At 36.2% G+C, this 1091342-nt stretch overlaps 4 protein-coding genes, 4 long non-coding RNA genes and 1 pseudogene across 23 annotated transcripts; 4 read left to right on the top strand and 5 right to left on the bottom strand.

Moving 5' to 3' along the window:
• The first annotated feature begins 117510 nt into the window (after positions 1-117510).
• On the top strand, positions 117511-429447 carry AKT3 (AKT serine/threonine kinase 3). 3 transcript variants are annotated; one of them, XM_079106137.1, is made up of 14 exons: positions 117517-117781; positions 128619-128776; positions 249146-249271; positions 282341-282452; positions 291704-291848; positions 298953-299084; positions 319358-319423; positions 320602-320670; positions 355971-356093; positions 370336-370464; positions 381272-381486; positions 388161-388248; positions 419007-419109; positions 425736-429447. In XM_079106137.1, exons 2-14 carry the CDS (start codon positions 128731-128733, stop codon positions 425819-425821), a joined length of 1440 nt encoding a protein of 479 aa, XP_078962263.1. In that variant the 5' UTR covers positions 117517-117781; positions 128619-128730; the 3' UTR covers positions 425822-429447. The 3 variants fall into 3 exon arrangements, with proteins under 3 accessions (XP_078962264.1, XP_078962263.1, XP_078962265.1); XM_079106138.1 differs by lacking the exon at positions 249146-249271 and having other exon boundaries at positions 117511-117781; XM_079106139.1 differs by lacking the exons at positions 117517-117781; positions 128619-128776 and adding an exon at positions 189715-190120.
• Positions 167045-183529, bottom strand: LOC306641227. The gene is made up of 2 exons (XR_013758070.1): positions 180995-183529; positions 167045-174134 (listed from the first exon to the last, which is right to left on the bottom strand). It is a non-coding gene; the product is annotated as an uncharacterized lncRNA (long non-coding RNA).
• LOC306642219 lies at positions 361841-365305 on the bottom strand. The gene is made up of 3 exons (XR_013758426.1): positions 365175-365305; positions 364553-364917; positions 361841-364520 (listed from the first exon to the last, which is right to left on the bottom strand). It is a non-coding gene; the product is annotated as an uncharacterized lncRNA (long non-coding RNA).
• SDCCAG8 (SHH signaling and ciliogenesis regulator SDCCAG8) lies at positions 428343-678294 on the bottom strand. Of its 4 annotated transcripts, XM_079106102.1 has the most exons (19): positions 678083-678294; positions 667968-668120; positions 666841-666920; positions 662687-662800; positions 656246-656341; positions 649293-649433; positions 640357-640421; positions 638797-638910; positions 636925-637113; positions 628701-628839; positions 591782-591934; positions 583624-583758; positions 580561-580677; positions 551944-552086; positions 518975-519102; positions 516730-516838; positions 507407-507538; positions 441161-441287; positions 428343-431334 (listed from the first exon to the last, which is right to left on the bottom strand). In XM_079106102.1, the coding sequence occupies exons 1-19, from the start codon at positions 678147-678149 to the stop codon at positions 431305-431307; spliced, it is 2232 nt and encodes a 743-aa protein (XP_078962228.1). In that variant the 5' UTR covers positions 678150-678294; the 3' UTR covers positions 428343-431304. The 4 variants fall into 4 exon arrangements, 3 of the variants coding, with proteins under 3 accessions (XP_078962228.1, XP_078962229.1, XP_078962230.1); XM_079106103.1 differs by lacking the exon at positions 441161-441287; XM_079106104.1 differs by lacking the exon at positions 638797-638910 and having other exon boundaries at positions 678083-678292.
• A 256-nt stretch (positions 678295-678550) lies between these two features.
• On the top strand, positions 678551-806459 carry CEP170 (centrosomal protein 170). 10 transcript variants are annotated; one of them, XM_079106089.1, is made up of 20 exons: positions 678551-679274; positions 708808-708953; positions 716334-716423; positions 735844-735925; positions 742719-742774; positions 742868-743030; positions 743797-743931; positions 749351-749827; positions 753954-754597; positions 762430-762579; positions 764955-765081; positions 767824-769641; positions 775951-776185; positions 788276-788453; positions 791011-791181; positions 796091-796179; positions 801593-801686; positions 802427-802478; positions 804169-804294; positions 804764-806459. In XM_079106089.1, exons 2-20 carry the CDS (start codon positions 708849-708851, stop codon positions 804772-804774), a joined length of 4803 nt encoding a protein of 1600 aa, XP_078962215.1. In that variant the 5' UTR covers positions 678551-679274; positions 708808-708848; the 3' UTR covers positions 804775-806459. The 10 variants fall into 10 exon arrangements, with proteins under 10 accessions (XP_078962215.1, XP_078962214.1, XP_078962211.1 ...); XM_079106091.1 differs by having other exon boundaries at positions 678553-679274; positions 753954-754117; positions 754304-754597; positions 788276-788423; positions 804169-806459; XM_079106090.1 differs by having other exon boundaries at positions 678553-679274; positions 753954-754117; positions 754304-754597; positions 804169-806459.
• On the bottom strand, positions 702579-706044 carry LOC306641234. The gene is made up of 3 exons (XR_013758082.1): positions 705868-706044; positions 705477-705639; positions 702579-703063 (listed from the first exon to the last, which is right to left on the bottom strand). It is a non-coding gene; the product is annotated as an uncharacterized lncRNA (long non-coding RNA).
• Positions 777352-788267, top strand: LOC306641399 (E3 ubiquitin-protein ligase RNF114-like; annotated as a pseudogene). Its single transcript has 2 exons — positions 777352-777417; positions 779310-788267. The product of its transcript is annotated as an E3 ubiquitin-protein ligase RNF114-like (transcript).
• A 1631-nt stretch (positions 806460-808090) lies between the features above and the next one.
• LOC306641222 (cytochrome c, somatic) lies at positions 808091-809221 on the top strand. The gene has a single exon (XM_079106197.1). The coding sequence runs from the start codon at positions 808112-808114 to the stop codon at positions 808427-808429; it is 318 nt and encodes a 105-aa protein (XP_078962323.1). The 5' UTR covers positions 808091-808111; the 3' UTR covers positions 808430-809221.
• Positions 809222-917469: 108248 nt separating this feature from the next.
• On the bottom strand, positions 917470-961812 carry LOC306641237. Its single transcript, XR_013758085.1, has 3 exons — positions 961641-961812; positions 954951-954993; positions 917470-918018 (listed from the first exon to the last, which is right to left on the bottom strand). It is a non-coding gene; the product is annotated as an uncharacterized lncRNA (long non-coding RNA).
• Between the last annotated feature and the right edge of the window lie 129530 nt (positions 961813-1091342).

Genomic DNA, 1091342 nt, shown 5'->3' with positions numbered 1-1091342 from the left:
GTTTGCAGATGAAGCAGGGTGCAGAACCTCACCTTGTGCCTACCCACCTGCTGCCTCATGAGCTTGCTCAATGCCAGGAATATACCAGTCACCACATATCCTATGTGTTGAATAGAATAGACACACATTCAACCATGATCCAAGCTCTATCATGGTGCCCTGGCTTGTATCAAAGAACTCTTTCAATTACATTGATTAAGATGAAAGTACATGACCACAGAACCCAGAGCAAGGACAGACTCCAGGCCAGCTACCAGACTTTTTCAGGGTGCCAATTGTCTTCCTCTGTGTGTGTATGTGGGGGGGGGGGTGCTACTCTCCATTCTCCCTGGAGCATTTCCTTCACCCTACGAGGTGCATTTAGTAACCAAGAAGAAAGAGGAGTTGCAGCCCCCTCTATTGTAATGGCTGGTCACTACGTTCCCCTCCTGAGCCTACACCTCCACCCTGGTGATGAGTGTAGGGGACGACCAACATGACAAGGGCAGTGCACACCAAATATCATCTTTCACACATCAATTTCTTTCTTTCTCTTTTCTTTTATTCTGCAGTGCTTGGGATGGAACCCAAGACTTCCTGCATATTAGGCACTAGACCCTATACCACTAAGCCACAATCCAACCCAATTTGTTCTCAATGGACACTCATCTGCTTCTATAAAAGAACTTGTGGATTACAACAGACACTGCTCACCTCAGTTACTCTACTTCCAGTCAGATGCTCCTGCATCTTCTTGGTACCATCCCTCAACCTGGGGCTTGCTTCTTCATGGCCTCTGTGGTTGCTTCTCAGACAAGGGTCAACCATAGGTGGTAGAGACCGCTCTTCATGTGTCTATTGTCCTCCCCTTGGACCCAGCATAGTGTCCTTCCATTCATCACATCCCATGTCTTCATCATCCACTGAATCTCAACAGGATGAAGACTGGGAATTGAGTATTCAGAGACGTGTATGATACAGTGTGGTTAAGGGGAAATATAAATAAATAAGGGAGAGGGTTGTGTCTTAATAAAGGGAGACATTCAAGCTTCCTGGAGGAGGCAGATAAAACTTCACCTAGTAGGCCAAGCAGTTAGAAACCACCCACCTTCACCTTGCAGGGAGAGCAGGCAGTGAGTGCTTTTTTCAGGGAAACGTAAGTAGATAACTGGCTTGAGATGGTGATCAATGAGATATGGGCAGTGTCAGGAAAAAGAATCAATTGACTCAGATGGTTTTAGATGGCATTAACATCTAAATGTTTGTGCCATCCACTCATAAAGAAAATTCTGAGCAATTGGGTTTGTGAGAGAAGCACCTGAACTACTTATTCATCTCTTTCAAAAATATTTCTTCAGCACCTGCTGTATGCTGGGAACTGTGCTAATCTGGGACATTGATTTTGAGGTGCCTCTAGAATACCTAGAAGAAATGTTAATTTAACTCATTTTAAACATGAATCAAGTTCAAAAGATCAAGTAAGGATGGAAGTATCCATTTAGATGTCACTGGCATCCTCCTGGGATATAATCTGCTAATTAAATCTTACTTTCTGTTTTGACCATATCCTTTCTGTGGACACATTGTCTTTGTAGCTGAATTATTGTGTATTTTTTTAGCATCTTTATTCACAGTGTAGCCCATGTTTTGTGGGCCAGGGAGAAAGCTGCATTTTATTATTATAGTTGATGTTCTGAGTTCTAGAGGCATCGTACCTTCCCAGTCTATAGTCCCCAGATTCATTACAGGCTAGGAAAAAAAAGTGTGAGCACAATATTGAGACTACATACAGTATAAAGTTTAGGAATCTGATATATTAAAAAATTGAACTATACAGAGCGGCTTATTTTCTTATCACCCACTATAGGAATATTCACTCTGCTATTTTATGGCCAATATATTTGTCTGTTTTAATAATGATTAATTTTGCAGAATAAAATTAAAAAGAATAAAATGTGGTTGTCAATTAGATCTTTGACAGAACACATAGATAATCATTTCTTCCTATTTATATTTCTTTTTTCATTGCTGGGGATTGAACCCAGGGCCTTGTGCATGCTACACACATGTTCTACCACTAGGTTACACCACCAGTCCAAACATAGGTTATCATTTCAATCATGAGACCAGACACCACTAGCCATTGTGTGTATCCTATCCTAACTTCAGGGAAGGTTCTCAGTTGGGCAGGGAGGGAGACACATAAGTCTCCCTATTGGTGAAACTTGCAAACCACAAAGTACAAAACAATAAAATTATAACAAAACCTACCTCATCTTTTATAGAACTCATCCAACCAATGGTCAAACCAAGGAACATTTGTTGAAGATAAACCAGACAACCTTTGTTGTCATGACTTAATTGAACTCAAATCTTTCACTGATATCTCAGGAGGACCAAACATCTTGTAATGGAAATCCCTAAATTATTAACAATGCAGTAGCACAACTTTGTGAGTCTGATTTCCCAGTTTTGGTAATAACATTGTAATCCTCCCTGACTCGTCCCTTAGGCTGTTTCACAAAGGTCCAGTTAAGTGAGACTTCAGTTTTTGCTGTTGATACTCCTCTGGGATTCTGTGTGCCCTATAAGATAAGAAGTCATTTGTATGATCCAACTTGCCTAGTTTAAAAATACGCATAGGTAGCCATAAACTCTTTATAAGGTAAACGCTAGCTGGGTGCAGTGGTACACACCTGTAATCTCAGTGACTCAGGAGGCTGAGGCAGGAGGATCACAAGTTCAAAATCAGCCTCAGCAACTTAGCAAGGTTCTAGCAACTTAGGGAGACCCTGTCTCTAAATAAAATATAAAAAGGGCTGGGGATGTGGCTCAGTGGGTTGAGTGGCCCTGGGATCAATCCCCAGTACAAAAAAAAATGTGTGTCAGGGGGAACACTGTTAGGAGCTATCGATTTAAAGAACAAATGGAAAGAGATTCTCCAAACGTTAGCTTTTTTAGGAAGAGCAGAACAACTCGATGGGAATATAGGTGACACAGTAAAAGAAGAGTGCACACATGGAGGCTGAGGCAAGGGGAAGCTTTTAAAGGTGAAATGAGATTAGATAAGTTGTTTCAAATCAATCATCCTTGGATAAAAGGATCAATAGCAAGGGTGACATCAGTCCAAGGTTGGATAGGCCATTGCTGGACAGATACCCTTGCAGAAGTACTTTCTGTGTAAGGTTGTGGTGGCCTTTGTGCAAGGCTGTTGTGGTTCTAGAAGAATCTTTTGTGATAGTTCTTTCAATCAAACATACATGTGTGAGATCACTTTCTTCATAGACTCCCAGCTTGCTTGTTTGCTTGATTGATTTCCTAAGACTTGATACAAATAGCTCCATTTTGATTCTGACAATTTTCACAGGGACTTAATATTTACTATGCAAGTTTAAGAGAAGGAAAATGTGTTAGTTTCTTAGGGTTGCAAAGAACTACAACAAACTGAATGACTTGTTTTTTCATAATTCTGGAAGCTAGAAGTCCCATTTCAAGTATTTGCAGGGCCTTGCTCCTTCTCAGGCTCTAAGGGAGGATCATCCCTGACCTTCCTACCTTCTAGCGATTTTCAGCAATCCTTATTATTTCTTGGTTTGTAGCACTGTGTTTCTGTGTTCAATTCCTTCTTCTTATAAGGACACTAATTATTAGATTAATACCCACCCTAATCCACTATAACATCATATTAATTTTATTATATTTACAAAGATTTTTTCATTCTTTTCTTTCAGGGTTAGGGTTTTTAGGGGTGGAGTGGGCTGCTGGGGATTGAACCCAGGGTCTCACATAGGCTAAGCACACAATCTACCACCAAGCTGCATCCCCAACCCCTCTATTTCTAAATAAGTTCACATTCACAGGTAGCAGAGATTAGGAACATCTTTTTGGGGGGGGACATTTCAACCCTCAATAAAGGAAATGAAGCTTTTTTGGTTTTGTTCTTTGTAATAAAAGGAGACATAAAAAATGTGTGTGTATGTGTTTCTAATAAATCCAAGATGCTACAAATTTTCTTAAGAAAAAAATGTTTTAAAGTTACGTGAGAGAGGTATTTTATTATAATTTTAAGGTGAGTCCTAAAAAATTGAAAGTTCTAAAAATTTGACACCAGAATTATTTAATTTTATTTTGAGGTTTTGTTTTATCTTGTTTTTTGCAATGCTAGGGGTCAAATCCAGGGTTGCACACATACAAGGCAAGTGCTGCATCACTGAGCTAAAGCCTCAGTCCTATTTTTGAACTTTTAACATGTGAATCAAACATGCTAATAGGATTGATGAAGACAGAAACGCCATATGGTAGCAGTTGAGTAGATAACTGCAGACATGAAAGTGGAAGTAAAAACAATTCTTTGAGTCCCTAAAGATTAGCCATTGACAGCGCTGCTTTTAGCACCTCCATAGACCATTAGTTATTTCAACCTTTGTAGAAACATGGCACTGAGAGTCAAAACACTAAGGTTATATAGATAGTTGCAACCTCGTTAACTGTCCTAGTGTCAAGCACTGTGATCCAAATTAGCATACAGGAGGCAGAAGCAGGAGGATTACAAGCTCAAGGACAGCCTAGGTAACTAAGAGAGACCCTCCTTCAAAATAAAATTTAGAAACGGCTGGGAATGTAGCTTTAGTGGCCCTGAGTTCAATCCCTAGTACCACAAAATTAATTAATTAGCAAAGATAGCACTCCAGTCATTTGAAAAGAATTATACTTTTACACAATCATCCCTTTCAGCAAAACCAAATTTCTCAATCACCCTTCAATTCAGACCCCCAAAATAAAATGCTTTCAAAGTAACCTGCAGCATTGCATTTTAAACTACACCCTGCCTAAAAAGCCACATTTCCAGTCCTCCTTTTCTTATGGAGCTTTATGCAATCTCATACAAATGAATTTATAGACACTTTAAAATTGCAGGTATGCTCTAACACTCCAGCTTAATATTTACAAATCACTGCAAATATAGAGGGCAGCCAGATTGTCCAAAAGCAAAACTGACAATAAAAAATAAACCAGTCTGCCTTTGACTTTCTCAAAGTTAGCCTCTCTATGCATTGTTCTCCAGCAAAGTATGGTTCAAGAATAAATTGGAGGTCTGGATATGTAACTCAGTGATAGAGAATTTGCCTAGCATGTACAAGGTCCTGAGTTCAATCATTCAATTATCCGTTTGTGTTTGTGTGTGTGTGTGTGTGTGTGTGTGTGTTCCAGTACCCAGTAACACACACACACACACACACACACACACACACACACCCCTATACAAATAATTGGCAGTCACTTTTCTAACATTATTTGGGATCCTGCAAAATAGTTCCAATCGAGGTTCTACCCAATTAAGTCCATGAAACACTGCTTATTAAATGGCATCATGATAAATCACAATAATAAGATATGTCCTGACAAGCGAAAATTAACTGAAAGTTTTATATATGCTCCTAGAAAAGGCAATTAAACTAATGATTCAACACTCCTCACTTGTGTTGTAAATGTTATTTCAAGTGATCTGAAAGAGTTGATCAACTTTTACTGGGTGTTTAAGTTACTCCCAGGGAGTACTTGACATATATAAAGTACCCACTTCTTATGTTACGGTTAAAACGTCATTTCTTCTGTGCAAGATAATAGGTCTAAGTTCTCATACGAGTATTATTCTCAAAAAAAAAAAATGAAATAAAGTAAAATTAAAAATAAAAATAAACCAAAATGTAGCAAGACTTCAGAGATTATCTGATCCAGATAAGAAAACACTCAAGCCTTCTAAACCAAGCTTCCCAAGTCAATGACTGTCACCTTGATTGGTCAAGCTGCACTAGGAGACTTCCCACAGGCTGCCATGTGAAAGATATGCTACTCAGCGTGTCCTTGAGTGTATCTCCTGTCAGCTGGAACCAGCATTTGAGATTTTCTATTTTTAAGTCATTCCTTGCGTTCCTTCTCCAGGATCCTCTTTCCAAATGCCCTCATAGTGCTCTGCGCAGCACTAATCATACTATATGGATCACCAAGTGCTCCCCACCCCAACTGGGTGATGGACAGATCTCCAAGATGGGACCTTCTCTTAGTTGTCCCTTGTATTCCCAGGGCCTAATGCAGTGTCCACTGCATGGTAAATGCTCAGTAAGCTTTTGCTCAATGAAAAAGTATTCCTAAAAAGACAGTCAGTACATGAAGCCTGCCTTTCCCATCTGGGTATTGTGTTGAAGTTTATTAAAGAAGTTACTTCACAAGTCATCACAGGAATGAGATATGATTTGTGCTTCCAGAGGGTAGCAGGAAGAATGGGATTAAAGTTTAGAAATTTTCTATTTAGGAAAATTATAGGTTTGAAAGCAAATCCCAGTCAGTGTTACACTGGGGATAAGTCCCTGGCAGGGAAAGGGCAGTGGGAACCTGCAAAGGTAGGACCCTGGAAATTAGCACTCTTCCTCTTTCATAAGTGACTTAAGGCTGTTCTAACTATTGGGCTTTTTGGCAAATCAGTCTAAGTCAAGGGTGAAGGGATTTCCTTTTTATTTTAGGCCAAAGGGATTTTAACATACATTATACTTTGTGTAGGCTAAGCTATTCCTATCACATGCTAATTACCAACAGTGATAATGGTCCCTTTTTATGGATGAAGCTAACCAAAGTCACACAAACATCATTGCTGAGGCAGAAGACCTGCCACCTGTCTGACTTGATTCACTCTCTTCTTCCTTTCCCTGCCACAACCATATTCCGGTTTTGCCCTGATGGCCTCTCTGGCAATGAACTCTAGCCTATTTGATTCTTTTTTACTCCTGTCTCTCTACCCCACCCTGCCACCACAGCAAAGAGTCACCATTTGATCCCTGTTTGTTGCCTTTTTTTTTTTCTTTGTTGAGTAATGTTAGGTCACATAGCCTTACATGAGGGGTCTTGCACACAAGCAGAGGGACTGTGAAGTAAATGAGGTCACTTGCCTGGAACTCTTCTGAGGCTATGAAAGTTTCCTTAGCAATTTAAAATAATTTGTGTGTGATGTTCTTCACATGTACATATATGCACGTAGAGACATATACATATAAAAATACATTCCATAAACTTGGACTCTAACACCAGTGTCTGTCCCTGGTCTTGAATAAAAGTTCTACACAGTCAGAGCCCTAACTACACTGTCAGGCAAACTGACCTGGCCTAGAAAATTCTGTTCCCCAAATCCAGTCCCTCAGGCTTGTCCCAGCCCCATCACGGACAATAGCCTTCTATGTCCCCCCATCTGTTTATCACGGATTAAGACTCGTCTCTGATCTCTCTGAGCTTTTCTTGACCAGAATCTGGGGTTGTGCAGATAAGAGCCTGGTCTCTGCCTTGGCTTGCGTCTTTGTTTTCTCTAAGACATCCTCTTTCTAGTCATTTTTCCCCCACTGAGAATACAGCTCTCTCCTGTTTTTAAAGTCACATGTCATGATACAAAATAGAATTCCATTTGGTAGTAGAAAAAAAATCACAGCACTATTAAAAGTCTTAATGAAAACTAAGCAGTAGAATTCAAGGTCAGTCTGTTGAGACAGATTTCTGAGCATTTCTATTCTCCCTTGCAAATGACAATTTTGTAGTAAACTCCAGGTTACTGGTTAGCTTTAGTTACTCAATTAGTTCATCTTTAAATGGGCATTTCTCCTGCCATTGGGTGATGTTAGAGAGATAACTCTTCTGATCTCATCCTATAGAAAGCTATGCTCTTTCCCTTTCCAGGGCATTTGAACACTTTCCTCTCTACCCAAAGTACTCTTATCCCACTCATCCTACTAATAAGTAGACTGATTCCTTCTCATCCTTTATAACTCAGTATTATAAACAGTCTTCTCTGACTATCTAAAGGAAATCCACTGTCATTCTCTAAGCACATTCTGTTTCCTTCTCAGAATAAATAATTTTATATGTATTTGTTTATTTACTTCTTTTATCCTGTGCTTTCCTTAAAATCACAAGCTCCATGAAGGTAAGAACTATGATCATTTTTTCTATTTGTGTCTACAGCACAAGTGCCATCCATAGCCCTGTGTAAGCACTCCCCCTTGATACCTGACAGATTGTTGTTATTGCCATTTCAGGGGACCAGATCTCATAGTCCAGACAAGAGAGACATAGAATGTTTGCCCTAGGCTTGTGGTAGGGCAGCTGGGAGCAAGGGAAATTGGTTATCATTATACCTCTTTCAGAGCTCAGAAGTTTTCCTTTGTGGAGTTACAGGTGATGTATGACACTTCTAACGTTTCTACTTTCTCTCCTATCTAAACTTCCCCAAACGGACTGACTCTCCCAGGCTTGCTTACTGACTCAGAAAGGGTGGATTAAGGGCAACACACACCACATCAGACTGAACAGTCTTATCAAATTGCCTCTGCAACTCCCTTTCATTTCAGACAAGGGCATTTGCAGACACGGCTCTATTTTTACAACTCTCCCCCATAGAGGAGACAGAAAGTGAATGCTCTGCTTTAATACAAGGGATAGCTCCTCTGGACCTGAGGGAGGCAAGAAGACTTCTTCCACTCTAGTGCTAAGTAAGCTTTCTGGTTCTGGGGTTCTGTTCCCTCCTCTGACACAACTTTCTGGTTCTGGGGTTCTGTTCCCTCCTCTGACACAACTTGGAGCCACACAATAACCTCAGAGGTTCAGAGAGCCATTAAAAACTTGTATTGAGTTCACTCAGTCCCAGAATTGAGGGTATTCCCTTGGTATCCAGTATCTCAGATTTATACCTGGACACAGGATAGAAGTGGGAAATAAAGAGGATGGGGATGGAGGAAGGGGATTCTAGCTTCCATCATGAATTTGTGGTCTGGTCCAATCTGGGTTAGTCTTGGCAAAATATTAACTTGTAAGTTATATGTTCTGACTGCTTTTTCTTGTTTGTTCCTACAGAATGAGGTGTTTTTATGATGCTAACTCAAGATGTCTTAGAAACCAGAGTTTGCTTCTACAATTAATGTGAACAAAGCAGTGTTCTCATATACATCTTAAAAATCTCTAGGACCCTAGTCCTCCACTAACCTTTAAGGATATGGACATCTTTAGATTCTTGAAGTCAAAACAGGTTTGTGTGTTAGATTTTAGACATTGTGATGAAATACCTAAGAAAATTGACTTATATGGAAGACATGATTAATTTTGGCTCACAGTTTCAGAGGATTTGGCTCATGGTTGCTCAGCCCTATCACTTTGGGGCTGTGGCAGCATAGCATGTCACAGCAGGAGTACATGACTGAGGAGGCCTATTAACCTTATGCTGGACAGGAAGCAAACAGAGCAAGAGGAAGAGGCCAGGGTTCCACTATCCTCTTCAAGGGCATGTCCCCTAATAACCTAACTGCCTCCCACTAGGCTCTACCTCCCTAAGATCTCCCCACTTCCCAACAGTGCCAAAGGATGACAACAAATTCTTTTAACACAAGGGCCTTTGGGGGATACTTCCACACCTTAGCAGTTCAAAAACAGGGATCATTTTCCCCTTTAACATTAACCATGGGTCAGTCATGACAATTAGTTGTTCTGAGGTCAGTACAACATGGTAGTCAATTTGCCTGGAGATAGCTATGGAGAGAGTTCAGAAGGGATTAATTCTGACTCCCCTACCTTTTGTAGCTAGCAGGGGAAAAACTTCCAGCCAAGATTCACATTTAATGCAGAATGAACTGTTTCTTAGGAGTTTTGCCACTGCAGGCAGAGTACTGAAATCCAAGGGAGTTAGCAGATCGGCAAGAGCAGGCTAATGAAGAAAATGACTGCAAAGCAGCCTTTCTCGGACTTCAACATCATACTGTGTTGCACTTGTATTTTTGGTATCTGTTGATTGATTGAGAAGATACACAATGACAAAAAGATGTTATGAATTCAGTCATGCTTTTAAATAGATCTATGTCTAATTAGATACAGAAGCATCTACACACATTTCCAAAACATAATGAGTATATTTATATAAGACATTCTACATTCAGTCTCCAGACAAGGCTTGGAGGACATATGGATGCCTGGATTCCTTGCAACACTCCAGAACTGTCCAGGCTTCTACAGCCTTCATATTCTAACGATTGGTTTAAGATATTGTGCCAAAGGGCCTGGCCCTTCAGACAGGATGCAGACAGTCATCAATATGATTTGTTCAATGTGGTGACAAACCCAGGCAGTAGTCACACCCTCAAGATTCCAAAACCAGGCAAAGGCTGAGACCGCTGACCCAGTGGGATGAAGTACAGGGTATGGATCCACTTCAAGGAGGAAGGCTAGCAAGAGTCACATGTGGTAGAAAGAAATCTGTCCAGCAGGCTGGAGCTCAAGAAAGGACTCCATTTAATAGAGGCTGTTAGAGGTAGGGGTGCTAGAAGATGGTAAATGGTCATTGGAGAATGGAGAAAGAATCAAAGGGCTTGGTGGAATAAAGCAGCTCATGTGGCATATAGGAGAACATGGCTTACCCTTAGAGCTGGTTGGCAGCAAAGGACATTAGTGAACAAGGAAAATTAGCAAACATGGCACAACATGATATCCTGAGTCTGCAGGGGCATTTGATTTAATTCTCATGGTGGGTAACGCTGGGATTGCAGACATCTTTCTATCTTCTGGATTGATTTTAGGATCTGGGGCCAGACCGAACCAGCCCACGGAGACATCAGAACTTTCAGCTAGGGAGATGAAGACAGAAGCATCAGAGGCAACCTACTGCTACAGATAAGCCCGAGAAAATGAGAACTCCCAGCTCTTAAAACAATTTCACATAGACTCCAAACATATCAGTACACACTCCCTAAGATTCTAAGAACTCAAGTAAGTTACTCAGAAAGAGGGGGATGAGGATCTCCATGGAATTCTTTCTGAGCCTCCCCTCTTTTTGCACTCCACATGTAAAGTTGCATTCAGTGGGGGAAAACATTAATACTTGGGGCTTCACTTCCAAAAAAAGAAAATGAGAGTGAAACAGCTTTATGGGCAGAATCTTTGTGGGCTCTCTTGATTCAAATCCTTATTGTAATTCAGGAGCCAAAAGCTTTTCCACACCACCCCCACAACTCAGACTGAAGCTGCCTCTCCAGACTGGAAGAAACAGCTCCTAGAAACAACCCCCTCCCCAAGCCCTACAGAAACAGCTCCACATCTTTTGTCTATGCATCAAAAACAGGATGATTAATGTAGATGGTGGTGATGCTTAAAAAAGGATCACTGAGACCCAGGGATGTTATCTAACTGCCAGTTTCTTGAAAATGCTTTTCACAAACGTTAAAGCACTCCCTATCAAATACACCCAATGGAGCAGCATGGAAGGCCAGGACAATAAATTGAAATGAGTAGTGTTAAGAATAGTAAAAAATTCTGGGAATGGTCTAAAGACAAAACAATGTATCATAGTGGGGAGGGAATCCTGCCCTGAGACCAGCCTTCGTGGATGGTAATAAATAAATGTTCAGAAAAAAGGAAAAATACAATGTAGGAAAAGAGCAATCACAGAGTTGCTTGGAAATCTCATCATAACTCTGAGAGGTGACACATACTGCCAACCCCTTCTGAAAGGGTCAACTTTTGACAAGAAAGGATTATAGTTCATCCAAGAGAGAAATTTCAGGTGAAACTTCTAATCTTCCTTCAGTTTTGTTCTAACTCAAAAATTCCTTTCAGGCAATAAGGATGCCTGTTCAGAATGTAGTTTCTACCCAGCCCATACCCTAAGTTAGGCACCATATTCTACCCCAACCCTGACATACACAGCCCTTCTACAAATCAAATGAGAAGCTTCCTTATTTTTCTTCTCTCCTGGCCACTCTCATCATAGAATGGAGTTTCTAGAAGCAGGAGAAGGCATGGCCAGTCCCCTTTCCATTTCTTCTTCTCCCTCTATAACAATTTACCTCTACAGCATTTACTATGGGAGCTCTGTGCCACATGCTTTATGAATGAAAGTGACTGCTAATGGTTTCTGGTGTGGAGAATGCATTTGGTTGCTTACCCAACCCATCCACTCCTCCTTTCATTTTCCCTAAGGGAACTCTGAACAACCACTCCTTCATGAAACTCAAGTGACACATAGGAAATTGATCTCATCGCTATCTCCAGAGGTAGGAGCTGATGGGTCTAAATGAATCACAGAGCTTGCTGGGGATGGGTTTAGGAGCACAGGCACAAGCTTATGGCCATCCTCTAACAACTTCCTAGCAAGAGGCATGCCTGTGACCTAAGTCAGTCCGCTCAACCTGGAAAGGACAACATCCAATCCATGCTTTCTCTCTCCTCTCTCTCCATTTGGATGCAAACAAAGAAGCATATTACCCCTGTTGCTAGTGGTAGTCATCTCAGGACCATGAAGGAAGTCATCAGGAGAACAAAGCCATCACACAGAGAAAGGTCAGGTAGAGCATCATGCAGAAGTGGAACCAAAGCCCTAATCATTCTCCAACTGGTGTCTGCCCTACCTCAAGACTCCTTGGTATGTGAGATGATAAATGCCCTTATTATTTAAGCTAGTTTGAATCAAATGTTGTTACTTGCAGCCCAAAGCATCCTAACTGATATATGATACATCTTCAGTCAGTCTCTTCTCCACTTCCCCTTTTCTCCCTTTCTTTACGTGGAGGCAGTCTACCTCTACTGCTTTTCCAGTCTTGCGGCCTTAGGAAAATTCTCCTACCTCCCTGATCTTTGGAGTCCTCATATTTAATGAAAGAGCTAAACTACAATGATCTGTAAGATCCCTTCAAATTTTAATATTGATTGTAGAAAGATTGTATACTTTTTACTAAAAAGACAAATGTCATTTTAAGATTTTTTTATTGTCTGTTCTATTTAGTTATACATGTCAGCATTTTGATTCATTGTACATAAATAGAGTACAACTTTTCATTTCTCTGGTTGTACATGCTGTAGAGTCACACCATTTGTGTAATAATACATGTACAAATTATAATGATGTTTATCTCTTTCCACCATCTTTCCTTCCCCCTGCAAATGTCATATTGAGTAAGATAAGGCACTGAGATGAGTTCAAACTATTTCAAGCTGAAAGCAGAGAGTTACCAAGGCAGTAAAAAGATGGCTTGAGAAGACATGAAGCAACCTCCCATAAACAGCAGGCTTCAAGTCAATGAACACAGAAAATCAATGAGGTGAAAACCATGTACGCCTGAGAATGAATGAGGTGAAAATAAATTGACCGCAAAAATCATATATTCCTTTTCATAGTCAGTCAAATATACACTAAATTCTCAATCACTCCATTGTGCCTCCTGGCTCTGCATAGCCAAAGAATATAAGGAGAAAGGGTCCCAATGCCTAAGTCATGAGAAAAAGGACAGTAGAAAGCACCAGAATGATCAGAGAAAGAAGGAATGTTATATGGGTCAAGAGGCTCTGAGAGTTCATCTTAGAGGCTCCCCCCGCCCTTCCACATTCATGTGAATGTTTCGCTCGTTTTGAGTCTCTGGTTACTGTGTGCTGGCAATGACTTCAGACTGATTCAGTTCCTAGTAGTATTGACCCAGTAAAGAACTGTCCAATTGCCGTTCCTACATAACTACTGCCTCCAATAAGACAAGGATACAGTAAAGGAATCATTTGTTTTTCTTTTTTTAAGAGACAGGGTCTCACTGTGTCACCTAGGCTGGCCTCCAACTCAAATGATCTTTCTGCCTTAGCCTTCTGAGAAGTTGGAAATACAAGCACACAACAACCCTGCCTGGTTGCAGGGAAGGAATCATGAACATAAGTAATTGAGCACAGGGGAGTATTATCCCTGAGAACCCAGAGACAAGCAAGTCATTCTATGTCCCAGGTAGTGATGGCAGTGAGAGCTTGGGGGTTAAGCCCTTGGAATCCAAATCAGGAAGGGAAGGGGGTGCTTATTAACACAGTCTGGCATCCCCTATGGAGGTCCTCTATCCTATAGCATAGTTCGGGCATAAAAGCAAGTTCTACCCAGAGTTGCTGGATTGATGACTAAATTGGGGGGAATTATATCTAAGTGAATAAACTTCGTGGCAACAAGGAATAGGGAAATTGAACAAAGAAAGAGATGGGTGCAGCATAGCAGTCAAATATTTATACTGGTTCTCAGCTCACTTTGCCCTTGGAATCACCTGGAGAGGTTAAAAAATAACAGCCATGATGCTTGACTCTGTCCCAAGAAACTTTAATTCAGTTGATTTGCAGTGAGGCTCAAGTTTGGAACCACTGAAGGAGGGTAAAGAAGGTTAAAACCAGCCTTCCTACTGATTCTTCAAGTGCACAGTTTTAACAGGTGATAAGGTGCTTTTTACAATTGCTATGGTTTGGATAAGTGTCCCTGAAAAGAATCACAGTTTGATCCTACCAGGAGGAGGTAGAACCTTTAAGAGATGAGGACTACTGGGAGGTCTCCCTGTCATTGCAGGCTTCACTTGAAGGGGACTGTTCCTTCTTCTTTTGCATCTTGGCCATGAGGGGAATGGTTTTGTCACACACTGCCTCATGATATGCTGCTCACCACAGGCCCAAAAAGCAATGGGAACAACCAATTACAGACTGCAACCTCCAAAACTCTGAGCCAAAATATTTTTTTTCTCTATATAAGATGATTTTTCAGATATTTTGTTCCAGTAATAAAAAGTTGACTAACTCAATGATACAAGCAAGTCTCTGCTTTTCTATCTGCCACCACCACCAGAACCATCATCCCAAAGCCTTCTCCTTCGCAACCTTAATGGTTTCTCCATTACTTGCAAGTTAAAAATTCTGAAACAAGTTAAAGGTTTTCTCATGCCTCCATTCTTTCTGATTCATCAACAACAGTGTCATCTTTCACACTTAGACATGTACAAGGAAATTTCTGGCTTTCAAAAATAAAGATTAAAAAGAAGAAATAAAACTTTTTAGAACATTGATTTATAAACCAGGTTTGGTGACACACACCAAGTGACTGCAGAGGTTGAGGTAAGACGATTTCAATTGCCAGCCTCAGCAATTTAGCGAGATTCTAAGCAACTTAGCAAGACCCTATCTCATAACTAAAAATAAAAAGAGCTGGGGATGTGGCTCAGTGACTAAGCTCCCCTGGGTTCAATCCCTCATACTAAACAAACAAAAATTTGACTTATAAACATTTGTCAAAATCAAAGGTAGATTCCAGAAGCAGAAACAGATCAGTTTAAAGATTTTTCTCTTGGTAAACACATATATCAAAAAGAGGAGGAACTGAAAGAGATTTGTTCAAAAATCATTAGATTTTTGACTGATGGTCAGCTGAGCAGTGACAAGCTAATTTCCTAGACACAGACTCTTTTTAAGTTCATTAAAGTTTATTTTTAAATTGTTTCAACATTTTATCAGCAATATTAACTTCTTCCTAGAAGAAAAATGAGAAAATATGTCATATAAAAAGTTCTCCAGACCAGGTTTTGGAATTTATCCTTTAGAGTGAAAAGTCTTAAAACTCTCAGACAAAAGAGAGCTCTTTTATTTGTACATATGTGTGTATTTATTTATTTGTTTATTTATTTACAGCAGTGCTGGGAATCAAACATAGGACCTTGAGCATGCTAGGCAAGAGCTCTTCCATGGAGCTACATTCTCAGTCAGCTATTCTATTTAAAATCAAAGAAAATTATTCTGGTACCATCCTATACTCAACCTAAAACCAGTAAGTAATGTTTTCAGGCTTTCTAAGAAAAAAAAAATTAATCTGATTCAACATTTCTATACCTGACATTAAATTATTTATATGTAAGGGAAAACTAAAAATATTTTATTATGTGAGAATCCTTGCAAAAATATTCTACATTATAAAAAATTATTCTACTTTATTCTTTGAAAAACACACTAAAGGAAATACTATAGCAAAACAAAAATTAAATTGTAAAAAATGTCTAGAAAGAGGGAAATAAACTGTGTAAGAAGTAGGATGAGCAATTCATTAAGTAAATTTTAGAGCTTGGATAGGGGACAACAGTGTTATTGTAAAACATAAAAGAAGGAATGGGGGTGTAGTTCAGTGGTAGAGCTCATGCCTAGCATGTGCAAGACCATGAGTTCTATCCCCAGCACTGCAAAATAAATAAATAAATAAATAAAAATAAGATTTCTAAAGATAGCATATTCTAAGAAAAATAGCACTACTCTCTTTACTCTCTTTGACATCCATTCCTCCTCTATTGTTCTGCTATGTAGCAAGACAGAATACATATTTGAACAGCCCATGAGTCTTCTGCTTGGTGGACAATTTTTTTAACACACTGAAGTTAGCTCGTAGCAAAATACCTTTTCCCTCAAGTATCACTAAAACTTGAGATGTTCTGAACTCACTCCTATATATGGCACTACATGTGAATAATTGTAAAGAGGCATTTAATAAATAAAGCAAGAGGTTATAGTAAGGGTATAAATATGAAAATGGACAGCATCTTGGAGTTTTGCCCTCCTAATCTCAAAACACAGAGCAAAGGCCAATTCTTCCAAAATGTCCTCCACACATAAGAGAGCCAAAGGAGAAATTGCCTCAGACACAGTAGACAATTCATACATGTTTTTTTTTAAGAAATTAAATAGAAACAATTTAGCAGTTTTATAAGACTGCACATATAAGAATATAAGAATACATTTGGTAGGTAGCATAAAGCCCCAGTAAGTAATAAAGATCTTATTCATCTGATTTGTTAGAAGTCAAATCATATTTGAGGGCAATGATTATTTACAACTACAAGTATATGGGCTCTAGAAAACCATTGTGAACCCTGAGGACACTCGACTAGCCCAAGAAAGAATTTTTCTCCAATCCTATACTGTGCAGCATGGTTGGCTTTTCATTCATGAGACTATGGTTTTGAACACATTTCCTTAACACAACAAAGTAGACTGTATTTTGTTCGAACACAATTCATTTGGTAAATGCTTATTAAGCCTTTTAGGTAGTACAAGTACAATGCTGAGCATTCTGCCTCTGCATTTTCTGCATTGCTTTCACATGTGGCTTTTCATGTGATCATCATAAAATTCTGTGAAGGAAGCATGGGTTAATAGCATCAGATTTTCAAGAGCGGACTGAAGTCCAGCAAGGTTAACAATTTTGTCCAAAAGTTAACTCTGTAGAGCCAGGATTGAAAGGTGAATCTTTGACACACAATCCGATGGTGGAAGAAAAATCAAAGAACACAGAAATGTGCTTAAGTGGTCCAGTTTATTCAGCGACCCAGAAGAGTTTCCAAAGAGTCTGATATGTATGTGTACCCACTGCAGGCATACAGCCATTAGCCAAGCAGCCCTTCAGAATCTTATTCTAATTAGTAGTTCACCACGTACTATGTGCCAGGCATAAGGCCAAGGAGTTTCACGTGCAATTTTTCATTTAAGTTGATAATCCCTGTAAACCTGTGTGATTTTCCCTATTTTTCCTTGCATCTGTCAAACACTTTCATACCTTTTGCCCCTTTGTTCTCACGTTCCCTGTCAGGGACTACTCTTCCTCAGGGTCTCAACAGAGATATTACCTCCTCAGAAAGGCCACGCCTGAACACCTTATTTCAGGGTTCTCAAATATTTTGAATATTCTTTAGGACCTTTATACTGAGAGAGAGAGAGAATTTGTTTATATGGGTTATATTTCTCTGTACTAGGAATTAAAAGAGAAAACTTTTTAAAATTGTTAATTCATTTAAAATAATGATAACAAATTCATTACATGCTAATTTAAATCATATATTTTTATGGAGAAAGACTACATTTGTCTAAAACAATTTATGAGAAGAGTGACATTGATTTATACTTTTGCAATTGTCTTTAATGTCTGGCCTAAGGAGAAAATAGCTAGATTCCCATTTTTCTTTCATTCTATTGGAGTATATTGTTTTGGTTGACATATATAAAAAAATTTGGTCTTGTATGGTTATGAGGTTGGAAAAAGGAGTAATATGGTAATAACCTTTTCAGATGGTATGTATATTCTTATTTGCTATTATACCAATATTTAATATGTAGTAGTTTCTGAAAGCTTAGTGGCAATATGGAATCTGAAATTATATCAATGCATTTTTCTACCCTATCACATTAAAATTCATTGGCACACTGCACTTAAAATGAATCTTTTCCCCATCACAATTCAGTAACACTGTACATCGATCATTTAGATAATAGTAGTTCACTAAGTTATGCAGAGCTCTCAAATATTGACACATTTCACTAAACAAAGTCAAAAAATCACTATCATTAATATCAACATTGATGTCATCATAAAAGGGCTTAAGTACTGGGAATTTGTCAAGATCAAGTGGAAGATACAAGTTTTCCAAAATTTTAAATTTTACTTGAAAGCTTGAATTATTATTGGTAACAAATATGTCAGTTATTTTCCTTTAAATGACAGGCTCACTTCATTTTTTTCCTGAGAAAATGTCTACCAATTATCCAAGTGTGTATAATAATAATTTTCCTGTCAATCATATTTAAGTAAAAGTGGTATTCCATGAAAACAGCAGCTAGTTTAGCTAGCAACTCCAACAACTGCAGAAGTGCTTTTCCTCAAAATAGCTATACTATTATGGTATGTAGTACGAATACTTTATACATGGTTCCCTTATAGTTTAGATCCGGAACGTCCCCCTTTGGAGACTCATGTTTGGGTCCCCATCCTATGGCACTATTGGTAGGTGGTTGACCCTTTAAGAGGCAAGGAGTACTGGGAGGTCTTAGGTCACTGGGGTGGTGCCTTTAGAGGGGAAGGTAGAACCCCAGCCTCTTCCTCTTCCTCTTCCTCACTGTATTCCATCCTGGCCATAAGAAGAGGAGACTTGCTCTGCCATGTATTTCTCAACTCGATATGCTATCTCACCATAAGCCACAGGCCGCAAATTGGTCATAGACTTAAATCTCTGAAACTGTGAACCAAAACAAAGCTTATATCTTTATAAGTTGATTGCATCAGGTATTCACTATAGGAATGGAAATCTGACTAACTCATTTCCTGTTTACACATAAAATATTTTTAAATGTGTATTCAGTGGTTGAAATTTGATTAAAATTAATAACTTTTTTACAGCTTCATCAAGAATACTCAAGTGAAACTAGCAATTTATTTGTTTATTTTTACAATAAGTGCGTGGTGATGAAGAATACAATTATTACTACTATAGTTTGATGCCCTTACTTGATACTTGCTGAGATGCAAGCAGTTTTATCCACCATAGCTTTTACCTCATCGATGCAAAAGTCAATATAGTAGTCCCCCCTTATCCAAAGAGAATATATTTTAAGATCCCTAACAGATACCGGAAGTTGCAAATTGAACCAAACCTTATCCATACTTGATTTTTTTCTGTACATACACACTTATAATAAAGTTTGGTTTATAAATTAGGCAATAAGAGCTTAGTAGCAAGGAGAAATAAATAGAATAATTATAATAATATATTTTAACAAAATTTTGTGTATGTAGTGTATGTGTATCTCAAAATACCTTATTATACTGTACTCACCCTTCTTGGGATGATGTGAGGTGATACAATGACTCCATGATGAGATGAAATGAGGAGAATTGCATAAGTGTTATGACAGCATTAGGTTATCCTTTAAGGGTACAGAACTGGAACACTGCAGTACTGTGACAGTTGATCTTATAACTAAGATGGCTACTGAGTGACTAATGGGACAGTAGCATATATAGCATGGACATTCTGGACAAAGGAATGATTCAAATCCTCAGCAGGATAGAACAGGACAGCATGAGATTTCATCATGCTACTTAAGATGGTAGCAACTTAAAACTTGAGAAATGTTTATTTCTGGAATTTCCACTTAATATTTTTGGACCAGAGTTGGCTTCGAGTAACTGAAGCCACAGAAAGTGAAACTGTGGATAAAGGGGGATCTACTACACAGTGAAAAATGGAAAATAACGTCTTCGTGTCAATATGAAAATTGACTTGTGAACTCAGCCTCTATTCCCACTATTTACCAAGGATGTGCAGAACACATTTTGAGAACTGTTACTATTTCAAGAAGGGTCTCCTTTGCTTGCAGCTCTGTCTTATTGACCTGATCACCTCTAATATTATACTTACCATATATGCCATGCTTTTTTGTTTCTCCTTTAAATCTACCCCCACCCCACTTTGAATATAAATTCCATGTGAGCTCTAAATTTCCACTGACTAGCTTAGGAACTACTACATTGTAGGTACCCAATAATTTTTAATGGATTTTTGCATACAAAGAAGTCAAGATTAGAGGGGTTGGTGTTTGTCAAAGGTAAAAGAAAAAGGCAGGACTAAGGTTTGAAAGTTGGTTTTTTTCTGAGTCTTCTACATTAGTCATTAATAAGGGAAAGTTAATTAGAAAGAAGCTTCCACAAAATAGCATTTTATTTTCATATCTGCAAAACCTAATGAATGACTTTTTGTCTTCTGTTTGGTCCGTCTGCTTGTTTTTCAGGAAATAATACCATTGGTTACTATTGAAATAACACTGAAAATATTAAGCTAAGAACCATATTCCTCAGACACCCCCTTGTATCTCTCTCATCCACTCCCACCAGGGGCACTATCCTGCACCCACATTCTGAATGGTCAAAGGCTACCTTGACTGAGGGACAAAAGGTTCTGATGACAGGTGGGCCTGCAGTTTCAGCTTCTCAGGAGGCTGAGGCAGAAGGATCCCCTGAGCCCAGGAGTTCGGGGTCAACCTGGGCAACACAGAGACCAGAAAGAGAGAGAGAGTTGAACAGCCCTCCCCTTGTCCATTTTCTTAGGCATGACAGCAAGCCAGAGACTCAGATCATAATCCTAGTTATGCTTATTTATTTTTTCAAGCCAGTCCTCTTACCTGTAAAATGACTAATAATGTGCATACAAGGCCTAGCACCAAACGTTGCTTACATTCTCATTGAAAGATCTGCAAGACTGTACAGCCACCATCCCACCCGATCTGAATTTGCCTTTTAAGAAAATTCAAACATATACTTGGAATTGATACTGGCACATCTCGATGGACCTTTTTCAGCTACAGTCTAAACCCCAGCAGTGTGGCCTTGGCTGGCCGGTGCCCTAAGCTTTCAAAAGCAAGGAGGAAGAAACACAGCACTCCCTCTCCGGAATCACCCAAAGCCTAAGGCAGCTGAAATGGAGAGCTGCGGGGCGCTGAGGGCCCTGTGGGCTGCGGCAGGAGGCCGGGACACGTGGCTTCGAGCCCGGGCAGCGGCAGCAGGTGGAGCCTGCTTGGGGCAGCTTCGCGCCGGTCCCTTGATCGGAGTTGTTTCCCTGCACCTCTGGCTGCGCGAAAATCTTCAAAGGCACTGAGAGGAATGAGCCGGGGTTCCAGCAAGCGCAGTAGTAGGCGGCTAGCCCCTTCTCACCACCACGGCCATAATCCCCTCTTTGTGTTCTAGGCAAGCACGGAGCCATCTGTAATTCCTCTCCCTTTTCCAGGTTCAAAGACGCTCGGGAGACCAGCCTCGCTGTCGTACAAGAGGTAGCTCTGGGTCGGTGGCGAGAGCTTCCAGCGAGTTCCTCGGCCCACAGAGTTCTAGGCAGCTCTTCCCACACTCGGTAGCCTGGGGCTGGTGATGCATTCTGATGAGGGGAGGAAGTGGCCCAGCCAGGTCCTGGGGCCTGAGCGGGGGACTAACACCTCCCGCCGGAGTCCTTAAACGAAAACACATTTGGGACCATTAAAAGTGAAAGTGGCTCTGCTCACACAAACAATAACTACAAAAACCCTGAATCCATGCTAAGAGGTTCCAAGGGAAAGAATTAGCTCTCTCTTTCAGATTTACTTATTGCTCAGAATGCCAGGAATTGGTCCAAAATTCCCAGGGTAAGAGTAGAATAGCCAAGCTGGAATTGAATTTTCTACACCCCGCTCCCCAAGACTATTCTGAAACGTTCCATAGAACGTTAGAGGGTAAAATTTACAGTAAGGTCTGAAAAAGAGAAGGAGAAAGAAAGAGGAGGGTGGGGATACTCAACCCATCAGGAAAAATAATAACTTACCTTCCCTAAGAAAACCTAGGTATCAGGTCTGGTTCTAAACTGCTCAAATGTAATATAGCATTTAATCTCACACAATTTTCTGAGCATAAAATACGTGTTTATTATTCCCATTTTGCAGACGAGGACACCAAGGGCACAGAGGTATTAAACTTTCAAATGGATGAAGAAACTCCCCTGAGTACTGCTCCTTTTCGGGTCAATAAAACCAGGCTAGGTAGCTGGCCCTTGGGAATTTACCTGGTTTTAGGTAAATTCTAGCTCCACCCCTTAGACAAGAGTTTTAATCTGAGACCCAGTTTCTTTATCAGGAATGAGGGCGCTCATTGTTGACTTTTCAGGAATGCTGTGGAAATCAAATGTGTTTGTGAGTGCTTTACAAAGTAGAAAACACCAAATACAAAATAGTTTCCCTTTGTCCTACCCCATTCCTGGAGTAGAGACCTTAAATCTATCTCCTGAGAAAGGCACCCATGTGCCTTATCACTCCTCAGAGAAACTGCTACATCTGCTATTTGTTATACAGATATTGGAAAACCCCTATTCTAAGAAGGATTCCTTGTCCTTTAAAAAAATTATTTCCTTAATATATTAGATATACTACTGAATTTAGGTTGCTTCCCACAGGTATTACCTTGTAACTTAGGAACAAATTACTGAGCATTATCTTGGTTCTATGGTTAATATCCAATCTAGGAGAGAGGTAAAAGGTTATTCCTTTTTTAAGCGTGGAGAAGCCACCAGCTATCTCTGCATTCACTGCCTATGTCATGGCTGTACAATTACTGTGTTGGGATTTTCTCAGGTTGACCCCTGCTTTTGAAACCCTGTATGAGGGAGTGTCTGAGAAAATCAGTCAGGAATACCTGGTGGAGAAACTTCTGCAAAGGAAAAGGGAGCGCATCAAATGCTGCACAGAGCAGGCCTGGAAATGCAGTGTGTCCTCTGCAACACAGGTGAAAGCAAATGTTTCCCTAAAACTCTAGAACTGGCATACAAAGACCGGCTTCCATACAACAGAATGCTTCTAGGAGAAATGACTTCCACAAGGCACGCTGTCGCATAGACTCAGAGGTCAGCCTCAGTCACTTGTGGATATTACTCTTTGCACAGTAGGAAGCCTGTTCTTGTATTAGTTAAGGTTTTTGCCTTGCTATAGTTTGGATCTGTAATATCACCAAAAGGCTCATATACTAAAGGCTTAGTCACCAGACTGTTGTACTACTGGAAGGTTGTGGAACCTTTAGGACCTTCTGAAAGGAAGTTAAGTTACTGGGGACATGCCCTTGAAGGGGATTATAGGACCTTGGCCCCATTCCTCTCTTTGCCTCACTGTCACCATGTGGTAAGTAGGCCTTTTTCACCACATGTTCCAGCCATTATGTACTATGCTGCCACAGGACCAATGCAATAGAGTCAATCAACCATGGACTGCTACTTCTGAAACAATGAGCCAAAATAAACCTTTCTTCTTTACAAATTGTTTATGTCAGGTATTTTGTCACAGTGACAGAAAGTTGACTGTCTTAGTCACATTCTTGATGCTATGGCCAAAATATCTGAAGAACAACTTAAATGGGGGAAGATTTATATTGATCCATGGTTGGCCAGCTCCACTGCTTTGGACCTGAGGTGAGGTACAGAATCATGGCAGAAGTACACAGCAGAAGAAAGCTGCTCAGCTCATGGCACAGGAACCTAATTCCTCCACGTAGGTTCCACCTCCTACAGTTTCCATCACTAATACTCTGTTCTATTATCAATGGATTAATCCACTGATGAGCTCAGTGCCCTCATGATCCACTCACTTCCCAAAAGCCCCACTTCTGGATATTGCTGCACTGGGGATCAAACTTCAGCACGTGAGTCTTTGGGGACACTTCAGATCCAAACAACAGCACTGACTAATACATGTCTGATGTCTATGATGCAAATAGCCTCAACCAATGAAGATGCTAAGTTGGGCTTTGATTGGCCCAAAAATCAGGAAAAACTTGCATTCGTAGGCATTTTTCCCCCTATGAAAATGTGAATTCTTGCTAGGTATGATCGTACATGCCTATAATCCCAGCTGTTTTGGGATGCTGAGGTAGGAGGATTGCAAATTTGAGGACAGTCTGGGCAACTTATGAAATGCTGTATCAGAATAAAATAAAAGGAGTTAGGGGTGTAGCTCAGTGATAGAGTGCCTGCCTAATATGTGTGAGGCACTGGATTCAAACCACAGCACTGAAAAAAAAAATGAATTCTGAAATTGAGACAATTTCCTTTAATTTTACAATTTGCCTTTCCCATTTTGCTCTGGGAAACAGGAAACTTACATCCAAATTGATCAGTGTTGAGCAGTTTTATGACCCATGTATCTCCATGCAATGGTGGATTGTGATCTTTCAATGCTATCCATATCTTCTGTAGCACTGATTCAATAGTTACTGTTACTATATATATATATTCTACATACTGCGCCCAGTCCACTGTGGACTATATAAAGAAATAAAATAAATACATGTTTCTGAAATCCTCTAACTGGGACCCATGCCTTCACAAATAACTAAGGAAGAGCTTCCTGGTACTCTGAGTCGGCTCTTCTATTTTTTTGTAAAGACACTGACTTATAGGAATTCAATAAGAATTAACAATGTAGCTGCTCCAGAGAACTTTAAGCTACTTCAGAAGCACAGAATTTATCAATAATAGCCACAACAACCAAGGATGTTAATACTCTTCTGAAGCCATGTAATTGTCTGACTCTTGATGAATATTGTCTCCCCCTAAACCCTGCCTGCTTTGCTCCACCCACCCCAGCCCTGGGGCTCCCATTTCTTTATTCACAAGGTTGTTTCAGGTTTGTTTGATTTTTTTTTTTTTTTCAGATAACTTACAAAATTGTCCCCTGGGGTTTTAAATTCAAAATACTTAGCTGGTGAAACAAAATCCCAATGATCAGATGCAGTAAAACTTATAATCATCCTTATTCACTATTTTGCAGAGTTTGCTTTTGTTTCATAGTGGAGGACAGGAAAGTAAGTATTGCTGTCCAAATATTTTCCATTAAGGTGGCAGGAGATCAGACAGCACCAGGGCTGATGCCACCTGAAGCTAAATTATCACTTAATATACATAGTGAGCAGCTGATGTCGAGAAGTGAGCATCAAGCTTCTTGCTAACATGATGAGCAATGGCCATCTGTCCCCACAAAGCCAGGCAGCATGACCTTCAGTCCCAGGCGTTGCCAGCATCGCCCTTTCCCATGATGAAGGATGAGAGAAAGAACAGCTCTAATCATTTTGTTATTAGCAACAACAAAAAACAAAGTGCTTGTCCATATTTTTATTGCATATTTTCTCCTAAAAGAGAGAGAGAGAGAGAGAATCAACAGGAACCCAGAGAGCAAGTTAAAGCTTACTGTTGCATGATTCTATTTTCTTAGAAGGAAGATATATGCATATAATTAATATGCACTCAAAGAGCAAAGCAGAGCACATGCATTATATTAGAAATTCCTTCATGTTTTATTAATTTAAACTACATGAAAATATCTAGCTGGAACAAAAGCCACAGACCAAAACCTCAGGCCACTAAACCTCTATTGACAAACTGCAATAGTCACTCTAAACTTGGTAACTACTGTTGTTGGCATACAGAAAGTATGCAATAATAGAAGTAGGTGAGAACAAATTGCTACAAAGATATAACCTTGCCAGTCAGGGGTTTGTAATATAGATTGACTCATTAAATCTGTATGTGAATTGAATACATTTCCCCATTTGTCTCCTGCATTCTTTTCTGTGTCTGTCATACAAGGGATCGTTAGCATCATCAGAACAAAAAGGGAGAAAAGTAAGCGGCTGCTTCCCAGTGGGAATCTGTCATTGGACAGAGAGTAAGATAACCATGTCCAAGATCAACACCACTAGACATTATAAAATGTTTCTCTAAGCCTAAGTGGTTCTCACAATATCAAGCAAACATGTATGCCGTATGTTATTTTTCCAAAGAATTCTATTTTTTCATAACCTTTTACTTAGCTCTCAGGACTTTTTTTTATGTCTTTTAATGTAAGTTATTTCTGAAGAACTTGGTTTAATAGGCCATTTAAAGAAACATTCTATAGCACAGTAGGATAACTGTGGTTGACAACAATTAATGGACTATTTCAAAATATGTAGTAGAGAGGATTTTTAATGTTCCCAATACAAAGAATGATGTATGTCTGAGGTGATGGATATGTCAAATAACCTGATCTGATCATCACATATAGTACACATCTATTGAAATATCACACTGTATCCCATAAGTATATATAATTATGTATCAATTTTAAAAATAAGTATTTAAGAACACAACACATAGGAGTTGGTGTATTCCCTTAGCATGTGTTAAATCATGAGGAATAAAACAACTCATCGTGGCTTAAGTCATAAAGATTATTGAGCTGGGGGAAGGGCTCAGTGATAGAGCACTGACTTGGCAAAAAGTGCAAAGTCCTGGAATCCAGACCCAGCACCAAAAAGAAAAAGGAAAAGAAAGACAGAAAAGAAAATATTATTCACTATTGCCCTCTCACAAATCTGAAGGGAAGATGGCTTCAGGGTAGGTCAGCAGCTCACGGGTACCCCCATGGGCCCAAACTCTTCCCATTCCTCTAGTCCACCATGTTCTGGGTATTGGTTTTTCATACCAATATGTGTCAGCTCAGGTCCAAAGTTGGCTAACAAAGCTTCAGGTATCATATTCTTCCACTAGCATCCCAGTAAGCAAGAAAGAGACACAGGTAAAAGTTGTGTCCTTACTACACTTCCTTTTTATTCAGGAAGGGAAGTTCCCTTAGACATCCCTTGTATCTTATTGACAGTGCTGTTTCACATCCATCCCAAGATCAATCACTAGTGAAATTAAAACAAGTTTGGGCCAATTATGATTCACTCCTGGAATGAAATCTCTGCCCAACAGCTGCGGCAGGCGGGTGGTGGGGATTAATGGGCAAATGGTTAATGGAGAGGTGAGGAACAGTATCCCAATATCCTCCCTGTTCTCCAAAACCTCCACCATCCCATGGAATTTCCTTGAACTTTATAAAAAATGGCCTATGTAAAATAGCTGCACACCAGATGGGATATTATATTCAAAATCTGTTTCTTTTATGTCTTTCCAAGCATTTCCCTATTATTTTTCATTCTTCTAGTGTTCTATGTATGTAATTTTTCTTTTTTCTGACAGCATCTCTCTGTTACTCTTATGTTTGTCTCTGAGCCTTCTCTCCTATTACCTCCCATGTTTGAATAACTTACCAATTGTACATCTACTCATCCAATTTTATTTCACTAAAAATTTTAAAACTCAAGTGAGTCTGCTTATAGTTCCTACATTGACGGTAACAGTATTGAAGCTCTGACTTCTGTCTCTGGGATCAGAGCTGTCAACAGCAAGGCAAGCTCCCTGGACAATTTTCCCAATAACAACGGAGGTTAGGCAGAAGGCCAGAGATCAGGAGTCTCTGAGGGCTCGTGACTGGGCTGTGCAGTCTGTAAGCCCTTTGGTCACCAGTGTGCCTTCTTCCATTTATCTTACATGAGCAATTACCAGATGTATTCAGTTGGTGGGGGTGAGCAGTCTTCTTTGAAAGAAGATTTCTTATTGGAACATTCAGTCATCAACAGCTCTTTCCACCCCCACTCCCCAGCAGGTAGAGTCCAGTTCTGCATCATGTCTCAGGAACAAACTTGACCTAAGGCAGGACATGCTTAACTAGCTCTACTCCCACTCCCTAGCTCTAGCTGTTTGTCCAATCTTTACAGAATATTTATAAAGAAACTTCTAATTTCCTAAAAAGAGAGAAAAGAAAGAAAGAAATCCAGATGTACCTGGCTTGACAAGAGAGGGGAGATTCTCTCTGTAGGGAAGAGGCAACAGGATCTTGAAGCCAGAATTGTTGTTCTCTGTGAATGCTCACTGATGATCAACCTCCCCACAACCAAAGCTGACCTTGCTGGAACAGGTCAGGGGAGAGGGCTGTACTCCCTCCCCTAGGCTTAAGTGTGTCCACCTCCATCTTCCTCTTGATCTCCCAGGCTACAGCTGAGGCCAGGTTACAACACACAAACAAGATTTTTCCAAGAGACAAGAAAAAGGAAATAAACCAAAATGACTACAATTGAGCTTATCATAAATCTTCTTGGGGTCTGCTTCAGTCTGTCTTAAGCTCAACTTCTTATATCAGAAAACATCTACAACAGAATGATCAAAGAGGGCCCTCTGGAATGCCAAGGGCTGAGAGCAACTCAAGACTCTAACGCAGTTCATCTTTGTCAGGGGTGATTTTGCCCACCAGGGGACATGTGGCAATGTCTAAAGACATCTTTGGTGTCACAACTGGGAAAGGAGGTACCACTGGAATCTAGTAAGTAGAGGCTAAGGGTGATGTCAAATATATGGCAATGCACAACACAGGTCTCTCAGCAAGGAATTAATTGTCCCAAAATGTCATGGTGCTGTGGCTAAGAAACCCAACCCTAGAGGAATACACTAGCCTACCTTTGAAGGAAGAACAGCGGCTGTGGACCTGGTTCTGCCAGCATTTGTCCATCACCAACCTGAAGGCTTATAAGGAGCGGGAGAGAGACATAAAGGACTATCTATTGGAAAATCATTGGTGATCTCTGCAGTTCATGGGAGAGGGAGGAATGTTCCCCTCTACTTTAAGACTGAGTAAGAGGAGACTTCATGAAACCCACCCCATCTGCTTGAATTAAAGAAGAAACATGAACTGTGTCTGGCTCTCCAGAGGTGCAAATCTAAGCACAGGAGGTTGACGAGAGCTGGCAAAGCCAAGAGAAGGGCTGCAGAAGAAGGATGCTACACTACCAACAGCATAAAAAGGCCAGCCTGGGTTGTCATATTAAAAACAAAAAACAAAAAACAAAAAACAAAAACCTACCTATAAGGATCCTTTAGTGGAACAGACTCACTCCTGCCCAGGGATAGACTGGTGGGGATCCAGGGGTTGGGCATGGCCTACAAACAGGCACCCAGGGGAAAGGCATTGCCAGAGACAGGTTCTGAGAGGGAATTTCTGAGAAGGCCATAAAGGACTCTGTGAGAGAACATAAGTCCCACCTAGACGGAAACAATGCAGATATCCATGGTGTCTACTAGCTCTCTACATCACGCTCAGTGTCCAAACCCAGGGAACCACAGCAGCAGCCAAAGAGTGTGAGAAGAGGAGAAGTGAGGAAAAGGAGAACTAGCCAGCCATGCCCTTCACCAGTGACCTTCTAAGAAGGAGGGAGGCCCAAGCTGCATAGGACAAAGACTGTTGTGGGATAAAAATCTAACATTTTGAAATTGACACCAAACTTAACTAGAGACATGATTGTTTGACCGGACCGGGACTGTGGTTATCTAAGCATAATTATCAAGGGAGGTAAAATGGTACAGCCACCATAGAAAATGGTTACAGCAGTTTGTCAGGAATTTTAAAATAGAATAACCATATGATCCATATATGGAACTTTAACTTATGGGTATACTCAAAATAATTGAAAACAGGAACTCAAACAGGTATTTGTACACCCATGTTCATAGCAGCATTACTCACACTAGCCAAAAGGTGGAAGTAACCGAAGAGTCCATTGACAGATCAAAGGATAAACAAAATGTGGAATATACACACAATGGAATGTTATTCAGTCTTAAAAAGGGAGGAAATTCTGACACATGCTACAACATAGATGAACCTGGAGGATGTCATGCTAAGTGAAATAAGTCAAACACAAAAGGATCAATACTGTATGACTCTCATTACATAAGGTACATAGAGTAGTTAAATTTATAGAGACAGAAAGAATGGTGGTTGTCTGGTGCTGAGGGGAATGGAAAGTTACTATTTAATGGATACCGGGATTGACTTTGGGATGATGGAAAGTTCTGGAGATGGACAACAATACTGGTTGGACAAGTGAGTGAACTTAGAACTCCTAATCAATACTTAGAAATGGTTAAAATGATCACTTATATGTTAATCATTTTTTACCATACATTAAAGAAACACTGGAAGTGAACAAAAAAATATAACTATCAAGTTTATATGATCTGACCAAGATTCCTTCCAAAGGGAAAGGAGGCCAGAGTATGTTTAACCAGGGTCAATAGGAAAAAAAAAATGAAGTCGATTTCTACCTGCATCTTGAGAAGTTCCAACATACCTAATAAGCCAGCTACTCTTCTTTAACTCCCTGGCACTTGACAATACCCCATACTCTAAGTGCCACTTTGCTGCCAGCCTCCAACTTGTATATTCCTGGTCACTTGCCACTTGTAGTGTCCAACTAAGGAGGTGGGGAAAACATTCCTTTTCCTAGGGCTGAAGGCTTGCTCTCTGGACTTAGCAGGGTGACTGTGTTCTTGATAGCTTAGTAAGCTAGTAACATAGTACAGGCACCATTGTGGTGACCCAGTTTTCTCCTTAAATAACAAAAAGTAAAATTAATGTTTTGGGGGAGGAGGATGCACTGGTCTATGATTTTTAGCACATGGGACAATTTTACTTTGGAAATCACAATAACACCAGAACCCCCAATAATCGTGAGGTCAGGAAAGAAGAAGAATGTCCAACTTATAAGGAGAAAGAAGAGCCTGTACATCATTCCTACACTGTCAATTTCCAACATTTTTCCTCCAACACAGTGTCAATTTCCAACATTCTTCCTCCAACACATTCAAGTTCAAAACTCATTGCCTGCTGTGCTAGTCAGCTTTCCTTTACTATGACAAATGCCTGAGATAAACAACTTATACAGAGAAAAGGTTTATTTGGGCTCACAATTTTGGAAGTTTTAGTCTGCAATCAATTGGCTATTGCTCTGTTCTGTGGTGGCACATCATGGTGGAAGCATGTAAGTGGAAAAACCACTCACTTCATGGCTGGAAAATATGAAAATACAGAGAAAGAGGGTCCCAATATCCCCTTGAAAGCACACTCTCCACACTCCGCCAATTACCTAAAGACCTCCCACTGGACTCCACCTCTTAAAGTTTCTACCACTTCCCAGTAGCAACACACTGGGCTATTGAAGGACATTTAATATCAAAACTACAGTACTTCTTGTAATTATTACTCTCTGTTCCCACACGAATGGCCAGAACACAGATAAGGTAGGCTGTGGGTGGACAAAATTTCCTGGGAGTGGGCGAGAGCTCTACCATTTTTCCTTCACAAATTGTAAAGTGAGCACACTGGCATAAAAGTTTATTAGAGTGACTTTATGTAAGCATAGCCTTGAATCTGCATTTTTAAAAACTTTTGCTGCTTCATTATTAGTACTAAACTGCTACATAATGGGTATCAACAATTTGACCATTGAGAATAAATGCCAGTTAGTAAAAAGAACTTTGACCTGGTTTCAAATCCTGGTTCTATCACTTATTAGCAGGGCCTTGCCCTTGAAATCTCTGTGCTTCATGTTTTTCATCTGTCAAATAGGCCTACAGTGTTATGGGGATTCATGAGATAAAGCACTTAGCACGGGAATAGGTTTTCCATAAATGGCAGTTTTCTGGGCATGTAGATGTGGCCTAAAATGGAACCTATAGAATCATAACAAACAGAGCTTTTTTTCTAATTCCACCTAGGCTCTTATTATGGAAAACAATCGTGAGACTCTTTCTTTTCCTATAACCAGCCCAAAGTACAAGTCACAGTGTTTCCCAGGACTACATATATCTATTAGGATGCTTTCACTTAACAAGAACAGAAAATTCAGCTAAATGTACCTTAAACCCTACAGCATTTATTAACTCACATAACAGAACTATAGACAGAACACTGGTAACTCACAGTTTATCAGCAAGTGGACCCATATTTATGTCATCAAGGATCCAAATCTTTCTTCTTTCTACTCTCTCATTCTCAGTATAGTGACTTTTGTCTTAATGTTTGTAATCTCACAGTCACAAGATGGATGCAGTAGCTCCAAGCATTTATTTTATCCTTACACATATCCTTACACTTCATAGAGTTAGGAAAATAAGGAGTTTCTGCCATGGCTTTTTTTTTTTTTTTTTTTTTTTTTTTTTCCCACTCGCTTGTTTTGAAAAGCAATATATATATATATATATATATATATATATATATATATTTTTTTTTTTTTTTTTTTTTTTCCACAATAGGTCACTCCTTGGCAATCTTACATTCACATCTAATTGGCCAGAATTGTACCATTTTTCCATACTTAACCAATCACTGGGAATGAGACCAGCAGAAATGCCTTGGACTAATCATGATTCATCCCAGGAGGATGTCTTGCATAAGTATAACAATATCAGAGAACAGTAGACAATTGTGTCACTACACCACCCAAAATATTATCTCCAGGCTGAAACATTATTAGAGCTCCGTAAACTTCATGGGTAAATAAAATATGTAGTGTAGAGTTATAAATAGCAATAGAGTAAGAAGAAGTGGGCTTGAAGTTTCTACTAGCAAACTGACCATTAGAAAAGTTAGTTGCTTTGGTTTCTTTTGGATAGCTCTTCTCCCCATGTTTCTGTCTCATTTTGGTCAGATATGCATTTAAGTAATTAAGTGTTTTGTCAAAATGATGTATCGTATTTTTTAAATCAGTAATTTCAAAAGGAAAGAAGAAAAAAGGCAAAAAATCACTACAAATCCCCTGCCCAGAACTAAGTGATAGTAACACTTGATCAGCATCATTGAAGACCACACAGTGCATATGAAAGGGTACAGAGATGAAGCACTAGATAGAAATAAGTTAATAAGAATGATGTGATACTTATGCTCTGAATTATTTAAAGTCTTAAATTTAATTTTACTTGATTTTAATCAGGAAACATAATTTGAAGTGAAAGTGTCACCGAATTTTAAACCAATATTCCTTGATCACAGATACATTACGTCCTAAGATATCTAAGATTTTTTTTTAGAAAAAAATCTAAATGTTTAAGAAGTTTTTAGTTTCTTAAATATACATTTAATTTTAGTAAAGATTGATAGATGAGGTAATTAGTTTCCTCCCTATCCTCAAATTTCTGTTGGTGGTATTATTTGTGTTTTACCATATTTTTTGATAATTACATTATCTGCTCAGTAACCATAATTCTGAGGCCAGGTGTTTTGAACAGGCCTTGTTTGCCTTCTTCCTTTGAGCCTTTTCAAAGCAAAGTGCATGAAAGCAACAACTTCCAATGACTTTGCTTTGCTCTCCCTAAATTCTCCAAATGGACAAATGGGCAAATTCTCCAAATGGACTCAACAATGTCCAGTCACATGCTGTCATTTCTTATTCTGCACTTCTTCGGCTGGTCCTGTCTCACAGCATAACCTGGTCTTATATATTCTTCAGTGTAAATCCCACATCCTTAAAAATGTCTTTTCTGTTTACTTTTCATATCAGAATTTTTACCTTTTCTCTGAAGTCTTCCTAAATGCATTGTCTGTACCATTGATCTTTACTACTTGACCCTCTACTGTTTGTTGCATATGTCTATGTATTAGTTCTTCAAATAGATCATAAGTTTCTTGAGAGCAGAGATTAAATCTAATGTATTTTTTGCCTGACACAGGGCTGAGCACTTAATATACACTCAATAGACAAGTGCTCAGTTGAAATAACCATGCATAGAGCTATGCAAGAACAACAGTCTCTGACATAAAGGAGTTTCAAAGCACAGATATATCTCTCCTTACTAATGACTGAGAACAAATGGCTGCTAAGCTCTTCCCACTCAACCCTCTGGTATACAGCATATCTCATAAGAAGATATATAGGGGATTAATAAATATATGAAAAAGTGTTCAACATCTCTAGTAATTAGAGAAATGCAAATTAAAACAACTATGATTTTATCTTATTCCAACTAGAATGACTATTATCAAGAACACAAACAATAATAGATGTTGGCTTGGATGTGGGGGAAAAGGCACACTTCTATATTGCTGGTGGAGTTGCAAATTGATGCAGCCACTCTGGAAAGCAGTGTGGAGAATTCTCAGAAAACTTGGAATGGACCCACCTTTTGACCCAGTTATCCCACTCCTCAGTTTATATCCAAAGGACTTAAAATTAGCATACTATAGTAATGCAGCCATATTAATAATTTATAGCAGCTCAATTCACAATAGCTAAATTGTGGAACCAACCTGTATGCCCTTCAACAGATGAATGAATAAAGAAACTCTGGTATATATACACAACGGAATATTATTCAGCCATAAAGAAGAATAATATTATGGCATTTGCAGATAAATGGATGGAATTGGAGAATATCATGCTAAGTGAAATAAGCCAATCCCAAAAAACCAAAGGCCGAATGTTTTCACTGTTAAGTGGAAAATGTATATAATGGGGGTAGCAGGGTGGGAGATGAGAGAAGAATGGAGGAACTTTAGATTACGTACAGGGAAATGAGAGCAGAGGTATGAAAAATGGTGGAATGAGACAGACATCATTACCCTATGTACCCTATGTACATGTATGATTACACAAACGGTATGGATCTACATTGTACACAGCCTTAGAAACGAAAAGATATACCCCACTTGTGTACAATGAATCAAAATGCAGTCTGTAAAAATAAAAAATAATTTAAAAAATTAATTAAATAAATAAAAGCATGTCTCCTGACTTCATGGAAGGAAATGATCTAAAAAAAAGAATATAATTGGATCATTTTCTGGGCAACCATATGAAGAAATTGTACATATATACAATATGTATATGTATGTGGGGAATTGAACCTGAGGCCTTATTCATGCTCTACTTCTGAGCTACACTCCCAGTCCTAATTCAGAAATTTTAATGTCAAAAGTTATTGGTCTGTGGAAAGATGGTATTTTTGATTTATGAAAATCCATTTTGTTCACTAATTTGAAAAATATTATTGAACAATTACTATGTGCTAGCTTCTGGGGATTGCTGAACTTGATAAACTCCTGTCCTCAGGAGTTTAAGGGAGTGAAAAACACAGGCATTAAACAAATAAACAGTATCTTGGTGGGTAATTCAAGAGATAAATTGCAAGTATTAATAGGGGTAAGAATCTGAGAGAGCCTAGCTGGTTCAGGGATCAGAAAAGACTTTACTGAGGAAGGGTATATAACCCAAGAGCTGAGCAGGGAGTTGAACTGCCTTTAATTTAGTTAGAAAACAATTCAACTGGAAGGTTAGATTTAAAAAAAAATTTTTTTTTTTTAAGTGCTGGGGATCAAACCCAGGGCCTCCTGCACACTAAGCACATGCTCTTCCATTGAGCTACACCCCCAGCACAGATTTAAGGAAATCTTCACATTCAGGTGTGGAGTCAAATATCAATGCAGACCAAAAAAAAAAAAAAAAAAAAAAAAAAAAGTGACTTCTTTAAAACATTCAACAATGAATTAAAGATAAAGAAAAGAAAAATAACCAAAGGTAACATGTATTGCAGTAGTACTTGTCAGAGGACTTAAAGCCTTAATTATGAAACACAAACAAAAAAAATCAAGTTTGAATATCTACTTAGTTGAGAAAATTAATAAATATCTCCATTCTAATACTTCAAGACTCCACTCCATTGTCTGGGCTTAAATAGAAAGGGGCACAGCTCACAATTCAGACCTGCACAGTAACTTTTTCCCACAAACTAAAAGAAGGCTTTTGCTGTTACTGCTGATTATACAAAAAGTCTCATGGCTAAATCTTTTTATAATATACCTGCAAAATAATCATTTGCTTATAAAGTAAATATTCACATATTAGTCTAGATTCTTAAAGTAAGAATTAACCTTTTATCCAAGACTTTGTATGAGATATTTCACAATTCTAGAAAAACAGATAACTTCCACTATATTAACTAGACACATTCCAGCAGAGTGTGTGTGTATGTTTGTCATATGCTCAATTCAGTATGTATTATTAGGGAGTGTCCCTAAGTCAAGTACTGTGATATTGATTTTTTTTTTCAGTGATTTCTAGTACAGTAATAAAAATGTCAAGCTAAGGAACAAAAAAATTCTAGAAGTAAAGGTTTTCTACATAAGTGTTGCAGAAATACTAACTACATGCTTTTGGGACAAATGCTGCTCATCATTGGCTAAATAAGGTCTGAGTCACCTCTGCTTTATTTGCAGATGTCTGTTCCATTAGCCCCAAATCATTTCCCTCCAACCACCACCTTCATTCATGCTTTAAATGGACTGAAGACTCAGATGAGTTTCATGGAATCCCCTAAGTGGTTTTCAAATGCAGGATCTGCCCTGGGGAGTGTAGCTCAGTGGTAGCATGCACGAAGCTCTGGGTTCTATCCCCAGCTGTGGTGGAAGGAAATAGTAGTAAAATAAATAAAGGTTCTCTACCCAACCCTCAGAGATTCTAACTCAGTAGGTGGGAGTGGGGAGGGAATATGAGTTTTTGTCAGGGCCCTTACTAAGTCACCCCAAAGCATGAACTACCAAGGAACACTTGCTAACACCCTTTCCAAGTGCCACATTTTCTTGAAAGTCCTGCCTCATCCTTTCAGCTCCACTCTGTTCTCCTAACCTGCACTAAGCACTTAGCACACAGTAACCATATGTTTCCTGGCTTCTCCCTCTCCCTTCCCTCCTCTCCAAAGTCAAATGTCTATCATATTACTCTTCCTATTTCTAGTGCAACACTCAAACTCTTTTAATCATTTGTACATAGTCGTGGAATGAATCAATAAATGAACAAGTCAGGAAAAGATATGTTCACTATTTTTTTAAGATAAAAAGGTTAAGATGGGGCTGGCCCTTTGGTCCTGGTACATCTTGGAGAATACTCTGTGCTCCTCCTTCCAGGTGGACACTCATCTCCAGGAGCAGATCACTTCTTCACAGCCCTACAGGAATGGCTCTTCTATGAGCTCAGATTTCAAGCTTAGCTCTAGAATCTTTTTTTCTGTGATATTAGACTTCACCACCCACAAACATTTAATTGCACAAACACAAAATCATAGAATTGAAATTCCAGGTTCTGAAAGACATGAAATTTGAATGAAAGAGAAATGTGTAGTTTGGGGGAGAATTCTAATTACGTTTTAACAGGGTGCTACCAATAAATTTATCTCCTAGCTTCCACAAACACCATAAGAATCTTGCTTCTCTGAGAATTAACTGTTTCAATAGATGTGTCTGGACAATTTTGCACAATCTTGAGCTCCTCAAATAATAGGAGGACAAAGTGGTTGCATGAAGAATGAAGAAATAAAACAGGGAAATAAATGTGTAAACAAGAACACTATCCAGGGGCTAAATCGGGTTTTGGTGGGCAGAAAGACAGCCTTGGGTGCGCGCTTCTGCAGCAATCCCCGCAGTCTCGCTGCTGTGAAGGACTGAATAAATGGGAGGCAACAGTGCCCCTTCAAAAAAAAATAAAAAATAAAAGGAAAGAAAGAAAAAGCAAAAGCAACCAGAGGACGTAGCTGTTTAGGAATGCCTGCATTGCGATTCTTATTTACCATTGCAGAGCTTAAGCCTTGCTGCCTACGCATTCACAATATAAACAGGAAGGATTAGAGTGACCCACGTCCCAAAAGACTGAAGCAGTCCGGGAAAAGCTCTGGTTACCTTGCATCCTGAGCAGCCTGCCCCTTGATGACAAACGTCCCAGATTCGGGCATTCTTTTGTAGTTCATGGGAAAGCACGGCTAATCCGTGCAAGCCAGCGCGCACACATCCCAGCTCCATTCAGCGCTTCGGCACAATGCGCTCGCTGAGCTCCAGACCGTTGCTCCTCCGCCGGGTCCTCGCTGGGCCCCTTGCTTCACCTCCACGTGCGGGCGCCGCCTCGAGGCACTCCGTGCAGGAGGGGGTGGGAGGACTGTGTGGGAAAATCAGAAAGAAAAAAGTGCTGGCTGCAGGGAGAAAAACAAGATAGATCAGTTTGGTCCTGACCCTCCAACCAGTTCTTACTCCCTTTTCGATTCTACCCGGATTCCCCTCACCTTCTATACCTAATCATTCTTCCTTTTCCCCACTCCCTTCGCTCACTTAGCACTTTCCTTCTTTCTTTCTTTAAATGAGAGCTGGGGATTGAACCGTGGCCCCATGATTGTTATCATCAAGTCACATTCCCAGCCCTCCTTTAGCACTTTCAATGTGCCAAGCGCTAAGAACTTTTCAGGGATCGACTGAATCCTCATGACCATTCTGTAAAGTAAGTACCTAATACAGATGAGGAAACTGAGGCACAAATTAGTCCAGTGGGTTGTGGAGGTGGCATCAGGCCTCCGGGCCTCATCTTCTTCACTGCTAATTTATGGAAGTTGCTCCTGCTGTCACTAGCACAGAACCCCTCTGTAATCTGCTCTGGGAGTCGCCCTGACACAAACACATCTGTTTCCATCTCAACTGCCTCTTTTAGAGAGGCAGGTCACGAGCCAGTGGAATGGAGGACAGACAGAGACAGGTCACAGCTCATTAAAACATTTTCACCAAAATGCATAAAAAAGAAAAACATTTTCATCAGTAAAGTCTAGCTGGGATGGATGTTTTCTTGTTTCTTTAAGGGTTGCTGGTTCAACAGAGCCTCCACGTCTACCAGCTCTTTCCCTCAGTGAGAAGGTTTAAAAGCCACACGGTAGCCAATGGTGGCCTGCCCCCGTGGTCCTAGCTACTCCAGAGCCTGAGGCAGAAGAATTATTTGAGTCCAAGGGTTTAAAGCTAGCCTAGGCAACTCAGGAAGACCCCATCTCAAACAAAACAAAATAGCCAAGTTACAGAAAGCATGAACCATTGGCCTTTCGTTAGATGAAAGGAGGGTGTTCCCAATGGCCAAGAAATATATGAAAAATGGTTCAGCATCTCAAGCAATTAGAGAGATGCAAATCAAAACTAAGATTTCATCCCACTTCAGTCGGAATGGCAATTATCAAGTACATGAATAATAATAAATGCTGGCAAGGATGTGGGGGGAAAGATACACTCTTATATTGTTGGTGGGACTGCAAATTAGTAAAACCACTCTGGAAAGCAGTATAGAGATTCCTCAAAAAATTAGGAATGGAACCACCATTTGACCCAACTATCTCACTTCTCAGTATTTTTCCAAAATGATCTTAAATTAGCATATATAGTGATATAGCCACCTTAATGTTTATAGCAGCACCATCCATGATAGCCAAATTATGGATACAACCCAGATACCCTTCGATTAAGAAAATGTGGCATATATATATATATATATATATATATATATATATATATATACACACCCACACACACACACACACAGAGTGGAGTTTTTACTCAGTCATAAAGAAGAATGAAATGATGGCATTTACTTGTAAATGGGTGGAAATAGAGAAGATCATGCTAAGTGAAATAAGCCAACTCAGAAAACCAAGGATTGAATGTTTTCTCTCATATGTGGAAGCTAGAGCAAAATAAGGTAGTTATTTGGGATTGAATATCTAAAAATACAGGAAAGATCAGTGGAGCAGAAGAAGAATGAGAGTGAGAGGAAGGAAGGGAAAGGGGAAGAAGTATGGAATTAATTTAGCAAAATCACATTATATTCATATATAAAGGTACTGAAAGGAATTTCACATATATATAAAAGGAAATTTAGTAGAATAGAAGAGGGAGAATAGGGGGAGGGAGGAGGGGAGGAAAGTGGGAATAGGGAATGGGGATTGAAATAAATTTCTTTCATGTATGAGTTTGTCAAAAATGAACCCAAATACTATATATAATTATAGTGCTTCAATAAAAAATAAAATAAAAAAGGAAGATACACTGCTTAGATTACACCCCAGGACCTCATTCTCAATTACCTACGTGCAGGCAGTTTACTCACTTCCTGGGCTTGACCTTTCAAGAAGCCAGTGCTGGAATCTGAGTCACCATGTGGGGCAGCAATGAGCATGTGGAGGCAGAAGCAGGACTCCATAAACTGTTTTATCATCCCACAGCCACACCTGAGGCCTCTGTCCCCGCCTGCAGCACCACCTTAACACGCACGCACACACACACACTCTCAGGGACACCACTGTGCACACACACTACAAAAAAAAAAAAGAGGAGGAGGGAGTTCTTTCTACAGAGGTTTTTAATTGGTGACAAGAGATCTTCTTGGTGTCCTGGAAAATGCCTAAAGAAGTATACTACATGCCCAGGAATACTTTGATAATTCAGAAAACAGCAAGACAGTAAACAAAATCCTGAAAATCCAGGTAGATTTGTTAGTTTTGAAGCAAGTTAGTAAGAAAACTGTGCTGGATATGTTTGTGGGGATGGGTGGGGGTTCATCTTCATTCGTGATTGAAGAAATGAAATTTGGGGTCAGGGGCTTAGCTTCAAGGTTAAACCTGTGCTTAGCATGCAGGTACATACCACCTCACCCAGTTAAAACATTTAAAGAGAAAATACATTTGTTTATTTTATAATCATAAAATCAAAGATAGGATAGTCCTCCAAGTACATGAGAATACCCATTGGGTTTTAGGACTTTCAATGGAACGTGGGTCTTGACATGTGAGTGTCTGTTACCCAAGCATAAGAACATCCTCCAATGAACATCATAGAGTGTGTGGTCTTAGGTTCTCACAAGGGAATTTAACTGTAAATTATTGTATTGCCATCCAATGTTTGGTAAATGCCCATCCAAGAGAAGTGATACTCAAAAAAGATAGTCCGAGAGGCCTGCAGTTCTTGTAGTGAGACTTAAGAAAATATTATTGCACACAGTTAGATCATTACCTCTGCACACAGACCTCATTAGATTAGCATTCCACAGAAATGTCTTTCCTGAGTTATATTTTCATGTTTTACCCTTGGCTTCTATTTGAGCTCAAAATGAAATGGTCATTTGAGGAATAGCTTCTTTATAAGTCCTTTGCTATTTATGGTTTTTATGTTGTACATTTTATCTGTGTATTGACTCTCTTGATAAAATCCCTGCAGAGCAGTTATGTTTAAACTAGCTTGCAGGAGCTTCTGTGAGGGATGAGGAACCAAGCCCCTCTTCTAGTAGAAGACTCTACTTTTATTTTTAGTGCAGAGGTCAAATACATTGTGATTTCATTCCCCTCCAAAATGAACTATTGGAAAAGAGAAAGTCCTCTTGTATTTGAGCCCTTAACTCTCATATTATAAGAACCAGTTATTCTTAACCACAAAGCATTGTTTAGGAAAGAAATACTTTGATACCACCCTCATCCTGGTTTTGAATGCTTTCAAAGAAGGCAAAGAAATTCAACAGAGTTTTAAGTTGTCTTTCTGGAGGTGTGTACCTCACACAATTACAAGTTTCTGTATGCCACTGAAACAAGTCTTTTAAAAGTCATTTTTTAAATAATAAAATAAATGATCATGTTGTAAAGACCACAAATATATACTGCATTGTTTCCCCAGGACTGTTATTCCAAAGTGCTACAACAAGTACTGACTTAAAACAACAGAAATTTATTGTCTCATGATTCTGGAAACTAGAAATCCGATGAGGTTTCTGAAGGGCCATGCTTCCTTTAAGGCTTTAAGGGAGGATCCTCTTTACCTCTTCTAGCTTCTGCTGTTTGTTTGCACTCTGTGGCTCAAAGATGTATCATTCTTATCTCTGCCTCTGTCATCACATGGCCATCTTTTCCCCGTGTGTCTCTCTGATTTTTTTTATAAGGACTCCAGTCATATTGGGTTAAGGGCCCAATCTGCTCCAGCATGATTCATCTTAATTATATCTGTAATGACCCTATTTCTAAAAGGTCAAATTCTAACTATAATTGTGAACTATCAATTATATTTAGTTGTAGGATAATTGTTCTTATTTCTTAGGAGCCTGTTCTTATTTCCTGGGTATCTTCCCTCATTCCCCTGAAAATATTTATGTTTCTTTCTTCCAAAGTCTTTTTTGGGAGGGAGGTGTTCAGGAATGCCTCTTGTACTTCTCTGGGCATTTTTTCTTCCATTTGTAAGTTTGGTGCTTCTTTTCTATATTAGCTTCTTAGGTTATTTGTAACAAATGACCTGCAGGACTTTGGCATATCTTTTTTTTTGGGGGGGAGGAGGGGGGCCACAATTCAACCATAACATATAGCTATAGAAGTAATTGTTTAAAGCTGTGTGGTCCGTGTAAATGATATTTGTGTTGAGATAAAATTCCAATGCCTGCATCATACATAGAGTCAAAAACTGTATATCTCAAATAGATTAAATAGGAAGACAAAATTATCTTTTTAAAAATGTTGTAGATAATTCAAAAAGCAGTTCAATTGAATGATGACAGTTGTGTTAGTTCATCTTTCTGTTAAGTAAACAAATACCTGAGATAAGTCAATTTAATAAGAGAAAAGGTTTATTTTGGCTCATAGTTTCAGAGATTCCAGTCCAGGGCCAGTTAACCTGTTCTTTTTGGCCTTGTGGCAAGATAGTACATCATGACGGAAAACATGGAAGCTTCTAACCTCATGGTGGCCAGGAAGTAAAGAGAAGATGAGGAAGGGGCAAGGGCCTATATCCACTTCAAGGGCAAGCCCCCATTGACTGGAAGATCCTCACTAGGCCCCACCTCTTACTGTTTCTATTGTCTCCTAATAGGGCTATCCTGTGTCTAAGCCTTTAAAACAAAAGCGTTTGGAGGACATTCCAAAACAAAGCTATAGCAATACTTATATTAAAAACTCATTTAAAGATTTTTGATTACCATAATTTTTTTTAATAATTGAAGCTGGAAAAGCATTTATCCATATTAATATTCTACTTTATTTGCTCAAGATCCCTTAATTATAATACACATTGAGTTTCCAGGTGACAATTTCACTTTAAAAAAGAATTCAAACATTTTTTTTTAAGTGTGAGAGTAATCCTGGATTCTTGGTCTAGTATCTTAGTATGTAGATTCTTCCCATTCTACTTGATTTTCACTTTTTCATCTTTTTCAAGGGACCAAATTTATTGGGAACCTACTATGAGTACAAAAATATTATGCAAGGAGAAATAGTAGTGAATAAACAGGTTTCCTTCACTTGTGGAGTATCCTATAATTTTATTGAAAATTGCCTTTAATTCAGTTTAGAAGCAGAATAATTAGTTCAAAAGAAGCAATGAGAGAGAAACCATTAGAAGAAATTATGAAAAGCAGGGAACAATTTAATAAGGGATTACTGATGAACAATAATTAGCATCCTCAAATTGTTAATCCTTAGAAATCAATGTTTGGTTTCCTCATGTCTAACCTGAACAAAGATGGATTCAAAGAGAAAAGAGGGGAATCTTTCCTATTTGAATCCATCTTTGGATTCAAAGGAAGGGAGGAAGGAAGAAGGGAAAGGGGATGAAGAAGGAAAAGATGGAGAAGAGGAAGCACGGGAAGAGGGCATACCTCCAATAAATCCACTAAAACAAACTCCAAAGACAATTAGGAGCACAGAGGTGAGGAATCCCAGGATTGTGAGCTCATCATTTTGAATACTCATCATCCTTGCAGTCCAAGGCCTATCTGTCTGTGTAGAGCTCACTGGGCAAAGACTTTTTTCTGCATCCTCTCCATTTACTATCACAAACCTGCAGTTCCGTTATTCTCCTTGATTTAAAAAAAAAAAAAATTACACTAGATTACTTAGACAAATCAATCTTGATTCATTGCTTATCAAATTAATCTCCAAGACTTATCAGTTCTACCTGTTGAGCATCTTTTGAATTCACATGCTTATGTACATAACCATTGCTACAAGCCTAGTTTAAAAATAGATTTGTGGGCTGGGGCTGTAGTTCAGTGGTAGAGTTGCTTAGCCTGCATGATACCCTAGATTTGATCCCCAGAAACCATCCCCTACCCTCAAAATTAAAAATTAAAATTAAAGATTTGCATTTTGTGAGCATTCATTTATCTCAGGTACAATTTAAACTCTTTATTAATATTAACTTTCAATTCTGACTGCAACAATATATGGTAGACACAATTATTATTCTGATTCTCAAGATAAGACAGAGGGATATGGACATTACATAGGATTATCAAGGTCATGCAATGAATGAACGACAGAGCCTGGAATCAAACCACAAATGACTACCTTGTGAGCCATATGTCTAGTGGCAATTCTGTTCAGTTCCAGCGAGCTTATTGCACTTTCCTGAATGTTAACTTCCTTCTATCTGACCTGAGTATCATCCCCCTACCCTCTTTCTATATCCATACTCTCAGCTGGTGACCTTCCCTTCCTAGAGAAACAAGAAGTCACCAAATCTATAAACCTGTATTTGTCAGTACTTATCTTTTCCATTGCCTGGATATAGTGGGAAAAGTATCTTTCCTGGCTCTTATTAAAGCCTAGGATTTTAACCTGGGGTCCATAGACCCACAAATCATTCATGAAAAGAATTCAGGAATTTTATAAACTCAGGAAAAATATTACACCTCATTTTTCATTAATGAAACAAACCATCCATAGTAGCAAAAGTTTTATCTTTATCAGCAACAGAAATCATCAATGTTTTGATATTTCATTAGTTTTGCAGATATCTTCAAATAGCATTTATGCTTCAACCTCAAAATTATAGTAGTTATTAGACCCATACATATTGCTATATAATGGATTTCTCTCTCTCTCTACAATTTTTCCTATTGACCTCCTTGCCCAAGCTCCAGAATCAAAGAGCTAACTGCCTCCAGTCATCCTAGTTGACTATCTAATATATATCTCACAGTTACAATATTCAAAATAGAGCTTTTGATCTTTCTCCCCAAATCTATTTCTGCCTTCATCACCCACTTCTCAGTGGATGACTCCATCAACCACTAGGTATTTACACCCAAACCTAGGTGTGTGTCTTATTCCTTTGTCCCTTTCTCTGAACCCCCATTACCCAGTTCTGTAAGTTAACCTGCTGACTTCTCAGTCCACCTCCCCACCCTCCACCCCTACTCCCACCTCCAGGCATCCTGCTCTACCCTCATCCCTACACTCTGCCTTTCAGAACTTCTTTCTATCCTGAAGCACTCTAGGCTTGCTCCCCTCTCAGGGTCCTTACACTCACTGTGGCTTGCATTTGCCTCTCCAGATCCTCATGTGGCTTCCACTTCTTTTTCCTTGCAGCCTTAGCTCCAATGTCATCAAAAGCATATTTTCTAACTTGTACTTAACTCATTCATCTATATTTCTTGTTTGTTTCTTTTCTGTCTCCCCCACCAGAATATGAGTTGAGCGAGGACAAGGATCTTGTCTGTCTCATTCAATGATCACATAATAGATGAAAAACAATGCAGTGAATGAATAAATGCTTAATCAACTACGTCATATGTAGTTCTTCTAAAGATTAATTAAGATAACACAAATTTATCCATCATATTCCTTCTTCCATGTGGGGAGTGCTGGATTTCCCCACAACCAGGCATTCACTTTCTCATAACATCACTACCTGACAATGATCCAATATGTTCTCCTGAGGACTCAAGCACAAAGTGGTAACTTGATTTAAATAAATCACAGAAGAGAACACTACATGCACAAATAGAGATGAGTTTAGGGGAAATGAAAAATGCAAAGTTCATTTATTCCAATAAATGCAACCCAGAAAGAGTATGAACTTTGGAGGGAAGTTCAAGTCCCTTCCCAACATTGTGTGTTAGCAACTTACTCAGTGTCTCTGGGCTATACACAAAGCTAACAAAATCTGCCTTCAGATTATGAAAGCTGGGTGACAATATAAGACACATTGCAGGACCCTTTATATTATCATTTTTATTTGCTGCCTGAAGCAATCCCCTGCCCTCTGCCAAAAAAAAAAAAAAAAAAAAAAAAAAAAGTACTGAGAGTTTCAAGGTATTTTACAGAACTATTTTGTCTTATGGTATTTAGTGTCAGACAAAGTTGTTTCTGTTTTGTTTTGTTTTAATCCATACCTTTCACAAAATAGACTGTTGCAAACAAGGAGAATTTACAGAGTATTTTTTTCTTTCTTTTTCTTTTCTTTTTTTTTTTTTTTTTTTTTTTTTTTTTTGCGAACATTGCATTTGAATGAATTCTCTCCCCAGTGATCATGCTGACATGGATTCTTATCTTTATTCATCTTAGACTCCAACTGTTCTTTAGGGGTAATTTTCAAATCTTTATACACAAGTCAACATACAGTTCCCATTAATAAATAACAGCTTCCTGCACACTATTTTGACAAATACCATCCCAAAGAAGTTTTTGTATTTGAGAAAACTAATTTATCTAAAGAAGAGGGTATGTTCAAAGCACACTTCAAAAAAAAAGTCAAATAACAGGAATAAGGAAGAAATCAGCTTTTGAGTAAAAGAGATAGCACCTGAATCAAAGAAATCTCAAAGTAGAAAGAATAAAAAGATCAAGAGCCAATAACACAAAGGGGAAAACAGTAGTCTAAACATTTCTTAGAAATAGAAAATAAAAGTGTAACTGCATTCTCACTCAGTTGAGATCATTAAATGACATGAATGCTAATGAAACAGGAAAAGTGATATTTCAAACCAGTAACTTCATCCTTTGAAAAACTTTTTTTTTTTTTTAGAATTTCAAAATCATGAGAACCAATTGCTAGAGTTAATAGACACAGTTCCTTCAATATAGGTGAGTTTTCATTGATAATTTTAATAAAAATTATTTCTGCTTCAAATAAATCTAAATAAGAGATTAAGTTATAGTCTAACCCTAACTCTACCAAAATGTGAATCAACTAAGGCATTCTATTCAGTGAAGTACCAGATAATTTTTTGGTGCTCAAAGGTGAAAACCGAAAGCCCATATGCCCTTCATGGTGGTGCATGCCTGTGCTCCCAGCTGCTGGGGTGGCTGAGGTGGGAGCACTGCTAGAGCCCAGAAGTTTAGGCCAGTCTGAGCAATACAGTGGGAACTTGTCTGAAAAAGAAAAAAATGTAGGCCCCACCACAATTATTCCCACACAAGTTTGACCTGCAGCTTCCTTGATAATAGAATTTTGTAGGAAAAAGAAAAAAAAAAAAAAAAAAAAAAAAAAACAACAGCTAGCTGTTCACATTAGAAGGGAGTTCCTCATTAACCAAAGCCTTTGTGTCCAGTTTCTTGATTAATTAGAAACCACTTTCCCCATGAATTTATTTCTTAGCGACACTTCACTAGTTCGTATGACTTTATCCTGAGGTCTCTCTCTGTTTTGTTTTGTTTTGTTTTACAATCACCTACCATTCTACTTCTCAATGTTTGTTTGGTTCTGTTGCAAATTCTGTTCCACATTCCATCTCCCCATCCTAAAGAATAACTTATCTTTACTAGTAGAAATACCCTTATACATGCAATATAGCTAAAGTTTTTGATCCAAGCACCCTGTTCCTGCAGATGTTCAAATATTCATATTCCAGTTTTGTTTATCCATCTTAAGACTTTTATTAGTTAAGTTCTTTTGGTGTGGAGGCTAGTTACAAAAGAGATTAATTTGAATGTAGACCATTGGACACCCAGTAAGAAAGATATCCTTCGGGATGCTTCCAGACTAATAAACACTCCAGTTATTTTACCCAAAGTCATGGCTCTTACAGAATTTCCAAATATTTTAACAGAATTACTTATATTTCAAATATGATGTAAGAAGTACTTTATGTACACCCTTTCACCTGCCTGGTAACAGATAAGAAATCAGAAGCTTATAGAGAATAAGTTACTTGCCCAAGTTCACCTAGCTTTCAAGGACAGATCTGGGATTTGAGCATCTGGTGAGACAGTCAAAATTCCTAAACCTAAGATAGAAACTAACTAGCTGGCATTAGTGAAAGGAAAATATTATTAGAAAAATAATAGGTTTCTTTTGGAAGTTCTAGGAGGGCTATAGAAATAGCCATGAGAAAAATGGGCAGGTACAAAGGAAGGTTATACAGGCAGAACCCTAGACAAAATCCTGCCACTAAACCAGCCTAGTTGGTACCACTGTGAAGTCAAATCATCCTGAGTCTTGCAGCCCAGCAGTGCAATCATTTGGCAGTGGATGTTGATTGCCAGCACCATTCCTCTTGGAAATAGGGGTTTTGCAACTACTCTTGCTGCCACCAGAAAGACTTGGATTCTATCTGCTCTTTCAGATCATTAGATCCTCATTAGCAGTCAAGTTTAATTGAGTGAGCTTAGGTCATGTGCCTGGGCCCCAGCAGCAAGGAATGAGTAGTTTAGCCGTTGTAGTTTTCTATGGTGAGAAATTTCACCTTAGAAGAGAATGACCATATTCTTTTGTTCATCATGCTATCTCAAGCATTTAGCACAATACTTAGCACTAAGTAGGTGTCCAATAAATAAGTGCAGAATGAACAAATGAATGTATGATTCAGCTGTCTCTGGGAAGGGTACAGGAAAAGGAGGAAATACTATGGAGAGGTGATAACACCATGGACATGGGCAAACAAACAAACCACTCTCAAGTGAAAGTTCTAGGTAGCATATGAATTAGAAAGAAATCTCTATTCTCGAATATAAAACCAAAACTGAGATACTGGGTTTCTTCATTACTTCCAGGATACATCTTCTCTCCTGGGGTTCCAGAACCCCACCTCCCCCAGAAAGAGAGAAAATCTGAAGACCCCAAATCCTTTGTATTGGTAACTATAGCTGTTGCCAGCTAGGTCAGAAACAATTCATTTGAAAACATGGAGAAAACAGTGAGTGCCTGCTAGATGCTAAAGATTTTACAGATATCAGAACCCTGTGAAATAGCTACTGTTTTTTAAAGGGCAGCATATTTATTGGAAATAAGTACTAAGGGTCAGACAGACCTGATTTCATACCCTGACTCTCCCATCTCTTAGCTGTGTGGTCTTAGATCAGTCATTTGCCTCTCTATACATCCATTTCTTCCTCCGGGGACCTTAGTCTCCTCATTTCCAATGGAGGAAGATAATAGCCCTGAACGAACTTGGAGTATCTTACAGATTAAGGAACAGAACAACTGTGAAGTTTCTCTGTGTCCCCAAATGCAGAAGGGACACAGCATCTTAAGTTTTCAAATCATATTCTAACTCACATGGATACTTTCACACCCTTTGTGAGAAGTAGACTCTTCTGCAGGCAGCAGCTATGTCTTGTTTCTCTTCAGCTCCTCTCCTGCTGCAAGTCCTGTGTGGAGAGAAGGGAAAACCACTGGGGCACTGCCTGGGTGGAGAGATGGATGATGGGTAACTGAAAGAATAAATGAACATATGATCTAATGGAAGGGAGGGAGGAACAAAAGTAGAAGGAATGAAAGTGGAAATAGCTACTATTTGTATCTCCATTTTACAGACAAGAAGAGCTAAGGCTTAGGGAGATTGACTTGCCCATGGTTTTATTGCTAGGAATTACCTCAATCTGACTTTGAATTCATATCTTACTGACTCTCTATCCACCATCTTAAGCATTACACAACACTACACAACATAATTTATAAACCTAAATCATAAAAGTAGGTCATTGTGGAAGGCATTTGTGTTGCAGAATTCACAAACTTCACTGTCAACTTACCTCATTATTTCTTACTTCACATTTTTACAGGAGAAACCAGCCTACACTTGAGCTGGCTCCAGTAAGGAAAATGGAGGGCTGAGCTTGATGCTCTCCAAGGTTCTGAAAACCAGTGTTTGAAATTTAAAATTTAACTGCCAGAGTAAAGGTAGCATCATTTTATATTGGCTCTTCAATTTTTACACCCAGGGCAAAGCCATCTGTGAGCGGATGAAAATGAAATAATTATGAAATTTAGGCAGTTCTTAAGAAACGAAGTTTTCAACACACCCACATCCATTCACTAAAATTAAGGGATATGAACTCTGAAAACAGACTTCCTTTATACATTTTTGGCTTTCCTCCACAGTTATGAAAGTCAATCCATGCCAGTAATGTCTAAAATCACGATGGGAATTTTTTGAGAGCTGCAGTAAATATATTCTCCTAGATACACGTCGTCAGTCCTGGAACGTGGCTGAGGCCGGGGTAAGCATCTGGAAGCAGGTACCTGGTGGCATAGGAAAGAAACAGCAAGTGGGGTGAGGATCAGAGTTAGAATTGGCAGAGAGTCTGGAAGAAGAAAGGAAATCAAAAGGAAAGGAGGGGAGTAAAGATCTGAAATAAAGAGAAAAACTGAAAAGCTTGAATGGGGCCAGTGAGAAAGGAGATGAGGCTATGGCCAGTGGCAAGTCATGGCTTTCAATTCATGGGGAGAAAGGTATCATTTACTGCACTTTACTCTTAATACCAACTGCAGCGAAGCTGTTTCTTTCCAAGTCTTTCTTCATAGCTCCACGGGGGTTGACATTGGGCTGGACTGACATCTGCTGCTACTTCTTGCTGCATTCTGTGCTATTTGGAGATATTCTATTGATATCATCCTTCTTTGACCTTGCTTCACTCTTCCCCCTCCCAACTCTCCTTCCGCTGTCCTATTTGTAGCAACCGCTTTAGTCCACTAACAAGGGCTCTTTTATCTATTGGTCCTGCTCTTGCTTTTGTTTCTCTTGTCTATGTGGAGTTAGCTTCTTGATATAAAGCCAGCACGAATTCTCCCTTGTCCTTGAGAAACTGTTGAACATAGCTGACTTGCTAGAACCGGCCGGTAAAAGTATAAGCTAATTCTATATTTCATCATAGTCTGTTTAGCAGCCTTAAACTGCAGCTAAGCAAATAGCCATTATCCCTGGCAGAAATTGTCATCCTGCCCTTACAACCACAATCCCAAGCCACTGAGTTGCAGAGACCACATGCGTTCAGAATAAATAAATAAAAAGAACGGAGCTCCTGTCATATGGATTCTGGCTTCGGCTGTTTGGATCCTGCCATTGCAGCTGAAGATGGTTTGCTGCTTACAGAATACTAATTGCTATTACTATTCTGAACTGATCTTTCTTGTGAAAAAAAATATGAGAGAAAAGCTTATTTTGGGTTGGTCACTCAAAATCATAAGCTCAGTTGGGAGAAATTCTATGTACCATGTATGTATATGTGTATATACATATATGCATATGTATGTATACATATATACATGTATGTATATGCATATATACATAAATATATGTACACACACATAAATGTGTACATATGCATACACACACACACACACACACACAGAATTTTCTCTGAGATGTTTTTGGGTTGATACCAAGTAAGAAATATCACGACTTTCTGGTTATTTAAGTTTTGTGTGTTAACTTTATCACAGCAGTCTGTCCACAATATTTACTGAGTGCTCATTTGTACACAGAAGAGTAGAAGCCTGATCTTTTTGTTTGTTTGACTGTATTTAGATAGAACAAATTGACCCAGCAGTCTGTTTACCAAAGAATCACTATTGATCATGTTTTCTTTGATGTACCTTCTCTTTAGTAGACTTAATATCAAACATTAGCAAAGTTGAAGATAAGAGAAAAAGTATTAATCCTCATACCTGAATGGAGCTTTCTCTGATTTGGTGGGAAAACTGCATTTGGAGTCAGAAAACCAAATATGGAACCTCAGCTCTACTTACAAGTTACCAGAGCATAAGAAGTTCATTTACTATCTTTTGGCTTCAGTTTACCATCTATAAAAGAAAGAAAACAATCCTACCCTACCTGTGTCACAGAACTATCATGAGGATTAAATGAGATCATAATGTGAAACAGCTTTGTAAACCATAAAAGACTCTACAGTGTGAGAAATTAATAACTATGATAATAATTTAACACTGTGGCTATGAAATGATACAAGCTGTCAGGATCAGGGATGACAGTACAGAGGATGACCATTTGAAATTAATATCAACCTATTTTCCCAAGTACAAGTTAATACTATTATAATAAATTCAAAATATGCTTCAGTTTTCTCCTGCAGGATTTCAATTTATTGGATGAATTATTCAAAACTGAAAAAATCATTAGTAGAGACAGGAAGTAATCTGGTCCAAAAAGATCTTTTCATTTCAACAATATTCTTTCTAATGCATATACTGTAAAGATAATCATTAAAAATAATCTAGAATATATCTGAAAAAAATCTTCCCCCAAAAATGAAACAGTTTTGAATATTTCCTTATTACCTCCTCCCAGGTACCAAATTCACAATAGGACATGTAGAGAGATACATCCTCAATGAAGAAAGAGTATTCAAGTGTCCTAAGAGACATCAAAGAGCATTCTGAGAATGTTCCTTCCAGATGCATGCTCTCCAGGGATGGCACATACCCTGTTTTTGGCAAAGGCTAAATGAACTTAACCTAAGAACTGGGAAGGACATTCAAATGCCAGACGCTTGGAAAAGATCAGTAGTCCTCAGTTGGGGATTGCCAACTTTTTCCCAAGTTAAAAAAATCATGAACTATCATCATAATTTCATTTTTTTAAAAAAATGAAGAGAATTCTAATATCAACAAAGTGAGACTGGCTGGGGATGTAACTCAGTGGTAGAACACCTGCCTAGCACACTGGGCAACACATACACACACACTCAAAGTAGGATAGCTGGAATTCCTCATAACAAAGAAAAGTCACAATCATTTAGCTTATTTTAAAACTATGTTGTCCTTAGAGTTCTCAATTTACTGTAAATCAGATAAACTTCCTCTGAGGCCAGCACCAGTTATTGGGCAAATAATTCATGGTAATCACTAAGTCCTTTCAACCTGGAGATACTATCATTACATAAATGTATTTAAACAAAATTATTTATTATCCTTCTGGCCCAAAATAATACCTTTCAGCTGGAGTATATGAGCAGTCTATGGATAATTTCATATTTTGAGAGCCATCATTTAGTGTTTCAGAGAAAAAAATGGTTTAACACTTTTCACCACTTAATTCTGGTCCCTCTCTATCATACAGTGATTTCACTTGAACAGTTAGCAGAAAAATAGGAAAAGAAAATGAAGTAGAAAAGTGGGGGGATGGGGAAATAATGAACTAGGAAAAAAATGTGATTGCAGATTTTTCCTGTTGATAAAATTGCACAAGTTGCTCAGATATTGGAACACAGGATGTTCGACATTTTTCCCCAGGTGTAAGGAGGTGGCAGGTTCCATTTCTCAGGATGTTGCACCAGTGATTTCAGCTGCTCTTTGCCAGAGTGTGGGATTCATCTGCTGTTTTCTATTTCTATTAGCTGTGAGTTTCTCTGTACTCAAGTTCCATCTGAGAACCTGACTAAACTTAGCTCATTCCAGACAGAACAGCTCCCACTGGGAAGGTGTCACTGGATAAAGTCGCATGACCTAAGTATCTGAGAAATATAGCTCTGCAGTTTTGCTCATCATGAAGGAGAAAAAAATTATAATAACTGTCTTTGTTTTTCCTAGCTAACATCAGATATTTGCCTCCATTTTATACAGAAGTTCAAGAATCAGGATAAATGATTTCTTAACCAAAACAAAGAATTTTTTTAAAAAACAAGTGATGTATTTCCTATAAATGGAATGAACAAGATTGTGACTGTACAATAATATTTTAAAACTTTATAAATATGCTATACATAGCATTTCCATTTAGCATTTCAGGCTTTCTCTGCCCAGTAGAGTGGCTGAAATGCATAATAATCGTTTCTGTCTAAATCAGGTTTCCTTTTTTAAAGCTCCTGGAGGGACTGAGTTGATTTCTTGTCCTTATTTTCTCACTGTATCACAGACTATCCTGAACATCAGTAAATGTAGGATAACGAATTAACCCGTGCTCTACTAACATTCATCTGACCATTCACTCATTTATTCTACAAGCCTTTGCTCAATGTCTACCCCATGCAAAGCACTGTGCTTAATTCTGGGATTATCAAGATCAAAAAAGATTTTCAGTGTGATGGGATCTCAGCACATATCGACCCTGAAGTGATTGAGCCAGTGTTTCTCAAAAATCAAAACTTTTTTATTTCAATCTACAGTAACAAATAGACTATTTCCCAACCATACATATACACACACATTCATGGACATATTTGTATACAGTCATGCATCTAACACTCTACTGAAACAAAATTTTTACAAAGCAATCTAACATATAGATGTGATACACTGAATATTTTCTAGTCTATTTCATTTAAGTTTTTTTAAAAGACTGACATGACCACCTAAACTAATTTCATAATCCACCATGACTACCTAAACTGATTTCACAATGGGTCACAATTTGCAATTTGAAAAACAGTGGTCTGGGAATCTTCTGTTATAGCTCAGCATGCAGTTAAAAATATCAAGCAAGGTGTCATGAAATATCCTGGAAACAAAAACAAAATACATTATTAATGTAATAGATAATGTTAAAGCACTTACACTAATTTGTCTAAAGAAAGATATTGTGCATCAGAAAACGTGGGGCATGCTTTTACTTGGAAGTGGTAAGTTTAGAATTAATGAAGTAGCACTTTATCCAGGGTACTAAGTAAGTGGTAGTAAATTTAAGTACTTGATTGTGTGTCAAGTGGTACTAAATATGGGGGGAAATGAATAGATAAAAATTACTTAAATTTAATCTGTTCTACTTCCACACTTGCACACTCCATTTTTTACAGTCTAAAGATATGGTGAAGGTGATACAAGTATTTGATATAGTTCTCCAAATCTTGCAAGAAGCAGCAGAGAAAAATCTTAGATGTAAGTGTACTTATCATTAAATATATTCAGGGAATAACTGATAAAGTAGTTCACATATGTCTACAATAGTAGTGCTTTAACTGTATATGTTTTATAACTGCCTAGTTATTTCATCTCAGTCTCATTGGCTTGTCTACCTGGACTTGCACCCCAGGTTGCTTCTCTTTTCATTCTGTGTTCTCTTTAGGTCTTTGCATGCATTCTCTGGCTTTGAGCTTTCTGTTGAATGCAGAGGACTGTGGCACCAATCCAGATCTCCTCCAGAACTATTAGTCAACTACCTATTGGGTCAATCCTGGAGGTCCTATAGCTATGGAAAAACAAATATATCCATAAACAAACTTTCCTCTTCCATGATAAATCAGCTGCTTCTTCTTTGATGCTTCCTAATTTACTAAACACTACTAGCCTATTTCTTCTTGGGAGTCATGCTTTCTCTTGTCCTAAACCCAATTGAACATGTGGCCAAGTTCTGCAGATTTTACTTCCTTAACATGTGTTTCAATTCATCCTTTCTTCAATACATCACTGCTGTCTTTGTTCTGAACCTCACCACCTTACACTGTACAAAAAGTCTTTCAACTGCCTCTGGCCAAAGCCCCTAACCACTCAGGCTCAGGTGAGGAGATTGTTTTAGTCCATTTTCTGTTACTATAACAGAATGCCAGAGACTGTGAAATTTATAAAGAGGCTTATTTAGCTCATAGTCTTAGAAGCTGGGAAGTTCAAGATGGGAGGGAGAGGGTAGCCAATCTGGTGAGAGCCTCGTGATGCTTCATAATATGGTGGAAACAAACAGAAGGGCAAGCAGGTAAGTGTGGAAGAGGAAAACACAAAGGGCATCCTTGCTTTATCATAACCTGCTCTCAGGTAACTAATCTAGTCCTAGGACAGGGAGAACTTGCTCCCTCCTAGCAGATGGCATTAATCCAGTCATGAAAGCTCCACACCCATGGCTCAAGACCCTCCTACTAGGCCCCACCTCCCACCACAGCTGCATTAAGGAATTAAGGTTCTAATAGTGAATTTGGAGGAACACCCTCAAACCATAGCAGAGTCTTTGAGTCCTACTTTTGAGAAGCCTTGTAATGTCTACAGCTCCCTTCCTGGGAAGTATCAGGCCAAATTGCTTATGGTTACCACAAGCCCCACACCTGGTCATAACTGATGAAAGAATCTATCCCAAAGGCTGCTCCATTGCAGACCTAGGAGAAGATCCAGGGGTATTGCCTACCCAAAGAGTGGTAGAAATGGAGGTGCTCTGCACTGGATTTAAGGATCTGATTGTTGCCAATCAAATCCTCCCTCTTGGGGAGCTAAGATACAAAGGCAGGCTGCAGAAGGCAGCTGCTGTCTCTGAATGGGGAGGCCTCAGAGATTATCTAAAGCTGAATAGGCAATGAGATAGTGCAGGGGCCAGAGCTGTGTAGAACCAGGAGCAACAATTGTTCTCATTTTCATGAGGTCTGACTGCACAATGCTCAACATGGTTCCATTCCCTGTTCTTCCAGGAATATTTCCAACCATCCACCATGAATTAAGCAAGTGTATTGCTAAAAACTCTAAAGCGCCTAACACTGCTTACCCTTTCCAGTCCACTTTCTACATGGTTACAAATGCTTCTCCAAAATGCAAATCTGATGTGCATTCCTATCTCGTAAGTCTTTAAGATTTCACCTTCCATATAGGATAAAAATCTCAAGTTCTGAGCATGATATGACATTCATCCCTGCCCTCTCTCCCAGGGTCTCAGCCACTGCACTCACCAGCCCAGGTAACTATAGCCTACTCTGGGCTCTCTCACATTCCTGGTTCTATATGAGCCCTACTCTCAATCCCACCCTCCCGTACCCTTAATAAACTTCCTAATTTGTCAAGTGTCCATTCACATACTTTTCTCTCAGCAATGCCTTTCTGTCTCCTACAAACTTCCATAAAAGCATAAATTTTTACAAGTCAGTATGTAGTCTATTTCCACATTGAATGGGAAGGCAGGGCTTTACATGGTAATTCCTAGCAGTCTCCTTCCCTTATTAAGCAACAACTTACAGGATTCAACATGTATGAGTCTTTGAAGACACAACTGTAAACAAGACTGTAGCAGTCCTTGGCCTTTTAGGCTGTATGGCTTCACAGGGAAGATCACTGCTCACTATGACAATGTGCTGCCTGTTATGTCAAGGGCAGATAAGGACCACAGGAGGTGACAGTGAAGCTGGGGAAGGCCTTTGTAACCTCATGATATTCACTTGATACCTAAGTGAGGAACAGGACTCAGTAGGAGAAAATTTGGATGGAAGGAGAAAATGGGAAAGATGAAAGAAAATGGTAGTAGAAAAAGAAGGTAAAAGAAAGCTTGATAGGTTCACAGAAGAAATAATTACTGTGGAGCTTAGAGTATCCAAAGGTAATGAGGTGGGAGAGGTAGACAGTGGTTAGCTCTATTCTTTACTTTTAAAGAATAGCAGAGTTACTCACTCATGACAATGAATGAAAGGAGTAGGAAGAGGATTGTGTTTCTTGACTTCATTTATACTCACTATATTTACCTATTATAATTTGTTTTTTGAGTTGATAAACATTGTAAATATTTATGGTGTACAATATGATGTTTTGATATATGTATATACTGTGGAATGATTAAATCAAGCTAATATCCATCATTTTACAGACATCATATTTTTGTAGTGATGACATTTAAAACTTACTTTTGTAGTAATTTTAAAGTATATAATACATAATTATTAACTAGAGTCACCATGCTAAACAATAAATCTCCAGAACTTATTCTCCTAACTGGAACTTTGTGCCCTTGACTAATGTCTCCTTATTCCCCCACCTCACTCACCTGTTATCATATATGTCTGATGCCATTTTTTTAGTTGATTGTGCTCTGAATTATTTTAGATCTCAGGGCTTTAGATTATAGTGCTCCTTTTTCCAAATGACAATAGCCTAGCAACCTATCCAAAGTATTACATCTTTCAAAATGTGCTCATTATTCTAAGGGAATAATATGCACTTGGAGAGCCCGTCTTATTACAAAGATGCTCTTGAGATTCCCTTGATTATTCTAAATAAATAGATGTATGATTCACACTGGCACATACCTGGTTTCAATATCAGGATTCTAATATAAAAAGAGCCCACCCCAAAGCCCCTTTAATAAATTTTAAGAATTTAATACAATAAAAATCGGTTGCCTTAGCTTTCATAATCTTTTACAGGGTGAAAATATTATATGATCACAACATCCTCTGTAATAGATTGTTAACTCTCATTGTTCTACATGAGATAGATCAGCAGTAAGTTCTGTTTTCCAGGGAGAAAGGAATACACAGAAGTTAGGTGATATGTGGTAACATAATAAGTAACTGAGTCAAAACTAGAATTTACGACTTTTAATTCCCAGTACCCAAAGCATTTAAGTCAAAGTCTGCTCTCCCATTAATAAATCTCAACTACATTATATATCTGAATTGTAAGATGAAATCTAGAAAATTCTGTTTACTGTTTTAGCTAGAAAATTGGAAAACACAATCCAGAAGCACATGAATATTAAAACTGTAGATAATCTTTTTACAAACTGAAAACAGCTTAATTAAACCAATGGAGCAGGTAAAGCAATTCTGTTATTTAATGACGACCCTCAGCTGTTTGAAATAACCATCTCAATAATCAATACCGTGTTGAGACTTCCACCTAGCATTTATTTTAAGGGATGTCTTGTTTTGAACAATCATTTTAAACCCTAGTAAACTGAAGAATTAATTAGCAAGCACGGAGGCTCAGCAAACTAATGCTTTAGTCTGTCAAACCATCTGCTCAGGAGCACCCTTCTCAAATCTTGGCATTATTGAGGATGGGGGAGCTCAGTACTTTTGATGCTTATGCTGGTAGACAAGTTGCTCCTTGATATTTCACTCTTCCATCTTCCAAATACACAGGAAGAAACTCAGTCTCAGCAACAAGCTCAAAAAAGTTCTGGCTCCTGCTGCACATACCGTCAGAAACACGGTAAAGCCAAGCTTTCTCTGAGGGCAAGGACCACGTTAAAATGGCTTATTTACGCAAATGAATCTCTTTCAAAATGGGTGCTGTGGAGGTTCTATTCTTAATCCAGTAATTCTTCTATTCAGATCATCTTTAAAGTTCCCTTTTTGGAATTTCCTTCTGCATTGTTTTGCATATTCATTCTCAGACAGGGGAATAGAATCTTAGTCTATTTAATAGGGTTGGATGTTTCATGCAAAAATGTTATGTAACTGTAAACTAATGAGACAAATTTTGTTTTATGGTTTTTAAACTGACTCAGGAGGCAATTCAAAAAGGGAGTTCCAAAAACATGTTGAGTCAAAGACAACATGATTTGAATAATCATATAGCTTTCTGAGGGGGTTGCTCATGTTTGAGTATAAAGAACTGCTTTAAAAAAAATTAAAAATCTCCTGTCCTTAAACAAACCCAACATAGGACTGGCAATGTGACTCAGTGGTAGAGCATGCACTTAGCATGTACAAGGCCCTGGGTTCAATCCTCAGCACCACAAAGGAAAAAATAATCCAGCATATTTACCAATTGAAGTGTGAATCCATTCTTTTTTCTACTCAGCACCTATCCTTCTCTCTTCTGAGAATAGTTCACAGATTTCCTATGGGGACAGCCCTTTATCCACTCTTAGTCCATGAGTCCTGGGGAGGGTGTGCAACTTGAACTTGATCGACGAGGCACAAGTTCATTATCATGGTTACAGTAATTGATTCAGGGATAGGCCCCAGAGCCAACCCAGGCTAATGAGATTTAATTTCAGAACTCTGATGCCATAAAGAGAGAGAAATTTGGGCTGGTAGAGTGCTTGCCTTGCAAGCACAAGGCCCTGGGTTCAATCCCCAGCACCGCAAAAAAAAAAAAAAAAAAGAGAGAGAGAGGGAAATTTGCTTTCTTTGAGGATTACCAAGTTAAGAATATAAACCTGTAACTGCTAGAAACCATCAGATGGGGAATCCAATCCAATCTAGAGTAAGACAAAGCTGAAAGACAAAGAAAGAAAATTCTGATGACATCATTTGAGTAGCTAGATTCAGGTCAGCCTGAAGTCAGCTACCTGGATTTTTCAGTTATATGAGCCAGTAAATTCATTTTTTGGATTTTTATCCACTTACGTGTGTTTCCATATGTATAGAGTCAATCAACAAGAAGAAACAGCAGGAAATGTTATAGCTTATATACATACAAATACAGTGCGGTTTATATTATGCCCACTTATCTTGTCATTAAGTTTTAGTTTGCTATTTTTAATCATTTGTACATTTCAATTTCATACCTACACAAAGTGTTTTTTAAGTTTTTGGTGTCTTTTTATAGCTGGGGATTTTGTTGCAGGACGGGGAAAGAAAAGTTGATTAATCTTTAAGACTATTTTCATCAGTTACCCCTTAACTTGGGAAAGTGATTTTGGATAACATATACCGAAAGTCAGCAATGTTACCTGAAGAGACTAAGGTAACATTTTAAACTAGAAACAAACCCTGACATCTTCCATGTTCCCTGTGTGTCACAGCCTTCCAACTTTGCCATACAGGTCAGCACCCTGCAAGTCTTCTGGCTGAATATTTCCTGGGCTATCATAAAAGACATTCCTGCTACGTGATATCTCGGCACAGTAAACTCATTTCAGGCTGTTCTCAAAAGATCTGATCAATACATCTGTTTCCCCAGGGGTTGAGAAAGAACAAACAGCAAGTCCTGATAACCCTTCTCTGGCATTGCTCACTTCCTCAAATGCTATTCATGGCACGCCCTTATTACTCTAGTCCTTAGCTATTAATAAGTCCTTTTGGGGGAGAAACTAAAAGCTCTAATTCCATCCAGATGTGTGCAGTGTGCAATACTAAGCACCTCTTCCCTGATGTTAGCAAAATTGCTAAGAACACATCATGACTCATGTCTTCTAAAGCATTCCTCTCTGTCCTAAAATATGAATCCAGGAAATTTGCAGCAGGCTACCTCTTGGCAATTGACTTTTCAGCTACTGTAACTCATACCATGGCTCTGCAATGTATTTCCTCTGCTCACAGAGGAAGGCAGTTATCACTGAAGAATTCACTCGGGAGTTCAGTTTCCCCTTCTTCAAGTTCCTCAAAGGAAAATTACAATGAGGCTCACTGCAAATCCAGAGTATCATCAAAAGAAGGCTTGTAAGGCCCTTGGCTGCAAACTTCACAATACTACCACTGTACATGCAGGGTCAAAAAAGCATTCTTCAGGGCTGGGGTTATAACTCAGAGGTAGAGCACTTGCTTAGGATGTATGAGACCTTGGGTTCAATTCTCAGCACCACAGGTAAAAAAAAATAAAGGTATTGTGTTCATCTATAAATTAAAAAAAAAAAAAAAAAAAGCATTCTTCTTTCAGGCCTAATGGATAGAATGAGCATGCCCCAGACAATCTCTTACATATTGAACTGAATCCTCAGATACAATGCAATGTCATGTGTAGGATTTTTATCTCTTCCTTTTTATGCCCAAAACCCAATCTCTAGGTCACCGATTGCTCAGTGAAACTCGCCCTTCTGCCCTTTTTCCTCTGTATTCCCTTCCATAATGATATTCTGGATGGTGACTTCTTCTGAGGGGCAATAGCATTGAATAGCTCTAGTACATTGTTCAAGAAGATTATTCTGAAAATTTTGTGAATGCAAGTTAGGAAAAATATTTTGATGATTAAAACTTTCTATATGATCCAGGAACATTGGTACCTACCTGCATTCCCAGCTACTCAGAAAGCTGAGGCAGTAGGATTGCTTAAGCCCAGGAGTTTGAGGCTAGCCTTGGAAAGAGAACATCACCCCATTTAAAACAAAAAAAAAATCCATATGAAGAGTTTGATAAGACCCCACACCACCCTACCATACCTAGCTCTCAAATAAGGTTACTTGAAGGAAATATCTGTTCATAATCAAAATAAGTATATGGGAACAGCCACTTCTGTCTTGGCTGTTTAAATAGGTTTATGATCAGAAAAGAAGATAGAAACCCTTGGAAAGTTTGAAAACAGCAGAGATTTTTTTAGAACATTCTTTTCTCTATTAAGTCTACTTTAGGAAGGATATGTAAGTGGGGTATAGGTATAAGGGTTATTAAATGAGTGGATATTTATATCAAATGTTGTTAAGGAAAACACCACTTAGTCTAAAATTTTCTTGAATTTGTTTCAAATAAAGCTCTCTGTTTAAGATCTCAGAAAATAATGTCTATACATTACAGAAGTAGTTTTGTTGAGTTTTCTTTTATCATTATGTAACTTCCAACTTTGAGGAAAATACTAGTATTTATAGATAGTATTCACAAATTATGCAAATCAAAATTATGAGACCTTTAGTTGCAATGTTTGCATCACCACATAGAGTGACTAATTTTTCCAAATTAGTAAAGGAAGTTGGAACTATGAGTCAGTGAGTGGATCACCCTAATGAATGAAAATAAATTTTATGCTTCTCCCAGATGGACTGTATTTTATTTTTGAAATATTTATTAAAGCTTATTAGTTTTGTGCCTAAATTTTGCTAATAGATGATCTCCATATGTGTTTCAACTTTTCAGTATGTTATAGTGTTTATACATGCACAGTCTAATATTGAGTCATAAACATGGAATGGACTTAGATAACATAGATATACATATAGTATTCTAATTCACTCAGAACCACCACTGTCTATTGCCATACATAGGAAACATACCTACCTATCTATATATATTTACATATATATTTTTTTGTTTTGTTTTGTTTTGTTTGTTACCAGGGATTGAACCAGGGGTAGCTTAACCACCAGGCCACATCCCAAGCCCTTTCTTTATACTTTTTTAGAGACAGGGTCTTGCTGAGTTGCTTAGAGTCTCAGTAAGTTGCTGAGGCTGGGTTTGAACTCAAGAGCCTCCTGCTCAGCCTCCCAAGTGGCTGCGATTACAGGCATGTGCCACCTTGCCTAACCCATATTAATATTTAACAAGACCTTTGAGGATAGAAAATAGTTCTGCCATCTACTAAACTATAAATAGTGTTAAGACCATCTATATGGCTATTTTTTCAGACCTTTTCAAATTTCACATGTAAGTGCGTAACTGGTCTTATTCAATGTTTAGAAATAATTTTATGTATGGCAGCAAGTAGATAAATAGACTTAAATACTGTTTATTGATTCAGCTAAACTTATTGAGCACCTACAACATGTCCAACAGTTTTACATGCTATGGTGACTGAAGAAAAAGTCACAGTCTTTGCCTTCAAGGAAGTACATCCATTATATAGAGATGGCCTTGTCAACCAACACATGTGATATGGGAGCATTGTGTTAAAGATTTTCTAAAAGTATGAAAGAGCAGCCACTGAATGAATCATGCACAAACGGAAATTGTAAAGCTCAAGTTTTAAAGGACAAAAGTGTCTTTTGCCCTTCCAAGAAAGGAAGTTGGACCCAGGCACACGGTGGCACACTCCTATAATCCCAATACTCAGGAGGACGAGTCAGGAAGATTGCAAGTTCAAGGCCAGCCTCAGCAACTTAGGGAGACTGTTTTAAAAAAAAAGAAATAAAGAAAGAAAGTTGGGCCAATGATGAATGTCCTTTGAAAAAAAAAAAAAAAAACCCTCACTAAAATTCTTAGGACCAACATATGGAAATAACAGTGAGAACATAATCTTTTCTCAAAGAAAAAATTGAGGTTTGAAGGGCAAAATGCTAAAATTCTTCAGGAGAGAACATAATCTTTTCTCAAAGAAAAAATTGATGTTTGAAGGGCAAAATGCTAAAATTCTTCAGGAAATCACTTTAGTAGCAGTTGTGTAGAGACTGAGGCAGTAAGAAGTGCTATGAAGGAGTCTTGGGACTCAACCACCAAAGTTCAGAGCCATGTAGTCACCCAAGTCTGTTTAACACAAACTGAAGTCGATGGGCACAGTGGAATCAGAGAGAATAAAGAAGTCACCTTTTTAATTATTATTATTATTTTTATTCAGCTTTCAATTTTTTACAGACTGCATTTTGATTCATTGTACACAAATGGGGTACATCATTTCGTTTCTATGGTTTTACACAATGTAGATTCATACCATTCATATAATCATACATGTACATAGGGTAATGATGTCTGTCTCATTTCACCATTTTTCATACCCCCCTCCCTCTCATTTCCTTCTACATATTCTAAAGTTCCCCCATTATTCTCTCATTCCCCACCCCCCTCCCCCAGTATATATCATTCTCCACTTATCAGGGAAAACATTCTGCCTTTGGTTTTTTGGGCTTGGCTTATTTCACTTAGCATGATATTCTCCAATTCCATCCATTTATTTGCAAGTGCCATAATATTATTCTTCTTTATGGCTGAATAGTATTCCATTGTGTATATATACCAGAGTTTCTTTATCCATTCATCTGTTGAAGGGCATCTTTTAATGAGGGTAGCTAATGCTTGTAGCTCAGAAACCTTTAAACACCAATCTGGCCATAAGTTTCAGAACTCTCAGAGAAACAGTCTGACTTCAAAAGAGATTAGGATGAGTGTTATGTTCTTCCTATGGGTTGTTGCTGAATTCTAAAGGAAATTTGGGGCTGGGAAAAATAGGGATTACAAATAGATTGTAAAGGTAGTATATTTGCCTGGGTACTTAGATATCTTTAAATTTACCATAGTATGGTCTGACTATGATTACCATAAAAAGTGTACAAAGGCATTGCAATAAAGAAATAACTTTGTACAAGAATATATGTGATTGAAACTAAAAAAATTTTTAAGACACCAGGTTTCCATAAGCTGCCTGACTGACCTCAAATTGCTGGGCTCAAGCCTCAAACATCTGGGTTCAAGTGAACTCACTGCCTCAGCCTCCTAGGTAGCTGGAACTTCAGGGGCACACCATCACACCTGGTAGAAACCAATAATCTTTTAAACTCAATTAATTATGTTGATGGGATACTTGACTTCTTGGAGGCTGAAGAAGCCTAAATCAGCAACCCCTCCATGCTGTATTCCTAGAAAGGCAACTTATCTTAAATGCAGGCAAGATGAAATAACAGCAACAACTAACATCCATTGATCTTTCCTATACAGCAGGTGCTATATTAACTATTTTGCATGTTGTATTTTAATTAATTCTCTCAACTACCTTAGAATCTAAGAACCATAATCATTCTTTGTGTCATATGTATGTGTATGTGTGTGTGCATGCGCACACACTGGGAATGATCCCTGGACCTTCAGCAGGCTAGGCACATGCTCTACCATTGAGCTATACCATCTTATATTTGAAGAAACCAAGAAGAAATTTGCACAAATTTACATAGTTGACAAGTAGCAGAATCGGAATTTCCAGCCAGAAGAGATCTGACCCCAGAGTCCACTCTGTCAGACATCACACATTACAAATTTGTCTGTTTATCTTTTTAATCTATAAGTAGGTCTTTATTATGAGGGATCTGATCATGTGATTATGGAGGCCTACAAGTCTCACAATCTACCATCTGGAAGTTGGAGACAGTGGTATAGTGCCTGCCCAAGCCCAGAGGCCTGCGAAACTGAAGAGCCAATGTTTATAAGTCCCAGTCCAAGTCACAAGGCCAGAGAATCAAGAGAATCAATATCCAAGGACAGGAGAAGATGGATGTCTCCACTCAAGAAGAAATAACAATTTACCTTTCCTCTACCTTTTCGTTCTATCAGGGTCCTCAGTGAATTGGATGATGCCCACCCACACTGAAGCCAATCTTGATTTGGTCCTCCAATTCATGTGTTAATTTCATCCAGAAAACACCCTCAAGTCACACCACAGAAACAAAGTTACCAGTTATCTGAGCATTCTTTAGCCCAGTCAAGTAGATATATAAAATTAGCCATTACATTCTCTGAGCACCTAGCTCCCCTCATCTCATTCCCCATGATTGAACTCTCTTCATTTCCTTCAAAACATCCACCCAAACTCTTTATTTTCCCTTTATTTTTAACTTAAAAAATTTTTTTTTTCATTTTGTTTTGTTTTGGTGGTACTGGGGATGGACTCCAGGGCCTTGCACATGCGAGTCAAGTGCTCTACCACTAAGCTACACCCCCAGAACTCCTTTATTTTTTAATTTATTTTTTATTTTTTTAGTTTTAGATGGACAAAATGTCTTTTATTTATTTATTTATTTTTATGTGATGCTGAGGTTCAAACCCAGTGCCTCATATGTGCTAGGCAAGCTCTCTACTATTGAGTTACAACCCCAGGCACCCTCCTTTATTATTGATCCTGATATTCTCTCAGAAAGTCTGTCCTCCTCCAAAGTACATATATAGCACTAAGCAATGTCAGTATATAATCAGCAAGCAAGATGCAATTATTGAATCAATTAATTAAATACTATAATTTTAGAACTGGAGGCCAAGTTCTCAATAATGTTTTTAACCAGCCAAGAATTATTTGTTTATCACTGAAAACAGGAGATATACCACCTATAATATATTCTCAAGGGCTTAGTTGTAACAGTGTCCAATGCTTTACAAGATTACCTCCCCTCCCTTTGCTCACATCCTAAATTCAAAGGAAAATTCTCACCTAAATGATCAAGAAACTAGTTGCTAAATAACCTTTCTTTAATTTTACAGAACCGAGACCATCTGATGACCTCAAGATTGCATCAGAATTATGAAATGATGCCTAACTTGCAGAAAAGTAATGTGCTCTGTCTAAAAATTTAACAGGAACTAGCCTCAGGAGGTCAAGGTCAATTGTGATGTTCCAGACCAAAAAAGAGGCAGGCACCCAGAATGACAAAGACTTCACACAGCAATAGGACCGTTATCCCACTGCACTTCAGTTCCCTCCCTATAAAAGCCCAATCATGTACCTGAGTTCCCCAAGATGGTCTTTTCTGGGAGCCAGCCTTTGAATAAACCTGATTTCTTTCAGTTCACCAAGTCTCATCTGCTGAGTATTGACTCTCCAGTGGCAATTGGACAGACTTGGGCCCAGTAACATAGCCTTTGCCTCTCAGGTTCATAATTTGTACCTGTTTTGCAAGTTAAGACCCAGGGACCTATAGAAAGGAGGAACTATGGATGTCTTTAAGATCAAAGAGAGATTCTTTTGAATAGTGAATTCTGTGCTCCTTCAATTTTGCATTAAAATAGTTTCAGAATCACTTTCCCAGAAGAGCAGAGCTTTTGGGGGGGAATATGTAGGAAAAAGGTGATGTCAGATGGGTAAGAGAATTTTGTTTCCACCATGTAGGGCCATGTGGAAGCACATGAGGAGGCGGAAGTTATAAGGCAAGAGTGGGAGTGCTAAGCAGTTGTGATTTAAGAGAGTGGAGGTAGCAAATGTGGGAAGAGGAGGAAATGACAGCACTCAGTTGAGCAGTGGGCTTAACAATCTGGCAATAAACTGAGAACTAACAAGGCCCACCTGGAGTGGTTAGTGACAAAAAAACATTTGTAGCTCACCAAGAAGATTTAATTGAGGAGAAAATAATATGATGTTTGGCTAGCATGAGACTCATGCTGTATCTTGGATGCAACTTCTTTGGAATTTTGAAACGGGCAAGAAGTGACTGATAAGTTTGTGCTTCTGGATTGAAAACTTGTTTCTTTGATGATATTTTAGCACCCATGCCAGCATTATCATGATTTGCTCCACAGTGATTTCTCTTTGCCTTTCATGTTTCTTAATATGAGACATTTCATTGCTACTATCTTCCTTATTAAAATTGTTTTATTTTATTCTTTGATTAACTTCTTGGCACAAATGTACTTTTTGATGCTAATCATAGATTTGTGCCTTTTAACTTTTTATTTTCAATCTTTTTCATGATAGTTCAACTTCGCTTTTTTTTTCTGTATACTTATAAAACCTGTCTTCCATATTTAGTCATAAAAGATTCATTCACCTTAGAGATTTCAGTATTCTTTTTTTTAAAGCCTACAGTCCATCTGTTACCATCTCCTCTGATATTAAATTTTATTACCCTTTGTTGTTTCCTCCAACTTTTGGCAGAGGAGACTACTCTCTAATAAACCCACTTACTTCATATGGCAAGAAACACATCAAGTTTTTGTCAGATTTTTCTGTAGACAAATCATTAAACATGCCCCAAAATGCTTATATTTACTCTTTGTTTATGTCACTGATGCAGGTTGTAGGGTAGGGGACAGGTAGATTATATATATGAAGGAAAGACTTGGAAATTGGAATGTTGTATTTGTTTTCTATTGCACCACAACAAAACAACAGTGGTTTAAAATAACATATATTTATTATCCCACAGTTTTTATAGGTCAGGAGTCCAGGCATAGCTTAGTTGAGTCCTTGTCTCAGAGTCTCTTCGGATGTCTTCCTTTTTGGGGCACCATCCCCATTTTCACGTAGTAGCTAGTAGAATTCTCCTTGGAGCTGTAGGTCTGAGGTCTCCATTTTCTTGCTGGCATCATCAGGGCTGCTTTGGACACCTAGAGATCACTTACAATTCCTTGCCAGGTGACCCCACTCACAACATGACAGCTTGCCTCTCATCAAGGAGAGTCTTATTCATTCTAAGACAAGCTTTTCATATTCTGACATAATCACAAAAGTAACTGTCCCCATCACCTCCATGACACTAGCAGTCAAAGGAGACCAGCCCACTTAGTCGCAATTAGATGCTTCTCCCTCTCCCCTCTGCAGTCATATCAGAGGAGGCCTAGAGGAGACTCAGGACTTCCTGAGCATCCACTGTGCTATGAACTGGATCGTGTCCCTCTACCCCAATTTATGTGTTGAAGTCAAAATCGCCAATGTGTCTATTTTTGGAGACAGAGACAATAAGGTGGTAATTGAAGTTTAAGAAGATAATAGGGGGCGATCCAAGACGGCGGACTAGAGGGTGACTGCATCTCCAGTTGCTCCAGAACCCAGGATTCAAGAAGGGGAGGCATTGAGAGACTCAGACTAAAATAGAGCTGGGGTAAGTCTCCCCAACCAGGTGAAGCTCAGCCTGGACGGCAGGCACGGATAGGGGCAGCTTATCAGAGTAGGGCAGGGCAGCTAGAGTCTTCCCCAGGCAGCCCTGCGCACTCCGGCGGTGGGCTTCTCCCACACGGCCACCTTCTCCAGCTTCTGGGAGCAGGCCCCCAAGTGAGAGCCTTTCTGCACAGAACCAGCTCCAAGTCCCAGAGCCAGCGTGGGGAGCTCTGGCCCGCAGGAAGCTTCAGGGACCAGGACAGGGCAGCCAGGGATTTCCCCAAGCAGCCCAGCTCCCTCCGGCGGGAGGCGCCTTTCAATGTTAGCTTCTCGGAGCAGACCCCCCAGTGAGAGCCTTACTACACAGAGCCAGCCACAAGTCCCGGAGCCAACAGAGAGCTCCGACCCGCAGACAGCCTCTGGGACCAGAGCAGGGCAGCCAGAGACTTCTCCAAGCGGCCCTGCCCCCTCCAGCCACAGGCTATTTCCATGGGGTGATCCAAGATGGCAGACTAGAGGGTGACTGCATTTCCAGTCACTCCGGAACCCAGGATACAAGAAGGGGAGGCATTGAGAGACTCGGAATGAAACTGAACCACGGGGTAAGTCTCCCCCACCAGGTAAAGCTTGGCCTGGATGGCAGGCACCGATAAGGGCAGCTTATCAGAGCAGGGCAGGGCAGCTAGAGTCTTCCCCAGGTAGCCCTGCTCACTCTGGTGGTGGGCTTCTCCCACAGGGCCAGCTTCTAGGAACAGGTCCCCCAGTGAGAGCCTTTTCTGCACACAGCCAGCTCCAAGCCCTGGAACCAGTAGCGGGCTAGGGGCAGCTTTCTTCGGAAGCACTGCATTATCAAGTTCCTCCAAGACCTCAGGTTACTGAAGGCTGGGAGGTGATACACTGGAAATCTACAGGGACACTATAAGCCAATAGAGGAAATCTGCAATATCTCAGAGTCCCATTGACATCTGACCAATATGAGAAAACAAGGTAAGAAAATGTTCCAAACAAAACTAGATACTGTATCAATAAAACCCAATGAGAACACAGCAGAAGAAATGTCAGAAAGGGAGTTCAGAATGTACATAATTAAAACAATCAGGGAAGCAAACGAGGAGATGAAAGAGCAAATGCAGGCATTGAAGGAGGAGATGAAAGAGCAAATGCAGGCATTAAATGATCGCACCAACCAACAGTTAAAAGACCAAATACGGGAAGCAAGAGATCATTTCAAGAAAGAATTAGAGATACTGAAAAAAAAAAAAAAAAAACCAGAAATCCTTGAAATGAAGGAAACAATAAACCAAGTTAAAAACTCCATAGAAAGCATAACCAATAGGAAAGGACACCTGGAAGACAGAACCTCAGACATTGAAGACAAAATATTTAATCTTGAAAACAAAGTTGAACAAACAGAGAAGATGGTAAGAAATCATGAACAGAATCTACAAGAATTATGGGATATCATGAAAAGGCCAAATTTAAGAATTATTGGGATTGAGGAAGGCTTAGAGAAACAAACCAAAGGAATGAACAATCTATTCAATGTAATAATATCAGAAAATTTCCCAAATCTGAAGAATGAAATGGAAAACCAAGTACAAGAGGCTTATAGGACTCCAAATATACAAAATTACAACAGACCCACACCAAGGCACATTATTATGAAAATACCTACATTACAAAACAAAAACAGAATTTTAGAAGCTTCAAGAGAAAATAATCAAATTACATTCAGGGGAATCCAATAAGAATATCAGCAGATTTTTCAATTCAGACCCTAAAAGCTAGAAGGGCCTGGAACAGCATTTACTAAGCCCTGAAAGAAAATGGATGCCAACCAAGAATCTTATACCCAGCAAAACTTACTCTTAGATTCAACGACAAAAGAAGATCCTTCCATGATAAACAAAAGCTAAAGGAATTTACAAAAAGAAAGCCAGCATTACAGAACATTCTCAGCAAAATATTCCATGAGGAAGAGATGAAAAACAACGATGCAAATCAGCAATGTAAGGAACTAGCCTAAAGGAATAGCCAAAGAAAGGAGAAACCAAATCATGTCAAAAAACAAAAATGAGTCAAATGACTGGGAATACAAATCATATCACAATAATAACCCTGAATGTTAATGGCCTGAACTCATCAATCAAAAGACATATACTGGCAGATTGGATTAAAAAGAAAAATCCAACAATATGCTGCCTGCAAGAGACTCATCTCATAGAAAGAGGTACCCATAGACTAAAGGTGAAAGGATGGGAAAAAACATACCATGCACACGGACACAGCAAAAAAGCTGGAGTATCCATCCTCATTTCAGATAATGTGGACTTCAAGCCAAAACTATCAGAAGGGATAAAGAAGGACATTACATACTGCTTAAGGGAAGCATAAATCAGCAAGATATAACAATCATAAATATCTATGCCCCAAACATTGGCTCATCCATGTATGTCAAACAAATCCTTCTCAATTCCAGAAATCAAATAGACCACCACACAATAATACTAGGCGATTTTAACACACCTCTGTCACCACTAGATAGATCTTTCAAACAAAAATTGAATAAAGAAACCATAGATCTCAATAACACAATCAACAATTTAGACTTAACTGACATATATAGAATATACCATCCAACGAAGAACGAAGACACTTTCTTCTCAGTAGCACATGGATCCTTCTCTAAAATAGACCATATTTTATGCCACAAAGCTACTGTTAGCAAATACAAGAAGATAGAGATACTACCTTGTACTCTATCAGATCACAATGGATTGAAATTAGAAATAAATGACAGAATAAAAAACAGAAACTTCTTCAATACCTGGAGATTAAATAATACACTATTATATGATGAATGGATACCAGAAGGCATCAGGAGGGAAACAAAAAAAATTCTTAGAAATAAACAAGAACAAAGACACATCATATCAAAATCTCTGGGACACTATGAGAGCAGTACTTAGAGGAAGATTTATTTCATGGGGTGCATTCAACAAAAGAAGTAGAAATCAACAAATAAGCGACTTAACACTACAGCTCAAAGCCCTAGAAAAAGAAGAGCAGACCAACACCAAAAGTAGTAGAAGACAAGAAATAGTTAAAATCAGAGCCAAAATCAATGAAATTGAAACAAAAGAAACAATCGGAAAAATTAACAAAGTAAATAGTTGGTTCTTTGAAAAAATAAACAAAATTGATAAACCCTTAGCCACACTAAGAGAAAGAGGGAGAAAAATCAAATTACTAAAATTCAGAATGAATAAGGAAATATCACAACAGACACGAGTGAAATACAAAACATAATTAGAAGCTAATTTGAAAACCTATACTCCAACAAAACAGAAAATCTCGAAGACATCAACAAGTTTGTAGAGACTTATGAATTACCTAAACTGAACAAGGAGGATATACACGACTTAAATAAATCAATTTCAAGCAATGAAATAGAAGAGGTCATCAAAAGCCTACCAACAAAGAAAAGTCCGGGACCAGATGGGTTCTCAGCCCAGTTCTACAAAACCTTTAAAGAAGAGCTCATTCCAATACTCCTCAAAGTATTCCATGAAATAGAAGAGGAGGGAACCCTCCCAAACTCATTCTATGAAGCCAATATCACACTGATACCTAAACCAGACAGAGACACATCGAGGAAAGAAAATTTCAGACCAATATCCTTAATGAACATCGACGCAAAAATTCTCAACAAAATTTTAGCAAATCGCATGCAAAAATATATTAATAAGATAGTGCACCAGGATCAAGTGTGTTTTATCCCAGGGATGCAAGGTTGGTTCAACATCTGGAAATCAATAAATGTCATTCACCATATCAATAGACTTAAAGTTAAGAATCACATGATTATTTCAATAGATGCAGAAAAAGCATTCGATAAAATACAGCATCCCTTCATGCTCAAAACACTAGAAAAAATTGGGGTAGTGGGAACATTCCTTAACATTGTAAAGGCCATCTACACTAAGCCCATGGCCAATATCATTCTAAATGGTGAAAAACTGAAAGCATTCCCCCTAAAAACTGGAACTAGGCAGGGATGCCCTCTTTCACCACTTCTATTCAACACCGTCCTTGAGACTCTAGCCAGAGCAATTAGACAAACCAAAGAAATTAAAGGGATACGAATTGGAAAAGAGGAACTCAAACTATCCCTGTTCGCTGATGACATGATTATATATTTAGAGGAACCTGGAAATTCCACCAGAAAACTCTTAGAACTCATAAGTGAATTCAGTAAAGTAGCAGGATACAAGATCAATGCTCATAAATCCAATGCATTTTTATACACAAGTGATAAATCTTCAGAAAGAGAAATTAGGAAAACTACCCCATTCACAATAGACTCAAAAAAAATAAAATAAAATACTTGGGAATCAATCTCACAAAAGAGGTGAAAGACCTCTACAATGAGAACTACAGAACACTAAAGAAAGAAATTAAAGAAAACCTTAGAAGATGGAAAGATCTCCCATGTTCTTGGATAGGCAGAATTAATATTGTCAAAATGGCCATACTACCTAAAGTGCTATACAGATTCAATGCAATTCCACTTAAAATCCCAATGAGGTACCTTACAGAAATAGAGCAAGCAATTATGAAATTCATCTGGAAGAATAAAAAACTCAGAATAGCTAAAGCAATCCTCAGTAGAAAGAGCGAAGCAGGGGGTATCGCAATACCAGATCTTCAACTCTATTACAAAGCAATAGTTAAAAAAAACGGCATGGTATTGGTACCAAAATAGACAGGTAGATCAATGGCACAGAATAGAAGACTTGGACACAAACCCAAATAAATACGATTTTCTCATACTAGACAAAGGTGCCAAAAATATGCAATGGAGAAAAGATAGCCTCTTCAACAAATGGTGCTGGGAAAACTGGAAAACCATATGCAACAGAATGAAATTAAATCCCTATCTCTCACCCTGCACAAAACTCAAATCAAAATGGATCAAGGACCTCGGAATCAGACCAGAGACCCTGCATCTTATAGAAGAAAAAGTAGGTCCAAATCTTCAACTTGTTGGCTTAGGATCAGATTTCCTTAACAGGACTCCCATAGCACAAGAAATAAAAGCAAGCATCAACAACTGGGATAAATTCAAACTAAAAAGCTTTCTCTCAGCAAAGGAAACTATCAGCAATGTGAAGAGAGAGCCTACAGAGTGGGAGAATATCTTTGCCACTCATACTTCAGATAGAGCACTAATTTCCAGAATCTATAAAGAACTCAAAAAACTCTACACCGAGAATACAAATAATCCAATCAACAAATGGGCTAAGGAAATGAATAGACACTTCAGAGAAGAATATGTACACGCAATCAACAGATATATGAAAAAATGTTCAACATCTCTAGTAATAAGAGAAATGCAAATCAAAACTACCCTAAGATTCCATCTGACCCCTATTAGAATGGCGATTATCAAGAACACAAGCAACAATAGGTGTTGGCGAGGATGTGGGGAAAATGGTACACTCATACATGCTGGTGGGTTTGCAAATTAGTGCAGCCACTCTGGAAAGCAGTATGGAGATTCCTCAGAAAGCTTGGAATGGAACCACCATTTGACCCAGCTATCCCACTCCTTGGCCTATACCCAAAGGACTTAAAATCAGCATACTACAGAGATATAGCCACATCAAAGTTCATAGCTGCTCAATTCACTATAGCCAGATTGTGGAACCAACCTAGAGGCCCTTTAGTTGATGAATGAATAAAGAAACTGTGGCATATATATACAATGGAATATTACTCTGCCATGAAGAATGATAAAATTAAAGCATTTGCAGGCAAATGGATGAAATTGGAGAATATCACGCTAAGTGAGATAAGCCAATCTCAAAAAACTAAAGGACGCATGATCTCGCTGATAAGCGGATGAGGACATATAATGGGGGGTGGGAGGGGTTAGCGTTAGGGTTAGGGTAGGATTAGGGTTAGGGATAAGGAGGGTGATAAGAATGGAGGAAGGAAGGACTGTATAGAGGGAAAAGAGGAGTGGGAGGAGTGGGGGGGAAGGGAAAAAATAACAGTATGAATCAAACAACATTGCCCTATGTAAATTTATGATTACACAAATGGTATGCCCTGACTCCATGTACAAATAGAGAAACAACATGTATCCCATTTGTTCACAATAATAAAAAAAAAAAAAATTGAAAAAAAAAGAAGATCATAAAGGTGGGCCTCTAGTAGGAGATGATCAGTGTCCCTGTAAGACAGGATAGCAGAGAGTTTTCTCTCTCTTTCTCTTTCTCCTCACCCCTACCATCTGATGACAAAATGATAAAGTAGCCATCTACAAGCCAAAAAGAGTCCCCACCAGAAACCGAACCCTGTCAGAATTTCCATCTTGGATTTATAGCCTCCAGAACTGTAAGAAAATTAATTTTTTTTTTGTTTAAGCTGCTCAGTCTATTCTATTTTGTTATGGTATTCCAAGTTAAGATACACTAGTAACAAGGGCGACTGCCCCACCCCTGTGCTGTCAGCAGAGACCCTTTGAGGAACGTAATGAGATACCCCTATCCCACCTACCCATATGGACCAGAGGATTCCAGTAGGGAGCCAGAACTCTCACCCTCACTCATGAGTAATGAGGAGCCCATTCTTCAGTCAATGAAAAAAATTAAAAGTCTTGGCAAAGACATTAAAAATCTCAAATAAGAAATTTCAAATAGGGCTGGGGAGATAGCTCAGTCGGTAGGGTGCTTGCCTTGTAAGCACAAGGTCCTGAGTTCGATCCCAGCACCAAAAAAAACAAAAAAAAGAAATTTCGAATAGAGATTTTTTTGAACAGAAAAATATAACAACTGAAAAGAGTCAACTGATGAGTTTAATAACAAAATGGAGGGACAGAAACAAGAATTAATGAACTTGAACATGAAATCAATGAAATTAAACCATCTGGTAATGAAGATAAAATACACTGAAAAATTTTAAAACTGAACACTACCCCAGGGACATTAAAATTATAATAAGAGACATAATATTCATGCTTTTAGAGTTTAAAGAAGAGAAGAAGAGTTTTACAAAGAAATAATGCCTGAAGGACTGGGATTGTAGCTCAGTAGTAGAGCACTTGCCTAGAAGGGCTGAGGTTGTAGTTCAATGGTGGAGCACTTGCCTAGCATGTATGAGGCACTGGGTTCAATTCTCAGCACCACATATAAATAAGGGAATAAAATAAAAGTCCATCAACAACTAAAAAATATTTTTAAAAAATAATGCATAATACTACAAAGCAATAGTAACAAAAACGGCATGATATTGGCACCAAAATAGACAGGTAGATCAATGGCACAGAATAGAGGACATGGACACAAACCCAAATAAATACAATTTTCTCATACTAGAAAAAGGGGCCAAAAATATGCAATGGAGAAAAGATAGCCTCTTCAACAAATGGTGCTGGGAAAACTGGAAAACCATATGCAAAGGAATGAAACTAAACCCCTATCCTTCACCCTGCACAAAACTCAACTCAAAATGGATCAAGGACCTTGAAATCAGACCAGAGACCCTGCATCTTATAGAAGAAAATCCAAATCTTCACCTTGTTGGTCTAGGATCAGACTTCCTTAACAGGACTCCCATAGCACAAGAAATAAAAGCTAGAATCAACCACTGGGACAGATTCAAACTAAATAGCTTTCTCTCAGCAAAGGAAACTATCAGCAATGCGAAGAGAGAGTCTACGGAGTGGGAGAATATCTTTGCCACTCATACTTCAGATAGAGCGCTAATTTCCAGAATCTATAAAGAACTCAAAAAACTCTACTCCAAGAATACAAATAATCCAATCAACAAATGGGCTAAGGAAATGAACAGACACTTCACAGAAGAAGATCTACAAGCAATCAACAAACATATGAAAAAATGTTCACCATCTCTAGTAATAAGAGAAATGCAAATCAAAACTACCCTAAGATTCCATCTGACCCCAATTAGAATGGCGATCATCAAGAATACAAGCAACAATAGGTGTTGGCGAGGATGTGGAGAAAAAGGTACACTCATACATTGCTGGTGGGGCTGCAAATTAATGCAGCCACTCCGGAAAGCAGTGTCGATTCCTTAGACATCTTGGAATGGACCCACCATTTGACCCAGCTATCCCACTCCTGGGCCTATACCCAAAGGACTTAAAATCAGCATACTACAGAGATACAGCCACATCAATGTTCACAGCTGCTCAATTCACAACCCTAGATGTCCTTCAATTGATGAATGGATAAAGTAACGGTGGTATATATATACAATGGAATATTACTCAGCTATAAAGAATGATAAAATTATGGCATTTGCAGGCAAGTGGGTGAAATTTGAGAAATCATGCTAAGTGAGATAAGCCAATCTTAAAAAACCAAAGGATGAATGATCTCGATGATAAGCAGATGATGACACATAATGGGGGGTGGGAATGGGGCAAGAATGGAGGAAGGAGGGACTGTATAGAGGGAAAAGAGGGGTGGGAGTGATGGGGGGGAAGGAAAAAATAACAGAATGAATCAAACACCATTACCCTATGTAAATGTATGATTATGCAAATGGTATGCCGTTATTCCATGTACAAACAGAAACAACATGTATCCCATTTGTTTACAGTAAAAAATTTTTTTAAAAATAATGTATAAAGACTTCTGAAATTTGGCAAAAGATTCAAAAAGCTAAGCAAACCCCAAATTATGTGTGTGTGTATATATATATATATATATATATATATGTTAAAGCTATTAATTAAGGACAAAAATATTACCATATACCTATTGTATTACCCAGTCTATATATTGCTGGGATGACTTAAGTAAGTTCTTTGAACCTCTGTTTCCATAGTTGTAATATTGGAATAAGTATACTTACTCTGCCCACTAGGTTTTTCAAAGGGTCAGTTGAATAAGGAAGTATGCAAAAGTCCCAGTCCTCTTCCTGAAAAGTTAAACACTCAGTAAACATTCATTATTTTCCTTCATTTTGCTTTTCTTTCATTTTGTACTGCACTACTTGATGAATCCTTATTTCCAATTGGGTTTCAAGTGCAATTATGGCTCCATTAAATCATACTTTCCCCCTTATCTTTGATACAACATATTTCTTTGGTCAAGATACAGCCTTAATGGAGACCATTTATACCATCATGAATCTTCTTTGAGACGACTTGCTTGGATTTTCAAGGTGCAAGCCTATAATCTCAGCACTCGGGAAGCTGAGGCAGGAGGATTGCTGAGTTCAAAGGCAACTCAGCAACTGCAAGGCGCTAAGCAACTCAATGAGACCCTGTCTCTAAATAAAACACAAAATAGGGCTGGGGATGTGGCTCAGTGATTGAGTGCCCTTGAGTTCAATTCCCAGTACCAAAAGAAAAGAAAATACTTCACAGCTCAGGTAGATAAACAATGTAAAAATCCTATAAATAAAAGGAATTAAAAGTTCTTTGTAGAAACACATTCAAACTCTAGGTCAGGAATGTTTATACACCTTAGATATCTTTTGTGCCATAAAGTAAGAAAACTATCAAGAACTAATGGGATGATGTCTAAAGGAAACAAGCCTAATTGAATTACTTCCACAGGGCTAAGATACATGAATTCAGCATCAGAAAGAACGTTTGAGAAGGTGGTAGCAGAAGCAGTATAGTTTTAATCTCCCTAAGTTTACCTACAAGCATAAAGAGCAACTAGGATAGCAAAACAAAAGACCCAAGGGTGATCTCTTAGATAAATCTTAGATGATAGGTATCCCCCAAGTACACAGCACCCTCAGCAATGAGATCTGAGCACATCAGCATTTGTACTGGAGGAGAGATCAATGACAAACGATCTTCTAGTAGTCCTGAGGTTAAACACACACACTCACACACACACACACACACACACACACACACACACACACACACACACACATCACTGTGTGGTACTCAGTGCAAAACATGGGCCAATCTGAGAATAATAGCTGAAGTAGGACGTTTTAGAGGACAAAATTAATGGCTAAGGTCCAGGAATCATGTTATAATAAGGTCAAATGGAGCAGTCTGGATTTTATAAACTCTTGCTTTAGTCAGCTTTTTTGCTGCTGTGACTAAAAGGACCTGATCAGAACAATCATAGAAAGGAAAAGTTTATTTAGGGTCTCATACTTTCAGAGGTCTTAGTCCATAGAAGGCTGGCTCCATTCTTCTGGGTTTGAGGTTTGGCTGCACATCATGGCAGAAGAGTGTGGCATGGTGATCAGGAAGCAGGAAGAAGGATTCCACTTGCCAGGTACAGAATGTATATCCCACAGTCACACCTCAATTCCCACCTCTTTCGGCCACACCCTACCACTTCACTTACCACTCAGTTAATCCCTAACAGGGAATTAATTAACTGATTAGGTTAAGGCTATAACCCAATCTTTCTCCTCCAAACCTTCTTGCATTGCCTCACATGTGAGCTTTTGGGGAACACTTCATCTAAACCATAGCAACTCTCAAAATAGACAAACCAAATACCCCTTTAATACTAAGCCCCACATTGAGGATAAAATTCTAAAAGGAGAATCCAAAATGAGCAGGATACAAACAGTAAGGGCAAATAAAGACAAGGTCTAATTAAAAGTTGGGAAGGGAAGCAAGAAAATAAGACAATTTTCAGAAATTAATTTTACTAACTTTGGGAGGAAAAAAATTTTAAAATCCATACATATTTTCTAGATCGATAAAGAAAGGAAATCTGTTCTGCTCATGAAAACATAGGAAAGTTTATTTCATTAAAAAATAAACACAAGAAAAGAGATTATAGTTGAATCTCATAAAGATATAAAAGAGAATAAAATTACATCCCTATATACAATAAAATAAGCCAGAAAAACAAGATAATATGAAAACTATAACTTAATATTTTTAAAAAACTAAAAAATTTTAAAACTGATAGAAATTATGAGAAAACAACATTTATCAAAATCTTTAAAATTCAGAAACAAAAGACAAAAAAAGAACATAAGGCAAAAAAATTCATAAATAAGGTGATTGTTGAAAACATATTTTTTAAAAACAGATAAGAAAAATCAAGTATTAGAAAAATAAAATTATTTTTAGAAATAAAAACAAAACTAGAAGAAACACAGAATGAATGATGCTTTAAGAGAAGTAGAAGATAGAAAAGTGAAAGTTTACAACTGTGTTTTTAAAAAGCAATAAGGGAGTCCTTATTGTCAAGTCCAAGACAATAAGGACTTGAAAGAAAGATTAGATGATAGATAGATAGATAGATAGATAGATAGATAGATAGATAGATAGATAGATAGAAAGAAAAGGAAAAAATATCTGACATAATAGGAACCCAAAGAAGAAAATCCAAAGCAACAGAATAGGACAAATATTAAATACTATAACTCAAGAAAACTATCTTGAAATAAACCATGACTTGAAACTATATTGAAAGGGCACATTATCTGCTAGGAAAAGTAACCCCTAATGGCACTCTAAAATACAGTCTAGTAAAAATGTTAAACTTTAAAAAGAAAAAGAAAAAGAATCTTTATATATCTAGGGAAAAACTAAAACTTTTAAGGAACAATAAATTGTCATCAGACTATAGCAGGGCTTTATGCCAGAAGACAGTCAAGTTACATATTTAAGACACTTGAGAAAATGTAAATCTTGGATTTAAGATCTGGGAAAAATCAATTTCAATAGGAAGGTGACAGATAAACTGTTACAAACATGCAAGTATTCACGTAATACTGTGACCATAAAGGCTTCCAGAAAAATCTACCAGAGCTTCATAGAATCAAAAAGACTATAGAGACATCAGAACAAGGACCAGCTCTGGGCACTACAATAGTAAATATTTGCACAAAGAACTAAGACTAAACGATGAGTGTTATGACTTAGATATGAGGTGTCTCCCCAAACTTCTGTGTTAATGCAGGAATGTTCAGTAATAAAAGATTAGATTAGGAGAGCTATTACCTAATCAGTGGATTAATCCATCCAATGAATTAATAATCTGAAAGGACTTCTGTACTGGGAGATAACTGTAAGCAGGAGGGGCATGACTGGAGGAGGAGTGACACCAGGGGTGTGCCATTGGGGATTGTATCTTGTCCTCCTGGCTTGTCCCTCTCTCTTTGTTTCCTGGTTGCCAGGTACTGGGCTGCTTTCCTCTGCTATGCTCTCCCACAATGATGTTCTGCCTCACCTCAGGCCCAGAGCAATGGAGTCAGCTGACCATGGACTAAAACCTATGAAACCTTGAATCCCAAATAAACTTTTCCTCCTCTAAGTTGTTCTCGTCAGGTTTTTGTTGTTGTTGTTGTTTTGTTTTGTTTTGGTCACACTGACAAAAAGCTGACTAACACGAGAGGGTTCACAACCCTCAGATTCAGCTCAAAAGCATAAAATAAATAAGAAAACACTTTACAATTTCAAAGAATATACAACATTTATTAATATTTAAATATCCAATAAAACAGTAAGAATTTTCGTAGAGCAGAAACCACAGGATATAAAAGGACAACAAAGACAAAATACATGCAAATATTAGAATTTAACACACATCTCAACCCAAGAAGATCAAAAGGATAAAATTTTAAGGACACAGAAGAACTAAATAACAAAATCTATGAGGCAGATTCATTTTGAACCTTCAAGCCCAATACTAGAGACTATACCTACTTCTCAAGTGCTCATCAAAACCTGTGAACAGCCACATCCTAAACCATAAAGGAAATCTCAATAAATCCCAAAGAATTATCTGACAATAATGCAATTCAAGTAAAAACTAATAAAATTAAAAACCAGAAAGTGCTTTCCTCCTGAAAAATGGTAATAAATAATACTTGGTTTCAAAGGGAATTACAGAAAGAGGTTGCATAAATATTTTAAAATAGTAATGATTATCCAAAGATATCAAAATCTAGGATACAGTTAATAGAGTCCTCAGTAGAAATTTTATAGCATTAATATCTATACCAATAAAAAATTTTAAAAACATAAGTGAAAATTCAATTCAAAAAGTTATAAAAATTGTTGGGGTATAGCAGAAAGAAGGAACTAATAAAAATAGAAATAGAAATGTAAAAAAAAAAAAAACAGTAGAAAAACAAAGCCAGAAAATGATTCTGTAAATGACCTATACTACACCTAGGTCTGATCATTTTTCTACTTTATTTTCTTGTTAATGGTTTTTAGACTTTGCTATTAAGTTTCCAATATGTGTAAAAAAAAAAGAAAGAAAGAAAGAAAGAAAGAAAGAAAGAAAGAAAGAAAGAAAGAAAGAAAGAAAATGGTTCAGTAACCAAGCCAAAAAAAAAAAAAAAAAATCACAAAATAGGTGTTAGTTATCGATGGCTGTGGAACAAATTTCCCCAAAAGTTAGAAGATTAAGAAACCAACATATATTGTTTCACAGCCTGTGGGTAATTCAGGTATGACTTAACTAAGTGCCTTTAGCTCAGAAACTCTCATGGGCTACAATAAAGGCGTCAGGCTGAGTCATCTCAAGGCTTGGAAGAGTATCTGCTCCCTGGTGCCTTGGTATTCCCTTTTGTTTTAGTCAGCTTTATCGCTGCTATGACTGAGAGACCTGACCAGCACAGTTGTAGAGGAGGAAAGGTTTATTTAGGGGCTCACAGTTTCAGAAGTCCCAATTAACAGACAGCAGGCTCCATTCCTCTGGGCTGGAGTTGAGGGTGAACATCCTGACAGAGTGTGTGGTAGAGGGAAGCAGCTCACATGGCGATCAGAAAGCAGAGAGAGAGACAGAGACATCTCCAGAGAGAGAGAGACAGAGAGACCCCACTTGCCAGATATAAATACATACCCCAAATCCATGCCCCCAAGCCTCACCCCCTCCAGTCACACTGTAACACTTCAGTTACTACCCAGTTAATCCTTATCAGGGGATTAATTCACTGATTGGGTTAAGGCTCTCGCAACCCAATCATTTCTCCTCTGAACCTTCTTGCATGGTCTCAAATGTGAGCTTTATCCAAAGCATAACACGTTCCTTTGGCCCTTATGTTATAGCTGACTGCTTCACTAACTCAGATAGCTATGTTTCAACCCTGCAAACATTGAATAAATTGTCTCTCATATGCCAGTTTCCCCTTCTCTTCATTTCCTCTTGTTGGGTTGGATCTCTTTTATTTACTATCATCTTAGTGGAATTTTGAGAGGGAGAGGAGAAAAACAGGCATTTGACAAGAAGAAAACATTCACAGACAACCTTAAATTTCTAATAGTTTCTTAATCTTCTGATTATAAACTCTATTGAGGGCAAAGACTGTGTATAACTGTAGAGCTTGCATAATTGCTTGCCCCAGAGAAGGCATAAAATATTTGTTAAATGAGTGAATGAGAAGTAGTTGGAGAAGTAGCATAGGATTAAAGTGGGTATGAAAGAGGAATTAACCGGTATCAAGAGTCTGCAAATGGCTCTCACCCTTGTTTTGCAATGGGATCACCAAAAGAGCATTAAAATCTCAGTCTCCATCTCTGAATTAATGCATCTTTAGGAAAGGCAACAGTATCCTAAGTTACCTATCTCTCATTCCTGTAGCTCTTCATTCCATCTTCTGCACTGCTTCTAGATCTCCATCTCAATCTCAATCTCATGGCTCCCAAACAAAAGACTCTTTGATCCTTCTCTGCTAAGATCCTGGCACTTGTAACCCTTCAAATTTCTTAGTATGAAGAAATATGTCTTAGTATGTCTTCACTGTTTCTTGTGCCTCACCACCACTCAGCCATACCACTTAACACTAACATTTGCCTCCCTCTGTTGGCATAGTGCAATGGCGATATACAACTGCTTGTAGTTCCCCAAACATGCCAGTTTTCAATTTGGAAAATTCTTGGTCAGATCTTTACATGGAGCCCAGGAAGCCATTCTCTACTTCCCCCTGAGAGAAAACATTTCCTCTATTGTTTGATCATTCCATCCAATGTGCTTCCAGCATGTCAACTTAAAATCTGTTATACATATTTTTCCTCTATTTCTAGACCACAGGACGCTTGAAGGCAGGATTTGTATCTTATTTGTAGTTTGAGGGCACACACAAGTGTCTATTATGAAGTAAAAAGTTAATAAATCTTGGTTGAATAAATCAGGTATATTTTCATAAGATGGCTGTCCATGCCAGTTTTGCTCTTCTTTCCTGAACTGGTTAAGATGAATCTAATGAATATGTATAAAATCTATTAATAAACCCAGTGTAATGGCACAGGCCTATAATCCCAGCAAGTCATGAGGCTAGGCAGGAGGATTACAAGTTTGAGATCCTAAGCAACTTACCAAGAACCTGTCTCAAAATAAAAAATAAAAAGGGCTGGGCATGTGGCTCAGTGGTTAAGCACCCCAGGGATAAATCCCTAGTACCAAAAAAAAAAAAAAAAAAAAGTGGGGGAGGTCTCCATAAATCTGCTTAATATTAAAACTGTTAAAAAGTTCCTAAGCCCTAAAGGAGAACTCAGGCAATAGAGGGATTCTACCTGTAACAGCGATTTAGTGCAGGAGGAAAAACATTGATGATCTAATTATTACCATTATTAACTCTGGTTCCTAAACTAACATTAGTATAAGACTCTGTAACAAGTGTTCCAAATTCAATTACCTATAGGAGATGACAGGTAATATATGTACATAGAGACTGTGACAAATTGAGGAACTGTGATCCTTTTGAAGAGGACAGTCACTCATCTACAAGGGGTAGATGCCATTGACAAACAATAAAACAACAGTAGAAAAAATTAAATACTAAATTTTGTTATCTATAGAAAGGCCCCAGTATCCACCTCAAAAAAGAAAAAGAAAAAAGTTAAATACAACCATATATATAAGTACATTAAATGTAAAGTAAAAAAAAGCAATTATCAAACTTGTGGTGTTAGAATCTTTGTCCTACAAAACAAGTATTGAGGATTTCACAGATTTTTTATTCATGTGGAAAATTACATATGCAAATATGGTAATATGTATTAATTATTAAACTGCAATAAATTCTGAATACATTCATTCAATGGAAATAATATAAATAATATACTTTTTAGACAAAGAACTACATTTTCAAAACAAAAACATTTAATAAGAAGAGTACCATTGTTTTACATTTTTGTAAAGTTTTTAAATGTCTGACTTAATAGGAGAGAGCTAGATATTCCTGTCTATTTCTGCATTCAATCTGTTGCAACATGTCATTTTAGTTGAAATGTATGAAGGGAATCTGGCTCTTCACAGTTATCTAGATGGAAAAGGAAGGAGTATGTTAATAGTTTTTTCATATAATTATGGATACTCATGTTGGATACTACACTAAATTGGCAAAAATATAGCAGTAGTTTTCCTTTAAGTGACAGGATCATTACATTTATTTTTTGAGAAAATCATTGCCAAATATCCAAGTTTGAAATACCATATTTTGTGAATTGTTCTTTCAAGTAAAAAGTGGTTAGTTCAGCTTGCAACTAAAGTAATCCCAGGTGCTTTTACTCAGGATATTATATTTCCATATGTAGCAGAAGTTCTTCATGTATATTTCCAATTTAGTAAATGGAATATTTAAATGATATGAGCTTAATAAAGTTAACACATTCTACTCTTTGATAAAAGAGGTTTTTAAATGAAACTTGATATTTAAAAAAATTGTTTTGTCTTTCAACTACATATTGAATGCCAATGACTACAGTGCAGTTTCTTGTCACTGCCTTGACTCATGCTGGCTTTGGCACAATCAGTGCAAATGTCCCCACAGTGAAAAGGGGGAAGGGGAAACCCTAGTATTGTTACGAAAATAGTGTTGATATACAAACAACCCTTAAAGAACCTTGGGATACTTCTGGGATTCATGGATTATACATAAATGAATGGTCTCAGCTCTCCAACTGAAAAGCAGAGAACATTGGACTGGGTAAAAAAAAAGAATGACAAAACTATATGCTGTCTACAAGAAACACACTAAATATAAAAATATAAAATGGTTAAATGGATGAATAATAAAAATATAGCTGATTTAAGAAGCCATTATAATCCTGAATGTGTATGTGCTCAATAACAAAGCTACGGAAGATTTCAGGGAAAAAAAAGAAAGGGAGAAATGGTTGAGTCAAGGTGCACCTGGAAAATTTAACACTCTACTTTCAACAACTAATAAAATAAGTTGACATAAAATTGGTAAGGATATTGAATGAAAATAACAACAAACTTGACCTAACTGACATTTACAAAATATTTTCAAGTGCAGCAAAATGTACATTCTTTTTAAGACAATATGGAATCTTCAACAAAATAGATCATATGCTAAATCATGAAACAATAACCAATTCATTTAAAAGGACTGAAATCATACAGTTTATGATATGTACTCAAAGAGAATTTAAATTACAAATCAATAGCAAAATATTTAAATAACTAAAAGACATGCAAATTAACCAACATATTTAAATAAATCATACTCAAAAAGGAAACATAACAGAAATTAGAAAATTTTTAATTGATAATGAAAACATAACACACCAAAATGTGTTTGATGTGGTGCTTAGATGGAAATTTAAATGCTTCCTTGAGGCAAAATGAGTGTATCTAGCCAGGAACATGGTGCACATGTATTATCTCTGAGACTTGGGAGGCTGAGGCAGGAACATTGCAAGTTCAAGGACATCCTGGGCAACTTATTGAGACCTGTCTCAAATTAAAGTTTATAAGGGACTGGGGAGGAAGAGTGCCCCGAGTTTCAATCCCCAGTATCCGGGGTAGGGGTATGGTCTAAATTAATGACTTAACTTCCATCTTAACAAACTAAAACAAATTGAACTTCAAGCAATAAAAAAAAGGAAATAATAAAGAACAGAAATCAATAAAATAGAAAAGAGAAACAATGGAGAAACAGAATAAAAACAAAAGCTTATTCTTTAAAAAGATAAAGATTTTACTTTTATCTTTAAGAAGATAAAAGATTTTTATTTAAAATTAATAAACATCTAGGGTGATTGATCAAAAGTAAGACTCAAATCATCACTCTCATGAATGAAAGGAGAGCCACCATCACTATAAACATACAGAATTTAAGAGGGGAGCAGAAGAATATTATGATTAACTTTATGCCAATAAATCCAACAATTTACATCAAATGGAAAAATTCATTAAAAGACATGAAACGCCCAAAGTGACACAAGATGAAATATAAAATCTGAATATTCCCATATCATTAAAGAAATCAAGGGTTTAAAATACTTCTCACAGAAAAATCTTCAGACTCAGAGAACTTCACAAATAAATTCTATCAAACATCTAAGGTAGAAATAATACCAATTCTATATGAACTCTATCTGAAAATAAAGGTAAAGGGAGTGCTTTGAATTTGTTTTGTGAAGACAACATAACCCTGAAAACATGACCTTACAAGAAAATGATAGCACAGACCAATATCTATTATCAACAGAGATGCAAAATCCTTTTAAAGAATAACAAATTACAGGGTTTAGTAGCATGTGCCTGTAATCCCAGCAACTCCAGAGGCTGAAGCAGGAGGATCACAAGTTGGAGACAAGCCTCAGCAACTTTGCAAGGACCTAAGCAACTCAGTGAGATACTGTTTCAAAATAAAAAATGAAAAGGACTGGGGATGTAGTTCATGATAAAACATCCCTGGATGAAATCCCCAGTACCAAAAACAAACAAACAAATCAAATTCAGCAATATTATAAAAAACAAAAAAAAAGATAAAACAACATATCCAAGAGGGATTGATCCAAGGAATGCAAGGTTAGTTTAACATTCAAAAATCCCCTAACATAATTTATCATATTAACAGAACAAAGGAGTAAAGTCAAATAATTATCCCAATAGACACAGTACAAATATTTCAACAAAATTGAAAATAAACTTGTAACAAAAATATCTATCAATTTATTTATTTTCAGAGCTGAGAAGCAAATCTAGGGCTCCGTGCATATTAGGCAAGTTCTCTACCCCTGAGTTATACCCCCAGCCCATATGATAAAAATTCTTAGCAAACTAGGAATAGAAATAAAGTTTCTCAACCTCATAAAATGCAGCCTTGAAATACTACAGCTAATATTGTATTTGATAGTAAATTACTCTGTCCCACCACTTCTATCATTGTTGTACTAGAATTTTTTGTTTGTTTTTTGCTTTTTGGTACTGGGGATTGAATCCAGGGGCACTCAACCACTGAACCACATCTCAGATCTTTTTATATTTTATTTAGAGACAGGGTCTTGTTAAGTTACATAGAGCCTCACTAAGTTCCTGAAGCTGGCTTTGAACTTGCAATCCTCCTTCCTCAGTCTCCCAAGCCACTGGGATTATAGGTGTGCACCACCATGCTCAGCCTACTACAAGTTTTAACCAGTGTAATAAGGAAAAGGATACAAATAAAAATCACACAGATTTGAAAGAAAAATCAAAGTATCTTTACTGAAAGTGAGATGATCATATTCATAGGGAGTTTACATAAAAGCTACTAGAAATTAATAATTAATACAGCAAAGTCTTATGACAGAATCAATATACAAATCAGTTTATTTCTAAATGAATAAATTAAAAATACTTTCAACAACTGATTAGAAAATCACTTTTATAAAAATGTACAAAGCTTCAAAGACCATGAGACTTGAGAATAAAATTAACAAATGTATGTAAGAACCATACATTAAAAACTAAAAAGCAGGACCTGGAACGTAGCTCAGTAGTAGAGTACATGTAAAAGGCCTTCAGTTCAATCCCAGCATTGAAAAAAACAAAACTAAAAACATTGTTGAGGGTTGGGGCTGTACCTCAGTGGCAGAGTACTTGCCTAGCACGTGTGAGGCACTGGGTTTGATCCTCAGCACCACATAAAACTAAACAAATAAAATAAAGGTATTCTGTCCATCTACAAGTACAAAAAATTTTTTCATTAAAAAAAAAAAACTTGAGAAAGAGGGAGATAAGCTATCTCTCTTCATTTTGTGCTACTGTAACAAAATACTTGACTTTGGTAGTTTTATAAAGAACCAAGATTAATTTCTTAAAGTTTTAGAAGCTTGGAAGTCCAAGATCAAGAGGCCAACACCAAGGGCCTTCTTGCTGCATCATCTTATGGTAGAGGGCTGCAGGGTAAGAGAGGCTAGGGAGAGAGAGAAAAAAAAGAGGCAGAGGAGGGAAAGGGAGAGGGAGAGAGAAAAGGAGCTGAACTTGTTCTTTTATCAGAAACTATTTCAGTAATAACTAACACACGCCTATGATAATGGCATTAATCCAATCATAATGGTGGCATTAATCCGATCATAATGGTGATCTGGTCACCTCTTAAAGGTACCATCTCTCATCACTATTGTACTGGGGACTAAGTTTCTAACACATAAACTTTGCATATTTAAACTGTACCATATTGCCACGGTCATGTACTGGAAAACTCAGTATCTTTAAAATGTTAACTCTCCATGAATTGATTCAGTGTTTCTATGCAATCCCAATCAAGAGGCTAGCAAGATTTTTTTTTTCCTGTCGAGTTGACAAGTTTACTTTAAAATTTTTATGGATATGAAAATAAATTAAAATAGACAAAATAAACTTGAAGAAAAGGAACACTGTTGGAAGACTTACAGCTACCTGATTTTGAGACTTACTATAAAACTACCCATAATAAACAGAGTATGGTATTGACTTAAGAAAAGATATATAAATTAATGGAATGGAATAGAGAATCCAGAAATGGACCCATTTAGACACAGACATTTTGACAAAAGTGTGATGACAATAGTCTTTTCAATAAAATATACTGGGAAAACTTACTATCCACATGGAAATAAATGAACTTTAACCTTTGCCTCACACTATACAGAAAAATTTTTACCTCAAATGATTCATAGATAAAAATGCACTACACAAACCACAAAACATGTAGAAAAAACTCTAAGAGAAAATCTTCGTGTAAAGATTTCTTAGCTATGACCCAAAAAGCATAAAGAAAATACCAAAAAATTGAATCACATTAAAATTAAGAATTCTCCTCTTTAAAAAAAAAAAATGTAAGGATGTCCAGATGGAGAAATATAGGTGGTCACTTTCCTAGCTGCTTCATGGTGTGAAATCAAGAGAGTAGATAGGCAACTTATCAACGAGATGGGTGAAAAAAATGTGTGTGTGGGCAGGAGGGGGACTTTACTGGGAATTAATACTGGACATTCAAAGCAGATCAGGTACTCAGGAGGTTGAATATAATAAAATAAGAAAGAAATCCCCAGCACTACTGCCATCACTGTTGTCACTGCCAGGGGCACCAGCAGGAGCACTCCCCCCATGAGCAAAGTGGAGGGATAAGGACATTAAAGAAACCTGCATTTTCAGGAGGTCTGTGGCATGTCTGGGTATAGAGAGATCAGGGATCAAAGACACTGCTGGTCTAACCTGAAAGGCATGCTGCACAATATCCCTGCACAGGAAAGAAGCTGCATCTCTCCTGGCTGCCCACGGAAGACAGAGGTAAGAGACATTTTGCAGTCACAGCATGGGGACTGGCAGTAGAGGGGGTGATTCCTTGCAAACTCAAACTAGGGCTGAAATATAAGGCTGGCAAACCCACACTACACAACATAGTGTCTTAGTGACTAGTTGAAAATCAAACATGGAAAGGGTTTTACGTAGGGGGAATCAAGTCCCCCCAACTTTGAGTCCAGTGCCTTGCAGGACAGGCTAGGAGAGATGTACTGGGAATTTGAAAGGGCAGGGGCAGGCGTGAATGAGTTTGGAGAATGAACCTGAGAACTAGGAAATGTGTGGTCTGCAGATGATGGATGAGATTAAGGATGGCTTTTCTGCCACATAAATAGAACCCAGGGGAGATCCCTGGGGTGCAGTCTCCCAGTGTGGACCAGCAAATTCTGGGCTCTGGAGGTGTGCTGATTTAAAATCTTCAGACAAAACACCATTTAAGGAAGAACCTAGAGCCTACCTAAGCCTAAACACCGCCTCTGGGAGCTTCACATGTCAGAACTCCTCTCACACTCCAGCAACTGCACCCTGAAGGTGGAGCAGACATCACACTCCAACCCATTCCACCTATCTCAGCTGAGAAGAGAAGGCAAACATTTTAGACCTCCAAAGGAAATAATTCTTTAACTTTTCTATGAGTTTTTTTTTTCTTTTCTTTCCTTTTTCTTCTCTCTGTTTGATTGTGAACTGAATGGTTCATAGACACTTACTTATACATATACATATTTGTTTCTTTTTCTAATTTCTAGCATATTTTGAGAGCAGTTATTTTTTCATAGATTAGTATTTTGAAGACTAGGAAGTTTGATTAGTATATTTCAATTTTGATTTGCATTTTTTATTTTTAAAATTTTTATATATTTTTTTTCTCTCACTTATCTATTTCATTTGATTCTCTTTCTCACTTTTCTTTGGCTAACACTAAACTCTATTGTTCTCTCCTTCACTCTTCTTAATTTTTCCCTTTTATTTTCTCTCCTCCTCCCTCATAATCATCACATCCAACATCACTTCTGTTCTCTCCCTGTTCACCATTTGAAATTGTAAGCCCTTTTGTAAACTTACTGTTTTTACTGTGGCCAATAACTGATCACATAATTTGCTTATTATGACATTTAACACTGTAGATGTCATAGCAGGAACTATGGTTCAATGCTGTATATTGTTTGCATTGGTTATTGTTATTATTTGTCTCCCCCTAAACTGTGAGACATTGGAAACCTTCAGGGACATGAGAAGTCCATAGGGTAGAAATTCTACTGCTTCAGATCCACACTGTTAGATGAGTAGACAAACAACATGGAAAGCAAGGGAACAAATCACCCCAAACAAACCAAAATACTTCAATAACAATCCATAGATGACACACTGGAAGAAATGTCAGAGAAGGAGGTTAGAATGTTCATAGTTAAATTGATCTGTGAGATAAAGAATGATGTAAGGAGTGACATCAGAGAGACAATACAGGAAGTGAAAGATCACTTCAATGAAGAGATAGAGATTCTGAAAAGAAATCAAGCAGAAATCCTCAAAATGAAGGAATCAATAAACCATATTAAAAATTCATTGGAAAGCATCATCAGTAGACTAGAACACTTGGAAGATAGAGTTTCAGACAATGAAGACAAAATATAGAACCATGAAAATAAAATTGACTATGGAGAGAAGAGGTCAAGAGACCATGAATAGAATTTATGAGAAATATGGGATAAACTGAAAAGACCAAATATAAGACTTACCAGGATAGAAGAAGGTTCAGAGATACAAACTAAAGAACGCACAATGTTTTCAATGAAATTTCCCAACTCTTAAGAATTAAATAGAACATCAAATGCAGGAGGTTCACAGGATCCCAAATATACAAAATTACAACAGACCCACACCAAGGTACATTATTATCAAAATGCCTAACATACAGAATAAGGATAGAATTTTAAAGGCTGCCAGAGAAAAATAACAGGTCACATTTAGAGGGAAGCCAATCCAGATCGCAGCTGATTTCTCAAAGTAGGAGATCTTGGAATAATATATATCAAGATCTGAAAGAAAATGGATACTAGCCAAGAATACTATACCCAGAAAAATTAAGCTTAAGAACTAATAATGAAATAAAAACCTTCCATGATAAACAAAAGAGTTCACAACTAGAAAGTTTGCACTAAAAACATACTCAATAAACTATTTCATGAAGAAAAATTGAAAAATAAAAGGGAAACCAGGGAAGGGAGGAACTACACTGGAAAAATAGTCAATCAAAGAGAAACTAATTCAAGTTAAAAAACAAAAATAACTCAAAGTGATAGGGAATAAAAATCATTTCCCAATAATAACTTTGAATGTAAATGGCCTAAACTCATCAATCAAAAGACACAGACATAATGGCTGCATGACTGATGTGATTCTACAACTTGTACAATCAGAAAAATGAGAAATTATACCCCATTTATGTATGATAATATCAAAGTGCATGAATGCATCCTACTGTCAAGAATAACTAATTAAAAACAAATTTTAAAAATTAAAAAAAGACATAGACTGGCAGATTGGATTGAAAAACAAGACCCAACAATATGCTGTCTCTGAGAGATTGCCTCATAGGCAAAAATATCCACAGACTGAAGGTAAAAGGATGGTGGAAAAAAATATCATTCACATGGATCTCATAAATAAGCAGGGCTATCTATCTTCATATCAGATAAAGTGGACTTCAAGCAAAAGTTAATCAGAGGGGACGAAGAAGTTCATTTCATCCTGCTTAAGGGAATTGTACATCAACAAAATATAACAATTGTAAATATTTATGCCACAAACAATGGAGCATCTACACACATTGAACAAATTCTTCTCAACTTCAAATATCAAATAGATTACAACACATTGATACTGGGTGACTTTAACATGCTTTCTCATCATTGGATAGATCTTCCAAACAAAAAAATAAAGAAAGAAGCTATAGAACTAAAAAATGTAATTAATAATTTAGATTTAACAGACATATATAGAATATTTCATCCATCAGTGACTGAATACACTTTCTTCTCAGCAGCATATGGATCCTACTCTAATATAGACCATATCTTAAGGCCTCAAACCAACTCTTAGCAAATATAAAAAAATACAGATAATACCTCTGCATTCTATCAGCTCTCAATACAATGAAATTAGAAATCAATAAGAGACTAAAAAATAGAAGCTACTTTAACACCTAGAGACTAAATAATATGTTATTGAGTGACAAATGAATAGCAGAAGAAATCAGGGGTGAAATTAAAAAATACTTAAAGGTAAATAAAAATAGAGACACAACATATCAAAATCTCTGAGATACTAGGAAGGCAGTTCTAAGAGGAAAGTTCATTGCATTGAGATTATTCATTAAAAGAATAGAAAAATCACCCAATAAATAACCTAACATTTCTTCTCAAAGCCCTAGAAAAAGAAGCACAAATCAACACCAAAATCAAAAGACAGAAAATAATTAAAATCAAAGCCAAAATCAATGAAATTGAAAATAATAATTTTCAAAAACTCAACAAAAAGTTGGGTTTTTGAAAAAAATAAATAAAATTGATAACCCCTTAGCCAAGATAACCAAGAGAAAGAGAGAAAAATTCAAATTCCAAAATTTGTGATGAAAAAAGGAAATATCATCCAAGGACACTACCAAAATACAGGTGATAATCAGAAACTATTTTGAAAATTTATACTCCAATAAACTAGAAAATTCTAAAGACATTGGTAAATTTCTAGAGACACATGACCTGCCCAAATTGAGTCAGGAGGAAATAGAAAATTTAAACAGATCAATTTCAAGTAATGAAATTGAAGACACCATCAAAAGCCTATCAACAAAGAACCAGGACCAGATGAATTCTCAGCTGAGTCCTTCTAGACCTTCAAATAAGAGCTAACACCAATCCTTCTCAAATTATTCCTTGAAATAGAGAAGGAGGGAACACAAACTCATTCTGTGAAGCTAGTGTTGCCCTGATAGCAAAACTATACAAAGATACATCAAGGAAAGAAAACTTCAGACCAATATCCCTGATAATAAAATACTGGCAAGTCATACACAAAAACACATTAAAAAGACAGTGCACCATGATCAGGTGGGTTTCATCCCAGTAATGCAAGGTTGGTTCAACATACAGAAATCAATAAATGTAATTCACCACATAAATAGACCTAAAGACAAGAATCACATGATTATCTCATTAGATACAGAGAAAAGCATTTGACACAATACAGCATCCATTCATGTTCAAAACTCTAGAAAAACTAGAATAGTAGGAATATATCTTAATATTGTAAAAGCCATACGTGTTTATCCAAGGCCAACATCATTCTAAACAGAGAAAAATTAAAAACATTACCTCTAAAAACTGGAACAAGACACGGATGCCCTCTTTAACCACTCCTATTCAACATAGTTCCTGAAACTCTATCCAGAGCAATTAGGCAAAAGGAAGAAATTAAAGGGATATGAATAGGAAAAGAAAAATTCCAACTATCCCTATTTGCTGACATGATTCTATATTTAGAAGACCCAAAAAACTCCATCAGAAAACTTCTAGGACTCACAAACAAATTCAGCAAAGTAGCAGGATATAAATTTTACATCCATAAATCAATTGCATTCCTATACACCAATGATGAATAAGCTGAAAGAGAAGTTAGGAAAACTATCCCATTTGCAATAGCCTCAATAAAAAAACAAAAACAAAAACACAACAAATTGGGCATGATATAAAAAAAGAGGTGGAAGAGCTCTACAATGAAAACTGTGGAACACTAAAGAAAGAAATTGAAGAAGACCTTAGAAGATGTAAACAGCTCTCATGTTCTTGGATAGGCAGAATTAATATTGTGAAACTCACCATACTACCAAAAGTGCTACAATTCAAATCCTATTAAAATTCTAATGACATTTTTCATAGAAATAGAAAATGCAGACATGAAATTCATTTGGAAAACTAAGAGGCTCAGAACAGTCAAAGCAATGCTTAGTGAGAAAAGTAAAGCAAGAGGCATCACAATACCAGACCTTATATTATATTACAGGGCTATAGTAACAAAAACAGCCTGATACCGGCATCAAAACACACATGAAGATCAATGGAACAGGATAGAAAACACAGAGACAAACCCACATATACAGTTGTCTCATATTAGACAAAGGCACCAGAAACATTCATTGAAGAAAAGATAGCCTCTTCAACAAATGGTGCTGGAAAAACTGGAAATCCATATATAGCAGAATGAAATTAAACCCTTCTCTCTCAACCTGCACAAAACTCAACTCACATCAGATCAAAGATTTAGGTATTAGACCAGAGACACTGCACCTACTAGAAGAAAGATAGAGGCCCAACTCTCCATCTTGTCAGGTTAGGAACTGACTTCCTCAGCAAGACTCCTAAAGGACAAGAAGTAAAATCAAGATCAATAAATGGGACGGTATCAAACTAAAAATATTTTTCACAGCAAGGGAAACAATCAAGAGTGTGAATAGAGAACCTACAAAATGGGAGAAAATCTTTGCCACCAACACCTCAGAGAAAGCATTAATCTCCAGGATATACAAAGAACTCAAAAAACTTAACACCAAAAAAATAAATAAATAAATAACCCAATCAATAAGTGGGAAAAGGAACAGGTACTTCACAGAAGAAATATGAATGGTCAACAAATAAATGAAAAAATGTTCAACATCTCTACAATTAGAGAAATGCAAATTAAAACTACACTGAGATTCCATGTCTCTCCACTCAGGATGGCAATTACTAAGAATACAACTAACAATAATTGTTGGTTAGGATTTGGGAAAAAGGTACACTCATACATTACTGGTGGGATTGAAAATTGGTGCAACCAATCCTGAAAGCCATATGGAGATTCCTTAGAAAACTTGGAATGGAACAACCATTTGACCCAGCTCTCCCACTTCTTGATTTATACCCAAAGGACTTAAAGCATACTACAGTTACGAAGCCACATCAATGTTTATAGCAGCTCAATTTCTAATAGCTAAGCTATGGAACCAACCTAGGTGATCTTCAACAGGTAAATGGATAAAGAAAATGTGGAATATATACACAGTGAAATATTACTCAGGCATCAAAAAGAAAGACTCTATGACTTTTTTGCCAGTAAATGGATAGATCTGGAGACTATAATGCTAAGTGAAATAAGCCAGTCCTAAAAAAACAAAGACTGAATGTTGTCTCTGATATGCAGATGCTAACACACAACAAAGGTTGGGGGATAGAAGTTCAGTTGATTATACAAGAAGAATGAAGGGAAGGGAGGGAGGGAGGATGGGAATAGGAAAGACAGTAGAATGAATCAGTCATAACTTTCCTATGATCATGTATGAATATGCCACCAGTGAAATTTCACATCATGTATGACTAATACCTAACAAGAACAAATTTAAAAAGTTTTTTAAAAGGGCATTTGGGTACAGTGGCAGATGCCTGTAATCCCAGCAAATTGGGAGGATGAGGAAGGTGAATGGCAAGTTTGAGGCCATCCTGGGCAAGCTTGGGAGATCTTGACTCAAAGTAAGAAATAACTCTGGGTGCAGTGGCTCATACCTATAATTGTAGTGGTTGGGAAGGCTGAGGCAGGAGGACTGCAAATGCAATGCCAGCCTCAACAACTTAGTGAGGCCCTAAACAACTTAGTGAGACTCTTATCTTAAAATAAAAAACAAAAAGGGATGGGATGTGGTTCAGTAGTTAAGCACCCCTGGGTTCAATCCTCAGTGCAAAAATAAATAAATAAATAAAAAGAGCTAGGGATTTAGCTTAGTCGTAGAGTGTCCCTGGCTTCAATCCCTAGTACTTAAAAAGAAAGAAAGGAAAAGACAGGTGATAATGCTAACTGGAAGCAAATATTAGAATTCATATATCCAACAAACAATTTCTTTTCAGAATATATCCTTCCCCAATCCAACTTTCACAGATTAAGAATCTCCTATGATTTCTCTCATATCATACTCACAGGATTCATTCATCTCTTATTCATTTCAAAAATTTAATTTTTTTTTAGACTAAATTTGCTATTTAACTGGTATATAAAAGCATAAATATTATACATACTAATGGGTAATATGTGATGGTTTTATACACATATACCTTTTGTAATGTTTAAACCATGTTCAATATCTCCTCATTTATCATTTTTTATGTTAAAAACTTAAAAATTCTTTCCTCTAGCTTTTTGAGATATTGAGCACATTACTCTTATCACATCAGAATTTCTTACTCCTATCTAACTATAACTTACCACACATCAATCAACCTTTCACCTTACCTCCCTCCCTTACTCCTATTCTCCCCAGCCTCTGGTAATCCCTATCCTGCTCTCAACTTCTATAAGATGAATTTTTATTTTTTTTAAGATTCCACATGAGTGGAATCACTGCAATTTGTCTTTCTGTACCTGCTCATTTCATTTAATATAATGATCTCCAGTTCCATCCTTGTTGTCAGGGTTTCATGACAGAATAGTATTCCATGGTTTATATGTATCACATTTTCTTTACTCATTCATTAGTAAATGGACATTTAAGCTGCTTCTATTTCTTGGCTACTGCAAATAGTGAATTTCTTACTCTTCTATACCACATATTGTTAACAAGAGTAACTTGGCATCCAAGATTCTAACCTCCCTGATCTATCTAAGAATAAGAAACATAAAATATTATGTAATTAATTAATATCTCAGCTTTAGAATGAAACTCTGCTCCTTCATAGTACACCAATTGAGGATAAGTTACTGCAAAAGAATTTACTTGTCAAATTGCAAAATAATATTCATTAATAAGATAAATATAACAATTCATCTATAAATGTTATGCTTATAAACATACACATATGTGCTGCAGTGTCATTATATTCAAAACAAATTTTGAATTTAACAAAATTAATATTGAAGTTCTGATTATATTTCTAAGTGAGGATTATTACTCAAACTAGAAAAAGATCAAGATTCTCCTGCTATACAATACAAAGTAATAACAGAAATTCTGGTTTCCAGTAAAGGTGGATTTCTGCACAAGGAAACTTTTGGGCCCCAAAGTTGAGCATACCCATATTTTATGATCCAACATTTTCATTCTTAGGTATTTGCTCTAAACAAATGCATACTTATATATATATCAAATGGCATACCAAAGTATTCAGAGAAGCAGTACTTATAACAGTCCCAAAGTGAAAACAATCCAAATGGGTGTTCACAATAGGATGGATTTTATATTTTAAATGTGCCGAATTTATACAGAGTAATCCTATATGGCAATGGCAACAAACAAAATACTCCTATAGGCAATGTGACACACGAATTTCACAGACATAATAATGAGAGAAATAAGCCAGAGTTTAAAAAATACACAAAGTATGATTCCAGTTTCATAAACTTAAAAAACAGACAAAACTAATTTATGATATTAGTAGTCAGGAGAATGGCTATCTTTAGGGAGAAAGTAATGAATGAGAGAGGTCTGAGGGGAATCTAGGAGTGCTACCAGTTTTTATATTACCTAGATGATAATTACTTGAATAGGTTTGCTTTGTCAAATTTATTGAGCAGCTGTTATTAGTCAGCTTTCTGTCTCTGTGGTAAAATACCTGAGAAAATTAACTTGAAGGTTGATTTTAGATCAGTTTCAAAGGTTTCAGTGCATGGTTGCGTGGCCCTTTTGCTTTGGGCCTACAGAAGCACAGTACATCATGGTGGAGAGTACTTGGCAGAGGAACTGTTCACCTCATCGCAGCCAGAAAGCAGAGAGAGAGAGAGAGAGAAAGGGGCTGGGTCCCAATATTCCTTTTAAGGGCATGCTTCCAGGGACCTAAGTTCCTTCCACTAGGCCCTTCCTCCTAAAGTTTCTACCACCTCGCTATGGGTTGGAGACCAAGTCTTTAACACACAGGCCTTTGGGGGACACTACAGATCCAAATTATAGCAGCAGTACACTTATGATATGTGCATCTCTCACTATTAGTACTACTGCTATTACCACTCATAAGAAATGTTTATTTAAAAAAATGAGGGTCTGAAAATGGCATTTTCAAACACATTGAGAATACATTACTAGTAGTAGATACTCACTAAAGAAAAGTTTAACAGTGCTACTGACTTGCAGATAAATGGATGGAATTGTAGAATATCTGCTAAGTGAAATAAGTTAATCCCCAAAAACCAAAGGCCGAATGTTTTCCCTAATAAGAGGATGATGATATATAATGGGGGGGGGGGGGCGGTGAGAGAAGAATGGAGGAACTTTAGATTACGTAGAGAGAAATGAGAGGGAGGAGGGGCAGGGGTGTGAAAGATGGTGAAATGAGACAGGCATCATTACCCTATGTGCATGTATGATTACACAAATGGTGTGAATCTACATTGTGCACAAACATAGAAACGAAAAGATATACCCCATTTGTGTACAATGAATCAAAATGCAGTCTGTAAAAATTTCAAAAAATAATTAAAATTAAATAAATAAATAAAGATAAAAGGCTTATTTTGGCTCAAAAAAAAAAAAAAAAAGCAAAAAAACAAAGTGAGTACCACTGTCTAATGCCAGTTTGTGAGTTTTTGCTACCAGTCCAGAGGAGAGAGAGAGAATAAGCATTCAGGACATTTTGTAGCCATTTGACAGAGTTCTTTTATGTCTATTGAGTCCAATAATGAACATGTGGGGTTTGTATTTTGTACATAATTGGATTTTTCATTTAATTTTCCTAATAATTCATGTTGTTTTATTTTTTTAAAAAAATTAGTCTGTGATGATTAAAAGAAAAAAACAGGTCCTTTACTACAGATAGTTTAGGAAGCTCTCTATTAAAAGAGGGCTTGGAGGGACAACTGAAGATGCACAAAGAATAGAATGGAAAGAAAATGTATTTGAGTAGATAAAATAATTACTGACTTATAAACATTAATAATAATGTATTGTGGGGATTTTTAAACTTGTTCTAATTAATTATACAGGGCAGTGGAATGCATTTTGACACATCATACATAGATGGAGTATATCTTCTCATTCTTCTGGTTGCACATGATGTAGAGTTACACTGATCCTGTAATCATATATGTACATAGGTTAATAATGTCGGATTCATTCTACTGTCATTTCTACTCACATATTCCCTCCCGTCCCTTCACTCCCCTTTGTCTAATCCAAAGTACCTCTGTTCTTTCCTAGTCACTTCCCATTATTGTGAATTAGCATCTGCATATCAGAGAAAACGTTTGGCTTTTGGTTCTTTTGTATTGACTTATTTCACTTGGCATTATATTCTCCAGTTCCATCCATTCACTGGCAAATGCCATAATTTCATTCTTAAGACTGAGTAATATTCCATTGTGTATATATAACACATTTTCTTTATCCATTCATCTGTTTAAGGGTACCTAGGTTGGTTCCATGGCTTAGTTATTGTGAATTGAGCTGCTAAAATCATTGATGTAAGCCTCAATAAATTTTTAATAATACTCTTCACTATCATGTGAGAAATATTCCTGTATTTTGGAAAATTGAGACAATTCGAAGAAGAATCATAACACAAACGTTATTTTGAACTAAAACATGACCTCTCAAAATATATGATATGTCATGAAAGAAGTCATTAGAGAAAAATGTATAGCCTTACATACATACAATGGAAAAAAGGAAGGCTGGAAATGAATGTACTTGTCACTCATCTTAAGAAGTTAGAAAAAGAACAGTCAAATAAAACTAAAGAAAGAAGAAGAGAAATAGTAAGGATATCAGCAATGAACACATTAAAAAACAAGTGTTAAATATAAGCAACTAACTCCAAAGTTGTATTTTTAAAAACATTAGTAAAATTGACAAACCCCTGGTGTGAATGAACCAGGAAAGAGAAGGGAAGAAAAAACAGGCATAAATAACTAATATCAAGGATTTAAATGAACATATTACAGATTCTTAGACATTAAAAAGAAAGCAAAGAGATATTGTACCCCCCCAAAAAAACCTTTATGTCAATAAATTTGAGTTCAGATGAAATGGACCAATTCCTACAATAACCATGATATATTTGTAAAATGGAATATCATACAACAGTAAAACAAAAACTAAAACTACTATGGGTGAATCTTAAATACATAACATTGAGAACAAGGAGAAAGTCAAACAAAAATAAATTTATTTATGTGCTGATATAGTGGAGGAAACACCATAATGAAAACAAGGAAATGTTTATCCCAAAAGACAGGGCTGTGGTTACTCTTGAGGAAGGGGAACCAGCACTGGGGAAGAGCACAGTGGATTCTGGAGTGAAGCTAATGCTTTGTTTTTTTGTACCTTGGATGAAGCTGATGCTTCTTCTCTTGTGACATTTCATATATTCTGAGAGATCATACTTTCATTATCTTTTAGTTCAAAATAATGTTTGTGTTATGATTCTTTCTTAGAATTGTATGCCTGAGTTTCCCAAAATATGGCAGTTACATGGGTGTTCATTTTAAAATTATTGGTCAGTCCACATATGTTTTATATACTTTCTGCATAAATAAAATATTTTATAATTTTTTTAAAAAATGAATATGAAAAATAAATATAGGGCCATAAAAGGTCATGTGTGCATTCTTCATTTCACACATATTAGCTCACTCTCGCACAGGCAACTATAATATATTGCATATTATAATTAAATAAATCATCCTTTTCTAAGGCATTGGATCATGCAATTATGGAGACTGAGATGTCCCATAATATACACTTCGCAAGCTGGTGACAAGAAGGTCAGCAGTATAGTTTGAAGGCCTGAGAGGAGAGAGCCAATGGTGTAGATTCCAGTTCCACTATGAATTGAGAACCAGGAATGAGAGGGTAGTGTCAACTCATCAATTAGAAAGAGAGAGTGACAGAAACTTCCCTTCCTTTACCTTTTTGTTTTACTCAGATCTTCAACACACCTGATATCACTCGCATTGATGAGGACCAATCCTTTACAGTCTACTGACTCAAATGCTAATCTCTTCCAGAAGTACCTTTACAGACAATATACAGTTTGGCTAGATATCTGGGCATCCCATAATCCAGTCAAGATGACACCTAAAATTAATTACCATAGCAGTTGAGCTGATTTTGTCAGCACTCAAAATTGGAATTTTTCCATAATAAGGAAACATATGTCTTATACATATATTGATCTAAGGAAGACAGTCCTTTAAGTTAAAAATTCACAAAGACAACTGCTATAGTTTGTAGGTTCAATGTCTCCCAAAGGTCCATGTGTTAAAGGCTAGGTTCACAGGGTACTACTATGAGAGGTGGTAGAACCTTTAGGAGGTGGGGCCTACTGGAAAGTCTTCATGTCATAAGGGACATGAAGGGGATTATGAGATCCTAGCCCCTTCCTGTACTTCCTGTACTCTTTTTTGTTTTGTTTGTTTGGTTTTGTTTGTTTGTTTCCTGGCTCATTAAGTAAGCAGTTTCCTTTACCATGAAAAGTTCCTGTTCTACCTCTGAGCTACATCACTAAGCTTCTCACTTTCATACATTTGAGTCTTTATTACTATTTGTGGGACACACTCCCCATACCTGTAATTGCTCAAAGATCACTTCTTTAAAAATGTTTTCTTATAGGAAAAACAAATGTCTTCTAACTGGGAATTTAGGTGAAGAAAATGCTTTTCTACGGAATATAAATGTGGTCACCATGTCACCCTTATCATTATACATCTCCTATTTAATCTTTTTTTTAAATGTTTTTAGTTGTAGGTGAACACAATACTTTCATTTTATTCATTAATTTTTATGTGGTGTGAGAATCAAACCCAGTGCCTCACACGGGCTAGGCAAGCATCCCACCACTGAACTACAACCACAACCCCTCCTATTTAATCCTTTCATTTCCACTATACTGTAGGCTCCACCACAGCACACTTTACTGACAATTTTAGACTGATTGAACTGGAGAAAGGTACTGTGTTAATCATGAAAAATTAAAAGGGAAAACATAAGTTAATATAAAAAGAAGTCTTGAATTTCAATTATATTGCGTTTGGGGGTCTTGTTTGCTCGCTTGCTGGTTTTAGTTTAGCTTTTTTTTTTTTTTTTTTAAGTACTGGAGATTCACTCTCCAAGGTCACTTTACCACTGAACTAAATCCCAAGTCCCCTCCTTTCTTTTGAGACAGGATCACGCTAAATTGCAGTGACTGGCCTCAAACTTGAGATCTTCCTGCCACAGCCTCCCAAGTTGCTGGGATTATAGGTGTACACCATCATGCCTGACTAATTATGTTGTATTATCTAAGAGATCTGTCCTATAAGTCTGAACTAAAGAATGGTCCTCTATTTTGTGGCAAACATAATATTTTGACCTTTTTTTTCCTGAAAATCAGGGCATTAATCGTGTACTTGGTAAATGGATTTGAAAAATATACTCTGGGGTAAAGATTAAAGAAAGACTTCTGGTGAACATAGAAACAGAGAAAGACGAAGTGAGGGAAAGAAGATCCAGTCCCAGTTTTAATCTGGTGTTTTGAGAAAGAGCTGGGAAGTTAGGATGGCAATCCTCCAAATAGTGTCTGGGCAGTCAGGACTGGGGGTCTGAAGGCATGTTTTACAATTTTGGAAGCAATTCCAGAATTTTCAGTGGAATAAGGTGCTTAATGGGAAACAGACCAGCCTCCTGTTGTTTCCCACATCACAGGGATATTCATTTAAGAATAATTGGCAATAGAATATTCATTATTTAATTTATAATGACTTTGTTTTTCAGTGATTTGGGTTGATAAAAAATTGCCTCTTCCTCTTTCTGAAGTTATGCTAGTATGATTTGAAAAGACATTGATTGAATCTGAGACAGTCCTTAAACACAACCAGAGTCAATGCTCAGTAGATGGGTTGACAAATGAGGACACTGTTACAGTTTAATCCCCATATGGGCCAATTAGTTTCACATAGAGAAGAATTCTGTTCCAAAGCCACAGATTGCACCATTAACCCCAGTCAGTCGTCTCCAAATGGAGTGTCATTGATCACAAGAGGCCTTAGGTATGAGTGTCGATAGCTCAGCGCAAACCCATCATCACCTCTGTGAGCTGGGCCACCCTGTTATCTCAAACATCCTTCACCTCAGACATGCCAGAGTACATTATAGTGGAATGTAGAAGTCAAAGGCCCCTCTGTCTCCTCCCATTTCCGCACTACACCATCTTATTTTAAAAGGTGAAAAGTTACAGTTTCATAGCTTCCCTTTTGTATGAAATCTGCATGCATTAGAGGAAACCGATGATAAAATTATTGATAACCAAGCAACAAATGATAGATGAATTAATTCCATTGATTCTTAATGACACCTTAAAAATTCTGACTTTGACCCGAACAGATGAGAAAAGCCAAATATATGTTTTCTAGCTTCTGAAACCTTATTACTTCTGGTTTTAAAAAAATGAATACCAGAAGTAGAATTATGAATGTAAAATCTGTGAAAGGTAACACCTACAGCATTCGACTGGCCTAAGATGTAAATTTTTTCCCTCCTGTTTATTTTCAAAACAAACCAATTCTTATTTAGTTTCTTAATACAGAAAAATTTTGGAGCCATCCTTAAATTGGGACTAAGCCTGAAACATTTTTTCAAAGGGTAATTTGGGTATAAAATGAGGTCAAATTAAAGTAATTTTAAAATAGACATAATAAAAATAATGTCATCCTTACCGTCATTTCTGCAAACCTATAATAGATGTTTTGATATGAGGATTCATTTAGCATACTTATCTTTTGGTAATAAAATGTAATTAAGTTAATGGTAAAACTGATTTTAGCAAAACGCTGATGCAGTTCTTCTTGCAACAGAGCCAACACTTTTGGTTCTTTATGAATCTTTTGAATTAAGCCAAAAATTTGGAGAATAAAGGAACAATAATTTAAATCTAATGACTGGGAGCCTGGGTAGCTTCTGTCTGTGATTCATTCCTTTTCAGGCAGGAACTGCTTTGCATATAGGACCAAAGTTCATGGACATTTTCTAAATGTTGAAACTATCATATATTTCTTTATACACCACATCATATTTTTTACATTCCTTGATACTCTTTACTTGCCATTTCTAACCATAAAAAAAACACCCAAAATCTAAATAATGTTTTCCTACCCTTCCAAGAATACAAGAGCAAAGGTTGCAGAGGGTAAAATAAATCCCCTCTTTCTCCTGTGTGAATGTGGATCCCAGTTGAGAAATACAATACAAAAAGGGGCACTGAAGAAGAAAATGTCAGCTTTATGTTAATAATAGCTAGAACAGAGACTGTGCATGTGTGCCTGCAGATAAGTGAGTTTGTCTAGCTAACTTCATGATAGAACAGGCCACTCTCAAGGGATAGACTTCTTGGTACAAGCAGAGAATATAGGTCAACTTGTCCTTCAAATGGGAAAAAACCCAGAATGGGTAGAGTGCCCAGGTACTTCCCTATCAGGCGCCCCAATCAGATCAGGTTGTTCCACCAGAGTTGTCCATTTATTGAACTTTGGTTTCCTTTCTACAGTGTTGACTAATTTCCCAAGGAACTGGTGCTTTCCTGTGGGGTTATGTGTTTTCTCCTGTTGGATTCCCAGTGAGACACTGTGAGATGGAGCTTAGCCTACAGAAAGTTTGTGGGGAGTGTTTTCAACATAAATAGAGGAGAAAAGCAAGCAGGATTAGATGGATGGAAAAATAAGGTACATCACAACAAAGGCCTTAGCTGGCTCACTGGAGGTGGGTGGGGCAGGGTGGGGGTACATACAGACCTATAGTCTCATCCCAAACTGAGGCAGGGGGTTGGACCTTTCTCCTTAGACTGTACTGTTGTTGAGATGAGAATGCAATCTGTTGCTGTAAAGTGGCTTTCTTGGTAGAGGGTGATTCCTGGAAAAGAGACTTAATTAAGAGCTATCGGCAACCAACATTCCCAGCAGCTGGAGAAATGCCTTCTTTAGTCCTGAAAGGAGGGGATTGTAAATCTGGGCAGTGACTGCAGCATCCGCTAATATGTTGAAAGAACTCAAATGCAAGGCATATATCACTTGTGTTCAAGGAAGTAAAATGTAAGGCATTATGGGCCAGCCTTCATCCTGCATGTGTCCAACAGGCATTGTCACTGGTCCCTTCCTCCTTCAAGCCATGAAGCATGATCACTGTCAAATTTCTCCCACCGTCTACTAACTGCATTTTAACTATGCAAATCTTCATTAGCTTTTTTTTTATTTTTCCTTTTTTTTTTGTGGTGCTGGGGATGGAACCAGGCTCTAGTGCATGCTACTCAAGTGCTCTCTCAGTGTGTACATCCTCAGCTCTTACATTTACTCTTACTTTGGAGCAGTACCCACCTTCTTTTCAAAGTTTATCCCTTTGTTTATTCTTCCCCCATATTCTTACGAATCATTCCCTGATAAATGATCTGCTTTTTCCTTCATTCCATGATAAATGATGAGCTCCTTCCCTTTTCCCATTTATATTATCTAATTTCTCTCATTGCTAATAATAATAAAAAAAGTTTCATTACCTTGGATCCCTGTTGACTATCACTCCTCTTCTCTGCTAAAGTTTTTCCAAGAGCAAAATGGAAAGAACACCAGCTGCAATGGAAGGCAAACCTTGGTGGGGGTTTCTGGTTTTGTCACTTGCTAGCCTGGTTCCTTAACCTCTCTGAACTCATTTCATCATCTGTAATGTGGGAATGGTAATTCTTATTTTATGAAGTTGTAATGAGAATTAAATAGAAAAGATACAACAAGCATGAATTAATTTCCCAAATTCAGGAATGTGGGAAATGTAACATTGTTTCTAGAATTCAATTTCATTTCTATTTTTAGCATCCACTTTGCTGGGTGGTGGGAAACTTCCTTTCCTTTTAGGGTTTTAATGATGTTTTGGAGGGAAAGCAGTTGGAAGAATAGCCCACATGTTAGCAATTCATCTGGACACAGAGACTATTGGTCATGATTGTCTGGTGTTCTCTGAGATGTAAGTCATCTCAATTGCCCTTTGGATTTTAGTCCTTGAAAATTACATCTGAGCTGTCTCTCAGTCCCTTTGTCCCCATGTGGTGGTTTACTGGCATTATGATGCTGATTCTCTAATAGAGTAGAGCATGGGAATCTCAAAAGCCTGTCTACAGATGTGTGCAAACTTAGAAATCCTGGTCACACAGAAGTCTTGTGTTATAGCCCAGGTTGTGCTGGGCCTTAGGATGGGACTACATCCAAATATACTCATCACAAGTTGAAAAAATACTGTAAGTCAAAAGTGCATTGAAAAAAACCTGACTGAATGTCCTACCTTAGCAACACAGAACACTGTAGAGGGTTGGTTGTGGACCCTGTGTCAGCTGACTGGAAGCTGTGGTTCACTGCCACTGCCCCTGCCCAGCATGGCAGGAGAATGTTGTACTGCACGTCTCTTTGGCTGGGAAAAGATCAAAATTCAAAATTCCAAGTATGGTTTCTACTAAATGTGTATTGTTTTCACACCATCATAAAGTCGAGAAAAATCACAAGTCAGGGACCGTCTGTATTGTCCTCCTATGCATAAGCAAAGTGCTGGCACAGAATTTGTCTCCATGTATATTTCAATAAATATCAGTTCCTCCCCACATCTCTCCACTATCTGCTTTTCCTCATTTGCTATTTTCTCTCTCAGTTCATTGAAGGTTTCAGCTGCATTATACCATGAGATTACTTCAATATAGGAAGCCAATAATTTAACACTTATCAGTATTAATTTTTTATTTGATCTCCTTGTAGCATTCACACTGCCCTCTTTTCGAAACTCTCTCCTACCTTGACTTTCATGACTCCAGTTTTCATGACTCTCTCCTACTTTGACTTTCATGACTCCAGTTTCTCTTCTTTCCTTTTGCCCTCTAGTGTTAGTGCTTCTCAAGGCTTTGTGTGTTGCTTGGTGCCACTTACTCCACTCTAATGCCGGCTTCTCTTTTCAGACCAAGTCTTGTAGTAGACCTCCATAATTTTAATCCCGAAATGCCTCTGATGTTAAATTGGGTAATTCTGGTAGAGGTCTTAGAGTATTTGGTACAGGGTGAGCGCTTTGTCATGTCAACTATTGTGTTTATTACTGAGTTAGCCAACCTTCTGGCAATTGTGCAAACTCCTGAGATCATAAACATATAAAAATACTGATCTTGACAGTTTTAGAGATTTTAGTCTGTGATTGATTGAGTGGTTCTCTTGCTTAGGGTGAGGCAGGATATCTTGGCAGGAGACCTTGGTGGAGCAAAACCACTATCATAGTGTCCAGGAAAGGAAACATAGAAGACGGGATTGGAGGTTCCACAATCCCCTTCTAGGGCATGCCCCTAGTGACCTAAGCACCTCCCAGTAGGCCCCACCTCCTGATGGTCCACCACCTCCCATGGACATGGTTATTGGGGGATACTTAAGATTCATATTATAGTAATTACTATATCTACCTGGAAGTCTCAGTCATACTTCCATTTTAACAAAATGGCTCATTTTCTCTTTTCAGTTCATAATCTCATCTGTTAACAGTAACAGCATTAATAACATGGTCCTACACACATACACATTCTCTCTCTCTCTCTCTCTCTCTCTCTCTCTCTCTCTCTCTCTCTCTCTCCATGCATCCTCACAATGATAGCAAAGGAGTATTCTGTGTATCATCCTTCATTACTCCTTTCCTACCCCTTGGCATGTTATCTGATCACTGGATCCTATGTCATAAATTATTCTGGAAGCCCTTTTCCCTTTCTACTGACTCTATATTTATGTAGTTTCTTTTTTCCTCTTATTCTCCAATTCAAATGTCTTCAAGTCAATGAAAACTCCCCCAAACCTATTTTCTTTTCTTGGGAATCTCTAATGTTACTTATTCTTGACTTTTTTGGGGGCCTGATCAACTTCTGTCCTAATTTGAATGCTCAATTTAAATGTTATTAGTCTTTCTTTAGGTTGACCAGTTCATTCTGTGTCAACCCACTCTTAATTGTTCCCCATAGTTTGTTCTTATCCCCTCTATACATATTTCTATTGTAACCCTTGTATTGTATTAGAATTACTTATTTATGTTGGTATTCTACATAGATGGAGCATCTTGAATACACTCCATATTGTACTTGTAGCTCTCTAGACCTTTGTGTAAAGGGTGAATAAGTATTTATGGAATTAAGTTAGAGTGAATATTAACGTGTGAACCTTGTGGTCTGAGGTTTAAAAACATTTTATTAGGTCAATATGCAAGCGTTATGGTTTGGATATGAAGTGTCCCCCAGATGCTCCTGTTACTGTAGGAATGTTCAGAGGTAAAATGACTGGATTTTGAGAGCTGAAACCTAATCTATCCTAGTTTGGACTAACTAGGTGGTAACTGTAGGCAAATTGTTAGCAGTATGGCTGGAAATGGTGGGTCACTGGGGGTGTGCCCTGGCAGGGTTCATCTTCCTTCAGCTCCTTCACCTGCTGCCTCCTGGCTGCCATTAATGGAGCAGTTTTTCCACCACACCCTTCAGCCAAGATGTGCTGCCTCACTTTGCGCCCAGAGCAATGGACCCTCTGTGGACTGTGAGACCTTTGAAACCATGAGCCGCAACTAAACTTTTCCTCTAAGTTGTTTCTATACTTTTCCTCTAAGTTGTTTCTATTGGGTATTTTGGTCACAACAATGAAAAGTTGACTAACAGAGCAAGTAAGTTTTATGAAACCCTAACTGGGGATTTAAAAAAAGATATGGTAACTCGTCATCAGGGAGAAGGTACGTGATGAATAACAAAAGTGGGAGACTTTGCCCTTTTCCTCACCCTTTCTAAATTGTTCCTTGTGGATTACTGAAAGAAGCTTCTGCTCATAAATAAGCTTTCTAGATGTCATTAACTCAAGGACATTCTCAGATATTTACAAGAAGTAAACAGCTATTTACTATAGGAAAGTAACTTTTCAGAAGATGAAAAGGTGAAAAGGGACCTTATGTGAGGAAGCATGATGTAGGTTTAGTAAACTCAAGTTCTCTGGCCTTGTATAGTACATCAAGATTCACAGTAGCACTTTGGATGGAGCAAGAGAAAGTTATGGACTTTAAATTAGACATTGAAGTTCAAAGATTTTCTGATTTTTTAAGAATACCTAAATATAGAACAAAGGATGGTAACTTCTCTTTGGTAATAACAAACATTAAAAGGAGGTCAAGGTAGTCTTATACTGTTTATTTTTTTTAAAGCAACTTATGATTCATGCTTATATCTAGAGGTTTTAATGGCTCAATATAACCTTTGCCCAAGTGACCAACTCGCCTACTTTCATGGCTAAGATACAAGATGCCCTCCAAAAGCTCATGTGTGAGACAATACAAGTTTCAGAGGTGAAACTATTGGATTATGAGCGCTTTAACCTAATTAGTAGATTAATTCTCTGCTATGGATTAACTGGGTGGTAACTGTAGGCAAGTAGGATGGGCTGGAGGAAGTAGGTCACTGGGGGCATGCCTTTGGGCTTTATAGTTTGTCCCTGATGAGTGGAGCACTCTCTGCTTCCGACCATTCTCTGAGTGGCTTTCCTCAGTCATGCCCTTTCACCTTGGCATTCTGCCTCACCTTGTAGAGTTTGCTGACCATGAACCGAACCTCTGAATCTGTGGGCCAAAATAAATTTTCCTACTCTACTTTGTTCTTGCCAGGTCTTTTGGTCATAGTGATGAAAAGTCTGATTAAAACACCTAACAAGTGTATTTCTATATTTTATTCCTAATTTTGTGGCATCCATATCATAAGATCTTCAGAGATCAAATTTCATCATGTTCAACTTTAAGTCTTTTAAGACAAAAATTTCAGGAATTAACCAAGGGCAAGAATCTCCAAAAATATTTAATAATATTAACGTAGGTAATAATGTATGAAAAAAGCAATTTGTTCGCACATATTTGTCAAACAGAAATACAAACAAACATAGAAAAGATACTATTTTAATTAATTTTGTGCCTTGAACACCTGTTAACCTAAATATATTTTATTCAGTAGTAGCTGATAATTTTTTCATACATATGAGCACATACTCAAATAAGAAACAGAGAAAATAAATATGCTGCAGAGAGAATATTTTTTAAAAATATTTTTAGTTGTAGGTGGACACAATACCTTCATTTTGTTTATTTATTTTTATGTGGTGCTAAGGATCAAACCCAGTGCCTCACATGTGCTAGGCAAGCACTCTATCACTGAAGTACAAACCCACCCCCAAGAATATGCTTTTTAATAGCAATTTAAAACTTAAGTTTCAACTTAGATCTCAAGATATGAAAAAATGAAATTTCAAGTTAGATCACTATTATGAAGAAAATAGTGCAAAACCTAGTTTATGACTCAACTGGTCCATTTTAAGAATATAAAATAGTGGAGACAATTCCAGAGAGAGGAGATCCATGATGGGATTATACTGAGGAGAGTTATGTTCACCATCTCTCCATTTCCTGTGGAAAGGAGGTGGAAGATACTTCTTCAGCAAATGCTTGGGGCCCTTCACGGACTTCCACGGCATTGTGTAGAAAGCATGAAATGTGTCCACTGCAAGGATTCCACAGATTGGGATATGACTTCCATTCAGGAAATTGGGAAATAGGCTGCCCATCTGCATCCATTCAGAACCAAGAGGGAGAGAATGGATGCTGGCGTGAAGATTGATTGTTTCTTGTGGCTCTGATATAGTTCCATGGAAGAGAGAGAACCGACCTGGAACAATTTTGAATCCTGCATAGGACCTTCTGCCAGGGGTCAAAAGGACTCTGATAAGTTGAGGAAATGGAAGCTGAGGAATGATCGGGAGCAGACAGCTGAAAGAAAAGATTGATCACCAATGTCACAGGGATTATAGGTAGAGGAGCCAGGAGCAAAACTCCAATGAACCTCTGGATAACAAGCCTTAAGCACACACTAGTGGTTTTATGAATATGCAACGTAGAGGGTCCTCCTGCACTTGGTTTAATGTTTCGTTGTCATTATTTTGAAATTTTTAATTCTTCTCCAATAAGAACCTTGGCATTTTCATTTTGTACCAGGACCTGCAAATCGTGTAGCCACTCCTGCATGCCAGTTTGAGATTGCAAAGCTGGCTAGCAATGGTACCCGCTGGGTGAGAACTGTTTTGTCCTTTACCCACAGACTGACTTGTGGGGTGGAAGAGAATAAGAGAGAAAAAGAGAAACTGAGTCTATCTGCTTTCCCCTCTTAGCCTTTTAGTCTAGAGAAGAATTGAGTTCCAAACCAAATTCAGAGTTTTGGTTAAAATATTATTATTGAATTGAGACACTTTGCAATTTAAAATAGCCATAGTTCTGTCTAATAACTAAATGTCAGCAGAAAAATTCTGATACTGAATTTCTTTCTACCAAAAGAAGCAAACCAGTATTATTTAATGAGAAAGTAAAGAATCAAAAACTGAAAATCTTCTTATGGATTAAAAAAACAAACAAACAAACAAAAAAAAAAACGGACTTGAAACTTTCCAGTTGATTATTGGTAGAAGAATTTTAATGGATGGGAAACTTTCTGGAACAGGTGGGACAGGAAAGTATTTACATGAGATAACAAAGAGTTGAGTTACTGAGGTGAAGTTTGGAAAGATACTATTTCATTACTAGTTGCTGTGTTGGAAAGTTCAATCCCAACAGAGCGGACTCTGAAATAGCTAGAAATGTTGTTCCACCTCAGAAAGAAAAATATATATACCTAAATGAGGCTTTGGAATTACACCGTATATGTATTAGTTTTATTGCAAACCATGGGTCTTCTACACAACCAGGAACAATAATTATTATGCTTGTTGCTTTGGAGTTAGAACATGAACTCGAGCTCTAAGCTCCATCAACAGTTGTTTAATTGTGGTCAGTAACTTTCTGTGACCCAAGCATCTTGAAATATAAATTATAATGCCTAGGGATGGTTTAAGTTGCAAACAGACTCAGTTGTCTAAGTTAGAGAGTGAAAATATAAATGAAAAAAAATTTCATTCATATTCCAGTAGCATAGCAGAGAAAAAAACTGACTACAAATTAAAAGGGAGGTTTCCACAGGGCTTTCTTTATGTATCTGTTTCACATGACACCATGTTAGTGATATATCCTGTCCTCAGGGATGTTCATGCTCCTACAAAGCATTTGACCTATGCTTTAAGAAAAACATCTATACAAAAGAGAAGACAATTAGTACAGATAACTACTGCAATGGATTCTTCTATTATGGCTTAGTTAATGTTACTGTAACAAAAATCCTACAGACTGGTAGCTTAATCAACAGAAATTTATTTCTCATAGTGCTGGAGGATGGGAATTCTAAGATCAAGTCCCTGGCTCACCTACTGTTTGGTGAAGGGTTGCTTCCTGGTCTGTAGACAGTCATCTTTTTATTGTATTCTGTCATGGTGGAGAGTAAAGACAGAAGATGTAAGTTCTGTGTCTTTTCTTAAATGGTACTAATTCCAGTCACAAGGGCTCTATCCTGATGAGCTAGCTACCTCACAAATGCTCCATCTCCTAATATCATCACATTCATCATTAAGATTTCAATATGTAAACATTGGAAAGACACAAATATTCAGTCCATAACATATTATTCATACCTTTATTTAAGTTATGCTCTTGTGGAAATTTCTCTATTAATCCTCTAGGATATTCACTAATGACGCAACATGGTTATTTCAGAAACCAACCATGGCAGAAACTGGATGACTCTTCCTTGAATCTTTTCTTTTTCTTTCTGAGCCAGACTCCATTTTGTGGTCTGCCTTGTATTATGATGGAGTGGGAGATTTCTTACTAGTGGAATGTGGATAGAAGTGATGTACATAAAACCTTGAGCCATGTTCCATATTTCACTTTTCTATCAACTTATGTTGTGATTACCTGTTGAACACATCAGAACTCTAATGTGGAAAAAACTTGTGGCCATGAATAAATGCTCAGTGAAGACTTGCCTGTCATCCAGAACTTTACAAGTATGATGTGAATGTACTTCTACTGGTTTGTGATCATACAGATTTTTGTGTTTGTTGTAGCAGTCAGAATTACATTAATATGAATATATTCACATTTATGGTAAAGGAATTTTAGCTTGCTGACCACTTACTATGTTTTGGGCACTAATATTTCACATAAGTTGTTGAAGCAGTTGAAATTGCCATTTCTCAAATGAGGAAATTAAAGTCTTAGAAAAATTAAGCAAGTTGCTGGAAAGGACACAACATAGTATCTGAACTCAAATCTGCAAATCTCCAAAGCATATTATGAGATTTTCAATAAACTATTTTGCATCTCAAGAGGAAAATATTACACAAACTGCATATAGTGCACATATTTGTCCATTCATTAACTTATTCAATACTTATTCTGTGCTGTTTGCCACATTCTATCCTAGGACAAGATATCCCCCCCGCTTTTTTTTTTTTCCAGTACAGGGGATTGAATTAAGGGGCGTTTAACCCCTGAACCACATCCCCAGCTTTTTAATATTTTATTTAGAGACAGGGCTTTGCTGAGTTGCTTAGGGGCCTTGCTAGGTTGCTGAGGCTGGTTTTGAATTTGTGATCCTCCTGCCTCAGTCTCCCGAGCCACTGGGATTCATAGGTGTGCGCAACTGCACACAGCTATCCTTTTTAATAAAAGACAGAAAAGTAGTCATTTTTGTAATCTGATGATCTGATCTGAATATTTATACTCCTGCCACCCCAATTTATAAGTTGAGATCCTAATCCTAAGGTGATGGTTTTAGGAGGTAAGGCCTTTGGGAGGTAATTAAGTCATGATGGTGGGTCCCTCAAGGAATAAGATTAGTGACTTTGAGACTAAAGAGAGTTCTCTTATTCCTTCCAACATATGACACAGTGAGAAGTTACCATCTGTGACACAGGAAACTGAGCCCTCACAAGATAAAAGATACCAAATCTACCGGTGTCTTGATTTTGGACTTTCCAGCCTCCAGAACTGTGAGCAATAAATATCTGTTATTTTATAAGCGATCCAGGGTTTAAGGTATTTCATTATAGACTGAATTAAGAGAAACACCTGGTATCATGAAATTCTAAATGTGTTTCTAATTTAAATTATTCTCAAGAAAAGGTATAAGTACTAAAGAAATAGCTTTTGGTATATAACTTATTCATTACAACAAATAACTGCTACTGAGAAATGCAAACTCTAAGAAAATCTAGCTTAATAACAAATGAGGATTTTCTTCCCATGGATGAACATGCTGTTGCACGCCACATTATTGGGATGTGATGGCAAGGAAGAGGAGGAGAAATCTAGCATATGCTTTGTGCCAGAGCATCATCATACAAAATTGGCAGATTCTGTCAAATTCATAATGCTGAAGTGTAAGAAGAATAATGCTATAGTTCTAATTAATAATTTTATAATGAAAGTTTTTATCATAGAAATTTAGGAAATTACTATAGTACTAAAACAAAAAAACACAGCAGAAATAGAAGCCTAAGTTTTTTCAAATACATGAAGTCCAGAGCATACAATCCATTGTAGTTCATGCAATACTTAATTTTAAAGATGATTCAATCCACCCAAGATTTAACACAATCTGATAGGACCAGGAAAAATATATTGAGGAAGTCTGGCTCATAAAGCATATTTAGTTCTCTTCAACGTTGATGTTAAAATTGGAAACAAGTGAAAATCTCATTGATAAGAGGTATCTAATAATTCAGTAATTCCGAATACAACAACTCCCAGTTAAATATTTAAGAGCTTGACTCTTTCTAGTGCTTGTGTCACACGGGACCATATTCCTAAAAATAAAAAGTGGATTGGTCTACAATATAATAAAAACCAGACCCATTTGGGAAGAAAAGTGCAACCATACCACTTTGCCAAGTGTGAGTATTAGAATTGGTAATTATGGGAATAAGTCATGTTTATTTTATACATAAATTGAATAGAATTAGGACAGCCTATGTTTATTAATCAGTTCATGGTCTGCTGGGAAATATGAGAAAAGGGGAAAGGCAACAATGGAGTACTTTACTCTGATATGGATTTTCTTTTTCTCTTTCTTTTGGCAGAGATGAGAACTGGCATCGCGCATACTGGGCAAGTGCTCTACCGGAGCTACATCCCCAGTTCAAAACTTGATCTTAAAATGGCAAGTTTTGTTCTAGAATGCTCAAGCAAAGAAAGTTTCACTTATTAAAGGAGAAAACACGTTTTCTTTCTTATTAGGTTTCCTAGTTCAGTCCACAATCCCAACAGACATGCATTTCCTAAGAGAAAATTTGTGTCCTAGACGTTCGAATACAACTCACCATATAAATATCCAGGGATTTAGTATAAAAGAATGGACAGGGAGTAGAAGGAAGTTCAGAGTCGGAGTTCGACAGAAAGAAACCAAAGGCATTAACAAGAATTTTGCAGTGGGAGAAAATCATGGATACCTTAACAAGGATAGAACCAGATAATCAATTATGTGGCAGGTATTTCCGGAAAGGATGAAAAACGGTCTCAGAAAAAGTAAACTTCTTTCATAACTTTCTGGAGTATGATGTATGACCATTTTCAAAATCAGTGTCTCCACTGCACATATCCTTAGGCAATGAACTTTAAAAGAAAGAAATGGTATCTTCCTAGTAAATGTAATAGCTGCCTCGAAGTCAATGAAAACTAATATCCCTAAGAAACCCTTCCTAGTGATTTTAAGAGCGAATTAAGATTCCACTACAACCTGTACACAATGTGTGGTAAATTTTTTTTCCCGGAAAGGTATTCTTGGTAATATCTGCTAGGACAGTCATACCAGTTTAGCATTCGGGACAGATCCGGAGACCCCATTCCCAGAGTGCAGGGGGTGGGGTCCGTTCCCCCGCCTCAGGTCTCCCCCACCCCGTCGGGCCCCGCCCACCAGGGGGCTTTCAGGTTCGGCCTGGCGCCGGGCCCAACCTCCCTAAGAAGCCACAGAGACTCCTAGGCCCGGTTGCGCACGCCCTAGCCACGGCTGGTGGCCGTGGGAAGAACGCCGGCGCGAGGGGAGCCTCTGCAGCCGGTCCTCGGGTGTCGGCCGAGAGCCACGCGGGCGCGGGGAAACCCAGAACTTCCCGCTCGGGAATGACTGCCCCCGCTCGCGGCGCTGGCTGGCTGGGGGGATGATCTCGCGAGAGGAGAGGGGGCGCGCCGCGGGTTTGGGGGGCACGGGGAAGCCTGAGGACGAGGGCCCGGTAGGGAGGCGGCGGGCAGGGCCGGGGACGCGGGGAAGCCGCTCCCGCCAGTCGCCGAGAGCCAGCCCCTGACGTCAGGAGTTTTCCTCAAAGTCAACAACAAGCCCCGCGGCGGCGGCGAAAACCGATCGACTGCGGCCCCGCGAAGGAGGAAGGAGGGGGCGGGGAGGTGGCGGCAGGGTCCCTTAGGCGCGGCGCGGCCCTGCGGACGAGGCCGCAGACCCCAGCCCCGTGCGGGTCGCGCCCAGGGGCCCAGAGCCTCCGCCTGTAGCCTCCCCGCCGGCGCGACCCGGCCCCCGCCCAGCGGTGTTTTCTGGTGATGAATTGAATTTGTAGCCGATATCCGATTCCCATGTAGAGTCTCCGCCTCCTCCTCCCCCCCGCCGCCCGCCCTCCTCCCGCCTCCTCCCGCCGCCGCCGCCACCCGCTCCAGCTCCGCCGCCCGGCCGGGCCGGCTCCCTCCCTCCCTCCCCTGCAGCCCTTCGCCTGCCCTCCCGCCGGCTGCACCGGGCTCCAGGGGGCCAGAAGCTCTGCGGGGTGGGGGGAGGACAGGAGGGGTGGAGGAGGGAGGGGGGACCCCCGAGTCGCCCCCTCTCCTCCCCCCGCCCCCCCCAGCTCCATCATCCGCCACCGCCCGAACAGCTGCGGGGCCGCCGCCGCCGCCTTTGCAGGTAACAGCCACCGCCCCCCACTCTTGCCCCCCTCCACTCCCGCGGGCCCACAGGCCGGGTTCCTTCTCACTGCCGGCCACGGGCGGGGGGTGGCGGCCGGGTAGCGTGAGGCGGGGGTGTCTGGGTTGTCACCGCGCCGGGGGCGTGGGCGGGGGCTGGGTCACCCGACGCTTTGGGTGTGGGTGTGGAGGCCGGGGGATGCTCGGCGCGGATGACACCGACACCCCCTTACTTTCTGGGGAAGCTGGGGGGCGGTGGTGCGCAGGGGGCCGGGGGAGGGGTGTTCCCGGCCTAGCGGTACCGTCTGTGTCTGGGCTGCCCCGGCCCGGCGCCTCCTGTCTCTGCGCAACTCTCGCTCCTTCCCCTCGGCCCTCCCAGTCCGGGCCGCGGGGCGTGGGGAGGGGGCGCCCTCTCGGCCGGGGGCGGCGGTGAGGTTATATAACACGTAGCGCCGGGTGTCAGTGTGTTTGGGTTTGGGGGGAGGGGGCTGTCTGCCGCGTGCCCTGGCGCTGGGGCGGTCTGTGCGCAAAGGGTGGGGTGAAGGCAAGGATGCACCGGCGTCCCCCGGGGTCCCCTTCCTCTCCCACCCTACTCCGCCGCCGGCGCGAAGGAAAAGACGGCGCTGATGGTGTGTGTGTGTGTGTGTGTGTGTGGGTGTGTGGGTGGGTGGGTGGGTGGGTGGGTGTGGGTGTGGGATGTGGGTAACGTACTTGTCTGTGTTTTTAATAGTAGTGGGGTTTTGATCCGCTTGGGAGTTGTGTGCTAAGAATAGAAATGTGCGGAAGATGCTGGGTTTGGCTGATACACTGATGCTGTCGCTGCTGGCGGCGGCGGCGGCGGCGGCGGCGGCTCTGGCTGCAAGTAAACAAACCAGCCTCTTCCTCGTCCACCACCTCCTCCTGCGCATCGGTCTGCATCAGCCATGATGCTGGTGGGGCCCTTCTGAGCCCAAACTTGAAGCCTCGCTGGTTGCTGTGATAACCCTGACGCTGAGGCGGGGTCACCCCTTGTTTGGGATTTCCGGGGAATCTACGGTTAGGCTAGAGATACTGAAACTCTGGGGCTAGGTTTTTTCCAGTGCTTTTATTTACTGGTTGTTTATCCTCTGAAAGCAGAGGAAATGCTTACCCATAAGTCAAAGCTAGGATGCTCACATTTCTCCCTCAAAAAATGTATAAGAATAAAACTCATTTTGCCAGGGAGGTATTTTGGTTGAAAACCCAATGGGTTGTTATTGATAGTTTCCAAACAGAAACTCGACAATGAAACCTATGCATTTATAATAATTTCTAGCAATAATAAAATATTCACATTCTTTTTAGAAACTTTTGAAGCTACAGGATATGTTTTCATTCATAATTAATACATTGATGATTTCCTTCTAATCATCTCCTTAGACATGTGTTCTATATTAGAACCATAAATCTCCAGACAACCACCGCATTTTGAGTAGAAACTCATTATATGTATTTACTTAGGAAAAAGTTGGAAAAACTAAAGGTGGAATAGTTCAATAAAAATGATTTAAGAAATGATTCGTTTTTATAATGAGTATCATTTGAAAAATATGTATAAGTGAATATGAATATTTAGGAAGTGGTTGACTAAAGTGAATTTTTTTATTAGAAAGTGGCTACTTCATAAATTTCTAGTTTTTCCTTAACAGCTGACTGAATATACAATTATAGGGAAGACATAATGTAACTGTTTTCTTTGTCAAGATATAAGCCTGACTGCCTTTGAAGATCTTTTTATTTTTCATACTTGGGTTGACCCCAACATCTTTGGTTTGCCCCAATATCTTTGGTTTGAGTTTCAAATTTTAAAATCAGGGGAAGCATACATTATGTGAATGAAACAGCATTGGAATTTAGATGAACAGCAGGTAGTGGTTAGTTTTCAGTTGCATTGTGTATTTTCTATACTATGTTTTCCTACAATATTTTAAAATTAAAAAGTACATGCTAATTATGCAAAAAAATTTGTGACACTGCTAATTATATTCATTTTGTCTTCCATGCTTAGCCTTTCTTTACTGATTAGTGAATTGTCTTCCAACTTAAAGTTAATTTTTAGCTTAATAATCTTGACATTGATCCATAGTTGTTGTGTATGTCAGAACATTTAAAGGTCTGCTTTGGATTTTTTTGGTTATGTAATTTTACAGTTGTGAAATAGTTTAAGGTTTTATTCGTTTAACAAATTACTAGAGTGGACTGTGTACTGGGGGCTGGTTTGAGTAAAAACTTTAAATATTTACATTTCATTCAGAAGATTGCTATGGTGAGAAAGAATTTGTTTTCAGAATCATTGCAAATCTTAAAAAAGTGTTGGTTAAACTTATGGGAAAATGAAGACTGTGCAGAGGAAAAATTTAAGATTTTTTTAAACTCTAGCTTTTGATTTAAACATGAAAATTTCCAACCATTGGGGCTTCTTTAAAAAGAGGAACCTGTTTTATGAATTGTTTTTGTGGAAGTTTAGCTTTTAGACTGCATATTTTTGTGAAGATAGGTAGTTACACTTTGCTTGGTTGATATACCTGTTAGTTCAGGAATTTGTCCTTGAAATGATTAAGCAACTACTGTTTACAGTATGTTAATTGGATCTTTACCATGATTTGATAGGATCAAAGTTGGAAGCATTAAATAATTTAAAACCATTTCGATCGAGACAACAACATGCAGGAACAGGAAAACCATTTTCATTTTGTTTTGACCAAATCAGTCTTGAACTTTGGCTTCCATTTTTAAGATAATATGAAATTAGTACATGTGATTTCTGTAGATTTGTGTTAAAACATTTAAATCATTTAAAATTATTCCTTAACTCCAGATTTCAGTATGTGTATTAGTATTCTAAAAATCTTGGTTTCACACAGCATACACTTTTCTGGAAGGGTAGCCTTAATTTTCTGATGTTAACATATGTTTTGTCATGGTCTAGATTCAATTTCCATTTAATACTAGCCAGTATTTGGTGGGTATTTGTCATGTGCCAGGCACTGCTATATGTACATTTCATGGATTAATTCACTTTGTCTTCACAGCAACCCTTGTTGCATTCTTGAAAGTGATTTTCATGTGAGAAAAATACTTATTGTGGCATAAAAATCTGTTCTAATTTTCCTGATTCTGGATCACTTTTTCTTTAGCTTTTTGAGTTTACACTTACAGTGTTAAATTTGAATGATGTACAGTAAGTTTCACAGAATCAAGTTAATATAGTTTAAAAAAAAATGTGTGTTGACTGACCCATTAACATTCTTTTTCATTTCAGTTGTTTTAAATGCCAAATTGAATGCCTCTACTGCTTACATATTTTATTGTAGCCTTGTAGTCTTTCATCAAATTAGATGTAAACTCATTTCTCCTGCCAGGTAATGTACAAATAGTTTTTGGTGAATACATTTACTATATTCTTCTTGAACTATAGGTCCTTTTTTTTTTTTTTTTTAGTTCTGCTTCTTTTCAATACTTTGCTTATATTTATCACCAACCACAGATATTTCACATTTCTAAGTGAGTATATTTTGCTAATTTTCAGAGAAAATAGATTTACTGAAAGAAAACAGAATGTTCAAGTGAGATTTTTTTTTTCTCCCCTATATTAAGAAAGCCTCTGACCATATTTGTGTGGCTGGTGGATGAGAGGAAAGGAAAATAGTGTTTTGCCAATAATGGAATTTAGACCAAATTTTGTCTGAATTGCTGTTTGATGCTTTATCTTCCCAACTATTAATTCAACTTTTGAGTACAAGGACTATATATAATCATGATACTGTCACTTATGATGCATCTATATATGAAGTAGATTTTTAGCAAATTTTGAGAAATTAGATATTAGTTTTGGAAGCATTATAAAGCTACTTAGAGTTCATCTAATGCAACACTTCATTATTAAGGAAATTAAAGAATTAAAGGGACCTTATACAGCATTACTGTGGATGGGGCAGAGTTGGGAACAGGGAACCAAGTTTCTTGGCTAGTCCAGTGCTCTGTCTAATGTACCATTGTGATGGACTTTGTTATAGGATATCAGACTTCAGTGGTTAACTCTCAGTTTAACCTGGGGTAAAGTTGTAAAGATGATTCTTGGCATTTACTGGAGCATAGATTAATTGTATTAATGTGTATATATAGATTTTATTTTATGGTTAGGATGGTCTCCAAATCAGATTTTAGAATGATTTTACATGTATGTTAGAAATATATGGCCAGCTATAACTAAAGTTCTTTTAGTAGTTCTTAACCTGTATTATCAAGGTGCCGTCACACAGAGAAAAGCAACACTTTTTATATGAGAAATGGGGGGAGGATAATTTATCAAAAGCTTGTTTTTTTAATTTATTTTTTGTGGAACTGGGGATTGAACTCAGGGGCATTCTATCATTGAGCTACATCACCAGCCCTTTTTAGTTTTTTTATTTTCAGACAGGCATCTCTGAGTTGCCCAAACTGGCTTCAAGTTTGGGATTCTCCTGCCTCAGCCTCCTGAATAGCGGGTTTACAGGTGTGTGCCACAGCACCTGGCTCAGTAGCTTGTTTAGTGGTTTAGTTCATGAAGCAGAGGAATCTGATGAGCATTTTCCTAATTGTTTCAAATTAGAATATTAAATAAATCACCTAGGCACAAGCTGATGATTTTAATAATGGATGTATTGGTTAAAATGGCACTCAAATGCCCTAAAAAGGAGAAAATGCTTCATAGTTTTGTAGATGTATTTTAGAGTTTATGAAGTTATAGTCTTTAAGTGACATTTTGAAAGAACTGATAATTATGTCTGAAAGTGAGATCTCTTCACGTATTTTATCATCATAATCTGAATTTCTGGAAGACAGAGGGCTTTAAGAAAATTCCACAAAGTGTGTTATTGTACTCTGAGGAAACAAATCCAAAATATAATATATGGTTTATGTAACTCACTTTTGAATGTGATATGGTGTTTTGTTTTGTTTTGTACTAGGTATTGAACTTGGGTGCTTTATTACTGAGCTACTCCCCCAGCCCAGCCCTTAATTTATTTTTTTTAAATTTTGAGGCAGGGTCTTACTAAGCTACTTAGAACCTTACAAAATTGCTGAGACCGGCCTCAAACTCTTGTGATCCTGTTTTTCTGGGATTACAGGCATGTGCCACCAGGCATCTGGCTGAATATGATGTTTTTTTTTTTTAATAGGTAACAACTCAAAAGGAAAAAACTATCTTAGAATTAGACGTTTGATATCCTCATGTATTATGGCATATATTAGTTTCACCTTCTTCTGGAAATCAGAAAAAAAACAGAATTTATTGTGGATATCCTTGACCATCATTTGTATTTAAAAATAGCATATTTCATGGTATTTGAACATTAGTTGTCCTTATTGAGTTTGGTTACCATATATATAGTATATAGAAACTGTGATAGGAATAAGTACATTTCACACAGTATTATAGCCAAAGTTGAAGAATTATACTTTAAAGAAAGCTACTGATTTTATTCTGAAAGTTAACTTAGAAATTAACATATAGGAAATTAGTATCCTATGAAGTTTGTTCTTATTTGTATGAAAGAGAATTGCTGGGGGAACCTTTTAACTATATGTCAACTTAACTTTTAGTCTTGTGTTATCACAAATTTCATTTGTGATACTTCAGTTATTAAATTTTTCATGTAGTTTAAAATGTTTTGCTTTCTTGGATTTTTGGAAGGTGATGTGATATAAAAATTGTTCAGAACTATCTGCAGATATTATGTATGTTTGAGAGTTCATATGTTGTTAATGGGTAGAAAGTATATTAAACTGATAGGTGACCTCACTTGCAGGTAGTCACTCTCGTTACTTGTGTTACTAGCTTGTTATGATAACTGAGGGGAAATAATGTCAGCATTATTGGTCACAGTTTTCTTAGATTCAATATTGTGGATGCATTAGCTACTGCACAGATTATTTGTAGAATCAGATGAGATGATATAAGTGAAAGCTCTTTGATGACAAATTTTATTGTAGGTTTGGAAAATATTTAAATAATTACCTTAACTCAATATCATTCTTGTCACAGAGTAGAAAAATCAATATATATTTGAGTAAATGTATATTACATTTTTTTTGAGTGAATCATATTCTAAAACATGGTTGAAGTTTATTGCTTAACACTGCATGGTTGATTGCTATATGTAAACATATTCTTTAAAAATATTTTTAAATATCACTAAGCAAATATGCTGTTCTTTCCTTCCCCCCCCCCCATGATAATTTTTGGGTAGTACTGATTTCTTTTTGTTTGGAGTTGAAGCTTGATGATCAAAACAAAAATTGTCCAAAAATGTCAAGTAAAAGAGAACAGTTTTAATATGTTCTAGTCCTTGCAATTAATGGACTAGGCATAGGCTTAAATGCAATACGCTTAAAAGAAAAATTCAAAATTATCTTTTATGACTCACTGGATAGAACACATTTCTACAAAAGTTAGGATTGTAGGAGAGAAGTGAAGTTTGTTCTAACCTAGAAAACAGGTGGCAAGGTTCCAGCTCATCTTTTTTGTTTATTTTTATTTTTATTTTGTTAGAGCTTTATAGTTATTCATGGTAGTTGGGTTCATTCTGATACGAGCTCATCTTGCAGGAAACACACTTTAATGGATAGGAGAAAATATTTTAATTTGAATTATTTACATAGATGTAAATAGTGTAAATTCATACTTAAATTCCATGATGTTTGAATTCTGTTTTGTTTTTAAGATAGCATAATACCATTCTCTCTGTTGATTCACAGTATTTATTTGCTTAAACTGTGGAATTTCTTTTTTTTTTTTTTTTTTTGGTAATGGGAATTGAACCCAGAGGCACTTAACCACTGAGCCGCATCCCCAGTTCTTTTAATTTTTTATTTTGAGACATGGTCTCACTAAGTTGGTTAGGGCTTCAGTAAGTTGCTGAGGCTGGCCTTGAACTCCTGATCCTGTCTCAACCTCCTGAGTCTCTGGAATTACAGGTGTGCACCACTATGCCTAGCTAGCCTCTATTTTTAATTATTTATCTAAAACTGCCTTTTTGTTCATTCTTTCACTTATTTCATTTTTTCCATAGTTGTTGAAAATCTAAGCCCTTGGCATTGTCAAATTGCTTTACTAATTTATGTTGTAATTGAGTGAAATTAAAAATGTGAACTGTTTTGTACATTATAAAATATTCAAATATAATAATTATTATCATTCAGTTCTCCAGATAGTCCTGAATGAAGATACCTGTAATGTAAATGCTTTGTATCAATTCTATATTGAATCTGCTGTGAATTTTGTGTGAAACATTTTATAAGAATAGGAAAAATTAGATTATCCACAGTAAAATGTTTAATGCAATAGACTTGAAAGAACAATAAACCAAATTTTGTCTAACTCACTGGATAGAAAACATTTCTATAGAAATCAGGTGTGTAGGAAGGAGGTGAAGTTTGCTGTACCCTAGGAAACAGATGGCAAAGTTCCAGCTCATCTTATAGACTAGTGCTTTTAGTAACATGAAAGACAGATGACTTGTGGTGAGAGCATAGTTTATTGCTTATGAGTCAATAGCATTGTTTTTATATGTGAAAGGATTTATTTCTGACCTATTGATCATAGTAGTGGACCTATGACATCTTTTGTTATGTTCATCTTTTAAGTTATGTTTAAAGAAGGTATTATTTTAGCCAATAAATATCCAGAAGCAATTTTTAAAGCTGAATATTATGATTATGGACCAAATTTGGTTAACAGTTTAGATACAAATGGATAAAGTCATCTCTCTAATGCTTGGTGATGAAGATTGAATATTTAATGTATATTTTTAGCAGCTTAAATCTTACATAAGCACTAATAAAAAACTTTTATCTAAAAATTTAGTTTTTAGAAACTACTTCATTACAAAACAAAATTTGTCAATTTAGGTTGATCTGGGTTTTGCAGTGTATTGTTTTGAAGAAGCAGAGTCATGCCAATGGAAAAAGCGTATGTATGGTTGGTTGTCTACTTCTTTTTGTGGTACAGGGGATTGAGCTCAGGGGCACTCAGCTACTGAGCCACATCCCAGCCCTATTTTGTGTTTTATTGAGAGACAGGATATCACTGAGTTGCTTAATACCTCCCATTTCTGAGGCTGGCTTTGAACTCTGGATCCCCCTGCCTCAGCCTCCTGAGCCAATGGGATTACAGGCATTCTGCCACCATGCCTAGCTGGTTTTCTGCTCTTGGTACTCCCATATAGTGGCTGTGTGAGCTTGGGCAAATCACATTATATGTATGGTTTCCTTTTCTTTAGCTGTAAAGTACAAATCTCTCCAGCTTTAGGATTCTGATTATAAAATGTCCACTTAAAATAATTAATTTTGAAAATACTTTTTTGTTTTGTATTCTTTATAAGGATATCATAATGTAGATTATTTTAATAGGAAGTATGTTTATTGGATATACATTTTTTGTTATTACTCATTATTTCCCTGATCTCTTGTCTACTTTCACTGTCAAGAATAAGATGTAAAATTGTCTTTAACTCAGATTATACAATTTTATAGTCACAAAGAATGGTCTTAGATGTGGGACCCCTTGCTACAAGTACTGCCAAAGACAAGAGTACAACTCTTTTGGAGACATCATTTTACTGGAGTGTCCCCAGTATTTAACTTAATATTTATGTAGTATAATGAGTTAATCCTTTCAGTTACCTAGCACTGTGTTATGTAACCAGGTAGCCACATTGGGTTCTTTAGGGTGTTAAGGCAGTCAAAATAATGATTGGATTCTTTTTAAGTTTTTTTGGGGGGAGGTGCCTTTTTTAGTGGTAAAATGGGTCTTGTCTTGAAATAGGTGAACATTTTGTATAGTGGTATTCAGTTTAGGCTTTGCTGGAATAAAGAAGTTATACATATTTATTTAGAACATTTAATATGTTGCTAGTGATATTTTGAGAAGGATGTGGTTTGTAGAATTTTCCTAAACTTATTTGACCAACTTCTTTTTTATTTTCCAGAATTTCTGTAGTGTAGTATTCTATTAAACATATTTTGGGAAAATAAACCTACATTGTAATATCCTTTTTGACTCTACAGGAGCAGATATCTATGATATTTTGAGTAGTCCTTGTCTTACCTGTAGGTATTGCCTTCAGTACCATGGCACAAGAGGTTGTCTTCTGTTAAGCTGTAGAGCCTTTATCAGGCTAGTCAGGCAGTTCAGAGGATGTTTAGTCTTGAGTCTTGATTGCTAAATGATTTGGCTCAGCACTTAATTTGCAGTGGAGAAAAACCTGTAATCTAGTTCAATACTAGTTAGGGAGCTCATCTTAAACTTAACTACTGTGTTCTATTTATCAAAACCCAAGTTAGCAGAATAGTATGGTTATATAGTCTGAACATTCATTTTGCTTGTTATCTAAGATTTATACTTTTGTTCTTGAACCACTATAACATCAGTGTGCTTGAACCATTTCTTTGGAAATGTGGAAATGCTCTAACTCAGTTTTGTCCTTTAATTCCTTTTTAGGTTGAAAGAATAATAAAAGAAATAGTCCTGTAAACTCATCACTATATATAAGGATGTTTTTAAGGACTTTAATTATTTCATTGTTTGGTATCTTATGAAGACCCATGGAATGAATTTCTGATTTTTGTCCTTGGAGGCATTATATTCCTTCTAGGCAACTTTTTTTTTTTTTTTATTGTAAATATTTAAACCTATTGTATTCCCTTTGCAGTTTCCTTAAATTTGTGGCTCATCTTTCATAAACATAAAGACTTTTACTCTGATTTTTTTTTTTTTATTTTAAGGCTATGTAGTTTTCAGTTAAAAATGCAGACTCTCGACTGGGATTGTGGCTCAGTGGTAGAGTGCTTGCCTAGCATGTGTGAGGTACTGGGTTCAGTTCTCAGCACCACAAATGAATAAGTGAATAAAATAAAGGTCTAGCAACATCTAAAAATATATTTAAAAAGAATTCTAACTCTGAAGTCATTCAGCTTGGGTTCACATCTTGACTCCCATCACTTAGTAGATCTGTTGAACTCCAGAAAGCTTTTTAATCTTTGTCAACCTCAGTTTCCCCATCATGAAATGTAGTTAATAGTACCATAAGAGGGTTTTTGTGGAGATTATCGAGAATGGTAACTGTAAGCACCAGTAACAATGCTTGGTACATCTTGAATACTCATTTTTTGCTACTTTCATATCCTCTTTGTTTCACTTTCTCCATGTTCTTTAAAAAACAAATGATTTATATTATGTACTCATTGTAATCCCTCTAAATAATTCTTGGAATTAGGCAGAGTAAGAACACATATATAAATGTTGGTTTCTTGGCACATTGTATTTTCTTAAAGTACAGCAATTAAAAATATTCATGGGGCTGGGGAGATAGCTCAGTCGGTAGAGTGCTTGCCTTGCAAGCATAAGGCCCTGGGTTCGATCCCCAGCACCCAAAAAATCAAAAAACAAAACAAAACAAAAATTCATGATTGTTTCCTTAACTTTGTGGAATTAACAGATTTAAGCCACTTAACTTTCATTTTCTCCCTTTACCTCAGACACATCCTAAATTTTCTATGTTATGTGTTTGTACAGGTGTGACAGTGGTTTTCTTAAGATGTATTTTATTGTAACCTCTTAGATTTGGAAGTTTCACTATCATTTGAAATCTGTCATAAGACCAGAGAAGTGCATTCATTATAGAAATATTTAAATAAGCTTTCCAGTTTGAAGAGCTAGACTTTTATGTGAGGTCAGGCCAGTTGAAGACATTTACAAAGAATTAGTTGTTTGTTATTGCTGTGTGAGTTGCAAGAATGGAAAAAAAAGAAATTCTTTCTTCAATACTTCCTTCCAGGCTGAGTCATCACTAGAGAGTGGGAAGGGCAGCAGCAGCAGAGAATCCAAACCCTAAAGCTGATACCACGAAGTACCATTTCTCCAAGTTTGGGGCTCAGAGGGGAGCCATCATGAGCGATGTTACCATTGTGAAAGAAGGTTGGGTTCAGAAGAGGGGTAAGTGCTCAACAGAATCAAAAATGATATGGTTGGTAAGCGTGCTAAACAGTGAGTGGTGTCTTGGAAGTTGATTTTTTTTTTTCCCCTGAAACTGTTAAAGCAAACTGTGACATGCTCTGTCTAGTAAGAGAGAAATGAAATGTATGTAAGGATTTTGCTTCTTCTTTAGGGATTTCTTTTTAATTCTTGACTTTGATAATTTATAGTCTAGTTATAAAACTAGATTTAACTTTTTGGTACATTATGTGCATATATATTAGTGCTTTATTTTTCTTTGATGGCCACAGATAGCTTTAAAGTCATTTAATATGTAGGTAAGGTCTTTCTTACATTATTTAATGACATGTAAATATACAAATAAAAGTATTCATTAAACCAATTTGGAAGGTGGCACAGGAAGGGGTCACCAACAAACTCATGGGATAAACAGTCCCATAAGTTAGATTTGTAAAGTCCTGAGGTAGAAGTCCAAATGAGAGACGTTTTCTTTGAATTTTATATTTTTATTTTTCATTTTTTTTTTGTATTTACTGTTCACTCTAGGTAAAGAGTACACTACTATTTTTATTATTAAAGAACTCTTAATGTAAAGCCTAGTTTATTATCTGTGAGATTACCTGCTTATGTAATCATTGTGTACTAGAAATGTAGAGTTTAGACTGGGTGCTAGTCAACTACTGTTTACCCACATGGCTAAGTTGAGTAGGATGAGGACTGGTCCATTCTTAGGACTTTTTAGTTCTTGTATGCCTGTTTTCTGGTTAAAGGTACCTTTTAAATACTGATTTTCATATTCTTTGAATATGTTGTTAATACCTTTGCTGAAAAGCCGTTGTCAATAGTTAAATGTGATTATATATTATTGAACTTTTAAATCAGCTGTATTGAGATGATTTTCAATACAATAAAATTAAACAATTTTAAGGTACACTTTGGTAAGTTTGGCAAATGTAGTGTAACAGACATTCAAGATGTAGAACATATCTATCACCCTAAAAAGTTCCTTCATGTCCTTTTGTAGTTAATAATTCTCATTCATTCCCTCAACCCTGGCAACCACTAATCTGCTTTCTTACTATGATTTTGCTTTTCTAGAATTTTGATTAAATGGAATCATTTAGTTTTTGTGTTTTCTTTCACATGACAGACTACTTTCAAGATTTTATTGTGAATATTATTAGTTTGTTCTTTTTTACTGTTGAGTAGTATTCCAAGGTCTGGAAATATCACTCTTTATCTGTAACATGTTTAACAGTTGATGGACATTTTGGCTTTTTCTAGTTTTTGTCTGTTATGATATAGCTGCTTATGAATATTTGAATGCATGTCTTTGTATGATGTTCTCATTTGTCTTGTGCAGTAAACTAGAAATGAGAGTGCTGAGTCATATGGTAAGTAAGTGTTTGTAAGAAGTGTGTGTTTAACTTTATAAAAACTGCCAAACTGTTTTCCAAAGTAGCTGACCATTTGGTCTTTAAATTTTCTTTACTGTTATTCTCATAAATTTGGAAAGCATTTACAGATTTTCAGATTTTAGTGCTTTATGAAAGTTTTAAAATTTTTTAAAACTTGCTTATATTAATTTTCATACCTTGTTTTTAGGGGGTGGCAAATAATAAACCTTTTAAAGTTTTGCTTACCTCTAAAATTTATGTTGTGAAGATTAAATGATATAATGAATATGATGTATTTGACAATCCTAACACAAATGTAAATCTGTCACTGTGTATGTATATTTTTTAAGAGTTTAGGGTGGTTCTTGAGTCTATTTAATTAATTGCATCTTGTCTGAACTTATAGAAGATTCATATTTAGTGCTTGGGATATAGAAAAAAATGAATAAGAATTTTTGGCTGTTTTTTCTGCACTGGTCAGAGAAGTGGGATTCTGTGGTATGTGTGTCTGTTTATTTTGAGAATAGTTATATAAATATGAGATTTCGAATAGTACTGAAGGATGTAGATTGAAAAGTGAAGATCCTTCTACCTCTTTCATTTAGTTTTTCTTCTCAGAGGTAATCATTTTAAACTTTTTACAGTTCTTCTCCTGATCATTATCCTAATTGGTACATAATACATTGAATTTTATTTGTGGCTAACCATTCTTACATAATCTTGTGTATTTTCAGTCTGAAAAATGAAGAACTTTTAATACCTGTTACACCTGTTCACCCCCTTTTAAATTTTTGTTGACTGTGGTTGAATGACAAGCTGTTGGACCATTTTAGAAAATATTTAGACATTATGTCTAAATTTGCACTTTACAAGTTGTGAAAAATTAGGAACCCTTGCCATCTTTCCCTTGAATTCCTCATATTTCCTTCTCAATTCAACTATGACATATATTTTGTCAAGATTTACCATAGTTATATTTGTTGATTGTGAAAAGCAGTAAATAATACAATTATGTAAATAATACATATTGTTAAAAAAGTGGTACGATAGGATCCTAGAGAAAGAAGGAGTTTCTTATACTCTCTTGGTACTCAAAATTGTGCCTTTCTAAATTTAGTTTTGCTTCTAGTTTGAACCATAACACTTTTTTCCTTGACTTTCTAATTGCCATATTTTCCCCTTTTTGGTAGAAGAGTGCATGACTTCATCATAATAATTTGTTTAGTTCGCTTTTTAATCATACTATTCATTGAAGTTCTAATATGAATTGACTTTTCTGGATATCATGCTCAGTTAATGTCACATTATTTAATTTATTTCTCCATTAAGTTCTTTGCTTTCTTGAACCTCATGTCTTTTTGTTTTGGGTTCATTTAATTTTCTAGAGGTCCTCCTGAATTAATTTTTCAGAAGGACTGTATGTGAGTGCTTTTTAGCAAAATGAAAACATCCTTTTTGCTTTCACACCTGATACAGACCTTGATTGGGTGTGGAATTCAAGTTTAAAGTTGTTTTCCTTCAGAATTTTGAAGGTTGCATTCAATGGCCAGTTTTACTAATAAGAAGTTTTATCTCTAGGTAGTAATCTGTTTATGTTTTCTGAAGGCTTTTTGTGTTGATGCCTTTTCATCATTGGAATTGGGAAATTTAAGGAATATGTCCTTATTTTATTCATCTGTAAAAAATTTGGTGGAACCTTTGAATATGAAGTTTCTTTGTTCTGGGAAATCTTTTATATCTTTTTAAATTTCTTCCCTTGTATAGTCTCTGTATTTATTTACTTATTTATTTTCTGAGATTTGAATCATTCTATTATTTTGAAATTTTGATTTTCCATATTTTAATTTTTTTTTTTTTAAAGAAAGAAACTTTTGTTCTGGACAATTTCCTTGACTGTTTCTTCTGTCCCTATTAAATTATTGATTTCAGCTATTTATGTATCTGGGAACTCCTTGTACTTCATAGTCACCTGTGCTTAACAGCTATCATCTTTAATCTTAGGATACTCACTAGGTTTTATTTTTTATTTTTATTTATATATGTATGTATGTATGTGTTTGTTTATTTATTTATTGGTACTAGGGATTGAACCCAGGGGTGCTTAACCACTGAGCCACATCCCTAGCCATTTTTAATATTTTATTTGAAGACAAGGTCTCACTGAGTTGCTTAGAGCCTCACTGAGTTGCTGAGGCTGGCTTTAAACTTGTGATCCTCCTGTCTCAGGCTCCAAAACTGAGTCACCATGCTGGGCTCATTAAGTTTTATTTTGGAGATTTTCCTCCACTTTGAGTAACTTTCAGTTTGTTTATTGTGATACTTTTTTGGTGATGTTAGTTTTCTTCTGGTATCTGATGATATGATACTTGTTTGCCTGTATAATTCTGAGTGAGGGAGAGTGTTTACTGATAGTTAGTCCTCTATTTTTATAGCTTTCTTCTGTATTTATGACAAGTTAGACTGACTAAATTAGTATTTGTGATGGTAAGGTAATATTGAACTATACTCTTGAAAGCATTAGGTGAAGTGCTAGGGGAAATGAAATTTAACATTTTCCTTCTCTCTACCATTCTTAATTTATTCCTTTAGATATTTTTCAGTATTATTTTAATATACTTTACAGTATTTTGTGTTTTAGTCAAATAAATTTCATGGAAGAGCCTCTTGTTGTTTGGTTCAATTTTGGTTTGAAGAATTTCTTCCTAAAATAGCATTATAATATTTACTGCCTATTTACCCCAGGCAGATGATTATCACCTGCATTTTTTGAACTTATTTGAAAATAAATATAGTATCTGCCTTTCTCTACCTCACAGTATGGTTGTAAGCACTATGAGATAATTTGTGTAGGGAAGTGTTTTAAAATTATTTATTTTATTAATAAAGGAGAATGATATGGAAAAGCTATAATAAAATTTGTGACTGAGTATGTAGCTCATTGATAGAGCATATGCTTAGCATACTTGAAGCCCTGGGTTTGATTTCCAGAACCCAAAGGGGGGAAAAAAGTTATAATTGTAGTCCTTACTTTGAATATTAGTACTTTTTCTCAAGCCCTATTTTTTGGTAAATATTACATATATATGTATATATATGTATTTTAGCATATGACATTAAGATATTGTGACATGATTATAAAAGCATGGAATATTTGTTCTAATTCAGTCCCTAGTATTTCCCTTTCCTCTACTTTATTGATTTTTCTTTCTTTTTTTTTTTTTTTTTTTGGTACTGGGGATTGAACCCAGAGTGCCGAACCCAGAGTGCCTAACCCTTGAATTACACCCTTGCCTTTTTTATTTGTTATTTTTAAGATAGGTTCTCATTAAGTTGCATAGGTTGTCACTAGGTTGCTGAGCCTGGCCTTGAACTTGTGATTCTACTGTCTCAGCCTCCTGAGCTGCTGGCATTATAGATATACACCACTGCACCTGGCTTCTGTTGATCTTTTTGTTATTATAGTTTTTCTTTTTTTTTTTTTAATTAGTGTCTGGATGTAAATGATGGTGAGATTCTTTGTGGTGTATTCGTGTGTATACATAGTAAAACTAAGTCAGATTCATTCCACCAATTTTTCCTTATCCCATCCCTCCTCCCTCCCTTTCATTCCGCTTTGTTTACTCCTCTGATCTTATGATCTTACTTCTTTTTTTATCCCCCCCCACCAATTATGGATTAGCTTCTGTATATCAGAGAAAACATTTGACCTTCGATTTTTTGGGGGGGACTGACTTATTTTACTTAGTATTATAGTCCCCAGTGCCATTCATTTACCAACAAATGCCATAAAGTTGTTCTCCTTTATAGGTAATACTCCATTGTGTATATATACCACATTTTCTTTATCCATTCATCTGTTGAGGGGCATCTGGATTGGTTCCATAGCTTAATGATTGTGAATTCTGCAGCTATAAATGTTGATGTGTCTGTATCACTGTAGGATGCTGATTTTAAATCCTTTGGATATATACTGAGGAGGGGTTAGCTGGGGCATGTGGTTCTACTGCTAGTTTTCTGAGGACTTTCCATACTGCTCTCCTGAGTGGTTGTACTCATTTGCAGTCCCACTAACCATGTATGAGTGTATCCCTTCCCCACATCCTCAACATTTATTATTACTTGTATTCTGATTGGAGTCATATGAAGTTGCAGTGTGATTTTACTTTGCATTTTTCTATTTGCTAGAGATGTTGAACATTTTTTCATATATTTGTTTGGTCATATTTCGTCTCTTGAGAAGTGCCTTTTTAGTTCTTTTGCCCACTTATTAATTGGGGTTTTTTTTTGGTATTAGGTTTTTTGAGCTCTTTGTATATCTTGGATCTTAATGCCTTGAGGAGCAAGTGGCAAAGGTTTTTGAATCAGTTCTTTTTAGTTAGCTCCTTTCTAGATATAGTCTGATTTTATTTGTACTTTAAGTGAATAAGTTGCTTTTCAGTAAATACCTTCTTGGAAAAAGAAAACAAAAGTCTTAAATATTGATATTATGTAAGATAAATTCTTTCCTGATCTTGGTTATTAGTAATATGTCAATAATGAAACTTTTTTTTTCTGTATTTTTCTGGAGCAGTTGAAAAAAATGGTATTTATTGAGATAATATATGAACACAGTATTGTTGGTGATAGAAATAACAATAAAAAACATCATGTATTGTTGTACTGGGTGTGATAGTGCACACCTGTAATCCCAGTGACTTGGGAGGCTGAGTCAGGAGGATTGCAAGTTCAAAACCAGCCTCAACAACTTAGCGAGGCTGTGTCTCAAAATATAAAAATAAGAAGGGCTGAGAATTTAGCTCAGTGGTAAAGTGCCCTTGGGTTCAATCCCTGGTATGAAAAAAAAAAAAAGTATTGTCTGCATTTTCTTCCTTGGTAGACCTAGGAGAGCACCTTACAACTTGGCGGCCCATTAGCATAGGAGGCATCTGCATACACACACACACACACACACACACACACACACAAATAGCTGTCTTATTAAATTATCTACTTCAGAGATTAGCCTGTAGATCTGTAGATTTGTTCTAGATGACTATGTGAAAAGTTTTGCTTTTTCTATTTGCTTAGTTGCATTATGACCAGTGGTAGTATTTGCTGTGAAAAAAGTTCCTTAATAAAGTAGGAAAGTTAACCTTTTAAATGCTAAAGCTTTAATCATAAAGTTAAGTAAATTGCAATAATATTAATCAGACTTATTAAAATTTATAAAATTTTATTTGCTTAATAATACTGTTTCTTTAAAACCTTAGAAATAGTTTTTCAATACTATAATGAAGTACCTGGACTACTTTACAAAGAGAAAGGTTTATTTGGCTCACAAATTTTGGAGGTTCAGTGGCATAGCATCTACAAGAACTCATTTTTGGTAAAGGTCTCATGGTGGATGGCAGATGGTAATGGTGGGCCGCACAGACCATCACGTCTGGAACCAGGATCAGAGGAAGGATGGGAGAAGATGAACTTATTCCCTCTGTAACAATCCTGTTGAAAGAACTAAAGGGGTTCTATGTGAACTACCTTCCAAGGATGTTCTCCTGAGGACCCAGTTCCATAATTTCTACTACCTTGGCAAAGTGCCACCTTGGTGACCAAATCTCCACTCACAGTAGGTGAATGGGGTCATTCAGATCCCACCCAAACCATAGCATTATGTAGTCTGTTATAAATGTGGAAAGTCAATTCCTTGATAACTAATTAAAATCTAATGTATTATTTATTAATCAATTCAAGATGTGACTGATTTGAAATTGGTACAGATATAAGAGGTGGTTTTAGCTTTAAAAAGCCAAAAACAAAACACAAATTTAGGTTTTGCGACTGGGTCTCTCTGTGTTGCCCAGGCTAGTTTTGGGCTCAAGTGATCTTCTTGCCTCAGCCTCCCTAGTAGCTTCATGTTGATTGATGAAAATGCTGCATGTATGTGTTAATCATGTATACTTTTTGTTGTAATAATATAAGACAAATTGAACTATTGTGTTTTCTTTATGTAACCAATTTGTGCTTTCAAACAAATTTCTTCCTGTTTTATCTTGTTGTTGTGATTTCCAGTTCAGGGATGTCTATAAAGTTTGTCCTTTGAATGCTATTTGTCTTATCGTCTATGAAATATTTTATTTAGATGAAGCACAGTATTAGTACTTTGGTAGTTCTAAGCTAGAAGTTTTTTATGCTTATAAATTGTCTCACAAGATAACAATTCTGCCATGCAAAATATACATTAGCAACATAGATTGTGAACTGAATTATTGTAGTGTGTGATTGTTGTGGTCTAGTAAAATTTAGTAGGTAGTGGAAAATAAAACACTTTTGGGATGCTTATCTAAGTCTGAGGGCCTTTTCTTCTCCTTTTCTGTGTACATACTTGTGTTCCTTTTGTTCATGTTTTATTCTCAAAGTGATTAGAAATAAATTATAAAGTGATTAAGGGAAAAGAAAATGACAGTATGGTTTCCTGTTTACTACCCATCAGCAAGCTTTTTCCATTAAGTGTAAAGAGCTGTGGTAGTGACTGTGTAAACCACATAGTAAATTAGAGAAGCTCACTCTGACTGTTGAGGTTATAAAAGGAGGATAAACATAGGAAAATTAAATTTATTTTCTAATGGCATTGAAATTCTGAGATTTAACTAATGTATTTACAGTCATATGAAATTTATTTTTCTTTTAGTTTCCATATATTCATTGTGAAAATTTTAACCTGGAGAGCCAAATGGAGAAAACTACCAAGTGAAAAGCTTTTATATGCAGTCTGGAGTTAATTATAGAATTGTAAAGTTGCTGTTACAGACACATACTTAGCTCTTCCCATTCACTTGAGTCTTTTGTGTTGACTTAGTAACTTGCAGCTTCATTTAACTCACTTATTAATGTTAGTTACATTTTTAATTTTTGACTGTGCTGGGGTTGGTACCCAGGGCTTTTTGCATGCTAGGCCAACAGTTTACCACTGAGGTATATCCCCAGCCCTTAACGTAAGTTACTTTCAAAATTTTCTACATAGATGGTCAAGTCATCTGTGAAGATCCGTGGTTATGTTTATGCCTTTAATTTCCTTTTCTAATTTTATCCTCTGGGTAGGATCTCTGATGTAATGTTCAGTGAAAGTAGTGAGAGTGAATTTTTTTTTTCATTTGTCTTTTTTTGTATTGGGATAACATTTATTTTACCACTCAGTATCATATTAGCTATTTGTTACTTTTACATTGCTGCCATTTATTAGGTTGACAAAGTCTCTTCTATTCCTGGTTTGCTGATAGTTGTTGTTTTGGGTGGGTTGTTGTTTGTTTATCATTAATGACTTCAGTTTTTTCCCAGAAGATTTTAGTTCATCTGTTTAAATGAGCATTTGATTTTTTTTCTATGTTAATATGTTAACATGGTACATCATTGTGGTTATTTTGCTGGAATAAATCCTATCTGGTTATGTGTGCCCCCCCCCCCATCCGGTCCTGGGGGTTGACCCCAGGGCTTTGTATATGCTAGGCAAGTGCTTAACTTTTTATTTTGACACAGGGTCTTGCTAAATTGCTGAGACTGGCTTGGAACTTGAGATCCTCTTGTCTCATAATCCTGAGTTGCTGGGATTGTAGGCATGTGCCACCTTGGCGGTCGTGTATTTTTTGCTTACTTGTTAAATTTTGTTTTTTGTGGTGCTGGGGGTTGAACCTGAGGTCTTGTGCATGTTAGGGCAAGTGCTCTACAACTGAGCAACATTCTTAGCCCCTGTCATGTATTTTAAAAAACATATTGCTAGTTTGGATTTACTGATATCTTGCTAAGGATCCTGTTTTTTCCCCCCATCCATTTATGAGTATTAATCTGTAGTTTTCACATAGCCTGGAAAATATTCTTACTTCCTTTATTTTTGAAGGAATTTGCACAAGATAGATTGTATTTCTTCCTTAAATGTTTGATAAAATTTATTGGTCAATCTGACTCCATTAGAGCTTTCTTTGTGGGAGGAGTTTTTATAATAAATTTTTTTAGTAGGCATGGGAGTATTTATAAATTGTTTCATCTTGTGTTCATTCAGTAAATCTGTATTTTTCAGGGATTGTCATTTCATCCAAGTTTTTTATCTTTATTGAACATAAAGCTTTTTTTAAAAAAGATTTTCTTAATATTCCCTCATTTTTTAATGTTTACAGTGTCTATAATAATAGATCACCTTAATAAATTCTGATGTTGGCAAATTATGTAATCTTTTGATCATTTTAGTAGGAGCTTATCCATTTTATTAGTCTTTTCAAAGAGCCAACTTTTTGCTGTTAACTTTATTATTTTTTCCCTATGTCATTATTTTTGCTCTTTATCATTTTAATTTGTTTATTTATGGCTTCTTAAAATAGAAAGTTATTTATTTTAAAACTTTTTCAAAAAATATAAACACTTAAAGCTACAGATTAATTTTACTGTATTGCATAACATTTTGATATATTGTATTTTCTTTTTTTCCCCCATTCTGGAGATTAAACCCAGGGGCACTTTAACACTGAGCTATGCTCCCAGCCCTTTTTATTTTAAGACAAGGTCTCACTGAGTTGCCCAGGCTGGCCTAAAACTTGAATTCCTGCTGCTTCAGCCTCTTGGGTAACTGGGATTATAGGAGTAGACCACTGTGCCTGACTGATATATTGTATTTTCATTATTATTGAGTGCAAGAAGTTTTCTAACATACCTTTTGCTTTTTTTCTTTGACACATGGGTATTTAAATAGTGTTTTTTAATTTCAGATATGTAGGGAATTTTGGATATCTTGGTGTTACTGATTTCTGTATTTGGTTATAATTATAGAAATTACTTTGTAGGATTTCAGTCATTTGGACTCTACTCCTTGTCCAGTGGTCCACCACTGGAGATATGTCTAAATGTTCTGTTATTTTGGGTGTGGTGTTTTGTTTTTAAAAGCCTGGTCAAGATGGTTGCTAGTGGGTTATGTCTTCTATATAATTTCTGGCGGATGTATTTATTTTTCCCTCTAGTTTAATCACTTATTGAGAGAGTTCTAAATCCCCAACTATGATTCTTAGTTTATCTGTTTTTCTATTTCTGCCTTTTTGCTTTATATATTTTGAAACTGTGTTAGTAGGTGCATCTTTATTTATTAGATGTTACTGCTATATTGCTTTTTTGCTGCTTATGTCTTTCTTGATCTCTGGTAATATGCTTTGTTTTGAAATTCAATATGTCTGATATTAATATAACCACTCCAGACTTTTTGTGACAAATCTTTTTCAAATGTCTTCTTATATTCAGCCTATCATCATTTTGTGTTAAGATGTCTGTCTTATAGATGGCATGTTTGGGTCTTGCCTTTTTTTTTTTTTTTAATTTAATTTTACAGTCTTTACCTTTTAATTGGGCATTGTCAATACTATTCATATTTAATGAAATAGATAGGGTTGAATTTATATGCCATTTAGTCTTTGTTTCTTTTTTCTTGTTTTCTTGCCTCATAAATATTTAGTAAATATTTAGATTTAAATATTCCTTTTATCTCCACAATTGGCTTCTTAATTATGCTTCTTACTAAAATTTTTTTGGTATTGTAAACAAATGGGATACATGTTGTTTCTCTGTTTGTACATGGAGTCAAGGCATACCATTTGTGTAATCATAAATTTACATAGAGTAATGTTTGATTCATTCTTTTTTTCCTTCCCCCCACCCCTCCCAAGCCTCTTTTCCCTCTATACAGTCCTTCCTTCCTCCATTCTTGCCCCACTCCTTAACCCTAACCCTAAACCTAACCCTAACCCTAATGCTAACCCCTCCCACCCCCCATTATATGTCCTCATCCGCTTATCAGCAAGATCATTCCTCCTTTAGTTTTTTGAGATTGGCTTATCTCACTTAGCATGATATTCTCCAATTTCATCCATTTGCCTGCATATGCCATAATTTTATCATTCTTCATGGCGGAGTAATATTCCATTGTATATATATGCCACAGTTTCTTTATCCAAGAAGGGGAGGCACTGAGAGACTCAGACTAAAATAGAGCCACGGGGTGAGTCTCCCCCACCCAGTGAAGCTCGGCCCAGTGGCAGGCCCGGATTCAGGCGGCTTATTAGATTAGGGCAGGGCAGGTAGAGTCTCCCCAGGCAGCCCTGCGCACTCTGACGGTGTTCTCGTTTACTTCTAAGAATTTTTTTATTTCCCTTCTGATGTCTTCTGTTATCCATTCATCATATAATAGTGTATTATTTAATCTCCAGGTATTGGAGAAGTTTCTGTTTTTTATTCTGTCATTTATTTCTAATTTCAATCCATTATGATCTGATAGAATACAAGGTAGTATCTCTATCTTCTTGTATTTGCTAATAGTAGCTTTGTGGCATAAAATATGGTCTATTTTAGAGAAGGATTCATGTGCTACTGAGAAGAAAGTGTCTTTGTTCTTCGTTGGATGGTATATTCTATATATGTCGGTTAAGTCTAAATTGTTGATTGTGTTATTGAGATCTATGGTTTCTTTATTCAATTTTTGTTTGGAAGATCTATCCAGTGGTGACAGAGGTGTGTTAAAATCGCCTAGTATTATTGTGTGGTGGTCTATTTGATTTCTGGAATTGAGAAGGATTTGTTTGACATACATGGATGAGCCAATGTTTGGGGCATAGATATTTATGATTGTTATGTCTTGCTGATTTATGGTTCCCTTAAGCAGTATGTAATGTCCTTCTTCATCCCTTCTGATAGTTTTGGCTTGAAGTCCACATTATCTGAAATGAGGATGGATACTCCAGCTTTTTTGCTGTGTCCGTGTGCATGGTATGTTTTTTCCCATCCTTTCACCTTTAGTCTATGGGTACCTCTTTCTATGAGATGAGTCTCTTGCAGGCAGCATATTGTTGGATTTTTCTTTTTAATCCAATCTGCCAGTCTATGTCTTTTGATTGATGAGTTCAGGCCATTAACATTCAGGGTTATTATTGTGATATGATTTGTATTCCCAGTCATTTGACTCATTTTTGTTTTTTGACATGATTTGGTTTCTCCTTTCTTTGGCTATTCCTTTAGGCTAGTTCCTCCTGTTGCTGATTTGAATCGTTGCTTTTCATCTCTTCCTCATGTAATATTTTGCTGAGAGTGTTCTGTAATGCTGGCTTTCTTTTTGTAAATTTCTTTAGCTTTTGTTTATCATGGAAGGATCTTATTTTTGTTGTCAAATCTGAAAGTAAGTTTTGCTGGGTATAAGATTCTTGGTTGGCATCCGTTTTCTTTCAGGTCTTGGTAAATGTTGTTCCAGGCCCTTTAGCTTTTAGGGTCTGGATTGAACAATCTGCTGATATTCTTATTGGTTTCCCCCTGAATGTAATTTATTCTTTTCTCTCGCGGCCTTTAAAATTCTGTTTTTATTTCGTATGTTAGTTATTTTCATAATAATGTGCCCTGGTGTGGGTCTGTTGTAATTTTGTATATTTGGTGTCCTATAAGCCTCTTGTACTTGGTTTTGCATTTCATTCTTCAGATTTGGGAAATTTTCTGATATTATTACATTGAATAGATTGTTCATTCCTTTGGTTTGTTTCTCTAAGCCTTCCTCAATCCCAATAATTCTTAAATTTGGCCTTTTCATGATATCCAATAATTCTTGTGGATTCTGTTCATGATTTCTTACCATCTTCTCTGTTTGGTCTACTTTGTTTTCAAGATTAATTATTTTGTCTTCAATGTCTGAGGTTCTGTCTTCCAGGTGTTCTATCATATTGGTTATGCTTTCTGTGGAGTTTTTAACTTGGTTTATTGTTTCCTTCATTTCAAGGATTTCTGTTGGTTTTTTTTTTTTCAGTATCTCTAACTCTTTCTTGAAACGATCTCTTGCTTCCTGTATTTGCTCTTTTAACTGTTGATTGGTGCGATCATTTAATGCCTGCATTTGCTCTTTCATCTCCTCCTTCAATGCCTGCATTTGCTCTTTCATCTCCTCCTTCAATGCCTGCATTTGCTCTTTCATCTCCTCCTTCAATGCCTGCATTTGCTCTTTCATCTCCTCGTTTGCTTCCCTGATTGTTTTAATTATGTACATTCTGAACTCCCTTTCTGACAGTTCTTCTGCTGTGCTGTCATTGGGTTTTATTGATATAGTATCTAGATTTGTTTGGGACATTTTCTTCCCTTGTTTTCTCATATTGGTCAGATATCAGTGGGACTCTGAGATATTGCAGATTTCCCCTATTGGCTTATAGTTTCCCTGTGGATTTCTAGTATATCACCTCCTAGCCTTCAGTAGCCTGACGTCTTGGAGGAACTTGATAATGCAGTGCTTCCAATGAAAGCTGCCCCTAGCCTGTTACTGGTTCCAGGGCTTGGAGCTGGCTGTGTGCGGAAAGGCTCTCACTGGGCTGTCTGCTCCGAGAAGCTGGCCGTGGAAGGAGCCTGCTGCTGGAGGGAGCAGGGCTGCGTGGAGAATTTTCTGGCTGCCCTTCCCTGGTCCCAAAGGCTGACTGCAGGCTGGAGCTCGCCACTGGCTCTGGGAGTTGGAGCTAGCTCTGTGCAGAACGGCTCTCACTGGGCGGCCTGCTCTGAGAAGCTGGCCGTGGAAGGAGCCTGCCGCCGAAGGGAGCAGGGCTGCCTGGGGAAGACTCTAGCTGCCCTGCCCTGCTCTGAGAAGCCGCCCCTTTCCGGGCCTGCCGCCCAGGCCGAGCTTTAACCGGGGGGCGGGGGAGGGAGACTCACTCCTTGGTTCTATGTTAGTCCAAGTCTCTCAATGCCTCCCCTTCTTGAATCCTGGGTTCTGGAGCGACAGGAGATGCAGTCACCCTCTAGTCCACCATCTTGGATCGCCCTTACTAAAAATTTTATAATGTTGTTATTGATATAGTTGAAGACAGATCTTTGTTAGATTTCCACTGCTGCAACAAAATATATGAGAAAATAACTTAAAAGGAGGAAAAACCTTTTGGTTCATGGTGTCAGAGGTTTCAGGCTATGACTGGTTTACCCTGTTGCCTTTGGGCCAGGGTGAGACAGTCCATCATGGTGGGGGCTGCGTGGTGCAGGAAGCTACACAAGGAGATCTAGACAGAAGAGAGTGAGGGAGGTGGGGTAGGGTGTGAGGTTTGGGAGTGCAGGGTCCCCATATTCCCTTCAAGTGCAATCCCCAGTGATGTAACTTCCTTCTATTTGACCGCACTTCCTAAAATTTCCCCCACTTTCCAATAGCACCACAGGCTGACAACCAAGCCTTTAGTGCATGACCTTTAGGGTCATTTCAGATCCAAACCATAACTAGTCTTCTGTTGTATAATTTTTTTTTTTGTTGTTGTTCCCTTTAGGAAAAAGGGTCATAACTTTGTGCCTTCTTTTGCGTTAGTTGAAGTTGGGTTTTTTTTTAGTATTCTGTTTATGTTCCTGTGTCAGTATTTTCAGTGTCAGAATTCCCTCAAAGGCCATAATTGGTTCCTGGAGTAGGGTACAAAAGAAAACTTAGGTGGTATAATTGTTTGTGGCTCTCCAGTGGGTCATACTGTATAAATAGATCAGAGAAGGGTCACTGTGATTAGGGAAAGTCTGAAGAGGTCCTTGGGTGTGAACCAAGGAAAAAACTGAGAAATGATGTTCTGTTCTTTTAACTTGTATTTATTATTTAGTGACTATTCTAGTGTAGTGATTTTCATCCCTAGGGACATTTGACAATTCCTAGAGATATTTTTGATTGACATGATATGGAAGTGAGGTTACTACTGGCATGTAGTAGGTAGAGGTTAGAACATGCTGCTAAATATTCTATAATTCACAGGACAGTCTCTCACAACAAAAAAATTGGCAGTTGAAAAATGTTACTGTGCTGAGGTTGAGAAACCCTTCTCTTGGGATTACAATGTTACACATCCTTAATTTATCACATTCTTTACTGGATTAATATTTTACTATTTTAGGTAAAATATAAGACCCATGCAATACTGTACTCGCTTTTACCCCCACCACTGAGTACCTTGTGCTGTTGTTCTCATACATATTATATCTCCATGATATAATGTTACAATGCTTTATTTGTATGTCCTCAAGAAAAGCATGGGAAATATGACCTTTCATATTTATTTATTTGCAGTTTTAAAAATTTCTTCCTCTAGATTTTCATTTTTATCTGAGATTTTTTTTCTGCCTTAAGAACTTCTTAGTATTTCTCTTAGAGCATATTTATTGGTGACCAGCGTACTCATTTATGAAATGTCTTCATCTTTGTTTTTGAAGGTTTTTTTCATTGTATATAGAATTTTAATTTGATAGTGTTCTTTCCTCACTTTAAAGATGTCATTTCATTTTCTTTTGGCTGCCATTGTTTCTGATGAGAAGTCAGCTGTTATTTTAATATTCTTGTTTCCCTATGTCATTTTTCTCAGAATGTTTTAAATATTTTTTGACACTTTTCCTATGATATACCTAGGCACCATTTTCTTTGTTTGGACTCTTTATTGAACTCTCTTGATTAATCCATCTTGGGAAGTTGTTGCCTATTATTTCTTTGGAAACATTTTTTGCTCTGTTGTGTCTGCTTCTAGAATTCCTGTTACACCTATGTATATTACTCAATATATGTGTCACAGGTTAATAAGGTTGTGTCCATTTTTTTTTAGTCTTTTTTCCCTTGTTCTTCTTCCTGAATAATTTCTTTTAACGTGTTAAGTTATGCTATGTTTGTACTTTATATTGTGAATTTTTCCACTCGCTTCTTTATAGGTTGTTTCTGCTGTTCTCAGTTCATAATCTGCATCTCTTCATTTATCATGGCCATCATTTTTTGTTAAGTCCTTTAGTATTTTTATGATAGCTGCCTTAAAGTCTTTGTTGCTAATTACAGCAATAGGATTTTGTTGAAGTTAGTTTCTGTTACTGCTTTTATTCCTTTGCCTATGATTATATTTTCCTGTTTTCATTATGGTATTGTATAGACTTATTTTCTTCTGAAGACTTGCGGTTTTTTTCCTAGCTGTTATTTATCTCGTTTCTATTAAAACTTTACACTTCATTATGCCTGTTATGAAGAACAACTTAAATCTCTGCTTTTCACCATATTTTTCCTTCTGTTTCAGCTCACTGGAGTCTTCCCCATACATTCACAGTTCAGTGATTAGTCAAGATTTGGGCAGAGTTCCTGTGTGTACTTTAGGGGCCTGTCTCCACATGAGTGTGTTTGTTTTGGAGGGTATGTCTGTCACTTTCTTGCCATCAGGCAGCTCTAAGTGTCATCATCTGACCTCCAAGCTAGTAAGCTTGTTGCCTTCTGACTTCTAGTAGTTCTACCCTAATCCCGTGGAGTGGGAGAGCCCCTCAAATGAAAGCCATGTGAGTAAGTGCTCATTTCACTTTGTGTAGCACTCCTCTTTTAGGACCAGTTTTCTTCCAGTTTTTGTCAATTTTTTGCTGGTTTCTAGTCCTTTCAAGTAGTTGTTTTTCAGATTTTGTGCATATTTTAAAATTTCATACATAGGATTAGTCTGATATAAGTTATTACAACTGGAAATGGAACTCTGCTGAGTAAATATTTTATTATATTGTATAGATACAGAATTTAGTAAGGTCTATAATTCAGTAGTGCTATCTGTTATCTATTAATTTCAGAGTAGGAAAACAATTTATGAAATTTATGAGAGGTGTATGAGGAGTACACATTATGAGAATTTGAACCTAATTTTTTTATTTGTTCTTTTTAGATATACATGACAGTAGAGTATTTTGGCATAGATAACTTCCCATTCTTGTGGTTGTGCATGATGTGGAGTTACACTAGTCTTATGTTAATATATGAACATAGGAACATTATGTCCAATTCATTCTACACTCTGAAACTAATGATTTAAATCAGCTGAGTTCCAATCACTTATCTGGAAAAATAGTTGGAATTTCTTTTCAAGTGCATTTAGAATTTCTAGCTAGAAGAGACTGAAAGTTGCTTAATGTTAGATCCATCTATTTTACAGATTTAAAAAATTGAGGTAATTTTTCAAGATAGGGGTAGAGGCAGGAAAATACCTAAGATTTCTTTATTGTTAATCTTTAATACTTCATATTTTGTTTATTATTGACACTCAGAAATTTATTGGAATTCTTTAAAAAATACTTTTTAGTACCTGGTGGGCAGGAAAATTTTAAACCCGTTGAGAATGGTTCTGCTCTTGTGTTTTTACTTTGCTTGTATGCTTTTTTTATCTTTTCTAGTTTGTTTTTCTTTTCATGTAGCCTACCTTTTAGACACCGTTTTTGTTTTATATCTGCTTTTATGGAATCTGTTAATTTTTTTCATTCAAAATGCAAAGCATGGGTTTGATAGTAGGATTAAAGATAAGTGTCAAAAACAGAAGGGTCTTTAAATATCTAGTGGAAGATGATCAAATTATAGATTATCCCTCTCTGACTGAGATATCTTAATCTTTTGATAGTTGTTACTGAGTATTTACATGTTGTAAAGCTGCTTTTAGCAGGCTATCCATACAATTGCAGTGAAACTATTAATTGCTTATATTTCGTAATTTAAATTCTTACTACTTTGGATGCGGTAAGAAAAATAATACTAGAAATTTGATGAAAGGGGATTCTTGCGGCAGAAAGTTTAGCAGCTTTGTTACCTATAAGCAGCTTTGTTATAATAAGCTGTTGATATGCTAGCTAATTCAGAAACAACATCAACACCCGTGTAAAATTTGGAAAAACATCTTCTTAAGCCATGTAAAGGTGGAGTGGCTATGTAAAGCTATAGTGGCTCCTTTTCTCATTAAGAATGCAGTTATAAGCCAAAGGCCATCATGAGCTTTTAAGCCATGTGAACAAGGCATCTTGGAAACAGACCCAAACCCAAGTAGGGCCTTTTGATGACTATAGACCTAGCCAGTATATTGTGTGCAGTCTCTGGTCTAGAACTAACCAGCTTAGCTTTTGTTACCCCACAGAAACTGGACAATAGAAGTTCATTGTACATAAGGTGCTAACTTTGGGGAATAATCTATTACACAGCATTAGCTATTCAGTATAGAATTTGGTATCAGAATGGTTTTATTTTCCTGTAATAAAAGTGTAGGGCTGTCTTTGAAATTCAGAAGTAGGAACAGACTTTTCAGGCATTAGTGAAAGCCCAAAGAACCTTGCATGATTATTACTAAAAGTTTGGCCTTTGAGAAGGCTTTGGATGTAGTAAGAAAAATATTACTAGAAATTTGATGAAAGGGAATTCTTGTGGCAGAAAGTTCAGCAGCTTTGTTACCTATAATAACGTGGGAATTGGAAAAATGTACAGAATGAACTAAATAATGTACCTAAGGAGATTTTAAGCAGAATGTTGAAGATGCCACCTGGTTTCTCTTTGTTTATATGTAGAATGTAAAAGGAACTAGATAAGGTAAAGGGGAAAGGCCATTAAAAAGAAGCAAGGAACTATTGAGTTAGAAAATTCCCATGCTCTTCCTATGCATAATAATAAAGTTAAGAATGCTTACCGAGAAGGATCAAATCCAGGACACTTTGGGGGGAAATGTGGTCTGTAGGTGAAGCTGAGGGTTTGACTTTAAACTCCTCGAAGACCTCAGAAAGATCCAAGGTGTGGCCTCATAGAAGGGTTTTGTCAAACACATTTTTCTTCCCTTCCTCCCTATTTCCCACTCCTTCCTTTGTTCCCTCCTTCCCTCTTCAAATTAAAAGCAGTAATGTATCACTGATCTTTAAGCTTGTTGAAATAAATCATACAGCTTCAAACAAAGGAAAAGAAATGATGAGTCACAAAGCAGAGTAAAGAGCCTAGAGGACAGAATCAGGCCTTGTATTCTAATCATGAATTGCCTGTGACCTGATGGATTTCAGAAGTACTATGGCCCAATGACTGCCTTGTTGGAACAGAAATGATGATTGTAATTTTCCTATGCCTTTTGTACCACTGATCCTGAATATTTGACTAACAGGAACTATGAGATAGTAAAGGTTTATTGTTATTTTACAGTACATTTTATAGTAATCCGTTATCCAGTGGTAGATGATTAGTGTGGTGATAATTAGTTGAGTTTGGAAGGCTCAGATGACAACCCTTCAATGATGGCAGGTGGTAGAAAGTAGGGGAGAACATTTACTAGAAAGGAAAAATAAGATACCAGGTTTCAAAGGTTATAAAGTGTTAGGATCATGGAATGACTATATGTCATTGGAAAAAGGTGTAAAATCAAGAATATTCATGAATATATTTTCTGTTAAACACTGATGAAAAGAGTTATCTGACCAGTAGAGTAGTTCCCACTTGTCTGCAATTTCAGTTACCTGTGGTCAACCATAGACTGAAAATACCAAATGGAAAATTCCAGAAATAAACGGTTCATTCTGAGCAGTGTGGTAAATCACAGACCCTCATTCTGTTCTACATGGGACTGGGATTGTTCTGTTGTCTGGCACATCAACACTATGCTTCCTACCATTAGTCACTTAGTACCTCTCTTAGTTATCAGATCAACTGCAGTGCTTGTCAAGTAATCCTTATTTTACTCAATAATGGTTCCAAACCCAAGGGTAGTGATGCTGGCAATTTTATTATAGTATATTATTATAATTATTATTAGTTATTGTTTCTAGTCTTTACTGTGCCTAGAAACATGTATGTGTGTGTGTGTGTGTGTGTGTGTGTGTGTATTCCCTGCAGATAAAGGGGGACTAATATATATTTAACTAAGGCCTTGCAACAGCTATGTAAGGTTGGTACTGTACTGTTCTTGCTTTTCTGATGAAGAAACTGAGACACAGAGAGGTTCAGTAACTTGCTTAAGGTTACACACTTGGTAAGACAGGATCAAACTTGCACATCTGATCCTGGAGGATATGCTCTTTACCATTGTATTGTTTTGGGATTGATGGGATTGCTTAGTGAACATGCTTAAGAAAAGATGAGGATAGAACCTTGGTGAATACTGACATTTCAAAGCAATGAAAGGTAATAGAAACCTGGGAATAAGGCAGAGAATAGGAGCTAAAAAGAATGAACTCTAAGTTATATAAAATAGTTTGGTGATTTTGAATTTTTTTCTCTCCAGGAATTATCCTTGACCTCTTTTAATTAAAAAGAATACTTTCCTTTTTTCTGTTAAGTGTCCAAGTGCTAGTTAGATTTTAACTAAAATATTATAAGCAAGCACTGATTTAAAGCAATTTGTTTTGCCCACTTTGTTTTTAAATTTAATATTTTCTCTTTTTTTCTTGGTTTGGTTTTGTATTTTTTTTGCGGTGCTGGGAACCGAACCCAGGGCCTCGTGCTTGTCAGGCAAGCACTCTGCCAACTGAGCTATCTCCCCAGCTCTTTTTATCTTAAGCAACAAATCAAGCTTAAAAATTTTAAAAAATTTACCTAACGCATTTTTGACAATTTCTTCATAGAGTTCAAAGTTAGTCGCAGGAAAATTTTGGAGCTGTTTTACTACCCTCTCTTCAGTCTTGAGTATTATTCTTTTGTTCTTTTTATTTCCATTTCATTTGTGTTGACTCCAACTTACCATATTTTCTTTCCACCCCTTTCCCAGCTCTACTCCCTCACTAGGAAGTTGAAGAATGCTAAAGTATATTACTTCTTCATTGCCTAGTACTTTCTAAAACTTTGAATTTGCTTGTTAATAAGTCAGCAGATGTAATTGTAGTTGACAGTATGTCTCTTACAATCAGAACTTTAATGTAAAGGTACAGTTCTTAGAAATTTAAATGTAAATATTAAATGAAATTTATCAAAACAAAACCCCTTGAAAATAGGCATATATTCAGTTAGAGTCACCAAACATTAATTGAAATTCCATTGTGGTTAGCATTTCTGCTTTGTATTTTGAGATAAAAACTGAGTAGAACTACTTTCTGTATTTTCTTCCTCTCTTCTCTTCTCCTTTTCCCTTACCTCTTTGCTTTCTGCTGCAAACGGCAGAGTATATGTGCTTGGGAAGATAAAGATGATTGAGAATAGAACCTGCCCTAGTTTACTCATATCTTTGGAAGATAGACCAGTTCCTGAGTCAACTAGTTCAGAAAAATGTAATCACTGTTGAAGCTAGCTTCACACTGAGCCCTGTCTAGATCTGTGCTACCCTCTCCACTCATCCTTCAAGGATGAACAGAATTTAAGTCATGTGCAAAGAGGAGCAAAAGTTAAAGCAGGTGGGGAAGTATGAGTAAAGGAGCTCATTGGTGACTAGAGAACAATTGTTGGGGTAAAGGATTGACAGCTGTGTTAGTTATCATGGAATTGAAGATTGAGAGATTGAGTGAATGAGGAAATAGACATCCACGAAATTTGATGTGGTGAGAGGAAGTAGAGTGGATTGAAGATTGAGTATGTAAAGTAAAAGCAAGTGACTTTTTTTTTTTTTTTTTTAAAGAATAGGGAGCTGATACATCTGTTTGCTGTCTAGAAATGAGCTAGAGAATTGTCTAGGTATGGTTGAGAAAAATAGACAATTCACAATAGCCAGACTATGGAACCAAACTAGATGCCCTTCAATTGATGAATGGATAAAGAAACTGTGGTATATATATACAATGGAATATTACTCAGCTATAAAGAATAATAAAATTATGGCATTTGCAGGCAAATGGATGAAATTGGAGAATATCATGTTAAGTGAGATAAGCCAATCTCAAAAATCCAAAAGAGGAATGATCTCACTGATAAGCAGTTGATGACACTTAATGGGGGGTGGGAGTGGGACAAGAATGGAGGGAGGAGGGACTGTATAGAGGGAAAAGAGAGGTGGGAGGGGTGGGGGGGGGAGGAAAAAAATAATGGAATGAATCAAACATCACTACTCTATGTAAATTTATGAATATGCAAATGGCATGCTGTTACTCCATGTACAAACAGAAACAACATGTATCCCATTTGTTTCCAATAAAAATAAATTAAAAAAAAACACCCCCCCAAAAAAAATAGACGATAATAGAACAAAATCCTACAGGAAATTGTATAATATCGAGTACATAAGCGAAAAAAAAATTTTTTTACTACCATAATTGTTGAATTACTTAATAAAATAGATCATTAAGCATATTTATGATGTGGAAGCTCAGATAGTTGTATGTTAAATTAAAGCAACTTTATTGCCTGTCATGGGGTATTTCTTTATGAAAATATTAGAAACTCCTCTTAGCCATATCTTTTCCATTGTTCAACCCTCCAATCAAAAGCAAATAGGTCTTCAATGGTAAGAGCAGAAAATATCCATTTTAAGGGTTAGTTTTAGTTGTATCATATGGCCTAGATTAGCTATGGGGGTGAACAAGGTGTTACTGCATCATAAATAGGAAATTTTGTGTTTTTATAAAATTGTTTCTGGAAATTCCAGGATTCTCACTCAGTAGGTCTGGGTTGGACTCTAGAACCAAAGAATTCATTTATCTGCCAAATACTTATTGAGTGCCTTCCTATCATATTGTAATTTTGATTTGTGTAAGTAGTATTAGAAGGTGTTCCAGCTGCCTGCTGTTTAAATGGAGGATATTGATAATAAGCATGTCATTAAATAGAGTAATTTCATATAATGAAAAGTGCTATGAAGAAAGTAAACCATGGTATGTGCTAAAGAGTTATCCTGGCACCACCAGTAAACTTGTCTGGTGGTCAAGGAATAAACAGAAGGCCAGTATAGCTAGGATAGGGTTAAAGGGTGGGAGAAAAGGATATTAATTGGGATCAGAGGTAGGTACATATAGGCCATATCATTTCAGACTTTGAAAGAACTTGGATAGTTGGAGACTGTTTAATAGAAAGTTTTGAGCAGGAGTATGACTCAGTCTGGTTTTCATTTAACAACAAAGCAGGGCTGGGGAGATAGGTCAGGCAGTAGAGTGCTTGCTTTGCATGCACAAGGCCCTGGGTTCCAGCACCGCAAAAAACAAACAAACAAACAAACAAAGCAAAAACCACCCGGTGGATTTTGGTGCAGCTCTGTGATCATACTTTGAGAAGTATTAATTTAGTCCTTGAGATGAGTCCTATAGTCTGTATCCTGAGGTGGCTGATCTCAAAATAGCTATATCAGGATTTCTTACTAAAAATGGGAGACTGGTTACACTTTTATCTCTTCTCACTACCTAGTCCCCGCCAAAATGGAAAAAATAACAATGAATGGGGAGAGAGTACAACAGAAAACAGTAATAAAGCAAATGGACAAGTAGTGACTAACTCAGCAAAGATAATGTCATAGTACCTGTAAAGGTGTACAATAATACTCATATGATGTTAAGTTCCCGAGAGGAACAGCATTTGAAGGCAGCAGATACTAAGGAAGGTCAGAGTCAAAAGTGGCACTGAAAACTGTGGGTTTAACTGGAAAATCTGTGTACACTGGCAGGTGGAATCCTCAGGTTCCCCACCATGTACCCTCATGAATGAATATCCACTTCCACCCTAACCCCTGGGCTTCGTACCAAGGTTTCTTTTTTGTACAATTAAAGAAGCGATACCTGACCTCTGAAAACCAGGGATGTGGGTGACTGACTGGTTTAAGACTGGGAGACCAAGGGAAATATACATCTGAACTATGGAATTCTTGGCTCTCTTTCTCTGCTGTCCTAGAACTTCAGTTAAACCTGCTCTGACTACCCCTTGCAGAAGTCTGAGGATATCAGCATCTAAAGATACTGATAGCTTACCACTGAGAGCCCCTTGTGAGCTCTACAAGCTCTCAAGCCTTGTTCACCTACCACAGGTCTTGCAATAAGTTCTTTTCAGGATCTTATTCTCAAAGATGAACTAATAATCCAAGACCATTGGACATTTTGGGGAAACTACCAATGTAAAAAAGAGATTTCAAAACAAAGGTGTGGAGGAGGGAGTGCAGCATTGTACCTGCAGCATTGGAAGAAAACAGTCTACACAAAGATCAAAAGAAAACACAGCAAAAAATCCCTCTAATATCAGAGAAAACACACATTTCTCTCTCTACTGAAATGATAATGAGAACACAAAAGCATAAATCCATGAGGGTCGAGAGAACTTGATGAGAGATGACAGCAGATGAACAATGTTAACCAAGTATCCGAAACCAGGAAATGATGCATGAGTGTTAACTAATTTAGCAAAGATGAGAAAGCAACAGCTTAGTCCAATTTAGTGTAGGGTAGTTGTGCAATAAAAAATTGGTCTTTCTTTAATTAATGATTTGATTTGCTCTATTTATGTTACCAGCTTTTATATTTTGAGTAGTATATTTTGGGTTGAAATTGTTAATAGACTTTTCACTAGTGGAGAAGTCAGAATTATTAAAATGTAGTCCTTATTTTCTCATGGTTCTCCTAAGTATTTCAGACTGCTTCTTGTGAATGAGTCAGTATTTCACAGGAGTGAATAGATATTAATGCTTTTCTGGGTGACTCTGGTATTGAAAAGAATGCTGGAAATACAAACAGTATACAATTTAAGAGTATATTCTGAATTTTGTTTGTAAAGTACTTGTTTAAAACTTGATATTTCCAAAAAAATGTTCAACATCTCTAGCAATTAGAAAAATGCAAATCAAAAACTACTCTAAGATTTCATTTCACTCCAATCAGGATTTCAATTATCAAGAATACAAGCAACAATAAATGTTTGTGAGAATGTGGGGAAAAAGGTACACTCATACACTGTGTGGGAATGCAAAGTGTTGCAACCATTATGGAAAGCAGTGCAGAGATTCCTCAGAAAACTTGGAATGGAATCAGCATTTGACCCAGTTATCCCACTCCTCAGTTTATGCCTGAAGGACTTAAAATTGACATACTGCAGTGACATAGCCACATCAGTGTTTATAGCAGCTCAACTCACAATAACTATGAACTAACCTTGGTGCCCTTCAACAGATGAATGGATGAAGAAAATGTAGTGTATATATACGATGGAATATTACTCAGCTTTAAAGAAGAATGAAATTTTGGTATTTGCTGGTGAATGGATGGTGTTGGAGAATATCATGCTAAGTGAAATAAGCCAAACCCATAAAACCAAAGGCTGAATATTTTCTCTGATATGTGGATGCTAATTCATAGTAAGGGGGAGGGGCTAGGGAAGAACAGAGTTACTTTATATTAAGTAGCGGGGAGTGAAGGGAGGGGAGGGGATATGTGGGTAGAAACGATAGTAGAATGAATCTGACATTACCCTATGTACATATATGATTACACAATTGGTGTAAGTCTACATCATGTGCAACCAGAAGAATAAGATATACTCCATCTATGATGTGTCAAAATGCATTCTACTGTCATGTGTAATTAGAACAAATTTTAAAATCCCCACAATACATTATTATTATTGTTTATGTCAGCAATTATTTTATCTACCCAAATATTTACCATTTTCTTTCCTTTCTGTTCTTTATGCTTCTTCAGTTGTCCCTCCAGAAGTACTATTCTAGTAGACAGCTTCCTAAACTCTCTGAAATAAAGGACCTGTTTTTTTCTTTTAATCACCTCAAATAAATTGTTTCTGAGTCTCTGTAAAAAAGCATAATATCTAATCAGAGAGTAGTTGTGATGATTAGGTGCAATTGAGTTAAAGCACTCAACCTACCTCCTGTACCCTATGGGGTAAAAAAAAATGTTAGTTTTTTCACCTTAACCTTTCTGTGGTATGTGGTAAAATGAAAACATTTTTTTTTAGAGCCTAAGACAAGTGTAGGTCAGTGGAAAGTATATAAAATTTTTGAAATGTAATTCCTATCTTATTAAAATCTGTCTTACTTGCAACAGGTATATCATTTGATATATTTACCATTGCATTACTGATAGGAAGAGCATAGGGAGTAAACTCAGGCCACCCAGACTCTAGCTAACCTCCTATTCTGAACTAAATGTATGATGTTGGGTGTTCCACACTTTGGATCTTATTCCTGATTTTCAAACTGAAAGTATTTTATTACAAGGTGATTTTTAAGTTTGTTTCTCTTCTAACATTCTCTAATCCTGTGCTCTGTGAAACTGAAGACATCTTTTTTTGTGACCTGAGTTATATGGTGTTAAGGCTTGTGATATATTTACTATATTACAAGCTCAACTTACTGTCTGTGGAGGATTTGAGATGATTGGAGATTACTAGACTGATAGCTGATATTGGCTTTATCATTGGAAATCAGCCCTAGCTATGAAACCTATTTTTGAGTGGAGATATACAAGGAGTGGCCATTGCTTTTCTTCCTACAGAGATGAATGATTTCTTGATGTTCACATGAAGCTGTCACCTTTAAGAGTAATCTAAATTTTACCCTTGCTCTTGTTAACCCTTCTCTTCCCTTGCAGTTGTGAACATTTTTATTCCTAGAATGATAGGGAGTGTGGGTATGTGTGCACTTTAAATTATGGTTATTGTTTGTAAAGCTAATCATAGTTCCTTTGTCACTGCCAGAAGAGTCCTCTGACTCTTGGGCTACATCACAATATTCGCTTTCATGATATCTTTACCTTTTCATAGCCTGGATTATATATAGCTTTATAATTTTAGCCAGACCTAAAACTCGGTGAAGACAGTGACAACATCTCTTTTGTGGACCTTTTTTAAAAAAATCTATTATGTCTGGCACGTAATTGGTATTCAAGATATATTTTTTAAAAAATAAATGAATAGCCTGTGTGGTCGCCGCACACTTGTAATCCCAGCAGTTTGGGAGTCTGAGGCAGGAGGGTTGCAAGTCCAAAGCCATCCTCAACCAAAGCAAGGTGCTAAGCAACTCAGTGAAACCCTGTCTCTAAATAAAATATAAAGTAAGGCTGGAGATGTGGCTCAGTGACTGGTTGCCCCTGAGTTTGAGCCCCAGTTACCCATGCCCCCCCCCAAATAGATCAGCATTGTTTCCCCACAAATGATGATTGAGTAGAAATATAATGGCAAGTAAACTGCTTATTAGGATTATGATTGTAACTTTTGCTATTACCAAACCGAGTTAAAAAGGAAAGACTAATCAAGATGGTTGTATAAATGACTTTTATTATTGTTTGTGTAAGAGCAGTGAACATTCCCTAGTACAGGAAGCAACTTTTAAAAATTGCTGGCAGAACTAAGAAGTCAGATTGTCCTTGACCCTTAGAACAAATGTTTTAGAGCCAAGTTGCCTTAAATCTTCTTCTGTTGAGAATCCATATTTTGACACAATGGAAGATTATTTCATTAACTTTTGGTCTTCTAAAACAAAGAACCTAAGAAAACTTGCTAAAAAAACCAGAAACTTTCTTTTATTAGTTCTATTTTTAAAACATTGGCTTTCAAGTGCATAGTACTTTAAAATGAGCTCAGCTGTATTAGCAGATAAACATGTTGATTCATTCAGCCCACAGCTAGTGAATGAAGCCTGGAGGGGCACAATTTGTTCTGTACCCCACCCAGTGGCAGAATGTTTTTCTTCCTCTTGTACCTATTGAGGGAAGGGGACTGGAATAAGTGACTCTGCTTATTTAGGTTCACCTGAATTGTTGAATAGGAAAGGGGAAAAATTTTTCACCACTTACTTAAACCTTTTTTAAATTTAAATTTTTGTCATTAGCAAAGATTTGCCTCTCATCCTGTGCTCATACTGTAATATCCGTGTTGAATAATAACTTATTGTCATATGTTTCATAGTTTTTACAAAATAATTTACTTAATGCTTTGTTTTGAGCAGTCTGTTTTTTAAAGATTTTAAAAGACTGAAGTGTCTTCAATTGTATTGCATTTTGAGGATGAACTTAATTTGGGAAGCAAAGAGTACTCTGCTTTATCCAGTGGAGTTAGGATTATAGAAATACCTACAATGAGTTTGTGGGTAGAGATTTTATGATGTGTAGAATTGTTGTAAACCTCGGATGATCCTTGGTATTTTGGGATAGCTTTTAGATGTGATTAAGATAATATGACATCTATTGTTAACATAACTCTGCCATAAATTTGCAAAGACTAATAAGAAATTTTCTTTCTCTCAAGTATCTTATTGTCTGTGTAACATTTCCAAATTGTATATCATTAATAGGAAGGTTTCCTCAAAAATAGATTATTGTCTTCAACTAAATTTGGGAACTACTTGGACTGAAGAAAATTGAAAGGTTCTTTGGTATAGAAATCTCAAAAATGTACATTATGAAATTCCAAAAAGATTATACTTTGCAAGATTTTCCAAATTACATTGACAGTTTTTTATTTTGTTTCCTGGAACTAATGTTAGATAATTCTTATCTAACTTATAACTTCGAATGCTATTTCAAAAGTGTAGCATTTGCTGCAGAATCTCTGTGCTTTTTAATCCTTTATAGGTAAAATGAGGGCCTCAGATCATTTGATTAAATTAGTAAATTGAAAACAGATCGGTAAATAAGAGAAATGGAACCTGTTACCTCTTCCTTGGCCTGTCTCAAAGCAAAGCAGATTAATAGTTTCTCCCCCCCCCCCGCCCCAAAAAAAAGTCTCTTCCAAAGCAGTTTTGTCTTCTAGCTTTTCTAGTTAATGTAGTTAATGTTGTCTTCCCTCTTCTCTAGGCACTTGGGCTTGAAAACAGTCATTACTGACCTTTTCCTTTCTCTTACCCGATGCTATCTTCAACTCCTATAACCAACTACTGTCTAATTTTTCCTTAATAGTTCACCAGTTTTTCTCCCATTCCCTCTCCTGATCATTTAGTTTACATTCACATGAAGACGGTGATCAGTAAGTATTTTTTAAATGTTTAAATCTGTACTATGTGATATTTGCTTCAGGCTCTCCCTACCTCCCTACTCTTTGGTCTTGTACCACTGTATTTGTTTTGCACTGTATGATTTATGTACGATTTTTGCTGTTCAATTTTTGATAACTCTGTTGCTTGGGAAAGTGGTCCAAAAATGACTGGCATCTGTCTACCTTTCTAGCCTTAGACCTCACTGCTTTTTGATTTATAGCGTATACCTCCTCCAAATGATGCTATTGTACACCATATTCTTAGGAGGTTTTTACTTTTCTATCTTTTGTATGGTGACATGTCATTCTTTCTACTTTTAATGCCTTTTGGGGCCACAGAATTAATTACTAAAGTTATCCCATCAACTGAATTCACTTTCAATATTAATACCTCCACAATATCTCTGGCTAAGAGTGGTTATTTTTTTTTCTCTGAACATATAACTTTTCTCTGTAAATACAACTCTACTACTATTTTTTGGTGCTGTTCACGTGTTATGGTTATTAATCTACCTGACATTTATTATAAAATTTTTTATGTTTCCTGAGGCAATAGGGTGTTGAGATTGACTATTGTAATCTCCCAATGTCAGTGAATTAGTATAATTTGAATTTTATTTCTTGCTCAGCAAAATAAAAAACTAGTATTCCTGATTGGTAGAGGTGTTATGCCTTGTGACTGCACCATCTTCAGTAAATAGGTTCCTGCCAACATGTGCTCATCTGCATGAAGCCAGAAAAGGAACCAGCAGATCATCCGGAGGAGATATTTTAGTGTGCCAGACTTTAAAGTGGTACTTCTGGGTCACCACATTTCATCAGTTAGAACTCAGTTAAATGACCATATTTGACTGAAAAATGAAACTGGGCAAAATATGCCTATGAATCGTTTTTTGTGAACTTGTGGCAGTTTGTCAGAGTGTTTAAAAGGTTGTGCTTGAAGTCAGACAAACCTGGATTCTAATTCTGGCTGTATTACTTATCAGAGATGATCCTGGACAAGTTACTAACCTTCTCCTCGTAACATTTAAGTAATAATGAAAGCAGAATGTTTGATACTTAGTAATTCCTCAATAAGTTTTAATTGTCATTATCCACGGCAACATATCTTGTACCTTTTTTGCTTAGATGCCTGTTAAACAAATGTTAAATGTTTTCAAATATGGCTGGTTTACGGAGTTTCTTGTGTCTTAATTCCTTTTCTTTAGTTAATGTTGTTACAGTTAACTGGGCTTAGTGGCATATGCCTCTATCCCAGTGACTTGAGAGGCTGAGATGAGAGGATTGCAAGGTCAAGGGCAGCCTCTGTAACTTAGTAAAATAAAAAATTAAAAGGAATCAGGGTGTGGCTCAGTGGTAAAGAGCTCCTGGGTTCAATTCCAAATACCCAGCCCCCCACCAAAAAAAAAAAATCATGATGAAAACTATCAAGAGTTCATCTATATCAGAACTTATAAGCTATGCTATCCTTAATTCTATTATTCTTAACCAAATTGAGCACATGTCATAAATATACTTTAGAAAGAAGAATGAACAGTACTTTTGGACAGGCTAAGAGATAAAAGTAGGAAAATTTTGCAAGAGGTAAAAAGGAGATGGAAAATAGGAAGAAAACAACTAAACAGTATTTTTTTTTTATTATTTAAAAATTTTTTTTTTATTGTAAGCAAATGGGATACATGTTGTTTCTCTGTTTGTACATGGCGTAAAGGCATACCATTTGTGTAATCATAAATTTACATAGAGTAATGTTGTTTGATTCATTCTGTTATTTTTTCCCTTCCCCCCACCCCTCCCACCCCTCTTTACCCTCTATACAGTACTTTCTTCCTCCATACTTGCCCCCCTCCCTAACCCTAACTCTAACCCTAACATTAACCCTTCCCTCCCCCCCATTATGTGTCATCCTCCACTTATTAGCGATATCATTCGTCCTTTGGCTTTTTGAGATCGGCTTATCTCACTTAGCATGATATTCTCCATTTTCATCCATTTGCCTGCAAATGCCATAATTTTGTCATTCTTTATGGCTGAGTAATATTCCATTGTATATATATACCACAGTTTCTTTATCCACTCATCAATTGAAGGGCATCTAGGTTGGTTCCACAGTCTGGCTATTGTGAATTGAGCAGCTATGAACATTGATGTGGCTGTATCTCTGTAGTATGCTGATTTTAAGTTCTTTGGGTATAGGCCAAGGAGTGGGATAGCTGGGTCAAATGGAGGGTCCATTCCAAGTTTTCTAAGGAATCTCCACACTGCTTTCCAGAGTGGCTGCACTAATTTGCAGCCCCACCAGCAATGTATGAGTGTACCTTTCTCCCCACATCCTCGCCAACACCTGTTGCTTGTATTTTTGATAATCGCCATTCTAATTGGGGTGAGATGGAATCTTAGGGTGGTTTTGATTTGCATTTCTCTTATTACTAGAGATGTTGAACATTTTTTCATATGTTTATTGATTGCTTGTACATCTTCTTCTGTGAAGTGTCTGATCATTTCCTTAGCCCATTTGTCGATTGGATTATTTGTATTGTTGGTGTAGAGTTTTTTCAGTTCTTTATAGATTCTGGAGATTAGTGCTCTATCTGAAGTATGATTGGCAAAGATATTCTCCCACTCTGTAGGCTCTTTCTTCACATTATTGATAGTTTCCTTTGCTGAGAGAAAGCTTTTTAGTTTGAATCTATCCCAGTTATTGATTCTTGCTTTTATTTCTTGTGCAATGGGAGTCCTGTTGAGGAAGTCTGGTCCTCGGCCGACATGTTGAATATCGGGACCTACTTTTTCTTCTATAATCTGCAGAGTGTCTGGTCTGATTCCAAGGTCCTTAATCCATTTTGAGTTGAGTTTTGTGCAGGGTGAGAGATATGGGTTTAGTTTCATTCTGTTGCATATGGATTTCCAATTCTCCCAGCACCATTTGTTGAAGAGGCTATCTTTTCTCCATTGCATATTTTTGGCGCCTTTGTCTAGTATTAGAAAGTTGTATTTATTTGGGTTTGTGTCCGTGTCCTCTATTCTGTACCATTGATCTACCTGTCTATTTTGGTACCAGTACCATGCCGTCTTTGTTACTATTGCTTTGTAATAAAGTTGAAGTTCGGGTATTGCGATACCCCCTGCTTCACTCTTCCTGCGAAGGATTGCTTTAGCTATTCTGGGTTTCTTATTCTTCCAGATGAATTTCATGATTGCTTGCTCTATTTCTGTAAGGTACGTCATTGGGATTTTAATTGGGATTGCATTGAATCTGTATAGCACTTTTGGTAGTATGGCCATTTTGACAATATTAATTCGGCCTATCCAAGAACATGGGAGATCTTTCCATCTTCCAAGGTGTTCTTTAATTCCTTTCTTTAGTGTTCTGTAGTTCTCATTGTAGAGGTCTTTCACCTCTTTTGTGAGATTGATTCCCAAGTATTTTATTTTTTTTTGATGCTATCGTGAATGGGGTAGTTTTCATAATTTCTCTTTCTGAGGATTCCTCACTTATGTATAAAAATGCATTGGATTTATGAGCATTGATCTTGTAACCTGCCACTTTACTGAATTCACTTATGAGTTCTAACAGTTTTCTGGTGGAATTTCCTGGTTCCTCTAAGTATATAATCATATCATCCGCAAATAGGGATAGTTTCAGTTCTTCTTTTCCTATTCGTATTCCTTTAATTTCCTTGGTCTGTCTAATTGCTCTGGCTAGAGTCTCAAGAACGATATTGAATAGGAGTGGTGAAAGAGGGCATCCCTGTCTTGTTCCAGTTTTTAGGGGGAATGCTTTCAGTTTTTCATCGTTTAAAATGATATTAGCCATGGGCTTAGCATAGATGGCCTTTGCAATGTTAAGGAATGTTCCCACTATCCCTATTTTTTCTAGTGTTTTGAGCATGAAAGGGTGTTGTATTTTATCAAATGCTTTTTCTGCATCTATTGAAATAATCATGTGATTCTTGACTTTAAGTCTATTGATATGGTGAATTACATTTATTGATTTCCGGATGTTGAACCAACCTTGCATCCCTGGGATAAAACCCACTTGATCGTGGTGCACTATCTTTTAAATATATTTTTGTATGCGATTTGCTAAAATTTTGTTGAGAATTTTTGCGTCAATGTTCATTAATGATATCGGTCTGAAATTTTCTTTCCTCGATTTGTCTCTGTCTGGCTTGGGTATCAGGGTAATATTGGTTTCATAGAATGAGTTTGGGAGGGTACCCTCCTCTTCTATTTCATGGAATACTTTGAGAAGTATTGGAATGAGCTCTTCTTTAAAGGTTTTGTAGAACTGGGCTGAGAACCCATCTGGTCCCGGACTTTTCTTTGTTGGTAGGCTTTTGATGACCTCTTCTACTTCATTACTTGAAATTGTTCTATTTAAATTGTGTATGTCCTCCTCGTTCAATTTAGGCAATTCATATGTCTCTAGAAACCTGTTGATGTCTTCGAAATTTTCTATTTTGTTGGAATATAGATTTTCAAAATAGCTTCTAATTATGTTTTGTATTTCAGTCGTGTCTGTTGTGATATTTCCTTGTTCATTTTGAATTTTAGTGATTTGGGTTTTCTCTCGTCTTCTCTTTGTTAGAGTGGCTAAGGGTTTATCAATTTTGTTTATTTTTTCAAAGAACCAACTATTTATTTTGTCAATGTTTTGTATTGTTTCTTTTGTTTCAATTTTGTTGATTTCAGCTCTGAGTTTAACTATTTCCTGTCTTCTACTACTTTTGGTGTTGGTCTGTTCTTCTTTTTCTAGGGCTTTGAGCTGTAGTGTTAGGTTGTTTATTTGTTGATTTTTACTTCTTTTATTGAATGCGCTCCGTGAAATAAATTTTCCTCTAAGTACTGCTTTCATAGTGTCCCAAAGATTTTGATATGATGTTTCTTTGTTCTCATTTACCTCTAAGAATTTTTTAATTTCCTTCCTAATATCTTCTGTTATCCATTCATCATGTAATAGCATATTGTTTAATCTCCAGGTGTTGGAGTAGCTTCTGGTTTTTACTCTTTCATTTATTTCTAACTTCACTCCATTATGATCTGATAGAATACAAGGTAGTGTCTCTATCTTCTTGTATTTGCTTACATTAGCTTTGTGGCATAATATATGGTCTATTTTAGAGAAGGATCCATGTGCTGCTGAGAAGAAAGTGTATTCGCTCTTGGTTGGATGGTATATTCTATAAATGTCCGTTAAGTCTAAATTATTGATTGTGTTATTGAGATCTATGGTTTCTTTGTTCAATTTTTGTTTGGAAGATCTGTCCAGTGGTGAGAGAGGCGTGTTAAAATCACCTAGTATTATTGTGTTATGGTCTATTTGGTTTCTGAAATTGAGAAGGATTTGTTTGACATACATGGATGAGCCACTGTTTGGGGCATAGATGTTTATGATTGTTATGTCTTGCTGATTTATGGTTCCCTTAAGCAGTATGTAATGTCCTTCTTTATCCCTTCTGATAGTTTTGACTTGAAGTCCACAGTATCTGAAATGAGGATGGATATCCCAGCTTTTTTGCTGAGTCCATGTGCATGGTATGTTTTCCCCCATCCTTTCACCTTTAGTCTATGGGTATCTCTTTCTACAAGGTGAGTCTCTTGCAGGCAACATATTGTTGGATCTTTCTTTTTGATCCAATCTGCCAGTCTATGTCTTTTGATTGATGAGTTCAGGCCTTTAACATTTAGGGTTATTATTGAGATATAATTAGTATTCCCGGTCATTTGGTTCATTTTATTTATTTATTTATTTATTTTGAGACGACTTGGTTCTTCCTTTATTTGACAATTCCTTTAGGATAGTTCCTCCCATTGCTGATTTGTTTCTTTGTTTTTCATCTCTTCCTTGTGGAATATTTTGCTGAGAATGTTCTGTAATGTTGGCTTTCTTTTTGTAAATTCTTTTAGCTTTTGTTTATCATGTAAGGATTTTATTTCATCATCAAATTTGAAGGTAAGTTTTGCTGGGTATAAGATTCTTGGTTGGCATCCATTTTCTTTCAGGGCTTGAAAAATGTTGTTCCAGGCCCTTCTAGCTTTTAGGGTCTGGATTGAAAAATCTGCTGATATCCGTATTGGTTTCCCCCTGAATGTAATTTGGTTCTTTTCTCTCGCGGCCTTTAAAATTCTGTCTTTATTTTGTATGTTAGGTATTTTCATTATAATGTGCCTTGGTGTGGGTCTGTTGTAATTTTGTATATTTGGAGTCCTATAAGCCTCTTGTACTTGATCTTCCATTTCATTGTTCAGATTTGGGAAATTTTCTGATAGTATTTCATTGAATAGATTATTCATTCCTTTGGTCTGTTTCTCTCAGCCTTCCTCAATCCCAATAATTCTTAAATTTGGCCTTTTCATGATATCCCATAGTTCTTGGAGATTCTGTTCATGATTTCTTACCATCTTCTCTGTTTGTTCAACTTTGTTTTCAAGGTTAAATATTTTATCTTCAATATCTGATGTTCTGTCTTCCAGGTGTTCTATTCTATTGGTTATGCTTTCTATGGAGTTCTTAATTTGGTTTATTGTTTCCTTCATTTCAAGGATTTGTTTGGTTTTTTTTTAATATCTCTCTTCATTGAAATGATCTTTTGCTTCCTGTATTTGCTCTTTTAACTGTCGATTGGTGCGATCATTCAGTGCCTGCATTTGCTCTTGCATCTCGTCATTTGCTTCCCTGATCATTTTAATTATGTACATTCTGAACTCCCTTTCTGTCATTTCTTTTGCCATGCTGTCGTTGGTTTTCATTGATGTACCATCTAGATTTGTTTGCAGCATTTTCTTTCCTTGTTTTCTCATATTGTTCAGGTATCAGTTGACCGCTGTGAATTTGCAGATTTCCTCTATTGTCTTATAATATCCCTGAAGCTTTCTAGTATATCCCCTCTTAGCCTTCAGTAGCCTGAAGTCTTGGAGGAAGTTGATAATGCGGTGCTCCACAAGGAAGCTGGCTCCCTAGGGGAGGTGGCCTTCCGGTGGGGTATATTCCCTGCTAGTGGGCAGAGGTACCGTCACTTGCTGATGAATGGTCATCCAAAGGGGAAGTAGGATGTGGGCTGATGCAAGGCCAGTTTGGGTCTGTGTCTCTGATTTTACAGTCCTTTTGGGAGAACCTCACCCGACAGGGAGGATTCACCCGGTGGGGAGGTCTCGCTGGTCCGTTTCCCTCCCAGAGGTTCCGTTCAATTCACAACTACCGCCTGGGCTGGGCAGCCTTCTTCTGCAATGTTCCCAGGGACCCGGACCTACCTCCTGGGCCTGGAAGCCTGGCCCTTCACAGATGAATCTCCTTAGGCTGCTTCTCCTCAGAGAAGCTGCCTGCAGACCTGGAGCCTTCGCTCCATCCCTCAGTTTGTCTGTGGGGCTCTTCCACCAAGAAGCCGCCTAGGCCCTGGGACCCTGCTCTGCACTTTTCGCCTGGCTATGCGGCCCCTCCTCTGAGCAGGCCCCTGGAGCCCCTTACAATTGCTTCGAGTCCCAGTGACCCGCCACACGCCTTTTCCTCCGGCAGCCACCTGGTGTTCCCTGTGGTCGCTCTAAGTCCAAGTGACCCACCACGCACCTCCTTCTCCACCAGGCAGTCACCCAGAGATCTGGTGCGTCACGAGTCCCAGGAACTCACTGTGCACCTTCTTGTCCCGACTGCCACCCGTAGCCCTGGTGCAGTCACTTCGACACCAAGCACCCCACCGCGCTCCTCCTCCTTCTCCAGACAACCCCCCTGTGTTCAGGAGCGGATGCTCTGGGACCAAACCACTCACCACGCTGTTCCACCGGATAGCCGCCCAGAGCCCTGGCGCAGCTGCTCCAATTCCAAGTGACGTGCCGAGCCCGTATTTCTCCTTCTCCTCTGGGCAGCCCCCTGTGTTCAGGGGTGGTCACTTTCAGTCCAAACAGCTCACCAAGCACCTTCTCCTTTGGGCAGCCTCCCAGAGCCCGGGTGGGTTGCGCCGAGTCCAAGCGCTGTGCCGCGCGGCCTCCTTTTCGATGCTCCCAGTTGTCCGCGTTCACTGCTCCAGCGGGGGAAGGGGCGTCTCGCCGGCAGCTCTACTTCACAAAGTTCCCTGCATTCGGGGACTACTGCCCCATCTGGGACGTCTGCCCAATGGGAGACACTCACCCGGCTGCTTTGAGTTGGTCCCAAGTCTTTCTATATCTCCTCTTCTTGAGTCCTGAGTCCTGGAGCAACACGAAACGCAGCCACCCTCTAGTCCGCCATCTTGAATCCCCAACTAAACAGTATTAAAGGGCAAGTATAAAAGTTGCCAGTATCAGAATTATAAACTTTCAGAAAGAAATGGGAAAATTTTAATGAAATGAATCAATATTTTAGAACTGAAGAACATGTTTTTTTTTTTTTTTCCCCAGATTGAAAGGCTCCAATAAACCCTCTGCACAGTGGCTGTTGATAAAACCCACACGAAGGCACATCATTGTGAAATTTAAGAAATAGACCCACATGTAAAGGATCAGGAATCAGAATGACTTTAGACTGAGCAACAGTAGAGAAACAGTGGAGCAGGAGGATCTTCAAAATTCCAAAGAAACATGACCAGAACTAGTATAACTATTAATTATATTTGAGAATAGAATAAAGATATTTTCAGAGAGAAAAGGTCTCAGATTCATCACCCACAAATCCTTCCTCAGGAACCTGGTTAATGTAGCCCATCAAAACAAGGAAATATATCGAGGAAGAGGAGGATCTGAAAAAGAGGCAAGAGCAGTACAGACCCAGGACAGGGATAAGAAGAATACCCAGGATGATAACTGTGCACCTGGCCCATGGTCCCCAGTCCAGACAGGAATACATCAGATGACAGGGAAATATTTCTTCCAGAAGATGAAATTAATAGAAATCTGATGGGAATGATATATTCAAAGGAGATTTCTTAGACTGGAGAGTCTCAGTGAACTAGGAATAAATACATAGTAAATAAATATATGAAGATAAGAAAACTAGGTATATAAGAAACCAGTTATTAATTCCAAAAAGCCAAAATGTTAGGCAGTAAAAGGTAATTATTGTTTACTGCCTGGCTCAACTCTGATTGTAATGATATATAACCCTTAAGTATTGATTTAAAAGGTTAGGATGAAACCATATTGAGATCATGGAGTTGGGAAGTGTGGAGGTGTCAGGACTAGGAAACATCTATATCTTAAACTCCCTCTACAGGTAATTTCTGGATAAATTAAAGAATGCTTTTGGGGAATGTAAATGTTGGAGATGAAGCTGCAGACTAGTTCCCCCCTACTTTGTTTGTTTTCTTTTTATTTTAATACTGGGGATTGAACCCAGGGCCATTTAACCACTGAGCTACATCCCCAGACCTTTTTTAAATTTTAAGACAGGGTCTAGCTAAGTTGCTTAGACTGGTCTTTAACTTGTGATCCTCCTGCCCTGGCTTCCTGAGCCACTGGGGCAGATTAGTTTTTCTTAAAAAAACTTGTAGAACCAGTTGAACTTTAAAAACTGTGCATGTGTAACATTTATTTTTCTCTTCTGCAGACTTTTTCAAGATCAGAATTTTTTGTTTTAGCTCCTTAAGTGTTTTCTTATTAGGTTAAAGTTTTGGGTAGTGTGTAATCAGAATTTGAAACATGTAAATTCACATTGCCCTTGTCTTTATTGTTTTAGTTATAAAAATCTAACTCACAGTTGACATCAGATGCCTGGCAGTTCTTCACACGAACCACTGTGGAACCAGGGTTTACTAGATAACCTAATCCTAATCCTTAGTGCTTTTGTTTGTCCCGCTCTTCAATTTAGATATTCTGTGTTAGGCTCTTCGTGTGTTTTACATTATGGTGTGTTCTCAAATCAGTTTTTGTGTGGACCTGTCTTTCTTTGCATTCTTTAATTTTCTATCCTTCATGGCTTCTTTTCTTTAGCTTCTCCATAGCAGGGGCAACTATGTGTGGTGAAAAGCTGCTGGATTTCTCTTCTAATGTTTCTCCCCAAGCATAGATCCAAGGGCAGAACAGGGGACCTATGGGTGAGTTGCAGGGGCTGAGCAGTGCCATCACCCACCAGCATTTCTGTTTCAACAGCTTCTAATCATTTTTGCCATCTCCACTTTCAGTCCTTTTAGGGATTCATGATATACTAGTTTATTATCTGTTACTTCAAAGTTCTTGTTTGTAAAAACTTTGTTACTAGTTAAATTCTGCTAGTTTAAGCAGAAAGGGATTTATTGAAGATATTGAAGATCTCCCTCAACCAATGGAAAGGCTAAGCTATTGTGATTGGGGCTGTACCACTAAGACCAGTGTTTCCATTCCTAAAATAACTGTAGAATTCTACTCAGTAACTGAATACCCTGCTTTTGAAGTTTGTGGTTCTTTATTACATTATTTAGCTATTATACTCTTCAGCAGTAAACAGGTTGAGAAATTCTTGCTTTTGTCTTTAAGTAGAAGTTATTGGTGGGTAGGGATGAATGGTGGGACCACAGGATTTGTACAGTTTGGGATTTTAAACCGGAGGCAGGGAGAAAGATAAATTCCAATATTTAGGAGATGAAATTGTAAACTTTGTTGTACATTGTGATTGACACCTCTGTGTGAGTAGGATTAGAGGATAGCTTTATGTTAATGCATTTCTCAGTGTGTTCTAAATAAAACAATTCAAATCCTTTGATTAAAACACTCAACCCATGTAGAAGAAAAAATTCCAAACTTTTCTTGATCTTTATAGCTCAGAATTATCTGGATAGAGGTAAGATTTCCCATGAAGCTAATAAAGCTTAAGGCCTTTCATGTAGGACCATTCTGAAGCTGGGCCTAAACTGATTAAGAACTCTGTCATTTCTCACTTTGCTATTCCTGTCCCATCCTTTTAGATTGCATTGGAATGGACATGGGTACTAAGGAGAGGATGAGTGGGATATATTTATATGATTTGTGATTACTTTTATGTACACTTTAATTCTTGCTAGCTGACCCAGTATAAGAATATCTCCCAGGAACATTATGACTGTCTACTTTGCCAACTAGGTTGGCCTTGTCACATGAAAGTTCAGGACCAGAGTGATATGAATATTTCCTATGATACTCAGCTGATGTGAGAAGAGTGTTACCATTTGCCAATTTGTTGAACACTTTTTAATCTTATAACTCATGTTTGAAAGAGATGTGAAAAGTTTTTACAAATGCAGTAGTCTTAAACATTTACAGTGTATCACCAATAGTCAGTTGTGAAATTGAAAGAAACTTTATAAAAATTTAGATACTGTCAGAAAAAATACATTTTGTCTCATCCCAAATGAAAGTCCAAACTGTTGTTTTTTTTTTAGTGTCTAGAAAATATTACAAAGTTGTTGTCATGTGAAAAGGTAGTCAACTACTATAAAGCCACAGTACAGGTAGGAAAAAGATACTATAAAAGTATACCAGGGAATTAATTATTGAAAATACTGTGATATTTAGGATTTTTTATGTGGTTGGCAACTGTAGAAAATTGGTTATTTGATGTAGTTCCCTTTTTCATTTTAAATAAATATTGAATTTAGGATCTAATTTTGTTTTCATAATTTTGTACTCCTTTTCTTAAGAGAGACCTTCCTTTTGCATTAGATTATAGCTCCACTAAAACCTGAATTCACCCCCGAACTTCCTTTTGTCTCTCTCATTAACTTTGTCTTATATACTTACCTCATTCACTTACTCAAATGGATTATGTTTGTTCTTGTGTCAGGTCTTTTGCACTTTCTGCTTTTTGAGAGACTGTTCATTTTTCACTTCTTAGAACAGATTTCTTTTCAGACCATCTTTGAATATTCAATCCAAATTATCCTTTTCTTCTCTGGTTTGTACCACATCACCCATTTTGTTTTCATAGCATTTACCAACATCCTTTTTGTTTGCATTCTTATTGAATGCCTCAGCCTTTTGGAATAGAAGCTCAATGTATGAGAGCAATATTGTTTACTGCTGTATTCACAGATCCTAGAATAGTGCCTGGACCGTACTACGCACTCAACAGACTTGTTGAGTACGAGGGAGTTATTAATGAACTTGTTCTTGTAACTTTTGCTATGTATTTATTTACTAGTGAAATTTCTTTGTTCATTTTCTGTGATTATGATTTGTTTTCTCTGTTTGTGTAAATGCTTTTTTAGTTTTGTAGTGCTGGGTGAATCAAATCCAAGGCCTCTTACATGCCCTGCTAGTGTCTACCCCTGAGCTATAATACCCCAGCACTGTATAAATGCTTTTGATCCTTTTCTGCTGCAAATGTTGGTTGTCTATAATCTACCATTTATTTTGATTAGGAACTTTTTGTAAAAATTTTTTTTGTTGTAGAATATTCAAATAATCAGAAAACTATAGATATAAGTGCTCAAGAACCCATTCCCTAGCCCGCTTGTTTTTTACCATCAAACCTTTCTTTTCTAAATCAAGATATATTTGAAGTGTATGTATCACTCTTTAATCTTAGTCCCTTTCCTTTTTCTTTCCTTATCTGGAGGTATACCTAGTTCAGTGTTTCTCATTCTCACACACTTATATTTTAAAAATTTTCTTTTGTATAGATGGATATATAAAAACAGAACAATAGAACTGAAATGTTTTCAGACTTAATGTAAATGGTATACTGCACATATCCTCTGCAGTTCTTTTTAAAAAATGTTATGTTTTTAAGATGTGCTAATGTTGATACATGGAATTCTGATCTCTTCATTTAAACTGCTATGTGGTGTTGACCGAATAAACTTAATACCCAACTCTTATTCTGTCAAAGGCCTTTGGGTGTGGTTGCCATTTTTTCCTATTCCAGTAGTACAGTGAATCTGTACGTGGTCCATATGTGAATTTTTTTCTAGGATCAATTATTGTGAAATTTTTTCTAGAACTTAACAATTGTGAATGGAAAATTTCTAAGTACGAGGACAGGCTCATCCTTCACCTTTACTGGATTTTGTATCTTGTTTTCTAAAGGGATTAACAGTCTACTTCTACCAGTAGTTGTATAAGACTTGTAATTTCTTCATCCTCCACCTTCATTTTGTTTTTCCTACATAATTAAAAAAAATTGAATATGTGAGAAAATACTTAGTGGTTTAAATTTGCATTTCTTTCGTTTCTGTTGGTGCTTCTTCTTTTCTTATGATTATTGCCATTTAATTTCTCTCATAGATTCCCTTTTCTCTCATTTGTCCTCCAGCCTCATTCCCTTTTTATACTATGTGATTTGTCTTTCTTTTTACTGATTTTTAGGAGTCCTTTAGGTATTTTATATATTAATAATTTGTTATTTGAATGGGAATTATCTTTTAGTTTGTGGCTTTTCTTTTTTGTTACATATGTACTTAGTTTGTCTCAAAATTTTCCCTTTAACATAGACACATTTACTTGTTTTTCATGTTTTGCTTCTGATATCATACTTGAGAACCTATTCCCTACATTAAGGTTGTAATGATTATCACTTTATAAATCATCTATTGCTGTACGACAAATTACCACCAAAATGTGTTTCATGAAAATAAGCAAAATCATTTCTTATTAATTCTTAGTTTCTGTGGGTTAGAAAACAGCACCACTGACTGAGTGGTTCTGGTTCTGGTCTTTTGTGAGGTTGCAGTCAATATATCAGAGAGGGTGAAGTCAAGACATTTTAGTTTAAGTATTGTTGGAGGACTTGCTCCCTTTTGGCAGAAGGCCTCAGTTCTTATGGCCCTTTTCTAGGACTGCTTGATTGTCCTAATATGAAGGCTGGCATTTCCTAAATGAGTGATCCAAGAAAATAAGGCAGAAACTTATCTTTTATGACTGATCCTTCGAAGTCACACATTGCCACTCAGCCCTGTTCATGTGGGAGCAGACTACATTGGATCTTATTGTTTCTCCACATGGAGCATTTCTGATACCAAATAGGTGTTTATTTTTTCTCCACACCAACCTGTTCCCCCAATTCTCTGGGCACCAACTGGGTGACTTACAGTTCAATTCAGTTTTGTCACTAACTACCTACAGTTTGTGCATGCTCTACAAATTAAGGGCTAAATTCCACAAAAGTGCCCCTCTCCCACTTTTTTTCTATTGCAAATCTGATCCACATGTCCTTTGGCCTACTGATTATAAATTGAGGGTTCCTACCATTCCCTCCTCTGCCTTCTGATGAAATGTTCTGAGGAACATTTCTAGAATGGCTCACAGTACCCAGAAAGCACCTCACTTACAGTTATCAGTTTATTATAAAGGATATTTCTGAATACAGATGAATAGCCAGATGAAGACATAGGGTAAGATCCAGAAGATTTCCTGAACACAGAAACTTCTGTCCTGTAGAATTTGGATATGCCGCCCTCTTAAGCACTTGGATGTCTTCACCAACCTGGAATCTCTCTAAACATTGCAGTTTAGATGTTCATATAAACAGGTTGTTGATGATAACTCAATTTACCACCTCAGTCTCTCTTGTATTAGGAACATGGGACTAAGACTAATTATCCTAACAAAAGATACACCCTTTACTCAGGAAATTATAGAGGCTTTAGGAACTTTGTGCCAGGAACGTAGAAACTAGGAACAAAGACCAAATATGCTTTTCTTATTTTATCACAAGCTTCATTCAATACCATTGGAGACCATCCTGGAGGCTTAGCTACTAGAGTCTCATATTTTCCTAAAGTTCTTTCATATTTAGGTCTTTAATTCACTTGGAATGCTGCATGTATGCATGTTTTTATGTATGTGCTGTTAGGAAGGGAATCTAAATATTCTTCCAAAGGTATAACAATTGTCCTAGATCTCTTTATTGAATGATCTATCATTATTCCATTTGTGTGTGGGTTTGCTTCTGGAGTCTCTGCTCCTCCTCTATGGTCTGAATGTTTGTTTCTCCTTACCCCACATCATATGTTGAAACCATATTCGATTTAATAATGTAATAGTATTGAGTTAGGGCTTCGAGGAGATAATTGGATCATGAGGGCAGAACCCTCATGAATGAAATCAGTGTTATTATAAAGGAGACCCCAGGGAGCTAGCTAGCTCCTTCTGTCTTCTGAGGAACAGACCCTAACCAGACACTGATAAAATTAATGTTGGAATCTTGCTAATTTTAAGGAAAATAAAAATATGACCCTTTTTCATTAAAAAAAAGTATTAGATGCCCACTGAAGACTTGTGAAATATAAATTTTTAAAAAATATCCAGTGCTGGGGTTGTGGCTCAGTGTTAGAGCACTTTCCTATCATGAGTGAGGCACTGGATTCAATTCTCAGCACCACATATAAATAAATGAGTAAAATGAAGGTCTGTTAACATCTTAAAATATTTTTAAAAAAGTGCCCATAGTCCCACTAACCAAACATTACTATTATTGGCATTAGGAATCCTTCAAGATTTGATGTTGTAAAAATCTTTTTGTCTTTAAAGGAAAGGGAATAAAATATTTAGTTGTATTTTCTTATATTGTCATGAAGGAACTCAGGAAGGAAAAACAAGAAGGGTTGTGGTTCAGTGGTAGAGCACTTGCCTCACAGGTATGGGGCACTGGGTACAATCCTTAGACCACATAAAAATAAATAAAATAAAGGTATTGTGACCATCTACAACTAAAAATATTTAAAAAATTAAATAAGGTATGAATTGAGCAGATGCCAGACTGGTTGTGCTGAGCCTTTTTAATGTTTGATTTTTGACATGTGAATATATTACCTATTTAAATTTTTAAAATGACTTGCAGTATAACTTAAACCTAGTTTTGACTCAGTACATATTTACATTTTGTAGTTCCAGATCACTAACCTGTAACATGTTTGTTCATTTGTTTGTTTTCCCTCCAGTTATGGGAATTGAACCCAGTGCTTTTCCACTGAGCTACATCCTCAGCCCCCCCAACTTGTTTTTAAATTTAGAAACAAGTTCTTATTAAATTTCCCAAACTGTCCTCAAACTTAGGATCCTTCTGCCTCAGTTTACTGAGTAGCTGGGATTATAGCATGTACCACCATGCCTGGCTATCACCATTTTCTCAGCACAGTATGTATAGCCAGTGTCTGTCTCATTGGATCATATTTTGCCAGCCTAGCTTCATACTTTGTATTCTAGTGACTGTGAATTTCTTAGTTTTTCTCCACCTCAGCAGACTTTCATACTTGTGTATGTTTTACCTGTATCTTCTTCACATTCATCTTCAAAGAACCATTTTGTGTTATCTTCTGTCTGAACCTCTGCAAGGCTTAATTGATACTCTCATCATACTCTGTGTATTTTTCTATCATTGCTCTTTATCATATGGCATTGTAATGATTAGTTTATTTATTATATCTACACAACGTTTGCTTTAATCTATTTTGTTTGATATTTTTGCCTGTAGGGTAGATATTATATCTCAAATAGCCTATAGTCTTTATTTTTTTTTCTTCTCTCTACATTTATTTATTTATTCATTTATTTATTTTTTATTGTAAACAAATGGGATACATGTTGTTTCTCTGTTTGTACATGGCATAAAGGCATACATTTGTGTAATCATAAATTTACATAAAGTTGTTTGATTCATTCTGTTATTTTTTCCCTTCCCCCCACCCCTCCCACCCCTCTTTTCCCTCTATACAGTGCTTCCTTCCTCCATACTTGCCCCCCTCCTTAACCCTAACTCTAACCCTAACACTAACCCTTCCCTCCCCCCATTATGTATCATCATCCACTTATTAGCGATATCATTTGTCCTTTGGCTTTTTGAGATTGGCTTATCTCACTTAGCATGATATTCTCCAATTTCATCCATTTGCCTCAAATGCCATAATTTTATCATTCTTTATGGCTGAGTAATATTCCATTGTATATATATATACCACAGTTTCTTTATCGATTCATCAATTGAAGGGCATCTAGGTTGGTTCCACAGTCTGGCTATTGTGAATTGAGCAGCTATGAACATTGATGTGGCTGTATCTCTGTAGTATGCTGATTTTAAGTCCTTTGGGTATAGGCCCAGGAGTGGGATAGCTAGGTCAAATGGTGGGTCCATTCCAAGTTTTCTAAGGAATCTCCACACTGCTTTCCAGAGTGGCTGCACTAATTTGCAGCCCCACCAGCAATGTATGAGTGTACCTTTCTCCCCACATCCTCGCCAACACCTGTTGCTTGTATTTTTGATAATCGCCATTCTAATTGGGGTGAGATGGAATCTTAGGGTGGTTTTGATTTGCATTTCTCTTATTACTAGAGATGGTGAACATTTTTCCATATGTTTGTTGATTGCTTGTAGATCTTCTTCTGTGAAGTGTCTATTCATTTCCTTAGCCCATTTGTCGACTGGATTATTTGTATTCTTGGAGTAGAGGTTTTTGAGTTCTTTATAGATTCTGGAGATTAGTGCTCTATCTGAAGTATGATTGGCAAAGATATTCTCCCACTCTGTAGGCTCTTTCTTCACATTATTGATAGTTTCCTTTGCTGAGAGAAAGCTTTTTAGTTTCAATCTATCCCAGTTGTTGATTCTTGCTTTTATTTCTTGTGCTATGGGAGTCCTGTTAAGGAAGTCTGGTCCTAAGCCGACATGTTGAAGATCTGGACCTACTTTTTCTTCTATAATCTGCAGGGTCTCTGGTCTGATTCCAAGGTCCTTAATCCATTTTGAGTTTAGTTTGGTGCACGGTGAGAGATAATGGGTTTAGTTTCATTCTGTTGCATATGGATTTCCAATTCTCCCAGCACCATTTGTTGAAGAGGCTATCTTTTCTCCATTGCATATTTTTGGACTTTTGTCTAGTATGAGAAAATTGTACTTATTTGGGTTTGTGTCCGTGTCCTCTATTCTGTACCATTGATCTACCTTTCTATTTTGGTACCAATACCATGCCGTTTTTGTTACTATTGCTTTGTAGTAGAGTTGAAGATCTGGTATTGGAATACCCCCTGTTTCACTCTTCCTGCTAAGGATTGCTTTAGCTATTCTTGGTTTCTTATTCTTCCAGATGAATTTCATGATTGCTTGCTCTATTTCTGTAAGGTACATCATTGGGATTTTAATTGAAATTGCATTGAATTTGTATAGCACTTTTGGTAGTATGGCCATTTTGACAATATTAATTCTACCTATCCAAGAACATGGAAGATCTTTCCATCTTCTAAGGTGTTCTTTAATTTCTTTCTTTAGTGTTCTGTAGTTCTCATTGTAGAGGACTTTCACCTCTTTTGTGAGATTGATTCCGAAATATTTTATTTTTTTCAAGGCTATTGTGAATGGGGTAATTTTCCTAATTTCTCTTTCTGAAGATTCATCACTTATGTATAAAAATGCATTGGATTTATGGGCATTGATCTTGTAACCTGCTACTTTACTGAATTCACTTATGAGTTCTAAGAGTTTTCTGGTGGAATTTCCAGGTTCCTCTAAATATATAATCATGTCATCAGCGAACAGGGATATTTTGAGTTCTTTTTTTCCAATTCATATCCCTTTAATTTCTTTGGTTTGTCTAATTGCTCTGGCTAGAGTCTCAAGGACGATGTTGAATAGAAGTGGTGAAAGAGGGCATCCCTGCCTTGTTCCAGTTTTTAGGGGGAATGCTTTCAGTTTTTCACCATTTAGAATGATATTAGCCATGGGCTTAGCATAAATGGCCTTTACAATGTTAAGGAATGTTCCCACTGTCCCTATTTTTTCTAGTGTTTTGAGCATGAAGGAGTGCTGTATTTTATCAAATGCTTTTTCTGCATCTATTGAAATAATCATGTGATTCTTAACTTTAAGTCTATTGATATGGTGAATTACATTAATTGATTTTCTGATGTTGAACCAACCTTGCATCCCTGGGATGAAACCCACTTGATCATGGTGCAGTATCTTTTTAATATATTTTTGTATGCGATTTGCTAAAATTTTGTTGAGAATTTTTGCGTCGATGTTCATTAAGGATATTGGTCTGAAATTTTCTTTCCTTGATGAGTCTCTGTCTGCTTTAGGTATCAGTGTGATATTGGCTTCATAGAATGAGTTTGGGAGGGTTCCCTCCTCTTCTATTTCATGGAATACTTTGAGAAGTATTGGAATGAGCTCTTCTTTAAAGGTTTTGTAGAACTCGGCTGAGAACCCATCTGGTCCCAGACTTTTCTTTGTTGGTAGGCTTTTGATGACTTCTTCTATTTCAGTACTTGAAATTGGTCTATTTAAATTGTGTATGTCCTCCTCGTTCAGTTTAGACAATTCATATGTCTCTAGAAACCTGTTGATGTCTTCGAAATTTTCTATTTTGTTGGAGTATAGATTTTCAAAATAGCTTCTAATTATGTTTTGTATTTCCATCCTGTCTGTTGTGATATTTCCTTGTTCATTCCGAATTTTAGTGATTTGAGTTTTCTCTCGTCTTCTCTTTGTTAGTGTGGCTAAAGGTTTATCAATTTTGTTTATTTTTTCGAAGAACCAACTATTTATTTTGTCAATATTTTGTTTTGTTTCTTTTGTTTCAATTTCATTGATTTCAGCTCTGAGTTTAACTATTTCCTGTCTTCTACTACTTTTGGTGCTGGTCTGTTCTTCTTTTTCTAGGGCTTTGAGCTGTAGTGTTAGGTCGTTTTTTTGTTGAGTTGTACTTCTTGTATTGCATGCACTCCATGAAATAAATTTCCCTCTAAGTACTGCTTTCATAGTGTTCCAGAGATTTTGATATGTTTCTTTGTTCTCATTTACCTCTAAGAATTTTTTAATTTCCTTCCTAATATCTTCTGTTACCCATTCATCATATAATAGCATATTGTTTAATCTCCAGATGTTGGAATAGTTTCTGTGTTTTACTCTTTCATTTATTTCTAACTTCAATCCATTATGATCTGATAGAATACATGGTAGTGTCTCTATCTTCTTGTATTTGCTAACATTAGCTTTGTGGCATAATGTATGGTCTATTTTAGAGAAGGATCCATGTGCTGCTGAGAAGAAAGTGTATTCGCTCTTGGTTGGATGGTATATTCTATAAATGTCCGTTAAGTCTAAATTATTGATTGTGTTATTGAGGTCTATGGTTTCTTTTTTCAATTTTTGTCTGGAAGATCTGTCCAGTGGTGAGAGAGGCGTGTTAAAATCACCTAGTATTACTGTGTTATGGTCTATTTGGTTTCTGAAATTGAGAAGGATTTGTTTGACATACATGGATGAGCCACTGTTTGGGGCATAGATGTTTATGATTGTTATATCTTGCTGATTTATGCTCCCCTTAAGCAGTATGAAATGACCTTCTTTATCCCTTCTGACTAACTTTGTCTTGAAGTCCACAGTATCTGAAATGAGGATGGATACTCCAGCTTTTTTGCTGAGTCCATGTGCATGGTATGTTTTCCCCCATCCTTTCACCTTTAGTCTATGGGTATCTTTTTCTATGAGGTGAGTCTCTTGCAGGCAACATATTGTTGGATCTTTCTTTTTAATCCAATCTGCCAGTCTATGTCTTTTGATTAATGAATTCAGGCCATTAACATTCCGGGTTATTATTGAGATATAATTAGTATTCCCGGTCATTTGGTTCATTTATTTATTTATTTATTTATTTTGAGACGACTTGGTTCTTCCTTTATTTGACAATTCCTTTAGGATAGTTCCTCCCATTGCTGATTTGTTTCTTTGTTTTTCATCTCTTCCTTGTGGAATATTTTGCTGAGAATGTTCTGTAATGTTGGCTTTCTTTTTGTAAATTCTTTTAGCTTTTGTTTATCATGTAAGGATTTTATTTCATCATCAAATTTGAAGGTAAGTTTTGCTGGGTATAAGATTCTTGGTTGGCATCCATTTTCTTTCAGGGCTTGAAAAATGTTGTCCCAGGCCCTTCTAGCTTTTAGGGTCTGGATTGAAAAATCTGCTGATATCCGTATTGGTTTCCCCCTGAATGTAATTTGGTTCTTTTCTCTCACGGCCTTTAAAATTCTGTCTTTATTTTGTATGTTAGGCATTTTCATTATAATGTGCCTTGGTGTGGGTCTGTTGTAATTTTGTGTATTTGAAGTCCTATAAGCCTCTTGAACTTGATTTTCCATTTCATTCTTCAGATTTGGGAAATTTTCTGATATTATTTCATTGAATAGATTGGTCATTCCTTTGGTTTGTTTGTCTAAGCCTTCCTCAATCCCAATAATTCTTAAATTTGGCCTTTTCCTGATATCCCATAGTTTTTGGAGATTCTGTACATAATTTCTTACCATCTTCTCTGTTTCTTCAACTGTGTTTTCAAGGTTAAATATTTTGTCTTCAATGTCTGAGGTTCTGTCTTCCAGGTGTTCTATCCTACTGGATATACTTTCTATGGAGTTCTTAATTTGGTTTATTGTTTCCTTCATGTCAAGGATTTGTGTTTGGTTTTTTTTCAATATCTCTAACTCTTTATTGAAATGATCTTTTGCTTCCTGTATTTGCTCTTTTAACTGTCGATTGGTGCGATCATTCAGTGCCTGCATTTGCTCTTTCATCTCATCATTCGGTGCGTGCCTTTGCTCTTTCATCTCATAGTTTGCTTCCCTGATCATTTTAATTATGTACATTCTGAACTCCTTTTCTGTCATTTCTTCTGCCATGCTGTCATTGGGTTTTATTGATGTAACATCTAGATTTTTTGCAGCATTTTCTTTCCCTGTTTTCTCATATTGTTCAGGTATCAGTGGACCGCTGAGATATTGCAGATTTCCTCTATTGACTTGCAATGTCCTGAAGATTTCTATATATATCTCCTCTTAGCCTTCAGTAGGCTGAAGTCTTGGAGGATGTTGATAATGTGGTGCTCCACATGGAAGCTGCCTCTCTAGGAGTGGTGGCCTTCAGGTGGGGTATATTCCCTGCTAGTGGGCAGAGGTGCCTCCACTTGTTGACCAATGGTCATCCAAAGGGGAACTAGACTGCGGGCTGAGGCAAGGCCTGTTTGGCCCTGTGTCTCTGGTTTTACCGTCCTTGTGGGGAAACCTCACCCGGCAGGGAAGACTCACGCGGTGGGGAGGTCTCACTGGTCAGTTCCCTCCTAGAGTTTCCCCTCAATTTACAGCTACCGCCTGGCCTGGGCTGCCTTCCTCTGCAAAGTTCCCAGGGGCCCAGCCCTACCTCCTGGGCCTGGGAGCGTCACCCTTCGCTGATGAATCTCCCTAGGCTACCCGTTCTCACAGAATCTGCCCGCAGTCCTGGAACCTTTGCTCTGCCCCTAAGCGTGTCTTTGTGTGGCTCTTCCACCAAGAAGCCTCCTAGATCCTGGGACCCTGCTCTGCACCTAATCGCCTGGCTATGTGGCCCCTCCTCTGAGCAGCCACCTGGGGCCCCGTGTAATCGCTCTGAGTCCCAAAGACCCACCGCACGCCTCTTCCTCCAGACAGCCTCCCGGTGTTCCGGTGCAGTCACTAGGAGTCCAAGCAACTCACTGCGTGCCTCCTCCTCCCGCCAACCGCCCGTAGCCCTAGGCAATCATTCCGAGTCGAAGTGACCCTCCCCGTTCCTCCTCCTCCTCCAGGTAACCCCCTGGGTGTTCAGGAGCGGTCGCTGTGAGTGGCTCTGAATCCACGTGACCCGCTGCACGTGTCTTCTGGGCAGCTGCCCGGAGCTCTGGTGCGGCCACTCGAGACCAAGCGACCCACCGCGCTTCTCCTCCAGGCAGCCCCCCTGTGTTCAGGAGCGGTCACTTTAAGTCCAAACAACTCCCCACTCGCCTCCTCCTCTGGCAACCGCCTGTAGCTCTGGTATAGTCACTCCGAATCCAAGCGACCACGCTCCTCCTCCTCCTCATCCTCAGGGCAGGCCCTGGTGTTCAGAAGCATTCGTTCTGAGTCCAAACAGCTCGCCGCGGAGCTTCTCCTCTGGCAACCGCCTGTAGCTCTGGTGTAGTCACTCCGAATCCAAGCTGCGCTCCTCCTCCTCCTCCTCCTCAGGGCAGGCCCGGTGTTCTGAGTCCACACAGCTCTCCTCGCGCTCCTCCCCTGGGCAGCCACCGGAGCCCCAGTGGTTGCTCCGAGTCCCAGCGCTGTGGTGAGCGGCCTCCTCTACGACGCTCCCAGTTGTCTGAGTTCACTGCTCCAGCGGGGGGAGGGGCGTCTCGCCGGCAGCTCTACTTCACAAAGTTCCCTGCGTTCCGGGACTACCGTCCCATCCGGGACGCCTCCCCAACGGGAGAGAGTCACCCGGCTGCTTTGAGTTGGTCCCAAGTCTCTCAATATATCCTCTTTTGAATCCTGAGTCCTGGAGCAACATGAAATGCAGCTACCCTATGGTCCGCCATCTTGAAACGCCGCCTATAGTCTTTAATGGAGACAGAAATTCAGGAATGCAACTAACATATAGTATAATGAATGAGATCATAGATAGGGTTATACTTTTAGAAGTTATTGGCATGATTCTTGAAGATGGGCCCTGAGTCCAAATAGAAACATTTTATCAGAACCTGTTTTAAAGCAGCAAATTATCTGGGATAGCTTTAGCATACAGGATGTTTTCATCAGCTTTTCCACTGGTATGACTAAAAGACCTGTCAAAAACAATTTTAGAGGAGGAAAAGTTTATTTGGGGGCTCATAGTTTTAGAGGTCTAAGTCCATAGACAGCCAGCTCATTTCCTTAGTGCTGGAGGAAAGACTTAATATCATGGCACAAGGGTATGGTGGAGGGAAGGGGCTCACATGATGATCAGAAAGCAGAAAGAGATTCCACTCATCAGATACAAAATATATATTCAGAGGCTCGCCCCATTGCCCATCTCCTATAGCCATCCCCTGCCTGCCCTTAGTTACCACTCAGTTAATCCCCATCAGAAGATTCATTCCTGATTGGGTGAAGGCTTTTATGACCAAATCATTTCCCCTCTTAATGTTCTTGCATTATCTCTCATATGAGCTTTGGGGGACACCTAATAACTAAACCATAATAGAGGATTTATGACTCAGGGTGAATCATGGAGAAAAACAGGGATAGATGTAAGAGGTCTAAGGAATTTAGATACTGTAGACAGTGGGACTGTTGAATGTGTTTGAATAAGGAACTAATAAGGTCAGATCTGAGCAAGATGATTATTTTCATGTTTTGTGTAGGGTCTTTTGAAAAAGGAGATAAGAGATGGAGATGTATTAACATATATTATAAACTACAGTGTTGAATATGTAATAAAAAATGAAACAGCTGGCCATATTTTCAAATTGCATGTTTTGTGCATATAGTCCCTTCAACCTAGAATTCTCTCATTCCAACAGTGAGAGTCTGTTCACCTTTGAAAAAACATTTTATATGTTGTTTCCACTAGCAGGCCTGATAAATTCCCTTCCAAATGTAGTTGACTTACCTTATTCTGAGTGAGTTGCATTTACAATATTTTTTCCTACTCTGTTTCTTTTATGCTGGTTGCCTTAACCATCCCCACAGTTGCTCCTTCCTGAAAACCCTTGTTTTGCTTTATTTGATTATTCATAAGACACTTATCACATTGTATTATTGCTTGGTAGCTTTTTGTTTATTTCAATAAAAATTTCTTGGGTTCCATGCCCCAGAGAACTCATTCTTTGGCAGTTCATGTGTTTGTCCTTGCTATAAGATTAAATATGAGCTCCTGTGGGAAACCTTATTTTTATTTCATGTACTTTGCTAAGTTGATGATACATATTAAGCACTTAATCATGTAAAAGACATCAGTGGAACAGTGTTGGTTAAAAGTTGGGTTTAAATCCTGGTTCTACCATTATCTTCTGAATCCATTGTAGAGATGTTATTTAGCTTGTCTGAGCTATACTTTTCTCATCTAAAGATGGAGAAATAATAGTATCTGTCCATACTAGTCTGTTCAAGCTGTCATGAAAACATGATAGCCTGGGTAGCTGAAACAACAGAAATTTATTCTCTCACAATTCTGGGGGATGGATGTTTGAGGGTACCAGCATGTGGAAGTCTTTGGCTTGGTGCTGTGTTCTCACATGTTGGGGAGATTGCAAGAAAGCAAGCTCTCTTGGGACCTTCTTATAAGGATACTAATCCCATTATGAGGACCTCACCCTCATGGCCTCATCTAATCCTAATCTCCTCCCAAAGTCCCCATTTCCAGATACATTACACTGGTGATTAGAACTTTAACACAAGAACTTTTGGAGAACATAAATATTCAGTTTACAACAATATTTCATATTGCAGTTATGATAATTTATGGAAAACATTCATCATTTTGTCTCTATCAAAAAGTGATTTATTTACTATATCATCATCATCATCATCATCTTGGAATAAATTTTATATATGGGGTATTGTAGAATAACTGCTCTTCCTTGATGGAAACATAACATGAATTAAGAAAGGTAATGGTGGAAGAAGAGCAAGGTTACAGGCAGGCTGTTGAACAATGTTTTCTTCATTGTATCAGTAGCAAAGAAGCTGGGTATGAATGTCAGGTTTGTAGATGTATTTTCACTATGCAAAGAGTAGAAGAAAAGAAAAGCTTTAATGTTCTTCATACATCCATGACCTTTGAAATACAGTTTTAAAATTTATTTTTATTCAAAAAATTTTTAAAATTTCATTGCATTTTTCTGTAAGCCTTGGAAAGCAGAAATGCCATTTAGATCTCTACCTAAATTATCTTTGCTGGACTTTGAAAAGTTATGTTTCAAACATTTTGAATCCCAAACATATTTTGATATTTTAAAGTTAGAGTACATATGATCTGTTCCTATTCTTTAGGATTTAGACACTCTCCTCTCTAAGTTCAAAGTTGGGACTGATTTTTTTAGCCTTTCTGGAACTATTAAGAATCTCTATGCTTTCATTTTTCGCAATAATTGTCTCCACATTTACTTTTAGAGTCCTCTTTGGTGGAGCCCACAGGCGGAGAGGAAGCACAGGATTCGTAAGATGGCGGGCGGGTGAGTGACTGAGAATTTGGGGTAGAACTTTTGAAAAAAAAAAAAAAAAAAAAAAAGGGGTGGTTGCCCCTTAACAGGAATAAAATGTGAAGTATAAGTTTGGACATGACATTGTCTTGGTGAGGTCTATAAAAACAATATAGTGGTTTTGATATAAATTTTTAAAATAATTTATATGGCATACTATCATGCCATCTATACTATGATTTTGTCAACTTTCACAGTGACTCAGCATATAGTTGACACTTTGGGGAAATGTAGAGCAAATAGTATATACCAAAGTAGATCTTTTCTTTGGTGATAACTATGAAAGATGTATTATTAAATTGTAGTTTGGGAATTTTCTTTCTTTTAATAATAAAAATTTTAATTCTTAACCATCAATGCTATTTTAAGCAAATGTGCTTTCAGAACCATAGAAAGGAAACTTGAGAGAAAATAAGAATTACAATCTCTGGTTAATATGAACGTCAGATATAACATTTTTTATTCAGAAGAAAAATGACCCATGCCCAAGATCAACTTCATTATAGTATACATTATATAAACTCAAAGTTGTGATTTTCTTTTTTTTTAACTACAAATTGGTACTTTTTTATTTTGTTTTTAACAAAAAGACAGTAAATCACAGTCTTGAAAGGAGAGGAACCTATAAAAGTGGAACCATATATGAAAGGAGAAAAGTTTGAAGTCTGGCAGGTAGTTATGTTTCATGTTATAAAAACAAACTTAAATTGATATACTGGGTTTACTAGTGAATTTATGATTTTTTGATTAATTTATATTATGATTATTCTATTAGGGGCCTGGTTTTTGAGTATGCTACAAAATAAGTAAGAAGGCTAGGGTTGTGGCTCAGTGGTAGAGCGCTTGCCTAGCATGTGTGAGGCACTGGGTTCAATCCTCAGCACCACATATAAATAAAGGGATAAAATAAAGGTCTAACAACATCTTAAAAAATAAAATAGGTAAGAAAAGGTGGCCTCAAAACCCTTTTCCAGCCTTTTCTTTTCCTTGTTTCTTCAGTCTCCTCATGTAATAGTCACGAATCATAGGCCTTTTCCTGTTTTATCACTATCAGAAGAGATCTCCAGGCCTTGATAAGTTATCTTTAAGATGATGAGTAGACACTAAATGGATATTAAAATAATCCATGAATGGATTGTTTTACATTTAATTGGGGAACTTGCAAATCCAGATAGAATTTCCTGATGGCAAAATCTCAAACACTGTTATATGTTGCAGGGAGACATTTTTGGAGAGGAGTTTTTTGAATCTGCCCTTTATATCACAACCTGTTTCCAGGTATGAAGATAATTCATTCTTGTATATGCTGGTGTCTGGCTGTTTTAGGCCTTTACATGGTCATGTGATTCTCAGAGTGAGCTTGTGGGGTCAACATTCTTATTCACATTTTATAAAAGATGAACTAAAAAAGGTACAAAAAGATGCAGTGGTCTTCCTAGAAGAGGTCACAGTGGAAACTTACGTTAAAATCAGGATTTAAGATTACAAAGCTTTGTATTTTCCACTAAGTCATTGTTTCCTAGTCATTTTATTCCTTTGTTTTACCCATACTTTGCAAACATAACAATCTCTTTGCATACTCTCAAGAGTTTCTTTATCCCATTTGTTTACAATAAAAAAAAAAGAGTTCCTTTACATGACTGTAGAGAAATAGTTTCCCAGTTCCTTTGTGAATCACTCTACTAGACCCTGCTGCTTATAACTTGATTAGTATTGCTTGAATTTTTCTTTGTGTTTTTGGTTAGGAATATAAAATTATTAGCAGAGACGACGAAGAATTATAACATTCAGTTCTAATTATAACATTCAGTTCTAAATATATTGGGTTAATTGTTTACTTTTCTGAGCAGATTAGCTAACTCTGAATTTTATGCTCAGTGTAAGCAAAGTTTGGGGAGTTATATGTGAACTTCATTTTAGCAAGATTAACAAATTTCTTGTTGTGACACTCTTAAACAGATGTATTCAGTATTACAAACAGTTTGATAATATTCATTCAACAAAAAGTTATAAAGTACTTATCATGTGCCAGGGCTATTCTAGATTATGCACTGAATACAACATGAGAACCACATGGACTCTGTTCTCAATGAGCTGAGACAAACATGAGGTAACTGTTAGAAAACATTATAATACTCATAGCATTAGAGGTGTGTAGAAGGAAATATAGTGGAAAAGGAATACTTAACTGAGCTTGAAGGACTTGAAAAGATTCAGAGAAGAGGTTAGAGTTTAAAGCTTAAGTGTTTTCTTGACTACAAGAGAATTTATGATCTACTCGCACATATTACATATACAACATCTGTACATAATTGAATTTTCCTCACATGTACATACAAATGCAGGGTTGAACATTTAGCCTCTCTTCATTTTCCCCAATCATACATAATCATGTATATCTTCCTCCCTGCAGTACATCATAGAATGTTTTTTTCTTCTTCTGGTCTTTGGAAGTAGGCAAATTCTTCATTCTTTAGAACATGTAGTGGTGAATGATAGATAATTGTGGGAAATGTAGAAGAGGACAGGGTAATGGAACTAGGTACCTGATAATTTTCATTTTCTACCATCACAGACAGTTTTTTTTTTTTTTTTTAAATGTTGAACAATCTGAAGATTGAAAGAGAAACTAACTAGGTTCTTGAGTTGAAAATGAAGTTAGAGAAGAGTTGTCTGGAGGAAAGCATATTTTGTGGTATATTTTGGCCCATTTTGGTTGTCAAAGGCTTTTTTGTGAATTATGTACTTACAAAGGGTTCCACTTTGTTTAAGTACCTGTACACATATACCTATCTCTGTCTGCTCATATAATGAATGTTAAAGCAATTAGTTTCACTTGAAAATCAGCAGGAGCTGATATATAAGGCAAGAGACTGCAGTGGAATGAGGAAAACTAAATTCTGGTTCTGTTTTGGTCTGTAATTAATTTGTTCTTTGCCATTGAGCTCATCAATCAATCTCTCTTAGGCCCTACTTTTCTCATTTATTAAATATTGAGTAGGGCTGGGGATATAGCTCAGTTGGTAGAGTGCTTGTCTCACATGTATAAGGTCCTGGGTTCAATCCCCAGCACCACCAAAAAAAAAAAAAATTGGGAAAAATAAATTATTAAGTAGAATATTGTTCTCTAGGGTCTTTCTGAGTTAAAAAATTCTATCATTTTATTATTGACAGGGTTGGTTATTCAGCTACCAAATATTTGTTGAGTGCTTACCACTTTTCATGTCCGATACCTGTGGTCAAAAAAGAGAAATCGAAGATAGACATAAATCAACGGAATAGAATTGAAAGTCTAGAAATAAATGTATATATCTGTGATCAAAAGATTTTCAAAAAGAATGGCAAGACCAGTGGGGAAGAATAGTCTTTGCAACAAATGATGAGGGGATAACTGCATTTCCCTATGCAAAAGAATGAATTGGGACCCTCTTGTACACTGTGTACAAAAATTGACTTAAAATGGGTCATGGACATAACTATGATAGCTAAAACTATAAAACTCAGAAATAAACAATTAGGTAGATCTTTGTGAGCTTGGACTGGGCAAATGCTTTCTTTATTAGATTTGTCATTTAAAATATAAGCAATGAAAAATAAAATGTATTTTGTAAAAAATAAAAATTTTGTCAAAAGACACTATCAAGAAAGTGAAAAGAATGTCCACAACAATGGCAGAAAATACAGAACATGTAAAGTTTAATATCTAGAGTATATAAAGAATTCTTAAAATTCAACAATAAAAAGACAACCCAGTTTAGTTTAAATAATCCAAAGGATCTGAATACACATTTCCCCAGAGAAGATACATAAATGCTAAGTAATAAGTGAAAAAATGTTCAACATCATTAGCTATCAGAGAAATGCAAATAAAAATTTCATGAGATGTTACTTCATGATCATTAGGAAACCTGTAATCAAAGAGTCAGGTAAAATGCTGGTGAAGATATGAAGAAATTGGACTCTCATACAATGCTGGTGAGGTTTCAAAATTGTATGGCAGTTTGGAAAATAGTCTGGCAGTTCCTTGAAAACTGAAATATAGAATTTCATGACTCAACAATTGCACACCTAGGCATATATCCAAGATAATTGGAAATTGTGTGTTTGTATAAAGCATGTCTGAATGCTCACAGTAGCATTACTCATAATAGTCCAAAACAACGCAGATGTCCAGTCAACTATTGTGTGAAGAGGCAAAGTATAGTATATGCATAAAATGAAATATTATGCAGCCAGAAAAGGAATGAGGTACAGACACATGCTCTGACATGTAGCCTTAAAAACCTTATGCTAACTGGGAAAAATAACACACAAAAGTCCACATATTCTATGATTTATTTATATGAATTATTCAAATTAAGCAAATTCATAGAGAGAGAAAATGATTTAGTGGTTGCCAGGGTCTAAAGGGAAGAGGGAATTGGGTGTGACTGCTAATTATTTCAGGGTTTCTTTTTGAAGTAATGAAAAGTTCTGAAATTAATGGGGATAGTTGTACAGCTTTGTGCATATTTTATATATCATGGATTGTATCTGTCATAGGTGCTGTTTTTCATGGCAGTAGCCAAAACCTGGATAGCTGCCCATCAGAAAATATTTGGTTATTCCTGAGGTCGCCCTCATTCTGATTAACTTGAACATTTACTTCATCCAGAGTAATAACTTTGAAATTTACATCCAATTCCTTGCTAGATATTATTTGTATATCATCCATTATTTCATTACTTGAGATAATTGAAAGGACAATTCAGTAGTAGTGTTCTACATGGCCTAATTGAAGCCAGAACAAGGTTTGTTGTTTATGGTCTTTGGTTAACAAGGGTATCAGGAGATGTTAGTACTACTAATACTCTATGTAATTTACTTATTTGTCTTTTTTTTCTTTTTGATTTTCAATAGACGATAAGCTTTATAAGAATAGGAGTTTTATCTGATTTGTTCATTGCTCAGTAAATATCTATGGAATGAATTATTGGTAGCCTTAGAGTATTTTAAAAAAAACAGTGGAGGTGGAACCTGGTTTACATGATTGAGGGTAGCCTGAGTGATTAAGAATCAAAACAGAATCAGGCTTGGGATGAAAGTTCAGTCATCAACAGGATATTTATGAAAGAGTCTTCTTAGTCGGTTTTTTTTTTTTCTTTTCTACTGTCTTGTAAAGTTTTTAAATTGTCATGTTCTTAGATTTCTCATTTTAAATTTAAATAAGTTTTATAGTCATTGAATTAATTTGACTTGTCATATGATCTAATGATTTTTTAGATTTTTAGAGGAAGTTAAAAAAATTTTAAGTATTTTTTTCTTTAACCTAAATACTGCTGTGAAATGATGTATCAGTAAGTGGTTTTAGACCTTAGTTTTCTGTTTTAAAATTACTAAATATATGTGTAAATGAATTTACAATATTCAGACTTCTAGAATTAGACATCTGTCTAATGAATGCTGTTCTAAAATGTTGCTAAATGATTAATAGTAATTAAAAGGTTAAATACAAGCTGAAGAAAGCTTTGAATTTTGAAATGTTTGCAACAGCTAGTAATCTGACTGATGCAGACGTTTTTGTCAAAGTTGAAAAAGTTAGAGCTAATTAATTTCTTGGGAGACATATGATGAAATTGTAGGTGTGATAACATATTTGAGTAACATATGGTAGTTATGGGGCACCTTTCTAATGACTGAGCAGCCAGTTAAATATAGACTTTTTGGTTTCTTTCATTACCATTCTTTGTTACTGTGTATTTTTATACTAAAATTCATGTTTTCTAGAGGTCAGTACTCAGGATTTAACAATTTATATTTAAAATATTAACGTGAATATGTGATTCTCTTCTAAATTGGCATCAATTCTGGTGAAAGTTTTCTTAAAAATGCCCCCCATACAGTAATTGTGTATTACACAAATAAATAAATGAGGAATTATACTATTAGTTCATATCATTTTCCTTGTCCTTGAATGAGGATAAAAATGTGTTACCTTAGATATGCAGCATGGTTGTATTTTTTTTTTCTTAAGGATTTACTGCTTGCATTTTTACTATAGTAATTTCCTTCTGATTCCTTTTGTTTTATAACAATCTTAGTTTTAAAATATTGCTTGATAAGTATGACAGTTTAAAAAGGAATTGAAATTATTTTTATACCATTCTGTTGTTTTAAAAGTAGTATCTGACACCCTGTTAGAGAAAATTTTGAAGTAAGAATTTTTGCAAATAAAGTCAATTTAACATAGTGAGTTATAGTTATAGTTTATATTTTCACTTTTAAAGGATTGGGATTTTACCAGAATTTTTGTGATTGTAATATAGTATGTAAGTGTTAAATTTTCTTTCAGAGAAACACATAGTGAATGAAATAAGAGTTCAAGGTGAAATAAGAGTTGAGTTTCTGTTGTGCTGCAGAGCCAGCCACTGGAGGGTGTTACTGTTAGCTTCTCTGTCCCAATATTCTGCTGATTGGATTGAGGAAATGAAAAGTATTTGAAGACCACCCTGCATTTGTAAGTTTTTTGAAATTGAATTAAAACAAAAATAGTGTTTATGTCTAAAATTGAAATAAATGGAAATAATTTTAAACCTTAATAATTTTTTTTTTTTTTTCTTTTGGTGTTGGGGATTGAACCCAGGGCCTTGTGCTTGCAAGGCAAGCACTCTACCAACTGAGCTATATTCCCAGCCCTAAACCTTAAGAATTTTAAACTGGTTTTAATTTAATTAGTTTTAAATTGGAATAATTTTAAACCTTAAAGGAAGAAGATAGGTAGATTCTGAAATTAATAAGAATGACATTACTCTGGCTTCTGCCTTAAAACACTGGATAGAATATTTCTGTATTTTAAAATTTATTCACTTAAAAATGTCTGCACAGTTATGAGGTTCTAACAAGTCTAGAAATGTCCCACATTGATTTACTAACCATCTTGATATTATCATTGTTTTCATTTAAATTTGAGTATCCTGTGAAGAATTTTGGTGTGGACATGTGTTTTGTCAATCCTACTTTTTCTAAATCTGTTGCAAAATTTCACATATCAATCAATATGCTTTTAGCCAATTGGGATAAATACAAGTGTTCATGAGGGTCTTGTGGAATATTTTTGGCCTGAGAGGGCTGTAACTCAGGTCTTAAGGTAAATAAGGTGATGAACTTTCAAATGACAGTAAAGCATTAGCTTCTCATTTATTTGATAATAAAATTTGTAAAAGTTAATTATTACCTAATTATCTGTAAACTCTGTTTTAAAGATAGCAGAATTCTCTGAAATTTAGCTTACCAGTTTGAAAAATGACTTTTGGGATTTATTCTTTGGCTATAAATTTTAAATAACATTTACTTGGAAAGATTGTTATAATGATTAGAATCTTCAAAAGCAAAAATCTTGAATGGGCTTATTTATTTCAAAGAACTTTTAGGAGTTTCAATGGAGTAAAATGACTTAGAAATTGTTGTGAGTTTAATTATGAAAAGTAATAATATATAAACTTTAAATCGTATCATTTTTCTTTTAGAATAATGAGGAATATAATTTTGTGTGGCTAGTAGGCAGTATTTAATGAAGAATGGGAAGATGATAATTTTTCACATGGTAGGAAAACTGAATATTTGATTTGATTTCATAGTTGAGTAATTATACTTAGAAATATCTTTGCTTTCATAAGTTGTTAAAATATTTTCTGTTCTGATAAGTCTGTCTTTATGTTATAAATTAAGTAAATGACAGATACTAGATTGATAAGCCAACATTAAAAAAAATCACTTTAAAATACTTGGCCCCATTCCTGATAGCTATGGTTCATTCTAGAAATGTTTCTGGAACAGTGAGTAAATGATTTTGGAAGATTAGAAGATTTACATTTTAAGTACAGTGTCAACAATCTTTACCTTGCCATGCATAATTTACATTGCCACATGTGCCAAAGTCAATATATTAATTGTTCATAACCAAATTATTTTCTGTAACTTAGTATTAGAGAGACTTATGATTGAAAAGTGTTTGAGCAAAAGTATATTAACAGTATTACTAATAGCATAGAAAACAGTCCATTTTGTGTGGAGCATGATGCACTCTGTCACATAGAAGCAGGTTTTTGGATGCTTTCATAGCCATCTGTAGAGGGTGGATCATTGATTATACATCATTCAGATAAAAAAGATAATTTGACATTATCTTTCCTTCTTTAAATACTTTGCTTCTGTAAAATGTTATATTAGCTTGAACAAATCATTACAAAGGAATTCCAAAGGAGGCAATTAAAAACCATATTACACAGTAAATTTATTGTCTTATGATTTTATTTTAGTGTTTACTGTTGACATGAAAGATTTAAGAGCCAACAGATAATAAATGATTATTTGTTCCCTCTAGGAATTAAAGTTTAATTTTAATAAACATTTAAAATCTATTCATTTCACATAATTTAATTACTAAATACTTGACAAAATTTCCTAAAAACTCAGAATTACTATGAAGGTATTAAACTTACCACTCAAAAAATTGGGGGGTAACTTAAGATGGTTTATAGTTGCCAGGTATCCTGAAAAATGTTTGTTTGACTTTTAGAAATTGCCCAAGAATCTTTGTTTCTTATAAGACTTGGGATTTAGATTAGTGTCAGTAGTTGAGACAAGAAGATTCCAGGATAAAGGAATCAAAATTCTGTGCATTTCTGCTTCAACAACAAAGTGTTTTTTATTTCTTTCCTTTTGCAGCGTGGGCAGTGCTGGGGATCAAACCTAGAGCCTCTGCACTCTAGGCAAGTGCTCTATTATCCAGCTATATCCCCAGCCCTGTATTTCTTAAAATGTATACATACTGTATTCCTCAAAGTACATTCATGTGGTTTTTCTTTAGAAAAATCAATGTCTTTAGGTTTGTTGCTGATCTTCAAGCTAACATTCAGTCCTTACCATTCATCGGGCATAGAGCTATTGCTTTACATGCAGTTGTATTTAAATGTATGTGATCATGTAGTATTGGTCCTTTTGTGAGTGGCCTATGTCACTTAGCATGTCTTCAAAATTCACCCATGTTGTAAGATGTGTTAGAATTTCTGTTTTAAGACTGAATGATGTTATGTATATAATATACCACATTTTCCCTTATTCATACATTGATATCTTTTTGTTTTTATTGGTATGAAAATATATTTATTTTGCCTATATTTTTGAATGAGATTTTTACTGAGTAGTTAGTTCTAGATTGGGATTTATGTTATTGTATTAATTGAAGATAACATTCCTCTGTCTTTGAGCTTTTACCATAATTACCGAAATACTAGCTATTAGTGTAACTTTCGAACTTTTTGAGGTAATCTCCTTTTTTCTCTAATTACTTTTAATAATTTTTTGGTTTTTTGCCTAGCTGTGTTTTTTTTCTTTCTCTTTGATGTTGTCATCTTTTTTCATTCTTGCTGAGTATTCATTAGCTATCTTGAATATAGAGATTAATGTCTTTCATCAATTCAGGAAAATTTTTAGCTATTTACTCTCAAAATAATAATTCTGACCTGTGTGCTTTCTGGTCGTCTAGAGTATCAATTAAACCTTGTAAAATCTTCTGTATATGTACTTTATTTATCTTATCCCTTTCGGTTTTCCATTGTACTGTGCTTCATTTTAAGGAGTTTATTCTGATAGTATTGTAGTTTGCTATTTCTTTTTTTCTTTGTGTTTAATTTGATATTAAATTTGTCTGTTGGGTTCTTGTTTTTCAGGATTGTATTTTCAAGTTTCAGATATCTTTTTTGTTTCTCTCTTTTTGTATTAGCCATGTCATTTGTTACAGTTTTATACTTCACTGATGAAAATTTCAAGTTTGACTCTTATCTCCTTGAACACATAATGAGTGTAGTTGTTTTAATTATAGTGTGTGTCTGATACTTTCAAATACTTAAGTCCTGTAGGTTTGTTTCTTCAAGTTGTTTATTGGTTCTTGTTTCTGGTATCCTGGCTTACCAGATATTGTTACTTACTTACTTACTGTAGGTAAGTATTGTTGATTTTTATTATTCATAGTAGCTCTGTTGTATAAGGCATGAATATGGAACCATTGCTCTTTAGGGCAAGCACAGGTTTAGATTTCTGTAAATCTCAGGTCACATTTTCATCAATGAATCCACCCATAACCTTGTTTCATGTTTGTTTCTACTTAATGACATCCTACCTAATAAATATATTGATTTAGTAATAGTGAATTTATGACCATAAGCACTGTAACTCATGACTGAATTAAGCTTATTTAAACAATACATATTTTATCTCTGAGACACATCATAGCCTTGTGCTAAGGACAGGACTTAAGCATTACATATGGGGGCTATTTTAAACAACAAAGTCATCAACAGAAAGTACAAAAATGTGAAAAACATGGCACTAAATATACTGCACAAATGACATTGTTTATAGTGTTTCCTGGTCCCACAAATGACATGAATATACATGCAAGATCTAGTTTATTTTTTGTTGCCCTTTACCATTAGAGAATAGCTATTTGTTTTTCAAACTTAATGTGTAAGTTGTTTTTTCAGAGTTCCCTTTGCCTAACATTTTAAATTGTTCTCAGTGGAGTATCTATCTGAATTGCCTCATTTGACATTTATAGAGGTAGAACCTCCTTTTCTTTCCCCCTTCTTGTTAATTTGAATTTTTCCTGCCTTCTCATGATTTTCACATTACCATCTCCTCTCTTATTCTTTTCCTCTGGTTTTTGAAGTATTTGTTATAAGAGTGAATGTTCTCATTTAGATGCATTTCTTAGACTTACACTAAGATGTGACCTTCAGATTAATAATGTGAGAAATAAATTCACTGATTATTTTTAAAAATGAAACCTGGAAGTTGGAACAAGACCCTGAATTTTTACTGTTTTTTTTTTAATCCTTTTTAATTCATAAAGTTTATCTTTAAGCCATCATATTATTTTGGAAAGGCATAACATAAAACATGATTTCTTTATTTAGCTTCCACTTAAGTTTTTTTTTTGTTTGTGATGCAGGGGATGAAACCCAGGGCATTGTACATACTAGGTAAGCAGTCTACCTAAACTATATTTGTGACCCTTGTTTTTATTGTATTTTATAATATAGGACTGTCTATCATGAGAAGTTAAATTTGATTGTTGTTGCCCTTTTATCATTTGATTGTTGACCCCTTTATTCTATTTTCCAGTTAACAACCTTAATGATCCTATTAAAGCTTAAGTCAAACGATGTGGCTGCTGTGTTCACAAACCTCCCCTCTCGTGCTCAAAGTAAAAGCACTCGATAGAGTGGCTCTAGATAATCTCATCTGATTTCCTTCTCTGCCTTCTCTGTTCTTCATGGTTCAAACCATTTTAGTTATTTTATGTTCCTGGAACATATCAGGCATTTTCTTATCTCAAGGCCTTGCCATTCTCTGCTAAGAAAGCGTTTCCTACTATTAATCATCATGATGATTAATAACTGTAATCCCAGCGACTTGGGAGGCTGAGACAGAAGGATTCCTAGTTCAGAGCCAGCCTCAGCAAAGGCGAGGTGGTAAGCAACTCAGTGTGAGACCCTGTCTCTAAATAAAATACAAAAAAGGGCTGGGGATGTGGCTTAGTGGTCGAGTGCCTCTGAGTTCAATCCCTGGTACCAAAAAAAAAAAAAAAAAAAAAAAAAAAAAAAAAAAAAAAAAAATTAATCATTTTACCTCCCCAATGAGGCTGTGCTCAATTACTTTGTAATCTTCAACTTACTTCTTCTTCCAAAGCTTTATATTCACTCCTTTTCTGTTTTCTGTTTTCCTCCTTAGCACTTATCATACCATATACTCTATTTCTCTTCCATCAAAATATAAATTCCTGGAAGCAGTGATATTTGTCTACTTTTTTCTTACAGTATTCCCAGTGTCTGTCAAAGAAAAAGGCACTCAGTATTTGTTGCCTTGATAATGAGTGCATGAAATTTATTACCAGAACCTATTTAATCAGGAGCTCTAATTTGTTAGATAAATCTATATAAAATGGAAGTATATGGACTGGGGTCATGGCCCAGCGGCAGAGTGCTCACTTAGGTGTGAGGCCCTGCATTTGATCCTTAGCACCACATAAAATAAATAAAGATATTGTATCTGTCTGCAACTAAAAAAAATTTTTAAAAATGGAAGTGTAAAACATTTACATTTTTATTTACGAGATGAGCTGTATGGCCAGCACTACATTTTTATTTACATTCTATGTTTTGAACTAATTTCAAACCTAAGAAAAGCTGTAAGAATAATGCTTTTTTCCATGTTTCATTTGAGAATAAGATACCCCATCTCCTCTGAATATTTTAGCACATTTATATTAGTATATTAATACTCATATAAAAAGAGTAGAGTTACTGTCAATAAAGTAATGTTAATAATTAATATAGTTACTAAGTCAGTAAATTAATGTTAATACATCATTAAATTAATGTGGATACATCAGTTAATCAGTCACTACCACCTACTTATTAGAGCCCATTCTGATTTTGCCAGTTCTTTCAATAATGTCTTTCATTGCAAAATTCTAATCCAGATTGAATTTGGTTGTCAGGGCTCTGTTGTATTTCTGTTCTTTTTTTTAAGCTAGAATGATTCCACAATCTACTTTTATGACCTTGATTGCTTTTTCAAGATTACATGCCAATTATTTTGTAGAATGCCCTACAATTTAGGTTTGTCTGATATTTTTTTCCTGATTAACTGTAAGTTGTACATCTTTGGCAGTAATATCACTGAAATATACTTTATTCTTACTATGTTCTGTGATCAGTGTTCTTTTTTAATCCCATTACTATATGTTAACTTTGATTACTTAATGAAGGTATGGCTGACAGTTTTTCCACTGTAATGGTGGTCCTTTCTCCTGTTACTACTTTGTAAGAAGATAATATGAGACTGTAAATACTGTGTTCCCATCAAACTTTTGCCCGTAAATTTTAGCATTTATTGATGTTTCTTGCCTGAGGTAATCATGTAATCAAATGGTGGTTTTCTAATTTCTTAATCTTTTTCTTTTCTTTTTTGTTTTCTTATTCTTTTTCTATATTCATTAGTCAACATTCTGCTATAGGGAATTTTACTGCTAATTCATTCATTTATTTGTGTCATTATGGGCTCATGAATTCTTAATGAGTTCTAATTTTTTATTGTTACTTATTTAGATGTGCAAATTGCCTTACATTTGGCCATTGTGAGGTCCTTCAAACTTCTGTGTACTTTAGCATGTTTCCTTCTTTGAGCACCTTCTCTTCTCTGGTACAGTAAGATGTTCCAGATTCACCTTGCAAAATCCCTGCCTGGGCCCTGAAAACAGTTATTTTCCAGGGAACCCTAATATCTTTTTGTAGAAAATATTTATAACCCCAAATCTGAGCACTAGTTGTGTTCATTGTATTGAGTGCCACTGCTTTCAGGCTCTTTTAGTAAGTGGAATTAGGAGTTAATGTATATATGTGCATATTTACATGTTAATTTCTGCATCTATATATTGAAAACTGGGTTAGTATCAATATCTTCATTCCTGACTAGCCCCAAAGTGTTTATTTTAGCTTCCCCCTTTCCATATTTGTAACTTCCACTGAGATCCTGGGATCAATTATCTCAGTATATTTATGTGATATTATGTGATCAGACTCCTGCATGTAACCAAGCGCTAAATCACACTGGGTGAAGCTTTATGACCACTTTCTTGATTTGGCTTTAACCTATTTCCCCTTGCTGCTCTATGCAGTGCCTGCTGCTTCCTAAGTTCTTTGTTCATGCCTGTTAACTTAAGGGAGAAGAGAAGCACCTTCATATATATTGCATACATTGAGATTCTAAATTCTCATGTTATAATAAAGGGTACTTTTTAGTGTTTTAGTAAGAATCTATCTTTGGTAATGTTGATAGGTATTAGTCTTACTCTGGTCTGCATGAAAATAATTTGCTGTGTTCAGCACTTAATCTAATGATAAATTTAAAACAGTGCTCACAATAAAATTTATACTACATAAAAAAGTTTGGAGAATCCTGAGAATTGTTTGCATTTAATTTAAATGTTAACAGAGAACATGATTATCATGAAGCTTATTTAGCAAATAGTTTTGCCCTCTTATCAGCTACTCTGTCAGTATACTAGTAATTAAGAGTTTCAAAGATGTAGTTATGCTTTTAACCCTTAATTTCCAGTCTTTCAGTTGGATCCGTATATGTGACTAAATGCGGTAAAAGAGCAAGAAAAAGCCAGTATGAGAAAAATTAATGAATGATCTTGAATGATTTATTTATTCATTAATTTGGCAAGTATTTATTGACAGTTTCATATACATCAAACTATTCTGCTGGGAAGATTGTGAGTCTAACTAGACAGGATTCTTGCCCTTGTGGAATGGAGTTTCTTACCATTAAACTTTTGACCCAGATAATTCTTCTTTGTTTTAGGAGGCTGTTCTGTGCATTGTAAAATGTTGAGTAGCATCATCCTGCTACCCACCTGCAGAAACCAAAAGTATCTCCAAATATTGCCAAATGTCCACTGGAGGTAGGGAGCAAAATCATCACTCCTGATTGAGTACCACTGCTCACAATAAAATCAAGTGCAGATATAGACATTCAGTAACTAATCATTCATATATATAAAATCATCATCTGTGACAAATATTAATTAAGAAAAGTACAAGAGCCATGAGATTATAGCCCAGGAATTAATGACGCTATAGTGAATTTAGAGTTAAGATAGACGAAAGTTTTTATTGAGCAGTAGGTATTTGATGTGAAAACAGAAACTTGACATTGTCTTTTACTTTTAGCATAGGCTTGACTGTAATATACTATACAAACCAGTCCTTTCTGAGAGTAAAAGAACACATTATTAATAATTAAGCTGGGACAACAGGAAGAAGTGAGGCAAATCTTACATAAGGACTTCTGTAATGTACTTCTGGCTTCCCCTGTTTAGGAAGTAAGACAAATATATAAAATGGAGAGAATAATTCAAGGTAATAGGTAAATTAAGTGCTTAACTGGTTGTATTATTAGTATAAGAGGGGATTCTTTCTTACTTCTCCATCTTGACTTTATGGAGGGCTTCCTGGAGTCAGCTCTTCAGCTTAATTCTGGAGGTTCTCAGTAATACATTTCGATCTTCTGAATCAGTTACCACACTGTGTTGTTTAAACCCCTAACCTGTTGAAGAGTTTAAACTTCAGGTCGCCAACAATAGAGGATCACTGGGGAGTTTTGATTAGGTATATAATGTGATAAAATGTTTGCATATCCTGAAAGAAATCATTTCTTTTTCAACCTCTATATGAAAGAACTTTATTATGCAATTGTGAATCGTGTACATAATTAATGGAAAATTATGCTTTAAATAAAACCAAATATCTATGTCTCTTATAAAATATAGATTTCTACTTTATATGCATAAGTGGATATTATTGCCCTTGTTCTCTTAAAGTTTTAGAGTAATTATAAAGATGATAGAAGATACTGAGAATCAGCATATTTAGGAAAAAGGAAGAGAAGAAACTAGGAAAGTGAAAAACAGTGCTTTCATGTAGAGTTAGTCGGCTTATGTAGGAACTTTGAGTATAAATACCTATCTTTTTATTCCCTGTTTCTTCTTCTTTTGAAAGTCATTTTCATTTTAATTTCTTATACTACTTAAGACCCTATAAAATATAAATTTAAGAATTTTGATTTACCTTCTTAAAGGCTTGGGCATGTTCTTTCACTTCTTTGAAGCAGTTTGCATTCTTATGGCCTATTGAGATCAAATGGTGGTGGAGGGTTGATTGTACATTTTGAAATAAGGAACATTTGGGTTGATCAAAGGGAATAACAGTGAAAGAAGTATAGAGACCTTAAAACTGATGGAAGTTAAAAAGAATATGGAAGAAGAGCGTGTGTTGGGAAAGGTCCATTTTCCTATTTAAGATATCTGCTTAGGATCAATTCTGTGCCTAGGAAGAGGGATGGAAGCTTTTTTTTTTTTTTTTAAGTTTGTTTTATAGTTGTATATGGGCAGAATGCCTTTATTTTATTCATTTTTTTGTGGAACTAAGGATTGAACCCAATACCTCACATGTGCTAAGGAAATGCTCTGCCATTGAGCTATAACCCCATCCTGGAACAGAAGCTTGAATTTCATTCCTCCCCATCTTTCCATTTTAAGGACCTAGATTTTAGGGTTGAAGTAACTAATACTGACTAGTACTGTTAAATAGATCTTTGTAATAACATCCTCAAATTTAGCAATTACTTAACAGCATTATTTTCTAGAACAAAACATTCAGAGTACAGACCATTTATACACCAAGGGACTACCTGCAAAGTGGTTCTGTTATTTAAAATTTTAAAGTCTGTTTGATTTTGAAGAAATAAAAGTTGAAAATACCAAATCTGAGACATGTGTGTAATTGAAATGAAGTTGTTTTAGAAAATTAAATTTGGCAAGTGATTAATCCTTAATAAGGAGTAATTGTTTTATCTATTTTCGGGAAAAATTAATTTAACAAACCTATTATTATGTGAAATTTAGGTAATGAACATGGTCAGTACATAATTTCCGTAACATTTATAGCCTTGACCACAAAAAAAGGCTGAATTAGTGTCATCAAATACAAAGAGTGTTCATTTCAGAATCAAAGCTGTTCGGAAAGCTCTGCTCATGGCTACCATAATTAATTCAGTTTTTCTCGCATAACTGAAAATTGCTGTGCCATATCACTTTAATAGATAAACCTTTTTGGGGGCATGTAGGCTTGATTTTTAACATGTACATGTTTTTTGTACTTTTCAGAATGGAGATTTTTTTCTTAAAAAATGTGCTCTCAACCATATTATTTTTGGTTTGAACCAAAAGTAAAGAAACTTTCAGTTATATTAAAGAATAAAAGAGGTTTTCCAACAGGCTGTTTCAGACCATGTATACAGACAGCATTAACTTAGCTCAGTAGCTGGTTAGCCAGACTTTTCCCTGGAATTAGGAGAGTTTGGGATGGGTAAGATATCAATGTAAGTAGCAGATTGAGTGGTTTTAGACAGATACAGACCCCAAGCTGAGGTTCCTGGAGGCCAGCCAACCTCCTGAACCTGCCTTGATACCTAAGAACTCAACCTTAATAGCCACATGCTGCTTTTTCTGCTCCCACCCAATGGACTGGTTCCTATTTCATCTCTTCCATGAATGTCTCAGACCTGTTCCTTTAGAAGAAGGTTTATTCAGTAATAAATGTTTATGCCTTCCACATTTTGTATTTCTGGAGTATCTCCTCAAAGCACTTCTCCCTATTACAGTGGACTGTGTTTGCCAGGACTAAATAGCAAAATATCCTGACCATCTTCACTAGACTAAGGGCATAAAGAAAACAATAAAACAAAATGACTTTGTTATTTAAAAAGAATAGATGTGGGAGACTATTAGATGCAATTGCATTTCTTACAGTATTTTTACTCATTTAAACTTTCTGGATACTGAAATTCAAATCCTAATATTTGGCAAGAATGTCCCCTTTATTTTTCATTTCCTTGGGTATTAACAGTCTTCCATAATTATGTGAATGGATTTTTGCACATACTACAACTTACCTTGTGGAAAAAGTCTTCATATTAAAAAATTGTATGGGCATTTATAGATAATTTAAAATATGCTGATAATTTTCTAGAAGTCCTTCCCTTTTGTAGTCTTTTTTTTAAAGGAAGCATTAAAAATTTTTGTGTCTTGTTTGGTATAAATTGAACTTGTGACAGATCAGTTTCCATGAGTAAAACTGGGTGAGATAACTGAGAATTAGAAAATTTATATTTTTTTCAAAGCATTATCTCACTTCCTACATGTATGTATAGCCTTATAGCGTCAGTACCAACAGCTAAAACAAAAGAAAGTCAATTTTGTTTTAAAAATATTTTATTTCTTCTTTTTAATTAATTGACCAGTTAAGAATTAGTCTTAACCAATACATTTACTAAGATCTAAGTTTCAAGAGATTATGCAAAGGCATAACTAAATTTTAGAGAAAGATAACTTCAAAAATGGGACGCAAGAAAAGGAATTAATCCTTAAAAAGAAGGTGATATCTGTTTTCCTTTGACATAGGGAAAGAAGGTGTATTCTAAATAGAGTATTTCAAATGGATAGTTGGAGCATTGAGATTATTCACATTTAGTTAATTCCATGTTTCCTGAGAGGTGACGCTATTTTAATGAGAGAGATGAGGTTCAGGTAAGATAATTTTGAATAAGTAAAGAAGATGTGGTATGATTGCCTTGGGAAATTCCATGTCAACCAGAAATGAGCAAAATAATTTCCCAGGCATACATGAGTTATGATGGATTCATTTGACTTAGGTTCATGATTTAGTATAGCAATACTCGGAAGAGTTACACAGAAAATATATTATGCAATATACCTAGTGTGGAGATCAATAAAATGTGTACAGGGAGAGAAAAATGAAAAAAATATATAGATTGATTGTGGATTCCTTAGAGAATGAGACAAATGGAAGGGAACTTAGGTACTAGGAAAATAGGGAGAGAATAGAGGACTAGAAGTAGTAAAGGAAAAGAGGAAGTTCAATAGAAGTGAAGAAATTGGAATATTAGTTAAAATGCCAAAGGTAGAGTATTCATGCAACAATTTTTAAGTGCCTACCATGTGCTAGATAACTGTTCATTTGTATTTGCAAGGAATGAAACATATGATACATAACTTTTTAATAGACTTGCCACTAGATGTCACTCTGACTCATACGGTAAGGCTAGCCTTGATGCATGCTCCTTAAGGTTCAGGGTTTTTGAAGTTAGATGTATACAGCATATCCAGGTAATCTGTGGGCCTATGCAGATAGATCAATTTCTTATTATCCAGGTATCTTATTCAAATAACTACCTTTAAGAGAATTCCTCCTCTAGAACAAAAAGAAACTGTCAAGTTTGAAAAGTTGACAGGATTAATACTCTGTATAGTTGATTTTCTTTTATTATGCTAATCACCCTTTAAATAGTAGTATTCCTTCAGTAAACTTTAAAATTTTCTGAAATTGTACATTAAAGCTTTTAAAGTTACTTTTTTCCCTTAATGTTGTTTTCTTCTGTTAAATTGGTTCTAGTGTTTATAAGCGCTAATAAGGAAAGTTCTTATTTCTGAGTGATATTGGAGACTGAACCCAGGGGTGCTTTTCCATTTTTTATTTTTATTTTGAGATAGTCTGACTAAGTTCCCCAGGCTGGCCTTGAACTTATGATCCTCCTGCTTGAGTCTCCCGAGCCCTTGGGATTTACAGGCATGTTCCAACATGCTCATTTACTGCAGTATTTTCTGCAGAATTCATTGCTGACTCCTGCCTTAAACTGGGATCTGTTATGATCTTAAATCACTTTTAGTCATGTCAGCAAAACATCTATACTATGTCTACTAAGTAAATTGTTCAGAGTTTATCCCTATATTGTGTTTATGAACAAAGTCAGTTTTATTTAATGCAGTTTTCTGTGGTACCTGCCGGAGTAATACTAGTCCTTTCATTTGGAAAGGTGTTCATTTGCTAAAATCTATATAAAAACAAATATTAATCAAAAAAAACTTTTGCATCAAGAAAGATCCTGTGGCATAGACAGATAAACCGCAATGAAGGGGAAAAATGCATTATTTGGAATAACTGAAAATAGGCAGAAAATGCTATTGCAGCTTGCTTTGAGATTGTATATAAGACTCCTTTGCCTTGGAACTTAGGTTTTCATTGCGTTTTAAGATTAAATATTAGGTAATAATTTGGTCTGTATTACATCTTGTAGGGGCTATATCTTCCTTTAATCTCTTCATTCATTCTTTCTTGGAAAAAGTAATTTTTCTTTTTGGATAAATGAATATGAACATGCTACATTTTCTGATCTGTATTGGGCAGAATGCTGCAGCAAGAGAGGAGGTCAGTAAAAACTTCCAACAGTGGCATCTTAATTCTTCTTTCCTAAAGTTGTTGAAGCACTCATATTAATCACAGACTATGAAAAAGCATTAATGATGCAAAAATGCCCCATTGATGAAATTATTCTTGGAATTCTGCAATTTTCTTTTTATTCTTGAATTCACTTTGCCATGTAACTTTCAGAATGAAGCATCTTTCTGAAATTTTTTGTTTGTACAAGGGACAATGGTTCATTTTATTTCTTTGGAGTTTTACAATGAAAATATTATATATTCCTTTTTAGGGTTGTACTCTTTTCTTGTGCTAGGTACTCTAAGTTTTTTTTTTTTTTTTTTTTTTTAGATAATAGCCATCTATACCCTCTATCTCTCTAATCCCCAAAGGCCTTAACCTCCATTAGGAACAAATGTAGATTTTGTTTGCTTGAAATAGCTTCCTGGGCATGTAAAAACCCCTTTGACATCATTATTTAGGGGCTCCCATCCTCCCAATGGGATCACAGCCTAATACAAAAACTTTGCAGCTGGTGAACTCCCAAAGCCCCTTTTGATGATTGTTGTTAAACTCAGCATGGCAGCTTGCAGTTGTTCCTTTCCTGTATTGGCCCATCCCACACTCATGTTCATGTTCTTTCTGACAGTAAGAATTCTCCAGAGGTAAAATACAGGGCTGAAAATTTCTGATGCCTTCTTTGTCTTCTGTTTCTCCTAATTCATTTTCATTCTAAGAATTAAGCATATTCATAAAGTTTATAGGAGATTATCAAAGAAAAGATCTCTTCCCTTCACTGCTATAATAAGCTTCTCATTTCTTAAAACTAGCTATTGAATAGTAAGTCATTAAATGTGTAGAGATTATGGAACTCCTCATATTTTCTACATAGTATGTTAGTTTGAAATAGACCAGAAATCAGAAGTTCAAACTGCAGTTCTGCCTATGACCTAATTCCTCAAACTTGGAAGTTTCTTCATCTCTTACCGTGTTCTTTTTTGACTAAAATGAGAGTAAAATAACCCAAGCAAGTGGCAATTAATGATTTATTAACTTAATGACACATTTGTTTTTAAAGAAATTGTCTCTGAAGTTTGTGTTTTAACCGACTTTATCAAATGTTGGCCCGCATTGGTATTTAGAGGAAAAAACATTACTCAAAATAAAGCATGTTTAGCTTATGGATGTGTAAAGATGGAATACATTTGAATTTACCTATTAAATAGGATATGATTTAGATATAACAATATATAACAACCATAATTAAGAAAGATGTAAACTGATAGGTCAACTTAGATGAGTGACAAATTATATATATGAAAATTAAGGTTTGTTTATGTATGTATACACACATATACACAGAGAAAAGAAATACTTTAAAATATGAAGTATTGCCTGAATGTGAAGTTAGTAAAACAAGCCTCAGAGTAGGGCTAAATGGAAATAGAGACAAAGTGAAATTAAAAAAAAAAATAATAATAATAATTTAAAAGGTTTTTTTTTTTTCATTTTCATTTTGCTTGGGGATTTTGTGTGAAAATTATTTTCAAGGTGAATACCACTGGTACTGTAGTTGCTCACTTTATATAATAATTATGTGACAGAATTGATTAAATCCAACTTCAAAGGCAAGCTATGGGAAATTCATGCAGGCTAAAACTTCCATTCTTAGTGCCAGTGATTAATGACAGTAGGATGGTCTAGAAGAAAGAGTGATAAATTCTCATTCTGCAGAACTGAGTACTAATATCTAATACCAGATACTTTTGTGACCCTGGGCAGATCATTTTTTGTTTGTCGTTGTTGCTTGTTTGTTTGTTCTTGTTTTTGTAAAGTAAGAGAGACCTGATTTGTCTCTAAAATCCCTTCATGTTTTAGTATATGCTGCATTATTTTAAAGTCAGTTTTTTTGGTGTCATATTTTCTTATAAGTTAACATTGCCCATATTTCTATTTTAGAACTGAGGCCATCAATAAGATCACTATAATAAAATTTTAAACTTCCATTACTTGTAAACACATCTTTGAGAAATTATCAAAATTCTATTTTTAATGATTGAGGGATTCCTGAGTACTGATTACAAATGAGATTCCTACATGGTGATGAGAATAATTATTTAAAAAATGATCTCTGAATGCAGTAAGGAATATTAGAACTAATAAAACGGTGGTACAAAAATAAGGTAAACTAAGAGATTGTTTTTCTTTACCAGTAATAATTTTTTAAGGTAAACTTTTTCTTAAAATATGAGATACGTAGAGAAAAAGTAAAAGAATCCTAAGAATACAACCTTGTGAATTTTTACAAAGTGAGCACACCGTGTAACTAAAACTTGTTTAAAAGAGACAGTAAAGCAGGGCATTGTGGCGCCCACCTGTAATCCCCCACAACTCCAGAGGCTGAGACAGGAGGATACTAAATTCTAGGCCAGCCTCAGCAATTTAGCAAGAGACTTTGTCTCAAAATTAAAAAAAAAAATAAAGGCCTGGGGATGTGGTTAAGTGGTAAAGCACCATGTGAGTTCAATCCACAGTGCATAAAAAGGTGGTGGAGTTGGGGAGGAAGTGTAGGATCAGGTGCGCACTGTCAATCAGAATCACTACTCCCTTGGGCTCTGTCCTCAACACCCACTGTCTTGCACATGCGTGATGCTTGTAGCTCCTTGGCGCTCTTTAAAAAAAAAGAAGAAGAAGAAGAAGTATTACTGGTATTTTATAAGCTAGCATTTCCTACTCCTCCAGTTGCTATGCCCCACCAAGCTAACAGAATGAGTTCTACCATATATATAATTAATTTCGTCTGCATTTGAGAATGAAATCATGGCTTCCTTCTTTTCAATATTATATTTGTGAGATTTTTTTCCATATTTTGAGATTTTTCCAAGTTGTTTGTGTACTTGGTTAATTCATGCCCATTGCTGAATAATATTTCCGCCATAGGGTTAAACCACGATTTATTTATCTGTTGGGTATTTGGGTTGATTTTACTTTTGGGCTATATGTCTTCTGTTGTGCATACATATACATTTCTGTTGGGTATATCTAGAAGGGGGACCGCTGGGTCATAGAATTTACATATGTACATACGTTCAGCTTTTTAGTTTTTGCTAGATAACTTCCTGTTGTTTATTTATTTGCATTCCTACCTGCAGCTTATGTCTTTCATTTGTTCTTTATCAACACTTAAGATTTCTTTTTCGTTTTATTTATTTATTGCCTATTTAGTGTTATGTCATGGTGATTTTAATTTGCATTGCCTTACTAACTGATGAAGTTGATCACTTTTTCATATATGCTATTTATTTGGATTACTAAGATAATTTTATGACACTTGCATTTAAAAAAATCATTATCTTAAGAAGGGACGTTGTAAATTAGATATTATTGAAAACATTTAGCATAGTCACTTGGTTTATTTCTGTATTTGATAAATTGTGAAATTCTTTGAAAATCTTTTCTGATTTGAAACTACTCAGTATTTCAAACAAAATAATTTCAAGTGCTTATGTTAATTATGATTGAGACTAGTTATTTATACTATTTTTGAAAACAAAACAAAACAACAACAACAAAAAAAAAACTACCCAGATCAAATCATTTAAACACATAGTGGAAATTTTGCCCTAGTAGGAGAAAATTGCCAGACATTGTAGAGTATAATATAAAGTTGATAGGCCTAACAAATTTTAATTTTAGGTAGTCTATTACAAACTTAGCTTTTAACACAGTTTTGGATTTTCTTGAACAATATTTTAGAGCATTGTTTCTTCATAACCACTTCTCTTGTTGTGGCAAACATGTTTATGCTTTAGAGTTTATATTTTAGCTAGTATTTGTCTGTTGTAGCATTAATGGTTAGATGACTTTATATAGTTTCATTTCAGTAAATAGCGTATGCATTTTTTGTTTTTTTGAGATTTCCCTGGAGCCCTTGAAATATTTTGTGGCTTTGATTTTTGTGAGCAGAACACTTGCTGTTTTCTTCGAGACCAGGATTAGGAGAATATACTGATGAGGAGAAATAGGTTTATGATAGGAAAATAAGAAAGGACAGAAGTTTGTTGGTTGTACTACCAAATGAGGAGAAATAACAAAAACAAATGTTTAAAATTTCTGATTACTAAAGACGTATTTGTTATCTATGCAAAATCTCATAGTTTTTAAAACATTAGAAATGATTTAACTATTGAATTTGCTTTCTTAAAAATTCTTTTTCATTTTAGGAAGTATCACAGGGCAGTATATGACATTGACTATTCTGAGGCCTACTAAAAATGTTGTAGTCTGCAGGTATTTTTTTGAATACTATGAGCATAAAGTACAGCCTAATTGGAATAAAAATATTTAGCAGAGTAGAGCCATTTTCATCTTCAAGTTTCTTGCTTTTTCATTCTTTGCACAAAGTAATTTTTTTTTAAAGTTGTGATTTATTTGTTTCTTATCGGTAGCGTTCAGTGTATTTAGCATGTGTAAGGCCTTAGGTTCTGTCCCAGCTCCCAGCCTGTCTGATGGAAATATACAACATTCTCATTGACCTAATTAAATTTATAGAATCATTGTGGACAATGTTCTGTACACTTACTAATGGAAAATCTTGATCTCCTCTGTTCAACTTCTCTGTAATTATTATTAAGATTTGTGTTTTTGCATGTAAATTTTTATAAGCATATGATAGAATTTTCACTGATACAGAAGTTCTTAGTTTGAAGAACATTAGCATAAAAAGATAAATGCTCATTAAAATTTTTTTGTAATTTATTAGTGTTACAAATAGTGCCACTTTTTGTATAGTATTGGTCTAGTATGTTTTGATGGAAAGACCCAAGGAAGCATTCTAGGAAACAAATCACTAATGTCCAAAGACTAACAAAATTTCTGAAGAAAATACAGGTACATATTTTCATGAAACAAAGGACCTAATATGAAAACACAGAAGTCTTTGAAGAACTAGGCTGGAGTTTATGCCCTTAGTTTTCTTTATTGACAGCATAAGGAACATACATATTACATGCATATTGAAATCAGTTAGCATTAGTGATGTAAATTGCTCAGATGAAAGGTTAACACTTCCTTCAAAAAACTGATCTCCAGGCACTTCATAGTTTGAATAAATATTGGTTGAGATACTTCCCTTCAAATTTTAAACTTTAGAACTTAAATATGTGTGGAAAGGTTATATAGGTAGAATTTTGGGTTTCTAGAGCACATGATATAAATACTTCCTCTTTCCTATGTGTCCTTCTAATATTAGATAAATAAATAAAATATGAAGTAAAAATGTATCTACAGTAGTTACCCCCTTATTTGTAGTGGATAATGTTCCAAGATCCCCCAGAGCATACCTAAAACCAAGAATAATCCTTAACCCTAAATATACACTCTGCTTTTTTCTGTGCATACCTACCTATGTTAAAGTCTAATTTAAGAAATTAGGCATGGTAAGAGATTAATAACAATAACTAGTAATAAAATGGAACAGTTCTAACATTGTGGTTAATAGTTATGGTGAATGTGGTATCTCTCAAAATATTTTGTGATAATGGGAGATGATACAGTGTTTCAGTGATGAAATAAAAGCAGGTAAATGACCTAGAAATTGTGGCATAGCTTTAGGCTACTTGTAAGGGTTACTTGAACATAAGCATTGTGATAAAGTGACAGTAGGTCTGATAACTAAGATGGCTACTAATTGAATAGTGGGTGGATAGTTTATATAATATGGATACATTGGTCAAAGGGATGATTCAAGTCCTGGGTGGATGAAGCAGATGCCAAATTTCATCATATTACTCAGAGTAGTGCACATTTAAAAACTTACAAATTGTTTATTTCAGAAAATTTCCTTTTAATGTTGTCAGACAGCTGTTGACCATGGGCAAATGAAGTCACCATGGAAAATGAAACCAGGGTAGGGGAATCTACTATACAATTGATAAAGGTTAAATTAGAGGTCTGAGTGATTGAATTGCCAAATTAGGCAGACTTTCCTTAGCACATTTCAGGGTGTGCAAGTAAGGTAATGCTAAAGCGCAGAGGTCTCTTTCTGTGAAGGTTCAGCTAGACAGTATATGTCTTTGCAGATACGTTTTTTGCAGCTAGTCACCTCTGTGATTGTAGTGCAAAAAGAGCCATAGACAACATGTAAACTAGTGGGTCTGGCTATGTTCCAATAAAACTTTATTTAGAAATAAAGGCTTCTAGCCCTGTGTAGTTTGCTGATCCCTTGCATAGAGCAACATAGGCAAATTTGCATTTTTTGTATCCCACTGATTTTATATATATATATATATATTTTTTTTTTTTTTTTTTTTTTGTACTGGGAATGGAACCCAGGGCCTTGTGCTTGCAAGGTAAGCACTCTACCAACTGAGCTGTCTCTCCAACCTCCCACTGACTTTAAAAGAAAGAAAAGGATCTGATCTGAATTCTTTATTTCCCCAAAATTTCTTCAGCAGATCTAATACTCCATCTCAGCAGAATTAAAGACAGAAAGAAACCTGGAAGTACTAATGAAGTTCCCATATTAGACATGGGGAGAAAACTTTTCTTACCCTTCCCTTGACCCTAGAATTTACTCTGATCTTTAGGTGTGCCCTTCTAGTGGACTTACAAGAATATGAACATAAACCATTATATTAATCATTAAGTTGGAATATTGCATGTTCCAACTTTGAAAGTCTTGGTATTTCAGTACTAGTTTTGGCAGTTGCCCTTAAGGTCTCTCTGATTTTGGTTAGTGATAGTAAAGCCAAGCAATGAACTCCTAGATGGTCCCTTATCTTCTCGACTCCTGTGAACACATGAGGACATGTTTTCAACACACTTAAGGTAGCTTAGAATACTCTGTGGGTTGATTCATATTTATTGAGTGCCTACAAAGTGCCAAGTAGTTTGGTAAAAGTAGGAGGTACACTAATAAGCAAGAATAACAGTTCCTGCTGCCTCAAGACCTAGTGTGGTATGACAGAAATGTCTCTGAGAAAACGATCTCTAAATTGAAGACTGATGGATGAACTGGAGGTGGCATATTGAGAGGGAGAAGGAAGAAGAGAGTTGCAGTGCAACTAACAACACATGCCACAGGATCCAAAGGGAGCATAGTCAAGCATGTTTCAGAATCTGGAAGAAGCACTGTATGAAAAAAGGAATGTGGAGCTAGACAAGGCTGGAAAAGGAAGAGGAACCTAGTCTTAGGAGAGTGTTACCCTTTTTAAGAGGTTGGGTTTTGCCAGTAGATTATTGAGAAGTGGTGGAAGGACTTTTAAACCTTAAGATGATGTCAATGATTTGCATTTTTGAGTAGGTTGAGTTTAGGTTAGGAGATGCAAATACTGAAGATCTAGAGCTGATCGTCTGAAAAGATACCATGAGTCTCTTGAACTCGGAATGTAGCTTGTAAGACTGAAGAATGATTGTTAAATTCTAAAATTAAGGTTATTATCTTGGTAGGACTACATTTCAGTTAAGTTGTTGGAAATTTTCATCTGAATTGAGCTGTGCTCATATAAAATGCACACTGGACTTTGACTTCCTGTAAGAAAAGAGAGCAAAATGTGTGCAATTTTTCTGTTGATTACATATTGAAATGTTTATATTTTAGATCTATTTGGTGAAATAAAACATACGACTCAAATTAATTTTACCCAGTTCTTTTTACTGTTTGCAGTATGACTTTTAGAAAATTTTAAATTACACATGAATATCTCATACTGTATTCGTGAATTACTCTGGCCAGAAATCAGGAGTTTCGGCCAAGAATTGAGGTAAGAAGATCAAATAGGATCTGAGCTAGGTGGTGGCAGCAGGGTAAAGTGGATAAATTTGATAGCCACCTAGAAGACAAAACACATAGGATTTGGCATTTGATCAAATAAGAGAGATGGAGAATTAGTTATAAGAAAAAGAGAACCTCCAAATACAAAAATATAAGGAAATGTAAAATCGCTAAATAGCAAATTCATGTGTGTAAACAAACAAAAATAGTTCGTGTTATTTTTCACTAACAATTTAACTAAAATTATGTTGTTAAAACAGTATTATTCTGCTTTTACCTGTGAATTTTTAGAGTTTTTAATGTTGTTTAGTAGCTACAACCCACTAATTGGTACTTTAGAGTTCTATAATTTTATATTTCTTCAATAGTAGCCAACCATCCCATTTTACAATGTATTGATTTATTATTCATCATTATCTATTCATTTCCTCAACCAATTACTAAGTGGGAAGAGGGACCCAAGACTGTTACATTCCTTTGAGCATATAAATTCTCTAACCATTTTTAAATTTGATACTATGAAATTTATTTACATTGATTGTTTTTTGGTTTTTTTTGTGTGTGTTTAAAGAACACATACTTTGTTTATATATGAAGACTTACTAGACTCCTTAATTTAAAGTTGAAGTGCTGAATGAAGTATCAGGTGCCTATTAAACATTTAATACTTTTCCTCTTTTGTCCTCCTAAGAAATAAGATGCATTTCTAGCTTTATTTTCCAGTCTCTTAAGCTTATGAAAGTAGTCGAGACAGTTTGTTGACCCCAAAGAGACCTTTTAGTCTCTGGCTTGTTAGACAACAGGGTCTGTACTCTTCATTGGCATTCAGATCACAGGCAGCCACTGGGCTCAACGCAAAGCCAAGCACAGCTTTAGGATTTAGACAAAGCCACTCTGGCATAGGAACCCAGTTGTCAGGGTAGCTGGCTGTATTGTAAAGAACTGTTGCATAATAGGGAGACCAAGTAGAACCATTAGGATGCAAATGTGAAAAAAATGGTGGAGCTAACCTGCAAAAACAAACATTTCTTTTTTGGTGAAGAGTCCATTCATTGTTGCTTTCTTATGTTTAACTTCTATGGGCCATAGATGTAGTTGGTGCAATTTGAGTGTACTAGTTTATCTCAATCTCTAGTCATAATGCTACTTTACACTACTTTAAAATGAACTATTAATTTGCGGGAAGACACCACAGTATTCAGTGTTATGGAATCTTCATAATTTACTTCATAATCTTCATAATTGCCCTACTTTACAGATCAGTTTTATGTGTTTTATTAGGATAGGGAATCTTTTTTGCTCTTGATTTTTTTTTTTTTTGTCTGATTCATGGTAAATATTATTTTCATCACTGACATCCAATAACTTCTCCCTGCGGCCTCTCATAGTTGTCTTATATTTAGTGTAGAATTTTTGCAGGCCAAGAGGAAAAGTATTAAAATCTTTACGACAAGAGCTAAATTTTATGTTACTAATATCTGAAGGAAATTTACCCGTTTTTCTTTTTCACTCTGTCCCTATCTTGAGTATCCACTTTTCCTTTTGCTTTTTACTTCTTAGTTTCTACTTTATTTATTTTTTTTATTTTTTATTTTTTTATCTTCCTTAGCAAAATACAGTGGAATCTACACTTGGATAAATGCTATGGTATGGAAAGGATAAACATAATAAGAATATTCCTAGTAAAAGGAGTTCTTAAATTGGACTTAGGGGTCAGAAAATAGCAAAAATGTCTGTGCTTTGAGGGTAGTAGTTAATCTTGTGACCCATATACCTTAAGGTGCTTTACATGAATTCTCTCGTTTAATTCTCACTACAACATTGAGGTATAAAAAATATTATCCCCATTTTTTGCACATTGGTGTACCAAGGCAAAGAAAAATAAAGTGACTTGCCTAAGTTCATACATTTTATATATGGCATGAGCCAAGAGAGACTTTGAAGAGCTTGTGAAGTTAGTGAACTGAGACCTGAAGAAGAGTAGTACAGTGTGAACAGATGCAGGTTATGGGATGAGAAACCAACAAAAGTGTGACAGGAAGAAATCTCAAACCTTAGTGGAAGTGAAAGTAGATATGTAAGGCTAGAAGTAATGTATAAAGAAGGGACTAGAAGGAAATGATCTTGTGAAGATAATCAGTGCATACTCAGATAATATTTTACATGTACTATTTAAATGTCTTGTAGTTCATTTACTTGGCAAATACTCATATCTATGAAGTGTCAGTTACATGAGTATTAAATATTTAAAAGATGGGGAATAATAATAAAATATGAGTGGCATTTATCCTAATGGAATTTGGCTTTATCTGAAAAAAAATTTTAAAGTAGATGTATTTGAGCAGTCTTGGTTTTGTTTGTTTGTTTCAAACTGGCATATGCCCTGCCCTATCTTTTTTGCAATTAGTTTGCCATTTCTTTTTCATAGCACTTAGTACTTTCTGAAGTTTCCTAAATTATTTAAGATTGTCCTGAAGCCAGGCATGGTCACAACCAGTAATCCTAGTGACTTGGAAGGCTGAGACAGGAGGATCTTTCAAGTTCAGGGCCAGCCTCAGCGACTTAGTCCTAAGCAACTTATTGAGACACTTTCTTAAAGTAGAAAACAAAAGGGTTGGGGATGTAGCACAGTGGTAAAACACCCGGGATCAGTCCCTGGTACCAAATATAAAAGATTGCCCTATAATACTGCATGGCCCATTCTTATTTTGTTTTTCCTTTGAAATATGTGTAAGCACAAAATAGTTCTATATCTGTTGTTTTCCAGACTTCAATCTTTATCTGTCATTTTCTTCCTAATTCTTGCTTTTCATTTTTTTCCAGGATGACTTGCTTCAACCTTTTTTAGTACTTTTTTCCCTACTAATTTCCATTAAAAATGGGCAATAGGTATAGGCTTTGATGCCTTTTGTTTTTCCTTTGATCTGAGTATTTTGGAATCTGAAGACTGATTATTAAGTAAGCCAATAATGATGGTAATTCTTATTTTCAACATATAATGAATGCTCATTATATTAAGTGCTAGATAGTATCCTAATTGCTTTATAGATAGTCTATAACATAAGCCTGGATTTTTTTTTCCTTTTCATAGTTCACACTATTTTATAAATAATGTTCCAGGGTTTTGGTTCATTTGTAAGCTTTCATTTATGAACCCATTCTCTTAGTCATACATTCATTCATGAATTCTTTATTGATTAGATACACTATGTACTACAGGTAATAGTTAAGTCCAGGAGATACAGTGACACACAGGGCTGACACATTCTTGAACCTCATGGATTTGACATGTATGTATCACTGGATTGGGATTTAGGAGGATCAACTCTGCCAATTTTTTCCTATTAAGAGGTCCTGCCATATTTGTCTTTTATATCTTCTGAGCTTGGTATTAAGGTATTTGAAAATCCTGACTTTAGAATTTATGCTTGTGATTATGGTGTTATATATTTTCTATGATGGTTAGCTTTTATATCTGGGCATTCTGAAATTTATTCTACTCAACATTATATTTCTGTGCTCTGTTCATGCATTTTAGTAACAGTTATAACTATTGATAGGTCATGCCTTTTAACTGCTATATAGTATTCCATTTGAATTAGCAGCATTCTGTTTAACTTATTCTTAAAATAATTTGAGCTTTTCAGAACTTAAAAGAACTTTTGTTTCATTGATGTATGATTTAAAACAGAAGTCCTAAGTTTTGCTTTTAGGATTGTTGGTAGATTGTTTCGCAGAAGGTTTTGGTTTGCAGTACTTTAAATTGTTTTCTTCCATAGCTTGAAAGGGAATGTCCTGAATTGGTCATTTTACTTGGACTGTATAAATTGACATAACATAGTACTGAACAGGTAAAAGGAAACAAAGTGTAGGAAAGCAGCTAATTATAGTAATTACAGCTGGTTTCAAAGTAGTTCTAACAGTTTGTGCAAATGCTTACTTGAAAGCATCAAATGGGTGCTAGTTGTGAAATAGAACACCTGTTTGTTGTTGAGCATGTGTTTATGCAGATGATTGTTGTTGTCAAAGCACCTTGATGTAGAGTAGTCCTGTTTACATTTACATTCTCCCCAAAGGATTAACAGTGTTCTCTCAATAAATTTGCAGTCTATTCTCCTCTTAAAGACTGCTGTTTGGAGGGTGGTGTGAAAGAGGCAACAAGTGCTTACTAATCACTTGAATATACATAATTAGCTACAGTCTGGTGCACTGGAGTCTTTGTGGAACCATAACAGTACTGATTGGCGAATGTACATAACAGTATATTTGTCACCATATAGTTGTTGAGAGTGCTTATTTGTTCATTGATATTTATTCTGTAATTTTCTGAGCTTGTTGTTATTATCCGTATACAAACTCTATTTTTATTCTTTTTAATGAACCAGTCTCAGTTATGTAGCAACTCTTTAAAGTCACCACCACCAAGTGATCTCTCAAATTTCTAGACTAGGATCTGAGGTTATTATTTAAAAACACATTTGACATATTTAGCAATTTTCCAAGATTGAGAAATATCCAAGGCTTGTTGGCTAGCTCAGCTCAATCCACATTAGAGGATTTTCAGACTAATTAAAAATAAAAGCAGCAATAAACTCTGTAGGTTTAAGACATGGACCTATCCTGTAAGCAGAGAGACAAAATACATTATCTTTATTTCCTAATGTTTTAACTTTGCATCTGGTTGCTAAATGACCCCTTTCTAGGAATAAATTTGGAACTTTAAACTTTGTGTTTTGAAATATGGGTGCAAACAACGGTCATAGGCCTTCTAAAAAAGCTATTAGGCTATGGTAATTGTTTTCCTTTCCCACTCCCACCACTCAGATCATTCAGACTTCCATGTGATCCTAATAAAGTTGTGGACAGACGGTCACTCACTAATGTGGCATTCTGTAGGTCTAAGTGTGGTTTTCCTGCCCCTAAAAAAAATTCTGATACCACTGCCAGACCTCAGAAATTGTGATTCGGAAGTATTAATAGAGAAGATGCTTTTTGTATAGATTAGAAAAGAAGCTTATTGCCTTTATCTCCCTAGGAGGCTATGTTGTTGACTTATTTAACTGAGACTCTTACAGGTGGCTGGCCAGCAGTCTTGTGTATAACCCAGGTGCAATACAGCATTGCCCAAAGTGTAATATTTTGGATTATTTTAGATGGCACATGGGGGAACATCTTAAAAATTTTATCAGATATTTATTTTTATATAATGGAAGAATATAACTAACCTGTCAGATCTATTCTCTTCTGGTGTAGAAATCAACACAGACCACTCAGATGAGGACAAAGACTAAAATTTATTCAGAGCTTACATAACAAGGGAGTTAGCCACCATCACTTCCTTTTTGAAGAGACTCAAAGGTAAGCCGAGGAATGACAAAGAGAAGACTTAAGGTGTGCTTTGACTGTTGTCATGGTGAAGTTGGAGTTTGGCATTTTATGTGATTGGTTTGGGGAGCATCTTTAGCTTTTCTTTGGTTGGTCCTGAGATGGAAATTGGAGCAAATATTAGGGAAGCTGGTAGTCGTTGCCTAAGACTGGACTGTTCTGGGATTTTTGCTACAGAGTTTGTGGTTTGACTTCTCACACTGGTTCTGGGCTTGTTGTGGGTCAGAGTTCTGTTTTTATTTTCAGCCTCTCATTGAGAAATTGTTAAGATGAAGCTGAATTTAGGAAAAATATGTAGACCTATATAAAGAAGAATACTAAGTGAATAATAAAAGCAGCATGTGGATATAACAAATGTAAAGGTGATAGATGAATGATGTTCAGGGCAAGAATCTAAAAACTGTTCAGTTATAATTGTTTATCAGGCATTTCATTGTCTTCTAATTTTATTTCATCCTCTTAACAGCTCTACAAGAAAGATGTTATAATCCTAAAATTTAAAATGAAGATCCTGAGGAATAGGAAAGTAATTGGTTCATGGTTGTACTATGATAAACTATGGTACTAGAATTCTAACCCAGCACTGTCTGACACAAAAGATGTTCCTCTAATAAGAGGCAAGAACTCTTTGTTAACAATTGGGATAATTCCATGGTGCCTTCTTTTTTCTTTTTCTTCACAAAGCACTCTTTTTTTGCATAAAGAGGGCTCATAATCTCTCCATTGACTTTTAAATATCTGTGGCTGATAATTGCAAGACTGTGGCTATGTACTTCCTTGTTTGAAGTTGGCCTTACTGTGTGCAGAGGAAACATTAGCTCACCCTTGTGATTATTGCTCTTCTGAGATCTTCCAAAAAAAGTGACTGGAGTCTTTCTCGGTATCTCTTCTTGAGCCCTCAGTTCTTCTTGTTGTTATATGAAAGTAAGTGTTCTCTAAATTCTAACAGATTATTCTCTGTTGCCTTGTTATGGCTGATATTTTCATGCCATTTAACTTAAAAATATGGGTGGTAGAAAACATGAGTGAACTGCTGTGACAACATAATATTAAGCTACAGCAGGGCATTCCATTCTTTTGCTTTCATTTTGGCTTGTGGATAGCCTTTAATGATCCAGATACTTAAATATAAATTTTTATGCTTATACAAAGAAATAATCCAAAGGTATTTCTGAAACACATAAATATGTAATGCTGTTAGGAAGAAGTCCGTAGAGAGGTCATCATTGAAAATACAGGCAAGATGAAAGTAAATTGTATTCTGGTATTATAAATGACCATTTTCATTGGAGTAATTAAGAAAAATTACTAATATGTTGTATATCCTTCATTTCTGCATATACATATTTTTATATATTCAAAATCCAGTATATACTGAGAACCAAAGTTTGGTTTAAGGTAGACCAATACAGGAGTGTGTGTGTGCGCGCGCGCGCATAAGGATTACAATACAAGATCCTTAGGAAGTAAGAGATTCAGAGAATCTTAAAAAACATTGAAATGATGGGTTAATGGGTATTTCCAGAAGTTGCTCTAATGTACAATCAAAACATTTGCCAGGGCCAAGTCTCCTGAAATAGTAAAAAGTCATGTTACTATAGACAGTAAGTTATTTATTATCAGTCTTCAGTGATCAAGTTGCATGTGGTTTCTTTTAAGCTATTAATGTCATAGCATTACAACATTTTATTTCAAGCTGTTGGAATGGCAGTTTTCCACTTATTTTAGAGACGTATAGCTGAGTTTCATGTAGTTAAGTCAGTTTTTATAAAATGTCAACATAGCTAACCATCAAATCAGTAATGTAATTCTCTTATCTTTTTTTTTTTTTTTTTAACTACTCAGATCAGGTCAGATCCGTTACTTTTTTTTTTCAGTTTGAAGCTTCTAAAATAGTTATGATTCATTATCTTGGTTCTCTTTTTGATTGTTTTCTAGAAATACTTTGAATTGCCAAGGTGGAGGTTCTCTTTGTAGGCTCAGAGGACATGAATTTGGCTTCATGAGTTCCAAGTCCCCCTAAACTGTTGTTTCAAAAAATAGGTTTTCCCACTTTACACATTTCAACCTATGGGTTACAATTAGGAATCCTTATTCTAATAAACTTTCGGTATTGTAGACTGGTTTATGCAATCTGACCCTGGGGTTAAATGTTCTTTATCTGCCCTTTATTTTTATTCCCTTAACAGATGTCAGGTCTGCCTTGTCTTGACTTTGACTTCAGTGTTATACAGTATTATGTAGGTTTGGGCTCCTTTTAAATGTTAATATGTTCAAATTTATACTTGTGTACAGTGATCATTTTCTGTAATAACCTCAGGATATGGAAGGAATCTGTTGGAAAACTAAGGAGGCATGTTTTATCACAATGCTGACATCTCTATGTTTTGCTCAGACAGAGAGCCTTGACTAGTCTACTTATGCAGCTGCTTAAATAGACATGATTGGTAGAATCATGTCTGCTTTTCTTTTACTTTATATTGCTAGAATTTGTTGCCCTGTGTCTGGGTTCTTTTTGTTTTGTGTCCCGGTCCCTACCAAGTCCTTACCTTGTTTTTCATGAGTATGTCCCTGCCTCTCAAGGGCTGTGAGAACAAGAAAGAAGACAAATTTTACTCTTACTGGACATTCTGGTCTATTTTCAACCTCATATCCTTGGTTCATATTTCTTCCTTTGCTATTTTGACAACATCTCTGTGGTCATGGGACTGAATGCTTATTTACAGAGAAAGAACTTACTTTCTTTTCTTATACCAGGAATTGAACCCAGGGGCACTCAACCACTGAACCACAGTCCCAGCCCTTTCATTTTATTTTTTATTTTGAGACAGGGTTTCACTAAATTACTTAGGACCTTGATAAGTTGCTACTTGTGATCCTTCTGCTTTAGCCTCCTAGGTCACTGGAATTACAGAAAGAGAATGTTTATTAATAAGGTGAGCAGCCACACTCTAGTTTTTTGGGAAAATTGATATCTGCTATTTTGAGAAATTACTGTTGTAAGTTGTTATTATAGAAACTGAACTTAGATATTACCAAGACCGCATTTGCTATATTTTTAGGTTGATACCTACATAAACTGAGTTCTTTTCATCTGAGTTCATTTTATCATTTAATATTCAAATGATACTAACCTCACTTTACTTTTCACAGATTGAAAAATTTCTACCACTGAAATTTACTAAAGCATCCTCTAACACATACATAATCAGACCTGATCTGTTATTATCTATCTTTTGTAAAGAATTGAAATGAATTTGGCCATCGTATTGGAGAGTGGGTTATTCTCACATTGGAACTCCAGATTCATCAAACTGAAGATCTGTTAGAGAGTCCAAGCAACAGAACAATCAAAATAGTTTTGAAAAGACCGTGAGCACCCACATCATAATAGACACATTGATGTTGCATGTGTTCAACACAAAGCCTTCCCTGTACTGGTTGATCTAGAGACTTAGTATTTGTAAAAGTATTTAAATTTTGGAAAGTATTCCATTTACTTAAAAATAATCATATTGATTATTTGCTTTGAATTAGTTGTGATTTTGGCCACCTTATATGTGGCATATATATCTTTTTCATTAATGTAACTAAATCATATAAGCCAGATACCACTTTTACTCATTTTTCATGGCAGTAGTGTTTTGAAAGAATTAAATATATTTAAATAGTATATTTCAAAAGAAAGGTAAAGGTACCTTATCTCTTAAACATTTAATTTCTTTTTTAAAAATTATCTATTTATTTTTAAATTTTTTACAGTCTACATTTTGATTCATTATACACAAATGGAGTACATCATTTAGTTTCTATTGTTGTACATGATGTAGAGTTGTACCATTTGTGTAATCAAACATGTACATAGGGTAATGGTGTCTGTCTCATTCCACCATTTTCATACCCCTTCCCTCTCATTTCCCTTTACATAATCCAAAGTTCCTCCATTCTTCTCTCACTCCCTATACCCCCACCCCCATTATATATCATTCTCCACTTATCAGGGAAAACATTTGGCCTTTGGTTTTGGGGGATTGGCTTATTTCACTTAGCATGATATTCTCCAGTTCCAACCATTTATCTGCAAATGCCATAATATTATCATTCTTTATGGCTGAATAATATTCCATTATGTATATATACCACAGTTTCTTTATCCATTCATCTGTTGAATGGCATCTAGGTTGGTTGCACAATCTAGCTACTGTGAACTGAGCTGCTATAAACATTGATGTGGCTTCATTACTGTAGTATGCTGATTTTAAGTCCTTTGGATATAAACTGAGGATCGGGATAACTGGGTCAAAAGGTGGGTCCATTCCAAGTTTTCTGAGTATTCTCCACACTGCTTTCCAGAGTGGCTGCACCAATTTGCAACTTCACCAGCAATGTAAAAGTGTGCTTTTTCCACACATCCACGCCAACATCTATCATTGTTTGTGTTCTTGATTATAGCCATTCTAATTAGAGTAATATGAAATCATAGTTATTTTAATTTGCATTTCTCTAATTACTAGAGATGTTGAACACTTTTTCATATATTTATTAATTGCCTGAATGTCTTCTTCTGTAACATGTCTGTCCAGTTCCTTGGCCCATTTATTGATTGGGTTCTTTGTATTTTTGGTGTAGAGTTTTGTAAGTTCTTAATAAATTTTGGAGATAAGTGCTCTATCTGAAGTGTGTGTGGAAAAGATTTTCTCCCACTCTGTAGGCTCTCTCTTCACGTCTTGATTGTATCCTTTGCTGAGAAAAAGCTTTTTATTTATAGTTTGAGTCCATCCCATTTATTGATTCTCACTTTGATTTCTTATGCTTTGGGAGTCTTGTTGAGGAAGTCTGATCCTAAACCAATATGATGAAGATTCGGCCCTACTTTGTCTTCTATTAGGTGCAGGGTCTCTGGTCTAATTCCTAAGTCCTTGATCCATTTTGAGTTGAGTTTTGTGCAGGTTGAGAGAGAGAGGTTTAATTTCATTTTACTGCATATGGCTTTCCAGTTTTGCCAGTATCATTTGTTGAACAGGCTATCATTTCTCCATTGTATTAAACATTTAATTTTTTTAGTTGCCATTGAAGAGCTGGTATGTTGCCATGTCTCCACCTTCGACTCTTACATATCTCTGTGTGCAATAAGCAACATCACTGCTGGAGTACTTATGGTAGTTTTGTTACTTATGTACGTGATTTATTCTCTTTTAAAATATCTTAGGATAGTAGTTGATCTTTTTATTCTTTTTAGTTATACATGACAGTAGAGTATGTTTTGATATATTTATACAAACATGGAGTATAGCTTATTCTAATTAGGATCCCAGTCTTCTGGATGTATACAATGCTGAGATTCATATATGAATGTATATGATATAGTCATATGGTGTATTCACATATGTACATAGGAAAGTTATGTCACATTCATTCCACTATCTTTCTTATTCCTATCCCCTACCTTCCCTTCATTCACTTTTATCTACTCCACTGAACTTCTGTCCCCCCACCATGCCACTTGTTGTTTGTTAGCATGCACATATGAGAGAATATTTGACCTTTGGTTTTGGGGGATTGGGTTATTTAACTTAGCATGATAGTCTCCAGATCCATCCATTTATTGGCAAAAGGTTGGTTCCATAGCTTAACAATTGTGAATTGAGCTCACAATCGTTAAACATTGATGTGGCTGCATAACTGCAGTATGCTGATTTTAACACCTTTGGATATATACCTAGAAGTGATACAACCAGGTCAAATGGTGGTTCCATTCCTAGTTTTTTGAGCAGTCTCCATACTGCTTTCCAGAGTGGTTGCTCCAGTTGGCAGTTGTACAAGGAATATGTGAGGATACCTTTTCCCCATATCCTTCCATTAGTTGACTTTTATTTACCTGCCTCTGGTACCTTTTAAGTATTTTGTTGACCAGATGTTTGCTGAATGAAAGTATGGATTTTTAATTTAAAATTCAAGTTTTTTCTCACACAGGAAATTTAGTTCTTAAGTAAGTAAGCTATAATTCATCTAACTTAGAATGCCCTGGAATGCTTGTTAAAAGTGCAATTAAAATGTTTAGAGTTGGTATCCTGGAAGATGGGTGTATTTGCGTTAAGTACTCCTAGTAAAGTCATATTTTCACTAAAATTTAAGACCTATTCTCATGTGATTGAAATTAATGTGTTTGAGCTTAGGATGTATACATATAATTTAGTAAAAAATGTAATTAATACTAAGGTACCATCATTTTTATAGTGTAGAAAAATATTCCTCTTCTATTTGAAAAAAAAAAAATCTTGGGAAACTAACTTACTAGTTTTCTTTATCTTGATTACTGATTTGCTTACCTAGTAGTTCTCTACTATCTTTTATAAAAACTAAAAAGAAAGATACAACTAACAGAATTTGTTACTTTGTAAAGCAGAAAACAGTACATTTGCACATTCAGTAAAGGGGTAGTCTTACATTCTCTTAATTGTTCATGTAACCCCATCTTAATTTTTAAAAATTTTTTGTTTTGTCTAATATTGTCTCAGCTCTGCTCTTTCCTTTTCTTTTGTGCTAGGCGCCAAACCTAGGGCCTTGTGCATGCTAGGCAAGAACTCTCTCACTGAGCTACATCCTCAGCTTTCTCAGTTGTTTACTGGGTATGGGCTTTTGCCTTTGAGGACTTCAGAACCTAGGGCCCTGTCCACTGTTCCCATCTTGCACAGCATTGTTACATTGACTCAGAAATGGATTTCTAGGTATAGTAATTTGAGATTACTTATATGTTACAAAATGGAATATGTTATATCTGACTTGGGAAATAAGGTTTAAAAAATCCTATATTTTGTAGGATTCAATTTTAAATGAATTTTCTTGAGAGATACTATTTAATTTGAATTTTGTAATGTTTCATAAAAAGCAGCCAGTAAGAACAATTTTTATTCTCTTTTGTGCCATTTTTCATAGAGGTTGATGGCTGGATAGTACTTTGATTATAGGGATGGGATTGTTAGTAGTAATATAAGGTGAGAAGTATTATAGCTAGTGAATGAGCTATATAATTTCTAGAAAAAATTTGACTTTTATTCTCAGATCTAGAGGTGGAGGGGCAGTTGATTTGGAGCAGACTGGTGTCACAGTGATAAATTCTATATTCATATCTCAAGGACATAGAAAAGGAAAATAGCTTTGAAAGTATGACTTGGCTTTGCTTTTCTCTCTCTTTTCTCTCTCTTTCTTTCTTTCTTTCTTTCTTTCTTTCTTTCTTTCTTTCTTTCTTTCTTTCTTTCTTTCTTTCTTTCTTTCTTTTCCTTCTTTTTGAGTAGTGACAGGCATCTATGAATAGTGATGAATTCAGGAAAACTCCTAGGCTAGACATTATCTTGACAGTTGGTGGACAGATGCTCCTGATTTGAGTGTGAGACTGAGGTATTCAGAAAGCACTTCAAAACACTCTCCTATGCCAGCCGACATTATTTTCATCATATTAGAATTGAGTTTTTAGCTTCTTTTAATAATACTTCTTGATAAAGAACCTATTAAGAGCTGGGTAAATATTTATGGTTTATTTTGAACATAACATCTAGTCATTTTTATAAATTGTTTTCAAATTTTTTATTACTTGTAAACTGATGTGTTTAAAAAGGAGAGAACACATGTATATCAACAGTTTCACCATGAACATTTTAACTGAAAATAATGCTGAATGAAAAATGACTTTGATAATTTTGAAAGTGGGTGCCCAGACTTATTTCTTGAGAAAGATTACTTCCTATACAAGGTATCTATCATGATTTTGTTTTAATATTGCTCATGTATAATAAAATACACTGAGGTATAATTTGTCACATTTCATTTTCTGAGTTGATATTTTATTGAAAACCTGATTCTTTACATTATTTCTTTGCCTTTAAAAGGAAAATTTCCCTCTTTTTCTAGTGAGAGTTGGTCAGGTCATTCGAATATCCAGGGTGGTTCTGCTTGGAATTTATTCTTCTTGTTAGTCTGAAAGAATTTGTTGATTTTCAATGTGTAATGTCAGAGCCTTCTTTGACTTTACTTAGGCTCTGATCTGGTGGTGTGGTGGTCACCGAAAATGGTGAAATTATGTGATGAGAGAGAATACCTTTTGTAAAACAAATTTAGGTAATTTTTTTCTCCTTATTATCTCATGTATATGCTTTTAACTCATGAACATGTATAAGAGTATGTTTAGATACAGAATGCAAATGGATCTGCTTTAATGGAATTATTTTATATTACAAAATAAATTTTAATTGTTGCTGTTGTAATGTATTGAAATTTTTCTCTGAATTATGTAGCTCTAATAATAACCAGTTTAAATATAATCAAAATATAAAAACTTAAGCCTTCTAATACTTGTAACATTAATATAGAAGATATGTCAAAATATATAAATTGTTCTTAATGTTAAACATTTGGTTCATGAGAGTAACATAACACCTGTCTTGACCTTTTATGCTGTGTAAAACTGTATAATTAAAATGTATTCATATACAAAATGTGTTTGGAAATTATTTGGAATGTTTTATGCTTGGCTCTTTTAGAGATTTTTATTATACATTATATAGAAATTTAAGTTGGTATAAAATTGAAAATTATTATAATTTGCTTACTTTTATAAAAATTTATCTGAAAGGTAATCTTACCTCCAATTTACCTGGTCCAGGAGCAACTGAAAGCTTTATCTAATGTTATACTAATATCTGTTTCTTCTCGTACTGACATTCTTTGATTCTGTGAATAGAATGTATCAGAATGATAGGATTGTGTGATATAATACATTTCCCAGGGTTATTAACCCTCTTATCTTCACATGAGGTAAAAATTTTAAAATTTAAGCATTGTAAGGGCACTACTTATTTATATTTGGTAGTGCTATTTACTAGTGGAATGTGTTGTAGCATATACTTCAAAAGAATGGTCGTTAGGTGTTTATTTTGTGCGAGATATACTGTGAACCTTTGGAAATCGCTGGAATATTTGGGAAGATATAAAAAATAAAAGGAGAAGAGGAAGAGTTGACATTTTGATTGACCCCAAATTGCATTAAGCCTTAGTTAAGTTATTTAAAATTATCTACTTTATTATTTTAAAAGATAGTTATATTTGAGAATAACTTTTTAATTAGTTTCACTCTTGAATTAAGGCAATATTGTTACATTATCGTCTTTTTTTTTTTCTTTACATCTTTTAGACCAGGCTAAGTCAGAATGAGACCCTATTTAGGATAAAAATCACATAATTATGTAACATTGTAAAGCATATAATGATTCTACTTGTCTTTTGTGTATTTTGACACTAGCTTAACTTTGATTTAGTACTATATATATTGAAGTGTTCTTTACTATTATATTCCTATGAAGTCTTAGTAAAACTAAGATTTAGAAGCAGAGATTGCTTTCCTTCCCTCCCTTTCCCTTCTTTCCTATTTTATTAAATTTACTATTTTAACCATCTTTAGATGTATGGTTTCTTTTTTTCTTATGTGTCTCTCATAATAACAGGGCAGTTAAGTAAGAATTTATGTACGTACTTAGAATTGATGTTCAATATAGTTGTTCTCTAAATTGCACTTACCACTTCTACCCCCATTTCTGCATTAGTGCAAATCTAGACTGTATTTCCTAGCTTCCTTGAAGTTAGTTGTAGCCCTAAGACGGAGTTCTGACTAGTCAAATATGAACACAGTTGATTTATGGCACTTACAGGCTTGACTCATAAACATCTCCTATGTTCAATCCTGTTAGTCTTTTCTGATGGCAATCCTAAAACCAAGGAGATGGTAGAGCTCTAGAAGGACAAAAATTTGGGTCCCTGAATCACTATCTGGAGGAGAAACACTCAAGGAAATGGAACATTTATTTTGACTTTACATGAACTTGAAGTAAAACTTTCATGGGTTAAACCACTAAAATCTCATGATTTATCTCTTTAAGTAGTCAACGTTACCTTCATCAGCAAATTTAGTGTTGGTTAGAGTAAATAGTTCATTCAAAATTTATTATTTGTTAGAAATTGAAATTGGGAGTCAAGAAAACAGAGTTGTTCTGGGAATGAGAAATCGGGTGTGACTCCATTTGGAGGAGGAGTCAAGTGTTGAATTCAATGAAAGATGAAGAGAGGATAATGAAAATAATTTGAAATATTGTGATGAGGAAGTGATTAAAAAAAACCCTTAGAGATAGTGGATAGTTGCAGTATAAACAAATGAGAGCAATACTTGGGAGCTGGAGTAGGGGACCTTAGAGAATAAGAAAATCAGTCTCTGGAAACTGGATAGGATTTTAAACACTATTAGTTTTTGTTTGTTTTTCGTGTTTTTATACACACACACACACACACACACACACAAGGGATAGAACCCAGGGTCACTTAGCCACTGAACCACATTCCCAGCCCTTTTTATTTTCTAATTTTGGACAGGGTCTTGATAAGTTGCTGAAACTGTTCTTGAACTTGTAATCCTCCTGCCTCAGCCTCCTGGGCCACTGGGATTTTTTGCCACATTCCATATGCATTTTGCTAGTGTATTTTTTGTTTATTGCAATGATTATCTTGACATACATGATATCCAGAGGAAGGTAATAGTTTTTGAATGAACAGTGTTGCGAACTTATATGTCCTATGTGCTGGGATTTAGGTTCCTTTTACTTGAACTATTTCTCTAATGAGCCATTCTCTCTCTTTCTCTCTCTCTCTCTTTCTTTTTTTTTTTTTTTCTTTTTCTTTTTTGGTACTGGGATTGAACCCAGGGGTGCTTAACCACATCCCTATCCCCTTTTTCATATTTAGAGACAGGGTCTTACTGAGTTGCTTAGGGCCTCACTAAGTTGCTGAGACTGGCTTTGAACTCTGGATCCTCCTGCCTCAGCCTCCTGAGCTGCCGGGATTATAGACATAATTATAGCCACTACGCCCAGCTGAGCCATTCTTTTATGTACATGAAAATAGTTGTATTACTATTTTATTTACATACAAAATTCAATGTATTGTATTTTTACAACACCTAAATATAGGTGAAAATTACCTTGTTTTGGGTATGTGAAATATTGGATAGAATATTTAAAAAGGAAAACCTCATCAATTCATTTTACTAACACTTTTCATATTTGCAGTAGATAAAATTTAACCATTGAACCTCAAAATGAATTTAATCAAACAGTAAAACACATAACTAAAATGTGGCTTAAACAGTTTTTTTTTTAAAAAGCTTTAAAGTGAAGGCTCAATAGCTAGAAATTAAAAATATACTATTTGACATGTTTTAAATTTTCATCTTCCATGTAAATGATGCAAAAGGAGTATGTGCAGTCATTGACTTACTAGCACTGGCATCCCAAGTTGTATGCATGGTGGCAATGACTAGAAGATGTATGAATTTTTATACCCACTGTTGATAGCTGCTTTAGATACAGATGAAACTCTTTTTAAAACCAAGCAGTTGAGCCTTGGGTATAGAAAGGGAAGCAAATGCTACCTGTAATTGAAGGGGAAAGTTCCTCTTTTTTTTTGTATAGGGCATTGCAGTATAAAAAGATATTGGAGCTTTCTTTTTTTACCCTACATTTACTTGTGTTTCAGTAGTGTAGAGGCTCATTATTTGTTGTATGTTTAGAAGAAATAGATTCTAATTTATAGTTTATTTTAAAAATAGAAATACTAGTAAAGGTTTGAGATTCCAAAATTTTTTTACAAGTATAATGCAGAATGCATGCTTTATTATATAAATTAGTTGGAGCAACAATGGACTTGAAGTCAAAGGAACTGGTTCATAGGTGGTATGTCTCCTAACAGCTCTAAATTTAGCTCTAAATCTAAATGGTTTCCTAATACATTGTAAACCCAGAATAGCCTAGAATCTTAGTGGTCTAAATAGCAATTAAGTACAATCTGTCTCTCAAAACTGAAATTTCTTTTATACTATCTTTAACATATGTGCATCCAATAATAGGAAGCTCAATACCTCTCTTTTGTTATCAGATATTTCTAGCTTTGAAATTCTTGAGCTTAACATCTTCTCGTTGTTTGTGCGCTGTCTGCTGAAGAGAAGCCATTATTTTAACCTGTGTAGTGCTTTTACAACTAATATCTTATGAAGGAATTAACTACCTTTGGTATTAATAATTTTCTAGGATCAGCTAAACTTTCAGTCTCTGGCAAAATAAATGGTAAACCAAAGTATACAAAGTAAATAAACATTTGGAACCTTAACTGTCTTTCACATGCAGTTGCCAGCACTTAAGGTATTTTGATATTACCTAGTCTTTGAATATTTTAAAAACCTAACACACAATTTAAAAACAACTAGACAGGATTCTTAAAAATGTATATTAGTAACTAAAAGTTAATAAAATAGGTTGCAATTATATGCAAGTAAGTTGTATCCTTTTTGCCACAGAGTTACTCTTTAATGTATGAAAACTATTCAACAGTATAAAAATATCCCACATTTTATGTACTAAGAGTAAAGAGCATACTCAAATGACTCCTATCTGGATTCCTTACTGTTTCTGTCGAGTGGTCAAACAAAAATTAGTTTTTTGTTGTTTTTATTTTCTTAACATATTTGGTGATTTAGTCTTTAAAACCTTTAATTTTAGTTATTTTTCTAACTGCTAAGAGTAATTCAGTCAACAAGAAGCCTGTTTAATATCTCTCTTCTTCCATATCTGTACCCACCCCCACCAGTGATGCCAATGACTTATTGCTTCATTCATCCTTAGCCCTTTCTAAGGGAAGCTGTTCTACCCACCCCTCCTATTGTTTGAAGTACACATTCCTGCCCTTAGTCAAGCCAATTGGTATATACTTGACCCAAGAACTCCAGGAAGGAATTGGGGAGGTAAAATGCAGAAGCAGCTAAGAGAGGAAGTGAAGCTATAACATTGTCAGGGGTAGAATTCCAGTAAGAGCTAGGCAAGCTGAGCTTATGAGGGAACAACACCTGTGAGTAAGCTGAAGCGCTGGTGGGTAGAGAGTGAAAATGCAGCAGCCAGGTGATGAATCTAGGGTGAGAGGGGGAATTGGAGAGAAAGACATTAGATTTAGACCATTTAGATTTAGAGCTAAATTTAGAGCTGTTAGGAGACATACCACCTATGAACCAGTTCCTTTGACTTCAAGTCCATTGTTGCTCCAACTAATTTATATAATAAAGCATGCATTCTGCATTATACTTGTAAAAAAATTTTGGAATCTAAAGACAACAGACCTCCTAGAATGTCTGAGGAAGACAAAGCAGTGTGGATCCATCACTTTCCGGATCTTACTTGGACAGGGTGTACGTTTACAGCTCCTTTCCTTGGATGAAATATTTGTATTCTTACAATAAATAACCCACTTTATTGTAACCCATGTATTATTAGTTTCAATCGGGTTTTTCCCCCTTGGAACTGAAAGAACCCTAATAGAGCACTAAGGTTAAAGATAGGTATCGGGTTTATATCATAGACACATACTCATGTATTTGAGTACCATTCTAGTTATGATCTCTCCTCCCCATTCTTTATACATCATTCTTATAAAATATTAAGTAGTTATTCCTTTTCTAAATTCTGAACCCTCTCAATTTGAAATTCTGAGATAGGCATTCTTACTGCTTGATTTGCTTTTATTATAGAAATGAAATTTGTTGTAACCTAATGCATTACTGGAATTTCTACTAAGAAATCCTGTATGAATATGCTCGTTTTCTTGTATCTCATTTTTGGATCAGGGTTTTCCATCATTGTTTGTATATCAGTAGACTACCACATTATTTTCTGGGTGGTGTGTTACAATCTTTGAAGATTGTGCTTGGTACTTGTTAAATTTCTTTTGAGAGCTTCAGTTATTGATATTTAACAGGAAAGCATCAACTTTTACTTTTGTGACATATATGAGCTTTTAAATACATTATAGGTAAATCAAAGAGAATGCCTTCTACACTTAGTATCACTGGGTTTTATGATGCTAAGTTCTGAACATTTTCATAACCTCTCTATCCTGTCTCAGTTTAGTTCTCCCCTTAGGGAAAGGAGGTGCGAGTTATGATTACATGAAGGAGAAGTTGTTCTTAAAAATTATTTATTCTCTTGGCAAATACTTCTTATTTGAAGAAGCTTTTAAAATATTCTAAATTTATCACTATAAGCAAATAATTTTTTTGTACTTGTGTCAGTAATGTAATGCAAAATGCTTTCAAATAGTTTGGAAATTGTTAGGTTTAACTAAGAAAAACTGTTGACCAGATGCTGTAACAACTACTTTTTAGAAGTCAAGCCCGTCGATTATTCCAGTACATTTTCAGATCTGTATTCACCTTGAGTATTATAACTAAATAGAGGTTTCAGCTTACAGACATATCAAGAGTATCTTTGGTCATATTCTTCAACCTATTTTTATAAAAATGCTGTATTTTCTCATTTGTATTATAACTAAATAGAGGTTTCAGCTTACAAACCTATCAAGAGTATCTTTGGTCATATTCTTTAACCTATTTTTATAAAAATGCTGTATTTTCCTCAATTATCTAGAATAGTTATTATATGATGTTTGTACATTTCTAGAAAAGGAAAGATTTTACCCTCTGTGTAGATAGATCTCTTTTTTTTTTTTTTTTTAACACCAATGTCATGACCTTGTCAATACTGTAGTGTTCACCTGGTTTGAAGTATACAGAACCAGAATGTGTTGCTGGTCAGATGTTTTCCAAACAAAACACCCGCGTATGTCAAACCAATCCTGATCCAGCTTTATGAACTTTTAAGGCCCATTAATATTTGAAAATGTTTAGTAAACTGTCACAAAATTGAAGTATTTCTCTTTGAGGTAAATTGATTTTGTGACATAGTACTAGTAGCATTAAGGGAAGCTACTATACCCATTGTGGGTGGTGATTTCTTTTGGGGGAGGTGCAAAGTAGATATTTATTATAAAAAAATTATCAGTGTCTCGTACAGGATTCCTTGTTTTTTCTGAATGTAATTATGTTTAATTTCCTCTGTGGGGCCACGATCCTACAAAGCAGTATTGGGAAATTACTGCCGTTGTATGTATTTTAAAAACACACATTACTTCAGGCTTAATTAGGGACCCCTGAGTTCTTAGCTGAAGTAGAAATTAAAATATTTTAAATATTTTACTTTTAATGTCTAAAAAATATTAATTAGAAGGGTACTTTCACAGGTGAATTGTTGCAGTTCAGACCAATGCTTTTACTCTAACATCAAGGGGTTCCTAGTGTGTGTCAGAGTGTTTAGAACATAGTTTATATTAGGTAAACACAACATTTTTATCTAAAGGGACATAACAGCCTAGTATTAAGATGAATTTACTTCTGTTTAAACGTATTTTTTTTTCAGTTTTTATGTCAGAAAAATATTATTTTGAATATAGGACCTTGACAAATAATGCATTAATACTATTTAAGTCTTTTTTCCAAGAGTAGGCAGATTTTTATAGAATTTTGAAGTAGACAAAAAATATTGTCAGTTTGTTTATATTTACTTTATAAATATGAAAACTTTTCTATATCATATTTTACTTTCTGTGCCTAGCACAAATGTTTGGCACCTCCTACTTAATAGCTTTTTAATAAGTGACAGAATTCCTTGAAAAAAATTGACTACACTTACACGAAAATTATGTTACTTCTGGATTTACTAATTATTTATCTATCTATAGGTATATGAATCAGAGTTACATGTACTTTGGTGAAATTAAACAGATTATCTTAATGAAAGGTCATTCTCTTTCTCATGGTGACATAGTATCTTAGAAATTGGTCTGTAGAAATCTTACCAAGAACCATACTTTATTTGGTTGAATTTTCAAAATACACTTAGAAACCTTCCAATGAACCCATATTTATAAGTTTTTTTATTGCGTTAAGGAAAAATCATTTTATAAAGTGGACACATTGTTTAATTTTGTTTTGCATTTTACTAGATTGTAGTGTAAGGCCAGTAAATTAAACCTAGGCAGTTCTGTTGCTAATTACATACAACTTCTCTTGAGTATCAGATATTCAAATCCATTTTATGAATATGGTAGAGAGAATAACAACTGTAAAACAAAGCAGTGTGCATGTAAGTGACTGTTAGCGTGCATTTCAGAAAGGATAAATGCTCACCATATGGTACAATTACTGTGTCCAAGTTTTCAAATTAGCTTCTCTCATCCTCCTTATTACTGTCTTTAAAAAGAGAGGAAAAAACCCAACATGATTTATCTACTCCGCAGCAGAACTCTTGACGCAAAACAGCAGCCCAGTTCTGTCCAGTTTTTTTTTTTCTCCCTTAGCATAATAGAGGCTGTCGGACTTTTTTATACTAATTACTGTGTGAGCCTCAGATGAACCCCCTTCAATTCACAGGGCTTTGTTAAGGGAGGAGCTGTCAATGTGTCTGCCCGTTTGCAGCTGTGCTGTGGCTTTAGCTTGCTTAACATTATGCTGCTTTTTAGACTTGACAGAAGGGATTTTTTTTTTTTTTTTTTTTTTTTTTTTTTTATTAAGGCAAAGCAGCCTTGTAGCGAAATGGTTTAAGCAGCTGCATTGTAGGGAAGCACAAAGAAGTTATTATTGTGTCTGTTTAGGGGGGTAGGATGGAGGGGGAGATATTCGGCTGCTGTTGATGCCGATTGTTGACTTGCCATCTGCCAGATAGGGAGAAGAAAAAAATGACAGCTCCAGCAGGGTGTTCAAGAGGTTGTTTGGAGAGACGCATAAACATGTGCAGATGTCGAACTGAATAATGGCTAGAACTTGAGACGGTTTATGATGCTGCTGATGTTTGTGCATATACAGAATGAATGTATGTGTGGATTTGGTTAACCAAGGGTACATACTAATTATCATTGTTTTCCTGCCTCCCCCCTCCCCTTATTTTGTTAATTAGTTTAGGGGTTTAATACTTCCTCTTCCCTCCCTTATTCATGTCTAGTTTTAGAAAGCAACTTCTTTAAATGGCAATACAAACTTTCTTATTTCTCCATATAGATGGTAGCAAGCCTATTTGGTTAACTTTAGGAATGAACTGCTAACAGATAACAGGAGCTTTTGATTAAGTAATCAGTTGAATTGCTGTGCTCTTAATTCATACATTAACAGTTTAACACTAGTCAGTATTTAAACCGTTATTTAAGAATGGATTTATTTTATTGCCTGCCACTAGGGGTGAGTTAGTACCCAATTTATTTTACTAAGTATTTCCATAATGCTTTGATTTTAGATGTTCCTAATTGTGAAAGAGTTGTATAATAACCTGGCCTGTTTGGTTAATATTTTTTTCTTGGTTGTTCTTCATTCTATAAACGACAGACCTGCATTTTCATGAGGCATTAATGAGTTGATTGTATATTTCCCTCTGATTCATTTTTATCATTAGGTGTTAGAAATTTGATTTATCTGGGATGCTTCTAAATGCTGTAATAACATTTATATGTAGGTACAAATAAGTATATTTACTTAAATGTTTGTTTTATCACTTGGGCCTTAAATAATTGAGAGGAAATGGTGCTGTTAGGTTGAATTTTTCAAAGATAATTTCTAAAACTCCTCAAATTTTTGTAAAATTTCAAAACCAATCACAGTATGAATGAAACAACTAGAAAACAAAAGGAGAAGCTCTGATTTTTATTTTTTATTTCACTTTTCTGTTTCTCTTAATTTTGTTTTTTTCCCATTTGGATTTATATTAACCAAAAAGATGTGTGGATAATTAAAGATTGTTTACTCTGATTTTTGGTAAACTCTACTTTCATAATTAGAAAGCAAAAATGCCCCAAGTGTTGTGTCCAGAGTAATGTCTTCCTGAGCATATTATTTTTACTTTTCATAAGGAAATAGTCTGATCTATCTAGAAAAACTGTTTTCTTTCACTATCACTTTTTCTTCCATGACTCTAATCTGCTGAAAAGGCATACAGAATCATCCACTACACTGGACCTCTCCTTTGCCATATGTTATTTATTTTGTCCTATTTGGAAAGCCATGGATATGCCCATATTTTTGCTGTAGAATTATGTATATATATTTATAGTTTCAGAGTCAGTCCTGATATCCCTGCTAAGTTTGAGATAAGCAACATGCATCTTCCAGGTAGAGGTACTGTTAAAATGAGAGATTAGTTTGTGGTCAGAATGTTAATGAGTATCTGACAAAAGCAAGCACACTTGTCTGTCTCTACTTTAATAGTCATATTTTTCATTTCTTCAGAGCCATTTGCAAAATTTTAGTAGTGCAGGCAAGTATACATCATAAGGTCATTGAAATAGTAAAGACAGTGTCTTTGAAGTTTCATAGACCAGATTTAAATATCACTTAAACTAGATAAGCAAACTTAATGAAAGTCACTTAAAGCTATTTGTGCGTGAATTTCTTCATCTATTAAAAGAAGGAAGCAATAACTGCTGTTGAAAGATCTTAGACTAAATGAGATAGTATGTTTAGAATATCTGAAGTGAATTTGGTGGTAGCTGTTAATATTTCATTTTTGTTAGGTGTTAGTGCATATCTAGAAGTCTGTAACTATTGCATTTAGAATATTTATGTAATGCTCTGACTGTTGCAGTGTGAGCAAACAAAGTTCTAGAGGCATTTAAGGGAATGATCATAGATACAAGGTTTTTGTTTGATTGTTTTAGTTTTTGAATCTTATATTTAGGGACTTCCGATGGTTGTTCCATAAATCTGGAGGAAAGGCAATTACTTAAACAATATGGAGAAAACTGTTGAATGTGTTTGGAGGTATGAGTGGTTATTCATTGATGATAATTTAATATTTTATCTTATAAAATCAGAATTTATTTGAATTCAGTATGATATTTCTAAAGAATTGTGTTTATCCTTATCCTTTTAAATCAATATTCATCTCAAATTGTTTTGGAGCTACGTTTTCTCTGTTGTGGCCAATATTTAAGCTGTGTTTGGGATATAATTATTTTTAAAGTAAGATTGTAGAACACATTACAGTTTAGAAATGTAGTTATTATAGTGAACAAACAATAAAAAATAACATCTCATGTCCTTGTGGCATTTTAAAGCATTATTTGATTGTCAGGACTCTTTATTTTGCAGATGGAGAAACAGATCAAGTTTCCATAGGGATGAAAGTGCTGGGATAAACAGAAGTGTTTTCATGGAGGAATAAAGGCAAATGACTTTGGTTGGCCTGAGACAGTAAATTCAGTAGAGTATGATTAATTCTCTCGGAGATGTAGGTAGTGATTCTTTAAGGTCTTTCTTTTCAAATTGTTTCTATCAAGCATTCCCTCTACTAAGTATTACTCAGTAAGTTTGAATGGCAAGTCAAGGGATGTTGTACCTGGGACAACTGCCTAATTCAGTATCTAAGAATGGTTCACAGTACTGGGTGTGGTGCCTAAGAAGTTCTATTTTGGTTTTAAAGAATTAATTGCTTATACTGGGAAAATACACCTCACTTTGAATGTAGTGCTAGTTTCATTTAAGAATAATTTAATGTTTAACGCACATGTGATTGATGCCAATATTCACACAGAGATAATTGTTAAGAAACAGTCTAATTCTGAAACAGAATAATGGTATGTTTACCAAAAACAACTTAGGTAACCAAGTGGTAATATTCTATAGCTTATAGACTTGAGCCATAGATGAGGATAAAATTATTTTGAAATACTGAGGACATTTTCACAAATCAATAAAACTGTTCTTAATATATTTTCAGAAAAGCAGCACAAAAAAAGAGACCTTTAAGAACCTTTATCTTCAGTGGTATACAGATATATTTGAAATTTGCTTAGAAAAATCCTGCATGAATAGTAATTTTTAAAATATTGGCCAGTATGTTAAAAACAGAGGAGTATTTCACTGTCTGACATGTTCTTTAAGGCATCTTGCAAAGTGTTTTGGCTTAAAATTTTTAATGTGTTTTAGTTTTAAGAAATCTGATTAAAGTTATTGGTAAACTTGGTAGCACTTTTTAGAACAGACCATGATCAAGATATAAAGGTGGGAAAGGCATAAACCATGAAGTTCATGTATTTTTTTTGGCCCAGCATGTCACTTATTTGTTTAAGACTAGAACACAGCATCAAAGTTCATAATTTTATACTTTTAAGTGAAAGCGGTATAGAACAGCAGCTGGCATCTTTCTGAAGAGATATTTAGACTTAAGTGTATATATATTTATTACAGAAAAAATATAAGATGACCTTTCCCTTCTCGCATTTCCTGAATATTCATCTGGCTTTATTAAAATAGCTCATCTATATTTTATTTCAGTACAAAAGGATTTGGAATTTAATTTTAATTTTTTCCTTTGATCATACAATGATATTTTATACCTTAGGAAGTATAAAACTGGGGTTGGAGTTGTGACTCAGTAGTAGATTGCTTGCCTGGCATGTGTGAGGCACTGGGTTTGGTTCTCAGCACCGCATATAAAAAATTAAAGGTCCATTGGCAACTAAACATATATATGTGTATATATATATATATATATATATATAAATATAAATATAAAAGAAGTATAAAACTGTTTAACTAGTACTATAAATTTTAAAATCCCATTTACTCAAATTAGGCTAGATAATGACATAGAGTGGAGAATCATACCTTAAGTTACAGAAGCAAAGACTTTTCTTAAAAGTATCCAAATAAAAGTACCTTTCCACTAAATGGCCACCATGTATCAGGTGATCTGCCCTGTGAAAAGTAAATTTTTTGTTTACCTATTTTTCTCTCTCTTCAGTGGGTCAGTTTCTTTAAACTAGCTTTTTTGTTTGTTTTTGTTTGTAGGGTCAGTGGTGGGACGTTTAGTCTTGGATAATCAACACTTAATAAAACTCTGACATGAAGATTAGGACTTTTAAGTTCTTAAATTAAAGGTCTGTCAGACCACTGAATTATTCAAGGGTTATTTAGTGTTTTTGCAAAAAAGTCTTTGATAAGTGAGACTAAATTGGAGAAAACTTTTTTCCTACTTTTTGAAAATAGGTAATTTCTAAGAAAAAGGAGTGAAACGTCCAATGTGCATTGACTTAGATTCTAGAAAGTAAATTGATAATCCTTATTCCATGTAAAGATTTTTTACACTTTTCAGAATCAGTTATGAACATTTAAGTGCATTCTTTGACCCTACCTTGTCAATTTGCCCTTTGTACTTATCTTTTAGTTATAAATGAATGATTTTGTAACAAATGAACCAATTGACTTTGGGCTACTTTTGAGACGAAACTTTGGAACTAGATATAATGTCTTTGAAATTACTATATCTTTACTGAATGATTGCATATTCTGGTGTTCCATAGTCTTTAAAAAACTGTTCTATAGAGAATGTTACTGAAGAAATTTAATAAAATGTTTACACAGTGCAGAATTATTTATATAACTTTTTATTTCATAGCATTTTGAGTGACTTCAATGATACGAGACTTCAAGGGGTTTTCTTTCCTGATGTCTTGCTTTTAAGAAAATTTCCTCTTAAAGTTACTAGAAATATTTGAAAACAAGCATTATTATGCCTACAGAGATATAAATAATGATGAAGATGTAAAATTTAAGTAAAATGAGCAAATTTTAACCATTTCATTTTTAAATTTTTGTATTTTATTAGAATGGTAGGTAAAGAATATTTTTCTGAAAATTCTGGCTGTGTCTTAGGTAATACTGCCCTCAGAGGGCCAAGGTAAGTAAATTCATTTTTAACATTGAGCAACAGCTTCTCTGGTATTTATCTGATCTATTAGCTTGTTTAGAGGAAGAGAAAGGGCTTGTTTGAGTAATGGAATAGTTTTTGATTTGTGATTACATTTCTTTTGTTTTTTAAATATATCTGTATACTTCAGTTTGATGAGAAGTTTAAGCATATTTAGTTTTTTCCTGAGAGAGTGATAACAGATGACTGGTTACAAATTGTAACATTACAGAGAAAATAGGAAAATAACCTGAGAAAGTTAAGATAATTTTACTTGGTTACATTTTACTTTTAATGTGTCTTTGATAGCAGATATTTAATGTTCAGAATTATTTACAGCAGTACTTTTGAATATATAGCAGCAGTCACTGAAATGAAAGCATACATATCCTTCAGTTTTGTATACTTAAGCATAAACACACCTTTAAAATATAAATCAATCTGGATGTGGTGGGGCATGCCTGTAATCTCAGCAACATGGAAGGTTGAGGCAGGAGGATCACCAGTTCACTGTCTGCCTGGGCAGCTTAGCAAGTCTCAAAAAACAAAAAGGAATGAGGTTATGGTTCAGGGGTAAAGTATCACTGGGTTCAGTTCCATTACCAAATAACAACAGTATAAATAGAAATAATAAAATATAAATCAAGAATAATTTCTTGGTATCAAAAGTTGAAGTATATTATTGTTCCTAAACTGCTTTTAAAGCCTAAAATTAATGCGTCTTAATACATCTGAATACATTATTCAGAGTATTTGAGATGAAATGATTAAATTGTGCAATAAAAAAGGAAGAGTGGGAAAGGCCTTATGTCAAAACAATGAAATGTGTCCTTTTTCTTTTTCTGTGTAGTAAGTTTCTTATGGGATAATTTGAAAGAAACATTGAAATATTTAGTTCTAAATTCAGTGAAGTGTTTTTGAATCCCCCCAACCCTGGAGATACTTTGTATTAAATTAAGAAAGAGGATTTCTATGACGGTATTATCAGTTTTTGAGTAGAGATTTCAACGGGATAAGCATAAATGATATGTAGTTCATTGTTATCAGTAATAATGGGGGTGACAACAGGACTAAAGGAAGGTGAATACAAAAATTGAAATTTTATTCACCCAAAACCAGCACCTAATTTGCTCAACTTATGTGGTACGTGGATAATTTAGACAACTTCATTTTATTTTAAAAACTTAATTTTGTGTAGTCTCATGAATTGTATGTACATCTTAGGCTCTCACAAAATGTCTTTTGATTGCTTTTCTTCACTTTACTATAAGATGTTTTATTCAGTTAATGAATGTTATGTGATTGTTTACTATGAGCAAGATGTTACTGTATGTGCTTTATAAAACTAATTTAATTAGTATTCCCATTTTCCAGAAGAGGAAGCTGATGTGCAGAGATATTAAGTGACATTCCTTATCTCTCATTCAGTAAGTAGTGAGGTGCAGGACTGACATTTGAACCTGAGAGGTTCAACTTCAGAGTATGTGCTCTTAACCACTGTATAAAACCAGTTAATTTTGAAAGTGTGAACAGGGTGGTAGAGTAGAATTTTGTTGGTTTAAGTAGCTCTTCAATCAAGTCTCAACTCTGCCCTATGCTACGGCTTCCTGTATCTCAGCACCTCAGTGTGTCTCTGTGAAGTGAAGATACTATAGCATTCTTCTCTCAGTGTTAATGAGAAGAGAACTTTTATGGGTGAAGCCTGGGGACAGTGGTTGGCTAAGAACTTTGAAGTTTCCGTCTCTTCTTTTTCTCAACACTTTCTCCTACCATTTAACTTGCTCCGATACAAACTAAGTATATTGTCTAAGAAAAAAAAAGGAAGAAAGAGAAGAGTTATGAAAGGCATGGATTCACCCTTAGGATAATAGAATTCATGGGTTTGATGCAGTGTCATTTTAGGATCCTGTACTACTAGACATTTATTACAGGAGAGACTTACTGGCAAGAATCTATCCTGTTTCATTAATTTTTATTCCATAAGACAGTGATTTTAATATAGGGATGGGATTGGTGGGTTGAATCACTTAAGTTTTTTCACATTGCACAGGCCTTTTCCTGATAGGCAAGCACTACTGCCTTGTTGTCCAGTTCCTAGTTACTGCCATAGTGAGAGACCATTATTGTATACCATATCCATGAGGTGTGTTCTAACTTTAAAATGAATTGAACCATATAGGGTTATATTATAGTGAGATTTCTGTGTTTGGGAGAACTTTTCCTCTATAAATTTAATCCTTATTTTGATTAGAGATGAGTTTTATTTATTTATTCATTAATGGTTATTGCTAACCTGCTCTGTGGTAGGTGCTAGACATATGGTGAGTAGGTTTACCCTATGGACATTTTACTTCCATATTTGATATTCATTAAGGTTATTTACCACAGTGTATATATAATGTGGGATATTACATTGTTTTAAATATTTAAAGAGTATGGTATAATAAAATGGAAAATATTTATAGTAAGGAAGTTATAAAATTTCTGATGAAGTTATCTTCTTAAATTGATCCCTTTCTTTGCAGTAGTTTAAAATTCCATCACTGCACTTTGTTAAAATAGTTATTACTTAACTTTGTGTTCTATACAGTGTGGTGTGTACAACTGGAGACTTTTTACTATAGTGCAGAAACAGATTAAAAAGAAAGCTCTGCTTTCACAATTTACAAGGGTGTAAATGTAAGCAAAATAATAATTTAGCTTACATTTAACCCAGCAGGAAGCAGAGTACAGATTGAGTAATTCTGTACAACATATCTACTGCTATGTAAACTAATCTCACAGTTTATTCTTCATTAAATTGCTAAGATGTTATTTTCTGTTGGCTAGTGTGTGGAAATGCTTTGTGTTTCTTTCTCCCTGTAACCCTGCCACCATTCATCTTGCTTATTTACTCTCAGTAAAGTTTAATACTGAAGTTCTATTAGGATGTTCTTGTGTTTAAAAGAATAATTAAAAAGTATCATTTTTAGACTTAAAGTATAATGTTTTCTAAAATAGGGAACCAGGATTTGATTAACTAATTGATAGAATGTCATGAAACAAATACCAGAATGCTTAACGGTAGATGGAAATTTTGTAGTTGCTAGAAAACAAAAGAAAATTATAAGGCAGATAAAGAATGACAGATCAGCCATACCAGGATCTTAGAGAAGTTGGCCTTCTAACATCTTATGTTATTTGTTGCATAGGTATTTTTCTCATCATTGCTTTAGCTTCAAAGCAAAATGTGGACATCAGCCCTCTTTAGGAAGTAGATATGAAAACTGTACTTAATATAAAAATGAAAAGTTCATGTATAACGCAGTGGAAGCAGAAATTCTTGACTGTAATATACTTTTCAAAATAATTGTGAAGGAACTTTTGTGATGAAGCAGAGGAATGTGGGTACATCGTGAAAACTTTTAAGGCATTTTGAAAATACAACACAAAATCACCAAAATGTAAACAGCCTCATGTGGCCGGTTGCAGTGGTGACATTGACCAGTTGGAGAGCAGACAAACCTCTCAAAGAGGAGTGGGTGCAGTGCCTCTGCTTGGAATCACCATCGCAGCAAACCAGAGATCTTTTTATGAAATATTGAAGAGTTATGTGCTGATATCCTCCCAATGCCTTCTGCTACAGCAATGCACAGATCAGCAAATACTGAGCACCTTTTTTGGAAGACACATAGGATGCTATTTGGAAATGCCAAGGAATAAGAGATATTGCCATCACTTATGGTGACATTCTGATCATCGAAAATGAATAAAGAAGTAGGATAAATTTTCATTTGGAGTTTTTTGTTTTTTTAAAATGAGATTTTCTGTGTGTTATCCAGGTTGGCTGTGAACTCCTGGACTTGGGTGATCCTGATTCAGCTTCCTTGGTAGCTGAGGCTGTAGGCATAAGCCACCAGTTTCATGTTGAGTTAAAAATCACTTAGTCCGGCCCTTTTTCCTCTGTTCCATTCTCCCAGCTGCTTACTAGACTTAAAACTTAAAGAGAGGTGACTTCCTGTGTCATTCGTTGCTGCATTCTTAGTGCTTGTATGCATTTTGACACTTTTAAGTATTTGTGAATAAATAAATAAAGATAACCAAAACCCATTTTCCCCTAATTCTAAATAAGTGTTTTACAAGGTGTGTAATAATCTATGATGTTCATTGAGCAGCTTCTTCGAATGAGTACTCTGGGAAGGAACCTGAAATGCTTTGGGTGTGTTTCATACATATCTCCCAAATATCAGAGTTTGTTCACACTAACACAGATCCAATGCTGGTTAATATCAGTTGTTCAAAGATATTACATAGATGTCACAATAGAATTTCACATTTTTAATTTTCCCAAGAGCAAGGAAAGAACATTTGAAAGATTCAGCAAAAGAGAAAAAAAAAAAAAAAAACCCTTAAAAATTTTTAATTTCAGTTTGTTAGATGTGCAGCACACATCTAACATTCTACCATTCTTGAAATTAGTCAGGACCAGGTTCCTGAATACAACCTGGCCTCAAAATGGAAGCATATTCTATTAACTCAGTCCATTTGTGAGAACGCAAATCTGATGTTTATTTCCATTTGCATGTCTGAACAAATGTAGAAATTCTCTAGTTTTTCTAGATGAAGACTGACCATTTGCGTATTTTAATTAATCCATTTTTAGTCTGGAGACATATCCCTAACTTGTGCTTTGGCACTTTCTGTGTCTTCAGCTTTTAAAAATTCAAATTTGATTCTCAGTGAAGTGTTAATAAATAATGAAATAACATCTGCATGTGTGGACTAATTTAGGTTGAAAATTACTAAATTAAAATTTCAATATGACATTAGGTGAGAAATAAGAAATGAATCCTGTTAATTTTGGGGCAGGAGATGAGTCAAATACATATAATCCCAATAAATAATGATCCTTTTGAGTGTCATATCACAGTTTTTAGATGGTAAGTATGAATCTAAACTCGTATCCCATCTCAAGTTGTTAAAGACAAAACCTGGGAGCCAAATTAATCATATTTGTACCTTGTTTTCTATAATTAACCACTCAAAATGAAATTGTTGATTTGTTTTAATAATAATAGAAATAAATTATTAAGTAAAATGAAGTTTGTGAAGGTATAAAATCTGGAGTCATAACTAGGTAAAACTGAACCCTAAAAAGCAGCCTCTTCCAGTTCCACAATTCATAAATAGGATTCTTCACCATTTAGAGAATATGGATTTTTCATTTGAATTTAGAAGGTATTAACTGAGTCTGTATACCTATTGTGCCAGAAATTTAAAGAATCAGGGTTTTTTTTTGTTGTTGTTGCAGTAAACAAGTCCTTTGTAGCAGTGCTTAGAAACTGTATTAGTTGTGTAGGGCTTGTTTTAAGAAATTACAGCAAATCAGATGTCTTAAAACAATAGAAATTTACTGTTTGATGTTTGGGAGGCCAGAAGTTAGAAAATAAGGTATTGTGGGTATGGCCATATTCCCTTTGAAAGCTGGAGGGGAGAATGCATTCTTTGTTTCTTCTTGTTTCTGGTGGCTCCAGGAATTCCTTGGCTTGTGGTATGTCATTCCAATCTGCCTCTGTGGTTACATTGTCTCCTTTTTTTCTTATGTGTCAAAACTGTACTTAAACTAATATTTGTAGTTGGATTTAGGAATCACCCGGATAATCCAGGAAAAGCTTCTCAGAATCCTTGACTCAGTCACATTTTTTATTAAAAAAGTTTATATATATATATATATATATATATATATATATATTCTTACATATAAGGTAATATTCACATGTTCCATGGATTAGGTTGTATATGTATATTTTGAGGCTCCATCATTCAGTTCACTGTTAAAGCCAAAATACCAGGATCCTTTTTGGGAAATACAGTCATAACTGGATTTGGTGAGTGGTTCCATAAAATTATAATAGAGCTGAAAAATTCCTGTTACCTAACGAAGCCCTTGCCATAGGCCAGCACATTGTTCATGTGTTTATAATGCTGCTAGTATAAACCTAGGCTGCCAGCCACACAAAAGTATAGCACAGGGCTGAGGATATAGCTCAGTTGGTAGAGTGCTTGCCTCGCGTGCAATTCCCAGCACCACCACCACCACCAAAAAATAAATAAATAAATAAATAAATAAATAAATAAATAAATAAATAAATAAATAAATAGAATATAGCACATACACCTATTAATAGTATATGACAATAATAAATAACTACATTACTGCTTTATTTACTATACTGTACCTTTTAATCATTATTTTAGAGTTACCTCCTACTTAATTGAAATAAAGTGTCTACTGTAAAACATTATATACTCTACTATATATGGCCAGCAGCAGCCTCATGTATCTCTTGTTTACCTTATCTCTTTATTGCATTATTTTCTCTTAGGCTTGATTCAGTCTTGTGTTGCTTTGTTCATCCTGGCTGTAGGAGCAATAGGTTACACACTTAATACACACACACCCACACCCTATATCCTAGGTAGTAAGCTATATATCTAGGATTATATAAGTAAACTATGAAGTTTGCTTGATGAGAAAATGTGTTTCTCAGAATGTATTTCTGTCACTAAGCAATGCATGACTGTGTTTTGGTATTGATTAAGAATGTATTTCAAAATAGATATAACCTTCAGCAAAGAGGATGAAAAGTACCCATTAAAGTAGATAGAAAAAGTTGAGAAGAGGTTGTATTGAAAATTTTGTCCAGTTGTGACTGCAGTGCTTACTGAAGGTTAATCATGATGGTGCACACAAATTGTAGATGTACACTGGTGAGTGTCCTTAGAAAAATTTGTTCAGAATACTTGGTACCACCAGAGAGTCCGTTTTTTAAAATAAGACTTTCTATTTTAATCAAGCTATCTCAAATTGAAACCTATAAGCCATAATTATGAAAGTATAATGAAAACTTAGTTACTCCATCCAGTATGAACTGAGGTGAAAATTCAATATTTAAAAGTAAAATTGTGGCTGACTTTTAGCAGTTCATCTTAAAAGGATTGGTTGCAAGGAGGCTATCTTTGTTCTGGGCACTTAGCCTCATAAAAGTCAGAACTTTTTGTCCGTATTTTTTAGAATAGTCTGAGAACATGTTTCTTATTACAACATTGATTGTCTCAGCTACTGAGCTAGGGATGAAAATGTTTAGTTCCTTTTCCTTGACCAACTGGGCAAGATCCAATTGGGACCGCTAGCCTGCCAGAACAATTCTTCCCCCTTACTTAATCCTTACTCTACACATGTCTTGCCAGGACGTTATGAAAAGCCATAATTTTTTATACTCTTTTAGGCTAGTGATCTTGTCCTCCATGATGGGTCTAGTATATGACAAAAAAGCTTGCTTATTTTGTTTCTGTTTTAATTCCTATCTGTTGAGTCTGTGTCCCTCCGTAAGGCTCATTCCTTTGTAAGTAAAGAACCTCTTCATTCCATGTTTGGAATCAGACAATGAATATTTAACTAGAACAACATACCATACTATTATGTGAACTTTATTGCAGCATTTTATTGGGAACATATAAAAGAGATTCTTTTTTTCAGGAAATACGTAGCACCCTTCTTCAAGCATTTAGGGGGCACCTGAAATCTGGTGTAATACTGCCCCATGCAGTTAGAGACCTCGTCCCTATTTTGGCAGGGGTTGGGGTGGGGTGTGCGTCCCAAGTACCTAGAACAAATCACTAAATAAATGAATATACTCTAAGCACCTTCTCAATAAGTCCATTCATATTGTAGATGAACAATGATAAGAAAACCAAAAAACAGATATAGGAATCTTCATTGAAAGTTTGAGATCCACTTTTAACTTTGTATCATACCATAATTCAGTAGGTCAACCTAAAATCACTTAAAAAACGTAGAAGTAATGCTTATTTTTATTTTAGCAAGAAGGGAAATTATGACACTTCAATATTTCTTCTGTGTGAATGAATATCTCACTGGATATAATGTATTATGTTTAAGGGATGAATACAATATATCCAGTGAGATATTTAAAAGAATTTTTTGGCAACCAGAAGTCCTATTATAGACCACATAAAATATTTCAAATTTCTAAAATTTAATTTAACAGGTATGAAATTTATATGGTGATATTTTCCTTTCTGTCATCTGAAGGTATAAATACTTAGTGACTAAAAGGAAAGTAGACTTAGAAGTAAAAATCTGATTTTTATTTCTTTTAATGTCACGTTTCCTGATTAGGTGTATTTTATTCTTTTCAAAATAAAAAAATGATGTTACCATATTTTTTTGATGTTATGTTTTTCAAATGAATATTTCATTTAATGTGTTGTAATTATTAAACTATTGTTACTTAGCTCAATAGACTTACGTATTGTACAAATATAAAGCTACATTACTTTTTTTCTTGGTACCAGGGATTGAATTCAGGGTCACTTGAACACTGAGCCATATCTCCAATCCTATTTTGTATTTTATTTATAGACAGGTCTCACTGAGTGGCTTAGTGCTTTGCTTTTGCTGAGGCTGGCCTTGAACTCTCTATCCTCCTGCCTTAACCTTCTGAGCCACTGGGATTACAGGCGTGCACCACCGTGTCCGACTCTTCTACATTACTATCTTACAATGATATTTGAAATCTAGCTTTTGTATCATTCATTGGAGTATTGAGGCCTAGTGATTTTAAATTTTATATAGGAATATGTAAGTAAAAATGGAAAAATAAAATAACAAGGTAACTAACAGGAACTATTTCATTTTTAAATTGGGAACTGAATTAAATTATTTTGGTTTTATGAATTTAGCTTAAGTTATGAGACTGTTGACATTAGTACCGTATTTTTTCATTAAAACAGTAGAAGGATGTCAGGTTTCTTTTTTATTTTTTTTTATGCACTTACATATTTGTGAGAAGGATGTTCCTATATCCATTTATTTAATGAATTATTGCACATCAGTCAAGAGTGACACAAGGTTGAACACTTAACAGTATATCACACAAGGGAAAAAACCTGACGTCATTTGCTGCAATGATGAAAATTGAACTTTTAAACAAATAATAGAATTTTGGAAAATATATCTAACACTATGAGACTGATAGCTTACCAGCACTCACTCTTTTGGTGATGTGGTGGTATTGATAACAAATATAAATGTATGAGAATGTGTTGACATTTGGAAGTTCAGCATAAGTCAGTAAACATGTTTTCTGTAGGACCAGTGCATGACGTTCAAATAGCATGCACACTGTAAAAGATTCATTCAAAGCGTAATGTATAATGTAGATCAACATTTTTTCACAAATGTAAAGAAAGTTCATTGATAAGTTGATTGCAACTAATCTTTTAGAATCTATTCCTTGTTGAAATCTGATAGTATCAAAGAAATATAACTATATGTAATTTGTTTGAGCCAGATTTTCCCCCTGTATTTCAACCAAAACAACATAGTGCAGCAAAGTGAATGCAGTAGCAGAGAATCTATTTCTATTAAACCAGACATTAAAGAGATTTGCAGAAATGCGGAGCAGTACTCCTCTCCTTCTTTTTTTTTTTTTGAAAAGTTAATTTTTATATAATGTTACATGTAATGGGTTTATTGTTACTTTTAAAGAAAGTAATAAAAATTTTTAAGTTTTAATTTCTAACACAGTTAACACAAATATAACATGTGTATATACTGTTTGGGTTCTCAGTAATATTTAAGTGTGTAAAGAGACAAATAAGTCTGGTAATTGCTGATTCAGAGAAATGATCCACATCTGAAAAAAAGGTTGTCAAGAGATTATATTTTATGATATATGAAGTCCAGATTGACCTAGTTACTGATAGGATAAGGAGTCAGAGAAGTCAGATGCTAGATTTGAGCTTGGGTCAAGAGAAGCAGCTGATCTGTAACAAAAATTGAACTATTTTTATTTTTATTTTTGTAGTTCTGTGATTCAGCATTTGAGAGTAAATAACAAGATAGAAATATCTATAGAGAGCTGGAAAATGAGACCAGACAGCCATCTAGCTCTTGAGGTGTCATGGAGCTTATAACTAGGAAGAATCTATTTTGTGGTTAGGTAGAAGCTTATACATAAATCTACTTAAGTATACATTTATTGAGAGTTATGTAATACCAGGGTACCATATGTTCTTTACAATTGTTTGTGTATACATATGTGTGAGTTGATGTATGGTTTAAGTGCTATTAACTCATCTTTTGTTTTCTTGATTTATTTACAGCACTGTGTGAAAGGTTATTTTCCTCCGAAAAGAAAGTTATAGTCATGATTTAATAATGAAAACTTAGCTGTTTTTTTCTTTCTTTCTTTCTTTCTTTCTTTTTTTCTTTCTTTCTTTCTTTCTTTCTTTCTTTCTTTCTTTCTTTCTTTCTCTCTCTCTCTCTCTCTCTCTCTCTCTCTCTCTCTCTCTCTCTTTCTTTCTTTCTTTCTTTCTTTTACAAATTATGCCATTAGTGGCACATGGAAGAGAAATCTATTTCATATTCCTTTTATAAGTGGTTTTCATCGAAATTCATAGATACCGTGTGGCTGATTTACCAAGGCTTTTTAAACTGACTGGTAATACGCTCTAATGACCAACTGATAAAATGAAAAATTGAACAAAATGTGTACTCAGATGAATGATTCTCTGAAGGAATAATGGTGCAAATGAATTATCAAAGTGTGAAATCATGAAAAACAAAACATGTTTGGGTTGTATTTGAATGTTAATTGTAGGCTATGTATTTTCTTTTGTAAGCTAAGTTAAAAGAAAATTGTCTAACTAAATTTTTGAAGGCCAGTGTTGTAGAACATATATTGTACCATAATTTATTTTTCGTATAAAGGCTGCTGTTCATTTTTTGCAGCATTAACATGCATGCTTTCCTCATGTAGGAGAATATATAAAAAACTGGAGGCCAAGATATTTCCTTTTGAAGACAGATGGCTCATTCATAGGATATAAAGAGAAACCTCAAGATGTGGATTTACCTTATCCCCTCAACAACTTTTCAGTGGCAAGTAAGTTAATTATTGTTGATTCACCTTGTTTTTATTTATTTGTGTGATTTTAACATTTTAAGATACATAAGTTTGGGTCTGTATTAAATAGCAAAGAAAATTTCAGCTTTGATAAAAATTTCAATTCATAGTGATTAAGCATATAATATTATGCAGTGTAATATGGTTTAATATTTTTCATATTTAGAATTTGAATGTGATAAATACAATTTCCAGATATGCGCCCCAAGTTTTTCTTTAGAAGATGTTTAAGAATACCTTTGAACTTTGTTGCTAGATTGAACTTGGTTTGTAAGATGTTCCAGTACTTGAGTATGTATCTTATCAAATTTCCTGTTAATCATTTGATTGATTGCATGGTGAAAAATAAGTTATTTACATTAGAAATAATTTTCTGAGGGGATTTTATGTTCATAGTTGTTTTTCTTCCTATAAACAAAAATGTTCATGATTTATTTAGAAATTTTGTGTTTGAACATGGCACAAAATAAACTGAAAAATGACAATTATCATTGATGTGTCATGACCAGGCTCTTTAGTCTCTATACACTTGCTGATTCATCAGTGAAAGGATATTTCTGTGTTAATTCAGAAATACAACATTTTAAAGTTAAGTTGAAAATCAGCTTTCATGAGCGCTTGCTAGAATCTGAGTCATGGAAATAAAACTTTTAATTGGACAGTCTCCTTAATTTTTATTTTGGTTCTGTTAATTTCAGTCATACTTGAAAAACATGAGGAAAAATTGAAGCTAAAAAATTCAGTTAAATAACAGTTTAAAATAAATTCAAGAAAACAATAGTTCCTGAATGTTATTAATGTTCATCTTACCATTATAATAGTCTTAGTCTTCTTTATCCTTATTTATTTCATTTTTTTAAAGAAAAGATAAACCAGAGGGCTTGTGGAATCATTCTACTGATAAAGATACCAGCTTATAATAAAATCCTTCTCCATTTACGTCAGTGGATTCTTATATAGTGATTTTTCTTCTACAAAAATAAGACCACTATCACATATCTATCTATATTAGTTAAGAAAACCATTTTTCCCCACCAAAATGCTCACTAGATATTAAGTATTTGTTTCAGTAGGAAATTGTTTTAAATTCTTTTGCCACTTAATATTTTGTGTTGACTTAAGAACATATTTTCATTCTGAAGATCTTTTGAGTGAACATTTGCTTTAAAGACATAGAAATTATCTTTTAAACCATTAGCAGTATATATTACCATGTCCCATCTAAAGCAGTGTAGTTTTCTTAGTTTGTCCATTTTGCTAGTAATTATATTGGTTTGTCTGAAATAATTTGGAAAGTGCAGAATTCCTTTATCTGCTGATCAAAATGCAGCATTTTTTGACCTTATGAAATTTCACACCCCAGCAAGTTTTAAAGACATACTGTATGTCACGGTCTGCCAACATCTGCTCCAACACTTCCACTGGCAGAGGCTGAAATAAATGCTGTATTCTTGGGGAAAAATCCTATTTAGTGACTGACAGTCAACTTATCTATGAAATAAATATTAGTTGACATCTGTAATCTTTATGTGTATAACCAAGTAGTTGTTGGTATTTGACTCAAAATAATGAATTTATGAACTAGCTCCTTAGTTTTTAGGAATATTATTAACTTGGGCCTTACAATAAATGAATTATTTTGATTTGTTATTCTGACTTGCTCTAATCTTAAATTTTATAAATAATAATTACCTAAGGAAATAATTAGTGAAATGGGCACTAGTTGAGGAAATGGTTCACATTTCAACTTTGGTACAACCTATGAGTGTGACCTTGGTCATAGTGGAAACAATCTGAATTCAGTGGATTTGTAAGGGTCTTTTGATCCCTCACAGTTTATGATTCTATAAGATGGACTTCGAATAGGTCTCTGAAGATTATGGAGAAGTTAAGCAAATTCTTTATAGAAAAATATTCCAGACAGAGGTGACAAAGAATGTTTTTATGAGGCATTAAAAGAAGGCATAGTTGAAACAAGAAGTTTCTTTCACCAGTAGTCTCCTTTCGCCCTACCTTCCTTTTGCCGTAGCACCCTTTAATATATTTTTTAAAAAAGACACTCTGGAAAGCAGTATGGAGATTCTTTAGAAAACTTGGAATGGAACCACCATTTGACCCAGTTATCCCACTCCTCAGTTTATAACCAAAGGACTTAAAATCAGCATATTACAATGATGCAGCCACTTCAATGTTTATAGCAGCTGAGTTCACAATAACCCTACAACAGATGAATGGATAAAGAAAATGTAGTATATACAATGGAATATTACTCAAGTATAAAGAAGAATGAAATTATGGCATTTACTGGTAAATGGATGGAACTGGAGAATATCATGCTAAGTGAAATAACCCAGTCCCCCAAATCCAAAGGCACAACGTTCTCTCTGATAAATCATTTGTGTAATCATACATGTACATAGGGTAGTGATGTTTGTCTCATTCTATTATCTTTCCTTCCCCACTTCCCTTCCACAACAAGGGAGGGGAGGATTAGAAGTTCATTGGACCAGACAAAGGGGAATGAAGGGAAGGGGGGATGGGAATGGGAATAGAAAAGATAGTAGAATAAATTGGACATATCTTTCCTATCCTTATATATGATACAAATACAAGAATGGGATCATAATTGGAATAAGTTATACTTAGACTATGTATGTATACTATGTCAAAATACACTCTACTGTCATGTATATCTAGAAAGAACAAATTAAAAAATAGTTTTACAAGGTATTTCTAAGGTATGTTGGAAAGTGTTATGACCCTGTGATAGCTATAATTTGAGTTCCCTATTTTTCTGATATTTAAAATTCTACTTCAGATTTATGTGGGTTTTAATAGAATATTACTAAACTAAGCATTTTATCCATATGAGTAAAGTGAAGCATGAGAACTGGAAGGAATTTTAGAATTGATCTTTTTAATCTTCATTAAATTTTGAATTCCTTCCCGTCTGATTAAAATCTTGCACAAATGTAGTCTACACTCATGATTTCCACTTCTTAACCCTACAGTGTAGTTTCCTCCCTTATCTACTTGATTGAAACTACTTTTCTTTATTATTATTATTATTATTTTGATTCATTGTACCCAAATGGGGTATAACTTTCATTTCTCTGGTTATGCCTGAAGTAGAGTCACACTGTTTGTGTAATCATACATGTACGTAGGGTAGTGATGTTTGTCTCATTCTGTTATCTTTCCTTCCCCAGCCTCCTCCCCACCCCTCATTTTCCTCTACATAATCCATCTTTCTTCCATTCTTGTCTTACCACCCCCACCCCTGTTCCCATGTCATGTATCATCATCAATGAAACTACTTATCATGAATTCTCCAGTGACCACTTAATTTCTGATGTAGAGGAAAAGAGAGATTTTTTCTTTTCCCATTAGTGTAATGGCCCTCTAACGAGACAGATTAACAAGAGAAAAACATATGAGCTTAATTAACGTGGCTTTTATATGACTTGGGACCCTTTGGCTATGAAGATCCAAAGAAACGTATAAACTTGTGTATTTCTATGCTTAGGTTTGATGAGGAATTATGATTGGAAAAAGGGGGCACTCTATTAGTAATAAATAGGAGTATCTTATCAAGGCCTGTTTGTTCATATTCTTCTCTTCTCTTTGTCCCTCTGTTTTTAGAGATGAGGATATTTCTTTACTTCAGGTATAGGGAGGCTCTCTCTCCAGTGCGAATCTTAAGACAAACTCCTTCAAAGGAAAATCAGATAATTCTTCCTAGGTTTTTATGATCTGCTTCAGGGGAGAAGGGTAAGGGTGTCCTTCCTACTTCTACTGTTTTCTCAGATGCCTCAGTGTTATTTTAGGGAAGTATGTGCTGGTCCCCAGCATTAAGTCTAATAGACATTTTTTAGTTCTTATTTTTTCTGGATTTTCATCTGGCCTTCGTTTTATTCTGTTGATTACTATCTCCTTCTCGTAATGATCTCTGGCATTGTATAATGTTCTGATCTATCTCCTGATTTTTCTTTCTTTGCATAATGTATAATTTTGGTATTTAACAAAATTCTGATTAAGGACACTTTGTACCTCTTCCTTGAGTGAGGTACATTGACTCTTAAGGTTTCAGGGTTTCTATTAAAACTAGTATGCCACTTAATCTTACCCTTATATCACTTTAGGGCAGGCTGCTTTCCTGAGCATTATGTTACTTAAGTCACTTGACTTTTAGGACATCTCTACCCTAGATACTTTTTGGACATTACATGTCCTAAGCTAAACTCAAGATGATTTTGTCTACTTCTTCCCTCACATCCCATAGTTCCTCTTCTGCCTGAGCAGAAATTTGGATCCATTCCATCATTATCTTTCCCTTTACATCTTTACCCAAATCCCAGTCCCTTTCTAGTCCTGATTATTTGCTTATTTCTTTAACCTGTTATGTCTTTTTCTGTAATTACCCTAGAATGAGCCATCATCATCTCTGCTATATATTCTTTTTTTTTCCTACTATAGGGTTTTAACTAGATTCTCTGCCTCTAGTTTGTACCACTCATATTTTTCCTTCACATGGCTGTCAAAATGATCTTTCTGAAATTACACCCTAACTATGCCATTCCTCTGTGAAAGCCCTACCTTGGATCTTCATTGCCTACTGAATAACATCCAACTTTCTTAATATATCATACAAGGATGTCTTTAATCTGGCCTTTCCTTTCAATTCTTACTGCATGTCTCTTCTGTTTTGCAATTGTGTTTCAGCAATACTGAACTGTTCATAATTCCCTATTTAACATTTGCTGCTTTTCTACTCTTAGCCTTTGTTTAGGTCTTCCCTCTCGTTAAATTTTCTTCTACCCTCTATTTGCCTGTATAATTTGCTTTTATCTAAGATTTAATTCAGATTTATATTCCTCTCCTTATATATACTCTTTGTCCTTCATCAAGCTACTTTCTTTTTTTGTTATTACTTTGTTTCTTGGTTGTTTAGTTCATGTATATACCTCATCTTATAGTCCAAATTATTTTAGGGGAAACAGTGTAGTCTTATTTACCTTATATATAGCTTCCAGTGCCTACATATAATGACTTACTGACTTCTTTTTTTTTTTTTTTTTAATATTTTTTAGTCGTCAGTGGGCCTTTATTTTACTTATTTATATGTGGTGCTGAGGATCGAACCCAGTGCTTCACACATGCTAGGCAAGTGCTCTACCACTGAGCCACAACCCTAGTCCACGACTTACTGACTTCTTTTGAGTAAATATCTGAAAACATTCAAATGTCTCCTTTTTTTTTTAGATGAGAAAAATGAAGCCTTTGGAAATCAGTTATCTTTTTTTTAAGGCTGCCTTACTACGCAGTGGTAGTTAAACATCATGACTAAAACTGATATTATTCCACTATAATTTAAATTTTATTTCCCTCCCCCCATCCCCATACCATGACATTGTATTAAGTCAGCTTTCTATTACTGTAATAAATAGAGATAATCAACTTGAAAAGAGAAAAGATTTATCTTGGCTCATAGTTTTGGATGTTCCCATCCATGATTGGTTGACCCTGTTGTTTTGGGGCCTTCAGTGAGGTATCAGGGTGGGATCATGTGGCTGAGCAAAACTGCTCACATCATGGCCAGGTGGCGAAGAAAAGAAAGAACCAGGGTCCTGTAATTCCCTTCAAGAGCACAGCTTCTGTGACCTAAAGGCCTCCTACTAGGCTCCACCTACCACCTCTCAAGAGTGCCAAACTTGGAACCAGGGCTTTACTTTAACACATGGGCCTTTGGAGGACAATTCGAGATCCAAAGTATAGAAGACATTTTCTATAGATTTAAAAGTAATGAGGTATCTTTTGATACAGAATGGAAACTCTCCAAGTCCTATAGAATGTGAGTAATGAAGGGTAATTTGATCTTCATCTTTCTTTGAATGGATCAAATATGAACTACATGTGAAGGTGCCTTCTAAATATAGTACTATAGGGATGTAAATTTGAAAAAGGCATTTTTCTAAGCAAGGTACATCTCTAGCTCGACTTGTGGTGTGATGGATTTCTAATGATGGACAATTGAGATCATCTGTGCACAGGACACTCACATCATTGAATGAAGAGTAAGATACACATATTGTCACAAGGCATTGTTTGAAGGCATTTTAAGCAAAATAGCTTTTATGTTCAGTAATTATAGTCTCTAACAATTTGAGAGTTATCAACTTCTCCCTGAATTCCTAGTTTGCTCAATTCCAAAGTGGAAAGAATTCCTTTATGGAGAACTTGAATATTTGCCCATATGTCTTTGGGGCTCATCCTATTTCTGAAAGGTTTCTTTTCACTCTCCTGTGTAAGGGAGGAGTGCCAGCCCTTGTTCCAACAAGTTCCTCTAGAGTTCTGCCTATTCTGTGCTCTATGTACTGGCCTACCCTAAACATATCTTTTTCTTCTCTGTAAACTTTCCTCAATCCCTTCTATAAAAAATAGGTTAGTCTGCATTTCTTAGGCCAGTTTTAGAAATTAAATGAAATGTTTATTCTCTACCAATTTCTCTCCTTCTCCTTGAAAAAAGTAAGGACTTTATGGGGCTTAAACCTAACATAAGTATCTTTATCTCTGAATAAATTTTGAAATATGCAGAAAAATCAGTTCGTTTTCCTTAATGCTTTCATGGAAATACATGGGAAGAAGGAAAAAACTTATGAGTTGATTCTTAGTCTTACCAACACGTAATTCAACCTAGAAAAATTGAAAATTACATAAATTTTTGTGGACCATAAGATACTATATTAATTTACTTTTAAAGGTTTATTGATCTTTATATAATAATCTTATATAGCTTTTATATGCAGGAATGGATGACATTGACACAGAACATATAGCAGTGGGAGGGAAAATGGGAATAATTGCCTCAGTGAATTTTTTTTTAAATAAATGCAGAAGTTGAGAGAAGCAATATGTCAGGTAAGCAAGGATGATTTAGTAAGAATTTGTTCATGAGATAAGGTTAACATGAGTCCTGCAGGGTAGGTTTTTGGAAGAGGAATATTGCTAGCAAATTTAGCAGCATAAGCACACATAAGGAGAGAATTTTAGTTGCTTATTTTGTGAATAATATAGGCAATATCCTAGATGGATAGAGAACTCATTTTGGAGGGGAATAAAAATTAAGATTAAATAGTATGTAATCAGATAGTAAAAGATCTTGAAAAACATTTTGATACTTTTAATGAAAACCAGTTAGAAATGATAAAAAACTTTGGAGTTACTGAGTGCCCAAACCAGTATTTGACTTAAAAAAATTGGTGGGGAGGGAAGGACCTATCTAGTTACAGTATGCAGTGGAAGGGATATATCCATAGAAAAACAGGCCATGAGTCATTCATCAAGGTATTGTCTAGTACTGCTTCCTTTCCACACTTCACTACTACCTACCTAGCTTAGTTCAGCAGTTCCCTCTGAATTGTTTTAACAGCCTCCTAATTGTTTTCTTGCCTTCAAATATTCTCTTCTCTGAAATATTTAGATGTAATGCATAGTATAGATTCATCTTCTTAAAAAGTTACTTGCAAATCCCATCTTCTTGCTCAGAAAAAAAATTCAGATATTCTCCATTTTTCACAAGAGGAAACTGAATTGTAATTATTTTATATGTTATGTATCCACATGGTATATCTTATATCCACAGACCCTTGCCAAAATTCATAACTATATTCATATACCTTATGTCTTTTAAGTATTCTTTTTTCTTCTGTTACTCCTTAATGTTTGACACATGCTATTTTTGAAGCAAATTGCTGTGTTCTTTTAGGTACAATAAGATAGGGAATTTCTATATTTTCAGTGATTTATTAGACCATTTTTATGTACTTGATCATTTGACAATTTGGTGCTTTCTTATCCTTGCTTATGACCAAATTGTGAGGTAATTGGAAAGTTAAATCTAGCAATAGGTATCTCAATGTAAGGAGTAAATACTTAAATATTCATCATAAAGTATCTTATTGTAAATTTAATTAAATTTGCCCCCAGACTTCATTATCATGTTTATATGTTTGCAGAACTTAACTCATTAACTGAATTTAAAATCGAAAATGGGTAAAACCTTTATAAAAATCACTTTAAAAGGAGGTCTTTTTTTTTTTTTTCTTCTTTTAACTACAAGATAATAGTGCCAGAGTCACTTGTTTTCTTCCTTTCATTCAAATTGCTCTCCAGTTTGACAAGAAAAAGTGTAATCCTGTTTAATCAGAAATGGTTATGACAGTCTTGCATTTCATATCTAGCCTTCAGGGGTAAGAGAGAAACCTACTGCATCTCTGAAAAGTTTGTAACCATAATGTGTATGCTATTTGAGTTTCCCACTATATAGTTTCACTATTTTAATACTTCCCTAATTATAACACTGTAGGTGACCTGCTTAGATTTGTTTTATATCCAGTGTTTTCTCTTGTACCTTCTTTAATCTCTCACTTTTGGTTCCTAATAGACTCCAAAATCATCAGTAGGCTCTATCTTCTGAATCCTATTTCTTAAAATATAAAGGAATATGGAGGCTTATGTAGAATCAAAGAGAGCATTACACTTTTAGAAGGCAATGACTTGTATATACACATTTAAAACTTTTTCTATAGCATTTGTTTCAGTTTCTGGTATAGTGGAAGATCATTGGATTAGGAGTTTGAAGACTTTAACTTGATCTTTTAAAACTTCAGTAGCTTTGTGACCTTCGAAAAATCATGTAACTTTTTTGATCTTCATTCTTCTCATCCTTGAACAGCAGGGATGATAATAATGTATTTCTCATCAGCACAATGAAGAGTAAATGAAATGATATATGTGAAAACACTGAATTTTAAAGGTGCTACCAAAATAGAAGTATTAACGTGAGAAGATGCTCAGTAATATTTGCTGAATTGAGTTAAATGACAGTCATTTTTCTCCCTTTAACTAAATTTCATTGGCATGAAAAGGAAACTTTGTTGAGTTTTCTTTGAATACCATTATAGGTTGTTTTTTTTAATTAATTTGTTTGTTTGTTTATTTTTGCAGCAGGGTCTTGTTATGTTGCCCAGACTGGCCTTGAACTCCTGGACTCAGGTTTTAAGGAGAATCCTAAACAGCAATCCCTTGCAGTTAAGGCCAAGTTGCTACTGCTTGATTGAACCAATGGGGGAGGAGGTCAGGGAAGATCCAAGTTTTATTTAACGTCAGGGTCTTCGATCCTAGGTGCTAATCCTTGTTATAACTAAAAATTACTATAGCCAAAAGGGCATTATTATTGGCTCTGCCTCAGTGCTTTGGATGAGGTCTAGAGGAACTGAATGAGGACCAAATTCTTTAAACTCCAGCCTTTGGAAGACAAAGCTTTTGCAGGCTGAGGAGGACCCATAACTATTGTTATGCCTTTTAATCAAAAGTTGTTTTGTTTTTTAATAAAGGCAATAAAATCTTCAAGTCTTTTTGGCTGTTCTAAGAGGATTCCTTATCCCCATTGGGGGGTTAATTTAAGTTAATGTGGCTCTTAAGTTGCTACTTTTGTTTGAAAGGTAGAGGATGCAGTGGGGATTGTTTTTAGGGGAAGGTAGGCAAGGAATGATCAGTTTCAATAGCTTACATCAGGTGACATCAGGACATAAAAGTATAACCAGTGTTTCATCTTTTCCTCCTATATTCCTTTCCTTCCCCCTTCTTCCAATAACCCACTCCCTACCCTTCCTTTCTCCTTGCCCCTCCCCCTCTCTGTCACTTAATTTTTCTTGAGGTCGATATTGAACTATCTCTTCCATTAGCTGCTTATGTGAAGGAACACCCTATCCATAATTATTATCACTGAGCTATTTTTAAGTACTTTTATATCATACTCCTTCCTTGGTTTCCTTACCTAGTTCTTCCAGGTAACAATCTTACATACTTCTTACATACTTACTGTGGTTTGACATTTCCTACCATGTGTGTGCAGGGCTGTGTGTGTGTGTGTGTGTGTGTGTGTGTGTGTGTGTGTGTATTGGGAAGTTACTTCTGATGAATATTTTAGAAAGTTTTTATTGAGGGTCATTATGTTCTCAACATTGTACCAGGTACTGAGGGAAAAAGGAAATAAGGAAGGAAACCAACCTTTCTTTGAGAGTTACTATGTACCAAGTCCTTTTACATATTTTATCTCTTTTAATCTTCACAACACTGTGAGGTAAGTATTTTGTTCTCCATTTTAAAGACATTCAGAGAGGCTGTGATATGCTTTTTAGGTCACTTACCTGACAACTGGAAGAGCCAGAATTTAAACCCATGATTAAGATAATGTTAACTTCAAATCCTGTGTTTAGTGTTCCACTGATACATTAGTATAGCCTTTCACTTTGAAGAATTTGAAGTATAGTAGCAAAAAACTGCCCCAAACACTTGAAATTGATACTTAGACAGATTTTAAAGTTAAGTTCTAAAGTTTTACTATTAAAATATGTAGTTAGAGTTTAGGAAAGGGAAGTGTTATTAAAGATTGGTTCATCAAGAAAAGCTTCTTCAGAAATTGAAATTATTTGGAGAAATACTAAAATTTCAAAAGGCAAGGTAGATTCCAGGTAAAAAGAATAGAATTAATTTGAAAAATTGTTTCTGAGAAACTTTGGCTAAATGTCTTCTTTTTGAATTAAATGGGTATGAAATTCTTACGAGTGAGTGAAAGTTCCAGATGATATTATTTCCCTGTCCATTTATAGAATGAAAAATAACAAAGGAGAAAGAAGGATAATTGATAGAAATAAATATGAAATAGGAAGTATTTAACAGAATGCATCAATAGTACTAGACACTTTGTTTTCCCATGCCCTACGCACCAGAAGACTTTATAGTTTACCTGGTATTTTATGTACAGTTTCTAAAGTGGTATTACTGTTAATCTTTTAGTAGCATACACAATAAATTTATAGACACAGGTAAATATTCCATCTTAAAATCCTGCCTTAATGGTCAATTTTAAAAAAAAAAATTTAGCTAAAAGTTTTAAATGCTAGCTTTTAGCTTGGAAAAGTCCATATTGTTTCTCTCTGCTTATATTTTAAAACTCTCTTCTTTTCTGTTCGAGGGATAGGGTGATGTGGTGAGGAATGGATTGATGATCACAAACTGCACTCTGTGTGACAGGGTGGTTGTGGTGGATTTACTGTAGAATTTTTTTGTATTAAATTATTTATTATTAGGTCAATATATCTGATTTTCAGCTAAAAATTTTCAGGTATAAAACCCTTCAACATCAGGCAGCATTTGGTACTGAGCTAAGGATCCCTGTATTATTTTTATCTTATTACTGATCCCAGCATTTTCCTTCATGATACCCTTTCATATATGAAGAGTAAAAACAATTGTTTGCTTGCCTTTCTGACAGTACTTATTTATGACCTGGTTAAATTTATAATTTTTGGTTAAGCGTAGCTACCTACTTAACTTATTTGTTGAAGTTTATTTTTAGTGTATCATTTTTTTAACTTGATTTTTAGTTTCTATAGAGGATTGTGTGTAGTTTTGAAATTGTAATTAGAATCATGATTAAATTTAATGCTTTGATCCCATCTTAATACATAGGGAATTCAGAGGGTTTTGTGGAAGTAAGGGAAAAGAAATATTTTTTAAAGCCTATTATGTATCAGGTACTTTTTTTTTCTAATCACATTTGACATCATAAGAACAACCTGAAATAAAAATTTATTATTTTATTTTGAAAATAAATAATAAAACAGACCTAGAGATATTAAAACTCTTTCCCAGAGTCTAAAAGCAAGCAAATAGCAGAACTATGATTTGAACTGTGGTCTAGCATTGAATGCACTCAATCATCTGTGGAGTTAAGGGATGACAGCCCTCTTTTCATCACCCATTGAAGCTTACTAGTATGTCAAGTATTATACACAGTGGGTTAATAGTGGATTCTCTCTTACCATTCTCAAGGTTTATTTTGTATATAGTGAGACTACTGCCAGAGCAGAAGGACAAATATAGATAGAGGTGATGGATGATTATTTGATAGAAATTTATTATATAAATTTAAACTGATCACTTAACCATCCTGTGACTCAGAATTTTCTCATATGTAGAGTGAAGAAGTTTCACTGAAGGATCTCAGAAGTCCTTTTTTCTGAAGTCCAATTATTTTGTCTATCAGCAGTAGATAATAATTTCTTAAATCAGCTACTCCATTGAGCAGTAATAATAATAAATTACCATTTGTTGAGCATCTGTGTGCTATATTGTACACTTAAATTAATTCTTTTTAACATTCTTACAAGATAATCTTTTTTCTATTTTATACCTGGAGAAGCTTGACTCATGGAATTTCCCAGGTGTCTTAAGTGTGGAACTAGGGACTAAACCCACAGATTTCACATTTCAAGACCAATGCTTTTTCCATCTTACCACCTATCAAAGGCATCTCTGACTACCTCAGGGCCTTGGAGTGAGATATTTTTCTAGTGTAGGCAGTGCAAAAGGTATGGACTTTCCATGGCTCTAGACTAGTTTATATGTCAGTATCATGAATCAAATCTTGTCATTCTCAATTAGTATATGAAGATGTATTTCAGAACTTTTGGGTACTTTTCATTGGAGCAAATTAAGGCTTACTTCAGTGGAATCACTAGATGTGAATATTTCACCATTGCTCTTCTAATTATGTCAAAGAATTCTTGGGGTAAACAATCTTCAGAGGGAGGATGATTTAGATATTTGTGATAAATTATGTAATCATTGCTTTGTGTGTGATGTGGTGTGTGTGTGTGTGTTACTGGAGTTTGATCTCGGGAATGCTGCTCTGCCACTGAGCTATTTCCCCAGTCCTTTTCATTTTTTGTTTTTGTTTTTTTTTGTTTTGAGACAGTGTCTCCTATAAGTTGCTTAGGCTGGCCTTGAACTTCTCTTGTCTCAGCTCCCAAGTTCCTGGGATTATAGGTGTGTACCACCAGTTCCAGCTAAACATTTTAAACAAATTGTACTTTAGGGACACATGTTTTTCTTTCTCTTTCTTTTCTTTTAATCTTTCCTTTTTACTTCCTCTGAGTTGTTAATTATAAATCACTGCTTTTCTGGTCCTACCTTCTTTATGTTAATTTTAGAGCATTTATTATATTTTGAGTAAAGTTAAATGAGGCGTAAGGCCAGAGAGGAAGGAAGAACCTTTAACCTTGGAATTTAGAAAAGATATAGAGGAATTCTTTTGGATTTCAGATAATACATAATCAAGCAGATGCTAATGAAAAAATGAAATGCAGGAGAAGATAACAGAGACTAGGGTGCCTGTTTGGAAGTTTTATAGAGGAGAGTACATTGCCCCTTTATTATAATAATGTTTCTGCACTATAATAAGGTCTTTCATTGCAAGTTCAGCCTTTTTCATTCATTTGTTTTGTGTTCTGCTTCCTCTGTTACTAATTGTCAGCACAATAGTCTTCCAACTATGAAGTCTCAGTGTCCTTTTGGACCAATTTGTCATTGTCTTTCTCCCTCACCCCCCAACCCATGCACTTGGAATTTATTACTATGGTTGCAGTTTTAGACATTTTTTATGTTTTAAAATGGTAATGCTTTTGAAACATGCCAGAATAGTTCATGATAATTGAATCATCCAACCAGCAACAGTTATTGCTTCCAAAAGCACACTGAAAAAGTTTCTATTTCTATAGGGCATTCTTTTTTTTTTTAAAGTATGTATTTTTTTAATTGTAGGTGGACACAATACCTTTATTTTATTTTTTTTATGTGCTGCTGAGGATTGAACCCAGGACCTCACTTGTGCTAGGCGAGTGCTCTACCACTGAGCCACAACCACAGCCCCCAGGGCATTCTTATAAGATAATTTAAAATAAACATATACTGTTTTCTTTATAGCATTACTTTATAAGCATTGTTTCCTTTGAACTTAGTTGTATCTCTATTCTTTTCCGATCAATGACTCTTTATTCTTACAGATTTTCTTATGACTAAGGAATAAAAAAGTTGACTTAGAGTGACAAGTCTGAATAAGTTCTGAAGTTAAACTCTAGGCAACTCTCCACCACATTAATTTATGCAAGGTTTTTAAGATTTTGGCCAATTATATTTCAAATGTGCTCTCAGCCTTATTCAACTAATCTTATGACAGAAGACGTTTTCCAAATGTAATTTCTATGAAGAAATCCTAAAATAGTATTGTTTCTTGACAGTTTATCTATTACTTAGAACTTCCTATTTTATAATCATTGGTGTTTTAAAATGTCATATTCTCAATGTTGGCGGCAATTATTTTTAGTGCATGAATACTAAATAACAAGTGTGGTTGATTTTTCTCTAGGGAAAACATATATCAGTACTCTGTAGTTACCTGTTTTTAACAATTTATTTGTCCAAAACCAGCAAGATAAATATATAAAACTTATTATAAATAAATAAAACTTCACTTCTTGTCTTAAAAGCAACCAGCATGCCCAAGATAGCATGTTTATGAAAAGAAGAGCCAGAAATGTAGAACTGGAAGACCTGGATTTGAAGCACAAGTTGTACCTCTTAAATGGTTTGATGACTTTGAATAGGTGACTTAAAATCTAACAGTTTTTTTTTTTCTTTTTGATTCATGAACTGGAAATGATGAAAATACTTTAGAATTTTATTGAGAAGATTAAATGAGAAGTAATTATATAAAATTTTAATGTGGTAAAACAACTCATATATGCTAAAATAATTTTTGTGAAGGGTATAATATAAACTTTGTTTACTGGCCTAAACTGCCAAAGATTTAAGATTTCTTTCACTGTTCTAGAGATGACTGAGTGAGCTGATTCTAATGGGTCTGTTATTTAGCATGCTGTGTCTTAGTTAAATCAATTTTAAAATAGGTTTTTTTCCTCCTTCTCTTTTTTTAAAGTATAGTAAAGACCTAAACATTTCTTTATGGTTGTGACTAAAACCTTTTAAAGTAATGCTACTTTATTTAGAATTAGAATTCCTGGAATGAAAACAAAAAATACTTATACCATCTCCTTTATGTTTCAAACAGTAAGAGAGGATTTTCCTGAAAGGTCAGAATCAAGTAATGATGGGCCATCTTTATGTATTACTTCAATGAAATTATTTGGTTGAATATAATCTTCCAAAATTCATTATTTATTTTGGCAGTTCTTTATAGGGTAGGGCTTTGACTTTCTAAAAATAGAAAGGGACAAAAATTTATAAAAAAAATTCTCTGAATCTAATGTTCTACTATTTTCCCTGGGAAATATGGGTATTCTTAATGTTAGAGCTGTTGCTCTGAAACCAAGAATGTGATTAGGGCTTAAATATTTTTTAATGCTGTTGTAGGATCAAATAGCTGCTATTTTACATGCTTTTTTTTTTTTTGTTTAATGGGAAACTGATAGAAAAATGTCAACTGTCTTTACTTATCAACTCCTAATGAATATATAGGAACATGGAAGAAAAAAAAATAGAAAATTACAAGGTATCCCAGAATGTGACAAAACCATATTTTTGACAAGTTTATTTAATCCAGTGTCATAGAAAAGGCACAACTCCAAAAATATATCATGTGGAACTAAATGTCATTAACCTTTGTTCTTTGGAAGTAACAACTTCTTTAAAGCATCTTCTTGGGCTCTGGAACAATTTTAAACTATTAACATGACAAAATTTAAGTTGTTTTTTTACAATGAAAATATACATGCCTTGGTGTATACACAAGCCCCCGCCCCCCCGTTAAAATAAAGTTATCTGTTTTAAAAAATATATGTATATATTTTCAAATTATGTTTATTGAGACTTATTTAAACTTGTATACATACATAAGCTTAATGCGTGTATTTTTCTTCTAGGAGATCTATTACTAATGTTTTCAAAGGTAGTCTAAGTGGAACATTTAGGTTTTGAAGAAATAGAAAAGATTTGGGGTGAAAAGGTTATAAGGTAAATTTTGTTTCTAAAAGAATGCTGCTAACTTTAAAGTATTGATGGTATTTTGTGAGTAAAAAAACAATTAGATGTGATCAATTATGTTGTTTGAAATATTCCCTAGTTTGAAACTTTTGTTTTAGATTCAGTCTAAATATACTTAGATTGTGATGAATAAAGAAGCATTCCAAATTCCCTGAAGTGTACAAAATAGGTAAGGAGGTTCATTTGAGGTTAAAAAAAAAAGGGGGGGGGGGGTGTTTAGGGTTCAGCAAAGAGACATTTATCCACAGAAAGTACTCATGGTTTTTCGGTGATAAGGAATGAAATTTCAAACTTTTAAGAAGGATATTTAATTGTGAATAGTTTGAAAGTCAGGCTAAGGAATTTGAATTCTGTCCTGAAGATAATAGAATGGTTTTGAGGAGGAGAATGATATATGGAATAAGAATCTGAGTAAGACTAATCTGGCTAGTAGTATGTAGGACAACTTGAGAGGCAGACGGCTAGAGAAGGGGACCATCTGGGAGGCCATTTCAGTGATCCAAATTTTGGTTATAAGTTCCCGGGTTGGTTGTCAGCACTGAAATGAAGGGATGGTTGCAAGAGAAATGAAAGAACTGTTAACATGAATGTTGATAGCTTGGCCATGAGATCGAAAGAGATGAGTCAAACAGATTTTTTGGATGATTAGGAAAATGAAACAAATGAATAGAAAAACTAGTGTCAAAGTAATTTCAGCTTGGAAGATTTGAAAAGAAGCCCCCCCCTCTCCCAACACACACACACACCCTTACCCTTTCAGCTCGGTTGAGAATAAGTAGGGCCTCCAAAGAGAGACACCACTTTTGCCACATCTGGATGGAGCTTAATCAGAAGGGCTGTGAAAGCCACCAGAGACCCTTCTTATATCAAATTTAAAGTCCTTACCAACTTATTGAAGATCTTTCTATTTCTCATCTTTCCTACCCTTGGTTTACAGATCTTAGTCGGGGCTTTAAGTGTATAGCTGTGTCAGAGAGCTTGCTTAGCATATGCAAGACCCTGGATTAGATCCCAAGCACACACACATACACAAAATAAATAAATAAAAAATAAATAAAAATCTCGAGACTGGGGTTGTGGCTCAGTGGTTGAGTACTTGCCTAGCATGTATGAAGCACTGGGTTTGATTCTCAGCACCACATATAAGTAAATAAAAAATAAAGGTCCATCAACAATACAAATATATATAAGTCATTGCCCTTGTTTCTTTCATCCAGATAACTTTTCCAACAGGGATCTGCATTGGCTTTTAATTTTGTTAAAAGACATCCTGTCTAACTCTTTTTCTAAAATAGACCTACTTTCTTTTCACTCTAATTTGTTTTTGTTCATCGTACAGTAATCACAAGTACCTATTATGTTACAAATTAATTGTTGTTTATTGCCTGACCACTCATCCCCTCAATGAAATACAAGCTTTATGAAAAAGAGGGTCTTACTTTGTTCATTGCTCTATCTCCAATTCTTGGATTGTTGCCTGACAAAATACTTGCTTAATGAATTTCAAAGTTTACTAAGGGTGAAATATCCTAAAGTAAAAGCGTAACACCAAAGTCTAAGCCTAAGGGAGGAGCTCCATTTACAAGAAGAACGCCTAAGAAGGACTATTGAATGTTATTTTACTCAGCTTTTTATTTGCTGTGACCCAAACACTTGACAAGAACAATTACAGGATGAAAGGTTTATTTGGCTTATAGTTTCAGAGGTCTCAGTTCATAGATGGCCAGCTGCATAGGTTTGGGCCCAAGGTGAAACTGAACATAATGACTGAAGAGTACGGTAGAAGAAAACAAGCTCAGGACATGGCAATCATGAAACAGAGAGGGGTCTACTCAACGGGACAAAATATTACGCACCCCCAGTGACCTAACCTTCTCCAAACACACCCTACTTGTCTACAGTTACAAATTAGTTGATACATATCAGTGGGTTAATCCACTGATTATGTTAATGCTCTCATAATCAAATAGTTTCACCTCTGAGAATTCTTGTGTTGTCTAACACATACGCTTTTGAGGGAATATCTTAAATCTGAACCATAACAAATGGTCAGAATTGGTAGTATAAAACAGGCAAGTCAATGTTATTTGAGTCAAGGGAGAGTGACTCAAAGAGTAGTGATCACAGAAAATCAAATGCAGCAGAGAAATGAAACTGAGAATAAGGAAAAATACTTGATGAGAAAGAGAATGGTATAAAATGGTTTAGCTCATAGGTTAAGGAATGGGTAACAAAAAGCGTTTCTTGTAGATAACAAATTGGAGTCTTCATCTTGGTCTACTTGTATAGTTATTTACTATTTCACTCTAGTATCTTTTGATATGCATCTTTGAAAATATGTAAGTAGAAGCCCTCCCATTGATACAAATAGAAATGAGGAATTTAAGTTGTAAATTAAACTGATAAACTGGTTCTTCAGCAATAATATGAGTAAACTCCAGTGCCCAGTGCAATATTCTGGGTACTTTATAATGAGCAGCATCTCTTTTTAAGATATTAGTTTATATATTTTATTTTCAAAATATTTTTTTCTACATTCAACAATTTTTTTATTTTTTGTTATTTTTTAATTTATTTGTATTATAAACAAATGGGGTACATCTGGTTTCTCTGTGCATGAAGCAGAGGCATGCCATTTGTGTAATCATACATTTACATAGGGTAATAGATTTGATTCATTCTGTTAAATTTTCCCTCTCTCCCCCCCTCCCCCCCCCTCCCCCCTACCCCTTCCACCCCTTTTCCCTCTATACAGTCCCTCTTTCCACCATTCTTGCCCCCTTCCACCTCCCCATTATGTGTCATCATCTGCTTATCAGCGAGATCATTTGTCCTTTGGTTTTTTGAGATTGGCTTATCTCACTTAGCATGATATTCTCCAATTTCATCCATTTGCCTGCAAATGTCATAATTTTATTATTCTTTATGACTGAGTAAATTCCATTGTGTATCTATATCTATAGATATAGATATAGACATAGATCACAGTTTCTTTATCCATTCATCAATTGAAGGACATCTAGTTTGATTACACAATCTGGCTATTGTGAATTGAGCAGCTATGAACATTGTTGTGGCTGTATCTCTGTAGTATGCTGATTTTAAGTCCTTTGGGCATAGGCCAAGGAGTGGGATAACTGGGTCAAATGGTGGTTCCATTCCAAGTTTTCTAAGGAATCTCCACACTTTCCAGAGTGGCTGCACTAATTTGCAGCCACCAGCAATGTATGAGTGTACCTTTTTCCCCATATCCCGCCAGCACCTATTGTTGATAGTATTCTTGATAATCGCCATCCTAATTGGGGTGAGATGAACTACCCTAAGGGGTAGTTTTGATTTGCATTTCTCTTATTACTAAAGATGTTGAACAGTTTTTCATATATCTGTTGATTGCTTGTAGATCATCTTCTGTGAAGTGTCTGTTCATTTCCTTAGCCCATTTGTTGATTGGATTATTTGTATTCTTGGTGTAGAGTTTTTTGAGTTCTTTATAGATTCTGGAAATTAGTGCTCTATTGAAGTATGAGTGGCAAAGATATTCTCCTACTCTGTAGGCTCTCTCTTCGCATTGCTGATAGTTTCCTTTGCTGAGAGAAAGCTATTAAGTTTGAATCTATCCCAGTTATTGATTCTTGTTTTTATTTCTTGTGCTATGGGAGTCCTGTTAAGGAAGTCTGATCCTAAGCCAACATGTTGAAGATTTGGACCTACTTTTTCTATAAGATGCAGGGTCTCTGGTCTGATTTCAAGGTCCTTGATCCATTTTAAGCTGAGTTTTGTGCAGGGTGAGAGATAGGGATTTAGTTTCATTCTGTTGCATATGGATTTCCAGTTTTCCCAGCACCATTTGTTGAAAAGGCTATCTTTTCTCCATTGCATATTTTTGGCACATTTGTCTAGTATGAGAAAATTGCATTTATTTGGGTTTGTGTCTGTGTCCTCTATTCTGTACCATTGATCTATGTTGGTGCCAATACCATGCCGTTATTGTTACTATTGCTTTGTAATAGAGTTGAAGTTCTGGTATTGTGATACCCCCTGCTTCACTCTTCCTGCTAAGGATTGCTTTAGCTATTCTGGGTTTCTTAGTCTTCCGAATGAATTTTATGATCACTTGCTCTATTTCTGTAAGGTACGTCCTTGTGATTTAAATTGGAAATTGCATTGAATCTGTATAGCACTTTTGGTAGTATGGCCATTTGACAATATTTATTCTTCCTATCCAAGAACATGGGAGATCTTTCCATCTTCTAAGGTTTTTTTTAAATTTCTTTCTTTAGTGTTCTGTAGTTCTCATTGTAGAGGTCTTTCACCTCTTTTGTGAGATTGATTCCCAAGTATTTTATTTTTTTTTTTGAAGCTATTGTGAATGGGGTAGTTTTCCTAACTTCTCTTTTTAAGGATTCATCACTTATGTATAAAAATGCATTAGATTTATGAGCATTGATCTTATATCCTGCTACTTTACTGAATTCACTTACGAGTTCTAAAAGTGTTTTGGTGAAATAATCATGCCATCAGCAAATAGGGATAGTTTGAGTTCTTTTCCTATTCATATCTCTTTAATTTCCTTGATCTGTCTAATTGCTCTGGCTAGAGTTTCGAGGACAATGTTGAATAGAAGTGGTGAAAGAGGGCATCCCTGCCTTGTTCCAGTTTTTAGGGGGAATGCTTTCAGTTTTTCACCATTTAGAATGATATTGGCCATAGGCCTGTCATAGATTGCCTTTACGATGGTAAGGAATGTTCCCACTATCCCAATTTTTTCTAGTGTTTTGAGCATGAAGGGATGCTGTATTTGATCAAATGCTTTTTATGCATCTACCACAATAATCATGTGATTCTTGACTTTAAGTCTGTTGATATGGTGAATGACATTTATTGATTTCCGGATGTTGAACCAACCTTGCATCCCTGGGATAAAATCCACTTGATCATGGTGCACTATCTTTTTAATATATTTTTGTATGCAATTTGCTAAGATTTTGTTGAGAATTTTTACATCAATGTTCATTAAGGATATTGGTCTGAAATTTTCTTTCCTTGATGAGTCTCTGTCTGGTTTAGGTATCAGTGTGATATTGGCTTCATAGAATGAGTTTGGGAGGGTTCCCTCCTCTTCTATTTCAGGAAATACTTTGAGAAGTATTAGAATGAGCTCTTCTTTAAAGGTTTTGTAGAACTAGGCTGAGAATTCATCTGGTCTCGGACTTTTCTTTGTTGGTAGGCTTTTGATGACTTGTTCTATTTCATAATTGATGTATTTAAATAGTGTATGTCCTCCTCGTTCAGTTTAGGTAATTCATGTCTCTAGAAACCTGTTGATGTCTTCGAGATTTTCTGTTTGTTGGAGTATAGATTTTCAAAATAGCATCTAATTATGTTTTGAATTTTACTCGTGTCTGTTGTGATATTTCCTTGTTCATTCCTAATTTTAGTAATTTGAGTTTTTCTCTCCTTCTTTTTGTTAGTGTGGCTAAGGGTTTATCATTTTTTTTTTCAAAGAACCAACTATTTATTTTGTCAATATTTTCCATTGTTTCTTTTGTTTCAGTTTCGCTGATTTAAGCTCTGATTTTAACTATTTCCTGTCTTCTTCTACTTTTGGTGTTGCTTCGTTCTTTTTCTAGGGCTTTGAGCTGTAGTGTTAGGTCATTTATTTGTTGATTCTTTCTTCTTTTATTGAATGCACTCCATGAAATAAATTTTCCTCTGAATACTGCTTTCATAGTGTCCCAGAATTTTGATATGATGTTTCTTTGTTCTCATTTACCTCTAAGAATTTTTTAATTTCTGTTATCCATTCATCATACAGTAGCATATTATTTAATCTCCAGATGTTGGAGTAGTTTCTGATTTTTACTCTGTCATTTATTTCTAATTTCAATCCATTATGATCTGATAGAATACAAGGTATTATCTCTATCTTCGTGTATTTGCTAACAGTAGCTTTGTGGCATAATATATGGTCTGTTTTAGAGAAGGATCCATGTGCTGCTGAGAAGAAAGTGTATTCACTCTTCGTTGGATGGTATACTCTATAAATGTCTGTTAAGTCTAAATTATTGATTGTGTTATTGATATCTATGGTTTCTTTGTTCAGTTTTTGTTTGGAGGATCTGTCCAGTGGTGAGAGAGGTGTGTTAAAATCACCTAGTATTATTGTGGTCTATTTGGTTTCTGGAATTGAGAAGGATTTGTTTGATGTATATGGATGAGCCACTGTTTGGGGCATAGATATTTATGATTGTTAGGTCTTGCGGATTTAGGCTTCCCTTAAGCAGTATGATATGTCCTTCTTTATCCCTTCTGATAGTTTTGGCTTGAAGTCCACATTATCTGATATGAGGATGATACTCCGGCTTTTTTCCTGTGTCCATGTGCATGGTATGTTTTTCCCATCCTTTCACCTTTAGTCTGTGGGTATCTCTTTCTATGAGGTGAGTCTCTTGCAGACAGCAAACTGTTGGATCTTTCTTTTTAATCCAATCTGCCAGTCTATGTCTTTTGATTGATGAGTTCAGGCCTTTAACATTTAGGGTTATTATTGAGATATAATTTGTATTCCCGGTCATTTGGTTCATTTTTTTTTTTTTTTTTCTTTTGACATGACTTGGTTTCTCCTTTATTTGACTCTTCCTTTAGGGCAGTTCCTCCCTTTGCTGATTTACATCATTGTTTTTCATTTCTTCCTCATGGAATATTTTGCTGAGAATGTTCTGTAGCACCAGCTTTCTTTTTGTAAATTCTTTTAGCTTTTGTTTATCATGGAAGGAATTTATTTCATCGTCAAATCTGAAGGTAAGTTTTGCTGGGTGTAAGATTCTTGGTTGGCATCCATTTTCTTTCAGGGCTTGAAAAATGTTGTTCCAGGCCCTTCTAGCCTTTAGGGTCTGGGTTGAAAAATCTGCTGATATCTGTATGGGTTTCCCCCTGAATGTAATTTGATTTTTTTCTCTCACAGCCTTTAAAATTCTGTCTTTACCTTGTATGTTAGATATTTTCATTATAATGTGGCTTGGTGTGGGTCTGTTGTAATTTTGTGTATTTGTAGTCCTAGAAGTCTCTTTTATTTGATTTTCCATTTCATTCTTCAGATTTGGGAAATTTTCTGATATTATTTCATTGAATAGATTGTTCATTCCTTTGGTTTGTTTCTCCACGCCTTCCTCAATCCCAGTAATTTTTAAATTTGCCCTTTTCATGATATCCCATAATTCTTGATTCTGTTCATGATTTCTTACCATCCTCTCTGTTAGGTCAACTTTGTTTTCAAGGTTAAATATTTTGTCTTCAATGTCTGAGGTTCTGTCTTCTAGGTGTTCTATCCTATTGGTTATGCTCTCTATGGAGTTCTTAATTTAGTTTATTGTTTCCTTCATTTCAAGGATTTCTGTCTTTTTTTTTTTTTCCAGTATCTCTCTTTATTGAAATGATCTTTTGCTTCCTGTATTTGCTGTTTTAACTGTTGATTGGTGCGATCATTCAATGCCTGCATTTGCTCTTTCATCTCCTTGTTCGCTTCTCTGATCATTTTAATTATGTACATTCTGAACTTCCTTTTTGACATTTCTTCTGCCATGCTGTCATTAGATTTTATTGCTATAGCATCTAGGTTTGTTTGGGACATTTTCTTCCCTTGTTTTCTCATATCGCTCAGGTATCTACCCCTCTAGTAGTGAAACTCTTAAGATATTGCAGATTTCCTCTATTGACTAATATTGTCTCTGTAGATTTCCAGTAACTCACTCTTAGCCTTCTGTAGCCTGACGTCTTGGAGGAACTTGATAATGCGGTGCTCCACTAAGAAGCTGCCCCTCAATGGGTGGTGGCCTTCAGGTGGGGTATATTCCCTATCAGTTGGCAGAGGTGCCTCCACTTGTTGACTGATGGTCAGCCAAAGGGGGACTAGACTGCAGACTGGGGCACGTCTCATCTGGGCCCGTGTCTCTGTTTCCACTGGCCTGGTGGGAAAGCTTCTACCCAGCGGGGAAGACTCACCCAGCGGGGAAGTTCGCTGGGCAGCTTTTCTCTGACAAAGTTTCCTTTGGTCCAGAACTACCACCTGGACTGGGAAGCCCTCCTCTGTGACATTCCCAGGAGTCCTGACCTACCGCCTGGGCTGCGGAGCCTGGCCCTGCCAGGGACTCCCTCGCTGAGCGGCCCTCTTCTGCTACATTCCCTGGGGACAGAGGTACTGCCTGGGACTGGGTCCTTCACTCTTGGGTTGAAACCTTTCGCTGTACGGTCCTCCTCTGCAATGCTTCCAGTTGACCGGGTTCTCGGCTCCTGCAGGGTAGTCTCACTGGGCCACTACTCCACGAAGTTCCCTGTGTTTTGGGACTACTGCCCCATCCGGGAGCCTGACCAGTGGGAGAGACTCACCCAGTGGCTCTGAGTTGGTCCCGAGTCTCTCATTACCTCCTCTTCTTGACTCCTGGGTCTTGACAAAGTTCCTCTAGCCTCCTGTAGTTGTCTCAGGAAGGGAGCTGCCCTTCCATTGATGATGGCCACGCCCTCAGGAATAATTCAAAATGCCTGCACCAGCCTATAAAGAAGCCTCTGGGCTAGCTCCATGATGCAGGCAGGCTGGCTTATCCGCCAGCTTGCTAAGCGACTGCCACTGACCAGTGATGGTGCCCATCCTCGGTGCAGGGGTCAAGCAGGGTCCTACGTTCAACAATTTGAGACTTCTCTAGCCAGTTTTGGTATAAACATTGGGGAAAGAATTTAATATTTAGAAGGTTTCTGCTGACTTTTCAATAATGAAAAATTGCAAATATATAAATATAAATAAGTAGAGAAAATAGGTCATTGAATCTTATGTACTCTTGTCTAGATTTAACTGTTAACATTGTTTGCATGTTACTACCCTTGCATTATCTTTTTATTAAGATATTTAAATTATAATGTCATAACATTTTTAACCCCAGAGTTCTTGAGTGTGAATGTCTAAAATATGAGGACATTTCTTATGTAATTAACATTACCATAGTTATACCCGATAAAGCTTAGATCTCTTCAACATTAGCTAATATGAATTCAAAGTCAGGTTTCCCATTTGTTGTCCAGTGGAGTTTTTTACCACCATTAAATACAATGATGTAAATCTGTTTATTGAAATGCAAAATATCCACAACATGTAATATAGTCAATTATGGTCTCATTTTTATTTTAAAAAATACTTTGAACAGATCTGAAGTAATATACATTAAAAACATTAACAATAGTTACATTTGGTAGGATTATGGTTAATATAATAACCATATTATTATATTAATAATATAAAACAATTGTTTTATATTAAGCCTGGGCAAATTGTATAATGGAAATACATAAGGAAATGAGTTCAAAAATAAGTAGTCTACAAAAAATGAATTTATTAGTGTTATAAACATGTATTTAAAAATGGTTGAAGTGGTAAATTGTGTGTATGTATGTTACATGTATTTGTTATACACTTTATAAAAGGCCATGACAATAATATTGCAAAAAAATATAAAAAATAAGAAACCAATAGCTTAATCCCATATTTTGAGTCCACTAAATATGTGTGTGCCTCTTAAAATTCTCTCAGTGAATGCTTCATGTCATTTTTGCATTTTATTTATTGTTCCAAAGTGACTACTTGAAATTTCAGCTCTGCAGAGGGTATGCAGAGAGGAGTTATTTGAAGCCTCTTAAGATTGTGCTTGTTTCATGAGATGCAGAATTTGGTAGGTAGACCACATAGAAAAATAGTGTTTAGTTAGCTTTCAGATTACTGTGATCAAAATACATGACAAGTACAACTTAAAGGAGGAAAAGTTTATTTGAAGCTCACTGCTTCAAAGGTTTCAGTTCACAGATGCTCTGGGCCCAGAGGTGAAGCAGCACATCATGGTAGAAAGACTTGGTAAAGAGAAGTTGCTTCCCTCATGATGATGGGGGAGAGGGAAGGGCTCCAGGAAAGATGCACCCTCCAGTGACCCGCCTTCTCCAGTCTGTCTACAGTTACCACCCATTTAAGCTAGTATGGTCCATTTAGGTCACAGCTCTCATAATCTAATCATTTTACCTATGACTGTTCCTGTATTAACAGGAGCTTTTGGGGGACACACCACATCCAGACCATAACAAATAGTAATGGAGAAAATGCTGTCTCTGAAAATGTGCTTTTAGCAAATAGTGGTATCTGTGGTGACCATATTCATCAAAGAAAAATGTATTAAGTTTTATTTACATGTCATGATTTCATATTCAGTTTAAATCCACAAATAGTATCCTGTATATATACCAAAGTAGTAAGGTTTATGATAAATAAAAGTTTAGAATTTGGAATGTGGATCATACGTGAGAAACATCTTCTAGTGTAGAATATAGTATTAGAACCCTGATCCTACCCCTTATTGAATCCCTTCTGTTATAAAATGTAAGAACTTACTTGTTTTCTCTCCTTTTTCCTCATGGAAAAAGATACATTGTCTCAGTGTAATAGATTCAGACAAAGTAACTAAAAATGTAGAACTGGATTCATACAATAAGTTTTGGGAATCAGTTTTTCATCATTAGTAATCGATCATTTTTATTGGTGTTAACCTCATTGGTATTGCAGAGTATATGACCCAGCAGTGAAAGACCCCAGAGGCTCTGTAGAATTCAACAACTTGTTCCCTTCAACAACTTGTTCTTAACCAACTTTTTCTACATCCCTAACTAAAGAAGTAAGGAACACCATGGAATAGAATTTTGATAGGGGATAATCCATATCCCTGTCTATCCCTACTCAGTGGTCAGATCTAGGAGCAAGCACACTGGGGGCTCTCTTTCCCTTAAAATTGTTACCAGGCGATGATTATCTTGGATTTTCTCATTGTGGGGAAAAGATGTCAGAGAAGGGAGAACAACCACATAAAGAGATGGTATGGGGAAGAGGTAGAAGAGGGACCAGACTTTCCCATTTCACAAAAATTACTGATTTTATTTGTGTACTTATTTATTTTGGCATAATGGGGATTAAACCTGGCACTTTGTACATGCTAGGCAAGCAAGCACTCCACCTCTGAGCTACATATGCAGCCCAAGGAGTACTGATTTTTAAAGGCACTTTACCTAGCACTATATTCTTTTCAGATTTAGATTCAGATAGACCTGGGATAAATCCTTACATAATTTCTCATAAGTTGCTTTTTGGGAGCAAGTTATTTAGCAGATTTTAGTCTTATAATTTTGCTTATTTATAGAATGGAGGATAATAACACTCTCTAGGTTTATCCTTTGGTTTGCATGATCAGTGTTTAGGAACCACTTAGTGGGTGCAGTACCTTGAACATAGTGATTACTCACCTCATCTCCTGCTGGAATTACTTTCTGCCAGGGCATTTACCTTACATAAGACACCTTGTGCAGCATCTCTTTTTGTCTCTAGATAGTGAAAACGTTATAAACAGAAGAAAGAGAAAGTTTTTGTGCCCCCATTAGTGAATATTCAGTATTATTTTGATTTTTGGTCATTATAACTGACAGTGGACATTATTTCATGATGGGTTTAATGGACTATTGTTAAACATTTTTTTTTACATCGAATATTGGTAAATTTTTTTTTGAGAATAAAATTAGTATTAAAATGATTAAAGGTTGAAATAAAATCTTAAACTTTTTAATAAAATCTAAACAGTTAATCTCCATAACTTTCTTTTGGGTGTGTCTATTTTTTGATCTGCTATGTTGCAGTCCCACTAATTGGCTTTCAAATTCGCAGAGTAATTTTAGCTTTAAACAAATTTTGTCATCTTTGATTGAGAATGGTGTAAAGTAAGCAGAACATTTGAAATTCAGCTTGTTTTTCAGCTTGCTCAGGAGAGCAACTTGTGTAACTGTGTAACTAATATAACTATCAAAGTACCATTGGGACAAATAACCCAAAATATCATGTTGATACAATAAAAGTTATTTTGCATTATATGTAAAAATACCTTTTGATGTATATCAGTTGATTCCAGAATTCACAAGTATTTGATTAATAGCATTTTAGAATCTCTGCCCAAAGCTTCCAACTTCAAAGTTTTAAAGTGGTCTAGTTTGATTTGGGAATCTTTATGTAACCAAAAGGAAAATGGTCTTCTAAGTAGTATTGTCTAATCTATTTTTTAACCACCATGCCCTTTAAGAATCTGTTTAAAGAATAAGTAATACCCTTTAAGAATAGGAATATTTAGTTCAGAAATCAACATGATCTGAAAACTTAGAACTTCCATGGCATCTTTTTCTTCATTTTACAGAGCTATGTAATATTTTCATAATTCTTATGATTTACAAACAAAATGTCAACCTTTTTCTATATACTGGGTCATTTGTTTTAACATGGTAATTTAAGATTTCAACTATGTTGTATGCAGCTTTACTGATTACCCTTGTTTATGTACAGCAGCATACCCTAGGACACTGTAATAGAATATTCTCTGATATTTGTATGATCCAGTTAGCAGTTGAGTATCTTGGTAGCCACTTCTCTTTTCTGTAGTCTCAATCTCATGAGCATTATTTAGAAATTCAATTGACAGTAGATTATTTTATGCTGAGACCTATAAAATATAGGTTTTTTCTATTAACACTATTTGTAATTATGCATAATATTTTTGTTAGACTGGGGACCTTACAAGGAACTGATTAAGACCTTCATGGTATTAGTGAAATACCACTTTATTTTGACATGAATAGAATGATTAATAATAGATGGGTTAGCTCATAGTTTCTTCCTCATTTTTATATTCCCAAATTCTTATATAATGTTTGGTTCAGGAGTAGCGTTTCATATGTTGTTGAGTCTGCAAAGAAATACTTAGTAAATTTAGTTAAAACATTTTATTTGTGCATTGCTACCTCCAGTCATCATATTATTTATTTTAATATTTTTTTCAAACCACCCCATACATACATACAAATATTCTTTTCTAGAAGTGTATTTTAGTGGTCTATTGAGAATGATAATTAAAATAACTTTTATCATCAGTTTTAGCAGCTTTAAAACAATAATTGATATTCACTTGGAATCTGATAGTATTGTAAACATCTTTTACAATTCTAGTGCTGTGAAGTTTTTTAACTTATAGCACTTAAACTTCATTTAGGTATGATGTTGAAAATATACTTCCTTTGAAGTTTTGCTTTAATTCCTGAGAGTGCTTTTAAAGAGAAGAACTTAGAGATATAAAGTTCTTTGACTAGGAAAGCGCAGCTGATGGTGTATGATAAGACAAATGGTACAAAAGAGAAGACTCAGAGATAGACTCAAATAAATAGTTATCTCATACTAGACAAAGGCATCAGAAACATACATTGGAGCAAAGATAGCCTCTTCAACAAATGGTGGTTGGAAAAATGGAAATCCATATTTAGCAAAAAGAAATTAAACCCCTGCCTCTCACCCTGCACAAAACTCAGAGTGGATTGAGGACCTACGCATTAGATCAGAGACCCTGCACCTAATAGAAAAAAAAAGTAGGCCCAACTCTGCATCCTGTCAGCTTAGGAACTACCTTCCTCAACATGACTCCTAAAGCACAAGGAGTAAAATCAAGAGTCAGTAAATGGGAGGGTATCTAACTAAAAGCTTCTTCACACTTGTAATTTGAGCCACTTGGGAGACTGAGGCAGGAGAATCACAAGTTTGAGGCCAGCCTCATCAACTTAGTGAGACCGTGTCTTGAAATTTAATACAATAATAATGAAGGACTAGGAATATAACTCAGTGGTAAAGGACCCCCCAGATTTAATCCCAGTTCAAAACCAAAATTTAATAGTTCTTTACAAAGTGGGGGGATGAGAAGTAATACTGGGTTTCAAAGAGAGTAAGTCTATGGGCAGAATAAGTCATAGGAATTTTGGTGGCTCTTTATTGGTATAAACAGGGATAGTGTCCAGTATTTAAAAAATTTGATATTTCAAACACCACAAACTGGCATACTGTATTCAGTATTTTTTGAACTTTCGTAGTTCAAAAAATGTGTAACATTGTTTATTGTACAAGTTTTAATTATGATAGAGTGAATTTTTATGGTCTATTTTCATTACCTTTTCGTTAGCTTATACAGGTCAAAATTTTCCTTTCCCTCCAAACCCATCTTAAATTCCTTGGTTGATAATCATTCTCTTGCCTTGCTTCCTCCACTTTGTTCCATGTTTTTTGTTTGACAAACTTTGTTTAAAACACAGCCTGGCTTAAATTCTGTTCTCAGTGCTCCCCACCTGCACCCATACAGCTGAGTATATCTGGGAAACAATGTACAGCTATGACCTCTGGTATTACTTTAAATTCTTGATCATTAAATAAATCCAAACTGTCCCTTAATGTCCCTCATCTTTTTGCTCTTCCGTTTCCTAGAATGCTATTTCATATCTTCTTTTTTTCTCAAAGCCCCAATGCATCCTCTTTCAGTTCTGTTCTTAGTGGATGACTTTGTATTCTAATTCACTGAAAAAAATAGAAGCAATGAGAAAATAACTTTTATCAGTTCCCACTTATATCTGTACCCTCAACTACATTTGGATCCTTTTATCCTATCTTCTCTCCTGCTTCTACTAGACTGTCTATACTTCTGGCAAGAGCATCCTCTACTTGTTCAGTAAATTCCATTCCTCCCTGTCTATGTAAGACAGTTGCCCCAGAAATTCTCTCCTGTATCATCAAAATTAACTTGTTGGATTTTTTACTACGATAATTCATTCATTTGGAAAATATTTATCGAGTGTTCACTGTGTGTCAGGCATTAAGTGTATGTCAGTGGAGCTTACATTTTAGTTGAGGAGACAGACAATAAAAAAGAAATATACTAAGTCATCTTATGTTAGATGGTAATATGCTATGTAAATAAAAAGCAGATAAAAGAAATTGGGGAGTCATGTATATGGGGTGCAAATTGTAGTATTAAAAAGATGGCCAAGGTAGGCTTCAATAGAAAGATTAAAATTGATCCAAGACTTGAGGGAGGGAAAGGAGTCATCTGTGGGGATGTGTGAGGGAAAAGAATGCCAGGCAGAGGGAACAACTTAACAGAAAGCCCTCAGCAGAGAGTACAGCACATTGTTGAAAAAATGCACAGTTGAAGCCAGGGTAACTGGCAGAGTGGTATGAAAGAGTAAGAGGGAAGGAGGTTAAAATAGTGGAGCAAGTAGGAGGGCCAGACCATACAGATGTTCATTTTAAGATTTCTGGTTGTCCTGTTGAGGATGAATTGAAATGAGGAGCAAGGGAGAGCTAGTCTGAGGTTTTGATAGAGAATGATGGCTTAGTCTGAGGTAGTGCAAGTAATGACAAGTGATCAGAAACTGGATATGTTTTCCAAGTAGAGCCAGAAGAATAGCTGGAAGGAATGAATGTGATATGAGAGAAGAGAGGACTCCAAGGGGTTCTAAGATTTTTGGCTTTAGTTACCGAAAAGATGGAGATGTCATCATCTGAAATGGAGAAAGTCATCATGGAGGTTGGCAGAGAGAGCAGGGTTGGAGTGATCAGGAGTTCATTTTTGGACATGTCAGATATCTCTTAAAACACAGTTGCTATTTTTAAGTAACACATGTAGATTTTCAATATCTGAGTAGGAAGATTCTAGTTTTATGTCAGTGAGAGAGGTTTAGGCATTGGGCAGTGAGAATTTGAAGTAGAATTTCACCAGCAGGAAAACCAGGTAAAGGCAAGTATTACCACCATCAAAAAGGAAGGTCACTCCATGTTTCAGTCTAGTTGATGGAAAAATTGGTAGAGCCAGGAAAAATAGATTTAAGGGGAAAGATACTGAGTTAGGTTTCAGATGTGGTACTAGTAATTCAACAAGGTAGAAATGTTCTCAATATAGGTAGACATGTTTGTCTTTTTGGGGGTGGGGCAGGATTGAACCCAGGGGCTCAGTCAAGCTAAAAACATGATCTGCCACTAAGCTATGCCCCTAGCTTCTGACGTGTGTCTTAAAGTGGAGTTCCAATATGGAGCAAAGTTTGGATTTTGATATTGGTATACTAAAAAGTGATGGCTAGAACCATGAAGGGTTATTAGAAAAGAGAATAAAACTTAAGCAGAGAACCTTGGGTGAATGATTTTTCTTCCAGTTTAAAGTGTCAATAGAGAATTAGTTTATTGTGAGTAATGACTTGGACCTTAAAAACAAAGAATGTCTTGATAGTTGACAGTTGTTAACGGTGGAATTTACAGCAATGGAGATAAGCACTGATGAATTTGTCAACTAGGGATAGATTAATTTCTTTCAAAAGCATAGACACCCCTATCTCTGGGTGTCTATGATTATTTATCTTCTAAAGTTCAACTCAGATGTACATCCATTAATAATAGCTGGTGTTTATTGAAAGCTTTATTATACTAAGTATTACATGAATTTATTATAAGTCCCAATGTCAATTCTATGATAGAGGTACTTTTATTTTTCCCCATTTGCTGTTGAAGACCAGAGAGATTAATTAACTTATCTAAGGTTATATAGTTATTGGCAGAAAAGTAAATTGAATCAGTCACACTGGTGTTAGAATCCATACTTCGATCTAAAGCACTCTTTTTCTTTTCTTGAAAGTCTTCTTAGCTTCTTGAACTGACTGGCTCTACCCACTGGGTACCTAACAGTTGTAGGTAGTGTAGCTTATCAGAAGGCTTATAATCAATGTAGGGATACAATTAAATTGATAAAAAATGCTGTAAGACTAAGCTTAGTGAAAAATGAGGGGTATCGTAATAAATAATGAGAACATAAATGAGGAAATGGTCAGTCAAAAACCTCATGGAAGGAGTAAAATTTGATCTGGACCTTAAAGAATGGGTATTACTTTGACTATTGGTAATTACATATGAAGGGGATAAAAAATTGGAATATACTATAGACAGTAGTAACAGCTGGAGCAAAGGTATAAATATAGGAAAAAACAAATCATGTTTTGGGAAAATTGAATAATCCACTTTAGCTGATTGAATTGACCAGAATGGCAGTGGATTAAAAAGGAATACCAATGTCAGGTTGTCAATAATAACCTTGAGCAGAGATCCATGGATAGCTGTGAGTTTGTACTAGGTTTTGTTTAAAATAGAACTCTGTAGTTCTATTTACTTCATGATGTAAATATATATGTATATATTAAAGAAATATTTTATTTTCTTTCTAGAATGCCAGTTAATGAAAACAGAACGACCAAAGCCAAACACATTTATTATCAGATGTCTCCAGTGGACCACCGTTATAGAGAGAACATTTCATGTAGATACTCCAGAGGAAAGGTAAATAACTTGTTTTCTTCATTTTATGAAAAAGCAACAGTCTTAAAAGTGTGTTTGTGGCTGACATCATCATTTGTAAATATATTTATTAAATATATTTGCAAAATGCTGTAGTCTATTTAGGTTCTGGAATAATACAACTGAATAACTGGTTCACAAATTCTAAACAGAACCTCTAGGCATGCTAGAAGATGTACGACTTCAGAAAATACAGAATATTTAAAGATTAAAATACCAACTTAATATGTGTTTTTATAATCAAGCTCTGTTTTTAAAAAATTTATAGAATTAATTTTATTCGTATTTGAAATTCTGACATACAAGTGATAGTAAAAGGTTTTAAGTAGCATGTGCTTAAAGATTAATTCCAAGTAACTGCCTGGAGAACTCATTGAGAAGGTTTTTAATATCTGTTCTAAGCTCAGTGGTGCAGGTGTGGGATGGGTGTTATACTTGGATTAGTAGTATTGCTGTCATCTTTGCCAAAGCAAGGAGCAGGACACATTAGAAACTGGCTCATCAACTTCATCAGGACCATATTTCCATTGTCCTCATCTGTAGTCAAGTTTTACAACCACCTTCCTGCCTCCTAGTTTTGTCTTGATACTCGTTTATTTGGTGGCCTGATAAACAAGTAAGGTATGGCAAACACATGACAAAATTTCCTACATGTATGTTGACATATTTGATCCTAGGTAGCAACTTTGTGAAGTCAAGTATTCTTAGCCTTCTTTTCCAAAATTAAGATTTTAACAAAAACAAAACAACCTTAAAAAATCCTTATAAAAGATAAAGGAGTTTTTGTTGTTGCATTTTGTACAGTAAGTGCTGAGGATTAAACCCAGGTCCTTGCATATGCTAGACAAGCACTCTACCATTAAGCTACAAACTCAGTCCTCAAGTGTTACTTTAATAATGCTTTTTGATCAATAGAGTAAATTATGATGTATGATTTCTTTAGGAAATACTAAAAAGAAAGAAGAGTAGAGGAATAGAAATTACTCATACTTCTGTAGTTAGTATTTTAATACTGATATTTTATTTTCTACAATTCCAATATTATTCTTTGCTGATGTATTTAAGTTTTAATGTACACACAGGCGTCTTTCTTTTGTGGACTAGGTGAGTCCCCTAGCTATACACTTAAATAATCTCTTGAGACTATACCAATTACATCATGACTATAATCTTTTTTGCCTTCCTCACTAGACTGTAAGCTTCTTGACAGTAAGAATCATGAATTCTTCACTTTCTTTTGTATTTTTTTAATCTTAATTACAATGTTCAGGGTCTGACATAATATTTATTGACGGGCTGAATGAATGAAACTCTTTCATGTCAGTGTATGTTGTTTGAAAATATTCTTTTAGAAGAACATCTCATTGAAGCATGACTTATTTTCCTATTTGTGTTTACAAAGCTGGATTTAAGACAGATCTTAAGACTCTAAAATCCTTTGCCATTCATATAATATAGCACTGTTCCTCTGAAAAATATTACAATTTTCATTTGCATTTGTGACTAGAAAAAACATCTTTAGTGGAAATGAAAAACAGCATGTTTATTTTTACTGTTGGAGTATGCTTCTCTATATTCATCTAGATTCTGATGTTTGGAGTTTTCCTATAACTTTAATGTCAGGAAAGACTTTTAAAATTTATTTTTATTGTAAACAAATGGGATACATATTTCTCTGGTGGTACATGAAGTAAAGGTGTACCATTTGTGTAATCATACATTTACATAGAGTAATGGCGTTTGATTCATTCTGTTATTTTTTTCTCCCCCCAATACCCCTCTTTTCCCTCTATACAATCCCTCCTTCCACCATTCTTGCCCTACCCCCACCCCCCATTATGTGTCATCATCTGCTTATCAGGGAGATTATTTGTCCTTTGGTTTTTTGAGACCAAATATCTCACTTAGCATGATATTCTCCAATTTCATCCATTTGCCTGTGAATGCCATAATTTTATTATTCTTTATGGCTGAGTAATATTCCATTGTGTGTGTGTGTGTGTGTGTGTGTGTGTGTATAGGTAAGTGTATATATATATATATATATATATATATATACACATATATATATATACACACATATATATATACACACACACCACAGTTTTTTTTATCCATTCATCAATTGAAGGACATTTAGGTTGGTTCCACAATCTAGCTATTGTGAATTGAGCAGCTATGAACATTGATATGGCTGCATCTCTGTAGTATGCTGATTTTAAGTTCTTTGGGTATAGGCCAAGGAGTGGGATAACTGGGTCAAATGATGGTTCCATTCCAAGCTTTCTGAGGAATCTCCATACTGCTTTCCAGAGTGGCTGTACTAATTTGCAACCCCACCAGCAATGTATGAGTGTACCTTTTTCCCCACATCCTCTCCAACACCTATTGTTGCTTGTATTCTTGATAATTGCCATTCTCATTGGGGTGAGATGGAATTTTAGGGTAGTTTTGATTTGCATTTCTCTTATTACTAAAGATGTTGAACAGTTTTCATATATTTGTTGATTGCTTGTAGATCATCTTCTGTGAAGTGTCTGTTCATTTCCTTAGCCCATTTTGTTGATTGGATTATTTGTATTCTTGGAGTAGAGTTTTTTGAGTTCTTTATATATTCTGGAAATCAGTGCTCTATCTGAAGTATGAGTGGCAAAGACTTCCTCCCACTCTGTAGATTCTCTCTTCGCATTGCTGATAGTTTCCATTGCTGAGAGAAAGCTTTTTAGTTTGAATCTATCCCAGTTATTGATTCTTGCTTTTATTTCTTGTGCTATGAGGAGTCCTGTTGAGGAAGTCTGATCCTAAGCCAACATGTTGAAGATTTGGACCTACTATTTCTTCTATAAGATGCAGGGTCTCTGGTCTGATTCTGAGGTCCTTGATCCATTTTGAGTTGAGTTTTATGCAGGGTGAGAGATAGGGGTTTAGTTTCATTCTGCTGCATATGGATTTCCAGTTTTCCCAGCACCATTTGCTGAAGAGGCTATCTTTTCTCCATTGCATATTTTTGGCCTCTTTTTCTAGTATGAGAAAATTGTATTTATTTGGGTTTGTGTCTATGTCCTCTATTCTGTACCATTGATCTACCTGTCTGTTTTGGTATCAATACCATGCTGTTTTTGTTACTATTACTTTGTAGTATAGTTGCAGTTCTGGTATTGCTATACCTCCTGCTTCACTCTTCCTGCTAAGGATTGCTTCAGCTATTCTGGGTTTCTTATTCTTCCCAATGAATTTTATGATCGCTTGCTCTATTTCTGTAAGGTACATCCTTGTGATTTTAATTGGAATTGCATTGAATCTGTATGCTTCTCTATATTCATCTAGATTCTGATATAACTTTTATGTCAGTAAAGATTTATTTAGGGAGGCCTCAAAGTTAGAAAAACTGGTTTCAGTATTCTCACTAGTCTAAATATAAACTAAGTGTATGTCTCTAACCTTATTTGTGCATGATATAAGATTGTCCATGATATGAGATTGGACTTATTGTTCTAAATATTGAGCCTATTTGCTCCTAATAAGTAAGCCATTCTTTTATCTCAGATGGAAGATAGCACATAGACATAAATACTTGGGCTTTTAGATGTAATTTCTCCTTGATCTTTCTATCATTCTAGTACCAACATTGCATGACTTTAATTAGAGAAGCTTTTTAAAACTTGTAATTTCTAATAAAATAACACTTCCCATATTATTTTTAAACCAAAATGTTCTTAGCTATTCTGCATTCATTTTTTAAAAAATTGTTCTTTTTAGATATACATGACAGCAGAGTATATTTTGACATACTGTACATACATGGAGTACAACTTATTCTAATTAGGATCTCATTCTTGTGTTTGTACATGGTATGGAGTTTCGCTGGTGGTGTATTCATATATTAGCATTTGGAAAGTTCCAAATTGTCCCATTGTCTTTCCTATTCCCATTCCCCCTCCCTTTCCTTCATTTCCTTTGTCAAATCCACTGAACTTCTATTCATCCCCCCCCCCCCCCCGCCTTATTGTGTATTAGCAGCCACATATCAGAGAGAACATTCAGCCTTTGGTTTGGGGGTATTGGCTTATTTCATTTAGTATGATAGTTTCCAGGTCCGTACTTTTACTGGCGAAAGTCATAAAGTCATTCTTTTTATGGCTGAGTAATATTCCATTTGTATATATACCATATTTTCTTTATTCATTCAATGGTTGAAGGATACTTAAGTTGGTTCCATAGCTTAGCTGTTGTGATTGAGCTACTGCCATTCATTTTTTTAAAGTTTATTTTTAACTAATGCATAAAAACATAAAAATTATATGTATTAATGGGATACCATGTAATATTTTGATATGTATATAAATTGTATGATATTTAAATCAGGTTAACTTATCTATCTCCTTAAACATTTATCATTTTTTAAAGTTAAAAACTTTCAAAATGATTTCCTCCACCTTTTTGAAATGTCCAATTGATTATTGTTGTCTTTAGTTACACCACAGCTTCTTGCTTGTATCTAATCGTAACCTAGTACTTATTGATCAGCCTTTCCCTATCCTTTCCTTCCTATCCAATACTGTCCCTGTTCTCTGGTGATAACCATTCTACTTTCAATTTCTATGAGATTAATTTCTTTAGATCTCATATGCATGAGATCATGTGATACTTTCTGTGCATGGCTTAATTCACTTAACATAATGATCCCCAGTTCCAAATAATTGGATTGTCTTAAATAATGGGATTCCTTTTCTTTTTAAGACTGAAGAATATTCCATTTTATATGTATATCACATTTTCTTTATCGATTCCTCAGTTGGTAGGGGCTTAAGTTGTCACCTCTTTGTTATTGTGAATAATGCTGCGCTGAACATAGGAGAGCGTATGTCTCTTTGAGTTCCTCATTTCAGTTCTTTTGGATAAATACCCGGGATTTGCTAGATCATATGGTAGTTCTATTTTCAATTTTTAAAGAAATCTCCATATTGTTTCTACAGTGTGACTGCTGCATTATACATTCCCAAGTGCATAGGATTCCAGTTTCTCCACATCCCTACTAACACCTGTTATTATTGTTTTTATAATGACTATGTTAGCAAGTATGAGATGTTATCTCATGTCTTGCATTTCCCTGATGATAGTAATGACATATATCTTGTCATATATCTGTGGGTCACTTAAGTTGGGTTGTTTGGGTAGGTTTTTGTTTATTTTGCTATTGAATTGTGGAACACACACAAACAAACATACACACCCTTTTCAGATATATGTTTTTCAGATATTTTGCTCACATTACTTAGCTTGTTTGCTTTGCTTCACAGAAGCTGTCTGATTGATGTTATCTTCACCTGTCTGTATTTGTTTTTGTTGCCCATGCTTTTAGTGTTAAAATCAAGAGATAATCACCAACATCAAAGTCATGAAGAAGTCCTCCATATTTTCTTAGGAGTTCTGTAGTGTCAAGATAAGGCTTATTTAAGTGATTATTCCATTTTGAGTTGGTTGTTTTTGTATAGGTAAGGCTCAAATTTAATTTGTTTGCATGTTGATATCCAGTTGTCCCAGCATTTTTTTTCATTAGATTATAGTTATACATAGTAGTTGGGTTCATTTTGGCAAAACCACACATTCTTAGAATTTGATTTACTTCATTTCAGTCCCCATGTCCCCCACTCTTTCTCTCCTCTACTCCCTAGCCCTGTTCTTCCTCTACCCTACTGAGCTTCCTTTCCCACATTTATTTTTTACACAAATTTAAAAAAATATTTTTAGATGTTGATAGAACTTGATTTGGTTTATTTGTATGTGGTGCCTCACACATGCTAGGCAAGTGCTCTACCACTGAGCCACAACCCCAGCCCCTCATTTGTTTATTTTGGATTGGTGTTTTCTGCATAAGGTATATCTATATATGCATATAATATGATTTTGTTAAATTAATTCCACATTTCCTCCCCTTTCTCATCCCTCTTCTTTTCCTCTCTCCTTCTGCTCCACTGAGCTTCCCTACATTTTTATGATATTTAATCCCCACCTTCTTTTCCTTATTTTGCTGTAGCTTTCATATAAAAGAGAACTAACATTCAATCCTGATTTTCTGAGTCTGGCTTATTTAATTTAGCATGATGTCCTCCATTTCCATCCATTTACGGGCAAATGCCATAATTTCATTCTTCTTGATGACGGAGTAAAATTCCATTGTGTATATATACCACATTTTCTTAATCTGTTATCTTTTGACAGCATCTGAGCTGAGTCCATAATTTGGCTATTGTGAATTGCCCTAGCACCATTTGTTAAAGAGACTATCTATTCTGCTTTATTCAGTCATGGCATTGTTGTGGAAGATTGTTTGACTATATATGATTTTATTTCTGGACTGTCTTTTGTCCCATTGTTCTTTTTCTGTCTTTATGCCAGCACCATACTATGTTTCAATTATTATACTTTTCAAATGTGTTTTAACGTCAGGAAGTCTGAAGTCTTCAGCTTTGTTCTTTACAAGATTCTTTTGGCTATTTGGGATACATTATGGTTCCATATGAGTCTTAGGATTGCTTTTTGCTGTTTCTGCCAAAATGGCACTTTGATTTTGACAGAGATTGAGTTGAATCTATTGATCACTTTAGGTACTATTAACATTTAACAATAATAATTCTTCTAATTCATGAACATGGGATGTCTTTCCATTTATTCTTGCTTTTAACTTCTTTCAGCAATATTTTATAGTTTTCAGTGTATAAATTGTTTGCCTTCTTTGGTAAGCTTATTCCTAAGTGTTTTGCTCTTTTCAATGCTCTTGTGAATGGATTTGTTTTACTTCATTCACATAGTTATCACAATACTCTAAACTAGGTATCTTATGAATAATAGAAACAATTGTCATGGTTCTGGAGACTGGGAAGGCCAAGGTTAAGGTGCTGCCAGAGTCATTGTCTGATGATGGTCTTCTTCATGGTTCTTTGAAGATATCGTTCTCTCTGTTATTGCATAGTAGAAGGGGCAAAGGAGCCCTCTATCATCTCTTTAATAGGGGCACCAATCCCATTCATGAGTACCTTACCATCCTGACCTGACCAAAGGCCCTACCTCCCCCTAGTACTATTACCTTTAATATTATGTAGGCCTAAACAATTATTCTCTTGCAGATCTAGCATCTGTGATAATAAGAGTTTTGTTTCTTCCTTTCTGATAGTTTTATCTGTTATATCTGTTTAAAATAAGATTGAACAATTTCCATGTTAGCAAATGCACTTGTTTTTTTCTTTGCCTTCAATGAATACACTTCAAATTATTTACTGTTAAATTTTTTTAAAACATGTATTTTATTGTGTCATGTATGACCACCAACATTATGGACTGAGGTTATTTCTCCTTCTTACAGTAGTCAGTATCAGTGTTGCAATCATGACTGCTACACTTACACCTCATACAGAGCCACATCTCCCTGTGCACATGTATGCTCACCCCATGTTCCAGCTGTATTGAACTACTTCTGGTTTCCCAAGTATTGATTCTATGCCATGCTTTTACATTTCTGTAATTTATCTTTGCCCCTTTGCCCCTACTATCAGCAATACCTAATCTCCTTTGCTTGTCTGTTTCTCTGTACCAACTTATCTTGTACATCTCCATTCAAGAATTGCCTTTCTCCTGGGTTTTCATCACATATTTACATTGTCTTTATTAGAGCACTACTATATTAATGTGTATTTTATATCATTTTGTATATAAATACTATACATATTTATAATGCCAAGATTTCCTGTATTAAACTTCATAAGCCATTACTTATTTGAGCATTAATAGCACACATGTATTAGATGTTTTATTGAACATTCATTAGTAAATAAATGAGCAGCTTGTGAAATTTGCTAATTTTTGTAAGTAGTACTTTAAAAAGAATGTGCATGCTTCATAGGGGTCTCATTCTATATTTTAAATTGATTGCATTTTCCATCATTACTTCGAAGATTGCATACTCTATTTCAGTTAATGAGGTACTTTGGCCCAGTATGCTTTTGCAGACTCTCTGCCCCCAATATGGTGTAAAGTTTTCGTTTGGTTACTGTGAATTATGATTGATTAGTAATTAGGGTCAGTAGTTTAATTACAAAAGCTGGACAAAAAAAAAATTTGGTAGAGTGCTTGTCTAGCATGCACAAGGGCATAGGTTTATTCCCCCGCACCACACACACGTGCGCACACGCACGGACACCAACCCCCCCACACACACACAAAAAAAACTGTCTCAAAAAATTAGAAATTAAATATCTTTAAAAACATCTATAATAGTATAAAAGTGTACCTAGGAATAAATTCAGTTAAAAATGAACAATAACTTCACACAGAGAATTAGAAGCATTACATTGGAAAATTAAAGACCTAAGTATATGGAGAATTATACCATGTTAATAGATTCAAAACCTTAATTAATTAATTAATTAATGTAATACTTCTATCAAAATTTAGCTATGAATTTTATGCAGTTCCATTCAAAATTCTAAAATTCTAATGGACTTTAAGAAATCAGCTGATTTTAAAATTTTTGTGGGGAAAAACACTGATCCTGTAAAGCTTCATAAAGGTGAGCCTGAGACTGTTTTTTTTTTTTTCCTCAGTACTGGGAATGAAACTCAGGGCCTCCTGCATACTAGGCAAGCACTCTGCCACTGAGCTATATCCCAGCCCCTGAGACCTATTTTTTAAGAGCAAACTGCCTTTTCTTTCTTCCTCCTTCCCTCCCTCCCCCTCACTCTCTTTCCTCCCCCCCTCCCTTCCTTCCTTCCTTTCTTCCTTCCCTATTTCAAGAAACTCACATGATCTGGAAACAGTTTAAAAGTTCTGGTTTTGAAAACCTTGTGTTAAAACTGTTGAACTACTTAAAGATCTTGAGTCTGCTTGTGATGGACTTGCAGTGGCTAAACAAAACATTAACAAAAAACAGCAGCAAATTTTTGAGGGTCAGTTTACTTAATTGGTGGAATGTATAAAAACAATTAAAATTTAATTATAGTTTTAAATATTTTAAGTGGATTTTAAATTCCTTTTTTTCAATATGTCCCAAGTAATTGCTACTTTTGACATTAAGCAAACAATGAAATTACTTTTAGAAGTATTTTCACCTGGGGTGATGGTAAAAAGCAGCAGAGGGCTTATCCAGGAATATACTATATTTGTGTTGATATCATATTTTGTGAAATATTTAAAGCATCATCATCATCTTTAATGAGAACTTTTACTCATTGTTATAGGGAAGAATGGACAGAGGCTATTCAGGCTGTTGCAGACAGACTACAGAGGCAAGAAGAAGAGAGAATGAATTGTAGTCCAACTTCACAAATTGATAATATAGGAGAAGAAGAAATGGATGCTTCTACAACCCATCATAAAAGAAAGGTAGAAAATAGTATAAGGTTTTTCTCCTGTTAGCACAACATTTATTTCTTTGAAAGAAATAGTGCTGAAATTATCTTCTTTTTCATGATACTAATTCTCTTAAAGAACCTGATTAGATGTTTTTTGTTTGTTTTGTTTGGATTGAACCCAGGGGTACTTAACCACTTAGCCATATTGCCAGTGCTTTTTTCACTTTGGGGGACAGGGTCTCTCTGAGTTGCTTAGGGTCTTGCTAAGTTGCTGAGGCTAGCCTTGAACTTGCAATCCTCCTGCCTCAGCCTCCTGAGCACTGGGAGTACAGCCATGTGCCACTACACCTGGCCTTCAACAGTCCCATTCCTGAGGGTAGAGCCCTTGTTACTTTATCTCTTCCCCAAAGTTCTCACTTCCTAAGACCATCACTTTGGAAGTTAGGTTTTAATACACGAATTTGGGGTCGAGGATTCCTACATTCAGACCATAGCACATAGGATAGATGATGATGTATATTTCATAGTGCAGCTCACGTAAAACACACTATTTAGCTGGGCATTGGTGGTGCATGCCTGTAATGCCAATGACTCTGGAGGCCAGGGCAGGACAATTGCAGGTTCGATCCTCAGAAACTTTGTGAGACCCTCAGCAACTTGGAGAGACCTTATCTCAAAATAGAAACCTAAAAGGCCTAGGGATTTATCTTAATGGTAAAGTGTTCCTGGTTCCAATCCCCAGTACCACAAAAATGAATGAATGAATGAATGAATGAATGAATGAATGAAAGGGAGGGAGGGAGGGAGGGAGGGAACAATTGTGACAACACAATTGGTCATGGTTCATTTAGGTCTGAAGACAACCTAAATCCCATAAATTATATTTCCCCTTGTAACTGAAAGTAATTTGTGTGTTGTTACTTTGGCATCACATAAATGTTCAGTTCCCACCTGCTCATTTTCCTGATGGTTTTAAACTAATTAACAATCCTTGCCTGAATCAGTAATTTGTTAAGGTTTATAAAATAATGATTTTCAAATTCTACATTATTCTGTTAAGTTTCTAATCAGTGGAATCGAATTGATCATCCTAAAATAACAGTTCTTACTAGAAAGGTACAAAAAAGAAAGAAAGAATGCTGAAAACTGCCATTTGCAGGGAGATGTCAGCTAGGTTTTGTATGTATGTATATGGATTTTTTTTATCAACACAAATATGAAACATTTGTTATTTAAAACCAGTAAGTGACCAGCACTTTGGCACTGAGTACTGATAGAGCTCATGAGGGAGATGTGAATGATCTACCCTTATGTGATTTTATGAATTGCATTTTCCTGTGTTTTTAATGTTTTAGAACCTTGGAAATGAAAAGTTTTTTCTCAGGGTTTAGTCCTTTTCTATTTGGCATTTGAAGTTGTCCTGAAAGCCATAACATACATGACTCTGGGTATATTTCCTGCATGGTACCCTCATCTTCACTAAAGTCAACCGGGGAGAACAATCTTGAAAATAATAATAGCTTTTTTTTTTTTTTTTCCTAAATGGCAGCTCCTGAGCTAATGAGGAAAACAGTGTCTTCCTTTCCTTAGTGCTTCAGAATAATAGCAGTTTATATTTTTATGGGAATTGTAAATAATGTTTTTACTACTATAGACAGTTGAAATGCAGCTTCCTTATTTAAAAATGGTAGGTTAAAGCCAGATATGTTGGCACATTCCTGTAATCTCAGCAGTTCAGTAGGCTGAGGCAGGAGGGTCGCAAGTTCAAAGCCAGCCTCAGCAACTTAGCAAGCCGCTAAGCAACTTAGTAGGACTGTCTCAAATAAGAAAAGGGCTGGGATAAGTCAGTGATTAAGTGCCCCTGGGGTCAATCCCTGGGACTAATACAAAAACAAAATGGTAGGTTAAGGTGAATCTAAAGATCTAGGTATTGAAAAGAGTCTAACATGTCATTTCTCTAAATACATTTTAGAATGTTTGATATAATAGGTTATTTTTTATTTTTAGTTGTACATGGACACAATACTTTTTTTAAAAATAATTTTTATGTTTTTTTAAAATTTAATTTAATTTTTATTTTTATTAATTTTACACAAATGGGGTACAACTATTGTTTTTCTGGTTGTACACGAAGCAAACTCGCACCATTTGCATAATCATACGTGTATGTAGAAGAAGATCTACAAGCAGTCAACAGATATATGAAAATATATTTAACAATTCTAGTAATAAGAGAAATGCAAATCAAAACTACCCTAAGATTTCAACTCACCCCAATTAGAATGTCTGTTATCAACAATACAAGCAATAATAGGTGTTGGTGAGGATGTGGGGAAAAAGGTACACTCATACATTGCTGGTGGGGTTGCACATTGGTGCAGCCACTCTGGAGATTCCTCAGAAAGCTTGGAATGGAACCACCATTTGACCCAGCTATCCCACTCCTTGACCTATACCCAAAGGACTTAAAATCAGCATGTTACAGTGACACAGCTACATCAACGTTCATAGCAGCTCAATTCACAATAGCTAGATTGTGGAACCAACCTAGATGCCCTTCAGTAGATGAATTGATAAAGAAATTGTGGTATATATACACAATGGAATATTATTCAGCCATAAAGAAGGATAAAAATATGGCATTTGCAGGTAAATGAATGGAGTTGGAGAATATCATACTAAGTGAGATAAGCCAATCTCAGAAAACTAAAGGCTGAATGATTTCTCTGATAAGTGGATGATGATGCATAATGGGTGGGAGGGAGGCAAGAATGGAGGAAAGGTGTATTATATAGAGGAAAATGAGGGGTGGGGATGGGGATGGGGAGAAGGAAAAATAACAGAATGAGGAAAACACAAATATTAAAGATATTTTCCGTGAGATTTGGTTTATATGTGGGTATGTTTTTTTTGTTTTGTTTGTTATTGTTTTGACAGTTTTGTGTCTTGAACTGGACCCTTATGTATGCTAGGTAAGGGCCACCTCCACCCCAGAATTTGGTATTAGAACAGTGATTAAGAACTCTTTGGGGTTAGAGTTTATGAATTAGAATCCTCACTCTTGAGCTAGGAGAGATGGCCTACACTTATAATCCCAGGCACTCAATAGGCTGAGTTGGGAGGATGACTGAGTTGAAGACCAGCCTGGGCAATATTAGTAAGACCCTGTCTCCAGAAATTTTAAAAAAGGGATATAACTCAGTGATAGTTTGCCTAGCATGCACAAGTCTCTAGGCTCAATCCCTAGTACCACAGTAAAACAAATAACAACAACAACAACAACAGTCCTTCTCCTTCCATGTTCTAAATGTGTGAACTTGGTGAAGTTATACTGCACAACCTAGAGTTTATCCTTATGTGAAACTTCGATTTAATTAAAACAATACCCTGCACTTGATCTTAACCAAATGTCTGTGAACCTTTTCTGTCTTTTATTTCTATTTTTTGATTGAACTGAATACCTCTTTAAGTTAGTTTGGCTCACTTTTTCTTCAGTCAAAAGGAAAAACACAATCTAGGTTTATCAACTTACTCAGAGATTTTTTAAAAAAAATTTCATGTGTGTAAATGCATCTACACAGTTAGCTTGGCATTTGACTCTGCTGATAATTTAAAGTCAAGTCCCAGTTAATCTCATCTTTTAAATTATAGACTACCCCATTCAAAAACAAGATATACCAGCTATACCCAGTTTAATTCTCTGAAATACTTGAAAATCTGGTTAACATATTAATAAGATTGTTCAGAATATCTTATTAAAATATCTTATTATTATTATATATTATTATAAGATATTAAAATATCTTATTGAAAATGGAGAATTTGTAACACCCTAACTTCAAGTTCTATGTCTAGTGGATGGAATGACTTTTCACATGAATATGAAATTTTACAAGAAAAATTTCAGAGAAAAAAATTTGAAAGAGATAAAAGTGCAAAAATATGAGGATTTTATTGTGATGATGATGATGATGATGATGATGATGATGATGATGATGATGATATGGTACTAGGGATTGAACCCAGGGGTGTTTAACCACGGAGCCACATCCCCAGTCCTTTTTATTTTTTACTTTGAGACAGAGTCTCGCTGAGTTGCTTAGGGCCTTGCTAAGTTGCTGAGTCTGACTTTGAATTTGCAATCCTCCTGCCTCGTCTTTCTGCTGGGATTTATAGGCATGCAACTACCATGCCCAGCTTATTATATATATATATATTTTTTTGTTAAACCTGGCTTTAAATGACAAGAAAGGCATAATATATTTCCCCTTTTCACAATTATCAGTGTAGACAGTCATATAATTCATCCCCTTATTTGCATATATTAGCATTTATTATGTGCTTATTTTTTGGTAGGCACTAAGGGGAAAAAACAATCTACTTCAGTGTTGTAGAAGTTGAAAGAGCACCAGAGGAAGTGGGGTAGTGGGCAGAAGGGCAAACTTCATGAAAGTCCTCTGCTTTTTACTTACTTTGTTTTGCTAAAAAGAAACCGTGAGATGTACATTATGGTTAATGAGAATACTATTTTTCAGAGGTTTATTGCCATGGAACAAATTACCCCAACTTTAATGTCTTAAAAAACAACAATGTGTTATTTCTCATGATTTTGTTGTTTGGCCAGTCTTGTATAGAATTCTCAAGTGGCTACCTTCAGGTGGCACATGGACTGGGCTAGAAAATCCAAGAAAAAGTTTCTTACATGTCAGGGGGCTTGATAGTGACTTAACTTAGACATTGCTGGTTCGCCACATGATTTCTCTCTGTCGTATCTTATCTTCCAGGAACTTTTCATATGGCCTCTCTCTTTCAGTAGAATAACATGGGCTTCCTTATAGCAGTAGAGCTAGCTTTCTGAATTTTTCCAAGTGGAGGAAGCATAAGTTGCTAGACTTAGAGGCTGGGTTTGGAACTGGCAAAGTATACCTTTGATCATAGTCTGTGTTCAATTTGGCAGGATACAAGGCTCGCCCAGGGAGAGAGCTGATCTCATGTTTTCATGGAAGAAGGAAACTATCTTTCGGGATTACTTAGCACAAACTGTTTGGTGGTTATTCCCTGATTTTAAAAAAATTTATTAATGAAGTTAAATCTACCTCAGATTACCTATTATTGTTCAAGTGCACTAGCTTTGTTACTATTTTCTAGATATTTAGAGTCACATGTTTGCTTTGTAGTTGAATAAGTGTATGTTGTTGTTTTCTGCTGCTGTCTCTTTGCTGTTGATCTTTTCCTTTGTACTAGAGATATTGAATAGTTAAGACATTGTAACCTAACATTTGGGGGAAATTATCAAAATTATAGACAGCAAATTAGTTTGAAAATGAATGTAGGTGTTCAGTTTTTAATGTTTTAGAGTGTTAACATGTATGTACATGAAGGTTATTGGTCTATAGTTTTCCTAAAATATCTTTGTCTAGTTTTGGTATCAGTCTGATGTCTCAGAATGAACTGAGAAGTTTTTCTTCATTTCAGTTTTCAGGAAGAATTTGTATAGAATTGGTACCATTTTTTTTTTTTCTTTCAATGTTTCTAAAAGTCACCAGTGAAACCATCTAGACCTGGAATTTTCTTTATTGAAAAGTTTTCTGAGCACAAATTCAGTTTCCTTCATAAATATAGAGCTATTCAAATTACCTGTTTTTTCTCCATTTGGAGTTTGGTAATTTGAGACTTTCAGGGAATTTGTTCATTTTCTCTCACTGTTATGTTCTCTTGTGTTCCCTTTGATATCTGTAGAATCTGTAGTGATATTACTTCTCTCATCCCTGATATTGGTAATTTGTGTATTCTCTTTGTTTTCCTGACCAGTCTTGCTGGAGGTTATCTATTTTTATTGATCTTCTCAAAGAATGTTTTGGATTCATTGAATTTTCTCAATTATTGTTATTTTTAAAATTTAATTCATTATTGCCCTCTGATCTTTATAATTTCCTTTCTTCTTATTATTTTGGGTTTAATTTACTTTTTTCTTTGTTTCCTAAGATGGAAGCTGAAGACATTGATTTGAAACATTTCTCACATTTCCTTCCAATGGATAGTAAATAGGAAAAAAAAAAGTTACAAAAGGCACTCAAATATTCAATGACTTCTGTTTGTAGGATAGAACCCAAGTGCTTAACTTGTTATTCATAACCCTCCAAACTGAGTTTAAATTTAAGAAAGTCAATTTAGCATACCCAGTAACCTTCTCTTCCATCCAAAAGCCCATTAAAATAATAGTAATTTCTAATGGAGACAAGTACCACAAAAATGACAAGCTGAGTGAGGAAGACAAACAGTTTTTAAAAACTTGGAAGTTTGGGGCTGGGGAGATAGCTCAGTCGGTAGAGTGTTTGCCTTGCAAGCAGAAGGCCCTGGGTTCGATCCCCAGCACCCCAAAAAAAAAAAAAAAAACTTGGAAGTTTATGGAAGAATGTCAAATATAGAAGTACACATAGAGGAGAGACCATGCAGTGTAAGTAGTAGGACTGCCTGGTAAAATCTTGAAAGTCATCTGACTTAGAAATAGGAATGAGAAATGAAATTGGAAACAAGAAGATTTATCAGCACTTCTTCTAGCTCTCTGCCTTCGTGTTCTTAATTGTACCAGTTACTTTCGCAGAAGTCACAACTATTGTCTAAGATTTCTTTTCATTGAGCTCCAGGGTTGTTCTCACCATTTCTTCTAAATATTTCTTAGATTCCATCCTTATTTTGATGAAGTACATTCTCAAATAATGTATTCAAAAGTGCTGCTTCCTTAGGCATATTGGAAGTATTTGTGTAGGACATTTTCAGTTTATCCCATTGTCTGAGGGTAGCAACACTACTAAGTCCTTGAAGCCTCGAGTCCTTAAAATTAATGAAATCATCTTTCTCCCTATGCCCTTTCACTTAACTGATAATTTGATTGGCTAAGGAAGCCTAGATTCAAAATCATTTTTTTTTAATGTCAGAGAACTACTTATATTTTTTTTCAACATCCATGATTTCAGATAAGACAGCCAATGCCAATCTATCTGATCCTTTTTTATTTAGGGGTGCTTCGAAATTGGCTAAATTTGTTTTTGAGTGGATATTGCAGATATATACATTCATACTAACAAATTATTTCAAGTTTTTAATATTAGATTTTTAAATTTGTATTTTTCAGACAATGAATGATTTTGACTATTTGAAACTACTAGGAAAAGGCACTTTTGGGAAAGTTATTTTGGTTCGTGAGAAGGCAAGTGGGAAATACTATGCTATGAAGATTCTGAAGAAAGAAGTCATTATTGCAAAGGTAATTGATTAGAAGAGTTGATGACTGAATATTTTTTGCAATGAACACATAAGCCTATGCTCATTCTTAGACATGCTAAAGTGTAGAAATTCCATTGAAAAACCAAAATATTGATTGTTGGTTACTGCTACAGTAATATCGGTTAACCAAATATTTTCAGAAATTAATAATGTTAATCTAAATTCTACTGAAGGTATTTTATTTCTGTAAGGAAATGGAGGTGTTAATGATATGTTTGGGAGAGTGTTTTTACTATATATTTGTGATCTGTATTACTAATGTTAATAGTGGTGGTGTTGAATATTTCCCCCAATATTCTGAATTTCTTACTAAATGATAGATTTATTAAGCTAGTATTAATGGTTTCTACTCATAACTTAGAGATTATATAAATTGGATGGAAAAGCATTCTAAATAGATTTGAAAACACTAGAATGGTGAAACTTAAATGAACCTTTGATATTTCTTTAGAATGGCTTAATTTGGCCCTCCCAGGTTTATTCATTTTAGACCCTTACAAATAATTAACATGTTAATGATTAATTTCTCCCTCAGAGTTATACAATGAATCACAGTTCCCTCAAAAGACAAATTTGAATCATTTTATAAATTGGTCCATGATTTATGTCTTAATTCAACAAATGACATATGTAATATTATGTGCTAATACTGTATTATACTTTATAGACTACTTTCAAGTATTTGCAACTATAGACCTCATCTAGAATGTATTGTTCCCTATCCTTCATGAAACAATAACTCCCGGTTGTTGAATATTTGCTTCAAACTCTTCATAAGTCAATGTCTCCTATTACAAAGACCATTTACTTTGGAGATGAACAGACCTAGGTTTACATCCCACTTAATAACCTTTAACAACCAATTTGGAGGAGAATACTTCTCCCTAAGTAGCAGTTAGAAATGTTTGGGGTTTTTTGGGGGGGCGGGTAGGGGTCATATTTGCTTATCTCAGTTGGGAAGAAGGATATTTCTGACAGTCACCAAGTAAAAGGCTAAATATCCTTCAGCCAATTAGAGTCTTAGTTTCTTTTATTTGTAAAATTGGTAGGATAAAGCCTACTGCTTGGGACTCTTATGAGGATTGGCACATATAAAGTATTTAGTGCAGTACTTGAAACTGATATTTTCTGGGAGGTAGTATAATGTAGTAGTAGGCTCTGCCACTTACTAAGTGATTCCCAAAATACTCAACTTTTTATGCCTTCATTTCCTCATCTGCAAAATGACAAAAATAATAGTACCCACATCTTAGGATTGTTGTAAGGCATAAATTAATAAACATAATATATTCTGTCATAAATACATTTTATCAATTAAATTATATTGTATTAAAATTAAAATAGTATTAAGATAAAGATATTATTATAAATATCTGCTGTTATTATTATCACTGCCTGCTATATATCAAACAATAATCAGTATCACTTCTGTTTTGTTTTTCTTTTATGTACTGGCCATTTGTGGATTCCATTATTTAATTTCTATTTATTAGACTTGAAAATATCTTACTAGGCACTATATGTTATCACTAACCACTTGTAGTTTTCTGAGTATTTGTACAAAATTGGGTATATTTGACAAATTATAGTTAGGATATCTCGATCAACATAGTTTCTTCTTGTTTTCCCCAACAAATCCGTTTATCAATTTTTTGAAAGAAAATTCAAAAATCAGAGACTACTGAATTTTAAGTGCATTAGTTTCTTAAATTGTGTAGTAAAACAAAAAGCATTACAAGGTTACAATAATAACTTTTATAATTGCCTATGTATTTAAGTTTGCTAAAGATCTTTATTTTTTTATACAGCTTCAAGTTACTGTCTAATGTCAACCAGAAGGGCCTCTCTATCATTTCTTGCAAGCAGATCTAGTGGTAAATGAACTCCTTCACCTTCTTTTTCTCTGAGAGTGTCTTAATTTCTGTCCCTTTTCTGAAGAACAGTTTTGTGAGACATGGGATTCTTAGTTGACCATTATTTTTTCTTTAGCACTCTTGAGTATGTCATCCAACTTGCCTTCTGAGCTCCCAAGTTTCTGATGAGAAATCTGCTTATTGACAATCCCTTATATATGTGATAAGTTATTTCTCTCTTGAGGCTTTCAAGATTATCTTCCAATGATTTGATTAAAATGTGCCTCACTGGAGGTAAAGTTTATTTTGTTTGGTATTCATTGACTTGGATTTATTTTTGAACTTTTTTTTTAAGTTTATTCCAGCTAAAATGCAGGTTATTCTGACTTTAAGGTAGCATCACATGGCATACTTCTGAGTTCATTCCCGAGGTATTCTGTTGTACTTATCTCTGTCTACTTTATAGATCCATGCAATCTCTGGCACTAAAGGGTCATCTGGGTTTGGATCACATAGCAGTGAACAAATGAATAAAAGAACTTTAGAAATAGTTCAAGCAGAAGACCATTGTGATTTTAGAATATTGAGACAAATGCTGCCATTACTGTTAATATTTGGATGATAAATTACTGTTGGGGTGGGGAAGGATTGTCTTTTTCTCACACGGGCTGTGCTAGAAATAGGCACAGAGGGGCCAGGGCCTCCCTCAAGCTGCGGCCTCGGCCTCCTCCCCTTGGGTCTGCTGATGCCTCCCTGGCCCTGTGGGGCTCAAGTGCACGACAGCCACAAGATGCCTGCTCTCCTTCTTGGATATTTATATGCATGTCTTTCATCACATTTGGAAAGGTTTCAGCCATTATTTGCCCTAACTTCTTCTGTGACCTTCCACAGTGCATATGTTGGTCCACTTGATGATATTTCATAGACACCATCACTTGGGTTGTGTTTTCTTAATTGTCTTGTTGCAGGCTTGCTGATAGTTTCTGTTGCCTGATTAAATCTTTTGAATCCCTTTTAGTGAATTTTTTGTTTCAGTTATTTCAGTTATTCTATCTTTAGCTTATTGGGAATTCATTTTGTTTGTTTCTGTGCCATTTTGACATATGCTCATCCTTAACTTTAGTATATCTTGGCACCACAAGATTCTCCATGCTCCTCTTATATTTCCCACTTACCAGCCTTGGAATCAACAATTTCTCCAAGGATCCCTGGTTTGAATCCATTATGTTTACAGTATAAGAAAATGGTATAAAATTATGGACATGGAAAACAGTTGTTATAGTAGTAATATAAATTGAGTAGAGGGTATCACAGTCTGGAAAGGAAAAAAGAAAGGAAGGCGTATGAGGTGAGAGCCATTCTACTTGGTAGAGTCCCACAGAGAGTCTCAATTTTTTTTTTTTAAACTTTTGGACAAGTTCTGAAAGTAGGAGTATAAAGCATTACATGGGCTTTTAACTTACTTTGATTAGAACATCTGGGTAAATATAATCCCATTCATTTCAAGGACAATTGGATATAGTGTTTTTTTCATCAAGATAAAAATAGAACTTCCCTTATTTTTGTTGTTCAGTAGTTTATTTTGGAAATGGTAGGTTCCTAGTTGTCAGGTGATACCCTCTTTTGTTGGATGTTCCTGGACATTAGAGTGACATTCTAGTTTCCCACCTTGTACTTTTAAAATGAAATATGTGAGCATGCTTCCTAATCTGTGTAGGAGAATTGATGGTCAGTTTTCTTATTTAGCAAGGAAACCCATGTTTTGTAAGTTTACCTCATTTATCCTTCAAGAATATGAACAATTTGCTGAGGATAATCAAACAGAAAAAATTTGAAGAGCATAGAATATGCCAGAGGAACAGAAGAACAGTGATCCTAGCAGAAACAAATAAAATAGAACAGAAGATAAGTTAACAATCACTAATTATTATTTTTAAAGATATAGAAAAAATATACTACAAATAGGAAAACAAAAATAGGCTGAAAAGGCTTAATTGTAAATTTAATGTATGGTTTCTAAAATTAAAAAAAAATCAATAGAAGGGTTTGAAACAAATTTTGGAGACTAGGAATAAAGAACCAGAAATAAAGAAATGGAAAATACTGAAAGAATAATTACAACATGAAGACTCAACCAAGGGAACTCAGTAGCTACAAGAATTTAAAGGATTTTTTTTTAAATTAGAAAAAATAAAATAAAATTTGCAAGAACTGTGTAAATTTCCAGACCAAAAGGGTTCTACTGAGTACTGAGCAAATAAAAGGACCTTCTACACAGTTTTACATGTTCAGAAAATTTCTGAACATCAAAAATGCTTTCAGAATTTGAGAAATGTAATACCTCCCAACAAAGAAATAATAACCAATTTGTCTCTCCCTCCCTCCCTCCCTCCTTCCATCCCTCTTTCCCTCCTTCCCTTCTTTCCTTCCTTCCTTCTTTCTTTAGCAAAACTTAGAAGGAAATTTAAAAGACAGAAATGAAATCCATAAAATGTTAGTGCTTAGAACACAGTGCAATAATAAGAAATCCCAAGCTGGCATATGTAAATAGCTAGTCCATTCTTACTAGATTATTTAACTTAGATTGACCCTAATGATATTAAGAAAGAAGGGGAGGCAGCACTTAGAACTGCAAGAAAAACATTGCCTGGATGTGAAGCAAAGCGAAATATGGAATGATCACAACCAGCAAATGGAGTATAAAGAAAGTGTCTATTTGGCTCAAACACTTGGAGCATTGTCCTTTGAAAAGCCCTGGTTTACTGAAGTAGAGTAACCATTCCTTCATTACAGGTCTATTGTGAATGATATTTACTTATACTTTTGCAAACACCAAAATTGGTGCTCAGTTTCTAGAATCAATCAGCAGATAAAGCACACAAAGCTTATAGAACATATTGCAAATATTTGAAACCCTGTTAGTGTAAAAGAAATGGTATAGTTGATGGACTGCTGGTGAAAAACAAAAGAAAGAAGAACTTTGAGGCCAGAGGCACAGGTAGAGGTTGACTAAGGCAGAGGTTGACTAAGTCACCATAAACCTAGGCCTATGGAGCCACCGTGGGTCTAGAGGATAGGAATGCAAGTTATAGAGGGTTAGTCTCAAACCTTGAAATCTAGCAGAATTTCCCATACTCAGTTTTCAAATTTGCCTTGAATCAATGACCTTTGTATTCCCTTTAATTTCGCCCTTTCAGAATGGGAATGCCTAACCCATGCCTGTCCCACCATTGTATTTTGGAAACTGATAACTTGTTTTCTAGTTTAAGGGGTACACAGATACAGAGGAATTTCATCCTAGGACCTGGACCATATCCAGAGTCTCATTTATTTCTTATTTAGATGATGGGATTTGGGACTTTTGAGCAGATGATTGTTAAAGGATTTTTGGACTTAAGAGTTGATATTTTAAGGGTCACAACTTTAGGGGACATTGAGATGGGATAAGTACACTTTTCATGTAGGACACAAGTAAATTTTGGTACCTAGGGAATGAACTCTAGTGGGTCAAAACATTATGTCCATATCCTAATCCCTAGAGCTATATGTTGCCTTATTTGGGGAGAGGAGGAAGATGTTTGCAGATATAAGTAATTTAAGGATCTTCAGCTGCCGGGGTCCAGCCCTAACAGGGGTCAGGGGTCCTAGGTAGATGGGTGACATCGATGTGGTGGAGAAACAGCACACAGAGACACCAAGTGTTCTGAGGCTGAATCTGTCTTTATTTTTTCTGTTAGCCTTTTTATAGATATTTTTCATTAGTAATGATTATATCATTTTTGGTTAGTTTAAAACAAGAAAAATCTTCAAAAGTATAATCTATGCTTCTTCTCAAAGTACACATTCTCTCTGTATGACGGTCCAGACCAAAACAATCTTATTTCCCAGCTAGAGTAAAATAACCTTGTCTTCCAGCTAAACTGAAACAAACTTGTCTTCCAGCTAAACTGAGGGCACCATGATCTGCCAGCCTTTAACCTTCAGAACAAACATGTTACTAGATTTTCTGAGAAACCACCCCCACCATGAACTCCAGTGTTTAACAGTGAAAAGTTTTTACTATTATTAAAGGACAAAGAAATCAACTTGTAATTAATATTTAGTCTTTTCTAATTTCATATAATAGCAGACTATAATCTTATTCTGATTCTTAAAGAATTAGACTAAATCATAGGAAAAGCACAAATTATACTTATGACTAACTTAAATGTTTTTATTATGTAAGGTTATCTCTAGAATCAACTATTGAAACTAAGAAGGCAGCAAAGGCTAAACACTGCATCCAAGCTCAGAGGAATGCCTCTTTATCCATCTATTATTATACTAAAGCAATCACAGGCTCCTTTAAACTCAAACACAGCCACAATTGTTTATTTTCATATATTTTATCTATGTACTACTGCCAAATTTTTATTGTGCACTATTTTGTGTCCCAATACAGTAAACCTTCCCAATGTTTTTCCAATAAATTTCCAAATGATATATTGATTATTAATGTTAAAAAGCGACTACACATGGAGACATGCCACGCCTATGGCCCCAAAAAGGGAGGACAATCACCAGAATCGTGTCAAGTGTTGGATCCTCTACTCCAATAGACCATGTCAAGTGTCGGAGTGGCAGGAAATAGACACGGCATTCAGCTAATGAACTCTGATTGTGTCCTAAATCCACTGACAAGTGTCACTGAAGTGAGGCCAAGGAAGATTTGCCCCACATCAAGAAGGCGAAATAAAGATGGTGGCAGAGGGATAGGGAATGTAGCTCAGTGGTAGAGTGCTTGCCTAATATGTGTGAGGTCCTGGATTCCGTCACAAACACCGCGCGTGCGCGCGCGCGCGCGCGCGCACGCACACACACACACACACACACACCACATTCATACACACATACAGGCAGAGATTGGACTGATGTGGCTCCAAACCAAGAAATGCTAAGAACTGCAGGCCAAAGCTAGCAAAAAATCATGGAATAGTATACCCCTGAGCCTCTGATGGAACACAGCTCTGCTGTTCTTTATTTTGGGCTCCTGGCCTCTAGAACTATGAGGAATAAATTTTGTTTGCTTTCAATCATCAAGTTTAGTAATTTTTTTTTTTTTTTCTGTTCCCGGGGATGGAACCCAGGGTCTTATGCTTGCGAGGCAAGCACTCTACCAACTGAGCTATATCCCCAGCCCTGTAGTAATTTTTTGTATCAATCACAGGTAGCTAATGGATTCAGGTACCCAGAGTACAAACTTTTTCTATCTCTGGAAGGAATACACTGAATGAGATAAACTTGCAGCAGAATACTGGATAATTCCCCCCACCCTCATAAAAGAAAACACTAAGAAGGAAGGCAGTATCTATAAGAGTTTCAAAGTAAAATGGAAATGATTTAACAGGAATGTGCTATTGGAAGAATGCAAGGAGGTTCTCACCATATTCAGGAGCAGGTAGTCTCTCTTCTAGTTCCTTCCAGCTTTGGAGATCTTAGAAGCTGCCAGATAGTTCCCCTTCAGTCCATTCCCATTACAGGGAATGGGTTACAGACTGATTTACGTAGTTTCAAAGCTATCTTGGCCACTAGGCAAAACAGCTTACATTCTCTGTCAACCTCAGCTTTTCTAGATGGAGTGAAGGCACAGTTCATTAGTCCTTTAAGACTAATAATGGCATAATGATTTAAAAGTATAATTATAATTTCTTGCTTAGGAGTTATCCTTGAGCACCCATAATAGTCATGGCCCTGGTCCCAGGACCACTGCATGAGTTGTGAAAAAAGGAGTTGAGGTGTGTGGGGAAGAATTTAATAGTCCAAACAACATTCTCTCTCATTCCCTTTTCTATATGTTCTCAGAAAAATAGAGGGATCATTCAAACTGGACTCCCAGGAGTCCACATTCATGAAGCCATGTGTGCCAGTCCTTCATGTCTTTATGTCTTCCCATTTTAGGTAACAGGTGTTTTATTTTCCCATTCTAACTCTTTATCACTCTAAGGATGATATTTAACATGATATGTTTCTTTACTCATTTTTGAATACTGTGGCCTATAGAGCATGTTTTTCATCTAATGACATGTAACTGGGTGGTGTACAGTATCTTCTGTTCCAGTCATTCTGTAATGTTTACATTTTTGCCTCTGTTATTGGGTGTGTAAAACTTAATCCATACTTAAATGTCCATTCCTATCTAGGCCCATTTATAGCTTCCTAAGGATACTGGTAATGGTCCAGTGTAGTGTACTTGCCAACTATGTTGAGGTTGAGGGGCTTCCTCCTGAGTAATATGCCCCATAGTCATCTGTAGTCTTCTCTCTCCCTTTGGCAGATAAGACCGTGGCCATTTTGTGCATCATAGTGAAAGAGGAATATGTCAGTGATTATTCTCTGTGTTGCTGCAGCTCCCCATATGTACTCATTTCAGGAATGCTGGTGGCCACTATCTTTTAGCTCCAATTATCTTGTGATCCTGAAGGTGATTCTTCAGATAGGCATTGATGTATCCTGCTTCAGTGTGCCCTTTATATTCCCACAGTGATTTCCATGGGGCATACCTCATTAATAGTCCATCCTGTTAATAGTCTACTTTCCCATTGCCCATCAGCCTTACAGTATAGCCAAGGAAAATGAACTGCCCATTTATCGGTATAATACCCAAGTTTCAGGTCTTTTTTGTTCTTCAGTTCTCTCATCACTGCAAGGAGAACAACATGCAATTGAGCCCCCTGAGCTGATGTGTTCTTACCTTATTCAGTCAGTTTTACATCATTGAATCATTGTGCTTTGACCTTCAAATATGCTATCCACCATAAAACTGCCACATGCATAAATGAAAGTCACTTTTTGTTTGGTCACTTGAGAGCTCTTTATAGGGCATTACCTTATGAACAACAGAATGTATCAGTGGAATCTGGCAGCTGCTAAGATGACCCCAAAGTTGGAAGGAACTAGAAGAGAGACTACCTGCTTCTGGATATGGTGAGGACTTCCTTGCATTCCTTCAGAAGCAAATTCCTGTTAAACCATTTCCATTTTTTTTGGAATTCTTATGGACACTGCCTTCCTTCTTAGTGTTTTGTTTTTTTTTGGGGGGGGGGTTGGGTTTTTGGAGGGACATTATCCAAGATATCTGGGTGTTTTGAGTACATGCCTGTACTCCCAGAAACTTGGGAGGCTGTGGCAGGAGGATCACAAGTTCAAAGCCAGCCTCAGTAATGTAGTAAGGCCCAATGCAACTTGTTTGTGGTCAGTTTGACTCTGTCTCAAAATAAAAAATAAAAAGGACTGGTGACATGGCTCAGTGGTAAAGCAATTCTGGATTCAATCCCCAGTACCCCCAAAAAAAAAAAAAAAAAAAATCTGTTAGTCATAGTTAATACCCAGTAATTGTCTCTTTAATGATGTGTACTATACTTGTGTCTGGAATTTTTCTTGTCCAGTACCTTAGGCAACATTTATGAGCTTATTCCAGTCTGTGCGATTTGCAGATACTTCTAAAAATCATAGCTGAGCGTGGAGAAGGACCCAAAGGCACTGACTGATTTGCTGCAATTCATATATAGCCTGCTAGTGTTGCAGCTTCTATTTAAATATGTTCATCTTTCAAGTAGTTTTGTGAATTAAAGTTAGCACTAATTGCAGATGTGGAATTTTTATCCTCCAAAACTCAAATAACCTGAGCAGGTATGGTGCTTCTTGCTTACTTCCAGGAATAAGCAATTAGAAGAGTTTATTTTTTATTTCCTATGGAATGTCATAGATGGCTTATGCCTAGGTTATTCATAAGATTTAAAGTTTAGGTAGGCCCTTGGATATTTTGCTGGATTTATCATGTAGCTTAAGGTTTTCTTGTATGTCGCCACTATATCGTAAGTCCTAAGCTTGTTTGTAAGTTTCTGATATTATAATTTTATGAACCTGGATCTAGTTAAAACCTATTCTTAGCAGTTATGACAGCAAGATGATGAATTCTTGCAACCCTGAAGCAGTACAGTAATGTAAATTGGGATCATTCCCAATTGAAGAGATTACAGGTTTTTGTTTTGTTTTGTTTTCTGAGATTAGGATTAAAAAAAAAAGCATTATCAAGGTCAGACACTTGAGTATCAGACTCCTTTAGCTCTTTGTATTTTGGGCACTGTTCAGACCATACCAGGTACTGCCAATGTTGTAGATGACACTACTTTATTTTGGCTTTGATAATCTGTTAGTCTTCCTTAGCCATCACCTTTTTTGTGGGATATAGAGAGCTATGGTACAGAGAATTTGTTGGTAACAGTATTCCAACTTCTGAAGTGTTATTAATTCATTTAATAATCTCTTTTCATCCATCTTGATACTGTTTTGAGTTAACAATCTGTGTGGCTTAGGAAATTCTGGAGGTTATTATTTAACACATCTAATTAATACAAGGGCAAACCAGATGATTTCTATAGTACAGTAGCTGAAATGTTCCTTCAGCTGACAACATCCTTCCCAGCATGATGTTCAGGTAAAGAGGAGGCAACAACTTAATGTACTCCATTTCAAACATTTTAATTTTTGCTGAGCGTGGTAGTGCAGCGCTATAATTCCAGTGAATGAGAAGCTGAGGTAGGAGGAACACAAGTTTGAGACCAATCTCAGCAATTTAGTGAGACCCTCAGCAACTTACTGAGACCCTGTCTCAAAATAAAAAGGACAGGGAAAATAGCGCAAGTGGTAAAGCACCTCTGGTTTCAATTCTTGGTACCATCCAAATTTTTAAACTTTAATCTCATCAGTCATCTTCATATTTTCCCATTTTAATTGTAGCCCCTGTTAGGACTTCATCAACAGTTTTTGGAATCACAGTGTATTGAACTCCTATGTCAGAGAACTCCTGTAAGTTTTCTTCTTTACTCCCTATTTTCTCCATAGTTGTACATATGACTTTCATTCCCTAACCCAAGAATTGGTCCAAGAAACCTGGCTCTTCTGTCAATCCTATTCTCCTTTAATTTTCCTGAAAAGTGAAGTTCCTTGTTGTCAGCTTTACCTCTCAGTTTTTTGTGTTCTTTCAAATTAGGGTATACATATTTGTTTGGACCTCTTCAGTACTGGGGGACCAGCCAGGACTCCCACTGGTCCACACAACTTTCGATAGTGCTGCATTAAGATCTTTGTGTCAGCCTCTCAGTGTCCACTTTATTTATCCAATTCCTTAGTGACCATTTAAAACATTACTTTCCTCAAATAACTTCCTTAGCTATCCTTTTGGTCTTTTACGGTTCTGAGTTAATCACTCTGATTTTCTTAGAAGGATCTGTAAGATGCATAGGAAGAAGCTGACAACATATCTGACAGAACTTCTTGAGTATGCTAGGTAAGCGCTCTCCAAGAGCAGCCATCTCTTCAGCTTCAGAACTTCTTGAAATCTTTGATTTTGCACCAGTTTGATTATAACAGGTGTGCCCCATTACTCAGCATATTTTCCATGACTTAAGTAAGAGACATATGATTATCCTGATGATCCTAAATCCAATCCAGCATGGCCAGCATATGCAACATATCAACCACTTCATCTAGGGAGTGCCACTTGACATTTAAAGGGTGCGGCAAGACAGGTCCCGTTTGCAGGCTACACAAATTTTACAGTGGCTTTTACCCAGTCCACCAGGCTAGCTGACCCCTTGGGAACAACCTATCGTATGTTTGGATTATTTGCAACCCTCTATGATTGTTCATTGGTGCATCGTGGGTCCTGCACCAACCCATGCAGCCATCTCCTTCTGTAGGATTCAAAACCAAACATACTGTCCCTAAATTAATCACTTTCATAATCCATTTTAGTAAAAGTTTTGAGGAACCGGATGATACTAATCCACAAATTGGGAAAATTACTTTATACTACAACCCCTGGTTTTAGCACTCCACCACCTGCATGGACTACCTTATTGGTGAACAGAAACCTTAGAGATGTGATCTGATTTTTCAGTATAACTCAGATGGTCTGAAGTTTGAACTTTTTGAAAAGCACCCATATTGATGCCAACACTTTGTTTTCATTTTATTTATCAAAGTTACAAAAATTACCACTTAATTGGGCATTTTGCTTATTTCTCATTATTTTACATGTTTTGTGTATCCATGAGCCACTCACTGAGATTTGGGACTATCATTTCTAAATTCTATTTTATGTATAGTAACTTATTATAGAACAGCTGTTCTCATACCATGGGGGACTTGGTGTACCCATTTAGGCATCAAAGGTCAATAATCACTTGTCTTGCCAACCTTTCTTTTTCTCAACAGTGTTTTTGCCATGTTCAAAGGAATCACAATTGTTCTAAAAAATCCTACTTCTGGTACCACCTGTGTCAAGATTCCATAAGACCACTTTCCTCAGACTCAGTGGTTGAAGACTTCTAAGATTGAGAAATTCTCATGTACATATGATTATGGTTTATTATAATGAAATGATCCTGATTAAAGTCAGGAAAGGGAAGACTACAGGAGGAACCAAGTACAAGATTCTGGGTTTTCCAGGTAGAGTTGCATGGAAGCACTTAATTATTCCAGCAACTATATGTGAAAATACTTGTGAAGTGTTACAGGCACATAGCATTCATTATTTGTAGTTGGTCGCATAAACTGTCTAGCCAAACTGGTACCATGTGGCCCAAGATCTCTGGCATATTGGAATATATTTATCAGAAAGAATGTTATGGTTTGTTCCCCCAAAGGTTCATGAACTGGAAGCTTGGTTCCAGTGTGGCAGTGTATAGGAGGTGGAATCCTTAAAAGATAGGGCCTGCTCAAAGGTAATCAGGTCCTCATGGATGGATTAATGCTCTCTTGGAGTGAGTGAGGTCTCATAGGGCTGGGTTAATTTCCATGAGAATATATTGTTATTAAGCAAGTTTACCTTTCTTGGCTTGTTTGCTCTCGCTGCTTCTCTCTCCATGTGACATCTTTCTCACACACGTTCCTTCTGCATGCACCCACTTAACTGCCATGTTGTGATGTGATCTGGGGACTTCTTTCCAGGTCGCTGGAACCATGGTCTTAACTTTCCAGACTTCAGAATTATGAGCCGAATAAACCTCTGTAGTTTTAGATATTTTTGGTATAGCAACAAAGACTAAGGTAGAATCTTCAGGGGTCATAGCTAACTAAAGACCATTCCTGAAGATTAACCTTTTTTGGGAATGTGTAGGGTTTAAGCAGCCCAATCCTGTTGCACATACACCCATTAAAATATCAACTCAGTGCCTTGGCTTAATCACTGGCATCTCTGCCAGAACTCTTAACATCATCTACCAACCTCTTTCGTCTATTCTTCAAAATTCTTTTTAACCTCTGTATTAAACATTGTGTCAGTGATTTGGTTTATTGTGGGAAACAGATAATGGTTGGATCCACTATACCTTTTCAGTTGTTATTGTGCAATTGGGGGATACATTGATTGGGGTTCTTGAGATACGTCTTTCAGTTCTTGAAGCTTCCATCCTTTTTCAGCAACATGTACTGAGGCTACCAATCATTCTTTATTTACTAGTTCATTCACTTATTCTTCCAATAAATACATAATGAACATCTAGTTATTTGCTAGGTATTGCTCTTGGCACATAAGAATAAATTAATACAATGAACAAAAACTACCCTTTTGTAAATTACATTTGATTCAAGAGATAGACAATAAGCAGTACACATAATACATAAGTAAATCATATATTATATATACTCAATGAAGTAGGGTATGGGAATAAGAAGTAATGGTGGTAGTGATTCCTGTGGCGTTTTCAGTTTTTAATAGAATACTCATGGAGGACCTCACTGAAAAGGTGAAATTTCAACAAGCAAGCAAGCCTTTCAGATTTTGAAGAAATACTATTTTAAATGTGGGCAATGATAATTGAGGAAGCCCTGAGGAAGTAGCATACCTAGAAAGTTATTTGAATAGCTAGTAATCTGTTACAGCTAGTGTGGAGCAAGAATTGTGTAAGATTGTTTTAATACTTGCAGATATTGTAAGGTTGTTGGTTTTTACTTTAAATAAAATAGGATGATTTTTGGAAAATTTTAAATGGTGTAGTAACGTGATCTGGTTTTCATTTCAGTGGTATTTCTATAACAGCAATGTTGAGAATAGACTATGGATTAGAAAGAAGGAACTTGTTAGGAGTTAACTGCAATAATAATTGGTGACAGTGATTTGTACTATGGTAGTAGCAATGGAGGTGGTGAGGCATAGTCAGACCCTGGGTATATTTTGTTGAAGAATCAACAGAATTTTTTGTGACAGATTGAATGTAGAGTATGAGAGAAATAAAGGATGTAAAGACATGGGATGGTTTTTGGCCTGAGCAACTGAAAGGATGCTGTTTACATTCACTGTGATAGCAATAATTGTAGGAGAGAGAAACTCATTTGAGGACAAATGGGAAAATAGGTTTTGGACATGGCAGATTTGGTATTACTACTAGATACCCAAGTTTAAATCATACATTAGACTTTCATGTCAAATAGGCACTTCTTGAGTTCGGGAACAAGTTCTTGGTTTGAGGTATTTAGAGCCAAAAGTCTGAATGAATTTACTCAGAGAATAGGTATACCTGGTGAAAAGAAGTGGTCTCAGTGCCAGAGGACACTTCTCATACAAGGGTTCATAAAAAAGGAACCAGCATGAGACAAAGAAAAGGAAATCCCCAAAACAGGAAAATTAAGAGATCATGATATCCTGGAAACAAAAAGAACATGTTTTTAGGAGGAGGGAGTCATCAAATGTGTTACATGTTATTCGTGGCTTTTCTTCAGAATAAGAATTAAGATCACATTTTGAAACTGAAGGAATGAGGTTGTGATAATGAGAAACAACTTAAAGACTTCTGGACTTGAAAGGCCAAATCAAATTGGGTTCCAATTCCAGCTCAATAGCTTAACGAGGTAAGGTAACTTGCTTGGCAAAGTCAGTGTATAATATTTCAGCATACATACCAGGTATGGAAGGAGGCCTAGGAAATATTTGAAACAGCCATTTGAGGAATGGAATAGTGGCCTAATTAATGGTGTTGAAAGAAGTCTCAGGAGATTCAGCTGAGATTGGAGGGCGGCTCTATATATGGTGCTAGTCATATGTTTATGTGAGGTTTTGTTTTCAGACATGGAATACAGAGGTGAGAGAGTAGGGATTTATTTGTCTCAATACTGGGAATTGAAGGGGCAGAAGGAAAGAGCAGAACAGACCCATGGCACGCACTCCAGTTTAAGAAAGACTCAGGTCTAAGTGATTGTATCAGGATGAAAGTTAAAGGAAGTATGTCACCCTCCATCCAAGTGTTGTTTGGAACAGGAGCACCAAGAACAACTTATCAAAGTACTTGAGGAAGGTCATATAATATTTATAGATAACAGAAAAATTGTGCTTTCATTTTCTTTAGAGGTAAAAAAAATCTTTAGAATAGAAATTAAAAATGTTTAAAATAGAAATTAAGTAACAGAATATATTCTGACAAGCGGAGAGTGGAAGATGTCTTAGAAGGCAACATCTCTAGTAATAAGAGAAATGCAAATCAAAACCACCCTAAGATTCCATCTCACCCCAATTAGAATGGCGATTATCAAGAATACAAGCAACAACAGGTGTTGGCGAGGATGTGGGGAGAAAGGTACACTCATACATTGCTGGTGGGGCTGCAAATTAGTGCAGCCACTCTGGAAAGCAGTGTGGAGATTCCTTAGAAAACTTGGAATGGAACCACCATTTGACCCAGCTATCCCACTCCTCAGCCTATATCCAAAGGACTTAAAATCAGCATACTACAGAGATACAGCCACATCAATGTTCATAGCTGCTCAATTCACAATAGCCAGATTGTGGAACCAACCTAGATGTCCTTCAATTGATGAATGGATAAAGAAACTGTGGTATATATATACAATGGAATATTACTCAGCCATAAAGAATGATAAAATTATGGCATTTGCAGGCAAGTGGATGAAATTGAAGAATATCATGCTAAGTGAGATAAGCCAGTCTTAAAAAACCAAAGGACGAATGATACCGCTAATGAGTGGATGATGACACATAATGGAGGGTGGGAGAGGTTAGTGTTAGGGTTAGAGTTAGGGTTAGGGAGGGGGTCAAGAATGGAGGAAGGAAGGACTGTATAGAGGGAAAAAAGGGGTGGGAGGGGTGGGGGAAGGGAAAAAATAACAATGAATCAAACCACATTACCCTATGTAAATTTATGATTACACAAATGGTATGCCTTTACACCATGTACAAACAGAGAAACAACATGTATCCCATTTGTTTACAATAAAAAATAAATAAATAAATAAATTTAAAAAAAAGAAGGTGGCATCTCCACCAGTGCTCATGTTTTCAAGGGAGGAGAATGATATGGTTTATAAAGACAATGAGCAAGTAAATAACGATCACTGGCAGTCATTGTGGTTTAATTTAAAAAAAGCGTTTCATAGTAATGCTTCTCTACCTTCTTCCTGTCTCCCCCACTTACTCTATCACCTCCTCTAGATCTCATTTATTGCTCTGGAAAGATGAAGGAAATAAATGTATCCTGATTTTAGTTGTCTTCTCACAGTCATTATAGACTCAAATTCAAGATGGAGAAGATAATAAGAACAGAGTAAAAGACTCTCGTTTAAAGTTGATACGAAGTAAGCTATTTGAAAACAGTTGTGAAATAGAAATGACCCTTTACTTTGGACTAAGTTATGGGATTAATATTGACTTTTTCACCTGCAACTCGAGCAGTTAATCTCTGTCGGCCTCAGTTTATTCATACAAATGAGAATAGTAAAACATAACTTGATGAAAGGCAGATACACTATTGTTATCCTTGATAATGGAGTGAAGTTTTTCTCTCTTTGCATCTCCTATTCCTTGTCTCCTTCAAAAAGACAGTGAGTAGGGCAAATTAAGGGTGAGTTAGACTGTGTCCAATTGAAGGTGAGTGATAAACTGGAGAGGATTTGGGAAAATAAATAGGAGACAGGGGACTGTTCTTCTGCTCATGTCCTCAAGAAATGAAATCCTATTCCCCTAAACCTTTCTGTGAAAGAAATTAGGTTTAAAAGTTATTATTTAGTCTTTTTACCATGGTTGAATATATAGGAATCTGTATTTCAATAGTGTTTTCATGAAAGCATTATTATACATATATTGTATATCCAAGCATTTCTAGAACTCTTCATTTAAAATTATGATCAACGAATGGATTTTTAAAGAGCCTCACATTGTTTTAGTCACTAAGTTTTTATCACAGTTATTTTTAACATCTTGTTTTGACATGTTGCTTTTAGCTGTAATTAAAAATTATTGGCATCTGTGTTTACTTTTTAGCTTGTGCATACCTTCATAGCAGAAACTAATTAGTATGTGAAATACGGTACCATTAAATTTGCATTAGTGGGGAAAATTCTAAAGTAATCAGATGTAAAATATGGTAGAAAATGCATTTTAATTTATGAATTATATGTATGTTATATTAATTCTAATTCCATTCGTGTAAAAATATTGTTTTAGCTTTTTTCACCATGCATCTTTACTTGGCTCCTATCATGTAGTTTAGACAGATTATAGAATTTAGGAAAAAACGTTCTTGTCTCATGAAACCAAGTGACTTAGAAAAATAACTCTTATAAGTGATGGGCCTGTTTTACCAAAGTAAAATGAAATATTTAGAAATATTTTCTAAAGCACTACTGTATCTTAACTGGTTTCAAATGGGCTTCATACTCACTAATTTTCAGTCTTCCCCCAAATTAGTGATTCAAATTACTTAACATCCTAAACCATAACAGTAAATGTTCTCTCTTCTATGAATCTCTTTCTCATTGCTCATAAAGACATACTTCTTTTGGTTCACCCTCATATTAGAGGCAGGTATCTCAAAATATCCCTGTTTTTCCTGTTCCTATTCCCATCATAGTAGTTCAAGGCATCTTGTTTCTCTCTTGGAATACTATAATCATTTCTTAATTGATCCCTCCTGTTTTTGCTCTCTTTATCAAAGAAGCATTAGTAACCATTTTAAGACATAAATTGTGCCATTACTCCTCCCATCCCATCATCTCATCTAGCTTTCACTCTTCCACTGTTGTTGGTTCTCCTTCTCTACCCCATTTACAATAGCATGTAACCTTCATTTTCCCTTAATACCATTTGTCAGAATCACTTTACTATTTATTAAATTGGTTGTTTACTTGTCTTCTCCCTGGTCCGTGAGTTCTGTGAGCAAAGAGTTCTTATCTTTTTTTGTTTAACCACTTAATACCTGCACTGACTTGTAAACCTGCGCTGTCCTTGTTAGCACTTAATAAATGCAACTCAGGGATTTTGGTGGGGTGGTATACTGAAGATTGAACTCAGGGGCACTTTACCACTGAGCTACATCCTTAGTCCTTTTCCGCCCCCCTTGAGATAAGCTCTTGCCAAATTGCCCAGGCTGACCTGGAACTTGGAAGTCCTCCTCAACCTCTTGAATTGCTGGAATTATAGGACTATACCACTGTGCCCAGCAGGATTTTGTTTTTGTTTTTAATGAATGGGATTTGGTTCGAAATATCCACTCGCATAATGCTCAGTTATATATTTCAGACTCACTATATGATTGCTCATTAGCTGTAGTGTCCCCTCTTCTGCTTTACGTGTGTGTTATGTGTATGTGTTTTTTAATTCCTGATTACTATCTGACTAACCCGAATGAAAGCTCCATGAAAGCAGGGACTTTTGTCTCTTTTTCAGTGCTCTGTCTTTGTATAGAACAGTGCTTAGAACATAGTTTTGCACATTTGTTGAAGTACTAAGTGGATGAATGAATGACTCAATGAACAAGCTTCCATATATATGTCATCTTTGAATTTATACCTGTGGTAAGCAGTTCAGTTCAACAAACATTGAGTATGTGCTGTATGCTAATCATTATACTAGTACTGTGGCTTAAAAAAATCTGTAAGTTCTGGTGTCATTTCTGTTTCTGGTTTATATTAAAATGTTATAATTAATTTAGGAATTACAGTATGATATAACAGTAACTTTCAAATTGAGCACTTATGCCTGACTCCTATAAAATAAATAAGACTGAATGGTTTCATGCTTATGTGTAGCTTCACTGGATTTTAGATATTCTATTTTTAGTTACACTTTCTGTTCAGATTTAATTGGTTTCCTGGAATGGCTTTAGGATCTTACTAGCTTCTTTGATCATTCTGTTTCTCATTTATCTTCTAAGTCAAACTAAGGTCAAATGCTTCTGTAAAGATAATAAATGTAATTCAATGTCCTGATGTTTTTCTCTCCATGGTTTTCCTCATAATCTAATTTTGATTTACTGACATTGTTAAATTGATCGAGCAAAGATTTTGTTTAAGATATTGCCAGAAGCAAAAAACAGAGATGCTGTGTTAGTTTTTTAGCAGTTATCCACCTTGTCTTTCTTCTTTAATATAATGTTACTTTTGAAACATGAAACATTTTTCCAGTTCTCCATATGTTGAAGAAAATTTCTCCAGGTTCACTTTTGACCTCAGGATGAGATTTATGAAAAAATAGGGGAAATATATTTTTACTGTATTTTTGGCTTTAAATATACTCTCATTTTAACCTTTTTAAACTTGTCACCTACAGTAGAAGAGTTGTGATATATTTTTAAAAGAAGCACATTTAAAAACTGCAAACAGATAAACTTTTATGCTATTACTTTATATTTCTAAATTGTATAATCTAGAAAATATTATTATGTGTTCCCTTTTTCAGTGATTGATTTTTCTTTTAAATAGGAGACTTGAGCAGGGTGCAGTGGTGCACTCCTGTAATCCCACTGACTTGGGAGGCTGAGGCAGGAGGATTGCAAGTTCAAAGCCAGCCTCAGCAATTTAGTGAGGTTCTGAGAAACTTTGAGAGACCCTGTCTCTAGATTAAAAAAAAAAAAAAAAAAATTGAAGGACTAGGGATGTGACTTAGTGGGAAATCATCCCTGAATTTAATCCTGGTACCAACAAAAGTTTTAAAAAATTAAGAATAGGAGACTTGATTTCACAATCCTTATTGAAATATAACTTTTATGTCTCCCCAAATAGAGATATTAACCTGTGCTAAAATATTAGCTGATAAAGACACTCTTTTTGAGGGGAAAGGTATAATACTTTTTTCTCTGATTTTTATATCATTGTTGATTATTATCATTATTATTGTTATATCATTACTGATTATTCTGATCAAATAGGAGTTATAGCCATCCGAGTTAAATCATTAATTCAATTATTTTTTTTCTTTGGGAGGAGGGGAAACTGAGCAATAAAGGAAGCATGACAACGTGTTTTAAAGCCTTTTCTAACTCTCTTTGGATTTTGAATAAATAGTTAAGTTTCATATAATCAGTTCTTAGAATATATATTAAGTTTGCTTTTTTTTTTTTTTCTTTTGTAGGATGAAGTAGCACACACTCTAACTGAAAGCAGAGTATTAAAGAACACTAGACATCCATTTTTAACAGTAAGTATCTAGAGGATAGATGTCATGGTCATAACATTTTAAATTTAAGAGAATTTTGTTACAGAAACCAAACTATGAAAAATTGCATTTTAAATAACATTTATTTAAGTATGGCATTTTCTTTGTTGAAAAATTCTAAGTCATATTTCAAAATTATTGGAACGCATAGTAAGGTTTATAGTTCGTAGGCATTTATGATTCTTCCCATTATCTACTTATTATTTTCTGAAACCTCTTTTTCCTTCCAAGAATCTCCTTGTCATTAAAAACTCAAACTGTAGAGTCTATGGCATTTTAAGGAGTTAACTGAGAAAATGGCAGACTTTAAAATTGTTTTTTAATATTAGATGTAGAGTTTATGCTTCTTTTGCTATGGCTTCAGATAAATATTTAAATGATCAAACAGTATGGTTTTCAGATATAAAAGGCAAAAATCTCAATATTTTTCTTAGAAATTAGACTTGCTTTAGGGATAGAGTATTTTTAAGAAATATAGGAATACTGACTGCATTAAACCTAGGATACATTCTGATATATTAAGATTAAAAATAACAAATTTTCAGAAGTGGAAGCTTTTATTAAAGTTTTAGGTTTATTTAAAACTTTCCAAGGATATCATTAGATAGCCAAATTTACTTTGTTTCAGTTTTGTGTGTTTTCTTGTCCAGTAAAAAGGACAGAGCTTTTAATATCTTTTTATAACCTGTAAAATTACATGAACCATCTTTGTTGGGATCAGTCATTATACTTGTAGTATGCACAAAGTGACTTTAAAATTCTATTATAAACTTGAATATGACAACTGTAACTGTAATTCTTGAGGAAGTTCCACTAGAGTAATTTGTAGGCCATACTTTGAGATTGCACTGATGAGAACTTTAAGGACCAACATAATTTCAAATGAATGGAACGATAGAGTGAAAAATACTTATTGCAATTACTCCGTTTACTTTTACTTTTTATTTTCCCCTTAACAATACCTGTTGCTGAGCTAAACAAAATTTGTATGATATTTCATATAGTATCTAACTTGAGCACTCTTAAGAAGTAGACTCTTAAGGAACAATAACAGTTCATTTCATTAATCTTGCTTACTGATTTTAAGTGTTCTATATTGGGTACCATTGTAATAAGAATATAGTATTGTAATATAACATTCTTTTCTTTTTCATTTCAAGTCCTTGAAATATTCCTTCCAGACAAAAGACCGTTTGTGTTTTGTGATGGAATATGTTAATGGGGGAGAGGTGAGTCAAGAAGTTAATGTAGCATTTGTATGGTAGTATTTTCATGATTTAAAAAACATTACTTGAAATACAAGTTATGTAGTTCTCTACCTGATGTAGATTGCATAACTTTCTAAAATTGAGTAGAGGGCTGAATAATTTCTAATGAAATGTTAATATTTATTTGTTTTTATATAACTATGTTTATATAGCAGAAAGCATATTCTTTTTCTTTTTTTTAAAGCAGAAAGTTTTAACAGTATGATTTTTGAAATCATGTTATTAAATTTTGAAAACCAGTAATACTGGATTTATTATGTTGTACAAAGTTTTTTCTCAGCTGATCTTCGTGTAAAACATGTAAAAAAAGTTATTAAACTAAATTGAACAATAATCCACAGGCATACTGTGGCTTAGCTTTCTCTTCTGTGTAACAGAGTAACCATGATGGAATTAAGAGATCTTATACAGTTTTGAAGAGAAATACTGTTACTTTAAGTAGTACATTTCACCTATTATTTTATTTCTTATTCTTTCTCCTTTTTGAACAAAATCAATCTGAGAAAAAAAATTTTAATTTACAGGAATAATTAACTAGAAATATTTACATTGTAAGATTTCTGAAATAGATTTAATTATTAAATAGAGGTTTATTTCTCACAAACTTTAAAAGATTCTTATTTTCCTAAATCAATAAATAAATATTCTCTATAGAATATTTTCTCCTATGGAATTATTTCATATGTCGGAATTAGTTCATTGTAAAGCTTCATTTATTTGGTGAACATGTTTTTAGTACATAAGGCAGTGTGGGTTTATCTAAATGTGTTAAGACATTATCTTTGCTATGAGGGAATTTATAATTTCTCTTTTAAGTACATTATAAATTAAACTAAGACCTAAGTGTTAATAAGCTCATAAAAGAATATGCATTATGGATGATTTGGCATTTAAGGTAGACTTAATGAGACTTCAGCATAGGGACTGATTTAACATGGTATTTCAGGCAGAGAAGATGGTGTGAGCAGAGTTACTTGTGGGAGGAGTGGGTGAGCTTAGGGCAAGAACTTGAGTAGTTGGGTAATAACAGAGACATGCAGAACTGAGTGTTTGCAATCAGATATCTAAGAAAATAAGAAGATAATAGCATGGAACTGTAGGATTGGCACATCTTAACCAGTTTGTTGAATGTGGGTGGAAACAAAGAAAAACCAAGGTGATTTTTGGCTGAAATCAGGGGAAATTAAGTTATTATGAAGTTATAAAATAACATTTTTAGGCCAAGATTATAAATACGATTTGAAAATGTTTTTCCTAAAGTTCTGAAGAAAAATGCATATGGAAATGTCATAGAATAAATAAGAGTTCAGAACTGTGGATATAGATTTGGGCACCATGAAGATTATAATTTAACTTATGGAGGTGGAATTGAAATTAGTGAAACCTCATGTTGGTATCTGTCAGAATTAAAAGTGCACATTTTCTTGCACTCAGCAATTTCACTTCCAGGAATTTATCCTACAGACATAGATATATACCACCAAATGATATATGAGTAAATATATTCACTGTAACATTGTAGTATTTAAATGAGCATTAAGTAAGAAGACTGCTTAAATAAATAGTGTTATATCCATGCAGTGGAATTGCTCTACCATTAAAAAGATGAAGCTGCCCAATCTAGATTGAAAAAAGCAAGAAGCAGAATATAAAGCATGCTACCTTTGTACCAAAGGAAAATAAGACCATATACATGTGTACGTATGTTTGTGTATGCATTAAATATCTCTGTAATTATGCATTGGATATTAGAGCTTGCCATTGGGAGATAAACTGGTTACCTGGGACAGTGTAGAAGGAAGGCTTATATCAATTACGTATTCTTCTACTGTTTTTGTATTTTTATACCACATACATATGTTATATATTGAATAATGAAAAATGGATGGATGGATGACCAGGGGAGAAATATTGAGAAAATGTTAAACTGCAAAACAAAAACTTGGAGAAAAATGCTTTTAAATGTTTCTCTTACTTTTTTTATATAGTCTCCTCTATTCACATCTACTGTAATACTTATCACATTGTTTTGTAATTACCTGTTTACTTATCTATTCCCATAGTTCCTTTAGTTTCTTCAGGGATTTGTTCCCTGATATAAGTTCAGCACCTTACATACTACCTAGCACATAGTACATACTTGAAGAATATTTACTGGATTATTTGAATGAATGAATAAATAGATGAACAGATTACCTCAGGAAATAGGGAGAAGAGAAGTTAGCAAAAGAGAAAAAATAGGCCCAGTGCTATGCACATGCCTGTAATCCCAGCAACCCAGGAGACCGAGGCAGGAGAATCACAGGTTCAAGGCCAGCATGGATGACTTAGGGAGACCCTCTCTCAAAGTAAATAATAAAAAGGTCTGGTATGTTGCTCAGAGGTAGAATGCTTCTGTACTTCTAGTACTCCCTACCCCCTGCGCCTCCCCGCCCCCCCCCAAAAAAAAAGAGAGAAAGAGAAAGAAAATAAGAACTGTTAAGAATTAGGAAGAAAAAAAAAAATGGAAAGTATTGTATTATATATCATTTATTTTGGAAAAACTGAAAAATGTAAATGTAGGAGAGACTATCTGGGTATATAAAATACATATATATTGAATTTTTGTACAAGGCACACTCTGGTAGGTATTGTGGGCATGAAAATATAGATCTTCAGAGGGTATCAGAACTTGTATCAGAACACAGTTAAAGGGATATAGAACTTCCCAGTAGAAGAGACTTCTGTGTGGTGGAAAAGAAGAGCTTCTTAAAGGGAACTACCTTGTACTTGTACTTTTATTCTAAACCTAGAGTATTTATGAGACTAACTGATGATTGTTGAAAAAATTTACACACAAAAGCAGATTTGCAGACTAGCCATTTCTATCTTATTTTTCTTGTTTGGTAGTCTTTTCTTCTTCTTTTTTTTTTCCTTCTCCATGCTGGGTATTGAACCCAGGTGTGCTCTACCACTGAATTACATCCCCAGCACTTTTATTTTTCATTTTGAGACATGGTTCCAGTCACACAGGCTGACCTTGAACTTGCTATCCCTCTGCCTTAGCCTGTTTGGGTTTTAGACTATAGGTAAGGGCTAAATTATTTAATATTTGAAGCAGGTGATATGATTCTAGTACATGATACATAATTTTAAATGTACATAGGTAATAATTTTGACATTGCCCAATATGAAGAGAAAATTTTTAAATTATATTTAGCAGTTTAGTAAAAGTGGAATTTTGAGTTTGTATCTCTTTAATCGTTTCTTCTTTTAGATTATCAAATGTATTTAATGGGTGGGAGTATAGGTCAGTAGTAGATTGCATACATAGCATGCACAAGGTCCTGGGTTCAATCCTTAATGACTCCTGCAAAAAGTGATTATATCAAGTGTACTTTAGTTATTTGTTTCTTGGGGCCATGTAAGAAATCTGTGTTCAGTATATCCTTACAGTAGCATTAATTTTGGTTTTGTTTTAGGTTCATTTAGCTGATTTTTCTCAGGGATACTTCCTAGAGATGCAAAAAACTTAATTGCTATAGAAAAATAACAGATTATTACATCCCAGAAATAGGATTAAAGTAATGGAAACTATAAACATCTGTACCAGCAGTTGAGCATGCACAATGACTAACCCAATGAGAATTATATGTGTATTATCTAGGAGATGTGATCTGGAGAATACTGACCTATTGAAAAGTGAGGTCTGATTAATTAATGGTGCTTACAGAAATGGCAACATCCTCAGCTCACTTTATATTCAATTTTTGTCCTGCAGTAAGCTTTTATAATGGGTTCATTAAAGTAACTAGTCTAATCTTAATTTACCCTTGCTGTCTATAAATTTTTATTTAGCAACAGCATTCTTTTAGCCAGGTTCTAGAATGTTTATCTTGAAACATAAATAGAGCCATTGAAACATTCCTTTGCCTTATATGTTCTTTCCAAGTTTGTGGAGTATCTGCACTTCCTTCAGCCTAATAGACTGCGTAGGAGCTTAGCATGTTCATGGCTATAATGAACACTGGTATAATATTGGCTAGTAGTATTCAAGTCCTAAAAAGACTTGATGGAAGTAGATTATGAGAGAAATTCTGGCTATAAAAAATCAACCGTGGCTTCTTATATCATTGTAAAAGAATTATATCATAATAGCATATATTTTATATTCAAAGAAATCCACTCAGCAAGATACAGCTTAGAGAGGTGGGTAGGTTTGAATAATGTGGTAACCATCAATCTCCTTGATAAGTATATTTACAGAGTGACCTCACATTGCAAGATACAAATTTGCATTTCTTTTATTGCATGTGAGTTCCTATTTAGCATTCTTTTTTAAAAAAAAATTTTTAGTTGTAGATGGACACAATACCTTTATTTTGTTTATTTAGTTTTTTTAAAAATAGTTTTTAGATGTTGATAGACCTTTATTTTATTCATTTCTTTGTGGTGCTGAGACTCAAACCCAGTGCCTCACACATGCTAGGCAAGCACTCTGCCATTGAGCCACAACCCTAACCCCTACTTAGTATTTTTAAGATTTTCATGAGATACAACTTTTGGTGCTTAAAATAACATAGTTTTGTAAAATAGTGTCATTAAGTGCATTGCAACTACAGGTATTCATCTAAAAAAAACTATATTCATGTTCCAGTGATCGAAAATTGCTGGGCATAATTATTTTGAAAGGTGATAGAATGTTGGTCTCCAGATGTTTTGAGTCACTTTTTCTTTTTTGGCTAATGTGAATAGAAGACCTGACAAGAACAATTGGAGGAGGAAAAGTTTATTTGGAGGCTCGTGGTTTCAGAGGTCTCAGTCTATAGATGGCTGATTCCATTGCTCTGAGCTGTAGGTGAGGCAGCATATCATGATGGAAGGGTTGGTGAAGGGTCAGGCAGAGAAAAGCCATTTAATCATAGCACCGAGAAGCAGAGAGAGAGAGTCTCATCTGCTCAACACAGTAAACCACAAAGGCATGTCAACAGTGGTGGTCTCCTCCAGCCACATCCTACCTGCCTTCAGTTACCACCCAGTTAATCTCTCTCAGTGGATTAATGAACTGATTGGGTTAAGGCACTCCTCACCCAATTATTTTGCCTCTAAACCCTCCTGTATCACACATGAACTTTTGGGGGACATCTCATATCTAAACCATAACCCCAGGGTCATACCTTCCAGGAATTTTAATAGTGGTTTTGATAATTCACATGTTTATTTTAGAACCTATCCCATTATTGTCCATGCTTCTAATAAATCTTTTTTTCCCCAGTTCTGGGGATTGAACCCAACTCCTTATACATGCTAAGCATATGTGATACCACAGAACTACATCTCAGCCCCCCTATTAAATCTTTTATGAGAAACTTCTCTGGGCAGGACTTGAGAAAATTCACAGATAAGGAAAGTGAGTATGTTTCTTTTTTACAAAGGTGGGTATCTGACTAGGAAAAAAGAATACATGTAGACTTTATAGTGTCATTATTGCCTTGATAGTACCAGTTACTATGAGATTACAGAGAATGTACACTTGAATTAATCTAGAAGGAAGAGAGAAAAGGAAGCTAGAGGATGCCAGGGTAAGAAACAATTCTTAAAGTGGTGGCTCCATTACAACTTAAGGATAACTCTGAATTATATCAATAAGAATGAGAAGAATGACATTCTTACACAGATAGAATGTATAGAATGGCAGGAACTTGTAGGTGTCTCCCACCCCTCTCTGCCTCCAATACAGAACAGTGTAACTATGCATGAAGTTTTGCAGGGGAAAGCCAGGAGAGCCTGAACAGGAAGTCAGGGTCGCTTTGGAATAGTTCTTCTCTCCCATTTCATTTAGATTTTGTCCTGAAGGCAGTGGTGCATCATAGAAAACTGTCTAAGAGGAAATATTTAGAAAGAATACTTAATAAAAGTACAAAGATTAAATTGGAGAGGACAGAAGTGGAAGCAGGGAAAATACTTGGGAGGCTGATGCAATCAGGAGGTTTTCAGCAATGTGTTTATGAAATTAATAAGGTCACTAGTTGAGGCAGTGTGAGAATGAATCACATTATAGTGTTATCTAGCTACAAAATTGCCTGGATGTAAGTATTAAATATAGACTATTTACTGCTTGGGAAATTTTGTGGCTACTGGACTGATTATACGATAGGAAACGGGAAAAGAAATGAATTCCATTGGGAATCATCCTGTATTTGAGGTACCTAATGGAGACATCAAGGAGGTGGATGAGTTAGGTCAGAGGTACAAACAGGTGTCGTCAGCAGTGCCAAAACAAAGGAAGTAAAGAAATGTTCAGTATGGGAAAAGTATGTAGAGTTTGAGTATCAGTGGTCAAGAATGGTGCCTGGGGATATCACAATAAGACATTTTGGTGATGGCTTAAGGAAGACCGTGAGCTGGAGGAACCAGACAAGAGAGCCTTAGAAATTTAAAAGAGTGTATCAACAGTATATTCAATCCTATAAGATAACCACTGACAAATGTCCATTGGATTAGACATCTAGTTGTTCTTAAACAGAATAACATAGACTCTTTTGTTTTTGAGTTGGTCCTTTAATAACATACAGAATGTATGGAACCCAGAATCTCATACAGAATATTTGGAACCCACCAGAACAAAGTTTTGAAAATGAATTCACTGCATTGTTGATGTATAGTAAATCAGCATCTGTAGAATTAATCATATCTCTAATAATGTGACCAACTACACTGCTGCTGACGTTCAAGCCACTCTTTCAAAAGGTTAGGTATTCTAAATTTACATGAGAAGCAGAAAAATATCCTGGGCAGAAAATAGTAAACTGAAAACTGTGGTGATGGTGTTGAGTTTGGTTTAGGAAGTTTCCACTTAGGATTCTTCCCAAACATCCTTTTTCAAACTTCATCTCTTTCAGGCCTGTAAGTTGGACTTTTATGATAACTCTCACAAGGCTGGAATTTCTTGGGAGTTGCAATACAGGAAAGTAGTCACATGTTATTTATCTGACAAATTCTTCACATTCCTTTACATTCTTTATATAGATACTAATGAATCTAACAACTTAAGTTATTTACTATTCTTATCTATACCATAGCTCATTGCAAACTGTATTAATTTCTTTGATAAAATAAAATTCATATTTTTGCATATAACTTTCATTTTCATGTCATTCCTGAAATCCTCATACACATTCAGGTTTTTCATTATTTGGCTGGCATTTTGTCTTCATTGAACGAAAATCATCTCAATTTAAATGGACATAAGAGAGAAATGCCTGCAGTCAGCATTCCAGTTCCACTTACTGATTTATGGAATTGTGATTCGGGTGATTTTTAAATTAAAAGTATCATTTCATATTGATGATAATGATTTTTAAAATTTTTATTAAGCTTACAGATGCATAAATATCTTCATTGTCAGGAGTCTTAGTTACTAAATTTTATGTAGGTTACACCTATTGCTTTCACCCAACTCTTCTTTAAATTAACGATTCCCAAGCCAAAACAGATACATTATAATATCTGCATTAGCATCTAAAGTTCAAGGCAAATAAAACTGAAACTTTGTTTTATATACCATTTTTAATATATGATTTCATATTTCAAGGCCAGTTTTGTAAAATGAATCATTAAACCAAGATCTGGCTGCATTTAATGTAAACATCAGAAGACTTGACTAGCCTTAATGTCTAAGATGCTTACGTTAAAATTTAGAATCTCAGCTGAGTTGGTTGCATAACTCAGGAACTGACCAGACATCTGTCTGTTTTCATGATTTCTCTCCACGTGCTTGTGGCACAGAATGGCAGTTTCATGGAATCAGACTCTTAAAAGAAAGGTTGACTTATGCCAGAATGAGCACTTCAAGAAGGCGAACACTGAAAAAGCAACATGTATAATTGGAGACCCCAGAAGAAAAGCAGGACTGTGACACAAATAATTTTTAAATATTAAAAATTGTAGTCCAGAAACATAGTATATAGATTTGCGTTCTGTATTTTTCACTTACCTTAATACTTTTAAAATTCATCCTAATTATTGCATCTATCAGTAATTTATTTCTTTTTGTGACTTTACTGTATCTATGTACTATAATATATTACACATTCACCACTATATATACATTTGAGTTCTTTGCAGTTTTGGGCCCTTAGGTAAAGTGATCTTATGAATATTTTTGTACAAATCTTTAAGTGAACATGTATTAGATATCTTGGACAAATCCCTACCTATAAATGCAACTTCTTTGTCCTTGCTATGTTCAATTTAAGAAACTGCTACACTGTACTCTTTTGCTGTCCCAGGATTATACTTAAATATCATCCACATTTCATATATTCTAAAATTTTACTAAATCTAGTAAATATGTAGTGGTATCCTGTAGTTTTAATTTCCCACAAAACTAATAATACTAAACATCTTTTCTCTGTGGTAATTTGTGTGTCTTTTTGAAATAGCTGTTGAAATCTTTGGTGTAGTGTTTTAACTGGGCTTTCCTTTTCATACTGAATTGTCAGACTTTATAAATTTTAGATATTAGTGGTGTCTCATAATATGTCTCCCAAGTGTTTTCTCCTGTTCTGTGGATTGCCTTTTCATTTTGTAATGAAGAATTTTTTCCTGTGTATATTTTTGTTTAAATATATTTTAATCAGTGTTTTCCTTATTTTTAGTATGCAATTCAGTGAATTTTAACCAATTAAATGTACTTTCCATCACCACAGTCACAGTATAGAACATTTCTGACACCCCAACCTCAGAACCGTGTTAAATAATATGGTAACATAAGATATCTTTGCTTGTACCTGATTTTACAGTGAAAGCATCCATACTTTCACCATTAAGTGTGTTAACTGTAGTTTTTCATAGATTGCCCTTTATCAAGGTGAAGGAGTTCCTTTATATTCCTAGTTTTCTGAACTTTTTAAAAAGTCATGATGCTTCCAAAGAAAGTCATGATAGAATATTAAATTTTGTCAAAGGCTTTTTCTTTTTCTCTTTTTTTAAAAATATTTTTTAGTTGTTGATGGACCTATTTATTTATTTATTTATTTAATTTATTTATATGTGGTGCTGAGAATTGAACCCAGTGCCTCATGCGTGCACTCTACCACCGAGCCACAACCCCAGCCCCAAAGGCGCTTTCTATACCTAGCTGGTCATATGGTTTTTCATGGGTTAGTCTGCTAGTGTCTGGAATTTCACTGATTATTGAATGATAAAGTAATTTTGCATTTCTTGAATAAACCTCAAACTGGATTGTAATTTATTATCCTTGATAGATTGTTAGATTTAGTTTAAAATTTTATTAAGAATTTTAAGTCTTATGGTCATTAGGAATATCATTCTTTAGATATCTTTCCCCTGTCCTTCTACTTGGATTGAAGGTAATGCTGACTTCTTAAAATGAGTTGTAGAAGCATTACAACTTCTATTTTATGAGAAATTTTGCCATTTGGGCAGGCTTTCTGGGAATTGAACTCAGAACCTCATGTATGCTAGGCAAGCAGTCTTCCACTTAGCTACATCTTAGCCTACCATTTAAAGTTGTGTACTAAGAAGTTTTTTTTGTGGAAAGGTTTTAAACAATGTATTAATTGAGTTATGTTCTCTACCTTCTTCTGAAATTACTTTTGGTAGTTTGTATATGTCCAGGAATTTGTCTATTTCATCTACTTTCAAATTTATTTGCAGTTTTTATTGTAAATAATGTCCCCTTCTATCCTGTTAATGTCTGCATGATCTGCAGTTATCTTCTCTTTTATTACTGGTATTGACAATCACTCCATTTAAAGAGTAATCATTTTTATTGGAATTTTCAAAAGAACCAGCTATAGGTTTCACTGATTTCTTTTTCCTATGTTGATTTTGAATTGTCTGTTTCATTTATTTTTGTTCTTTTTTTTGTTTTGTTTTACTGAATAAGTATTTATTTGAATGATACCACATGTATACATACATCCCTTAATTTTCTCACAAATGAAAATAAATTTAGTTATCAAGTTAATATAAATACTCTATAGACATATTAGCTCAGTATTCAGGAGGCTGTTGCAAGAGGATCCCTTGAGCCCAGGAGTTTGAGACAGCCTGGGCAACAAAGCAAGACCCAGTCTAAAAAAAATCAAAATATGGACATATTATTTGTAAAAATCCACAAAAGAAAGATAGGGTGGGGTTGGGTAAGGGGATGCAGCTATTCCAGTATTATGTGTTCACTCTTGTACCTCAATTTGTGCTTCTGAAGCCAAACCAAAAAGAGCATCAGAATCTGACGCTTCAGCTTCTGGCTCCAGGGCTTTCTTAATCCTGCCATCCCCTGCAGAGAAAGGGCCTTGCACACATTAAACATTCCCTCATTGTTTTAGTTTGCTGAAAAAAGTTACAAAAGTTACTTTTTCTTTCTTCCATTTAAAACTCTCAAAAGTTGTACAGGACTCCCTTCTCAAAATGGACTACCCATTGTGCCTATTATTTCCTTGATGTTTTTAATGCTGAAATGACAACTGTCACTTTTTCTATAATCCAGCTAAAATTTTTCACCCTGTTAAATTTTAACCTGTCACTTGTAATGATTCTTCATAGCTCCCTAGAGTTACACAGGCAGTCAATATTTAATTACTGCACACCTGAAATTTAAAACAAACTGACTACTTTGAAAACAATCTTGTTATTAGTTATGATGAAGAGCCCAGTAAATTAAGATTCTGTGTAAGGCTCAGCATAACAACGTAATACATCCAGTAAGACCCCAGAATTATTCATTTGTTGTTACTTATATTGTATAATATACTTACATATTAACATATTTAACATATATTCTTTCTTGTCAAGATCCTGAACATCAGCTAGTACCATTAACACATGATCTTTCTTATCTCTGTCATTTCCACTTTACTTAGTTGTCATCTCTTTGCAATAACTGGTAAGCAAAGGAAGACAGAAAATCCTCATTATTCTCATTAACTTCAGATTTTTTTAGAAAATGGAAGGAGGAGTAACCAAAGATAATTACATATGAATGAGTTTTGATATTTCCCCCCAGGCAATACTTTGTAACCACTGCCAATGAGGTAAATAGATAAGTTCATTTAAGACCAAGAATAAGAAAATCATTACATCAAGGAGCTGCTTTGGGTCACTCTCGTAAAGACACTTGACTATGACAGCAACAGAGCTAAAAGACAAACCCAATATTATAATTTTCCATTACTAAAGTTTCATGGCATTTAAAATTTTCCATAAAACATAACCTTAGAGGAGAGTTATCTAAGACTTCAGACTGAGAGGACTTGACAATCATAAAATGCTTAGCATCAAGTTAAAAAAAAAAAGACTCACCCTGGTGGTTCAGAAAAGTACTAGATACATAATGACTCAATTATTTCGGTCTGTATGTGCAGCTTTCACATAATCATCTTAACCTGTAATAAACTGCTTTATTAAACTTCAAGCTCAAACAGCATTATGAGGAAAGTATTCCCCCTTCAATGTACTGCAGACTGGTTTTTATTTACTAAATTCACCTGAAGGAGAGTGTATATTTTCTGGTGGAAAGGTGTCCTGTTACAATAAAGTACCACTTTAAAGTCTGTGAGTACCCAATACTATCTTGGTGGTTTAACAAAGGAAAGCCATACACTTCATTCTCTGGAGAAAGAAAAAAATCACTCACAAACTTATCCCATTGACAGAGACACTCCTTACCACTCAATTAGGTGAAAAATTACAGTTCTTAAAAGTAAATGAAGAGTAAAAACAAAACACTGAGAGCATGTTCCCCTCTGTTTTGAAAAGTTAATTCTTAACTTTGATAGATTTGTTTTAGGGTGGATTAGAGAAAAACAACTCCTTACCAAAAACAACAGATCCTCCTTTGAACAAAGATGCTATGAAAATTGCTTTGACACATCTTGATTTTCTAACTATTAGGAATGACAACTGTTTTGCTCCAGAAATGTGGGAGAAATCACATGAAGGGATGCTTCTTTATAGGAAACAAGACATATATATTCATAAAAGTACTGGCTTCTTCCTCTGCAGGCCAAAGCATCCTTCGTAAGGGCTATCCAAACCATGCTCTGGAATGTTCATGGACACTAATTTTTTACCCCTAGTATACAAAAGCACTGGACCGAAAATGCTCTTTATTGTAAACAAATCAGTCTTGTGCATTAGTCTGTTCCTTTAAGTGCCAGAAGTGATTCCTGAGTACTTACTAGTTTAAGATGCAAAGATTTTTTTTAAAAATCACATAAATTGCTTCATGCTTAGCAATAGCTGCTGTAAAACTCAAGGTGCCACATTACAATTATTATTATTATTATCACTTTGTACCAAGTTTTACTGCTACTTTTGATGATGCTGGCCATGACGCAGGCTTCAAAACACAAAACTTGTGGTCTTCATTTGTGGTTGTTTCTTGATATAATCCTGTTCTGATAACTTGTCCCTCACATTCCAAAGATCTGGTCTACTAATCCTGGTCTCCAAAATGAGCCTTTTAGTCTCTTTCTCTTCCCAAAGAAACGAGTAGAAGTCACGCCACTGCCGTTTTTGTAGGTATATCAGGAATAAGATCATTCTTTTTACTTGAGGAATGATGCCATTACAGTATGCAAAGTAAAGGCGACATTGCTCTTTAATCTTCACTTCCTGCACATGATCCGCCATTTTGCTCCATTCATGCTCCTCTCCGGCCCCCCTCCCCCCGCCCCCCCCCCCCCCCCCCCCCCCCCCCCCCCCCCCAGCGCGCACCTCGGCCGGGCCGCTGCCGCCGCCGTCGCCGCTGCGCCTGCCTATTTTTGTTCTTTATTTCCTTCTGACTACTTTGAATTTCATTTGGTCTTCCTTTCCTGGTTTCTTAAAGTAAAAATTTACAGCATTTATTTAAACCTTTTTTCCCTTTTCATATGTATTGTTATAAACTTCCTTCTTGACACCAATTTTTATATTAAATGTTAGCATTTGTAACACTTTAAATGTTATTTATGTTTTCACATACTATTTTATGTCTCTTAAATCTTATTATTTTCCCAGATGTACTGATTCTCTTGTCATGTTTTCTTTGACCCAAGGTGTGTAGTTTAATTTCCAAATAGTTGATGATTTCCATATATCTTTCTTCTTCAATTTATAGTTAATTTACCTGTTGTTAGAGTTTATCCTATGTGCTTTACAAAATTTATTAAAATTGCTTTTTGGCCCAAATGTGTTCTATGTGGTGTATGTACTGTATGTACTGATATATAGTCTGTGTAGGGAGATGTGTTCTGTGACTACCAATTTGATCAAGTTGTTAGACAACTTAATGTCATTCAAGTGGTCTATTTCTGTACTAATTTTCTGTCTACTTAAGTAAATATTAGGAGAGTAGAGTTGAAATCCCTAACCACAGCTATGGATTTATCTATTTCTCAGTTTCATTTCTTACAGGTAGTTTGTAGTTAGGTTATACTTTCAAAATTAAATCTGATAATTTCTGCTTTTTAATTCGGAGGGCTTAGAGCATTTACCGTATGTGTACTTTGGATCAAATGTTACTATTTCTTTTATTTGACCCAGCTGTTCTTTGTTCTTTTTTAAAAATGTCTTTCTGCCCTCTTTTGTATTGACTATTTTTTTAGTCACTTATATTCACTATTAAATTACCTCTGCTTATTTGTTTTATTGGTATGGTGGTGGGTTTAGGGTTTAGAATATATGTTTTTTTTCCATAATAGTTGACTTTCAAAGCATGTAATATCACTTCACTTACTCTAAGACTTAAAAGAGCACACATCTGTTTTCTTTCCTCTATTTTACTTCTATTCTGTTTTAGCCTCTTTAGCACACTGATTTTTTTTAATGCAGTTATATTTCAAACAAACAAATTTAAATGAGAAAAAATGTTTTGTATTTATCACAAAGTCATTTCAAGTGTTCTTTGTTACTGCATATAGATGCGTACTTCCATTACATTTTCCTTCACATGAAGAACTTCCTTTAACATTTTGGTGTAGTGAGATGACAGCAATAACTTTCCTTAGCTTTTGTTTGTTTGAATCAATCTTCATTTTAACTTTACTGAAGTATAATGATAAATTACCAATAAACTTGCACATACTGAAAGTATACTACTTGATAATTTGCCCCATTAGATCATACCACAATAAAGATATTGATCCTGTGTATCATCCCCATAAGTTTTCTGCTATATAGAAGATTTTAGGTACAGAGGAACATTTGAACTAAATCTTTAAGGATAGGTACATTTTCCAAGATTAGTTTATTCATTCAGAAATACTGTTGTGTCACAGTCATAGAGTTCACTGGAGTGAATGAAACATTTGTGACTCTTAGAAGGAGGTGCATATTATAAATTAATAAAGCAAAAATGAACCAAATAAATGTGTTATTTAGCAATGAAAATAGTGCCTTGATATAAGAGAGTAGTGGAGAACCTATTATAAATTGAATTATCTTTTTGAGGAAGTAGTATTTAGTTTGAGATTTCATGGCAAGGAGTATGGGGAAGAGGGAAAAGAACTGTGTGCAGAGATGCTGCTGAGATAAACCCACTGAGAATGATCATGAGCACCCAGCTGAATCAAAGCTGTGCTCACTTTTTCCAAGGCTGGATGGAACCCAGGGTCTTGTGCATGCTAGGCAAGCACTTGACCAACTGAGCTATATCCCCAGCCCTCCCCTGAGAATTTTTGCCCTTTTATTAAAAGTATATTTTATTCTCCAAACGTATAATCTATTAATGTTTCGTGTGGTATAACTAAGCAGTGTTTTAATCTTTAACAAGATTAAGTTTTAATGAAATATCTTAATTGTAGAACTAGATCAGAAATTTAAGATCATTTTCTTTAAAGCAACTATTCTTCTGCTTATCACATTATTTAAATATTATCATTGGGTGACTTTTTCTTTTTAGAATTTTGTCTTGCATTAGATGGCTTTTTTTAATTCTTGTTAGTTACACATGACTGTAGAATGTATTTTGATACATTTATACAAGCATGGAATGTATCTTATTCTAAGTAGGATTGTAACAGTCCTGTGACTTTGTAATTCCAGAAAATTTACTTAACTTTTCTTGCTTTGCATTAGTTATTTAAAAACTGTCAGCATACACATTAGTTTTTCCATTATTAAGGACCTAGTTAATGAGCTGTAATTCTGGTTACATTTTCAAAGTTGTAGAAAGAAAAGTGGAAGGGATAAGACTTAAGGCATTTAGATTACAATTATAGTTAACACAGATACTACCATAAAACTGACCTATCAGTTCTGCTGTATCATCTCAAGAGGTTTTGTTTATGTTTTAAAGAACTTTTTATTGAACTATGTTAAGATAGAGCAATTTTATATTTATATCTCATGTATATTGCTATCCTTTCTGAAACAACCTTACATCAAATACTAAATGTATTTATCCTTGCATTATTTTTGCATTTTTTGTGTATAAAATAATGCATGTAAACTCTGAGTGCAAATTGTTAAAAAGGGAAGCATTATCTGGAAGATGATTAATAGGAATTACTTTTAAGTATTTTAATATTCCTCTTGTAGTATAAATAATACTATTAGTATTGGGTAGTATAGTGGTTTTTTAAATTCATTTCCCTGTAGGTGAGCTAGAGCCATTCTTCTCCTCTGGGGTTTTTTCAGACATCAAAGGATGTATTAATCAGCATTGCTACATAGACCACCGTTATTGCTTAATTAATTAGTTGTCTTTAGAATTCTCAGGTTCCAAGCTCAATCAATACTATGATAATGTATGTGATCATTAAAATTAATAGACCTATGTGAAGAATATTTTGTGATTCTATATAGTTAATCTTTTGTTATTACAAAGGATGACTAAAAATAATAAAAGCAGTATTAACTAGGAAAAAAGATAGTTGAATTTAAAACTTACATTGCGGCAATAATTCTCAGGATTTCTAAAATTCCTGATTTTTGTTGTTGTTGTTGGAAGGCTTGTTGCATTCAATATATAACTTTCAATAAATATTCTGGATTTGTGATGAAATACATTTATATGTTTAGTAGTTTGCATTCACCTAAATGTATTACTTTTTTCCTGTAGTTAGCTAAGCGTAGCAGAAAAAATAAATATGTAGTCTTTGACTAAAGCAGCTTAAATTTTTAAAAATATGCTTCTTGAGTACCAAAGGACTCATTTTTCTTTTTAACAAAAGCATTGTTATTCATATATATACATATTATATTTATAAAATTTGATTCTTCTAAAAAATATTCCCTTTAAAACTTTAAACCTAACTTTGCTCATAAATAACTTTTTGGAATGTATTTTTAATTTAACTTATTTTTTGCTCTACATATTTATTAAGCAGATGATATGTCATTTACTAGGCATTATGTTAAGGAGACATGATTTAGAATATTGCATAGTCCCTCTTCCCTATGCTTCTGCCAAGGGCAAAAAAGCTAATATAGCATTTAAATTTGTCATAAAGCAAAATTAGTACATATTGAAAAATACATGTATTTTGGCTGTGAAGTTTTTAAAGTTCTTTATAAACTTTGGAGATGAGTGCTCTGTCTGAAGTGTGTGTAGAAAAGATTTTCTCCCGCTCTATAGGCTCTCTTTTCACATTATTGATCATTTCCTGTGCTAAGAAAAAACTTTTAAGTTTGAATCTATCCCATTTATTGATTCTTGTTTTTATTTCTTATGCTATGGGGGTCTTGTTAAGGAAGTCTGGTCCTAAGCCAATGTGATGGAGATTCGGGCCCACTGTTTCTTCTATTTGGTGAAGGGTCTCAGATCTGATTCCTAGATCCTTTATCTATTTTGAGTTGAGTTTTGTACAGGGTGAGAGATAGGGGTTTAATTGCATTTTACTGCATATGGATTTCCAGTTTTGCCAGCACTGTTTGTTGAAGAGGCTCTCTTTTCTCCATTGTAAGTTTTTGGCACCTTTGTCTAATATTAGATAACTGTACTTATATGGGTATGTCTCCATGTCTTATATCCTGTACCATTGGTCTACCTGTCTATTTTGGTGCCCATACCATGCCGTTTTTGTTACTATTGCTCTGTAGTAGAGTTGAATGTCTGGTATTGTGATACCTCCTGCATTAGTCTTCCTGCCCAGGATTGCTTTGGCTATTCTGGGTCTTTTGTTCTTCCAGATGAATTTCATGATTGCTTTTTTTGTTTCTATGAGAAATGTTACAATTTTAATTGGAATTGTGTTAAATCTATATAACGCCTTTGGAAGCATGGCCATTTTGATAATATTAGTTCTGCCTATCCAAGAACATGGGAGATCTTTCTATCTTCACATGTATTTGAAGTAACTTTTTTATGATTATAAAGTTACCAAACCATGTTCAATGCAGAGAATTTTGAAAAACCAAAAGGTTATTTTAATTTAGTTGAAAAAATATTTTTTGAGACTTGCTTAAAGCCAGTAACTGCTACATGAACAAGATAGATTGTTTCTGCATGTAATGAGAGCATAGTCTTCTGGGGAGTGGGTATTAAATCATTATAAATAATTGTTGAGGTATAAAACAAGATAATACATTAGAGAAGTAACAGTCTCTCAATAAATGGTGTTGGAAAAACTGGATATCCATATGAAGAACTAAACTAGAACCCTCTCACTATATATAAAAATTAACAAAATGGATCAAGGACTTAAATATTAGACATGCAAATTTGACAGTGCATAGGAACAAAACATAGGGGAAACACTTCAGAAAGTTATAATAGGCAAAGACATTTTTAGTTAAAACCCCAAAAGCACAGGAAACAAAAGCAAAAATAGACAAATGGGAGAAAATATATGCATACTCTTCATTTTACAAGAGATTAATATCCCAAATATATAAAGAACTCAACAACAAAAATAATCCAATTAAATGGGCAAATGTCTATCCATAGAAATTTATGAAAAGATGATATACAGATGACTGTCAAGGATATGAAAAAATGCTCAGCATTGTGACTAATCAGAGAAATGCATATTGTATCAAAACCCAGTAAGAATGGCTATTATCAAAAAAACCAGAAATAACAAATGCTGGTGAAGATTTGGAGAAATTTAAGTAAGAGCTGTTATGCAAAACCCTTTGTAGTATACTCAGAAAACTAAAGATGCAGGCTGAGGATAAGACTGAAGACTGAGGTGAAAGATTGCTTGAGGCTACAACTTGGGCAACATAGTGAGACCTCACTTCAAAAAAGAAAATAAGAAAAGAAATTGTAGTGTAAATGCACACAATAGCATATTACTCAGACCATAAAAAAAAAAAAAAGAGAGATCCTGTCATGTACAACAACATGAAAGAATCTAGAGGATATTGTGTTAAGTGATATAATTCAAGCACAGAGGTACAATTGGTCATGTTCTCATTTATGTGTGGAAGCTAAAAAAGTTGATCTCATGGAAGTAAACACTTGAGAGTAGGACTATTTGGGGAGGGACTGGGAATAGAGAATGGTTAGTGATATAGTCTCCCTGTATGTTATTATACCTCATAGATGCAGGGGATCCCAATGATAGCAATAACCTATGCAAACAGTACATAGTAGAAGACTAGGTAATTAGTTCCTACAATAAGCAGAAATAGTAGGATCAGCAGTTTTCCATCAGTGAAAACAGTAAATAATCATAAATTATGTCTGGCATAAAATCAAACAATAGGTGTTGTCTGTGACTTCTACCACATTAATTATTGCTGTAATATTAGTGGTGGGGGCAGATGTTATATAAATCAATTAGTATTAAGAGGTGTTAAGGATAGGGTTGAGTAAGAGTGAAAAAGAAGACAGAGGAGCATAGAAAAGTTTTTGCAGTTTCAAAGGGTTAGTAGAGCAAATGAAGTGGTAACATAGGATGTGTTAGTAATGAGTAGGAAGAAAAAAATAGAAGAAAGAATTTAAGGTCTGAGGATAGAGCTCAGTTGGTAGAGTGCTTGCCTCGCATGCACAAGGCCCTGGGTTCAATCCCAGCACCACAAAAATAAGTAAATAAAAATAAATAAATAAATAAATAAATATAAGGGAAGCGTGAAAGAGAAAACAGAATTTGACGGCTAGCTATAGAAAAAAAAGAGGGGAAGACAAGGGAAATAGAGTAGTGTCAAAGACAATACAAAACAATCAAAATATGCTAACCAAAAACCCTCACCCTCACAGAACAGCATGGAAAAATAACAACCTGAATAAAAGGGCTAGAGGGCTGGAGTTGTGGTTTAGCCAGTAGAGCATTAGCACATGCGAGACATTGGGTTCAATTCTCAGCACCACAAAAAAATAAATAAAATGTGTGTTCAAGTAAAAAAAAAATTTTTTAAAGGCTAGAAATGAGGAGAAACAAATATGTATATGTAAAGATGTTCTTGAATCAGTCAGCACACATTCAAACAAAAAACAGACGCACAAAAAAGTGAAAAATCTTGGTGAAAAGTTAAGGAGTTGTTTCCATTATGGTGGACAAAATAGTGAGTATATGCGTTGATGTTCTGTGTCCAATTGATTTTCTTTTTGTTTCTTCTTGAAGTTTGAACTGAGCGAGGAGTATGCACCTTGGCCTGCAGGGTCCTTCCTTTTTATTGTGTTGCTCACTGAATTTACAGTTGGGGTTTAAGACTTCTCACCTTCCCTTTTGGGGGGATTGGTGTGGGGTGGAATGGGAAGAGCTGTCAGTTCTATTCCCGTGGGTTGGGGGAGCTTGTCTTTGGCCAGTTCTGTCTCTCTCAGATACTGCCCTTTCTGCCAGGGGTCAGTCCTGGAGCCTCCCAAGTAGTGAGCCTGGCAGTGGGACTGGCAGGCCAAACAATGGGTTCTAGGGGTGAGACCTGTCAGGACCAGCTGGAACCTGTGGGGGGTGAACATTTAGATTGTTTCCATGGTTTAAAATCAGCTACACTAAGGTATAATTTACATATGATAAAATGAACTTGATTAACACAATAGAATTAGATGTCTTGACAATTGTAAGCATGTAGCCCCCATCACAGTAATATTGAACACTCTTCCTGCCTCAAAAATTTGGCCATCCCTCTCTATAGTCAGTCTTCCCTGTTCCCTTTCTTTATCCATAAATGGCTGTAGGCAACAATTGAACTGCTTTTCTGACACTAATTGTTTTACCTTTTCTAGAATGTCATAGAAATGAAATTATACAATATATACCCTTTTTTGTTTACTACTTTTGCTTAATATATTTTTTGAGATTATCCATTTTATTGCATTTTTAGTAGCTTTTTATTGCTGAAAATCATTATTTATTATATACCTATGCCATCGTTTGTTAGTTTTTTCCGCTAGAGATGTACACTTGGATTGTTTCCAATCACTGCATGATAGGAATAAGGCTTACATGCATATTTATGTACAAGTTTTCTTTTGAATAAATATTGAGGAATATGATTGTTGTGTTTATGGCAAGCATATGCTTATATTTTAAGAAACTTCAACAAAACTATTTTCCAAAGTAACTTTATCATTTTACATTCCCAATCATCAATGTTTTGAATTATTTAGGTTTTCTTTTTAATGTGGTACTTAGAATTGAACCTAGTGCCTCACACATGCTAGACAAGTGCTCTACCACTGAGCCACAGCCCCAACCCCACCTAAATGCTTTAAATTATGATCATTCCATATCCTCACCAACACTTAGTGTGAGAAGTCTTTTTAATTATAGACAATCTAGTATGTAAAAGTGTATTGTTTTGATTTTATATTGAATTTCTCTAATGACTAATGATAATAAATTTCTTTTCAAATATAGCCATTTGCATAATTTTTGTGACATAACTTCATGTAGTTTGCCTATTTATTAATTGGGCATTTATTTTTCTTATTTAATTATAACAGTTCTTTCTATTGTAGTTACAGGTAGTTGACAAATAATTATATTATAAACAGCTTCTCCTGTACTGTAACTTGCCTTTCATTTTCTTAGTGATATCTTTTAAAAAGGTGATTTTTTTTGTGTTGAAGACCCTTTTATCACTTTTTATCACCTATTGCTTTTACTTTTTTGTGTTCTTTAAGAAGTAGTTATTTATTCTAGATCACAAATATTTTCTCCTACATTTTATTCTTGACTTTTTAGTAGTTCCTACTACATCTGGATCTGTGAACCATTTTAACTTTACGTATGCTTAAACTAAAAGTTGAGGTTTTTTTTTTTTAATTGTTCATGTATGTATTTGGTTATTCCAATACCTTTTGTTGAAAAGACTGTCCTTTGTCCCATTGAATGACCTTGCACCCTGTGGAAAAAATTTGTCCTGCTACAGGAAAATGTAGGCTCAACACTCCCAACGTATTAACACAGGCGCAAGGCTCCTAAAGTGCAAGAAATACATTATCACACTCCTTGGTTTATATCCAAAGGACTTAAAATCAGCATACTACAGTAACACAGCCACATCAATGTTTATAGTAACTCAATTCACAATAGCTAGATTGTGGGACCAACCTAGGTACCCTTCGATAGATGAATGGATAAAGAAACTGTGGTATATATGAATAATGGAATATTATTCAGCAACTTCGATGTGCTCCAACTTCTTAATGTATTGAGTGTTCATACACATGTGTGAATTTTCATCTTATTGGGATTCATTGAGATACTTAGATTTGTGCATTTTTAGCTTTTCTTTAATTTTGTAAAATTTTGGGCATTATTTTGCAAATGCCTCCCTGCCCCCTTTCAGTGCCTTCCATTACCTATTTATTAGGCTCCTTGATACTGTCCATTAGGTCACTGAGGCTTTTTTTTTTTTTTCAGTTCTGATTTACATACTTTATTTTGCTAAGATTTCATGTTCCTTTTGGTGTTTTTTTTTTTTTTTTCTTGTAGTTTCTTACCTGCTTTTAATCCCAATTAGTGAATTTTTTTATATCAGATCTTGTTTGTTTTATCTCTAAAATCTGATTTGTTACTTTCACTTTTCTTTATTCTTTCTGTATGTTCAGATCCTGGTTTAATGTTGTCTGTTAATTCATCATTTCTGTCATTTGTAGGATGTTTACAATGACTGGTTTTTTTCTCTTGGTTGTGGGTCATGTTTTCTTCCATCTTCTCATGTCTAGTAATTGTTGATTTGATTCTAGATCAGTTCTGTTTTGAGGATTTTTAAAAATTTACTTTCACCCCAGTTTATTGAGTTATAATGAACAAATAAAATTATATAGATTTAATGTATGCAGTGTGATGATTTGATACACATATAGTGAAAAGATTACTACCATCAAATTAGTTAACATATCAGTCACCTCAAAGGTGTGCATCTGTGTGTGTGAGAGAGATGAAAATACTTAAAATCTACTTTCAGCAAATTTCAAGTATACAGTACAGTGTTATTAATATGTAGTCATCATGCTGTCTGTTAGATATACTCTTCATAACAACAAGTTTGTTCTTTTTGGTCACCATTTCTCTGTTTCATCAACACTTCCAAGCCCTGATAATAACCATTTTAATCTGTTTCTGTGAGTTGACTTTTTCAGATTCCACATGTAAATAAGATCATACAGCATTTGACTTTCTCTGTCCTGACTCAATCCTTTCAGCACAGTGTTGTCATGGTTCATGCCTATTGTTCACAAATGGTATTATTTTTAATGATGGAATAATATTGCACTGTGTATGTTTGTATACATGCATTTTCCCCATTCATCTGTTGCTGGATGTTTAAGGTACTTCCACCTCTTAGATTCATTTGAATAGCTACCTTCATTTCACTGAGTAATACTACAACAAATATGGGAGTACAGATATCTCTTTGAGATACTGATTTCATTTCCTTCTGATACAAACCCAGAAGTAGAATTGCTGAATCATATGATGGTTCTATTTTTAACTTTTTTTAGGAACCTCCATATTGTTTTCCAAAATTAACAATTTACAACCAGGCACAGTGACCCATGTTTGTAATTCCAGAGACTTGTGAGGCTGACACAAAAGGATCACAAGTTCAAAGCCAGCCTAAGCAACTTAGTGAGACCCTCTCTCAAAATAAAAAAATAAAAAGAATTGGGGATGTAATTCAGTGGTAAAATACACCTGGGTGTTCAGTCCCCAGTACAAAACACACACACACACATACACACACACACACTCACAATATACATACCCACCAAAGCAGTCAAGGGTCCCCTTTCTTCACATCTTTACTGCCTCATATCCTGTTGTTAAGAGTGTGAGTTAATATCTCATTATAGTTTTATATTTATTTGCTTCCTTATTGGTGATCTGTAACACTTTCCATGTAACTATTGGCTTTTTTTTTTCTTTAGTGGAAGTGTCTGTTCAGATTCTTTGTTCATTTTTAAATCAGTTTATTTAGGATTCTTTTTTCTTGTTGAGTTCTGGGAGTTACTTAAATATTTTAGATATCACATATTTTAGATAACTTATCAGTATGTGGTTGGCAGATATTTGCCTCTATTTTGTAAGTTGCCTTTTCATCACACATGCATGGATTTATTTCTGGTTTTTTCAATTCTGTTCCGCTGGTTAGATAATTTGAATTTTGTGTGAATTTCTCAATTTCACGTCTTCCTTAAAAGAGTGTTAGACATTGGTTTAATTTCTTATTTGAAAATGTGATTGATATTTTCCAATCTGGTTTGTTTGACTTTTATTATATGGTTAGCTTTTTTATTCTCTTTCCAGATAACTGAGTGTTTGATAGTGTATGCATGTGTGTGTGTGTGTCTGTCTGTCTATCCATCTTGCTCTCTCTATGATTGCTTAGAAACTGAATATCTCTTAGCTGTGTGCATGCTCTAGGAATTATTAGATATATAGTTCCCTAGTTCTTCTCTACAGTACATTGCTTAGTATTCAGTGACCGACTTAACCATGTAGATTCTGTATAGCTTCCTGCTCACTGGTGTTCTGTCCTGCAAATGCCATCCACTTCGCCTTCCTCAGAATCTGATCTTTTTCTCTTCAGCATTGAAACCTCAGAATTATGCTTGGGATTTTCCTTCCTCAATAGTGTTCCAGAAAGTTTCCTCAGATAGAAGTAGGGCAGTTTGTACGGCACAATAGTCCTGAGAGCATTAATATATTGCACCATAGATCTTCAGTTTCTGTAATATCTTGGCTTTTTTTCCTGAAGGAATCATGTACCTTTCTTTTTTCTAACCTTTAATTCACATTCTCTTCTCAGCCCACTGAAATATGACATGTCTTCTCTGAAGGGTAACTGATGGCCTAATGCCTAAATCTAACTCTTCCTGAAACCTTCTTTTCCCTTCTTCAGATAGTGTATTCTTGCTTCCTTTGTATTTTTTTTTTTTTTTTTTTTTAGTATTCCATCTCAATATCCTATTTTTCTTCCTTTTCCTGTCCTTATATATAGCAGTAGCCTAAGATCCTGCCTTTAACTCCTTTTTCAAATTTTACTGAATTCCTGGGCTATACTCTGCTTCTTTGGTTTGACCAATTTCCTGTATATAAATTACTCCCATACGTACTTCTGCAACCTTGGGACCTATAGTTCAAAAACTTGTATCAAATGCTTCTTTGAATTTCAGCAGGTCAAAATAAAACTCATTGCTACTATTTCTATTTCCATTCTTTTCCTCTATATTGTTGACAGCAGCATCTACTCATTCAGTTATAGGAAAACTACAGTTTTTTATCTGTCTCTTAGCCCAAATAGATATAAGCTAGATCCCTCTGAAATACTTACTCTCCTTAAATCTATGTTATCACTGTAGCTAATGTCCCTCAGAAGCTCTCATCCAGCTCAATTGTAACTTCTGATGTTCCCACTCTTTTTTTTTTCTGTGTGGTACTGGGGATTGAACCCAGGGCCTTGTACTTGACAGGCAAGCATACTACCTACTGAGCTTTATCCCCAGCCCATTCCCATTCTTTAATATGTTCTCTTTTATAATAATTACTATATTTTTAGTAGAATAGTTTTTATATATGCTTGTTTTCAGCAGATTGTGATGCCTGTGTGGATTGGTACCATTTCTACTCTTTGTATTTGCAGATTTACACAACAGCTAATATTAAAAGGTGATCAATAACATTTATCGTTTTATAAATTATAAAACTGAGAATATAGTCTCTTTTGTTCTTCAGTTTCTATCACAGTTGTCGTTTTCTTTTTTTTATTAAAAATCATAAATTTACATAGGGCAATGTTGTTTGATTCATTGTTATTTTTTTTGTCCCTTTCCCCCCACCCCTCCCACCCCTCTTTTCCCTCTATACAGTCCTTCCGTCCTCCATTCTTACCACCCTCCTTATCCCTAACCCTAAACCTAACCCTAACCCTAATGCTGACCCCTCCTACACCCCATTATATGTCCTTATCCGCTTATCAGCGAGATCATTCGTCTTTTAGTTTTTTGAGATTGGCTTATCTCACTTACCATGATATTCTCCAATTTCATCCATTTGCCTGCAAATGCCATAACTTTACCATTCTTCATGGCAGAGTAATATTCCGTTGCACATATATGCCACAGTTTCTTTATCCATTAATCAACTGAAGGGCATCTAGGTTGATTCCACAATCTGGCTATGGTGAATTGAGCAGCTATGAACATTGATGTGGCTGTATCTCTGTAGTATGCTGATTTTAAGTCCTTTGGATATAGGCCAAGGAGTGGGATAGCTGGGTCAAATGGTGGTTCCACTCCAAGCTTTCTGAGGAATCTCCATACTGCTTTCTAGAGTGGCTGCACTAATTTGCAGCCCCACCAGCAATGTATGAGTGTACCTTTTTCCCCACATCCTCGCCGACACCTATTGTTGCTTGTGTTCTTGATAATCGCCATTCTAATTGGGGTGAGATGAAATCTTAGGGTAGTTTTGATTTGCATTTCTCTTATTACTAGAGATGTTGAACATTTTTTCATATATCTGTTGATTGCTTGTACATCTTCTTCTGTGAAGTGTCTGTTCATTTCCTTAGCCCATTTGTTGATTGGATTATTTGTATTCTTGGTGTAGAGTTTTTTGAGTTCTTTATAGATTCTGGAAATTAGTGCTCTATCTGAAGTATGAGTGGCAAAGATATTCTCCCACTCTGTAGGCTCTCTCTTCACATTACTGATAGTTTCCTTTGCTGAGAGAAAGCTTTTTAGTTTGAATCTATCCCAGTTGTTGATTCTTGCTTTTATTTCTTGTGCTATGGGGTCCTGTTAAGGAAGTCTGATCTTAAGCCAACAAGTTGAAAATTTGGACCTACATTTTCTTCTATAAGATGGCAGGGTCTCTGGTCTGATTCTGAGGTCCTTGATCTATTTTGAGTTGAGTTTTGTGCAGGATGAGAGATAGGGGTTTAATTTCTTTCTGTTGCATATGATTTTCCAGTTTTCCCAGCACCATTTGTTGAAGAGGCTATCTTTTCTCCATTGCATATTTTTGGCCCCTTTGTCTCGTATGAGAAAACTGTATTTATTTGGGTTTGTGTCCGTGTCCTCTATTCTGTACCATTGATCTACCTGTCTATTTTGGTACCAATACCATGCTGTTTTTGTTACTATTGCTTTGTAATAGAGTTGAAGATCTGGTATTGCGATATCCCCTGCTTCGCTCTTTCTACTGAGGATTGCTTTAGCTATTCTGGGTTTCTTATTCTTCCAGATGAATTTCATAATTGCTTGCTCTATTTCTGTAAGGTACATCATTGGGATTATAATTGGAATTGCATTGAATCTGTATAGCACTTTAGGTAGTATGGCCATTTTGACAATATTAATTCTGCCTATCCAAGAACATGGAAGATCGTTCCATCTTCTAAGGTTTTCTTTAATTCCTTTCTTTAGTGTTCTGTAGTTCTCATTGTAGAGGTCTTTCACCTCTTTTGTGAGATTGATTCCCAAGTATTTTATTTTTTTTGATGCTATTGTGAATGGGATAGTTTTCCTAATTTCTCTTTCTGAAGATTCATCACTTATGTATAAAAATGCATTGGATTTATGAGCATTGATCTTGTCACCTGCTACTTTACTGAATTCACTTATGAGTTCTAAGAGTTTTCTGGTGGAATTTCCAGGTTTCTCTAAATACATAATCATGTCATCAGCAAACAGGGATAGTTTGAGTTCTTCTTTTCCAATTTGTATCCCTTTAATTTCTTTGGTTTGTCTAATTGCTCTGGCTAGAGTCTCAAGGACGATGTTGAATAGAAGTGGTGAAAGAGGGCATCCCTGCCTTGTTCCAGCGTTTAGGGGGAATGCTTTCAGTTTTTCACCATTTAGAACGATATTGGCCATGGGCTTAGCGTAGGTGGCCTTTACCATGTTAAGGAATGTTCCCACTATCCCTATTTTTTCTAGTGTTTTGAGCATGAAGGGGTGCTGTATTTTATCAAATGCTTTTTCTGCATCTATTGAAATAATCATGTGATTCTTAACTTTAAGTCTATTGATATGGTGAATGACATTTATTGATTTCCGGATGTTGAACCAACCTTGCATCCCTGGGCTAAAGCCCACTTGATCGTGGTGCACTATCTTTTTAAAATATTTTTGTATGCAATTTGCTAAAATTTTGTTGAGAATTTTTGCATCAATGTTCATTAAGGATATTGGTCTGAAATTTTCTTTCCTCGATGTGTCTCTGTCTGGTTTAGGTATCAGGGTTATATTGGCTTCATAGAATAAATTTTGGAGGTTTCCCTTCTCTTCTATTTTATGGAATACTTTGAGAAGTATTGGAATGAGCTCTTCTTTAAAGGTTTTGTAGAACTGGGCTGAGAACCCATCTGGTCCCGGACTTTTCTTTGTTGGTAGGCTTTTGATGACCTCTTGTATTTCATTGCTTGAAATTGATTTATTTAAGTTGTGTATGTCCTCCTCGTTCAGTTTAGGTAATTCATAAGTCTCTAGAAACTTGTTGATGTCTTCGAGGTTTTCTGTTTTGTTGGAGTATAGATTTTCAAATTAGCTTCTAATTATGTTTTGTATTTCCATCCTGTCTGTTGTGATATTTCCTTGTTCATTCCGAATTTTAGTAATTTGAGTTTTCTCCCTCTTTCTCTTTGTTAGTGTGGCTAAGGGTTTATCAATTTTGTTTATTTTTTCAAAGAACCAACTATTTATTTTGTCAATTTTTCCGATTGTTTCTTTTGTTTCAATTTCGTTGATTTGGGCTCTGATTTTAACTATTTCCTGTCTTCTACTACTTTTGGTGTTGGTCTGCTCTTTTTCTAGGACTTTGAGCTGTAGTGTTAAGACGTTTATTTGTTGATTTCTACTTCTTTTGTTGAATGCGCCCTATGAAATAAATCTTCCTCTAAGTACTCCTTTCATAGTGTCTCAGAGATTTTGATATGATGTGTCTTTGTTCTCGTTTACTTCTAAGAATTTTTAAATTTCCCTCCTAATGTCTTCTGTTATCCATTCATCATATAATAGTGTATTATTTAATCTCCAAGTATTGGAGAAGTTTTTGTTTTTTATTCTGTCATTTATTTCTAATTTCAATCCATTATGATCTGATAGAGTACAAGGTAGTATCTCTGTCTTCTTGTATTTGCTAACAGTAGCTTTGTGGCATAAAACATGGTCTATTTTAGAGAAGGATCCATGTGCTGCTGAGAAGAAAGTATATTCGTTCTTTGTTGGATGGTATATTCTGTATAAGTTGGGTAAGTCTAAATTGTTGATTGTGTTATTCAGATCTATGATTTCTTTATTCAATTTTTGTTTGGACGATCTATCCAGCAGTGAGAAAGGTGTGGTAAAATCACCTAGTATAATTGTGTTGTAGTCTATTTGATTTCTGGAATTGAGAAGGATTTGTTTGATGTACATGGATGAGCCATTGTTCGGGGCATAGATATTTATGATTGTTATGTCTTGCTGATTTATGCTTCCCTTAAGCAGTGTGTAATATCCTTCTTTATCCCTTCTGACTAGTTTTGGCTTGAAGTCCACATTATCTGAAATAAGGATGAATACTCCACCTTTTCTGCTGTGTCCGTGTGCTTGGTATGTTTTTCCCATCCTTTCACCTTTAGTCTATGGGTATCTCTTTCTATGAGATGAGTCTCTTGCAGGCAGCATTTTGTTGGATTTTTCTTTTTAATCCAATCTTCCAGTCTATGTCTTTTGATTGATGAGTTCAGGCCATTAACATTCAGGTTTATTATTGTGATGTGATTTGTATTCCCAGTCATTTGACTCATTTTTGTTTTTTTGACATGATTTGGTTTCTCCTTTATTTGGCTATTCCTTTAGGCTAGTTCCTCCTGTTGCTGATTTGCATCATTGTTTTTCATCTCTTCCTCATGGAATATTTTGCTGAGAATGTTCTGTAATGCCAGCTTTCTTTTTGTAAATTCTTTTAGATTTTGTTTATCATGGAAGGATCTTATTTTATCGTCAAATCTGAAAGTAAGTTTTGCTGGGTATAAGATTCTTGGTTGGCATCCGTTTTCTTTCAGGGCTTGGTAAATGTTGTTCCAGGCCCTTCTAGCTTTTAGGGTCTGGATTGAAAACTCTGCAGATATTCTTATTGGTTTCCCCCTGAATGTAATTTGATTTTTTTCTCTCACAGCCTTTAAAATTCTGTCTTTATTTTGTATGTTAGGTATTTTCATAATAATATGCCTTGGTGTAGGTCTGTTGTAATTTTGTATATTTGGAGTCCTATAAGCCTCTTGTACTCGGTTTTCCATTTCATTCTTCACATTTGGGAAATTTTCTGATATTATTTCATTGAATAGGTTGTTCATTCCTTTGGTTTGTTTCTCTAAGCCTTCCTCAATCCCAATAATTCTTAAATTTGCCCTTTTCATGATATCCCATAATTCTTGTAGATTCTGTTCATGATTTCTTACCATCTTTCCTGTTTTATCAACTTTGTTTTCAAGATTAAATATTTTGTCTTCAGTATCTGAGGTTCTGTCTTCCAGGTGTTCCATCCTATTTGTTATGCTTTCTATGGAGTTTTTAACTTGGTTTATTGTTTCCTTCATTTCAAGGATTTCTGTTTGTTTTTTTTTTTTTTCCAGTGTCTCTAACTCTTTATTGAAATGATCTCTTGCTTCCCATATTTGCTCTTTTAACTGTTGATTGGTGCAATCATTTAATGCCTGCATTTGCTCTTTCATCTCCTCCTTCAATGCTTGCATTTGCTCTTTCATCTCCTCGTTTGCTTTCCTGATTGTTTTAATTATGTACATTCTGAACTCCTTTTCTGACATATCTTCTGCTGTGCTGTCATTGAGTTTTATTGATATAGTATCTTGGTTTGTTTGGGACATTTTCTTCCCTTGTTTTCTCCTACTGGTCAAATGTCAGTGGGACACTATGATATTGCAGATTTCCTCTATTCGCTTATAGTGTCCCTGTAGATTTCCAGTGTATCACCTCCCAGCCTTCAGTAGCCTGAAGTCTTGGAGTAACTTGATAATGCAGTGCTTCCGAAGAAAGCTGCCCCTAGCCCGCTACTGGTTCCATGGCTTGGAGCTGGCTCTGTATAGAAAGGCTCTCACTGGGGGGCCTGCTCCGAGAAGCTGGCCGTGTGGGAGGGAGCCCACCGCTGGAGTGCCCAGGGCTGCCTGGAGAAGTCTCTAGCTGCCCTGCCCTACTCTAATAAGCCGCCTGAATCCGGGCCTGCCGCCCGGGCCGAGCTTCACCACTTGGTAGAGACTCACCCTGTGGTTCTATTTTAGTCCGAGTCTCCCTTTCTTGAATCCTGGGTTCTGGAGCGACTGTAGATGCAGTCACCCTCTAGTCGGCCATCTTGGATTGCCCCGTGGAAAAAGCCTGCGGCTGGAATGGGGCAGGGCCGCCTGGAGAGGTCTCTGGCTGCCCTGCCCTGGTCCCAGAGGCTGCTTGCGGGTCGGAAATCTCCGTTGGCTTGGGGACTTGTGGCTGGCTCTGTGTAGAAAGGCTCTCACTGGGCGGTCTGCTCCGAGAAGCTAGCCTGGAAAGGCACTTTCCACCGGAGGGAGCCGGGCTGCTTGGGGAAGTCCCTGGCTGCCCTGTCCTGGTCTCTGAGGCAGCGTGTGGGCAGGCCAGAGCTTGCCGCACGCTGGATCAGGGACTTGCAGCTGGTTGTGTGCAGAAAGGCTTTCACTGGGGGGCCTGCTCCGAGAAGCTGGAGTATCTGGCCCTGTGGGAGGAGCCCACCACCCTAGTGCTCAGGGCTGCCTGGGGGAGACTTTAGCTGCCCGGCCCTACTCTAATAGCTGCCGGAATCCGGGCCTGTCACCCAGGCTGAGCTTCACCGTGTGGGGGAGACTCACCCCATGGTTCTATTTTAGTCCGAGTCTCTCAGTGCCTCCCCTTCTTGAATCCTAGGTTCTGGAGCAACTGGAGATGCAGTCACCGTCTAGTCTGCCATCTTGGATCGCCCCGTTGTAAAATCCTGGGGGCCGGAGTGGGGCAGGGCCGCTTGGAGAGATCTCTGGCTGCCCTGCTCTGGTCCCAGAGGCTGCTTGCCAGTCGGAGATCTCCGCTGGCTTGGCTCTGTGTAGAAAGGCTCTCACTGGCACAGTTGTCGTTTTCAAATGCAAATGATTTAAGTTCAAAACCTTTTGATACTTCTAATTTAAAGAATAAAATTTACACTTATTTCACAGCAGTCAAGATCCTAAATAATCTGTCTTCATCTTTTTATTGTTGAAGTTATATCTTTACCCTGAATATATATTATTCTTCAGCTCTATTTATTCCCTGCATGTATTTTGCTTCCTGCATATATATTGTTCTCTGCTTGTATACCTGACATTGGTGGGATTTTGTTCATTTTAAAATTTATAATTTTCTATAAACATTATTTACCTATTGTGTGTAAGTACCATGCTAGGGTATGTTAAAAGTACAAAGATAGATAAATCTTGAGTAGTAGCATTTTTAAGTCTTTCTTTACATTTCATTTACTTTAATCTGTGATATCTCCACAGAATTTCTCAGCATAGATTAAATACCTTGCCTCCAAAATTTTGTCAATATATTTTTTAACATATATTTTTTTGTTGTCAATGGATCTTTTATTTTTATTTATTTATATGGGGAACCCAGGGCCTCACACATGCCAGGCAAGCACTCTACCTTTAGCTGAAACTCCAGCTCCAAAGCTTTGTTAATATTTTAATCACGAAATTTATCACAACCTTCTAGTTTATATCTATGCATGCAGATCCTTCATTGGGTTCAAATTCATTAGTGGCAGGAATTTTGTGTGCTTTTTAAATTACTTTATCAAGGTATGAATCATGTACAAAAATAGTACATACTTCTTTTCTACAACTTAAATTTGGAAATTAGTATGCCCTTGGTAAGACTGTAACCACAGTCAGTGCTGAAAACATAAGAAAATGTCTTCACCATCTTTGATTCCCCTCTTCTTCCCTTCCCCTGCCTGGCACAGTGATTTAAAAATACTTGATGGTTGATAAATGAATACTGAATTTAAAAGGTGGTTCAAAGCCATAATGGAAGTTGAGAAGGATGAGCCAGACAGTAGAAGAGAAATCAGGACAATTGCATTAACCAAAGCCAGAAAACATGTTGCAAGAATGAGAAAGGACAGTAAGTGATGTCCTGTACTCCCAAAGAGCAAGACGGAGTATAGACTGTGAATAGGTCATTGGATTAGACAATTAAGCAGTTTTGGTTATCTTAAGAAGAATAAGTTCCATAAAGTAGCAAGGGTAGACATCAGATGGCAGTGGATTGAGAAATAAATAGAATTCTTCCCCTTTCATATAAGTTTTTAGCTCATATTTTTATAGAAATTGGCTGGCAGACAAATTGAAGATATATGATCCAAATAAAGATCTAGAATCCTGAATATATTACATTAATTTAGGGAGGAACTGTAGCTCTTTAGTAAAGTAGACAAATGGTTAGACTTGATATTCTTTTTAGAAAATTTAGAATTCTAATCAGTATCTTTATCCCATTAAAAAAAACTACTATAACTTTATTTAGAGATCATAGGACTTTCTTTGTCTAAGATAGTGATGTTCTGTATAAAGCATGGCAAGCATTATTTAAACTTGGAAAATATTCAGAATGGTTTTATTGATGATTCATGCTTCTTTGTACTCCCTGTTCTTGTTTGGATAGTAGTAAAGCATTAATAATATGTATCTGCCTATATGAGATAAATGAATTTTTAACAATATCCCTAAGCAATTATATAAATTGGCTTCACTTTTGGCAATCATTCAATCATTTGTAAGATACGTTTAACATTTCTGTAATCAGAAAGTAGTACATAGGGGCTGGGGGATATGCACAAGGCCCTGAGTTCAATCCCCAGTACCACAAAAAAATTTAAAAAGTACATAGTATGTCATAGTTTTGATTGATATCATTTTTTCTTCGGTATCATACAACATGATGATATAACCTCAGTTAATGTAAACATGATAAATAAAATATGACAATATAGTAGGGAGCATTCAAGTTTAGGTAATACCTGCCAAATACTTCAGTTTTTTCAAATTTTATTTACTTTTATTTTTACAGATTGCATTTTGATTCATTGTACACGCATGGGGTACAACTTTTCGTTTCTGTGGTTGTACATGATGTAGATTCATACCATTCATTTAATCATACATATACATAGGGTATGTTGCAGATACTTTAGTTTTAATATAATTAATATTGTTTCAGTCTTTGAAAAAAAATTTTGGGCAATTGATGATGTATTTTTTCTCTCCTTCTCCCTCTCTCCCTCTCTCTCTCTCTCTCTCTCTCTCTCTCTCTCTCTCTCTCTCTCTCTCTGTCTCTCTCTCTCTCTCTCTCTCTTTCTCTCTCTCTCTCTCTCTGTCTCTCTCTCTCCCCTTCCCTCCTTCCCTCACCCCCTGGGCCAGTGAGTCAGGCACAAAGTTTATCTTAAAATGGTTATAGAACCAGCCTTGGTGGCACATGCCTGTAATCCCAGCTACTCCGGAGGCTGAGGCAGGAGGATCTTAAGTTCTAGGTCAGCCTGGGCAACTTAATGAAATCATCTCAAAATGAAATTTTAAAATAAATTTAAAGGGCTAGGGGTGTAGCTCTAGTGTTAGAACTTGCGGAACATATGCAGAGCCCTCAGTTCAGTTCCCTGTATGATCCAAAACAGACAAAAACCATAATAGAATGTTTGGTCAGGTTTGGGTGAGAAAAGAGAAGGACGCTTTAGGCCAACTGGTTTTTGTTACTAGAGCTTATGATTTGCTGTCAATGGAACAAATCTTTGTTGATTGTAATTCTTACCAATATCATAGAAGAATTAGAAGTCAGTGATCATGAGAAGGCATAATTTCTGATCTTGAAGACTAGGGTACAGTGACTTCTGTATTTTTCCGTAATCACAGCCATGTGTTGACAGGATACATGTATTGACATTGCTTTGACAGGATACCTGGATATATACTCAGCACTGTAAATAATCTTTCCTTCTCCTTGGCATATTAAGAAAATTTAAAATATATAACAAAGATTGATATTCATAGTTCCTAAAACCTTCTCCTTCTTCATACATATTGTTGAACTGAGAGATGAGATTTACATTCTTAAATGAAGTGCTGTCCTAAATGGAAAGCACTGAGTGCTTATTTACAGCACCCAATAGACATTTGTTGACTGTTGAATGGTTTGTCTTTTAAATGGTTAACTAGGAAATGAATGGGCTTATAGTTTTAAGTAATCATGTTGAGAAAAGATTGGCTCATTATTGAGAATCATTGTAAACAAAAGGAATGTACATTGAGTACTGTAATAAGAATAATGAAAACTTCTCAGTCCATTTTGGGTATTATTAAAATGAATTAAAAACTTAGTGCCTTAAAGTTTCTCACCACAGAAAATATTGATTCAAACTTTGAAAGTTATTTCTAGAGATAAGATGAATCAATAGTTGGAGAACTTGTCAAGTTCGTATAAATCAGTTTTAGAAAATTGGCCCTTTTAAATCAAATATAAATAAAATAAACAAAAATACCACATCTATACTCGTGTGCATTTATTTGAATAATGTCTCAATACCTAGTCCTTAGAAGAGTGAAGAAACAGTATAGTGATGAGCAAATGCAATCTAGTGATACAAACTTTTTCCTCTGGTAACTGAAGGTTAAATGGGTAGCAAGCAGAATGCCTTAAACAAGATTGGTATATTGATTAAAACGCTGATTTAACAGCTCGCAGTTTCCCCCTTGGAAACCTGGAAAAGATAAGCCAGCTGCTGTCTAAGAGTGCTCAGTGTCCACTGAGAGTACACTATCTATCATCACAATATGGTGATGAGAGGTGTTTTATGTTTGTGTTAATTTCCCCCACTAAATCAGTAATTATTACAATCCTGTCCCTGCTGTTTACCCTGCAGCTGTTTTTCCATTTGTCGAGAGAGCGGGTGTTCTCTGAGGACCGCACACGTTTCTATGGTGCAGAAATTGTCTCTGCTTTGGACTATCTACATTCCGGGAAGATTGTGTACCGTGATCTCAAGGTAAAAAAAAAAAGTAATCAAAATTTGTTTCTCAAAGACTGTAGGGACAAACAAAGTAATTATAAAGTTACATCATTTTAGAAAAGCAAATTTAGTTGGGAAAAAAGCAATTTTTAGAAATATAATTTACTACATTTGACAGGAAATCTCAGTCACAAGTGTGTATGATATTGCTTTATGTCTGAGTGCAAAATAATTTGTGTGACTAATCAATTATGATCTATTAATAATGTTCTTATCAATGTTATAATTAGAGAAATGTTAAAAACTCAAGTCAAAGTCAAATAACTTTACAAGTGACATTGTGAATTGTTTCATTATTTATTCATGAAAAAACTTTTATAATAAGAATATTAGAAGGAAAACAGGAAAACTTTTATTATAGCTTTAGTATTGACTTTTTGGTGGGTTTAACTAACTGAAACATTTTAACCTAACCTTTTATTAGTTTGCTTAATATTTTATTTATAAAAGCACAGTATTTGTTTTGTTGGTAATAGAGCCTTGCCTTTTTAAAGTTCTTTAATGATAAGACCCTTAGAATAGCTCAAGATGGAAAACATTCTGTAAAGGCCGAACAGTAAATAACATTATCCTTTCTGCTTATAAAGTCTTTGTTGCAACTATTCAACTTTGCCATTGTAGTTTAAAATGAGTATGTTTAGCTGTGTTCCAGTAAGACTATTTGCTGAAAGAGGTAGTGGTCTAGTTTTGTTCCACATACGATAGTTTACTGATTCCCAGAGTAGGTTTTATATGGTAATAGTAATTCTCATAATACTGTTATATGTAAGGGTGGCTATATTGAAATTTGTACTATGGCATATTTTTTAAAAATTCTAAATGTTACTATCTTTTTATTTTATTTATTTATTTATATGTGGTGCTGAGCATTGAACCCAGTGTAAACTCTACCACTCTACCACTGAGCTACAACTCCAGCTCCTACTGTTTTAGAAAGTAAATCACCTGGGCTGGGGTTGTAGCTCAGTGGTTCAGTTCTCGACTAACACATGTGGGACACTGGGTTCAGTCCTCAGCACCACATAAAAATAAATAAATAAAGGTATCATGTCCATCTGCAACAAAAAATATTTTTTAAGGAAGTATATCATCTAATAATCTTGGCCTATGAAAACTTGGGACATAATTGCTTTGTTGATCAAGAACTAGTTCATTTAAGATATGATTTGATTTATAGAAATAGAAGTTAGGTGAGATTTTTTATGAAATTCTATGTGGTATAAAGGAAGTATGTGTTTAACTAAAGAAATTCAGAGTTATCTCCTTACTCCCACCTCACTTTTTAAAAAATAACCTGTGATTGTTAAGTTACCTAATTATTTGAACTGTTGTCTAAGTTATTTCAAGATAATCTAGCATGTTCATTTATGTATGGGTGACTTTAGGGAGTAACTGTCCTGTAAATTTTATAGAATGTATAGTATGTACATTTGTATAATTACTTATTAAAATTTTAAAAAGGGGTAAATGAACTATGCAACTGTTAAACATCTAGTTCAAGGATGATTATCTTTGATAAGTGCCAAAATGAACTAGAGATGAGTCAATCATATAATTGTGTTCAGTTTGTATCTTTCTTTATAACTAAGAATTGTATATATAATTATGTATATAAGTCAACAACCTTATTGGTATCTCTATAACCAAATGATTCTATAATCTTGTTTAAATGTCGAGTATAGATGCTTTCAAATAAATTAGTTATATGATATTATAAAATGTATATTTGTTTTCCAAATATATTTAGAAATAGCTCTCTCTAATTCCATTCCCTGCATTCCCACTTCATGTTTTTTGAATCCAATTTGTAGGGAGGAAGAGCAGGAGAGACCTGGATTTAGGTAAATGAGAATAGTTTTGAAATGATGGGTAACATATCCAAAATACTCAAAAGCAGAAGAAAGAATCATTAACTTAAAGAAATCTAAAGAAAAGAATGTTCATTTGATGGCTAGCATTCATTATGGAATGTTATAATTTGAACAGTCTTTATCAATAGTCTCCATTAGTCATTTCTAATCAAATAAATCAGTATATTATATTGAAATTCATTAAATGTTTTGTTACTGTATCCTTTGTGATGATGAAGTTAGACTAAATTCATTAAACTAAAACAAGAAGTACCCATTTTACCACATGTACAGATCACTGACTTTACTACACAATTAAATGATTTCTGATCTCTTAAGTTGATTGATTTTTGTAGCAATGAGAATCAAACTCAGGGCCTTATCATGCTAAGCAAGCTCTCTGTCACTGAGTTGTATCACCAGCCCAGAGTTTTCTTAAAAATCTTGCCTTAACTTAAAGATATAAGTAAATGTATAGCATAGCATAGAAACTATATGACTATATAACCAAGAAAAATACATACAGTGTAAGAAAAAAAAATATACAAGTGTTAATTGTATCCATAGTATGTAGAATTATACAAATAGATGAGATCATTCAGGTAGGCTCATAGAAAGTTAGATCTAGTTTATGTTTTATAGGTGATGTTCAAGTCTAGTGGTGAGTAACTAAAATAATGGAATAAGGTGGTGACACAATCAAGATGATTGGAACACATTTGTGTTTTGTCAGCTTTCTGTTACTATTAGGAAATACCTGAGATAATTAAAAAGAATAGGTTTATTTTGGCTCAAAGTTTGGAAAATTTCTGTCCCAAGGTTGAAAGGACCCATTGCTTTGAGTGTGGGTGCTATATAGCAATGATGGGAGTGTATGGTAGAGCACATTGTTTTAGCTGGGAAGCAAAGAGAGGAAGAAAAAGCAGACTGTATTCCATTTTGCACCTCAAGAAAATGACCTCAGCGACTCAAGGGCTTTCCTCTGGACTCCACCTCCTAAAGATTCTACCACTTACCAAAAGCACCATCCTGGGGATCGGTCCATTTACATATGGGTCTTTTGGAGATATTCAAGATCCAAACTATCATATCATGAATCCTAATTCCTACTCTAATATTCTTTTCTATACAGCATTCTTTCTAACGTTGAAGTGAAATCTGGATAGGGGAATGCATTGGATTAACTCTAGAAGATCTTCGTTAAGTTAAAATTCAAATTAACCTGCTAAAGATAAACCAATAAATGTTTCAAATATATTTATACCTGATATATTAAAAACAGTGTTATTCAAAACTGATTTAGGTACCCAGTTTATTCAGTCTCAGATTTGTCTCTGGTTTTATTTCTAAAGAGGTGATGATCTATTCGAGATGCCTATGGTAGCTGCACTTCTCTCATCAATGCCTGTTTGCTCCTTCCCAATTTAGCATTGGAAGCAAAGCTTTATTTCATGTGCAGGGTAGCTTAAGATATTTTTTTGTTTTCCATTTCCTAATAACCTGGTGTTGATAGCAGCAGGTATATTATTGAAACCTTTGCCATTCTTTAGAAGGTATGTTTGCTTGATTTATTAATACATCATGATACAAAACTGTGTTTTATCCAAGAGCTTCTTAATAAATATTGTTCCTGATGATTAGGTGGCAAAAATTGATACTGTTTCATGATAGCATAAAATTTTGTAGAAATCTCTTCTAAGACTTCTTCAGTGCTGCAAACTATATATTAAATCTTCTTTTCTGCCTACTGTTTATTTTGCAAGTAAAATCTTTATTTTCAGTGATCACTGCCATCCAAGTACAGTTGAGACTAAACAAGAAAATGATCTTGGAATGAAGAATTAATTTTTCCAAGAGTTTATAGGGGAGTGGATAATTCATAAATAGCTGGTATAGCTGATCTTATTTTCTACCTAATCAGAGAATATTTAACTATTGCCTTCATTAATATGAGAAACCACTTTTATGGTTTGCATGTGAGGTATCCCCCAAAAGCTCACATGTGAGACAATGCAGAAAGGTTTAGAGGAGAAATGATTGGGTTGTAAGAGTCTTAACCTAATCAGTGAATTAATCCCTGATGGGATTAGTTGACGTGGTAGGGTATGGCTGGAAGAGGTGGGAATTGGGGTATGGATATAAGGTATATATTTTGTATCTGGAGAGTGGAGTCTCTCTCTGCTCCCTGAAATCATGTGAGCTGCTTCCCTCTGCCACATTCTTCCATGTTCAGCCTCACCTAAAGCCCCAAGGAATGGAGCCGGCCTCCTATGGACTAAGACCTCTGAAACTGTGAGCCCTCAAATAAACTTTTCCTCCTTTAAAATTGTTCTGGTCAGATCCTTTAGTCACAGCTGCAGAATAACTGACTAAAACAACCACCAAACAAGAGTCAGATCATTTCTAAGACTTATTGGTAGAACAAGGGATGGTTTCAGAGTCTTTTACCACTGCCCCCCTAATCTTCATCTCAAATAACACACAGTCAATGAAAAAAGCATGCTTCTTTTTTTTTTTTTCTCATGAGGCAGCTTTATTATATTTTCACCTTCAGGACCCAAGAGGAAACATTATTTATTTATTTTTTTTTTATTGTAAACAAATGGGATACATGTTGTTTCTCTGTTTGTACATGGCGTAAAGGCATACCATTTGTGTAATCATAAATTTACATAGAGCAATGTTGTTTGATTCATTCTGTTATTTTTTCCCTTCCCCCCACCCCTCTTTACCCTCTATACAGTAGTTCCTTCCTCCATACTTGCCCCCCTCCCTAACCCTAACTCTAACCCTTCCCTCCCCCCCATTATGTGTCAACCTCCACTTATTAGCGATATCATTCGTCCTTTGGCTTTTTGAGATTGGCTTATCTCACTTAGCATGATATTCTCCAATTTCATCCATTTGCCTGCAAATGTCATAATTTTATCATTCTTTATGGCTGAGTAATATTCCATAGTATATATATACCACAGTTTCTTTATCCACTCATCAATTGAAGGGCATCTAGGTTGGTTCCACAGTCTGGCTATTGTGAATTGAGCAGCTATGAACATTGATGTGGCTGTATTTCTGTAGTATGCAGATTTTAAGTCCTTTGGGTATAGGCCAAGGAGTGGGATAGCTGGGTCAAATGGTGGTTCCATTCCAAGTTTTCTAAGGAATCTCCACACTGCTTTCCATAGTGGCTGCACTAATTTGCAGCCCCACCAGCAGTGTATCAGTGTACCTTTCTCCCCACATCCTCGCCAACACCTGTTGTTGCTCGTATTCTTGATAATCGCCATTCTAATTGGGGTGAGATGGAATCTTAGGGTGGTTTTGATTTGCATTTCTCTTATTACTAGAGATGTTGAACATTTTTCCATATGTTTGTTGATTGCTTGTAGATCTTCTTCTGTGAAGTGTCTATTCATTTCCTTAGCCCATTTGTTGACTGGACTATTTGAATTCTTGGAGTAGAGTTTTTTGAGTTCTTTATAGATTCTGGAGATTAGTGCTCTATCTGAAGTATGATTGGCAAAGATATTCTCCCACTCTGTAGGCTCTTTCTTCGCATTGCTGATAGTTTCCTTTGCTGAGAGAAAGCTTTTTAGTTTGAATCTATCCCAGTGGTTGATTCTAGCTTTTATTTCTTGTGCTATGGGAGTCCTGTTAAGGAAGTCTGGTCCTAGACCAACAAGGTGAAGATTTGGACCTACTTTTTCTTCTATAATCTGCAGGGTCTCTGGTCTGATTCCGAGGTCCTTAATCCATTTTGAGTTTAGTTTCGTGCATGGTGAGAGATATGGGTTTAGTTTCATTCTGTTGCATATGGATTTCCAATTCTCCCAGCACCATTTGTTGAAGAGGCTATCTTTTCTCCATAAAAGCATGCTTCTTTATATGCAAAGTCTCAAGTCACATTCCTCAATTCCCACTTGTAACGAGACTGTCACCCTATATTTTCTCTTTTCTAGAAATTTTAATCCACTGCTGTTAAGAACTGCCTCTACCTCTGAAGTCAACTTGTGCTATTGTGCTGTATCCCTTATTTGTAGCAAATTCTTAAATAACTTAGCAATTGAGAGAGGGGAGAAGGTCTCCACTATTGTATATTATTAAACTTTCTAGATTAGGAAGGTGGAAAGTGAAGAAATGTTCTTTCATTATTTCAGCATACTCAATTCCATCGTCATTCAATCCCTCCAGATCAGCTTGTGACATTTTGGCACTTGGATACCCATAAACCTAAATCTGCAATGCGCAAAGCAGGAATTCCTTACTACCTTCATGGGCCTGAGGCTTGGTGCCTAAAACAGTTTGATATATCTCTGCCAAAATCTGATTTAAGTGTAAGTCATGAGTATCGTTTACTGATATTGCTTTAACAGGTGGTGCCTGTAGGAACTATTTTTGTTCTTTTGTTTATTCACAGTGTCAGTCATTTAAATAAAATGATACCATTTATATTTTAAATTTTCTAATAGCCTGGCCTGTATAAGAACACAGCCTCCCCGTCTGTGTGCCACAAATAGATTACAAGTGTGCCCAAGCTATAGTTTCCCTCAGCTTGCACAGTTTTCAGAGGCACCTCTAGGTCATCAGTTCCAACCTCAGACAACCTGTCAACTGATCTGAGTGTGCCCCCACAAATTTTATTTTTATTGTACTGTGAAATGTAAAATATTGGGAAGCACTAAGATAGCTAAGATTTTTAGAGTTTAATTTTATTCTAGGTACCAGCAAAAGCAGGAAGAAGCTTATTACTTTGTGAGGGTTTTTTGGTCCATAAAGAACAAAGGTAAAAAAGATCTCAAAGTCTACCATTTCTTCATATACATACTGAATCAAGACCTCTGTCAAATAATGCCTTCCCAGAATGAATTTGACAAAATACTACTATGTGCATGTATAAGTATACCACAGTGCATTCCACCTTTATGTGAATCTATAAAACACCGATTAAAATATACAAATAAATGAGTGGAATGTAGACCAGTAGAGTAGAAGAAGGGGAATAGAGGGAGGAAGGAAAGGAGGTAAAGGAAGGCCATCAGGGACTGAAGTGGAGTAAATTAAATTCCGTGCATATATGATTCTATCCAAATGAATCCACCTAGTATGTACAATTATAATGCACCAATAAGAACAAAAAAAAAAAAAAAAAAAAAAAACTTAAAAAAAATGACTGCCCATTTTAAATAAGAAAAATATGTCCCTTTTTTGTTGAAATTTAGTGAGGAATTGTGTAGTCTCTTCTAAGAAGCATGAATTTTTATATTGCATATTTTTGGTATTTTTATTTAGGGTTTATTTTTTTTATTTGTGCAGTGCTGGGACTCAAACTCAACATTGTTCACATGAGGCAAAGGCTCTTATCACTTAGCTATACCCCCATCCCTCAAAGTGAACTTTTAGATGACAACCCTCCAACTTAGCTAAACCCCCAGCCCTGAAAGTGAACTTTTTGATAACCCTCCAACTTGGCTACACCCCCAGCCCTCAGAGTGAACTTTTAGATAACAACTCTCCAACTCATACAGATAGTAAGTTTTATTCAGATTTTTAATATATAATCTTTTCCTCATAACCTTCTATTTTATTTCATCCCTGCTTTTATCATTGGATGCACCCATTAATCATAAACCTACTATTCTCTTCAGTCTTTGAAACTAATACCTATATAACTTAAACTGATGTATTTAAAATTTTAGAAATAGTGTTTCAACAGTCAATTCTCTTTGCATTTTATGGCTATTGAAGGGAAGAAGGAAAGTCATGAGACATAGAAGAAAGAACCAAAAGATCATTCGTAATAGTAGAGGGGGATCCTAAAAATGTTTAACTAAGCACTTGAGTTATGTTAGTGTTAGATGCAGAGGAAGTAATTTACAGATGTTTTTGTTATATCTCAGCCATCGATCTACTTTGAAAAGATTTTTAGATGATTCTGTGCATTTCTGCAACTTGATAAATTACACCACTAATGGTTCTTGCATCTGTACTTTCCTGAAACTTTGTTCATACATCTTCTGTGAAATAATCATTTACTTTGTAACAAGAGTGGACATTCACTTGCTTTCATGGCTTACTTTTATACACAATTGCATTTGGTGATTTTTTTGGGGGGGATATTTTTTAAGGTGATGCATCTATATTGGTTCCTGCTTTTAATGACAAGTTGTTTTTGTCATTCAGCAAAATGACATTTCAGGATAGTGAGATATGGAAGAAAGTAGACATTTGTAAAAGAAATTACTTAAATTATGGAATATTTATTATTTTATTCAAAAGAAATTGCATAGTGAAAAGTTTTCAGCCTGTGAAAAGTATTTTTAATGAAGTCATTGAGATGACAAAACAATTTGGTGGAGTTGTATTCCTGAACTTTGGTCTTTCTTTTAAAATACAGTATGTTATCTAGAAGTGTCCACACTTTGACAACTTAAAAATGACTACTGAACTCTCCGTATTTAAAAAATTATTGTTTATTGAATGCTTACAATTTGTTTTCCTTTAAAAATTTCTTTGAATTCTCAGAATATTACATTGGATGGCTTTTATTGTTTGCCTCTGTTTTTTTTTTTTTTTTTTTTTTTTTGCCTCTGTTTTATAGATGAAGTTAAGGCACATAGAAATTAACATGTCCAAGATCACATATGAAGAAAGGGTAAAGCTTGAATTTAATGTAAAGCCCTTGAACTTGAAGCCATATTCTTATCTGTTTTGTTCCTACTGCCTGTCATTCACTGTGAGACTTTGCCCCATTGTCATAACCGTTACTCCATCTCTCACCATCATTCTTTGGCTTACCTTACATCTTATTGCATTATTGATTTTTTAAAAATCTGATTTCTAAAGCAAGTACGGTGACCAAGTATCTTGTTTGTCCAGGACTGTACTTTCAAGTTCTGTGTTCTGGGAAACCCTTCAGTTCTGGGCTGATCAGGGGCAATTGATAACCCTCACTCAACACTATCCTTGAGAGCTTGTTTGGAGGTTCTAGCAGGGGAGCGCAGCTACTCATATACCTTCGACCGAAGAACGGTCCTCCTCTATCGGGGAAGGTCGTCCTCTTTGACTGAGCGCGCAGCTTTGGGAGGGACGCACATGGAGCGGTGAGGGAGGAAGGGGACACCCGCCTAGCCAGCCAGATCAGCCGAATCAACCCTGGCGATCAATGGGATGACAGATGTCACAGACAGATCGCCCTTACATCCAACACTATCCTTACATCTCATTTTATTTTTTATCCCTTAACCCTTGGTGTGAGGTTCAGAGCTTGATACATATCAGGGTAGAAAGAAAATTAGGTGCAAGTCAAGATTTTTTAAATTTTGCTTAATATTAAAAAATGGTGTTTATTTCTGAAATGCAGAGAATCATTAGAAGCTATTTTGAAAATTTATACTCCAATAAACTGGAAAATCTAGAAGACATTAATAAATTTCTAAAGCCATATGACCTTCCCAAATTGAAGCAAGAAGATACAGAAAACCTAAACAGATCAAAATCAACCAGTGAAACTGAAATAGCAATTAAAAGCCTTCTAATAAAGAAAAACCCAGGACCAGATGAATTCTCAACTGAGTTCTATCAGACCTTTAAAGAAGAACAAACAAATTATTCCATGAAATTGAAAGGGAGGGAACACTACCCAAAATATTCTGTAAAGCCAGCCTAACCAGACAAAGACACATCAAGGAAAGGAAACTACAGATTAATCCCTGATGAACATAGAAGCAAAAATTCTTAATAAAGTATTAATAAACTGCATTAAAAAATACCTCAAGATAATTTACCATAATCAAGTTGGTTTCATCCTAGGGATGCAGGGTTGTTCAGCATGTACAAATCAATAAATGTATTCCACCATGTAACTAGCATTAAGGACAAGAATCCTATGATTATCTCAGTAAAAGCGAAAAGACCCATGATAAAATCCAGCACCCATTTGTGTTATAAACACTGGAGAAACTAGGATTAGAAGGAACTTACCTCAACATTATGAAGGCTGTATATGAGAGACCCAAAGCCAATATCATATTAAATGGAGAAAAACTGAAAGCATTTCCTCTAAAAACAGGAACAAGACAAGGATGTACTCTCTCACCATTTCTATTCAGTATAGCTCTCAAAACTCTAGCAAGAGCAACCAGGCAAGAGAAGGAATTTAATGGATACAAGTAGGAAAAGAAGTCATCAACTATCCCTGTTTGCTAATGGCATCCTATATCAAGAAGACCCAGAAAACTCTACCAGATGACTTCTAGATCTGATAAACAAATTCAGCAAAATAGCAGTGTAGAAGACCAATATTCATAAATGCATATCTCTCCTATAGGCAATTGTAATTTTTCAGAGAAATCAGGAAAACCATCCCATTCACAATAACCTCACAAAATTTATTGGAAATTAATCTAAGAAGGTGAAAGATATCTACAATGAAAATTCTAGAACACCAAAGAAAGAAATTGAAGAAGACCTCAGAAGTTGCACCTCCCCTACTCTTGGATAGGCAGAATTAATATTGTCAAAATGTCCATATTACCAAAATTTATATACAGATTCAATGCAATTCCCATCAAAATGCCAATACCATTCTTCACAGAACAAAGAAAAATAGTTCTAAAATTCATTTGGAAGAATAAGTGACCTAGAATAGCCAAACCAACCCTGAGCAAGAAGAGTGATGCAGGAAGCATCATAATACCTGATCTCAAATTATACTGCAGAGGTATAGTAACAAAAACAGCATGGTATTGGCATCAAAATATGTAAATGTATGACTACACAAATGGTATGCCTTTACTTCATGTACAGAGAAACAGTATGTATCCCATTCGTGTACAATAAAAATAAATTAAAAAAAATAGACATGAAGACCAAAGGAATAGAAGACAAAGAGACGAGCCCATGAAGTCATCTGATACTTGACAAAGGTGCCAAAGATATGTTTTGGAGAAAAGATAGCCTTTTGAGCAAATGGTACAGAGAAAACTGGATATCCACATACAGAAGAATGAAGCTGGATCCCTATCTACACAAACATCAAATAAAAATGGATCCAAGACTTGAAAATTAAACCAGAAATTTTTCAGCTGCTAGAAGAAAACATAGGGTCAGCACTCCAGCATATTGGTGTAGGCACTGACTTTCTTAATAAAATCCTTAAAGCTCAATAAATAAATATAAGAATCAATAAGTGGGATATCATCAAATTAAAGAGCTTTTACACACCAAAGGAAACAAGAGCATAAAGAACCTACAGAATGGGAGAAAATCTTTGCCAGCTTCTCTTCTGATAGGGGATTAATATCCATAATACATAAAGAACTCAAGATCTTACCACCAAAAATTAAATAAGCCAATTAATAAATGGGCAAAAGAATTAAACATTTATCAAAAGAAAACCACAAATGGTTAACAAATACATGAAAAAATGTTGCATCTCTAGCAATCAGGGAAATACAGATCAAAACTACACTAAGATTTCATCTCATTCCAGTCAGAATGACAGTTATCAAGAATAATAATAATAAATAATAAATGATCAAGAATAATAATATCAATAATAATAATAAATGCTAGTGAGGATATTGGGGAAAAGATAACACTCATACACTGTTGGTGGAACTGCAAAATAGTATAAACCCTATGGAAAGCAGTGTGGAAATTCCTCAAAAAACTAGGAATGAACCACCATATGATCCAGCTATCCCACTCCTTAGTATTTATCCAAAAGAGTTTAAATCAGCATTCTACAGGAGGACAGCCACCTGACTGTTTATAGCAGCACAATTTACAATAGCCAAATTATGGAATCAGCCCAGATGCCTATCAATAGATGCACACCTTAAGAAAATGTGGTACATACACCCAGTGGAGTTTTACTCAGCCATGAAGAAGAATGAAATTATGGCATTTGCCAGCAAATGAAGATGTAGAACACCATACTAAGTGAAATAAGCTATATTGAGAAAATCAAAGGTTGAATGTTTTCTCTTATGTGGAAGCTAGAGTAAAATAAGGAAAAGAAGGTGAATGTGTGTGTGTGTGGGGGGGGTAATATCATGCATATAAAGGGAAAGTGAAGAAAGGAGATAGGGAGTGAAGAGAAGTGGGAAAGAAGAGGAAAGGTGGAATAACAAAATCACATATGTGCATATATAACTATATCACAGGGAATTTCACCTATAGGTATGGATGGAAAGCACCAATCTAGGATGGATGAATGGATGAGCAAAGGGAGGATTAGTGGAGTGGGTGGAGTTGGGGAGGAACCTGCACTGAAATGGACACATTTCACATCTTGTCTAATATTATATATTATTTGAAGTTTTTTAAATAGAAATTGTATGTATTATGTTAATAAATGGAGTGATTTTTTGAAGCTCATATTGCAGCATTTTAAAATATTACTCATACATTTAGACAATCAGCATATTTTAAAAAATTAAAGAATGAGGCAAAATTTTATTCCACAAAGCAACAGAAGCTTCAGTATATACATCTGTCTATGGAAAGTTAGGGGAAGGAAGATGAAGGGTGTTGTTTGAAAGAGATGGTGAAAGGAGAGAAATCAGAGACAGGAGGAAGAAAAAGAAGATTAAATAGGAGAAAATAAAAGTAGAGAAACTCTTGATACTTTTTGAATAGATTTAGTAAGTTAGACTTGATTTCTAAGTTCTGGTTGGTAGAGAGGAATAAAACAGATGTAAGATATTTGGATTTGCATAAAATGATTTTTATTTTAAGAAAAATTCAACCGTATATTTAGGGTTTATTCAGCTTTCTGTAGACAAGAAAAGACTTGCCTTTCTAAAAAGTGTGATATACCTGAAATGTGTATTGAATATTTACTCAGTTGAGTAGCACATGACTAAAAAAGGATGTACAACTGTTCTGATCTTTGCTTCAGTGAACACAGTTTGCTTACCTATACTGTCTGCTCAATAAGACATTTGACAATATGTCATCAAGTATGATGTCTTTATGTTTTATGGTTGGTATAAATTTAATATTGACTTCAGATTTCAGGTAAACATCTTGAAATGTCAACATCTCCCTTAAAAAAACTTAATTATCATTCATCCTACTAATATATTTTTCAGATTTTGTATACTACTACTGTATGAGGTTTTATGTTCACAGTTTAAAACTCATATTTCTTTGTGTGATTGTTTTAGTCAGCTTTCTCACCATTGTGACCAAAAGGCCTGACAAGAACAATTTTGGAAGAGAAAAAGTTTATTTAGGGCTTACTGTTTTGGAGGTCTCAGTCCATAGATGGATGCCTCCATTGCTCTGAACCCAAAGTGAGGCAGAACATTATGGTGAAAGAACGTAGAGTAGGAAAGCAGCTCAGGACATGACAATCAGGAAGCAGAGAGTTCTTCTCACCACTGACAAAATATCAATCCCAAAGATATCCCCACCCCCAGTAATTTACTTCCTCCAGCCATTCCCTCCCTCCCTGTAGTTACCACACAGTTAATTGATTAGCTGATTAATTCACTGATTAGGTAAAGGCTCTCACGACCCAATAATTTCACCTCTGGACTTCCTTGCATTGTCTTGCATATGAGCCTTTGGGGGATAACTCAGATCTAAACCATAATAATGATGATAATCATAGTTTGAGTTAAAGTTGAAGGGGAAATTGATCAGTTATATTATTATTTTTAGTTGTTAGATTCGCACTCCTGCCCCCCTTGCATTTTATAATTTTCAGTTGAGGCATATAGTCTTGCTAGTTGGTTAAATCTTTCAGACCCTCTTTGGTGTTTTTGAGTTAATGGATAAAAAGAGATTCAAACTTTATATTAATGCTACATGTTTTTATTAGCTATTGAATGTTTCACTTTGACATTCTTCTTATGTTTAAAAGGATTGGTATTTCTTTATTACAAAAAAAAAAGAAAAAAAGGATATCACCTTAACTTACAAAATAAGATTTAGGTTTGATTTATAGCCACCACCAAAAAACATTTCTGTGTAAGTGAAGAGTTTGTAATAGCAATAAATTGCCAAGAGAAATTGTTGAAACCCATTTGTATGTATCCAGAAGATGCATGTCTCTTTGGGATTGTTTAAATCACCTTTTTTAAAAAAAAAAAATTAATATTTTCTTTGAAAAGTTGATTAGATCTTAAAAACTGTACCACTCTTTCCATTGGTTTAAAAATCAATACTTTTGTCATCGTGAAGTGTTTGAAAAAGTGTTTCTTTTTACTTATGAAGGAACAGTGTAAGTACTGAAAGTTCTATTAACTGCGACTGTGTTCTTTCCAAAATACTCTATTCAGTGTTCAATAATTTTTCAAGATAGTATTTCCTATTATTGAAGTCTATAAAATCATTTATGTCTATTTCTTAATACACAGTTGGAGAATTTGATGTTGGACAAAGATGGACACATAAAAATTACAGATTTCGGCCTTTGCAAAGAAGGGATCACAGATGCAGCTACTATGAAGACATTCTGTGGTACTCCAGAATATCTGGCACCAGAGGTAGGCTTAAGTTCCATTCATAGGAAAAAGTAACATTGATAGAAAGTTTCATAAAGGAAACTATGTAGTTTTTTTTTTTTTAATTCTTAAAAATTATAGTACTTCTTTTACCTGCATGTCAACCTGAATCAAATGTATTTTGCTTTATGTTTACAATGAGATATTTTAGGGCCAAGATTTTATAAAAATTAAGTTCATCAGCACAAATGCCCTAGATAAATTGGATTAAATCAGTTTTATTTCTTGGCTATGCATTTTATTACTTGATTCATTTTGGTTCATTTACCAAAATATTGAAATTGAAGGACTTTTAAGAATGTTTAACAGTTCAATCCATCTTGGATTTTACTTAAAAACAAAAAATTATAGTGATTATTGGATTTGTAGTATTTTGGATTTTCATACTTAACCACTAGAAATTACTGGGAAAGCTAGTGAAAATTACTACCTACATTGGAGTTCATGTCAATAGGAACTCCAAACTGCTGACTTCCTTGTGCTAAGGGTTCCACAATAATTTCGTCAGTTTATTCAAATATTTATTAGGTATTTTCTGGGTAATATGGTTACAGGAACAAGGCAAGAATCTTACTCTCTTACTTCTAATGGAGGGAGAAAGAATAAAAATAAATAAATAAGTTCCATAAAAAGAAAAAAAAAGGCAAGATAAGGAAAAAGATGTGGTGTAATATGGTAGCTATTGAAGATGTCCTCCAGTTGCTATTGCTGTATAACAAACTCCCCCAATACTGGTTGGTGAAAAAAGCAATTTGTGTGATCATGGATTTTTCTGAATCAGTAACACAGAGCAGGTCAGCAGGGATTTCTTCTTCACTTGTATAGGTGGCCTCAGCCTAGACTCTGGCTAGGGACTAGAATCACCTAGATGTGTATTCAGTTGTATATCTGACAGTTGCTTCTGTGTCAACTCTCACCTTTTTAGGGCTATTGATATATAGCCCCTTCATGTGGGGTCACAGTGTTTTGACTCTTGAGTTCTAACAAGAGGATATCCTAGTAACAAGTTAGGAAACTGCCTTGCTCTTCATTTATTTATTTTGTTTATACCTAACAAACCATCAGAAGTTTTAACTTTCCAAAAGTGTATTTTTGACTTATCTTTTCTGTAATTGGAATGAAATTCACATATTGTAATATTTGTTCTTTTAAAGTATGTGATTCAGTGGCCTTTTTAAAAAAACCAGTTTACATAGTTGTACAACAATTACTGCTGTCTAATTCCAGAATATTTTCATTGCCCCAAAAGAAACCTTATACTCATCAGCTCCCCATTATTCCTTTCCCTCAGGCAATCACTAATCTACTTTCTGTCACTATTGAGTCACCTATTCTGGACATTATATATAAATGAAATTGTATAGTATTGATTCTTATGTGTCTGACTTCTTTCACTTAGCAAATTGTTTTCAAGGTTCGTCCACGTTGTAGTGTGTTACTGACACTTTGTTCCTTCTTATGACTACTATTACATGACTGTAATACATATTGTGAATTATTAATTCAGCAGTTGATGGATTTTTGAGTTTTGTCTAATTTTTTACTATTAGAGTAATGTGGCTAGGAATATTCTCCTTTTTATGGCCTTGTTGTAGACCTTATACAACATCATTTCTGTTGTGCTTATTCCTTGAAGCAGTTATAGCCTGTATAGATTTCAAGTCTAGAGACATTGACACCACCTTCCATTATAAAGGATCATATGAGATGGAAGATATTGTTCCAAGCCATCTTTGGAAAATAAAATCTTCCACAGATTGGATGATCAGGGAAAATGATGTTTGCTCAGAGATCTAAATAAGGAAGAGGAAGCCTTTGCAGAGATACAGGGGAATAGCTTTGCAGAGAGAGCAGCTAGTATGAAAATACCGAGGTAAGAACAGTTCAATTTTCCCCTCAAACACCAAGTTAGTGTGGTTAGAGCCAATTACAGAGGTGTTAATCTTTGATGGGTTAGAATTTCTATTTATTGAGCATCTACTATGTGTCACATTCTGTATACTTGCATTACAACTGTCACTTAGTTTGACTAACCTTTTGTGATACATAGCAAAACTGTTTTTTTTTTTAAAGGTGAGGGAAAGAGAATCCATTTTTTTTTTTTAGTGTAACCTTTGCACAACTGGGAGGTGGTATAGGTATAATCAGGATTCTAACTAGGTTTGAACAGAAAGACCCCTTTTACTTTCTTTACTCTTTGCTTAATAACCCAAGAAAAATCACAATTTCAAGGCCACTTACAGATATAATTTTTAAAATAGATGCTTTGTAAGTTTTCGACAAGACAGGGTAAAATAGGAAGTAGAATTTTTACAGTGATGCTGGCATGATTATGTATGATATTTACATATGATATAGAGAAGATAGATATGGCAACTCATGCTGGTTTATTAAATTTACATTTCAAAAATATTGGGGAATTAAATTTACATTTAAAAAATGTTGAGCTATTGTAAATAGTGCTGACATTTAAACAATTTCCAACTATTATTTTCTTGCTAAAAGTACTGTTTTCTTTGTTACAAAGTCTGAAGTTTAAAATCATCTATTTTTGTAGTTGAATTAGGTAAAATTTCAGAAAGACTGTTCTTTGTTTATTCAAATACAAGATCATATTTTCTAGAATAGGAGTGTTTTTGTGAATGTCATGAAAAACAAATTCTTTGTTTCTGTGGCGCTCAATTACCCTTGCTATACATTTGCCATGAATGATGATACCCCATATTTAGAATACCAAAATTAGTTGTGTCACAATTAGGAGAAATTATTTCTGAAGAAGATAAATGTGTCTCATTTCAGAAGTGCATGATCTAGTAAGAAACAAAGATGCTGTTTTCTATGCAAATGTCATCAACTGAAGAACAAAACCAAGAATTTAATATAAGAAGGGTTCAATTGTTCTAAACAGAAAGTTTACAGTACATTTCTTGTGAATTGTAAGAAAACATTTCTATCTACCTTTTTGAAAATATAACAAAGGTCTGGCTTTTAAAAGTGGCTTATGTAATCATCAATGGTTGATAAATGTTGGTTTACAATTAAAATCTCGACATCTTATTTTTGTAGAAGAGTGATGATCATTATAGGTACTGTTTGTGGAGGACAAACTTCAAAACTAATTTCTCATGTAATTTTTTAAAAATATTTTTTTTAGTTGTCGATGGACCTTTGTTTTTTATTTATTTATATGCAGTGCTGAGAATCGAACCCAGTGCCTCACACATGCTGGGCAAGACTGCTACCACTGAGCTCCAATGCCAGCTCTCCTGTAATTTTAATTCTTATATGTTAAATAAATATTTTATCATATACTACATTTTTGTTAAATCAGAATAATTTGGAATGTATTTACATTCATTTGAAAAGTAAAAATTTTATTCCTTTATTCTGTTTTCTAGCATGGACCATTTCACTGAAGAACACTCAATCATTCAATAAAGAATATTTATTGAATATACATTAGTGTTGCACATTCTTAGGTGCTAGAAATACACATACAGTAAGAGAAGGTTTTATTCTCTATGGTTTCCTGTCTACTAAGGTAATAAGATATAGAAAATATCTTGCTGTGCAAGAAAGTAACTGCTCTATTAGTATTACAGTGGAGTGAAAAGGAAAGGAAGAAATGCTTAAGCCTGCTGGGAAGTTCTGGCAGTTTTAAAGGGGAAGCAGGAAGAGAAGATAGGAGGAGGATGGACACATAGTTAGGAATTGGAATGCAGAGGAGTTCAGATTAGATAATGTTGGTAAGGGAAAGTCACTTGTGAATTGTAGGAAAGGAGCTAATGTGTTGGAATTCACATGGTCAGTGTTAGGGAGGGCTTAGCAAGAGCTGAAATAAGCCTTTTTCCTCTTGTTTTTCAGATGAAGTCTCTTACTTTTTTGCACCTTGAAATTTCTAATATATACCATTATTAATCCTAGTCTTTTCTTGATAATAATGTAAGTAGTATCCATGTTTCAGATTCGGAACACATTCTTGAATCTCTTGTGAATGACTTCATGGCCAATATTTTCCCTTCTTGTTGCAACCTCTGTTACATTTAGCATTGGTATTCCTTTCTTTACCTTTTAAATTGTTTTAATCTGATAGAAATGATTTGCTGTATACAGGTAAATGAAGCTATTTCAAAGATACTTCAAAAAGAGTGTTAGAATCAGTTCCAAGCCAGTTTGTTAAATGTTTTATATGTCAAACTCAACATTGTAAATAAACTTAAGTTTTAAATCAACTCAACTTGCTTCTGTGTCAAAGACCACTAGAAAAGATAAGTCCTATGGTATAAATATGCTCTTTGTTGAAGAAAAGAGTATTTTTTAAAATGTATTTATTCTCTTAATCTTTTTCAATGAAGAATGGGGCTTATCATACAATTTTTCAACTTGGGAAGCATTGTTTTTTTTGTTGTTGTTAGAGAAAAATATTAGGAATTGTTTTGGTTATTAGTTTTTTTAAGAGGTTATAGAGATTCAGTCCTTGGAGGCATATAAACTATGCATTTAGTATGGAATATTTCTAAAAATGCATTTATATGTATAATGAGAATGTTTTTACTCTTATGTTAGAATGAAATAAATGGTTCTGTAATAAATCAGGGGTCATAAAGTATCTTCAGGAGTTTTTGTTTTTATAATCTATACTGTATTTTCACACCTAGAAATTATAAAAGAAATTGGAAATCATATATAGACTCTTACTGTTAAATTTTATTATTTGGTTTGGCTCCTCTTGAATCCAAACCATTTTATGCAGTGCTAATTATTTAGAGTCTCAGTTTTGCTCTTGAGTTAGCAGTACCTGATCAACTTTCCAACTGTAAAACAGTTTGAAAATCAAATGTAGCTTACATGCAAGACCCAACAAAATTAAAAGTGTTAAGTACGTTTTGGCAGTTCACTTTTATTATGCCCAGTCCTCAAATGTACCAGCAGATAATCATCTGAATGTTAGTTATTTTTCACATGCTTATGTGATCACACAAAAAGTACATGCTAAAAAGAAGCAGATGGTGACAGATGGGGAAGGTTGAATAAGGTGGTTTTGGAAACCTAGAGAAATGCACTTCTGTAATAGTGTAAAAATAAAAATTATTTGATAATCAAGTTAGAACTAACAAAAGATTGTGAAAATGACTAGATTATTGGGAAATATATAATATCTAGCTGTGGTTACTATTAAGAGGAAAAATACATAATTTGTCTAAGTGCAAAATGATTTTTTCCAGTGACTGAAAATACAATTTTTGATACATTCTTTTTTAGTTTTCAGAGCTCCAGTTTTAGAAGGCATTCACTTGGCCTTTATTGTATTCATTTTTCTTTTTAAACCTGTTTAATATCTCATACATAACATTGAAAATATTTGAAATATGTCAGACTATTTGGATACGAAGATTTATTTTATTGTGATAAATCATGGCACTGATGCAAATTAAATTCTATATCAAAAATTAGAAATACACATTAATTTCTTAAGAAGTTGGCAAAAGAAATAGTAAATGCTAGCATGGAATAATGCAGGTGGAGGCAGGTAGTTAAAAGCTAATTTGATTGAAGTGTACTAAGTAGAATTTTACTTATTTATTTTAAATCCAGCACAGAATAAATAGGAAAGGCGTCATTTTGTGGTCTCTTTCAGTAAGATCTTTAGGAAATCTTAGCAGAAATGAATGAAGCTAAAGTTACATAGTTTGCATGTTTCACCTGCAGGTAAAAGTAGTAGTATGCAGTTGCATTTTGATTGTTCTTGGACGATCTGTATTCCTACAGATTATAAAACTAGTCTTAGAATTTATATGCTTTTTGTGAAAAGTTATTTTACTAGCTTTTTCTAACTCACATTTTATTTAATTATTAATGATTCATGTTATACCTGTCCTCCTGAGGTACCTTTGAAAACCTTCATCTTCCATTAGTTCTGAAAAGGTATCATCATCAATATTAAGGAGAAAATTAAATTTACTTAATTTTCTATAGGAGCACAGCAATTAGTTCAAATAAGAGTTATTTGCTTTATAGTTAGGGTTCATATTTAAGAACTCAGTTATATGAGTTGGCTTAATATTTCAATATGTTGAATTTTCTTCTTTGGTGCTATTTTATACTGTTTCTGGGTAACATTAACAAAGTCTTCCCGTTTTATCCTAGAATTGAATATTGTTTAAATGTGAACTACAGTGCAATTAATGCCTCTTGTGTTTATACAGAGTGGTTGTTACTTATTTAGAGGTCAATTCTTGTAGCAATTTTTTCACATAAACTTCTTTTCAGTGTTTTATAATCTTTGGCTTTAATTAAATTAATCAATTAACATATTATTCCTTTTTATCCTGAATTAAACATATGTTTAAACAAATTAAACATTGAAATATTAAATTAAATTAAGTATTTAATTAAAGCACAAAGTTTAAATTCTCTGAAGCATGAGAACATACACAAAACTAATGTGAACTGGGAACATTAATGATGACCTATATTATTTTATTATATTTGGTTTTAGTTGAGTTACAGTGACCCAGTTTCTTGGAATTCCATAATATATACTGTTTCAGGATAAAAAGGAAGTGTAGAATTCTGTGTGAAGATACATGTAATTGTGATTTGATCACCATTACTGTATTCATTTAGCTTTTCTCTTCAAGAATTTTTGCTGTTTTATTCTGAGTCTGCTTTTTAAAGTGTTCTGTAAAAGGATTTGTGTGCACATGCTAGGAGTTGGCTGTAATACTTGCAACATTCCAATTCATAGCAATTGGCATCAGGTGATGTCTCTTAAGAATTATTAGAGCAGTTGAGAGATAGTTATTAAATATAAGTTTATGAAGAAAAGATGGAGAAACCTTGGAATTCATAGTTCTTATGAATTGAAAGGTGTACTTCTCTTGAAATTGCAATCAATTTTAAAATCTGATTTAGTCATTATTTTTTAGCAAACTCCTGTGATGTTAAGACTATATAAAGGCCTTTCATAAATGATAATGTATATGAATATATGTTGCTAGTCATAATTTTTTAGCAAATACCTGTAATATTAAGAATATATAAAGGGCTTTTATAAATGATAATATAAAGAGAGCTGTTTATATATAAGACATACACATACCAATTACCTGAGATTTTAAGGTTACCAGAAAAAAATAAATTTTTTTGAATTAGTGGTAAATTGGTTCATCCAAGTTCGCAGTTTACTTTCACAACATAGGTGTACAGACAGTCTGTTTAGATGTTTAATTTTTTCCCCCATCTGTTCTGTCAGGATTATTGATAGAGCAGTAAGCCACTCCAGGGCATATATGGTCTCCTTATAATTGGCTTGCCCTGGGTGCATTGTGTAGCTTGGCTAGTAAGCGAAAGAGGTATACCTTCAACTCCCAGTATTAGAATGAGTATTTTTTTAAATGCCTATTAGCCAAATAAATATTTACATTGTGAACTTTAAATGATGCTCTCATTTTAAAATATATAGTTTGTTATTTAAAATCTTCCTTTTTAATTAGTGATTAAGAACAATCATGGAGTATTTTTTCCCTTTACATGATTGTTTTATTAATGGATGTGTCCTCAACAAATATTACCAGAATTTTTAAGATTAATTGATACCTGCTATGCCTGTTTGATTTTTAGGTTTATTATATATGAAAGTAAAGAATCTCTTGACTCCTGGTAGAAAAAATTGAAAACTAAGCCTCATTTCCTATAGTGTGTGCTCTGTTGAATTTTGATTCAAAGTAACTTCTTATCACTTTTTAACATTTATGTTTAGTATTCTAAATTCTCATCCTTTATCTGGGCATTTGTGTTAAATATATAAAGTACAGCTGTATCTAAGTATAAAGGACAGTAGGGATAGAAGGATATACCAAATGCCCACATTCATGTTTACACTTTGAGTTTCATTTAAAAGTCAGTCACAGGGCTGGGGATGTAATTCAGTGTAAGAGTACTTACCTAGCCTATGCAAGGCTCTGGGTTCCATCCCAGCATCTCTCTCTCTCTCTCTCTCACACACACACACACACACACACACTCAGGTCAGTAATATTGATTTTATGGAAAAAATAGATATTTTAGATTAATTAGCCAAGTTTTTGCTGGATTATTTCTCTAAAACTATGTTTTGATCAATATCTATCTCCGAATTATATGATAAACTATGTTTAATGGAATTGAAATGTTACTGTAATATTAGAAAGAGAAGCGCTGTGAGTTAGGGAGAAAAAAATCTTCCAAAAATAATATGAGAGGCTATTTGAATTCAGAATAATTAATTTGACTTTGGAATTTCCAGACAGTATTTTGTTTTGAAATCATTTAGATTGAAGAAAAAGGATATAATATGAATAATGAGAACATGTTTTATATTATATATCTACATGCAGAATATTATAATCACTCATTTCTTGTGTTTTACCTTATAGCTGTTTGGCAATAGGAATTCAACAGAAATCTTCTTTTTAATTGATAGCAAAGTTTTTTAAGTAGAGAGGGTGAGTGAGTTGTCAGGGTTTTTTCCTCCTCAGCTTTGCTTAAAAGTTTGTATGTCAAGACAATATGTAATATCAGTATTATTCAATACAAAGTGTTAATGGCACATAGTTCTAATCACAGCATCATGTGTCTGCACATCAGTTAAATCATCAGTTGAAGTTCAGAAGTAAAACCACTACTTTTGAGAATCGGTATTCATTTTACAAAGCTAAATAAAATTGATTTTATCAGATTTTTTTACAATGCAGTTTTATTTTTCAGTTGCTTATTTCTCTTCAAAAATAAAAGCCCTCTCTTTTTATGCACTCACTTTCCCTTCTGGCTGCAAACCAGGTATTTAAACAAAAATAAAGGATTGCCAGTTTTGCCAGCTGGGGATGAGAACCCGGCTGGTGAAATGTGGGTTCGGGAGGCAGTTAATCCAGCTTTTATGCTTTTTATGGTTTTATGAAAAAAGAGGTTAAAAACCACATTTGGCTCCTCTTCTTGTATGCCACTGTTTTGTTGGTGTTGTCAGAATGCAGTTAAGATTACTTAGATTTAAATTTTTTTTGTTTTGTTTTAAAACCCTGTATCAATTAGATAGAGGCCCACAAACAGAACATTCTACTAATTGGCCATAAGAATAGATCCTTGAATCATCAAAAGTCACTGGTGTATTTAAGTGATATATACAGCTTTTCCTTTAACTTAAGAACATAAATAGAATTCCTTAGGTTATTTCTTATCATCAGTTTATTTTCAAATTACTCATTTTAAACAAGTAGAAATGTTTTGGCTAATGATGAAAACTATAATTTGTTCTTTCAGAAAATATTTTTCTTAGTTTGTGATTTACACAAGATTTCTGAAAAAAACAGCTGGACTTGTGTTTGAAACTAACAAAGCAGTTCCAACTAGGCTTCTTTAGTTATGAAACAACATTGATCCACTTGAATTAAAAATTTTTTCATGGTATTACAAAAATGCTTACAATTTTTTCTTTAAATTTTATCCTTCATCTTTAAGTACTCTACCAAAGAACCTTGCATACTATTTATAGGTAACTATAATATAACTGTCAAAAATATTATCCTCAGTGCTGTAAAGTTACTGGTAAATTTTACATAAAAATCAGTCATGTTCAACAATGTATTTAATTCAAGCCAAGAGAATTTGAAACAAAGTACTACTTTGTTTTTATAATTTTTCTCTTATATCATCAGTTGTTAAGGTTTTTTTTTAAATTAATGAAATTCATGTCTGTGGCTTTCTTGATCTGGTTTTTCTAAAGCTTGAGAGTCCAAGTTAAAGTAAGTTTTAAGATTATTCAAATATAGTTATTTAATAAAATGTCAGTAGTCATATGTAGATGAGGAATATTCTGTTGAATGAGAAACAAATCTGATAAAAAGGTGAAAACAAATTTTATCTGAAGCAGATGGTAGGTTTTCATGTCTGATTTGAACAGGTTGTTTGAACATAACCAAAAGAATATTTTCATATTATTTCTTACTAAATTTATTTTGCATCTAAGATATTTTGGGAAACAAATGTAAGGATATATACCAGCCAGGTATTGAGTTCATAATTTTTGTTTAACAAAAATTCTTGTCGGTTACTGAGGCTTTGTATTGTAAAGTTTATTATAACCCAAACAATAAGCTTTTATATGCAATTCATTAATTAAATATTTTCTGAAACACAGAGGGAACCCCAAGAATTTTCAAATTTATTTTAGTGGTTGCCATGTTCTGTGCTCCCCATTGTTATATTGTGCTTGTTTAAAGCTCCTAGTTTTCACTGCTTTATTTCTGTTACTTACTAAATTCTTTTTCTTTTTAACTTGGTTCTTAAAGCAGCAACAGGCAAGGCACATTTTATTGTCTATAATCAGCATAGCCCAACTTTAAGTTATTAAAGTTCACATTAGTGAATTCACGATGAAAAACTAAGTAGACCTAAGAGAAAATACGTAAAAAATGCTAGCTTATGTTTTTCATTTGATCCTTCAAATATATTCATTTACTGGTATTCTTTTTTATGACCTGCCCTGTCCCATTTTTTATACACTGACCATTTTATGGGTGTATATGTATATGTATGTATATATGTATGCATACAAATATATGGAATATTTCACATATTTGGTGTAATTTATACTTTTCATTTATGCTTCATCATTTTGAGGTCAAGAACTCAGAATAGATTACCTAGGCTTTGAAAGTTGGAATTCATTTTTATGTTAGACTCTTATATTTTATGAATAATGCTTTGAAAGTTAATGTGTAGTAATTAATCATTTCGCTGATTTCACTTTTAGGTGTTAGAAGATAATGACTACGGCCGAGCAGTAGACTGGTGGGGCCTAGGAGTTGTCATGTATGAAATGATGTGTGGAAGGTTACCTTTCTACAACCAGGATCATGAAAAACTCTTTGAACTAATACTAATGGAGGATATTAAGTTTCCTAGAACTCTTTCTTCAGATGCAAAATCATTGCTTTCAGGGCTCTTGATAAAGGATCCAAATAAACGGTAAGCCTCAAATAATGCTCTGTGAGTTACTGATGAATGTGGTTAGAGATTGTGATATGGAAATTAATTCATATAAAACTAATTCCAAGAAGCAATGTATTTGTTATATACATCTTCCCACTGAGATACTGACTTATTTTTAACTGCATAATATAGAAAACTCAAAAATTTTCATCAACTCTTTACTGACTTAGAAATTTTCTGCAGATTTCTCAAACAAGGATTTTGAGATTTCATTATCCATATTATGAGTAAATAAGTTTTTAATTTTCCTGTTGCTTGATCTTGTGGGAATAGGAAGATTCCTTTTCTTCTTCTAGTCCTTTATATTTCTGATGATTTACAATTATAGGGTGGGGGAAATCCCTGTTTTTATTCTTTCCTCCCACCCCCAACCTATGTAAAAATACCTTATTGTTATTTGAAAATATTTTTCCATGTGTGGGTGAAAGGATTGATGGCAGTGAAAAAAAATTACACTTGACATACTGTATTTCTGTTTTAATATCAAAGAGTTATAATATCAAAGAGTTCTGTAGTCCTTGCTGCTTTGCTCACAGTATTGTTTATTCACACATATGTGTTCATTCACATCTTCTATAAATCATGTGAAATGGCTATTGTTTAATGTTTCTTAATACATGCCTTTATATGCATATACATTCACCCTCACATCTAGATATGTATACTTATCAGTATTTCTCTGAAAGTCTATTAAATCTTAGGTGTCTGGAGATAGATGATTTCATATTTTGTATTGATCCATAACACTTCATGTAATGTTTTGTTCTACTGTTTTATTTAAGATCAATGATCAACATATATTTATTGACAGACTGGATTAATGAGTGAAAGAATAAATGAATCCTAAAATTTGAACTTTGTCTACTTTTTCTAGAAATGGTTTCCATTGCATGCGTCTAGCTTTTAAATTTATAAGGAATGTGGTTTTAACTTCAGCAGAAATGAGCAAACATAAGAGATACCTTTTTGTTGTTCTCTTTTGTGAGGAACCACTCAAAAAATTTGTTTGGTAATCTTAAGAACTGAGGTAACTTGTAATTGTAAAGTCATTTTGTTTTCTTTTTCAGGGTATTTTCACATCTTTGCTCTGCCCTTTTTATAGTACCCTTAGGGTAGATACTATTCACATTTCTATTTGAGTAGAAAATGAAGGTACAGGAGAGAATAAAGTGATTTACCCAGGGTCTCAAGGAAAAATTCATGCAGAACATGAGTAGAAAGCAAGTTTCTTTGTGCCTGTTTGGTGTTTCTTAGATAGATTATTTACAATGCATTCATTCCTTAATTCAGGTTTTGAAATGTATTCCTTTTAATATGGTTATTTCTCAATTACATAGCAATCAGGTATCTGGTGGTAGGTAGAGCTGTGACTCCCATTTTGTATCTTTGGTTTGGGAATCAAATATTTGGCTTGATCTTAAGAAAAATAAACATTTATCCTATGCTTTTCTGAGTGCTTCAGGCACTTTGGCCTCTCTCTCCTTTGTTGTATTTCCTGTAATTGACTGCTAGAACAAAATTGTATTTGTGGTCTTTGTGTCTATATCTCACTTGTTTGTCTATGTCAGCCACCCCTATTCCATGGATAGCATGTAGTAGGTACTTAAGAACTGTTGAATAAGCGTGAGGTCCATTTCTAGAGTGTTAGTGGTCTAATATGCAGTTTCTCTACCCAGAGATTGGTGGTATTCTCAAGAGAAGATGCAATATTATGAATCAACCTGGTATTTTCTTCAAGGCCCTCCACTACTTCATTAAAGTACTGGAAACAAAGGAGAATAAGATAAACAAGTCTCTGCTCTGGAATCTATAGAATGATAAGGGCCACAAAACATATAACAAAATTTATTCAGGCCAAACCATGTACAAATTAATATTAATTATTAGCTCTGTTTAGGGGATTGGAGAACTTGTGCTGGCTTAGGGAGGAATTAGTTTGTAGTGGAATTCAAGCAGAGAAATTTACATGTAAAGTAACTCAGCTAGACTTGCAAATGAACGTGGCAGTTGAGAAGTTTGGTGACTTGAGTATGGAACATGAGTTGGGTAATACTGGGAGACGAAGCTAATATTTTTGATAAGGACCTGATGTTTCTTAGAAAATACTTCATCTTTATTCAGAAAGGAATGAGAACCCATGGGAGTATTTAAAACAAGAGATAGCATACATGGATTTGGGTTATGAAAAGGTAATTCTGGCAGTTTTGGGGTGGATGCATTTAGAAAAGTGAGGGGCAGGAAGGCAGAGCAAGTAAGAATGCTTCTGAAATTATCTAGGTAGAAGATGAAATTCTTCCTGAAGTAGTAAAGAGTTTTGTGAATGATTAATATAAACTACAGGCTGGAGACCCTATATTCAATACCCAGCAACCCCTTCCTCCAAAAAGGGCAGTTGAAATAGTGAGGAGGTAGACATTGGGCAGATCCCAGGGATGTATTGGAGGTTTCCAGCTAGTGTGACTGGTTTAAAGAATGTGTGGTTTGACAGACAGAGAGCCCAAGCAAAGGAAGAGGCTTGCTGGGATGAATGTTGGTATTAATTTGGGGTATAACAAGCCTGAGGTTTTTATATATATTTTATTTATAGAAAATATAGATGGAAATGTCAAGTAAGCAACTGGAAATAATGAAAACAGAACTTAAAAAGAAACATAGTAACTGAGTATATGGGTTTGGGAGGCATGGAAGTAGCAAAAGGCAAGAAAATAGTGGAGAGGGCCTAGGACTGAATTCTGGGGAATGCTTTACAGGTAGAAAAAAGAGAGAAAGCCAAAAGGACCCTGAAAAGTCTTTGGAAACACATTCAGATATTATCATAGCATATCTCTTTATTTTTCCTATTCAGCTACTTAAATACTGCCTGATTTCCGCCCCTGCCCCCCGTATTCTTTACTAAACTGCCATCAGTTTGATCAAGTCAACTATCATTTTGCTATTTCTTATTTTCCATTACCTTGGGATCGTTCTTTTAGTCCACCTTTGTCATCCTATGGAGAGTTTATTAGAGAAGCATGGTCTTATGTTCCATTCAGTGTACTAAGAAAATGGGAATTCTGTGATGTTCCTAATAGTAAAGAATTCATAGGACCTAAGTATTTAACATTGTAACATTGGAGTTTAATATACTTAGGCATGGATAACTCATATCAAAGCATATTTTGAAGTGTTACATTTTGTATCAGAGAGCAATTGACCTTGACATTTTACAGTTTTACACTTTGAGTAAGTTTATGTTAAAGAATTTCAGCTTCAAAAATGACAGTCTGAGATTGTAATACACTTTTGCATAGTATTCATGACCATATATATTTTATATATATTTGATAACTGTGCTAGCTGTGTCCAAAGTCAAATTGTTGCTAAAGAACTGAGGTCTTACCTCAAAATGAATAACAGAAGCTGGATTAAAACCTACACAATTATTATGATTCTTCAGTCCAACTCCCATCTCATGTACTATCTCAGGTACACTTCAGATGCAAACAGTATCATAAACTATAAACAGTTTAACTTTGAAGAGTAAGTAAACTACACTATAACTAATATAAAAGAACACAATAGAGTTCTGATTTTTTTTCATGCAGACTACATTGATACATTAAATTCTTTTCAGAAACATGTATCTGCTTTTCTGGTTGCGTATCCAGAAAGTTAGAAGGCCTTTTGGGTAATCCAGTACTGATCTCTGCCTTCCAAGGAACTTTATGTCTCAATGGGTATTGTCATACAGAACTTGAAGTAGAATAAAATAGAATTAGGGCAGGAACCAGAATGCTAAGTATTAACTAAATACAGAATGACCAGGCTGAGGTTCCAGATGTGAACATCACTTTTCTGAGATGATTCAATCTAAAAGTCCTGTCTTGAGGTGTGATTTATTTAGAAAACGTATATAGATCTGGGAGTAGGAGGTGCACAAGCTTATTTATGGGAACCACTTTATCAAAAATACCCAGATATCAGCTGATTGCTTTATTTTCCATTCTGACAATGTGACAGAAGATCCAATTGTGTCTTATACCTCATAACCAGAATTTGTTAGATTTATATGATTATTTGATTTCTGTGACCTATTTGGTTTTCTTCCTACATAGTGTTGTGAGGGAATTCCTAAGTACCAGCTGACAAGAACCAATTGTTAACTTTTCAGGAATTGTCTGAACTAAATGTTCAAAGCATCCATTCTTTAAAATTAACATAAATTTGCAAATTAAATCAAGAATAGCAAAAGTAAAAAGTAATAAGTACTCAAAATCTGTCACTCCTTAATAATTTTATTACATTTTACTTTTCTGTATTTTTGAAGTTATGTAATATATGGAAATAATGTATAATGGTTTGCTAGTACAGTAGCTTGAAATTAGCCTTGATGGGAATATTCACACTACCAAAACTTGCCAATATTTTAAGTCAGGGTTTGATTTGTTTTGATTATGTAGACCTTAAAAATGATGGAGAGATCTAGTAATAAGAGAAATGCAAATCAAAACTACCCTAAGATTCCATCTCACCCCAATTAGAATGGTGATTATCAAGAACACAAGCAACAATAGGTGTTGGTGAGGATGTGGGGAAAAAGGTACACTCATACATTGCTGGTGGGGTTGCAAATTAGTGCAGCCACTCTGGAAAACAGTATGGAGAATCCTCAGAAAGCTTGGAGTGGAACCACCATTTGACCCAGGTATCCCACTCCTTGGTCTATACCCAAAGGACTTAAAATCAGCATACTACAGAGATACAGCTACATCAATGTTCATAGCTGCTCAGTTCACAATAGCCAGATCGTGGAACCAACCTAGATGTCCTTCAATTGATGAATGGGTAAAGAAACTGTGGTATATATATACAACGGAATATTACTCAGCCATAAAGAATGATAAAGTTATGGCGTTTGCAGGCAAATGGATGAAATTGGAGAATATCATGCTAAGTGAGATAAGCCAATCTCAAAAAACCAAAGGACGAATAATCTTACTGATAAACGGATGATGACACATAATGGGGGTGGGTGGGAGGGGTTAGGGTTAGGGTTAGGGAGGGGGGCAAGAATGGAGGAAGGAAAAGGACTATATAGGAGAAAGAGGGGTGGGGGGGTGGGGGAAGGGAAAAATAACAATGAATCAAACAACATTACCCTATGTAAAATCATGATTACACAAATGGTTTGCCTTTACTCCATGTACAGAGAAACAACATGTATCCCATTTGTTTACAATAAAAAAAATGAGAAAAAGCTAACAGTGCAGATTAAGCTTAAAAGTATGTTGTATCTGTATATATTACATTTCAGATAGCACAGAAATAGTTTAAATATTTTCCACTGTTCTAAAACTATTAACCACTCATTCAATAAAAAGTCATTCACATTACTGACAAGTTTGACAACTGAAGTTTGATGTCTTTGTAGTATCACCTTCATCTTTGATTTTAACATAAACAATAATATCAATAAATATTTGTATCAGAACTACTCAGAAATCATCCATAGTTGGCTTTTGGAGTTTGGGAGTTCAGCAAAAATTAACAAAAGTTTTTTATGAGAATCTTCTTTTGGAGAGGTACTAGGAGCACTTAACCACTGAACCACATAACCCACCCTTTTTACTTTAATTTTTTTGTTTTGAGACAGGGTCTCACTAAGTTGCTTAGGGCCTTGCTAAGTTGCTGAGATTGGCTTTGAACTAGTGAACCTTCTGCCTCAGCCTCCCAAAATGCTGGGATTATAGGCATGCACTAGCATGCCCAGTTTATGAGAATCTTCTGACTAATTTACAATAGGAACATTGTATATTTTATTATCATTTATAAATTTTGTGCTTCACATCCTTTGTACTATGTTTATAATACACTTATTTTTGTATGTATAAGTTCCCCCAAAGACTTAATTAAATTGTTACTGGTAATTGTTCTGTTTTGTTTTTTCCCTCTGTTTCTTTCCTCTCTCTCACTTTTCTCTTTTTTCTTAGTGACTCATGTATACTATATTAAACTGAGGAAGCCAGAAAACACCTGAATTTTTTATTGTGTCAGAAATTGTTTAAATGAGAATACCTACAGAAAAGGGGGTGTATGTTTTATAATTTTTAGTTCATACTGCAAGTTTTATAGCAAATTTACATTGTAATGATATTTTGTGGATTAATAATACTGTTTCTGTGGAATTCCTTTGAGATATGAAAATAGCCCATGAATTTCTGTCTATAGCATTGTTCATTTTCTAACCAGTTAATAATTTCAGAACTTTTATTAACAAGGGATACATTTTTACTTGAGTCATTCAAAAGGAACTTGGTTAGAGAATTGACAGTGATAGTAACTATGATTTATTGTGCCAGGTGCTACCTATGTTATTTCTAATCCTTATAAAACCATTGCTGCACATTGCAGAAGTGCCAGAAGTGCTTATCTCTTTCCGGTTTGTCTCCCAAACCTCTGCTCTTTTCCATTACCATATTGTTCTGAAGCTAGTAATTGTTAATAGCATATTAGGAAAATTAGATTTTATAGTGAAAGCTTTTTAATTTTATAATTGTTTATCCCAAGAACTGTTTCTCACACAGAAAATTGCTTTTTCACAAAAAGTTTTTTAATGCAGTGGGCTTATGTAAATGTTTTATATTCATTTAATTAAAATTTCTGTTCTGTAGCCTTGGTGGAGGACCAGATGATGCAAAAGAAATTATGAGACACAGCTTCTTTTCTGGAGTAAACTGGCAAGATGTGTATGATAAAAAGGTAGGATATCTTCCTGGCATAGTATATTTATACTTTGACTACTCTGCTAAAATGAATTTTATAGCATAAAAATTAAGCAAATAAAATCCAATGATGTAATATTTTCCATTTTTCTCTGACATTTAAGTGATTATTGTACTTCTTAGTATGTTTTATTTATAATTTGGACTCCCCAAATATCTCTTGAAATTTTATTCAGAGTTGACAAAAATTTATTTTTCTCTTTTTGTTTCCATTATAATTAGTTAGTTTTTTCTCTAAGAAAAAAATACACCCAATGTTATGTTTTTCCTTAGGAAAATGAAGGGAAAAATTATAACTTTAAATTTTGCTCTTACATTTTTAATTTTAAAGTAAGTTCTTCCAATTCATTTATGTAAATCTTACTTAAAAAGAAATTTAAAGATATATAGTTGTAATATTTAATGTTTAACAAGTAGACCAGGCACAGTGGCACAAGCCTATAATCCCAGCAATTTGGGAGGCTGAGGTAGGAGATTCATGGTCAGTCTCAGTCACTTAGCAAGACCCTAAACAACTTACTTAGAACCTGTCCCAAAAGAATAAATAAAAATAAGAATAAATAAGAATCCAGGGATGTAGCTCAGTAGTTAACCATCCCTGAATTCAATTCTCAAGTGCCCCCCCAAAAAAATACAAAATAATAATTATTTTCTTATTTGGAACTGTTCTGTTGTTTGAAACATAATTTTATTGCCCACAGTTATGTATCTTTATTGTAATCTGCTTACTGTATATTTTTCAATATTGCAATTTTTACTTGATTTCAGGAACAGGAAAAATCACTGTGTCTGTTTCATTTTTTATTTTTTACTACTTCATCTCCTGTTACTATAGACTTTGATTTTGATATTCAATTTTCAAATGCTTTTATAAAACTTTTATATGGAAATATTATCTAATTAATTTATATAGATTTCTTTCTTTTTTTTATTTTTTTATTGTAAACAAATGGGATATATGTTGTTTCTCTGTACATGGCGTAAAGGCATACCATTTGTGTAATCATAAATTTACATAGAGTAATGTTGTTTGATTCATTCTGTTATTTTTTCCCTTCCCCCCACCCCTCCCACCCCTCTTTACCCTCTATACAGTACTTCCTTCCTCCATACTTGCCCCCCTCGCTAACACTAACTCTAACCCTAACCCTAACACTAACCCTTCCCTCCCCCCCATTATGTGTCATCCTCCACTTATTAGCGATATCATTCGTCCTTTGGCTTTTTGAGATTGGCTTATCTCACTTACCATGATATTCTCCAATTTCATCCATTTGCCTGCAAACGCCATAATTTTATCATTCTTTATGGCTGAGTAATATTCCATTGTATATATATACCACAGTTTCTTTATCCACTCATCAATTGAAGGGCATCTAGGTTGGTTCCACAGTCTGGCTATTGTGAATTGAGCAGCTATGAACATTGATGTGGCTGTATCTCTGTAGTATGCTGATTTTAAGTCCTTTGGGTATAGGCCAAGGAGTGGGATAGCTGGGTCAAATGGAGGGTCCATTCCGAGTTTTCTAAGGAGTCTCCACACTGCTTTCCAGAGTGGCTGCACTAATTTGCAACCCCACCAGCAATGTATGAGTGTACCTTTCTCCCCACATCCTCGCCAACACCTGTTGTTGCTCGTATTCTTGATAATTGCCATTCTAATTGGGGTGAGATGGAATCTTAGGGTGGTTTTGATTTGCATTTCTCTTATTACTAGAGATGTTGAACATTTTTCCATATGTTTGTTGATTGCTTGTAGATCTTCTTCTGTGAAGTGTCTATTCATTTCCTTAGCCCATTTGTCCACTGGATTATTTGAATTCTTGGAGTAGAGTTTTTTGAGTTCTTTATAGATTCTGGAAATTAGTGCTCTATCTGAAGTATGATTGGCAAAGATATTCTCCCACTCTGTAGGCTCTTTCTTTGCATTGCTGATAGTTTCCTTTGCTGAGAGAAAGCTTTTTAGTTTGAATCTATCCCAGTGGTTGATTCTAGCTTTTATTTCTTGTGCTATGGGAGTCCTGTTAAGGAAGTCTGATCCTAGACCAACAAGGTGAAGATTTGGACCTACTTTTTCTTCTATAATCTGCAGGGTCTCTGGTCTGATTCCGAGGTCCTTAATCCATTTTGAGTTTAGTTTCGTGCATGGTGAGAGATATGGGTTTAGTTTCGTTCTGTTGCATATGGATTTCCAATTCTCCCAGCACCATTTGTTGAAGAGGCTATCTTTTCTCCATTGCATATTTTTGGCCCCTTTGTCTAGTATGAGAAAATTGTATTTATTTGGGTTTGTGTCCATGTCCTCTATTCTGCACCATTGATCTACCTTTCTATTTTGGTGTCAATACCATGCCGTTTTTGTTACTATTGCTTTGTAGTAGAGTTGAAGATCTGGTATTGCAATACCCCCTGTTTCACTCTTCCTGCTAAGGATTGCTTTAGCTATTCTGGGTTTCTTATTCTTCCAGATGAATTTCATAATTGCTTGCTCTATTTCTGTAAGGTACATCATTGGGATTTTAATTGGAATTGCATTGAATTTGTATAGCACTTTAGGTAGTATGGCCATTTTGACAATATTAATTCTTCCTATCCAAGAACATGGAAGATCTTTCCATCTTCTAAGGTGTTCTTTAATTTCTTTCTTTAGTGTTGTATAGTTCTCATTGTAGAGGTCTTTCACCTCTTTTGTGAGATTGATTCCCAAGCATTTTATTTTTTTCGAGGCTATTGTGAATGGGGTAGTTTTCCTAATTTCTCTTTCTGAAGATTCATCACTTATGTATAAAAATGCGTTGGATTTATGGGCATTGATCTTGTAACCTGCTACTTTACTGAATTCACTTATGAGTTCTAAGAGTTTTCTGCCAGGTTCCTCTAAATATATAATCATGTCATCAGCAAACAGGGATAGTTTGAGTTCTTCTTTTCCAATTCGTATCCCTTTAATTTCTTTGGTTTGTCTAATTGCTCTGGCCAGAGTCTCAAGAACGATGTTGAATAGAAGTGGTGAAAGAGGGCATCCCTGCCTTGTTCCAGTTTTTAGGGGGAATGCTTTCAGTTTTTCACCATTTAGAATGATATTAGCCATGGGCTTAGCATAAATGGCCTTTAGAATGTTAAGGAATGTTCCCACTATCCCTATTTTTTCTAGTGTTTTGAGCATGAAGGGGTGCTGTATTTTATCAAATGCTTTTGTGCATCTATTGAAATAATCATGTGATTCTTGACTTTAAGTCTATTAATATGGTGAATTATGTTTATTGATTTCCTGATGTTGAACCAACCTTGCATCCCTGGGATGAAACCCACTTGATCATGGTGCACTATCGTTTTAATATGTTTTTGTATGCGATTTGCTAAAATTTTGTTGAGAATTTTTGCGTCGATGTTCATTAAGGATATTGGTCTGAAATTTTCTTTCCTTGATGAGTCTCTGTCTGGTTTAGATATCAGTGTGATATTGACTTCATAGAATGAGTTTGGGAGGGTTCCCTCCTCTTCTATTTTATGGAATATGTTGAGAAGTATTGGAATGAGCTCTTCTTTAAAGGTTTTGTAGAACTCGGCTGAGAACCCACCTGATCCCGGACTTTTCTTTGTTGGTAGGCTTTTGATGACTTCTTCTATTTCAGTACTTGAAATTGGTCTATTTAAATTGTTTATGTCCTCCTCGTTCAGTATAGGCAATTCGTATGTCTCTAGAAACCTGTTGATGTCTTCAAAATTTTCTATTTTTTTGGAGTATAGATTTTCAAAATAGCTTCTAATTATGTTTTGTATTTCACGTGTGACTGTTGTTATATTTCCTTGTTCATTCCGAATTTTAGTGATTTGGGTTTTCTCTCATCTTCTCTTTGTTAGTGAGGCTAAAGTTTATCAATTTTGTTTATGTTTTCAAAGAACCAACTATTTATTTTGTCAATTTTTCCGATTGTTTCTTTTGTTTCAATTTCATTGATTTCAGCTCTGAGTTTAACTATTTCCTGTCTTCTACTACTTTTGGTGCTGTTCGGTTCTTCTTTTTCTAGGGCTTTGAGCTGTAGTGTTAGGTCGTTTATTTCTTGAGTTTTACTTCTTTTATTAAATGCGCTCCATGAAATAAATTTCCCTCTAAGTACTGCTTTCATAGTGTCCCAGAGATTTTGATATGATGTTTCTTTGTTCTCATTTACCTCTAAGAATTTTTTAATTTCCTTCCTAATATCTTCTGTTATCCATTCATCATATAATAGCATATTGTTTAATCTCCAGATGTTGGAATAGTTTCTGTGTTTTACTCTTTCATTTATTTCTAACTTCAATCCATTATGATCTGATAGAATACATGGTAGTGTCTCTATCTTCTTGTATTTGCTTACATTAGCTTTGTGGCATAATATATGGTCTATTTTAGAGAAGGATCCATGTGCTGCTGAGAAGAAAGTGTATTCGCTCTTGGTTGGATGGTATATTCTATAAATGTCCGTTAGGTCTAAATTATTGATTGTGTTATTGAGATCTATGGTTTCTTTGTTCAATTTTTGTCTGGAAGATCTGTCCAGTGGTGAGAGAGGCGTGTTAAAATCACCTAGTATTATTGTGTTATGGTCTATTTGGTTTCTGAAATTGAGAAGGATTTGTTTGACATACATGGATGAGCCACTGTTTGGGGCATAGATGTTTATGATTGTTAAGTCTTGCTGATTTATGTTTCCCTTAAGCAGTATGAAATGACCTTCTTTATCCCTTCTGACTAACTTTGGCTTGAAGTCCACATTATCAAAAATGAGGATGGATACTCCAGCTTTTTTGCTGAGTCCATGCGCATGGTATGTTTTTCCCCATCCTTTCACCTTTAGTCTATGGGTATCTTTTTCTATGAGGTGAGTCTCTTGCAGGCAACATATTGTTGGATCTTTCTTTTTAATCCAATCTGCCAGTCTATGTCTTTTGATTGATGAATTCAGGCCATTAACATTCAGGGTTATTATAGAGATATGATTTGGTTTCCCGGTCATTTGGTTCATTTTTAAAATTTTATTTATTTATTTGTTTGACACAACTTGTTTCCTCCTTTATTTGACAATTCCTTTAGGATAATTCCTCCCTTTGCTGATTTGCTTCTTTGTTTTTCATCTCTTCTTCATGAAATATTTTGCTGAGAATGTTCTGTAATGCTGGCTTTCTTTTTGTAAATTCTTTTAGCTTTTGTTTATCATGGAAGGATTTTATTTCATCGTCAAATTTGAAGGTAAGTTTTGCTGGGTATAAGATTCTTGGTTGGCGTCCATTTTCTTTCAGGGCTTGAAAAATGTTGTTCCAGGCCCTTCTAGTTTTAGGGTCTGGATTGAAAAGTCTGCTGATATGCGTATTGGTTTCCCCCTGAATGTAATTTGGTTCTTTTCTCTCACAGCCTTTAAAATTCTGTCTTTATTTTGTATGTTAGGTATTTTCATTATAATGTGCCTTGGTGTGGGTCTGTTGTACTTTTGTGTATTTGGAGTCCTATAAGCCTCTTGAACTTGATTTTCCATTTCATTCTTCAGATTTGGGAAATTTTCTGATATTATTTCATTGAATAAATTGTTCATTCCTTTGGCTTGTTTCTCTAGGCCTTCCTCAATCCCAATAATTCTTAAATTTGGCCTTTTCATGATATCCCATAGTTCTCGTAGATTCTGTTCATGATTTCTTACTATCTTCTCTGTTTGTTCAACTTTGTTTTCAAGATTAAATATTTTGTCTTCAATGTCTGAGGTTCTGTCTTCCAGGTGTTCTATCCTATTGGATATGCTTTCTATGGAGTTCTTAATTTGGTTTATTGTTTCCTTCATGTCAAGGATTTCTGTTTGTTTTTTTTTCAATATCTCTAACTCTTTATTGAAATGATCTTTTGCTTCCTGTATTTGCTCTTTTAACTGTCGATTGGTGCGATCATTCAATGCTTGCGTTTGCTCTTTCATCTCATCGTTTGCTTCTCTAATCATTTTAATTATGTACATTCTGAACTCCTTTTCTGTCATTTCTTCTGCCATGCTGTCATTGGGTTTTATTGATGTAACATCTAGATTTGTTTGCAGCATTTTCTTTCCTTGTTTTCTCATATTGTTCAGATATTAGTGGACCGCTGAGATATTGAAGATTTCCTCTATTGACTTACAATGTCCCTGAAGATTTCTATATATATCCCCCCTTAGCCTTCAGTAGGCTGAAGTTTTGGAGGAAGTTGATAATGCGGTGCTCCACAGGAAGCTGCCTCTCTAGGAGTGGTGGCCTTCAGGTGGGGTATAATCCCTGCTAGTGGGCAGAGGTGCCTCCACTTGTTGACCAATGGTCATCCAAAGGGGACCTAGGCTGCAGGCTGAGGCAAGGCCTGTTTGGGCCTGAGTCTCTGGTTTTACTGTCCTTGTGGGGAAACCTCACCCGGCAGGGAAGACTCACCCGGTGGGGAGGTGTTGCTGGTCAGTTCCGTCCTAGAGGTTCCCCTCAATTTACAGCTACCGCCTGGGCTGGGCTGCCTTCCTCTGCAAATTTCCCAGGGGCCCTACCTCCTGGGCCTGGGAGCCTCACCCTTTGCAGATGAATCTCCTTAGGCTGCCCCTCCTCAGAGAATCTGCCCACAGGCCTGGAACCTTCGCTCCGCCCTAATCCTGTCTCTGTGCGGCTCTTCCACCCAGAAGCCTCCTAGATCCTGGGACCCTGCTCTGCACCTAATCGCCTGGCTATGCGGCCCCTTCTCTGAGCAGCCACCTGGGGCCCCGTACAATCGCTGTGAGACCCAGAGAACCGCCACACGCCTCTTCCTCCAGACAGCCGCCCAGTATTCCGGTGCGGTCACTGGGAGTCCAAGAAACTCACTGCGTGCCTCCACCTCCCACCAACCACCCGTAGCCCTGGGCAATCAATCCTTCCGAGTCAAAGTGACCCTCCCCGTTCCTCCTCCTTCTCCAGATAACCCCCCGAGTGTTCAGGAGCGGTCGCTCTGAGTGGCTCTGAATCCACGTGACCCGCAGCACGGGTCCTCTGGGCAACTGCCTGGAGCTCTGGTGCAGCCACTCAAGACCAAGCGACCCACCACACTTCTCCTCCAGGCAGTCCCCCTGTGTTCAGGAGCTGTCACTTTAAGTCCAAACAACTCACCACTCGCCTTCTCCTCTGAGCAGCCGCCTGGAGCGCTAATGCAGTCACTGCGAGTCCAAACAACCCGCCGCGCTCCTCCTCCTCCTCCTCCTCCTCCTCCTCCAGGCAGGCCCCGGTGTTCAGAAGCGTCGTTCTGAGTCCAAACAGCTCGCCGCGCAGCTTCTCCTCTGGCAACCGCCTGTAGCTCTGGTGCAGTCACTCCGAATCCAAGCGGCCGCGTTCCTCCTCCTCCTCCTCCTCAGGGCAGGCCCTGGTGTTCTGAGTCCACACAGCTCTCCTCGCCACTCCTCTCCTGGGCAGCCACCGGAGCCCCAGTGGTTGCTCCGAGTCCCAGCGCTGTGCTGAGCGCCCTCCTTTACGGCGCTCCCAGTTGTCTGAGTTCCGTGCTCCAGCGGGGGGAGGGGCGTCTCGCCGGCAGCTCTACTTCAGAAAGTTTCCTGCGTTCCGGGACCACCATCCCATCCGGGACGCCTTCCCAACGGGTGAGAGTCACCCGGCTGCTTTGAGTTGGTCCCAAGTGTCTCAATATCTCCTCTTTTGAATCCTGAGTCCTGGAGAAACATGAAATGCAGCCACCCTCTAGGCCGCCATCTTGAAACCTCCTATATAGATTTCTTATCTGTTTTGTTTCGTCAGTCTACCCATTTCAGTTTTTTCCAACTTTCTATATTTTTTCTGGAACATTTATCAGTAAACATTTATATAGGTTTGTTTTATGCTGAGTATTCTTCTCCATTAACTCCTGAAACAAAGATGGAATGAGAAATGAGCTATGAGGAAATAATACAGTATTTCATTTCTGGAATATGTTGTTGGTAAAAGGGAGTGTGGTGATTTTTCTGCCCATTTGTTTTTAAAAATATTTTTTAGTTGTAGATGAATACAGTATCTTTATTTACTTATTTTTATGTGTTGTTGAGGATTGAACCAGTATCTCACATAGGCAAGTGCTCTTCCACTGAGCAATACCCCAGCCCCTCTCCTCATTTCTTGTAACTATAAATTTAAAATAGTTGCACCATGTTAAACACCTTTTACTCAAAGTTTCAACTCAACCAAACTCATGTATTTTGAGTTTCTATCATGTATAAAGCACTGTGGCAAATATTGGTTCCTTCACAACCCTTACATGAAGCAGATGACCATTCCTAAATGCCCTAAATGTTTATGAATCTCATATGGACAATTTTATGTCTACTTTAGATCACTGATGATGAGCCTTATGAGTTACATACATATGTAGGAAGGCTTCTATGAGATATATACTGTTTTTATCTTCTCAGCACACTACAAAGGAATCTGGAAAAGATCAAGATCTTACTGTGTCTCCCACAAGTAATATATAGTCAGAAGTTTTCTTTGGCACACAAAACTGTAAGATACAACTAAATATCATTTCTTCAGTATACCCTGTCCAGGGAGAACTCATTTGAAAAAGGAAGAAAACTTTTTTTTTTTTTTTAAGAGGCAGTGATTACAGCACCAGTGTGGCATTGCTAAGAAGGGACAAAACATGTACCTTTTCAATCTAATGAGGAGACTTAAGTGATGCTTCAATGATTTCCTTATCAGTGTTCAACTTTTCACGTTCAATTCAATTTGACCTCAGCTGGAGAATGCTCTGAGAACCAGTGAAGAAGCAAGGCTTGCCCACTGGGATAGGCCTGCCCAGAGTGAAAATATTAAGATTAGGATAACCAGGCTTGTGGGAACGGAATTAAAGGAGCCAACAAGATGGGCAGGGAAAAGGAGATGCCAAAAGAAGTTTAGATGATGTACAGAGAGAAATTAAAATGTTTTAATTGCTAAAAAAAAAAAAAAGACACAATTTGAGCAAAGATTACAGCATTTTTCACAGAAACACAACCACAAAAGTAAAGTTTCCATGATCAGATTAGTCACCTTCCAACAGGCTTACTCATGTGTCCTGCCTGTCAGATGAGGCAATTGATGTTTACTCAGATACTCTATAACTACAACATTATAACATCACCCTCAAATTTTTAGTCTCACTTTTTAAAAATTTTTTGTTCGTTTTAATTAGTTATACATGACAATAGAATACACTTTGATACATCACATATAGTGGAGTGTTATTTCTCATTCTTCTGGTTATATATGATGTAGAATCTTACCAGTCATATAGTTATATATGTATATAGGGTAATGATGTCTAATTCATTGTACTATCCTTCCATTCTCCAGACCCCCTCCCCTCCCTTCCATCCCTTCTTCCTAATCTAAAGTAACTGTATTCTTCCCTAACCGCTCCCACCCCCCCATTGTGAATCAGCATCCGCATATGAGAGAAAACATTCAGCTTTTGGTTTTTTGGGATTGTCTTATTTCCTTTATATTCTCCAGTTCCATCCATTTACCGGCAAATGCCATAATTACATTCTTCTTTAAGACTGAGTAATATTCCATCATATAAAAAAGAAGTAAAAAAAAATTGAGTCTCTTTTGTAAAAGCTATGAAAGTAATTTGTTCTATTTGGGTTTGCATCATAAAACACATAAATAGGAAATTAATTTTAAAGGAAGCAGTCTAACACTATTAGCTATTTTATGAATTCACTTAAAATTATGGCATGGGGATCTCCAAGATGAGGTGTGTTTTATTAATAAGTTTTAAGAGGTTTATTATTTTTACATATTTATTATTACATGATTATTGGCTATTTTTCTAAATATTACAGCAAATCCAGAGATGAAGACACATCTAGAGTTGCTGGTATTTTTAGGGGAAAACTAAATCTGAGCAAAACAGAAAGTCAGTTAACCTTAACCTTAATTATAAGTTGTATGATACATAATTTGATCATTTGAAAGAGTGCAGGACTGAAGTGCAGAAGAGCTGTTCGTAGTCCTGGGTTTGCTTCTCATTTCCGTTGTGGGAAATAGACAAGTTCATCTTATAGACTAACACATAAGACACAGATTATTTCAGTACCTTAAAAGCTTTAAGATTGTCTGGTAGAACATTTTCTAGTGTGAATTTCTCTAGATAAATTTCTAAATTAACTTCTAGGTAATTTCAGTGTTCAGTTTGTTGGTCTGCTAGGATTTTATGTGAGATTGTATTTAATTTCACAATTTGGGGAGAAATGTCATCTTAACAATGATTTTCAGATCCAGAAACCCAGTGTACCACTCCATTTATTACATGATCTTTAATTTCTTTCAGTAATGTTTTGTAATTTTATGTTTAGGTTTTACACATTTTGTTATATATATATATATATATATATTCATTATTTTTTAAAATTTATTTTATTGTACAGAAATGGGATACGTGTTGTTTCTGTTTGTATATGGAGTAACAGCATACCATTTGCATATTCATACATTTACAGAGTAATGATGTTTGATTCATTCCGTTATGTTATTTTTTCCTTCCCCCCACCCCTCCCACCTCTCTTTTCCCTCTATACAGTCCCTCCTTCCTCCATTCTTGCCCCCCTCCCACCCCCATTATATATATATATATTCTTAGATATAATTTTTTTTTAAATTTTTATTTTTTTTGGTGCTGGGGTTTGAACCCAGAACCTTGTGCATTTGAGGCAAACACTCAACCAGCTGAGCTTTATCATACCCAGTCCTAGATATATTCTTAAGTATTTAATGTCTTCTGATGCAAGCAGAATTTTACAATTTCATTTTCACTTTGCTACCAATATATAGAAATAGAATTGATTTTTTTCTATTGACTTTGTATTCTGTAAGCTTGTAAAAGTTGCTTCTTAGAGCTAAGATGTCTTTTTATCTTGGGATAATAACTCTTATATCATTGTCCCATAGTATAAATTATTCTTCCTCCAAATATTTCTGTTTACTCATTTTATTACCTGACTTTAACATTTTATGTTATTTCTTAATATTTAATTAAAATTTATATTAAATGTGCTAGCTCTGGGTTCAACCTCCAGCACTGTACTAAAAAAAAAAAAAAAAATCATCTCAAAAATTTTCTGACATAAGCCAGAAGGAAGATACAGTTCTTGTTGAATAGAAGTGTTAAATAAATAGATTATAATTGAGCTCGTTATTCATGATGAAATTCTCAAAAATTACAGAGAATCAATTTTGAATGGTCTTTGTTGTTGAACTGTGAAAAAGCCTTTTTCAGGACTTACATACATTCAATTAGTTTTTCAAAGAGTCTTAGTATAATGAAGGCATAATTATTCTTTTTATAAATTTTTTTTATTTTTACAGACTGCATTTTGGTTCACTGTACACCATTTGGTTCAGTGTACACTGTACACTGTACAATGGGGTATAACTGTTCATTTCTTGGTTGTGTACATTGTAGAGTCACACCATTCGTGTAATCATACATGTACATAGGGTAACGGTGTCTGTCTCATTCTGCCATCTTTCATACCCCCATCTCCTACCCCATTTCATTTCTCTCTACATAATCTAAAGTTCCTCCATTCTTCTCTTACCCCTCTCCTCCCACCCCCATTATGTATCATCATCCACTTATCAGGGAAAACATTTTGGCCTTTTTTTTTTTGGGATTGGCTTATTTCTACTAGTGTGATATTCCCCAATTCCATCCATTTACCTGCAAATGCCATAATTTTATTCTTCTTTAGGGCTGAATAATATCCCATTGCATATATATACCACAGTTTCTTTATCCATTCATCTGTTGAAGGGCATCTAGGTTGGTTGCACAATCTAGCTTTTGTGAATTGAGCTGCTATAAACATTGATGTGGCTGTATTACTGTAGTATGCTAATTTTAAGTCCTTTGGGTGTAAACCAAGGAGTGGGATAACTGGGTCAAAAGGTGGGTCCATTCCATGTTTTCTGAGGAATATCCACACTGCTTTCTAGAGTGGCTGCACCAATTTGCAATTCCACCAGCATGTACAAGTGTTTCCTTTTTCCCCACATCCACACCAACATCTATTATTGCTTGTGTTCTTAATAATAGCCATTCTAATTGGAGTGAGATGAATTTTTAGAGTTGTTTTGATTTGCATTTCTCTAATTGCTAGAGATGTTGAACATTTTTTCATATATTTGTTAATCACCTGTATATCTTTTTCTGTAAAGTCTTCAGTTCCTTGGCCCATTTATGAGGCATCATTATTCTTAAAAAAAATATTGATTTCCCCAATAATTTGTCCTGACATAACAGGGCCCAAAGCTAACCACCATGTTGCCAAATTCCAGGAGTCATTACACCCAGAAAATAAACTATAAATTTTACCATCTGAAATTGGGTAATACAGTGATATAGATGGAAGCTTTCATTTATTATTTGATCACTTCTTTAATTTTAGAAAAGTGAGGGTACGTGCATGTATAAGGGGAAACTGGGGTATGTGTGTTAGATTTGGGATTTAAAAAAATTTGTAATGGTTCCCTCCTTTTCTATTTCATGGAATAATTTGAGTAGTATCGGCGTAAGTTCTTTGAAGTTCTTGTAGAACTCAGCTGAGAAGCCATCTGGTCCTGGGCTTTTCTTTGTTGGTAGGCTTTTGACAGCATCTTCAGTTTAATTGCTTAAATTGATGTGTTCAAATTTTATATGTCATCCTGATTCAATTTGAGTAGGTCATATTTCTCTAAAAATTTGTTGATGTCTTTATGTTTTCTATTTTATTGGAATATAGATTTTCAAGGTAGTTTCTATTATTGTCTGTATTTCAGTGGTGTCCATGTTGATACTTCCTTTTTTATCACAAATTTTAGTAATTTGAGATTTTGCTCTCTTTCTCTTTGTTAGCCTGGCTAAGGGTTTGTTAATTTTATTTATTTTTTTAAAAGAACTAACTTTTTGTTTTGTCGATTCTTTTTGATTGTTAAAGATTGTATACTCCTACATTACATGTCTTAAGTCCTTCAAAGAAAAGATGAATTAAAATTTCTCCCCTCCCACCACGACCCGTCCCCCACTACCAGTAAACCATTGAGCTAACATTTTTAAAGTTGACTTTCACTACTACTGTGTTTGAAGTGGAATTTTTTTTTCTTGAGGAAGTTTGTACAAATTATAAATAATTAAAATGGAGCTCAGTTAAAAAAAATCACTTCTTAGGTGTAGTAGCTTTCGTTGTAAATCACTTAAGATTCTCCACATACATGATCATATCCTTTGTAAATAAAAATAGCTTTTAAACAGCTTTGTAAATAAAAACAGCTTCATTTCTAATTTGGATGCATTTTATTTATATCTTCTTTTGCCTTATTGTATTGATTAGATTCTCCACTACAATATTGAATAGAAGTGGTGAAAGTGGACATCCTGCCTTTGTTTCTGATCTTAGGGAGAAGAAGAACAGCTTTTATGATTAAATATGATGTTAATGAGAACATCTAGCAGCCACATGTAGATTTCTAAATATCATTTGCCAATAAAAGAAACCAAGGTTCCTTGGAGAAGCAGTTGGTTTCGGGGCTGGTAGGGGGAAAATAAAAAACGAACCTGGAGTATTTTGTGATCCCAGAAATTACATAGGTACTTTAAAAAGACAGAAAGGAGCTAATCCTGAATATTTCCCTGTGGCAAAAGCTGGAATAATTTCAGTTAACAAAATAAATACAGTATTAGATAATGACCCAGAGAATAAAATACACATTCATGAGACTGAATGTGTATTACATAAATGAATGATTAAATAAATTAAGTGCTGAGAAAGGGCATGTTTTCCTTATAACTAATTCTAATTAATAAATGTAGAAGGAGTGATAGAAATATAAAATCACTTCTAGAACACCAGAGTATAAATTGCACACGTAAAACCCACCAATTAATGCTAAAATTAGTGGACCAAGATTTAAGAGAAATTTACATATTCTCAAATTATCTCCGCCACTCAATTATTTATAAAGGTTAAAAAATGATTTTATAATAGACTTGGCAGACAATGTCTTAATCAAATGATAAGATTTGATATAACCCATCAGTAATGCTCTGAGAAGAATATAACGTTTTTATAGGAGTCCTCCCCCAAATTCATAATCTCAGTATAAACATGAGAAAATCTGAGGAAACCATATGGAGGGATATTCCTCAAAACACCTGGCCAGATAACTTCAAAAGTATCAACTTTATATAATAGGCAAAGAACAGTGGTAGAATTCTCACAGATTGGGGGGAAATAGTGTGGCATGATGACTAAATGCAATGTGGATCTTGGATTAAATCTTGTAACAGAAAAGTAACCTTCATTTAAAAAGGGGGTGGAATCTAAATAAAGTGGGTAATATAGCTAATAGTATTGTATTGATGTTTGTTTTGATATGGCCATGTAAGATGTTAACAGTAGAGGAAGGTGAGTAATATATGGTAACTATGCAATTTTTAGAAGTGTTCTCTAAGCTTAAAATTATTTCAGTGTAATATTTCAAAATATGATGTTAGTGTAAGTTTTCTTTATTCCTCCTGGATTAGGTTGAAGAAGTTCTTTTATTTCTAGTTTACTAAGTGCTTCTACCATGAGTGGGTGTTGAATTTTATTAAACATTTTTCTTCATGTATTGCAATGATCATATGACTTTTCTCCTTCCTTTTCTATTAAGATGGTGAATTAACATTGTTTAATTGATTTTCCCAGTGTTGAGTGAGCCATGCGTTCCTGGGCAAAAATCCATATGTTCATGATGTTACCTGATTATATACTGCTAGATTTGGTACAGTGCATTTTATAATTATTTGCATCTCTGAATCATGAATAATATTGATGTGTCAACTTTTTCCAAAATATTTTAGTGTGGTTTTCATTTCAGGAGCATGTTTGCTTTAAAAGCAAGGTGGACTCTAATTTTAAAAAAAATGAAAGAAAGAAGAAAAAAAAAAAAGATTGGAAGTTTCCCTTCTTTTCCATTTTATGGAATTGTGTGTGTAGAATCTGTATTATTTATTAATTAATTATTTGGTAGAATTTACCAGTGAAGCTAATTAGGCCTGGAGTTTTGATTTTGTTGGAAAGTTTTTAGCTATAAGTTGTAATTTCTTTAATAGTTGTGGGGCTCTCATGGTTATCTGATTTTTCTGGAGCAAGTTTTGATATTTTGTGGCTTTTAAGAAATCTTTCCTCTAAGTTTTTTATTGTATCAGCTTGAAAAATGTCTGTTCTCTTACTATTTTTTTAATGTTTGCAGTAGCTATAATGATGGTCTCTCTGTTATTCCTGATAACTGGTAATTAGTGTCTTTATCAGTCTGGTTAGAGGTTTATCAGCGTTACTGAGTTTTTCTTTTTCTTTTCTTTCTTCCGCCCCGCCCCAGGGAACCAACTTTTGGTCTTACTGATTTTCTCTACTTTTCTAAACTGAATTCATTGATTTTCCTTTTATTTTGTCTTTATACTGCTGCTTTTGAGATTACTTTGCTCTGTATACCCTCAAAGAGAATCTAGCTTCTGCTCTGTAACATGTTTTGAACAAGATGGTTCTGTCAAGACTGAACACATATGCTGTCAGGATGGCTGATAATGCTGTTCCTGTCTTCCATACACTTTCTGAGTTTCTGTCTACTCATGTTGTTGGTTGCTGACAAAGGATTCTTGTACTCTTCTACTATAATAGTGGGTTTGTGGGCTGGGGATACAGCTCGATTGGTACAATGCCCTGAGTTCAATCCTCAGTACCGCAAAATAGTGGGTTTGTTCAGTTTTGCTGCTTCTTATTTTCAATATTGGGAATTAAATCCAGGGCCCTCCACATGCTAGGGAAACACTCTACCACTGAGCTGTACATCCCTACCCCATTTCATATATTTTAAAGCTTCATTGACAGCTGCATATACATTTAGATTTAGGATTATTATATGTTTTTGTTAAATCTACCTTTTTGTCATTATGTATTCCACTCTATCCATGATATTTTTTTCTGAAACCTAGTTTGTCTGCTATTAAGTACTAAGCTTTCTTTTGATTTTGTGTAATTGTATCTTTTCCATCATTTTACATTTAACCTATCTATACCAGTTATATTTAAGTGGGATTTCTGTTAGATAGTATGTAGTTTATCCTTATTTTTTTCTTATCTATTAGACAATATATGACTTAGTGAAGTGTTTTATATAGCTCATTTTCATTTAATACATTTATTGACATAGTTGAATTCAAATACACTATCTTGCTATTTTTTTTTTGTTTCACTACTTTTTTGTGACTGCTTATTTTTATGACATTTTAACTCTGCTGTCATCTTACTAACTATATGTCTTTGTTTTACTGTTGAGTTATTTCTTGAGTTTGCAGTATACATGTTTAATTTATCACAGTCTACCTTCAGTTATAATCATATCATATGTAGTAGCATACTTTCGTTTCCCCCTTCCATTCTTCATGCTGTCATTTTCTTAACACATGTTAATAAATATCATAATACATGGTAATTATATTTTACTTTAAATAATTATATTTTAAAGTGGCTAAAAATGCTACATATTTACCATTCCTTTAATATGGGCCCATACCTTTATCTGGGTTTGGAAAGATTCATGGAAAAGAAATGCATTTGAGGGAAATACAGGATTGGAAATAATGGAAATATGACTTCTAAGAAATGGAGAATAACGTGAGAAGTAGTGATGAATGAAGTACATGGAGTTATACTGAGTGGAAGAATCAGGAATCTAAGGTAAATGGAAACTAAATGCAAAACAAACAAAAAATACCAGAGAGGTGCCCTGCTAATGTAGTACATCTCTGGTGTTTATTTGGTTTCCTTAGCAGAATTATAATTCTTGAAGTAAGGAAATGGCATAAAGTAATTGGATCTTTTTGAATTTTGTTGATAATAGACTTTTGAGAAAAGAACCTGGAGAAAAAAGAATCTCATTAAGAAACTACTGCAATGATATGAGTATTAAGTGATAGAGACTTCACTGAAGTAGAATAAAGAAAACAAGGAAAGAAAATGTGAATTCTACAGATACTACAAAAAAATGGGAACTGGTATTTTAATATCTGACAATACTGGGAGAAGTCCTGGAAGAAAGTTTGAAGTGGAAGATTATAGCTGGCTTTAGTAATCCATAATTCCAAATGAATTTTTCCATAAGGCCTAGAAATATGGCCCTAAAATTTGAGAGTGAGAAAAAGAATGAATGTGAATATCTGGGAATTCAGAGTTTAACTGAATTTGTGGAAATGGATTACGTCTATAAGGAGAGGGATGAGAAAATGGATGGAAGAGAGGGAAGATAGAGTTTGGGGGGGAGTATAAGAACACAGAAGGCTGGAATCAGTATTGGAAAATACCCATAATCAGAAATGGTAGTTGATTGGAGGATCCATTTTTGTAAAATGTATCAGTCTTTTGTGAAATGTCACAGTAGAACTTTGTTGATTCAAGTCTCACTACTTTTCTGGTTACATATTTTGGCCTTAAGAGTGTAGCTGCTGACAAATGGCAGTTATGCAGATGGTAGTGATTATTATTGTTTTCATATAACAGGAACACTAACAGAGAGACGAAGGCTAAAAATATTTGCTAGGTAGCTTCTCACTGAGGTTTTTCTTATCACACTCATATGATGGCTTATTTTTAAACTTGAGTCAAACATCTAGACAGTCTGATGTTAACATTATAGCTGCTGTTTTCTTTGGGTCATGAGACATTGTACTGAGGTTATAAAATATATGGCTGTCAAAATGAATATTAGTTGTAACATGAGATATAAATACTTAAAGCTTTAAGAGCCCTCAAATTAGATTAAGTACAAAATATACCTAGATTATTCCCTGTAAGAATCTCACCTAAACAAAATTACACTGAAAATCAGAGAAAATAATGAACAGAAATTTAATGGTCAAACTTCATTTTTTTGAAAAAGCAGACAATAATAATTTGGGTCTAAATAGAGTTCAGTACAAAAATACTGAATGTGTTAGTGGATTGTTTTGGTATAAATGACACTAATGTAATCATCAATGAAAAACTAAATCCTTGTACCAAATAACAGCATCTACATACAAAAAGCAATACTTGAAAATTCAAAGTTTTGGTATAGTTTACATCTAGATATTCATCACTTTTATTGAACTTGCAAAGATTCAGCTCCTGGTTTTTGTTTTAAGGTTTTTTTCTTTTATTCTTGAATGTATGAATACACTGCTGTAAATTTTTCTGTAAGCACTGCTTTCATTGCATCACATAAATTTTAACAAGTTGTATTTTCATGTTCGCTTAAAATATTCTTTAAATTTTCTTGAGACTTCTTTAACTCATATGTTATTTAGAAAATTGTTTAATCTGTATGTATTTAGAGTTTTCCAGCTTTCTCTTACCTATTTGCAGTTTAATTCCATTGTGGTGTGAGAACCTACATTTATATGATTCCATTCTTTAATGCATTAAGGTGTGTTTAATGGTCCACAACATAGTCTGCATTGGTGAGTGTTCTATGTGGGCTTGAGGATTATGCATTTTGCTGTTGTTGGATTAAATATTCTATATAACTTGATTATATCTGATTGATGCTGCTGTTCAGTTTAGTTATATTCTTAACCGATTTTTCATCCTGCTTGATCTGTTACTGATTTCCAAATACAATAGTCAGTTTCTCCCTGCAATTCTATTATTTTTTGCCTCAGTTGTTTTGACTCTGCAGTTACACATATTGTATTTGGGATTATTATGCCTTCTTGGAGAATTGACTCTTTTATCATTATATAATGTTCCTCTTTGTTAAGAATTTTTCCTTGCTCTCAAGTCTGCTTAGGCTTAAAATTCATCTTAAATTAATGATTAATGTAGCCATCCCAGGTTTTTTGTTTCCCTTTCCTTTTTGTTTGTTTGTTTGTTTGTTTGTTTGCTTATTTTTGACAGTGCTAGTGATTGAGCTCACGACCTCATCGTGTACATGCTAGGCAAGTGTTCTAAACTGAGCTGGTCCTAAACTTTCTTATAATTACTGTGAGCATGTCATATCTTTTTTCCACTCTTTAGCTTTTAATCTTGGTCTTAAGAGTAGTTGGGTCTTCTTTTTTATTCACCCTGATGTCTCTTAAAAGCTGATATATATAGCCCATTAACATTTAAAGTAAATATCCATACAGTTGTATTAATATCTCCCATATTTATAACTCTTCTCTTTTCATTGTCCTTGTTCTGTTTCTTTATGTGTCTGTTCCAGTCTTTTTCTACCTTCTCAGGTTTGAATTAAGCATTTTTTATAAGACAGCATTTCCCCCCTCATAAAAAATATCAATGAATTACTTGTACTTCTTTTTTAACTTTATTTTCACATCTTGCCCTTGAGTTTAAAGTATACATTCCAAATCCGTTTTTAGTTAGCACTATACCACTTTACAAATAGTACCAGTACTATGTAACAATGTTCCAGTTCCTTCCTCCTATCCCTTTTAATATTATTGTCATTAGTTTTAGTTATCCATAAGCTATGGTCACTGAATACATTATTGCTGCTGTTATTATGAATTAACTGATCTGTTAGATTGATTAAGTATATGAAAAAATAGCATTATTTTACTGTATTCTTTTTTAGGGGTGATGGAAGTATTCTGAATCTTTTTATTTTTCATATTTACAGGATACAGTGTGATAATTCAATTGATACAATGTAATGACAAATCAGAGTAATCAGCATTTCTGTCTCCATACATTTATCATTTCTTTGTGTTTGAAGTGTTTGAATTACTGGTTGTTATAAATGAAAGTTACCCTATTGGACCTTAGAACACTAGAACTTATTCCTCCTAGCTCACTATATTTTGGTACCCATTCTCCAACTTCCCTCTTCCCTTCTCCTGTCTGCTCTAGTCATCACTATTCTACTCTAGTGTTTGAGGTGAACTTTAGTTCCCATATACAATTGAGAGCTTGTGGTATTTGTTTTTCTGTGCCTGACTTATTTCTCTTAATATTATAATGTCCTCAATTTCCATCCATTTTGTTGCAAATGGCAAGGATTTCATTCTTCTTTGTGGTTGAATAATATTTCATTATGTACATATATCACATTTTCTTTATGCCTTCATTCATCTACTGGTAGACACTTTGATTGATTCCATATCATGGCTATTGCGAATAGTGCATGCAGGTAATTGCTTGGACAACTTGATTCATTTCCTTTGGATATATATTCACAAGTGGGATATAGCTGGATCATATGGTAGTTCTATTTTTAATTTCTTGAGGAACTTCAGTACTGCTTTCTTAATGACTGTACTAATTTACATTGCCAGCAAAGTGTCTGAAGTTTCCTCTTTCTCTGCATCCTTGCCATCATTTGTAATATTTTTTATTTTTTGACATCAGCCAATATTGATGATATCGTGTTATGGTTTTTATTTGATTACCCTAATGGCTAGTGACGTTGAACACTTCTTCATACACTTTTTGACCATTTGTATATTTTATTTTGAAAAATGTCTATTCAGGTTATTTGCCTACTTCTTAAAAATTAAGTTACATGTTTTATTGTTGCTCTTGTTGAGTTTTTTAAGTTTCTTCTATATTCTGGATATTAATCCTATGTCAGATGAATAGTTTGTCAACATTTCCTCTCATTCTGTAAGTGACTCTTCCAGTTTTCACTATATTAATTTTGTCTTTCAGTTATTTTTATTATCTGTGATCCTATTTGAACATTAATCTTCATCTATGTCCCAGAGTCTGTTAGAACTTTTATTATTTATTCTTTTCTATATATTTACCATTTCCAGTGCTCTTGATTTTTAAAAATTAACCTTTTACTTTATTGAGATATAATTCACTTTTAAAGTATATACACATATATCATACAATAGTGTTCAGGTTATTCATAGGCTTTTGCAACCACCACCACTAATTTCAGAACACTTTTGTTTCTTTATTCTTTCTTGAAGATTCAAGTATTTTTCTGGTATCATTTCCTTTCAACCTAAAGAATTTCCTTAATCATTTCTTACAGTGCAGCTGGCAAAAAAAAAAAAAAAAAAAAAAAAAAAAAGTTTGCTTTTATCAAATTATGTCTTTATTTTGCCTTCATTCTTGAAGGATATTTTCACTGAATATAAAATTGTGAGTTGATAGTTTAGTGAGTATGTATTTAAATATTTATTCCCTTGGAAGTTTTATGTTAACATTTCACTAGCAGTTTTCAAGATATTTTTGTTTGTACGATGGCTTTTGTAATATGTAATTTGACTAGACTGAGACACATTTCCCAGAATCGGAATATTTGCTTTGTGAGATTCTCTTAGGAGATTTGGAGGGTAAAAGCAGCAGCTGCTTTGTAGCTCCTTCATATTATTATCCATCAGTGCATCACAATGGCATATAGCAGTCGTCAGTAGTGTGTGTATGTTTTTTTCCCTTAGTTTACATACTAATTCAACTTTTGCTCATGTTCTTGAACATTTCTAATCAGAAACAATGATTAGTGGCTGCTGCATTGCTGATGCTGGACAGTGCCTATGAAATCAGCTGGAGTAGGGAGAGATATTTCACTAGGTGTTATTAAGTCCTGAAGTTAAAATACATGCACCTTGTCCGTAAACACTGCCATCAAAATAGTAGTAGACTCTATCACCTGCCTTTAAAAATGGCTCCCTTTGCTTTATTCATGAGAGCCCTTTTTAATAAGTGAATCTTCTCCAAACATAACTGAAGTCTTCAGATAATTTAATGTACCTTTCAGTGTTTATCTAGTACTTACCCATCCATAGACCTGTGGATGAGTGCTTATGAAGTTCTTTGTAGAAGTGAAAATTTATCAGAAAAGGAAAATACGAGTTTAAAATTCTGGGGATTACTTTTAAAGTAGTGCAAATCACCATGTTGTGTATTAACAAGTCCTTCAAAATTTCCATAGGAAAAGCAAATCTTAATATTAATATTTAGTATTTAATATAGCTATAATACTCCTTTTGATGGTTTAATTTATGACACAGTATATTTGTATATAAATGTGTATACCTTGAACCCTTTGATATATCTTTTTGTAGAATTAATATCAGCACTATGAACTTCAATTACAATTATGTAGTTTTGCAAAAATGAAATATTGGCATTTGAGTTCATACTTTTACATTCAGGATTCATTGGTGTGGCAAAGCTTAGTGTATAACGTAATTAAATAATATATGTTGTAGGTATATTGTTTTTTTTTTTAACATAAATTCTCTTTCCATATTCTTTTATGCATACATATAAAAACACACAGAGAAGGAAGCCAGTTTTTCAGGAGCAATGGAGATTAAATAAAGCAGAACACCCCCACTCCCGGCAAAGCTTAGCTGCTCTCTCAAAAAGCAGTACCAGGTTGCTATCTGTGGAACAGTCAAAGCATTCAATAGTGTTGGCATTCTTTACTGAAAATATCTATGTTCCAAGTATTTTGATCCATGTATGCCAACACTGAATTTTGGGTATAGCCACAGTTCCTAAGGCACTTAAAGGTACCATGATTGCTGTCTATATCAGCTTTCCCAGAAAATTTTAAGTTCTACTCTATATTTCTTAAGCACCTAAAACTGAAAGTACAAGAAAGACTATACATACCTAGTAGTAGCAAGTGATTTCTTCTTAAGAAAGGTCTGGGAAGATATGTTCAAAGACTTCGGTATTCATACACCCATGTTGGCATTCCAGTCATAACAGAAATATCAAAAGTGAGTTTTTGTGACAAGTTTTAAGAAAAAGCTTTCTATTCTTTCACTAACACTGCAAAGAAACACAAATATTTACTTCTAGAAATACAGTAAATGGTAGAATAATTTGGTAGCATTTAAAATTTATTAGAGGATCAGTGTGAAAAGGATTTTGGAAGCCACATCTAAAAGAACTTAAGATTGTACAAGTAAACCAACTCTAAATATGCCTTTTCAGTAAATGAAAATTGATATCTTGAGCCCAGAACCTTGATTGTATTGTTTAAATCATTAAAAACTACATTTTCTGAAAACTATCTTTTAAAGAAAGATCTGTTCCAAATTTAATGCATTTGTCAGGAAAATAGGTCAAGTTTGCAGTTAATGATATCATAGCTACTTGTTGAGTTAGTATATAAAAGCTGATTTACAGTTAAATACTTCTGAATTTATCAATACTGTACTACTTCTAAGTGAAAGTTTATATTGTATCATTTGATAAAAGTATTTTGAGACTGGTGTCCAAAGGAAAACAAAAAAGAAGTGAAAATATTGGTTGAAAGCCAAAATAGGAAATTAATGTATTCATGTGCTAGGACTGCATAAAAAAAGTATCAGAGCATATGTAGTTTAAACAAGGGAATTCATTTTCTCACATTTCTGGTGGCTGGAAGATTAGGTACCAGAAGGAGTGATTTCTTCTGAGATTTCTGTCCTTGGTTTAGGAATGGCCATCTCTTCTTATAGCTTTATATGGTCTTCAGTTCATATGTACCCTGGTATCCCCTTGTGTGTCCAGATTCCCTCTTCTTATAAGAATGTCAGTCAGGTTAGATTGGGGACCACTCTGACACCTTATTTTAATGCCTCACCTCTTTAAAGGCCTTGTCTCCAAATTCAGTTTCACTCTGAGGTTTGGGGGTTATGACTTTGACACATGAATCTGGGGAGGATACAACTTGGTTCAATCTGCTTCTCTTTATGGTGAGGGATGAGAGGGCTTATGTCCCAACATGGGTATCTTGACTTTAATGTCTAAAGAAATATTCAAAAGCAAAAGCAGTTTTCATCTAATGTCTTCCTTCTGTATAACAAGAGATATAGAAGAAAACCCTTGAGATCAAGAGATGAGGTTTTTGTTGCTTTAGTTGTTATTTGCCAGCGTCTACATTAATTTTCTTATCTCTAAAATGGCAGACTATATGCTCTCTAACATTCTACTCAGCTCCAAGATTGAATTATTTATTCATTTACTCAGCAAATATTGTTAATGCTACTTTGCGGCAACCTATTTTTTAGGAATTTGGGGATTAGCATTAGTGCAAAACAGATGAGACAAATGGAATACACATAGGAAGATGATAGATGTAATCCCAGTCATATCAGTGATCACATTAAATATAAATAAACTAAATAACATAATTAAAAGATAACTGATTACCAGACTAGGTAAAAAGCAAGAACAATCTATATTAAATGTAAGATACAAGTAAATGAAAGGAAAGAAAAATTACGTCGTGCTTATATTAATCCAAAGAAAACTGGAGTGGCTACGTTAATATTACATGAAGTGAATTTCAAAGCAAGTAGTGTTATTGGAGAAAAGGAAGATCATTTAATAATAAAAAAGGGATCATTTTATCATATCTGGGCACAGTGGCACTTGTCTATAATACCAACAATTCAGGAGAGTGAAGCAGGAGGATCACAAGTTTAAGGCCAACCTCAGCAATTTAGTGAGACTTTCAGCACATAGTGAGATTCTGTCATAAAATAAAAAAGGTCTAGATATATGACTCAGTGGTAAAGTGCCCCTGGGTTCAATTTCCAGTACAAAAAAAAAAAAAAAAAGACAATTTTAATGTTAGACATCTAATAACAAAATTATAAAATTTCAAAAACCAATAGAACTGTAAGGAAAAATAGACAAACTCACAATTAAAGCCAGAAATTTCAATACCCACCTTCAGCTAATTGCTAGAACAAGTAAAGGGAATTTGAACAGTACTCTCAACCAACGTGATCTAATTAATATTTATAGAATATTCTGCCTAATAACAAGGTAACACTCATTCTTTTCAAGGTCCTACAGAATATTTACTGCAATATACCATGTTTGAAAGATAACGACTCTATAAGTATAAAGGATTCAAATAATTTAATTATTGAATTAAATGAAATTAAATTAGAAAGATACATGGAAAATTTCCAAATATTTGGAAATGAAACATAATTTTAAACAATGTATGAGTCAATACTTCAGGGAAATTTATAGTACTGGATGCGTTCAATAATCTTAGCTTCTATATTAAGAAACTAGAAAAGAAAGCAACAAATTCAGTGTAGAAAAAGGAAATAATAAGAATTTGAATAGCTATCAAAGAAATAGAAAACTGAAAATAATGGAAAAAAGTTAATGAAAAGCAAAACTGGTTCTTTGATAAGATCATTATAATTGATACTTTTCTAACCTGATAGAACAGAGAAGTGAGACAACAAATTTTCAATATCTTGAATCAGAGAAGCAACTTTGCTCCAATGTATTTCTAAACAGAAATATTATGTATCACTTTATGGCATTAAATTCAGCAGTAGGGTTGGGGTTGTGACTCAGTGGTAGAGCACTTACCTCACATGCATGGGGCACTGGGTTCCATCCTCAGCACCACATAAATAAATAAAATAAAGGTATTGTGCCCATCTACAACTAAAAAAAAATTTTTAAATAAATAAATTCAACAATCCCTGAAATGAGTAAATTCCTTGAAAGACACAAATTACCAAGAAGAAATGGATGACAGAGGAGTTGTAAGTCAGTTACGTTTATAGTTGAACTTCTGCTCACAAAGAAGACTTCAGACCTATTTGACTTCACCAATGAATTATACCAAACATTTAAGGAATAGCATCAATCATGTGTGAATTATTACAGAAAATCGAGATGAAGGGATATTTTCTACTTCATTCTGTGAGATCAGCATTAGCCTGATTCCAAAAGCAAAGTTTTTTTTTTTTTTCCTCGTACTGTGCCCAGCTTTTTTCTTTTTTCTTTTTGGTAGAACAATTTTCTTAATGAAAATATATGCAGTCATTTTTACATGCAAAAATTCTTAATATAATTTTAACAAATCAAATTCAGTAATATATACAAAGATTAGCATCATCACTAAGTGGGTTTTTTCCTAGCTTTATTTTTTGTTGTCCTTTTTAGTTATACATGACAATAGAGTCTATTTTGACATGTTTTTACAAATATGGAGTATGTTTTATTCTAATTAGGATCCCGGTCTTGTGGTTGTACAGGATGTTGAGATTCACTGTGGTGTATTTGTATATGTACATAGGAAAGTTATGTTAGATTTAGGAATATAAGGTTGATTTCACATTCAAAAGTCAGTCACTCTACTAAGCATATCAACAAACTAAGAAATTATTGTTTTACTAGATGAAAAAAAAAAGCACTCAATGAAGTCCAACATCCACTTCTGATTTTAAAACAAAACAAAATTAAATATTCTCAGTAATTTAGGAACAGGAATATTCTACAACTTGATTAGTTGCTATCTAAGAAAAATTCGCAGCTGATGGGGAAAGGCTGAATGCTCTTTTAAGGAAAAATTTTTCACTGCTGTTTAACATTGTGCTGGAAATTTAAGTCAGTACAATAAATCAAGAGAAAGAAAATATGTACACATCAAAAAGAAAGTAGTAAACCTGTCTTTATTCATAGACAATAAGATTATGTGAAAAATCTGATAGAATCTATGAAAAGCTACTGAAGTTTAATCTAGGGTTTCTTGATACAAATAAGTATACATTAGTTTTCAGGATACAAAAACAAATGGGATTTCATACAGTAGCAGTAGACAATCGAGGAAAATTCATATAAATATCATTTTCAGTAGCAAAAGAAATATAAGGTAATTAATACTTTTGACAAAAGATATGAAAAACCTTCATAGTGAAAACTGACATACTGTTGAGAGAAATTAAAAATGATTTAAATGGAAAGCTATATTGTCAATGTTCATGGATTAGAAGAATCAGTGTATTTAAGATGTTAGTTATCTCTAAATTTATACATAAATTCAACAATCCTAATCCAGGCCTATTTTGTAGAAATTAACAGATTAATTCTAAAATCAAAGGTCTGAGAATAGACAAAACAACTTTGACATCTATTATAAAGTTGGAGCACCAATACTTCCTGACTTCAACACTCCACATTAAGTCACAGTAATCAAAGCAGTTTATTATCGGCATAAAGGTGGGCAAAGAGATCAAGGCAAAAGAATAGAGAATCTGGAAATACACCTATGCCTATATGGTCAACTGACTATCAATGAAAGTAAAAGGACAATTCAGTTCAATTAATTAAGCATTGATATTTTAAAAAATTGCACCAAATATAAAATTAACTGAAAATGGATCATAGCCCTAATGTAAAATCTCTGCAGGAAAACACAGGAGAAACTCTTTGAATAATTGTGATATACAGAGTTTATAGGGGCTGGGTTGTGGCTCAGTGGTAGAGCACTTGCCTGACATGTGTGAGGCACTGGGTTCCATCCTCAGCACCACATAGAAATAAATAAATTAAATAAAGGTTCATAAGTCCATCTACAACTAAGACAATTTTTAAAAAGGTATAAATCAGACTTCATTAAAATTAAGAACTTAATTTTCCTCAAAATACTATAAATAGAATGAAAGGAAAAAACACAAACAGGAAGAATAGTTGTAAATTAAAAATGTCATAAAAGGACATGCATGTGGGTACGTAAAGAACTCTGGAGATTTGATGATAGGAAGGTCTAAATAGTAGAACAGACACTTACCCAAAGAAGAAATAAAATTACCAAAAAAAAAAAAAAATGCTAGTCATCATTATTCAGTTGGGAAATGTGAATTTGAAACCACAATGAAGCCTGTAATCCTAGCAACTCAGGAGGCTGAGGCAGGAGGATTGCAGTTTCAAGGCCAGCCTCAGCAACTTGTTGAGACCCTGTCTCAAAATAAAAAATTTTAAAAAGAACTGGGGATGTGGCTTAGTTTCTAAGTGCACCTGGGTTCAATCCCTGGTGCCAAACACACACACACACAGTGAAGTACCACCACATATTAAAATGTTTAATATTTGAAAAGTTTTTACTAAATCAGTGTTGGTAAGAACACGAAGCAACTGGAACTCTCATACACTGTTGGTATCAATGTAAAATCATACAACCACCTGGGGAAACAGACAGTTTCTTTAAAAAGTCAAATGTACACACCTACTGTTAGACCCAGCCATTCTACCCCTTGATATTTGTCCAAAATTTATTTGAATGCCCATACAAAGTCTTGGACATAAAATCTCCATAGCAGTTTTATTTGTAATAACCCCAAACTGGAAGATGTTCATCAACAGGTGAATGGTAAATTGCGTTATGTCTATACAATGGAATATTACCCAGCAATAATATGGGTGAACCCTTGATATGTGTGGTAATATGGATGGATGTCAAAGTACCATGTTGAATGACAAGAATGCAAGGAGTACATTCTATGTGATTCTGTTTATAAAAATTCTAGACAATACAAATCTATCATGATAAAACTGATCAGTCATTGCCTGAAGAGGGATTGAAAAGAGGACACAATTGCACAGGGGACAAAAAGACATTTGCAAGTGATTGACATGTTCACTATCTTGATTATGGTGACGGTTTCATGGGTATTTAGTTATGTCAATATAAATTGTGTGCTCTTCATATGTGCCAATTACCCTGTGTTAATTATGCCTAAGAACCTTTTTTTAAAAATTTAAGTCCCAGCTATTATAGAACTTATATTTTATTGGGAGTGTGATGTGATGATGAAGGTAAACAAATACATGTATGTTCTGTGTGTGTGTGTGTGTGTGTGTGTGTGTGTACACGCATGTGCATCAGATGTTGAAATGACTTTTGAAGAAAATTAGAGCAGTGTGAAGATAGAAAGTAATGGAGAAAGTATTTGATATATGTGGTTAGTAAAGTCCTTGCTAGTAACTTAACATTTGAACAGACTGTGAAGCTCCTCTGTACTCTTGGAAACTGTGCTTCAGCTTTTTAAAACTATTTTTAGTTGTGGATGGATACAGTACCTTTACTTTATTTATTTTTTATGTGGTGCTGGGGATCGAACCCAGTGCCTCACGAATGTTAGGCTAGTGCTCTACCACTGAGCCACAACCCCAGGCCATGTTTCAGCTTTTTAAAGGTAGAGGTAATCATTCTCTCATCTAAAAGGGCAGCAGTTTTCCTCCAACTTGAAGGCAGATTTTGGTTTTTTACTTCAGAAGGATGGAGATATTAAACGTGAATCAGAAGTGTGTAAAACCTGGTTCCACTGCCCTAGAGAAGCCCATTTCTGCCAAAAGAATGTTCTGTGGTTATCTTTAGAATGGAAGATCTCTTTGGTGCACATTCATGGTGAGTTAGAAGGACTCATTCTCACAATCAGAAGCCTGGTCTCCCAGTTTCCTGCCAGGTAGGGGCAATTACCCCTCAGTTTTCTATGACGAAAACCAGAACTTCTCAAGTATGTATCATCTGTGGTGTTCTTGTGTGCATATGTTTGCTGGTGAAGAGAATACACTGATTGATGAATGGAAAAAGTAAAGTTTTTATCAATGGAGTGGCCGAATTTCTAATGTCCAGTCTCCTTAACAGAGCAGGTGGAAGGAAATGTGTTCTGGGGGGTTAAAGGGTGCTGAAAAGAAAATCATATTGTTCTTAGTAGTCCTTAGTAGCTAATGTATAGAATCTGAATTCGGTTCCATCCCCAAATGAGTGATTGCTAAAAATGAGACCTTAGAATTCCTGTGTACTGGGAGCAAACAGAAAGAATGATATGCTTTGTAACATGTGCTGTAAACTGAAATATGGTTCTCTATTTTGAAAACATGCTTTCAACTTTGCTCATCCCCCAAAACTTTAAAAATGTAATCTGTCTAGAGAATAATTTAAAGGTTTTTGCCTTATGATTTAATACAAATTTGGTGACAGTGAGAGTGGGAAAATGTATTGCTCTAAAATCAATTGTGTATTTGTTTCTATAAAATATTTTTAAAGTATACTAATGTCTCTCATTCTTGTTTGCCATTTTCCATTGCTGTGAGAATTGTGTTCTGTTCTGAATGATGGTGAATGAATGATACAGTCTGACTCCAGACCGAGAAACTAGGCATCCTGTGTTTCAAAACAAAAACAACCCTTAGGCCTTCCCTGTCCCCTGAAGTCAGAGCCCTGATAATTAGGAACCCTGTGATAACCCAGCTACCTCCTGGCCAGTTTCACATGGATCTGGCTTTTATAACCTTTAACAGCCTGGATTTTTTTCCCCACCCCTATGTCTGCTGCAGGACCCACTAAGCCCAGCTCTGTCAGTTCTAGAGAAGTTACTCTGAATCTCTTTTTCTGGCACTTACCCCTTTGAGTATCCAGTAAAAACTATGAACAGAATTTAACATTCAATTTTAGGGATTGCATAAGTCCCTAGTCCAGGGCAGGGACAGGCATGAATGCCTCTCTCAAATAATCTGAGTTCTTTGTGAAGTTCAGCACAGTTCCTATGACATAGTGAATAGCTCTACTGCCATATTTCTAATACTGACCTCTTCAGCCAAGCAGGGGGAGAGGAGGAGAAAACCACAAGGTTGTCCTTTTGCTGCACTAGGAAGAGCCGCATTTTGTCACAGAAGTCAACATGAATATGACTTTGCACATACATTTGTTAACAAAAACACAATTAGGATAATTTTTTCAATATGTTCCTCCCACCCTATTTTATAGGTCCCCGTTGTTCTGTTTCACATAATATCTCAAATTTTATACAGAACAGCCAAGAACTCACCGTTCTGTCTTCAGACTGTTGATAGGGAAGCCACACATGCCGTCTGTGACTCAGTCTTTTGTACTGTTCCTTTCACTCTTTGCTCTCTAATTTTATCCTTGAAATGAATTTTCCTAAATTGAAATTGGTTAACAGTACTCTGTTTCTTCCTTTTCTTCTTTCAGCTTGTACCTCCTTTTAAGCCTCAAGTAACATCTGAGACAGATACCAGATATTTTGATGAAGAATTCACAGCTCAGACTATTACAATAACACCACCTGAAAAATGTAAGTAAATTTAGAAAGTAACTGATAACAGTCTAAAATAATTGAAGAAAATAGCCCTTTTTTTAAAAAGATCATTTGGTTTGTTGTTGATGTTTTGGCTGGCAATTGAACCAGGGATTCTTTACCACTGAGCTATGCCCCTAGATACCCCTAGTCTCGTAGTCTTTTTTATTTTTTAATTCTGAGATAGGGTCTTGTTAAGTTGCTGAGGCTAACCTCAAATTTAAAATCCTCCTGCCTCAACTTCCCTAATTACTGGGATTATAGACTTGCACCACCATGCCTGCCTCATTTAATAATTTTAAGATCAAATTCCATTGTGACTTTTATTCTATTCCATTTAAGATTATGGGTTTCCTTTTGTGGAAATACCAAAGGTGACTGCAAGAAAAGCTTTTCTGGGAAAGAAAAATGACATGAATAATTATTGTAAATGAAATTACAGACTAATTAGCCCTTCCCCACTATTCTCCAGTAGATTCTTTTGATGCCACCTAGAAGAATCCTAAAAAAAAGAGATGCCCTCCATTTCCTAGACCTTGCTCATACACATGCTACATTCAAATGTGACAGTTCTCATCTGACCATTATTTACTGGTCAGACACTCCTTTTCAATTAGCATTCTCTTAAGCAGTAATATCTGTGAAGACATAATTTAGTTTGCTATTAATTTTCATACATACAAATTATATTTCGTAAGCTATATGTCCATGTATCACCTCAAATCATTTCACATACATTAGGGTATGCTCCACACTTAGAGAAATACCATAAATAAGTGAACTTTAATGAAAGGAAAGGTTATCAGGTATAACTTGCAAAACTTTTCATGCTGACAAAGGTCTGTCTATCATCAATTTCAGAATGAGGGTAGGATTGATTGTTGGGGTGATACTTGGATAGCTAAAAAAAATTCTTCAAGGAACACATATGAGGCTCACACAGTGACATCATGTTAGTGTTTCTCTCCTTGTCTTCTGTTTCCCACATTTCTCCTCTTCCATTAGTTGGTAGTGCTCATGTACACTGAATGCCCATTAGAGGGAAAGACTGAAGTGAAATGCTTTCTAGCAGTGGCTATAGTCAACTGATTTTAATGTTGAAAGACAAACTAGGAGTCATTTGGTCCAAAACTTCTTAATCCGGAGTTCACGGCCTGGCAACAAGGAGATTGTGAGGACCCTAAAATGAAAGATATAATTATGTGTGCATATGTGCACTTCTCTTTTTCTTTCAATTTTCAAGAAGTTAAGAACCTCTTAACCTTGAATTTAAAAGTGAAGAAGTTGGAATGCAAGGAGAAGTTGATCTGCTTAAGGCCCCATTGTGTCAGTCGCAGCCACAGCATAGCTCACCAACTCATCTGATGCCCAGGTTAAGTTGTAAAATATTAGTGTGTGAAAGTGGACTCTATGTGCCATTACTAGAATTTTAATATCATTAAGAGCCAAAGACAATGTTAGAAAGAAGCCTATGGAATCATGGTCAAGTAACTTAAGGGCTGTCTAAATAGGAATAACGGGACAATGCTGGGCAACATCAATGAGTGTTTGGAGCAACCCATGGACAATTACCACCATAGAGCATTTGCTGAGTCTCATCATTTGGATATAGCCCTAGTTGTAAATCAGACAATTGTTCCTTAACATAATCCTTCCAATGGTTCCCATTGCACTGTATATCCAAATTAGTCATCCTGGCACACACAGTCCTGTCAGATCTGGGCCTTCTACCTCTTGGGCCTCTTCTAGTTCCATCTTCTTCCTCGATCCCCATGATCCAGCCATAACTGGAATGTGCCACGGTTCACTATGCCTTTGGGACTTTGGTCCTTATTGTTCTTTCTGCCTAGGATTCTCTGTGTCCCAGATATTTGCATGAATGGCTCCCTCTTGTTCTTCAGATCATAATCTGAGAACACTTATATCAGAAAGCTACCTTTAACCTCCCAGCACAAGGAACAGGCTGCCTGACCCCACCCCCTCATACTCTTATTCTCTACATTGGCACCTTCACTTGCTGGTATTTTTCTGATAGATTTTTTTGTTTGTTTGTTTCTGTTTATGCCACTGGGACACAATAGCTCTGAGAGGAAGGATCTAGTGTCTCTTAATCATTCCTTGCCCCAGCTCTCGGCTAGATGCCTGGCTCTAGTGTAGGTACTCAATGAATACTTAAGAGAGGTGTGAATTCACAGACTGTGGCAAGTTCCTGGGGGTGGCCTTAGGGCTTGGAGCTGTTAGCCATGGGTGCTTGGCTTGTCTCCCTACTCCATATCCACAGTGGGCATTGGGAAAGGAAGGTTTTGACATGTCCTTGGCCTTAGCCTCTTTGAGACTGGTTCCATTCTTAAACAGAACTGTTGGCATTTGTGGACACTTTTTCAGGACAGTTAAATATATTATTTTGGAAGTCATAGAAATAAGTAGGCTTTATAAATGCAAAATCATGAGTAGATATTTTATTTCCGAAATTTAAAAGTGAAAGTTTGGGAAGACAAGTAAAGATGAAAACACCCTGGGCTCAGATCTGAGGAATCATCTTATGTTCTGTCTTTACTAGCTCTAGGATGTGACAGGTCATTTTGTCTTTTGGGAAAGGTAAGTAGAGGAATGAAGAATCTCTAGGAGCCCTGTGTTTGCTCTGCTATGTGCCTGAGAAGCCATCTCTTTAGAAAAAACACTTCTCCAAGTGTGAATAACCCTAATTTTGGTGTTACTCAACCACTAGATTAACCACTCCATAATGTTACTTTTTCTTCTACCTGAAAAGTGACAATAGGCCCAATACAATAAACAGGTAGCTAAAAGGGGTAGGCATGAATGGAGGACTGTGGGGAAGACTGATGTTAGGGAATGTAAGGCTACAAAGACCACCAGAAAAGTTTAAAAGTCTGCTTGGTTACAAATAAGTCAAATAAAAACTGTTATCAGTATCTCCAACTAATCAGTTGTTATTTCATGATTGCCTTGAGTTTTAAAGCCCCAGCTGTCAAAGAACGGAAAATCTGAATTGTTCGTCTTATCTACTTTATCCCCAACTCCAAGCACTTGTGGCAGTTGTCCTGAAGAGAATTTGTCACTTGTATGCATTTTATTGCTGTTTCTAGAACTTCTGAAATGAGATTAAAATATTAGAATGTACCTTAAGGCCCTCAGCATGGTTTCTAGAACATAATATGAACCTAGTTCCTCAGCTTCATTAAATGGTGATGCAATATAAAAGCCATCAAGAATGTTTTTCCTGATTTGTCACGTTTTATCACTCAGCAGCTCTTTTCTGAAAGGAATGAATATATGTCATTTTGGATGTGGGTCATGCTAAATAAGCCTCAGTGTCTTTAAGGGATTTTTTATTTGTTTCTACATGGAGACAGGGAGAGACAGGAAGCTCATACATTATACTGACTTCCATGGTGGGTATCAGCACTCTGCAAGTAGGCCTATGGAAGCCTGTCTCTTTGGACATCAGAAGTAGGGTGAGGTTCTGGTCAATGTAGAAACAGGAGCCCAGCAGTGTCCCCTGAACCTGAAGGGCACCACAGTCCAGGAAGGGAGAGCAACAGTAGACTTGTGGACTCACTCTCCTATTGAGAATCTCTATTGGCAGATGAAGGTGCTCTGTGGAGTACACCTCTGCACAGCGGATACCTCTCCTGTTGCCCAAGGCTGGCTAGTCATGCCTCCCCTGCAACCCCAAGTCCCAGTAGGGCTAGAATAATGTTTTTAGTTTGATAGTCCTGTGGATTATTCCCTTAAGGGACAGATAAAGGGAGAATTAGTGAAACCCTAACTGGGATCACACTTGAACATAATCTTTTCTTTGAGCAACTCTCAATAGTGCTAAGTAAGGAATTCTAGCAACCCTAAAAGCTAGCACACTGAGGTTTTGTTCACAAAAGTCCACAGCAGTGCCATTCGACAGCAACTGTCTTTCCACTTGCCATTTTGCTTCCATTAAACAGAATGAAGTTATTTTTTAGAACAAATCAGCAGTTAGGAAAGGCAAAATGTTCCATTTTCTACAAACAGCTGCAGTAACATGCCAGATTGTCCTTACTAGTGTTAATTAATTGAACAGATTTTAGAATGTGTCGTCTTTCGTTACATCCATTAATGGTCCTCTGCCTTCCTTTTACAGAAAAAGAAATTCTTTGAGATTTGGTCACTTTTACTGCTATATAATTACATTTGTTAAATGCTCTAAAAAAAAATTAGAGACCTGATGCTCCTTGGATCCAAGGATCCAGACATAGTTCAGAGTTGATCATTCTGTTTTCTTTTTCCAGGTGTGTGTTTGTTTATATAGTTCATGTTCCTAGTCATCGTTGTACCTGTGGAGGTCCTTTTGTAGCAGTAAAGTATTCATGTCAGATGACTTAGTGTCCCTTCCCCCACCTCCCTCCCACTACAGCCCCACCTGCCCCAGCAGCACTGAGGGCCCAGGGGATGTCCCTGCCTTCCTTCCCAAGCTGATGCCCAGTTGGGCCATGATCAGATCCTCAACCTTCACTGTTACCAAGCCTGAGAAAACAGAAGGGAGCAGGAGTGATCAAGTGATGTGTGGCTTTAAAGAATATCAAGGTGTAGGACCCTCAAAGGTAATCTGTGAAATTTAGATTTCTTCATATTCAGAAATGTGGCAAACTTGTTACTGAAGCAACAAAGCAAAAACTGTTAATTCTCAGCTTACGTCCAGCAAAAATTCATCCTCAAAAGGAAATGCAGTACTTGTCCATGCGAAGTAACTGGCTCACCCAGTGCTGAACCCTGCCAGCCTAAGATGAGGCCTGGTCATAGCCCAGGGAGCCAGCAAAGCCTCTGCCCCTCAGTGGCTGAGTGGTATAAGCTCTAAACTTCCCCACACATGCTGTCCGGGGCTCACTGCACATTTGCTGAGTGCAGAAACACTCAGCAAAACAAAGCTGTTAGTGGGAAAAAACTGTTCTTTGAAATGTGATTGTCACATGTCAGCATCTGAATACTTAAGATGTCAGCTGCTTTTTCTTAGAGAGTTTTTATATTGTGCAACTCAGTAGTACATATGTCATGGTCCCCTAGATCCTCCTGGCTTTCATGCAGGAGAAAATACTGCTTAAGGTATTTGATCTGAAAGATGCACATCATTTGATTGGTACTGAACCAGAATTTTTATAAAGAGGTAGAGATTTTCCTAAGCTGCAGCACTATCTGGAAATGCTGGCTATACTCTGTTTGCATAGTGAGGCCCTCAGAGTTCCTTGCCCCACATGGAGCAGGGATCCACAGATACTGACTGATATTTCAGTTCCCCAGTTGATTATGCAGTAATATTTTTATGGTACATTGGAAGTTGCAAATTTTGGTTACTACCAGCTTGGTTCCATTTCTGAGAACCTTCTGCATTAAGAACAGACTACAGAAAACAAGACCAGTAAGAAAAGAAAAAACAGAGATGTTTGTTCTTCAGATGAAGGCAAAGTACCCTTGGTGGGGTGACAGGATTAGTGTGCATTACAGTGAGTCTGGCCTCTTTTCTTGCTCTCCTTACAAAGTTGGTTAGTACTCCCTGGAGAGGCTGAAAAGTGAAAGGAATTTGTAATGTACCTTTGATATGGATTTGAAGAAATAGAGTTATTTTGCTTGAAGAAAAAAGGTTTTTATTTTGGTTGGTTATAAGACAGCATTCAATTAAATGAGCTTAGAATAGAGCAGGAGAGACTTTAAATGGAGCACTTTCCCCAGTGGATGGTGAGCTCAGGGACCACAAGAACTTTGTTCTGAGCTCCGTTGATGGAGTCTGCATGGCACTCAGCCCCAAACAGTTGCACAGGGAACACATGTTGACAAGAGTAACCAAGTGAATGGCCACATCCAAGGAAGAGCTTCCTGCTAGTGCAGGGTTGTAATCACACAACAGTCATGAGAAGAGGAGGTGTGATCATTCGTGATCTTGTAAATACAGGAGAACAGAAGGAGCATCTTAGCATAAGCAGCCTTTTTTGGTGACTTTTAAATCTTTTCTCCTGATCAGTTTCCTGATGAATTAGGTCTTGGATGCTGCCATCTTTTCCTTTTTTTCTTTGTCTTAGTCTTTTGTTCTAGTTTAAAATTTTAGTGTAGGAAAATTGAGAACAGTGAGTTAAGGCAGATGTTAGATGTTGAATAAAACTGCATAGGAAGCTTTATTTTGCAATCACACTTAAGCACCAGAAAGAAAAAAATGTGAGCACTTGAAGTCGTGATAATGGATCCTTTATAGATCATTTTGGGTGCTGTATAATTCATTGGCTTCTGTAATTTGGACATACATAGTTTTATGAAATAAAAGATTATTAAAGATTATTCCTTTAAAAATTTAGTTTTCTTCAGTGGTAGTTTTTTTTTTTTTCCCCCTCAGTTTCATTGAGTCATGAGATTTTGATGCCTTGGAGATGATTTTATAGTATTATTTCTGCACAGACCATGGGTTTATGAAAATTGGGTAATTTTAAAAGTATAATTACTATGTGTTTTAGTGATAACACAAGTTTATGGGAGCTCTTGTCTCTGTTAATCCTTCTTATGTTAGAAGATAAAAAACATAGACCAGAAATAATGTTGCAAAAAATAAATGTGAAATTAAGACAGCTGTTTCCTGCCCACAGATGACGAGGATGGTATGGACTGCATGGACAATGAGCGGCGGCCGCATTTCCCTCAGTTCTCCTACTCTGCAAGTGGACGAGAATAAGTCTTTCATTCTGCTACTTCACTATCATCTTAGATTTATTCCTGAAAATGATTCCTGGGCATCATCACCAGTCCTAGCTCTTAAAGATAGCAGGGGCTCCTCCGACATCCCAGACCAGCCACGGGTCTTCACCCCTCGCCACCTTTCACTCACATGAAAACACATATATACACAGACACACTCCAGTTTTTGTTTTTGCATGAAATTGTATCTCAGTCTAAGGTCTCATGCTGTTGCTGCTACTGTCTTACTATTATAGCAACTTTAAGAAGTAATTTTACAATCTTTGGAAGTCATGAGCCTACCATTGTTCATTTGTGCACCAGTTGTCATCTTTTGGTCTTTCAGTTTTTGTTTTTCCCTAACAGCGAAGGCTGAATGAGATACACTGATTCTAGGTACATTTTTTAACTTTCTAGAAGATAAATCAAAAACTAATTAGACTAAGAAGATTTAGTCTACACTTCAGAACAAGCAATTGTGGAAGGATGGTGATGTGCATATGCACAGATTTAGTTAAGGATGTCCAATCAGTGCATAAAGTAAGTCTGTATCACTAAGGTTTGGCTGGAATTTATTAGGAAGCACTTGAGAGAGAACTGAGTATTACACACACACACACACCACACACACGTCTGTGTATGTGTGTATATATACACACACACACACACATACATAAATATATATATATATATACATGTGTATAAATATAAATATACACACACATATATATATACATGTATATAAATATAAATATACGTGTGTGTGTGTGTATTTTTTTTTAATTCTTACTGGATACTGCAGAGGAAGCCCGGTACCACACGTGGACATCCAGACTTCACGGGCAATCATGGGCAAATGGACATTGTTCTACCAAGAAATGAAGGCATATGCACAGAATCAAAGTCACTTAAAGGGTCTCATGATACACTTTGTGCCAGAGGGCATTTTCCCCTGTGCTTGGCAACCCTTTTCCCTTCTTGATATTTATCACCTCTGATGGCTGAAGAATGTAGACAGGTATAATGATCCTGCTTTCACCAAAATTTGTACACCAAGGTAAACAGGTGTTTGCCTTATTAGTTTTCATTTTTTACTTTCAGTTCTAGGTGAATTAGCTTTTTCTCAGATGTTACAACTTTGAATGTCCTTTTATGGTTTTGTTTATATTGCAGTAGTATTTATTTTTAGTGATGAGAAGTATATGTCATGTTAGCAAATGCAGCTCCAACTTACATGAAATAGACTTACTGCAGTTTCTTTTGACCCATGTGCAAGAAATATACATGCCGATGAGAACCATGCACTTTTTCTCCTATGTAAAAAAATTTGATAAGGTTCTGAAATTGTACAGATTGATTAGAATTTAGCTTTTGGAGAAGAGATGCTATCATTTAACCCCTTGGTGCTGAAAATGAGAAAATCCTCAACTGTTTGTGCCAAGGGGTTAATGAAACAGATATTGATGTTTGCTCACTTGAGAACTGAAATATTAGGATGGCCTGGCAGCATAACATAAGGAAGAAAATTGAGACCCAAATGATGATAAGAAATGACATTTACTCAGAAAAATGAACATATCTCAAGTATTTATGAGGTAGGCAGTAAAGGATAAGAATCTGGTGTGTTTATTCTGATCAAGGTACATTTATCACTGAATTAAGCCATCAGGGAAAACAAAACAAAACAAAAAAGAACACCTCTAGCTTTTCTTTTTCTGTACATACTCATGTCTCCAAATCCCAACATTTTTCACTGAGAGGGGACATGTATGCAAACCTCATCTTTCTCCTTCATTAATGATGACCTTCAGATTAAACCCTTTGGTGCTAGGAGCTGACATTTTCCAAAGCAGCCTATGAAGTCCAGGGGCAGGGTCCCTTCTTGCAGCAAGCATGAGGGCATCCCATCCCGTGGAGTGATCATGGAAATGTGTACTAGATAAACTGACAGCTCCCAAATGGAAGACTACAGAATGATGTAGTATTATGCTTGCATTGTATGAAAGAGCAAGTGACTTTCTAAGTAGGATGAATCATGTTCATGTGCAGATGTCTTAGCCTCTTGGCTCTGGAAGCGTGGATTATAGCTCTTAAGCCACTGCTGGCGGTGGGCGGGCCACTGGGACTGATGGGGGTTAAAGGGCATTTTACTAAGGCAGCTAAGACATATTCAGACATAGACTTTATCCTAATTTTTCATATTTCTACTTGAGTGAAGTTCATTCTTAGTATTAAGTAGGAAATTACAGTAAATGGTAGTTTATTCTTATTTACATCTATAGCTTTTTTTTTTTTTTTTTTTTCATTTGGAATTACATTGAATGTTCCACATTGACAAGAAAGTAGACTAGAAGGTTTGTCCTTTAAGTTGTCTTGCATCCAATATATAAGAAAGAAACTGGTGAGAGGAAGACAAGGAAGCTGAGACTGTCTGATGTTCAGAGCATTTGGTCCTTCAGAGGGAAAGTATGACACTGTACACTAAGCACATAGCTTTTGTTTTGGTTTTTGCCCCCAAATCTTAAGGTGATTTCCATGACATTGGCCAAGGATACTTCCTAAAGATCAATGACAGGCGTTGATAATGCCCCAGGCTGGCCACTGCTCTCACAGCTGGCCCTCAGTCCCCACCATGTGCAGTGCTCAGTCTCCCCTTCATGGCCTCGTCAGTGTCAAACGAGGTGTGTTCTTGGCTTTGATTTCTAGGATCCTTTCCTTTTACTCCCAGATCTCAAGTCATCTGGCATGGAGGCATGATGGAACACAGAAAGGTGTGCAGAGGGAGATTATGAAACATCCCTGTGTTGCCCATAGCTGTAGTTTTGTATTCTGGCAGGTAGAACAGCCTGACACCTAGAATCAACCTGTTGGAATACAGTTCCAACTTTGTGAACTCCAGCTCATACTAACTGTCATGAAGTGTGACCTCTTGTCATAATGCAGCCATCTTGGAGGAAATTGGCCACTTCTGCCTGGATTGTTGGCAGGGTTGCTCACAGCTTTGCTTTCTATACTAATTACACAGCATTATTCCAGTATTGTTTTCCATTCCCATACCTGATTTCCGGCTTCTTAAAGCTGACTGTTCTTGCAGGGGCCACTTGCTTCTCCTAGAGTACAAAAGTAAGGGCCTTCCTTACTAACTGCAGGGTCTATATACTACACCTCAATGTACACACTTTGCTGCTACCGTTTGTACTGTCTACAGTAGAATTTCCTTATCTTGCTCCTGGTAGTGCATTACAGGCAAGCATGAAATGTAAAGTATTTATTTAAATAAAAAGAAAACCTCTAAATTGGTAATTGAATTACCTCCCTGTAGCTTTATAGTTTGTGACATTTCTTGACCTTGCTAGTTCTTTCATTAGATCCGCGCAAGATCTAGTCATCTGGTTAAGGATTTTAAGCAGACGCAACTATGAACCCAAGAAACTGTATTACTATTACTGTTGGTCATACTAAAACTGTTTATTTCCTTAAGTATATGACCCACAAGGATGTGAAATAACAAGAAACTGTTTTTGTACACTGTACATCCTTAGTATTTTTACACGTATATGATAGGGATGCACATTATTTTCCTTCGTACAGACAGCTTAAATAAAGCACTATGTCAATCTGCTACTTCTCTGTTTGTTGTTGTTGGATGTGGTTCTGTAATCTCAGAAAATTAATATTCTTTTCTGAAAGAAAAAATATAATAGCCCCACCTGGTATTAACCTACTCTTTATAAGATGTGACAGGAAACTATGTAAATTCCTCCTAGCTCTAAACACAACACAGGGAATTATATTTATGTCAGTAAAATGGCAATAGTGTGGTTGTACAAACTTTGATGAAGGGCTATTTCCAAAGGGGAGATGCTGGCCTCTCAGCACTGGGTTTAAGACCTGTGAAGCCAGGGCTGGAAGAGGGCCAGAACGTGAAGACTTATTCAGACCTTGGTAATCTTCACAACCAATGATTTGGACCCAGAATTTTAGGGAGTGTAGTTGATCAGTAATGTCTTCCTGATTATGTACTGCTCTACATACTACTTTCTTAAGAGTGTGATTTTAATATTTCATGGCAATTAATGAACTTGGACATGGGTCATATTTGGTAGGAGGGCTGGACTACAATCTGATTTACATTGAATCATTTTGGATGGGGCCTTTTTCTGATTTTACCTCATAAAGCTACTATTGTAGAACTTGGCTTTGCTCCTGTGACTCAGCCAGAGAGAGGAAAAGCTTAGGGACCAGAGTCAGGCATGTATGTATGTCACACAGCCAAATTTGGGGACATTCTTACATGTGCTCTTCTCTCAGAATCACTGAGGTTGATGGATCCAGGAGGCTGAAATAAAGTGACCTCTAACATTCTTTAAAGGTGCTATTTTTAGAATATTGTATAATTTATTCATGGTATACCTAAAACAGAATCAAGGACAGTTAAAATATCTTGTGACAGCCTTTATGTCTAGCACATTCGATGAAATCAAACACTTCTGACTCTGAATAGAAGTGCCGCTGTTTCAGGCTTCAGCCTTTGACATGCTCCAGAGGCTAGAGCGGTCTCTGTGTGGATCATGCCACCACCTCAAAGTCTAATCCATGAAATTGTGAGTGGCAAGGCTGAGCATCTAGTGCCATCAGATCTGTGATGATGCTGATGACGGGTTGCTGGCCAGGGAGAACAGCGCGCGGTCAGGGGCTCGTCCCAGCTGAAGCCTCAGTGTCCACTTTTATTCCTTTCAAACATTTGAGGGCTTGACTGTGTATAGTAGAAATGCTATTTTAGGCCAAAAATAATGATCTGTGTACAGATATTTGATATACTCTAAGAAATTTTCTAATAGGCTCAAGTACTGCTGTTGAAGAATAAAATCTGACACCACCGAGCCAAAGATGCTTTTCTTTTTGTCAGTTTTTGTTGTTTACAGAATGGAAAGAGTAATAATACACAGTGCTTCCTGGTGTCTCCTGAATGTGCACATATTAATAGGACGACAAATAATGGATGTTGATTAAAAGCAAAGAAAGACAAAGGACGATACAGATCAGGAAAAGGGAAAGAATAATGGCAGCAAAAGTCTGGTCCTTTAATACATCTGGCCTAGTTAAAATATGTGCCTTTTTGGTGTGTTGTGTTCATTACTGCAAGGTAAAAAGGAAACGTTACAATTTAAGTCTTTAAAAAAGGTCATTTATTGAAATTCCTATGTATAACCTAGCATATTTAAAATGAGCATATTTAAAAACAGTAACTTCAAGCCATTTCTGAGAACTCACGCCGGGAGTCTCCTCATCCAGGTTCAGACTTCAATTCTAGCCGGTTCCTAGTGCAGGGACAAAGTACTTGGCATGAGGACCAGCCCCATAGCAGTCCAAGGTGGTGTTACCCTGGGAAGGTGCGGTGTGTTGTGGCATATTAAGTACAAATCAGATGAATGTAAATATCTCTTTGTAAACCATTTATTTCACTCTGTTTCATCCAGGTCAGCAATCAGATTGTGGCATGCTGGGTAACTGGAAAAAATGATAATAAAAAGTAAGTTTAAATAGATCATGTTCCTCAATGTGATTTGTCTTCTCATTTGCTGGTTTAGTCACCCTTTATTACTAAATTTCTAGAGACAAAAAATTCTCTTGGTAAAAATGAGAAAATTATATATAACCAGTTGATGAAACCTTTGCGTCTCATACTGACCACAGATCAAATCCCTTGTTGCATGTAAATGTAAGCTTAACAATTTCATTTTAGTGCTTTCAAATCCGAAGGCCACCTTTACTACAGAACATTGTTTCTCCAAATACAGATATCTGATGTTAGGACATGTCCAGAAAGCCACCTCTCCCCCTCTCCAGGGAAGGAGACACTAATATGTGCTAAAATGGATCTGACATTACAGTGGGTAAAGAAGGATGAAAAACATGGTGTGAGCCGAGAGTCCCTAAAAAATTCCTGGTGAAACAATACAAACTGAACACTCCCATTTTTAGCTGCAGACAGTTTATTGCAATGTACAGAGGCACTTTTGCATGGAAACCTCCCACGTGCTAGGAGAGGGAATCTGGGGTGTTGGGGTCTCCTGGTTTTAAACAAAAGCAGTAAACATTTTGAAACCACTTTATGTAAATTGGGTTGAAGGGAGAACCACATAGTACTGAGTACTGTTATCTGCCTCTACTGATATGGCTGTTCATATAAGTTTAAAATGTAGCAGGAAATAGCATCAGAAAGCACTAGAGTGGTAACCTTTCACAAAACAATCTTTGAGTCCCAACTGTGCCCTAAGGGGTATAGGATGAGTAACAACACAGTCCTGCCTCCAGGAGTGTGAAGTCCAGGTGTTTTCCAAATTCCAGTTTACACTTCAAAAGGTGCATGGTAATGCGCTGAAGGACCAGGGGCCCAGCCTGGTCTGTGTAACTGTGAACATCAAGCAACAGTGGTGGACCAGCACTGCTAGAATTCCAGGGACAGCTCGGTCAGGACATGCAAGTACTGCACATCAGGACTCCCTCTGCCCACCAGAGTGAGCTGACATCATGACACACTTCAAGTTAGGGAGATGGATGGTGGGTGGGCCCTCTTAGGCTTCCTGGGCCCTTCCTGAGGGGGCCACCAGGAGTCTACCATGCCCCAGAACCCTGCCAATTGCAGAGGGGCTCCCTTCTCTCCTGGGCAGCACAAAGCCTGCCACCGACTCCAGCTGACCACAGCCAGTGCCTTCACCTAGAGCTGATTAGTGGGGTCTGAACAACCCTGCTTTGTGGGTTGGCCAAGGATGGCAGTGCCTGGTGGCCTGGATACCTCCACACAGTGGCTTATTTCCTGACCTTACAAATTCTAGAGTGACTTTGTAACTAGGATAAGCATAACCCACTGGCATATTTCAAAAAGAAAAATGTGAATTCGCTGGGTAGAAAGCACACTTCACCCCATACACACAATACAGAACATGGTAAAGACCTGAAGTAGAAGTAAAATGTGTTGTAGAATTGTTTTTTCAACTAAACCCCAGGAAACTGGCATCACGTCTCATAACAAGCCTTTGTAATGCCCATGGGCTCTGGGGCCACCTAGTAATTCATCATCGGCTGATCTGTCCCTCGCTGCCACTCAGACTGCTCTGCTGAAACTGGTGGCTGCCTGCTGCCATGGCTGCAAAAGGCGACAGATGTGAGGTCCTCAACAGGAGCACGTGGACATCGACCTGAGTTCCCCCTGGAGCAAACCGGCTGTCCCTGTCATTGTGTTTTACATTGCATCTGGTTTTGGTGGGAAGCCCCATATGCAGCCTCACTTTCACATCACAGCACTTCCGGTTCACAGAAGTGCCTATAGCAGGCTGGACCCCTAAGAAGCCTCCAGTGTGCATTTACCTGAGTGAATAATTTTTGTCACCTCACTGTTTTATCTGCTGAAGGCAGCACTCTCTCACTCTGCTGAATCCTTAGTGAGGCTTCTCAGTATTCCCCTCATCCTGCACTTGTCTGGAGCCACTAAGACCGGAGTCCCTAACAGAACCAGCTTCCCCATCACCCCTTCCGAGGGCACCAGTAATATGTGTTCCCAAAGCTGGTTCCTCTGTCCACACCCTGTGAACCCGGTCTCACTGCCCTGGAGGAATGTGTGTGTGCCTGTAGGGAGTGAGCCAGTCGGAACTGTGGCTCAAGCCACCCAACCACCAAGGTCCTCCTGCCTTTCAGCTTGTCATCAAGGCTCCTGCTATGCCCCTCCAGGGTGTGAGGCCACATCTGCAGAGGGTCTGTGGCTGCCTCTGGATCAGAGGAGAGCACCAGGGCATTGGCAGCTGCTCCTGAAGTACTGCCTTCAGGCAACAGAAATGCCCCCGTCTGCTAGCCCGCCATTGCTAGCCCATTCACTTCTCACTTTGAATCCTCAGAGCTTTCTCTCCACACAACACCCTGACTTTCTATTTCTTAGTTTGACTTTAGAGTTCAAGAAATGGGCTACTCTGGATGATCTGAATTGTTCCTCAGGCAACCATGCTGTGGACTGACCCCCACACCCCAGCTTTTTCTGTTGCTTTATTTCCAAGCTGGCCTGAAAGGGCAGTGGTGGCAGCCTGGGGAGGTGCTTAAGGAAGCTGTTCCACACTGCAGCCTCAGCCTGCCCCTGCTGCCGTTTGGTCTCTTCTCTGGGCTTCTCTGCCTAGCCTTTTAGCAGCCCTTCCAAAGGTAATTTCCCTGCAGCCCACATCTTGCTCTCTACTCTGCACTCTATTGTTTGTACATTCTGTATGTGGCCAGGTCAAAATATGGGTCTGTTCCCTACACCTCTGGAAATTAGGCATCTGTTTTATTTTTATTTTTTGAATTCTGGTTGTAGATGGACACAATACCTTTATTTTATGTGGTGCTGACGATTGAATCTAGTGCCTCACATGTGCTAGGCAAGTGCTCTACCACAGAGCTACAACCCCAGCCCCTAGGGGTCTGTTTTTACTAGAGAGGGCAGACCCCCACCTCCTTCTGGGCATTTCTAAGCTGGCCCTGAGTTGACAGCCCCGGGGCAGTCCCAGGTCCTGCCTCTGTGTGGCCAAGGGCTGGATCCTGGTGCTGCTCTGGGCTCTAGCCCTCCCCTGCTTACCCAGCAGGATACACAACTCCTGCCATTCATTCTGTGGCCCAGGTCACTGGAGAAGTTCAGAAGTTCCTTTCCTTATCCTTTCATTTCCCAGTCCCATTCACTCCATCTCTGTGGGCTTTATTCTTCTATCTGTACAAAAAGGATATTAAAATGATTTGTCTCAAAAGGCCCCTTCAAGCATACTAACCTGTTAATGTCATGGTCATCTTTTCTAAGCTCTGGGTAACATGCAAATCTGCAAATCTCCCTCTAAAAGGGAAGCTGGGTTTTTTGTTTTTTTTTTTTGTTTGTTTTTTGTTTTTTTGTTTGTTTTGTTTTTGCCAGAAATCAAGTGATATGGAAGCTAAACAGTTTGTTTTCCTGAAGGGGTGCAGACCTAAGCTTTGGACCCAGAAGTATGCCCTCCAAGTCCAGACTCTACTGCTGGGCTCTCCCACCTGCCCATGCAGATTAGTGCAGGGACACCAGAACAACCACCCTGCTGTTAGTGGAATTAAGAAGGGCCAACGTGGAGGGCCACGTGGAATCAACCAGCCACGTGAGCATTCAGTGCCATCCATCTGTTGGAAGGAAAAGCATCCTCATCCGCGCTCTGTAGAACGTAGTGGAAGTGTGGCTTTAGAGCAGGATGGTTCACCTGTTTGAAGGTGGCGCTGCTCCACCATGTCAGTGGCACTGGGCTTCCAGGTCTCCGCAGTCCAGCTTCCCTAGCACAAGTAACCAGAGCTCCTACGGAGAGGGCTCACCCCCACCGGATGGGCTCTGCAGAGCCTTTCTGGGAATCCAGCTGTTGCCAGCTGCAAAGCAGGCCAGCGGTTCACAGCAAGGTCAGCACAGGCCAGCATCCACCCTTCCCTCACAGCAGTGTGGCAGCAATCAGAGCTCAGGGCCCATTTTCCCTTGATGGTCGGTCTCCAAGAAAGGCACCAAACTGTAGGTGCCACAGCAAGGAAAAAGCAGATGCAGGAAAGATTGTCTTGCAGACAGATGACACTTCCTGTAAAACAGTGTCTGGGCTGGACTTGGGACTCGTGTCACGGTGGGGAGGCAGCCCCACACAGGCCAGGGATGCCTGTGCATTCACATAAGGGGTCAGTGTCAGGGCCCAGCGTCCACTGTGTCACCCTCTCCCAGAGCACACTTCCACAGCGGGTGGGTCTGAGTTTGTCATCTTCTGGCTCTTGAGTCCTTTAAGTCAGGAGCACTTTTTGTGAGCACAGGCAGGTGTTTGTGTTTTATGTGAACCATGTTTCCATGGTGAATAGATTTTAAGAATTCCCAAAGGACAGACAGTGTCACCAACAGCAGAGAGTAGAGCCTCTGGCTGCCTCATGTTTGAAAGCGTTAAAAATGAAGACAACATTGACATTTGGGGTTGTAATGTGACGGAATTACAGTCTTTTAAAGGCAAGAACCACTTATCTACACTACATGTAATATTCAGTGTTTTGTTCACTTGTCTAATTGGATTAAAATATTTAGCTCCCTTTAAAATCTTGATTGTGAATTTATATTGCAAAATGTAATGTCTGACTCAGGAAGCAATAAGTGGAGCAAATGCATCCGAAGCAACATAAAATTTAACTTATTTTTTTTCCATGATTCTTATTCTGAAAGTATTCACTCTTGGACAAAGTGAACTGTTAACAGAAGAGCAAGCCGGGCTTAAATGAAACCCTGTGCGCTTTTCAGTGTTATGCCCAGAGTGCTCAGTGGAAAAGACAAAGTCACTCTTTGAATCACTTGAGGAAGTTTCTCTGAGGGTCACAAAGACCCTCATGTTAGAAACACAGCACCCGGGGTCTTATGTCACTCTTTAAAAACACTCAGGCAGCAGGGAGTTAATGACATTTTAGCTGCATATGTTCAAGTTTATTTAAAAAAATATGCAAGTCACTTTGGTTGACAGTGTCTTGTACACAGTTTTGAAAGAATCAGGGCAAACTTTAACAGAGTCAGTTTTTATTTGAAAAATATTTTCTGGGAATGTATCAGTGTTTATTTTTGAGACTGACAATTCGGGTGAAAATCAGGATAAAAACAAAAAAACAATTTGGTTGAAATCAAATTGTTTGTTTTCATCTATTTAGAATTCTTTCCAAAAAAATCTTGGTTCAGGAGAAGGCTTTGTAATTTATTTTATTCAGTGTATTTGCTGTTTTATTCAAGCACCATCTGTCCGGCAGGTAGCTAACTATGTGGGAGCCTTAAGTCAGCTGGGCAAAGCCCTTGGACTCCAGGAAGGACCAGACTAGGTGGCCACTTCCAGGTCCCACTTAGGACACATACACTGCCCAGCTCTTGCATGTGTCCTTCCTCAACCAGACCCAAACCTTGCTCACCCTCACCCAGGCTGCCCCATCTCCAAAGTTCTTCTTCCCCTTGCTTCTGGTCACAAATAGGCCTCTCCTCCCCTCCTCAGGTCTGTGTCTGCTTGTCCTGCTTGTGTTCCAGCTCTACCCTGTGAGTCCTTTGGTGTAATGAGAGGTTGTCGATGATCTTGAATATAATCACATATGGCTGCTGGATCCATGCACAAGTTTAAATCAAATTAGAAAGTAAATTCACTGCCAAGAATGCTTAAAAGTCATAGGGCCAACTGATTAACCACAGACAAGTCAGTTTCCTACGCTGTTTTCTAAACTGTAAGTGATTCATACCAAGGGACTGAAAGGGAATCCCCTCCCCAGACTGAACACTGAGGACCAAACCAAACAGCCTGTCCAGGGCAACAGCTACCGAACACACCAGGCAGCTGAAAGAGACATTACCAAATAAATACATAAACACATAAACTCATCTCCATGTTTAAGATAATCCTCTTAGTGGACAGATAATTTGTTCTTCGACGTTCTTCCCTAAACAGACTTATGTCCTCACCAGCTGGCTTCACCCTTCCTGGACAGATGTTAAAACTCCCAGGCTCTGGGCTGCAGACCCCTGACCCAGCTCCAAGCTGTCGGGCCTTGTCCAGCACCCCTGGGACCCACATCCCTCAACCCAGATGCCATCCCCATGCCACCACTACAGAGGTTTCAGGCTCCCCCAGCCAGGGCCTCCCAAGACGAGAAGTGCTCCTGCCCAGCCTGGCCCTCAATCAAAGGACAGTCAGGGTATCTACCCAGAGACTCGAGGCTGTGCTGTAACCAAGTAAAAGGGGAATCACAGTCGGGTGACATTAGGTTAGTGCTTTGATGTCTTTTTCTCCATGAATAAAACTATTTCATGGTTTGTTTTTGGTGCTGGGGATTGAACCCAGGGGTGCTCTGCCACTGAGTTACATCCTTAAGCCTTTTAATTTTTCATTTTGAGACAGGGTCTCACTAAGTTGCCCAGGCTGGCCCCGAACTTTCAATCCTCCTGCCTCTCAGCCTCTCAAATTTCTGAGATTACAGGTGCGTGCCACCTCGCCTGGCCATTTCATGATCTTTTAAAAGCCGTTTTATAAAAGTTCTTTCCCTCATTGTGAAGCAGAAGATTAATAAAGCCATTGGTTTTAGTCAGTCCTGAACTAAGAACATAAAGCCATAAAACGGGCCTCAGGCTTGGTCTGAGCCCTGAGCTCTCTACAGTGTACACTGCACCAAGGAAAGCTGGGGCCCAAAGTGTCACTGTGACACAGTTACTACCAGAGCAAGCTCCCTCTGCCAGACATGTAGTTTTACATGTTTCAGAATTTAAGCAGAAGCCATTTAGAATAATCAAGTCTTCTAAACAAGCTAGACATTTCCTGTCGGAGGCCACAGGCCAAGCCTGAGTCCCACCAATGGTCTCTGCTCAGGGCAGCAGGCTCAGGACGTGGGAGCTAATGGGGGGACATGACTCAGCTTTAGAGCAGCTGCCCAGGCCAGAAAATATCCATTCTCTTTTGGGTATTGACTGAACAGAGATTTTTAGAGTTTGACATGCAAAATTAAGCTATTATGCTTAATTCATGCAGTGTGTGAAAATGGAAGCCTTTAGCTAAACTATCCCCAAACCGGAGATGAAGGCAGCTGTGGACATCAGATGCCCAAGCACTGTGCCCAGAGGACTCTCTCCAGGAAAACTGTGCTGATTGCTCCAGACCCAAGAAGGCAGCTTCCTCTGAAATACCTGGACAGAGTCAAAGAGCAGCCCTATCTTCTCAAAGGGCTCATTTGGAACTTAACTCACAATTCATGTTTTTTCTATGGAAAAAACAAAACACAGTGGCAAGGGCCACTGACAGCCGCTGTTTAGAGGCCACTGCAACACCTGGATGTAAAGAGCAGGTTCCAGTTTAGAAACTCAGCAGAGAGCTTGCAAAACTGGACCTCCCCCTCCTCTTTGACCACTACTAGGTATTCGCTACTGAAAATCACAATTTCCACTATCAAGACTCTTTTGTCACATTCGTCTTAAAATAACTCCAAGTGGATTCTTGCACCTGAAAGGCCCTTTTGGAGATGAGCCAAATGGGCCAGCATTAGGCAGACTGGACAGGCAAATCATTGCTACTGCTTTAAGCATGGGAAGAAAGACCTGCTAATTTTTCTGCTTTTTTTTTTTTTTTTTTTTTCAGTTTTGGGTTTGTGTTTTTTTAAAGCATTTTGTGCAAATTTTGCAATTTATTTACTATTTACCAGTTTTCAAAAGCCCTGGAAGGGTCTTCTAAACATTGATGGTCCACACTAAGACCTAAGTGTGTTATAAATCAGGCAAAGGGGAGTAAAAAGGTGGAGCCCACGTTGTAGTGATGAGCTGAATCCAGAGGAAAGTACTTGTACTCTGAGTTTCCCTAAAAGCCTTCCCATGATCTGAGTTCTGAAATAGTTCTTGCCTCTTAGAGGCCAAAAGACTCACTCATGCCATGAGTCATGGTCCCTCCATCACGGATGACAGGAACCTAGAAATCCAGCAGCTCCAGCGTCCTTGATTGCCAGGCCCAAAGCTGGCACTGCCAGGGACTCCCTCAGGACCTGCCCAGTGAGTCGGGTTTTGACTTGATGAAGGATGAGGGACTTGGCACTGAGCACACATGAGAAATAGGGCAGAGAAGAGGACGCTGGTCCTGTTGCTACTGGTTCCACAGGGTTTCTGCCTTCCCTGTGCTTCTGTCTCCTCAGTCATCTCCCAGGACCTTCTCAAGATGCAGGGAAACAAGAGAAAAACCCTACTGGGTTGGGTAGTGCGTATCTGTAAACTCAGCTACTAGGGAGGCTGAGGCAGGAGGCTGGCAAGTTTGAGGCCAGCTTGGGCAACTTAGTGAGACCCCATCTCAAAGAAAAAAGAAAAAAAAAAAGCCCTGACATTTCTCCAGCCTACTAAGTACCTAAGGTCCCCTTGAGCACCCTGCAGTGACACTCACTTAATACTCCAGTATCTTTTTTTCCAGTTCCCACAGTACAGATGGGGAAACGGAGGTTCATTGTGGAGATTTTCAGACTTTAGTGACCCTCAGAATCACCCCAACAGCTTATCAAAATGCAGGTTCCTGGGTCCCACTCCCTGCCCAGGTGTGTCACTGCAGCCCTGGAGTGAATGTGTTTCTTTTATTTGTTTGCAAGCATCCCAAACAACTGGTGGTGTAGCATGTGGCTCAGACTCCGTGCAGCTTCTTCTTCCCTGTGAGTGACCTCAGCATCCTGGAGGACAGTGGAGGTGAGTTGCTACCTGCAGCCTTGGCTTGGTGACTGGCTTTGTGGGAGATCTGGTGGGTTAAGTGGGAAATCTGTCTTTACGGGTTCCTTATAACCCTTCAGCACATGGGCATTTTGAAAGGGGAATGAGAAACAATTCCTCATCATTTATCATTTCCAGATGCTTTTTTCCCATTAATCATTCTAAGCACTTGCTTCACGAAGTCCCCCGGGCATTCACAGAGCACCTGGGTGCAGTCTAATTAAAGGCAGAGGCCACTGCCAGCCCGCAGACCAACTCCTTATCCTAACAAATCGCTTGATGGGGCAAAAAGCAAAGCCTTTCTGACAGGAAAAGCTATTTAGAAGAAAAGAGATCTCATTCCATACTCCAAACTCACCTGGACTCTTGCCTCCATTACCTAACCTGAAGGGCAAAGCCTGGGTGTGAAGTCAGGCTGAGGTTCCATTTGCCGTATCCCTACTTGCTAGCTGTATACACTGTTTCAGCCTCAATTTCCATATCTACAAAATGGAGACTAATAATGTCAATCTTCCTGGCTTGTTCAAGGGTAAAGAGAGAGAGCGCATGTTCAGGGTGTAAGACTCCCAGGTGCTCTTAAGCACTCAAGATCCTAGCCCCAATTATCCTCTGCTAATTTAGAACTAGATACCTTCTGCATATGCTCATGAGACTTCCTAATTGGGAACACGTCTTTCCTCAACCAGATCAAGTGGTTTAGTCCTTCAGGGGCAGACCAAGGCCACCCTTGTCCAAGATGCCTGCTCTACCAGTGCAGCCTCCCTCCCTCCCTCCCCTTACACCCTGGCAGTGCTGTCGGCTTGGTGGGATTCAGCACTCTGTCGCTGGGGGATCCATGGACCTGGGTCTGCTTGAGGACAGGCCTCAGCTCAACTCCTCTGTGCTCCGCTATGCCTGGCACAGTCTTCAGGATCTCCCTCCCAGCTTATGAGCTGACCAAGGAGACCAGTGGGAATTTGGGCCTATGAAGGTGAAGCCCTGTAAAAAGAAACAAGAGACCCAGGTGCACGTTCTCCCTATCACACCCCTGTATGCTCTGTGGTGGGTGGGCTGCCCCAGGGCTCCCACCCTGTGCTGGGGTCTGCCTAATACCTGGGATCTCAACCGGTCCACCTCTTCTGACAGGCTCTGTCTCTCTAGGAGAAGCTGGTTCTGCTTGTTGAGCAGCTGCACCAGCTGCTGGGCTGTGGCCTGGCTGTGCTTATCCAGCTGCCCGAGCCTGGAAAAGAAGCCACCACAGAATTAGAGATGGGTTCGAAGAAGAGGGCACTTGGGAGATCAGAAGGGACAATGGTACATGCTTCAGGGTTCCCTTACTCTGTGTTTTAGTCAGCTTTCTGTTGCTGTGACAAAATACCTGAAATAATCAACTTATAAGGAGGAAATGATTTAATTCTGCTCACTTTCAGAATTTTTAGTTGATGGTTGCAGCACAATATGGTGGAAGTGTGTAGCAGAAGGAGCCCTTACTTCATGGAGGCCAGAAGGTGAGAGAAGAGAAGCTAGGGTCCCAGTATTCCCTTTATGGGCACACCCCCCCATGTCCTAACTTATTCCAACTACACCCCACTTCCTAAGAGAGCTATGGGCTAGGGACCAAGCCTTCAACACTCGAGGCTCTGGAGGACATCCAAGATCTGAGGGACGCTCCTGATAGTGAACTAGGAACTAGAAGTCAAGGGCAACCCTGAGGTTGAGGCTCTGGCCAGCAGCAGGCCCTTGGTGAGCACTTGTTGAATGGTGTGGCAGCAAATGTGCAAGGGGACTTGTCAGTATGTTGTCAGTTAGAATCACAGAGATAAGATGGGTAAGTAGAAGAAAAACCAAAAGCCTTAAATTCACAAGCAGAGGTCAAAGGTGAGGAGCCGAAATGCTCCACTGTTCAGCTGGAACCCTCTCTGGCAAGCTAAGCATACTGCTGGCCCTCACTGGGGAAGAGGGTGAGGGACGATGGAAACACTGAACTAAGGGTTTTCCATTATTAATCATTCAGTCAATCACAAGTTCCAGCATTGCTGACCAGATGTCTTTAAAGATCCTAAATTTGTCATTCTGCTGATGGGCTCTCCTCTCCCAACTTGCTAATTCACTCAAACCATTATCCTCATCTGTCCACAGACAGCTTCCTACAGCCGAGGGTACACTCACCCATGACAATGTAGGCTTTGGATTAAATTTAGAGCTGAAGCATTACCCAGAACTGTTCTGGAAAGTAGTGTGCCATTCCTGGGCTCTACTAATCAAAAGCTCCCACAGGGCAATTAAATTGTATTTTCACAAGCAAAGGATAGCTCCTGATACATTTCAAACTCCAGGTTACCAAGTCAAAGACCTGCTCGACAGAGACTGGCCTGGGGCAGTCCTCAGCGCAAGATCTCCTGGGTCAGTGTTTCTGGTAGGCTCTGAGCACAACTAAACATTTACAAAGACAGAGATTTGGGCCTTAGGATTGGGGTAAGTCCATATCTACCAATGACGGGTAAAATACATTCTGGCAAAGGTGGCACAGGTCTAGCTTACTCACTCTTTCCCTGGACTCTTCCACACAGCACAGTACAACCCTCTCCAGGTCCCCTGCCGACGCCCGCTATTCTCAGCCTCAAATGGATTTGGCAAGTCTTTGCGCAAGGGGCCGCCTTGCCCCCACTCCCCCACCCGCGAACACTCGGTGGGCTCCTCGTTCTGTTCTCAATCACACCACCTTCTGGAAACTGCTCACTAGGGGAGAGGGATGGGGCGGTGGGTCAGAGACCACACTGTGCATGCTCGCAGGTCCACATGGAGGCATAGGGTCAGGAGGCCCAGGAGTTGCCAGGCTCCTGAGCTTCCTGAGTCTGGAGGAGGCGGACTTGGCTTAGCTCTGGTTCCAGGTGCTCTGTCAGCCCTGGGCAAAGATCTTCTGTCCAAGGACGAGCGTCTGCCTGCAACTGCGCCCTATCCTTCCTCTGATCTTGGAGAAGAAAACCTAAGTTTCCCTCTGGTGAAGCCAGGGCATCTCCGCTTGGGGAAGCTCATCCGACCCCACCCCATCATGTAGTTAGTGGGGTGGGGGCAGATCGTCCTGAGAGATGGTCTCAAAGCCACCCCACGGGGGCAGACCAGACAGCAGCTTTCCTGCACTGCCTGGGGTCCTGGCAGGGAGCAGCCGCGAGGACCTGCGCAGGCCACCTTTTACTAGAGCCCCTGCTTGCTGTGGAGTCCTGGCTCGGTTGCAGTCGCAGAGAGGCTAACTGCCATCGTCCTTAAGGAGCAGAAAATGTACTACTTTCACATTAAAATCAGGTGAAAAACATCTTTAACAATTGAGCTCCCTAACCCCTAATGTGGCTTTTCTCCTCCAAGTATGTTCTGGGTGTGGAGAGAGCCTCAGGCTAGAGCTACTGAGGTAGTAGCCCTTTGGCTTCCTGCTTGCTCCAAAAGGAATGGAACAGAAGCTTGTGATAAACAAATGGCACCATTATGGTTCAACTGCAAGAATGCGCCAGGAGTGGCCATTCTCCATGTGGTCCCTTGCCCTGTGCTTGGATCCAATGGGAAAATGGTCCTGTGGACTGATGGGTTCAGTATGTAGTTTTGGGCTCCTGAAAAGGGATGGCTGCCCCATCCAGTGTTATAGGCAGAGCCAAAGCCTGCTCTCCCAGCACAAAAAAGCTGGCCATGGGCAAGCCACGCTGGCTCTGTCACGGGAGAAGGGGCCAGGTCCGGCCTAGACCTTTCTCCTGTGGAGCCTTCAGAACTTAGACAAGGCTCAGATGGAGAGTATTTTGCGAACTGTGGCCTGGGACAGCCTAGCAGTTACAGGGTGGGAGTGTGGGGAACCCGGCCCAGACCAGCTGAATCACGTGGTTGGGTATGAGCCGCAGCTGCTGAGATTTCCTGCCAGGCAGGGCTGCATGAGGGGTCAGATTCTGAGAAAACAACCCTCCTCCAGGAGGTCCACCCTCACTAAAGCCCAAGAGCTAAGGGCAGAAACAAACTGGGTTTTTGTTGTTTCTTTATGGAGATGGTGTTTCATTATGTTGCCCAAGCTGGCTTGGAACTCACGGACTCAAGTGATCCTCCTGCCTCAGTCTCCAGGGTAGCTGAGACTGCAGGCCCATGCCCGCCACCCAGCTTGACTTATTTTTAAAACCAACTTGAACAACTCCAGTTCACCTCAGGAGCACCCCGCACCCTGCCCCACTCTTTATTCTGTGCCTTCCCTTTGAGGGCAGCCTCTATTCCCTCATTCCACATACAGCAGTGAAGTCAATCACAAACTCAGAAAAGGTGAAAACACCACCAAACCCACATTTGTTAAAATGTTTTTTGATAAAAGGGAGTTTGTTAAGGAAACACTTCTGTGGCAGCTTTCTGAAGGCCCAATAAAACACTGGGGACAGTTTTTTTTAATTAAAAAGTTATTTTTGGAAAAACCCCCAATATTGCCCAACCCGGCCTATACTCTGGTAATGGATGTTTCACTATCATCATTTAGAAAAGATTTCTGGAGTCTATACTGTAGACTAACAAGCTGTCCTTTATTTTTCACAGTGATTACTCTCAGTTTTCATGTCCTAAGTCCACAGCATATGTCAGTCATAGCTGCAATTCCCACTACTGGCACAATTAACATTTGATGAGCTCCTGGGCTTACTGCTCCACCTTGATTATTCAATTTCAAGTTCATTACAGTTCTCTGAGGACTCTGGGGGTAGTATTACCATCCCCATTTTACAGATGAGGAAACTGAAGCTGACAGGTTAACTTGCACAAAGTCACACAGGTTATTGGTAGAGCCTGGAGTCAAATACAGGCAGTGCCCAGTTGATTAAGTCCCTGAGGTAATTCACTATAAACCAACCAACCCTTGGTAAACACTCCTTTTATAGGTTAAGTACCATGTTGGCTGACAAATACCTGAGATAAACAACTTAAAAGAAGGAAAGGTTTATTTTGGCTCACAGTTTCAGAGGCTTCAATCCATGATTGCTTGGTCCTCTTGCTTTTGGGCTTGGAGCAAGGCAGCAATCATGGTGGGAGAGCATGGCAGAGGAAACTGCCCACCATGGCAGCTGGGATGCAAGGACAGAAACACAGGAAGGGGCCAAGGGTCCCACTCTCCTCTTCAAGGACTCACCCCCGATTATCTAACTTCCTGCAACTAGCTCCACCTCTTAAAGGATTTATCATGTTCCAATGGTGCTAAAGACAGAAGACCAAGCCTTCATCACACGGCCTACGGGGGACATTTGGGAACCAACAATAACAAGTACTAATGTAGACACTGGGAGTATGCAAAGAATTACAAATGGTCCTTGCCCTCAAGGGATTCTCAGCCATTTGAGAAGAAAATAACAGGTGCTGACATAGATGCTGACTTCAAACAGAACATACAGCAAAGGAGAGGTATGAGGAAGGCTCTTGCCTGCTGAGGAGAGAACTTATCATCACACACTGAACAGTCCCTATGTGTAGGGCAGTATGTTAAGTGCTTACAAACTTTTTAAGCCTTAGTGTTTACAAGAATTCTGTGAGGGAGCAGCTAATTATTATTATCCCTACTTTAAGGATAAGGAAACTAAGGTACAGAAAGGATATGTGTCTAGTCCAAAGTCACTAGGCTGGCAAGTGGGATGTGAGAAAATGAGTGGATGCTGTCTTCCAGGGCCAGGCACAGGGCCTTCCCATATGGGGAGGCACTGTAAAGGCTATGGAGTGTCTGAAAAGTTCAAACTGTTCCATGCGAGTGGACCAGAGGTTGTGGGCTGCTCAGAGGAAGGTAATACTGGGCTTAGTGGAGGGTGGTAGCAAATATGAATGCCATCTTGCAGGCAATGGTGGTGCCATTTACCAGTAGAGGGTGGGAGGAGGGACAAGCCTCGGGTAGAAGAGAAGATCGGAGGCCAGAGCAAGTCTTAGATACCTGTGGGACACAGTTATGCAGCTTAAGGCCCAGGAATGGACCAGCCAAAGCTCTGGCTGTGCAAACCCAACCTCTTGGGAAGTGAGACCATGATTGTGGGGCAAGATATGCCTGGGGAAGACTGGCAGAGCCTGGAGCAGTTTGTTAAAAATACAGGGCTAAAAGCCCCCATGACCTCCTGGCTGAGAACACAGGACAGCCGAGGACTGGCAAAATCTAAGAAGCTGGCAAGACAAAGAGATAGATGACCCAGGAAGTATGAGAAAACCAGTAGAGAAGCGGATCCTGGAGGTCCAGGGAGGAGAAGCTGTTGGGGAGGAGAGGCTGGTTTGTGTAAAATGCCACCCAATGGCAGAGCACCATGTGCAGTTGTCTGACTGGGGAGAGAAGGGAGATATTCTAGTGAGCTGGGCTGAGGGGAAGGTAGTAAGAACAGGAGCAGAGAATGGAAGCGACCTGAATGAGTGGGGATGGTTCTCTGGAGAAGAGAGGGGAAATCCTCAAAGCAGAAGATGACAGGCCTCCCAGGGAAGAAGGTGCCTCCACCTGGAGACTGGCACCCTCTTTCCTGAGGCAAGAAGGAAGACAGGAAGGGGAGAGCTGTAGCCAGAGCTCATGTTCAGCAGCTTCCAGGTCAAGGGCAGGGCTGTTCGCTAAGAAAGGAAAGGCAGGGTTAGGCAGCTGGGGAGCTGCTACAGAGGAAAAGGGCACTGGCCAGGGGCAGGGATATATCTGTTAGGCTGAGAAAGTGTCTTGGAAAGTTACAGGTGTCCTGACTTAGCCTTTGGATATCAGCCCTTCTCCTACCCTAACCTTCCGGTCCTCCCAAGTGTCACTCCTCTTGGTCTTCATAGGACTGGAAACTTCTTTTCAATGGTTGGATCTTAGCGTAATTGTCATTTTGGGAGATTACATACTTTCTTTTGTTCTGTTTGGGTCTCTTGTTTTTAGCCACTTCCTCTATAAAGCATAAGACAGTGGACAGAGCAAGTTGGGCTGCCATCTTAGGGCCTGCAGTAATATGGGCAAGGAGCCCCCGACAGCCTGCAAACCACAACCAGTCTCCATGTGGTAGGAAAGAGAATCATAGACTTCAGTGTTCAACTTCTAATTTAGGCCTCCCCCGGCCCCGTTCCCCAGGCTTGTATCTCATCTCTACAACAGACAGGGAATCCATCCTGTCCTAAGCTCCTCCCTACCAAGGATGTGCGTGGATCTGCACTACCCTCTCAAGGCACCCAGAGCAGCTGTGGCTACTTCTTCTGTCCCTGACCCAGGACTCATCCCCTCCTCCATCAAGCACCTGTCCTCTTCCACCCTCACAGGGCATGGTGGAGTCAGCTGGTCCATGAGGAATAAAGGACACTTCAGGCAGCTACGCACCCAGGCTGGGTTGCTGACCTAATCTAGGGCATAGGGTCATGCTTTCAGGACCTGTAGGTATACAAATGCGAACCCTGGGCAAGAAGTGGGGGGCTCTTGGGAGAGAAGAGCAGCTGCTCAGGCTGGGGTAGACTTGTCAGTATAGGCTCCCCTTCTGTGCCAAGCCACCTCTAAGAATTTAAGGCACTAAGGGGAGGAGGGCACTTACTATGGAGGTAAAAAGGCCCAGGTTTCTAAAGGTACAAATGCAGATAAAATCACAGGAGACACATGTGCTGGGCTGGGGCAGATATCTATTGGTCCAACAGTGATCCTGTCAGCCGCACCCCACACACATTATCAGAACCAGCATTTAAAAAAAATATATGCAAGACTTCAAGATAAGATGGAGCAAGTGGTGAAATACAAAACAACTTTATAGAGCTGAGTGGGCTGGGGAAAATATCTTATGCAAAACAGAAGCAGTGCAAGCTGCCAGCTCTGGTCTTAGGCTTCAGACATTCATTTGCTATGAATACTGTGAAAGCAAGTGAATACATATATTTAAATTTTTTATGTTGTATGTCATACATACAAAATATATGCAGTGTATAAGTAAGTTATGAGATATAATAACCAAATGAACACTTGGGACCCTAGGACAGAGTCACAGGGCCACTACCCAGGCCTTCTCCAGGCCAGCCCTCCATTCGTACCCCTGGGTGACAAATATCCTCAGGCATGACTGTTTTTTAAAGGTGGTGTTAGTTGCATGCACCAGTTTTACCTGGGAGCTTCCTACAGACTACTTACTGTGGGGTTTTTGTTTGGGGATTTTTTTGGTTGTGGTAATGTCTGTTGTTCTAAAGACCAGAGCCTCTGCCCCTTCACTCTGACAATAGCAAAGATTTTCCTTCCTCTTCTTAGATACTGTTCTCAAAGTGCTCAGATCCACAATTTGCCTGGGAGAGGGGACTTCCTTGTGGAAATGAAGGACATTTCCAAACAACATATGAATTTAAAAGGTACAAATATTTTACCTGTAAAATATGCACTTAGTTTTCCACTATTCCCAGTAGCACACTGTAGTCTTTACTGAGCATTTCCTAAAAGCCCAGGATTGTAAGACTTTTGCATTCATTACCTAATTTAATTTTCATGACAACACTGCACAGTGGGTATTATCATCATCTACATTTTGTGCATGAGAAAAGCGGATCATCTGCTCAGGCTTACAGAACTAAAGGGGTAGATGCACAATTGCTAAAGCCACCAAGGACACCAGTCTGTAGGGGAGCTAGTCTCTCTTTCCTCCTTGGACTCTCTCCTGTTCCCACTGCTCTATCCCTTTGACATTCCCTCCTCCTCCATCATACCTGCAAGTGCTGTTGGAGGGATGGGCCCAGCTACATCCTCACTGGAAACATTCTGCCTGCCTGATATAGTGTTTTTTTAAGTCTACACTTACGGTCCCACGTGGAGAGGATGAGGGTCCTCAGTACCTGATGCTCACCTGAGCTGGCTCCCAGCCTGAAATTCAACCCACCACAAACTCATCACATGATACGCTGTCCTCACCTGTCTGTGGTCCTCCTCGAGTCCCTCTCATATGGGTGGGGCAGTCCCACAGCAGCCTCCTTCTCCCTCACTGCCACGTTACTCAGTTGCCCACTTTGGTAGATGAGCCCTCTGAACCTTATATACCTCTCCCTGGCCTGTGCCAACCCATGCATCCCACCTTCACTCCTGAAGTTGGACTGCCCATCAGTCTCCTTCATCCAGATCCCTGTCACGCTTTCTTCTACTTGGCCTCTCAAATCCATAGTACCCATAACAGCTAAACTAGAAGGATCTTTCTGAAACAAAACTTTTATTATGTCACATTGTTGTTGGCTGTCTGTAGCTCTAAGTGTAAGGACTGAGTCCTTTGCAATGGTGACCAAGCCCTTTATTACCTGACCCCAGCCACAATCTCCTCTCCTCCTACACAGGTATCCCAGTCACTCTTAACCATTTTGCAGAAAAGGCCATTTGCTTCCTGCCATCATGATCATGCTGTGTCCTCTGCTTAGAATGCCTTCTGTCCTAGTCCTTGTGACTAATTCCTCATGCTCCTGGTCCTTTAAAATATTCTTACAAAGTTTCCCCAGGCCATCCTCTTTACTTCCATGTGACTTTACACATCTTTCCATTAGAAAACACTTCCACCCTTGATACAGTTATTGCCTGTCTGTCTCTCCCACTGAACTATGAATTTCTTAAGGACAGGAACAGGATCTTGTTGTTCAGCTGTCCCTCTCCAGTAGTTAGAAAAGGTAGCTGACATTTAAGCTGCTAGAATAAGCAAGAGATTTTCCAATGCATTATATTTATACCAAATAAAAGACCTGTGACTTCATCTATAGTACAAGTATGCTCTAATATGCAACAATTTTGTTCCAGAAAAAGTCTAACAAATAAGTGATTTTAATACACTAGTGGAATTTACCATTTTTTTCTTTATACATTTTTATTGGTACATTACAGTTGCGTATAATGATGAGATTTGTTGTTTCATATTCATATGTGCACACAGTATGGAATTTGTCACTTAATCAAAAGATTAGGTAAATGAGTGTGGGACTTGGAAACAAGGGAAATGAATTCAAAATTCTATCACAAACTAGCTATTTTACCTTAGTCCAGAGACTTGAACTCTCTCAATTTCAGGTTCTCCATTTGTAAAACTGAGGTCATAACATCCCCTGGCCACCTGAATCAGAAATGCTGGGGAGGGCCCAGCCGCATACATTTCTGTAAGCCTCCTAGGGTGACAGGTGAATTCTCGATACGAGAACCACTGGGACGTCATAATTTGCGTTATTAATCACACATACAAAATGAGTTATCTGGAAAATAGTATTTGTGTGGCTTCAGTTTTTGATCAAAACAACTATCGAATGAAAACTATCTTAGTCTGTTCCTAAAATGTTTTGGCATCACACATGAGAAGCTAACAACTCCTGGGATCAGTTTGAATCTCAGGACCCTCACATGAAACAAGGGGATAAGCTCTTACTGAGATTCAGCAAACTTCAGGCCACAGACCAAATCCAACCTGGCCCACTCTCTATTTTTGTATCATCTGCCTGTTGAGAATGTTTTATATTTTCAAATGTTTGGGAAAAACAATCAAAAAGAGACTAATATGTGACCATTGTATGAAATTCAAGAGACAGTGGCCCTAACATAAACTTTTATTAAAATGCAGCAGTGCTCATTCATTCATTTATTATCTAGGTCTGCTTTTGCTCTAAAACCATATGCAACAGAGACTGTGTGGCCACAGAGCCTAAAATATTTATTACCTGATCTCTTAGAGAAAAAGTTTGCCAACCTAAGGGCTAGAAGATAACCAAATTCTCTTCCAGCTCCACATTTCTACAATATTATGACTTTACAGAATTTTGCTACATTCCCATCTTCAACTATCACCAGCTATACAGTCATGACAATACACCAAGTTGAAGTTTCGAAAATCCAATTACCCTAATTACCACTCTAGGTAATTAATTTTGGCGACTCAACCATGCTAATTTCAAGTTGTATACTTTATTTCAATACTTAAAAATTGCTGCTGCATTTTACATAATTTCACCTCATTAATGTGATCATAGAGAAGCAGTGTGCTAAGTAGTGTTCTTAGGAAACTGGAACTCATTCTAAGCCTTTATCCTCACTCAGAAAGTTAAGGTCCTTTCAATGGCCACTTTACTGTTTCAATTGCCTTTGCCCAAATCCACCCTGTTCAACAATGATTTCAACAGAGTAATTCGTCCCGAGGATCATGCAATTCTGGGGAGTGTTTACACCTTCAATAAAGAGAATTTATGTTCCTGTACTTCCCTTTTAATTTTTCATTCTTGTAAATTCCCAATTAGCCTTACTGCCCACAGGTGCTGCTTGGGAGCAATGCAGTGGGGATAGACCCCTGCTTTCCTCTCCAAATTAATCATGTCATGTTAGAGCTGAGAGGCACCTAGAGATCATTCAGTTCAGCCCACTATGATGACACCAAGGCCCAGAAAGTACAAGTGACTTGCACAGCAGCTTATCTGTGGGAAATCTAGGACTGGAACTCCAATTCCAGTCATCAATCCAGCCTTTCAGAAATGAATTTTTAGTGATGGGGATGTGGCTCAGTACCTATAACACATGAAGCCCTAGGTTCCATTCCCAGTGCCACATCACACACACACACACAAACACACACACATACATGTAAAAGGACTCACTAAGTCTTCTATTCCATTTCTATTCCATACAAAGACATAAGGATTTGAGGGAAGGACCCTGAGGAAGGTAACACGCTGGACTACTTTCTGGGAATTGACTGATCTAGGCTTATTTTTTGAGGCCTGGGGGCATAAAAAAAGAGGAAGAAATCCCTAGACCTTCTACAACAAGTTCAGTGAAGAGAACCAGTTTTGGTTTATATTTTGTTCTTTTTAAATTTCTAATCAGTTGTAGTTTGATGGCTTTGTGTACTATAATAAAAATAAAGTAGCATTTTCTAATTGCTATAAAAGTTATTAAACACTCTGAATTTTAGTTCTTATCTTTTCACAGACTGATAAGTTTGAGGACAGGTCTTGGCCTGGAAAGCATATTTTGGGTAGCACGGACTGAGTCCATAGAGTGGCATTAACATGAAAACACAAATACAGGAGGCCACAGGCTCAGAAGCCACACTGACCATGCAGTGAGTGGACAAATGGATAAGGTGAGATATTGAGCAATTCTGGCTATATCACCACTGCCTCCAGCAGGTCCCTGAAGCCTCTGACAGTCACTGGGGCTTTTTCAGAGACCAACTGCTTAAAATCGTGCTTCTACCAGAAACAAGGAAGAGCTTGACCTCAAGGCAGTTAGGAACATGTGCTACATTTCTCTCTTGTCACTTTCTTAAAGTATAAGTGATATCTGACCCAGACTGAGCTTGTAATGCCCAGGGAGGACTGGGTGAGAATGCACAATCCTGACACCATGACAAAACAGGGAAAGGAGATGACATGTCAAGAATTTTGGACTCTGGAGCTGAGGATATAGCTCAATGGTAGAGTGTTGTGTTTGCATAGCAAGCATGAAGCCCTGGGTTTGATTCTCATACTGCCAAAATAATAATAATAGTAATAATAATAATAATAATTTAATTTAAAGAAAAAAAGAGGTCAGTTATTTCAAGCATTAATTCTTTGAACCAAAAGCAGAATGACAGGGAGAACAGCCCCACTGTACAAAGAAAACAGGGAAGAAAAATGAGAACCACTGAAAATCAGAATTTGTACACAGTAGAATCCAGGCTTCATCAGGCTCAATTAAAGACAAAGCTATTCTCTTATAGAATCATAGTATATCATCAACTACAATAAATTTAACATTGATATAAAACATTACCTAATCTCCTGAATTCCAATTTTGTCAACTGACCTAACACTGTCTCTTTTGTCCTCTCCAGAAAAGAGCCTTTGCACTTAGTTGCACTTTAATCTGGAACACTTAAAAAAATTACCCTGGAACTGGGGTTGTGGCTCAGTGGTAGAGCTCTTGCCTGGCATGTGTGAGGCCCTAGGTTCGATCCTCAGCACTACATGTAAATAAATAAAATAAAGGTCCACTGACAACTTAAAAAAAAAACCAAACATATATATATATATATATATATATATATATATATATATATGTATGTATGAAGATCTTAAAATTCTAAAAAAAACCTAGCTTTATTTTGATGAATGTTTTTTGCAATTAAAGCAAGGACAGTCTCAAAGGAAGAAATGGAACTATCAGACATCTGAGGGTCCTGCTTAGTTGCCATCTCAGGTTTTAGGGGCTCAGTACTGTGTTTTCAGGAAGATTTAGCTCTAATGAGGTCTTCCTGCTGCTCCCAGAGACTACAGCCCTCCTGGAGTATATCAAGTGAGTCCTCCTCAATTTCCTTCATATTTGACCATCCTTGGGGTGCCCAAATTGGTCACAGAATTGTGAGAGAGTAAGAGTGAGCCCTCAGCAGCTAAGTAACCAGATTCAGTCACTACAGTGCACTTACTGGCACACATCTTAATTAGGTTTTAATGCAAGTAATTTGATAACAACTCCTGGCCATCCACTACAGAACTGTCAATGCCGAAAGCTTTTTATTTAGTTTCTCTTCCCTCTATACTGAGGCAGCCTCCCCGCTGACCCTTGTCAAAGAACCCCATCTGCTGGTTGCCACGGTAACTGAAGGCGACCAATTGAGCTGAACAGAGTGACTCAGAAATAAAATCTGCAGCCAAAGGAATTCTGCTAAGAGTAATAAATCATTTAGTAAAAGGGGGTCCTCCACACGGTGATGAGTGTTGGGATAATATGATGGCATAACTCTTCCAGCTAGAAGGTCCATGACAGATCAGAGTGATTAGGCCTGCTGGAGGGCTCATTTGGTTTCTAGTGGGCTCCAGCAGCAGAAGAGCCAGATCCTGCCCAGTTAAGTGCCACGGTGGGGGAGAAGGAACTAGCTAAGTCTAATTTTTTAATAATCAGCCTGTAAATTTTTTGGATTTTTTAGGGAGTGGCAAGAAAGTCCACCTAGGCTTCTGCCTTTTGTTTTTGTTTTAACATGGCACAAGTTAACAAGTTAACACAATGCTTAGGTAGCCCAGAAAACCACTGCAGACTTGAGGAAAGTAGCAAAGAAAAATATTAAGACTGCTGTGGAATATGCCACATTAGCACCATCTCTTTGTCATCAATTGACTTATACATGTCCCAACCAGGTGCCATGTGTACACAGGCTGTGCAGTCCTTGAGGTAGTAAGGAGACCTGGAATTCAACTGATAGGGGGCCAGGAGTATCAGGCAACAAGGCCTGAGAGAGAAGCAGGGGCTTTCTCTTGCAACATGCCTTGGTCAGTGTTCCTTAAAGAGCAAAATATGCATCTTTCCTAAGAGGTCCTGAAAAGGGGGCAGAAGCACCTTCCTTGGGGCCTGCTCTGGGTGACAGCAGCACACAGAAGCCACCCCTGGAGCCCAGCCCCTAACACATCAGCCCAGACTGTGCCCAGTCACGGCCCCTACTCCTGCTATGTACACCAGGAAAACCCTAAAGACAACAATGCCTGAATTTTAAAAATAAAAGCCCCTGACAAGCCAAATCATCCATACAGTATATAATCCCTATCTGCCAGTTCCTTGGTGGTTGTGTTGGGCAAGGCCTGATAGCAAATTACAACAGGAAAGGGCTACAGGACAGAGACATGAGGACCTGTGGTTGGTCTTTCCATCAGCTCCTCTCCTCAGACTAAGTGCCACCATTTTCGGAGGTGCGTGGGCAGGATTCTGATATTCTCCCAATCCCTGACCCACAAGGCAAGGAGAGTACCCTATTCACAAAGTCATCCCTAGAGATAATTTTCTGCTTCACAAAAGAGCAACTGCCAAACAGAAGGTAGATTCCCTCCCCCCACCCCTATTCTAAATGCTGCCAGTAAAACGTTTCAGTCTTAGAGTTTGATGGAGTTGGGGTGCAACTGGCGGTGCAAGAGCCTCCCTCAGTACTCTGCTAGTCGGTGGAAAGCACAGTGCCGCTCTGCATCCAGGAATGTCAAGCAAGGGGAACACCACCCCATGCTGGGCAGTTGTGCTTCTGCAGACAGAACAGTCTACTGGGTTCCATGAGTGCCTCCCGCACAACCAGCACCTGCTCTTGGGCTACAACGGAGCGCTCTCCAGTAGGAGAGACGGAGGTGCCCCTTTTCCTGGGTGGCAGGGTGGCCTAAGGCTCCAGCTCTGGGCGCCCGCATCCTCCTGGTCTTCAGCCCACCCGACCCCAGTTTGCTTCGCCTCTGGATGCCGGTGCCGCTCCGCAGAGCATCCCTTGCCCAAGGGAGGGGCCGGAGCTGCGCCCCACACCTGGAGAGCAGGGGGCTGGGGCGCAGGCGGGCTGGGTGTGGAGCGTCTGGCTCCTGTGTCTCCGCAGGGGCTCACTGGGCCTCTGGACTCTGGCAGAAGGAGAGGATTAAAGCGAGATGGCAATTTGAGGAAAGGCGATGGGTGAAAGCTTCATTAACTCGGAGCTCACGCCCCGATTTCTTTCCCCTGAGAAGCAATGAGAAAAATATGTTGATTTCCCTGTGACGGGTGATTTTATTTGTTTTTCTTACTTTCTAATTCCTTACTTGTAAACAAATAAATGAATCATTGTTTGTTGATGATCATAAAAGACCCAAATTTTAATTACACAGGGAAAAAATCTTGGCTAATAGGTCAAAGAAATATTACAACCCGTTTAAATTTCTATATGGTGATTAAGCTTCTCAAGTGACTTAATTGAAATTGGCAAGTATCATAAGAACTCAAAGAAGTGAAATTAAAAGGTGCTGGATATGCTCCCCTCCCCACGTGCTATCCAATAACTATACTGATTTTTAAGATCAGTCTTATCATGTGTCATGGAAAACAGGACTTCTGATACCATAAAAGTATTTTCAGTGAGTAGTGCTTTATGACACAATTGTTCATTCTTGATTTCCCTCCCTCTCTTTACAAAGTTACCATTATTTTCACTTCTAAGCCCTACTTCCAATTCTTTGTCTCTGCTCACTCTCCCGAATTCTCCTCCATATTTCAATTCCCAGACACTTGAACTTTTGCACACGCTGCCAGTTTGAGCCTGCACAGAATAATCAGTATATTAATTCCACTCAGAGACAGTGAGATTTCTCTAACACAATCTGCCCAACCTGAACTCTTTCCTTCAGAAACACTTTGCCTTTAAAAAGAAACTCCCAGCATGAACCTCATAAGAAGCGACATGTAACAGACAGTGCATGTGGCGCTGGGCATGCAGCTCAGAATTAAAAGAGAATTTTTTACTTTGTTTCTTCAGTGCCATGTGCATAATGTACATGTGGACGAAACTGACATCAGACATTTAAAGCAAAAAGGAGTGGGGGGAGGGAGATGTGAGGGTGGCGGGAAAGAGAGAAAATATGTTGATAAAAACAGTAACTTCTGTTAATCTACATTTTTCAGTCACTGTCTTAATTAAGAATGTTAGGAAATATGTTGCAGTTTAATTGCATTGTTTCAAGAAACTCCAAGGCTGACAAATTTGGGACCATGTACATTTGGAAGGTAAAAGGGATTAAAGCCGTAATTTCTTCCAGTTGATAGGTAAAAATAAAAATCACACTTTCCACAGAAACACAGTCCCCTTCACAGATCCTAAACTCAGAAGACAAAGTAATAATAGCCTTAATACCTAACATGTTCAGCAAGCAATGAGCTCTGAACAAAAAAGTGTTGTAAACCTATATATGTAAGAATACAATTTTAAATACAAAATATTCACAAAAATGAAATAGTACACTATCTGAAATTTCCGAGTAACATTTTATCCTTGTAGAACATAGTTGTTTGGCTGAGCCACAAGTACATAAAAATCATCTGAAGGTTTGAAGATACCTTCAGGTTTCTAGACTGTGTCCTCTTCTCCAAGTGGAGCCCAGTCACATATTCCTTAGGTTTTATTTATTTATTTATTTTATTTTAGTTGTAGATGGACACAATACCTTTGTTTTATTTATTCATTTTATGTGGTGCTGAGGATGGAACCCAGTGCCTCACATGTGCAAGGCAAGTACTCTACCACTGAGCCACAATCCCAGCCCTCATTTATTTTTTTGAGGAAGGCTTTACAGCTTTGTCACATAGTAAATAAGTAAGAATGTATTTTCGTTGCTCCAAGTTGTAACAGATACCATTTCTTCCTATTTCCTACAGCGAATCACAGATTATTCATTTTTAACCTGGATGCTTTACTTCCTACTTGATCTCATTTTGAGGCACCTGTGCAGTTGGGGTCACTACCTGTGAAAAAGGAGGTGGTGACTCAGAAATAACAGGAGATGTCAAGATTCAGTGCACTCTGCTCCTTGGTGTATAGCATAAGCCAGGCAATGACCCAAGTGGGCCACTTAATGCAAACTTGTTTGATGCTTTAGTCAGATAAATTGACTTTTTAATAAACCAGCGATTTTACCTTCCATCAGTCAGATTCATGATACACCTGTAGCATCAGAGTATAGTTATTCATGACAGTGAGGAAGTGGACCTGACTTTTCCAGTAGCTTAAGCCAGAGCATTGAAAGTGCAATGACCCTGAAGCTACAACAAAATAAATCTGTTTGCCCTGAAATGTCCAAAGAACACACTCTCTAGAACACACCAGATCTGCTCTAGCTAGAGGGTCTTGGGCTTCTCGTGCCTCTGGCTTCCCAGAGGAAACAATGGTCTGAGAACTTGAACGTAATTGAAATACTGCTATGTGTTACCAGGATCAAAGTGTCTCACTTCTTAAACCTCTATTTAAAAGCTTTGTATCAGGTTCAAACTGCTGAGTAAATAGCACCTGGGATCTAACAGTTCAACGAGTTCACTATTATGGAATTAATTTAATGTTTTTTTAAATGCCACACAAGGACCAAAACTGCAAAGGGACACATCTTTCAGCACCTTGGACCACATAAAACTCTTTGATTATCCATTTCCTAGGGTTTCTGGGAATGCTGGTGGGAGGACACATCCCTCCCTACCCTGATAGCTAGATAAGCTCCTGGAAAAGGTAATTGCCAGGAGGGACTGAAAACTAGTGCTTCAAGCCTGTGTACCCCACTGTGGAGGGCCAAGGGGAGAGGACACCAGGATGACAGCAGCATTATGAATCACCAAATTAGGGTGAGACAGGAGAGTTCTGGCAGAACCTAGAGGCTGGGAGAATGCATGTAATTATAAGTTGAAAAGTTCTCCTCAATTCTCAGAGTTCGAAGAATGTTAAAAGAAGAATACATAATACTGGGGGAAAAAAGAGAAGCAGTACCCGCCTGAGGGCCAATTGCCTCTCCAGCAGCGGCAAGGCTGTTCCTGGGCTCGCAGGACCATTTGTTCCATTACACAATCTCCTGAAGCCATTTAGAGAGAGCTCAAACAACTGCCTGTACCAACACGACACATGGCTTCCCATCCCGACTCTTTGCTAATCCAGACGCTCCAACCATCTTTCTTTAAGATGCCATATGGTTGGCAGAAGCCTGTAGATCTAGCAGCACATCTGCTTGTACGTTTCTTCTTCCCTCCATCCCCCAACAAAAGAGGGATAGAGAGACAGCCCGAGAGGAGGGCATGCTGGTATACCCCTGCCTAGACGGACAGTTCTTTTTAAGCACTCTTAAAAAAACAAAACTACTAAAGAGATGACCAGGAATTATTCTAGGCTCAATCGGTTTTAAATAGACAACATGTCAATTTTTGTTTTGCTTGTTGATTTGAAACAGGATTAGAAAAACAAAGGATGGATGGTCACATTTCTTCAAAGAATGCTTACTTAAAACCACTTCAAAGCACTTTCTCTGAGAATCCTTGTGATACTTTCTTCTATTAGAGGAGGACAGCATGCTCGCCTCAGCTATTCTCTTCTTTTTTGGTCAAGGAAGACAGACAAGCTGAGAAACTAGCAGATACCGAGCCTGCTTTGTTAGCAAGCACAGCACGGCTGTATGCTAATGAGTCGGCACCGACACAGGGTTTTTTTGGTATGATGAGCAAAGATTGTTGACACTGTTGAAATCCTGGCTCTCCTGGCCTGTGAGTGCATGGGCTGTCTCCTTGGAATCTGGCCCCCGTGAGACAGGCTGCAAAAAATAATACATTCTACTCTCCTGATGACTGAAATCTGGCCATTTGTAACTTGAACAGTTGGGGGCGGGGGAGCACTAGTAAAATATTCCTTTAGGCTCAGGGTCAAAAAGACACAGGTGAAAATTATGGGTTTCTTCCGAACTAAAAGTTAAACCTGGTATACACCTGCGAGTATTGAAGGCCAGACTTGAGGGCCCAAAACCTGAAAAGTGGGAGTGAGGAAGCTTATTATTGCCTCAGCCACATCAGGGTGCCTGGAATACCGCATATGCCTCTGGGTGAATGGCACTGTGCAGTAGGGACAGTCCCCACAGGTGCTATCATCTCTCATGGGTGAAAAGCTAAGTGTCTGATCTCCTTGTAGATTTGTTTGGATCTTGTGTTGGTTAACCAGACATAGTTTTTCATGCCTGTGGAACTATGATACAGTCAGAATGCAAATAGTTCACTGTTGCATAAGTAGACCTATTTTTCTTTAAAAAAAAAAAAAAAAAGACCAAGGTGACCAGGGAAGTTGCATATTTTGAGTGCTGTGCACATTATCTGCGATCTCTTTTATGCCCAGAAACTCTGAGATAGTCATTATTATTCCAACTTAACAGATGAGTAGACTGAGGGTTAGAAGGTTAAAAACAACTTTAGCAAAGCTATGCAGTCACTAAGGGACCAGACTCAAAAGTCACTGTCTATAGTATACTAGTTTCCAGGTAGTAGGGATACTTGCACACAGACATATCACTTCACAGCTATGCCTGGGGCCAGCATGTCAATCTGAGCAGATCACTTGTTATCTGGTGAGCAATAAGCTAACAATCATTAGTATGCAGGCAGGGGCATCAAATTGTAAATTCAGTTTACTTGTAATCTAAAATGTGAATGAAAATTCATGTAACTGAAATGTAAAAACATGAGAAATGACTTAAAAAGCATCAAACATTATAATCAAAATCAGAATTTATTCATATAAAAAATATGCCCTTCAGAATATTCACCTTGAGGATAGCACATGTATTTCAAATGCAATGCCCCTGGCCTAGGATTTTGGTGACATGTTCTTTTTTTGGTGCTGCCTTCACAGCCTAGGGCTTAGCAGTGCAAATATCTGCCTTTTACGGGTGAATACATATACAAGTTTGTGAATAGAATGTATTAAGTAGATTTTATCAAAATTATATATTTTAACATAAATGCATGCAGTGGATGCCATACTCCTCAAGCATCAGCCCAGATTACATAGTAAGCACCAAATTCTATCATCAACACGAACAACCATTACTAACAATTCCCAGGATTATTATCATTGAGCTATGGCTATGCAGAATGACAAGTTTGAATTTAAAATAAAACAGATCTGGGTTGAAATCTGAGCATGATCCTAGATAAATTTTTATAAGCCTGTTTCTTCATATGCAATATAAAACAATATTACCTATCACATAGGATTGCTGAATTAGAGATAACATATTCAGTAACTTGCACTTAGTAGAATTTCAACAGAAAATTATCATTATCATTATTTTCATAGTGCTTCACAGATCATACGATGTTCTTTTCATATACATTAGCTCTTTCAATTCTGGAAACAACTCTGTAATGTAAGAGATGTTTCTTCTATCTAATGAATGAGGTAATTGAGATTAAAAATAACTAAAGCAATAAATAATAGAATTAAGCCCTTTCTACCCCAGCCATTTTAAATCTTAACATCAACTCTTTGAAGAAGGTATTGATATTATTATAATCCTCATATTATGGGTAAGGAAACTGAGGTTGAGTGATGTTACCAATATCTTACCTAAGTTAATTATGTAGCCAGTGGCAAAGCTGGAACACAACCTTAGGTCTGTTTCCTAAAGCTGTGACCCTAACAGTAGCTATAAATTAGTGAAGACAGGAAGAAGAGGCAGATTTCTGTTTAAAATCCTGTATGCCCTTTTGTCTATACCACATTGTCCTTGGGTTGAACTTACATAAAGCTACTGGGTATTTTTTTGACAAGAAAGTTTCATAACACAAAAATCCTTGTCCTTAACAAATTTCCGTGTATGCTCCCAAATTCTAGTAAGTTCTTGGGTCAGGCATCCTATGTATGTTTGTACATACTCATCTATAGGCCAAATGCTGAGTGCTAGTTAAAAATTAAGATGGTGTTCTTTAAAAGACAGCAGGACATGACATATGCATTTGAATGCATCACACACATAAACACATACCAACAAAGCTGTTTGTCATTATATTGTCAGAAATTTCTTATTGAGAGAATAATCTTTCAATAAAAGTTAAGTATCAATAGAAGGCTTCCAAATCAAAATTATTTGCAAGGGATGCTATAACATTTGGAGGTTGCTGATCAGATGCTGACATGAAGAAATGTGAGCGGGTGTAACTGAAATCTGGATTTATGGTGCACATATGTGCTTAACCAGACAGCTCTCTCCAAATAAAACCACTGAGTTTCTCTCTTGAAGTCTTCTTTTGTTTCTAGTGGATGGAAACAAAGATACTGTAATCTCAGGTAGGTTTTTCTCTATCACTCTGTCCTCTCCCTCCCTGCATCTCTTTTTAGCTGATCGGGGCTGGACTGATTTCTGTCAACTGAGTCCCTCTCACTAATTCTCTCCTTTAGGACCATAGCTTCCAGACTCCTAATTTCACTGCTGTCTTCAATTCAGTTCAAAATGAAATAGGATTTCAAACAAATGAAAACCTCTGCTATCTTTCCAATGCTTCCAAATTCATAAATCTTTGATCCCATTATCAGATCACCAACAGCAACTTCCAGGAGCATCTGAGCACAAAAGATTGTGAATGGAGATGTGTTACTTGAACTTTACTGCTCTTTAAGCACAAGGTACCTCATACCTTTTCAAACTTAAGTCTTTTATAGAGTATTATGGAACATGTCATGAAAGGGTACTCCCCTCTATCAAGATTGGAGACCTTCATATTGCCTGTCTCCCTGAGAGTCACACCGTTTTCCAGAGGAAGTTTAAATTATTCATCTTTCATTAATTTCATAGGCTGGGATGTTCCAGGAGTTCTAAAGAACTGTTTCATTCTAACTTTGCTAATGGTATGGGTAGAATGGACTTCTCCATTAGACTTGAGTATACTTTCCTCAGCCAGCTTGTCCACTCTGAAGAGGACCTGAATTAACATTTTACATTCACCTCCTGGAACATAATACAAACCCAAATTTCCTATTACACACTGTTTCCTGTGCTGAGCAGTTGAGCAACTCACAGTTAATGTTTGTTGAGAATTTACCATATGCCAGACACTGTTCTGAACACTATTCTGTTTTATGACTTATTCTTAGGAATCCTGGGAGGTAGATAACACAATTTTTTAAAATTTACAGATAAGGAAGTTTAGGCCTGCATTGAGTAGCTTGCCCCAAGTGACACAGCACAGAAGTGATAAATTCAGGATTTGAACCCAAGTTGTCTGGTCGCAGACCCGACACTCTTAACTACTTTTCCTTATGATAAATCTTGGAGGCATTAAGTAATAAAAGGTACAAGGCCAGCCTATTAGTCATGGGAATTTGTGACATTTAGCCTCTCTGAGCCTGAATTTCTTCAAAGTATAATGAATTTTAATAAATATTTCTCCCACCAATCTTACAAGGTTGATAAGAAATCATAAATATCAAATATTAATGCATGCCAAATGTCAGTAAACACCAACTTCATCATAACCTCATAAATTGTCATTATTTGGGTGCTAATTAGAGCCCCCTAAATGAAAATCCAAGGATCCTCAGCTTGGTCAGTTAAAGACAGGGTAAAGACTTGTTCATACTGTATTTGTCATATAACTTTCTTTACCAAAGTAGCCTCTGATGAACTGAAAAGACTGTGAAATTAGTCAGCCCCACAGAGATAGCAAGAGTTGGCCTGGCCTCCTGGCCAGGGCCAAACAATTGGCATCTTTTCTTCTTGGAAGTGCCTAAAAGTCAGGTTAGGTATCTATGTGTGGTGCACAGGGATTTTAAAAATAAATACCACAGCAACAGACTGAATACAACTAACAGGATGAGATGTGGGATGGAATTATATATAAAAAAGAAATGCTGCCTATCTTCTAGAGACAGAGAAAATTGTTAATACAAATGAACAGCTGTTTGAGAAGAAAACATTATTTCCAAAACCTAGACGAAGCTCTATTTATTACACTTCAGAGACGTTTAAATTATAGTGTCTGAAAACTATCCTACCCTAGATATCTGTGACACTTAAATTATCTGAAAATTTGAGAGGTTAAGCCAAAATAGGGACTTTATTGTGAGCAAGGCTTACAGAGAGAAAGTCCTTTTTTCCCCTCAAGAAAACAGGTGAATAAATCTGATGGGTAGGATAACTGAATGGTTCCAAGACCAAACTTTTTGGAAATCCATTAGAATAATAAATTCAAAATCTATTGAAATGTTATTAAATGGTACTTTAAAAATTGAAAAGCAAAATCCACTACTTCCATTGGTCTGCTGATCTCTTTGTGTTCACACTAGTTTTTGTTTTGTTTTGTTTTTGTGGTGCTAGGGAATGAACCCAGGGCCTTGTGCACACAAGGCAAGCACTCTACCAACTGGGCTATAACCCCAGCCCTTTACACTAAATCTTTTGGCCTTTACTGCATCAAGCTCCGGGCCTGTTTGGGTGTTCCCCAGAAATTCTGTTAAGATTTCTGTGCTCACTATGCTGGTAAAGGCCTGTCATGCAAGGTGCTGGGCATGGCAGGCACTGATGCAGGCCTGAACTCGGATTTGTTCCCATTAGCCCTGTCCTTCCCAGAAGACACCAGGGCTCACCTTTCCCATTGACTGGCATGTGCCTGACTATCTCTAGTCATTTCCAGAAAATACACAGTTAGGCTTTTGTAAAAAAAAAATTCTGGCTAAGAGAAAGAAAGGAAAGACAGAAACTGCATTTAGTTGATTCTAGGGAAAGTTAAACAATGGATTAAAATGATCAGATTAGGAGTCACTGTTACAGTCCAGTGCAGATTTAATTCTGAACTTTGTTTAGTTCATTCAATGAAAAGTAAAATATAGACTTTAGATTAGACAAACATCCAGAAGCATATTAAAGTCTATAGTCATCGGAACATTTACAGATTTTCTCATTCTGTTTCCTTGCTATAAGGTGACCTGAATTTGAATGCCACAGGGCTACCCAGTCTTGCTCAACCCTCTGCAAGCGTGTTTGTCATTCTCCTTTTCAATTTCTTATTTATTGTTCTACCTTACTTCCTACACACCTCACAGGGTGCTGCACAGTTTAGTTAGTTAGTGAAGGCTTGAGATTTTTCTAATGAAAGGTGTTATGGTGTTATGTAAATACACAGTATTATTTTGTCTTTATTCCAGCATTACTGGTTTGAAATAGTTTGGTGTGTGTAAATATGTTTAATAATGTGTATTAATTTGATTTTTTTTAGTAACTCCTTGGTATCCCAGTTGACTAAGTGGTACAGCCTATTTGCATAATGAAATATTAAGTATAAGCTCAGATAGCTACTCACTAGTCTTTGTCCCTTTCAAATCAAACTCTTGCTAGATAAGTCCACTAAGCACTTGTGATAATTTGCTTGAATAGTAGACAGAATCACTAAATTATGACCTTGCATGAATAGTAATAGAGGCAGATGGGAAAGTTAAAGTTTATGACATAGCAACTGGCCCATCCCAGAGAATGGGATGGAGTGTGTAAACTTCCATAAACAATTAGCAGAACTGAAAAGCCTAAGTGAACAGCATTTTAAAAAATTAAAAAGCACTACCAATACCACTATACACTTTAAATTGGGATTTATAAAAATAAATATTACTCTGAGGATCAAGTGTCACTCAGGACCACGAGTGCTCAAAAGCTACCTTTGTTCCCCTCCAGGAAAACAATCTTGTCCAATCATGTTAACAATTTTGGTTCAAGAGGACTGACTGTACAACTCAATTTTCTATACAAGACTATGAATAAACGAGTGTTTTTGTCCTCTGTCTAGCCAGTAGGCACCTATACCTGCTGACTCTCATAAGAACACAGAATTCACATCAATTACTTGGACAGGTATTTCCAGGAGAATCATTATTTAAATAGCCTGTGTAGGCATGTGCCCATATGATGGAAAGGTCTCATTATCCTTCCTATCAGAGATGGCAAGAGAATACTTTCCATGCAAATCAAGTCAAAGGCATAAGCTCTACTTTTTTAAAAGATGGGGAGAAGATGACAATGGATTACTGGAAAAACAAACAAATAAAAAACCCCACTAATCACGTGGTGAGTTCAAGGAGTGAACATTACCACAGATACCATTGCCTGTCATGTATATTACTTGCCCACTAATCACGTGGTGAGTTCAAGGAGTGAACATTACCACAGATACCATTGCCTGTCATGTATATTACTTGTTCCCTCCCAACATAAAAACCTGCCTATGGACCCACACTGTGATTGGATTGTGCCATATAGGCATTATAAGAAGTGGATGAGTCAGGATGGTTTTAGAGCTGGACAGCCACAGGCACACACCAGGCTGGCTGGCTAGGCAGTCAGGAGATCCAACAAAGTACAGATGAATGTCATGATATTGGGGATACAAGGGCAACTGGCCAGAATTCATGCTTATTCTCATCTTAGTTTTAAACCTAAAATGACTTCCTAAAGTGTGAAGTTCACAGAAAGTACCCTATTCTACATCTCTGCATTTCCTTAGGCACCAAGTGTGACTACTCTTCTTTCCTCCATGTTCTACATCATGGATCTTATCATAGGGCACCATGATGGCCTATATCCTGCACTAAGGTGTTATCTCCTTGAATCTTTTAGGGCAGGAGACCGCACTAAATTTGGTACTCACAGTGCCTGACACATATGGGTATTGCATGAAAGAATGAATTTGAATGACAGCATCACAGTCGACTTAACTATGCTTTTTTAAAAAATATTTTTAGTTATAGATGGACACAGTACCTTTATTTTATTTATTTATAGGTGGTGCTGAGGATTGAACCCAGTGCCTCACATGTGCTAGGCAAGTGCTCTCCCACTGAGCCACAACCCCATCTCACTTAACTGCTTCTAAAGCACCTGCTGGCCCTGGACCAGAGGGTACCATGAAGTAAATGTACAAATTTATTGTTTTTATGTAGATGACTTTCAAAGAACCATTGGTGAAAACTACCATTTCCACCTTCCATTGAAGTAGAGTCACTGGCATTTGTGACAGTCATGTTACTTTTGCCTTCCAAAAAACCCGGGCTTTTTTTTTTTTTTTTTTTCCTTTTCCTCTAAAAGAAAACTAGATGAAAGAGGTAATGTCTTGGTGCAAAAAAAGATCCTGGGAATTTTCCAGGAAAACAATTTCATTGGCAGAACTGGGGACACAGCAGCACTATGATTTTGTTAACGCTGTGCAAATGCAATATACAATACAGATGATGGTGTTTTATAACTGACCAAAAGGCATGAACTTTAAGACAAATTTGAAGAAAATACAATATTAATGTGTTGTAATTTTCACTTATTCATTTGTTCAGCAAATGTTTCCAAGCACCTACAATGTCTTCTCTACTGGCTATTAGAATATAATGTAGCACAAGACAAGATTTCACGCCAAGGAGGTTGTATAGTTGTTAACAGGATCCACATTTGTGAGAACTCTGCAAAGATATATCTGTGAAAGTCCTCACCTTCAGAGGCTGTATGGCTCATACAGCCCTTTTCCTAAAAAGATATTGCTCCCTGTCACATCTCTATATGCCTGAGTCGCCTTTTGCTATCATTTGTGTATTGAGGGTTATTTTTGGAGGCAGGGGTGGTGGGGTAGAGAATGCTAGAGCTCACTCCAATGCAGGTCTGACTTCTTCTAGATTATGTCCCAGCTCCTTGCAATTGGGTGGAGGTACAAGACTGAATTCTGGCAAATGGAGTAAGGGCCAACAAGGGGTGCCCCACCCAGTGACCTGGCCTCCATCCTCTTCATTTCCTCTCTGTTACACTGTTGTAGATTTGAAAAGTGGTTGTAAGGAGGTAAGCTAATCTAAACCTCAGGCAAAGTAATCACTTAATGGGAGGAGACCTCAACCAGAAGATGTATGTGTCACATATGTTTAAACAGAAGTGCAAATACATTTTATGAGCTTTGGCCATAGTGGCAACAGAAATATATTAAATATTGGTCTTTCCCTTCAAAAGAAGTCACAACCCATTTGGGCCTAGAAAAGACTTTTGCCCAAAAGGAAATATGTGTGTGAGGGGGAGCAGTCTTAGTGGGAGTGAAGGGTCTTAGAGTTCACAAGAGGAATTCACCTAAGTATAAATTCACATTTACAATGACTCCAAAGCATTGTTTGTTTCACACCTTAAAAAATACACACAATAGTATACTTACATACACCAATAACTCAGAAATAAGCAATGGGATGGGAATTAAATAGACTGTCTCATTGGTAACAAACATGTCGATACAATAAATTTCAAAATTGAATGGTAATGGAGCTCAAATCTGCTGGGCTGTGCCAAGAATGAGAAAATGTTTCTCTCTAATGTAAATGATTTTGGAGACTATGAAAGTGGACTTCTAGGGACTCTTAAAGTCTCTGCAAATCATACCACAGACAGAAAGAAATAGTAACTCTAGAAAACCAGTTTTTAGGATTAAAGCAGACTTCTGATTCTGCATGCCCCAGCCAGATTTCATGGGGACCCTGAGGTCAGGAATACTTTTCAGAGTATACACTGGAATAGTCAGACTGACCTGATGTACTTTTCCTTTAATCAACCTTATATTTGACTGTATTTTAGTAAATTATCCATGTAGTTGTATTTTGACAGCTCTCTTTACAGCAGTAAAACAAAATGTGTGCATCGCAAATGGCAAAGATTCAAATTTCAGCTATGTTTATCCAAAATAGCACTGAACTGCTTCTGTACTTATGCTATACTGCCTACAGCTTTACGGAAGGGAAGACAGATGGGATGAATTTAGCAGGGAAACAGCTGTGGCTTGAAGAAGAGACAAGCAAAAGTTTTGCTATCAGGCTTCATTATGTATCAAGGTACCAGTAAAATGTGTATCCGTAAGGCAGCCAAAAAAGTGTTTTTCATTTGACTAGTGATAATTACCTTTTCTCAACAGCTGACAATGTTCTAAGTAGCATTAAATAGGTATAATAATTAAGCAATAAGGCACAACAGGCATGCCTTGCTGAGAATGGTGGCTCCCTTTCAGGTGTGCTGGGAGGCACAGGCGAAGGGGCCACAGGCTTCACCCACCTGAGAAATAGTACAAGCCCCACGCACTGTTGGTGGGGGTGGCACCGGTAGGAAAAAGGAGAAATACCTATGGGGAAGTTGGAAGTTGGGGATTTATCTGGGTGACCTTGACATTTCTGAAAAAGAGTTAAGAAAGCTCCCACCTGCAGTATTTGCGCCTCTTTCTTCACAATGTACAGGCATCATTCACACTTTACCTCAAAGTAATACCTTAGCTTACAAAATTGGGAAATGGGACGTGCTAGCCTGAGTCATCGCCATCCATGATTGACCATGTTCTTCAAGACTGACCTGTTTCAACTTTCTGAGTACTGGAAATGTCTAGTTCCTATAGTGTTGAGGTGATCATTTGCGTTGTGAGTGGAGCACATTCTGAGTGACCATTCCTGACAGGCTCTGGGTCCATTATCACAGGTTGTCAGGAAAAACTGACAAGTGCACTGCTGCACATCCTCCCACACATCCTCCTAGATGAAGCAATATTCACTACACATATTTTATGTTGAAAAGGAGACACCATCCATTCTATAGGAAAAAAAATTGTGCTTCTTTATTACCTACTTTAACTAGAGTCCTATTTACCTACTTTTACTAGAGTCCTGTGTTATCAAAAATAAAAATAACAATAATAAAATGTATGCATAACACCAACACCTGATAAATTGATCTTCTAAAAAGATTCTTTATAAATCTAATTTTTGCCACACTGGAGAATAAAATCACATTTAACATTTATTAATCTACATCATTAATATTGCCATGGTGACAGAAAGGAGAAAGACTTAAAAAAGAACAAACAGGGCTGGGGTAGTGGCTCAGTGTTAGAGTGCTTGCCTTGCACATGTGAGGCACTGGGTTCGATCTTCAGTACCACATAATAATAAATAAATAAAACGAAGTTATTTTTTAAAAAAAGAACAAACAAAATAAGATATACATGTGGTAGACTCTAGTGAGGTAGTGATGTGTGTTAGCACAAAGTTTTCCTAAAAAGTTCTGAATCACCACATTACCATGGACCATGTAATAAATGAAAAACAATACTCAAAGGTACATGCAAACTGACTAGAAAATTATTAGCTTCTTAAATATTTTACGATCACCTGCCATTCCCACTCTTTCAAAAGATAGCATAATTTATTTCGTTTTATGTGCAATTCTTATCTCCCCTTAGCCTTTCTGTAATTCTCCTTTAATTCTTCAGTGACTTTTGTTCCTGGCAGCACCTGCTGGGCCTCAGGTCTCCATCTGAATGCATCTGGACAAGCCACAACACAGCCACTGATTTTACAGGTCCAGTTGGACCATCTTCTTTTTAGAAACAGAAAGCTAGTATTGTTTTGGAATGAAGCACAAGTTTTGAAGTCAGGCAAGCCTGTATAGTACTCTACCTTTGCCTCTGTAGATTGTACAACTGTGGTCATCTTCCTTCCTCTGAGCCTCAGGTTCCTTGATTATAAATTGAAGTAAACTTGGACAACTACTGTAAAACGCAGTAATGCAAATGTTAAAGCAAATGGCCAATAACTAAGAATTTCTTCTTTTATTATTCCTGCCATTTTTTATGACAAATGAAGGCTTCCCTTCTTTTAGTTCTTGCTATTCAAAAATCTGCCTCAAATTTAAAGTAATATGAAACACATTTGAAATGTTAATATTTTATCACATTTTATTCCATCTATCACAACATAAGAATTTCATACATAGTGCTGGGGACATAGATCAGTGGTAGAGGAGTTGCCTAGCATGCACAAGACCCTAGGTTGTATTCTGGCACTGAAAAGAAGAAAAAAAGAAGAGGAAGGAGAAGGAGAAGAAGAGGGAGAGGGAGGGGGGCACAGCGGGAGAGGGAGAGAAGAAAAATAATTCACAGAGGATACTCATGCTTAAGGTAGCAGCCTAAGGCATGTATGTTGGGATGCAATTCCAAAACTGATCGGATGCTGTTTTGTTGGACAATGGTAGCAGTTTAATGGCAGGAAAACTGTTCAAAGGGGACAGAGGATGGGAACATAAAACAATGTGGCATCTGATTAGAACAATGGGAAAAACTATGGAAAAATTTGCTATTATGGGAACAAAAATATTCCTGAGATTCTTCATGTCAGCACTTCTTCTTCATAGAGTGAGGAACAACACTACCTGGTTCAAATTTGGTTTCTGTCGTGTAGTAGCTGTGTGACCTTGAGTCACTATTTCTTTGTGCCTCAGTTTCCTCATTAGTAAAATGTGAATAATGGTAGTACTTGCCTCATAGGGTTGTTATAAGAATTAAATGGGTTTATAGAAGTAGATGCTTAGAATAGTGGCTGATACACAGTAAGCACTATCTGAAGTTACCTTTTGTTATAATAATTATAGTGATAATTATAATTTTACTATTTTATATAATTATACATTATATAATTGTTATTATAAGAGTCTCAGGAAAACGTTTAAGGTATACAAGAGGTTTAAGCAATGTCCTGTGCTACCAAATTATGGAAATTGGGGAATTAAAAAGAGATTCGGGAACCAAGAAGCCTTGAAGCACAAAATGAGAGAGGAGTCATGGTCCTGCACTAGGGAAGTTAAAGGCATGGCTGAGCTTCTCTTATAGCACATATCTTAAGATTATGTGTGCCGAAGAGCCAGATGTCTTCATAAGATTGTTCCTACAACTAGTAATTTCCTCTGACCCCCACACAATCAAGCTGAGCTAGAACTTTGTCTTACACTTCTTGGGTCTTCATTTCAGGATGGCTTCCAAAGGTTTCTAGAGGGAGCTCTCTAACCATACCAAGATACTTGATGATTATAGTTCTGACAGATACACCCTGGGCAATGCAACTAAATTTTGTTATCTACCTAGAAAAGAAAACAACAGACTAACAGCAATGCTGCCTTACAGTGTAAGTCAATAAAATCTCTTTCCTGGTTTCCTTCTATTGTGAACAGTAATAGCCACCCTTGGTAATAACTATTTAATAGAGCGGTCAAAGGGTGCCAACTGAAATTTATAAACAAACTTGAAGTTGAATTATGGAAATACAGAGATGATTTCTCTTTTAAGAATCAATTCTGCTGGTGGGGTGGCGCACACCTACAATCCCAGCAGCTAGGAGGCTGAGGCATGAGGATTGTGAGTTCAATGCCAGCCTCAGCAACACAGTGAGGCCCTAAGCAATTCAGTGAGACCATGTCTGTAAATAAAAATATAAAAAAGGGCTGGGAATGTGGCTCAATGGTTAAGAACCCCTGGGTTCAATCCCTGGCACACACACACACAAAAAGAATAAATTCTGAGTGACTTAAATCAATGTATTAAGGATAAAGGCTTTATAAAATGAAAAAGTAGACTTAGCATTACAAACGTCATGTTTGCAGAAGGATTGCTACCAGCAGTTAAGTTCAGAAATAGATAAGGTACTTGAAAAACTATTTCTTAAGGCATGATGCCAGTCAATAATGGGAAGCCACTGCAAAATATGGAAACTGACAGGCCAAGCAAAGCAAATACATTTTTACTTAAAGAATGGATTCTTTCTGTATATTTTCTACAGGGCCCCTGTATCATTTTAAATGATCAGCTCTGAAGGATGGATTTAAAAAGAAAGAACTGGTCAGGCACCCGTGGCTCACACTTGTAATCCTAGCAGTTTGGGAGACTGAGGCAGGAGGATTGCACGCTCAAAGCTAGCCTTAGCAAAAGTGAGGTGCTGAGCCACTCAGTGAGACCCTGTTTCTAAATAAAACACAAAATAGGGTTCAATGTGGCTCAGTGGTTGAGCACCCCTGAGTTCAATCCCCAGTATACCCCTCCCCCCCAAAAAAGAAGGAACTGTGCTTTGGATCTAAATCCAATTATTAAACAATGGAGACACTTAAATGAATTATTTTTTGTTTTATGATAATTTTCACTGTTGAAATGACACTGCCGGTGAAACTTATGTCTTCATGATCGACAGAAAAGACATGCTTAATCTAAATATTTATAATATTTTTCCATAGAGAAAAATTATAAGACAATCAATAAACTCATTGTCACAAAGTAGGCTATATCTGACCAAAATAAAAAAGAAGGTCCACTTATTACAAAGTATTAATTTTCCTAACATGTGTGATAAGTACCTAAAGCTTTCCTCATCCATTTTCTTTTTTGGAAGATCACCACTGTATATTCTGTGACAATCTGCTCCTCTAGAATTTGGAATTTGAATAAAACAGATTTGGTTGCTTTTTTCTCCCCAGATGAATGCACAAAGAGCCTCAAAAACAAATGTACTTTAACAAGACAGTGTGATGAGGATATTTAACATTTACTTAAAATATAGCATTTACCTGAAGACCTTCAGGCAGAACTCTGGCTATTCCAGCCTAATTCGCCAATAGAAAGTTAATCATGATTAACACAAGGTCCAGGAAAAGCACAAGAAAGAACAAATCAAGATTGCCTCAAGTAAAGAATAAAATAACCCATTCCCACCAACAAAACCAAGTAAGCACACTACTGCTCCCGACCTCCTCAAATGCTGGAGTGATCTATTTTGAACTAAGCATATAAAAATTAAAACTAAAGACTAGTTTTCTTTATGTATTTACATGATAATAATTATGGGGAGAGCAAAGAATTCATTCTAATTTCCCCTATCACATTTCCCATACTAGTTTATCAAATGGTTTAGATTAGTATGATTGGAGGCTCCATTATTTAAGAATACTATTTACTCTGACATGGTATCCCCAGATTTATCATCTGACTTTACTTCAGCAGGTTCCTTAAAGTAATCCACTGAAGTGTCCCACATCTTCTAGCTTCCAATAACCTAACCAGCCCAGTGACCTAGGGTCACCTACATGATCCAGGATAGACACAGAGCTAATTATGCTAATTTCCCCACTGTCCAGAGCAGGATTAAGGATGAAAACAGAACCTGATGACTCTTCTCAGACCTAATCATGTCAGGCTTTCCTTATTAGTGAAACAAACCAAGGAGAGAAGGCTGAGGAGAAGGGCTTTCTAACATGATAAACTTGGCACACTCCTGGTTCAACCAATGGATAAGCAGTTGGAAGACTTAAAAAGAAAAATAGGATGATAAATGCAAAAGAAGGGTGCCTGAGCTCTGAGTTCATCTACCTTCCTGGCACACAGATCACCTGGGTGCCTTGAGTGCAGAGATCATTCTGACCCATTTATTTACTTCCCAGGAAGTACTGCACAAATGAGAAACTGCTGGCTTGTTGGGTAACATTATTAAATGTACTTTGCACTTGAAATGTGACAAATACAGAGGGTCGTGATAAACTGACTCACATTTATAAGCATTAAAAGGGAAACTTACTACAATGTATTATGGTATGAAGTGAAGAATGACCACTTAACTCATCCATTTTGTAAGTTTGGATTTAATATATTGGGTTTGCTTAAAGTGTGATGTAGTGGCAACAGCTTGGCTTTCTATCAAGTTGAATTTGGAGTCAGACACTTTGAATTAGGGTCATCTATTAAATTTCAAAGCCTCTAGTCTCGTAGAGCAATTGAGTGTGATCAAAATGACAGAACCAAAGCAACTAAAGTGTTTAGCAACTGGCCCATTTTTTCGTAGTAGAGTAAAATAAAATCTCAAAATTCCCTAGAAATTTTTGTTAAAGCTTTGAAAGTTTTCATTCCTCCATTCTGAGAGAGAAAATTTTCTTTCTTTTAAAATTGTTATACTTCTCTTTAAAAATGTGCCCTAGATTTTTGTCTTATGAATTGTGGCATTTTTGCCCTAAGTAGTATAGATAACTTTAAAATTAATACTTATTTTGGTTATTAAAACCAAAATGAACACTGTTATGATATTATGTGATGGTGGATTCTGTTTACTTTATTAAACATTTCATTTCTACCTCATCTAAGAAGTTTTCTCTGACTACCCAGATACCAAGCACTGTGGATGGCACATTTACTATGTGTATTGAAATTCTGACTAGGTGAATGGTCCATACATTGTGAAGTGGAAGATGTAGGGACAAATAAAATAATTCTCTCTGGAATCAAGTGAGGAACATAAGTGTGCAACCAGAAAGTGGGTATGGGTTACCCAAAGATCATGGCGTTTAGGTATCTTGGTTGTTAAATGATTTAATTTCTCCAAATCTCAGTTTGTTCTTTTGGAGGATAAGATTATTATTATTAATAATAATAATAAATGAGATAACATATGGCACTTAGCTGGAGCCAAATTCATATTAGCCACTCAAAAAAATGCCATCTCTTTTCTTGTTCATACTTGTTCTAATACAATAAGGGTTAATCAGCTTTTAGTCATATCTGAGATAATCAACTAGGAAAGGTTTATTTTGGCTCACAGTTTTAGAGGTTGTAGTCCATGATCCATTGGTTCTGTTGCTTTGGACCTGTGATGAATCAGCACATCATGGCAGAAAGCACATGGTGAAGCAAAACCCTTCCTAGTGACTGGGAAGCAAAGTAAGGAAGGCGGGGAGCTGGGATCCCACAGTCCCCTTTAAGGGTATGCCTCTAAATGACCTACATTAGTCCTAAAGGCCTCACCTCCTAAAGGTTCCACCACCTTCCAATAGTTCCACAGTCTGGGGACTAAGCCTTTAATACATGGCCTTTGGGGGACAATTATCCAAATCAAGCTCCCTCACCCTGCAATGGGTACAGTAACACAGATTGTGCACTACTGTGACCTTGTGCTATGGGTGGACATATCATCTCCCACAGCTCCAGGATTACCAAACACAAAAGAGGCCTCTCTGCCCAGCTGTCTAGGTATGAGGCTCATGAAAGGAGATTGAAATTCAGTACTGTGAGAATTAGTTCCCAGATGCTCTGCTTGGCCTCTGTGTCTCAGAATCACAGTTTCAAAAGCAAGACAATACTAATAATCCATCTTGCATAGAATATATGAAAAGAGGTATCTATTTCATGTTTTAAAGGTCATTGAATATATAACAGCTAGATAGTTGAAGCAAAATACCATATTCATCAGTGAAATAGCAAAGTTTAGCAGCATTCATCTGTCCTCATTTTAAATTTACCACAGTATGTAAATTGGAGGATTTAAAAAAGGATCAGGCAAAAATCTGAGCTAGGTGCGAATGAAAAGCACAATCAGAAGCAAATTTGTGACTGCTTGAAGTGTAAGAGTTTGCCAAATGGGATGGTACTTAGATTTTACTACTAATCTGAGTTTATGTAAAGCCAATAGAAAGATCCCAATTATTGTTAAATACCCAGAGTAGGAATTTGCTGCTAAACTGCTGTATAGTATCGGTTTCAGGTTGGCTTTTGTAAACTTCTTTCTTTATGTACTGAAATAATCACGGGAATACCCCACACAAAGTTGAACTTTAAACACACAATCCCAGTCATATACATATATAAATATATATACATATATATTTATATATATGTATATGTATAGTCTGAGGAAAATAAACCAAGTATAATTTGGAGTAGAGGCTGAAATACCTGGTTTTAAAAATATACTGCTATAGTTGAGAGAAGCTATTTAGCCAGAAACAGCAGTTATTCTACCAACTTAACATTTCAAAATACGTTGATGGCAAAATGAGATAACCTGATCATTCCTAACAGAATTTTCTTACATCCAGAACATTCACACTATATCAGAAATGTACAGAGGCGGGTTTGTGATTCACACTCTTGTAGATCTCAGTGGGCCAATATGTTACATTGAGACATCAGCCTACTATTTAAACAACACCCTGTCTGGTTTCTATGGAACAAACTACCTTCAAAAACAAAATGAACCACATTAAACGAAGCTGAAGGAAAAATCACACTTAGGAGTGCTGCCATATTTTATAATCCAAGAATCATTAAACCTGAGGTTTTATGCTGAACTGACCCTGCACACTTGAGCTAAAACCTTGAACCAACTACGAACAGTGTAATTTGGAGTCTGAAAGGGCCTGGGTGACCACACAGTACAGACTATGGGACAAGGCTATAGGTCACTCAGGTGTCAAATCAAACCCTGCTCCAAGACCAATTTTGTGATTCCCCCAGAATCTTAGAATGCTTTTGATTACTCCCTGCTTCCTCAAGGAACATAATGGTATTTAATCAACTCTGAAAAATGAGAATAATTACCAGGCATGATGTTGTGAAAAATGAGAATAATAGCCAGGCCCTGTGGTGCACACCTAAAATATCAGTGACTTAGGAGCCTGAAGCAGGAGGATCACAAGTTTGAGGCCAACCAAGGCAACTCAGTAAGACCCTTTTTCAAATTAAAAGGGCTGGTGATGTTGCTCAGTGTTGCCCCTGGCTTCAGTCATCAGTACCAGAAGTAGAGAAAGAGATAAAATAAATACCTTTTCTGTCTCATTGTGTCCAAATATTCAAAACACTACACTTTTAGTGCCTAGTATATTTCAGATTCTGTTTTATGCAGTTGGAAATCAGTGATGAGCAAGATAGACAAGGTCCTTGCCTTGTGGCACTAACACTTGTAGAAAATGGGGTGAATTTAGAAAACAGTGGTTCAGGAGTTCTTAAGCGCTTATTTTTTTTTTTTTTTTTTTTTTTCAGGGGAGTACCGGGGATTGAGCTCAGGGGTACTCAACCACTGAGCCACATCCCCAGCCCTATTTTGTATTTAATTTAGAGACAGGGTCTCATTGAATTGCTTAGTGCCTCATCATTGCTGAGGCTGGCTTCGAACTCGTGATGCTTCTGCCTAAGCCTCCTAAGACCCTGGAATCACAGGTGTGTACCAATATACCTGGCTAAAGTTCTTAAATGTTTTGAGAGACTGTGAAGGGTCAGACCTCAATACTTGCCTTTTACAATGGAGCTATTCAACAATAACTGGATCTACTTCCAAGGGAAGAAATGAATAAACACGAAACTCTGAATACATTTTCTAAAGGTTCAGAGCCCATATACAAATTTCAACTTAAGAATCCCATTGCAGAGCTGAATACAGAGGTGCAAACCTATAATCCCAGTCACATGGGAGCCTGAGGCAGGAATATCATAGCCTTGGCAACTTAGAGGCTCTGTCTCAAAGCAAAATTTTTAAAAAGTGCTCAAGATGTAGATTAGTGGTAGAATGTTTGCCCAGCACGCATGCTGCCTTGGGTTCAATTCCCAGCACCCCTGCCTCCTCACTCCCACAAAGAACCAGTAAGAAAGTATAATAAAAAAAGATCATCAAAAAGCAACAATATAATTTGAGGGCTAGAGAGAAATTGAAAGGGCAATGGAAAAACCATCACCCTCTCCTGTTTGAGGGAATAGTCAGGGAAGGACTCCTAGAAGACAAAACATGAAACAAGCCTGTTTTTACTGTTACAATTTCTTTCACAAAAGTAACACGTGCTCAGTGCAGAAAACATAGCAATTACTGGAAAGTGCAATGGAAGGAAATATGCCAATAATTCCACTGCCTAGACATTCTAATGTGTGGCCTATTGTGTGTGTGTGTGTGTGTGTGTGTGTGTGTGTGTGTGTGTGTGCCCACACACACATGCACACTCAGGTATAATGAGATAGAGAACATTTTATTCACCAGCTGTTTGGAAGAAATAATTTGATAATCTGAAAAGTAAGATTCTAAAGGGGTATACCAAAGGTTATCAGATTGCCTTCTATGGCAGTTTCTCAAACTCCGGGCCATGATCCATCAAGAGTAGGCCACAAAATTAATTTAGCAGGCCACAATCAACCTTTTTAAAAAATATAAGAGAAAAGCTAGAAAATATGTATTTTACAGTCCATGGTACAGGTTTAAATACTGCTTTATGAAACTTTCTTTTACTATATATGTGTTTGTGTATTTATACGTGTGTGTATGTGCACACGTGTACAAGGTTCTAATATTAAATTTACTTTTTATTTGAGCCCCAGGAAAGTTTATATGTCTCAATAAATACCTTTGAGGCAAGACCTGGGATACAGTTGAATTATTCTTCATCATAGAGGGGTAAAGATTTGTGAGTCCCAGGAAAATGAAAAGGCAAAGAATTAATAAGTTAAAGTAGGGAAAAGGTGAGCAGGAGAAAAAAAAAAAGTTCCAGGGTGGGAATTCAGCTTGGAAAGGACTATGGAATAGAGAACTCAGTATTAATGCATGTTGCTACATTGTTTCTAAGAAATTTTCAGTGTAAATGTTCTCCATCTTCTTACTGTACTTTCAGAAAAATCCATGTTGATCACCAGTGCTTTTATGCATATGAAGTCTGAAGAACTCAAAGAGATGCTGAGTTTTATGTATAAACTGGCACAGGGTCAAATTTAAATCCCCACATATGAGGTATGAAAGCTAGATTATGAAGCTATGACATTCTAGATATATATTGTATCCACCTATCTACATTTGTGTGTGCAAAAATGGAATTCTACACACACACACACACACACACACACACACACACACACATACACATATTACTTTTAATCCTATTTCCCCTTCAAGATATATTTTGAACATTTTGACATATCAATAAACACTTTTTTGTTCAACAAGTGATTTTCTTGCATTTTAGAATTCCATTGTAGGGAATTCATATAACCTGTTTATGTAACTCATCTCTTGATGTTAGACATTTTTAATATTTGTTTTAATACATTGATTTGAATATTTTCAATGTTCTAACCTTAGAAATAACACTATGGCTTAGAGTCATAATTAATAGAACTGGCTAAAAAATATTGTTATACTGTCTACTAAATATTGTTATCTTTTTAGGTGTCTGTCCTGTAAAGTAGAACTCTTTTACATAGTACCAAGGACCATGCTAAGTATATTGTAAGTGTACTGTATAATGAAATGCACAGATAAAAATACCATCACAGTGTAGGGAGGAGAAATCAGTCTGCCTGGGTGGTGAGAGAAGGTCATATTTGGCTAATGTTTAGAGTTAGAGATAGAATTTCCAGTAAATCAGATGCCATCTCTCTTCTGATACAATTCTTGACACTTATTTCTTGGAATTTAAAATTCTTCTTGTAAAAAGCATAAATTGAGTTTGGTTACAGACATAAGAGATATGTAAGTTTAAATGTAAAAACGAAGCCTTGCTTCAGAAAAATTTGCATTAAATAACCCATGATCAACAAATATCATTTTTAAATCATTAACTTTTAAAGTATTCTGCAGCTTTGTTGCCAGGATTATAAAAAATATCACTGGAAATTAGACCAAAGATATAGAGGCTGATAGTAACAGCAAATATGTCACCTGATTCCTTTCTTTTTCTCACCTCTCACATCCCATCAATTTTAGAGAGACAATTTCACTTCCTAAAATTTCTCCAGTTCCCTTCTCTTCATCCTTTTATCAGGCAGTCATCATGTCCTATCTAGTTTCCCTGTCTGGCTCCCTCAAATCTGGCTCCCTAAATCTTCATGCTGATGCCAGACCGTGGTATTCAAAATATAAATCTGTTATTATGTCTCACTTAAAATCCTTTATCGGCTCCCCAGAATTTGCAGGAGAAAAAGCAGATCCCCACTATTGAATGCCAGTGCCTTCCTGCCTTCCCTGTACCAGCTGACCTGTTTATTGTTCCTCCCCTATGTGATGTCAGTTCTCTCCCTCAAGCTTTTCTCCAGTTTTCCTCTCTGCCTGGCACACCTCATTCATATCCTCTAGGGTCAAATTCTGGCAACCCCTCCTCCAAGAAGATTCCCCCCAACTTCTCCCAGGTTGGGTTTGTACCTATGCTATACACATATCTCTACTAAAGTAGGTACCAACAGAGCTAGAGCGAAGGCTTTACACCTCTTTTTCTCCTATTAGAACAAGAATCTCTGGAAGTCAATGATTTAAGATCTTCAGAGTTCCTACCAAACAACAGGTTTGTTTTGGCTCATTTTTTGTTTTGAAAGGACCAAATTATATTGTAATTTAAAATGAGTGGAAAACAACTAATGAAGCTAAGTGAATTCAAATCCTAAGGCATGATGGAAGGAATAGAGGACAAGTGTGAATCAGACTATATCAGTCCTAACCATTATCTGACAATTTTTTAAATCAAAACAACTTCAGTTCTTAGAGAATTCTTCATTAATTCAAAATAGTGCTATATATTGGGACTTCAGAGAGTCATAACACATGGTTCATATTAAACACCTCACAATCGCTGAGTACGGTGGTGCAGGTCGGTAATCACAGATGCTCCAGAGAGGCTGAGGTCCGAGGATCACAAATTCAAGGTCAGCCTCAGAAACCCTGTCTCAAAAATAACATTAAAAAGGCTGGTGATGTAGATCAGTGGTAGAATACCCCTGGGTTCAGTTCCCAGAACTCCTCCAAAAGACCTTACAACCAGCTGAAGAAAGGACAAAAGAAGCCATGAATACAGTATTAGAAAATGGAAACATTTACTATAGAAGCAAGAGGGAGCAGCAATCTGCCTAGAGTTAGGGAATGATGGCTTCCAGTGAGAGCTCAAGGTTTATTAACCCTATCCCCACCTAACCTCAAAAACCTCACCCTAATAAAGTAGTTGTCTTGTGAAATATCTGGAGATCTGATTCAAACACATTTTTAAGCCTTTTCTAGAAGTCATTTACTCTCTGAATCACAGCGGACAGATCTAGAATTCCAAGATGGGCACATGGAAAAGGGTCAAAGGCAACTGCCTGGGAAATCCCCCTTTAGTCACGTAGGTTTGCCCTTTTTGGGAAAAAGCTAGAAAGTCTGCAGGGCTCCATGATCCTGCAGGAGACATCCCTGCCCAAGAACACAGTAGCATAATCAAATGCAAACTACGAAATGCAAGACTAACACTATGTGTTAAGGGTCACATGGAAAAAAATGGAGTACTTCCAGACATAGGTCACAAAAATAATTATTTTAAAATAGAAGAGATACAGAATTTAGGTGTATTTGGTTTGAATAGGAAATGATAAACTCTTTCCAAGGATCGTCTTCCAAGAGCTGTTCTGCTTGGTCATGTGAAAGAAGAACTGCTTCCAAGCCTCAGTTCTATATTATCTCCTTCATCTATGATACAGAAATCACTAGCATTATATAAAAAGCCAAATTTAGCTGATTTGAAAAAAAAAAAAAAAACCCTCAAAATTTGCAACTTAACAATCATGTTTTAATATATCAGGCCACTTGGGAAAGTAAAAACTTGGAAAACATATAACTCATTCCAAATGACTGTCATAAAATTTGTAAAGTCAAAGACATTTATGTAATTGCTAACAATCCCCATGACCTACAGATCTTCAAAAATAAGGACCAACCAATAACACAATGACTTGTTACATGGCCTAAATAGACAGAGGGAGTCATTCTTGTTTTAATGAGTTCAAAGCATATTTAATAGTTGTGATTAATATGTATTGAATCAGTTGGTAGACTGCTTGCCTTGCATTCATAAGGCCCTGGGTTCAATCCCCAGCACTGAAAAAAAAAAAAGAAAGAAAAAATTCTGTGTGTATGTTGTTTTTCAAGTATCTTTATATTCTCAGTTGGTTTAAGAAAACCAAAATTGGGGGATGGGGATATAGCTCAGTTGGCAGAGTGCTTGATTTTTAAGCATGAGGTCCTGGGTTCAATCCCCAGCACTGCCCAAAAAAACAAAAAAAAATTGGGTATAACAAAAGATGTAATGTGGGTATACAAGAAAACAGTGTGGCACTCTAAATCAGGTGATCCATAAACAAAGAAAAGAGTTTGTCATGATTTCCTGACATCCAACTTCTGACCTCAAGTTTACTGCATTAGACAGCTTCTGTTAAAGTTTCATGGCCATTCAGTATTTTCCTTTTGATTATTAGTATTAGCCCACCTTCTTACTCCTGGGAACATTGAAATTATTGAGTGGGTACAGTAGAAAACACTAGACCAGTATTCAGAAAACAAAAATTATAGTCATTACCTGGATTATGTTTTGGAGGTCACCTTGTTTCTTTGACCCTCTGTTTTCTCATCTATAAAGTGTATGTTTTGGGAATGAGATAGAGAGTGGGTGTAGATGACTAGAGAAGTTGGATGAGATAATCTTTTTGTTATTTTCTGATTCTTAAAAATGCCATCCTGTGCAATTTGGCTCATATATGATACGCAAGATGCCTTAAAACATCTATTAGGGATATAATAGATAAAAGTATTTTGAAAAGAATATATAAATTCACTCTTAATGTCAAGAATACATACATTTACTTGAGAAAAATAAAATCTTTTGAAAATTTTAAAAAGAAAAATCAGAATGAATCACATTTATATAAATGATTAAAATAAGATTTAAGTTACCAACATAAAGTTAATACTGATATCCTTATAAGTTGGTAATAAGAAAATATCCATATTATATCTTAAATGCCCATCTTTCTAAAATAATAATAATAAATTTTTGGAAAAAAATATTCTTCTAAATTATAGTTCCAAAGCAGATTACAAAAAAAGTTGCAGTTCTTTACAGAAACAAGTGCCACCTTCTTTAAAATCTTTAGTCTTGCAATAGAACTAAAATAAAGTTAAATCTAAGATTTGATTTAAGTCACATCTGAATTGCATTACCAGCAATGTGGTCTGTCAAAAATAGATAAAAAGGAAATTAGATAAAAAGAATTATTAGAGCACACTGAATAACATTATTTTGATATTTCTTCCTTTTAATTATTAAAGGAATAATAACCTTATTACCTGAATTACCTTAGGTGCCATAAAAATTATACAAACTAGATTCACGTACAAAGACAAGAGATCTAAATCAAAGTACACATCAACTTCTAAAATAACCATGTGCCATTTGTGAGTAGGAAAAGTAACACAAGTGTAATATTCAGTTTATAAGCTGCTTTGGAGTCTATATCAATTTCAAGTTTTCTTTTATGATTCAGCTATTCTAAGAGTTCCAAGAATCTGAAAATATTTCATTAAAAATTAATGTGTTATCCACACAAATGGCAAATATTGAAAACTAGGAATATAAATATAAAATAATAAAAATAGTAAGTCTACTAATACTGAAGAGGAAGGATGACAGGAGGGGAGGAGAGCATGTGAAAGGGAGAGCGATTTTAAACATCCGGTTTCTATTCTGGACCGTTTATGGAAACAGACAGACACAGCAAGCGGAAGCCAAATATATTCTCAGGCTCTGACAGGATTTGTTTTCTATCTTGTCATTATTTTTACTGTATTCTTCCTAATAATATTTCTCCAATGTTCCAAATTTCCTGACCAACAATACCAGTCTCATTAAGAGCCTACAACAGATAAATGGGGAGGATTCGGCACATTCATAGAACCAGGCTGCCTTGCAAGGCTTCTCACTAGGGATCTGAAGCTTTCCCAGCAACTTTCCAGCACAAAGGCACACAACAAGAGCAACTTCATCCCCATCCTATGCATCCTTCCCAAACCCCTCTCAATGGTTTTCTTAGGATCCAATATGCAGTCCCTGGCAGAGCAAAAGGTACACAGAATATTACAGAAAGGTGAAGATGAAAGAATGATGTCTGTTTCTAAGATTTGATTTAAGTTTATTGCACAAAAGCAATAAACTTGACAACACACATCTGCTTTGCTTGCCCTTCTTGTAAGAAGTATTCCACCTTAAGTAGAAAACAGGTCCTACCTTATCTACTTGGACTCATTCAATTTAAATGCCTCTAAGAGAAAGTCACATTGCTTATCAAACATGCAGTTGGGATACACCCTTGATTATATATCAAGATAGGATCTATACCAAAGATGCTCTACAACCAAAGTTAATGAGGGAATTATTTTGAAAATATGAAAGATTTGTTTAATGCAGACTATAAAAACATCCCCTTGCATCGAAGCAAGTGTCCCTCTTATCTAACACTGATTATTTTCTATAGAATTTAAATTGTACATAAAATTATAATTGCGCCTTGTTGAATGTAAATTGATTGTCTAAATTATTGGGAAAGGATTTGAATTCTAATGGACTATCTTGCTGGAGAAATGCCAAATAAATCAGCAAAAACTCTAAGGGCTGTAACTGGAGGTAACAGCCAAACATTTATATAAATGAGGAAGATGCTGTAGTCTCAAGAATTGATCCTGCAATGGTCTGAAAAGGTTAGTAAACTTTTTTTCAAATAGAGGAAATCAACTTTAACTTTCCATATTAAAATATTATTTGACTTGTTTTTCTCTGGAAAAAAAAAAGGCAAGATTCCCATGTTATCAGAAAGGACTTTGGTGGTTCCACTTTTTTTTTTTTTTTTTAATATTCTTTCTTTTTACAAATTAGATTGTCTATAGAAATCTGGGCTTTACCCTAAAAAAAGAACAAACATAAAATCTAGTGGCACTGTGACACACTTGAATGCTACACTTAATGTCTAAGGGAAGGCCACCCCAGGAAGCTGGCTGCAGACACATCCCAGCCACATGCCACATAGTTACTGCTTGACATATCTCCTTTGTATAAATCCAGTGTGTATGAAGTCAAACAGATCCCCTCCATATTTGTAATCACAGGCACAGGCTGGCCTCAGTTGCTGTGCTATGCAGATGGTTGCAACATTTTTATAGTTAAATTACAGCCAAAGATGCCAGAGGTAGAGGTACACATCTGCCCCAGATTGCCAGCCTTCTAAGATCTTTTTCACAAACCCTTAGCATCAAGAAACACTGTTCATATGGGTGTAAAAATCATCTCTGGGTATAAAGTGATAAACAATTTACTATACAGCCACATTTATACCTCAGCTATTAACCATAGTGGATTTAATTGCTGTCAATCTGGGATATTTGAAGAATTGAAGGGACAAGGTTTTAATGATTTCTGTCTTTCAAGACCTCTTTTTATCATAAAAAACTTGAAATATTAATATAGCCATACATATAGATGGTAAATACAGAGTATACCTTAAGATTTGGGCCACTGAGTAAGATTTATTATGTGACTGTTAAACTTTTTTGATTGAATTTTTAAAGAATAAACTGAATATAAGGCATTTCTTTCCATACCAAGATTTAGAAAGTCTAAAGGGGGCCATAGGTTATTATCAATGACAAAATCTGACCACAGATTTCATTCTAGAAATGGAATGGGTATTCTAGAAACCAAAAGCCAAAGCAACTGAACCATGAAAAGAAGGAAGGAAAATCATACGAGGGAAGTATCAGACAAAGAAAGGGAAGGGGAAAAAATAGCAGATAAGTAGCACTGGTCGGTCAGGAAATAATTCAGCATGAGCAGCATGTTTGGCATCTTAATACTCACCCACCCCTATTCCCCCATTTACAGCAGACCGGACGAGCTTCACTTACCAGTGAGTCAGCAACACATCAGCTAGATGGATGCCTACTTTCTTTTAATGACACATTTGCCTAGCATATAAATATTAAAATTTACATTTAGTGGAAAATAGTAAGGCAAAAGCTACTTTAATGATGCTTTGGATATTTATATAGAATGTCTTTAAGTTACCTGCTTTTTAAATGCTATATATTTTCTGTGGATGATGAGGAGAAAATGTCTCTGTCTCTTTTTATAAAATAAAAAAAATTATTTTATAGATAATAGTTATTTAAAGTCAATTAATTATAGAAAACAAAAGCCCAGAAAATATCACTGTATATCATTTAGATATTATCACACAACCAAACATTTTCTTTGTTATACTTCCATCACCAGCAGACTGTATGTTATACATGGGCAAAGTAATACATGAAAATGCCTTTCCCCCTAAACATATTCATTTAACTAAACAAAGGGAAAACATTTTTTATAAGCACTAGTTTTGTTCTTGTGTAATCCTCTCCAAAGTTATTTTGTTCAAAATTACCAAAGAAATGTCATAAAAACTTGGTATCCCACAAAGCAGTTAATTCATTATGTTATTGAGAGTCTAGATTTCAATCTTTTATGCAAATCAAAGAGCTAAAAGAACACAGTGGGGCACTACTGCATAATGGGCAGCACTCATAGTGTTAAGTCCAAGTCAATGGCCTTCTAGCTGCCTGTGGGATCCCAATAGTTCTTTCACAGGCTCACGGATAGGCACACAGTACTGCCCTTTCCAGGTCAGGCAAAAATGATCATTCTTGGAACAAAATGCCACAAAAATGGCTTAAAATTGAATATTTCCTAAGAAAAGTGAGGGTTTTGAATTCTATTAGGGAAGCTTGGTTTCAAAGGAAGACTTGTTATATTTAACTTTGGCTTTTCTTAAATTCAATAATGATATGATACTAAGTTGGAACTGCAAAATAAAACCTAAGAATTTATTATTTTATTTAACCAAAGCACATTGTATGTGCCAGACAGACTCTTGAGTTCGTTTCAGCCTTATAACAACCCTACATGGTGGGGACTACTCTTTCCCCTTCATACAGACCAGGTGGCTGACTCTGTGAGGTGAAGTAACTTGCCCAAGGGCAACAACAGATTCAGTGGCAGGGCTGGGATCAGAACCCAGGCAGAAAGTCTCCAGAAATTGCATATTTTCAACCACTAGACACTATATGCTTTATTAGTAATTAAAAAGTCATTTTAAAAGCTCATTTAATCTTGGTGGAACCTGGGGAGATCTCTAAGACATATTAGCCTGAAGAGCCCCTAGCAGAGAATCTAACTTAGAGGTAACATAGTCACTAGCAAGTCGGAATGGGAAATCTGCCAGGCAGCTTTGTGGACTGAAACTCTGGGGACCTGGAGTCTAAGCCCATGTCAGATGCTGGCTTGCTTGGGAAACTGGAACACGCACTGAAGTACTGGGTTTAAAAGTGTGAGTTCTGACTTCATTTGACCCTGCATTCCTAAACTTGCAATAACCAGTATTAGCTATGTGACTTTGGGTAAGTTATGAAACCTCTTGGAGTTTCAGTTTTCCCCTCTGAAAACAAGACAATAATACTGCCCCAAAATAATTATTATAATCACCTTCTCCTGGGTGGGGCACAAGCACAGAATCCTATCCATTTAGACTCTAATATATAAACCAAAAGCCTCATACTTCTAGAGGAGAGGCAGGAAACAGTCCTAGGAAAAGGTGAGAAGCAAAATAATATCTTCCTCTGGGGGAAGGGGGAAATCTCTTGCCTCTGGTCCTAGTCATTGAAAGTGGGGTGAAAGCAAAATCAATCAGTGGTATGATGGTAAATGTTTAAAAACTAGCTCACTGGGGAAAAAGAAGTCCTGATTCAGAGTGTTTGCTGATGTCTGGGATGTAAATACTTCTACCATGGCTAATTTTAAACTGTCAATGTGATGTCAAATGGTTCTCATGTTTCTAAAAATTTAATAATCAGTTCCAGCAAACCACTGCATCTAACACTGAGAAAGCAGCAGAAAACCCCACTCCCATTCCCATCACCATCCCCATCTTCATCCCATCATAAGCCATAGTGAGAGTCCACAGAAAATCCTAGAAATAAAAATCAAAAACCACAACACTAGCAATAAAGAACTCCTCATATGGGTCTACCTGCAGAATGAATTCAGACAGGCCCTGGCATGCAGGGGGTGGGGGGATCACTAAATTTGAAGATTGGTCAACAGAAATTATTCAAACTGAAATAAAAACGGGACTTGGGTGGGGGTGGATAAGAGCATAGGGCAGTATATACTGAGGAGAAGAGGGGCTGGACAATAGCAAAGGACCTAACCAATGTGTGTCTGAAGTCCTAGAAGAGAAAGAGAATGGAGCTCTTGCCTACTGCCTCTGTTTCATCTACTGCCAATTTCCCTTTATAGATTAAGACCAATATCAGTTCTTGAAAAATCACACTCTACTTCACCTCCTGCAAATCTAGAGTCCTTTCTCTCTGTTAAGAGTACTTTTAGCCGGGTGTGTGGTGCATAACTATAATTCCAGTGGCTTGGGAGGCTGACACTGGAGGATCACAGGTTTGAAGTCAGTCAGAATCAGGCTGTAGGCATCCTAGTGAGACCCTGTCTCAAAATAAAAACAAAAAGGGCTCAGGAAATTAAAGGGATACAAATAGGAAAAGAAGAACTCAAACTATCCCTATTTGCTGATGACATGATTATATATTTAGAGGAACCTGGAAATTCCACCAGAAAACTCTTAGAACTCATAAGTGAATTCAGTAAAGTAGCAGGTGACAAGATCAATGCTCATAAATCCAATGCATTTTTATACATAAGTGATGAATCTTCAGAAAGAGAAATTAGGAAAACTACCCCATTCACAATAGCCTCGAAAAAAAATAAAATACTTGGGAATTGATCTCACAAAAGAGGTGAAAGACCTCTACAATGAGAACTACAGAACACTAAAGAAAGAAATTAAAGAAAACCTTAGAAGATGGAAAGATCTCCCATGTTCTTGGATAGGCAGAATTAATATTGTCAAAATGGCCATACTACCAAAAGTGTTATACAGATTCAATGTAATTCCAATTAAAATCCCAATGATGTACCTTACAGAAATAGAGCAAGCAATCATGAAATTCATCTGGAAGAATAAAAAACCCATAATAGCTAAAGCAATCCTCAGTAGAAAGAACGAAGCAGGGGGTATCACAATACCAGGTCTTCAACTATACTACAAAGCAATAGTAACAAAAATGGTATGGTATTGGCACCAAAATAGACAGGTAGATCAATGGTACAGAATAGAGGACATGGACACAAACCCAAATAAATGCAATTTTCTCATACTAGACAAAGGGGCCAAAAATATGCAATAGAGAAAAGATAGCCTCTTCAACAAATGGTGCTGGGAAAACTGGAAATCCATATGCAGCAGAATGAAACTAACCCCCTATCTCTCACCCTGCACAAAACTCAACTCAAAGGCCCTCAGGATCAGACAGAGACCCTTCATCTTATAGAAGAAAAAGTAGGTACAAATCTTCAACATATTGGCCCAGGATCAGACTTCCTTAACAGAACTCCCATAGCACAAGAAATAAAAGCAAGAATTAACAACTGGGAGAGATTCAAACTAAAAAGCTTTCTCTCAGCAAAGGAAACTATCAGCAATGTGAAGAGAAAGCCTACAAAGTAGGAGAAAATCTTTTCACTCATACTTCAGATAGACCACTAATCTCTAGAATCTATAAAGAATGCAAAAAACTCTACACCAAGAATACAAATAATCCAATCAACAAATGGGCTAAGGAAATGAACACACACTTCACAGAAGAAGATCTACAAGCAATCAACAGACACATGAAAAATGTTCAACTTCTCACAAAAGAAACAATTGGAAAAATTAACAAAATAAATAGTTGGTTCTTGAAAAAAATAAACAAAAATGATAAACCCTTAGCCACACTAACAAAGAGAAAGAGGGAGAAAACTCAAATTACTAAAATTCGGAATGAACAAGAAAATATCACAACAGACACGAGTGAAATACAAAACATAATTAGAAGCTATTTTGAAAATCTATACTCCAACAAAACACAAAACCACGAACACATCAACAAATTTCTAGAGACATATGAATTACCTAAACTGAACAAGGAGGACATACACAACTTAAATAAATCAATTTCAAGCAATGAAATACAAGAGGTCATCAAAAGCCTACCAACAAAGAACAGTCTGGGACCAGATGGGTTCTCAGCCCAGTTCTATAAAACCTTTAAAGAAGAGCTCTTTCCAATACTCCTCAAAGTATTCCATGGAATAGAAGAGGAGGGAACCCTCCCAAACTCATTCTATGAAGCCAATATCACCGTGATACCTAATCCAGACAGAGACACATTGAGGAAAGTAAATTTCAGACCAATATCCTTAATGAACATCGACACAAAAATTCTCAACAAAATCTTAGCAAATTCCATCCAAAAATATATTAAAAAGATAGTGCACCATGATCAAGTGGGTTTTATCCCAGGGATGCAAGTTTGGTTCAACATTCGGAAATCAATAAATGTCATTCACCATATCAACAGACTTAAAGTTAAGAATCACATGATTACTTCAATAGATGCAGAAAAAACATTCGATAAAATACAGCACCCCTTCATGCTCAAAACACTAGAAAAAATAGGGATAGTGGGAACATTCGTTAACATGGTAAAGGCCATCTACACTAAGCCCATGGCCAATATCATTCTAAATGGTGAAAAACTGAAAGCATTCCCCCTAAAAACTGGAACAAGGCAGAGATGCCCTCTTTCACCACTTCTATTCAACATCGTCCTTGAGACTCTAGCCAGAGCAATTAGACAGACCAAAGAAATTAAAGGGATACGAATTGGAAAAGAAGAACTCAAACTATCCCTGTTCACTGAATACATGATTATATATTTAGAGGAACCTGGAAATTCCACCAGAAAACTCTTAGAACTCATAAGTGAATTCAGTAAAGTAGCAGGTGACAAGATCAATGCTCATAAATCTAATGCATTTTTATACATAAGTGATGAATCTTTGGAAAGAGAAATTAGGAAAACTATCCCATTCACAATAGCCTCGAAAAAAATAAAATAAAATACTTGGGAATGGAAAATAAAATAAAATACTTGGGAATTGATCTCACAAAAGAGGTGAAAGATCTCTACAATGAGAACTACAGAACACTAAAGAAAGAAATTAAAGAAAACCTTAGAAGATGGAAAGATCTCCCATGTTCTTGGATAGGCAGAATTAATATTGTCAAAATGGCCATACTACCAAAAGTGTTATACAGATTCAATGCAATTCCAATTAAAATCCCAATGATGTACCTTACAGAAATAGAGCAAGCAATCATGAAATTCATCTGGAAGAATAAAAAACCCATAATAGCTAAAGCAATCCTCAGTAGAAAGAACGAAGCAGGGGGTATCGCAATACCAGATCTTCAACTCTATTACAAAGCAATAGTAACAAAAACGGCATGGTATTGGTACCAAAATAGACAGGTAGGTCAATGGTACAGAATAGAGGACATGGACACAAACCCAAATAAATGCAATTTTCTCATACTAGACAAAGGGGCCAAAAATATGCAATAGAGAAAAGATAGCCTCTTCAACAAATGGTGCTGGGAAAACTGGAAATCCATATGCAGCAGAATGAAACTAACCCCCTATCTCTCACCCTGCACAAAACTCAACTCAAAATGGATCAAGGACCTCGGAATCAGACCAGAGACCCTGCATCTTATAGAAGAAAAAGTAGATCCAAACCTTCAACTTGTTGGCTTAGGATCAGACTTCCTTAACAGGACTCCCATAGCACAAGAAATAAAAGCAAGAATCAATAACTGGGATAGATTCAAACTAAAAAGCTTTCTCTCAGCAAAGGAAACTATCAGTAATGTGAGGAGAGAGCCTACAGAGTGGGAGAATATCTTTGCCACTCATACTTCATAGAGCACTAATTTCCAGAATCTATAAAGAACTCAAAAAACTCTACACCAAGAATACAAATAATCCAATCAACAAATGGGCTAAGGAAATGAACAGGTACTTCACAGAAGATGTACAAGCAATCAACAGATATATGAAAAAATGTTCAACATCTCTAGTAATAAGAGAAATGCAAATCCAAACTACCCTAAGATTTCATCTCACCCCAATTAGAATGGTGATTATCAAGAACACAAGCAACAATAGGTGTTGGCGAGGATGTGGGGAATAAGGTACACTCATACATTGCTGGTGGGTTTGCAAATTAGTGCAGCCACTCTGGAAAGCAGTATGGAGATTCCTCAGAAAGCTTGGAATGGAACCACCATTTGACCCAGCTATCCCACTCCTTGGCCTATACCCAAAGGACTTAAAAATCAGCATACTACAGAAATACAGCCACATCAATGTTCATAGCTGCAATTGGCAGCCACAATATGGCAATTCACCATAGCCAGATTGTGGAACCAACCTAGATGCCCTTCAGTTGATGAATGGATAAAAAAACTGTGGCATATATATACAATGAAATATTAGTCCACCATGAAGAATGATAAAATTATGGCATTTGCAGGCAAATGGATGAAATTGGAGAATATCATGCTAAGTGAGATAAGCCAATTTCAAAAAACTAAAGGACGAATGATTTCACTGATAAGCAGATGAGGACATATAATGGGGGGTAGGAGGGGTTAGCATTAGGGTTAGGGTTAGGTTTAGGGTTAGGGTTAAGGAGGGTGGTAAAAATGGAGGAAGGAAGGACTGTATGGAGGGAAAAGAGGGGTGGTATGGGTGGGGGGTAAAGGGACAAAAAAATAACAAAATGAATCAAACAACATTGCCCTATGTAAATTTATGATTACACAAATGGTACACCTTTACTCCATGTACAAATAGAGAAACAACACGTATCCCACTTGTTTAAATAATAAAAAAATCAGTATTCTGATCTATATCCTAAAATTTAAAGAACTAAATTTTTGAGAGAGATGACATATAAGAAAATATACATTATGATTTATTCAGATAATATCCATGGTTATCCTATATTAAACATTTGTTATTTTAAACAAATATCTATTAATTTTCTGTGTGTATTTTATTAAGCATTTACTGTGTGCCACATTGCTGCTATGTGTATTTCTTCCATTGCCTCGGTTAAGTTATATTATCTTCTTTTAGGCATGCTAAAATGTTAATTGCTCAATACATTTTTAAAGAGTTTATTTTCTTAAGTAGAATTCTTGAATTGGGAAGCTTCAAACCAAATGTGAAACTCCAACAAGAGAAAGGAAGTGGGAGGTTTTTATGGAATGAACAAGGAACTAAAGCAAAGAAAATATTTTATTTAGCAGACCTTACTGCAAACCTGTTTGTTTTACCGAAAATATTTTATTTATACAATTTGCCTTATTTTGTCTATCCTTTTGGACAAATCACTAGTTCTATAATTATAAATTAATTTTTTCAAATTGTTTAAGTTTTGTTTTTCTTTAATAAAGTCCCTGGCAAAATCTGGCTCAGGTTGTTTTGATTATGTTTGCAAATGAAACAAGTTTAAGGTCAGTTTGAGGTCTAACCAGTTTTGTGTGCTCAGGGCTTCTTCAGACCTGGTCTCCAGTTTATTGTACTTTATTAGACATTCCTTTTCCTTTAAGGGAAGAGGGTCTTCTTTTTCGGTGCTGGGGATCAAACACAGGGCTCTGTGCTTGTAAGGCAAGCACTTTACCAACTGAGCTATCTCCCCAGCCCCAGGAAAAGGAACCCAGGAGAGAGGTTCAAAAAAAAAAAAAAAAAAGAAAGAAAAAAAAAAAAAGAAAAATGTTCAACTTCTCTAGTAATAAGAGAAATGCAAATCCAAACTACCCTAAGATTTCATCTCATCCCAATTAGAATGGAGATCATCAAGAATATAAGCAACAATAGGTGTTGGCGAGGATGTGGGGAAAAAGGTACACTCATATATTGCTAGTGGGGTTGCAAATTAGTGCAGCCAATCTCGAAAGCAGTGTGGAGATTCCTCAGAAAGCCTGGAATGGAACCACTGTTTGACACAGCTATCCCACTCCTCAGCCTATACCCAAAGGACTTAAAATCAGTATACTACAAAGATGCGGGCACATCAATGTTCATAGCTGCTCAATTTACAATAGCCAGATTGTGGAACCAACCTAGATGTCCTTCAATTGATGAATAGACAAAGAAACTGTGGTATATTTATACAATGGAATATTACTCAGCCATAAAGAATAATAAAATTATGGTATTTGCAGGTAAGTGGATGAAACTGGAGAATATCATGCTAAGTGAGATAAGCCAATCTCAAAAAACCAAAGGAAGAATGATCTCGCTGATAAGCGGATGATAACACATAATGGGGGGGGACAAGAATAGAGGAAGGAGGGACTGTATAGAGGGAAAAGAGGGGTGGGGGTGGGGGGGAAGGGAAAAAATAACAGAATGAATTAAACAACATTACCGTATGTAAATGTATGATTACACAAATGGTATGCCTTTACTCCATGTACAAACAGAGAAACAACATGTATCCCATTTGTTTACAATAAAAATATACTTTAAAAAAAAAAAGGGGGGCTCAGGGTGTGGCTCAGTGGTGAAGTGCCCTTGGGTTCAATCCCTGGTACCAAAAAAAAGAGTACTTTAACTTCTTTTTAGGATAAGGTTAGGTGTCCTTTCTCTAATGAACTGTATCCTTTTCCTCTAAACCTGGGCAAATTGCCAGTCTATGCCCCCAGAGCACTCTGGTTTTACTGTTATCATAGTGTTAGGTAGGAGTCCAGGGACACCTAAATGGCAAAGGCAAAGGTGTTTTAAATGGCAAAGGTATTTTAAAAATGACCAAGGTGGGTAAATAGGGCAGTATACTAATTAGGTTTTTCTAAAGTAATCAATGGTTGAAATTGGACAACATTCTAATCCAGTATCATAAGGTAACCAATGACAGCAATGTGGCAAGGTCTTTAATCTGGTTGGAGAAAGAATGCCTCACAGCTCAGCATGTAAAACACTAAATTTCCGGACAGTGGGACCTTGAGCCTACCTCTCTCACAGGGCCACTCTACCTTACAGAGTGCTACTTCCTCCTTCACCTTTAAGAAATCTGTACTTTGCCTGTTACTTGTGTGTGTCTTGCTCAATTCTTTGTTCAAGACACCAGTGACCTGGACCTACACTGGATACCTTGATGATAACAATAGCATATTGTACCCTTATGATTTGTCTGTGCCTCCCACTCGATTGGAAGCTTCTAAACAGTAGATACCATGTACTTTTGCTTTTGTGCCCAGTGCTTAATAAATATAGGGGCATATTTATAAACTAGAAGATGCAAAAAGAGAGTATACACCAGGTCGTCAGCTTTAAGTTTTGACATTTAATATTTAATTTTTAAAATTATAGAGGGTTTTAGGCAAAGCAATAAACATGACTAGAGAAATTAAAAACAAACCCTATTTATATTGAAAAGTGCTAACTTAAATTTTAAATCTTTTCTTTTTTTAAATTTTTATACTAAGAGCACTATCTCTGAGCTAAATTCTCCAACTCTTTTTATTTATCTTTTTTATTTTGAGACAGGCTAAATTGCCCAGGCTGACCTCAAACTTCCCATCCTCCTGCCTCAGACTCCCCAGTTACCAGGATTACGGGACTGTGCTACTGCACCCCGCTCAAATTTAAATATTAAGGGTTGAGACAATAAAAATTCTAATCAGAAGTTCTCAATCTACCTAAAAGATAAAAGAAAGAGATAAATGCTGCCTTAAAGGGTTAACTGACTGGAAGACGTTTATATTGGCTATATGGGAGAAGTTTGACTTTCAACTAAAAGATCTGTCTACAGATACATATTTAATGCTCATAGCCTCTTGTGATTCTTTATACAATTCTAACATGTGTTTAACAGTTATTATTAATTGAACATTGTTTATTATCCAGATAATTTTTTAAAAAGCAAAAATCACAGACATCACAAAACTTTTTAAATTGGTTGATTATAGATGGTTTGTCAGCATTTTTGTCTCCAACCAGGCATTAATAATTTCTTAGTATTTTGCATTCTCACAGTTTTTTTTTTTATTTTAAGTGTTATTATACTTTCCCTTTCAGGGATGGAAGTTAAACTGTTAGTCTTTTTTTCTTTTTCCCCTGTTTTGAAAGAAAATAATCTAATGAATGAAGTTACAATTGAGGATGTCAGAAGAATGCTCCTTCCAGATAAAGATAGTCAACTGATTTATCAAACAGATAAGGTAAATGGACCAAGGAAAGTCTTGAACAAATATTGCTAGAACAACTGACCATCCACATGTCAAAAAAATAACTAATGTGAATCTAGATACAGACTTCACACCCTTCATATTAACTGAAAATGTATCATAGACTCAAATGTAAAACAGAAAGCTGCAGAATTCCTAAGCACAATATTTGAGAAAACCTACATGACCCTGGGTAAGGCAATGATATTGTAACTATGACACCCTATAACACCAAAGGATGATGGTCCATGATAGAAACAATTGCTGAGCTGAATTTCATTAAAATTAAAAATTTATGTACTGCAAAAGACACTGTCAAGACAATGGGAAAACTGGGAAGAAATATTTGCAAATATTTATAGGTTTTTGTGGGGGATAGTGGTAGGGATTGGACTCAGGGCCTCATGCTCGTCTACTGATCTATACAATTAGTCTCAGGACACATCTAATAAAGGACTGTTATCTAAACTACCCAAGAACTCTTAAAAGTCAACAGTAAGAAAACAAATTCATTTTAAAAAGGTCAAAAACCTTCAAAGACAACTCAGAACATATACAGATGGCAAAAAAATCACATGAAAATATATTCCATATCATATGCCATCAGGGAAATGCAAATTAAAACAACAATAAAATACCAGTACACACCTATTGTAACAGCTAAAATCCACAATAATGACGACATCAAGTGCTAATGTGGAGCATCGAAATTCTCATTAATTGTTAGTGGGAGAGAAAAAAGGTACAATCACATTGGAAGTCAGTTTGTATAATAAGAAAAATATTTTCTTATTATACAATTTAGCAATCATACTCTGGTATTTATGTGAAGGAATTAAAAATGTATATCCACATCAAATCTTACACATGGAGATTTATAGCAGTTTTATTCATAATTACTAAAACTTGGAAGCAATTAAGATGTCCTTGAATAGGTAAATCTCTAAATAAGCAGTAGTATATCCAAACAATGGAATTTTATTCAGTGCTGAAAAGAAACATGGTATCAAGTCATGAAAAGGACACTGAAATGCATATTACTAAGAGAAAGCAACCAATCTAAAAAGGCTATAAGACTGTATGATTCCAACCATATGACATTCTTTAAAAGGCAAAACTATGGAGGCAGTAGAAAGATCAGTGTTTGACAGGGGATGAAAAGGCTGTGCACAGAGAATTTACAGAACAGTGAAAATATTTTGGATGATACTACAATGGTAGATTATGTCATTGTACATTTGTCTAAACCCAGAGAATAAAAAACAAAAAAACAAAAAACAAAAAAAACAAACCAAGGGTGAAACCTAAAGTGATTGGACTTTAGGTGACTTGGGGTGATTATGATGTGCCATGTAGTTTTGCCAATTGCAATAGTTGTATAATTGGGGAACACTGACCGTGGGAAAGGTTATGCATGTGTGAGGACTGGAGGTATATGGGAAACCTTTGTACCTTTTCAACAATTTTGCTGTGAACACAAAACTGCTCTAAAAAAAATAAAGGTCTTTAAAAAATGCTCTTAATTCCCTACTATGCTAAAAATATGATTAAAAAAAACAACTAGGTATATCATCCCCTTGAAATTTTATTTGGGGCTTATACAGAGAACTGAACACAGAATACAAACAGAATACACATAGACGCATACACACAATCTCACTAAGAACATCACAGGCATATCCCAAGTTATGGTCCAAAATGTTGTTCCATAAATCAGCTGTTAAAAATTCAGAAGGCATTTTCCCTTAGAAATAACATTATGTAAACATGGTATTTTGGTTCACAAATTCATGAGAGCCAATTTAACCCATAATGTAAATAAACAACTTTCTAGAACGCAAGCCTCCGAAGCCTACCACATCCCTAGAATGGAGAACAGAGCCCAGCGCGTATTAAGGGCCTGATAACTATTGAATGAAGGATACTGAATGAATCGCATAAAACACTGGATGAGCACTAACACTGTGCCAATAACAGTTAAAGACTTTTATGGGTTATTTTAGGCAATTTTCACAACCTTACAAGGTAGCATTTCACAGAAAAAAAAGAGTGAGGAAATGAAATTTAAGATGAAGAAATCTGCTCATGATCAGATGGCTAGAAAGTAGTAAAGAGAGGAAAACCCACAGACTCCCGGTTCTAGGGTGCATGCTCTTAACAGTGATACATACTCTATTTTGCATTTTAGGTCTTAAAAGCAGAGGACTCTTCCAGAGGTTGAGGCAGGAGGTTTGCATGTTCATAACCAACAAGTGGTTATGAACATGCAACAGTGAGGCACTAAACAACTCAGTGAGACCCTGTCTCTAAATAAAATACAAAAAACGGTTAGGAATGTGACTCAGTGGGTGAATGTCCCTGAGTTCAATCCCTGGTACCATAAAAAGAAAAGAAAAGAAAAAAAAAAGCAAAGGACTCAAACCTGAAGGTAGCTTGAAGAATGTGAGGGGAGGGATTTTTGCTTGATCATGGATGTATCACAGGCACATCAGTGGCATATAATAATGCCATAGTTTGTGAAGGGAACAAGGCTGCAGTCATTTCTCCCCTGATTAGGCACCCCACACACCATTGTACAATCTAGATTGTTAACTTCCTCATCAGTCATTGATCCGATTAGCCCTCAAACTTCCACTTAGGAGTCCCTCTGCCATTTGCTCTCTCCATGCCCTCTCTTTTTCCCTCTTCTGCCCCCTCTCTCCCCGCTTCTCTCTTCTCTCTCTTTCTCTTTCTCTCTCACCCTTAAGGGCAGACATTCTGTTCGTCTGCTTAATAAAATCTCTTGTGCCGGTTCCTGCATCTGGAGTGGTTTTCTGGGTGCTTTCGGATTGGATCTTGAAGGACCCCAAAGGCCCATGTGTTGAAGGCTTGGACCCCAGGGTGGCACTACTGGAAGATGATGGAACCTTTAGGAGGTACAGCCTATTGGGAGGTTATTGGGGGTACCTGTGAAGGGAACTATGGAATCCTGGGACACTCTTCTCTTTTGCTTCCTGGCCATGCACAAAGTGGTTCTGCTCCACCACGTGCTTCTCTCATAACTGCTGCCTTGCCAGAGACCCAGAGCAATGGGTCCAATTAATTATGGACTGGAACTTCCAAAAATGTGAGCCAAAATAAACTTTTTTCTCTTTATAAGTTAATTATTTCAGGTATTTCATTATAGAGGCAGAGAGTTGAATAACACAAATAAGTGCTCGAGAAATATTTGATAAAAGTGAAAGGCAGTCTTTTTCTTTTTCCTGAGTATTGGTCTATCGTGGGCAAAAGCATAAATTACATAAATAAGTTTTTGACATTTTCCTAAGTTTCTTTTATTGGGTCAATTTTCCATTTAATATTTTCTCAGGTGACAGTTATTACAGCATCTGCCTTGTTCTATCTATGGTAACTGCATAGGCTGTTTTAAAGAACTCACTATCTACTTCCAGACCAAAATTCTAACTCCTAAAGGGTGGAAACCTTCTGCGTTATTTGGAGGGCAGCAATCTGACTTCAGGTTTTCCCAATAAAATAAAATAAAATGTGGCTTCAAGTCCTCTTGGGGATTTATCAATAATGTATAGAACAATGGACTTTACAATAGTAACAAAAACGGCATGGTATTGGTACCAAAATAGACAGGTAGGTCAATGGTACAGAATAGAGGACATGGACACAAACCCAAATAAATACAATTTTCTCATACTAGACAAAGGGGCCAAAAATATGCAATAGAGAAAAGATAGCCTCTTCAACAAATGGTGCTGGGAAAACTGGAAAACCATATGCAACAGAATGAAATTAAACCCCTATCTCTCACCCTGCACAAAACTCAACTCAAAATGGATCAAGGACCTCGGAATCAGACCAGAGACCCTGCATCTTATAGAAGAAAAAGTAGATCCAAACCTTCAACTTGTTGGCTTAGGATCAGACTTCCTTAACAGGACTCCCATAGCACAAGAAATAAAAGCAAGAATCAATAACTGGGATAGATTCAAACTAAAAAGCTTTCTCTCAGCAAAGGAAACTATCAGTAATGTGAAGAGAGAGCCTACAGAGTGGGAGAATATCTTTGCCACTCATACTTCATAGAGCACTAATTTCCAGAATCTATAAAGAACTCAAAAAACTCTACACCAAGAATACAAATAATCCAATCAACAAATGGGCTAAGGAAATGAACAGACACTTCACAGAAGAAGATGTACAAGCAATCAACAGATATATGAAAAAATGTTCAACATCTCTAGTAATAAGAGAAATGCAAATCCAAACTACCCTAAGATTCCATCTCACCCCAATCAGAATGCTGATTATCAAGAACACAAGCAACAATAGGTGTTGGCGAGGATGTGGGGAAAAAGGTACACTCATACATTGCTGGTGGGGTTGCAAATTAGTGCAGCCACTCTGGAAAGCAGTATGGAGCTTGGAATGGAACCACCATTTGACCCAGCTATCCCACTCCTTGGCCTATACCCAAAGGACATAAAAATCAGCATACTACAGAGATACAGCCACATCAATGTTCATTGCTGCTCAATTCACCATAGCCAGATTGTGGAACCAACCTAGATGTCCTTCAACTGATGAATGGATAAAAAAACTATGGCATATATATACAATGGAATATTACTCTGCCATGAAGAATGATAAAATTATGGCATTTGCAGGCAAATGGATGAAATTGGAGAATATCATACTAAGTGAGATAAGCCAATCTCAAAAAACTAAAGGACGAATGATCTCGCTGATAAGCGGTTGATGACATGTAATGGGGGGTGGGAGGGGTTAGCGTTAGGGTTAGGGTTAGGTTTAGGGTTAGGGTTAAGGAGGGTGGTGAGATGGAGGAAGGAAGGACTGTATAGAGGGAAAAAAGGGGTGGGACGGGTGGGGAGAAGGAAAAAAAAACAGAATGAATCAAACAACATTACCCTATGTAAATTTATGATTACACAAATGGTATGCCTTGACTCCATGTACAAATAGAGAAACAACATGTATCCCATTTGTTTACAATTAAAAAAAAGAAAAAAAAAAAAAGAACAATGGACTTTAAAGGGAATACTTGTTAACCCCAACTAGTTTATAATGTTGGTATACTTTGGGTGAACAGGTGAAAGTTTGCTAAGCTGTTGCTGGTTTTAATAGCTTTCTTCTTTCCTCTGCATAATATTCACCTGTTGTTAGACCCTATAGGTGATGCAGCCTACCTAATCCACACATTTCCAAGGTCAGTGAAACAAACTCCACTGATAACAAATAATATTTTCAAAATAAACAAATTATAAGAAGCTCCTTTTCTAGCTATATATGAATCATTACCATTTTGTTAATAAAAAAATAACAATTTTATATTATAAATAATGGCACATAAATCTAAAATTATCCAGGAATTTCGTTAATTTACTTTGAATAGTATGTCATTTATTAAACAACAAAAACAAAACACACATTTGCAAATAGCAACAAAGGAGGACCAAAGGAGTCCCTTTCTACAGAAAATCGGTGATGATGTGGGAGATAGGAGGTGAGGATTATACAGTCATCTGCTTTAGCAAAAGAGATACAGAAAATTTACTTCTGAATTACAATTCATAGAGTACTTGAAATGGAGTTTGTGGGAAAGCATTACAATGCTGATGCAAGTATGGAACACTGCACTGGAGGGGGTTAACAAAACAGCCCCACACTAAATTATTATGTTGAAGCTAAATCAACAATTTATAATTAAAAGCAAGAATAGTACCATTTGAAAATCAAAATTTGACCTCAGTACAACAGTGATAACATAGTAATAAGTAAATGCCCTTTCCCTCAGATTACTGGAAGTCAAACTATCAGAGCTTGTGCTATATCCCAGGAGCTTTACAAGGAAAGGAGGCAGTCAGCAGAATAATGTATTAGCATTCTCAGTAAGTTGTTTTGATTCACAAAAACTAAATTTCATTACTTAATAATCAATTAATAGACTTTTAAGCTGTCCATAAGAATTGATGACAAGACCTGTAATTTTGGGTATTTCATTGGGTTGTCACTGCCCAGGAAGCTTTGATGGCTCTTCTAAATGAGAAATGTCCAACTCAATAAAATTCCCCAAGGATGGGGCAAGTTTTGAAACCTTATATCCAAATCTAGGATAAGCAATAATTTTGGTTTATATAAACTGGAAAGAACAGAGAAAAAAGATCCAGGACAACCAATTCTTGCCCAAGCTACTAAGGGAGAGTGGTCCCTAAGGACACTCTTTCTCCTTGCCTCTGGGGTTTCTGGAGGCATGGGAACAGCCCAGAGTGACTTCCCAGAAGACAGCAGGTAGTGTCACAGCTACTCTGCATTACCAACTTACAATTCCTTGACCATCTGCTATGGTTTGGCTAAGTGTCTCCCAGAGGTACATGTGCTAAAGGCTTGGTCCATCAGCTTGGGGGTGGTGGAACTTTAAAAGGTGGGGCCTGGTGAGAGGTTTTTCAGGTCACTGGGATGTATCTATGAAGGGGAAATTAGGTCCCCAGTCTCTTTCTCTTCCCCTCTCTTTCTTCATTTTCCAGCCATAAGATGAACAGTTTTGCTCTGATATGCATTCTCTCCTTTGATGAGTCACCACAGGCCCAAAGCAATAGGGTCAATCTATCATGGACTGAAACCTCTTAAAACTAGGAGCCCAAATAAATCCTTTCTCTTTGTGAGCCAATTAACAGAGGTATTTGTTATAGTGACAGAAAGTTAACACACCAGCCCAGATAGAGAGGCTATCTGTAACCATGGTAGTGAGGCAGAGTAGAATCTTTTCATTTTTGAATCACCAAACAGATGCCTGCTAAACACAGAATAAGCTACCTTTAATTTCTGCTCACATTATAAGCACCATAGACCCAGATGTGCATTTATAAACTCATATTCTCTTTTTTGCCTGCTGCAGTATAAGAGATGTCCCTCCCCCATTCCAAGATTAATCCCTGCTCAATGCTTGTTGTTCCAACCCATCTCTGTTTTCAGGAAGGGATGGTAGGGGCGGGTAGATGAACTTTAGATTGGGCAGAGGGGAGTGAGAGGAGAGAAGTGGGCAGAGGAGTGGGAAATATGGTGAAATGAGATTGACATCATTAACCTAGGTACTTGTATGATCATGTGAATGATATGGATTCTACATGTACAAACAGAGAAATGAATATTTGTGCTCCATTCATGTACAATGAATTGAAACTCATTCTGCTATCATGTATAACTAATTAGAATACATACAAATAAAAATTTAAAGAAAAGATTTCAAGCTTTGGGCTGGGGCTGGGGCTCAGTGGCAGAACACGTGCTTACCATGTGTCAGGCACTGGGTTTGATCCTCAGCACCACATACAAAAATAAGCAAATAAAATCAAGGCATACTGTCCATTTAAATCAACTTAAAAATATTTTTTCTAAATTTTCAGGCTTCTATTTTCAAGTATTTCTTTTGAAACTAAGTGAAGTCCTAATCTCAAAATTAAAATGTCAAATTATAAAAAATGAATATGTATTTTGTATTTTAATACTGGTTTTTGAAGAATAAATTATTAGGGCTGAGGTTGTAGTTCAGTGGTAGAGCGCTTGCCTAGCATGTGTGAGTCACTGGATTTGATTCTCAGCACCACATATAAATAAATATAAGGTTCATTGACAGCTAAAAAATATATTTTTAAAAAAGAATAAAAAATCCATTAGAAAAATAGAATGTGTAGATTTGGTAAAGAGTATTTTGAGGCTAGTTTACAGGAGAATTTTCAAATTTAAATTCATTACTAGTTTGCTACATTTCAATCAGAAGCTTTAAGTCTTTAGATAATGGTTTATATATATATCATTTAAAGAATACATTACTACGTGAAAGGAAAAGAACTATGTAGAACATATAACTGACAGAACACAGAATTGCTGGGTGTTGGTGACACAGTACAGAGCAGATGAGACAACACTAGTGTTCAATGGAGTGTACTGACCTGGGGCCTTGTTTACTAATAGACTGAGGGGCTCTCATTGGGTTCTATTTTCCAGGGAGAAATATGTGAATCAATAATTATTTTAAAACAGAAATGGGAGGGTAAGTCATCTTTATCATGAGTTCCCTAGACTGCCTATTTGGACACAAGAGGTTCCTTATCACCTGCTGGAAAATTTAATCTTCTTGATCTTTACAACTTTAGTGATCTTTACAATCAGACTTTAATGCATTTACATTTACTCCAACTTAAAACCAAAAAAATTCCCTGTTTTAAAATGACCCTTCCAAAATATCCCCCACTAATAGTTGGTCCCTCTTTTTCTCTTGCTTTCTGTCTTCCTTTGCAGCTAAACCTCATGAAAAAGTGGTTTAAATTTGCTATTTCCGATTTTCAACTCACACTATCAGATTTTCAACTCCAACTAATTGGTTTCTAATCTACCTACTCTTTAACTAAAACTGCTTTGGTTAACATAACCAGTGATGTGCTTGTCACCAAAGCCAATAGATACTTTTCAGTCTTATTTAATCTTACTGAGCAGCATCTGGTTGATCACTTCCTCTTCCCTTAGGCATTTCCATACTTTCATATGTGTGATAACAAGTTCTTTTAGTTTTTAATTATTTTTCAGGTTGCTTTGTCTCAATCTTCTGCTAATGTTTACCTTTACCTTTAAAAGTGTTGGTATTTCTTAGGATCGGTAAATTCTTCTTTCTTCCTATTATGTTTCTTTCTGGTGACCTTATTTATTACCAAAGTTTGAAATATCCTTCAGAGATTAAAGGAGCTTTCTATCTCCAGCCCAGGCCTATATCCTTAGTTTTCCCCTTGTGTTCACCTGCTTATTCAACATACCCATTTGAACAATGCATTCGAACATTAAATTCAACATAGTGAAAACTTACCGCTTGGTCTCATTCCAAACCTAGGCAATCTCAGCCAAAAACCTAGTTCTTTGAAGTGTTCTCTAGTTCTCAGTAAGTAACATCACTAGACCCCCCCCGCCTTGCTCATGCCAGAAACATGGGTTCTTGACATGCTCCCCTTCTCTATCCAAAACCAAGAGCCAATCAATTAAGTACTGTGGATTCTATCTCCTATGTAATTACCCAATCTATTTGCTTCTCTTTATCCCCATTATTATCAAGCCCAAGCCACCACCACCACCATCATCACTTGACAACTCCAATAACTCTCTAATTGCTTTTGGATAAATACTATGGTTCTACTCTAATCCATTATCTGCTCTGGGCTATTATCTGATTACATCATTCCCCTCTATTTAAAAAAAAAAATTTTTTTTTAAAATTTCTTCCTATTAGTAATAGGATAAAATAAAAGGTCTACAACAAAAACTCAAAGCCAACCTATCCAACCTCATGACATGTTACCCTTTCCATGCTTCTTTATAATAATACTCAAAATTCTTTCTCAAAAGTACCATGTTTTCCTATGTCAGAATCATCAGAATCTTCAGTTTTATAGTTGTCTTTAATTGGCAAGTTTTCTTAGGAGAGGACCAGATAACTAAATATATTAGGTTTTGTGGGCCAAGAAGACTCATTGACTGAACTACTTTAACCCTGAGCCATATGTTCCTGAGCCATAAAAATGGGCTATGGGCTGGGGCAAAGTTTGTCAATTCCTCTTTAGAAGACTAATACTCCCTACCCCATCCTTTATACATGTAAATGTTATTTTCTCACTGAAAATTTGCCTAATCAGGAAAAGGCCCCTTATTAAATGTTCTTGTACCACACAGCATATTGCTCTGTTATGAAACTGATCATTGTTATAGTTAATTAGATATTCATAAAATTCTTCTGTCAATATTCTCCTTCCCTGTAAAGATGTAAGCTCCACCAGAATAGGATTCATATCTACTTTGCTATTTCAGTGCAGGCACATGATAGAGAACATGACACATAGCAATCAATAAATATTTGTTGAAAGAATGAGTCATTAATTTGCTCTCTGACCTTTACTTGCAAATTTATCTTTCTGAACATTAGTTCTCCATCTGGAAATTGAGATGATAAAAACAGCTCCTTTCCAGGTTTGCCTCAAGGTACTTAAGAAAGTATACATTAGTACATTTTGTGAACTCTAAAGCAAGATACCAATTTTAAAAAGAAATACTAGAAAAATGCCTTAGTTGCCTCGTACAGGAGCAAAACTAAGGCCCACAGGTCCATTGTCTGGCTTGTTCTATTGGCCCTCTAGCTAAGAATAGTCTTTACCTTTTAAAGGCTCCTAAAAAACAAAACAAAGAACACTATTATTACAGAAACCTCATGTGATCTACAAATCCTAAAATATTTACTCTCTCTACCTTTACAGGAAGTTTGCTGACTCCTGGCCTCGAACAGGGGCTAGGCTTCAGTGATTATTTTAACAAGTAAAAGAATGAATGATTATTTGCAGATATACTTGTACTTTAATATTTTAGTGATTGAAAGTAGTACTATTTTCTGACTGCTTTTCATTTATTCAATAACAATTAAAGTTACAAAATTATTCTACCCCTACATGCTATGTTTACTTTAAATTAAAAAATAAAAGGAGTTTATGAACATTTTAATTTTTTCTCAATTACATCAACAACTATTTTTGAAAAGGCATGGGGTGGCTGGGGGATGGGGTAGGGATGGGGAACTAGAAACCTAGAAAATGATCTCTACTGGAAGGCTATTCGTTATTATTTGATTGTTGTATAAAAGCCCAAATCTGCAGAAACCAACTCATTGTTGGCTATGGAATACTCAGAATTTTATTCTTGAGAATTCAAGTATCACAAAGAAATTAGAAATGGCATCATAAAAAATAATAAGGATCTGTGTTTGCTACCAAAAACAAAAGAAAACAAACAAAACTCCAATACTGCACAAAAAAAAAAAAAAAAAAAAGAAAGAAAAAGAAAAAGAAATTTGGAGTCAAAAGATCAAGATTCAAGTTTGAGGTCTACCACTTATTCCTTCTGTGACTTTGAGTAAATCCATTAATTGCTCTGAGCTGGTTTTTTTTTTTTTCACCCAGAAAAAGAAAACAATTGCTGATGACATTTACTTGTGGCTATTATGAGTAAGGTACTTTTACTTGAACTTTTTATCAAAGTGAGCATTATTAGCACCAATATAGGGGTGAAAAAAAAAAAAAAGAAGCAAAGGGTTTAGAGTCAAATCCTGATTCTAGTACTATCAACACAACCTCTGATAAAATATTTAATGTCTTTAGGGCTACTAAATGCTTTGTCTTAAAGCAAATAAAACTTACTTTTTAAAAGAAAAGTTTTGGATTTTCTCTAAATTACAATATTACCAACTTAGACCTTAAAGGTAGATGGTTTTTCTCCACTATTCTATATTAAATCTAATTCTATGTATTTAGAGAATAATAAGGGACTGTTTCCTCTTCTCTATAAGAGGAACTTATATTAAGGGAGCATAAATACACAGAAGTATTAGATTTTGAGCCATATTCCAAAAGTCCCCTCTGTTGTGAATCAAACACATTCGAAATACAGCACATTAGTTATTATTAAACTTTGATTACCTCTGCTTCATTGTCTCATGTACTATCCCATGCTGGACACACTGTTCCTCCAATTCATTATTTCTTCTCTGTAACTTTTCTAGTTTGTCGTATGTATACCTCTTTTCTTGACTGAGTTGAGCTATTTCAGATCTAAAGAGGTGAAAACACAGAAATAATAGATGTTATTATTATTTAAAGGTTAAAGTTTATTACTAAGGCATATTTTTATTGCATAACCTTAATATCTTAAAATTCATACTTAAATGTAACAATGTAATTAAAATTATTTGATGCAAAATAAATATTTCAGAAATTTCAAAATGCTAGTAGAGGGATACTAGATGTACAGACTCAAGTCTCTACAGAGATAATTCAACTTACTCCAATAAAATAGCTTCTCTAAGGAACAAGGGAAAAGTGATGATAATCAACTCTCTTTATAAAAAGACTAGAATTCAGGGCTGGGGTTGTAGCTCTGTGGTAGAGTGCTTGCTTAGCACCTGTGAGCACTGGGTTTGATCCTCAGCACCACATAAAAATAAAATAAAGGCATTGTATCCATTTACAATTAAAAATACTTTTTGAAAAAATACTAGACTTCATTGAACAAATATTTATTGAGTGCTTTCTATAGGCCAGCCACCAAGCTCTTCCAGAAGTAATCCCATACCTCATTTCTATAAAAGTTTCTTATAGTTAACACAGTCAATTTAATGGTATATGGTTAAAAATCAACTAGTTCTGTAATGACTCATTTTATGTATGAACTAGGCTGTGCCACAGTACCCAGATATATGGCCAAACATTATTCTGGATATTCTGTGAAGGTATTTTGTGGATAAGATTAACATTTAAATCAGTGGGTTTTGAATAAAGCAGATTATTCTTCATAATGTGGAAAGGACTTCTCTAAAGAGTGACCTTCCATGAGCAAGAGGGAATTTGGCCAGCACATGGCCTCTAGACCTGAACCACATCTCTTCCTGGGCTGTCCAGCCTGCCTGCCTACCCTGAAAATTGCAATCTTACCTAGCCTCCACTATTGCAGTAAAAGTTCCTTAAATCAATCAATCTTTCTGTTTTTTCTTTCTTTTTTTCTGATCTTAGACTGACCTAGATTAAGATTGATCTATTGATTGGAAGATCAGTAGGTATCTTGTGGGTTCTGTTTCTGAAGAACCATGATTAATACAAGTTCTAAATGGTCTAATAATGATAAACAGTAGTCTTCTGCCCTGAAACCTCCCAATCAAGCTAAGCAGTGATGAATAGTGTTAATCTTTTAAAAACTGTTTTTTTCTGGTATTTATATTTTTAGGTGTGTTCATACCACTATCTCTTTTTTCATCAGTAAAGAAAAAGTCTAGTGACCTATGGCAAATGAAGATTATACTCTTTACATGCCTCCTTCCTCTTCTTCCATTCCTAGCTTCCAATGTAATTACCAGTATTTCTGTTAAAGTTTAATATCAGTATCAACATTATAAATACTACTTAAATATTGGTCTTTGCTATTCAAGTAGTAAATTACAATTACATATACACTTGTGCACATTTGTTTTCTTCAATAGAGAGTACTTTCAGTATAGGCTGATTGAGTGTCAAGCCATCAGTTAATATGTCATTCTTTTCACTATGGCCATTTGTTTCTCAAGAGAAGGAACTTCCAGTTTCCTGCTCTTGTGTACAACCCTGAGGGTCTGTGGCCTGGGAACTGAGTGAAAACTGGGGTGAAGATCTCCTCTTTCAGAATGCAAACCTTCTCTCAATCTCTCTATTCTAACTTCAGTGCCCTATTGTAACCAGAGCTTTTGAGCTTAATCTTTTCAAAGAGGAAACCCCTGGTCTTCTGTGTGGAGGAGGGGCAGTCACCTGGTTGCACAGAGAGAAGGTGGAATTGTCAATTTTGGTTTCAGACCATGTCTTCCAAGTTTTCCTGAAATTGGGAGCAGATCCATTTGTTTTGTACATATGGATCACCCTCTGTAAAGACTTAAGATTCACCTTTCTCCACCCTGCTAAGTCAGGTGCCATTATCCTAATTTCCTTTCTGGGTTTAAGAATTTCATTTGGGATCACAGATACCTCATCTGGTGATGGCTGATGTACTTCTGGAAATAGGCTGTTTTTAGCATCTTAGATGACAATCTCATGTCTCAAAATTTGAAGATCAGAAAGATATATATTCAAGGAGAATTATATCCTTGTCTTTCTTTTATTAAACTCTAAGTCACTACTCACAGCCACCATCTTCTCACACCTACTACCTCATCAGTTAGAACTGAAATTTCAAAATTCTTCTATATTATGAGTAGTTTCCAGGTTAACACTTAGTTTGTTTCCTGAAATTTACAGACTTTTGATGCAAAATTAATTTCTTCTAAAGGAAGGATTCCTCCTTTAGGTAAAATAGGCTTTTCTTTCTGGTCAGGAAAGGATTTGGATTCGATAAGGGAAATCTTACCTTAAATTGTTCATCTCACATGTATAAAGCAATCTCTCTTATAATTCTCCTCATTCTCACTTTGCTTTCATCCTGGTTCAAATGTCATCCCAAAGGAAATTTGCCCAGATTAATACCTTCCAGTTCTCAATATGTCAGCATATTTTTTGAAACCACCTCGAGCCTTTACGCATACATTAGCTTGCAATTTATGCTTTTGAATTGTGCTCTATGCCTCATCTTTCTTACTGGATTACAGGTGAGACCATAGATTATCTCGTCTTCAAGCTCAGATCAAGTACTCAATCTACATTTGCTTTTTCAAATAAGAAATTACTCAGATTTAAAATAGTCTACATGAGTTAATAATGACATTTTTCTCCTTCAAAATCACATATTATATAAAATAATTTAGAAGGCAGTTGTAAGGTTTTAATTTAGTACTCCTTCCAAAATTAGTATCTCTTATCACTTCAAAAAATAAATTCCAAAAGGAAAAAAAGATCTTTAAACAGATAAGAAAAAGTTACCTATTCTCAGATGCTTTCCAAGTATTTTTTAAAAGAACAAAAAAAAAATAGATTTTATAATATAAAATCTAAAATCTTTACAAATAAAAATCATACATTTGAAAAAATATATGTTGGTGTGAGAATATTTATAGTAGCATTGTTTCTAGAAAAAAATCTTGCTCTGCAACCCAATATCTGGAAACTTATCAATAATATCTGAAAATCTATTAATAGAAGATTGATTACATTACTTATATAAAAGGAAATCAAGATACTGTTCTGAGGCTGTGGTTATTTATCAGTGTTATTTACAGACCTCAAAATATGACATTATGGTAAGAAAGGAAAAATATTGAGAAATTAGTATTTATAAGATGATTTCATTTTATAATTAAAAAACATTTTGACATGTATACCAAATATTAATATCAATTATTTCTGGGTGATAGGATTAGGAATAAATGCCCTTTCTAAAAATCTATCTCATTCCATATTTTATGACTTTTTATAATAATGTCTTTTTTAAAGTTATTTTGATTTTGAAAAAAAAATTTAAAAAATACAAAAACGTAAAAATTCCATAGTGGGGAAGGTTGTGTATTGGGAGGTGGACAGGGCATATCTGAGAATTTTCTGTACTTTCTGCTCAACTTTGCTGTGAACCTAAAACTGCTCTATGAACTAAAATCTATTAATTTAAAAATGTATAAAGAATATTTACAAAAAACAAGACAAATGAAGATGAAGCATAATTAGATAAGGTGCTAATGTCACTCCAACAAAATTACAATTTAGGAAAGTACAAGGAATATGAAAAATATTTACAGAAGAAAAAAATGGTCAATAAATATTTATAAAATATTCACTTTCACTTTTATTCAAAGAAATTCATAATAAAAGCCAGATACTACTATAAAATATTAATTATATGATTATTCTATACCAGATAGTGAAATCCATTCTTTACTTTAAAGATCTTAATTAACCTACAAGGTAAATGTTGGTTTCTGGTTCTCCATGAGGTAAATATGAAATTTAATGATTTGCCTAAGTTTACCCAAAAGGCGACTAGCCAGACTAATAATCTATCCAACTCTAAAGGGGTAGGTAGTTCTACCCACTGTGCTCTATTGCCTCTCTGTCTTCTTTTTTTTTTAATCTCTCACTTTTTAATGTCACATACTCAAATGGGTATATATATATATATGTATACTGAGCAGAATTCAGTGTAATATTTAAGCCAAGTAACACACATTGAAGGATTCATACATAATCTTTGGACCAGCAATCCCTTTTAGGCATCTCTACTAAGGGAATCATCAAAAATCCAGATTTATGTACAAAGTTATTGTCATATTATTATTCAGAATTGCTAAAAATTGGAAACATCTTAAATGTCTAATGAATTATTATGCATACAAATGACTCAATTAAAATTTTGTTTCCAGAGTATTTACTGATGTAGGAAAATGTTCATTAATGAGATAATATTAAGTAAAAAGCAGATGTAGCATAATCTCAATCACAATATAAATGTACATGCACATAACACATTTACATACACATGGAAAATGATTAAAAGGAATATGTCAAAAGGATATAATAGTTATTTCTGGATGCTAATGGCACAGGAATTTTTCCCCTTAATTCTTCTTTGTATTTTCCAAATTCCCTACATTGAAAGTGTGTTATGTAATCATAAAAATAAAAAATGTTAATTTGCCTACCAACTTCTATTGTTCAATAAAAATTCGGTATATGTGCATGTGTGTGTATCCTTTACCTATTTAGTGATCATGATATAGCCATATAACTACTAATCTGCAAAGTTCAAAGAATAAACATACAAATTTCTATTTTAATTTAGAGATACATTTGTGGTGTGATTATCCTAGTCTCATATCAAAGTTTAATTGACTCAATCCATTTTCATAGAAAACTTAGGTAATTTTTAGCTTTACAGAAGCACAAACTTTCCCCTGCATTTTTACATACCATTTATATTATGTAAGTGCATTGCATGAAATATAAGATATTTTACTACTATAATGCCGATTATAAGGACAATTGCTTTTAAAGGGAAAATATGACACCTTCATTTTTTATTTTTTCAGACTGTTTTGACTTTTGGTAATAATCAGCAGAAGGCCACTATCAGTCTCCTCCTGTAGAACATAATTTTTGTAGTATCCCAACCTAACATCATCTGAACATGCAAGAGGGAAAAAACAGTTCAATCGGGTGTGTGTTCTTCACTTCAATTAAACTCACACAGTTGGATACCTACTGTTGCCAAAACAGTAATATAATTTATACATTATAGTCCACACAGTAAAACTACACTAAAAGTCATTTAACAATATTTATAACACCATAAAATATAGTGTTAAAATATATGAACTGCAATATGTACCAAAATTATAAAATTTGTTTCTCATCATCAGTGATTAAAACCAGGATCATTGCTCTAGCCTCAATACTCACAACCCTGGTGACAGATTAGAATTCAAATCTTAATGATCAATTTACAATTAACAAGATAGAAGTGAAACAAATTAAACCAACCATTATATATAACGAGACCCCATGGACTCCCATTGTTCCTCTTAATTACAAAACGCAAATCACAAATACACAATGGGCAGTGTTAGACATCAATCCACAAGCTTAGCAACCCAGAAAGTGACAATGACGGAAAAGAAAGAAGAGAGGCAAAACCGCATAGATGCCGGTTCTGTGCCCTATTTAGTCCTTCTCAGCGTGAAAGTGGAGAAAGGCTGAGCCCTAAGCACACAGCTGACCTCCAGCACATATCATATGCACTACAAGGCTGGCAGAGGCTCACTCCCAGCCAGTGTCCACCTTTCTGAGCTCTTCCCTGGCCAGGTTTTAAATCGCAATGCAAATCACACTGTTAACATTTTACTGCTGATTCATCTAAGTGCCTGCCTGGGGAGAAGGAACACTCCCTTCACTTTGATAAAGAAAGATCACAGTTTTACCAAAGATATTTAAATATCTCCCTTTACCTCCTTCAAAAACAACCTCATAACTGTAAGAAGCTCTCGCAGTACTGGGGAATACAGACGGAAGGAGTAGCTAAAGTTTATGTAGAGCTTCAACTAAAATCAGCCAGAATGTCTGGCTGGTGCCAATTAAAAGCAAAGTGGAATTAATCCTCTTGCCTGATGGTCAAAAACAAGCTATAAAAAATGCACAGAATCAGCATTTCATTTTTAGTTTTAAAATGGGATGTGCCATTCACAAACCCTGGGTTGCAGACACCACTACGTGCACAGAGTGGAATATACACAGTGCAGAAAGTACTGTGCAAATCGCTATGGAGGCTTCCAGAGAACAGAAGCAAATCGTCACTGTCACAATGCGACTTTTGGTCTACTTGGGGAGAAACCACATACAACAGACACACACACACGAAGGTACCATTTCAAAACATTTTCACAGAGCAGCTCAGCATAAGGCTGGGCAGAGAGTAAGAGTTTACCGGCACAAGGAGCCCAGACTGTCAGCTTTTCTAGCGATTCTGCATGGGCTCTGGTTAAATGATGAGATCTCTGAGTAAAAAAAGCTTATTTAAATGGTAGAAATCCATTTATTTAGTATGGCATTTTGAATAACATAAACCTCTTAGAAAAATGTTGCTGTAAGGAAAGGAGGGTTAAAAAAAGATGTGTTTTAAATTACTGATCAATACAAAATAAATATATCTACTTTTAGAAAAAAGTTTACTGTGGTACTCTGAGGAAAACTGGGATCAAAATTACCACAGGGGCTGGATATTTATTTTGAAGACTAAGTCTCCACAATGACCAAACTTCAGATATTCCAGGCTTTTCCTCAACTCAAAGTACAGTGAAAATTATTTATCCCAAAAGTTTGGGACAGGGTGTATAAACATTCATTGAGGGCTTCTTCAGTGCTTACTACACTTATAATTTTTATTTAAAAAGAAATACTCTGAGCCTTCAAGTTCTGCAGAAGGTTTTAAAGCAGAAGGTAACACCAAAATGGAATGTTAAATTTGGCAAGAACGAATCCTTGAAAATGTCATAGTAGGAATCCAGGAAGAAATGAGACTGGATTGATAAGAACTTAAGAGCAAACAAACAAATAAACCTCAAATCACAATTTATCCTACACACTACTTTCTTGTGAAACACACAAAATGTACCTTTTGTAACTTTAGGCGCCGTTAAAAATTTAAATAAGACTACATAGCAATTTATCAAGTGTTTCCTAACTTCCAGACCTTAATTTTTTAATTAACTTGTGAAGTTACAAATAGGTGCCTATTTTAATTCAACAATTTTAGCAAACCAGATGCTAGAGCATGACCTGCACACAATCAGATTCACTTTTTACTAATGCTGCTTGGCCCTTAAAAAGGGTTTCACTGTGATTCTGAAATTATGTCTGTCAGAAAAGGTACTCAGATCTTCTCTGGCAAGGATAAGAGCTAGTGACATGTTACTGAATTTACCAGTCAAGACCCTTAAAACAATGTCGCCAGTGACAACAATAGCAGATAGTGTGTATTGCCATGTGCCAAGCCCTCCTTATCTGAGGGTTCTACATCCACAAATTCTACCAGCTACAGGTCAAAATGTTGGGTCTGTACTGAAGACACAATTTTTCTTGTCATTATTTTCTAGACAATAGAGTGTAATGATTATTTACATAGCATTACATTTATATATTATGTATTATGTATTGCAAATATTATACAGCTAATTCAAAGTATATTGGAGAGGGCCACACCCTCTCTCTCTCTCCTGTATACTTTGAATCAGCTTTATAATACTTGCAATAATATCTCAGAGATGAGTGTTTGCCTTGCATGTGTGAGGCTCTGGGTTTGATCCCCAACACTGAAAAATTAAAAAAAAAAAAAAAAAAAAAAAAAAGAATGAAGTACATGGGAGAATGCTATGTGGGTTGTATGCAAATACTATGTCTTTTTATATAAGGGACTTGAGCATCTGCAGATTTTGGTATCCACAGGGGTCCTGGAACCAATCCCCCTTGGATACTGAGGGATGACAGTATATGTATATATGCATGTATGTTTGCTTTTCTATATATATTGTCTGAATTCCCACAACAATCCTGCAACATGATTTTTGGAAATGTTTTTACAGATGGAGAAACTGAGCTTTGGGGAGATTTGGCAACATATCCAAGGTTGCACAGCTAAGTGACAAACCAAGACTCAAACCTGGTTCTTTCTGAATTCCAAATTGTTCTTTCCTACACCCTGCTTGCCATCCACAAAGGAATAGGTTGACATCAGAAATCATATCAGGGTGTGGGGGATAACAACACACCTATTTGTTTAATTCATTCATTCATTTGTTCATTCATTCATATGTATTGGGTGCCATCTATGTGTCAGATACAGAGGAACACACTTCAGGTCAGGAGCTGGAAGAAGCAAGAGGAGTAAAGTGCCAAGGTTTAAATTCACTAGACTTGTAGAGAGTAAATTAATCTAGAGGAGGAAAAATAGGGCCCACAGGCACTGAATACAGGTTAAACTTGGCTGGGAAGGTAGCAATTCTCCAAGGGTATTTAAAGGTCATCTCTTCCTTTCTAATCTTCCCCATCACCACTGTGGTCTAATTTTCTTTCTTCTCTTTTTTTCTAAGAAACAGGGCCTTGCTATGTTGTCCAGGCTGGTCTCAAAGTAATCCTCCTGTGTCTTGGCCTCTGGAATAGCTATGACTATAGGGGAGAACCACCACACCCACTGGTTCCGAGGTGTCTTAAGTAGCAGATGTCAAATATTGTAATTATTGCAATAAAGACTTTAGAACCAGAAAGACCTAGGTTAGAACTTTATCTCTCCCATTTACCAGTTATTTAAACAGTTTTGGTTTCCTTATCCATAAAAGAAGATAATAATTCCTGTCTCAAGCTGTTGTGAGGATTAAAGAATGTACATCAAGCACTTTTGTCTTTTCAATTTCCCTAATTATTTGACCTAAAGATAGTTTTTGTGCATGCATGCAGAATCACAGTAATAGATTAAAATTCATTAGTTATATCAACATAAGATTTTTAAACTGCTTGATTTATCTGCATTCTTTATTAGAATAATTACTATCCTGAGCTTTGTTTTCTGAAATTTCATAATTTTCATTCTAAACCTTAAAAAAGTCAAATAATAATATGTATATACAATAATGAAAAAACATTAAAGTGTTTTACATGAACAAATAAGAAAACACATACAAAAATATTTTCACAGAAAATATATCAATACATAACTAATTTTAATATTAGATTATAACAATAGAAATGCTATTTTATAGGAAAAATTACAGTAATCAAACAGTGCTCTGAAAATACTGTATAACATTACCTACCTGCTTTTTTGAGAGATTTGTTCCAGTTTCTTGGCTAATGTACAGCACTCTTCCTTTAACTTTGTCAAAAATGTATTCTGGGAGGTCAGCAATGAATACTGTTCATTTTCTAGAAATAACAATAAATCCCCACCAACATAAGATGTTTATGGTTGTAGCTCTGCAGGGCTTTCCATATGTAGAGTGGTAAAAATGCTTTAGCTCACTACATATTTCCTAGAAGTCACTAGAATATTTTCAATGTCCTAAATTAAAGGACCTGTCATCTGGTAAGACACTGAATCTTGTGAGACATTTATTTTCATAATAAAATTATACATCAGTAACATTTTTGATCATATCAGCTTAGTGGTAACATTTTAGCATGTTCATAAATTGTCAAATACCTCAAGTGGAGTCATAGATGCTTATATCTTTGTAATATGCAAGATATTATATTTTTATTTTGACAATGCTACCACAAACAGTGTCAAAATTCTCGAAACCAGATAATTCAAAACTAAAATCATCGAGGAATTCTCTTTTACACTGAAACTCGTGCTTTATGTTTCATATTTATGCACATAGTTTACTACTCCCACCCTCCCCCCCTGAATCTTGGATATACTTCTCTAATTATGAAGGTAAACTGTGTGATTTTCGTTAGAATGTTGATTTTCTTCTCAACAGTATGTGCTCCAATGAAGATTTGGTCAAAGAAACTGAGTGTGCAAAATAAATGGGCGTGTTCTTAAGGTGGTTTTAACAGTTAAAAACTCTTTATTTATCTCAGTTTCTGCCCAAGACTCTTTAATCACTAGGAGTCTGCTAGCAGTGGGGGCCAACAATAAGTTATCCTATAATTTCCTCTGTGTTTTCAGTAACAAGATGTACTGAATCTGGTGAATTTTCATTTCTTCTGGCCAAATGTGGTAAGAAGAAAATCTCTACTGAAAGTACTGGAGGGAATTTTGTGAGTCAATATGAAATTCACCTCTTTATAAGTAAATAAAATTAATAAGTTAATAAGCTTAATAAAGTTAATGAAGTTAATAAATTTCATGATAGTGGTTTTCCACCTGAGACAGGAATTTTCTACCATGTCATCAAATACGATATATATTACCCTATGAAAATTACCTCTAAGTGTAAGTTTTAATAGGCTTTTTATTCCTTTTTAATTTTAGCTAATGATTGGCAAAAAGCATATAGCATAGAAAGCAAAATAAATGAAGGCACTAAAATTAAGCAACATTTTTTGGAAGAGACAGGATCAATTAAACTTTTGTTTTAATAGTACAATCAGCATGGAGTATGTGGTGTGGAATTATAATGACTGACACTGTCTTGTTTTGACTAACACTGTCTGTGAACACACAACTCAAAAGTGAAAGGAACTACATAATGCTCCAACTGAACAAATCAAACTGCCTATTTTCAAAGTGCATTTTACTTTCAAATTAAAGGTAAAGAGTTACTGGCCAACTCAGTTTGCAGAATAGTGCCAATGTGATGAAAGATGGCAATTTTTAGCCAAGCTGCCAGCTGTGGTCAATGCCTTGTATTAGTGAATTTTAACAGCAGTTGTGAGAACTTGAAGAATGCAAAGGATTAAACATCACTCTAGATTGGATTGGGGGAGGTGGGGAAATCATACAAATGCTAAAAATGTTCGAAGCTGCAAAGATTAAATAAAGGAACATATCAATTTGGAGCCACTGAATTACATCCAGCTGCGACAGTGAATTAAGAACCGATTAATGGCTAAAGCTTTTCTCCAGTTTGGATGCTGAAGCAAACTCATTAGGCTTTTAGAGTAGCTATAATGTGTGTACTGTGGGAACTGTTCAATGCTATTCAGGAGACTCTAACTGTAAGCTCAGAGCATTTCCCGCAGAGCTTCTGATGCTATTTTCTTTATATAACATGTGTGCCTGAAAACCCAGCCAAAAACAAGCCCTTTGTTTTTCTACTTTGTTGTGGTCTCTCTCAGCTTTACGTTTCTTGAACACAGGTAAATAAACTCATAATCCAGATGGTGCAACAGATGTGAGAGCAGCACTCTGAAATCAACAGACAGTGGGCAATACTTTCCATTTTCTCTTTTAAACGCTAACTAATATGTAATTCGGAATCTCCGGTGTAGTTAGCATCTGCTCCCTTCGGCCAGCCAAAGGTTACAGGTGTTCCTGATGTCATTTCACAGTAAGGCGTGGGCCTGGCTTGTGAGCGAGTGCCCAGGCTCTAATCTTTCCCTACCACCTACCAGTTTTGTCATGCTGGGCCTCCATTTGCTGTATCTTCTGTGTCAGCTCCTGCTCTCTTTGCTGGGCCTGAAGGGCTTGGGCCTTTGCTTCGTTGCTAAAGCTCTGCTGAATGCTATCTTTTTCCAGTCTGCAAAACAGAGAGGAGACATAGAAATGTAATCTGCAGATCAATGGACTTCCATCACTTCCCTATGGACCACAGAGAGCCCATAGGCAGTAAATTGTGAAGCACAAGAGGACAATGATCTTTCCACAGAACCCCGACCCCAAAAGGGGGGCAATTCAAAGGACCTATCATACAATATGAATATATGCCATAAGTTCTTGTGCACAAAAGGACACATGACAAATGAATAAAGATATTCTGTCACTTTAAAGTACACATACCTTTTTTCTTTTTTTCTGTAACAATCTCACTGTTTTGCACTGTCAATTTTTAATCCTCTGAATGGTCAGTATTTCCTAAAGATCTTGGAATTCTAGCAACAGTAATGACTTAAGTTTTAGTTTAAACAAAACTTAAATTCCTTCTTTTAAATATTGCATTACGGGGGATTGAACTCAGGGGTGCTTTACCAGTAAGCCACATCCCCAGTCTTTTTTATTTATTTTGAGACAGTGTCTTGCACCAAATTGCCCAGGCTAGCCTTGAATTTGTAATCCTCCTGCCTTAGCCGCCCAAATTGCTGGGATGACAGGCAAGTGCCACCATGCTTGACAATCAAAATCTAAATTCTTAAAACTAAGATTTGTTGGCCACTTCTTGTTTTCCTCCAAAACTTAAAATGGAATCTCAAATATAATGCAGGAGACTAGAGGCCAGTAAATGATTCTGTAGCACCGCATGTATGTTTTCGTTAAATATTTTCACACATTGGGCTGTATAATGTGAATATAAATATGAATATAAAAATGAATAACTTTCCTCAGTACTTCATAATAAAATTTCTTTTGAGTCGTACTCAATGAAACTGCAGGATGAAAAGTTTCTGTAGTCAAAAACAATATCCCATCTCACTGTGAAAAGATATTGACCTATCCTATTGGGTCAACATCCAATCTCATTGGCTCCTACATAAACAAACTTCCTGAACAATTAGAACCTAAGCAGTGCAAAGAACCTCATTATTGCAACACTGCTGAGACTGACACTGTGCATATATATGTACCATGCATGTGTGTCCACACACACACATATACACGCATTATACTACATTGGTTCTTCAAACTCTAAATATGAGTGTTATGAGGGTTTCCTTCAATTAAGTGACTTAGTTATTTCTATCTCCTGATCTCCTTGTGGGCATTTCTCATCCATGCTGCTTTAGTTTACTAATTGAGATATTTACTGCCTAGCCTTTGCCAAACTAAAAATAAACAATTCCATAAAGCTATCACTACCAGTCTATGTACCGCTGTGGAACTTCAATTCACTGGCTTCTAATTATAAAGTAACATAAGGAAAGCCTGTATTGAAATTGGTCAATGCATGTGGTAATGTTGTAGTGTAAAATTCCAGAATGAAAATACACCCACACCTCACTCAAATGGAATCATCAGGGGTCCATGCTAAATGTGAAATAAGGTCCCGTCTGGTACTTCTAACAACAACACCCCCCTGGATGTGGTCCAAGGTCTTGTCTCACACTCAGTTCCAAAGTAGTATATTGCAACAAATGGATAGTCAGACAAGGCTACTTTCTGCCTTCTCCATCACACCACGCATTTTCTGGCTATGGATTATTGCACATGTTTCCTCCTCTTCCTGGAATGTCCCCCGCCCACTCATTCAATCCCCCTGCATGATGCCTACTATTCCTTTAGGGCCTAGTTCAAAATTCTTCCCTCCTCTTCCCTCTCTTTCTCCTAAATAAACCATTCTTCCGTCCATGACCTCAATATATGTTGTATACATCCTGGCACTCATCACCCTTTAATTACTGGTTTATATGTCTGTCTCCTTTTGTCATGCTGTACCCTGAGCCCAGCTTAGTGCTTGGCACATAGGAAGTGGGCAGTGAATGTTTAAAAATTGGATGTTTTTATACCCTTGCCATGGGGAGAGAAGGAAGAATGCAATCTTTAAATGAAACTGAAGAATCTGTCTAAATCTCAGATGAGGAGGCACTTTTCAGAGATGTTAGAAAAGAGTGACCGGATGAGAATGGCTTTGCCAAATGGAGATGGTCCTGCTAAAAGAATCAGTTTTAAAAGTACCCTGTTGGGGCTGGGGTTGTAGCTCAGTGGTAGAGTGCTTGTGTGAGGCACTGGGTTCCATTCTTGGCACCACATTAAAATAAAAAAACAAAATAAAGATATTGTGTTCATCTATAATTTAAAAAGAATTTTTTTAAAAGTACCCCCTTGGCCATGCCCAAGTCAAATCCCAGCTAAAGCAGGGGCTATAGGTAGGGAGACCTGAGGCTCTTAAATCCCTAATAATTAGGTGACCTTAAAATGTACTGTTCAAAATCAATACACATTTAAGAGTGAAAAGGAGCATTATTAAAAGAATTGTCATAAGTGTAAGTTCTCTTTATAAAATAAAACAATGTAAAAGACCCCTCTACCAACAAATGTTTTTACACCTTGTGTTTCTTTTTTTTTTTTTTAGTTGTAGACGGACACATGTCTTTGTTTATTTAGTTTTATGTGATGCTGAAAATCGAACCCAGTGCCTCACACGTGCTAGGCAAGTGCTCTACCACTGAGCAACAGTCCCAGCCCCACAACTTGTGTTTCTTGAATCCTTACCCAACTTTCACACTAGTTGATACACTACACAGTTATTTTTCATGAGATACAAACATGATATATTTTTAATTTTTTACCTCCTTCCTTCTACCCCTTCCCTCCTATGTTGCCCTCTCACCTTGCAGGTTCTTTCTGCTTGGTAAGCTTTAAATAAAACTTCAGAACACTAGAGATGAAAGGAATTTCAAATTTGTTTCATCAAATCCTCTCACTCAGTAGCTCAAAAACAACCACCACCATCATAAATGACCCAGGGTAAAACCCCTGAGGGCCACAAAGAATTTGAAATCCACTGATGGGTTACACAGTGAACGCAAAGGTAGAATTGAAACAGGGAAACCTGTTTTATAACACCTTAGAGATAATGCAATAATGAACTGAAAGAATTAATAAAAACCACTTGAGTATCCAAGGAAAGGACTAAAGATGTATTCAAATCAATCCAATAAATAGTTATCATGACTATTATGTAAAACACACTCTGAAGGACATTGGGTCAAATAAAGATAAATAAGACCACAAGACCTAGTTCTTGTCTTTAATAGGGAGTTCAAAATGAAGACACACACACACACACACACACACACACACACGATATTAAATAGCAGATGGTGAAATAGTCACTAAGAAATGTAGAACAAGAGGAAAAAAAACTATCAGATCATAGAAAAATGGGAGATCAATTTTAGCTGAGCATGGGAGCCTTGGGAAGGACAGCTAATCCAGTCACCCCCAACTTGTTTTCTTTCAGTTCTGACTTAAAACATTGATGATTTTGTGGTACTAGGGAATGAACCCAGGGGTACTCTACTACTGAGGGACATCTTCAATCCTTTTTATTTTTGATTTTAAGCCACAGTCTTGCTAAATTGCCTAGGCTGGCCTTGTATTTGGGATGGTCCTGCCTCAGCCTCCTCAATAGTTGGGATTACAGGTATGTACCACCATGCACTGTGATGACTTCGTTTAACCAAGCTTGTGGTTAGCCATATTTTACCAATCAAAATAAAAGCAATGGCAGTAAAGACGACTTTCTTGGTAGTTATTACAATGGGCTAAAGGATTTATTCATAATGTCTGAAAACGAGAAACAATCTAAATGTCTATCCCTTGATAGATGGATAAATAGACTATGGTACAGCCTTATAGGAGCATACTAGGAATACTAGTAATAAAAGAAACAAGTTGCTCTTCCATACAACACTGAAATGAGCCTCAAAAGCAGTATGCTTAAAGGAGTCAGGCTCCAAAGATGTATTTTATGATTTCATTTGCATAACACTCTAGAAAAGTACTGGAGTAACAGAAAGAAGATCAGTATTGCCAGGTCCTGGAGGAAGGGGAGGGGCACACAGAGACTTTTTGAATTAATAGAAATGTTCTGCATCATGATTATGATGGTTCCATGACTATATCACTTGTCAAAACACATTTAACTGCACACTTAAAATTTGTGGTTTCTATTGTATTTAAATTTACCTCCACAAAGCTGATTTTAAAAAGGAATAAATGTTCTAGCATAGAAACATCCACCTCTCTTATTCAAGTTATTCATATTACCTTGATGTACTAGTAGTACATGCATGTACTAGTCATGACAATGTTGTATTGGCAAAAGTTCAGAATTAAAAGGAATGAACAAGCACTGGTCAGGCCTCAAACATATACTAAGTGCACAATTACTTAGTCTTTTTTTCTATTTATAGTTTTGACTAACTGTATTTTCTAAAAATAGCTACAATATTTACCATCCCATTTCCACATAATTTATTGTTTTAAATTTTTCCATTTAAAAATGTACATCAAAGAGCAAACATGACTTGTTAGATAGATTGTGAAAAATGCAGTTTGAATTTAACAGTTAAGACTGAAGGACCAAGATTTTCTGATGATCTCAAAATTCAATAATAAGGGCTGAGGAGATAGCTCAGTTGGTAGAGTGCTCGTCTCACAAGCACAAGGCCCTGGGTTCGATCCCCAGCACTGCAAAAAAAAAAAAAAAAAAAAAAAAAAAAAAAAAAAATTAAATAATAAGCCCAGGTCAGGAACAATGACAGCATCAAGTCTGAGAACCAAGACCTTACAGTGGCAGTGACTAGGACACCCCTCCCATCTGCTGTCTCTATTCACCTTTTTACTGAAGTCTGAAGTCCTAGTATCAGACATACAACACTTTGGGCTACAAGGCATTTCCTTTTTAAAGAACAATACTGGGTACTTTGTGACAGTAGCCTATCTGCATGACAAAACTTGTGAGAGGGGAATGGGGGTGTAGCTCAGTGGTACAGTGCTTGTCTAATGCATGTGAGGCCCTATGTTTGATTACCAGCACCACACACTTTAAAAAACATAACAAAACAAAATTACCAAAAACATTTGGAGAAGATTTATAACATGCTCATGAACTAAAAATTATACTTGAAGGAATAGAGAGAAACAACAGGGAGGATCTCCCAGCTGTTCACTTTTCCCAACACTGGTTAGCTTTGATCACTTGTTTTACACCATCAATATGCTGAAAAGTATTTAATAACTAGTCTCAGGAGTGGGCAGAGAAATCCCTCATTTGTCATATTCATCAGGTTTCAGCATAGAGATTTCCCACCACAGCCTGTTTCAAACTACCAAAGTGAACATCAAATTGGGAAGACATCCTCACAATCAGCTCTTGTGAGCTAGAAGAAGCCAGTCCCAATACACCACTGGTTAGTTGAACTTTCCCAGACTTCTCCACTGTAGAGTTACTGCTTTCCCTTTTGTAATTAATAAGTACTTAGTTGGAGGATGCTGAAACTATAGAAATATCTTATTCCTCAATAAACTCTCACTTAGTAGTTTTACATCCAAGAGTAGTAGTTTTTCTACTCTTGTTTTCTATTTATATTAGTTAACATTGCCCTGTAAGGAAAAGCTTTCCTTTAATTTATTAATTTACTGATATTGGCATGGAGTTATGAATTCTTCTTTTATTTAGTGGGTTATAAAATTCATTATGATCATTATTTAAGTTCAACTTATCCTGATTTGATCAGTGGGGTACCCTTCAAGCTGGTCCTGATGTGATACATCTCAATTTTTTTGTGCACTTTGTAGATTTCCATCCTCACAAGATGGTTTGTAGGCTTATTGTGTACCGTCCCTGATTCCAAGATGCAGCTTGTCCAAGAAGCTCTTTTTGTACATTTTCATGGAGAATGGTATTTAGAAACCAAGATCCATCACCAGGTGGTGCTCATTGCTACTATGATGCTTCTAGGTCACCTTAGTAGTAGACAAAATTAGGCTATGAATATACATATAAGTGTATGGGCATGAATATAAGTATATATATTTGTACATGTGTATTTATATGAATATATATACACATTCATACTGATATTTCCAACTATAATACATCAGAGATAGAACCTAGTCTCCCTTATTTCCATAGTTGTGATTTTCCTCTTCCTCAATAGTAAAAAATTTGGCTCCTATTATCTTCAACATATTTACTCATTTGTTCAAATTCAGAATATACAGAAAGTATTTTTAAAATTGCTAGTCTATGGAAGAAAATCTACTAGTAATTAAATCTAGTAATCTAAATTAAATATTTGCGTACAGTTTTGTTTTTCTTCATTCTTTTTAAAAAAGTACATATAAGATTTACAGTTGGTTCTGTTTGTGTTCGAGAAAAATTATTACTGAGAGACAGTGAAGAACTGTAAAAGGCTCATAGAGCTAGAGGGTTCGAGCAAGGAAACTACATCCTTATTATCTATGTGACCACAGACAAGTAACTTTATACCTTTAATACTGGGCTTCTTCATTCAAACAAGGAAAAAAAAAATCCTCTTACAGAATTAATCATTTTAGTAAACTACTATTAATTAAGGTTTACCATAAACTAAGTTCTTCTCATGTATTCTTTTATTTAATCCTTCCACAAACTCTACAAGGTAGATTCCCTTACTATTTTCACTTTACACATGCCTAGAGAAACTATAAAATTTGTGTTGAATTCCCAAGTTATTGTAGGGTGTAGCTGAAATCCAGGGCTATCTGATTCTAAAGCCCAGAATGAATTACTGTGCTTCGATCTCTAACTTATCAGAGATGCAGAGAAATAAAAGAATGTAAAAAATATAATAAAACTCTTATTTCAATTATCCATATGTGTATCATCTAATACTCACAGTATCCAGTGAAATCCCAAGCTAGTTCTTATATTTTCCTTTCCCATTTGTCCTGTATGCTAATAGATCACTTCTTTCTACAAAGGCACCATCAACTAGCTGTATCCTTCTCAAAGATATTAACCTTTATAAAAACATGAAAGCTACCACAAACACATCTGCCTCAAGCTGGTCATAGACTCCTAGGAAAAATATGGGCATCTATATGGAATGTAAACACATGGAGAACTGGGACCTTTCTTCTGCTTACTAATGTATCCCAAGAGTCTGATATACAGTTGTATGGTCAAAACTATATACAATGAATGAAACTACAGAGGATTTGAGTTTTGTAATCCCTACCTCCTCAAGTAGGCAAAATGTAATAGCATCATTCATATTTCCTAGAGCAAATTACTTCTATTTCCTTCAATGCAAAGTATGTCAGAACTTTAAATGCAATGTGGTAACATAAGTTATCAAATCAGAACATGAGTCACTTCTAGGAAAGAAAACAGAAACTGAAAAGAGGTCAATTGCTTTCAAATGAATACATAAAAAGGAAAAGAAACATTTAACAGAAACATCTGTAAAAATAATTTTCCCTTCAAAAGTTCTTATGTATCTCTAAAATAACTGGAACACTTACCTTCAAGGCAAAGGAAGAGACACTTGATTAGATTTTGCCCACTTCCATTATTCTTGTTCAACATACATTTATTTACAACTTTTTTTATTTTTTATTTTTTTGTGGTACTAGAAATTGAACCCAGGGCTAGGCAAGCACTCTACCACTGAGTTACATCCCTGGTTCTTGCTTAAAACAAAACCACAGTCTCATATTATTGCCTCTTCCTCACATGTCTGTGATTTCTGTTTTACAAGGCATTCAAATGCATTGACCTCTTTTCTTCCTAACAATTCTTGGAGGCAGGAAGATGGAGCAGATATCCCTGTTTAACAGAGAAAACATTTTAAGCTCAGGGAATTAAGAGATTTGCTCAAAGTCACACAGCTACCCAGTGTCAGAGCTGGAACCGGAACCTGTCTTCTCACTCTCAGTCCAGTGTTCTTTCCATTCCATGGCACAGCATCATACGAGGGGTCTGTTTAATCTAACAGTGTGATGCTCATTCATTCAACAAATACTTAAGCAACTACTTTGTGCCAAACACAAAAGTAAAGGGGTCTATGTAAATGCAAGACACAGAGCATGCCCCCAAAAGGTTTATGATCAGGTGAATACAATGAACAAGTTTTTTTAAAAAGGACAGCTATAAGAGTATGATAAATATTAAAAAATGGCCAAATTCCTGCAGTCACACAGGTAGGCAGCAAAGGATTAAAGGAGTAGCTAAGAACAGTGAGGGAGGAATTCAGGGAGCATAAACATTTCAAGGATTAAACTATGAGAAGTAATCTGCCAAACAAAGAATGTGAAAAAAAAAAATTGTGACAAGTGAAGTGGACAGCATGTGCAAAGACCCAGAGAGGAGAGATAGCTAGGTGCCTTTGGAAAACTGCAACAGTTCTGCCATGATTGGAGACTGGAGTATATATGTTGTAGGGCAGCAGTGAGCAGTTGGTGGAGGGGAGATTATTGAAGAAAAATGAGACTGGAGATGGAGGCAGGAGCCAGAACTTGAAGCTATTTTTAAGGCCCTTATCCCGAGGGAAATAGGGAGCCAATGTAAGGTTTTAAGCAGGGGAATGTTGTGATCACACTCATGCTTGAGAAAGATCACTCTGGCGGCAGTGTGGGGAACAGATGGGGAAGGGACAACATTAGAAGCAGGGAAAGCACTTATTACTACAGCAATAGTAAGAGCAATTTCTATAATGGTTTCTTTAGATATGGTAGATACCACAGGTAGATACTGAGACTGAACAGCCATCAAACGCACATTTCACTAATTTTCACCCTCAATTTTTTTTCAATAGCTCAGGGGTGCCTGAGGCAATCATTAAGTGATTGTAGGAGGCAAAATTTCTGTGAGCTCGTAAAGCACTCCTATATTCTGTTTTACAGTACCATGTGCCCAATTCTACAGACTAAAGAATAAGAATGAATATGCTATTACATAAAATAAATTAGATCACAACTCTGCCTTTGCACCTTCCTACTGCCCAAAGTTTAAATTTTCCATTTCTGGTTTGTTTGTGTAAATGAATGACTTTGATCCATTCTTGCCTTTCTTCTCTGAAAACTATCAGTTTATCTACATATTCATAGTCATAATGAGGAGTAATGTCAAATCAGATCCTCTGCTATCAGTCAAATCAGATCAGTAGATACGATATGTATCATAATGGCATTTCTATTACCTGTCGATAGATATGCAACCTAATCAAATTGTACAGATGATTGAAGAGCTTCTATTCTATTATTTAAAAGTCTTAGAAATTAACTTATAGGGTCTGTTACTGTAGGATTGGATTTATAGGATCTGAATAGACTGATTCTTTTGTGGGTTATCAAATTTCTTGAGAAATATACTGTGGGAATTATGATTATCATGTATATTTTTATAATATCTTATTTCTCAAGTATGACAGAGTAATGTTTTATTTATTTGGAATGCTAGGAGTGAGGTGTTCTAAATGAGAGAATTTTTCAGGTATTAGATCCATAGAATTCTGACCATTTGCAGTAGAAATATAACTAAAATACATTAACTATGTCTTTGCTTTCTTATGAAAACTACACCAAATACACCAAACTCTTTTTGGTACTGAAGGCTTCCAATTTAAAATAAGATGGTCCCTCTTCCACTGCTATTTCCTCTGCTAGCAAGTTCTTAGTTTTTTAGTTCACTGTGTATTTAAGTTCCTAACATAGTAACTAGAAATAGAAAGCACCTGATAACATTCATTGCAAGAAAGGTCTCAGATACTTTTCTAAAGAACCAAAAAAAAAAAAAAAAACAAAAAACATAAAGCAGCATAATGATCTGCTTATAATTTTCTATTGGTTGTTTTGTTATGATTTTTTGTGTCACCTTTTGTTTTGTTTTTTAATATTAAAAAGTAATGCCTTGGAGTAGTACCATTGATCCTGCACAGAAAAGCTGATGGACTTAGTGATAGTTATTTGTTTCTTTAAAGGGCATTTTAATTTATATCTCAATTTATAGCTATGTTTCAAATGACTAAATTAGACAGAAGTCTAAGTTTGACTATGTGAAGACTTGTAACAAAGCAGAATTTTCATTATTTCTGAGATAAAATGCTTTGGTCAAACTATCAACCATTTTGCATATAGGAATTGTGTTTTCTATAGATTGATAACAATAACAGTAGCTCATTTTTAAAACTTGATTGACATCTCTGTAACCTCTTCATCTTTGCACACAACTCTGGAACTTTTACAGTACTATGTTTACAGGTGAGAAAACCGAGCAAAGTCCATTTTCAGATTCCTACTTCAGTATTCTTACCCTTCTAAATAAGAAAACTATTATTTCTGCCATGGTAGTTAGGTCACATTCTTTATTAACGCATTTTTACCTTTAGTCTTTTATGATTTAACATTATTTCTATTTGGCTTTGGAACACTTGCTTGTAACAATTCTTAATTATTTCCTTTGCTTCAGTGACATGAATTTGTTGAATTTTCTTCTTCATCTAGCCATTTCTTAGTCTTTGTCCTCACCATTCCTACAGAGATGACCTTTCATTTCCTTATGAACTGCCTTTTCCTTCTTCTAAATCTATCTTCAAACTCACTTCTACAAGGTACCTGCCCTGAGCTTACCCAAATCACAGGAAGTCATGCTTTAAGAGAAGGAATATAAACTGGAATCCCAAAATACCTCTAAAATTGGTGGCATACTTTTAGCCATTATCCCTTTATCCCACTACTGTCAGTAGGACTAGGTCACTTATTTTGACACGAGGAGGAAGAAATTGAGAGAACAGGCACTGGTGTCTACCAGTTTGGCATGGAAGCCCCAACTCTTCCAATCACTAGCTGTATTCCTTAAGTGAGTCAAATACCCTATGACCCAGTTTTCTTGAAAGAAAAATAGGGTCAATATGATATCTCTCCTTATAGGACTATGAGGATATTGTATATAAAGTTTTCTTAGTGTGACACTGGCACATAGTAAGTTCAAAAATAGTACCTTATTAAATTTATCATTAATATTTCCTAGAAGATGAGAATCCAAAGAGAAATAATCAATATTGTAATCTCAAAGATGAACAGCCTTGAGGAAAGAAGAAAATTTTTCTTCAGTTTACTGGTAAAAGCTACATGGGGTTGGGGAGGAGATGGTATTGCACACTGGACGAGTGTGGGCTTTGCATACACACAGGGCCAGGCTTCAGCTCTGACTTCACCACGTACTAGCTATGTGATGTCAAAGCAGAACTTTATCTCAGTCACAGCCTCAATTTTCACATTCATTAAATATTATCAGAATTATGTGAAATGTTCCATATAAAGTAATCTGCAATGTCTAGTCTAGATCACCATTTGAAAAGTGTCTAAATTCAATTAATAAATTGACACCTAACTATTTATGTGTCAATTTTATTTTCAACAACTCTTAAAATGTCAAGGATGGGGTGGTAAGATATAAAATTTCTTATACTATAATGCCATTTTAGTTAATTGTTCATCTGTTCTTCAAGTAATGGCCAGAATGACAGCTTTCTCTATCTTCCTCTTTTTCCTCCTCAAAGTGGTAGGTTCATCAGAAAAGGACTAATCAAAGTGAGTTCTGGCTATTGCCTCTAACATTAAAGAAAAAGCTGACATGCTTCTCTTGTCTTATTAAATTATTCCCATCGTTATAACACTAGAATTCAGGATTTAAATTCATGAGAATTTGACCGCATCTACATTGGGTATGGTAGGAAAACTGAGTAACAAAAGTCTACGGCTGTGATAGCTAGCACAGCAGGCATTGGCCGCATGTGGTTATTGAGCACTTGAAATTGGCTAGATTGAATTGAGATGAGCTGTAAATGTGAAATGCATTCTAAAGTGTGAAGACTTATGGAAAAAAAGAGTAAAAAATATCTCTAATAAGTTGTTCCATTGATTACATGTTGAAATAGTACTATATTCTACATATTGGGTTAAATACATTATGTTATTAAAATTAATTTTATCTGTTTCCTCTTACTTTTAAAAATATGGCTATTTGAAAATTTTAAATTCCATATGTGGTTTGTATTTTGTGGTTTACATTATATTTCTCTTAGTACTAACTTAAGCACAACTCCTTTGCCTACTTCCCTATAGTAAAGTATCATTTTTAATCCTGATGTTTCACAAATACAAACAGCCATATTGTCCCAAACTGCAAAATTTAAATGCTTCATGAAGAAATCAAAGCACAAAATTTTTAGGAAGAGCACAAACTAGTAAAATGACATTTTTAAACCTTGGTAAGTTTCTCATTTAAGTCAGCCAGATCTCATTATTTGAAAGGAGAAACAAAGGAGAACAATTCTGATAGAATACTGAGAATAGATAACATTGAAGTAGTTGCCATATTATACAAAAGTAAATAATACCACTGGAGGTATAGCTCAGTGCCAGAGTGTCAGAATGTTTACCTAGGATTTGTGATACCCTGGGTTATCTCTCTCTCTCTCTTTCACACACACACACGTATGCACACATGTACACATACACACAAAGTAAATGCTACCCCCCACCCAATCTTGCTTGAAACAACTCTCAAAATGCATATTCATATTAATTAAATTATTAAATTTAATTTAATAAAATTAAATTATAAAACATGGAAAAGTTATTCCATATAGTCAAGTTGGTAAATTATAGAAAATTATCCAGCTGTGTACATGGATTATAGACTACTAAAAAGTGAATATAAACATAGTTGGAAAACCTTTTACCTTTTGTTAGCCTATAATTTTTAACTGGGAAATAACAGATTCTCTGAGAGATTATTCCCCATGGATTTCTTTCCTCCACCTCTAGTGTAATCATCCTCCTATCATTCATTATTTATTTTTGGTAAGAAACTAACACTTTCAAACTTTATCTATATGACCAGGTAGTCAATATTGGTCAATCAACCTACCAGCTGGTTTAGTAAACTATCCCACTAACTGGTGAGTTAATGTGCTGCCTTTGTACTTTTCACTTCTTGCTAAACATTATCTGCACCTGAAAGAATACAAATAAGCCAGTGAATGGTTTCAAACTCCTATAAAAATTGCTGGAGTTCACTTGTCAGAAGAAATATAATTTGAGGAAGGACGGTGAGTGGAAAAGCCAGGGCCATAGACAGTAAGTCCTCTTAAGAATCCCAATTCCAGTCATCATTATCATTACAAGATGGTTATTTATAGAACTCACTGGTAGAAGCTGTTTGAAATGGTTATAAATTATAGGCACCTCCAAGTGTATTTGCAGAAAAATTAACACATTAGAGCGCTAAACTTCTCAACTTGAAGAGCTCACTGCCCATGAGTTGCTCCATTTCTTCAAAGTATGGGAAAGAATCCACAGAAGGGAGGAAGATTGGCATGCTGAGGGTTGAAGGAAAGTAAAATCTATTACAAAGTCTGATTTAGGGGCCCATACTTTAAATTTGTGCCAATAATTCCTGGCAGAAGATTATCTAAAAGGGTTTATATATACAAGTTTCTATACTAAAATCTTACTCCATGAAATCTTATTCAAAGAATCATACTTGGAAAGGTGTCTAAATTCAGTTAATAGACTGGCCTCTAATTATTTAAATGTCAAATTTATTTTCAAGTACTATTAGCACATGAAAGCTAAGTTGGGACCAATATGGAAAAAATTTATTGTAAGGCGACTCTGGGAACTATCAGCTACCCTTTAGGTCAAAGATGTTTCCCCACCCTACAGCCTCATTTTAGGGTGCAGATTAACTCTAAATGGAATGTTACCTTCCTCCTTGTTATTCCTATAAACCACATGTGGTATAAAGTGGGGAGAGGGAAACAGGGGATTTCTCCATGACAATTTTCTGGTCCTACCACATTTAGTGTAGATCAGTTTTTCTGAAACTTTATTCTCAAAAACCTGGCTCCTCAGAGATGTGCAGAAATTTAATGGAAAAATTATTATACATGATATAAATATGGGAAACACTGCAAACGAAATTCCTTTTTGAGAGATTGTAAATGTGCATAACATGTTAAAGCCTCTGAAGCTACTACAGTGAAGAATTGATTAGCTTGTAAAAAAAAACTTTCCAAAAGGAATTGACCACAGAAACTATTTTCTACAATATCCACCCTAAGAGGAAATAAAAAAATGATGGATGTAGTCTGGAGCCTAACAGCCTAGGTTTGAATCCCAACTCCACAACTTAGTAGTGCTGTGAGGTCAAGGTATTAATATCAGTATACCTCAATTTCCTTATCTGTAAAATAGGATTGTGGCAGAACTTATTTGGTAGAATTTGAGTTAATGAGAGTAATATGTTTGTCAATGAGTAAACAGTGTGCTTGGCGGGGGGGGGGGGGGGGGGGGGGGGGGGCTGTCTTCATTACCACTCTTGGAAGGAGTGTTTCAAGGAATGCATTTTGGTAATTGCTATTTGTGAGCTAAAGTTTCTGTTTTTTATTTTTTGTTATTGTTGGTGTTTTTTGGTTGGTTTGTTTCAAGAACTAATGCCAAAGTTGAAAAAGAAAATAATTTTCCTTGCTGCAACAGGTTGTGAAAGACTTATACTGAGGATTTCAATGGGTTCATTCAGACAAGCCATGTTATCGAGTCCAAAGGAATATTATGCGGAATATAGGAAGAGCACTAGACTTAGAACAAGGAGATCAAGATTCTTTCTCTTGCTGCCCACTAAACAACTGTTGGTCTAGGACAAGTCACTTAGCTTCTCTGCCTCTCATCTCTTACATATTACAACCAGTTTTGGATTGTATGAACAATCTCATTAATTCATTTGTGGAATCTTGAGTCAAGGTAAACTTAAAAATCTATATGCTGTTTTGTAGATATTATAGATACTCATGCATGTATGTGTGTGAAATATAAACTTTACCTGTTAGGTTGTAAGATACCTGTAACTAAGGATCATGTCCTCTTCATTTAAAAAATGTAAACAGTGCCTAGTGCAGCTGGAACAGAACATGTGCTCAATAAATGTTAAATTAATACCTATTCAATAGTAACCAAATGGTTGTGCCTTCATTCAAAAAACACTCAAGACTTCAAAAATATAAAACACTATGCTGGGTAAATAAACTTTACATACTTGGGGGAGGCTATTAATTCTACCTATAAAGAGCCTGCAATTTAATCTGTGGTATGAATATCAAATGACACTAATTATTGAGCTTTTAAAAAACTATCTTTCAATTTGAATTCTAAGTTCAGGTGAATTTTGTTCTTATCTTACACAGCAGCATCATGCTAGTAACATTATTATATAGAGCTATTCAATAACTATGACAGAATCAATGACAAAATCAATTCATTACAACTGAAGTAAGTATACTCCAATCAATTTGAAGTAAAATTTTAGATGAATAAGAATAGTTATTGGATGAAAACTTCTAAGCAAATGAGAAAGAGGTATATTTTGAAGACCGTATGTGGCTTACTAAGTTCCTTTCTTTAGAAGAAATAATTTACTATTTTTCCTCCAGAATATAGCTGCATATAATCCTACTCAAACAAACAATAAAGAAACAAACAAAAATGACTAAAAGTGTTTATCTCCATCAATAAGAGGCAGGAATAAACACCATATATTCCATTAACCAAATTCCAATTCTTAATATTCACTGACAAAAGCATGCCATACATCATAGATTTTTCTCTTTAAACTTGAAATGTCCCAAAACATCCAGCTTTGACTGAAAGTAATTTATTTCATTCAGGCTGCTCTGAAATGGAGAATGTGAGTACAGTACTAATTCAATTTATTCCGTGTATTTAATAATTGTAAAAATGTGAAGAAACTTTTGTGGATAAGTTAATAGATATTTAAAATCTCAGGACAATTATTTGTTTTCTCAGTGATTACCTCCTAACATCTCCTCCTCCAATAGCATCTCCTTGTTGGTAATGCAGGAAACTTTTCAAGGAAAGTGTGGAAGACAAAGGTCCACATAAGTGGCACACATGATGTGCCCAGACAGAGTATTAGCAAGGATGTCTTCTGTTTGCAGAGCAGAAAGATTCTTTTGTTGGCAGGGTGGGTACTGAGGACTGAACTCAGGGGCACTCTGGTCACTGAGCTCCATCCCCAGTCCTATTTTGTATTTTATTTAGAGACAGGGTCTCACTGAGTTTCTTAGCATCTCACTATTGCTGAGGCTGGCTTCGAACTTTGGATCCTCCTGCCTCAGCTTTCTGAGTTGTGGGACTACAGGCGTATGCTAAGGTGCCCAGTGAAAGTTTCATTTTAATGGGTCTAAGAAAATGAGAAAGTCCTCTTTTCTTGCCCTACTGTACACTGTTCCTATTGCAAATTGTACTTCAGTTTGCAGGTGTCTGCCTTAGGGCAGGTCACTGAAAGTCAGTGAAAATCAGGCCAACCTCAGCAGCAGAAATTAATCTGCAAGATCATGGCAGGCAGACATATATTTTAAAGAGCATTCTTTCCACTGAAATAACCACACCGGACTTCACAAAATGAACAGAGACTGAAAACAACAAAAGCAACTAACAGCATCTATTCTAACACTGCAAATTTCTTAGATATTACAGATGTCACCCAACAGTGCATGCATTTGCTTCCCATATGTGAACAAAACTGAGGCATCACAAGATAAATTTGAATGGAATGTTAACCTTCACTTTAAATTTTTTTCTTTCCCTAGTTGATGACACAATTTTAGTATTATCACAACGGAGCTTCTGGCTGGAAAGAAATTAAATTAATGGATGGATAAAAAAGAGCTTAGAAACTTAAAAAAATAAACAACTTTCAAATATCTATACTTGATGGTGTCAAGAGCCAAGATGAATGTATTTCAATTGCAACTTCCAAACTAAACTCACAAATTACTACCATTATGCTAAGTGTTAGCTACCCCACTGTGCAGTTTTGCTTTGTGAATTTTTACCTTCCTCTATGAACACTTTTAGCCACTGATCGCACAGCCTTTCAATGTTTTCTGCCTTTTCCTTTAAATAAACTGGCTCTGGCTCCTTCCATCTGGTTCCCCTTCCGTCAGCAACCCTGCACCTGTTCACACCTCCTCTCCTGTTGGATTCCACTGAACATTTCCTCCTCTGCCAGGGCTATTCTGGCACTCGCAACCTTTCTGTCATTCAATCCATCTGTCAGAAGTGAACTTTGTTTACCGCAAGCTTCTGCTTTCTTCTTCAAGAAGCAAAGCCCCTCAAGGTCATTGTCAAATGAACTGTCGGCATGGATTTAAATCCTCTACTGCTAACCAGCAGAAGATGAAGTTCTGTTGTGTAATGTACTTGTGAAAATTACTTTTGGGTTCGGGAAGACAATAATTTGGAGTCAAAGTAGTAAGACATGGTGTTTTAATGATCATTTGTAAAACCAGACAGCTGATATGTATTTTCTTCATGTGTGTCTGCACTTCTTATTATATTGAGCATGAACTATATGCATAAGCAGCAAAATAAAAGTTTTAAAGTGAAATCAAAATATCACAAACAAGTTTACACTATGTAAAAATTGCTTCATACTATACAGCATTAAGTTGAGGAATAAATATTTTCACTAATGAATTAGCCAAGGGAGAGAGTATTCCAATTAAGAAATTTTACACTGAAAGGCTTAAAATGTACAAATATGTACCATTTCAATTATAAGCTATAGATTAACACACAGCTCCATTACTGCTTTGAAAGACTCAAACCATAATATACAAATCAATTCATGTATATTTTAAATTCCAACATTTAAAAAATAAAGTTCTGCTTAAATAATGTTCAAATATATCCTGCCAAGCAAACATATAATCCATCTAAAGAAATGTAAGTTATATTAATAGATAAATTCTGTGAAAAAAATCAACATATAGAAATAAGGTGAAAATGTTATTCTCAATTGATCATATTTTCTGTCATGTATAGCAATCAAGTACTCATTTTTCCTTTCATAAATCAGAGATGAAATCATTTTAAGTTGAATTATTTACCAATAGTTTAGAAAATCATAATCATTAGGAGAAGGAAAAATCAATGGCTCAATTATAATTCTTATAAAAAAGGGAACGATTATTTTGTAGGAAAAAAATGTGTCAAAATTTTAATCAAATGCACTGCCATAAATGTGAACCTAAATGTGAACATAAGTGGGATTTCATTCATAAGGCTGCTTTTATATTTTGTAGACATATCCTAAGATTTAATCTTACTAAATGTTTATGTTAAATAAAATTAAAAGTCTAAATTTTACTAAAATTTTTTTAGATAAAATAAAAATTAAAGCTTTTGTTGACATAAAATTGAGACAGATTTTATTAATAAAAGCAGTCTAGAAAACATGGAATTTAAAATTTGAACTTAAAGTTCAATTTTGTTGACAGTTATAATTTATTAAAAAAATTCTATGAAGGCAGCTTTTGGACATGTTAAAGAAAATTATTGTGAGCTAAATATAAAAACAAAATGAAAAATGACAGCTTAAAATTCAAGTACAGAAACACTCTTTAGGCTGTAATTTCCTTCTTTTTTTATTTTTTACTAACCTTCAAAATACTGCATATCATCAATCCTTCTTATGTAATGCATACTATAATTTAATCTATGGATTTTGAACTTAAAATATGCATATTCTTTTCATCTTTCTAAAATATAATTTCTAAGTAATTTCTCTTCATGTGTAGAAAATTCCAAAAATGTCAGCTAATTTACCCAGGAAGTTTGCTACTATTTTTCTGGATTTTTTTTTTCCTGTAATGTAATCTGTGCTTGATAGTTTAGTTACCTGGATCCCTGCTTCTCAATGTCATTGAGAGTGTGCTGGTAATTTGATCACTTCCAAGGTCTGATTTGCTATTATGAAAAAAAGGAGCATTAGCAAAAATGCTAGTTTAATAGAGGTTGCTCAAATCACCACGAAGGAATTCTCCGTTATTAGTAAAATAAAGAAGAAACATTTCCAAAATGCACCGGTAGTCTTATTTTGGAAAATTGGTATGATAAGGACATAAACAAATGAAAAACACTCAGTTTTAACATCACTTATAGTCACACACGGATGCATGAACACACACACACACACACACACACACACACACACACACACACACATTTTCCTTTCCATAAATACGTAAGAAAAAGAAAAGGGAAACAGTATCATGACTACTTTTACAGATGAAATAATTTAGAAATTTATAGAATACAAATATTTACTTAATGCATAACATGCTTATTTTATCTTTTAAATAGAAAAATGTATAGTTTGACAAAAACACCTGAAACACAAATTTTATGGGAGGTGGGGAAGACATTGAAGTAATGTTGCCAGGTTACCCCACAGAGGAGCAAAGTCGTCTCTAAGGGCACTGCTAGGTAAAGACAAGAGCTGATGTCGTTCACGTTCTTTGATACCAGTTTTCCTAAAACAGCATATGGATGTAGGATGGAAGGTAAAACATCTAAACTCCTTAATAAAGAACTAACATTAATTTTTCTACATTCTGAACGAGACTAGCAGTTCGCTTTTTTAAGAACTGAAAATGATGAAAATACTATTATTTTTCTCTGGTTTATTGGTTTTGGTCTGCAGAAAAATTTATGATGTCTTTTAACAAAAGAGGATATTCATTTTTCCACCCCCTTCCTCAGTTACCTTAAGATAAGACCTTCTTTCAGATGTGGAAATATTTGCAGGACTGCAGGACAAAGAACTGAGACATTTTCACAGGGTTGATCAAGGGGGAAATGGATTTGCGAGATTCTGTTAAGAGTAAGAAGAGACTAAATGACAACTTTAAATCTGCCACAATCATTTACTAATGTGCTGCTATATCAAATAAGTCTAATTTTTTGACAGCACCAAATTAGATTTATTGCAGAAACTGCTGCATAAATAGCATATGGCTATGTTATACCACCTATTTCAAATCCTGGTAATGTTTCCCCCTCCCCCTCCAAAATGAATAAATTGAGCCAAGCTATAAACCTTCTGCAGAAAAAGAGAAATACACAAGTTCAAAAACAGATGTAGGAGATCTGGATTTCTTTGTTAAAGTCACAGTTTTAATTAGAATATCCCAACTCCATAGGTAAAAAGTGACAACTCCTTAATTTAACAGGTCAATTTTTCATTTCTCATGGAATGATTTAATTTACTTTTTGTTTTAAGAATTTTTTTGAGCTTTAAATTGTGCTTATATTTTGATGTTCCATCCATAGTTAAAGTGGGGATAAAAAGGGCAAATGGCTCTGAATCAAACATAGCTTAAATTAGGTTATAAAGATTATTAAGTAGAAATGCATGTATCATATGGTTGCTTTTAGCTTTCATTTGTGGAGGACATATGTGGTAGAAATCATATCAAAAAGTCTTTTCTAATTTTAACTATAGCCTTCATACTGCAAACTCCTTGATGCATAAAATATATAAAGTGATCATTCCATGTGCCACACTACATACAAGAACAGCAAAGCCATATAAACAGCAAAAATCAAAGTTCAAAGCTGGGATTGAACTCATGCAACAAATTTGAGATGGACAACTGTTCCTTTTTGGATATCCCCGCTGACTCCCAATGTCAACTCCCCCAAGTTTGACACAATTTAACTCAATTTTCCTTTCTGAACAAAAGTTTCAGTTCTTCTGTAGATTGGAAAGGCATTGCAAGGTCTTATCTCAGACCAATGGGCACACCACTGCAAACATCATGGCACTCGGCTACCCCGCAGACTCCCTCTCTGTGGTCAGTCTTCCCAGCTGCCCTATCTGTTACTGTCTGATTAGTTCTGCTAAGGAGCCCCTCCCCTGCCAGCTTTCGGTGCCATCTGTTCTACACAAGATGGCTGCTGCCCAGCAACCTCACACTGCCCTCCTACCTGGCACCCGGCTACCATCCTTACCCCAAAGTGCTAACACAGGTTCTCACTGCTGGCAGAGTCAGGATTTCATTACTACTACTTTGACAAGTGCAGGGTTGTTTGTAATTTCTCTTTTATCCTGATTTTGATTGTACAACCACCTCCCACTGATTCAGTTTGCTTCAGTTTTGTTGCTCACAGATTTTACTCTCCACATTAATCTCCCTCTGGCATGTTACTGCATCTGTTCCCTTTTTTATTATTAATTTTCAAATTCCCACCATTTTTGACAAAAAGGAGGTAATCTACACTCTGTTTCTGCCCATTTCATTTTCTTTAATTTGGAAGATAAGTATGAAAGCATGCCAAAGAAGTTAATTCTCCGTTAACAGTTTATTTTCTGGCATCCCTAAGCCTTTGTATATGAAAAACAGATAGGAATAAATGTTGACTGAATCACAACAACATAGTCACAACCATTCCTGAATTTAATGAAAAGCAAACATATGAAACAGCATCTAAAAAGTTTATTAGTTACACAAGTTGTCTCATGCTGTCATTCTTCCTTCTACTTTTAACAGATAATTCTTTGTGCAAATTGCTCTGGGTGCAGTATCTGAATTTGGACTCCTCTACAGTTCTGACATGGGTTCTCTTTTCACTGTAGATGAATTTTATTATTCCATAATATAATTATCATCTTTCTTCAGCCCAAACATTGTTGACTAATTCAATAGTGAATGATTCTGAATAAATGCCTGGTTTCAGAAATAGGTTAAGAATAGAGAATTGCCATCAGTGCAACAAAGCAGAACTTAAAGAGCCCCTAGGTTGCAAGAACTACTTCCATTAGATATTGTTTTGACAGAGTTAATATCAGGAATGACAAGATGGTTTTCCCTCTCAGATAAAGAAGACCACTTAAGATTTAGAAAATAGGAAGTAATTTATTTAACAATATACTCCATGTCCCTAATTTGTCAAAACCATAACTTTCCCAAAAAGGGCTGAAATAATTTGATCATGCTTTCAATTGCCCTGAAGTTTTCTAGATTAATCAACACACTGTGACTCTATAGAACACTTAGTGTGTTGAAATGATTTTACATACTTATTATAAATCCTCAAAAACACAGTTAAAATTTGTAGGAAATAAAGTATGGTAGGGAGTTTTCCCCAAGGTGACAGAAGATAATCAGAAACAGAATGAGGACAAGTATGAAGATCAAGAAATGCCCAGCTTGATGAAACACACTTCAGATCAGTTACTAGAAAATGGGAAGGTAACGAAACCCACATTTAATGGCCCATCTTGGACATCCTCACCTCCACCCCTATGCATATTCTAATGGTGACTTGTTACTTTATTTTGTATATTTCTTTTGTTGGTAGAGCTATATATATAATAATTATTCTTCTGAGTATACTCTTGCTAAATATTCTGGTCAGAAACAGGTTTCTTTAAGGTAAAGGGGTTCAATAAAGGGGTCAGAGGGACACAGTGCTTCTTTATTGAAGCTTTCTCTGGAGATAGAATCTCTCTGAGACCTGAGCAGCCTGTGTGGCTCCCCTCTCCATCCCTAGGCTTGTTCAAGGTGGGAGCTGCTCAATGCTCTTCCAGGTGACCTCTGGCCTGCTAGGGAGAGGTCACAAAGAGCCAAGGTGGAGAAGAGATTTCCTCTTAGTTTGATGTAGGCTTTCCAGGCTGTTTCCAAACATTTCCTACCCTATTTAGTGCCTCCAATTTCCTAGTTTGACTGTATTCCTGCTTATTTTACCCAACAGAATAGTAGCATTAAGAAAATCACATTTACTTGAACTCTGCCCCAGTTCCCATGAGACCTGCCATCAGATGGATCACTGAGGAGATGTAATATTCTCCAAGTCTCTTACTTTCTCGAGATCCTTAATGAACTTTGATTTATCAAGCAGTGAGTGATTCACTGTATAACATACTTGGGGGTACCAGGGAAACACTGAATAACAAATGAGGAATGCCTAATAACTGACCTAGTGATCACATCCAATTAGGAGGCAGTGTTTAAGAAGAAATTAACCATCATTAAAACTGATGAGTTTTTCTCTATACTCCTTTTACTTTAAAATTAGATTGGAGACCAGGACTTCCTTTCAGGAAAATACTAGGACTTAGGGTTACTATGTAACAATTCTAGATTTTAGCCTTATTTTTTTTTTCCTTCTAGTTTCTTTGAACTTGATGCTCATTGTTGTTGAGTCAGGAAGTGGTGTGGTCAATACTTTCCTCTGGGCTTCTTCAGAAAATGAGTTGGCTGCCACTGTCACCATGCTCCAGGCTGTGGGCCTGTGTGGCAGGGGAGAAGAGCGCATCCCCAGCGTAGATTTTCATTGCACACACATTTGGGCTTTGCAGAACTGAGAGGAATGAGCCAGAGAACGTTAAGCAGAACCTGCAGACACACATTTCCTGGCAGCCTCTGATTCTAACCTCTCCTGCCCCAGGCCTCACTGAGACCAGGGTGCCTAGCCTGTCAAACAGGTGGAGCAGAGCCGGCTCAGGCAGTGTGGTGTCCACCAGAGCAAAATGAAATGCTTTTTCTTTCCTGGCTGTCTGACAGTCTGTTTTCTCTGATACTGGGTGGGGGAAGGAAAAGAGGATGCAATTTATAACAGCACCAAGGCCATCTATTTTGAGCCTTGAAGATGTTGGTTGCACATATATCCATTTAAAATTATTTTTGACACATTTTCTGCTTAATTTATTCATGAAAGGAGTACAAGAAAAAATAAGCTTAACTTTTAAATGGAAACTTTAGGCTAAAAATTCTTGAATAAAACTCGGGGGAAAAAAGATAAAGTTCACTGTGGAAGAGCAAGAATACATGCCAATGTTATTCTATCCTCTTCAAATGAACAGAGTGAAAGTTTGCATTTTGACCTAAACTAATTGATGAGTGCAGATCCTTCTTAATTTTCCCCAACAATGAAGAGCAGAGGCCAATTTATTCCACATTTACTGAGAACCTGCTAAATGCCTGATACCATACTTGGTGCTGGGGACACAGAGATTAAAAAGGCCTGCTTCCTGACCTATAAACTAAGATTTTACAAACCCAGAAGTCTTTCCATGTAGCTTTGAAATATGTTTTTACACTTCTTTGTGACTGTGGCATCTGATAATCCAGTTCCAGCCCAGCCTTCTCTCCTCCCTCCCTGCTGCGTGGTTTCAAGCTTCACCTTGTAACACTCAAATTCCTCAGCCATAAAGGGCTCCATGTTAGGACTGAGAAGGAGAGCATCTCAAACTTCTTGTAGTCAAAGGTCAGTTTGTTCATTTGTTTTAATTTTGAATCCTCTGCAAAGCATCAGTTTCGTAAAATACAAATGAATTATATACTAGAAAAATCTAAAAAGGTACTCCTCAAGAAAGGTTCACTGATAAAGCTTAGAACTTGCTGTGATCTAAAATTGATATAGGAGCTAGGGGTTTTGCTCAGTGGTAAAATGTGTGATTACGATGATCATGGCCCTGGGTTCAATCTCCAACACCAAAAAGAAAAAAAATATTCAAAAAATAAAATTGATATAAAAGTGTCCAAACAGTTTCAACTTTTGTATGTATCTTGTCACAGATTAAACTATCATGAACCATATTTCATATAGCACTGCTGAAGGGAACTAGGCACAGTGTGTAGCATGTGCTCAATATTTATCTATACATCCTTTACCTCCCACTTTTTATATTCAGAGAGTTTTTAAAAAATGCCCCTGAGAAGAATCAACTATACCTCCTTGGACTTCAAACATGTTGGTAATGGGGAATGCAGGCTGAAATAACATGAACTGAGACTTTTTATTTTTTTAAATTTATTTATTTATTTATTTATTTTTTGTGGTACTAGGGATTGAACCCGGGGGCACTTGGCTACTGAGCTGTATCCCCAGCCCTTTTTAGTTTTTACTTTGAGACAGGGTATTGCTAAGTTGCCCAGGCTGGTCTTGAGCTTGGTGATCGTTCTCCCTCAGCCTCCTGAATTGCTGGTATTACAAGCATGTGCCACCACAGTCAGCCAGGGATTTGTATTTTTAAAAACAACAGAGGTAAAAGAGCAGACACATGACATCTGACACCCTTTCCCTAGTAAGAGCAACTCCCCTGCCTTAGTGTGATTGTCCCCTTGCTCACTGAAGTTCACTCAGGCTGCTGGCCCCAGCAACCAAAAGGCCATTGTGTGTATGTGGCTCAAATTGCTTCCAAGGGGTGATCCTGGAACTGATGGTTTTGAAATTAGAAGAGCAGGACCTAGGAAGTCACATTTTAGTTTGAAATCAAAGGCATCTCCTCTATCTTCAATTTCAGACTGGATAGTGTGGAAGAATCTGAAGGAATGGGCCAACATTCAGACAGAAGTAGTTTTGCTAAGGAAAATTAGAATTTGACAGCATACTTGAGTCTCTGGAACAAGAAATCCTAAGGTCTGGTGTACCTGATCTGTATAGAGTCTAATTATTAAAAAATAATCAATTCCCAGTTTTGCAGGAAGTTTCTGACACCTCAGCCAAAAAGTTCTGACTCATACTGGTAGTCAGAAACATCAAACAATTAAATTCAAGAGAGCTTTTACAGGGCTGGGAGCATAGCTCAGTGGTAGAGCTCTTGCCTAGCATGTATAAGGTCCTTGGTTCCATCCCCTGAACCACAAAAGAAAGAAAGGAGGGGCAGATGAGAAAGAGGGGAGGGAGGGAGGGAGAAACAGAATGAAAGAATTTACTATAATTACCACGTGAAAGCTAAATGTGCTGAAAGTTTTGGAAAGGAAGCTTTATTGACCTCTCCCCAGTTAATCTGCCCATAACAGGATAGCCTGTGACTCCTCTGCTATACTCTTTTCTCCCTTTCAAAAAGATATAAATACTTATTTCCTAGTTTTGTAGGTCAGAGGTCAGATCTTCCTATTAGGATCACAAAAGTAGGTCACAGAATAATATTCATTTTGTGGTTTTTCACTTATATTCCTGCCCTGAGAAATTCTTTGAAGTATATTCTCATCCAAAACATATAAAAGAAGAAATAAGAATGTTAAAGGTAGTCATTCTGATAGAAGAGAAAGCCTGCAGGTTAATGGCAGTTCTAGTCTCTCTTTTGCAAGTAGGGCAATTAGAGTTAAATCCTCTTACAATTAAACAAAAGACAATTTCCTACAGAAGTTCCTGCCAGATCAGATACAATAAAAAGATGCAGGATTTGAAAAAACGTTTTTCAATACAGATATAATAGATACTTGGAAGAATATCTGCCTCCATAAGCAGTTAATACCAGTCACGCAGACTTTCAGAAATGGTTGCTTATGCAGGTTATATCATAAATTAACCTGCCCACATGTATGCAAATTGATGTCTTGAGAAATTCAAATCCTGCAGTCCCAAAGATGTTGGGATATGTTAAAAAGAAAACCATGAAGAAATTTTCACTTTTTTATAATGGACTTTTTCCTCTTGGTAAAAATTAAGAAGTAAAGGAGAATGACAGTTGTATTATAATACATTAAATGATTAAGGCAAATAATGGGCCAAAGCAATCTGTTTCTTAGGAAAAGCCCAAGTCAACACTAAAATTCACTGACATGTACTTATACTAGTGTATAAAGGAACAGCTAACACATTTCTATTACAAATTTATGTTTCTGATTTTTCAGTTGTCTTTCTGGAGACAATCACATTAATCCATTTTCCTGGTAATTTACATAGAATTATAGACTAATGGATAAGGGATATGCTTTGCAGGCAAATTACTGGTGTTTAAAACCTAGTTCTATAACATATCAGCTGTGTGACCTTAGATGACTCATTTTACTTTTCTGTGCCTTAGTTGCCTCAGCTGTAAAATAGAAAAAAGAAGAGTGTGCATCTAATGGAACTATTAGAAAGACTAAATGAAAAGCACTTAGCTCAGTTCCTGGAACCCAACACTGAGGCTCTGTAAATGTCAGTCACTGCTGTTAGCTACTACTTTTATTATTTTTCAAGAGCTACTATGTGTAGCACTGTATCAGGGAGATACTAAGATGAATACATTAATCTCAGAGACTTCCCTCAAAGTGGGCTGAAGGATTCAGAGGCATCAGTGTTTCCTTCCAGCAAGAGTTATCAGAGGGGGCTTTGGTAGAAAAATTAGGATTTCAGGAAGCTCTTAGAAAAACAAAGGTAAGATTAGAATAGTTCCAGAGAAGGACAAAAGGGGATTCCAAGTATACAGAACAGAAAAAGAAAAGTCTAAAACTACAAGAGGAGCTACATGTGCTGACATTTGGCTAAAATTCAGCACATGAGAGGACTGACTGGCAGGGATGAAATAAGGCAGGAAGGTTGGAGTCTATAGGATGACCTAAAATGCTATGCTCAGTGATTTGGACCTTCTGGTATATTGTGGCACCATGAAAGGTTTTGAGAGTAGGGCCTACAGTCAAGACAAATGGTATAGGAATATTCACTGGGCAGTGGTTAGTGAAAGAGGCTGAAAGGGTATGAGGAGGCTACTCTCAGAGTTCTTGTGAGAAATCAGCAGAGGCTAAGTGACACACGAGTTGTAGATATGAATGACATTTCTTGAAATCTTGCTGAAGTTCAAACTAAGGAAACACCTACAAAGGATAGTCCAAGCAATCTAAATGCTTCATGATAATAGGGACTTACGAATGGGTTGTTTTACTACCCTAAGATTTCATCTCACTCCAATTAGAATGGCGATTATCAAGAACACAAGCAACAACAGGCGTTGGCGAGGATGTGGGGAAAAAGGTACACTCATACATTGCTGGTGGGGTTGCAAATTAGTGTAGGCACTCTGGAAAGCAGTATGGAGATTCCTCAGAAAGCTTGGAATGGAACCACCATTTGACCCAGCTATCCCACTCCTTGGTCTATACCCAAAGGACTTAAAATCAGCATACTACAGAGATACAGCCACATCAATGTTCATAGCTGCTCAATTCACCATAGCCAGGTTGTGAAACCAACCTAGATGCCCTTCAGTTGATGAATGGATAAAGAAACTGTGGCATATATATACAATGGAATATTACTCCACCATGAAGAATGATAAAATTATAGCATTTGCAGGCAAATGGATGAAATTGGAGAATATCATGCGAAGTGAGATAAGCCAATCTCAAATAACTAAAGGACAAATGATCTCGCTGATAAGCGGATGAGGACATATAATGCGGGGTAGGAGGGGTTAGCGTTAGGGTTAGGGTTAGGGATAAGGAGGGTGGTAAGAATGGAGGAAGAAAGGACTGTATAGAGGGAAAAGAGGTGTGGGACGGGTGGAGGGGGAAGGGAAAAAATAACAGAATGAATCAAACAACATTGCCCTATGTAAATTTATGATTACACAAATGGTATGCCTTGACTCCATGTACAAATAGAGAAACAACATGTATCCCATTTGTTTAAATAAAAAAAAAAAAAAAAACAGGAAAAAAAGTTATGTGAGATAAAAATCTTTATAATTAAAAATATTTTGAAAAGAGAGAAAAAAAAAGAGAATGGGTTGTTTTAAATCATTGTTAGAATCTTTGACTTTGAATCTTTGACCCTCTTGATTTCTTACTTAAACTAAACAGCCTCATAACTGAGGGATGGGTTAAATTTCTCTATAAATGACCGAACAGTAAATATTTTGGGTTTTGGGGACCAGGCTCAGGGTTAAAAAGAAATTTAGAAATCATCTATTCTCACTTCATTTTACAGGTTAGTAAGCAGGTCTAAAGAGCTAAGTAATCTATAAAAAAGATGCAAAGATGCTGAATGCCTAGGTAGGACACTACAATGCAGGTTTCCTAAATCTTAGGCTGCCTGGGGACCAAACCTAAATAGCATATGGTTTTAACAGTATTTGATTACTTCAGCAAAACATCCTTTGAATCATTTTTCTTTATTCTTTTTTTATATATCCGAAGGCCCCATTTCAATCTCCTCAGCTGCAGGCTCTTTTTTCAGTGAATTTAAAAAACATGGTTCTCGAGCTAGGGATGTATTTCAGTGGTAGTTTGCCTAGCACATATGAAGTCCTGGGTTCCATCCCCACCACCACCACCACACACACACAAAAAAAAAAAAAAAAAAAAAAAAAAAAAACAAAAGCAAAATCAAACAGAAAGGGTTCTCTCTATGTGCTTTCATCTGCTCCCTTGGCTACAACTCATACTTCTAAGTAAAAGCATCCAGATCTAAGACTCTAGTCATGACCTTTCTTCCCACACCAAACCTACATTGGACATTTCCACCCAAGTTCCCAAATAAAATGTTTATTATTCTCTACTACCTCTTTCAAGTTCCCTAGTTGGATTAAAGAATCATCTACTCAACTTAGGTCAGAAACAATAGTTTCCTTTAATTCCGTCCTCTCCTACTTGCTACTCTAGATGCCTCCTGAAATGATTTCCTTTCCTTTTGAATGGACTATTGTGGTTTTATTCTATTTGGGTCCCTGTTAAACATCTTTTCCTCAACCAGTGTAGTTTCACAGTGCCTTTCAATTACCTTCTAAAACTACATATTTGGACCTGTCAGGCTCTCTTGATTTCTTACTTAAACTAAACAGCCTCCTAACTGAGGGATTGGTTAAATTTCTCTATAAATGACCGAACAGTAAATATTTTAGGCTTTGGGGACCAGGCTCAATTCTGCTGTGGTAGTGTCACACATCAAACATAATGAATAATTATAGCTGTGTCCCAATAAAACTTCATATATAGGATGCATTATTTTTAATGTGTTAGAAAATACTATTTTGTTTTGCTTTTTTCTTTTGACATGGAGTCTCACTAAGTTACCCAGCTGGCCTTAAACTCCTATACTCAAGTGATTCTCTTGCCTCAGCTTCCCAAATAGCTGCTGGGACTAGAGAAGAATGCCACTGCATTCAGAACAAAACATTATTTTCATTTTTTCCCCAACTATTAAAAAACATAAAAACAATCCTTAGCCCATGGGTCATAGAAAAACAGACAATGGTCCAGATTTGGTCTAAAGGCTATAGCTGCTGACCATCTCTCGTTTCCTATATCAACTCTCCAAAGTCACCCTCCACACTACTGTCTAAGTGAGGATCTCAACACAAAAAGTTTATCATATTCACAGTCTGCTTAGAATGCATCAAGAGCAACCAATTACTTACTGTCAGAATGGCCAAATCTTCAGAGTATGACCTACAAGACCTCTTGTCACTGGCTCTCTTTTCAGTCTTTTCTCTTACCAAACACCTAAGCTGATTATAGAGTTTATGTTCTTTTCCACTTTTATGTCTCTACATCCTCTATGGTGACATCCACCTCACTTTTTTCCATTTTGAGAACTTCTACCAATGAACACATTTATCAAGATTGTTACCAAACATCTCCCCCTTCCTATCACCTCTCATTATCAGCTTTCCCTGACTGTCACCTTTGCTTCCAATGCAGAAAAAGTAATTCTCCTTCCTATATGTTCATGGGGTAATCCTTACTTCTAGAATTTCACTATTGTCACATTCTGTTATAACTGTATTATGATCTGCCTCCTTTTGTTGAATGAGAACAACGTAAGGGTAGAAACTGAGTCTTCTTATTCTCTTTAGGCCAAGGGTCAGAGTACTTAAAAGATCATAGGTGCTTAATAAATATTCATTATTTAAGTGAAAGTTATACGAAACTGGGTCCTGCAATAAATGCTGAATTTCTATTTTCCCTTATTAAATCCAATTTACGTTCACAAAAGGAGAAACATTGAAAAAGTATATTGTTTTTTCTTTTAGATTGATGTAGAAATTTCCACTACAGTTTAAAATTTTTCTTTACCCCTAAAGATTTGGATCCTTATTTCATCATTACTTTATAATATGGTTTTCATATTCAATTTTAAACTTTGTTTAGAATATGCTATTTAAAATGTTTGAAATTGACTGGCAAGGTACTATTTGTGTGGGTGTTATATATTTCACCTGGTCTACACTGAAGAAAAAAGATGTAATATTTCTCATTTACACACCTGGGTATGCTGAATCAATAAAGAATGGTGAGGGCTAGCAAACCAATAAAAAAGCATTTCAGAAATATTTAACCCAACAATCAAGTCCCATTTTCAGTTCTAAGGATAGATATATACAATTCCTTACATTTTAAATTGTCTTCTTTAAATTTCTGAATGTGGATTTTACAAACCATAAACATTAAATATAACATGCTTACAAAAAGGAGTATTGCACTTAGAAAATTGGTAATTGTGTTTTATTTCCTATAAAACTGTGTAAATTTTAGTAGAAATGGTATAAATAAAGCACAACAGAAAAGAGCTTTCTACAGAACCAAAGCAAAACAGTTTTTCTTAAGAACAAAGGAATTAGTTACCACTCGTCCATTTTCAGCAGTTGCTGCATCTCAATATGCTCTACTTGGAAGAAATTTATCTTGTCAAACAGTACAAATTGATACTGCTCAGAAAAACTCTCTACGGACTTTGACTTCAGAAATTAACTCTCTGAATAAGACAGAATGACAAAAGGGGCAAAACCAGCATTAATATTTATTTACTGAAGCTCAGCCTCACTGAGACATTAAAAGCTGTCCTATTTCTGTGGGTCAATAGTGCTTAGCACACAAATGATTGGTTCTCAGTTGAAGTCTGACAGAAAAGAAAAGCCATCAACATTACCATGATGAAGCTAAATTCTGAAACTTCTAAGATTAAATAACCACAGGAACTATGTTAATATTATGTTTTCAGTTTCACACTAATAATACTTTAAGTAGGCATTAAAAGAATCTATTCTGTAGTATTAAGCAATGTTTACTCAGAAAAGTGTTTTATCTATTGGATTTTTTCCCCAGATATCATACTTGTATAATGATTTTTTATCTCTCTCTTTCTCCCTTTCATCTCTTTTTCTTTTCACTGTTTAAATAGGAAAGTGTCAAACATTTGGATTATTATCATAACAAAATGTTTTTAACAAAGTTTGATTTTAACAGAACTAGAGGCATCTTAACACTAACCCAAAACTTTGGGAGGTTCACCAACCTCTAGAATATTTTTTCTCCAAATGCAGGCTGTTCAAGTGGTGCTTTTCTCCATCTGTTATCATACCGTGCTCAGAATTACATTGTCATATTTAATGTAAAAGGGATCAGTCCCCTTTCATAGTTTAAATTCAACACAGTACTATAATTGGAAGACCAGTGTTTTTCTATTTTATAAACTAAATCAAATATCACAAACTTACAAGTGTATTTAGACAAAATTCTCTCTGCAAACTGAAAAACTCTAAGAATTGAATAAACCCAAAGGCTTGATCTGAAAACTGAAAAACTGTACTAAAACTCAAAGTGAGAAGAAACCACTTATATGGTAAAGTGATAGATCGACAAGATTTGAATTTTTCCCTTTGTGTATTTATTTTTGTATATGCGATTGTGTGCTTCCAATACAGGAAACTCCCAAAGCTTGCAATCTTATTTTAATTTAGGGCTGAGCTATATGTTTACTAAAGTTTATGACAATGATGATCACATTGCAATTCTTGTGGTGGAAACAATGCAATTTGAAACCTTGATGGTGTAAATATGATTGCAATAATGATTTGAACATGAACAGTGCCAATCAATTCTATCTATAAATTTTATACCTCCTTAGGATGCAGATCCTTATTTTTATCAGTTCCATTTCAATTTGCATCTTAGGATTTCTTTTACTGTGTCTCTTTCACTGCTGACAGTCTCTCATTATTTTCCTAAATATATTCCTCAGATCCTTCATTTCAAAATTTTTATTAGACACAGGATTATCAGGAGAGGAGCGGTGGTGGTAGAAAAAATGTCATTTTGCTTATATTGATAGAGAATCACCTAAATATTTGAGCATGGTAAATGAAAGGTTTTGTAATCTATCAGTAATTCCCTGCCACACTTATCATTCACATGTCTGGGTGTTTTGCTTACCACATCTCCACTTTTCTTAATATGCTTGAAAGCTGTGTGTGAATTGAATGACTAAGACTAACTCTAACAACTGTTTGGAAGCCTGTGGCAAAAATCAGTGGAATGAAATCAGTGCTGGGGTGCATAATGGGATTAGGGAGTACCTGGTGAGGTGCAGTTGGTGCTCGGATTCGCCCAGCAGTTCTGTTAGTTTCAGGCACTCCTCTCTGGCCCGGGCTGCCTTCTGCTGCTCCTGTTCCATGTGCTGCTTGCTTTCACTCAGTTCTAGTCTCAATTTCTCCATTTCCTTAGGTAAAGAGAAAGGGTTGGGGAAAGCATCCATATCAAATATATGCACTTGAATTCAAAATTAGATCATTTTTATTTTTACCATGAATTTTAATGTGATAAAAAAATTATTAGAAAATGTAGGCTAGCTTCTGTTTTATGACAAAGGGAATTTACACATCCAAAAATTCACGTTAGTGAGGTTTTTTTTTTGATTGTAAGATTATGAATGATTTTTAAGATAAAATGTTTAAACAAGAGTAGTCAAAATGGATAATCATCATTTTCCTTTTAAAGCTTGTTCCCTTTAAAAAGTCATTGGAACTTAAAAAGCCACTATCTTTAAAAAGCAACATTTTTGCCTAAGAGATTTGATCAGATACATATCATGGTTTACATCGGATAAATGCTTTTCACTCTGAAAGATAGATTTATGGTTTCATTTAGATGTTATAAAAAACAAATTAAATGTTAAAATATTCTAGGTATATTTTAGGAAAACATGAGGTATAAAAGAAGGCATCATGATACTCAATATTATTTGGAAGAAATAATTCAGCATAAGAATCTTTAGCTTATAAGAATACGATATTTCAGAGTTAAAATATTATAATAAAATTTGCATTTAAAAGGCAACAAAACACTCTAAAGACTAATAAATGACATAAGTATATGAAAATTTATGATAGCTTATTATTTGGTTTCATGAAGAATTTACCTTATCCTACTAAAACTAATATATTTCAAATACAACATAGTTTTAATTTATATATTTAAGCAGAAATATTTATCACAGAACATGTATAAAATTAAGGAAAAGAAAATAGAGTTGAGCATTTAAAAATATTTAGACTGTATAACAAGAAAACCAAAAAAAAAAAAAAAAAAAAGGAGCAGAAACATTTTCGAGTTCAGCAAAAAGCAAGGAGCAATTTTGATACACATAAGAAATGTCCTTTTGGAAAACAAAATTATGCTTAAGCAAAGTATTTTAAACAGTGTTCAAATACATTTTTTTAAAAAATCTGTTATTGCTCATTATTCTGAATGATCTCCCAATATAATACATTATGTAAGATAAACTAAACAATTCATTTGTATTTTTCCTTACATTTGTAATACTATATTCAGTTTATCCCCATCATAACTATATATTACCAACAATTGCTTATTACATGTTCTCAAATATTGTTTTATTTTTAAAAATCTATGTAGTAAGGAATATGTCACTTTCATTCAGAGTAGATTTCCTATATCTTTCAAACCAGAATGCCAAATGAAACTGATTTATTTCTTTAAAATATTTTAAATTATTAAAGTTAATACTAATACATTTCTAATCTCATAATTAAATATAATTAAAGATATGAAAACAGAAAAGTCCACTAAGTTTTACTTGCCTAACATGAAATTAAAAAAGCAAAGAAGTGTAAAATCTGAATCACATGTTGACTTTAAAACTTCAAAAGTCCACCATTAATTTTTTTTACACAGTTCAATATAAAAGAAACTGCTAAATACTATGATGAACTCAGTTCCAATCTTTATACTCAGGATTTAACATTTCACATGGATAAATGGGATCTATATACACAAAAGACTATCAAAATACAGGTCATAGAGAAAACAACAAATGAATTATAAAGATAATTCATGCTAAATGAGGGATAAATTTGCATGGGCAGGAAAAGTGAACAAGTAAGGGCACCAGAACTCATGGAATGAAAGGTCTTGAATAAGAGATTAATAGAGTTATAGTTTTCTAACAAATAATAGAAATAATGCTGGGTGTGGTGGCACACACCCATAATCCCAGTGACTCAGGAGGCTGAGGCAGGAATGTTGCAAGTACAAGGACAGACTCAGCAACTTAAGGAATCATTGCCTCAAAATAAGAAATTAAAAAGGACCTAGGGGTAAGTTCAGTGGTAAGGTGACCCTGGGTTCAATCCCCCGTACAATATACATATATTGAGCTGAGCTTACAAATTGGATCAATATATATGATTAGTTTAAGGTGGGTCAAATAATGGTAGTTATAGTTCTAATATTCCAGATAGAAGGAGAGAGACTTTAAACAGAAATTTAAAGAGACTATGGTGATTTTATGAAAACAAAATGTAAAAGAGACCAAAGATGACTTTAGAATTTTGAATGGAGAGGATACAAAAGAATGATAGAAATAGAAAACATAAAATCTTGAGATTTCTTAAAAAGAATAAATACAATAAGTTTTGAAACCATTGTGCAATAATAATAACATATATGCCTTACAGTGGTAATTAGGTTTTAAGTATAAATCAGCTGCTTTCTTATTCTCATGTAATAAAAAGTCAGAGACTACACTGAAATACAAACAGAAATAAAGAATATAGGTCCAAGAACCAACACAAATCAGGGTTCAGACAGCTCCTACACTTTTTAGTTCTGTGACCTTAGACAAGTCACTCAACTATCATACATTCCTCAGCAGAAAATGAAACTGAGAACTGTAGCAAGCTCCAAAGATGTTGTGAAGACTGAATGGGATGATGAGTACTTAGCAGAGTGCTGAGTACATAAGAGATGAGTAAAAGACAGCTAGTATCATTATTATCACTGATTTCTCTCCCTATTTAAAATATCTTTCAAGGCCACCAAAGGGACAAGTAGAAAAAAATGACTTAACAGTGTCCAACAATCTCTAATAAGTCACTGATTTAATTCAATAAAATTTCCCCTTTGTTTCCTCTACAAAGTAGTATTTTGGTAAAAAAATGAAGAAAACTTTAATTATTTTAAAATGCAAAAAACATTTTTGTTAGGAAGATGGAAAATTACTACCTGCTTCTGATTATCAATGCCAGCAAAGCAGCTTATTGGTGCAGATAATCAAAACCAACAAATAATCTAACCAGCTGGACCAGGTCTCAACACTTACTCCCTGTGTCAGGAAAATCTGCCATGGCATCAACTCCAACAGTTAGAAGAGAAATCTCTTGCCAGAAATGGCATGCTCCCACTGGCAGGATAACCCTTTGCCTCACCCAACTAGGTCAGGGCTGCTTCCTTGGCTGTATATGGAATGAAAAACCAACAACAGTCATAGGCCAATTGTATATGACTCTCAAAGTACACTATTAACCTGCATGTCTACACTGCAGTTTGATGTCATTATCTTTTTGCCAACTGGGCAAGAGAGGTCCAGATAGCTCTATATCTTACCAAAAGGTATTCTTCAAATCATGAATATAGAGGGACTGAAGACATAGCTTATTGGTAAAGTTCTTGCCTAGCATGTCCAAGGATGTGGGTTCAATCCCCAGTACCTCATATAAAAAAAAAAAAAAAAATGCATGACCATAACCACCAGAATAGCTTAAAGTAGGAACTATAAAAATTGGTTAGGAGAAGAGCACTAGGAATGGGACATGAAGAAATGGAGACTCATTGCTGTTTATATTTCTCCACACTATGGGAAGTTTTTTCTCAATCATGGACATATGCAGCTTTATTTTTTATTACTGATTAAATTTTCTTATCAAATAATATACCTAACATGAGCTGAATAGTACTCAATTGCTCATAGCAAAGAAGAGTAGTGTCTATATTTTACCTTTGGTCTATCTCCAAACCTAATCTCCAGTGGCACATTATCAACTCTTCTGTTATATATCTTTATATTTTTAAATGACATCTATTGCTATTTTTTGATTTTGTGATATTACACATTATTCATCAATTTCCTATGTTAAAGAGGACGCAGTTAACTTCAGTATGTGCTTGTAGTCCCAGCTACTCTGGAGGCTGAGGCAGGAAAACACCTTAAGTCTAGGAAGAATTTGAGGTCAGTCTGGGCAACATAATGAGACCCTACCTTAAAAAAAAAAAAAAAAAAAAAAAAGGAGGAGGAAACATTTAGGTCCCTTATACCAGCTACATATCCAAATTATACTCCCATATAGTAATTTTGGTTAATCATTAGTCAGTAGTTCATTTACATTACGATTATGGACAATTTGCTCACTATTGAGATGAGCATTACTTTATTTTTCCTATATGTTATTTTATTATTTCTGAAATTAACTGCCTACATTTTTGTTTTATTTTGAGAAGGGGTCTTGCTATGCTGCCAATGCTGTCCTTGAAATCCTGGTCTCAACTGCTTCTCCTCCCGCGGTCTCCCAGGTAGCTGGGACAACAAGTATGTGTCACCACATCTGACTGCCTAGATTTTTAATAGTTTACTTTTTTAGGTAACTGATATTTCCCCCTAAGTATTCAAAAAGTATTGCCAAATATGCATCAATATTTTTCAAATGATCAAATATCACATAACTGTAAGTTCCTTTAAATCCATCCCCCATGTATCTTTGGTGCTTTATGTCTAGTCTTTTTGATCTCTGGCTTGTGTCAAGTATTATGTGTGTGTTTTTTGTTTGTCTGTGTGTGTGTGTGTGTGTGTGTGTGTGTGCATGTATGATAGAAAGACAGATTGAACTACATTCTCGAGATAGCTTTCATAAGAAAGGGTATATAATAATACATTTTTTGGTATATGTGTATGCTTCAAAATGCTCTTATTGTATGCATACATGCAATAATTTGGCTGAGTATAAAGTTCTATTTGAAATTAATGTTCACTAAGGATTTTTAAGAAATATTCCACTGTCTTCAATATTACAATTTAAAAGCACCATCTCATTCTGATCCTTAATAGTTGGTCTATGATTTGCTTCTTTTCTTCCTAAAAACTTTCATAATTATCTCTTTTCCCATCATTCAAAATTTTTACTATGTTAGACCCTGGAATAGGCTCTTTTTCATTCTTCATGTGTTATTTTCAATGGGTCCTTGTCAATCTGGAGGCTTATTTCCTTATTATGAAGACACTATCTTGTATTACTATTTTAAAGTTAAATTTTGATACCATAAACTTTAATATTTCCTCTTCTATAACTCCTAAATATTAGTCATTGGCCTTATTGGACTGATTATCTAACTTAGTTACATTTTCTAACTCTTTGGATTCTAACTTTTGGAAGACTTCATTTACTTCACCTTTCCAACTTACTATTAAATTTAAGAAAAAAAATACCATATTTTTCATTACCATTAATGTTTATTTTTTTCACTGATCCTTTTACATAGCACACTATTTTATGATATAGATAGAATATCTTACTTCCCTATTAGAATATACAGCATTTAAAATGTTTTCTATTCATTACATGTTGCCTTTGTTTCTTCCAGGTTTATCTTAGTTCATTTTCTGTTGCTAAAATACCAAAACTAAGTAATACCAAAAACTAAGTAATTTATAAAGGTAAGGGGATTATTATAGCTCTTGGTTCTGGATGGAAATCCAAGATTGGACAGTGGCATCTGGTCAGGGCCTATGTGCCGTGTCAACTCATGGTGAGACGTGGAAAAGGAAGCAGGGGCATACAAGAAGGGAGAGAACACGGGGGGGCAACTTTTCTTTTTATCAACCCATGCTTATAATTAGTCCAGTCCCATGAAAGTGAGAATTCATGTGAAGAAAGCATTTGTCTTTTCATGGGGGAAGAGTTCCTACCCAAACACCTCCCACTAACTCCATATCCCCATACTGCTGCATCAAGGAATCAAGGTTCCAAAACATAAACTTTTGGAGGACACACTCGAAACACAGAAAGATGCCTTTAATTTCTTCCCTCTGTGTCTACTTTAGGCACTCTATTATGTTGTAGACTTTCCTCAAATACATGATGATTCCTCAACTACTTGATGATTCTTGACTGTACTTTCATATTTGAAAAGCAAGCAGTGAACAAAAGAGTGGATGTAGTCAGTTTGGGGTAATATGATAGTTTGGATTATTGTTCATTAAATATTCATTTTTATCACCCTTCCACTGAAGACAGAATACAATATCTTTCACCCAATGACTTTGGGCTTAGACTTATGATTTTACTTGTCCAATGGAATTTTCAAGGCTATAATGTAAACAGAAGTCAGAGATGTGATGTGGTTTGACTTGGTTTTACTATTCTGGTAATTATCTATGAGAGGAACATGCCTTGTAGTTGCTGCCTCTTCAGCTTGGATCACAGAGAGAATAGATGTGGAAAGAAACCAACTCAAACCATAGTCTAGATAACCCATGACCCAAGACCTAAAGCAGGTAAACACAGCCTAGATAGGCCAAATCTCAGTTGTCCTGTAGGCTCATACTAGACCTTTGGTCAATGTGGGGACAGGGAAGGATATTGTAAGTAGTAGTCATCTTAGAAATCACCAAAAGTGATTGTCCTCTGTAACTGTAGCAGATGGAGAAGGATGCAGATAACCATTTTAGAAATCCTGCTCATAGCTATCATTGTTGGTGGTATGCAACACTAATTTAATATGTTTTTATTGTGGACCTAGAAGAAACAATGATACCAGCTATCATTTTTTAGTACTTACTATATTCCAGGCACTGTCTTGAATTCTGTATTTTAAAATCTCATTTTGTGTTCATGACAACCTTGTAAAAATAAGTATCCTATTTCTGTTTTACAGATGAGAAAACTGAAGCTCACAGATGTTAAGTAACTTACATAAGATGATACAATGTCAGAGCTGGGATTCAAAACTGGGTTAGGCTGATTTCAAGTCCCATTATCTTTCCACTACCATATTCTCTCCCTAAACAAACCTAGATATAATAGAAAATAAAGAGGAAATATATGCAGTCTGCTTTCTAAAATATTGTGTCAACAATTTGCCATAGAAGAAGACACAAATAACATAGAGATACAGGGAAACAATATACTTCAGATGATCTGGATCAAATATTATGCTACTTAACACAAGGATTTCAACTTGTAAAGCACTGGTCATAGTTCACTTTGAAGAAGCACTTTTCCATGACACTTTAGGGTTAGTGGTTTGAAGAAATTCTGGAGGTCAGCCTCAGGTCTCACAGTCAACATCTTTTATATCATGACTCTAAACCAGCATGAGTCAATATGGGACTTGACCTAAGTCTTCCCAAATATGTAACATTTTGTGAAAATTTGCAGTTTTCCAATTGCTTCCAGTGGAATTACTGAATCAACCCATACTCTAAGCAAACATCTTTTGAAGAATTTAAAAAAAACAGGTTTTTACTTTGCATAATATTAAAAGAAGGAGTATTAACTGAGCATTTAAAATACTTAAAATCAAAAGCATTTCCTCAGAGTTAAAGTATCTCTCAGTCAAAACATGTGTTCAAAACAGATGAGATGGGACTTGTTGAAGGAAAGAAATGCCTTTCTAAAACTGTGTCTAAAGAAGAGAATAATTGAAGATATTTAATATGAAATCAACTGATTACATTGTTACAATCCAACACACCTGCCTGCTACCCAGGTTGAATCCTTTGTTCTCTACTTTAAAGGTCTCTATTCTGCTCTAGAGTTTGATGCCAATGATCTTCAGTGGATACAACCTCACTATCACCCTGGTATGTGGTACATTTCATCCTTATCTTCATTCATTCTTCTTCTAGATTGAGACGGTTCCTATTTAATGTTACTGCCATAAGAATATTGGAGTAACGATGAGTAATGGTAAAAGGGAAATGGCAGAATGTAGGTGAACCATTCAACTTAGTAAGTGGGTTTTAACTGTGAGAAGTGAATCTACTGAGCAGCAGGTCAGTCTCATAGGAGGAGCATTCTGCCAGACCATATGTAATTTCATCTAAGAAGCAGGTATACCTTTTTATATCAAAGGATCCCCAAATATAAGTCAACTTGTTTGTATGATTAGTCTAAATAAACAGCAATATATACCAACAATAGAAGTAAAGCTATGTGAACTAAAAAATTTGAGACAGTATGAATACTCCAATGGGGCAGAAATTCATGGCACCAAACACAAAAAAATCAACTGTCACAAATCCGTTGAGACGATCAAATTATGAGCAATGTACGAGATTTTTGATAGTTAATTTTGATCATAAGGACTATTTACTTTTCAAGCTGAATTTAAAAGATAACCTCTTCCTGAGCTGACACTTCACTATAATGAAATACATTTGTTTATTTTAGTTAGTAGGAATTATTTCAACAGCCTCACCAATAATTTTTGTTCTATGTTTATAAACATTATAGAGGTTGAGGGGGTCAGTTATACTTCACTGCATTTAATGGGAAAAATTAATTGTTTTGTTAACATTTGTGAAGATCTTGGGATTTATCTCTACAAATATCAAGAGTCTGCTGAAATGGCAAAGATAACAGCTTCCTAACACCCCCAAACCCCAGCTGCAAGTTTACTGCATTGGTGATATCTGACTACTGGAGGACTACTACAAGTAAATATAAACATTCTACAAATAAATATATTCTGGGCATGTTGCTCAGTCACTTACAAATCCACCTAATTGAACTATTATCCAAGAGAACATTTTTACATTTTGTTCATAGCTGTGTCAAAAGAACCAAGTTAATGGAGTCAATGAACTCAAAGCACTTTGGTTCTTTGGCAGTTCCTTGTTTTACAATGCTGGTAATCCTATGACATCTACTTTGTCATCTACTTTGTGCTACTTTGCACGCCATAAAATACTATATTGAGACATTTAAATATAGTAATTTTATGTCTGCGGAGAAAATAAAACTAAGATTAATATAAGTCTATGTTTGTTTGCTTGGTATACATATAAAGGAACTCTCCATGTTACATCTTTTAAAAGAAAGTCTCAAAACAAATAACGATTTTGGTTCCCACTTTCTAGTAGGAAATTTATGTTGGAAATGTACTCAACATTCCAATTTAATAAAAGGAGATACCGTTTTCACCTTAAAATGCCAATATATAAAATTAATTTTACATTCATACATTTACATTTAACATCTAAAATGTACGGATTTTAAAATATATATTATACATAACATCATATGTGCACTGATGAACTATATGTAATATATTTAAATTAACTTGTGTTATATAATTGTAACCTTTGTAACATTAGTTTAAAAAAAAGGAGGCAAGGAGAAAAATGTGACTCCTCCCACTCTTCCTTAAGAAGGGCCATCCATAATCCTTTGGCAGAGAGGCAGCAGGGGGCGGCTAGTAACAACCTCACTGTTTGCAATGTGAAAGTCATTGATGCAAAAGTGTCTTTGACCTGTGTTTGTTAATGCACTAACACATTTTTTTTTAAAAATAGCAACTTTAATTTACTTCCTGTTTAAAAACAACAACAACAACAACAACAAAAGGTACTTTGCTACAATAACTACACGAAAAAGAAAAATAATGCTGGAGTTGTTTCTCTTAAAATGAACTATAATAAAAATAGGAAATTTTCTTTTCTGATGGGACATTCCCATATAAAAAGAATGGTGTTTTCAAAGTTCAAGACATTATTTTACATTCTCTTTTCTCTCCTAAAAGGAACAATCTATTAAGTACAAAAGCTAGTAGATAAAAGTTACTAAAGAAAAGCTATCTATAGTTACCCCCAAATCAGAAAACATATCAGAGCCATAAAGGGAATGTCCACTTCAGTTGTTGAAACTAGTTTTATCATCAATTGATAAAATCATCTAAAGCAAATATAAAACGATTCAATTTAGGAAAGCAAACTATTAATTTATTCCCTTAAAAATTCCTTATCTTAAGGAAAAAATTTCCTTCCCAAGCCCTCAGTTAAATACAAAAAATGTATTTGCATAAATACTATAATATGCCCACTATGTGCATTTTATAGATACACATATAAATTCCAGATAATCAATATATACATACATATATACACACATATACATATCTATATACATGCACACACATTTACATGCACATATATGTACAATATTCAAACTGTCTCACCCTTCTCACTATGCTACATTATTAAAATACAAGCCAATTCCCTATTATTTTGATATAAAAGCAGATCCAATATATCATATCAATCCCCCCTCAATCTTACAATCATCTAGACTCAATAAATAACAGAAATTGTTGCAATACTCTAGTTCTTATAAAAATTTATAGTGGAAATTGTCTTCTAAGACAATTAATATTAAGCCTCTAGAATTCATGTTAAATTAAGCCTAACCATCATTTTTGCATGATATTACTATATTTTGGAATTTATTCATTTTATATCTTTATATTAAAGCTCTTAGTACTTTTCAATAGAATAATTTAATTGAAAATATTAATGCTTTACAATAGAAAAATTCAATTGCAAATACAATAAAATAAAAAATTGTTCACATTGTACTACTAACCAGTGTTGCTACTGCAGCATTCCCATGTGTAGAAATAAGACTAAATGTGAAAAACAAGACTCAATATAAAACCACGTTAAAACAATTAAATAAACAAGAGAAAAAAGACATCTCAAATAAGATACTTTATCCACAAAATTAAAATAAATAAGCTACAAATATTGCTCTTCCTGAACTCATATCTGATTTTGCCACAGGAAAATTTTACAAGTAAATTTAAACATATAAAGTTTATTACTTCTTTCCAGTTCATAAAAATCTTTTTTATTATTGATTGTATTAATTGTTTCTCATTAAGAGATGAAAAATCTTTAAAGATAATAAGACTAGTCTTCATAATTCTAAATCAAATAGTTTTTGGAAAAAATTGTTCAAAATTGATACTATTACCTCAAATGAATAGCAGCCTAAAGTTTACTGCAATGTGGAATTTCAACCCTTTACTATATTTTTCATGTATGCATCAAACGTAATATTTTCATAGATACTATAATTATAGTTATATCAATATAATATATAGGAATGCTCTCAAAGTAAAAAAAAATTAGTGTACTTATAAAAATACTGACAACTACAAAAATCACAATTTGTAAAGAAAGCTAAAAAGAATGTCATTCCAATAGTAACTATAATTTTTCAGTTATGGTATCAGCTATTAAAATTTATTATTAAAAAACAGCCAATTTACTCTTAAGCAGAAAATCAGGCTATTCTGGCAAAACTATATTATCTCTTAGAAAACACATAAACTTTTATTGCTTTTCTATTACTACAGATTAGAACTCAGAAGTGTTAATCTTTAATAACTCAGTGTAACTTTCATAGGAATCATCTGGAAAATATTATTTAAATATTCTGATTCCTAAAGGGAATATATTAGGAAACATTGGGGTTGTATAGTACCTAACTTTTAAGACTTTAATATTTATTTTTTAATATGACAAATATACCTCTTCCTTAAATATTGTGTGGTTTATATTTTTTTCTAAAGTGTATTCCTACTAAAAGGGCTCTAAAATATTTGGGAATAAACTCCCCTATTTACATCAAGAGTTTGTTTGTTAAATAAAAACCATACATTGCCTAGTATGCATATGGCCTTGGGTTTGATCCCTGGCACCACAAACAGAAAGAAAAAAAAGAGAAGAAAAGGGAAGGGAAGAAAAGGGAAGGGAAGGGAAGGGGAAAGGGGAAAGGAGAGGAAAGGTAAGAAATAAATCACACTTAGGGACAGATGATTCCTCAGTCATCATCTTAATGTATTCTCTTACTTACAGATGAGAACTCTGGGGTTTAAGGAAATTAAACTACCTACTAAAGTCCACTCAACTGAACTAGAACCCAAGCTCCAAACTCTTTGCTTATATTCATTTTCCTTCAGATGTGGATTAAAGTCATATCACAATGCTCAATTAGAAGCATAAACAAGTTTCTATTGGCAATAATTAATTTTAAAATGCAATAAAGAAAACACATCATCTGTTTCTCTCCTGACAAGTGTTATTCAACAAGAACTTTTTCTTTTTGCTCTGTGTATTCTCTTGGTTAAATTCTGTCAATCACTTCCAATCTGATTTAAGAGTCAAATTTAAGATTCAGCCTCCTTTTGTTTTTAAAATAAGTTTCATAATGCGCATTATTTCTTAATCAAAACTTTTTTCTTGGGTTTAATTTTTATAATATTACTGCTTGGTGCCAGTGCTGGGGCAAAATAAAATATTTCTCTTCTCCCAAAACAAGAAATCTTCAACATTTTATCCGTTGACGATCTCTCAGTCTTTCACTTTAAATGGAATGATTTTATTTTATAGGAAATCACATTTTAAGTTTTCATGAAATCAACTTCACACAGCTGAGTAAAGGAAACCCCTTTTATGTAGTCTAGGTCACTTGACAGTACTGACAATGGAATGCAACACCTCTTCTTCCCTATACAGATATACTGTACCTGAATACACCTCCCTTTCTCCCTAGCAAGTTTCTTTTACTCCTTGGTGTAACTGATTATAGACAGCATCAAAATCAATGCTCTGACTCAAAAACCCTAAATAGAGTAGAAGAGGCAGAGTATTACTGAATGCATATCTAAACCACCCAAGTTGACAGGCGCTAATCTGAACACTGTTTCTTAGAAGCATAATATTCTGACCATTAACAGCATGTCTGTGTTCAACTTACCTCTTAGCTGTTGGTCTGCTTGCTGGTGACATAAATGGATCCTCTTCCACTGGAAAACTGGACAATTTAACCTTATGTTGTTAGAAGGTTTTCGCTAAAATTAATGAGATGTTCTTATGTGAAGAGGAAATAGCAACTTTTAACAACAAAACTGGGTTTATTTATAGAGACATAACTGATTGAAAAAAAAATCCTTCTGTACTGAAACATGGTGTATGTGATCTCACCTTATGGGGAGTTTTTAGAATATTCACGTTAGCTGTGGGTTATATAAATATTTCTGTAAAATTCTATTTGAGGAACTTAAGAATTTATTGTACTTGGTCTTAACTCAAAAATAATCTATATTTTCTAGCTAAATTTAGCAAGTGGCTCCCAAATATGAAGTAGATGCTTTAGTTAATAAATATTTTGAGCATAGTTATTTTAAATTAATTGCCTCCACAAAGGATAAATTCATTCATTCAACTTATTGACAATGTATTCAATCATAATACTCCAATATATGATAACAACTTTTCATAGTTTAGAAAATACTTTCATATATATTACTGAACTTATATGTCGTGATAATTAGAAAAATAATTCTTTTACTCATTTTCACAAAGATAAACAAAATAGGCATCGAATAAGTAGATTTAAGCCTAGTGGACAAAATACTTTTAACAGGAGAGTAGGTCAAAACAATGAATAGGAAAAATCTCAAAAACCAATTTTACAGATTCTAATTCCTCTAATTTCCCATTTAGCTCATTTATTCAGGTTATTTAGATAAATTACTAGAATTTTAGGTAGGCCAATTCCTATTTTTTCTTTCCCCTGAGAATTTCCCAGCACATTTGAATCCTACCATGCTCCAAAATGCTTTATATTTACAAAGGCACTTTGATTTTATAGTCATCCACACCTAATTTCTGCATTGTCCACCATCGATGTAATCTATCATGTGCCTCAATAGTACCTAAGCACAATAATTAGACACACTAGGTTAAAAAAAGTTTTTTTATTTGACTAATATCATTTTGAAGAAAGCAAATAATCTGGTTCTTAAACAGGAGTGCAAATAGAGGTTGGTTCTTAAATATCAGTTAAAACAAATCATATGTAGAACAGATTAGAATATATTAAGCTATATGGCATCTTTACTATAGGTCACAGGACTCTGCCCTGTTCTTCATGCTATATATTGCTTAAACCTCTGACTATAACAAGGACACCACGGATATGCTGATCAAATTTGCCTATGATATAAACCTGTGAGGAATAATTTTACTATGATGATATGTCTAAAACAGGATCCAAAAGAGTTTTGTTAACAGACCTAATTAAAATGAGCAAGTTTTAGAAAAGAAATATAGATGACTGTACTTATTGCCCAATAGCAGGGCAGCAGATATGTGATATTAGGGGTTTTAATTGAATTTAAGTTCAGTAAGAGTTCACAGTGAGAACTCTTATGTGTTAACATATAACAATGATAAACACACAATCCAGGCGATATCTGGTCCTGAAGGGAGATTAATGAGAGTTTAGATGATAGCTGCACTTCCATGCACTGATCAAGCCATACCAAAAGTATCATATTCAGTTATCATTGTGACTTGAGAAAGGAACTAGATAAAATGGAACATAGCAAGGCTAGAGAGATGAAGACAGAGACTATAAATAAGAATCCTATAACACCAGTAAAATAGCAATTACTAATATTTTTTGAGAAATTATTATACACAATGCATAGTGCTATAAGGCTAACATATATTACTTATTAAATTTTACAAAATCCTATAAACAGGAATTATATTTATCTTCATTTTATAGATAAGAAAACAGACATATTAAGTAACTTGTCCACGCTCATCAAATAGTAGGTAAAATGAGAATTTTACTTCAGGCAGTCTACTTTGGGGCCCTGAACTCTTGGCCACTTATCTGCCTCTCTATCCATACAATTACCTTAGCCCTAATTGCAATGCTAGGCACTGAAGTAAGGAATATACATGTGAAGAACAGGTAAGATTTTCTGCCATCAATTTATATTCCAGTGGAAGAGATGAGATTTTTTAAAAGTAAACAAATAATTAGATACAAATTATAATGTGTTCAATAAAGGAAGGAAACAGAGTACTATGAGAGAATAACAGAGATGAAATATATATCAGTAGTACAGAAGTACAGACTTCTAAATGGGACTCAAAGAGAAAGAGCTTGGAAGAGTTGGAGAACATACAAAGTAGATGTTTGCCCAAAGGCTTGAGCAGGTCTGAGAAGCTAAAGGAAAACCACTCAGGTGCCACTGAATGGAGAGAGGAAGAGTGGAGAAGAGGGTAGAAGGACAGCAATGGTCAGATTATGTCAGAACGTATAAGCTATGATAAAGAGTTTGAATTTATGTTTCTAAATGTAAATGAGAAGCTACTGCAAGTTGTTTAAAGGAAGAACAATATGATTCAATTCACATTTTGCTTTTGTTAAGATGTCAAGAATGGACCTTCATGAAGTTAATATTGTTATGGGGTAAGACAGATGATAAGCCAAGTAAATGAGTTAGGGAGGAATTTGAAACATGAAGAGGAGAGGTTCTAGACTCACAGAAATTACGCTTGAGTTACAACTTGAAGGCATTAGTCTAGTGATCTGTGAAGATTTTTTGAGGAACAATATTGGCCTTCTTTTTGCTGAGTACTACAGATAGTGAATAATAAGTACTTTACAGTCACTTCTGGCAAGTAATTTTAATTTTCTGGGGCTCCATCTTTTCATCCTCATCTGCTGTCCCTCCTTTTTCTAAACGCTCACTGTTGGAGAAACAACAGTGCCTTTTCCTACTCTCTCTTTTGCTCAAGTGGCCTTCCCTTTCCACTGTCTCTGCTCCTCCATACTAGGCTAATACGTGACTTTTATCATACAACATTTTTTCTAAGACAATATTTTTTCTAAAATAGCAGCTTTATTGATATAATTCAAATACCATAGAATTTATTCATCAAAAGTAGAGTTGAATGGTTTTTTTATACACAAAGTTGGGCAAACATTACAACTATCAATTTTGGAACATTTTATTACCCCAAAGGAAATATTGTCCCATTAGCAGTCACTCTAATTTGACCCTAATCCCCTCAGTTTTCATTTCTCTTGGGTATATACCTAGTAGTGGAATTGCTGAGTCATAGCATAACTCTGTGTAGAACGTTTCTGACAGACTGTTTTCCAAAGCACCTGCCCTACTTTACCATCCTACCAGCAATGCTTGAGAGTTCTAATTTCTCTACATACTTTTCAACAATTATTCTCTTTTTGATTATAGTCATCCCATTTTGGTTTTGGTGTATATTTTCTCTGATAATGATATTGAGCATCTTTTCATGTGTTTATTCACCATCTATATGTCTCCTCTGAAGAAATGTGAATATTGATTCTTTGCCTGTTTTAAAATTGGATTTTTATTACTAAATCGTAAACTTATTTTATATATCCTTGATACAAGTTCCTTATCAGATATATGATTTATAAAAATTTTTCTCCCATCCTGTGGGTTGTCTTTTCTTTGTCTTGACAGTGTCCTTTAAAACTTAGAATTTTGGAGATAATGTTCAATTTATTTTTTTCTTTTGGGCATTGGGTTTTTGGTGTTATATCTAAGAAACTATTGCTAATCAAAGGTCACAAAGAGTAATATCTATGTTTTTTTAATGAGTCTTTTAACACTTATATTCTTTCATTAATTTTGAATTAAATTTGTATATAATATAAGGTGGGGATCCAACATCCAACTTCATCTTTTCTCCTTTTTTGTGCTGGGGATTGAATCAAGGGTTGAGCATGTACTCTGCCAATAAGTCATATCCCCAGGTCCCCAAACTTCATTTTTTAGTGGGTATCTAGTATTCCCAGTGTCATTTATTGAAAAGAATATACATTCCTTATTGAGTTTTCTTATTATCATTGTTGAAAAATCAGTTGACTAGAAATGTTTAGAATCTTTTTGAACCCTCTCCTATTAGAGTAGGTCACCCTCTCCACTTAGCCTTCACTGCATTTAACCTCCTCACCAGTTTATAAAAATTGTGAGAAAAATAAATATATTTTATTTCTCATTTGCAATCCTTGTACCTATTTGTATGTGACACAGAAGATTATCAATGCCTATTAGTTAAATAAATGAATGCAGGGCTGGGGTTGTAGTTCAGTGGTTGAGCACTTGCCTAGCATGTGGGAGGCCCTGGGCTTGATCCTCAGCACCACATAAAAATAAATAAAATAAAGGCATTGTGCTCATTTACAACCAAAAATATTTAAAACAAACAAACAAGTTAATAAATGCATAGAAATAAGGTAATTACCCTCAGCTTACCCACAGTTGAATCATCTTTAAAATGAGGAGGTGAACTAAGTGGTTGGTATTTTGGGCTCTTATACACCAAGCCATTGCTCTTTATTCTCTGAGACTGTCTCTTCAATCCTTTACATATGGCCATCAAAATAGGATTCAGTGCTGGAATTGAACCCAGGGCCTCTCCCATTTTAGACAAGTGGTCTACCACTGAGATACATCTCTAACCCACCTCATAGATTTTATTGCTGTGGTTAAAAAGCAGCCCCTGAAAAATGCCAAGCTACATGAAGTTACTCTTAACAACCATCAATGACTGTGGGACAGAAGGGGTTATACCTAAATCATAGTTTTAAGAAGTCCATTGTTGGGCTGGTGTTGTAGCTCAGTGGTAGAGTGCTTGCCTTGCATGGATGAGGCACTGGGTTCAATCCTCAGCATCACACACAAAAAAATAAATTAATTAAACTATTGTGTCCATTTACAATGAAAAAAATTTAAAATAAATAATTTTTTAAAAAGAAGTCTATTGTTGAGCTTCCCTTCTGAAAATACTGATGGATTATACTGATGGATCTGGGGTCATGGTTGCCTCTTCTGAGTTACAGCTGATTGTGAAGAAGCATATGTAGAAGCATAGGTCTAATTCTTTTTAGTGTAAATATCTTTAGGATACCTTCTTCTAAAATCTTTCACATTTTCTCCTCCCTGCTATTTTCCTTTTCCTCTACTATTCTCTTCTTGATTTTATAACTTGGCAATCATAGGGTCCTTCTTGCTCTCTTGACTGTTGAGTAAGTCTAAGGTATTTCAAATTCAGCATTTAGATACTGCAAACTTTAGTCTCTGCCCAAGAACCCAGAACAATCATAAGTCAGTCATACTTTTTGGTTACAGATTAGTAGAATGTGTATATTCACATGTATGTTGTAAAGTATAGATATAGATATTTAATCTATCCATTAGTCTGTCTTGATGCTGTGATTTGTATCTTAAGTATCCCCCAAAGGCCCATGTGTTAAAGGCTTAGTCTCCATCGTGGTGCTAGTGAGAGGTGGTGGAACTTTTAAGATGCAAGGCTTGGTGAGATGTCTTTTGGTCATTAGGGGTGTGTCCTTGAAGGGGATACTAGAACCCCATCCTCTCCCTTTTTCTCTTCCTGACATGAGGTGAGTGATTTTTTTTTCCTGCTATGTGCTCCCATTATAATGTGCTGCCTTGCTACAGGCCTAAAGCAGTGGGACCAACCAATCATGGGTGGAAACCTCTAAAATCGATTCACAATCTTTTCTCTGTATAAGCTCATTATCTCAGGTATATATTATAGTAAAGGAAAGCTGATGAAACACTTGACTCCTTTTTTAGGCTAACACATGTCTGGTTCTTGTTAAATAAACACTTGTATGGCTTAAATTGGTATGCACATCTGACAGATCTTATTCTATATAAATTTAGGTGGAAAGATAAGTTGAAAAAGACACTCTAAAGTTTCTACTAATACAAACAAAGAAATGACAACTGCCTCTCAATATGAGAAAAATCTGGATTTCTATGCAGAAAATTGTGACAAGCTAAAGAAGAGTCCAATAGAAAAGGTAGTATTTGCAATGAAGGGACAATCTTCTCAAGTGGGACAAATCTTTCTCCTCCATCTTCTTCCAGTTTCCCTAAAAGTTTATTTCTACTTTCCTCTTTCCCTTGGCTGCTACTCTCTTTAAAAAGATATGAGTATTTCTTGGTACTTTGACAGGAACTTCCAATTACACCTTGACTTGTGAAGATGGCTAATTCTACTACTTGCATTACTTATTATCATGGAGGGAGAGAGAGATCATAGAAATTCAGTTGTAAGTGGACAGATACCACACAAAGAAGAATTTTCCACTCTTCATAGGGAACTCCAGAAAGTTTTAGGGATGGAAGAAGGCAGGCTAAAAATAAGAACTTGCAGCTTTCCTGTCTTTTCTCTAAACACTAGTATAACTTCTCTAATTAAGTAGAGATGCTAATACCAAAAAGGGTTACACAACTTGACCATCTGTTAATAAGAGTACTATGAAAATCTAAACACATTGCAATTTATTAATAATCATGAGCATCCTAGAGATGTATCTAGAATCTCTGTCTAAGGCAGTGTGTCTCACGTTGGACTCCTGTGAGGGTCAGGGAAATGTGCTGAGAATGTGACAAATCTGTAAGGGAATTAAAATCTGTTTTTTCCTTCTGATTATTAAAAAAAAAAAACTTAATGTGATCATATTCTGGCTTATTTATGTCTAGAACTGCCACAGCATTTCATTCCATGGTTGTATTTATGAGGGTACAAAGTGAGAACAGAAAGTGAAAGCAATACCTATTAATGATGCATTTTAAAAATAGAAGTCCACTGATATATTCCCTATAACCATGAGTTCACACACATAAGAAACTCTGAGCAAGGATAATTAATTTCGTAAGTTTTGCAAAAACTGCCTACTCCCCCCAAATTCTACCATTGGTAGCTTGCTGGTGCTTATCTTTCCAGTAGAATTGAATCATTAATTTAGAGTGGGGCTTCAATTCCTATTGAAAATTAAATGATGTTTGTCTTGTAATTAAATTCGATTGTTTCAAATTTGTTAGACATTTTATTGTTTCATTAATAATAATGAAAATATGTAATTGCTGACAACAGTAAAAATGCATTTTTATAATCTTAACAGAAGACTTACTTTTATAAAATGAGAGTGAAGAACTGGAACACATGGAATGACACTTGAGACTCCATGTAATTTTATTGATTTTATTAATAATTCATAATTAAGAGGGGCAGAGAAATAGTTCCTATATTTCTAGAAATATAAGAATTCAGAACTAGGAAAAAACCTTAGCCATCACTTGTCCAAGCTTCTTAGATCACTGGGAAAGAAACTGAGGCTCTGTGAGTTATGTTCAGGTAGTTGAGAAGCCAAAGGAGGAAGTCAAGTCTTTGGGTTGAGGGTGTAGCTCAATGATAGAATATGTGTTTGGCATGTGCTGGTCCTGCATTTGATCACTAGCACCAAAAAGGAAAGAAAAGTCAAGTCTTTGGACCCATGATCCATAGGTAATGAAGTACCCAGTAAAATCTGTGTTTCATCTTCTATCATGAGTCATGGGATAGTTAGTCCTCCATGAATCAAGGTAATTGTCAATTCTCTACATGTAGGAAACTAATCCTACTTGACTCTAACACTGCTAATAAAATGATATTTTACTCAAAGTTATCTAGAATTTTAAAATTTTAAAATTTTTCACCAGATGTGTGGTGTGCACTTATAGTCCTAGCTATTTGGGAGGTTAAAGCAGGAAAGTCACTTAAGCACAAGAGTTAGAGATTAGTTTGGACAACATAGGTTAGATCTCTCAAGAAAAGGGGAGGGGGTATTTTCTGAGAGTATAGCTCAGTGGCACAGTGCTTGCCCAGCACACATGAGGCCCTGGGAATAAAAACAAACAAACAACAACAACAAAACAACTCTTTTCCCCCAGAAAATAATATAAAGAAAATGAAAAATAAATGCAAACATTCCCAAAAAGTAATATGACTTCTGTGCCTAACTGCAAAGCATAGAATGTGTTATAAATAGGCAATGATACTGAGATTCTGAGCATTGTAGAAACACATTTTCTATGGAAAATCTATTATAACAGAGATGTGACACTTGAGATATTAAAGTCAGTTATAAAAGAACACTAAAGAACTGAAACGTACAAATGTTCTTTGAAAGCATCCTCCTTCATCATTGTTCCCTCTTCCTTTGCTTAAACTCCCATGTTGGACCTTCTAAACAAATGTCTTCCTCTCCCATCTAGGCTGGACTACGTCATAATCACCTGCAAGGACATCATCTTTCCCTCTTCTAAATCCCCAGATCCTTTTGTAGTTTGCTGACAGTTACTATTTTCTCTTTGATATATATTTAGTTGCATATCTCTGTTGTATACTCCCTTCTGACAGAAATTCAGTATAAGCCTCACAATGCACACAATATGTTGTTGTTGAATTAAAGCAACAAGTGAAGTTTAGGGCAAAAGGTTTCAAATTTTATAATGTTTGTTTTCTTCAAAATCTCACCTATTATAATTTTCCTTCAAATGTGCATGTAAATGACCATATTAAAATGATCACTATGAAGAATAAGAAGCAACACAGAAAAATGCTTAAGATAATATTATAAGGAAAAAAGCCAAAAGCCAAAATTACACCTAGGCTATATTTACTACTTACAAATATTACATATGCATATGGACAAAAAGTGGAAGGTAATAGAGAAAGATGAAAACAATTTGCTCTATTGCATGATAAAATTATTGGCTTCCGTTATGTGCTTATGTTTGCATACTAAACATTGTTTAAAAATGTGTACACATGTAATAATTAGAATATTCATACTGAATATTGGTACTACTATTTCTGGGCTATATGAAAAGCATATGTAGCTGTCCTATGTCTAGTGCCTTTCAGTGCCCTGAGTTTCATGTTCACCTTCAAAGAACTTGTGCCACCTGCTAGTTATCAGAATTGGAGACTTGGTACTTATAAGACTGAAGGTTAGCCTGATAAGTCAAAATAAGCATGTAATATTTTTTCAAAAGACTGAAAATTTTATCATTTTATCATTCACTGAAATTGAAAGCATAGCAAAAAATATATTTCTTTAGGGCTAGCAATAGAAACTTATGTTCCTTAAAATACAAAACTTTTCTGTGAGTTCACAGTTTCATATTTCTATCCAAAGGCAAACATTTCCAAAAGTTTATTCCATAAGCATATTATTTATAAATGGGCATATTTTGTTTCCTATTTGTGTCTTTATCCTGTAAATAGATGTAAATTGATATTTTAAGATATATTGTTTCTGCTTATCCACTTCATTTTAAAAAATATATTATTATGGTGAATAGAATTATCATCTTTCCTTGAAAATCAAATTACAAGTAAAAATCAGCAGTCTCTTTTTTGAACATATGAACTTATATGTTTCTATGAATACATATATACACTCTCACCAAAACCAGCTGATCAAATCATTAACAACTTACTAAATGCTAGATGCCCTAATGATCCAATTTGATATCATTCACTGGGTTGATTTGGAACTATCCCCTTACACTAAAAAAAAAATTAAACTCACTTTTTTATTGCTAAATTTTGTGACTTTACCAACATAATAATGATTTAAAATGAAGAAACTAATTTGGCATGGTGTTTAAGAAAAATTACAAGTTTGATAATTTAAGACTTTTGTTAAGTGGAGATATTAAAAATTATTTTCATAATCCAATAAATTCTATTTTGTCACTCAACCATCGCCCAAGACAGGAACAAAAGAAGCTGATTTATTAGACATACGCCAAGCTGAAGAAATTTCTTAGAATTCTTGGTTAGGCTGTGATAAGAACACAAATTTATCTAAGTATGCTGAACAATGCTTCAGGGCATACTTAGAGAAGATGCTAAAAAAAAAAAAAAGCTTTATTGCATCACACACATGGAACCAGATTCTCCCTCTCATGGGCTGTATCCAGCATGAAGTTCACACTACATTAATTTGCACTTGTCGATATGCTGTTTTACAAGTATTCTTAAGACATGTTCAAATGTGTATTCTGACTCTTCAAGTAGAATATAAACTCCCTAAGGACAGGACCTGGTCTTCTTGTTATCACCCTCCATCCCTGTCCCAGTGTCTAGAATGTTGGTCTGAGAAAGCCAGGCCCTTGGGAACTGCTGTAATCTGAGTGAGGAGCAGGGACAGGAATATGCTAACCCTACAGCATTGAAAGAGGGTGTGAAGAACACTGGAGAGCAGCTCTGTCATCACCAGGACCGAGTGATTACATGTGCCAAAGGCATGCCCAAGTGCCCCCCTCCCCCAGTCATTTTATAGAGAGAGAAGTAAAACTGCAGGTGGTAGCTGGATAAGTCTCTGAAGTCTAGCTCTTGAGAATCCATGCATTATCTCAGCCTTCTGAAGAGAGGATATAGCTTTACAGACACAAAGCAGACAAGAAAACTGAATAAGATTTTACTCTAATCTGTAGGTGCTAGTTACAAGTAGAAAAGACTAACACTGCTATTATCCAAGTTTAATAGGATGATCTATTGCCAGAATATTTCTAGAATCAAATAGAAGACAATGGACATTAGAAACCCATTAGCTGGGTCTTAGGTAAATCATACTGTTGCTAATATTTAAAACTAAAAATTTCAGGGAAGAAAGTCCCATGGCCTGTTGCAGCAATTTATTTCAATCTTCTCACTGTCAGAAAAGGTTTATTTCAGACTATAGTGGTTTCCAGTTGCTGTGATTAAATTGCTTTGTTCTTGTTCTTTCCATATTGAAGATCAAGATCAGGTATTTTTCTCCTTGAAAGAATCTGTCATATCCTTGAAAGACAGTGAAGCAGTGTTTCAGTCTTTTCTAAGTAAAAGGGTACAATTCTTCAACTTTATTCATTTTATTTCTCTGACCTAAACAAGACTAACATTTAGAACCTGCAGGGTTTCCTCTCATCTTTACAAAAAACCATACAAAATAGATGTACTTCTTCCAAAAGTCCAATTAAGTCAAATGAATTCAGGCAATAATTCCTGTGTTGATACATAACATACTTGAAGTCAGTATTAGAATGCTGCATCATACTGATACAGATATGAAGCAACTCTCAAATCCTTTTAGGTCCGAATTTTTCCAGGAAAATTTTTCTGATCTCTTTCTATTGTATATGTGCTCAACTCTTAAATATTTTCTCTGACTACTCTATGAAGATAATGTTGAACTTAAATGCATCCTACTCAATGATTGCTGCATCTCCAGGTTATAACATATATGACACTAGTAAGAAAAGCTATATCAGTCTCCTTATCTCTGAAAAATAAAGTTGATAACCTAAAAATGAAATTGTAAATCAAAAATAATAATGTACTTTATAACTTTTTCTAAACCATGTACACATTAACCATGTGTCACTAATAAAATAATGACATGACAGTCAGTGATACACTGATTTGGTAATGCCATAAGATAATTAAGAGTTCAGGGATGTGGCACATTTGTTGTACTACAACACATTCTAAAACCATCAAGTTATAATTTAAGACTGATGGGTATTCAAACTCAAAGCTTGGCATTCTAGTAAGGCAGAGAAAACTTTAAAAATACTTGTATTTCTATATCTAGAGAAGGGGTTAGCAAAGAATTTTTGTAAATGATTGGATAATAAATGTTTCAGGCTTTGTGGGCTGTATGGTCTCTGCCATACCTCCTTAACTCTGCTGTTCTATCAGGAAAGCAGCAATAGGCACTATGTAAACAATGTAACTGTTCTAATAAAACCTGTTTGTAAAAACAGGCAGCAAGCCAGATGTGGCCTGTGGGCTATAGTTAACTCACCCTCCTTTAGGATGCATGGACATGTTAAATAGATATAGATGTCTAAATATGTAAATGGGAGTATAACTAAGAGCATTACTATACCAAATCTGCCTCTCCCTGTAGTTATGACAGCTTCCTGGGCACATGATTGATGCCATCATACTGGCACTGTTTAGAAGGGCTCTATACTTGTAGCTTAAGTCTCTGTGGTCAATGTCTTGAAATTATTGTGATTTTATCTTGGAATTTGTGTTTTATCAGCATAGTCTGATGGGAAAATGAAACCTCAGCTCACATGTGTGTTCTCTTTCCTCTGCCTCACTGTAGCCCAGGGCAGACCTTAGAAATGTGTTCCCTCCAGTTTTCTTTTCTTTCCTGCCTCTGCCTTGATACTGATGCTGCCCTCCATCCAGGGTGGGACTGGGTCATGTCAGTGAGTGAGGCATATGTTCTGTTGTTGCCCCTGGCAGCAGTCTGGATTTGAACCTCCCACTGCTGCAGGGTGACGGTTTGAGTGTGTACACACTGGCACACTATCCCTGTCCCAGCCTGGCAGCACCACACACAATTAGTGGACTCAGTGCAGAACCTTTTGCCTATCCTTGATCCAGGAACTACATGTGTTCCAGTGTGGAGGTCTGTTGGGGGTTGCCTGTCTGATCTCCCTGTAATAGGGAGATTGACTTCTCCCACTCTACATTAGGGTATGATGTGTAGGTCCCATGGCTACAGCAAAGCAGAACCCAGAAACTTATTGCCCACATGCATGTCTCCTAGTTACAGGGCATGTGCAAGAGTCTGCACTCCCCTATGTGTATGTGTATACTGGAGAAAGCCTGAAATTAAATACCACATAAAAAACTAAAAGGTTGGGGAGGATGAAGAAGAAAGAAAAAAGTTTTATATTTTAGTGACTTCATCACTTTTTCCTGCTTTCTGAACAGAGTGTGTTGTATTTTCACTTTTCATTAGTCCTGATAAAAGATTTGGGGCTATAAAAGATCATCTTTGAGATTCATCTACCTAAATGGAAACTTCCACATCCCTCATTTCAGATCAGTCAACCCCTACGATACCTTGGCTTCCTGCAACATTCCTAAATCTTAACTATGAAGACTTTGAAATTATGTTCTTTGGGTTTTAGACTCCAAGGAGCTCCTTTTGGGACATGATCATGAATGCTGCATGGTAGCCATTTCCTCAAATTGCTAGTGGATTAAGAATTCCTTAAGAATAATAAGAAGTCATTTTGTAAATATAAAGCAAAATCAAATGTTACATATGAAGTATAATAAACAACAAAGAAAGTTTAAAGTTTTACTCACAACTTCCTTTAATTCCCTTTAAAGAGGATAGTACTGTGGCATTCATATACAGAAAAACATGCCTGTTTTCCTGATTTGAATAAAACCAACCATAAAACCTTTTTGAAGCAAATAAATTTAAATATGGACTAGACATTATTTGATATGAAGGGATTTTTGTTACTTTGCTATAATAATGCCAGTGTTTATATAAAAAAATCTTTAATGCACACTAAAGTATTTATGGGTGAAATAAGAAATCCAATATCTGAGATCCACTTTAAATATTTCTGCAAGAAGGAGAGAAGGGGTGCAAAAAGAAGACAGGGAAGAAGAGGAAGAGAAGATGGAAAGAAAATGATGATGATAAAAGATGAAGGTGGCAACAATAAACACAAAGGAATTAAGAGAAAAAAATCTGAAAAGATGGAATGGGGTTGTAAATGATATACACAGGAGATGGAAATCCAGGGATTCATTCTAATATTTCCTTTGCCCTCATTGGTTTTAAAATTCTCACGAAGGTGTATGTATGTATACCTATTGCCGATAAAAAGTTCTGATAAAAACCAAATCACAGATTTCTCATTTTCCTCCATACCAACATACCAAATGTTTTCTTATTGGTGTTGAGGGTGTATTTTGTGTGTGTGTGTGTGTGTGTGTGTTTGGTTTTTGGTGTAAGAAACATCATCTGAGTCTGACAGTTCTCTAAGCTGCAGAGATACAAAGGAGATGATAAGAAGGATAATCTGCCCATGGTTTGTGAAACAATATAGAAAAGAAAAGAAAGTGAGTGGAAGAAACTGTCATTGTTACTCTCCTAACCTTTCCTTCTAATTATGCCAGAGTCAAGACTCAGGTCATGAGGAAAATTATTTTGGTAGTCAACCATTTGTCCTATTTTGTAGACATCAAAAAAAAAGTTCTTGTTCTCACTACTTTCAATCTCATAGTCTCCCACCTACTTTAAAAACCTATCAAGTGGTCAGATTAACTAAAATATGAATAAAATGACTAAATTATGAAGACACCTGTTAGCAAAAGATGGTCTTCTTATTATGCTGAATTATATAATATTTTAAAGTTAAATATATTTTGTATTATTCTCCATATTTCAAGAAAATCCTCAACATGTCCAGCTTTTAAAAGTTAAATGTAAATTTCTCTCTTGAGTGCAGATGGTGGCCAAACAAAATAGCTCTTTGGTCTTACAGACAGAAGGTCAGGTCATGGCTGAAAGACCAAAGAACAATTGCTGCTTTGCTACTCCAAATCATCCATGGAATGAGACACCACTACTCTCTTTTCTGAAACTGTCTGTTCAATACAAAATAGTTACAAAGAGTACCTATAAAATTTCCTCACATTCTGTCCCAGAAAAAGTGTAACAAGTGCATCACATCACAAATATAACTGTTCACAGGTTTTATTCCTAACTCAAAGACCTTCTAAAAAGGCATATCTCCATCTAAAAATGTATCACTAAAAATCATTATGAAAACTTAATTGTTCACTATTATCAGAAAATATCTAAAAATGAAAACTCCTATAAAATTCTACAACTTTAGCCTTTACAGTATTACTGGTTAATTAGAATGAGATATAGTGCGAAAAGATCAATATTACAAATACTTTTGCATAGGTTATTCATGTACAGGTGATATTTAGCTTGAATTACTCCTTTTTTTCCCCTCTAAAACATTATAATACAATTTTAAATAGCTCAGACTTTGTGCCTTTATTTTCCCAGGTAGCTCAAAATGTTACACTGGCAGAATGTTCTATAATATAAAAGGTATTTCATAATGCCACAGAGTATGTTAATATAACTTAAAAATTATAGTATATTAGGAAAGAAAGTTCTCTCTGACTCAGTAACCCAAGGCTTTCAGTACCTAATAGAAAGTATTTTCCATTCCATTATCAGGCACGCCCCCAACTGGATGAAATAAAATAGTTGCTTTATTTGTACATGTTAATAATGAAAAATCTTCTGGACATGTAAAACTTGTTTTAACACTTTGAATATAGTGGTAAAAAAGAAGAATTTGATTTTGGTTGTTTGCACTTTAATGTATTACTAAGAATTTCAGTCATGACTTGAAAAACTTTTGTACTAAATTTCATTATCACTTTCATTTTCAATGCTCAATTGTCTTTCTGTCATTTGTCATAAATAGTTAATTGGGCTGAAAGGGTATTATAAAAGCCTTGAGTTAAAAATATATTTGAAAAAAACTTACTTGGAGTTACATACTTCTAAATTTTAGTGATTTAAGATATTGACAGCAAGAACTCAGACTTATTTTTAATAGAATAAATTAAGCCTGCTTTCATTGGATATAAGGAATAAAAGTCTTCAATGCCCTATACTATAAAATAAAAATAGAAAATCAAAAGCCAGTTTATTAGAACTGTCTCTCTAAAAGCTGTATCCACATTGTCAATTAAAATTGGAGTCTCTGTATGATCTTAACAAAGTTATAACATAAAACATCTGTTCAAATTGAAATTGAAGTAAGTGGCACCCCCGCCCAACATTTCTAATTTCACCGTATTTAGGTTTCCTGAGCAAACGTATTCATGGTTATCTTAGTTAAAACTGGATCTGCTCTGCCAACAATCAATTTGATTGACATATTTACATATCAACTCATCTCATCTTACAAATTTTAAACTTTTTCATTTAAAATTGGATGCAAGTTGGCATCTTTCAAGAACTTTATGTACGTATATTTTAGGTTCAAACTGTGCATTAGAACATTTTCTTAACTTTTGTAAGTAATAGATACACATATCCAAATGTATATTTATGACCTGTCAGATTGGAATTTTATATGCATGTAGTTGTATTCTCACCACTTCATGTGAAAGGTGATAATTTTAGGCAACTATAAATGAAATTCTTTTAATAGTATAAACTGAATCATTGCATTAGTTAGAAACAATATAACAGAAATAAATAATTTAGGGATAACACCCATCAACTTCAGAAAGAATGTTAGTTTTATCTTTAATTGCTGCTTATGCTTGTGTCATCTCTTACCTGATCTTTAATTTCAAGATCCCTTTTAGTTTTTGCTCTGTACTCTCTGTGCTCCTTTTCTGCCTCATCTTTCTCCATTTTGGTTTTATTCAACTGAAAACGCATTTCTCCACACACCTGTTAGATTGTAAAACCTAGATCAATAGCTGTTGGGATCTTCCAGGCAATGCCTGCAATTAGATCTTTTGGTGCCCCCTAGAGGCCAAAAAGATAAAATGCAGGAGAATTTTTCTAAAAATGACATTTTCTATTAGAATATCCAGTATATCCTGTTAAGATTTAGAGACAATATCAGGCATTATTCAGTTTGACAGTTTAAAATTAAAGAAATATAAGCATATAAATAATAAATTTAAATAATGTGCTCAAGATTATTTTAGATAAAATAACAGTTTTAATGGAATATTATAAATTAAAGTACACTATCATCTAACTTTTAATTAGGTAAAATAAGTAATTAAAACATTGAGCTATATTATTTACTCAAAAATTTCTGGTTAAATATTTCTTTATATTATAAAATTTTCCTTTAAAGTTTTCATCAAGCTTTTATTTAAGGACATGTATAAAGGATTTTTTTCTCTCTGATGATAAGACTATATTATTTTTAGGTGTAAAATACCCAGTACTTAAACTTTTTATATAATTCAATCTCAGTGTAGTAATTGCACAATGCTACTTAAGGAATATTTTCTGTCAAAAATCAGACTGTACATTTAAACGAAGTAACTTTAATATATTGACAAATAATGAACATGCAGAGTATCTTAAAGGTGTTGTGTATCGTTCTTTATATAATTTCTATTTTTCCCTAATTCAGGGTCTCTACATAGAAATATATTTAGAAAATGAAATTAGTAGATAAATCTAAAGAAATTATACGCCTTTTGAGATAACTGAGAACCTGTAGTTAGTGTACATTAAATCACAAATCTGAGTCTAATATACAAATACAGGTTTTTAATGATCATATATTATCTAATAGAAATCCTTGCCTGAAACTTCCATTTTGGAATTTCTCCAAAAATAATGATTTTGGAAACTTCAGAAATTAATTTCATCACTATTGAGTTATTAGAATGTATTAAAGTATAAAATACGTGTTTCCTGTATTCAAATTTAAAATATTTCAGGGCTGAGGTTGTGGCTCAGTGGTAGTGCGCTTGCCTAGCACACATGAGGCCCTGGGTTTGATCCTCAGCACCACTTAAAAAAATAAAATAAATGTATTGTGTCCACCTACAACTAAAAAATATATTTAAAATTTTCAAAAATAAACTGATATAAGTTCAAATTTATACTAATAAGACAAAAAAAAAAGTCAATAAGCTTTTCCCCTGTGGCACTCAGAAAAATACAATAGAAAGGAAATTACTAAAAAAAAAAAAAAAAACCAACAACCTACTAGAAATTCAGCTGCTCTTCAATATGTGAGTTACCTCTTTCTACTTCAAAAATTTATAAATTTACAAAAAGCTTTTAACTATAAAACTAAATAAAATTTAAAAATTAATGGCAAGTGACAGGAAAAAATTACAGAGGTGCTAATTTATTTTCTCTTTAAATTCTTCACTATTCCAATCTATTTGGTTTATGTCTATGAATGAAATGGGAAAATCTCAAACTGATAATATCAGAAAATAATAATTATACAACCATAGTGTTTAAAATCCAACACCAATATAGCTTAATATGTAATAAGTGTTTAAGCATCAGGTCCTATTTAAAATTATTTTATTCCTTAATGTTTCTTTTAAAAGTTCCCTTATTACTTTCAGTTTAGCATTTGCTATGTTTATCCATAACACTTAAATTTCATCTAAATAAATCAACAAATTAAACTGAACCAGTTGTATGACCTCAGTGTTCAAAGCAATCTCAAGTCCCTTTATTCTAATCACTTCTTAGGTTTATCCTTTTGGATAGCTCTAGAGCCAAGAACTAATTCTTTACATTACCATATTTTTATAGAAAGTTCTTTCCTTATAAGGAACTGAAAACAATCACCATAGATTTCACACATAAATCTAATTTATAAATTAAGTTTTTTCATTATTTCTATGCCTCTGCATCAATTGCTTTACCTCCACTCCTATCTCCATACAAACACATGGGGTATACTGGCAAATATGAGCTCCTTAAATTTCTATATAAGCTAGTTTGAATTCTAGAAAGCAAATGGAGAATTACAGAAATTAAAGAAAAAAGGGGAAAATGGCTCTCTTTTAAATATATAAATTACAATAAATTCTAATTAGTGAATTATAAAGCAACGATGACATAACAATGTACCAACAACTAAGGAAAATATAGAAAGGTTATGCATTTTAAATAATTTATCTGTGTATTTTGTTAACAATAAGTTGATTTATTATATTATGCATGTCCATATGTAGTTTCTTAGTTTGAAAGAAACTGACTTGAAATCTATATGAACTGCAAGGGGTTCTTAAAATAGGGATCTTGCTAACCTTAGCTAGTTAAGACCACTATGCATTTTAGTACTGGGTTCATAAGTTTATGATGCCCATAGCACAGATGCTGTGAAATATGAATGTATAAACTTAAACATCAATATAATAAGAACTTGTGATTCAGAACCTTAATTTTGGAGGCCAGGGAATAGAAGTTTTATGTTAAGTACACTTTTCAGGTTATAAATGGATATCTTTGAAAATTATTGTGAAAATAAACTTTATGGTCTCTAGACAAAAAACAAACACTTTTAATTAATACAAGTTTTATGAAATATTTAATAATTAAAGTAACATAACTCTTATTTATATTTAATAAAGTAATATAACTTTATTTACTCCTAACTCTGAAGCTCTTTGAGGATATTAGTTATATCTAACTCATCTTGGTATTTGCAGTACCAGCAAAGGAGTTAACATAGTAAATAAATGTTCGCCAAATGACCATTAAGTAGACTTTTAATATTCTCGAAATAACAAAATTTCAAGACTTCTTCCTAAGAACACAAAGAACTTTGCACATTAGGAAAAAAAATTTCAAAGAAAATATTTACTTCTGTAATCATTAAACTAAAATCTCTTTTTGTACCTTAGTGATATCCATTTCCTGAGAAGCAAACTGGGTTTGAATTTCTTCTAGCTGATTAATAGCTGAAATCTTCTCCCTTGTAACCTTTTCCAGCTGGGCCTCAAGTTGGGCAATATTCTGAGACAGGATCAACATCTGTAAGAAGAAATGAAAATTCTTATAATAAAATCACTTGATAAAATAATATTTTATTAATAGAATCTCAGCATAGCCACAGAGCTCTCTGTTTAAGTTATTTCCCTATGGATAGGGTACATCCACTTCCCTACCTCTTCAGCTTATTCTGCATTTCCTTCCTATTCATGTCTCTGACCTCTAATCTTATTTTGTAAGATGTGAAAGATGATAAAAACAATTTTGGTTAAAATCCCAAGATGACAGATATCAGACACACAAGTAAGTTATGGAACAGACTTCCATAAACAGATTCAGAGGTGGTATGGAGAAATCAGGCAATTCTTAGTCCTTCTACCACATGGAGGGCATAAAAGGATTGACCCGGAGAGTTAAAGAGAAAGATAACTTCAGAGAGAAGATGACTTCCACTTCTCTCTCCCAAAACCAACAAAGAAAAGGCTTTTTGCAGTTTCTTTTGTTGGTAAAACTCTACCTGCCCTCCCATTTTCTAGCACTCCCCTAACCTTTCCAAAGCATTCAGTTCACCCATTATCTCCATGCCTTCTGGAAGTCTTCCTTGACCTCCAGTTCCCAGCACAAAACAAGCAATCCTTCACATGCTTAGGGCTGATGTGTAGTCAATGTGCACTGGGATGCTCATGCCTCTTGTTTTTGACCTCAGTGACTACTGCCTGTGCTGCACTTGTGTAATATTTTGAAAGTCATTCTGGTATGTACTCCTACAATAATCTCATAATCTCAGTATATGCACCTTCATCACCCCAACCTCTGTATACATCTATCTCAATATTTAATTACATTGTTTTTAGTCATCTTCTTGTTTCCTCAGTAGAGTAGAAGTTCCTCAAGGGCATGTTCATTAAAAAGAACCAAATATTAGATGAAAGGGTAAGAAATTAATGAGAATAAATGCCTCTTGCAAGAGACTCTGTGAACATTGGTCTTAGATTTTATTCTTAGGATTAAAAAATGCTTTCTAGAGTTTAAACTTTAAATTACAGATATTTGTTTATAATTATGTTTTATTCTGCTCCAGTGAGTCAAACTTCTCTAGGTCTTAGTTGAATTAACAGTTTTAAAATGAAGAAATGCTACCTTGACTCCAGCAAAATATATGGGGAACCTATGAGTTTAATGTGGTAAAAACAAAAACTGGTAATGAATTAGAAATAATGATACTTGGAATTTAACATTGTACACTGATGTGTGAATTCAGTTATAAAAATGAAATCAATAAGCAAAATCTTAAAATTAAAACTAAACATTGAGGGGCTGGAGTTGTAGCTCAGTGCTAGAGTGGTTCCTGGCACGCATAAAGCACTGGGTTCTATCCTTATTACTACATAAAAATAAATAAATAACTAAAATAAAGGTATTGCGTCCATCTACAACTAAAAAAATTTAAAAAAAAATCAATGTTGAACTAGAGTTTTGATACAGACCTTTACTGCAATAAAAACTAAGACAGGTGTCTGCCTTTGCATTATTATAATAAATAGCTAAAGTTGACCCTTATGAAAATAATGAACCCTGGTAGTTATTATCTAATTTAGGTAGATGAATTAATTAACTTTTCTGAAGACTGTGGAGAATTATATATTTGATTTATGATTGTTTACATGTCTTTATCATCAAAAGATAATCTACAAATCTAACTTACACTAAAATTAGCTTCACTAATAGCAAACTACAAAGTATATTGAACATATTATAATCCGAACCTAAAATGAAAGGTCAAAAGCAGATAAATAGAACAAAAGTATCAATTTAATTTCTTTAATTTAAGAATTCAAGTTCATGACTATCTATATCATGAAATATGTAATGACAGGTTTTCTGGGACCATGTAACAGCAACAAATTTCAATGACCCACTATTTAAAAACACATATTATATATTTATGTGGAGATAAATCTGATGGTAAACACATTAACATTGTATAGTTTTAAAGCAAATATGTAGACATTTATTTTTGCCAACTATAAATTCTCAGTCAGTTTCTTTTATAAAGCATGTTAACAAATCTCTCCCCTTCCTTAGGACTCATCTCCCTCTGCCACCCATCACTTCTTTCTTCTGCCCACTACCTGTCTTCTGCCTCCTGTCACCCACTTCCTGAGGTTTCCCCTCCTGTTGTCACACCTTCTTTTTCCCCATGCCCACCATCTGGAAGTCAGCATTACACTGCAGGAGCTTCTCCATCCACATCTGTTGCAGAGCCAGAAGTAACACAGACACAGCTGCAACACTGCTGGATGTCCAAGGCATTGACATCAGGTAAGTCCTTTAAACTTTGACAGGGGCAAGGAAGAGACAAGGACACCCAGGTCTGGGAGAACTCAACAAAAATTTCTGCAAAGCAGTCCCCCATGTATTGAATAAGGTACGAAGTAGAAATTCCCATACACGAGATACAAGAATTAAGAATTCTGGCAATGGGATATAATCAAGGGAACCAATTGAGAAAATGTGTGGACCATGGGGTTTGCTCAAGTAAATACATGATGATTGAATGAACTAACAAACCTGAGAGGCTCAGTGCAACCAAGGACTGTTACTGAAGGTAACAAACACTCACAGAAAGTAATGTTCATGGGAGAATGATTTAAATCTGTCTACACAGAAGACACCTGCTCTGCTAGAGCTTCCAACACAATGGAATTTAAAAAATAAAGAGAAAAGAAAAAAAAAATATAAAGAAAGAAAGCCTCTGAAAGTCTCAAGTATTCATACTGTTAGGAAAGCAGGGAGGGCTGCTATAGTACTAACTTTACCCAGCACTTACAATGTTATGTTTAGTTGTCCTACTACATTATGTTCCTCTGCTAAGCACTGTCATACACTGTTCTCTTTCCTTTAAATTCCTTTAGAGAAGAAATCATTATTTTCTTATTTTTTTTTTATTTTTAGAGAAGACATTTTATTGTTTTTTTAGTTCAGCCAAAATGAGATTAAAAAGTAAGTAACTTATCAAAGTTCATTCAAGAGAAGAAGGTAAACCTGGATGCTTTTTATTTAAAAAAATTTTTTTTTTTTTTGTACTGGGAATTGACCCTAGGGTTGCTTTACAATGAACTACATCCCCAACCTTTTCATTTTTTATTTTGAGACAGGTATTGCTAAGTTGCTGAGGGTCTCACTAAATTGCTGAAGCTGGCCTTGAACTTGGGATCCTCCTGCCTCAGGCTCCTGAGTCACAGAGATTACCAGTGTGCACCACCACGCCTGGCTAGTAAAGATAAACTTTAAATCAAGTATATCTACTTTTACTAACATGAAGGTCCAAGAAAGCTATTCAATAAGTCTACTTCTCTCTCTAAAGTAAGTATAATAGCCATAAACTAAACTTTATTCAATTCCTACCATAAATAGGTTATTATGATTTTTTCAAAATCTCATCTCATTTAATCCTGTCAAGTGTTTAAGGAAAGCAATATCAACCTTATTCTTTACTCCTGAAATGTAGAAAGGTTAAAAAATTGTCAAGGTCAGAAAAAGGTAAAATTGGATTCAAGTCACAGAAAGGTCAAATTGAATTTAACCCTAAATCCTTTTTTCTCCAAAGCTACTTTCCCTGCTAAGAGTACCTAATGTCAGTGCTAGGATCAATGTTGGCTCTTTAGTCATACATCTTTCTTTAGGATAGGATTTTTTTTTTTTCTTTTTCTTTTTTTTATTTTTACAGAGTGCATTTTGATTCATTGTACACAAATGGGATACAACTTTTCATTTCTATGGTTGTACACAATGTAGATTCACACTATTCATGTAATCATACATGTCCATAGAATAATAATGTCTGTCTCAGACCACTATCTTAGGATAGGATCTTGATATCAAAGGTTGGCAAAAGTTTATTGGGGGGAAAATAAGCTTAAATGGCTCAGGTTCCAAAATGCACTGTATTTCTTTCACCATTTCTATTCATGAAATAATTGTTAGTCTTAGTGAAAAGTTCTCTTACATATGAACACAGCTGGCATACTGCCAGACACATTTCAGCTTTCCTTCTTCCTTTCTTATCAGAAATTATTATCAAATCAACATATTTTTTTGTATAGTAAGTAGAACTACTTAACAAGGCAAATGTTTTCCAGTAAACAATCCTCCAAATAAAAATCGCCTAGTATGAACACTAGCTGTTTTTTGCTAGTGTTCGACACAATGGTCAATTCACAACTTTACCTTCCTCCACACCTTGTGATAGACTAGCATTTTTTTTTTGGTGGGGGGGGGGGGGACTGGGGATTGAACCCAGGGCCTTGTGCTTACAAGGCAAGCACTCTACCAACTGAGCTATCTCCCCAGCCCCCTAGCATTTTAATTCTATCTTTCCAATTGCATGGAACCCCACCCCTGTTACATGCCATTCATTTAACAAATATATATTTAATCACATTTTAATGTGACAGGAATATATCAAACAACGAGTATCATACATGAACAGGACTCAGTAAATTAGGGATGGCAAAAAATTCAAATAAAATTTGTAATAAATTGAGTTATGGGAACCCATGTAGAAGATGACAATAAAGCTTTGGGAGGCTCTGAAAGGAGGTAGTGTCAAGAACTCTGAAGGATCAAAGAGGGCAAAAGAAGATTCCTGAAGGCAAGGGACAAAATACATGCAAAATTCTTAAACAACAAACATTATGACAGCTTGGCATGCATTCATGTTGGGGAAGTGCTAGGAGGTCAGAATGGTGGGGATGCAAAGAAGAAAATTGAAGGGAGATGAGACTGGAGAGAAAACTTAAAGTTTTTATGTTATGCTTAAGGGAACCTAAATTTTATCCAGGCTTGCAGGGAGACATAAAGATTTTAAAGCAAAAGACCGTCATATTGAGAAGTTCATTTTAGAAAGATCATTCTAGCTGTGATATAGAGAACAGATGGGAAGGAGGTGAGACTGGAGGCAGAGAAACAAGAGGCTGTAGAACAATCCAAGGGTGAGATACCAGTAAGGATGGGATAGAGAAACATGGCAATTTAAAATGCTTAGGACCCTGAATCTCTAGAACTTGGTGATGAGATGGATAGTGTAAGGGTGAGGGCAGAGACAAGGATGAAAATAAGATTTCTGTGGTGTGCAACTATATGAATAGTGGTTCCACTGAAACAAGGAAGATGGGAAATAAGTCTGATTTGGGAGCTCAGTAGAAAATTAAAGATTTAGAAATCAATACCACAAGTGGAATTAAAGCCACAATAGTGCCAAAGATTCCTCAATCCATACCTCTTTACTAAACCCTAGAACCTTCTATTAAGCAGCTTTCTGAATGTGTCTTCTTCACTCTCTCAAAAGTGAAGACATCATTTTCCCAAATAAAACATGGATTCAAAGAAATCCAGGAAAGAGTATCTTTTAAATATATGAACAAAACATGTTCAGTAAATATAGTACAGAGAAGTCTTCAATAAGCATAGCAAGAGTAATCTCACTGGCTGTGGGTACAGAAGCTGAATTAGAGAGGGCTAAAGAGTAAATGGAAAGTAAGAAAATAAAGATGTGTTTGGACAATCTTTCAAGGAATTGGTTTGATATATTTTGGGCAATGAGATTTTTAGAATTTTTAGTGTAGTAAAGATTGAGAACAGATTTTTTTTTTCCAACAGGTGAGAGAAATTTAAGAGTATTTTCCTATTGTTAAGAAAGAATGTAGGGAAGAAATTTTGAAGACTCAGAAGAGAGAGGGTAACAAATGAGATAAACTTTTTGAGGTGGGAAAGGGGCTGGGATCTAGATGAACAGATGAGTGATAGGATTAAAGGCTTGCCCATCCTAACATGATTGGGCTGTAGGTGAAAATTTTTTTAATGGCAGAGGTGAGGGGATAAGTAGTTGTGATGGATATTACCTAATGGTTTCAATTTTCTTTATTATTTTCTTTATCATTCTTTATTAAGGCTCCCTGCTGAGAATGAAGGACAAAGTGGTATGGCAGAGAATTTGAGGAGAACAAAAGTGATGTGGAATGATCATGGAAAAATGGGTCCAAGTTATCATCGTTTCCCACCTGGACTACTATATTTACCTTCCACCTGATCTCTCCATATCTTTTCTGGTTCTCTTTCCAATCTATTGACAAAATGATTTATCTCAAATATAAATGGCATCACAACACTGTCCAATTTAAAGCTATTCAGTGGTTTTACATTACTTTTTGGATAAAATTTAAAATCTTTCACAAGGAATTTAAGGTCATTCAGAATTTGGCCCCTGCACACTTCTCCAAACTCCACTCACTATTCCACTATTCTGTCCCTCACTCCTTATATTCTAGCCATCTGGGCATTCCTTAAATTCCTAAAAAGTCCAGTGCATTTTAGCTTCACAGTCTGGGTATATTATTTTCCTGGACCTGAAACTCTTCCCATCAACTCTTTACTCGACCATTCCTTCTTAATCTTTTCAGGTCTCATTTAAAAATCTCTTTCTTATGAAAAGTCTTATGACTGCATAGACTAGGTCAGATTCTCCTGTTGTACATTCCCACAGTACTCTATATTGAGCCTTTAATGCTTTATAACAATCATAATTAAAAAATAATTTATGAAAATGTTTGTTTAATGCTTACTTCTCCTAAGAGTCTGCTAGCTTCATGAGGGAATTTCATTGGTCCTGAGACTACCACATCCCCAGTCTCTCTAATATCTGTTGATTGCTGAAAGAATGGGAGAGAAAGGAATGCATAGGAGGACTGTTAGACCCCAAATGTACGAAGGTGCCTTCTACAGTAGGATTTTCACCAGCTGAGATCACCAATCCAAGGCAGACAGGTAGTCAGTCAGACTGACCTACAGTAAGGTTTTAACAGACACATTTTTTTTCTTTCAAAAAGGATAAGAAGAGAATGGAGTTTATAGTAAATGTTTCAGTTTACACAGAAGACTTAAAACTCACTGGGCAGAAGTTGTGACTTTTTTCTTTTTATATGCAGAAAGTTGCACATTGCCTTGCACATAGCAGATACACAGTATGTATTTGCTATATGAGTTAAATGTCACACTGGAGTATTACAGTATTTGGAGCACAAACTTTGAGTCCACTTTAAAAAAATAAACATGTAAAACAGTTGTTTCAGTTACTTCTTGCTCAATTTTATTATTGTAGCAACTTTAAAGTTAGGTTCCACTCAACTCTGTATTCCAATTTGTTACTGTTTTTCAAATACTGCACATTTCATGTTATTTGTTTCTTTATTTTTGTTTTCTATATAGTTTTTAGTTGTAGATGGACACAATACCTTTATTTTATTTATTTATGTGTGGTGCTGAGGATTGAACCCAGTGCCTCACACATGCTAAGAAAGTGCTCTATCACTGAGCTACAACTCCAGCCCTATTTGTTCCTTTGCCTATCATTTCTCCCTTCCAGTTATTCATCTGGTTATGGTCATTACTGGTCATGTAGTTTGTCAAAACTGATTTCACACAATGTGTATAATCACTTTATCTTGGTTACTCTGTTTCTTACGAATGTTTTATCTTATGCATTTTTAATTTGGAGTAGGAGATAAATGAGGGAGTCATTTGTCTTTAATTTAGGCAAAGTTGAAATAAAATCTGGAATTTGCAGAGCACTTGATCTCTTTTTAAAAACATGAAAGAGATAGAGAAGAAGGAGGATGAGGAGGAGGAGGAGGAGGGAGGAGGAGGGAGGAAGAGGGAGGAAGAGGGAGGAAGAGAGAGGAGGAGAGAGGAGGAGGGAGGAGGAGGGAGGAGGAGGGAGGAGGAGGGAGGAGGAGGGAGGAGGAAGGAGAATATCAAACTGAATGGCAGGATCAAAGTAAATTCCTAATTTGAGAATATGGAAGTAAATTGATTATTTTATTCAAAAAGGTCAGAGAAAAAACTTCATTGAGAAATATAAAAAAAACATTTTAATGAACTCTTAAATTATAAGAAATTTACTCATAAAGATTTTAAAATTTAAAGTCCATTCAAGAACGGCAGCTCATAGGTACATCAACACAAACATTTCTTCAGCAGTGAGCATACAACTTAAGTCCTTAAGTACCTTTGATTCCATGTCCTCCCTTTCTTTTGTCATTTCTTTTTTCATCATCTCTTTCTCAAAAGCCCTTTTCTCTTGCTGAGATGCAAGTTCTTTTTCAAGTCTTTCTGTCTGCCTCTCCAGTTCATTCTTCAACTGTTCACACTGGATTAGAGCCTGCCAGAATGAGAGTAATATGGAAGGTTAGCATTTAGGAAAAAAATACAGAAAAAATGAGTCAATTAAGCTTTACTTTTACTTATAGTAGTTAAAATTCACTAGAAAGTCCACTAGAATAATTTTTTGTTTATTGATACCACTTATTGATCTAAAATAGTATGGAAATGTTACATGTACTCACATATTTTAATATTCACAATTAAGGCTAATCAACTAGAAAATTCAGGTAATAGACCTTGATAAGGGCCACAGATAGTCAGAATTTGAAAACATGGATCAGAAAAACAAAGTGTTTTAGTATTTAAAATTACATATCATGTTAATACTATATGATTATATAAATTTTACTAATTTCTCATTTTTTTGTTAAAATTTTGAATATTTTAAATGACAAATGGATACATAATTTTAAATGAGATGTTAAATACTGTATTGACACACATCTACTATTTAACACTATATTAATGAAGTTTCCTTAACTATAACTAAAATTTAGTTGATTACCCTTAAACATACAACTAGTGTAAACATTAGGTAATAATCAAAAGTTAAAATAGGGAAAAAATCAAAACGGAATTCACTGCCTCATTTTATCATGATTGTCATCATAACTGTCCTTTACTCTAAATTTCTCATTCTGTATTTCCAGAAATAGTTTCTAATTTCCTTTCCCCTGGAATTTGTAAAAAGAAACCCAAGTCTTTTATGATTACTGGGTGATTAGAAATTTAATAGTCAACATTTGTTGGTAATGGAAATAGAAATAGTTGTAGCATAATAGTTTATGCTATTATACTTCCCTCTGGTAAAAGCTATCTATAATAAATACTAACAATAAATATCTAGGACCTGGAGGCAGTGGCTCACACTGGTAATCCCAGTTACTCAGGAGGTGAGGCAGGAGGATTTCAAGTTTCAGGCTAGCCTGGGCAATATAGTAAGAACCTATCTCAAAATAAATTTTTTTTAAAAGAGTTGGGGCAATAATAGCTCAGTGGTAGAATGTCCCAGGGTTCTGTACCCACAACTGCTAAATAAATAAATAAATATCTAGGATATGTGAATTTTTCTTTCTTCATCCAGAAAGCATTAAGCACTTTTTTGGGGGAGGAAGGGGTCTTTTATTGGACATTTCTGTACTAGTAGGTATAAAGTATGAGAGCAATTCAATAGTGTCTGATTAACCCAAAAAAGAAAAAGAAAAAAACAAAACAAAACAAAACAAAAAAAACCAATGATTAAAAAACGATTCTCCTAGAGAGTTAGTCCCAAGCTAAATTCTAGATAAGAATGCCTTGGAAAGGAAATTTGAAAAGAAATGAAAAAACATAATTTTTCCATAACTGAGGCACTTGGAGCTTGAAATATGAATCAGTGAATTTTGTGCTTCGAAATGCAATTGTGTTTATAAAAATATTTTATTTGAATGAAATAAAAATGTCTATAACTTGTATTGATATAATGAATATTACTGGTATGAGTTAATAATTATTGAATATATAAGTATATCCAATTGAGGTAGGATGGAAGAGACAAAAAAAAAAAAAAGAGAGAGAGAGACAAAAGGGAAGGAAAAAGAGACCTTAGCTGCAAATCTAAAAGCAACATGATTAGACTCACTCCCCAGATCTGTTTTTCCGCTAAGCTGGTCACTCCCAAATTCCTAAGAAATCTACAAATCTTAGTGTCACTATAAATTTACTAATCTATGAATATTGCTTTATTTTGATTTAAGCTTATGTGTACTGTAAGCCTACACAACATGTTTTAAGATTAGATAAAACAAAGAGAGATATATTTTAAGAACCTATAAAATATATTTTAGGAACCTATAAAATAGGCACATTCCAAATGTTATTTGTTAACCAGATAGAGGACACAATGCCAACCTGAAGATCCCAGAGAGAAGGACCAGACCACCGTAAACTTCTTGTGATCTGTGATCAAAGAACTGAGTTCACTAGGCTGGTGTCATTCCTCCATGTCATCCCATGCCCACCTCTCACACAGTTTGCTTTAAAAGAAGAGCCCTAAACCCCCAAAATGCATCTCACTTTGAACACCTACACCCTTTCTTCCTTGCTTTCTTTCACTAAATAAATCTGTCAGGTGCCTTCCTATCTGACAAATCCTGAGATTCTTTTCTGTGAAAAACATGAAGAACCTAAGTGAGCCAAGTTGAGATCTCCCTTTCCTCTTTGGAAGGGGCCGCATCAGACCCCCTCTGGTGACACAATCAGAAGGTTTTCAATTGAATAAAAACTAAATACAAGAATAGTAGAGTAGATTGCTGAAAATCTAAAACCCAGGGTAACCTGAAGATCAACTAAAGAAAGAATTCAATAAGTTCAGGAACTAGGAAGAACAAATGATCCTTATAGGACAAGAGGTCAAATGCCAAGACTGGGTGATTTAGCAAAAAGTACAATGTTGTAAATCAAATAAATAAAACCATTGCCGAAGTCTTGTTTGGGAATGGACTCTTTTAAGCATGAGCCAACACTAATCATGATGGGTCATGATGAGTAAGAATGAAAGGAACAATGAAATATTGAATAAAAAGGTTGAAAACTGGTTATTGATCTTTATTGGTGTCTAACCCGTGATTCACATTATAAAACGGCTTTTAATTTTATTTCCTTTGATTTTAAAATTTATGCCTGGTCACAATGAAGAAAATATTAAGAGTTAGTAACACTTGGAAGTAATCTTTCTTAAAATATCTTTCTAATAATGTACCTCATCAAAAGACTTGGTCTTCTAAACAAATATTTATAGATGTTTTCACTGAAGTTCTCTTTTAATTCTGGGGGTCCCTCACTTATTTTCCAGAACCCTAGTGTACTTTGTACCTCCTGATTACACTCATCTAACAATTCAATAAAGACATAAGAAGTAATTTCTCAAAGGATAGGTCAGTAAACGGACAATTAAAGTTAAATGACAGATCTTCACAGATGACCAAGTTCATGTGGGGCCTGCACTGCCATTTCTTCCAGGAATCCTTAAGAGAGTGGCTTCTCCCTTTCTGGTCCTTGATGGAAATGATTCAGGACTTAAGGGGGGAATTATACTTTCCTCCTACCAGCAGATTCAATCCTCAAGGGCCCTTTTCTTTTCTGGGAAATGTCCTTATTTGTGGTTGTACTATGATGTCCCTGTCAACACTTGTTTCAAAACATAATTTATTAGGATTGATATTTCTAGTCTAATTTTATTAAACCAAAGTATATGCATTACTATCTTAGAGTCAAAATATTTTTTCCACAGTGAAATTTGTATCTGCTTAACTGATTTTGAAAGTAAGAAAGTTATTTTAGGGTATAATAAGTCCTTCCTAACTGCTAGGGTTGGTTTCCTAGAAATTCTAGTGATAGAACAATTCATGACTAAAGAACTAACCTGTTAAACGAAATGTACAGTTATATGAACAAATTTTAGAACTTATTAATGTGTTTTTATTTTTATGAAATAAAGCCCTAGCTGGGCATGGTGGTGCAATCCTGTAATCTCAGCGACTGGGGAGTCTAAGGTAGGAGGATTGCAAGTTTGAGAGTACCTCAACAATTTAGCAAAGGCCTAAGCAACTTAGCAAGACTCTGCCTCAAAATAAAAAATAAAAAGGGCTGGGGATGTAACAGTGGTTAATTTCAGTGGTTATTCACCCTTGGGTTCAATCCCCAGTACCAAAAACACAAAACAAAACAAAACAACAACAAAAAACCCACAAAAAAAAAAAAAAAAAAAAAAAAAAGAAAGAAAGCCCATAAAATAAAAGTGATTTTCAACACATTTCAAGCATATAACTTGTAAATAATGCAAACTATTGATTTTAATGTAGAAACACTTATTTATCAGAAACATATTAATCAGTCCCTATCTTCAGTCTTCAAGATAGAGTAGCATAGTTTCATGACTAGGACACCTTCTGAAAAATGCATCATTTGGCAATTTCATCATGAAAACATCATAAAGTGTACTTACATAAACCTAGATGTTATAGGTCAATCATGTGACATAGCTCTTGATGCAATCAAAAGACACATAAAACATGAGATGTATGAGGCTGCTGTTAGCATAATAGGACACACTGTTTTACAGTAAATGTTTTTTATAAGTAGAAGGAATATACTCTAAAATAATGATAAATAATATGGTAGAGTTAATAGATAAGTAAATAACACTCATTTATTATCATTATCAAGTATTATGTATACAACATAATTATGATGTGATACACCTTTATATGACCAGCAGCATAGTAAGCTTACACTTGTATCACCACAAACACATGAGTAACTTGTTATACTATGTCTGAAGGAGTTAAAATTTAAGTGCCCATAATTAAATCACAGAATCTGTAGTCTAGCAAATGAACTTAGGAAAAGAAACAAAGAGGGACAGGCCTGAGGCCTGAACATACCTAAACAAGCCTAAAATAAGACTGCCAAAACATCAAAATCTAACTGGCCATGGAGGATAAACAATCTCCACAAGGCCGTGGACCATCTGGTGTCACCCACTTTCCCCCTTCTTCCCTTTTCTTTAAGGTTAACTTGACCCCTGCTAACCAAAATAAACTGCCCTACCACATTGCTGGAATGTCAATTTGCACGTACTACTTGCTGATGTAATCAATGTAGTCATGTGCCCGCTTATGTTTGAATCAGCCAATTATGTGTACCCGCGCCAAACTCCCTAACTTTTCCTATATAAACCCCTGACTTCTGAGCCTCGTGGTCAACTCCTCTATCTCCTGCGTGAGATACGTGTTGGCCCGGAGCTCCGTTATTAAAGTGCCTCCTGCTTTTGCATCAAGCCGGTCTCTCGTGCTTCCTGGAGCGCGCCATCCTGAGACTCAAGTAAGGGTCTTCCTTTTGGGGGGTCCTACATTTGGGGGCTCGTCCGGGATGAGTGCGCGACCCCAGGAGCTCGAAGACCCCTTGGAGGTACGTTGGTGTGAGTCTTGAATGTTTGTGTGTGTCCCCGCAGTGTGTATGTGAGCTTTGGTTTCAGTCTGAAACAAGGGAGAGGACGTGGAATCCCTCTCCATGCAGCCGCCTCTGTGGTCCGTGAGGACCCTCTGGCCGCGGAAGGGGGGACGCCCCGGTCCCGCAAGCTGCAGCCCTGGAAGACGTTCCATGGGTGGAGGGCAGTCAGGAGGACCTGACTGTGGTTTTTCGGAACGAAGGAGACGGAGTGCTCCTTCTATCCAGGCGGGAGTGGACGCAGGGTCCTACCCCGTCAGAGGTCGCGTTCGGCTGCCTATTCAAGTCTAGGCGCGGACGAGTGTGCTTGGACGTGTTAGTGTCTGTTGTCTTTATATTGTTTTGGTGTTTGGTGTTTTTTGTCGGAGGATGGGCTCCCTTTGTCCTCCCTCAGGTCCCCTATTCTTAGGCTTAGGGATACTCATTGCAGGGTACTTTACAGTCCTTCTCCTTGTTCCTAAGAGATTTGTTTACTCCAGTCCCCCTAGGCGGAGAGCTCAGCAGCTCCATTCCCCAAAAGTGGTGGGAAATAATGTTTTGTGATTTTCTGCATTCAAACCTAACCGGATTTCTCAACCAGGAAAAAAAGGGTTAAAAAGTCCTGGGCAATCCCTCCCTCCCCCTTGCCTGGCCTTGCTGAAGTCTGTATTAGAATGTGAAGTGTAGCAGTTTCAGTGGGAGAGGCAGAACTAACCTGAGAGAAAAAAAAAAAAAAAAAAGGGGTGCATTTTAAACTCCTGGGCTAAGTGGTCAAACTAATGAAATGTTGATGTTAAATAATGTCTAATATCAGTTGTTTCTAGGACTTTTCTTCAACAGGAAAGAGACAGCAAATACTGTTCAGGACACTTGTCTGATATCTTGGTTTTTACAGAATAAGTGAATTAGAGTTAACATGTACGGGATTACTCTAATGTGTTTGTAAAGACATCTGATTAATTTACAAAGTTAAAATGCTAATTGTTAAATAACATTAAGTACTCTTAAGTCCTTAAATTCCGTGGGGTATCATACTTAAACAATATTGGTGTTTTCATAGGTTGGTAAATTAAAAATTGTTTAGAATTGCTTTATGTCATTACTAAAAACAGGGTTATTAAGAGTTATGTCCTAACAGGTAAAACCCCAACCCGGAGGATAAGCGTTCCATCTGCTTCCTTATCACTCCCCCTGCTCCCCCTCCAGGTCTGCAAAGCTCCAAGGAGCTCTTAGGTTTGAAATTAGAGTTACCATCTCTCCTCTTACTGTGTTTCAGTTAGAGTACTATAAACGACAAAGTATTTTATCTTGCTAAAATGGAGTAATTTATCTAAATTCAGAAATTTCATGAGAGTTGTCTCAGAATGTGAACAAAAAGGTGTCGACAGAAAGTTAGTGTAAATGAAGAGAAAATAAAAGGTTCTAGGTATGGAAATATATTTAGTAAAAGGAAAAAGGAAATGTTTTGGGGTAAGAAAGTGATTGTGTGATGACATGAGGGTCTAAGTAAGTGCTAAGAAAGTCTGTGTAAGTGAAGAGAAAGTTTGAGCAAGTTTGTGTGTAACTAATTTGGTTACAAGTATGTGAGACAATCAGTTAAAACTATTTCAGGTTTTTCCTAAGGTAAAATACTAATGTTCTGATATAAATCAAAGTCTAATCTATATGGTAAATTGACATGGTAAAATAACAAGGATTTATTTGAAACACTAAGTTACTCTTAACTTTGTGTCTATTAAGTTTTATTCTTTAAAACAATTAGTCTTAAAGATTGGGGTGTATACAATTGTGGTTGAACAACTGTTGTAGAGTGTTGTGCTGTGTTGCAGAGTCTACATTTTTCTTTAAAAGCTAAATTTGATAAGATAAAAGTGTCAAGGTAATTGTAAAATGGTCACTAGTTGCATATTAAATGTGTTCATATTTTCCAGGTATACAAGTTTTTAAAGCAGGGAATTTATCAAGCGCTGCTATTCTCCAGAATAAACTTGTCTGTAATGGTAATCTTAAACTTAAGGGGTACATTTTATTGGGGATTTATTTTTATCACTTAATATTCTATTATGGGACCTATTATCAATAAGATATAAATAAAATTGGTTACTTATTTCACTGAGATAAAAATTTAAATGTAAATGTATTTCTAAGAGGTAGTAACAGCCTGATTTGTTTAAAGGTTCATATAATAGAAGGTGAAAGCATTTTGCCACACAAAAGGAAAGTTAAAAGCTCTCTCAGCCTTTCTTTGATTCATGTTTTAGATATAATGTTAAATTGTGTTAATTATAAAGTTTATATAGACTCAGGAAACAGTATATGTAAACTATTTAATGATATTTAAGGAAGAAGCAAAGATCAACATCAGAATTAAAACACTTAAGATCTGTAAAGAGCCACGCCTTACCTGATATAAGGCTGTGCCTTCCACCTTACTGCATGTTAGAGTGACTGCAAAATAAGTCAGACTTCAGCTTATTTAAAGTTATAGTCAAAAGATTGGTTTTTGTTGTAAAAGTAGTATGATCTCAAATTGGGGATATAATATGGTTCTCAGTCCAAATTCAAGATAGTTACTATACAAGCTGAATATGTTTTTACTCTTGCTAATTTCATTTTGTAAAACTGTTGCTTGTTACTGTTTTGCAGAAGTAGCTGCTTCCAGAACATACAACCTAGGTAACTTGTGATAATAAGCCATCACCTATAGAACAGATAGTGGTAACTTCCAGTACTAATACAGACTCCAGTTAGATAAAAGGGTAAATAACTGTAAAGCTATGGACATTAAAGTTAAAGCCCAGTACTGTTACTTTATGACTGGTGAGACTGGCTTGCTGGATGATTAAGATCAAACTTAGAAATTGGAATTAAATACAGAGGTCAAGAAAATTCCATGTTTGGGTCTTGCCCTCAACGTCAGCCTGAACCCAGGGAATAAGAGGACTTCTCTAAGGAGCGTTGCAACTCTGGGTCACACAACCTCCTGATCAAGGAGATTGTTGAAACTAGAGGATGAAAAATCACTCAGTGCATCTGCTGCAGAGGAAAGTCATGGAAAAAGGGAGACATCCCTGACGCTTTCAAGGAAAGCCATGTCATCAGGAGACCCTGCCTAATCAAAGTCACTGGTGGAGCTAAGGAGCCGCTCTTAAGTTCTCTATGAGTAACCCCTGTGGGAACTCAGCTGACTCTTTAACAAGATAGGAACCAGGTCAATTTGACCAGCTTGATCTTAGATACCCAGCAAAACAGTTAAAACCCAAAATATAGCCATTCTTGGGCATTTAAAGGAAATAACAGTTAAATGTAACTTAAGATGTACACTTGTATTAGCCCACTAGAATAAAGACTGAAAGCTACAAATGAAAGAAAGATTCTTCAGCAAGTGTGCCTGATAACTATTAAGAGAAACTGCCAGAGTCAGAAGTTTTTAGTCAGTTTAAGGCCTGAAGACCTTCTTAAGCTACACAGGTAGACTTAATCTATGTTTGCTAGTATGATTACCTAGCCCTAAGTAACAGAAGTATAGAGATCTCTACTAAACACAGGTTATATCAATAAAGGGATATTTTACAAAAATCAGATAACATTAAGTAGCTTAACTATATTTTCTGGGAACATCTATGACATTAAGAGTTAAATGTTGTGTTTAGATTCCTGGTAACCTGGACAATGTTAAAGTCCCCAAATGAAGGCCTTGTCCTCTCCAGCCTTTGTTAGGCCTAGTTATGGGAACAATTTCTCAGTTCTTCCACCTCCTGGTGAAAGATTGACTTCTGTCATTTTCATGATACTCAGTGGCATGTTTCAGATGCTGCAACATTTACTTTGTACTAATCTCCTTTCAGTACTCATGTCTTTTTGTTCTTCTCTCATAGAAGCACCCACCCCCAGATGACTTTACAACATGCTCTTCCCCAACCAGACTTCTACCTTGGACCCCTCGATTGACCCGATTTTTAATAAAAGGAACTCCAAGCTGCTTGCCCCACGCCACCCACTTCCAGCTTGAAGAAGCCAGAGCGGTCATCGACCTTCTTCCCCAGCAGAATGGAGTTCCTAAGATTAGAGGGGGGAATGAAGCCAGAATTAAGAACAGGTAGTTAGTGTAGAAATAGGGGATCGGGTCAAATTGAGAAAATAAAGGCCATGAAATCGCCTAGTTACCTTCATCAGGGAAAGAGTAAATGCTGTACAGGTATTAATGCTCAGGCAACAATATCAGTCCCTCCGCCAAGAAAATAACTTGGGAGAAGAGTTTATAGAAACAGAAGTTCCATAAGATACTGATTTATAAAATTCTAAGATTAGAATTAGTTAAAAGAAGAAGAGGGGAATGAAGGAGTTAAAATTTAAGTGCCCATAATTAAATCACAGAATCTGTAGTCTAGCAAATGAACTTAGGAAAAGAAACAAAGAGGGACAGGCCTGAGGCCTGAACATACCTAAACAAGCCTAAAATAAGACTGCCAAAACATCAAAATCTAACTGGCCATGGAGGATAAACAATCTCCACAAGGCCGTGGACCATCTGGTGTCACCCACTTTCCCCCTTCTTCCCTTTTCTTTAAGGTTAACTTGACCCCTGCTAACCAAAATAAACTGCCCTACCACATTGCTGGAATGTCAATTTGCACGTACTACTTGCTGATGTAATCAATGTAGTCATGTGCCCGCTTATGTTTGAATCAGCCAATTATGTGTACCCGCGCCAAACTCCCTAACTTTTCCTATATAAACCCCTGACTTCTGAGCCTCGTGGTCAACTCCTCTATCTCCTGCGTGAGATACGTGTTGGCCCGGAGCTCCGTTATTAAAGTGCCTCCTGCTTTTGCATCAAGCCGGTCTCTCGTGCTTCCTGGAGCGCGCCATCCTGAGACTCAAGTAAGGGTCTTCCTTTTGGGGGGTCCTACATGTCTTTTACAATGACAATGACACTGGCCACAGGGAATTTTTCAGTTCCACTATAAATCCTATAAGGTCAATGTCATATATCAGGGCCATCCCTGACTGAAATGTCATTATGCAGCATATGACTATAATTTGTTTTTGTTATGCAGCAGAAAATATGCATATCAAGAAGTGTTATTTTCTATGCCTGTGACTTCAATCAAATGCTCAATGCTTTTCTAATTTTTGTTTTATTCAGGTTTCTAATTCTTGCCTTTCTGATTCTACTCTAATCCAAGAAGCAGAATGATTTGGACATTTGAAAAGGGAAAAACAAAGTTTGTAGACACATTTATTCAAGCAACTGGGATGGTATTTAAAAAAGAATCTTTTTTTATTTTTTCATTTTTTCATTTTTTATAGAGTTATCTTGGCCCAGCACGGTGGTACATGCCTATAATCCCAGGGACTTGAGAGGCTGAGGCAGGAGGATCACAAATTCAAGGCCAGCCTCAGCAATTTAGTGAGGCCCTAAGCAACTTTGTAAACCTCTCTCTCAAAATAAATAAGTAACATAAACTAAACAGGGCTGGGGAAAAAAGGTGGGGGAACCTCATTTCAGATATGCTTGAGGCAATTTCATTCCAAAGCTTTCAGGCCCTCCAATACACACATTTTAACAATTCCCCTTCTAAGACAAGCAGGCAGATCTAAGACCTGTTAATCTTTGTATCTGCTTCTTGTAGCTTTTCAGACAAGCTTTACATTGTGAGAGCCTCTATTCTTGCACCCTTGTTTATTCCCAGGCAAATTTTTTTTTTCTGTTTTAAAATTATCCCTAGTTGTAATAATTTGCAATTTTCAAATAAAAATATTCAGAAAGCACTTACTATTTGCCAGATACTTTACTAAATTGCTTATATGGATTCTTATTACTCAGTTGAAGAAACTGGGGTTTTCAAACATTGAATAACTTCCCCTAATCACAGACTTAGCAAAAGATAAGGGATTTGATTCAAGGTTATTAGGATTGTAATCTCCTCATGTTATACGTTTATTTTCTTTCCTCAGGATTTTCAGTGCCATTCTAAGTGTAAATAAACAGTATGATATGTAAAATAACTCCTTCTACATACTTAGCACGAAATACACAAATAGTACACTAGATGGCAACAAAGGTCAAGAAACTAAAGAACAAAATCCTTAATAAAAGTAGTTGGTTTTAAAATTAAAATGTCTATGGCCTCTGACTTTTTAATATTCTCAGAAAGCTAAATTAATATGTTCTAATATACCATTTAGGCAAAGAACTCCTAGACCCACATTACATTTTAGCAATTACTTAGTAATCCATCTGTATTCATTATTACTAATTCAGTGAAAATGCTGGATTCATAACATACACACCTTCTTAACTGTTAAATTTTATAAAAAAACACTAATTATAAAACTTCACATTAATATTTAAGACTACTGACTTCAACAAATGTAAATTGTGCAAATAATATGAGAAATACAAGTAAGGAATACAATGATAAACATTACAGGCTTGAGTTTCATGGTCTTTTGGTGAAGCAAGAATGCAAACATTCACCATACAACATTAATGGGAAAATAGACAAGGAAGGGATTAATCCAAATAAGAGGCTAGAGAAAACTTCTGGGAAAGCTGCCACCTGAGTTGAACCTCATCTGTTGAATAGATATTTCACAGATGAACACGGGGTAGAAAAGTATTAACATAAGCAAATTTGTGAAAATGTTCATTCATAGTTTGTGTTCTGGAAAAAGCATAGCTTATATGAAAGACTGTAGTGAAAAATAAGCCTAGAAAAGTTAAAGCAGGCCAAGACCATGAAAAATCTAGAGGGTCATGCTAAAGAATGATCTTTAATTCTATGGCAACAGGGGAGCTAGCTGAACAGGGAGATTTACAAGTCAGGAAGCCTAAGACAGTCATCTGAAAGACATACTGAAACTAGAAGAAACCTGAGAAAAACCAACTATTCAACAGTCTGTAAATAGGGGACTCAAGAGTGATATAAAGCTTGGCAAATGACTGGATGTAAAGAATAAGTGACTATGCTGGCAACAGTGATGCATGACTATAATCCCAGCAACTCAGGAGACTGAGACTCACAAGTTTGAGGACAGCCTCAACAACTTCCAAGGCCTTGTCTAAAAATAAAAAATAAAAAAGGGCTTGGGGATGTAGCTCAGTAGTGGAACATCACTGGACTCAAACCCTAGTTACCATAAAAAAACAACAAAAAGAGTAAATATGAGGAAGAATGAAATATTTTAAAGAATCTAACACAGAGCTATTGGTAGGATAATAATATGATTATTTGAAAAAAAATACAGAAAATCATAGAAGGAAAAGAAGTAGTAGATGGGAAGGTGGAAAGAATTAATAACGGTTTTGTAGTAGATGCCAGTGGAATATCATCCATATAAAAAGGTCGAGTAGAAGCAAGAAATGTAGGTATGGGGCTCACGAGAGCAGGTAGAGCTAAAAACACAAAGTGGAAGTAGTTCAAACCAAGATAAATTTTGACCATGAGAGGAGATATGAAACCCAGGAAATCAGGGCAACATGGGAGGAGAGCTAGGAACTAGTTCTGAATAATGTGTACATTTAGCTGTTCTGCAGTTTTGCTCACTGACCATGCCAGAACCAGCAAAGTCTTCTTCCAGCTCAAAGAAGGGCTCCAGGAAAGAGGTAACTAAGGTGCAGAACTCAAAGAAGGGCTCCAGGAAGGAGGTAACTAATCTCCAGAATCTATAAAGAACTCAAAAAACTCTACTCCAAGAATTCAAATAATCCAGTCGACAAATGGGCTAAGGAAATGAATAGATACTTCACAGAAGAAGATCTACAAGCAATCAACAAACATATGGAAAAATGTTCAACATCTCTAGTAATAAGAGAAATGCAAATCAAAACCACCCTAAGATTCCATCTCACCACAATTAGAATGGCGATTATCAAGAACACGAGCAACAACAGGTGTTGGCGAGCATGTGGGGAGAAAGGTACACTCATACATTGCTGGTGGGGCTGCAAATTAGTGCAGCCACTCTGGAAAGCAGTGTGGAGATTCCTTAGAAAACTTGGAATGGACCCTCCATTTGACCCAGCTATCCCACTCCTTGGCCTATACCCAAAGGACTTAAAATCAGCATACTACAGACATACAGCCACATCAATGTTCATAGCTGCTCAATTCACAATAGCCAGACTGTGGAACCAACCTAGATGCCCTTCAATTGATGAGTGGATATAGAAACTGTGGTATATATATACAATGGAATATTACTCAGCCATAAAGAATGATAAAATTATGGCATTTGCAGGCAAATGGATGAAATTGGAGAATATCATGCTAAGTGAGATAAGCCAATCTCAAAAAGCCAAAGGACGAATGATATCGCTAATAAGTGGAGGATGACACATAATGGGGGGAGGGAAGGGTTAGTGTTAGGGTTAGAGTTAGGGTTAGGGAGGGGGGCAAGTATGGAGGAAGGAAGTACTGTATAGAGGGTAAAGAGGGGTGGGAGGGGTGGGGGGAAGGGAAAAAATAACAATGAATCAAACAACATTAGTCTATGTAAATTTATGATTACACAAATGGTATGCCTTTACGCCATGTACAAATAGAGAAACAACATGTATCCCATTTGTTTACAATAAAAAAAAATAAAATAAAATAAAATAAAAGAAAGGTATTGTGTCTGTCTACAACTTAAAAAAAAAAAAAAAAAAACTGAGATGGCTCTTGAACATTGACCTTAATCTCTATAAAGTGAAAAGGTCATCAGTCAAGAGTGAGGTGCTAGGAGGAGGTAGGAAAGGGGACCTCCAGTGTAGAATTCATAACACAGTCAATGGCAGAGACAAGAAAGGTTGACGAGTACTTATAATCACTGATGGTAACCAGTGTTACTCTACAGTTCATTTTTTTTGTTACTGTGACCAAAATACCTGATAAGAACAAATTAAAGTAGGAAAAGTTTATTTATTTATTTTTGGCTCACAGTTTCAGTCCATGTTTGGTCAAATCCACTGCTCTGGGTCAAAAGCATGGCAGAAGGGCATGGTGGTGGAAGAAAACTGATCAGTTCATGGCAACCAGGAAGGAAAGGGAGGGGGGAAAGAGACAGACAGAAGGAGGAACCAGGGCAACAAGATATAACTCCACAGGCATGTTCCCAGAGATTTAATTCCTCTAGCCATGACCCACCTGCCTAGAGTTACTACCTAATACAGTAGCTCCTTCAAATTATTAATCCATCAAGTGGATTAATCCACTGATTAGGTTATAGTTTTCATAATCTAATTGTTTCACCTTTGAATATTAACACAGGGACATTTGGAGGATACCTTGGAGGTTTGGCTCAGTGGCTGAGTGCTTGCGTAGCATGCAGAAAACCCCAGGTTTGAATCTCAGCACTGCCAATAAATAAATAAATAAATGAATAAATAAATAAATAAATAAATAAGCAAAAAAAGTCAAACAAAACAAAAAACAGAAAAAGCTGAAGAACTTGAGGCAGGAATGAGTGAGACCATGAAGCAAATTTAACTGGGATAGGAAGGGAAGAAAAGTTTTTGATTAGAAAGAGTGGTTTCTTAGGGACACTTCAGTTTATGAGTTATAGCAGCCTAGTGGGGAAAGTACTAGAGTTGAGGAGGATGAAAGGGATTGGTGTTATACATGTTAACAACATAAATGTTGAAAGCTGTAAGGGTGATGAAAAGAGATAGGATGGAAGAGGAAAGGGTCAGGTGCTAAAGATTTTAAAAAGTGTCAGAGTGTCTTCTAGATTGAGTTTCTATTGATTACAGTAAGGGAGAAGAGAGACAATATGACAACACTAATTTTTATTTTTTATATTTTATTTTATACTATTTTATTTTATATTTTTTAATTTAATTTTATTTTATGAGATGGGGTCTTGCTATGCTGCTGACCTCAAGCTCCCAATACTCCTGCCTCAGCCTCCAAGTTGCAGGGATTACAGGCCTGCATCACTGTGTTCAGCAATAATGCTGATTTCAAAGAGGAATAGCAACCTAAGCAGACATCAAAACAAAAGCCTGTACATGGCAGTAAGAAATGATGAAAATAAATGCTGACTAGTCCATCAGAGCCACATGAGATGAAATGAATGACAAAAGGACCTCCAGGAGAAGAGAAGATGGCAGAATAGAGGGAAGCTACATTTCTCCTCACTCCATAACCCAGGATTCAAGCAGAGGAACTACTGTTTCTCTGTGAGGCAGTCATGGCTGCCCACCAATCCCTGGCTCTTTACCTGTGATCACCAGCCATCTGCCAGCATACCACCTGCCTTTTGAGTGTGGATTACTCACTGACTACTGACTATTATCCACCATTTGCCCATTTGCCTGCCTCTTACCTGACCATCACCCACCTTTCAGCTACCCATCGCCCACTGCCCGATGTTCACATGTTGGTTGTCTGCTGTTAGCCTGCAGATCGTCTACAGACCTCGAGTGGATCGCCTACTGCCTGCTGTTGCCTCAAAGTCCACTGTCACAGTACACGCAGATTTTGTTATACCTGGTTGCCGTTATTTTGGGACAACAGCCAGGGCCTGATGGTTTGCCACCATGGCTGCAACCATCTTGGGGCATGGCCACCTCGGTCTGGGGACTCAGGCCATGGCCTGGAGATATACTGGGGTACCTGCAGGTCTGGTTGCATGTGAGGTTTTTCTGCTCAGTATGGTAGTGGCTGCTTTCTGGCTGCCTCTTTGCAGGGTCGCTCCTTTGTGTGAGTGCATCCCTGGTGGGCTCTGTGCAAGTTGGATAGCCATTGAGATCTTGGGACTGCATTAGAACAGGGCCCGGAGAAGCTGAAGCCCAGGTCCATCAGCTTGCAGCTGGGTTTATGTAGGCCAGTCTGGGTCTGGCGAGCCTGTGGAAAGCCAGAGTCTAGGGGGCAGTTCCCTGGGGGTGAACAGAGTTTGAAGAAACTGGAGAAAACTCGGCTCTCTCCAGTTCAGTGAGTCCTGAAGTGTGCAGGGAGGAATGGGGTAAGTTATAATGGTGGGAAGACTGTAAGAGGGTGTGAAGGCATCTTGCTATCAGCTTGCCCACCTAACTGGTCTGGCACCTACTGGACTAGAGCTAACATTAAACTTTAGACAACCCCACCTATCAGTGGAGAAGGGAAGCTGAAAAAATTTTTGAATGCCAATGGAAGCAATCATTCAATTTTCCATTGAGACTTTCCTCCTTTTTTTTTCTTCACCCTGTCACACCTCTACCATCTTTGAATCCAAATATTTTTCATGCATCTATTTATTGAGGAATAGGATATTGAAATAGTATATGATAGTTTTGTTGTGTATTCTTATATTTTTATTTTTTTAAAAAATCTGTACATAATTTTTTTCTCTCACCTGTCTCCCTGGATTCTCTTTCTCACTTCTCTCATACTATGAATTTTTACCTCTATCTTCTCTCCCTCTCCATCATAAGTATCACATCTTACACTGCTTCTGTTCCCTCATGGTCCATCGTTTGAAATGGTAAAGCCTTTTAGCAAACTTACTGTTTATACTGTGGACAATAATTGAACACTTCATTTCTGTATATTGTGGCCAAATTGTAAACACCTTAATAGGAGTCATTTGGTTTAAGGCGGTATACCATTTGCATTGGGTGCTGTTAATATTGGTCTCCCCTCTTAAAGTCAAGGTACCGGCAGCCTTCAGGGACACTAGAAGACTACAGGGTAGAATCTGTACTGCCTCAACTCAATACTGCTAGATAAGAAGACAAACAAACATGAAAAAAAGGGAAACAAAGTGCCAAAGACAAACCAAGATGTTCCAACAATAGAATCCTAGACAATACAGTAGAAGAAATATCAAAGAGGAGTTTAGAAAATAGAAAGTTAGACTGGTCTTTGAAATAAATGAGGTTATTGGATAGAAAATTAAGGAGGTGAAAGATCACTTCAATAAAGAGACAGAGATTATAAATAGGAATCAAGCAGAAATCCTCAAAATTAAGGAAAAAATAAACCAAATTAAAAATCCAATGAAAAGTCTTACCAACAGACCAGACCACTTGGAAGATAGAACCTCAGACAATAAAGAGAAAATATATACTCTTGAAAATAAAGTTGAACACACAGGGAAGATGGTAAGAAACCATGAACAGAACTTCTAAGAAATATGGGATAACATGAAAAGACCAAATTTAAAATTTATCAGAATAGACGAAGGCATGGAGATTCAAACCAAAGGAATGTACAATCTTTTCAATGACATAATATCAGAAAACTTCCCAAATCTAAAGAATGAAATGGCAAATCAACTACAAGAGGCTTATAGGACCCCAAATGTACAAAATTACAGCAGACCCACACCAAGGCATATTATAATGAGAATGACTAAATACAGAACAAGGACAGAATTTTAAAGGCTGCAAGAGGGAAAAAAAATCAAATTACATATAGGGGGAAACCAATTTGAATCTCAGCTGATTTCTCAACCCAGACCCTCAATGCCAGAATGTCCTGAAATAACATATATCAAGCTCTGAAAGAAAATGGATGCAAACTGAGAATTTTATATCCATAAAAATTAAACTTCAGACTTGAAGATGAAATAAAAACTTCCATGAAAGAAAAGTTGAAAGAATTCACAACTAGAAAACCTGCACTACAGAACACTCTCAGCAAAATAGTCCATGAAGAGGAAATGAAAAAAAAGAAAAAAGAAAAGCAGCAAAAGGAGGAACTACTAAGGTCAATCAAAGCAGAAACTAAGTCAAGTTAAAAACCAAAAATAAACCAAAATAACCAGAAATACAGATCATATCTCAAAAATAACCCTGAATATTAATGGTTAAAACTCTTCAATCAAAAGACGTAGACTGAAAGATTAGATTAAAAACAAAGACCCCCCAAAATATGCTGTCTATAAGAGACTCACTGCCTAGGAAAAGATATCGACAGACTGAAGGTGAAAGGTTGGAAAAAAACATCACCACACGAACTGCATAAACGAGCAGGGATTTCCATCCTCATATCAGACAAAGTAGACTTCAAACCAAAGTTAGTCAGAAGAGATAAATAAGACATTTCATACTGCTTAAGGGAATCATACACCAACGAGACATATCAATCATAAATATATATGCCCCAAACCATGGAATATCTACATACATCAAACAAACTCCTCTCAATTTCAAGAATCAAATAGACCACAACACAATAATACTGGGTGACTTTAACACACCTTTCTCACCACTGGATAGAGCTTCCAAACAAAAACTAAACAAAAAAAAAAAAACTATAGAATCAAATAATACAATGATTTAGATTTCACAGACATATACAGAATATTTCATCCATCATCGAGCTATTACACTTTCTTCTCAGCAGCACATGGATCCTTCTCTAAAACAGACCATATTTTATGCCACAAAACAACTCTCAGAAAATGCAAAAAAATAGAAATACTACCCTGCATTCTATCAGATTATGATGGAATGAAACTGGAAATCAACAATAAAATAAAAATAAAAGCTACTCCAACACCTGGAAACTAAACAATAGACTATTGAATAACGAATGGATAGCAGAAGAAATCAGGGATGAAACAAAAAAAATACTTAGAGGTAAATGAGAACACCGATACAACGTATCAAAATCTCTGGATGCTATGAAGGCAGTGCTAAGAGGAAAGTTCACTGCATTAAAAGAATAAAAAGTCAAAAAATAAATGGCCAAACATTACATCTCACAGCCCTAGAAAAAGGAGAACAAATCAACACCAAAAGCAGCAGAAGACAGGAAATACTTAAAATCACAGCTGAAATCAATGAAACTGAAACAAAAGAAACAATTCAAATAATTGGCAAAACAGAAAGTTGTTTCTTTGAAAAAATAAATAAAATTGATAAACCCTTAGCCACACTAACAAAGAGAGAAAACTTAAATTACTAAAATTCATGATGAAAAAAGAAATATCATGACAGACACTATTGAAATACAAAACATAATTAGAAGCTAATTTGAAAATATATACTTTGACAAAATAGAAAATATTGAAGTCATTGACAAATTTCTAGAGACATACGATCTACCAAAACCGAATCAGGATCAATTAAAATAGATCAATATCAAGCAATGAAATAGAAGAAGCCATCAAAAGCGTACCAACCAAGAAAAGCCCAGGACCAGATGAATTCTCAGCCAAATTCTATAAGACCTTCAAAGAAGAATTAACACCAATATTTCTCAAAGTATTCCATGAAATAGAAAGGGAGAGAACACTTCCAAACTCATTCTATGAAGCTCTTATCACCCTGATACTAAACAGACAAAGACACAGCAAGGAAAGAAAACTTCAGACCAATATCCCTCATGAACATACATGCAAAAATTCTTAACAAAATCCTGGCAAATTGCATACAAAAACATATTAAAAAGATAGTGCACTAGGGCTGGGGATATAGCTCAGTTGGTAGAGTGCTTGCCTTGTAAGCACAAGGACCTGAGTTCAAATCTCCAGCACTAAAAAAAAAAAAAAAAAAAAGATAGTGCAGTGTGATCAAGTGGGGTTTATCCCAGGAATGCAAGGTTGGTTCAACATATGGAAATCAATAAACATAAAACATCACATCAATAAACTTAAAGAGAAGAATCATGATTATCTCAACAGATGAAGAGAAAGCATTTGACAAAATACAGCACCTCTTCATGTTCAAAACGCTAGAAAAACTAGGGACAGTAGGAACAATACTTCAACATTGTAAAAGCTATCTGTGCCAAACCCATGGCTAACATCATTCTAAATGGAGAAAAATTGAAAGCGTTTTCTCTAAGAACTGGAACAACACAGGGAAGCCTCTTTTACCACTTCTATTCAACATCATCCAGGAAACACTAGCCAGAGCAGTCAGACAGATGAAAGAAATTAAAGGAATATGAATAGAAAAAGAACTCAAACTATCACTATTTGCTGACAACATGATTCTATATTTAGAAGATCTGAAAAATTCTACCATAAAACTTCTAGAACTCATTAACGAATTCAGTAAAGTAGCAGAATATAAAATCAACATCCATAAATCAAATGCATTACTATACATTAGAGATGAATCTCCCAGGCTCTTGGATAGGCAGAATTAATATTGTCAAAATGACCATACTACCAAAAGTGTTACACAGATTCAATGCAATTCCTATTAAAATTCCAATGACTTTCTTCATAGAAACAGAAAAAGCAATCATGAAATTCATTTGGAAAAATAAGAGACCCAGAATAGCTAAGGCAATCCTTAGTAATGAAACAGGGGGCATCACACTATGAGACCTTAAACTATACTACAAAGCAATAGTAATTAAACCAGCATGGTATTGGCACCAAAATAGACAGGTAGACCAATGGTACAAAATAGAAGACACAGAGACAAACCCACATAAATACAGTTATCTCATACTAGACAAAGGTGCAAAAAATACACATTGGAGAAAAGAAAACGTATTCAACAAACAGTGCTGGGAAAACTGGAAATCTATATGTAACAAAATGAAATTAAACCTCCATCTCTCACTCTGCACAAAAATAAACTCAAAGTGGATAAAAGACTTAGGCACTAGAATAGACACCCTGTGCCTAATAGAAAAAAAAGTAGGCCCAAATCTTTATCATGTCAGCTTATGACTTGACTTGTTAACAAGACTCATAAAGCACAAGAAGTAAAATTAAGAATCAATAAATGGGATGGATTCAAACTAAAAAGTTTTTTCTCAGCAAAGGAAACAACCAATAATGTGAAGAGAGAGACTACAGAATGGGAAAAAAATATTCACCACATGTACTGGCACTAATCTCCAGGATATATAAAGAACTCAAAAAACTGAACACCAAAAAAACAACCCAATCAATAAATGGGCTAAGAACTGAGCAGACACTTCACAGAAGATATACAATCAATCAACAAACATATGAAAAAATGTTCATCATTTCATACAATAAGAGAAATGCAAATCAAAAACTGCTCTAAGATTTTATCTCACTCCAGTCAGAAAGGCTGTATGAAGAATACAAGCCACAATAAGTATCAATGAGGATGTGGAAAAAAGGTACACTCATATGTGGTTGGTAGGACTGCAGATTGGTGCAACGACTTTGGAAAGCAGTACGGAAATTCCTAAGAAAACTTCGAATGGAACCACCATGTAACCCAGCTATCCCCTTCTCGGTTTATATCTAAAGGACTTCAAATCAACCTACTACAGTGATGCAGCCCTATCAATGTTTATAGCAGCTCAATTCAAAACAGTCAAGCTAAGGAACCAACCTAGATGCTCTTCAACAGATGAATGGATAAAGAAACTGTGGTATGTATACACAATGGTGTATCATTCAGCCATAAAGAAGAATAATATGGTATTTGCAGATAAATGGATGGAATTGGAGAATATGATGCTAAGTGAAATAAGCCAATCCCAAAAAACCAAAGACCAAATGTTTTCCCTGATAAGTGGATGATGCTATATAATGGGGGTCAGGGGGGTGAGAGGAGAATGGAGGAACTTTAGATTACATAAAGGGAAATGAGAAGGAGGGCGGTATGAAAAATAGTGGAATGAGACAAACATCATTACCCTATGTACATGTATGATTATATGAATGGTATGAATCTACATCGTGTACAACCAAGAAATGAAAAGTTGTATCCCATTTGTGTATAGTAAATCAAAATGCAGTCTGGGGCGATCCAAGATGGCGGACTAGAGGGTGACTGCATCTCCACTCGCCCCAGAACTCAGAATTCAAGAAGGGGAGGCATTGAGAGACTCGGACTAAGATAGAACCACGGGGTGAGTCTCCCCCACCCAGCGAAGCTCAGCTGGGTGGCAGGCCCGGATTCCAGTGGCTTAGTAGAGTGGGACAGGGCAGATAGCGTCTCCCCCAGGCAGCTCGGTGCAGTCTGGCAATGGACTCCGCCCAAAGGGACAGATCCTCCAGCCTCTCGGAACAGGCCCCCCAGTGAGAGCCCTTCTGCACAGAAGCAGCGCGGCCAGCTCCGGCCCGCCCTGCTGCCAGCTCTGGCCCACCCGCAGGTTGCTTCAGTGACCAGCACAGGGCGCCAGGGACGCCCCCAAGCAGCCCAGCCCCCTCCGGCGGGAAGCGCCTATCTAGGCTAGCTTCCCGGGGCAGACCACCCAGTGAGAGCCTCTCCACGCAGAGCCAACCACAAGTCCCCAAGCCAGTGGAGATATTCGACACGCAAGCAGCTTCTGGGACCGGGGCTGGGCAGCCAGAGACCTCTCCAGGCAGCATTGTCCCCCTCCAGCTGCAGGCTTTTTCCACGGGGCGATCCAAGATGGCGGACTAGAGGGTGACTGCATCTCCAGTCGCGCCAGAACGCAGGATTCAAGAAGGGGAGGCATTGAGAGTCTCGGACTAAGACAGAACCACGGGGTGAGTCTCCCCGACCCAGCGAAGCTCAGCTGGGCGGCAGGCCCGGATTCCAGTGGCTTAGTAGAGTGGGACAGGGCAGATAGCGTCTCCCCCAGGCAGCTCGGTGCAGTCTGGTGGTGGGCTCCGCCCACAGGGACAGATCCTCCAGCCTCTCGGATCAGGCCCCCCAGTGAGAGCCCTTCTGCACAGAAGCAGCGCAGCCAGCTCCGGCCTGCCCCAGCCAGCTCCAGCCTGCCCCACTGCCAGCTACAGCCTGCCCACAGGTTGCTTCAGTGACCAGCACAGGGCGCCAGGGACTTCCCCAAGCAGCCCAGCCCCCCTCCAGTGGGAAGCACCTCTCTAGGCTAGCTTCTCGGGGCAAATCACCCAGTGAGAGCCTGTCTACACAGAGCCAGCCACAAGTCCCCAAGCCAGTGGAGACCTCCAACCTCCAACCAGCCTCTGGAACCAGGGCTGTGCAACAAGAAACCTCTCCAGGTCTCTCTCCCTGGAACCGGTAGCGGGCTAGGGGCAGCGTTCTTCAGAAGCACTGCATTATCAAATTAATCCAAGATTTCTGGCTACTGAAGGCTGGTAGGTGATACACTGGAAATCTACAGGGTCACTATAAGCCAATAGAGGAAATCTACAATATCACAGAGTCCCATTGACATCTGACCAATATGAGAAAACAAGGGAAGAAAATGTCCGAAACAAACCTAGATACTATATCAATAAAACCCAATGACAGCACAGCAGAAGAAATGTCCGAAAGGGAGTTCAGAATGTACATAATTAAAACAATCAGGGAAGCAAACGAGGAGATGAAAGAACAAATGCAGGCATTAAATGAATGCACTAATCAACAGTTAAAAGAGCAAATAACAGAAGCAAAAGAGCATTTCAATAATGAGTTAGAGATACTGAAAAAAAAACCAAACGGAAATCCTTGAAATGAAGGAAACAATAAACCAAGTTAAAAACGTCATAGAAAGCATAAACAATAGGATAGATCACCTGGAAGACAGAACTTCAGACATTGAAGACAAAATATTTAATCTTGAAAACAAGGTTGACCAAACAGAGAAGATGGTAAGAAATCATGAACAGAATCTACAAGAATTATGGGATATCATGAAGAGGCCAAATTGAAGAATAATTGGGATTGAGGAAGGCTTAGAGAAACAAACCAAAGGAATGAACAATCTATTCAATGAAATAATATCAGAAAATTTACCAAATCTGAAGAATGAAATGGAAAACCAAGTACAAGAGGCTTATGAGACTCCAAATATGCAAAATTACAACAGGCCTACACCAAGGCACATTATTATGAAAATACCTAACATTCAAAATAAAGACAGAATTTTAAAGGCCGCGAGAGAAAAGAATCAGATTACATTCAGGGGAAAACCAATAAGAATATCAGCAGATTTTTCAGTCCACACCCTAAAAGCTAGAAGGGCCTGGAACAACATTTACCAAGCCCTGAAAGAAAATGGATGCCAACCAAGAATTTTATACCCAGCAAAACTTACTTTCAGATTTGATGATGAGATAAAATCCTTCCACGATAAACAAAAGCTAAAGGAATTTACTAAAAGAAAGCCGGCATTACAGAACATTCTCAGCAAAATATTCCATGAGTAAGAGATGAAAAACAACGATGAAAATCAGCAACAGGAGGAACTAGCCTAAAGGAATAGCCAAATAAAGGAGAAACCAAATCATGTCAAAAAACAAAAATGAGTCCAATGAATAGGAATACAAATCATATCACAATAATAACTGTGAATGTTAATGGCCTGAACTCATCAATCAAAAGACATAGACTGGCAGATTGGATTAAAAAGAAAAATCCAACAATATGCTGCCTGCAAGAGACCCATCTCATAGAAAGAGATACCCATAGACTGAAGGTGAAAGGATGGGAAAAAACATACCATGCACACGGACACAGCAAAAAAGCTGGAGTATCCATCCTCATTTCAGATAATGTGGACTTCAAGCCAAAACTAGTCAGAAGGGATAAAGAAGGACATTACATACTGCTTAAGGGAAGCATAAATCAGCAAGACATAACAATCATAACTATCTATGCCCCGAACATTGGCTCATCCATGTACGTCAAACAAATCCTTCTCAAATCCAGAAATCAAATAGACCACAACACAATAATACTAGGCGATTTTAACACACCTCTCTCACCGCTGGATAGATCGTCCAAACAAAAATTGAATAAAGAAACCATAGATCTCAATAACACAATCAACAATTTAGACTTAACCGACTTATATAGAATATACCATCCAACAAAGAACGAATACACTTTCTTCTCAGCAGCACATGGATCCTTCTCTAAAATAGACCATGTTTTATGCCACAAAGCTACTGTTAGCAAATACAAGAAGATAGAGATACTACCTTGTACTCTATCAGATCATAATGGACTGAAATTAGAAATAAATGACACAATAAAAACCAGAAACTTCTCCAATACTTGGAGATTAAATAATACACTATTATACGATGAATGGATAACAGAAGACATCAGGAGGGAAATTAAAAAATTCTTAGAAGTAAATGAGAACAAAGACACATCATATCAAAATCTCTGGGACACTATGAAAGCAGTACTGAGAAGAAGATTTATTTCATGGGGTGCATTCAACCAAAGAAGCAGAAATCAACAAATAAACGACTTAACACTACAGCTCAAAGCCCTAGAAAAAGAAGAGCAGACCAACACCAAAAGTAGTAGAAGACAGGAAATAGTGAAAATCAGAGCTGAAATCAACGAAATTGAAACAAAAGAAACAATGGGAAAAATTAACAAAATAAATAGTTGGTTCTTTGAAAAAATAAACAAAATTGATAAACCCTTAGCCACGCTAACAAAGAGAAAAAGGGAGAAAACTCAAATTACTAAAATTCGGAATGAACAAGGAAATATCACAACAGACACGAGTGAAATACAAAACATAATTAGAAGCTATTTTGAAAATCTATACTCCAACAAAACAGAAAACCTCGAAGACATCAACAAGTTTCTAGAGACATATGAATTGCCTAAACTGAACGAGGAAGATATACACAACTTAAATAAATCAATTTCAAGCAATGAAATACAAGAGGTCATCAAAAGCCTACCAACAGAGAAAAGTCCGGGACCAGATGGGTTCTCAGCCCAGTTCTACAAAACCTTTAAAGAAGAGCTCATTCCAATACTTCTCAAAGTATTCCATAAAATAGAAGAGGAGGGAACCCTCCCAAACTCATTCTATGAAGCCAATATCACCCTGATACCTAAACCAGACAGAGATACATCGAGGAAAGAAAATTTCAGACCAATATCCTTAATGAATATCGACGCAAAAATTCTCAACAAAATTTTAGCAAATCGCATACAAAAATATTTCAAAAAGATACTGCGCATCACGATCAAGTGGGTTTTATCCCAGGGATGCAAGTTTGGTTCAACATCCGGAAATCAATAAATGTCATTCACCATATCAACAGACTAAAAGTTAAGAATCACATGATTATTTCAATAGATGCAGAAAAAGCATTCGATAAAATACAGCATCCCTTCATGCTCAAAACACTAGAAAAAATTGGGGTAGTGGGATAATTCCTTAACATTGTGAAGGCCATTTATGCTAAGCCCATGGCCAATATCATTCTAAATGGTGAAAAACTGAAAGCATTCCCCCTAAAAACTGGAACAAGGCAGGGATGCCCTCTTTCACCACTTCTATTCAACATTGTTCTTGAGACTCTAGCCAGAGCAATTAGACAGACCAAAGAAATTAAAGGGATACGAATTGGAAAAGAGGAACTCAAACTATCCCTGTTTGCTGATGACATGATTATATATTTAGAGGAACCTGGAAATTCCACCAGAAAACTCTTAGAACTCATAAGTGAATTCAGTAAAGTAGCAGGTTACAAGATCAATGTTCATAAATCCAATGCATTTTTATACATAAGTGATGAATCTTCAGAAAGAGAAATTAGGAAAACTACCCCATTCACAATAGCATCAAAAAAAATAAAATACTTGGGAATCAATCTCACAAAAGAGGTGAAAGACCTCTACAATGAGAACTACAGAACACTAAAGAAAGAAATTAAAGAAAACCTTAGAAGATGGAAAGATCTCCCATGTTCATGGATAGGAAGAATTAATATTGTCAAAATGGCCATACTACCTAAAGTGCTATACAAATTCAATGCAATTCCAATTAAAATCCCAATGATGTACCTTACAGAAATAGAGCAAGCAATTATGAAATTCATCTGGAAGAATAAGAAACCCATAATAGCTAAAGCAATCCTCAGTAGAAAGAGCGAGGCAGGTGGTATCGCAATACCAGATCTTCAACTCTATTACAAAGCAATAGTAACAAAAACGGCATGGTATTGGTACCAAAATAGACAGGTAGATCAATGGTACAGAATAGAGGACACGGACACAAACCCAAATAAATACAATTTTCTCACACTAGACAAAGATTCCAACAATATGCAATGGAGAAAAATAGCCTCTTCAACAAATGGTCCTGGGAATACTGGAAAACCATATGCAACAGAATGAAATTAAACCCTTATCTCTCACCCTGCACAAAACTCAACTCACAATGGATCAAGGAACTCGGAATCAGACCAGAGACCCTGCATCTTATAGAAGAAAAAGTAGGCCCAAACCTTCAACTTGTTGGCTTAGGAGCAGACTTCCTCAATAGGACTCCCATAGCCCAAGAAATAAAAGCAAGAATCAACAACTGGAATAGATTCAAACTAAAAAGCTTTCGCTCAGCAAAGGAAACAATCAGTAATGTGAAGAGAGAGCCTACAGAGTGGGAGAATATCTTTGCCAATCATACTTCAGATAGAGCACTAATATCCCGAACCTATAAAGAACTCAAAAAACTCTACACCAAGAATACACATAATCCAATCAACAAATGGGCTAAGGAAATGAACAGACACTTCACAGAAGAAGATGTACAAGCAATGAACAGATATATGAAAAAATGTTCAACATCTCTAGTAATAAGAGAAATGCAAATCAAAACTACCCTAAGATTTCATCTCACCCCAATTAGAATGGCGATTATGAAGAACATAAGCAACAATAGGTGTTGGCGAGGATGTGGGGAAAAAGGTACACTCATACATTGCTGGTGGGGTTGCAAACTAGTGCAGCCACTCTGGAAAGCAGTATGGAGATTCCTCAGAAAGCTTGGAATGGACCCACCATTTGACCCAGCTATCCCACTCCTTGGCCTATACCCAAAGGACTTAAAATCAGCATACTACAGAGATACAGCCACATCAATGTTCATAGCTGCTCAATTCACTATAGCCAGATTGTGGAACCAACCCAGATGCCCTTCAGTTGATGAATGGATAAAGAAACTGTGGCATATATATATAATGGAATATTACTCCGCCATGAGGAATGACAAAATTATGGCATTTGCAGGCAAATGGATGAAATTGGAGGGTATCATGCTAAGTGAGATAAGCCAATCTCAAAAAACTAAAGGACGAATGATCTCGCTGATAAGCGGATGAGGACATACGGGGGTGGGGGGTAGGAGGGGTTAGTGTTAGGGTTAGGGTTAGGTTTAGGGTTAGGGATAAGGATGGTGGTAAGAATGAGGAAGAAAGGAATGTATAGAGGGAAAAGAGGGGTGGGAGGGGAGGGGGGAAGGGGAAAAAATAACAAAATGAATCAAACAACATTGCCCTATGTAAATTTATGATTTTTTATTAAAATTAAAAATTAAAAAAAATTAAAAAAAATAAATCAAATGGAAACCAAAAAAAAAAAAATGCAGTCTGTAAAAATAAAAAAAAATTTAAATATTTATCACTGTCATAAAAAAGATAATGAAAAAAATTTCAGTACCACATATTACTTTACTAAGATTACTCTGAAATATTCACATTTTTTCTGTTCCTAAATGAAACTGATACATACTAAGAATAAAAAAAATAAAAGAACCTTCATTAGAGATTTTAAGGGTCATGACGGAGCACAGAGCAGATGAAGAAATAAGAGTGTCTGAGGAAACAAAATATGTGAGGGATTTTATCAAAACTGAACCTGAGTTACAAAGCAGAGGAGAAGCACTGGTAATGAAATCAGCAATGAATGTGGGTCAATTGAACAGGTGTGTGTGTGAGTGTGTATGTGTGTGTGTGTATGTGCGTGTGCGCACACGCGTGTATTTTTGTGGGGGGTATTAGGAATTGCCTCACACATACAAGGCAAATACTCTACCATTGAACTTCACTCCCAACCCTTTTTATTTTATATTGAGACAGGGTCTCACTAAATTGCCCAGGCTAGTCTCAAAATTGTGGTTCTCCTGCCTCAAACTCCCAAGTAACTAGGATTGCAAATGTTAGCTCTGGTACTTTAATAAAACAAGGATATTACTACTTGTTGAGAATCCCATATTCAAAATACCTGGCCAGAAGAGTTTCAGACTCTGGGTGAATACATGAATCCAGAAATCTCAAATCAAAAACATTTCAAAATTGAACACTTTTTGAGCAACATGTTAAGTACTTTAAAAAAATCAGATTTCAGAGAATTTCAGGTTAGGGATGTTCAATCTGTTCATGGTTTAGACTAATGCTATCCAGTGCAACTTTTTCTCCCTCCCTGGTGCTGGGGATAGAATCCAGGGCCTCACACATGCTAGGAAGCACTCTGTCCCTCTAGACTCCTAATACAACTTTTGGTGATGATGGAAATGTTCTGTATCTGCACTGTCCAATGCAGGTAATCAATGACTACACATGGCTATTAAGCACTTGAAAGCACTTGAAAGGACTTGTGTATATAAAGAAAATACATAGTAACTTTGATAGAGTAAGGTGTGGCCCCCAAATACAACAAAGAAACTACAGTAACTTCCTATATTCAAAGCTTCTAGATATGACTATTATCTGGTCACTAAGTATTTACTGCTGCCATTATTATCATGATTAAATATGCTTGTTTTGCTTACAATGGATCCTAACTCATGGCTAAAGATGCTACAAAACATTATTATCTTTGGCCTATTCACATTATAATTCCAAGTCTAGAAGAATATATGTGAACATATACAAATGAGTGACCATAGGTGTTAAGATTTTCCACACCATTGAAAACTATCAGCAAATAAAAAATTAAACAGGTTTTCAAGATGGCGGCCTAGAGGGTGGGTGCATTACGTGTTGCTCCAGAACTCAGGATTCAAGAGAGGAGATATTGAGACGCTTGGGACCAACTCAAAGTAGCCGGGTGACTCTCACCCCCTGGGGGGGCATCCCGGATGGGACGGGGGTCCCGGAACGCAGGAAACTTTGTGAAGTAGAACTGCCGGCGAGACGCCCCTCCCCCCGCTGGAGCGCCATAGAGGAGGCAGCTCGGCACAGCGCTGGGACTCGGAGCTGCCACTGGGGCTCCGGCGGCTGCCCGGGGGAGGAGTGGCGGGGAGAACTGTGTGGACTCAGGACACCAGGGCCTGCCCTGAGGAGGAGGAGAGGAGCGTGGCCACTTGGATTCAGAGAGACTGCGCCAGAGCTGCAGGCGGTTGCCAGAGGAGAAGCCGCACGGCGAGCTGTTTGGAATCAGAACGACGCTTCTGAACCCCGGGGCCTGCCCTGAGGACAAGGAGGAAGAGGAGCAGCCGCTTGGATTCGGGTGACTATACGGGAACTACAGGCGGTTGCCAGAGAAGGGGCTGCGTGGCGAGCTGTTTGGACCCTGACCACTACTGAACCCCGGGGCCTGCCCGGAGGAGTAGGAGAAGGAGGAGAAGGAGCGCGGCGGGTCCTTTGGACTCGCAGTGACTGCATTAGCGCTCCAGGCGGCTGCTCAGAGGAGAAGGCGAGTGGTGAGTTGTTTGGTCTTAAAGTGACAGCTCCTGAACACAGGGGGGCTGCCTGGAGGAGAAGCGTGGTGGGACGCTTGGTCTTGAGGGGCCACACCAGAGCTCCGGGCGGTTGCCCAGAGGACCCGTGCAGCGGGTCACGTGGATTCAGAGCCACTCAGAGGGACTGCTCCTGAACACCCGGGGGGTTATCTGGAGAAGGAGGAGGAACGGGCAGGGTCACTTCGACTCGGAGTGATTGATTGCCCCGGGCTACGGGTGGTTGGTGGGAGGAGGAGGCACGAAGTGAGTTTCTTGGACTCCTAGTGACCGCACCGGCATACTGGGCGGCTGTCTGGAGGAAGAGGCCTGTGGCGGGTCTCTGGGACTCAGAGCGATTGTTCGGGGCCACAGGTGGCTGCTCAGAGGAGGGGCCACGCAGCCAGGCGATTAGGTGCAGAACAGGGTCCCAGGATCTAGGAGGCTTCTGGGTGGAAGAGCCGCACAGAGACAGGCTTAGGGCGGAGCGAAGGTTCCAGGCCTATGGGCAAATTCTCTGAAGAGGGGCAGCCTAAGGAGATTCATCTGCGAAGGGTGAGGCTCCCAGGCCCAGGAGGTAGGGCCGGGCCCCTGGAAACTTTGCAGAGGAAGGCAGCCCAGCCCAGGCAGTAGCTGTAAATTGAGGGGAACCTCTAGGAGGAAACTGACCAGCGAGACCTCCCCACCGGGTGAGTCTTCCCTGCTGGGTGAGGTTTCCCACAAGGACGGTAAAACCAGAGGCTCAGGCCCAAACAGGCCTTGCCTCAGCCCACAGCCTAGGTCCCCTTTGGATGACCATTGGTCAACAAGTGGAGGCACCTCTGCCCACTAGCAGGGAATATACCCCACCTGAAGGCCACCACTCCTAGAGAGGCAGCTTCCTTGTGGAGCACCGCATTATCAACCTCCTCCAAGACTTCAGCCTACTGAAGGCTAAGAGGGGATATATATAGAAATCTTCAGGGTCATTGTAAATCAACAGAGGAAATCTGCAATATCTCAGCGGTCCACTGATATCTGAACAACATGAGAAAACAAGGAAAGAAAATGCTGCAAACAAATCTAGATGTTACATCAATAAAAGCCAATGACAGCATGGCAGAAGAAATGACAGAAAAGGAGTTCAGAATGTACATAATTAAAATGATCAGAGAAGCAAACGAGGAGATGAAAGAGCAAATGCAAGCATTGAATGATGAGATGAAAGAGCAAATGCAAGCATTGATTGATCGAACCAATCGACAGTTAAAAGAGCAAATACAGGAAGCAAAAGATCATTTCAATAAAGAGTTAGAGATATTGAAAAAAAACCAAACAGAAATCCTTGACATGAAGGAAACAATAAACCAAATTAAGAACTCCATAGAAAGCATATCCAATAGGATAGAACACCTGGAAGACAGAACCTCAGACATTGAAGACAAAATATTTAACCTTGAAAACAAAGCTGAACAAACAGAGAAGATGGTAAGAAATCATGAACAGAATCTACAAGAACTATGGGATATCATGAAAAGGCCAAATTTAAGAATTATTGGGATTGAGGAAGGCCTAGAGAAACAAGCCAAAGGAATGAACAACCTATTCAATGAAATACTATCAGAAAATTTCCCAAATCTGAAGAATGAAATGGAAAATCAAGTTCAAGAGGCTTACAGGACTCCAAATACACAAAATTACAACAGACCCACACCAAGGCACATTATAATGAAAATACCTAACATACAAAATAAAGACAGAATTTTAAAGGCTGTGAGAGAAAAGAACCAAATTACATTCAGGGGGAAACCAATACGCATATCAGCAGATTTTTCAATCCAGACCCTAAAAGCTAGAAGGTCCTGGAACAACATTTTTCAAGCCCTGAAAGAAAATGGATGCCAACCAAGAATCCTATACCCAGCAAAACTTACCTTCAAATTTGACGATGAAATAAAATCCTTCCATGATAAACAAAAGCTAAAAGAATTTACAAAAAGAAAGCCAGCATTACAGAACATTCTCAACAAAATATTCCATGAGGAAGTGATGAAAAACAAAGAAGCAAATCAGCAAAGGGAGGAATTATGTTAAAGGAATTGTCAAATAAAGGAGGAAACAAGTTGTGTCAAACAAATAAATAAACAAAATTTTAAAAATGAACCAAATGACCGGGAAACCAAATCATTTCTCTATAATAACCCTGAACGTTAATGGCCTGAATTCATCAATCAAAAGACATAGACTGGCAGACTGGATTAAAAAGAAAGATCCAACAATATGTTGCCTGCAAGAGACTCACCTCATAGAAAAAGATACCCATAGATTAAAGGTGAAAGGATGGGGAAAAACATACCATGCACATGGACTCAGCAAAAAAGCTGGAGTATCCATCCTCATTTCCGATAATGTGGACTTCAAGCCAAAGTTAGTCAGAAGGGATAAAGAAGGTCATTTCATACTGCTTAAGGGAAGCATAAATCAGCAAGATATAACAATCATAAACATCTATGCCCCAAACAGTGGCTCATCTATGTATGTCAAACAAATCCTTCTCAATTTCAGAAACCAAATAGACCACAACACAATAATACTAGGTGATTTTAACACGCCGCTCTCACCACTGGACAGATCTTCCAGACAAAAATTGAGCAAAGAAACCATAGATCTCAACAACACAATCAATAATTTAGACTTAACGGACATTTATAGAATATTCCATCCAACCAAGAGTGAATACACTTTCTTCTCAGCAGCACATGGATCCTTCTCTAAAATAGACCATATATTATGCCACAAAGCTAATGTTAGCAAATACAAGAAGATAGAGACACTAGCATGTATTCTATCAGATCATAATGGATTGAAGTTAGAAATAAATGAAAGAGTAAAACACAGAAACTATTCCAACATCTGGAGATTAAACAATATGCTATTATATGACGAATGGATAACAGAAGATATTAGGAAGGAAATTAAAAAATTCTTAGAGGTAAATGAGAACAAAGAAACATCATATCAAAACCTCTGGGACACTATGAAAGCAGTACTTAGAGGGAAATTTATTTCATGGAGCGCATTTAATAAAAGAAGTAAAACTCAACAAATAAACAACCTAACACTACAGCTCAAAGCCTTAGAAAAAGAAGAACAGAACAGCACCAAAAGTAGTAGAAGACAGGAAATAGTTAAACTCAGAGCTGAAATCAATGAAATTGAAACAAAAGAAACAATACAAAAAATTGACAAAATAAATAGTTGGTTCTTCGAAAAAATAAACAAAATTGATAAACCTTTAGCCACACTAACAAAGAGAAGACGAGAGAAAACCCAAATCACTAAAATTCGGAATGAACAAGGAAATATCACTACAGACAGGATGGAAATACAAAACATAATTAGAAGCTATTTTGAAAATCTATACTCCAACAAAATAGAAAATTTCGAAGACATCAACAGGTTTCTAGAGACATATGAAATGCCTAAACTGAATGAGGAGGACATAAACAATTTAAATAGACCAATTTCAAGTACTGAAATAGAAGAAGTCATCAAAAGCCTACCAACAAAGAAAAGTCCGGGACCAGATGGGTTCTCAGCCGAGTTCTACAAAACCTTTAAGGAAGAGCTCATTCCAATACTTCTCAAAGTATTCCATAAAATAGAAGAGGAGGGAACCCTCCCAAACTCATTCTATGAAGCCAATATCACACTGATACCTAAACCAGACAGAGACTCATCAAGGAAAGAAAATTTCAGACCAATATCCTTAATGAATATCGACGCAAAAATTCTCAACAAAATTTTAGCAAATCGCATACAAAAACATATTAAAAAGATAGTGCACCATGATCAAGTGGGTTTCATCCCAGGGATGCAAGGTTGGTTCAACATCAGGAAATCAATAAACGTAATTCACCATATTAATAGACTTAAAGTCAAGAATCACATGATTATTTCAATAGATGCAGAAAAAGCATTTGATAAAATACAGCACCCCTTCATGCTCAAAACACTAGAAAAAATAGGGGTAGTGGGAACATTCCTTAATATTGTAAAGGCCATTTATGCTAAGCCCATGGCTAATATCATTCTAAATGGTGAAAAACTGAAAGCATTCCCCCTAAAAACTGGAACAAGGCAGGGATGCCCTCTTTCACCACTTCTATTCAACATCGTTCTTGAGACTCTGGCCAGAGCAATTAGACAAACCAAAGAAATTAAAGGGATACGAATTGGAAAAGAAGAACTCAAACTATCCCTGTTCGCTGATGACATGATTATATATTTAGAGGAACCTGGAAATTCCACCAGAAAACTCTTAGAACTCATAAGTGATTTCAGTAAAGTAGCAGGTTACAAGATCAATGCCCATAAATCCAACCCATTTTTATACATAAGTGATGAATCTTCAGAAGGAGAAATTAGGAAAACTACCCCATTCACAATAGCCTCGAAAAAAATAAAATACTTGGGAATCCATCTCACAAAAGAGGTGAAAGACCTCTACAATGAGAACTATACAACACTAAAGAAAGAAATTAAAGAACACCTTAGAAGATGGAAAGATCTTCCATGTTCTTGGATAGGAAGAATTAATATTGTCAAAATGGCCATACTACCTAAAGTGCTATACAAATTCAATGCAATTCCAATTAAAATCCCAATGACGTACCTTACAGAAATAGAGCAGGCAATTATGAGATTCATCTGGAAGAATAAGAAACCCAGAATAGCTAAAGCAATCCTTAGCAGGAAGAGTGAAACAGGGGGTATTGCAATACCAGATCTTCAACTCTACTACAAAGCAATAGTAACAAAAACGGCATGGTATTGGTACCAAAATAGAAAGGTAGATCAATGGTACAGAATAGAGGACACGGACACAAACCCAAATAAATACAATTTTCTCATACTAGACAAAGGGGCCAAAAATATGCAATGGAGAAAAGATAGCCTCTTCAACAAATGGTGCTGGGAGAATTGGAAATCCATATGCAACAGAATGAAACTAAACCCATATCTCTCACCATGCACGAAACTAAACTCAAAATGGATTAAGGACCTCGGAATCAGACCAGAGACCCTGCAGATTATAGAAGAAAAAGTAGGTCCAAATCTTCACCTTGTTGGTCTAGGACCAGACTTCCTTAACAGGACTCCCATAGCACAAGAAATAAAAGCTAGAATCAACCACTGGGATAGATTCAAACTAAAAAGCTTTCTCTCAGCAAAGGAAACTATCAGCAATGCGAAGAAAGAGCCTACAGAGTGGGAGAATATCTTTGCCAATCATACTTCAGATAGAGCACTAATCTCCAGAATCTATAAAGAACTCAAAAAACTCTACTCCAAGAATTCAAACAGTCCAGTCAACAAATGGGCTAAGGAAATGAATAGACACTTCACAGAAGAAGATCTACAAGCAATCAACAAACATATGGAAAAATGTTCAACATCTCTAGTAATAAGAGAAATGCAAATCAAAACCACCCTAAGGTTCCATCTCACCCCAATTAGAATGGCGATTATCAAGAATACGAGCAACAACAGGTGTTGGCGAGGATGTGGGGAGAAAGGTACACTCATACACTGCTGGTGGGGCTGCAAATTAGTGCAGCCGCTATGGAAAGCAGTGTGGAGATTCCTTAGAAAACTTGGAATGGAACCACCATTTGACCCAGCTATCCCACTCCTTGGCCTATACCCAAAGGACTTAAAATCTGCATACTACAGAAATACAGCCACATCAATGTTCATAGCTGCTCAATTCACAATAGCCAGACTGTGGAACCAACCTAGATGCCCTTCAATTGATGAGTGGATAAAGAAACTGTGGTATATATATACTATGGAATATTACTCAGCCATAAAGAATGATAAAATTATGACATTTGCAGGCAAATGGATGAAATTGGAGAATATCATGCTAAGTGAGATAAGCCAATCTCAAAAAGCCAAAGGACGAATGATATCGCTAATAAGTGGAGGTTGACACATAATGGGGGGGAGGGAAGGGTTAGAGTTAGGGTTAGGGAGGGGGGCAAGTATGGAGGAAGGAACTACTGTATAGAGGGTAAAGAGGGGTGGGAGGGGTGGGGGGAAGGGAAAAAAATAACAGAATGAATCAAACAACAATGCTCTATGTAAATTTATGATTACACAAATGGTATGCCTTTACTCCATGTACAATCAGAGAAACAACATGTATCCCATTTGTTTACAATAAAAAAAAAAAAAAATGAACTGCACTATAATGGACTAATAAAAGCATTTATAAAAATAAAAAAAAAAAATTAAACAAACAAGTCTCTCAAAGTACTTAATCATATTGCATTACAATCTCTGAATAGTGATACAACAAGATGATTTGCAAAGGGAAAATGAATCCTTCAAATAGCAAATCAGTTTAATTTAGAAAAGTCAACATTAACAGATTCATTTTGTGTTTGGAAAGAGTTTACTTATGAAAGAGTAACCAAAGAAATAGGAAAAAAAAAAAAAAACAGGAGCAATTCTGCATCACTTTTATTTTCATCTTATCAGACTTGCCTTGGTCTTTTCAAAATTGGCTTCCTCAGTCATATGCACAGCTTGTTTCACCTGTTCATAGGCACTTGCTTCTTTTTGCTGCACATCTCCCAAGCTGTTCCTTACAGAAACCAGTGCAGACATTAAGTCATCTCTTTCTCTGTTAACCCAAAAAGAACAAACAAAACAAGAAATGATCAAATAAGCTTGTATTCCCAAGTCAAGAGGAAAAACAGCATTAGTATGTATTAGACGAAGAACCAGGGAAGGCCAGCTCAGTACATACTGAAGCACTCCCCAGAGAACTTCTTGCCCTTTGTCCTCACTTGGCAAGTGGCAGGCAGAGCAACCAGAGGAGCTGAGAGCATTCCTGGCAGGACTGCATCTGCGTAGGACAATAACCTATTGTGGAAAGGGCTGGCACACTAAGGACTGCCCCCAAAAGAGCAAATTAGTTAGGGAAAGGTAGCACAGCTGAAAAGGAAAAGACTTATGCCATATGGTTTCTTAAAAAAACAAATAAAAAAGGAAAAAAACAAAAAGGAAAAAAACTAAGCCTGTTTGTATCACTGAGTCTTCTCATTCACTTGAACAAACCGGTTTTCCTTTTTATCTTCCTCCTCATCTTCCTTTTCACCCTTTCTTCAATACAATTCATTAACCTATCTACAAATACATTGTTTCAATGGGTAGTACTGTGGAAACTCTCAACCCTCCTGATCACACACATTACACGATTTAACAAAACTATCTCACTGGGTCTGATCATGGCCACACCTACCTCTTCCTCAGCAATTCTCAGAAGTGTCCTTTTATTGGGGATAGAAGCCATTTATTGGGGATAGAAGTGAACAGAATGCCAAATGCTTTGGCATAGAAAATAGAAAGTTCCAATCTCACTGGTTAAATAAATCCCATATCAAATATCCAGGATATTTGGAACTTACAGAATGAATTAAAATGCCCAGTAAGACAAAAGGCAAAGAAAAAGTGAAGTGGGAAACTTTCTATACACAAAAAGAAAAAAAAAAGAGTATGTTGGACTGTTAGACTGTTACATATATGTGATTTTATGCTTTCTAAAGAGGTCAGGTTTTAAGCTGTGGTTTCAAGTTCAGTTGAAATGTTTGCAGTTTCCTTTTTATTGCCAAGTTCTGAGCTATCAGAACTGTGATTTTTTTCTTATATAGCAAACATTAAAAGAGTCATGGAAGATTGTAAATGCTGAGTTTGAATTGCTTCTGAATTAACCAATGGCTCTGTGTTAAAAAATTTCTTGAAGATAAAATAATTTTAACTATTTGTTGTATTTAGAAAGAAGACATGTTTTTAAAGCATTTTATTGAATAAAGAATTATTAACAGTTTCATATAGGTTCTTTTTATTAAAAAATAATAAATTGCTATAAATACCATAACATTCATGGGAACATTGTGATCTTCACTTTAGAATTTCTTGATTTATTTGCTTGAAAGTGATAAAAGTCATTTTAAATTTTTATTCTAAAGGAAATTTAAAAAGGAGTAATTGTTTTGATTGAATATAATCAAGCACAATAACTACATGAAAAAGTGAAAGAATTAAAGAGATTTAAATTTTCCATTATAAGCAAAAAAATTCAATATAAGCAAAATTTAATTTGTTATTTGCATTTCAAAAAAATCCATGTAACATAAAATGGGATTAGGTTCTTTGTAGATATATAATCTAATAGGATTTATGATTCTAGAAGAATATAAAAATTCATTCTTTAAAGATAGCAAGTCAATATAAGAGTCAGATAATCATCTGTCTTAAATTTTAAGAAAAGCAAAATTTTACTGAAAAGCAAAAGTTACTCTTTAATGATTTATATGTTCATGATAACAGGCCATCATCAAAGAAAAAGTTCCATATAATAAGAGTGGGTTAAAAAAAAAACTCAGTGTTTACATGCGTGTTAATAGATCACAACAGGTCAAAATCTAACAGATTTGCTTTTTATGGGAGACTTACATTTAATCTACTTAATTTATTTCTAGGATAACTTTTTGTTTTGAATACTGTTTATCACACAATGGATGCTCAAAAAAATAAATGACAAAATAATAAATGAATGAATAAATGCTGCAGAATGGCATCAAAACAGGTGAAGTAAAGTTCCTTCCCAGTTCTATTATTTCATGTAAACTGAAAAAGTCATCTGACTATTTACATTTGGAAAGTAAATAATTTAGTTGCTCTGATTCAAAAACATTTCAGAATAAAAACTCACCATCTTTAGACTACTGAACCACAGAAAATTGTTACAAATAAATCCCAAAATACAGATGTCTTGTTTATCATGCAACAGACCACAAAATGATTATGACTGACACTCAAATTTTTCTGTAAAACAAATGCACCATGAGCTTCAAGGTGGCCCTCAGATCATCTGGGAAGCTTGCGGGGAGCTGCTTTGGCAATTTAATATTGTCAACTCAGTTGCTACATTTTGGCTTTGGTTTTAATTAAGTCAGCCTATATACCAAATAGCAAGCACTCAAAAAACAAACAAACAAACAAACAAAAGCAAAGCTTTGGGCTGGCTGTGACCTCTCATCAATACTAGGCCTTGTTTCCTGCTCCATTTCTATGTTCATCTGACTATAGCCTTCCTGATTGATCTACCATTTTTCAGCCCCACATTCATCTCTCGGATCTAACAGTGCTACTGGTTATCTTACTCTTTGGAGACTATATCCATCAGTTGCAGTCCTGCTCCAGAACTGTAAGTCTGCAGGGTCAGCCTGGGGCCAGGCATGAGAGAAGCTTTCACAATGGGAAGTAGTATAGATACATGTGATACATCCACGTGAGTGTGAGAGGGAAGAAACTTCAAATTACCATTCTCCCAGGCAAAAGTTCAGTGACTGCTTAAAAACATCATGTGAATGTTTTGATTTAAGTGATTAAGGAGTATCTCAAAGCAAAGCAAGCAACATAGCATTAACTTTGCAACATTCCATGACCCTGATGAAAGGTAGCTAAGGCAGAAAGAGCATGAGTGTCAGTTCAGGGGTTGAAAAGTATATAGTTGCACGCACTAACTAGCATGTAAATTTTAAGGCTCTTAGTGCAAAAATCAGAGCAGAGTAACTGAGAAAATCTCTTAATAATCTCAGCCAAGTTTTTAAAATAAGCAAAGAGTTGATCTGATGTATATATATGAGTTTCATCTTGAAGCAGGAAGTGCCTAACAAATGCCTTATAATTCTTAAACTATTGCACAGTTATCAATTTTAAGCATTATTACTAGTATTTTTAAAAAGAAAGTCTAGAAGGCTGACTATGACATATTTTTGTTCCTCATTTCTAAGAAGTTCCTGCTGCAGTCTCTCAAAGTCAACTATTCAGAACACTGCCAATGATCTGCCCCAAAATCACAAGCTAGACTAAAGTCCTAGGATACTACTATGGTAATCATTTCTCTTTTTCTAAAAAAAAAAAAAGCACACTGAACCTTCTTCCAGGGCTTTTGAGCTAAAGAAAGGAATTTAATATAAAGCAGTTCCATCTTTATTACCATTGAAGGTATTTTATTCTTCAGCAACAAACAAAAACAAAACAAAACAAAAAATGAAAAACAAAAAACAAAACAAACAAGCAAACAAAAAAACAAGCTGGGTACAGTGGCTCATTCCTGTAATCCCAGTGACTTGGGAGGCTTAAGACAAGATTCCAAGTTCAAGGCCAGCCTCAGCAAGTAGTGAGGCCCTCAGCAACTTAGTGAGACCATGTCTCAAAAAAAAAAAAAAAAAAAGGGCTAGGGATATAGCTCAGTAGTAAAGCTCACCTGGGTTCAATTCCTGATACCAAAAGCTAAAAATAAAAAAATAGACAAAGAAGTTACTATTACTTTTATCTGCCTTATATCATAAAGAAGCCTGAGGAAAAGGTAGTCCAGAAACATTACAAAGATTTCAAATCAACTTCAAAAATGTTTGCAATGTTAACAATTGTTTAGCATACTCTCCAAAAAAATTCCTGAGGTCCTAACAAAATAACACAAATATATAAATGGTCTGATTTCCAAATTGTGCCTGATACCCTCCTTGATAACTGCATAAATCTTTTTTTTTTTTTTTTTTTTTTGGTCAGTACTGGGAACTGAACCCAGGGCCTAGTGCATGTTAAGTGTATATTTTACCAATGAGCAACACCTCCAGCTCACAAGTCATTGTGTCATATATTTAAGAAAGTACATGCTCAACAATGAAATAAGGTGGTGTAAACATGGTGTCACAATGCCACCAAAAGAGATCAGCAAACTTTTTCAGTTTATCATATTTAAGTAATAATTTTTAAAAATCCCATGTGAAAACCATACAGGAAATACTACTATATCAGATTATTGAGAGGTCAGACTTTTAACCACTTAAAACTAAAAATCCAAACTTTAAAAGTCTTGACCTTGCTACAAAATCAGCATATAGTAAACATTCTGCATTAATAAGTTTGAAGAAGTTGAATGCCAGTTTTAGGGAATCATCTAGGTCAAATTTTTCATTGACAGTAAAAGCAGAAACCTTTCACTCTATTCTATTATTAAAACATAACATGAGATGATAATATGCTGACAAAACAGAAGAGTGAAATAAGTAGGTTAATGTTTACTTGAAGAGGCTGAGATCAAATTTAGGATAGAGACAAAGGAACACATAACTGAGCAAGGATCTAATTTCTAAATGACTACTAGGTTTAGAATCAATGTAAACATCGCAGCTTCCTTTTTAAAGTATTTTTCACAAAAGGATAATATGAAAGGCAGTATAATAAGGGGGAAACCCCTATATTTTATTTGTTGGTTTTGCTAGATTGGTTTTAACTTTTGCTTCTTTCTATCTGTATAACATAGAACACACTTTCTCCTGTTTATTTTTTGGGTACTGGGGGTTGATACTCAACTACTGAGCCAAATACCCAACCCTATTTTGTATTTTATTAGAGACAGGTTCTCACTGAGTTGCTTAGCACCTTGCTGTTGCTGGGGCTGGCTTTGAACTCAAGATCCTCTGCAGCCTCCCGAATCACTGGAATTAAAGGCATGTGCCACTGTGCCAAGCTGCTTTTTCGTTTTAAAAAAGTTTTTTTTTTTTTCAGTACATTCTCCTTGCTAAATTAGTTACCATATGGTAAAAACCTATGTGACACAAGTTTTCAATACCATTTCCTTTTTCCACAACTATAGAAGCAATCATTGTTAAATATTTGGTGTTTATTCTTTCAAATCTTTTATTATGAATAGTATGAAGCTAGAGAAAATATGTATAATGGTTGTACACAGACCTACAAAATACAAATGATTTCATACTGGTTTTATCTTCAGTTATTTTGTTTTGTTTTAATAAATATATGTTGGAATTAGACCCACATTAGTACACATAGATCTACTTTAATTCATTTTTTGTTTTGTCCATAAAATATTAGTTCATCCAAATCATAGTTTAATTAGTCTCTCTCTCTCTCTCTCTCTCTCTCTCTCTCTCTCTCTCTTTCTCTCTCTCTTTCTGGTAATTAGTGTCTTTCGAAGATACTTAGGTTGTTCACTCTATTATAAACAGTGCTGTAAAACACACTAAGTGCTGAAAGTGCACATTATGCATGTGCATGAGCTTTTTCTCTAAGGTTGATTTTAAAAAGTGTCAAGCATAATTTAAATATTAATGGACAGTGCTAAACTGCCCTCCGAAGTAGTTGTACCAACTTATAGTTCCATCAGCAAGATAGAAAAATACTTATGAACCTTACCACCTCTTGGAATGATCAATCTTCTTTAATTTTTGCCTGATGGGTTAGTTATTTCCTTAGATTCAATTTCCTTGAATAAAAACAAAATGAATATCTTCTCATGTACTGACATCTTCCTCTTTTGTTGCTTGCTAATTCCTTTACTCACTGTGCAACTGGGCAGTTTGTTGTTTTTGTTTGTTTCAAAGCAAATTCTTCTATTGTACCACTCTTTTGTTAAAAATGGCAAACATTTTCCCAGTCTTTTGACTAATTTTAAATACTTTATCATAAGAGAAATTATTCTTTAATTAAGACAAATGTATCTTTTTTTAATGACTTCTACTTTTCATGTTATACATAGCACTACAACAAGTCTAAGACCATTAAAATATTTTTCCATATTTACTTTTAATACATTTATAGTTTGAATTCTATCTGTTTTTTTAACTATCCTGAATTTTGGAAGGTAGTATTCTACTCTTTTTTTTTTTTTTTTTTCAAATATAACAGACAAAATTTTATCTTCTTTGAGTTTCAGTTTCTGTTGCTATAAAGCAGGGGAAATTTAACTATCTCACAAAATGTCATATTAAGATTAGAAGAGGGTTGGGGTAGCACAGTGGTAGAGCACTTGCCTAGCACATGTGAGGCACTGGGTTTGAGTCTTAGCACCACATCAAAGAAAAATTTTAAAAAAAGATATTGTGTTCATCTATGACTAAAAATATTTAAAAAAAATGAGAAAAGATTATGTTTTAAAATTGCCTGGTACAGCCCTTGCAGGTAATAAATGTTTACCACTTGTTAAGTGGATGTGTAGATTTAATATCTGTAAAACTTACATTGAATATATATGAATAATTTAATAACATGTTTGCTAATATAGTATTTAACAACAACAACAAAAAAAACAGAACCATCAGGTAGATTACAAAATCTATCAGTCAGTCCATGTTGGAGACTCAGTTTTTATATAACAATTACTAGGTTAGTCGTGTGTAGAAACCACAGCTTCCAGGTATGTTGAATGTCCTTGAAGTCTGGAAGGTACAAAATGATTTCAATATTTACTAAGCATTTACTGTAGGTCGGGAAATGTTTTAAACACTATACAGTTAACTAACTCTCAATTACCCCACAAGATGCCCTATATGTTAGGTACATTTATCACCATTTTTTAAATGAGGGAACTGAGACACAAAGAGGTTGAGTAACTTTAGTGAAAGTATATAGTAATTTAGTGATAGAACTAGCATATGAACCCAAGCAGTATGCTTCAAAAGTCAATACTACTGGTCACAAGGTTAAGCTGACTCAGTAAAATACCAAGAGGTATTATATCTTCAAGCAGCAAAAGGATCCAGATTCAGAGAACTAGTTTGTCTAAAGGTCAAGACATACAGCAAGATCAATCTGACTTTAATGATCATAATCATTCCACTCTTCCACACCATTTGCAACTGCAGGAAATGTGATAGCTAAACAGTAAATGCCTTGTCACATGAACAGCAAACATTTAAGTGTCTACTTAGGCCCAGGTATCAGAATACTTTATTGATCTACAGTAAATGCTCAAAAAATACTGAAGTCCCTCTGTACCTTCCAGATTCTAAGAACATTCAATACATCTGGTAGCTGATGTCTCACCTGCTGACTGCTACCTCTAGGTATATGCAATATACTATAAAATCACAGAAGAAAGGAATTTAAGACAGCTGAGGATGAAAATGGGACAGGACTAGTGAAAGAATACTTCTAAAAGGAAGTGAAGGCTTGGGCTACCAAAATGAGCAGAGCAGAGAGGTATCTTTGAAATGAGAAAAAGAAGGGAGTGTGAGAAAACACATTCTTCAAACCAACACTGAATTCTATGATAAATAATAATTTTCAGCTTCCAATGAATAATATTTTCACAGGAAAGGGCTTCCTCTGAAAGAGTGAATATAGGATTAAAGAGATACACACAGGGAATTACAGAATTTTGGCCTCGATACAAACTTTGACAACATTAAGCTCATTTGTAATTTGTTCTTAGTCAACTCTCAAATATTAATACTATATTTCCATTATGCTCATAATATTCTTCACAACAGGAACATGAGGAACATGTGGTAATAATTCATTCTACCTAAACTATACTTGGATAATCCAAGTTGTGGCAAAAACAAAGGAATTCCTATCATACTTGGTTTCGTTAAGAATAGTGCTAGGCTTTTTAATTATAGAGTCACAGACTTGGACAGCATTGTAAAGATTATCTAGTTCCTTCAAGATGAGACTGAAATCAAAAGATCAAATTATTTCTTCAAAGTGATATGGTTACTCATAGTTGGCAGAACTTCCCATTCTTAAATTTTAAGGAAGCTACAATGAAGGAATCTTTTAAAAGCCACTGTATTTGAGGCTTAACACTGATCATGTGTGATTTAGCATGGGGATAAAAACACACATAATTTTCTGTTGCCAAAGACTTTGCACATAGAAGCATACTTACTTAGTCAGTCTTTCGATGGTTTGGATATGTACATTATTATGGGTTTGGGAAAGAACAGCTTCATGCTGAGCACACTTCAAACAAAGACCACCAACATGGTGGGAAATATTAGCAGCAAGAAGAGACTCTTTATGCTTTAGTTGCTCTTTAACATCTTCATAGTTTTTCCGATATTCAGCTAAGTTTTTCCTAAAAAAAAGGGAAAAAAAATTCTAGGAAATGGCCTGGAAAAAGTACACTTCTTTCAAATCAGTCATCATTATGAATTATTATGATCATTTATGGGTGTTTACCTTACAAGGTGCTTTTCATGTTCTTACCACAACCCTGAAATGTAGGTATGATTATTCTGATGCAGTGATAATTATTAGATTTGAATATATTAATTAGCTCAAGTTCTTGTGAGATTTTAGTACAGATTAGAATATACCCTCAGATTAGAATTTCACTTCCATTAACAAAACAAAATAAACAAAACACAAATAAAACTCTAAATATAAACCCTAGTTTCTTTTAATAAAGGTTGGGTGACATAACACAACATCCTTGAAGTAAGGAAAATACCTTATTTCAGGTGTTAGGTTCATAAAATTTACAGAGAATATCTCAAAAGTTCAATAAAAAACATGGATTTTATCCATGACTAATTTATCTTGTCTATTCTCTTTAAGAGGAAAACATAAAAAGATTATCTAACCAGAAAGTTTGTCAAAGAGTTGTTTCAAAAGAAAGTGGGTCACAGAAAAAATTACAGAGAAATTGCCAGTCAAGAATATTAAAGTAGCAACTATTAGCTGGAAATATGCAGCTTGCTAAAGAAAGAGCTAGGGAATTTTGTGTATGTGTTGGGGGAAGATTTTTGTTTGCTTTTACTTTATGGGCTCACTCCTGGATGAGGTTTTTCTCTAAGTTGGCATTTTAAGAATTAAGTGACTAGTATTTGAATAACATATTCCCAATTTCATCCCTATTTTGAGTAAAGCTTTGTTAAAGTCAACTGAGCAACTGAACTTCATTGTCCAGATGTCCTTTTCCTGCTGTAAGTATGTATATGTATACACACACACACACACACACACACACACACACACAAACACATGGATCTCGTTGTATCACTCAGGCTAGTCTCAAATTTGAAATCCTCCTGCCTTAGCCTCCCAAGTGACTGAATATAGGCTTATGCCATCCTATCATATGTATTTTTAAAGTCAACTCCCAAACTTAGAAAGGAGACAATGCCATAAGTTCTTGGACTACTGAAGGTATGCACTCAGTCTGCTACTATCTCCTGCTCAGTACTGGACTACCAAAAGTATATACTCAGTCTACTGCTGTCTCCTGATCAGCCTACTCCCTGTTGTTGGCGTTTCTATGCTTGGGGACGATAATTATCCTCACTTGCTCAATGTATGGTTTCGATCTCGAATGTCTCCCAAAGGATGTGTTAAAGACTTGGTCCCCAGTGCAGCAGCTGTGGGGTTCTTGGGAAGTGATTGGGTCATGAGGGATTGACCTTATCAATGGATTAATCCATTGATCGGTTCATAGCTAATGGCATTATTGGGAAGGGGTGGAAACTGTAGGAGGTGAAGTCCAGTTGATGGAAGCAGGTCACTGAGGGCATGGTTCTGTGCTTCCTCTCTCTGTGTATCTCTTTCCCTTTTTCTCTCTGAGTCCCTACTGCCATGAGGTGAGGAGCTTTGCTACACCCTTCCACCATGATATTCTGCTTGGCCTTAGGCCTACAGCATTGGAGCCAGCAGACCTTCAACTGAATTGTAAAACTGTAAGCCAAAATAAATCTTTCTGGCTTTTAAGTTGTTCATATCGGGTGGTTTATCATTGCAATGAGAAGCTGACTAATAAACTCACTGTTGCAGAGGAAACGCCAACAACCATTCCACCCGGCTGAAATATACTTCTTCAACTCTTGAGATTTGGGGACTCTCAAGCAGCCCAAAGGAGGTGGAGAAATTTATAGAATGTCTAAGGATTAAAAAAAAAGTTAATCTAATGGTAGTCTAAAATTGGGAGGGAAGAAAAGGAGCTGTTTATGCCCTCTCTCCAAGATAGCATCTCTAATATAATGTTTCATTTTTAGTATCACATAGAGAAAGTTTGAATTTCAATGGCTTTATAAAAAGAATTTTGGAAGCATATTCTAAAGTCAAAGGGTTCCATTACTAACTTCTGTAAGGTTCAGGCTCAGGCTCAAAATACTCAAGTAGATTTGGTTACTGGAAATGGCAAAAGAGAAAATTTAAAAGGAATTTCTGAAAAGTAATTTTATTTGTTTCAGAAAAATCCCTCCTTAAATAATTTAAAATTAGGCTAAAAGAAAATTAAGAAACAGAAGAATGCAGAAAACAAAGTCTAATTCATTTCAAGTTGATATTTTAATGTAATTCAAGATGGCATAATTGAATTCTGAGTGAGACTAAATAAGTCACATTCCCATAAGTATAATACCTAGAAATATATTACTTAAAAAAATGAAGAATCAAATCATGATAGAAATCAAACTACAACAAAATAAGATTAAAAAGCAGGAAATCAGATATTAAGAGTATTTTTTAAATGTTAGGGCTCTTTGTGAAAACGTAAAAATCTCTATAAAAATCCTAAAACTCACCCAGATAAGCTATGAAAAGCCTAAGAGTAAATTAAAAATAAGCAAGTACAGTGAAAACCATGAGTTCTGGTACTTAGTATTGTTCTAGTTACAACTGGTTGGTACATGAGCTAGAAGATTTTCCAATTTATTTCAAGTTGGACTTAGTAAAATAAAATTATAAAAATGTTTTAAAATTCATTCAATTTGAAAACACTTATTACTACTATTTCAAGTAATCTTTTATCAAAAGTTAATTCCTGATGATGTCTTTTTCTACTTATACATAAATCAGTAATGGTTAATCTATAAGTCATAGAGTTTTAATAGGATCTATAACATACAGACTTTATAAAAAGTACATGAGCACTCATCAAATATACTGAAATTCATCATGCATACAAATATTCACATTATTATATTATGGTTACAACTTTAAAAATTAGATGAGTATGATCTACAGAGAAAAAATTGCTTGCTTATAATTTCAAAACTTGTGTTTATTTTCACTATTTATAAAAGCATAATTTATAAGAACACCTAGGAATCCTTATTTCTATAAGAAAACACAAATATGTTACAAATGAAGGGGAAAAATTCATAATTTAGCTCACAGAAAAGGAGTTTGGAAAAGGACTCACAATTTTATGCCTTTTCACCTTTAATAATATGAGGAAAAAATTGCACATAAATCATATTGTATATAAAATGTTATCAAGTAATTCTGATATTGAGTAAAACATGTAGTTCATCAAACACTCAAATATATTTTAAGATTGTTATTCTTTAGCTGTTACTATAAATGGACTATTTCACTTTACCTCACAAATGTCAAATCAGATTCCAGCATTTCACTCTTTGCCTCATATGTAAGTTTTAACCTCTCCTACAGAAAAAGAAAAAGAACATTTTTCCATGTCTTGTGTTTTACAAGTACATTTAAAATATTAATATTAAACAATATTTTCTTTCTTTACAAACACAAATAACTGTTTCCTCTTAGAAAACATTTTCTTTAGCTCACCCAATTTTTAAATTTTTGGTGGATAAATGCCTCCAAAAAACTACTGAGTCAAAAATGGCTAATACTGACACTTTTATTTTCTTTCAATACTGCACACATCAGATCACACCCTTCTAAATGTGACTCTGAGAAAAATAAATTGTAAAATTATTAGAGCCATGAGGACAAAGTTCAATTCTTATTGGAAAAATCCTTATTCTGACTCAAGCATAATTGACATACAATAAAAGTGTGTTGGATGAAGGATAAAAAGTAATGTTAGAAATCACATGATGATTGGCCAAATGGTACACTGTCTATAAGCTTTGGTTGGTATCCAATTGTTCTTTCATCTAATGAGTATTTATTGGAAGTCTAAGAAGAAGGTGCCTCAAACCTCAAGGACCTTATGCTCTAGGAAGTAATAGATCATCAATCTGAATTGTATATAATTGTTTTAGTGAGGTACACAGAAGGTAAAATGGAAGACGCAAGACCTTCTAATTTAACCAAAAATAAAGACGTTTTCACAAAGGAGGTGTTAAGCTAGAAATATAATTTCCAGTAAAGCAAAAGCCACAGAGGCTAAAGAAAACACACTTCAACTTTAGATGATGTACAGAACATTTATGACCAGAATGTAAAATGCCAGGTGGAGGACTGGTTGAAGAAGGGCTAAATAGGTAAGTTGGACCATGAGAAGAATAAAAATACAATTTACACAATTTGTGTAGTCAAGGCACTGGATAGTTTTATGAAAACTTTTTATTACATTGAATCTTAAGTCAGAAGTATGGAGAAAGAGAGAGCAGTAAGGAAGTCATTGTGAATCCACAGGTGAGAGATTAGCACATGAACAAAAGCAATCAAGCTGTAAGGATCAAAAAGAAAGGATTGAGCTGGTTGCAGTGACACATACACCTGTGTTTCCAGGGATTTGGGAGGTTGAGGCAGGAAGATCATGAGTTCAAAGCCAGCCTCAGCAAAAGAGAGGTGCTAAGCAACTCGGTGAGACCGTCTCTAAATAAAATGCAAAATAGGACTGGAGATGTGGGTCAGTGGTCGAGTGTGTGTGCTGAGTTCAATCCCTGGATCGCTGCTCTCCCTCCTGAAAAAAGAAAGGATTTAAGCCCGCCACTGCCTCAGGAATGCAGCCACCTCCATCTGGGGACACTGGCCAGGGCCTGGAAGCCCAATATCAAGGTGCCTGCAGGTATGCCACTGCTGCTGCCACCTCAATCTAGCAAAACTGGTCCAGAGCGTGGAAGGTGCCTAAAAATTCAGTGACACATGAGGCCACACTGCTGGGTGTGCTAATAGCCACCATCTTGTTGTAGAGGCAGGAGAGAGCTGGGTTCTCTCCAGCAATGTGAGTCCTGAACCATATTGGGACACAGGGCTGACTACAGCAGGTTGGAAGGTTGGAACTGGGTGTGAGGACATCTTGCTCTAGGTTCACCAAGAGCCCGATGGATTTCTGGGTCCAATGTGGGCCAGCACTCGCTGGGCCCTGGCACCAGCCCCCTACATGACTCCCTCCCAAGTCTAGCATCCACAGATTTCCTGGTTCTGCCAGATTGAGAATCAGTCTGGCACAAAACAGGGCCTCCAACTCGCAGCCCTTCTCAAGCCACCAACCTGGTGCAGCACTCACAGCAATATGGCTGACCACTGCTCTCAGTGCCTAGTCCTGACCTACCCAATATAGAGCAGATCTCCATGACAGGCACTCAAATCCCAGCATTCAGCCCCCAGGATCTGCTGGGAAAGAAATGCCTGATGTCTTAATAAGAGCTATTTGGTTTAAGGCTGTATATTGATTGCATTGGGTGCTGTGAATATTGATCTCTCCTTTAAACACGAGGTACTGGAAACCTTCAGGACACTATAAATTCACAGGGCAGAAACTGTATGACCTCAGATCAACATTGCTAGATGGAAAGACACATGTACAATATGAAAAAACAAGGGAACAAAGAACCCCAAACAACCAAGATGCTCTAATAATAGAATCCATTGACAACACAGTAGAAGAGATGTCAGAGGAGTTCAGAATGCATGTAGTTAAACTGATTCATGACATAAAGGATGATGTAAGAAGTGAAATCAGACATAAATTTCAGGAGGAGAAAGATCACTTCAATAAAGAGAGACTATGAAAAGAAATCAAGCAAAAATCCTTCAACTGAAGAAATCAATAAATCAAGTTAAAAATGCAATGGAAAGTATCACCAATAGACTAGATCACTTGGAAGACAGAACTTTGCAGACAAAATATGTAATCTTGAAAATAATGCTGACCACACAGAGATGGTAAGAAACCACAAACAGAACTTCCAAGAATTATGGGATAACATGAAAAGACCAAATTTAAGATTTACTGGGAAAGAGGAAGGTGTGGAGACACAAACCAAAGGAATGCACAATCTTTTCAATGAAATAATATCAGAAAATTTCTTAAACATGAAGAATGAAATGGAAAATCAAATACAAGAAGCTGAGGGGATCTCAAATGTACAAAATTACAATATACCCCCACCGAGGCACATTATAATGAAAATGCCTAGCATACTGAATGAAGATAGAATTTGAAAGGCTGCAAGAAAAAAAGTATCCGATTACATATAAGGGGAACCAATTCAGATCTCAGCTGATTTCTCAACTCATATCCTCAAAGCACTATTTTGGCACTATTATGAAAACACAAATAACTGGGACAGAAGCAGACCTCAAAAAGATTAGCAAGTTTTTCTTTATTCCGCAGTGGAGTCAATCATTTAGGCACTGGAATCGGCAGGGGTGGAGGAGCTCATTTTCTGGGTAGGAAAATGGCTGCCAGTTAGAGGGGCTAAGAGTTTTATAGCGTACAATGAAGGTGGTTTAATTATTGGAGACAAAGCAGGACATGTTGATTTGGACAGTCAGAAAAGAAGCTGTAAAAAGTCCCAAACTCAGGGTCACTGGGAAAGCTCAGAACTCAGTGTTCACTGCTTATCTTCTTCCTCTGGGATCCATTGTAACCCAGAACTTCACTATTTGCTCTTCTCCTTCAAGGACTCATCAGCAATGGGAAAAGGTAAAAATCCAGGGCCCAGCATTTCACTACCTGCCTCCTCCCTTCAAGACCTATTGTGGTTGGGAAGGGATGAATGTTCGCTTTTGGTGAAGATGCTGGGGATGAACCTGGGAAGGGATGAAAGTGTGTTTTTTTCCCCTTGAGTCCACTGTTATTGGAAAGCATTTACTGGGAGAGGATTAATGATTGCCTTCCTCCTCTGTTTCCTCCAGTCAGACAGTTTTGGGGATTGTCATTTCTCTGTCCTGGGAGTTGTCTTTTTCCAAATCATTCAAGGAGGCCTTGGAACAACATATACCAACCTCTGGAAGAAAATGGATGTGAACCAAAAATTTTATATCCAGCAAAATTAAGATACAGATTTGAAGATGAAATAAAAACCTTCCATGATAAACAAAAGTTAAAAGAATTCACAACTAGGAAGCCTGCACTACAGAACATTCTCAGCAAAATATCCATGAGGAGGCAACGAAAAAAAAAAAAGTGAAACCAGTAAAGAAAGGAGCTACACTAAAGGAAAAGACAATCAAAGGAGAAACTAAGTCAAATTAAAAACCAAAATGAATGGGAATATAAATCATATCTCAATAATAACTCTGAATGTTAATGGCCTAAACTCATCAATCAAAAAACACAGACTGGCAGAATGAACTTTTAAAAAAAGACCCAACAATATGCTGTCTTCAAGAGCTTACCTCATAGGCAAAGATTTCCACAGACTGAAGGTGAAGGGATGGGAGAAAATGTATTACTCACATGGATTGTGTAAACAAGCAGGGGTTTCTATCCTCATATCAGATAAAGTGGACTTCAAACCAAAGTTAGTCAAAAGGGGCAAAGAATGACATTTCAGACTACTTAAGGGAATAATACAATAACAATTGTAAATATTTATGCCCCAAACAATGGAGCATCTACATACATCAAACCCTTTTCAATTTCAAGAATCAAATAGACCACACCAAAATAGTACTGGTTGACTTTAATACACCTCTCACACTACTGAGTAGATCTTCCAAGCAAAAACTAAACAAATTATTGAACTAAATAATACAATCAATGATTTGGACTAGAAAATTTCATCCAACAATGAGTGAATACACTTTCTTCTCAGCAACACATGGATCCTTCTCTAAAACAGACCATATCTTATGCCACAAAGCAACTCTTAGCGAATACAAAAAACAGAGATACCACCCTGCATTCTATCAGATGATAATGGAATTAAATTAGAAATCAGTGATAAAAAATAGAAGCTACTTCAACACCTGGAGACTAAATAATAAACTATTGAATGATGAATGGATGGCAGAAGAAATCAGGGATGAAATAAAAAAATACTTGGAGGTAAATGAGCACACCAGTACAATATATCAAAATATCTGGGACAGTATGAAGGCAGTACTAAGAGGAAAGTTCATTGCACTGAGCTCATTCATTAAAAGAATAGAAAGTCAACAAATAAAGTTAACAGATGAATGGATAAAGAAAATGTGGCATATATACACATTGGAATATTACTCAGCCTTAAAGAAGAATGAAATTATGGCACTTGCAGGTAAATGGACGGAGCTGGAGAATATCATGCACAGTGAAATAAGCCAATCCCCCCAAATTAAAGACCAAATGTTTTCCCTGAGGCAAATGCTAACTCATATTAACATGTGTGGGGCTAGGGAATAATAGAGGTAGTTTGGATTAGGCAGGAAGGAGTGAAGGAAGGGGAAGAGGGTATGGGGGAAGGAAGGAGAGTAGAATGAATCAGACATTATTTGTATCTGATATATATGATTATATAACAGGTGTGATTCTACATCATGTACAACCAGACGGAGAAGTTATATTTAATTTATGTATGATATGTCAAAATGCATACTGTCATGTATAACCAATTAGAACAAATTAAAAAAAAGAAAAAAAAAGAAAGATTTGTATGAGGTATTTAAGATTTAAATTGACATATTTGACATGGGAGTGAAAGAGACACTTAAAATAATCTCAGGTTTCTGAATTCAGAAACCAAGTGAATGCTGGTGCTAAAGAGTATCAGATCAATTAAAGAAGATAAAGGGATATCATACAAATAATTAACTCAAAAGAAGGGAAAAGCTTAACTCAAAAAAAGTCAAATAGCAAGCTGATTACATTTAGTTAAACTATATAATCACATTAAATGTCAATCATGTAGACGCAATTTAAAATGCAAATATTTTCAGAATAGATGAAAAAGCAAAACTCAACATGTGTTTTTGAAAAGAAATCCACTTCAAATATAAAGGTACAATCAGGTTAAAAGTAAAAGAATAGAAAAAAATAAATAAATCATGTTAATTCTAGTTAAAAGAAGTGGGGTTTAGTCAAAATACAAAAATCATATGTTCTTCTCTATACCAGTAATGAGTTAGAAAATTAAAATTCAAAAAACATGTCATTCATGATAGCATTAAAAATAACAAGCTAGGAATAGTTCTAAAGAATGATATACAAGAAGTTGGGCATGGTGGTGCATGCCTGTAATCCCAGTGACTCAGAAGGCTGAGGCAGGAGGATTGCAAGCCTTAGCAACATGGCAAGAGTCTTAACAATGTAGTAAAACCCTGTCTCAAAAATAAAAATGCAGGCTGGAGTTGTAGCTCAGTGGTAGAGTGCTTGACTAACATGTGTGAGGCACTGGTTCAATCCTTGGCACAACATAAAAATAAATAAGTAAATAGTATCATGTCCATCTATAATCAAAAAAATAAAAAAGTAAAAATGACTGGGGATGTAGCTTGGTGGTAAAGCAATCCTAGGTTCGATCCCAGCCTCCCGTCCCCCCAACCCTAAAAAAGGAACGAAGCATTATTTTAACATTTTTACTCAGAAAACTACAAAAGATTATTGACATTAGGATGACTTAAAGTGTGATATCCAGTTTACATGGATTAAATGATAGAATATCATAAAGATCTTAATTCTTGAATGATCTATAATTTAAATGCTATTTAAAATCAAAATCCCACAATGACATTTTGTAATTTAGTAATTTCAAAATGTATTAGGGAAATGCAAAAGACCAAGAAGAGTCAAGACATTCTTAAGGACAAAGTATGATGTTCTAGAAGTAATGGTCTAGTAGAACAATCAAGATGGTACTGTATGAGTACAATTAAAGAAAACAGATTCAGAAACAGACCCACAACTAATTTATGACAAAGGCAGAGGGTTATCTTTCCAACAAATGGCACTTGGATATATATAGATAAACATAGGAAAAAAGAACAAAATCTGACCCTTATACCTCAAATCATATACAAAAATTGATTCTAGGTAGACGGTAAATCTAAATATAAAAAGCAAAACTACATTTCTTGGAAGATAATTTAGAACATCATCATGATTTTGGGATAGGAAAACACATTTTAAATAGGACACAAAAATGCTACACAATCAAGGAATTGTAACTGAAATTCTAGTAATGAAACCAAGGAAGCAAGTAAACTATCATGAGAATTATAAGACAAGTCACTGAGTGGCACTATATACTTATAACATAAATATAAATATATTTGTATATGTATTGTATTATATGTCCTGATAAAGAACTTGTACCCAGAATATATAAAGAACCCCCAAAATCAACATGTCAGATACCTAAATAAAAATGAACAGAATATTTGAACAGGCATTCACAAAAGAGGATATCAAATGCCCAAGAAACATATGAAAAGATATTCAAACACATTAGGAATCAGGAAAAATGCAAACAAAAATCACATGATAGCACTACAAATCCATTAGAAAAATAGACAAAACTACATGTTGCAAGGACATGGGGCAACAGTATCGATCATATGCTCTGGCAGGAATGTAAACTGATAAAAACTACCTTGAAAAGTTGTCATTACCTATTTAAGGACATATTCTAAGATCAAGCATTCCATTCCACCAAAGAATATACACAATACAAATGTATGCAATACACACCAGTAGACATAAAAAAGAATGTTCACTGCATCAATGTTCACATTGGCTCCAAACTTGAAATAACACAAACATAAACAGTGGATGAATAAATAAGCTATGGTATGCATACAGAAAACCCATCAATGAAAATGCATAAACTTCTACCACAAGCAATAACCAATGAATGTAACAAATACAAGTGAATAAAAGAATGTAGACACACAAAATACATACTATTATATGATTCCACTTATATTTTAAAGACATAATTCAAAAAGAATGTTTAGGATACATGCCTGCAAAGTTTTCATAAAAATCAGGATAGTTATTAGCTTTAAGGGAATGAAAGAACAGTGATTGGGAAGGGATACAAAGACTATGGAACATGATAATGTTATACATTTTAGTCTAGAGAAAAAACACATGCATGTTCTTTTAGAGATACATCTAATCTTTGTTTTGTGCACTTTACTGAATATGTCAACATGAACAAGAGGGCCTTATCCACTAATGTACATATTATAGAAAGCTGCTGTATGATAGGTCATTGACAAACTTAAGAAGAGCAGACTGAGCTAGATGTGGTGTGACACTGTAATCCCAGCAGCTCAGGAGGCTGAAGATCTCAAATTCAAGACCAGCCTTAGTAAGACCCTGTCTCAAAAAATGCTGCTTAGTGGTAAGCAACTCTGGGTTCAATCCCCAGAACTGGGGGGGAAAAAAGACGAGACTGAAAGGACAATCAGGAACTGAAGTTCAATTGAAGCATGTTGAAACAAGAAGGAAAATATGGAATAGAGATATGAATACAGACAACTGTTTGGAGAAATTTGGTTGTGAAGGAGAGCAAAGATGTAGGGTGATAGTTAGAAGGGAATGTAAGGTTATGAACAAGATAAACTGACAAAACTATGCTTAAGAAACCATAGATAGCAGACTTGCCAGGTAAAGGCTTTAAAATGTTTTAAGTACACTCAAAGAGAAAAGAGAAAAACATGGACAAAACTAAAGGAAATCAGGAAAACGAAATATAATAAGAAATCACATGGAAACTCTGGAGCAGAAAAAGTACAATAACTGACTTGAAAAAATCATTAGAGGGGTTCAGGAGCAGATGTGAGCAAGCAAAAAAAATTCTTTAATTTGAAGACAGGACAATATCAAATTATCGTCTGAAAAACAGAATGAAAAAGAATTATTGTATGATCCAAAAAGCTCATTTTGGGTATATACTCACAAGAATTAAAAGTAGGGACTTGAAAAGATGTTTATACATCACTGTTCATAACAAAATTATTCACAATAGCCAAAAGGTGGAAGCAAAACAAAGTGTGGTACACACATATAATGAAATAGGCAAACTTAAAAAGAAGTGAAATTCTGATACATGTTACAATATTAACGAACCTTGAAAAAATTATGCTAAATGAAATAAGCCAAACACAAAAAATAAATGTTGTTTGATTTCACAAATGTGAGATACACAGAATAGGCAAATTCATAAAGACAGAAGACTATAGGGAGGAAGAGGGAAATGGGGCACAGAGTTTTTGTTTGAGATGATGAAAAAGTTCTGGAAATGGATAGTACTCATGGTTGTGCAACATTGTGAATGTATTTAATGCAGAAAATGGTATTAAAAAGTGTTTAAATGACAAATTTAAATTTTTTTCAAAAGTACAAAAAGGAAAAACAAAAGCAAATAAATAAGAGAAAAGCACCTAAATACTCACCAGTTCTAGCCTCCATTTTTCAGCCTCTCCAACAGTTGCAGCTTTGCCAATATCTGCATCACCATGGGAAAACGGTCTCTTGGCAGCTTCATTCACCCTGGAATCATCACCTGTTGCAACCCAAGAATTCTGCATGTTTCCCTAAAATAAAATGTGTCAATAATTGCAATTGGCATTCAACTTTAAGTAAGCATATATACTTTATAAATATTGATACATATTCATGATGAAAAGGGGAAAACATGCTTTTAAACTACAAGTCAAGAATCGTCTAACCTCTTCAAGCTATTAGGTTCATATTCCACAAAAGGTGTTACAAAGTCAAAATCCTATAGGTATTGGCAATAATCTAAATGTGAGCAAAGAGACCAAGATGTCAGTATATTTAGCAAATGGAATTATCCCTCACTTATCAGAAGACATATACTCTTGAAACATATAGACCTCTCTGGGTTTGTTAATTTTCCATACTTCACAGATGCATGGCTAATAACAATAATTATTGCAAACCCATGTGGTGTTCACTACATGTCAGACACAATTTTATGGGTTTCATATGACTTGTTAATGGTCACTGAGATAGAAAACAGCTAATAAGTGGCAAACCAGGATCTGAACCTTGGCAAGCTAGCTCCAGAGTCTATGCCTGTCATAGTAAGAAATATATATTTGATCTGACCTGGTTCTTGACACAGAATTCTGAAAATTCTCATAATTGTCTGAGTGATGGAGTGGTAGGAGCATCTTTTGATATATTTGGTTTTAGGCTCTGGTTGCTGAATAAAAGCATCTAAGACCTTTAGTATCCCCCAAATAGTAAAAGTATTTGTATGCTAATGAGATGATTGGTGGCTGGGGTCCCTAGATAGTTTTAGGATGGGGGCTGGTCACCTGAAAGACCAAGACGGGATTAGAGGGCTGGAACTTTTAGCCCCAACCCAGATCTATGAGGAGAGTAAGACTGATTTAATCACCAATGGTCAATGATGTGATCAATCATACCTATATAATAAGCTTCCATAAAATCCTACATATGGGATTCAGAGAATTTCTAGGTTGATTAATACATGTGTGCCAAGAGGGTGGCACACCCCAACTCCATGGGGACAGACATTCCTGCACTTGGGGCCATTCTGGACCTTGTCTTACATACTTCTTCATCTGGTTGTTCATTTGAATCTTTTGTTATATCCTATATAATAAACTAGTAATAACAAGTAAAGTGTTCATTAAGATATTTAAGCTATTATAATGAATATCAAACATGAGGAAGAGGGCAGAGAGAATTATAGATAATCTAGAGATCCACTACTTGTGATTGGCTTCTGAAATATGGGTACTCTTGTGGGATAGAGCCCTTAACCTATGGGTATGAAAATACCTATGGGTATGATAAGACCTCTTGGGAGCTAGGGTCAGAATTTAATTGAGGTACTGGACACCTAGTTGGTAACCACAAAAATGGAGAATGATCTGGTGTAGAGAAAAAAATCCCAAACATTTAGTGTCAAATATGTTACAAGGAGAAAAACTAAAATATATATATATTTTCATTTTGTACCCCAAGCCATTATGCTCATATCTCTTTAAAAAAAAATCCTCAAAAGAAAAAGAATGCACATGTGGTTATAAACAAAAGTGATATGCAGTCTGCGTGTCAGGGATTCAAAAAGGAGTGGTAGGGATGATGATAAATCATCGAAATGTGTCCCATGCAAAGAACACAGCCATTACAAGTCCCACTCAACCTCTGCCATATGGGAATCAAAATTCATATTACCAGAAAATCTTCAGATTTTCTTTTAAAAGATTAGCCAGATTCTGGTTCTTCATTTGAAACATTGTTAAATATAAACTCAAAGTTTACCAAACTCATGAAACATATTTGTGGATTATATCTAGCATACCATCAAAAGTTTAAAACGTCTGCCCCTCTCTAACATTTAATTAAATTAGCAACACAGAGATCTGAGAAATTTATCTGAGAATACCATTCAAGTTTTTAAAAGCTATCTCCAGAAGAAAAAAGTATTCTTAAGACCAGCACTTATTTCCGAAGAATGATGGTATTTTATAACATGAGCAAGCAATCTGTGGTCCACATGCTTCCTCCCATTTCTCCATAGGGAATAAGTGCTGCTCTCCTTCCTTCCTTCATTGATCTCAAAAACAACTTTGAATGCAGTCAAATCTTCAGAGAGTTGGCCTTATCTACAGAATCGAGTATAAGCTCAATAGCATGACATGCTATACTATGCACAAGACCCTTATTTGATTTTCTAACTTCATCTTCTGTTCATGCATCACCTTTTACCTTTACCATTAGTACTTGTGAATTTCCTATGAACTCCTCTGCACGCACCAGGCTTCTTCCCACATCTGTAACTTTTCTCATGAGGTTCCCTCTTCCATTCTATGCCTTTCTCATTTAGATATCACACTATGGCTAAACTTTTGCAGAAAACCTTTAAATTTATGTTTTCCTCTTAATATCCTTCCTCTGTTTTGGCATAGTTCCCCAAGCACGCCTCTAGCTTAGTACTCACCTTATTAAATTGAAATTATCTGTTTGGTGTTTGTATCCCTCATTAGGCTATAAATTCCTCAGAGCTAAAATTTAGTTGTGTCCATTTTTTGTCTTCCAAGCCCTTAGGACAGTGTCTGAACATAGTAGGTGCTATGCAAATGTCTACACTAAAATGAACTTCCAGAGGAATATGGAATAGAATCTTAGAATGTTACTCTGTAAGAATGCAGTTTACCACATTCTGGCATGATATAGCATTGCAATATATGAGTACCAAATCCTTTGGCCCTTAGCAAGAATTCAATAATCATTTGTCGAATTAAACTAACATAAATATTTTAAAAACTTGAATGATATTTAACCAAGATTTAAAAACATCTCCATATATTAAATCCCTGAACATCATTTAAAACCTTTTATTTCTTAATTGAGGGGAGTGTTGATATTGGAGGAGATAACAAACATAGAAAAAAATGTCTCAGAAAATTTCCATTAAAAAAACTGCTAGATCTTTGAGTACAGATGCCAAAATTTCTAATAAATAACATATTTTAATATCATTATAATTTTGGAACTCTAGAGAAAGTTTTCCAGGAAGAGAAAGTTTATGAGAGTAAAAAATGAAGGAAAACAAAAGTAGAAATAAAATACTTTAAATAGTTTTAGTATTATTTACTAGATATTACTTCTTCAGCATCTAGGTCATAAACTAGGTCAAAAGCTAAGTCTTGGCTACCACTCAAGTCTAAAGACAAAAAGTAAGAGACCCTGAAAAGGAGAAACTTCTAGTTTCTACAAACAAAAATGGTTTGGTTCAAAATTATATAGAAAAGTAGCACAATTGGGTGTTAACTAAATGAATTTTAGAAATTAGAAAGTCCTGGGTTTAAATCCTTGCTTTTCTATTTCATAACTCTAACATTAGATCAGCTACTTACTTAACCACTGCATACTTTAATCTTATCCTCTGAAAATAAAATAGCACCTGCCTTGTGTGACTGTTGTGAAAATAAAATCACATAAAGTGCTTGATACAATGGCCAGCACATTATAATAATGTAGTGATCATTAGATATTAGTTATTAATATGTAACTGAATTATTTTTCAAAAGAAGGCAGTATCAAACACTGAAAATCAATAGCCAAATCAGCCAATTGTGTTGGAAAAACCTAGCATCAACATTTTAATTCACTTATTAATAAAGTTTTCCTCCCTGCCAAAGAAGATAATATTTCTTGATCTGTTTACATTTAAGCAATTCTAAAAAGTATTATTAATATTAAAACTCCCAGGGCAATACCACACATACATTGCTGAAATACCTCAATTCATCCACACAAGTGAAAAGTAGTGTAACAATTTTATAACAATAAATAGCACAAAAGTATGGTATTAAAATAGATATGGAGGTTACTACATACATCTGTAATAATCATTTTAATATTTGCTTTACATATTGGTTTGTGAGAATGTTTAAAGACGACGACAAAATTCCTTTATAACCTTGCCTGTTCTGTAATTATGACTCTAGTTTTCTTTAGCAAATCGTCTTTGCTTACACTGAAAGGCATGTGTTCTTTCACCATCATTTCCTTCCCCTTTTGCATTACTCACTTCTCTTGTCTTCTGATTCACTGGTCTGCCTAATTTCCTTTCTCAGTACACTTCCCTTTCTTTGCCATTATATAAATATTGAAGACTATGAATAATTGACTCATTGCCTGGTAAGTGACTACATATTTAGAAGGAAAGCAAAAGAATACATTTATATTTTATATGAGCTACTTCTAAGTTCTTTTTGTGTGGTGATATCTTTTTCAAATTGATATTAAAATAGTAAGCAACTAAGATGGAATATTTTAACACTAATATTAGCAATTTTATAAATCTTCAGAAGAGTTAAGTAGTGAGGGAAAAATAACTGTTCACACACTTAAATATAATTGCAGAAACAATACTAATATGAACTGACTATTTAATATTATTATTAATGATACTGAGTTGAAAAGATAGCCTCTTCAACAAATGGTGCTGGGAAAATTGGAAATCCAAATGCAGTAAATGAAATTGAACCCTTATCTCTTATCCTGCACAAAACTCAACTCAAAATGAATCAAAGACCTAGGAATTAGACCAGAGACCCTGAACAAAACAGAAGAAAAAGTAGGCCCAAATCTTCATCATATTGGCTTAGGATCAGAATTCTTAAGACTCCCAAAGGACAAGAAATAAAATCAAGAATTAATAAATGGAATGGATTCAAACTAAAAAGTATTCTTAGCAAAGGAAACAATAATGTGAAGAGAGAGCCTACAGAGAGGGAGAAAATCTTTACCACACATACTTCAGATAGAGCACTAATCTCCACAATTGATAAAGAGCTCAAAAAACTTAACACCAAAAATACAAATAACCCAATCAATAAGTGGGCTAAGGAACTGAGCAGACACTTCATAGAAGATATACAATTGATCAACAAATATATGAAAAAATGTTCAAAATCTCTAGTAATTATGAAATGTAAATAAAAACTAAGATTTCATCTCACTCAAATTAGAATGGCAATTAGGAAGAATACAAGCAACATAAGTGTTGGCGAGGATGTGGGGAAAAAGGCACACTCCTATATTGCTGGTGGGATTGCAAATTGGTGCAACCACTCTGGGAAACAGTATGGAGATTCCTTAGAAAACTCGGAATGGAACCACCATTTGACCCAGCTATCCCACTCCTTGGTTTATACCCAAAGGACTTCAAATCTGCATACTATAGTGACACAGTCACATCAATGTTTACAGCAGCTCAATTCACAATAACTAAATTGTGTAAACAACTTAGATGCCCTTCCAGAGATGAATGGATAAAGAAACTATGATATATACACAATGGAATACTACTCAGCCTTAAAGAAGAATAAAATTATGGCATTTCAGGTAAATGGATGGAGTTGGAGAATAATATCATGCTAAGTGAGAAAAGACAATCCCAAAAAATCAAAGGTCAAATGTTTTCTCTGATAAGGAGATGCTGATACATAACAGGGGGGTGGGTAAGGATAGAATGGAAGAACTTTGGATTGTACAGATGGAAATGAGAGAAGAGGAGGAGGCAGTGAGTGAGAAAGATGGTGAAAACAGACATCATTACCCTGTACATGTATGATTGCACGAATGGTATGACTAGACATCATGTGCAACCAGAGAAATAAAAAGTTGTGCTCCATTTGTGTACAATAAATTGAAATGCATTCTGTCATGTATAACTAAACAGAACAAATTTAAAAAGTACTAACTAAAATAGTAAGCAGTCTACTTCATTTTTCAGAATTAACATAATCAGATATTTCTCCAGAGCAAATTCTAACATATACATCTGAAGGATTAGAAATGAAATACCAAAAAACAAAATAAAATTTCAAAAACAAAAGAATACGTAGGTAAAACATCAAGCCTCTCATTTTTTCTCTTAACAGAACTGATTTACAAATGACAACTAAGTCAAAACCATCAAAGCTGAAACAGGCAAGCATTAAAACTCCCCCATGAAAAGTTGAAATTGTCTCAAAAACCAGAACAAGCAGTGACTATGTTCTAAAACAAAAGAGTGAAAAACATTTTTAGTGCAAATGTACCTCTAAGTCATAAGGAGATATTAATTTTTAAACATTAAATATCATAAGACTTTTGTCACAGAAGTATAGAAATCATCTGATCCATTGTTCTTTAAACTGTGGGTCATTGATATTAGAATCATTTAGGTAACTTGATAAAAATTCATATTCCTAAGACCCAACAGGACCAACTATCAGAATCTCAGGGGATAGAACCCAGAAAACTGAATTCTCAACTCTTAATAAAGGTAAATTTTCTCAAATTATCAATAAAGGAAATACCCATGAAGTTAAGTTAGGCAAAGTCCTATAAAACTACTTGCTAAATATGTGGTTCCTAAGTGATGATGGAAAGAATAATTTTGATTCTTGGACCCTTAATTAATAATACCATATTGTTAAGTAGATTTCTTAGATTTTAGAGCTCAAGAAAAATTCACGGTAATCCAATAAAGATCTAAGGTCAGATTATGAACAGTTTCTAGATTTAACAAAGTCCTTCCTATATAACATACTTTCTGCTTTTAGATCCACTCTTTCCATATGGAAAAAGCATAAATGGTATGCTCAAAGAAGAACTAGAGTAAATATTAGGCACTGCTACATTTTTTCATTTGAGGATACCTTCCATCTCAGTAAATTCTAATTTTTGAGACATCAAGCAAATACCAGTATAGAACTTTGGCCAAACTTCAAGGAAAGAATCTAAGCAGGGAAGAAGGCTAAGGTGGAGGGTAGAAGAGAACATTCTAAAATAAAATTTATGATTTTTTAAAAATTCTCACAGATGCATCCAGAAGTGTTTGTTCCCTCACTGTCTCCTCTTGTCTTTGAAATTTCAGCTCTTGCTGGAGTCTTTCATTTTCAAGTACAACTACTTGTACCCTATTTTTCATTCCAGAGAGTTCCTCCTATAAACAGAAACCAAAAAGATTGAGCATTTTTAAACAAATGATAATATTTATTGATTACTAAAGGATCTAGAATGATATAAAATATAGAAGATTTATGTTCTCTTAATTTCCTGAAACACTACAATTATATTTAGACAATAACGGTAACCCAAACATTAGCTAACAAAGAGAAGACTGGGAATGTATAGCTGAAGGCCTGTTGATGGCCATATCACAAATGTGTAGTTTCTGATAATATTTTTCTCCCAAGGTATCCAGGCTTATAGGCCTTAATTAAAATAGTTATCAAAGAAATTTTTAATAATGACATACACTGCTGAAAATAAGGTAAGATATTATTAATAATAAAATGTCAATAACTTGTGCAGACTAAATGGGGGAGACTTGGAGATAAAGGGATAGAAAGATGCAATGATTATGAACTGGTAGCCATATGGAAGTGAATTGTGAGTAAAGCAGTGTGATAGGGTTTCCTTGGTCTTGCAGGGTATAATATAAGGAATTACAGATAAATGAAAATAGTATAGCTCTTGAATAGCACCTTATTCTCTGAAAAAATATGTCAAAATCATTTCCATATCAGTGGGGTAATACTTATCCTAATAATATTCATAACTAGTATAATCAAAAACTAATATATAAAATGTGAATTCCTTTCAATTATTTTATTCAGAAAAAGCAAAGGTGTAATTAAAATAACATTTTTAGACTTCCAATTTTCATTCTTACAGGCAATGAATTTAGAAGACATCAATCCCATCTTTAAAAAAAAATGTTGAACACCCTAAAAATGTGAACTTTTCTTAAACCTATCTGAGAATTGAAGTCACAGGGAAAACTGATGTCCCATTGGAGAAACAGGCAAAAACTAAGCAGAAACCTACGAGAAGAAACAAATGCTTGGGTAGGAAAAACCAAGCTAAAATTAATGAAATGTTCAAAGCTAGATGTACACAAGTTTAAGGGTTAACCATTCCAGAGAGAACCAGTCTCAGGAGGACCCTCCCCCCCACACACACAGACATACACACACTATACACACTTTTATGAATTTTATCTCTAGGACTCTACCAGGTTCTCACTTAAAGACAAGAGGGGGAAAAAAATCCTTTTATGCTAAGGAAGGGAAAAGTAGCCATTTTGAAATATGCCTAGATTCTGATCTGTAACAAGGCATCTTAAGGAAAACCATTTTACCAAAGTCTAATGAACGATGGTTTTATTACAACTTAAATGATGTGAGAAATAAGAAATGCCTAATTCCAGTCCCCTGCCACCCTTCCCTCTAACTTAAAGGGAAGTAGGAAACTGAGAAGCACTTGTGAAAGTCTCCGCGCTTGTGGAGGGGCACAGGCTTTCTAAAGAACTGAGGCCTAATCTTGTAAGACTATAGCCGAGGAATTCAGCTGAAAGAACTGCATATCTTAGACTGTGTTTAAGAAGAATTCTCTAAGGAAACTCAAAGACTACAAGGAAACAAAAACCAGGACACTGGAAGAAATCTTAACCTCTGACATGTATAGCAAAACACAGTCAAAAGAGCCTAACTTCTGGACATACAAATATGAAACTTCACATTAAAGTTGTACTTAACTCAGTTCCTGTTACCTAGTACATCATGTCTGATATTCAAATAAAAGTTTCAAGGCATCCTAAGGGACTTAAAACACAGTTTGAAGAAACTGAATAAGCATCAGAAATAGTCCAGTCTTAAATATGGCAGAGATGCTAGAATTACCAGGTCAGAATTTTAAAATAATTAAGATTAATATGCTAAGATCCTTTTTCTTTCTTTCTTTTTTATACTGGGGATTGAACCCTGGGGCACTGAGCTACATCCCCAATCCTTTTTTCTTTTTCTTTTTCTTTTGAGATGGAGTCTCATGACATTGCTGAGGGTCTTGCTAAGTTACTGAGGCTAGCCTCAGACTTGTGATCCTCCTGCCTCAGCCTCCTAAGTCACTGAGACTACAGGTATGTGCCACCATACCTGGCTGCTAAGGTCTTTAATGGGAAAAGTTGACTACATGCAAGAATAGATGGGTGATGTTAGTGTGATGATGGAAACTTTAAGAATTATAAGTAAATGTTAGAAATTAAAAACACTAACAGACATGAAGAATGGTTTTGACTGCCAATCAATGGACTAGACATGGCCAAGGAAGACAATTACTAACCTGGTAGAACTGGCAACAGAAAATTCCCAAACAAAAATGAAGAGAGAAAGAGAGAAAAATTAAAAACAAAAACTCCCAAAAGACAGAAAAGAATATCCAAAAACTGCAGTGCAATTATAAAAGGTATAATATATATATAATGGGAATACAAAAGAGAAGAAAGAGAAAAATGGATGGAAGAAATATTTGTATCAACAATGACTGAGAATTTTCCCAAATTAATGATAGGCACCATACCATAGATCCAGGAAGCTCGGAGAACATCAAGTAGGATAAACACCAGAAATATCTACATCTAGGAATATCATATTCAAACTGTAGAAAATCAAAGGCAAAGAGAGATCTTAGAAGAAACTAAAGTAAAAATGCAAAACAAACACCACCACCACCACTACTGGCAACAATAAACCTTTACCTATAGAGAAGGAGGAATAAGAATTATATAGGATTTCTTACTTCTTTTCCAAAACTATGCAAACACAAGAAGAGAGCAGAATGAAATTTTCAAAGTGTTAAAAGAAAAAAAAGCCCTCTAACTTAGAATTTGTATTCAACAAAATGAACCTTCAAAAGGGAAGGAAAAATAGACTTTCTCAGACAACTGTGAGGGAGTTTGTTAATAATACACCTGCCTTCCATGAAATGTTAAAAGACATTCTTCAGAAAAATGATATACGTCAGAAACCTATCATCTATATATAGAGAAAGAGCATTAGAGAAGAAATAAGTAGAGATGATGTAAATATTTTAGTTAAATATGTAAATTTTTCAGATGAAAGTGTTCAGCATCAGGAGGCAATAGTGCATGTGGTAATCATACCTTATGTAAAACTGAAATTAATGAAAGCAATGTTATAAAGGACAGGAGGGAGAAATTGGGACTATTTAGTTACCAGGGACTTACACTACCTATGAGGTAAATATGGATTATTTGCAAGTACATATTTCAAACTCTATGGCAACCACTAAAAAAAATAAAAAGGAAAAAAAAATGTATAATTGATAGATTTACAAAGACAAGATTTAAAAAGGCAATCATATTAAATAAGCAATTACAAACAACGAAGACATGAAAAGGGTTGAAAAAAGAAACAAAGAAGGGCATTTAAGAGAGCAGCAACAAATGTTAGATATGAACCTAACTATATCAATAATTATTTTAAACCTCAATGGTCTAGATATAACAATCTAAAGATATATATATCAGAAGATATTTTTTAAACAGTCCTTAACTACATATTGCCTTCAAGAAGTCCAATGTAAATACAAAGACAAGGACTGGTAGATGGCAGAATAGAGGTGCCCAGCAGAGGTACCTCTGCTCCTCCATAGGATAGAACTGTCGCAACAGGTGTGTAACTGCATGTGGAGGTGGGTGGCCATGGGTAAGCACTGGAACTTGACAGCAAAAAAATCCCAAACCTGCTGAAATCCAGAGACTGGGGAAAACAACAAAACGAGAGAAACAATATCCCAGGACTTGGTGTCCAGTAGCTCCGTCAGGGGCAGGGTACTCTTCAAGGGGGTTCAGGTGAAAGAGGAAGAGTCATAATCACAGGGTGGAGCCTTCTGCAGAAGGCTATACTCTGCAGACAAACACATTAAATATATAAGTGACCTAAAGTCTGCACAGCAAGGTGGCTTTAGGGAAGAAATGCACTGTATCTTGCAGCAAATTCTCAGAATCCTATAGCCAGGAGCCAGAGGGCATAATCACATCTCTGGGTCTTTGTGGACATTCAGCCCCAATGAATGAACAGGCAGCAGCCACCTGAGACAATCTTGGCTAGTGGGAGCATCTCTTGACACAAACCCCATGATGAGAATTTTATGCTGCAGCGAGCATGGGCTGCAAAGAGGAAAGAAGTAGAGAGCACAGCCCTCTGGAATCAGTGGCTCAGGGAGCCCACACTCTTGTCACTTAAGAGTGACACCAGTGGAATGTGGTCATGTAGGGACCAGGTTTGGAAGGTGTCATGATTCAAGGTAGTAGATCACGGGGTTCCTGCAAAACCTCCTCCAGCAAGAACTCAGTGGTCCAATTCCTCCCTCCTCCCTGCAGGAGACATCAGCGGATCCCCTTAGGCATTCCTGTCCCTCACAGACTAAAAACCTCTGAGTGAGGAGGGAAGGAGGAATGAACAGGTGAAGCACAAGGAATGCAAACTACTACGTATAGCACTGTAATGGTGGATCTGTGTCATTATACATTTCTTAAAACTCATAGAATATAAAATATAATGCTTGAATTTTAATGTAAACTAGAAAATTCAGTTAATAATAATATAACTATTGGTTCATCAGTTGTAACAAATGTACTACACTGAGACAAGATGTTAATAACCAGGAAAACTGTGGGGTAGAGTGTTGATTGAGAGAAGTATATGGAAACTCTGTATTTTCTTCAATTTTTCTACAAATCTAAACTGATCTTTAAAAAAAGACCCAAAGTCTTAACAACTCCTTTTTAAACCTTTAAATGTTATTTTCATTTTGTTCCTCCTTTGTTAAAATATTCTTTGTCTGACTTTCAAGTCTTCTGCAATCTTCCATATTAACAGTTCAGCATTATTTTGATTATTTCTATGAGACACACTCCATGGTAGGAAGACAGAAGAGCTATCTCATGGGGCCTACAAACAAACCACATTAATCCCAAATATATAATTGTTATTGTTCTTTACAAAACTTTTTCCTTTCCCTTCTGCTGATCTACATGGTTTCCTTTAATGAATGATTCAAGATCTACCTCTACCATGAAAAACATTCCCAAAGACATGAGCTTTTGGCAACATTCTATACCATGAAGTAAAGGACTATATATATTCTCTATTATGCAGCTATGGTGCTCATAAGCAATAGTTTGTCTTCTCAACTAGAAGGTAAATTTATTATTCTTTATATATTTTAAATTTCATCCATAGCATTTTTAGGGATCAAGAGATTTTTGCTAATGGAATAATTATTATGATATTATTTTGGTTTTACTGATAATCCAAGAGTACCTGAATTTTAATGATTGTGTCCTCCAAGAGAAAACTAAATGTTAAGATCAGGAACTCCTTTGTAAAATCAAGATCATGAAACATCTAAAGCCTCCTTAAGTTACATACTGGTCTTACAGGGCATGATGGTATATGCCTGTAATCCCAGCTAGGTGGGAGGCTGAGGCAGGAGGAATGCCAAATTCAAGGCCAACCTCAGTAACTTAGATCCTCAGCAACTTAGTGAGACTCAAAATGAAAAATAAAAGGGCTGGGATGTAGCTTAGTGGTAAAGCAGCCCTGGGTTCAATTCCCAGTTCAAAAAATATATAAAATAAATAATAAAAAGTTACATATTATTCTTATATCAAAATGTTAAAAATATAATACATGATATAAAAAATATCAGTAATTCCCATAAAATGTCACATAATTCAATCCCTAGCACTGAAACAGGCAAAATCCAAAAAAGTATTGTATATATTCAATAGATATTTTACATACATATAAAAATCATCATCTGATGCACAAATAATACAAAAATTGAAAAGTAAAAAAGAATGAAAACAAAAAACTAAAACACTAACATACTTTGAGAAAGTAGAAGGGTTCTAATTTCATTAATAACCTTAGCAAATTGCATATAGTCAGCTATATAACCTTTCAGAGTCACAAGCTATGGGGTAATGCATTCAATTTCTTAATCATTATTCAGTATTCCCTGAGTCACTCTTTTTCAAATTCAAGGTAAGAGTCTTTAGACTGACAGTGGAACAGATTTAGTCTCCCAGCTTAGAATCCACAATTATTGTACCACAGCTTCAATAACTTGACAAGTGTGGGAGAATGATTGGTATTAGTATTCCAAAGCATTTGCCATCTGGTAGGCTAAAGTAAATGGAGTGGAAAGAAAGAATTCTGAAACATGAGGGCATATTGTGAAATCATTAGACAAAGTAATGGACTACTGGGAAATTAAGCAATCAGAAATGGCATGGTGAAGAATATCATCCCCAAGTCTGTCAAGTTCCTGTACCACATCAGTCTTTCAATAATATAAGAACAACAATTGTCAAAGAACTGCTACAAACATGAAAACGAATGATAGCAATTTCTTATTTACGGAATAATTTACATAAACTTTAAGTTATGTAAGATTGAATTCCTAATGAGAAACTTACTTTGCAGAACTTGACTTCAGCCTCTAAATGATGAATGTATTGAGACTGGTCATAAATAATAGGAACAAGGTTGTGTACAGTAGGCATATTAGTTTCCTCATGTTCTGATGCCCTCTAAAACAAAAAAAAAGTTAAATTAAACATGTTTGGATTTTGCAAAAAATCTGTTTTCCAGATTCAATTCAGCACTGATATGATATAAATATAGATCAAAGTGTAACTAATAGTATTTATTTCTCTATCCTATAAATTAAATAAATATACAAGACTTGGAGATATGAATATCATTTTTTACAGACAGAAAGTAAAGATTGTTATAAAAAGCAATGGAAAATGGAAAGATGCTGGGGTAGAAGTGAACTGTCTTGGAATGAACTGCCTATATGAACTGACAGCTCAACATCCCCTTCAGTAATGCTGTGATATAAGGGACAACTCTCTCCAAGAAACTTCCATGAAAGAGAATTGCTAGTTGAAACTGTGGATTAGCTCACTGAAGAAAGAGAATCTTCAGATAAGTTTTTGATGTCAAATGTGTGTCAATAAAATGAAATTCTATTTCAAAAAGGGTAATTCAGTAGAACATTTTGTTTTTAAAAATTTTTCACTCTGTACTCAGGCAATTCTAAGCTGTGCTTTTTTGGAATACAAAACCACCAAGACTAGAACCCTAAAGTAGAGACACAAAGAGGTGACAAACTGCACTGAGGAGTCCAGTGAAGAGATCCTGAAAAAGTTCTAATATCATTTTAGCTCTGCAGCATCCCAGACACTGATTTTTAATATATATCTTAGCTTATTTTAAAGTGACTATTAGATAGTTTATAAAATAATATAATTTTTAAAAGAAGAAACCGGGGGGGGGGGGGGGGGGGATTAAGTTTAACCAGTTAAACCAGAGGAACGTTTGAGATGAAACAGTCTGTATCTCAATCATACTGTTTTTCAGTCCAACAAAAATTATAAATAATGAAATACCAGTTCTCAAGGCAGACAGTTAAAAGAGATTTACTTTTGGGTACATTTAAGAAATTTAAAAACCAAAGTAACTTTATTTATGCATGTATGTATGCATGTGCCTACATATGTATTGTGGTTCCACAGACTGAACACAGGGTCTCACAAATGCTAAGTATGAGCTCTGCCATTGAGCTATACCTCCTGCCCCAAAGTAACTTTTTCTTTCTTTTCTTCCTTCCTTCTATCCTTCCTCTCCCCTCCTCTCTTTCCCTCTCCCTCTCCCTCTCCTCCTTCCCTCTCCCTCTTTCTTTCTTTCTTCCTCCCTTTCTTCCCTCCCTCCCTCCCTCCCTCCCTCCCTCCCTCCCTCCCTCCCTTCCTTCCTTCCTTCCTTCCTTCCTTCCTTCCTTCCTTCCTTCCTTCCTTCCTTCCTTCCTTCTTTTTCTTCCTTCCTTCCTTCCTTCCTTCCTTTTTCCTCCCCTCCCCTTCCCTCCCCTTCCCTTCCTTCCTTCCTTCTAGCATTGGGGATTGAACCAAGGGGTGTTCTACCACTGAGCTACATCCCCAGTTCGTTTCACTATATTATGAGACAGGGTCTCACAGCCAGCTCAGGCTGGCTTCAACCTGTGAGCCTCCTGACTTAACTTCCTGAGTCACTGGAATTGGTGTGTACCATCATGCCCAGCCAAAGTAACATTAATTAAATGAACTATCTGTGATGAGTAGAAAGTTAAATAATGAAAACATTATACTTACATTCGTCATATATATACATTCATATAATCATTTTATATTAATAGACACAGGTTCAGAATGTAGGCAAATATGAATTAAGTACAGTTAGTCCTCCATGTTTATGGGTTCCACACCCATGGAGTATTCAACTGATTGCATATCAAAAATATTTGAAAAAATACTTAGTCTGTACTGAAGATGTGCAGAGCTTTTTTCTTGTCATTATTCCCTAAACAATTTAGCATAAAAGTTATTTACATAGCATTACATTATTTCAGTTATTATAGGCAATTCAAAGTATATGGGTAGATGTGCATATGTTATATGAAAATATTATTCCATTTTATATAAGTACTTGGGCAACCATGGATTTTGATATCCAAAGAGGGGTCCTGGATCTAATCCCCAAGGATATTGAGGGACAACTGCATCCTTAAGTGTACATAGGAGAAAGTCAGTGTGAAAATTTTTTTTAAAAACTCAAGCTAATACTTGTATGGAAAATGTTCACAATTTGTACGTCCTTTAAGGGCTTATTAGTTTGGATGTCCATGTATTAAAATAATAAGTAATAATAATAATAGATATACTTTCCATCTCAACAATGGCTCAGTTTTACTCTCAATACACCCATATATTTCTGATACACTGTACTGGCTATGAAATTGCATTCTGAAGCTATAATCTTAAAAATTATATTATTATTATTAGTATTACTATTATGGCTTATCATCATTACATGTAGACTGAATACAGTTAGAGTCCAAGTTTCATTCTTTTATATATCTTCATATATAGAGACAGGTATATTTGTAAACAGTTTGTGTACTAAATGGATTCTCTTGGTTAAAGTTTCTGCCTATACTGATTCAATAAACTCCATAATATCACCGTTCAACTTTATCTTTAAAAAGGGAATAAACATGTCTGAACATTCAACAGATACAGCAAATTCATCTAATAGATTTAAAAGCATCCTACCCACTTGTGCTTAAGAACATTCTACAAACCAGATGTCAACAGTAATAAATTCAATGAATGAAAAAATGTTTTATTAAAATTATAATCTCTACCTATAAATTATGCTGAATATGTATATGAAATACATTTCTCTAAAGTAGGAATTAAGCATAAAAGTATGTATCAGGTGAAATAAGTGCTAACATGGGGTACTATTATGACATTTTCAGCTGCAAATAACATGTCTCTACAGTTTTCAGTATGTAGGCTTTGTATTCAAATGTTATGCAAATTGAAAATTCAAGTTGGGCCAGGAGTGGTGGCATATAGCTGTAACCCCAGCTATTTGGGAGGATGAGGCATTGAAAGTTCACAACCAGCTCTGACAACTTCCTAAGCTGGTACTACAGCTTGGTGGTGGAATGCCCCAGTACCATCGGGCAGTTGGGGGCGGTGGGAAGCAAGGTGGTTATTACTGCATTTATGTTATATTTCATACTTCAACATTTCTAAAGAATTCTAACTACATAATCTTGTTATTATTTCAAAAATCTTTGAAATAGGTACAATATCCTTATAGAGTATGTGATAGGCCCTATTTAGATCTAAGGCCTAGACACTATTTTGGTCTAATCTTCATCCTTCCCTCACACCTATCTCATTCTTTAGCATATAAAATATTTCCATCAGGATTAATACACTGTATCAAAAAAAAATAAGAATCAATTTCAGAATAGAGCATGACTTCTCATATCATACTCTTATAACCATATATTTTAACACGTAGGCTAACATATTTTACTTTTGACATTAAAAGTGAAAGTATCACAAAAGGGGATTGAGATCAGAATTAAGTAACATCTTAAATGATCAAATACAGACATGATTCTCTAAAGAAGAAATAACTAAAACATTACACATATTTTTCATATGTAGACACATTTATATATTCATGTATATATATATATATATATATGCTAACTGTTGCAAAATACATTTTTCTAAACTGTTCTCTTGCTCACATCCTTTCTTTCCCTCTCTACCTCTTCCTCCTCCTCCTCCTCCTCCTCCTCCTCTTCCTCCTCCTCCTCCTTCTTCTTCTTCTCATTTTTCTTCTTGGGATTGAACCCAGAGGCATTTGCACTGAGCTATATACTCACATTTTTTAATTTTTAATTTTGAGACAGGGTCTTGTTAAGTTGCCCAGGATAGCTCCAAACTTGTGATCCTCCTGCCTCAGCCTAAGTTTCTGGGATTACAGGGATGCACCAATGCACTTGGGTGTTCACATTTTTTAAGCAATAATAAATTAAAAATCTTAAGTTTCCCTCTGATATGTAAGTCTCTTTTCTTTAGTCAAAATAGTCAGATGGGAAATAATTTATTCAAATGCTATACACTTTAAGCATGATCAAAACTGCTTATAGCATATGCTACAAAAATGACACTGAAATAAAATCAATTTAGAAAACTATTGTCAGGTTGCAAAAGTTGATACTTACCAAAAGGGTAAGTCTTCTTGATGGCGATATCTCACTTTCCTTCCTTGCTTGCTGATGCAACAAAGCTTTGAGCTGGTTAACTACAGAGCAAAAGCAAATGGATTTATTGACTTTGTTTGAGATCTATGTTTTATGCTACAGTTTAGATCTTATACGTCCCCCAAAGTCCCATGTGTTAAAAGCATAGTCCTGAGCTCAGTGCTACTGGAAGTAGTGGAACCTTTAAGAGGTGGGGCTTAGTAGGAAGTCTTCCTATCACTGAAGGCCTACCCTTGAAGAGGATAGTGTGATTCAAACTCCTTTCTCTCTTTTTCACTTCCCTGCCATGAGGCAAGCAGGTTTTGCTCCTCCATAGACTTCCACCTCAATGTCCTGTTCTGTCACAGGCCCAAAACTATGGCTGAAACTTACAAAACTGTGAGCCACAATAAACCTATTCACTTTATAAGTTGGTTTATCTTAGGTATTTGTCATAGTAATGGAAAGTTAACAGTTTATTATCACCCATCCATCCTTTCATTCATCTAACAAATATTGCTTAAACTTCGATTATGCATCAAAAACTGGGCTATTGACTGGGAATACAAAGACAAACATACCCATTCAGTGAGTAAAAGAAAAACACTAATAGACATAAAACAATAAAACAAGTGTGGATATAGACTTAGAGCTATGCATAGTGTTACAAGAAAAGGAAACACATAATTGTGCCTGTTTTCACAGAGAAGCTAACACTGCCCAGATGAACAGGAGTTCACCAAGCAAGAAATGGGGAGAAAAGTTTCAGTTAGGAAGTATTACATGTGTAAAAAGATAGAGGCATAACCAGGAGGTTGGTATGCCTGGAATATGGTTTATGAGAAGGATGGTTAGGATGGGAGGATAAAAAAATGAGACTGGAAATGTAGGTTGCAGCTCTATAAGCAAAATATTGTTATATCATCTTAAGAAATTTGAATTTTAACTTCTGGGCATTAGGAAGTCAAAAGAAAAAAAATTAGTGAAAGATTTATGTTTCAGGAATAACATCCTAGCAGCAGAGTGGAGGATGGTATGGAGTCAGTATTCTATGAAGTTTAAAGTACTTACTATGTGTCATTTAGGCTAGGACTGATGTTCTTACTTACCAGCATGGCTATGTTGCAGTTCATGCCAGGCTACCTCAGTGCTCTCATTTCCTACATTGATGCTAAAGGAAGGATCCAGTGCTGCTTCTTCAATGGTGATATCACCTTCTTTCAGGGCAAATTTCAGTTGGTGAATGCTTCTGCTGGCCCGTTCTGCAAACAAAAATCTGATGAAAGTCAAGGCCAATAAAATGTGAGCAGTCACATGGACACTTGTTCAAGATGGCAGTCTTGAAAGGAGAATCAATTATTTCTGGTACCTAATGGAAAGAGAAGAGTTTTGTTTCTAGCTTGCTGAAGATTGTGCCAGAGGAGAAAAGAGAAGATTAAGTTCATGGGTTAGAGATTAGATTTAATGGTACCTGTCACTGCAATTGTTGATCTCCGTTTTTATTTTATTTTTTTAAATTTTTTTGGTTCTGTGGATTGAACCCAGGGTCTCATGCATGTTTGGCAAGTGCTCTATCAGTGAGCTTCCAGCACCCCCTGATATGCACTATATATAACACCCCCAGCAAGGAGGGTCAAATGGCAAAAACTTCCCCCACTCTCAAACAATAACCAACCTTGGTTCTGGAGATGTCATTTTCCTTCCTCTCTGCTTAAGACTCCCCTACCCTAGCTGGAGATAGAAGGGTGAGTGGGCAGAACTAGCCAGAAGGACTCAGTAACGCCAAGTTCTAACCTAGGAAAGCCCCACTATCCCTGAGGACCTGATACCATTGTCTCTCTAAGAGACATTAAACTATCTGGGCATGGTGGCACACACCTATATTCTAAGCTACTTGAGAGGCCAAGGAAGGAAGATCACATGTTTCAAGGCCAACTTGGGCAACTTAGTGAGACCCTGCCTCAAAATAAAAATTTAAAAGGGCTGGGGATGTAACTCTATGATAGAGTGACCCTGGGTTTAATCCCTAATCCCATCACCAAAAAATAAATAAATAAATAAATAAAGACATTGAATTGCTTATCCCAGTTTCCCAATTTAAATCAAGATTTGAACAGCTGAAGTGATTATGGTGGCAGTTCATACTGTGTAGTGTTTCTTATGTACTGCTGGCTGACTGCACCTCATGTAGGCTTGGTTAGTGCAACTAATCAACCCTCGAATTGAAGCTTAAACATAGTAGCACAGGGATAACATAAATTATGTAATATGAAGTACTGTAAGGTTTATTTATGTGGTAATTCATCTCCCTCAAGGACTCAGCCTCACTTCCTGTGCCCTTATAGTCTGAAAATGAGTAGGCCTATAACTGTATTAACCAGCACAAGTTATGCCATGGAAGCCCCAGGCCCCATTTTTTAAAAGGACAAACAGCTGCTGTCTCCTCTATCTTGAAATGTTTAATTTTAGGAGCTGTTCATCTTGCTAAAGAGACCTGAGATGAGACCACATGGAGAGAAAAGCCTCTGAGACTACATGGAGGAGAGCTGCCCTTTACCACCATCACCCTACTCATCTCTTCCATCACAACAGCCCAGTGTAACTGCTGCAGGACCATTTAAGTAAAATGGCAGGAAAAAAGAACTAATTTGTGTATGAATGCACATTTATAAATATAGCTCTTACAGGACCTTGAAAAACAAATTTCATTTTCTCCAAGCTCATTCATTTCCAAGTTTAAAATGGAAAACCATAACCATACTACTTAATGGAGAAGTAATAGAGTTTCTTGACTTACAGCAAGTCATTTTCTACCTTGATTAAACTAAAGAGAACAGGTGTTTCAGGTCTAGGTTAAACCATGAAATTCTATTTATTGATTACACGAGAGACCCAGTGAATTTATCATTACATTTTTCTTCACATGAATCCTATTTACATAAAGATATTTCTTTAACACGAACTTGGTGCTGATTACTAACCAGACCTTGTTCTCCTCTTGCTTATTCTGAATTTAAAGAAGTCCAGATAAGAAGTATTCCTGGTTTTGGCAATATAAGAAACAGCAATAGCTTTCCAGTACCTCAGAATTTTCTAAGGAGACTTGTCAATGGAAAAGGAAAACTGAAGTGCTAACAATGAAAAGCAATATATTTCGTGGGGCTTTCAATTCATGCCCTTAAATCTTGTTTTTATTGCATCCATTAGAAAGGAAACAGAGGGTGTGATGAACATTAAAAGTATGTTCCATGGAGCCATCAAATGACTTCACTTCTAAAACAAAGGATAATTATTTATTTATAGTTCTAACTAAAAGCTAATAAACTATATTAGGAAAAAGAAAGAAAATCAGAAATAAAAATAACAATTAAAAATCCCTATAGGTAGATCTCTTTCATCAAATTACAATGATGGCATTGTTTTAAGGCCCCTTTAAAATCTCTTTTCTATTTTGAAATTCATAATATTCAAAGATAACATCCCATATTTTACTATGAAAATAATATTATGTAAAATAATGAGATATGGAATTCAACAGCTATCCCAAAGAAAAGTGATACACATAGCTTTGGGGTTTTTTGCAACTATTGACTCAGTTATGAGGGTCAGAGAAGAAACAGAACATGCAAAGAACCACATCCTAAAACTAAGATGTAAATGACACTTTTAAATTATTTAAATACAACATTTTAAAACGTATATATTTTAGTACATTTTTCAAACATATACAGAGCAACATCAACATAATTATAAAGTATGACACATAGTTAATTCTGAAGAACTGTAACTCTCAGATGATTCAAAATGGATGAAATTCCACTGCTTGTCGACAGGAACCATTTTGTCTGAAGCCCTCATAATCCTTATTATGAACACTATTCCCAGATGCAGCTATCTGCTGCTTAGACTTTAGGAAATCAGATTAGACAGGAGGTTCCAGTTATAATTTCCTATCCCACTGCTAATGGGGCACAGCTTTATCTAACCGAGATAGAAAGAACATTGACTTCCTCTTCTCTCCTGAGAGGACAGTAGGGTATTTCCAAATGCATCCTGATTTCTTCTCTCCAGCACCAACCACAGGTTGAATGTAAACTTAATTATAAATACAAATACAAACAAACCTCTGAGTCTTACAAGTCACATGAACATAAATGCAAATAGTATTTCTGCTAGTCCATTATCCAAACATGAATCAGAACAATGAAAAGGTTCTTGAACTAATGATTGCAAATTTAATGTCTTACCTTTCTTACTCCAATTTCCCTATTCCTATGTTCTATCCCACAGATCACCATTGAGCTTCTCTTCATCAAGATGTTTTCATACAAAATACAAATATGTCTCAGCCTGAGAAGGATCACCAACTACATACATAATATGAATTATTAATTTTTGCATTCTCCATCTGTCTTGGAAGATATGTAAGAGAATTACCCTAGTGTCAGGGAGGGGAAACCACCCCTGTGAAATGCCCAGCTGTCTCTGAGGAAACACAAAATGAACCATTCCCTACGCTGAGATATAAGATACAGAGCAGTTCCCGGCATAAGCTTAGACAAGGGCAGACAGCAGAAAAGTGAAACCACAGCTAGAAAAGAGAAACATGTGTCTGTCCACACTTGACTGGGCCACAGCCTAGTTCAGAAGGTAGCCATTATAGTTTTCTAAGGGATCGACAGCAAAACCAAGGTAAAAACAGCACAATTCAAAGTTACACATGTCAGCTCTGTAAACAGCAATAGTGAAAGAGAATAAAAGTACTGAAAAGAAATGAAAAAAAAAAAAAAACTCAAAGAAAAGACTACCATAAGACTTTAATAGATGAAAATGTGCTTCAAGTGGCTGGCACCAGGAGTAAAAGATAATCTGAAGAAGAATATAAAATCTTTAAAAAGTAGTGTCTAGAAGATCATTAATGATGTAGGGGAGTTGGCTAATCCAAGATTGCCAGATTGGCACCTGGCATTTCTTTGGCACCAACTGAGAAAACTTATGCACCTGTTATTTCCATTGATAAAGAATTCTAGGAAGACTGGCAGAAGAATGTGGATAATATCACTAGCCAAGGATACAATTAAGGATACTTAATTGTAATTACTCCCAACTATAACTCTTTGAAGAGCAACAGCTATGAGCAAAGCCTTACTACTTCTACATCATGGTTTCTCAATCTCAGTCCTATTGACATTTTGATAATTCTTGTAAGTGACTGGGTTATGCATGTTTAGCGGTATCCATGGCTGTTATTCACTGGATGCCAGTAGCACTGACCTCTACCAGCAATAGTAACCAAAACCAAACTAAAACAAAGCAAAACAACAAAACAAAACAAAAACAGTGATGTTTCTGGAAATTACTAAATGTCTGCTTGGCAGAAAAATTGACCCTTGCTGAGATTTATTGGTTGAAATCAATAAAACAGGATAGCTAGTGTTCAGACTTGAGAAGATAATTTCATTACAGTCACTACATTGTTATATTGTAACTGTAGCTGCCTCTTCTTGAAAAAACAGGCACAGTAATGAGTTATTCCACCATAGTAGCGGTGGTGGGAAGGACACAATCCAGACCACCATTGTTATGAAGAGATACTTCTTACATAGGTGTCAGGGCTAGAAGTTATATATGCCATAATCAATAGCTCAGAATTCATATTAATTTTGTTTGAAGGTCTAAAACATGATGCAATATTTGCTCTGTGACCATTGCTTTAAATATTCCTGTGGGCCTTAATGAAGTTCCATAATTATCAAGGTTGCTTTGACACATGCATATGTGCATTTTGAGTTACCTTCTTTACCTTTGGACTCCAAAAAGATTCATCACGAAGCGAAAAGGTGAAACCCTTAGCACAAATTGGGGATGTATTTGAAGCACAAGTCTTTACACATTCCAAGGGAGAATATAATTATTCTCAGTATCTCAAAAGCTTGTGCATATTTATATCCAAAAACATGTGAAAATGTCTTTATAATATCATAACACTTTGCCACAATTTTGGTTCTAGATTATTCCAGAAAGGAATGCTTACGTGTAAAACACTCTTTTCTGGCTGATAAATCCTGTCTTTTGGCTATTTTACCTCATTAGTAGTGGAAAAAGAAAATTGGGATTCTTTTATTTTTGTTCTAGTAAAATAAAAATTTTGATAATTCTTGTAAGTGACTGGGTTATACATGTTTAGCGGTATCCATAATAAATAAAATAAAATAAAAATTAAACTACCAAAAAAGTCACATAAATACATGAATAAAAAGAATATGCCAATTTAAGCTTTATAAACAAAAAATTCTGATGTTTATATATACATGTGTATATACTTATGTGGCAAGGAATGTAAAGAATACTCAAAATATCTGATAAAATATAAATATTGAGAAAAGAGAAATATAAGTTCTATGCATAAATGTCAGAAAAAGTACTTTTACTTAAATTAGACCTGTGTAAGTCTGCTAAAAGTCCAGATGATATTACTGCAGGTTAATACACTAGTCAAATTCTTGGCTAGTAAGATTAACACAATCTTTCTACAAGATATAAGTCCTTCTCTGGCAGGAGGAAAACACTTTGCAGGATCTGGAGATATGTGCCAATCAGATACAGGTAAAACAAAGAATACCAACATTTCTCCAGTTTTCTTGAACTAGAGCAAATTACAAAGAAAAGGACACTCCCCAAGATTATGCATTTTCTTCCCATTATTCACCCCCTTTCAATATACCTCCTTATTCTCATCTTCATAAGAGAGAAATAGTCCAACCCAGGGTTGATGGAAGGGACATAAGTGATGCAGGGGTCAGAGTAGTCCCTGGAGGGGAAAACAGGCTCTTAGGTGTGTTTTGCTTGAATATCTTCTTGAGAAAAGGGAGGGAGCAAGGGAGAAGAATAAGGGAAGAAAGCAAAAAAGAAATTGGAATGTTTTTAGAAAAAGCATAAACTGTCCAGTTTGGCCATAAGCCTCACTTTTCCCTAGTGTCTTCCGCTGATTCCATCACATGCTTTGTCACCTGCTTGGTTCCTAAAGGCAATAATTCTTACATCTAGTTTAAACTTTTCATTTTACAGATGAGGAAACAGGAATTGAAGAACAGTTTATTATTTTGTTTAACCCATTAAGTTCCAAGTTTTCCATTGGGTGAACATAATAATTACTTCAAAATTCCCATAAGTGGTATATTTGTTGCTTGATGTAAGTTTTTATATGGTATTCCACATTTGGGATGATGGGATCAAATAGATTAAGGTCATACAGATGGTTATCAGCAAACTAACAGTAAGTTAAGTGACTTGATTTCTTGCTGCAGTCTCTTCTCAGAATCCATCATACTTTTTGCCACAAATTCATCTAGAGGCAGAAACCTCAAAGTGTTGAAAGATAAGGGAAGAACTAGTATACAGAATGTATATAAAAACTATGTGTTCCTGTTACACTACAAATTTGTTTCATTTTAATTTATGCCTACCTAACCAATCACATGTGGCTAGGTACTACCTGAACAGGTGAGTCATTAATGTAGGTGTTGTTGATAAAACTATATTCACTACCCAACACTGCAGCAATAGATAAGACATGATTCTATTATTAAGGCTAGAATACTGCATTTCTAGGAATTTCTATTATTTCTAATATCAGTTTCCTATGCTCAAATGTACAGAACTTAAATCAGAATGTGGGTTGTCTTTTATTCTGGTTTTTCCTCACCTTTCCTTGACTATAAACTAGTATATTTTATACTGAATGACTTTATACAATGATGCTTTGAATTTAAATTGGAAGAAGGACATTTGTTATCCTCCCTAGTTACAAATATATTTCTTAAGTTGTTCTGTGGGTCTTGAATTATGGCTACCTAGAGAGTAAATGAACACATAACCATACTGCCTGCCAGAAGACATCCCAAATTACTTCTAGTTTTGGATTAAACTCTGTGGCTGCTAGAATGCCAGGAATATGTGCACTTTTGTACCACATTGGACCACAACTAAAATGAATGTGTGGGAGTAATAATACCCATCTGCCAGGAAATGAAGCTTTCCAGTTTTTCTACCAGAAAAAGAGTCAACTTCTTTTCTCTAATTTCTTGCACAGAGGTCATAGGCAAACCAAAGCAAGAGAGATCTGGGAACACAATCTATTTTATGGAATGGAGTGTTGCCTGATTTTAGAATTAAAAGTCAATTAAGATCTTTAAACAAACAAACAAACAAACAACAACAACAACAACAAAAGCAAAAAAAGAGAGATCTTTGGAAAGATCAAACAGTGAAAGCATCTGAAAAGTGTAAGGAAAGGGATGAAAGGTAAAAGTGGAGTCTGCACACGGGCTTCCTATTTCCTTGATTGCTTCAGCATCACTGGAGTCAAGGAAAGGTAAGAATCCCACTATCGTTTAAAAGTCAGAAAGTCAATTTTGTCTCTGCTTTTTCACATCAGTACTTCAAACACTTAATATACAATAATAGTGCCAAAATTATATTTAAAGTAAAGAAATGAGGACAAGGTATAAGAAAATGGAGGTAGTATCATGGAAAATTGTAAAAGCCTGTTGCATTTTTATGTACTTCCTGGCTGAATAAAAATGAAGATATACTAGTAATGATTATATATAGTTATTTCAAAATCATAGGAATAAGCAGTAAGAAAAGTCCAACATTCTATTATTAGCCTTCCATTAAGATGAACTAGACAAGACATTTTGGGAACACAATTTTTAAATTATTGGGCACACTCAACATAATGAAGTTCCATATGCTGAATGTACCATACTCTGATTATTCAGAAACATAAATTTTTATTTTAAAGAGAATTATTCTGTTTAAAAATGGTAATTTATATTTCTAAAGAATTTTTGATTGTGCTTAAATTCAGGTCCAACTGTCAAAGATAATACATATTTAAATACATTTAAATTTTAATAACACAACTGTAATCTTAGTCACTAGGAAGGCTGAGACAGGAGGAACCCAAGTTTGATGCTGTCCTCAGCAACTTATCGAGAGATTTTCTCAAAAGTAAAAAAAGGTTATATTCCATGCATGTATAATATGTTAAAATACATTCTACTTCATGTATGTCTAAAAAGAACAAATAGAAAATAAACAAGAAAGGTAAAACAAAAAAATAAAATAAAATTGGGATAGTAATAGTAAAATAGCAAAGTGCCCCTGGATTAAATCCCCAACACACACACACACACACACACACACACACACACACACACACACACAAGTATTATCTTTGAATGAAAACTCTTCATTGTATAATTATTTAAAGACATACCAGTGGTAATATAAATATTATTATAAAATTAACTTGAAATTAACCTCTTTACTGCATCAAAATGTCTTATATTAAATAATCCCCTGTGGTTGCATAAAGGTTTAAAATAAGGTCAAAGTAGAAGAATCATTAAAAGAAACATAAGGGGAAACAGAAAATGTTTACTAATCTAAAAATATTAAATAAAATCACTCATATTGTGCACAAAATTTTTCTTGCTTCCAATTGAAATACTATTTCTATATCTAACACCTCTTCAAACTACTAATAGGCTGAGGAAAATTTCTATTAAGACCAATTTCTTTACTCCTCAGTTTGATTACTGAGAATGTTGACAGTTTGTTGCACTACTGACAGATGTGGACAATAACCCTATAAAGCTTAGACTCATGAGATTTCTAATCTTGAAAAATCTTCATTTTACTGCAAGTATCAAGTATAAATAGCAGCTAAGATGCCAAACACTGATCCTTAAAGTATTTTCAATTATAACAACTGAAATATATATAATATGTATAACTTCAATTGTAATAATCTATAATTATTTTCTTTCCCACTAATTCAGAGACTTCATAGAGATAGTTCCTTGATCTTCTTCTTAATATGCCTAACAAATAGTGGGGCACTGGATTAATATTTGCAGAGTAAATTAGGTCCTAAATGCCTTAAATACCTTTGTAAATGTTAGTCATGACCTAGGAGGTTATGGAAATTCAATAGAATAGAAAATAGAGTGTATTACATCTAATAGAATAAAAATCCTTTAGTAAAATTGTTCTTTTCATTTACATGTATGACCCACGTAATTGTGTGTGTGTGTGTGTGTGTGTGTGTGTGCTGGGGATGGAACAAAAGGCCTCATGCATACCAGGTGAGCACTCCACCACCAAACGACATGCCCAACCCTGAAAATGTATTTCTTGCTATGGGCAACAATTTTTTGAAAAGGTTGAGAATTGGGCTGGGGTTACAGCTCAGTTGGTAGAGTGCTTGCCTTGCAAGCATAAGGCCCTGGGTTCAAATCCCCAACACCGCAAAAAAAAAAAAAAAAAAAAAAAAAAAAGGCTGAAAATCACTGCTTTATATGGATTATTTCATTCGCTTCTCATAATAACCTTGCAGATAATATTATAACTTCCAAATAACGGAACTGAGATTTCCAAAGGTTGCAGACATCGTGCAAGATCCAGACTGCAAATAAGGACAACACTTCACAGGTAATTGCTCATAAGGTACTCTACTAAGAAAATGCACATTAGCTAAATATGGTTTCAATAACAGTAATTATGACTTGATTAATAAAGAAAAATATAAGCCTTGTAAGCAGACAGGTCTAAATTTAATACGTGGCTCTGCCACTAACCATCTGTGTGGGCTTTGGACTATAATTTAAACTTTTTGAGTTCTGATTTCCCTATGTGTAAAATAAGGATACACAGATAAGATTATTTTAAGTTTTAAACGATACTGTATGCAAGTGTGCTAGACCAAAAAATAGAAGCTACTGTGATTAAAATAACGTTCGGTGTTTTCTCCTTGGTCCCATAAGTAATAGTCAACCCACTACATCATTATTTGAATGTGTAAAAAGTGTGAATCAGGAATATATTGGATTAACCACCGAAATATGGAAACTGGGCAAAAATGGCACTAAGCCGTTCAAGAGGTTTTGCAGGCACTGATTGAGAAAGACACCCAAGTCAAGATCAGTCCACCTTGTTTGTTCAGGTAACTACAGGAATCAAAAGAAACAAGGTTGCTTAGCCGTAAAAACAATGTCAAACTATTTCATTCTCCACAAAGATCAGAGCAACATCCGTCTTTTTCCTCTGCCGCCTGGCTGGAGCCCATAGGAGGTGTTAGGAAAGGCACCTGGTCTGCTCCCGCCCACTCAGGACCTGGGTACCTAGGGGCTAGGCACAGAGGTTCGGAGCAACTCACCCCTGAGACTCCGTTGATATTGCCCCAGAATTTCCTCCAGGGTAGAGTTCCCTGGGGAGTTCTCCATGCACAGACTCTGGGCCCAGAGATAGGAGTTACGCAGGGAAATATCCAGCACACTCCCCTCCGAGAACAGGCCTAGCGCCTGCTGAACGGCCGCCTGCTTCCTGCCGCTGCTGTCACTGGGGAGTCTTAGAACCCCCGGACGGAGCTCGAGGGGGCTCTTCCTACCCACTGGCCCTCATAGCGAACGTCGGGAATTGTAGTTCCCAGGCTCAGGGCCTCCCGCCTTAAGAACCCAAAGAGCCTTCCAACTACACTACAACTCCCAGAGGGCACTGCTCTATGGGCGCCGGGCTCAGTGGTTTGGCTGCCCGAGTTGGTTGCCAAGAAACCGACTTGGAGGTTCCGCCCCTTTCTTCTTGCCCTGCCTTGTTTAGGCCCTCCTCCTTCCCATCCTTCTGAGGTCCGGAACATCCAACGGATTGAAAAGGCCCTCTGAGGCCTTGACACCTCAACATGCGCTGTCATGCAGTCGATTCCTCAGCCTTCTCAAGGACGCAAATAACAAGCTCTGGGCACCGTTCATTTGCTATATTGTCGAAAAATCAAACACATCCTCAGGAAAGAGAACCTCAAAAATCTTCCAGCCTATTCTCTGTTCGGGCAGCCAACACTACATCTCCTAGCATGCCTAGCAGCCCGACCGCCACTTGGATTTGGCGCACCGCCGGCTGGGAACTGTAGTCCTTGTAGGTTGCAGCTCTGGCTATTGCCAGGGTCCTCTTCATTGTTCCAGCTGGTCTTGGGGGCACGCCTGCGCACTGGGCAGTCAGGGAAGCATGTGGGTGAGACCCTCTGCACAACCCTTTTTCATTGTCTGGGCTTGGCGCCTGCGCAGTAAAAAATCGTTGGGACCCGGCTGGAGGGGATAGGGCTTGGCTCCTCGCCCTTTCCCGAGGCGCCTGCGCATTAAGCGCCCGCTCTTGCCGTTACCGCTATGTGTGGGGCGTGTGTAGAATAACGTTATTGCCCAGCGGAGCTGAGGGGCCTTGAGCTCGGCCGCTGCAGCAGCGACGACGACGACAGCGGCGGCGACGACGACGGGGTGGGGGGAGGACGGCGTGCTAGCGACTCACGGGACGCGACGCGCCCCGCCTCCCCCGTCCGGTCCCTCTCTCCACGGTGAGGGGTAAGTGATGCGTCGGGCTACTGGGTGTCGGCGCCGCCAAAGCCGCCACAGCGGCTTTTCCTCCTGCCGCTCCTCGTGTACGCCACAGGGGCTCGGGGCGCGGCCCGCGGCTGAGCCGGGTGGGGGACCGCTGGCCAAGAGGGTGCTTCCCGGATGCGCCGCGCAGCACCACCGCCCCCGACCTGGGGCTCCCATCCCCCATCCCGCCGACGCCCCCGGCCCCCATTCTGCGGCCCGGGGCCTTCCCTGGCTCGTCGCCACAGTCTCCGCTTCCCCTGAGTGTATCCAATCATTTTCAGGTCCCTCCCGGCTTTGTGCAGCCCTCCCCTCCGTCGTAGCAGTTTGTGAAGGGTGTGGGGGGAGCACTGTAGGCAATGGCTGCGCTGCCGCTGGAGAAGGGATTTTTCCTGTGTGCCCATCCCTTTTGTATGGTTGGTTTCGGAGGTCGTACGAGGAGCCTTTTGGACGCGTCGAGAGGGCGTGGAAGACGTGGTGTCACGCACCCAGCCAGGCGACTGCACCTCGCGTAGGCTGAGGCTCTGTAGTAAACCCGGGGAAGGAGAAAGTAGCTTCCCGTCGACTTCATTGTCCTAAGATTAAATTGCAGGATTTTGGTGTGGTTCCCTTACATTTTCTACAAGGGGGTGGGAGGATATTAGCAGCTGCCAAACACAGGGCGGGAAAATATGGAATTTATATATCACACATATATGTATCACATAATCTGTTTTCTGGCGTTCAATAGGATTTTGCTTATCCCCCACTCCCCGAATATAAAGACAGACTATATCCGCTGGAGTCCAAGTGTGTCAAAATGATCAATATAAAATTACTAGGTAACGATGAAGGTTGGGCTAGGAAGGGCCTGACAAGGAAGCTGTTGTGTAGCAGGGAAATGAACCAGCAGAATTGTTTTTTCATTGGGTGGGTAATGCATTCATGTTCCTAAGGGAATAGATTAGGATAATCTTTCCGTTTTATTTATTTTTTTAACAATTAAAACAAAAGGCTTAGTATGTTGTTTCTGAAATTGTTTATCTCTTATTCTGTTAAATGAAAATTCAGCTATTTGAAAGGAATTTGTTGAAGCAGACGATACATTTGGATGAAAATGCATCTTTTTAAATGATTTGAATCTTAAGCTTAAACAGAAGACAGGATGAAGCAGGATGGGGAGGAGCATGTGAAGTAATAGGTACCTTATGAATTACAGTATCTAGATCTTCGCTGATATTACCCTACCTTATGCTTCAAAGACTTAGAACCCATCTCTGGGAATAGTGCATTGATGAATAGCAAGTTACATATCATTTTTTTTTTTTTTGCCATTATTTAAAAATAAAAAAATCAGGGCTGCTTTTAGTTTTTCCTGACTTTGTAGGTACTGTAGAATTTTGGTGGTATAAAACAGAAGAGTCTGAGTACACTTGACAGAGACGGGAAGACACAAATTCAAAGAGGTAACTGACTTGTCTGTCCAAACTAGTGGAAAACAGAGCCAAATAAAACCAAGATCTTTTTTCTGCAGTGTGGTTTCTCTGGTACCCCCTAGGCCTCCCACCCTGTCTGTACAAACTTATGAAAATCTTCTCTACATGCTCTTTGAATGAATTTGATTTTCACAGTTATGTTAATTTAATCTTCTCTTTATGATGTAAAAATAATAATTCTACTGAAATGTAACTTGAGTTTCATAAAGTAACTTACTGTGTAAAGATGCCCTAACGTGCTTTTCATAAAAGTGTTGGAAGGTTTTTCTCATTCTTTATTATAACATATTTTAATATTATCTCTTGAACTTCAGTAGGATTTTCTAATAGCATGATCAAGTCAATAAACTGTAAAAATAAAATTTCAGAAATTTACAAAGTTTATTTTTCTTTGATTAGTCAATTATAATTATTTCAACTTAAACTAGAATTTACCTTTTAAGAAACATTAGCTTTGGGTTTTTTTGGGGGGGGGGTTAATTTTTATTGCACATTGCTTTTTGGTTGCTTTTCAATTTTAATTGTTTAATTCTACACTGTATTTAGTAGGCATTTTTTGGAATTTATTTCCCACAAACTTAATCACACTTTAGAAGATAATCCATAATTAAACTCAGTATGTGGCATTATATTCAATCAAACTTTAAATGTATTTTATTGGTAACTTGTGGTGTTCTAAAATTATTTTACATGGAAATAAGTAATTTGCATGTTTCCTATGTTAGCATTAGAATAATTAAATTTACAATGTAAACATTGGCATCATTGATATTGGCACATATCAGTTAATGCAGATATCAAGATGCTTTTTAAAATTCTATGTTTAGTGATTTGTTTGTTCCTTGTGTGTTTCTTATTCTACTGGAAAAATGTTTTATTTTGCATCTGATAGCAATCAGATGAATGCCCACATAGTACTAAGTACTGTATATGTTTAAGCTTCTCATCAAAATGTTTTTTACTCAGCAAAATTCTTTTCCAGGAAATTTTTTTTTTGGCTGTTATAATTAATGTATAATTATCTTTTCTTTAATTTTAATTCTTATGTATTTATTTTTTGTTGGTACTTAGTTCTTTTTGTTTTTTTTGAGAAAGGGTCTTGCTAAATTGCCAAGACTGTCCTGGAACTTGCAATTTTCCAGCCTTAGCCTTCTGAGTATGTGGGATTACAGGCATGTGCTATCACATCCAGCTCTTTATTTTAAACACTGGGTTGTTAAGCATTGCTAGTAAGTATCTAACAGGATGATACTTAATTGGAAACTCAAGTGTGTATATAGTTGCAAATTATTCTGGAAGTATAACAAAAGATCAGTTACATACTATCCGAAAATGCTTGGTGAGTAGATAGTATGTATGAATCTGAGAATTAAGTATAAGAAATAGGTTTCATTTTAATGGGGGGAAATCTCAGATCATCTTTTTTCATTAATCTTTTGTTAATAATGAAGATTTCTAATAATAGCTACCCATGCTGAAATGGGTTTTGATTTATTTACTCAATTATTTCATGAGGAATGTGTTTAACGATGAGTTAGCCACTTTGGAATATAAAGAGGATAAGAAAGCATCTGTGATTGATTAAACTGAGTATATTGTCCAGTTAGTTGAAATGATTGTGCAACAGTATAATTTTTTTTTTTTTTAGCCAGAGTGAATAACATAGCCTGTATTTATAAAGCTACTTTTATGTAAGCAAAGGTAGAAATGAAACCAACAAAAGGTTTAAAAAAAACCTCATAAAAATTAAAAGCAAATAGGGATTGTAGAGAAGTGGAAAAGAATCCCAAGAATGCATTGCTTAGATTTGAATAGCATACGATACATAGCAAAGAACAAATTATTATTTAAGTGTATCAATAATTAATAAGTTGCATAGAAAATATTGTTCTTTGGGACATAAAATTTATTACATGAATAATATCTGTCATGTATGGACCACCTGCTAAATGCCAGGCTGCGTGCATGCTTATGTGTGAATTTGCATTTAATTTATGCAACAGTCTTACTAAAGGTATTATAAAATACTCTTAATTCCACATTTAAAGTGAAGGAGATTCGAGGGACAGAATTATCGAATGACCGTTTTAGTGTTACAAATTACTAAGGGGTAGAGCCTACAAATGAACTTTTGGCTTTTGTTTCTGCCCATCTTTTTGAACTGGAGCTTTACCAGTCATCCATACAATGTGCCACCCACTACTAATATTCCTTAGATGCTAATGAATCTAACCCTCCATGAATACTTCCCTGAACAAAGAAGAGAGCCAATTTAACCTTCAGAAGATATAATGGAAAGATTTTACAAAAATTGAGCCAATATCTTCTTTGTTATCTAACTTCTTCCCATTTGTTACAGTTTATCTTGTGGAGTAAGATACTGTAATTTTTTTCTCAAATTTATTAGCTCTCTGCTCAATTTTCTTTTATTCTGAATTACATGTTCCACAACTTACAACTTCATATTATGTAGTTTCACTTTTCACCTCTGTCAACTGAATTCTGTTAGTGCTATTCTTTTTCTCCGGATTTAGTTTCCATATTTAATTCTGCAGTTATGGTCTGAATGCAGATTGTAGTAAAACTATGCTTTTCCTTATTTCAAGCCATACACTTGTGTTTACAGTCTAAAGTGTTGTCAACTCTTTGACAACATTAATTTCCCTCCAGTTCTAAGCAAAACACATGGAGAAAAATGTTATATAGCTTTTCAAATTATATTTATGTAACTCAAGGGATTATTTTTAGAAATTCTGTACTTCTGCCTTTCTAAAATGAAATGATAAATAACATCTTTTATGAAATTATATTTTTAGTAGGTAAGATAGGTGCTTTTGCTATTTGTTGTAGATTTTTGTTTTCTTTTAGTATTCTTAAATAACCAATAAAATATTATCAGCCTTATGTTGGTTCTCTATATATTTATTTACATTTTAGAAAAAATTTGGAAATCACTGACATAGTCAACATAAACCAACATCTTTACATTTAGCTAGATCTCTGTCTTTCTGTATACACACATGATGAAAGCCCTGTTTTACTTTTCCCCATATTAAATTTCATCTACTTGAGTGTAGCCATAGTTAAAACTTGTTGAGATCTCCTTGAATCATGTTATCCAAGGGATTAGTTTCCCTTCCTGACTTTTTGACATTTATAAACTTAAGCCAGATCTCTAATATCTTCATCCTGGTCATGTACTGGATGTAGCCAAGGACAAAGCCATGCAGATTTATAAATAGAATAAATGTTACATAAACAAAATATACTGGGGGGAAAAGGTGTCAAAGGCAATGAAATCCACCTGGATATTATTATTATTATTATTACTGAGAAAATGGTTATATCCACCAGTAGTAAAGGAATTGGGTGAATCTAAGAATTGGGATAATTTTATAATAAAATGATATAAAGTTAGGATAGTGCTATGAGAAAAATCAGGGTAAACAGTGAATCATGGAAGACTGGTACTTTTTTTTTTAATTTTCAAGGAATCGGTAATTCACATCATTCAAAAAATCAAATCATGGACTGGGGATATAGCTCAGTTGGTAGAGTGCTTGCCTAGCTTGCAGAAGGCCCTGGGTTCAATCCCTAGCACCACCCCCCCCCAAAAAAAAAATCAAATAATATTATTATTGGAGTCCTAAGCCAGAAGCCTGACTCTGGAGGTACCAGCAGGCCAGATTTGGCCACCTGCTGCCTCAAGAGTTCAATCAGAGCACCAAATGATGGGGAACTCAGAATGGGATTTATTTTTCAGTATGGCCCTGATGGGAAGAATGGGAGTATGAGGGTGTAGACCAGTGTCTTAAGCCCTATCTTTACTGACAAGAGCTTTAGGTTTTTACAGGGGAAGGACAAAAACCAGGGGGCAAGAAGTATGCCTAGGCAAGCAACCTTGATCAAACTGTGGTCTGGTTGATCATTATCTCATCTGGTTCTGGGAGGTTCTGGCTGATGCCAGGCAAATCACTATTGCCTGAGGAGTGGGAGTTATGTTCCTGTTATGAGATGACACCTATTGCTTGTTGGGGTCAGCTTGTCATGAAATGATTGCTATTGCATGAGACTGGGGCAGGGGCAGCCTCAGTTCCTATCGTAGGTTGTATACCTGTAGTGCTGACTGTTCATGGAATTTGGACTAAATTGAAGGTGTCAGGGGACAAGTTATAAGGACAAAAACGAAGTTAGGACGACAACTTGGCCTCTTCTAGTATTTGAAAAAGAACATATGAAAATTCCTTTTACCCATGTTCTTTGTGTGCTCAGTTGCCACTTCCCCAGTCCAGTAAATAAGTTCTTCCTTATCCTTCAATTCAAGCAAATACAAATATGTGTTCATAGCCCTGCTTCCCTTTCCAACACAAAAGATAGCCTCTTTACACAGTGCTGTACATCATGAGGGCAGCTATTTTTGAGTGGATGGGGAATTCTTACTCTCTCTTTCTCTGAGAAGGTAACCTTTAACTGACTTGCATTAGTTCAAGAAGCAAGCCATGTAGGTATTTGGGTAGAGGATATTCTATTCCAGTGCAGTGATTCTGAGGAAGAAATGGGGTGAGTGAATTCAAAGAACAAAGAGGCCACTGGCACTAGAGTTGAATGAGCAAAGGGAAAAGTAGGAGGAATTGAGATTGGATAGAGGTTTTATTGGTTTGTTTTATTTAGGTGTTAAGGGAGTACATTGGAGGATTTTGAGTAGGAAAATGACCCAAAAAATTGTATTTTAGTTTTAAAGGATGGCTTTGGCTATTTTATAACTAATAGGCTAAAGGGAAACAAGTATGGGAACAGCAAGATGAACTAGGAAATATAATTGGTATAATCTAGACCGAGATGTTATTTAGATTTGAGAGTGTTGGTGTTAGTGAAAGTGAATCAGTTTATGGTTTAAGAAGTTAAGAATTTTGGACTTGTAAAGTTAGGAATAATAAGTAGACAAGGGGATATTTAGATCAGGAGTTCAGAGGAGAGATTTGGATTATGAATATCTAAATATTTAAATTTTAACCATCATCAGTAGACTGGAAGAGATGACTTAAAGAGTTAGTTAAACAGATTGAGAAGAGGCCCAAAACTGAGTCCTGAACATTGAAGCTTAGTAAAAGAGAAGGAGCCATCAGGAAAGATTAAAAGATGTGACCAGGTATGAGTAAACTAGTGGAGTATGTTGCTCCAGAAGCCAAAGAGTATTTTAGAGATAAGGAATGATCCATCACCTATATCACCCTTAGTTCCTGACTACTTCTTAAGAAATCAAATAGTGTCCTCTTGTCAACAGTCTCTGAGAAAACAGTTTCAGTAGCACTTTCTTCTTTCTGGTTTGTCAACAGGAATGCAGAAATGTTCATAATTATTCTCCCCTGGAAACTACTAAATCTGAAGCCCTGAAAAAAGTTTTATTCATAGGTAGGTCATTGCTGCAGTTGAGGTTTCAACAGGAGATGCAGTAAGAACTTTTCAGGAATTGCCTCAGTGTCACTAATGTGAGATAAGAAGTTTGTCACTCAATATCAGAAACTCAGTTTCTTCATCTCTAAAATAAAGCTAGTTATAGACCAACTCAAACCTCATAGGTTTATTGTGATGACCAAATAAATTAGATGTAAAATCAGATGAAAGATAAAACCATAGGTAGGGATCTTCTTTCCTTATTATCCCAAATGTGGTAAGAAAGGAAATGTATTAGCTGGGGTGACAGGTGACAAAAATACTTTTCATTTTAACTCTGTAGGAATAGCTTTTTAAAAGAAAAAAAAAAAAAAACTTATTGGATTCTATCACCTTAGGCAACTTGCACATAATTTTACAGTATTACTGGGGAAATAGAGAAAAGGTCATGATGTTAGGAAAAGAACAATGAGGCTTTGAGATATATCTTTTGGGTGCTTATTTCATTTTAAGCTAAAGATAAGTATAGAAAGAACAGTAAAACCTCCTAAAAATTTATAATACTTTTTCTCCAATGAACTTTTTTGATTTATCATTTTTGGGTTTAATATTTTTAATTCATTAATTTGTTTAAAAAAATCTCTAATATTTTACTATTTGATGACTAGTAAGTTTATTTTTTCAGTTTGGTAGAGAAAGTCTGTAAGGCTATAAAATTTTTTTCTCAGTGTAGCTTTGTGCACATCCCTTAGATTTTAGTGTTCTTAGCATTTTTACTTTTTAAATTATTTGTTGTTTCATTCTCTCTTTTCAGTGACGTTAATTTGGGAAATAAGATATTGAATTTTTTTTTATACAGGGGCGGTGATTTTTACATGTTCTAGATTTTTAAAATGAAATTCTCAAACATGTAGGAAAATTGAAAAACTTTCATAGTGACTATTTATATGCCCACTGTCTTGATTCCATCATAAAGATTTATCACCTGTTTAGTTATTTATCCATATCATTTTAGTTTTCAGTCTCTTTTGTTTTACGTATTTGGAGGTAAATTGTAGATACCAGTATTTGCTCTTATTTGAGATTGTGTTTCAAGTTGCAAGTTTTTTTCAACAGCAGTGTTGTTGAAATATTTTCCAAGCAACCCGTTTCATAAAACAAATGACAGTTAAAAAAATGAATTTTTCTGTTTTCTATTTCAGTAGTAATGCTGCATTCAGTGTTTCTATAAATAGCTTGCCAACAAAGTTGACACTGATGACACTGAGTTTTCCCTTCTTTGGGACAGGTGTGTGTGTGTGACTCTTTGTGTCTAATTTTAAAGAAAAAATGGAAAATTAATTTTTTCAAAAAATATTTTAAGCTGAAGAACTATTTAAGGAAACATACTGTTTCTCTAATCAAGAAGTTCTGTTATTTCCCTTAGTAGCAAATCCAGGAATGAGCTATTTATTTTAAATTTTACATTTCATTACCTTCTGCTTTCACTATTCCCTGTCCTTTATCTATGAATTCCAAATTGGGCTTGATTCAATAAAAATAACAGTCTGTGGTTGAGGTGAGAGAACATGATTTTTCCCTGTGATTTTAAGGGGTGAATAACAATTCCAGAATGATCAGGATCTACTGTTATAAATTAAGGATTCAAAATTTATAAATAGAGGAAGAACTAGAGTGTAGTTAAGCAAAGGGTAAATAAAATTAAATTTAGAACTTTGGGGAGTGTGGCCTGGGACCAGAGATGGGAAAGACTGTTTGGTGGCCCCAGAAGCAGGTCTAGTAATGATTGTGAATAATATTCAGAATGTAATTCATTAAGGAGTCTGACTTTTTTTTGCTAATGGATAGTAGGTTAATTCTGAGTTAACATCTTCTACCCCTCAAATATATAATGTGAGGGATAGAACTATTTCATCAAAGAATACTATCTTGGACAACCATTTCTTTACTTCTCTAGGGTCAGTTTTTATAAATAGAATTTTTTTCACATTTTTTAAATTGTTTCTTTATAGTTGTACTTAATGGTAGGTTTTGTTACATATTTGTTCATGTACACAATATAACAAAATAATTTGGTCAATATCATTCCCAAGTATTTCTCTCCCTTGCCCCTCCTCCCTCTCTCTGGTTCCTTTTGTGATTAGAATTTCTGATATCTGACATGTCCTTTCCTTTCTTCTTGAGCCCAATTTGTAATCCAGTCAAATATCTACATTCTAAATCATTCTAAATTCTCTGGGTCTTATGCCTGTTTTTCTTGTGGTCTGATATCTGTTCTAGTTTGAATCTTTAATCTTCAAAGTTGGAGCCCACTCTCCTTGTCCCTATATACTATCATGTTGTCAACCCATTCAATCTAAGCTAAGCTGAAGGCATCCAGGTGAGGGATTAGAAAATACATATATATTTTCATGATAAAGCTAAAATAATCTTCTTGTACCTCATATAAGTGAAATCATATAGTACTTACCTTTTTGTGACTGGCTAATTTTACTTCACTTAATGTTCTTGAGATTGATCCATGTTATAGGGTGGGTCAGAATTTCCTTCCTTTTAAGAATGAATAATATTTTCTGTTCATACTATATTGTGCTTATCCATTCATCTGTCCATGGACACTTGGAATGCTTCTTTCTATTAGCAGTTAACACCAATCATCTTTTATTTATTTTAGCTGCTTTTTTTAAATCTCAAAACTGCAGAAGCTCTTCTTCAAATGAAATAATGTCAAAATTCTTTAGGCTGACTGTGCCTGGAGAGTTCCTCTCTTAACAAAATTTTTGTATTAATTTGCTCAGAGATTATCGCAGTACAAAATATCTCTGGTGAACTATTTGTTACCTCATGGTATCCTGGTAATGATGAACATAATTACTTTAAGCATGGTTAACCTAAAGAAGTATAATATATGAAAGAATAGACTTAAAGATTCAGTGACAGTCAAAATGTTTATTGAAAGCTTTTAACCAAGACATTACTAATTTATTTGAAAATTATAATGCTCCCTTTGTAAATGAAAATATAAAGCTCTTTGTGCTTATTTGATAAGATTGCATTTTTTCTTTCCAACATAAATTATTTTATCAGCTTATTTTCCAGGTTTATATGCCTTCCTTAATATAGATACTCATGAGATTTGTTTGTAGAACTGGAGTAGCAAAAGTAGCTACATGGCATGTGTGAATATTAGAATGAAAATTAAAGTTAAATAAAATAAAAATTAATATTCTCAGTTTGCATTAGTTATATTGAAGTACCCAATTTGCCTAGTGAACTAGACATTTTAGATGTTGAATATTTCCACTGTCACAGTATTGTTACACAGTGCTGCTTATATTTACAAGCATGATAATTTTTTGTGAGGGTAAAAAAGAAAAATTGCATAATTTAGACTAGTGATTAGTATGGTATTATTATAAAATGAATTTTTGACAGTCATAAAGTACATTCTTGCTTAAAACATACTCTTTAGACTTTAGTTTTTCTACACTTTGAAGTTTCATTTCAGTTTTCTTCTGTATCATTGATACTCTAATGAAAATTATTTATACTGACCTCCCAAACAGTTGATGTATAGTGCATGAGAAAATGTATCAAAAATAAACAGACATTTTTAAAGGGCAGGTGAGATGGGATATGCTAAAATCAGTTGTAGAAATCTGGCAGAAATAAAAATTGTTGTCATATAGAGCTAAGAAGGGTAAATCAAAAACATTTGACTTTCAGAACTCATACTGCTTTCTTCACATTGTCACTCCTTCCTGTAGTTTGTTTCCTATTCTTTTGAGATAGCTTAGTGCACTTTTTCTTGCTTCTAGTGCTTTGTGACCTGACAAGGTTGTTCAGGTTCATCATTGTTCAGTGAACCTAGAAATAGTTTATAAATTTTTCAGATCTGATGTTTCTAATTCTTGCTGTACCCTAACTTAGCAAATTTGCCTTATTCTTCTAAATTAGCTGATTTTGGGTCTGTGGTTTTAATTACTGATTAAAATTCTGTGGATTTGTCAGAGAATCTTGGGGCTTGCTGGTGTCCAATCAGGAGGCTAAGAGGTACATTGAAAGACTGAATTTTGCATGAAATTGTCAGCATTTATTGCTCAAAAAAGAGCATTGGAAAATGTTGTTAGGTAAAAATATATTGCTTTTCAGTCATTCTCAAACTCGTCAGCCAAATATGAGGCTTAGGAATTATTATCATCCATATCATTTTAAAGTATAATTAGGAAAGAGATAAAGGATATAATGGTTGTGGAAAAAGCCTAATTCTCAGTAGCTAGAGTCCCAGGTTTGAATATAGGTTGTTCTTATTTACTACTACTAGATTCATGATTAAAGATTTTTACTTTGGATTTCATAAGGGAAAAATTTCTTACATGCTTGTTTTAATATTAATAATTAAACAGAAGAATGAAAATGTAAGAACCTAGTAAAGTGTGCAGAGAAGGTACCTGTTTGAATTTAAGTCTTAATTGGTTTGTTGAGTAAAACAACAAAATTATGTTTTAATAAGTTGTACAATATTGGTTTTATGTTTGTTTGTTTGTTTTCCAGTACCTGGGGATTGAATCCAGAGACGCTTTGCCACTGACCCACATCCCCAGCCCTTTTTATTTTTATTTTGTATTTTGAGACAGGGTCTCACTAAATTGCTTGTTAGGACCTTGCCAAACTGCTAAACTGCTCCAACTTGTGATCCTCCTGCCTTAGCCTCCTAAATCTCTGGGATTATAGGCATGTGCCACTGTGCCCAACAAGAGTTATACAGTTTGATAAAGGAAAGCAAGTCTTACTTTACATTTTTTATAAACTTGCTGAGAAAACATGGCAAGAGCATTTAATACCTAAATAATCTATGTAAAAGTATAACTTGTTTTCTCTTATTTTCTTTGAGCATGTTATAAAATGATTTTTATGAAGGAATGTCTTATTAAATTGTTGCTTTTCTCATCAAATTCATATCTTTTGTGAAAATATATAGTAAAATCGGATACAGAATACATGGCTCAGTATTTGGAATGTCATCTTTACTTGTTTTTATGAAAAGTGTGTTTTTGTATTGTTAATGCTATATCAGGTTAGAGTTGTAAATTATATTTGTTATTGATACATATTTAACTACTTTTAAAAAAGAATTCATAATGAATGTAGCAGACAGTAAAGGTGAAATTTGGAGCACTCATTCCAAAATAATCATGAGTATATGAGAGCAAAAATTTTCTCAATATTTAGTTTGTTCCATGAGCATGGAATAAGTATTTTGGTAGGAATCCAAGAAAAGCACAGCTGTGGATTTATTATTTTGTAGTAACAGTACAAATGAGGGTGGAGATTTAAAACACATAAATTTTTTTTCTGAGTATATTTCATTATTTGTTCCAGATCAAGTTAATTATACAGCAGGGTTGAATTTTTGAATATGTTTTAAGCATATGTCACCTTCTGAGATATTTCCCCTTACCACCCATCCTAAAGAACCCACCCTAAAACTGTTCCATAAAGCTTTTCTTTTTGTTTTTTCATCTCATTGTCAGTGAAGTTGTCTTATTTGTTTTTGCTTCTTTGAGATTAGGAACTTTTTGTCTTTATTCCCGCTTTCTCATATATGCAGTGCATAGTTACACATGAAGGAATTAAAAAATGGACTAAGTCATTTTATAATCTATAAAATGGAAATCTTCTATAATTGGGGCCATAATGTTTATGTCTCTTTCCTAGAACTCACAAAATTTTATTTATTTATTTATTTATTTATTTATTTATTTATTTATTTAGTGGTACTGGGGATCGAACTCAGGGCCTTGTGCCTGCAAGACAAGCACTCTTCCAGCTGAGCTATCTCCCCAGCCTGAACTTACAAAATTTTTGTGGTTGAAAACAATTTATGTATGTGTATGTGAATTCTATTCATATATATGAAGTTCTTAAAATAGTGTCTAATATATAGTACGTGGTCAATAAATGCTTTCTGTTATAAATAAAAGACTACAGTAAAGAGATAGAGTTCTTAGCTGAAATGCAACCTTAATTTTTTTTTTTTTTTTAATTTTCAGAAATACATGGTGTCTAAATGTTACCAATTGACTGAGAGGTAGATTGCTAAATTCAGATAGAACTCATAGTAAGTGAACTACAGCTCCTTTGAGTGTTAGTAACTCAGAGCCTTAAATACTAGCAGCTCTTAGTTTTCTGGAGCTCTTCCAGGAGCCACAGCTAACAGCTCTCCATTGCTCTTTGTCTCTCTCTGTTGTTTGAATGTTAACAACCTTTGGTACTGCTAGCCCAGGCCACTTTCATAGTGTTGCCTGCTCTCTGCTCTTAGTGTAACCAGTTCAGACATCTGTACTTGATGTAGACATCTTGAATAGGCAAAATATGACCATCCCAGAGATGCTTCATTGCAGCATGAGGGGAAACAGTACTTGACCTGTTCTAGCAAGTGTATGGGAAACCTGCTTATACAGACCAGAAGGTAGACTCAGACCCAATATATGCACAGTGTTTTGCCAGCTAATTGCAGACTTTTTACTTAGTCATGGATTGGGGAGGGGCTTCTTACAGAATAGATTGAGGATAGATGGTGGGCTGCAGAACGGTAGACTCATCCACAGAGCCTGTGATGGTGGAGTCTTGTGGGATGAACCTGCTACTGAGGCTGATGCTGCCACAGCAAAAATCTTCTAGCAGCCACAGGAGTTGGGGGCCATATGTGGCTGACAGAGATGAGAGAAAAAAAGAAAAGAAAATGGACTGCTCAGGAGTAATGGGCCCTTCTATTCTGTTTCATAAAGAGAGGTTTTTAGAAATATTTCCTATTAGGCACTTAGGGAAAAATATGAATAGGAATCTTGAATTTATACATTTGTTTTAAAATTCTCTTTTATCATTTTAGGTTGTTGGTGTGATCTAAAAAGTCTTGGTACAAATTACAAAAACCTATTGCTCTTACATGCAGTGGCTTAGTGAGTTCATTTTAGTTTACAATCTTACTACTGGTTCAGATGACAGTTTCAAAAGGTGAAGTTTATCACTTTATTTCCTGTTGTGGTTTCGATATGCAATATTTCCCAGTAAGCTCATGGGATAGATAATGCAGGAATATTTAGAGGTGAGATTATGAGAGTATAAGAGCTATTACTTCATCAGTGGATTAATCCATTTGATGGATTAATAACTCAAAAGGACTTCTGTACTGGATGGTAACTGTAGGCGGGGCGGGGGGGGGCATAGCTGGAGGAAGTAGGTCACTGGGGATGTGCCCTTGGGAATTATATCTTGTACTCTTAGTTCTTCCCTCTCTCTTTCTGCTTTCTGGCTGCCATAAGGTGAGCAGCTTTCTTTTGCCATGCCTCTCTGCCATGATGTTCTCCTCATCTCGGGCCCAGAGTGATGGAGTTGCCTGACTGTGGACTAAACTTCTGAAACCATGAACTTTAAATAAACTTTTAGTTTTGTTTTGTTTTGTTTTGTTTTGTTTTTAATTCTTTGGTACTAGGGATTGAACCCATTGGTGCTTTACCACTGAGCTTTATATATCCTAGCCCTTATTGTTTGAGATTGGGTCTTGCTAAGCTGCTGAGGTTAGTTTCCAACTACTTCAGTCTTTTGAGTCACTTGAATTACAGGTGTGTGCCACCACACCCATCTCTCTAAATTGTTCTTGTCAGGTAGTTTAGTTACAGCAATGAAAAACTGACTAACACATTTGCCTTTTTAAAAATTTTTATTTTTTTAATCACAAAGAAATTACATCCTTCAGAAAACAGCTGTGTAGTAGGCCAAGCCCATGGAGATCATTATCATTCTTAAATTCCTCGTAGTAACAAAAGAAAAGTGTCATATGGATGCAGAGGTAGATAATGTTTTATTAAAATAAGAAATGTACAGGTTAGTGGAAGGCATTTTCCACTGTGTGGATTGGTAGTCCTTTTGTGAGAACAGTTAGTTTTTTGCAGAATAGGAGTTGTGGGGTAAAAGGAGATTTATTCTCTGTAAAACCTTCTGCTTTTGAATCAGCCAGCTAATTCCAGAGCATATGGGTGCACATGTGTTTTATCTCAAGTAAATACATATACTGATTATATAATAGTTTTTCCCCCACAAACATGATAATCTGTTTTTTTTTTGTTTTTGTTTTTTTTTTTGTTACTATATATCAAGTTCACTCAATCTCACAACCTTAGTATTAAAGTAATTAAAATCACTCAGACCCCTCTTGCCATCATTCTTCCTTTATAATGACCAGAACTAATGTTTTTAAACATAAACAAAAGGAGTAAAACATACATGGTATGAAGAACTAGATCTTAGTAAAGCTCTGAGCTCTGCTTAACTGAGGGTTTCATTTGTTTGTTTCTTTTGGTTGTATATATTTTTGTTTTTGTTTAAGAAAGAGATGTCTGAAGGAGAGTCTTGACTAGGATTTAATTGCTAGCAAAATTTAGATGATTAATTTCTTACCTCCTGCCCCTGAAGATTTCTGGGGTTTTCTTTTTTTATTGTTTGTTCATTTCAGTTATATATGACAGCAGAATGCACTTTTATTCATTGTACACAAATGGAGTACAACTTTTCATTTCTCTGGTGGTACACAATGTAGAGTCACACCAGTTGTGTAATCATACATGTACACAGGGTAATGATGTTTGTCTCATTCCATCATCTTTCCTCTCACCCGACCCCTCCCCTCCTCTCTTCACAGTTCAATGTTTCTTCATACTTTCCTTACTAACTCTCCCCGTTATGTATCAGCATTCATGAGAAAACATTTGGCCTTTGCTTTTTTGGAATTGACTTATTTCACTTAGCGTGATATTCTCCAGCTCCATGCATTTACATACAAATGCCATAATTTTATTCTTATTAATGGCTAAGTAATATTCCATTATGTATATATACCATATTTTCTTTATCCATTTATCTGTTGAAGGGCATCTAGGTTGGTTCCACAGTTTAGTTATTATGAATTGAGCTGCTGTAAACATTGATGTGACTGCGTCACTACGGTATTCTGATTTGAAGTCCTTTGGGTATAAACCAAGGAGTGGGATAGCTGGGTCAAATGGTGGTTCCATTCCAAGTTTTCTGAGGTATCTCCATACTGCTTTCCAGAGTGGTAGCACCAATTTTCAGTCCCACCAGCAATGTATCAGTATAACTTTTCCCCACACCCTCGCCAATACCTATTGTTGCTAATATTCTTGATAATTGCCATTCTAATTGGAGTGAGATGAAGTCTTAGGGTAGTTTTGGTTTGCATTTCTCTAATTACTAGAGATGTTGAAGCTTTTTTCATATATTTGTTGACCAGTTGTATATCTTCTGTGAAGTGTCTGCTCAGTTCCTTAGCCCACTTATTCATTAGGTTATTTGTATTTTTGCTGTTAAGTTTTTTGAGCTCTTTATCAATTGTGGAGATTAGTGCTCTATCTGAAGTATGTGTGGTAAAGATATTCTCCCTCTCTGTAGGCTCCCTCTTCACATTATTGATTGTTTCCTTTGCTGAGAAAAATTTTTTAGTTTGAATCCATCCCATTTATTGATTCTTGATTTTATTTCTTGTGCTTTAGGTGTCCTGTTAAGGAATTCTGGTCTTAAACTGATATGGTGAAAATTTGGACCTGCTTTTTCTCTTATTTGATGAAGGGTCTCAGGTCTAATTCCTATGTCCTTGATGCATTTTGAGTTAAGTGTTATGCAGAATGAGAGATAGGGGTATAATTTCATTTTGGTGCATATGGATTTCCAATTTTCTTAGGGTCATTTGTTGAAGAAGGCTATCTTTTCTCCATTGTATGTTTTTGGCACCTTTGTCTAGTATAAGATAACTGTACTTATGTGGGTTTTTCTCTGTGTCTTCTATTCTGTACCATTGGTCTACATGTCAATTTTGGTGCCAAAACCATGCTGTTGTTGTTCCTGTTGCTCTGTAGTATAATTTAAGGTCTGGTATTGTGATACCTCCCCCTTCACTTTTCCTGCTAAGGATTGCTTTGGCTATTCTGGGCCTCTTATTTTTCCAAATGAATTTCATGATTCTTTCTCTTTTTCTATGAAGTACATCATTGGGATCTTAATTGTAATTGCATGAATCTATATAGCGCTTTTGGTAGTATGGCCATTTTGACAATATTAATTCTGTCTATCCAAGAACATGGGAGACTTTCCATCTTCTAAGGTTTTCTTTAATGTCTTTCTTTAGTGCTCTCTAGTTTTCATTGTAGAGGTCTTTCACCTCTTTTGTTAGATTGATTTCCAAGTTATTTTCTTTTTTGAGGCTAATTTTCTCTTTCAGAGGAGTCATGACCTATGAATAGAAATGCATTAGATTTATAAGTGTTGACTTTATATCCTGCTACTTTGATGAATTCATTTAATAGTTCTAGAAGTTTTCTGGTGGAATTTTTTGGATCCTCTAAATATAGAATCCTGTTGTTGGCAAATAGTGATAGTTTGAGTTCTTTTCCTATTCATATCCCTTTAATTTCTTTCGTCTGTCTAATTGCTCTGGCTAGAGTTTCAAGGATGATGTTGAATAGAAGTGGTAAAAGAGAGCTTCCCTGCCTTGTTTCAGTTTTTAGAGGGAATGCTTTCAGTTTTTCTCCATTGAGAGTGGTATTGGTCTCGGGCTTAGCATGGATAGTCTGTATGATGTTGCGGTATGTTCGTACTATCCCTAGTTTTTCTAGTGTTTTCAGTGTGAAGGGGTTCTGTATTTTGTCAAATGCTTTTTCTATATCTAACAAGATAATCATATGATTCTTGTCTTTAAATCTATTGATGCGATGTATTACATTTATTGATTTCTGTATGTTGAACCAAGCTTACATCCCTGGAATGAACCCCACTTGATCATGGTGCTGTGTATTTTTAATGTTTTTGTATGCAATTTACCAGAATTTTGTTAAGAATTTTTGCATCTACATTCATGAGGGATATTGTTCTGAAGTTTTCATTCCTTGATGTGTCTTTGTCTGCTTCTGGTATCAGGGTGATACTAACTTGATAGAATGAGTTTGGAAGGGTCCCCTCCTTTTCTATTTCATGGAACAATTTGAAAAGTATTGGTATTAGTTCTTCATTGAAGGTCTTGTAGAACTTGGCTGTCTGGTCCCAGGCTTTTCTTGGTTGTTATGCTTTTGTTGCCTTCTTCTACTTCACTGCTTGAAATTGATTTGTTTAAATTGTGTAGGTCCTCCTGCATCAGTTTGGATAGATCATGTGTCTCTAGAAATTTGTCAGTGTCTTCAACATTTTCTATTTTGTTGGAGTATATGTTTTCAAAATAGTTTCTAATTATCTTCTGTATTTCAGTAGTATCTGTTGTGATATTTCCTTTTCATCATGAATTTTAGTAATTTGTGTTTTCTCTCTTTGTTAATGTGGCTAAGGGTTTATCAATTTTTTTTTCAAAGAAACAACTTTTTGTTTTGTCAATTTTTTGAATTGTTTCTTTTGTTTCAATTTTATTGATTTCAGCTCTGTCTTTAAGTCTGTTGATGTGATGTATTACATTTATTGATTTCTGTATGTTGAACCAAGCTTACATCCCTGGAATGAACCCCACTTGATCATGGTGCTGTATATTTTTAACGTTTTTGTATGCAATTACCAGAATCATTTTCCTGTGTTCTGCTGCTTTTGGTGTTGATTTGTTCTTCTTTTTCTAGGGCTTTGAGATGACCTAGGGCTTTAGGTCATTTATTTTTTGACTTTTTGTTCTTTTAATGCAGTGAATTTTCCTCTTAGCACTGCCTTCATAGCTGCACAGAGATTTTGATATATTATATTGCTGTTCTCATTTATCTTTATTTTTTTTTATATCCTCCTTGATCTTCATTTCTTCTTTTATCCATTCATCATTCAATAGCATGCTACTTAGTCTCCAGGTGTTGGAGTAGCTTCTATTTTTTATTTTATTGTTGATTTCTAGTTTCATTCTGTTATGGTCTGATAAAATGCGGGGCAGTATTTCTGTTCCTTTGTATTTTCTGAGAGTTGTTTTGTGGCTTAAAATACGGTCTATTTTAGGGAAGGATTCATGTGCTGCTGAGAAGAAAGTGTATTCGCTTGATGATGAATGAGATACTCTATATATGTCCTTGAAGTCTAAATCATTGATTATATTATTTAATTCTGTAATTTCTCCGCCTACGGAAAGCCGCTTCTCGTGCTTTCGGCCTGACCAGCAGTACAAAAGACACGTACTCTTTAGAAGTTCATGAAGCAGCTTCCCGTTCATTCCAATAACACCCTCAATATATAAGCAGTCTCATGCATAAGCAGTTGCAACCAGATATGTCCATCCAATCCTGTTAAAGGTCAAGCAGTCACTCTCTCGAGCATACATACAAAGTATATCTGTCCACGTGCTAGGCAGCTGAACTGATTATCATACAGCCAATTGTAAACCCGTTCTGCCTTTCTCCATGCATATTCAGAACGCTGTTTGCTCTCTGCCAGTCGCCATCTTTGGATGCATGTGGCATAACCCTGGGCCCCGGGTTCTGCCAGCCACACTGAGGATCAAACCCAGTGCCTCACACATGCTAGGCAAGCCCTCTATCACTGAGCTACAGCCCCAGCCCCTATTTATCTATTTTATGTGGTGCTGAGCATCGAACCCAGTGCCTCACACGTGCCAGGCAAGCTCTTTTTCACTGAGCCATAACTACAGCCCAAATTTTTATTTTATTTTTTCCTCATTTTTTACTGGTGCATTATAGTTGGACATACGGTAGAATTTGTTGTTACATATATCTGTACATGCACATAATATAACATTGTAATTTGGTCAATATCATTCCCTAGCATTTTCCTCTCCCTCCCCACTTCTCACACCTTGAACACCTTGGTCCCTTTCCTCTACCGATGTTCCCTTGATTTCCATGAGATCCACTCCTATCTTCCCCACCCCATGTGCGAGAAAACATATGACCCTCGATCTTCTGAGTTTGACTTATTTCACTGAACATAATGGTGTCTAGTTCTGTTCATTTTCCTGCAAACAACATAATTTCATTTCTCGTTATGGCTGAAAACTCATTGTATGTATACGCCACATTTTCTTTATCCATTTATCCATTGATGGACAGCTAGAATGATTTCATAGTTTGGCGCTTATGAATTAGGCTACTATAAACCTGAGTATGCTTGTATCACTGTGGCATGATGACTTTAATTCTTTAGGATAAATACCAAGGAGTGGTATAGCTGGGTCATATGGTGGTTCTATGCCCAGACTTTTTGAGGAACCTCCATTCTGATTTCCATAATGGTTGTATTAATTTACAATACCTCTAACAGTGTAAACGTGGTCATTTTTTTTCCCATGTGCTCTCTAGCATTTGTTATTATTTGTATTCTGGATGACAGCCATTCTGACTGGTGTGAGATAAAATTTCAGTGTCATTTTCATTTGTATTTCCCTAATTGCTAATGATGTTGAACATTTTTTTCATTTATTTATTAGCCATTTGTATTCTTTTGAGAAGTGTCTATTTAATTCACTTTCCTGTTTATTAATTGGGTTATTTGGTTTTTGGTGTTAAGTTTTTTGAGTTCTTTATAAATTCTCAATATCAATCCTCTGTTAGAAGAGTAGCTAGCAAAGATTTTCTCCTACTTATTCTTGGGATATTTTTTGCACTTTAGGAATCCTATTGAGAAAGTTATTTCCTGTGCCTATATGTTGGAGTGTTGACCTTATGTTTTATTCTAGGTGATGTATCGTTTCTAGGCTAATTCCTATGTCTTTTATCCATTTTGAGTTGATTTTTGTACAAGGTTCTAGTTTTATTTTTCTACATATGTATTTCCAATTTTCCCAGCACCATTTGTTAAAAAGACTGTCTTCTCCAGTATATATTTTAGCACCTTGATACAGTACCTTTTTGATGATATAGGATATATAACTTGTATTCATGGGGCAAGTTAGGCAGTGGGCTAGATGGAGGGGAGGATACAAGATTTCATCATACTATGAAGAACTGTTCCCTATTAAAACATGAATTACTGGAATTTTCTGCAGTCAAACTGCAGGTAAACAAAACCTTTGTAAAGTGAAACCTTAGAAAGGGTAAACTACTGAATACTTTACCATGAAATTTATCAAAACTATATGACAGTAATTTCAAGTACGTTCACATTGTGAAACCAACACCCCTATTTCTAGAATTTTTCATCTTCCCAAACAGAAACACTCTACTCTTTAAACAATAACTGTCTATCCCCTTCCTGCTGTATTCAATTGTAACCTTTATTATACTTGCTCTCTCAGTGAATTTCCCTACTTTTGGTGCCTCATGTAAGTGGAATTATGTAATATTTGTCTTTTTATACCTGGCTTTTTTCACTTAGCACAATGTTTGTTTTCAGTGTTATCCAAGTTTAGCCTGTATCAGAGTTTCATTTCCTTTTATGATCAAATAATATCCCATTACACATATATGCCATATTTTGTTTATAGTTATGAACATTGGTGTAACAACATCTGTTTGCCTCTGTGCTTTTAGTTCTTTTGTGTATAGAACTAGAAGTGGAATTGCAGGATCACATATAAATTGTGTTTTCAATTTTTGAGAAACCACAGTGACTGCACCATTTTGCATCTTCACCATTAATTAACAAGAGTTCTTTTTCCATATTCTTGCCAATACTTGTCATTTCCCCCACCTTTCCCCCGCCCCATACTGGGAATTGAACCTAGGAGCCTTAGGCATACTAAGCAAGCACTCTACCACTGAGCTACATCCCCAGCCCTGTTTTATTTTTTTCAGAGCAGCCATCTTAATACTTATTAAGATGGTCTTTCACTGTGGTTTTGTTTTGCATTTCTCTAATGATTAATATTCTAGATATTAATTCCTTGTCAAATAAATTATTTGCAAATATTTTATCACCTGAGAGTTGTCTTTTGATTGTCTTGATAGTGTCTGTTGTTTCATAAAAGTTTTTAATTTTTGTAGAGTCCTATTTATCTTTATTTTCTTTTGTTGCCTGTGCTTTGGTGTCATCTTTAAGAAACCATTGCCAGGACTGGGACTATAGCTCAGTGACAGAGTGCTTACCTTGCGTGTGTGAGGCACTTGGTTCAATCCTCAGCACCATACAAAAATAAATAAATAAATAAAGATATTGTGTTCATCTACAACTTAAATTTTTTTTTAAAAAAGAAACCATTGCCAAATACAAGCTCATGCAGATTTTCTCTGATTTTTTTTAAAAATTGTGAGTTTTATTATTTAGCTTTAGCTTTATGTTTAGTTCTTTGATCCTTTTTGACTTTTGAAGGTAAAGGGTGTACCTTCAGTCTTTAGCATGACTATAGCTACTTTTCTTAACACTTTGTTTAAATGACCAGCCTTTGCCCTTTTAAGTGGTGTTTGTACCTTTGTTGAAAATCAGTCAGTGAGGGTTTATTTCTGGGCTTTTTATTACTTTGTTTTATGTCTGTTCTTAAAATAGTCTGCACTATTGTAGGTTTGTTTTGTTTTTGTTTTGTAGAAATGTTTAGGGAACCAGGAAAAGTAAGTTTTCAACTATTTCTTTTCAAGACTGTTTTGATTATTAAGGATTCCTTGAGATTCTATTTGAATTTTTGGATTAATTTTTCTAGGTCTGAAGACAGTACTGTTGATATTTTGGTAGGGATTGCATTCAATCTATAGATTTCTTTGAGTAGATTTTTCATTTATTAGTTCATTTGTGCTATTATAACAGCACTTACGTTTATTAGCTCTAAATAATTTTTTCCTATAGAATCTTTAGGATTTTCTACATATAAGATCATATCATCTGTGAATAGAATTATTTATTTCTTCCTATCCAAATTGGATTTATTTTCCTTTATTGACTAATTGCTAAGACTAGGACCTTTATTTCTGTGTTAAGTAAAAGTGCTTAAAACAGGCCTGCTTGTCTTATTCCTGGTGTGAGTGATAAATTTTCAGTCTTTCATAATTGAGTATTATGTTAGCTGTGGGCTTTCCATACATGCCCTGAATCATGTTGGGGAAGTTCCCTTTTGTATATTGTTTATTGATTGTTTTTTAACATTAAGGCTTTGAATATTATCAAATGCTTCTTCTGCATCCATTGAGATCATCATGTTTTATGTATTATATTTTTATTGATTTTCTTTTTTTATTCTTTTTAGATATACATGACAGTAGAGTGTATTCTGACATATTATAAATACATGGAATATAACTTCCCATTCTTATGGTTATACGTGATGTGTCATCACACTGGTCATCTATTCATATATGAAAGTTGTGTCCAATTCATTCTACTGTCTTTCCTATTCCCATCCCTGCTCCCTTCCCTTCAGTCCCCTTTGTCTAATCCAGTGAACTTCTGTTCTTCCTTTCTTGCTGCTTATTGTGTATTAATATCTGCATATGAGAGAGAACATTTGGCCTTTTTTTTGGCTTATTTCGCTTAGCATAATGGTCTCCATTTCCATCCATTTACCAGCAAATGCCATAAATTTCGTTGTTCTTATGGATGAGTCATATTCCATTGTGTTTATATGCCGTATTTTCTTTATCTGTTCTTCTGTTGAAGGGCACCTAGGTTAGTTCTGTTGTTTAATTTTGAATTGAGCTGCTATAAACATTGACGTGGCTGCATCACTGTAGTGTGTTGATTTTAAGACCTTTGGGTATACGCTGAGGAGTGATATAACCGGGTCATATGGTGGTTCCATTCCAGGTTTTCTGAGGAATCTCCATACTGCTTTCCAGAGTGATATCATCAATTTGCAGTCCCACTTACAAAGTATGAGTGTACCTTTTTCCCCACATCCTCACTAACATTTATTATTGCTTGTTTTCTTGATAATTGCCATTCCTTCTGGAATGAGATGGAATCTCAGTATAGTTTTTATTTGCATTTCTTTAATTGCTAGAGATGTTGAACATTTTTTCATATATTTGTTGACTGATCATATTTCTTCTTCTGGGAAGTGTCTGTTCAATTCCTTTGCCTGGGTTATTTGCATTTTTATTGTTAAGTTTTCCGAGTTCTTTATATTTCCAAGAGATTAATGCTCTATATGAGGTACAGTTGGCAAAGATCTTTTCCCATTCTTTAGGCTCTCTCTTCACCTTCTCAATTGCTTCCTTTGCTGTGAAGTTTTGTAGTTTGATAGCATCCCATTTATTGATTCTTGATTCTTACTTCTTATGCTTTAGGAGTCTTATTGAGGAATTTTGCTCCTAAACTGACATCATGGAGAATTGGGCCTATTTCTAGTAGGCACAGGATCTCTGGTCTAATGTCTACGTCCTTGATCCACTTTGAGTTGAATTTTTGTGCAGGGTGAGAGATAGGGGTTCAATTTCATTCTACTTCATATGGATTTCCAGTTTTCCCAGCACCATTTGTTGAAGAAACTATCTTTCCTCCAATGTATGTTTTATCTTTCCTCCAATGTATGTTTTTGGTGCCTTTGTCTAGTATGAAGTAACTACTTTTTTCAATTTAAATTTATTTTTTAAATTATACATAACAACATAATAATCATCCATATGTATGGCTACTATGTGTTATTTTACTACATGACTATATTGTATAATGTTGAAATTATGTTAAATATTTATTATCTTTTTTGGTGAAAATCTCCAAAATCCTTTCTTCTAGCTTTTATGATGTATAGTAAATTATCATATCTATCGTCATCTTATGCAGTAGCACACCAGAACTTCTGACTCCTAACTGTACCATAATACCCATTGTACAATCATTCTTCAACCATCCCTTTCCTACCACTCTACCCAGCCTCTGGTATCCATTTTTCTACTCTCAACTTCTATGAAATTAACTTTTTCACATTTTACATGAAAACTTGTGGTACTTGTCTTTCTCTGCCTGACTTATTTCACTTCACATGATGATCTCTAGTTACATTCATATTGTGAATAACAGGATTTCATTCTTTTATGTTTGAATAGTATTCCATGTTGTATATATACTGTGTTTATCCATTCATCAGTTAATGGATACTTAAGTTGTTTTCATTTCTTGGCTAGCTGTTGTGCTAAGTGCTGCAGTAATGGTAGGTATGCAGATGTCTTTGACTTACTGATTTCATTTCCTTTGTATGTGTGTGTGTATATATATATATATATATATATATATAGAGAGAGAGAGAGAGAGAGAGTGAGATTTCTGGATCATATGGTAGTTTTAATTTGTTTTAAAGAAACTTTCACATTGTTTTCCATAATAGATCTCCTAATTTACATTCCTACTAACAGCATACACTTGTTACTTTTGTCTTTTTGATAATAACCATTCTTAAGAGGTGGTACTTCATTGTCGTATTGATTTGCATTTCCCTGATGAGTATTGAAACTGAGCATTTTTTTGGCCACTGGTGGTTGGGGATCAAACCCAGGTCCTTGCATATGCTAGGCAAGTATTCTACCACTGAGCTACATCCCCAGCCCATTTTAAAGTTGGCTTATTTATTCTTTTGCTGTAGAGATTTGGGAATTCTTTATATATTCTGGATATTAACCCCATGTGAGAAATAGAGTTTGTGGATATTTTTCCCATTTAGTAGGTTGCCTCTTCATTCCGTTTATTTCCTTTGCTGAGCAGAATCTTTTTAGTTTAATGTAATCCTATCTTTTTGATCTTGTTTCCCGTGCTTGTGGTCTTATTCAAAAAACTTTATCCATTCCAGTGTCCTGAAGTGTTTCCCTGTGTTTTCTTCTAGTAATTTCATATTTTCAGGTCTCACATTTAATTTTTTAATTCATTTAGAGCTGGTTTTTGTAACTAAAGAGAGGGTTCTAATTTCATTTTTCTACATGTGCTATCCAATTTTCCCAGCACCACTTATTGAAAAGACTGTTTTCCACTGTCTGCTCGTGATATCTTTGTCAAAAATCACTTGGTTATAAATGTGTCGATTTACTTCTAGGCTTTCTCTTCTGTTCCATTGATCTCTGTGACTGACTGTTTGCAAATACCATGCTGTTTTGATGACTACAACTTTGTAGTATGTTTTGAAATTGGGTAGTTTAGTGTCTCCAGATTTTTATTCTCTTTATTTAAGATGGTTCTTACTATTTGCAGGTTTTTGATGGTTCCCTACACGTTTTTGGAGTTTTTAATATAGTCTTAAGAAGAAATGTCATTGGTATTCTGATAAGGATTGCATTGAATCTTGTACATTTTTTTCGGTAATATGGACATTTACATTAGAAATTCTTCAGTTCATGAATACAGTATGTCTTTTTTTGTATTCTCTTCACAGTGTTTTCTCTTTCATCACTGTTTTATAATTTTCTTTGTAGCAACTTTTCACTTTTTTGGCTACATTTATTAGGTATTTTTGTAGCTATTTTTTATAAGTGAGTTTACATTCTTGATTTCTAGTTCAGACCATTTACTATATTAAAATGCCACTGATATGTGTTTGTCAGTTTTGTAATACATTCATGAGTTCTGTTAGGTTTTTTTGGTGGTGTCTTTGGGGTTTTCTTCTCCAGCGGGGGGAGGGGCGTCTCGCCGGCAGCTCTACTTCACAAAGTTCCCTGCGTTCGGGGACTACCGCCCCATCCGGGACGCCTCCCCAATGGGAGAGACTCACCCGGCTGCTTTGAGTTGGTCCCAAGTCTCTCAATATTTCCTCTTTTGAATCCTGAGTCCTGGAGCAACATGAAATGCAGCCACCCTCTAGGCCGCCATCTTGAAACCTCTGGGGTTTTCTTTATAGAAGATAATGTGACCTGCAAACAGTGAATGTGGGAATTCTTGACATGATCCAAATCTGAGAAAGAGATTTGTTTAAATTTTTTTTCATCAAGGTATCCTGAATTTTATCAAATGTCTCTTCTGCATCTTCTGTTTTAATGTATGATTTATGGCTATAAGTTTCCCTGCAAACAGTGACAGCTTAACTTCCTCTTTTCCAAAATGGATGCCCTTAATTTCTTTCTCTTGTTTAATTTCCAGGCTAGGGCTTCCAGTTGAATAAAAGTGGTGAATGTGGGAATCCTTGACATGATCAAAATCTGAGAAAGAGATTTGTTTAAATTTTTTTTCATCATGGTATCCTGAATTTTATCAAATGTCTCTTCTGCATCTTCTGTTTTAATGTATGATTTATGGCTATAAGTTTTCCTGTTACCACTGCTATTCCTGCATCTTGTAAGTTTGAAAGCCCCTTAGGGGAAGGAAAGGGGGAGTACTGAGAACTGAATTAAAGTTTATATTCCATACTTTTATAATTATGTCAAATGAATCTTAATGTTATGTATAATTAGAAAGAACCAATAAAAAGAGAAAAAAGCTATACTACAATGAAATATTCTTCAATAAGAAATATACCTATACACTAAAGGAAAATCCTGTATAGAGCTATTCTACACATAGACAAAACAGATTTTGCCAAAACATGCCAGTAATTTTGAATAAAGCTAAAACAATCAAATCTTACTTCCTTTTCAGTTTACATAATTGATACGATCAATTTATGTAGAATAATTTTGTGGGGAGAGGGATACCAGAAACTGAACTCAGGGGCACTCGGCCACTGAGCCACATCCCCAGCCCTATTTTGTGTTTTATTAAAGACAGTGTCTCACTGAGTTGCTTAGCACCTCCCCATTGTCGAGGCTGACTTTGAACTCATGATCTTTTTGCCTTAGCCTCCTGAGCTGCTGGGATTATAGTTGCTGGGATTATTGGCTGCTCTGCACCCAACTGTATGTGGAATTATTAAGTCTCCCATTTACCCAAGTCCCGAATGCAAATGTTAACCTTCTGTGTACTTTCTGTCAGAATAGTTTTTAGCATTCCATTCCCTATTTCAGAATATATTCTCTCCAAATCTATCAAATTATGCTATGTGTAAGGATGAATACAACACAATGATAATGCACAATTGTTATGGTTTGGATATGAGGTGTCCCCCCAAAACTCACATGTGAGACAATGCAAGAAAGTTTGGAGGAGAAACAATTGGGTTGTACCCTTAACTGAATCAGTGAATTAATCCCTGATGGGATTAACTGAGTGGTTACTGGAGGCAGGTGGGTTGTGACTGGAGGAAGTGGTTCATTGGGGGTGTGGCTATGGGATATATATAGTTTGTATCTGTCCAGTGGAGAGCTCGCTCTGCTTTTTGATCATCATGTGAGCTGCTTCCCTTCTGCCACACTCTTGCACCATGATGTCCTGCCTCACCTTGAAACCCAAGGAATGGAGCCTGCTGTTTGTGGAATGAGAACTCTGAAACTGTGTGAGCCCCCAAATAAACATTTCCTACCCTGAAATTGTCAGATCCAGTCAGATCTTTTAGTCACAGTACCAAAATGCTGACTAACAACAATTTAAAATAATAATAATAATAATAATAATAATAATAATAATAATAATAGAAGATTAATAGAGCAGAGCAAGTCAGGAGTAAGAGGGGAGGGAAAGGAATGAAAGGTACTGATTAACTTATGTGCAGATATAAATATGGCATAATGAATCCCACTATTATGTACATTTATATAAACTAACAGAAAAACATTAAAAAGAACATACTCTCCCTGGATCAATAGAGAATAAAAATTGTACCAGAGAAAAATTACTGATCTTCTGCATATAGTATATAACTTGCATACTGCATTTTCAAGGAAGAACAGTTTAAAACTGCTACATAAATGAGGCCAATAGTTATGTACTCATTCTAGGGTACTAAAAAAGAAAAAAACAGACATGTTAAAAGGAACCATTCATAGGTAATACCTTTATTTGTACAGTATTGCTGATTTCTGATGTTGGCATTATACTAAGATTAATATTTATATGAGGGTTATAGACCTTCATAAACTATTCTAAAAGCCTTTCAGGAGAGTTATGGTTTAGATATGAGGTTCCCCAAAAGCTTATGTCTGAGACAATGATAGAAGATTTAGAGGTAAAATGATTGAGTCATGAGAACCTTACACCAATCAGCGAATTATTCCCCAAGTAGTGGCAACTGAAGGCTGGTGAAGTGTGGCTAGAGGAGGTAGGTCATTGGGATTATGCCTTTAGGGTATACATATTGTATCTGGCAAATGGAGTTTCTCTCTGCTTCCTGGAACCATGTCCCCAGCTGTTTTCCTCTGTCACTCTTCTAATATGAGGTTTTGCCTTGCCTTGCCTTGAGCCCTGAGGAATGGAGTCTACTGAGACCTCTGAAACTGTGAGCACCAAAATAAAGTTTTCCTCACAATTGTTCTTGTCAAGCCTTTTGGTTGCAGCAATGAAAAAGCTGACTAAAACAAGTTTAAATGTTTATTAGTTGACCACCTACTTAATGGCCCTTCTCTCTACCCCTCACCCTCCAACTGCTGCCCTCTTTAAGAGACAATGATCTGACTGTGTTTGCCAGGTTGGTTTTGAACTCTTGGGCTCAAGCAATCTTCCTGTCTTAATCTCCTGACCATCTGAGACTACATACTTGTCCCTCCAGGCCTGGCTTAATTTCTGTTTTTAATTCAACTCTTCGTGGAGTTTGTGGGCTTACTTCACTGATGAAAATTTGGTATGTATTATTTATGAATGCAGTTCTATTCTTAGGCTTATATATAGGCTTTGGTGAATAGATACTAAAGCTAAAAATATCTAAATGTGTGTTTTTCTTCATGTCTCTGCAGGATGACGTAGCTTTGCCAAAGACTCAGAAGCTAAGCAGAAAATGAGCTTAACATCCTGGTTTTTGGTGAGCAGTGGAGGCACTCGCCACAGGCTGCCACGAGAAATGATTTTTGTTGGAAGAGATGACTGTGAGCTTATGTTGCAGGTAATTGTGTCAGCCTTTACTATATGTGTCTACTCAGAACTTGAAATTAGCATAAAATATTTTCCTACTCTATTTTAGAGAACAATAGTATTTAGATTTGAACTTTCTCGCTCTCTCAACTCTAGCTATCAGTACAATTATTTTTTCACCATCGAATTATCTAAAAATAAGTTCTAAATCTTGAGGATTTTATTTTGAAAACTGAGCTCAAAATAGTTTATTTCTAAGTAGAAGGTTTCATATTATACACTTTAAAAATAAGACTTGTAAATAATTTGTAAAATTAACCTACCTAACCTAGTAAATCTGAATTTTAATCATGCATATTTCTGTGATACTAGTTTTACTGCTTCTTTTAAAGATGCTTATTATGATACCCACTAATAATTTTACAGATTGTTGACTTTTTAAATGTTATTTTTATATATAATTTTAACTGTTGATGAACCTTTATTTTATTCATTTATTTATGTGCAGTGCTGAGACTCAAACCCAGTGCCTCACACATGCTAGGCAAGCATTCCACCACTGAGCCACAACCCCAGCCCATGAGATTGTTGATATTTTTTAAAAATTAAGTTCTATTATGTATATTTGTTTTAAAACATGATGTGGGATACATACAGATAGTAATTAATATATCCATTCTCTCATATAGTCATAGTTCTGTTTTTATAAGGGCAACTAAAATCTACTCATTTTTTATGAATTCCATATACAGTACAGTTTAATTACCAGTAGTTCTCATATTGTGCATTAGGTCTCTAGACTTGTTTTACATGTGTACTATTTTGTATTCTCTGACCTGTCTCTTCCCATCATTTAACCCCTTTCCTCAGCCCTTGGTAACCACTGTGTTTTTTGTTTGGTGTGTGTGTGTGTGTGTGATTCCATATATGAGTAAAAGTCATGTAATATTCTTTCTGTATCTGCCTTATTTCACTTAGAATAGTATCCTCCAGACTCATCATCTGTGTTGGGACAAATGTCAAGAGCTCATTCTTTTTTATTATGTATATGTACATGAGCATGCAGATATTTTTGCAAAGTGGTGATTTCATTTCTTTTGGGCGTAAGCCCAGAAGAATTGCTGGGTCATATGGTAGTTCTAGTTTTAATTTCTTTGAATCCTCCATACTGTTTTCCATGTGGCTATAGCAGTCTACATTTCTACCAACAACATTTAGATTGCTTTTCCACATCCTTGGTAGCATCCTAAAGAATATGAGATGGTGGTCTTGGTGGTTTTGATTTACATTTCTGTAATGATTAATGATGTTGAACACCTTTTCATATATCTGTTGGCCATTTTTATGTCTTTTTTGGAAAAATGTGTATTCCAGTCTTTAGCCTGTTTTTTTTGTTTGTTTGTTTATTTTTGGTGCTGGGGATTGAACCCAGGGCCTTGTGCATGCCAAGCAAGCACTCTATCAAATAGCTATTTCCCCAGCTCGTTTTTTAATTGGGTTCTATTTCTACTTTGGGTTATATGAGTTCTTTATAAAGTTTGGACATGAACCCCTTGACAGATACATGATTTGCAAATATTTCCTAATCCGTAGGTTTCCATCTCATTTTGTTGATTGTTTACTTTGCTGTGCAGAAGACTTTTAGTTTATTGTGGTTCCATTGATTTATTTTTACTTTTGTGACCTGAGTTTTTGTTAGGATATTCAAAAAAATTATTGCCAAAGTGAATGTCCAGGAGCATCTTCCCTATATTCTCTTCTAAGAATTTTACAGTTTCTTGACTTACATTTAAGTCTGTTTGATTTTTGCATATGATGTACAGTAGGGTGTAGTTCATTCTTTTGTGTGTAGAAATCCCCTTTCCCAGCACCATTTGTTGAAGTCACTATCCTTTCCCAATTGTGTCCTATTGGTACCATTCTTAAAAACTAGTTGACCATATATGTTTAGATTTATTCCGGGCTCTCCATTCTGTTCCACTAGTCAACATATCTGTATACTATTTCCTCAGTTTTTCTTGAGCACTCACTAGCTTTTTAATATAATTGAACCCTTATATTACAAAAAAGTAAAGCGTTACTTAGGATAAGTCACGATCTGGAAGCCACAATATTAAACTGGAGTACTTTAGACTCTCCCTTCCCTTTTTTTTAAAGAGGATGTGGGATTTGGGAGAAGGTATCATTCATGTTAAAAGAATGTAGTGGAATTACTCTTCTCAGAGGGAAAGCCAAATTTGAGTTAAAAGAAGGAAGTGGGAGATAAATCATCTATGAAGAACTTTGGAACGAAGAGTAGTTTCAAGTAAGGCATACTCTGCAGAGTACAGTGCACAGCCTTGGGAAGAAGGTCTTCATAAGAAGTAAAAATCAAGAGGAAGGAGGTCTAGACTCTTGTAGAGAAGAGTATGGCAAGTGGACAGTGAATGTATAGCCTTACATTCTTAATAGAAGCTTAAGGTGACAGGAATAAAAGCCCTGTCAAAAGACTGTCTTTGTGATTTAAGATTGGATCAGCTAAGGTTTTTCCATTACTTGATGAAGTAAGCAGTTTTTGTTAAAATTTAAATTATGTTTCTGATTATTATTAAATATTTATTGAGATATCTAAATGGCCTGTGAAAATTGTAATGTACCTTCTCTCAATTTAAAGAGGAATTGTGAACATGATCATCCAGAAATAAAAATGGTTTTATTGCTTATGTGGTTAGATATCCTACATTCTCAGTTTTTCTTGACTACTTACTAGACTAGAATGTTATACAATCTTGCTTTTTGCCCTAATTCCTATTGTGGATACTGAACCACACTGATAATTTGAATAAATTTGATAACTGAAAAGATTTTGACTTTCTTTAAATTGGCTATTATTTTTTAAGAGTTACACGGGTGAATTCAGAAGACTATTCTTGAAAAATTGCCACTTTATTTGTTCAGTAAAGAAGTCTTTTTTTTCCTGATCCTCCATCACATCTCCCTCACTTCATAACATCCAGAGTTGGAAAGCTATCTTGACTCGGTGGCCTCTGTTGTTCTCTTATGTGTTAAGTGTTTTCTATTGTGTAGGTGTTCGTTTATTTACTATCATAGTAAGAAATGGTAGAACAGAGTGCAGAGTTCCAGGTTTCAAGCTAGTTTTGAGCTTTGTGAAGAAAGTATTCCTAACTGATTTCCTCTCAACCATTTTTTCCTCAAAAAGTTATTTTTATCTCGATCCATGTTTGACCACTCCCTGCTGTCATCCCCTGGCTCTGTGAGTAGCTTCTTAGATCCTTTATTCCCACATCTAACAATAGCTTTAAACTTTCCCTGGGAATTTTCCTTTTGTCAACTATAATTAAAATTTCTTGGGCTGGGGATATAGCTCAGTTGTCTATATCCCTGCCTCACAAGCACAAGGCCCTGGGTTCAATCCCTAGCACTGCAAAAAAAAAAAATAAAAAAATTTCTTCCCTTGAATTTCAATATAGCATTCTAAGAACTTCTACTGTTTCTGTGTACTCTCTTCTTCAGAGAGAGATTCTTTGTGATGATTTGGTCTATTTATTTACATCCTAGCCTATATTTATTAGTCCTTTCTCTGTACCTATAATAAAATATAAATAAAATAAAATATCTGAAATTGGGTAATGAATAGAGAAAAGAAACTTATTTAGCTCACAGTTTTGGAGGTTCAAGAGCATGATCCTGATACTTACTTGGCTCTGGTGAGGGCCATTAACAGAGGAGTACACAAGAGAGAAGGAGAGATCACATGGTGAAAAAGGAAGCCAGAGAACAAGGAGAAGCCACTCTTGCTCTTTTATAACACCCTACTCTCATGGCGAAGTAACTGAGATCCCACAAGAACTACTTAATCTCATTTGATGGTGATGTTCTAATGACCCAGTCAGTCTCCCAGTATAGGAAGCCTTGGGGAACACACTCAAGCCATACCCAAACCATTGCACTGCATATACTTAAACTCTCACTCCTCTTAAAACGTTTATAGGGTTAAAACGTAGGCTAGATCAAGTTCTTCAATCTAGTAAGGTGAAATTATTTTGTTGGATGGTACTTCATTGCTTCTTATCACCGTAAGAACTGAATTTAGCACTTTATTAGTTTACATAGAGCAAAATTTTAAAATACAACAATGAAAACTAAATTGAGGTTTGGATGGTTTTTAGATTTAAGTTGTTTTACTCTGGTTATCTATAAATAGGAACATTTTATAGTTAATTGTAGTTTGCCATAATATGTGTTTTTTTAACTAAACTGTAGGGAAGTAGCAGTAAGACCACTATTCATAGAATTTCTTTTAATTCTAAAATTACATATTTGTTCTAGAGCATTGGGATTTTAGAGAAAACCTAACCAAGCCAAAATGTACCTTTAAAGCTTTCAAGAACAAGCATGTATGATGAATATGTACATTTTCCTGACAGGTTGTTTTAGATAACATTCTTAAAGATAATTTAATACAGAGTTTTATATTCTAAAAAGAAAGACTAAAACTGGTTCAATATCGAGTGGTAAGCCAACTGAGGAAGGGACTTTTTAAATTTTATTACAAAATGGTTATAAAAGGGTATCATTTTCAATTAAGATTTACCTTTGATTGTTATTTTAATCAACTTCTGACTTCATTTTTTAAAATCTTGGCTAGAAGTTAGACTATTGTTTGCTGTAGTTGAGGTAGTAGAGGCTAACATTTTCTGTAATGTTTAGTTTTTGCCTCCCTTGTTGTCTTTGAGTTTTCAGACACTTCTTGTTAGAATCTGAACTTTGCAGTTGTTTTGTTGTAATCCTTTTTTCTTTTCCATTTGTAAACAAATGGTGTACAACTTGTTACTCTGGTTGTACATGAAGTAGAGGTGTACTATTTGTATAATCATACATTTATAGAAGTTAATGATGTTTGATTCATTCTGTTATTTTTCCTTTCCCCCACCCCTCTCACCCCACTTTTCCCTCTATAAACTCCCTCCTTCCTCCATTTTTGCCTCCCTCCCCCCCCCCCATTATGTATCATCATCCGCTTATCAGAGGAAATCATTCATTCTTTGGTTTTTTGGAATTGGCTTATCTCACTTAGCATGATATTCTCCAACTTCATCCATTTGCCTGCAAATGCCATAATTTTATCCTTCTTTATGGCAGAGTAATATTCCATTGTATATATATATACCACAGTTTCTTTATCCATTCATCAATTGAAGGGCATCTAGGTTGGTTCCACAATCCGGCTGTTGTGCATTGAGCAGCTATGAACATTGATGTGGCTGCATGTCTGTAGTATGCTGATTTTAAGTCCTTTGGGTATAGGCCAAGGAGTGGGATAGCTGGGTCAGATGGTGGTTCCATTCTAAGTTTTCTAAGGAATCTCCACACTGCTTTCCAGAGTGACTGCACTAATTTGCAATACTTCTTAATTTTTATAAGTGTGTTTTTGAATCCCTGTTGAAGTGATGCCAAGGTTTGGAGGGAGGGGAAGGGGAGGCATTCTATAATGCTATGATTAGCTTTTAGTCTTTGAGTGAGGTTGTGATCTTTTCTCTGCATCCTAATGTGAAATAGAAAAGATAGAGGGAATTTGGAGTTGGGTATTTCCATCCTCCTATGCTGATTAGACTCTGATAAAATAGTTCTTTCCTTGAGCATAGGGTTTTGATTAGAACAGAATGCTTTGGAGGTATTCCAGATGGGTTGTTTTGTTTGTCACCCTGTTGGAAGCATAAGATGTTTTTACTATCTTTACCTCTCCTATGGGACTTTGGGAAGTGTATGATTCAGGTAAGTGATGACTTCACTAAGGCCGTGATCCCAGAAATTTTTGTATCTCAAGCTGTTCCACATTCATCCTGAACATTTAATTCCTTAACCTTTTAAGTTTTCTTAGTAGTTATTGACTCCAACTGTGAGTTCTCCTCCTGGCAAGCTATTTTTCTCTGCATTTGCTTGTCTGTCTACTGGCAGTTTGCCCTCTGATGAAACTAAAGTGATTTTTGTTTTGTTTTATTTAGTTGTTTGTTTGAGATGAGGATCTTACTGTGTTACACAAACTGGTCTTGAACTCATGAACTCAAGTTATCCTTCTACCTCAGCCCCCTCAGTAGCTGGGACTACTTACTGTGTGCCACTACTCCAGCTTCTAAGAATTTTTTTTTTTTTTTTTGGGTACCAGGAATTGAACCCAGGGTGCTTAACTACCTAGCCATATCCCCAACCATTTTTTAAAACTTTTATTTTTACTTATTTATTTATTTATTTTGGGGGGACAGGTTCTCACTAAATTGCTTAGGGTCTAAGTTGCTAAGGCTGACTTTGAACTGTGGTCCTCTTGCCTCAGCCTCCTGAGTCACTGGGATTTCAGGTATGTGACTCTGTGCCTGGTTTAGGATTAATTTTGATTTTTACTTTGTTCATTTTTCTTTCGTGAGAGTTGAAGATATGGCTTCCGAGTTCTTTACATATCAGACTAGAAACTGGAAGTCACATTTCCACATTTTTGATACTGCCTTTGCTTTTATATGCAAAGGTTCACACAGTTGCTCAATAATGGTTATTGAGTTCAGATTCATTGGTTCTCTGACTCTTCCTGTGAGGATACTGATAACTTCTTTCAGTTACAGTTTTCACAGGCTTGTAGTACATTGTTTAGATACTTCCATCTGTAGACAACTCACCAAGCTTTGGAGTATATGTGTGTGTGTATACTTTAAAAGACACTTCAAAGCAACTTTCAAAAAGCATAGTTTGTCATTGCAATTCGCCTCTTTTTCAGTTTGTTTTGCTCTTAGAGCTCACTCATGAATCAGTTTTAGAACCCTCATTTTAAGTGAAAATTATTTTATTCAGAAAATTACCCTTTATGTTCCTTTTTCTTTCAATTCCTTATATAATTTATAATTTTTAGTAATGAATGTAAAAAATTTTAAAGAGTAAACCTTTTAGCAGTAAGATACATAAAAAACAATACTACACATGATTTCCATATAGTATTTTCAAATTATAAAAAGAGGGGCTAGGGTTGTGGCTCAGTGATAGAGTGCTTGCCTAGCATGTGTGAGGCCCTGGGTTTGATTCTGAGCACCACATACAAATAAATGAATTTAAAAAAAATCCATCAATATCTAAAAATTTTTTTAAAAATTATAAAAAGATTATAATTTGATATATCCAACAAAGTCAGCTGATTTAATTTTTTTCTGACTTAAAATGTGAATGTAGTAGAAAGAATATTTTAAAACTTTGGCCATTCAGGGAGTGATGTCAAATTTGTGTTATATAGTAACACCTAAGCCACTTTTATTCAGTGTTTTCCTGTTTTACCTACTGTCCTATTAACATTAAATACTAGCCAAATATCTTTTGTTTGGTATTTATGCCAGTATTTTATGTATTTATTAACTTAAAAATTTTCTTTCAGTCTCGCAGTGTGGATAAGCAACATGCTGTAATCAATTATGATGCCTCTACAGATGAGCATTTGGTGAAAGATTTAGGCAGCCTAAATGGGGTAAGTTAACAGGTTTATATTTGTCTTGTGTGAATATTTGTTTAATATTATAAGAAGACAGTTGAATTTCATTTCCTATTTTTATTAAATTTTCTTATTCTTTAGTTTGAATTTAATGTTTAAGTTCTTGCTGGACACATCACATTTGGGGGGCCATGTAACAGAATATGAAATTAGAACATGTTCCTAAGAAATTAAACCATACATATAGGAATTAAGAAAGTAGGCACTGAAGCAGCGCGGCCAGCTCCGGCCTGCCCCGCTGCCAGCTCCGGCCCACCCGCAGGTTGCTTCAGAGACCAGCACAGGGCGCCAGGGACTCCCCCAAGCAGCCCAGCCCCCTCCGGTGGGAAGTGCCTCTCTAGGCTAGCTTCCCGGGGCCGACCGCCCAGTGAGAGCCTCCGGACGCAGAGCCAACCACGGGTCCCCAAGCCAGCGGAGACATCCGATACACAAGCGGCTTCTGGGACCAGGGCTGGGCAGCCAGAGACCTCTCTAGGCAGCATCATCCCCCTCCAGCTGCAGGCTTTTTCCACGGGGTGATCCAAGATGGCGGACTAGAGGGTGACTGCATCTCCAGTTGCCCCAGAACCCAGGATCCAAGAAGGGGAGGCATTGAGAGTCTCGGACTAAAATAGAAACACGGGGTGAGTCTCCCCCACCCAGCGAAGCTCAGCTGGGCGACAGGCCCGGATTCGAGTGGCTTATTAGAGTGGGACAGGGCAGATAGCGTCTCCCCCAGGCAGCTTGGTGCAGTCTGGCAGTGGACTCCGCCCACAGGGACAGATCCTCCAGCCTCTCGGAACAGGCCCCCCAGTGAGAGCCCTTCTGCACAGAAGAAGCGCGGCCAGCTCCGGCCTGCCACAGCCAGCTACAGCCCGCCCCACTGCCAGCTACAGCCCACCCGCAGGTTGCTTCAGTGACCACCACAGGGCGCCAGGGACTTCCCCAAGCAGCCCAGCCCCCCTCCAGTGGGAAGCACCTCTCTAGGCTAGCTTCTCGGGGCAAATCACCCAGTGAGAGCCTGTCTACATAGAGCCAGCTATAAGTCCCCAAGCCAGTGGAGACCTCCAACCTACAACCAGCCTCTGGACCAGGGCTGTGCAACAAGAGACCTCTCCAGGTCTCTCTCCCTGGAACCAGTAGCGGGCTAGGGGCAGCGTTCTTCAGAAGCACTGCATTATCAAATTAATCCAAGACTTCTGGCTACTGAAGGCTGGTAGGTGATACACTGGAAATCTACAGGGTCACTATAAGCCAATAGAGGAAATCTACATTATCACAGAGTCCCATAGACATCTGACCGATATGAGAAAACAAGGGAAGAAAATGTCCCAAACAAACCTAGATACTATATCAATAAAACCCAGTGACAGCACAGCAGAAGAAATGTCCGAAAGGGAGTTCAGAATGTACATAATTAAAACAATCAGGGAAGCAAACGAGGAGATGAAAGAACAAATGCAGGCATTAAATGAATGCACTAATCAACAGTTAAAAGAGCAAATAACAGAAGCAAAAGAGCATTTCAATAATGAGTTAGAGATACTGAAAAAAAAACCAAACGGAAATCCTTGAAATGAAGGAAACAATAAACCAAGTTAAAAACGTCATAGAAAGCATAAACAATAGGATAGATCACCTGGAAGACAGAACTTCAGACATTGAAGACAAAATATTTAATCTTGAAAACAAGGTTGACCAAACAGAGAAGATGGTAAGAAATCATGAACAGAATCTACAAGAATTATGGGATATCATGAAGAGGCCAAATTGAAGAATAATTGGGATTGAGGAAGGCTTAGAGAAACAAACCAAAGGAATGAACAATCTATTCAATGAAATAATATCAGAAAATTTCCCAAATCTGAAGAATGAAATGGAAAACCAAGTACAAGAGGCTTATGAGACTCCAAATATGCAAAATTACAACAGACCTACACCAAGGCACATTATTATGAAAATACCTAACATTCAAAATAAAGACAGAATTTTAAAGGCCGCGAGAGAAAAGAATCAGATTACATTCAGGGGGTAACCAATAAGAATATCAGCAGATTTTTCAATCCAGACCCTAAAAGCTAGAAGGGCCTGGAACAACATTTACCAAGCCCTGAAAGAAAATGGATGCCAACCAAGAATTTTATACCCAGCAAAACTTACTTTCAGATTTGACGATGAGATAAAATCCTTCCACGATAAACAAAAGCTAAAGGAATTTACTAAAAGAAAGCCGGCATTACAGAACATTCTCAGCAAAATATTCCATGAGTAAGAGATGAAAAGCAAAGATGAAAATCAGCAACAGGGGGAACTAGCCTAAAGGAATAGCCACATAAAGGAGAAACCAAATCATGTCAAAAAACAAAAATGAGTCCAATGACTAGGAATACAAATCATATCACAATAATAACTGTGAATGTTAATGGCCTGAACTCATCAATCAAAAGACATAGACTGGCAGATTGGATTAAAAAGAAAAATCCAACAATATGCTGCCTGCAAGAGACCTATCTCATAGAAAGAGATACCCATAGACTGAAGGTGAAAGGATAGGAAAAAAACATACCATGCACACGGACACAGCAAAAAAGCTGGAGTATCCATCCTCATTTCAGATAATGTGGACTTTAAGCCAAAACTAGTCAGAAGGGATAAAGAAGGACATTACATACTGCTTAAGGGAAGCATAAATCAGCGAGACATAACAATCATAAATATCTACGCCCCGAACATTGGCTCATCCATGTACATCAAACAAATCCTTCTCAATTCCAGAAATCAAATAGACCACAACACAATAATACTAGGCGATTTTAACACACCTCTCTCACCGCTGGATAGATCGTCCAAACAAAAATTGAATAAAGAAACCATAGATCTCAATAACACAATCAACAATTTAGACTTAACCGACTTATATAGAATATACCATCCAACAAAGAACGAATACACTTTCTTCTCAGCAGCACATGGATCCTTCTCTAAAATAGACCATGTTTTATGCCACAAAGCTACTGTTAGCAAATACAAGAAGATAGAGATACTACCTTGTACTCTATCAGATCATAATGGATTGAAATTAGAAATAAATGACACAATAAAAACCAGAAACTTCTCCAATACTTGGAGATTAAATAATACACTATTATACGATGAATGGATAACAGAAGACATCAGGAGGGAAATTAAAAAATTCTTAGAAGTAAATGAGAACAAAGACACATCATATCAAAATCTCTGGGACACTATGAAAGCAGTACTGAGAGGAAGATTTATTTCATGGGGCGCATTATTTATTTCATGGGGCGCATTCAACCAAAGAAGTAGAAATCAACAAATAAACGACTTAATACTACAGCTCAAAGCCCTAGAAAAAGAAGAGCAGACCAACACCAAAAGTAGTAGAAGACAGGAAATAGTGAAAATCAGAGCTGAAATCAACGAAATTGAAACAAAAGAAACAATGGGAAAAATTAACAAAATAAATAGTTGGTTCTTTGAAAAAATAAACAAAATTGATGAACCATTAGCCACGCTAACAAAGAGAAAAAGGGAGAAAACTGAAATTACTAAAATTGGGAATGAACAAGGAAATATCACAACAGACACGAGTGAAATACAAAACATAATTAGAAGCTATTTTGAAAATCTATACTCCAACAAAACAGAAAACCTCGAAGACATCAACAAGTTTCTAGAGACATATGAATTACCTAAACTGAACGAGGAAGACATGCACAACTTAAATAAATCAATTTCAAGCAATGAAATAGAAGAAGTCATCAAAAGCCTACCAACAGAGAAAAGTCCGGGACCCAATGGGTTCTCAGCCGAGTTCTACAAAACCTTTAAAGAAGAGCTCATTCCAATACTTCTCAAAGTATTCCATAAAATAGAAGAGGAGGGAACCCTCCCAAACTCATTCTATGAAGCCAATATCACCCTGATACCTAAACCAGACAGAGATACATCGAGGAAAGAAAATTTCAGACCAATATCCTTAATGAACATCGACGCAAAAATTTTCAACAAAATTTTAGCAAATCGCATACAAAAACATATTAAAAAGATAGTGCACCATGATCAAGTGGGTTTTATCCCAGGGATGCAAGGTTGGTTCAACATCCGGAAATCAATAAATGTCATTCACCATATCAACAGACTTAAAGTTAAGAATCACATGATTGGTTTTCAAGATGGCGGCCTAGAGGGTGGCTGCATTACGTGTTGCTCCAGAACTCAGGATTCAAGAGAGGAGATATTGAGACGCTTGGGACCAACTCAAAGTAGCCGGGTGACTCTCACCCCCTGGGGGGGCATCCCGGATGGGACGGGGGTCCCGGAACGCAGGAAACTTTGTGAAGTAGAACTGCCGGCGAGACGCCCCTCCCCCCGCTGGAGCGCCGTAGAGGAGGCCGCTCGGCACAGCGCTGGGACTCGGAGCAGCCACTGGGGCTCCGGCGGCTGCCCGGGGGAGGAGTGGCGGGGAGAACTGTGTGGACTCAGGACACCGGGGCCTGCCCTGAGGAGGAGGAGAGGAGCGTGGCCTCTTGGATTCGGAGAGACTGCACCAGAGCTGCAGGCGGTTGCCAGAGGAGAAGCCACGCGGCGAGCTGTTTGGAATCACAACGACGCTTCTGAACACCGGGGCCTGCCCTGAGGACAAGGAGGAAGAGGAGCGGCCGCTTGGATTCGGGTGACTACACGGGAACTACAGGCGGTTGCCAGAGAAGGGGCTGCGTGGCGAGCTGTTTGGACTCTGACCACTTCTGAACCCCGGGGCCTGCCCGGAGGAGTAGGAGAAGGAGGAGAAGGAGCGCGGCGGGTCCTTTGGACTCGCAGTGACTGCATTAGCGCTCCAGGCGGCTGCTCAGAGGAGAAGGCGAGTGGTGAGTTGTTTGGTCTTAAAGTGACAGCTCCTGAACACAGGGGGGCTGCCTGGAGGAGAAGCGTGGTGGGACGCTTGGTCTTGAGGGGCCACACCAGAGCTCCGGGCGGTGCCCAGAGGACCCGTGCAGCGGGTCACGTGGATTCAGAGCCACTCAGAGGGACTGCTCCTGAACACCCGGGGGGTTATCTGGAGAAGGAGGAGGAACGGGGAGGGTCACTTCGACTCGGAGTGATTGATTGCCCCGGGCTACGGGTGGTTGGTGGGAGGAGGAGGCACGAAGTGAGTTTCTTGGACTCCTAGTGACCGCACCGGCATACTGGGCGGCTATCTGGAGGAAGAGGCCTGTGGCGGGTCTCTGGAACTCAGAGCGATTGTTCGGGGCCACAGGTGGCTGCTCAGAGGAGGGGCCACGCAGCCAGGCGATTAGGTGCAGAACAGGGTCCCAGGATCTAGGAGTCTTCTGGGTGGAAGAGCCGCACAGAGACAGGCTTAGGGCGGAGCGAAGGTTCCAGGCCTATGGGCAAATTCTCTGAGTAGGGGTAGCCTAAGGAGATTCATCTGCGAAGGGTGAGGCTCCCAGGCCCAGGAGGTAGGGCCGGGCCCCTGGGAACTTTGCAGAGGAAGGCAGCCCAGCCCAGGCAGTAGCTGTAAATTGAGGGGAACCTCTAGGAGGAAACTGACCAGCGAGACCTCCCCACTGGTTGAGTCTTCCCTGCCTGGTGAGGTTTCCCCACAAGGACGGTAAAACCAGAGACACAGGCCCAAACAGGCCTTGCCTCAGCCCACAGCCTAGGTCCCCTTTGGATGACCATTGATCAACAAGTGGAGGCACCTCTGCCCACTAGCAGGGAATATACCCCACCTGAAGGCCACCACTTCTAGAGAGGCAGCTTCCTTGTGGAGCACCGCATTATCAACCTCCTCCAAGACTTCAGCCTACTGAAGGCTAAGAGGGGATATATATAGAAATCTTCAGGGTCATTGTAAATCAACAGAGGAAATCTGCAATATCTCAGCGTCCACTGATATCTGAACAACATGAGAAAACAAGGAAAGAAAATGCTGCAAACAAATCCAGATGTTACATCAATAAAAGCCAATGACAGCATGGCAGAAGAAATGACAGAAAAGGAGTTCAGAATGTACATAATTAAAATGATCAGAGAAGCAAACGAGGAGATGAAAGAGCAAATGCAAGCATTGAATGATGAGATGAAAGAGCAAATGCAAGCATTGATTGATCGCACCAATCGACAGTTAAAAGAGCAAATACAGGAAGCAAAAGATCATTTCAATAAAGAGTTAGAGATATTGAAAAAAAACAAACAGAAATCCTTGACATGAAGGAAACAATAAACCAAATTAAGAACTCCATAGAAAGCATATCCAATAGGATAGAACACCTGGAAGACAGAACCTCAGACATTGAAGACAAAATATTTAACCTTGAAAACAAAGCTGAACAAACAGAGAAGATGGTAAGAAATCATGAACAGAATCTACAAGAACTATGGAATATCATGAAAAGGCCAAATTTAAGAACTATTGGGATTGAGGAAGGCCTAGAGAAACAAGCCAAAGGAATGAACAACCTATTCAATGAAATAATATCAGAAAATTTCCCAAATCTGAAGAATGAAATGGAAAATCAAGTTCAAGAGGCTTACAGGACTCCAAATACACAAAATTACAACAGACCCACACCAAGGCACATTATAATGAAAATACCTAACATACAAAATAAAGACAGAATTTTAAAGGCTGTGAGAGAAAAGAACCAAATTACATTCAGGGGGAAACCAATACGCATATCAGCAGATTTTTCAATCCAGACCCTAAAAGCTAGAAGGTCCTGGAACAACATTTTTCAAGCCCTGAAAGAAAATGGATGCCAACCAAGAATCTTATACCCAGCAAAACTTACCTTCAAATTTGACGATGAAATAAAATCCTTCCATGATAAACAAAAGCTAAAAGAATTTACAAAAAGAAAGCCAGCATTACAGAACATTCTCAACAAAATATTCCATGAGGAAGAGATGAAAAACAAAGAAGCAAATCAGCAAAGGGAGGAATTATCCTAAAGGAATTGTCAAATAAAGGAGGAAACAAGTTGTGTCAAACAAATAAATAAACAAAATTTTAAAAATGAACCAAATGACCGGGAAACCAAATCATTTCTCTATAATAACCCTGAATGTTAATGGCCTGAATTCATCAATCAAAAGACATAGACTGGCAGACTGGATTAAAAAGAAAGATCCAACAATATGTTGCCTGCAAGAGACTCACCTCATAGAAAAAGATACCCATAGATTAAAGGTGAAAGGACGGGGAAAAACATACCATGCACATGGACTCAGCAAAAAAGCTGGAGTATCCATCCTCATTTCCGATAATGTGGACTTCAAGCCAAAGTTAGTCAGAAGGGATAAAGAAGGTCATTTCATACTGCTTAAGGGAAGCATAAATCAGCAAGATATAACAATCATAAACATCTATGCCCCAAACAGTGGCTCATCTATGTATGTCAAACAAATCCTTCTCAATTTCAGAAACCAAATAGACCACAACACAATAATACTAGGTGATTTTAACACGCCGCTCTCACCACTGGACAGATCTTCCAGACAAAAATTGAGCAAAGAAACCATAGATCTCAACAACACAATCAATAATTTAGACTTAACGGACATTTATAGAATATTCCATCCAACCAAGAGTGAATACACTTTCTTCTCAGCAGCACATGGATCCTTCTCTAATATAGACCATATATTATGCCACAAAGCTAATGTTAGCAAATACAAGAAGATAGAGACACTACCATGTATTCTATCAGATCATAATGGATTGAAGTTAGAAATAAATGAAAGAGTAAAACACAGAAACTATTCCAACATCTGGAGATTAAACAATATGCTATTATATGAGGAATGGATAACAGAAGATATTAGGAAGGAAATTAAAAAATTCTTAGAGGTAAATGAGAACAAAGAAACATCATATCAAAATCTCTGGGACACTATGAAAGCAGTACTTAGAGGGAAATTTATTTCATGGAGCGCATTTAATAAAAGAAGTAAAACTCAACAAATAAACAACCTAACACTACAGCTCAAAGCCTTAGAAAAAGAAGAACAGAACAGCACCAAAAGTAGTAGAAGACAGGAAATAGTTAAACTCGGAGCTGAAATCAATGAAATTGAAACAAAAGAAACAATACAAAAAATTGACAAAATAAATAGTTGGTTCTTCGAAAAAATAAACAAAATTGATAAACCTTTAGCCACACTAACAAATAGAAGACGAGAGAAAACCCAAATCACTAAAATTCGGAATGAACAAGGAAATATCACAACAGACAGGATGGAAATACAAAACATAATTAGAAGCTATTTTGAAAATCTATACTCCAACAAAATAGAAAATTTTGAAGGCATCAACAGGTTTCTAGAGACATATGAATTGCCTAAACTGAATGAGGAGGACATAAACAATTTAAATAGACCAATTTCAAGTACTGAAATAGAAGAAGTCATCAAAAGCCTACCAACAAAGAAAAGTCCGGGACCAGATGGGTTCTCAGCCGAGTTCTACAAAACCTTTAAGGAAGAGCTCATTCCAATACTTCTCAAAGTATTCCATAAAATAGAAGAGGAGGGAACCCTCCCAAACTCATTCTATGAAGCCAATATCACACTGATACCTAAACCAGACAGAGACTCATCAAGGAAAGAAAATTTCAGACCAATATCCTTAATGAACATCGACGCAAAAATTTTCAACAAAATTTTAGCAAATCGCATACAAAAACATATTAAAAAGATAGTGCACCATGATCAAGTGGGTTTCATCCCAGGGATGCAAGGTTGGTTCAACATCAGGAAATCAATAAACGTAATTCACTATATTAATAGACTTAAAGTCAAGAATCACATGATTATTTCAATAGATGCAGAAAAAGTATTTGATAAAATACAGCACCCCTTCATGCTCAAAACACTAGAAAAAATAGGGATAGTGGGAACATTCCTTAATATTGTAAAGGCCATTTATGCTAAGCCCATGGCTAATATCATTCTAAATGGTGAAAAACTGAAAGCATTCCCCCTAAAAACTGGAACAAGGCAGGGATGCCCTCTTTCACCACTTCTATTCAACATCGTTCTTGACACTCTGGCCAGAGCAATTAGACAAACCAAAGAAATTAAAGGGATACGAATAGGAAAAGAAGAACTCAAACTATCCCTGTTCGCTGATGACATGATTATATATTTAGAGGAACCTGGAAATTCCACCAGAAAACTCTTAGAACTCATAAGTGATTTCAGTAAAGTAGCAGGTTACAAGATCAATGCCCATAAATCCAACGCATTTTTATACATAAGTGATGAATCTTCAGAAAGAGAAATTAGGAAAACTACCCCATTCACAATAGCCTCGAAAAAAATAAAATACTTGGAAATCAATCTCACAAAAGAGGTGAAAGACCTCTACAATGAGAACTATACAACACTAAAGAAAGAAATTAAAGAACACCTTAGAAGATGGAAAGATCTTCCATGTTCTTGGATAGGAAGAATTAATATTGTCAAAATGGCCATACTACCTAAAGTGCTATACAAATTCAATGCAATTCCAATTAAAATCCCAATGATGTACCTTACAGAAATAGAGCAGGCAATTATGAAATTCATCTGGAAGAATAAGAAACCCAGAATAGCTAAAGCAATCCTTAGCAGGAAGAGTGAAACAGGAGGTATTGCAATACCAGATCTTCAACTCTACTACAAAGCAATAGTAACAAAAACGGCATGGTATTGGTACCAAAATAGAAAGGTAGATCAATGGTACAGAATAGAGGACACGGACACAAACCCAAATAAATACAATTTTCTCATACTAGACAAAGGGGCCAAAAATATGCAATGGAGAAAAGATAGCCTCTTCAACAAATGGTGCTGGGAGAATTGGAAATCCATATGCAACAGAATGAAACTAAACCCATATCTCTCACCATGCACGAAACTAAACTCAAAATGGATTAAGGACCTCGGAATCAGACCAGAGACCCTGCAGATTATAGAAGAAAAAGTAGGTCCAAATCTTCACCTTGTTGGTCTAGGACCAGACTTCCTTAACAGGACTCCCATAGCACAAGAAATAAAAGCTAGAATCAACCACTGGGATAGATTCAAACTAAAAAGCTTTCTCTCAGCAAAGGAAACTATCAGCAATGCGAAGAAAGAGCCTACAGAGTGGGAGAATATCTTTGCCAATCATACTTCAGATAGAGCGCTAATCTCCAGAATCTATAAAGAACTCAAAAAACTCTACTCCAAGAATTCAAACAGTCCAGTCAACAAATGGGCTAAGGAAATGAATAGACACTTCACAGAAGAAGATCTACAAGCAATCAACAAACATATGGAAAAATGTTCAACATCTCTAGTAATAAGAGAAATGCAAATCAAAACCACCCTAAGATTCCATCTCACCCCAATTAGAATGGCGATTATCAAGAATACGAGCAACAACAGGTGTTGGCGAGGATGTGGGGAGAAAGGTACACTCATACACTGCTGGTGGGGCTGCAAATTAGTGCAGCCACTCTGGAAAGCAGTGTGGAGATTCCTTAGAAAACTTGGAATGGAACCACCATTTGACCCAGCTATCCCACTCCTTGGCCTATACCCAAAGGACTTAAAATCTGCATACTACAGAAATACAGCCACATCAATGTTCATAGCTGCTCAATTCACAATAGCCAGACTGTGGAACCAACCTAGATGCCCTTCAATTGATGAGTGGATAAAGAAACTGTGGTATATATATACTATGGAATATTACTCAGCCATAAAGAATGATAAAATTATGACATTTGCAGGCAAATGGATGAAATTGGAGAATATCATGCTAAGTGAGATAAGCCAATCTCAAAAAGCCAAAGGACGAATGATATCGCTAATAAGTGGAGGTTGACACATAATGGGGGGGAGGGAAGGGTTAGAGTTAGGGTTAGGGAGGGGGGCAAGTATGGCGGAAGGAAGTACTGTATAGAGGGTAAAGAGGGGTGGGAGGGGTGGGGGAAGGGAAAAAAATAACAGAATGAATCAAACAACATTGCTCTATGTAAATTTATGATTACACAAATGGTATGCCTTTACGCCATGTACAAACAGAGAAACAACATGTATCCCATTTGTTTACAATAAAAAAAAAAAAAAAAAGAATCACATGAATACTTCAATAGATGCAGAAAAAGCATTCGATACAATTCAGCACCCCTTCATGCTCAAAACACTAGAAAAAATAGGGATAGTGGGAACATTCGTTAACATGGTAAAGGCCATCTACGCTAAGCCCGTGGCCAATATCATTCTAAATGGTGAAAAACTGAAAGCATTCACCCTAAAAACTGGAACAAGGCAGAGATGCCCTCTTTCACCACTTCTATTCAACATCGTCCTTGAGACTCTAGCCAACGCAATTAGACAGACCAAAGAAATTAAAGGGATACGAATTGGAAAAGAAGAACTCAAACTATCCCTGTTCGCTGATCACGTGATGATATATTTAGAGGAACCTGGAAATTCCACCAGAAAACTCTTAGAACTCATAAGTGAATTCAGTAAAGTAGCAGGTGACAAGATCAATGCTCATAAATCCAGTGCATTTTTATACATAAGTGATGAATCTTTGGAAAGAGAAATTAGGAAAACTACCCCATTCACAATAGCCTCGAAAAAAATAAAATACTTGGGAATCAATCTCACAAAAGAGGTGAAAGACCTCTACAATGAGAACTACAGAACACTAAAGAAAGAAATTAAAGAAAACCTTAGAAGATGGAAAGATCTCCCATGTTCTTGGATAGGAAGAATTAATATTGTCAAAATGGCCATACTACCTAAAGTGCTATACAGATTCAATGCAATTCCAATTAGAATCCCAATGATGTACCTCACAGAAATAGAGCAAGCAATTATGAAATTCTTCTGGAAGAATAAGAAACCCAGAATAGCTAAAGCAATCCTCAGTAGAAAGAGTGAAGCAGGTGGTATCGCAATACCAGATTTTCAACTCTATTACAAAGCAATAGTAACAAAAACGGCATGGTATTGGTACCAAAATAGACAGGTAGATCAATGGTACAGAATAGAGGACAAGGACACAAACCCAAATAAATACAATTTTCTCATACTAGACAAAGGGGCCAAAAATATGCAATGGAGAAAAGATAGCCTCTTCAACAAATGGTGCTGGGAAAACTGGAAAACCATATGCAACAGAATGAAATTAAACCCTTATCTCTCACCTGCACAAAACTCAACTCACAATGGATCAAGGAACTTGGAATCAGACCAGAGACGCTGCATCTTATAGAAGAAAAAGTAGGCCCAAACCTTCAACTTGTTGGCTTAGGAGCAGAGTTCCTCAATAGGACTCCCATAGCCCAAGAAATAAAAGCAAGAATCAACAACTGGAATAGATTCAAACTAAAAAGCTTTCGCTCAGCAAAGGAAACAATCAGTAATGTGTAGAGAGAGCCTACAGAGTGGGAGAATATCTTTGCCAATCATACTTCAGATAGAGCGCTAATATCCCGAACCTATAAAGAACTCAAAAAACTCTACACCAAGAATACACATAATGCAATCAACAAATGGGCTAAGGAAATGAACAGACACTTCACAGAAGAAGATGTACAAGCAATCAACAGATATATGAAAAAATGTTCAACATCTCTAGTAATAAGAGAAATGCAAATCAAAACTACCCTAAGATTTCATCTCACCCCAATTAGAATGGCGATTATGAAGAACATAAGCAACAATAGGTGTTGGCGAGGATATGGGGAAAAAGGTACACTCATACATTGCTGGTGGGGTTGCAAACTAGTGCAGCCACTCTGGAAAGCAGTATGGAGATTCCTCAGAAAGCTTGGAATGGACCCACCATTTGACCCAGCTATCCCACTCCTTGGCCTATACCCAAAGGACTTAAAATCAGCATACTACAGAGATACAGCCACATCAATGTTCATCGCTGCTGAATTCACTATAGCCAGATTGTGGAACCAACCCAGATGCCCTTCAGTTGATGAATGGATAAAGAAACTGTGGCATATATATACAATGGAATATTACTCCGCCATGAGGAATGACAAAATTATGGCATTTGCAGGCAAATGGATGAAATTGGAGGGTATCATGCTAAGTGAGATAAGCCAATCTCAAAAAACTAAAGGACGAATGATCTCGCTGATAAGCGGATGAGGACATACGGGGGTGGGGGGTAGGAGGGGTTATTGTTAGGGTTAGGGTTAGGGTTAGGGATAAGGAGGGTGGTAAGAATGAGGAAGAAAGGAATGTATAGAGGGAAAAGAGGGGTGGGAGGGGAGGGCGGAAGGGAAAAAAATAACAAAATGAATCAAACAACATTGCCCTATGTAAATTTATGATTTTTAATTAAAATTAAATTTTAAAAAAAAAGAAAGTGGTTAATTATCCTATCTATAATTATTAAAGATTTCATTAAGAAAATGGGAACTAAGCTTTACCTTACTATATGGCTGCAGTTTATGTGGGAAAACATTATAAAGTCATGACAGTAAAGATGCAGGAAACATTATATGGGTTCACTTTTTAGAAAATAAAAATGGAAGGGTGGTATGGTGACAGATTGTATAGAACCTTCTATACTAGGGTTAAAAACAAAGTGAAACACACCCATTTATCTTAACAAATGTAGAATATTATCTTAGTACCAGCTTCTTTGGCTTTATACTTTTAAGAAAGATACTTTTGTGTTACTGCAATTAATTTTTTCTCATTTCTTCATTTGATCTTTCTTCATTTGGCAGAATGTAAATAACCACAGAATATAAGTAAATGCTGAAGTATTGAATTATTTTAATTTCTTAATTTTTTATGCATTTGCTAACATAAGCAAATATAATATTGTTCATATCTGTGTTTTTGAAATTATTTTTTTGTATTTGTGGTGCTGGGGATTGAACCCAGCGTTTCAGGCATGCTGGGCAAGTACTCTGCCACTAAACTGCATCCCAGCCCCTTGAAATTCTTAAAATAAATTTAACAGAAACTAAATCTCAACTACTTCAAACTGCTACTACTTTTCAAAATATGCATTAAACATTATATGAGTAAACATATGCAAACATTTGGCAAATGAGGTAAAACATATTTTTCCTGGTCTTAAATTGGTTTGCTATTAAAGGAGTTTTCTATTTTTTCTTTGAGACACATTTTTTTTATAAGCACGTTCTGTTGGTTTATTCAAACCTTTGTTAACTTCATCATAGCATATAGAATTAAGTCAGCATTCCTCAACTCTGCACTGAAATTGCTCACATTTGGCATTAGTCATTGTTTCACATTTGTGGTTCCATACTTTCCCTTGTCATCCTCCAAAACCGTAGGTTTTTTCGTTTGTTTGTTTTACTATAACTCTTTCATTCTTCAAATAGATTTCCAAATGGATTGTTACATTTTCTTTAGCCAAGTAGTTTTCCTGTCTTGCCCATTTATAAAAGTTTTACTTATTTTTAGAAGAAAAGCTCAAATTCTACTTCTTCCTGAAAGGATCAAAGCGGGGCTCTTATATTTATGAATATTAACTTCTGATGTTGCTGACATGCTTAAATATTAAAATAGGGATGGACAAATGTAGACACTGTTAAAATATGAGGCATGTATGTTACCAAGTTTGATTCCCAACTGCTATTTGTTAAAATCTCTTTTTTCCTTCTGTATATCCATAAACTTTTGTTTTAATCTCTTATTCTGAGTGTCTCATCAGCTTGGTGTTAAATCTGCTTTTATATCTCTGTTTCTGTGTTGAATTATAAACTCCTGAATAGTTCATGGGCCTTTTGCTTCTGTAATTACAAACACAGTGCCTTACATAGGGCTTCCATGACATGCAAACATAGTGTTTTATCAATGAAATTGAATTAATTTTGTATCCAAAGGACTTTAGAGAGAAGAAATTTAATCTACTTTTGGGCTGAGAATGTAACTCAATGGTAGAGTATTTGCCTCACATGTGTGAGGACCTGGGTTTGAAACCCTAGCATCAGGGGGAAAAAAAAAAAAAGGCACAAAATTTTAATCTACTTCTATAAGTGGAATATTTAAATATTTTATCAGTGTTATAAATTCTTTCTCTATATATATTTAGTTGTAGATGGGCACAATACATTTATTTATTTTTATGTGGTGCTGATGCTGAGGATTGAACTCAGTGCTTTACATGTTAGTCAAGCGCTCTTACCACTGAGCCACAAACCTAGCCCCTAATGTTATAACTTCTGTCTTTAAGGCTAAAAAGTTTCATCTTGACTACAAGGCTGTTCTTATGTGTCTTTATATTATTATTTTGTGAAATAAAATAGGAGAATTATATCAATAGTCTTTTGTCTTTAAAAAATATTATGATCAAATATGAAAATTATTTAGTGTTGGTTGTTTAAAAATCAGATGAAATATGAGCTTCTAGACTGACATTTCTATAATTTGATTATACTCAATTTTATGAAAGAATCACTCATAGAGAGCAACTTTTGTATTTTAAACTTGGAATTAGAAAGGACTTGGATTTGAATCTCAGGTGTGTAGTTATCAGTTGTATCACTTGGAACAAAGGAGCTAATGTCTTCAAAATTTCCTCATGTAAATTGGTATTGTATCCTAAAGTGTGTAAAATGTAGAGTTCAAATTTATGAAAAGTGAAGATGTAATATAAAATTTATCTTTTTTCAGTTCTAAAATAGTGAAATGATAATTCCTGCTCTGTAGTATTGTCGAGGATTAAATGTGATAGTACATGTGTGTGCTTATTATAGAATCTTAAAGCATTATACAAATGATAAATTTATTCTTACCTAATTGACAGCCAAGAAACATGCCAGAAAGGACTTTGGTAGACAATGTCAGAGTTCTATCAACTACTAGCTATCATTCATTTTATTCATAAAACATGTATACTACCATTTATAGCCTGTTTACTCTTAATATTTGTTTAATTCTAGAATTTTGAGCATCAGGTTAGAAAAAGTTATTCAGAAGTGTATGTGGGGGTGCATGGTAAGTGGTTATGAGCCCAGTATTAATTTTTACTAGTGATGTAACCTTAGACAAACTAATTTCTCTGTTCCTCAGTTATAAAAAATAGAAGCAATAAAATGGTACCTCAGACTTTGTTGTAAAGATGTAAGTAAGTTCGTTTTAAATACTTAGAACAGTACATAGAAAACATTTAATATGTAAAAGTTATTGCTATTGTTTTAGAAAGCAACTAAGACAGATTTGACATATAGCCTATATATTTTTTATTGAACACAGTTATATTTTAAAGAAAAGCACTTACCAATTATCTCAACTTAAAACTGTTCACTTCCACTCCTACACCCTTTTATGCTATCCCCCATCCTACTCCCAAGGGACCTAAAATTATAATTTGTTATTGCCACATTTCATCAAAAATGTAGTTATTAATAAGTGAGAGGAAGCTGAAACTGGTTCTTTTGCTAATGTTTTAGTGGATCATTTTTCTGCAATTCTGATAAAGCCTCTCTTTCTGTCGGAACTCTTGTTTGCATTCAGTTTTTCCTACCTTCTTCCTCTGGACCATTCACCTCTTTGCTAGATGTCATGGTTTCTACCCTATCCTTCCTGTGCATTCCAGCCCTGCCCTTTGTTACTCTTGTCCCTCACTTCCCTAAATGTTCCAGATCTTGCTATGTCCCCTTTTTACACTGGAGTTTCTGCCCAACATTAGACCAATGTGATATAGAGTAGAGAATGGTTTGCACTAGAATGTGTAGGAGGCTCAGCAAAGTGACTAAGGTGTGGATTGTGCTTCTGGCCACTACATTCAGTTTCCCAGAATATTGATATAGTACATGGTGATGTGATCAAATGATGTTGACACGAAACAAAACTTATTTTTTCCATATGAAATTTATTACTATGCTTCATACCTCATATACTAAAATGATTTTCCCTGTTGTCTTTGAAAATTTTTCTTTTGTAATGTTAGACCTTCAGGAGACTATTTTCTCCCAGATGTTTTCACTTGCACTTTTGGGAAATGAAACTTGTGTCTGGCTTCTTTCCTAAGTTTTTTTAGACCTTAAGGAATATTTCTATCATAAATAACTGCATGTTAAAATTGTGTTTCATGATCTCTGAAAATTGTTCAATACCTATGTTAAACACATTATAGGTGCTTTATATTTAAGAGAATTGAGCAGTCTTAAACTTTAAAAGGGTTTGATAGGGCATCTTATGCCTTTTGAGTAAATATGGTGTTTTATGTTATTAGAGGCAGTGATCAATAAAATTGGCTCATTAATTTGCATTCTTTTACAAAATGTACCCACTTATTTCCTACATACCAAATATCAGTAAATTAATATTTTCATTTATTAATATTTTCTTTTATTTTCCTTCATTTCCCACAGCTTTTCTAGTTTATAATTATATCTTATTTTGGTAAACTCAAAATGTGAGTTTTAAAACACTCTGAAATGTTTATTTTGGAAATGAGCCTAAAATTAGAATTTATAAATCCCCAAAACCTTTTAATTTTCTTTCTGTTACCATTTTAACCTTTCTGTCTGTAGTATTGGGAGCTTCTGATTTGAGATTATTTGTAAATCATGCTAATGTGTGATCTAGTTTTTGTGGTATTCACTTGTTTCCATATATCTGTGATTGGAATTTAAATTGCTACCTTTTCTAATTTTTTGATAGAAATAAAAAAATTATTTTATGATGTTACAAAGAGCTAGTTATGCATAGAAATTTGAAAATATGACCATAATAACATAACATAATCCTTTTATGTACTTGTCTATGTATATCACTCAGGGCCCTTCTAGGCTTATTCACTATGGAGGGAACCTTCCAAAAAAGCTAGATGGCCATCTCAAATAAATTAGAATGGGGGAAAAAAATAGAATTAAAAAGGAAAGAACACGGTAACTTTAAGTTTTAGTTTACTAAAGAACCTTGTTGAGTAATTATATGATGTCTACATTCTAGGCCATTGAGTATTACATTTGTTCTGTGCTCTATAATTTTAACAAATTCTAGGTCTTCAACTCCTAGGATGCCAGGAAAAGTAACCTTCACTGTTTAGCATCTATGTCCAGTGGACCCTTTATTTTATGTATATTTTTTCAAGTCTTTTAACAAATAATTTACAAGTATAAGTAAAGGATAATAAAAACAACTTGAAATTCCAATAAATAATTAGGCACAACAAACTCAAACTTACATTCCTTATTTTCCTGGGTTTTAAAGGTACATACCAGACAAAATGGGTAATGTTCTTAGAATGCAGCTAACTGCTCATCACTTGTCATATATTCACCTGGAATATATATCTCTTTTTAAAATGTTGAATTCAGATGTCAAGTCCATTTCTGGTTGATTCTAGCTTTTTATTCTGGTTCTTTTTGCTTTTGCATGATCAAAGGGTATTTTTAAGAGTATAATACCTTATAATTTTGAGAGGATGCCCATCTTCTTCTGTAATAGCAAAACATTGATTAGTAGGTCAATCCACCAATTTTATTTCAGTATCATCTTTTTCCTTCTAGTCAACTTTGTGTAGAGACTTGTCTTGAGTATATGTCCATTTACAAACTGTACCAAATGAGCATTGGAACCGAAACATTTAAAAAAAAAAGAATAACAACAAAGTATGTGGTTAAAATTTCTTGTAAAATGCAAATTGGTTCAGGTTGTTGCTGGAAAATAGTACATGATTCTTCTAATTGAATGATTAACTGTATAAGAAATGTCTTATTTTCTTTTTTGTCCTTAGAGTGATTATTTTCTGTTACTCTTCTGTCTTATTATTTTGGTCATTTTTATCATTGTTAGAAATAAGAGAAAACAAAATAATTACCATAGTGATGAAATGTCAATATTTCAGTGTATGGGAAAGATTGTTCACTAAGATCCCAGAATATATCTTAGGTTCATAAAAGAATCAAAGGACCCTTGTGACAATTGTAAAATAGGAGTTTTATACAGTTATTTTTAGAAGAGTAAATTTTCTTTTTGTTTTTTGGAATAATTCTAAGAATAAAAGTAATGAAATGTCAGACCTCACAAATTCATTTTCAAAACAGCCAAAGTAGGATACATAAACCCCGATGATATATTAAATATTTCACCCTTTACATTTTGCCAGCTAAAGATTCAGAACCTTTCTTGGCATCGTCATTAGGAATGATTCTAAGTGCCTAAATTCATCTTGGCAGCACCATGTTCTTTGTATGGTTATCTGAAATAGTGAAAAAGAGCTTAGTATGAAATAATTTTATCATGCTGTGGGATGCATGGCATATCTTAATGATACATAAGCTATGTCAGACACCATAGAATATGTACTTTTTCAGTGTCAGGTTTGAGAGTTTGATTTTCTGGAATATGAGAAATAATACTTCAGATGTAACCTAACATCTTTCTCTTTTCCTTGCAGACTTTTGTGAATGATGTAAGGATTCCAGAACAGACTTATATTACCCTGAAACTTGAAGATAAGCTGAGATTTGGATATGATATCCTTATATGATTTTATGCATTTATTAAATTTATTTAACAATATTTACTCTGGTATAAATTAACATTTCTTGAGACATAGAAATTCACAGTATAGATATGCTAGAAATCTATTTATTCAGTAACTTTCCATACTAAATAAAGTATTAGATGTTTAAAAAATATATATTTTTGCTTATTATTTTTGTTCCTAAAAATAATCCTGGAATAGTTAATGAACCCATCTTCAATAGTTTCACCATTGCACATGTAATTTGGATATCAAAGAATGTAACTGGAGAGAACAGGATGGGGGAATGTTTAATTTTTGTACAGCCAAGGAATTCTTTTCAGGTGGATCATGATGGCATAAATCAACTTCCAGGGAGGAAGATGAATAGAATTTAAAATTTTTTTGTTTAAAAAATTAGAGTCTAATAAATAAACAGGGACAGGACTCTATTATACTAGATAGGATAACATAAAGAATCCCTAAAGAAGAGAAGGAACATGATTGAAGAAGAAAAAGATTTCTGTTCACATAAGGCAAAAACTTTGTATAAAGGACTTACTTATATTTAATTAAAATTATATGTCAAATGTTTTTCTTGAGTTTTAGTGTTTTGAATTATTACTTTTATCTGATCTTCAATAATAAAGAAATATTAAACATTGGCAATCTGGATGGACTTTTATCACTTTAGCAAAGAAATTGTAGTCTCAACTAGAGTAGATGCTTAAAGAAAATGCACTAACACTATAAAATGGTGTACTATCATTTAAAATTTATGAAATTAAAATATAAAAATGTTTTATAGCTTGTCTTAACAATGTTTACACTTGAAGAGCCAAAGAACCACATAAAAGGTCAAACCATTAAATATGAATACTTATTTATTGTATATTTTAAATCTTTATTACATAAAATGATTAAGTATTAGCATTAAAACCTTGGTGAATGGGTCATTTTCCATCAGTTTTCAAAAAAACATATGCAAGTATAGTTTTTATTTAAGTATCTCTAATTCCTTTGATATCAGTTGTTTCAAAACTTGAGAAAATACTAAGAGGTTTGGGTTTTAATAAAATGCTATGAAGTTAACTTTGAATTTTATGTCAAGAATAAACTGTTAAGCTAGGCATGATGTCACATACCTGTGGTATAAACTATTAAGAAATAACTCAGACTTTACTGATTATACAGTATTAACAGCAAACTAACATTTTTTTTTCTTTGAAAGGAGATTTGAACCTGGGTAGTAGATATGAAGGTAGTGAGAAAATGGTAGTATTTTGTGTGTATTTTAAAGAGGGAGTCAGTAAGATTTCCTGATTAGGTTGGATGTAATGTGAGGAAGAATTGAGGGTGAATCCAAGATTTTGGCCTAAGTGGTTGGAAAAATGAATTTAATATTAAGTGATGGAATTCTGTGAGTCTGTGAGTAGAACAGATTTTATGGAAAAAAATGGGAAGAATCAGAATTGTCTCAAGAAACCAGTTTTAGATTTAATTGAGTTTATTATTTTTCTGTTTTTCTCTTTGTAATTCTGCTAACTCTATTGTTTCCTTTTTCTGGGTGGAAGCTAAGGTCATTTGAGACCTTTTTTCTTTTCTTATAGTATCACTTAGTGCTATAAAATTTCCACTAAGTACTTCTTTAATATTCTGAATACTTTCTAATTTCCCTTTCGATTTCTTGAGACTGGTTATCTGTATGTTATTTCATTTCCAAATATTTGGGGAGTTTCCCAGAATTCTTTCTATTATTGATTCCTAATTTAATTCTGTTGTGAATAGTGAACATACTTGATGTGCCTCAAATCCTTTTGAATTTATTCAGACTTGTTCTGTGGCCTAGATTTGGGCTATATTGGTAAATGTTCCATAGGTACTTGAAAAGAATGTGCATTCTGCTCTTTTGGGAGTGGATGCTCTATAAATGTTCATTAGACCAACTTGACTCAGTAGTGTTGTTAAGGTTTTCTATATTTTAATATGTTCGTTTTCTATAAATTATAGAGGAAAAGCTGTTGAAATCTCAGACTTGGTCAGGTATGGTGGTGCATGCCTATAATCCCAGTAGCTCAGGAGGCTGAGGCTGGAGAATTGCAAATTTAAAGCCAGCCTCAGCAATTTAGTGAGGTCCTAAGCAACTTAGTGAGACTGTGTCTCAAAATAATTTTTACAAAGAAGTGGTGGGTGCTGAGGATGTAGCTCCATGGTTATGTGCCCCTAGGTTCAATCCCTGGTACTGAAAAGAAGAAAAAGAAAGGAGAGAGAAGAGAAGGAGAGAGGGAAGGAGGAAAGAAGGAAGAAATTAATTTCAGGATCTGTGGATTGTCTTTTCTTCCTTGCACAAGTTTTGCTTTGGGTAATTTGAAGCTCTGTTTTTAGGTATATAGACATTTAGGATTACTGTTTCCTCTTGATAAATTCATCTCTTTTGTCATTATAAAATGACCTGCTTTATTCATGATAATATTTTTTGTTCTGAAATCTGGTTTGCCTTTAATTTTGGTATAGTTGCTCCAGCTTTCTTTTGATTGGTGTAATATATGTTTTTCTATTCTTCTACTACTAACCTGTTTATCTCTTTACATTTGTAGTAGGTAACATACAGTTGTTTGTTTATTTATTTATTTATTTATTTATGTAAGTTCTTTCTTGGCAATCTAGATCATTAACTTTTTGGGGGGGTGTATACTGGGAATTGAACTCAGGGGCACTCGACCACTGAGCCACATCCCCAGCCCTATTTTGTATTTTATTTAGAGACAGGGTCTCATTGAGTTTCTTAGTGCCTTGCTGTTTCTGAGCCTGGCTTTGAACTCGTGATCCTTCTGCCTCAACCTCCTGGGCCACTGGGATTACAGGCATGCTCCACTGTACACAGTATAGATCATTCACATTTAATGTGGTAATTGATATGGTTAGATTTAAATCTATCATTTTGACATTCATGGTCTATTCTGTAATTTCTTTTAGATTTTTTTTTATTCAATTTTACTTCTTTAATAGCTTATTGACTCTTAATCACCCCTTTAAGGATATTTTAGTGGTAGCTTTAGATTTATATCTTTATTTTGAAGTTATATCTTCAGTTTACATACCATTTCATATATTGTATAAGAAAATTACAGTATTATAGATTTTTGTATCTTTTGTCCTGACTTTCAGTTATAAATCTTATTTATGTCACAAAACTCACACTATATTTTTATTATTAAAAAGTCAATTGTCTTTTAAAGAGATTTAAATAATTTGAAAATTACCTATTTTTAAACTTCTACCTCATATCTTACACTTGTGAAGCTGCCATTTCTTGTTCTTTATTATTATTTTTGTGTATCTTCATGTTTTCATTTGGTTTCATTCTCTTTCAGCATCTTTCTGCTGATGATGTGTTCTTTTACTTTTTATATGTCTGCATAAGCATTTCACCTTAGTCACTGAAAGTTATTATTGCTGGATATAGAATTTTAGGTTAACATTTCTTTTAGTACATTTAAGATTTTGCTTCACTTATTCTTGCTCTCATTGTTTCCCTTCATTCCTGGTTTTGAGCCATTTGATATTGATGTACCATGGTTTTCTTTATGTTTTTTGTGTGTGGGGTTTGTTGAGATCCTTGGATCTTTGAGATTATAATTTTAATGAAATTTAGAAACTTTTTCTCCATTATTTCTTCAGATACCTTATCTCAAGGTCTCCAGTTAAATGTATGTTTAACCACTTGAAGTCTTCCACGAGCTCCCTAATATTTATTTTTTAAAGCTATATTTTTCCTCTGTGTTTTGATGTGGATTATTATTGCTGGATCTTTAACTTTGGATCTTCTTTTAAGATTTGTTGGGCTTCTAAGATTAGTCTGGGCCGTTTATTCCCCAATACTGCATTAAGACCTTTCTGTATAGTTTATGTACTGTAGAAGTCAACTGTTGACCAAAATCTGGTCCTGAACCTGTTTTATTGGAACACAGCCATGTCCCCTAATTTACATATTTGTATAGTTGCAGAGTTGAATAGTTATAACAGAGATTAGATGGCCTGAAAAACCGAAACTGCTTTTTATCTGACCCCTTACAGAAAAAGTTTGCTGACCTCTGTGCTACACAGAGGCTCATTAGTCATGAGGTTTTTCAGCCTTGCTGTTGAATAGTACCTGGAGCTAGTATTTCCATTCCTGTGTGAGCACTTGGCATTATTACCACTAATATTTTCTTGCCCTAGCCCTAGGTAGATTTCCTATAAGCTGATCAGTATTCAGCTGAGAACTTGAGTGAAATTCTCTGAAGGTCTATGGAATTCTCTCTCTATGCAGCTTCTTTTAAGTATTCAACCCCTCAGCTTCATTTCCTCTACCACTTAGGAGATCTGCCCCTCTCTCATCCTGGCTTACTACTTCTTGCAGTGTGACCTAGAAATTCTCAGGATGTTTTGTTAATGCAGTTAATGGGCAATCCACTTTGATTTGTTACCCTTCATTCATGGATCATTGTCTTGTAATTTGATGTCAGTTTCTAGTAAACCATATATTTTGCCAATTTTTGGTACTTTCAGGCAGAAGAGTAAATCTGGTTCCTTTTACTTCGTTTTCTCTAAAAGTCTTAAGAGGTTGATTTTGGACATGTTGGCTATACCAGTTGAATCCAGGAGAAGTGCTCGCTAACAAAAATTTGGAAATTTTTATTTTATGAATAATATTTAAAACCTTTAGACCAAATGAGATCATTGAGAGTAAATATAAATTGGTAAGAGGTCCAAGGACTTAAACCTGATACATCCAATGTTAAGAGGTAGATGAGATGAGGAACCAAAACCAAACCAAAACAAACAAAAAAACTTAAGAAGGAACTACTATGGAGTAAGGAGGAAAATCAAAGTATGGTATGGTTTTCACATTTAGTGGAAATTATTTAGACATTGGTTAAAAATGTTAAATTGCAAGATCCTTCCCTATCATTATCCTCATTCTGTGTCATTAAAATTTCTTTTAAATTGGGAATCATATCTTTTCCCAAAGAAGTTGTCCATTGCTTCATAATAGCCCACAAAATGATTAGGTTAATCACGCTAGAAGCATGGTAAAAATAGAAACAAAACATTGTTAAAGCATTACATGTAGCACTGTTGAACAATTCAGGTAATAGCTGCTAAAATTATCAAATTAAATATTAAAGCATTTTCATTCAAAGATATTAAAAGTTTTCCTGATTGATATGGTCGACATCCACAACAGATTATGAACACACTTTACAAATTTCAAAAATAAACATTTCTCAAAGGTTAAAATAACAGAATTTAATAAATTAATTGAGATGAGGTATTGAATAAAAGAATAAAGTGGTAGAAGAAAAGTTAAAATTAAGTCTTTGAAAACTATGTTCCTGTAGAACAGGGTCTTCTAAAGTTGGAAATGTGTACATGTGCAAAAATTAAAAGACTTTTTTTCTGAAAGATGGTCCCCCAAGTTCTCCCTGACCAAAAATGTGTCTAGGCCTAAGGTATACCCCAGAGAAGCCCTGTAGGAAAACTTTCAAGCATTCATAGGACCTAAAATACCTGAAAGTCCTGATAACAAGCTAAATCTTTTGAATAAATAGAAATGACTGTCAAACTTTTTAAAATGCTATCATTCCATTGAAAAAGTAGGAGTGCTATGAATATTCTATAGCTGCTCATGGATTTCCTGAGGTTAAAACAAAGTTACTCAACATTTTTTATTGAAAATACTTAGTTATAAGATATATATTTGCATATGCTTCAGCTTAGGTACATGATAGAAAAGGAATTTAAAAAAAAAAATTCAAACCTCTAGGAAGAAATATAAAATGAAAGTTCTGGACTAGATTCTTATTTTAGGTTCTGTCTCCAGTTCTTTATCTACAGAATGAGAAGAAGGATCAATAAATTAAGCAGGATATTTTCCAAACTCTTCACAATTATAAAAATTTGAGAGTTTTCACTTTATAGATTATGTATTAAAAAGTTTACAGCTTCCATTATGCTTAGGAAGTCTTTTCCCCCAAGTAGTCAATGGTAATTACAGTTTTCTACCGTTGGAGTGATTGCTTTGAATTGGTTAAAAAAAAAAAAAAAAAAAAAAAGAATAGAATTTAGTACACGGTATAAAGGTTCTTTCATTACAGGGTTAAGTAATGTTGGGAAATGTGACCTCTACACTCTAGTGAATAGATCTTTTTAATATACAGAAGCATTGTTCTTTTGGCATCATAATGAAAGCATTCATTTTTTTCTAGCACTTGTGTCTCATTTGTATACAATCAGTTGTTTGATAATATAATATGATCCTGATGTAATACATGGGGAAAAGAGGTGGTTGTGGTTGCTCTATGATCTGTCATTATAGCATTTCTTTTGCACTTGCAAAGTGAACTTCACTTTTATCATGCTTATAAAAGAGTAATCAAATTACTTTAGGATTTGCTGTTGGGTAACCACTCATGAGACACTTATATTTTTGTGACTTGCTATCAATATAATTTGATCCAGCTGTTTTTTTCTTCATTGTAATCGTATCATATTATTAGTGAAAATTAAAAACGTCTTTGTGCTCTGATTAATAATTACCCAGTTATTGTTTTCTTGAAGGCCAGTACTGCCTAATGTAAGAAGTATTTACTGAATTTTAAGATTTTTAGCATTTAAAAATGAAAATTTTATAAGTATATTTTACCATTTAATATTAAAGAGAATTCTGTAATTACTCCTTAAAATAGGACACATTTGGTGGCCATTTTAAACTTGAATACAGGAATTTTGAAATTCTTTTCTTCCTTAGCCCCGTTTACATACAAATCTTTTTACTGTTGTTCGAGGAGAAATGAGGGTCCCTGAAGAAGCCCTTAAGGTAAAAGTTTTTCCTTCTTTTGTCAATCTTCCATTCACTAGTGTTGATTTCATTCATGAATGTTTCAATTCCATTTTTAAATGTATTTTGTAGCATGAGAAGTTTACCATTCAGCTTCAGTTGTCCCAGAAATCTTCAGAATCAGAATTATCAAAATCTGCAAGTGCTAAAAGCATAGATTCAAAGGTAGCAGAAGTACCTACAGAAGTACAGCACAAGCCTACAGAAGCACTGAAAACTGAGGAGAAAGCCACAGGTAAGCTAACCTCTTTGGAAGGCTCTTGATTTTGAAGAAATTATGTTTTGTTCTCAAAAGCTTGGCCATATGTTTATCAAAGTGATTTATAAAAATGATACTTTTGGAGTTCCTCTTAATGCAGCCAGTGCTGCATTTAATTGTAGTTTATAATAATATTTTTATTATTTAATGTTTGCAATTTTTCTAAATTATATCAATTGAAAGAGAAGGAAAATTTTAATCTAGTGATGCTCCATCATTATAATATCTATAATTTACAGATCTAAAACTATAAAACTGCTTTGTATAAATAATTCCAATTAAACAATTATTGAAATTGATAGACATTATATTTGCCCAAATTAAAAAATATATTTCATTAAAAACTAAATGTAATTACTGTGCTATTCCCATTAGGCTTTAAAAAAATAGAAAATGGCTACTCATGACAGAATTTACTCTAGTTTCATCTTTTGTATTTAGCATCTGTGACATTTCTGATGAGGCTGGTTTTATTGTACCCTAGTTGGTTTTTGCATAGTTTCAACAAATTTCTTATTCTGGAACCATTTCTTGTCTAAATGTTCAAGTCAAAGGCCATTTGTTTTAAGTGGTTCATTCATATACCAAAGAATTCAACACTTGAACAAAAAGCTGTTGAGATCAAGATATGTAGATTATAGCTACAGATAGAGACACATAGCATATTGTGTTGCTTAGATACATATCAGCCAGTGCAAATTTTCATTTCTACTTGAGACAGATTTTTCTTACTTCTTTCCAGATATTTCTACTATGCCCCGTGGTACTCCATTATATGGACAGCCATCATGGTGGGGGGATGATGAGGTGGATGAAAAAAGAGATCTCAAATCAAATGGCAAGACTGAAGAAAAAAATCATGAAACTGGAACATCAGGTAAAAATCTCTCAATGATTATGACATTACATGGATATTTTTGGAATCATCTGTAGTCTAAGCAAAAATCTGTCTACTCTGGAAAGACGTGATCTGCTATTCTAAAGCTCGATTTAAAAAATAAAAGTTGATGACTTTTATGTCTTTATTATTTTAATATAAATTTCTTTATTATGTATGATTCTCACATAAAGTATTAACATCAATCTTTGTAAAAGTAGTTTTATTTAAAGTATTTTTTCAGTTTATGACATTGTTAAAACTGGTGACGGATTCATAGCTGGACATTTTACATATTTTAAAGTAATTATTAAAATGAATTTTAACCAAGGTAGTAGGTACAGATGGATTTTATCTTTTCATTAGATTCACAAGCATATAATCATATTTTGAAGTAAATAATTTCTACTGTGTTCAGAAAAGTGATATGAAATTATAACTTCTTTAAAGCTTTACTAGTCTCAGTTTGTTGGGATTATAGTTGCAACACAGTTACTATGTTCAGCAGCCAGAATGAAGAAATAGTTCTGGGTCAGATTTTCAGAATAGTAACCAAGGAACATATTCTTTTGTTGATGGTTCAGTGGTGAACTAAGTGTTCATAAACTAGATCAAGATTTCCAGGAAACAAATGGCGGTATCATTTGGACATTGACAAGAACAGAAGGATGGAACAGCCAATTTCTGTGATAACAGCAGATTAAGATCCAGAACTGACACCAGAGATCAGTATGGAAGACTTAGTCTGACAGAGACAAGGATAAATTTCATCAGAACCTTTCTCAGTGCTTCACTTTTGACCATAGTTCTACGAGATAAGTAAGACAGTTTTCTTAGCTGGAAAATTAAGAATGCTGTTTCTTTAGCTATGCTCTTTTTAGGCCAGGACATGAAAGTCTTAAGAAAGCTGGCATTATCAACTCAATCTTACCATGCCCCAAACCAAATTTGTCAGCTTTGCAAGTAAATATCCATCATAGCTTCCTTGTTTCTTTCACCAACACAGTTTACTTCATGCCCAACCATGAAGTATTATTATTTAGTATTTAACATGTCTTCAGATGTGAATAGCAGAACTGTGTCCTGATACTAAACAAGAAGGACTTACTAGCTCATATGACTGAATCCTGCCAGGGTTAGTCAATGCAGCATCTCAACATTTTTATCCTCTAGCTAGTTTCTCCATCTCTCAGTCTTAACAGTCCACAGTGGTTGCATACTGAGGGAGCTTTCCCTCATACTCATAGGTTGCCTGCCAGCAACAGTCGAAGGTACATGCTACCTTACTTTGATCATATCCAGCAGAAAAGAACAAATGAAGATCTCCCAGAATGTGGAAGAAGAACATTCCCAAAAGTTCTCAATACATCTGTCTTCTCATTGGCCTGTCATAGGTTCAAAAGTAGGTCACCTGCTTATTAATGAACCTGTCCCTGGGGAAATATAGGAGATTATCTGTATACCACTCTTGCTGAGTGTTGGAGTTCGTTTTCCCTAAGGCACATGAGCTGTGTCAGGGAACAGTGGATACCAGAGAATGCTGGAGTTCTTTTAGAAAGCAGGAACAGGAAAAAGATACTGGAAGACCATCAAGGATGTTTATTTTATTTGAAAAATTTTTGTCTTCCCTTTCCTTCCCTTTTCGATCTAATATATTACCTACTTCTCTTGCCTTTTTGTCACCACCAAGTCATAACTGAACTTCAGTTTTGACCCTCTTTCATTCTGTTTTGCATAAAAATTTAAATTAGTCTTTATTTCATTTTTTTTCAAAAAACTATACTGACTCCCATTTGCTTACCAAATAGGTTTTAATGTTTTTAAGTCTTACATGTCAGGACTTTCTAATTTTGTCCTACTTTCTCTAGTGGGCCTTATTTCCCATTATCAGTTGTTACAGTGTTCTCTTCCAATTTGGGAGAGAATAAATTATGCTAATTACTGCCTGTTCTTTTCTTCTTCAGGGATCTACACACACAGACATTGAATGATATAAAATTCTAAATGATGCATTTGTATAAATATATTGCTAACATTTGACACTGTTTCATTCACTATTTTTGAGTAAGCCTTCTCTCTACAACTAATCTCAAAATTCCTTACTTCTCAAGTATCACACATATTATGCTATCATTGTGCAGTACAGCGACCTGGTAGAGAGAGGGGAATTTTTTTTTTTTTTAATATCTTATGCTTTATCAGATTCTGCTAATTAATAGTTTAGTGAGAGTCTTACTTTGTCATTTTAGTATGAGGATATTACCATTTCGTATGTCATTTGCAGTTTATTAAAAGATAGAATGAGGGGAAAAGTTTACTTACCTGGAATAATCTATGAATCCATCAGAAATTATAAAATCAGAAAAGAAATGTATATCAAATATTACTAAATTTGATCATTTTGAAGTTAAAGTATTTTTAAGAATTTAAATATTTTAAAATGTTTCAAATTATAAAAATATAAATAATCAGCTTAATAATTTATGCTCCAAGTATACTCTTTCAGTAAAAAAAAAAGTGGTTTCTTTTTTTGTTACCAATTTTTAGAATTTAAAAACTTGGTACTTACTATAGAAGGTGAATATTCCAGAAAGGATTAAAACCTGTGTGTTACTAATCATTTTTTATGTCCCCCTCTGTGGGTCCACGTGTCTAGAATCTCCTAACAAGTTGGCATATAACCTAAAAAAAAAAAAAAAAATTAGAAGCAAATAGTACATTAGAACAATCCAGTTCTCTTGAAATTCTATGAATATTTTCAATCTTAATAAGGAAAATTTGTCTTCAATTTAGTTATAGCTGTGTTCTTCAACCTGTTAATTTGTTTTCAACATTAATTTACAACTAAGGCTCTTAAAATATTGTGTGCATTTTGAAAAGGCATGTAAGCTGTATGTAGTAGATTCTTGACTCTTTTTTCATTGATTTTTTTAACCTGGTCAAACTAAATTCAGAAGGTTTTAAGTTGTAATTCATTTTTAGCAAAAGGAGTTTCACAGAAATCATAATTTTAAATGCTTCACTAAGCTAGATTGGAGGGATGTCTAAGACAGAATGAGCTATGATAATTATAGTATGTAATTTTAAATTAGTTGAATATTTAGGACAGAATAAGTTATAAGTATCCCTGATAGATGACACAGTCATAAAATACCCTCAGAACATAAGGAGGTTATAGCACCAGTTGTTCTTCTGATTTAGATATACAGGATTAATTTTAGCATAGTCATTTATTAAATAATTTTTAAAAATCTAGTAGCTGAGGTTAATGCTAAAATATTAATATAAATAAATATTTAGTATATTATGTAGTTTAATTTGGTGTAACAAAAATGACTTTTGAAGATAAATGAATGCTAAATTCATAAGTTTCAGAATATGTTTCTCAGTGTTCCAAGAGAAGAAAGATGTTTTATTTTTCTATCTTAATTTGAAAGCCCTATTAATTTTTCTAGTAGGCACTTCTAATAGGGCCACACTTTATCTGTTTTTATCATCTTCAGGGAAATGAATCTGCCTTCATATAATGAATTTTCCAGATGATCAAACTTCTCTTTTACAGCTGATGGTTTTTAATAAGCTTAACCATTTCCTAAATTTCTGTTAAATGCATCACTTAAGCAGAGAAGTCTGAGTACAGTGTGATTTTTTTTTTCTTTCAACTTAGAATCATCATTATTTATATCAATTGTTGAATTATGGTATCTTACAATGATGTCTTCAGAAGTGTTTGAAATATGTAAGACTGCCCAATATATACTGAGTGGTACTGGAATACTATGTTTTTAAGGCCATTTGTCTGCTCTTGACTGTTTTTATCTTATTTTTGTCACTTGCTCTGATAATGTAGGGTTTTCCCCAATATCATCCTTTCATTTTTCAGTAGTAACCAAAATTGAGTAGTTTTTGGAAAAAAATAATTTTACACTGAAAATTATTATTCTTAGATATTTCTTTTACCTTCTGTTTAAATTTTTTTTGACAATTTACTACTATTATATTGGAATCAGAGCTTTATGTTTTTCTATCCCACACATTTGCACATGAAGATGTTAATGTCCCATTCTTCTTTAACCTAAAAGCATATGTTTTTATGATTATTTCTTATTCAGAGTATTGTTAAGAAGTCAATTATAACATTTGATGAATTATACTGGGTTTTAAAATTTTTAAATGCATTTCAAAAGACCAATCAGTTCACTTAAGGATTGGAAACAACATAATTTCCTTGGATTGCCCTTCCTTCCTAATACATTTTCTGTACATACATAACTTTTCTATCAATCTGTTTAAAAACAATGGATTTTTAAGCAGTAGAGAAAGATTTTCATTTGAGCTTTCTTGGTAATAGACCATTTCAACAACGGGGCAGTTTAATCTTTTAAATTTTTTTCTTTTGCATTTGCTTTATCTAATAAATACTTAAAATACATACTTAAAATAAGCATTTTAGTTGTCATTTTCTTTTATATATCTTTATGGATCTTATTTATAAAGCATCTCTTTTCATATTAGTTTCTGAGGCAATAGAAGAATAATGAGTGTTCCAGAACTGGTTGTTCCTTTTGCCTGCCATCTTGTTAATAGTTTGAGGTTTACAATTCAGCTTTCCTTCAAATATTTTTGACACTTATACATACTTAGCTAGATAGAAGTTTAAACTAATTTTCCTCTAGAGTTACTAGCAGGCAGCTGAATTTCTATTTTTCCTTTTTTTCTTGTATATTGCTGCTTGGATTGCTATGCTGCATGCAAACCACTTGTTTTATCTTTAACTACTCTTTTAGTCTTTATGTGTCTATATTCTTCCAGGAATCTCACATCAGTAATATTTTTGTCATTCTAAAAGTCATGTCTCTAAAAGTAATTGTAAAGAATGGTAAGTGGAGTCATTATTTTGAGAACATGACTTACATATTTACTTTGTATCCTCATTTGAGTAACTGTTTTCCATTGGAGCTCTACATTCATTTAAAAAGATGTTTCAGACCTCTCATCCTGCTAACTTGATAAGGAAATTCATGCCTTTTATACATATTTTTTTTGCCTTCTTTTTTTCTTTAGAACCTGCATCTCTAGCTCCTTTTGATTTCACTTCTTTTGGACCTTGATAATTTCTAGATCCAAGTTGGAAAAGCTTGGACCTAGCCCTGAAAGGTCCATCTCTTAACTGCTTCACTCTCCTTTGCTGTTACTGCTGCTTGTCTTGCATCTCCTGTTAGTAGTTGAATGGCATGCTTATAATCAAGTTCTTTCTTCTCTGTTACTTTTTTCCCTATGGATAGAAATGCCATTGTTTTTCATCCAGACTATGATCTGCCTTCTGATCCTTACAAAATAATGCACTGGTCATTACCAGTCTTCCTCAAATGCTGAAAACCCCCAAATATTTTGAATTCTCTCTTATTTTTCTCATTAGGGTGCAGCATAGATGCCAAGCAAGTTGAGGAACAGTCTGCAGCTGCAAATGAAGATGTACTTTTTCCTTTCTGTAGGGAACCAAGTTATTTTGAAATCCCTACAAAAGAATTCCAGCAACCATCACAAATAACAGAGAGCACTATTCATGAAATCCCAACAAAAGACACACCAAGTTCCCACACAACAGGTGCAGGGCATGCTTCATTTACCATTGAATTTGATGACAGTACCCCAGGGAAGGTGACTATTAGAGACCATGTGACAAAATTTACTTCTGATCAGCGCCACAAGTCAAAGAAGTCTTCTCCTGGAACTCAAGACTTGCCAGGAATTCAAACAGGAATGATGGCTCCAGAAAACAAAGTAGCTGACTGGCTGGCACAAAACAATCCTCCTCAAATGGTATGGGAAAGAACAGAAGAGGATTCCAAAAGTATAAAAAGCGATGTTCCAGTGTACTTGAAAAGGTTGAAAGGTAAAGTGAATGATCATTTCGGAACTTCCTATTGTATAATTAAGAAAACTCAGTTTTCACAGTTAGCAAACTACTGTTAAGTAATTATGTGGTAGAATACATCTGCTTTTTCAAGGTTATATTTAACTTTGAAGCTCAAAAGCAAATTATAGTGCTCATATCTAACTTATTCACAATAGTCTTTATTTCTTCCCAAAACCATATTGTGAATTTTTAAATATGCCATTAAATGTTTTCCCCCTGTGAAAACTTAAAATTTATTTAGTACATCAGTTGAATTTCATAAAAGACAATTTCCATCTTATTTTTTTGGTTTAAGGAAAAGATATATACAGTTATATTTTTTTATTATGCTTCTAGTAATATGTCAATATCTAGATTTTGAATGAAATTTTAAGCCATTAGGTATGGGATAAGAGTTCTACTTAGATAATATGATCACATTGTTGATGGAGTACTTCAAATTGTTCTTAGTGGTTACTTATAAAAGAAACACTTTGAAGTTTAGAAACATTTATTAGATATTTATTAATCTAATTTAAAATTTTTTCAGTATTTAAACATTATGAGACTCACAGTTGAATGTTCATTTGTGAAACAGGTATTATATATGCTTTATTAGTATACTTGGTCAAAATTATTAAAATCTTTATACCTGAACATTGATGGAATCAGCTGATCAGTTTTCCCTATTGATTTTGCCAGTTCATTTTCTCAGCGATTAATTGAATACAGATTTGTATTACTTTCACATATTTATTTATATAAGGTATATATAAAGGAATGATTTTGAATAAATTGTGATTGTATGCTAATGTTCATTCTTTTGTATATTAGAAGTTAATAAGTTTTAAAAATGGCTCTTTGAGGCCAGAGACCATGTATTTCTTACTTGTATCATTAACATTTTATATGGGACTTGAGCATATGATAGGTACTGAGTAATTCAAATAAACAGTGAATGAATTCACTCTCAGTGAGAAGACTAACCCTGGCTTAATCCATACTTTATGCCCTGAGATTGTGATCAAGTAATGAAGAAATCATACTCTTACCCTTATTTTGAATTTGCTTCTAAGACTTTTCAGGACAGTAAGATGATGTGATTAATTTTTCATTGGTGCCTATTACAGCACTGTAGTCATTATCAATTACCTGGCATATGTACTTTTGAGATGTGATTGTATGTAACCTTTTACTTCTACTAGACTTTATTATACATAAATGAGACCTGTGTATGCATATATAGGTTAAATCTTATAAATAAGAGCCACACATTTGTAAGCTGACCATTTATATGAATGAAACAATACTGATATTCTACTATAAAATGTAGTTCAAGCCTTGAAAATTTAGTTTTTTAAAAAAGTTATTCTAACTAAATATACAAAATGATCTAAATTGATAAAGGGTACCATTTAAAAATATCTGTTAAATCCTTTTGTAACTTTTTAAAGTCATTATAACTTTTCTGTTAGCTCTTTTTTAATGGGTACATTATAGTTATAAATAATAGATTTGTTGTTACATATTTGAACATGCACATGACAAAATTTGGTCAGTCTCATTCCTCAATACCTTTCTTTTCCCTCCTCCTTCCATCTCCCTTTTCCTCTTCCCCTACCCTATTGTACGTCCAGTTTTTTAAGCTATTATTTAAAGATATTCTCTGCTTTTGAACAAGATCCTTTTGTGAGCCTGATTCCAGAGTCATTAAGGACCATATTATCTGTATCACTACATTAATCATTAGATATTTTTAAACTTTACTAGAAATTAGACAATTAAATAGGTAGACATATATTTCAGTATGATGCTGTTGCTGGGAAACCTTTTGAATTTGCCTTTAGGCTATTTTATAAGTCATCACAGAACATGCTTTTTGCAAGTCTTAACTCATTTTTGATTCAAGATAGACCCATTTTATTTCTCTAGACTTAATTTAAAAATGACATTTGACTTTCTTCAAAAGTCTTAGCTGCTTCATTAGGTAACAGTTCTGTACAGTTCAGGATATCAGGATGATATACTGAGACTCTAAATGCAAATATACAGCAGTGAGTTACAATTGTACAAAAATTAGTCTTTCAACAACTGCTTAAATCAGTCCAAAAATTCAAAGTAGGCAAAACAAAACAAAAACACCTTGCTCCTACAAGAGTAAAGTGCACGCGCTTTGGGACAGTGAGGAAAATAATGTTCACAAAGCCCATACACTTTCACCCTTTAGGAGAGTTGCACCTTCTTTGGCTATAGAGATGAGGTACAGCTGACTTACCCTAAGAAGTATTTTAAAATTTCAGTGTCTTTAGGCATTGTTAATGACAGGCAGAAAGGGGGCGGGGGGGGGGGGAAGCTGGTGAGGAGAGTTTCCTAGTGACTTTTTGTTAAGTAAGAAAAAGAAGATTGGAGCTCGGATTAAATATCTTACCTTGCATAACACTAAATACAAGAATGAATAATAATTTTCAGAAAAAAGAAAATGGTTAATCTTAAGCTATAAGAGAAAGATATTTGAAAGGGCCTCATACCACTGGGTTCCAAATTTTATATATTGAAATAAAAATTAAAGTCTGTAAAGATGATATTCTCATTAAAATATTTTCATGTACATTTGTTAAGGGTTATTTGGTCTTATACAAGAAATATTGAAGTTTTATTATTTCCAGCTCTTACAAACTGAATTCCTTTTCAGTGAAATAGGTTTGAAATGTATATAATGTTTTTAATGAATTTTGTATTTCTGAGGCAGGGATTCCATTGATTAAGTTTTTTTTTTTTTTTTTCTTCTTTTCAGGTTTCATTTTAAATAGTTAATAATTTGATGAAAGAGTTTCAGATTTGTTTGTCACATCTTATTTTTAATATTCATTTAGTGGGAATACTCCTCAAACCCCCAAATCCCCACTTTTTAAAAAACCTTATTCATCTCCTTTGTTTCTCTTGGCTATTACTTTTCCAAAACATTGCCCTTTTCTGTGTATACTGCCATTCTCTCTTCTCAGTTTTCTCATTCCTTTTTATATACTCCATTTTTATAACAAGTCCTCTTATGTTAAATTATTACTACTAATTGGTAACATCTAAATTTATTCATGTGCATTGATACTCCACCTTTTCCCTAACCATGTCTTTTGCTCCTCCCATCCCTCCAGTCTTTCATTTCTCATCATTATTTTGTTAAGTACCACATTATTCAGCTTGTATTCACATTAAAATTTGTAACCCAGGTAAATTTAAAAATCAGATTTCGTCCTGGAAGTATTGGAATATACCAATGTGCATTCCATTGTACTGGATTCATTTATAGCTTTCAAAGAAGTTTTCATGTAAGCCCTGATTTATAAAATATGTATAGAATAGCTCTTGACTTCCTAATAATTTCATGCTATTATAATATAGTTATTATCCCTTGAGTATTTGCCCAATATGAGCTTAGATTTGTTTAAGGACTTGATCAACTATTCTGTTCTTTGCTAGCATCTTTTATTTAACTTGGTAAGCCACCTGAGTTTAGAGCACAAATGCAGTTTTCAAATATTCTCATAATTAGAACAACATTTGCAAAAATTATGGGAAAAATTTGTGGGAATTATAAATTTGAATCGTTATTAAAAAGGAAAGACATATTGAAAGTATGGAAAGTATTGATCATCACATCAGATTTTTATGGTATTTATGTTCTCTTTTCTTTATAATCATAAGTATTTTGGTGGTGTCATCTTTTTCCTTTCTACCTCTCTAATACAAAATTCAAATTTTTAATTTTTAAAAAGTTTTAAGATCTGAAGGCAGAATTAGTGTTTATTGACATGAGTACAAACTATGACAGATGATAGTATTACTTATCTACGAAGGCATTAATTAATCATTATAAAGTTGAGATTTAGAGAAAGAAAAGCAATCCTATTCAGTTGTTTATAAAGGCCCTCATTGTTTGTTGATAAAATTTGAATATAACCATTGCAATTGAGGGAAGTTTGCAGAGCCTGTTACTGAAAAGAACATATGACTTTGGACGAAAGGGGGGAAGGGGTCAAAACAAATAGCACTTTTGTATACGCTTCTAACTTTCTACATGGGATTATTTTCTTCTCTATTATGTGATTTCTCTTTTTCTGTGTAGGAAACAAACATGATGATGGTACACAAAGTGACTCAGAGAATGCTGGGGTTCACAGGCGCTGTAGCAAACGTGCAACTCTTGAGGAACACATAAGGCGCCACCATTCAGAACAGAAAAAGCTACAGAAGGTGCAGGCTCCTGAAAAGCATCAAGACCAGGCTGTTGTAAGTGAAACTGCTTTTATGATTGCGTTCTTTAATGAAGACCATTCCAGAAAAATAGGGTCATATTCTTTTACTCAAAGTACAGGAATCTTGTGTCAGGAAACTACTTACTCAACACTACATACAAAACTTGAAAAAGCAAAATCTCCAACAGCAGATGCCAAAGTGGTTTCTTTGTCTTTACAGACTAGCTCTGCGCATCACAGAGGGGGGCATGGTGTTCCACATGGGAAATTGTTAAAACAGAAATCAGAGGAGCCATCGGTGTCAATACCCTTCCTACAAACTGCATTATTAAGAAGTTCAGGGAGTCTTGGGCACAGACCAAGCCAGGAGATGGATAAAATGTTAAAAAATCAAGCTACTTCTGCTACTTCTGAAAAGGATAATGATGATGACCAAAGTGACAAGGGTACTTATACCATTGAGTTAGAGAATCCCAACAGTGAGGAAGTGGAAGCAAGAAAAATGATTGACAAGGTAAATAACTGAATTGAGTATAATGTTAGTTGTGTGGTGTATTTTGACTGTTGGAAATTAATGGAGAGTCAACACTGAAATGTTCTCATGCAGTCAGTGTTACTGGAACTTCAGGGTTTTGTTAGGGAGATGCAAGACTAATAAGACCAAAATGCTTTCTTAATTAATTTTTCCTACTTACATTCTGAATTTGCCTGAGCTTCATATATAAGGTCCTATATATTTAAACTGTTTGGACCTTTTAAGGCTACATAAATTTAAAATAGACTTTAAAAATAGTACACTTTAGACATTCTCACTTTGCATTTATTTGTGTCACAACTAAACATACAGATTGCTAGATCTGTTAACATAAATGTGTTAACCACAGGTTTCCTGCCTACTAAGTTCATGTTGAAAGCAGATGAAAATACATACGTTTTAATTAATATGTCCTGTTTTCTTTATTTCTATTCACTGCTATCTTTGGTGATAGAAAAGCAATGTATGAAAACAAAATCAAGGTTTTTTTTATATTATGTTCATTTTAGCAGTTTATGCCTAATCATGATGATTATCTATATTTCAGATATATTCTTTGGTGATTCTGATTCATGTGTATAATGATTATTGTTTGCCTTAAAAGATAGTTTTTCTTAATTATGCCTATGGTAATAGAAAATCAGCTTTCAAATCAGCTGTTTGTTTTAACTCCTGGAAAGTAGCAGCATAAGTTTGGCTAAACATTAATTTCTTTTTTAAATTCTTGTTCCTCAAAAGTTGAATGCTTCTTAAATAAGCAATATTAATATCACTTAGGAGACCCACACAGTTCCAGTTTTGACAAGAAATTATATATATGGTCAAAGTACAGAGAGAGAAATCTATAATTGTAAAACAGTTCATTTAATAGAGTAGTGGTATTATGTGACTGAATAAATAATTCACTTATTCTTGAAAAGAGCTGAGACTCTACTACAGGAAAACAAGGATCACTGCATTATCTTGTGACTACCAAAGTAATAAAAGAGCTCACATTCCATTAGCTATGGTCAAAGCTAAAAGCCAAATTCAGGCTAATTAAAGTCAGGCTCCGGGAAAACGAAAGCAGGGAATCAGGAATCAAATGTCTGAAAAAGTTGAAGTAACCTGTGGGTGTTGAGAAAACAAAGGCCAAGAATAGCAAACCTAACAAACGATGTAAGAATCACTTTGGGATGATGGGAGTAGATATAGGTATCATATCAGATTGCTTGGATGAACTGTCATCTATTTTCTCCCTTTCAAAATTTTGGTGTGTGGAACAGGAGTTGGGGCCATCAGCTGCTGTCCATATGAATCTGAATGGTTCTGAAAACTTTCAAGTGGTCTCTCCTATTTCATTCTATTATTTGGGAATTATTTATTTCATTGATAATGTGCCAGGTTTTGTGTTAGAGGACAGTGATTCAGATAGAAAAGACTGAGTTCTTTCCCTCAAGAAATGAATGCTTAGTGGGCTAGATAAATGAATTAAAGCCAGGTGTGGAGGCATATGCCTGTCATCCCAGGTACTCAAGAGGCTGAAGCAGGAGGATGGCAAGTTAAAGGGGTAGTGAGACCTAGTCTCAATAAAAAATAAAAGGGACTGGAGCTGTGGCTCAGTGGTTAAGCACCCCTGGGTTTAATTCTCAGTTCAGAAAGAAAGAAAGGAGGATTAAAAGTTGAAAAGGCAGTTTAAAAGTTGCTGTCATGTCCAGCAGTCAGTTATAACTGTCGAGATCCTAAAAATACATATTTGAGAATATCGAGAATACAGGAGATTTGAATGTAGAATTTAAGAGATGAAATTAACCAGAGAAGCTATATAGAGTAAGGGGACAAAGTGTGAAATTCTTGTCAGTACTAACATTGGTGGACACAGTATTAAGAGTGAACAAAAGAAACTGAAGAGGATCAGACAGGAATTAAGAGAAAATAGCATCTGGGAATCAAAAGCAGAGTGATAAAGAAGTAAGCAGTACTGTAACAAGATACACTGATGTTAAGTATCGTAAGCACTGACATGCCTTTTCAGTTCTTCCAGAAATACATTGTCTACCTGGGACTAAAGATGAGCAGAAAAATTATGTGCATCTTACCTTAGAAGAAGAAATTGTATATAATTAAAATAGGATCTCTTTAAAGAAATGACTGGACCAAAATGCCCTATCCTTGTTTTTCTGTTTTGGTGGTGGTTAAAAGACACTGAGAGAGAACCTTTTTCCCAACCCCCAAATTAAGCAGTTTGGTTGGTATTCTGGGGCTGTGTCTGTTAATGATGTCCTTATTTTTATGCATGTCCCGAAGTTCACTGTTTATGAGGGTGACACATGCCTCATATTTATAAAGACCTCTTAAATTTTTCATCTAACCTTACAGGAAAATGCACTATAATAAGAAAGTGCTATTGACTGCCTGAATTAAAAATGGGTTCCAGAGAACCCATCACAGTGCCAGTTTCTTCTTCCTTCTCCTACATTCAAACAGATACTACTAAGGGAAAAGGAAGAGAAAAATCTTGTCAGGCTACTAGGCTACAACTTTTTTTTTTTTTTTTTTTTTTTTTTAATACTGGGAATTAAACCCAGGGGTGCTTAACCACCGAACTATATCCCCAACCCTACCTTTTTTTAACTTTTTAATTTAAGACAGGGTCTTGCTAAATTGCTTAGGGCCTTACTAAGTTGCTGAGGCTGGCCTTGAACTTGTGATTTTCCTACCTCACGCTCCCAATCCTCTGGGATCACAAGCATGCACCACTATGCTGGCCAGGACAACTATTTTTAAGCTAAAGGAGAAAAACCTAAAAGTTAGAACAGAAAACTAAACATTGATCAAGAAAAAATATCAGGCATTATAGGCAGTTTGAGGCTCTGTGCTTTTGAAGTATTTCTCCTCCTCTTAAATTTTATACCATAATCAACTCAGTCAAATGCTTTTCCTGACCTGACTTTTATAAACTGTTCATTGTATCAATGTATCTCCTCCTAAAAGGCTATTGATAGCATGCTTTCTCTTTCCTCGTGGAACCTGTTCAGTGCGGGTTCTGTAGCAACAGGTTGTAGGACAGAATCCAGAACTAGAAGAACTATAACAAGATCAGAAATACAATATGAAGAATGTCTAGGGAGTGAGCCAAGAAAGTCAGTGCTGAGAATCTGGATGCTGGCATAATAAATTAGATTAGACCCAAGTCGGAACCAGGGGAACCATAATAAACATCTCTCCTAACCCCTTACTGAGCTCTTCTAACATTTCTTTCTGAATTTTAAATTTAAAAGTTGATAACAAATATAAAATCAGTGCCAAACATTCAAAATAATTTATTCCATATAATTTAAGGGATTTTTTCTCTTTAAAAGTGAAATTAGATTTTTATCAAAGTTACAAATTTTTAAAAGTTCTCTCTTAAATCATCTTGATTGAATTCCTTGACACCAGAAGTGAGAATTCTTTGTTCTTCTGAAGGATGTGGGAACCTTTATATTGATTTGAACTAATAGAGACCTTGTTTTCTTACCTAGGAGGTCCTTGTTCCTTGAGGTGATAGATGTTCTGGTCATCTCAGTTAAAACCTAATTAAATTTTTATTTTGACTCCTCACTTACTATATCAAAATAAAACTAAAAAAAAACTTGGCACGTCACTTACCATTATCCTTTTCATTTCTATGGGAAGGTTTTCTGAATTCTAACTGATATTTGAGTTTTTTACTCTAATACATGGTACTATGTATTAAATTACTATTAATATTATGGTACTATGGCTATTAAATTATCATTTTGGTCTATATTATATTACCATATTTATATGCATAAATCTTTCCCCTTTCCATGGTCTCCTTACTTCCTGTCACAATAAGCAAGCTGCCTATATCTGAGGTTATTGAATATAACAACATGAATGAGTGTTTAATCTATGAAAGATTTGATATGCCACATTTCCTCTCCCCACTGTTCTAATTTTAGAATTGGAAAGTTTGGACTTTTTCTGTATAGCTTTAACTTTTCAAGGACAATGGCAATGATGATAATATAGTAGTGAAAAAAATCGAGCTGAAACTTTCTCATAGGCTTGGTTTGTATTGTACATGCTTTTATCATCTGCAGAATGTTTACTTTCTTTAAATTTAAAACTAAATCTAAAATATAGTCTTTTTTTACAAAAAGATAGGTTTAAATATAGTTTTTAAGAATGCTGCATGGTTCTTTAATGTGAATTTTCCTGTTTATTCATAAGCTTGTTCATTAGACATATCTTTAAGAGTAAGGACTAAAATGCTGGGCATAGTGGGGCATGCCTGTAATCCCAGTGACTTGGGAGGTTGAGGCAGGAGAATTGCAAATCCAAAGCCACCATCAGCAACTTAGTGAGGCCCTGAGAAACTTAGCAAGACCCTGTCTCAAAATTAAACAAAAAATGGACTGGGGATGTGGCTCAGTGGTTAAGTGTCTGTGGGTTCAATTGCTGGTATCAAAAGAAAACAAAACAAACAAGCAAAAAAAGAGTAAGGACTAAGTCATACAGATAACTAAATCCCCTATAGCAGTTAGCCCAGTAGCCTATAGTTAGTAAATACCATACCACAGTTGCTTAACATATGTATAGCTGTCTCTAATGCTTTAAGAATCCCATTTGTTTAGGATAGCCACTAATATATAAATATAAAATCCCAAACTGAGACTATATATAATATGCATACGTTCAGAGGTAAAGATTGAGAATATGCTCTGTGATCTAGGATAGGATGGGGAGGGAGGTGCTATGGAGGACATTAAAGCCATTCCTCACCTCCAAAATAAATGTTATTTTTAATTCTCTTTTACAGTGCTGGGGATCAAACCCAGGGCACTGTATATGCTAGGCAAATGTTCTATCACTGAGCTATAACCCTAGTTCTTAAAGAAGTTTTTTATTCTTGTACCCTACTCCTCATTCCTTCTGTTCCTACCCTAAAAGAATTAGAAACTGAGTGGTAACATGGGATGCAAGATTCCAGTAGAGAGGAAGCATAAAAATTAGGTATCTAGATTCATCCTTTCCCCTACTATAGAACTCTAGCCTGAGAAGTCCCTGACTGGATAAAGAGACCCAGATTTTATACTAAATAAGTTTGGGATTTTGATTGAAAAGGGAAGAGACTCATGAGCCTTGGGCTAACATATAGCATTTGAAATACCTTGAACCACTTAGGAGGGAAGATGACAGGTAAGCAGCAGTCTAGAAAGTTGGTAAATGAAGTGAAACATTAGAACTTACCTAGGGACAGAATCTAGAATAAAAGATGAAGAAACCTGGCAAACTTGGCCTTGCTCCAAGGAGTTCTGAGTTGTACCCTATTGTTAGATATGGGTCAGATTGTGTGTGCTTTTTTAAATGTGTAAAGTACGTTAGCTTTAAAGTACATAGACAATATAAACTCTTTATTTCCTCTTTGTTTTCACATGAAACTTGTCACAAGTGGATGTTTGTGTACCTGAAGTACACAAGTGTACAGAAGTGAATAGATACATATTTCAAGATGGATTGTTCAGCCATTACTATCATAAATTTTTCAAAATGCTACAAAATATGTGTGAAATCTGAAGACTTCTTTCCCTACATAGTAGTAGTTCCTGCCCTACCATTTGTTTTGAAAATAAATAATTGTTACTTTCTTTATATATATATATATATATATATATAGCTGTCTATAAAGCTTTAAAAGGAGTTTGTACAAAGTCATCGGAGTACTCTGTCCAACTTGGAGAACTCCCATTCTTCAAAGCATTAGTTCTTTGTGTGTCTTGTGTTGTATTTCAAAATAGTGTCAAAAGTGATTATATATTATTTGAAAATACTGGTGCTTAGGAGTTTAAAGAAATCAAGTTTTGAGTATGGATTAAAACTAAATTTCACCAAATCAGAAAATCACTGAGTGTTTCTAAATTAACATGCCAAAGAGATACAAAAATGTTAAGTACTCTTATGTGATTAATTTTACTTTCTATTTCCAAACTTGTCAGCTTTTTTCTAGTAATTATAAAAATTCAAAAAATTTTTAAAATTTATAAAAATTCAGTAAATTTTAAGTTCAGAGATTTTTGTGATGTGATTTTTAATGTTTTAAAATACATAAATCACTTGAATAGCTTAAATTTGCTTTCTTTGCAAATGGTCTAAAGGCAACCCAAATATACTCAAGTACACTCAAGTATACTCAGATTTTTTTTACTGCTGTTTTTAAACTTAATTAATTTTAATGTTTAGCAGAATGAAGAATTTTTTTCCTTTGTTCACTGTGCTTCCATGTATTATTGAAATTCATATTGATTTAAAGTTAATAATTTACCATTTGCTCAAAGATAATTTAAATAGAGTAGTTCAACAGAATATTAAATAATTCTTGAACAGAACAACATGGTTATACTTAAATATTAAGTAATAAGGCCATCTAGTGGTAAAATTTCTAAGTTTTAGTGAATCTGAAATCTGGTACCTACTTACAATATGAACTTTAGAATTTTTATCAAATAGCTATACTTTATGACTTAATTTTTTCTAGAAAATATTTTAGTGTAAGGTATTTTCACCTTCTTTTAGATAACAAAGGCTATCTTTGGTTATGTTCAAAATGTCCTTTCTACAAATTGCTGATTCAGATGCATAATTTTGGGGGTGCTGATTCAACTGCATAATTTTTGGAACCTGGGACTTTATACGTGCTATACAAAATTCTAACACTGAGGTTCACACCCAGCCCTATTTGTCTTTATTGTAATAATCAGAGCCACAAATAATAACTGCAAAGAATAAGCATTGGGAACAAAGTGGGTACTTAATAAAATGAAATGTTAAAAGTTTATATGACCAAAACTGTTTCCAGTTTGGCAATATCCATGACCTTTCATGTGCCAGGAAATAAGTAAAACTCATTCGCACCAATAAAAAGCACATGAATATTTGTTTCTACATTTAGAACTTTTCAAAGGTGTTGACCATTGACAACCGATTATTGAAAAGGCTGATCTCTGTGAATAGGCCTAGGGATCTGCATTTCACACAAAGGTCTTAAGTAATTGTTAGGCGAATAAAGTTTGAGAATAATGCTAAACTCTGTGCCACGATCATACAATAAAATCTGTTACTGGCATCAGAGAAAATAATATGTGTACATTTAACCCATATGTAAATAGTAAACACTTAATAAGGAAGGAAAAGACAAAAAGAATCATGTTTATAGTTTTTCTGAATGCTTCTTGAAAAAAATAGACCAGCTGGGCATGGTGGCACACACTTACAATCCCAGAGGCCTGGGAGGCTGGGGCAGGAGGAACATGAGTTCAAAGCCAGCCTCAGCAGAAGCAAGGCACTAAGCAATTCAGTGAGACTGTCTCTAAGTAAAATACAAAATAGGGCTGGGGATGTGGCTCAGTGGTCGAGTGCCCCTGAGTTGAGTCCCTGGTACCAAAAAAAAAAAAAAAAAAGAGCAAAGAAACAAGTTGAAGAGGTACTCTTTCCTAACTCTGCATTATTGCAATGTTTAACAAAATTATTCAGGTATTTTAACAACAAATATAAGATCCTGAATGTTTCTGATTTTTATCAACCAGAACATTTACTAAATATTAAGAAAGTATAGTCACAATAACATAAACTGCAATGGCCTCTTTTCTTCTTCAGCTACACTCCAGTGGATGTTATTATTACAAAAAGTTTTCCTTGTTATTAAAATTGAAGTCAAAGTTCATTTAGAATATGTTTTATTTGCCTCTGCAGTTAATATAAAATTCACTTGTTAATATATTGCTCAGACTTTCATTTTCACTTACATAATTATTTTTTCCTTCTAGGTGTTTGGAGTAGATGACAATCAGGATTATAATAGACCTATTATCAATGAAAAGCATAAAGATCTGATAAAAGAGTGGGCTCTTAGTTCTGCTTCAGTAGTAATGGAAGAACGAAAACCACTGAGTACATCTGTATTTCACAACTCAGAGGTATGCATCTCTCTTGTGTACTTAGTTCTTTATATACATAAAGTATAAACTCTTATCATTTATATATTTTAAGTAATTTATTTATTTGCCTTGTGAAACTTACAAAAACTAAAATTTCACACATTTTTCATTTATAATGAAAACCTTAATACCATAGCTTAGTGTTTATTATGTTATTTTAAATTAGTATTTTTTTAAGGGAAGAAAATATTTTAGTAAGCTGTTAACAAGCTATATGCTCTCTGTTCTAATTGGCATTCTGAGACAAAATATGAAATGTACACCTTATACTTTCTAGGAAGTTTGTGTTTGTAATTGAAAGACTCACCATGTCAGAAAATGTGAAAGGTACTATCTGATAAATACATCTTATAGAGCTTAGTAAGTGCAGTATAGCCTTGGTTGTAGTTAGACTGTGAGATTAATTAAGTATGATTTGGTATCAAAATTGCATTACAATTTGGTATTTCAAAAAGAAAGGTAAAACATCTATATAAATCTAAAGTATTATTTATTATTATACAGATAATAAGAGCCTAACATTCAGCAGAGCCTGCAATTTGCCATTTTACGAATGAGGAAATTGAAGTAACAAAGAAATTTACTTAGCCAGGGTCTTATGACTAATAGTTTTTGGAGCTAGAGTTTGAACCTTAAACAACTTTGTTTTCTTCATTCATTCTTTTATGTATTATGCTGTATTATTTCTTAGGACAAGAGCTAATTTATGATATATGAATAGTAAAGAAATATAAAGAATAAATAAAAGGAAAGTATAAGGCATAACATTTTATTTATATTTGCATGAAATGTAAGTAAAATGTTTTAGAGACAGGTAAATAAACTTGCATGTTTGCTTATCAGTGTTAAAATTATCTGTGTGATTATTATTTCCTGAAAACTGTCAAAACAATTACTGCATTTTAGTATTCTTTATTTCCCTTTGAAAGAATTTTTATTTTGGTTTCTTATTTATAAGGTTTAGTTTATTTATTAAAAGCAGGTGATAGTTATTTAAGGCAATATGCTGATATTTTGATTAATCCAGGAAGGGTTTTCGTGAATATAAATTTAAATAGACTCCTTACTCTCTTCTCTGTCCCCTCTATGCATGCCAAATAAAATTTATATAGCCCCAGTATGTTTCTGCCTTTGTAGGAGTCACCTATTTGGCCATTAGAATTCTTCCCAGAATGGTTCTGCATAAGTGTATTCTCCTCCCCTGTTGTGGACATTCTTAGCTTGGTGCACTTAACTTGGTACTGCCTTTGGTACTCATAAATGTGGGTATGCACCACAAAAACGTAGAAGGAAATTCGAAGTTTCATCAGGCTTTGGTATCCTTAGGTTACACTACATGTATGTTATTGTCTATACAACTATTTTAACCTACTTTCTTAAGATCAATCATATAATGTATGAAATTTTTAATTTATCTTATTCATCATTAAACATATAGTAAATCTGATACTTTGAATAAAATATTTATTTCAAATAGTTCAAAATAAACTTTTTGTCATGGCATTCCATTCCCTAGTTGTCATGTAATTTCAACATGAAGCCCTGGCTTGGATTTTTTTTTAGCAAAAAGTGTTATATTTAGGATTTATATATTTTTTACATATGTCCCCTAGATCTTCCAAATTGTCCAAATTACCCTGTTCCTAAGAATTAACAACATACATCCATTAGTCTATGGAACCATATAATGAATTAAGTTCTGTTTCACACTAAAGTTTTCAAAAATCACTTAAGAAAAGATCTAAACAGGCAGGTCTGGTTCAGAGTGGTATAAAATAATTAGTAAAGACTGAAGTTTCTAGCTTTTTTTGGTAATCTTAAAGTTTTGTATAGAGAAGTCTAAAGGTTTAGGTTTTGAAATCACTGAGGACATGACCTAATAGTTTTAATACTTCCTGAGACCTAGAGCCAATCTGAATTTTAGAGATATTTGGAGGGCAAGATAAGAAGTTGGGAACAGGTCTTTAGACTCCCTGTTCTCTCTAATGGATTCAGGACTAATCACATATCTGTCCATAAAGCTATGATATATATCAATGCTGATCTAGCAACCCAAGTAAATTTCAAGCTCCAAAAATTATTTTCATGCTGTTGCTAGTATTTCAGAAGTAACGAAAATTATACTCCATTTGCACTAAATAATAAAATATTGTAGTTAAAAGAGATACCTAGAGAATATTCTATATATGAGAAAATTTAATAAATGATAATATAATAAGATGAGGTTTATGACTTTGTATGGCTATAAAAAATGTTCCTGTGACTAAATAAAACACTTTCATGAGAATCAGATTTGACCAGACTGTATTATTTCATTGCCTTGTTTTTTGTTTTTTGTTTTTTTCTCTTTTCAGGAAGGCATATCTTCATCTGGAAGCAAACGTTGGGTTTCACAGTGGGCTAGTTTGGCTGCTAATCATACAAGACATGATCAAGAAGAGAGAATAATGGAGTTATCTGCACCTGTTCCTTTAGAAAATGGTATTTTCCTTTCTTCCTCCTCTTCCTCCCCTTTGTTTTCTTTTTTCTTGCCTCTTTCTATTTTTGTGGGTCATATATCAGTTTTTTAAAAAGAGCTAAATTTATATAGGAAGAAATAAATCTAAATAAGCATTCACATAATCTACGCTTGTATTGCAAATATGATTTCTCTAACAAGTAAAAAACTGATTTTTATTAGACACCTTGTATTTTAAGGGGTTTGAAGCAGTGGAAAATTTCCAAATAGTAATAATGATGGGGATAGAATGCAGAGCCTCACACATGCTACGGTAGGCAAGCACTCAACCACTGAGTTACAACCCCAGCCCCAGAAGTATTTATTTTAAACATTTTGTGTCCTTCATAAGTTAAAACTTCTAAAGACAGATAGAGACTAGTTAGAATTTAATAGTTTATTCTGAGGAAATTTTTTTAGTTATAAATTTCTGCTATTAAATTATGGTTTTAAAAGTTTGTGTTTTTACTTTTAAGTAAAAGTTCTTCCTACCCTTCTAGATAAGCTAATATTTTAGGGATAATATAATTTTATTTTGATTAATGATACAGATATCATTAAAGTATTAACCTAAATGAAGATAATAATTCACAGATGAAGCATTACATGTACGAACTTATCTATATTACATATACACATTTTTAAATGATGATTTAATTGTTTCACATTTTATTTATAAATTATAATATCACTTATGCCTTAAGTATGCACAATTATAAACTGTCATTTTACAATTTAAACAATTAAAATTTTTGAAAATTATCCAAGGTGAAGACACACTTAGTGTTAAAAAAGAAACCTTTTAAGAAATTACACTCAAGGAAAACTAATATGTGGCTTTTTTTTAGTCTGTATTTATAAATTTGTTCTTCTTGGAAATGCAATTTTTCCCCCCTCTGGCTTGTGGCATCCCAGAAACCTATTTTAAGAATTTTTTAAACATTGTTTAGTTCAGTATTAGAAAAAGCTACATGACAGTGTACTAGAAAAACTAACATTTATCATAGAAACTAGAAGTAATTGGTAGTATTACCAAAATTCTTTGAAGAGAGCAGAGTCATCTGCAAATTGATTCACATAAACTAGTCACCATTTGGTGGGAGAAAAGAAGGACTAGATAAATTTACCAAGGAACCTATAGTAAAATTATTGCACATTAGCTGTGAAAAGCAAAATTCTATCCTTATAAAAAATAACAGAGCACTTAGCTTTCATGATCTTATTTCTATTTTATCATGTTTTAAGTGAATTTCTTTAGATAAGGTGATAAATTCACTTAAATCCTAAAATATTCCTCATAAGCCTATACTGAGTGTGTTTTAGGAGCAGGATAGTGTGGTAAATATTAGAGAAAATACAAAAATATAAAATTGTCATTGCGTTTTAGGTTCGGTAGTTAGCACAAAGGAGGTGAGACATGTAAACATGCAAGAATAAACAAAATAAGATATAGTATGATTAATTATAGCATGATTAAAGTTAAATTGGTCAGTTTGACAAGTAGTTTTCTACATCATAACCACTGTATTGCTATGAAATTTAAATGCTGCCCTTTTAGGGTTATAAAGAAGAAAAAAGACCCACAGAAGCTTTTTGATTTTCACCCCATTTATTCCTAAAAAATTAGAATGCTTTATATGTTGATTTATATTTCTCAGAAAAACCTGCCTTTTTTGTCAGAGATACATTCTATTTTTAACCTTAACATTTTCTTTAAGTATTCTCAAATTCTCCCAAATATCCAAGAATGTATTTATCATTAACTTCTGGTTATTTGAATAAAACAAAGCAGTTGTGTATTTCTATGAGTGGTCTTAATCTACCAGAAAACTATGATTTAAAAATCCCTCAGTTTGTAAAATTGTGACATCCTGTCCTTTTCTCATACTTACCATTTTAAAAATTATTTTAATTAGCTTTGATTAAAAAAAAAACAAATGTTGTTAAGGTTAGTATTTTTCATTTACTTAGAAAATCTAAGCTTTCATTTCAAGTAGATAATAATGTACATTAAAAGGTAGGTATATTTTTTTTGCTATGTAATTGAATGTATAGCAAATAAACAATATTATCAGGCATTCTCTGTTTAAATTCTGTAACATAACAGATTCTGGGTTTTTTTTTTTTAATCATACTTAAGGATGGAAAGTCACAAAAGAAAGAATGACCATAGTGAACTTCCTACAGATACAGGGATGATTCTTGCACACCATGGTCCTGGTTAATGAAAATGTATTATATACTAGAAAATTGCTAAGAAAGTAGACTCTAAATAATCTTACCACACAAAAAAGAATAAGTTTAATGAGAGGTAATGGATATGTAAATCAGCTTGATTTAACCATTTAGATGGCATACATTGTAATGCATGCATATACTCAGAACATCATGTTGTATACCATAAATAAATATATATATATATATATATATATATACAGTTTTTGACAATTAAAAAATATATTGGAAGGAGAAAAAGAACCTGATGGTTCTGATTTTCATTTTATACATTTGCTTTCCTGAATCTTCTGTACATAGGCAGATTATTAGTCTGTGCAGCTTGGAATTATACTTCTTTTAAAACTATTTAGTCACATGGTTCTAAAATAGATGGTTCATCTATTTTATACTTGTCATTTTTAAACTTACAGTTCAAAATCAAATGTAATATGATAACACTTTGATTTTTATTTTTCACTCATTTCTTCATTGGGATTTTTATTTTACAGAGACAGATATTGGTGAATCTGGCATTTCACTGAAAAGAACTGGATCTGTAGCTTCCTTGGCTGGGCAGGGAGAAAGAAGGAGACGAACTCTTCCCCAACTTCCAAATGAAGACAAGTCTCTTGACAGCTCTAGAGCAAAGATTATAGCACAGAGGTCAGAAATAGGAGAAAAGCAAGACACAGAACTGCAGGAGAAAGAAACACCAACAACGGTACACCAGAAAGATAAACAAGATGCTGACAGAGCTCTGAATAAAGTGAATAGGACAGTAAATGGTGGAGATAATAAAGTCCTGCCTCACATAGGCAGCTCTTCTCCTGGGAAGGAGAGGAGTGAAACTGATAAGGAAGCTTCTTTAGTAAAGCAGACATTAGCAAAAATTCAGCAGCAACAAGAACAGAAAGAGCAGGCCCAGTGGACACCTGCTAAATTACCTTCAAAAAATGTTTCAGGTCAGATAGATAAATGCAGGGAAGAAACTTGTAAACAAGAGTCCCAACCTCCAGACAAAATTCCAGGACATTCTACAAGCAAAGGAGAAAGGGCGATACAAAATGAGAGCAAGAGAAGAAAAGCTGAAGAAATTCTGAAAAGTCAGACTTCAAAGGGAGGAGACAAGAAAGAATCCTCCAAGTCATTAGTGCGACAAGGGAGCTTCACTATAGAAAAACCTAGCCCAAATATTCCTATAGAACTTATTCCTCATATAAATAAACAGACTTCATCTACTCCCCCTTCTTTAGCATTAACATCTGTAAATAGACTACGAGAAAGAAGTGACTCTTTGGATACTGATTCTAGTATGGACACAACCCTTATTTTAAAAGACACAGAAGCAGTAATGGCTTTTCTAGAAGCTAAATTGCGTGAAGATAATAAAACTGATGAAGGCCCAGATACTCCCAGTTATAATAGAGACAATTCTATTTCACCAGAATCTGATGTGGATACAGCTAGTACAATCAGTCTGGTTACTGGAGAGACTGAAAGAAAGTCAACCCAAAAGCGAAAGAGTTTCACTAGCCTCTATAAAGATAGATGTTCCACAAATTCTCCTTCCAAAGATGTAACTAAATCATCATCTTCGGGTGCTAGGGAGAAAATAGAAAAGAAAACAAAAAGTCGTTCCTCAGATGTAGGTTCAAGATCAGATGGTCGTAAATTTGTACAGTCCAGTGGAAGAATAAGGCAGCCTTCAGTAGACTTAACAGATGATGACCAAACCTCCAGCGTACCTCATTCTGCTATCTCTGATATTATGTCATCTGATCAAGAAACTTATTCCTGTAAATCTCATGGAAGGACTCCACTTACCTCAACTGATGAGCATGTACATTCCAAACTGGAAGGAGGTAAAGGAACAAAATCTAAGACTTCTCCTGTAGCTTCTGGTTCATCCAGTAAGTCAACTACTCTTCCAAGGCCACGACCTACCAGGACTTCCCTCTTGCGCAGAGCACGACTTGGTGAAGCTTCAGACAGTGAACTTGCTGATGCCGACAAAGCATCTGTTGCTTCTGAAGTATCCACAACAAGTTCTACATCTAAGCCACCCACAGGAAGGCGCAATATTTCTAGGATTGATTTATTGGCTCAGCCTCGTAGAACACGGCTTGGCTCATTATCAGCTCGTAGTGACTCTGAAGCAACAATATCTAGAAGTAGTGCCTCTTCACGTACTGCAGAAGCCATCATTAGAAGTGGAGCCAGATTAGTACCATCAGATAAATTTTCTCCTAGAATTAGAGCTAACAGTATCTCTCGACTATCGGACTCCAAGGTCAAAAGTATGACCTCAACTCATGGCTCTCCTTCAGGTAAATTGAGTCCAGATTTTTAATAACATTAGCATGTTCTGTTTGGGAGCTCATTTTTTAAGAACTGGATTACTAGTTGTAGCCTTTCCAAAATATTCAAGAGACAGGTTTTGTTTTCCTATAAAAATAATTGTATTTAGTTTAATAAATGGAAAGTTCAAAAGTTAATATACTTCCAATTAAAGTCCTGGGGGAAAATAATGATTTAAAACTTATACATGGGAATGATTTAGGCATTTTAATTTTTCAGTTGGTGACAGTTGGATTCATATATCAGGAGGATTACGTAGGGAATTACTGTCTGGCTTAAATAATAGGAATTAGTATTGTACTTTTAAAAGCATGTGTTTAACTTTTAAATATCCTCACTTACTCCGAAGTCCTTATGAACCTGAAGAAAAATAGTATGCCATTTATTAGTTCTTTTAGAGCTAAATGAAATAATCAGTATTTTTTTCCTCCTTTTTTTGTCCACTTTGAAATGTCTCACGTACTTGCACATTTTGAAGTTACATTTGTTTGTGGTTGAAACCAGTGAAAACTAACTCTTAATTTATTTCAGTAGAAGAGGATGGATTCACGGGGCAATCATGTTGGTCAAAGTAGGCTGTAGAAATTTAGCTAATTGTGAGCATTATTTCATAAAGTGCTATTATGGCATTTAGCTATAGTAATTATCTATAATTGAATGTAGTAACTACAAAATTTCTTATTCCTCACCAGAATTTAACTGCTTTGGGCACTTTTATCTTTTTATGCATATCATATTCAGAGCTGAAGCCACTGAGAATACATGGTGACTAGAGTTATGTGTATATCTTGTAAGCATGGTCTTATTACTTCATAATGAGCCTCATATATGGGTGTGGCTGAAAAGGCCAGCTGGGGAGACTAGCTATTAAAAGACTAGAAGATTTATGATTATTGTTAGTCAACAAGCATCTAAGTGAGCCCTAAGTTTTGAGTTGAGAGTGGAAGAAAAGTTGGTGTGCAGTTTTATCTTTTTAATTGTTTGCTTTACATCTACCACAATATCTCCTACAAGACCCCAAGTTAACGGTACTTTATATATATATATATATAAATATATATAAATTTAAATATATACATTTTTCACTTCTAATCGTCCCCTTTGCTGCTTTCCTCCATCTATTTACCATTAAATCTCTGCTGGTCAGGGGGTTTGATAATGACAGTCATAGTCTCTGGTAGGAATGGATATAGGCTGAAGCTAGAGAACATACAGTTATTGTTCCAAAAAGAATAGATGGCATTTTTCTTCTTACTCAAGACCTTATTTCCACACTTCAAGCATTGGTTGGTTGTTTATGAATTTATTGTCAAGTATTTGAAAACTAACTACTATCTTTTGTTTGTGTTTATCCAGTATTATTTGTTCTGTTCTTATGGCTCTACCTCTTCAATTAATATCTCCTTTGTACTGCCTTTTATGATGTGTACCTGATAAAATTTCTTCTGCTACACTGCTTGCTTTATCACCTGATCTCCCTTAAGTACATCAAAATATTTAAGTATACTTCCATCCTAATATAAGCTAACATAAGTTCTATGTTATCAAAAAGCATAAACATAGAGCATGCATGGCTTAGGTTAATTCTTCCTCCAAGTTAAAAGCTAAAACGGAGCATTATCAGATTCCCCCCCAAACTTTGTTATATAGTCATAAATATACATGCAAAACATGTTTGTGATTTAGTATATCTTTAAAATATTCTGATATAGTATGAAGAAGCAATGTGTGGTTTCTGCCCCCCAGCCCCGCCTTTGTTACTCAGGATTGAACCCAAGGGGGCACTCTACCACTGAGCAGCATCTCCAACCCCTTTTAATTTTTTTATTTTGATACAGGGTCTTGCTAAGTTGCTGAGGCTGTCCTCTAACTTACTATCCTTCTGTCTCAACCTCCCAAATTGCTATGATTACAGGAATTCTCCATCACATTTGGCTATATTTTCTGAAGTGTATTTGCTAAATCTGTAATTGTAATATGTTTTAGGGTAAACAAAGTTTAGATACATTAAAAGAAATCAGCATTCACAGATATATGATACTAATAACACTCTTTTCCTTTTTAAATCTCTAAACATCATGGATGGTAGTATGTTTTCATAGTGAATATAGTAGTTTATTACTTCCACAAAAAGGGAGTTTTACACATTGTAGAAGTAAAATAAATTTCATAATAAATATTGTAACTAAAATAAGTTTAAAGTGAGTTTCAAAATTAAGACCTTCTTGAATTTTCTCTCATTTCAATATCTGTTCACTAACCAATAAACCTCTTAGACATTGACATTTCAGTACAAATATTCAGTTTAATGATCTATCATTAAGTGTTTTAGTAATACAGAGCTATCAGATAAGCCTAATCATATAAAATTAAATTTATTTCCATAAATTGGTAACTTAAGCTGAATCAAATTCATGATGTAAAATTTTTCTTCAACATAAGTAGATATCAGAAAAGCTTTCATTCCATGAGAAGTTGAAAATGTACTTTTTAAAAGTTAGTTTTATTAGAAATGAAAAAAAAAAAAGACTCTTCTAACATTTAATTTGAAGATAGTTGGAATAGCAAAGAGTGAGTTTTGAACTCTAGGAGTTGGTAGACTGCCCTGCACTTTGACATAAGCAATGCAAGACCTCTCTGGACCCATTATTTTTAATCTATAAAGTAAATTTAGACTGTATAATATGTGAGGTCATTTAGTTCTAAAATTTTATGAAATAAGGTTTAGGGGAAAGTTCAAAATATTATAACTCGAAGTTTCTTCTGTATTCATTAAGTTGTGAGAAATTTTCTTCAGGTAAAATGGATAGCTGCTAATAGTTTGGAAGCAAAGATTAAGGAAAGCAGAAAGTTTTGAAAGTTAATTGAAAAATAACAGGTTAGAGGTTCTGGCATCGAACTCCCTTTCCCAGTCCCTTTCCCAATAGTTTCCATCTCACTCAGTCTGTTCTCTTTGTTATTATACAAAGTGGTATGCAGAGGTAATTTGAGCTTTTCTTTGTAGTATACCCTGTATGATACATTTTCCATTTATAAAGATAATCTCTAATTACTTGAAGATTTATTAATCATGTTTTCATTTTTCTGTTTTACCGTACTCATTTATTCTCCCATTTTGCCTTTAATTTTAGTAGAACAAACCTAAAGATGTTATCTCTCAATTTTTAAAAAGTATCTTATTCTTTTGGTTGCTTTTTTAAAGATAATCTTAGATGCTTTAGCATTCTTACCTGACTTTTACATAGACCTTTAAAAATAGGTGGAAAGTTTGTGAACAGGGATTTTTTTTCCTTTTATTGTTTTTCCTTAAAATGTAATTGTTTTATAATCTTGAGACTCAAAAAATTTAAAGTGTATCTTATTGACGATGGTGTTATTAATGGTGATTATTTGCTGTGATGGGGATTGAACAGGGGTGCTCTACCATTTAACTATACCCTCAGCCCTTTTCATTTTTTATTTTGAGACAAGTTGGCAAGGATGATCTGGAACTTGTCAGCCTACTGCCTTAGCCTCCTGAGTAGCTGGATTACAGGCATGCACCACTGTGCCCAGCAAAAGTTAATTTTAATGTGACTCTACTTATATAATTTAACTTGATATTTAGCAAACAATAGCACTTGGTCTCAGTTTCTCATTCTGATTTCATGTACTATGCCACTTATGAAATATATCAACTATTGATACTATTCTAAGTTAATTTAGTTTCATGATACTTATTTGTTTTCATTTATTCTGCAATTTATTAAAACTCTTTGTTACTGGTTTTCTTTTAAACACATTTTTCAATTATAGATATGTTGACAGTAGTTTCCCAATAATAAAACAGGAAATTTGAACTAACATCATATGATCTTTTTCTTATGTATGAATACTATAATGAGATAGCAATATAAATTCACATTTACCATTTAATGAAATGCCTTTATTGAAAAGTACAAATTGGTTTCCCATAGTTCTGATTTTTTTTTTTTTTTTGCCATGTCTAAAATCTCACTCCTTGGCCAATACCCAAAGGACTTAAAATCAGCATACTACAGAGATACAGCCACATCAATGTTCATAGCTGCTCAATTCACTATAGCCAGATTGTGGAACCAACTTAGATACCCTTCAGTTGATGAATGGATAAAGAAACTGTGGCATATATATACAATGGAATATTACTCCGCCATGAAGAATGATAAAATTATGGCATTTGCAGGCAAATGGATGAAATTGGAGGATATCATGCTAAGTGAGATAAGCCAATCTCAAAAAACTAAAGGACGAATGATCTCGCTGATAAGCGGAGGAGGACATATAAGGGGGGGTAGGAGGGGTTAACGTTAGGGTTAGGGTTAGATTTAGGGTTAGGGATAAGGAGGGTGGTGAGAATGGAGGAAAGAAGGACTGTATAGAGGGAAAAGAGGGGTGGGAGGGTTTGGGGGGGAAGGGAAAAAAATAACAGAATGAATCAAACAACATTGCCCTATGTAAATTTATGATTTTTAATTAAAATAAATTTAAAAAAATTATTTCCAAACTTTTTATAAAATTGTTTTCAAAAAGTCTCAGAGTAACTTCAATTTATGGGAGTTTGCATATGCCTAGAAATGAGTGAATTTCTATCATGGTAAAAGTATTGTCTATGTTAATAAATTGCCATATAGAAATTGTATCTAAGGTTCCCTTCAAGGAATCTGTTACTAAATTACCTAAAGTTCTATATATGTATTTGTGTACACTTTTACATAAAACCATAAGCTTTCTGCCTATAATCATTCTCTTGTATTCATGAATCTATATCCAAACCCTAAGAGTTTCAAATAGTATAGTATGAATCAGGACAAATGAGTAGGCTCTAATTTATGCCATATTTCTTACTATAGATTTTTGTATTGAAAGCCAATGCTGGTGGCAGTGTATGTTAGTTTTATCGAAGAAGCAGCTCAACCTTAGAAAGCCCCAGGCAAAAACAGAGTTTTGGAAGAAAATACACGAAAGTTAAAAATTTTAGTGGAGAAGGATGAGGGAATTTTGGGTCTTACTAATCTACACAGTTTAGTATCTGTTTCTATTAGAGACAGGGACAAAGAGATTAGAGAAGAAAAAGAAAAACTCTTCCAGTATTAGTGACAACTGAAACTTATAGCAGGTCCTAGGGTTTTGTCATTTTAAATACCAAAATTATCTCATGCTTTTTACTAGTTTTGAGTAAAGAAAATGGTTTCCATCTAGGAATTTATTCATTTCTTCAAAAATATTTATTAAATATTTACTAGCCAGACACATTGCTAAGTACTAGGTACGGTGGATTGAAAAGACATGGTTCCTACCTTTGTGAAATTTACCCTAAGTAAACCATTACCTGCTTTTTTTTTTTTAGCCTCTATTTATGCTTCACAAGTTACTTGTATGTTTGATTTTCATATTAACAGTAGTAGTGAAGTGTGTGCATTAATTTGTCTTCTGGTTTTCTCAAATGTGTCAGCAATACCATTTTTAAACGTCTTTACTAACCTTGAATAAGAAAGTGATTGCCACTTTCTTTAATGTGACAATTCACGGTATCTCCTGTGCCTTAAATGTCAATTGTTGTGAGAATAGCTTGTAGTTTTGCTCTTTGTAGATTTTATGCCATTGTCTATTTTCACCATATGCTTTCAGTGTCAAAGCGGCAGAGTTGTACTGAAGATGCTTTGTTGTGTTTTTTACCATGTAAAAAGATTTTTTCCAACCATAGCATAACAGGATGTTGAATGACAGAGGTAATGTTTTTTTTTTCTGCCATAAAGGCATAATTTCCACAGCAGGAATTATGCACATTTGTATGTTGGGAAAAGAGGGTTTCTTATCATCTCCGTGTTGAAAGTCCATGTGGCATGAGGAAATCTTTTCCCTTGTTTTTATTTTTATTTTTGTTGTTGGTGTTGTTGCTGTCATTTTAAAAAATCCATATCTTTAATAAGAAATATTTGAAACTGAAAAATACTCAAACATGTATGAATAGAGCTTGCTTAGTTTTTTATCATTAATGAAATTTTTCATCTGAATGTTTATTCACTACAGAAAATGCCTTCTTTCGATTGTTTTTATTATTCATTGTTTTTAATTCACCAAAGTGTAATGTTTCTATATTAAGGAGTAGTAGACTTATGGTTTTTGTGAGGTATGTGTGTCAGTTATTGAAAATTGTGCTGTGTGTACGCCCTCATGGTGTTTTTGAAATCATTTTTATTTTATCTCCTTCAAATGATAACATAATAATTCTTTTTTTAATAATTAAACTAATTTAGTAAATTCAAGATGGAGGCGCTTTCCTACTGATTATGCTTCCACCTCAGAAGATGAATTTGGATCAAACCGTAATTCCCCTAAACATACCCGTCTACGTACTTCTCCAGCCCTGAAAACCACTCGCTTGCAGAGCACTGGATCAGCAATGCCTACTAGTTCTTCTTTCAAGCACCGGATTAAAGAACAGGAAGACTATATCCGAGACTGGACTGCTCATCGAGAAGAAATAGCCAGGTTGGTTTTAAAGATCTATCTTTAAGAGTTGAGGATTGTTATCAACATTTCAGCTTGCTAACAAAATTTAATTTTTGCTTGATTTGTACTAGTAGTCTGAAGAAATGAAATCCACTGGTGATGATGAACTCTGTTGTCAGCAAAATTGCTATCCATCAGCTTTTTTCCTTTTATTTTTAATTTTTGTAATGCCAGTGGTACTAACATTTTGTAGAAGGTATTGTAGAATTACTTTGGTCTCCTCTCTTTTTAATTTCAAGTTGAAATGCAGATAAATAAGTGTGAATTTTGAAAGATAGTAAAGTATGAGCTCTTCATAATTACAAATTATTTAGGCAATTTACTAATCAGGGTCCTTTTATTCTCCAAAGAGGTAATAGTCTACCTTTTAAAGATACATTGTTAATGTTCTCTGGGTAGAATTAGTAGGCACATTTTTCCTTAATGAATTCACTAAGTATAATTATTTCAAGTATAATATAAGTATAATATTTTAATATAAGTATAATATTTTCATAAAAAAATTATGATCATTTTGAATATAAAATAAGTAAATATTAAAACTTATTGCTCTAACCTTTAGATCATGTACAAAAAACAAATCTCATGCTGTGTATGATTGGTTATTTACTCTGGATGAGTGCCAAAGAGAGGTTCTACTCAAACAGATGTGATAGCAATTAAAAATACAAGGTTTTTTGTTTAAAGATTGTAAGGTTAAATTTTACTGCAGCATACCATATGTTACCCAAACATCTTCATCATTTACTTGCTAAAATTATTTCTACCCTATATAAGAAGTTAATTTTCAAGTTTTATATTTGGCAACATTATTAAAGGACATATATTTATCTAATAGTCCATAGAAACGTTTACCATAATTTGTTGGTGATTATCTCTTTTTTTTTTTTTTTTTGGTCCTTGTTGATGTCTATGAACTGTTTTTTTCCTGGCTCATTAGTTTAATGTGCTGTGTAGGTTTTTGTTTTTAGTGACTATTCACTTGTAATTACTTTTATATTTGGAGAATAGGACCTAATCTTGTTGGAACATTTTTGTTTTGCTATACTAATAGCTTTTTATGAAACTAATTATTGAAGTATTTTTAAGCCAGTAGTTCTCATTAGAAGAAAGGCATTTATATGCTTTGGGATCTATGAGTCATTATGGGCCCACAAAATGCTGGTAGTGAGAAAATCTTGATGCATTTTCTGTTCTTCTCTGCACAGCTGGTAACAGCAGGTCTTGTTCTTGTTTCATCATTTTCCTCATCCCACAAGGAAATATCCAGCTGCCGAAGGTCAGATGGTGCCTAAAGGAACTAAAATATATGTCCTTTTCCCCTCAAGAGGCCTCCCCTCAGCTCTCTCCAAACTAGAAAGACTGACAACCCTCCTTTTCTGGGCTAAACCCATTTGTTCTCCCAAATAAGAGTTTTGATAAAAAAGAGAAGTGGGAATATTGACTGTAATGTGCATTTTCACTTGGTTCTATTTTGTCAGGTGCATTGTATTACTATTGTCTCTGTGTATTTTGTCATCTATAACAGGCCAAGTTATTCAGCCTCTAATAATTTCTCATGCCTTTTCCCTCTGAAATTTTGTTAGTGGCACTGTGCTATAAAACTCATTTTTGGGGTTTTAATATTTCAAGGTGTATTTTCCAGCCACATACCTCAGAGAACAGTTTTTTGTTTGTTTGTTTTTGTTTTTTATGAAAATTTTTCAAAGGCAAGGAAGGAAAGATAGAAGGTATGGAAGAAAACTAAGGTTGATATTTAATCTTCCCATAGGGTAGTGACAAGTTAGCTTAATATGAGAAAAATTGTATTCAAAAGGCTGTGAATAACAAACTAAACAGGATATAAGAAACACGTTTTTTAAAAGGGACTACTACTGTCACTTGAAGAAACTTCACCTGCTGATTATTGAGAGTAATAAGTAAAGATACTTTAACTGAAAAGCATAATTGATATTTTAACTGATTAAAAAGAGTCGTGTTTGCTTGTCATATTCATTTTGTTTAGAATGCAGGCTGTTCACTTTAACCAGCACTTTGTAAATCTCTATGTAGTTAATTCTTTGCCTGCATTTAAATTTAAAGCACATAAGCAAGGTCAATCTAGAATATAAAATGTATTAAGTATAGTGCCATTTAGTTTTTCTTTTAGAATAGGGAACTCTTCTTCCAGGTACCCCTGATACATGTATTTTGATAGCCCCTTCCTCAATTTCTCTGTGATGATAGGGATGTAGATTTCAGATAGTAAGAATTCATTTGCTTTTAGGGTAAACAGCTCCAATAATGCTTTTATAGATGACTTGAAAATTATATTAGAAGATCATATCATTTCCATTTGAATCACAAGGTACTTAAAGATATTTCATTGTTTTAGATTCATTACATATACCATTATATCATTAAATTATATTTTTTGGAAAGAATTGTGGTTAACAGTATTTCATTTTAAGAATTGATGACATTTCACTATTAGGTATGTTACACAGGAAGACTGAAAGATAAAACCAATGTAATATTTTATCCTAATGTCAACTGAGAGTATTATTTGCAAAGATGGTGTCTTATTTTTGTATCTGCCTTTCCAGTTCTGTTTTGGATCAAATTTACACAAATTTAGATTTTTTTATATTATATATACATACAGTTCCCATCAAGTCAGCACTCCTATTAGCATAATAGGAGTGGTTAAGGGGACTATGAAGATGACTTTGATTAGAGTTGAAGAAAGCAAAAGTGTATATATCTAATATAAGTATGAATGCTATGATAAAAAGTAAATATGAAGTTTTACTCAAATGTAAGATATATAGTTAGGGAATGTGGGACCAAACTGAAGATAGGGCAAACTTTGCCAAATAATGGGAAACTTTGGATGCCAGCCAAGGAATCGTTGTTTTATGTTCTTCAAAACTTTGAAGGTACTTGAACAGGAGGGTAACAGCAAATCTAGATAACTCTGAAGGCACTGTATAGAATGTGAGAGAAGAGAGCTTATTCGTATCAGATGGCAGCAGGACAGCAGTCCTGTGGGAGAATTACTGTGGCCCCCAACACAGGCAGACCCCCTGGTCCACTTCCAAGTGTCCTGGGTGCTTAAAGGTAGGTGTCCAAGAAGCTGGTGCAGATGCCCTGTTGGGCACATCTTTTGCTCTGCATGCCTGCAGGAATGTCTGAAGCTGAAGAAACCCGTCTGTGGGATGCGTTACCTGTTACACAAAGTTGCACAGCCAGAGCAGCAGATCAAGAGCAGAGATTTCTTGCCAAGGCTGCCACAAGAATTTCTTCCTGTTTTAAGATTCAAGCCCACATGTCTACCTCTGTTCCAAATACAAGAACTATAACATGGAAGGTATAAAGGCCACCACTAAGGATGCATCACTTCAGCCAAGGAATTTCCCAAATCTTATACCTTTCCTTGTCCTTACTGTCTTGAGAAGAATTTTGTGGGAGGACTCTGTGGAAGGAGTACTGCAAATTATCTCAGCACTGATACCAGATCTCTGGTTTGTTCAATATGTGCCTCAGTGCCCTGGGGAGACCTCAACTACTACAGCACCAACCTCATAGAAAACATCCAGTGCTGGCACCAGTTTTCTGTGGATTACAGTGTTGATGAAGAGGACATGATGAACCCGGTGTTACCATACTCCATTATTGATGAGTGAGCAGAGTCCTTGCTGTCGGACTCATGATCTAGAGCTTCTGTGACATGTTAAATATGAAACCTTTGACTCTTACACCTTTACTGTACAACAGACCTGGATGTGAGTCATGGAACTGGAACAGGGTCACTTCTGATGGGGAAAATGAGTCTCCAGATCAGAGCCCTCTTTTCCTTTGGGCTCTTGTCAAAGTTGTTTTCCCTACTGTTAACCTTGTTTGTTATTTGGTCTAGTGCCATTGATCCTCAGTAACTTCCTAGAGTTTCCACCTCCTCTCCTGGATGAAAATCCACCTTTTCCATCTCCACATATTCTTATTTCCCACTTGTTCTTTTTGTTCAGTGTTCATCTCTCAGATCCTGTGAGCCACCTGTGACCTTTTCTGGGTCACAAAGAGCACAGTAAAACAAGTGTCTTCTTTCCTTGCCTGGGAGGTGTGTGAACTCTGGCAGCAGTACAGCTGACCAGGGCTGAAACTCATCTGTGCTGTGGAGCTGCTTGTCAGTAGATGTGGGCAGTGGCTGCCAGAAGCTGCAGTTTGTATTCCTAGAAACATTTCAGGAAGCTTTTGTGGGTAAAAGTTCTGGATTTTGCATGATCTGATGTTGGAAGTTTTATTAGTGATATTTTGCTATGCCTCCTGCAAATGCTTAGAATTAATGAGTTCAATCTTTTAAATGCCAACAGGGTGCCTTTTTAGGATAAGTTATAATTGCATATTTTTAGTGGGGGTATTTCTAGGTTAGGAAAGTTAAAGTGCATTTTTCCATAAGGTGGAGGGGTCAACTAAGAGAGGTGGGAGGACCATAGCTTTTTGGTTTGAATTTCAATCTAACAAAAAGTTTTCAGATGACTGGGTCACATTTACCTTTCTTTGAGAACCTGCTTACATTCTTGTCCTGAAGCATGAAAAGGAGTCCTCCAATGATTAAAAAGGAGAGCTCTGGTGACTACTAGTTCTTTTTAGTTGGTAACTTAGATTAAACTGGGCATTAATTTTACAGTCACAATAGTTTCCTTATAACACTTGTTTCAGCATAAAAATTGCTGTTTTAAAATCCTTCCTTTCAATTCAGAGAGAGAGGCTGTGTTGCATCCGCTGTCTCTTCCAACAAGACACACGATTGCAGGGCACAGCATGTTCTCTGATAAATGGTTAATAAGAGCTATGTATACTGTGAACTCAGTTTAGTAGCAACTCAAGAAACAAAGTTGAACATATTTCATAAATATTAGTTGTAAGGCTAAGAGCTGTCAGCCCTAGTGTATAGGAACAGAATTTATTAGGTTCATTCATTCATGTCACACATCCCTAGTTTGAATATAGTAGGTTTTTTCTGGTCAGTGGTTGAGGTTTGGACCTGTATACTGCTGCTGTGGGCCTCTTACTACCCAGCATGAAAGAGCTAGCTGTAGTTGCCTAGTAACTAACAAAGACAGGGTCCATTTGGGGCAGTCTAATTTTTGTTTTTCTAATGTGTTATTACTTGGAAGGACCTACATGTTAAGATCAGCTTCTTGACTATAACTTCTGGAAAAAATTAACTCAGACCTCCCTGAATTGAAATCATCTCAGTACAAGTTTGGAGGGAAGTTTGATAAAACCTTCTTTTGAGGGATCTGAGAAGAGCATGTACATCTCATTGGTGGAACCAAGAAATGTATTATTTTGTATTGTGTACTTCATATTTTTCTATTAAGATGACTTTCCAGAAAGTGAAATTTGTTATGCTCTAGCTTTCAAAAGGTGAAATATAAATACATTTATAGTTTATTAAAAAAAGAGAGATGCCCTTCAACAGATGAATGGATAAAGAAAATGTAGTGTGTGTGTGTGTGTGTGTGTGTGTGTGTGTGTACATGATGGAATATTGCTCAGCTTTAAAGAAGATTGAAATTATGGCATTTGTTGGTAAATGAATGGAGTTAGAGAATATCATGCTAAGTGAAATAAACCAAACCCTAAAAACCAAAGACCAAATGTTTTCTCTGATTGACAGATGCTAATTCACAATAAGTGGGCGGGGGATAGGGAAGAATGGGGTTACTTTATATTAGGTCGAGGGGAGTGAAGGGAGGGGAAAGGGGTATTGGGGTAGGAAGGATAGAGAGTGAAACAGACATTATTACCTCATGTACATATGTGACTGCATGATCGATGTGATCCTCCAATATGTATAATCAGAAAAATGAGATTATACTCCATTTATGTATGATCTATCAAAATGTATAAATGCATTCTACTGTCATGTACAACTAATTAGAACAAATAAAATAAATTTTTTTGAAAAGGTTAATGTGCAAGGCGTTGAAGACCTAAAATATGATAGTGTTAGCACAAATGAATTAATGAAGGAGAGATATGCAAATATAATAATTTATAACATTTGATGATTTCCAGGATGGTAAGGCAGAATTTAAAATAATTCCATGGTTGTTCAAATGGGAGATTAGTTAAGAGTAAGGAGCATTAAGGGCAAGGAAAAGGAAACATTGCATTTTGGATATACTAACCTAAGATACTTAAATGATAGCCATGTGAAAAAAGTCTAGGAGATCATGGCTTTAAAAATATAGGATGCCAATGAAACCTATAATAGCATTTATAGAAGTCATTCACAAAGAGAAAATGAAGTGGTCGTAGGTTATATCATGAGGTAAGGGAATAGTGAGTGGACTATGAATGTTGCTGAACTAAGAGAGAACCCACATTATAGGGATACTATAGCAATACTATAGTCAAATGTTCAAAAGTATGGAGTCTGGAATCAGACCATTTGGATCCAAGCCCATTTTTTACCACAAAGTCTGTGTGAACTCTGGATAAGTTAATGTATGTTCCAGTAATGTCCAAAAATGGTCATAATTATAGTATCAGTGTGAGAGAGGTGACAGATACATGTACTTGACATGGTGCTTGACATATAGTAAACTATGAATAAATGTTAGTTATATTTAAGTGAAGGGTGATGCAGAGAAAATAGTGACATATGATTATATTTAGAACTTTATTTTGAGTTTTCAGTTTTCTGCTCATCTCATAAATTTATGCGAATCCACATAGAACTGGAGTTTCAGAATCAATATTAAGTCCTTACAATTTATAAAATATTCAACTAGGCTTTACTCTTTCCACAAGAATGTTGCACTGATAGATTCACAGGCAATTGAGAACATGGGGAAAGATGGCAAGCACTTTCTGGAAAAATTGATAAGGGAACACGGTGAAGAAAAAATTGGTAGAACTCGGTGCCTGGGCAATTAAAAAGGATTGAACATCTATAGATGAATTAAAAAGATGTGTGTACTGTGAATCAAAATTTAGTCTGTAAAAATAAAAATAAATAAATAAAAGAATCCGGTTAATAAACACACACATACCTTAGTTAAAAAAAAACAAAAAAGAAAAATCTTTTAGTCACACCTGTGTTAGCAAATCTGACTTTTTAAAACACTTTTCTTTCTTTGGCCAGGCTGTGTCCAGTGCCTATAATCTTGGAAGCACAGGAGGCTGAGGCAGGAGGATCACAGATTCAAAGCCAGCCTCAGCAACTTAGCAAGGCCCAAATCAATTAGCCTAGACCCTATCTCAAAATAAAAAATATAAAAATAAAATATAAAAGGCCTGGGGATGTGGCTGAGTGGTTAAGTGACCCTGGATTCAATCCCTGCTACAAAAAAAAAAAAAAACTTTCTTTGAATCTTCTATTATATGTCTTTTAAGTTCCTTAAACTTTTAAAACCATACAAGAAGAAAACAAAGTTTTGTCCTTTCTATCCCCTTTTAAGTTTCAAGAAAACTGTGATGTGGCCTGTAGTGCATGATTTATTTCAAATTGATATTTATGCTGACCTTAGTCTTTTTTTCTTCGTATATTTTGGAGTCTTTATATAAACAAGTTTTGTTTTACTGAAAGTTGTAAAATTGAACAATATTATTGATGTTAAAAATAGGCCAAGGGCTAGGGATGTAGCTCAGTGGCACAGCACTTGCCTAGCACGTGCTAGGGCCTGGGTTCAATTCCTAGTACCACACACATACAAAAGTTAATTTAAAAACAGGCCAAACAATATATTTTTAAGCCATAGGTATATAGAAATAAGACTATAAAGCAAAGTAAAACAATGGAATTAATCATGAATTCAGGATCACCATTATTCTGGGCAGAGAAAAGTATATTGTGAGGTATGTCACATATTCTAAAGATAGTATAAATACATACTGTTTTAGTCAGCTGTTTCGCTGCTGTGACTAAAAGATCTGACTAACACAATTGTAGAGGAGAAAAACCTTATTAAGGGGCTCTCACAGTTTCAGAGGTCTCTGTTCATAGACAGCAGGCTCCATTCCTTAGAGCTTGTCAAGGTGAGGCAGAACATCATGGCATAAGAGAGTGGCAGAGGGAAGCAGCTCACATGATGAACAGAAAGCAGAAAGAGACTGCACTGCCAGATACAAAATACATACCCCCAAAGCCACACCCCAATGCCCACCTCCTCCAGGACACCCTCCCTGCCTTCCTTACCACTCAGTTCATCCCATCAGGAGATTAGTTTACTGATTGGTTTGATTCTCATAACCAAATCATTTCTCCTCTGAACCTTCTTGCCTTATCTCACATGTGAGCTTTTGGGGGACACGTTAAATCCAAACCATGGTACATACATATCTTTGTATTTTCTTTTTCCAGTTTTCCTGAGTATCCTTCAGCTGAGGTCTCTTCCTTTTCTCTTATAAAAGTTCTGGTTTTTGTTTTTTTTTTCCTAAATAGTATGGAAATCATAAGCTCTTCTAGAATGAATGTTGCCTCTCTCTCTAAACTAATTTTGTATGTTAACATTCTTGTCATTTAAAAACTAGACTAAATTATTTCTTAAAAACTAAATCATTAGAGTTATCTTTTCACTTATGTTAAGGTCACCTGAGGTTTAATTGTCATTAGATTCATTGTTAGGATTCTAAAGCTAGTAGACTCTGTTAATATCCCATCAATTTCTTTCTTCCAGTACTATTAAAGGAATTTATGAATTACATGTATATCCTTTGGAACACTGGTTACCTACAAAAAATTTTTAAACTTAATGTTATTAAAATAATAAAGAACATTTTTATAGTTAATAGAAAACCTTAAATGTTTATATTGGCTGCTCAAATGAACTTCTGACAGTTTGTTTTTATGGTATTTATTACATCACACTTGCAAAAATTGCATATATAATTGGGGATACACTGTGTTAGGGTTTTTTAAAATTTCAATTTTTAAAAATTTTTTAAAATAGTTTTCAAATGTTTAAAAGTTTAAAATTTCAGTATTTCATTTGAACTTCCAATATACACATTGTCTATAATTAATATTATTTCCAGCATACAAACCATCAGTAGAAAATAGCTTTTACTTGACTTAAGTTAGAAAAATGCTATTACTGAGATAAAATAATAAACTTCATGACTTCAGATGCATCTATTTTAAAATTTTCTTTTTTTATGAATAATGCATGCTTATTTTTACAAAATTTTAAAAATTGATTCTGGCACTCAAGAAATATTAGCATTAAAGATCTTACTACTTAATTTACATTTTGTTCCTTTGAGACTGTTGTCCTGTTCAAAATTCGTAAGAAGGAAAATGGACTTAAATTTGAATTATATATTAATTTTTATAATTGGTAAGTTTAAATTTTTATTAATATTGCAGAGGAAGCAGATAGATTATAAAAGCCCAAATAAAACATTTGTTATCTTTAAGAATTTCTTCCTGTAGCAGATTTGAAAGGAATGGAGAATGAGTGTAGAAGAGGGGCTTTTAGGCTTCTTGTTTAAATCAGGGAACAAATACAAGAGATGTAAAGAAATATATGATAATGTATTCCAGTAAGTGTAATCTAAGGAGTATTATAAAATTAATTTGAAAGTTTAGACTTAGCAACCATATGAATGGAGCCATACCCTAGAATGAATGATAAATACCCTGTTTCTGTTTGGAGGATGTCCATAACTTTGTTTTTTCCTAATAATTTTATTTGCCTTTTAGAATTCCTTACACTGGTTTCAATAGATCCTGAAATTTTTAAGCAATTAATTTAAACTTAATTTAAATTTTAATAGTATATATTACTGAGTCAAGTATAAGATAGGAATTGTCATGCAAAGAAATAGATATATACAACATACCAGCAAATGAAAATAATACTTTGAATGCTTATTGCCTGAACAATGTATGTTATGTATACATAAAGAACTATTCATTTTAATACAGTTTTTACTCCATAATGTGGAGATGATTGATGTTATCAATATTTTTTGTAATTAATTCATACTGCTTTCCACAAATATCAGAAGATTCATTGTACAAATGACTGCAGGAAAAAAATTCAAAGAAAAGTAAAATTTCAGATAAACTAATGCTTATCTTTTAAAAACTCTCAGTAAGTTTGGTTATTGTATTTCTCATTCTAGTTCATTTAGGAAAGAATTGACTTTGCAGGTTGAATATCCCCTATGCAATGTGCTTGGGACTAAAAGTGTTTCACATTTTGAGCTTTTCAGGATTTTAGAATATTTGTGTATAAATGATGAGATAGCTTGGGTATGGGACCCAAGTCTGAACTCAAGATTCATTTACTACCTTATATCCTGGAGGTAATTTTATGTAGTATTTTTAGTGTGCCTGTCTTTTGACTGTGACTTGTCACATGGAGTCAAGTATAGCATTTTCCATGTTGGTGCTCAAAGTTGTGGGTTTGAAACCTTTCATATTCTTGATTTTCCAACTGAGATGCAGTTAACCTTATTATCTAACAGAACACCTTAAACCTGTTTTCAAAATAACACATCAACATGATATTTTGAAAAAATTATATTCAGAGCAGTAACGTGAGATGTAGTATCACATAATGGAAAGATCTAGTTATGCCTCCTTTTGTGACTTTAACCTAAAACTGATCACAAGACTTCTAAGCTTTGTTTTCCTTATCTCTAAAGCAAGTGATTAGAACCTCTTCTGGGTGGTTTGCAAGAATTAAATGAGTTAATAAATGTAAAGTTTATTATAATTTACTGATTATAATGGTGCTCACTATTTATTCTAAGCTCCTTGAGGGACTCCTGTCCAGTTCTTCACCATTGTAGCTCTTAGGAACTAACACAGTGCCTGACAAATAATAAGGGGTCAGTAAATATTTGTTGTTGCTTTTCCTATCTTTTCACATTGGTAAATAAAAGAAAAATTGACTGTCATTTCTTGTAAAGCTTATACATTAGTTTACCATAAATTGTCTCTGTTGGTCCATAACTTCAACTAAGCATCTCTTTTTAAAACTTTTCTTTATGCAATTACTGCATCCCTTGAAAGTCTCTCAAAATCATTCTGCACAAGTTTAAAAAAAAATGTTATTTTGTACTTACTTTGGATTCTGAAGTTGCTGAAGCTTTCACATAGACTTTTAAGAATATTCTGCCATTCTGAAACCTTCCCTGTGGAAGTATCGAAATTGAGTTTTGTGTGCGACAGATGCACAACATGGGAAAATTGCTTGCCTTACTGAATTGAAATGGATCTTTCTTGAGACATGAGGGACTATAAATGGTAGGTTTTTGTGTTTCTTTCTCTTGAAGAAAAAAAAAAAAAGGCTAAAAGAAAAATGTCCATATTCTCTTTTGATTATCACCAGTAACAGTTACTTAATTCATCAGTCCATGTGGTTGAAAACACAAATGATGTTATGGATATGAGTACTAAACCTGGGATCTGATCCTACCTTAGGTACTTCTAAGTTGTGTGGCCATGATCAAGAAATTCAGCTTCTCTGAGAGTGTGTCCTAATTAATAAAAGCAGATAAGTTTTACCTTGCAAGAGTTTTGTTATCTTCAGATGACAGCTGGTGAAGTTTATGGAGCTCTTTCAGTGTGTTCTGAATGTATAACTATACAATACTTAGAATAACAAAGAATTTCAATTATATTGAAATAGTTATCAAAGTATTTTGAAGTGATATGTTAGCATATGGTTCTTTAATGAAAGAGTTTTGTGAATTTAATAACTAGTAATTTTGAAGAAGTGATAAACATAAATGATGTTTTGAGATTCCTATAGCAACTCTAATGTGATTTCTGTTGGTTAACAAAAATCACATCAGTGTTGCTAATAACATTGTTTGTTGCCTGTATTTGAAAGAGATGTCAAGCATCAGTTAGAAGTTAGTGAAATTAATATAATTGTTTCTTCTTATGCAAGTTTAAAGTCTAAGACTTTTGATATCAAAATATTTTGTTGCATTTCCAAAGAAGTTTGGGGTACAAATCTTTAATTAAATATGTAACTTATATAACTGATTCTATCATAAGTGATTGTTTCTAGAGCTTCTATTTAAAAGGAATTAAATTTCTTTTCTTAAAATTATTACCAGGATCAGCCAAGATCTTGCACTCATTGCTCGGGAGATCAACGATGTAGCAGGAGAGATAGATTCAGTGACTTCATCAGGCACTGCCCCTAGTACCACAGTAAGCACTGCTGCCACCACCCCTGGCTCTGCCATAGACACTAGAGAAGAGGTAGGAGATCTTCATGGAGAAATGCATAAGGTTCTTTCTTTTCTTTATTTCTTTTGCTTTTAGCTTTTTGCTTAGTTTTTTTTTTTTTGTTTTGTTTTGTTTTGTTTTGTTTTGGTATGTCCACCCTCCCTGTTTGCATGAAGCTCTGCATTTTCCAACTTTGCTTTAACAAATTTCTTTTATGTTTTTGTAGTAAAATAGTAAAGGTTAACATTTGGTCTACTATTAAGATGGAGTTGGAAAATAATTTAGAATAAGAACTTTGCCTGCAGATTCTTGCTCCATAGCTTTACATGAAATGTGAATATAAATTTTGGTATCAAACCAAAATTTGATATGATAGATACCTGTTTTCACTGCTAAATAATGAGTCAGTATCTCTAATAGCAAAGAAAGATAAAAACTCTGCAGATTTTACAGCCTTAAGTAATAATTATGTTGATGGATTCACACACAGTTATATACACCGGGATATTTTGAAAACTGAAAATGTATATTATGTATACATATGTACACACGCACTATATATGAATGTATGTATGTGTGTGTGTATATATATATACACATATATACATGTATAGATTTTCAGAGTATTTGTATAAACTCTGAAATGTAAGTTAGCATATGTAGACTATTTCCCATCCATAAAAAAAACCCAGGGCCCCCTACAACACAAATCCAGGAGGTACCATTTTGCACAATAGGTTCTAGAAGGTGCTTTTAGTCTATAAAATTAATAGTACTATTGTCTTTTGTTCCTCAGTATCAGTGGGGAATTGGTTCCAGGATCTTTCCTTCTTCCCCCTGTACATATTAAAATCTGTCCCTTATGTAAAATGGTATAGTATTTTCATATAACCTATGCATATCCTCTTGTGTACTTTGAATCACTTCTTGATTATTTATAATACCTAATGTTACATAATGTTACTTATAATACGAATGTTACATAAATAGTTGTTAAACTGGATTATTTGGAGAATAATGACAAGGGGAAAAGTCTACATGTTCAATACAAATACAGGTTTTTGTTTGTTTTGATTTTTAAAGAATATTTTCAGTACTTAACTGATGAAATCCCCGGATGTGTAGGGTCTACTGTATTCTCTGGCCATGTTGGCTATTTTGATCAAGGACAAAAATGCAAGCAAAGGATCAGCATTTAAAAGAATGATTTGTATAGTTCAGGGGTTGGTAAACTATTGACTTCCTGACTGTTTTTATATGATCTAAAAACTAAGCATGTTTTCCACATTTTTAAATAATTGAAAAAATCCAAAGAAATATAATAATTTATAACTTGAAAATTACATGAAATTTACATTTAAGTGTCTGCAAAATTTTTTCACAGTGTAGACACACTCATTTGTTTAACTATTGTGTATGGCTATTTCTGTGCTACAGTAGACTGCAAATCCTGAAATATTTATTATCTGTCCCCTTACAGAATAAGTTTGCCAGCCCCTAATACCAATGACTCCACTTCCTTAATTTTATAATGTTCTAAATAGTAGCCAAAAATGGCTAACCTTTCTGACAAATTTAATTCTGATAATCTGTGCTAATATTTTCTTCAGTTACTTTTTGTCATATTCCTTCTTTAGTTCTTTAATGGTCACTTTTTTTTGTTTGTTTTTCCTTTATTTGTTGTCTGATTTAATAAATGATAATTCATCAGTCTGTGTAGAGTTTTGTTACCACATTGATCAATTTTATATTGTAACTATATAAGAAATCATCTTTATTGGTATAAAATAAAAAGATCTTCTTGGTGGCAAGACATACACATTTCTCTGGTACATTTATAATGATAATATTGTTTTTTTTCAGCTTTATAACTAAAATTTACCTAACATGATTATACATCACTCAAAGTCTGTAGAATTACTCAAACATTTCATTGAATAGACTTTCATTTTCCTTTTTGTTTTATTTCAGAATTATTGTACTAGAGTTTATTCCCTCTTCAGTAAACCCAAATTAGGTAGTATTGAATGTCTGTAATTTGCACTGTAGATGGCAGTATATCATTCTTACTAGAATATATAATTTCTGTAGCATTGTTAAATGTTTATTTGACTAAGATTAAAATACTTATGTGGATTTAAATTTTTTTTCTCTTGTAAATTTAATTGGAATTTGCAATTTATGTATCTTATGAAGAAATTTGTCACTTGGATTTGGGGAGGAAAAAAGGAAAAAAAAACAAGATAGAAAACTAAAAGAAAAGAAACATTATTTTATACTGGTAAGGCAATATGAGTAAAATGAACTCATTGTCCATCTACATAGCTCAGTTTTTTTTCTATCTAGCATCTGTTTTTCATTTGGAGAAATCTTATTCATAGACTAATTGAATTTAGCATAGTTACATATTTTAGATTTTGAAAATAAAATCTATGTAGATGAACATCTATTTCATAAAAAATACTTTTGAAGTGATTATTTAAAAAGTAATTGGTTTATTGAAGATGTCATACTTCTGTTACTACCTGAGAATGAAATAACTTGTGTCTAATCATAAAACTTATGCCTAGGCTATTCTAAATTGTTCTGTTCTCATAAGGGTTTGCTTTTGTTCTATTAGTTGGTTGATCGGGTTTTTGATGAAAGTCTCAACTTCCGAAAGATCCCTCCATTAGTTCATTCTAAAACTCCAGAAGGAAACAATGGTCGGTCTGGGGATCCAAGACCTCAACCAACAGAGCCTCCTGATCACCTAACAATTACAAGACGGAGAACCTGGAGCAGGGATGAAGTAAGTGAATCATGAACTTTGACATACAACAGAGGAGGCAAGCCCTCTAAGTGGGAAAAGGAGAAATTAATTAATAGGGCTGAGGAAAACATGGTTTTCCTAAGTAGAATGAAATTTCATCCTAACATCACATCATATCCAAATAATTAACTCCAAATGAAGTAATTTCTTAAATGGCAAAAGCAAAATTACAATACCTTTTCATAAAAAAAAGTGGGTAAACATTATAGTAAGGATTGATTTCTTAAAAGACAGAAAACATTCTGACTTTAAAAGATTGATAAATTTGAGTATATTAAAATTAAGGACTTTTATGTATTTAAAAGTACTTCAAGGAATGTAAGAAGACAAGTTACAAACTTGTGCAGCATATAGTACAAAAGATGAGTATACAAAATATATAAAGAATTCCATCTGATTAGTAAAAAACACAATCAACTCAATAGAACATCTTCAAAAGATATGAACAGCTGGGCATGGTGGCACATGTCTATAATTTCAGCAGCTCCGGAGGCTGAGGCAGGAGGATTTCAAGTTCAAAGTCAACACTCAGCAACTTAGAGACTCTGTCTCTAAATAAAATGTAAAAAAATTTAAAAATGGCTGGGAATGTGGCTCAGTTGTTAAGTGCTCCTAGGTTCAGTTCCCAGTACCAAAAAACAAAACAAAACAAAACAAAAAGCCCAAAAGATATGAACAAACATTTTACCAAAGAGAAAATACCAGACATAAAAAATATGACGATATGTTTAACTTCTTGAGTATTCAGAGAAATGTATTTTGAGACTACAGTGAGATTATAAATAATTGATGACAAATTTAAAAATCTTGAAGTGTTAAGTGTTGAAGAGAATGTGAATACATGGACTTTCTTACATGTTGCTGGTGGAGGTTAAATCAGTGCAGTCACTCTAGAAAATAATTATTTCCTACATTTGAACATAAATATGTAGTATGATCTTACAGTTTTCTTGCTACTTACTATGTTCCTAAGAGAAACTTTTTCTCATTGACCAAACAAGGCATAATAAATATGCACAAGCATATTTATTTAGTAGATCCTTTTCTTATCCTTGGTTTGATAAGTTCCAAGACCCCCAGTGGATATCTGAAACTAGATGGTCCTGAACCCTCTTATAAAGACTAGTTTTTTCCTGTATCTACATACCTATGATAAAGTTTAATTTATAAATTAGGTATAGTGAGAGATTAACAATAATAATGAAATAGAGCAGTTATAACAATATACTGTAATAAAGTTCATTTGAATATGATGTCTCTCTCAAAATACTTTATTGTACTTTCCTCATTCTTCTTATATTGATGATACAATGCCTATGTGATAAGATAAAGTAAGATTAATAACATAAGTATTGTGACCTAGTATTAGGTTACTGTGTAAGAATTAGTTTCACACATGCATTGGAACATCAGTGGTTGGTTGGTCTGATAATCCATGGCTACTAAGTGACTTGTGGGCAGGTAGTGTATGTAGCATGAAAAAACTGGATAAAGGGATGATTCATGTCCCAAGTGGGACAGAACAGAGTGACAGATTTTATCATGCTAATCAGGACAGTGTAGAGTTTAAATCTTATGAATGGTTTATTTCTGGATTTTCCTTTTTAACATTTTCAGGCCATGGTTGACTGCAAGTAACTGGAACCATGACTTCAAAACCACAGATAATGGGAGACTACTATTTATACTACTATTGTTATTATCATACTGATAATAACAAAACCTTGGAAACCAAGTGTTTATCTTGGCAAAAAAGTAGATATATAAACTGATATGTTCACACATTGAACAGTTGTAGTAAAAACAAACTACAGAATTGTGCAATGATATGTTCAAAATTTAGCAATATAATATTAAATGAAAAAAGTCTCAAAAGGTTATATATAATGTGACTCATATATTTTTGTTAGCATGCAATTTTTATCATTTTTAAGTCAATTTTTACACTTAATACTCCAGTATTAATTTCAAACAGTAAAAAGAATGTACTTCCCAGTGATAATAAGCTGCAACTAATCATCTGAAAAGAAACAAAACTCTGCCTCTGAAATGTTTACTAATTACACAATATTGCAAACTTATAAACACTATAAATAATGTTGGAACTTCAGTATTTAATAAGTCACATGCTACCTTTTCTAATGCTTAAGACATTTGTTAAAGATCATGTAGAATAAGCACTTTATGAAAATGCTCCATTACACTCAAATATAGAACTGAAACACAGAAGAGTAACTATTTAGCATAATGATTGGTCAAGTAAAAAATCAACATATTAACAAAAATTTATTAAGTGATAAACAACACTAAATCCAAGTAATCATACATCTTTATCTACAGTAATACTTGTGACTTAGGTACTGCCAAAATTCTACATAAATAGTTAAAATGACAACAGTTTCAATGCATGATGCAGGATGCATCTCTAGTCTATATAATGTTATCATTTTGTTAACAATAAATAATGTTAAGGTTTTATGATGGTACCACTTTCATATTTTTAACTCTTGCTTTGTTACATAGTTTTAAACTTTTTTAAAAAGTACATTTCTTTCTTCATACTTCCACCAAAAATTAACACACTGATTTAGGAATAGTGGAAGAAGCTAAACTCTGCCCTGGTATAGGAGAGAATGACTTAGTTTTACTAATTAAATATTTCCTTGTCATTTATTAATTGTTGCTATCTTTTCATATATTGAAAAATGAAAATATATGCCTAGAACATAAATAGACCTAACAAATGTTACAAAAAGTAAAGTAAGAGAATGATGAATGGGATTCAGGATATTGTTTACTTTAACAGGGAGGCAGAGAGAGGGGATGGAGGATACCATCTGAATAGAGGTAGATATATCAGTCAGCATAACAGACAACTGAAAAAGTCTCTGTGGCAGAGGGATTAACTCAGTTAACAATGGGCCTTAGCTATACAATTGAAAGTTGCAAGTTGGATCTACATTTGCTCCATATCTTTTATAGTACTTGGGGCGGTAGGCTTGCTAGGGCTTGTTCTTGTGATGGTGCTATCAGAGAGGAAGCCTCAACATTACAAGCATTCAAGCTTTTGCTTATGTCCTATCTCTGAACATCTCATTGGCCAAAGCATGTCATATGGTTGAAGTCAAAGCCTGAGAAATATCTTCCTCCAGTGGTGGTGGAGACAGTGGAGGGCGTGAACATTTTTGAAAGATACCTACTCTGCCATATTGATTCTTGGTGGATCCTAGTTATTTGGGGCTGGTGGTAGATTCATTATTAGATTACTAAAAGAATACAAAAAGTTGCCCAAGTTGGACCAATGGTGTATGTAATGAACCAATAATGATGGTTGGTTCTGTGAACCTGCAGACTGATATTTATAAAAAATTTTTAAATTATTATTTTAAAAAACGAATAACATTAGATCAGTGGCACATGCCTGTAGTCCCAGCTACCCAGGGGACTGAGGCAGGAGAATCATTTAAATTCCTCTAAATGACAAATTCTTCTAAGTGTAATAAAACAATGTGCAAGAAGTGTTTATTTATAAAAGAGGGTAGAGATTTCCTAGGAAGTATCTCAAGGTTGATATCAGAAATTTGTTTAATATACTGAACTACACTTTATGGGTAGAAAACAGAGATCCTCTTCTGTGTAATAATCTTTCCTTAGACTGTCCTGCCTTTTCTCATTCCTTCCTTATTTGTGTATTTCTTCCACTTTAATATGACTTAATTCTTCAGTGCCCATACATCTCATTCCTATTTATCCTCCTTGCCTTTATGTTGCTTTTCACTTCCTATATAGCTTTATCCTCCACTGACTTCACATCCTTGTAATTTTTAAGTTCCAGTTTTTCCATGACCACGTCCTATATATGTCACCCTCACGAAACTCACTTTCATTGGAATTCGTCCGATACTGTAAGAATTTAGCATATATTTACATGCTTTTTTGTAAAATATGTAATAATACTTTCTATATATGACTATTATTCCCACCTTTCACGGGTCTTCAAAGCATATTGACATCCAAGACCATATCTAATTTTCTGGGTTTTCTTCAAAGTATGGGTACAGGTCTGACAATATAAAGGGGCTGATTTTGGAATTGACATCTGGACTCATATTCATTATTTTTACTAGTGAACTGTACTAGCTTTGCTTTCTTGTGTTATCCCATTGCTTGACAAATTATAGCCCTTAGTCCAAATCTAGCCTTTCACTTATTTTGTAAGTAATGTTTTATTACAACGATATAATGTTCATTTGTTTTCATATCTTCTATGGCTGCTTTCACTTGCAACAAGAGAGCTGAGTTTGGGCAGAGACCATATGGTCCTCAAAATCTTCACTGTGGCACTTACAGAAGTTTGTCAAACCCTGGTTTTACCCATGAATCTCAACTGGGATTGTACTCACCCCATCACAAAAACTTAATATTTAGAGTAAATTTTGAAAAGTGTATCTCTCCCATTAGATTCTGTCAGGAGAGGAAGAATTGTACTCTTCTTGATCTTTGTGTTCATATTACTTGGTGAAAGAATAAATAATAACATTTAGTGCTGTAAGTTACTCGTATCTTCCCTTTTACAATAATTTGAATAGAAGTATGAGAATTGTGATAGTATTGAAGATAGGCTAAATTAGACTTTTTTTTTTTCAAAATGATACTGACCAAAACAATATGGAAACTTGACAAAAGAAATGCCTTTGTTTATAATGTTCTTGTTCTTTCTCAATTTCCTTATGTGTTACTCTAATTACATTCTTCCTTTTTTTTTTCATTAAAATTTGTATAAATACTTCATGCCTCTATAGTAAGTTGTGACTGGTTAGTGTTCTTAGTAGTTGTACAATTCAGTGGTAATATTTTAATATTGATTTTTTTTCTTTGAATGTTTCAGGTCATGGGAGATAATCTGCTGCTGTCATCTGTCTTCCAGTTCTCTAAAAAGATAAGACAATCTATAGATAAAACAGCTGGAAAAATCAGGTACTTGTGGTTACCTGAACCTCCTTTCCTTAACAGTTACCTCTTCCATTTTTTTCAAACCTGATACCATAACGATGAGGAATTAATGAAGTCATTGAAACTGAATCTTACTGCTGCCTTTACCATCTTATTTAGTTTGAAAATATAAGTAATGACTGTAGGTAAAAAATGCCTTCTACAATTAACCCCTTTATAATTGAGAATTAATAACTATAATCCATGGATTCATTTTATTAATAATGATTCATTTTATTAATAACCAGAAACATTTTCCTTTTCCACAAAAATAATAGTAAATATTTTAAATTAACAGACTTGATGGTTCTTTTGAAGGTCTCGGACTTTTGACTTTAGTTTCTTTTTCCTCATTGGACAGTATTTGACTCAGGAAATGTATGTAATAAAGGCACAAGACAAGACTAGTCTAACAGGCACATAGTTTGAGAATAGTTCATCTTTGCCACTTTACTGAGACCTTGAACCTACTCCCTTATTGTTTAATCTGGCCTGTTTCATCATCTTGTAGAGGAATATGTATACTTTCACTGACTACTAATAGTATGGAGAAGAAAATTCAAGTCTCATACATGAACACCATACAAAACATTTACTTTTTTAAAAAAAACATTTTAAATGTTCTAAAATGTTCACTATTAAAAGTTTACATCATCTTCTGGTAAAACATAGAAATTTTACTTGACATGTTAAGAAATGGATTGAGCTTTCTTTTGTATCTTGAGTCCATAAAGATCACCTCTTTACTTCATTGTCTTCTAGAAGAAAAGTAACCTAAAATTTGTTTTGTTCACAAGAATGGTATAATCTGCACTGTCTTGTCCTTTTTTCATCTTTATTTTTAAATAGAGTATCTTAACAGAAGTAATACACGAGAATGGTTTAAAAATACGAATATTTCAGAAAAATATTATATATATTATACATATATCTTTTATCTGTATGTTTATATGTATGAATATACAAATATATTTTTCCATACCTTTGTCTTTTCAATTAACAATATATTTTTTCAGTAGTATCACTGAAGTATATTGACATGACTGTCTCTCCAAAATGGGTTGGAATATGAGACTTGCTTCCTTTATTGTTAGAAAAGAAGTCAACTATTTGACTTTTTCTATACCCCTAATATGCCATTCATTGTTTTTTCCAGATAATTTACTCTTTATCAATTCTCACATATCCCTATGAGTTTTAAATAAATAAAGTTAACTTTCCACAGAATAATAATTTAATATGCATTCACTAACAGTCATAAAGTACATTCTAGGCACTTTATAATTAGACATTAACAAAACAAAGACCCTTGCTGTTGTGGAATTTACATTCTAGAACATTTATTTAAATGAGTCAACCTGGATTAAGTTAGCTATTTCTCCTACCTGATTTGTCTTAGCCTCATTATTTCACTTTAATATTATTTGTAGTTTAATGATCACAATTTCTGTTCCCACAGAAGCCCAATCATCCTTTTTCCATTAGTAAAATCACTAGTAGTTACATGGAAGTGATAATAAAAATATAACAATACTAATTTTACTTAAGTAAATCAAAACTATTAAGTTTTTTTAAAAGTTAAGGTTCATAATTGATTTCAGAGATTAATTGCATGCTATTTAGAAATAATGCATTTTGTGAAGTCTGAACTTATAAATGATTCCATTGTTTTTCTTTTACTTAACACACACTGATTAAGCAATTAACACTAATGCCATCTTAGATGAGGTTTGTTTTCCCTTACTAGTCACATCAGCCCATTTTCTTTCACACGTTAAGAACTTTCCTTCATGGTGATAGCCAACCCACATGTGATGTACTCATCCAGTGTGTGGCCAGAGACAAATGTAGTTTACTATTCCCTGGGGTGAGCCCAACTGGAATTTGTAGCAAAGAAAAATTAAACTTAGCTAATCAGTTGTTGCAAATGATTTAACAAATTTCCAGGTCCCAATCACATGCCTGCTTATTAATACCAAGAATCAAATCCTCAAGTTTGAGTCAAGTATTCAGTGTAGTTGAAGGTTATTACGATTTTGAATTTCATTCCACTAAAACTATATTCTAAAATTGTGGCATTGTGGAAGAATTATTAACCAAGAAATAAAGAAATGAAATAAACATTGATTAAAATAATCTTACATAGAAATTGGACTGGAAATATAACTCAGTGGTGGAGCACTTGCCTGGCCATGTACAAGTAGTTGACTAGCCCAAGGTTAGTCCCTAGCACTGAAAAAAAAAAAAAAAAAAAAAAAAAAAAAACACTTACATAGAAATAGTCTCCAAATTTATTCATTGATTGAGTGGTATTTGACTGGATGTTATTTATCCAGCACTGTTTTTACTGCCCTCACAATTGAGTGCAGAAGGCAGGCAGATAGGTAATTATAATGAAGTGTGGGAAGTATAGAAAGGAAATTACAGAATAAGATACCATGAGATCCAGTAGTGAGGTTTTGGGCGAAATTTAGAGAAGGGTTCTAGGAGAGATTGCTATACAATTTAAGTCCTGAAGGATGGGGAGGGGAGTTAGGTGAAAAGTGAAGTGAAGGGCTGGGGGAATCATGATATGACACTGGAGAGATTAGGATGGATCAATTTAGGCAGATTTTGTTAAGGAGTTTATCCTTTATCATAAAAAGAAAAAAGCCACAGAAAGCTAATATATCAAATCATTGCTTTTGATACACTGATATCCATAAAAATATCATAAGAGTCTTATTGTGTGGTTGTGTGACTTGCTGCTGTAAAACATTTTACCTATAAATGAATATGTCATGTTATTTCATAGTTGTATAATAACCCTAATAATTGGATCCTTATCTACTTATTTACCAGATTTTCATAGACTTCTTGCCTAGTACCATTCTTTTGACTGTCTCTTACAACAAAGCATCTTTCTCAGTCTGCTCTAAACTCACCCTTAGTCTCCCCTAAAAAAAATGTTTTGTGTAGCTTTGGAATTTAAGTAAAATTGACACCAAAGAGCATATTGATTGATTGATCGATTGACCAATTGATTTTTCTTAGAAATTTGACGGTTTGGGAAAAAAAATTTTAGTACATATAAAAATGTGTCAACAACATTATATTTGAATATTGAATGTTCCATATATTTGAGTTACCTTCAGTTTGAATATTGAGTTTTACTATGTGTAAAGCACTTTGACAGATTTTGTGGAAGAAGATAATAAGAAAAATAAAACATCCATTTTGAGTATTATTAAATTTATAATCAAGTGGCAAGGTGAAGCACATGTGTAATCACAAATGTAACAAATTATACCAGCCAGCATATGATACTGTAGCGCCCAGTTAGAGTAAAAAGCAAAGGAAGGATCATTTCCCTGGAATAATCAGGGAAGACTTTGTGGAACAAATAATATTCAAAGGTCAGCATCATTTTTTTAAAACCAAATCTAAGGGATAGAGCCACAGTTCTTCTGCACGGATCCGGTCCCTTAGGGAATGCCTGAGCTTTAAGCTTTGTACCAAAACATATAAACTCAAATCCTACTTAGGGCATTCTAAAGGTATGCATATTTAAAGTATTTGAATACTTCCTGTGGATTCAATTTGAAAGTTTTTATGTGAGAACTCCTGTTTTACAGCATTCTCTTTGTATTCCAAATGAAAGTGACCCACTCAAGTTGCATAATATGGCCCTGCATTGGTAGACTGTCACTTTGCAATAACAGTTTCCATGTATTGAGGGACAATGCTACAAATTATCTTCTAAAACAAGCTTTTTATCCCTTTAAAGGGGGCTTTTTTTTTTTAAGTGAGTCAGGAAACAAGCATTCTAAGCCATTTTCATCAAAGTTAAATGTCTGTGGTTTAATAATTTTAGAACTTCTCTGAATTCTTAACCCTGTTTGGCCGAATGTAGACTTTTCCAATTGTACAAGCCCATTGTAATTCTAAGGTGGCTCATAAAACAGTGGTTATTTTCTTAATTTCTAGTGTTAGTACAGCAAGGACTCTCAAAAGAACATAATACTTTGTGTATCCCTTAGTATCATAGTCATTAGCATAACAGCTCTTTAAAGATGATTGGCAAGGAAATTTAGTCTTTTGAGTTTAGAAAATTTAATAATAGATCAGAAGAGTATTCTTATACCAGATTCTACCTTCTTAAGTATGGTTATATGTAACTGCAAATGTTCCAGACTTGATTGTATGTTAACGAATTTTATGGCACATTGATCTTTGAAGGGATACCAGTAAGGATATTTTTCTAAAACTGCTGAATCATTTCTCATAGATGATAAAGTATTGAATATAAAAGAATATATCTCATTTGAAAGACAAATCAAAATTTGGTGATACTTTATATTACTTGAAGTTAGTTTCCAATACAGGATAATTATCTTTGAAATAATATTATTTTTTTACCAAAAAGACACAGTTTCTTAAATCCTAATAGATTATATATAAATATAGTAAAATAAGCTGGGTGCAGTGGCACATCCCCGTAATCCCAGTGGCTCAGGAAGCTGAGGCAGGAGGATTGCAAGTTCAAAGTCAGCCTCAGCACTCAGCAATTTAGCAAGACCTTGTCTCAAAATAAAATATAAAATGGGCTGGTGATGTGGCTCACTGGTTAAGCACACCTGGGTTCAATCCCTGGTACCAAAAAAAAAAATATATATATATATACACACACACACACACACACACACCACACATAGCACATAGTAACATGAATTAAGATTTTCAAAAATAACACAGTAATTTCTTCAGTTTTCAGTCTATAAAATAATGTTTACACTTTGCTCCATCAATAAAGTTTCCTATTCCTATATAGAGGTTTTAACAGACACAGTACCTGATTCAGCCTGTTTTCATCTTACTTTTATTTTACTTAATACTGCACATATTCTATCAGAGCAAAGTTGTGTGTTCATTATGAGTATTGGTTGTTTCATTTTACATTATTTTGTTTTGCTTTGGTTTGTTTTGTTTTGAGACAGGTTCTCGCTGTTACCCAGATCATATTCAAACTTGTAATCTTCCTGCCCCCACCTCCCTAGTAGCTGGGATCATAGGCACCCCACCCAGATAGTAAGAGTTATGTTGTTAATTATAAATATTAGTTAAATTTTGGGCATTATATCATATCTATATTTGTTTTTCAAAAAAAGATTATAAACCTTAAAGAGTTTATTCATGTATTGATGCCATCTAGTTTCATTTTTAATACAGATTTTTCATATGTGTGAATTACTTGGTCCTGTTGGCTTAGTATTTAATTCTCAGTGCATGCAACCCCCCTCCTCCCATGTAGCTTTGAAAAGATATATTGTTTTGGGTATGGGTATTATCATCACAATAAAAACATGATAGGTTTTTTTAAAACGTGAATGTAAAATGTTTATTTCTTTTTTATTTTTAGAATATTATTTAAAGACAAAGATCGGAACTGGGATGAAATAGAAAGCAAATTAAGAGCTGAAAGTGAGGTCCCTATTGTGAAAACCTCAAGCATGGTATGGCAATTTTTATTAAAGATTAAAACATTTTAATAGTTTGGTTTCATTTTAAGGAAAGATAACTTGCCTATTTTTTGTGTTATTTGTTAGTTTACATTTGAAAAAGAAGATATAAGTGTACAAATTTGAAAAAATATTTTCCTTCATCTGGCTATCACAAGGGTATTTAAAATAACAGGTTGATTATTTCAAAGATACAGAGGGTGTGAGGGAGGAATGTTTCATGTTTTTCACTATTAATATATCTTGTTCTTATAATAATTGTATGTTAAAATAAGCAATTTTAAATAAGAACCAAATATTAAGTTGATGTTATTTTCATTTACTTAATTCAGTACTTGTCTCCTTTTAAAATAGTCTTTATCGATTTCTACTACAGAGTATAATTCTAATGTCGAAACTGCAGTTTATATATATATATATATATATATATACACATAAGAAAACTCTTAGGCACTTTGTTAGAGTTATTATAAAGTCAAGCAATACAAATTTTTCAAAATCTTTGCTTCTTTAATGATAAATTACCTTGAACTTTTATCTTCTGTCATTATCTCATTGAAAAAAAATTACTCAATTTTTTTTTTAAAGATTCAAAATTTGAATCTTGTTTACTGGATATCATAATTATTTCATATCATGTTGCTACTAATGTTCATTAAATTAAAATTCATTGCTTGTCATTTGAAAATGTTTTATTTATAGTAAGCTGATTTTTGTTATTGCTTTCCCTGCAGGAGATTTCTTCTATTTTGCAGGAGCTGAAAAGAGTCGAAAAGCAGTTACAAGGTAAATTTACTACTGAATTAGGTTTAAAGAGCTAATAGCTAAGAATAAGTACATTCTAAGAGATACTTCTCAAAATATTCTTGTTGACAATGTTTGATTAGCATTCTACATATTCAAATTACCCATAAAAAGGAAATTTTAAAACTTGATGAAAAAGTTAAAAATAGCTGAGTGTAAGGGGCCACTCCTGTAATCCCAGTGACTCAGGAGGCTGAGGCAAGAGGATCACAAGTTCAAGACCAGCCTTAGAAACTTAGCAGGACCCTGTCTCAAATTTAAAAAATAAAAAGGGGTAAAAGTGTATAGTATTTCTGGGTTCATACCTGGTATCAAAAAAAAGAAAGTTTAAAATATAGTAAAATTAAATCTTAAACTTATGTTAGTGCTTAGATGTGAAAATAGGTTAGATGTTATAAACTAATTTCAATGTTATATTCAAGGTACAAATAACAATATTTAAAGTAATATATTAATACAGCTGAAAATGCTTATTGGTCATTGGAATTATTTAATTTGACAGTTTTAATTATATTGTTGGCATAACTTCAAATGAATTTATGTTTTAATGCGGAAAAAATTTGCTTGAATGGATCACAAAATATGAATGCATATTGGCTATAGGCACTAGAAGAGAAAGGAAAGAAAGAAAATGAAAGTGACTCTGCCTCCTGAACTTTGACAGAGATGTTGTTTTATTCATGTCAAATCTAGATCATGAATTAATACTTGTCTTGACCTAGAAGTGTCCCCAGTGGTACAACAAGCAAGTTCTAGGGCCCCCTACTAATCCTACTCAGTCTTTATTGATTGACTAATCATGGGCATAATATGTTGGACCTGCCTAAGAGATTCTTAACCTTTATTCAGGTTTATCATATCTAAGTATTATGATATATCTCCTAAGTTCTACAGTTTCACAAGGTAGATTAGGGATATATTTTTGAACAGGCTTCTAAGAGATTCTTATATATGATGCTTCCTTCTCCCAGCTCCTTACTCTGCTTGATATTAAGTTGAAAAATCACTGTTTAGGAGCTACCCTTGTCTACCCAAAGATCTTTTGGATTGAAAGTTGGTCTTTCAATGGCCCCTTCTATGGAGTTAGCAAGGTTTGTTTGCCCTGCTAGGTATTAGTATCTAGGCCCTAAGAAAATGCTTAGTCTTCTCTGAGAGAAAACCTATGCACAGCTGATATCCTGGCAGGCAGCCAGTGTAAATGATAACATGCTCTGGTAGCACTCAAAAATGTTGATGTTCTTCTGCCAGCCTTGAAGTGACTCTGAATCCCAATTTTCCAAGTGCTAAATTGAGCTCAGGGTGTTTATTAAAACCCATAACCAACACTTTCACTATCCTCTCACAATAATGAAAGCAAATTTCAGAAAAGTCTTGAATTCTGCATTTCCAAATAGCAATTATGTAACAGTTTCTGAAATGCCTGTAGTGATTCTTCAAGGGACCCAGAAAAAACATTCAGGTCTGTATAGTCTACAACATAGATTAGCCACAGAATTAAAAAAGAGTAGGGGTTTAAATATAGTATTGCAAAGATTAGGGACAATTAAGATGATATCCACACTGATAACTGAAATATTATCCAGGTCATTAAAAAAAGTTACTATCCAAACTTGACTATATCTAGAATTATATCTTTTTCCCCTACTGCTCTTTTTTTCTTTTTCCCCTTTAGCAATCAATACTATGATTGACCCAGATGGAACTTTGGAGGCTCTCAACAACTTGGGATTTCCTAGTGCTATCTTGCCATCACCACCAAAACAGAAATCCAGTCCTGTGAATAACCACAGCAGCCCGGGTCAGACACCAACACTTTGCCAGCCAGAAGCTAGGGTTCTTCATCCTGCTGCCGCCTCAGTCTCAGCTGAATTTGAGAATGCCGAATCTGAGGCTGATTTCAGTATACATTTCAATAGGTTCAACCCCGATGGGGAAGAGGAAGATGTCACAGTACATGAATGACTTTCTCTTGATTGTTAACACAATTACCTATGGAATGACTAGGAATTATTGGAAGCAGCATAATATTGACATACAAAACAAGACAGTTTGGTCAACTACAATCTTGTTATCGCTGTCTTCTTAATTTTATTTATTTTTTACCTAAATTGAAGTATCATATTAGTGCTTTCAAACCACTTAGATAACCACTTGATGCACATGTAGGGAAAAGCAGATTGTGGCAGATTTACCTTTTGTGGTTTATGATTTTCAAATTGAATTATTGCATCCTTTCCCTTCATAGATCTTTGTGTTTTTTTTTTAAGCCATGCTGTGACCTGCAAGCAAACTAAATATCCAACATTTCTGAACCCCCATGTCTCCTGTGCCAAGCTGCTCCCTGAAATGGACTTCCTCTTCATCTGTACAGATTTGTTAAACCATTCTGTTGGCTTCTTAATGTGAGGTTTATATTAGTACTCATTACCATTGGACACAATGACATTGTTCTCCATAGTAAAGCAGACCTTTCACAACAGTCATTCTGTGTCCTAAAATTTTCCAGCATAGATGTGATTTATATAACTTTGTTGCTACATGACTTGTCTTGGGGTTTATGGAGATTAACTATTATGTTTGCACTAAGATTTACTGGGAGTGGTAGGTGGACATATCTATATATCAATAAGGACTAACCGTCTTTTTTGTACATAGGAAATTGATAATACTGTATTTGTTTTAACCCCACAGTGTTTTACTCCACTTTCAAAAAGATCAATTTGGCACTTTTTTTCAATTTTTTAAATGGAAATAAGATTTTTGTCTCTCATTTTAGGTTAAATAACTAGAAAGATTAAACTAGACAGTTTAGGTGGAGTATATTTTTAAAACTAAGAACATGTATATTGGTCCTGTGTTACCAAGTTTATATGTGACAGTTGAAAAAAACTTCCCCCTGAAATGATCATGAGGTTAAAATTTTCTTCATTAGGAAACTTGGAGAACCAGTAGTTGTAAGATTAGTTGATAGTTTCACTCCCAAGCAGTGAATTGCTTCTGTGTGTTTCCCTGTAGGTCCCTAGTAAATCCTGTCTCAGTCTTAAACACATTTATGAGGACCCTGCAAGTCAACGATGACAAAGGCTTTTGACTTATGCTACTAAACAGAAAGCCTATGAAAAACATCTTCAATAAACTTGTTGTTTTTTTCTTTCCTTCCAGTAAGTTCACATTTGGGTGATTTTAAAAATAATCATCTTCATGTTTCCAGAACACTATAATTTGGGTGAATCTTAGTTAAGTTAAATATTGTTAGTCTTGGATTTCCCCCTTGATTCCAACAGCCCCTAACATTTAAACTGCAACTTTTGTGAAAATCTTTTTTATTTCAGCAATAACCTGTTCTACCTTGTTTAAAGAAACAAAGTAACTGTACACTTCAAAACTTTATAGGATTTTAAAAATCCTGTACTGTTGGATCAGTTAATAAAAATGCAGTATCTTTTTGTAGAGTTGTAAAAACAAGTCTGTTGTTATATACTGAATTTCATATTTTTCTTTAAACAAACAAAAAAGGTAAAGGAACTAGTCTCCTTCTAAAGCTAATTGCCCATTCTGTCTAATAAAGGAAGACTGGAGAAAGGTTTTTAAAGTACATAAAAGAAAAGAAGAAAATGCACTGAAGGAATAAACAAAACATTCAAACAGGGTCAGTTCATTTGAAGAAAAAGTTGAACAAAATAATCATCATTGTTCCCTCTTTTGTTTACTGTTTGGGTACTGATCATATCCACATGGAAGTAGAAGGTAAGGAGTTTAGAAAAATATTAGCATTTACTCTACTTACATTATTGTTCGTTTACACAATTTTGTTCAATTATAAACATTGGCCTTTTACTATGTTATTTTTATTTTGTATGAATACATTATTCTCCTTATTTATTTTTGTTACATTTATTACTTATGTTATTTTGTTATGCATTTACAACTCCATTTTTAAATAAAGTGTTTCTGGAACTTTAATGATTATATATTTTATTTCTCCTACCATTTGATTTACTAATAATCATTTACTAATAATCAATTTACCAAATAACTATTTACAATCCATTTTCCAAGTCATATTAGCAAAAGAATCTTCCAGTTCTAATTAATATGTGATCATTTTGAATCACATTATTTTGACTAAAGAAAAAAATATTTTCTTAGCAAATTATAGTAAATATAACATGTAATGTGTACATACAAAGGTCTTTATTTTTAATCAGCATTGGATCATCAGAAAACTTATGATATATTTTGGGGGCAAAGTAGAAATTTAAAATATCTTGGACATCATCAGTTTGAGAACTGTCAGTTGGGACTCAGTTTCTTGCATCATATCATTTAAGCTCAAGAATTTGAATGTCTCTGCCTATTACTAATCAACATTCTGTTTCACAGCCTGACCTTTTGAGACTTTCCATAAGCCCTTTTCTTATGTATCTGTATACCCCAGTATAATCTCTACCACAATTCATAAGACTCTGGACTATCTTTAGCTATTCATCCCTCTGTACATTTGTCTCTTCTTCCCCTTTTCTGTTTATCTGCAACCCTTCTGTTCTTCCAGGCCCCCCTGACCTCTTCATAAAGCTTCCTTCAGGTTGGGCTTTGTGGTGCATGCCTATAATCCCTGGAGGCTGAGGCAGGAGGATTGCAATTTCAAGATCAGCCTGGGCAACTTAATGAGATTCTGTGTCAAAAAAAAAAAAAAAAAAAAAAAACTGGGGATGTAGCTCAGTGGCAGAGCACTCTTGGGTTTAATCTCCAGTACGGCAAAAAAGAAAGCTCTTCTCAGGTGACTGCACCACGATCTTTTATTTTCTCTTCCCTTCCCCCATGACATGCACACATAGTCTTCTCTTCTGATCACTAAAATACTCCTCATTTCCTTGATAAGACCATGTACTTTCAAACTTGCTTCCTTCATGCCCTTGTGTTTACTTGCCATATCTCTGTGTGACAAGATTCTAACACTGGGAAAAGAAACTAGACTTGGATATTTAAGATCCAGGTCCATTGCCATTGCCTGTTATTTGTAAATGCCCTTCTCCATGTTCTTATCTGCAAAATAATCAGTCTTATTATCCAGATCTAGTTCAAGGGACTATGAAATGGTTCTCCTTCAAATATACCTCTGATTCTTACAAAATCATACCCTCATTGTGTTCTCATAACCCCTTGGGCTCAACTATGACTCAGATCTGATTTGAACAAATAATTGTAGTACTAAGTGCCTGTCACATATCAGGCAGTATTCTCATCATAGAGGATTCCTAGTAGTGAACAGAAACAAACTGTTGCTCTCTCAGACCTTAGATTCTAGAGTAGGGAGGCAGACAGTAAAAACTAAAGGTTAATTAATTGGGAAAATTAGAAAGACCATATTCTACCTTAAGTTATAGTGCATTGTTTATGTAGCTATCTCTTAGTAGATTGAGCTCTTAGAAAGTAAGCGCATTGCTGCTTAATAAATGCTGATTCAATTATGTACAATTGAGAGATGGAGCGAGTGCTGTTGCACCAACACCGGTACATAGGCGCAGACCGGCGTGTCCTTGGGCTAGAGAGTGGGACGTCCGGCTTCTGAGCGGGAAACTTCTTTGCACTAGCGACGAAAAAACGAATTAAAAATGGGTGATGTTGAGAAAGGCAAGAAGATCTTTGTTCAGAAGTGTGCCCAGTGCCACACTGTGGAAAAGGGAGGCAAACACAAGACTGGGCCAAATCTTCATGGACTGTTTGGGCGGAAGACAGGTCAGGCTGCTGGATTCTCTTACACAGATGCCAACAAGAACAAAGGCATCACCTGGGGAGAGGATACACTGATGGAGTATTTGGAGAATCCCAAAAAGTACATCCCTGGAACAAAAATGATCTTCGCTGGCATTAAGAAGAAGGGAGAAAGGGCAGACTTAATAGCTTACCTCAAAAAAGCTACTAATGAGTAATAGCCACTGCCTTATTTATTACCAAACAAATGTCTCATGGCTTTTTTAATGTGCACCATAATTTAAGTGATGTGATACACCAGAATTCAGATCATGAATGACTGACAAAATTATTTTTGTTGGACAGTCCTGATATAAGTAAAATTGACTTGTAGTTAAATTATTATTTTGGTTATACTCCCACTTCAGTAAATTCTATCACTTTCCCCTTTTTAAAGTTATGGTTGGACTTAATTAGTAATATTCAGTATTTTAAAAATGGTGAATGACATCTCAAAACTGGTTTATATTTAGGTTTATATAACTAATTATGTGAATATGTTTAAATATGGGGGAAATCCCTTCACTCTCAGAACCAAGCATGATTCACATGTGTTTCGATTTGTGTTTGTTAGCCTTTTAAAGGCAATGTTTGAAGATGAGGAAGCAGTGTCTATATTTTTGTTGACCATGCCAATTTAATTAGAATTCCCTGTATCTCAAATGCTGTCTTTTCCTTATGGAAAGGCATTTTAGTGTGACTTATGTATAAAATTAAATAAAGAATATTTAACACTTCTCACAATTCTGACATTTTATAGTTGACCTATAAGTTCAGATGCTTTTAAGTCAGAATTCAGGATTGTCTTTAAAACACACAATACTATGGAAAATCTATGTGTTCGTAGTGGTGCTTTTTGCCAACTTATTAGTTGGAAGAATTAAGGTAAAGGAGATATACTATCAGTATGAATTCGTCAAGTATGCTACCATAAGATTTACAATAATTAAAAACAATCAAAGATCGTGAAAAAAAAAAAAAATTATGTACAATTTTATTCTAGTTTCCAAGAACTTTCTGTGGTCTAACTTTCAACCTTTCTCTCTGAGCTCCTCTCCTTGCTCTAGTTAGACCTGAAAGCCACTTCCACTTAACTGCACAGTTTAACACTAGATTTTAATTGAGGTTGAGGAGGATTTTCCTGTTCTGTACTGCTGCCCTGATCCCTGAGAGACTCATTGGGCAGCTGATTTCTCCCTTGAGTTACATGCCAATTCTCCAAGAAATGATCATCTCCAAGGAACTTTCCAGCTTTGAGGAAATTTATTTTTGCATTATTTGAATGTTAGGATGCCAGTACAATGGAAGTCCAGCAGGAATATCTGGGTTCTAACTGAATTGAAGCTTTGTTTAATCTCCTTGAGCTCTAAATGAGTTCCGAGCTCCCTTCTTTTCTCCATGTATAGTTTTATCAGCCTCATACTTCCTCTTTTTCCTTCTTTTCTACTTCTTGACCATGAGATCAAAGCTCCTTGCTGCCCTTCTGTCTAGCACAACACTTCACCACCTGAACCTGATATTCATTGGATGTCTAATACTCTTTTGCCCTTGTATATATGGCAATATTGCAAGCATTGAAATATTTTGTTGTTATTACCACTGTAACGTTACTGTACTACTAATGCTGTAAGGTCTCACCTTGAACTAAAGGATAAAGGATTCTTTTAATTTTCAGGCTGTTAAGACTTCTTTTACATTTGAGGCAATTGAGGCATAAATAGAACAAGGAGTGGAGGGCTATTTATTGTTAAGCAGTCATGTTAAATATTTTATGTGATTGTCTCTTAATTCTCACAACTCAGTTGTAGAAAATAAGCTGTTATTGTTTATATGTTAGCGATGAAGGAGCTGAGGCTTCCTGAGGCTAAGGAACTTATTCAACTGCCCAGGCGGGATTTAATCAAGATCTAATTGATTTGGAAGTCTGAATTCTTTGTATCCACCCTTCACTACTTCTTCCCTGGCAAACAACTAGTAGAGCTAGACCACTCTTCACTCAGCTGACTTTAACAGTGACTACAGACCTAAAGAGGTTTTTATGTCCTTCCTCTGCTTTTGAATAGAGCTTGAGCCGAAAATCTGCCATTTCTCCTACTAAACTTCTCTCGTGGTGACAAGTAATAACCAAATGTTAGGAATGTCTTCTTTGTGTGGAACTCAGATCCCTTGAGAGAATGAACTAATTCCTAGACATCTGAATGTTGAGTGCTTCAGGGAGAATGCTGTCAAGAACCCTGTCAGCTTGTGAACTGGCTATACTACAGAGCTGAAACCCCAGATCTGCAAATTTGAAAATGGTGAGTACAGCTGGGCATTGTGGAACACACTTGTAATCCTAGTGGTTTAAGAAGCTGAAGCAAGAGTATCATGAGTTCAAAGCCAGCCTTAGCAATTTAGCAAGGCCCTTAGCAACTCAGCAAGACCCTGTTTCTAAATAAAATATTAAAAAGAGCCCCTGGGTTCAATCCCTGGTATGGAAAAAATAAAAAATGTGAGTCCACATTAGAGCTATTACAACACAGCAGTGTGTTGCTTCCCATGCTGTGTGTTTCAATACTTGTTAAATTAAAATGGAGAAAAGGAAGTACCCCATTGGACCAGTAGCATGACCCCACATATTTATCAGGACAAACAAGGTAGAGTGCAGCAAGAACTATTTTCTCCTTGGGGAAAACAGCATGGAACCTAACACTTGTAGATAAAATAATAAATGTAGCGGGGCTCTGATGGCAGTTACAATGAGTTAGGGTAGTGGTGGTTGAGAAAAAGATTTCTACCAAAATTGAGACACTAGCTTTTTTTTTTTTTTGTAAACAAATGGGATACATGTTGTTTCTCTATTTGTACATGAAGACAAGGCATACCATTTGTGTAATCATAAATTTACATAGGGTAATGTTGTTTGATTCATTCTGTTATTTTTTTCCCTTCCCCCCCACCCCTCCCACCCCTCTTTTCCCTCTATACAGTCCTTCCTTCCTCCATTCTTACCACCCTCCTTAACCCTAATCCTAAACCTAACCCTAACCCTAACGCTAACCCCTCCCACCCCCCATTATATGTCGTCATCCACTTATCAACGAGATCATTTGTCCTTTAGTTTTTTGAGATTGGCTTATCTCACTTAGCGTGATATTCTCCAATTTCATCCATTTGCCTGCAAATGCCATAATTTTATCATTCTTTATGGCTGAGTAATATTCCATTGTATATATATATGCCACAGTTTCTTTATCCACTCATCAATTGAAGGACATCTAGGTTGGTTCCACAATCTGGCTATGGTGAATTGAGCAGCAATGAACATTGATGTGGCTGTATCTCTGTAGTATGCTGATTTTAAGTCCTTTGGGTATAGGCCAAGGAGTGGGATAGCTGGGTCAAATGGTGGTTCCATTCCAAGCTTTCCAAGGAATCTCCACACTGCTTTCCAGAGTGGCTGCACTAATTTGCAGCCCCACCAGCAATGTATGAGTGTACCTTGAGAAACTAGCTTCTTTATGTTCTTTCCATTGTAATTTTTGTGTTCCAAAAATTACACTACTTCCCACTTGATTTTCCAAGTGTCTCCTCAGTGATTGTTATGGCTGGAATGTCCAGTAAAAGATTCATGTGTTAAAGGCTTGGTCCCCGGCATGTGGAGCTATTTGGAAAATGGCAGAAATTTTAGGAGATGGGGCCTAGTTAAAGAAAGTAGGTCCCTGGGGCTATGCCCTTGGGAAATATATTGGAATCCAGGCCACTTTGTTCCTTTCTCTCTCTGCTTCCTGGCCTCCAAAAGTTGAACAACTCTGTTCCACCATGTGCTTCCTGCCACAATGCCCTGCTTTACCAAAGATCCAAAGTGATAAGACCAAGTTACCATGATCTGAAACCATGAGCTGAATTGAATCTTCCTATTTTAAAATTATTTTTTCCAGGTATTTTGGCACAGTGACAGAAAGCTAACCCAGCAATGAAAAGTCTTTCATGGCCAAGACTCTTCCAATTGATTTCTAAAGACTTTATGTCTAGTTGTGGAGGATATGTGAACTTTGCTATATCTGCTTTTCATTGCAGCCTATGTCCATGGTTGAATCCCAGAGTCTTCCCTTCAAAAGAAAAACAAATAAATTTACCATTAACTTTTATTTATCCCATAAGACTTCATGATGTGACTAGTGTTTTTAAAAAGGAACCGGGGAAAATGGCATAATCACTTTGGAAAAATGTGTAGAAAATGTGTAAATGAAGTTAAATTTACTTCTACCATACAAACCAGCAATTCTAGCTGTTTACCCAAGAAAAACAAAATCATTTGACCATCAAAACATGTACACAATGCTTATAGAAGCTGCATTTGTAACAACCAAAATCTGGAAACACATATTTGCCAATAAGTGGACAGGTAAGAATTATTAATACATTCATGAAATGAGATTTTATTCAGCAATAGGGAGTAATAAGCCACTGACATATGCAATACATGGACCAGTTTCAAAAATGTGCTAACAAAAGAGGCTGACACTGAAGAGTACATACTTTATGCTTCAATTCATGTGAAGTTCTAGAAAAAAAAAAAAAAACTTCTATAATGATTGAGAACAGATCAGTGCTTGTGGGATGGGGGGAAGGAAGTTGACTTATGGGCACAAGAGACTGTTTGAGGATGGTGTGGGTTATAGGAGTGAGTGCATTTGATAAAACTCATTAGAGTATACATATAGAATGGTGCTCTTTAAAAATATATAAATTAATTTCTCAAACTTACCTGTTTTAAATGGGAATGTTCCCTATAACTTTGATGCAAATAATTCCTGATTTTTTTTTTTTTTTTTTTTTTGGTTGTGTGGTGGCTCCTCTCCTCTCTCTCTAGCTTTCCTACATTGGGAAGTATTATAACCTCTCCAGATATGCTGCCTTCCACTCTTATGGTCAAGATAGGAACTAAGCAGACTTCTGAAACTGACTTTAAGAAAAGAAGTTGACTTCCATAGAGCAAAAAACAAGCAACCACTGTTGCAAAAAACCATCTTGGAACTGCATTGCTTTACATTTGGCTCTTGACAGGGTTAATAATGTTCTCTAATAAACTATGCCCAACTGATTTTCTATGTTGGAAAGATTGCTGGTTTCCAGTGTGACTTTCTCATCCATACTCCCAATAGCGATGGGCAAACATATATCAACACAGGTGTCTCTTCCTTTTCTTATAAAGGTAACAGACCTATCATGAAGGTTCCATACCAATGACCTTATCCTAATTGCCTCCCCAACTCTTCACCTTCAAATACCATCAATATATGATTTGGGAATTGAGTTTCTAATACATGAAATTTAGGGCACAAGGCTCCCTAACAATAGCCCAGAGGATGGAAGGAGATGAAACTGCCTAATTTTCTTTTGACATTTCTCCCATACCTGACTTTAGGCAACTCTATCATAGTATAATATTTGATGGTCTCTAAGGACTTATTTGTTTTATGCTCTTTTTCCAGATGTGAGATTCATGAAGAATCTGCTGTGTCTGCCACAATGGAAAATTGGCCAATGGCCTCAGTGAGATTTACTTCTAATCGGGTCATGCTAACATGTCTTGGAATAAATATAAATTTCAGACAAGAATCCAGAGGCCAAAAGTATTGGAGCTTATAGTTTAGATGCAAAAACTAACATAAGTGTCAGGTATTCTCTACTGGAGAAAAACTGAGATTCTAATCCATTAAACCTGAGAGTTTTCCATTTTTTGATTGTCATGAAAAAGTAGTTTATTAAACTCAACTAGTGTAAGAGAAAATGGGCCATATAATGGAATATTGTTTGAACATAAAAAGAGATGAATCACCAATGCATTCTCCAATATGTATGAGTTATGAAAACACCAAGTGAAAGAAGCTGATCACAAATGACCACATCAAATGATTCCATTTACATGAAAATTCAAAATAGCTAAATCTATAGAGAGAAAAAGTATACAGGGGTTGTCCATGGCTGGGAATAGGGGTGGATATCTATCAATATCTATCTAGATATCTATAGATATCTATGTATACCTATCAGTATTTGATAGGTATAGATAGATATGTACAGTCATTCATTAATTAATAAAGGAGATATACATTCTGAGAAATACGTCATTGGCTGCCAGTCATCTGGGCTGGACCATTATACTGGGGTTATGGAACCATTTCTAGGAAAAAAGGTTGAGCAGTTACTGAATCCCTTCCATGTGTTCCATGTGATGTAATCAGAAAAGTATTTTGAAAGTTTATCTTCCCATCTTCCTCCCTTTGGCCAACTCAGTCAGTCATATTCTTGGAAGAGGAATATGGCAGGCTAGAAATCAAACTCAACAGTAATTCTCCTGGTTTTGACTTCCTGAGACCAAAGCCCTTTAGGGGAATTTATATGATTTTGAAAAAAATGAAAAGTAAGCACACTCTCAGGCTTTGGCAGAACGTCTTAGCTGGAATTCGAAGAAAGAATTTTTTCCATGTTAGAAAATGAGGATCTTGGATTCCCAGAAAGAGGTAGAACCTGCTATAGCTTCATAGCAGTACCCCTGAGGAGAACAACATCCTTGAGGAAAAACTGCAGTGCAATGTGTCTGGCAGCCAGGGCTGTGGGCAGCCTGGGGAGAATTCCTCTTGAATATACCTTCACCATAGCAGTAGGGAGTCCTGGGGTCAGGTACCTGACACAGTGCTGAATTGTATAGCATATCCTTGGGGGCAGTGGGATGCCTCAGAGACTAAAGTCAAATATCCTCCAGGCCTGCTTTGATGGTGCACTTGGAATGAAAAGGTGGTTTAGAGAAAAATAAATCTCTAATATACAGTCCACAATCCATAAACTTGGATATGCAAAAAAAAAATTAATGTATATTATAAATACCTATATAAACATGATTGGAGTCGGGAGGGAGGGAGAGACAGAACTAGCTATCTAATCCTAACTCTTAACAATGTAGGAACGTAATTCTTATTGCCAACATCTAAGTGAAGAAATTGAAACCTGGGCAGATTTTCAATTTTTAATCCCTGGCCCCAGAGCTAGCCACTTTCACTCCCCCAAATGTCTCCATTTGGATAATTAAATTTAAGTTCATTCAGGTTTGATGCCTGCAGCACTATCACTTCCTGCTGCTCCTTCTCAAAATCCAGGGGGGGGCCCTCCAGGTAGGGATCCTTTGGTGGATGTTCTCTTTAAAGTCAAGGGTGCAGCTGTGCCTCAAGGAGCCTGTCATCTCACAGGAATGGAGCAAGGCCTCCCTCCTGCTTGCACAGAAGGCCTGCAGACTCAGGTTGCCCCGGGAGTTTTCCTGGGAAGCAAAGGTGCTGTGAAGGTTCTGTTTGGACCTCCTAAGTGGCTCAGCCAGGGGTGGAGCACATTTTGTGGGCCTGAAGTATATATAATTTAGGGAGCCACTTTAACTCTTTAAGTCGCATGGTTCCAGATGTGGGACACTTATAGAAATTTAAATTGAGCAACAAATATATCCCTTAGGGTAATGTTTGAAATATACCCTGTTTTTAGAGTTCTATCTAGAAAGGTAATAGATGAATTATTAGTGTTCATATATATATATATATATGCATTGTATTTCATATGAAATATGTATGTATGACATATAAGCTCAAGATGATGATTGCCAACCTATTTTAATGCACCTGTGTCAATTTCATTGAAATACTGAATTGAAAACTTTGGGACTTAATGAGTTAAAGACAAGGGATACAAAGTTTGGCACTGAAGTGAATTACTATTTAGAGTGAGAAAAGAAATCACAAATTACAAGTTTCAAAAAGTTGAAAAAGCCACATCATCACCAAATCCAGAAAAAGAAATCTTTACATTTTTTTCTACATTAAAAAAAAAACCTTTATTTTTAATTGGTGAAGAAAATTGTGTATTTTTTCATGTACAAATCTTGCTTGAAAATATGTATACAACATGGAATGGCTAAATTGAACTAATTAACATGTGCATTACCTCATTTACTTAAAATTTTTTTCTCTTTCCACATTTTTATTGGTGCATTATAGATGTACATAATGATGGGGGTTGTTGTTACATTATTTGTACATGCACACAATATAGCAATATAATTTAGCCAGTATCACTCCCTAGTACTTCCTCCCTCCCTTCCTCCTACCTTCTGGTCACTTTCCTTTATAGGTGATCCCCTTAATTCCCATGAAATTCTTGCCCCTCCTTCCTCTTTTCCTTTTTCTTTTGTAGTTTCTACATATGAGAGAAAACATGACCTTTGACCTTCTGAATTTGGCTTATTTCACTTAACATACTGGCGTCTAGTTCCATCCATCTTCTGCAAATGACATAATTTCACTTTTCTTTATGACTGAATAAAACTTTTGTGTATATATACCACAATTTTTTTATCCAGTCATCCATTCATGGGACACCTAGGCTGGTTCCATACTATGGCTATTGTGAATTGTGTACATGGTTGTGCATGTATCACAGTAGTGTGATGATTTTAATTATTTAGGATAAATACTGAGGAGGGATAGCTGGATCATATGGTGGTTCTATGCCTAGTCTTTTTAGGGACCTCCATACTGATTTTCATAGTGGTTGTATTAATTTACAATACCACCAAGAGTGTAAATGTGTTCCTTTTTCTCCACATCCTCTCCAGCATTTATTATTACTTGTATACTCGATGAGTACCATTCTTACTGGTGTGAAATGATATCTCAGTGTAGTTTTGACTTGCATTTTCCCAATTGTTAATGATGTTCAACATTTTTTCATGTATTTATTGGTCATTTGTATTTCTTCTTTTGAGAAGTGTCTGTTTAATTCATTTTCCCACTTATTAAATGAGTTTTATGATTTTGGGGTTAAGTTTTTTGAATTTTTTTATATATTCTAGATATTAATCCTCTGTCAGAAGAATAACAAAGATTTTTCTCCCATTTTGTTGATTCTCTGTCCTAATTGTTTCCTTTTCTGTGCTTTTAATTTGATACCATCCCATTTATTAACTCTTATTTCCTGAGCTTATGGGATCCTATTGAAAATGTTGCCTATATCCTAGAGTGTTAACCCTACATTTTCATATAGGAGCTGCATAATTTCTGATCTAATTCCTAGGTCTTTGATTCATTTTGAACTGATCTTTGAGTAGGTTGAGAGATAAGGGTCTAGTTTCATTCTTCTTCATATGGACTTCCAGTTGTCCCAGCATCCTTTATTAAAAATGTTGTCTTTTCTTCAATGTCTTTTTTGGCATCTTTGTCAAGGAGGGTGATTGTAGATGTGTAGATTTGTTTCTGTGTGTTCTATTCTGTACCATTGATCTGTTTCTGTTTTCATGACAATGCCATGAAGTTTTTGTTATTATAGCTCTGTAGTATAATTTGAAGTGAGGCACTGTGAAACCTCTGGCACTGCTGTTCTGACTTGCAATTGCTTTGGCTATTCTTGGTCTTCTATTCTTCCAAGTGAATTTTAGGACTGTTTTGTCTAGTTCTGTGAAGAATGTCATAGGTAATTTGACAGGGATTGCATTGAATCTGTATATTATTTTTGGTAGTATGGCCATTTTAACAATATTAATTCTGCCTATCCATGAACAGGGGAGGTTTTTCCATCTTCTGTGTCTTCTAACTTTCTTCAACTTTCTATAGTTTTCATTGTAGATGTCTTTCTCCTCCTTGGTTAAATTTATTCCTAGTTATTTTATTTATTAATTTTTGAGACTATTGTGAATGGAATTGTTTCCCATTATTTCTTCCCCCTCAGATTCATTGTTGGTCTATTGAAAAGCTGTTGGTGGTGCATGCCTGTAATCCCAGCAGCTCAGGAGGCTGAGGCAGGAGGATGGAGAGTTCAAAGTCAGCCTCAGCAAAAGTGAGCCACTAAGCAATTCACTGAGACCCTCTCTCTAAATAAAATACAAAATAGGGTTGGGGTTGTGGCTCAGTGGTCATGTACCCCTGAGTTCAACCCCTGGTACACCCCCCCAAAAATAAGAAAGAAAGCTATCAATTTTTTAATGTTGATTTTTTTAACCTGTTACTTTGTCAAATTTGTTTATTACCTCTAGCAATCTTTTGGTGGAGTTTTTCAGATCTTCTACATATAGAATAATTTCTTTTGCAAACTGTGATAATTTGACTTTTTCCTCTTCTATTTTTGTCCCTTTTACTTTTTTCTCTTGCCTAATTGCTCTGACTGGGCTTTCTAGCACTATTAAATAGAAGTTGTGCGAGTGAATATAATTTTCTTGTTTTTTTTTTTTTTTAATGGAAATGCTTTCAGTCTTTCCTCACTTACTATGACATTGACTTTGGGTTTTTCACATATAACCTTTATTATGTTGAGATAGGTTCCTTCTATCCCTAGTTTCTTCAGTGTTCTTTTTTTTTTTTTATCACAAATGGGCGCAGAATTTTGTCAGAGGTCTTTTCTGCATCCATTGAGATGACAAATGATTTTTGTCCTTAATTATATTTGTTTGATGAATTACATTTATTGATTTGTGTATGTTAAACCATCCTTGTATCTCTGGAATAAAACAAACTTGGTCATGATTCAAAATATTCTTAATATGTTTGTTGAACATGATTTGCTAATATTTTATTAAGTATTTTTTGCATTAATTTTGTTGGAGATATTGGTCTGAAATTTTCTTTCCTTGATGTGTCCTTATCAGATTTTGGTATGAGTGGGATACTGGCTTCATAGAATGAATTTGGAAGTGTTCCATCCCTTTCCTTTTTTTGTTTTTAAAGTTTCACAAAGATTTTCATTTTAATGATAAATACTTGAGAACATTTTGACATTTGGATTTATATTCCAATTCTTTCATCTAACATGGCTAATACTAAAGTTTTTCAAAAGCTTTCTTCAGACAACAGAACAGACACTTGGGTTTGAAACTTGAAAACTGAGAGGTTATCTTTGTTCCATCCCTTTCTATTTCATGGAATAATTTGAGGATTATTAGCATTAGTTCTTCTTTAAAGGTCTGAGAGAATTCAGCTGAGAATCTATGTAGTCCTTGGATTTTCTTTGTGGAAAGCTTTTTAATACTACTTCTATCTCATTACAATTTATTGGTTTGTTTAGGTTTCATGTCCTCTTGATTCAATTTTGGCAGATTGTATTTGTCTAGAAATGCATCCATCTCATCTAGTTTTTCCCATTTATTGGAGTATGAGTTTCCAAAATAGTCCCCGCTGGATTTCTGTGATGTCTGTAGCAATTTCTACTTTTTCATTTCTAATTTTATTAATGTAGGTTCTCTTTCTTTTGCTTAGTTTAACTACGGGCTTATCAATCTTGTTTATCTTTTCAAAGAATCAACTCTTTGTTTCATTGATCCTTTGTACTATTTTTATTCTCAAGATCATCAATTTTGGCTCTGATCTTAATTATTTCCTTCCTTCTACTGGTTTTGAAATTGGTTTGTTCTTCTTTTTCAAGGGCGTTGAGATTCCTCATTAGGTTCTTTATTTGGGATCTTTCTAATTTTCTTATGTAGGCACTCATAGCTCTAAGCTGTCCTTTTAGAACTACCTTCATAAAGTGTCCCAAGAATTCTGGTATGTTGTATCACTATTCTCATTTGAGTCTAAGTATTTTTAAACTTCTTCCTTGATTTCTTCTACCATCCATTCATCATTCAAAAGTGTATTCTTCAGTCTCTGTATGTTTATATAGTTTCTGTAGGATTTTATTGTGTTTACTTCTAATTTCATTCCATTATGATCTGATAAGATATAAGGAATTACATAATTTTTTGGATTTGCTAAGAGTTGTTTTGTGGAATCATCTCCACCGAGGTGGTCAAAATAGTCAGGAAGAATGGATGGTCTCTATCTTTGCCAAACTTTCCATTTTTCTTGGGCTATGCAGGGAGGGAGAGAGAGAGAGAGAGATAGGGCAGGGGGAGCTGTGCTTAAGATCTGGGGGTTGTTTACCCCTTCCTCTTTTTTTTTTTTTTTTTTTTTTTTTTGATCCCCAAGCTCCCAATTGGAGAGGACTTAGCCTGAAGATGGTAGAAATAACTCTCAGCTTCCCTTCTTACCAATATAAGATAGGGTAGAATGAGAAGTACTGTGTTGAAGGTTTGTCTGCACAGACCACATAGATGTACACCCAGGCTGGGGCTGCTGCAGATTTCTATGCGAGGAGTTCCAGTGACTGGGGTTTAAATCTAATCTGGCTTCAGGAGCTTTATGGGTGGCATCTGCTCTGGAGACAGTAGGTCAACACACCTTAGTGCCTGGCATTTGTCTATGTCTGTGGGGAGTATAGATCAGAAGCTTCCCAAGAATTCTACTTGTGGGGCAAGGGGACAATCCTCCACACACTCTACTGCCCAGAAACACAGCCTTTCCTGGCTTAGTCCCCAAGTGTATTCATGCCCACCTGTTCAGATTTCTAACCCACTTCAGCTGATCACATGAACCACAAGACTCAAAGGAAAAGCAAGAATCCCCCTGGGATTCTCTGTGCCTTTTTGTGTTATGTTATTCTGGGTATACCCTAGGCCATGTAGCAGGCACTTGTCAGAGCAGCATGGCAGTGTTTGCTCTGATCTTCTGGTTCCTGCAGTAGCAGCTGCATCTTGGTGGCCTCAAGGTGGCTCCTGCCTCAGCTCTCTGGCCAGTTGAGAAACAGAGTACTTTTCAAACACCAGTTCACAGTGCAGCCTCCAAATCAGTTAAAGTTAGATTGCTTTTCTGATCTCAGGGTTTTCTGTACCAAATCTGTCCATTGTGTTTCTCTCTGTGTTATCTCTCCCCTCTGTGGTGAACTAGGTTGCTCCCACTGCTTCAGCTGCAACTGGCTTGTCTCCAATGTACTCTTTTTTTCTTTGTTTGATATACCCAAATTTCTAAGTCTCTAAGACACTCTGACTTTCCAATATTGAATTTTAGTTAAATCCCTTTTTCATCCACCCCACTGAGAAGCAGTACTCTTAACTGCTTGAATCCCAAACCATGGAACATCTAGGAATGCAGCTTTCCTCTTATCTACCATTTGAATCTCCCCTACTTGTCTTTTCTTTCTTCTTTCATGTTTTTTTAAAATTTTTTTATTTGTTCTAATTTCTTGTACATGACAGTAGAATGTATTTATACATTTTGATAGATCATACACAAATGAGTATAATCTCATTTTTCTGATTATACATATTGTAAGATCACATCGGTCATACAGTCATATATTATGTTAATAATCTGTTTCACTCTGCTATCCTTCCTACTCCCATACCCTTTCCCTTTCTTCACTCCTCTCTACCTAATGTAAAGGAACACTGTTCTTCCCCTTGTGAATTAGCATCCACATATCAGAGAGAACATTTGGTTTTTTGGGTTTGGCTTATTTCACTTAGCTTGATATTCTCTAACTCCATCCATTTACCAACAAATGCCATAATTGCATTATGAGTGAGGTAGCTCTTTTTTAAAACCGAATAATATTCTGTTTTATATATATGATATATAAATGTGATATATATATCACATTTTCTTTATCCATTCATCTGTTGAAGAGCATCTAGATTGGTTCCATATTTTAGCTATGGTGAATTGAACTGCTATAAACATTGAAGTGGCTACATCACTGTAGTATGTTGATTTTAAGTTCTTTGGGTATAAACAGAGGAGTGGGATTTTTAAAAAATATTTCTCAGCAGTTTTGAAGAGGAATGGTGTATAAATGATAGAATGTGTTGTTTGTTGCTCCACAGAGGCAGTATGTGGCTAATGGAGGAAAAACAAGATTTGATGTGTTCAGAGCTGGAAATTGGTACATAAAACATTCTTTCAGTTATCTGTGTAATATTGAAAACAGAGAAATAGATTTTTATTAATACCTAATATAGTTGTTTTTAACTGTAGTCATCATGTTGTTGAACTTATTTCTCCTGTCTACCTTTGACCGACATCTCCTCAACACCCCTCCCCCAATCCTGGTGACCACCATTCTGCTCTTTACTCCTTTGGAGTTCAGTGCTTTTAGATTCCATGTATAGTGAGTCTTTCTTGTCTTTCTGTGCTTTGCTTATTTCACTTAACATAGTATCTTCCAGGTCCATATATGTTGTAAATAGCACAACTTCATTCTTTTTAAGGCTGAATAATATTCCATTGTGTATATATACCACATTTTCTTTATCCATTTATCAATTAACGAACACTTGGTGATTGTGAATGATGTGCCAACAAACATGAGGGTGCAGGTATCTCTTTGACATACTGATTTCCTTTGTATATATACTCGGTAGTGAGGTAACTCTATTTTTAATTTTTTAGGGATACTTGATAAAAATGGGTATACTCATTTATATTCCAGCAACAGTATGTGAGGGTTCCCTTTTTCCCCAATATCCTCTCTAACACTTGTTTTTTGTTTTTCCTACTATAGTTATCCTAACAGATATAAGGTGATATCTCACATGGTTTTAATTTTCATTTACCTGATAATTAGTGACATTTAGCATTTTTTCCCCATATATCTGTTAGTCTATGTGTGTCTCCTTTTGAGAAATGTCATGCCCTACATTTTTGTACTGCTTTCTCTTTGCTGCCTTCTAAATATGATGACAATTTTTAATATCATTTTCTATAGAATGAATAGAAAGATATTTCAGTGTTCTCCTGCATGGTTGATCAAGTTTTTCCCCCACTACAGAACACTAGCAAATTTATTCCAATATTATGTAAAAAGAATTATGTATGTGGTTGATCGAATTTACATATATTTCAGGGGCTTATGCATGCTAAACAAGCTCTCTGTCTTTGAGCTACACCACCATGTTTTGTTTTCATACTTGGTATTTTAGTCAGCATTTCACTGCTGTGACCAAAAGACCTTACAAAATAATTTTAGAGGAAGAAAGTCTATTTGGTGCTCACAGTTTTGGAGTTCTCAGTCCATAGATGACCAATCCATTGCCTAAGGTGAGGCAGGACAAATGGCAGAAGAGCATGGAGAAGGAAAGCGGCTCAGGACATTGTGCCAGGAAATAGAAAGACTAAGCCCAACTCCCAAAATATATACCCGAAAGGCATCACTTCCTCCAGCCACATCCTAATCACCTGAGTCACCACCCAGTTAATCCCTATGGGAGGATTAATGAACTGATCCTTAATCTTAAGGGTCTCATAAACAATTATTTCAAATCAAAACCTTGCATTGTCTCACATGAGCTTTTCAGGGACACTTCATATCTAAACCATAAGAGGCTGGAGTACATGGCATAAAGTCACACATAGATTTACTTGCTGTTTATAATAGTATAAGTTTGTGCCATAAGAAATCTGATGAATTCTATATTTTTGCTATTCCTATCAAAAAATAAAATCAATTAATGGTACATTTGTAAATGTTTATGTTCCATTCACAAGCATGCTTCTGGTGGCAGAGAACTTACCTTTGAGTAGGTATTAATAAAATTCTATTTCTGCTTACTATATTACATATGAGGTCATTGAAAGAATGTTCTACATGCCAATTTTCAGTGTTTTAAATCTTGTTTCTCCTCTACCAGTCACACTGCCTTTGTTCAGCATCAGAGAGCACATTCAGATCATTTCTTTTTTTTTTTTTTGAGGGGGGGTGCAGGAACTGGGGATTGAACTCAAGGGCACTTGACCGCTGAACCACATCCCCAGCTCTGTTTTGTATTTTATTTAGAGACAGGATCTCACTGAGTTGCTTAGTGCCTCACTTTTGCTGAGGCTGACTTTGAACTCCTGATCCTCCTGCCTGGTCCTCCGAAGCCACTGGGATTACAGGCATGTGCCATTGCGCCTGGCTCAAATCATTTCTATACCACCATGTCACACTTTTCAAGTTGAGTTGTCACAATGACTAGGAGGAAGATTTCTGGAACTATTCTCACTCTGGAACAGATAGCAATAGCTTACCACTACACGGATGAGACTCGACCTCATAAATATATTCTTCTAAACCCCAACAAAATATATCCTCAATTCAAATTCCCCTTAGTTGGATCCGAAAATGTCGTGACCATTCCAGTACCTCCTGATTGAGGGGAAGAGTGTGTTTAGGGGGATGACTTAGAGTAAAAAGAGGAGTAACTTCAACCAATTTTCAAATCTTACACAAAACAATGACCTATACAGAAACAGGTCTATCTAGAGCTTTGGGAGGCTCAAGTGAAGGGCCTTGAAAATAAAGGTTTCTTTGGAGTCACTGTAAATGAACTTACTCTTGTGTTTTATTTTTCCTGATGCCTCTCTATTCAGAGCACTTCAACCTGTGAGAATGTACTAGATTATACATTCAACTTCTGAGTGTCTACTTATTCTAGTCACTGTGATTGGCAGTGGGGTCCACCAATAAGGAAGTCAGAAAACTTCCTGACCTTCCGGAACTATCTGGATTGCTAACATTGAAGATGGTTTCCTAGCCTAGCATGTCTTGACTCAAAATTGTTAGAGCCCACACATCATCTCAGGGTAGAGGGGTGTGGACTAGAGAGGAATTTCTGCTTGTCAGGGGCCTCTGGCCCCCAAACAATCACTTGACAACTTTTAGAATCAAACCTTGTATCATCTCTAGGCATGGTCTTAAGTTTACTGTAGGGAAATTTCCTTTTTGAAATCTTCACAAAGATGAGTGATAGAGGCTTTGACTTGAAATGCCCACATTTTATATTCATTTTATAAGATGTATGCACATCTCGTTCTCAGGGTGCTCCTAAACATGATGACTTCTAACTTTTAATCTATTGCATTTTATTAAGACCCTGGTAGGGTCATCACTATGTCCTGAGAGAGAGGAATCCCTAAGAGGAAATATTTTAGTGTATGTTTTCCTATACTTCTACCTCCAGCAATGTCAGTCAAGTAGGAAATCCCTCTCTTTCCTAACATCTAGAAATACTGGATAAAATGTAATGAACACATTTTAATAGCATAACAATTCAAAGAATCTTAGGGTTAGGATCAAAAAGAAAACAGTATATTTTGCTAGAAGAGTAGATTTAGAGTTTTCTCACTATAAAAATATAATGGTGTGTATGTGAGGCAATGCATGTTAAATAGTTTGATTTAGTCACTCACATTGATATGTATTTCAAAATAAAATCTCATACACAAAAATATTTATAATTACTTTTACATTAAAAAAATATGAATAAATAATAAGGAAACTGAAATACCAAACTGGTCCTGAGAGATTGAAAGTCACTAGTTCTTACTGAGCAGGGAACTTAGGCTTTTACTTCATGCAGTGAGAAGACAGGGCCTTAGGTCTGCATGTGATAGGCAATCAGAACTTATGTTGTCACATGAGCCACGCCAGGGGAAGAGTAACCTGGAATGTGAAAGGGCAATGTTTGAAGAGAAAATAGGTCTTTTCCTGGAAATATATACTGACATGGATCCTCCAGATGTAGAAAATCATGATGAGCCTCAACTAGGATCCATTTTTCTGAAATACCTAGTTACACTGGTAAATTTTAGAACATCAAAGTCAAAGGGAAAATCTTAAAAACAACCAGAGAGAAGAGAGATTATTTACCAAGAACTACAATTAGACTGGTTTTTTTTTTTTTTTTTTTTTGAGATGGGGGTCTTGCTGAGTTGCTCAGGTTGGCAGTGAAGTTGCAGTCTCCTGCCTCAGCCTCCTACAGTGATTATAGTTATATACACCAACACTTGGTTTACAACTAGATTTTTAAATAGCAACAAAAGAAGTTAGAGTGCACTGGATGAAAAATTTATTGTTTATGGATGCAAACCTTTGCAGAAGTATAAAAGAGTATGTGGTAGTTACACATGCTAATTTCTGAATAGAGTTATACCCAGGAATAGAGGGAAAAGGAAAGAGATGAACATTGAGTTTGGCATTTGCTAGACTATACTATTTCACATAATATTTTGTTCATAAAAAATAGCATTTTTGTTTATTTAAAGATAAGTTCAAAGTCATTAAGATATAATAGTGATAGCTGCTTCATCTTGTTAGTATGCCATAGAATTTATTATTTTCTATACTTTTTTGTATGCCTGAAGTAGTTTGCATTATAAAAAGTTTTAAGATAATTCCATTTTCTCCTCATTCAATTTATGTTTGAAAAATGTCAATCAAAGGATTAAATACATTTTTAACAGGAAGAGTAATTCATTGCATCTATTTCTTATGCACTTACTAAAAATAAAATATTTTTTTAATGGCACTGAATTTCTCTCTGGAAGTCCTGAGCTAGCACTGCTGAAAACAGCAAAATCACAGACCACAGACCCATTAAGTTCAATCATTGTCTCATGCAATTATAGATACTAGTGCTTACATACAACATTCAAATCTCTGTATCTTTTGTCTTCTATTCAGGAAAATTTATAGTTTATACAGAAGTGCATACCTAATTAAATGACTAAAGCAGATTTTTAAATCTCATGTTTCTGAGTCTTAGTTTTTAAATACAAATCTCTTAGGTCAATGAATTTAACTGCAGTTCTACCTAGATTCAGAGGGTGGACTTCTCCAAGTGTCTCTCTCACATCATGGGGTTACTTACTGAACACATTCATCCACCTTATTAATTGGGTTCCAGAATTTTCTAATTTGGGGAAGTGTTCCCAGAAAAAAAGAGTGAAGGAATGGGGAGAGTGACACAGGACTGGAGGGAGACTAATAGAGTGTGTTCTCAATGCAGTCACTCTTGTAGGCAACTGGGGCATGATTCTACCTGGACCAACTAATAAGCCATGAAGAATGCACTTCAGAACTGATTCCTAAAAGGAAGTTACCATCTTTTAAACATTTTCTTCTTAGGATATTAATTATCTTGTACGTTCAGGTAATATTTGTGTCAGTGCTGTGCTGGTTCCTGCAGGTGTGTCAAAAAGCAAGAGAGCAAGAGAGAGGCTGCATAGGCAGAAATGTCACCAGGTTACACTTGTCTGTAGCAATGGCTAGAGCAAGAGCTACATCAAGAGAATATGAGGCAAGCTGAAAGTTTTGTGCTATATAGGTCGTTACTGAAAAAAAAAAAATGTCAGTTTCCTGGGTTGTAAGAAGTTAAAACTCACTTATCTACTCTTCTTCAGTTATACAAAAGACAATACTGGATGAAGCCATGCATTGTTCCCCTCTCATCTCTCAGGGAACAAAATTGTGTATAAAAGTTGCTGGCTTTTAGTATTGGAAATTACTGTTTTTCATTACTGTGTGTTTGAATCAAAACAACGGTGTGAAATAGGTCAATCACTGATATTCAGAGAAAACAGTAAATCTATTCCAGAATCCATGATGAAATGCCTTTTGGAGAAAAATGCTATTTACTATTGGCCATTAGAATAATTTCATTCTTAAAGTAACAAGCAAAGAAGAAAATATCTTTCATATTTTTATGTTACAAGGATAAGTGTAATAATGACAAGGGATTCATTGGGGCAATATATTGCCTAACCTGCATTATGTATCTCAATTTTCAACTTTGGATTTTCTAAGTGGCTGGTAGTCAACTCTCCATCACAGTAACAAAATACCTAAGATAATCAACTTATAAGGAGAAAATATTTTGGGGAGGCTCAGATTTTTTGAGGTTCCAGTCCACAATTGGCTGGTCTTATTGTTTTGGGCCTGTGGCAAGACACACATCCTGTGGAATGTGTGGTGGAACAAAACCACTCACCTCATAGCCAGAAAGCAAAAAGAAAGAGGAAGAGATGGGGTATATTCCACAATCAATCTTCCTTCCTCCCCTTGCCTTTCTTTCTTTTTATTTTATTTTTCTATACTGGGAATCCACATTCCTCTCAAGGACACACCTGCAATTACCTAAGGGTTTCCTATAAACTCTACCTCCCAATTCCCACCACCTCTCAATAGTGCCACTCTGGATACCAGGCGTCTTTAACACTTGGGCCTTTGGGGGACATTCAAGATTCAAATTATGACAGTAGTCAAGATTCACTCTTATTGGGTTTGGATAATGGAAAAAAAAAATCTGAAAATGTTTTTTCTCTTAGACCCCAAGAACATAATGTAGAAATTATAATTAAGGCTCTTTTACAAATAGCTGAGGCAACCTATTAGAAACATCAATATGCTGGGTATGTCTGCACTTGCATATTGGTGAGACCTATTGGCTACACACTTGGAAAGAGCAAGGAAGAACCCTCCCCAAAGTGCAGAAAGCCAAGGAGCTCACCAAATTCCAGATTCCTCGGACAAAGGGAAATTCCCAGAGGTTGAGAAAGGTAGTCTTCAGACAAAATAACTAGCAGAATTAATGTGTGCTTCAACAGGAAATGTGTGGGCATCACTTCACCAAGAGGATATATAGAATGGAAATATAGCCTGTTAAAGGAATCCAGGTTTCCCATAGATATCAGAGTCAGATGATTTTAGGAGAGAAATGAAGATGCTTTGAGGCATATTGAGATTGATACCTAAGAAGATAACCTTAAACTGCTCCCAAAATATATTCCAAAGATCCAAAGTCAGAGAGAGTTGGCAGAACTGGACTGAGCATGTATCTAAGCCAGAGGCTGGAACCAGGGAGAAGGGGAAATAATAGTTTTTGAGCACCCACTATGTGCCAGGCACTTGCTCACCATATTTCACTGAATCCTCCCCAAGCTTAGTCAGGTGAAAGTCATCATTGTCATTGTACAGAGGTGGAACTGAGTCTCAAGAAGGTGAGCAACTTTCCCAAGCCTCCTGAGTAGCTGGAACTACTGGCTCACACAACCACGCCTGGATGGATCTGTGCCCTGTTGTTCTCCAGGCATGGAACAGGGAGCCAGCAGTCACTGGACCAGTGTCATCCTTGTCCTGAGGGTCTGGGACTCATTTCCAGCAGTTGGCTGGTATGGGACAGCTTCCTGACAATGGTCACAGGACATGATGCAATTTTTTATTTTATCTGAGTCACCAAAACAACTTGTGTTGCTCAAGGAATTCTGCAGGGATTTATTCAGAATGCAGTAGGTTAGAATGAAGCATTAGCCTATCAAAGGAAGAAAAATGTTCAGTCATTTCAGTGTTTCCAAATTCTTGGAATCATGAGATTCTGGTATAATGCAGCCCACTTATGTGTTGTGTTTCATCCTAAAGCATCCAGCTGTCCTCTTTGTGGAGGCCACAGTGAATTGCAGCAGCACATTCCTTTTCTACCCCATGTTACAGTTTGTGAAGCTCCGTTGAGTATGTCATATCACTGAATGTGCTCTGTAGGCATGTCTTATTGCCCCACTGACCAGATGAGAAAATAATGAAGTTTACTAGTGATCTCCCAAGGTCAAAGAGCTGCTAAGTGGCAAGGCCAGCATTGCCAGCTGGATCCGTTGATCCTGACTCCATTGGGCAGTCTGTGAGGTCAGAAAACCTGAGGTGGATGGGGAATCTGCCTATATGTCCCATAGATTTTTCAAACTGAGCAAGTTTTAAATTTAATCCCTAATTTCCCACCTAATACCAAATCTGTTCCATGTGTAGTCTTTCTCGTTTCAGTGAAAGCAACATACTTTCTTTTCTTTCTCTTTTTTTGTGTGCGTTTTTGACAAATCTGTTAGAGATTCTCCCTACTCAGCTTTATTGAGGTATATTGATAAGTAAAATTATATTAAGGTATACAACATAATGAGTTGATATATGTATATATTGTGAAATGACAACATGACCTGGTTAGCATACCCATGACTTTCATAGTTGCCTTTGAGTATGTGTGCTGTATGTGTTGAGAATATTGAAGATCATTGAACCTTACCAAACTTCAAGGGTGTATATATATTATTATAATAGTAGTCACTGTGCTGTACATTAGATTCCCAGAATTTATTTTATTATGAAAGTTTATACCATTTGACTCACATCTCCTCATATCTCCTGCCTCACCTCCCAGACCCTGGCAACCACCTTTCTATTTTTTGCTTCTATGAGTTTGACTCTTAGATTCCACACACAAGTGAGATCATGCAGTTTGTCTTTCTGTGTCTGAATTATTTCACTTAATGTCCTCCAGTTTCATCCATCTTGCAAATGGCAGGATTTCCTTTCCTTGTTAAGACTGAAGAGTATCCCATTGTGTTTACATACCAAATTGGTACATAAATCCATTATCATGAAAATTTCCCCATTTGCTTCTAAGAGTTTTTATAGTTTTAATCCTTGCATTTGTGTCTTTGACCTATTATGAATTAATTTTATAGATAGTATAATGTAAGGATCCAACTTCATTATTTTGCATGTAGATACTCAGTTTTTCTAGCATCATTTGTTGGAAACATTTTCTTTCCTGCATTGAATGATCTTGACACCCTTGTCAAAAATGACAGACCATGTATTTGGGGTTATTTCTGGGCTTGAAGTTTTATTGGTCCCTATGTTTTTTTCTTATGTGAATGCAAAGGGATTATTCAGGTCCCTTGATATTCCATATGCTTTTTTTTTTTTTTTTTTTTTTTTTTGTGCTGGGGATCGAACCCAGGGCCTTGTGCTTGCAAGGCAAGCACTCTGCCGACTGAGCTATCTCCCCAGCCCTCCATATGCATTTTAGTATGGCTTTTTCTATTCCTGAAAAACAACAACAATAATCCCCCCACCAAAAAAAACTCCATTGGAATTTTGATTAGAATTTCATTGAATCCTGTAAAAACTATGTAGATCACTTTGATTAAAATTGTTATCATAACAATATTAAGTCTTCTAATCCATGAATGCAAGATGTTTTTCCATTTACTTATGTCTTAAAATTTCTTTCAGCAATGCTTTGTAGTTTTCAGCCTGCAAATCTTTTGCCTTCTTTATTGCTAAATATTTTATTCTTTTTGAAGCCATTCTAAATGGATCTTATTTAAAATTTCTTTTTTGATAGTTTATCATTGGTGTATACAAATGCAACTGATTTTTGTGTGTTGCTTTTGTATTCTGGAACTTTTAAAAAATTTGTATATTAGCTCTAAGTGTGTGTAAAATTTTTAAAATTTTCTCTATATTAGATCATGCCATCTAGCAGAGAAATTTTTGCATCATCCTTTCCTCTTAGGACACCTTTTATCTCATTTTTTTTGCCTGATTTCTCAGACTAGAACTTCCAACACAATGTTGAATAGAAGTGGTGAAAGTAGGCATCCTTGCTTTTGTTTATAATTTTTTACTATTCTGAATAATGGTGAAATGAGCATTCATGTTCAAATCCTATATTGGCATATGTTTCACCTCTTTTGGGAGATACCAAGGAGTAGGATTGATGGTTCACAAGCAACTGAATCATATATGTCATGGTGTTTTCTAAAGTAACTTCTATCATTTTGCACTTCCACTAGCCATGTATGAGTTGCTCCATTTCCTTACCAACTCTTGACTTTGTCAGTTTTTTAGCTTTAGACATTCTAAGTAGCTGGGTAGACATATATCATTGTGGTTATTTTAAAGCTCATATGATTTTCATTTTCATTTCCCTGATAACTAGTGATTCTGAACATTTTTCTTGTTGCTATTGTATAATTTGCAAACAGACTGTGGCATGGATATAAAATTAGGATCAGAAGTCAAATAGACATCCTTATAAGCTTACCACAAGATGGGTTTCTTAAATCGTATTTTAGTAGCAATAGTGAGATGGTTGAGGGAAAATTATCTTTGCGTGCATGAGTCCCTTGTCAAGTCCTCGCCATCTGTTTATCTCAGTGGACTTTTATACAAATGAATTTTTGGTAATGTATATATCCTTAAAAGGTCATATAAAAGTAGTCTTTAGAGTAAATTATAACTAAGTACTATCCAAATTGAGTTATCTGATAACATTATTATGTTAAGATGATATCTAGTTTGTGTTGACTCTGCTCATAAGTTATCAATTTAACAATAGGTTTTTTTAAAAAATACACATTGTATACATGGGTTATAATGCATGTTACCTGCCCCATTTGGAAAAACAGAGCACCTTAGATTTTATGCAGTATAAGATTTACTCATATAATGGATAAGTATTTAAGTCTCAAAGTGTAGATGTGAGGTGCCATAAAAATATATATAGACCGGGTAGCTGAAGCAACAGAAATTTATTTCTCACAGTTCTGGAGGCTAGACGTCTGAGATCAGGGGACTAGCATGGTTAGGTTCTTGTGAGGGCCCTCTTTCTGGCTTGCAGAGAACATTGCCTTCTTGCTGTGTCCTTGCATGGAAGAGAGAGAAAGAGAGAGAAAGAGAAAGGGAGAGAGAGAGAGAGAGAGAGAGGGAGAGAGGTGGGGGGAAGAGATATGGATGGGTGGTGGGAAGAGAAAAGAGGAGAGAATAGTTTATATGGTGTCTCTTCTTATAAGGGCACTAATCTCATTAATGAGAGATCAACTTCATGATTTCACCTAACTTTAATTACGTCTCCAAGATTCCATGTCCAAATACCATCACTTCGGGGGTTAAAGCTTCAACATATGGATTTGGGAGGAACACATACATTCAGTCCATAACAGAGACCACAGGTATCTTTCTTAACCTCAGTTCTGGACTCATCTCTCCTTACTTCTGTCTCCTGCCTACAGACCTCCTTGTCTACCCATTGCCTGAGGTCTAGAGTACAGATTTCTGAACATACAAACAGGGTCCTTTGTGGGAAGTCATCCATGTCTAGCAGAATCAGACTTGGCTGAGCCATGGGATACAGAGGTCTGACTCCCAGGAATGGTGGTCATGGGAGACTGTTTCAGACCACTAGGGAGTAAGTGGCCCTGTATGGAATGACTCACGGTCTGAGGTTGTGCTAATTCCCTACGCAAATGACTTCCCTAACTTCATCCCATCCTATTCCTCACAGAAGAAGACCCTCTAAGTCTGGGCCCCTTTACCTGTGTGACTATAAATAAAGGTGAAGAGGTGGGGTTCTCCATCTTATTGGAGGCCAGATCTGGCATGGCCCGATCTGCCACACCCCCTTCCATTTGAAAAGAGTATTGGCCCTTGTTTATTGATTAGATAAATTTATTAGTAATTAATTGATTTATTGCTGGCACCATCGTCCTCTGACAGAAACTCTTGCCCTCGTCCATGAGGGACGTGGAGATCCCGCACCGTCCTTCACAACTGTGTTCTGCTTATTCTCATTTTACCCAAATCCTACAACTCAGCCTGTGACCAGGCATCAGCCCTCCATGTGTTCTTTCAAGCCTCCAAACCTCACACCTATATTCCCAGTGTCTCAGGAGCCTGAGGCAAGAGGATTAAAAGTTCAAGGCCGGCAGAGCCAGGTGGTGCACACCTGTAATCCCAGAAACTGGGGAGGATAAGGCAGGAGAATCATGAGTTCAAAACCAGCCTCAGCAGATTAGTGAGGCACTTAGCAACTCAATAAGACCCTGTCTCTAAATGAAATATAAAAAAGGGCTGGGAATATTACTCAGTGGTTAAGTGCCCCTGGGTTCAATCCCTGGTACCAAAAAAAAGGACAAAGTCCTTTAGAAGACTAACTCCTAAACATACAGATTAGATTGCATGTTCTTTCTTAGTATGTATTTATTTCTTAGTATGTATTTTTTTAAAGAATTCTTTTGTGCTTCTGGGATATCATGAAATTCTTTTTACAATAGGCAAGGGAGAAATATAATTACATCAGGTAACTGGTTTTGAATCAGCATTTGAACACCAAGTTCCAGATGACAATGCAGAGTTTTAATTTGGTCATATGCTAAAATTATTCATTGATCCCTATTAAAGAGCCATAGCTCTATATTCTGGACTGTGCTTTAATAATTCTGAATGGTTTAGAATAGTATTATAAACATGCCTTCCACACTGTGATTGTTGACATTTCTGGGATGGCATTTGATTCTGTTTTGTGTTGGTCTATTCATAGGCAGGCAGTTATTATTTACAGATAGAAACCAGTTTTCAGTTTCTTCCACTTTCCTTCTTCCTTAAGATGTGTCGAAGCTATGAGTTCAGACCAGTCTTAGCAATAGCAAAGAGGCTGACCTGGGGTCTGATTTCTCATTGGCTGTAGACCAATGAAGTAAAAGCACAGAATGTCAGCTCTGAGTATTGGTGGACCAGAGAGGGAAGTGGGGTGGATATATGTGGAGGAAGAAGGAATGAGGAGGACTCAGAACCTAGATAAAGATAGGTAAATGCAGCTGGCTCCCATAATCCTGCAGATTGAGCAATATGTAGACCAGGAAGAACTGGCAGGGGATCTAGATCCAGGTCATGACGAGCTTGTCAGTTCATTAAAAAAATCATTTGTTGAGCACCTGCAAAGTGCAAGGCAATATCCAGATTCCAGGCAGGCCAGGTCAAGGGTCAGGGATCAGGAAATAAGGTGAAATGCTGTCAAAAAATGGAGCAAGGAAAAATTGCAGAAGTTTAGGAACCAAAGAGCTATGGTGAAAAGTAGCAGAGTATGAGATCCATGTAAATTCATGTCAAATTGCATCTTAAAAGGCTAGCATAGGTTGTTTTTTTTAAAAAAATTTTTTTGAGACTGGATTTCACTATATTGCCCAGGCTAGTCTCAAACTGATCTTAAGCAAGCCTCTTGCCTCAGGCTCCCAAGTAGATGAGACTATAGGCACATATCATCATGCCTAACTAAATTTGCCATTTTGAGTAGGGTGCCTCAACTCATGGCCTGTAAACTGTGATTTCATAATTTCGTGGGTACTGCACAACTGTAGTAGAAACGAAATGATGTATGCCATTTGTGTGCAATGAATCAAAATGCAGTCTGTAAAAATAAAAAAAAAATAATTTTGTGGGTCAAAGAGAGAAGAGGGTGGAAATGAACAACATAGATGCAGACAAACTCAGACATACTGAATCAGAAACACTCACTTCTCATTGAGAAGTTTTTGAGAACCTCAGATTTAAAGGTATCTTTAAATAACTTTGTTTTATTTGGAAAAAATTTTTTAAAATCTTTGAGAAAATCTGACTGCCCAAACTTTAAAAAGAGTTCCCATAATCCTTTTAGCTAGCTTTCTCTATTGGCATTGTGGTCGTCACCATGGACAAGAATGCTGCTGAAACCATGAAATAAGATGACCTTGAAGTAGGAGTCTGAGAACCTGGGACTCTGCACCCTCCTCACAGGCAGTAGTATCCTATTGTGAAGAGATAGAACCTTCAGGTGAGTTTGGACTATTCTGGAAGACAAGGACCACGCTTTCCATGCTCCTAACCCATGTCTGTAATATCACAGAGGCTCAATAAATGATGATCAGTTTATCTTTGCCTGCTTCACATACCATCCCCAATTTCAGCAGCTTGAAAGGATTCTCTCACTCTTGCTTAGGAGCCATCTGAGGGTGAGCTGCTCAACTCTGAGCTTGGCTGAGCTTGACTTTGAACTGCAGGTTGGGTCCAGTTCTGTCCCACATGTCTTTCATCCTCCCTGGACTAGCAGGCCAGCTGAGGCATGTTCTGGCAATGCCAGAAGCCCAAGAGGGAAAAGGAAAATACAAGTAGTATCATGCACAAAACTAACAAACTATAACTTTTGGGCCTATTCAATTAGCCAAAGGAAGATACATAGCCAAGCCCAACTAGAGACTTATATGGTAAAAAGTATAGATCCAGGGAGGGATAAAAAATCAGGGCCAGTAATTCAGTTAACAATGGTTAGTGAATGTATGTGTAAGAGCAAATTTTCATGTTTGCTAGAGTGGAGAATTGTGAAAATGGGGAGACGAGCGTTTCAATGTGACAGTGAATTACTTGTATCATATGGATTCCTTAGGAAGCTTAGTACAAGACTATGATCTCTACTTATAGGCTTGATGAAGACTGCTACTGATACTTTACAACATTTAACATTCTATAATGAGGCAAATATAAGAACATCAAGGTCCAATCGTAATTTTAAGCAAAGAAAAAAATAAAGCATATTCTTAGTTCTCAAATTTTGCTGCTCTCTGGAATTTGTCTGAGAAAAGAAAAACTGTGGCCACCCTTAATTGCTCATCTCCCCTGAAGAATTGAAGTAAAATCCAAGTACTCATGTCATTTTGCCCAGGAATTACCTGTTTGTGATTTAACATTTGGTGAATGGCACTAAAACCTCATTAATCTTCAACTAGCCACAAACAGGAACCTCTCATCTTACCATAGTTTTCACATCCTGAGAAACCATTAGCCTTTTCTGGGCAAAGGTAATTATGTCAACAGGCAGAAAGCTCACTGCATATCTTAAGTGCACGTCTTCAATCCATAATGGTGTTTAAGAGGAGGGCTGCCTGCATCTTGATTGATGCTAGCTGATGACCTGGGCTTATTCCATCATGCAATGATCCTCAGCCAGTCTCCATCCCTATGCTACTTTAAAAAGCTGAGCCTTCTGAAAATGCTAGTCTGTGATTATTTCAGAGGAGTGTCACAAGAATGAAATAGGTATGTCTGAAATTATTACAGGCAACAGAAAGCTGGCACAAAAATCTATGTTACTGAGTCCCTTGGAAATAAGAAATCAAAAATACTTATGTATTTGAAATTTCAAGTGTATAAGATAAAACTGCACTTCAGTCTGGTAGCACAAAAACTCCCCAAGATGTAGTTTGGATCTAGAATGTTCCTCAAAGGCCCATATTTTGAAGACTTGGTCCCCAGAATGGCACTATTGGGAGGTAGTGAGATCTTTAAGACGTGGGGCCTAGTGGGAAGTCTTTAGCATGAGAGTGTCCTTAAAAGAGATTGTAGGCTTCCATTTTTTTTCTCCCTCTTTACTCCCTGGCTATAAGGTAAGCAGTTTTGCTCTGCCATGTGCTCCCTGCCATTGCCATCTGATATCACCAGCAGAAGCTTAAAGGCAATGGGTCTACCTGATTATGAACTGGGACTTTTAAAACCATGAACCAAAATAAATCTTTTCTCTTTATAAGTTGATTATCTCAGGAATTTGTTGTAGTAATGGAAGCTTACCAACACAGAACTATTGAGAACTCAATGGCCCTAGAATGACCTAATATAGATCTTTGCTCAATCTTTTTAGCTTTTTAGCTTTTCAACACTTAGAACTTGAAGCCCTTATTAATACAGTGCCCTTTAAATCCTTTCACAGATGGAATGATGGCAGTGGTGTGTATGGCTTCTTACTTGTTCCCTGGAGACCCTGTTCCTAAAGAGAAGTCCCCATCCCTGAGCCCTGCTTCTGATGCCAACTGCTCTTTACTGTAGGCTGTTTTCATCAGGTGTTCCTTTATCAGGTGCTGAATTCCTCTCTTGGACCACCAAGGATGGCTTTATAGTTTCATCCACTGCAGATAATTTGAGATTGGTTTGGTTCTCACCAATTGGGACCCTTTGCCACTATATCTGTGAAGAACTCTGGTCACCAGTCTTTCCAGTTTTTAGCACCATGGAAACACTTTGAGATTCTAATAAGCGGGTGGGTTCCAGATCTTCTTCTCACTGGGGAAAATGACCTGTGGGCCACACTCAGAAAAGATTTTGTTCTCTCTTGTTTTGTCATCATTGAGCTATTTTCTGTATCAGCTTAAACATTCTTTTAATGAAACTGAAATTCAAGTTCATTTAACTACCTATTGCTCTTCTGGCTCATTCTGCAGTTTGTCAATGTCTTTTCTAAGAGAAGATACCTGTATCACTTTCCTTATGAACTTAAGCAGCAAGGGTAGGGGGGATTTTCTAGAGATGGAATCTTACTTTTGCATTATTTAGTGTGTTTGTATTCTCCAGCAAATCATATCCCTTGTGTGGCCTTTCCATTCAAAAGCAGCTTAGGGCACTTGTACATAATGAATCTATGACAGCATTCAGGCGTGATTTCTAAAAATAGGGAAAGGTGATTACAAAACACTTCATTTTTGTGAGAAGCTTGGATAGACCACCCATAGTCACATTTTTGATTGTCAATGCTAACTGGAACTGGAGAGAGCATCTGCTATCCCACAAATGTTATTATAGTTGCTGTGGTGGTTTTTATATTGTATAATCTTAGCTTGATTGAAACATATTTCCCCAAATTCCCTTTCCTATTCGTTTCTAGGTAGAATGGGCCACAAAACAGATTTTTTTTTTTAAATGGGAAATTTGTGGGGAATGAGTAAAATTGGAGTCACCTTGTAGCTCATACAACTTGTTACTTATCTGTTGGCTGACTTTGTTAGCGGGAGACAGAAGTCAGACTGCAACTACCAGTCTCCCGTCTAGCTTATTTTTCATCTTAGATGTTGTAGTTTGACCTAGGTTATTTTTTAAAAAATCTCTTTATAGCTTTCATGACTACCTAACATGCTTCATTTTTCTTCTGTGTTCTTAAATACATGGAACGTAGTGTTAATAACCATCATGATGTCCCTTGTCCACGAATTCTAGCACCTTTGTTATTTTGGATTTATTTCTATTAGTTAATTTTCCTCCTCATTATGGGTCACACTTTTCTGCTTCTCTGTTTGCAATTTTTGATTGGTTGCTAAACATTTTTAATTTTTACTTTCATGAGTGCTGGATATTTTTGTATTTCTATAACATTCTTGAGCTTTGTTCTTGGACTCAGTTACTTGGAAACTGGTTTCTTTTGAAGTTCACTTCATTACTGGGGATCAGAGCAATCTTTAGGGCTAATTTCACCCCTCCATCGAGCCTTCTATCAATTTATCCAATGTCTTATGAATTATAGTGTTTTTCTATTCTGGTTGAAGTGTTATGGTTTGGATCTGGAATGTCACCCAAAAGCCCATATGCTAAAGGTTTGGTTCTCTGCCCTTGGCTCTATTTGGAAGTAGTGGAAAGTTTAGGAGATTTGACCTAATGGAAGTTAGTTAGGTTACAGGGATATTCCCTTGAGGAGGATATTGGGTCCCTGGGGGGTCTCTTCTCTCTCTCTCTCTCTCTCTCTCTCTCTCTCTCTCTCTCTCTCTCTCTCTCCTTCTTGGCCACCATGAATTGAGCAACTTTGCTCTACCACATGCTCACTGCTATGATGTTCTTTCTACCTTGCTACAGGCCACCAAACAGTGCCAATCATTTTTCTGAAACTGCTTAAAACATGACCTTTTAAGGTCTTGGTTTCTTCTTTTAAAATTGATTATCTTGGGAATTTTGGTTACCACACAGTAGGACCTCACAGTGTCAGCAAGCTGAATAAGAGAGAAACAAACTATATCCAGATCCATACAAACACCTGAGGTGCTTTTTTCACACGTTTTGATTAATACTGGGCTAAAAAAACCAGGGGATAACCCTCTACAGTTTCCTTCAACTCTTTCTTCATTCAATTCTCTATTATTTGGTACTCTACCCTGTGAACCTTAACTGCTTTGGCCAGCCTGCACCCCCAGTTCTTTCTCCTCACATCTGGGGGTCTGCTAGGTCCCACTTGAGGTCCCTTTTCAGGATGCATCCTGGAAGCTTCTTCAGGTAACAGGTTGGGGCAATTGTAGGACATAGTTTGTATGAGTTTGCTTAGCTATCCCTCTCCTGATGTCCAATGTCTGTAAACCAATGTTTCATCTATTTTGTATGTTTTTAAGGTCAATTAGATTGGGGATAAAGCGTTTCATGGTAAATATGTTTAATCTGAAAGTATCCTGTAATTGAAAGTCATCTACTAAAAGAAAAAAATAAAAATAAACAAAAAAGCTACTGTATACAATTACTTACATATGTAAATTGTGCCCTTTTAATACTTTTATAACTAAAAGAAAGCACAAAGATCAATTACATGCTGAGAAAGATGCCAGATGACTTTTAATGTCTGTGCCCCCCAATTGGAAATATTTATTTTTATTGTTTTCATTAATTACCATCAGTATAAGTCAATAAAACACATTTATAGTAACAAGATACTTTTTGTCATATGTGAAGATTATGAAGTTTTTTTTTTTTTACAAGAATTCCTTAAAACAAATATGTTCCTCTGCCTGAAAATAGTTTAAATGACTGTTTTAGATTCTTTCATAGTAACCATTTCTTAAGGGCTGCTACAAAAGAAAGTAGGGTGGGAAATTTAAGGGATAAGGAATGATGTAAGAATTGTGATAGAAAAAAAGGACATCGACCCCCCAAATGTTGAATAACATGGAGTCCTAATGCTGTATCCCAGTATAGGCTCATTTCAAAAGTAGTACTTCAAGATTTTATTTTTAATTTTTTCCCACACCAATATTTCCCAAACTGTGTTTTAGGATATTTCCTAACACATTATCAAGATATATTAGTAGATATTATGTGGACAAAAGAGGCTCAGAGAATAAATAAGTTTGGGAGAAATATCAAGAAAACCCTCATATAATGTCCTATTTTTGGATATGTGAAATGTATATTAATGTTAAAGCACCTGATAAGTAATGCTTAGTTTTGTTTAGTGAAACATTTTATTAATGTTAATATTTCCTGAGGGAAAAGTGCTATTTGAGAAATAGGTTTGGGAAACTGTCCTAGATGCTAAAAGATATTAATAATGTGTCATTATAACTGTGATGATTATTAGGATCTTACTATGGACTGTACCCTTTAAATATTAAATGTTTCTACTTGGGGATTGTTCTAATGCTGTGCTTTTGTAGTATGTAATCACTAGCCACATGTGACTATTTAAGCTTATATTTAATTAAAGTTAATAAAATTTAAAGTTTAGTTCCTTAGTCATAGTAACCACACTTTTAGTAAGGGGCTATCATGTAGCACAGGACTCCTCTGATTTGTATTTTTGTTTGTTTGTTTGTTGTAGTCTAAAGTAGATGCCTCAATAATGCAAATCTTCATGAATTTCTGAAACATACAATGTAGACACACTTATCCAGAGTCCTCAATCACCTTTGAAAACATCAATTTATTAATCTTCATAAAAGCTTTGTGAAGTAGAAAGCATCATGCCTTCCTGGAGAGAGGACCTCCGGTGTTTTCATTAAAGGGAAATTTTAGTTGCTGAGTTAAACTTAATTGCTCCACTAGTAATTTGCAGAAGTTCCCTGTGTTCCTGCATGGACTACAAAGAGATGTAGTGAGGTTTTAAAACTGGTGCTCCAATAATTACCACTTTATAATAAAAAGTGAGGGGGCCACAAGCTTTCTGGATTCCCTTACTGCTATCGATACAGATGGCTGTGTGGCATTTGCCTCAGATCTCATGTGTAGCAGAAACTTTGAGTGCCTCTCTTAAGAGGGGACAGGAATTCTCCTCCTTTCTTTGTGTTAGGAATTGTCCATATTCCTAATCCAAGCATCTGTTTCAGCCAGCAGGGCAGTATCACAATTTTTAAAAACTGATTCTTCCTAGTTATACATGACATTACAATCTATTTTGATAAAATTATACAAGCATGGAATATATCTTATTCTAATTAGGACCCCTTTCTTGTGGGTGAGCGTGATGGTGGAATTCACTTAGGTATTTTTGTATGTGTACATAGGAAAATTATGTTTGATTTTTTCTATTCTTTTTTATTCCTATCACCCCTTTTCTCCTTTCATTCCCCATTGTCTAATCTACTGAATTTCTCTTCTTTCCCCTCCCCTCTTTTTTGTGGTTTAGCTTCTAAAACTTGAACATCAATACTATTTAGATGTGCAGAGGAAAATGCAGGTTCTTTGCTTCTCTATAACTAATCTAAGTATTAATTTAGAGGAGTCCCTATCTACAGGAGGCACAGTGAGAATAACTTTAAACCTGCTAATTGATGGTAAAAAATTTTTTTTCCCATTTTAGGTAAAGACCAGATAATACTGGCTTTCATCCATCAGTCTTCCTTCCCTTTCCCTTCCTTTCTACCCCCCTTCCCTTCCCTTCCCATCCCTTCCCTTCTCTTCCCTTTCCTTTCCTTCTCCTCCTCCTTATTTTGTTGAGGTACTGGAGATTGAACCCAGGGGTGCTCTATCATTGACCTACTTCTGCAGAATGCCACACATTTTTTATTTTTTGAGACAGGGTCTCACTAAATTGCTCAAGAACTTGTGATCCTCTGCCTCAGGCTCCTGAGTTGCTGGGATTACAGGTGCACACCACCACACCCTGCCTTTGTCTCTCTTCAGAATAGTGCATGGGTGTGAGCTTCTGGGACAAATCCGTAGTGGAGCAGGAGAAAGCTATGAATCCACTTTTGGAGGTTGTCAAGTTTAGAAGAAAAACAAAACAAAACAAAGCAAAACAAACAACAAAAAACAGGAAACTGAGTTAAATTTGAATTTCAGATTAATGACAAATAACTTTTAGAATATGGAGGCAGGTAAAGAAAATATGTAACAATTATTATTTTTATCTGAAATTCCACCTTACCTGAGCATTCTGTATTTTATCTGATGATCCCACAGTATTCTGCGTCCCCTCACGGGCCAGTGTGGTGACTCATTGACTCATCTTTCTTGGGCACATTCCTTATTGATTCTCAGCCCTGTTCCTACATGAGGCTCAATTCTTAGGAGTGTAGAGAAAAGAGGATGCTTATATCTGACCTTGTTCACTCTCATTTCCTGTATCCTTTCCCGTTCTACCAGTGAAGAAGGGCCAGCTTGCTTCCATTTGTTGAACAGGTCATCTTTTCTCCATTGTATGTTGTATGTTTTTGACTCCTTTGTCTAGTATGAGGTAACTGTATTTATGTGGGTTTGTCTCTGTGTCTTCTATTCTTCCATTGGTCTGCCTGTCAATTTTGGTGCCAATACCATGCTGTTTTTGTTACTATTGCTCTGTATTATAGTTTAAGGTCTGGTATTGTGATACCTCCTGCTTCACTTTTTCTTCTCAGGATTATTTTGACTATTCAAGTTCTCGTATTCTTCCAAACGAAGTCCATGATTACTTTCTCTATTTCTATGAGGAATGTCATTGGGATTTTAAATGGAATTGCATTGAATCTGTATAGTACCTCTGGTAGAATGGCCATTTTGACAATATTAATTCTGCTTATCCAAGAACATGAGAGATCTTTCCATCTTCTAAGCGTTTCTTCAATTTCTTTCTTTAGTGTTCTGTAGTTTTCATTGTAGAGGTCTTTTGCCTCTTTTGTTAGATTGATTCCCAAAGAACCTAATCAATAAATGGGCCAAGGAACTGGACAGACACTTTACAGAAGAAAATATACAGGTGATTAACAAATATGTGAAAATGTGCTCAACATCTCTAGTAATTAGAGAAATGCGAATTAAAACCACCCTAAAATTTCATCTTACTCCAATTTGAATGACTATTATCAAGAACACAAACAATAATAGATGTTGGCATGGATGTGGGGAATAAGGCACACTTTTACATTGCTGGTAGAGTTGCAAATTGGTACAGTCACTCTGGAAAGCAGTGTGCAGATTCCTCAGAAAACTTGGAATGGACCCACCTTTTGACCCAGTTATCCCACTCCTTGGTTTATACCCAAAGGACTTAAAATTAGCATACTACAGTAACACAGCCACATCAATGTTATAGCAGCTCAATTCACAATAGCTAGATTATGGAACCCCCTAGATGCCCTCCAGCAGATGAATGGATAAAGAAACTATCCTTCACGTGTCCTTTAAGTTTGAATCTTCCCATCCTTTCTTCCCCCTTTTCCTATCGTCTGGACTTGGAAGAAGAACCCTCTGTTTCTCCCCATGGCCACATAAACCCCTCTACCTGGCTTTTCCCTATCCTCCTTCTCACTTTCTTCAAAATTTTGGATTCTATTTATACTCTTTCTTTCTCCTGGTCCTTTTCATTGAAACCAATACTTAGCAAATACACCTGATTGGATCTTTGCCACAAACCTTATCCTCTGAAAGAAGTCTGATCTCCCAAGTTTTCTTCCTAAACTTCTTCCAAAGTACGTCAACTCCTTGTCCTTACTGCTTCTCACATCTTTACTCCTCAACCCACTGTGCTACTAAATCTTTAAAAAAGCAAAACAATAGCAAAAACAACCTTAAGTTCATACCTTGTTTGAATACTCGGATGTACCCTTCATACTTAAGGACAAATACAAATTGTAAATAAGCGACTTAATTCTTCCTGCTGAAAACAAAGAAGAGACTCCTTCCCCATCCTTTTTCTTAGAGTATTTACTTTAAAAACTTGTAATTTAGTTTCAGTTGGAATGTGCGTAAATCCTTTTGTTGGCTAGATAGTACTATGGACAGGTTTGTGGCAAATATCTTTCTCGAGGACCTGGAAGCCATCTCTTTGGAATGTAAACATCAAGGGTGAGAGCACCTCTAGTTCCCAGGCTTAATGAGCAAGTAGAAGTCTGACCTGGTGGTAAGCACTTTGCTCTGAGTTTCAAAATTACCTCTGGTCCTTTGTATAGAATCAATGAACTAACATAGATGGTCACTCTGACCACCAGGCTGAACTTTTTCAGATTAAGAAGAGGTTAGTGAAGAATGGAGGAATGTTGGATTGTGTAGAAGAAAATGAGGGGAGGGGAGGAGGCAGGGGGAAGGAAAAAGGGTGGAATGTGACAAACATCATTACCCTATGTACATGTAAGATTACATGAATGGTGGGACTCTACCTCATGCACATCCAGAGAAATGAAAAGTTGTATCCCATTTGGGTACAATGAATCAAAATGCATTCTACTATCATGTATAATTAAATAGAACAAAAAATTTTTAAAAATCCTAAAACAAAGCAAAACAAAACAAAACAGAGACTAGAACTTGACCAGAGATCTGGAGGATGTATTGTGGAGGGGTGGGCCAAAGATGGTAAACCAGAGCGAGAAGCCAGTGTGTACCAGAGTCCCAGGATGAAAGTGCAGAGTGATGTGACAGAGCTGGAGGGAAATGTCATCTATGCAAGTCACCTACCCAAGCATATGTTAGTGAATATGTTAAATACGAAATATTCTTCCTACCTACATATTATCTTCACAAAGAAAATAGAGAAATAAAACAGTTTATAAGTTAATAATCTTTAAACCAAAACATAATATGCACCACAGGATAAGAGATCCACAATGAAAAATGACACAAAGAAATTCTAGTCTTTTATATGGCTAAGGAGATACAATCCATTACATATATGTTCTCAAGATAAACAATAACTTGTCTTCAATTAAGAAGATGTGGCAGCATCGGTTGTCACTGTATAACACTATCTTAGGCCACACATAAAAACCAACTGAAAATACATTAAAGATCTGAAACAATAAAACTCCTAGAAGAAAACGTTAAGAAGAAACTCCTTGATACTGACCTTGGCAATGATTTTTTCTTTTACTATCATTCCAAAAGTTCAGGCAACAAAAACAAAAATAAGTAAGTGGAACGTTATCAAACTGAAAAGCAAAGGAAATAATCCATGAAATGAAAAGGCAGCCTATGGCCCAGAGAAAATATTTGAAAACCATAAAACTGATAAGGGTTTGATATCTAAAATATCTAAGGGACTCACGTAACTCAATAGAAAAAGATAATAAAAATAATCTTACTTAAAAATGAACAAAGGAATTAAACATTTTTCTAAAGAAAACAGACAAATGGTGAACAGGTATTGAAAATATGCTCAACATCATTAATTATCAGATAGATGAAATCAAAACTTCAATGAGACACTGCCTCATACCTTTTAAATTAACTAGTATCAAAAATACAAGAGATTACCAGTGTTGGGGAAGGTATAAAGAAAAGGAAATCTTAGTGCATTGTTGGAGGGGATGTAAATTGGTTCAGTCTTTATGAAAAACATTATGGAGGTTCTCCAAAAAATTAAAAATAGGTTCATTCTGTTATTTTTTCCTCCTTTACTTCATGTACAACCAGAGAAACAACATGTATCCTGTTTGTTTACAATAAAAAAAATTAAAAATAGAACTACCACAAGACCCAGTAATCCCTCTTCTGGGTGTATTTCCAAAAGAAACTAAATCAGTACCTCAAAGAAATAGCTGCAGTTCCATGTTTATTGCAGCTTTATTAACAATAGCCAATATATGGAAACAACTTAAGCATCCATTAATGGTTGAAGGGATCAAGAAATTGTGGTATGTGTGTATATGGAATATTATTCAACTTTTAAAAAGAAGATGCTGTCATTCATGATAATATGGATAAATCTCGACATTGTGTTAAGTGAAATAAACCACATGATCTCATATGTGAAATCTTTAAAGAGGTAGGATGCATAGAAACAGTAGAATAGTGGAAACTTGGACAAGGATGGGGAGAAAATGGGGAGAAATACATCAAAGTACACAAACTTGCAGTGATATGAAATGGGTAAATCTGGATTTCTAACTTACAGTATGAAGACTGTTAAAAAGTAAACCGAGGCACAATGCAATTTTAAGGAGTTTATTTGAACAGATGGTAATCCTGGATTATGCAGCTCTAAATCAGAAGTGGTTTGGGGGCTCAACCCCAGATGGAATGTAAGGGGAAGACTATTATGGCAAACAAGAGACTAAACCAAAGAAAATATTTGCTCAGTAGCAGTTATGCAGTTGTCTTATTTGGTCTACCTTGCTGGAAATTTGCTAGTTATATAAGTTATTTGGTGGATTCTGATTGGTTAGCCTTAAGTTTTATTTTATTTTATTTTTTTAAAAACAGACATTTATAAGAAATTACCCAAGTTAAATTTCACTTATGTTTGCAAATCAAGCAAAGTTAAGGTCACTTATGAAGACTATTTGGCTTTGTTTGCTCTTGGATTCTTCAGGCTTGCTCTCCATTTTAGTTTATTTTAGTAGGACTACAGTTAATAATGTTGTATTGTGCACTGAAAATTTGCTGATTTCACACACACACAGTAACTATGGAAGGTGATGAATAGCTAAATTTGCTTAACTCTCGTAACCCTTTCACTATTTACACGTTTACCAAAATAGCCTGTTGTACACCTTAAATGTATAACTCCAAAGAGAAAAATGTATGTTAAGAGTAGCATGTAACAGACACTTAATGAGTTATATTTGTCTCTATTATTTGGCTCAAAACCAAAATAATGTTGCCCTTTTGAACATTGACTATATCATTATTATTTTTTTCTTCTTCACTATTTTTTTCTAAATTGTGGCTAGCAGCAATATCTGTTCAAACCATAAAGCATGTTGACATCAAACAAATTGCCAAATCTCATGCATTGTACCTCCTAAATATCTTTCAAATCTGTGATGTTCTCCGATTTGCTGTCTCTAGTTTTTTTTTTTTTTTTTTTTTTTTTTTTTTGTCTCTTCCTTAGGTGACCACACAGTCTTCTTGTTTTTAGGACAACCCTTCTCCAGCCCATTTTCCATATTCAATTAATATTCCATATTCAATAAATAAATAAACTGATAAAAGTTGTTGATGAAAAAAGAAATAGGAGTGCTTTTCCTTAAAATGAAAATTTGTCTAATGTCACTGATCTGTGCTATAAAATCCTTTCATTGTTACCCTTTCTTGCAAGATAAAATCTCTGCTCTTTGTGCCCACACATCAGACCCATCTAGAGTCATTTCCTTCCTTTCCCAGTTTGTGCTCCATGCCCAGTCCTGCCAGGATACCCAGGTTTCCTTCTGTCATGCTGTCTTTTATGAGCCTTGGTGCTTGCCCCTCCTCCTACTGAGAAGTCTCTTTTCCACATTTCTTACTTGCCCAGGGAACATCTACCCATCCCTCCCTACTCTCCCGTGTACCATTTTCTGTCTTTCCCTGACCACCCAGGACAAGGCACTTGTATTAGTCTTTTCCTACAGACATATCAAATTTCTAAAAAGTTGGTGACTTGAAACAATACAAATCTATTACCTCTACACTGGAGGTCACAAATCCAAAAAGTCCAAAACAAGTCTATCTGTGCTAAAGCCAAGTTTTGATAGGCTGTGCACCTTCTGAAGTTTTGAGGGGAAAATCTCTTTCTTCGCCTTGCTCAGTTTTTAGAGGTTTTGCATCCCTGTGGCTTATGGCTCCCTTTCTTTATCTTCCTTTGTCTCCCTGGTCAAATAAGAAATGTGGAAAAGGGGCTTTTCAAAGTCAATGGTATAGTATTTTCAAATATTTCTTTGACTCTGAAATTTTGTGTCCCTTTTCCATTTTTAAAGAACTATTGTGATTAGATTTTGCTCACCCAGAAAAGACAGGATAATCTCTGTACTTTAAAGTCTGCTGATAAGCAAACTTAGTTACATGTGCATGGTAATAATATCTATTTCACAGAGTTGTTAAGAAGTTAAAATTAAATTACACAATATATATACAAAAGTATTGAGTGCATGGCATGGAGTAGTTATTAAATAATAATGTTACATCTGTTACTGTACTACTACACATACCAGACATAAGAAATGTGACATCTGGTGAATATTGAGGGTATATGAACTGCCTTCCTTTGTCTTCCTTCCTTCTTAATTTTATCTATTTTCTGCTAGGCAGAAAGAGATTGAGCTGTAGAAGATACTCTGGAATCAAGATAAAGAAGAATAATATTATGGCATTTGCAAATAAATGGATGGAATTGGAGAATATCATGCTAAGTGATATAAGCCAATGCCAAAAAAAAAAAAAAAAAAAAAAACAAAACAAAACAAAGGCTGAATATTTTCCCTGATAAGTGGAAGATGATGATATATAATGGGGGGGGGAGTGAGAGAAGAATGAAGGAACTCTAGATTATGTAGAAGGAAATGAGAGGTGGTTATGAAAAATGGTGGAATGAGACAGACATCATTACCCTACGTACATGTGTGATTACACGAATGGTATGAATCTACATCATGTACACCCATAGAAACAAAATGATGTACCCCGTTTGTGTACAATGAATCAAAATGCAGTCTGTAAAAATAAAAAAATAAAATAAAATAAAAATTTTAAAAGATACAAAAAGAAACTGTTTCTTGGACGAACTGTCAATATGATGGGCAGGAAATATTGCAACCCCGCAGCACTGCATGACAGGACATCAAGAGATGAAGCATCACATATGGGCTCTAATGGGCTGTCAGTAGGCATGATGCAAGTATGGAGATAGATGATAAACCTAAATAAAATGTGGAGAAAGGGCATTGTCTTTAGAGTTCTCCAAATGGCATGAACATTCAAAGATGGCAGAGTTCCATATTTCAAAGTGAACCTAGCTTTCCTAGTAATTGACAAGTAAGAAATGGTCAGAGTATCTTCCACAGGCCAGGAACCAGTGGAGAGGGTGAGATGAATTTGATTAACCAAGTGGGCTCTGACAGCCAATTGGTCTCAGAACATTAATTCAGGAAGAGAGTTATCAGGTTAAGTCTTTGGCAGGGAAGGAATGCTACCTCATAAAGAATGCCTGCCCTGTTCATGTTGGCCTCAGAATTTCCTGATAGAGGGGTGATAATTTTTTATTTGAGACAAAACCCTCTGCTCTTTTGACATTCTATGTTCTGCGGGAAGAATGTACAGCTGCCTCAGAAGAGAATTTCAGCCCAGAAAAATATTAGCTATTGCCTAAAAAGAGATACGTAACTGGACTATCTTTAAAAGTTTTCCTGGATATGTGCATATGCGTGCCCATGTGTGTATAGGTAGGTAGGAGCAGTTTCTCTATTTCTTCTATCCCTTTAAATTGAAAGATTTGTTTTCTTTTTTTCTAGGGAAGTTTCAGTAAAGACTCAAGCAAGGAACATAAAGTACATGCAATCAGATAACAAAACAAAAAAAAAGTCAACTCCCCTGTCTTGTGTGGCATAGAGGGCAACCATGAGCAGTTCTCAGATGTTGTTTGTGAAATTGGGTGCTTGATTGAGAATGAGATTTTTTTTAAAAAATCCAAATTGGAAAGTTTCAATCAGTGTTACATACTGAAGTGGAGGATTTGATTCAACTCTGGGACAGATTTCCTTTGGTTTAAAAAAAAAAGATATGAATTCTGTTTAATATTGAAATTGGTTGTATTTGCTTTCTTGGTTACAAATAGTAGAAGCCAAGCATTGTGAACAACAGTAAAAAAGGAATTTACTAGAAAAACAGCAGGTGACTCAGGGGGTTGATGAAAAGACTGGAGATCTATGTTTGGAAAATAAATATCCAGGGATTAAGGGAAGTTGTGTAGTTGACTTCATAGACAGGCCATTGCACAGAAACACCAGCTTAGGAAGCCACTGCTACCCATAGGCCTGTCTACTGCAGAGCTGCCCTTATCACTCTGGAATGTAGTTAGTGGAGGTTTCCCCTCTCTCTTATCAAAATAAGTTCTAATAAAGCTTCCTTGTCACTTGCTTCCAATTCAAAGCTCTAATAAGTGTTCCATAATTTTTCAAGCTTAATTCATATGCATAATTAACTGTCCATGCCTTGTTTTGCTCCAAGATTCACACAGTGACTTTTCCAAACAGAATGGGTTTCAGATTCTGGGCAAGACAACTACCACCAATCAATCAACCAATGAGCTTCAAGTAACAAATGTCCTCTCTACATAGAATTTTCTCTCAAAGTTTTTTATCAATCTGCACTATTCTGACTCATCATGTTATTTCTAGCAAAGCCAGGGATATATGAGAGTGAAATGTAATGGTGAGTCTTTGTCTTACTTAAGACTTTGTTCATGGTTACAACAGCATGCTGAAATATAGCAAGAAGTTGTATAACATTTCTCTTTAATTCAAGGTGGGGGAAAAAAGTCCCTGGGATAAGGGAATGGAATTAAATTTGGTGCAGCTCCATCCTGACTGGGAATCATAACGATAGAAATGTTGAAGACCGAACATGGTTTTCTTTGGAAAATGTGTTAGCTTTTTGTCACTGTGACCAAAATATCTGACAAGGACAACTTAGAGGAGGAAAAGTTTATTTGGGGCTCATGGTTTCAGAGATTTAGTCCATGGTTGACCAACTTCATTATTCTTGGCTCAAGGTAAGGCAGAACGTCATGGCAGAAGGGTGTAGCAGAGGAAAGTGCCTTAGCTCATGGCATCCAGGAAACAGAGAGAGTGGGAGGAATCAGGGACAAAATATAATCTCCAAGAGCCTGTCCCCAGTGACCTACCTTCTCCAGCCATGCCCCACCTGCCTACAGTTACCACCTAAAAATCCATTCAAATGATTAATCCATCAAGTGGATGGATCCATCAATTAGGTCACAGCTTTCCTGAGCTTATCTTCTCACCTCTGAACATTCCTACATTGCCAGATGAGCTTTGGGCAGGGGGCATTTCATATCCAAACCACAACACATAACCACAGTGGATTTTTTGAGTTGTCTGGACCTCAGGACTGTTCGGAGGTACTCTGAATGAAGTGAATGTCCCTTTCATCAAAAATCCCAAGCCAACAAAGAAGGTTATCAGCAAGATGAAAAGTTGCTTGCTCAGGTTTTTTCATGATGTACCTAGATTTTATTTTTTTTTAATGTGCTCATCATGCTTGGGTTTTATAGCACTTTTTGAATCTGTGGCAGGTTATCTTTCAGTTGCTGGAAAATTCTTACTGTTTCAGGAAGCAGCAAATTCAAAATTACAGAAAATTGCTGTAATAATACATAGAATTTTTTTCTCTGAACCATTTAGGGATAAGTTGCTGATAGAATGCCCTATTAGCCTTGACGAGTTCATATTACCTCTAAACAAGAACATTCTACAAAATCACAGCAAAACTACAAAAATCAGGAAATCAGCTTATTATTATGATGTAATCCTCAAATCCCATTCAAATATCATCAATAGTCCCAATAATGTTCTTTTAAAATGTATTACTGTGTTTATTAACAAGTATTGATTGTACATATTAATGGGGTTTGGTGTGATATTTTCATACATTCATACAGTAAGCACTGATCAAATCAAATTCTCCTCCCTTTCTAATCACTAGTAAGCACTCATTTACTTTTAGGTCAACAGTCTTTAGGTTCCTCATAGGATTTACTATTTATTTATAATTAATTAATTGATTATTTTTGAGCTTGTCTTGCTAAATTTCCAAGGCTGGCCTCTAATTGCAATCATCCTGCCTCAGCCTCCCAAATTGCTGAGATTATAGGTGTGCACCACAATGCCCAACTCACAAATGATTTACTTTTTCAGTAGCAATCAACTTCTCTAGGCTAGGAATGCAGTGATTTGAGACTGGATCTTATTCCCTGTGAGAGCTGACATATTTCAAGGAATTTTTTTTTGGTTCCATTAAAAGTGCTTGGGTGTTTACCAGGGTTCTCTTTATTGGAGGACCCTGAACCCTAATTCTTGTCTCTGTAGCACCATGAAATTTCTAGTAGCTCTTACTCTGTTTTTCAGTCTCCTGGTGGCTGCTTTTGCTTTTGGAATCAGTAGTTACAATGAGGGTGGAAGTGGCCCCAGATACTTGACTTGCCTTTTGGGATTCCTTCCTGATCTGGATCTCTGCACCTCTACTTTCTCACTGTCTTCATAAATTTCTAAGCCTTTCAAACAATTGCTTTTTTCAAAAAGTGTTTTATCCAGGAGTTTTAGTTGTTAGTCAGAGAGAGGATTTCTATATCAGTTTGATAATTGTCTACTGATAGCTTTTGATTATGCAAATCTGAATTTCTGACTCTTTAATTTTCTGTTTTTCAGTTTTTAGCATGGGAACCTCTATGAGTCTAGTCCATCAGTTCTCTTGTCCTCTCGTGGTAGGGTAGGGAAAGATATTTGGGTGGTGATTGTATCTGTTAGGCTGCATATAACAATTCCTGTCTTGACCCCCTGAATAGATTATTATTTCTGGGTCTTATAAAAGAAGTCTAATATATATACATATATAAATATATATATATATATATATATATATTTGTGTGTGTGTGTGTGTGTGTGTGTGTGTGTATCTTCTGACACTAGCATGTGGCTTCCCTTCTGTGGGAACCTCAGGGTTCTTGATATCTACTGGGCTCCAGCCATCACACCTGTGTTGCAGACTGAAAGGAGGAGAAAAACTTAAAGGACAAAGGAATACTCGTCTCAGATAAATCAGACTTCTAATGTAGATTTCCTAGAAATCCTTCGTAACACTTCTACTTATGTGTCTTTAGTAAGAAGTTATTTACATGATCTCATCTGGCTGTAAGGGAATCCTAGGAAATTAGGATCAGTGTCTATGTGCCCAGCAAAACTCAGGATTCTGTTAGTAAGAAACACAGGGGAAGGACTTTGGGGAGGACTTTGGGAAGGACTCTGCCATTGTGACTTTAAAAAAACTATGTGAAGTTTTCTTACCATGTCCTGGAATATTATTTCTCAGTCATATTTTTGAAAGGAGCAGAGATACTCATATCAAGCACAATTTTAAGGCACTAAGTCCTAACATTTTTCAAATAAACAGTACTTCTTTGAGTGCTTGAAGAACTGAGTAAGAGGTAAGGAAATGTTCTTGTCTTCCAATATTGGTTATTGATTAGCTCTGTAACATTTGGAAAAGTCAATTAAATGCCTGCCTGGCTGTCTCTTTAACTAATGATTAAAAGAGGGCTTACTTAAGGAGCCTTTGGTAAGTCTAGAAGAGGCATCAGAGAACCTCTCCAGAGGGCAGAAGGAACTCTCTCAGCACCTATATATTATAAACATTCCATTTTTTTTTTGCAGGTCACTAAGTTATGTACAGTGATAAGTAGCCTTGTCAAATTACATAAAATAGACTCAATACTGGACATTTCTTTTTGGTAAAGCAAATACTAATGTTTATTATTAAAGCATGTTCTCTGGATAAAAATGTCTCATTTTCCTTAATCATTAAATGACTCAATAATGCCCACCTCCCAGAATTAGTTTAAGAATTAAATATGATAGTTTATAAAATGTGCCTGGCACAAAGCATATACCTAAAAGTATCATTTGTTAATTTTATAATAATATAAATATTTATTTTTCTAAATTGACAAAAATTGTTCAAACTTATGGTGTACAACATGACATTTTGATGAGTGGGTACACTGTCAAATGACTACATCAAGCAATTTGCACATGTATCATCTTACTTTTTTGTGGTAAGAATACTTAAAGTCAATTCTCTCGGCAGTTTTCAAGTGTATAATACATTATTATTACCTCTAGTCACCATCATGTACAATAGATTTTATTGCAGGGATTTGTATACAGTAGGTCTGTATAAAGAAATACAGTGGTATCAAAAGGGGGATTATTTTTGAAACTCTTTTGCCTTTGTGCTTACTTTGAGGTATTGGCCATGTATGTTAAGGGATTCACTTATCTGAAAACAATTCACAAAATGGAACTGTGCTAATAACTTTTTGAAAAAAAAATATGGTTCCTATTGTGCAGCAAGTTTTCATAAGTAAGCTAAGCTAAAAGAGGTATCATCAGAAACCTTGGAGCCCATGGTGTGACTGAGTCTCTCTTGGTAACTTCCTCTACTACCTGATAAGGCATTCAGTGATAGGGAGGTTCTGATTCGTAATCTAGGAATCACAGAAAGAAAAAAAAAAATAGTTTAAAAGTTTACTTTTTAAATGAGACAACTGGCTTCTATTGGAACTCATAGTCTAGTATTTTCATTGTCATGGTCTTTCTCAGCTAGTTATGTAGTGTTGGAATTCTGAAGTTGATAAAATTCTCTAAAATACTCTAAAAGAAAAATGCTCTTTCTGTCTAGATTTCATTGTGGTTAAAACGAGATAAATCCCATTAAGCTAGAACAATAGGAATGTAATAATAGCACTGTTATTCTGGGTGTTTTCCCTATATCTGGGATTTAACCTTACCTGAAAAGTCACATGAATGAAAATGGAGAGCAAACAGTTTTGAAGGTATTTCCAGTCCTGTGAATCTTTAGGTATGTTAACCTTATAGCATCAGGGATATAATACAGAAAGTGCTTAGCTTGGCAATGTCAAGATGACACAATTCTAATAGCACAATGACATAGAACTATTTTAAGACACATAAAAATAACATTCTGTATATGAGAAATAAGATTTATCTTGTCAGTGTTTGTCCTTGGATGATCAAGTCTTAACGTTTGCAGTAAATTTGCATGTTGACGAAGGAGTAGAAGAAGAAAATGCCTAGTTCTTCAAAGAACTAAGAAAATATAGGGCACAAATACTTTTTTTCCCTGACATGGTGATATTTCTTATTTTTTATTGGTTCTTTTTAGTTATACATGGCAGTAGAATCCATTTTGACATAATTATACAAACATGCAATATATCTTGTTCAAATTCAGACCCCATTACCTTTCCTTCCCCTTCTCTTTCTTCTCACCCTGGCCCCTTACCTCTATTGATCTTTCTGTCATTTACAATAGTTATTTTTAAAATTAATTTCATATGACACAATGGTGAGATTCACTGAGGTATAGTCTTTTATATACATAGGAAGGTTATGTCAGATTTGTTCCACTGTCTTTCCTTTTCCTATCCCCCCTCCCTTCCCTCCATTACCCTTTGTTTTCTCCACTGAACTTACAATCCAACCCACCTATTGTGTGTTAGCTTCCATATATCAGTGAAAACATTCAACCTTTGGTTTTTTGGGTTTGGCTTATTTCACTTAGCATGTTAGTCTCCAGATTTATCCATTTTACTGGCAAATGCCATAAAGTCATTCTTCCTTATGGATCAGTAATACTCCAACATGGATCTACACCACATTTTCTTCTGTTGAAGGGCACCAAGGTTGGCTCTATAGCTTAGCTATTATGAATTGGGCTGCTATAAACATTGATGTGGCTGCAAAACTGTAGTATGCTGATTTTAAATCCTGAGGAGTGGGATAAGTGGGTCAAATAATGGTTCCCTTCCTAGTTTTTTGAAGAATCTTCATACTTCTTTCCAGAGAGTTTGCACCAATTTGCAGTCCCACAGCAATGTATGAGTACATCCTTTCCTCCACATCCTTGCCGACATTTATTGTTACTGTTTTCTTGATAGTTGCCATTTTGACTAGAGTGAGATAAAATCTCAGTGTAGTTTTAATTTGCATTTCTCTAATTGCTAGAGATGTTGAACATTTTTTTGTGTATTTGTTGATTATTTGTATTTCTTTTTTTTTTTTTTGAGTAGTGTCTGTTTAGTTCTTTGTCCATTTATTGCTGTTTTCTTTTTCTTTTGCTGTATTTTGAGTTCTTTGTATATCTTGGATATTAGCACCCTATCTGAAGTACACGTGGGAAAGATTTTCTCCCATTCTGTAGGCTCTTACTTCACACTCTTGATGGTTTCCTTTACTGTGAGGAAGCTTTTTAGTTTGATGCCATTCCATGTATTGATTTTTTATTTCACTTATTGCATTTCAGGAGTCTTGTTAAGAAAGTCAGTTCCTGAGCCAATATGTTAAAGTGTTGGGCCAACATTTTCTTCTAGCAGTGTTTCTGGTCTAATTCCTAGGTCTTTGATCCACTTTGACTTGAGTTTTGTGCAGGGTGAGAGATAGGGATTAAATTTCATTTTCTTACACGTGGATTTTCAGTTTTCTCAGCACCATTAGTTGAAGAAGCTATCTCTTCTTCAATGTATGTTTTTGGCACCTTTGTCTAGTATGAGATAACTATATTCTTGTGGGTATGTCTTTCTTCCATTCTATTCTATTGGTCTTCATGCCTATTTTGGTGCCAATACCATTCTCTCTCTTTTTTTGGGGGGGGGGGTACCTGGTATTGCATATGTTTTTTTTTATTTTAATTAAAAATCATAAATTTACATAGGGCAATGTTGTTTGATTCATTCTGTTATTTTTTCCCTTCCCCCTCCCCTCCCACCCCTCTTTTCCCTCTATACATTTCTTTCTTCCTCCATTCTTACCACCCTCCTTATCCCTAACACTAAACCTAACCCTAACCCTAACGCTAACCCCTCCTACCCCCCCCTTATATGTCCTCATCCACTTATCAGCGAGATCATTTGTCCTTTAGTTTTTTGAGATTGGCTTATCTCACTTAGCGTGATACCCTCCAATTTCATCCATTTGCCTGCAAATGCCATAATTTTATCATTCCTCATGGCAGAGTAATATTCCATTGTATATATATGCCACAGTTTCTTTATCCATTCATCAACTGAAGGGCATCTAGGTTGGTTCCACAATCTGGCTATAGTGAATTGAGCAGCTATGAACATTGATGTGGCTGTATCTCTGTAGTATGCTGATTTTAAGTCCTTTGGGTATAGGCCAAGGAGTGGGATAGCTGGGTCAAATGGTGGTTCCATTCCAAGCTTTCTGAGGAATCTCCACACTGCTTTCCAGAGTGGCTGCACTAGTTTGCAACCCCACCAGCAATGTATGAGTGTACTTTTTTCCCCACATCCTCGCCAACACCTATTGTTGCTATGTTCTTGATAATCGCCATTCTAATTGGGGTGAGATGAAATCTTAGGGTAGTTTTGATTTGCATTTCTCTTATTACTAGAGATGTTGAACATTTTTTCATATATCTGTTGATTGCTTGTACATCTTCTTCTGTGAAGTGTCTGTTCATTTCCTTCACCCATTTGTTGATTGGATTATTTGTATTCTTGGTGTAGAGTTTTTTGAGTTCTTTATAGATTTGTGATATTAGTGCTCTATCTGAAGTATGAGTGGCAAAGATATTCTCCTACTCTGTAGGCTCTCTCTTCACATTACTGATAGTTTCCTTTCCTTTTTAGTTTGAATCTATCCCAGTTGTTGATTCTTGCTTTTATTTCTTGTGCTATGGGAGTCCTGTTGAGGAAGTCTGCTCCTAAGCCAACAAGTTGAAGGTTTGGACCTACTTTTTCTTCTATAAGATGCAGGGTCTCTGGTCTGATTCCGAGGTCCTGGATCCATTGTGAGTTGAGTTTTGTGCAGGGTGAGAGATAGGGGTTTAATTTCATTCTGTTGCATATGGTTTTCCAGATTTCCAAGCACCATTTGTTGAAGAGGTTATCTTTTTTCCATTGCATATTTTTGGCATCTTTGTCTAGTATGAGAAAATTGTATTTATTTGGGTTTGTGTCCATGTCCTCTATTCTGTACCATTGATCTACCTTTCTATTTTGGTACCAATACCATGCTGTTTTTGTTACTATTGCTTTGTAATAAAGTTGAAGATCTGGTATTGCGATACCTCCTACTTCGCTCTTTCTACTAAGGATTGCTTTAGCTATTCTGGGTTTCTTATTCTTCCAGATGAATTTCATAATTGCTTGCTCTATTTCTGTAAGGTACATCATTGGGATTTTAATTGGAATTGCATTGAATCTGTATAGCACTTTTGGTAGTATGGCCATTTTGACAATATTAATTCTTCCTATCCAAGAACATGGGAGATCTTTCCATCTTCTAAGGTTTTCTTCAATTTCTTTCTTTAGTGTTCTGTAGTTCTCACTGTAGAGGTCTTTCACCTCTTTTGTGAGATTGACTCCCAAGTATTTTATTTTTTTCCAAGGCTATTTTGAATGGGGTAGTTTTCCTAATTATTCTTTCCAAAGATTTATCACTTATGTATAAAAATGCATTAGATTTATGTGTATTGATCTTATATCCCGCTACTTTACTGAATTCACTTATGAGTTCTAAAAGTTTTCTGGTGGAATTTCCTGGTTCCTCTAAGTATATAATCATATCATCAGCAAACAGGGATAGTTTGAGTTCTTCTTTTCCTATTCGTATCCCTTTAATTTCTTTGGTCTGTCTAATTGCTCTGGCTAGAGTTTCAAGGACGATATTGAATAGAAGTAGTAAAAGAGGGCATCCCTGCCTTGTTCCAGTTTTTAGGGGGAATGCTTTCAGTGCTTCACCATTTAGAATGATATTAGCCATGGGTTTAGTGTAGATGGCCTTTACCATGTTAAGGAATGTTCCCACTATCCCTATTTTTTCTAGTGTTTTGAGCATGAAGGGGTGCTGTATTTTATCAAATGCTTTTTCTGCATCTATTGAAATAATCATGTGATTCTTGACTTTAAGTCTATTGATATGGTGAATGACATTGATTGATTTCCTGATGTTGAACCAACCTTGCATCCCTGGGATGAAACCCACTTGATCATGGTGCACTATCTTTTTAATATGTTTTTGTATGCGATTTGCTAAAATTTTGTTGAGAATTTTTGCGTCGATGTTCATTAAGGATATTGGTCTGAAATTTTCTTTCCTTGATGTGTCTCTGTCTGGTTTAGGTATCAGTGTGATATTGGCTTCATAGAATGAGTTTGGGAGGATTCCCTCCTCTTCTATTTTATGGAATACTTTGAGAAGTATTGGAATGAGCTCTTCTTTAAAGGTTTTGTAGAACTCGGCTGAGAACCCATCTGGTCCCGGACTTTTCTTTGTTGGTAGGCTTTTGATGACTTCTTCTATTTCATTACTTGAAATTGGTCTATTTACATTGTGTATGTCCTCCTCATTCAGTTTAGCAATTCATATGTCTCTAGAAACCTTCGAAATTTTCTATTTTGTTGGAGTATAGATTTTCATAATAGCTTCTAATTATATTTTGTATTTCAATCGTGTCTGTTGTGATATTTCCTTATTCTTTCCGAATTTTAGTGATTTGGGTTTTCTCTCGTCTTCTCTTTGTTAGTGTGGCTAAAGGTTTATCAATTTTGTTTATTTTTTCGAATAACCAACTATTTATTTTGTCAATTTTTTGTATTGTTTCTTTTGTTTCAATTTCGTTGATTTCAGCTCTGAGTTTAACTATTTCCTGTCTTCTACTACTTTTGGTGCTGGTCTGTTCTTTTTCTAGGGCTTTGAGCTGTAGTGTTAGGTCATTTATTTGTTGATTTCTACTTCTTTTATTGAATGTGCTCCATGAAATAAATTTCCCTCTAAGTACTGCTTTCATAGTGTCCCAGAGATTTTGATATGATGTTTCTTTGTTCTCATTTACCTCTAAGAATTTTTTAATTTCCTTCCTAATATCTTCTGTTTTCCATTCATCATATAATAGCATATTGTTTAATCTCCAGGTGTTGGAGTACTTTCTGTTTTTTACTCTTTCATTTATTTCTAACTTCAATCCATTATGATCGGATAGAATACAAGGTAGTGTCTCTATTTTCTTGTATTTGCTTACATTAGCTTTGTGGCATAATATATGGTCTATTTTAGAGAAGGATCCATGTGCTGCTGAGAAGAAAGTGTATTCGCTCTTGGTTGGATGGTATACTCTATGAATGTCTGTTAAGTCTAAATTATTGATTGTGTTATTGAGATCTATGGTTTCTTTGTTCAATTTTTGTCTGGAAGATCTGTCCAGTGGTGAGAGAGGCGTGTTAAAATCACCTAGTATTATTGTGTTATGGTCTATTTGGTTTCTGAAATTGAGAAGGATTTGTTTGACATACATGGATGAGCCACTGTTTGGGGCATAGATGTTTATGATTGTTATATCTTCCTGATTTATGCTTCCCTTAAGCAGTATGAAATGACCTTCTTTATCCCTTCTGACTAACTTTGGCTTGAAGTCCACAATATCTGAAATGAGGATGGATACTCCAGCTTTTTTGCTGAGTCCATGTGTATGGTATGTTTTTCCCCATCCTTTCACCTTTAGTCTGTGGGTATCTCTTTCTACGAGGTGAGTCTCTTGCAGGCAACATATTGTTGGATCTCTCTTTTTAATCCAATCTGCCAGTCTATGTCTTTTGATTGATAACTTCAGGCCATTAACATTCAGGCTTATTATTGAGATATGATTTTTATTCCCTGTCATTTGGTTCATTTTTAAAATTTTATTTATTTATTTTTTTTGACATGACTTGGTTCCTCCTTTATTTAACAATTCCTTTAGGATAATTCCTCCCTTGCTGATTTGCTGCTTTGTTTTTCATCTCTTCCTCATGGAATATTTTGCTGAGAATGTTCTGTAATGCTGGCTTTCTTTTTGTAAATTCTTTTAGCTTTTGTTTATCATGGAAGGATTTTATTTCATCGTCAAATTTGAAGGTAAGTTTTGCTAGGTATAAGATTCTTGGTTGGCATCCATTTTTTTTCAGGGCTTGAAAAATGTTGTTCCAGGCCCTTCTAGCTTTTAGGGTCTGGATTGAAAACTCTGCTGATATCTGTATTGGTTTCCCCCTGAATGTAATTTGGTTCTTTTCTCTCACAGCCTTTAAAATTCTGTCTTTATTTTGTATATTAGTTATTTTTATTATAATGTGCCTTGGTGTGGGTCTGTTGTAATTTTGTGTATTTGGAGTCCTATAAGCCTCTTGTACTTGGTTTTCCATTTCATTCTTCAGATTTGGGAAATTTTCTGATATTATTTCATTGAATAGATTGTTCATTCCTTTGGTTTGTTTCTCTAAGCCTTCATCAATCCCAAAAATTCTTAAATTTGGCCTTTTCATGATATCCCATAGTTCTTGTAGATTCTGTTCATGATTTCTTACCATTTTCCCTGTTCGTTCAACTTTGTTTTCAAGGTTAAACATTTTGTTTTCAGTGTCTGAGGTTCTGTCTTCCAGGTGTTCTATCCTATTGGATATGCTTTCTATGGAGTTCTTAATTTGGTTTATTGTTTCCTTCATTTCAAGGATTTCTGTTTTTTTTTTTAATATCTCTAATGCTTTATTGAAATGATCTTTTGCTTCCTGTATTTGCTCTTTTAACTGTCGATTGGTGTGATCATTCAGTGCCTGCATTTGCTCTTTCATCTCATCGTTTGCTTCCCTGATAATTTTAATTATGTACATTCTGAACTCCCTTTCTGTCATTTCTTCTGCCATGCTGTCATTGGATTTTATTGATGTAACAATAATTTGTTTGGGGTATTTTCTTTCCTTGTTTTCTCATATTGTTCAGGTATCAGTGGACCGCTGAGATATTGCAGATTTCCTCTATTGACTCTCAATGTCCCTGAAAATTTCTAGTATAACCCCTCTTAGCCTTCAGTAGCCTGAAATCTTGGAGGAAGTTGATAATGCGGTTCTCCACAGGAAGCTGCCTCTCCAGTGGTGGTGGCCTCAGGTGGGGTATATTCCCTGGTAGTGGGCATAGGTGCCTCCACTTCTTGACCAATGGTCATCCAAAGGGGAACTAGGCTGCGGGCTGAATCAAGGCCTGTTTGGGCCTGTGTCTCTGGCTTTACTGTCCTTGTGGGAAAACCTCTCCCAGCATGAAAGACTCACTTGGTGGGGAGTTTCGCTGGTCAGTTTCCATCCTAGAGGTTCCCCTCATCCCACAACTACCGCCTGGGCTGGGCTGCCTTCCTCTGCAATGTTCCCAGGGGCCCGGAGCTACCACTGGGCCTGGGAGCCTCACCCTTCGCAGACGAGTCTCCTTAGGCTGCCTCTCCTCAGAGAATCTGTCCGCAGTCCTGGAACCTTCCCTCCACCCCTCAGTTTGTCTCTGTGTGGCTCTTCCACTAAGAAGCCACCTACGTCCTGGGTCCCTGCTCCGCACCTAATCGCCTGGCTATGCAGCCCCTCCTCTGAGCAGCCACCTGGAGCCCCATACAATCGCTTCGAGTCCCAGCGACCTGCCGCACTCCTCTTCCTCTGGCAGCCACCCGGTGTTCCAGTGCGGTCTCTGGGAGTTCAAGCAACTCACTGTGCACCTCCTTCTCCCGACAACCACCCATAGCCCTGGTACAATCACTCCGAGTCTAAGTGACCCGCTGTGCTCCTCCTCCAGGCAGCCCCCCCCCGGTTTTCAGGAGTGGTCGCTCTGAGTCCAAACAACTCACCGTGCGCCTCCTCCTCTGGGCAGTCACCCATAGCCCTGGTGCATCACTCCGAGTCCATGCAACTCGCCGCACTCCTCCTCCTCCTCTGGGCGGCCCCCTGGTGTTCAGGAGCGGTTGCTCTCAGTCCAAACAGCTTGCTGCGCACCTCCTTCTCTGGGCAGCCCCTGAGAGCCCAAGTGGGTTGCTCCGAGTCCAAGCGAACTGCTGCGCTCCTCCTCCTCCTCCAGGCAGCCCCCCGGTGTTCAGGCGCGGTCGCTGAGTCCAAACAGCTCACCATGCACCTCTTCCTCTGGGCTGCTTAAGGAGCCCTGGTGGGTTGCTCCGAGTCCAAGCGCTATGCTTAGTGGCCTCCTCTACAATGCTTCCAGTTGTCCAAGTTCACTGCTTCAGTGGGGGGAGTGGTGTCTCGTTGGGCAACTCTACTTCACAAAGCTCCCTGTGTTCCGGGACTACCGCCCCATCCGGGACACCTCCCCAACGGGAGAGACTCACCCAGTGGCTTTGAGTTGGTCCAAAGTCTCTCAATATCTCTTCTTCTTGAATCCTGAGTCTGGGGCAACATGAAATGCAGCCACCCTCTAGTCCACCATCTTGAAACTTCTATGGTTTCTTTATTTAACTTTTGTTTGGAGGATCTATCCAGTGATGACAGAGTCATGTTAAAATCATCCAGTATTATTGTGTTGTGGTCTATTTGATTCCTGATATTGAGAAAGGTTTGTTTGAAGTACATAGATGCTCCATTGTTTGGGGCATAAATATTTACAACTATTTACTTCTGTTGTTGTATGATTCTCTTAAGTAGTTTGAAATGAACTTCTTTGTACTTTTTGATTAATTTTGGTTTGAATTCCATTTTATCTGATATGGGAATAGTAACCCCTCCTTGTTTATGAGGTTCATATGAATGATATGTTTTTTCCCATCCTTTCACCTTTTTTCTGTGGATGTCTTTGCCTAGAGGTGAATCTCTTTGAGACAGAATGTTTATGGGTTTTGTATTTTAATCTAATATTCCTACCTATATCTTTCAATCAATGAATTTAGACCATTTACATTTAGTGTTATTATTGAGTGATGATTTTTATTTACTGTCATTTGATTTATTTCTAATGTTTAAGTTGAATTCCATCTTCTTTGATTCTGTATTCTTCTATTGTAGTTTCTCCCTTTCCTGGTTTTCATTTTTATTTTTCATTTCTTCTTCATAAAATATTTTATTGAGTATGTTTTGTAGTGTAGGTTCTCTAGCTGTGAATTCTTTTACTTTTTAAATTTTTTTTTAATCATGGAAGGTGTTTATTTTATCTTCAATTCTGAAGCTTAATTTTTCTGGGTATAGTATTCTTGGTTGGCATCCACTTTCTTCCAGAAACTTGGTATATATCCACTTTCTTCCAGAACTTGGTATATATGATTGCAAGTGTTCCTAGCTTTTAGGGTCTGAATTGAGAAATCAGTTGAGATCTAGACTTGTTTTTCTCTAAGTGTGACCAGTCATTCTTCTCTACAAGCTTTTAAAATTTTAACCTCATTCTCTATGTTAGACATTTTTATAATAATGTATCTTGGAATGGATCTTATGATTTTGTATAATGGAGTTCTGTATGCTTCCTGTATTTGAATTTACATGTCACTCTTAAGGTTTGGTAGAATTTTGGATATTATTTCATTGAAAAGATCACACATTCCTTTAGTTTGTATTTCAGAGCCTTAATCCAATGAATTTTAAATTTGCCTTTTTAATGTTGTCCCAGATTTCTTGAGTATTCTATTTATGGTCTCTTAACATCTTTTCTCTATGGTCAGCTTTATTTTCAAGATTTGTCTTCAAGGCCTGAAAAATCTGTCTTCAAAGCGATCTAATCTATTGGTGATTCTTTAAAAATCGAATTTTTAATTTGGTCTGTTGATCATTTTATTTTGTAGATCTATGTTTGGTTCAGAATCTATCTTTTTATTAAAGTGATCTTTCACTTCTCCTATTTTCTCTCAGACTTCATTCCTTACATCATCTTTTAGCTCATAGAACAATTTAACTATGAACTTTCTCAGTTTCTTCTCTGATGTTTCCTCCACTGGTGCCAGTGAATTCTGTTGTTGAAGCATTATGTGCTGTTTGGGATGGTTGGTGCCTTCCTTTTTTATATTGTTTGTATGTCTACCCATTTATCAGTAGGGCTCTGAAGCAGCAGAGTTTCTACCTTGTGAACTTGTAGTGTTTCTGTAGGTTTTCAGTACCTCACAGATTAGGGGAAAATAGTAACAACCAATGCAAATGATATACAGCTTTAGACTAAATATTTGGTTCCTACTATGATATCTGCAATGGTAATTGGCACAGAACCCAGAAATCATAGGGTCAAGTAATTGCTATCAGTAAAAATAAGTAATCATTTATTATATTTGGCATTTAATCAAACAACATGTGTCATATATGGCATCCATAGCAGTAATAATTGTAATAACATTAATGGTGGATGCAGGCACTGTAAAAACCAATTAGTGCTAAAAGATGGTAAGAATACACTTATTTAAGAGGAAAGAAAATGCGACAGGAAAGTAAAAAGGAGTTTACAATTTCAAAAGGTGAACAGAGAGAATGTGGAAGAGATGTAGGATGTGATGGTTATGAGGAAGGAGGAGAAAACAGAAGTAAAAAATTAAAGGAAGTGTCAAAGACGGAACAATAGAATTTTGCTGTTAGCAGAAGCAAAGAGAGAAACAAGAGAAACAAACAAATGCAAAACAATATAAAACAAAACCAAATATACTAATCAGAAACACTAACCCTCAAAAGACAAGTCAAGGAAAAGTAATTATCTCTCAAAAAGTGCTACAAATGAGAAAAAAAAAAACAAATATGTATATGTATATATGTCCATGAACATACAAAACGTACACACACACAAAGAAAACACACAGAAAAAAAGAAGGAAAAAAAGGACATTCTTAATTAAAAATTAAGGATTCATTTCCATTGAGGTTGTCAAAATAGACAATGAGAATACATGTTCACTGCCTATGTCCAAGTGTCTTTCTTTCCATTTCTTCTTGAGTTATGTACTGAGCACAAAGATAAGGGCTGAGGGTTGCTAAATGCTTCCTTTTTTTGTGTCTCACCAAATTGCCAGTTGGAGTTCAAAAATTCTCAGCTTCCCTTCTCACCAGTATGATGGGATGGAATGGGAAGTACTGTCAGCTGGAATTTTGTCTGCACAGACACCCTGCACTACCAGGGTGGGCCGCTGCAGAGCTCTGAGAGTGGAGTTCTCATAGGTGGGGCTTAGGTCCAATCAAGTCCTAGGGGCTTTGCTGGGAGGTGATTGCTCTGGAGAGAGTAGATCAGTTCAGCCCTAAGGTTTGGCAGTTGCCAATCTCTGCTGGGAGTCTATATATCAGGAGTCTCCCCAGGATTCCACTCCTGGAGCAGGGGAGCCAATCCTTCACTCCCTCTGCTGCCTGCAGATGCAGCCTTTCCAGGCTTTCCAGGCTTAGTCCCTGAAGGTGTATTCACATCTACCCATTCAAATGACCTGCTTCAGTTGGTTCTGTGAACTGCCAGACTCAAAAGGGGAAGGGAGCTTGGCTCTCCTTCGCCTCTCCGATTCGAGTTGCCCTGGGTAAAATACTCTGTGCCTGTTTTGCTCTAGCTCTGCTAGGCACAGTCTAGGTCATGAGGCAGGTGCCTGTCAGGACCATCTAGCCATCCCTGCTCAGATCTCCCAGCTCCCAGTTCCAGCAGGCTCTTGCCTCAGTTCTCAAGGAACAGGTGGGAAGCATGGGGCATCCATGCACCAATGAATAGTGCAATGCAGCCTCTGGATCAGTCAAGGGCAGCCTGCCCCTCCAATCTCAGGATTTTCCACACTGAATCTGTCCATTGTGTTACTCTACATTTCCCCCATCCTCCCTATGCCATGGTACTGCTATTGCTGCTGCTGCTGACAGCTTGGCTCCAGTGTATTCCCCCACCCCTTTTTTTTTGTGGTATTGGGGATCGAACTCAGGGCCTTGTGCTTGTGAGGCAAGCACTCTACCAGCTGAGCTATCTCCCCAGCCTTCCTTTTTTTTAATGTACCCAAATTTCTGAGTCTCTAAGACACTCAGACTATGCAGTATTGAGTTTTAGTGAGATCCCTCTTTTACCCACCTTGCAGAGAAGCAATATTCTCACTGCTTGAATCTCAGGTCACAAAGCACACAGCCTTCCTCTAGTCTGCCATCTTACTTCCAGTGCAGATGTTGTAAATGAAGAAAAAGCAATATGGCTTTAAAATCTAGCTAAGATAAAATGCTAATTTAAAGAAAAAATAAATAGAAATTGTCCTATGTCAAAATCTGTCTCTTTCTTTCTTTTTTGTTGGTACCAGGGATTGAACTCAGGGGCACTCCACCACTGAGCCACATCCCCAGTCCTATTTTGCATTTTATTTAGAGACAGGGTCTCACTGAGTTGCTTAGTGCCTCACTTTTGCTGAGAATGGCTTTGAATTCTCGATCCTCCTTCGTCAGCCTCCTGAGCTGCTGGGATTACAGGCGTGTTTCTTGCCTGGGTTTTGGAATACAGATGACGCATTGACTTAATTTTAAAGGAATACATATATTACTCTAAAAACAAACAAATGCAAAAAGAAAGAGAAAAAGAGGTTTGTGTATTTTTTCTTTTTTCTTCCTTTCCTTTCCTTCCTTCCTTCCTTCCTTCCTTCCTTCCTTCCTTCCTTCCTTCCTTCCTTCCTTCTTTCTTTCTTTCTTTCCTTTCTTTCTTTCTTTCTTTCTTTCTTTCTTTCTTTCTTTCTTTCTTTCTTTCTTTCTTTTCTTTCTTTCTTTTTCTCTGTGGTGCTGGGGTTTGAACCCAGGGTCTTGAGCACTCTAGGCAAGTGCTCTATCACTGAGGTACATCTGGAACCCTGACAAGAAGAGATATTAACAGAAGGAGAGAAAAACAAAAGTGAGAGGGGAATGACTTAAGTGTGAAAGATCATAAAATCTTACTTTCTTCACAAATGGAGAAGAAAGTCCTTGTCCTATCCTCATGGAGTTCTCCACTGGGGTGTTTATGATATCCTTGGCAATATACCAAGGACAGGTGGCATTGCTGATGCTTAGTGATTTTTAAAAGCAGATACACTTTTTATTCATTTTACTATTTCTGTTTTATGGTGCTGGAAATTGAACACAGGACTTTGCATATGCTAACAGGTGTTCTTTTATTAAACCACACTGCAGCCCTTATTTTTATTTTTGTAGTACTAGGGATCAAACCGAGGGCCTAGCACATGATAGGCAAGTACTCTGCCACTGAGTTACACCTCCAGCCCTTATTATTATTTTAAAAATCTCTGTAGACAATACCTATTGCTACCAAGGGGGCTGACTACTCCCTCCACTCTGCCCTTGGTTTGTCACTTGGCATCCTCGGGTTCTATAAAACAAGCTATTTTCAGTTGTAATGGTACAAAGGAGTTAGGGAGCAGAGCTGAGTGCTTCTTCATTTCAGAAAGTAATTAATCCTGTGTTTTTTAAAGGCCACTGCTTTCCCTGACTTGCGCTTTGTTTTCCATTACCTGTCTTGGATCACTTGTGCATTCTGTTTTTTAATGCTGGTATTACTGAAGTCATTTCTTAGTTCATGATCCGTGAAACTGCTCCAGCAGTAAAAATGGTACTCCCAAGCCAGGGTTCAAATCAACATTTTTATGTCCCCCTCTAGGTCAGAGTCCAAACTGTGGAAGAAATAAGGATATGTCAACTTTCTAAAACAGTCAAGTTTTCTGAATATACCTAGCCAGGGAATTATGGAACTCTCTTAAACAAAAACAAAAGACAACAAGAAAAAAAATTAAAACACAACAGAAACAATTTTTCTTGTTAAAATACATGTTGATTGTAGAAAATATCTTAGGCAAAAAAAGGAAATAGAAGTAACTATAATTTCCTGAGTTAGAAATAACCATTGTTCATTGTTTCTTTCCCTCCCTTCCTTCCTTTCTTCCCTTTTTTTTTTTTGTAGTACTGGGATTGAACACGTTTCAATGTGTTAGGCAAGTGCTCTATCACTGAGTTGCATCCTAGCCCCCATATATATATATATTTTATATGTATTTACATGTATATAAATAATATATAATATATAGACTGACACCTATATACACACAGTTTCATGAATTTTTAAATGGATAGATTATGAAAAGTTATCTATGTTACCACTATAACATTTTTTTTTTTCCTGGAAGACCTTCTAGAATGAGGCATTTGCTTTTTTATCTGGAGATCAATAGGCTTTTCCTCTGTCCATGGAAAGATCTACTCTAGACATAGTTCTTGACAAGTAATGAGGTACAAGATTTGGCCTAAATTTAAGTGCAGAACCATTCTGTTTTGCTTAATATACTGTTGTTTAGAGAGGACTTAGAAGCATTCTGAGCTTCTGGGAATTAGAAGTGGCAACATTCAAAGATTGTTTTTGGATTGTGTTAGTCAGCTTTCTATCACTGTGACACAATAGCTGAGATAACCAACTTATAGGGAGGAAAGTTTTGGTTCATGGATTCAGAGGTTTCAGTCTATGCTCATCTGGCCCTGTTGCTTGTGCCTGTGGTAGTACAGCATAGTACATCATGGTGGGAGTTTGTGACAGAGGAGATCTGTCACCTCATGTGGTTGGGAATCAAAAGATAGAGAGACAGGAAGGGACTGTGGTCATAATATATCCTTCAAGGGTATATAGCCTTAATGTCTTAACTTCCTTCTACCAGGTCCCATCTTTTAAAAGATCCACTATGTCCCTATAATGCCACCTTGGGGGCCATACCTTTAGCACATGGGCCTTTGGGGGACATTCAAGATCCAAACTATAGCATGAAGTAATTAATAGTTTAATGCCTATGAGTCAGTAGCTGAGAAGACATATAAACCAATTTTGGTTCTTGTCAGAGCTTAGTGTGAAAGACAGTCATTTGTTTAAGTAGGTCTTGTTAGATATCATACTGGCATCAGATCACTGAGTCAGAATCTTAGAGCAAAAAGGGAAAGGATGTGCTCTCCCATTCAATGTCTGTCCAATGCAGGCACTCCTTCTGCAGCAGCCCCAACAGTAGGTGGCAGCCTAGTCTATGGTTGAATTCTATAAGTGACTGGGGATTATTTCCAATTGCAATGAATGTCATTGATGGATAGTTCTAGAGATCAGGAACTTATTGCTCATAATGAGATAAATTATGCTTCCCAATAACTACTGCATGGGTCTAGTGTCTGTTTTCTGGACCTCCTCAAATTGGTCCTCATACTGGTTTCCTGAGTCTTTTCTACCCTAAACATACTAGTTTTTGTAACAGTTGAGATATCAGCCAGCCTTCTAGGGATGTACTTCATCTGTGTACATTTCCTTCTGTGTGAGGTATGCAGGTTGAGCAACTTCCAAGTATGCTTTGGTCTTTGGGAAGATAACAGGACTATGATTTCTGATGATCAAAGCATAGAATATATATGAATAGACTCTGCAGCTAAATTAGTGTTGTTATTTTAGCATCTGAGTTAGATTGTTGAAGGAGAGTGAATGTGATAGTCATTTATTTGCTTCCCCATCTATTAGATTCTCTACCTTTGTCCTCCCTGCAAGAGTCTCTAGGAGGCTGAGCTCTACTGAATGAAATATTCAGGTTTCCCTGCCAGATTTTATTTCAAGTTGGCCAATGGGAGGCCCCTGCAGAAATTTTGAGAGTAAGAATAAAGAGGTGTTGAACCATTAAAAAAACCAAAAAAACAGCGATGGGCGTATCCTTCTACTTATGACCTCAGCTTCTATTTATAAACAACAGTGACAGTTCCTGGGTGCCTCACCACTTCTAATTAGCTTCTGTAACTTCGAGTTCGCTGACTCTTTATTAAATTCTTCCTAGTTAGCATTTGGAGACTACACTATTTCCTGCTTGGACCTTGACAGATAAAGGAAACATACAGACCACTAAAATACTGAGCAGTTTTTCACATGAACTGCACAAGAACAGATCTCCTTAATTACCAATGTGTAAATATATATTTATATATCATAAACACACATATCTTATTTTATATATTTTATATGTTTATTTTTTTTAATCCAGGGTACTTCATCACTGAGCTATAGCCCTAGACCTTTTTATTTTTTATTTTGAGACAGGGTCTCACCAAATTATTATTGTGATAACCCTGCCTCAGTATCCTGAGTCACTAGGATTATAGGTATGAGCCACTGAGCCTGGCTGTAAACTATTGTTTGAAACTCCCCAACATAGTATTTAGATATTAACAATCAGGAATTATTCCAGTTGGTGTTGGTCCATAATTTCCAGTTGTTGAGATTTTTTGACTCTTTATTTTAGTATTATCTTAGCGATCCCTCCAAACAATTTGTCAGCTGTGTGCAGTTTTTATTAATATGTGATCTCCATCTCTCCATGGAGAGGCAGTATAGTATCACAAGGAGAACTCGACTGGCGTAGATAGAATTAGGTTTGAATCACTAGCCATGTGACATTGGAAAAGTTACCTTAACTGTATGAGCGTCAATTTCTTTACAAGATAAGCACAGTGGTTGAAAATTTTGGCATGAGTTTAGCAAATATGTCTGTACAGCCCTTGTGCCTTACTTGGCCCATGACAAGTATTTGATAAATGGTGACTTTGTACACAGGAAGGGAATGCAAACTATTTCAAAGTGACAAAATGGAAATAAGAATGTCATTCAAGATGTCATTTGAGAATGAGAAGAATATAGACTATCTATGAGTGTATGTGTGTTTGCAGGGGGCAGGGAGAAGATGATAGAATTGCCCCTCAAAATTTCAGAGAGGGGAGACATAATTTCATTGGGAATCACAAACACTTGAAAAGATGGCAAATTGAACATTTCTTTCTGATTCCAAGTTATCTTTTGGTGGCTTCGCTTCTTCAGCTGCCTTTGTTCTTTGATCTTTCTCTTCTCTGATCATCTCTTCCCACGCACTTTAATTCAGAATTCTTCCCCCCTTTGCCAAGGTATAGTGCTTTGGTTTATGAATTAGTTCTGTGGTGGTTTTCTAATTTAGTAGTTCCTGCTTTCATATTTATTAATACATTATTTTTGCTTTCCTAGGAGTAGTTCCTCTTCTACCAGTTTTTTACTACTTAATACATTTATTTTCCTTCTGCTATAGCTATTTTTCATATGCAATATTTTTGTCACTATTTTCTAGATATTCTGCAAATTGTTTTTGTGGTTTTTTGACAAAAAAATTAAGAAAGAGCTTTTAACTGTTCATGAATGATTCCTAGTTTTATTGTGATAAAATCAGAGACTATTATTGGTAGCATATTTATGTTCTGTAATAAGATTTGGGGGGATCTAATATGCATTCAATTTTGGAAACATTTTATATAAAAACTTGTTTCCTTTTCCTTGTTATAGGTTCTGCTCCATAATTATATGTGTATGCATTAGGGACTCATATATATTTTTGGTTACCTTTTTTGCTATATTATGAGATTAGAAGAGTAAATTAAACCTTTATTTTATAAACATTTTTCTTTCTATATTGGCTTGCATTTCCTGATATTTTATCTTCAACTTTTTATGTATAAAATCTTGTGCATATTTTTTTTTTTGTGCTTAACATTTTGGATTTTACCCTTGATAAATAACTTTTGTCTCCCACTTAAAGCCGATCTACCTGGTGTTAGCAACACAGGTTTAAAATTCCAGAGAGTCTGAGTAGGACTCAATAGGATGTCAAGTTTGTGAGCAATGGTTCAGGACAATGGACAGCTCCCCGACCCCAGAGAGAACCTTAACACCCTATTTCTATGTCTTTTTTAAAAAAACTATTTATTTATTTATTTATTTATTTATTTATTAATCTATTTTATCTATTTCTGTGTCTTGAGCCATTTGAACCAGAGTTTAAATGGATATATAGTGGATCACATTCAAATGATGAATTGATTTTCGGTTTTGTATGAAACTTTATGAACTTAATGAACCATGCAAGTTCAGGAAATTTCCAAAGTAGAGGAGTTATTCCTAGTGTATTCAATATTACTGCCTCATTGGGCAAGATTATCTTTATGATGAAGGAGACTACCTTGTGCTATTTAGAAAGAGGCATACTTCTACAATCTTATCTACTTTACTCATGTAGTTGTGGTTCCTTGCTCACCAAACAGTCTTATTATAATCATAATCCCATATAATTCCATCTGCAGGGAGAGAATGTACAAGACATAACAGTACTAAATTTCAGCTCACATGACTGCAACCAGTCCCATGAATGGTTCTATATTATTTTCTGTATGTTTAGTTAGTATGATCACTTTGCCTCCAATAATACTCATCATTTTTCAGATGTTGATAAATCAGCTTTTGCATTTACAAAGTTGAGAACTAGAATTTAAACTTCATGAATTCTTTTAACATTCATTTAGACATTGCCTTTGATGGAAATATTCCAATTAGCCCCACCCTGGAGCATTCTGACATCATGGTACACTCTTCCATAAAAAGCATGAACCATGTGTGATGAGAGGGAGGATCCTGTGGCACTTCACCAAAATCTCCACTTCTGGCTCACATTGACTTTTTAACAACACATACTATCACATGACACTCTGTAATTAGATCTGAGTGCCTTGCATGATCAAAGAGTGTGAGGTTCAAGCAGCAATGTGGGTGTTTAAACCTCTATTTCTTGGGAGCAAAGTTTTAGTTAGTGAAAAGTATTTTTAAACAAATATTTGTATTTGACTAAAGAAGAAGAATTTACTAATTGTTGTTTTTAGTGGAGAATATCCGTGTTAAATATATGTCATTATTATCCAGATTTACCACAAAATAATCCCAAGAGCTAAATGACATGGTGCTTATATCAGGCACTTGAGGAATGGCTATAAAAGCAAACTGGAGGCCAATGAGATTGATGGAAATGGCACTTTGGGACATTTTCCCTCTGAATACAGCTTTATAAACTTGGTTCTCTCTTCCCCCTGTTTCACAGAAGTTTATTTATATTTGACTTTTAAAAATCTATTACTAAGAAGCCACACCAATGCATTTATTTCACCTATATGAATAGTAATTAATGCAGGTCTGCTTTCTTTCTAGGGTAATTTATTATGTATGAAATGCCAGAAAAAGGCATCCCCAAGTTTTTAAGGAGATCATTTCATTTTGGGGGTACTGAGGTTTGAACTCTGGGGCACTCAGCCACTGAGTCACATCCCAGACTATTTTGTATTTTATTTAAAGACAGAGCCTCACTGAGTTGCTTAGCACCTCACTTTTGCTGAGGCTGACTTTGAACTTGCAATCCTCCTGCCTCACCCTCCAGAGCTGCTGGGATTACAGGTTTGCACCACTGCACCCGGCAGGAGATCATTTCTTTTTGAAGTCAAAAGCTCACATGCATTAATTAGTTCATCAATATTGTTTACTAAATGCCAGTAAAGCAGAAGAGAACACAAAAAGAAAATCACAATTGACAAATACCTTCAATTGATCCCCTAACCTGCCATTTCATAAAACTTATTTGCAACTTCCTTTTCTGCTGCACTAGGCCTCCTGATAGTAGGCGGAGGATTACAGGGACTCATGTAGTCCCTGAGAGTATCTATATGATTTTTCTAGAAGTGAGATTCCTCCATAAAGAATTTTTAAAACCTGGAATGAGTCAGCAACAATAACAGAAGGAGAAAAGTATGTGAGGTCTGTACAAAAAGACATGTGGCAGGCTCAGTGTTCTGGGGGAAATCCCTGGCTTCAGAAGTAACTCAGTAGTTGCTTCTGTTATATCAGGATGGAATGGTAGGATATTAGAAACGTTAAGGATTAGAATTTACCTAATTTCCTATCTAGAATCCTTAGGAGAAATTCTGAGACTTGCAACCTAGAATCCTAATTGAAGTTCCTTCACTCAGCATTGACAGACTTCTTTATTTTGTATTTTACTATTGAATGAGTTAGGATGGGCTCGCTTATATTGTGTTAACAAACATCCCCCAAATCTCCATGATTTAACACAGGGAGCTCTTCTCATCATGGTCATTTGGGACGAGATTTCTGGGTGTCAGGCAGAAAAAGCAAGAATTTTTTGGGGGGGGTTCTTTAAAGTTCTTCTGGGAATGACATGCCACTTCTGCTCATATTTCACTGGCCAAACAAGTCACGTAGCTTTGCTTAACTTCAAGGATAGTGTGGAATTGCAATCATATAATTTTTTTGGAAGGAGAATTAGCCCTAGTAACAACCATAGTACATATTTACAACTTATTTCACAGGATTTACTGTATTCTCTTTGGATGATTTTCCTATATGCCCAAATAGAGAGGAAACAGCTGGAAAAATTGTAAATTTCCTTTAAAAAATCTGCTTTGCAGATCGGGCATGGTGAAACACAATGGAGTCCTTATTGATGAACTCAGTCTCCTCAATAGCATGCAATATCAAGAAATATGATTAAACTTTTAGAATAATTGAAACAAGAACAATTTTCTCATTGATATAGTTTAATTATGTATTAAGTAATTTGAAGAGAGGTAAAAACAAGTTGATAGCCAAGTCAATGTAGCACTAAATCACTGTTTGGTCTGACTTGTTGCTAAACTGAGAAAATAAAGCACTAGTTTAGGTATCATATGGACATGGCCAATGTATATTTAGAAAATTGGCTGCTTGTAGCATTATAACTGAAAACACGATATGAGGTTAGTTTTTGCAGATTCTGAGCTCATCTAGGAAGAACATAGAAGGTGGCACAAAGCAAGCACAAGATGTCATGAAACCATCACTTTGGGATATATACTATGGCTTAAATGTTTGCCTCCAGAATTCATGTATTGGAAATTTAATCCCTGAGTTCATATGCTAATGATAGTTAGTGTTGGGACCTTTGGAGAGTGATTGGGTCATGAGTGCTCTGTCCTCCTGAATGGATTAATGAATTAATAGGTTATCTTTATGGTAAGTTTGCTGTAAAAGCCAGCTGGGCTGTTTCTTGGATGCATACCATATGAACCCTGTGACATCTCATGATTCTGCAGAGTTCCTATCAATAAGAAGGCCCTCTCCAGATATGGCCCCTCCACTCTGGACTTCTGTAAGAAGTCCAACTGTAAGTCTAACTGTAAGAAATAGATTTCTTTTCTTCATGAATTACCCATTATTCACTTATAGCAACAGAAAGCACACTAAGATAGGCTGGAAAGTTGTTTTGTCTAAAGGTGGAATTAATATGTCTTATAGTTCACTGTTAAATGGAAGACATTGGAGTGAACATTCTTATTTTTTAAAGCCCATTTTCTTACCACCCTGTCTTTCTCTTTTCTGTCCTTCTTTATCTCTTTCTCTCACACACACAAAGCAGCCCACACAATTTCAATCAAAGGTACCTTGTTTTTCTTAAGGATTAGTCTAACAACATGACTTTTTTTTTATTAGGAACACTAAGAAAATCCACACTCATTTCAATTCACTTAGCCTACTGGGACCTATAATTGTTATAGTAATGTTGAAAATAATAAACCAAACCAAAACAAAACAAAAACAAAAACAAGTAAGCTCATTGACTCCTTAAGTCTATGGTTTAGTGTTAATTTTTTAAAAATATATGCCTTGAGCGCATAGTGGTGGCCTTAATGAATTATTCTCAACCCACTGCAAGAGGAATGCTGGTTGGTTCTCTGAAGTATCAAGTCCATATTTTCCCTTCAGAATGATGGCTTGAAATAATTTACTGCTCACCTGGAAAAGCCATTTTTTCTAATAACTCACTGTGGTTATGCCTTATGTGTTTTCCACCTATCCTGTAATGGTATTGGGAAATTGCTTTTGTGGATTTTCTTACACTGTGGTGACTATGGAAGTCACCCATTTGTTATTCTCTAATGAGGACAAAATGTAAACATCTTGAAGAAATGCTTCTGCCTTCCAACCCAGCACACACAGACATCTGCCTCATGCTCTCCTTGCTGCGGCTGAATGGAGGACTGCCTTCAGGGGCTGACTCCCTTTCACTGCCATCAATCCTATAATCATATCCTCCCCAAGGAAACCTCAATTTCCAGGCAGAAAATGAATCTCATCAAGATAAGATCATTGTGATGTTCTCCCAGAGTTTATTAAACTTTCTTGTTTGATGTTGGCTTCTCTGTGAAGTTGTCTTGTCACCAGACTGAAGACTGAGTAGACCTGCAATCTAGCTGGGAGGCTTGGCTAAATTCTGACTGTCCTTCTCCAGAGTCTTTGGGCAGCAGACCCCTCTTAGGCTCTGATGGAGGACTCCCATCAGCAGCCTGCTTGATCTTACTCTGCACCTCCCAGTCTACACTGAACTCATTCCCTTGACTTTCCCTTGATAGTCCTTGGGTGAATTTGCTCTCTTCTTGCCCAGTGTGCCTTGACATCCTGATTCTTGGGCTTGACTCCCATGTGAACTCTGGACCTGACCTAGAGCAGACTGCTGCAAAGACTTCTGCAGATGTGGGGAGACTGAGGTGCTAGGGTTCCACATTGAGGCTCAAGCAGGTGCATAACCTCCAATGAATATGTCTTTTGGTCTATTAGTTAAAACCATGCCTGACTCTTTACAGCAGTCATTTTGTGGCTATGGGATTGTGGAACACATTAATTTTCTTCTTTAGATTCACCTGCACTTTCTACAGTGAACATGCATCAATAAAATACATGGTGCTGTTCAGAAACTGCCCCATCATCATGTTGCTGTTATTGATGGCATTGTTTCTAATAGAAAAAATCTAGGCCTAACACCTCAAGTAATGTAAAGAGTATGTACTTCATAAGCATTCTTGTTTTTTAATCCTTGGGAATTTTAAACACTGTTTCCTATGATTAAGTTAACAGGTTCAGAGAGTGGATGAGTGTCCTGATACTTCCTTTGTCTTCTTCTTGGTAGTTTTCCAGGCTCACTGCACTTTGGGAATGGTGATTATTAATAAAACCACAGTAAATTCTTGTAAGTGGTGCATCCATGTCCCTCTTTTATCCAGAGCAGGGCCCTCCCTGCTTGAGTTTAGCATATCTCTAAGGTTTCCTGAATTTCATCAGGGCTGAAAGAATGACCAAAACATCTTTTGTTTTTCCATATCCCCTTTGGAAAGTATTTATTTTATTTCCCTATCATAGATTGCAAAATACAGTCACGCAGTCCTCCTAACATGGTATGCATGTCCCTTTGCAAGGGCATGCAAATGTGACTTTGCCATTCCTCCCATAGAGAGGAGACTATTTATCCTGGAATCTGGGCAGGCCTTGAAATATAATTTGCAAAACAACATTAAACAAATGTGGAAGAAGCAATGTCATGGGACTCTCAAGACTAGATCATAAGAAGCCTAGTAGCCCTGCTTTTATTGTCTTAAAGTGCTGCCTAAGACCACTGTAACAAGATGGACTAGCCAGCTGGAGGATGAGAAGTCAGTTGAAGAGAACTGGGCTCCCAGCCAACAGCCAGTCACGTGAGTAAGGCTTATTATAGATTTGTCAGCCCAATAAACTTTGTACTGTACACAGCCAAAAGAGGGAGCCCAGGCAAAAAAACCAAAAAACAAAAAAAACCAAACCAAACCAAAACAACAAACAAACAAAAATATTGTGTGGTTAGTTTTGAGGTGGTTATTACAAAGAAATTGATAATTTTGGGGACTGAAACACCCACATCCTGCTCACATAGACACATGATTAGCAGAATATGGGTGCTGGAGTGGCATTGATTGGGAGTGGGGTAGGTGAGCAGGACCCAGAATTCAAGGTCTTGGGTCAGAAGTTTGACTTAATCCTAAAAGTAGCCATAAAAGGGTTTAAGCAAGACAGTAACACAGCCTGATATTCATTTTGGAAAGTTACTCTGTGGAGAGTAAATTTGAAGGTGACAAGGCTGGAGCCAGAACGTCCTTTGGGAGGTAAATGTAATCATGTACTTAAGAGTTGATTATGAGTTGGGGCATTGGGAAAATTTGGGAGAGAAGAAGATGGATTTGAAGGGTGGAGAGAGAATAAAAAGGCAAACTTGGTGGAATTTGCTGTTGCTTGAATGAGGAAAGTGGATAGAGAATGGAGTCAGTTCCAGAGATGGAGAATCCTGGGGGAGAAGGGAGACCGCAAATTTGGAAGGAGAGAAATGAGTTTAGTTTTTTCAAATGTTGTTTGTGGAGGAGGCATTCAGATGGAGAATTCTGATGAGCAGCTTTGTAGAGAGGACTCCATCTAAGGAGGACCTTGGGGAGCTTAGAGTGAAACCAAGGTGATGAACAATTGTCAATTTTAAATAAAACATATTTTCCTTTTTGATGAAAAGGAAAGTCAGAAAGTCAATTTTGTTTCTTCTGACCAAAGGTTATTGCACAACCTACAGAACTGAATGTAAACATTGATTTTTTAAAAATTAACTGTAAAGCTCAAAAGAGAATAAGGAAGACTGGGTTTCATAATTCAGGGTGGGTAACATTTTAGAGCTGATTTCATAGGAGAATTCATTAAGCCAATGTAGAGCCATGCCATTTTAACTATAGTGTTTAAGTATCTTTGACTCTGATTTTTTAATTAGCAGAAGCAAATAAAGAGAGCTTCATTTTAACTGTGGGGAATCACACTTCTGTACTTCAGGTGATTTCAAATTTGCCCTGATGCAGTCATCCAAATACTCACAGTGATTACCAACATAGTGTTAATTTCCTGAGAAGTCAGTCAGTCTACCCTTGCCTCAATTTTCTCTCTTTTAAGATCAAATAGGAAAATTGGAATACAGCCTACTAATAGGTATTGATCACCCCCTTGACTGCTATACATGTAAAAGATCAGACAAAATGTAATAAAAAAGAAACTTTAGAGATTGTTTCCCCATGCCCTTCTTTATGTACACATGCTCCTATAGTTTGGATCTGAAATGTGCCCCCAAGGCCCATGTGTGAAAGACTTGGTCTCCAGGGTGGTGCTATTGGTAGATGGTGAAACCCTTCATGAAGTAGAGCCTAGCGGGAAGTTTTAGGTCACAGGGGGTGTGCTCTTAAAGGGGATAAAAGGACCCTGGTTCCTCCTTTTTCTCCTCCTTTTTTCACTTCCTGGCTGTGATGGGGAGAAAGCTTGTCCCACCTTGCACTCTGGCCACGATGTGCTGCCTCATCACAGGCCAGAAAGCAAAGGAACCAGTGACCAAAGACTTTTGAAACCATGATCCAAAATAATCCTTTCCTTTTTTCAAGTTGATTATGTCAGATGTTTTGTCACAGTGACTCAAAGGTGACTAACACACACACACAGATGCAAACACATAAAATATTAATAAAAGCTTTTTGTGCATCAGGTACTTCTTCTAAATGGCTTATACCTATTAGCTCGTTTATCCCTCACTATCTCTTTTTATTTTAGAGTGAAAAGGCTGATGATCAGAGAGCTTAAGCAACTTGCTCAAGGTGATCAAGCCAGTGGGGTGCCTTCAGGCCTCAAGATAGGGTAACCTGACTCTGAGGCCAATCCAGCAAAGAAGAGTGTGGATGCTGACAACAATGCAAGAGTTAAAAGATCAGATGGAGCTCAGCCTGAGATCTGATTCCTCTGTGAAACCCCCTCCCATCTTCCCTACCTCTCTCCCAAACAGAGAAGCGATAGTTCAGTCTCTCTTCTCAATGCCTCCAGCCTTGGGCCCCCTCTCAGACCAGCCTGTGCCAACCCTCAAGATGGCAGTGCTGAGCCAGGCACTAGGCTGGCAGTGTACACTGAGGTTGAGATGGTCCACATGGTCTTCCTCCCAAAGTCTCCTGTTTGTTGCTGCTTCTCTGCTGGAACATCAGCCTTCTGATTGTCTAGAGCATCCTATGGCAATCTCCATCTTCTTACCCTGTTTTATTTTCCCTCAAAGTGTTTATTTCTATCTGATGTTGTGTTGCACTCCATATTTTTAAATTGTCCCTTAATTTGAAAGGAAGCTATGAGAGGGCAGGGACTTTTCTGGTTACATTCACTTGTTGTCCTAGTACCTACAATGGTGCTTGATGTACATTAGGGGACCACTAAGTATTTGCTGCAATCCTGTGTTAATTGACTTTCTGTCACTATAATAAAACAACTGACCTGGATTTCGCCCAGGAACACAAATCAGACCCTGGTGTCCTAGAGTCTCAGTGTCTGGGATATCAAGGTACCACTTCTAGTCCGAAACTAGTCCTTCAATCTGCTGACTTGATCCCTGTCCTTCATCATTGGCTTCTCACCAGGATCTGAGCTTAGATCTTGACTTTTAGATTGACCAGGGGAAGGAAAGTTGTGGGGAGACTTTGCATTGCCCAATCTTAGCTCTGCCTAAGTACAGGCTTCTCACTTGAAAAAAAAATTATTTTCTATGTTGAGGATCAGACCTAGGGTTTTATTTATGTTTGAAAAATGCTTGACCCTTAGCTATGTATACCCTTAGCCTGATTTCTCACCTGCAAATGGGAATATGCCTGCCTGTCTCTGATGGCTAAGGGAAACAAAGCAAAGTAAAAGATCAATGAATAGAAGCTCTTGTTCTGAGCATTCTTGAATCTGCAGATTTCAGTCTACTATAGAATGTGAGATGGCATTCTTTTCATGCAGTGGTTTTAAAAAAATAAAAATATCACTACTCTTTTCCTAAAGAAATCATAGACAGATGACCAGAATTTATGATCCATAGGATAGAGCTGCAATGCCTGAGACTGGAGCCAAGGCTGGGAGGTTGGGTGGGAAGGAGGTAAGGAGTGGAGTGGATTGGGGGTGGAGGATTCTGATCCCAGTCTCTCTGAGTCACTTTAGCTTCTTTGTAACAGATTTGAAAGTCATGGTTCTCTCAACTCACTTCTGAACATCACATGATATTTCAGAGGAGGAACTGACCAATCTTGGAAGCAAGCAGGGGAGAGAGGCAGTCCCTGGGCCTGTTACTCAGCTCATCTGATTTCCTGGAGTATCTAGACTTATGTCATATCTGATGTGCAAAGTCAAGCCTCAAAGAAGTTTGACACTCTAGGAGTTTGGCTTTATCCTGATGGCCTAATCAGAGAGATGACCAGGGATTTAGGCAAAATGGTTGAGATTTCTACTACTTGGGATCTTTCTTACCTTTTTTTTTTTTTTTTTTAGTCCATTCACTCAACAGACAGTTAATATACAGGTACTAAGCTGGGGAGCGAAGATGAATAAGATATTGTCTCTCTCCTCTGTCCTCTGACACACATACCACTAATAAAGAGCACATCTTGTGAATGCTGAAAATACAACTAATTGAAATGAGCAAACACATTAGAGGCTTTATTGTTTGCACGATTTATAGCATTTCTGCCCACTTTCCTTTTTATTCATCACCCTTTTTATCATCCTTCTCTTAAATCATGATGAAGAAATTTGAGAAAATGGTAGACTGAAAGTGACCCTGCAAAATTTTTCTTGAGAGTGAACATTTATTCTTCACTTGGGCTGGCTACAGTGTTACCTACCACTTACTAACTGCACATTGTCTGCCAGGCTCTTGCTATGCCTTATGTATACTGTGTCACTTAGTCTCACTGGATCTTCAAAATAACAAAGAGTTTTTAATTTTTTTTTTTACATAAATAAGGACAGATGAGACTCATAATAGTGAAGGGTTTTCCCCACACGGCTAGTAAATGGCAACATCTGGATGTTAGCTCAGGTTTGTTTGACCCCCAATTCCCTGGTCTTTACCATGGCCTCCCCCATGCCATTTCTGATCTATAAACAGCCAGATCGCCAAAGAGGAGCCCAGAGTCAAAGGAATAGGTGAAGTAGCCACCTATTTTTAATGTTTCAAAATCAGAAATGGAAAGATCCTTTGAAAAGTCAGTTGTCTGGATTAAACAATGCCTAAGTATGAAAAGGCCTTTTATAGGAACTAAACTATCTCCTCCTTTTGTTCTATGTTCTTTCTGTGGCTCTCAGTGTTTTGTGTGTTGACAGTAGACACCCAAGCTGATTAAGTTTTTCCTTGACTCTGAATTGACTGGTTGTCTCATGAACAGTGAGTCAATGTCTTAGCCTCCTTACATAGGCATTTCCATTTTTTTTTTTTTATCCAGCAAATAGGAATGGTACTCTCTGCCCTCTTCAGGAGACCTAGAGTCTAGATGGTGATCTGCGTCCATAATCCATAATCCTAAATCCTAAAAAGGACCATTGAGAATTAGGGTACTGAATTAAAATAGATAGTTGAGAATTAGGGTAGCCCTATATTTGCACTAGAGATAATACACAAAACTTTTAGAAATTTCAGTATGAATGATGCACCAATTGGACATATTGGTGACAATGATAATCCTATAATTATATGTTGCACTTCTCATTTCCTGTAATCACAAAATGATTTTTACACGTCCTTACTCAGAATAGACCCATTAGATATACTAAGATAAAAAGGCTACTGATAAAGTGTTGGCTACTGAAGCCCGTAGGAGAGAGTTAAATGGGCTTAGCTCCATTCCCTGGTCTTTGTCTTAGAAAATACCACTTGTTGAAATCCTGTAAATGTGATTTAGGGACCAGGTCTCATGACTGCCAAGAAACACCAAGCAGGATACCCTGGGTTTTCTGTCATTCAGCTCAAATCCTTCCTCTGCTGAGAACATCTGGAAAAGAGGCGGCATTAAATTAGAGCTCTTTCCAGACTGCTCCCCATGACTGAAAGGGAGGCAATTCTCTTTCTGTTGTGGTTAATTCCTCCTTATAGTCTTCTGTTCTCTCCTACTTCTTGAGTAGTTCAGATGTTGAATTCTCCCTGAGGGTCATGTGTTAAAGTTTAGTTTCCATGGGGATGCTATAGGAAATAGTAAAGCCTTTATGATGTGCGGCCTAGAGGGAGGTCTTTAGGTCACTGGGTGCGTGCCTTGAAGGGGATAGTGGGACCTAGCCCTTTCTCTTCCTCTCGTTGATATGCTAGCCATGATGACTTTGCTCCATTATGTGCTCCTTCCATGATGTTGCTGTCTTGCCATAGGCCCCCTAACAATGGAACTAACTGACCATGGACTGTAATCTCCAAAACTGTGAACCACAATAAACTGTTCTCTTTATAAGTTGATTATCTCAGGTATTTTGTTATCATGACAGAAAGCTAACAAAGAATAACTGCTCTACCAACAGCAGAGAGGGAACAGCCCTGTGTGCCTGTCCAGCTATCCCTGGGATAGACACTGTTCACTGTTCTGGGTAGGTACTCTCTTCAGACAATTGAGAAATAGGGAACAATTCCAGGCACCTAGAACACAAAAGTATTTTTACATATTGCAGTAACATCTATTAGGATGGGGGAACCAACTCTACTAAGAAAATTATCCAAAACTAATAAAAAAGGATGACTGTTTTTCCAGTGCTATAGTGGAACATTGCCTAACAAACCCCTAAAGATTTTCACTTCTCTAGGAAAATATAGTTTTGATGACTTACTATTTATTATTGATTAAGGACCAAACTGCCTGAAGTTGCATGGTAATTTTTGTCTGCTAGAGATGCAAATGATTTCTTCCTGTAAAGGAATTTTATTGCCCTATAGTACATTAACCAATGTGGTCTCTAAATTAGCAAACTTACTTCAGCATGCTGTTCCTGATCATCTATCTAAATCTTTGTTCTTCAAATTATCCCTTGAAACAGTTTTACCATCCCCTGGTTCTCTCCTTTATGAAGTAAATAAATCTCCCTTTGTACTTACGTGAGAAACATGTTTGTACTTTTTGAAAATTGTACTTTGACCATTCAACCAAACAGACTGTGGAAAATTCTGAGAATTGTTGGGTAGATCCAGGCTCTACTCTATCATGGCTGACTTGAGGCTCAGTCTCAAATAGGAGGGTCCTGGACTAGGGTCAAATATGGGGTTGAAGTGAGTTCAATTGTGGAGATACTCATGTCACAAGGAAGGATGAGCCTCTGTTCATGAAAACATAATAGTAAGAGTGAAAGTGAATAGAAAAAATTAAACCACTTACTTCAGTTATTATTAATAATATTGCCAATAATTGAAGTAATTTGCTGTCATGTTTTGATTGCTGATTAGTGCTATTAGCCATATATATATATATATATATATATATATATATATATTTGTATATTCTTTACTCCAGCCCTAATATTGGAAGGTAATTTGTTAAAGAGACTCAGAAAAATTAAGTAATTAATCCATGAATTTTGCACAGCTAGAATTGCTACAGGAAGATTTTAAACCTAAGTTTTTCTAATTACATAGTCTATGTCACCTGACTGCCTGCCTGCCTTCCCTCTTTTACTTCTTCCTTCCCTTCATATCTTAAATGTCTGCTGTGTGACAGGCACTGTGTTAGACTCTTGGGATACAGCAATGAACAAAGTCCTCACTTTTAGGGATTTTTATATTCCAGTGAGAAGGACAAAAAAAATTAAAAATAAGAATTTCCAGTGGCAGCAAATGCTATGAAAAACACAGTTTTTTAAAATTTATTATTTCACACCCATCGGTCATTCAGTTTTCTCATACTATCTCACCCCGCCTCACGCAGGGCTTTACTCTGGCCTGGAGAATTGAGAGGATATCATAGCAACATCTGCAGTTCCTTTGTTCCACGGCCTTTGGCACAGAGAAATGGACCCGGTGGTACATAAAGCTGCTGGAAGCAGTCTTGCCGCTTGGTAGCCAAAACTTAATCACATGTTCCAAAGGCAGCAAGTGTGAGGTCACTATCCTGGCCTAGAAAGGCAGGTGGCAGAGGGGTCAGCTCCTTAGTAGTCAGGATCAGTGTCTGGCTCCCAGGGGTACACACCTGAGCAGCTTCAGAGGAGTGACCACAGAGATTGGGAAGGGATTGCCCACTTGGATATAAATTAGGAATAATCATTGCATGAAGCAGCTTAGTTAAAAATTTATGTTCTCTCTGATATGTGGATGATAACACACAACAAGGGAGGAGGAGCGAAGAATAGAAGTCCAGTGGATCAGACAAAGGAATGAAGGGATGGGAGCAGGGGTGGGCATATGAAAAACAGTAGAATGAATCAGACATAACTTTCCTATGTTAATATAGGAATACGCTATCGTGAAACTCTACATCATGTACAATGACAAGAATGGGATCCTAATTAGAATAAAATCATACTCCATGTATATTTAATATGTCAAAATATGTATATCTAAAAAGGAAAACATTTATGTTAAGAAATCAGGGAGATCCAAGAAGGTGGACTAGACGGAGGCTGTGTTCCGTGTCACTCTAACTCAGGTTTCAAGCAGAAGAAAATTTTGTTTCTCTGTGAGGCAGTCTTTGCTGCTCATTGATTCCCTGAGGTTTACCCCATTTGTCCACCATGATCACCTTCTGTCTGCCAGCATATCACCTACTTTTTGAGTGCAGGTAGCTCGCTGACTGCCGCCTATCATCCGCCAATTGCCCATTTGCCTGCCTCTTGCCTGCGCATTGCCTGCCTTTCACCTACCCATCACTCACAGCCCAACGTCCACCTGCTGATCATCTGCCCATAGCCTGCAGACTGCCTGCAGACCGCCAGTGGATTGCCTGCTGTCCACTGTTTCCAGAAAGTCCATTGTCACAGTACCCACAGGTTTGGTTACATGTGGCTGCTGCCATTTTGGGATAACAGCAGGACCTGCAGGATCATCCCAACTGACCACACCCTGCCTCCAGGACCCCCAGTTCGACTGACCAAGCCTCACACTGCAGAGCCTCATTTGTTAACATGTTTGGAAGTCAGAGCAGCCATATTGGATTATCCTGGAAGCAGAAGCTGCCATCTTTAGGTGGGTCCAATCCCATCCTGAGATACCTGCTAGAGACCAGAAGCTCATTGTCAGGTACCTCTCATGCATTAGGCTACTGAAGACTGGGAGGTTTGATAGTATGTGACTGTTATAGTGTAGATTTTTTTTCTCCTTTTTGAAAATTTTTAAGTTTTTATTTATTTTTCTCACTCCCTTTATTTTCCTTTTGTTTACCTGTTTTCCTTTTGTTTACCTGTTTCAGAGACTCTTTCTCCCTTTTCTCATGCTAACAACCAACTTCTTTTGATTCTGCTTTCACTCTTCCCACAATCTAGTACTTCCATAAACTCTTTTCTTATCCCATTAACAATTACATCCCACACCCCCCTCCATGCTCTTTGTCCATCATTAGAAACTGTAGATCTCATTGCAAGTCTATTGGTTATACTACAGATAATAATCGAACTCATCCTCTCTGTTTATTATGACAATACTGCTAACATCTTCATAGAAGTTATTTGGTTTAGGGCTGCATATTGTCTGTACTGGCTGCTGCTAATATTAATCTCCCCCTTAAAAAAAGAAATTGGAAACCTATAGGGTCACTATAAGCCTATAGGGGGGAAACTGCAATACCCCAGATCTGCACTGCTAGAGGGGAAATTATGTGAACAACATGAAAAAACAAGGGAAGAAATTGTTCCAAACAAATCAAGATTCTATATTAATAGAATCCAATGATAGCATGGTAGAAGAAATGTCAGAAAAGGAGTTCAGAATACACATAATTAAAATGATTCATGAAGCAACGGATGAGATAAGAGAGCAAATATAGGCAATGAACAAAATCACTTCAATAAACAGTTAAAAGAGCAACTGCAGGAAGCAAAAGATAATTTCAACAAAGCAATAGAGATTCTGAAGAAAAAAAAACAACAAATCCTTGAAATGAAAGAAACAATAAACCAAATAAAAAGTTCAATGGAAGCAGCACCAACAGACTAGATCATTTGGAAGACAGACCTCAGACAATGAAGACAAAATATTTAATCTTGAAAATAAAGTTGACCAAACAGAGAAGATGGTAAGAAATCATGAATGGAATCTCCAAGAACTATGGGATATTATCAAAAGACCAAATTTAAGAATTAGCAGGATTGAGGAAGTCACAGAGATACAAACCAAAAGATTGAACAACCTATTCAATGAAATAATATCAGAAAATTTCCCAAACCTGAAGAATGAAATGGATAATCAAATACAAGAGGATTACAGAACACCAAATGTACAAAATTACAATAGATCCACACCAAGGCATGTTATAATGAAAATGCCTAACATCAAAAATAAAGATAGAATTTTAAAGGCTGAGAGAGAAAAGCATCCGATTACATATAGGGGGAAACCAATACAGATATCAGCAGATTTCTCAGCTCAGATCCTAAAATCTAGAAGGGCGTAGAACAACATATTTCAAGCTCTGAAAGAACATGGTTGCCAACAGAGAATCTTATACCCAGCAAAATTAACCTTCATATTTGAAGACAAAATAAAATCCTTCATGATAAACAAAAGTTAAAAGAATTTAGAAATAGAAATCCTGCACTACAGAACATTCTCAGCAAAATATTTCATGAAGAGGAAGTGAAAAACAACAGTACAAGTCAGCAAAGGGAGGAACTACCCTAAAGGAGAAACCAAGTCAAGTTAAAAACCAAAAAATAAGCCAAAATGACTGAGAATACAAATCATATCTCAATAATAACCCTGAATGTTAGTGACCTAAACTAACATCAATATACCTAGACCTAAATCAATATACCTAGACTGGCAGATTGGATTAAGAAGAAAGACCCAACAATATGCTGCCTTCAAGAGACTCATCTCATAGAAAAACATCCACAGACTAAAGGTGAAAGAAAGGATGGGAAATAACACACCATGCACATGGACTCAATAAAAAACTGGGGGTTTCCACCCTTATATCAGATAAAGTGAAGTTCAAGCCAAAGTTAGAAGGGAACCATAAATCAGTAAATAAATATTTATACCCCAAATAATGGCACATCCACGTATATCAAACAAATCCTTCTCAGTTCCAGGAACCAAATAGACCACAACACAATAATTCTGGGTGACTTTAACATGCTACTGTCACCACTGGATAGAGCTTCCAAACAAAAACTAAACAAAGAAACCATAGGACTCAGTAAAACAATCAATAACTTAGACTTAACAGACATATATAAAATATTCCATTCATCAATGAGCTTTCTTCTCAGCAGCACATGGATCCTTCTCTAAAATAGACACATTTGTTATAACACAAAGAAGTCATTAGTAAATACAAAAAAATAGAGATACTACCTTGTATTCTATCAGATCATATTGGAATGAAATTAGAAATCAGTGACAAAATAAAAAACAGAAACCACTCCAACACCTGGAGACTAAATAATATGCTATTGAATGAAGCATGGATAATAGAAAACATCAGGGAGGAGATTAAAAAAAATTCTTAGAGGTAAATGAGAATGAGGATACAACATATCAAAATCTCAGGACACTATGAAAGCAGTGCTAAGAGGAAAATTCAATGCATGGAGCACATTCAAGAAAATAATAAAAAGTCAGCAACTAAATGACCTAACATTACACCTCAAAGCCCTAGAAAAAGAAGAACATAACACCAAGAGTAGTAGAAGACAGGGAATAATGAAAATCAGAGCTGAAATCAATAAAATTGAAACAAAAGAAACAATTCAAAAAATTGACAAAACAAAAAGTTGGTTCTTTGAAAAAGTAAACCAAATAGATAGACCCTTAGCCACACTAACAAAGAGAAGGAGAGAAAAAACTCAAAATTACTAAAATGTGTGATGAAAAAGGAAAGATCACAACAGACACCATTGAAATACATAACATAATTAGAAGCTACTTTGAAAATCTATACTTCAACAAAACAGAAAATCTAGAAGACATCAACAAATTTCTAGAGACATATGATCCTCCCAAACTGAATCAAGAGGACATACACAATTGAAACAGATCAATTTCAAGCAATGAAATAGAAAAAGTCATCAAAAGCCTACTAACCAAGAAAAGCCTGGGATCAGACCAATTCTCAGCTGAGTTCTACAAAACCTTCAAAGAAGAACTTATACCAATACTCCTCAAAATGTTCCCTGAAATAGAAAAGGAGGGGACACTTCCAAACTCATTTTATGAAGCTAGTATTACTCTGATACCAAAACCAGACAGAGATGTATCAGGGAAAGAAAACTTTAGACCAATATCTCTGATGAACATAGACACAAAAATTCTAAACAAAATTCTGCCAAATCACATACGAAAACATATTGAGAAGATGGTGCACTGTGATCAAGTGGGGTTTATCCCAGGGATACAAAGTTGGTTCAACATCTGGAAATCAATAAATGTAATTCATCACATCAATAGACTTAAGGTTAAGAATCATGATTATTTCAATAGATGCAGAGAAAGCATTAGATAAATTACAACACCCCTTCATACTCAAAGCATGAAGAAAAAATAGGGGTAGTAGGAACATACCTCAACATTGTAATGACTATCTATGCTAACCCCAAGACCAACATCATTCGTAATGGAGAAAAACTGAAAACATTCCCTCTAAAAACTGGAACAAGTCAGGGATGCCCTCTTTCACCCCTTCTATTCAACATCATTCTTGAAATACTAGCCAGAGCAATTAGACAGACCAAAGAAATTAAAGGGATACGAATAAGAAGAACTCAATCTATCACTATTTGGTGATGACATGATTCTATATTTAGAGGATCTGAAAAACTCCACCAGAAAACTTCTAGAACTAATAAATGAATTCAGCAAAATAGCAGGATATAAAATCAACACACATAAATCTAAGGCATTTTTATTCATAAGTGATGAATCCTCTGAAAGAGAAATTAGAAAAACTACTCCTTTCACAATAGCCTCAAAAAAAAAAAAAAAAAAAAAAAACCTTGGGAATCAATCTAACAAAAGAGGTTAAAGACCTCTACAATGAAAGCTACAGAACACTAAGGAAAGAAGTTAAAGAAAACCTTAGAAGATAAAAAGATCTCCTGTGTTCTTGGATAGGCAGAATTAATATTATCAAAATGGCCATACTTCCAAAGGTGCTATACAGATTTAACACAATTCCAATTAAAATTCCAATGAAATTCCTCATAGAAATAGAGAAAGCAATCATGAAATTTATTTGGAATAACAAAAGACCCAGAATAGCTCAAAGCAATCCTGGGCAGGAAGAGTGATACAGGAGGTATCACAACACCAGAATGTAAACTCTACTATAGAATAATAGATGGCATGATATTGGCACCAAAATAGACAGGTAGACCAATGGTACAGAATAGAAGACACAGAGACAAACCCACATAAATACAGTTATCTCATACTAGACAAAGGTATCAAAAACATACAATGGAGAAAAGATAGCCTGTTCAACAAATGGTGTGGGAAAACTGGAAATTCATATGTAGTAAAATGAAATTAAACCCCTATCTCTCACCCTGTAGAAAACTCAACTCAAAATGGATTAAGGATCTAGGAATTAGACCTGAGACCCTTGACCAAATACAAGAAAATGTAGCCTACAGAGAGGGAGAAAATCTTTTCCACAACACACTTCAGACAGAGCACTCATCTCCAAAAGTTATAAAAAACTTAAAAAAACTTTACACTGAAATACAAAGAAATCAATCAATACATGGGCTAAGGAACTGGGCAGACACTTCACTGAAGAAGATATACAGGTGATCAACAAATATATGAAAAAATGCTCATCATCTCTAGTAATTAGAGAAACGCAAATTAAAACCACCCTAAGGTTTCATCTAACTCCAATTAGAATGGCAGTTATCAAGAACACAAGCAATAGTAAGTGTTGGCATGGATGTGGGGGGAAAGGCACACTCATACATTGCTGATGGAGTTGCAAAATGATGCAGCCACTCTGGAAAGCAGTATGGAGATTCCTCAGAAAACCTGGAATGGGCCCACCATTTGACCCAACTATCCCACTGCTTGGTTTATACCCAAAGGACTTAAAATCAGCATACTACAGTAAAGCAGCCACATCGATGTTCATAGCGGCTTAATTCACAATAGCTATATTGTGGAACCAACTTAGATGTCCTTCAATTGATGAATGGGTAAAGAAATTTTGGTATATATACACAATGGAATATTACTCAGCCATAAAGAAAAATAATATTATGGCATTTGCTGGTAAATGGATGGAATTAGAGAATATCATGCTAAGTGAAGTAAGCCAATCCCAAAAAACCAAAGGCTGAATGTTTTCTCTGATAAGTGGATGATGATACATAATGAGTGTGGGTGGTGAGGGGGGCAAGAGAAGAATGGAGGAACTTCGGATTGTGTAGAGGGAAATGGGGCTGGAGGGGGTGGGGGAAGGAAAAATAGTGGACTGAGACAGACATTATTACCCTATGTACATGTATGATTACATGAATGGTGTGAATCTACATCGTGTAAAACCATAGAAATGAAAAGTCTTACCCCATTTGTGTACAATGAATCAAAATGCAGTCTGTAAAAATATAAAAATTTAAAAAAATTTAAAAAAAAGAGCATATTCAGGATCTTAGTGAAGATGGCAAGGCCGTAATTAAAACATATGTCAAATCTGAGTAATTAGCTGTTATGATTTAACTGTGAGGTGTCCCCCAAAAGCTCCTGTATAAGACAATGCGAGAAAGTTCAGAGGTGAAATGATTGGGTTATGAGATGTATAATCGAATCAGTGCATTAATCCCCTGATAGAGATTAACTGGGTGGTAACTGTAGGCAGGTAGGGTATGACTGAAGGAGGTGGGTCACTGGGACCTTGCTTTAAGGTTTGTATTTTGTCTCTGGTGAATGAGAGCTGTCTCTGCTTTCTGATGGCCATGTCCTGAACTGCTTTCATCTACCACGCCTTTCTGCCATGATGGACTCACAGTCATGGAGTCAGCTATCTATTGATTGAGACTGCTAAAACTGTGAGCCAAATAAATAATTCCTCCTCTAATTGCTCTCATCAGGTCTTTCGGTCACAGTGATAAAATAACTGACTAAAACATCAGCCCACCCTATGGTTGCTGCTTCATTTGGTTTTACGATTTGTGGTTGTAATGCATCATCAAGCAAGATAAAAGTTGAGCCTATAGTACCTCCAAATAAACAACATCAACAACAACAAGCCCTTGCACACCAAAAAGATTCCAGAAACTACAGGGGCATTGACAATTGGGAGGTTCTTGCCTTGGAAAGCATCTGTATTGTTTTGTTGTTGTTGTTTTCTGTTTAAAGTATCTGGGACTTTGTGTTGGATCATTGTTTCATTAATGAGGCCTCTAAATATCAACTTTATATTTTGACTGCTTTAAAGGAGGATAAAAAATCAGGGATTGTTGAACAAAGGGCTGGAGCATTTCAGCAAAAGCAGTTCCCAAAGAGGAACAAAACAGAAAGATGAGATGGGCAGGCTGCCTCACATGGTCCTTCAGGATAGCCCTGGTCTCTCACTTTTCTGAAGGAAAGGTCTGGATGGCTAATGCCATGGTCTGTGTTCTGAAATCTTGGATGCTAAGGCTCAAGGCTGGGCTCCTGCTTCTTCATTTTCTCCTGCTTCCTCCAGTGGCATCCCCTGAGTCAGCTCCTTGCCCTTCTTGTGTGCCAATGGATTTAGCAGATGTGGATGAAGCCCATGTCCGGTTACTTCTGGCTTGATCGTTTCGTAGTCCCTGACTACACTGCTGACTTGGCTCTGTGTACTCTCAAACTTGGGTATATACTGGAATTGCCTAGGAAAAGTTCAAAAATCCCAAAGACCAGGACGCACCCAGACCAATGAAATCAGAATCTTAGTGGTGAGGTACAACCTGGCATTAGTAATTTGAAAATTTTCCCTAGGTGATTCCAATGTTCATAAAAGCTGGAGCACCACTAACAGTCTGAGAGTGAGGACTGCTCTCACAAATCCATTAACAAAGATGGAAGTAAACCTCACATAGTGGCCAGCCTGTGGTAGGAACACATTTAAATTTTTGTGCAATGAACATTTACCTTACTGGTTATGAGTAAATAACATGGCATATCCCAAGTGAGACAGCTCCAATCTGTGGCCTAGCATAAGCCAGCAGTACCCTGAATCATGTTTTTATTCACATTTTACAGAGGAGCAAACTGAGGGTCAGAGGATAAGCACAATCCCCTGTTTCAATCTACAGAAAGAGGGCAGAATAGTGAGTAGGGTGCTGAGCACTATACTGTGGAGATAAACCAGTAATGAATTTAACTCTGTGTAACTGAATGATTTGGGGTTTTCAAGATGGTGGACTACAGGGTGGCTAGTCATGTTGCTCCAGGACTCAGGATTCAAAAGAGGAGATATTGAGAGACTTGGGACCAACTCAAAGCAGTCGGGTGAGTCTCTCCTGTTGGGGAGGCATCCCGGATGGGGCGATAGTCCCGGAACCCAGGGAACTTTGTGAAGTAGAGCTGCCCGGCGAGACACCCCTCCCCCCGCTGGAGCAGTGAACTCGGACAACTGGGAGCTTCGTAGAGGAGGCCGCTCAGCACAGCGCTGGGACTCGGAGCAACCACTGGGGCTCTGGGCGGCGGCCCAGAGGAGGGGCTGCGAGGAGAGCTGTTTGGACTCAGAGCGACCACACCTGAACGCCTGGGCCTGCCCTGAGGAAGAGGAGAAGAGCGGCGGGTCGCTTGGACTCACAGTGACTGCATCAGAGATCCAGGCGGCTGTTCAGAGGAGGAGGCGAGTGGTGAGTTGTTTGGACTCAAAGCGACTGCTCCTAAACACCCGGGGGGCTACCTGGAGGAGGAGGAGGAATGGGGCGGGTCACTTGGACTTGGAGTGACTGCCCAGGGCTATGGGCAGTTGGCGGGAGGAGGAGGCACGCAGTGAGTTGCTTGGGCTCCTAGTGACCACACCGGAACACCAGGTGGCTGTCTGGAGGAAGAGGTGTGCGGCGGGTCACTGGGACTCGGAGCGATTGTACGGGGCTCCAGGTGGCTGCTCAGAGGAGGGGCCGCATAGCCAGGCGATTAGGTGCAGAGCAGGGTCCAGGACCTAAGAGGCTTCTTGGTGGAAGAGTTGCACAGAGACACGCTTAGGGGCAGAGGGAAGGTTCCAGGAATGCAGGCAGATTCTCTGATGAGAGGAAGCCTAAGGAGACTCATCTGCAAAGGGTGAGGCTCCCAGGCCCAGGAGGTAGGTCTGGCCCCTGGGAACATTGCAGAAGAAGGCAGCCCAGCCCAGGTGGTAGTTGTAGATTGAGGGGAACCTCTAAGAGGGGAACTGACCAGCGAGACCTCCCCACCGCGTGAGTCTACCCTGCCGGGTGAGGATTCCCCACAAGGACAGTAAAAACAGAGACACAGGCCAAAACAGGCCTTGCCTCAGCCCGCAGCCTAGTTCCCCTTTGGATGACCATTGGTCAACAAGTGGAGGCACCTCTGCCGATTAGCAGGGAAGATACCCCACCTGAAGGCCACCACGCCTAGAAAGGCAGCTTCCTTGTGGAGCTCCACACTATCAACTTTCTCCAAGACTTCAGCACACTGAAGGCTAAGAGGGGATATATAGAAATCTTCAGGGACATTATAAGTCAATAGAGGAAATCTGCAATATCTCAGCGGTCAACTGATACCTGAACAATATGAGAAAACAAGGGAAGAAAATGCCCCAAACAAATCTAGATGTTACATCAATAAAATCGAATGACAGCATGGCAGAAGAAATGACAGAAAAGGAGTTCAGAATGTACATAATTAAAATGATCAGGGAAGCAAACGATGAGATGAAAGAGCAAATGCAGGCACTGAATGATGAGATGAAAGAGCAAATGCAGGCATAGAATGATCGCAACAATCGACAGTTAAAAGAGCAAATACAGGAAGCAAAAGATCATTTCAATAAAGAATTAGAGATATTGAAAAAAAACCAAACAGAAATCCTTGAAATGAAGGAAACAATAAACCAAATTAAGAACTCCATAGAAAGCATATCCAATAGGATAGAACACCTGGAAGACAGAACCTCAGAAACTGAAGACAAAATGTTTAACCTTGAAAACAAAGTTAAAGAAACAGAGAAGATGGTAAGAAATCATGAACAGAATCTCCAAGAACTATGGGATATCACGAAAAGGCCAAATTTAAGAATTATTGGGATTGAGGAAGGCTTAGAGAAACAAACCAAAGGAATGAACAATCTATTCAATGAAATAATATCAGAAAATTTCTCAAATCTGAAGAATGAAATGGAAAACCAAGTACAAGAGGCTTATAGGACTCCAAATACACAAAATTACAACAGACCCACACCAAGGCACATTATAATGAAAATACCTAACATACAAAATAAAGACAGAATTTTAAAGGCTGTGAGAGAAAAGAACCAAATTACATTCAGGGGGAAACCAATACGGATATCAGCAGATTTTTCAATCCAGACCCTAAAAGCTAGCAGGGCCTGGAACATTTTTCAAGCCCTGAAAGAAAATGGATGCCAACCAAGAATCTTATACCCAGCAAAACTTACCTTCAAATTTGACGATGAAATAAAATCCTTCCATGATAAACAAAAGCTAAAAGAATTTACAAAAAGAAAGCCAGCATTACAGAACATTCTCAGCAAAATATTCCATGAGGAAGAGATGAAAAACAAAGAAGCAAATCAGCAAGGGAGGAATTATCCTAAAGGAATTGTCAAATAAAGGAGGAAACAAGTTGTGTCAAACAAATAAATAAATAAAATTTAAAAAATGAACCAAATGACCGGGAAACCAAATCATATCTCTATAATAACCCTGAATGTTAATGGCCTGAATTCATCAATCAAAAGACATAGACTGGCAGATTGGATTAAAAAGAAAGATCCAACAATATGTTGCCTGCAAGAGACTCACCTCATAGAAAAAGATACCCATAGACTAAAGGTGAAAGGATGGGGAAAAACATACCATGCACATGGACTCAGCAAAAAAGCTGGAGTATCCATCCTCATTTCCGATAATGTGGACTTCAAGCCAAAGTTAGTCAGAAGGGATAAAGAAGGTCATTTCATACTGCTTAAGGGAAGCATAAATCAGCAAGATATAACAATCATAAACATCTATGCCCCAAACAGTGGCTCATCCATGTATGTCAAACAAATCCTTCTCCATTTCAGAAACCAAATAGACCATAACACAATAATACTAGGTGATTTTAACACGCCTCTCTCACCACTCGACAGATCTTCCAGACAAAAATTGAACAAAGAAACCATAGATCTCAATAACACAATCAATAATTTAGACTTAACGGACATTTATAGAATATACCATCCAACCAAGAGTGAATACACTTTCTTCTCAGCAGCACATGGATCTTTCTCTAAAATAGACCATGTATTATGCCACAAAGCTAATGTTAGCAAATACAAGAAGATAGAGACACTAGCATGTATTCTATCAGATCATAATGGATTGAAGTTAGAAATAAATTAAAGAGTAAAACACAGAAAGTACTCCAACACCTGGAGATTAAACAATATGCTATTATATGATGCATGGATAACAGAAGATATTAGGAAGGAAAGTAAAAAATTCTTAGAGGTAAATGAGAACAAAGAAACATCATATCAAAATCTCTGGGACACTATAAAAGCAGTACTTAGAGGAAAATTTATTTCATGGAGCGCATTCAATAAAAGAAGTAAAACTCAACAAATAAACGACCTAACACTACAGCTCAAAGCCCTAGAAAAAGAAGAACAGACCAGCACAAAAAGTAGTAGAAGACAGGAAAGAGTTAAACTCAGAGCTGAAATCAACGAAATTGAAACAAAGGAAACAATACAAAAAATTCACAAAATAAATAGTTGGTTCTTCGAGAAAATAAACAAAATTGATAAACCTTTAGCCACACTAACAAAGAGAAGACGAGAGAAAACCCAAATCACCAAAATTTGGAATGAACAAGGAAATATCACAACAGACACGATTGAAATACAAAACATAATTAGAAGCTCTTTTGAAAACCTATACTCCAACAAAATAGAAAATTTCGAAGACATCAACAGGTTTCTAGAGACATATGAATTGCCTAAAGTGAACGAGGAGGACATATACAATTTTTTTTTTTTTTTTTTTTTTTACTTTTTTTAGACTACAATCTTTTATTTTTTTATTTTTTTTTATTGTAAACAAATAGGATACATGTTGTTTCTCTGTTTGTACATGGCGTAAAGGCATACCATTTGTGTAATCATCAATTTACATAGAGCAATGTTGTTTGATTCATTCTGTTATTTTTTCCCTTCCCCCCACCCCTCCCACCCCTCTTTACCCTCTATACAGTAGTTCCTTCCTCCATACTTGCCCCCCTCCCTAACCCTAACTCTAACCCTTCCCTCCCCCCCATTATGTGTCATCCTCCACTTATCAGCGATATCATTCGTCCTTTGGCTTTTTGAGATCGGCCTATCTCACGTAGCATGATATTCTCCAATTTCATCCATTTGCCTGCAAATGTCATAATTTTATCATTCTTTATGGCTGAGTAATATTCCATTGTATATATATACCACAGTTTCTTTATCCACTCATCAATTGAAGGGCATCTAGGTTGGTTCCACAGTCTGGCTATTGTGAATTGAGCAGCTATGAACATTGATGTGGCTGTATCTCTGTAGTATGCAGATTTTAAGTCCTTTGGGTATAGGCCAAGGAGTGGGATAGCTGGGTCAAATGGTGGTTCCATTCCAAGTTTTCTAAGGAATCTCCACACTGCTTTCCAAAGTGGCTGCACTAATTTGCAGCCCCACCAGCAGTGTATGAGTGTACCTTTCTCCCCACATCCTCGCCAACACCTGTTGTTGCTCGTATTCTTGATAATCGCCATTCTAATTGGGGTGAGATGGAATCTTAGGGTGGTTTTGATTTGCATTTCTCTTATTACTAGAGATGTTGAACATTTTTCCATATGTTTGTTGATTGCTTGTAGATCTTCTTCTGTGAAGTGTCTATTCATTTCCTTAGCCCATTTGTTGACTGGATTATTTGAATTCTTGGAGTAGAGTTTTTTGAGTTCTTTATAGATTCTGGAGATTAGTGCTCTATCTGAAGTATGATTGGCAAAGATATTCTCCCACTCTGTAGGCTCTTTCTTCACATTGCTGATAGTTTCCTTTGCTGAGAGAAAGCTTTTTAGTTTGAATCTATCCCAGTGGTTGATTCTAGCTTTTATTTCTTGTGCTATGGGAGTCCTGTTAAGGAAGTCTGGTCCTAGACCAACAAGGTGAAGATTTGGACCTACTTTTTCTTCTATAATCTGCAGGGTCTCTGGTCTGATTCCGAGGTCCTTAATCCATTTTGAGTTTAGTTTCGTGCATGGTGAGAGATATGGGTTTAGTTTCATTCTGTTGCATATGGATTTCCAATTCTCCCAGCACCATTTGTTGAAGAGGCTATCTTTTCTCCATTGCATATTTTTGGCCCCTTTGTCTAGTATGAGAAAATTGTATTTATTTGGGTTTGTGTCCGTGTCCTCTATTCTGTACCATTGATCTACCTTTCTATTTTGGTACCAATACCATGCCGTTTTTGTTACTATTGCTTTGTAGTAGAGTTGAAGATCGGGTATTGCAATACCCCCTGTTTCACTCTTCCTGCTAAGGATTGCTTTAGCTATTCTGGGTTTCTTATTCTTCCAGATGAATTTCATAATTGCTTGCTCTATTTCTGTAAGGTACACAATTGGGATTTTAATTGGAATTGCATTGAATTTGTATAGCACTTTAGGTAGTATGGCCATTTAAATAGACCAATTTCAAGTAATGAAATAGAAGAAGTCATCAAAAGCCTACCAACAAAGAAAAGTCCAGGATCAGATGGGTTCTCAGCCAAGTTCTACAAAACCTTTAAAGAAGAGCTCATTCCAATACTTCTGAAAGTATTTCATGAAATAGAAGAGGAAGGAACCCTCCCAAACTCATTCTATGAAGCCAATATTACCCTGATACCTAAACCAGACAGAGACACATCGAGGAAAGAAAATTTCAGACCAATATCCTTAATGAATATCGACGCAACAATTCTCAACAAAATTTTAGCAAATTGCATACAAAAACATATTAAAAAGATAGTGCACCATGATCAAGTGGGTTTCATCCCAGGGATGCAAGGTTGGTTCAACATCAGGAAATCAATCAATGTCATTCACCATATCAATGGACTTAAAGTCAAGAATCACATGATTATTTCAATAGATGCAGAAAAGCATTTGATAAAATACAGCACCCCTTCATGCTCAAAACACTAGAAAAAATAGGGATAGTGGGAACATTCCTTAACATGGTAAAGGCCATCTCCACTAAGCCCATGGATAATATCATTCTAAATGGTGAAAACCTGAAAGCATTTCCCCTAAAAACTGGAACAAGGCAGGGATGCCCTCTTTCACCACTTCTATTCAATATCGTCCTTGAAACTCTAGCTAGAGCAATTAGACAGACCAAAGAAATTAAAGGGATACAAATAGGAAAAGAAGAACTCAAACTATCCGTGTACACTGATGACATGATTATATACTTAGAGGAACCAGGAAATTCCACCAGAAAACTTTTAGAACTCATAAGTGAATTCAGTAAAGTAGCGGGATATAAGATCAATACACATAAATCTAATGCATTTTTATACATAAGTGATGAATCTTTGTAAAGAATAATTAGGAAAACTATCCCATTCACAATAGCCTTGAAAAAAAAATAAAATACTTGGGAATCAATCTCACAAAAGAGGTGAAAGACCTCTACAGTGAGAACTACAGAACACTAAAGAAAGAAATTAAAGAAAACCTTAGAAGATGGAAAGATCTCCCATGTTCTTGGATAGGAAGAATTAATATTGTCAAAATGGCCATACTACCAAAAGTGCTATACAGATTCAATGCAATTCCAATTAAAATCCCAATGATGTACCTTACAGAAATAGAGCAAGCAATTATGAAATTCACCTGGAAGAATAAGAAACCCAGAATAGCTAAAGCAATCCTTAGCAGGAAGAACGAAACAGGGGGCATCGCAATACCAGATCTTCAACTCTACTACAAAGCAATAGTAACAAAAACGGCATGGTATTGGTACCAAAATAGAAAGGTAGATCAATGGTACAGAATAGAGGACATGGACACAAACCCAAATAAATACAATTTTCTCATACTAGATAAAGGTGCCAAAAACATGCAATGGAGAAAAGATAGCCTCTTCAACAAATGGTGCTGGGAGAATTGGAAATCCATATGCAACAGAATGAAACTAAACCCATATCTCTCACCATGCATGAAACTAAACTCAAAATAGATTAAGGACCTCGGAATCTGACCAGAGACCCTGCAGATTATAGAAGAAAAAGTAGGTCCAGGTCTTCAACATGTGGGCTTAGGACCAGACTTCCTCAACAGGACTCCCATAGCACAAGAAATAAAAGCAAGAATCAATAACTGGGATAGATTCAAACTGAAAAGCTTTCTCTCAGCTAAGGAAACTATCAGCAATGCGAAGAAAGAGCCTACAGAGTGGGAGAAAATCTTTGCCAATCATACTTCAGATAGAGCACTCATCTCCAGAATCTATAAAGAACTCAAAAAACTGTACACCAAGAATACAAATAATCCAATCGACAAATGGGCTAAGGAAATTAATAGACATTTCACAGAAGATCTACAAGCAATCAACAAACATATGGAAAAATGTTCAACATCTCTAGTAATAAGAGAAATGCAAATCAAAACCACCCTAAGATTCCATCTCACCCCAATTAGAATGGCGATTATCAAGAATACAAGCAACAACAGGTGTTGGCAAGGATGTGGGAAGAAAGGTACACTCATACATTGCTGGTGGGGCTGCAAATTAATGCAGGCACACTGGAAAGCAGTGTGGAGATTCCTTAGAAATCTTGGAATGGACCCACCATTTGACCCAGCTATCCCACTCCTTGGCCTATACCCAAAGGACTGAAAATCAGCATACTACAGAGATACCCTCATCAAAGTTCACAGCTGCTCAATTCACTATAGCCAGATTGTGGAACCAACCTAGATGTCCTTCAATTGATGAATGGATAAAGAAACTGTGGTATATATATACAATGAAATATTACTCAGCCATAAAGAATGATAAAATTATGGCATTTGCAGGCAAATGGATGAAATTGGAGAATATCATGCTAATTGAGATAAGCCAATCTCAAAAAACCAAAGGACGAGTGATCTCACTGATAAGTGGATGATGACACATAATGGGGGGAGGGAGGGGTTAGTGTTAGGCTTAGGGAGGGAGGCAAGAATGGAGGAAGGAAGGACTGTATAGAGGGTAACGACTGGTGGGAGAGGTGGGAGGGATGGGAAAAAATACCAGAATGAATCAAACAACATTGTTCTATGTAAATTTATGATTACACCAATGGTATGCCTTTATGCCATGTACAAACAGAGAAACAACATGTATCCCATTTGTTTACAATAAAAAAAAATGAAATGATTTGACAAAGCTAACCTTTTATGGCCAACACATTAAAGCTTTTGCATCAAATTTCTACTTTTTAGTGCCAACACCAAATCATTAGGCCAATTTCTATTGGTTTTTCATAGCTTTGGAGCTGCCTGATATTAGTTTTAAGCTCTCAAAACTGCTAAAAGAATTTTCCCTCTTTCTATATTGACTTTGATCGGCTATAGTTGTTGATGGTCTGGCACAAGACATGAAGTATTGAAAAGCACTAGCACCTCTTTTAAAAGTCACCATATTACCATATTTACCTTCTCTGTCTGAGAAAGAGCAGATCATACCTTTTATCAAGTCCTGATAAAGTATCTTTTCTCACTCAGCAAAGCAGGGGGCCATGAGAATTGAGAAAAAGAAGAGAAAAGGGGATGTCACATGGGCTGTGCTGGCCAGAGGGGAGATCTGTCCCCTTTGCGTGGCAGCGGTGTGTTACCTGGTGTTCCTCACTTAGATTATTAGCACCAGGGGAGAGGAGCTCAGGTAGTAAAGATGAGCTAGCAAACCCACAATGGTGGTGAGCAGGATGGGGCAACAGCAAGGATCCACAGTTGTCTTGCTCACCACGTTCTCCTTCCTCAGGCAATAGAAACACAGGGACACATTAAGGAGAACATTCAGAAATGGGTCTATCACTAAATTCCTGATCACCCTCCCTAAAGCCTGTCTCCTAGGAAGTCACTCTTACTTGTACATCTCCCATGGCTTTCCACAGTACATAAAGTGATGAACAGGACCAAAAGGTTCATCCTATACACAATCTGATGTTTCCAACCTTTCTGGAATTATTTCCTGTTGATCCACCACTGATCCCGGGCTTTAGAAAATTGAATCTAATCAGTGATTCCTGGAAGTGCTCTGATGTCCCTGCTCCAGGCCTGTCTCCTCTACTTTCAGAATGCCCTCATCCAAGGCTGTTGTCCACACCACGGCTTCCCCAAAGCACAGTTCATGGTCCTCCTGTTTGTCAGTGGTCTTCTGACAGTGCCCCTGTTCCACTGAAACATCCTTTCTTTGGATTCCTAAAGCAGATCAATTTCCACCCCTGTTCATACATAGCATTCAACACAGGCTTTCTTCAGTTACGTGTGTACATCCATCACCAGATGCTCATGGAAGGCAGGGCAGGAAGCCAAACTACTTTTATCCTTTATAAGAGTAATCTTAATGATAACTTATCAGGTATTCAGATATCTCAGATTGATTAATTTCCTATTGCTGCATAACAAAGACCACAAACTTGGTGACTTAGAACAATACTATTGTTTCTCAGGTTTTGTAGGACGGAAGTTTGGGTACCATATGGCTGGGTTCTCTAATTGGGATCTCACAGGACTGAAATCAGGTAGCAGACAAGGTTGCTTCTCATCCAGGGAGATCTGTCCCCTTTGGTTGGCAGTGGTGTGTTACCCTGGTGTTCCTTACTTGGACCACTAGGAAAAACTGGAGATCCTCCTCTAACTCCCCTGATAGTTGATGAAATTCAGTTCCTGAGGTTGTTGGACTGTGATCCCCATATTCATGTTGCTGGTGTGTGTGTGTGTGTGTGTGTGTGTGTGTGCACGTGTGTGCTTTCAGCTCATAAAGGCCACTCTCAGGTTCTTGCCATGGGATCTCATTCATCTTCAAAGTCAGCAGAAGAATTGCATTGAATCTTTTTTTATTTTGCATCTCTAACTTTGACAACCTCTAATCAATCCCTAGACCCAGATTTAAAGGGTTCATATGATTACATTGGACCTGCCCAGGAAATATCTGTTTTGTGGTATGTTTTGCCATACATTATCCTGGGATTGACAATGGTTCTACCCACATTCAAAGGGGGAAAGGATTATATAGGAGCAAGATTCACTGGGGTCGTCTCAGAATTCTGCCTACTACCTATGTTAACCCATAATGCACTAACTGAATCTTAACTTGAGATCTTTATATTCTGGGCCCATTTGCAGGTCTTTCAGATTTTTTCCTCCTGAATTGAGTTTATTTTGTGTGTGTGCATATGTATGTTTCTTTTTCTGGGAAGTAGAGCTATCATTTCCATCAGATTCTCAAATAGGTCCGAGAGTGTTCACTCATCACAGACGTCCATACTGGGAGAATTAAATAAGAATCTGGAAGATGGTATATTCTAAGGAGCAACCTGGGTGGAGAATCACCTATGTGGAAGGACAACTAGGACTAGGAGATCAATGAACTTGGTTTTTATTTCATTTCCAATGTCTCTTCCCCATGAGGCCTTGGAGAAATCTCTTGAATTCTCTGGGCCTCATTTGCAAAAGGGGATAATAATAGTAAGTCCTTTCCCGCACAGTTGTTAGAAGCACTGAAAGTGTGTCAAAGGGCTTTGCAAACTGTGAAGTGTTAGCATTTGCCAATTGTCTTGTCAGTGTGAAGAGACACTAAGAAGTGGGTGGTACACACAACATTTGGAGTGAAAAAGAAGGTAGAAGTTTACATTTATCGAAGTTAAATATTAAATGCTATGTACTCTTCAAAGTATGTTACCCCTGAGAACAAGATGAATTGTTGTAATCTTCCTCAAAGGCAATTTTCCAACATGTATCAAGAGTTTAAAAGTCATGTGACTCTGAGATAACATTTCTAGAAATTTCTTTTAAGGATTTGATTAAAGGCACATTCAAAGATTACAGGTAAAAAATTGAAACAAATCTAAACATTTAATAACAGGAATTGGTTAATTATACAGGAAATGTTACTTAAACACTAATGTTTATTGCATTTAAATATCTGATATGAAAAGATGTTTATAATAAATGGCAGTTCAGAAAAACAACATATATAGTATGTTCACACTTTTTTTTGAGGGGTCTGGTTTCCTGGGGATTGAACCTAGGGGTGCTTTACCACTGATCTCCATCCCCAGACCTATTTTATTTTGAGAGAGTGTTGCCAAGGTTGTCCTGGAAATTGTGATCCTCCTGCCTCAGCCTACTGAGTCACTGGGATTACAGGCATATGCCACCATGCCCAGCTAACTTCTCTTTAAAGATTACCTAGAAGGATTTGCATCAAAATATTGATAACAGTTAACCTTATCAATATTTCCAATGAAATATTGGGAAATATTTATTTTTATATTAGTTGTATATTATTTTTATATAAAAAGAAAAGAAATTCAGATAAGCCTGTTATAAGTACGCAGTCCTATTTCATTGTCACTTATCAATGTTTTACCAATGAGAGGCAAGAGGTGCCTTGTTTTGAGGTGCCATGTAGGATCTGGGGACAAAGTTTGGCTGGGACATCTGCTCATTCTGCAGTGAAGTCTTATCTGGTGAGCTTGTATAGTTCTAAGTTGCATTTCAAAGAAGGATGAAATGACCTCATCAGTAGTCAACCCTTCTTATGACCCTGCAGGGAATTCTGACCACAAATACTCTTTCTTATTCCAGGCTTCCTCCATTACCTATATTTCTCTCTAATAGTTAGCATTGGGATTTACTTCCAGGAGCATTCTGGAACCTCCTAGCTGGACTGTATGCTCCTCCCACCTTATAACTTTATCTCACCTTACTTTTCATGCTCCTACTTCTTCCATGGAATCATACCTTCAAAGGCAGGAAGGAGCAATCTCTATTTCTTCTCAAATAGCCCACTGATCTGGCACAATACCTGCCACAGGGTAAGTGCCCCATAAAATCTTGTCCTGAACTGAATCAACATGCAGATAAGGCTGGTTGCACTGTGCTGTTGGGGGACTGAGGTGACTTACAACCCTATTGTGACTAGACTCCACCTCTCTTATTTTAAGGGCAGAGCCAGGAGCACAGGTGGGCTCATGCCAGTGTCAGGGGCTGACTTGGTTATAAAAGATAATCATTTCCATTGCATCCAGTGGTGTTCCTTTCTCCCTTACTCTCCACCCCAGGCTGGGGCCGAATATTTTAGGCAAAACGAGTTGAGGAAACTCCAGGTGTTAAAACGGTCCTGCCGTCCTGCTCTGTCAGGAGGAGTGGTCTCTTCCCTCATCTGGGTCCTGCTGAGAAGAGTCTTCTCACCGAGCCCTACCCTCTGTGACCCTTCTTTTGTTCAAAGCAAGGAGGCTGACCTTTGTGAGTCCAGCCCTTTTGCCAGCCGAAATGGGAATTATTTGAGAAGTGTGGGGCTTGGCATCAGATAGACAGGAACCTAGGTTATTGGACAAGTTAACTATGTGCCTTTGTGCACGGCTGTTTAGATGTTCTGAGTTTTAGTTTCCTGATCTCTGGTTGCCTGGGAGGTTGGTTGGTAGGAACAGCTTAGATCAACCTATGAGAGTTAGTTTAGACTTGAAAATTTTCACTCCGTGCTTCAGATGAAGCCATTGTTCCTGCGCCTCCAAACTGCTGAGTCATGTTCCAGCCCTAAAATCATTGCTTGTGAGCCACAGGCTCACGGGTGTCACAGTTACCTGCTGAGTTTTCACTGCTATTCTGCAGTCTGGTTCTAAACCGTGGCCTAATATTCTCCTCTTTTCCTGGTCCTTGCCACTGCTCTGTCCCCCACCCCAAGGGACAAAACTCTGTTAACCCTAAGCTCAGTGTGCAGGGAAGTATGTCTCCAAGTGAATTTCTGCATTATCTGCCTCCAAATTTCCTGTACCAGATCCCTGGTTCCCATTCTAGACTCAAGGATCCAAACCAGTTGTGGAAATACCTGGGAATTTATAAAGCTCTTGTGTGGCCTGAAGGTCAGACTTAGGCTTCTCCAATGCTTCTGCTTCTTTACCTCCCTGACTATTTGGTTCTGGTGCTGGGTCCTCCTTATTTCTGGTCTCTGATACTTGTTTTACCTTTCTTTGTATTAATAGTACACTTTTGCTTATATGCGAACAACAATCCAATCCAAAATGATTAAGTAAAAAGGTCCAGAGGCATATATTCTGTTACCAGAAAGTAGTTTCTTTCTGCCTCCTTTCTGGACTGTACTCTGCTCTGTCTGTTCCATTTCAGACAGTACTGACCTTGTGGTAACAGAACAACAGGGGCTCTAGATCAGATTTAAATCTGGTAAAAAATTCAATCCAGAGTTTCCATTAAGGTCTCATGGACTCTGCCTGGCTCTGATGGGATCACTTGCACACCAGTTACAGAGTCAGAAAAATGAATGGCTTTGATCAATGGGGGTGTAGTTGTGTTTAGCTCTGTCAAATACACTTAGACTGAGATTTGGGTTGGTGGTACATTCCCAAATGAAAATTGTGGCTTTTTTCTAGAAGTGCGGTGTGTGGATGTTGAGAGTCCTCAGACAGCAAATATGCAATTATCTTTAGACACTGTACAGAGATGATGGTGACTCCTGCCAACTGTACTCTACCTTCTGTCCTGACCCAGTGGGTCAGTTCCTATGTTGGAGACACCCTGGTTCATGCAGTCCTGGTGGATTCCTCAACCCCATGCCTTGTCCTGCTCCCAGGTGTGGCCCTCTAAAGGTCAGCTGCTTCAATAGGCATCCCATTAATACTCATTCTCTAAATCCAGAAGCAAAAGAGAAATTTTGTTTGAAATTCAGAGTGGGAGATGATCAGTTGAACTGAGATATAACCAGGGGTGTGGAAACCTCTTTTACTGAAGCACTTTGCCTCTGTCAGAGGTAATTTCACTCAAGCTCTTAAAAGCTCAGGATAATTCACCTCCCACCAGGCCACACTGCCAGGGTAGGGCTGGAAGGCCCAGCACACAGAAATGGATTGTGAGAAAGAGGCTGCATTTCATTTTCACAGGAGAAAGCATTCCCCATCCTGCTGGAGGTGACAAAGCAACATGACAGCTGACACCAGAGGAGATAATGAAAGGGAGGAAGCTGAGAGGGAACCAGGGTCAGGGACCAGCCTTTGTTCTCTGGACCCCATGCCTGAGTTGGAACGGACCTGGGGCAGCGAGAGGGTTCCAAAGTGTCTGCACCTCACCGCTTGGACAGAGATTAGCTGCTCACTGCTCTCACCTGCATTTAAACTGAGATAGATTTCCACAGAAGCATATCCACTAGACAGGAGCTATTCCTCACAGGGAAAATGTAATTAGACCAGAAAAACAAAGCTCTGAAACTCAAATGAGATGCAAACTGTAGACTGGTGCTCAGGTTTGACACATCTGATATTCAGGGACAGGAGCTGAGGAGTCATCCCTGCCTGCCTTCCTGCATCAGGTCTGGGCTGAGCTGATGCTGGGAATGAGATGCATCCAGAGCCCATAGTTGACTTCACTCTTTCCCCCTTAGCAGATATGGAGCCTAGACTCTGGAATTGCCTCATGTCGAGTCCGTGGAAGAAGGTCTGTGTTGCTTGAAATTTGAATTGTTTCAAGTAATTGAGGAGCTGGAATGATAGTAAAGAAGGCAAAATATGAGTTCATCTCCCAAACTTTAGGACCTAATGGGACTTGTTGCCAACAGCAGGTTTTCTACCCTCCTTCTGGGATAGATTGAAGCTAAATTGAAGTTTCTCAGGGTCCAGAAGATTTGCCCAGGGACTTGTAGAACAGGAACAGTGGGAACATTGGATCTATTGGCTTTTCAACTCTGCATTCTGGGAGTTTCCAGCCCCAGTTGAAGGTCCAATTTAGCGTGGATAGAAAATTACTTGGGCAGTCAGGGAAGAAGAGGGCGACGGTTCTTCTGGTAGCCTGCTTCAACCCCACCATGGGGCTGGTCCCAGATGGTGCTCAGGAATCTGACAGCAGTGGCACTTTGATGGCACCAAGATCCTGGAGGCAGGGTCCCAGCTTCGCTTCCTACTCACATCTCTCTATCTGCTGAAAGTTGTAGGAATACCAATGAGGAATCTTTTGTAGAGCTGCCTTTGGTCCTCCTGCCAGAGAATCAATATTGATAGTGAACAATAGGGACACATCTGGTGTGTAGAAATATGAATTTTTAAATAGTGTTTTGTGGACCATCTCAGAGTCTTAGAGAAATAACACATCAAATTATTGATTCAATCATTTAAAATGCATTAGCCGAGGTTGCCATCAGAGGAAGACATCTGAGGTCTGAGCTAGTGAAAAGCGTACGGGTAGGGAGGGCATGTTAAATTTCTTGGCATCCTTGTGGGAGCACAGTACTTGACATGGGTTATCATATTATTTTGTTTTGTTGTTTCTGATTTTGCTTGGGTGATGAAATGAGAAAGAGATTGAAACTCCATGTTTGCTTCTAGTCCTGATCTACACTTCCATAGGGACATCATTTATTTTATTTTATTTTTTTAATGTTTTTTTATTTTTACAGACTGCATTTTGATTCATTGTACACAAATGGGGTGCAACTTTCCTTTCTGTGATTGTGCACAATGGAGAGTCATACCATTTGTGTAATCATACATGTACATAGGGTAATGATATCTGTCTCATTCCACCTTTTTCATTACCCTCCTCCCTCTCATTTCCCTCTACATAATCTAAAGTTCCTCCATTCTTCTATCACCCCAATCCCCTCACCCCATTATATATCATCATCCACTTATCAGGGAAAACATTCCGTCTTTGGTTTTTTGGGATTGGCATATCTCACTTAGCATGATATTCTCCAATTCCATCCATTTATTTGCGAATGCCATAATATTATTCTTCTTTATGACTGAATAATATTACATCGTGTATATATACCACAGTTTCTTTATCCATTCATCTGTTGAAGGGCATCTAGGGGGTTCCACAATCTAGCTATTGTGAATTGAGCTGCTATAACATTGAGGTGGCTGTGTTACTGTAGTATGCTAATTTTAAGTCCTTGGGTATAAACGGAGGAGTGGGATAACTGGGTCAAAAGGTGGGTCCATTCCAAGTTCTCTGAGGAATCTCCACATTGCTTTCCAGAGTGGCTGCACCAATTTGCAACTCCACCAGCAATGTAAAATATGCCTTTTTACCCACATCCACGCCAACGTCTATTATTGTTTGTGTTCTTGATAATAGTCATTCAAATTGGAGTAAGATGAAATCTTAGGGTGGTTTTAATTTGCATTTCTCTAATTACTAGAGATATTGAACACTTTTTCATATATTTATTAATCAAGAACATAAACAATAATAGATGTTGGTGTGGATGTGGGGGAAAAGGCACACTTTACATTCCTGGAGGAGTTGTAAATTGGTGTAGCCACTCTGGAAAACAGTGTGGAGAATCATTTGTTTTCTTGAACCTATACATCACTTTTATTTTCAATCAAAAATAGGATCAAATGAGTTTTATAAAACTGGAAAAAATTCCAATAACCCAGGTCACAATGGAGTTTCCATAGATGTCACATCGTTGCTTCTCTCTTTCCTGATTTGAGGGTACAATAAGCTTGGGTTACCTCCAGAGGCTCTTCCCTACCTGTAATGTATTACTCCAAGATGATTGGTATTTTGAGCTAAGGCTCTGCATTTACAACATCAAAAGCAAACAGACCAACACTTAAATAATTAAGTCAGTCATCAGGATGTTTAGTTACATCACACAAAATTATCATCTCCACTAAGTCTTGAAAGAATTAAGTAGTTTGCTGTCATGTCAGCACAACTTTTATTGAGTCCTCCTAATAAATCATTTTTCCCTCCTATTAAATCTTAATGAATGAAAGGGCCCCTGTATTATTTTTCCATTTCTGTAATGAAATACTTGAGATAATCAGCTTATAAAGAAGAAAAGTTTACTTTGACTCAAGGTTTCTTTTTATTTTAAATATTTTTTTTTGCTTTATTTTATTTGTTTATTATTTTAATGTGGTGCCCAGTGCCTCATACATGCTAGGCAAGTGCTCTTGCACCGAGCTACAACCCAGCCCCTGGCTCAAGGTTTTGGAGGTTTTAATCCATGACTGATTTGCCCGGTTGCTGTAGGTCTGTGTGAGCACATTATGGCTGAAGCACGTGGTGAAGCTAAGTCATTCATCTCATGGCTGGGACTAGAAGAGAAAGGAAGAGGAAGAGACCAAGTTCCCACTATCCCCTTTAAGGTCATACTCCCAGTGACCTGAGAGACCCACTAGGCCCCACCTCTTAAATGTTCTACCACCCAACAGTGCCAAGTGTTCTGGGCCTTTAACACATGGACCTTTAGGGGACACTTTGTAAACCACAGCCGTCCCCAACTTTGAAATACCTGTAGGAGTTGATCTTACAATGTTCTCCTTGGGGATCTAGATGTGGTCTGAAAGAGCAAAGCCTACTGTTAAGGAAAAACTAATTCTGTTGCACAAAAGAAGGCAGAGAAAGAAGAGAAAATGCCTGAATGTTTATTTGCTTGTATTCCCCTGGGAAATAGGGCAACCCTATGTGCTGGGGTTACAGTTGATGGAATAAAGCATTTATATTATGAAGTAACTAACATCTGAACCTACTTAAAAATAATAAAGTAGGTCAGGTCCCTAAGGGAAGATTTCGTCTGTCCCTGGAATCCTGCCTCCATTAATATCTATGGATAATGTCTGATATTATTTTATAGTATGTGCTGTCAGCCTATATTTATTAATACATCCCTAGGCTTTTTTGTGATTCTGTAAGATGATAAAAACAGTTTCAGTGGTGATACTATATATCTAGTTGGATGTATCTTTAGAAAACAAACACCCTCTGCTGAATTGTAAACTGTTTTTCAAGGGCCTCCCAATATTAGGGCTCAGTCACAAGCAAGATTGGCCAGTCTGGTGATGCCCATGAAACCAAGTTCAAATGAGCCAGAAAAGATTCTGATTTCAGGGCCCAGTTCTATGTTGCTGAATTCTAGTCTGTTCACCTTTGTCACTCTTTCACTGGGTAAATTTGGGATAAAGTTTTTCCTGAATCTTTGGTCCCAAGTTATAAAAAATGAATAAAAGACCATCATTAGCATGAGAATGTCCACCTTAAGTATTCATTATGGGATAACCACTCTTGTTGTGGCTATCCCACATATTTTAACTCATATCATTCTCTTAACCTCAATAAGGTGGCATCTGTCACCATTTCTACTTTGCAGGTGAGGAAGGGGAGGTAGTGAGAGGATAGGTCACCTGTCCAAAAGCATGAGTCTAGGTGGTCTAACATGGCTCTTCAGAAGCCCTTGCTACTACCTCCCTTAGAAGAAGTTGGGTATAAATTGCCTGAGACCTTTATACATGCAGAATCAAGGAAATTTCTTTTATACAAACTGTTATGTTGCCTGTTTTAGTCAGCTTTTTTTCTGCTATAACTGAAAGACCTGACCAGAACAATTGTAGGGGAGGGAAAGTTTATTTGGGGGCTCAGGGCTTCAGAGATCTCAGTCCATAGACAGCAGGCTCCATTCCTCTGGGTTCAAGGTGAGGCAGGACATCATGGTGGAAGATGTGGCAAAGGGAAGCAGCTCACATGATGATCAGAAAGCAGAGAGAGACTCCACTCATCAGATACAAATACATACCCCAAAGCCATGCCCCCAATGCCCTGCCTCCTCCAGCCACATCCCACCTGCCTTTAGTTACCACTCAATTAATAACATCAGGTGATTAACTCACTGACTGGGTTAAGACTCTTGTAACCCAATCATTTCTTCTCTGAATCTTCTTGCTTTGTCTCACATGTGAGCTTTTGGGGGATACCACATCCAAACCATAACATTCCCTTTCTGTAGCTCCCTCAAAAGTCAGTTTTATTAACTAAAAAAACCTAAAGCTAAACAGACTTCAGCTGAAGTAAACCTGTCTCAAGTCTCCTCTGTGTTTCATATCAGTTCAATTAAATCTTGGTTTTTTTCCATACACCCATGCTGGTCAAAAACTTTACAAAGTCCTTGTGATTTTCTTTGGCTGAGACAGAACAAGTACCTCCTCCCAGCTCAGAAAGCTTTCTTGGATGCATAAGAACTCAACATGAAAATTGAAATGCAATTGCAGTAGTCTCCTCTTACCTGCAATTTTGTTTTCATGATTGCAGTTATCTGCAGTCAAACATGGCTGAAAAATAATAAATGAAAAATTCCAGAAATAAACAATTCATAAATTTTAAATTGTGTGCCTTTCTGAGTAGTGTAATGAAATCTGGTCCCAGCAGAGACATGGCTCATCACTTGTCCAGCTTATCTATGTTATATACATTACCCTCCCATTAATTACTTAGTAGCCTTCTGATTATCAGATCAACTGTTGCAGCATCACAGTGCTTGTGTTCAAGTCACCCTTATTTTACTTAATAATGGTTACAAAGTGCAAAAGCAGAGATGGTGGCATTTTTTTATAGTATATTATTCTAATTTTTAAACTTTATTATTATTGTTTGAATCTCATATTGTGCCTAATTTGTAATTAAACTTTATCATAAGTATGTGTGTATAAGAAAAACCCCCACAGTATATGGATGGCTTATTATTAGTCATGGTTTCATGCATCCACTGGAGGGTCTTGAAATGTATCCTCCATGGACAACAAGGGGCTGTTGTATAAATTCTGAGGTCCTAAAAATGTCAGAGTTTAATATCCTTCCCAGGCCAGTCACTCAATTTCTTTTTTTTTTTTTTTGTTTTTGGGAGGGTGGGGCGGGATACCTGGGATTGAACTCAGGGGCACTTAACCACTGAGCACATCCCAGCCCTATTTTTAAATTTTATTTAGAGATAGGATCTCACTGACGTGCTTAGCACCTCGCTTTTGCTGAGGCTGACTTTGAACTTGCAATCCTCCTACCTCAGCCTCCTGAGCTGTTGGAATTACAGGCATGTGCCAGTGTGCCTGGCTCAATTTCTTAATGTATAAACTCTGGAGTAAGAAGTGTTCATACTAGGTCAGCCAGTCATATATTGCTAATCCAAGCTTGAAAATGCAACATACAGTGCAAAACATTTGCCTATTCCCCAATTCTGGCCCACCCATTTGGCAGCAAGATGACTTATAAGAAGTTATTGAACTCTGTAGGCACCAGTTTCACTGCCTATAAGATGGGGATATTACAATCTTCTTCATATGCAAATAAGTGCTTAGTGTACCACCAGGAACACACTAAGCACTCAATAAATGCAGTTCTTAGGGTTATTAAACCCATCTCATCTTTGCTCAAATACTTTCAATAATGGGGAGGAAACTATCTCAGAAAGTGTATTATTGGAAAGCTCTGGTTCAAGGAATCTTAGAATTCTAGATGTGAGAGACCAATTAGTCCAATTTCATTATTTCAGAGGCAAGAAATTCGAGACACAAAGATTTATTCAAGGACATAAGGACACACTGCCAGTTAAGGGCAGGATGAACACAAGAAGGGTTTCAGTGCATCTGATGTTTAGTTCAATCTTCTTTTCTTTCTTAAAGTTTTGTCCACGTCTTCCCTGATGTCATTTTTCTCTGTGGGTCTAAATTTCTCCCTGTCAGGGTTCCTGGCAGTATATATTGGATACTTTAAAAAAACTTGAGTGCTGAAATGGGAGTTCATATTATCCATGATCAGATTGCAGTAAATGCTAGAATTGTTTTTTTTCTGTCTTTGCACTTGTGCATGTACCACAGATAGGTTATAGAGTCCCAAGACTGCTCTTTGTGAACATGGCATGGCTCTTCTATTTGTTATATTTCCTTTATCACATTCTATTAAAAGGGGTCCCAAAACACAATTATTCATATTCTCTTATCTGGTGTGTTAGCTTTTCATTGTTGTGGCACAAATACCTGAGAAAATAAACTTAGAGGAGGAGAGATTTGTTTTGGCTCAGGGTTTCAGAGGTTTCAGTCACAGTCAGCCAGTTCCATTGCTTTGGATCTGAGGTGAGGCAGAACATCATGGCGGAAGGGTAGAGTGGAGCTTGGCAGTTGGGAAGCAGAGAGAAAGAGAGGGAGGAAGGGCTGGGGCTGAGATATACCATTCCAGGACATGCCCCTGTGACCTACTTCCCCCAACTAAGTCCCACTTCTTACAGTTCCCACCACTTCCCAAAAATATCATCAAATTATTAATCCATCAATGGATTAATCCCTGATGAAGTCATAACACTATTTTCTAAAAGTCCATCCTCTGAACATTATTGCACTGGGAACAAAGCCTTCAATACATGCTTTTTTGGGGGACACTTCATATCTTGTTGTGAGTAACATGTTATTCATCCTTGAATCTATTTGTTTCTCAAAATGAGTCCCTAATCTTTGCTGGATGGGATACTGTAGTACACATACAAACCCTCTAGATGTTCTAGAGGAACGAGGAAGAGAATCATAAACAATAATAACCAGGTTATTATACAACAGAAAAAAGATGGGCGTAAGTTCTCTGGAAGCAGAGAGGGATCTGTCTTTGGTGGGGGTATAGGTTGGGGTGAAAGTGGGCTCAGTAAGGGAGGCAATGGAGGAGATGATCTAGGTCCACCAGAGGTAAATGTTGCTATTGCTGTGGCAGAGACTGGCTATGAGTTCAAGAACCTGTCTCCCCTTCTTCCTGAGAACTTTTTGTGGCCAGGATGCCAAGTGACTGAGTTTTAGTCAATGAATTCTGGGCAGAAGTGACACATGCTTCAAGGCCTGATCTATTAATTATCTAACCCCAAATGCTTTGTGTCCCTTCCTTACAGGCATGATGCAGATAAGGCAGCAACCTAGAAAACATGTGTGGAAGATGGGTGTTATAGTTTGAATCTGGAGTGTCTCCTAATGTCCCATGTATTAAAGCCTTGGTCCTTGGATTGGCACTATTAGAAGGTGATGGAGATCTTTAAAAGGTGCCTAGTGTGGTCTTAGGTTATTGGGATGTGCCCTTGAAGGGGATTATGGGATGCCAGAATTTTGCTTTCTCTCTTTGCTTCCCAGTCACCATGAGGTGAGCAGTTTGTTTCAGTATACATTCCCACCGTGATGTGCTGCCTTGTCACAGGCTGAAAAGCAATGGGACCTACCAACTATGGACTGAAACCTCTAAAATCATGAGCAAAAATAAACCATTTCTCCTTTTGAAAGTTGATTATGTCAGGTATTTTGTTATAGTAATGCAAAACTGACTAACAAGTGTGGAGACATAAGATGAAAACACATGTTTCCCTCAGCATCAAAACATGGAGTTTGCTGATCAAAGCATGTTTTGGCCTTCATATATGTGAGTATTAAGTTTTTATGATTGAGCCATTCTATGGTTTGGGGGTTAAATTTTTGTTATTAAAGCAGTCCATCCTATTTTTAGTATTGCAATTACTGAATCTAGTAGTTTGGATTTATTTACTCCATATGGAAATAAATCAAACTAGTCAAGATAGTCTGAAAAAGATACAACCATTAATCCTGGCTTCTTTGTTGTCTCACCAATGAACTAATTGCAAGCTAAACTCAAAATATGTTCCTCTCCTGGAAAATTCCATTTGAGATATATTTGGACCTTTATCCTTAAAGAAATCATCTTAGCCTGGATTGAAATGTTCCTGTTTCTCCTAGATAACCCAGCTTACTCTATGGCCTTTTGCTGCTGCTAAAAACCTACAGTCTGCTTTTTTTTTGTTCCTTAGCGAAAAAGGAAGGAAAGCAACTTTACCCTCTGCAAAGAAAAGGAAAAGAGGACTGACAGCTTGTGTGTGGAAAAGACAAAGAAGGAAGAGTGTTTTGTCTCTGTGATGTTTCAGGGCTTCTTCTCCAGTTAGCTAGACTCTACATTTTTCTAACTTAATCTTAATCAGATCACATCATATTTCCTTATATTTTCATTTTTATTTTTGACAGTTCTGCCACAAAATAACTTGTGGACTTCTGTGTTTTCAACACAATAAAAAAGTAATAAACTGTAAAATTTAAAAGGAAAAAAAAAAGAACAATGTCTGGATATTGACATTCCTTGAGTACCTATGTAGTAAACACATTTTTATAATCATTAATTTATAAATTTGTATCAGTTACCTAATGCTGCATAACAAATTGCTCCAAAATTTTGTGCTAACATTGTCAAGCATTCATCATCAAGTAAGGTTATTGAGAGGTAGGAATGTGGGAATGACTTACTTGGGTAGTTCTGACTCAGGGTAGTTCTGACTCAGGGTCTCTAAGAGGTTGTAGTCATGATGTTGGCTAGGACTGCAGTCATGTGAAGGTTGGACTGGGTATAGGGGATCTGCTGAAAGAAGCCTTTCGCAGGGCTGTTGGCTGGAGGCCTCAGTTCCTCATTATGTGGGCCTCCTCATAAGGATGCTTACATGTCAGCTCTCTTCCCCTAGAGCAAGAAATTTAAGAAAGCATGAGTGAAGAATGAGTATGTCATCAGAGTAGCTGTCGTGAGCTTTACAAACTGATACTACGGGTCAGCTGGGAGACATTTTCCCACTCTTTTCCCATGGTAGGCCATAATATTAGACAATCGGTTATTTTTCCCAATTGAGTGCTTACTATATCTCAAATAATGCAAAAATGGAAAATATCATATATGAAATATCTAGCTGAAGACACACAGGCTTAGTGTTTTCCATCTGGTTTTTCTCATTCATAAAAATAATAGACACACTTAGATGTGCTTCATATTGTGTTTTTATGAGCATCAAAGAGAACTTCATGAAAACAAAGATTTACAGTTTTTCCCCCACAGATTTTCTTTTCTGGGCAACATGCTAACCAATAAGTTGAAAGTAGACTGAGAAGCAGAAAGCAAATTAAGGAAAGTTGATATAACTTTCATGACATTACTACATATGACTCATAATAACAGTGATATTATCTAAAAATTTACACACGCGTGGGATTGACTAATTCATGGAATTCCCTTTACACTACTCCCTCTGAAAAATAGGTAAATGAAGGTGACCTTGAGTAACCTTGGGTTTTCTGACAGGTGCCAACTCTGACCTCAGGGAAGCAATGGTTCTAGGGGCTGGTTCTGTATCACACAAGGAGCCTTCAGGCAGAACAGACTGCCTGCGGACAGAAATGGAAGGGTCCTTTAACATGAATTAGTCCAACTTCTCCATTTTGCATTGTAGCGATTGAAGCTTAGAGAATGAAAGGGATTTATTCTGGGTCACTCGGTGGTTGATAGCAGATATGAGATTGCAACCCGCCTCTCCTGATTCCAATCTTGACTTCTCTGGAGTCCCCTTCACCTCTTGCAGCAGCAGATACCAAGGGTGTCTGCTGAGCAGGAACAATGCCCTGTTTTCAGAGGAAAAGGCAGTTGGTTGTTGGCCTCTGCAGCACTCTTATTCTTTGCAATTGCTATCCAAACTTTTTTTGGAATGTAATGATAGCCAATAAAGACTTGCTATTGCCAGGAACTAGTCTCCAACCCATTTAATTCTTACAAAAATCCCCATGAGGTTGCTATTAGTATTTTTCCTCTTTTACAGACAAGGAATTCAAGCACTGAGAGGTTATATAACTCACTCAAAGTTGAATAGGTAATAAGTGTTAGCCATGGTGTTCAGATCCTGGCAATCTGGTTCTGGAGCTCATCCTCCTCAGCTGTAGGTTATAAGGAATTATAATTCTCCTGCTCACCAACAGTGTTTTCCCTCTGAGTTTAGGCTACTTTTGAAGGTGGGATTCTTGGTTTATGCTACACCTGGAATTGCCCTGTGTTCCTAGTTACTCTTAGGGACTTACAATGGTTCAACCTCTTTAAGGAAACCTCCTTGTATTCTGACAAGGCAATGAGGCAATAATTTTACTTCTAGAATCTTATTCTCCATTCAATAATTTTTCATTCCTCTTTTTATATATAGATGAATGACACCCAATGGCATATGCATGTCCATGCTCCTAGAAAAGAGAGCCCTGGATCCTAGTCCATTCTGTCACCAATTTGTCTGATTATTCTGGAAGCCCTGTCAAATCACCTGAGATTTTTAAGCATGTAAAAAGAAGTATTGGCCATTCTGTACACCCTAGTGAAATGACTGATTCGGGCAAGGTTCCTCAAGGTACACTAATCTATCACCCCCACAGAATGCTCACAACATCTGAACAGAAATCAGTCTTTCCTCCAGAGAGGCCCAAGGACACTCCCTTCACCAGGAAGTCAACCTGAGTGTCATCACGCAACACAATATAAAATGCACAGCACCATCTTGTGAGGTTTTTCCTTTTTTTTCCAACAGCTCTATTGAAATATAATTCACATAATACAAGTCACCCTTTTAAAGTATATAATTTCACTTTTTTAAAATATATTCACAGAGTTGTATAATTGTCATCAGTCTAATTTGGGACATTTTCGTCACCCCATACTCCTATGCAGTCACTCGTCCTCTTCCTGCCCTCGGACCTAGCAACCACTAATCCACTCTCTTTGTCAATAGATTTTCCTATTGTTGACATTTCATATAAATGGAATCAGACAACATGTGGTCCTTTGTGACTGGCTTCTTTCACCTATTATGTTTTCAAGTTTCATCCATGTATCAGTACTTTATTCCTTCTGTATAATATTCCATTTATGAAATAACAGACTTATTTAACCATCAGTTAATAGACACATGAGTTGTTTCTACTTTTTGGTTATTTTAAGAATGTTGCTATGAACGCTTGTGTACATATTTTCATTTTGACATGTGTTTTAATTTTTCTTGGGTGTATACCTTGGAGTAGAATTGATGGATAATGTGGTAATTCTGTTTCTATTCTGATGAACTGCCAGACTGTTTTCTAAAATCACTGCATTATCTTATATTCCCACTAGAAATGTAAGAAAGTATCAAATTTTCTTGTCAAACATGTTTAATCTGGTTAATGAAGCTTTTAGTCCCAATTTTCAGTTTATAGGAAATATTGACAGAGAAAGAAGTTAATGGACAACAGGAGGAAGTAGTCAGAACCAGAATGCAGGGCAGTCTGTAACCCACATGAGCTCTTTAAGTCCTCAGTGAGCCAATGTCCTGAAAAAAAGTGTGTGGGGGTGATGGTGATTATTTTAGATTAAACGATACTAAATAATCTAATGTGTAGACCTTAATTGGACTGTGGTTAGAACATAACTGCTCTAAAAGACATTTTTGGGTCAAGTTGAGATAAAAATGGGATATAAGATGGTATTAGAGAACTTTCATACTTTTCTCAGATATGATACTAGAATTGCAGCTAAATAGGAGAATGTTCTTATTTTTAAGCAATATGGCTGAATTAGGGGATTTAAGTGTCATGATATCTTTAGCTTGCTTTCAAGGTGTTCAATAATATCACACACATGCGGAATAATAAATTAGATGGCAGCCATTGGTGTTTGGATTGAGTTCAGTGCTCAGTGTATATTATCCATTTTTTCTCACTGTTAATGCTTTTCATAGTAAAAAGTAGGAAAGAAAAAAGATGACAAGCCCCATGATAAATAATTTTGTTCCCCCAATAAGACTGCAAACCCCTGTAGTTCAAGTGCCCTCTTTGTACTTCTGTAGCCCAGTACGAAGGCCAGTGTCCAGTGTCTCCCAGGTTTCACGTACTATTGCCTCAACACAGGCGCCCCATCATTAACCAAAGGCAGTACAGAAACTCACACAGACTCGCAATTCCAAAAGTGTTGCTGGAGTGGAGGGAGCCTTGACATTCTTCACTCTTTATAGTCCTAGCTTGGATAATGAAAGGGTGGTAATTGCAGTCATGTTCCTGATGCCTGCCAGGAAAAACAAACTTTTCTAACTTTGCTCCCAGAGCAGTTGATGCAAAAGAAAATAGAAATCAACCAGCCTACCAATTAGTATCACTCAAGTTGATTGCTATTTCTGCCCAAGCTGGAGGAAAGTCAGCTAAGTAAAATCTTGCAACAACATATAACCCCAGGGTACTGAACTCTTACTATTGTCCTAAAAGATAGAGACTTTGGAAAGGTTCTTGGCAGATATGCACCATCCCATTACACAGGGTGCATTTCAAAGACTAGCCCTGGTGGAGGGGAAGTTACTGAGATTTTTCAAAATACTCAGGGTCACCTGAGTCAATTAAAAGCAATCCTAACACAATATTACTTTTTAGTATTCCATTTCCTCTTTGACCCTCATTATTAGAGAGGAGAAAGGATTGTCTTCTTGTCTTCTGCCAATACAACTTTCTTCATTTTGAAACACAAATTGAGTTACTTTTTCTCTACAGAATTCATTTTAGAATGATGGAGGAAATTCTAGAAATATAGCATGTACTCTTGGAAACACTGAAGGTTCAGTACTGGAACTAGATAAGACTATGAAGCCATTCCTCATTCAAAGATAACACTTCTCCAATCTCTTGGAGACTCCTAATTTTAAATGTTCTGCTTTGTTATTCCTATAAACTGATAAAATGTCCTAAAGAGCACTTTATTTCTCACTTTATATCTCTCAGATCACTTATTTCCTGCTCCTTGTGATACAAAAGTCCTTTTGCATACAATAGATTCTATCAGTTTTTTTTAAACAGTCACCCTGTTCTACATCGTTCCCTGATGTAGAACAGTTTTATTTTTATCCAAAAGTTTGACCACAGGTTGTGCATTCTAAGAATGGTTCTGATTTCAATACTCTGCATTTGTTCTATTACATATTCAAACCATGCATCAGTTCAACATATACTAAACTTTCATTTCCAAAAATGTGGCGCTCCTTGCTCTACCCAATGCTAACTCTGCAACCATTGTTCTCAAATGGCCCCTGAACAGTATTCAGGCCTTGTAGAGATGAAACTGATCTTCATTAAAATTTCTAAGAGGACAGAATCAACACCACTGAATTTCAGGGGCAAAAAAATTTGACAAAAATTAAGTTGCTTGTTTATAGCAATATTTCCTTGATTCAGAAAATGAAAAATCATGTTCAAACAGATTTGGGAAAAACTTTAAAGCAGGTCTCTCTGTGAGGGCCTGAATGCACATCAACACAGTAAAGGCTTAGGAAAGATCTCCAGTAAAGAAATCTGTTTAATGCTGTTGAATTCAGTGTTCTCTGAATTTATTGACCTTTATGATGCCCTTTAAAAATTGCATAAAATCAATTACTATCTCAGGTTAGCTACTTAAGAAAATTATGACCTATAATTACCACAGAGAAGAAAGTGGTATTAAACAAAGTACAAAAATTTAGGAGACAATCAATAATTTGAGTGCAGATTGAATATTTGCTATGAAGTTATATTAATTTTTAAAGTGTAATAATGAGGTTCTGGTTCTTGGGTTTCTTTCCTTGACTATTGCATGCTGGAAATATTCACAAATAGAATGAGTTAATGTATGGTGTGTACTTTAAAGTAATTCAGAGTGGGGCAGCTTGGCGTAGTTGGCTACATGATTTGAGATTGGACATTAGCTGATAAATCAAGTGTGTTTTTCTTTTTTAAAGGACATGGGCATGTTTTAAAATTTTTAACATTGGAGGTCTGAATGCTTGAGTATTGTTTTGATGACACAAATTACTTCAGAAAGTGTCTCCAAGTAACTTCTAATTTATATAATGGTAGTAAGATGGTTATTCCTAAGCAGATACTAAAGACCTGAACTAGGAGTGTTCCTCAGCAACCAGATCAAGTTTGCCACCATGCAATAAACAATTGCTGATTCATATATTGTGTTAGTTTTCTGTTGCTGTGACAAAATGCCTGAAATAAGTCAACTTAAAAGGAGAAAAGATTTATTTCAGAGGTTTCAGTCCATGATCACTTGGCTCTATTGATTCTGGTCCTGTGGTGAGGAAGAACATCATCATGGTGGGGAGCATGTGGTGGAACAAAGCATCTCACTCATGGTGGACAGGAAGCAGAAAGAGAGAGAAAGAGAAGAAATGTGTAGGGACAAAATATAACCTTTAAAAGCATACTCATGGTGACATGCCTCTTCCAACTAGGCCTTACCTCCTTAAGTTTCCACCTCTTCCCAACAATGCCAACCAGCTGGGGACCAGATTTTAACACATGGATCTTTGTCACATATTCCATATCCAAACTATAACATACATTGACATGGTGGAGAAGCAAGGGGTATTCAAATGCATCTCACTTATTCACACACTTTATTTCCATGGATGGGACTTGTCAGGATTCTAGAATCTTAAACTAGAAGCCTCGAGATCTTGTTTAACAAGTTACAACATGAAGTTCCAGAGACTCTGTGCATCATGGTGAACTATAGGGGCTCAGAAGCACCGTGGAGCCAAGGATGTGGCTCTGGAGTCAGATCACTGGATTTGCCTCTCGGTCACCATTCCCTAATTGGATGATCTTGAACAAGCCTTTTAAGTTCTTCTGCTCTTTCCTCACCTATGAAACCACAGTTCCACTACCTGTAAAAATAATCTCATAATAGAGCTGTTGTGGCTATTAAGTGAAATCATGTAATATACAGTACTAATGACTATTTACTAATCACCTATAATCATCATCATTATGATCCATATCCTCTTCCTGGCTAGTTAGTGGCAGGGATGGATCACATTCTAAATGACTCCCAGTTGAGTCCTTGGGACCCTTGTTTTCCAGCAAAGAATAAGAAGCAGTTATAAAATTAATGGAAATATGTAGCTGCTAAGCAATCTCAATGGTTTAAAAGAGGTAAAAAATACTTTTGTATCTCTAGAAATCCAAACACCTTAACATTTTCATTATGGTATGAGCTCTTTGGAATATAGAAAGATTGCCTACATTTCATGACACAGAAAGTATGATGTTCTCTTACACTGAGGAAGAACAGCTGGTCCGCATTAAATGCCACCATCAGGAGAGGTTTCTATGTGGAATGAAACTTAGAAGAATATTCTTTTGGTCAAAATGGAAAAAAATTGGAGTTCTTGTAAGAACTCCAAAACAAAAACACTGTTTTATGTTCATAAATGTAGATCTATGTCTCTGAATATTGACACCTTTCTCAAAACACCTGGGCAGTGTCTGGATTGATTTGTTTCTGCAGATTTTATTTAATATAGAATAAATATACATATTTAAATATACATTAAGTAGATTATATGTATTGTACTTAATATATTTTTAAATATATAATACATATTATATAGAATATGTTAATATATAGTTATATATAATATATAGTTATATGTAACATATTCTGTAAGTATATAGAATATAGATATAGAATTTAATAGAATATATATTTTATTTAGTATAGAAAGTGTAAAATATATATTTTCTTCTGTCATTAAAATAAAACTATTCATTTTATTAAAATATTTTCATATCTAAGAAATATGTCTTCCTTTTTAAAACAGTGTTTATTTTTTAAATGAGAAGGGCAAATGTTACCACCTCAATTTAGTTTATTGAACAGAAAATGGGTTAAATCCTAAATATTAAATCTTTGTCAGTGGCATATTAAATTTCATTGCTAATCTAGATCAACCTTGTTTTAAACATTTGTAACATTCCTGGAAAAACTGCTTGTGGAGTGAATATTTACATATTGAATTCTGCTAATGTTTATAATGACTTTAATAATAATTTCGGAATTAGACAACCTTAGGAAAAAGAAAAGTCAAGAGGGCTGATGTAATGAGGCATCCAAATAATTCTTTTAAGGAACATTTAGTCTTCATGTACCTTTCATTTTCTGTACAATTCCTTTAAGAATTCAAATGGTTCAGACTTTAGACATTTTAATTGGGAGCAGAGATGTGTTTTAAAACTTTATGTTTTTTAATTTCCCTGAAATTGTCACAACGATTTCTTAAATCTAGCCCCAGATATTCGGAAAAATTTTAGCAATGCAATTGCCCCTGATTTTTATTCAGATCATTAATAGCAATGGAAGAATGACAAGGCCTGTGCTAAAAGTTTTGTATACAAGTTTTTACTTAGGGAATTTCTTTGCTTTTGCTAAGCTTTGGTTTCTTTATCTGTAAAATAAAAATCTCCTGCAGTAGTTTATTCAAGAATTAAACAGTGCAAAATATGTGAAGTTTAGCATCTACCCTGATAAGCTTTAGCCATTGTTATTATCAGTGAATGACTGTCAAGTGACTAATAGATCTTCCAAAAAGTGATTTAGCTTGGTAGGAAATTTTGAAATGTTGATTAAACTTATTGGGGTCTCTTCTTTCTCCTTTGAAAATTATCTCCACTTCTGTTCTATCAGTCAGAGATGAAATACCTGAATGTTCCTTTATCCTTGAAGCCACATGATTTTGATTCATTAGGTTGCTTTACAGCCTCAGCTCTCTGAGAGGCAGAAAACTGCTATACTTTTGTAGGCTCTTTCCCTTGTTCTGGTTATTGGGATGGGAGGGACATTGATTTGCAACTTTTTACATCCTAAACCCAAGTACAGACCCTTTAGGGCTCTCTTCAACATTACTGAATGCTACTCCCCTGACCACTACTGGGAGATGGTTCATGGAAAGGTATTAGACAGCTAAATTGGAGCATTGCCCAGCTACGTGAATCACCAGGAGAACCGAGTGTCTTTAAAGAAATGTCTTTTAAAGATACCTTGAAAATATATAGGTCAAGTCCTTAACCATTCACTCTATAGTTTCTGGCTAGAGACCAAGTTGCTGGATACATTTCCTGGTAGGAAATGAATCCAGGAGTGTTAGTTGTATAAAATTGGATGTATCCAAGAGAAAAATGTTCCTGAGATCCTTGAGCTCCATCTCTCAAAGAACAATGGGCTTTGCTTTCCATCTTTCTCTTTCTCATTTCTTTGTGATTAAACAAAGAAAGAACCTAATCAGAAAGATTTCATTTGACTTAAAATTGCAAATGCACATAGATTTGCTTTCCCAGGTTTACCCCATGGCTGGCACATATGGATATGGTTTATTTTCCTTGATGTGTGAGCACACCATCCTATGTCATAATAAAATGTGAATGAGTGCCTAAGTCCACAGTTTTTGATAGAGGACATACTCACCCCTCACTAAAGGAAATTTCCCAAGCTGTTTAGTCCTGGAGATTGCTAGCTGTCCTTCTGGATATTAAATGCCAGGACATTTATTGCATAGTTTTATTACTTTGTAAGAGTGGTTTTATATAATCTCAGTCACATGCACTCTCTTTCCCTCTTTGACCTTCTTACTTTTCTGAGCAGAACACTTAGATTAAAAATAAATAAATTTAATTAATAAGTATGCTCTCCACTTGTTATTAATCCTCTGTTTCCTATCTTAAGAGGAGAGCTTTTTATTCCTATAATTTTCAGTTGAGAGTTAGGTTCTGCAGAGAATTTAGTGGGAGTTTTAAGTCTGATAATACACTGTTGTCAGAACTTGCAGAGGTAAGTTGAGAGCTGAATATTCCAGCCTATGTCAGGATCCAATTCTTCCCCTAGATCTGGGGAACTTATAGTCATTTGAACTGTTGAACTACAGCATGAAAGTATTTGAATCAAAGTGGGGTGGGAGAAAGGACGGGAAGTTATACTCCATATATATGTAATATGTCAAAATACATTCTGTCATGTGTAAGTAAAAAGAACAAATAAAAAAAATTTTAAAAATGGGGTGGGAGAAATAAGACTAAACCTCTCACTGAGAACAAATCATCAATTAACTACAGTCATATTCTTCTAAGCTTGAGTGGAAATCCATTTTGTGTGGTCCATTGAATATTCAAAAATTAAGAGCTGTTGGTCAATGCAAGGAGAGACTTAGCACTTTCAGTGTTTATTATCATCTGGAGTCACTGGCTTAAGACTAAGTACATTTTATTTTTTGGTGCAGTCATGTAATTGAAAGAGTTTGTGCATTAAAGAGGCAAGGAAAATAATATTTCAAGGATGGAGAGGAGAGGGGAGAGACTTAGCAAGTTCTAAAGCAGAGGGAATTAGCTATATAGTCCTAGAAAAATAGGATCTACTTCTGTGACTAGGGAAGAGCTGAGGAATAAACATGAGGCCAAGATAAGCGTTAAGTACTCTTTGGTTAGTGGCAAACCCTTATTGTGGGCCCTAGCTAGACTGCATAACAAGCCTCAAACCATGAGGCAATCCACACCCAATCAACTCCCTAAGGGGAAGGGTCTCTTGAAGAATAATACCCCAGATGAGGTTCATTAGTGCCTCATTATCTGTTCAGTACCTGCTTAGTGTCTTTAAGGATCAAGACTATCTTAGTGTCCTTGTCTGTTGGCATGGTTGTACTTAACCTGCTAATCATGGAGAAAGGCACAAGTCAGCTGGACACTGGAGAGGAAATCCAGCAGGGGAAGGAAGTTTGGTTAAATGCTGTACTCTTGCTACTAGTCTTAGGCCAACAGACTGGGCCTATTGGTTACCATTAGACCTGAGTTGGAAATGGGTCCCAGATGTCAGCAAACATTGAAAAAAAGAAAATCCCAAAAAAACTACTTGAGTCAGAACTGTCATTTAAACAGTTTGTTATGTCTAGTTGCATAGGCACATTACTGTCCCATTTGGATTGTAGGCAGCTATGGCATGTGATTAACGTGAGCATAGGATTAATGTCCTTTTTGATAATACTAGGCAGCCACATACGATCAGGAGATAATTTATTTCTTAAGAGCACTATCACCTGAACATGATTTGTGACTGGCTTTCCAATTGGAATGTAACACTTGAGAAAAGGTCCCACCCCACCCTGTCAATAAATAACTTTCTCACTTTGGGGAGTCAAAAACTGGTTTTAACCTAAGACTATAGCAGGGGATAAATAATCCCAGCATTACACTCAGGCAAGAGATTTTATGCACAGAAATACATAAGAGGGGGACAAGAGTCAGGAACCACACTGTGTCCACCACTCCATACCTAGGACCTAGCACCGAATTTGGCATGCAGTAAGTACTTACCAACAATTGATAAACCAATGACTATCACAAATACTGAATTGATGAGTGTAAATTCTTTTTTTTATCATAAACAAACGGGATACATGTTGTTTCTCTGTACATGGAGTAAAGGCTTACCTTTGTGTAATCATAAATTTATATAGGGTAATGTTGTTTGATTCATTCTGTAATTTTTTCCCTTCCCCCACCCCTCCCACCCCACTTTTCCCTCTATACAGTCCTTCCTAACTCCATTCTTGCCCCCCTCCCTAAGACTAACTCTAACCCTAACACTAACCCCTCTCATCTCCCATTATGTGTCATAATCCACTTATCAGCGAGATCATTCGTCCTTTGGTTTTTTGAGATTGGCTTATCTCACTTAGCATGATATTCTCCAATTTCATCCATTTGCCTGCAAATGCCATAAATTTATCATTCTTTATGGCTGAGTAATATTCCATTGTATATATATATACCACAGTTTCTTTATCCATTCATCAATTGAAGGACATCTAGGTTGGTTCCACAATCTGGTTATTGTGAATTTTGCAGCTATGAACATTGATGTGGCTGTATCTCTGTAGTATGCTGATTTTAAGTCCTTTGGGTATAGGCCAAGGAGTGGGATAGCTGGGTCAAATGGTGGGTCCATTCCAAGCTTTTTGAGGAATCTCCATACTGCTTTCCAGAGTGGCTGCACTAATTTGCAGCCCCACCAGCAATGTATGAGTGTACCTTTCTCCCCACATCCTCACCAACACCTGTTGTTGCTTGTATTCTTGATAATCGCCATTCTAATTGGGGTGAGATGGAATCTTAGGGTGGTTTTGATTTACATTTCTCTTATTACTAGAGATGTTGAACATTTTTCCATATGTTTGTTGACTGCTTGTAGATCTTCTTCTGTGAAGTGTCTGTTCATTTCCTTAACCCATTTGTCGATTGGGTTATTTGCATTCTTGGTGTACAGTTTTTTGAGTTCTTTATAGATTCTGGAGATTAGTGCTCTATCTGAAGTATGATTGGCAAAGATTTTCTCCCACTCTGTAGGCTCTTTCTTCGCATTGCTGATAGTTTCCTTAGCTGAGAGAAAGCTTTTCAGTTTGAATCTATCCCAGTTATTGATTCTTGCTTTTATTTCTTGTGCTATGGGAGTCCTGTTGAGGAAGTCTGGTCCTAAGCCCACATGTTGAAGATCTGGACCTACTTTTTCTTCTATGATCTGCAGGTCTGATTCCGAGGTCCTTAATCCATTTTGAGTTTAGTTTCGTGCATGGTGAGAGATAGGGGTTTGATTTCATTCTGTTGCTTATGGATTTCCAGTTTTCCCAGCACCATTTGTTGAAGAGGCTAACTTTTCTCCATTGCATGTTTTTGGCACCTTTGTCTAGTATGAGAAGATTGTATTTATTTGGGTTTGTGTCCGTGTCCTCTATTCTGTACCATTGATCTACCTGTCTATTTTGGTACCAATTCCATGCCGTTTTTGTTACTATTGCTTTGTAGTAGAGTTGAAGATCTGGTATTGCGATACCCCCTGCTTCGTTCTTTCTGCTAAGGATTGCTTTAGCTATTCTGGGTTTCTTATTCTTCCAGGTGAATTTCATAATTGCTTGCTCTATTTCTGTAAGGTACATCATTGGGATTTTAATTGGAATTGCATCGAATCTGTATAGCACTTTTGGTAGTATGGCCATTTTGACAATATTAATTCTTCCTATCCAAGAACATGGGAGATCTTTCCATCTTCTAAGGTTTTCTTTAATTTCTTTCTTTAGTGTTCTGTAGTTCTCACTGTAGAGGTCTTTCACCTCTTTTGTGAGATTGATTCCCAAGTATTTTATTTTTTTCGAGGCTATTGTGAATGGGGTAGTTTTCCTAATTATTCTTTACAAAGATTCATCACTTATGTATAAAAATGCATTAGATTTATGTGTATTGATCTTATATCCCGCTACTTTACTGATTTCACTTATGAGTTCTGAAAGTTTTCTGGTGGAATTTCCTGGTTCCTCTAAGTATATAATCATATCATCAGCAAACAGGGATAGTTTGAGTTCTTCTTTTCCTATTTGTATCCCTTTAATTTCTTTGGTCTGTCTAATTGCTCTGGCTAGAGTTTCAAGGACGATATTGAATAGAAGTGGTGAAAGAGGGCATCCCTGCCTCATTCCAGTTTTTAGGGGAAATGCTTTCAGTTTTTCACCATTTAGAATGATATTATCCATGGGCTTAGTGGAGATGGCCTTTACCATGTTAAGGAATGTTCCCACTATCCCTATTTTTTCTAGTGTTTTGAGCATGAAGGGGTGCTGTATTTTATCAAATGCTTTTCTGCATCTATTGAAATGATCATGTGATTCTTGACTTTAAGTCCATTGATATGGTGAATGACATTGATTGATTTCCTGATGTTGAACCAACCTTGCATCCCTGGGATGAAACCCACTTGATCATGGTGCACTATCTTTTTAATATGTTTTTGTATGCGATTTGCTAAAATTTTGTTGAGAATTTTTGCGTCGATGTTCATTAAGGATATTGGTCTGAAATTTTCTTTCCTCGATGTGTCTCTGTCTGGTTTAGGTATCAGGGTACTATTGGCTTCATAGAATGAGTTTGGGAGGGTTCCCTCCTCTTCTATTTCATGAAATACTTTGAGAAGTATTGGAATGAGCTCTTCTTTAAAGGTTTTGTAGAACTTGGCTGAGAACCCATCTGATCCTGGACTTTTCTTTGTTGGTAGGCTTTTGATGACTTCTTCTATTTCAGTACTTGAAATTGGTCTATTTAAATTGTGTATGTCCTCCTCGTTCAGTTTAGGCAATTCATATGTCTCTAGAAACCTGTTGATGTCTTCAAAATTTTCTATTTTGTTGGAGTATAGGTTTTCAAAAGAGCTTCTAATTATGTTTTGTATTTCAATCGTGTCTGTTGTGATATTTCCTTGTTCATTCCGAATTTTAGTGATTTGAGTTTTCTCTCGTCTTCTCTTTGTTAGTGTGGCTAAAGGTTTATCAATTTTGTTTATTTGAAGAACCAACTATTTATTTTGTGAATTTTTTGTATTGTTTCCTTTGTTTCAATTTCGTTGATTTCAGCTCTGAGTTTAACTCTTTCCTGTCTTCTACTACTTTTGGTGCTGGTCTGTTCTTCTTTTTCTAGGGCTTTGAGCTGTAGTGTTAGGTCGTTTATTTGTTGAGTTTCACTTCTTTTATTGAATGCGCTCCATGAAATAAATTTTCCTCTAAGTACTGCTTTTATAGTGTCCCAGAGATTTTGATATGATGTTTCTTTGTTCTCATTTACCTCTAAGAATTTTTTACTTTCCTTCCTAATATCTTCTTTTATCCATTCATCATATAATAGCCTACTGCTTAATCTCCAGGTGTTGGAGTACTTTCTGTTTTTTACTGTTTAATTTATTTCTAACTTCAATCCATTATGATCGGATAGAATACAAGGTAGTGTCTCTATCTTCTTGTGTTTGCTAACATTAGCTTTGTGGCATAATATATGGTCTATTTTAGACAAGGATCCGTGTGCTGCTGAAAAGAAAGTGTATTCACTCTTGGTTGGATGGTATATTCTATAAATGTCTCTTAAGTCTAAGCTATTGATTGTGTTATTGAGATCTATGGTTTCTTTGTTCAATTTTTGTCTGGAAGATCTGTCCAGTGGTGAGAGAGGCATGTGAAAATCAATTAGTATTATTGTGTTATGGTCTATTTGGTTTCTGAAATTGAGGATTTGTTTGACATACATGGATGAGCCACTGTTTGGAGCATAGATGTTTATGATTGTTATATCTTGCTGATTTATGCTTCCCTTAAGCAGTATGAAATGACCTTCTTTATCCCTCCTGACTAACTTTGTCTTGAAGTCCACATTATCGGAAATGAGGATGGATACTCCAGCTTTTTTGCTGAGTCCATGTGCATGGTATGTTTTTCCCCATCCTTTCACCTTTAGTCTATGGGTATCTCTTTCTATGAGGTGAGTCTCTTACAGGCAACATACTGTTGGATCTCTCTTTTTAATCCAATCTGCCAGTCTATGTCTTTTCATTGATGAGTTCAGGCCATTAACATTCAGGGTTATTATTGAGATATGATTTGTATTCCCAATCATTTGGCTCATTTTTTTTTTTATTTATTTATTTGACACGACTTGGTTCCTCCTTTACTTGACAATTCCTTTAGGATAATTCCTCCCTTTGCTGATTTGCTTCTTTGTTTTTCATCTCTTCCTCATGGAATATTTTGCTGAGAATGTTCTGTAATGCTGGCTTTCTTTTTGTAAATTCTTTTAGCTTTTGTTTGTCATGGAAGGATTTTATTTCATCGTCAAATTTGAAGGTAAGTTTTGCTGGGTATAAGATTCTTGGTTGGCATCCATTTTCTTTCAGGGCTTGAAAAATGTTCCAGGCCCTGCTAGCTTTTAGGGTCTGGATTGAAAAATCTGCTGATATCCGTATTGGTTTCCCCTGAATGTAATTTGGTTCTTTTCTCTCACAGCCTTTAAAATTCTGTCTTTATTTTGTATGTTAGGTATTTTCATTATAATGTGCCTTGGTGTGGGTCTGTTGTAATTTTGTGTATTTGGAGTCCTATAAGCCTCTTGTACTTGATTTTCCATTTCATTCTTCAGATTTGAGAAATTTTCTGATATTATTTCATTGAATAGATTGTTCATTCCTTTGGTTTGTTTCTCTAAGCCTTCCTCAATCCCAATAATTCTTAAATTTGGCCTTTTCATGATATCCCATAGTTCTTGGAGATTCTGTTCATGATTTCTTACCATCTTCTCTGTTTCTTTAACTTTGTTTTCAAGGTTAAACATTTTGTCTTCAGTTTCTGAGGTTCTGTCTTCCAGGTGTTCTATCCTATTGGATATGCTTTCTATGGAGTTCTTAATTTGGTTTATTGTTTCCTTCATTTCAAGGATTTCTGTTTGGTTTTTTTTCAGTATCTCTAATTCTTTATTGAAATGATCTTTTGCTTCCTGTATTTGCTCTTTTAACTGTCGATTGGTGCGATCATTTAATGCCTGCATTTGCTCTTTCATCTCATCGTTTGCTTCCCTGATCATTTTAATTATGTACATTTTGAACTCCCTTTCTGTCGTTTCTTCTGCCATGCTGTCATTCGATTTTATTGATGTAACATCTAGATTTGTTTGGGGTATTTTCTTCCCTTGTTTCTCATATTGTTCAGGTATCAGTTGGCTGCTGAGATATTGCAGATTTCCTCTATTGACTTATAATATCCCTGAAGATTTCTAGTATATCTCCTCTTAGCCTTCAGTAGGCTGAAGTCTTGGACGAAGTTGATAGTGTGGTGCTTCACAAGGAAGCTGCCTCTCTAGGGGTGGTGGCCTTCAGGTGGGGTATATTCCCTGCTAGTGGGCAGAGGTGCCTCCACTTGTTGACCAATGGTCATCCAAAGGGGAACTAGGCTGCGGGCTGAGGCAAGGCCTGTTTGGGCCTGCGTCTCTGGTTTTACCATCCTTGTGGGAAAACCTCACCCGGCAGGGAAGACTCACCCAATGGGGAGGTCTCGCTGGTCAGTTCCCCTCTTAGAGGTTCCCGTCAATCCACAACTACTCCCTGGGCTGGTGTGCCTTCCTCTCCAATGCTCCCAGGTGCCCAGACCTACCTCCTGGGCCTTTGCAGATGAGTCTCCTTAGGCCTCTTCTCCTCAGAGAAGCTGCCTGCTGTCCTGGAACCTTTGCTCCGCCCCTCAACTTATCTCTGCGCGGCTCTTCCACCAAGAAGCCTCCTAGGTCCTGGGTCCCTGCTCTGCACCTAATCGCCTGGCTATGCAGCCCCTCCTCTGAGCAGCCACCTGGAGCCACGGGGAAGGAGTTTGAAAAGTTGATAGTTAAACTGAGACCTGATAAATGAGTAGCCATGGATCAGAGGAAAGAAGGGGAAAGAATATTCCATTGGAATAGTCACCAGGAACCAGAAGGTAGCCAATATAGCTGGGGAAGGCAAGACTTCCTTGATTGATCAAAAATGGGATTGATCAAAAATGGTTAGCAGCAATACTTGATGCATTTTAAATTCATTAATATTATGGATTTTTTTCCTTTAGTTTAAGCTATTCCTCCATAAAGGATGTGGTTTCTGGTTCAGGTGTCTTTTTTGAATTCCTCCTGCCAAGCTTGTGCCTGGATTAAACTTTGTGGGACGACCCTTCTAGCAGCCCTAAGAACTTGTATATGTATCCTCAAATAGCTTATCTTGCATGTCCTTCTATCTTTTTCTTTTTTTTTCCACATAGCCTTCTCATATAGGGGATGGAATTCTCTGTCAAGAAGAATATACTTACAACAATGAGAAAATCAGTATTATAGTTTGGGTCACACCTATTTCTTCCTTCGTCAAGTTCCCTGCCCTAACAGAGTTAATCAGAACTTCATTTTCTAGCTAAAGTATGTCTATGTCTTCATTCCTTTTCTAGATCCTAAGCTTCTGGGGCAGGATCCAGGACTGATTCATACCCAGCACATAAGCCCGGCCTCCTAAGGCAGAGACCTCATCCGTTGACTGTTTCTCTTACTCTCACCAGTCACTCTGTTCTGCCTACATCTCCACAGAGTGCACACAAGGCAAATATTGGGGCTAATAGCACAAATCAGAAATAGACACACAAAACTAGGTGAAGCATGTGTTTTGTCCTGGAGGAGGTTTCATGTTACAATGTTTTCTGCCTCATTAAAGATACTGAATGGTTTGTGCTTTGGGGACCTGGAGAAGGTGACTTTCTAGTCGTGCTTTTTGCTTTAAAAGAAGTAGATTGATTAAGGGAGTAACCTGACACACTTGGTTTGGAGACTGCCTGAAATGGTTGAGTCTTTGGAACCGTTAATTATTTAGTTGTATTTTACACAGGGGCTTAGCATGTTTTGTAATAATAATTGTTTTGGTTTAAAGTTTTCTTTGGTTCTTTCAGAAAGTTCTCACTTGTTGCCTTATTTAAGTTACCAATTACATTAAACCTATTTTAAGGAAAAACATGTATTCAATGTTGTATTCCAACACTCTGGCACATAGAGGTGCTCATAGATATTTATTCACTTTATTATGGAATATGTATATACCAGGATTTGTGGAAGATTCCCAGAAATGGTCCTGTTTATATTATTTATAACACTATACTTTGGTATATGGTATTGAAACTTTAAATGTAACTTATTACTTGATGCTATCACAAGGTCTTCCTGCCTAGGTGCCCTAGAGGCATGAGGAATTTAAATTGAAAGCACATACTCCATTCTATGTTCTAAACTGAGGGTTCCACCCTAAGTCGCAAAACATGGAGAACAGAGTCTCTTCTTGTCTTCACAATTATTCAGCACAGTCCTTGCAATAGAGTAAGTGCCCAACAAATATCTGTGGAAAGCCATGAATGAGTGCAGAGAAAAGAAGAGGTTGTACTGATTCAGTGATGTGATCACTGAATCAATGGAGGAGTGAGTGGTCACCTCTGTGGAAACTGGCTTATTCCTTCGAGTCAGCCCCCTAAGGAAGCCATGTACAGTACTGCTGTTGGTCACTGACAATAAGACTGTTTGGAAGAATCTTGACTTAAAGCATTTAATCTTCCTGTCAAAGGGGAACATGTTGCTGACTAGGGTTGAACTCTCTTCACTTTTTTGGATGCAGACAAATCAGGTTCTGCTGGGAGTAAAGTTTGAAAGTTCCCTTATTGCCTCAATGCTCTCAGGTAGCCTAGTCCAGTCCCAGAATCTGTGGCAGACATTTAGCAGTCTCACTTTGAATACAAACAAGTTCCTACAACCCTTGAGGCACAGCTTCATCGGCAAGGCCAGAACAAGTCATGTTTGTAGTAGGAACTGTCAAAATGCTGTGATTAGAATGATAAAGAAAGCCCTTGACACTCACCACACATCCAGGAATTCCTCACCAGACCAACAGTCTGCAATTCCTATCATTTCTCAAAGATAGAGAAGGTCAAGGAAAGAAATTCAAAGAAGATGACACATTTAATAGTAAACACAGCAGCTGGAATTATTTCAGATAAGGAACTTAAAATCATGAATGTTAAAATCCTGTATTGGATTGAGAAAGTGAGGGTCAACAGGAAAGCAGAGTAATAATCAGGGGATAGAGCTTAGAATTAGGTCCTTGTTTCATACTCTTTAATTGTTAAATCTCTTTTATTGTTAAATCTTAACATGAGGAAGGGCACCAATAAACTACAAATTCAAATTCCAGTTAACTAAACAAAACACTCCCAAATTGACGAAAATGTTAGCCTTTTGAAGATGATAACTTATTTAACATTAGTTCCTGGGACACTGCCTTGTAACTAGTAGGCCCTGGACAAATAGCTATGAATAAAAACATGAATAGCTCACTGTTAGGATTTAGATATTAGGTTTCCCCCAAACCTCATGTGTGAGACAATGCAATAAAGTTTAGAGGTCAAATGATTGGGTTAGAATAGTTTTAATATAATCAGTGTATTAACCCTCCTGATAGGGATTAACTGGCTGGTAACTACAGGCAGATAGGGTGTCACTGGAAGAGGTGGATCAGTGGGATGTGCCTTTGTGGTGTATATTTTGTTTGGTGAGAGAAGACTTTCTGCTTCTTGGTGTCATGTCCCGAACTGCTTTCTTTCACCACATTCTTCTGCCATGATGTCCTGCTTTACCTAGGACCCTGAGGAATGGAGTTGGCCATCTATGGACTGAGAACTCTGATATCACAAATGCCAAATAAGTTTCTCCTCTAAAATTATTCTTGTCAGGTCTTTAGTTCTTAGCAGTGAAAAATTTGACTAAAACAGAAATTGGTAATGAGAAGTGGGGTTGTTGCTGTGCCTACCTGACCATGTGGTTCAGAAGCTTTTAGAACTTTTTGGAATTTGTGGGAAGAATTTTTAAAAGTTTAGTTGATGCAAGCTGGAAAAGTTTGAGATTGTTATAAGGGGAGATTAGTGGGTGATCTAGTGGGAGCTCAGAGGATTAGAATACTGATAGGGCTGTGGACAGTAAAGAGTAAGCTCATGGGTTTCTGAGGAAAATGAGGACTCTATTAAAATTTGGACTTGAGACCACTCATGTTACATTCTGGCTAAGAAGATGTCTACATTTTCTCCATGTCCTCAGACTTTCTGTGAGATTTTTAAAGTGATGGACTAAATAATCTGGTCTTGCCAATTCCTGAGATGCCATAAAGTTATCTTTCCTACTGTTTCTGGGTGAAATAATTAGCATTTCATTAATGACTCCAATCCCTTTAACAACTATGTTTTCCTTAGTCCTGGTTTTATTCAGTTTTCCTGGCCAAAACTGCAAGTCTGCTCTCTGCTCCTAATTATCACAATAAACTTGGTTAAAAGCTGCCAGCAAAACCCATGACTCTGCCTGAATGCTGTGTTGCCTAGAAATTAACAACATTGCTTTCCAAATCTTACCTAGTTTTTGGGAAATTTGACAAGCTGATTCTGACCAACTTCATATAGAATTGTAAGGGACCCAGAAGAGCTACAACAATCTTAAAAAAGAACAGATTAAAACAACTCAATTTCTTGGTTTTGAAATCATAAACCAATGGTAATCAAGAGAGTATTGACCAAGGAGTCAACAAATATATGGAAAAATTGTTCAACATCTCTAACAATTAGAGAAATGCAAATTAATTTCATCTCATTACAGTCAGAATGGCAACAATCAAGAATACAAGCAACAATAATGTTGACAAGGATGTGAGGAAAAGGATACATTCATATGTTGCTGGTAGGACTGCAAAGTGGTGCAACTACACTGGAAAGCAGTGTGGAGATTCCTCAAAAAAGTAGGAAAGGAACCACCATTTCACCCAGTTATACCACTCCTAGGGTGTATATCCAAAGGATTTTAAATCAGCATACTACAGTGATGCAGCCATATCAATGTTTATAGCAGCTCAATTCACAATAGCTAAGCTATGGAACCAATCCAATTGCCCTTCAACAGATGAATCGATAAAGAAAATGTGTTATATATATACACAATGGAATATTGTGTATTCCATTTTTACTCATCCATATAAAATAATGACTTCATGACTTTTGCCTGTAAATGGATGGATCTGGAGACTATCCTGCTAAGTGAAATAAGTCAATTCCCCAAAAACCAAAGGTTGAATGTTCTCTTTGATATGCGGATGCTAACAGACAACAAAGGCAGGTTGTGGGGCAGGTTAGGGGAAAAATAGAAGGATTAGACAAAGGGGAATGACGGGAAGAGAAGGATGATAGGCATATTAAAGACAGTGGAGTGGATTGGACATAACTTTCCTATGTTCACATATGAATATACCACAGTGAAACTCTACATCATGTACAACCACAAGAATGGGATCCTAGTTACAATAAGTTATACTCCATGTATACATAATGTCAAAATGTACTCTACTGTTATGTATATCTAAAAAGCACATTAAAAAAAAGAAAGTACTAGCATAATCATAGATATATAAATCAATGAAATAGAATTGAAAGTCCAGAAATAAACCCATGCATCTTATGGTAAATTTATTTTTAATAAGAGTGTCCAGTAGATTTGAGAAGAAAGAACAGTTTTACAATAAATGATACTGGGGCAGTTTGACATCCATATGTAAAGTTGTGGAGTTAGACTTCTGTCTCACACTATATACAGACATTAAATCAAAATGGGTCAGAAACCTAATCATAAGAGTTAAAATGTAAAACTCTTAGAAGGGATCATAGAGGTAAATCTTCAAGACCTTGAATTTTACATTGGTTTCTTAAACAGGCCAAAAGCATTAAGCAACCAAAGGAAAAAAAGAGATAAATCAGACTATCAAAATCAAGAAATTTGTGTTCTAAAGGGCACTATCAAGAAACTGAAAAGACAATGAGCGTAAGGAAGAAAATTTTTGCAAATCATATATCTGATAAGGAAGTTGTGTCTAGAATATATAAAAAACTCTTATAATTCAAAAGTTAAAATATTGATAACCCAATTAAAAAATGGACAGGGTACATTTCTCCCAGCTACATTTCTCCAAAGAAGGGATACAAATGACAATTAGCATATGAAAAAATACTTGACACTATTACTCATTATGGGACTACAAATCAAAATCCCAATGAAACACCACTTCATACACACTAGTATGGCTATAAAATAAAAAGTCAGAAAAAAAAGTGGTGGTGAGATAGATATGGGAAAATTCAAAACTTCAGGTGCTGCTGGCAGAAATGTGAATGATACAGCCATTTTGGAAAACAATCTTCTGGCTCCTCAGAAAGTTAAACATAAAGTTATCATACGATTCTGCAACTCCAGTTCTAGGTTTATACCTAAGAGCAATGAACACACAAAAACTTATAATGAACACCATAGCAACATTATTTATAATAGCTGAAATAGTCAAAATGTGAAAACAAATGGCCATCAGTTGACGAATGAATAAACAAAATGTAGTATATCCACACAAAGGAATATTATTTGGTCAAAGATGTACAAGGAAATTATTGACACATGCTATTACAAGAATGGACTTTGAAAATAATATGCTAATTGAAAGAAGTCAGTTACAAAGGACCAAATGTTAGCATTCTCTTTGTATGAAATAACTAGAATGGGTATCTCTACAGAGACCCTCAGTGGTTGCTTAAGGGTGAGGGTGATGGAGGGGTTGAAAGGTGACAGCTAAAGAATATGGGATTTCTTTTTGGAGTTATAAAATATTCTAAAATTGATTGTGGTAATGGTTATACGATTGTGAATATATTTAAAAACATTTAATCGTACACTTTAAATGGGTGACTATTTGAATTACAAAAGAGGAATGTTAATAACTTTGGTGTTTTGAGGTTGTAAATAATTATATAAAGTTTATTTTCTAAGTTCTAAAATTAATTAATGAAACTTGTAGAAACCACCAAAGTTTTCACATTCATTTGGAAAAATCCATTTCATTAGAATTGGATTAGATTTATTCTGAAGTCTTACCAAACTTTCAGTTTCTGTGGAACTAAGTTTTAAGGAAGAGCCAATGTTGGGATGAGTAAGATGACATGATGCATTTAAATACATTTCCAATTTGCTAGAGTAGACTTGGGCAAAACTGTGACAACCTCCTTAATTCTTTTAAAGCTGAGTTCCCTGGTGACCTACGCTTAGTGCAATGTAGCATTCACTGGAACAGCAACCTGACATTCGACAATATCTGCAAAGCAATTTCAATACTATGAATGATTCCCTAGATCATTCTGAATACAGTGCAAGCTTATTAAAATCTTTCTCCCACTTGCCTCTCTTTGTTGGCATCTTATGAACATGACAGTTACCCTTGCAGCTCTCTTCTTCCATAGCTAAACTCACCTTTCTTCTTCCCCCTAAAACTCCTTCCTAAAACTCCCCTACCCTGATGGCATCTGTTTTTTTCCATGCCATCTCATCTTCTGTGTCTCCACTCATTGACCCAGAATTCTCTGTCATTTTCAAGGGAAATCAATTCAGCTCATTTGGATGCCTTTTAAAATTCCCCTCTTTACTCTTTACCTCATTTCTACACAACGAAGAGAGGTCACAATGACAGAATTCACTTTAAAAAGAAGAGAAGAGCTGTAATGTTTTTCTGGTCATATCGCCCAACACATCTAAAAATCAGAGGTGACAGGTTCAGACTGGAGGGGTAGTGGCACTTGTGAGAAAAAGTGGACATCATTCTGTGCTTTCTGGAATCCTGTACTTACCACGGCAGCCAGAACATCAGTTAAAAGTAGGGGGGAAATGGCTTAGGTGTCTGTATACTGGATGACTGACAATCCAATTTGAAGGAAGATTGTTTTAAATCTCAGCAGGCAAGTCTCCTACACTCACATCAGGCATCTCAAAAGTACTGACCCTAAAGTGTTGAGGTCAATGGAATACTAAGTCATCGTGAAGGTCTAAAAGAATCCCAACTGATCCTCTTCTTTAAAACAGAAACACTGAGGATGATGCTTCAAATGCTAACCTGTAAATAGGCTGAAAGGGGTTAAGAAATCATCAATTCCAGGAGTATTCAAATTGCTTTTGAAGTTATCTGCCAATCAATAGCATTTATTGAGTGATGGTCCTCTGTGTATCAAGCACCAAATTAGCCTTTAAATTGCATGTTCCTCACAGAGAACCCTCTCTCACCCTTGGTCAAGGCAAGTATATCTTTCTCAGCAAATGAACTCCTTCTGGGAGTTCCAAGGCATTTTGGATGACTTTACACAAGAGTTAAAGAGATTGGTGCTCTAATTTTACACAAATAGAAGAGGCAGACTGTTCTACTTGGTTCCCCTGATTATTTCCCTCTAGATTGGTAAGAAAATTTCAGCCATATTTGAAATCCATGCTGGGACAATGTAGACTGACTTTAGAAGGTTCATTTGATTGAAGATGATTTTCTTATCTGCCCTCTAACTCTTACGATGCATAAGAGATCTCTTTTCACCTTGGTATTTTTATCTGAGAAATGGCAACAATAGGAATCCTGTGCAGATATGTGGATATGAAATGTTAATTGAGTTCTCTGAGAGAAGATCCCAGGTAAGATGCATTTGCCTATACTAATTGAGAGAATAACTTTTTTTTTTAGGGGAACAGGGTGAGTTATTCTCGTTTGAACTACTTTTTCCTTCAATTATTTTCTCCCAGTCCACTTTTGGGCTATTTTTGAATTTGCTACTCACAGTGAGTAAAGGTTAAGGGAGAGGAAAAGAATTGCTTAGTCATAGCAGGTGAAATGTTCTGGGTAGTCTGATTTCAAACAAATGGCAGAATATTAAAAAAATACATAACTTCTGTGCTTTATGGATGGGAAATGATGAGCAGGAACAAGCAGTAAGATCAAGAAATCTGACTCCCCCTCATGGAGATGAGAGCCACCATGTACATTCTGCCTGGCTTAGTGCTACTGCGGCATCTCTTGTGCCTGGAGGTTCCAAATCCATTCTTTGTTAGTTGTAATGCACCCTTGGCCTTGGCTGGCTTATGATGGCATGTTCCACCGAAGCTAATTTTTTGAGCTGGAAGTCTCTCCCCACCCCTTTTCCATTCAAGTCTGCTAGTCTTGTTTTCTTGTCAAAATAGAAGGCAAAGTCTTATCTACAATCCAGGAGAGGCTGTCTTGTTAGACAGGATTCACAACTACAGACTGGATATCAAGTTCAATCATTCCTTTGAAATTTCTCAGCTAGCTGCCTTAACAAGATAAGAGTCTATATATTTGCAAACTTAAAGCCCCAAGGTAAGAGCTGGTATATGTCCCAAATGTTTCTGACATTGCCATGGATTTTGAACTTGATTGGTATGCATCTAATAAATGAATGGCACTGAGACTTCATGTCCATTAAAGGGTTTGTAGGATACATTGCTGGGAAAATAGAAAAAAATTTTTTGAATGGTTATCAGCATTTAAAAAATTTTTTTTGTAAAATGTGAAGATTCTAAAAGAAGAAACTATTTTTTTTTTTTTAATAAAAAGCATTACTTCTGGCAAGGGGACAAAGTGTGCTCTGAATTAGGGAGTTACCTAGGGGAGGTGGCACCCAAATCTTTCTGCATCCAGCAGGATATGAGCCACGTGGTCATCACAAGCCGTGCTGTAATCATTGCATAATATCTGATATTATTAAGGTGAAAATTACCCCTTCAAATTAGTTCATTTTGGAACAAAAGGGGAAAAGGTAGGAAGATAATAAAACGACTGAAGGCCTTTCCTATGTGTGGTTCTTTACTGTTCAAATGAATACAGGGATTCTATTGGGGAGATTGGTTCAGAGGAGCAAAACCTCCCTGTAACCAGGAACTGCCCCAGTATATTTACTATTTCCATAGTCATAGGCGGTTCCTGAATATTCTAAAGTGATTTTCAAGGAAATGTAGTGTTTCTGAAAAATGCTTTCAATATTCCATTCTGTGGTTAGCACATCTGTTAATGTTATTTAATAGCCATTTAATATTGCTAAGATTGAATAAAAAAGGTGACTCTACATACTATTATTTTCTAATTTGCCCCAAATTGTATTACTCCCAGTTTCATTATGGTTATTGCCTGCATTTCCCATGGTCATTGAATAATAATTAATTCTTAGACATTTGTTTGGGATATAGTGATGATTTAGGCACAGCATGTTCCTTGGGAGCTAGTCAGTCAGAAATGGGGTTGGGGGTGTGGAAAAGACAACGAACTACAGAGCATGGTGGCACAAGAAGTTGTGTTCTACTAACTTCCAAGTATGCTGGACAAGTGTCTCTCTGTTAAGATCAGATTATTTATTTATTTGTTTTTTCAACAGATATTTACTGAACAAGGCCAAGCATTGTGCTAGTTAATTTCGTGTCAACTTGACTAGTCACATGGTGTTAAGTATTTGGTTAAATGCTATTTTGGATGTGTTTGTGAGGTGTTTTGGGGTAAGATTTACATATAAATTGGCAATCTGAGTAAAGTAGGTTGCCCTCCCTGATAAGGGTAGGGCTTTTCTAATCCCTACACAATCTACAGGGAACAAAAGCCTGAGTAAGAAAGAGTTCTTCCATAATTTAGCTATTGTAAATTGTGCTGCTATAAACATTGATATGGCTGTGTCTCTGTAGAATGCCAATTTTAGTTCTTTGGGGAAAATACCCAGACATCCATCAATAGATGAATGGATTAAGAAATTGTGGTATATCTATACAATGGGGTTCTATTCAGCTATTAAAAAGAATGAAATTATGGTCTTGGTTAGTAAATGGAAGGAAATGGAGAATATCATGCTAAATTAGCCAAACTCAGAAACTCAAAGATTGAATGTCCTATCTGATATGCAGAAGCTAGAGTTAAATAAAGGGAAGGGGGAGGGAAGGATGAGATTACATAAGGAACCAAATGCAAATTAATAAATGAGTGAAAGGAAGTCTAGTAGACTGGAGAAAGAAAAAGGGGAGAGGACAAGAGGAAAAAGAGGGGGATCATGAATGGAAATTGAATTCTATGCCTGTATGAGTTTGTCGGGATGAACCCAACTACTATGTATAACTATAAAGCTCTAATAAAAAAGTAAAAGAAGAAGAAAAAAAGATTTCTTTTTCTCTGTTTGTCTTTGAGCTGGGACATTGGTCTTTTCCTTTCTTCAGACTCAGACTTTGAACAGAACTTACATCATTTGCTCTCCTGGGTCTGAACTTCTCAGCTTCCATAATCATGTGAATCAATTTCTCATAATAAATCTCAGTCTCTGTAGTCTGTCTCTGCCTCCCCTCCTTTACACATGCACACGATTATCTTGAGTATATCTTATCTGAAATGCTTGAGACCAGAAGTGCTTCAGGCTTTGGAGTTTTTTAGATTTTACAATATTTGCCTGGGCTTTACCAGTTGAACATCTCTAATTTAAAAATCCCAAATCTGAAACTTTTCAAGCATTATGTAGGTGCTCAAAAAGATTTGGCTTTTGGAGCATTTTTGTTTTTTCAAATTAGGGATGTGCAACAGGTCTGTGTGTGTGTGTGTGTGTGTGTGTGTGTGTTCCACTATTCTAGACTATCAGTTCTGTTTCCTGGAGAACCGGCACTAATACAAGATAAAATGGTGAACAAGAACTCAAGCCTGTGCAGAGAATCAAAACAAGATAATGCGGTATAAGTGACTAGATAGCTCTTTCGGATTAGAAGGTCATGGAGGGTCTTTCTGAGGAGGTAACATTTAAGCTGAAATTTGGGTGACAAAAAATAGCCTAATAGAAGACCTCGGGGGAGGGGGGGATCTTCTGAACAGAGAGAACAGTTAGTACAAAGGAGGGAACAGATATGTTACATAACAAAAAGACCAAGAAGGTAAAAGATCCGGCCAAAGATTTGTCAGAGCCCAGGCAAGGCAGGGCTTTGTGAACTGTGAGCCAGAGAAAAAGTCTGATATTTTTATAATTAAAATGAAAAGTAATTGACAATTTGGGTTCCAGGTAGTAATGGGATCTGATTTGAATTTTAAAAAGGTTATTCTGGCCTCTGTGTAAAGAATAAATCACAGAGCTTCCAAAATGAGAATGGATTCCATTTTACCCACTAATTTCTGCTTTTCCCAAATATCACTAAAATGACTATAAGGTAATTTAAATAAATAGGTAAATAAAGTTCAAAACAAATGAAAAAGGACATAATAGCAATATAAATTTGGAAGCTGAAACCCACAAGGATGTGTGATATCTGATTTGTCAGCTATGAGAATGTGCCTGATTTGTCAGGTACAAGGTGACAATAGAGGAAGCAGAAAAACATCAAATTTATATTGCAAACCTATCCTCTCTAATTTCCCTGCAGAGATTCAGGAATCATCAGGATAAGGTGCCTCTGTAAGTAAGGTCAAGGTGAAAAGTTAATATAGAAGCAGTGGTGTGTGCTTGTAATTCCAGCAGCTTGAGAGGCTGAGGCAGGAAGATTGTAAGTTTGAGACCAGCCTCAGCAACTTAGTTAGGCTTTAAGCAACTCAGTGAGACTCTGTTTCAAAAAAAGAAATAAAAATCAAGGTCTGGGATGTGGCTCAATGATTGAGCACCCCTGGGTTCAATCCTCAGTACTTAAAGAAAAAAGAAAAATAAATAAACAAATAAATAAACAAACAAATAAAAAACCGTGATTGTTGAGGGTCAGTTAAAGAAGAAAATACACCTTCAAATTGACTCTCCTGTTCCATACTGTTGGTGACTGCCCACCTGAACCCCACAGAGGACGGATGTTTCATTCCGTGTAAAGGGAAATAACTGAGGGCCTCTGGGCTAAGGTTACCTATGTAGAGTTGAAAGAAGAGAAGCCAGGATAAAAATAGAAAAAATTATTACATATTACATGAATACATAGAAAGTTGATAATCAAACTTATGACCCTCAAGCAGGATATTGAAAAAACTCTTCCCAGGGAAGTTTTGCTAGTCTAACAAAAGAAGTATAGGGATTCCTAAGGGAATAACCCAGATAAATCATGTTGTGAACAAGAACATTAGTTATATGCATAGTTACATCTTTGTGCCAACAGCTCTTAATCAGATTTTTAGCACCCACTTGTTTTGGATCCAAAATGTCCTCTTTGGGTCCATTTGTTGAAGGCTTGGTCTCCACAACAGCAATGATCAGGGTTGGGGATTTGGGGAAGTGATTGGATCATGAGGGCTGTGACCTTATCAGTGTATTAATAATTTGAAAGCATTATTGGGAGGTGGTGGAAACACTAAGAAGTGGGACTTAGTTGAAGAAGTAAGTCCATGGGGATGTGCTGCTGGATACTATATGTTGTTCCTGGCCCCCTCCCAACCCTTCTCTGCTTTCTGGTTGCCATTAGGTAAACAGCTTTCTTCCACCATACCATTCTGCCATGATGTTCTGCCCTGCCTCAGGCTCAAACCAATAGAGCTGGCAGATCATAGACTGAAGCCTCTGAAACCATGAACCAAAATAAATCTTTCCTCCTTTTAGTTGTTTTGTTCAGGCATCTTGTCTCAGTGACAAAAAGCTGACTAACACATCACTTAAATATTCACACACTGCCAAGAATCATCAGACATTTGGGTTCTACATTTTTATATTGTAATATAAACTATAAAAACCACACAAATGCACTAACAGAATAAAGCAGCATGGATATTTCCATGTAAGAAAAGGAAAATAAAAAATCAAGCAAAAAGTTCTTTTTTAAAATTTTTTATTATTTATTTATTTTAATTAAAAATCATAAATTTACATAGGGCAATCTTGTTTGATTCATTCTGTTATTTTTTTCCCTTCCCCCCCACCCCTCCCACCCCTCTTTTCCCTCTATACAGTCCTTCCTTCCTCCATTCTTACCACCCTCCTTATCCCTAACCCTAAACCTAACCCTAACACTAACGCTAATCCCTCCAACCCCCCCTTATATGTCCTCATCCGCTTATCAGCAAGATCATTCGTCCTTTAGTTTTTTGAGATTGGCTTATCTCACTTAGCATGATATCCTCCAATTTCATCCATTTGCCTGCAAATGCCATAATTTTATCATTCTTCATGGTGGAGTAATATTCCATTGTATATATATGCCACAGTTTCTTTATCCATTCATCAACTAAAGGGCATCTAGGTTGGTTCCGCAATCTGGCTATAGTGAATTGGGCAGCTATGAACATTGATGTGGCTGTATCTCTGTATTATGCTGATTTTAAGTCCTTTGGGTATAGGCCAAGGAGTGGGATAGCTGGGTCAAATGGTGGTTCCATTCCAAGCTTTCTGAGAAATCTCCATACTGCTTTCCAGAGTGGCTGCACTAATTTGCAACCCCACCAGCAATGTATGAGTGTACCTTTTTCCCCACATCCTCGCCAACACCTATTGTTGCTTGTGTTCTTGATAATCACCATTCTAATTGGGGTGAGATAAAATCTTAGGGTAGTTTTGATTTGCATTTCTCTTATTACTAGAGATGTTGAACATTTTTTCATATATCTGTTGATTGCTTGTACATCTTCTTCTGTGAAGTGTCTGTTCATTTCCTTAGCCCATTTGTTGATTGGATTATTTGTATTCTTGGTATAGAGTTTTTTGAGTTCTGAGATCCTTGATCCATTTTGAGTTGAGTTTTGTGCAGGGTGAGAGATGGGAATTTAGTTTCATTCTGTTACATATGGATTTCCAGTTTTCCCAGCACCATTTGTTGAAGAGGCTAACTTTTCTCCATTGCATATGTTTGGCACCTTTGTCTAGTATGAGAAAATTCTATTTATTTGGGTTTGTGTCCATGTCCTCTATTCTGTACCATTGATCTACCTGTCTATTTTGGTACCAATACCATGCCGTTTTTGTTACTATTGCTTTGTAATAGAGTTGAAGATCTGGTATTGCGATACCCCCTGCTTCGCTCTTTCTACTGAGGATTGCTTTAGCTATTCTGGGTTTCTTATTCTTCCAGAAGAATTTCATAATTGCTTGCTCTATTTCTGTAAGGTACATCATTGGGATTTTAATTGGAATTGCATTGAATCTATATAGCACTTTTGGTAGTATGGCCATTTTGACAATATTAATTCTTCCTATCCAAGAACATGGGAGATCTTTCCATCTTCTAAGGTTTTCTTTCATTTCTTTCTTTAGTGTTCTGTAGTTCTCATTGTAGAGGTCTTTCACCTCTTTTGTGAGATTGATTCCCAAGTATTTTATTTTTTTCGAGGCTATTGTGAATGGGGTAGTTTTCCTAATTATTCTTTCCAAAGATTCATCACTTATGTATAAAAATGCATTGGATTTATGAGCATTGATCTTGTAACCTGCTACTTTACTGAATTCACTTATGAGTTCTAAGAGTTTTCCGGTGGAATTTCCTGGTTCCTCTAAATATATAATCATGTCATCAGCGAACAGGGATAGTTTGAGTTCCTCTTTTCCAATTCATATCCCTTTAATTTCTTTGGTTTGTCTAATTGCTCTGGCTAGAGTCTCAAGAACGATATGGAATAGAAATGGTGAAAGAGGGCATCTCTGTCTTGTTCCAGTTTTTAGGGGGAATGCTTTCAGTTTTTCACCATTTAGAATGATATTGGCCATGGGCTTAGCATAGATGGCCTGTACAATGTTAAGGAATGTTCCCACTACCCCAATTTTCTCTAGTGTTTTGAGCATGAAGGGGTGCTGTATTTTATCAAATGCTTTTTCTGCATCTATTGAAATAATCATGTGATTCTTATCTTTTAGTCTGTTGATATGGTGAATGACATTTATTGATTTCTGGATGTTGAACCAACCTTGCATCCCTGAGATAAACCCCACTTGATCCTGGTGCTCTATCTTTTTAATGTATTTTTGTATGCAATTTGCTAAAATTTTGTTGAGAATTTTTGCATCAATGTTCATTAAGGATGTTGGTCTGAAATTTTCTTTCCTCGATGTGTCTCTGTCTGGTTTAGGCATCAGGGTACTATTGGCTTCATAGAATGAGTTTGGGAGCGTTCCCTCCTATTCTATTTTATGGAATACTTTGAGAAGTATGAGAATGAGCTCTTCTTTAAAGGTTTTGTAGAAGTCGGCTGAGAACCCATTTGGTCCCGGACTTTTCTTTGTTGGTAGGCTTTTGATGACCTCTTGTATTTCATTGCTTGAAATTGATTTATTTAAATTGTGTATATCCTCCTCGTTCAGTTTAGGTAATTCATATGTCTCTAGAAACTTGTTGATGTCTTCGAGGTTTTCTGTTTTGTTGGAGTATAAATTTTCAAAATAGCTTCTAATTATGTTTTGTATTTCAATCCTGTCTGTTGTGATATTTCCTTGTTCATTCCGAATTTTAGTGATTTGAGTTTTCTCCCTCTTTCTCTTTGTTACTGTGGCTAAGGGTTTATCAATTTTGTTTATTTTTTAAAAGAACCAACTAAGTATTTTGTTAATTTTTCTGATTGTTTCTTTTGTTTCAATTTCGTTGATTTCGGCTCTGATTTTAACTATTTCCTGTCTTCTACTACTTTTGGTGTTGGTCTGCTCTTCTTTTTCTAGGGTTTTGAGCTGTAGTGTTAAGTCGTTTATTTGTTGATTTCTACTTCTTTTGTTGAATGTGCCCCATGAAATAAATTATCCTCTAAGTACTGCTTTCATAGTGTCCCTGAGATTTTGATATGATGTGTCTTTGTTCTCATTTACTTCTAAAAATTTTTTATTTCCCTCCTGATGTCTTCTGTTATCCATTCATCATATAATAGTGTATTATTTAGTCTCCAGGTATTGGAGAAGTTTCTGTTTTTTATTCTGTCATTTATTTCTAATTTCAATCCATTATGATCTGATAGAGTACAAGGTATATCTCTATCTTCTTGTATTTGCTAACAGTAGCTTTTTGGCATAAGACATGGTCTATTTTAGAGAAGGATCCATGTGCTGCTGAGAAGAAAGTGTGTTGGTTCTTGTTGTATGGTATATTCTATATAAGTCGGTTCAGTCTAAATTGTTGATTGTGTTATTGAGATCTATGGTTTCTTTATTCAATTTTTGTTTGGATGATCTATCCAGTGGTGAGAGAGGTGTGTTAAAATCGCCTAGTATTATTGTGTTGTGGTCTATTTGATTTCTGGAATTGAGAAGGATTTGTTTGATGTACATGGATGAGCCAATGTTCGGGGCATAGATATTTATGATTGTTACGTCTTGCTGATTTATGCTTCCCTTAAGCAGTATGTAATGTCCTTCTTTATCCCTTCTGACTAGTTTTGGCTTGAAGTCCACATTATCTGAAATGAGGATGGATACCCCAGCTTTTTTGCTGTGTCCGTGTGCATGGTATATTTTTTCCCATCCTTTCACCTTTAGTCTATGGGTATCTCTCTCTGTGAGATGAGTCTCTTGCAGGCAGCAAATTGTTGGATTTTTCTTTTTAATCCAATCTGCCAGTCTATGTCTTTTGATTGATGAGTTCAGGCCATTAACATGCAGGGATATTATTGTGATATGATATGTATTCCCAGTCATTTGACTCATTTTTGTTTTTTGACATGATTTGGTTTCCTGTTTATTTGGCTATTCCTTTAATAGTTTGGCTAGTTCCTCCCGTTGCTGATTTGCATCATTTTTTTTCATCTCTTCCTCATGGAATATTTTGCTGAGAATGTTCTGTAATGCTGGCTTTCTTTTTGTAAATTCCTTTAGCTTTTGTTTATCATGGAAGGATTTTATTTCATCGTCAAATCTGAAAGTAAGTTTTGCTGGGTATAAGATTCTTGGTTGGCATCCATTTTCTTTCAGGGCTTGAAAAATGTTTTTCCAGGCCCTTCTAGCTTTTAGGGTCTGGATGGAAAAATCTGCTGATATCCGTGTTGGTTTCCCCCTGAATGTAATTTGATTCTTTTCTTTCGCGGCCTTTAAAATTCTGTCTTTATTTTGTATGTTAGGTATTTTCATAATAATGTGCCTTGGTGTGGGTCTGTTGTAATTTTGTATATTTGGAGTCCTATAAGCCTCTTGTACTTGGTTTTCCATTTCATTCTTCAGATTTGGGAAATTTTCTGATATTATTTCATTGAATAGATCGTTCATTCCTTTGGTTTGTTTCTCTAAGCCTTCCTCAATCCCAATAATTCTTAAATTTGGCCTTTTCATGATATCCCATAGTTCTTGGAGATTCTGTTCATGATTTCTTACCATCTTTTCTGTTTGTTCAACTTTGTTTTCAAGGTTAAATATTTTGTCTTCAATAGCTGAGGTTCTGTCTTCCAGGTATTCTATCCTATTGGTTATGCTTTCTATGGCGTTTTTAACTTGGTTTATTGTTTCCTTCATTTCAAGGATTTCTGCTTGGTTTTTTTTCAATATCTCTAACTCTTTATTGAAATGATCTCTTTCTTCCCGTATTTGCTCCTTTAACTGTTGATTGGTGCGATCATTTAATGCCTGCATTTGCTCTTTCATCTCCTCCTTCAATGCCTGCATTTGCTGTTTCATCTCCTTGTTTGCTTCCCTGATTGTTTTAATTATGTACATTCTGAACTCCCTTTTTGACATTTCTTCTGCTGCGCTATCATTGGTTTTATTGATATAGTATCTAGGTTTGTTTGGGACATTTTCTTCCCTTGTTTTCTCATATTGGTCAGATGTCAGTGGGACTTTGTGATTTGCAGAATTCTTCTATTGGCTTATATTGTCCCTGTAGATTTCCAGTGTATCACCTTCCTGCCTTCAGTAGCCTGAAGTCTTGGAGTAACTTGATAATGCAGTGCTTCCAAGGAAAGCTGCCCCTAGCCCACTACTGGTTCCAGGACTTGGAGCTGGCTCTGTGTGGAAAGGCTCTCACTGGGGGGTCTGCTCCGAGAAGCTAGTCTGGAAAGGCGCTTCCCGCCAGAGGGGGCCGGGCTGTGGGCTGCTTGGGGAATTCCCTGGCTGCCCTGTCCTGGTCCTTGAAGCAACCTGCGGGCAGGAACTCGCCGCCCTGGTTGAGGGACTTGAAACTTGGTTCTGTGCAGAAAGGCTCTCACTGGGGGGCCTGCTCCAAGATGCTGGAGAATCTGGCCCTGTGGGAGGAGCCCACCGCCGGAGTGCCGCCTGGGGAAGACTCTAGCTGCCCTGCCCTACTCTAATAAGCCACCCGAATCTGGGCCTGCCACCCAGGCAGTGCTTCACCGAGTGGGGGAGACTCACCCTGAGGCTCTGTTTTAGTCCAAGTCTCTCAATGCCTCCCCTTCTTGAATTCTGGGTTCTGTAGCGACTGGAGATGCAGTCACCCTCTAGTCTGCCATCTTGGATCCGCAAAAAGTTCTTGATGATTAATTTTCTAAATGGATAAATGCAGATATGGCATCCATGAACCAGGAATAGAATGCTATATAACAATCATTTAGAAAACAAAAAAATCTTGGAACCTGGAAGCTAAAAACAATCAATAGATGTGATAAAAACCCAACACAACAAAATGAAAAGCCATTCAGTTGAAGGACTGGAAGGAAAATTTGAGGAAATTTTCCTGGAATTAGAGCAAGCAAAAAGATTTAAAAATTAAAAAAATTAAGAAAATTAGAAAACTAGAAATTCTGAAACTTAAATAACATAAATTAATAAAAGAAGCCAGGGGAACTTAAAGGAAAAAAGTCATTCAAGAAACAATTTTAGAAAAATCAAGAGGTACAGTCATAAATCTTCAGATTCAATGGGTCCTCTAGACACTAACATCAAGGATTAAAGCATACTAAGACACATCATTGTGAAATATCAGAATACGGAGGGACGAAGAGATGACTGTGTTAATTTCCAGAGGAGAAAAACAAAAGCATCAAGTCATTGTCAATTCCAGGAAAAACAAAAAAGCTGTTCAAGAAAGAAAAAAATAATCTAGCATGGCTTAGCAGTAAATAAGTGTTGTTTCTCAGAAGGTCTTATTGACATTTGGGGCATTTGTGTTACAGCAATATCTTGCAATCACAGAACTCGTACTGTCCTTAGCTCTCATGAACTAAATGCCACTGAGATAGTTCCCCTTCTTTCCAGTACTCTGACAAACCAAATATCACTCCACATCTCAAATTCCTTCTTAAAAGGCATTACTGAACCAGGTTGAAAACCAGTGGTGTATAGAGTACTAATAATATAAACCCTGATCATTAATCTAATCAAAATTAATGGATTCTGAAGATAGGGTGATGAGGAGTTCATAGGATTAGGAGGGGAGGTAGTCAATGAGAGCCATATCCTCATTCTCCACTGTGGGAAGTCCACAGATAATATCCCAAAATGACTAATCATGATCCATTCAGAGATATGGAAGTAAATATAATAGATCAATTAAAATAGTTGAAAGTTGCTGCCTTCGGGGAGGAGGAAATGGAATGGTAAAAGAATGATTGGGAATTGCCATTTTTTGTGAGAAGACTTGTAGAGATATATGCACATGCAACTCTAATTTTGATTAAAGTTAAAATAAGTTTTGGGATAGAAGTGGAGACTAGTTAGGAAGACGAGTTTATCTATCTACCATCTATCTATCTATGTATCTATCTTCATCCATTTATCCATCCATCAATCCAACCACATATTAACTTTACAAAAGATGAAAATGAGGCTGAGGAGGCTTTGAGAGGTTAATAAGTAGCCCAAGGTCACAGTCAGCAGAGGGAAAAGCCAGAAAGCAAACCAAAACAATCCAACTGAACCCCAAGCACTTGGTCACTCTTTGCTGCCTTTAGAAAAGAAAGTGAAGGGCAGGAAGAAGGGAGTGGGCAACAGACATGAGGGGACAGTAGATGTTCTTTGAGACTCTAGGTGTTGCCTGTGGGACATTGTGACAGACACGATTTAAAGAATTCTCTGCAGGGCTGGGGATGGAGCTCAGTGGTAGAGCACTTGCATAGCATGGTCCAGGCCCTGGGTTTAACCCCCAGCACTGAAAAAAAGAAAGAAAGAAAGAAAAAAAAGAAGAGCCAAAGAACTCTACTCACATACTACTGGAGGACAGCAGATGAATGGAGGAAGCCATGGTTCAAGTTGTTCTTGACAGACACTTGCAGAGCAACTAAGAGAAGAAAGGGAACTAGAACTGAGTTCCTGGCTTCAAACACCACCTACTCAGAGTGAGATGAGAGACCTAAAGACTTGTGCCTTTCAAATGGCTGATCCCTAGGGCACTGTCAAATAGTAACCTTAGTCTATTTAGAATACCCTCCCTAGTAATTTTCTTCTGGGTAAATTCAGAACCATTCCTTTGCAGTGTATCTCTATGAACACATTTAAAAATAATCTCATTCCAAAAGTAGTTTGGTTTGTTTTCCAGCTTTTATGTTTTTCTTGATACAAGGGAAATCTCATCCCTTTTCCTCAAATACACTGTTTAACTCTATCAGATTATTTATCATATAGCTATTTGTATAGACATTATTATTTGCATAAAGATATAATCTTTCCTCTGTGCAGAAAATTAGAAAAAAACAGAAAATTACAAATGAGAAAATAAAAGCCACCCATAATTCCATTGCCTAAGGATAGTTGCGCCTTCTGACTGGGTGGAGGCTGGCCTCTTCCTAAACTTGATGGCTCCTTGAGGGTGTGATCAACACCTCCAGCCCCAGGTAGGGCACTTGGCAGAGCTAACAAATAAATGTTTGAGTATTTAAGTGAAAAGCATATTTAAAAATGTAAACTGCAGCTAGTCCACTTGGGTAGAGAGGTGAGGAGGCTTTGCGAAGTTCACATTTCAACCTTAAATCATCAAGCCCATTTTCAAGGTCCTTTCAACATCCTCCACAATCTTGCTCCTTTTCCAAAACTCATTCCCCAGGAGAGCTATGTTCTTCTTCAGGATTCACAGAGCATGAGCTCACTGGGCATGAGCTCACTGGGCTCATTCCCACCTTCTTGTCTTCCCCTTTTCTAGAATTTTCTTCCCTCATGCAGTTTTGCTGATTAACACCCTATTCATTCTTCTGATTTCATCTCAAGTTCAGTCTCCATTCATTTGTCAACTTCATTTTCCTCCCTTTTTCCTCTGAATTCTGCAGCTCCTAGATCCTGCAGCTTAGTACCTCCTTGTACTAAGGAATCACTATTGCACGTAGGTTTGCCTTCTTTCTCAGCAAAGGGCTGGGCACAAGGCAGTTATACAATAGAACCAAAAAAATATGTGTTTTAGGGTGTTTACTCATAACCATCATGCAGGTAATTCTGCATGTGGGGGTGGGGTGGTTTCTGAGGGATGCTAAGATGAGCCAAAAATAAATAAATAAATAAATAAAATGCTGTTTTAAGGAAGTAGAATTCCAACTATGGGCTTTTTTTTTTTTTTTTTTTTTTTTTTTTTTTAAATCTTTTGGCTAGAGCTCAAAAAATATGAAACAGGCAGCTGGTTTATTTGGAACTGGTGGATTAGCCACAGACTAAGTCCCATGTGAGTTAAAGAAGGAAGCTTACCTCCTGAAGTTGAAGTCTCCAAGCACCTAAGAAGCCAAGAGAGCTGTAAAGTAAGTGGAGAAGAGTAAAATACTAAAATCCAACACAGAAATGTTACATCAAGCTCTTAGAAAACAACGTGAAGAAGGGCAGGTCTTTCATGTTTATACCGTGGCTGGAAGGTTTGCAGGACAAGAAGGAAGAATCCCCCTGACCATCAAAACAGTCCTGACTTAGCCCTGGATATCCCTTTTGTGGCAAAAGTCTCACACCTCTTTTTAATTTCTCTCTTATTTTGCAAATTACCCCCACAAATGGGTTATGTAAATGTACCATCAACACAATTAAAGGTGCCAGCGAAAGCTGAGGCTGCTTCCACATCTTGTTTTCCGTCAGGTTTTGTGGGACAGTTTCTCTCAGAGGCACCATCCTCACAGCTCATTGACACTAATCTGTGGTGGTTTGAGTTAACAGATTCTAATCTGGTCCTCACTTATAATGTCCTTCTTTCTTCCACAATCCTTCTGTAAGACATGCCTCCACACTAGGTAGATTGTCCTCAGGGGGCCTGATGCTCAGGAAGTGGCAACATGAGGAGCTGCAGTGACATCCTGCAGCAGCAGGACAGGTGGCCTCTCAGGGAATGGATACTAGCTGCTTTACCCTGAGGGGGAGCTGGACACTGCTGCCCCTGGGACAGGAAGCTGGGAAGCTCTTGATTAGGAAAGCATTTCCTGACCAAACTGGCACCAGGGGAAATTACCTGAGTAAATGTGGTGAATCTATGATTCCATCAGGGGAACCTCCTTCTGGTCTCTTGTGCCTTTAAATTAGACAACGAATGAACTATTTGTGTAGAAAGAACCAACAGGTGACACATTCATATGATGCCATGACCCTGTCTTTGGAAAAAGCTTCCTGAAACTGGTGCATTCACAGGCTCACCCAGGCCTTCTGGCCTTAGGGATAGAGCTAGAGCACTGGATGCTTGCCTCTGATATTTTCTCCCAGGCTGTGGTGTGTCTGTGGTTGTTTAAAACCTCTGAATGTCAGCCTTCCTTAATGCCTATTTCTTGGGTGCTAAGTGCAAGGCACTGTCCTTGAGGTAGTAAGTTGTGTGTCGGTGGGGGGTGGGTAAGGAGAGGAAGGGAAACAGATGAATACAACATTTCTGCACTTGAGGGCCTCATTTGGTAGAGGAAATGGAATGCACCTGCCCAGTTCTCATGCCAAGAAGATCCATCTTACGTGGTTAAAGAGGTAAGGTGCAGTGGGGTGTCTTGGTCTGTTTGTACTGTCATAACAAAAATACATTAAACTAGGTGGCATATAAACAGCAGAAATGTATTTCTTATGGTTCTGGAAGGTGAGAAGTCCAGGATCAGAGTGTTAGCAGATTAGTGCCTGATGAGGGAGGGCACCCTTCCAGGTTCCTTTCCCCTGGGTACCCACATAGTGGAAGATGACAGGGGGCTCTCTGGTGCCTCTTTTATAAGGGTGCTAACCCCATCCACGAGTGCTCCACCCCACCCCATGGGGATCCACACCACTGTGTTTGCAGAGAAGGCAGCCCCACCCCAGGAATCGTCTATCGTAGCCGCTATTCCCATTTCATAGATGAGGCAACTAAGGGTCACAAGGTCACATTGAGTCATAAATGAAATGTAGAACCTAGATGGAAATGTAAATTTCTGTGCCTTTTAAAGTCCAGGATCTCTCCATTTACTGCCTATCATGTTCCCTTGTGTCTTTCTGGGTCAGTTCAGTCAGAAATTTTTGAACCTTTTTTTTGTTTTGTTTTGTTTTTTGAACCAAACCCATGATGTGGCAGATTCTTTTCACTGGAAGAAACCATAAGTTATAAATGACAGCTAGAGACAATGATATGCTAATATCTACTTCAAAGTAAACTGAAGAGAGAAAACCTGAAGTTCACTTTTCTCTTTTAAATTAGGTTACACAGACCATTAAGCCAAGTAATAATAGATTTTTAGAGTTTCTGGACAGAGTGTACAATGGCCAGTACTTATTGCTATGCAAAGGAAAACCAGACATTCAAGGTTAAATACCCAAGAGCCTACTTAAAACTAACCTCGTCACCAGCACTAACCATGTAAGGGAGTTTGGAAAAGGCTTTCAGACATTTATCTTGACTTTTTTTTTTTTTTTTTTAACCATGTAATCATCTTCTGTATGCTGTTTCTAATGAAACTACCCATTCAGTTTCTTAAAATAAAATAAAAAAAATTATCAAGAAGTAGGGGTTATCTTGGCTTTGGGGCTAGTGCTAATGATTTTTTTTTTAATTATGAAAATCATTATCTCAGTGTAACTCTGTCCCTTTCTTTTAATTACATAAACCCAGCTCATCCAGCCTGATGGTGTAAAATTAAATGAATTTCAGGAATCTGTCGAAAATCCTACAAGTTCCAGATGTTCAGGAATTCTTTTTCAATTCTCAATTTTGCCAATGAATGTTCTTTGAACAGGATGTGACAACAGAAATTCACACACTGTATACAGATTTTCACCCTGTGCTTTACAGTAGACTGAACATTCCTCATGGGCAGGGACCTAGTCTGTCTTGCTCATTATTGTAGCCCCAGTGCCTGACAAAAAGTTAAATACTCAGTCAATTTCTCAAGGTGAATTGGACTCCTGGGACAGTGGCTTCAATTGCCATTGTAATCACTATCACACTACTAAGTAACCGGATAGGTCAGGTGTGATTATAGAAATTTGGGTGACACAGGGTGGAGGGTGATTCATGTAAACTGAGGCTGGAAAAACTTGTTCATCCCCAAACTAATAAGCCAGTAAGTGTGAAACAGACCAGAACCCAGGGCTCATGTCTCTAAGCCTGTGCTTATTCTACAAGACAGTCCTGGCTTCTCTTGGTCTCTGGTTCCCCATCTACTCAGTAGAGGGTGCTTTGTTCCAGCTCCTCATAGCAGAAGGCACTGATGCAAACAGTTTTGGGGAATTATTGTTTTTAGTCCCTCAAATCTTCCTATGAATGTTCCAATATTTGGCATTGATTAGATATCTATTTCTCCAAACCAAGTCAAACATTTCCCAAATCCACAGTAATGACATGTATTATTGTTTTATGTTTCTTTCCTGTATAAGAAGTCATTAGGCTCATATTTTGTTTATGTCACAGTGATCAATAAATAAGCAACCGCATGGTTCCGCCTAAACATTTTGTCTATTGAACTAAATTCCGAAACTCATGACAAATATATCTGAACTCCAGACTTTATCATATTGTTTACCAGAAAGGGTTGTCTCTCTAATCTTCAGCCCCAGCTTCTTGAAATTTTTTGGCTTTTTTACAGCTTGATGTTGTTTTCTGATTCCTCTAAATCTGGATTATATTTAAGAACATTCATGAAGCAGTTGTGTGTTTGATGGAGTGGCTTATGCTAGCTTGCTAGTGCCAATTGTTACATTTTCAGGACTTTTGCAGGCTGGTTATTCATGAAACAGCCATTAAACAAATCAAAATTGCTTAACCCTTAGAATTAAATGACATTTAAAAACAAATAATAAATATGTAAAGCCTTTTACATCCTATTTATCTGTATTCTTGGGATTGTCTACTGTATTGATATGGTGGAATAAATATATAATGATATGCTACTGTCTGTCTCTTCCTTACTCAATGTCCAGTGATGGTAGCTTGGAATTAGCCTTCTTGGGTCTATTTTCATGGTATAAATTGGTATACTGTACAAAGCAAAAATTTTCCTTTGTAGAGCTAGTTGTTAAATATTTACCAGCATACCATTGAGAGCAGAGGTGAGGGTACAGTTGTTGGAGGGATCCAAGTCCATTCAACAACTTGGGGGAAGCACCTAATCTCTCTGACATTGTTTCCCCTTCTATAAAATGGGTTTGTTGTGAAGATCATCAACCTAAAATAAATGGAGTTGAGAACAAAGTAAATTACACTTATTTGGGGCTAATTAGCATTGCAATCTGGAGAAACACTCTCAAGAGTGTGCTCTGAGGTTTCACAAAATGGCAGCTGTTATTTATATCTTTAAGGAAGGGTAGAGGTTGATAATTCCATCATTTGTTAGTCAGGAATTATGACTTGTATGGGTAGAAGTCAGTTGTCTTGTAAGAAAGGAATTGGGTGGGGTCTCGGTGTTGGGGTAGCTAGTGTGGAAGGAATCGGTTGTACAGATCGTCAGCTGAGCTTAACAGCATTCGAGATGAACCTTGTCTACAGTGTAGTTCAAAGCTTCAGCTGCTTAGGCCTATAGGGCTGAGTTCTGGATAAGAGAGGCTTTCCCACTCCATTTCAGTTGTCCCCAACAAATGCTACTCCATTTTGATTTTTTTTTTCCCCTGACAAGAATGCATACATGACACCACAATTCTTACCTTATCTTATGGAATATGTTTTTTAAATGATGGCTATTAAAATTAATAATGCTACCTTTGTCTCTTTTCATTATGTAGCAGGAAGATACATGTCTTTTCAAAGATAAATGCTGCTGCTTTTGTTATCTGCAGAAGTACCATCCTTTGTTTTATGGATAAGTATTTCTACTTTTTAAGAATATTTTTAAGAATTGATGGAATTGATGGAACGCTAGGAACTTTTAATGGGCAGAAAGGTGAAGACCCTTCGACACAATCTATATGGTAACACTAAGTACAAGGTAGAACTGAATTCACCTGTGCAGCAAAGGAACAAGAATTTGGGGATTCAATGGGGACTCTAGGAAGAAAGGCTGAAAACAAAAGCAGAAACATGCAGAGAGTTGGAGAGCTCTGAGTGGAATCTGCAGATGGACAGAGGAGAGGGACTGAAGGGAAATCCATCCAGGGAGAAATGTTCTGCAGTGGGTGTGGGGCCAGATATGCAACCTTCAAGGTGAAGTTGTTCCTGGTTTTGATTTTATTTTCCTCCGTTGCTGCCACACCTAATTAAAGTGTAGGACACTGTGTTAGTGGTGCTTTGGGGAGCCAACATGAATCAAATAGGAGAGACATAAATAATTCAATGGAAGGAAAGGGTGGTGAAGGACTTGAGTTGCACATCCCAAACCTCATCCTTTGGGGACCTACGGAAATATTAGGGAGAGCACTGGGTTTCCCATAGTATTTGAGATGGCAACTGTTTTGCTTAAACATTAACAGTGAAGCTGGAAGTCTCAGGAGACATTTAGGTTGCACACTTGTGGGTTTCAGGCAGCAGTCTCATCCAAGTTCTGCACAGATGCCTAGAAGATGTATATTTTTAGGCCCAATCTTGCCCAGTCTGTCTATCCAACTGCCTGGTTCATCTGCTTACCTGTACCTTAAAATTAACAGATGATATTACTGAGTCTCCCCACAAAGATGGCTCCTGTGTTGCTTATTTTTATTACTGTATTATTGTCCTCTCAAGGTGGTTGAGATAAATAACAGAAGATGCTCCTTGGATCATGGTGGGATTACATCTTGATAAAATCATTGTAAATTGAAAACACTGTTGCATCAAAGATACATTTATTATACCTACACACCAAACGTCTTAGCTTAGCAACACAGTATTCTGTAGAGTACCTGTTGTTTACTCTAGTGTTAATGTGGCTGACTGGGAGTGTGGCCAGTTGCTACTGCCCAGCATAGGGAGAGAGTGTTGCATCTCAGTAGTCTGGGAAATAATGATCAAAATTCAAAAATTTGTAGTATGGTTTCTACTGAATTGTATACCACTTTCCCACCATTGCAAAGTTAAAAAAAAAAAAAAAAAAAGGCAAACCATCATAAATCAGAGACCATTCTACCAGAAATAGAAACAGCAACCTACAATTCATGTCTCCATAGCCTAATACATTATAAGGGTTGCTACTGACTGATGCCATTTTCTTTTCTCTAAAGGAGTCTTGACAGTTATAAAGTACTTCTACCCAAACTCTCTCCCATGACTCAAACAGTAACTTTGTAAATAACCAGGTTATCCCCATGTTACAGATCAGGAACCAGGACTTGGCAGAGAGGAATGGTTCATATACTATCATTCCATGGAGTGCCTTGCTAGGCCAGGTTCTCTAAGACCAATGACTCTCCGCTTGCTTAGGGGCAGGGCTGTACCTGGGGGGAATCATGGGCCCACCTCAGAACACTGCTTTCTGTTGTTCTGTGGCATCCACTCATACGCAGAGCTCTTTTGTTCATTTTAATGTCGTGCCAATGTTGAGAAGTACTGTCCTAGATCTTGGCTTTCCAACCATGGGTGGGGTTTTCTATGCTATGATTTTCTAAATGATATTAGTTGCCTACTACATACTAGCAATTCCAAATTTAAAAAGAGTCATATTCATTACATTTATATTTTATTTATTTTCACCTGTGCTAGTGTAATTGCTGCTGTGAAGGTTAGGGATGGCTTATACACACTACTAGTTGTGGTGATGTTTCTATTGTTTCCTGCGATTCGTTGATGTTCGGGTGTTTTTCTTTCTACAAGGTAAACTTTAGAGAAAAGAATCAGGGTGTTCTCAGGAAGGTTTCGTTTTCCTTTGAGGTGGAGTTAGGGAGGACAGACAAAAAGAATCAGTCTTTTCTTGCTGTCATGAATGCCTTATTGACTAGGAGTAAGTTGGTGAGTTAACTCATTTTATTATGCCTCGTACAAGATACCACACATCACTTCAAGCCTGTCCTAAACCTATCCTATTTCTCCTAGTGCTGAACCCAGAGCACACTTACCATGACATGTCTTAGTCGAGGAGCTATAGTCAGGTTCCTCGTCGGCCGTGGCAGGGGTCACTAGGTAGCACAGTGTCAGGCATTCTCTTTGATGTCCTCCAGTTCTGCTCTGGTTCTGCTACTCCAAAGGCTTTGGGGTTCAGTGCAGTTTATAAGTTCTGGTTGTGGGTTTCCACCCCATGGTTACACCTATCTGGTGTGTCAGATGAGCCGGGCCTAGCCTTGGTTTGCCCTTCAACCACACCCATGGTGTCCATGGTGTTCAGCATAGGAGTAGATAGATAAGCATGCCCTGGTCAAGCACCAGGCTGGCCTAACACTTTCTAACATGCTCACTATACCTGCTCAAAGGAAGGGTTTCCTGAAAGGGAAGATGCATGATTCTCAATATACAGAGACTAAGCCATGTGTAGAGGCTCAGGGTGGATCACCCAGAGCTTGGCCCGATGCTGGAATCATGGGTGAGCATGCCCACTGTCTAGCTCCTATAGTTATTGATCAGTGTCAGCTCCCTGTGCCCCATCTGGTAAACATTCATGCTTTTCTCAGTCCCAATCTCTTACCGCCTTCTCTAGAGGCCTTCCCTGATTCACTCAGGCTGAGTTAATGCTCCCACATCCTGTTCCCATAGCATCCCAAGAAAACTTCCTCTTTCACAGCTGTTGTGTTGTTACGGTTGTTTCCTGTCTGCCTCCCCAGTGAGACTCTGGGCTTCTGGTGGGCAGAGATGATTCATCCTCATGGCCCAAGGACTCCCCAGTGTCTACCACATGAGAGATGCCCATAAAGTGCTTTTGGGGAAGACTGGCTAAATGAACGGAAGGGACAGGCCAACTGGGTGAAGGTGAAGGTATACAGGTGTGCTTGAAGGAATAGTGTCCAAGTAGTGAGGGGTATGTCATTCTGGCTGAAACTTTTTGAAAAAAATAACATCTTTGAACTGGGAGGAGAAGAGAATGGGCTCTTATGGATCAATGAGAGAGAGAAAGCAACTCAAGAACATGTTAAACTTGTGGATGTGTCAGATGTAATTCTACCATGCTGAATAGAGTGAGAGAGGGGGAAGGAATATCAGGTCTCATATCTATTATCCAGAAGTGTTTGTCACATGAGGGAGAAAAACACTCAGGACTCACTGCCCTCTTGAGGTTGTCTTAGGAAACAGAAGTGATGATGTTTTCTCATTGAGAGATGTATCCTCTTAAATTACCTGGGCAAGAATTAGAGTTAGTCTCCAGGCTAACACATTGCTGCAAAAGAGCAACATTATCAATCTCTTGAGTCTTTAGGGTTACTTTTACATTAAATTGCTCCTTTAAGTTTGAGTGATAAAGGGTGGGTCAGAAATAAAAACTTTGTGCAGTGACTTTTAGAAGATGGCTTTGACCCAGCGTCCTTAAAGGCTGAAAATCCTTATGGCAGACCCAGAGTGTTGAGTGCTGTCTTCCAGGGCGTGTGAGTTTAAGAGGTGTCTGTGTGCCATCCAAGTGTGAGGAAAGTAAATGGAGATGACTTGTCGCTCCTTTTCTCCTTATCTTTGAAGAAATTTAATTAGATGTCTTGAATTTGGAGAAGGACAGACTGAGAGTTTTGTAACCCCTGTGATTGTAGGGAAGGGAAGTGAGGAGGGGAAGAGGAGGAGATCTTTTTGTTTTTTGGTACCAGGGATTGAACCCATGGAGCCACATCCCCAGTCCTTTTGTACATTTTATTTATTTATTTACATTTTGTTTAGGCTCTCGCTAAGTGGCTTAGGGTCTCCCTGAATTGCTAACGCTGGTTTTGAACTGGCGTTCTTCCTGCCTCAGTCACCCAAGCTGCTGGGATTACAGGTATGGGCCACCATGCGGAGTCATTTTTTTTTTTTAAATAATTATGGAGGGAGGAAACTATATTGGCGGCAGATTTAGGCAGATGTTAAGAAGAACTGTGAGGATTGTATAATCCTGGAATTGTCTTCCTGAATAGGAACCAGCAGGCTGGTTTATGGGTAACTGGTTTGTGGGTTATTAGAAGGCTAGGTCAAAGTCATCTTCTAAAGCTGCCTAAACCTGGGTGTTGTAGCCATGCTCAGGGTTCTGTGATGCACAGAAATCCTTGTCCTTACGTTGGGGAGTGAAAGACTGTGGAGAACGGTGCATTGCTGAGATCTCATATTCTAAGCCATAAGCATGCCTTTATTTGAATGAATTTCTAATCCTTTCCTGTGATCAAGTTGAATATGGAAAGCCCCGGGTCCCTGAAGAGGGATGAGGATGTGACTGGGCAAGGGCAGGCAGAGCTATGGAAGTTGAACTTCACTTACTTCTCCTTTTGTCTGTGCCTATGGGCTTCTCACTCTGGATGTATGCAGAAGGTGAGGCAGTTGGGGATTAAGATGCCGTGGTGTGTGTGTGTGTGTGTGTGTGTGTGTGTGTGTGCGCGCGCGCGCACGCTGTGCTGGCAGCATCTCCTTCATCCTGAGAGGGTTGTGTTAATATCCACCCACTTTTTCAAGCTGAATTGTACTGGATTTCTTTGCTAAGCTGCTCCCCATGCCCACTCACTTGGAAATGAGAGTGCAGGAAATATAAAGTAAATTACATTTTCTTTATTGCTGAGCAAGTGTGTTGTGTTTGATTCATTTTGGGAGTCTTACACATACTTCTGCACATTGGAAAAGAAATATACAACAATGTTTCTTTCTTTTTTGGTACAGGGGATTGAACCCAGGGGCACCTTGCCACTGAGCTACATCCCAAGTCCTTTTCATTTTTCATTTTGAGACAGGGTCTCACTGAGTTGCTTAGGTTGTCTTCCAACTTGTGATCTTGCTGCCTCAGCCCCCTGAGCGACTGTGATTATAGGTGTGATACACCATGCAGGGTACAACAGTGGTTTTTTTAAAGGCTAAATCTTCATCTTGGTTCTCCTCTGATCTGAATCCTTCCTTTGCTTCAAAATTCATTTTTGCATCCCTTGCTTCCCACCTGCGGCCTCCTCCTCCCACAAGCTGCAGTTAGAAACAACAGATGCATAGTCTAGACCATAGAGAGGGTTTTATGCTGGAGTTAGGTATCAGGTATTCTGTGCTACTGTTAACTAGCAATTTATGGTAACTCATTTATCTCCTCAGGCCTTAGTTTTTCCATCTGTAAAATGGGGGAAATGGCAGGCAGTTACTTCATAGGGTCATCTGAAAGTTAAAATGAGAAAACACTGCACAAAGTAACCTAAATATTGGTTGAATGAATGGATTTGTAAATGTGTGAACTTTCAGCAGAATCAGGGCAAGTTATGGACTTCTTTCTGATTGCCAGATTGTTTTTTTTTTACATAGGTGGATTTTAGGATGTTAAGAGAATTCTTTTTTTTTAAAATATAAATATATTTTATCTGATACATGAAGACATAAAAATTGACATATGAATGAGATAATATGATGTTCTGATACATGTTTACATTGTGCAATCAGATTAAACACATCTATCTCCTTAAACAGTTATCATTCCTTTATAGCAAAAACATTCAAAGTCATTTATTCTAGTACACAATCATACAGTGCAAGAACACATTAGAACTTCTGACTCCTATCTAACTATAACTTATTACAAATGATCAATTTTCCCCATTCCTCCTTCTCTACTGAATTCTCAATTTATCTGAATTCTTAATCAAAACGTTGCCAGGAAATTCCAGCAGCTCTGGGGGCTGAGGTTGGATGGCACGTTCAAAGCCAGCCTTAGCAACTTATTGAGGCCCTAAAGCAACTTAAAGATCCTGTCTCAAAATAAAAATAAAAAGAGCTGGGGATGTGGCTTAGTGGTCAAGTGCCCTTGGGTTAAATCCCAAGTACAAAAAAAAAAAAATGTTCATGTTTCTGGTGACGAGATTACTGCACATATAATGTATGTATGTGTGTGTATAGATAGGGTATGTGTGTGAGTGTGTATATTTTCCAGAATGGCATTTTCATGTAGTTTCATTTGAACAGTCACCAAATACCAGCTTTCATAGAGGCATGCATTTCAAACAATGCAAACTGGGACTATGTTTTGTGATTGTGTATTTCCAGCATAATACTATGTACTATAAACTATGTTTTCTATTACAGTACATCTTGGCAGCTCCAAAAGAATTAATGTTCAAGGAGCTAAAAGGTAATAGAATAAGAAATAGTGTGAAGTGTGGTTTTGCAAGAATTGGAAATGGGTGCCTTGATCCTTTTAAGCATAAAATACTTGGTATTTTTCAAAGTCTTCTCACTGGCATGATCTTATTTGATTCTAAAAATAACTCTTGTAGATATATAAGTTTATTGTTGTTATCCCCATTCTATAGATTATAAAACACATACCTGGAAGTTAAATAACTTGGACAAGTTTTGCCAAGAAGGCAGGATTGAAAGCCAAGGAATCCAACTTGAGTATTATTTTTCACTAACTAGTCTTCCAACTTCCATTTTTGTCTTCCTTCAATTTGATCTCCATGCAGCATCAAAGTGACCCTTTAAAACTGTAAATCAGATCATCCACCCTTCTCCAGTGGTTTCTCATTGTAATTCCAATCAACCCCAAGTCCTTGCAATGGCTTACAGGTCCCTGGGTGACCAATCCTCTGGAGGGCAAAAGGGAGAGCTCATTATCCTCCAGGTTCATCTATCTTTCATTTTCTAAATATATCAAGCACTTTCCTGCCTCAGAGCCTTGGCATGTACTGTTTGCTTGGGATGTTCTTCCTCCAGATTCATATATGACAAGCTCCTTCTTATTATTTGGGTCTCAGCTGAAATGTCACCTCCTCAGAAAGGCCTTCCTCGATTGTCCTATGTAACTGAGCACCCCACTCCATCTTAGTCTCTCATTGCAACAGAACTTCCCAGCCTGAGCACCTCACTACACTGGTGTGATGTTAATGGGATGAAAAGAATGTTGCCATAGTGACCCCTCAGACCTGGAAAAGACCAGTGGCGCTGGAGCCAGAGTCCTTCAGCTATGCTCAACCTTGTCTTTACTCCAGTGTTCTGCAGATACCTCAGTTTTTATGCATAGCATCACGTGAATGTATTTGGGAATCATTACGAGCATCACCTTGAATTACTTTTTTCACAAGCATGTATGACTATTGGGAATTCATCATTTTGTTTATTTGTTTATTTCATCTCCCTTCACTGAAAGAAACAGAATTTATTCTGTTCATCCTTATATACCCTACAGTGTTTCAAATAGCACCTGCCACACAGTAGGTGCTCATATTTATTTGTTAAAATGACGAGCCTCTCTCTTGGTGGGAATAGGACACTGAGTTAGTTCTTGAGGAGAAAGTCAAGCATGGAGTTGGTGAAATGACCCTGCTGCTACTGTAAGCCTAGAAATAGAGTCAATGCAATTTTGTAATTTTATTCTTCCAAAGAACAAAGTCAGAGCAAAATCAGCAGATTTGAATATAGGTTAAGTCTGAGGCTGTGGAAGTTTCTGCCAAAATCAGTATTTGTAAATTCATAATATTTATTTAATATTTAATACTAAAACAAAACATCAGAAATTTACTGAGACAATAACTTTCATCCTTTGGGGAATAGAGTAAAACCAAGCTACAGAAATAAGCTTCTCTATTTTTTTTTCCTTCTGAATTCCTGTTTCCCATAAATTTCTGCTCTTGGTCAGTAAGTAGTTAGCTGAATGAAGGTCAAAGCTTGTAGTATAAATTACCAAAACTACTATAGCTATTATTTTGACAGAAAACTACTGATTTTCTCTTCTCTAAGAAAAAGCACAGAAGTGCAAAAGGAATTACCATTCTATGTCAAAGACAATGTTCTGCTAATAATAAAGTAATTAGAATTCCATCAGGTAAATTTTATCTTCATGAGTTTTATCTTCACAATGCACACACACAAGACATTTGCTGAAGGAGTCTATTTTCCTCTTATTTGCAATTTTTTTATGATCACCCCTCACTACCCCGCATCCTTAACTCAGGTAACACACACTGAGCAGACAGAATGGCTCCATTTTGTCCAGGGAATGGATACTATGTCTACTGCCAAACTAGTAAGGAGTATTCTTACAGTGGCTTCTGTGAAATGGCTTCACAGTGAATCATTATATGGGTAAGCCAGGTGGCCACAGATCCTGTTTAAGGCACTGATCAAGTCGCAAGTGTTATCTGTCCTTCGATCAGGCACCATACAAGGGTAGCACATTCTACTCTAACACTGTTCTTTTCATTTTTCTATATTGATTTCTCAGAAGTAGGTTTCAGTATTCTGGAAGCATTACCAGCTGAGAAAGGACATTAGCAAAGAACAATCTTAAGCTGTATCTACGTGAGGGCTCTACAATTGCTTTCAAAGTGAAACAGTCAATCTGCCTCTATCTTTCAATGAGGGAACCGAGCAACCCAATTTACTGACTTTGCTCCACTGAGAAACTTAATTTTTGCCAGAATTGACCAGACAGTTTAAGACAGAGTAGCTTTTGCCTACATTGCAAATCAAAGAAAGGGGAAAAGAAATTGAGCAATTAGATTGTATAACAGGTTTACCTATAAGAAATGTCAGTTGAGCTTTTATTTGAAAGTAAAAATTCTTCCAGGCCTCTTCTGCTGCTAATTACTGAGGCCAGTTTGGGTGATAGCATGATTTGATATGTTGTTTGTGACTGCACATTGAGGTTATTCTTCACCTTGAGCCTCTTTGCTATTTTGTGTGTGTGTGTGTGTGTGTGTGTGTGTGTGTGTGTGTGTGTGTGTGTGTGAGATACTGGGAATTGAACCCAGGGACATTCTACAACTATTCTACATCCTCAACCCTTTTAATTTTTTATTTTGAGATAGGGTCTTGCTAAGATGCTCAGGCTGGCCTTGAACTTGCAATCCTTTTGCCTCAGCCTCCCAAGTTGCTGGGATTACAGGTGTGTGTCACTATGTCTGGCTATGATTTAAATGTTAACATCCCCCAAAGACCCATGTATTAAAGGTTTGGTACTCAGCTTGCTACTATTGGGAACTGATGGAAACTTTAAGAGATGAGGCCTAGCAAGAGGTCTTAGGTCATTGGGAGCATGCCCTCAGAGTGAATGAAGTAGATATTAGGGTCACATCTTCTCGTCTCTCTGTTTCCTGGACATCATGTGGTAAGGATCTTTGCCCTGCCACCTGCTCCTAACCATTATGTGGTGCCTCACCACAGACCCAAAAGCAATGGGCCAACCAAGCATGGACTGAAAACTCTAAAACTGTGAGCCCAAATAAACCTTTCCTCTTTATAAACTGATTATCTCAGGTATTTTGTCACAGTGAAGGGAAGTTGACTGAGACTTCTCTTTAAACAGATGGCCTCATTATTACCCTGCTAATCAGCTGTACTTTTCTCTGCTACAGTGCCTTTGTCTACATTGCACCCACTTCCTTTTGTACCATGTAATTATTACACAGATCATGGGGGCTTCACAAACATCAATCTGAATTATTGGTCTCTTGGTTAGAGGGGATGTCAGTTTTTGGTTAAAATGGACATCTTTTAAGAATTTCCAATTATTCACTGCAAGAATTTTTAAATTAGAAGACCAGGCTTCTGAAACTCATCTGAAGATAAGAATAGCTCTTGAATGTGATTATAAGGTTATGGAGAAAGTGGGGAAAGCAGTTCAGGATCCCATTTTAAAGAACTTTCCTGGAGGGGTGTGTCAAGCATGTTGATCAGAGTTGTCCTAGAGTTGGATGGGGATGAGAAAGCACAGACACAAGTACAGTTGGTACACTTCTGAAGGATATTCCTGGGAGGTGGCTCCCCCAAATCCTCCATGCTGGGCAACCTAAACCAGTTCTCAAGGCTTGTGTAAATTTTAAGTCCAGAAGCACAATTGAAAGTCACCTTCTTTCTCGGCCCTAATTTTACAAGGGAGAAAATTGAGTCTTCAACACATGCTGTATAAAGCCCAGATTACCCAACTCAGGGACAATTTTATTGGTTTGTGTAGCCACACAAGGCCCTGCCTTCTTAAAACTCTGTGGGGCTGGGAGTGCTAATGCTCTGCTCCTGCCATCTTGAAGTTCCTATTAATTTTATCTTTGAGCTTACACGTTGTAAGGGAACTCCATGGGACAATGGAACATGTGGATGAGCAGAGGAGAGATGTATGACATGCCTGTGCACTGTTCTCTGCCACTCCATGAGCAGGTGGTATCTGCAATACCCCACAAGCACAGAATTCTGGCAGACCCATGAAGTACGGGAGTTCATGAGATTCAAGGTGGGTATAGGGTAAGTGTGAATAGAAGTCTGTGAATGAGAGCCCCAGAGGTTCATCTGAAACAGAATTTGCTTCCAATATAGAAAAGAAGTGGCATATTAAGAAATATGCCTGAAGAAGGAGCCCTATCCTATCTTTTCTTATTTACATGACTTCCCTGTGTTAGCCAGACACCAACACTAAAAATTATAACATTGGAAGAAAAAGAAAGCAAAACCCATTATTCCTTTTCCTCTTGGTCCTTCCTTGTACATCAGGGAGTTGGAAGTAGAGCATGCTGATAGTATGTAAGGGGCCCCTATGGAAAACAGCACCCCTTAAGATGAAGCAGTAAAATCTCTGAAGGGGGAATGAGACAATCAGACCCCACCCTCTGAAAAAGGGCAGATGTGCTCTCAGAACTTAACTCATAGCTGTCAGTCATTGAAAGTATGCTATGTGCTTTTTCCTGTTCTCAACCCTTAACTTATACCCTGTTATCCATGAAAAAGTATGGTATGTGTTCTTCCCTACCCCCACACTCTCTCAAATAGTCTTATCAACTTCAAAAGCCAGGTGCATCACTAAAGCCAGGATGCCTTTGTCTTAAGTTGCCAAGGATAAACTAGATAAGAGAATGACATTGTTGCAGGATCCCCACAAAGGGCTAAAGACAAACTCCTGGACCCTAACCTTGTCCCTTGCTTGATGCATGCTTTCTCCCCTCCCCCTCACCTGTGTGTCCTCTTAACAGCTACAGTGACTCATCCTTATCACAGAGCAAAGATGACTATACCAGACAGATGCATTGGTAGGAAAGATGCAATGTTTGACTCCAGACTGACCGACTGCCCCTTCCTGAAGATGGAAGCACTTATACAGGAAAAGAAAAACACCTTTGAAATGTACCGTAAGTCAATGAAAATTCCTAAACTCTAACCCTCCCCTCCACAGGAATAAAAAGTGTCTCCTGGGCTGCGGCTGTAGCTCAGTGGTAGAGCACTTGCCTAGCACGTGTGAAGCACTGGGTTCAACTCTCAGTGCCGCATATAAATAAATAAAAAAAATAAAGGTCCCTTGCCAACTAAAATCAATTAAAAAAAAAAAGTCTCCTTTGTTCCAGGAGCCTGCCTGATCTTGCTCTACCAGTATTCTCTCACCCCTCTCCTTGAGGTAAACCCCCCAATTAAAGCTCTGTCTGTGTGTTTGGATGACTTGGTCCAATTTAAAACATTTTTATTGCCACTGGACAAGAAGGTCCCACCTGTGGCATCAAATATGCACATATCAAGAGGTAAAAGAGAGATGTTGAGTTAGTTTTGAGAAGCATTTTCACTCTTCCGGTAATAAAATTCCTAAGAGCTCTGAAATGGAAATTGTATGATTTCTGTGGTTCTGCCTTAGTTAAATGCTCTTAGGTTTGCATTTAAAACTGCTATTCTGAAGATGAATGGTATGAAGGTGAACAGTGAAATTCATCATATGAATTTAAAATTTCTATTTTGCTTTGCTTAAAACAACATTAAATTGCAAATAAAAAGCACCATGATAACTTGAGACAGGGAGAGACTGCGAAGGGGAGAGTAAACCTTTATATTTTAGCTGCACTTTTGTCCTGCTTTTTGAACAAGGAGCCTACATTTTCATTTTATGGGACCTTGCCCTGGGCCCCATAAATGACGTTGTTGGTCTTGACTCTGGCTCTTGTGGCATGTGTATCCCAAAGCTTCCAGCACAGTGCCCATTGCCCCTGAGGACAGTAGCCTGAAAAGGAAGGCAGGAAGACAGAGGCAGAGTACCTCCTGAAGCATAAAGATGTCACTCTGGCTTCTACAAGAAAAATTCATGCAGCAACTTTACCTTGGTCTCCATGGAAACTGGTAATGCATTAAAAATGAAAAGTTAAAACAGCTTTCTGCTGGCTCTCTCTCTAGGAAGGAACTCCTCAACATATTAACTAAAATATATTAATAGCTGCAGCCCGCACAGGCTCCTAACACACCTAAGGTGATATAGATCTGTCCTTTAAAGCACAGTCTCCATAAGCAGTTCCCCGCCCACCGCCCTTTTTCACTCTTTCTATCTGGGGATCAGAAAAGAGAAAATCAGAAAAAGTCCACTCTATTCCAATGACTGCGTGTGTAAGTCTTCTTTTAAGACACATACAATTGAGCTTCTCTGCTCTGCCGTCTCTGTTAGGTTCCGACCTTGGAAGTGAGCAGAGACCTTTTGGAAGTGTTTGTTTATAGTTTGATCTGAGTCAAACTTGGAAGAGTGATCTCTGTTTTAATACTGAGTTTCCTGTGGGGAGAAGATAGTGAAGTATAATGTTCCTATCCACCTGGAGCACCAGAGGTATCTTCTGTGCCCAAAGTAGGAAGCAGCACAGGGCCACCAGCAGACCTCTGCTTGGCCATTCCAGTCTAGCTTGGGGATCACTTTGCCTAACTGTCTGTGACTGGGAAATTTTTCAAGTTGTCCTCCCATGAGGATATTGAGGAGGATGCTGAATTATGACCCCTTCTTTCCCTAAAGAACATCTCCCCATGAATTCAGTATGGTTGGCCTTGAATTTCCGAGTGATAATTACTCTATAGCAGGAGTGAAAGACTCTCAGGATCATCTATAGTGATTTTTCAAATTATGGATTAACTGTCACTGAGACTTGGGTATCTACTTCATTCTTTGCTCATCCCAAACTTGCTTTAGGGTGGAAATATGTAAATGAAGAGGGTCAGGTGGATCTTCCTTTAAAATTTGCTCTATATCTATAGCATAAGCAATGTCATGCAATGCAGAAAGCAAAGCAAAACAAAATCCTGTCTTCTTCAGACCCCTAAACAATGCAATACTGCTTAACTGTGCACCTGGGAGCCATCCCTACAGGAGATCTGGCCAGATGGCCCACAAGCTCACCTGTGTGGCTTCCTTGATGGGAAGAGAAACAAGCACACTAATGGTGCATTTCTGTGGAGAGGAGATAAGTGTCCTCATTAGGGAGGCTCCGAAAGTGAGTGATTGAGGCATTATTTGATCTGATTTGGGTAGCACTGTATTCTAAAGCCAGAACACATTAAATAAAGGTGAATTAGAGTAAAAGGGCAGTTTAACCAGAAAGAAAGAAATGGAAAAAACTTGTCAGGGAGGAAAAATCCTTAATGAATTTTCTATTGAGGTAGCTTGTTAGAAATAGGTCAAGGGAATATATATATATATATATATATATATATATATATATATATATATTTATATATTCGTTCTCCATCTATTGTGTCCACTTTGCTATTCAAAAAGCTTTCATTCTGTGGTCTATTACCATTGGAGATTTAGTACAAGTAACAATGATATTTTGCGGACAATGGCTTTTTAACATGGCAGAATTGCCAGAAAGTGTAGTGTGCTGGGAAGTCAGGCTGAATTCTTTGCAGGGATCTTTACATTGTCCTTCAAATCCTTGCTGAAAAATCTGCTCATCTGGGATGTATTCCAGGTTTTCCTGCTCCTCAGCATGGGTACCTCCTATACTTCTCAAATCCAACAGGGTTAAAAAAAAACCTTTAAACAAATGATTACCTCTTGTCCTTCAGTCTACTAATATAGCAGTATAGTGCAGTAGAAGAAACATGGGACATGTGTCAAGTGGCCTAATTCTTTGGCATATGAGCCATGGGATTTGGGGCAAGCTGTGACTCTCAGATCCTTCGGCTATAAAGTAGGGGTGATGATGATACATGCTGGAATATTTTTATAAAATTTAAATGAATACATGCAAAGTGCAAAGTGTGCATTATTTAAGAACAAAGGTCTTGACATGATTATTCACGCAATAGTCACCTACACTATTGTAATAGCTTGGAATTCCTAGAACTTGTAATGTGGCAAAAGGAACTTTGCATATGTGATTGAGTTAAGGATGAGAAGATGATTCTGAATGATTTAGATGGTTCAATGTAATCACAATTGTCCTTAAAAGTGGGAGAGGGAGACAGAAGAGAGGGTCAAAATGATGAGCTGTGAGAACCCTCAGTCCCCACTACTACTCAGATAGACAAAGCAGTGCTGGTGGCCTTCAGAAGCCAAAAAGGCAAGGGACCGGATTCCCCTGTTAGAACCTCCAGAAAGGAATGCAGCCCTGCTCACTATTATGGTTTAGATAAGAGATGTCCCCCAAAAACTCACATGTGAGACAATGCAAGAAGGTTCAGAGGGCGTATGATTGGGTTTTGAGAGTCTTAACCCAATCAGTGAACTAATTCCTGATGGGACTAACTGAGTGGTAACTGGAGGAAGGTTGGGTGTGGCTGGAGGAAGTGGTCAATTGGGGGCATGGCTATTGGGTATGTATTTGTATCTGGTGAGTGGAGTCTCTCTCTGCTTCCTGATCATGCAAGCTGCCTCACCCTGAGCCCTGAGGAGTGGAGCCAGCCTTCTATGGACTAAGACCTCTGAAACTGTGAGCCCTCAAATAAACTTTTCCTCCCTTAAAATTGTCTTGGTCCCATCATTTAGTCATAGCAGCGAAGAATAGCTGACTAAAACATTTACACATTAATTTTAGCAACTTTGCTGAATTTGTTTATTTACTTATACTTTTCAAATTTTGATGCTTTTTATTTCCTCTTCCCTTCTCCAATTGTGCTTTCTAAAACTCTCAGAATTATGTGGAACATCAGTGGCAAAAGCATGTATCCTTGTTTTCTCCTGATTTAACAGAGATTTCAAAATTTTAGCATTGAGTATGATGTTGGTTCTGAGTTTTTAATATGTAACCTTTATTGTATTGAGGAAGACTCCTTTTATTCCCAGTTTATTGATTGTTTTTAATCATGAAGTGATGTTGAATTCTGTCAAATGCTTTCCCTACATCAGTTAGTTGATCATGTGCTTCCTCCCTTCTCCTCTTGTTAATTTGGTATATTTCACAGATTGATTTTCAGATATTAAGCATTTCTGCATTCCTAGACTTGATCATGGCATGTAATACTTGGATATGCTTCTGAATTCTGTTTGATGGAGTTTTGTTGAGGATTTTTGCATCAAAATTCATTAGGGATATTGATCTATCATTTTCTTTTCTTGTGTTTTTCTCTAACTTTGGTATCAGAGTAATGCTGGTCTCAGAAAAAGTTAGAAATTAACTCTCCTCTTCAATTTTTTGTAAGAGTTTGAGAAGGATTAATTTTAATTCTTATTTGATGGGATTCACTAGTGAAGCCATCTGGTCCAGGGATTTTCTTTGTTGAGAAGTTTCTGAATACTGACAATTTATTTACAAGTTATGGATCTATTCAAATTTTGTTTCTTTGTGATTCAGTTTTGGCAGATTGTATATATCTAGAAATTTGTCCATTTCACTGAGGTTACTTAATTTGTTGGTATACATCTATATATATATATAGATATATATATAGATATGTATTTAAAGCATTCTCTTATAATCTTTTTATTTCTGTATTGTTGTTAGTAATGTCCCACTTTAATTTTTGCTTTTGGTAATTTGACTAATTATTTTGTTGTTGTTGGTAATGGTGGTATTTGGATGGAACTCAGGTCCTTGTACATGCTAGGCAAGTGCTCTTTCACTGAGCTACACCTCCAGCCCCAGAGTATTTATTTATTAGTCAATCTAGCTTAAAGTTTGATAAAATTATGTTAATCATTACAAAGAAACATCTTGGGACTTTGTTAATTTCCTCTTTCATTGTTGTATTTTCTACTTTATTTATCTCACTCTATTCTTTATTATTTTTTCTTTTACTAACTCTGAGTGAAGTTTGCTCTTCCTTTTTTAGTTCCTTAACATATAAAGTTAAGTTATTGAGTTGAAATCTTTCTTCTATTTTTACTATCTATTTTAATTTATAGCTGTAATTTCCCTTTTAACACTGTTTTCATTGCATCCCATACGTTTTAATAGTTTGTATTTTTATTTTCATTTGCTTCAAAGAATCTTAGTTCCCTTTTGATTTCTTCTGCGACTGACTCATTGCTTAAGAGAGTGTTTTCTTTTCTACATATTTTTAAACTCTTTAGATTACTGTCTGTTATTGATTTCTAATTATAGTCCATTGTGAGTAGAAAAAGATTTTTTTTATGATTTCATTTTTTTAAAAAATTTATTGACTTGTTTTGAGTCTGTCCTGGAAAAATGTTGAAAAAAAATATGTAATCTGTTGTTGAGTAGAGTATTTCCGTCAGCTTTAATTGGTTTCTGTTGCCATGGAAGTCTTTTGTATTTTTATTGCTCCTCTGTCTGGTCATTCTATCTATTGCTCAAAGAGGTGTATTGAAGTCTCCAACTATTATTGTAGAACTATTTCTGTCTTCAATTCTGTGAATATTTATTGCATATTTTGGTGTAGTCTCTCTTGTGCCAGGTTAGCTCATATGCGGGGTAAGGGTGCAAAGTCAAGACCCAGACTCTGGGAGTTGGGTGGAAGCAGGCTTGTGGCGAGCAGCCTGCAAACTCACTTATTGTGGGAATAGCTACACATTTTATAGGTTTGTTGCCCAATCACAATGTGCCATGGGGGATCAGACCTTCAGGCTCCTATACGGGTTCCCTTGGTAACACTAGGTCAACTTGGGGCAGTTGTTTACTTTCCTAGGTGGCTGAAGTGGAATGCTCCTCCTGCAAATTTTCCTTACACACTTGAGACATTCACTGCTGCCAGCTAAGAACTAGAATTTCTCCCAACATTTTGTGGAGATGTGTAGTTTCTTGCACATTTTTAAAAGATGTTTTCTTGATTAATCAATCCCTTTTTTCTTTTTGTGGTGAAAATGTTAAAAATGTTTTCTTTTAGCAATTTTGTAATATATAAAGCATCCTTATTAACTGTGGTTACCATGTAGTCTAATAGACCACTAAAACTTACTCCTCCAGTCTAACATGCTTTGTACCCTTTCAGCAACATCTCTCCTTTTCTTATCCCTCCCACCTCTACTCCCAGACTCTGTAATCTTTCTACTCTGTTTATATAAGATTGACTTTTTTAGCTATTACAGAAATGAGATTATAAATATTTATCTTTCTGTTCCAGATTTGTTTCACTCTACAGGATGTTCTCCAAGCCCATCCATGTTGCAAAAGACAGAAATTTGCATCCTTTATAACACTATATAGTATCCCATTGTATATACACACTACATATTCTTTATCCATTGATGATAATCTCATTGGGAATTCCTTGTACCACTGCAGGGGAAAAGAAATACTTTCTTCTTACCCATAACCAGATTAACTGCCAAGGCTTCTATAACAAAAGATACATCAACAGGAGGAAAGCAAAAAAGTTTAATTAATATAAATTTTACAGGAGACATGGTAAGGAAATGAACACCAAAGATATAGGTAAACCATAGCATTTTTATGCTGTTTGATGAGTAAGTGGGTAGTCATGGAGAAGTATGATTAAATGAAAATGTATGATCTGATGGCAGTGAACTAGGGGGACCTAACAGTCCTATTTTTTCAGACTCTTCTCTGTGCTTTCATGTCTTCATAGATGCCCTTTTCCTCCAGGCACAGGGAGGACACCTCTTGAAGGCAAATTTTATGACTTGAAGCTGGAGTGTAACCTTCCTAGGTTTTATGACTTGCTTTGGGGAAGAAGGTGAGTGAGAGGTGAGAATGACCTTTCCACTTCTGCTGTTTGCTTGAATGCCAAGGTGTCATATTTTGGGCTAACTTATCCTGAATCTTGTCACCACCATCAATTATTTCCCTAATCCCCAAAGCCTTTCCTCTATTCCCTTTGTTCCCTCTCCCTGGCCCCTTGATATTTCTTGAGGGAACACTCTCTGTATCCTCATTGCCATTAACTTTATTCATCATCCCCTGTTAAAATTACAATAGTGCTTTCTACTGTGTTTTCCTAGTATGCATCTGATTTTCTCTAGTTCATTCTTCATAATTCTAGTTCATTCATAATTATGTAATTAATCTGATGTTCACCTCTTCTCAGTTGCCCCTCGGGTCCTTCTTGTGTCCTCCAAAGTTCACATTCTGGTTGTGACATAGGAGGGCTTTTTAGCATCGCCAGGCTCAGCTCTCTCCTTGCCCAGTTTCCCAAGCTGAATTAATTACTGGCAGTTTTGCAAAAGTGTGTTGGGGATCTTTTCTAACCATTTGCCTGAAAAGTACCTTCATCTTTACTTGGATAACTTCTACTCACCACTGAATGCTGGCATAGGACATGTCTCTTTTGGAACTCACACCAGTTCCTCTCCACCCTAGATTAAAGAGTTTCTGTGCTCCCAGAGGACCTTGTACATAATTTTGTCATGTGCTTAGCACTTTGCATTGTTCAATCTTTTATTTATATGAGTGTTCCCTCTATATGGTAGAGAAGAGATATCTTTTAATTTTATGTTTTTAATACCTAACAAAATGTAGTCTCAATAAATCCTTGTGGAATAAATAAATTAATGAGTCACCACCATCCTTATAATAGAAAATGTTTTTAAAATGTTGGCATTTCTCTTATCTTTCTGTAAAGAATATTGGAAAAGTTGCACTGCTATTAATATTTTATAAATACAGAGTAGATAAATATGTAGAAAGGGTTTGAGCAGTTTCTGTAATGTAATCTTTTAAGAAAAAGAGAGGAAATTAGTGTAATACAAGTGGCTTCTTTTGAAACATTTTGGATGAAAAATTCCTTCTTAATTCCATTTCTATAGGATAATGAACACACCATATTTTTCTCTATGTCACTTGAATGCTTATAGATTTGGGGTCTGTTCATAGATCTCATTTTAAACCAGTCTACCATTTTCCAAACAGCCACTTTTATTACTTCCCATTTCTGCATCACCCTTTTAGCTCCCATTACTAAGTACACCCCAAGCAACAGTTATTTTCCCCTTTATGGAAGTAATCTTCACTGTTGTTGCAGGGCCAATGGTTTTTCCAGCACACAATGCCTTCACATTAAATGATATTCTGGTCTCCTACTTGTTGAATGTTTTCACAGATACACTTGCACTGTAGCTCTTCATGATTGGACTGTCTTTTGATTTTGGTTGTAACATCAGTTAATAATACAATCATTCTGGGGTATAGTCCTGCACATTGCATTATCTCCTGGAAAGGGGTCAATTTAATCCATCTGAGCTGGAAAATGACTGGAGAAAAGAGTGCCAAGTCAAATTAGGTCAAGTCCAGAGAGAGAGAGAGAGAGAGAGAGATTTGTGCAGTACTCTTACAGAGTGACCAGCACATTTGTCATTTTTTTGAAGGGAAAAAACAAAATTCAACACTAGAAAAATGGCATTTTTTAAAGGGGAAAACTAGCTTCTAATTTCTTTGGAACCAACTGCTTAAATGTATTCCTTGGAAGAGGTAGAAAACACACGTTTCTGCAACATTTATACTACGCTGGTTACCATTTTTTTCTTATCATACTCCCTACACATTAGCTAGCTTGAACCACTCTTTTTTCCCAACCATACTCTTAGAATTCTCATTTTTATGCACTTAAATCCACATGGTTGCCTCTCCTTGGAAAACATCTGTCAGCGTTTTATTTCTGAATCCTCTCCATTCTACAATACAGCTTCCTACAAGGAACTTGTGTTGTTTTCCTATGAAGTGATCTCTTCTTGCCTCTCTAAGCCCACTGAACTCTTTTTAATCCTTCTTCATTATCTACTCTATGCTGAGATGATTTATTTGGTGTGTTCCACACTTCTAAAATTCTCTGCCTGTGCCTTGGCCAAATAGGTTCCCTCAGACACTGATGAGTGAATGCAGCAAATGTGCATGGTTCTGGCAGACATGGAACATACCAAAAGAGACACTCAGTGTGGAAGAGACTGAAACCTGGGACTAAGGGAGCACTCACAGAGGCATGAGGGATGTCAACTGAAGCAGCATTTCCACACCTGAGGTCTGGAAGAAAAAGCGCTGAGTCAAAACAAGAGGTTGCATTAGGAACTTCAGGGACAGGACACTCTGGAAGGGAGAGAAACATCTGAGAAGGAGACAGAATGAGATCCTGATGTTCTGCTCTATTGTGCCTCATTCTGGAACAGAGATATTCTGGGAAGACCAAGAATGTGACCCTGAATTGCAAGGAGGGGGAAGAAGTTCAGCATGAGAGTTTTACATTTCTTATGTGAGACATTGACAAGAATGACCTAAGCTTTTCTCATAAAGAGCATTTAAGTTATTTTGGCAACCCCAGGGAGCCTCTGGTATTTGGAGAGGGAGTTCAGATAAAAATAATGTCAGCCATTTGCACTCAACTCTTCCAATGGTCTCAAGGTCTGTGTAACATTTGCTATTGCTGATGGAGGCTGAATTTGCAAAGTCCACCTTCAGCTGTTTCAAGTTCAGACTCTGGGGTCTAGGACTGTTTTTCACATCTCAAGAATTCTAAAGGTACACATTTACCCATGACAGACTGCTCAGGCTAACTAAAATGTCAGGTACTTTTACTTTATACTGGAATTGGGTTTCATCCATCTAGGAACACTCTAATGCTAATATGTAGCTGATTGGTAAAACATAAACTAATTAAAATGCAATTTCTTTGGTAGATAAGCTCTTTCTATGCTACTGGAACAAAGAATTAAGAGTATTGGCTCCCTTTTGTTTTGTGGGTAAGTAGAGGAATATTTTAATTCCTAATCTCCAAAGTATTCTGTATTCCTGGGTGTTGTTACTGTTTAGATAGGGCTGGCTCTCTTCTATTTCTTTCTCTCACTCTACTTACCTTCCACATACTTAAATAGCTAATGAGCATCTAATGATTTTTTAGGTGAAAGTTTGTGTTATGGTTTAATTATGTCCCTCAAAACCTCATATTTGAGAAAATGCAAGTGTAGAGGTGGAATGATGGGGATATGAGAGTCTTAACATAATCAGTGCATTAGTCCCCCGATAGGGATTGACTGGGCGGTAACTGTTGGCAAATAGGGTGTGACTGGAGGAACTGGGACACTGGGCATGTGACTTTGGGGTATATATTTTGTCCCTGGAGAATGTAGCGTCTCTTTCTGCTTTGTGGTGCCATGTCCTGAGCTGTTTTCCTCTGCCATACTCTTCTGCCATGATGTTCTACCTCACCTAGGGCCCAGAGCAATGGAATTGACTTTCAATGTACTGAGACCTCTGAAACTATGATTAGCGAATAAACTTTTCCTCCTCTAATTGTTCTTGTAGGTCTTTTGGTCACAGCAGTGAAAAGCTAACTATAACAATTTGTCAACAATTTTAGGCTTTCCAAAAATGCTAAAACAATTAATCTAAAGATACTGTTTGCTACTTTCTTCTGAAGATTTAAAATTCTTCAATTAGAACACAATATATGAAATGTATAAAATTATGTAGGATGATATCTTTATCATGGCAATGCAAGGAGGCTATATTCTTATTGTTTGTTTTTGGCATTTTAATTCAAATGATGAGGTAACAAAGAACAACTCAAGATTACAATCATTGTGTGCAGTCTCACAGAAATAAATTTTTAAAAAAAATTGTTTCTTATTTTACAGTTCTAGTTTACATGCTTTACAAGTTTTAAAATGAATTTTTAGTATTGTTGAGATAATTGTGTGCATGCCATTTTGGTTCTTTAGCTAAAGGAAAAGTCACCTACTACCAAAATAGTAGTTTATCTCCAACAGGTAAGAAGTCAAGAATATTGTGTCAGTCAGCTTTTCATCATCATGACCAAAATATTGACAAGAACCACTCAGAGGAGGAAAGATTTAATTCGACTCACAGTTTCAGAGGATTGAGTACATGTTCAATTGGCTCCATTGCTTTAGGCTTGAGACGAGGCAGAAAATCATGGGAGAAGGGAGGGAGGGAGAGAGCAGGGGAATATGCAAAGAAGAGATCAGAGAGAAGATCAGCCCTTCCAGAGCATACCCCCAGTGATCTACTTCCTGCAACTAGTTTCCACCTTCTAGAAGTCCATTTAGTCATCAATGGATTAATCCACTGATGAGATCAGAGCCCCTGTGATTGAATCACTTCCTCAAACCCCCACCTCAGAACACATGAAGCTTTGGGGGAACATTCCAGATCCAAACCAAAATAAGTATAACAATAAAAGCTTGTATGCTAAGAATTGGACAGGAAGTGCCGATGTGGGGATGAAAGCATCAAAAGGGGAAGGAAGAAGTCAATCTTTCTTTTGATAAATATATTTTTATTCTTAAGATAACATTTGGCATTAATGACAATTAGAAAGATCTTTCTGTAAGGTTTAAAGCATAACAGTATAATGACTATCTTGAGCCTACCGCGCAACCTGGGATCTTGAACAAATATTCATCTAACAATGTGCTCCTCTTTTATGCTATATGTTTTAGTCATCTTTGTGTCACTGACCAAAAGATCTAACAAGAACAACTTAGAGGAGGATAAGTTTATTTTGGCTCATGATTTCAGAGAGATTCAGTCCACAGTTGGTGGACTCCACAGCTCTGGGTTCAGGTGAGGCAGGACACCATGGCAAAAGAACCTGGCAGAGGGAAGTAGCTCAGGACGTGGCAGCCAGGAAGCGGAGAGCTCTGCTCACCAGATACAAAACAGAAACCTCAAAGTCATGCCCCCAGTGACCTACTTCCTCCAGCCACACCCTATCTTCTTGCAGTTACCACCTGGTTAATCCATATAGGTGGATTAATTCACTGATTAGGTCACAACTCTCTTAATATAATCATTTCATCTCTGAACGTTTTTGCATTATCTTTCACATGCACTTGTGTGGGACACCTCGTATCTATACAATAACACTACACTTACTAATTTCCCTTCCTTAAAATGTCACCATTCTTCTGAATTTTGTGTAAATTTTTCCTTTGTTTTGCTCACATTTTCTGAAGTTGAGGTACTGAGCAATGCAGCTTAGGGCATATAACTTAAATTTACAAGGCTAAACCATAAAGGATGCTAGAGCCTATAATACCTACCAAAATTCTAAAGAGAGAAACCAAGAAAAACAGAACAATGTAAACAATAATAAAATATGAAGAAAACAAGAGGCATTAGAAATGATAAAATGAAATGAATGGCAAAACTAAACTTATTTGAACTAACCTACTGAAAGAAAAAGTTTCTCAGAATGGACTTAAAAATAAGCATCTAGCTATATGCCACCCAAAGGAGATGTAGCTAAAATGAAATAGCTCAAAGACTTTGAAAATATGAACAAACGTTTGCCAGACAAAAATGAAGAAGTAAAGATACCAAATAGTTAAGAGGGCTGCTAAAGATAAGGCATTCAGTCTTCAATGAGGCTATTAAAATAATGAAATTATACAAACCAAATAATGGACTTTTGAAATGTCTTTGGAAATGTAAGTAAAATTGATATTAGCATAAAAATTGTGTCAGATATTAATATTCCTCCTAAATTTTGTACAAACATTGACCATATATTAGAAGAAACAAGTTAAGCTCTTCAAAGTAAAAATAGTACAGGCTATATAACTTGATTTTTTTTTTTATTTAAAAAATTTTTTTTCATATATGTATATAGGGTAATAATGTCTGTTTCATTCTACCATCTTTCCCATCTCCACCACCCCACCACTCCCCTCACTCCCCTCTGCATAATCCAAAGTCCCTTCATTTTTCCTTACCCACCCCCCACTATGGATTAGCATCTGCCTATCAGAGAAAACATTTGGCCTTTGGTTTTGTGGGATTGGTTTATTTCACCCAGCATGATATTCTCTAGTTCCATCCATTTATCTGCAAATGCCATCATTTCATTCTTCTTTAAGGCTGAGTAATATTCCATTGTGTAAATGTACCACATTTTCTTTATTTATTCATCTGTTGAAGGGCATCTAGGTTGGTTCCATAATTTAGCTATTGTGAATTGAACTGCTATAAACACTGATGTGACTGCATCACTGTAGTATGACGATTTTAAGTCCTTTGGGTATAAACCGAGGAATGGGATAGCTGGGTCAAATGGTGGTTCCATTCCAAGTTTTCTTAGGAATTTCATACTGCTTTCCACAGTGGTTGCACAAATCTGAAGTTCCACCAACAATGTATGAGTGTACCTTTTTCCCCACATCCTCACCAACAATTATTATTGCTTATATTCTTGATAATTGCCATTCTGACTGGAATGAGGCGAAATCTTAGTTTTGATTTGCATTTCTCTAATTGCAAGAAATGAACTTTTTTTAATATATTTGTTGGTGGATTGTATTTCTTCTTCTGTGAAGCGTCTGTTCAGTTCCTTGGCCCATTTATTATTTGGGTTGTTTGTTTTTTTGGTGCATAACTTGATTTTAATTCATGGAAATTAAAAATAAATAATGAAAGTTGAAATCACATCCCCAAACACAAATTTAATCACGCTTTCCTGAATAACTCTTGGCTCAAAGAAGAAATAAATATTTCAATTTCAAAAGAGCTGGAAAATAATCATAATGAGAATATTGAATATCAAAACTTATAGATATGACCATAGTTATAAAAATAAGAGAATTCATGGCCTTGAACACTTTCTTTCTTCCTTTTTTTTTTTTAAAGAAAGAGTAAGCACCTTCCTCTTCCTCCTCCTTCTTCTTTAAAAGAGAGTATAACTCAATTAAGTATCAATTCACAAATTAAGATAAAGACTAAGAAACATAATAGGGAGAGCAGGCTGTGCCCTGCTCTGAGTTACTCCATGATGTATAGAGCAGTAGCTTTCAGGCTGTGCCTAACTCTGAGTTACTTTATTTCGTAAAGCAGTAGTTGCCATAAGCTACTACTTACCATTGCGACTATAAGTGCCAAGATAGAATGACTCTGCACCTTGTTTGTGTAAGTAAATAAGAACCCTCTGCTTAGCCCAACCATAAGGCACAAATTGATAAACAACTTACACCTGCCAATTTATCATGCTAAATCAGGAGCACCCAAACACATAGACATCCCAAATCATATCAGGAACACCAGACACAGAAACTTATCAACCTCACCAGACACAACTCCCTTATCCAAGACCCAAAAAGGAGGAGACCCCTTTTTGACTGGACACAGCACCATCCTGACCCTGTCAGTGGTCACTTGCCATGCATCTTGTCCAGGAAAATCACCATAGATTTGAACCTGATTCTCAGTTCCTTTGGGTGTCAGCACAGTATTCTTTCCCTTGCCTATAATCCACTCCAAGCTGACACTTCCAACTAACACTCTGAAACTGAGACTGGCCTCAATCCTTGACTCTGTGCATGCATTTCTCTCTCTGTTTGTGCCCTTGGCGCAGCATCCTATTACCCTATGGGCTGCCCTCAACCCTTTCTTAGTCTATCTGTGACATATATATATATAACATATCATATATGTTAATGTTACATGTTAAATGTTAAATAATATGTTATATAAATGTGATAATATACACACATATATATGTTAATTAAGATTGGAATGGATTAAAAGAACTTTTGATTGCCCAATTTATGTCTATCAGGTAACTCACAAGTATTCCATGAATTGTCACCACTGAAAGTGGTATAGTTTGTGCATTTATTGTTATTGAATAAATTCTGAAATTGTGGAAGCATGCGAATGTGTTGGGTGTATGTTAGTGGCATAGCTTGCTCACAGAACTTTAATAAAGTAGGAGGAAGAAAATAATTTAGATAAATGAAGAAATTAATGAATTATGAAACAATCTACAGATTTCAGAAGAACAAAACAGAGCATACACAAAAGTGATTAAAGCAACTCTTAGTCTAAACTTAAAAAGAGCCAAATCTGAAATATACATAAATAAGAAGTAGAAAAGAAATATTGCAGTTCGAATTAGTCAGCTTTTTGTTGCTGTGACCAAAAGACCCAACAGGAACAACTTAGAGGAGGAAAAGTTTATTTTGGCTTTTGGTTTCAGAGGTTCAACCCATGGTTGACCAACTCCATAGCTCTGGGCCTGAGGTGAGGCAGAACATCATGGTGGAAGGGTGTGGTGGAGGAAAGCTGCTGAGTTTGTAACAGCCTGGAAGCAAAAAGGGCTCAAGAGCAAGGATCCAAGGACAACATAATCCCCAAGGGCATGCTCCAAGTTCCCTTCCCTACTTCCTCTAGCCATGCCCTACCTGCCAACAGTTACCAGCCATTAATCCATTCAAACTATTAATCCACCAAATGTTTAGAATAGGAAATGTATACAGATTAAAATCAGCAAAGGAAAAAGGAACAGAGGATGAAGTTTAAGAGAAACCATAGCAAGCTTGGACTCTTCCCAGTAGAGTCACAGACAGCAATAGTGTGTTTCTCCCTGGAGTCTTAGCATCCAGGGCTTTTACTGAGGCTCAGTCACATAAGCATGGAATACCCAGAGGGTGGACTATGGCAGGCAGGATTTTACTATGGACCCCCCAAATCCTATGCACCCTGTAGAGCCCCCTGTCTTTGAGTGTGGGTGGAGCTAACAAAATTATGGTATATTATTCTATGATTAGGTTACTAATAAGTATATTTAAATTAATTAAAAAGAAAATTTTCCTAAGTGGACCTGACCTAATTAAGTGAGTCCTTTAGTGGGGTAATATGGGGTGCTTCTCAAAGTCAAAGCAGTAGAGACTTCTTTTACTGACTTAAATAAACAAATTGCCATGAATTTTATAGTCACAGTGAGCTGAATTCCAAATGAGCTAGGGAAAGATGCTGATTCCAGATAACTGCATTCAACTCACACCTTGACTTTGGACTTGTGAGACCTGAACTGAGAAGTGGTGGAACACTACCTTGAATTTGAACTTGTGAGACCTGAGCTGAGAAGTAGGTGGAACACTGCCAGACTTCTGACCTACTAAACTGCAAAACAATGAATCAAAAATAAAATCTGCATTGACAGTGACACAGCCACATCAATGTTTATAGAGGCTCAATTCACAATAGCTAGATTATGGAACCCGCCTAGATACCCTTCAATAGATGAACGGATAAAGAAACTGTGATATATATACACAATGGAATATTACTCAGTGTTATGTCTTGAATGTGAGGTATTCCCCAAAAGCTCACATGTGAGACAATGCAGAAAGTTTCAAAGGAGAAGTGATTGGGTTGTGAAAGTCTTTTAAAGTTGTAAAAGTGAATTAATCCCCGAAGTGGTAGGGTGTGGCTGGGAGAAGGTAGGAATTGGGGCATGGCTATGGGGTATATATTTTGTATCTGGAGAGTTTAGTCTCTCTCTGTTTCCTGAAAGCATGTGAGCTGCTTCCTTCTGCCACACTCTTCAGCCCCACCTAAAGCCCCAAGGAATGGAGGGGCCTTCTATGGACTAAGACCTCTGAAACTGTGAGCCCTCAAATAAACCTTTTCTCCTCTACAATTATGCTGGTCAGATTCTTTTAGTCACAGCAGCAAAAAAGCTGACTAAAACACTCTCATAAAGAAGAATAAAATTGAAGGGTTTCAAGATGGCGGCCTAGAGGGTGGCTGCATTTCATGTTGCTCCAGGACTCAGGATTCAAAAGAGGAGATATTGAGATGCCTGGGACCAACTCAAAGCAGCCGGGTGACTCTCACCCCCTGGGGAGGCATCCCGGATGGGACGGTGGTCCCGGAACGCAGGAAACTTTGTGAAGTAGAACTGCCGGCGAGACGCCCCTCCCCCCGCTGGAGCAGTGAACTCGGACAGCTGGGAGCATCGAAAAGGAGGCCGCGCGGCACAGCGCTGGGACTCGGAGCAACCACTGGGGCTCTGGCGGCTGCCCAGGGGAGGAGTGGCGAGGAGAGCTGTGTGGACTCAGGACACCTGGGCCTGCCCTGAGGAGGAGGAGGAGGAGCGTGGCCACTTGGATTCGGAGTGACTGCACCAGAGCTACAGGTGGTTGCCAGAGGAGAAGCTGCGCGGTGAGCTGTTTGGACTCAGAACGACGCTTCTGAACCCCGGGGCCTGCCCTGAGGACGAGGAGGAGGAAGAGGAGCGCGGCCGCTTGGATTCGGGTGACTACACCAGAGCTACAGGCGGTTGCCAGAGAAGGGGCTGCGTGGCCAGCTGTTTGGACTCTGACCACTTCTGAACCCCGGGGCCTGCACGGAGGAGGAGGAGGAGGAGGAGGAGGAGCGCGGCGGGTCGTTTGGACTCGCAGTGACTGCATTAGTGCTCCAGGCGGCTGCTCAGAGGAGAAGGCGAGTGGTGAGTTGTTTGGTCTTAAAGTGACAGCTCCTGAACACAGGGGGGCTGCCTGGAGGAGAAGCGTGGTGGGACGCTTGGTCTTGAGGGGCCACACCAGAGCTCCGGGCGGTGCCCAGAGGACCCGTGCAGCGGGTCACGTGGATCCAGAGCCACTCAGAGTGACCGCTCCTGAACACCCGGGGGGTTATCTGGAGAAGGAGGAGGAACGGGGAGGGTCACTTCGACTCGGAGTGATTGATTGCCCCGGGCTACAGGTGGTTGGTGGGAGGAGGAGGCACGCAGTGAGTTTCTTGGACTCCTAGTGACCGCACCGGAATACTGGGCGGCTGTCTGGAGGAAGAGGCCTGTGGCAGGTCTCTGGGACTCAGAGCGATTGTTCTGGGCCACAGGTGGCTGCTCAGAGGAGGGGCCACACAGCCAGGCGATTAGGTGCAGAGCAGGGTCCCAGGATCTAGGAGGCTTCTGGGTGGAAGAGCCGCACAGAGACAGGCTTAGGGCGGAGCGAAGGTTCCAGGCCGGTGGGCAAATTCTCTGAGGAGGGGCAGCCTAAGGAGATTCATCTGCGAAGGGTGAGGCTCCCAGGCCCAGGAGGTAGGGCCGGGCCCCTGGGAACTTTGCAGAGGAAGGCAGCCCAGCCCAGGCGGTAGCTGTAAATTGAGGGGAACCTCTAGGAGGGAACTGACCAGCGAGACCTCCCCACCGGGTGAGTCTTCCCTGCTGGGTGAGGTTTCCCCACAAGGACAGTAAAACCAGAGACTCAGGCCCAAACAGGCCTTGCCTCAGCCCGCAGCCTAGGTCCCCTTTGGATGACCATTGGTCAACAAGTGGAGGCACCTCTGCCCACTAGCAGGGATTATACCCCACCTGAAGGCCACCACTCCTAGAGAGGCAGCTTCCTTGTGGAACACCGCATTATCAACATCCTCCAGGACTTCAGCCTACTGAAGGCTAAGGGGGGATATATAGAGAAATCTTCAGGGACATTGTAAGTCAATAGAGGAAATCTGCAATATCTCAGCGGTCCACTGATACCTGAACAATATGAGAAAACAAGGAAAGAAAATGCTGCAAACAAATCTAGATGTTACATCAATAAAACCCAATGACAGCATGGCAGAAGAAATGACAGAAAAGGAGTTCAGAATGTACATAATTAAAATGATCAGAGAAGCAAACGATGAGATGAAAGAGCAAACGCAAGCATTGAATGATCGCACCAATCGACAGTTAAAAGAGCAAATACAGGAAGCAAAAGATCATTTCAATAAAGAGTTAGAGATATTGAAAAAAAAACCAAACAGAAATCCTTGACATGAAGGAAACAATAAACCAAATTAAGAACTCCATAGAAAGCATATCCAATAGGATAGAACACCTGGAAGACAGAACCTCAGACATTGAAGACAAAATTTTAACCTTGAAAACAAAGTTGAACAAACAGAGAAGATGGTAAGAAATCATGAACAGAATCTACAAGAACTATGGGATATCATGAAAAGGCCAAATTTAAGAATTATTGGGATTGAGGAAGGTCTAGAGAAACAAACCAAAGGAATGAACAATTTATTCAATGAAATAATATCAGAAAATTTCCCAAATCTGAAGAATGAAATGGAAAATCAAGTTCAAGAGGCTTACAGGACTCCAAATACACAAAATTACAACAGACCCACACCAAGGCACATTATAATGAAAATACCTAACATACAAAATAAAGACAGAATTTTAAAGGCTGTGAGAGAAAAGAACCAAATTACATTCAGGGGGAAACCAATACGCATATCAGCAGATTTTTCAATCCAGACCCTAAAAGCTAGAAGGGCCTGGAACAACATTTTTCAAGCCCTGAAAGAAAATGGATGCCAACCAAGAATCTTATACCCAGCAAAACTTACCTTCAAATTTGACGATGAAATAAAATCCTTCCATGATAAACAAAAGCTAAAAGAATTTACAAAAAGAAAGCCAGCATTACAGAACATTCTCAACAAAATATTCCATGAGGAAGAGATGAAAAACAAAGAAGCAAATCAGCAAAGGGAGGAATTATCCTAAAGGAATTGTCAAATAAAGGAGGAAACAAGTTGTGTCAAACAAATAAATAAACAAAATTTTAAAAATGAACCAAATGACCGGGAAACCAAATCATTTCTCTATAATAACCCTGAATGTTAATGGCCTGAATTCATCAATCAAAAGACATAGACTGGCAGACTGGATTAAAAAGAAAGATCCAACAATATGTTGCCTGCAAGAGACTCACCTCATAGAAAAAGATACCCATAGACTAAAGGTGAAAGGATGGGGAAAAACATACCATGCACATGGACTCAGCAAAAAAGCTGGAGTATCCATCCTCATTTCCGATAATGTGGACTTCAAGCCAAAGTTAGTCAGAAGGGATAAAGAAGGTCATTTCATACTGCTTCAGGGAAGCATAAATCAGCAAGATATAACAATCATAAACATCTATGCCCCAAACAGTGGCTCATCTATGTATGTCAAACAAATCCTTCTCCATTTCAGAAACCAAATAGACCACAACACAATAATACTAGGTGATTTTAACACGCCGCTCTCACCACTGGACAGATCTTCCAGACAAAAATTGAACAAAGAAACCATAGATCTCAATAACACAATCAATAATTTAGACTTAACGGACATTTATAGAATATGCCATCCAACCAAGAGTGAATACACTTTCTTCTCAGCAGCACATGGATCCTTCTCTAAAATAGACCATATATTATGCCACAAAGCTAATGTTAGCAAATACAAGAAGATAGAGACACTAGCATGTATTCTATCAGATCATAATGGATTGAAGTTAGAAATAAATGAAAGAGTAAAACACAGAAACTATTCCAACATCTGGAGATTAAACAATATGCTATTATATGATGAATGGATAACAGAAGATATTAGGAAGGAAATTAAAAAATTCTTAGAGGTAAATGAGAACAAAGAAACATCATATCAAAATCTCTGGGACACTATGAAAGCAGTACTTAGAGGGAAATTTATTTCATGGAGCGCATTTAATAAAAGAAGTAAAACTCAACAAATAAACAACCTAACACTACAGCTCAAAGCCCTAGAAAAAGAAGAACAGAACAGCACCAAAAGTAGTAGAAGACAGGCAATAGTTAAACTCAGAGCTGAAATTGAAACAAAAGAAACAATACAAAAAATTGACAAAATAAATAGTTGGTTCTTTGAAAAAATAAACAAAATTGATAAACCTTTAGCCACACTAACAAAGAGAAGACGAGAGAAAACCCAAATCACTAAAATTCGGAATGAACAAGGAAATATCACAACAGACAGGATTGAAATACAAAACATAATTAGAAGCTATTTTGAAAATCTATACTCCAACAAAATAGAAAATTTCGAAGACATCAACAGGTTTCTAGAGACATATGAATTGCCTAAACTGAACGAGGAGGACATAAACAATTTAAATAGACCAATTTCAAGTACTGAAATAGAAGAAGTCATGAAAAGCCTACCAACAAAGAAAAGTCTGGGACCAGATGGGTTCTCAGCCGAGTTCTACAAAACCTTTAAAGAAGAGCTCATTCCAATACTTCTCAAAGTATTCCATAAAATAGAAGAGGAGGGAACCCTCCCAAACTCATTCTATGAAGCCAATATCACACTGATACCTAAACCAGACAGAGACTCATCAAGGAAAGAAAATTTCAGACCAATATCCTTAATGAACATCGATGCAAAAATTCTCAACAAAATTTTAGCAAATCGCATACAAAAACATATTAAAAAGATAGTGCACCATGATCAAGTGGGTTTCATCCCAGGGATGCAAGGTTGGTTCAACATCAGGAAATCAATAAACGTAATTCACCATATTAATAGACTTAAAGTCAAGAATCACATGATTATTTCAATAGATGCAGAAAAAGCATTTGATAAAATACAGCACCCCTTCATGCTCAAAACACTAGAAAAAATAGGGATAGTGGGAACATTCCTTAACATTGTAAAGGCCATTTATGCTAAGCCCATGGCTAATATCATTCTAAATGGTGAAAAACTGAAAGCATTCCCCCTAAAAACTGGAACAAGGCAGGGATGCCCTCTTTCACCACTTCTATTCAACATCGTTCTTGAGACTCTGGCCAGAGCAATTAGACAAACCAAAGAGATTAAAGGGATACGAATTGGGAAAGAAGAACTCAAACTATCCCTGTTCGCTGATGACATGATTATATATTTAGAGGAACCTGGAAATTCCACCAGAAAACTCTTAGAACTCATAAGTGATTTCAGTAAAGTAGCAGGTTACAAGATCAATGCCCATAAATCCAACGCATTTTTATACATAAGTGATGAATCTTCAGAAAGAGAAATTAGGAAATCTACCCCATTCACAATAGCCTCGAAAAAAATAAAATACTTGGGAATCAATCTCACAAAAGAGGTGAAAGACCTCTACAATGAGAACTATACAACACTAAAGAAAGAAATTAAAGAAAACCTTAGAAGATGGAAAGATCTTCCATGTTCTTGGATAGGAAGAATTAATATTGTCAAAATGGCCATACTACCTAAAGTGCTATACAAATTCAATGCAATTCCAATTAAAATCCCAATGACCTACCTTACAGAAATAGAGCAAGCAATTATGAAATTCATCTGGAAGAATAAGAAACCCAGAATAGCTAAAGCAATCCTTAGCAGGAAGAGTGAAACAGGGGGTATTGCAATACCAGATCTTCAACTCTACTACAAAGCAATAGTAACAAAAACGGCATGGTATTGGTACCAAAATAGAAAGGTAGATCAATGGTACAGAATAGAGGACACGGACACAAACCCAAATAAATACAATTTTCTCATACTAGACAAAGGGGCCAAAAATATGCAATGGAGAAAAGATAGCCTCTTCAACAAATGGTGCTGGGAGAATTGGAAATCCATATGCAACAGAATGAAACTAAACCCATATCTCTCACCATGCACGAAACTAAACTCAAAATGGATTAAGGACCTCGGAATCAGACCAGAGACCCTGCAGATTATAGAAGAAAAAGTAGGTCCAAATCTTCACCTTGTTGGTCTAGGACCAGACTTCCTTAACAGGACTCCCATAGCACAAGAAATAAAAGCTAGAATCAACCACTGGGATAGATTCAAACTAAAAAGCTTTCTCTCAGCAAAGGAAACTATCAGCAATGCGAAGAAAGAGCCTACAGAGTGGGAGAATATCTTTGCCAATCATACTTCAGATAGAGTGCTAATCTCCAGAATCTATAAAGAACTCAAAAAACTCTACTCCAAGAATTCAAATAATCCAGTCAACAAATGGGCTAAGGATATGAATAGACACTTCACAGAAGAAGATCTACAAGCAATCAACAAACATATGGAAAAATGCTCAACATCTCTAGTAATAAGAGAAATGCAAATCAAAACCACCCTAAGATTCCATCTCACCCCAATTAGAATGGCGATTATCAAGAATACGAGCAACAACAGGTGTTGGCGAGGATGTGGGGAGAAAGGTACACTCATACACTGCTGGTGGGGCTGCAAATTAGTGCAGCCACTCTGGAAAGCAGTGTGGAGATTCCTTAGAAAACTTGGAATGGACCCTCCATTTGACCCAGCTATCCCACTCCTTGGCCTATACCCAAAGGACTTAAAATCAGCATACTACAGAGACACAGCCACATCAATGTTCATAGCTGCTCAATTCACAATAGCCAGACTGTGGAACCAACCTAGATGCCCTTCAATTGATGAGTGGATAAAGAAACTGTGGTATATATATACAATGGAATATTACTCAGCCATAAAGAATGATAAAATTATGGCATTTGCAGGCAAATGGATGAAATTGGAGAATATCATGCTAAGTGAGATAAGCCAATCTCAAAAAGCCAAAGGACGAATGATATCACTAATAAGTGGAGGATGACACATAATGGGGGGGAGGGAAGGGTTAGTGTTAGGGTTAGAGTTAGAGTTCGGGAGGGGGGCAAGTATGGAGGAAGGAACTACTGTATAGAGGGTAAAGAGGGGTGGGAGGGGTGGGGGGAAGGGAAAAAATAACAGAATGAATCAAACAACATTACTCTATGTAAATTTATGATTACACAAATGGTATGCCTTTACGCCATGTACAAACAGAGAAACAACATGTATCCCATTTGTTTACAATTAAAAAAAAAAGATAAAAAAAAAAGAGGAATAAAATTATGGCATTTGCAGGTAAATGGACAGAGTTGGAGAATATTATGCTAAGTGAAATAAGCCAATCCCCAAAAACCAAAGGGCAAATGTTTTCTCTGATAAGTATATGATGATATATAAGGGTGAGGTGGGGGGAGAGGGGTGCAAGGGAAGAATGGAGGAATGTTGGATCGTGTCGAGAGAAATGAAGGAAGGGGAGGGCGGAGGGACGGAAAGATGGAGGAATGAGACAGACATCATTACCCTATGTACATGTATGATGATATGAATGGTGTGACTCTAAATCGTGTACAACCAGAGAAACAAAGGTTGTACTCCATTTGTGTATAATGAATCAAAATGCATTCTGCTGTCATGCCTAACTAAATAGAACAAACGATAAAAAATAGGGATATATAGAGCTGCTATTTGTCGTAATTTGCTAGGCAACAATGGAAAATGAGCATACAACCATCACCTGGAAGAACAATAGGAAATAGAAGGGTTTTTGTTTTGCTTCTTTTAGAAAAGTAAACATAGCTTTTAGTTTTAGTGTCCACAGCTGTATTCTTTTTCTTCTTCCTCCCTTTTTTTCTATTTTCTACTCTCATTTTCTTCTTGCTTCTCTATTTCCCTCTACAAATTTCCCTTTGAAGTTTTTCCTTCCTAACCAGATTTGATCACTGGGTTTCTGTGAGGATATATTATTATATGATAAGTGGACACATTTATAATCAGCATAATCAGTTGAGAGGATGATGGCCTTGGAGTGGTAGAGGAGTCATAGGGTGCTCCACCCTTAGCCCAGAAGACTTGAGCAACATACATAACTCATTTGCAAATGAGGAGCTGGACCAGAGATGTCTGAAGTTCCTGTTTACACAAATATTCTATGATTCAATGGCTTAGCCACATCTGTGTGCAATATGGGAGGTAAGGGTGTCACTGTTTCTGAGGGTGCTTTGAAGGATTCCATAAATGGCTGCAGTTGAAAATTTGTCTTGAACTTGCCTCTGTCTCCCCTGGAACAGGCTCATGATGTTCTGGAATCACCATAGCTCATAGCAAAGCCTCTCTTAAGCTGTGAGGATTGGCACTCTTCTGATTTATCTTTCCTGTGGCATCGATTCACTTTCCTCACCAATAATATGGAAGAAATCTAAAAGACCAGATGCCAGAACAATAAATTCATTCTGACAGTGATTTGCCCATCTGATTATCTCCTTCAGGAAATTAGAATAACCCTCTATAAATTCCATCAATATGTAATCAGCATTACTCTTTTGAGTGCTGAAGAGTAAAAGATGAATAAATCAAATTCTCAGGTAGCTTGGAATCTAATTGGTAAAGGTTTATACATGAATACGGTCAACTGTAAGCAAATCAGACTTTGTAACCATAAGAGGAAGATCAGCAATGTATTATAGGGTTTCAGATGGGGAGATTTTTAGGGTTGATAATCCAGTGTTTTTAAATCTTTAATCACCTTATGGATATGAAAGAATTGAGTGATGTTGGAAAAGAAGAGAGAATTGGGAAGAGGACTGTTGGACTGTTACCGTCCCCTACCTATGGGAAAGCTGGGGCTGGGGCTTTCTCCTTTAAACTGTGAGCTTGATGTGTCTCAAGCCATTTGAGGAAACAGTAAATTAGTATCTTAATTCCCCAAGTCTAAAGAGACAGAAAGCTAGGCAGACTGGCTTCTCTCCAGTGTAGAAAGAAGAAAAAAAGTTTCCTAAGTGTGACCTACATCACTGACTGGTTGGTGTAAAGTGTTATTGACGACCAGATGTAGTCACACCAGGAAGGTAGCATGGTGTTTCCTCATCTGCTGTTAAAGAGGGCTGTCTAGAAGGGAACTAAATCAACAGACAAAATTTGGAGGTGCTGGATATTTGGGGCTAGAGAAATGGTTCTTGGGGCTTTTTTATCTAGAATTTTATATCTTTAAAATTAATTGAACAATTTTTGTTTGTATGGTGTATAGTTATCACTTCTTAATCTATTAGAAAACAAACTGGAAAAAGTTCAGATATTCATTTGTTAATCCATTTAAAAATAGCAGCAATAAACTCATTATACGGTAACACAAAAATCTGAAATGAAAAATAGTGAAATTTCCAAAATAATAATAATAATTCAGAGAGAAGAGTATTTTACACTTTTGCAATTTTTTTCATGTCCAACAATACAAGATTGTAGGATTCTGCTTCTGCATTCAATCTGTTGCAATATGTGCTTTGTTCAGTTGAAGTATAGGAAGAAAGTTCAACCTCATGCAGATAGGTAATTGAAAAGGGGAGGAGTATTTGAAAAGCTTTTTCAGATAACTATGAACACATTATTTAGTCTCCGGAAACTTAGGACTGTATACTTATGAGAGAAAGAATGTGCAAAAGACAAAGTATATTTTACTACCATTATGAAATGGTTTTAACCTTGCAGTCTCTAAAAGCATCTCAAGAATTTCTTGGGACCCTGGGCTCCACCTTTAGCAGTGAGCTAAAGGCAGGTGTGACTAATTACCAGAACAGAGATGTACCTGTTCTCCCCTGAGAGGTTCTCAGTGGTGATGGAGGTCTCTGAGGACACATCTTCCAAGTCTGGAAAGTGCTTCTATTTACATAAGAACATTTCTGATCCCGAAGCTCCAACCCTGAGAGAATTGGAAACAGAGGTTATTAAATGGGGGGTGGTGAGGAATAGAAGAAAGGAAAAAGGCAAACATCCCTCCCCAGTGGTAGCCTTCCTGCCCATAACAGCTCTAAGATGGGGAGAGGGAAGGAGGAGAAACCTTTGCTTAAAGACTGACCTTTTAAATTTAGCATTTTTAGTTAATGCTAAAGATCTCCCAGAGGATATTTCTTTTGTTACCTAGAGTGATCATATAAGACGTGATGCTTGTCTGAATTTTTTGTTTCGAGACTGGAGAGAAAGAGAGAAAAAGACACCCTTAGAATAATTTAAAGGCTTAACTAGTGGAAAATAAAGATAAATTTGCCTGATCAGCGCATTGGTTAAACATGCATTAAACAAATAATTGTACAAGGAATTGCACTATGTTGTTTTGGTTGAGGATAGTAAAAAAGATCAACCACACAGAGACATGAAGTTGGAAAAGGAAGGAGTATTCAAATAGCATTATCAGATAATCACAAATACATCATTTTATATCTGGAAAATTCCACTGTGTATTTGTAAGAGGAAGAAAGTGTTTAAGTCAATTATAACAATATGATTATGAAAATGGTTTTAATCTCATAATTTTTATGAAGGAGGGTAAATAATAGGGGCATCTCATGTAGTTTTAGAAAGAGGATCTTGGTTGGAGGCTAGGTTGAAAAGAGAACTGGGAACATATTGGATGAGGTTATCCACTTGTGCTTAATTTCTAGGCAGGGAGGAGCTGGGGGAGCCACAGGAGCAGAAGTTTCTGTGGAGCTGCTTTTCTACTTTGCACGCAGAGCAGAGGCCATTCATGGCCAAAAGGGTCTAACGTGGCAGCCTATGTAACAAAGCCTCTCAACAACAAGAAAATTTCTTTTTCTGCCCTCCCTTCACCTATTGGGACTCACTGCCTCCAATCCTGTCCATGGCAAGCTTCCTTCCTACAGAGTTTGCAAAGTGCGGTCAGAAGGAAAATTCACAGGGCGGAGTTAGACCCCAGGGAAGGCAATTTCTCATTACACTCCCTGATTGATGCCTTTCCCTTGTCATTCTAGTCCCAAATATGCCCCTTTTCTCTCCCTTTTCCATTCCTTCCCTCCTTTTGTTTACCTGCCTGGCTCCTTAATCCCAGAAGTCTGCAGGGTGGGAATGCCTCATTATAGCAGCTTCAGGGACCATCAATAAACAGTGTTAGCCAAGTAGACTTATTAGAAAGTCAGGTCACAGGGTGTACTCCACCTCTCCCAACAGCACCTGTGAGGAGAAATGCCCTCTGTTGATGATCAAGACTAATGGAAATAAGTCATTGTGGCTCATTTGCAGAGAAGGGCTCATGTGAACATGATCAAGAGCTCAGTTTCTCACAAGGAGAAATCTTCCTTATATGACAGTTAAATAAAGGAGTGGGTAGGCAGGAAGGCTTACTAATGTTTGTAAATTCATGTCAGGCACTATATGGAAATCATTGCATTTAGTCCTAAGAAAAATCTGGGAGCTGTTGAGCTGTTTTCTAATGCTCAAAATGCAGATTAAAAAAGTAAGGAACCAAAATTTAATGACTTGCCCAAGTCCCACCACTAGTAATATTCTTATCATCATCATCTACTTTTGCTTCTTCATGGATGTTAACATACTGATCAAATGCACAATATTTCCCAGTGCTTTGTAGTCAGTCATTTTAGTAAGAAGGTCAAGTGTTTCCTCTTTTCCTTCCTTCCTTCCTTCCTTCCTTCCTTCCTTCCTTCCTTCCTTCCTTCCTTCCTTCCTTCCTTCCTCCCTTCCTCCCTTCCTCCCTTCCTCCCTTCCTCCCTTCCTCCCTTCCTCCCTTCCTTCCTTCCTTGAGATTAAACCCAAGGTTACTCTACACTAAGCTACACCCCCAGCTCTTTTTATTTTTTATTTTGAGACAGGGTCTCACTAAGTTGTTGAGGTTGGCCTCAAACTTATGATCCTCCTGTCTCAGCCTCCCAGGTTGCTGGGATTACAGATGTATATGTACCACCACGTCTGGCTCAAGGGTTTGCTTAGAGCATATTGCTCTGCATTTGGAGATATTGTCTTTCATGTTTGTTTTTATATTTGGAATATCATAGAGAAAGAAAAGCTGAGTTGGTTATTTTTGTAAATTGATTCTGAAAGTTTTCTTTTTAGGAAGAAAACATATCTGTGTATACAGAAAAATAAATCTGTATTTTTTTTCTTTATACAGCTTTTGGATTTTTCTAAAGAGTTTTTTTTTTTTTGCTATTAAAAAGTTTAAAAACATACAGGAGTATAATAATTGATAATAAGATGAATTCTCATGTAGTCACAAAATCTCCTCTCTGGATTATAAACAAGTTATCTTAAAAATGTTTTTTCCATTCCTTTTCCCACCTGTCCCCCCAAAGAGGGAACTCCTCTCTTGTTTTGAATTGAGATCTGACTTTAGCTCCTGCACTGGAAGATATTTAGTTTTTAATCAGATAAGCTCATTCTGTCATTTTTATTTCTTCTCCTTCCTTCCACTTATTTCCCCTTCATTCTGAAATATAGGAAAGTTCCTTGGTAGCCATCTTACAGAAATGGTTTGAGAATTAATGAGCTGAGAAAGATGTCATTTTTGAGGATTTTTAGAAAAAAATTAACCTACTGCCTATTTCTCCTGCTTCAATGTATTTTTAGAATAAGAGACTGTCTTATCATTCTCTTACACATACACTGACAGACCCAACTCCAGGATTTACTGAAGTATAGAAACTGGGACACAGTTTCTAATTGAATAATGATAATAAGAAAAGATTCAGGGCCATTCACAAACCTTAGAAAGTATGAAGAATAATTAACTGATAATAAAAATAATGAAAATGATAAAGCAGAACTGGCTGTCCCCATTACCAATCAGTAAGCACATACAAAGAAATATAAAGTTATAGAAATATATCACCATGTATCTGCTTATTTCTTTTGGGCTTCACAGCAAAATTTAATCATTTTATATGATGTTTTAAAATAGTATAGGTGTCCCAGCTCTATTTTTATTAACCACATGAACTTGGGCAATTTATGTCCTCTTTCAAAGCCCCACTCTCTTTGTGTGTAACATGGAGATAGTGAAGGTACTCATCCCTTGTGGAAATCAAATGAAAGAACTCATGCACAGTGCTCAGAACAGTGTCTGGTTCACAGTTCATTCAACAGAGCTCAGTGAGTGAATGCTGCTGCTAGCAAGAGTTGTAGCAGTTGTTTGGGATGAGATTTGCAAATGGCTCTCCAACCATCATGCTCCACAGCCAGGAACAGCAACTCCCTCAGCTCACAATGGGGTACTTGGATTCCAGAGCACCATGGTTTATAGCATGTGAGGCAGGCAGAGAACCACTTTGCCCAGATTCCCCTTCCAGTAGTGACTGATGTCCCACTGGTGGGGATGTGGTTAATTTTCAGCTCCTTCAGGGTCTGCTCATCACAAAGACTTGCCTTGCTTGAGATTACCTCTTCTCAAGGCAGCCTGCCTCTGGTGGCTGAATGACATGAGGGTATATATGCCTTTTTAGTCCAACATGAAACTATTTTGATGGGCACTGCTAGCTCTGGAGCTATTAGTTGAACTCTTATTTGATCTGCACTAAGTGCTTTCCTAATGGCCAAGCCAAAAGGAGTCCTTTGAAACTCCTGTATTTGGCTAAGAAAACAAAACCTGGAGAGATTAGTACCAACCCCAAGGATGTAAAGGAAGCAGGGAGGATGGTCCCCATCATTTCTCTCTCCAAGTCATTAGTAAGACCCTGAAGAAACTAGATGAATCCTGTGGCTCAACCAAATAGTAGCCCCAACCCAAGTTGCCCTTCTGAATGTGGGATCTTTCCTAGAGTAGATCTGTACAGCCTCAAGTACTTCCTCTGTGGCTCTTGATTTGGTTAATGCATTTTGGAATGCAAAGTTTACTTATCATAAGTTTGAAAGAGAATCAGCAACAGTTTCAAATCTAATAGAATGAGTGAAAACACACACACACATATATATACACACATATATGTATACATGTTTCTATGTATTGTACATATTATATACATATGTATATTATGTATACATGTATAATATATACACATATATAATAGACACACATACTATATATTATATAACTTTTTAATGTTTACATATAAACATTATATATAAATATTATATATTATATATAAATACACACACACACATATATATGTTTCTCAATATAGTTCAAAGGATGAATGATCTTGCTGATAAGTGGATGATGACACATAATGGGGGTGGGAGGGGAAAAGAATGGAGGAAGGAGGGACTGTATAGAGGGAAAAGAGGGGTGGGAGGGGTGGAGAGAAGGGAAAAAAATAGAATGAATCAAACAACATTACCCTATGTAAATGTATGATTACACAAATGGTATGCCTTTACTCCATGTACAAACAGAGAAATAACATGTATCCCATTTGTTTACAATAAAAATAAATTTAAAAAAAGAGAGATCTTGTTCATCTCAATATCCATTACATCAAGAAGACTATGAAAGTGAGTCTGAAGGAGTGGCTAACTGACTGGAGGCCTTGGTAAGATACATGTACTCCAAAGAGTGAGAAAGAAATCCTAAGAAGATGCAGGGGATAGTGATAACTGTATCATTTTTAGGTGTCTAAAATTCACAGGTATGTTATATCTCCCTGTTGTGATTAATTTTAGATTAAGAGATGTTAAAGAACTGGGACAATTCTGGGTGAGTTCATTAGGGAATAGGAAAGACAGTAGAATAAATTAGACATAACTTTCCTATGTTCACATTTGAATATACCACAGTGAAACTCCACATCATATACAAGCAGAAGAATGGGGTACTAATAAGTTATGCTCCATGTATGTATAATATGTCAAAATACACTCTACTGTCATCTCTATCTAAAAAGAACAAATAAAAAAAGAAAGAAAATCAATTAGCTATAGATTTACAGGTTTACTTCTGGATTCTCTATTCTGCTCCATTGGTTTTTGTGTCTGTTTGTGGCAGCCATTCCAAGAAGCATTTATTGCTTTTGGTACTAAGTCAATGAATGGAAGGTGAGTTTCAGTGACACAGATGTCAGAAACTTTGCTAAGTTAGATACTTAGAAAAATATAGGAAATCTACGCCTGTGTTTTAGTGTTTCTTCTCTGTCTCTGCCAGTCTCTCTCTCCTTTTCTTGGTTTTGGTGAGCAATCTTCTCCACTGAGGTGGCCACATATTGGAGGTCTGGGTTTCTCTTCCCCTGGCTCTGAGCAAGCAGGCTGTGTCAGGACAGTACAGGGAGGGTAGCTCCAGGCACCATCATCCCTCCAACCCAACTTTATTCTCTCTCCAAAAATGATTTGGACCTTTCCAGATTCAGTACTTTGAGTTACAGAAGCACTGTTTCCAGTGGGATCTCTGTTGTTTCAAGGATAATTACATTTCCAAAGAGAAATTTACAAGCTTCCTGGTTTTATAAAACCTAAGCCAGGCAACAAGACCTGCTTTTCTTAATCTTTTAGTGACTAGAAAAACTAGAACCATAATCATTGCCCAAGTGTAGTCATGTGTTCCACTGTGGCATCTAAGCGCACCGACTCTGTCCTTTCCCTTTCCATGGAATCCTTTCTGTCCTTTCTGTTATGTGTTAAAACTGAGCTGGCTCCAGCCCCTTCTTTTCAATAAGTAAAGATAAGCCATCTTCCCTTCTCCTTCTTCCAAAATAGAAAATAGCCAGGATGGTTTATTTTAGAGATAAGAAATGAAAAGATTTTGAGGAAAGAGAAGTGACCAAATTGAAGATAACTATTAGACCTTCCACAGAGTGCAATCAATGTTCATAGAGAGCCCACAGGCTCTTGGCACTGAAAAGGAAGGATTTAAAACAAAACGACCTTTGCCAGGTTACCTCTGGGACAAAGAAGAACTACCATTGAATCTGACATAAAAGGGATCCCCTTGTTTGCCCTTCTGCTTTTTTTTTTTTTTTTTTTTTTTTAATCAGATCTGTTGAACCAAAAACTTGCTGGTGCCTACTCTACACACATCTTATTGTCTTTGACAGTTAAATCTCTAGAAAGGTATATTTTGGGCTAGTTATCCTCTTTGGCAACAATCAGAGTGTATTGATATATCAATTTTCTCTGGGGAGGGGGTGCATCAGTTCAAATTGGGTCCATATGGGGGTCAGGAATGGGAACTTTTGCCCTTGAGTTTTCCTGGTCTTGTCATAGGGTTCAATGTTGTCTTATGGATCCACCTTCTAAATTAGAAGGTGTGGAACTGGGGGAGAATTCCCAGTTCTTTGCATTTGCGAGCATCCAAAACAATGTGCTGAATGTGTGAGTTGTCGGAAGCAAAGCACACTGAAGCAGGAGGGATGACAGATGCACAAAGATAGCAAAGGGGACTAAGGGGTCTGGGTTGAACACTGACATTGTCCATCAGCATCCACCTCTTATGGTTATATCCATCACTCACCTATCAATAATAAATTCATTCCATCCTGTTACAAATATTCTAAGATGGCTTTGGACACAGTTTCAGTGGAGAAATTTACACACAAAATTTTATTAGGTATATTAGCTGCTAGGATTGTCATGACAAGATACCACTGACTGGGTGACTTAAACAACAAAAAATTATTTTCTCATAGCCCAAAGTCTGAAAATCAAGATGTTGGCCAGGTTGGTTCTTCTGAGGCCTGTCTCTTGCACTTGCAGATGACTGCCTGCTTGGTTTGTCTTTACATGGTCTTTCTCTTATGCACATATCTCTGCTCGCTCTCTCTCTGCTCTCTCTCTCTCTCTCTCTCTCTCTCTCTTTCTCTGTCTAAATCCCTCCTTCTTATAAGGATACTTGTCAGATCAGAGTCTAACAGCCAGATTTTATCTTTAATACCTGCTATGGCTTGGATCATCAATGTTCCGCAAAGTCCCAATGTTAAAGAATTGGTCCCCAGGTAGTGCCCTTGGTGGTGGTAGGAAGAAGGTAGAGCCTTGTGGGAGGTTCTGAAGTCACTGGGGTCATGCCCTTGAAGGGGATTGTAGGACCCTGGCCCCTTCCTCTTCCACTTTGCTCCTTGGCTTGTGATATGAGCAGATTTGCTCCTCTACATCTCCTGCCAAAGCCTCCCTCCTGCTCCCACCTAACTCCATTGTTGATCTTGGACTGAAACCTCTAAAGTATGAGCCAAATAGACCTTTTCTGTTTATAAGCTGATTATTAGGTATTTTGTTACACTAATGGAAAGTTCACTAACACATCATCTCTTTAAAGGCCTAAAAGGTACTGGAAGTTAGGGTTTGAATACATGAATTTGGAGGTATCGTAATTCATTCCATAATGGTGGGACAAATGACTGCAGTTAGTCACCTGTTATAATTGTCCACAGTGCTGTAATTCAGAAATCACTTCCTTTATCTACCACTCATTCCATATTACACATTGTAGTTAACCCTTGTTCTGGTGTATATAGATTACTTGGCTTGGATGATACAGAACTTCATTCTTGAAGTTTCTGAACCCCAGTTACCATTGCCTTGACAGTTCATTTACTGTCTGTCCATAGTGAAAAATGGACAAGATGTGCCTTTGTTTGTAGCAGTGACCTTGCTACCACTCAGTTAACCCTGCAAATATTATAACTTCTTTGCCTGCTGATCTATCAGAATAAAACAATAAATAGCCTGAAGGTAGCCGTACTTCAGAAATAGAAAGACTTATATTGTGTCCTTCAGTATATGTACAAGGTTCTTTGGTCCTTCAGAACCCATTTGTGGAGACAGAAAGTAAAGTTTTCTTTAGTGGGACACTGCCAATGGTGGTGAGTGGGGCCACTTCTCCTTCCACTGCTTGGTTGCTGGACTCAGGTGTTCTACACATCAAGGACACAGAACAATGTAAATGTCACTGATTCTAGATATTCACCATATCCTGAAGGGCAATGTATCAGCATTTCAAGGTATCATTTCTAGGTTACTTTCCAAACTGCACCTGCAAGTGACTATTTCACACTCTGTCAGGTTGGTGGCTTCTGTGTGGACTAGTACTGATGTTGTAGAACTCTGAATTCTGTCATCAGTCTCCATTTCCACATGTGCTCTTGTGAAAAGTGGGTCCCTTGGTCTGAGGTGGTATTCTGCAAGATCCTATTCTGGCAATCACACATTATGGTACTACATTTGTGTTAACTTGTGCTATGTTATGGTTTAAATATGAGGTGTCCCCCCCAAAACTCATGCGTGAGACAATACAAGAAAGTTTAGAGATGAAATGATTGGGTTATGAGAGCCTTAATCTAATCATGCATTAATCCACTTGAATGGATTGGATTGCCATCCACTTGCATGGCAACTATAGGCAGGTAAGGTGTGCTGGTGGAGGTGGGTAATTAGGGGTATGGCTTTGGGGCTTATATTTTGTCCCTGTTGAGTAGAACACACTCTCTCTGCTTTCCAATTGTCATGTCTTGAGCTGCTTTCCCCTGCTACACCCTTTTTATGAGATATTCTACCTCCTGTAGTACAGAGCAATGGAGTTGGCCATCTGTGCTCAGACCTCTGAAATGTGAGCTTCAAATAAACCTTTTTTCCTCTAAAATTGTTCTTGTCAGGTTTTTGGTCATGGTGGTGAAAGAGCTGACCAAAACATACTGCTACAGGTTGTACCTGCAGCAGTGGCAGTGGCTATATTAACTTTCACGAGAAGAAACCCTGGGTGTTGGGCCTATGTATGGCCTCTGTGACACCATGGTCATACTCCGCATCAGCCCATTTTGCAAGCACTGGGGTAGCCAAAGAATAAGTCTCACTGACATCTAGTGGATGAATCGTCCTGTCCATCTTCTTATTTGAATGCCCCTCCTGCAGTGAATACATTCTGGTTGGCATTTATGTGCCGTACATCAAGTATCATACTTTGTGCCCACAAAATTCCATCCATGTGTTTTTCTCCAGACCTTCTTTGTCTCTGATCTTGCAATTTAGCTCATGAAAGACCTCTGACAAACCAGCTAGGTATTTTCCCCGTAGGCAGTAATCCATGTATGTCCATTCTTTCTCTCAACACAGTGGTGGACCAGAGGAATTTCCTGAGGCTCTGTCCATTGAGAAGGCTTCCTCTCAATGTTCAACCCAGTGGTGAACTGGGTTTCAGGCCCAAGCTTTTTTCCCAGCTCACCCAATTATATTGAGCTAAATTTTTGGAAACAAATCACAGAATTTTTCTATCTTCGACAACTGGTGATAGAGAATTCAGTATTAGGCCACAGGTGTGAATTGAGGGAGAGACATTGGTACAGAGGGTAGGTTATGTTGGAACCTGACCACTCATTTATGCAGTTTACTTGTGCCTGATGGTCCTGATCATGCTCAATCACAGATATATCTTCTTTGTCCAATGGATTGTTTCTGTGGGGCTATTTGATTTGGTGGGCCTGATAGGAGCCAGGCTTATCAGAGTGGGCTCACTGAGATGGGCTCAGTCTCATCTGGACCCCATAGTCTACTGGGAGATTATTCTCAAATGCTCTTTCTTAAAATCCAGAGTCTTTTCCGAAACTCTCCTATGGGATCTTGCCAGATATCCAATCTAGTGTCTTTACCACAGATACCACTAGTACCATGGGATCTGCCAGACTTCTTGCAAAGCTTCTTCTTGCTCTGGGCTCCATTCAAAACTGTCAGTTTTCTGAATCTACTAATCAATTATTGGGAGAAGTATTCTTAAATTTCATATGTGTTTTCTCAAAGTCTGAAGAGCTTTACCAGGGGCAGTGCTTCTATCTTGGTGGTAAAAATTACAAGATACTTTACTTGGTTTATTTTATCCAGGTAAAAAATATACTGGAGAAAAAGATATCCTGGCATTCCCCTAAAGCTTAACCAACACGGTAGGTCCCTTAATCTTTGTAGGATTTATCTTCCACTCCTTAAATTGCATGTGTCTTGACAGGACACCCAGAGAACCAGCCACTTCCTGCCTATCAGGCCCAATTAATATGTTGTCAGCAACACAGTGAGTCACTGATTCTATGGAGTTTGAGGAAAATAAAATTCTGTTCAGACAATATTATAAAGAAAGAAGTGTTAGCAGTCTTGGGATAAGACTGTGAATATGTATTTCTATTTATCCTGGGTGAATGTGAACATTTCCCAGTCCTCCTTTCTCATGTGGTCTTATACAATCAACAGCCACATCCCATGTGAGAAGCTGTGTTGATCTGTTTTAGCAAGGATAACACTTCCAACCCAAATGCCACAATTGGGTCACTTCTTAAGTTTGTAATATTCTAATCATCCACCAACACTCATCTGTTTATTTAAATGGTGAGATTATAAGTGGGAGATACCATGAAGTTTACCACCACTGCAAGCTTTATCTCTTTAAAAGTGGCATGAATCTGCACTTCCACTGAGTATTGGTTTTATATACAATCTTGGGGATAGAGGAGAAGAGGCAGTTTCAGGGGCTTCTTTTTAGCTTTTCCTAATGATAGCTCTTATTTCACAGGTCAAGGAACCAATATGAGGACTTTGCCTCATGCAAAGTGTGTCCATCCACAGGACTATGCACTTGAGAACTGGGAAAATGACCACTATGGATAGGCCAGAGTGAGAACTCCACTCCTCATCTGCCCTTTGTAGGTGTCCACTCTAATATGGCAACCTGGATGGCTCTTTGGATCTCCTGGTGAGCTCTTTGGATCTCCTGGTGAGGGTAAGAAAAGATGCTGTATTCTATAGGATTGGAGGGAAATGGAAGCATTGGAAAAATCGGCTTTGCATAGATTGTCCATAGCATTTTAGGTGAAATTGCAGTCAACACTTTGTCTTATCTTGTAATGCCTGGCAACCTGTTTGCTCTCCTTCCCAGTGAACACAGAACTAGAGCTCTGGGAGTTCTTGTTCCAACTCACTGGGGCTACACCATTGTTTATATAAGGAGCATTCCACTCCCCTTCTGCAATTCTTACTTTTGGTGGCCATTGTCGGTATTGGTAAGAAAGGAAGTGGAAGGGCATTTTAATTAGGTGGTCCGCTCACTATCTGCAACCTCTGGGAATCAGATTATTCTGAATGGTGAGTTTCTCAAGGTGGTTGAGCATTTAAAACTGTATGCCATAAAACTTTAAAATAACTAAAATTTTTATTGAAATTCTTCTAAATGATATTGGAGAACACCTTTGTCTCTTTCTGAGATACGTTTCTGGAGGAAGAAAGTCCTTGCATTCTTTTTCTCTATAACTCATTTTCACCAGCTTTAGTTTTCATCACCTCATTCAGGTCTCCTTGGCTTTAAGGAACACTAATGAGCTTAAATTCCCAAGTAGAATTTAAACTGAAGTGTCTAATGCCATCTGAGCAGTTAAAGTACAGGCGAAACTGCTTTCTCATAATCCTTTTAGACCTGTTTCCCTTATCTTTTCTTCCCTTAAAAAGCTGCATCCTAAGATAGAAAGGAGTGTAAACAGAAAGGGAGTCTAGAAACTGTGTGCTTATGAAGGGCAGGAAAACAAAAAGCAATTATCCTCTAGCAAAGAAAATCTCTGGTACCCCAAATGGATGTGTGTTTCTAGTTGCAAAGAGCTTTTATTAAGCAAATGTCTTTATCCTGAGCTTGTATCCAATCTTGGCAAAGTGGCTTCAGGACAAGACCTATGTTTGGAGAGATTTGGGTGGCTATTATTGATCAAATTTTATCTGTAGTGATCTGTAGAATGAGCTTGGATGTTTATCCTTTCATTAATTTACTCAACATATATGAATTAAGGACCAGATTCTGATAGACATGGGGTTGGCTAGGTCAGAATGAATGATCCCTGTTCAAATGGAACATTTGGTTTAGAGGTGAAGGTAAGAGGAGTAATTGCATCTCATGAGTGCACTGCTAGTGTTAAGGGGCCCATCTGGGAAAGAAAGCAAGAGTCCAACTGTGGCAGGCGAGACCCGGGGCCCAGGGTTACGCCACATGCATCCAAGATGGTGACTAGCAGAGAGCCAAAGGGCGTGCTGAATGCACCTTCAGAAAAATAGGAAGCGTTTACCATTGGCTGTATGATAATTAGTTCAGCTGCTTAGCCGTGTGGACAGATATATCTTACATGTATGCTTGAGCTCCTGATCGCTTGACCTTTAATAGGATTGGATGGACATATCGGATTACAATTGCTTATGCATGAGACTGCTTATATATTGAGGGTGTTATCGAATAAAGCAGAAGCTGCTTCATGAACTTCTGAAGTGTAGGTGTCATTTGTCCCGCTGGTCGGGGGCAAGCGGCACAACACTGGTGGAGATCTGATTGTGCAGTTTCTCAAATGTTTGGGGATAAACTAGTGGAAAGAAAATGCCATTTTACAAATTCATTGTCTCTAGTAGTCTCTAAAACCAATGTCCTCATCCTGACTAGTTTCCTCGTTGGATATGTATGAAAGGTGGAGATCTAGCACTGGAAAGAAATGAGACCAAAGGAAAATAGCTGGTGTTCTCCTTGCACTGTCAGTGAGAGGTAATATGATTTTGGCACTAGTCCAGCTGACAGCTAAAAGCAAGACTTTGCTGACATATTTCTTCTTTTCATGTCCTTCCAAAGAGTTCAAAGACCATTTAAAGATTTTCTAATTCATCTTCTAGACATTCTCATATGCTTTGGGATAACTTCTCCCCCCTCCCTTAATTTTAATTTATTTCTTCTATGCTCTATTTCTTTCTGGATTTGGCCCTCCTGTAGCTTTCTATAAATATTTCCTGTGACTTTATAGTACAGAATTTTAGTAAATTTCTAGAAGAGTTTATCCCACGTATCCTGTGTTAGGTGTCTTATTATTGGTCCTTAGTCTGGTCTCATGGTTTCCTGTCCTTTTGGATTAATATTTCATTAAGGCTGAATTTTTTTTTTTTGATACCAGGGATTGAACCCAGGGGTGTTAAACCACTCCAACCCCTTTTTTATTTTGACACAGGGTCTTGCTAAGTTGCTTAGGGCTTCATTGAGCTGCCAAGGCTGACTTTGAATATGCAGTCCTCTTGCCTCAATCTCCTGAGCCACTGAGATCACAGGTATACACCACTCTGTCCAGCTAAGGCTGAATTCTTGAGTCTCAGCTCTGACTTTGTCTCTAGATACATCTTTTCTTCTTTCTTAGCTCCACCCTTTATACCTGTCTTCCTATTCCTGTCCGAAGTTCAGCCCCTTCCCAGAACCTCTGCCAGCATCAACATCATTTCCACTTATAACAGGTTTGAACAATTTCAGCTGTACTTTGCTTTTAGTTTGTTTAAAAAAAAAAAGTTAAGTTGCACCAAAACTTTAATGACTGGAAAAGGCAGAGCATGTAATTTATATATGAAGATTTACCTTTAAATAGGAACTGATACTTTAAACCAAAGCAATAACTATTTTACAGTTGAATTTCAGATGGTGTGAACAGTTAATAGAGTGTGCATGTTAGTGCAATGTGGTTAACTTCTTCTAGACTTGGTCACAACTGGTTTGCCTTTACTTTTTCACATATGTCTGGCCTTAATTTACTTTCTTTTCTGCAGTCATAGTGAAGAGTTTTGAGTAATTATACACATATCTAACAACCGTGTTAAACCAAAGAATTCAGCCATTCAAACAGACAAGTGAAGTTAGAATATGGTGGATGTTACAAATGGGATAACAAGAAATTAAAATGACCAACAGAATAAAGAGACAACCTGCAGAATGGGAGAAAATTTTTGCAGATGTTTAATATCCAGCATATATAAAGAACTCAAAAGACTTAAAATCCACAAAAAATAAGTGATCCAATAAAAAAATGGGCAAATGACCTGAATAGACATGTCTCAAAAGGAGAGCTTCAAATAGCCAATAAATATGAGAAAAAATGTTTGACATCTTTAGCCATCAGGGAAATGCAAATCAAAACTACACTGGGATTGAATCTCACCCCAATTAGAATAGCTATTATAAAAAATAATAACAGCTGTTGACAGGGATGTGGAAAAAAAGAACACTTGTCCATTATTGGTGGGAATGTAAATTAGAATAGCCACTGTGGAAAATTGTGGAGATTCCTTAAAAAACTAAAAAATAGAAATATTACATGATTCAGCTCTATCACTCCTGGTATATGTCTGAAGAGAATGAAGTCAGCATACAAAAGAAACACCTGTGTACATAAGTTTATTACAGCACTATTCACAATAGCCAAGATACATAATCAGCCTAGGTGCCCATCAACAGATGAATGGATAAAGAAAATATAGTATATATAGACACAATGAAGTATTATTCAGTCATAAAGAAGAATGAAATCTTGTCAGTTGCAGAAAAATGAATAGAAGTAGAAGTCGTAATGATAAAAAAATGAGTCAGACAAAAAAAAAGACAAGTATTATGGAAATTTAAGAGTAGAAAGGGGACTATTAGAGATTGTGAAAGGGGCTGCATGGAGGAAAGAGGGAGGGGAGAATGAGAGAGAATAGAAGAGAGAGTGGACATGATCAATACATGATATATACATGTATGGAAATGCCACAGTGAAACCCATTAATTTGTATTCAATGCATGTTAATAGGAAAAAAAATATACTGGATGCTGATCCACTGTCTTGGATTAATAGCTATCTTTTTGTTGTGGGAAACTGAGTGTGTTTATATGTGCGTGTGGATGGAGGTACATATGTATATGGGAAGAAGGCAAGGAGAGTGATAGGAGCTGTGTGTGTTGACAGTACTTGGCAGTCACAGTCATATTTTAGAGTACGCTCATGTTGATTCACCTGCTGGCTGGTCTGTCCCATTGGGCTCTTGGGTAACCAAGGCTGTACTTTGCCATCTATTGCTCCCAGCCCTGGAATAGAATCTGGCATAAGATTAGAATTCAGTAAACCTGTATGAATGAATGATTGGCAAGAAGTATAGAAATGGCAAAAGTTACATAGGTCCTTAATAACCTGAGTTGATATTCCACATATTGTAGAGAAATACATTCAGTAAAGAGTATGTGACTTGCCACAGTTTGTTGGTGGCAAATCAGCCATTGAACCTTAATTTTCTGATTCTAAGCTCAGGGGCACGTTGTGTTTCCTTATCCTGCTCTGGGTCTTATTTTTCTTTTTTGGTGTGTGTGGGGGGAGATGGGGTTCAGTGGATCAGCATTTACTATGTTCCTGGGAATTTAACCCAGAAACCCTCAACCACTGAGCTACACCCCCTTTCCTTTTTTATTTTGAAACAGAGTCTTGCTACCTTTCTGAGATTGGCCTTGAACTTGCAATCTACCTGTTTCAGCCTCCTGAGTTGCTGGGATGACAGATGTGCACTACCACTCCCAGCTTGTCTGATAACTTTTTATTAAACCTTTGAAAAAAATGCAACATTTTAAATTACCCATTTTCTTTTAACAAAGACATATCCTTAGGGAAGTGTACTAGAATTGCTGGTGTTTTCACCTGAAATTGCTTCCTGGTAATGTCATATGTTACTTCTGAATCCATGGAAGGTGGATTAATGGCTCTTGAATGACTTGACATTAACAGTTTTCTATGACCCACTTTTATATAAAAGATCCTATTTGAGGGTGAAGAAAAAAAACCAGGCGATTTCTAAATGAAGAAATATCTATTAATGGAAAAGGAGATTTGAGTTTTTTCATTTTAAAAGATATTAAGGGAGTTGAAAAACAAAATGAGATGATGTTGGGTTTATATCCAATTTTCTTTTTAGAAGAAAGAAAAAATTCTAAAGATGAACCTTAGTTATAAATGAAAGTCACCTTAAAGAAATTTCATCCTATTTTTTGCTTAATGGGGAGACTGGGAATCATATTCCAGTGATATTTTCCTTGAGATAAACTTCACTTTTAGTCATACATTGAGGGGTGGATACAAAACTGATAAATTGTGTGTGTATGGGGGGGGTTAGAACTGGAAAGAGATTTTATTTTTAGGAATTTTCTTTGAAAAAAGTATTAACACACTTAAAAAGAGCATGATGCTGAGTTCTGACCAACAAGTCATCATATAATATTGTGAAGATGCCCACATCCCAAAACACTATTAAATTTGGGAATTGAAACCAAAAAAGACCCAAAATAACAACCAGAAAATCATGATTGCAAAGACTTTGACTTTCTAGCATTTACTCATTGTACTCTCTGTGGTAGATATATTTTTGGTGCTATTATTATTGCAGTTAATTAATAACAAATCAACTGAGATTCAAATCTGATAATTTAAAAGATGAAAGTAATCATAAAATTATTTTCCCAAAGAATCAATGCTGAAATATCATATATACAAAGTGCATAATAATTCTGTTTCTTATTTTCTTCTGATTTATATTTTTCTTAACATGTAGGTGAGACTGAAAAATAGTGACATTGTATCTTTGATTCAGAACAATTTCTAATGATCTTTTCTCATCAGTAGTTTAAAAATGGACCTTTCATTTTTCAATTGATTCTTTCAAATTCAGATGGTAGATTGGGATATAAATTATTTAAGATTTTTAGTTCAGTGGAATCTGCCAAACAGGCTCCTTTCAATTGCAATTGTACTTTTGTAAAATTTGTGGGGTGTTTCATACATGAGGGATAAAATGGTCCAAATTTTTCTTTCCAGAAAAAATTATCTCTCTGATCATTAGGATTTGTGAAGTTACTTCCCATAAAGTTTGGCTGACAAAATGCCACTGGTTCAAGTAAGATTCTAAGAGAGAACTACAAATCATAATGTGTTCTGTGTGTCAGCTAAGATACTGATTTTTAAAAGATTGAAATTATTCTCAGAAATTTGTCTCAATCAGCAATCAGTATCCTCCTATTTGAAAGAATGGTGCTGAAGAAGTACAAGGGTTCATAAAAAGGTAGAGCAAGAAAGAATCTTAAAGACAATCATAGCCCTAACCCTAACACCCTAACCTTTTTTTTTTTTTTTTTGTAAGTCAGAACACTTCCATGAGGTTACATAAGTTCTCCAGGATCCTACATCTAATGAGTAGCTGATATAGAAACAAAGTCTCCTACTTTAATAGGAACCATCTTCCACCAGCATTTTATTTCACTTAGAAGAGGATAATTTGCATCCACAAGAACTTCAGAAACTTCTGTTCTCTCACTTACACATCCAATGATAAACCTAAGCCTATGCTATGGACAGGATATAAAGGCAAAATGTTCAAAAGATCAAGTTTGTCCGACTTAATTTTTTCTTTCTATTCCTTTCCTTTAGATGGAACATAGGGGCATTTTACCTCTGAGTTATATCTAAAGCCCTTTTAATCTTTTAAAATTTTGAGATGGGGTTTTTCTAAGTTTCCTAGGCTGTCCTCAAACTTGCAGTCTTTTTGCCTCTATATCCTGAGTAGTTGGGATTACAGGTGTGAGCCATTGCACCAGGCTGTCTTGCATTTTTCATATAAACATTATTTAAAGCCACATTATTAAATACATAGAGTGAGAAGAGACAAGAATAGGAAAAGTGACCAGGGTATAATGTAGGGGTGGTAGTGAAAGATTAAATTAATAAATTTTAAATTTCTATTGAAAACCAAACTATGTCTTAGGTGATGGCTTCCAAGATTTCAGCACTGGACAGCTCTCCTATTAAAAAGTAGGACTTCAGAGCAGAAGCCTGAACTGGAACTTTCTCCTTTTGAAATACCAGAAAGAAAATTCATTTTCAACAGGGGCTTTTGTAAATCTTGATATTTAAGGAAGAGTGTGAATCAACACAGTTTAGATATATTTTAAACAACACAGTTGGAAAGCAAAGCAAAACAATTCTCTGGTTATTCCAGAGTTAATCGGAACATTAAATTAGCCAAAATACTCTGAGCATCTGGATTAATTAAATTTTTAGTAGAAGGGAAATGCACGTACACTGACTAGGCCATTTGAACACACAGTGGGATTCAGAACAGGATGTATTGTGTCCTCAGTTTGGAACTGGAAACAATCTGTCAAGTTCTGGATGTCAGAAGAGTCTTTGTTATTGGGAAAAATTCTGAAGGGTTTCTAAAAAGGTACCCTAGGTGACATCATGATCATCAACAAATCTGAAGAGGATCCAAGCATAGAACAATATACCTGCCACTGGCTAATATGAAATATTCAATGATTTAGTTATTTTTTCTGTATGGAATAAAACAATTTGTTTTTTACTTTTGATATTTTATCTGAATTAATTGGTGGTTTGGAGCTGGATTGATGTAATATGGCTTCATGCTTCAACATGTACAGAGCTCCATACTTTATAGAGTTGTGATAGGACCAAGCTTCTCCATTAGGATGGTCTTTAGCTTTTGCACTTCAAGTTCACTTTGGGTACTCTCCAGCCTTCTTTTCCCCTTAATTTGTACTAGACAAAATGACTGTCTCATTAATGCATTATCAAATTATCTTGGTTCAACCTCGTTTTTTGCTCTAAGTTTTTCATCAACTAATAAAAGAACTTGAGTTTTACAGTTTCTATTTAATTTCAACTAAATTAAGTTTTGTTTATTTTATGAAAGATATGGGACCTATAAAGTTTATATCTATCATGGACAAAGATTTAAGGAACCTCATTCCTCTTGGACATGGAACTATGGCATTTTAGCTCTTTCTCCTCCTAGAAAAGTTCTGAGCCAGAAAAATCAGGAGTATATGTATAGAGTTCATAAATCATGATGTGCTCAAAAGCCCTAGTTGCCTGAGCAATGTTTGCCTGCATTCTCTCACCCTTCTTACTGATATGTGGTAGGGAAACAAAAGAGATTTAATTACTCTGGTTTCCCAATATCCTCCTTGACTGTGCCTTCTCCATCCGGATTGGCCAAAGGAGTCCTGTCATGAAGACCCTCACAGCTGACCAGTGACAGTATTTGAACCCAGCTCTCTGAATTGGTGCCAGGTCTGTAGGATCAGGTTCTGCTGTGTGTGTGTCTGGCAGCAAAGTGCCACCAGTATGGAGGGATAAGAGAGCAGTGGGTCACCACATCAGGCTCTGAGATTTTAGTGTTTCTTATATGTATTCTAGAAGTCTAGAAAATGAATACCAGTCATTTGCAGCCCCAAATAGGGAATTTATGACAAAACAGTTCATATACATTATTACTGGCACACAGTCATTGTTGTCATATATAAAGTCCTATTTTGATTGCCAGCTCCCCAAGCACACATTACTGCAAATGCTAGTCATTTTAACTCTGTTATTGAAATTGTAGGGGAAAGTTCATTTACCTTTGACCATGATTTTTATTGTAAAAAATAATGAGATTTCTTTATACCATATTAAGATCACAATAAATGATTGCAAATACTTTTAATAAGCAGTAAGGTCAATTACATTAAGGAAGAAAACAAGTCAGCATTAATAAAGTTGTTGAAAATGTTTCCTGAGAAAGTATTAATATCCAAAATATATAAAGAACTTCTACTACTCAAAAGCATAAAAATAAGTAACCCTATGAAAAAATGAGCAAAGGATCTAAATAGACACAAATGGTGAACAGGTATGTGAAAAAATGCTCAACATCACTAATAATCAGGAAAACACAAGTGAAAAGCACCATGAGATTCACCTCCCACCTGTTAGAATGGTTATTAAAACCGTGAGGATGTGAAGAAAAGGAAACCTTGGTACATTCTTGTGGGGATGTAAGTTGGTATAGGCTTCATGGAAAATAGTATGGAGGTTCCTTAAAAATAATTAAATAGGACTACCATATGATTCTGCAACCCTACTGATGGGTACATATTTAAAGGAACTGAAATTAAAATCTTTTTTTTTTTTTGTCATTCATTTTTTTTTTTATTGTAAACAAATGGGGTACATGTTGTTTCTCTGTTTGTACATGGCGTAAAGGCATACCATTTGTGTAATCATAAATTTACATAGAGTAATGTTGTTTGATTCATTCTGTTATTTTTTCCCTTCCCTCCACCCCTCCCACCCCTCTTTTCCCTCTATACAGTCCTTCCTTCCTCCATACTTGCCCCCCTCCCTAACCCTAACTCTAACCCTAACACTAACCCTTCCCTCCCCCCATTATGTGTCATCCTCCACTTATTAGCGATATCATTTGAAATTAGAATCTTAAAGAAATATTTGCATTTGCATTTGTATTGCAAAACTATTTACAATAACCAAGATATGGTAACAACATAAATGTCCATCAGTAGATCAAAGGGTAAAGAAAATGTGTTCTATACACATAATGGGATATTATTCAGTCTTAAAAAAAGAAGGAAATTCTGCTATTGGTAACAACTTGGACTGACAAGGAGGACATTATGCTAAGTGGAATGAGCCAGACACATGGAGATGAAAAGTGCTATATAATTCAACTTACACATGGATTTTAAAGTGGCCAGACTCATAGAAATAGAGAGTAGAACTGTAGATGCCAGGGACTCGGCGGTGGGGAGAGAAATGGGGAGATGGTACTCAAAGTTCCAATTATGTAAGTAGGGATCAGGATGTTGCTTAGCATACTACAATGCACAAATAATCCTCTCTTCCAACAAAAAAGTATCTGATTCAAAATGTCAGTAGTGCTGAATTTGAGAATCTCTCATTCAGAACAACAAAGGTTTGAAATGAAAGGGCACTGGAGCCAATATTGGGAAGCTTCACACATAGACATTCTAATAATTGGAGGAAGTTGGTGGGGAGCAATGAGACCAGGGTTAGGGGCTGGCTGACAACTGAAGCCAGACTTCCTGAGCTGCCAATGCCTCATGGACTTCAGAATCTGTTTCTGTGCTTTGCAGGTCCTGATATCATATGTGGACACAGCATTAAGAGTTATAGCTCTGGTGGTACTGACACCAAGATAAAAAACTTATGTGAAATTCATGTATAAACCAGAATGCCAATATTTTGCCTTATAACTAAAAATATAATTGTTGGAAAGACTGGACCCTTGAATCATCAGGATAATATCTTCCTGCAGGGACACTGATAAGGGTAAACATGTAGTAACTAGAAGATTTCTTTTTGAGCACATGTAGTCAGCCCTCCCTATCTGTGAATCCCCAGATTCAACCAGTCTTATATCAACAATATTTAAAAATAAAATGGTGTCTGTGAACACATACACTTGTTATTTTCCTCTCAATAATACAGTATAACAACTATTCACATTGCATTTACATTGTAGATAATATAAGTAATCTAGTGATCATTTAAAATATACATTAGGGTGCGCTTAGGTTATATGTGGATACTATGCATTTTTCTATAAGAAATTGAGCATCTGAGAATTTTGGTCCTAGAAACAGTGTTCTATGGATTCTAAGGGAAGACTATAATCAGAGAAAGGGAGTTGACTATTCCAGAGGCATCTTCCACGAGATGTTTCTGTCTGTGGGTCCACTAGTAATTAAATATACTTTTCAAAGGGCCAGGAAACACTTGATGCGTGAGGGAGAGGCTCAGTGGATAGAATTCTAACCCCTCCGCCCAAGGTGCCACTAGGACAGCTGTACTTTTATTGGTTTTAGTCATTGGGTTTTGTCTAAGATTACTTCAGTGGAAAAATGGTTCTACTATTTACAAAGTTATAAAATTCTCTATGTAACCCACTGACCCTGGCCTTTCCTTTCCACACTGATGAGTGCTTCTTGACTGCCTGGCCTTTCCCTAGAGCTCCAGGCTGAGTCCTGCCTTAGTCACAACAGCCTCCTCCAGACAAAGCCCTGTGGATACAATCAATGTAACCTTTAGCTTCCTAAACTCCATTGCCCTGCTAGAATTGCATTGTGTTCCCCACACAAGATGCTGAAGACATAACCTCCAGTGTCTCAGGGGTGGTGGACTTATTTGGAAATAGGGTCTTGGCAGATACTCAAGTTAAGATGATCATTCTAATGCAGAATAACTGTGTCTGTATTTAAAAAAAAAAGTGAAATTTGGACACAGAATCCAACACACCCACAGGGAGAACACTGCGTGGAGATGGAGGCAGGGATGGGGATGATGCATCTACATACCAGGAACACCAAAGAGTGCCCTCGAAACCTCAGCAGCTGGGAGCAGGGGCTGGGACAGATTCTCACTCACAACCCTTAGAAAGAAGCGATCCTGCCGACACCTCGACCTCCAGAATCAGGAGAGAGAATGGTTCAGTCGTTTAAGCTACAATACAGTTTGTGGAACTTTGCTACGACAGCAGTCGGAAACTAATTCCACATTCCATCTCTGGATTAGTCTCAGGCTTTATCAATTGCACACTGGTAGCTCATCTCTGTGATTATTTTTTCCGACATATTACCTCATTCATCAGGTTTTTTTGTTGTTATTCTAGTTTGTTTATTAGCTTCACTCTAAGTCGTCGGCATGATCTCCAAATTCTTGTGGGAATATAGAGTACATGTCTCATAAATTCCTCCTTGGATTATCAACAAAGCATCATTAGACTTTTTTTCTCCATCTCTAAAATGATGAACTGGGAGAACCAAGGAGAAATCCAAATGGGTTTCTGATAAGTCCTGAGAACTTATTAGATGAAACTGAGTTGGGTCACAATGGGCTCAGAATACTGTATAAATAAGATCACCTTAGCTTATTCTTTTCAGAAGCAGGTATTATTATTATTACCATAATATCAAGGGAACAGGAGGATCAGAAATTTCTTAGTCATTTAATATTCCTAATCTTAAATTGGGGAATGAGTTGAGAAAACAGACCTTGACAACAGCCAGCAGTTTAAATAAGTTGGTGCAAGATGAATACATTTCTAATTACCAATTTCCATGCAAAAGTAGTTAAGGCAATAAATGCTGGCACCCTGAGCTGAAGGCTTATTTGCATTGTTTTCTAAGACTCTTGGCAGTTTTGCAAATCTTTGGGAGCTTAAAAACGAGTCAGTCACTGCACAAGGAATTTTTAGGCCCCTCATGCTGGGACTTGAAAACTCTCTCCTGTACAACGTTAAACCTGCCTCTCCAAGTACTTCAGTAAGTCCACAAACAAACTCAAGGAGTTTCCTGAGGCCCTCTTCTCAAGGAAACACATATCTTTACACTACCTCTTCCAAGGTTTTGTGTCGAAAGGTTGACACTTCATCCATCAAATTCTTCAGAAGCCTTGGAATCATCCTCTCACACTCTGTCATAGCCAAGTCATTACCATGTTCTGTCACTTTTTTTTTTTTTGTACCTTAAGTGCTATCAAATCCATACACTTCTGACTGCTGCCACCCTCTTCCCAGCAAACGTCACAATTTCTCACTTTTAGGACAGTAATAACATCCTAAATGTACTCCCTTCATTCCTTCTCGCTGTATTCTGAGCCTTCCAATACACTGAGGCCCAAATAAACCTGGTTGCATCCCACTTTCCTCCAGATCCCAAACCCAGTTCAGTTGCATCTGTTGGTTCAGTCAAGTATTTATTCAGTTCCTATGCTGTCAGGAGCCAGGGAGAAGAAAGACAACAGCACAGTCCTTGACTCCATGGAGTTTAGGCTGGAAGTAGGGAGTAGGAATGGAAGAGGAAAGACGTTAATCAAAGAATCATGTAAATTTCATAAAAGGGAAAATTACAACAGGCACAAATGCCAAGGAGATGCACATGGGCTATCATAACCTATCAGAGGAACTGATTTCATCAGGGATTGATGATCCTAGGATTAAGCCAGGTGGAGGGGTAATAGGTGTGACAGCCTTTTAGGCAGACTAAATTTTGTATAAAAATGTTGCATGAGGAAGCAAGGCTTTTGGAGAAAAAATAAAGCAAAGAAAAAGACTGGCTGGTGCAGACAACAGAAGGGGGATTTAGTCAGGCGTTTTCTAATGTGAAGGTTATGGATCTCTATCTAGGAGCAATGGGAAGACAGCAAAGGACAGTTCAATGGTCAAGTGTTGCCTATTGAATATTGAATAGGAGGAATTCGATCATGTTTGATTTTTGAAAAGATCTCTGCTTGGCAGAGAATTTCAGGCATGTTCTCTATTATCTCACTTGTAGCTATAATAAAATCAGATAAATAGTTGGTGTCAGTGGTGAGAGGAGGTAGAAGATACATTTCTTTTCAGCACTAACTCTCTGCCCAGTACTATGGGACTTTTATAGCTGAACTTGCACAAGAGGGAAGGAAATTGTTCTGGCTTTTATTCTTGGTCAAGATTGATCTTTTGGAAATGGTTTTGTGTCCTAATTTCAGAATCACCTTCAACAGTGTCTGTCAAATATTTTGTAACTACAAACCAATTAAAAGCAAATACTGGTCATTACTTCAGTTAAAATTGTTTTTTAAACCATCACAAATTTGGAATATACGTAAATTATAAAATTTGAATTTTAAAATTAAATAATAGTAAAATAATAAAAACTAAATTATAGTGTTTAAGATATTTAAAAAGCACAAAAATATAAGAAATAAGATCTCATTCAGTGAGTGGGACAATATATTCAACTTTCACCACCTGGAAGCCAGATAATTTGAGTCATAAATCAGCTTTTCTTTTCTTATTCTCATTTTCACCCAATTAGAAATGCCTAATTCACATCAATATATCATCTAGAATGGTTGCAATTGGTTGGTGGCCCTGTCAGTGCTCAGAATTGGACACAATGAAATGCTGAAGATTCAAAAGTAGAACTTGGGAGATAGCAGAAAGTACACTACTTTTTTTTTTTTTTTTTTTTACCCAAGCCACTAATTTTATTGTAAATTTATAAATTTGTCTTTTTCTGAACATTCATGCATGAGTTCAATTAGTTAGATGCTGCATTCATGATAGTCTATTTGTCCATGAAAGATTGTTCATGTATATAATTTTTTTATTATTTTATTTTTTTAAATTTACAGACTGCATTTTGATTCATTGTAATCAAATGGGGTACAACTTTCCTTTCTGTGATTGTGCATTATGTAGAGTCACACCATTCATGTAATCATACATGTACATAGGGTAATGATGTCTGTATCATTCCACCATCTTTCATACTCCCTCCCCGTCTTCCCTCTCATTTCCCTCTATGTACTCTAAAGTTCCTCACCTTCCATCACCTTTTCCATCACCTTCCACCTCCCAACCCCCATTATGTATCATCATCCACTTATCAGGGAAAACGTTTGGCCTTTGGTTTTTTGGACTTGCTTTTTTCACTTAGCATGATATTCTCAAATTCCATATATTTACCTACAAATGCCATAATTTAATTCTTCTTTATGGCTGAATAATATTCCATTGTGTATGTATACCACAGTTTCTTTATCCATTCATCTGTTGAAGGGTATCTAGGTTGGTTTCACAATCTAGCTAAGGTGACTTGAGCTGCTATAAACATTGATGTGACTGCGTTACTGTAGTATGCTAATTTTAAGTCCTTTGGGTATAAACTGAAGAGTGGGATAACTGGGTCAAAAATGGGTCCATTCCAAGTTTTCTAAGGAATCTCCATATTGCTTTCCAGAATGGCTGCACCAATTTGCAACTCCACCAACAATGTACAAGTGTGCCTTTTCCCCCACATCCACACCAACACCTATTACATTTTGTGTTATTGTTAATAGTCATTTTAATTGGAGTAAGATGAAATCTTAGAGTTGCTTTAATTTGCATTTCGCTAATTGCTAGAGATTTTGAACACCTTTCCATATATTTATTAATCACCTATATATCTTCGGCTCTCTTTTCATATTTTTGATTGTATCCTTTGCTGAGAAAAAGCTTTTTAGTTTAAATTCATCCCACTTACTGGTTCTTGATTTTATTTCTTGTGCTTTGGGAGTATTGTTAAGAAAGTCTGGTCCTAAGACAACATGATGAAGATTCAGATCTACTTTTTCTTCTATTTGGTGTAGGGTCTCTAGTCTAGTTCCTAAGTCCTTGATCCATTTTGAGTTGAGTTTTGGGCAGGGTGAGAGATGAAGGTTTAATTTCCTTTTATTGTATATGGATTTCCAGTTTTCCCAGCACCATTTGTTGAACAGGCTATCTTTTCTCCATTGCATGTTTTTGGCTCCTTTGTGTAGTATGAGGTAACTATATTTTTGTGGGTTTGTCTCTCTGTTTTCTATTCTGTACCATTGGTTTACCTGTCTATTTTGGTGCCAATACCATACTGGTTTTGTTACTATTGCTCTGTATCATAGTTTAAGGTCTGGAATTGTGATACCTTTTGCTTCACTCTTTCTGCTCAGGATTTCTTTGGATATTCGAGGTCTCTTGTTCTTCCAGATAAAGTTCATGATTACTTTCTCTAATTCTATGAGGAATACCATTGGGATTTAAATTGGATTTAAATTGGAATTGCATTGAATAGCACTTTTGGTAAAATGACCATTTTGACAATATGAATTCTGCCTATCCAAGAACATGGGAGATCATTCCATCTTCTAAGGTTTTCTTTAATTTCTTTCTTTAGTGTTCTGTAGTTCTCATTGTAGAGGTCTTTTTTCTTTCAGAAGATTCATCACTCATAAATAGAAATGCATTAAATTTATGCAAATTGATTTTATATCCTGCTACTTTGCTGAATTCATTTATTGGTTCTAAAAGTTTTCTGGTGGAATTTTTTTGGATCCTCTAAATATAGAATCATGTCATCAGCAAATAGTGATAGCTTGAGTTCTTTTATCCTATTCATATCCCCTTAAATTCTTTGGTCTGTCTAATTGCTGTGGCTAGTGTTTCAAAAATGATGTTGAATACAAATGGTGAAAGGGGGCATACCTGCCTGTTCCAGTTTTTAGAGGTAATGCTTTCAGTTTTCTACATTTAGAATGATGTTGGCCGTGGGCTTAGCATAGATAGCCTTTACAATGCTGAGGTATGTTCCTACTATTTCTATTTTTTCTACTGTTTTAAGCATGAAGAGGTGCTGCATTTTATCAAATGCTTTCTCAGAATCTATTGAAATAATCATATGATTCTTAACTTTAAGTCAATTGATGTGATGAATTATGTTTATTGATTTCTAGATGTTGAACCAACCTTGCATCCCTGAGATAAACCCAATTGATCATGGTACACTATCTTTTTAAATGTGTTTTTGTATGTGATTTGCCAGAATTTTGTTAAGAATTTTTGCATCTATGTTCATCAGGGATATTGGCCTAAAGTTTTCTTTCCTTGATGTGTCTTTGTCTGGTTTTGGTATCAGAGTGATACTAGCTTCATAGAATGAGTTTAGAAGGGTTCCCTCCTTTTCTATTTCCTGGAATACTTGGAGGAATATTGGTATTAGCTCTTCTTTAAAGGTCTTATAGAATTCTACTAAGAATCCATCTGGTCTTGGGCTTTTCTTGGTTGGTAGTCTTTTGATGGCCTCTTCTATTTCAGAGTTTGAAATTGATCTGTTTGAATTATATATGTCTTCCTGATTCAGTTTGGGAGGATCATATGTTTCTAAAAATTTGTCAATGTCTTTGATATTTTCTATTTTGTTGGAGTATAGATTTTCGAAGTAAGTTTCTAATTATGTTCTATATTTCATGGTGTCTGTCATAAACTTTCCTTTTTCATCATGAATTCTAGTAATTTCAGTTTTCTCTCTCCTTCTCTTCATTAGTGTGGCAAAGGATTTATTAATTTTGTTTACTTTTTCAAAGAACTGACTTTTCATTTTGTCAATTTTTGAATTGTTTCTTTTGTTTCAATTTTATTGATTTCACCTCTGATTTTAATTGTTTTCTGTCTTCTACTACTTTTGGTGTTGATCTGTTCTTTTTCTAGGGCTTTGAGATGTAATGTTAGGTCACTTAGTTTGTGACTTTTTATTCTTTTAATGTATGAGCTCAATGCAATGAACTTTCTTCTTAGTACTGCTTTCAGAGTGTCCAGAGATTTTGATATGTTGTGTTGCTGTTCTCATTTACCTCTCAGAATTTTTTTGTTTCCTCCCTGATGTCTTCTGTTATCATTGCATCATTCAATAGCATATTATTTAGTCTCCAGATGTAGGAGTAGTTTTTGTTTTATATTTTATCATTGATTTCTAATTGTGTTCCATTGTGGTATGATAGAATACAAGGTAGTATCTCTATTTTTTTGTATTTACTAATGGCTTCTTTGTGGCATAGCATGGTCTATTTTGGAGAAGGATCCATCAGCTGCTGAGGAAAGAGTGTATTCACTCAATGATGAATGAAATATTCTATACATGTCTGTTAAGTCTATAGCATTGTATTATTTAATTCTATAGTTTCTTTGTTCAGTTTTTATTTGGAGGATCTATTTAGTGGTGAGAGTAGTGTGTTAAAGTCACCCAGTATTGTTGTGTTGCGGTCTATTTGATTCTTGTAATTGAGAAGGGTTTGTTTGATGTACATAGATGCTCCATTGTTTGGGGCATAATATTTATGATCATTAAGTCTTGCTGGCTTATGGTTCTCTGAAGCAGTGTGAAATGCCCTTCTTTATCCCTTCTGATTAACTGAGATTTGAAGGCCACTTTATCTGATGGAGACCCCTGCTTTTTTATTGAGTCCATGTGCATGGTATGTTTTTTCCCATCCTTTTACCTTTAGTCTGTGGATGTCTTTTTCTATGAGATGAGTCTCGTGTAGCAGCATATTGTTGGGTCTTTCTTTTTAATCCAATCTGCCAGTCTGTGTATTTTGGTTAATGAATTTAGGTCATAACATTCAAGGTTATTATTGTGGTATGATTTGTATTCCCAGTCATTTGGGCTTATTTTTGCTTTTAACTTGACTTGGTTTCTCCTTTGATTGACTTTTCCTTTAGGGTAGTTCCTCCCTTTGCCAACTTGTATTGTTTTTCACTTCCTCCTCATGAAATATTTTGCTGACAATGTTCTGTAGCACGAGTTTTCTATTTGCAATTTTTTTTTTTAACTTTTGTTTATCATGGAAACATTTTATTTCATCATCAAATCTGAAGGTTAGTTTTTCTGGGTATAAGATTCTCGGTTGGTATCCATGTTCTTTCAGACCTTGAAATATATTGTTCCAGGCCCTTCTAGCTTTTAGGGTCTGGGCCAAGAAATCTGATAATACCTGTATTGGTTTCCCCTTATATGTAATCTGATGCTTTTCTCTCACAGCCTTTAAAATCCTTTCTTTATTTTGTATGTTAGGTATTTTCACTATAATGTGCCTTGGTGTGGATCTCTTGTAATTTTGTGCATTTGATGTTCTGTAAGCCTCTTGTGTTTGATTTTCCATTTCATTCTTCAGGTTTGGGAAGTTTTCTAATATTGTTTTGTTGAACAGATTGTTCATTCCTTTGGTTTTAATTTCTGTACCTTCCTCAATCCCAATGATTCTTAAATTAAGTCTTTTCATGATATCCCACAATTCTTGGTGGTTCTATTCATGATTTCTTACCATCTTCTCTGTTTAGTAAAGTTTATTTTCAAGATTAAATATTTTGTCTTCATTGTCTGAGATTCTGTCTTCCTTGAGATCTATTATGTTGGTGATGTTTTCTATTGAGTTTTTAATTTGATTTATTGTTTCTTTCATTTCAAGTATTTCTGTTTGTTTTTTTTTTTTCAGAATCTCTATCTCTTTATTGAAGTGCTCTTTTGCTTCCTGCATTTGCTCTTTTAACTGTTTATTGCAATGATCATACATTGCCTGCATTTGCTCTGTTATCTCATCTTTTGCTTCATGAATCCTTTTAATTATGTAGATTCTAAACTCTTTTTCTGTCATTTCTACTGCCATGCTGTCATTGGATTCTATCAAAATAGCAGCTTGGTTTGTTAAGGACACTTTCTTCCCGTTTTTTCATATTGTTTCTGTATATTCCCCTCTAGCAGTGAGTATCTGAGGTATTGCAGCTCCCCCATTGTAAGCTTATTGTGACCCTGCAGGTTTCCAATACTTCTTCTTCTAATTTGAGATCAATATTAGCAGCACACAATACAAACAATGTGCAGCCCTAAACCAGACAGCCCCCATAAATACTTTAATATTATTGTAATAAACAGGATGAGTTCAATTATTATCTACAGTATTTCTAGTGGTGGAAGAGGATGCGGAGTGGTGTAGGATGTAAGTGAGTAAACAGAAGTACCTGATCAAGGAAGAGTGAGAGTTGGGTCAGAAAAAGTTGGTCTTTACCATAAGAAAAAAGAGAAAGAGACTCCAAGGGAATAGGTAAATAAAAGGAAAATAGAGTGAGAAAAAAAAAAAAAAGAAATAAAAAATTAAAAATTAAAAACAAAACAGAAAAAGGATCTATGGTTCACAGTCATGCACCACTCAAACCTCCCAGTCCTCAGTATCTGGATGTGAGAGGGTACCTGTCAAAGGGCCTCCAGTCTCCTGTAGGTGTCTAAGAAAGGGATCCACCCCTCCCAATGATGGTGACCACACACTCAGGAATAATTCAAAATGTCTGCACCAGCCTCCAAACAAGCTGGGAGGCACAGCACGGATGCCAAGTCCACATGGGGTGGACCGGGTGCAAGACTGGAAGCAGTGAGGGGCGGTTGGTCACCTAGATTACTTATTAACTCATTGGTTGCATGCTGTCCTGGGTATTACAAAATATTACAAAATGTTTAATCAAATATTTGATTGTGGTTTTACATTTTCTCATGGTACATGACTAACTTACTCCTCCAATGAGTAAAAGAAAATAGCAAATTTGGGGCAGTGTTGAATTCTTTGCATTTGAGTTATTTAATTCACTAGATGAACTTATGAATCCTGATTAAAATTGTGATACTTGAGTTTTAATGTGACATGTACAGGTTATTTATGACCCTTCATATAATGCTGAGTTAATTTTTTCAATTAAACCACTTGATACCACAGAAATAGTCTTTACTTGCAATTGCTATGTACATGTATGATTACACGAATGGTGTGAATCCACATTGTGTACAACCATAGAAATGAAAAATTGTACCCCATTTGTGTACAATGAATCAAAATGCAGTCTTAAAAAAAGCATAAAAATTTTTAAAAAGAAATGTTTTCCTATCTCTCCCCTCATTTCAGAAGTTCACATGAGCATTTTTTTCTTGGTAGTTAGCTCAGTCTTATATTTCTTTGTTCAGCATGTTCAAACATGTAGACTTGGGAAAATCAGATATTTTAACGATTCTATTTTCTTCAACACAGACTCGAGGTCACAGGGGCACATTATTGATCACCAACTACTGCCTGTTGTAGCAGTATAGGACTTGGATTTAGAGACAACTTCTATTCAGGAAATTCACCCTTCCTTACTGGGAACTGGGACTCCCTTAGTAAGACACCTACAAACACATTCCAATCCAAAACCCAGGCCAATAAAAAATTGTTGTTCATTTGAATAACATTGGGTTTTGCTAATAAGCTGATGAAAGTGTCCTCTGTAGAGTACTCTTTTGTCAAGTGCTGGTTCATGTTTTATTCATGCATCATGGGCACCTTTCATTCCCAAAGTAAACTATTTTCTTGCATACACACGTGTGATATCCACAGTTCCTCCATACTGAAGTCCATCACTTCTCTTGAAGGTCCATTTCAGAAACGATTTGTGCCAATAGCAGCTGTGCCTGTTCTGTGTTCCTTTTGAGCATCATTTCATAAACCCTGCTCCTCTTTTATAAGATGTTTAGCAGTCATGTAACTTGCCCTGTTTTTGCTATAAGGAATGCAAATTTGATGATGATGCTGTGTTTTTTTTTTTGTTGTTTGTTTGTTTCTTCTTTATTTTTAGTGACTGAACTCATTATTTTTGTACTAAAAGCATTATTTTATTGTCATTCTGGGACATCTTAATTGGTTTATGAATTAGGAGACTGTCTTTGCAAATGATGCAAAATTCTTTGATAGTTTTTTTTTTTAACCAATACTTGACAAAGCATTATAACAGAAAATATACCAGATGCAGTAGAGGCAAATATCCAATAAATGCTGTCTTTGTGCATACATTATTTTACTTCCAACTCACACGTTCATTATCAGCTAACTGTAAAATCCTTTTTTGTCTCAGAACATTCAATGTACTGGAATACTTTTCATTCTTTATGTTTATAGTGTTTTTCTGAGTTGTCATAGATTTTGTTTTCATCATTACTTTTATGCATCAGTGCACCATGTTTGAGTCAATAATCTTTTTTTAATCACTTGGGAATGTAATACATCAAAACAATAATGAGAAAAAATATAGAAGGAATAACAGAAAACATTATATGCCACATGAAAATACATTGGCCAAAGTATCTTGGATCTAGGAATGTATACCAAGATAATCTGATTTACTTAATACTTCAAGTATATAAATATCATTGAAGAATACAACCATTAGTATGAAAACAAAAATTAAAGTAAATTAATTTTTATATTTTTGATGTTATATATATATATGGAATGATATATATTTATATCATATATGTAAATATTATTTTGTGAACAACTTGACAGATTTCTAGGGTCTTCTAGGTATAGCTTGTAGTCCGAGTCTGACCTGGAGGGAATGTAGTGGGTATTGTGGTCCACTATTCACATCCCCTCTCCAGAACTACAGCTCTCAGCGGAGTCCTTTTGAGGTAATTGTCCTTAGCTGAAGAAAGTCATCCTGTCCACGGTCACAGCCCTTCTAAAATCAGCCCCATCCAATGACTGGAGGATATTAAAGTATGAGCTCTAATTCCCTTACCCCAATTTGGGACTATTTTGAAGGCTCACATCATCTCCAGACCTCCATGTGGGAGGGACTGAGATCCTTTTTGCAACTGCATCACATTTAACGTTTTCCTCTCCCTGATCCTGAAGGGATTTCCACATACCCCCAACACTGCCACTAGGTGATATTCCTGAGAATATGCCCAATAAATTTCTTGCACAAAAGTCTCTGAGTGAACCTGATGCATGCACAGGAACATGTACCTCCCCTGGCATCTCTACCACATTTAGAAAAATCACAAGATGACTTCAATGGGAGTTGAGCCTTTCTTCTCACAATTAGAAATATGAATTAAAATTCAAGTGGAACAATGAGAAGATTATAAGGATTTTAAATCTACACTGAGTTTCAAAGGGACCCAATAAAGAGTTGCTCTTCCTAGCCTCACTTCTGCTTTGATAGAAACATTTTTTTGTTGTTATTTAAATAGTGTAAGGTCAATGGGAAACCAAAATATCTTTTTTTAACTGATAAAGGTGATATTGGGAAATGTGTCTTTCTAATCCCGAACACAAGACCTAGACAGGCTTTCCCACCCATTTAAGAATACTTATTCCTTCCAGGGACATGGCCTGCTGCTGGAGGAGCAGGGGCTTTAAGCAACTCCCAAGAGGTGGTGGAGAGGAGGAGCTTTCCAAAATCTCCCAAAACCACTAGCCAGGGGCACAGGATGGTAAGAGGCACTGAATAATAGCAATGTCCCTCTGCATGGCAGAAAATACCTACCAGTGACTGCTGTCAAAATTTACTCTAGTAGGCAGTTAAAAATTTAATACTTTTTGGTTTTTTTTGAAACAATTTTAGGTTCACAAAAACGTTGAACAGACAGTACAGAGTTTTCACATTAACCTCCTTCCCCACCAAGCGGCTTATTTACATTATTTATATTTGTATTAGTGTGGTACATTTGTTACATAGATCTACCAATATTGATGCATTATTATTAATTAATGTTCACAATTTAAGGTTCGCTTTTGTTTTGTATCTTCTGTGTTCTTTAACAAATGTGAAATGATGTGTGCCTGTCACTACAGCATCATACAGAATAGTTTCGCTCTTCTAAAAACCCTCTGAGCTCTATTTCTCCTTCCCTTTTCTGAACCTCCGTAACCGCTGGTCTTTGTACTGTCTTTGTAGTGTTTGTTATATTTTCCAAAATGTCTAATTGTTGGAATTCTACAGTATGTAGCCCTTTCTGAATGACCATTTTTTAAAAAAAATTAGCAATATGCATTTGAAGTTCCTTCATATCTCTCTGTGATTTGATAGCTCATTTCTTTGTGTCACTGATTAATGTTTCAATTCTAGGAAGTTTGGGTAAAAAAAAAAAAAATCCTTAGGCTGTAAGTACCCATAAAGGAGGAAAGTAAATATAAAGAAAGGCTAAAGAGAGAAAAATGAAAGGTTGAAGACACTGAAGACATTCAATTGACTGCATTTTTAAACTTTTAAAACCAATACATTAAATATATATGATAAATAGTAAAATACATGAACATTTACAACTTAAATGTACAATTTGGTGCATTTTACATGTATATCTTTACATCCATATGACCACCTTCCTCAAGGGCAGGTATTTTTGGAACCCTGGAGATTCCCTGTGCCACTTCCCAGGGTATTATTGCTTATCCAGATGGGAGTACTCTCCTGTTTTCTATCACTATCAATGGATTTTACTATTATTGACTATTATGTGAATGCAATGATTCTGTATAGTTCTGTGTGGCTGACTTCTTTTGCTCATCATTGTGTCTGTGAGAATCATCAATCAGTGGTTCATCCATTTGGTTAATTTGCAGTGTAAAGTCCCATTGCAATTCATTTATCTGTTCTGTTGTTGGACAGTTAAATTGTTTCAAACTTTTACTCTAATGAGTTAATTTTCTATGAATACTTTTTTAGCGGACAAACTCTTCTCAGTCATATATCTAGAATTTTCACTGCTCAGTCATATGTAAATAATGTGAAGAATTTTCCAAAGTTGTTAAACCAATTTTGTTGACAGCAGAAATATTTAAAAGTCAGTTTCACATTTTCTTCCACTTTGATGTTTTCTGTTTTCTTTTTTCATGTTAGCAATTCTGATGGGGAGGCATTGTGATTTTGATTTGCTTTTACCCAGTGAGTATTGATTTGGGAAAATTTTTAATGCCTATTTATTATTTGGATAATCTTTTCTGTGTATAAAGTGCCTATCCATGTCTTTTGCCTATTTTTAAAAATTGGATTTTGTGTGTGTGTGTGTGTGTGTGTGTACATATAGAATAAAGAACATGTGAGGATATAAAATATAAAGATATACAAAATATAAGATAATAAGTGGGTGTTTTATATATACATATAAATATACATGTATATATGAAAACAGGATTTTTTTTATATGTACGCATTTCCCAGCCTCTTTCTTGCCTATTTACTTTCTTAATAAAGTTTTAAATGTATAAATATACATACTGTCTTTTTTCCCCACACTTTTTACTGGTGCACTATAGTTGTACATAATGATGGGATTTGTTAGTACATATCTGTACATGCACACAATATAACAATATAACTTGGCTTATGTCACACCCCAGCACTTCCCCACTTCTCTTCTCTCCTCTTACCCTTTAGTCCCTTTCCTCTACTGATCTCCCTTTGATTTTCATGAGATCTGTCTCCATTTTTTTTCCCTCTCTAGCTTCTGCATATAAGACAAAACATATGACCCTTAACCTTCTAAGTTTGATTTACTTTGCTTAACATGATGGTCTCTAACCCCATCCATTTTCCTGAAAATGACATAATTTCATTTTTCTTTATGACTGAATAAAACTTCATTGTGTATATATACCACATCTTCCTTCTCCATTCATCCTTTGATGGACACCTCAGCTGGTTCCATAATCAGGCTGTTGTGAATCATGCTACCATAAACATGGGTACGCATGTATCACTGCAGACATACTTTTTAAAATTAATGTTCTATTCAGCAAAAGTTTCCTTTGATGGTTAGGGATTTGGGGTCTTAAAATTTTTTTGCTGAGGCTTGGTGCAGTGGCACATGCCTATAATCCCAGCTCTTAGGACCATGTGTATATTTCTGTATTTCTGGTCTTTCTTATCCTGTTCAATTATTTTGAGGCAATATATTGTTGTATTTACTATTTTTTTTTTTTTTTAGTAAGTCTTGAAATCTGGCAATTTAAGCCCTCAACTTTGATCTTTCTTTTCCAAATTGTCTTAGCTACTCTAGTTACTTTGCATGGCCAAATGTATTTTAAAATCAGTTTCTCAGTTTTCATGAAAAATAAAACTACTAGAATTCTGATTGGGATATCATTAAAATTATAGATCAATTTTGGGGAGATTTAAATCTTAATAATATTGAGTCATCCAATTTAAAATGTGGTATGCCTCTCCATATTTTCATTAATTTCTCTTAGCAATTTTTTAAAAATTTTCAGTGTAGAGCTCTTGTGCATATTTTGTTAGATTTATTTCTAGAAAATTGGCAATTCTTGATGCTAGCATAAATAGTATTATTTTAAAATTCAGTTCTCCAAATTTTTTAGTGTGTAAAGTATATAAAATCCAATTGATTTATTTATATTAACTTTATACCCAATATCCTTGTTAAATTCACTTATTAATTCAAATAGGGTTTTTTTTTCTGTAGATATTTTTGGATGTTTACATATAAAATCATGCCATTTTCAAGTAAAAACAGTTTAACCTGTTATTTATCTTATTAGTACCTTATGGCTGCTGTGACAAATTACCAAAAATTGGGTGACTTAAAACAACAGAAGTTCATTTTCTCACAATTGCAGATTACAAGTTTGAAATTGAGGTGTTGGCAAGGTCACACTCCCTCTGCAGGCTCCAGGGAAGAACTTGTTACTTTTAACTTGCACTTTTTTTTTTTTTCCTGGCATTCTTTGGCACACAACCTTATCGCTGCAATCTCCACCTGTCTGGCCACCTCCTCTTAGTAGTGCCAGTGTTAACCCTTCCTTTCCCTCTGTGATGGCAGTTTTGCGACCATCTGAATAACCGGGATAATTTCTGCATCTCAAGACCCCCGACATCTTCGAATATCCTTCTTCCAAATAAGATAACGTCTTCAAGTTCCAGGGATTAGAAGTTAATATATTTGAATGGTCAGTATTCAATCCATTATACTTTTTAGTTTTACTCTTTTGATTTCTCTTTTTATTGCACTATTTTGGAATAATAATGAGGAAAGTTGAATAGAAGATCGTCTTCTTATTCCTGACTATGGGGAAAATGTGTATAATATTTATTATAGTTTAAATACAAAGGCCAAGTTCTATAAAGTCTTGGTTGATGGTTTGTGGCACTATTGTGAGGTGGTGGAACCTACTAGAAGGAAGTGAGGTCACAGGGGAAGTGCCCTTGAGGAGGATATCGGCCCCAACCCCTTCTCTGTCTCTCTGCTTCCCAGTTGCCGTGACTGTGTAGTTCTGTTCTACCACATGCTTCCTGACATGATGTTCTGCCTCACCATGGTCCCAAATCTATGGGGCCAAGCGACCATGGACTGAAATCCCTGATACCATGAGCCAAAATAAATCTTTTTTCCTTATAAATTGATTATTTTCAGGTATTTTGTCACAGCAATGGACAGCTAACACAATATTTTACTGTTATTAAATTAATAAATCTTTCTATTTTCCATTCTTCAGAAGTTTTTTTTACCTTGCATGGATCTTAAATTTTATTAACTACTTATTTTTCATATACTGAGATGATCATATAATTTTTACATCTATTTAATTAACAAAATTCATTATATTTATTTTCAAGTGTTAAACTAAACTCATATGCCTGAAATGATATAAATTAGCAAAAATTCATGCATTTTATGTGTTCATGGATTTAATTTTTTAACAGTTTGCTCAGAGTTTTTATTATTATGTAATTTTTTTTTTCTATAACTGGTCTCAAAATGAACTGGGAAGTTTTTTTTTAATCTGTTTTCTGAAAAGAGTTTTTGTACACTTGGTATCATTTTTTCATTAAGAATTTGGTAGAATTTGCAATTGAATTCATTTGAACCTGGAGTTTTCTCTGTGGGGAGGATTTTAATAATAGATTAAATTTCTTTAATGTTAATACAATTCAATTTTTGGAGTGTGTGCTAATTTCGTAAGTTGTGTTTCAAGAGATTTGTCCATTTCATGTAGGTGGGCAAATTTATTGGCATAATTATTCTCGATATTTTGTTTTTTCTAATGTTTATGAGTTTTGTAGAGAACTGTTTGACTTAATACTGCTAAGTAATACAGGAAAGAGGGATATGTGATTGTGATAAAAAGGATTATGACATGAAGCCATGATAAGTCTTACCATTTATCAATTTTATTAATATTTTTAAAAACCAACCTAAAAATTCTCTATTGCACTTTCTACTTCATTCATTTATCTCGTGTAACTTTTGTCCTGGTATTTTCTTTGGGCTTAGTTTGTTGATTTTTTCCTTGTTCATTCTAATGATAAAAGGTTAGATCTTTGATTTTAAACCTTACTTCATCTTAAATATATGATTTAAATCTATGCATTTCTCTGTAAGTATTGTCTTGTTTGTAACTAGTTTTGTAAAATGTTGTATTAGTACATTATTATACATAACCACGGCATTCATTTTGACATAATCACATATGCACGAAACATAATTTGCTGCATTTCAGTTCTCCAATACCTCCTTTTTCCTCTCTCTTTCTCCTCCCCCTGATTTCCTTCCTCTACTCAACTGATCTTCCTTCTACTTATTGTCTATTTTAACTGGTGCTTTATAGATATATATAAAGGTGAAATGCATTGTGGGATATTCACATATGTACATAGAATAATTTGGTCAATTTCATTCCATAGTTCCTTCCTTTTCCCATTCCTCCTCCATCTTCCTGAAACACTTTCTTCTACTCCACTGATCTACCTTCTGTTCTCACGGGATTTCCCCTCCTTTTACCTTTATTTTGCTTTAACTTCCACATATGAAAGAAACATTCAGCCCTTGACTTTCTGAGTCCAGTTTATCAGTTTATTTTACTTAACATGATGACGACATTCTCCAGTCCCACTCACTTACCAGCAAATGCCATGATTTCATTCTTCTTTAGAGCTGAGTAAAGTTCCAAATCACATTTTCTTTATCCTTTCATTAGTTGATGGGTACCTGGGCTGGTTCCACAACTTGGCTATTGTGAATTGCATTGCTATAAACATTGATGTGTCTGTATCACTATAGTATATTGATTTTAGTTCTTTTGGATAAACACTCAGGAGTGGAAAAGCTGGAGCCTATGTGGTTGTTCCATTCCCAGAGTTTTGAGAAAACTCCATACTACTTTCCAAAGTATTTGTACTAATTTGTAGTCCTACCAACAATATGTGAGTGTACCTTTCCCCCACATCCTCACCAGCATTTATGTTTGTATTCTTGATGATTGCCATTTTAATTGAAGTGAGATGAAATGTAGTTTTGATTTGTATGTCCCTTATTGATAGGAATGTTAAACATTTTTTCCATATATTTGTCGGCCATTTGTATTTCTTCTTTTGAAAAATGCCTGCTTGGTTATTTTTTCCATTTATTGATGAGTTTTTGTGTATGTATTTATTTTTGTCACTAGTTTTGACATATTGAATTTTCATTATCACTTATTTCAGAACAGTTACTAATTTCCTTTGTGATATGTTCATGACCCATGGATTATTTTTAAGAGTATTGTTTTATTTCCAAATATATAGGGACTTTTTAAAGTTATCTTGGTATTGATTTTTAATTTAATTCTATTTTGGTCACAAAAGATACCCTGTATGATATTTATACTTTGAAATTTGTTAAGACTTCATTTATGGAATTTGAATCCATACTTTGGATTTTGTTGTATATTCCTCATGTACTTGAAAAGGATATGTGTTCTGCTTTTGTTGGCTATGGCATTTTATAAATTTCAGTTCTGTGATTTTGACTATTTTTATTGTTGAAATCTCTTGTATCCTTATTGTATTTTGTCTGTGCTTTGTATTTATATGTATGTATGTATGTTTTTGAGAAAGGTATGTTTGAATTTCCACCTGTCATTTTGAGTTTGCTTCTTTCTACTTTTTGTCAATTTTTACTTCATATATTTGAATCTACATTATTATGTGCAAATAATTTAGGATCATAGATTCCTATCATGGTTCTTTTATCACTATCACACATCCCTCTTTTCTGTAGTGCATATTGACTTAAAGTATACTTTTGTATTAGTATAGTCACACCAGCTGTCTTTGGGCTACTTTTTTAATGGTTTAATTTTTATTCTTTTATTGAATTGTATCCTTATTTTTCAATTAATTAAAGGATATCTTGTAAACTTTCTCTGTGTGTGTGTGTGGGTGGGTGGGTGGGTGGGTATGTGTGTGTTTCGCTCAGTCCAGATTTTTTTTTTTGTTGTTTGATTTTATATAGTGCATTTCAATGTGATTGTAATTACTGGTATAGTTGTGTTTAGGTCTACCACATTGCTATTTAATTTTTATTTATCCCATTTGTTCTTTTCTCCTTTGTTGCTCTTTTTCTTTTCATTTGCTTCTTCCTCTTTTTCTTCTTTTTTAGTAATAAGCAGGTTTTTTTTTTTCTTTTTTGTAATTTTGTATCGTTTACTTGTTGGCTTTTTTTTGTATTATCCTTTTAGCAGTAACTAGATTATAATATGTATCTGCGACTTAATTTCATAAACTTTCAGTTACTACTTTTTTCGTTTCCTAGACAATGCAACATTGTTATAACAGTTGAATTCAGTTGATCTTCTGTCTCTGGGCTAGCTTATGGAAGTTCATAAATAAAAAGAGTAATTAGTCTTCTTGTAACTATAAATATGTCTGAATATGTCTGAATCTATATTGGACTTTATTCATTTACCTTTTTCAGAGACCCTTTTATGAGCAGTTAAGAATATCAGAGATTAGTGTAGATAGTTAGACATGGTTTTAGTTTGTTAGGGCTGTCACAATAAAGCATCATAGATTGAGAGGCTTAAACAACAGAAATGTGTTTTCTCACAGTTCTGGAGGCAAGAAGTCTGAGATCAAGATGTTGGCAGGGTTGGTTTCTCCTGAGGCTTCTTGGCTAGCAGATGGCTCCCTTCTCCCTATATTTCCACATGGTATTCTCTTTGTATGCATCTCCTCTTTTAATAAGGTCACAAGTAGTATTGGATTAAAACTCATTTTAAACTTAATCATCTTTTTAAAGACTCTGTCTCCAAATACAGTCATATTCTGAGTTATTAGGGATAAGAATTCAAAATATGATTCTTGGGGGAGGATGTAATTCAGCTTTTAATGCATATTCTCTGTTTGATAGATGGTTATAAATAATAACAAAAAAGTTTCATGTTCCTGGATATGTAACCCTTCATACCAAATAATTGTGTCTTGTCTATTTTCGATATGTAATATACCAGGAAGGCCAAAAAGGAGAGTAGTTAAGACTACTGGGTATTCTGGAATCTTACTGCCAATGTGTGACTCCGGTCTTCACCATGTACCACCTGTATAACCTTGGCAGGGTATTTCAGCTCTCTGTGTTTCAATTTTCTCAATTGTTCATTGGGTTAACAATACTTCCTATCTTAAACATTGAATTATTATAAGGATTAAATCAGCATTTGTAAAGTACCAACTCTAATGTATGGCTACCCTCAGACCATAGCACTTCCCTTCTCATTATTCACCATTGTTACCTCTCATGGTCCCACTCTGGAATCCTTCATGATTGCCCCTCATGGCTCACTTCTTCATACTTGTGCTCATTCCTCTTCCCTATACTTACATTTTTCTGTTCTCATAATTTAAGATGAGAATCCACTTTAAACATAATGCAGTTTAAGCCCCCCTTGTTTTGGAATAACTGGGTAACCTTTCGTTTATATCCATTGCAAGTTAAATCATGTTTAGAGAGATACTTATTCCTTCATTCTTCTCAACAGGTAGTTTTATTCCTTTTGCCGCCTCTGTTGGATAGTTATAAGCCAGTCAGAGAACTGGTGCTGGTGACTTGTCCCATAGGTCTGAGGAACTCTGGTTACAGGTCTGCCTCTACCTGGCTAAGTCAAAAGAGGATTGCAGTGTTTCCTAAACCTTGCTTCATTTCTTCCCCTCTTAGGTGATAGCAATAAACTCTTCCCATTCCCCCATGAAAACATTTTCCTTCTTGGAGACAATGTTTATAATTCTCTTTTGCCCAAATGACAGTTTCACGTGGATTAATATTTAATTTCCAATAGGAGGTAAAAAGTCTTGCCAGGGAAATGCCCAGTTTTGTGAGCAATGGAGTTTAATATGCCAAATGGCTTTTGCAATTGCCTTCTCTAAAAATCCCTCCTCTTCATTTTTGCATAGGGTAGAGGAGCGATTTTACAAATTGTTAAAAACTCAGGCTTCAAGCCAGACAAGCCTGAGTTTGAATTCCAGTTCTGTGACCTTGAGCAATTACTTATCCCCGTAAGCTGAAGTACATTATTTGTAAAAATGGACCTAAAACTACCTACCTCAAAGGGTTGATTGTGTATTAAATGACACGATGTTTCTAAAGTGCCCAGTCCATTAGAAGTTCTCCATAAATGTTAGCTATTACCATTATCACTCAAAGCTTTAATGTTATTAACATACATTCTCTTGCATTTCACAAAGAGAGTCATCATGTAATTTTATACCTTTCCTTTCTCCCAACCTCCTGCATTCTTCATTGCCTCTCAAGGGCTTTGAAACAAATGGTTGTGCTTGGAAGGAGCTGATTCCTTGGATGTTGCATGGCTATTGAATTGTTGGTTTTAGAAAAGACTAGTGTGCCTCTGGGAAAGTGGTGTGGGCTTTGCTCTTGATGGATGTGAAACTTTCAGATGATTGTGATTCATCTGATTATTATATCCCTTCCATGTAGGCTAAATGGGCACTTAAAGAGTTCCTTGGGCTGGGTAAAGCTAATGTTTAATTTGACAAGAATTGCACCTTACAAATTCTAGATTTTAAAAATGTTTCCACAGTTGTTAGTCCCCATCTTGCCCTTCCACACAAATCTTGGAGCAAATTTTGATCTCTTGCTAGAGTTTAGTTGCCTCAATGTAGGACATTGATCATGTAAAACAAGATCTTCAATTATTTTTATTCTAAGGTTTGCAAATAAATTTTACCTTTTATACCAACTTCTATTAACTGGTCATGAAAACTGGTATCCTGTGTTGAAAAAGACTCCGAGGCATTAGTTCCTAGTGGTAAAGCATATTTTCCCAATTATCATTATCTATTATATACCTGATACATTATCTATATACCAAGGTGGGGTAGCACGTTTGTCTTGTGTCAACTGATTGTTTACCAATTTCCAAAGCCCTTCTCCTTTATCAGAGCCCTGTGGGTTGAATCAAGCATCATAATTGCCTTTATTCTGCCTGAGTGTGAATGCCAAGTGTAATACATCTGAGCTTACAAGCCTGATGGAGTAGCTACAGCTGGGGAGTCTTCCCTTCAAGCCTTAGGGAAACTGAAAGAGACTGATCAAAAACTCAGATGAAAAGTGACAGAATTTTTTTTCTTTTTATTTGTTCTAGTTAGTTATACATGACAGCAGAATGCATTTCGATTCATTGTACATGAATGGAGCACAACCATTCATTTCTCTGGTTGTACCGTTTGTGCAGTCACACAAGTACCTAGGTTATTGATATCAGTCTCATTCCACCATCTTTCTCATACCCCTACCCCATCCTCTCTCCTCATTGCCCTCAGCCCAACCTAAAGTTCCTCCATTCATCTCTCCCACCCCCCTATTGTGGATCAGCATCCACATATCAGAGAGGACATTTGGCCTTTGTTTTTGGGGGGGATTGGCTTATTTCACTTAGCATATTTAATGCCATCAAGCGACTTTTGTGATGGATTTTCTTCTTTTTCTATGTCATCACTGTCACATTGACGTACATCCATGTGTCCTTTTCCTTTCTTTGGGAGATATAATCGAGATGCAAAATATCAGCAGTGGGGAAACACTCTGGTTTATGGGGACAAACAAAACAACTTATGTTTAGCCCTCTCGACCCCACTTGGTTTCTGTCATCCAGTTTTATGCTTCCAACCCTCCTTCCCATGTCCACCTGCCTACATGGTACTTGCCTCACCTGTCAGGCCTTGATATATGGTGTCAATCTTTACCCATTTGTGTACACCTTTTCACTCTGCTTCGACTCTGACACTGCATGCCAGGCTGCCTCTTTGTATGGATGTCCTCCTAACCCAGCTTGGTCTCCTCACCTGCACAGGTCTGGCTCCCTGGTGTGAACATCTTCCATTCCCTGCTTGTCTCTTGACTCCCAATACCAGGCTACCCTCTGCAGATATGCCCTGTTCACCTCCCTGGACTCTAACTTGTGCCAACACACCTCATGGACATCCTCACCTTGCTTGGATGCTGGTGCTCCAAGTCAGACATCCCTCCTATGTGGATGCTCTCCTCCCGCCAGGGGGATTTGATACCCTGATTTGAGGCTCTGTGACCCATCCCATCTCTATCAACCCTTTTTCTTCTGCTTTACCTCATAATTTGAGCATGAGTTTTTCAGGAAGGACTGAGGAAGAAAGGAAAAGAGGAAGTACTTCAGACATTTTAGTGATACTTACTTGATTGTGTTTACTTCAAATATGTCAAAATAGAAGAAGCAGAGGTAGAAAACAAGTTGATCACAAACATCCAGAGATACCCTAGTGATAATCCAGCGATTAATATTTTGCCATCTATTCTTTCTTTGTCTAGGCATACATATCTACATCTAGAAATACTCCTCATTCCTGTCCATATCTCTCCTGTATTGTTCTGAGTTGTAGGTATGTTATAACAAAACCCAGAAAATAAACATGACATGGAGATCAGAGGATGGCAATATTCATTTTTAATTTATTTTGAAAATTGACACATCAAATCAATGCTGAGACTTTATCTGTGGCAACAAGACTATTTGCTATGGACAAAGTCTAGATTGCCATTTGAATTTTTTTTTCTGCAGACTTTGATAATGGTATTAGCATAGGAGCTGAGCTAGTACTATCTAGAGGCATTTTGCCTAAAAAAACGAGCATTTGCAAAGCTAACAACATGCTTTGAAGACATTTTGTGAAGATTGTAATTGTTCAATAGATATTTTAAATAAAAGGTGAAGTGATTTATTATATATATACATATTTTTTGTCTAGTCTCCCAGGGCAATAGGCATCTCAATCAGCATAGAATCATTACAGTTCAAAACCCATAACACATCTTCTGGGCAATAAAATGGAAGTGCATTGCCACAGTTTTAGTAATGCTTTATTAGATTTAGGTCTGTTTTGCTTTTTGTTGTTGTTGTTGATGTGTGTGTATGTGTACGTGTGTGCACTTTATAAATGTTTAAATATGTGAAGATATGTATAATGAGAGAGAAACACATTGTTCCTTTTCTCTATATAATGAGAAAGAAATGTTCCTTTTTTTCTAGATCTGCTGATGCTCTTTGGAGAGGAATATGCTCTTTCTGTCTGGGGAAAGAATCACACACGGCTCTTTTATAAGCCAGCGGGAGGTGAGGTAGGGACCAGAACTCAGGGTTCTGGCTTCAGATCTGTGTCTGTAAGGAATATTGGTCCAAAGCACACACCTGAGGATAAACAGCTAATGAAATTTCTATCTGGTACAAATGTGAATGAGAATGTTTGCTTTAGAACTATGTCTTGGGGAAATGATTCATCAGAATTCTGTGATGAAACTCTCACACCATACCATAAGTGATACGGATGATAAAAATAGATAGCTCCCCATTCCCAGTTGGTTTATTTCACATAACCTGTTGTCAGCAGGTTTGGAGCACATCTCTTTCTTTGTGAACCTCTGAGGAACCCCATTTTTGAAGACTGGTCCTGACATTCCCTCCAGGTACTTCATTATCCAAATCATTACATCACTGTCTTTACTAAATGCATAAATACTTATATTACTAATTGTCATTGCTTTGGGGCTATTCCCAATTTTTTATCTGTAGGATGCCTCTTCCACATTGCCTGAGAGGACATCTGGATGGAACAGTAGTCCACTAGCCAGGGTGGAGTTCAAGATGGCCTTCTGGGCAGTAGGAAAAGATGCTTGATGTAGGAGTGGTGGAAGTTGGATGATAGGATGAGCTGTAAGCATGAGACTGGGCAATAAGCTCCGGTTCTGCCTTCACTTCTAAGACTGTTGGACCTACCCCTCAAGGTGACAGGTGGTTCAAATATCTTTCTTTGTTTGTCATATTGTACTCCCTCCCTCAAATAGTAGTTTCAGTTTTACCTCCTTAAAATTACATCATTTCTACCTCCTACCTGCCAAGTAGATCCTGATTCACTATGGAATTCTTTCTCTGTTTTCATAATTCTTCCATTGCTAAAGGTTATATGAAGTTCAGATACAATTCTTCATTATATTCTAAAGAAGTTTGGAAGAAGGAATGAATCTTTTAATCTATGAACTAAACAGCTGAGGCATAGCACACATTCTGATTGCCTAAACAGGTTATAGAAGAATTCATAACAGGTTTGGAGATGTAGATCAGAGGTAGAGAGTTTTCCATGCATGCACAAATCCCTGGGTTCCATCCTTAACACCACATATGCAAAACTATTCGTACAAAATACTCAGACAGTTTTGTGATTTTTCTATTTTGGATAGGTCCATTTCTATATTTACAGACAATCTCAATAGTGATAAAATATTTAGAATATCTAAAAACATTTTATAGCTTATCTATTTTTAAAAGACAAATCATACAAGATTAAAACATTATTCTTCTGCAGAAATTTCCATTTCTCTTGCCTTTCCTTCTTCCTTTTAAAATGTAATATTGCCAAAATATACTTAAGCACGTTTTGCATCACATGAAGCTAACTTTTGAACCCTATTCCATGTATTAGCTTTATTATTGTCATTATTATTATAAATAAGCCACCTCTACATCTGTGTGATGAACTAAAGTTGTTGGAGAAATATGAATCTGTTGCCAGAGAGTCAACTCAGGGTCAAGGAGAGACCCCTGAACTCATCATGGTTTGACTCAGGAGTATTTCAAGAGTGTCTAGGGAGGAGGACCTTGATGTAGAGGAAAATGAGAGGACTAGTAGAACTACTGTCTTGTCCATTATCTACTGCTAATGACATAATACCACAGTCTGTGTAAGTTATAAAGAAAGTAATTAGGCTCATGGTTCTGATCCTATGTCAAGGAGCCACAACCAGCGATGGCCTTTTTGTTGGCAGAGTCCTGACACAGTATAGGGCATCACATGTCCAGAGACTGAGAACACTTGAAAGACCTAGCTAAACTGGCTTTATAGCAGACTCACTCTGGAAATAACCCACTGACTCATTAATCTAGAGTCCGAATCAACTCTTAAAGGTCCCACATTGTCCCACTTCTTAATATCTCATAACAATGATTATTATTATTAAATTTCACTTAAGTTTTGGAGGGGAATAAACTGGATTCAAACCATGGCAACTACCTGGAGAATCTTGGAATGTTATCAGAGTGAGTAGACGGGGAACCAAGAATGAGAGGCATGTGCTAGTAATGAATAACTTTACATGAGATTCATCTTGATCTTTGAGGCCAGATGACTTGATATGCTTACATTCCTGACTATTTTAGACTTGCAAACTTCTCTCTCTTTATGGGCATTCCCAAAGAACTTGAAAATTCCTGATCCCTGACTCATTCTTCTACTAATGTCTTCTCTAGCAATAAATTCCTCCATCCTTCTGGTTTTGCCATTACTCTTGTGAATCTGGGTATTGGAACTGAATTGCTCATCAAACATCCTTGCAGATATTTGACTCCTTTGGCATCAATATCCTTCATCTCTAATACATACCCACACACACCTGGGAACTCCCTGCATTCTCTCATTGTCCAGAACCTATCTATGTCTCAAACCCTGAACTGCAATGTCACTCTTTCTGAGAATAATCTCAGATTTCCAAATCTTTCAATTACATTTTCAGTTCTATCCACTCTTTAATTTCATACAAATTTCAATCCTATAATTCCCCATTTTCTTCTATGTAATAGATACTTTTAAATATTCATATTTTTCCTGGTCTAATAGCTTATCAGTTCAACTACTCTCTCATCCCTTTGAATTTTCCCCATTCTTGGCTTAATCCCCAACCCTGAGGACTGTTATAATCAATTTTCACCTCTGCTTCTATATCCACGTTACTAAGGATTTCTGATGAAAATCACAAAACTATTCAAATTGATGTCACCATAACGTCCTATCTCTGATCTCAGATAAACCCTTAGCAAAGCCTTCTGACTCTCAGGGGAGCTGAAATATGCTGAAAATATTCATCATACTCTTTATGTTAATCAGCTTTTTGTGCTCTGATTAAAATACCTGACAAGAATGATTTGCAGGTAGAAAAGTTGAGTTTGGGCTCATGGTTTCAGAGTGTCAATCCATGGTTGTCCAACTTCATTTCTATTGACCAGAGATGACCAAAGGTTGCGGTAGAGGAAAGTTGCTCAGTTCATGGCAGACAGGAAACAGGGGGTGAGTTCAGGAATTAGGGAAAAATATAATTGGCAAAGGCAAGTCCCTAGAAGTTTATTTCCTCCTTCCACACCCCACATGTCTAAAGTTACCACCCAGTTATTTATTCAAGTTATTAATCCAAACCATGAATTAGCACATTGATTAGGTTACTGTCCTCATAATACAACAATTTCATCTCCAAACATTCCTGCATTGCCATGTGAGCTTTTTGAGGAACATTTCATATCCAAACCATAATAATATTCTTACCCTAGTCCCCAAAATCTAATGTCTACCTCATAATACAAATGCATTCAATCCATCTTCAAGAGTCCCCATAGTCTAAACAGTTCCAGCATTGGCCAAAAATCCAAGTTCAAAGTCTCTTCCAAGATTCAAGGCAAACTCTTGCCTGTTAACCCCTGTAAAATTCAAAATAAGTTACATAGGTAAAATATACAGTGGCGCAGAGTAAACATTCTCATGCCAAAAGTGAGAAATAGGGGCATTAAAAGAAGGGAAGGTACCAAAACAAGACTGAAACCTAGCAGGGCAAACAAGTCCTATAGTTCTAGGTCTGACATCTGGAACACATGGTGGCATGATGGAATCTCTAAAGAGTTTGGGAAGTCCCATTCTTATGGCCTTGCTGGTTGCAGCCCACATGGCCTCTCTTTTAAGCAGGTTCTGTCTGCAGTTGGCAGCATATATTTGACAATGCAGGCATCTCCTATTCTTGGGGGGCTCTACTACAGCTTTGACTTCCTTCACTGCCCTTTCAGGGGCTGCCCACAGGAATTCTGACTCTGCTACACTCTGCCTGGCTCACCAGGCCTTCCTTTGAAATCTTAGTGTAAGCTTCTGTAATCCCCCTCATCCCAGTATCCTGCATTCCTGAAGAACTGATTCCTGAGATATCCTCAAGGCACCATTCCTAATGTCTCTGTGAAAAGTACTTAGCTTCTCTTTAGTGGCAGTAATCTTCAACAACCACATCTTCCTTAGCCCCAGTTTTACATGCTCATACTTTCTGTATAAACTACAAGTTTTTCAAATCTTTCTTCTCTGCTCTTTGCTCCCAATTCTCACAGTAAATCTTACTAAAAGTTATCAGCAATACCTATATCACCAACTGGGATGACTTGACCAGCTGGGCTGACTTGAAATTTCCTCTGCCAGATTAATTGGTCCACACATTCAGCCTTACAGAAAGTCTCAGGACATGGACAAAATGTGGATAAGTTCTTTCCCAGAAGGTTGTATGAATGCCTCCTAGGTCAGTTTCCCAATCCAGTCCTCATTTTTCTCTGAAACCTTATGAGCATTGTCTTTACTGTCTGCATTCCTATCAATATTCTGGTCTTGAAGTTTCCACATGAATCACCCATTAAACTCTCCTTTCAATATATTAAGGTTTCTCCACCTTGCATCTCCAAACTTTTCCAAACTCCTGAGCAAATCAGTTTCAAAATCTTCTGAACTGCATAGTCAGATTAGTCACAGCAACAATCTCACTTCTCAGTACCAATTTCTGCTAGTTAGATTTTCATCATTTGACCAAAATACATGACAAAAGCAGCTTAGAGGAAGAAAAGTGTACTATTGCAAATGGTTTCAGATGGTAAGTCCATAATCAGCCAATTCTGTAACTGTGGAACTGAGGTGAGGTAGAACATTGTGATAGAAGGATGAGGTGGAAGAAAACTGCTCAAATCATGGCATCTGGGAAGGATAGGGAAAGGGAGAAGGAGAGGGAGAAAGAGTGGGGGAGAAGGATTAAGAGATAATATATTTCCTAAGGGCATGCCCCCAGGGACCTACTTCCTCCAGCCACACCCTACCTATCTACAGTTACCACCTACTTATTCATTCAAATTATGAATCCAACAAAAGGATTAACACACCTACTAGGTTACTGCTCTCATAATCTAATAATTTTATCTCTGGACATTCTTGCATTGCCATATGAGCTTCTGGGGAACATTTCATATCTAAACCATAACATTCTTTAAATACCATCTCCTAATTCATATAGAAAAATGCAATCTAAGTTCCTGAGCATCTCTTTGAGGAAATATTCCTGAACATATCTTTATAACTCATTATTTCCTTCTCTGAGCTAAAGCAAGTCTCACCTGAAACTTTCCCCTCTCACATCAACAATCAGTAGTTGGATCAATTACTCCCTGTCTTTGGGTGTTATTGTCCTCTCTCCTACTTCCTTTCCATCAGTCACATGATCTGTATTTTTCATATCTAGCCACAACTTGACTTTTCTCTTCACATTCACAACCATTTTAGTTTACCCTGATGGGTTCTTATTTATCCGTTTGAAAATTTTGCTTTCTGAGATGATCCATGACTTCTAGTTTTCTAATTCAAAGGGACATTTTCAATTTTTATTTTGAACCAATGTAACATTTGGCAATATTACTCATTCTTTGTTGTGATCTGATTCTGTAGTCCCATGGAATCATGTTTTTAAATTTTCTACATATTTTTGGTCTAATTGGTTCTAATTAATACTTGAGTAAATTTTATTAATCAGAACACTTCCAATAAATCTAGGGTTCCCTTTATGTATACTTCAACATGTATGGTGGTTTACAAACCATCATATATTTGTGTATATATGTGTGTGTGTGTGTGTATATATATATATATATATAGAGAGAGAGAGAGAGAGAGAGAGAGAGAGAGAGCTCAGTCCTGTATTTCTTTTCTTTACCTAAACTAATTATCTTGATGAGCTCATCTACCTTTAAATGCCATCTACATATTAATGAAAACTCAATTTATATCACTAGCCCAGAGTTCTCCTTGAACTTCAGACTCATATATTCAATTGCATATTAAACACATATCCTTGGATGTATAATGGGTATCTCAGATTTTCCAAGTTCAAAGTCAAACTTCTGATTTTTTCCTTATTATTCTGTGCCCCCACTGTGATTGCAACTATAGTTAATGACAACCCTAGACTTTTAGCTCACCAGGCTGACCACCTTGGTGTCATTTCCCCAGTCTTTTTCCTTGCTTGCCACGTGTTATGGTTTAGATACGAGGGATCCCAAAAGCTCATGTGTGAGACAATGCGAGGACACTCAGAAGTGAAATGATTGGGTTACAAGAGCCTTACCTAATCCACCGACAGGGCTTAACTGTGCAGCCACTATGGGCAGGTAGGGTGTGACTGGAGGAGGTGGGTTACTGGGGTGAGGTTTTGGGGTACATATTTTGTCCTTGATGAGTGGAGCTCTCTCTCTGCTTCTTGATCACTATATCCTAGGCTGCTTTCCTTCTCCACACGCTTGCTGCTTCACAGTGGCCCAGAGCAGAGAGGGGTCAGCAGTCTATGGACCAAGACCTCTGAAACTGTGAGCACCAAATAAGCTTTTCCTCCTATAAAATTGTTCATATCAGGTGTTTTGGTCACACTGGGGAAAAAGATGACTGAAACACCACCTCAGTTAGTTGAAACCCTGAGGTTCTATCTTGAATATGTGTGCCAAATATAACCACTTCTCTTCCTTTCCACTTCCACCGGTCTAATTATTGCATCATGGACTCTTGCCTGAATTTTTGCAAGAACCTCCTAGTTGTTATCCCTGACTTTACATCAACTCTTATGGTGTATTCACAGCCCAGTGGACAGAATGATCTTTTTCAAAAACTAAGTTGCCTCATGCCACTCATCCCTTCAAAACTCTCACACTGGTTCTCGTCTCCCTCAGGGCAAAGCCCAGATCTTTAAATTGTCCTTGTCCTCCCCCAGCTTCTATTCCTTGCCCCCTCACCTACTTTACTCTGCCACTCTATCCATACTGTTCTTCAACGTTGCAGGCCGTATTCCTCCTCAGGTTGTTTGCACTGGATATTCATTCTGTGGAGACTACGCTTTCCCTTGATAGCCTTATGCCCCATCTCTTACTTTCATTATTCTGCTCAAATATTAACTTCTTAGTGAGGCCTGTCCTGACCACATTACTTAAAACTATAACCCTTATCTTTACTCTTTTTCCTCTTAAGCACTTAGAATCTTAACATCCTCCCTCTTCATCTATCATCTACCTCCCTCCCTTCCTACCTATATCTACCTGTCTGCCATCTGTCTCTTTTTCTCTCTCACTAGAAGTAAGTTCCATCAGGGTAAGGTTTTGTTTTGTTCACTGAAGTACACTTAGAAGTGAACACTTAATATGAGCTTAATAACATTTCACTTTGTTACATTATATAAATATTTTGTTTATTTAGCCATTTTCTTTTGTAGTTGTTGTTGGTGGTACCAGTGATTGAACTCAGGGCCACTCAACCACTGAGCCACATCTCCAGCCCGATTTTGTATTTTATTTAGAGACAGGATATCACTGAGTTGTTTAGTGCCTCCCTGTTGCTGAGGCTGGCTTTGAACTTGGGATCCTCCTGTCTCAGCCTACTGAGCAGCTGGGATTACAGGCATACACCACCACACCCAGCCCAATTTCTTGATAATGATGCTTTTTGTTGTTCCTGAGTTTTTGCTCTTGTTGCAATGACTATGTATATGAACCTTTCTGCAAGATGGATGCATTTTACTAGGAATTTATCTAGATTTTGTTCCTTGGGAGGATTATGAGCTTTGCGTATATATAGAATATTTAACAGGTAGTGCTCTTTGGAATATCACCTGTGAGGAACTGAATGAAACAGGATTAAAGAGAGGGAGAAATTAAACCATGATGTAGTTATAAAGTTCTGTAACTGAGGTGGCGCTCTAAGTTGTCCCAAAGCAGAGCAAGAAGATTTAGTCTTCATACTTCCATGTTGGATATAGGCTTCCCCAGGAGGGAATCTGTTTATTTGGGGATAAGTTAGTGCCCTTCAGTAAGAGTAATATCATGAAAAAAAATAGTCCATGGGTCCTGAAGGGCAGACAGGATCTTAAGGGAAAATTATGGATGTACAGTGTGAGCATTTTTAACATTATTAAATTTTGCCAAAGAGTTTTTGAAACTGATTGTGCCAATTGGTTGTTTTTCAGGGTAAGAAAAGATTGGCTCTGATATATTCATAATTCAGAAAATCCATAAAAATATTCTACAAGTTAGGAAGAAACATACTTGCTTAACATTGTTGTTGTATCTAAAATTAGCCTTAATATATTTACCCAGGGTGGGTATTTAAATGCAGACGAGCATTTGCATGCAATGAGGAAGTATTCCGTCACAAGAAAGATAGCTAACAGTGAGACATTTTTCCTCAACATTGCTGCATTGAATAGCATATTAGATTATCTAAATGCTTTTCACAATTTAGCAACTTATTTCTCACTTTTGCTTCTAGTTTATAGCTCCAGATTCTGTTTGTTATAGATCATTCACACTCAGTTACTCTGCCACAAGATTTTGATGGATAAGGCGAGGTGTTCTTGAAATGGGAACATGAACATCTATAAATCTAAAATCTTGAGGTATTGAGATGTCAGATACCATGCACACAGAGGGCTGGATGTGACCTGTTTTTTACTTCATTCATATTAGCCTTCCCCTCTTAATACTGAATATACCTTTACAAAATAAAATAACCGTAACATTAAGTAGAACTTTGATCCTTTGAGTACATCTAAAACTCTAGGCACTGTACTCAGTGTTACCCATATTAGTTCATATGTGTTTAACATAACTGTATGAGGTAGGATCACTAGATATGGGAAGGTGGAGTCTTGGAGAGAGTGTACCTTTCCCAGTCTCATGGGTAACCTGGCAGAAAAAGGTGACCGCTGAGAGTGCTGATTCTGGAATTGGAGTGTCTGAATTTCTACCCCCACTTGGGCACTCACTGTGCGACTAAGAACAAATAATCATGTGTATCTCATGCTTGTCCCCCAGGGTTTGTCGTAAAGATTTAATAATTATCTGGGCACTGTGGTACATGCCTGGTATCCCAGCTCTTTGGGAGGCTGAGATAGGAGGACCCCAAGTTCAAAGCCAGCCTCAGCAAAAGTGAGGCACTAAACAACTCAGTGAGATCCTGTCTCTAAATAAGATACAAAATAGGGCTAGGGATGTGTCTCAGTGGTTGAGTGCCCCTGAGTTCAATCCCCGGTACACTCCCCCCACAAATAAAAGATTTAATACAAATCATTCTGACTAGTACCCAGACCCTGGTAAGAACTCTAATAAACAGTTGGAAATATTATAACGTAGAGTAAGGATTTCAAATTCAAGACTGTTAGATTTCAAAGCTCATTTTTTTTCCCTTCACTTTTCTATTTGCCTCTCCTCTAAATGTTTTTCAAGAAACTTAACCACTTGGACTTAAAATACTGTTTTTTTCTAGGAATAATGTAAATTCAGTGCTATTTCTCACTGTGTCATTCATTTAATTATCCCAAAGAAATAAAATTTTATGTCCATACAAAAACCTTTATACACATGTTGATAGCAGCATTTTTTTTTCCCATAATAGCCAGAACTGGACAAATTCTAGAGATCCTTCAGTAGGTAAGTGGTTAAACAAACTAGCACATTCATGGAATAACTCAGCAATAAAGCTCAGCAATAAAGAGGAAGAAACTATTGATGTACAGAGCAACTTAAATGAATCTCCAGAGAATTATATGGTGGTGGAATTATTCAGTGTCTTGACTGCAGTGGTGAGATGCATAAGGCTATGTGTGATGGAGGTGGAAAGCACCTAACTCTCCTCTCTTTTTCTGTCTGCCTGCCTCTCATACAAATTCAAAAACACAAGTAAAACTGGGGCAATTTGAATGAAATTGGTGTATTATATCAATGTCAATATGATGGACATTTGCATACTATAGATTTATAAAATTTCCATCAAGGAAATCTGCTTCAAGTTTATAGGGGATCTCAATGTACTATTTTTCTACCTTCCTATAAGTCTATTCTGTAATTATCTCAATAAGTTTTTAATAGCATGGTGGGGGGCTATTTATGCTCCTAATCTTTTTCCTTTAGAAGATTCAGGTTTGTTTGTTTGTTTGTAAAGGAAAAAACCTGTAAGGGAAACTTTCAGAGAAGACCATGTTTACCCCTATTAAACTGGAAATCACAGAAGCTGAGAATGGCACAGCCAGAATTCGACAGAGCTAGAATAAAGCTCTAGGGAAATGAGGTTATCCCTCTACTTAAAACTTTTTTTGCCTGTGACTTTGTTGTGGGGTGCAACTTAAGAACAGACCAATCACCACTGAGAAGTCCAAATTTGAAAGTCTTTATTAAGCCAGCCAACTGTCTCACACAATGCCGCAAAAATGGCTATTGGGAGAACAGCCCCGACCATAGGGTTGCAAGGGGTTTTATACCATAAATCAGTACATCAATCATAAGTGTCTGTTGCTATGATTCAAAATTATAAACTAACATCACGGGATCTGAAATCATTAGCAGAGAGGGAAGTGGGTCAAATGACCTTACTTAGGTACAAACTAAAGAATGGTTACTAATATCTAAACAGTCACTGTTGACATCAATGTTAACATGGTACATTGTTTAGGAAACTGGGACTCAAAAAGAGAAGAATTTTTAATTATACAAGAATTGCCATTTTGTCATTTTGTATTGCCAAACGAGTCATGCTAAGCAACTGTTGACGGGTATAGAGGTGGGGTGTTCCCATGGGAGAAGCATTTCCTACATAACATGGAGTCTTATGATAAAATGGGGTCATCGCCCATATTGCCTGGCCTATAACATTTCCATGAGTCAAATATGTCAACCCATCACAACTTTAGATTAGTAGTACAGATTCAATTCCAGTTGTATGTTTGTATTACAGGCATAACAAGCCATAATTTTAGAAAAAATTTAATATTATTATCTGTGCAGTTATTTAGAAAGCAGAACAATTAAACCCTATATTTTATTTCATTTTAGAGATATGTGAAATATACAAAAACACACAAAATACATCAACCATAACATTAAATATTATCACGTTCAAAAGTCTTTGTTTCCTTCCCTGAGTCTATATATTTTCCACTGTCCCCAGAGTTAGACAAAATATGAATTTAGAGTGTATATAGTGTGATTTTTCTTATGTTACTGTATGCAACACACACACATACAAACACAAAGTTATATATTTTTTTAAAATTACACAAATATTATAGGTAATATTTTGTAGTTTCCTTTCTTGACCAATCTATTTTAAATATTTATTTATGTTGGTATATTTGGATGCAGTTCATTTTTAACAACGTCAGGGTATTTCATTTAATGACTGTAGAGTATTTCATAGGTGTAGTCTATAATTTATCTACTCTTCTATTGAAAAGCACACATTTGATCTCTAGTTTTTTCCTATTGCAAATATGAAAGAACTTTACACTTCCAGAAAACCTTGCTTAGGAGATAACACCAGGTGCTGTTTCACTGCCGTTAGTTCTGTCTGAAACTGATTGATTGCTATAACTTAGAGCTACCTTGGTATATCAAAATTTCAGTGGCTTAACTAAAAGCTCTTTCCTGATAATAAGGAAAACAGAAGTCTGTATTCTTAGAAGTACTAAGTAAACATCAGAACTGGTTCAAATTTATTTAGTCAATCAACGATAGATCTACAGCTATGAAAACAAGTAAACACCAGAATTGGTTTTAAATCACTCTACTAGGTCAATGGCAACTCACTTCAATGAATGAACCCCTGAAATGTGTCAATCCGTGACAGCCTTATGCTTGGAAAGGCAGCCAGCTGGCACTAGACATACTCCAGCAAACATGTTTCTAAGACTGGTGGGAATCCATTTCACTTCTATAACTAACACACGCTTTGCTTCTATAGCCAGCATGACCCACGTTTCTCAACTAACATCAACCTACTCCTGCATCTGCACCATCAATTCCCAAAATGAACTCTTCTCAAGCAACCTTCTAAATGAGATGAACAGTTTGCTTTGCTTAATTATATCTGGCCAGAATAACTGCTCCTTATTTAAGTAACAGTAAGTTCAGCTTGTTGGTTTCAGATGTTGAGTGTTGTATTCCTCTTTTAACATGAACTACTAACTTTTTTTAATCAACTATGCAAGGATTTATAGAACCATTTTACTTTATCTAGAGTGGAAGCACTAATCCATAATCTGCACAGCCTCCATGAATCTTCTTCGTTCTCCCCACCTCCACTCCCCAGAACAACTCATTGAATTGAATTTCTTGATTTACAAACCTTCTCTTTTCTGGCAAGCAAATAAGCTCTTTACCGATCAGTTTAGTGGTCATTATCTTATATTAAAATAAACAATACTGAAATGAACATTTTACATGTCTTCTTATCTGGGAGTGGAAAGGAATATAGGCTTGTTAGAAATTGCTATATTGCTCTACGAATTGGCATTTCCAATTTACAGTCTTTATTTTTTTATTTTTATATTTATGCCAATCTGATGAGTATGGGTAGCTAAATGTTTTACTCTTTGTGCCTGATAGGAGATCCTTATGTCATTGGAGCTGTGCCCTTTAAGGGGATTGGGACACTGTTCCTCTCTCTGCTTCCTGGCTTGAGATGTGAGCACTTGCTCTGACAGGTACTTCCATCATGATGTCTTGCCTCATGCAAAGGAGGCTCAAACCAAGGAGACCACTCAGTCCTATACTTGAAACTTCAAAACCAGGAGGCAAAATAAGCCTCTCTTTACTTCATAATTAGATGATGTCAGGTACTTTGTTACAGTGGCAGAAATCTGACTAACATAATTAGAAATTCAGTAATTTTTCTCATATATGACTTGCCTGCTCTTGAACTCCTTTTCTAGGATATCATTTACCATTTTCTTATGAATGTCTAAGATTCCTTTATGAATTGTGAACATTAATCGTTTGCAATAAGGTACACACTGTAACTATTGTTGATCATCTCAACTTTGTTTTTTAAAATAATCATAACTCCATGGCACGTGGTACATGACTGTAATTCCAGTGACTTGGGAGGCTGAGGCAGGAGGATTGCCAATTTGAGGCCAGCCTCAGCAACTAATCAAGGCCCTAAGTAACTTAGAAAGACCCTGTCTCAAAATAAAGATATAAAAAGGGTTGGAGATCCAAAAAAATGCTGCAAAATTAAATCATTATACAATCAATTCTATAAATGTTTACTTTTGAAACTTGTACATTTGATATTGTGAAATGACCCTTTCCAATTCTGGATCTATAAATATATTTTTCTATATTTTCTACTAATAATTTTCCCCAATCTGAGTTTATTTTTTAGTAGAATGTGACCTTTTGAGATATAAATTTATGTTGTTTATATCAAAACACAATTTTTCCATGAATTAACTGTAGCTATGCACAACGTGAGTCTTATTATTGAATTAAAGAGGCATGTTGTAGTGTTGAGGGGCTGGGGTTGTGGCTCAGTGGTAGAGTGCTTGCCCAGCATATGTGAGGCACTAGGTTTGAGTCTCAGCACCACTTATCATAAATAAAGTCCATTGATAACTAAAAAATAATTCAAATAAAGAGAAAACACTGTTGACCGAATAGAGTGTATTTAAAAATACCAAGCAATTAAGAGAGAAAATGAAATGTTTTGAAGCCCATATTACATCACATGTAAAATAGACTTTCATTTGGTTATTTAATAATACAACCCCTATTTATTGAAAGACTTTAATTTACATAATGCAAATTATCATTTATAAAGCATGTTCACAAGAATTATTGTATTTCAAAATAAGCTTACAGTGATACTTCCAAAACCATGGACCAACAGCATCAGCATTGCCCGGGAGCTTGTCAGAAGCATATAATTGGAGGTTCCAACCCAGACCTGTAGAAGCAGAATCTGAAATGTAACAAAAATCCCCTGGGGTTATTATGCATAATAAAGTTTGAGAAACATGGGCTGGGAAACTTATTTTTAAGACGCTCCCCAGTGGTCTTAACAATGAGCCAGACTGAAGTATAACTTACCAAAAGCATCTTTCATCCAGGAAGTCCAAATATTGGCATATGTCCTATTAATCTTCAATACAGCTTCTTTTGCCCACTTATCTCCCCTGTGTAAAAATAAGGAGGTCACATTTACATGCACACGAAGGAAATGGTAAGTGTGTGAGATGCTGGTGGCATTCGATCAAGTTTCTGTGGTCAACTCTGGCATTCTCCCAAGTCAGTTATCATGACCTTGGTGGATAGAATACTCTTAACTGGGGAGTATTCCCAGCGGGAGGCAGCTTCTTTACCAGTTAACTAACACCTGAAATTATATGCCTCCTGATCCAGGATTTATAGGGTGGATTTGAGGGATATAATATTTGGAGAATTAGAATAAATCTGTGAAATTTGCAAACTCTATAAAGGCTAAAGATCTTAAGAAATAGCTTACATCAGAGGAAAATTTTCATTATTGCTCTCTCAGGTAGATAAGATTTTGATTGACAAATGCCTTGAGGTCAGACTAAACAGAATAAAAAGAAACAGCTAATGAGTGGCCTTGTGTTTGGGTTTGCTTATTCATTTTGTTTCAGATCAATCCTGACCTGGACACTCTATATTCCAATGTATCATTCACTGTGTTGGCAAATCATTACTTAATTGAACTTGGACAACTCCTTATTGCTAATTATGTTTTTGCCTAAAGAAGAGACCCATTATTTTCTCATCACTCCCAGGGCTGCCTGTCATAGAACATCCCATTTAACCAATTTTCAGCTATTAGCCAGAACTGATTTGCTAAAATGATGAAGCTAATGATATGTTGGGGTTGATTACTTACTGCCCATAGGAGATATCACTTGCTTGATAAAGAGAAAATGGAAATCCACTCCCTGGGCTATCATTGTGCCCAATTAATATCACATTATTTATTGCATTGTACCTCAGGGGAAAAAAAATGCCAAATGAAAACTTAGAGTGCAATGCAAAAACCAGCATCAGGTGATTAAAGAACCACTGTATTCTTATTTTCACTTTTATGCTTGACTAACCAACTCTGAATACTGGTCCATTTTTCCTGTATATAAAGTGTTCCTTAGCACATTTGCTAAGTGTATTAGTCAGTTTTTTATTGCTGTAATGGAAACCTGAGATAATCAATTCACAAAGAGAAAAGGTTTGTTTTGGTTCACAGGTTTAGAGGTTTTGATCCATGATCAGCTGGTCATGACCTCCTGACTTTTCATTTATTGAGTTCCAAAGGAAGTTTGTTTATGCAGTAAAAAGTAAAATAGCTCCTCTAACCTTATTGTCATATAATGGAAGATATATTTTAGAGTCCTCTGAATCAGTAACAATTTATAAGCATCCCATGGCAACATAGATTATTACTAAGTGGAGTAGTCTCACCTTTGACCTGCATGATGTTCAGTCATATTTTAACTGACAAAACCACTTCATTGTACTCTGGTGCCATAGAACAAAACAACACCTGCTATCTGTTCCTGCTGCCATGCATCTTTTGGTTTTGGTGAAACATTCTTTCATAGCTACATTTGAGGTTGTGACCTTGGTTTTTCTTCCTAAAAATTTTAAAATTTAAAGATGGTTCCAATACAGACTCCTGAGCCTAATCATGTGACAGCAAGGGACAATATATTCAAGGCAGAGTTCTCAAACCTCCTGCATTAGAGTCCACCGAGCCTTGGCAATAACAAGTCTAAGTAGCTGCCCATGTGATCCTAATGCACATTTGATTTTTGAACAAGCACTGATTCAGGAAATAAAGAGCATAGTCAAAGAACACCAGTCCAGAAGAAATGGTAATTCACATCAAGAAAATGTGAAACTTATGGACATTAACTGCTTCTGTGGAAGGGCCCTGGATTCTAGTTACTGGAGATCTCATGCTGTTTCTTAGGGGATGGCAGCTGGTGTAGTGTCTGAGACTTAGATATTTGGCAAGTTCCATGGATTTCTATGTCCCTCCAAAATTCATATAGTGAAGACTTAATCTACCATGCACTGGTATTTGTAGGACTTTTGGGAGCTAATTGGGTTATGAGGGTGGAGCCTAATGCATGGTTATAGTACCCTTATAAGAAGAGACACAAAGAGATTATCCCTCTCTGCTGTGTGAGGATACAGTGAGAACATAGCCCCAGGAAGTAGCCCTCTCCAGATCTTGACCAGTTTGTTACCCTGACCTTGAAAATCCATCCTTTAAAAATGTGAGAAATAAATTTTTGTTATTTAAGCTACTTAATCTATGATATTTTGTTTTAGCAATCTGAACTGACTTAAGATGGTAAATAAACAACAACTCTGGGCTAACAGAAAAGGAAAATAAAAACTTTTGTATATATGGGTATACAGATATAGAGATCAACCAATCAATTATTCATCTATTGACTAATCATTACTGATAGATATCCTTTCCTTATGAGTCTAAAACTCAAATATTCATATTATTAAAGTTAAAAAATATGATTATCAATTAAGTTTAAGGCAGACTAAGATCAGTGATTCCCTTCACCTTTTCTCTCTGGTCTGAGAGTTAGAATTCTTCTAGTGTTTCATTTTAAGATCCAGGAAGAACAGCTGGTCTCCTCCCTGTTCTACTTGGAACAACTGTCTAGGACACACAGAAGCACACCCTTCTTTTTGAAGCAACTTCCTGCTCTTAATAGATATTATAGTTTGGATCTTGAATGTCTCCTAAATGTCCTTGTGTTAAAGATTTGGTTGTCAGCCTGTGGTGCTATTGGTAGACAGTGGAGCCTTTAGGATGTGGGGACTAGTGGAAAGAAGTTAGGTCTTTGGGAACATGCCCCTTGCTGTCTCTCTCTTTGCTTCCCAGCCTCCATGATGTGAACAGCTTTGTTACCCCAAATGCTCCCTGCCAAAATGTTCTACCTCTCTATGGGCCTAAAGCAATGGAACCAGCCAACCATGGCCTAAAGCTTCTGCAACCATGAGTCAAAATAAATCGTTTTCTCCTTTGAGGGTGATTTTTCTCAGGTATCCATTCACAGCAATGGGAAGTCAACTGACACAGTAGGATCTTCTCTGGTTTTCTGTAAAATAAAGAGTTTGGACAAGATGCAACAAAACTATTTTGTGAAGTAGTTACCCTCACTGAACTTCTGAGTGGCCTTTGGCCTTAGAATCTCATATCTTTCCATAATCATATTTTTGTGACTGCTTTAGTTTATTTGGTGGTGAATGACTCAACACTCAAATTTTAGAAATCTAGACTTTTTCTACACTATTACATAGAAGCATGTTTATGCCCTTTAGTCACAGTAAGTATTACTAGGCCTAGCTGTGGACAGTTGGCCCTGCCAAGTGTTCCACATATGAACCAGTAGTGACCTCTGTGCATTGACCTTAGGTTCTTTATTTCTTTATTGCAAACTGAGATTAGTTATACCAAAAGCTTGCTGGTGCCAAACTCAATTTTATTTTTTTTAAATCTCTCATCATTAAGAATTTTTTTAGTTTAAAAAATTTTTGTCTTTGTTCTAATTAGTTGTACATGATAGTAGAATGTATTTATGCATTTTAATACATCATACATAAATACATCATACAAAATTTCTCATTTTTCCAATTGTACATATTGTAGGATCACATCAGTCATGAAGTCATATATGTACCTGAGGTAATGATGTCTGATTCATTCTACTATCCTTCCTACCCTATACCACTTTCCTCCCTTTACTCCCCTCTACCTAATCTAGAGTAACTATTCTTCCCTAGTGCCCCCTCCATCCTTGTTGTGAATTAGCATCCACATATCAGAGAAAACATTTGGCCTTTGGTTTTTTGGGTTTGGTTTATTGCACTTAGCATGATATTCTCCAACTCCATTCATCTACCAGCAAATGCCATAATCAATTTTTTTATATATCCAATTTTTTAAAAAAGTCAACAAACAGAATTTCAACCATTTAGAACCTGGCTGTTTTACATGGCCCATGAAATCTCACCCATCAGTGCTGGTGTGCTAGCTGTTGGGAAGGGATAGCCTATAGTTATAAGTTTCCAAGCTACTGCTGTCCTTAGGAGCTCTCTGACTCAGAGAGTCCTTATGTGCTACAGAGCTACATCATCTATGAACCCTGTCTTCCATCTTCCTTTCCCCTGGGAGTTTGCTGGCCTTTCTCCCTGCATGGTGGTGAGTATCTAAACAAGCTCATGTCATGAGAAACTTCCCCTTTCAGGTAACCCCACCCAATGAAGCATATTGTGTGTTACTCTTCTCATGATCATATCTCTTTCCTTGATTAATCCTGAAATACCTTGAACCCCTTATAACTAAAAAAAAAACATGAGTTGTCATTTGGTAATCATGAACTGTCCTGAGACCTAGAAAAGGCTTTCTTAAAGAATGGACATCTGAGTTGAGATGTGAGCCACTGGCAGGAATTCACCAGGAACAGGGGAGAGGAAATATTCCAGGAGAGTATTTTATCCAAAAGCTCTGAGCTGAGAATGAGCATGACTTCTTTGGCTAGAAGGCAAATGATGAATAGGGAAATTATCAGAAGTCAAAAGAATTAAAAGCCCCCTCAGTGGTGGCTGAATTATTCAGGATCTTGTCAAGAAGTGAAGAACTCTGTGTGTTTGTGAGGGTGTATGTGTGTGTGTGTTCACTGGGAAATGTGAAATAAGGAAGTGGTATCAGTTTTAATCTGTCATCTCTGGAAATTCTGCCTTGTGACCGGAGACCTAACACTTTGTCCCAGCTTACTTTAGGGAAGTCATTACAATTTGAAACCAGGGAGATATATCAGATACTTTGGTGTAAGACTACGTAATAAGTAGAGCAAAGGTGGTAATTCATGGCCTTCTTATGGGAAGTACCTCTGCAAAAGGAACTGAGGGCTTTCCAGAGAGAAATGGGGTGGGGGAGGGGGAGGGAGTTGATCAGGACCAGCAGGGTACTTGACTTATGCAATGGACAAATGTCAGCATGTGCAAGTCAGAATCATACACAGAGATTCATTTAGAAAAGTAGAAAAACATGTAAGGAAGAATGTGGGCAGTTTCAGCAGAGATAGGGGAAAAAAGCTAGAAATACATATTCAAGGGAGAATGTGGGCCATATTGAGAGTGAGATATACATTTTGGGGATTCCCAGCTCTTCTTTTATAGAAAATTTGGTAAGAGGTGGGTATAGGAAGGTTTATAGAAGGATACCAGCCAGGACTAGGAGGTCCAGAGTTGGGGTGCCTACTGGGCTGGCTGTGCCTGCAGTCTTCCTGCTGGGAGTGCTGGTGGCCACCATCTTACTGCTGCTGCTTCTCAGGACCACTCCTTCATGTGAACATATCCTTGGTGGTCTCTCGTCAAATTGGAGCAGCGTTGAGAACTTGGGACTGCAACGTGGCTGAGCCTGGGGTACATGAAACCCAGATCTGTGGGATAGTGACTGGGTCTGCAAGGGCCAGTCTGGGCCTGGGAATCCTGTGAGAAGTCAGAGACAGGGCTGAGAAACTTTTGAACACTGTAAGAGACAGTTCAATTTTCCATCAAGATTTACTTTATTGTTTTTATTCTCTAATATCTCTACCATATTTGGAGCCAGGTATTTTTTTTTTTTTATGCATCAGATTGTAGGGGAAGTTGATACATGAATGGTGAATGGTGTTTTGCAGTTCTGTTGTATTCTTATATTTTTAATTTGTTTTTCTTTGTATGTATTCTTCCGGTCACTTGTCTATTTTCCCGAATTCTCTTTCTACCTTTTCTCCAACCAACAACCAATCTCTGCGAGTCCTTCTTCCACTCTTCCTGTGGATTTCTACTTCTAGCTTCTCTCTTCCTCTGTCATGAACATCACCTCCTATACTACTTCCGTTCTCTCATTGTCCACCATTTGAAACTGTAAATGCTTTCAGCAAATTTTCTGTTTATATTGTAGACAGTGATTTCTGTTGATTGTGAGAAAGCAGCAGATGTCTGAGTGGGAGCTATTTGGTTTAAGGCTATATATTGTTTACACTGGGTGCTGTCGCTGTTGGTCTCCCTCTTAAAGGCAAGGTACTGGAAACCTTCAAGGATAATATAAGTCTACAGGGTAGAAGCTGTACTGCCCCAGATCCTTACCACTAGATGGGAAAACACACAAACAACATGATAAAAACAAGGGAACAAAGCATCTCAAACAAACCAAGAGGTTCCAATAACAGAATCCACTGACAACACAGTAGAAGAAATGTTCAAGAAGGAGTTTAGATTGTGCATAAATAAAATGATCTGTGAAGCAAAGGATGGTGTAAAGAGTGAAATCAAAGAGAAAGATTACTTCAATAAAGAATTAGAGATTCTAAGAAAAAGCAGAAATCCTCAAAATTAAGGAATTAATAAACCAAATTATAAATCTAATGGAAAGCATCACAATAGACTAGACCACTTGGAACACAGAACCTCAGGCAATGAAGACAAAATATATAATTTAAAATTTTTTTTTATTTGTAGATGAACATAATATCTTTATTTTTATGTGGTGCTGAGGATTGAAACCAGTGCCTCACACATGGGGGTCAAGTGCTCTACCACTGAGCCAGAGCCTCAGCCCCAAATATATAATCTTGAAAATAAAGTTGACCATACAGAGAAGATGGTAAGAATCCATGAATAGAACCTCTAAGAATTATGGGATAATATGAAAAGACCAAACTTAAAAGTTATAGGGACAGACGAAGGAGCAGAGATACAAATGAAAGGAATGCACAATCTTTTCAATGATGTAATATCAAAAATGTTCCCAAACCTAAAGAATGAAATGCAAAATCAAATACAGGAGTCTTACAGAACCCCAAATGTACAAAATTACTGCAGACACACACCAAGACACAATATAACGAGAATGATTAAAATCAGAAAAAGGATAATATCTTAAAGGCGGCTGGGGGGGGGGGCAAATTAGGTATAGGGAAAACCAATTTGGGTCTCAACTGATTTCTCAACCCAGGCCCTCAAAGCTTGGAGGTCCTGGATTAATATATTTCAAGCTGTGAAAATAAGTGGATGCCAACCAAGAATTTTATATCCAGAAAAATTAAGTTTCAGATTTGAGGACAGACTAAAAACCTTCCATGATAAACAAAAGTTAAAAGAATTCACAACTAAATAGCCTGCACTACAGAACATTCTCAACAAAATATTCCATGAGAATGAAGTGAAAACCAGCAAAGGGAGGAACTACACTAAATGAATAGTCAATCAAAGGAGAAACTAAGTCAAATTAAAAACCAAAAATAAATCAAAATGACAGGGAATACAAATCATATCTCAATAATAACCTTGAATGTCAACAGCCTAAACTCATCAATCAAAATATATAGACTGGCAGATTGGATTAAAAAAATGACCCAACAATATGCTATATCCAAGAGATTCACCTCACAGGCAAAGACATACACAGACTGAAGGTGAAAGGATGGGAAAAAACATCACTCACATGGATTGTGTAAACAAGGAGGGTTTCCATCCTCATTTCAGATAGCATGGACTTCAAACCAAAGTTAATCAAAAGGGAAAAAGAAGGACATTTCACATTACTTAAGGGAATTATATATCAGCAAGACATAAAAAATGTAAATATTTATGCCCCAGACAATGAAACATCTAGGTCCATCAAACTAACCTTTCTCAATTTCAAGAATCAAATAAACCACAAAGTAATAATATTGGGTGACTTTAACACACCTCTTTCACTACTGGACAGATCTTCCAAACAAAAACTAAATAAAGAAACTATAGAGCTAAATAATATAATCAATAATTTAGACTTAACAGACATATATAGAATATTCAATGTATCAGTGAGTGAATACACTTTTTTCTCAACAACACATGGATCCTTCTTTAAAATAGACCATACTTTATTCCACAAAGCAACTCTTAGTAAATACAAAAAAGCAGAGATAATACCCTGCATTCTATCAGATCATGGAATGAAATTAGAAATCAATGCTAAAATAAAAAATAGAAGCTACTCTAACACCTGGAAACTAAATAATACACTATTGAATGATGAATGACTGGATAGTAGAAGAAATCAAGGATCAAGTGAAAAAATACTTGGAAATAAATGAGAATACTGATACAACATATCAAAACCTCTGAAACACTGTGAAGGCAGTTTATTATACTGGGCTCATTTATTAAAAGAATAAAAAGTCAATAAGTAAATGACCTAACTTTACATCTCAAAGCCTTAGAAAAAGAAGAACAAATCATCACCCAAAACAGAAGACAGGATGTAATTAAAATCAGAGCTGAAATCAATGAAATTGAAATAAAAGAAACAATTGAAACAATTAACAAAACAAAAAGTTGTTTCTTTGGAAAAATAAATAAAATAGATAAACCCCTAGCCATGCTAATGAAGAGAGAAAGAAAACTTATATTACTAAAATACATGATGAAAAAGGAAATATCATAGCAGACATGGCCAAAATACAGAAGATAATCAGAAACTATTTTGAAAATTTATACTCCAATAAAATAGAAAGTATCAAAGACATCAACAAATTTCTAGAGACATATGACCTACCCAAACTGAATCTGGAGGTCATATACAATTTAAATAGATCAATTTTGAGTAATGAAATAGAAAATGCCATCAAAGGCCTAGCAATCAAGAAAGGCCCAGGACCAGATGGATTCTCAGCTAACTTCTACAAGACCTTCAAAGAAGAAGTAACACCAGTACTCCTCAAAGTATTCCAGGAAATAGAAAAGGAGGGAACCCTTCCAAACTCATTCCATGAGTCTAATATCACCCTGATACCAAAACCAAAGTCACATCAAGGAAAGAAAACTTCAGACCATTATCCCAGATGAACATAGTGGCAAAAATTCTTATCAAAATTCTGGCAACATACAAAGACATATTAAAAAGATAGTGCACCATGATCAAGTGGGGATTATCCCAGTGATATAGGGTTTGTTCAACATATGGAAAACAATAAATGTAATTCATCGTATCAATAGACTCAAAAACAAGAATCATATGATCACCTCAATAGATACAGAAAAAGCATTTGACAGAATACAGAACCACTTCATGTCCAAAACACTGGAAAAACCAGGAGTAGTAGGAACATACTCAATATTGTAAAAACTATCTATGCTAAACCCAAGACTAACATCATTCTAAATGGAGAAAAATTTAAAGCATTCACTTTAAGAACTGGAACAAGACAAGGATGTCCTTATTGACCACTTTTATTCAACACTGTCCTTGAAACTCTAGCCAGAGCAATTAGAAGAAAGAAATTAAAGGGATACAAATAGCTAAAGAAGAACTCAAACTATCACTATTTGCTGATGACATGCTTCTATATTTAGAAGATCCAAAAGTTCTACCAGAAAATTTCTAGAACTAATAAATGAATTCAGCAAAGTAGCAGGATATAAAATTCAAAACCCATAAATCAAACACATTTCTATACATCAGCAGTGAATCCACTGAAAGAGAAATTAGGAAAACTACCCCATTCACAATGCCTTCGAAAAAATAAAAGAAAATACTTGGGAATCAGTATAACAAAAGGGGTGAAGAACCTCTACAATGAAAACTACAGAACACTAAACAAAGAAATTGAAGAAGACCTTATGAGATGGAAAGACCTCCCTTGTTCTTGGATAGGCAGAATAAATATTGTCAAAATGGCCATACTACCAAAAGTTCCATATAGATCCAATGAAATTTCCATTAAAATCTCAATGATATTCTTCACAGAACTAGAAAAGGCAGTTATGAAATTAATTTGGAAAAATAAGAGACCCAGAGTAACCAAATCAATCCTTAGCCAGAAGAGTGAAGCAGGAGGCATCACAATATCAGACCTTAAACTATACTACAGAGTTATAGTAACAAAAACAGCATGGTATTGGCACAAAAACAGACACGTAGACCAATGGTACAAAATAGAAGACACAGAGACAAACTGACACAAGTACAGTTATCTCATACTAGACGAAGGTGCCAAAAACATTCACTGAATAGGATAGCCTATTCAACAAATGGTGCTGGGAAAAATGAAAAGTCACATGTAGCAAAATGAAATTAAACCTCTCTCTCCCTGCATGAAACCGAACTCAAAGTGGATCAAAGACTTAGGCACTAGAACAGAGACCCTGTGACTACTAGCAGAAAAAGTAGGCCCAAATTGTCTAGAATATTGGTCTAGAATTTGACTTCCTTAATGGGTCTTCTAAAGCACAAGGAGTAAAATGAAGAATCAATAAATGGGAGGGAATCAAACTAATCAACTTCTTCTCAGCAAAGGAAACAATTGATAATGTGAAGAGAGGGTCTACAAATTGGGTGAAAATCTTTACCACATGCACCTCAGATAAAGCATTAATCTCTAAGATATGTAAAGAACTCAAAAAACTTAACACCAACCCCCCCCCCCCAAATAACCTAATTAATGGACTAAGGAACTGAACAGACATTTCACAACTTCACAGAAGAAGAAATACAGTCGATCAACAAATATATGAAAAAATATTCAACATGTCTAGCAATTAGAGAAATACGAATTAAAACTACTCCAAAATTTCATCTCACTCCAGTCAGAATGGCAATCATCAAGAATACAGGCAACAATAAATGTTGGTGAAAATGTGGGGAAGAAGGTACACTCATACATTGCTGGTAGGACTGCAAATTGGTGCAACTACTCTGGAAAGCAGCATGGAGATTCCTCAGAAAACTTGGAATGGAACCACCATTTGACCCACCTATCCCACTCCTCGACAAATACGCAAAGGACTTCAAATCATCATACTACGATGACAAAACCCCATCAATGTTTATAGTAGCTCAATTCACAATAGCCAAACTATGGAACCAATCTAGGTGCCCTTCAATTGAGCAATGGATAAAGAAAATGTGATATATATATATATATATATATATATATATATATATATATATATGAGTGTATATATATATATATATACACTCAATGGAATATTACTCAGTTTTAAAGAATGAAATTATGGCATTTGCTGGTAAATAGATGGAGTTAGAGAATATTATGCTAAGCAAAATAAACCAATCCCCCAAAAAACAAAGACCAAATGTTTTCTCTGATTTGCAGATGCTGATTCACAATAAGAAAGGGGGCACTTGGGAAGAATAGCCCTTTCTTTATATTAGGTGGAGGGGAGTGAAAGGAGGGGAGGGTATATGGAGATAAGAAAGACAGTAGAATGAAACAGTCACTATTACCTTATGTACATATATGACTTACATGCCTGATGTGATTCTACAACATGTACAATAGGAAAAATGAGAAATTGTACCCCATTTATGTATGATACGGCAAAGTGCATAAACGCCTTCTATTGTCATGTATAACTAATTAGAACTATCACTTCCCACCGCCTGGAGGAAATGATAACACGTATGCCTTTTTTGGTGCAGTAAAGCTTCTTCTCTTTAATGTGGACAAAAGGCTTTCCAATGCGGAACTACTCCAGGTTACAAAGAATACAGGGACCAATCAGAAAGTTGTCCCTGCGGGGAATACATGGACATATCAAGTAAACGCCTAAAACATGTACCGTACACAAGCTAAGCACAAAGTACATCTGCCACTCAGGAGTACTTCCTGAAACTTGTTAACAGCTGCAAGCTTTTTCTGGCACCAAGCCAGGCGCCATCTTGAAGATCAGGCCAGGGCCGTGGGCCCTCAGAGGCGAGCATCCCTGACAAGGGATAGATAGAACAAGTTATAAAAAAGAAATTAAGAAAGGAAAAGGCCAAATAATAGTAGCAGGAGCATAGTAACCAAAGATCCTAATTGTGGCAACTCCCAGGGGAGGTTAGGCAAGCAAGCTTTAATATTGTTACTCTTGGTATCTGCGTTGTTTTATTGTGGCTTGTGGGGGCATGTATAAGAAAGTGAGGAAATAAAGGGATTGGAGTTGCCAAGAGAAAGCAGATCTCCAGCCAAACAACTGGCCAGATGAGGCAGAGTAATTCCTATAACCAAAAGTGAAAGTCCCACAAGAGTGGAAAGGAATAAAAATTTTGGCACATGGTATATAGGGGACTTACCTGAAATAGGTTTTTGTTTTCTTGAACAGGACTTATAGATCTTCCAGTGGCTCATACAAGTAAGAAATTTTACTTTTTATGGTCATGTGTGGTCCTGGACCTACAAAACCTCAGGAGGCACATTTTTAATTTTACATCTTAAAGCATGTCAGTTAGAGAGATGATTTGGGACTCAACATCATATCCTATATGTCCTATAAGTCTGAAAGTAGAAGTACCATTATAAAGTAGAAGATGAGAGAAAGAGATCTAAGTAAATTATGAGGGTGGTCTTTTTAGGCTTCATGAGTATGGCTCTTTCTTTTTAACTTTTTAATAGTATACTTAGCTCTACTTTTACTTTACTTCTGGATATTCAAGACCAAGTAGGTAGCCCTATGCTGGGCAAACTTCAGTCATTTTTTTAAACTGTTAATATTAGTCAAAACTCCTCAGAAATTACTTTTAGGGTCTTCATGAGGAAGCTTTGGTTTCTTTAGTCTTGTTCTTCTACAAGTTCTGCTATCTTCCATGATAGGTCAGGGTCTTGCTGACTGCATGGTTTCCCTTAGAAGTGTTGGGGACATTCCCTTATCCAATGACCTTCCTTTTTGTAGAATATGCGCTGGTGGCTCCTAGTCTCTGGAGTCTTTCTTCACAATTCCCCTGAACAGGAGGTTGGGTGACTCACAAGAGTTGCAGGGGGACCAGGGCTCAGTATTAGAGCCTATCTATCTTGCAGGTGATGAAAATCATCTCAAGATATTTTTCAGGTTATTTTGTTAGAAGTTGTACTTTTGTAAAATGTTAATAGGCAACAGTTACAAAGTTTTACCAAGAAAATCCAAAACAAAACCATTAGCAGCAGAAATCAGTTTGTATAATAGTTTGGAAAACATTAGATGATATGAATAGATTCTCATTTTAACTTAAATTGTTTACTGATACATTGTTTTTAAGTCATTGATGCTCAATCTTTTAATCAACAGAGCAGCATGGTTTGGTTGCTGTGTTTGGGCATATTTAATTAGTTTTGCTTAAAGATGATGATCATAATACAATTAGGAATACACAAATATAAACATAAAAAGGCTATCATTTTTAACAGTTTTGTTTGGATCATACCATCTTGGTGTTTATAGAAGGATTTTATAGTTGGGAAACAGTTATATTTAATATACAAGAGCCAGTAATAATTAGCATCACAGTTAAGTAGAAATTTTTTTACCTAGTAATTTAGTTTTCATATTTAGAGAAAAATTTAGAATCCATGACTAATTAAAATAATTATAATTATAGGTTTATGTAGGTTAACAGCATTGACAAAAATCAAAGAATATATTCAGGCCTCTTAAAATCTTAGGAAACAGTGATAATGATCAGAAACTGACTCATTAACTGATATACAAGTGTATCTCATTTATACAACACTAAAACATTTATTTAGTAAAAAAAAAGATACAAAAGGCAGAAATTTTAAAAAGTCTTATTGACCATTTTGTAGGTTTAACAACTAGATATAATGTGTAAGAGAGCACTTATTGGGTATCTTGTGTGTATTAGACATGTCTACCTTTAACTATAACTTAGTTTTGTATAATATTTAGACAAAACTGGGATACAGAGCATATTTAGCCCTCAGATATACATACATCTCTAGTCTCATATATAGTGTCAAATATACTATAGTAACCCAAAATAATAGCTGTTCATTCATTTTTATATTTTTAATTGGTTTTTTCTAGTTATATATGACACTAAGATTCATTTTGACATAATTATGAAAACAGGGAATAGAATTTGTTCTAATTCAGTCCGTCCCTTTTTCCTTCCCCCTGTTCTCTTCCCTCTACTCTACTGAGGCTTCTGGTATTTACTTATAGGTTTTGTTTTTTTGAATCCGTATCTTATGGATGTACATGAAGATGAGATGCACTGTGATATGTTCATAAACGTACATAGAAAAGTTAGGTCAGATTCATTTCACTCTTTGCATATCCCAACATTCTTCCCTCCCTTCATTCCCCTTTGTTTACTCCATTGGTTTTCCTTCTATTATGCCCCCTTCTGCCCCCCATTTTGGATTAGCTTCTGCATATCAGATAAAGCATTCAAGCTTTAACTTTTTGGGACTGGCTTATTTCACTTAGCATGATATTTCCAATTCTATTCATTACTGGCAAGTGCCATAAAGTCATTATTGCTTAGGCCATTGTGTATATACACCAGGTTTTCCTTATCCATTTATCTGTTGAAGGGCACCTAGGTTGGCGCCATAGCTTGGTTATTGCAAATTGTGCTGCTATAAATGTTGATGTGGGTGTGACACTGTTGTACGCTGATCTTAACTCCTTGAATATGTATTGGGAAGTGGGATAGCTAGTTTTTAAGAAAACTCCATACCATTTTCCAGAGTGGTTGCACATATTTTCAGTTCCACCAGTAAAGTATGAGTGAACCCTTTTCCCCACATCCTCACCAAGATCTATTATTATTTGTATTCTTGACAATTGCCATTCTGACAGGAGTGAGATGAAATCTCAGTGTAGTTTTAATTTGTATTTCTCTGATTACAAGAGATGTTGAATATTTTTTCACATATGTGTTGACCATTTATATTTCTTCTTTTTTTTAAAAAATTCTTTTTTAGTTATACATGACAATAGATTGGATTTTGACATATACATACATGGAGTTATAACTTTCCCATTCTTGTGATTGTACATGATGTGGAGTTACAATGGTTGTGTATTCATATGTGAACTTAGGAAAGTTGTGTATTTCTTCTTTTGAGAAGGCTCTGTTCAGATTCTAGCCCATTAATTGATTGGATTATTAGTTGTTTTGTGTTAAGTTTTTTGAGTTCTTTGTATATCCTGGATATTAATGCCCTATCTGAGGAGCAGGAGGAAAAGATTTTCTCCCATTCTGTTGGCTCTTTCTTCACACTCTTGGTTATTTCCTTTTCTGTGAAGAAGTTTTTTAATTTAATGCTATCACACTTATTAATTTTTTATTTTATTTCTTGCACTTTAGGAGTCTTGTTAAAGAAGTCAGTTCCTGTATAAATATGTTGGAGTGTTGGGTCTACATATTTTTTTTTAGCAGTTGCAGAGTTTCTGGTCTAATTCCTAGGTCTTTGATACGCTTTGAGTTGAGTTTTGTTTAGGGTGAGAGATAGGTGTTAAGTTTCATTCTACCACAAATGGATTTCTAGTTTTCTCAACACCATTTGTTAAAGGGTCTGTTTTTTCTCCAATATATGTTTATGGCACCTTTGTCTAGTATGAATTGATTGTATTTATGTGAGTTTGTCTCTGTGTCTTATATGGTTTTCATGTCTGTTTTGTGCCAGTACCATGCTATTTTGTTACTATGGCTCTGTAGTATAATCTGAGGTCTGGTGTTGTGATGCCTCCTGCTTTGCTGTTTTCACTAATGATTGCTTTGGCTACTCTGGGTCTCTTATTTTTCCAAATGAATTTCATAACCACCTTTTCTAGTTCTGTGAAGAATATAATTGGAATTTTGATGAAAATTTTATTGAATCTATATGGAGCTTTTGGTAGTATGACCATTTTGACAATATTTATTCTACCTACCCAAGAACAAGGGAGGTCTGTCCATCTTCTAAGGTCTTTTTCAATTTTTTTCTTCAGTGTTCTGTAGTTTTTATAGTAGAGGTTCTTCACCTCTTTTGTTAGATTGATTTCCAATTTTTTTTTTGGTAGGGGGGACTAGTTTTTCTAATTTTTTTTCAGCAGATATATCATTGAAGTATAGGAATGCCATTGATTTACTTGTATTGATCTTGTGACTTGTCACTTTGCTGAATTCATTTATGAACTCTAGAAATCTTTTGGTGGAGTTTTTAGGGCCTTCTAAATATAGGATTATGTTATTAGCAAAAAGAGAAAATTTGAGCTCTTCCTTTCCTATTTCAGTTTCTCTTTAATTTCCTTCACTTGTCTGATTGCTCTGCCTAGAGTTTCAAGGACTAAGTTGAATAAGAATGGTAAAAGTGTGCTTCCTTGTCCTGCTCATAGTTTTAGAGGAAATGATTACAACTTTTCCCCATTCAGAATAATATTGACATTGGGCTTGTCATATATAGCCTTTATAATGTTGAAGTAAGTTCCTTCTATCCCTAGTTTTTCTAGTGTTTTAAATATGGATGAGTATTATACTTTGTCAAATGTTTTTTTCTACAACTATTGAGATAATCATGTGTTTCTTTCCTTAAGCCTATTTATGTGGTGAATTACATTTATTGCTTTTCACATGTTGAACCAACCTTGTGTATCTGGGATGAAATTCCCTTGATCATGGTGCAATCTTTTTAAATGTATTTTTGTATGCAATTTGCCAATATTTTGTTAAGAATTTTTGCATCAGTGTTCATCAAGAATATTGGTCTGACATTTTCTTTCCTTGATGTATCTTTGTCTGGTTTTGGTATCAGTGTGATCATAGTTTCATAGAAAGGGTTTGATAGTGTTCCCTTCTTTTCTCTTTCATGGAATACTTTGAGGATTATTGGTATTAGTTCTTCTTTAAAGGTCTGGTAGAACTCAGCTGAGAATCCATCCAGTTCTGGGCTTTCCTTTTTTAAAAAGCTTTTGATAGCTGCTTCAATTTCATTACTTCAAATTAATCTGCTTAGGTTCCCTCTATCTTCCTGGTTCAATTTGGGTAAATCATGTATCTCTAGGAATTTGTCAATATCTTCAAGATTTTTTGGTTTATTTGAGTATAAATTTTCAAAATAGATTCTGATTATCCTCTGGATTTCAGTAGTGTCTGTGGTGATATTTCCTTCTTCATCTCAGATTTTGATACTTTGAGTTTTTACCTCTTTCTTTTTGGTTAGTTTGGCTAAGTGGTTTTTTTGTTTGTTTTTTTGGCTTATCCTTTCAAAAATAACTCTTTTTTTGTCCATTGTTTGTATTGTCTTTTATAAATCTCAGTTTCATTGATTTTGACTATTTCCTGTCATCAACAACTTTGGGTATTGGTTTGTTGGTTTTTTTTGTTTTTTTTTGTTTTTGTTTTGCTTGTGTGTTTGTTTTTTAGGGCCTTGAGATGTAATGCTAGACTGTTTATTTGGTATCTTTCTATTGTTTTAATGTATGAACTCAGTGCTATGAACTTACTCTTAGGACTGCCTTCATACTATTCCAGAGGTTTCATGTTGTATCACTATCCTCATTTACTTCTAAGTATTTTATTTCTCTCCTGATTTCTCCTGATATCTATTCATCATTAAAAAGTATATTTTTAATCTTTCAATGTTAGTATGGTCCAAATTTTTATCTTGTAGTTGATTTCTAATTTCATTCCATTATGATCTAATGGAATGTAAGGTATTATCTTTATTTTTTTGTATTTGGTAGGATTTGCTTTGCAACCTAAAATATGGTCTATTTTAGAAAAGGTTCTTTGTGCTGCTGAGAAGAAAGTGTATTCAGTCATTGATGGATGACATATTCTATATATGTCTGCTAGATCTATATTATTAATTCTTATTATTAATTCTATTTTTTAGTTCTGTAGAATTTTAGTTTTTGCTTGAATGATCTATCCAGTGATGAGAGAGGCATGTTAAAGTTATCCAGTATTATTTTAGTATGGTTTATTTGATTCTTAAGATTGAGAAGGGTTTGTTTTGTGTATGCAGATGCTTTGGGGCATAAATATTTGCAATCATTATATCTTGATGTATGATTTCCTGGAATAGTATGAAGTGAACTTCTCTGTTAACTTCTTCTGGTTAATCTTGGCTTGAAGTCCTCTTTATCTGATATGAGAATGGCAAACACTGCTTGTTTGTGAGTGCCATGTGAATGATATGTCTTTTCTCATCCTTTCACCTTCAGTCTATGAATGTATGAGGTGAATGTCTTGCAGACAGTGCACTGTTTGGTCTTGTTTTTTAAAACAATCTTCCAATCTATGTCTTTTGATTGAAAAATTTAGACTGTTTACATTCAATGTTACTATTATTGAGAGATGATTTGTATTTTCTGCCATTTTCATCTCTTTCTAAGATTTAAATTGTACTCAATTATCCTTTAATTCACTATTCTTCTAGGGTAATTCCTATCTTGGTTTTCATTTCTTCTTTTTTTCTTTTTTTAAAAGTTCTTTATGAAATACTTTATTGATTACATTTTGTTGTGCACACTTTCTATTTGTGAATTCTTTTACCTTTTGTTTATCATGGAAGGTGTTTATTTCATCTTCAGTTCTGAAGCTTAATTTTGCTGGGTATAGTACTCTTGGTTGGCACCAATTTTTTTTTCAAAGTGTGGTATGTATTCCAAGTTCTCCAGACTATTAGTGTCTGGGTTGAAAACTCAATTGAAATCCAGATTGGTTTACCTCTCAATGTGACCATCGTTTTTCTCTTGCAGCTTTTAAAATTCTATCCTTATTTTATATGTTAGGAATTTTCATAATAATGTGTCTTGGAGTGAACCTATTGTGCTTTTGTATATTTGGAGTTTTATATGCCTCTTGTATTTGAATTTCCATCTCATTCTTAAAGTTTGAATGTTTTTCTGATAGTACTTCATCAGATTGTGCATTCCTGTAGTTTGTATTTCAGAGCCTTCATCTATTCCAATGGGTGTTAAATTTGGCCTTTAAATGTTATCCCAGATTTCTTGAGTATTCTATTCATGGTCTGTTAACATCTTTTCTTTATGGTTGTCTTTATTTTCAAGATTATATACTTTGTCTTAGAGGTCTGAAAATCTTCAGAGTGATCTAATCTATTGGTAATGCTTTCCATTGAATTTTTAATTTGGTTTATTGATTTCTTTCATTTTGTGGATTTCTTTTTGGTTATTGTTATTTTTCAGAATCTCTATTGAAGTGATCTCTCACTTCCTATATATTCTATCTGATTTCACTCCTTACATTTTTCTTTTAGCTCATAGAACAATTTAACTCTGAGCTTTCTAAATTACTTCTCTGACATTTTCTCCACTGTGTTGTCAATGAAGTCAATCGTGGAAGCATTATGGGCTGTTTGGAATGGTTTGTTCCCTTGCCTTTTCAAATTGTTTGTATGTCTATCTATTGATCTAGTTCTGACTTCTTTTAAGTAAAGGACTACTTTGTGAGGTTTTTTTTTCCTTCTAAGCTCTGGGTTGGATGAATATTCAGAAAATTATATTTTAAGTCAATGTGTGATCTCTGCTGATCCTGATCAGCACATCTATAAGAGATGCTACTGATCTGTTTACCATAATCACTTTAGAACCAAGACTCATTCTATTCAACCTTATAAGAAACAAAAGCTTGTTGCAATTGTTGTTCACCATTCCTCAGATTTAGGCATAATCCTATAACAAAGTTCTAGAGTAAGTAAAAAATTAGTTGTTAAATTTAGTAAACTTACTATAACCTTGAGTGAGGGCTAAAAGTGGGGAGGAAAAAAGATTGGGCAAACAAGAAAAGGAAAAATAGAGAAAGAAAAAAAAAGAAAGGGAAAAGATATAAAAGAATAATTTACACTAAGGTAGAAAGAAGAAATAGATGAATGGTTGATTTTTGAGGTAGTAACAGATAATGCAAGAGAATTAGTAGGGGGTAAGGGGAACAAGCATAAACTTGAGCTAGTAAACAAAGATAGGAAGATTGATTCTAATTAATGCTTTAAACCATTACATGAAATACCTTTGAATAGAGTGAAGGTACAATGTTGCCTACTGGGTTAACAATTATCTTTCAAGTCAAAGAATTATTTACCTGATCAAAGTTGATATTAGAGTTGTTTGTCGTAATCATGTCAAAATGAAGAAAATTCTTGGTGAATCTTTGTTTAGATTTCATTGGGATTGAAGTCCACTTTATCTGATATAAGAATGGCAAAACTTGCTTGTTTGTGAGTGCCATGTGAATGATATGTCTTTTCGGCAGATGGCTATCAGTCTTTGGCTGCAGATCTCTCCTGAGTAGCAAGGGCATAGGAGCCAATTCCCTAGTTGCTATAAACCTCCTCCCAGCAGCTTCTGATTTATCAGCTCAGGGGTCTGCAGCCAGCTGCTCAGAGGATGCAGTGTGCAATAGTTGGCTATTTTTATTGTGTGCAATAGTTCAGGATGTAGGCTCTGGAGTGTTCCTGTGATTGCTGTGGGTCACTGTGTACCTGCTCACCTCTACAGGATCCTTTACATGGTAGTGAAGATTCTGGTGGCTCTCTGTGAGCACAGAAACTCTGATTATGGTTTTTCCATGGGTGTTTTGTGGTGCAGAAGTATATTTCCCTGGCCATTGCCACTCTCTGAAGTACTGTAATGAAAGGTCACAGGTGGTTCACCTGGACTCTAATTTCCTCTGCCCCAGGTTGTTAATGGTGGCCCTTGATTCCCTCTGTATACTAAGTCTGATGTGGTTCCAATCTTAATCCTAAAGATTGAAGATTAAATGCACAAAAATGCTGAGGCAAGTGTAGAAAACAAATTTTATTTAAAAGACAGGAGAAAGGGAGGGAGGGGAGGGGAGAAGGGAGAGGGAGAGAGAGAAACAGAGAGAGACTCCTCCTCTGGAGAGGAGCCAGGAAGTGGAACCCAGACCAGAGCTGGTGCTGTGGGACTGGGTGTGTCTGTTCCTTTATAGATCTTAGATTTCTTCCTATTTTGCCTACATGACCAAAAGACAGGAAAAGAACCGCCCCTGGGGGATGGGTAGCCATTAGCAGCTCCTTATGTTGGGAGGAGCGATCCCCAGGAGGTAACCTTGAGAGGTGGGAAGTGCTCTAGAGGTGCACTTTTCTTTGAATTAGTCCCCATCTTCCCGATCCCATCATTTATTACCTACGCTATCTATCCTTTGCCCCTGTCTCACTTCTATTTCTTTCTGACAAGATTCTTAAGAGCTCCCACTGCAGGGGACTTCCTCTGGTTTAATTTGTAGCTTTTTGGGTGTGGGAAGATGCTGGGCTGATTGAAGGGAGTACCTGGTTGGCTGCGAGCTTCACAAGATGGCTGTGGAACCTTGGCTCAGTTTTCTTTTCACTATTTGTTTTTAAGCTGTTGGTACTGTTTTCAGGGGACCTCTGTTACTGATGCACTTTAATTTTGCCTGTCTTTCCAAATGTTTTTAAGTGTGTGAGTTTAAGAGATTTCCCGTGCCCCCTCCTTTCTCTCTGATGCCTGCCTCCGCTTCTTATCCCTAGGTTTGGGTTCAGGGTTACAGGACTCTATTTTCTACTTTGGCAGCCTGTCTTCCAGTCTCTCCAGATCTCAGACTTAGTCATATCATGTCTTAGAGTATTTATTTTGTCACCCACTTCTCCATTCTGCTTTTCCTTTGCTGCCTCCTTTCAGCGTTGTGAGGAGATCAGGACACACTGCCCAGCTACTTCCCCCATCTACCTGTCCATCATAGTTGTTTATTTAACAGGAGTTACAAAGTGGTCATTTAAAAGATTGTAAAACAGACACTTGAACAAATCTTGACTCTGCTGGGACTCAACTTGTTAAAGTAATTAGAAGATATTATCTCAATAAAGCACATAGTCTTTCTTTTTCTTAAGCCAGTTCTATGTAAACATTAGCTAGAGAAGAAACCATTCTTGTTTTCAATTTAGAGAATTAAATTTTGGTTTTACATCAATGTATTAAATTTTGACTTCAGAAAATCCCTTAAATAATTGTTTTACGTTATAGCCAACCAATCACACATACAATTTCTGTGACTTCCTAGACACTCTAAAATATATTTTCATTTTTAGTTTTTTTATATCTCTCTTTTCCCATCTTGGAACAATTGAATAATTGTATTTTAGAATAAAAAAAAAAAAAAAACTTACCATTACATTTTTTTCTCATTTAAAAGCATTTCCTCCTTCCTTTTAATTGTCTAACAACATGCCTCCTCCTACCTATAATTATTTTTAAAAAGATCTTCTTTTATTTATTAAATTTACTTTTGTCTTAACATTTCACAATTTACATTTTGAAATAATATTTATAAGATTTTTAATGTAGACAAATTATTCCTTCTTATAAAATACTTTAAGCTCTTCATAGTTCTCTATCACAACACAACTTAAATTTTTATATTCCTTGTTATATAGAAATACATATGTTAACTAACTTGGTAATCTCATATTTAGTGAAGATCCAGAAATAAAGCAATCTTAAACTGTTTTTTTGAATATGAAAACACATTTAATTGACCCAAATATATTGCCTTTTTCCAGACTTTCAGAATTCAACAGTACTTAAATTTATATTTAGCAACCAATGTTTAGTATTTTAACTTATGAACAACTTAGATTTTCAAAACACATATGCATATTTATAATTGTTAATTCCATGTACCTAATTTGTCTATTTTTAAGAACGATTGTTAGATTACCCACAAAAATGAAGCTATCAGACAGGTATAGCAAATATTTTAAGTTATTAGTTTTGTCAAACTCTAAATGCAATGGACATTATATTTTAATCATCTAACAGAGAGGGACAGATACAAATCTGGTTAGAAACCTGGGCAAAAACATGTCAATTGAAGGGTTATAGAAAACAATATTCCTATAAGATAACTCCCCAAGAAAATGGAGGGATGGTGTGGCTCAGGAAGGAGGAAAGGAAATTGGCCAAACAGTAAACCTCTCCCAATGCATTCCTGATAACAAGGGGCCCTAAAGGAAAGGGATGGATGTGAAATGCCAGGCCCTAAACCTTGGCCTTCCCCATGGCAACCTAGTCCTGAATGATAATGGGCAAGATTTGAATACCCATCCTTCAGGGTCTGGTTTCCACCTGTACAACTAGCCCCTGATGGTCAAAACTGCACATATCGAATGATTACACCCTCCTCCTCTTATCCTATAAAACCAGAATCCGCCCTTGTAACTGACAGCCATTTTCCCAGCCGAAAAGTGGACCGGAATGGTACTCAGGTCCACGAAGAAATAAAGGCTTCTCTGAATCGTGGAGGTCTGCTTCCCATGCTTTTGCACTTACATTAATAATTTATAAGACATTTTAATTTTTTATTCTGCCAAATTTTTTAATTAATTTGTTAAATACTTTTTTAAAATCACATGAATTAAAAGGCATTTGAATCCTTTTTTTTTTTTTTTTTAGTTAGGAGTGCTCATTTATCTACGAGCCCCTTTGGTACCATGTAGATGATACACACAGACATAGAATACACGCATGGATATGGGTGTACATAAAATAAACAGAAAACAATGTTTTTATGGTTTTCATTTAGCAGGTGCTGGACTTCCACAGGTAGGAGATAAGAGAGGTATAGATACTCATTAAGTAGAGCCTGTCGCAGATGTCTGTCACATGAAACAGTGAGCAATATATATGAAAGAAAGCATGTAGAATAGAGTTAGCCTGAGAATAATTGCTTAATATAACAACACTCAAAAAAGCCACTTTCTTAGAAAACACATTGTGTTTGGGAGGGGAACAGATAGTCAGATTTTTATCCATTTACTTTCCCATTTATAGAACAAGTTAAGCTGAGATATTTATGATTACATTTCTTAGCCATATTTCCGCATACTCTGGTTTATATTGGGATCAAGCTATGTTATAGAAAAATAACAAATTTACTTTAAGTTCTCTACCTTAATTTCAGTTATTTAATATGCACCCAAAGGGTGAACTCTCAGGGACAGACACTGAATTAATCGTGATCCTGTAATTTGCATTTTTTAAGGGTGTGTGTGTTGTGTGTGTGTGTGTGTGTGTGTGTTTGTGTATGTGTGTGTGTGTGTGTGTTTCTGAAGAAAAGAGAAAAAGAAGAAAAGATAGGCCTTGGAGTACTCTAAGAGTCCTTTTCATGATTGGACTTAAGTCTCTTCCCATTCTGCCAATCTACCAGTGGCTAGGTGTCCCTGTCATGGAGATGCAGCCAATTTATTCTGCAATTTATTGGCAGTATGATCATCCTTTTTTTTCTGATAAGTAGTTCTCAGGGTGTTTTATAACCCCTGCCAGTCCTCAAGAAAAGAAGTCTTTTTAAGACAGGAATATTCCTGAGATCTTAGGTAATTTAGATGCATTTGAGAACTTACAATTTTTTTTTAATAGTGAGGACAAAGAGAAACCAAACAGACCAATAGGGATTTTGGAGACATTTTTAAGATAGGACAGAATCAGGTAAGTTTCAATAGAAAAAGATTTGTTTATGGGAATGCCCAAGAGGAATGAATTCTTCATGGTAATCATATCCCTTCATGGTGAAGCTGGATGTGAAACACATCTTAAGTATAGCAATTGCTGCCCCCTTGCTGGTGGAACTGTTTTCCTTTAGTTAGATAGTACCAGTAGGGTGGGCTTTTATCTTGAGAAAATCAAGAGCTCAGAGAGGAGGACACTTTCCTTTAAGGCTATGTCTATTAAAGAGACAAGTAGAGATTGGAATAACTTCCTTCCTGTTGGAAAATAAATACATGAATCAGCATGAGTTAGTTAAAGCAAAGTCCTGAGGCTGCATCCTATGTGCCAGAAAGGAACCTATAGAGAACAGACTGCTTTAGCTGGAGTATGGAACATAAGATTGCAAAGAGATAGTGTAGAGAAGACAGGACAAGAGTTCATTCTCAGAACTTAGATTCATAGCAGAAGAATTAAAATATTGGCCATTAAGTGTGGTGATTATTTGGGGTTTGCTCCATTTGGGTATCACCCCAAAATTTAGTTCCCCCAATATGGTCTCAGAGAACCTCATGTTTGGCAGCAGCATGAGAGAGCGTCAAGACACTGGGAGACCAATTCCTCCTATATGTCTTCCAGATGAACAAGTTATGTTCCCTCTGACCCAGGAAAGGATATATGAGCCAAAGTGTATTCCTATCTCCAGTGCTTTAATGAACAAACATTCATATTACATTCTAAGTCCTGTATTCTGAACTTTTATGAACAAGCACTGATATTCTAAGGGGAACAAGGGATTTTGGCCAAGGAAAAAGAGAGAGAAAAAGATTGGTTGTTTAAGTCCTCTAGCTGCTTGAAATTAAGTGACTCTTTTTTTCCTGTGGTTTCAAATGGACTCATACATAGTTTGCATTCTAACTCAATTGAGATACTAGGCCTTAGTAAGGGCACTGAGAAGCCTCTGGGAAATCCTGCAATTGAAGAGGAAAGAATTTTAAAGAAGACCATTGAGTTCCCTCACAGTTTTAAAGTTCAAAGACTCTTAACAGATCCCAAGGATAGTGTCAAGCATCGTTTTATCACCACTCAAATCTGCCTTGTTTGGCAATTTTTCAGTCACCCCAAAAAGGGAAGCCATGGCAAATAAGGCAGACCATATTTTGACCTTCAGCCCTTGAAAAGTGAAGGAAGAAGAGGGAGAGATTATTTAAGTACAGGAGCTAAGAGAATAAGTCATAGCCAAGGTAGAATGAGAAACATTCAAGTAGATTTACCAAAGTTGATACTGCAGATGCCCTATGTGCCAAGAGGTGTCATGGAAGAAGAGGTGTCTCCAGAGAAGAGGCTGCTGATTTTCTGGAGGGAAGGGGCAACTTGACTCAGGACCAGTCAGATTCTTGGCATATGACTTTCAGCATGTATGTCTATACCAGTTAGAGGTATAGACAGAGCATTATTTAGGAACATAGATACACATTCAGTGGAGAATGTGGGCCATCTTGAGAGTGAGACACATTTGTGGGATTCCCAGTTTCTCCTTTAAAGGAAACATGGTAAGGGGTGGATATGGGAAGGTATGGAGGAATGATGTCAGTCTGGTGACCTCAAATGGTTTTTGATGGTCTAGTCAATCTCAGGATAATTAGAATGATTTTTATTTTTGCCACTCTAGTGTTATCCATAGATCACACTAGAAAGTCCCTCAATTGTAGGTTTCTTAAAATGTTTAATCTTTCTGTTTAATCTATTTACCATAGAATGAACTAATTTGCACAGGTAGATTTACAAATTTCCCAGGAATTTGGGAGTAATTGGCCTGGGAGAGAGATAGGCTTAGGGAATGACAGGCTAGTAAAGTATGCAGAACTTCTGAATTAAAATTTTATTTCCTTGTCCTGACTTTGTTTCCTACTTTAATTTTTTTTCCTATTCTACCTGTGCCCGAAGGGTCTACCTGTCCTTTAGATGCATTTTATTGGGTTGTAAAATGTTATTAAAAAGTAAATTTTGAATAGCTTTTTTTAAAAATTGAAACATTTCTTATAAAATATGAATATCTGGTTTCCTTTGAAAAATTAGATGTGGAAACATTGATATCACATTCTAATATGGGACCAATTTACTGGAAATGAATAATGGCAACCCCCTTACAAATTGCCTATTGAATTATTCTCTCTCCAGCCTCCTTCAGCCTCAGAACCTTATTCGTGTCACCTGCATAAGTAGACATTTGTATTTATCATGCCAGAATTAGAGGAATGAGTTATTTCCTTTTACTCTTGGGGGAAGAGAGCATGATCTTTTGCAGTCATACCCTTGAAGTCTAGCACAGTCCTTGGCAAATTGTGCTCATTAAACATGTATCAAAGCCAGAAGTGAGCTAAGATGAGACAACAGGAGGCATCTATCTTTATAACAAGCATTAGATGAAGGTGAAACTCATGTGGCTGTATGTTTCATCTCTAGAGCTGTTCAATTAAGATTTGAACACTCCTTCCCCACCTAACTTTAAGATGACCTTAAGAATATGGTTATCTGCAAAGGACCATGATCCTTGCCCTCCATGGTAGAAAGAAATGACTCAGTCCTCTAATTCTGGGAAGCTAAATGTAAGTGCCTGCTGGGTCTTGCAGGTGGCATGAATAAGGTTGTAAAGGAGAAGTGTTACTACTAAGGCTCGTTCTAGATCCTTTGGTATTTTGCTGAAGAGCATGTCTTTGTACTTTATTTATTTATGTATTTTTGGCCTGGCCACTAAGACTACCTCATAAGACTTTGGTGGACTTATCCAAATCCTAACATGAGGCTTAGGAATTTCCATAGAGTTTTATTTTCTTCTCTTCCCACCATGCATAAGCACATGGAATTTTATATATACGTGTTTTTCCTGTATCTGCTAAGCTAATAAAGACATTTCCCTCTTAATCAGGCAATGTGATGATTTCTTACATATTTTCAACTGTTAATCCCAGCTTGAATTCTGACCAAGAAACTGTACTTGGTTATCACGTATTATCTTTTATTTTATACTAGAATTTTTTGTGCATGTCCTTATATGGATGTTATTTTCAAAAATAAAAATTTTTATTTTTTATTGTCCTAATTAGGTATTAAGGATATATAACTGTTATAAAATAAATTGGAGAATATTCTCTTTTTTGATTTATCTGGAATTTTTTAAAGGTTTGACTTACACATTTCTGCCACCTGTTTTATCTTACAACAGTGGCTATCTTCCATATTTGTGCAAATAGCTCTAACTTGTTCTTTTTAGTGGAAGCATAACAATTCATTAATGGGATATGTTATATTTATTTAGCCAATTTCCACTGAGGGACTATTCAACTGATCCCAATGTATTTTAAATTATAAACAAAATACATTATTCCATATTTAATTTGATCTTGATCCTTCATTTTAGGTAGTAATTTCTTTCTTTTTGGGGGGAGTTTACTGGCGATTGAACTCAGGGGAATTCAACCACTGTGCCACATCCCCAGCCCTCTGTTGTATTTTATTTAGAGACAGGGTCCCACTGAGTTGATTAGCACCTTACTGTTACTGAGACTGGTTTTGAACTCATGATCCTCCTGCCTCAGTCTCCCGAATTGCTGGGATTACAGGTGTGTGCCACCATGCCCAGCTTAGGTGGTAATTTCTAAAAAACAGACAAACAAAAAAATTGTTGTTTTCACTTTGCCTTTCTCTACTTAGTAAATAGAGTGCATTTATTCTAGTACTTTCCCCTCAGAGTCCTCTGATAGGTCAATCTGTTTCTAAATGTATTCTAGGCAGAATGAAGGAAGAAATGCAATTTCTGAATTTCTGCTCAAATACTCTATATATGAAGGCAAAGAGAATGGACTTAAATTCATTTATAACCTATCCTCAAGTTCAAGTCAAGCCTACCATCATAGGAACTTATAACAGCCCAACAGCCCTATTGCAATTTTTGTCACTGATGGCCTACTCATTTTCTAAATTTTGTTCTGGGTTATAGTATTATTGGTATACCTAATCATAATATTTCTATGATTCCTCTTTTTAAGTATAATCTGTCTATAATTTTTAACTTTTTTAAATTCTGAAGAGTATTTATGGTTTTAAGACTAGGTACTTCTTACCTAAATAATCTCAAATTGGTTGGATTTCAGAATATGTGGGAGATATTTTTTTCTCCATTCTTTCACATACATCCCCATTACTCTGTTACGCAGGGAGGCAAGGAAGAAAATCTTTATATTTTTGTAGTTTAAAGTCTGTATATATATGTGGATTGTGACAAAAAAATAGGTAGTTTTAAAGGTTAAAAATAAGTACAACTTTAAACCACCTTATGATGTTATGTTTCTCTAACATTAGTGGGTCTTAGGTCACCACTAGTCTTGTACCTCTAGGGTAAGTGTTTAGCACAGATTATCCTAGCAATCAAAGAGCAGGTCATAAATACCCCTGAAATATCCACTTGGGTATTAAACCCACAAATTTATGAGACCTTTTTATATTTGCAAATTAATCAAAATAAATAAGCTTGCCCTTTGATTTCCCAGAGATGAAAAGTAGGTCAAATTGAACACATTTAGCAGTATAGTACAGTAATCTATGCTGTGGAAAATTGTTGGGCTATGAAGCAACAAAAAAATAAAACAAAAAAAATCACCATAATTTTAATGTATCACTGCATTTTTATAAGAAATTGATTTCTAAAACTCTCTACTTCCTCCACCAAAAAATGAGTTAACCAGAGAAAATAGGGATAAGCAGCAGAAAAACACAAATAGTGGATTTCATTTTTGATAAAAATTTTCCACAAGAACTCAGTGGTGAGAAGATTAATCTTGGAACTAGGGGAGCTAGCCTGGAGAACACACACTAGTTCTGGAACCCTGGAAGAGGGCCAGAATGATCATAGATTAGTGGGACCATCTTGGAGCACGGGTAGAAGAAAACAAAGATCCTTTTGGAGACAAGTCCTCCAAAGATTCCCACAGATAAGGATTAGCTAAAAATTAGCTCACAATCACAAACACACAGGTAAAATGAGTAAGTAGAATACAGAACATTTAGATCCCAAAGTCTCTGGATCTTTAAATGCAGGATATAAAATAATTACAGGCATACCTTGTATATATTGTGAGTTTAGTTCCAGACGATAGAAATAAACAAAATATCATGATAAGGTGAAAGCATTTTTTGGTTTCCCGGTGTATATAAAAGTCATATTTACACTACATTATAGTCTACTAAGTGTGCAATAGCATTATGTCTCAAAAAACATGTACGTACCTTAATTAAAAATATTTTATTGCCAAAAGTTGCTAATGATCATCTGACTTACAAATTATAACTAGTTATAATTTTTCTGCTGGTGGAAGCTCCTGCCTCAGTTATTGACTGACCATGGTGGTGTTTGCTGAAGGAGGTAGTGGTTAGGAAATTCTTAAAATAAGCATGAAGTTTGCTGCATCAATTGACTCTTATAAGTAAGTTTAAACTACTATTGCCTGCATAATTTTTAGGATTTGATAAGAACTGAACCAACATACTTAAAAAGAGCAGGAGTGGGTATGAAGATTAAAATTCATCAGGGAGATATGATAATAAAAAGTTCTAAAGGCATTTGTTATGGAAAGTGGTTAGATTTTTTATTGTTACAGAAAATGTTTATGGTAAGATGTTCTATTTAGGAAAATCACTAAAACAATAAAGACATATATAAAGGAAAAATGGAAAAATGCTGAATGAGTGGCTGTTTCAGTAGCATGGGAAGAAAATCTCTTTTCCCCAAAGAGGCTTCATATATTTGTGAAGACAATTTTCCCTCTTTAAACCCACAAAGGGAAAGGAATAAAATTTTACAAGTGAAAGGCCAGTCCTACTATATCAGTGATTATTACTCTCCACATACTTCTGTGTTCATTTCTTTGGACTCTGCTATTATCATTTGATTCATTCTCATTTGCATTCATTCATTCATACATTTAATGAACATCAACTATATGTCAGGTGCTGTTCCAGACATTTGTGTTTAATCATTTTGTCCCAGGTTTCTAATTCTGTGATACTCCAAAAAATTAATACCAGTGCATTAAAATAAGTTGGAAATCATAGGTCTAGGACTTATATACCTTATTATGTTAATTATTATTATATTATAATATACTTTCATTATTAAATAATTATATTACATATATAATTACATCATAAATTATGGCTATATTTAAGTCTTTACTGTTGTTTCACATCTGGGATGATGAAACAAAATGGGTTCAAGATGAAGAATACATACTCCCTGACCTTAAGTAATTCATTCTAAATAGATAGGCAAGCTGAAGTGTAGCTCAGAGATAGTGTTTGCCTAGCATGCAGGAGGCTCTGGTCTTGATAACTTGCACTGCAAAAAAACCAAAAATTCAAAAAAACCAAAATGAGGTAGAGAAGCACAGAAGCTCCTTGCATTGTGGCAGTGTGAGAAGTTCTGTAAAATCATTTTACTGATCTGTTCACCTGGAGGAGTGGGCCATGCCTGCTGCAATTTGCCTTTTGGGGGAAAATCCTGGTGTGAGAAGTAATTTTGGGTGCAAATGGTCAGGGTCTTGGGTGGAACAAAAGGGAGAAATCATATCAGAGGCTTCGTTGGTCTGAGGAAAAAAGGGCCGCAATGAGAATCCAGAAAGAGAAAGTAACTGAGAGGCCATGTGAGGCTCCATGAGGAGTAGCCAGGCCTCAGCTGATGCAGTGACCAGGCAAGGTTCTGCCTGGCCCAGTGAGCCATGCTGGAGAGTGGCTCTGGGAACCAGCAGAGACCAAAGTGGGTTGAGACTTTCCCAAGGAGTTACAAAGGCCAAGGGGGAGCAACATTTGGATTCCTGTTTAAGGATGACTAGGGATTTGCCAATCATCAAACAAATGGGATTTATTACCAGGTGGATAAAAAATGTGAAATGAAATATTCCCTTGGACTAAAATAGAAATTTGGGGGATGGCATGGGGAAAAGGGTCTGAAATTCCAAACTCTTGCAAAGAACTTTAGACATGAGGAAAAAGAACTTGGATTTGTCATCAGAGACAACAGAGAGCCAAATGAAGTTTTAAGCAGGAAGATGGCATGATCTGAGTGGCTGCTGTAGGTGAAGTGGTGGTGTAGCCTCACAGGGAACAAGCTGGCAGGAGACTGGTGGCAGGACAGTGGGGCAGAAGGCTTCTGCAGTAGTCCAACCAGGAGATAATGAGAGACAACAGCAATTGGGGTCAGGGAAGTCAGAAAACAGCTGCATTTTATTTATTTATTGGTGCCAGTTTTTTTTTTTTTTTTTTTAATTTTAAATTTTGAAACAGGGTCTCACTAAGTTGCTGAGGCTGGCTTTGAACTTGTGATCTTCCTGTCTCAGCCTCCTAAGCCACTAGGATTATAGGCGTGCACCACCACAGCTGGCTGCATTTTAAAGATTGAAAATTTGATGGATGACTGGAAGTCAAGGATCTTAATTCCAATTCTAGTTCTGTAATGAACTGACAGTTGGACACTAGGAAAACATTCCACCTCTGAGTTTTAAAAGGAGGGAGTAAACTAAAATCTTGAAGTTTCTTCCTGCTTGAATATTCTATTATTCTAAGCTTCTCCCCCACCTGCCTTTTTAATGCTTCTGAAGTGCTTTACAGAAGTATTAAAGTTTTTAATTCTTATGAAACCAGCAATGATTCATGAAATCACAGCTGTTATTCTTTAAGGAAAGATATCTATATATATCTTTATATATTTTCTTTAAGGAATATATATCTATGTATATCTCACATTGTCTTTAAGACCTTGAGGGTTCAACATTTATTGAAAATGTTATGAGGCAAATGTTGACTCAGATGACTCATCTTTGGAATTTGACCTTGATAAAACAGTGCATCATAAACACATTCAATGGGAGGCAAAGAGGGTAACAGATACAAGTCAGGAAGGTAATTAAAAATTGAAAATGGTTCTTCTCACTTGCTCTATTTTGTTAAAAGCTCATGGGTTATAGAAATATTGAACTTCAATTCTTGAACAAAACATGTAATGAAACCTATTGATTTTTTTTTAGCCGTTTGATCATTCTTACCTTCCTAATCATTAAGAGTTTCTGGAAGTTTCTAGTTCTTTGAGGTGGATAGTTTATAAAATCTTTAAACATAGCCCACATGACCTGAAGTAACTTCCAGAACACAGTAGTATAATAAAAAATGACCCCAAACCACAGTGTTACTTAGTTTCTATTTTTTAAATTAGGGCTTTATAGTTATATAGTAGTTGGTTTCATCCCGACAAATTCATACCATGCATGGAATTTGATTTTAGTTCATGATCCCCCCTTTTCCCCCCTACATTCCCTTACCTCTCCCATTCTTCTTCCTCTACTCTACTAGACTTCCAGTTGCTTATCTATTTATTTATATTTGATTGGTTCTTTCTACCTATGCACACAAGTGAAGTTCCATGTGGTATATTTATATATGCACATAACATGATTTTTTAAGAATTTATTCTCCCTTTACCTATCCCTCTACTCTGCCTCTCCCTCTCCTTCTGCATGACTGATTTTCCTTTATTTTTGTGTTATCCTATCCTTCCATCCTGCTACAAACCACACATTTAATGGGAAACACTAGTAAAAAAATTCACAGCTGTTTTTCTTTCCTACATTGCCAGCAGACCTCCTGATAAATGTTTTATGTTAAAGTGCAAGTGCTCTTTCTGGTCCACCTCATTTTAGTGAACCTTCTAGAAACTACGTCATCCCACATTTCAAACATTTTATTCCAAGGATACCAAATAATAAAATGTACTTCTCAGCATCTTGGATAATAAATCCATTTACTCACAAAGCAATTAATTCTGTAAACTTCATGTAATTTAGGTTTTTCTCATCTGATGTGAGATTTTCTGAGAAAGAGGAAGGATGTAGGGTAAATGGAATCTGGCCTTTTGCTTTTTATTTTTCTAAGGGAAATTTTAAATCCATACATGTCACCCAGGCTCTTAAAAATAAAATGAAACTGAAAAATCGGATGTTTCGCCCATAGGCCTTTTGGTGTTGGGGTTTAATATCCTCATAATCGACAATGGGCTTATGTCAGTGATGGACGACAACTAGACAACGACCTCGGGAGATAGAGCCTTTTACCTGTAGTGTGCAAGAACACATTTTTAAAGCTTCCAGTGCAATGCCACAGCCATCAGCGAGGTCAAAGGAGAAATAGCCAAAGATTTAAGGCACGTCTCCTGTGGCTCCATGAGGGGAGAGACAGAAAGCCTGCCATTACCTTGTGGATATCTTGGGGTGGGTGAAAATCATTTTTTGTGGCCTACAGTTTAGTTAGGTATAGGTAAAAGATAGCAGATGTGCAGTTGGGAATGAAATATTGGTGTTAAAGAGGAGAAAATTCATAAGATCTGTATCTTTTTTTCATTTGGGGTCTTGTTATGTTACCCAGGTTGTTCTAGAACTCCTGAAATCAAATGATCCTTCTGCCTTAGCCTCCCAACTAGTTGAGACTACAGGTGTGTGCCACCACACCTAGCTAGAGATTGTTTATATTCATTCATTCATTCATTCATTCATTCATTCATTCATTCATTCATTCAACAAAGGTTTATTGAACCTAGAATTTTGTACACATTGCTGGGTACAGAACAATGAACAATACATCTTCAAGGAACTTATGTTTTAGAGAAGGAAGTTAGATTATAAGCAAATGAACAACTAAAAGATACAGTATGTCAAAATGTGATTTGTGTTATGAAGAAAGTAAAGCAGGAAATTGGGATAGAGTGTGTTGGTGGGAATAAGGATGCTGAGATTTTCGGTTTGTCACAATGCTCTACCACTGAGCCACATCCCCAGCCCTAAAAGTGCTGTTTTAAGCAGAGTGGTGGGGGAAATCTCACAGACAAGATATTATTTAAGAAGTGAAGGAGGGGAGAGAGAGTCAGCCATCTGGGAAGAGGGGATATGCAAGGGAAAAACCTCCCAGCAGAGGAGCAACAGCATGAACAAAGGCCCTGATACAGGAACTTGCTGACTTCTTTCAGCAGCAGATGGTGAAAGGAGTGAACCCAGGAAGACCACAGGAGAGGAATCTACAAAACTGTGTGTGTTGGGGACTGTCGGGAGCAAGGCATGGACCCTGGAGATTTTTACTCTGCCCACAATAGAAGCCACTGCAGTGTTAAGTGGATTTTCAAATAATCATTCTGGTTGCTCTGTTGAGAATAAACTGTGGGTAGAGAAGGGGGCAAGGGCAAAAGCAGGCATTCAGATACAAGGATGTTTCAACAATCCAGATACAAGGATGTTTTGCTTGGACCTATGCAAAAGCAGGAAAGGTGAGTGTTTGGATTCTGAGTATATTTTGACAGGAGAACTTATAGGATTTACTGATAGATTGGATATGAGGATGATGTTGCAAGGTTGGGAAGACCAAGGGAGACAGAGGGTAAAGGCGAGGAGTTCCTTCCTGTCCATGTGAAACATGAATTAGCTCCCAAGTGTGGAAGGAGAAGTAACAAAACCTGCACCCCCTCTGGCTTGGACGCGTATTGTTCAGAATATGGATTTGTGTGATAATAACTTTGCAAAATAGAAGGGAAATGATGAAGACAGAGTCAAAGGTAACGGCTCCTCCATTTGGGGAAGAAAAGGCAGAGTGATGGGGTGGGAAAGCAGCACAGATTGACACAATGAGATTGATGATCTTACAGTTTTTATGTAGAGTAGAAGGTTTCTTGGTGTTTATTTTTCTGTTTCAAAATGGACATATGTTTTCTTGCATTAAGCAAATATTACCTGATACAATATTTGAAAAAAGAATGAGAATAATTGAAAATAGAGTAGAGACAACTATTTCTGGGGGTATTTTATGAAGGAGAGCAGAAATACTGGGTTGAAGTGAGATCAAGGGAGAGCATTTTAAAAATAAAATAAATAAGAGGATATGTATCTGCTGACAAGACTGATCCTGTAGGGAGGGTGACAAGGGTGACATAGGAGGAAAGTATTTATTTGCTGCTCAATGTCCTTGAGCAGGTGAGATGGTGTGTGTGTTGGAAGCCAGGTGTTGCTGTCCTTTCTTGCTCTTGTGAAGCCATTATTTTCATGTTCCAGGTGACATTATTGGTTTTATAAATAGAAAATACCTTCTCCCATGCTGATACCTGTCCTTACCATCCCTCATTAAACAAAAATTCCTATTTTTATATTATCAGTTTAATTAATGTTTTGCCTGTAGTTT

The sequence above is a fragment of the Sciurus vulgaris genome (assembly GCF_902686455.1).
Source record: "Sciurus vulgaris genome assembly, chromosome: 12".
NCBI lineage: Eukaryota > Metazoa > Chordata > Mammalia > Rodentia > Sciuridae > Sciurus > Sciurus vulgaris.
Note: the sequence above shows the minus strand (reverse complement) of the source record. Positions and strands in the feature narration are given on the sequence as shown.

Excerpts from the sequence above, each read along its gene's own strand:
- LOC306641222 (XM_079106197.1), top strand. The coding sequence starts at position 808,112 with ATGGGTGATGTTGAGAAAGGCAAGAAGATCTTTGTTCAGAAGTGTGCC.
- AKT3 (XM_079106137.1), top strand. The coding sequence starts at position 128,731 with ATGAGCGATGTTACCATTGTGAAAGAAGGTTGGGTTCAGAAGAGGG. Across the intron at positions 128,777-249,145 it reads AGGTTGGGTTCAGAAGAGGG|GAGAATATATAAAAAACTGG; the intron begins GTAAGTGCTCAA and ends TTCCTCATGTAG. Across the intron at positions 320,671-355,970 it reads AATATGTTAATGGGGGAGAG|CTGTTTTTCCATTTGTCGAG; the intron begins GTGAGTCAAGAA and ends TTTACCCTGCAG.
- SDCCAG8 (XM_079106102.1), bottom strand. The coding sequence starts at position 678,149 with ATGGAGAACTCCCCAGGGAACTCTACCCTGGAGGAAATTCTGGGGCAA. Across the intron at positions 628,840-636,924 it reads ACCATCGAAAGACTGACTAA|AGAAAGAGATGACTTAATGT; the intron begins GTAAGTATGCTT and ends TTGGGTTAACAG. Across the intron at positions 441,288-507,406 it reads CATGAGACAATGAAGCAGAG|GCTCGGGCAGCTGGATAAGC; the intron begins GTAATCAAAGTT and ends CTTCTTTTCCAG.
- CEP170 (XM_079106084.1), top strand. The coding sequence starts at position 708,849 with ATGAGCTTAACATCCTGGTTTTTGGTGAGCAGTGGAGGCACTCGCCAC. Across the intron at positions 743,932-749,350 it reads TCATGAAACTGGAACATCAG|GGTGCAGCATAGATGCCAAG; the intron begins GTAAAAATCTCT and ends TTTTCTCATTAG. Across the intron at positions 765,082-767,823 it reads ACCTGTTCCTTTAGAAAATG|AGACAGATATTGGTGAATCT; the intron begins GTATTTTCCTTT and ends TTTATTTTACAG.